Genomic DNA, 1,153,433 nt, shown 5'->3' on the forward strand with positions numbered 1-1,153,433 from the left:
GGGCATGTAGTGGCACTGCCTACATTGTCAGTGCTTTTTGGCTGCCCAGCCTGGCACATAGATTGTAGGAATCACAGCAGTACTTATCTTATTATGCTGCACATGCTCTACAAGCGCCGTCCTGCTGTCGGGTCCTAAAGCAGGGGAAGGATCCTCAGAGCACAGCAGCTTGCTAGCATGAAACATGAGAGCAAAGTAGGAGGAGAACTGTCTGTGCACCTCCTCCCCATGACGTAATCCTGAGGTCAGAGGTCTTGACTCCTGACCCCCAGCACTGGAAGCCATATATGAGGATCCTGTCAGCATCTCAGAAAGTTATGGTATGTGCACTTATAGTTAGGGTATGTGCACTTATAGTTAGGGTATGTACACTTGTGTATAGGTGTGTGTATCTATATACATATGGATGGAGGTGTGTATGTATTTGTCTTTTTAGGCATTCATGGTACTGTAATTACCAGGCTGGGTTTACTCTTGCATTGCGGCCTCCATCACTGCATACAGGGCTATTTTGTTTAGTAATATTCCAGGCACCTTGCCAGAAACCTGCAGAGCCTGTGTAGACCTGGGGGTCACATTATATGGACCAGTGTTTTCCAACCAGGGTGCCTCAAGCTGGCGCAAAACTACAAATTGCTGTCCGGGCATGCTGGGAGTTGTAGTTTTGCAACAGCTGTAGGCACACTGCTTGGGAAACACTAATATGGGATCTACATGTGGGATATTGGTCTGTAGTATTATCCTGTCACTATATAGTGGTAATTGGAGTGGTCATAGTGTGGCACAAATATTTGTAATAGTGGTGATATTGGTGATCCTAATCTGTGTACAGTGGTTATTGTTATTTTTTACTGATGTAGTAATATGTCATCCTAATATGGAGGTGTTAATTTGCTAGTAAACCCCAATCCTTGAGAAAATCCCTCTGCATCCTCCCTTGTCAGTGGAGATACATACACTGTGCGTATCACTGTTGTCTTACATTCACCTTGGGGGTGGGGGTGGACTGGGTGCTGCCCACCCATGCAACGCCATAACAGTTCATCAGCAAGGGCCTCATGTTTAAGCCACCTCGGATTTGGATTTAACTAAAATACAAAAGCTTGTGAATGCTATGCTCTATTATCCCCCATATGCACAGTGGCATCACAGTACTAGTACACCTTGTACTGTGACATCACTTTGCACGTTATCCCTGTACTGTGACATTACTGTGTGTATTATCCCTGTACTGTGACATCACTGTGTGTATTATCCCTGTACTGTGACATCACTGTGTGTATTATCCCCATACTGTGACATCACTGTGTATATTATCCCTGTACTGTGACATCACTGTGTGTATTATCCCTTTACTGTGACATCACTGTGTATTAGCCTTGTACTCTGACATTACTGTGTATATTATCGCTGTACTGTGACATCACTGTCTATATTATCCCTGTACTGTGACATCACTGTGTATATTATCCCTGTTCTGTGAAATCACTGTGTATTATCCCTGTACTGTGACATCACTGTGTATATTATCCCTGTTCTGTGACATCACTGTGTATTATCCCTGTACTGTGACATCACTGTGTGAATTATCACTGTACCCTGACGGCACTGTGTGCACATTAACCCTCTAGTGTGACATCACTGTTCATATGCATATTAACCCTGTACTGTGATGTCGCTTTGAATAATAACCCTGTTCTTTGAGTGAGTACAGGGTTGATATGCACAATGATTACAGGGATAATAGTACAGGGATAATACACACAGTGATATCACAGTACACGGATAATATACACAGTGATATCACAGTACAGGGATAATACACACAGTAATGTCACAGTACAGGGATAATGCCCACAGTGATGTCACAGTACAGGGATAATGCACACAGTGATGTCACAGTACAGGGATAATACACACAGTGATGTCACAGTACAGGGATAATACACACAGTGATGTCACAGTACAGGGATAATACACACAGTAATGTCACAGTACAGGGATAATACACAGAGTGATGGCACAGTACAGAGATAATACACAGTGAAGTCACAGTAAAGAGATAATACACAGTGATGTCACAGTACAGGGATAATACACACAGTGATGTCACAGTACAGGGATAATACACACAGTGATGTCACAGTACAGAGATAATACATGCAGTGATGTCACAGTGCAGGGATAATACACAGTGATGTCACAGTACAGGGATAATACACACAGTGATGTCACAGTACAGGGATAATGCACACAGTAATGTCACAGTACAGGGATAATACACAGAGTGATGGCACAGTACAGAGATAATACACAGTGAAGTCACAGTACAGAGATAATACACAGTGATGTCACAGTACAGGGATAATAGACACAGTGATCTCACAGTACAGAGATAATACATGCAGCGATGTCACAGTGCAGGGATAATACACAGTGATGTCACAGTACAGGGATAATACACAGTGATGTCTCAGTACAGGTATAATACACAGTGAAGTCAAAGTACAGAGATAATACGCAGTGATGTCACAGTACAGGGATAATATACACAGTGATGTCACAGTACAGGGATAATATACACAGTGATGTCTCAGTACAGGGATAATATACAAAGTGATGTCACAGTACAGGGATAATATACACAGTGATGTCACAGTACAGCGATAATATACACAGTGATGTCACAGTACAGGGATAATACTCAGTGATGTCACAGTACAGGAATAATACACACAGTGATGTCACAGTACAGGGATAATATACAAAGTGATGTCACAGTACAGGGATAATATACACAGTGATGTCACAGTATAGAGATAATATACACAGTGATGTCACAGTACAGGGATAATATACACAGTGATGTCACAGTACAGGGATAATACACACAGTGATGTCACAGTACAGGGATAATACACTGTGATGTCACAGTACAGGGATAATACACACAATCATGTCACAGTACAGGGATGATAGACAGTGATGTCACAGTACAGGGATAATACACACAGTGATGTCACAGTACAGGGATAATACACAGTGCTGTCACAGTACAGGGATAATACACACAATGATGTCACAGTACAGGGATAATACACACAGTGATGTCACAGTACATGGATAATACACAGTGATGTCACAGTACAGGGATAATACACACAATGATGTCACAGTACATGGATAATACATAGTGATGTCACAGTACATGGATAATACACACAGGGATGTCACAGTACAGGAAAAATACACAGTAATGTCATAGTACAAGGGTAATGTGCACAGTGATATCATAGTACAGGGGTAATGTGCACAGTGATATCATAGTACAGGGGTAATGTGCACAGTGATATCATAGTACAGAGGTAATGTGCACAGTGATATCATAGTACAAGGATAATGTGCACAGTGACATCACAGTGCTAAGGATACTATACCAATTGTGTTTTGTATATAATTCATTTTATTATCGTGTGCATATCTTGTGTTCGTGGGGGCCTCAAGCTCAAGTTTCGCCTAAGGCCTCACAAAGTCTAGAGCCGCCTCGTGTGTGTGTGTCTGTCTGTGTGTGGCTATCTGTGTGTGTGTATATATATGTGGGGACGACGACAATGCTACCTAATGTGGGGAGCCTGCTACTACCTAATGTGGGGAACCTGCTACTACCTAATGTGGGGAGCCTGCTACTTACCTAATGTGGGGAGCCTGCTACTACCTAATGTGGGGAACCTGCTACTACCTAATGTGGGGAACCTGCTACTACCTAATGTGGGGAGCCTGCTACTTACCTAATGTGGGGAGCCTGCTACTTACCTAATGTGGGGAGCCTGCTACTGCCTAATGTGGGGAGCCTGCTACTGCCTAATGTGGGGAACCTGCTACTACCTAATGTGGGAGCCTGCTACTGCCTAATATGGGGAGCCTGCTACTGCCTAATGTGGGGAACCTGCTTCTACCTAATGTGGGGAAACTGCTACCTACCTAATCTGGGGAACATGCTACCTACCTAATGCCTAAGGCCTCACAAGGTCTAAAGCCGCCTCGTGTGTGTGTCTGTCTGTGTGTGGCTATCTGTGTGTGTGTGTGTGTGTGTGTGTGTATATATGTGGGGACGACGACAATGCTACCTAATGTGGGGAGCCTGCTACTACCTAATGTGGGGAACCTGCTACTACCTAATGTGGGGAGCCTGCTACTGCCTAATGTGGGGAACCTGCTACTACCTAATGTGGGAGCCTGCTACTGCCTAATATGGGGAGCCTGCTACTGCCTAATGTGGGAAACCTGCTTCTACCTAATGTGGGGAAACTGCTACCTACCTAATCTGGGGAACATGCTACCTACCTAATGTGGGGAACATGCTACCTACCTAATGTGGGGAACATGCTACCTATCCTGGTAATTTAATGTGCATAAAACGTGACAAAATTGCTTTGTGTTGCGTTTTCATTTTATATACTTTGATAAAAAGGCCCATCACAATTTTCAGCACCAGGCCCATGATGCTCTTAATCCGGCCCTGCTTAAATGGGCACTGTCAGATCCAAAAACTTTATATATGTTGTTACCAATACTGAGGAATATTAAAGTCCTTTTGTAATATTTTTTTTTATTTTTATTTACTAAAGAAACCAGCTCCTGAAGATGCCACCACTAGGGTTTCCCATACCTACTTAGACACTAACCAGTCATGCAGCAGCATCAGGCTTGTCCAGGAGTCATGGACAAGAGATGACTCCTGGTGAAGGCTGCATGAGCAGACACACCAATCACCTCCTACCACCACAAGGGAGGGACATTCCCCTTCCCCTGAGAGTATTTCTAACACTGTGAGCTAATGAAAAGAGGTATTTTTTTTATAATAAATATATGTAGTCAGGAAGTAAATACCAGTGAAAAGCTGCCTAGGTAACTACGTTTAGACCATGGGGCCTTTTCTTGATGGAATGATGGATACCACTGACAGTAGTAGTCTTAGCCCTGTAGTTTTACCACCATAGTAGATACCTCTGACCCTAAATAGTCTAACTTGATGCTGAGCAGCTAGGGCTGCCATCTATTTAGGCACTAGTGGGCCCTCTATCTCTCTTTCTCAGGCTTGCCTAATCAAGAAACAAGCTTGATCTTGTCTTGTAGATTGGTGTTCATTTCGGGCAGGCATGTCTTGTTGCCACTGCCTGCCAAACCGGCTTTAGTTAGTTGCTGCACCAGTGACCCTTTCCTCCCCCCCCCCCCCCCCCCAAGATCTGCTGCATGGGGGTTGGCTACGGGGTCACCCATCCTTGGCGTGCTCCAGCTCATATTCTCGGAGATGGGAATAGGGGATAAGATTTATTACCCCAGGGTATCCCTTTGAAAAACATTTTTTCAGTGGGGGAAGGAGAGAGCTGCTGTCATACACCTGTGATAGCCTGGGGGATGTAGGGAGGGTATGGGGAGTGTAGCTTTGCGGTAATTAAAGGGTGCTTGTTAACCCTTGCTATTCGTGGCGCCAGGGTGAGGGGTTCCTCAATAAAGCTTTTCCTACCGCCGCCCTTCCCAGGAACGATAGGGAGGTAGATGATAATGGGTTTGAAGTAGAGAATAATAGATTGTCCACAACCGGAGAGTTTCTGTAAACAGTGTTAACTTTTACTGAAGATTTTCTGTACACTTCATTAACATAACAGTCTCTTAGCATAACAACAGCTTCCTTTAGAGATTGACAATGGTTGGGACTTTAGCATTCTGAGTCTTTTAGTCTATTGCGCTGTTCCACTGGATTTAGGGGAATTAGTTGCGGTTCAGTAGTCACGCTAGCATTAGCAGGAATTTAGATTTGAACTCACGATTTTGGTTCTGCTGAGGCCATAGGTTTTGAGGCCTAGCGTGTCTTTGAAAGTTGCGTAGCACACCATCCTGTTAGTCCAGCATCCACGAGAGCAGCAACCCAAGAGAGCGATAATTGGACGCAGCTCCCTTATATGGGCAGGGGCTGGACTAACGCTAATTGGTCCATACGGATGTCAATCACCATTACAGAGATTTGTGACTAACACGTGACCCAAGGACCTCCTAAGGTCCTACAACATACCATAGAGGTTACTAGCATGGTCACATGACCAAAGGTCCTGCGACGCTGAACTAGGTAAGTACTATACATTCCTATAAAATATATATATATAATTATTAAATATAGACATATATGAACATTAAAGTTAGACTTAAAGAGAAGCGACTAGGGGCTGTCCCACCTGAGGAACCCTACCTGAACGTTGTTACTCTGACTTTGGGGACCTCTACACTAGGTACTGTATGCAATACGGTACCGGGACACCACAAACCCCCTTACTTAAGATAAGTCGGCCTCAACGTCAGTCCCCTAAGACAGAGGGACAAAGTAAAGGTCGGGTACAACCTATAAAGCTACTTAACATTTTCTTTTTGTGTACATACATTGGTTTGGGTAAACTCACGAACAGGATTGGTTCATGAATTTAGTAACAGGATGATATTATTCACATGAGATACATCCTACTTAATTTTTTTCCCCTTTCTCTAGCTTACTAGACAAGTTAAATCTCACAATACAATTTAGCCATTTTAGCTACCTGTTTAGTACACTGGAAGTATATTGGCTTGCCCGAGGCTTTCTACCAATAAGTCCGGCTACTAGGGTCTATTGGCTACACGCTCCTATCCCTAGAACACAACAGATAAACCTTACCTAGGTTACCTTTAATTACGTGCATTATTTTTAGCTCGCAAGAGTATCTACTGGCCAGGCAGAACATCTCGCACACATATAAGAACAGAGAATTAGTGTACATGACAGTGGCAGGAATTGGAAAAATTGACATTAGCTACAATTCCCAAAGCATTTACTTTAGTGTGAGATAAGGTTTTTTTTTGTTTGGTGTACTAAGTTTAAGTGAGGTAAGTACACTTAAGTGATTGTTTTGTGAAGTACTATGTGTTTAGTACTATGTACAAGGTCAGTTTTGATACCTCAGGGGTAGTTTCCCTTGAGTGGACCTTTGAGAAGGTGTTAGTGATGGGTGACAAAATTGGTATTCCTTAGAGGAGCTGAGGAAGCCACCTACTAGCGACTACTACAACACCTATTATTTAAATTTTTTTAAGTACATGTGTACAATAAGCATTTACATTTAGTTACTCTAGCATGAATATTTATTAAACACTCCAACAGGGTTCAGGTGCATTCACCTGATAAGTGCAACTTTCACGAAGAATGTCACGTTACGATTGAGGTATATACATGTAAACGTGCGTGCAAGGATCAGCAGTCCACCTGCACTAAGAGTCTAAACTTCATGGCTAGCACAGTTTAGCCGGGCACCCACTTACGAATCTCCTACCTCTAGGAGTCTCTTGGTCTAAAGACCAGGCACAAAAGCTTGATGGTTACGTTACAATTGGAACAGTCTTAGCATAGTCCTGCTAGGCACACTTCTTGAACTGTTGCAGAAAAGTCTGTGAAGACAACAACAACAAAAAACTTTCAAGCAGTATGAGTGTCACAGTTCAGATGCAGCTCCGGCGATGTCGTCTTGCTCCTCACCTAGTGCCTCTACCCCTCTCAGGATCACGAGCAGGCAAAGAATTAATGTTGCTCTCCCACACCACATTGGTCAGGGTAGAATGTGACACTGAAGGATTGAGGTTAACAGTTGGTGCTGGTTGATTCGGCCCAACCTCCTCCTCAGGCTTGGGCCGCAGCACATTTGTTGTTACCTGGGGGGGCAGACCAAAGCTCCTTGATGGGAGTAGGCCCAGGTACTTTGTTGTAGACAGTGGGAATTGGTTGCTGCTGTAGAGACTCCTCCTCCTTGTGTACGTTGGTGGAGGCATCAGGAGCAGGCCATTTCGACCTCAGCTGGAATGGGTCCGCTTCCCAATCATCAGAAGGGAAATACTTGAAGGGTAACTGGGTTGGAGCGGTTGGCCTGGTGACTGCGGCCGCCCACTCTCCTCGCAGGCCCCGGACAGGGGTGTATTCCACTATCTCACCCACCTCCAGAGAATGGAACTTTTTGTGTAGATATGACCTCTGTACAGCTCGCCGGTTTACGAGGCTGGTGTAGCCAGTGTGGCAATCAATGAGGGTACCATAACCTCTGACCTTGTCAAACTTAGCCACTGTTGCTCTGCGACGTTCCAAGGGCTTCTCCCCTTCTCGGGGATGATCCCACCTACAAATAAAGAGTGCCTCCATCTCCTTGGTGTTCTCCTGGTAACGGATTCTCTCCTCCAGAGGCAGATGTACATGCTTGGGAGCGTAAAGTTCTCTGTGTCGGGCCTTTAATTTTTCCATTAGGTCTGCTATTTCGGCCTCCTGACGGGCCCTTTCTTGCTGTGTCTTAGGAATCGATGGTAGAGGCTTCCCAGGCTGGGGTTGAAGCACGTCATGCATGTATTGGATAAAGTCAGGTTCATCCCCAAAGACCCATTGGGCGGACAGGGGTATCTCTGGCTCAGGGCTGGTGGAGGAAGAGAAGGCAGCCTCAGATGGTGTGCTTACCGAGGATTCCTCCGTCGGGATCTCAGCCCACGAACCCCAGGTGCGGTGGTGAGGGGACAATCTCACCGGTGATGGAGTTCCAGGTGTCCCTGCGGTGTCCCCCGGAGGGGTATCCTGTTAGTCGTCATTGTCATCGGGCAGTGGGGAAGATTGCAGGCCCCCTCTTCATCCAATGACAACCGCTGAAAACGGTCGTCAAGATCGTGGAACAGTTGGGCTGCGACCGCCGCAACTTTCCTTTGTTCCGGTGCCATCTTCGTGCGCATGCCACGTGGAACGCTGTTCTTCGCCATGTCTGTACCATCCGGCTCTCATTTGTGCAGCCAAAATGGCTGCCGGCCGGAAGTACGTCATCGGTGCAGCCCCGACTTCCTGTCCCCCCGGATTCAACAATCGCGTCTCTAAGTTCCCTTTCATCTGCGATACACTCACTTGATAGCCACGCCCAGGGGCGTCTCACTTTACACATTTCTGCAGCAATAAAATTTTCGTCTCCCCTTACTTTTCGCGTGTGCTCTCTGCTCGCGGCACCATACGCAATCTTCCGTACAATTATATGGTGCTCCGTAACACATGGAAACAGTCTATTATACAGGGGGAGTACACTTTACTTGGTGGCAACAGCTGGAGGCACACACCCGCATCCTGTTCGTGATGCCAAAATGCTATTTGATAGCCTGGAGGATGTAGGGTATGGGAGTGTAGCTTTGCGGTAATTAAAGGGTGCTTGTTAACCCTTGCTATTTGTGATGCCAGGGTGAAGGCTGCTCAATAAAGCTTTTCCTACCACCGCCCTTGCCAGGAACTATACGGAGGTAGATGATAATGGAATTGAGGTAAATAATAATAGATTGTCCACAACCGGATGAGCTTCTGTAAACAGTGTTAACTTTTACTGAAGATTTTCTGTACATTTCATTAACATAACAGTCTCTTAGCATAACAGCTTTCCTTTGGAGATTGACAATGGTTGGGACTTTAGCATTCAGAGTCTTTTAGTCTATTGCGCTGTTCCACTGGATTTAGGGGAATTAGTTGCGGTCCAGTAGTCACACTAGCATTAGCAGGAATTTAGATTTGAACTAACGATTTTGGTTCTGCTGAGGCCGTAGGTTTTGAGGCCTAGCGTCTCTTTGGAAGTTGCGTAGCACACCATCCTGTTAGTCCGGCATCCACGAGAGCAGCAACCCAAGAGAGCGATAATTAGACGCATCTCCCTTATATGGGCAGGGGCTGTACTAACGCTAATTGGTCCATACGGATGTCAATCACCATTACAGAGATTTGTGGGTAACACGTAACCCAAAGACCTTCTAAGGTCCTACAACATACCATAGAGGTTACTAGCATGGTCACATGACCGAAGATCCTGTGACGCTGAACAAGGTAAGTACTATACATTCCTATAAAATATATATATAATTATTAAATATAGACATATCTTAACATTAAAGTTAGACTTAAAGAGAAGCGATTAGGGGCTGTCCCACCTGAGGAACCCTACCTGAACGTAGTTACTCTGACTTTGGGGACCTCTACACTAGGTACTGTATGCAATACGGTACCGGGACACCACACACCTTCGGATGCAGCTGATGTCTTGGAAAAACTAAAGGATCAGGCATGAAAATTCAACATGCCCAATCCCTTTACATGTAAAACTGTAAGCCAGTCCTGCCAATATCAGCAGGTTTGGCCAACGTTTCCATAATTTGTAATAACGTCTGTCCCATGTGCTCAGTGTGAACCTGCTTTCATCTGTGAAGAGCACAGGGCGCCAGTGGCGAATTTGCCAATTTTGGTGTTATCTGGCAAATGCCAAACATCCTGCACAGTATTGGGCTGTAAGCACAACCCCAACCTGTGGCCGAACGGCCCTCATAACACCCTCATGGAGTCTGTTTCTGACCGTTTGAGTGAATACCTGCACATTTGTGGCCTGCAGGGCTCTTGCAGTGCTCCTCCTGCGGTCCTGCTGCTGGGTTTTTGCCATCCTATGGCCTCCTCCACATCTCCTGATGTACTGGCCTATCTCCTGGAAGCGCCTCCATGCTCTGGACACTACGCTGACAGACACAGCAAACCTACTTGCCAAAGCTCGCATTGATGTGCCATCCTGAATGAGCTCCACTACCTGAGCCACTTGTGTGGGTTGTAGACTCCATCTCATGCTACCATTAGAATGAAAACACCGCCAGCATTTAAAAGTGACCAAAACATCAGCCAGGAAGCATAGGAACTGAGAAGTGGTCTGTGGTCACCACCTGCAGAGCCACTCCTTTATTGGGGGTGTCTTGCTAATTACCTATAATTTCCACATGTTGTCTGTTCCATTTGCACAACAGCATGTGAAATTGATTGTCAATCAGTGTTGCTTCCTGAGTGGACAGTGTGATTTCACAGAAGTGTCATTGACTTGGAGTTACATTGTGTTGTTTAAGTGTTCCCTTTATTTTTTTTGAGCAGTGTATATTCACATGAGCGCGTATCGCGTTTAACGCATTTCACGGCCGTAAATTATTAATTTCATGGTTTTTTTTTTACCGTTAGGACATTGACCTTTTCAACCTTAGTTCCTCACAGCTTACCTGTTGCCTGCTCTCCCCTCTACCAGCTGCTCCCACCGATATCTCGGAATGTTTCAAGTTTATGGCAGTGGGATATTCAGTCTGTTGTAAGCCATAAACACAGATTAGACCAGATTCTGGGATGCTGGTCAGAATCCAAAGATTTTATAAGGGCTTGGCCTTGTTCTTTGACCTCTTCTTGTGTTTTCTCTATCTACTCTCTCATCCCACCTGTCCTATGCGTTATACACCTTTCGCTAGTTAATAATCTAATTAACCCTTTCTGCACCTTCTTCTAGGATGTAACATTTAGAATATATTAATAGAAAGGTTGTATACATTGCTTCTTGTCCATGATTCCACCAACTTGAAAGCAATTTTTTAAAATACTTGTTGCTTTAGGCTGGGCCTAGACTGCGATTTTGGCCACAACTGGGGCTGCACAACAAAAAATCGCCATGTCACACTGCATCACACCTAATTTAAAGGGGTACTCCTGTGGAAACTGGTCCCAGAAAGTTAAACAGATTTGTAAATTACTTCTATTAAAAAATCTTATCAGCAGGCACCCCGCGCAAATGCCCAGGGGGGGGTCATCAGACCCCCCCATGTCGACGATAAGTGCAAATCGCAAGTGAATTCCGTGTCATACGGATCTATGGTGACCCGGAATATAAGGGGGATAGCGATTGTCCATGACACCTACGATCCCCCTGAAGGAATAGGAGTGAGGTGCCAGGGGTGCCACCCCTCCTATTCCTGCTATTGGTCGTCAAAAGCGACGACCAATAGCAGATCGGGGGCTGCGGGGTTAACTTTCGTTTTCCCCGTTCTGCACACCCACAATAGGCGGGGCAGAATGGGGAACCGAAGGGGACCAGGTGCTGAAGATCCACTTACCCCTCGGTTGAGGCTGCGGGACGCGATCGGCTGCGGTGATCGGCGCAGGCGGCATGTTGTGCGGCAGAAGAGGACAGCTCCCTGGATTCGACGGAAGCCGGTAAGTTGCCTAGCAACATCTAGAGGGCTATAGTTTAGAGACCACTGCACAGTGATCTCTATACTGCCCTCTAGATCTTGCAAAACAACAACTCCTAGCATGCCCGCACAGCAGTTTGCTGTCTGTGCATGCTGGGATTTGAAGTTTTGCAACATCTGGAGGTCCACAGTTTGGAGATCACTGTGCACCGGTCTCTAACTGTAGCCCTCCAGATGTTGCAAAACTGCAAATCCCAGCATGCCCAAACAGCTGTCTCAGCATGCTGGGAGTTGGAGTTGCGTACCTCCAGCTGTTGCATAACTACATCTCCCAGCAACAGCAGTTTTGCAACAGCTATAGGCACACTGGTTGGAAAATACTGAGTTAGGTAACAGAACCTAACTGAAGGTTTTCCAACCAGTGTGCCTCCAGCTGTTGCAAAACTACAACTCCCAGCATGCACAGTCTGTCAGTACATGCTGGGAGTTGTACTTTTGAAACAGCTGGAGGTTCCCCCCTCCCCCATGTGAATGTACAGGGTACATTCACACGGGCAGGTTTACAGTAAGTTTCCTGCTTCAAGTATGAGCTGCGGCAAATTTTTCGCCACGGCACAAAACTTCTAGCGGGAAGCTCACTGTAAACCTCTGCCAGTGTGAACGTACCCTAAAAACACTACACTACACTAACACATAATAAAGGGTAAAACACTACATATACACCCCCTTACACTGCCCCCCCCCCAATAAAAATGAAAAACATATTTTACGGCAGTGTTTCCAAAACGGAGTCTCCAGCTGTTACAAAACAACAACTCCCAGCATTTCCAGACAGCCACTGACTGTCCAGGCATGCTGGGAGTTTAGCAACAACTGGAGGCACCCTGTTTGGGAATGACTGGCGTAGAATACCCCTATGTCCACCCCTATGCCATCCCTAATTTAGTCCTCAAATGTGCATGGCGCTCTCTCACTTCGGAGCCCTGTCGTATTTCAAGGAAACAGTTTAGGGCCACATAAGGGGTATTTTCATACTCGGGAGAAATTGCACTACAAATTTTGGGGGGCTTTTTCTCCTTTTCCCCCTTATTAAAAGGAAAAGTTGGGGGCTACACGAGCCTGTTAGTGTAAAAAAATATAAAATGTTACTGACATGCTGGTGTTGCCCCATACTTTTTATTTTCACAAGTGTTAAAATGAAAAAAAGACCCCCACAATTTGTAACGCAATTTCTCCTGGGTATAGAAATACCCCAGATGTGGGCGTAAAATGCTCTGTGGGTGCACAACAAGGCTCAGGAATGAGAGCGCACTATGTACATTTGAAGCCTAAATTGGTGATTCTGCCATAAATGCAAAAAAAGAAATACCCACATGTGACCCCAAATTTGGAAACTACACCCCTCACGGGACGTAACAAGGGGTATAGTGCGCCTGAACACCCCACAGGTGTTTAATGAAAATTCTTCAAAGTTGGATGGAAAAATGAAAAAAAAAAATCTTTTGGCAAAAATGCTGGTGTTACCCTAAATTTTTCATTTTCACAAGGAAAAATAGGAAACCCCCCCCACAAAATTTGTAACCCCATTTCCTCTGAGTAAGAACATACCCCATATGTTGATGTAAAGTGCTCTGCTGGCGCACTACAATGCTCAGAAGAGAAGGAGCGCCATTGGGATTTTGAAGAGAAAATTTGTCCGGAATTGAAGGCGAAGTGTGTTTACAAAGCCCCCATAGAGCCAGAACACTGGACCCCCCCCCCACATGTGACCCCATTTTGGAAACTACACCCCTCACGTAATGTAATAAGGGGTACAGTGAGTATTTACGCCCCACAGGTGTCTGACAGATTTTTGGAACAATGGTCCGTGAAAATGAAAAATGTAATTTTTCATTTGCACAGCCCACTGTTCCAAAGATCTGTCAAATGCCAGTGGGGTGTAAATACTCACTGCACCCCTTATTAAATTCTGTGAGGGGTGTAGTTTCCTAAATAGGGTCACATGTGGGGGGGGGGGGGGGTCACTGTTCTGGCACCATGGAAGGCTTTGTAAACGCACATGGCCCCCGACTTCTATTCCAACCAAATTCTGTCTCCAAAAGCTCAATGGCGCTCCTCCTCTTCTGAGCATTGTAGTGTGCCAGCAGAGCACTTGACATCCACACATTGGGTATTTCCATACTCAGAAGAAATGGGGTTACAAATTTTGGGGGTAATTTTCTCCTATTACCCCTTGTAAAAATGTAAAATTTGGAAAAACCAGCATATTAGTGAAAAAAATATTTTTTTTCTTTTACACATCCGACTTTAACAAAAAGTCGTCAAACACCTGTGAGGTGTTAAGGCTCACTGTACCCCTTGTTATGTTCCTTTAGGGGTATAGTTTCCAAAATAGTATGCCATGTGTTTTTTTTTTGTTTTTTTTTTTGCTGTCCTGCCATCATAGGGGCTTCCTAAATGCAACATGCCCTCCAAAAACAATTTCAGCAAAATCTGCTTTTCAAAGCCAAATGTGTCTCCTTCACTTCTGAGCATTGTAGTGCGCCAGCAGAGCACTTGACGTCCACACATGGGGTATTTCCATACTCAGAAGAGATGGGGTTACAAATTTTGGGGGGCATTTTGTCCTATTATCCCTTGTAAAAAATATTAATTTTGGGGGAAACTAGCATTTTAGTGGGAAAAAAATCATTTACACATCCAACTTTATCAAAAAGTCGTAAAACACCTGTAGGGTGTTAAGGCTCACTGGACCCCTTGTTACGTGCCTTGAGGGGTGTAGTTTCCAAAATAGTATGCCATGTGTTTTGTTGTTCTTTTTTTGCTTTTCTGGCACAATAGGGGCTTCCTAAATGCGACATGCCCCACAAAAACCATTTCAGAAAAACTCACTCTCCAAAATCCCACTGTCGCTCCTTCCCTTCTGAGCCCTCTAGTGCACCAGCCGAACACTTGACATACACATATGAGGTATTTCCTTACTTGAGAGAAATTGGGTTACACATTTTAGGAAGATTTCTCTCCTTTTACCCCTTGTAAAAATTCAAAAACTGGGTCTTCATGTACATGCCAGTGTAAAAAATTAAGATTTTGAATTTTCTCCTTCAATTTGCTGCTATTCCTGTGAAACACCTAAAGAGTTAAGATACCTTTTGAATGTCATTTTGAATACTTTGAGGGTTGCAATTTTTATAATGGGGTCATTTGTGGGGTATTTCTAACAATAAGACCCTTCAAATCCACTTCAAAACAGAACTGGTCCCTGAAAAATTTCGATTTTGAAAATTTTGTGAAAATTGGAAAATTGCTGCTATACTTTGAAGCCTTCTGATGTCTTCCAAAAGTAAAAACAAGTCAACTTTATGATACAATCATAAAGTAGACATGTTGTATATCTGAATCAATATATAATTTATTTGGAATTTTCATTTTCCTTATAAGCAGAGAGCTTCAAAGTAAAAAAAAAAAAAAAGGAAAAATTTTCAATTTTTTCATAAAATTTTGGAATTTTTCACCAAGAAACGATGCAAGTATCGACAAAATTTTACCACTAGCATAAAGTAGAATATGTCTTGAAAATACAATCTCAGAATAAGAATGAAAGGTAAAAGCATCCCAGAGTTATTAATGCTTAAAGTGAAAGTGGTCAGATGTTCAAAAAATGGCCGGGTCCTACAGTGAAAATTGGCTGGGTCCTTAAGGGGTTAAGTAAACAGGGGCCACTGTGATCAACAAGTATTTGTGATCATGACCTGACAGTCACTAAAAAATATATCCAAGAACACATGAGATTTCACATGACCCCCATTCATGGCCATATTTGCTGTGTAGCCCCAGCCTTATTGCTATGAATGGATAGATAGATATATAGATAGATATATTCTATTTACTATTACTACTTAATAGATTATATTTACTATTTAGTATTGCTATATTTACAATAAAAAATGTCCATACCCATCAACTAGGATGATGTGACCTTATAACTAACTTTAAAATGATTCACCTCCCATGTACCTTAGGCCTATAAAATTTACTCAGGATCTGTAGGATCCAGTTATACTTTGCTCTGTTTAAAAATAACCAATGGCAGAATGATAAAGTGCACAACCAACATCGCCCATTCCCCCATACATACAAACAATACAACAACAAAAAACACTATGCCAATTTTTTGGGGAAAGAATAAGTAGAAGGATTCCAACAAATTCACCATGTTCTAATTGCATGTCTATGTGGAAACCCAACAGAAGGAATCAGCACAGACTACAGACAAGAATAGCTTCATGTTCTCACATTTATTCTACCTTACTTGTTTTATAAGTTCCTGAAATAGTTATGATTCATCCAAGCAAGTTAAAGGTTAAGGGTTGATTATTTATTAGTTTACTACAGTTTGTTCATTGAATTGTTCTGGAGAATTAACCTTAGAGAGGTGAAAGTATGGGATTGATGTAATCTTATCTTTGAACACACAGGACTTATCACGGCCAGGTACTACTACAACCGAGATCATAGATGGCTCCAATCCTGGTCCTTTAGCCTCTTAGATGCTGCAATCAGTAGCAACCGTGGCATCTAAGGAGTAGGACACAAAGACTGTCTCTAATAAGAGACTTTAGACATGACTGGGGATTATAAACTAAGTCAGATTTTGTCACAGAAGGGTCAACATAAAATTTGAAGGGATGATAAGGACAATAGGTGGCTGTGACAAGTGAGCTTTACTACTTCCGGGGGAGATCTACTTTGCATACTTTTTTCCCATTGAGTATTGCATGGATTATAAAATTTCTAATGACATTTCACCATTCTTCTCAGGGAGACACACTACTCCCTTGGTCCCACGATGGAGCAATAAAAAAAAGTCATGGCTTTCTGAAAATGGCAACTCAAAAACAAATGTTTTATTGTGCTAAAGTAGAGAAAACCGGAAGAGAGGATCCCGCCCCTCGAAACGCGTTGTTTACTTGCATGCTCTTAATAAAAAAATTTTTTTTCAAGTCCGCATTATGCCGGTTAATTGATTAAACCTCACTCCAGACTTTCCAGTGGAGAGCGCTGCAGAAGACACAATTTTTCAGGAGAATTATTTCTCCTCCATCTACATTGTGCTAAAGTTGTTACATATTAAAAAAAAATCATTGTCATCATACTAACTTGCAAGTAAGTTATAGCAATAGTTTAGCAATAAGTGCCCCAAATTGGTGGCGCCAAAAATTACAACTCATGCCTTTATATGGCTTTATGGACAGGAAAATAATAAAGTCATTGCTTTTAGATGATACAACGATGTAAAAATAAACAAAAAAATTGCTATTTCTTTAAAGCTCAAAAGAGCTGCATCCTTAATGGGTTAAAGATAGAACTGTAATTCATGAAGTCATGGTGAGGGTTTGGGCGATTCAACTGTAAATAACTGCAGTTTATTGAGGTATAGAACGCCTGCCCTTACATTTGCATATCCCTAAGTACATTTCCTGGGCTGCTGTGTTTTCTTGTATTGATCTGGATTTATGAGAACATGACTTGTTAGAACGTTCTTTAGGGAAACACTTTCATTTACTGTATTTATCGGCGTATAACACGCACTGGCGTATAACACATTTTAACAGGGAAATGTAAGTAAAAAAATAAAATGTAAAATAAATGACTTGGACTAAATGCCACATCATCCCCCCAACTTCGTTTTCTTCTGCACCTCAGTTCGGTCCCGTCCCCTCCAGTGCCACATCATTCCTTCCCTTTTATCAGTCCCTGTGCCACATTTGCCCCTCTCATCACCACCCCCCATGTCTCATCATCCCCGCATGTCTCAATATATCCCCGTCATAAACCACCACTAGCCATACAGACATTAAGCATTTCCCGCTGTCTCATCATCCCCCACCCTGTCTCATCATCCCCCCTATTATTCCCCCCTCATCATTTCCCCCTGTCTCATCATCCCCCACCCTGTCTCATCATCCCCCATCATCCCCCCCTCATCATTTCCCCCTGTCTCATCATCCCCCCATCATTCCCCCCCTCATCATTTCCCCCTGTCTCATCATCCCCCCATCATTTCCCCCTCCCTCATCATTTCCCCCTGTCTCATCATCCCCCACCCTGTCTCATCATCCCCCCCTCATCATTTCCCCCTCATCATTTCCCCCTGTCTCATCATCCCCCCTCATTCCCCCCCCTCTTCATTTCCCCCTGTCTCATCATCCCCCCATCATTCCCCCCCCTCATCATTTCCCCCTGTCTCATCATCCCCCCATCATTCCCCCCCCCTCATCATTTCCCCCTGTCTCATCATCCCCCCATAATTTCCCCCTCCCTCATCATTTCCCCCTGTCTCATCATCTCCCACCCTGTCTCATCATCCCCCCATCATGTTCCTCCTATGCCAGTGGTCTTCAACCTGCGGACCTCCAGATGTTGCAAAACTACAACTCCAAGTGTGCTGGGAGTTGTAGTTTTGCAACATCTGGAGGTCCGCAGGTTGAAGACCACTGCCTATGCTATTCTTCCCCTCCCTCATCATTCCCCCTTTTCTCTTCTTTTCATAGTTTTTTTTTATTTTCCTTACCTGGCTGCACTCAGATGAATGACCTCCTCTCCCGGCTTCTATGCGCAGCATCAGTGACGTCACTTTTCATTTCCTGTAACCGCCGCTAGTCAGACTTCGGAGTGCGGCGACTACAGGAAATGAAAAGTGACGTCTCTGATGCCACGCAGAGAAGCCGGCAGAGGACGCCATTCATCTGCTTCACTGACCGCAGCCCACAAGACCCCCCGCCTGACCTGGCCTGCCGAAGCGCGGGAGAAAACAAGTGACAGTTTTCCAGAGGGGAAAGAGGAGACGCAGCTGATCACTGATTTAAAATGGCCGTGGCTGTGCTGCTAATACTTAACAAGCAGCCGCTGCTGCGGCCGCTTTAAATCATTGACCAGAAGATTTATCAGCGTATAACACGCAGGCAGACTTTTTGCCTTAAATTTAAGTTTTAAAAGTGCGTGTTATACGCCAATAAATACAGTATTTAAAGATGACTTGTTCTTTGGAGTAAATCGTTTTTTTCCCTTTTTATGCTTTTTTAATAGAACATTTTAATACAAGATTTGGTATTTCCTTTCTGCCCCCATCCCTCTATCATAGTCTACAGTATTTATTTCTGCTATAGACTACATCTGATAGCTGCCCAATAGATCATTTAACCCCTTAAGGACTCAGCCCATTTTCACCTTAAGGACGCAGCCAATTTTATTTTAGCGTTTTTGTTTTTTCCTCCTCGTCTTCTAAAATTCATAACTCTTTTATATTTTCATTCTCAGACCCATATGAGGGCTTGTTTTTTGTGTGACCAGTTGTAATTTGTGATGACTCACTTTACCCTCACTGATCACTCATTTTACCCCTAAATGTATGGTGAACCTATAAAATAATTTTTTGTGTAAGGAAATTGTCACGATGCCGGCTGGCAGGTAGTGGATCCTCTGTGCCAGAGAGGGATTGGCGTGGACCGTGCTAGAGGATCGGTTCTAAGTCACTACTGGTTTTCACCAGAGCCCGCCGCAAAGCGGGATGGTCTTGCTGCGGCGGTAGTGACCAGGTCGTATCCCCTAGCAACGGCTCAACCTCTCTGGCTGCTGAAGATAGGCGCGGTACAAGGGAGTAGACAGAAGCAAGGTCGGACGTAGCAGAAGGTCGGGGCAGGCAGCAAGGATCGTAGTCAGGGGCAACGGCAGAAGGTCTGGAATCACAGGCAAGGAACACACAAGGAACGCTTTCACTGGCACTAGGGCAACAAGATCCGGCGAGGGAGTGAAGGGGAAGTGAGGTGATATAGGGAAGTGCACAGGTGTAAACACTAATTGGAACCACTGCACCAATCAGCGGTGCAGTGGCCCTTTAAATCGCAAAGACCCGGCGCGCGCGCGCCCTAGGGAGCGGGGCCGCGCGCGCCGGGACAGAACTGACGGGGAGCGAGTAAGGTACGGGAGCCGGGGTGCGCATCGCGAGCGGGCGCTACCCGCATCGCGAATCGCATCCCGGCCGGAGGTGGTAACGCAGCGCCCCGGGTCCGTGGAACCGACCGGGGCGCTGCAGTGAGGGAAGTGTAGCGAGCGCTCCGGGGAGGAGCGGGGACCCGGAGCGCTCGGCGTAACAGTACCCCCCCCCTTGGGTCTCCCCCTCTTCTTGGGGCCTGAGAACCTGAGGATCAGACTTTTGTCCAGGATATTGTCCTCAGGTTCCCAGGACCTCTCTTCTGGACCACAACCCTCCCAATCCACTAAAAAAAAAGTTCTTCCCCTGACCTTTTTAGAGGCCAAAATCTCTTTGACAGAGAAGATGTCCGAGGAGCCGGAAACAGGAGTGGGAGGAACAGATTTAGGAGAAAAACGGTTGAGGATGAGAGGTTTAAGAAGAGAGACGTGAAAGGCATTAGGGATACGAAGAGAAGGAGGAAGAAGAAGTTTGTAAGAGACAGGATTAATTTGACACAAAACTTTAAAAGGACCAAGATAGCGTGGTCCCAACTTATAGCTCGGGACACGGAAACGGACATATTTAGCGGAGAGCCATACCTTGTCTCCAGGGGAAAAAATGGGAGGAGCTCTTCTTTTCTTATCTGCGAATCTCTTCATGCGAGAAGAAGCCTGTAAGAGAGAATTTTGGGTCTCTTTCCATATGGTGGAAAGATCACGAGAAATTTCATCCACAGCGGGCAGGCCAGAGGGCAAGGGGGTAGGGAGGGGGGGAAGAGGGTGACGGCCGTACACCACGAAAAACGGAGATTTGGAGGAAGATTCAGAGATTCTGAAATTATACGAGAATTCGGCCCAAGGTAGAAGATCTGCCCAGTCATCCTGGCGGGAGGAAACAAAATGTCGTAAATAGTCACCCAAGATCTGGTTAATTCTCTCTACTTGTCCATTGGATTGAGGATGGTATGCAGAAGAAAAATTTAATTTAATCTTGAGTTGTTTACAGAGAGCCCTCCAGAATTTAGACACAAATTGGACGCCTCTATCCGAGACGATCTGTGTAGGCAACCCGTGAAGACGAAAAATGTGTACAAAAAATTGTTTAGCCAACTGAGGCGCTGAAGGAAGACCAGGAAGAGGGATGAAATGTGCCATTTTGGAGAATCGATCAACGACCACCCAAATAACAGTGTTGCCATGGGATGGGGGTAAGTCAGTAATAAAATCCATACCAATCAGAGACCAAGGTTGTTCGGGGACAGGTAGAGGATGAAGAAAACCAGCGGGCTTCTGGCGAGGAGTCTTATCCCGGGCACAGATAGTGCAGGCTCGCACAAAGTCCACCACATCAGTCTCTAGAGTCGGCCACCAATAGAAGCGAGAGATGAGTTGCACAGATTTCTTGATGCCCGCATGACCTGCGAGATGGGAGGAGTGACCCCATTTGAGGATCCCAAGGCGTTGGCGTGGAGAAACAAAGGTCTTTCCTGGAGGAGTTTGCCTGATGGAGGCTGGAGAAGTGGAAATCAGGCAGTCAGGAGGAATGATGTGTTGAGGAGAGAGTTCAATTTCAGAGGCATCTGAGGAACGAGAGAGAGCATCGGCCCTAATGTTTTTATCAGCAGGCCGAAAGTGAATTTCAAAATTAAATCGGGCAAAGAACAGAGACCACCTGGCCTGACGAGGATTCAGCCGTTGGGCAGACTGGAGGTAGGAGAGGTTCTTGTGATCGGTGTAAATAATAACTGGAAATCTTGATCCCTCCAGCAGATGCCTCCATTCCTCAAGTGCTAATTTAATGGCTAGAAGCTCTCGATCCCCGATGGAGTAGTTCCTCTCCGCCGGAGAGAAGGTCCTGGAAAAAAAACCACAAGTAACAGCATGCCCGGAAGAGTTTTTTTGTAGAAGGACAGCTCCAGCTCCCACTGAGGAGGCATCAACCTCCAATAGGAAGGGTTTAGATGGGTCAGGTCTGGAGAGCACGGGAGCCGAAGAAAAGGCAGACTTGAGTCGTTTAAAGGCGTCTTCCGCTTGAGGAGGCCAAGACTTGGGATCGGCATTTTTTTTTGTTAAAGCCACAATAGGAGCCACAATGGTAGAAAAATGTGGAATAAATTGCCTGTAATAATTGGCGAACCCCAAAAAACGTTGGATGGCACGGAGTCCGGAGGGGCGTGGCCAATCTAAGACGGCAGAGAGTTTATCTGGGTCCATTTGTAGTCCCTGGCCAGAGACCAAGTATCCTAGAAAAGGAAGAGATTGGCATTCAAACAGACATTTCTCTATTTTGGCATAGAGTTGATTATCACGAAGTCTCTGAAGAACCATACGGACATGCTGGCGGTGTTCTTCAAGATTGGCAGAAAAAATCAGGATATCGTCCAGATATACAACAACACAGGAGTATAGTAGATCACGAAAAATTTCATTAACAAAGTCTTGGAAGACGGCAGGGGCGTTGCAAAGACCAAAGGGCATGACCAGATACTCAAAGTGTCCATCTCTGGTGTTAAATGCCGTTTTCCATTCATCCCCCTCTCTGATGCGGATGAGATTATAAGCACCTCTTAAGTCCAGTTTGGTAAAAATATGGGCACCTTGGAGACGATCAAAGAGTTCAGAGATGAGGGGTAGGGGGTAGCGGTTCTTAACCGTGATTTTATTAAGACCGCGGTAGTCAATGCAAGGACGTAGAGAGCCATCTTTTTTGGACACAAAGAAAAATCCGGCTCCGGCAGGAGAGGAGGATTTACGGATAAAGCCCTTTTTTAAATTTTCTTGGACGTATTCAGACATGGCAAGAGTCTCTGGGACGGACAGAGGATAGATTCTGCCCCGGGGTGGAGTAGTGCCCGGGAGGAGGTCAATGGGACAATCATAAGGCCTGTGAGGAGGTAGAGTCTCAGCTTGTTTTTTGCAAAAAACGTCCGCAAAGTCCATATAGGCCTTAGGGAGACCGGTTACATGAGGAAGCACAGGGACACGGCAAGGTTTACTGGGAACCGGTTTTAAGCAGTCCTTGGAACAAGAGGGCCCCCAACTCTTGATCTCCCCAGTGGACCAATCCAGGATTGGGGAATGGAGTTGAAGCCAGGGAAGTCCAAGAAGGATTTCAGAAGTGCAATTGGGGAGGACCAACAGTTCAATCCTCTCGTGATGAGATCCGATGCACATTAGAAGGGGCTCCGTGCGGAAACGTATAGTACAGTCCAATCTTTCATTGTTTACACAATTGATGTAGAGGGGTCTGGCGAGACTGGTCACCGGGATGTTGAACCTGTTGACGAGAGAGGCTAAGATGAAATTTCCTGCAGATCCAGAGTCCAGGAAGGCCACAGCAGAGAAGGAGAAGGCAGAGGCAGACATCCGCACAGGCACAGTAAGACGTGGAGAAGCAGAGTAGACATCAAGGACTGTCTCACCTTTGTGCGGAGTCAGCGGACGTCTTTCCAGGCGGGGAGGACGGATAGGACAATCCTTCAGGAAGTGTTCGGTACTAGCACAGTACAGGCAGAGATTCTCCATGCGGCGTCGTGTCCTCTCTTGGGGTGTCAGGCGAGACCGGTCGACCTGCATAGCCTCCACGGCGGGAGGCACAGGAACAGATTGCAGGGGACCAGAGGAGAGAGGAGCCGGGGAGAAGAAACGCCTCGTGCGAACAGAGTCCATATCCTGGCGGAGCTCCTGACGCCGTTCGGAAAAACGCATGTCAATGCGAGTGGCAAGATGGATGAGTTCATGTAGGTTAGCAGGGATTTCTCGTGCGGCCAGAACATCTTTAATGTTGCTGGATAGGCCTTTTTTAAAGGTCGCGCAGAGTGCCTCATTATTCCAGGATAATTCTGAAGCAAGGGTACGGAACTGTACGGCATACTCGCCAACGGAAGAATTACCCTGGACCAGGTTCAACAGGGCAGTCTCAGCAGAAGAGGCTCGGGCAGGTTCCTCAAAGACACTTCGAATTTCCGAGAAGAAGGAGTGTACAGAGGCAGTGACGGGGTCATTGCGGTCCCAGAGCGGTGTGGCCCAAGCCAGGGCTTTTCCAGACAGCAGGCTGACTACGAAAGCCACCTTAGACCTTTCAGTGGGGAACTGGTCCGACATCATCTCCAAGTGTAATGAACATTGGGAAAGAAAGCCACGGCAAAACTTAGAGTCCCCATCAAATTTATCCGGCAAGGATAGTCGTATTCCAGAAGCGGCCACTCGCTGCGGAGGAGGTACAGGAGCTGGCGGAGGAGATGATTGCTGGAGCTGTGGTAGTAACTGTTGTAGCATAACAGTCAGTTGAGACAGCTGTTGGCCTTGTTGCGCAATCTGTTGTGACTGCTGGGCGACCACCGTGGTGAGGTCAGCGACAACTGGCAGAGGAACTTCAGCGGGATCCATGGCCGGATCTACTGTCACGATGCCGGCTGGCAGGTAGTGGATCCTCTGTGCCAGAGAGGGATTGGCGTGGACCGTGCTAGAGGATCGGTTCTAAGTCACTACTGGTTTTCACCAGAGCCCGCCGCAAAGCGGGATGGTCTTGCTGCGGCGGTAGTGACCAGGTCGTATCCCCTAGCAACGGCTCAACCTCTCTGGCTGCTGAAGATAGGCGCGGTACAAGGGAGTAGACAGAAGCAAGGTCGGACGTAGCAGAAGGTCGGGGCAGGCAGCAAGGATCGTAGTCAGGGGCAACGGCAGAAGGTCTGGAATCACAGGCAAGGAACACACAAGGAACGCTTTCACTGGCACTAGGGCAACAAGATCCGGCGAGGGAGTGAAGGGGAAGTGAGGTGATATAGGGAAGTGCACAGGTGTAAACACTAATTGGAACCACTGCACCAATCAGCGGTGCAGTGGCCCTTTAAATCGCAAAGACCCGGCGCGCGCGCGCCCTAGGGAGCGGGGCCGCGCGCGCCGGGACAGAACTGACGGGGAGCGAGTAAGGTACGGGAGCCGGGGTGCGCATCGCGAGCGGGCGCTACCCGCATCGCGAATCGCATCCCGGCCGGAGGTGGTAACGCAGCGCCCCGGGTCCGTGGAACCGACCGGGGCGCTGCAGTGAGGGAAGTGTAGCGAGCGCTCCGGGGAGGAGCGGGGACCCGGAGCGCTCGGCGTAACAGAAATTTAAACAAAATCATAATTTAGAGAAAATTATATAGGTATGTGCAGCTCACAATTAATAAGCACCGAGGTCAAACTGGGCAAGCAACTATACCTTAATTGCTGGAAAAGGGAAAACCAAAAAATACACAATGTAGCACGGACCTTCTAGGTGAGTAAATGAAAATAGACATATGTGGATCGTGCTTCAATAATAATCAATATTTATTATAAAAATATGAATAAAATTAGGTACTTCTCACAGGGCCCCTGTGAGAAGAACATACATATTAAAAGGCAACCTAACAATATATTTAGGCATATAATAATTAAAACTATAATCCTGGCATAAGATAATAATCCTGGCATAAGATAACAAAATGAGAACTGTACCAAACAAGTATGTTAAAGAATTGCTCTTATGAATATTTAGGGTAGATATGTCCCTTTTAAATGCAGTAGCAAACAGTCTGTAGTATTAAAGATTGTTACCGGTCTTTGAATGGTAACTTAGGCGATGGGTGTTGTTCCCGCAATGACTGGGTGTCCGTGGTGCACACAGTCCTCTGTGTAGCGCTTCCAATCGTAGGCCTGGTCCAGTATTGTCCGATTGAGAGCGGTGGCAGTCGCTAACGGCTGAGGCGCTGGCCGGCGCCGAAGATCGCAATAGTGCCCGGGAACTGCTGGCGTGCGCTGGAGTTGGTAATTCCTCACCGCTTTGCTGGTTGATAAGCAGGACCGTATACTGGAAGGCTGGAAGCTCGCCTCGTGTTGCCGGCGTCTGACATCAGCTGTGGTCAAAGCCGGGATGGCTGCACCGGGATGGTTGCACCGGGATGGATTTGAACTGCTGGACCGGGTAGGTAGCAGAGTAAGAGCACTGATGGTGGTACAGTTCATGAAAGGTAACCGGCCTTGAGGTTTGGGCACAGTTCTCCAAGGGTAATACTATGCCAGCAAATGTGCATAAACGACTAGACACGTTTCAGGGTTGTATAATATAACCCTTTCCTCAGTAGTCATGTTTAGAAAAAAAAATCATAATTTAGCAAATTTGGGGGGCTTCGTTTTTGCGCTGTACACTTTATGGTAAAAAATACATGTTTTCTTTATTCTCTGGGTAAATATGATTAAAATGATTCCCATGATTACATACTTTTTATTATTGTACTGCTTTAAAAAAAATCTCAAACTTTTTTAACAAAATCAGTATGTTTAAAATTGCCCTATTCTGACCACCTCTAACTTTCTTATTTTACCGTATTCAGGGATTTGTGAGGGCTAATTTTTTGCGCCCTGATCTGTAATTTGCTTTGGTACAATATTTGTGTATAAGTGACTTTTTGATCGCTTTTTATTAAAAATTTTTGCAGCTTGATATGACAAAAAAGCTGAAATTTTAAAAATGTTTTATTTTTACGTTTACGCCGTTCGCCGTAGGGGATCATTAACATTATATTTTTATAGTTCGGACATTTACGCACGCAATGATACCAAATACGTTTATTATTTATCGTTTTTTATGTATTAATATGGGGAAAAAGAGTGATGAAAAACTTTATTGGGGAGGGGATTTTCTTTTTTTTTTTACTTTTTTAAAAACTTTTTTTACATTTATTTTACACTTTTTTTGTCCCCATAGGGGAATATTTATAGCAATCATTAGATTGCTTATACTGTTCAGTGCTATGCATAGGGCATAGCAAAGATCAGTATTGTCGGCGATCTTCTGCTCTGGTCTGCCGGCAGATCAGTGCAGAAGACCCCGGGAGAGGGATCGAGGCAGGTGAGGGGACCTCTGTCCGCCATTTTGGCTGACCTGATCCCAGGGGCAGTGCCGTGGGCGATCAGATCAGCCATTGTAAGTGCCGCACTGCCGCAGATGCTGTATTGCTCACGGCACCTGAGGGGTGAATGGCAGACATCAGTGCGATCGCTGATGTCTGCTATTACCGGCGGGGCTGTGGCTGCTGGCAGTCGCCGGAACCTGCCAGGAATGAAGTGTATCACAGCCGCGCCATAAATGTATGGCGCTGTGCGCTAAGAGGTGCTATGCAGACCTTATGCCAACCAGCAGAGCCGTAACTTGGAGCTTCTAGGCCCCAAAGCAAAATCTGCAACAGGGCTCATGTGCCAATTATAATACTGGTCTCTTATAAGGCAGATGTGATCGGGCCCCCTTAGTCCCCAGGGCCCTGGTGTGACTGCTACTTCTGTACCCCCTATAGTTATGCCCCTGCCAACCAGTCTGGCGATCACCTGGGCATATTATGGAAACAAAGTCATTGTTTTTTTCTCTTTTTTTTCCCTTTTCCTTTTGTTTTTTTCTCTATGGTGGCAGTGCTCATTTAATGGTAACAACAACTTAAAAGAACACAAATAGAAAATGATCAATAACAATTAAAGCTTTTTTTTCACAATGGAGATAAAATCTTCAGTGTCATAAATCAAACACTAAAAAACAAGCTATTAATGGATCAATAATATAACACTAGAAACTCAGGTCATTGCGGTCATTTAGACCTAGCGGACCTGGTGCGTCTGAATTTATAACCGATTCATCTTCCCGTGGATATGTGGATTATCACCTCTAGGTGGTTGTACACATGATTAATCTATAAATCGTAGTTTTTTCAGGTTGCTGTTACGATAACCTTACAGATAAAAAAAAAATGCAGAAATAAAATACAACAAAAAAGGGAATTGAGCTTGCTGTATACCTGGGCCTTTAAAGGGGTACTCCCACCCTAGACATCTTATCCCCTATCCAAAAATAGGGGATAAGATGTCTGACCGCGGGGATCCCGCCACTGGGGACCCCCGCAATGTTGCATGCGGCACCCACCTGTTTCTTGTCCGGAAGCGCTGGAGGGTCTCGGTTGCGACCACTGGAACGGAAGTCCGTGATGTCAGGACTCCGCCCCTGTGTGACAAAACGCCCCGTCCCCTCAATGCAAGTCTGGGGAGTGGCATCATTAATTTTGTGAGCACAGTGGCATCCTTAATTCTGTGGGCACAGTGGCATCATTAATTCTGTGGTCACAGTGGCATAGTTAATTCTGGGGGCACAGTGTGTGGCAGTATAATATTCAGGGGTACAGTGTGTTGCAGTAATATACCAGGGGCCCAGTGTGTGGCAGTATTATATTCAGGGGGCACAGTGTGTGGCAGCATTATATATTATGGGGCACAGTGTGTGGCAGTATTATATTCAGGGGGTACAGTGTGTGGCAGCATTATATTCAGAGGGTACAGTGTGTGGCAGTAATATACCAGGGGCCCAGTGTGTGGCATTATTATATTCAGAGGGTACAGTGTGTGGCAGTATTATATTTAGGGGTACAGTTTGTGGCAGTATTCAGGTCATACATCCTCCACACTTCAGTCGCTCGTTTGTTCTTTCCTTCATGGCACTGAACCAGGCCTTAGCAATCAGGCACTGAACCAGGCCTTAGCAATCAGGCACTGAACCAGGCCTTAGCAATCAGCTTGGACCTTTACCTGATGGCAGATGCGGATCCTCACTAAAAATAGTTGAGTACCCCTGCTGTATATGTTATTTAGAAAAGTAATGGATATTTTCTTGGTTTTCCTGCCTCAACCTCGCGGGAGAGGAAAACCAACAATGATGCTTTCGACCTAATATCCCAACCTCATATCTCGTCTTCATATCCTGTTGTCATATCCCGACCTCATCTCCCGACCCCATATCCCAATCTCATCTTCTGATATCACATCTTAACCTGAGATCGACCGAAGATTCCATCCTCATCTCCCAACATCATTTGCCGTCCTCATTTCCCATGCTCATACCGTCCTCATCACCCGTCCTCATCTCCCGATATCATATCTCAACCTCATTTGCCAACCTCGTATTCCAACTTCCTCTCCCATCCTCAATTCTGCCTTTATCTCCCATCCTCATCTCTCATCCTCATCTCCTGACCTCATGTCCCACCCTCATATTTCATCCTTATATCCCATCTTTCTATCCCATCCTGATATCTCGCGATCATATCTTGTCCTAATATCCTGTCCTCATATCCCATCCTCATATCCTGACCTCATATCCCACCCTCAAATCCCTACCTCATAACTTGTCCTCATATCCATATCCATTCTCATGTTCTGTCTTTGGAACTGAGCTGCGATACCACACACAACCTGAGGACAAGAGTGGAACAGTTTTTTTCTTCTTTTTAATCAGCTTTGGTTTCCTAATCCTGTATTACCACTTTAACCCCTTAACAATGCCGGACTTATATGTACGTCCTAGTGAGCTGGTACTTAACTTACGTCCAATGCATAACCGCGAGCATCGGAGCGATGCTCGGGTCATGCGCGGCAGATCCGATGACCGATAATACTGATCAGTGCTATGTCCTATGCATAGCACTGAACAGTATTATCAATCGAATGAAATCCCCCAATAAAAATTGAAATTGTCCCATTTTCCCTATTTCACCCCCAAAAAGTGTAAACAATATATTTTATACACATATTTGGTATCAGCCCGTGCATAAATATCCGCACTATTAAAATAAAATGTTAATGATACCGTACCGTGAATGACGTGAACGAAAAAAAAAAAATCCAAAATAGCTGCTTTTATTCTAAAAAAAATTTTAAAAAATGTATTAAAAGTTTTATATAAACAAATATGGTATCTATAAAAAGTACAGATCATGGCAAAAAAATTAGCCCTATACTGCTGCTTATACGGAAAATTGAAAAAGTTATAGGTCTTCAAAATAGGGGGATTTTAAATGTACTAATTTGGTTAAAAAGTTTGCGATTTTTTTTAAGCGCAACAGTAATAGAAAACTATGTTATTATGGGTATCATTTTAATTGTATTGACCCAAAGAATAAAGAACACATGTCATTTTTACCGTAAATTGTACGGTGTGAAACCTTCCAAAATTAGCAAAATTCCGGTTTTCTTTTTAATTTCCCCACACAAATAGTATTTTTTTGGTTGCGCCATACATTTTATAGTAAAGTGAGTGATGGCATTACAACAGACAACTGGTCGTGCAATAAACAAGCCATCATACTAGTCTGTGGACGAAAATATGATTTTTTGAAGGCGAGGAGGAAAAAACAAAAAGGTAAAAATAAAATTGCCCTTAAAGGGGTACTCCACCCCTTGACATCTTATCCCATGTCTGATCGCGGGGGTCCTGCGGGTCTGGGTCCCGGCCATGGGAACGGAAGTCCGCGAGGTCACGACTCCGCCCCCCTGTGACGTCACGCCCCGTCCCCTCAATTCAAGTCTATGGGAGGGGGCATGACGGCCGTGGAGTACCCCTTTAAGGCCCAAAAGGGGTTAAATGAAAGATAAGCTCTGATTGGTGGCTCACTGCTAAGCCTCAAAGCTTACAAACAATAAACATATTTGGTGTCAACATGTGTGGAACTATTACATTTAATGTTAATAATCCTGGATGGTAATGTAAAAATGTTAAAAAAAATACCAAATCCAAGATTTTGGATTTTCAGTCACATCAAATCCCACAATAAATTGAATAAAAAGTGATCAGAAAGTCACATATACACAAAAATGAGCCCCAACACAGCCCAGTATATGAGAAAAATAAGAAAATTATAGGGGTCAGAATCGGACAATTATAAACAAATTCATTTTGTTAAAAAAAGCTTTAATACATTTTTTTTTTAAGTAGTACAATAAGAGTAAAGCATGCAAACATGGGTATCATGTTAATTGTATTGACCCACAGGATAAAAATTATATTTCAGTTTCATCATAAAGTGCACTGTGTAAAAAGAGAACCTCCCAAAAGTGGCATACCAAAGAAAAATGTCCCACCACAAATATATATATATATATATATATATATATTGTATTTTTTTTATTTTTTTGCGTTGTACATTTTATGGTAAAATTACAAACTACAATTGAATGCACAAAAAATAAGCCCTCATATGGGTCTGTGGATGAAAAACTAAAAGAGGAGGAAAAAATTAAAACTCAAAAATGAAAATCTCCTGTATCCTCAAGGCCAAAATGGGCTGTGACTTTTAAGAGAATCAGACACCCTACTCACCCACACTAAACCCAATGTACTAGGTTAAAGTGCTGAGTGGAGTATTTCCTGAGTTATGACACTGTAATCTTCCTGCTGCATTGTGCTCCAGCGCGCAACGGAGGCAGAGAGCCCGCTCACCAAGCTTCCCTGCCTCCTCCATATTCTCCAGCCACGCTGCCCCTCTCATTAATATGCTAATGAATGCCACGGGGGAGTTCTCTGCCCCCTGTGCGCTCACCCGCGGTACACACTCTTTTTAAAGCTGTTTATCCCCACTATAACTCAGAACATTTGGTTCAGTGCGGGTGAACAGGGTTTCAGACTCTCTTTAAGGGGTTAAGAATTCCATTTAGATCCATTGTGTATTGTATTGCATTGAGGAAATTATTGTTACCAGCACTACCAGCAAAAGGGGGAGAGGTATTTTAACCCTTTAGGGCATTATGGCTTTCAGTGAAGGAACTCACTGACATAAGATTATTACAACTGGCGCATTATTGGTATGATTGATCCAATTCAAAGTTCTCTTTTCTTGTTCTTCTACATCACAAGGATGGTTTGGATATAAAAAGGTTTTCCTTACTTTAATAGTTATCCATTATTCAAAGGATTGGAGATTACTATCTGATCAGTGAGGGTTCGATCACTGGGATCTGAACTGATCATAAGAACAGAGGTCAATTGCCGTTGAGTGAATGGAGCCACACCGTTCAATTCTCTTTCAATGAGATTTCCAAACAAAGCAACGTTAAGAATTCAGCAACGTTCTGAAGATCAGTCCTCAAGGCCCACCAACATTCAGTTTTTTTTAGTTAATAAAACAGGAAAAAAATCTAATCTTGGACTGTTAGTGAGTCTTGAGGACTTGGTCTGGGACGTCTGCCATAGAGTACACAGTTCTTGGGGGTGAACAGAGAGCTATAATCCACCACTAAAACTAAATGCCACAAACCAAAATTTTTCACGGACTAAGCACAAGAGTGCCAGATTTGCCAACACTTAATTTCCCGCATGTCTTCCCCACTGGCACCAAAAAAGGCTTTTGATTGGGTAACTCTGGTCCCTCAGGAAGGAATCATGGCAGGTAGTGAATGCAACATAAACAGGTATCAGGCAGAGGTATAGGGGCATTTTTTGAGCCACACAGACACATAAAGGGGTTTTCTGGTGATATATAGTGATTACATTTCCCACATTACCTCTCACCTCTTAATGGCCCAAAATGTGATGTTTATAGCTGGTTACCTTGGGTTAAAGGGGTATTCCTTTTCAAAGCATAGGGCATAAGATGTCTAATCGTTGGGGTCCGAACGCTGGGACCCCACACGGTCTCCGGCATGGCACCCCAGTCATCTGGTGCACGAAAAAAACTTGCCAAATTACTGGCGACCACAGCCGTCCCACCCCCTCAATTTATGTCTATGGGAGGAGGTGTGACGGCTATATACTAGCCGTCACGCCCCCTTCCATAGACATAAATGGAGGGAGGGTGGCTTGGCATCACGAACACAGAAGCTTCAAGTTTCCCTGTTTAGAATGCCGCGGTGTGAGCCTAGAGATTAAGCATGTTATCCTCTATCCTTTGGTCAGGGGAAGAGGCTGAGTTGTGGGGGAGCACAGTATGAAGTGCACAAGAGTGCGAACAACATTATAGTTATGCTATGCTGTGTGTCTGTGTCCCAGCAGCCTTCTTTCAAAAATGTCATCTGAACCCCTTTAAAGGGGTACTTTGATGGAAAACAATTATTTTCAAATCAACTGGTGCCAGAAAGTTATACAGATTTGTAGATTACTTCTAGTCTTAAGCCTTCTACTACTTATCAGCTGCTGTATGCAATAGAGGAAGTTGTGTGGTTCTTTACAGTTTGACCACAGTGCTCTCTGCTGCCATCTCTGTCTGTGTCAGGAACTGTCCAGAGCAGGAGTGAATCCTCACAGCAAACCTCCTGCTCTGGAGAGTCATAAAGTTCAGGTAAATCCAATGAGTCTAATACATGTTGTTGTTATGATGAATTCTTAAGTGAAAAGACTGACCCTGAGTGCAGCAGGTCCCCCACAGCTGTTATCTTGCTTAGTACAGGGTGTAACTGTATTATTATCAAAAATGTGAATAAATCTGTATTTTCTCTCTGTCAAAATTAAAGGCGAGTTCTCCCATGCTCCTCTCAAGATCTGTTTATTTATGATTTAGTAATACAGCATAAAGTTGAAAAAGGAAATCACTGTCATTTTTTAGTCTTCCAGGTAAGTTGGCTTTTTATTGCATCTGCTCCAATTTATGCTGTTGTGAAGGTATTAAAGGGGTTATCCACCATAAAGTGATTTTAGTATGTACCCGCCAGACAGTACTGGACATGCTCAGGAAGGATCCGTGCTTGTCTTGGGGTTAAATGGCTATGTTGAAAAATCACTGGCTATTTCCTGTTCCAATTCGTTCTCTTAAACTCCAAATCCCATAGTTCCTTGTTTGTAAGTGTGAGGTCATTTTTCTTCCTCCCGCACATCAGCCACACCACTCATTAAAACACATCTGTGTTAAAGACACCGCTACAAATGAATAAGGGGAGATCCAGCGGGCGGTCCGGATGACTGGTGGCAACGGACCGGATCTGGACCGCAGTCCACCAGTTGAGTACCCCCGATATACAGTATTAAGAAAATAATGTACACAGAATGCTGGACCCAAAAATGACAGCATGTGAAAAGGTAAACAGTCGCTTTAACCTTGTTGCTTCTTTTTACCGTTGAGATGGACCTCATAGCCCTTTAGCAGTTACTGCTCCTGTTATTCTGGTGGTTGATTCAAGCCTTTTACTGTATATAAGCATTCAAAAGTAAACTTATCTTGGGATCTAGTTTATTTTAAGAGTTTTAGAATAAGAAGAAAATATGTTAGGTCTAAGCTGTAACCCAAAATACAATAGAAGACAGAACGGTATCTTTGTGATATTCTTAATTTTTAATAACGTGTAATCAATGTCTATATTACACTGATAATAGTATAGCATTACAGTATATAATGTGTTTATTAGGACTCCCTGATGCCTTTATTTCAATGTTGCATAATGATATATTTTATCAAATTGCTCTTAAAGAAGTTCACCACTATAGGCAATCACTCTTTGTCAGAAGGATCCTCCAGTAATAGACTGATCACATGGTGTTGTACTGCAAGGACCTTCCACAATCAGCTGTAATCTGTGGAGGAGCACCTGATCCCTTTCCCTACAGCACCCCCGAAGGGAGAATGGAGTATTACATGATACTCATTGAAATAATGTATTATGGAAGTGCTGGGTCTACCAGAAAGAGACATGATCTGCAATTTAAACAACTTCTAAAGGTTCTGTATTGAAAACCTAAGGGTTCTATCACAGCCAAATGGGCCGAAGGAGCCCTGTTTAATGGGGTTAGTGAATAAGCTGACAAACCAACAAACGTTCCTTACTAATTTGTCAGCTGCTCAGGTCGTTTTGACCCGTCAAAGAATCATCGGTTGCACATGTCCAATTTAAAAGGGGACCTGCGACTGACAAGTAATGGCAACAGAGGGCCACACAACAAAGCCAATCTATGAAATGGGTGCTAGTTTACAGACAGCATCGAGCAGTCTAATATGTCCCTTACTTCTCAATGTACTGAATGAAAAACTTAAAGGACAACTGCAGCGGCATTACACTTATCCCCTATCCACAGCATAGGGGATAAGTGTTTGATCGCGGGGGGTCCGACCGCTGGGACCCCCCCCCCCCAATCTCCCTAACGGGGTGCCGCCATTAGCGCTCATTGTGAGCGCTAAGGCGCATAGCGTCGACCTAGAGGTCAACGGTGACGCCCCGTCTACTCCCCGTCCCCATACAGTTCTATGGGTGATGCGTGGAGGCACGAATGCTGCCTCCCCGCCTCTCCCATAGAGATGTATGGAGGAGGCGTGCCGGCCGCAACGTCATGCTGCGGCTGGCACGCCCCCTGCACGGGAGAGCCGCAGCCCTCGTACAGGAGATCACCGGGGGCCCCAGCGTTCGGACCCCCCGCGATCAAACACTTATCCCCTATCTTGAGGATAGGGGATAAGTGTTTGTAACGCTGCAGATGTCCTTTAACTTCTACAGGCCCCAAGTGAAAAACTCACTAAATTAATTCAAAGGAGGAACTTGTTGAATTGAGAGTATTTGGGACCGGTTTTTCTAAACCACATAACTTGCTTCTGCCGAGAATAGTCTGAATTGTTCCAATATGAGAAATATAATAACAAAACTACCTGTCCATAAACATGGCAATATCTATCATTTTGAGTTCTCTATCTCATTTATAGAGCTACTCCCCTTTCTCCTCACAAAAAAAAAAGCCTATGCAGGTCCCTCTTTAGTTTGATGGCTCACAAGCAGCCTCTGGTGCTACCTGGGGACAGGTTGGGCCCAAGTTCCCAGCAGATAAATGGTCCTAGTTATGTCTAGCTTTAACTTTGAAGGCATATTTGTAGATGGCCAGCCCCTGAGGAACATGCTCCACCAGTAGCTTCCCTGTTAGATATATCATCAAAGATTGACAAGCCGTTAAGGGGAAAAACTAAATTGTACCATTAAAAGACTTTTAGGCTAGGTTCACACTATGGAATTTCTGCCTGCAATTCCGCTTTGAAATTGCAGGCAGAAATTCCGCTTGCTAAAATGTACTGTATAGTGAATGGGTTTCTGTTCACAAATTCACTCTTCGGAATTTGTGAAGCGGAATTTGTGAATGGAAAATCCGCTTGGAAATTTCTGCCTGAAGAATGGCGTTGCTTATTCTTCAGGCGGTAATACTCGCGGAACACATTGCAGCCTATTGGAGACTGCAGGGTCAAATTTTCTGTCCAGAGATTCTGCAGTGTGAACATAGCCTTATTATATCACTAAAACAAAGACAGAATACATTTTGTGCAACCTTTTCCAGCAAAAAATAGTAACAAGTAATTTAATCAATGTTTAAACATACATATTGTGTGCATTATAGACAATGACCCTTCATTTATAGAAAAAAAGAGCCTTTTATCATTAATTATGTTACGTGATTTCTATCACATGTTTTCTCAAGCTCTATAAAGGAAAAAAATTAAGACATTTACAATACAAAAGTTCATTGCAGAAACTAGAAAAAAAATTATGTACAGGATAGAAAAAAATCCAACCATAAATTCCACGTTCCTTCTTTTTAAATAGACAGTAACACAAACATATTCCAGATATAGTCCTGTGGCAGGTACAAATCCCTGCTCCTTCTTGTTGTGGAGGAATTTTTTTTGTCATCAGTTCTTTACAAGAAGGGAAATGTTCTGGCACCAAAATGCGTTAGACCCATTTAGGTATTTCCTAAGAAGCTCACTCTGAGAGGGACCTTTTCGGTAGTCCTGGTGCGTGTTGGTCTAAAGACTTCATGAAAGATATTCTTCTTTGATAGTTAGTGCTGTTGGTGATACCATGTTACTGTTGCTACTACTGCTACTGCAAATGCCTCCCATCCCTGCAGTGGTGCCGACAGCGGGGGGTGTTGGTGTGGTGGTGGTCGCTTGTTGGCTCTGCTGTTGCATCTTCTTTTTATTTACTTTTCTTTCTTTTGCCCTTCGATTTTGGAACCAGATTTTTACCTGTAGAATAAGTTACATCCAGATGGTCAGTATAAGTACAGTGCTCATAACATAAGGCCATAAAATTGCCCCAAAATTCAACCATAGTATTCTGCCAAGCACCCCACTCTACTTTCCACGTGGCTTCATTACACAGTATAAGATTGCTTGTCTTGCTGTCAATGAATGGGAACATTCTAATTTACATTAAGAGATGGAAAACTTGTTCTGATCAGGTCCATCTAACAGAAGGTCTTAATGGTTCTGTTTTGCGTGTGCAGTTTTAATAATATCATATAGAGAAATTCTCCCAAAATTGATTCAATTTATCTGTATACATTCATGGGGCTGGGTGCAGACTGTTCGGCCTGGTGAAAGTTCTAATGTAACAATGATGTATTATACCTCCAATTATTTACTGGGCCAGGCACTCTGCAAATGTGTATAGTGGCCTCACAAGTCTTGCCTTTGACAGGAGTCCCTGCTCCTGTATGCAATTTATCCAAATGGAATTCCCAAAAATTTTTACATTTTTGGAGGAAGTCCAATGCATATTTATTTGGTTTAGAATCAATTCACTTATCTCTATATGGTATGTGACAAAACAAGTCACATTTTTGTTTTTCCCACCACTCCAGTGTGAATTCATGAGAATCTAAAATATACAGTGGGGCAAAAAAGTATTAAGTCAGCCACCAATTGTGCAAGTTCTCCCACTTAAAAAGATGATAAAGGCCTGTAATTTTCATCATACGTATACCTCAACTATGAGAGACATAATGAGAAAATAAATCCATAAAATCACATTGTTTAATTTTTAAAGAATTTATTTGCAAATTATGGTGAAAAATAAGTATTTGGTCACCTACAAACAAGCAAGATTTCTTACTCTCACAGACCTGTAACTTCTTCTTTAAGAGTCTACTCTATCCTCCACTCGTTACCTGTATTAATGACACCTGTTTGAACTTGTTATCAGTATCAAAGACACCTGACCACAACCTCAAACAGTCACACTCAAAACTCCACTATGGCCAAGACCAAAGAGCTGTCGAATTACACCAGAAACAAAACTATAGACCTGCACCAGGCTGGGAAGACTGAATCTGCAATAGGCAAGCAGCTTGGTGTGAAGAAATCAACTGTTGGAGCCATTATTAGAAAATGGAAGACATACAAGACCACTGATAATCTCCCTCGATCTGGGTCTCCACGCTAGATCTCACCCCGTGGTGTCAAAATGATCACAAGAAAAATCCCAGAACCACAAATTTTGAGTGAAAACCTCCTTTCATCAGCAAGGGCATTGAAGATGAAATGTGGCTGGGTCTTTCAGCATGACAATGTTCCCAAACACAACGCCCGGGCAATGAATGAGTGGCTTCTTAAGAAGCATTTCAAGGTCCTGGAGTGGCCTAGCCAGTCTTCAGATCTCAACCCCATAGAAAACCTTTGAAGGGAGTTGAAAGTTTGTGTTGTCCAGTGAAAGCCCCAAAACATCACTGCTCTAGAGGAGATCTGCATGGAGGAATGAGCCAAAATACCAGCAACAGTGTGAAAATCTTGTGAAGACTTACAGAAAACATTTGACCTCTGTCTTTGTCAACAAAGGGTATATAACAAAGTATTGAGATGAACTTTTGTTATTGACCAAATACTTTTTTTCCATAATTTGCAAATAAATTCTTTAAAAATCAGACAATGTGATTGCATGGATTTTGTTTTCTCATTATGTCTCTCATTGTTGAGGTATACCTATGATGAAAATGACAGTCCTCTCTCATCTTTTTAAGTGGGAGAACATGCACAATTAGTGGCTGACTAAATACTTTTATGCTGACTCAATACTTTTTTTTTTACATTTGTGTATTATCTAAGAGGCACCCAATGGTATAAGGTATATTACTGGAGTGACTTGAAAAATGTTCTTCATGTAGACTATGAAGGAAATGACTTACCTGTCGCTCTGTTAGTGACAATGTGGCTGCCAATTCTGCCTTCCTGCGTATTGTGATATAGCGGCTGTAGTGAAATTCTTTCTCCAACTCAAGACGCTGATGGTCTGTGTAAACAACACGATATTTGTCTTTTGTTCTTGTCTTACCTAAAAGAGAAAAAAAGAGACATGTAATACAACAGATAAGATTTTACCCAAAATCATACTTAAAGCGTACCCGTCAGATCCAACAAAAATATATATTTTTTAATATACCACTCAGTACCTAATCCTGACCATGTACATCTAATTTTTATGTATCTAGCAGCTTTATTTATTTTTTTATTACACTTTTAGTTTAGCTCACTAGTCTGAATTCCTCTCAAAGGGAGGGGTGTGGCCTCACTGTACAGGTCTCCGCCCCCGTCCTCAGTATGCCGTCTGCTCACATCTCCCCTAGCATTAGCAAAACTGCAACTCCCAGCTTGTCCTCACTGACAGTAGCGGGACACAAGCCCTGCACTCACAGCTGTCAATCAAGGAAGTGTGTCCATGACATAGGTGATGATGCATGGACACAGCAGAACTAGTATGTGTCCAAGCAGGCAGGTGGGGCAGTTGTTTGACTGGCTTTTTCAGTATGAAACACTGAAAATTTTCTAATGAAAGCAATTGCAAAACCTATTGGTTTTGCATGCTTTACAACATATCAAAAGTTTTTGTATCTGACAGTGCCCATTTAAAGAGACGCTGTTGCCTCCAAAAACTCCCCTAAACTAAAGTCATCAGTTATTGGAATTAAAGAGACAATAGTTTTTATCTTTTTACTCACTTGTATTACTCTACTATAAGTCTGGCGGGGAAATGCAAGGTGAGTCCCTTTATGTCCACTTTTTTACAATTCTTTTATTTAGAAAAGTTTCCATGAATTAATTCCCCTGCAGTGCCCCCATAGAGTAAACAGAGCATTGCATGGCATTATGCCCACTAGGGACACTGCTCTGGGTCCACCCTTTACTAACATATAATAAAAATCCAAGGAAATGTAAGATTTATTTATCAATATCTGAATATTTTGTAATAGTGATCAAATTGTGCTTTGCTTTGGGGTTTCAGGGATTGGAAGAAGGAAAGTGGGAGCAGGCCATCAGGGTGAGGAATGAGGTTTATCTCGATTTTGCAATTGCGCTCCACCTTCTGTGGATACGTCCCTCTATAGGCTTGTTGGCCAAACCCTTGTACTTACACCAAAACCAAAGTATTAGCTGAAAAGAAGGGGGAAAATCCCCTTATATCAAAAGAAGCCTTCTCTATCCTGCCAAAATGTTACCTCTTAAGTGTGAAGTCATTTACCTGATTCATGATTTATGTCCCTATTTACCTTTTTAAGAGTATATATATATGTTTTCCTATAATGGGATATAAAACTTTTGTTTATCTTTCTACCCAAGAAATGGCTGTTATGTTATAACTATACAACCAGACATAAGTGTATTATGGTCAATATAATGTTTACAGGTATAATATAGCATTTTATGCCTAACAGCCAAGGATATGGCTTCATCATCCACACATCGTACTACACTTATGTTTGCATAGCCCACATTCACTCATATAGACTTGTTTCACTTTCTTATATAGACTTGGTTTCACTTTCATGTCCTACATCTTAGAAGTCGATAACGGCCATCTTACAATCACATTATGTGTTAGGGAGCAAGAAACATTTACAATTATAAAGTATCTAGTCAATTAGATATCTGAAACAATGATAGAGCCAAAATGTTTATAGCTTAGTGACCTGATCCAGTCAGCTTGGACTTTCCCTCACCTGAAGGTAGGTTGATTGTCACCCTTAAAGATCAAAGGACCATGTAAAGTTTGCATGGCACTTACTTATTGATTTTTCATCACTGTCAACAGATATTGGTTTACCTTTTAAACATGGAGGCGTGCTGTCTACATACATATCTAAATCACTACATTTACAGAAATCAATAACTTAAGATCTACCGCCTTGTTTTGACACTTTGCTTGAATATTGTTTCAAATACAATGAAATATCCTGGTTTTAATGGAAAATTGTAACTTGGACTAGATTATGACACCTGAACAACATCATATTGAAGTTGACCTACTGTGGATAGTTATGCCTTAAAATTCCTCCATCCATTAAGGAGGCATCAATTGGGGTGGTGCTAGAAAAACGTGTTCCCGAAAAATAGGTCACTCCCTGTTTCAAAGAAGTCAGAGCAGCAGCAAAGTGTTAACCCCTTGGCAACACCCACCATACATTTACGGTGCAGGCACTATGTCGTATGTGCAGTAAATCTACAGCACAATAATGGTGTAGGCTCTTTCTGAACCATCTGCAAGATGTGCCAGTTGTAGGACAGTTGAAGTGGTAAAGTTTTGTGGAGAGGAGAGGAGAGTGTCAAAAGGTAAGTAGAGTCTTATGAATAATCCAGGAGGTAGCGTCCCTGAAAGCCAAAGCTCTGCTCCTAAACAGCTGTCTACAGACTGGGAAATGGATAAGAATCTGTCTTGGCTAAAAATCCCCAGTCACATTTCTAGGTCACATTTCCTTTAAAGCAACCAACCATTGATTTGCACGGATATTTCCTCCAATAGGTGGCACCAGAGAGCATATTTTGCATATTAAGACTGCTGTCACCACTAATTGATAGCGAACATGGCATCTAAGTGATTAAAAGAAAACAGGAGTCAATCCTGTAACCCCATTAGCACCCCTACAGTCATATCGAGGGTGTCAATGGTTTCCGTGTCAGACTGGGACTTAAACAAGGCCCCTAGGTCTGCGGAGATGGGGCTTAATAGCCTCTCTCTTTGTCAATTTTACATTGGCAGCCATAATACATTACAATATTTAAGTACCCAAGTAGGACAAAAAAAAATTAAAGGGGTATTCCGGGCAAAACCATTTTATCCCCTATCCAAAGGATCGGGGATAAGATGTCTGATTGCTGGGGGCCTGCTGCTGAGACCCCCCCCCCCCCCCGCAATCTCCCTGCAGCAACCGCATTCTATGCGGGTGCTGAATCTCCAGTTTCGGAAACCTCCGGGTTTCCGGGACTGGGGACGTGACATCATGCCACACCCCCTCCATTCATGTCTATAGACATGAATGGAGGGGGCGTGGGGTGACGTCACGTCCCCAGTCCCGGAAACCCGGAGGTTTCCGAAACTGGAGATTCAGCACCCGCATAGAATGCGGGTGCTGCAGGGAGATCGCGGGGGGTCTCAGCAGCAGGCCCCCTGCGATCAGACATCCCCTATCCTTTGGATAGGGGATAAAATGGTTTTGCCCGGAATACCCCTTTAAGTAAAATGTTCAAGTACAAAAAAGTCAAAGAAAAATAATGCTTTATTGTGTAAATTGTTTTTTAAGTACTAATGTACTTATCGCCTCCACATATGAACGCTATGAAGACTTATTTGTTTCCTTCAGATTCACTGTAGCACTAAGGGGCGTCACCTCAGCCATTTTCCCCCTTAGTATCCACGTAAGCCGCCTGTTTATTTATCAGCAGTAATGAGCCACTTCATTTCTATTCCTCTGATGTATAATGATTTATAACTATCCATGTGATAAGCTGCGCATTAATTTCCTTTCCCAGCTGCAGACAGCTGTCTAATCTGAGCCGCGTGCTGAGACCCACCTTTATTGATCTCTACAGAAGCTAAAGTAATAATCGGTGGCACATTAACCCCAGCGCCAATTATGTCAAGTGAGAACATTAGAGGTGGAGATATCCAAATGTTCCACTGGTCAAGGCCTTTGGGCTAATAATAGCTACAACTAATCTAAATAATGTCCAAAATACTGATATTGGCCATTCTGTATATAATGAGATGTTTCGCCGGCACCATGTTCAGTGAGACATCTTTTTGTTCTCAGTCCGCCAATATTTAATCACAGAGATGAGATGTAAATATATGACTTGCATGTCTGTAAAGGTCAATGAGTTTGATAACTCTCTCAGTGAATGTTGTAATCCAGAGGAAAACTTTTTTTTTTTTAAATCAAATGGTGCCGGGAAGTTATAGGGATTTGTAAATTACTTCAATATAAAAAATCTTAGTCCTTCCAGTACTTATCAGCTGTTGTATGCTCCAGAGGAAGTTGTGTAGTTTTCTCCAGTCTGACCACCGTGCTGTCTGCTGCCACCCCTGTCCTTGTTAGAAACTATCCACTGCATTAGAGGTTTGCTATTGGGAATTTGCTCCTGCACTGGACAGTTCCTGACATGGAATGGAAGGGATCCTCTTTAGGGATAAAAGGGCGCTGCCAGCTATATTCATTTGACAAAAGGATAAATATCATCATTTTATTTTAGCATGACACGTTTCCGGGCCAATCCGGCCCCTTCATCCAGGGTCTGAAAACTCGTCATTCGTAAATAAAAGTATATCATTTATGTTTTTGGTCATTTGAATATTGCTGGCAGTGTCCGTTTATCCCTAAAGAGGAATATGGAGTTTTATTTGTATTCCGTTCTACGCTGAAGTGTTTGGGGAGGAGCAGCAGCCTAGCTGGATCTGCAGTTATCTATCAACCTGCATTATGTGAGCTGTGTTTTGGTATTAACCATAACTCACTTCAAGAGAAGTATTCACACTAGGGAGCGCTCAGTTTTCTGCTTGTTTCTTCTATTGAAGTGAATGGAGCAGAGTTGTAATGCCACACACAACCTGAGAAAAGGCGGAGCGCTGTTTTAAAAAAAAAGGAATGTTTTTCTAAGGCTGGGTTTCCATTTTGATTTGGAATTTTTTGACCTTTTATATGGTCCGAAACCTACATTCTATTTCCTAACAAACCATTTGCACTGATTTGGTCCCAACTCTCAGGAACTGCAGATACATGGACTATACTGGACTGTTACAAACAACCCATGTAAGATAAAGTCTATGCAAAAAACTTTTATGCAGTCACACCACATACTTGGATGTATAATGGCTTTCGAAATAGTGAAACGGCGGCTGCTGTCATGTGGTGATTTTTATGGCTCCAGTCATGATTTATGGGGGTATTATGGGGCTAATGTAGGATAATATTGACACATATTCTTACTTAAAAGTATGATATATGTAAACACATTAATTGTCATATCAATTTTGTTTAAAAAAAATCAAGGGTTAAAGGAGAACAATGGCAAAAATAAACTTATCCCCTATCCACATTCATTTCTATGGGAGCACCGAAAAACTCGGAGAACAGCACTCGGGCATCACCGGCGCTCCCATAGAATTGAATGGAGCGCGCGCCGTTTACCGGTAGACAGCGCGTGCTCCTTATTCAGAGAGGCAGGGTTCAGTCCCTGCAATCAGCTATTTATTCCCTATCCTGTGGATAGGGGATAAGTAAACTCTTGCTGGAGTTCTCCTTTAATAAACACATTTCTTCTACATCACCTGCAGTAGAAAATGGTAAGTAGTAGTGAATTGTAGAAATCCTATCTTTTAAAATACATCTGCATAGTAATTGATGAAGACCGTCTCTGATCATGTTTCCCATAGCAACCATGGATTATTTTTCACATTTTAGAAAAACAAAAAGCTGCACTGAGATTGATTATTACAGGAATCAGGCAGTTTTTCTGTTAGGGTATGTTCACACAGTGTATTTTATCCAAGGACAAAAATATGCCATAAAATATAGTGACAAAGGATAGATTTGAATTCATGCCTTGTATTCTGACATATTTTTAACTATGGTCATGGATGCTGATTACTGTATATACTCGAGTATAATCCGACCCGAATATAAGCCGAGGCCCCCAATTTCTTCTCAAAAACCCAGGAAAAGTTATTGACTCGACTATAAGCCTAGGGTGGGAAATACATCATCCCCCCCATGTCATCATCCAGACCCCCGTCATCATCACCCTGTCATTTTCACCCCGTCATCATCACCCTGTCAACATCCCCCCCCCTGTCTTCATCCAGACCCCCGTCATCATCCCCCCCACCTTCGTCATCACCGCCTGTCAATCCCTTCATCAGTGGTCTTCAACCACTGCCGGGCCTTCGTTCTGTTTAATCATCCAGACCCCCCCTTTAGTTTTTTACTCACCTCCCCTCGGTGGGAAGGAAGGGTGAGCTGGTCCGGGGCATCTATGCTGCAGGGACCGTCCAGTGGGGAGGGTTAGTCATTCCGGGCTGTCTATTTTCACCGGGAGGCCCTCTAATCCGCTCCGGGCCGGCCCCGGCCTAGTGACGTTTCCTTGCAAATGACACACAGGGACTTTTATGCGCAGACATGTCTACTGAGCACAGACGTCCCTGTGCATCGTCGTCAAGGCAATGTCACTAGGCCGGGGCCGGCCCGGAGCGGATTAGAGGGCCTCCCAGTGAAAATGGACAGCCCAGAACGACTAACCCTCCCCATCGGACGGTCCCTGCAGCATAGATGGCCCGGAACAGCTCACCCTTCCTTCCCACCGAGGGGAGGTGAGTAGAAAACTAAAGGGGGGTCTGGATGATTAAACGGGACGAAGGCCTTGCAGTGTTCTTCAACCTGCGGACCTCCAGATGTTTCAAAACTACAACTCCCAGCATGCCCGGACAGCCAACGGCTGTCCGGGCATGCTGGGAGTTGTAGTTCTGCAACATCTGGAGGTCCGCAGGTTAAAGACCACTGAGAAGGGATTGACAGGCGGAGAGTTCACCCGAGTATAAGCCGAGGGGGGCGTTTTCAGCGTGAAAAATCATGCTGAAAAACTCGGCTTATACTCGAGTATATACGGTAGCTCCATTTATTTTACAATGTGAACTGCAGTGCGCATTCCCACTGAAAACAATGGGCTTGCACTGAAAACAATGAGCGTGCATTGAATACATTTTTCAGCGCATATTTTTATGCACAATGGGGGAAATTTATTAAAACCTGTCTAGAGGAAAAGTTGCTGAGTTGCCCATAGCAACCAATCAGATCGCTTCTTTCATTCCTGAAAAGGCCTCAGAAAATGGAAGAAGCAATCTAATTGGTTGCTATGGGCAACTCAGTAACTTTTCCTCTGGGCAGGTAATAATAAATCTCCACACCACAATATGTCCTCAAAAATCAGTGTGAACATACCCTCAAGCATTTTCGGCTGTAATTCACATTGCAGCTGCATTTTTGCCGATTACGGCTGAAAATACATGTGTAAAAAAAAAAAAAAAAAAAAAAAAGCACCACAACATTTTCGCTGTGTAAACAAATCCTTATGCAATCTTGATAAATGTAAACCAGTATTGACTTGTTGCCCAAAAAAAGATTGTGAAATATGTCTACTCCACCCTAATGTTCTTAGATCCTTTTTCGCTTAAAGGGGTACTCCGGTGCTTAGACATCTTATCCCCTATTCAAAGGGTAGGGGATAAGATGCCTGATCGCGGGAGTCCCGCCGCTGGGGACCCCCGGGATCTTGCACGCGGCACCCCATTTGTAATCAGTCCCCGGAGCGTGTTTGCTCCGGGTCTGATTACCGGCGACCACAGGGCCGGTGGCGTGTGACGTCACTCCTCCGCCCCGTGTTACGTCACGCTCCGCCCCTCAATGCAAGCCTACGGGAGGGGGTGTGATAGCTGTCATGCCCCCTCCCATAGACTTGCATTGAGGGACGGAGCGTGAGGTCACACGGGGGCGGAGGCGTGACGTCACACGCCGCCGGCCACGTGATCGACAGTAATCAGACCCGGAGCGAACACGCTCCAGTGACTGATTACAAACGGAGTGCCGCGTGCAAGATCCCGGGGGTCCCCAGCAGCGGGACTCCCGCGATCAGGCATCTTATCCCCTATCCCCCGTCACACGCCGCCGGCCCCGTGATCGACAGTAATCAGACCCGGAGCGAACACGCTCCGGTGACTGATTACAAACGGAGTGCCGCGTGCAAGATCCCGGGAGTCCCCAGCGGCGGGACTCCCGCGATCAGGCATCTTATCCCCTATCCAAAGGATAGGGGATAAGATGCCTGATCGCGGGAGTCCCGCGATCAGATAAGATGTATTAGCACCGGAGTACCCCTTTTAGGTATGTTCACACTGCTGGTTCTCCACGGTGGATCTTCCACACCACCTTTCCGCTGTAGAAACTCTGCCAAGGCTAAAACCTGCCCCAGGAACCGCGTGGGTAACTTGCCGGTGTGAACATACCCTTAAATGGGTAATCAAGGAATAAAAGATCGGAGATTATTTCTTTTCAAAACAGCACCACGCCTATCCTCCGGTTGTGTAAGGTATTACAACTCAGCTTCATTCTCTTCAATGGAACTGAGTTGTAATATCACACTCAACCTGAGGACAGGTGTAGTGCTGTTTTTTGAAGAAACAGCTGGTCGGGAGGGGGGGAGTTCTAGTCCTGATCATGCAGGGGTGAAACAATGCCTACATGTGATATCCAATAGATGCATGATCACGGGAACATAGGTAATATCCTACAGCTATTGGACATTGCATGTGGGCTTAGCTTCGTCTACATGCAATGATCAGGACAAGCAAAGTCCTAGAAGGAAAGCGCCAGGAAGCAGAACAGGTAGGATCATCTCTGCTTCCAAGACAACCCCTTTAACCCCTTAAGTACTCAAAACTATTTACGTTTTTGCACTTTCATTTTTTCCTCCTCATAATCATAATGCGTTCAATTTTGCACCTACAGATGCAAATAAGGGCTTGTTTTTTGTGTCACCAATTGTACTTTGTGATGACATTACTGATTTTACAACATAATCTGTGGCGAAACAAAGAAAAAAATTATTTGTGGAGTGAAATGAAAAAAAAAGCAATTTTGTAAACTTTTAGGGCTTCCGTTTTTACGCAGTGCCCTTTTTGGTTAAAAATGACACCTTATGTTTATTCTGTAGGTGCATACGGTTACAACGATACTTAATTTATGTAGGTTTTATTTATTTTACTACTTTAAAACATTTTTAACTACATGCACCAAAATTAGTATGTTTAAAATTGCCATCTTCTGACCCTATGACTTTTTATTTTTCTGCATACAGGGCTATATAAGGGTAAATTTTTGGCGCTGTGGTCTGTAATTTTTTGTCAGTACAATTTTTGTTTTGATGGGAATTTTGAACGCTTTTTATTAATATTTTTATGGTATGTGAAGTGACCATAAATGCACAATTTCGGAATTTGGTATTTTTTTAAGTGGAAGCAATCGACCGTGCGGTTTAGCAAACCTTATATTTTAATAGTTCGGACATTTACACACGTGGCGATACCACATATGATTATTTTTATTCTTTATTACAGTATTTTATAATAAAAAAAATGGGAAAAGGGGGTGATTTAAACTTTTAATAGGGAAGGGGTTAATGAACTTTTGTTAACTTTTATGTTTACACTGTTTTTTTAACCCCCACAGGGGGCTATACCATGCAATCTTCTGATTGCATACACTCATCAATGCCATGCCATAGCATAGCATTGATCAGTGTTACTGGCGCTCTGCTGCTCCTGCCTGCTGAGTAGGCATGGAGCAGTAGATCCCCGATCGGATGACGGAGAGAAAGGTGAGGGCCCTCTCGTTGGCTGGTAAGCTGATCAAGACATCATGATTTTGTCGCGATAGTCTTGATCAGCTCTGCTGAGCTGCTGGTATTCTTCAACTCAATCAACTTTGATTGCGGCATCTAAACGGTTAATGCTGGTCATTGGCCATTAACTGTGGGTCCTGGCTGCCCGTAGCAACCTTGAACCACCAGGCTCAACCCGTTCTCCACTGGTAAAAAGGTTTAAATGTGGCGTACAGGTACGCCCTGAGTCCTTAACCCCTTAACAACCACGGATGTAAATGTACTTCCTGGTTTGGCAGTACTTCCCGCACGTACATTTACGTCCTGTGTATGACCGCGAGCATCAGAACTGTGCTTGCGTCATACACGGCAGGTTCCGGCTGCTAGCAGCAGCCGGGGACCCGCCGGTGATGGCCGACATCCGCGATCGTGCGGATGTCCGCCATTAACCCCTCAGATGCCGTGATCAATACAGATCACGGCATCTGCGGCAGTGCGGTACTTTGAATGGATGTTCTGATCGCCCGCAGCGCTGCCGCGGCGATCCGGTCATCCAGCATGGCGGCCGGAGGTCCCCTCACCTGGCTCCCGCTGTCACCCGGGGACTTCTGCTCTGGTCTGAGATTGAGCAGACCAGAGCAGAAGATCACTGATAATACTGATTGGTGCTATGTCCTATGCATAGCACTGAACAGTATTAGCAATCAAATGATTGCTATAGATAGTCCGCTATGGGGACATAAAAAGTGTAAAAAAAAAGTTGAAAAATGTAAAAATAAAAAGTTAAAAAAAAAGGAAAAAAATCCCCTCCCCCAATAAAAATAAAAATTGTCCTTTTTCCCATTTTACCCCCAAAAAGCGTAAAAACATTTTTTATACACATGTTTGGTATCACCGCATGTGTAAATATCCAAACTATCAAAATATAATGTTAATGATCCCGTACGGTGAATGGCGTAAACGTAAAAAATAACAAAAGGCCAAAAATGCTGCTTTTTTGTCACATTTTATAAAAAAAAAAATATATAAATATAATTTAAATAATTTCAATATAATATAAAAAATTATCTAAAAGTTTTATATATGCAAATGTGGGATCGATAAAAAGTAAGAATGACAGATCGATAAAAAATGAACCCTCATGAACCCTCATACCGCCCTATATACGGAAAAATGAAAAAGTTATAGGTGGTCAAAATAGGGCGATTTTAGATTACTGATTTTGCACAAAAAGTTTAAGATTTTTTTTTAAGCGGTACAAAAATATAAAAGTATCTAGCCATTTTAACCGTATTGACCCACAGAATAAAGGACACATGTCATTCTTACCGTAAAGTGTAAAGTGTGAAAACAAAACCTTCCAAAATGTGCAAAATTGTAGTTTTCATTTAAATTTTCACCCTAAACAATTTTTGTTGGACGTTCGCCGTACATTTTATGGTAAAATGAGAGGATCAGTAAAAAAAGTACAATTGGTCACGCAAAAAACAAGCCCTTATATAGGTTTGTAGATGGAAATATAAAAGAGTTATGGATTTTAGAAGACAAGGAGGAAAAAACCAAAATGCAAAAATAAAATTGGCCTGGTCCTTAAGGTTAAAATGGGTTGGTGCTTAAGGGGTCAAGTACCAGGACGTCAGGGCGTACCTGTATGCCCTGCATCCTTAAAGGGTTAAAGAGTGCCTGTGGTCAATGACCACTCTCCCCCCCCCCCCAAAAAAAAAAATATATATACACCCCCTGACTGTCACTCCCATTATTAAAATTACGTTCATGCCCATCTGACTGATTCCCTGAATTTTCAGACAAAGTACAGGGCACCCTTGGATTCGTAATCCTAATGTGAACCTAGCCTTTGGATATGTTGATATAACCAGAATTCATACTAGATAAATCTGTAATCCTTGGCAGAAATCTGCAGCTGAAATCCACAATATGAAATTTAGTTCAGCTATTCTGTAGCATTTCATTTAAGTGCCGTATACGCATTAATAGTGATCATGCTGAGAACTACAATATCCAGAACATGCCAATGAGGGATGTAATACACTACTAACAAGCATTGGTTGTGGATTCTATTAGAATCCACACCTGTTTTCTGAATCCACAACATGTAGATGCAGCCTGAGGCCCACAAGTTCATCTCGAAGGGCAAATATAAGGAAGGTGTTAGCGTCCATGCACACTACAGTATGGGCCTCATTTACTAAGAGTGTCGGGTTTTTACTAGTGGGAAAAGTTGTTTCAGACTTCAGACTTGCAGGATTCCGCTCTATTTACTATTGGGAAAAGTCGGGAACATTTTCTGACCAGCTTTTTCTAGGTGGATATTTCCAGCCATTTATCCACAGGATTTTCTGTGAATTCAATAGTAAATCGGTCGGGTTCTGAAACCACGCCCCCTTTTGGGGTCAGCCACGCCCCCTTTGTGACAGACCATGCCTCTTTTTCATCTTTTCCCATTGCAATGTTGGGAAAAGCGCAGACATGTCTCAGACACTCTGCGTCAAAATAACCAGACAAAAACTGGAGCGGTTTCAGCTTAGTAAATGAGGCCCAATATATTTTAATTAGTTGTCACTAGGACCACATGACATTGCCAATCCTCATAGCTGGCAATGTATTCCACTCTGTATTCCACCGTAAGAATGAACATGTTCATTCTTTCGGTGGGTGAATTTGACTGGTGGCAAGCTTCACCGCTGAAATTCCACAGTGTGTACTGTGCAGCGGAATCCCATTCATAGAAATGGGGCACAGCTTAATCAGAAATTCCATAGTGTGCACGGACCCTTATACTTCCCCTTCCAATCTGGATCCACTTCTGCATTTGGCACAAATTCTGCTGCAGAAAATCTGTAACATATCTGCAACGCGTGTTCCTAGCCTCAGGCTGCATCGACTTGTTGTGGATTCAGAAAATGGATGCGAATTCCGATAGAATCCACGACCAATTTACAAGCAGTATGCATTTTAATAGTGTACGACATGCCTCATTAGCACATCTGTGTTTTTAGTCTTACAGTGGAATTTTGGGTTTCCTTCCAAACTTCTGGATAACATCTATTTACTTATACCATGAAACTGCGTTTGTGCTTTATTTTAGAAGTTTAAATTAAAATAAAAATAAAAAATAGGTGACAATTCCGAATAGGTTCTTTAATTTTCTATGTAAGGCTATGGTCACGCTGTGCAAAAAATATGTGTATCATTCTTATATGTGCATATTTTTTATATTTTTATGCAGTTTTTTATGCAGCCTAAAACACAGAGAGACCCTAGAGTTACTTATAAACTAAAAAAAAGTACTTAAATATATATGAAAAAAGTATGATGTATATATACGTACAAATACATACATATTTATTTTTTATCTTTTTTTAACATTACAAAATAAAATGTCCAACTTGTGTTTGAAATTGTTTTACTGTGGAATAGGCAAGAGAACCTTCCACGCTTCCTGTAAACCCGTCCATTCATATGTTATACGGTCTCAGAAGAATTTGCTCTTTTGCATCAAGAGGAAGTCTTGCAGTCACGGACAGTAAAGACGGCGCTCTATGGACTTTCTCATGCAATGTTTCTTATTCTGTATTTTCAATGAGCAAGAAGAACCTTCTGAATTTAAAATGTAAGAATTGTGTCAAAGATCAAAGCCTCTTCCTTCTGTATCTCCACCCAGAACAACTCGAGACAAAGCCGGAGAACAATGCTATCTATGAAGACTCCTGTCCTTCTCCTCCCTCTTCCTGCAAACAAGTCTCTCCAAGATCTCACTAGACTCAATTTACATCAGAAAAACAGGGGCATGTAACATTTTGTTTTCTCTAAAAAGAGTCACTCCCAGGATTCGCCCAGTACCTTCGCCATCCTGACCTCTAGAAAATGACCACATTGATGTACGGTGGATCATACATGATGACACTTTCGATGGTTTGATCAGTTACAGTTATAATATACTTAAAAAAGTTTTAAAAAGGTTAATAAAAATAATAAAAAATATTTCTGGACATAACTGGAATATATAGAATATGAGGTAGGCATAATTGTAAAACCTGTAAAAACAAAAAGGATGACATATTTGGGGAGATTTACCACTGAGTTGTTTTGTACTTTTGTTGCAGGCTTTTTGTCGGACACTCGCATAATTTATCATATGTGTGATGAATAATGCGCAAGTCCACCAAAACTAACAAAATTACTTCACAACACCTTTTTTCATGCTGTCAAGCAGGTTTCTAGAGCAGCACTCTGTTTGCGGGGTTTTATTTTCAACCATTGGGCTGTAATTTTGCATATAAAAAAAACCCGCAAATAATAAATTAATGATCACTGTGTGTCAAGTGGTCTACATAGACCAGTCTTCAGAAATCATTGATATTGTAATGGAAAAAAAGGATTAAAAAAATATGCAAATCCCCAAAAATCGCAAAAAATATAACAAACATACAAATAGATTAATAACAAGTAAAAAAAAGATTCATAAATCCCCCCCATTAACTCTAGTAAATCCTCATCCAATCTATTTAAAATAAATGCAGAAGTAAAAAATAAAAGTCAAAAAGTTCAAAGGAATCTTGGAATAGCAGAGATAGTGCTAAAAAAAAATCTCGCATTTTTTGATACATACAAAGTTACATACATAACACGTTTCTGGGTATAAAACATCCCTTCCTCAGGTGTGTTATGACATATACCACTATTATCTATAGAAAATGATAATATGAATAGCAATACCTAAAATCTATTCTTTTGGTTTGCAATACTATGTATAGCAACTTTAAATAAGCAATATAAAAACTTAGGTATTAACAAGTGCATATAGAACATTGGAACCTAAAAAAAGGTAACTAAAAATGAGGTGACCCATTGACAAGGATAATCTTTAATCTATTGCACTTAATCGATTGATTCCAGCTAAAAAAGATTAGTGGCATCCGCAAGGACAACTATAGGACTTGTTCTGACTTTCACGTTTGCTAAGGTTCTAAGCATATATTAAGCTATTGGACTAAATAGTGTATATACAGTAAAGCAAATGAGTGGATTTACAGCAGTTAGAAGTTTGAATACGGTTGGATGTTATAGTCTTCTAACTTTTTATGCCTTGGGCAGTGTTTCCCAACTGGGGTGCCTCCAGCTGTTGCAAAACTACAATTTTGTAACAGCTGGAAGGCCTGTGAAAAATGAAAGAAGCAACCTGATTGGTTGCTATGGGCAACTCAGCAACTTTTCCTCTGCACATGTTTTGATAAATCTCCCCCTATGTTCCTACACTGTTTTTTGCCCCCTTTAAAACAGCCATTAATTTAAGGCTGTAAAATTGTCATGTCCTTGTTTTGGCCATTAATGTCTGAAAAACTAAGATTTATTTTTACTTACTATTATTTTTTTTATTTTAATTTAATTATTTTATATTTTTTTTAAATTGTCATTTTTAATGCAAAAATGGATTAAAAAAACAAAAACTGTCAACAATTTTTTAATGAAAAAATAAAAATACATCTATATAATTACAGATTACTTCTTTATTGGGGGAGCCTGTCAATATATATATATATATATATATATATATATATATATATATATATATATATAGTTATATTTAGTAGAGCCAAAGTATTTTTTTTCTTTAGGAGAGTAGAAAAGATTAGATCATGTTTTTTTTCCCAGAAATATTAGTTATCTGTGCTGAGATTATATTAACTCTCAGCACTGATATCCTATATCTTATACATATACATATTTAGGCAGGTGGATATAGCTGTATATGCTGCAAAATGGCCGGCTATTTGATCATATGTGCACATTGGGGAAGATTTATGATTTTCTTTTCTTTTTTATTGTTAGTGGTCTATTTTGTGTTTTTTTTTTTTTTTTTTGCACAATGTTGGTTTTGTGTGCTTTTTGCATGCTTTTTTATATTTTCAATATACCTTATTTTCCGGCATATAAGATTACTTTTTAACCCAGGAAAATCGTCTCAAAAGTCGGGGTCGTCTTATACTACGGGTGTCGTCTTATAGGGCAGGTGCTGCAATCGGCCGAGACAACTGGGGGGAATGGATAGAGCGGGAAGCCCAGGGTATGGATAGAGATAGAACGGCGCTGTGCCCAGAAAAACATGCATCTTTCACCAGTCCGGCCTGCCCTTGTATGTATTCTATTACCATACCTCTTTCTCAGATCTCGCTCCTGAGGACTGCAGTGAAGCAGCGCAGGTGCGCAGGTGCGAGATCTGAGGTGGCGCAGGCATGAATGTGCAAGATCTGAGAGGTGGCCCAGGCGCGCATGTGCGAGATCTGAGAGGCGGTGCAGGTGCGCATGTGCGAGATCTGAGAGGCAGAGAAGGAGGTACAGTAAGGGGATACAAGGGCAGTGTATGTGCAAGATCTGAGAGGCAGAGAAGGAGGTACGGTATATCCCAAACTATATATTTTAACTGGAAAAGTCTTATACGCCGGAAAATACGGTAAGTTTCTGAATACTTGTCTTTGTAAGCCAATTTACATGCATTCGCGATTTAAAAAAAAAAAAAGATATATGCAAAATTACAACGCAATGGTTGAAAAAAAAACATCAAACATAGACCTGCTCTAGAAACCTGTTATGAAGTCATTTTATTCGTTTTGGCGGACTTTCGCATTATTTATCACACATCATGAAACCATATGATAAATTATGTGAAAAAAAGGACAACGAAAGTGACTTTAAAACATGACATATAAAAAACAACTTCAGTGATGAATCTCCCCCAGCGTGTCCACTTTTATGCTGACCGTATATGTTGACATACTTAAATATTTACACTTTAGTAATAAATACATCAGCCGTTCGGGCCAATCACCGATTAGTTAAAGGAAACATTTACATTTAATTTTTTTATTTTTTTGTGGTCCACTTAACCTTTGTAGTTTGTAGTTACCCAAAATGAAACTGGTAAAAGAAAAAGTAAAAGCTGTTTCCAACCTTTCCTGACACTACAGAGCTAATGTTAATGAGCCACAAAGACAATAGGTCCATTGAAATTACGGGGTTAAACAACTACCTTCTTTCAGATACTGCCCAGGCAGCCTTTGAACTGCAATTTGCAAAACATGCTTATTTGGTTTTTCATGGGGACTTGCTTCCACTTTCTATGTAAAAAAAAAAAAAAAAAAATCCGTCTTACCTTGTCTCTGCTCCTCACCCTTGCCTGGGATCAATACATGATTTTCTATGAGACAACAGAAATTATATGTAACCAGTAAATGAATGGTCCTGACAGCTAGAAACATGGAATTCCAATGACTATAATTGGAAAACCAAAATTTTAAATAAATGTAATAAACCCATGTTAACAGCCCAATAGGATTACAATAATTTGCACAGGTGAATTATCCGCAGTTAAAAGTTCACTTCTATGTTGAGACTGGAACATGTAGCTCGGCAAGAGAAGCAAGTACAACAACAGGCTACATAATCATAATATATATAGGCATATTCGCTTACATTAAAACTAAGTGACTGCAATATGATTGTATGTAGGAGTCAGATCGATACAGAAAAGCATAAACCAGGACAATACATATTGACATAGTGTGTACGTAAAAAGAATCTTCAAAAATAACTCACCAAAAACAACAATAGTGGAAATGGCAATTCAATGAGCAACATAATTGGTTGTATGAGACTGGGGTTATCCAGGATTAGAATAACAGAGCTGATTTCTTCCACAAACAGTGCCACACTTGTCCGTAGGTTGTGTGGGGTATTGCACACAATCAGAGGACAGGTGTGGCACTGTTTTTGGAAAAAAAAATAGCTCTGTTTTTTTAATTTTTATTCCTGGATAACCCGTTTAAGGTTGTATCAGGGGGATATATCGCAAAAAAATGCTAAAGAGTTTAATTTTAATAGAACGATCTATGAAGGGATTGGTTCCCTAGAAACAATTTCTGGGAAACCTGTCATTTCTATTCTTTTATGTGAGGATCGTATCATCATTTTCACTAAAAGTGGCCATACACCATCAAAAGCTGTTGGTTGAATATTCATTCTATCGACAGCTAGCTCTCCTGATCGGCCCATACATATGACTGTCTGTCTATTATATATAATCTATCTATTCTCTGGAGAAAGAGCAGCACAGCCAAAATAAATATGAAGGGTGCCCGTAGGTGGAGGACCCAGGTCAGGGTCTCAGAAGGTTAGTAGAAGGAAGATTACATGCAGAACTACATATGATCAACAACAATGAGTAGCTTTATTCCATCAGGTGAACAGGATGCAACGTTTCGGTTGGCCTTGCAACCTTTTTAAGCTTGAAAAAGGTTGCAAGGCAACCGAAACGTTGTATCCTATTCAACTGATGGAATAAAGCTACTCATTGTTGTTCATCGTATGGAGTGCTGCATGTGATCTTCCCTCTACTATCTATCTATCTATCTCATATCTATATATCTATCTAATTTCTATCTATCTATCCCATATCTATCAATCTCATATCTATATATCTATATATCTATCTATCCCATCCATATCTTTCTATGTATCTCATATCGTCTTTCTATCTATCCCATCCATACCTATCTATCTATCTCATATCATCTATCTATCTCTATCTATCTCATATCTATCTATCTATCTCATATCTATTTATCTAATATATATCTATCTACCTCATATCTATCTACCTATCTATTTCATATCTATCTATCTATCTCATATCTATCTACCACATATCTATCTATCTATCTCTATCTATCTCATATCTATCTATCTCATATCTATCTATCTCATATATATCTATCTCTATCTATCTATCCCATCCATATCTATCTATGTATCTCATATTGTCTATCTATCTATCTATCTATCTATCTATCCCATCCATATCTATCTATGTATCTCATATTGTCTATCTATCTATCTATCTAAATTAGTAGAAATCAGCAGCACACAAAATGATGAAAGTGCAAAAAAGTTAAATTTATTCCATATCTTGGTGAAAGTTACAGCGACGTTTCAACCAGCTCTCCTGGTCTTTCTCAAGCAATCTATCGATCCCATCCATATCTATCTATGTATCTTATATCATCTATATATCTATCTATCTATCTTATCTATCCCATTCATATCTATGTCTATCTATCTATTTATCTACCTTTCTGTCTATCTAATTGTATATGACTGCTTGCCATTATTAAAATTGCACTTATGTATTTACATTTACTAAATTTATTGTTATATTATTGCCCTGTTACTTAAAATAAATATAAGCTATAAAGTGTCAGCGTCGCTACTTAAAACTTTACGAGCGTGATTTATGATTGATGATGACCAATGACAAATAAAAGTATATACGGTACCTTACAAGTGCCTTTAAAAAAACATAGTCATAAAATATCATGAAGCTGCAAGGTAATTTCTTATATCTTTATTATCAGCAATAGATGTTATGGTATTTCCTCTCCGCGAGTACCGATTTAAATAGAGATATTATAGACAGTTAGGCCATGTTCACGTACATTTTTTGTTCAATATTTTTAGCCTTTAATAAAAAAAATTTAACTAATTTAAAAAGCCTCTTTTTTATGCCGTAAACTCTTTTTTTACTGCCAATAAAGTAATGTTTTGCGAACAGAACAGCTATTTTACTATTGAGTTCAATAGAATTCAATAAGAAATAAAAATAAAAAAAATGCAATTATTTTGGAAAAAAAACTTGAAAAACTAAATTCATTGTGTGAACACGGCCTCACACTCACTGACATTTTGAGTTTTTATAATTATGTATTATTTAAATATATAAATATATCCTTGCAAAACATTCTCCATTTACCCTACTTTTTTTTTCAATGAAAGTAATCAATTTGTATTAATTACTACTACTATACTAATACTACTACTGTTTTAAAAAATATATATATAAAAGGGTAATGATGACATTATTATTACGATTATTATTATTACTATTGCATTTTTCTAATAAAACTTTAATTTATGTCATACTTGCTCAGATCTTAAAGTTGTATATATATAGTTTTATATGTATAGAAAAAAATTATATATTATTACCATTACTATAACTATTATTTTTGAACAATTCTTTAGTATTTTTTTTTTTCATTTTTTTTTTCTATTTTCCTCCAGTTCACATTGAGGATCTGCTTTAGGGTTACACTGTGATTTGCCCACCACACAAGTCATACGCCCAAATATCCCCACGTTACACTAGATTGTAATGTGACCTATAAGTTGCTGAAACAGAGACCCATAATTTCAATGTTGCCATTACAACCGTTTTATAAAACAATTTGTCCACTGATGGCCGCTTTTCCATAGATTTTTACAGAACACATTATTAAAATATATAATCTGAATGAAAGAAGAAGCGGCACTCCAGAATAGCTTCAAAAGCTGTGGTTTATTCACCCATCATGTGAATGGTGCTGCATTTCGGTCTCCACAATGAGACCTTTCTCAAGCCCATTGTGGAGACCGAATTCACATGATGGGTGAATAAACCACAGCTTTTAAAGCTAATCTGGAGTGCCGCTTCTTCTTTCATTCGGATTTGATCGCCAAGGGATATTGAGTCCTATCTCTAAGAGCAGAGCACCCGCTTGGACCGGGAGTCCTATACACAGTGCCGGCCATTCCTCCTGGTTTTTACTATATATATATATATATATAAATATATATATATATATATATATACAGCCCTTGTTTATATCTATTTTACGGATGTATTATTAGTTTCTGATATCTTAGACTTCCCAAATATATTAGGTCAAGAAAAAGGTCAAATATGGACCAATATTGGAGATAACGAAAGCCAATAATGCATATTGGAATTTTTTTCAGTAGATCAGCCAGTATGCCCTTAAGCCTGCGTATGCCCTTAAACCTGTGTATGCCCTTAATCCTATATGTCATTGGGTGAGCTGGGAAAAATATTTAGTTTGGTAACAGAAGATAAATGTCAGTGGCCAAACTATTGGAAGATCTTAAGTTCTTATAGCAGTTTGGAGGTACAAAGGCAAACACTGAGATTACTGCATATTGCAAAATAATAGCTCTCCACCATCAGAACAGTAAACCCTTCCTCTTGTGGGATGGTGGGATGAAGCCTTCAAACTTCTAAATGGAAATAATGTGGCCTTATACCTTCAATAGCTCTCAACTGGACACTTGTTTGGCCGACTATTTCTCTTAATCCCCCCAATACATATTTATGTTCGGCCTGGCCTAGAATGTGTGCGTCTTTGATAAGGAGAAGGGCATAATCTGCCGTCAAGACACCTCTGGCGAGTGGGGCATGTTGATATTCAATATGCCTAAGTCTTCTTTCCTTAACATCTGTATCAGGAAAAAGGCGGGACACATCACTAAAGGGTGAACCAGTCCCAAAACTGGCGGGTTCGGGTGATGTTTATCTAAAGTGTATGGACAATAAAAGCCACAACCTAAGTGTTGTATGAATCCGACTGTGGGTATTAGAAACATGTCAATATCTAATACCTCAACTAACCTATAAAGTTGACCATACATTTGTGTTCATTTAATAGAGAGATAAATGGCTACCAAACACTCTGGTAGATGCTTATCCCAGCTACATGCCCCTATATATTTATTGTTTCCATTTATAGCTGTAAAGTTGTAACTATAACAATAACTAGAGAAAAAATATATGAGGGGCTAGAATTAATACTGCTATTGAAGGTGATGGAATTGCACTTTCAATGAAAAAAATAAGGGGTTTAGACAACCTTCATCCATATGCCCCATTAGGGCAGTGAATGTCATAAAAGAGTGTTCCCCACTCATCCTCCCCTCTGTTAACTAGAGGTCTAACAACAAGCAGTTCTACCTCTGGAGGACCCAGCCTCTTTATGCACCACCCATAATAGACTATTTTCCCTACAAGCAATACTGTAGGAGAAATGATGACCTGCCAACTACTTCCTCTTTCAATAATAGTTGACATTAGGTCAATCCAGTAGAGAGCCCCATTTATCATGTCAATCTTAGGGGATCTGCTTTGAGTTAAAGGGTGGTCTAAAGAGAATAACCTTTTCAAGATCCATCTCGACACAAATTTTTCAACAGATGTGGGTGACACAACTTCAATAAACAGTCTCATGTTAATTTACTGGAGCAGTACATACTGCACAAATTCTGTTAACTATAAATAAAAATACTATGTATGATATATACACCTAATAAATAAAGCATATTGTATTATTGTAGGACATTTTATATAGGGGAACAATTTATCTTATTAAACTTCAGAAGGTACATATGTGTGAGTGGGTATAAAACATACATAAAACACTAAGTAATAATGTATCACATTAATCTGCATTAATCTTTCTTTAATAACAGAATGCCAACAGAAAATGTAAATTAGTGAAAAGTGTTCTATATAAGAATGTAACTTGTAACTCCACTGAAAAAATAGATACAAAATCTGAACATATAATGTAAGGGCCCTACACACTGCAGATGTTCTGTATTGATATCAATTAAGAGGAACTGGTGTATATATAAAAACAAAGCCATTCTTTTAAAATATTGTCAAAACTAAAAAAAATCTTATCCCTATAACAAATTAATGTTAAAAAAAAGTAATTCAAATAAAAATTGAGAATATGTATACCAATGGGGCACCAACATCTTTAACAAGGTTCCTTCTATCTAAGAAACAATAAATACAGAGTACTCACCATTACTGGGGTTACTTTGTGGCACTCCACTACGCCTCATCCAATCGTAAGGATTGCGCCTTTGTGCATTAGGGGACAAAGGGGGTGCAGTGCTGTTTAAAGATGGTGGCAAAAGTCCAGAGCCTGGTGGCTGAACAGGATTAAAATCAGGTGGGCTGAATCCAAGCTGTCCAGGGTTGGTAGACGATGCCGTTGGTCCTGGTCCATAAGAATGCCAATCATCTCTGCTAGGAGCATACGGGGAGCTCCAGGTGCCACCAGGTTGCCCATGATGTGGATCGCTGTTAATCCCAGGGACGTGATGGTAGCTGGCAAAATCAGAATACTGAGGAGGCGCAGGAACATAATTTTGGGGGTTGAGATTTAGGCCAGGGTGCCTGACAGGATTGGGGTACATATTGTTGTCCTTATCCAAAAGATAACCCACGTACATTTTCAAAGATTAGTCCAGTGCACATAATGTGCCTCGCAGCTGTGTCATGAGAGTTTTCTTCTCAACTCTGCTCCACTTCTTCCTGGTTGACTGTTGTTCCCTTCACCTTCCTTGGCAGCTCACTAGCAATCACATTGATAGGCACCTCCCTGTCTAAACCCTTTTATTGGGCCAGTAGGCCTACGATTTGCATTGAAAGACAGCTTTGCATTTCAAAGAGACTCAAGTGCAAGAATCAAAGTGGAAGCCACTAGGTGAATTCAAATAGTACAAATTGCTTAACAGATAGCCCTGGTGTGTGCGAGTGTGTGTGTGTCTCCAGGAAAAAAAAAAAAATCATCCCAAGGACAATACTACAAACTCAATTAACAAACCAAAGCGCTCGGAATCCAAGTCAAACACTGAAAAGTTTTTACTATGTTAAACTTACAGACCTTCCAGGGTTCACCGTGACCAGATAAGTCGTATACAGAAGAACAGGTGAACGCTGCCCTTGAAATACCAGCTCGGCTTTCTCAAGGAAGTTGTTAATTGAATATAGCAACTTTTTTTTAATGTGGTATAGAATGTAGTATTATTTTTGTTGACTTTTTTTTACATCTTTTGGTTGTTGGTCCCAGTTTTTTATCTTATCTCAGCTTTGTACGTTCAGTCTTACAATTGTATGTGTTTGTGAAGTGCGTGCGTTACAATACATATGTTCAGATTAGTGTTGTTTATGTAATGTGTCTTACATTGACATGGTCAAAGGTTATGCTTATGGAAGCACAATTATTTTACATCAAATAACTATGTGGTGGATTATATGAGGACAAACACCTCTTACAACTTTTAATTTTTTTTAAAGATAGTCTGAAATTAGAATTAGTCTTTTTCTTTTTCCTAGAAACAGCGCCCCTCTTGTCCATGGCTTTGTATAATTTTGCAGCTCAGCCCTTTTTACTTTAATAGGGATATGCTGTTAACAACAGACATGGATATATTATATTTTTTCTAATCCTGGACAACCCTAAATAGATGTCAACCAAACATTTGTTTGACCAACAGCTATGTCTCTTAATCTCCCCATACACATGATCTTTCTGCCATGCAATATATTCATGTGTTCTCAATAGAGAGTGGAGAGGTAAGCTGCTGCCAGACATCTCTGGTGGTTGCTTATCTCTATGAGATCAAAAGGGCTGGGTAGTTGAAAGCCAACAGGCCTGACACTTCTGTAACCCATGAAGGGAGAGAATCAGGAGGCCCCCATACACTTTAGACAGTCAGTTGGTCACTTATATTATATAATATAATGTCTTACATTGACAACATTAGTTTGAAGGAATTAAAAACAAAAAAAAAGTCAATATACAATGAGATTTTTCAATTTTAGGTTACTTCTGTTGTGCAAGGTCATTCAATGCGAATTGTCTTACCTTGGAAAATTATATTTGCCACATTTAGAAATAGCTAAATATTTTGTTTTCACCATGCAGAAGGGTTCACATAGTCTCTAATACTTTTTTCTATAAACTATAGAAAAAAAATCCTTCTAAACATGGCACAGCTGGGGCATATTTTTGCCCAGTTACAGCCTAAAATACCTCCCAACTTATGTGGAAAAATGTGTCAAAATACCGTCATATTTTGGAATGTAAATGGACAAAAAAGAGGCACTGACACAATTTCAGGTTGTAAAATAACAGCTGTAAATTATATTATGTGTAAACAAGGAATTATCCCATTGGATTCAATAGAATGTTTTTTTTTTTTTTTTTGGGCAGTTACATAACAAAAATGGGCCAAGTCACTGACATCAGCAGCTGATCTGTGAAGAGGTATTCCAGGAAAAAAAAACTTTTTTTTTATGTATATATATTAACTATATCCAGAAAGTTAAACAGATTTGTAAATTACTTCTATTAAAAAATCTTAACCCTTCCAATAATTATCAGCTGCTGAAGTTGAGTTGTTCTTTTCTGTCTGGCAACAGTGCTCTCTGCATGTCTCGGGAACTTCACATAGTAGAAGAAGTTTGCTGTGGGGATTTGCTTCTACTCTGGACAGTTCCCGAGACAGGTGTCATCAGAGAGCACTTAGACAGAAAAAACAACTTAACTTCAGCAGCTCATAAGTACTGAAAGGATTGAGTTTTCTTAATAGAAGTAATTTACAAATCTGTTTAACTTTCTGGAGCCAGTTGATATATATATATAAAAAAAAAGTTTTTTGCCCTTGATAACCCCTTTAAGGTCCTTTGAAGCGAGACCTTCCACAATACATATTGTAGCAGGAAAACCTGTGATATAAAAAGAGTTGTCCAAAGAAGTGAGGTCATGGAAGTGAGACCTTCCACAATGCATATTATAGCAGGAAAACCTGTAATATAAAAAGAGTTATCCAAACTAAACATACAGATAAACCTGAGTTGCGGAATAATAGTAATTTTATAGCGGCCATACACCTTGAGCCAACAACTATTCCTCGTGTCCTCCCCATACATGTGCACCATGCATGCTTCATGCAAGCCTTCATTCAAGACCTTCATCAACTATAATGACTTATTGACTACATACAAGCCAGGGATGCAGTCAAGTACATGTACTTCTGTTTTAGCCCAGTCCATATATTTGTGGTTTAGTCCAGTCCAGGTATTTGTGGCTCAGTCCAGTCCATGAATCTTTGGTTAAGTTCAGTCTATATATCTGTCATTTAGTTCAGTCCATGTATATGTGGCTCAGTTCAGTCTATGTATCTGTGGTTCAGTCCAGCCCATCTATCTGTGGTTCAGTCCAGTCCATCTATCTGTGGTTCAGTCCAGTCCATTTATTTGTGGCTCAGTCCAGTCCATGTATCTGTGGTTCAGTCCAGTCCATGGATGTTTGGCTCAGTCCAGTTAACATATCTGTTGCTCACTCCAGTTCATATATCTTTGGCTCAGTCCAGTTAACATATCTGTGGTTCACTCCAGTTCATATATCTGTGGTTGAGTCCAGTCCATGTATTTGTGGCTCAGTCCAGTACATGTATCTGTGGTGGAGTCCAGATCATGCATCTTTGGCTTAGTCCAGTCCATGTATCTGTGGTTCAGTCCAGTCCATGGATGTTTGGCTCAGTCCAGTTAACATATCTGTTGCTCACTCCAGTTCATATATCTTTGGCTCAGTCCAGTTAACATATCTGTGGTTCACTCCAGTTCATATATCTGTGGTTGAGTCCAGTCCATGTATTTGTGGCTCAGTCCAGTCCATGTATCTGTGGTGGAGTCCAGATCACGCATCTTTGGCTTAGTCCAGTTCATGTATCTGTGGTTCACTCCAGTTCATGTATCTGTGATGGAGACCATCCACTTATTTCCCTGGACATAGAATTTTTACTTACTTCATTCTCAAGATATTGTTGGTGAAAACACCAGATTTTTGTTTATTTGCATTTATGGTCCTAGATTCACTATGAATGCTTAAATATAGATTATTGCTGAATTTTAGTCCTACCCCTTTCCCTACATACTTTTAAGTCAGTATATTTTTATGGTGGGGCTTAAAATAAAGTTATACTACAGATAGGGTAATCTATGTCACCTGGTTTTGCTGCAAAACACATAGCATAAAGAATTATAGATATGGACATGATGGGCAATAACATTTTTTGATGATTTGTCTACTTGTCCTACAAGCTCATGCACAGAGCTATATTTCAGCTACGTTTGGCATGGAGACATGCAAGTACTTCCATAGTGGGGCAGGGGCCATCTGCTGCAGTGTGCACAAGTTCTATCACTTTCCTTCACTCTACTGATACAACTGGTACATGCTAAAACTGGTTTATCCCTTTTATTCCATATTATTAAAGTGAAGGATCAGTTAATCTCATAATTGAGATGTTTCTGTATGTCTTCCCATACACAGTCTAATTCTTAGTTTTAAAACTCGGTTGAGGTCCCTCAAGGTTGGCTCAAGTCAGACTGTAAGTCTATAGTCTGGCTAATTCAATTGAATTGTATAATATACTTTGAATTCAATGATAACTGCATAATAGCGATTGACCCAATAGCACTATAGTCAGGGGGTGCAAAGTAGCAGTCACTCCTAGGGTCTTTACTATGAGGAGCCAAATGATTCTCTGCCCCATAAGACATAAATAGAATATAATAAGTTGGAGCACTGTTCAGATTTTGCAGTGGGTCCCAGGACTTTGAAGTTACTCCTATTTATGGAAAGTACAGTATGCTCTATGGAGCCATCTGCACAGTAATCGACTACAGACTACTGGGAGCCAGCTGAGATCTGACCATTTAGCTGAAGGGATAGAAAAGTGGATCATTGCCCATTTGTTCACCCCCATTTGGACAAATTGGAAGAATAGTCATTCCAAAGTTCATTGTATGTGTATGATGTAGAAGAAAATTACAAATCACTACATTGAGTTCTCCAGTTCATAGAGTGAATGCAGGGCACTAGAATCTACCTCTCCTGGGGTAACATTAAAAGGATGTTTGTACAATACACATACTAAGATTCCCCTAAGATCTCTCTAAAATAACAATGTGTCCTACTGGTAAATTTGAAAAATTATAATATCTAAAAACTTGTTTTCAATTCTTCTTGTAAAAAAACCTCTACTATTACTGATTTATTCCCAGTATCACCAACTGGGATCACTGAGAAGACCCTATTGTGGACAGGAGCAAAATAGCTGAAATTTGATAGGGATTAAATGATTATTCAGAACAATGCATTTTAAAATGTTTAAAAAAAATTGCTTCATGGCGAGATGACTCTTAAAGGGGTATTCCGAGTTACAACACTTATTCCAGGTGATAAGTGTTAGAACGGGATCTAGGTTTGTTCTGAATGGAGCATCGAGACATGCAACTCCCCTGCTCTATTCATTGTCAATGGAGCAGCTGGAGATGGCCAAGTACAGCAGCTTTACAGAAATGTTAGGAGACGAGAGGGGAGAAAAGGGTGCAGGGGGCGCTCCCTGAGAGAAATGTATTCACTGATGTGCACCCTCCACCACACCAACAGTGATATACCGACCTTGGAGGGGCCGCACTGGGACCTGTGCAGCCCTAGTGTTGGATGAGCTGCTGCTCTCCCACCGGCATCGAGCTCCTAAATAAGGAGCCGATATGCAATGTGAGGAGAAAGGGTGGAAAGAAGCCGGTACAGTGGAGGCGCTGCTCGAGTGGTGAAATTACTGAGAAACTCAGGCGGTGCAGGATAACGATTTTTATTGAAATGAATTGGGACAACGCGTTTCGGCATCTGCTGATGCCTTCCTCAGGTCCACTTAACAATTCCCATATTCCTATGATGTTCAATGTGGGAGAGCTGGAAAATGATCCTGTCTGGCGTCTGCACCGCTGCTGGTCCAGCAGTGGTGCAGACGCCAGACAGGATCATTTTCCAGCTCTCCCACATTGAACATCATAGGAATATGGGAATTGTTAAGTGGACCTGAGGAAGGCAACAGCAGATGCCGAAACGCGTTGTCCCAATTAATTTCAATAAAAATCGTTATCCTGCACCGCCTGAGTTTCTCAGTAATTTCACCACTTGAGCAGCGCCTCCACTGTACCGGCTTCTTTACAGAAATGTGTGACTTACCGCTCTAAGTCCCCTGTTCTCAATATTGCCCGACAGTCAGACCAGTGATCTGACACTTATCCCCTAACCCGTAGATCAGGATAAGTCTTGTTACCCGGAACATGACTTTATGCATTTCTCCCTATTGAGACCAAAAATTTGTAAAGGGTTGCTCAAGTTGGAGCGTATATATATATATATATAGAGAGAGAGAGAGAGAGAGAGAGAGAGAGAGAGAGAGTATACAAAAAAAGAGGATTGCAGCAGCACACATTGGTCGAAAATTTGAGGCTCTTAGCGCACTTTTTGATCAAAACGTGTCCCCCATCCACCACGGGGAGGTGGCCTCATTTAGGATGGGACAATAGCACAAATTCTGAGCCTAACGCTCAACTATCCACTCACCTCTGCTGGGCATGTAGCCTCTGACTGGGTGACATTCTGGATCCATTTAAAACTCCACCTGTGAAAAAGGGGGAGGGGTGCACAGCAAAAGAGGGTGCCATTTCCCCCTGAATTGTACATACAAGAAAAAAGAAAGATAGCCAGCACAACAGCCTAATACACGGGTGCACACTGCCATGGCATATACAGAATATACAAAAAAAGAGGATTGCAGCAGCACACATTGGTCAAAAAATTAAGGCTCTTAGCGCACTTTTTTGATCAAAACGTGTCCCCCATCCACCACGGGGAGGTGGCCTCATTTTGGATGGGACCCTAGCACAAATTCTGAGCCTAACGCTCAACTATCCACTCACCTCTGCTGGGCATATAGCCTCTGACTGGGTGACATGCTGGATCCATTTAAAACTCCACCTGTGAAAAAGGGGGAGGGGTGCACAGCTAAAGAGGGTGCCATTTCCCCCTGAATTGTACAACAAGAAAAAAGAAAGTTAGCCAGCATATATATATATATGGGGCAAAAAATTATTTAGTCAGCCACCAATTGTGCAAGTTTTCCCACTTAAAAAAAGGAGAGAGGCTGTAATTTTCATCATAGGTATACCTCAACTATGAGAGGCATGATGAGAAAACAAATCCATAAAATCACATTGTCTGAGTTTTAAAGAATTTATTTGCAAATTATGGTGGAAAATAAGTATTTGGTAACCTGGAAACAAGCAAGATTTCTGGCTCTCACCGACCTGTAACTTCTTCTTTAACCCCTTAAGGACCAGGGGTTTTTCCACTTTCTTTCAATTTTGCACCTAAAAATACATACTATGGCTACTTTGTAATGACATCAGTCTTTTTACCCAAAAATCTAAGCTGAAACGGCCAAAAAAAAAATTTGCGACAAAATTGAAAAAATGCCATTTCGTAATTTTGGGGGCTTCTGTTTCTATGACGTAAATGTTTGGGTAAAAATGACACATTTTCTTTATTCTGTAGGTCCATACGATTAAAATGAACCCCTACTTTTATAGGTTTGATTTTGTCGTACTTCTGAAAAAAATCATGACTACATGCAGGAAAATTTATACATTTAAAATTGTCATCTTCTGACCTCTATTACTTTTAAATTTTTCCGCATATGGGGCAGTGTTTGGGCTCATTTTTTGCGCCGTGATCTGAAGTTTTTAGCGGTACAATTTTTGTATTGATCGGACTTGTTGATCGCTTTTTATTCATTTTTTCATTTTATAAAAAGTGACCAAAAATACACTATTTTGGACTTTGGAATTGACTTCGCCATTGACTGTGCGATTTAAATAATTATATATTTTTATAATTCGGACATATCCGCACACGGTGATACCACATATGTTTATTTTTCCTTACACTGGTTTTTTTATGGGAAAAGGGGGGTGATTCAAACTTTTATTAGGGGAGGGGTTAAATGATCTTTATTTACTTTTTTTTCACTTTTTCTTTGCAATGTTATAGCTCCCATAGGGGGCTATAACACTGCACACACTGATCTTTTACATTGATCACTGGTTTTTCATAGGAAACCAGTGATCAATGATTCTGCCGCTTGACTGCTCATGCCTGGATCTCAGGCACTGAGCAGTCATTCGGTGATCGGACACCAGAGCTGTTCGGGATGCCGCGATTTCGCCGCGGACATCCCGAACAGCCCCCTGAGCTAACCGGCAGTGATTTACTTTCACTTTAGAAGCGGCGTTCAACTTTGAACACCACGTCTATAGGTTAATAGCGCGCGACACCGCGATCATTGCCGCACGCTATTAGCCACGGGTCCCGGCCATTGTTAGAGGCCGGTCCCGACCCGCTATGACACGGGGCCACGTTTTTATAGAAAGGGAAAGGACTCAGGACGTACGGGTTTAAGAGTCTCCTCTATCCTCCACTCGTTACCTGTATTAATGGCACCTTTTTGCACTTGTTATCAGTATAAAAGACACCTGTCCACAACCTCAAACAGTCACACTCCAAACTCCACTATGGTCAAGACCACAGAGCTGTCGAAGGACACTAGAAACAAAATTATAGACCTGCACCAGGCTGCAATGGGCGAGCAGCTTGGTTTGAAGAAATCAACTGTGGGAACAATTATTAGAAAATGGAAGACATACAAGACCACTGATAATCTCCCTCAATTTGGGGCGCCACTCAAGATCTCACCCCATGGTGTCAAAATGATCATAACAAGGATGAGCAGAAATCCCAGAACCACATGGGGGGACCTAGTGAATGACCTGCAGAGAGCTGGGACCAAAGTAACAAAGGCTACCATCAGTAACACACTACGCCGCCAGGGACTCAAATCATGCAGTGCCAGACGTGTCCTCGGACCCATCTGAAGATTGCTAGAGAGCATTTGGATGGTCAGATAAAACCAAAGTAGAACTTTTTGGTAAAAACTCAACTCGTCGTGTTTAGAGGAGAAAGAATGCTGAGTTGCATCCAAAGAACACCATACCTACTGTGAAGCATGGGGGTGGAAACATCATGCTTTGGGGCTGTTTTTCTGCTAAGGGACCAGGACGACTGATCCGTGTGAAGGAAAGAATGAATGGGGCTATGTATCGTGAGATTATAAGTGAAAACCTCCTTCCATCAGCAAGGGCATTGAAGAGGAAACGTGGCCGGGTCTTTCAGCATGACAATGATCCCAAACACACCGCCCGTGCAACGAAGGAGTGGCTTCATAAGTAGCATTTCAAGGTCCTGGAGTGGCCTAGCCAGTCTCCAGATCTCAACCCCATAGAAAACCTTTGTAGGGAGTTGAAAGTCCATGTTGTCAAGCAAGAGCCCAAAAACATCACTGCTCTAGAGGAGATCTGCATGGAGGAATGGGCCGAAATACCAACAACAGTGTGTAAAAACCTTGTGAAGACTTATAGAAAACGTTTGACCTCTGTCATTGCCAACAAAGGGTATATAACAAAGTATTGAGATGAACTTTTGATCAAATGCTTATTTTTCACCATAATTTACAAATAAATTCTTTAAAAATCAGACAATGTGATTTTATGGATTTTTTTCTCATTATGTCTCTCATAGTTGAGGTATACCTATGATGAAAATGACAGGCCTCTCCAATCTTTTTAAGTGAGAACTTGCACAATTAAATACTGACTAAATACTTTTTTGCCTAAATATATATATATATATATATATATATATATATATATATTAGGTGAGGCCCTGAGTCAGTGCTGCAGGTTTCTTTTTTCTTGAACAATTTTAGATCATTTTGAATAAATAGAGAGGAGGTCCTCTGTTCTGGATCTTCGTCTGTTGGCCATAGTTGGTAAAAAGGACCTACACAGACAACCTATCGATTTTAGGAACTGTGTGTAGTACTTCAGTTTCCGTGTGGAGACACTGCACAGAAAGTGAACACTTCTCACAGAGAGCAAGTGATTACTGTAGCTCCCAGCAAGGGGACTCTTTGGGATCTGTCAACTCTTCACTAGAGAATCCATTTAACCCCTTAACGATGCAGGACGTATATTTACGTCCTGCGCCGGCTCCCGCGATATGAAGCGGGATCGCGCCCCGATCCCGCATCATATCGCGTGGGTCCCGGCGCTAATCAACGGCCGGGACCCGCGGCTAATACCACACATCGCCGATCGCGGCGATGTGCGGTATTAACCCTTTAAAAGCGGCGGTCAAAGCTGACCGCCGCTTCTAAAGTGAAACTGAAAGTATCCCGGCTGCTCAGTCGGGCTGTTCGGGACCGCCGCGGTGAAATCGCGGCGTCCCGAACAGCTGATCGGACACCGGGAGGGCTCTTACCTGCCTCCTCGGTGTCCGATCGACGAATGACTGCTCCGTGCCTGATATCCAGGCAGGAGCAGTCAAGCGCCGATAATGCTGATCACAAGCGTGTTAATACACGCCTGTGATCAGGATGAGAGATCAGTGTGTGCAGTGTTATAGGTCCCTATGGGACCTATAACACTGCAAAAAAAAAGTAAAAAAAAAGTGTTAATAAAGGTCATTTAACCCCTTCCCTAATAAAAGTTTAATTCACCCCCCTTTTCCCATAAAAAAAATAAAACAGTGTAAAAAAAAATAAAAATAAACATATGTGGTATCGCCGCGTGCGTAAATGTCCGAACTATAAAAATATATAATTAATTAAGCCATACGGTCAATGGCGTACGCGCAAAAAAATTCCAAAGTCCAAAAAAGCGTATTTTGGTAACTTTTTATAACATTAAAAAATGAATAAAAAGTGATCAAAAAGTCAGATCAAAACACAAATCATACCGATAAAAACTTCAGATCATGGCGCAAAAAATGAGTCCTCATACCGCCCCGTACGTGGAAAAATAAAAAAGTTATAGGGGTCAGAAAATGACATTTTTAAACGTATAAATTTTCCTGCATGTAGTTATGATTTTTTCCAGAAGTGCGACAAAATCAAACCTATATAAGTAGGGTATCATTTTAACCGTATGAACCTACAGAATAATGATAAGGTGTAATTTTTACCGAAATATGCACTACGTAGAAACGGAAGCCCCCAAAAGTTACAAAATGGCGTTTTTTTTTCGATTTTGTCGCACAATGATTTTTTTTCCGTTTCGCCGTGCATTTTTGGGTAAAATGACTAATGTCACTGCAAAGTAGAATTGGCGACGCAAAAAATAAGCCATAATATGGATTTTTAGGTGGAAAATTGAAAGGGTTATGATTTTTAAAAGGTAAGGAGGAAAAAACGAAAGTGCAAAAACGGAAAAACCCTGAGTCCTTAAGGGGTTAAAGTGCAACACATGGAGTAAAAAAAAAAAAAAAAAAAAAACTAAGGTTTCCTGTACTTCTCATATCAACAATATGCATAAAACAATACTGATTTACAATAGCTTCTTGTAATACAGCCTTTATGTAAAGATATAAAGATGCTGTAAATATGTAATGTTGAACTTTGTATCTATAAGAAGCAATCACATGTATAAAAAATTACACCAAACTGGAATTTGAATGCTTTTTTAAGCTAGCCAACGATCCAGTAGGTCCAAATGTGACAGCTACCAAAGTCACATGGCTTGTAACCTGGCATCTCCTTGATATATGGCCCTCATTAGAGTCCGCTTATTGAGTCACAAAGCATAAAATGGCGCCATGAAGTGTGCAAATTGACCATAAACATGCTAGGTAAAGATACGGCCCATTAAGTTATTCTTCAAAATCTGTGAAAAGACTTAACTGCGACATCTTTATGGAAATTACCCGTTAATTGGAGTCCGTGGCTCTCACAAAGTGTTCTATAAGGAGCTATGCAAATACTGGAGGTCGGAGGAAGCTTTAGTGCAGAAACACTAAGCTATGAATTATAATAGGCTGTAATGACCAAATAATACACAGGTGATTGACTCGGGCAGCTAAAATAAAACAAGAGACACAATAAAAAAAAAAATAGCAATTAGTGAAAAGAGAATTAAATGAGAAAATCCAACTGTCCATTTACTTTATTTTCTTGGTAATAGATACCTGTTACACTTTGCGCTCTGGCCAGACACGCTGGCCGTGAGCGATCCCCTTCTCTGTCCTCCTCTGCCGGCGGGGCTGGGATTCACATCGCGGGACGCCCCGCATGCGAATCCCAGCCCTTCACTTACCTCTGCCCTCTGTTGTCCCTTCGGTCCTCTCGCAGTGCCGGCGTGCATGCCCCCGCCTCCTAGAGAGCACGCATCGGAGCTCTAAGGTTTAAAGGGCCAGTGAGCCCGTAATTATCACCTGCACCTACTCTATTTTAAGTATCTGCACCTCCCTAACCTCTGTCGGATCCTGTGCCGCCAGCCCTGACCTTCTGCTATCCAGACCACGACTTTCTGTATCCCTCCTGTGCCTTGTACCTCCCCAGCCACCTGTGTGGTCGAGTCGTGCCAGGGGTAGCGACCTGGGTGCCACCTGCCGCAGCAAGACCATCCCGCTTTGCGGTGGGCTCTGGTGAAAATCAGCGGCACCATAAACTCCACTCCCTGGCATGGCCCACATCTTCTACCACACAGGTCCAGCAGATCCACTACTACCTTGACTGCTACAGCCTACTGCCGTGAGTCTTACAATACCCATGTCAGACCCCCACCATTAATAATAATAATAATAATAATAAGTATTATTATATCCTGGAAAACCCCATTTAACTTCCCATAAATTTCCCTGACACCCTACCTTATGCTATATAGGAACATATAACATAAGGTAGGGTGTCAGGGAAATTTATGGAAAGTTAAATGGGGTTTTCCAGGATATAATAATACTTATTATTATTATTATTAATGGTGGGGGTTTGACTTCTGTCATGCCACCGATTAGCTGGATTAATGGTGCTATCAGGATCCTGTGAGTCCGGGAGGGGGGGGAGGCGTCTTCATTTCCTATTAGGAACACTGCTGCACACTGGGAAGAAGCTGCACCTGATATTGAAGCCCCTTCTATTCATTTAAATGGGACAAGGTACAAGAACAGGTGCAGCCACTTCCCGATCCCTGGTAGAAATAAAAGAGGCTACATGAGCATAGCAGTTCCTTAGTCAGCTAATCGTAGCAGGTGTTGGGAAAAGGACCCCCACTGGTTGGATATTGGTGGTCTATCCTAAGGAAAACATTAAGTTTTAGGGTAGGGTTGCAGCATATTTGCTGCCTGGTATTTTTCTATCCATTGTAGTCAATAGATAGCAAAATAGCTGTGTATTTTGCTACCCATTGACTTTAAGGGGAAGAAAAATATGCAGCGGCAAATACGCGGCAAAATACCCAATGTGTGACCATACCCTAAAAGATGATCTAACAGAAGAAAATGACTATGCACTTCTGCGAGATTATCATGACAACATGCCCCCTTTGTTGTCATGGAGACCTTGTATTTATATAAATGTAACAAATAAACTCAAATCTCTGCATATACACACTTAAATGCCAAAAAGCATCTCCATGACAACACTGCACCTGACAGGAAGAGGAAGTGTAAAAGAATCCCAATAGTGCAGCCTCATGCTTTGGCCTTATCATTTCGATCAATCTTTTAGGGGCTAAAAGGACATTATATCTAGGGTTTGTTGGCCTTTGTAAATAGCGCATAAAATAACATTTTGATTCATTATCTCGTCATGCAAACCCAATCCTCAAAACTAAATTCATTGCTAGCTCTGGCATCCATTGCTAGGTTCAGGTCCAGGGTATTTTGAGTGTTCAAGACAAGGGTAAATCTCTTTTATTGGATGGGTTATCAATTTGGAATTTTGGAGCATTTTTATGACCAATAAAGGTCTTGTTTAGAAACATTATTTATTTTTCACATTACAATTATTCTATTGTTAATTTTGATACATTACTATTCTATTAGAGATTGGCGATTGGTAATATATATATATATATATATATAAAATTGTATTATATTTTTTCATTGCAAGGCTTTATTTACTTGAGCATTTGTGTGGTTATTCTGGGGCATAAAATGGCCATATTAGGCCTCAAAATACACTTATTTTTTCCTACGGAACTTCAATGAATTTAATGGGAACACACGGCATATCTTGTTTCATTTTTTCTCAGTTGTTAAAATTACAGAACTAAGAGATGCCATTGGATGTCCATTTTATGTACGTTTTTATGTGTTTCAGGCCTGTTCATTGTGCAACGAGACATGCCAAAATGTTTGGGAATTTGCATAAAAATAAATGAACAAAAAAGCATCTGTAAAACACACCAAGAAATGCCAAACACAGCTCCATAAAACAAATTATTTCATACAAACACTCCAAAAACCTATAACAAAAAATAAAAAAAATGCTTGAAAAATTGAGGCTTATTTTGCTTCTAAACAGAAGGATATTTTTAAGACTCAAAATACGCTGTGTGAGCGTAGCCTAACTGGGATTATATGGAAGGACAATCAGCCCTGGTGTAGTGACATTTGTCATTGTTAAAGCTGTGCTGGGTCTAGTTAGACTCAATAACAGCCTTCTACTACTGACATCCCTGCAACCACACAACTTATGGGACCAATAGAGGCTGCACCACTACATCACCCACATAACTCAATGTTTATGTGAAAGTAGAGAAATTGATGACAACCATTTATAACTTCTCTCCAAAGTCCCCAGCAATCTCTGACAGCTGACAGACATTTTGCTGCTTGGTCACTAAAGCTGGGATCAGGCCTAGATCTCGGTGCAACTGATGCGACGTCCATTGTTTCTGGACAGCAGTAAGCTGCATTCCCCTTTCTGGTGCCCTCAGGCCTGTCCAACCAGCCAGCATCAAAATTGATGGCTGTGTATTGAAAATAAAGCAATGTTTCAGCAATTTTTCCCAGCTATACGTATTATTACAATTATCATTATAATCATTATTATTATTTACAGTTCATTATAGCCTTTGTTTATTTGCCATTTCCGCTTCTGTTACATAAAGATCAGAATCAAAAGCATAAACTGCCATAATGACGGACTATAACCATAAATATAACACCAGCTATTTGTTTTAATCAATACAATTGCTGCAATATACAGAATGACTTCAGATACAGAGATCATAGCGTGGAGATTTATGGTGATCGAGTTATTAAAGGAAGGTGATTCCTTGATCAATGGCTGCAGTCTGTTACTATTATTATTAATATTTTTTATTATCAGTTGGAGTAGGATGGTTATTATTACAATTATTTATTGATGATGGTTATTATTACAAATACGGTATATTACTGACAAAGTCATCAACATAATACAATACAGAAAATTATCAGAAAGTCATCAACATAAAAAGCTCTGCACAATGCAAATACTATAACACTATGTAAATCCAATATAGAGGCTTCAAAAGATAAAACTCTGCCCATGTGAGCAAACATTATATATAAATATATATATATATATATATATATATATTGTTAGAATTCGGCAGGCTGGATGTGGATCCTCTGTGTCAGCGAGGGATTGGCGTGGACCGTGTCGGTGGACCGGTTCTAGGTTGCTACTGGTATTCACCAGAACCCGCCGCAAAGCGGGATGGTCTTGCTGCGGCGGTAGCAACCAGGTCGTATCCACCGGCAACGGCTCAACCTCGCTGACTGCTGAGAAGGCGTGGGACTGAAGGACTAGACAGAGGCGAGGTATATATATTTACACAATAGGGGGATATTTATGTAACCCTGTGTTTGATAAACCCTGTGTTAGGGCTCTTGCCCATAGCAACCAATCAGATCGCTTCTTTAATTTCTCCGAGGCCTGCTAATTTTTCCGAGGGGCTGCTATGTGCAACAGCCCCATTCTTCCACTACACAGGTTTTAATAAATCTCCTCCAATAGAGTCCTACATGACCAATACCTGTAGACAGCAAGTTACCTTTAGAACTCCACTCACTACTCTACACATCAGTGTTTCCCAACAAGGGTGCCTCCAAAGGCTATCTAGATATGCTGGGATTTGTCGTTTTGAAACAGTTGGAGGCACACTGGTTGGGAAACACTACTATACACACTATACTAGTCAACTAATCTTTGACTTGCACAGAACCATAATTTTGAGCTGATAAAGTCTATAGCGCCCTACTGTTCTCCATATACCTCCAATAACATACCAAAAACAGAAATCCCCAACCCAGTCCTCAAGACCTACATAGCTTTACTGTCACGTTTTGCTGATGTGTTCTCATATAGGACCATAACAGTTTTTGGGTAGTCGTGTGGTTTACCTACTGTTAGCAGGAAAGACAGCCCTGTTTACTTATTTTATCCAAGAAGGAGATTCTTGATGGATTTCACTTTCAGCAGCCTATGCCAAAATCTGCTGGAATGTTTAATTTGGCATTGAAAGTTCCACTACGGAACTTCCATAGCATGAACTTCGCAGAAAAATCCCATTGAGATCAATGTAAATCTGGGGAAAGTGAAATCCACATGGAATTTCCTTTTGGAAATTCCATGCAGAAATTCCATGGTGTGAATGGGGCCGTAGAGTAGCCAAGAACGCTTATAGACCAATAAAAGCTGTTATAATCTATCCAGGTATTAATGGGCCTTTAGTATTGGAGTATGTGGGGGATAGAGGTAGGGTTAGTACACATCTGTGTTAAGGTTATGTTTGAGGAGCTCCATTACAGAATTGGTTTAAGCAGCGGGTCCTTAGTGAACAAAAAGTTATTAAATTTTTTTCCCAGTCACATCCAGCTAAATAAATGAAAACAGACAGACCCAATTATAGTCAATGGAATCCGTCAGGATCTCTTGGTGTCCATTGTGCAACAGACCATCCGGCTCTGACCCAAAACTGAGCCAGTGACGGAGCCCGAATGGAGCCTCAAGAGCAGATGTGAATGAGGTCTTAGATGTAGGTGGCATAGGTGACATGTGAGGCTCAATAGAACAATGTTCAATATTTACTCATCCATATCATCTATAAATAACATCAGGGAAATTCCAGGCAAGAAGCCTGTGGCAACGTACATATTTCTTCAAATGATTTACATGGGACTATAAACCTGGTACAATATTGTGCTGGATAGCCCTTAGTCTAACTCCAAGTGATAGCTTCTGCTAGATGACTTTTCCAGCCAGACTGTGGTGCAGCAACATGTTGGTAGCACAGTAGCATGATGATTAGTGACGGGTCACTGACCAAATATTGCAGCGGAATATAACCTTTATACAACCGGCAGTGTATATATATATTTATATACATATATATACATATGACTTTGGTTACTGTTACTGGAAAGTAGACTAATATTTCTATTGACATATATGACTTATGCCATGTGATAACAAGCTATACAAATCGTATTATTCTATTCACAAATTACACAAAGACCAAGTGATCTGGATTTTTTTAACACTTCTGTAGAAGTCAATGCAGTCATGTGAACGGAGTGTGACTGTCACAGCTATGTGTCACATATCACTATTGTGCCATTCAAAGCTGCAAGTTTTGACACTGTATCTTCAGCATTGTATAAAACACAATGCATTCCTATGGCAGTGACCATTCCATTCATCATGGTTTAGTTAAAGTCTTTGGTTAAAAAAAAAAAAAAAAAATACAATAATGCTACTCCAATTATAGGGATGTTATAAAAAATGAACTAACTGCAAGACTACTCAAAGATTGGTATCCAGGTCATATTTATTAAAGGAGTACTGTGGTGCATGACAACTTAGGCTGGGTTCCCACTACGGTTTGTAACTACGGTTCCCGTATACGGCTGGGAGGAGGGGGCGTGGCTTAATCGCGGCGTCCGCACTCAGTCGTATTCGGGAACCGTATTTAATGCATGTCTATGAGCCGACCAGAGTGAACCGCAGCCTCCGGTCGGCTGCTTTTTCAGCCGTATGCGGTTTCCCGACCGCAGGCAAAAATGTGGTCGACCACGTTTTTGCCTACGGTCAGGAAACCGCATACGGCCTAAAACGCAGCCGACTGGAGGCTGCGGTTCACTCCGGTGGGCTCATAGACATGCATTAAATACGGTTCCTGAATACGGCTGAGTGCGGGCGTCGCGATTAAGTCCCGCCCCCCCCTCCTCCCAGCCGTATACGGGAACCGTGGTTACAAACCGTAGTGTGAACCCAGCCTTATCCTCTATCCAAACGACAGGGGATAAGTGTCTGATTGCGGGGTGTCCGACCGCTTGGACCCCTGCGATCTCCTGCACTGCACCCCAGCTCTCCCCAGGAATGGAGCATGTTGACCCCCGCACTAAGCGACATTTATGTGTTGTGAATGGGGAGAGGCAAGGTAAGCTGATTGGTGGCAGCTTATCTCCTATGGTTGCAATCCACCATGCCCAACCATTCTCTCCAGGGATATTTTTTGGTGGATGAGCATCAGTAGACCCCATACGGTCCCACCAAAATCGGCGTGGTCAGTCAATATTTCACTAATGTGTATGGGGACCCTGATTTCTTAAACAGTATGTGCGATTGTAGATGAATAAGGCACCGACTACATGATGATTACATACAATACCCCCAATACATTTTCCTTTTCCCCCATTGCCTACAATAGAAGCCCATATTATCACATTTTCCCTGTACATGGATGTCATAGAACAGCATTAATGCATATTTTTTTTAAGGCAGACAGAAGAATTACTGGAAGGGTCTTAAACACCCAATGCTCTATAGTAAACACGTGGAAATATCATAGATTGGCCCTGGTTTACATGGATTAAGCTTTGGACTGCGGGCTGGCTCATAAGGGATCTAGCGATCATTCGTGCAGTCCTTTCCTAAATTTTTTATGGATGAAAATGACCAGGTCAATCAACAAACGTGTGGCTTTTTGGATGATCTCTGGCCCTATTATAAAGGCCGATATTGACCTGTTCTACCAATAATCATCCTATATAATAGGGCCCTAAGAATTCCAATTTGAAGCCCAATTTGTTCCCTTCTTCTTGGAGATCACAATACATATTAAGTTCTGATTTGAAATAGAACAGCAGTATTGATAACATTGTGCATCAGTAAATACATTTACCTGGTCAAAGAAGATAACTCTTTATTAAATTAGAAGAAAGTGATTGAATTGGACCCATGTATTGTGTGGGCAAATGATCCCAAATCGTGATCTGAGACTGAAACATTAAGGGAGGGGTTTGCCGAGTGTCAGGTGCCACATCATTGTCCATCCTGTTCTGGCCAATATGTCCCACTGCCACCTTTTTTCTTTTCAAGACCCCGCTGCCACCTCCCTCCAGCTCTGTTTCACCTTCATAGACTATCAGGCTCCTAGATATCTGAATCTAGCCTTGCAGACAAAGAGGTCCAACCCTTATTCCTCTAGGACATCCTTTCATCCCTGGTTCCACCTCACACCTAAGTCTTGGGAGCAGCTTGTCTGCTATTGTTCCAGGGTTTTCAGGAACTGGGAGAGTCAAATAATAAAAACAAAGACCCAATTGCTTTTCTCCAAATCATAAAATGCTAAATATTTCCCATCCCCTCTGTACTTCCACCATTCATGCTTTTCTTTACAATAGGTTCTACTTTAAAGAGAAGCAGTGGTCTTCAATGTGGAGTCGAAAACTTTGGTTTTCCAAAAAATATGTAGGGTAGGATACTGATTATGTAGGGAAAAGGTCTCTGATGCCCATAGTACCCAAGGGTAAGATTTATTTTTATCTGTGTCGCTTTGAAAACCTATAGTAGGTCTAACTGGACAACTAGATCACTATTTCTATAAGGTTTTATACGTATGACACATATCTTCCTATGGCTCATCACTATGGAGCCAGAGTCTTCCACATGGCCCCATATAAAGGAGTGCCTGTAGGGAAGAATACCTACAGGAAAAATATTGTATGAAACATAGCCCAATTATTTCTGCCATGGATTTCATATGAAATTGGAGAGTTATGGCATGGCCCCTTTGGCTTCTGTACAACTTGAAGCTTACATTGTATAATTTAACCCTTTATATGAGCCCTAAGACTAAGATGTGAAATAAATTAACTAAAATTATGCTAATCCGAAATATACTGGATCACTATCTTTAACAAAAAAAATTTAATACATTGAATAAAAAGTATACCCTGTTTATATCAGAAAAGTCTGCTCTGGTTAGAGATCTGTCAGAGCAAATAGCAAAAGAATCCAGGACGGCCTCAGTTAATGCTCCGGAGTGCCGAAGTTGCACATTTTTATCAGTTAATAGACTGGTCAAAGTATCAAAGTGTGAAAAAAAAATAACCTTAACTGTTTCTCACCTGTTGTGAGCCGTAATTCACCTACATAGAAGACAAAAAAAGACATTTTAAAATTGGATTTCTTTGACAACAAATATTATTACTAGATGAGTAAGTAAAAAATATGATTGTAGTCGCATGCGCTTTCAAATAAATGAATAATCCACTTAACACCCATACTTTAATATTCTCTCAGTTTCTTTAGCTAGTAATTGAATGTACCGTAGTTGAAAAAGAACTTTAAAAAAAATAAAAATAATAATAACTCGAAATAGTTAGGAAGGATTAACTAAAGCATGATATATATTAAAAACAAATAGGTGTTATTTATGGACAATATATAGTTTTATAGTATATGCATTATATATATATATATATATATATATATATATATATATATATATATGTTTTAAGCATAACAAGTATAACATTTAGATATCCTGTATAACTATATATATATATATATATATATATATATATATATAATTGTTTTCATATAAAAACTTGAAGAGATTTTTTGATTCTATTACAAGTTAAATACAAAGCTACAATTTATATGATCAGTCCTTTATTTAGTGGAGGGATAACATAAAAATAAACACAAAAAAATGCTGAAAATTAGACAAAAATTAGCCTAGTTAAACATCGTAAATACTCAGATTAATTGTAGTAATAAAAACAACAACAAATAATAATTCTAATTAAAAAAATCGTAAAAATAATAAATACTTCAACTTATATTACTACCACTAGTGCTATTAATATTATGACTATTGTGATTATTATTATATCTAAAAATTAATTTGAAAAATCTCATTTTTTTAAATTAATTTTACAGATTAAATTATGTATTACATAATTATTTATTATTATTGCATCCGTTTTTTAAATGTTCTCTTTGTAGACCAATGACTAATATGTACAATGACTAATGACTTATTATAACTTCATTTCACTTGTCCTGTCTTCTTAGAATACATCATTTGGCTTTTCTCTATATGCTGCTCCTTGTGTGTCATGTGACCTCAAAAACTCGGTTGACAAATGAACTCCTTAAAGGGGTACTCCACTGGAAAACATTTTTCTTTAAATCAACTGGTGCCAGAAAGTGAAACAGATTTGTAAATTACTTCTATTAAAAAAAATCTTAATACTTCCAGTACTTATCAGCTGTTGTATGATCCACAGGAAGTTCTTTTCTTTTTGAATTTCCTTTCTGTCTGACCACAGTGCTCTCTTCTGACACCTATGTACATGTCAGGAACTGTTCAGAGCAGGAGAGGTTTGCTATGGTGATTTGATCCTACTCTGGACAGTTCCTAAAATGGACAGAGGAGTCAGCAGAGAGCACTGTGGTCAGACAGAAAGGAAACTAAAAAAGAAATACAACTTCCTGTGGAACATACAGCAGCTGATAAGTACTGGAAAGGTTAATATTTTTTAATAGATGAAATGTACAAATCTGTTTAACTTTCTAGCACCAGTTGATAAAAAATAAAAAGTTTTCCAGAGGAGTACCCCTTTAAACCATATACAATATTATTGTGTCACTTGACACGAAAGTGACACAATAATATTGTATGGTTTATGGTTCCCGATTCCGTCTGGTAAGCCGTTGATAAGCCGTCAATATTAGTATATTCTATTATAGTCCTATTAAAATAGCAGAGAATCATACCAGACTATTCGTGGAGGTTTAGGTTATCTGCAGACTACAACAGTAACCCGTCTTTATACTTCACCAATACTTAATACATTGTAAAGATAATGGACTAAACGGAAGACAGTTATAAACCATATGAATATGACACGTAATAATACAGTTTGCTCCACATATTCTAATTCATCAAAGACATGGAAGGCTGTAAAATATTGTGACTGTCTGTTACCTGTTGTATTTCAATGTATTATGACACTACAGTGTATTCGAGAAAGTCTCCAGATACTTTTCATTTTTTAAATTAATTATTTAGTTATTTATGTTGTGACTTTGTGCTAAAATAAAATAAAAAATTAAGTTTTCCCCATTATTCTGCACTAAATGCCCCATAATGAAAAATGTGAGAAATCCTTGCTAAATTATTGAAAAGGGAAAAATTAAAATATTGTATTGATAAGTATTCGACCTCTTACTAATTTAAAGCCCCTTTGGCAGAGATTACAGCCTCCAATCTTCTTGGGGATGATGTCAAACTGTTTGCCCACCTGGATTTGGGGATTTCTGACATTTTTCTCTACAGATCCTCCAAGGCTCTGTGAGGTTGAATAAGGACCTTCAGTGGAAGCTATTTTTAGGTCTCTCCAAAGATATTTCATTGGTTTCAAGTGAGGGCTGGGCCATACAAGGACATTCACAGATTTCTGCCTAAGCCAGGCCTTGATATGTGCTTAGGGCATTGTCTTGTTGGAAGGTGAACCTTTGGCCAAGTCTGAGGTCCTCAGTACCCTCATTCAGCTTTCCCTCAACCCTGACCAGTATTCCTGTCCCAGCCGTTAAAAAACACCAAGACAGCATGAAGCTACCACTACCATGCTACCACCATGGTTCACTGTAGGGATGGTATTGGGAAAGTGATGGCAGTGCCTGGGTTTTCTCCAGACTTGACATTCAATCTTGATTTCGTCCAACCAGAAAACCTTGTTTCTCACAGTCTGTGTGTCCTTTGGGTGCATTTTAAAACTCCAGACGGGTTTTTATTTGTCTCTTACTGAGAGGCCTTTCTTCGTTTGGTGGGGGGGGGCTAGCTAAAGAAAAAGTCCTGGTTGTTCAAACCTTCTTACATTTAAGAATTATGGAGGTCACTGTGCTCATGGGAACTTTCAGTTCTGCAAAACTTGTTTTGTACCCTTCTTCATATCTATGCCTCTACACAATCCTGTCTCTGAGCGTTACAGGCAGTTCATTCCTCCTCCTGGCTTTTCTTTTCTTTTTTTTCTCTGATATGCATTGTTAGCTGTGAGACCTTATATAGACATGCCTAATCAACTAAATCTACCACATGTGACTCCACACAAGGTGTACGAACATCTCAGATGTCAAAGCAAAGGGCCTGAATACCTATTATGTCCATACAAAATGTTTGTCTTTTCCATTTTAATAATTTACCCCATTTCCATTATAGGGTATATGGAGAAAAAGGCAGGGCGCTTCCTGGTGTGCTAGTTGTGTAATAAAAAATTAAGAGAGGATACAGATACCCACCACCACACCTGTCTGTGTCGCACTGACCTTGAGCAAATGAGGCAAAAGGGGGAGCTCAACGTGAGCAAAGCTCAGGGGTAGGTAGTAGGCATGGTAAAGTGTGCAGCTAGATACCCAAATTCCACGACCCAAGGGTAGCTGAAAATGATAACTTGTAGAAGTGGAAGACCAAAAACAGGAAGGGTATGTTCCTCGAGCGCTACTGTTATACGGAGTAATATAAGAAACTTCGATCAGCCAGCAAATACACAAGATATTCTTTATTCAGGTAGGTTAAGCAAAAGAACAACACATTTTGACATGCACTCGCGCCTTCCTCAGGTCCAAAATAACAGTAAGTTAGGAGTCCCGTGGAGGAAACCTGTGCTGCGTGGTCTGCAATGATTTTCAGTCCGGAAAAAAAATCGCCTGAGAAAATGACCAGATCATAGTCACCAGCTGACTACGATTGGGTCCACAGCCCCATAATAGTTTATGGCTCCGTATCTGTCCGTACCTATCCATGCACAGATGCGATTTCAGGTGATTTTTCAGCTTCTGAAATCGTATCTGTGCATCGGAAGGTCAGATCGTGGTGTGAATGCAGCCTTAGTGTCCATAGGAATCCGGATGCCATTCTCTATTAGCAATGACCCGCACACAAAACAATACTGGGATGAGACACATCATATCCTCCAAGAATAGCCTTCTGTCCCATAGATTAGATTTCCATAATAACGCTACAAATTTGAGTTGTAATGTTAAAAATTGGCACTGAGTTAACTACTTTTGTGACACGGATGGCTTTTTAAATACAATGCTTGTACCAAGAACGTATCAAGAACATATCGCTAACAAGAACATATGGCTAATGTATCCATAGACCCCCCATCACCTGGTGGAAACCATAAGAGTGTCATTTTTGCCTTTATTTTGGTGGTTATTGTCAGTTTTGCACTTTTCCATAGACAATTAGAAGTAATTGTCACACAGTCGAACTAATGGTAGGTATAGGCATATACACTGGTAGATAAAGGAAGGTAAGTATACACTGTCTAAGAATCAAAGACTTTTAGTGTGAATAGAACTGAACAGATAATTTCACTTGAGTAGTATTGACAATATAATATCTTATCAGTAAAAAGACTCAAAGTCCTAGCCTATTATATGTAATTTTTAAATTTGTTACTATGTTATTTTATACTTTTATATAGCATATAAAATATACTATTTTATTATATACTAGTGCTCAGTTGCACCTGTTATCTTTGCACCCCCTATTGCTATGAACCTGAACACATATATACATATTGTGGTCGCTAAAAGGTTAAAGTTTAAAAATGAGCATTCTCAGGTAGTTTAAGATACTTAAAGGGGTTCTCCGGTGCTTATGCATCTTATCCCCCATCCAAAGGATAGGGGATAAGATGCCTGATGGGGACCCCCTGGATCTTGCACGCGGCACCCCGTTTGTAATCAGTCCCCGGAGCGTGTTCGCTCCGGGTCTGATTACTGTCGATCACGGGGCCGGTGGCGTGTGACGTCACGCCTCCACCCTTCTGTGACCTCCCGCTCCACCCCTCAATGCAAGTCTATGGGAGGGGGCGTGACAGCTATCAAGCCCCCTCCCCTAGGCTTGCATTGAGGGGCGGAGCATGACGTCACACGGGGCAGAGGCGTGTGGTCCTCTGCCCCGTGACGTCACACGGGGCAGAGGCCCTGTGGTCGCTGGTAATCAGACCCGGAGCGAACACGCTTCGGGGACTGATTACAAACAGGGTGCTGCGTGCAAGATACCGGGGGTCCCCAGCGGCAGGACTCCCGCGATCAGACATCTTATCCCCTATCCTTTGGATAGGGGATAAGATGTCTAAGCACCGGAGAACCCCTTTAATCACACTATTATTGCTGTGAACTCTATTATTGTTAGTATTTTTAGTACTATTTTAATTGTTTTATTATACTAATAGCTGTAAATCAGTATCCAGTGCAGACACTTTATTATTAAAGTGGATAATTGATATTGATGTCATATATTGTATCCTATTGTTCTCTATTTAAAAAAAAAATGATATCAAAAGGAGAAAAATGCTATTCCAACAATGGAATTTTCCTTTTATCCTCATTCATAAGGAAAGCGGAGACAGAATGAGAAAGCGGGAGAAGCTGGTACTGGTATACTCTTGTGCGGGAATAGCTATAGGGGTGGGTGGTTTTAGGATGTGGCAGGTGGGTCTGTTTGAAGTGGACAATTTACATTAATGAGCCTCATCAACCTCTGGGTGACCTTCAATAAAGATGTTGGCCAGGAAGAGTCGGACAAGCAGTCTGCTCACTTTTCAATGGTTTTCAAGGAGGAAAAGGTCTTGCTTGTGTCTTCTGTGTAGCAACAAAAGAACATACAAACACACGCAAACAAACAACAAAGTACCATAAATGGGAAGTACAATCTGTTGTTTGGTTTTTTGTAACATCTTTTAAAGTGTTAATTAGATCCATGACATTAGGCTAACATATTATTATGTGCACAATCTACAATACAGATGATCTCATTCGCCAGGTGCCCAGAAACTGGTTCCGGCTTATTAAATAATTAACCTTAAAAACATAAGATATATGGATCCTAGGTGTGATATAGATATATAGATTCTGACTGGCTTTCTACATAGAGGAAAGAGGGCCCCATAGTTAATATCAAAGTAGGCCTTCTAAAGCCTCCTATTATGGTGTCTGATTTTGCCCCTCAGAACAGAAAGATCTGTGCCCAGATTTATCAAACTGTGTGAGAGAAAAACTGGAGTTATTTTCCCATAACAACCAATCACAGCTCAGCTTTCACTTTACCAGAGCTTGTTAGCTGAGCTGTGATTGGTTGTTGTGGGAAAAACACTCCAGTTTTTCTCTCACACAGTTTGATAAATCTGGGCCCTGGTGTTTATTTTCTCTTGCTTTCCATGACCCATTGGTAAGTACCCCCCTCCATTAATAAATAAAGTTCCCTGTGGAAAGGAACTCTGCAGTTTCTTACTAATATAAAAAGTAATGGGACCAATGAGTATTAAAGGGGTACTCCAGTGGAATACAATATTTATCGGGGTATACCACGCACCGGCCCATAACACGCACCCTCATTTTACCAAGGATATTTGGGTAAAAAAAGTTTTTTACCCAAATATCCTTGGTAAAATGAGGGTGCATGTGTGTGCATGCATATACCCCGATACACCCCCAGGAAAGGCAGGGGGAGAGAGGCCGTCGCTGCCCGCTTCTCTCCCCCTGCCTTTCCTGGGGTCTAGAGCCCTGCTGCCGCCGCTTCTCTCCCGCTGGCTGTCTGCGCCGCTGCCCGTTCTCTCCCCCTGACTATCGGTGCCGCACCGTGCAATGCATAGCAACGACGCATGGGACGCACACCGGAGGCCTGAAGCAGCGCGGACCCGACCCCGGCAACAGGTAATTATACAACCCGGGATGGTTGAGGCAACGGGGCAGTGGCGCCGGTGCATTGCCGTGGAATGAGATTTGCCATAGAATGAGATGGTCCGCCTCCATCACATCCTATTGGCTCTCTCTTGTCACGTGACATATTTAAACGTCACGCATCGATGCGCACAGCAGTGTCAATTTGGCTATCACAGGGAGAGGATCTCCTCACCCTGTGATAGCTGAAGCTGCACGGAGGTCTCATGGCCTCTGTGGCCCGACAGAAGTTCACACATGTACGCAGCTCATACGGCTGGCTCATATACATTTACTGTTGATCCACAGCGCTATCGGGATCCCGATGCCAAATGGCGCTGTCATCAGGATCCCCACGCCCGCAGCTCTACACCCCGTCCCCCGCATCTCTACTCCCCGTCCCCCGCATCTCTACTCCCCGTCCCCCGCTGCTCTACTCCCCGTCCCGTTAACGCTCAGGGAGCGGGGAACAGAAAGTAGAGTAGTACTGCGCATGCGCAGCACTACGCGAATAACTTAACCTGCGCCCGATGCTCTATTTTCTGTTCCCCGCTCCCTGAGCGTTAACGGGACGGGGAGTAGAGCAGCGGGGGACGGGGAGTAGAGATGCGGGGGACGGGGAGTAGAGCAGCGGGGGACGGGGAGTAGAGCTGCGGGGGGCGGAGGACGGGGAGTAGAGCTGCGGGCATGGGGCGCTCGCGGGGACGCACATTGATGACAGCGGCATCGGGATCCTGATAGCGCTGTGGATCAACAGTAAATGTATATGAGGCAGCCGTATGAGCTGCGTACATGTGTGAACTTCTGTCGGGCCACAGAGGCCATGAGACCTCCGTGCAGCTTCAGCTATCACAGGGTGAGGAGATCCTCTCCCTGTGATAGCCAAATTGACACTGCTGTGCGCATCGATGCGTGACGTTTAAATATGTCACGTGACAAGAGTGAGCCAATACGATGTGTGGAGGCGGACCATCTCATTCTATGGCAAATCTCATTCCACGGCAATGCACCGGCAATGGGTCGGCCGCTGCCCCTTCTCTCCTCCTGTCTGTCAGCGCCGCTGCCCCATTGCCGGCCCTTCTCTCCCCCTGGCTATCGGCTTCTGCTCGACGGGAGGTTTCTGTCCTCCCTGAGCTCGCCTTAGGACTCCCAGGGGGAAAGAACGGGCAGCGGCACTGATAGCCAGGGGGAGAGAAGGGCCGGCAGCAGGGCTCTAGACCCCAGGACAGGCAGGGGTAGAGAAGCCGTCAGCGAGGGCAGGTCTCTGCACCTGCAAAGCCGCTGCAGTTCATTGATTTAAAGCGCCCGCTTTAAATCATTGAACTGCAGCGGCTTATCAGCGTATAACACGCAGGTAGACTTTAGGCAAAAAATTTTAGCCTAAAAAGTGCGTGTTATACGCCGATAAATACGGTATTTTAAATCAACTGGTGCCAGAAAGGTAAACAGATTTGTAAATTACTTCTATAAAAAAAACTTAATCCTTCCAGTACTTATCAGCTGCTGTTTACTACAGAGAAAGTTCTTTTCTTTTTTAATTTCTTTTCTGTTTGTCCACAGTACTCTCTGCTGACACCTCTGTCCATGTCAGGAACTGTCTAGAGCAGGAGCAAATCCCCATAGCAATCCTTTCCTGCTCTGGACAGTTCCTGACATGGACAGAGGTGTCAACAGAATGCACTGTGGTCAGACAGAAAAGATATTAAAAAAGAAAAGAACTTTCTCTGTAGTATACAGCAGCTGATAAGTACTGGAAGGATTAAGACTTTTAAATAGAAGTAATTTACCAATCCGTATAGCTTTCTGGCACCAGTTGATTTAAAATAAATTGTTTTCCACTGGAGTACCCCTTTAAGCCCAGTCTTTCCAAGGGCCCCATAGCAGCCGCATGATGTGCACGCTCTTGCTTTCCAGCATCAACAGCATTAAATAAGAAGCTGAGCCCAGGAAGTTCTACTGCACGTTTAGTCCAAGAAGCAATTACAACTAGAGCCCTGCTCAGGACTGTTTTTTTAATCCCACTTCCGTTGGATTTCTGACTATTTACGCCCACTCCTGCAAGGTGTGTGTTGCCTAGTCTGGCAACATGTGTGTCCAATCCATCCTGCTTCTGCAAACATTTTGTCACCACTTTTAGAAATAGTATCCCTCGTGTCATTTAATTACCCCCCAGGCCATTTACCCCCTTGTGCCATTTCATCACCTCGTGCCAATTCATCACCCCAATTGTGGTATTTCAGAGATTTGAGGCACTGTGCAGGAGTTTGGGGGACCCGCTATATGTTTTGTGACCGCCTGTTCCTGCCCGCAACCACCTCATTACTGCCCATGCCCGCAAGTTTTTTATTGGGTCCTACAACGATGTTGACCTGTGTAGCAGCAGAAAATGAAAAACGACAAATAGATGAGGCAGCAAGAAAGGAGGAAGTCGTTATTATGGGGGACTTTAACTACCCTGATAGAGACTGGAAGCTGAAACCTGCAGGTCCAGAAAAAGAGACAGGTATTTGGCAACAATAAAGGACAATTACCTTTCCCAACTAATGCAGGACACAACAAAAGGGATGGGGGTGGGGCATTTCTGGATCTTATAATGACCAATAGGCAAGACATAGTGTCTTAACTAGAGGTAGAGGGTCATCTTGGTAATAGTGACTACAACATACGTTTTCATTTATCCTATAAGAGGATGTCTACTAAAGGGCAACAAAAACATTAATCTTCAGAAAGGATATGAAAGGCAAGGGACACCTATTAAGGTTAGAAGACCTATTGAGATTACAAAATATTTAAATTAGGTTACATTGGGGTCCTGAATTTCTTCTTGTCTTAACATCTAATATGGCATTAAATGGGCCTAAACACTTTGGTATGGTTTGTGTTGGTCCAGTGTATACTGTGGACATAAAGGCTTTATAAGTTTACCACTTGTCACTAGTTCAAGGTAGGTGGGTAAGGGACTATTTATGTGGTAACGGGGTGTGATGAGGGCTGATGTTGTTACCCTAGGGGCAGATGGCATTAACTCATTGTATTCGTGACGCCAGGGCATGGTTTATCCTCGATACCACCCAAAGGTATACCGTTAGATCCTGGGCTAGGCACGGGGACAATAATGACTCCGACGCCAAGTTACGGATAACAGTAGCTTTACTGAGGGTAGACAGAGGGTAATGTCTATACAGTTCAGCCAGGGCCCATGGAGGTGACCAGTGACTCAGAGACCTTAAAGACTTGATGGGACTTGTAGTAGGACTGGACAATGTAATGCAGGCCATGCTGACTTGACAGTTGCTGACAGGACTTGACTTGACTGATGACTGACAAGCTATGACTGTAGCTTACTTGCAATTGACTGTGGCTGCAGACTTGACTTGAGGCCTCCAATGTCTCTGGACACACACTAGGACTCAACTTGACTGGACCTCAGCTTAGCAGAAAAAAGAGCGAGCTAGCTCCTCCCAGGGCTTATATAGGGGAGACTAGTAGGGAGTCCATAGGTCACCCCTGGGAATACCTGGTCACTTGTACTTCCTGGGTAACAATCACATGGTTCATTTCTTGAAGGGGTACTCCGGTGGTTAATTTTTTTGACTATATGGCATCTTCTTTGTAAGTTTTGTTTTTTTGCAATATACATGTGTTATATGTTTTGGCAGCATGTATGTGTTTTTCTTACCTGTTTGTTGGGCAGGAAGTTCTGTAGTTCAGAGGGTTTTCTTTTACTGTTGTCCACAGTTCTGAGTCTGTTGTGGACAAGATGTCACAGCTTTTTTTTTCTCTGTCTGCATGAGAGGAATAAGCCACGCCCCCTCATCTAATCCAGCTGAGTACACAGCTCCTCACCTCCCCTCCCCCCTGCTCTGTATTCTAAGGATGCAGGTCTGCACAGGAGAAGGACCTCACAGAGAAGAGAAGTGTTATCTGAAGGGGAGGATGAGAAGGTGCACGGGCTGGGGATGTATGGACTGCAGGGGAATAAATCTCATACTGGAATGATCTCTATGGGGGAGATTTATCAAAACCTGTGCAGAGGAAAACTTGCCCAGTTGCCCATAGCAACCAACCAGATTGCTTCTTTCATTTTTCACAGGCTTTCATAGAAAGGAAAGCAGCAAGCTGATTGGTTGCTATGGGCAACTGGGCAAGTTTTCCTCTGCACAGGTTTTGATAAATTACCCCCTATATGTGACGGGGGAGAGGGGACTCCTGAATGACACATGCTGGGAGCTGTAGTCCCTGTTGTGTGTGTGTATACTAGTGTTTACAAACCAGTGTGTCTACAGCTGTTGCAAAACTACAACTCCCAGCATGCCTGGACAGACTTTGAGCATGCTGGGAGTTGTAGATTTGCAACAGCTGGAGGCACACTGGTTGGGAAACACTGTTCTAGCCTATTCAGCATACACATCATGTTATACCAGTGTTTCCCAACCAGTGTGCTTCCAGCTGTTGCAAAACTACAACTCCTAGCATGCCCAAAGGCTGTCAGGGCATGCTGGGAGTTGTAGTTTTGCAACACCTGGAGGCACCCTGGTTGGGAAACACTGGTGTATGCCCTACAGAGGTGTGGTGAACTACAACCCCCAGGAGACTACAGAGGCAGCATGCTGGTGTTATACCACAGACTGAAGACTCCTGAATGACACATGCTGGGAGTTGTAGTCCCTTTTGTGTGTGTACGCCAGTGTATCCCAACCAAGGCTGATTATATTAGTGTGCTGTGTATAAGGGGGCTTACCCGGGAAAATAGTAGGATGGGTAAAGGGCGGAACAAACAAACAAACAAAAAAAGGAACCGCCCCAAACCAGCAAGGCATGTGGCATGCTGGGATTTGTAGTTTTCAGCACAGCAAGAAACAGGAAATAGAAGCAAAGATAGGAAAACAAAGTGGGGGATAAAAAGACAACAAAGAACGGAAATAGAGTAGGCTAAACAACAAGAATAGAAATGAAACAAAACAAATAGGGAAAGTCACAAACGGAAAAACACGTTGACCACTGGAGTACCCCTTTAAAGCAACAACACATATATTATAATACATAGCAAAACATATATACAGGGGGGAAACAAGTACAAGGGGACACTGAAGGAAGGCTGCCGGACAGGGCAGCAAGGGTACGGGGTAACACGTCCCATACTGGGCCACCGCATTTACATTAGTGCGAAGCTCAAGGAGCAGTTGTGATCTAGAATGGTAATCCACCAATGAACTAGGATGAGATCCTACTAGTTGAAGGCTCATTAGTTACAACTCTTTTTTTTTCTTTTTGAGCAAAAACCCCTTTCTTCAGGCCATTTGGATAGATGACTACGAGAGGAGTTTTAGAATCCCATGAGAGATGGCTGGCCATAGCTCAGGATATTATTCCAAATGATCTAGGGGAAGGTGATGACTGTTGTGTTTTATACCTCCCTGAAATTCTTAACTTTTTCTTTAGGGGGAAGTCACCAAGTATTGGAGCCCTGGAGGATACTTAAATGGCAGCTTGGGAAGACACCATGTCATACAGTAGAAAGGCAGCTCTAAGCTGTTATAAGAGGCTTCTACTTCTTCACTAGACTTGCAGGGTTAGGGAATATTGAAGCCCTTTCTCTTTGAGGATTAAACTTGTAATATATTAGATCATTATAGACTTTTTGTGTAATATCTTGACTAAAATGATCTGTTCCCAACATTCCTATAATCACTTTAAAGGAAGAGATCATGTAGAGGTAGCCTGTATTATTCTAATCTTATACAGAGGTATCCAAGTACTATGGGGGCATCGTTTTCTATTCTGGTTTAAAAAAATATCCATACAATACTTCACAAGGTCAAACAGTTACCTACGTAAATGAGTGACATGTGACTACAAAATTCATGATTCTCCTTCTCTAAATAAATAGGGAACTTCACAAACTTACAAAAAGGGGATATGGGAAGCAATAGTAAATGAATAGAGATAGCTTGAGCAAGCAGAAGCTGTGGTTTAATAGCCAGTGAAGGCCAATGACCATTTCCAGGTGTCTCTTCCTGTCTGGGAAGGACCTTATTCATTACGTTGAGTTGACTGTAGAAGAAAAGATGTGTTTGTGAGACAATGGAGCCATAAAGATTGAACTGATAAACTTTGTTCTTCTTGTTTTCTCCATTTTTTTTTGTTTACAGCTCCTCATATAGACACTCAATAGGAAAACATTGGGTACTCAATATTTGCTCTCGAAAAACAAAGACTGGAGAGGAAGTTTGACTAACAGTTATAATGTATCAGTGTCCAGGCTGCACAACAGATGAAATATAAGTTCACTAGAATTATGTTGCAGTCGTATTACTGACTGGTAGGTTTCCTAATATGAGCTTTTAGGACCCTACTACAAAGAATGTTTTTTGGACAAATATTGTCTCCCGATCCCTCATATACATGAATGTTTGGCTTGACTGAAAGTTCATGTTTCTTCTATGGGGAAGGGTAAGCTGCAGCCAGACAGCTCTGGCGCTGGCCTTTTTCTACCAAAACAACTGGGCAGTAAAATTCCAACATGCCAACCATTGACCACTGACATCATTAGACAGTTGCCAGGTGTTTGGGCACCTTTAGTCAGTATCACAATAGCTGTTATGGCTCCATTAAAAGTTGAAGATATGAAAAAAAGTGAATAGAGCCTTATATACTATGGCACATATTTATTAATCAGCCTGAGACAAAACACTGACTGATTTGCCCATAGCAACCAATCACAGCTCAACTTTCATTTTACCAGAACACTTTGAAAGAGACATGACAGCTGAGCTGAGATTGGTTGCTATGGGCAAATCAGACACTTTTACTAAATCTGGACTTATGTACCAGAGTTCTCTTTGGTAATGATGACCCATGTACTGTTCAGTACATTTATTCTCCTGTGGTATAGCTGCAGGAGAATGATACACTTAGGGACATATTAGATGGCAAAAGCCATCCTGTAAACAAGCTCCGATCTTGTAAATAAACACTCTTTACAGAGCCTATCACACGACTTGAGAAACGTGTCGGGAGGGCTGTCCAATAATTGCTTGATCGTTTATGCAGCCATCTGCCAGAAATCACTGGTAACAGATGGAGATATGTACAGGGGGAATCACAGGTAAAGCCAACATACCCACTCCCACTTTGAAAAATATTAGGCTGTTCAAACAATGGAAATTTTATTCGGAATCTTATGTGGAATTGTGCTGCAGAAGACATTTCGCAGCAGCAGAGTCCCATTGATTTAAATGGGATTCTACTGGGCTGTGCACACAGCAAAATTTACAGATCTGCCGTGGAAATCCTGATTCCGGAGTCAGGAGAAAGAATAGACATATCTGTTCTTTTTGCATAGTCCACAAGGAACTCCAATGCCGTCTATGAGATGGTGTATTACTGAGTAGTCCTAGCACTGCCAGTGCTACGCTGTTGGTGGAATGTCTGCACAGAAATTTTCTCTGCAGACATTCCACCGTCTAAACATAGCTCTAGTGTCAAATACACACAAGAGCTGTGCCGACCACTGTTCTTGACGGGCCACAGATCCCCTCTATTACACTGGGAGATGTACAGTTAACAGACAATGATTTTTTTAGCAGATTGCTAATTGCTGCCCTTATTACATTGGACAATATTGGCTAATAATCACCCTGTGTTATAGGGCCCTTACAGTTATAACAGGTACAGCTTACAGCTGATCAATGAAGCACTCCATACATTAGACATTAGACAGGAAGACTGTTACCCGATGGGAGCCATTTTATGAGCCTATTACATGGCTCGGTTATCGTATGTGTAGGGCCACATGAACAATAGCAACATATCCCCTATTGCACAGAGCGATTGAACAAGGACTTGTCAAACATGTCAAAATTGATATTGTCCTGCCTGGCCAATAATCGCTCTGCGTCATAGGGACCTTAGGAATTTTTTAGGCTGCTTTCTGAACAAATTTTCACTAAAATTTTCTGCTTTGGAATTCCAGTAAAAAAATATGGTTCGCTAGCCACCCATAGTTCTCTATGGGATTCTGCTGCACCTATCAAACTAGGAAATTTCATGGCAGGTGTTACTGTCACGACTGGGCAGGGAAGGAGTGGACACTATTCTCGCTCAGTCCCCTATCCCTGCCTACTTACGTACCTGCCCTAGGCAACAGGTCCATAACCACCGTGACAGTCCCTCCATAGACAAGTGAAGAGAGTCAACTGTCAAAATAATAAAATACTAATGATGAGCAGCATAGGTCATATTCGAATTTGTGATATTTTGCAAATATATGGATGAATATTCGTCCTATATTCGCAAATTTTGCATATTCGTTAACTTTTTTTCCCATGCAAAATACGTAATGAAATTCGCAAAATGTGCATGCGCGATTATATCTTTCAACTAACTACTTTCCTTTTGGTTGCTAGGGATGTTGCTAACCTCTGACAACTGTATTTGCATCCTTCTCATTGTCCCACAAGCCAAAAGAAGGGAGGGATCAGTGTCCTCTGGAAGTGCGGATATTTGCAAATTTTCACGTATTCGCTTTCTTTGGACCACAAGCTGGAAGCAGGGGGATGATCACTTTTTATTTATACAGTACACATCATTGTGATGTGTACGGTGAAAAATAAAAACGAATATTCGTCATAACGAAAATATTTTGCTACATTCTAAACATTCTCGAACTTGCGAAGTGCCGATATTCATGATAAAATTTTTCTATTTGAATATTCGTGCTCAACACTATAAAATACAATAATACAGACACAGGTCAAGGAACAGTAGGGAACAGACAGACTAACAGAAGCAAAACTAACATACTCACACAATAAGTCAAAGTTCACTATCCACGTCAAAAACCAGGAGTTGTCAAAGTACAAAACTGCTAATACCAGAGAAGAGTCAGAGAGCGGAGCCAAAGAGTCAAAATGCCAGATATTACAGATACAGTAGAAAGCTAGCTTGGTGTACAAGCTGAGCTCTTTAGCAGGCAAAGTCTGGGAGTAGACTGCCAGTTTATATGGAACCAGAGCTCCAATTAAGATCAGCTGACCAGTCCAGACAGCTGGGCGTAACCCAGCAACAAAAAACAACAAAAAACCTGTCAGAACCTTTTAACCCTATAGGTTCTGAAAGTTACGCCGTGTAAATTCCGGGGCTTAGACTTGTTCATTCTTTCAGAATCTCCTCGTAAATGCATTACCGACTTCCCATGCGGTTTTATCCCCGGTTTGTTCTACCAGAGGCCTCGAAATATGGTGAATGAGCCCTTAGACTTTTCGTGTTATTTTTATTGTTAAAAATGGACAACCCCTCTAAGGCCTCTGGAAAATTTACAGCTCACCAACTGAAAACCCATGGTAGAAATCTAATGGTATACATCGGTTTTCTGCCACAGATTCCACAATGAAATTTGGAGATGGAAAAATCCTTTATGTGGCTATATTCAGTATCATATAACTTTGCCGATGACATTTCTTGTATTCTTGTAATATTCTTATTACTTGTATTACTTGTAAGGGGGCATGTATACTTTTCCCTGTACACATTGCTTGAGTATTTGAGAAATACTTATTCATCTTCCCAATAATTGTTTAAACTAAACTCCATGTTTGCTTTCAGTACAATAGTTTTCCTCAGACTCCCTCTCTACAGACGTGTAGACGTATAGTGATGTCAAGGCAATTTGTTCAGCCAGTCCCTTGGTGGTTATATCCTCATGAAGTCTTTGGTTAAATATCTTATCTAATCTTATGTAAACCAATGACATAAACCCCTATTGCTTTTTGGAGCAGTAGCCCATTGTACATCTCAGTATGGGGCAAGAGCAACAAGGAGCTTCAGTGCACTAAGCCATGTAATACAGGCAATGTACATTTAGACAACCATTCATATAATTTCCATATACAATCGGAGATAAAGTCCTGTACGATCGCGTGGGGATGAGGAGGCATTTAATGGATGTTCAAAACAGGTCAAATGCCTCGAATACCCAGGATCTGAAAGAAATGCAATACCACTGCATGACTGGAAATTTTTAACGCCATATTTTCTGTAGTAGGAACAATGGTGGAGACTAATGACACAGTCTAAAAAGCTTTCATGTCTAAAAGGAATTTTGAAGAATGAAAGCTGTGCTATGATTGGCTGATATGGGCAACAAAGACTTATATAGGTTCATATATCTACCATGACCCCTTAACTGCAATGGTTGTAAATATATGTCCTGGTGCCCTGGTACTTAATGCACCAGGACATGCAGGAGCTGCAATCGCTTCATGCACGGCAGGTCCCAGCTGCTATCAGCAGGGGTTTGATGAGTCAGGATGGCAGCTGGAAGTCTCCTCACCTGACTCCTGCTGTTCTGCTGCAATATTCTTCTATTGTCTGCCTTCTAAAAGACCAGACAAGTAGATCACAGGTAGTAGTGATCAGTGCTATGCCTATGCATAGCATTAAACAGTATTAGCAAACAAGTGATTGCTCATAGACCCCCTATCGGGACATAAACATTTAAAGTTTGTAAAATATGTAAATAAGCCCCTCCCCTAATAAAAATTAAAATTCCCCTTTTCCCATTTTACAAAAAAAAAAAGCTAAACACTGCTCAGTACTGATATGTAATGCCCTCCATGCTGCTGCTTAAAGGTGTGTACAGAGAAACAGAGGAGAAGAAATTCCTCTTCTGTCTGTGTGTGTGTGTGTGTGTGTGTATAGTGTATTGAAGCCATAACAGAGGCCATTCCCCACCCACTAGTTTAGGCACAACTGAAAATTAGGTATAAAGCTTGCAGAGGGGAAAATTGGGAAACCTTTTTGAAAAATGCCATATACAAGTTATATATAAGAGCCATAATAACACTACTCTTCATGTGCACACACATGGCTTGAAAAGTCACCTGAAATGACAAGTATACTTTATATGTTAGGTTAGACTGAAAAGTTTGCATGCAGATTATGCATCGAATACCACATTGAAATTGCATCTTTGCATCTCTGAATGAACATCTGGATTATGGAAGAAAAAAGCTCATCCATGGCTCTGCCTTGGACTTTCTTCTGCATCGGTCATGTTACCTACACAAGGCACTTTCATCTTATAGCAGCCTCCCAGTCTGACTGGGAGCCCATGGTAAGTGAGCTTTTACACCTTGTTCACACTGGTGTGGAGCTGTGCGGCGTCCGTTGCTGCCGTGGGGCCGTGTCTGTGTGTGTGTGTGTGTGTGGGGGGGGGGGGGGGGGGGGGCGGGGGTGGTGGCTCAGAGACTGGTTTGAGTGGCATTGGGGCCGTTCTGCCAGTGGGTCGTTCCCCCTGTGGGCACTGGTGTCGCGGCGGTGGTGGACGCCGCCCAGTGCTGCGCCATTTTATGCTAGGGACGTTGAGGACCCACTCTTAATAGGTGGCCATGACGTGGCAAGTGGGCTTTTACCTTTTGATCAAAATGTATACTAACAACCTGTTAGTTTTTGAAATTATGCTGAGAAGCAATTAGATCAAAATACAAAATTGTGGATGTGCGGCCATGTCTGTTTTTTCTACCTGGATTCAGATTTATGTTTATTTATACATATGTGTGTATGTATACGGTATATATGTATATATATACATATATATATATATATATATATATACACATGTGTGTGTGTGTGTGTATATATATGTATATATATATATATATATATATATATATATATATATATAGAAGCAACACACCACAGGTAGACTTCAAAGGAAAGGTGAATTTATTCCATGATGTGAGAGACTACGTTTCTCCAGCCTCACGCTGGCTTTCTCAAGTGCACTTGAGAAAGCCAGCGTGAGGCTGGAGAAACGTAGTCTCTCACATCATGGAATAAATTCACCTTTCCTTTGAAGTCTACCTGTGGTGTGCTGCTTCTATATTTTTCTATACATTGAGGAACCAGTGGACTGAGGTTCAGAATATGCGGGCACCCCGATTTCTTTTCTTCTACGTATTCCTGGAGGTGCTGTTTTTATTGGATATCTATATATATATATATATATATATATATATATATATATAAATATATATATATATATATATATATATATATATATATATAGATAGATAGATAGATATATAGCTAAAACACGAAACTTGTATATTGGGGCTTCACCAAGACTAGTGTGGTGTCCCAGCACCAAAGGCTGTCCTGTGGGCTGAGAATCTCCTCATGCATGCCTGCTGCACATGTTGGGCCCACTGAGCAAGTGTCTGTTATGATCATCATGTTAATGCACTTTATTATATTTTTTATATGCACTGTATAAAAGTTTGTCTGTGTGCTATGCCTTTAAGAGAGAGAGGAGCAGTGTTAACCAGGTGACCTTGACTGCCCAATGGGAACCCCAAAATGTACCTATATATATAGTGTAGTGGGGGAGGAGTTGCCTGAGTACAGTGTGGAAAGGAGGTGGAAGTCGTGTGAATCTACAGGGAAGCCTAAGATAATATCTTCTCAAGTCAGTCTTTCCTTTCTGCAAGTGTTCCCCCGTACAGCGGTGAGTCAAGCCCTCTACCCTCAAGAACTCTACTCTGCTGTGGAAATCTTTAATTCTCGAGTCTAAAGTCTATATTAATCAAATGGGTGAAAAGCACCACAAGTCCCAGCAAGGCAACAGGGCTCCCAAGGGTTACACTGCATCCCTTCTACTCTGCTCCGTACTGTGTGTAATATCATCTGAACATTTATCCGTGACCCAACGTTGGTGTGTTTATTATCCCCTGTGTCTGGCCCAGGAGAGGCTGTCTCCACCTCGGACCAAGTATAGGCTAATGGTGCCCTGGCTTCACGAAGTGATAGGTATTCCTTTCACCCCAGTGTCATCACACTAGGATCGAGTATAAGATGAGTTTATTAACTTAAAATTACTCATTTCGATCCTGGACCAGGAGTTTCATCAGGTAACAGTGCTGTACAGAGATTATCACATCAAACCTGTCCTCATAGGAACTTACAGTCTAACTTCAGTATGTTTTTGAAATGTGGGAAGAACCTAGAGTACCTGGAGGAAACCCACGCAAACATGGGGAGAACATACAAACTCCATGCAAATGTTAACCTGGTTGGAGCATTTCCAAATTAGACCATAGTGCCCAATCTAAGTGCAGCATGTCAAAGATCAGCGACACAAATCTTGTGTCCCCCTACCTCACAATATAAAGTATTATATGAGATACAGTTTTAGTCTTTTTCTCCCTCTCAGCTCAAATAGGGAGAGTGGTGTTAGGTAGTGTGCTGGGAGTTGTAGTTTTGCAACAGCTGGGGGTCCACAGTTTGGAGACCACAGGACTAGAGAATCTACTAACAGAAGGGATAGTGTGAGACACTTAGCTTATCACTGAATGGACTCACCTACCACATCACTGCTCTTCTGGTTTCTTAGAGAAGACAGACATTCTATATCCAGGAGAATTCTGTGAATGAGGTGATATGAAGAGGAACAAGAAGGTTGGGATTGGGTAGTGATGGATGATCCTGGCTAGTTTACAGGAGTCAGTAACACAGAAGAGACCACTTCCTGATAATAGTGCACATCATTGCTGTGATGTGTGACAATAGTGCACATCATTGCTGGTTGTCAAATCCGTGGTCATATGACCAAAATGCAGTAATGAAAGGTATGGATGCAGCTGAGCTGGGATGAAACAGATGATTCAAGAATACTAGTGGTGGGTAAGCATTATATAGGCAAGTGCTTCTTTAATTTGAAGCTAAAGTATAAGGTAAATTATTGGAGCAAAATAGATTGGAAATTGATGGTAAACAACATATGTTCAGGATCTTTCATCTTTCGGAGATAGAGATACTTTCTTTCAAACAAAGCTTCACAGAAAAAAAAGCTTCCTACACAAGAATTAAGGGGAAATGTGACAGCCATCTGCTTAGTAAGATAAACAATGGTGACTAATGTCTCAAGATTCAGTCTCATATAAATATTTATATAGATAAAATTTGGTTATTACATTTGTCTTGGCGAATATTCTGCTTTTAAACACGGACAAGCTGTGAATGGAGAAGAGGGAAGCATGGCACAACAGTGGTCTTCACCATTGTTTTTTCCATCAAAGTTTGGGAAAAGTCCCCATGATTTCAGCTGGGTGCCGTCTGTTGAAGAAGAATGGGATACTTTGTGGGGTATATCTACCAGGTGCTGGACAGACCATCTTAATAGTATGGATGTGACCAGTTGTAAGCCAACATGGTCCACTACCAAAGCATGTGAAGTGCACCTTAGGATGCCTGTACAAAAGGTAACCACATGTGGTAACTGTGATATTAAAGGACATCTGTAGTGCAATATAACTTATCCCCTATGAAGCCTATATCGCATGAAGCGGCGGCCGACAGAGATACATGGAGGGGGTGTGTCTGCCATGGCTTTCTGCTGGGGACAAAACTGCACTTCCTGCAGACTGCCGCAGCCCCAGGAGATCCCGGAGGCCCCAGCGCTTGGACCCCCCGCGATCTATAACTTATCTCCTATCCTCTGGAAAGGGGATAAGTTATGTTACGCTGGAGTACTCCTTTAAATGTAGTAACCCTATGCTTCTCCTCTATTTACCATGAATTTGTGGAAATTTGCTATTAATTGTATAAATTTATGGTAAACAGATTCACCATGAAGTTATGCCATCTACCAAAAATGACCACACATCTACAGCAAGTACCAGTTAACCACATTCGGTTACCATGGCTCAAGCATAATGTTTGCAGCATTCCAATGGAATCCTAAGCAGAAAATAAGTGGTCCAGCGAAGACTTACATGCCAACTTCAGTCTTTATAAGTGTGTCCATAAAAAACTCATGCTGGAAACAACTTGACACACTTAATGCTATGTGTAGTTTTTAGTTGTAAGTGAAATAATAAACACCCGCCACCTCCACTGCTTCATCTGTATTTCGATCCAGTGCAACCTCTACAATATGGTATTATGGCTTGTTTGTATCCCGCTGGGAACTAGTATCATACCCAGACCTTATATTAGTAAATATTACCTTTTTCAGTGATATAGAAGAGATTCAAACCAATTTCTGTGATCTGAAGGGGGGGGGGGAGGGGTCACAGTGTAGAGAAGGGTTAGTCCAAAGAGTTCCATACATTATTGTATTAAACATTTGTAATTTTACCATGTTATCCTATCTCTAGTAGTACAGTATATCTATTGCTAACATTGGCTTTTCTTAGTAGAAATGGCCTGACTTCCCAGGACCCCATAAATTTAGCTAAGCTGGCTATGTTTGGTACCATGGCTTAGCCTAATCCACTTAAATGGAGCTGAACTGTAGCACCAGATATAGTTGCTCAGCAGTAACCTAGTTTTAGCTGGTTGTTTAGGGTACCATAGTTTGGATGCCAACTCGCCATGCTTTGACTGCCTATACTAAGGATTACCCAACCATATACAATACTAGTAAGCCCTTATTTAGTGATATCAAAAGCCAGTTGCTCACTGGAGCATTTGCATTTTACATACAATGTCCAGTAGTAAGGAAATCTTTACTGCTAAGAGAGTCCTACAGAATACCGTGCATTTGGTTCTTTTCCTTAGCTGCCCATACACATGGTTGAGGATTGGGCAGCACAAGGGTTCCGATGGGGCAGCACGAGGGTTCAGATGGGGCAGCACACGGGTTCAGATGGGGCAGCACAAGGGTTTAGATGGGGCAGCACGAGGGTTCAGATGGGGCAGCACACGGGTTCAGATGGGGCAGCACGCGGGTCCAGATGGGGCAGCACGCGGGTCCAGATGGGGCAGCACGTGGGTCCAGATGGGGCAGCACGTGGCTCCAGATGGGGCAGCACATGGGTCCAGATGGGGCAGCACATGGGTCCAGATGGGGCAGCACATGGGTCCAGATGGGGCAGAACAGTGGCTCAGAGGTTAGCACTGTTGCCTTGTAGCACTGGGGTCCTGGGCTCAAATCCCACCATGGACAACATCTGCAAAGTGTTTGCATATTCTCTCCATGTTTGCATAGGTTTCCTCCCACACTTCAAAACATACTGTTAAGTTAAGATTGTGGGTACAGGGTCCAATGTGTGTGCTCAGCACTGTGAAATCTGTGTTTTCTATATAAATATAGAGTTATTATTATCCTTCCAACTACATGAGGATCTGCTAATAAGGCCCCTTTCACACTGCTGCTGTTGAGTGCAGGCGTTTTTTGACGGGAGTAGCGGGAGAAAAATAAGTCACATGATGTCCTCAAGTGGCAAATATTGAGGGGGGAAAAGAAACAAGCATGTTACTTGTCAACATAGTCAGTACTTAGTAGAAAAATAGTCGGCACACACCATATCTTCATAGGAATTCTTCGTTTATTAATAAATACTCACAATCACATCGTAGGGGAGAACAAATGGGGGGGTACAGCAAGGCTACAGCAGCCGTTTCGCACTAACTAGTCAGTCAATTCTTTTGTTCAGCCTGAAGATGAATTTCTGTCAGAAGATTTGTCTTTTTTCCCACTTTGAAATAAATATAAAGACTTAGTCAAGACGAGTGTTCATGACTAGAGATGGGCGAATTTTTCAAAGATTCGCCGAACTTTCCGAAAAAATGTGGCTCGATCTAAATATAATCACAGCAAATCACTGTTAAAAACAGCTATTTCCAGGTTACAGAAAGCCACCAAAGGACTTACTGTTGTATTCATTTTGATAACATTCTATTGCAAAGTAATATCTTTTTCTAAACCAATTATATTCTTAATATTAGTGTTGACTACGAATATTTGTAAAGCAAATTTTTATTGTGAATATTCTAAATATTCTCGAAATCGTGAAGTGCCAATATTCATGATAAAAATTTGCTATTTGAAAATTCTCGCTCAACACTATAAAACACAATAATACAGACACAGGTCAAGGAACAGTAGGGATTTCACGAATATTTAGAATATAGTGTTATATATTCGTGGTATATGCGTGTTTTTTTTTCACATGCACATTTTTATGCAAATTTTTACATGAAAAAAAAGTGAACGAACATAGTGAATATGCAAATTTCGCAAACATAGGATGAATAATCGTCAATATATTCACAAAACATCGCAAATTCAAATATGGCCCCTGCTGCTCATCACTACTTATTATGCGTATATATGTTTTTATGTGTTACTGTACCCTTAAATGAGAGCAGTGAACCCCATGTGACCCTGCCTGCCAATGGGAACCCCTAAAGTCTCCCTATAGCAGTAATGGGGAACCTATGGGGGAACGCGGCCATAGTTCGCCATTAGGGATGTCCCGATACCGATACTAGTATTTGCAGGGTATCAGGGACTTGTATAATGTCCCCCGATACAATGTCCAATACCTGCTGCAGTGGGGCCCGCATCCACTGCCCCATTTTCCCGTCCGCATCATGGCGTCCCATAGAGGAGCATGTGATACACACGTAACTCCACCTCCTTCCCTGCACCCAGCGTAAGGCTACGGAGGAAGCAGAGTGACATGTGTGTCACATGCTCCTCCATAGGATGCCATGATGCAGACGGGAGAAAGGGAGAACAGGGCAGCGGAGCAGCCACACCCGAGGACAGCCGCAGGTAAGCGCTGTCTTCAAGGGCAGGTCCCTGTCCACAAGGGAAGGCCTGCTGTCTACAAGGGGGACAAGAGGGAGCGCTGTCTTCAAGGGGGAGCCTGCTGTCTTCAAGGGGGGGCCTGCTGTCCTCAAGGGGGGCCTGCTGTCCTCAAGAGGGGGCCTGCTGTCTTCAAGGGGGGGCCTGCTGTCTTCAAGGGGGGCCTGCTGTCCTCAAGGGGGGGCTTCTGTCTTCAAGGGGGACAAGGGGGGTGCTGTCTACAAGGGGACAAGAGGGGGTGCTGTCTACAAGGGAGGGGGCTGCTGTCTTCAAGGGGGCTGCTGTCTACAAGGGGGGGCTGCTGTCTACAAGGGTGGGGCCTGCTGTCTACAAGGGTGGGGCCTACTGTCTACAAGGGTGGGGCCTGCGGTCTACAAGGGTGTGGCCTATTGTCTACAAGGGTGGGGCTTGCTGTCTACAAGGGTGGGGCCTACTGTCTACAAGGATGGGGCCTGCTGTCTACAAGGGTGGGGCCTGCTGTCCAAAAGTAAGAAAAAAAGAGGAGAGGAGGGGGCGGAATAACTGTTAAAATAAATAAATGAGCATTTCTAAATGTATTAAAAATAAATAATCTGCAGCACCCCTAACACCCCACCCAAAAAACACAGCACCCCATCCCCCACAAACCCACATAAACACAGCAGACCCCCCACACAGCAGCCATAGCACCCATCAAACATACACACAGCACCTCACACACACAGCACCCCACAGACAAACACACAGCACTCCTCAAACACACAAATACATCACCCCCACAGTTGTTTTTTCTAAACTTAAACCTCAGTATTCTGATTTAATTGCTGTGCTGGCACTTTGAGGGGGAAAAAAAAGTTGGTGTGCATTACGGTTTGGCCTCAAAAAGGTTCGCCATCACTGCCCTGTAGAGTAGTGGGGGGAGGAGTTACCCCAGTTCACCCTAGTGTGGCTCCTGAGCAGCAGTGTGGTTCAGGTGTGCTTTGTGGAAAAGCCTTAAGGGAAGGCCCAGCTCAAATCTAATCTCAACTGGTCATCCTGCAAGGATTACTTGCACGGTTGAAGTTCATGCCCCTGCGGAGAAGGCTTCAGTACCTTGACAGGACCCTACCAACCAGGATTCATCCTACCATCTCACAAGCCAGTACTAATCTGTTTGGTGTAAGCACCACAAGTCCCAGCAAAGCAACTTGGCTCCTAAGGGGTTACGCTGCACTCTCTCACCTAAAGCCAGCTGTCTGTGTATTACCATCTGCACCAGCTCAGTAAAGACAGTTATCCGTAACCTGACGTCGTTGTGTTCATTTACTTCCACTCTCTGGCCCAGGAGAAGCTTTCTCCAACCTCGGACTGTGTATGGGATAACAGTGCCCTGGCATCACAAAGTGATCAGGTCTTTCCACTAACACCACCCGTGGCACCACACATGAGTGATGTAACTTGTTAGTAAGGTACGAGACTGTAAAGGCTCTAGCCAGTGGTGTCAAAACTGTGGCCCTCAAGATGATGCAAATCTACAATTCCCAGCATTCCTGGACAGCCAAAGGCTGTTCCGGAATGCTGGGAGTTGTAGATATCCACCATCTAAAGGACTTCAGTTTGGAGGCCAATGCTCTAGGCACTAACCATACCAATCATATCTCATTGTTCACTGTCTCATTGATGTTTCAGAATACCTGGCCTGGATTAATGAATGGTATGAGGACTTGCGGAAATGTCAACATCCCCAGATTTTCTTATTTTAGATGCAGTAAGCTTTGGACAGGGTTTTATTCATTGAAATATTTTGATGAGGTATATTCTCAGGCTACATTGCAGTGTTCACGCATTAAACTGGAGGAAAAATCTGACCTTGAGGGTCATCGATTAAGAATTGTTCCAAGAACATGGAACAAATCTGGTATAAGTGAGAACTTAACACATACCTTAGTCCTCTAGGGGACAATGTTCCCTATTTAGCTTATGTGGTTTGTCTACTCAACGTAATGGAAGAATTGTCGAATTTATGTAAATTTTTGAAACATGTCACATGTTCATTTAGCTGTGAAACAAAATGTAGCGCCACCAAGTAGAAAAATATGGTATATGGAAATGTTAAAGCTACGAAACATCAGGGTGCTCTTTTAAGGCTTGGTCCAAAGACATCTGAACACCACAGAGGGGAATCCCCAGCTAGGATATCCCTGTATGAGCCAAAACAGCGAGTCAATATGTAACAAAGGCTCCCATTCTAGCAGACAAGTGCCGCCCATGGACAGCCATTTATCTGAATGGTGAGTATGTAAGGCTATGTTCACACAATGGAATACCGCACAGAGATTCCGCAGCAGCAGAGTCCCATTGATATCAGTGGGATTCTACTGCACTGATCACATGGCAGAATTACCACGCTAGATGTTTATATAGACTCAATAGACATGAGACGGCACATTTTCGAGCAGAGCCAGTGCTCCACTGTCAGGGGAAGGTCCGCACAGAGATTATCCGTGCGGACATTCACCCGTGTGAACATAGCCTATTAGTACTCTTCTCCTGCAGAGGCTGCTGCATGAGAAATGATTGACCGCCTGTTGCACCCGTTTTTAAAATCAGCTGTTTGTTGGGGTTTTCCATTATATTCAGCTAAATGCCTCATGGGCCACATTTAGTGCTCTAAAATGATACAATCCCTTTAAAAACCTACCATTATTCAACATTAGAGATTACCTTTCTAGACACCTTCAGTGTATTAACCTTGTATTATCATGTCAGGATAGCCAGTGGGGTCTAAAGATATATAGATAGAGCTATCAGCTTATCCGGAACATATACAGAGCAATACTGAATGTTCCTGGGTCTCAATGCAATTCATTGACCGGACCCACCAAATATCTTGTGGGATTTATAATACTCATGTCTTCTTCTATTAAAGAAGGGTAACATTAGGCTGTGGGAATGATATTCTTAAAGGGGCATTCCAGGATTTTTTTTTTCTTTAGCCTTTAAGCCCATGATGCCAGGTTTAAATACTGTGTGATATGATTCTATTACCTCCGTTGTCCTGTTTTTATGGACGGGACCCACACCCAGAAGTGCTATAGTGCAAGTCTTTTTTATAATACTGATGTCTCTGATGTCTCTGATGACCTTTCTCAGCATTCCATGTGGTCAGAGACAATATATCATAAGTCACATGGTCTCTAGGGGGCGTGGCTACTGAAGTAATGCTATTCACCCACCCACTGCAGCATAGCCATACCACGTGACCATGTGACTTATGACTTATTGTCTTCAGCACTTCTGGGTGCGGGTCCCGTGCATGAAAATAGGACCAAGCGGTTCACGGAGGTAATAGAAGCAAACTCCACAGTATTATAACTTGGCCTCATGGGCTTAAAGGCTGAAGAAGAGGAAATTCTGGAATACCCCTTTAAATCTTAAAAACCCATAACTTATCATGACGTAACCTTACAGGGGTCAGGGCACTGGTTTTATGTTACACAGCTCCAAATCCAGCTTCCTTTCACACAGCCATAGAGTTTCATGCTCAAATTGTGGAATTGCAGTCACCACTAGAGGTAGATTATAACTACTTTTGGGCTTGTTCTAGGAGGAGGGAATTTATATCAAAATCGGCAGTGATGGGGAAAAAAGAAAAGTATTAGAACATCACACACTAGAGACATAGGGGTACTTAAAGGGGTACTCCGGTGGAAAACTTTTTTTTTTTATTTTTTAAATCAACTGGTGCCAGAAAGTTAAACAGATTTTTAAATTACTTCTATTAAAAAATCTTAATCCTTCCAGGACTTATCAGGTGCTGAATACTACAGAGGAAATTATTTTCTTTTTGGAACACAGAGTTCTCTGCTGACATCCCAAGCACAGTGCTCTCTGCTGACATCTCTGTCCATTTTAGGAACTGTCCAGAGCAGCATATGTTTTCTATGGGGATTTTCAGAGAGCACTGTGCTCGTGATTGAGCAGAGAGCTCTCTGTTCAAAAAGGAAAATCATTTCTTCTGTAGTATTCAGCAGCTACTAAGTACTGGAAGGATTAAGATTTTTTTAATAGAAATCATTTACAAATCTGTTTAACTTTCTGGCACCTGTTGATTTAAAAAATAAAAGTTTTCCACCGGAGTACCTCTTTAACGACTTTAAACTTATCATGCCCACTGAGACCCCCCGCAGTCTCCAGAACAGGGCCCCATCTCTCTCTGTGCATGGAGTGGTGTGTCAGCATGTGCTCTATGCATTATCTATGGGAACACCCAAGATACCCGAGCGTTCTATCCATAGGGAGAGACAGGGCCCATAGGGAGAGACAGGACCCCAGTAGTCGGACCAGTCAATCAGACGATTACCCATTTTCCTGCAGTAAGGCGATAACTTTTAAAGTAGTGGAGTACCCCTTTAAGTTTTTTTTTAAATTATTATTATTGTTTCACTCAGGGCAAAGATTCTATTTGCTGCCCCTTTTCTAAATACGCTGGCCAAGATAGTATAATTTCTTAGCGTGCTAACCCCCCCCCCCCCCCCCCAACGCTTAGCACCCAGAGCACATTCACCCATGTTTCTCCCTATGCTCCTGCCAGACATAAACACATGCGCACACACAACTTCTAGTGTAACCTAGAGCTACAGCATGGTCATACCGGAAATCTACGATGGGCCATGATTTTTGGACAATCCAAGCAAATTGTGCACTCATGCAGTGACTAACAGGCTAACATTTTCAGGTTTAAGCTCTTAGAAAATCACATCATCATTTTTTATTTATTTCCATTTATTATGTAAAAATCTCCTTTGCAATCCTATGGAAACCTTACAAGAGTTAACCCAAGTTGTACTGCCAAGGAATGTGAGAAGATTCAGATGTTTTTCCCAGATTATTGTTGCCCTGCAGCGCCATCTAGCGGACAATCTCAGACCACGGATTACACAATAGCGTTTTCCAGTCTTACATACGCGTGACACATGTTGTTCAAAGTTCTTTTCAGATAGATAAGGTTAAAGTGTACATAAGATTGTTCCTTAAAGAGATAATCTAATGTACACATAAAAGAGTTTGTTGTGTCAGATCAATGAGCTCATTTATGTAGTGGTTACTTTTATTAAAGGGATATTGCAAAGATTAGAGTAGTTGAAATTCTCATTATTGAAATAGGTGTCTACAGCTTAAATACATGGCTATCCCAGAAAAAAATATATATATGCACGGTACAAAGAATATGTAAATAGAACCACAAGGGTTGGGCTCTGTTCACATTGCATGTGAGCCCTACAGCCTGGCCTATACTTGTTTATACAATTGAAATTAATAGGTGATTGGACACTGTATAAGTCAGTGTTTCCAAGCCAGGTTGCCTCCAGCTGTTACAAAACTACAATTCCCAGCATGCCCAGACAGCCGAAGGCTGTCTGGGCATGCTGGGAATTGTAGTTTTGCAACAGCTGGAGGCACCCTGGTTGGAAAACACTTAAATAAGCATACAGTCATAGCCTTTTGCTGGAGGCTTTTATTGGATAATATTTTGGTGTCCCAGTAAAGGACCTGGTCCTGTCCCTGTCTAAAGTCCCCTCAGCCAGAGTCCCTCCACTTCTATAGGGCTTTCCTGTAGGGCTTACCCCTGGTCGCCGCAGACAACTTATGATAATATATTATTTAATGTATAGGAAATATAAATGTATAGGACCTTTTCTGGGTCACTTGATGTACAGCTGTAATATATAATTGCTTAAGGACCACAGGTTTTTCCGTTTTTGCACTTTCGTTTTTTCCTCCTCACCTTTTAAAAATCATAACCCTTTTCAATTTTGCTTCTAAAAATCCATATGATGGCTTATTTTTTTGCGCCACCAATTCTACTTTGCAGTGACATCAGTCATTTTACCCAAAAATCTACAGCGAAATGGAAAAAAAAATCATTGTGCGACGAAATTGCTTCAGTTTCTACGCAGTACATTTTTAAGTAAAAATGACACCTGATCTTTATTCTGTAGGTCCATACGATTAAAATGATACCCTACTTATATCGGTTTGATTTTGTCGTACTTCTGGAAAAAATCATAACTACATGCACGGAAATAAATAAGTTTAAAATTGTCATCTTCTGACCCCTATAACTTTTTTTATTTTTCTGCGTATGGGGCGTATGAGGGCTAATTTTTTGCGCCGTTTTTAGCGGTACCATTTTTGTATTGATCAGACGTTTTGATCGCTTTTTATTCATTTTTTCATGATATAAAAAGCGACCAAAAGTACGTTATTTTGGACTGTGGAATTTTTTCGTGCGTACGCCATTGACCGTGCGGTTAAATCAATGATATATTTTTATAGTTCGGACATTTACGCACGCGGCGATACCACATATGTTTATATTTATTTTTATTTACATGGTGTTTTTTTTTTATGGGAAAAGGGGGGTGATTTTAAAGGAAAGAGTTAAATCACATTTCTTAACTTATTTTTTTACACTTTTTTTTTTGCAGTGTTATAGCTCCCATAGGGACCTATAACACTGCACACACTGATTGCCAGCACTTTTCACTGCAAAGCCATAGCTTTGCAATGATCAGCGTTATCGGCGGTCGATTGCTCAAGCCTGCATCTCAGGCTTGGAGCAATCAATCGCCGAGGGGACACGCCGGAGGCAGGTAAGAGGACCTCCGCTCGTGTCCCAGCTGATCGGGACACCGCATTTTTACTGCGGTAGTCCCGATCAGCCACGTCTAAAGGGTTAATAGCGTCCTTTGTCGTTAAGGGGTTAAGGACCTTACTGGGTCATGTGATGTACCCAGAGTTCACTGGGTTCAGGACTTACAGGTTTGTTGACCAATGATCTTAGTCCAGCCCCCTTCATATATAAAGAGCTGTAGCCACTAAATTTGCTCTCTTAGTCCCTGCTCTTAGTTCCGGACTATCAAGCACAATCAGCATAACTTCATTCAATGCATCTAGGCCAAAGCCTGAAAGAACCAGCAGCCACTAAAACTGTGAGTTACCAAAAGCTCAATCTATCAGATCCTGTGTGATTACTACCAGCTAAATATTATAATTAGTAGCACAGTGGCCTGCATAAAAAGCTCATTGCTTCAAAGTCCCAGCAAAACCTGTGAGGAACCTGCATCCCTGTTACCTCTTAAGAGACTGTTAAGTATAAAGACTGTTGCATAACATTTTCAAGTAAAGTTTTTCAGTAAATTCATAAAATCTGCCGTGGACATTCCGTTTATTTTCCCTGCCGTTTCTGGAACGGTTGGCAGCAGGACCATTAACACCAAGGAAACCACACCTTGGAGTCAAGACAACTAAGGGTTAGTACCACCAGACCCTTCATTCACCATTGCAACACCCCAGACACCACAAGTCTTTTGGCGTCTTACGAACGGGATACGGGTGTGTGCCTTTAAGAACTTTGCTACCCTGACCACCCGCAACAAAAAAAAGGGTGTATACCATTATTGCAAGAGCCATAGTCCTCCCCCTATGCAGGAATGTGCTTTATGAACTGTCCGGGATTTTCACAAGTTGCGACTGAAATAGCGCCCAAAAGTTACGGGACTTTATTGCTGAAATTGTGTTTAGCTGGGGCGCAAGAAAAAGTAAGGGGGAGGTGAAGAAAACTGTATTGTGGCCCTGTGTAAGATTAGGAATGAAGCCATGCTGCACTCTTCTCTACAACAATTACCTGCAAGGGTTAATGATTTACCCGAAAAGCGCACAAAAATGTCCCGCTGTAGTCCATGACCTGCCCCTGGGTGTGGACATCAAGTTGTTGTTCCTATGCCGAAGTGGAACTGTTATCTTTTGCTTGTGTTTGCCGGGGTACAGGAAGTCAGAGCTGCACCGATGAAGTCCTTCCAGCTGGTGGCCATCTTGTGGGAGCCCCATATAAAAGAAGCAATGCGGCCAGACCTCTACAGTCTCGAGATGGCAGATCCCACCATAACACGTGAAGAGAGTCCTAAGATGGCGCAGAGTCAGAGGAAAGTCGGCAAGATCTTGGAAAAGCACAACTTTTCCAACTTTTCTTGCCGACCGCTTGCAGCAGTTGTCCCTTAGGGTCGAGGAGGCCTACAACCTACCCCTGCTACCAGAGGACGACGAGTGGCCGGCTACCCCCAAAGGGGCATCACTCGGGACATCCGGAACGGCATCACCGGTGAGGTTGTCCCCTCACCACCGCACCTGGGGATCCTGGGCCGAGATTCTGACTGAAGAATCGGACGTGGGACCACGTCCTTCCCCTGCCGGGGAAGTCTTATCCACCGGTCCCCACAGCCGAGGCAGAAAGGGTCTGCAGGGAGGCTAAAATCTCTGATGTGATCGAAAAATTTAAGGCCCAGCATAGGGAGAGATATGGCCCGAAACGCCCCCCGTATGAGGTCCACGTGGAAGAGACACAAAGAAACTAGAAGCGCTGTATATCCGCATGTTGGACTACCCACGAGAGGGTGAAGCACCCTTAGAGCGCCCACGCGCCACGTTGGTCAAGTTTGACAAGGCCAGAGGCTTCGGGACCCTCCTGGACTGCCGACACGGAGGGACTATCTTGGTCAACAGAAGAGTCGTTCAGCGGGATTACCTGCCCAAAAAGTACCACTCCCTGGAGCGACTGGAGATTTTTGAATCCACCCCAGTAAAGATTCTGCGGGGTGAATGGGCTGCAGCAGTAACAAGACCTAAAAATCTGACACAAATTCTCTTCACGTACTTCCCTTTGGACGACTGGGATGCAGATCCCCACGGAATCGGGCCGATGAGGCTGCCTAACACAGCCTGTGAAGAGGAGGAGTACAGAGAACTTGTCATGGATCCCAAGTATATACCAAGGTCCCATTCTTCAGCATAATTTGCAACAGAAAATGTGCCCAGGCCTACTCCCTCTGAGGAGGTGAGGCCTAAGCAACAGGCACCAACAGAAGTGCCTAGTCCTACTCCATTCCCGGAGGTGTGGCCAAACCAGCAGGCACCAACGGAAGTGCCGCGGCCTGCTCCACCCAAGGAGGTGAGGCCGGACCAACCGGCACCAACGGTAGTGCCAGTGGCCTCAGCCGCTGCTATCAATTTTGTGGTGAGCGTAAACCCCTCTGATCCTCAGTCTCGACTCACCAATGTCTCATGGGACACTGCTATACACCCTATGCGAGAATCCCAACCTCGTGCTCCTTGCTACTTAAAGCAGAGCAGGAAGCACGCTGAAGGTGAGGTTGGGAATAAAGAAGATTTCCTGTCTAAGTCATTGTTTTTTTTCCCTGCTTGCCATTAACTGTTTGGTACACCAGTACCTTTGTTCTTCCTACAGATTCTTCAGTTTGGTAACCTGTTCAAGAAGAAGTGCCTGGCAGGACTATGCCAAGAAATTCACCGTTCAGCAATGTAACCGTTTCTTAAGATTGTGCCCGGCCCCGGCCGAGAGACTCCTTGCCTGAGGAGATCCTAATAAGTCTGCACCCGGCTCCGGCAACAGCCGTGTTTTATTGAGGACTCATAATGTAGGTGGACTGCTGATCCCTACTTTACTGTTTATTGTAAATAACCTCATAGTAATATATTTTTGTGCATAAAATGTTGCACCCATACCGCAGGTAAATGTTACCTGAATGCATCAAGTGTTGTAATCTAATAAATAAAATGTCTGTTGACATAAAATGTCAAACAAATGTAAGTGGTTATTGTACAGAAATATCCAATCCCTGTACACAAAGTACCTATCTTTTCAGGTGTTATACTGTTTACTTAAAGGTGCCCTCCCAGCTTCTCTGAGAGTAACAATAATGCCACCCTTCACTAGCGCCTGCCAAAACATACCAATCAGGTATCAAGACTGACTTTAGTCATCTAAAACAATGCCTGGGCATGCTCCTGATGAGGTGGTCTCCTGAGGGATGTCCTCCCAGACCTGGACTAAAGCATCCACCAACTCCTGGACAGTCTGCGGTGCAACGTGGCATTGGTGGATGGAGCGAGACATGATTTCCCAGATGTGCTCAATCGGATTCAGGTCTGGGGAATGGGCGGGCCAGTCCATAACATCAATGCCTTCCTCTTGCAGGAACGCCTGACACAATCCAGCCACATAAGGTCTAGCATTGTCTTGCATTAGGAGGAACCCAGGGCCAACCGCACCAGCATAAGGTTACACAATGGGTCTGAGGATCTCATCTCTGTAACTATTGGCAGTCAGGCTACCTCTGGCAAGCACATGGAGGGCTGTGTGGCCCCCCAAAGAAATGCCACCCAACCCCATTTCTGACCCACCACCAAACCGGTCATGCTGGAGAATGCTGCAGGCAGCAGAACGTTCTCCACGGCATCTCAAGACTTTGCCACGTCTGTCACATGTGCTCAGTGTGAACCTGTTTTCATTTGTGAAGAGCACAGGGCGCCAGTGGCGTATTTGCCAATCTTGGTGTTCTCTGGCAAATGTCAAACGTCCTGCACGGTGTAGGGCTGTAAGCACAACCCCCACCTATGGATGTCGGGCCTTCATACCACCCTCATGGAGTCTGTTTCTGGCTGTTTAAGTGGACACCTGCACATTTGTGGCCTGCTAGAGGTCATTTTGCAGGGCTCCAGCAGTGCTCGTCCTGCTCCTCCTTGCACAAAGGCGGAGATAGCGGTCCTGCTGCTGGGTTGTTGCCCTCCTACGGCCTTTTCCACGTCTCCTGATGTACTGGTCAGTCTCCTGGTAGCGCCTCCATGCTTTGGACACTATGATGACAGACACAGCAAACCTTCTTGCCACAGCTTGCATTGATGTACCATCCTGGATGAGCTGCACTACCTGAGCCACTTGTGTGGGTTGTAGACTCCATCTCATGCTACCACTAGAGTGAAAGTACTGCCAGCATTCGAAAGTGACCAAAACATCAGCCAGGAAGCATAGGAACTGAGAAGGGGTCTGTGTTCACCACCTGCAGAACCCCTCCTTTATTGGGGGTGTCTTGCTAATTGCTAATAATTTCCAAATGTTGTCTGTTCCATTTGCACAACACCATGTGAAATTGATTGTCAATCAGTGTTGCTTCCTGAGTGGACAGTGTGATTTCACAGAAGTGTGATTGACTTGGAGTTACATTGTGTTGTTTAAATGTTCCCTTTATTTTTTTGAGCAATGTAGATTTTCATGGTGGAAGGCTAAGCTACTCACATTTGGTGAGAACTATTGATGGATACAGAAGGAGAGGGACGTTTCTTACCTCTTTTCCTTGAAACCAACAGTACATTATTTTGCCTGTACAACAATCGTTCAGATCTCAGAAGGCAAATGCTGGCATTGAAGTATCTGTGTTGTAAGAAGAAAAGTACAGAAGAAAAGTTTGATGACCGCTGTATTGGAACCTTCTGCGGAGTAAGATGTTTGTCTAAGAACGGCTGGCTTGTTGTTGTTTAATAATGAAATCCAGGCTGCACTCTGGTATGCAGAGGAAGAGAACGTGGTCTGAGAAATGGCCAATGTGGAAAAAATAGAAAATAATCCTGGCAACATTACGTCCACCGCTCATGCGATATTCGAATGTTTAAAGTAATCCACAAATGTTAAATGGTAAGTCTAAAGTACAGTTTTGTATATTTAGCAGTGACTTCAATGTTGTGGAAAAGCTGAAAGACAAACAAGGCAGGGTCTTGGTCAAAAATTTACATTGGGAAATGTGGTGTGCACAGAGCTTTCTTTTTAGTGCTTGTAATATGTCCAGATCAATAAATGATTGGAGCAATATGGTAAAACATTCAGAAACACTTGCCTAGGGCATCAAGACAATGTGTCACACCCTTGGTTTCTACAGTTATTAGGAACACCAGATGACACATGGCACAAGTGTTTTTTATTTAATCTACAAAAAAAAATAGGATGAATGTATAGAGCAAAGTCAGTGGGTGTGTTGGGTAACATGGGTCAACAGTGTGTGAGGCACTCTGCCCGAAGAGGGTGGCAAGCCCACAGGTACTGTGATGGGGTAAAACAAGCTCAGTGGCCACAGAGTGTGGCTTACAGAGAAACACATGTACACAATCACTTGCAGTAACATGATCACACTAAAAGAAACAAAGAATACAGAGTAACACTGTGTGAATAAGGTACAAGTCAAATCTTTATGTTGCGCTTACCAGAACATCTCAGTAGACATGTAAAGATCCAGTGGGTCAGCACCCTGAATCCCAGTAGTGAGTCAGGAAATGTCCACACAATCACAAACAGAAAAACTGGATCTTCACCAGGAGCTTGTCCCAACTGACCTCACATACTTTATTGGTTTATAAGTAGAGTATGACAATCCATTAACAATAAACACTGGACAATGGTATAATAAAAAAAAAACATTAAAACAACTAACAAATTAAGGTATGAGCACTAGGAAAACATGTTTCTGGTCTATGCCGGACACTTCTTCAGACAGGAAGCAGGAAGAAGGGGGACTTGATCCCCTTGATGGGTGACTTGATGCCCTTACAAGTGCAATACCAGGGACATTGAAAAGCACAGTTTGTCCAGATCACCACTGTGATGATAGGGGGCTCTGAAGGGAGTAGTGAGCCCTAACTGTCCCTACAACCCTTCCCTGTTCCTTCCTAATGCCCATCTGCCCTAAATGACAGATCGACAACCACTAGGATGGACCCTATACTGCATTAAAGTGCATGGGCATATAAGTCAAACAAAACAAGCCAAACTGTACATGTCAAGAAACAAGTCAGGAACATAACGGGAATACTACAAAGCTACAAAAAATATATACCAGGCAGGATATAGAATACTAACAAACAGTTCAAGAAGCAGGACCAAGATTAATGGCAGATATAACAATATGAACAAGACTAGATATGAGGATAACTAAACAGCAAGAAAAACCAGGAAATGCAGGGGATGAACAGGTTAACTGAATGTCAGAACACTAAACAGGTTAGGAAATCAATAGCACTGTTCACACTGTACTCTGAACAAGGAACACAAAAGACATTCACTCCAATAGTGGAGGGACATTAAAACTAAAGCCAAATAGTCTCCTAGCTCGCAGGCACACTCTACAGTGTGAATAAGATACCAGCCTAGGAGGAAACACAGGTACAAACACAAGACAAACCCATTCTTAGATAGATGGATTAGCACAAGGCTCAGAACAGGATTCTATCCTAGGAGATCCAGGATCAAACAAGGTCAAAAGAGGACTGACAAACGCACAGTGTAAATGCGGACTCAGGAAACACAAAGCATATGCAGAACGAACAATAAGAATACTAAAATCCGACAAAGGTACCAAAGCAAAGCAGGCTAAAATCTAGATGTTAGACAGGACAGATAACCATGGTTAAAACTTAGGATACAGGTGCCCAGACAGACATAGTGAACATAATGCAAACATGGTCTGAGTAACAGGTGTAATTACCAGTCCAGAGCAGCACCTAAAGAGGCCTTATATACACTCTCAGTGCTGAAGGGCTGGAAGGTTAACTCTTCCCAAACCAGGGAGAATAAATACAGAAATTGTTCAGACAAAAACATATTGCAAAGCAAAGCAGAAATATGCAAAATACAGATAAACTGACATTACAACCACAGCACAAAATGGAGCACACCAAAGTGCAAGGAAGCACAAAGGTAGAAGAAAAGAGGAATTCAGTAAGGTGAATAAAATATCCAACTTTATCTTGGCCTCACTGCCATCTCTGCTTATGATTAGTGAATGAGCTGGAGCAGGCTCAGTGGGTAATATGAGACGACGATTCTGACACAACATTTCGGTATCCCAGTTGTAGGGTATGAATACTAATAAGGATTGGCTTCTTTCACACTTTTTTAACAGAAGTGGTAAACTACTGGATATTGCGCAGCAGGGCTTCCAAATACATTGGGCCTGCTAAGCTGGATACATGTGTTGGAGCTTTGCGCCCTGCACATGTACTGAAGGTAAGAGTGATGCATAGCACCTGGAGTCAGACCTCTATGTAGGAGGAACAGCTGAGTGTAGCAGTGAGAACACTTTTTAATAGTGCTAAGGTAGCTATAGACTTACTGCTGCTGTGGCCTGGGTCAGGAGATCAGGGTAATTGGTGAGGTGCAGGAGAGGACTTCCAGGGGCATTGCCATCTCAGATTGTTACATACTTCATTAGGTTAAAAATCAACCAGAATCCATCAAGTTCAACATATTCTGTCCCTACTGTGATCCAGAGGATGACAAAAAGCCCTTATGAGGCTTATGCCAATTGCCCCATACCAGGGGGAAAATATTACTTTCCGACTCCAAAATATCAAAATAAATCCCTGGATCAATGTTCTATCCCTACCAAACTAATCTCCATAACCTGTAATATTATTACTCTCCAGAAATGCATCCAGGGCCCTTCTGATCTCTTTGATTGAGTTCCCCATGACCACTTCCTCTGGCAGAGAGTTCCACAGTCTCATTGCTCTTACAGTAAAGAACCCCCATATGTGCTGGCGTAGAAACCCGGCTGCGCACATGTCATGTAATGCACTAATTCCAAGTGGATTTGGCCTTCCTTCTCAGGTTAAGTGGGGGGTCCCAGTGGTTGGCCCCATAACTGATCAACATGTTATCCCCTGTCTGTTGGGAAGGTGTAAACTTCTGATGGAAATACCCATTTAAGAAACTTTCTACTGGGAGCAACAGCACCAGAGACTGTATTGGTCTAACCGATTGTCTGGGTAAGAAGCATTGGCCCAACTGAAAAACAATGAATTAAAGGGACAGCAACCATACAAGTTGTACTTTTAAAGAATGTTGGAGTCATTCAAGTACTGTACCTTCTTTCTGGGGAAGAATTTTGGACACCATTATTGTCTGTATCTGTCGCCATGTTGTTCATATGTGTCTCTCCTGAGCCACATTTGTTACGACTGGGCCTGAGGTATTTGCTGGGTTTCCCCTCATCACAAACAACCTGTTGACCTGTAATTTGTGGTCAGCATTATTAATTTAACATGCATCCTCCAAGTACCCATTATACTGTATATGTATGGAGCAGCCTGTTTGTACCATTTGGAGAAGTATTCTGGCACTGTTCATGGGGGCATCACCAGTATGACTACACACACCCGCATTCAGAGTCTCTTTAAAGCTGCTATAAAAAGCTGCCAACTATGGCTTACTATAATGGGCTGTAAGCTGCTGAATCACACTATCATTACCACTGCTGGGAAAATGCTTATTGGAAAAGAAAAGGGGAAGTTTTCTCTCTCTTTAAATTAACTTAATGGGATTAGTTGAGTAAAGCAGCTTGGAGTAGGTCAGATGTTTTATTATTCTTTTATTCTGAGTAATTCACATGTTAATTGTTTATTCAGTAACAATAGTTAATCAGGTTCTTTCTGCATTACCAGGCTACTTTTACTTTTGGTTGAGTACTGCAAAACTACAGTCTGACTACATTACTGCCAAGCTACAAAATAGGAATATTCACTGTTTCCAATAAGATTAAATTGCGCTTTGACTTTGCATCATGTGCTTGGCAGACATTCAAGGGCAGGGGCATAGCTAGAAACCTCAGGGCCCCCGTGCAAAAAAATTGCCCTGGGCCCCTCTACCACCTGACAACCCACTTCCCCAATTACTGACCCCTTATTTAGCCATACAAAGATAACAGTGACTACAGCACTGATGGGACAGTCAGGAGAATACACAATGATATCCCTGACCTAAGTAATATCTTCTCTGTTGTCTTTTCTTTTGTTCTTCATCTGGTCCAGACGTCAGGATGTCTTCCAGCTCCATCTTCTCTGCAGAGTCTGAAGCCCGGACATCATTAACTCCTCACTTTGCCAGTAGATCCTCATCCTCTGTATGAATACAATAATCATTATTATTCTGCTAAATACTGTACCCCCTGAATATAATACTGCCACCCACTTTATCCCCTAAATATAAAACTACCATCCACTGTACCTCCTGCATACCGCCACCTACTGTACCCCCTGAATATAATACTGCCACCCACTGTACCCCCTGAATATAATGCTGCCACCTACTGTACCCCCTGAATATAATAATGCCACACACTGTACCCCCTGCATATAATACTGCAACCCACTGTACCCCTGGAATATAATACTGCCACCTACTGTACCCCCTGAATATAATACTGCCACCCACTATATCCCCTGAATTTAAAGCTACCATCCACTGTACCTCCTTCATATAAATTCCAAAATTCCAAGTGAAGACAGCTCACCTCGAACCTGGTTACACCCATGCTCGGATCTGCCGGTTCCACCCCCGGCTGCACAATCAAGGAAGAAGAAAAGGATATCCAGCATCCAGGTGAATTCCAACAGGGTATACTTTATTTGGAGATTTGCAAATACAAGTACAACACTCTGACGCGTTTCACGCTTCCGCGCTTAGTCATAGAGTAATGAACAGTGATATAACACACATATAAATACTAAAACCTTTTAGTCACATGATCATGTTACAATACACATGGAAAACTTGATCTGGATTCCAGTAATTTAAAACCAGAAATGGAATAACAACCATATAATTTCTTAGTACCTGTTCAAACATTTAACTTTAGTTACACTTTGCTGCCATCCAGTTGTAGTGTTACGTAAAGTGTTTTTAGAACATTTCAGAAGATTCTGGAGAAAGGGAGGAGTCTTATGAATTGTCTATTGTCTACTCAAAGACCAAGTGTGCTATAAATAGCGCACTTTGCTGGAGTTGAGTTTGGTCTTCGAGTAGAGTCAAGAGTCAGAATTAATTACATCAAAATGCTAGTGTTACTTTAGCGCTGAAGAAGTAATGCCCACCATTCCTGCCATTTGGAAGAGAATTCTAGATAGCCTCTTCAGGCTAGATTTCCACATGTATTTTTTTCTGGTTACAGTAGGGATGGAAAAAATTATATTTAACAAAATTTATATTTTTTTGAAATTTTTTTAAAAACATTTTTAAACAGGGACCAATTTATGTAAGTGGGCAGGGACCTAAAAATGTAGCCGACAATATTGAAAATGTATATAATGTGAGCGGTCGCAAGATCCCGGAGCTTCGCAACTAATCCTGCAATTATCGTGGGCATCAGATAATTTCCCCCCTAACTCCTAAATTGAGTTGCCGTACATCTCCTGAAGCAGTGGGGTTCAATATGGCCGGGCGCAGTAACCGGAATAAGGCGAACAAGGCCCAGAGAGGCGGCAGGACCGGGCCGCATGGTGAGCAGGCGCCATTTTGTACTGAGATGGCTAGCGTGGTTGAGTGGCTCCATCACTTTGGGCTCCAACAAATTTGATTCGGCCGATTCGCCTAATTTTCAGAGAAAAATTGGTTCGGTCCGAATTTATTCATGGTGAATCGCTATTAAAAATGTCTGTTTCTGGCCTACAGAGAGCCTCAATAGGGGTGTAGAACACTTTGTCTTGCTGTAACACACATAGGGTGTGTGCTGGTTTAGTGAAGTGATACTGTTATTCAGTATGACATGCAGATCAGAGGCGTCGCTATTAGAATCGTTGTCACAGAGTGGCACAATGACGGAGCCTGGAGGTCACATCAGTATGAGGAGACCATATAGTGGCTGAATGACACAGCATGGAGGTGGCGGCAGCATGAGGAGAACATATAGTGGCTGAATGACACAACGCGGAGATGGCGGAAACATGAGGTGACCATATAGCCTCAATAGGGGTGTAGAACACTTTGCCTTGTCCTAACACACATAGAGAATGTGCTGTGTTAGTGAAATAATACTGTTGTTCAGTATGACATGCAGATTACAGGCATCGCTATTAGAATCATTGCCGCAGAGCATCTGGATGTGGCAGTAGGGAGACCATATTGTGTCAAAATTTAAGAGAATAAAGATGATTTTTATTTTATTTAATTTGAATTTATTAAAATTTTTTGAGTACCCATTCTGGTGAGCATTGAGCTCGTGGTCCTCTGCCAGGCGAGCTACCACCTGTTTCAGCCCCTGCTTCTCAGCACCCCCTTTACTGTGAAAGTGCAAATATTTTATTTAATAAATCATGGTTCATTGTTATCCCTCTATCGATTTTTTGAAATTTAAGTTTAAGATTCAATAATAAAATGTGTGGTTACAAAAGACTAAATCCAACAAGGGGTCACATGTCACATGGTGGCAAAATGACAGAGCCTAGAGGTGGCAGCAGCATGAGGAGACCATAATCTGGCAGAATGACAAAGCCTGGAATTGGTGGCAACAAGAGGAGACCATATAGTGGCTGATTGACACTGCCCTTTAGTTGGCGGCAGCATGAGGAGACCATAGGTCCTCACAATCCCTAAGATAAAAATAATTTTCAAATTTAAATTGAAGATTTATGGTAGCTAGTGCTACCATAAAAATGTTTAGGTAATGTTCCAGCAGCATGAGGAGACCATATAGTGGCTGAATGACACAACCTGGAGTTGGCTGTCACATGAGGAGACCATACAGTGGCTGAATGACACGGCCTGGAGTTGGCGGCAGCATGAAGAGGAAACCATAGGGCATCACAATCCCTGAGATATAAAGATACATTTTCAAATTGGAATTGAAGATTTATGGTGCTACCATAAAAATGTTTAGGTAATGTCCCAGCAGCATGAGGAGACCATATAGTGGCTGAATGACAGCCTGGAGTTGGCGACAGCATGAGGAGACAATAGGGCTTCACAATCCCGAAGATTAAAAAATTAATTTTCAAATTTTTACTAAAGATTTACGGTAGCTAGTGTGACCATAAAAATGTTTAAGTAATGTCCCAGAAGCATGAGGAGACCATATAGTGGCTGAATGACACAGCCTGGAGTTGGTGGCAGCATGAGGAAACCATAGGGCCTCACAAACCATAAGATTAAAAGATTAATTTTCTATTTTAAATTGAAGATTTATGGTAGCTGTGCTACCTTAAAAAATTTTAAGGTAATGTACAAGCAGCATGAGGAGACCATATAGTGGCTGAATGACACAGCCTGGAGTTGGAGGCATCATGAGGAGACCATATAGTGGCTTAATGACACAGCCTGGAGTTTGCAGCAGCATGAGGAGACATATGGTGGCTGAATGGCACCGCCTGGAGTTTGCGGCCGCATGAGGAGACCCTGTAGGGGCTGAATGACACAGCCAGGAGTTTGCAGCAGCATGAGGAGTCCATATGGTGGCTGAATGACACAGCCTGGAGTTTGTGGCAGCATGAGAAGACCATATAGTCGCTGAACGACACAGCCTGGAGTTTGCACCAGCAAGAGGAGACCACATGGTGGCTGAATGACACAGCCTGGAGTTTGCGGCAGCATGAGGAGACAATATAGTGGCTGAATGACATAGCCTGGAGTTTGCGGCAGCATGAGGTGACAATATGGTGGCTGAATGACACTGCCTGGAGTTTGCGACAGCATGAGGAGACCATATGGTGACTGAATGACACAGACTGGAGTTTGCGGCAGCATGAGGAGACCATATAGTGGCTGAATGACACAGCCTGGAGTTTGCGGCAGCATGAGGAGACAAATACGGTGGCTGAATGACACAGCCCGGATATTGCAGCAGCATGAGGACATGATATAGTGGCTGAATGACCCCACCCTGGAGTTTGCGGCATCATGAAGAGACCCTATAGTGGCTGAATGACTCAGTCTGAGTTTAAGGCAGCATGAGGAGACCATATGGTGGCTGAATGACACAGCTTGGTGTTTGCGGCAGCATGAGGAGACCATATAGTGGCTGAATGACCCAGCCTGGAGTGTGCGGCAGCATGAGGAGACCATATGGTGGCTGAATGACACAGCCTGGAGTTTGCGGCAGCATGAGGAGACCATATGGTGGCTTAAAGACACAGCCTGGAGTTTGTGGCAGCATGAGAAGACTATATAGTGGCTGAATGACACAGCCTGGAGTTTGCGCCAGCAAGAGGAAACCACATGGTGGCTAAATGACACAGCCCAGAGTTTGCGGCAGCATGCGGAGACCATATAGTGGCTGAATGACACAGCCTGGAGTTTGCGGCAGCATGAGAAGAACATATGGTGGCTTAACGACACAGCCTGGAGGTGGTGGCATCATGAGGATAATATATGGTGGCAAAATTAGGCAGCCTGGAGGTGGTAGCAGCAGCATCAGGATTCCTGAAAGTGACCCAGTGGGTGGCGATACCAGTATCCAGTATACCAGTATGGCGGCAGCATGAAGAGGAAACCATAGGGCGTCACAATCCCTGAGAAATAAAGATAAATTTTCAAATTGGAATTGAAGATTTATGGTGCTACCATAAAAATGCTTAGGTAATGTCCCAGCAGCATGAGGAGACCATATAGTGGCTGAATGACAGCCTGGAGTTGGCGACAGCATGAGGAGACAATAGGGCTTCACAATCCCGAAGATTAAAAAATGAATTTTCAAATTTTTACTAAAGATTTACGGTAGCTAGTGCTACCATAAAAATGTTTAGGTAATGTCCCAGAAGCATGAGGAGACCCTATAGTGGCTGAATGACACAGCCTGGAGTTGGTGGCAGCATGAGGAGACCATAGGGCCTCACAAACCATAAGATTAAAAGATTCATTTTCTATTTTAAATTGAAGATTTATGGTAGCTATGCTACCTTAAAAAATGCTAAGGTAATGTACAAGCAGCATGAGGAGACCATATAGTGGCTGAATGACACAGCCTGGAGTTGGAGGCATCATGAGGAGACCATATAGTGGCTTAATGACACAGCCTGGAGTTTGCAGCAGCATGAGGAGACATATGGTGGCTGAATGGCACCGCCTGGAGTTTGCGGCAGCATGAGGAGACCCTGTAGGGGCTGAATGACACAGCCAGGAGTTTGCAGCAGCATGAGGAGTCCATATGGTGGCTGAATGACACAGCCTGGAGTTTGTAGCAGCATGAAGAGACCATATAGTCGCTGAACGACACAGCCTGGAGTTTGCGACAGCATGAGGAGACCATATGGTGGCTGAATGACTCAGCCTGGAGTTTGTGGCAGCATGAGAAGACCATATAGTGGTTGAATGACACAGCCTGGAGTTTGCACCAGCAAGAGGAGACCACATGGTGGCTGAATGACACAGCCCGGAGTTTGCGGCAGCATGAAGAGACTATATAGTGGCTGAATGACACAGCCTGGAGTTTGCAACAGCATGAGGAGATCATATGGTGGCTGAATGACACAGCCTGGAGTTTGCGGCAGCATGAGGAGACCATATAGTGGCTGAATGACATAGCCTGGAGTTTGCGGCAGCATGAGGTGACAATATGGTGGCTGAATGACACTGCCTGGAGTTTGCGACAGCATTAGGAGACCATATGGTGACTGAATGACACAGACTGGAGTTTGCGGCAGCATGAGGAGACCATATAGTGGCTTAATGACACAGCCTGGAGTTTGCGGCAGCATGAGGAGACAAATACGGTGGCTGAATGACACAGCCCGGATATTGCAGCAGCATGAGGACATCATATAGTGGCTGAATGACCCCACCCTGGAGTTTGCGGCATCATGAAGAAACCCTGTAGTGGCTGAATGACTCAGCCTGAGTTTAAGGTAGCATGAGGAGACCATATGGTGGCTTAAAGACACAGCCTGGAGTTTGCGGCAGCATGAGAAGACTATATAGTGGCTGAATGACACAGCCTGGAGTTTGTGCCAGCAAGAGGAAACCACATGGTGGCTAAATGACACAGCCCAGAGTTTGCGGCAGCATGAGGAGACCATATGGTGGCTTAAAGACACAGCCTGGAGTTTGTGGCAGCATGAGAAGACTATATAGTGGCTGAATGACACAGCCTGGAGTTTGTGCCAGCAAGAGGAAACCACATGGTGGCTAAATGACACAGCCCAGAGTTTGCGGCAGCATGCGGAGACCATATAGTGGCTGAATGACACAGCCTGGAGTTTGCGGCAGCATGAGAAGAACATATGGTGGCTTAATGACACAGCCTGGAGGTGGTGGCAGCATGAGGATAATATATGGTGGCAAAATTAGACAGCCTGGAGGTGGCAGCAGCAGCATCAGGATTCCTGAAAGTGACCCAGTGGGTGGCGATACCAGTATCCGGTAACGAAGGTTGGTGAAAAAGGTCTGGTGCGGAGGAATATTTGTAACTGGGGAGCAGCGCCTTAAATCTGTTTTGCACTATCCACATTTGTGAAGTGTTGGTGTGGCGCCATGGTCAATCTACTGTGATGCATCAGGCATTGGTGGGTGAAAATCCTGGCTGATCCATGCCTGATTCATCTTCACAAAGGTCAGTCTCTCCACATTTTTCATGAACAGACAAGTTCTCCTTGGGGTGACTATGGCCCCCGCTGCACTAAACACCCACTCTGATGGCACACTACTGGACGGGCAGGACAGCTTTTCCATGGAAAACTCTGCTAGTTGCGGCCACAAATCAAGTTTGGCTGCCCAGAAGTTGCTGGTTCAGGTCCTGGTCCAGGTCTACCTGCTGCTGATGAGTTGCTTCACTATGCGGGTGAAGAAAGGTAGTCATCAGCGACTGTAGACTCAGGCTGCTGCTGATGGAGCTGGTACTGCTCATGCCAACCCACCCCTCTCCAGCAGCCATGGCAGTGGAAAGAGAGCGCAGAGGGCCCCCGAGTCAGACCTGCGAGAGCATGGACGATGGAGTTTATAGGCATTGGCCAACTGACTACGTAGGATGTCTCTGTAGTAGGTCAGTTAGTCCTCCCTCTCAGTGGGTGTAAAAACGGCTCCCATTTTGTGCCGGAAGCAAGTGTCCAATAAGGTGGAGAGCCAGAAGTCATCCCGTTGCCGAATGGTGCCAATTTGGCGGTCACTATGCAAGCAACTGAGCATTCATTGTGCCATTTGTGCAAGGGAGGGACTCCCTGCCTCCATTTCCACTGCTTACTGCCACAGTGTGTCTGTGTCCTCTGTCTTGCCTTCCTCATAACCCTCTAGCTCCTCTGGCTGCTTCTGTTCCTCCTCTCCTGTCAGATGACTAGAAAAACCGCCCATTTCACGAAACCTTAATTATGCTCCACTCTGCCCCTCCCCCTCCAGTTCAGCCCCCACAGGGCTCCTGTGCCCGTGAGATGTAGGCACCACGTCTCCAGTGCCCTGACCAGGAAATTAAGCAGTGGAATGACGTCGTTCATCCCATAATCCTGGCGACTGACTAATGATGTGGCTTCCTCAAAGGGCCTGAGCGAACGGCACGTGTCATGTATGAGCTGCCACTGGTTGACATTGAAGTTACACAGGGGAGTCCCCCTATCCGGTTGGATCATCAAGAAATTGGTGATGGCTTTTCTTTGTTCGTATAGTCAGTCCATCATATGGAGGGTGGAATTCCAACATGTGGCAACTACACGAATCATGTTGGGGATACCGTTCTGATGCTGCAGCTCAAGGAGGGTGTGCTTTGCGATGTACGAGTGGCTGAAGTGCATGCAAAGATTCCTTCCCATTGTTAGGATGTCTTGCAAATGGGGGGGGAACACTTCAGGAACCGCTCACTGGTATGCACTTATGAGGGCAGAAAAATGCGCTACAGTACACTTAAAAAACGTATATTGGAGTAAAACACCAGCCGGTGATTACTTTTTCCTGGCCTTTCACAGGGTCTAAGCCCTTGACAGATTAACAGGTACAAAATAGTACACTACTTAGATGTAGGTATGTGGTATGCACTGATGAGGGCAGAAAAATGCGCTACAGTACGCTTGAAAGACGTATTGGAGTAAAACACCAGCCGTGAATACGTTTGCATGGTTTTCACAGTATCTAAGTCCTTGACAGATTAACAGGTACAAAATAGTACACTACTTAGATGTAGGTATGTGGTATGCACTTATGAGGGCAGAAAAATGCACTGTAGTACACCTAAAAAAGTATTGTAGTACACCTAAAAAAGTATTGTAGTAAAACACCAGCCAGTGTTTACTTTTGCCCTGCCTTTCACAAGATCTAGGCCCTTGACAGATTAATAGGTACAACATAATACACTACTTAGATGTACGTATGTAGTATGTACTTATGAGGGCAGAAAAATACGCTACAGTACACTTAAAAAACTTATTTATGCACTACACCAGCAGTACACAACAGTGCTGCAGCACCCAGTCGCTGTGTACTAAACCCAAAATTGCACTCTCTCAAAGACTAGAAGGAATGGACTGCTGGATATTATACCGTCTACAGACTAGTATAACCAGCAGATAATTTGTTGTGGAACAAAGACACAGAGTTGCGCTGAAAAATACTGGGTCACTTTCAGGAATCCACCTTCCCAGGATTCCTTGTCCCATGTCTTCACAAGTGGATCCGCCATTTTAGATTCCCTGGAGCCTGGACTGCACTAAATGGAGTTTAATGAAGCGATTTGCGCGATCGAATCGCGGTGATATTCACATTCGTTGCAAATCAAATTTTTCATGAAATTCGTAAAGAATCCAGATTTGTCATTTTCTATTCGCTCATTTCTTGTCAACACCTTTGCAGCCCTCTTCAGTACTGGACCCAGCCTGCAGGAACATGGACTGTGACCTGTGAGGACGCTCAGGTCATCCATTATAGCGACAGTAGTACACTGTAATGTTGCTCTCCTGCATTATCTAGACCAGAATCCTTCATGAAATTTTCCTCCCTATAATAGCGATGACTTTTCTGACCCTGTCCCAGTTTATACAGTAAAGCTATCAAGTCAGAACCAGAGAACAGGAAGTGTACTCCAGTAACCTGTATGATCACTGGAATATTTAAAAATAGTAAAAAGTATGTGGGCATATATTTCCTTTAACATATTTAACATTTTCCTGTCCAAACCATCTTCCGCTCAACCGAGAAGTATGACGAAAGCATGTGTGTTTGTTTTTTATCTACCAGAGCTCTTAACATTTAGATCGTCTTCAATTTGCACTATTCCAGTGACATCAACTTTATGGGAAGAGAATCCAAATTCCATAATTTTAAGGACGCAGTGAAATGATTACTCGTGCTAGACTCACCCATAGTGAGGTCAGCTTTATAAATGCACTCATTTGGGGCCCCTCCTATGAACATGTTGCCCAGTGTTGGTCAGACCAACTCTGCATAACCCATCTGCTTTTTGCATTAGTCTGAAGTAACTAAAGTCTTGTTGATAAATCACTTCTAAGAGATGTTTCAGTGAATTGTATTTGAATGCTTGTTCTGCTTGTTTCTTCAGAAACATGTATGTACACTGGAGATCCAAATTAGAGAGCAATTTATGAACACTTGATTTTTTCAGAAATAATGTAATCTACATTGATTATCATTTGAATGATTTTTTGTAAGGGGTACACCATGCCGTTAGAACAGTGTTTTACAAAATAATAGAGATGAACAAACTTTTGAAAAACTCGATTCAACCGATTCGCCAAATTTTCCCCAAAAAATTGGTTTCGTCTGAATTTATTTGTGGGGAATCGCTATTAAAAATGGCTATTTCTGGGCTTCAGAGAGCCTCAATAGGGGTGTAGAACACTTTGTCCTAATACGCATATGGAGTGTGCTGTGTTAGTGAAATAATATTGTTATTCTGTATGACATTCAGATTACAGGCATCACTATAAGAATCATTGCTGCAGAGCGTCTGGATTTTGCAGCAGGGTCGGGAGACCATGTGGCATCACAATTGAAGAGATTAAAGATATTTTTTAAGGAAATTTTTATTTAATTTGAAGTTATTTAAATTTTTTAAAATAAAATCCTTTTTTGAGGACCCATTCTGGTGAGCATCGAGCCAGAGGTCCGCCGCGAGGCGAGATACCACCTGTTCCAGCCCCTGTCTCTCAGCGCACCCCATGCTGTGATTGTCCACTTGAAAAGGGAGGGACTGCAGTACCAACAACTTGGACAGGAGCACATTCAGCTTCTGTGCTGTTGGATAAGTGGGTGCATAAAGCATAAATGAATGCTTCATTTAATCAGTTATTGTTCATTGTTATCGCTCCAACCTGTTTTATTGGATTCTTGTGGTAATTCCACAAGTAATATATGATGATGACCATAGGGCTTCACAATTGAAAAGATTGAAGAGATTTTTTTAAATTTAAATTGAAGATGTTGATTAGATTCACAAGTTTAATGTCCCAGGTGCCCGAAGCGTTTACTTTGAACTAATACTGTATGACCACAAAACCCAATATAACAAGGAGTCACATGGTGGCACAATGACAAAGCCTAAAGGTGGCAGCAGCCCAACGAGTCCATAGAGCCTCACAATTGAAAAGATTAAAGATATTTTGTAAAATTTAAATTTAAGTTTTTATATAGATTAAAATTTTGAAAGTTTAATTTAATGTGCCAGCAGTATGAGGAGACCAAATGGTGGCACAAAGACACAGCCTGGAGGTGGCAGCAGCATGAGGAGACTATAATGTGACAGAATGACACAACCTGGAATTGGCGGCAGCAAGAGGAGAACATATAGGGGCAGAATAATAGCACTAATAGCAGGTGACAATGGCTTTTAGTGCTCAGCCTAACTGGCCACTATCAGCGTTAGAGTTGCTGTACATCCCACTGCAGTAGTACAAAAAAAAACTGTGTATTACACCCAAAAGTGTACTCTCTCTCGCTCTCTTTCTCTCTCTCATTTCCCTGTCAGTGCTTTTATGCAGTGATTTTGGCCTGTGCTGAATCACTGCTGTAAAACAGTTTTTCTGTGCAACAAACACACTGCCCTATCTGTCTCTGAAATGAAACCCTCTCTCTGAAATAAAATGCTGGAATGGCTGGCCGCAAGATGGCTGTCGATTATATAGGGCTGTGACATCACAAGGCTGGCTGGCTACTGATAGGCTGCATGCTACATGTGATTCAGGGTCATCCCATCTACCCATCTTCCCGCCTTCCCAGAATTCATTGCCCCATGTCCTCACATGTGGATCCGCCATTTTAGATGCCCTGGAGCTTAAACTGTACTAAATGGAGTTTAATGAAGCGATTCGTGCAATTGCGGCGAATATTGAATATTCGGATTTGTTGCAAAGTAAATTTTTCCTGAATTTTGTAATGAATTTGGATTTGTCAGATTCGATTCGCTCATCCCTACAAAATAACCAAAGTATATCAACATAAAACCTTTATTTTTTTAAAAAACGTGATGATCATAATTAGAGAACAGCAATGACTGTAGCACAAAGAAAGACTGTAAGTAAATTTTCTGAAGGTTACAACAGTCACCAATCAGTAGGAAGTGTACAGGCCTTTGCTTTGAATGACTTCAGCACATCTGCGCCCCCCACAGGAGAACACTCTTCTTCCAGTGTCTTCCACAGTTCTGTGACTGTTGTGGGTTTATTTGCCATAACTTTGTCACCAAGGATTTTCCAGAGGTTTTCTATTGGGTTTAGATCAGGACTCTGGGCTGGCCACTTCATTGTTTCAATGTTTTCAATTTCAAGGAACTGCTTTCCCTCTATTGCTGTGTGACAGGGGGCATTGTCCAGCATGATAATTGCTGGCTCGACAAACATAACGTTTCTCATCAGACCCAAATAAATTAAGCTTTCATCACTAAAATGAACTTCTCTGTACACACAAGATGCTCCTCAGCAAAGGTGAGTCTAGCCTTTTGAATCTTTCTGCTATTGAGAGGTTTGGTCACTGCAGAGTGAGCTTTTAGTCCAAATGCCCTTAACCCCTTAAGGACCAAGGGCGTACAGGTACGCCTTCGCTCCCTGGTACTTAAGGACCAAGGGCGTACCTGTACGCCCATGGGAATTTCGGTCCCCGCTGCGCACCGGGCGGGGATCGGGCTGGGGTGACTGCTGATATCTATCAGCAGGCACCCCGCGCAAATGCCCAGGGGGGTCATTAGACCCCCCCATGTCGGCGATCGGCACAAATTGCAAGTGAATTCACACTTGCGATTTGCGCCGATTCCGGGTCATTACGGGTCTATGGTGACCCGGTGACCCGGAATAGAAGGGGGATTGCGGGTGTCCTAGACACCCACGATCCCCCTGTAGCGATAGGAGTGAGGTGGCAGGGTTGCCACCCCTCCTATCTCTGCTATTGGTGGTCTAGACGCGACCACCAATAGCAGATCGGGGCAGAGGGGTTTACTTTCGGTTTCCCCGTCCTGCCCACCCACAATAGGCGGGACAGGACAGGGAAACCGACAGGGACCGGCGCCGAAGATCCACTTACCCATCGGCGACGGCAGCGGGCGACGATCAGCGGCGGCAGCGGGCGACGATCGGCGTAAGAAGAGGACAGCGACGCAGCTTCCTGGATCCAATGGAAGCCGGTGAGTTACTTAGCAACTTCTGGAGGGCTACAGTCTGAGACCACTAAAGTGGTCTCTAAACTGTATCCCTCCAGATGTTGCAAAACTACAACTCCCAGCATGCTCAGAGAGCTGTTTAGGCTTGCTGGGAGTTGCAGTTTTGCAACAGCTGGAGGTCTACAGTGACCACTGCAAAGTGATCTCTATACTGTACACCTCTAGATCTTGCAAAACTACAACTCCCAGAATGCCCAGTCAGCAGTTTGCTGTCTGGGCATGCTGGGAGTTGTAGTTTTGCAACATCTGGAGGTCCAAAGTTTGGAGACCACTGTACAGTGGTCTCTAAACTATAGCTCTCCAGATGTTGCAAAACTGCAACTCCCAGCATGCCTAAACAGCAAACAGCTGTCTCTGCATGCTGGGAGTTGTAGTTGCGATCCCTCCAGCTGTTGCATAACTACATCTCCCAGCATGCCTTTCGGCGATCAGTACATGCTGGGAGTTGAAGTTTTGCAACAGCTGGAGGCACACTGGTTGGAAAATACTGAGTTAGGTAACAGAACCTAACTGAAGGTTTTCCAACCAGTGTGCCTCCAGCTGTTGCAAAAGTACAACTCCCAGCATGCACGGTCTGTCAGTACATGCTGGGAGTTGTAGTTTTGAAACAGCTGGAGGTTTGCCCCCCCCCCCCATGTGAACGTACAGGCTATATTCACACTGGCGGGTTTACAGTAAGTTTTCTGCTTCAAGTATGAGCTGCGGCAAATTTTTCACCGCAGCGCAAACTCCTAGCGGTAAATTCACTGAAAACCCGCCAGTGTGAACGTACCCTAAAAACACTACACTAACACATAATAAAGGGTAAAACACTACATTTACACCCCCTTACACTGTCCCCCTAATAAAAAAAAAAACGTATTGTAAGGCAGTGTTTCCAAAACAGAGCCTCCAGCTGTTGCAAAACAACAACTCCCAGCATTTCCGGACAGCCACTAACTGTCCAGGCATGCTGGGAGTTTAGCAACAGCTGGAGGCACCTTGTTTGGGAATCACTGGCGTAGAATACCCCTATGTCCACCCCTGTGCAATCCCTAATTTAGTCCTCAAATGCGCATGGCGCTCCCTCACTTCAGAGCCCTGTCGTATTTCAAGGAAACAGTTTAGGGCCACGTATGGGGTATCTCCGTACTCAGGAGAAATTGCACTACTAATTTTGGGGGCTCTTTTTCCTTTTACCCCTTATGAAAAAGAAAAGTTGGGGTCTACACCAGCCTGTTAGTGTAAAAAAAAAATTTTTTTTACACTAACATGCTGGTGTTGTCCTTTACTTTTTATTTTCACGGGAGGTAAAAGGAAAAAAAGACCCCCAAAATTTGGGATGCAATTTCTCCTGAGCACGGAAATACCCCATATGTGGGCCTAAAATGCTCTGCAGACGCACAACAAGGCTCTGGAGTGAGAGCGCACCATGTACATTTGAGGCCTAAATTGGTGATTTGCACAGGGGTGGCTGATTTTACAGTGGTTCTGACATAAACACAAAACAATAAATACAGACATGTGACCCCATTTTGGAAACGACACCCCTCACGGAACGTAACAAGGGGTATAGTGAGCCTTAACACCCCACAGGTGTTTGACTAATTTTCATTAAAGTTGGATGGGAAAATGAAAAAAAAAAATTTTCACTAAAATGCTGGTGTCATCCTAAATTTTTCATTTTCACAAGGGAAAATAAAAAAAAAGCCCCCAAAATTGGTAACTCAATTTCTTCTGAGTAAGAGCATACCCCATATGTGGATGTAAAGTGCTCTATGGGTGCACTGCAATGCTCAGAAGAGAAGGAGCGCCATTGGGATTTTGAAGAGAAAATTTGTCCGGAATTGAAGGCCACTTGTGTTTACAAAGCCCCCATGGTACCAGAACAATGGACCCCCCCATATGTGACCCCATTTTGGAAACTACACCCCTCATGTAATGTAATAAGGAGTACAGTGAGCATTTACGCCCTACAGGTGTCTGACAGATTTTTGGAACAGTGATCCGTGAAAATGAAAAATTAAATTTTCCATTTGCACAGCCCACTGTTCCAAAGATCTGTCAAACGCCAGTGGGGTGTAAATGCTCACTGCACCACTTATTAAATTCTGTGAGGGGTGTAGTTTCCAAAATGGGGTCACATGTGGGGGGGGGGTCCACTGTTCTGGCACCACGGGGGGCTTTGTAAATGCACATGGCCCCTGACTACCATTCCAAACGAATTCTCTTTCCAAAAGCTCTATGGTGCTCCTCCTCTTCTGAGCATTGTAGTTCGCTCGTAGTGCACTTCAGGTCCACTTATGGGGTACCTCCATTCTCAGAAGAGATGGGGTTACAAATTTTGGGGGGTATTTTCTGCTATTAATCCTTGCAAAAATGTGAAATTTGGGGGGAAACACACATTTTAGTGAAAAAAATAATCTTTTTTTTTACATATGCAAAAGTCGTGAAACCCGTGTGGGGTATTAAGGCTCACTTTATTCCTTGTTACGTTCCTCAAGGGGTCTAGTTTCCAAAATGGTATGCCATCTGTTTGTTTTTTTTGCGGTTCTGGCACCATAGGGGCTTCCTAAATGCGACATGCCCCCCGAGCAAAATTTGCTCTCAAAAAGTCAAATATCACTCCTTCTCTTCTGAGCATTGTAGTTCGCCCGTAATGCACTTCATGCCAACTTATGGGGTGCCTCCATACTCAGAAGAGATGGGGTCACAAATTTTGGGGGGGTATTTTCTGCTATTAACCCTTGCAAAAATGAGAAATTTGGGGGGAAACACACATTTTAGTGAAAAAAATATTTTTTTTTTTACATATGCAAAAGTCGTGAAACACCTGTGGGGTATTAAGGCTCACTTTATTCCTTGTTACGTTCCCCAAGGGGTCTAGTTTCCAAAATCGTATGCCATGTGGTTTATTTTTGCAGTTCTGGCACCATAGGGGCTTCCTAAATGCAACATGCCCCCCAAAAACCATTTCCTAAAAACGCACTCTCCAAAATCCCCTTGTCGCTCCTTCGCTTCTGAGCCCTCTACTGCGCCCGCCGAACACTTTACATAGACATATGAGGTATGTGCTTACTCGAGAGAAACTGGGCTACAAATATAAGTGTACATTTTCTCCTTTTACCCCTTGTAAAAATTCAAAAATTGGGTTTACAAGAACATGCGAGTGTAAAAAATAAAGATTGTGAATTTTCTCCTTCACTTTGCTGCTATTCATGTGAAACACCTAAAGGGTTAAAACACTTACTGATTGTCATTTTGAATACTTTGGGGGTGTAGTTTTTATAATGGGGTCATTTGTGGGGTATTTCTAATGGGAAGACCCTTCAAATCCACTTCTCAAACCTGAACTGGTCTCTGAAAAAAAGCGAGGTTCAAAATTTTGTAAAAAATTGGAAAAGTGCTGCTGAACTTTGAAGCCCTCTGGTGTCTTCCAAAAGTAAAAACACGTCAATTTTATGATGCAAACATAAAGTAGACATATTGTAAATGTGAATAATAATAAAAAAATATTTTGAATATCCATTTTCCTTACAAGCAGAAAGCTTCAAAGTTAGAAAAATGCAAAATTTTCAAATTTTTCATCAAATTTTGGGATTTTTCACCAAGAAAGGATGCAAGTTACCACAAAATTTTACCACTATGTTAAAGTAGAATATGTCAAGAAAAAACAATCTCGGAATCAGATTGATAACTAAAAGCATTCCAGAGTTATTAATGTTTAAAGTGACAGTGGTCAGATGTGCAAAAAACGCTCTGGTCCTAAGGTGTAAAGTGGCCTGACCACAGTGCTCTCTGCTGACCTCTGCTGTCCATTTAACGAACTGGAGAAAATCCCCATAGCAAACATATACTTCTCTAGACAGTTCCTAAAATGGACAGCAGAGGTCAGCAGAGAGCACTGTTGTCAGGACATCACAGGAAATTCATTTCTTTTTCGATTTCTCTTTAGTATGCAGCCCCTAAAAAGTACTGGAAGGATTAAGATTTTTTAAAAGAAGTGATTTACAAATCTGTTTAAGTTTCTGGCACCAGTTGATCTAAAAAAAAAATTTTTTCCAAGGTAGCACCCCTTTAACCCCTTAAGGACCAAGGGCGTACCGGTACGCCCTTGGTCCTGCTCTCCTGATATAACGCGGGGTTACACAGTAACCCCGCATCATATCACGGCGGGCCCGGCGTCATAGTGAAGCCGGGACCCGCCTCTAATAGCGTGCAGCGCCGATCGCGGCGCCGCGTGCTATTAACCCTTTAGCCGTGCACTCAGAGCTGAGCCGCGCGGCTAAAAGTGAAACCGAAAGTGGCCGGCTAGCTCAGTCGGGCTGTTCGGGATAGCCGCGGCTAATCGCGGCATCCCTAACAGCTGACAGGACAGCAGGAGGGCCCCTACCTGCCTCCTCGCTGTCCGATCGCCGAATGACTGCTCAGTGCCTGAGATCCAGGCCTGAGCAGTCATGCGGCAGAATCGTTGATCACTGGTTTCTTATGAGAAACCAGTGATCAATGATGAAGATCAGTGTGTGCAGTGTTATAGGTCCCTATGGGACCTATAACACTGCAAAAAAAAAGTTTAAAAAAAAAGTGAATAAAGATCATTTAACTCCTTCCCCATTAAAAGTTTGAATCACCCCCCTTTTCCAATAAAAAAAAAACACAGTGTAAATAAAAATAAACATATATGGTATCACCACGTGCGGAAATGTCCGAATTATAAAAATATATCATTAATTAAACCGCTCGGTCAATGGCGTGCGCGCAAAAAAATTCCAAAGTCCAAAATAGTGCATTTTTGGTCACTTTTTATATCATTTAAAAATGAATAAAAAGCGATCAATAAGTCCTATCAATGCAAAAATGGTACCGTTAAAAAACTTCAGATCACGGCGCAAAAAATGAGCCCTAATACCGCCCCATACATCGAAAAATAACAAAGTTATAGGGGGTCAGAATATGACAATTTTAAACGTATTAATTTTCCTGCATGTAGTTATGATTTTTTCCAGAAGTACGACAAAATCAAACCTATATAAATAGGGTATCATTTTAATTGTATGGACCTACAGAATAAAGATAAGATGTAATTTGTACCGAAAAATGTACTACGTAGAAACGGAAGCCCCCAAATGTTACAAAACGGCATTTTTTTTTCAATTTTGTCGCACAATTATTTTTTCTCTGTTTCACCGTAGATTTTTGGGCAAAATGACTGACGTCATTACAAAGTAGAATTGGTGGCGCAAAAAATAAGCCATCATATGGATTTTAGGTGCAAAATTGAAAGAGTTATGATTTTTTAAAGGCAAGGAGCAAAAAACGAAAATGCAAAAACGGAAAAACCCCGGTCCTTAAGGGGTTAAACATCAGGACACTGTATGAGACAGATCCTTACCTGTTCAGTGCTGAACTGACAACCAATTCCAGCTCCAGTGTTGAAATGATTACCCATGGAGTTTCTCCGCATTATCCCGTCCTCTCTTGCATTTCTCTTTTGAGGATGATCAGCCTTCTTGGGGGATTGAATGAGTTTGTGATGTTGTAAAGATGCAATATTCTAGAAATCACAGACTTGGAACGATCAATTTCTCTTGCTATGGCTGATAGGGTCACCCTTCATATGGACAACCTGCTGCCGGAGGGTTTCAGTCACTTTGGAACGTCACACCATTTTCGCAAAGTCAGTGAAAACTGGAAAGTTAGGCTGCCAGTTAAATAGGGATTGTCAGATCATTAAGGGGGATCTCCGGTGGGAAAAAATTTTTTTTTTCAAATCAACATGCTCCAGAAAGTTAAGCAGATTTGTAAATTACTTCTATTTAAAAATCGTAACCCTTCCAGTACTTATCTGCTGCTGTATACTACAGATATACTACAGAGAAATGTGTGAAGTTCTTTCCAGTCTGACCACAGTGCTCTCTGCTGACACCTCTGTCCGTGTCAGGAACTGTCCAGTGCAGGAGAGGTTTTCTATGGGGATATATGCTTCTAATCTGGTCAGTTCCTGACACAGGGTGTCAGCAGAGAGCACTGTGGTGATACTGGAAAGAACTGCACAATTTTCTCCGGAGCATACAGTATCTGATAAGTACTGGAAGGGTTAAGATTTTTTAATAGAAGCAATTTACAAATCTGTTTAACTTTCTGGCACCAGTTGATTTGAAAAAAATTGTTTTCCACTTGTATCCACTGGAGTTCCCCTTTAAGAAAATTAGCACCAGTTGCCAGATTAATTCCAGTAACTTTCAGGTACTGAAAGTGTTCTCTAATTTTGATCAGTGTTCTTTTTCAATTAACTCATTTACAATTTTATTCTGTGCTTTAGAATAAATTCAATTTATGAAATAAGCTTAAGATACTGACATTTTACTCATGTTAGAATATATTCACATAGGACTACAATATGACCTTGACATTTAGGAAATTATTTGTTGTTCTCTAATTTTGATCTCCAGTGTATTTATGGAATACATTACCAATGATATTACTTAAAGGGGCATTCCAGGAATCAACTTTTTTAAATGGTGCTTAGGCAGATGGTTAAAACAAAAATCCCTATACTTACCTTCCCTACTCCCCTGCTACCACCCTTATCATCAAGCTCCAGTCACTACTGTGCTGAGCTTCTGGGTTTAGGGTCAGCATGTGACATTGGCCCCAAAACCATTTAGTGGGTGAGGTGGAACACCCAGAACACCTAGACAATGTTCTTTCAATATTCTACTATCCAATTTTGGTGAAACTGTGTGAAATGGCATCTGGTGTGATCTTCAATTGCTGTAGCCCATCTGCTTCAAAGTTGGACGTGTTGTGCATTCAGAGATGGCATTCTGTATACCTTGGTTGTAATGAGTGGTTATTTGAGTTATTGTTGACTGGATACTTCCTCTTTTTCAAACCATTCTCTGTAAACCATAGAGATGGTTGCGTGTAAAAATCTCAAAATCTAAAATCCAAAATGTACTTTATGAGCGAATGTTCCTGCTTGCCAGGCTCCTTTTAGACAGAATGGATATCCAGTGCCAAGAGCAGTTCCATCACTTGCAGACTTACTAAGACCATGTATTATTTGGTTACCCATTCATCTGAACAGGCACCAGGTGTTACCAAGTTCTCCAAGTGATTTTCCTTTAGGAAAGACATGAGCCAGATGAAGAAATCCCCTTAAATTGATTCACTTGCTCATTGTCTTTCATTAGTTTTTTTTAATATCCTGTGCATATAAGAGTGGAAGACTTTACAGGTACATGTAGGTAGTCTAGGGAAACTAATTGAAAGAAGAACAGGAGTTAAACGATCAATAAACCTAAATATTCACATTTATTTGTTATAAAAACATAGAAATGTAGAAGATAAATGGGGTCCTTCAACTTGAAATTCTTTACATATTTGACCTACATGTTGGATGGAGAAGGCTAGACTAAAGGTGTAAGGATAAGGGAGCCTGGGTCAGATAGGGATAGAGTGTAAGACTTCCGAGGGAGTACAGTGGAAAATCCTTGAAAAATCTGACATGCTGGTGTATGGAGTCTTACAAGCTTAGCAATGCTTCCTGGGGAAACAAAAGTATGCAAATTAGCTCTCCTCCTAAAGAAAGACAGCTGGCTCTCTAGTACCACCTATTGGAAGAAAGGCTTGGAGACATTGCTGGACCCTGGGGATCCTTTAATTTAGTTAATAAAGTAGGTAAGTCGCAGCAGCCTTCTCGCCAGTCACTATCTAAAGGTAAAGATGAGAACAGAGATGGACACACAAAGTAAAGAGGACTCTTTAGATTTAATAGCAATCTCGGACATTTATGGCATTTCCACAGGATATCCACCTCTGGGACCCGGACCCAGCCAGGATACCAAAAATATCCAAATAATTAACCATTTTCAGCATCTTGGCCACCTCCAACAACAACAACCAGACCTAATGTGGCCAGTGGGGCCATCATTCTTGAGATAGGTGTGGATAACAGGTTAAATGTGCAATCTATAAGACATTTACGGCATATCCTATGGATAGTTCATCAATGTAACAGATGGTAATAGCCCTTTAACCCCTTAAGGACCAAGCCCATTTTCACCTTAAGGACCAGGCCAATTAAATTTTAGCGTTTTCGTTTTTTCCTCTTCGCCTTCTAAAAGCCATAACTCTTTTATATTTCCATCTACAGACCCATATAAGGGCTTGTTTTTTGCGTGACCAATTGTACTTTGTAATGAAACCTCTCATTTTACCATAAAATGTACAGCGAAGCAAAAAAAAAATTTTAGGGAGGAAATGTAAATTAAAACCAAAATTTTGGAGGGGTTTGTTTTCACACTGTACAATTTACGGTAAAAAATGATATGTGTTCTTTTTTCTGTGGGTCAATACGATTTAAATGATACCCATGGCTAGATACTTTTATATTTTTGTACCTACGGTAAAAAATGATATGTGTTTTTTTTTCTGTGGGTCAATACGATTTAAATGATACCCATGGCTAGATACTTTTATATTTTTGTACCGCTTAAAAAAAAATCTAAAACTTTTTGTACAAAATCAGTAATATAAAATCACCCTATTTTGACCACCTATAAATTTTTCATTTTTCCGTATATAGGGCGGTATGAGGTCTCAATTTTTGCGCCGTCATCTGTACTTTTTTTAGATACCACATTTGCATATATAAAACTTTTAGATAATTTTTTTATAAAATTTTTTTAAATAAAATGTGACAAAAAAGCAGCATTTTTGGCCTTTTTTTATTTTTTATGTTTACGCCATTCACCGTACGGGATCATTAACATTATATTTTGATAGTTCGGACATTTACACACGCGGCAATACCAAATATGTTTGTTTAAAAAAAATTACGCTTTTTGGGGGTAAAATGGGAAAAACGGACAATTTTCATTTTTATTGGGGGAAGGGATTTTTCACTTTTTTTTGCTTTTTATTTTTACATTTTTTCAAGTTTTTTTTTTACACTTTTTATGTCCCCATAGGGGACTATCTATAGCAATCCTTTGTTTGCTAATACTGTGCAGTGCTATGTATAGGACACAGCACTGCTCAGTATTATCGGTGATCTTCTCCTCTGGTCTGCTCGATCTCAGACCAGAGCAGAAGACCCCATGAGACGTCCGGAGCCAGGAGAGGGGACCTCCGGCCACCATGCTTGATGATCGGATCGCAGCGGCAGAGCTGCGGGCAATCCGATCACCCATTCAAAGTACCGCAATGCCGCAGATGCCATGATCTGTATTGATCACGGCATCTGAGGGGTTAATGGCGGACATCCGCGCGAACGCGGATGTCGGCCATTACGGGTGGGTCCCCGGCTGCTAGCAGCCGGGACCTGCCATGTATGATGCGAGCACCGTTCCGATGCGAGCAGTCATACACAGGACGTAAATGTACGTAAATGTACGTCCTGGTGTGGGAAGTCCCACCAAACCAGGACGTACATTTACGTCCGTGGTCGTTAAGAAGTTAAAGGAGTACTCCACAGGCCAGTGTTTGGAATATTTAGTTCCAAATGCTATGTGCGTGCGCTGCAGGGGTTGGCCACGCTCCCTCGTGACATCACTCCACACACCCTCAATGGGAGGGGTGTGATGGCCGCCATGCCCCCTCCCATAGACTTACATTTAGGGGGCATGGTCTGATGTCATGAGGGGGCATGGCCGACCCCGGCAGCACGCACACAGCGTTTCAAACTAAATGTCACAAATGCTGGCCAGTGGAGTACCCCTTTAACCCTTTCCTTACCACATTATGATAACCTGACAGGGAACTTTGTAAGGCTTAGTACTGTCGATGTGCAGGGTCAAGAGGCGGCAAAATTAGCTTTCGCATAGGGTGGCAAAAATCCTTGCACCAGCCCTGACATTATATCACCGGAAATATGCAGGAAAATGCCATTTATGGGGTTAAAGAAATCAAGGCAGCAAATATAACACTCATAAGGTGAGAATCATATAACACCAGCGAGACAATATGAATTACAGGTCAAGCTCTTGTTAGGATTTTTCTGCAATTCTTTAATAAATCAGATATGACTGGGGTTTAAGGAGCAGCTAGAGCCATAAGATAACGTTTTATGTACTTCAAAGTCCTCAGACCTTATTTGGCCAGAATTTCCCACTGATGTCAACAAATTATTTCCTCCCAAACTAGTCGGAATATATGCTTGGATAGATGTGATCTGGCCTCTGGCTTTTCTTTTGTTCAAAGCTCCAGCATCTGTTGTGCAGAGGTTTTCCAGTCTTGTAAGGTTAGCGGCTTATGAGAACCAGTGACAATGACATCTGGTTATAAATACACACAATATTACTGGATTATTAACATGATCATATATCTACAGTACCCAGCACTTACACAATATAAAGAAAACAGTATCAAGCTAGCAATGTTAGACGTGGCAAACGACCTGTAGTAGACATAATAACAACACCACTGTGACATCCATACCATAAAGACAGGGCATGCAACTGCTACACATACTACAGCCACCACTAGGGGCAGCTCAAGGCTCAGTGATTTATACAGATTCAAATGAATTTTTTACTAGCCGTAAGAATCTATATACAACTAGTTCCCCCTAGTGGTGGCTGCAGGCAGCCACCATTTGTAATTTTATCATGTTAGTAAAACAGAACTCCCCCCTATACGGAAAACCAATGAAATGGTTCAACAGGTTTGGAAAATGTATGGCTGCTCTCTTTTAGAAGCATCACTACAGTTGGTAATGGGTTGTGTCGCTAATTGCAGCTCAGTTTCATTGAAGTGAAGAAGGCTGAGCTACAATACTACAGACAACCTGTGCGCTCTTTTTTTAGAAGAAAGCAACTGGTCACCTTTTCCTCTGTGCAAGTTTGGTAAATCTCCCCCAGTGGGTTCTCATGTGCCAATATGATGTATTTTTTAAGGATAATGCATAAGGTTGATCAACAATGAAAGGGGGCTATAGAGGAAAGATTCCCTTTAAAAAAAATATATTCACAGGTTTAGCTTTAAAAAAAAAAATATATATATATATATATATATTCAAAATGGCATCAAAATGGCACTCTCAAAACATAGGTCTGCAAAACCCATTCCGTAGTGCATATCCAATCTCCACAATTATTACAAATATTTCTCCTACTTTCCCCTTTCTCTAGTGGCTCAACACATTAAACTGGTACTTTTCCTCTCTGACCTTATGGCCTTTAGGCATCACATACAAAAAACTCCAATATGCATGCAGAGTCCAAACTTTCCACCGATGGCTTATTTCAAGGGAAAAAAATGAGCCGACTGTTGAATCTCAACATACCAGATTCATGTTCATCTCTAGTGTTGCTCGAATTCGCAAATATTCGCGAATAAAGCACTATATATTCGTAATTACGAATTTTTGTTTTTTTATTTTTTATTAATTTTTTTATGAAATTTTTTTTTTACAGTACACATCACAGTGATCATCCCTCTCTGCTTCCAGCTTGTGTGGTGTAAAGAAGGCTCTAATACTACTGTGTTAGACTGGCGTGCGAATTTTCGCATGTGCGAAAATTAGCATATGCAAATTTCCGCATATTCAAATGTTTCACATATGCTAATTTTTTTATATACTAATTTTCCCATATGCAAATTTTTGCATATGCGAATTCTCGCATATGCGAATTTTTGCATATGCGAAAATATACCGCGAATATTACAAATATGCCAATTTTGCGAATATATGACGAATATTCATCCATATATTAGCGAAATATCGCAAATTCGAAAATGCCTATTCATTTCAGGGGAGAAAAGCCATCACCAGAAGTTCATGGCAGCGGTTTATTCCACTCTACCCATTAGGCTCGGTTCAGACTACAGAATTTCCGCCTGCAATTCCGCTTTGAAATTGCAGGCAGAAATTCTGCTTACTAAAATGTATAGTATAGAGAATGGGGTTTCCGTTCACAAATTCCCACTACGGAATTTTTGAAGCAGAATTAGTGTACGGAAAATCTGCTTTACAATTTCCGCCTGAAGAATGGCGTTGCTCATTCTTCAGGCAGAAATACTCGTGGAGCACATTGCAGTCTATTGGGGACTGCAATGTCCTCGCAGTCCTAGCGCCGATTGAATCAGTCAACGATGGCCGCACTCGAAATCTCTAGACGGCAATTTTCCGTCTGGAAATTCTGCAGTCTTAACCTAGCCTTAGGAACACTTATACTCTCTGACAGGCCTGCAGAGGGTGGGGGTGGGGATAAGGTGTCAGAAGAAATAGATGTTGTATGAGCAATGAACCAAAAACTATTGGCTGAAAAGTCTGTCAGCTAATAATAATGTACCGTATTTTTCGCCATATAAGACGCTCCGGCATATAAGACATTTTTAAAGGGTGGAAATCTAGGGAAAAAAAGATTCTGAACCTTCAACCTGCGGACCTCCAGATATTGCAAAACTACAACTAGCAAGCCCGGACAGCCGTTGGCTGTCCGGGCATGCCAGGAGTTGTAGTTTTGCAACATCTGGAGGTCCGCAGGTTGAAGACCACTGGACGAGGTAATACTCATGTGTCCCCGCCGCTCCCGACCCGTCACCGCTGCCCTGGATGTCGCCCTCCATCGCACGGAGCAGACACCGAGGAGGCAGGTAAGGTCCCTCCCAGTGTCCTGTAAGCTGTTCGGGGCGCTGCGATTTCACCGTGGCGGTCCGGAACAGCCCGACTGAACAGCCAGGTTAGTGTCACTTTCGCTTCAGACGCGGTGGTCAGCTTTGATCGCCGCATCTGAAAGGTTAATACAGGGCATCACCGCGATCGGTGATGTCCGGTATTAGCCGCTGGTCCCAGCCGTTGATGGCCGCAGGGACCGCCGCGATAGGACAGGTTTTAATGTGTATTTGCCGTATAAGACACACCAACTCCCCCCCCCCCCCCCCACAGTTTTGGGGAAGAAAAAGTGTGTCTTATACGGCGAAAAATACAGTATATCCCTATACCGCACAGTGCAATATGTAACCATGCTACCCAGTGTACTTGAAAAATACAAATAAATAAATGGATTTAATTAAACACAAACAGAAAAGTACTGGAGGAGATTTACCAAAACTTGTGCAAAGGAAAAGTTGCTGAGTTGCCCATAGCAACCAATCAGATCGCTTGCTTCATGTTCCAGAGGCGTTTTCAAAAATGAAAGAAGCGATCTGATTGATTGCTATGGGCAACTCAGCAACTTTTCCTCTGGACAGGTTTTGATAAATCTCGTAGTAATGAGCTTTATATATTCCTTTTACTGTAGATTATGGTCTCTCACATCCAGCCCTGTCTCCAGTGACGCTCGCTGTCTAACTTCCCTACAAGTTCCCACACACTCTAGGGAGGATTTTATAGGAAAGTAATTCACTATACTTTCTGAATTAGAGATGAAATCAGAAACCGCTACAAACACAGCGAGAAGATACAGATTCCATCTATACTGTCTGAAAAATAAATACCGTATTTATCGGGGTATACCATGCACCGGCCTATAACACGCACCCTCATTTTACCATGGATATTTGGGTAAAAAAAGTTTTTTACCCAAATATCCTTGGTAAAATGAGGGTGCGTGTGTGCACGTGTATACCCCGATACACCCCCAGGAAAGACAGGGGGAGAGAGGCCGTCGCTGCCCGCTTTTCTCCCCCTGCCTTTCCTGGGGTCTAGAGCCCTGCTGCCGGCCCTTCTCTCCCCCTGGCTATCGGTGCCGCTGCCCGTTCTCTCCCCCTGACTATCAGTGCCGGCGCCCCATTGCCGCCGCTGATAGCCAGGGGGAGAGAAGCGGCGCCGGCAATGGGGCAGCGGCGCCGACAGCCAGGGGGAGAGAAGGGGCAGCGGCACCCATTGCTGGCGCCGCTGCCCCGTTGCCTCCCCCCATCCCCAGTTGAATAATTACCTGTTGACGGGGTTTCGACCGCGCTGCTTCAGGCCTCCGGTGTGCGTCCCCTGCGTCGTTGCTATGCACGGCGCGGCGCACTGACGTCATGCGCCGCGCATAGCAACGACGCAGGGGACGCACACCGGAGGCCTGAAGCAGCGCGGACCCGACCCCGGCAACAGGTAATTATGCAACCGAGGATGGGGGGAGGTAAGAATGGGTGCCGCTGCCCCTTCTCTCCCCCTGTCTGTCGGCCCCCTTCTCTCCCCCTGGCTATCGGCGCTGGCAATGGGGCGCTGGCACCGATAGCCAGGGGGAGAGAACGGGCCGGCAGCAGGGCTCTAGACCCCAGGGCAGGCAGGGGCAGAGAAGCCGGCAGCGCTGGCTGTCTCTGCACCTGCAAAGCCGCTGCAGTTCATTGATTTAAAGCGCCCGCTTTAAATCATTGAACTGCAGCGGCTTATCGGCGTATAACACGCACATAGACTTTAGGCAAAAAATTTTAGCCTAAAAAGTGCGTGTTATACGCCGATAAATACAGTACTGCCTGGCAAGTGCCAAATGTTTCATCATGCCATGGATGCCATTTCTAATTTTTTTTTCTCATTAACCCTTGAAGGACACAATCCATTTTGACCTTGAGGACACAGCTATTTTTCATTTTTGTGTTTTTTTCCTTCTAGCCTTTTAGGAGACATAACTGTTTATTTTTCCATCCACAGACTCATATGAGGACTTTGTGGGATAAATTGTACTTTGTGATGACACTTTAAATTTTACCATAAAATGTATGGCAAAAGAAAAAGATTACTATTTGGGGGTGAGGGGAACACTGGAGGAAAAAACAAACTTAGGGGATAAGTGTTAGATTGCACGGGGGGGGGTCACACCACTGGGGCCCCCCGTGATCTCCCAAACAGCGCCCCAGCTCCCTGCATGAAATGAGCATTTTCGGGCACAGCACGAAGCTGCGGCCGACACACCTCCTCCATGCAGTTCTATGGCAGAGCCAGAGATTGCCGAAAGCAGCGCCCCAGCTCTCCCATAGAACTGCATGTTGGGCGCCACTTCGTGCTGTGGTCGAAAATGCCCGTTTCATGCAGGGAGCCGGGGCCCCAGTGGTCAGACCCCCGCAATCTAACCCTTATACCCTAGGATAGGGGATAGGGGTGAGTTGTTACATCCCGGAGTTTAAAATGCTATCCTTGTTGACATGCTATTCTACTATGGTACTACTTTAAAAAAAAGTATAACTTTTTTTTAACAACATGGGTATTCTTCAGATTGGGGGGGGGGCTATACATTTTTTATTTTTCCGTATATGGGGCTGTATGAGGACTCTTTTTTTGCATCAAGATCTGTAGTTTTAATTAGTACCATTTTTGTTACAATATATTTAAATAGTTTGCACAATTTTGGACACGCTTTCCATTGTGTAAAAAAATTGTAAAAACACCAATAACATTTTCTGATTGAATAATAATAATAATAATAATAATAATAATAAATAGTGAAAATGGCAGTGTTACACTGTTTATTCAGCTCTCAGTAACCTCTATAGGACATACATAAATTGCAAAAAAATTTAAATTTCCCGACTACCTCAGGCCACCACAAGCAGTCTGAAAGAGGTTGGGAGGCCCTTGTTCCCAAGATGATTGCAGTTCTCATAGGTGGTTCCCATATCTATCAGCTATTTATGGGATATCTTGTGGATATGCCTTACATTTTGGAGACTAAAATACCCTTTTCAAAGTGAATCTCTCCAACAGGTCATGGGTCCAGCTCTTCTAATACTTGGCAATCAACTGATATGACTTAGGGAAGATCATGGAGACTATATCCTGACTCAGTTGGGAATTGGGAGTAGTGCGTCTCAGAAGTCTATCTGATGGCAGATGAAAGGTGAAAAAAAGATAGGATCAGACATGATTTCAATACGCTCAATACTTTGTTCTGCCAGAGGGGTTTATTGTCCTCCTATATTGAGAAAAACTATGGGGCAAACATTTATGATTTAGTTGGAAGGAAAAGTTGTTGGACGAATGCTCATTCAGCCAACAACTATTGAACATGACCAACTTTAATTTTCTAGAATGTTCCATAGGTTCATACTAAGTCTCATTTACATAGAGTTTGTGTGTCATTTTGTTTCTTTGTTGTCATTTATTTCCATTCTGGTGTATGTTTTATTGTGTACTTTTTTTTTTACAGTTATAGGCTCGCTTGACCTTTCAATACAAAAATTAAGAGCCAGCTCACCCTCTTTCCTGATGTGCCTGGTCACCACATGGCTGGAGCATTCATGCCTGGTGCACGCAATAAACTGGGCCTCTTTTGGTGGTTAAAGCTTCGTTTTAAAACATCCAGCACTACTTTTTCCTTTAAAATGTCTTTATTGGATTTCTAGCATTTAAAAGCAATAGTTCTCTTATGCACTTTGAGCAGTAGCGCTCTTAGACTTTTTTTTTTTTTTTCATGGAAGTCTCTTTTGCATTTTTAATTGTTCACTTTTATTTATTACTTTATTTTTTTTTAACTCAGAAGACAAGATAAGATAATGATGGATTGCATTAATACAGAAGAAAAGTAATAGAGACAGATGAGAGCAGAGTCAAAGCAGTGATAGAACAGATGTCATTTTGGTCAGTTATTGCTCTCCACTTTTCCATTGGGAATGCTTCCCTCTTCCCCTTTACTAAAATCCTTTCCTGTTTTGGATTAGTAATGAATGAGAGAAAAGCAGATCACCCGAAACTATCATGTGAATTTTGTTGCGCACTTCTTTGAACAATATGAACCATCTTGCAGAAGATTTGACAAAATACATTGGCTACATTTTGTGGCCTAATCACTATGGACAGAATGGCGAGCCAATACATGCAAGTATGAATGGGACTTTACGCCTCACAAAAGGGTACCTGACATGTAGTGCCTAAGGCAGGATATGTTTAAAGCTCCCAGGCAATCTCTCAGCCCAAGATTTGCTCTAAGACTGACGCAATCAAAAGATACATTTTAGGAAGTTGCCTAGACTTTGCAAGGGACTTACAGAAAAAAACGTCCTCTGGTCGCATCAGTCTCGGAGCAAGTCTTGGGCCATGACCTTTTTAACGTATCCATCAAATTGACGTGCCAAGTATTCTTTAACCCTGAGGAGAGAATTTACTAATGTGGCAGCCGAGAGGGAATCAAGGCTGCCTCAGTAGAGGGGAAAAGCCTGCGATATGGCAGGAAGCCGTAGATCCATTCTCTGTTATAGTCACTGTGGATTCTGTAACTTGGCACGCACAACAGTCCCAGGCTCTGTAGGGTGGCAAAATGGAGGGCATGGTCTGAACAGTGGTGATAGATGGTAATATTTCCCTTGAGGCACACCCTATTAAAGGGGTATTCCAGGAAAAAACTTTTTTTTATATATCAACTGGTTCCAGAAAGTTAAACAGATTTGTAAATTACTTCTATTAAAAAATCTTAATCCTTTCAGTACTTATGAGCTTCTGAAGTTAAGGTTGTTCTTTTCTGTCTAAGTAATCTCTGATGACACATGTCTCAGGAACCGCCCAGTTTAGAAGCAAATTTCCATATCAAACCTCTTCTAAACGGGGCGGTTCCCGAGACACGTGTCATCAGAGATTACTTAGACAGAAAAGAACAACCTAAACTTCAGAAGCTCATAAGTACTGAAAGGATTAAGATTTTTTAATAGAAGTAATTTACAAATCTATTTAACTTTCTGGAACCAGTTGATATGTAAAAAAAAGTTTTTTCCTGGAATACCCCTTTAAGTATAGAATGTCCTTGATGTTACTAGAACAGAAGATGAGCCAGACACAAAGGTGAAGTAAATATATTCTGTTTTTACTTTCTTCCAGGGTGGCTGAGGCACAGTCTTAGGCATAACAAGATTCAAAACAATATCCGTAGCAAGGGGATCGCCATTATGGACAGTGAGGTAGTAATGTGAGTAACAGTTAGTCTGTAGATCTTTTGTTCAAAAATATAAAACATTTACAACAATTATAAATGACACCATAACAATAATACAAACAACATACAATATATACAAGTAATGAGTCCATATAAGTCCTTAAATGTCCATCAAAGTATTTCCTGGTCCAGCCACATTCTCACCAAACACACCACTATAATAACAAGCACACAAATGTAAACTACTAAACACTCCTTAATAATAATAATCATCATTAGTCTGTATGCTCTGCTTCAGCACTTTCACAAACTAGCGCCAAGTGTTCTCTCCCTAAAGGATGTGTGCATGTGGTTGGCTTGCAGCAGAACACCAATAAAATGAGAAATACTCACTGCTTTCTGCAGAATGCAAGTCCTTGGAAAATCTGTGGCTTCGCAGACAAAGGGGGAAAGAAAAGTTGTTCAGTTGCTCATAGCAACCAATCAGAACAATTCTTTTATTTTTCAGAGGCCTTTTTAAAACTGAAAGAAGCGATCTGATTGGTTGCTATAAGCAACCGGTCAGCTTTTACTCGGCACTGATTTTGATAAATCTCCTGTAAAGTTTCTAGAACTGGTCTTTAACCCCTTAAGGACCTAGGGCGTATGGATACGCCCTGGCTTTCTGGTACTTAAGGACCCAGGACGTATCCATACGCCCATGGGAATTTCTGTCCCCGCTGCGCGCCGGGCAGGGACCGGACCGGGGTGCCTGCTGATATCGATCAGACCCCCCCATGTCGTCGATCGGCGCAAATCGCAAGTTAATTCACACTTGCGATTTGCGCCGATTCGGGTCTATGGGGACCCGATGAGCCGGAATAGAAGGGGGATCGCGGGTGTCCATGACACCCACGATCCCCCTGAAGCGATAGGAGTGAGGTGGCAGGGGTGCCACCCCTCCTATCCCTGCTATTGGTCATCAAGACGCGATGACCAATAGCAGATCGGGGGCGGGGGGCTTTACTTTCGGTTTCCCCGTCCTGCCCACCCACAATAGGCGGGGCAGAACGGGGAAACGACACAGGACCGGCGCCGAAGTCCACTCACCCATCGGCGATGGCAGCGGGCGACGATCGACAGCAGCAGCAGAAGCCGGTGAGTTGCTTAGCAACATCTGGAGGGCTACAGTCTGAGACCACTATAGAGTGGTCTCTAAACTGCAGCCCTCCAGATGTTGAAAAACTACAACTCCCAGCATGCCCAGAGAGCTGTTTAGGAATTCTGGGATTTGTAGTTTTGCAACAGCTGGAGAGCTACAGTTTGAGACCACTGCACAATGATCTCTATACTGTCGCTCTCCAGATCTTGCAAAACTACTACTCCCAGCATGCCCACATAGCAGTTTGCTGTCTGAGCATGCTGGGATTTGTAGTTTTGCAACATCTGGAGGTCCACAGTTTGGAGATCACTGTGCAGTGGTCTCTAAGCTATAGCTCTCCAGATGTTGCAAAACTGCAAATCCCAGCATGCTCAGACAGCAAACTGCTATGTGGGCATGCTGGGAGTTGTAGTTGTGTACCTCCAGCTGTTGCATAACTACATCTCCCAGCATGCCCTTCGGCGATCAGTACATGCTGGGAGTTGTAGTTTTGCAAAAGCTGGAGGCACACTGGTTGGAAAATACTGAGTTAGGTAACTGAATGTTTTCCAAACAGTGTGCCTCCAGCTGTTGCAAAAGTACAACTCCCAGCATGTACTGATCGCCGAAGGGCATGCTGGGAGATGTAGTTATGCAACAGCTGGAGGTACACAACTACAACTCCCAGCATATTTCATGGTCTGTCAGTACATGCTGGGAGTTGTAGTTTTGAAACAGCTGGAGGTTTGTCCCCCTATGTGAATGTACAGGGTACATTCACACGGGCAGGTTTACAGTTAGTTTTCTGCTTCAAGTTTGGGCTGCGGCAAATTTTTCGCCGCAGCACAAACTCCTAGCGGTAAACTCACTGTAAACACCCGCCAGTGTGAACGTACCCTAAAAACACTACACTACACTACACTAACACATAATAAAGAGTAAAACACTACATATACACCCCCTTACACTGCCCCCCCTCCCCCAATAAAAATGAAAAACGTATCATACGGCAGTGTTTCCAAAACGGAGCCTCCAGCTGTTGCAAATCACCAACTCCCAGCATTTCCGGACAGCCACTGACTGTCCAGGTATGCTGGGAGTTTAGCAACAGCTGGAGGCACCCTGTTTGGGAATCACTGGCGTAGAATACCCCTATGTCCACCCCTATGCAATCCCTAATTTAGTCCTCAAATGTGCATTGTGCTCTCTCACTTCAGAGCCCTGTCGTATTTCAAGGAAACAGTTTAGGGTCACATATGGGGTATTTCCGTACTCGGGAGAAATTTGGGGGGCTTTTTTTTCTTTTACCCCTTATGAAAAGGAAAAGTTGGTCTACACCAGCCTGTTAGTGTAACATTATTTTTATTTTTTAAACTAACATGCTGGTGTTGCCCCATACTTTTTATTTTCACAAGCGGTAAAAGCAAAAAAAGACCCCCAAAATTTGTAACGCAATTTCTCCTGAGTACGGAAATACCCCAGATGTGGGCGTAAAATGTTCTGCGGATGCACAACAAGGCTCAGGAGTGAGAGCGCATTGTGTACATTTGAGGCCTAAATTGGTGATTTGCACAGGGGTGGCTGATTTGACAGCGGTTCTGACATAAACACAAAAAAGAAATACCCACATGTGACCCCATTTTGGAAACGACACCCCTCAGGGAACGTAACAAGGGGTATAGTGAGCCTTAACACCCCACAGGTGTTTGACAAAATAGTTGGATGGGAAAATGAGAAAAAAAAATTTTTCGGTAAAATGCTGGTGTTACCCTATATTTTTTATTTTCACAAGGGAAAATAGGAAGACAGACCCCCAAAATTTGTAACCCCATTTCTTCTGAGTAAGAACATACCCCACATGTGCATGTAAAGTGCTCTATGGGCGAACTACAATGCTCAGAAGAGAAGGAGCGCCATTGGGATTTTGAAGAGAAAATTTGTCCGAAATTGAAGGCCACGTGCGTTTACAAAGCCCCCATAGTGCCAGAACAATGGACCCCCCCCCCCCACATGTGACCCCATTTTGGAAACTACATCCCTCATGTAATGTAATAAGGGGTACAGTGAGCATTTACGCCCCACAGGTGTCTGACAGATTTTTGGAACAGTGATCCATGAAAATGAAAAATTACATTTTTCATTTGCACAGCCCACTGTTCCAAAGATCTGTCAAATGCCAGTGGGGTGTAAATACTCACTGCACCACTTATTAAATTCTGTGAGAGATGTAGTTTCCAAAATGGGGCCACACGTGCGGGGGTCGACTGTTCTGGCACCACAGGGGGGCTTTGTAAACGCACATGCCCCCCGACTTCCATTCCAAACAAATTATCTTTCAAAAAGCTCAATGGCGCTCCTCCTCTTCAGAGCATTGTATTGTGCCAGCAGAGCACTTGATGTCCAAACATGGGGTATTTCCATACTCAGAAGAAATGGGGTTACAGATTTTGGTGGTCATTTTCTCCTATTACCCCTTGTAAAAATGTAAAATTTGGGGAAAACACAGCACTTTAGTGAAAAAATTATATTTTTTTATTTACACATCCAACTTTCACAAAAAGTCGTGAAATACCTGTGAGGTGTAAAGGCTCACTGTACCCCTTGTTACGTTCCTTGAGGGGTGTAGTTTCCAAAATGGTATGCCATGTGTTTATTTATTTTTTTGCTGTTCTGGCACCCTATGTGCTTCCTAAATGTGACCTGGGGTGTAGTTTCCAAAATGGTATGCCATGTGGGGTTTTTCTGCTGTTCTGGCACCACAGGGTCTTCCTAAATGTGACATGCCCCCCAAAAACCATTTCAGCAAAATTCACTCTCCAAAATCCTATTGTCGCTCCTTCCCTTCTGAGCCCTCTACTGCGCCCGCCGAACACTTGACATCCACATATGAGGTATTTCCTTACTCGAGAGAAATTGGGTTACAAATTTTGGGGGGATTTTTCATCTATTACCCCTTGTAAAAATTCAAAAACTGGGTCTACAAGAACATGTGAGTGTAAAAAATGAAGATTTTGAATTTTCTCCTTCACTTTGCTGCTATTCCTGTGAAACATCAAAGGGTTAAAAAACTTTCTGAATGTCATTTTGAATACTTTGAGGGGTGCAGTTTTTATAATGGGGTCATTTATGGGGTATTTTTTTTAATAAGAAAGCCCTTAAAATCCACTTCAAAACTGAAGTGGTCCCTGAAAAATTCAGATTTTGAAAATTTTGTGAAAAATTGGAAAATTGCTGCTATATTTTGAAGCCCTCTGGTGTCTTCCAAAAGTAAAAACATGTCAACTTTATGATGCAAACATAAAGTAGACATATTGTATATGTGAATCAATATATAATTTATTTGGAATATCCATTTTCCTTATAAGCAGAGAGCTTCAAAGTTAAAAAAAAAATGAAAAATTTTCAATTTTTTCATCAAATTTGGGATTTTTTCACCAAGAAATGATGCAAGTATCGACAAAATTTTACCACTAACATAAACTAGAATATGTCACGAAAAAACAATCTTGGAATCAGAATGAAAGGTAAAAGCATCCCAGAGTTATTAATGCTTAAAGGGACAGTGGTCAGATGTTCAAAAAATGGCCGGGTCCTTAAGGTATATTTGGGCTGGGTCCTTAAGGGGTTAATGTGCACTGGCAGATTCAAAAACTTTTTACATGTTTTATATGAACATCTTAGCAAAACATTAACCTTTCTTATATACTTCATAAAAAGTTTGTCTCTTCTTTTCAGAGAAATCATTGCTTATATATATAAAAAAAAAAAAAGAACATAATCCTGTACGGCTACAGCATTTTCTGTGTCCCAGCTGAAGCACAAACTGGGACAAAGGCTAGTAAGTATGGGGGGGGGGGACTAGCCTCCTCTGTGCTCACTCCTGTCATGTCTATTAGACTCCTGTCTGAACACAGAGAGGAGGGGGTTACAGAGCAGCCTGGAGTGATTGGATGAAGAGACCCAACACAGCACAGCAGAAGAAAGTGAATGCATGGTGAGTGATGGCAGGCTCAGTGCTTGCCTTGGTCGCACCCTTTCTGAGAAGTGGACATCAGAATAAGTGAGCAGCAGAACAAAGGGATTTGTGAGCCAAATACAGAAGCTAGACACATAAAAAAAAATAAAAAAATCTGAATAACCTAGAGAGTAACATAAAGAAGCATTATATCTATCATATGACATAGGCTCCTCTTGTCCCTACAGTCTCTGTCCCTTTTTTTTCTCTCTCTCAGAAATTTGGACTAAATCTTTGAGATTTAATTTAAAACTTATAACGCTGGTCCTCTTCAGAGTAGAAGAGGTTGCAAAAAGAAATGATTAACAATGGTCCCCTTCAGTAGATCATCTCTAGCAGAGACTTAATACCTTCTCTGGCAAGGAAAGGTGCTCTGAATTAACTAAATTGGTTTCCTCTCTAATAAACACACATTGATTAAGTACATCGTTGGTACATTGTTTTGACTATTTGGCTGAGCACCAATGTAAAGTCCGGCACCAGAAAGAAGACTAGGGCTGGGACTCAATACATCACACGTCCTCTCAGTCAATTGCTGGCCAAGGTGGGACACCGCTGCAGTTAGGGATTTGTTGAGCTGCAGGGGACCACAGCAGTAATATTGGAGGCACCTGGGGAGCGCAAGATTGAAGTAAAGGTTTAGTTCTTTGTTGTTTTTTTGTTTTTTTAATAAGGAACAGGCTGGGCATCTTAAACAAACAAAAAAAACACCCTACCACCAGAATACCCCCTTATTACTGCAGACCTATGTCTGTGCCACTTTGGGCAGGGATGGAGTGCAGCCCTGAACTTGCCCACTCCCTCTGTCCCTGCCTACTTGCATACCCACCCTAGGAAGCGGGTCCACAATCACGGTGCCGGTCCCTTCCTAAATAAGTGACGGACAGTCAATGGTCAAAACAATAAACTACAAAAACTTACAAAGATCGGGAACAGCTTGAGGCACACAAAAACTAACAGAAATAAACCTAAACACACACACACACTGAATACGTAGTCAACGAGCCGAGTCCAAGCCAGGAGGGAACGTAGTACAATAACAGAGAGCCAAAGGGTAGTCAAAAGCCAAGCCAAAAAAGTAACAGAACCAGAATAGAAAAATATAGGTACAGAGATTGCTAGTCACAGTCAGAACTTTCACAGGCAAGGCATGACTGAGAAAGACTTCCTTATATATTCCTATTCAGCTAGTAGGAGGATTCTAAGTTGCTCAGCAAGCTGAACCACACCCAGAAGCACAGAGGCGTAGTCCCAGCAACAAAATAACAGGGCTAGAAAGCATTAACCCTACGGGTTCTGGCGGAATCAGTCATCACAGTCTGACAACCAAATTATCAGCCCCACAAGGTATACAGTAAGATACTGCAATAAGACTGACATGCTAGTCTTAATTAAAGTACAGTTAAATGTACCAAATTTAAGAGGTGCTTTAAAAAAAATAGGAATGGATTTGTGTGATAAGATACACCAATTTGTGGTGCCATGGGTAGAGATGAGCGAACTTTATAAAAATTTGATTCGGCCAATTCGCCAAACTTTCCTAAAAAAAAAAATTTCGGGACAAATTTATTTGCAATGAATCTATATTAAATACAGCTATTTCTGGCCTACAGAGAGCCTCAATAGGGGTATAAAACACTTTGCTGTGTTCTAACACACATATGGAGTGTGCTAGGGTAGTAAAATAATACTGTTATTCAATATGACATGCAGATTACAGGCATCGCTATTAGAATCACTGCCACAGAACGGCACAATGACAGAGGCTGGAGGTGGCATCAGTATGAGGAGACCATATAGTGGCTGAATGACAGCGTGGAGGTGTTGGCAGCACGAGGAGACCCTAGAGTGGCTGAATGACACAGCGTGGAGGTGTTGGCAGCATGAAGAGACCATATAGTGGTTGAATAACACAATGTGGAGGTGTTGGCAGCATGAGGAGACCATATAGTGGCTAAATGACACAGCGTGAAGGTGCTGGCAGCATGAGGAGACAAAATAGTTGCTGAATGACACAGCCTGGAGCTGGCAGCAGCATGAGTAGACACTAGGGCTTTACAATCCCTAAGATTAAAAGATTCATTTTGAAATTTCAATTGAAGATTTATGGAAGCTAGTGCTATCATAAACATGTTTAGGCCCAGGCCAAGTAGCATCAGTAAACCATATATTGGCTGAATGACACTGCCTGGAGTTGGCAGAAGCATGAGGAGACCATTGAAATTTTAGACTTTTAAATTTTAGACTTAATTTTTAAATTAAAATTTAAACTCCCAAGTTTTGGTGCCTTGGGCCCCAGCGTGTGGGTACAAAGGACCAAATTTAACCCCTTAACGACCAAGGACGTATATTTACGTCCTTGGCCGGCTCCCACGATATAACGCGGGGTCATGCGGTGACCCCGTGTCATATCGGGTCGGTCACGGCATGTAACTGAAGCCGGGACCCGGGGCTAATAGTGTGTGGCAGCAATCGTGGTGCCGCGCACTACTAAACCTTTGGACTCGACGTTCAAAGTTGAACGCCGCGTCTAAAATGAAAGTAAAAGCTTCCCGGCTGCTTAGTGGGGCTTATCGGGACCACCACAGTGAAAATACAGTGTCCTGATCAGCTAGGGTACGAGCGGAGGTCTTCTTAACCTTCCTCCGATGCGTCCATTTAGCAATTCGAAGATGACATTTTCCTGCATATGGTTATGATTTTTTCCAGAAGTACAACAAAATCAAAGCTATGTAAGTCGGGTATCATTTTAATCGTGTGGACCTACAGAATAAAGATAAGGTGTCATTTTTCCTTAAAAATGTACTGTGAAGAAACGGAAGCCCCCAAAAGTTACAAAATTGCGTTTTTTCTTCAATTTCGTCGCACAATGATTTTGTTTCCCATTTCCCCGTAGTTTTTTGGGTAAAATGACCGATGTCACTGCAAAGTAGAATTGGTGGAGCAAAAATAAGCCATCATATGGATTTTTAGGTACAAAATTGAAAGGGTTATGATTTTTAAAAGGTGAGAAGGAAAAAATGAAAGTGCAAAAACAGAAAAACCTTTGGTCCATAAGGGGTTAACAAGGAGTTACATGTCACATAACAGCAAAATGAGAGAGCCTTGAGGTGGTAGCAGCAGCATGAGGGCCATGCCAACTGAGGGTTGAGTCTGAGGAACCCACCCACTGTTGACTGGGGGTGTCGGATGTCACTTGAGATGAAGTGGTGACCGAGTAAACCAATCAATCATGGCTGCTGGGTTGCTGGTCGAGACACGACTGCTAGCTAACACCTGGAGCACAGACCTCTCACTACGACTCCGACACGCCCCTACTCTGCTGCGACCTCTGCCTGTGGCTGATGATTTTAGGCCTCTACTACTCCACTGTGCACGTCCTGGCCCTACTCTGCCTGACATACTTATTGCGTATATGAGAGGAGTACAATATCACTACGCTTCACTACGCTTAAAACAGTATTTGTCTAGAACAGTAGCAGGTGTGTATTATTGGCTGTCCTTTCACAGTATATAGACCCTTGACAGATTAACAGGTACAAAATAGTACACTGCTTAGATGTAGGCATGTGGTATGCACTTTTGAGCGCAGAAAAATGTGCTACAGTATGCTTAAAAATATGTATTTTTACCTGTGTCCCAGATTCCAAAATTCCTTCAGAATCAGAAAATGTAAGAATACCACCTGACATTCAAAATAACAAAAATAATAAATACGTTCTCTGAAGAAAAGGATCCTTCATTAGATGACAATATGAGTATTGTGTGTTCCAGTGACATTAGCTCAGCAGTAGTGTTGAGCGGCATAGGCCATATTCGAATTCGCGAATATTCGCGAATATATGGACGAATATTCGTCATATATTCGCGAATATTCGCATATTCGTTATATCCTCGTTTTATTTTCGCGTATGCGAAAATACACGTATGCGAAAATTCACATATGCGAAAATTCACATATACGAAAATTTGCATATGCGAATTTTCGCATATGCGAATTTTCGCACGCCAGTCTCACACAGTAGTATTACAGCCTTCTTTACACCACACAAGCTGGAAGCAGAGAGGGGTGATCACTGTGATGTGTACTGTGAAGGAAAAAAAAAAAACGAATATTCGTAATTACGAATATATAGCGCTATATTCGCGAATAATATTCGAATTGCGAATATTCGCGAGCAACACTACTCAGCAGAGGAACAGGAAAACATGATACAACTTAATTCTGCAACTGAAGAACCACAACAAAGAATGAACAACTTAAAGCCTACTGGAACTGAGGAACTTCTAAATGGTAAATCTACCACCTGGGATAGTCAGTCCTTGGCAATATTCATTTTATTGCCGGTATCAACATGGCGATAATGCTGTGAGAGTAACTCAAGGATAGCCACGTTTCCTACAATACACGGTCAACCAATCTTTATAATCAGTCATCTGCATTTGCAGTGCCAAATTCCTATAATACAAACCAGCCTTACTTGGATTTCAATGGACAGATTCAAGCACAGATGTATTCAGTTTCTGGCCCCTTTGGTGCCAATTTGCCATACAATTATGCAGATCTATCCTCTTCTTCAAATCAGAATACAGTGCCAAATCCATACTCTTATAGTTCTACTGGAAATACAGGCTGGCCATGGAGTTCTTGGCAATAATGGAGAAAACATGATGAAAGATGAAACAAGATGAAAAGATCAAACAAGACAATGATCTCTGGATTCAATATCAGAATTTTTAATTGCAAAAAAATTACAGTTGATTACTTGCAGTTGCACTATTTACGCCAATGACATTTGTAGTTTTTGGCACATTTCTTAACTGTGCTAACTTTTTTGTATGTTTTTGCATTATTATATCTAAAGTTAACATGCCTTGCCAGTATTTTTATAAGCAAAATACTTATTTTAAATCTTTTTCCATTTTTTATACAAGAGTTTTCCTTGGGGCACTTGCTTAAAGTATCTATAACCATTTTATATATTTGTTAGGAGTCACAATATATGATTGTGTTGTTTTGTAATTGTTATTTATATTTGAAAGATTTTGTGATTTAAATAATTGTTATGTGTTTGCTGTCTTGCATTAGAAAACTGAATTGACACTTTTCAGCTCTCAAGTGAAAAATGAAGTCAGCACCCTTATCATCTGTTGAGCTTCGATTAATAGTTAGTTTAAGAAAACATGCGCTTTGAAAAAGTTTGGGGGGTTTGGTGTTCCCCAACAAAGGGGGAAAAAATATGTATTTTTGCACAACACCAGCAGTACACAACAGTGCTGCAGCACACAGTCGCTGTGTAATAAACCCAAAATTGCACTCTCTCACAGACTATTAGGAATGGACTGCTGGGTATGTATTATACCATCTACAGACTAGTATAACCATTTGTTGTGGAACAAGTAGGGCAGAAAAATGCACTACAGTACGCTTAAAAAACTTATTGGAGTAAAACACCAGCCGGTGATTACTTTTGCCTCAACTTTTACAGTATCTAGGCCCTTGACAGATTAACAGGTACAAAATAGTACACTACTTAGATGTACGTATGTGGTATGAGGGCAGAAAAATGCGGTACAGCATGCTTAAAAAAACATATTTTAGTAAAACACCAGCCGGTGAGGACTTTTGCCTGGTCTTTCACAGTATCTAGGCCCTTGACAGATTAACAGGTACAAAATAGTACACTACTTAGATGTAGGTATGTGGTATGCACTTATGAGGGCAGAAAAACGTGCTACAGTACGCTTAATAAACGAATTGAAGTAAAACACCAGCCGGTGATTACTTTTGGCTGTCCTTTCACAGTATGTAGGCCCTTGACAGATTAACAGGTACAAAACAGTACACTACTTAATTTTTCCCTCCTGTGAAAACATTTCTGCAGCTGAGGCAACACACAGCTCTCTTCCCCTCTCTGTAATACAATGCTGTTCACAGTGACTGAGGGGTTAATCGCTGCAGTAAGAATTAATTTCTGTGCAAAAACGCTGTGCTCTGTGTCCTACAGAAGGCTGAGGTGACTAAGAGGTGAAACGCTGCTGCAACAAGCTATTCTGTGTAACACACACAGTGATGTCCGTCCTATCTCTCTGCAGTGGAATGAATGATATGACGAGCCGCAAAATGGCTGCCGAATATGTAGAGCTGTGACATCACAGGGGTGACTGGCTGTTGATAGGCTGCCTCCTGCATGTGATTCAGGGTCATACCGCCTACTTCCCTTCCCGCCTTGCCTTCCCGCCTTCCCAGTGTTCCTTGCCCCATGTACTGACATGTGGATCTGCCATTTTAGATGCCCTGGAGCCCGGACCACAGTAAATGGAGTTTAATGAGGCAATTTGCGCGATAGAATCGCGCCGATATTCGCATTCATTGCGAATAGAATTTTTCATGAAAATCGAAATTCGTGTTCCTCAGCTTCGATTCGCTCGTCTCTAGCCATGGGGGTGCAAGGAATACCTGATCACTTTGTGACACCAGGGCACTGTTAGCCTATACACGGTCTGAGGTTGGAGACAGCTTCTCCTGGGCCAGACAAGGGGAGTAAAGAAACACGCTGATGTTGGGTTATGGATAACTGCCTTTTACTGAGCATACTGCACCAACAGTATGGTGCAGAGTGGAGAGCATGCAGTGTAGCCCCTTGGGAGCCTTGTTGCCTTGCTTGGATGTATGGTGCTTTTCACCCAGTAGATTAATACTGACTTGATATGAGACTGAAGATTTTCCAGGCCGCTAGGGTTCTGACAAGGTCCTGTGATTTTCCCGTCAGGGCTTGACTTTCCACTGTACGGGGAATCCTTGCAGAATGGCTGGATGAGACTTGAAATTAGATTTATTCTGGACTTCCCTCAGAGCTTTTCTACATACAACTCACTCTTTTACCACACTTGTGCTCAGGTCTCAACAGTGAGTAGCATTGAACTGGCGCAATTCCTCCCCCACTACACTATATAGCTAACAATTTAGGGGTTCCCATTGGTGGGGACGATTACATGGGCTTGCACTGCTCCTCTCTCTTAAAGGTATAAAACATATAAATAACATTTAACACAGAACTTATGAGAAATATAATAACATTTGATAAAGTACTGGAACATAATAACTATAGCAACCAGTCCTTTAGTGGGCCCAACACCTGTGCCGCAGGTCTGCCCGAGGAAGTCCGAAGCCCACAGGACAGCATTTGGTGCTGGGACACCACAAATTTCTGGTGTGATTCATGGTAAAATTTTTATAGCATTTTCTGCTAAAACTGAAGTGACCAAATATTTATTCTGATTGAAAAGGAAAATACAAATTGCCATTCACTCTGTGTTGTTTTTTGTTTTGTTTTTTAACCCCAGGAGGTGTTATTGCAGCACTATTTTAAGCAATTGACCCCCTAAAATGCATAAACAAATACAGCAGCTGTGGATTATGTCTTACATTAAAGAGGTTATCCAGCCTAAAACAACATATCCCCTATACACAGGTTAGGGAATAAGTGTCTTATCCCGGGGCCTCTACCAGCTACATGGAGGATTAGATGGCACTCACCAACTGCCACTCACTGCGTTGTCTATGGAAGTGCTGGGACCCCGTTTACTCTTAGTCTGGTTCTTTTCACCATTTTTTTATTCATTTTTCAATCTATTTGCAAAATTCACAAAAAGAGGCCTAATGTATACATGCCAGAAGAGAACTGCTTGTTCTTTTCCTCTCAGAGCACAGGAGCTGAGCATTATAGAGCACAGACATTGCAGAATTTGCCGCCTGTCAGTTCCTGTCCCATATTTAATTCCTTTTGATCTATTTTGTGGTTGGCTCTGTCTCTTGTATCTGTCCCGCCGGGGCATTTCTGTTTCCACATATGAACATAAGGCCTGGTCCAGTATGATCCTGCTGACAGTAATGATTCTTTTCCACCGCAACCAGCAATTTGTTCTGGCTTAATATGATCTCGGTATATTCTTCTTTGCGTCTGTGTTCTTGAAATGTTTTTCTTGTTTATCAGTCTGTGTTCTTGGATGTGATGTTTCTTATCCCATAACCTAAAAAAAAAAAAAAGTTAAACTCATAATCTTAGTCCGAATTCCCGAGGGTGAAAAAAGGGATTTCTCCAGAGAAAAAGAGATAGAGACTGTGGGGAGAAGAGGAGTCCCACAACATACTAGGACCTTTCAGGGTTTAAAGGGGTACTCCAGTGGAAAAAAAAACTAATAATTTAAATCAACTGGTGCCAGAAAGTTAAACAGATTTGTAAATTACTTCCATTTAACCCGTTAAGGACGCAGCTCCTTTTCACCTTAAGGCCTTTTTTGCAACATCTGACCACTGTCACTTTAAGCATTAATAACTCTGGGATGCTTTTAATTTTCATTCTGATTCCGAGACAGTTTTTTCGTGACATATTCTACTTTATGTTAGTGGTAAAATTTCGTCGAAACTTGCATCATTTTTTCGGGAAAAATTCAGAAATTTGATGAAAAATTTTAAACTTTTGCATTTTTTTTTACTTTGAAACTCTCTGCTTATAAGGAAAATGGACATCCCAAATAAATTATATATTGATTCACATATACAATATGTCTACTTTATTTTGGCATCATAAAGTTGACATGTTTTTACTTTTGGAAGACACCAGAGAGCTTCAAAGTATAGCAGCAATTTTCCAATTTTTCACAAAATTTTCAAAATCTGAATTTTTCATGGACCAGTTCAGTTTTGAAGTGGATTTGAAGGGCCTTCATATTAGAAATACGCCATAAATGAGCCCATTATAAAAACTGCACCCCTCAAAGTATCCAAAATGACATTCAGTAAGTGTGTTAACCCTTTAGGTGTTTCACAGGAATAGCAGCAAATTGAAAGAGAAAATTCTAAATCTTCATTTTTACATGTTCGCATGTTCTTGTAGAACCAGATTTAGAATTTTTACAAGGGGTAAAAGGAGAAAAATCTTCCTAAAATTTGTAACCCAATTTCTCTCGAGTAAGGAAATACCTCATATGTGTATGTCAAGTGTTCTGTGGGTGCACTAGAGGGCTCAGAAGGGAAATGGTTTTTTGGGGGCATGTCACATTAAGAAGCCCCTATGGTGCCAGAACAGCAAGAAAACCCCCAAATGGCATACTATTTTGAAAACTACACACCTCAGGGAACGTAACAAGGGGTCCAGTGAGCCTTAACACCCCGCAGGTGTTTGATGACTTTTTGTTAAAGTTGGACGTGTAAATTATTATTTTTTCACTAAAATGCATTTATTTTTTTTTTTACAAATTTTACATTTTTACAAGGAGTAATAGGAGAAAATGTCCCCAAAATTTGTAACCCCATTTCTTCTTAGTATGGAAATACCCCAGGTGTGGACATCAAGTGCACTGCGGGCACCCTAAAATGCTCAGAAGAGAAGGAGTCACATTTGGCTTTTGGAAAGCAAATTTAGCTGAAATGGTTTTTGGGGGCATGTCACATTTAGGAAGCCCCTATGGTGCCAGAACAGCAAAAAAAAAAAAAAAAAACACATGGCACACTATTTTGGAAGCTGCATCCCTCAAGGAACGTAACAAGGGGTACAGTGAGCCTTAACACCCCACAGGTGTTTGACGACTTTTAGTTTAAGTTTGATGTGTAAATGAATTTTTTTTTTCACTAAAATGCAGTTTTTCCCCAAATTTTACATTTCTACAAGGGGAAATAGGAGAAAATGCCCCCCAAAATTTGTAACCCCATTTCTTCTGAGTATGGAAATACCCCATGTGTGGATGTCAAGTGCTCTGCTGGCACACTACAATGCTCAGAAGAGAAGAAGCGCCATTGAGATTATGGAGAGGGAATTTGGTTGGAATAGAAGTTGGGGGCCATGTGCATTTACAAAGCCCCCCGTGGTGCCAGAACAGTGGACCCCCCCCCCAACTGTGACCCCATTTTGGAAAATATTCCCCCCACAGAATTTAATAAGGAGTGCAGTGAGTATTTACACCCCACTGGCGTTTGACAGATCTTTGGAACAGTGGGTTGTGCAAATGAAGAATAACATTTTCATTTTCACGGACCACTGTTCCAAAAATCTGTCAGACACCTGTGGGGCGTAAATGCTCACTGTACCCCTTATTACATTACGTGAGGGGTGTATTTTCCAAAATGGGGTCACTTGTAGGCATTTTAGCCCACATATGGGGTATTTCCGTACTCAGGAGAAATTGCCTTACAAATTTTGGGGGTCTTTTTTTCCTTTTACTGCTTGTGAAAATAAAAAGTAAGGGGCAACACCAGCATGTTAGTGTTAAAAAATTATTTTTTTACACTAACTGGCTGATGTAGACCCCCAACTTTTCCTTTTCATAAGGGGTAAAAGGAGAAAAAGCCCCCCAAAATTTGTAACTCAATTTCTCCCGAGTACAGAAATAACCCATATGTGGCCCTAAACTGTTTCCTTGAAATACGACAGGGCTCCAAAGTGAGAGAGAGCCATGCGCATTTGAGGACTAAATTAGGGATTGCATAGGGGTGGACATAGGGGTATTCTCCGCCAGTGATTCCCAAACAGGGTGCCTCCAGCTGTTGCTAAAAAGGGTGCCTCCAGCTGTTGCTAAAATGTACCCTGTACATTCACATTAGGGGGGGGGGGGCAAACCTCCAGCTGTTGCAACAGCTGGAGGCACACTTGTTGGAAATCCTTCAGTTAGGTTCTGTTACCTAACTCAGTATTTTCCAACCAGGGTGTCTTCAGCTGTTGCAAAACTACAACTCCCAGCATGTACTGATCGCCAAAGAGCATGCTGGGAAATGTAGTTATGCAACCGCTGGTGGTACGCCACTACAACTCCCAGCATGGTGAGACAGCTGTTGGGATTTGCAGTTTTGCAACATCTGGAGGGCTACAGTTTAGAGACCACTGCACAGGGATCTCCAAACTGTGGCCCTCCAGATGTTGCATAACTACAATTCCCAGCATGTCCAGACAGCAAACTGCTGTGTGGGCATGCTGGGAGTTTTAGCTTTGCAAGATCCGGAGGGCTACAGTTTAGAGACCACTGCACAGTGATCACCAAACTGTAGCCCTCTAAAACTTGCAAAACTACAAATCCCAGCATGCCCAAACAGCTGTCTGGGCATGCTTTGAGTTGTAGTTTTGCAACATCTAGGGGGGGCTACAGTTTAGAGACCACTGTATAGTGGTCTCCAAACTTTAGCCCCCCCCCCCCCCAGATGTTGCTAGGCAACTACTCACCGTCTTCCGTAGTCTTCACCAGGGAGCCACAAGGGAGGCGCACGTCATCGCCGCCCGCCGCCACCAGTCAGGTAAGGGACCTCCGCTGCCGCCGGTCACGCTACAGTTCCCCCGTTCTGCCCGGATTACCGTCGGTGGGCAGGAAGGGGGAACCGAACTTTAACCCCCCACCCCTGATCTGCTATTGGTCGTCGCTTCTTGACAACCAATAGCAGGGATAGGAGGGGTGGCACCCTTGCCACCTAACTCCTATCCCTTCAGGGGGACCAGGGGTGCCCTGATTTAACGGGTCGCCGGACACTGGTATGACCCAGATCCGCCAAAAATCGCTGGTCTGAATTGACCTGCCGACATGGGGGGCATGTGCACTGGGCATATGCATATGCACGGGATGCCTGCTGATAGATATCAGCAGTCATCCCGGTCTGGTCCCCGACCGGCTGGCGGTGGGGACCGGAATTCCCACGGGCGTATCCATACGCCCTCTGTCCTTAAGGACTCAGGATGTAAGGCGTATGCATACGCCCTGAGTCCTGAAGGGGTTAAAAATCTTAATCCTTCCAGTACTTCTCAGCTGCTGTATGCTACAGAGTAAGTTATTTTCTTATCTGTCTGACCACAGTGCTCTCTGCTGACACCTCTGTCCATGTCAGGAACTGTTCAGAGCAGGAGAGGTTTGCTATGGCGATTTGCTCCTGCTTCCTGACATGAACAGAGGTGTCAGCAGAGAGCACTGTGGTAAGACAAAAAAGAAATTCAAAAAGAAAAGACCTTCCTCTGGAGCACACAGCAGCTGATAAGTAATGGAAGGATTAAGATTTTTATATAGAAGTAATTGACAAAGCTGTTTAACTTTCTGGCACCAGTTGATTAAAAAAAATTGTTTTCCACTGGAGTACACCTTTAAGTCTAGGCCTAGAGACTAAGTATTTGCCAAGCTACAGATTTTCCAAAGGACTTGCATTCTGCAGAAGACATTGCAGGTCAACTCAGAGAACTTTACCAATATGGTTTTGACCTTTTCTTCCCATGAAAACAGAACAAATCTTTCAAAATGGAACAAAAAGCCGCCAGATTCCTTAGATTCCAGTTACAGTACATTCTCTCACCTCTAATCGTGAGCCCCCATAGGAACACTAAGTAATGGCAACCTTTGTACAGCACTGCTGAATATATTAGAGCTAAATAAATAAATAAATATAAGTAAATAAATAAAAAATAAGTATAAAAAATAATAAATAGATAAATAAATAAATAATGAGGGCCTGCCATATATGTGTGTGTGTGTGTGTGTGTGTATATATATATATATATATATATATACATATATATATATATATATATATATATATATATATACATATATATATATATATATATATATATATATATAACTAAACAAATATAAATAAATAAAACATAAATAAATAATGAGGGTCTGCTATATAAATAACTAAATAAATATAAATAAATAAACACATATAAATTAGTTAATTAATAATGAGGGTCTGCTTCCCACCTTGTACCTATTGTGTCATTCCTCTCACTACTACTACTACCACATCATTTAACTTGCTTGCTTCTTTCACAACTGTAAAGCTTTATGGCATATGTAAGCGCTATCTAAACAGAGATTGTTATTATATTACCGTATATACTCGAGTATAAGCCGACCCGAGTATAAGCCGAGACCCCTAATTTCAACCCAAAATCCCAGGAAAAGTTATTGACTCGAGTATAAGCCTAGGGTGGGAAATACCTCATCCCCCCCTGTCATCATCCAGACCCGTCATTAACATCCTCATCATCCCCTTGTCATCATCCCACACATCCCCCCTTCATCATCCCCTTGTCATCATCCCACACATCCCCTTATCATCCCACACATCCCCCCTTCATCATCCCCTTGTCATCATCCCACACATCCCCTTATCATCCCACACATCCCCCCTTCATCATCCCCTTGTCATCATCCCACACATCCCCTTATCATCCCACACATCCCCCCTTCATCATCCCCTTGTCATCATCCCACACATCCCCCCTTCATCATCCCCCCTTCATCATCCCCTTGTCATCATCCCACACATCCCCTTATCCCACACATCCCCCCTTCATCATCCCCTTGTCATCATCCCACACATCCCCCCTTCATCATCCCCTTGTCATCATCCCACACATCCCCTTATCCCACACATCCCCCCTTCATCATCCCCTTGTCATCATCCCACACATCCCCTTATCCCACACATCCCCCCTTCATCATCCCCTTGTCATCATCCCACACATCCCCCCTTCATCATCCCCTTGTCATCATCCCACACATCCCCTTATCATCCCACACATCCCCCCTTCATCATCCCCTTGTAATCATCCCACACCCCCCCCCTTCATCATCCCCACCCCCCTTCATCATCCCCACACCCCCCCCCCCCCTTCATCATCCTCTTCTCATCATTCGCCCTCAGTGGTCTTCAACCTGCGGACCTCCAGAGGTTTCAAAACTACAACTCCCAGCAAGCCCGGGCAGCCATCGGCTGTCCGGGCTTGCTGGGAGTTGTAGTTTTGAAACCTCCGGAGGTCCGCAGGTTGAAGACCACTGCGGCCTTCAACATGCGGACCTCCAGAGGTTTCAAAACTACAACTCCCAGCAAGCCCGGGCAGCCATCGGCTGTCCGGGCTTGCTGGGAGTTGTAGTTTTGAAACCTCCGGAGGTCCGCAGGTTGAAGACCACTGCGGCCTTCAACATGCGGACCTCCAGAGGTTTCAAAACTACAACTCCCAGCAAGCCCGGGCAGCCATCGGCTGTCCGGGCTTGCTGGGAGTTGTAGTTTTGAAACCTCCGGAGGTCCGCAGGTTGAAGACCACTGCGGCCTTCAACATCATCCAGCCCCCTCTCACCCCCTTTAGTTCTGAGTACTCACCTCCGCTCGGCGCTGGTCCGGTCCTGCAGGGCTGTCCGGTGAGGAGGTGGTCCGGTGAGGAGGTGGTCCGGGCTGCTATCTTCACCGGGGGCGCCTCTTCTCCGCGCTTCCGGCCCGGAATAGAGCCGTTGCCTTGACAACGACGTATCTGCGTCGTTGTCAAGGCAACGTGACTATTCTGAGGCCGGGCCCGAAGCGCTTAGAAGAGGCCTCCCCGGTGAAGATAGCAGCCCGGACCACCTCCTCACCGGACCACCTCCTTACCGGACAGCCCTGCAGGACCGGACCAGCGCCGAGCGGAGGTGAGTACTCAGAACTAAAGGGGGTGAGAGGGGGCTGGATGATGTTGAAGGCCGCAGTGGTCTTCAACCTGCGGACCTCCGGAGGTTTCAAAACTACAACTCCCAGCAAGCCCGGACAGCCGATGGCTGCCCTGGCTTGCTGGGAGTTGTAGTTTTGAAACCTCTGGAAGTCCGCAGGTTGAAGACCACTGCGGGTGGGGGAGTTCACTCGAGTATAAGCCGAGGGGGGTGTTTTCAGCACGAAAAATCGTGCTGAAAAACTCGGCTTATACTCGAGTATATACGGTAGTTTGTGCGCTGGCGATTTTTTTTGGTTGTCACCCCCAATGGTTACATCGATCTTAGTAAATTCAATTTTGGCTTGACATTTTCTGACATTCCATTATTTTATTATTGCTATTTAATTCTTTTAATGAATTGTATAAAGTTAGGGCAGTGCTTTCCAAACAGTGTGCCTCCAGCTGTTGCAAAACTACAGCTTCCAGCATGCCCCAACAGCTTTTGATGCAATTTCCTGACATTGTATTATTTTATTATTAGCATTTACTTTCTTATATGAATTTTATAATTCATATAATTCAAATATATATATTTCTTCCAAACAGTGTGCCTCCAGTAGTTGCAAAACTACAACTTCCAGCATGCCCGGACAGCCAAAGGCTGTCCGGGCATGCTGGAAATTGTAGATTTGCAACAGCTGGAGGCACAGTGTTTGGAAAACACTGAGTTAGGGATCTGCCTCCAGACTGTGAATGTACAGACTTTATATCCTCTTTAGCTATACCCTAAATCTGTCCTGTTCACTGTCACTATTCCTTCTTTATAGGCTCAAGGTTATGTCTGGGTTCCTTCTCACTAATCTCCCTGTAGAAGAATCTTGTTCTCTTGTTTTCTGCATTCCATGTGCTTCTTATCTCCCCCACACTTCTTGTCTCCTTAACTTAAAAAAAAATAAAAAAAATACATGGCCTCAAAGGACACTGCTGCCCATCTCCTGCCAGGGGTTAACCGTTTTTTGCCATTAAATGAATCCAGATGTGCCATGAGCTGTGGTGAGAGCGGATGTCACTGTTGTTCTTATCCAGTGTGAAGTTCGCTGTGGAATTAAAAAAAAGAAGTGGTTCTCATAGATTTTGGAGAGAAGGTTCTCATGGAAAAAGGTCAGAACTGTAGCACTTATAGGTTCCATATTTACCGCTTTGGGAATCTGCTTTATGGGAAAATACATTATTGGAAACCCATGTGTACACACTTATGTGACATTTTTTAACCCGATACGGTTAAGCTGTGGCTTATAGTTTAATTGCTTTGCATAGATTTTTATTATTCTACAATAAATATCCAAAGATGGAAGGGGAGGGGTGGGAGGGAGGGATAGTCGGAAAACAACATGAAGCTTCTGAGCCCAAATTCTAAATCTGTAAGGGTTTCAGTATTATGTCCCATCACCGACCACAACTGATGCCAAAACTGTACACAACTGTTTGGTCCAGTTGTGTATATCTGTAGGCAGAATGATGGCCATGACTAAGAGCTATACAGTAGCTCGAAACGCGTTCCCGTTTTACAAATGTTTTTAGTGACGTCTTTTTTCTATTTTTAATTTTTATTAATGGACCAAAATAAATTTGGATTTTTAACTGCGTTAGCTGGATATTTGTATCTGCTCTTCAGAATAAAGGAAAGCTGGGAGATTTGTCTCTCCCCCCCCCCCCCCCCCAGTCCCGATTGAGACTCCAGATTATTCTGAACTGTTCTATTCAAATGAATAGGATCCGGTTAATGATGTAACGTCTGGCTCTGGCCGTTCATGAAGAGTTAAATTACTCTAGTTGGGCTGGAACTGCTGGGAGGTCAACTGTGTCTTCTGGGTGTGGTTCTCAGCTCTGCTGCCTATCAGGAAGGTGTATCCCTGATCACCTGCCTATATAAGCTAGGAGCAGTGATCATTCCAGTGTCTGTGAAAGGTTATACCTTAGCTGACATCTCCTGCTTACTGGATACTTGCTTGTTTATGGATCTTTGGCTTTTCCCTTGACTCTTTTATTGCTCTGCGTTTCCGTACTCTCTCCTGGTACCGACTTCGGCTAGACTGACATTGATTTGCCCGAGTGTGTTTATTAGTGTATCTCTGTTAGTTCCCTGACTCTGATTTGTATTTTATTATTTTGACAACGCTGCCCCAGCACTTTGCAGGGGTGTTTGTTATCGTGGTTGTCGATCCATCATTTAGGGAGCATAGACAATAGGTAGGGACAGCGGCTGTGGGTGAGTTAGGGCTTCACTGTTCCCTGCCCATACGTGACAAATGATCACTTTTTCTCCCCTGGGGGAATCTGAGCTGGATCACCGGACATATGTGACAACCTACTTACTATAATAATGGTGTCTTCTCATGCTGCATAGGTGTCTTTGGGTACCAGATGCCACTGCTAGTCCTACACTTCGAATGGCTACACAACAAGAAGATCTATGGTCTAGATACATATACATGTGATTTGCATAGGGACTTTCATCCAGCTTTACCACACCCTTAACCTCTTAAGGACGGCAGGCGTATCCATACGCACCCGTTTTAAAGTCCTTAAGGACTGAGGGCGTATGGATATGCCCGTGGGAATTCCGGTCTCTGCCGCTAGCCGGTCGGGGACCGGACCGGGATGCCTGCTGAAATCGTTCAGCCGGCATCCCGGAACATTGCCGAGGGGGGTCCTGAGTGACAGCCCCGATCCTCCTAAGGGATAGGAGCGAGGTTGCAGTGGTGCCACCTCCTCCTATCCTCTGCTATTAGTCAGCAATAAGTACTGACCAATGGCAGTTGAAGACGGGGGTTACCATGGAAACCCCCCGCTCTGCCCACCCCTGGATGTCAGGCAGAACACGGAGAAGATGGAGGCCGGTACATGTGAAGAAGATGCGGTGGGGACCGGCGATCATCAGTGGCATCAGCGGAGATCAGTGGTGCAGGTAGGGAGGAGACGGCGCGAAGTATCAAGGAAGGTGGAAGTTAAGCGATCTTTACTGCTGCCTTCCTAGTGGTTGCCAAACTGCAACTCCCAGCATGCCCACACAGCCAAAGGCTGTCTGGGCATGCTGGGAGTTGTAGTTTTGCAACATCTGGAGAATCACAGTTTGGAGATCACTATTACAGTGGTGCCCAAATGGTGGCCATCCAGATGTTGCCAAACTACAACTCTCAGCATGCCTAGCCTGCCCAGGCATGCTGGGAGTTGTAGTACTGTAACATCTGTCCCTTCAGATTTTGCAATTTTCATGAAAATTTTGAAAATTGCTGCTATTCTTCGAAGCCCTCTTATGTATTCAAAAAGTAAAAATATGTCCATGTTATGATGCCAACATAAAGTAGACATATTGTATTTGAGAATCAATATAAAATTAATTTGGAATATCCATTTTCCTTACAAGCAGAGAGTTTCAAAGTTAGAAAAATTAAACATTTTCAAAATTTTCATGAAATTTTTGGATTTTTCACCAAGGATGCAAGTAACGATGAAAATTTACCACTAAAATAAAGTAGAATATGTCACGAAAAAACTATCTCAGAATCAGAATAATCGGTAAAAGCATCTTAGAGTTATTAATGCATAAAGTGTCAATGGTCAGAATTGCAAAAAAGGCCTGCGTCCTTAAGGTGAAAAAGGGCTCGGTCCTTAAAGGGTTAAATGGCAAACTTTGCAAATTGCATAAGGGGTCTGGTTTAAGCAAGCCCTGTCTACAACAGGGCACTTTAAGGGTGGTGCTAGCATTTCGGAATCCCAGGGCAGTCTTGGGGATGTGGCTTAAATGGGCACTGTCATTAAATAGGATTTTTAACCCCTTAAAGATGCAGAGATTTTCAGTTTTTGCATTTTCGTTTTTTTTTTCTCCTTACCTTTCAAAAATCATAACCCTTTCAATTTTCAACCTAAAAATCCATATTATGGCTTATTTTTGGCATCACCAATTCAACTTTGCAGTGACATTAGTCATTTTACCCAGAAATCCACAGCAAAACGGAAAAAAAATCATTGTGCAACAAAATTGAAGAAAAAACGCCATTTTGTAACTTTTGGGGGCTTCCGTTTCTACACAGTGCACCTGGTCATTATTCTGTAGGTCCATACGGTTAAAATGGTACCCTACTTATATAGGTTTAATTTTGTCGTACTTCTGGAAAAAACATAACTACATGCAGGAAAATGTATACGTTTAAAAATGTCCTTTTCTGACCCCTATAACTTTTTTATTTTTCCACGTAGAGGGCAATATATGGTTAATTTTTTGCACCGTCAACTGAAGTTTTTATCGGTACCATTTTTGTTTTGATAGGACTTTTTGATAATTTTTTATACATTTTTTAATGGTATAAAAAGTGACCAAAAATACCCTTTTTTGGACTTTGGAATTTTTTTACATGTACGTCATTGACCGTACAATATATTTTTATAGTTTGCACATTTACACAAGCGGCAATACCACATATGTGTATTTTTATTTTTATTTACACTGTTTTCTTTTTCTAATGGGAAAAGGAGGGTGATTCAAACTTTTATGAGGGAAGGGGTTAAATGATCTTTATTAACACTGTTATCGGCGCTTGACTGCTCCTGCCTGGATCTCAGGCACGGAGCAGTCATTCGCCAATCAGACACCGAGGAGGCAGGTAGGGTCCCTCCCGGTGTCCTGGAAGCTGTTTGGGACGCCGCGATTTCACCGCGGCGTTCCCGAACAGCCGACTGAGCAGCCGAGATAATTTCACTTTCGCTTCGGACGCAGCGGTCAGCTTTGATCCGCGATCGGTGATATCCTGTATTAGCCACGGGTCCCGGACGTTAATGGCCGCTGGGACCGCCGCAATATGACGCAGGGTCACCGCATTACCCCGTGGCATATCGTGGGAGCTGGCGCAGAAAGTAAATATACGTCTTTCGGCATTAAGGAGTTAATATTTGATTCCTTATGTAATATAAATAAATTTTGTAATTGGCTTCCATTAAAAAAACAAAAAACTTTTTTATTAGTTTTTTTGCTGTATACTTCTGCCCACCAGGGGCCTCCCTTCTTGGCCAGAACACATTCCGTCCAGTCAATATCTCTGATTTTGGTATCCTGCTTGTAATGGCAGAAGACCAAACTCAGGAAGTGTTTCTCTGCACTGAGCTTAATTGACAGCTGCAAAGAGCCTCACTTAAAACTGCACAGACTAAAAGCTGCAAAGAGCCTCACTGAAAGATACACAGACTGAAAGCTGCTGCACAGAGCTTGAGGTCTTCTATTCATTACAGCACTGCAACGATGTGAGGGTGGAAGTGAGAGTCTAGAGGTCTATATGGAGACGGGACATTTTTGCTGGGAGGGGATCAGGGTTGGGGATGTCCGAGGATATACAGGGAATGTCTGGGGATATTGGGAAGTATACAGGGAGTGTCTTAGTGTAAACAGTGGCAGATGGGGGTATACAAAGGCAGTCTGGGGTATACAAGTAATGTCTAAGGGTAAACAGGGGCAGGCTTAGGTGCACAGGGGCAGTCTGGGTTAATCAGGGGCAATCTGGGGATTACTAGCAATGGATGATGGTATACAGAAGTAGTCTAAAGGGTATACAGGGGAAGACTGGGGTTTATAAGAAATGTCTGAGGGTATACAGGGGCAGCCTGGAGTATGTGAGAGGAGTCAGGGGGAGTTGCAGCTGGGGTGGAGGTATAGGTGCAGAGCAAATTTTTGCAATGGGGCCCTGTGGTTTCGAGCTATGCCCCTGCCTGCTGCCTAATTAATTTGCTATCATCAATGCCAAACATTGCCAAAAACAACACTTGTCCATCTTAATATGTTTGCTGCATGCTTCAGAACACTATGCCTTAAAAATTACATATAAAGCATCTAAATAAATTCTCCCCATTTTTTGAAGCTGTAGGTTTTGCTACTTTTTTGCACAATAAAGGCTGTGGCCAGTTGTTCTCGGAAATCCAGTGGTGGAATAGCAAATGCACTACTTTGTGGCCTTTTTTCATTTGTGTGTGTGTGTGTGTGTTTTGGTCCCTAGTTGTTGTTTTTTTTAATTGTTTTTTTTAATTTTTTTTATTTTGTCTTTGCAATGCATAAAAAACCATATCACCCAAAAAATTGCTGTAAAAAAAAAACAAAACATGAAAACTGTGTGAAGGAGGCTTAAAAGGTCTCTGACAGGACACAAATGCCAGCCATGCACATTAGCACCTAACCTGATGATGTACATGAGCCATTGAAGTGATTGATCACAGTCATTTGTAACCTGAGCCGGACATTTCCATGTTGTCAATGAATTATGTGGAGCAGTGTTGGTGCACAAAGAATTACAGTCACAACTATTCAGGTCTATGCTGCTGTATCTCCACACTCAGGCATTTTCTCTATTATTCGGTTTTATTGTTTTTACAGAAAAAAAACTACTTTTTGCCATTTAAATCAATGGAGAAACTGATACAAATGCACTGCACAGATTTGCAATATGCTTTATCTGTATAAGACCTTCCATTGTACAATTTGTTGTTTCCATTAAGAGTCTGAGCCAGAAGAGTAGCATGTGGTTGACAGGGCATGTCCTCCAGGAAAAACATTGGCACAGATTTATCAATGCTGTCTAACACATCGTAAGCTTAACTCCTTAAAGAAGATACAAAAAATTATATAATGGTGGTCTCGGTCCCCAAGTATAACAATAGGTTGCCACCAGTCTTAATCTACAATATACAAGAACCAAAAAAGAACAAGAGATAACACCAAAAGACGCACACCTTTTTTAAATAAGTAGCAAAAACAACAATCTTTATTGGTACTCAGAAATATTTACATAGAGAGATATGAAAGGCATACAGAAAATTTAAATCAATTTAAAATGAAAGAAGGGCAAAAGAAAGTAAAAAACACAAAAAAAATCTCTACAACAATGCCCATTCCCCTATACAGCCAATGGTACTGGCCCCCCTACCAGGGGCATAGCTAGAAACCACAGGGCCCTGATGCAAAGAATTGCTTCGGGGCCCCCTACGCAAGGGCTGGAATGGAACCAAAAATAGGCTTGGGCATTGCAGAATAAGCAGACCATTTTTTTTTTGAGTAGGGGGTTTGACTGCAGGGACCCCCATCCATCACTTCGGTCCAAGTGGCTCGCCAGATGTTGCAAAGCTAGAACTCCCATCATGCTTGGAGAGCCTCAGACATTAGTTGAAGTTTTGCAGAAGCTGGAGAGCCACAAATTTGGGTACAGTGTCACCCATCATTACTGTGGAACTTACAAGTCACTCCAGCCCTGATGGGACAGTCAGGAGACTACACAATGATATCAGTGACCTGAGTGACTTCTTCTCTGTAGAGTCTGATGCCCGGGCATCCTCATCCTCTATGAAGACAATAATTATTATAACCACCCCTGCACTGTCCTCCCCCAGACCCCTGTGTTCTCCTCCTCCAGGCTCATCTGTCTGCCTCCTCCAGATACCTCTGCTCCACCCCCCCCCCCCCGACCCCTAAATCCTGTCTACTCTCCTCTGCCCCCTCCCCAGACCCCTAAGTCCTCTCCTCGCTCCTATACCCCCCTTCCTAGACCCTAAATTTCTCTCCAGGCTCCTCTGCCCCTCTCCACAGACCCCTAAGTCCTCTTCAGGCTCCTCTGCCCCCAGACCCCAAAGTCCTGCTCCAGAAGGCTGTCAGAACATGATAGGAGTTGTAGTTGTGCAACAGGTGGAGAGCAGCAGATTGGAGAACAGCAATCTAAACCAATATTCCCCAACCCATCTATGGTGTATTTTAGTTTTCTGCTGCCCTAGGCTGACCTGTACCCAATCGCCCCTTGGCCCCCACCCCTCTGCATTGATGTACAGTATATGTATGTTTGTATGTATGATAGATGTGTATATGATGGGGGTATGTATGATAGATGTGTGTATGATAGATAGATGTGTGTATGTATGATAGATGCGGGTATGTATAATGGATGTGTGTATGTATGATGGATAAATTTATGATAGATGTGTGTATCCAGAGTGATGGCACCATTTCACGCCCTCTGGGAGTTTCCTCAGGCCCAGAGTTGACATCATATCACCCTCTTAAATAGTCTATGCATAGTAATTATACCGGTTAATTAAAAACAACACAAAGTATAAGTGAATACTACCCTATACATAGTGACTACATAAAAACAATAGACTGAACCCGGAACCTATAGAAAAGCTGAGAATTCCTTATGCTCATTCAGACCAATTGCACCTGTGGCATTCAGCTGTGCTGTCCAGCGAGCTTCTCTTTGCAACAGCGTTCGGTGCCTGTCTCCTCCTCTTTCTATAGGTTCCACTCTTTCAAGACCGGCGAATCTGAACCCTTTGCGTTTTGTATTTCTTTGATGTGTGCAATAAATCTAGTGGCCCCTTGTCCTGTTTAAAAAGACCTGACATGCTCCCTTATTCTTTCAAATAACCTGCGTATAGTTAATAGTAACCGCAGGAGCATATCAGGCAGTACACAACGAATGTTGTTTTACAGGTAATGAGGTGCTTTACCTCTACTATTTTGGGTCCTAGTCTGAATGTACTTTTACTGAGGTTCAACTCGCACATAGAACAGTTCCCACATTTAAAATTCCCTTGGGGTCTTCTATCTGTCAACCAATCAGTTTTTTTCTTTGTTCTCTTTCAAACTGTATTTTTAATAAAATCTTCTATTGTCTTATTGCATTTAAATGTGATGACTGGTTTGGTTTCTGCTGTTTTCTTTAGGTCTGGGTCCTGTTCTACAATAAAACAATTTTTACGGATGATGTTACTTAGGGTACTATTTATTGGAGAGTTGTAGAACGAAAAGAAGCATTTTTCTTTCTTACTGTTTTTTTTATTATTATGATACAGTAGTTCACTTCTAGTTTTCTGTTCTGCTTTCTGAAAAGCTTTCTCTATAACTTCACCGGGATAACCCCTAACTTGTAGCCGTTTATTTAAATCATCTGCTTGTTGTAAATAGACATCATTACTAGAATTAATTCTCTTAACTGGCTACATGACACACTGTCCATTGTGTTTTTTGGATGGGAACTAGAATAGTGTAATAGCGTGTTTTTCTCCATCCCTTTCCTGAAAGCTTTTGTTTCCAACTGACCATTTGTCAATAAATATCTCAATATCTAGAAATTCCAGGAAAGCGTCCCCAAATTGATACCTGAATATTATATTCACAGTATTAGTTTGATTGAGATAATTAACAAATTCACCAAATGCCTCTTTTGTGCCCTCCCACACCACTATGATGTCATCTACAAAGCGCTTGAATAGCTTAATATTCATAATGTACCAGTCTCTTGTGGCTAGAACTAGATCTCTCTCCAGTACAGACAGGAACAGGTTGGCAAATGTACAGGAGACTGGAGTCCCCAAAACCATACCCTGTTTCTGTCTGTACCAGGTGCACTCAAAATGGAACGCGTTATTTTCCAGGATGAATCTTAATGATTCATCTATAAATTGGATAGAGTCAGCCGGTTTATCCTGTCCATTTAGTACCTCCCAGATTGCCTGTACACCCGCATCGTGTGGGATGCGGGTGTACAGGCTCTCTACATCTATGGAGGCAAGGTGGTACCCTTCATGCCAGGCAAAATCATATAATATCTGTATCAGGTCTACTGTATCTTTTAACCCCTTAAGAACCCAGCCAATTTTCACTGTAGGACCCGGCCATTTTTTGCACATCTGACCACTGTCACTTTAAGCATTAATAACTTTTGGATGTTTTTACCTTTCATTCTGATTCCGAGATTGTTTTTTATGACATATTCTACTTTATGCTAGTGGTAATTTTGTCGATACTTGCATCATTTCTTGGTGAAAAATTCCAAAATTTGATGAAAAAAATGAAAATGTAGCATTTTTTTTACTTTGAAGCTCTCCGCTTATAAAGAAAATGGACATCACAAATAAATTATATATTGATTCACATATACAACATGTCTACTTTATGTTTGCATCGTAAAGTTGACATGTTTTTACTTCTGGAAGACATCAGAGGGCTTCAAAGTATAGCAGCAATTTTCCAATTTTTCCCAAAATTTTCTAAATCGAAATTTTTAAAGGACCAGTTCAGTTTTGAAGTGGATTTGAAGAGCCTTCATATTAGAAATACCCCATAAATGACCCCATTATAAAAACTGCACCCCTCAAAATATTCAAAGTGCCATTCAAAAGGTTTGTTAAAGAGCACCTGTCATCAACAAAAACTTTTAATATGTTGTTCCTAATCATTAATGAAGACATATTGTAATATATCTTCATTAAAAAATATTAATATTTATACCAGTTTTTTCATTTTATACTTTTGGCCACTAGAGGTCACTCTTCTATGCCTGGTCTGCAGGCAGCATCCTATGCTTTGCATAGTAAATGTACAGCTCTTCGGACTAAATGCTGAAGGGTACTGGTCCTTCCACAGGAAGTTCAGTGCCTGTCAATCATGCATGAGCAGCACTGTGAGCTAGTAGCCTGCATGTGCCTCTCAGAGCCCAGTCACCTCCCCGCCCCTCAGCACCTGTTATATTATACATTGTATCCTCTCACTGCACTCCCTGCTCTGTGTTCCCGTGTCATCTTACTTCTGTCACTGTAATAGCTCCTTCCCCTGGTTCTTCTCCCCGCCCCTCACATTATATTTGTCCAGCTATCAGCATTGACTTTTTAGTGCAACGCTGATGGTCTGAGGAGAGAGTGTGGCACTACTTTTGTTGGCTCTGATCGAGCTCTTATATTTCTAAATGTAAGTAATAAAAAATAATAATCCTTGAGAAATGAGCTGCCGTCCCTCCCCTGTACATTGTTTGTATGCGCGCTCCAGGGAGGGAGCGCAGAATACAAGAAGAGGGCGGAAGCAGTCCCCCGGCCTGGCTTTATGTGACATCGCGCCTGCCGGGACACGCCTCCTTCCGCTCCTCTGTGAAAGAGCGCTCCTGAGCTACCGAAGATGAATATATAAAGGTATTTACATGTGGTTTACAACCGCAATAAACACAGGGATAGGCTTGGTTAGAGTTAGGGACAGATGGGCAGGGGGATTAGGGAAAGTTTAGTTGATGACAGGTGCTCTTTAACCCTTTAGGTGTTTCACAGGAATAGCAGCAAAGTAATGGAGAAAATTAAAAATCTTCATTTTTTACACTGGCATGTTCTTGTAGAACCAATTTTTGCATTTTTACAAGGGGTAAAAGGAGAGAAATCTTCCTAAAATGTGTAACCCAATTTCTCTCGAGTAAGGAAATACCTCATATGTGCATGTCAAGTGTTCGGCGGGTGCAGTAGAGGACTCAGAAGGGAAGGAGCAACAATGGGATTTTGGAGAGTGAGTTTTTCTGAAATGGATTTAAGAAGCCCCTATGGTGCTAGAACAGCAAAAAAAAAAAAAACACATGGCCTACTATTTCCCCCCAACCCACCCTATTCTTGGTTTCCTCAACAAACACAATAACCCCCAGCCCCGGCCCATCCTTTGTCTCCTTAGCAACCCCCCCCCCCCCCATCCCACCGTCAGTTCACTCACCCAGCTGGTGATCTGTGCTGCGGTGTTAGGCGGTGGAGGCTGCAGCTCCTGCAACTGATGATGCACAGGGGTTCTCTGCCGGGGATCGTACAGGGATGGAGGCAGGGAGAGGTCAGGTGATTGGAGCAGACGTGCCTGCCAGCCCCGGGCATGTCAACTCCCATCAGTCCCTGACCTATCCAGCCCTTCTCTGATTAAAGGGTCCGCACCCTTCATACAAGTAATAAACAGAAAAATGTGGTGGCAGCAACGGGCCCGAACTGCTGCAGCAGCATATAGTGTAGTGTAGGGGCAGGGGGGCCCAGCGGGCTGCTTTGGCTATGGAGCCCATGTCGTGACCGTTGGGCTACTGCCCCCCTACAAAATATCCATGATCATACAACCAGGTATCAGACTATACTAACAAAAATACAAGGCCAAGATAGCAATATGAGTGTCCCAATAATAGTCCTACAGTTGTGATATTACTGTATGCTATAATGGCCAAATGGCCAAAGCCCATCTATCTGTCAAATGTTCCAATAAAACCTGGAGAAGTAGGGGAGGCCAGACAGTACTGACCCTCCCCTAAATGTGAATAAGCCCCTCTCCTAATAAAAATTTTAATCACCTCCATTTTCCCACTTTTTAAAATAAAATAATGTAAATAAAAATAAACATATGTGGTATCGCTGTGTGTGAAAATGTCCGAACTATTAATATATAACGTTAATTAAACCACGTTCAGAATTGCTGATTTTTGGTCCTTTCATATATAAGAAAAAAATGAATAAAAAGTGATCAAAAAGTCCCATCAAAACAAAAATGTTACTGATAAAAACTACAGGTCACAGAGCAAAAAATTAGCCCTGTATAGGAAAACAATTAAAACGTTATAGGGGGTCAGATCATTTTCAGCAGGGTGTAGCTGGAAACCACAGGGACCTCATGCGAAAAATTGTCCTGGGCATATAGTTTAGAGTAATGGCAGGGGGGCCCTCCAGGCTATGAGGCCCGGTCGCGATTGTGACCCTTGTGACCTCTATAGCCACACCTCTGATTTTGAGCATACTCATTTTCCCACAAAAAGTTATAATTTTTTTTAAGTTGTAAAATGAAACGAAACCTACATAAATTTAGTATTCTTGTAAATGTATTGACCTACAGAATAAAGATAACTTAAATTGGGTATCATTGTAATTAGAGATGAGAAAATCAAAGTTTATGAATACGAATTTGTTATGAATTTCCTCAAAAATTTGATTTGCAACAAATGCGAATATCGCTGCAATTCTATCGCGCGAATCGCTTCATTAAACTCCATTTAGTGCGGTCCAGGCTCCAGGGCATCCAAAATGGCAGATCCAAATTTGAGGACATGGGGCAAGGAACTCTGGGAAGGCGGGAACAACGGTAGACGGGATGACCCTGAATCACATGCAGGATGCAGCCTATCAGCAGCCAGTCAACCCCTGTGATGTCACAGCCCTATATAATCGGCAGCCATAGTCTGGCTAGTCACTTCATTTATTACATTGCAGAGAGATAGGACTGACAGCATGTGTGTGTGTGTGTGTTAGACAGAAAAGCTTTTTCCAGCAGCGTTTCAACTCCTAGTCACATCAGTGTTCTGGTGGACAGAGAACAGTGCTTTTTTTCACTGAAACTTATTTTTACTGCAGCCATTAACCTCCCAGTCACTTTCTACAACATTGTATTACAGAGAGGGGCAGAGAGCTGTGTGTTGCCTCATACATTTCAACAAGCTGCCTATACTAGTCTGTAGACGGTATAATAACCAGCAGTCTATTCCTAATAGTCTTTGACAGAGTGCAATTTTGGATTTACTACACAGCGACTGAGTGCTGCAGCACTGTTGTGTTCTGCTGGTGTGGAAAAATATTTTTTTAAGCGTGCTGTAGCGCATTTTTCTGCCCACATAAGTGCATACCGTAAACCTACATCTAAGTAGTGTACAATTTTGTACCTGTTAATCTGTCAAGGGCCTAGATACTGTGAAAGTCAAGGCAAAAGTAATCACTGGCTGGTGTTTTACTCCAATACGTTTTTTTAAGCGTACTGTAGCGCATTTTTCTGCCCTCTTTTGTTACACAACAAATGGTCTGCTGGTTATACCAGTCTGTAGACGGTATAATACATACCCAGCAGTCCATTCCTAATAGTCTGTGAGAGAGTGCTATTTTGGGTTTAGTACACAGCAACTGTGTGCTGCAGCACTATTGTGTACTGCTGGTGTTGTGTAAAAATATGTTTTTTAAGCATACTGTATCGCATTTTTCTGCCCTCATCAGTGCATACCACATACCTACATCTAAGTAGTGTACTATTTTGTACCTGTTAATTTGTCAAGGGACTAGATACTGTGAAAGGACAGCCAAAAGTACACGCCTGGTGCTGTTCTAGCCAAATACTGTTTTAAGCGTAGTGAAGCATATTGTACTCCCCTAATATACACACTAAGTATGTCAGGCAGAGAAGTGCCAGGACATGCACAGATGAGTGGCAGAGGCATAAATTTATCAGGCGCAGGCAGAGATCACAGCAGACTAGGGGCGAGTGGCAGCAGGAGTCACAGCAAGAGGCCTGAGCTCCCGGGAACAGCTAGCGGTTGTGTAACAACCAGCAACCCATCTGCCGTCATCAATTAATTAACACAGTCATCCACTTCATCACAAGTGACATCTGGTACCCCCAGTCAACAGTTGTGGGTTCCTCAGACACAACCCTCAGTTGGCATGGCCCGGAAGCAGTCCCTGTCCTCCCTTTGCCTCTGTCTTATGCTATAGGATATAGAAGTATCTCATGCTGTGGGTTAAGCTCCACTATTCAGTGAGGACGATCTAATAGAGGACAGTCAACAGCTACTGCCCAGCCAAGAAGTGGATGAGACATCCGCCGCTTCCTCTGCTAGGCGGGCAAGTAGTGATGAGAGTGATGTGGGAGGCGGTGTTGCCAGCGTTCAGGGTCCTGAAGCAGACACTGTTGAGGAACCTGAGAAGGACATCAGTGACGTGCAGACACTTGTTGATGATGAGCTGGGTGCAGAAGGGGCTTCATCATCAGGAGAAGAGGGTTGCAGGTTGCCCGTGAGGCAACAGCTGAGCCAGCAAGGTGGTAGCATGGTTGACAGTCAGCATGGTGACAGAAGTGGAAATTCTGCAGCAAACGAGCCCGGGGGAGACCTCCTGCTTTGCAGGAGGTAATGGAACAGGGGTTCCTGGAGATGGTGGTTGTAGCAGTCAATTAGTGCGGACTGTTTGTGGGAACATCAGCTACTCGGCGATGTGGCAGTTTTTCATCAAGCATCCGGAGGAGGTTAACAGCCACATGCAAGATGTGTCAGAAGAAAGTGATGCGTGGCCAGGGTCCCAATGTTGGCACCACGGCCCTGCATCAACATATGCTGCACCACCATAAAGTGGCCTGGGAGAACCATGGCTCCGATGTAGTGGTCCAGCCTGCTGCATCACCCAGTGGCACGCCGCTCCCTCTTTCAGCCAGCCAAGGCTCCACCACCTCAGCCGAAGGGAGCTGTGTGTCATACCCTCCTTTTGTTGCTCCAGATGCTCCTGCTCCTCTTACTTTTAGTCAGTCATTCCGCCAACAATCCATCGGCAAAGCCATGTCCAAGAGACAACAGTATGCGCCCACTCATCCAACGTCGCAGAAGCTGAATGTGCTTCTGTTTAAGTTGCTGGTGCTGCAGTCCCTCCCTTTTCAAGTAACACACCGTATAGAGAGCAGTTGGGTCCGGCACTAACGGCACTAGGGTGAGATCGCTATTAGGAGTTGGCAGCAGTATATTCCGGGTGATTGTGGATGTATAGTGGTGCAGTGTCCGACAAGGTGAATGGCAAAATAACATAAAAGAAAACAGGACAGCACTCATCATCCAACTGAGCTTTATTTCAAGCGTGCAATTACATCAGATGCCCAGGTGGAGGCAGAGAGCACAGCCGGGACAGACTGTTTCACGCTATCAGCGCTTCTTCGAGCCGGTATACAACGGCTTAAAGAAGCACTGATAGCGTGAAACAGTCTGTCCTGGCTGTGCTCCCCGCCTCCACCTGGGCATCGGATGTCATTGCACGCTTGAAATAAAGCTCAGTTGGATGGTGAGTGCTGTCCTGTTTTCTTTTATGTTATTTCCTCCCTTTTCAAGTGGTGGACTTTGCACCTTTCAGAGAACTGATGGCTTGTGCCGAGCAGTGGTAGAGAGTGCCAAGCCGTCATTTCTTTGCGAAGAAGGCAGTACCAGCCCTGCACAATTTTGTGGAACAGAAGGTGGGACAGTCCTTGAGCCTGTCGGTGTACCAAAGTGCACGGCAGCGCCAACTTCTGGAGCTGTAACTATGGTCAGGGACAATACATGTCATTTACGGCTCACTGGGTGAATGTGGTTCCTGCGCAGCCACAACACCAACTTGGACAGGTGACAAAGCTTCCTCCTCCACGCTCTCAGGCCTTTGGTCCTGTGACAGTGTGCGACTCTACTTCCTCATCTTCCACCGAGTCCTTAGCCCCCACTGTCCAGACACATCTCAGTGCCCCTCCAGCATACCATGTGTGCAGGGCACGGCGGTGTCACGCTGTTATTCACATGGTTTGCCTTGGCGAGGGGAGGAACAGCTAAAAGTCATTCATAAAGAAATTGGAGCATGGCTTACTCCACAAAAACTGGAAATGGGAACCTGGTGACCGGGTGAAACATCTTGTCTGCGCTGCGACAAGGAAGGCTGAGCCATGTGCCCTGCATGGCACACGTGTTCAATCTGGTTGTCAAGTGGTTTCTGAAGTGTTCCCCCCATTTGCAAGGCATCCTAACAATGGGAAGGAAACTTTGCATGCACTTCAGCCACTCATACACCGCAAAGCACACCCTCCTTGAGATGCAGCGTCAGAACGGTATCCCCTAACATGGTCTGATTTGTGACGTTGCCACACATTGGAATTCCACCCTCCATATGCTGGACCGACTATACAAACAGAGAAAAGCTATCACCGATTTCTTGATGATTCTAGCGGATAGGGGTACTCCCCTGTGTAACTTTAATGCCAACCAGTGGAAGCTACGTGACACCTGCCTTTTGCTCAGGCCCTTGGAGGAAGCCACATTATTAGTCAGTCGCCAGGATTATGGGATGAACGGTGTCATTCCACTGCTTCACTGCAACACGTGTTGGAAACTATAGCTGGTCAGGGCACTGGAGACGTTGCGTCTACATCTCACGGCAACATGAGGTCTGTGGGGGCTGAACTGGAGGAGGAGGAGAAGGGGGAGGGGCAGAGTGGAGCACAGTTTAGGTTACAGCAAATGGGCAGTTTTTCTAGTCATCTGACAGGAGAGGAGGAGCAGGAGCAGCTGGAGGAGCTAGAGGGTTATGAGGAAGGCGAGACAGAGGACCCAGACACACCGTGGCAGTATGCAGTGGATATGGAGGCAGGGAGTCCCTCCGAGTTACTTTCACAAATGGCACGATGCATGTTCACTTGCTTGCATAGTGACCACCGAATTGTCACCATTCAGCAGCGGGATGACTTCTGGCTCTCCGTATGCTGCCACCAACTCCAGGCTGTGCCATTCAGCCACTATATGGTCTCCTCATGCTTCAGCCAACTCCAGGCTGTGCCATTCAGCCACTATATGGTCTCCTCATGCTTCAGCCACCTCCAGGATGTGCCATTCAGCCACTATATGGTCTGCTCATGCTTCAGCCACCTCCAGGCTGTGCCATTCAGTCACTATATGGTCTCCTCATGCTGCCGCCACCTCCAGGCTATGTCATTCAGCCAATATATGGTTTACTGATGCTGCTGGGCCTGGGCCATTACCTAAAAATATGTTATGGTAGCACTAGCTACCATAAATCTTCAATTTACATTTTTAAATTCATCTTTTAATCTTAGGGATTGTGAAGCCCTATTGTCTCCTCATGCTTCCGCCAACTCCAGGCTGTGTCATTCAGACAATATATGGTTTACTGATGCTGCTGGGCCTGGGACATTACCTAAAAATGTTTTATGGTAGCTTCTTTTAATCTTAGGGATTGTGAAGCCCTATTGTCTACTCATGCTGCCGCCAGCTACAGGCTGTGTCATTGTGCCACCATATGGTCTCTTTATGCTGTTAGCACCTTAAATTAAACTTTAAACATTTTAATATATCTAAAATCTTCAATTTAAAATTTCAAAAATATCTTTAACCCCTTAACGACGCAGGACGTATATTTACGTCCTGCGCCGGCTCCCGCGATATGAAGCGGGATCGCGCCGCGGCTAATCAACGGCCGGGACCCGCGGCTAATACCACACATCGCCGATCGCGGCGATGTGCGGTATTAACCCTTTAGAAGCGGCGGTCAAAGCTGACCGCCGCTTCTAAAGTGAAACTGAAAGTATCCCGGCTGCTCAGTCGGGCTGTTCGGGACCGCCGCGGTGAAATCGCGGCGTCCCGAACAGCTGATCGGACACCGGGAGGGCTCTTACCTGCCTCCTCGGTGTCCGATCGACGAATGACTGCTCCGTGCCTGAGATCCAGGCAGGAGCAGTCAAGCGCCGATAATGCTGATCACAGGCGTGTTAATACACGCCTGTGATCAGGATGAGAGATCAGTGTGTGCAGTGTTATAGGTCCCTATGGGACCTATAACACTGCAAAAAAAAAGTAAAAAAAAAGTGTTAATAAAGGTCATTTAACCCCTTCCCTAATAAAAGTTTGAATCACCCCCCTTTTCCCATAAAAAAAATAAAACAGCGTAAAAAAAATAAAAATAAACATATGTGGTATCGCCGTGTGCGTAAATATCCGAACTATAAAAATATATAGTTAATTAAGCCGTACGGTCAATGGCGTACGCGCAAAAAAATTCCAAAGTCCAAGAAAGCGTATTTTGGTAACTTTTTATAACATTAAAAAATGAATAAAAAGTGATCAAAAAGTCAGATCAAAACAAAAATCATACCAATAAAAACTTCAGATCACGGCGCAAAAAATGAGTCCTCATACCGCCCCGTACGTGGAAAAATTAAAAAGTTATAGGGGTCAGAAGATTACATTTTTAAACGTATAAATTTTCCTGCATGTAGTTATGATTTTTTCCAGAAGTGCGACAAAATCAAACCTATATAAGTAGGGTATCATTTTAACCGTATGGACCTACAGAATAATAATAAGGTGTAATTTTTACCGAAATATGCACTGCGTAGAAACGGAAGCCCCCAAAAGTTACAAAATGGCGTTTTTTTTTCGATTTTGTCGCACAATGATTTTTTTTTCCGTTTCGCCGTGCATTTTTGGGTAAAATGACTAATGTCACTGCAAAGTAGAATTGGCGATGCAAAAAATAAGCCATAATATGGATTTTTAGGTGGAAAATTGAAAGGGTTATGATTTTTAAAAGGTAAGGAGGAAAAAACGAAAGTGCAAAAACGGAAAAACCCTGAGTCCTTAAGGGGTTAAAGGGGTATTCCAGGAAAAAACTTTTTTTTATATCAACTGGCTCCAGAAAGTTAAACAGATTTGAAAATTAAATAAATAGGTTCCATTCACCTCTAGACTAATACCAGAAAAAACTGATACATGATGCTAGTATATATAGTAATAGTAATAATTAGAACTGTGCTTCAAATTTATGATGATAACAAAATTGTATTTATTCATATAAAACAACCACTAATAAAATATTATATAATATAACAATGTATCTGACAATACCTCCTTACACAGGGCCCTTGTGTAGAGGAAAAATGTTGTACAATGACTTTAAAAATTAAATAAAATGTTGCAATACCGCAAAAGAGTCTTAAATCCAGTAATCCAGCAGAGATATAGTACAGAGATAAGGTGCAGTTAAGCAGGTTGAACATATAGTGACCCCCCGACTTACGATGGCCCCGACATATGATCATTTCAACATACGATGGCCTCTCAGAGCCCATCGTATGTTGAAGGCAGCATCGACATACGATACAAACAGCTATCTGACAGCGCTGACAACTTCCGCAACTGACAGATAGTTGTTTAATGTGCCCCGTGTGCCCCGTTCTGCCTCCTGTTACTCACATGCTGTCCTGCTAACTCACGCAGGCTTCCACTGTGAGCTCCGTGTAAGCCCCGCCCCCCCAGTGCAGCCATAGCCTGCAGCATCTTGCTGCAGGCATCCAATGAGCTGCTGGCTGCCCTCCCCTTCCTTTCCTATGGAACTGTAGTCAGCAGGATCATAATGGAGGATATTCTGTCCCCCCTGAAGGTATTTAAAGAACTGTACAGTACTGTATGCAATGTCACACATCACATACAATACATATACACACTATACACCCCATACATCAATGTTTCCCTATCAGTGTGCCTCCAGCTGTTGCAAAACTATAACTTCCAGCATGCCCAGACAGTCAATGGCTGTACATGCATGCTGGGAGTTGTAGTTGTGCAACAGCTGCAGGCACCCTGGTTTGTTAAACACTTCCCATACACTCCATATACAATGGTCATCCCAGAACCAATTAGCAGTTTCCCATAGAGATATGTATTCAACATACAATGGTTCAGAGGCCCCAGAACCAATTACCATTTTTACATAGACATATGTACTTGACATATGATGGTTTCAACATATGATGGTTCTCCTGGAACCAATTAATATCATATGTTGAGGGACCACTGTATATTATCCAAGTCCGCATTTATATATATTTGTGCAGCATATATTTACCGGCTTGTGGAAATAAATGTGCCGAGCTTTAAAGCTGTTTTTGCTGTCTATCCTGTGGAGGCTGATGTGCGCTGGCATATGCACCGGCGACTGGTCTGTTAGCCGCAGACCTAGCAATGCCGCCTCTCACGGAGATAGATGTTAGAACTCCGGCGGTGGAAACAAGCCTCGTGGAGGAATTCTCAGTGTGTGACGTAAGCTCTGCAGCACTAGATGTCAGCCCGGTAGATGGTGTTGGTAAGAGCGGTGGCAACCAAATGCTGGCGGCTGGATTGATGTTGGTAGGAGCAGTGGTAGCCCAATGTAAGCGGCTGGATTGATGGTAGAAATTCTGCTGAACTGCGGCAATGGTGCAATGGTTTCTCTTATAGCGGCATTGTTGCGGTAAAAAAGGCTCTAGACGCGTTTCAGGGTGCTGTATATATTGACCCTTTCCTCAGTAGAAATATCATGTTCATGAGACACAGTTCTTTTTATACTTGGGAAAATTTAAACAGGTGAATTACAATTTGGCACATGGCAAAAGACAGAGTGGATTCTTAAATAACTATGACAGTATATAGATTTTTAAATACAATGTGAATTGTTACCTAGAAGTTAATGAAATACAACAAAGGTGTATATAATATATATAGATTAATACAACACAGACATGATTTATTTGCATGTCTGTATTGTATTATATACACCTTTGTTGTATTTCATTAACTTCTAGGTAACAATTCACATTGTCTTTAAAAATCTATATACTGTCATGGTTATTTAAGGATCCACTCCGTCTTTTGCCATGTGCCAAATTGTAATTCACCTGTTTCAATTGTTCCAACTATAAAAAGAACTGTGTCTCATGAACATGATATTTCTACTGAGGAAATGGTCAATATATACAGCACCCTGAAACGCGTCTAGAGCCTTTTTACCGCAACAATACCGCTATAAGAGAAACCATTGCACCATTGCCGCAGTTCAGCAGAATTTCTACCATCAATCCAGCCGCTTACATTGGGCTACCACTGCTCCTACCAACATCAATCCAGCCACCAGCATTTGGTTGCCACCTCTCTTACCAACACCAACTACCGGGTTGACATCTAGTGCTGCAGAGCTGACGTCACACGCTGAGAATTCCTCCACGAGGCTTGTTTCCACCGTCGGAGTTCTAACATCTATCTCCGTGACCGGCGGCATTGCTAGGTCTGCGGCTACCAGACCATTCGCCAGTGCGCACGCCAGCGCACATCAGCCTCCACAAGACGGACAGCAAAAACAGCTTTAAAGTTCGGCACATCTATTTCCACAAGCCGGTAAATATATGCTGCACAAATATATATAAATGCAGACTTGGATAATATATGTTCAACCTGCTTAACTGCACCTTATCTCTGTACTATATCTCTGCTGGATTACTGGATTTAAGACTCTTTTGCGGTATTGCAACATTTTATTTAATTTTTAAAGTCATTGTAGAACATTTTTCCTCCACACAAGGGCCCTGTGTAAGGAGGTATTGTCAGATGCATTGTTATATTATATGATATTTTATTAGCTGTTGTTTTATATGAATAAATACATTTTTTTTATCATCATAAATTTGAAGTACAGGTCTAATTATTACTATTACTATATATACTAGCATCATGTATCAGTTTTTTCTGGTATTAGTCTAGAGGTGAATGAGACCTATTAATTTATTTTATTTCACTATACTGTACTTTGCGGTGTAAGTACTATCCATTCATACCTTCACAAATTTTTTGTGAGCTGCACTCCTTCACATATTTTTTCTATAGATTTGTAAATTACTTCTATTAAAAAATCTTAATCCTTTCAATAATTATCAGCTGCTGAAGTTGAGTTGTTGTTTTCTGGAGCCAGTTGATATATAAAAAAAAAGTTTGGTCCTGGATAACCCCTTTAATCTTCTCTATTGTGAGGCCCTATGGTCTTGTCAGGCTGTTGCCACATCCAGACTGGGGCGTTCTGCTACTATATGGTCTCCTCATGCTGTCGCCAATTCCAGGCTGTGTCATTCTGCCAGATTATGGTCTCCTCATGCTGTTTCCACCTCTAGGCTCTGTCATTGTGCCGCCATGTGACTCCTTGTTAGATTGGGTTTTGTGGTCATACAGTATTAGTTCAAAGTAAGCACCGGGACATTAAACTTGGAAATCTAATATAAATCTTAAATTTAAATTTAAAAAAATCAATGTAATTTTTTCAAGACTTAGGCCCTATGGTCGTCGACGTCATATGACCTGTGGAATTATCACAAGAATCCAATAAAACAGCTTGGAGGGATAACAATGAACCATAAATGATTAAATGAAACATTTGCACTTTCATAGTTGGGGGTGGGGGGGTTGTCATAGGAGGCAGGGGCTGGAACAGGTGGTATCTCGCCTGGCGGAGGACCACCAGCTCGATGCTAACCAGAATGGGTAAATTCAAATTAAATTAAATAAAAATTACATTATTCTCTTCAATTTTTACACCATATGGTCTCCCTGCTGCCACATCAACGCTCTGCAGCAGTGATTCTAATAGCAATGTCTGTAATCTGCATGTCATACTGAATAACAGTATTATTTCACTAACACAGCACATTCCCTATGCGTGTTAGAACAAGGCAAAGTGCTCTACACCCCTATTGAGGCTCTCTGTAGACCAGAAATAGACATTTTTAACAGTTACATAGTTAGTATGGTTGAAAAAAGACATACGTCCAACAAGTTCAACCAGGGAATTTAAGGGAAGGGTGTAAGGGGATAAGGGGAAGGGATGTTGTTCTATAATTCTACATAAGCATTAATGTTATTTTGTTCCAGGAATGTATCTAACCCTGTTTTAAAGCTATTAATTGTTTTTGCTGTGACCAGTTCCTGAGGTAGACTGTTCCATAAATGCACAGTTCTTATGGTAAAGAAGGTGTGTCACCCCTTTAGACTAAACCTTTTCTTCTCCAGACGGAGGGAGTGCCCCCTCGTCCTTTGGGGGGGGAGTTTAACCTGGAACAGTTTTTCTCCATATTTTTTGTATGGGCCATTTATATACTTATACACGTTTATCATATCCCCCCTTAAACGTCTCTTCTCAAGACTAAATAATTGTTACTCCTTTAATCGTTCCTCGTAGCTAAAATGTTCCATGCCCCATATTAGTTTAGTCGCACGTCTCTGCACCCTTTCCAACTCCGCAGTGTCCCTTTTATGAACTGGTGCCCAAAACTGAACAGCATATTCCAGGTGAGGCTGTACCAATGCTTTATAAAGGGGGAGTATTATGTCCCTGTCCCTCGAGTCCATGCCTCTTTTGATACATGATAATATCCTGCTGGCTTTGGAAGCAGCAGCCTGACATTGCATGCTATTCTGAAGTCTGTGATCTACAAGTACACCCAGGTCCTTCTCTACCAATGACTCTGACAGTTTAATCCCCCCTAAGACATATGACGCATGCATGTTATTTGTACCCAGATGCATAACTTTACATTTATCCACATTAATCCTCATTTGCCAAGTGGATGCCCAGACACTTAGTCTATCCAAGTCATCTTGTAACTTATGCACATCCTCTATAGACTGTACTGTGCTACAAAGCTTGGTGTCATCTGCAAAGATAGAAACAGAGTTGTTAATACCATCCTCTATATCATTGATAAATAAATTAAACAACAGCGGGCCCAGTACTGAACCTTGGGGTACACCACTAATAACCGGGGACCAATCAGAGTACGAATCATTGACTACCACTCTCTGGGTACGATCCATGAGCTAGTGTTCAATCCAGTAACAAACTAAAGTTTCCAAACCCAAAGACCTTAACTTACCTGTCAGACGTCTATGAGGGACAGTATCAAATGCTTTAGCAAAATCCAGAAACACTATATCCACAGCCATTCCTCTGTCAAGGCTTCTACTCACATCTTCATAAAAGCAAATTAGATTGGTTTGACAACTTCTGTCCTTAGTAAACCCATGCTGGCTATCACTTATAATACCATTATCCCCTATGTATTCCTGTATGTAATCCCGTATAAGTCCTTGAAACAATTTACCCACAATGCAAGTTAAACTTACCGGTCTATAATTTCCTGGGGAAGACCTAGAGCCCTTCTTGAAGATTGGCACCACATTCGCCTTGCGCCAGTCCCTTAGCACAATACCAGACACCAGAGAATCTCTAAATATCATGAACAGGGGTACAGATATTACTGAACTTACCTCTCTAAAAACTCTTGGGTGTAGTCCATCCGGTCCAGGACATTTTCTTACAATTACTTTACTTAACTTACCTTGTACCATCTCTACATTAAGCCAGTTCAGTACATTACATGATGTGTTACCAGCACTGACCTGTCCAATGTCAGCTCCTTCTTCCATACTATATACAGAACTAAAGAACCCATTCAGTAGCTCCGCCTGTGATTTGTCGCAAATAAATTTGGACCGAAACCAATTTTTTTGCGAAAATTCGGTGAATCAGCCCAATCAAATTTTTCAAAAGGTCGCTCATCTCTAGTTGTAATCATATAGACAAAACATGTTATTTTTACTCTGAAGTAAAGAAACAGACTCCCCTTAAAATTGGCAAAATTTAAGGTTTATTTACAATTTCAATCTAAAAATATACATTTTTTGGGTACAATTGGTTCTGCATAAAAGATATCTCAAATGGGTCTGTAGATGGTAATGGCTTTTGAGAGAAAAAAGCAAAATGAAAATGGCAGCGTCGTGAAAGGTCATTGAGACTAAGACATGCATTGTATAAACCAAAATACTTCCTTCTTAACCTGCTAGAGCTTAGTTCCAAAATAGATTAATAAAATATTTTGATTGTGCTTATTCACCCCTTTATAAAGCATATAAATATTTTATAGATACAATGCATAGTGACTAATAATGCCTGAAAAACCACATCCCCCAAATTCCCCTGCGGCCCGACCACTGGCTGTGATGACTTGTACAGGTCAGTGGTAGTGCATCTGTTGTGTATACTCCCACCTCCCCCCCCGTCGTGTGTAACAGCTGCCGTTAGAGTTAAAGACCTTTCATTGCCCAACACACGTTTGCCAGATTTGCGCATCAGGAGGATTCTGAGGTTACTGATTCACATTCAGATGGCATGATGCCACTTGGTGCTATTGAAATGTTTGAAATAGAATAATGTTTATGTGTACCGTATCATCAGATACAGTTCATTGGAGAGAAACATGCCAATAAATCAAGTTGAGTGTAGCTTCTATTGTTATATAGTACTGTTTAAGATAGTTTTCTTCCTTCTTGAGAACTAATTTGCATATTTGCCCATGGTGAAGGCATATCCCTAGTTCACCAGCACCTTGCTCTGTACTGATGAGGAGCAAAAAACCCTGAAACAGCTGTCTACAGTATGATTCTCTTCTATTAGTAGCAGCAGAATAGAGGCACAATAAAATAGCAGTAAGAAATCTAAATTATGTATAAAGACCTGGGGTTTCTCTTAGGCTAAGTTCACATTGATGTTGTTTTCAGTCCCTTTCAGGGTCCATTCGGCTCTTTTTATTTATTTTTTCTTGAGCAGAATGGACACTGATGGGTCCCAACAGACTCCATTCACTTAAATGTTGTCCGTCCGGGATCTGGTAGTTTAGCGGAGTTAAGTGGCGAGAAAAAAAAATACTGAATGCGCTATTTTTGTTCTCCGCTAAACTCTCGTCGTTCGGACAAAATTGCTGAAGAAACTCTGAATGGCCAACAACAATGTGAATGAGACCTTACAGAGTTGTCCGTTTACTGTCTCTATCTCTGTCACATGTGTTCACAGGCACTCTTTCGCCCCCTCCCCCCTTCATAGACTTGTATTGCTTGTAATTTGATCCCTGAGTGAGCTGCAGGGCAAACAATAAGCAGACTAATGAGAAAACTGAGATTCTATTTAGAGTGGATGACAATCTAGCAAAAGTAGGGACAGAGAGAAGTAGCTTGAAATTGATAACAGGAGAAATAAATATTTTTGTCTGATCATTATATATATATATATATATATATATATATATATATATATATATATATATATATATAAAGCAAAATCATCGGTGATGATTTAGCTTTTTGCATCACTGGACTAATACGGCTACTCCTAACTAATACATATATATATATATATATATATATATATATATATATATATATATATATATATAATGGTCAGACAAAAAAAAAATATATATATATATATATGTGTGTGTGTGTGTGTGTTACAGCATCACTTTCAAATGGCTGACTGTATATATAAATGAAAGTATACCTCTAGTTTCAGAGAACTTTATTAGGATAAGATGAGGTGTGTGTATGTGGGAACAGCACTATTTCTGGCTGTTATATAGCATATATTGGCATTTTTCAGCAGATTTCTGCTCTGCAGGCTTCATATCTAATATGTAGTTCTCCAAGAGCTGATGAGCAGAGCACCTCCCTCCATGGACTTGTATTGCTTGTCTTGTAGACATAGGACAAAGCTGAGCTGATTTTCCTAGTGGGATACAGTCTCAAAGGAGAGGGGGGAGAGGGAAAAAGTTTGATAACAGTAAGAAGAAGCATTTTTGTCTAATAAAATATATCACAAAGTTCCTTATATCCGCTTATATCTATGCAGAGTTTGTTCAAATGACAGTGTCTACTTAAACCTGGTACACATCTTTCTTATATGTCAAATAAAAGTATAGTAGAGCTTAGAGATTTCTTGATACCAACAATCACCATCTCTGAGTCCAAGAGTAATGTGATCAGGATATGTACCAAAAGTTATGGTAAAGTATGATTTACCATGTCCGGCAGGAGGGTGCAAAGAATAATTAGGGAGAGCTTACAGAAAACTAGTTTTCCTCTTCTTGAGAACTAATATGCATATTTGCCCATGGAGCATTTCTTAAAATATGAAATATGATATTAAAATCAGTAGCCCCACTGACCTGCATCTAAAGCAAATCCCTAGTTTACCAGCACCTTGCTCTGTACTGATGAGGGGCAAGAACTCCCGAAACAGCTGTCTACAGTTGGATTTTCTTCTATTAGCTGCAGCAGCATTGAGGCATACTGAAGGGGTTGTCCCAACACAAAGTTATTAGTATGGGAGTGAGCTGACGGGAAGCATGCTGACAAAGCTCAATACTTTTATCCTTGTTTGAAGGAGTCGGACTGTGTCGTCAGGGCCTACATTGTGTGAGCACCAAATGTGAGTGAAACAACACCCACATGTGATTGCTAGTGTGATTGCTTTACAATGTTGGTCAGTCATGGTTTTGCCCACATGTAGCAATTGAAATATACCCGGTAATACAGCATTTCCCTCTCAAACAGGGATACAAATATCAGGCTGTGTTGTCGTAAACCCCCGAAGGGAGGTGCCAGGGAACGGGCCTACAAATAACTTTCTGGGTGCTGGGAAAACCCCTTCAAGGGAAATAGGGTGAAGAATGAAAATAATCTCTAGGACTTTCTTCTCCAGTCTAGTAGAGCACTAAAGTTCATGCGGACGACAGTTTATTTACTGCCTCGGTGCCTGTTGCAGGGTCCAAGCTTGTGCTCTCCTGATGTCCTCCTGCCCAACTCTTTGGGGCGTCTCTCGTCACAAGTACCAGCAGCCAGTGCTCACTGACAAACTGGCTGCGAGATAAGGCAGAACGAGTCGTTCAATTTTAAGAACAGACATAGAAATGTCTATTTTTAATAAAAAGACAGGACAGTGTGGATGAATGTCGTTAAAGATGTGGAGGTAGCCTGTAATGCCACTGGAAATTTCCCAACTACTTAGTAAACCGCCCTCCTTTACACCAACACTCTTTCCTCCTTGGGGTCGTATTTGTCATAAGTGCTATGAACATGTGGTTTACAATGGGTATTACTCACTATCTTTTAATAAACTATTACAAACGCATCGGAATTTAATTGCACGTACAAATTTCACCCCCACCCTTTGTCCGCTTAGACACCTACCAGAACAAAGCGGCCAACAGCGCCCCTCATCTTTCTCATCAATTACTCTGAACCTTTGTTGTTGATGCTACAACCAAGAACAATGTACAGTAATGTGCTTTCTTGTTTAAGTTAAGAAAATATTAGTTTTTGGAAAAGATCATCAACCTTTATAAAGCTTTTTTAATTTCTATTTAAAAAAAAAATTGCCCAAATGTAACTACAGTGCTCTGTACTTGTAAATTGCACATTATAGAAAAAGCAAATGGGTGTTAGGATTTTTTCTGTATTAGGCATATATAGTATAGTTACATGTAAACAAATCTTATTAGTAAAATGTTTATGTGCTACCATATTTATTATAGAAGTTTTTACTCAAGCCGTATAATTCAAATGAAAACAGTCATGTGGCCATTCTTACCACCCCAACAGTGAGTGACAGCTTCCCCTGTTAACATGACACTGGGAGCAGGGGAATGTCCTCTGGAGTTCAAGAGCTGGGATTTAGATTAGTCATGAAAAGTTTTATTTTTCACATTTCATCCTAGGAGGCATAGAATTCTTCTCTACAGCTTTACAAACTGGTCTACAAACATACAGCCTAGGATTCGGAACATAGACCCCACACATCCTGCCGCTATGTACCTTTGTAGCCTGAGTAATCTAGGAATGGGACAAGGAAAATTACAATTAGTGTTAAGCCTTCAGCGCTGTATTTGTGGGAGGGGCATGAACCTATGGGTCCACAACCCCCTGCTTCAGGGGAATGTGTTGCGTTTGCAGTGTTCTCTTTACAGAAGCACTGCTGTTACCTCATACGTTCGGAGGGAGAGGAGTTTGTGTCTTCTTTGGTTCTTGCACAAAGCTTGCCAGTCGGTCAGAATAGGTAAGTGCTGTTACCTCGTTAATACAGGGTAACAGCGTGGTTATGTTCCACTCACTATAATGTTGCATGCCTGCCGTGGTATTGACACCTTATTCATGCTGTGCTCCGCGGTTGGTGGCGCTCCAACACCTCCTGGCCATTTGTTTCATTGGTTTTACTGCTGAAAGGTTATCATTGGTGGCTCAGTGTCATACATTTATTCACTCACTTTGGTCAGTTTCTCCGGTCACGGGCCCCGCCTCTTTTCAACTACGCCATGGGCATGGTGACACCGCGGCAGTGCTGTACTCCGAAGTGTGTGATTGCACATCATAGGCACAGTCTGGGTGCATCATCAGGGCGCAGTGTTGTCACGTGCTGCGATGGCACGCTGGGGTCACAGGTTGCCAGCGTGCTGTGTGCATCCGCGCTGGGTACAGCGGGTGGTGTTTCCCTTCGCCGGTGCTATGCACTGGATGGAAGGAGACGCAGGCTCTACTTAGCCCTGGGTCAGCGGGGACTGACGCTGCAGGGCTATTGCTGTGATCAGGCGGACGCACGGGTAGCATACAGGGATGCATACAAGAAACACATTACAGTGACCCCTCGACTTATGATGGCATCGACATATGATCATTTCAAAATATGATGGCCTCTCAGAGCCCATCGTATGTTGAAGGCAGCCTCGACATATGATGCTGCTGTGTGTCGGGGCCATCATACAAACAGCTATCTGACAGCGCAGACAACTTCAGCAACTGACAGATAGTTGTTTAATGTGCCCCCTGTGCCCCGTTCTGCCTCCTGTTACTCACATGCTGTCCTGCTAACTCATACAGGCTTCCACTGTGAGCTCCGTGTAAGCCCCGCCCCCCCAGTGCAGCCATAGCCAATAGCCTGCAGTATCTTGCTGCAGGCATCCAATGAGCTGCTGGCTGCCCTCCCCTTCCTTTCCTATAGAGCTGTAGTCGGCAGGATGGTAATGGAGGACATTCTGTCTCCCCTGAAGGTATTTAAAGAACTGTACAGTACTGTATGCGATGTCACACATCACATACAATACATATACACACTATACACCCCATACATCAATGTTTTCCTATCAGTGTGCCTCCAGCTGTTGCAAAACTATAACTCTCAGCATGCCCAGACAGTCAATGGCTATACATGCATGCTGGGAGTTGTAGTTGTGCAACAGCTGGAGGCACCCTGGTTTGTTAAACACTCCACATACAATGGTCATCCCAGAACCAATTAGCAGTTTCCCATAGAGATATGTATTCAACATACAATGGTTCCGAGGCCCCAGAACCAATTACCATTTTTACATAGACATATGTACTCGACATATGATGGTTTCAACATATGATGGTTCTCCTGGAACCAATTAATATCATATGTTGAGGGACCACTGTATAAGGTCTCAGTAGTGTGCAGCAGAGCTGACATAAGGTGCACTGAGCATATTCCAGTGTCCAATTCAGTTGTTTTTCAAAAGAAATATGGTGGTGCAAAACATATTCAGTATGATCTGCCACTACAGTGTCTCAGGCTTGCTGCCACATGAAAGAGGTATATTACAGCACTGGAGACAAGGCTGGATATCAGTGTTAGTTCACGTAGTTCCATATTTTGTATGGGTCAAATAAAGTGAATGTCTTGTTCCAGTGGTGGCTTCGTAGAGATGCCTTCATGTAGGTTGTGAATTTCACAATATCAGGTATATATCCATGTTTTACAGTAGACATTGTTTGAGATTTTGCTCAGTCAGGTGGCAGGATCTATTAAGTCCAAGCTAGGTTTTTTATTTAGGGTTCCCCTTTTAGGGGGTCACAGGCGCTGGTAGTTTCTTCACATAAAGGGTGCAGCTTGTGGGGTAATAAAAAAAAAAAATATATATATATATATATGTGTGTGTGTGTGTTAGCTTTCACATCTGATGGTCATTTTGTCATTATTGTCCCTGTAGTTTGGATTTGTGTGGTTCACATTGTTCTGGGACTTATACATCACCGGCGTCTTGCCAGTTACAGTTGTGTTATATAAAAAAAATATTTAAAAAAATCTACTTTCATCTGATACGGTCCCACTCATTTTTCATTCTCAGCTTGGACATACTAACATTTTCAGTACATACCTGGCATACTTCAAGGGGCAGCATCCATTTCATTGTTACTTGCATTATATTGTTACTGATACGTCCTTCAGAGCAATATCGATTACATAGTAGTACCATAAGTGACTTGCCCATTATACCTGACACGTCTTCAGGTGGAAGTTACTTACATTATATTGAACAGAGAAAAGCCATCACGGATTTCTTGATGATCCAAGCGGATAGGGGGACTCCCCTGTGTAACTGAGTTTGCCCTGGAAAAGCTGTCCTGCCCAGCCAGTAGTGTTCCATCAGAGCGGGTGTTAAGTGCGGTGGGGGCCATAGTAATCCCAAGGAGAACTCGTCTGTCCATGAAAAATGTGGAGAGACTGACCTTTGTGAAGATGAATCAGGCATGGATCAACCTGGATTTCCACCCACCAATGTCTGATGCATCAGAGTAGATTGACCATGGTGCCACACCAACACTTCACAAATATGGATGGTACAAAACATATTTAAAGGGGAACTACGGTGGGAATAATTTTTTTTTTCAAATCAACTGGTACAAGAAAGTTAAACAGATTTGTAAATCACTTCTAATTAAAAATCTTAACCCTTCCCGTACTTATCAGCTGCTGTATACTACAGATATACTACAGAGACATTTGTGAAGTTCTTTTCTGTCTGACAACAGTGCTCTCTACTGACACCTCTGTCCGTGTCTGGAACTGTCCAGAGCAGGAGAGGTTTTCTATGGGGATATGATTCTAATCTTGACAGTTCCTGACACAGAGAGGGGTGTCAGGAGAGAGCACTGTGGTCAGACAGAAAAGAAATTCACAAATTTCTCTGTTTTGTACAGCAGCTAATAAGTACTGGAATGATTAAGATTTTTTAATAGAAGTAATTTACAAACGTGTTTAACTTTCAGGCACCAGTTGATTTGAAAACATTTGTTTTCTACTTGTTTCCACTGGAGTTCCCCTTTAAGGTGCTGCTCCCCAGTTACAGACATTCCTTGGCATCAGACCACAAGTAAGTATTGAGGATATGCATTAGCTAAAACTTAACTTTTCTTAGGATAAAATATATGTACATAATTTTTTTTTTTAAAACAAACAAAAGGAAATGTGTGCAAAAAACACCATGTTCCACCTACACCACCAAGTAATGATGTGAAGCAAAGACCTCTAAAAGATGGAAGGGAACAACGTATGGCAAACACTGCCATTTCCAAGGGTTTTTAGGTGGAAATAGGGAGAAGTTCCTGTGTGGGGACGCCCTTTTTAAGAATAGTAACACTTTCTTTGAAAAGGTGGAAGGGAACATCGTATTGTCAATTGTAACCGGTAGGGGTAAAACTTCCCCTATAGGGCCCTACTCTCGCACTATTAATTCACTTCTTGGCAAGTGTTACTCACCCTAAAAAGGGTGGCCCTACACAGGAACCTCTCCCTATTTCCACCTATAAACAATGCAATTTCCCAGGGTTTTTAGGTGGAAATAGGGAGAGGTTCCTGTGTAGGGCCACCCTTTTTAAGATGAGTAACACTTGCCAGGAAGGGAATTAACAGGGCGAGAGTTGGGCCTTACAGGAGAAAATTTTACCCCCACCTGTTACAATGGACCATACGTTGTTCTCTTCCACCTTTTAGAGGTCTCTGCATCACATCAATACTTGGTGGTGTAGATGGCACATGGTGTTTTTTTGCACACCTTTCCTTTTGTTTGATTTGAAAAAAAAAGTGGGTACATATATTTTATCCTAAGAATATTATTAAAAGTTAAGTTTTAAGTTATGCATATGCATAACGTAAAACTTAACTTTTAATAATATTCTTAGGATAAAATATATGTACCCACTTTTTTTTCAAATCAAACAAGAGGAAAGGTGTGCAAAAAAACACCATACTTGTGCACACTGACACTTTTGCAAAAGAGACCGTTTTCTTCTGCCTACCTGCCTCAGCTACTATTCTGCTATTCTGCTTCCTACCTAATGTCACACATATGATGCCAAGTTTTGCTTTTTTCACCCACCTTCATCACCCGTACTGGTATTGCCACCCACCGCCCCACAATGTCACCTGGTCACTTTCAAGACTCCTGATGCTGCTGAAGCCATCTCCAGGCTGTCTCACTCTGCCACCATATGTTCTCATCATGCTGCGACCACCTCCAGGCTGTCTCATTCTGCAACTATATGGTCTCCTCATGCTTCCGCCACCTCCAGGCTGTGCCATTCAGCTACTATATGGTCTCCTCATTGTCACGCACCTGGATGTAGGCTGTCACGAAGCTGGAAGTGGATCCTCCACCTGTGTGGCAGATGACTCAGACCGTATCAGGGAGCGGAGTCTAAGGTGCCACTGGTCTCCACCAGAGCCTGCCGCAAGGCAGGATGGGCTTTCTGCGGCAGGCGACAACCAGGTCGCTACCCCCGACACGGCTCGACCACACAGGCAACTGGGCAAGGGGAGGTACCGAAGGATGAGGCTGTAGCGTAGTCAAATGTAGCAGAGGGTCAAGGCAAGCGGCAAAGGTTCGTAGTCAAAAAACATTGCAGGAAGGTCTGGATACATGGAAATGGCAAAACAGGCAATGGGAACGCTTTCTCTCAGGCAAATGGCACTGAAGATCCGCAAGAGAAGTGGGGGAGGTGCAGGGACTTTAAAGAATAGTGTCAGGTGTGAGTGATAATTATGGGCACACTGGCCCTTTAAATTTTAAAGCTCCGGTGCGCGCGCCCTACGGGACGGGGACACGCGCGCGGGAGCTGAGGCACAGTAGAAGAGGAGTCAGAGGAAGCAGGTAGGTGACAGGCCGGGATTTGCATGCAGGCGCGTCCCGTGATGCGAATCCCGGCCCCGCCGGGAGCAGGGACAATGCGCTCGCGGCCGCCATGTGCGGCCGGAGAGCAAACTGTAACACTCATGCTGCCGCCAACTCCAGGCTGTGTCATTCAGCCACTAAATATGGTGTGCTCTTGCTTCCGCCACATCCACGCTGTGTCATTCAGGCACTATATGGTCTCCTCATGGTGCCGCCACCTCCACGCTATGTCATTCAGACACTATATGGTGTCCTCATACTGATGCCAACTCCAGGCTGTGTCATTCAGCCACTATATGGTCTCCTCATGCTGCCACCAACTCCAGGCTCTGTCATTGTGCCGCTCTGCGACAGTGATTCTAATAGCGACGTCTCCAATCTGCATGTCATACTGAATAAAAGTATTATTTCACTAACCCAGCACACGTCCTATGCTTGTTACAACAAGGCAAAGTGTTCTACACCCCTATTGAGGCGCTCTGTGTGCCAGAAATTGGCATTTTTAATCCAGATTCGCCGCAAATAATTTCGGACCAAACCAATTTTTTTCGAAAAATTTGGCGAATCGTCTGAATCTAATTTTTCAGAAATTCACTCATATCTAGTACCCCGAACCCACAGCTTGAGATGTCACAAGTGTTTAAAGTTCTGGCTATGAAATGGTATTATTAAATAAATGGTTATTATATTTAGAAACTATGAAGATAAATAACGGAGCACTCACCCGGTCATTCATCCCAAAGTGGCAGGCTGTCACTGATGTATTGTCCCATCTTAGCAGGGAGGCGGTAGATGGTCCGGGGGGAGCTCAGACGCGGGCCACGGATCGTATTACACAGCTTGGCGCTTCGTCATATGTCATCATGTTAACTGCACGTATTTAACCCCCTCTGTGTAGACAACAGGTAAACAACAGAAAAAATGTCATGGTAAGCCTTAACTCTTTATGTGCCTAACATAAAATAGTGGGTTAAAAATAAAATAGAGAAAACGCCCATATGAATAGAAACTAATGGGAGAAAAAGCACATTTAGAAAAGGGCTTCTAGCTCATTTTTATCATTGAGCCCTTAAGGGCCAGGTGCGTTTAATCTTAGAATCCACCTAGATTCTTTTAATAACAACATTTGATGCCTATTCTTCCCACATATTGCTGTTTCCACTTTTTCCAAAGCTGCAAATCTCAACTGCTTGTAATTGTTCTCGTGTTCACTTTGCATATGACTTATCAATATTGCTGATCCTTTTCCTGTTTTAAGTGATCCAATGTGCTTGCGTATCCGATAATATAGGGGGCGTATGGTTTTCCCTATATAATAGAGGCCACAAGGGCTTAAAATGCAATAAACCACCATTTTCAATCTGCACGTAACTATTTGTTTAACATTCACAGTATAACCTCCTAGCTTGAATATCTTCTTCAAGTTCAGATTGTAATGTCCCAGTACAGGTACATGGTCTTATACTACCTGTAGGCCCTGTCAGGTTGAGTCCCTCAGTGACCTGGGGGCTCCCCTGCAGGGTCTCCCTTTGTTTTCTCCCTGTTGTTTTATATGGTGTGTGTATCACTTTAATGCATAGACAGGATCCCTAAGTCTAGATACTACACAGGACCTGTGGGAGGTCTCAAGGACCTGTGAGTAACCCTGTCACATGTTATGTTATGCAGTCACATGATCTGTTGTCACATGTACTCCCAAAGAGCACCTGTTTAACCTATGACCCACAGCTTGACCAATGGGCTTTAATCCAGCCCCCCCACACTATATAAAGGGGTGTCCATTTGCTATTCGCTCTCTTGTACCATCACTCTCCTCCCTCAGACTCTTCTAAGAGTAACATCTAAGTCTTTGCTGAGGCAGCTACCAGAGATGTCAGGACAAGTGTTCAGTGTCTGGAAGGCCATAAAGCTAAAGTCTATCCAGTAAGTCTCAAGTCTATGTGTCCTATCACTACAAATAGTCAAGTCCTGCACATAGTTAAGTCGAGTCTAATTAAAAGTCAAAGTCAAGTTTATTGCAAGTATTGGTCCGGCAAGCTGCGAGGTCCTCTGGGTCCTCCGTTTGACCCAAACTGGTTGTGGACTCTTTATTCACTGCTAGCCTGTGGGATAGCGGAGAATAAGGGCGTGTGGTGTTCCAGAACCCGAAAACCACACTGGTGTCACAAACACATAGGGGTTAATACCATCCAACCCCCAGGGTTAAAAACAGGTAGAGGTGTGTGCCTTAATCACTCAGCCACCCAGTCAAGTCAGGCCACCATCAACAGTATACGGGTGTGTGCCATATACAAGTTGCCGCAAGTTCTTCTCCCCAAGTCTGAACTGTGTCTAATACAAAACCGCACACAGTCGCGGAAAAGTGTGCGCCAGCTAAGTGTACGGAACTGTGTTACAGAAGTTTGTTTTTACTGTGGTGCAGATAAAAGTAGTGGGGAAGGTGAAGGAAAGACTGTTAATTACCATTGCTAAGTGTGTAAAGTCTGTACCTGAAGGGGTTAGATCAAGTCTGGTGTTTCCCGTGCACGGGAGCAGTCGCAGCTCCGCCCAGTCAGTCCCTAGCAGTGACGCCTCTTCAGTGTGCGAGCCGGAATTAAGAATCCGCCCTGTGTTGCACAGGGGAAGCATTTACCAACTGGACCAAACAGGAAGTTCCCTGGGCGCAGCCATAGTGAAGATTCCGGCGGCTGCGTCTGGCTCAACAGAATACTGGCAAGTTCCCACTGCAGCGCAGACTCTACATAAACCTGCAATTTGCTGCAATAAGTCTTCTGCACCGGTGGCCATCAGCATTAACCCCCGGTGCCCAGTCAAGTCTGCAGGAACTTATTACAGTCTATTGCCGGACAGCTTAAAGAAACAACGTGCCCAATTCTTCATAAAAAGACAGCGCATTCAATTCTTCTTAAAGAGACAGCGCACTCAAGGAGATTGACAAAATGTAGGCACCAAGCTCTCCAGATCTACCAGGCAACAGTGCCCCTCCATCTCCAGCAGCCAGGAGGAAATTGCCAGCCCTGCCTACAGTCAATGTTAACAGTCCTGATGTTCCAGTGTCTGCACCAATATTCTTGGGGAATCCTGTCCTCCCTACCTACAATGGAGACCCCTTCACCCTGAGGGATTTCAAGGAAAAGATCCAGAGCTTGTTTGTCTTTTATTTTCTCCCTCCTAATCAACAGTTGCAGCTGCTTACAGGACAACTACAAGGACCAGCACTTGAGGAAGTCCGCACCTGGCCCGCTTCCGAGAAAGCGACGGTAGAGCAGATCTTCAAGGGGTTGTACCAGGTATTTGAATCACATTCTCCGTTAGAGGTACGCCTCCGGTTGTATGAGAGACGGCAGAAGCCAGGTGAGACTCTGAGAGCTTATGCAGTAGCTTTACAAAATGCCCTAGAGACTGTTCAAAAACTAGATGGTATCACTCCCGAGCAGGGCAACAAAGTGTTAATAGACAGGTTTATTGATGTGACTAATATAGGTGGGACAAAGCCCAGTTGAGAATGCTAGCAGTTCAGAACCCCAGTCTGTACTTCCCCCATTTTAAAAGACTAGCTAAGTAAATTGAGTCCGGGACTGAGTCTAAAGATATTTGTACTCCCCTTGCACCTGCTCAGGAGCCCTCAGGGGTGATGGTCAGGCCTATACTGCCCCATTCAAATGTCCCGACCGCAGTCCAAGCAACCATATGAGTCACTACGGATTCAGACTTACAACATATTAAATAAGACCTTGCACAATTGACTAAGGATATCAGGGACCTCGCCACCCAGCCTGCTCCCCTCTCCCGTGAGTAATCCTTGCCTAGAGAAACCCCCTCTACTGCTACCCCATGTAATCCCAGTTACTGTGCTCCTTCACCCGCTGGGTATTCTGGGAGTAATAGACCCTTCTGTACTCACTGTAACAAGTCTGGACACTGGACAATGCACTGCTGGGGTTTAAATGGAATTCCTCCTGGGATCAAGGACCGGTCCCCAGGAAAGCAGCCAGCAGTCATAACTCACGAATGCCCTAAGTCAGGACTATCACGTTATGTCGCCTCTTGCCCCTATGTTAAGGTTATTGTGTAAGGTGTACAGTTGGAGGAGTTGATAGATACAGGGTCACAAGTGTCTACTATACCTAAAAATGTTTTCTATAAGTATTGGGATGCTCGTGTATTGTGTGAACCTGATGATGTTGACCTGAGAGTAGTGGTGGGTAATGGGAAACCAATACCCAGACATGGATATTGGGAGCCAATCATTCAGTTGGGAGGACAGGGAGTGATTGTACTTAGAGGACAGGGAGTGATTGTAACTGTTGTGTCTGATTAGTGGTCTGCCGAGGTCATATTGGGAATGAATATCATGAGACACTGTTTCACTGACATAGTAGATTCTTTGCGTGCCCCTCTCCCCTACATGTCCCCCTCAGGCCAGCGGGCTGCGATGCACCACTTAAAGGTCCTCCAAGCGGAGCAGAAGTTTGACAATCAACGAGGAGGAGTTTGCAAAGTCCGGATTCAAGATATCAGGTCCATGACCTTACAGCCTAACGCAGAGACAATCCTATGGCACCGTGCATTTCCTGGAGTGAGAAACCAAGAAGCAGCTCAAGCGGCCTTAGGTTCTACAGGAAGTCCCCCTGAGCCCTGGTGGACACAACTTCAGGTGGGAGACGAAACCACCCCGAAAGATCAAGTTAACAGAGTTATTAATGTAGCAAAAAGTTACCAAGAAGCCTTCAGTAAACATCCGACGGACTTTGTATGTACGTCCATGATCCAGCATCGGATTTTAACAGGTGACAAGCCACCTATCAAGGAGAGGCACCGTCCGGTCACACCAGGCATGTACCAAACTGTTAAGAAGATGTTGGTCGAAACGAAAGACACAGACATCATTCAAGAAAGTCAGAACCTGTGGGCAGCAACCATGGTCCTAGTCAAGAAGAAGCATGGGACCATCTGTTTCTGTGTTGACTACAGGAAACTGAATGATATTACTCATAAGGACGGTTACCCTCTTCCAAGAATTGAGGAATCACTCACCGTCCTTGGGTCAGCCACCTACTTCTCCACCTTGGACTTAGCCAGTGGGTATTTGCAAATGCCCATGGCTGTTGAAGACCGAGAGAAGACAGCCTTTGTGACCCCCATGGGATTGTTCAAGTTCAAGAGTATGCCGTTCGGGCTACGCAAATGCCCCTCCTACCTTCCAACGACTAATGGAGCGATGCTTGGGCCATTTAAACTTCCAGAGTGTCCTGCTGTACCTCGATGACATCATTGTATACTCTAAGTCCTACCAGGAGCACCTTGATCTCCTGTCAGATGTCTTGCAAGTATTGATTAAACATGGACTAAAGGTCAAGACGTCCAAGTGCCATCTGCTTAAACCTCAGGTACACTACCTAGGTCATGTTGTCATTGCTTAGGGAGTCCAGCCAAATCCTGACAAGGTAGAAATTGTCAAGAATTGGCCTACCGCGCGCACAGTGAAGGACGTCCGGAGCTTCCTGGGATTTGCCGGCTATTACCGCAGTTTCATTCCTCACTTCGCCCAGATTGCAGAATCCCTCACAGTTCTCTTGTGGGGCACAGCGAAGGAGTACTACAGTGGGAAGCTACCTGTGGATTGGACCAAGGACCAAGAAACAGCATTCCAAGCCTTGAAACACCTGTTGACAGAACCAACCATCCTGGTGTTTCCAGACTACACTCAGCCATTCCGACTATACACAGATGCCAGCTTCGAAGGGTTAGGGGCGGTCCTATCCAAAGTCCAAAGAGGACAAGAGCGAATGATAGCCTGTGCCAGTCGCAAACTGCGAGGAGCCGAGAAGAATGATGCCAATTACAGCTCCTTCAAGTTGGAACTCCTAGCTCTCGTGTGGGCTGTGAATGAGAAGTTTAAGGATTATTTGGCTGCCACACCATTCACTATCTATACAGATAATAATCCACTGGCCCACCTGAACACTGCCAAACTGGGTGCCATTGAACAGCGATGGGCTTCAAGGCTAGCCAATTATGACTTCACCATCAAGTACAGAAGCAGCAAGTCGAATGTCAATGGAGATGCCCCCAGTCTACCAGAGATTTGTGAGTCAGAATGCTGCGACCATCCCCGATGAGGGCGAATCTAGGTCCGAGAAGGTCCAGGAAGATTTATACACCTGGAGGACTCTGCAAGACGAAAGTCGAGCCATGGGGGATCTGTTGGACTACCTTCTAATGAAAAAGGTGTCAACCCGGTCCTTACAAGTCAAAGTAAATGTATATGTACCAGTTATATAAAACCACAAATCTTGTTCACAACCCTGTTCAAATACAAGTCAGAGCGTGTATGGACTATTATACAAAGACTCTCATGTTATCCATTGATTCACCAGCCTGAAATGGATGTTTGTGCATAAAATGCCTCAGGACCGCATCTGGCCCGGCGGCCACTTCATTCCTCAAGCCTGACAGAACCTTACGTCAAGGACGACTTATGTTAAGTGAGGGGGTTTATGTACAGTTACATGGTCCTATACTACCTCTAGTCCATGTCAGGTTGAGTCCCTCAGTGACCTGGGGGCTCCCCTTTGTTTTCTCCCTGTTGTTTTATATGTGTGTGTATCACTTTAATGCATAGACAGGATACCTATGTCTAGATACTACACAGGACCTGTGGGAGGTCTCAAGGACCTGTGAGTAAGCCTTTCACATGTTATGTCATGCAGTCACATGATCTGTTGTCACATGTACTCCCAGAGAGCACCTGTTTAACCTATGACCCACAGCTTGACCAATGGGCTTTAGTCCAGCCCCCCCCCCCCCCCCCACTATATAAAGGAGTGTCCATTTGCAATTCACTCTTTTGTACCATCACTCTCTTCCCTCAGACTCTTCTAAGAGTGACATCTAAGTCTTTGCTGAGGCAGCTACCAGAGATCTCAGGACAAGTGTTCAGTGTCTGGAAGGCCACAAAGCTAAAGTCTATCCAGTAAGTCTCAAGTCTATGTGTGCTATCACTACAAATAGTCAAGTCCTGCACATAGTCAAGTCAAGTCCCACAAATAGTCAAGACAAGTCTAATTACAAGTCAAAGTCAACGTTATTATAAGTATTGATCCAGGTCCTCTGGGTCCTGGCCACCTCTCAGGGAAATCTGGCCTTAGCTGTCAAATAATTACACCTGTCTTCTACTAAGTAAAGCCTCCGTTTTACCTGAACTGGATGTGGACTCTTTACTCACTGCTAGCCTGTGGGATAAACAAGGTAAGTACTATACATTATCTTAAATATACATTATTATTAAATATATACATATATTAACAGTATATAATTAGAGTTGAGAAGAGGCGACTAGGGCTGTCCCACCTGGGGGACCCTACCTGAGCGTAGTTACTCTGACTTTGGGGACCACTACACTAGGTACGGTATGCAATACGGTACCGGGACACCACAAACCCCCTTACTTAAACTGAGTCAGCCTCGACGTCTGTCCCCTAAGACAGAGGGACGAAGTGAAGGTCGGGTAACAACATTATAAAGCTACTTAACTTTTTCTGAGGTACATACATTTGTTTGGGTAAACTCATGAACAGGATTGTTAGGTTCATGAATTTAGTAACAGGATGATATTATTTGCATGAGATACATCCTACTTAACATTTTTAAAGCTTACTAGACATTTGGAATCTCACTATACATTTATGCCATGTTAGCTACCTGTTTAGTACACTCAAAACTTTACTGGCTTGCCTGGGGCTTTCTACCAATAAAACTGGCTACTAGGATCCATTGGCTACACGCTCATAGCCCTAGAACTCAACAGATAAAACTTACCTAGGTTACCTTTTGATTACATGTACTATTTTTAGCTCGCAAGAGCACCTACTGGCCAGGCAGGGCATCTCGCACACGTAGGAGAGAGAAGAGTTAGTGTACATAACAGTGGCAGGAATTGGAAAATGAGATTAGCTACATTTCCCAAAAACATTCACTTGAGTGTGAGACGATTTTGTTTTTGTTGTTTGGTGTACTAAGTTTAAGTGAGGCAAGTACACTTAAGTGATTATTTTGAGGTACTATGTATGTATTACTATGTGAGAGGTCAGTGATACCTTAGGGGTAGTTTTCCCAGAGTGGACCTTTGAGAAGGTGTTAGTGATGAGTGACAAAAATTTTATCCTCAGAGCAGCTGAGAAAGCCACTTCTAGCAACTACTACAACACCTATTATTTTTTTTTGTACACGTGTACAAGGCTAATTTTTCTGTGTACAATAACCATTTACATTGAGTTACCTTAGCACAAATATTTATTAAACACTCCAACAGGGTTCAGGTGCAATTTTAGCAAAAAATATCATGTTACGATTAAGGTATAAACATTTAAACAGACGTGCAAGGATCAGCAGTCCACCTGCACTAAGAGTCCAAACTTCACGGCTAGAGCTAGTAGCCGGGCACACACTTACGAATCTCCTACCGCTAGGAGTCTCTTGGTCTAAGGACCAAGCACAAAAGCTTGACGGTTACGGTTTCAACTTGAACAGTCCTAGCATAGTCCTGCTAGGCACATTACTTAAACATTGCAGAAGGTCTTTGAAGACAAATAAACTTTAAGACAAAAATAGTGTCATAGTTCAGGCAAAACTCTGGCGATGAAGTCCTGCTCCTCGCCTAGAGCCTCTACCCCTCTCAGGATCACGAGCAGGCAAAGAGTTGTGGCTCTCCCACACCACATTAGTAAGGGTAGAGTGTGACACTGTAGGATTGAGGTTAACAGTTGGTGCTGGTTTATTCCGCCCCACCTCCTCGTTGGGAGTGGGCCGCAGCACTTTCGTTTGTACCTGGTGGGCAGGCCAAACCTCCGAGTCGGGAGTAGGCCTAGGTACTTCGGTTGGTAACCGCGGCCGAGGCCAAACCTCCTGGATAGGAGTAGGCCAGGGTACTTTGTTGAAGGTAGAAGGAAGTGGCTGCTGTTGTGGAAATTCCTCCTTGGGTTCGTAGGTGGAGGCATCAGTAGGAGGCCATTTCGGGCAGTCATCGTCATCATCGGGCAGTGGGGGGAAGATTGCAGGCCCCCTTTTCATCCATTGATGACCGCTGCAGATGATCGGCAAGATCGTGGAACAGTTGGGCCGCAAATTTCCTTTGTTCCGGTGCCATCTTGGTGCGCACGCCACGTGGACCGCTGCTCTCCGCCATGTCTGTACTTTCCGGCTCTCCTGTGTGCAGAATGAAGAAGTCGCTGTGCAGGGCTCCTTTTATAATGGGCCTCGCAAAAATGGCTGCCGTCAAGGATGTCATCGGTGTAGTCCTGACTTCCTCTCCCCCCCCCCCCCGGAAACAACAGCAGTGAATTTAAGTTCCCTTTCGGCTGCGACACATTTACTTGGTAGCCACGCCCAGGGGCGGGGTGTGGCGCAGCGCTGGCTTTCATCGCGTACTTTTCTGGCAGCAGATTAACTCTTGCGCTGCTGACTGGACAAGAGTATCTTAGCATACATTAATTTCTCACTTTACACATGGTCGCAGCAAATACATTTTCGCCTACCCCTTACTTTTCGCGTGTGCTCTCTGCACGCGGCACCATACACACAATTCCGTATTCTTGGATGGTGCTTGTTAACACATTAATACAGTCTTTTACATAGGGGGAGTACACTTTATTTGGTGGCAACAGCTGTATCACAAAAAGCTATGTGATAGCCTGATTTAGTTGGGTATGGGGAGTGTGGCTGTGCGATTACTAAAGGGTGCTTGTTAACCCTTGCTATTCATGACACCAGGGTGAGGGCTCCTCTGTAATGCTTGTCCTACCGCCACCCTTCCCAAGAGCGATAGGGAGGTACATAATAATGGAATGTCCACAACCGGAGAGTTTTCTGAAACAGTTGTAACTTTTACTGAAGATTTTATGCAAGCTTCATAACCGGAACAGTTGCTATGCATGCAAGTTTTCTTTGGAGATTGACAAAGGTTGGGACTTTAGCAGTTTAGAGTCTTTAGGGTAATATGCGCTGTTCCACTGGATTTAGGGGATTAGTTGTGGTCCAGTAGTCACACTAGCTTTAGTGGGGGTAGTTTAAAACTCACGGTTTAAGTTCCACTTAGGCCGGTAGGTTTTTAGGCCTAGCGTGTCTTTGAAAATTGCGCAGATCCGTCCCGTAGTTTTGCAACATCTGGAGGGTTACCATTTGGGCACCACTGTAATAGTGGTCTCCAAACTGTGACCCTCCAGATGTTGCAAAACTACAACTCCCAGCATGCCCAAACAACCTTTGGCTGTCTGGGCATGCTGGGAGTTGCAGTTTGGCAACCATTAGAAGGGCAGCAGTAAATATCGCTTTACTGCCACCTAACTTCAACCCACCCCAACCGTCGCCTCCCTACCTGCGCCGCTGATCTCCGCTGATGCCACCGACGATCGGCGGTCCCCACGGCATCTTCTCCTCAGGTACCGACCGCCATCTTCTTACCCTGTTCTGTTCGACATCCAGGGGTGGGCAGAGCTGGGAGTTTACATGGCAACCCCCCCCCCCCCCCCCCCCCGTCTTCCACTGCCATTGGTCAGCATTCATTGCTGACTAATGGCAAGGGATAGGAGGAGGCTGCAGCACTGCAACCTCGCTCCTATCCCTCAGGATGATCGGGGCTGTCACTGACAGCTCCGATCATCCCTATTTTCTGGGCGATCTGGTCACCAGAGACCCGATCAGCCCAGAAATAGCAGAAAATCGCATGTCTGAATTGACATGTGATTTCCTGCAAACGCCGACAGGCATCCTGGTCCAGTCCCCATCCGGCTAGCGGCGGGGACCGGAATTCCCACGGGCGTATCCATACACCCTCAGTCCTTAAGTACTTTAAAACGGGGGCGTATGGATACGCCCGCTATCCTTAAGAGGTTAAGCAATTGAAAATGTATGAGCACCTTAAAAATAATTTTTATATTAAAATAACATAAAAGGAAGGTTATCTCTGACACACAAGAATCATTCTAGACACACAATTGCTTATTTTAACTTGCGTGTTCAACTACATTATTTAGACTTACCTTTTTTTTTGTTTAGTTTTTTTTCTCCCCCAAAATTATTTTACAGAATAGAAATTAATAAATTAATCTTAAGAATTTTCTATAACACAGAATACCAATGTCATAGCGTAAGCATATCTAGGATAGGCCATCAATGCCTGATCAGCGGGGTGGCAACAATCAACACCCCAGCCAATCATGGCCCTAGCATATACACAATAAATCTGCTTTGTTCATTGTGTAGCGACCTGTTGTGGATTACTGCAGCAAAGCTCCCGTTCACTTCAATAGTAGTGGTGGTAGTAACCTGCTACCACCACAACACAATGAATGGAGCCATCTGCTTGGCTCTGGCTCTGCCGAGCAGCTGATCTGCTTGGGAGCCTGATGTTGGCATCCTGCTGATCAAAGATTGATGGTCTACCCTTCCAATAGGCCATTGATGTAAAATGCCAGTTTAACAACTTAAGTACACAGCCTATTTTTATTTTAGTGTTTACATTTTTCTCTCCTCACCTTTTAAAGGAGATATCCAGTGCTGAAAAACATATCCTCTATCCTACGGATAGGGGATAAGTTTCAGATCGTGGGGGGTCCAACCACTAGGGCTCCCCGCGATCTCCTGTACGTGGCCCCTGCAGCCCACGGGAAGGGGGCGTGTTGACCACCGCACAAAGTGGCTGCTGACACACCCCCTCCCGTAGGCTTGCATTGAGGGGCGGAGCGTGACATCACACGGGGGCGTGACGTCACACGCCGCCCACCCCGTAGTCGCAGGTAATCAGTCCCGGAGCGAACACACTCCGGGGACTGATTACAAACGGGGTGCCGCGTGCAAGATCACGGGGGTCCCCAGCGGCGGGACTCCCTCGATCAGGCATCTTATCCCCTATCCTTTGGATAGGGAATAAGATGCCTAAGCACCGGAGAACCCCTTTAAAGTACTCCTCTGGGCTGCATTAGTAGCCTGAAAGTTAGAACTAATAAGTTACTCTATGAAAAGTTGTGGTAGAACATAGCCATATCGATGGAATCGCATTACATATGTACATAAGATGTTGTGCATCTGCGATATTGCAATAAAAAAAAATCCCACAGTATTACTAATCTTCAATAGCAGGTACCAAATGAGAGATTACACTTCCACCTTGTATGTGATTGCTAGTCTACAAGTATATGTTTTACTTAACTCTCAATAGTGACTAGAAAACGTAGGAGAAACTACGTTAATATCCTTTTCGAGTGATTTTTCATACCTCTTTCTTTCCTGTTCTGTAGCCGGTGTCTACATTCTTTCCTAACCGGTCATCTGACATAGTGACCAAAACGAGTGAAACCACAGTAGCATTGGGGAGAATGCCCTCCAGACCTATTCTTCCTGTTCATCACTTCAGATGAGACTGCTCAAGTTCTGGAAAAATCCATTTTGTAAAATGTTCCTTCATGATAAAAAAAATAAAAAACGAAATATTTATAGTAAATCCACAGTAGAGTAAACTTCTAACTTTTCTGTTCATGCAAATGTTCTGAATGCTTTTTTCCCCTCTGTTTTCAGATTTCTTATTCGTTTCTATTTTCTGATTTTCATTTTCTATTTTTTGTACATTATTATGGGGGCTGCCATCTTCCTGAGCTGTTTTTAACAGAATTTAGTGATATGCTTTACAACAGGACCCATGGGCATAGACAACAATGAACTTGGCCTATCTCATTCAAAGGACTTGGAGACACTATTGAGTTCTCTCTGTGAATTTTTCAGAGGTCATTTAGACAGAAGGCTGATCTCTGCTGTGAATGGTGGTGGATACAATGTTATCTCTCTACTGGTGTCACCTTTTACTGTGCTTCTCAGAAGAAAGGCAATACAGGAAATGATCTGTGCACAACAGGAAGTTTCAGCTTAGTTTTACCCCTAGTGGCCATAATGAAAACTGCAAAATTTCAGATTTCAATTTTTTAGATAGTATCATGCAAAATAAGATTAAAGGGGTACTCCGGTAGAAAAGGTTTTGTTTTTTGTTTGTTTTTTTAATCAACTTTGTAAATTACTTCTATTAAAACATCTTAATCCTTCCAGTACTTATTAGCTGCTGAATACTACAGAGGAAATTCTTTTCTTTTTGGAACACAGAGCTCTCTGCTGACATCACAAGCACAGTGCTCTCTGCTGACATCTCTGTCCATTTTAAGAACTGTCCAGAGTAGGAGAAATTCCCCATAGCAAACATATGCTCTTCTGGACAGTTCCTAAAATGGACAGAGGTGTCAACAGAGAGCACTGTGCTCGTGATGTCAGCAGAGAGCACTGTGTTTGAAAAAGAAAAGAAGTTCCTCTGTAGTATTCAGCAGCAAATAAGTACTGGAAGGATTAAGATTTTTTTAATAGAAGTAATTTACAAATCTGTTTAACTTTCTGGCACCAGCTGATTTAAAAAAAAAAAGTTTTCCACTGGAGTACCCCTTTAACCTCTTAATCTCTTAAGGACCCAGGACGTACGGGGACGTCCTGGCGTTTTCCGGTCCCTGCCGCGCGCCGGGCAGAGATCGGAACCGGATGCCTGCTGAAATCCTTCAGCAGGCATCCAGGGCAAACGCCGAGGGGGGCCATGTAGGCCCCCCATGTCGGCGATCGCTGCAAATCGCAAGGGAAATCGCCCTTGCGATCTGCGGCGATACCGGGCTGATCGGGTCTCTGGGACCCGACCGCCCGGTAATTTTGCATGATCCCGGCTGTCACAGACAGCCAGGACCATGCTAAAGAATAGGAGCGAGGTGGCAAGCCTGCCACCTCCTCCTATTCCCTGCGATCTGTCGGTTAGTTAACCGACCAATCGCAGGGGGGGGGGTTACTTCCTCCCGTCCTGCTCGGCCCCTTGAAGTCCGCAGAGAACGGGAGGAAGACCGGAGGATGCGGCGGGGGACGGGCGAGTGCTGGGGACCAGCCCCGGTACTTACCTCGTCCCTGAAGACCCGGATCCCGGCGTGAAGGCGGCGGCGGCGACAGGTGAGTAGATCTTCAGCCGCGGTCAGGCCCTTTACAGCAATGCATGTTGCCGTAAAGCGACATGCATTGCTGTACTGGGACCCTGTAAACTACAACTCCCAGCATGCCCAGACAGCCCTTGGCGTCTGGGCATGCTGGGAGTTGCAGTTTTGCAACTTCTGGAGGTCCACAGTTTGGAGACCACTGTGCCCTTCCAGATGTTGCAAAACTACACATCCTCAGCATGCCCTTACTGTCCAGGCATGCTGGGAGTTGTAGTTCTGTAACATCTGGCCCTTCAGATATTGCAGAACTACAACTCCCAGCATGCCTGGACAATTTTGGCATACTGGGAGTTGTAGTTTTGCAACATCTGGAAGGGCACAGATTAGGAACCACTGTATTAGTGGTCTGCAAACTGTAGTCCTCCAGATGTTGCAAAACTGCAACTCCAAGCATGCTGGGAGTTGTAGTTCGGCAACATCTGACTCTAAAGATGTTGCCGAACTACTACTTCCAGCATGCCTGAGAATGTTTGGGAGTTGTGGTTTTGCAACAACTGGAGGCACACTGGTTGGGAAACATTGTCTGTTTCCTAACTCAGTGTTTCCCAACCCGTGTGCCTCCAGCTGTTGCAAAACTATAACTACCAGCATGCACTGATAGACTGTGCATGCTGGGAGTTGTAGTTTTGCAACAGCTGGAGGTCCCCCCTGTGAATGTACAGGGTACATTCACATGGGCAGGGGGCTTACAGTGAGTATCAGGCTGCAAGTTTGCGATGCAGCAAATTTTACGTGGCAACTCAAACTCAACTCGCAGCGGGAAACTCGCTGTAACCCCCCGCCCATGTGACTGTACCCTAAAAACACTACACTACACTACACTAACACAAAATAAAATAAAAAGTAAAAAAACACAACATATACCCCTACACAGCCCCCCTCCCCTCCCCAATAAAAATGAAAAACGTCTGGTACGCCACTGTTCCAAAATGGAGCCTCCAGCTGTTGCAAAACAACAACTCCCAGTATTGCTGGACAGCCGTTGACTGTCCAAGCATGCTGGGAGTTTTGCAACAGCTGGAGGCACCCTGTTTGGGAATCACTGGCATAGAATACCCCTATGTCCACCCCTATGTAAATCCCTAATTCAGGCCTCAAATGCACATGGCGCTCTCACTTCGGAGCCCTGTCGTATTTCAAGGCAACAGTTCAGGGCCACATATGGGGTATCGCCGTACTCCGGAGAAATTGCCTAACAAATTTAGGGGGGCTTTTTCTCCTTTCATCCCTTATGAAAAGGTGAAGTTGGGCTCTACACCAGCATGTTAGTGTAAAAAAATTAATTGTTTACACTAACATGCTGGTGTTGCCCTATACTTTTCATTTTGACAAGAGGTAAAAGGGAAAAAAGACCCCCAAAATTTGTAATGCAATTTTTAACGACTACGGAGATACCCCATATGTGGGCGCAAAGTGCTCTGGGGGCACACAACAAGGCCCAGAAGGGAGAGTGCACCATGTACATTTGAGGTGATTTGCACAGGGGTGGCTGATTGTTACAGCGGTTTTGACAAACGCAAAAAAAACGAAACCCCACATGTGACCCCATTTCGGAAACTACACCCCTCACGGAATGTAATGAGGGGTGCAGTGAGAATTTACACCCCACTGGTGTCTGACAGATCTTTGGAACAGTGGGCTGTGCAAATTAAAAATTTTGTACAGCCCACTGTTCCAAAGATCTGACAGACACCAGTGGGGGTAAATGCTCACTGTACCCCTTGTTACGTTCCTCAAGGGGTCTAGTTTCCAAAATGGTGTGCCATGTGGGGGTTATTTTGCTGTCCTGGCACCATAGGGGCTTCCTAAATGCGACATGCCCCCGAGCAAAATTTGCTCTCAAAAAGCCAAATTTGACTCCTTCTCTTCTGAGCATTGTAGTTAGCCCATAGTGCACTTCAGGTCAACTTATGGGGTACCTCCATACTCAGAAGAGATGGGGTTTCAAATTTTGAGGGATATTTTTTGCTATTAATCCTTGCAAAAATGTGAAATTTGGGGGGAAACACACATTTTAGTGAAATTATTATTTTTTTTTTTACGTATGCAAAAGTCATGAAACCCCTGTGGGGTATTAAGGCTCACTTTATTCCTTGTTACGTTCCTCAAGGGGTCTTGTTTCCAAAATGGTATGGCATGTGTTTTTTTTTTTTTTGCTGTTCTGGAACCATAGGGGCTTCCTAAATGCAACATGCCCCCCAAAAACCATTTCAGAAAAACGTACTCTCCAAAATCCCCTTGTCGCTCCTTCGCTTCTGAGCCCTCTACTGCGCCCGCCGAACAATTAACATAGACATATGAGGTATGTGCTTACTCGAGAGAAATTGGGCTACAAATATAAGTATAAATTTTCTCCTTTTACCCCTTGTAAAAATTTGAAAATTGGGTCTACAAGAACATGCGAGTGTAAAAAATGAAGATTGTGAATTTTCTCCTTCACTTTGCTGCTATTCCTGTGAAACACCTAAAGGGTTAAAAGGCTGACCGAATATCATTTTGAATACTTTGGTGGGTGCAGTTTTTATAATGGGGTCATTTGTGGGGTATTTCTAAGATGAAGACCCTTCAAATCCACTTCAAACCTGAACTGGTCCCTGAAAAATAGTGAGTTTGGAAATTTTTTGAAAAATTGGAAAATTGCTGCTGAACTTTGAAGCCCTCTGGTGTCTTCCAAAAGTAAAAACTTGTCAATTTTATGATGCAAACATAAAGTAGACATATTTTATATGTGAATAAAAAAATTAAATATTTTGAATATCCATTTTCCTTACAAGCAGAGAGCTTCAAAGTTAGAAAAATGCAAAATTTTCAAATTTTTCATAACATTTTGGGATTTTTCACCAAGAAAGGATGCAAGTTACCAAAAAATGTTACCACTATGTTAAAGTAGAATATGTCACGAAAAATAATCTCGGAATCAGAATGATAACTAAAAGCATTCCAGAGTTATTAATGTTTAAAGTGACAGTGGTCAGATGTTCAAAAAATGGCCGGGTCCTAAGGTGTAAAATGGCTGGGTCCTTAAGAGGTTAAATAAATACATAAATAAATAAATAACCAAACATTTTGGGGACCTACATACACAAAATAGGGACTCTTTATGTCAAACTATGTAGTTCTATGCCAAATTTTTCTCTATTCCATGTAGCATGGGGCATCGGTGCAAGAATGCCCTTCTTTCATGTATTTTATTTATATTCTTTATGGCCCCGGCTTAAAGTGTACCTGTCACTCAGACTCAGGTGGATGGTGGATTCTCAGTTGTATGTCATGAACCTTGAACAAGATCATGAGATACGACTTTTCATCCTTGTTAAATTAGGTTGGCAAGTAGCACTGACCTTAGCTTAGGGGATAGACTGGCAGTTCACACCAACAATCTATGTAAAACAGTGCTGGTCATATTACAAGAGCTTTAAATGCAACCCTTTACTCAACATTAAAGCTGGCCACTAAGGGGGACAGACACGCATACATATATCACTTTTTTACACTATATTTGGAACCTGTGTAAACAGATTGAATAAAAAAAAAAAAAAAAAAAAAACTTTCCAAAACAGTATTTTCAAAACAGTAAACAATATTTCAGTATATTTCAGTGTATAACTCAGTAATGAAACCCTGGGATGCATGGACATAATTCCCAGTAAAGATCCCAGAAGTTCCTACCTACATTTATTTTTTAAGTCTAGTAGCCATATGGACCAATTCAGTTATTCAGCAAGGATAAGCTTGCACAAGGGCTTTGTTAAATTCTGGGCTTCAGGTCATCAAGAGCAGCTAAAATGGCTGCAATTATCAGTCTACATCCTGCAGCTGGGCATTGTAGAGCATCTGTGAAACTATAAGTAACAGGAGAATTTGCCGAGAGCCAACTAGTGCGCAGCTTGTGTCCCTTGAAGAAGAGTCCTTAAGGCTGTGAAGAGAGAGAGAAACTTAGGGACCCCTATATTTTAGGGTGTTCCCTTGCTCTTTCCAATGAGTTTGTGGATTGTGCTTGTCTATTGAATCTGTATTATCTGCGAAAACTGCCTTGTGTTACCTTACATTTGGAAGAAGCAAAAGAAAGACTGTTCTTAAATTAAACCCTGACGTCGGCAACTGCCACAGCTTCGCAAGTCACTTCATGGCTTCCCATGCCTGCTACAGCTTCCCAAGTCACTTCATGGCTACAAGACACCTGCACATTTGCTGATATTTCCAATGTAGATACAGCAGGATATCTGAGCTATGCTCATAGGAACATAATAAACAACAGCATTGCTAGAGGCCATAATCAGTACTGCAGAAGATACCCAAAGGTTACAGGTCATCGCCATGAACCAGGATGCACAGTGTCCTGTAGCTGAATAGATATTCTAGTGCTTTATATAAAAAATAATTATAAATGTGACATAAAATAAAACAAAAATGTTTAATGAGGTATACATTTAAAAAGTCACATAAAATATACAAATTGCATATCACTCTTAAAAGTAAATATTTAGCTACATGTTATATGTATACCAAAATGACGTCAGAAAAAATACACTTCAAAATGTTAATATGAGTTCACACAGCAGTGTAAATGATAACAAAAAATGTAAAGTTATAAATCTTACAATGTGGTGCGGCAAAAACAAAAATTTAGGTTGATTCGCTAAAAAAAGTAACATTAAGACCATAAGCTGACAAAGTGTCTGTGTGGTGTTCGTATAGTGAAGTGATACTCATACATGGTAACAGCAGACTTTGCTTTGTTCTTTATTTAGCGCATATCTAAATAACAATGTGACCATGCACCAGTCATGGCACATGGCGGCTATTTTGAGGTCATTAATCTGTGCCCCTTGTGAGAACACAATCGGCTGCTGATCCTATAATGTGCTGTTTCTCCTCTTCACGATTTGACACCATCTTTCTTATAAAAGTTGCACAAGTTCCCATAAATACGGTATATAGGACAAGTTACCCTCTGTACCACCCAGCAGATAGAACAATGTGCCACTGAGTCAGCATTGTGATTGTTGAACTCTACTGTATAGAACATATTTTCTATTCAACAAAGCTCCTCTTGTTCGAAGCTGCTAACAAATAAAGCTGCACAATTCCTGAACTTGTCATCTGAAGACACTACGGACATTTTTGCTAACAGATGACATGGCACTGAGTAGAAAGACATTCATTTCTACCTTCCATTATCTCAAGTAACCAAGAGGATGTGTCATGAATCTCTACATATCTACTGTTGATACAATTGGCTTTTTTAATAGAAAATGTCTTGAGATTTTTTTTTATATAACCATCCCTGGGAGACTTCTTGCCCTCAGGGATGGTGAGGATATATATAGTGTCCTGCCAGCCCCATAAGTAGTCCCCTGGGCGGGGAGCTGTACTTACCTAGCACCGCTGCTACGGCTGTAATGGCAGCCTGGGCGCAGCCTGTGTCGTCGCTCTGGTCCATCTGCTTAGGAAGTAGAGTGGTGACGCGGGCTGTCAATCAAGCTGAGGGGGCGAGATTCTAGCCAAAGCAGCATGACTAGGTGAGTATAGCTTCCCACCAAGTGGACTACTTTTGGGGCCATCCCTGACCATCCCTGTAGACAAGAATGTGGTGTCCCAGCACCAAAGGCTGTCCTGTGGGCTGCGATCTCATTGGGCATTCCTGCTGCACATGTGTTGGGCTCACTTTGGAAATGTCTGTTATGTTTAATATGTTAATGCACTTTATTATATTTTCTATATGCACTGGATATTATGTTATTCATGCATTGTACCTTTAAGAGCAAGGGAGCAGTGTAAACCAGGTGACCCTGCCAGTCCAATGGGAACCCATAAAAATTGGTCGATATATAGTGTGGGGGGGAGGAATTGACCCAGTTTAGTGCCAGTCACTGGTCTAAGCCTGAGCTCCAGTGTGTAATGGAGGTGAAGTCGTGTGTGGAGAAATCCTGAGGGAAGCCTAAGAAAATATCTTCTAAAGTTAGCCCGCCATTCTGCAAGTGTTCCCCCCTACAGTGGTGAGTCAAGCCCTGGTGGTAATAGTGATTGGACCTTGTCAGAATCCTAGTCTTCGTGGGAAATCTACAGTCTCTAATCTCAAGTCAGTATTATTTAAGTGGGTGATAAGCACCATAAGTCCCAGCAAGGCAACAGGGCTCCAAAAGAGTTACACTGCTTCCCTTCTGCTCCTTACTGTGTAATACCATCTGCACCTGCTTAGTTAAAAGACAGTTATCCGTTGAATGTATGTTGAAAACAGCTTAGGCAAGACAACAGTCCCATAATAATGGCCAAAAATACAAAAATATTAATTTTAAATCAGAAAATAGAAATGATTCAGTATCTGGCTCTTATCAGGGGGAACAATTTAGGCAACACATATCATTTTATGTTTACTACAATTGTCTCTGCAAATTATAAGCAACATGTTAGTGTTCCAGATTTTTTCATCATATTCATTTTTGTTACCTTAAACGATAATATGTGTGACAATATTATCTTTCATATAAAGAGCATGTAAGAAAAGACTAGCAATGCATTTAGACAGTTTTTAGGCCCTTTTTATCTTTCTATATATATATATATATATATATTGGGACCTTGTGCTTAAAAATAATTCCTCATTATTCTGCACTCAATACCCCATGAATGTAAAAATAAATGTTTTGAAATGTTAGCAAGTTAAAAATTGAATTTTTTTTTTTACATGGACATAAGTATTCAGACGCTTTGCTATGATACTTGAAATTCAGCTCTGGGTCTTCTCTTGATCATCTTTGAGATGTTTCTTCACCTTGATTGGGGTCACCTGTGATAAATTCAGTTGATTGTGCATGATTTAGGCGTGTTTATATAAGGCCCCCCCAGCTGACAAGCCGTGAGATGGAAAGAACTGCCAGTAAAGCTCAGAGACACGATTGTGTCGGGGCACAGATTTGCAGAAGGGTACAAAAAACTTTCTGCTGCACTGAAAAGTTCCCAAGAACAGAGTGGTCTATATAATTCTTAAGTGGAAGAAGGTTGGAACAACCAGGAATCTTCCTTGAGCTTGTCACCCAGCCAAGTAATTGGAGAAGAAGGAACATGTTAAGAGAAGTGACTAAGGACCCAATGGATGAGCTCCAGAGATCCTGTGTGCAGGGGGGAGAAACTTCTAGAAGGTCAACCATCACGGCAGCATTTCACCATTCTGAGCCTTACAATGGAGTGACCAAAAGAGGCAATGACTCTAAGCACACTGTGAAGACGGGATGACTCTGTGAATGTCCTTAAGTGGCCCAGCCAGAGCCGTGACATGATCCTAATCAAACATCTTTGAAGAGACCTGAAAATGGTTTCCACCGACAGAGGGGATCTGCAGAGAGGAATGGCAGAAAGTCCCCAAATCCAGGTGTGAAATCCTTGTGGCATCATACCTAAGAAGACTGGAGGCTGTAATCACTGTCAAGGGTGCTTTAACTTAAAGTGGTTATCCAGGAACATGACAGTTGATATAAAAAAGTTTTTACCTGGAATACCCCTTTAATACAGTAGAATCTCCCTATAGCAGACACTTACGGGGAAAAGGTGTCCGATATTGGAAGATGTCCGCTATTAGACTATTTTTACATGTGTGGCACCTATATTTCACAAAAATACCTTCTAGTTGCTACTCACTTTCTTTGTCAGTCTGTGCTTAGGAGGGGGCTTGTCCCTGCATGGATCATCCTCCTCCCTAAGTGCTATGTCTCTCCATCCAATCCCTGCAGGCTGCTCTTTAAAGGGGTAGTCCAGTGGTGAAAAACTTATCCCCCATCCTAAGGATAGGGGATAAGTTTGAGATCGCAGGTGGTCCCCTGGGGCCCCCTGCGATCTCTCTGTATGGGGCCCCGGCTCTCCAGCCAGATAGCGGGTGTCAACCACCGCATGAAGGGGCGGCCGACACGCCCCCTCAATACATCGGTATGGCAGAGCCGGAGATTGTCGAAGGCAGCGCTCCGGCTCTGCCATAAAGTTGTATTGAGGGGGCGTGTAGGCCGCCACTTCGTGTGGTGGTCGACACGCCCCCTTCCCGCGGGCTGTCGGGGCCCCGTACAGGAGATCGCGGGGGGCCCCAGCGGTCGGACCCCTCGCGATCTGCAACGTATCCCCTATCCTTAAGATAGGGGATAAGTTGTTCACCACTGGACTACTCCTTTAACCCCCTCCTTACTTTTGAGGACCCCTAGTGGTCTTTTTCATTAGCCATGGTTTCTATAAAAAGGAGATTATATTTTTTGATGAAGTATATTAGAAAGGTTAATATTCTGCCAAGATGTACAACATATAAAACATTTTTGAATCGGACAGTGCCCATTTAAGCAATTCTAACAAATAATGAGAATGATATCTTGAATTCATAGAGTCAAATATAAGAATAAAAAAGGTAGCCGGGTGAAGAAGACCAACGTTAATTTGCAAAGTCTGAAATAATATGTGTCGGACTTTAATGAAATCATGAGTCAGCAGCTGGCATCACTTGTGGATTTTCTAAACATCCCCTCATATCCTGAGACCAGAGAAAACGAAAAAAAAAAACAGGGATAGATCAGGCAGAATTGAAAACAGACTCTCAGTCACCCTCACACCGAGGGGAGAGCAGAAGGAGGGGGAGGCACTTAGCAAAAAAAAAAAAAGTCAAGAAAAAGAAAAGAGGAGTAGAAGAGTAAGACAGTCCGGCTAAGAGGAGACAACATCTGACTTCTCGGTTGTTTCTTTTCCTTTTGTGTCTAAAGCATCAACGCAAAGAATCCTTGAGACTCACTGACTCTCAAAGTCCTTCATTTTGACTCTCTAAAGAAACGTAAAGAAACTCTCTAAACAAATGTTTCGAGACTTTGCAATGCTGCCGGACTCTTCAGTTCGATACATCCCACAAGGCATTTTCTGTTGACAGCTTGGCAAAAGTTTTTTCTTTTTTTTTTTTTAGTATCCGGATCTTTTCTTATTGAATCCAATGGAAAAATTTGCGCAACGTTCCAGCGTTTAACCTCAAGACATCCAAGAAAGGCAAAAAAAAAAAGAAGAAATCAGACAAGACAGGAAAGAGGATCCGAATGTCTTTTGCAGAGATTTAAAGGTGTCTGGAGATCGCATTAATAGGTAGGTGGAAAATATGCGTGTGTGTACCTTTAAAAAAAAAAAGTTTTTCGGAAGTTGAATTGTTTGTGAGAGAGTAGGGGCGACTGGACAGCAGTTTTGCTCCTATCAGAATAAAAATGAAATGGAAAGTGTACGACGCGGGTGTCAAACAGAAATGCACATGATGCTGTATACACTATGGAACGTCAACACATCCTATAGTGATCTCCAAACTAGGGACCTCCAGATGTTGCAAAACTACAATTCCCAGCATCCCCGGACAGCCGTTGGCTGTCCGGGAATGCTGGGATTTGTAGATTTTCAACATCTGGAGGTCCACAGTATGCAGACCACTGATATAGAGGTAGCATGGAACAAGAACATTTGGAGATGTTACTAATATACTTTACGTAGAAACAAAGGAAGATTTATGAAAATGCTGGGATTTGTAGATTTGCAACATCTGGAGGTCCACAGTTTGGAGACCACTGATATAGAGGTAGGATAGAACAAGAATATTTGGAGATGTAACTAATATACTTTACAACTAAGGGAGATTTATCTAAATCTGTGTAGAGGAAAAGTTGCTGAGTTGCCCCTAGCAACCAATCAGATCGCTTCTTTCATTTATGAAAAGGCCTCTGGAAAACGAAAGAAGCGATCTGATTGGTTGCTATGGGCAACTCAGCAACTTTTTTCTCTGGACAGGTTTTGATAAATCTCGCCCTAAGTATGTACCTCCTAATAGATAGTGTTGTATTAATTTGTGTGTAACATAGATATATGCATGTATTCATTTACATATGTAACATAGATATATGTATACGGAACAATCCAATAGAGGTCAATGTATAGATCACGTCTATACAGGCATATAACAGTCCCCGAGATCCCGGGACAGAGCGAGTCTATACTTATATCTGTCTGGAATTGGATGATGCTTTTAGCATTGTACAATCCAAGAAAAAAAAAATCTCGGATTCCTAAGACCATGTAGTAACGCAAGCGAGAATGGCCGCGATCCAAGTTAATGTCGCAGAATGTCTGAAAGCTTTAAGTTTTGTTCCTTAAAGACACATTATTGCGTTTCACAAGTATTTTTGGCAATAGTCGCTTATGTTTGGATAAAGAAATGCTTGAATGTCTGAGGCCGCAAGGTGATATCCCACTAGGGTAAAGAACCCAACACGGAGGTATTAACAACTCAATGAGGCTGGAGATGGAAACTGCCAGCGATCTGAGCGGATCGGTGACCTGTAATGACGGGGACATCAGTTCATCAGTGGCTGTTGACTCGAGATGTGCTCCCGATCAGCGACGTAGGTGTTTGTGCCGCATGATGTGTATTTAAAGGGGTACTCCGGCGCTAAGACATCTTATCCCCTATCCAAAGGATAGGGGATAAGATGCCTGATTGCGGGGGTCCCACCGCTGGGGACCCCAGTGATCTTGCACGCAGCACCCCGTTAGAATCAGTCCCCGGAGCGTGCTCGCTCCGGGTCTGATTACTGGCGATCACGGGACGGAGCGTTGTGACGTCACGGCTCCGCCCCCGTGTGACATCACGCTCTGCCCCCTCAATGCAAACCTATGGAAGGGGGCGTGACAGCTGTCATCTTTGGATAGATGTCTTAGCGCCGGAGTACCCCTTTAAATCATGGATATTTCGGTTATAGAAAGTCAAATGTGTTTACTGTCTAAGGAAAAGTTGGATAATTTTCCAGTATGCGTTCCATATGCATTGGTTATGGTTTTCAAGAGCTCTGTTTGCTGTCATTCGTTAGTACACGTCATTGTTGAAAACTTGACCTGGTCATGTGATCACCATACAGGTTCATGGTTCATGACAAGACACAGCTCGGATAACTTTACTGTAAGGCTACATTCACACTACGGAATTTTTAAGTTCAAAATTCTGCTGTACGAATGTAACATTAGTGTGAATGACTTTCATTCCATGGCTGCAAGCAAAGCTGTTGTAGGAGTGAAGAATTGACAGGGAAGGTTTATAAGAAACAAATACCCCCTTAGGTTATGTTCACATGCTGGAATATTTGCAGAATGTCCACCCCGGAAAACACAGGCATACATTTCACGCCTTAAAGGGGTTCTCCGGTGCTTAGACATCTTATCCCCTATCCAAAGGATAGGGGATAAGATGCCTGATCGTGGGAGTCTCGCCGCTGGGGACCCCCGGGATCTTGCATGTGGCACCCTGTTTATAATCAGTCCCCGGAGCGCGTTCGCTCCGGGTCTAATTACTGGCGACCACAGGGCCGACGGCGTGTGACGTCACGCCTCCGCCCCCGTGTGACGCTCCACCCCTCAATGCAAGCCTATGGGAGGGGACGTGACAGCTATCACGCCCCTCCCGTAGGCTTGCATTGAGGGGCAGAGCGTGATGTCACACGGGGGTGGAGCCGTGACGTCACACGCCGACGGCCGTGTGGTCACCGGTAATCAGACCCGGAGCGAACACGCTCCGGGAACTGATTACAAACGGGGTGCCACGTGCAAGTTCCCGGGGGTCCCCAGCGGCGGGACTCCCGCGATCAGGCATCTTATCCCCTATCCTTTGGATAGGGGATAAGATGTCTAAGCACTGGAGTACCCCTTTAAGGCTCATTCATGCTACGTATTCCAGTGCAGAAGCCTCCTATGGCTTTCAATGGGATTCTGCTGCACCTTTTACACTGCAGATTTCCGCAATGGACGTTTGGCCGAGGGAATAATGGATTCCCCACTTTGCCTGTTCTGCCGGCAGTTGCTACCCATGGAATTTCTCCATGCAGAGATCTGTAGTGTGAATGGGCCCTTAGTTAGGTAGCCATTCCAAAAGTTGAATGACAATCCCTGTTGTAATTGTTTTCCAACTGTGGCAGGAAACAAGGGGCTATAAAATAAAAATGTACCCTGATATGAATACATGGTCTCTGCCAACAGTGTACCACTTATAGCAACCCAAATCAGAACACAACGACCCAATGCTAGTCAACATCAAGACACTGTGTGACAGGGCAGACATTGCTCTGATGCTCTTCACTGTCAGGATGCCAGGAACTAAATAAGACTTTAAGGTCCCAAATATGGTCAAAATATTGCAGTCTGGTCTGGGATATGCTAATTTAGAGCCCTGGTCTGGGGTCTGAAAATTTAGGGATCTGACCTGCAGCTGATGAATTTATAGTTCTGGTATCTGAAAAATGTTGGGGTCTTTTTTCCGATAGTATAGGGTACTGGTATCTGATAATTTGGGGGTCTGGTCTACTTAATTTACTGTTTTTTGACCTGATGAATAAGGTGAATGCATGGAGCATGTGCTGACCACTTGGACCCCCTGAAATCTCCAGAATGTGCATTGTCTATGGGAGTGCCAGAGATGCCCAATTGCTGTACTCGGGTATCTCCATCACTCCCGTAGACAATAAATGGAGTGCGTGCAGACCCACTGTACCATGCAGCCAGGAAAGTCAGGGCCATGTTCTGGAGATCATGGGGAGTTCCAGAGGTGTGTCCCCCCCAGTGATCAGACTCTTATCCCCAATCCTGTGGATATGGAATATGTTTTTAGGGGCTAACAATTCATAAAATTTGAGACCAGACCAAATTAAACAGACCAAAGTAATCAGCTCCCAGGTAGGTTTTCAAGGGTTGGAATACCTTGTTAACTGCTTATTATGCTATTTAAAAAACCATAAAGTTAAGGGCACACTGAACAGCCAAGTTGTATTTACAGATCAGACATCTTTATTTATTTTCATGTAAACCACATTACACTTGCACTGGGGATGGGTGCTATGGAGTATGCCATCTCCTAATGTACAGTTACTGTATATGATATGGGGAGTAGGAAGAACAGGCGCTCGGTAAAGGCACAGTGCCTCACTATTGTCATTTTTCATAAAAGTGAATAAAACTGTAGAGGCACACTTTACTATGGAGCTGGTAAATGTTTGTACTTGATGAATGGGGCCCAACCTTACCTAATAACATCTCTAGTTTCAACCCTGTAGGGACCTCAATCTAGTCTAGGCTTATGTGTCTGGATGAGTGTTGGTACTCATAGTTTATATAAGCTTCCTCTAATTACACTTGGCTTTACGCTGTGTTAGCATTGGGGTTAAAGTCTTACTGTCACTTAATAAAACTTTTGACACAGCACATAGACGTCATATGTTTTGATTGGTCGGGGTCTTGGTGTTAAGACCCCTGCTGATCTCTAGATATAGTAGCTAGAAGAAGCACAAGGCTTTGAGCTTCACCCTCTGGCTCGCTGCTTAATCCAACTTGTTGCAGGAAACAGGCTCTATAGACTTTTCATGGAGTTCGTCTCCTGCAACAAGTCAGATCAATTGCACAGCCATATGCCGACACATGACATTCATGAATGTCATGGGTCGGGTGAGGACCTGACGTGGACCCGTGGATAAGGTCCACATCATATACGGGAGATGACTGCTGTTATCAGTAGCTGACATCTGCCTGCAATGACGGACATCGGAGATTGCTCCAATGTCCGTCATCTACTATACCCAGCAGCCCCCTGCTAATTCTTATAGCCGGGAGCCGTGGCTAATAGCCGACATGTGGCGATTTACCCTTTAGATCGCCACTGTTATAGTTGACAACAATGTTTAAAGGGACATGTAAATGCTCCCTGTTTGTCCAGTGAGGTGGATCAAATCCCCCCCTCCCCCGCGCAGCGTGATTGCGGGGAGGCGATCCACTATAGAGGTAGCTGGAGGGCTTACCTCTGCATCATTGGTGTCCATGGCTCCTCATTTGATTGAGCCTGGCTAAGCAGGCTCAACCAAATGAGCACAGATCACACAGATCAATGGAGTTCTATGGAACTCCATTGATCTGTATGAGGAATCTAATGATTCCTCCTAAAAGTCCCCTAAGGGGCCTAATAAAGTGTAAAAAAAAAAAAAAAAAGAAGTTAAATAAAAGTTTACAAAACACTCATTAACCCCTTCCATATAAAAAGTTGAAATCACCCTCCATTTCCCATTTTTCATATAAAAAAATATGAAAAAATTATAAAAATAAACATATTTGGTATTACCAAGTGCGTAATTGTCCCAACTATTAAATTATTATGTTTCTGATCATGCACTATGAACGGCGTTAACGCAAAAAAAATCCCAAACGCATAATTTGCTGATTTTGGTCACATCCCCCAAAAAAGTTATAAAATGTAACAAAAACAATAAAAAATAAAAAAGGGGGGGAGCAATACATTTTTGGTTTCGGTTTCGGTTTTCAGCGAAGCACAGCCTAAATTTTCGGTTTCGGTTTGACCCCAAATTTTCCTTTCGGTGGATCTCTAATATATATATATATATATATATATATATATATATATATACACACACACACACACACACACACACACACACACTATTAGTCAGTAGTCAGAGTAAAAATAGCTTGTTTACAATTTGTGATGTTTCCACTACAATTGGCATTTTTCGGTATTTTGAGCTGACATCACATGACCACTTTACCATGATAAACTTTTCAACTTTAGAAGTGGCAGTGACAAACAGCATGTATTTCAGCCTGGGAAAGTGGCGTCAAACAGGGCTTAACAGTGACTGTAAATACCCACCAACAACCTGTTAATGGTAAATCAACATTTGTTTGTCACTAATGGGTCTCGTTGTATCCCAGCAACCTACCACTACACCACCATGAGCAAGACAACACTTCATTCACTGCCTAGTGTCCTAAGAGAAAAGGACACCTGTACAAGCAGCAAGTATCACCCCGAGGATAGGATGTATTCTCAGTGAGTGTCACAGATAGGACCCATTCACACTACTGCATTTCATTTCTTTCTTGTTCATTCTTCCGGCAGAGCTCTGAATCCAGAATTCTGTAAAAATTCTGTGGTGGAAAGCACAATGCAGCACTGTGCACATTTCGGTTGAAAACAATAGGAGGTCGCTGCACTGGAAGTTTTGAATGGAATTTCCAAGCAAAATTCTGCTTGGAAATTCTGTAGTGTGAATGGGCTCTTAGATTTTGTTCACACTGTGATTGTGCCTTCTGAGACACTTATATGTTGTCAGCCAGTCAAAATGTCATGCCAATGTATATGAGCACAGAAAGGCACTGGCTCCATAATTTAAAGGGGTACTCCTCTGCTTAGTGTTTGGAAAAAACTGTACCAAACCCTGGAGCCGGCGCCAGGGGGCTCGTGACGTCATAGCCCCTGCCCCATCAATGCAAGTCTATGGGAGGGGGGGCGTGATGGCTTTCACGCCCCCTCCCATAGACTTGCATTGAGGGGGCGGGGCGTGATGTCATGAGGGGGCAGGGTCATGATGTCATGAGCTCCCGGCGCCAGCTCCAGCATTCAGAACAGTTTGTTCCAAATGCTGAGCAGCGGAGTACCCCTTTAAGTGTCCCCAATGTAGTCAGGTAGTGACCATGTTGAGGCTATTCTTCAAGTGTATATGTGTTTTGTCTCAACACATTCATTATGTGTATGGGGACCACCTGGCTGTACCTCAAAAGGAAGATGTCATATGGCATATATTCCCACATGAGATAAGCCACCCCCAGAAGTGCCCGACTGCTAGCTATTTAAAGGGAACCTGTTGTTAGTTCCATTAAACAGGGACAGACTCTCCTATTATGTGTTCTATGGTTGACCCTGAAATGGCTGCAGCACTTTAGAAGTATCATAGGTTAAAAACCAGATGGAAACATGGCTCCAAGTCTCCAGGGCAGTCCCAGACCACCTTTCTCCAACTTAACACCTCCAATTGATAGATTGTTCCCTATGTGCATTTAGCGACAGATCCATCCATCAAGGCCGGACAGAAAAAGAATAGGAAGTTCAGCATGATGGGATTGTGAAGCCAACTCTCTCTCTCCATCCGCATACCCTAAGAAAACTCTACTGGCATATACTGGAAAAGTGAGGTCCTATGAATAGGTTCAGCTTACACACTTTTCTATCACATATGTCCAATGTAGGGCCAAAACAAGGTGCTAACAGACTCTTACTCCACCAGCCATGGGATTGGATAACAGAGTAATTGCCCCAGTTGTTCAGCCATTTTTTGAAGGGGAAATAGCTACAGTGTAACTTGAAGAGTATCCTAATAAGCTCACGATTGCTGCTTCCTTTTACTTCCTTAACAATTTTGGGAGAATAGATTCACTTCCCTGCCCCCGTCCTATGTCTAGAAAAAATGGCTGAGGCAGTGGCCCCCGATACCTAGCACCTGGGACCCTCTCTCCATAAATACTTCCCTGTGTGGTGTGAGAAAAAGGATCATCATTAGGCAAGGGGGTTTACATTAAACCAATACACGCCGAATATAGAGGAAATTGCCCAACATATGGTTCAAACTCAGATTTGTAGTTTAAGGCATTTGAAATATTCTTCCAGCATACAGGAACTTGAATGAACAAGAATACAGTAAACCTTACACAATCATGATGAATTAGATATTAAGCAAAAGTAGCAGAGAAAAAGATAAGTAAAATAAAAACACAGAATGTAATTTCCATCGTGTGCTAAAGTGCATGAGAGAGTAGTCTATGAATGTTCCTAGATCTAGTGACATCATCAAGATGCCATCACTTCCCATAAAACAGTCAATTTTTGTGAAACATCTAAAATATTGCCAGAACTAAGTGTAAGGGAGATTTTATTCCCTTTTAAGTATAATAAAAATAAATAATAATTCAGAAATGTAAATAAAATCTGAAAAACTAAAGTATCATCTGAGTTATGTACCGGTAATAACATACACTAATACAAGGGTAAAATAGAAAAATAAGTTTATTGGTCCAACTTCCTGCATGTCGCTCATCAATGTATCTATTAGTTTTAACCTTTTTCACGTACCAGAAATGTCGTTCTGCCCAGAAAATTTATTTTCCTGGAACTCTGGAGTTCCCCTGTTTTATGAGCCAAAGCAATGATTATTTAAAGGTTTTGTCTTTGAAACAAAAAGTTTCCAGAATTTCAAAGCTTGAGACGGAGCCATCATAAAATTACTCACAATCGTGGATCACGTATTGCCTGTTATCCTCAAGGGGATGCAAATACTGTGAGATTGTGGAGTTGTGGGAAAAAAACAACATTATAAAAAAATAAATGTATATTTTACTTTTTTTTTGTTTCTGTTTTTGTTTATTTTTTGTCTTTTTTCTTTCTTTCCCTTTTATGATTCTCTAACATAAAAAAAAATAAAAAATCAAGGCCAATTCAGAAAGGAACAATGTCAAAATCTGAAATAATCCACTCTATAACATTTAGGCTGGGCTTTCAATATTTTGGTCAGTATTTTGGCTAGTCTTTTTAGGTAAAGCCAGCCACAGTAAAGGGTGCAAATCTTTCTATTATAAATTTCTCTGCATCGGTTCTGCTCCTGGTTTAAGTGTAAAATACTGATCAAAATACTGTGTGTGAACTCATATATGAGGTAAAACCCCAGTCTAAATTTTCTCCAGAATGAACGGAGCACATAATGGGGAGGAAAAACATTGCCAAATGATGGACTTGGCAATACTTAGCAACCAATAGTAAATACATGGCATGCTGGCTTGGCCAATGAGTAGATTTGTTTGTCTGACTATTTTGACAAGTCTTTCCCTAAATCGGGGGCCGCCATTTAGGCCATATTGTCCAAGTAGGTAAGAAATATTATGTGGGACAAGATGTAGTTTGCACTCTTTCCCTACCTTGGACGTGATGACCGTTTCTTAATATCATTGGTGGTCCCACTGATTAAACTCCCACCAGTCAGCTTATATAACTTCCTCAAAAGGGAATACCCCTTAAGTCCTTATCCCACCAGACTGTCCCTTTAAAACATCTCACATTTCTCCCTAATAATGTAAAACCAGAGGAAATAATTTTGTTGCCTAACTAGCCCATCGAAAGACCTTGACCCATGTGCCCTTGCCCTCCTGAAGACCTTGCAGTCTTTCTTTCCGAGTTTATGGGTCACTTTTCCTGGCTGCGAGGACTGACTACAAACAGGAAGAGAACAATTTCTATGGGGTTAAGCTGGGTCACTTCTTGTAGTTTTCTGATTCTGGTATTTTGCAACTTGTATAATGGGCATAATTGTGCCTTTTACATTAGCAGTGACAGGTCCACTTTAAGCTGGCAGTCGGGTATACTACTGATAATTTGTCCAGCTTGACTGCACAGATGGTTAGATGCATACATTACTTCTGGTTCATGTACAGCTTGTACACGGATATCACTATGCCTAATAATCTTCCTTATTTTATAAAGTCTTCATGTATGGAATTACAGTTCATACATGTTGTTATATAGGGCAAGATGTCAGGGGTCAGCGACAGTGTTGGAGAGAGTAAGAGCACCCAATGGGGGAGATTCTCAAAGAATTTTGCGCCCAAAAAAATAAATTTCGCACCAACATTTTGTATCAACCACATTTTCAGAGTTATGTGCCTCGGTTTACACTGTTCACATCAGTTTTGTAAAAGTGGGTGTGTCCACCTATATTGTCTGCTTTACATTATATTTTCAAAGGGGTGAGAGTCCAGTTTACATCAAAAATTTCACACCAGCTTTTTGATGATGTAGAAATCACAGAAATGGTTGTAGTTTTATTGTTTTAGTTTTTTCTTAGTTTTTTTGTGAAAAGGTATTATTTAAAAAAGAAACAAAACAATGATTATTATAAAAAAAAAATTGAACACTGCACCTGCATTCACATTTAAAGGGGTACTCTGTCCCTAGCATCTTATCCTCTATCCTTTGGATAGGGGATAAGATGCTAGGGGCGGAGTACCCTATTAAGCAGTTATCGCTTGTCTGGGCTCTAATAACCATGGAATATTTAGTGACATGTTTCTGCCAGAATTTTCTGGGATGTAAAATTTTATGCAAAAATTGGCCAAACTCGGCAATTTTGGTGCAAAAAATTTTTCCCATATTTTCATATTCTCAAAGCAGCACAAAAGACCTTTGAAAATGTGAGGAGAAAAAAAAAGTTGCGAATAATATAGCTGGAAAAGAAATTACAGTCGTTTTTGAGAATCTCCCCCAATGTGTTTCGTGCTTGCTACCACTGCCTTATGTGCTGAAAGTGAACTTGCTGGTTCACTAATGCAATGCCAAAACGAAAGAACTGCCAATTCTACTGTCACACACAAGTTCAACACTAGAAAAAAATGTATTTGTCATTTAGAGTCATAGTGATGAAGCATCTGTTCACCATGTCGATTAAGATAATACGCTGACAGCTATTAGCCAAGCCTCCATATTGTGTAGCTGCCAAAAAGGCACATACCATGACAGAATATGCAAAGTTTTCCATATAACTTTTCACTGGCAAAACGTCCAACAGAAGGTGTGTATGACCAGTTCAAATATCAAATGTATGAGTCGAGGCTTGAGATCCCGGCACATTAGCCTGGATGTGTCATCCCCTGACAGAAATCAAAAAATGTATTCGAATTTTCAGAGTGACTAATAAAAGAAGCCATGAAATCGACCTGGAACCTAATCTTAGATTGGTGATTGTAAAAGGATAAGAATGTTATCTGTGCACAGACATCAGTTGTCCTAGATGTCAAGATAGCAGATGTTGTGGTGGAAATAGGACAGTCAGCTCCATCGTCTATGCACAGTTGTCCGGGGCTTTGATGGCTCTTGGCTCCAGTTCAACATTAAATGCTTGTTCCTTCATTCCAATTACCTTCTGCCCGTACTGAATCCATGACGCGTGGCTGGCACCAGTAATAGATGAATGAAATCCCAGTCCTCTTCTTGTACAACATGACATGACCACAGAACATGATTGAAATGCTACTAGAATTACTCATCTCTGCAATCAGACTTAGCTAGAATTCAGGGCTGGATCAATGATGGTGGAGGGCTAAGGTGGTACTGGACTGAATAACACTCTGTCTATAGCAGAGGCCAAAAGAGTCTTACCCCAGGCTGAGGGGCATTATATTGCATCATATTTCAGCAGCATTATATTATAATCTTTTTTAAACAATATGGTAAAGGTCCCTTTGGGCCAAAAGTGATAGAGCCTCCTACATGTCATCAGTTTCTGCGTGAAATGCATGCACATCAGGACTTATTCTTATGCTGGATAAAAATGTTTGCTGTTTGCACAGTTTCGTAAATGTACAGAAGAAAAAAAAAATCACAAAAAACTGTACCGTGTGAATAAACCCTATGGAAAGACATTACATGCCTGAATTGGACTAGACTCATTTCCAAACTGTCCAGAAACATGCACAAGCATCTGAAACACACAATAAATTCTGGGCAGATCATGATGTACGCCACTTTTCTGGCCTAATTTCTGGCAGCTTTCTTTCATATTTTGCTTAATAAATCTCCTTCACTGTGTTCAGTGCAAAAAAAGAAACATATGTGCTTTCAAGAGTGGGTTGTGCAGTGTTATGCAAGTGCTCAAGCATGGGCAGCTTAAAATGGCCCAAATCCCTTTTAGGCTGAGTTCACAAACAAATGTTTTTAACAATATGCCCAGGTTGCCTGTATTAAAAAATTAAACCTTAACTTACGACTCTTTCCCACTGCCTCTGGTATCGCTGCCCTGTTCTCCTTTACAATCCTCTTCCCGGTTCTGGGGCTAAGGACTTCACAGTGCAGCTCAGCGAATCACTAGCTGCAGCAATGTCCCACCTTGGCCAGTGATTGGCTCAATGGCAATGCAACATATTGACCCCCAGCCTCGGTCTTCTATCTGGTACCCCAGGCCCAAAATGGTACAAGGGACACTGCAGTGGCCAGCAATTCACTGAGCTTCACTGTGACGTCCCTGGGCCCCCAAATCAGAAAAAAGATTGCACTGGATAACAGGGCAGGAAGCATCAGGGAGTGCAGGAGGTAAACAAATGCTTAATTTTTTTAATGCAGGCAGCCTGGGCATGATTACCCCATAAAGTCACAGACACATGCAGTAACCATAGTTAAGTTGCAATTTAACCCAAAAGATTCTCTTGGTTAACAGGGTTGTTTACTTTATAGTAAACATTGTACGGGTAGATATAGGTGGCCAGGGATGGCATAGGATTTGCACAAAAGTTGCATATCACAAATCTGGCCATCACAAGACATGCCAGTGAAACCATCCCCACTCTTTCCAATAAAACACACAGCGCAAATAGCATTTGCATCGCATAACAAATATGATGTAACCACATTTGGCCTGTCTCTCTGGCCAACGTTCTAATGTTTACGTGTGCACAGGAAACATAAATGCCCCCTATGTGCCAAATTCTGGTGCATTTTTTGGTGTGTGCCCCTTTCCAGATAAGCTGTGCCCCCTTGTTAGATATGCATTTTACAGGATTTTTTTTTTTTGTGGCTCTTGACCAATGTATAAATGTGACTAGAGAATTCACTGACATACGTGTACTATTTGTACATTGATGCCCAGAGTTTATTGTCAGCTCCATGGAAACATAGGTCTTCATAGGAGCTGTAGAACCAAAATGTTAGGGGATCAGGATGCCAGCTGGAAGCTAAATAAAATCTATGCTAGCTAGAGTTACCCTTTAATAGTACATCAGCCATACTGAGCCCACTACGATATTAGCTAAGGGCACCTCAGCTCCTTGATGTCCTGCATGAGAAAGTAAATAGGTCTTCAAACCACACGACTGAAAGCTGTGTCCTTAAAAACGAAGGTAAAATAAGCGCCTGTTCATATACATGGCTCAGATACGAATAATAAACACATTCACACATCCAGCAAAGAGTCAGTGCCAATAAACACAAACACGGTGAAACAGGACGCACGTCTGAAGTACAGAGAGCAGACAGCACAATCCAGCGTAATCCTTCCTGGGCCAAGGGTCTGCTTGTTTTCAAGTGGCTTCAGCCTGTAATGCGGGATAGTTGGGCTTTTCTTAAGACACTTTTTGCTGCCTCCATTTTCCTAAAGCGGGGCCTTCAATCTTAACATCAGTGAGGTTCCTTAAGTTGGCACTGGTAAACCATTACATTCATGTATGAATTGTTTTATCTGGCGAGACACACTGTCTTATTTGTACTAAAAATATGTTTGCTTGTGGGTTTTTGTGAATCAGGGCCAGGAAAAAGGCAGCACTACCATTGCGTTTTGCTTTGTTAACTAAAATCAAGCTGAGTTTGCTATCGAGATGCCATCAGGGGCCGGACGGGCGCTTTCTAAAGTGAAGACTAAAATCTTAGTAGCTGCAGATATAGAGAAGAATTTAGTTACAATGCTAAAGGGGCACCCATCTCTTGGGTAACTGGACCTTTATTTAAAAATGGAGCTCAAAAGGAAAAACATTTCCACCAACATGGAAGAACTTTACCATTTATGACCTATGATGGGGCATTTGCCTATTGGTAGGGGTACTGCAGCTCATTCCATCCATTGTGCTGATCCATGGTGAGACTCCTGAAGGTCGGGCCCACAGCATTCAAACACTGAAGACCATCCTAAATATAGGCCATCAATATTAAAGTCCTAGAGAATATCTCATGCACATAGTTGTTTTGTAGGTCCATGCAGTGCACATTGTATGATATGGCCCACCATAATACAGATACACACTGCATGGACCTACAAAAACAGCTGTGTGCATAAGTTGTTCTTTGTGACCAAAATGACCTAGACTAAAGTTGGCCAGTACCCACTGACTTTAGCAGGTTCCTCCGACTGTTTGAAGTGTATGGCAACCTCCCAACATCATCTGTTGGTAGAAAGGAAGGTCAGGTGTGTTAGATGTTTACCAACCAATCCTATTGTTCTGGGAGAAAAAAGTTGGCTCCAGAGCTGTTTGTCTGGCTGCAGGTTACCCCTCCCAATAGAAAAGACATTAATTATTAGCTGTGTCGAACTTTCATGCATATGGGGAGGTTGGGAGAGAAAACTGTTCGTCTGACTGTTATTAAAAGTGTATGGCCACCATAACATGGTCATGATGGTTTGACCAACCTTTAGGAGCCCAACCCTTGATCAGCAAAATGGATAGGACAAGTTGCAGTACCAGAAACAGCCACCCATGTAAATGAGCAGGTGCCCCTTTATTATTGTTTTCGATGGGGACTAAGAAACTTGAACCCTCATAATCAAACATTGATGGCTTACTCTAAGAATAGGCCATGAAGGCTAAAGTGTTTTAAGAACCCCTTTAATAAGATAAAGTTCAGATTCCGGGGCCCTCCAAACCACTAGTTGTTTGGTAACCCCTTAACCAATATGCACAAGCCAATCAAATAAAAATTCAGTCCCGCTTTGACGTAATGTCTACTCGACCACATTTATTCTTGTAAATTCTTGTAAATTTATGTACATTTTGTTCGTATCAAATTTCTCCTGTCTGAATCTCAGTATGTAATAATTATATGGTTCCTAATATTCCTGGCAGGAAAATGACATTTCACATTCCTTCGACAGCACCATTTCTTTGCAAGGTTTAACCATGATTTATCTCATGAAGACAACCCACATTCATTTGCCCTTTAAGACACTCAAGACCTCCAGATAAATGCCAACTCACCAAACCCTTCCATACATTAAGTAGTGGGCAGTTACTTGAATGACCGCTGTAATACTACATTCCACCTACAGCTGCCACCTGAAACTTCTACACATTGCTTGGTGGCCACTTATTTGTATGGCCACCATGTAATGCCACATTTCCAAGTGTGGCCAGAAAGGGCTTCCCCCAGTGATAACAGTGGATTGCCAGTGATTTAAAGGGGTACTCCGCCGGGCAGCGTTCAGAATATTTAGTTCTGAACACTCTGTGCGCATGCTGCGTGGGTCAGCAACGCCCCCTCCCATAGACTTGCATTGAGATACATGGCCCGACGTCACGAGGGGGCATGGACGATCCCCGCAACACGCGCACACAACATTCACAACTAAATGTTCCAAATGCTGGCCAGTGGAGTACCCCTTTAAGAAATTGCTGCAAAACAAAAAAAGAAACTTTAAAGGATTAGAGAAAATATTTAACAAGGTGGTTTGCCCATTGCCCTCTACCTAGACCACAGACCCTATAGCAGCTGTATGTCCTGACTCTATTGGATGTATGTCACTATCTTTTAGTGATCTTCATAGCCTCTCCCTGGCTCCCCTTTTCTTGCTTACCCAATATTGAACTCTTGCACTTCCTTCTACAGATGGCTACTTGTAACATAGGAATTGAGGCCCTCTTAGCTACAGGGCCCAATGGTAGCTATACTGCTGCACCGTGTTCTCTTAGTCTGCAGAATACATAATGCACTCTTGAAGATGTCTTTCTACAATGTGCACATGATTTGGTTAACTCAAACTTCAAACAAGCATTGGACACTGGTTTTACATTAGATCAAAGCAGACAGGGCTGCATTTCGTTATAGGGGTTAGAAAGTTTAGCCCATCTGGACAAAGCATTAAGACAACTGTTGTCTGGGCACACGCCAAGGCTTAACCCTTCTCCTTCTAGATCAAAGTCCTGGGGGTTCTTTCTTTGTTTTTTTATGGAGAACACACAGTTCATGCTATGATGTGGTCCATTACCTGCTGGTAAGTGGGTGACTCAGCCACTACAATACTTTCCAGCCACTTTAATGTGTATATAATATGAAATGTATTAGGAAATCTCAGTAATGTGCAGGTAATGGAATACTTTACCTTCATTAAGCTCAGAACACTCCCTCCTATTACAGAACTAACATAACTTCAACAGGTAACATACAGTATCTGTATATAGCATAGCACCATGTCAAATCAGCACTAAAAGGGTTGTTACACTGCAACTTCTGTCCATATAAAACCCTGTTAAGATCCCCCAATTGTGACACCCCTCTATGAGCCAGAACAGAGGGCATCTAAGTGTTATTTCTCCTATTGTGGCAGATTTAGTCTACCGTATGTCAGCCATTGAGGGCCATCGTGGCAAGTATCTCCTTGGCAAATTTATGGGTTTATATAACTTTTCCCAGCCTTACAATTTTTAAGATCTCTGCTTGCTTTCAGCAAATGGTATTTCTAATATTTAAATTCAGAGGCCATGACTTATTTTGTGTATAGTGGGGAAGATTGGGAGCTAATTCGGATGGATCAATTTTCATAGCAAGTTCATCAAAATTTTAAGGAAAATGGCATTAAATATGTGGGAAAGCAGCACCATGTGAACACTGCCATAGTCAGCTGCATATCTCATTCATGTGGTGATCTAACTAACAGTAACTCATAATGAGCAGATATACACTGAAATGGCGCTTCCACCCAACTATCTACCTTTGTAAGAGGACCCTAACTTGTACCATGGTTTTCCAAATCTTTCCATATATACAGGTAGGGAGATAGCTGGGAATTACTGCAAATAGTGTGAAAGGTGGAGGAAAGCCATTCATAGGACACAAGTGAAACCAGCATGGTACAAAATGGAGGTAAACAAGGTCCCTTAAACATTGTCAATGAAAATGTATAACTTCTTCGAGCAAGGGAACCCCAAACAAGCTAAAGACCCCAATACAGAATCAAAACAGTTTCTCCATTAAGGCGACATGTCACCAGAAAGAGCATCTCATATGACGGTAACACCAAATCAATGATAAGTCAACATTTTTTAAAATATATGCCTCCCCCCTTGTCATACGCTTTGGACCGCATAAAGTTTCCCAGTCTAATTCTTGAACAGACTACATAATCCCAAAAATATATTAACTCAAACACTAGGGTTCAGGCTACAAATGGATTTATACTCTAGACCCTCAGATTTTACATTCCAGAACCCACAACTAATTGAGACCCCGACGGCCATTGGGCATGTTTCTGAATAGTGTTGGTGTATAAGCAAAGATCCCATAAAAAAAAAAAAAACACTTTGGAAACACAAAAACAAGAAAGCAGTCAACGATCTTTTGTGAAAATTGCACTAGTCTACTCTAATCACTTCCCAAAAGTTGATGTCGTAGGGGGCGCTAGTTGGCTTCCTTTGACCTAAAATAACAGCTTGCGTTAACCTATAATTTAACATGGAAGAACATGTACATCATGTGCGCACGCCTTTGACACAGACATTTTCCATTTCTGAGAAAAATATTTCTCTAAATACTCTTGCTGCCATATAGTTATCTGATCCGTCCAACTGTGGTGCGCTTGCTCGCAGTTGAAATGTTTGTTACCGAGCAACTTGAGAAAACGCTATAAAAATAGTTGGAGTAATTGCGCAATTAGGGCTCTACAAATAGCCAGGTAATCCTTTGTCCTCCATTATACTGGAGCTGAACTCAGACACGTGAAAATGCTAATTCTGTATGTCTTTCCCCCCCTGAATCCCTAGTGTCCTGTGGTTACCATAGTGAGGACAACAATCATCTTATTTTTCCACGTGTAAACAGTGAGGGTTTTGGAGACCTGATTCAGGCTTCTTTTAGGTGACTCCAGGTCAAATATTTCTATGTAATGCTTTGTTTAGAGTTTAGTGTTGAATTTTACAGAACTTTTACTTGGATTTATAGACTTTAAATTTACCCTGAGAATAAAAGATTATTATAAAATGGATGAAAGTTCATCCAGCCAAGAGTGTACACACTGTACAAGAGCAAGCGGGGTTTCTTTATATGGTAAACTATAGTTACAAGAAAAACCTAAGTAAACCCTTAAGTAATAAGAGTTTCAAATTTTTTTTCCTCCTTGCACTATGGATGTTTACTCAATGTGCTCAATGAAACACATGATTGGTGCGACTGTTTGTGTATGACATGTTATTAGTTTAGTAAGATTGTGTTGGTCCATAATTGGGACTTAGATAACCAGATAACACCATATTCAATCAATGTAGAATTCCATATTGGCTCCAAAGTAGTGATATATATATATATATATATTTTTTTTTTTTTTTTTTATAAAAAAGGGCTTAGAGTGCTGAAAAATAACCCATATTCATCTGCCCTGATACTCTACCACTGCTATTTCAATGGTTCCGGGTCCCCAGGGCTCTCAGCTTTTTCCTGATGTCCATGACACGCCAACCCTACTGGAATTGCTCTCTCTACCAATAATTGGCCACAGCAGTCACTGGCCTCAACCAGTGGGCAGTTCCTGCAGGTTGAGCGTGTCATGAGAAGCAGAAAGAAGCAGAGAGCACTGGGGACCAAAAACCATTAAAAAGGCAGAAACAGGGAATCAGGGCTGGTCAGTATGAGTTATTTTTTATTTTATCAGCACCTGGGCCCTTTCTAAGAAAATAAAAATTCTAGCCCTAGACAATACCTTTACAGTGAATGTATCACCTCGATTTTTTCACTGATTAGAGGCAGATAAAGAACTATGTTCTATATCAATTTCTATGTACAAATTGTTAATTTTTATTCCATTTTTTTACATTATGACAGAGGCAGCCATTTTGCCTGAACTGTTTTTAACAGAATTTTGAGATATACTTCACATCCCCATGTACATATGCACAATAGTCTGGTCCAATCCCTATTCACATAAATGAGAGTGTTCTGGGCATGCTCTGTGACCTGTGCAGATGTCATTCCACAGTGAGGGAGAGACTGAGCTCTAAGCTTCAGCTATTGTGATGGGGGCTTATCTACATACTGGTATTACCCTTCACTATATTGCTGTCTGTTATGATGAAGGGGTCACTGTTGGGAATTGATTTGTACAGAAGAGAAAGTCTCATCTCAGTTTAAAGAGTACCTGTCATCAAACCATATTTTCTAAACTAACTCAGATTATATTCCCTAACTGCTCCTAAAACTCCTCCTGCCCTCAAAAAAAATTTCCGAGCTTTAAAAAGCTCTGTATCATACCTTTTCCCTTGCTCACATTGTGTGAGCTCCCGGCAAGAGAAAGTGGGCGTTCCCCAGCAGGTGTGACGTCACTGAAGCCTGTGAGAGCTGTGCCTCGCCATGCCCCATATACTTCCAGAGTTTGGTCTCTTACCAGGCCAGGAGGAGACCAAACTAACTGTTTGACTTGTGCAGGGAAACTGATCAGAGCCACCTAGTGGCCGTTTATTTAATCACATAAAAAACATATAAAGGTTGAGAATTTTAGCTGCAAGTAAATAGCAAAGTTTCTTATAGTTACATAAGGAACAATATATTAAAAGTTTAGATTGATGACAGGTACTCTTTAAGGCCTAGTGGCCAGACTGAAAATCGCAAGATTATTAAAAAGGTATTCCAATGGTACGACCCTGGTCAGACCCTATGTAATCAAACATGTTCAAGTGTTCATACACTTATCACCTATCCACAGAATCCCAAGAATGGCGCCCAAATCTCCTTTTGCACAGAGCGAGGACGACACTCCGCCCTCTACTTGCCTGTCTTCGGTGCTCCCATAAAGAATGCATAGAGGGCGCGTGTCGACACCGCTATGTGCACAGGGGGCTTTGGGTGCCTTTCTGGAGATGGCAAGGGATTGGTGTTCAAACACTTGCAACCCCTTTAAAATATAGCTAGAATTAGAAAAACATCACCAAAAATGTGGCTAATATGAATGACATATTGGCTCTTATTTACTAAGAGTTGAATGTAGGTTTCTCTGTGGGTTTTAATTCCCTACAATTTATTTTCCACTTTATTTACTAAGGTTTCCCTACATTTTCCACTTTCCCTACATTTTGCTTTTTTTACACATGATCTGTCTGGTTTTCCTCAGGTCAAATCCACCACATTTTATGTGGAAACCTTAGTAAATATGTTGGGTTTTTGTGGAAATGTCAGGAACACGCCCCCTTTCTGGAGACCACGCCCCTTTCCCTGGCGGCCACGCCCCTTTTCAGGTTTTCTTAGCAAAATGGAGAGTCTGGGTTTTTTCAATTCTGACGCAAATTCTGGCGCAAAATCTGGTGCAGACAGAATTTCTGGCACAATGCGACCGAATCTGGTGCACAACCCGACAAAACATGTTGGGTTTGCAATAGTAAATGAGGGCCATTGTGTGTATAGGATGTAATGCCTTCCGTAGACAAATCAGGCGGAGCAAGGATCCCAAAACATGTCCCTACTTATACATAACTAACTGTATTTGTCTGAGGGAGGTGTTTATACCCCAAAAACACCATAGGGGAGATTTATCAAAACCTGTGCAGGGGGAAGTTGCCCTGTTGCCTATAGCAACCAATCAGATCGCTTCTTTCATTTTTAAAAGGGCCTGTGCAAAATGAAAGAAGCTATTTGATTGGTTGCTATGGGCAACTGGACAACTTTTCCTCTTCACAGGTTTTGATAAATCTCACGTGAATATACCACGAATGTTTTAAATGAGAATATCCCTTAGTCAAATATTCCGCAATGCTCTTATTATACAGTATAAAACTGATGAGTCACATCCAGATTATTATTCGATTATTCACACAATATTATTCACCATAGACCTGCGATTTCCTAAGGACTCGTGACTAAATATGCACTTTTCCCCCCTTAACTCCATGTGTTATTTTTGTGTGTTTCCTTTCAAGTTGCAGAAGCCCTGTAGACCCCGCAGACTGTTCCCTGATGGGCAGTGACCCATCTCTGAGTCTCATTTGTAAGTGATTATGTTCCCTGTAAATCATCCTTGTGGAATGAGTTATACGGTCTATCCAAATGTCTGCAGGAGGAGAAGATGTTCCCTCCCACGCCACAACATGTTTGCTTTAATTGATGTTTCATTATGGGACCTGGGTCCTGTCATAGATTAGAGACTGCTCACTAACCCTAACATGTACCATATGACTGTCATAGATTAGAGACTGCTCACTAACAGTAACATGTACCAACATGACTGTCATAGATTAGAGACTGCTCACTAACCCTAACATGTACCATATGACTGTCATAGATTAGAGACTGCTCACTAACCCTAACATGTACCATATGACTGTCATAGATTAGAGACTGCTCACTAACACTAACATGTACCATATGACTGTCATAGATTAGAGACTGCTCACTAACAGTAACATGTACCAACATGACTGTCATAGATTAGAGACTGCTCACTAACCCTAACATGTACCATATGACTGTCATAGATTAGAGACTGCTCACTAACCCTAACATGTACCATATGACTGTCATAGATTAGAGACTGCTCACTAACTCTAACATGTACCATATGACTGTCATAGATTAGAGACTGCTCACTAACCCTAACATGTACCAATATGACTGTCATAGATTAGAGACTGCTCACTAACAGTAACATGTACCAACATGACTGTCATAGATTAGAGACTGCTCACTAACCCTAACATGTACCATATGACAGTCATAGATTAGAGACTGCTCACTAACCCTAACATGTACCATATGACTGTCATAGATTAGAGACTGCTCACTAACACTAACATGTACCATATGACTGTCATAGATTTGAGACTGCTCACTAACCCTAACATGTACCATATGACTGTCATAGATTAGAGACTGCTCACTAACTCTAACATGTACCATATGACTGTCATAGATTAGAGACTGCTCACTAACACTAACATGTACCAAAATGACTGTCATAGATTAGAGACTGATCACTAACCCTAACATGTACCAATATGACTGTCATAGATTAGAGACTGCTCACTAACACTAACATGTACCATATGACTGTCATAGATTAGAGAATGCTCACTAACACTAACATGTACCATATGACTGTCATAGATTAGAGACTGCTCACTAACCCTAACATGTACCAATATGACTGTCATAGATTAGAGACTGCTCACTAACACTAACATGTACCATATGACGGTCATAGATTAGAGACTGCTCACTAACCCTAACATGTACCATATGACTGTCATAGATTAGAGACTGCTCACTAACCCTAACATGTACCATATGACTGTCATAGATTAGAGACTGCTCACTAACCCTAACATGTACCATATGACTGTCATAGATTAGAGACTGCTCACTAACCCTAAAATGTACCATATGACTGTCATAGATTAGAGACTGCTCACTAACCCTAACATGTACCATAATCCTGTCGGATTACCAGATTTTCTGGATTATCAAATGATCGTAGAAGAAGCTACAAACTGTGGTCCTCCAGCCGGTTATGCTGGGAATCGTAGTTTTGCAACAGCTGGAGATCCCCAGTTTGGATACCTAGGGTATATACCATGATCAAAACGACTAATAAAAAAGTGCTTCTGTACAAAATCTGAGACCCATATACCAGAATGGGCTCTTTATAACAGCCCCGTCTACTCTGTTCAGTTTTATGGTCTTGTAAAATTCCACAGCAAAAAATGCACAAAACAATTGCTGGATTGTCAGACTTTCTGGATGACCGAGTGATGTATTTGTTATGATTAGAATAGAAGGCTAAGTTTGCACATTGTAAAATGTACTGATGTATTTTATTTCAGGTGCATATTTTTGTCCGTAAATGGCAAAAAACAAACAAACACTGTCCAAGTTTTTTTGAAAGGACAAGTATCATGAAAAAAAAAAACATATCTGATATCCGAAGGATAGGATAAGTTTTAGATCGCAAGGGGACCCCCGTGATCTCCTATTTAGAGCCCCGGCTCTCCTTCACAGCGGCGCGTCATGACCCCCACCCGAAGCGGGGGCCGCCACACTTCCTCCATATAGCTCTATGGGAGAGCCGTTTGGTAATTTTTCTCTCTCCCATAGAACTATATAGAGGGGGTGTGATGCGCCGCTGTAAAAGAGAGCCGGAGCTCTAAATCAGGAGATCGCGGGAAGCCCCAGCTCTCAGACCCCCACCATCTAAAACTTACGTTTTTTTTCATGATACTTGTCCTTTAAGGATTAGAGTTGAAAATACATGCATTAAAGGAGAACTCTGACAAAAAAAATTTATTTTGCCATTATACCCGAGCTGCTGCAGCTGAAGTAATACACCTTAACTTACCTTTCGTCGCTGTCCTGGTGCTGCTGGAATCGCTCTTCTGTCCTTTTGCCCTGGTCTCCTTCCCGGGTTTGGGGCCCGACAGGTGACACTGGGCGCAGCTTATTACTGGCTGCAGCAATGTCCTGCCTTGGCCGGTGATAGGCTGAACAGCAGTGTCATGTATTAAGCCCGGGCCTGTTACATCACACTGCTGCTCAGCCTATCACCGGCTGAAATGGGACATTACGGCCGCCGGGAATTCGCTGACCGCAGTTTTACATGTCAGAGAGCGAAAGCCAGTAGTAGACTGGGGTCGGAGGACTTGGAACCGAGCACCAGGGGAGAGGTGGAAGGTAAGTTAAAGGGATGCTTTAAGGGAACTGGACTTATCAGACACCTATACCCTATCCACAGAATAGGTGATAAATATCTGAAATACTGTACGGGCCCCCTGCTACTTACCGGTCCTCAGCACACTCTGGCCCCCACCTTTCTGGACGAGTTGCAAGTGACGGCCCGCTCAGACAGTCAGGACCTCACTGTGGCTGGTAATTGGCTGAGCAGGCAGTCCCTTGTGCTTGTCTAGGAAGGTGGGGACCAGAAGGTGCTGAGGATGGGTAAGTAAACAGGGCCCTGTAAAGGAGAAGGCGGGGGTCCCAGCAGTTACCTCCCATGACCAGACACGTATGCCCTATCCTGTGCATATGGAATAAGTGTCTGATAAGTTTAGTTCCCTGAACTACCCCTTTTAGGATTTATGGGTTCTCCTTTAAATAAAGTACGTCAGAACTTTTCACGATGTGTGAACTTAGCCTAAAGGTCTTTTTACACAAGTAGATAGCTGTCTGACATGAAGCCAGATCGCCTACATTCAAGATGATTCGCGCTTGGTGGAAGGATACTTTAGACAGCTCAATTATTGGTAGTGAATGACCACAGGAACAATCGCTAAATTCCCTGTTAACAAGAGCAGACGGCTACAGACAAACAATTATTTTTTGGGGCCACGTGAAGTCAGCTGACTAAAAGCATTTTCTGGTTTGTCGGCTGATCACTGAGCCATTCCGACACAGCAATAATTGCCCAGTCCGGCTAATACTCACCCAGTATAAAAGGCCATTAAAATGCATTATAGTTGGACAGCCCTGTGGACCTTTGTTAGGACCCTGACTTTCAATACAAACATCATCAGCCCCGAATATCAAAATGTAATGGATGGCCAGGAACTTGACAAGGGAACCCACTTTCTTTATCTATACTAGGATCAATGCCGATCCGATAGTGGTGCTAAAAGGGGTTGTGTAGTTTGGTTATCTCCAATTTCCATTAGTGAGTTAATAGATGGTGGTCCTGTGTTGATTGCCTCTGGAGGATCTGTCCTGTCATGCATTACACAGACAAACCATTGATATGATTGAGCATTGTGTAATACCTGATTTCCCCTGTGGAGGCGCTGCAGAGAAAATTAACACTTGCTTTCAAGTTTGCCCACAGATTACAGATTCCCCTACATATAAATTAGGCAATAAATTATGTAACAAAATTATGCAACAAAATGGAATGAAAAAAACAATGGCTTCTACATCCAAAGAAAACATGTTTCTATTGGGCAAAAGTACTAACTGTGAAGAAAAAATATATATATACATATTTGGTATTGCTGCATTTGTACGACCTATACAATAAAGATAACATACTATTGTTAGTATGAAATGGTGTAACAGAAAAATAGCCCTCATATGGCTATTTGACTAATGAGAAAAAGGACTTGGTCGTTAAATTACGAACAGACCTGATTGGCCCTGGTTGTTAAAGAGACGGGTGGAATTATGGGTAAGTCACCCTCATGCTGTTGATTGGGAGTGGGAACAGTGTTTTGTGCAAAGTTAAGTGTTATATCATAAAATAGGGAAGTTAAGGAAAAGGATATACTGCTATATACAGTGTAGATCTATAAATTATATAATTGTTAAACAAGCATGGCCAGAATCAAAAACATTTTATATGCAGTACATCATGGCAAAACATTAACCTGTCTAATATACTTCATTAGAAAATGTTATTTTCTTCTAATAGAAATCATGGCTTATAAAAAAAAAAGACCCCTAGAGGTCCACATACCATCCAGAACATAATCCTGTCCGACTGCAGCATCATCTTTGTCCCAGCTAAATCACAGACCGGGACAAAGTCCAGTAAGAGAGGGTGGGACTGGCACTCCTCTGTGTCCACTCTTTCCCTATCAGACTGCAGCATGAAAACAGAGAGGAAAGGGTTACAGAGCAGCTTGCAGTAACTGGATGAAGAGACCCAGCACTGCACAGCAGACTCAGGGAGGATGTGAATGCATGGTAAGTGAGGGCAGGCTCAGTGCTTGCTTTGGACACACCCCTTCCTGGGCAGTAGATTTCAGAATGAGTGAGCAGCAGTACAGAGGGATTTGTGAGCCAAATAAAGAAGCTAGACACAAAAAAATTCATGTAAAGCATCTGCATGACCTAATGAGTAACATACAATAGCATAATTATTTTTGTCATATGGCAGGTACGCTTTAAGTAAAAATAAAACTAGTTCAAATGCTCGTAAAAGCACAGTATATCGAAAGGGCTGCTAACACATATGGATGGAGTTGCTTCTAGAGGTTTTCAGAACTGGAGATATGAGAGAAAGAGTAGTGATCATGGGCAGACATGCTTTGTTTTTTTACTTTTTGTCACATATACCCTTCAATATTCATATGGTCAGAAACTCTCTGACCAGAAATAGCTGTAATATACTGCACTAGATTTAGTGTTTAGTCTCTTTAAGATGTATTTGTGTAAAACAAAAATTCCAGTGTGGAAACGTATTTTGCCTTATTAATTGTCCATATAAGACAGATTTGCACACAGGTTATCAGGTCACTCAGCGAGCGATTCAGGCAAGGCACATTTTCTTGGAATTGAAATGCCAACTCCTTGAAACCTGACATAGAAAAGATAACAAAGGAATCTTCGGATTAAACCGTCCAGCGCAAAGTAAATCAAAGCTGTTCACATTAAGTATAAAATTTGACGTAAAACTGAAAGTTCCTTTTGTGCCTGGGTCAGGGTCACTCTGCCGCCACACAATTCATAATGCAAACATCTCATGCAACATCATCTCATCTCAAACATCTCATCTCTCTGTCTTCCTTTCATACTTGTGGATCAATTGCATAATCTGACTGGTAACCAGCAGATATTCTCCTATGAGTAAGGCCTTGTTCACATGGAATTTTCATGTTCATACACATTTTTCACAACTGATTTGAAATCCACTTCACAGGGAAAAAAAAAAAAGATATTGCGTCACTACTTTGGCCTGAAGTCTTTGTCCAGGTAGCTTGGATGGAGATTAATCCTATCGGGGATACCCTTCATCCAAATCCCAGAATACACACTGCAAATCTACACAAATACCAGGGATCTGACAGATTTTTATCATGAAAAATTGCTTTGTGTGGACACACGCTTATAATCTTCGACAAAGAGAGAGTTCATGAATTCAGTGGCCGGGGTAAATTATGATGCAGAATAATGTAGGATTGCTCAGGTCAAGGAGAGTCCCTGTGATCTGGATATCATGAGATCTATGTAAAAGGGTATTCCAAATTGAAGCACAGTCCACAGGATAGGGGATAAGTGTAGATGGCAGGGGGGGTCATCCCGTTCACCTACACTAAACACAATACACTGGGTTATAGTTTGGGTGAAGGCTAGTGCCTACTGAGCGCTCACATGACCAGTGACAATGAATATTTAAATCCAGCTTGTGGGCCTGCCTCCAGCACGCAATTCAGCGCAGATAGAAAAGGATCTTCAGAGGGACCGGGCGCCGGACAGCAGGTCTGGGTATTAGTCAGAGACCCTGCATCGGTCTCCTGTTCACCTGCACTATAACCCGGTGTATTGGGTTTAGTGTGAGTGAACGGGATGACCGTTTTCATTTAAGAACTTCCATAGTATGGACCCAGCCTAAGGGTCTATTCACACGACAGAATTTCCGCTGGGAATAGGAGTGCGGAATCCCATCGAAGTCTATGGACTTTAATTTGAGGAGGAATTCCGCAAGCAGCAATTCTGCAGTGTGAATATACCCTAAGGGTGTATTCACGCACACAGGATCCGCTGCAGATTTAAAGTTGTAAAATCCACAGTGAAAGATTTGAAGATGTAAAATTCGCAACTGTGGAATTTTAATTCTGCAGTGGATTCGGTATGTTTGAATACACCCTAAGAGTTGGTGCAAGAACTCTAGATGCTGTTGGAAAAGCCCATCATGAAAATAGGGGTCTCAAGTTTCCCTGATTAAAGCATGCAGACTGTTGCCTCCATTGAGTTTAGGGAAAAACAATGGGGACACTTCTAGAAATGGATTGAAGGAAATAATGGGGGGGGGGCATCCAAATTTGTGTATAGAAAAAGTCATAGTCCAAATTTTTTAAAAGTCCTTAGAATTATAAGAGCTGGGATCTAGTTGGTTAATCAGGATAACATTTCTGTTTCTAGTTTTGATACGTATCCCCCATTGTCTGAGAAAGCATATGCTCCTGTCTACGAAGAAAGAAACGCTCGATCAGCAATGCAAAATGCCAGCAGGATCTAACTCCACGTCTATATTATTTCACTGCATTTTTACACCTCATACTATTCGGTCCATTTACATTTTTTAATCACCGTTCATAGACTGCCAGTACTGGCTCGATCAGCTATATACACAATGTAAAGCTGCTCCAATTTTTTATAGAAGACGTTTCCAGGAAAATCTTGTGCTGGAAATGATATATATATATATATGTTGAAACCGGGCTTTATGGGTTTTTGCTATTTTAGGAATCAGCTGTCAGACCCAGTGGAATTCTATTTTCCCACAGAAAAGGTTAACACTTTTTTTTTTTTTTACATGTAAATCTTTATTTGTATCTCTTGAGCAGGCATCTACAGTTGTCAGGGCAAAAGATCAGCGATTTGCTTGAAAAAAAATGTTATTTATATGGCTGGAGACTTGCCAAACAGATGTTTTATTTTACCACTGTTTACAGAGGACATTGCCACTGGGCCCCATATGTGCTGTATGATGGGATGACTACTCCCTTAGACACTGTGAACTTTGCATACTGCAACACTGTATATTATTATTTTAAGGAATGGACATTGACCCGGTTCCTGGAAGCGCATATGTTGTCATCCTCATTCCATAAAGGTCTATGAATGTAACATTCCAAATCATATGTGTCACAGCTGTTCTGGTGAAAATTTTAATACAGTTTTTGAAGCAAATGTCAGGAATGAACTTTGACAAAAAGTTTGGTTTGGACAAAACTAGTTCAGAAATAGCCCTGTATAACATTTTTAGGTCACCTAGGAGTGTAGCTAAGTACTTGTGAGCTGTTTTTACGGCAAATTTAATGTCAATGTTATGGTAACATGTATGGCTATGGGCAATGGATTGTACTAGCTGGAGGTTTGTTTAAAAACAGATTGCACATTATTAACATGAAAAACAGTCAAGACATGATCTCTCAGTGTTTATCCACACACACATAGGTAGCGGAAGAAGTAATGGCTTTTTCCAAATGGTCCAATTATGATGCCTTTTTGAAAGTAGCAGCAGGTTTTGTGCCTGGAAAGTGAGAAAGCTATGGCTTTTTACAAGCTGTTAAAAATTATTCCATTTGGGAGAGTAGCACTTGGGTTGAGGTCCTGTTAATGCACAAAAAGTGACACAAAGGCCTCTGTGATACTTATTTCACAAGTAGTGTACAACAAAAAACTGTCACAGATTTTGCATTGACAGAACAGATGCATAATATGCTCTGCAATGTTGCTTTACCTATAATTATTCTGTTTGTGTAATCCTACTCCTGTGTGTTGTTAAGGGATCACTGTCCCTCACAGAGATCTTCACCTAACACGTTCTATATCTAAAATGGCTGCTGAAGCTATGTGCATAGGCTTTTATAGTGGACCTGACATTACCCCTAAACTGCCTCCTGATTGCCTAGGATAACTGTTTGCAAGGCATTATGGGCTACACTGACATCATGTGATCATTCCTTCTTTCTGGTGGCATTGGTATTTCAGCTAGTTTAGTTAAAACAAACTGCTTAAGTTTTCATTGTGTGCCAAACTGAACTTTTAGCAAAACCCAGGTTCAATGAGTTTGGTTTGATCATCTCTAGTCAGAAGCAGACCATGAAGTGGGAAGAGTCCATAGAAAATATTATATTCAAAGTTTTGGCCAGTAAAAACTGGATAAAAAAAAATTGCATTGAATTGACATGTGGGAAAACACTCTTAGATGGTTACGATCATGGGCTGCACCAAGAAGTAATTGCACATTTGGAGAATGTTAAAGGTTCTTCTTGACCCAGACATGGTTGAAAAAAGACATCTGGAAAGAGATAACAAGCGAAAGCAAATTATACACAATATTATAGAAGATAAGTATGACATTTTTCCCAGGGTAAAAAAATGGAATCCATCCTGCCGACCTGGCCACTTGTATCCAACAAAAGTTTACTTTTCTCTATTTACAAATTAAACCAAGATTGATGTTTTCCTTCTTTTCTATTCTTGCCACTGTGGGTAATGAAATGCAGAGCGTCCGATAAACAACATGTTAGTTTTCCAGGCGGAGCGTAACATATGGTATGCAGGAAACGGTCAGGGACTTTGATCTGCAAAAGAAGCCACACGTTCATAGAGGCTGTAATATTACCCTTAACCACTTTCCCATGTCATCCCTCGCATCCATCTGAACTGATGATTCCAGCATCTAACTCAATACAAGGCCTGTTTGCCATAATGTGCCGGAGATAAACACATCAAAGACCCGGGGATCTGCCAATAATTTTCCTTCTCTGCGAGATCTGCAGACTGGAGCCCATGTTCAAAGCCAGTGGAATCTCCATCAAATCTACCCTGAAAGACAAACATTGGGTCCAGGCCCTGACAACCTCACTTTTTATTGGAGAAATGTTTGCAAAGAACTGTGTGCCATCCACTTTTCCCACACTGTTTAGGCTACATTCACATGGTTGTAGGTTGCGTCCTGTTTATATGTGGGATCTTGAGTAGCTGCTGTGATGAGTGTTGTCTGGGACGGAGCTCCTTAGAATATTATGAAGACACTCCAGATGTTCTGCTACTTATTACTGCACCATACTGGAAATACCATGGACATGCTGGTCCTTTGAGTCAGGGCCTTACTCACTGAATCTTAATAGCGTGATACACAGTTGTGGTTTACCCCTGTGGGATACATTTCAAAAATACAATTAAAAAGGCAGTAAACAAGAGAGGTGTGGTTAAAAGGGGTTGTCTCTGTATAAAAAAAAAACAGCTCCGGAAACCCCCAGCGATCAGCAGTTTTACACAACAGCTACCGTCAGTGAAACATTGTTACTTTGTTAGTATTATATGTTATTCAGACAAATGGCCCAGCCATGTACTTCCCTGAAGGGCCAGAACCCACTTCTGGCGTATAGAAGGGGTCCCAAGTGAGAAACCCTTTTTTGGTGTCCATATGAAAAGGAGTTGTCTTCGTTAAACTCTCCTAATCTAAGTAAATACTTGTATTCTCCATGAAATAACTATTAAGGGGTACTCCGGTGCTTAGACATCTTATCCCCTATCCAAAGAATAGGGGATAAGATGCCTGATCGCGGGGGTCCCGCAGCTGGGGACCCCGTGATCTTGCACGCCGCACCCCGTTTATAATCAGTCCCCGGAGCGTGTTCGCTCCGGGTCTGATTACCGGCGACCACAGGGCCGGCGGCGTGTGACATCACGCCTCCGCCCCCGTGTGACGTCACGCTCCACACTTCAATGCAAGCCTATGGGAGGGGGCATGACAGCTGTCACGCCCCCTCCCATAGGCTTGCATTGAGGGGGGCGGAGTGTGATGTCACACGGGGCGGAGCCTTGACGTCACAATGCTCCGGCCCGTGATCGACAGTAATCAGACCAGGAGCGAACACGCTCCGGGGACTGATTATAAACAGGGTGCGGCATGCAAGATCACGGGAGTCCTATGCTTTGGATAGGGGATAAGATGTCTAAGCGCCGTAGTACCCCTTTAAACCATGTTTACTGAAAACTATGTTGTTATTCCTACTAGAAATGTGTCATTAAATAGCCAACTGGGCGTGTCCTGACGTTGTCTTATACTATCCAATCAGTGATTGCAGTGCCAGATTGTGTAGGTAAACATCTCTAAGTGGCAACACCCGTTGACTATTTGGTTGTTGCTGTTCCACACCAAAGTCACTTGGGAAAGTGCCAGATGCTGGTCAGTCAAATTAAATGGGGTTAATCTATGTCTACACAAGCTAATAAAATACAGTATGGGACAAATCTGAGGCTAACATTCGCAGTTCTATCTTGTATTGCATATTGTATTTGTTTTCTCTGGAACAATACACTGTGTGAACATAATCTGCAAACCTACAACTCCCAGCATGCCTGGACAGCCCTTTCACTTGGCAGGTCTTCATCGATGGCTGTAGAAGGATCTGGGGGACAGATAAGAATACAGCTTAGAGGAGGGGACAGGGGACCACAGCACAGGCAGCTCTACAACTGCTGTATTCTTCCCCTCCCCCTCCTTTCTGACCCGACAGCTCTGAGGAGACCGGAGAATGCACAGCCTGGAATATGAGCAAATCTGAGCATCTTCCAGTTTTACACTTTTGCAGGGTCTAAGTGTTAAAGACCCCGACCAATTGTTAGAACGAGTCAAGAGAAAAACATAGCTGACCAAGACAATCCCATAGAATTATATTGTAAGTTTGTCTTGCTCAGCGCACTCTTCTCCCTGCTAGATCTAGCTGTCTGAACACTCAGCCCCCGAAATTTTTTTTTACATGTCTCTGAAATATTTTTTAAGTTTTCTAAAATGACAATGCCCATTTAATTCTTTGAATTCTTAAATTTTGTTGACTTTAGCACTCGAGATGTACCCACCCACTCAACATCTCATTTTGTAGATATTTCTTTATCTTCACATTTCTTCTACATTTAGTATGCCTCCTACTTTAGGTATACCTACACAGCCTACCAGGGCACACCCCAGGCAATCATAACATCCTCCATATGGATCTATATGGACACGACCACAACTAAGGTTATGTTTGTTTACAAATAGTTTTTTTTGTTGGCAACTTTTAACTGTATTAAACTTAACAATATTTTTACAATGTTTAATGTTCCTATTTTAAATATAATAAGCTGTATAGCAATATCTGTGTATTTCAATACAATATTATTGCCTATAGCATTTATAGGCATACAAGTACAGTCTTCAAACATGACCGGCTGTGAGAGGCAATGTCTATACTGAAGAGAATCCCCTCTATTCCTTATTGCCAAATAGTTTGTGTACACACTGTATGGGTATAAGGGGATAGCCCAGTGCACAAGTGTTACACATTTCGATTGGTAAAGTCCTACTTTTTATTAAAGGAACACGTCCACATACTAAATTCTTCGATTTCCGGAATGTCACTTCTAATTCTAAAAAGGAAATTTTTGGGAAATTTAATTTAACAATAATTGCATATAGCTGGGGCCACAAACCAGTGCCGCTTCTATAATTTATTAAATGAAGATTATTGGATTATAACATAAAAGAAAGAAATTTTCTCAAACATCAATTATCTCAGCAATAAGTTTGTCTTTGCCATTGGCTGGCCGGCATCCAGGAGAAATTCTCTTCATATGAACTCATTACCCAGTGTTCTGCCATCAGTTGTCTTATCAGTCTGTTCAGTCCCATCTCCCTAATTACACCGAGGAACATACATACCCCCGTGGAGTCTCATTTTGTGGATGAGCGGCTGCCAGCTTCCTGGAAACCTGTCAATCCCACAATGTCAATTCCCCTGTAATTTGTATGCCTATCATTAGAGGTTGAGATTTTTCTCGCAGAAAAGACAGCTACAGGAAGGCACAAAAGGCTCAGGTGCCCCAATTCGACAGAACTTAATTCCAGCAAAGCTAAAGTTGCAAATTCCTTACAAATGCCTCAAGTTTCAATATTTTCAACATATAATGATCTTTTCTGGACCATTGTAAGCTGAAACCATACTGAACATACAATGCTATGGACAGACAAGATCTGTCAATGGCTGAAAGAACTGATCCATCAGAATGCATGCACTGTCTGACTGTCTGGTAGCGCCTCCCTACAGTACAGGGAGGTACTCCAAGTTCTGTACTACTCTTAACCTATGCCACGGTTAGCTGCTCCTTTTGACACCAGGTGAGGGCGGCTCCATTTTACTTTTTTAGGACACTGTGTACTGTACAGGACCCTGAAGAAGCTCCTGTCCTCTACATAGACAACGATTTACAGCTTCCAGCTGATCTTTCTTACTTTTTCTTAAGGGCTTGCTTTACCTATTTTTTATTTAACCCTCACTTTTTCCTAGTTTTGGATGACATTTGGGATCTTCAGAACCAATTACCAGGTTTCCATAGAGTTATGATCTCAACATTCAATGGTTTCAGCATATAATGGTAGTCCTGGAACCACTATATATTGTAACTTCAGGGACTACTGTATAGTCGCTGACTACATTGGTAGACTTTTGGTTTCAGTAGATAGCAACTGAATTTGCAGTTAGTCTTCCAACATATTAACTACACTTATAAAAGCATAGACATACAAAGATGGAGAGGTTTACAGGCTTCCCTTTTGATACCAATGTGTTTAGTGGGTTTTTAAGTTCTGAAGTCCCTTTCACATCACATTTCAGGGGTTCCATTGGTCAGTACATTTAAAAAATTTCCAACATCTCCATCCAACATGTTGCCGATGGACCCATACACTTCAATGGGCTGAATGTAGTCTAATTGTGACTACATTGGTTCATTTCCCAAAACTATGAACTTTCTGTAAGGGACTTAAAATGTGGTCAACCGGATTTATCCTTTTTTCCCAAAGTATAGCCCAAAAGGTGATGTGAATGTGGCCTTAGGCTGCATGTCCACATAATCACGAAAGCCATAAAGAAACACACTGTTTGTCTTGCCGATATCATTAACACATTGGTGGTTCAATGATAAGACACTAGGGAACACACATGTCCACTCTCACAATCACCCACATAATGCTGGCAGCCATTTGTAATGGAAGGTGCATGAGATTGACACTTTTGAGTGGCACTGCAGGTGGTAGCATTATGCTGGCACTGAAATTGGACACTTTAGCCAACAGTGGGGGTCCTGTGACTGCTATGGGGGAACTGTAGTTGGCTCTATAATAGTGACAATGGGGCTGGAATTATTATGATAGATATTGTAGGAATCACTGGCTATTTCATGTTTTATTGAATAAAAGTGTTAATAATTTGCTTTGCTTGCTATGTTTATACAGGATGCTAAATGCAAATTTGGCATGTGAATTGAATAATACACATTTTGAAGAATATGGAGGGAAGCTATCTCTGACAAGAGGGAAGTTAGCCTGCAGAAAAGGAACAAGTTCTGGCTTAGAGGAGATACAATGGTGTCAAAATCCAGTATCTGAAGGGGGCCTCATTTTCATTTGCCCTCAGAGTCTCCCTTTTAACTATGTATGCCCCTAATCACTGGTAGAGACTGTTTTTGCTTACATTTTTGTTACTAATTGTCCTCAAATGTATTTATTTGCTTGGTGATTGCGACATAAAGTGGCAATGGTTGACCACAAACTCCAAAATTGCTTCCGTTGTTAATGTCTTTTGTTTTTGTAGCTCATTTAATGGTAAAATCCGCTTTCTAAGGCACCCGGTTAAAAAAACAAAAAAATGTTTCTCCAAGAGGCAGACTTTAGCGACTCATTTTTCTTGTGTATTTTTGTTTGACTTTGTGTGACTCTCCCGGGATTATGCTCAATCTTGGTTTTATATTTAAAGACTCTGCTTTTTGTCATGAACTGTTTACAGTCTCTGGAGACCTTAAGGACCAGGGGGACTTGGACTATGTAACTTTATAGAACATGTGTGGAGCGGGAGACAGAAAAAGGAGTGATGCTAATCGGCCCTGTGAATAAATTCCATGTCATGAGAGACTGGAGACCTCGGGGACGGGATGTTGCAATTACAGGATGATCCAGCCAAAAAAATCTGTTTGGATTTAAGTAGATAAAAGGGTCTCAAACCACATAGTGCTGCGGTGGGGGGGGGGGGGGGGGCAACGACCCAGTAGGGAGAGGAAAACTGCTGGGAAAACACAGGGATGACAAATAGTGGAAGACCTTGTAAATAAGGGCTATTGAATGGAGGGAATAGTAGACTAAATAGTCTTGGCAGTCTGAGGATTTAGTTATCAGTCTTGTTTCCTGTCTGTAAGATAGATATGATTCAGAAAATGTACTAATGACAAGACTGAAACAGTTAAGATAATCTCTTAAATCATAATAATAGTATAGTCTTATTAAGGGGTTGTTGGCTTACAAATTAGATTGGCCTCCAATTTCTGCAAATAGAAGTTTGTATCATGAATCCGCCCAGGCCCGATTTTACCTATAGAGAGACTAGTCACATAGGGGGACATTTATCAATGTTTGCTTATGTATTCCTTTTTTTAGTAATTTTTTTCTTACAATTTTTTTGCTTATGTGTGACTTACCGTATTTTTCGTCGTATAAGATGCACTTTTTCTTCCCCAAAACTGGGGGGGAAAAGTCGGTGCGTCTTATACGGCGAATACACCCCTATCGCAGCGGTCCCTGCGGCCATGAACGGCCGGGACCCGCGGCTAATACAGGACATCACCGATCGCGGTGATGTCCTGTATTAACCCTTCAGACGTGGCGATCAAAGCTGACCGCCACGTCTGAAGGGAAAGTGACACTAACCCTGCTGTTCAGTCGGGCTGTTCGGGACCACCGCGGCGGTCCCGAACAGCCCGACTGAATAGCCGGGTTAGTGCTTACAGGACACCGGGAGGGACCTTACCTGCCTCCTCGGTGTCTTCTCCGTTCAGGGATCCCCTGTATGGCCGGTGCTCTCCTTCCTCGTCATCACGTCATCGCGTACGTGCGTCGGCGTGCGTAACGACGTGATGGCGGCGACGTATAGCAAGGATACCTGGCCGGCAGCAGAGACGTTCCGGAGCGACGGGGACACGGTGACAGCGATGGAGCGACATCCAGCCAACGGCTGTCCGGGCATGCTGGGAGTTGTAGTTTTGCAACATCTGGAGGTCCGCAGGTTGAAGACCACTACTGGGTTCAAAATGTAATTTTTTTTAGATTTTGCACCTATAAATTGGGTGCGTCTTATACGCCGATGCGTCCTATAGGACGAAAAATACGGTATTTATCAACTGCTTTCAGCCTGTTGATAAATTTCTTTCATGTAAGCAATTTTTCTTTTTTTTTTTGCTTTGGTAGTGGCTTTTTCTTCTCCATGTCTGATCTGGAGTACATTTAGTAGGTTTTTTCATGTAATGCAACTTTTTTGCGACTTTCGCACTTGATAAATCTCTGACCACTGCAAGTCAAAAATCACTTTTTTATTTTTTGCTTAGGGCACTGCACAATCAAAAAGTCGCAGAAAAAAGAGAGTAGTGGCAAGTGCGACTTTTTTGCGAAAATTTTAAGCAAAAAAAACCTACTAAATGCTTTGATAAATGTCCCCCATAGTGATCCTGATTTAAATAATTTTTCACCATCTAGGCTGTTCTAAACAAGCTGTTTGGAGGTGTTGGGAGCAGTGGTTATGTGAGGGCACATACAATGCAAAAATATCCCAGACAGACCGCCGGTAGAGTGGATTGTTTCATCTCCTGACAAGCACAAGTAGATCCCACAGTTTCATTGTCCACCATCCAGGCACAGGTGGCATCTTCATTACATCCCTGTCTCTATCTGGACCATTTGCAGGTGCTTTGCAGAAGGAAATTTGGAGTCAAAGAGCCCATTACGTGCCCTGTCATTGAGATCTTTTATGGGCAAATGTGCCACAGGATGCCATATGGAACCTGTATGTCTGTATGCCCAAATGTATCTCAGCTTGTATCCCAGGCTTAAAGGGGTATTCCAGGCCAAACCTTTTTTAATATATATCAACTTGCTCCGGAAAGTTAAACAGATTTGTAAATTACTTCTATTAAAAAATCTTAATCCTTCCAATAGTTATTAGCTTCTGAAGTTGAGTTGTTGTTTTCTGTCTAACTGCTCTCTGATGACTCACGTCCCGGGAGCTGTGCAGCTCCTATGGGGATATTCTCCCATCATGCACAGCTCCCGTGACGTGATATCATCATTGAGCAGTTAGACAGAAAACTTCAGAAGCTAATAACTATTGGAACGATTAAGATTTTTTAATAGAAGTAATTTACAAATCTGTTTAACTTTCCGGAGCCAGTTGATATATAAAAAAAAAGGTTTGGCCTGGAATGCCCCTTTAAGGTTGTTTAACTTTCCGGAGCCAGTTGATATATAAAAAAAAAAGGTTTGGCCTGGAATACCCCTTTGAGCCTGTTTAACTTTCCAGAGCCAGTTGATATATATACAAAAAAAAGTTTTGCCTGGAATACCCCTTTAAGGTGGCCAAACAGGGTATTAGAGCCTCATTGTAGTTGTATAGTTTCCACAATAAACTTCTCCTTTCACTCTAATATTGGAATCACTTACATTTATCAACATTACATTCTCACATAGAAAGTCTCATTCAGTTCCAAAATCTCCTTAGTAGATATTATGGAATACAGAAATTCGGGCTGAGCAATTTTTTTACATTGAAAAGTTATGATATTCTGTCTACAATTTCAGGCTCGAAGCAGTGAATGTAACAGTGACAACACCAATTTTCTTTGTATACATCAGCAGTCAAAAAGTGACCTAGCATAAGAAAAAGTGTTAAGAGCTGTGTAAATATTCTCAGCATCAGACAAGACATAATGTTTGGAGCGTGGAAGTTGCTTCCGAACATAAGGTATAATAAAAACATGAAACTGCTGTCATGAAAAGAGTAGCGCATTGCATAAATCCCATATTTGGCTGTTTTAAGAAAGTTATTGTATATAGGAAATGCTGTGTTGCATGTCATGACTGAAAGTATCTGTGAAAGTTTTATATTTAGGGGTCTGTCCAACAAAAATGGGAATGTTCCTCATTACTAAAATAAAAATGGGGGACGTCCACATGATACTAGACCAGGTCACCATATCCCAAAAGGGGCAATTCATTTTTGCCTAGCTTTTTCCATCTTTTCAAACTGAGACTGGTAAAATAACCTTTAGAAATGCTTTTGAATGTTTTGGGGCTTTTAGAGAAGAGGAAAAAAGGGGTCATACTGTGCCCCACATCAGTCACAGATAAGGTTGGTTTTCCAAAGAAAAATTGGGCTTCAAACCAAAAATGATTGATGGCCTATCCTATAGGTGAAGCTGAGCTGCAGTAAACAGATATGGCCACTGTCATCTGCTTCTGTAGGAGCCCCTCTAAACAGATGATCAGCAGGGGAGCCGGGTGTTGGCACCCAGTCAATCAGAGGTTGATGGCCTATTCTGGGGTTAGGATATCAATGATTTTTGGCTAGAAAACCTCTTTTATAATTTGTATTATTCCCTTTGAAAAGATTTCTTAATACATTTCTTTTGTTTTACTCCCAATAAATGTATACATATACATATTTTTTTTATTATTATTATTATTATGGTTTAATAGTTGCATGTAGTAGATTGATAACTGGTGAACATACATTATAGCCAAAAGCATTAGAGACCTGAACCTCACACTCATATGGGGTTCTTGTCTCCTCATTCTATAATCTAAATAAAAGTGGTCCCCAATTTTTTGTGTGGTGGACCACCGGTGAATGGCGGGACCATGGGTGTAGCGGTGTGGGTGGTGGGATCAGATGGTATTAACCGGGGGCAAGATGGTATTATCCCCTAGTATTCGTGATGCCAGTGTGGTTTTAGGGTTCCTGAACACCACACGCCCGGTTTCTCCGCTATCCCAGTTGCTGTTAGTGAAATGAGAGTCCACAACCAGTTATGGTCAAATGGAGGCTTTACTGAGTATAAGACAGATGCAATTATCTTCCCAGCCAGATTCCCAGAGAGGTGGCCAGGAACCCAGAAGGACCTCGCAGCTTGCTGGGACCAATTGCACTTGTAACGATTGTACTTGAGACAATTATCTTGAGGCTTGACTATTTTCAGGACTTGACTATTTGTAGTGACAGCAGATATAGACTTTAGACATTACTGGAATGACTGTAGCTTTGTGGTCTTTCAGATGCTGGTCACTGGTACTTTTCTCGGTAAAATAAAAGAAGAGAGTGAATTGTAATGGCCGCCCCTTTATATAGTGGGGGGGCTGGACTAAAGCCCATTGGTCAAGCTGTGGGTCTTAGGTTAAGCTGGTGCTCTCTGGGAGAACATGTGACAACAAATCACGTGACTGCATAACATAACATGTGACATACCACAGGTCCTTGAGACCTCCCACAGGTCCTTTAGACTATCTAAACACTGACTACACATAAGGTAAGATAAATAACATTATAGAAACAACAGGGGGAGACTCTGCAGGGGAGCCCCCAGGTCACTGAGGGACTCAACCTGACAGGGCCTAACTATAGTGCAGGACCATGTCCTGTACTGGGACATTACATTTGCTTTGGCTCTGTAAGAAGTTCGCTCTACTATATTTTAAATCATGGCTTCAATAATAAGAGGCTATTAGATGTTAGGGGGTAACATTTCAGTTCATCTAAAATGTGATCCATAGGGCTGAGGTCAGAACATTCAGAGTCATCTTCAACAAATATCACTGTATGTAGTATTAGGATGTTCACTCAATAGGCGCAGTTCAAATCAGTCATTCTTCCTTCAGCAAACTTGGCAGGAAGTATCGCCTTGACATTTGCCAATTCTAGATTTGTCCATCAGCCTGAAAACTTGTAAAATGTTTCCGCTGCTCCTGGTTGCAATTGCCGTCTACTCTACACCATAAAGCTCCAATGCTTAGCATTGCACATGGTGATTCTAGAATTGTCTACGGCTGGAAACCTGTCTGTGAAGGTCCAAATAAACCAATACTCTGCCCCTAGACATCTTATCCCCTATCCTTTGGATAGGGGATAAGATGTCTAGGGATGGAGTACCCCATTAACTTGACTTCAAGAGAGAGTCGGGAACTTTTCATTGAATCTTGTACCTCAGCATGAGATATTTCTATAGGACAGATCACTTTAGAAATTCATTCTCAGATTATACAGTTGATAACTTTTTTATGCTTCTGAGCTGTTCTCTAATAGAAATTCCACTTCTTAATAACAACACTTGTCCAGGCCATAAAGAGGGACTATGTTGGAGGAAAAGTGGCATCCTATACAATCTATGAGCTTTTCAGAATGGGCAATTCTATCGAATGTGGTTGCATAGCTACTGAGGGAAGTTGTTCGCCTTGGAGCTGAAATTGTCAAAATTGTCAAACGCCAATTGTCAAATTGGCGTTCACATATAGTTTTCCATGTAACATATATATTTCCATGCAATATATATCAGCTTAGAATGGAAATTCCCTTGCTGATCTGGAGATAATTATTTCCTGTATCTATTTGTACATTTGCTGGGAAGTACAATGTTCATAAAGTAGTCAGTGTGTGAACACTCCTCTGCACGCAGGTATACAGAATATATTCCTGCAGAGGCACCATGTGACTAAATAAAATAAATAAAAATAAATGAATAAAATGAAAATAAGGCAATTCTAAATTTTTCATACTTTGTATCCTCGGGTATCCTACAGTAAGGTCAAAGACAATGTTAGTACAGTTTGTAGCCTCTTACTGAGACGAGAAGACAAGTGAATCCTCAGGGTTCTTCGGGGCCACACGATAACTGTTGCAGGTTGCAGTTTTTGTTAAAGGGGTATTCCAGGAAAAAACTTTTTTTTATATATCAACTGGCTTCAGAAAGTTAGGCTGGGTCCACACTACGTTTTGTCCCATACAGGAGCGCATACGGCAGGGGGGAGCTAAAAGCTCGCGCTCCCGTATGTTACCGTATGCGCTCCCGTATGTCATTCATTTCAATGAGCCGACCGGAGTGAAACGTTCGGTCGGCTCATTTTTGCGCCGTATGCGCTTTTACAACCGGACCTAAAACTGTGGTCAACCACGGTTTTAGGTCCGGTTGTAAAAGCCCATACGGCGCAAAAATGAGCCGACCGGACCGAACGTTTCACTCCGGGCGGCTCATTGAAATGAATGACATATGGGAGCGCATACGGTGACATACGGGAGCGCGAGCTTTTAGCTCCCTCTTGCCGTATGCGCTCCCGTATGGGAGAAAACGTAGTGTGGACCCAGCCTTAAACAGATTTGTAAATGACTTCTATTAAAAAATCTTAATCCTTTCAGTACTTATTAGCTTCTGAAGATAAGGTTATTCTTTTCTGTCTAAGTGCTCTCTGATGACATCTATCTCGGGAAACGACCAGTTTAGAAGCAAATCCCCATAGCAAACCTCTTCTAAACTGGGCGTTTCCCAAGACGGGTGTCATCAGCTAGCACTTAGACAGAAAAGAACAACCTTAACTTCAGAAGCTCATAAGTACTGAAAGGATTAAGATTTTTTAATAGAAGTAATTTACAAATCTGTTTAATTTCTGGAGCCAGTTGATAAATAAAAAAAAGTTTTTTCCTTGAATACCCTTTTACTTCCTTTTTGAGTTCCTTGTTTGTTTGTTTTTTTGTTTTTTGCCTTTTAACAACTTGTTTAGTGCCTTTATAGTTCTAAGTTTTATTCCAGTTTCTCAAATATTTGCGCAGAGAACGAAAAGGATCTTTATGTGGAGAATGGGCAGTTCTGTGCAAGAGGAGATTGTGTGGGAAAAACTGTGAAATAGTCCATTGTGTTACGAGAAATGCACGCAACAGGAATGTGTACTGCACAAGGGGAGGAAATGTACAGCCAGTAACTATAAAGCAATATATAGTCATCTGGAAAAACAGTGCCTTATAAGTCCAGGAGAGGATGTCAAGAGGAGGATCATAGGGCCTATTACATGATGAAGTATACCTACTTTTATTTATCAAGTGATCTATCTATCTAGATATGGTATCAATGTATATATCATCTGCCTTAGTATCTTTACTAGCTTCGAACAAGTTACACATTTGTTATCATTTTTCTTGCCATCTAATGTTGTATTTTTATTTATGTCTCTGTACAGGATAGAAGAGCTGGAGTCCTCGGAAAGAAACAGGAACCACAGAGATGAATCTACAACTATTTACAGGTATTATTTAGAAATAAGTTTGAAAAATGGGAAATTGGTTACAAAATTCTAAAACCATGCCATGTATTTCCATACCGGAATCATTAAACCAGGCTGGTGAGGCTATGGCTATCTGCATTGGGAGCCTTTGCCATACAGCATTTATTTGTCTGGTAAAATGATAGGCAGCTTGACAAAACCTCATTACAGTCAATTGGTTCCCTCTAGAGCTATTGGTGTCCATCATAGACGCGAAACTGCCTTCATTTTCATATTATCAGAGAAAATAACAATGCAGATGTGAACGAGGACAAAAGAAAGAACCGGGTAACATATTAACAAGCACAAGCTTAAATAACCCTTCTTCCCACCAAACACAAAGCAAAATATCATCTTCTGTGACCCCGGATTAAGAACTAGCGTCTCTCTCGTAAACTGTAAGCATTCCAGCCCACAAATGAGTCTACAAGGGTGTTTCTAAACAGAGAAGCATAGAGACTGTGCTGCCGCAGAAGAGGAGGCTCTGGCTCAATTTACATATTCATTGTCTGTGACTTCACATCCTAGTGAAATGGAGTCACAGACAATAAATATGTAAATTGAGTGGGCAGAGCCCCGCCCCCTGTGCACGATTCCCTGAATTTAGCAGATGATCTTCTGGGGGACATATCTCAGGACCTACTGGACATATTTAAGTAAGTGGCCCAATGTTGAACTCCTGTTTGTCCACACTATAACCCAGTGTATTGGGTTTAGTGTGGGTGACCAGGCTGACAGTTTGCCTTTAATTTATACAACATGCATAGGATTGCTGTGTCCTAGGTCTTTCATTACCTTATTGGGGGCAAAGTTTGTAAAATACATAAAGTAAAAAATACATTACAGTGTACCTGTCAAGAGATTAAAACACACACACACACATATATATATATATATATATATATATATAGTAGATATGAGATAGATAGATATCCAAACAAGAAACCAGCAGCACACAGGACTAAGTGCAAAAAGTAGCATGTGCATGCGTCGTGGAGCAACATAAAACCTGCGCCATCTTGCTTATGGGAAAACTGCCCATACGTCTGATTGGCGGACTCTGCGCAGTTGTGCACTGATTCAGTACCCATGCTCTGTACAGTGACACGTGAAAGTAGGTGGCTCTGTTGGGTAAGTGCAGTACGAGTTGTAAATATATAAGAAGAATTCTCAAGCACATCGGCACTGTTATATATATATGCACTGGGAAACACAACTGTGAGTCACCTCAATATCACGGCACATCAGTATGAAGTATGAACACATGATGCAACAATGCTTTATGATCTTGTGAATATGTTTTACTGTTTTTTATTGTATACTATTACCTTTTACACTGTATGTTAATTATACAATTAAGCAATTTTGTAATTTACTGAGCACATTTAAGACTGCACTGTGGGTCAGTCAGGTGAGCTTGAAAATGGTGACGAGAGGTCGCAGAAATGTCGCTTCTGTATACACTGATATGATGCAATAAACCTTCACCGATTTTTTCGCACTAAGTCCTGTGTGCTGCTGGTTTCTTGTTTGGATATGAAGTTGTGAGCCATTTACCAAGGTTTACAACCAGCGTGCACCATTTTACATCTTCACTTGGAAAGTTGTGCTGCTCTTCTGAGATTTTAGATAGATGGATGGATGGATTAGAATGATCATGTAAGGTCATTACCAATATAGTTTCTCTCGCTTTGTCTAGGATTGTTACTTATGTCATGGACGGCTTTATCACTGGACATCCATTGGCCCGAATCTGAAATTATTCTCCAACCATACAGCTCTTTTTCCATAAATTGTTCAGCGGAAAAAATCATTGTATGGAAACATGACGATCACTTGATTTTTAATTCCCATCTGGACTTTGACAAGAAAACGTTTACCAATTCAATTGTTCTGAACAATGTGACGGGTCAGGACACAGGATTGTACACTTGTCTATACAACAGTTCATTTTACGATGAAAAGCAAGAGGGGAAATCTGTCTACATCTTTGTTCCTGGTAAGAGCATTCGTAGAATTTGTACAGATTTCTACATTTGTGACAAAATGCATTGGGGTCTACAGTGTTTGCATTCTGATACTGGGATATGGTAACAAAACAGGACTATTGCAGTAAGGTACCACTGTGGAACCTCTCTGAGGATGGATACCATAGTGACCTTCTTCAGTTACCTCATGAGCACTCCGGATTAGTTTTCTTTAATTTCTCTTCTAACTATAAAACCTCCTCTCATCTTCTTCTTGCCCCATTAATCTATACTTCTACATTCATTCAGGTTTTTCTGTGGGTCTTTAGCCATTGCCTGGTTTGCTGCCTCCATGAATTGGCACTGTATTTTGCATTCCCGAAAACTCTACATCAGAGCAAGCTAAGTCCTACTCCCCTAAAAACTGTTCTTTTAAGGCAGTGGTCTCAAACAAGGGGCTCTTTAGAAGTTGCCGTTGGCTGTCCAGGCATGCTGGGAGTTGAAGTTTTGCAATATCTAGAGTGCCACAGTTTGAGGGCCACTGTTTTAAGGCTTTCTTTTAAAGGGGTTGTTAAAGTTTGAATCACCCCCCTTTTCCCATAAAAAAAAATATGTAAACAAAAATAAATATAAACATATGTGGTATCGCTGCGTGCGTAAATTTCCAAACTATAAAAATATAATGTTAATTAAACCGCATGGTCAAGGGCGTAAAAAAATTACACAGTGCAAAATTGCGTATTTTTGGTCACTTTGTATACCCTAAAAACTGTATAAAAAGAGTTCCAAAGGTCCCATCAAAACAAAAATGGTACCAATAAAAAGCTCAGATCACGTCCACATATGCACAAAAATAAAAAAGTTATGGGGTCAGAAGAGGACTTTTTAAACATACTAGTTTTCGTGCAAATAGTTATAATTTTTAACCCCTTAAGGACGCAGGGTTTTTCCGTTTTTGCATTTTCATTTTTTCCTCATCACCTTTTAAAAATCATAATGCATTCAATTTGCACATAAAATTCCATATGATGGCTTATTTTTTGCACCAACAATACTACTTTGCAGTGAAATTAGTCATTTTACAAAAAATTCCACAGCAAAACGGAAAACAAAATTCATTGTGCGACAAAATTGAAGAAAAAATGCCATTTAGTAACTTTTGGGGGCTTCCGTTTCTACGCAGTGCATTTTTCATTAAAAATGAAACCTTATCTTTATTCTGTAGGTCCATATGGTTAAAATGATACCCTACTCATATAGGTTTGATTTTGTCGTACTTCTGAAAAAAATCATAACTACATGCAGGAAAATTTCTACGTAAAAAATTCTCATGTTCTGACCCCTATAACTTTTAAATTTTTCCGCATACCGGCCGGTATAAGGGCTCATTTTTTGCGCCATAATCTGAAATTTTTATCTGTACCACGTTTGTATTGATCGGACTTTTTGATCGCTTTTTATTCATTTTTTTCATTACATAAAAAGTGACCAAAAATACGCTATTTTGGACTTTGGATTTTTTTTGCGGTTTAAACCATGTGGTTTAATTAATGATATATTTTTATAACTCAGACATTTCTGCATGCGGAGATACCACATATGTTTATTTTTATTTTTATTTACAATGGTTTTTTTTATGGGAAAAGGGGAGTGATTCAAACTTTTATTAGGGAAGGGGTTAAATGACCTTTATGAACTTTTTTTTGCAGTTATAGCTCCCATAGGGGGCTATAACACTGTACACACTGATCTTTTACACTGATCCCTGCAAAGCCATAGCTTTTCATGGATCAGTGTTATAGGCAGTCGATTGTTGAAGCCTGTATCTCAGGCTTGGAGCAATCAAACGCTGATCGGATACGAAGGAGCAAGGTAAGGGGACCTCTGCTCCCATGCTAGCTGATCGGCACATCGTGATTTTATCGCGATAATCCCGATCAGCCCGACTGAGCTGCCGGGAAGCTTTCATTTTTGATCACTGCGTCTAAAGGGTTAATAGCACGCGGCACAACGGTCGGTGCTGCGCGCTATTATCCCAGGGTCCCGGCTATCATAAGCCACCGGGACTGACCCGGTATGACGCGGGGTCATGGCGTGACCCCGTTTTAAATACCGGGACCGGGCGTAGGGCGTACAGGTATGTCCTACGTCCTTAAGGGGTTAACAGTAGTAAACAAAATCAAACCTATATAAGTTAGGTATCATTTTAATCGTATCAACTTACAAAATAAAGATAAGGTGTAATTTTTTGCGAAAAGTGCACTGCATAGAAACGGAAGTCCCCACAAGTTACAAAATGGTGTTTTGTTATTTTTCAATTTTGTACCACAAATAATTTTTAAAAATCTTTTTCTAAAATTACTGATGTCATTACAAAGTAAAATTGGTAGCCCATAAAACAAGCCCTCATATAGTTCTGTAGGTGGAAAACTGAAAGCGTTATGATTTTTAGAAGATGAGGAGGAAAAAAAGAAAGTGCAAAAATGGGAAAACCCTGAGACCTTAAGAGGTTAAAATCAACTCCTACTCTATAAGTCCAGGCCTGTCAATGTATGGGTGGACCATTAATTTGAAAAGCCATAATATAATGCCACATGGCCACTGCAAAAGCGATGTGTAGCCAGGCCTTCTCCTACTAAAAACAGCTAATTACCAATGGTTATAGAAGATAGAAACTTGTTTTTAAAAGGGGTCGTCTTGGTTAAAACCCCTTTCTATGTACATATAAAGAGGTGAAATAGATTTACATTACCAGTATGTAATTCCATAATTTACCATAAGAACTGTGAATTTATGGAACAGTTTTCCTCAGGAACTGCTCAACTCAGAGCATGAAGAGTTGAGGGCTTCAACATGGAGTTAGATACATTCCTAGCACAAAATAGCATTAGTCCATATGCAGAAATATAGAATGACGCCGCCTCCCCTTCTTTGACTCATACTCTTCATCTCTTTGGTTGAACTTGATGGACACATGTCTTTTATTAACCGTACTATGTAACTATGAAGTGTAATATACAAGGATGCTTCTTGAACAATGTCTAAAAAGATTTCTTATCTGGTTTTTATCACAAAGATCCTAATATGGTGTTTTTGCCGATCAAAGCCAATGATGAATTCATATTTGTGCCCGGGAAGAGTAAAACCACCATTCCCTGCCGTGTAACCAACCCCAACACAAGCGTGACTCTCCATGAGAGGGCTAGTGATGACGAAATTCCGTATCCTTACGACAACAAGAAAGGCTTCACCGGGCATTTTGATGATAGCAATTATCATTGCAAGGCTTCACTTGATGGAATTGAAGTCAACTCAGATCCCTATTATATCTACACCGTAGAAGGTAAAAATTGTATTTGTATATTATTTATACTATTTATGTACATAATAAGTATATTATGTTATAACATGAAAGATTATGTTCATTCAGGTAAAACAGTAAATGAGCAAATGAGGCCCAAAAGTGGGTAGTGGGTAATGCCAAACAATACCACCATAAAGGGCCTAAGAAATAATTTGAGTAGCCCTCCTTTTTCTGTGTTTCCAAATGCTACATCAACTTTTTCTGATATATGTCACTTAGATCTGAATCTGAATTAGTGTAGTTCATAATATAGTGTCTGTACCTGTGTTTGATGGTGGTCTCGCAAATCTTATGTGATCTTTGCCCCAATATTCAATTTTAGCAGCATACAAGATGACTGTTGTCTCAGGCTTTTCCCAGGTTGCAGTGCAGCCTGAGACATCACTAGTCAAGTGTTAAAATGGGTGGAGTCACTGCTGGGAGGGAGTGAGATCATTCTCCACATGGCTGCAGGGAATTGTAATTTCAATCACAGCACACGTGCAAGGCAGCTCATCTGTGCTGCATTAGGTGGGATGGCTGATGTGTGGGAAGGAGAAAAGTTACCTCATGCTTAGGCTATGTTCATATGATAGAATTACCATACAGAATTTTGCATTGGAATTATGCATGGAGATTCTGCAGATTTTAGTGGGGTTCTTCTGCACTGTGCACACAGCAGAATTTCCGCAGAAATCCCTATTCCAGATTCCGCAGAAAGATTAGACATGTCTATTCTTTCTGCGGAATCTGTACGGAAATGCATTGCTTTCCATGAGATGGCGCATTTCCAAAGGTTCCTTGCACTAGCATGTCCTGCAGGTGCTCCACCGTCTGTGAAATGTCCACACAGAGATTTTCCACGCGGACATTCCCCATGTGAACATGACTTTACAAACAAAGGATCCTGGGACTTGTATATGAAGGCAGGGAACTCCAACAGGAAATAGAAATTTCACAAAAAGAAAGCAGCAGCATTATGGTGGACTCACAACACAACCCTTTAGCTCCAAGAGAAGCACGGATCCTTTCTAAGCATGTCCATTACTGTCTGGCAGGTAAGTACTAAAGTCACCTTATGGTGGACAACCCCTTTAACCCCTGTAACACTTTTCAACAATATTTGGGTGATCCCGGAGAACATCATCAATGACCAATCAATCCTGCATTGCAAAACTAATTTAGAATTGGTGTTATTTTGGTGTTATTTATATGAAATTATTTCTAGAACATATGTTATGCATCGCCTCCTATACAGCTTTCCCCTTCTGTTTACTTTTTAGTGACAGACCACCTCAATGTGACTGTGAAAGCCACAAATAGTATTGTAAAGAAAGGAGAGGATATCACTATTCTCTGCACAGTGATTGAAAATGAAATTATAAAATTTACTTGGGACTATCCAGGACTTAAGGTATGTATAACAAGTCATCATTTCAGCAAATGCTGCACATATGCTAATCGAGCCCGTACATATGGTGAAGGAGCCACAGTAACCACATAACGTAGTCAAATATGGTATTTTGTACTTGCTGAAAATCTGTGGCACAGTAAACCAGTTTACCACAAATTGCCAAGGATGCCAGGCAAGAACAGATGAATCACAATGTTACCACATTTACAATTATTCATTATTTTCCTGCAGATCTTGAGGCATAATCAGTGCCTATTTAATCATTTAATATAATTTTGTTGCATTGTGGGTAACTAGCTCTGACACATAGATGACGTCTTACCTCCAGACCCCAATATTTAGTCCTTATATTGTTGTATATTGTATATTCGATTAAACAAATGTTTTGTTCTAACACACTGGTCGAGAATGACGATTGAAAATGCATTGGAATTCTGGACCAGTTCTACGCCAAAAAAAATTACTTACACGCCATGTACCTTTAGTAATAGGACTTAGTAATAGAGATTTGACACCATGTGCCAAAGTTGGTCTTAGCCTAGTCTAGAAAGTATAAAGATGTGCAAGGTTTATCCAACAGCCTAGGCCACTGTGAAATTTACAAGGTCTATAGATTTAGTATAGCTAAGCCAGAATGTTTAGAATCCAGGCACTACAAGTTTTCTAGTGTGAAATAAAGTGCAATTTGGGTGCATTTGCTATAGTAAATCTGTCTCCATATCCTCTCCTATACTATAGATATTTGTCTAGAATGCTATTTGGGTATTTGAGTTGTCTTAAATTGATTAACCCCTTAAGGACCACCCGTTTTTTTACGTTTTTGCCCTTTTGTTTTATCTTCCTCACCTTTTAAAAATCATAACCCTTTCAATTATGCACCTAAAAATCCATATGATGGCTTATTTTTTGCACCACCAATTCTACTTTGCAGTGACATCAGTCATTTTACCCAAAAATGTACCGCGAAACGGGGGAAAAAATCATTGTGCGACGAAATTGAAGAAAAAAATGCCATTTTGTAACTTTTGGGGGCTTCCGTTTCTACGCAGTGCATTTTTCATTACAAAATTTATTTTGTAGGTCCATACGGTTAAAATGATCCCCTACTTATATAGGTTTGATTTTGTCGTACTTCTGAAAAAAATCATAACTACATGCAGGAAAGTCTATACGTTTAAAATTGTCATTTTCTGACCCCTATAACTTTTTTATTTTACCGCGTATGGGGCAGTATGAGGGCTCATTTTTTGCGCAGTGATCTGAAGTTTTTAGCGGTACCATTGATCAGACTTTTTGATCGCTTTTTAAAAATTTTTTCATTATATAAAAAGTGACCAAAAATATGTTATTTTTGAATTTTTTTGCACGTATGCCTTTGACTGTGCGGTTTAATTAATGATATATTTTTATAATTCGGACATTTGCGCACGCGGCGATACCACATATGTTTATATTTATTTTTATTTACATTTTTTTTTTTTATGGGAAAAGGGGGGTGATTTGGACTAATAATAGGGAAAGGGTTAAATGACATTTATTAACCTTTTTTTTTTTTTTACACTTTATTTTTGCAGTGTTATAGCTCCCATAGGGGGCTATCTCACTGCACACACTGATCTTTTACACGGTTCACTGCAAAGCGTTAGCTATGCATTGATCAGTGTTATCGGCATCTCAGGCTTGGAGCAATCAATCGCCGAAGTGACGTGCCAGAGGAAGGTAAGAGGACCTCCGCTCGCTTCCCAGCTGATCGGTACACCGCATTTTCACTGCGGTGGTCCCGATCAGCCCCACTGAGCAGCCGGGAAGCTTTCACTTTCGTTTTAGACGCAGCATTCAACTTTGAACACCACGTCTAAAGGCTTAAAGGGGTTGTGCGCTGCCCTGCCTTTCGGAGCTCCGCTCGCAGCGTCCGGAAGTCCGCTGTCTTTGGTTGAGGGGGCTGGTGTCACGTCACGAGGGGTCTCGCGTGACGTCACAAGTGGGCGGCCGGGCACACAGCGTTCGGAGTAATGAACTTCTGGACGCTGCGAGCGGAGCTCCGAAAGGCAGGGCAGCGCACAACCCCTTTAATAGCACTCGGCACCGTGATTGCTGCCGCGCGCTATTAGCTTCAGATACATGCCGGGACCGACCCGATATGACACGGGGTCACCATAAATATACGTCCTTAGTCGTTAAGGGGTTAAGTGATTTCAGGTAACTTTTCAGGATAAGCTGTCCTGTGTGTGTGTGTACATGAGGAGCAGCTCAGCACTATTTCTGGCCAATATCTAACTTATATATTGTATTTTTTAGCAGATTTTTGCTCTGCTGGCTCTTTTGTATTTGCAGTTCTCCCAGAGCTGGTGTGTGGAGCTCCCTCTTCCCCCCTCCATACAAAAAAAATGTAGGATTGTGTGTGTGTAGGGGGTGGATTACACAACCCCCAAAATGAGAATGACAAATAGATCTATTTAGAAAGAAAATAATGTATCGTAGGGGTTCCACCACCAGGACAGAGCACCCGGCATTCTAAACAGTAGGTTTTAATGCTAGGTTTCCGCGGCCGGGTATGTGATGTCATGCCACACCCCCTCCATTCATATCTATGGGAGGGGGCGTAACGGCCATCACGCCCCCTCCCATAGGCATGAATGGAGGGGGCAGGGCGTGACTTCATGAGGGGGTGTTAGATGACGTCACGTCTCTGGCCACAGAAATCCAGCATTCTAAACCTACTGTTTAGAATGCCAAGTGTGGCATGGGTGCTGCACGGAGATCATGGGGGGTCCCAGTGGCCAGACCTCCGCAATCAGACATCGTATCCCCTATCTTCTGCATAGGGGATAAGATGTCCCTGGGCAAATACCAAATCAGAAACCCAAATTATGGAATTTAAAAAAAACTTTGTATATAAAATTACCATTGGGAATAGATCCATCTATGTCTGTACTACTCTATGTGTTTGAGTCAGTAACATATCCCAACAATGCTGTTTATTGAAGATGTGACATAATATCCATGTCTTGGTCAAGCCACATGTCCTTTTGCATCCACAGGCTAATAGGCCACATGTTATAGAAAGTAAGATGGGAAGTAATTCAGTGATGTCCCTCATAACAATAACAGAAGCTAATCTGGAGGACTCGGGAAATTACACTTGTATGGTGGAGGAGACAATACAAGGAAAATTTCTTACGCAAAGTGTTTATGTGGAAGTGAAAGGTACATAAAATTTTGTTATATTTCATCTTTCTGTAACAAACCAATGTGAATCCTATAATCAATCTACCCTGATCTGCCGAAGAGTGGGCTTTTACCACTCGAAATGCGTTGTCTATAGTATTAACTTCCTACAGTAAAAAAGTTCCTTTATTATAATCTACTCCTCTTTTCTGACCAGGGCTGAAAAGTAGCCAACTTTCCTGAGTGATTGTCGAGAGTGCTGCTCCGGCCACCAATCCTCTGATCTAACTGTTGTGGATGAAAGCAGTCACATTTTCTTAATCTTGCACAAATCTCTTTTATGTCTATTCTTCAAAGTAGTAGAGTGTTTAGGGCCTGATCTGCATCAAGATTAGATGAGCATTCATAGTCCAGTAAGGAGGTCACAGAGATGGTCATATTTCATATGTTCAATAGTATTATTTTTACAAGTAACAAGGATAACATTGAGCTAAACTTAAAGAGGTACTCCACCCCTGGACATCTTATCCCCTATCCAAAGTATAGGGGAGAAGATGCCTGATCGTGGGGGTCTGGCTGCTGGGACACACTACATTCTCCACGCAGCACCCCGGGGATCGGAACATTTTTGTTCAAAACGCTGGGTTCGGGTGGCTGTGGTCGTGAAGTCGAGTCACGCTTGTTCTCCATTTTAACATCACTTTGTTGGACACTTTTGTATAATCGGCCAACCTTACCAACCAAACTTTCTTCTGTTTCACTGACAAACTTATTGAAAAGAATATGACAAAAAATAGGCCCTTGTGGCCACTTTTGTGAAATAGCTGAAGAAATCAATTAGATTATTTGACCGGTACTTTATAAAGCCATGCTGGTACTGGTCCAACAAAGTATTATCTTGCAGGTGGTCAATTATCCTTTTTTTAAGCAGAGTTTCCATCATTTTTACTTTTACAGAGGTCAAGGTAACTAGCCTGTGGTTACTGGCCTCCTTTGTATTACCTTTCTTGTGGATGGGTGCAACATTGACTATTCTCCAATCATTGGGATCATCTCCTGTTAGAAAGGATTACAGTAGAGGCAGCAATTATAGATCAGAATTCTTTAAAAACTCTGAAGTGGACTCCATCTGGACCCATGGCTTTATTTAACTTTAACCAGGCCAGTTCCCCTCAAACATTGGCCACCAAAAAATATTTCCTTACAACTGGAGGCAATTCCTTCCAAGACACCTGTGCAATTGAACATAATGCATGGATAATACACTGCTCTAGTCAATCACACTTCTGTGAAATCACACTGTCCACTCAGGAAGCAACACTGATTGACAATCAAATTCCCATGTTGTTGTGCAAATGGAACAGACAACAGGTAGAAATGATAGGCAATTAGCAAGATACCCCCAATAAAGGAGTGGTTCTGCAGGTAGTGACCACAGACCACTTCTCAGTTTCTATACTTCCTGGCTGATGTTTTGGTTACTTTTGAATTCTGGCAGTGCTTTCACTCTAGTGGTAGCATGAGACAGAGTCTACAACCCAGCTGTGGCAAGAAGGTTTGCTGTGTCTGTCACCGTAGTGTCCAGAGCATGGAAGAACTACCAGGAGACCGGCCGGTACATCGGGAGATGTGGAGGAAGCCGTAGGAGGGCAACCACCCAGCAGCAGGACCGCTACCTCCGCCTTTGTGCAAGGAGGAGCAGGAGGAGCATTGCCAGAGCCCTGCAAAATGACCACTAGCAGGCCACAAATGTGCATGTATCAACTCAAACGGTCAAAAACAGACTCCATGAGGGTGGTATGAGGGCCCGATGTCCACAGGTGGGGGTTGTGCTTAAAGCCCAACAACATGCAGGACGTTTGGCATTTGCCAGAGAACACCAAGATTTGCAAATTTGCCACTAGTGCCCTGTGTTCTTCATAGATAAAAGAAAGTTCCCACTGAGCACATGTGACAGACGTGACAGAGTCTGGAGACGCCGTGGAGAACATTCTGCTGCCTGCAACATCCTCCAGCATGACCGGTTTGACGGTGGGTCAGTAATGGTGTGGGGTGGCATTTCTTTGGGGGGGCCCCACAGTGCCCCCATGTGCTTGCCAGAGGCAGCCTGACTGCCATTAGGTACCGAGATGAGATCCTCAGACCCCTTGTGAGACCATATGCTGGTGCGGTTGGCCCTGGGTTCCTCCTAATGCAAGACAATGCTAGAACTCATGTGGCTGGAGTGTGTCAGCATTTCCTGCAAGGGGAAGGCATTGATGCTATGGACTGGCCCGCCCATTCCCCAGACCTGAATCCGATTGTGCACATCTGGGACATCATGTCTCGCTCCATCCACCAACGCCACGTTGCACCACAGACTGTCCAGGAGTTGGCGGACGCTTTAGTCTAGATCTGGGAGGACATCCCTCAGGAGACCATCTGCTACCTCATCAAGAGCATGCCAAGATGTTGTAGGGAGGTCACACGGGCACGTGGAGGCCACACACACTACTGAGGCACATTTTGACTTGTTTTAAGGACATTGATTACATCAAAGTTGGATCAACCTGTAGTGTGGTTTTCCACTTTGATTTTGAGTGTGACTCCATATCCAGACCTACATAGGTTGATAAATTTGATTTCCATTGATAATTTTTGTGTTATTTTGTTGTCAGCACATTCAACTATGTAAAGACAAAAGTATTTCATATGATTCGTTCATTCATTCAGATCTAGGATGTGTTATCTTAGTGTTCCCTTTATATTTTTGAGCAGTGTATGTTCATTCTTTCCATGCATACATGAACCATATGTCCATCAAAAGTAGACTAGAAAAGTAAAATGATGGCACTGGAAGTGACACTGCCCGGCAATGATTCAAAGAAAACTCTGTGGGTATTGTGTATCAATACATACATTTATTGGCACAAACATAAAAATCAAGAAAATGTGACACATCAGGCAGGCTATACGCATTTCGGGAGGTGAATCTCCCTCATTAAAAGTATAGAGTGTTAACTTGGCCAGGGATGTTTAAATGTAAACAAATATGGTTTAAACATCTGAAGCAATCTCTTCATAAGTAAACAACAATAAAATGTATGGAGTGTCAGTATTATTGATCTGATCTACGGTGGGACCTACCAAATAATATCAATATTATCTGACCTACCAAATATGTCAGTCTGATTGATTACATATGATAGTGACCCATGTGCGGACCTCCTTAAATTTGTGGGAGGAGATTATGCACTATTCATATGTAAATCATCCCTGTGGGCAACTCCCTTAATATAGGATTAGTTCCCCCCACAGGATGACCCCCATATGAATGTTGTGTCTACCCCACTATGTTATCTTATAAAAAATCGAGTTACTTTGTCTGTATGATTTCATATAATGTGTTTATATAAGTGTTGTCTCTACCGTCAATGGTTTCATATGAACGTAAGAAAATTGTGGTAATTGCCCTTCTATTCAGTCACTCAGTGATTATACACGTGGGCAACACTGCCTGAAATGTAAACTTCGAACTCTTTATATCATCTCTTCTATTAGAAAAAGGTTTTGTGACACTTCTTGCTGACGAAACAGTGATAACAGCCTATCTGCACCAAAGCATTCCACTGGAAGTATTCATTGAAGCTTATCCTTCACCTACCATAGAGTGGCTGCAAAATGGTGTCTTGCTAACCGGAGATTCCACCAGCCAAATGAATGTTGTAAACAGGAACATTTCTGAAAACAAGTAAGTGTTTCATATTCTTAGTAAATGCATTTTTTCCCCCTAAAACAATACTATGTCTTTACAAGGTTGTATTTTATATTGTTGGAGTTTATCTCAGATGGCATAAAACATCAGTTAGACAGTAACACAGGTTAAATGCAGGGTTTTTCTTGAATTTTTTTTGCAAAAATGAAAAAAGCTAAATTTAAAAGTGTTACCTCACACTACTGTCACAAAATCTACTTGTGAGGCTGCAACCTTTCAGAGTAAAACTCCAAACAGAGGGTTGGGTTCCTCTCAGCCATGCTAGCAAACTACCTTTCAGTTAGTTTTAATACCCAGTGACCAGCTGCCTTAGCACCTATGCTGATCTGGGCTTTTCTAAAAAGCTGGCATGGCCGAGAAGCGTAATGAAAGGCCCCACTGTCAGTGCTGTATTTCATTCCATAAAAATCCAGGCCCAAAATTAGGACTTACCAAAAGTCCCTATCATGCTACGGTAAGTAAAATTCTGTAAAGTAAGGGAACCATGTGCATGTATACAAGTCTGGATTACAGTTGGTGGAGACCCCAGGACAAAAAAAAAAGTGGGAGGCCACAGAGCTGTACAGAGATTACCATCACTTACACTGGCCCCAGACCCAATGGGGCTCACAATCTAAACTACAAATTGACCTATTAGTATATTTTGGAGTGTAGGAGGAAACCTATGCAAAAACATATAGAGAACATACAAACTTCTTGCAGATGTTGACCTTAGTGGTACTTAATCCTACGAATCCACCATTTCAAGGCAACGGAGCAAACTACTTGTCACGATTCGGCTTCCAGGTAGTGGATCCTCTGTGTCAGCGAGGGATTGGCGTGGACCGTGTTAGTGGACCGGTTCTAAGAGGCTACTGGTGTTCACCAGAGCCCACCGCAAAGCGGGATGGTCTTGCTGCGGCAGTAGCAACCAGGTCGTATCCACTAGCAACGGCTCTACCTCGCTGACTGCTGAGAAGGCGTGGGACAGAAGGACTAGGCAGAGGCAAGGTCAGACGTAGCAGAAGGTCGGGGGCAGGCGGCAAGGTTCGTAGTCAAGATGGATAGCAAGGGTTCAGGTAACACAGGCTTTGGACACACTAAACGCTTTCACTGGCACAAGGCAACAAGATCCGGCAAGGGAGTGCAGGGGCAGTGAGCAGATATAGTCTGGGAGCAGGTGGGAGCCAATTAAGCTAATTGGGCCAGGCACCAATCATTGGTGCACTGGCCCTTTAAGTCTCAGAGAGCTGGCGCGCGCGCGCCCTAGAGAGCGGAGCCGCGCGCGCCAGCACATGACAGCAGGGGACCGGGACGGGTAAGTGACCTGGGATGCGATTCGCGAGCGGGCACGTCCCGCTGTGCGAATCGCATCCCCGACGGCCATGACAGTGCAGCGCTCCCGGTCAGCGGGACCGACCGGGGCGCTGCGGGGAGAGAGACGCCGTGAGCGCTCCGGGGAGGAGCGGGGACCCGGAGCGCTAGGCGTAACAGTACCCCCCCCCTTAGGTCTCCCCTTTTCTTTGTCCGGTAACTGCCTCCCCTGGGATGAGGACACCGGGAAAGAATGGAGGGTTTCCTCAACGGCAGGCAGCACAGCAGGAGTGGGAATGGGGAGGGAGGGCAGAGGGCGAAGCCTGGCACGGGGCAGTGTGACACCAGGACGGGGGCCATGAGGAGGCACTGAGGCTTGCCTGATGGGACTGGGAGGGGGGGAGAGGCACTTCCTATGGCAGGCAGAGTCCCAGTTCTTGATCTCCCCGGTGGTCCAATCAAGGGTGGGAGAATGAAGCCGGAGCGATGGCAGACCGAGGAGGACCTCAGAGGTACAGTTGGGAAGGACGAATAACTCAATCCTTTCGTGGTGGGGTCCAATAGACATCAGGAGGGGTTCTGTGCGGTAACGCACGGTGCAATCCAATCTGACTCCGTTGACCGCGGAAATGTAGAGCGGCTTGACGAGACGGGTCACCGGGATGCTGAATTTATTCACAAACGACTCCAAAATAAAATTACCAGAGGCACCAGAGTCCAAGCAGGCCACGGCTGAGAGGGAGGAGTTGGCTGAAGGAGAAATCCGCACGGGCACCGTGAGACGTGGAGAAGCAGACTTAGAACCAAGAGACGCCACACCCATGTGAGCTGGGTGCGTGCGTGCGTTTCCCAGACGTGGAGGACGGATAGGGCAATCCACCAAGAAATGCTCGGTACTGGCACAGTAAAGACAGAGATTTTCTTCCCTACGGCGATTCCTCTCTTCCTGGGTCAGGCGAGACCGATCCACTTGCATGGCCTCCTCGGCGGGAGGCCCAGGCGTAGATTGCAACGGATACTGTGGGAGAGGTGCCCAGAGATCTAAGTCTTTTTCCTGGCGGAGCTCTTGGTGTCGCTCAGAAAAACGCATGTCAATGCGGGTAGCCAAATGGATGAGTTCTTGCAGGTTGGCAGGAATCTCTCGTGCGGCCAGCACATCCTTGATGCGACTGGATAGGCCTTTTTTAAAGGTCGCGCAGAGAGCCTCGTTATTCCATGATAACTCGGAAGCAAGAGTACGAAATTGGATGGCGTACTCGCCCACTGAAGAATTACCCTGGACCAGGTTCAACAGGGCAGTCTCGGCAGAAGAAGCTCGGGCTGGCTCCTCGAAGACACTCCGGACTTCAGCGAAGAAGGACTGGACTGTGGCTGTGGCAGGATCATTGCGGTCCCAGAGCGGTGTGGCCCAAGACAAGGCCTTTCCTGAAAGAAGGCTTACTACGAACGCCACCTTAGACCGTTCTGTAGGAAACAAGTCCGACAACATCTCCATATGCAGGGAACACTGAGACAAAAATCCACGGCAGAGTTTAGAGTCCCCATCAAATTTGTCCGGCAGGGACAAGCGGAGGCTAGGAGCGGCCACTCGCTGCGGAGGAGGTGCAGGAGCTGGCGGAGGAGATGGTTGCTGCTGTAGCAGAGGCAGAAGTTGCTGTAACGTGGCGGTCAACTGCGACAGCTGCTGTCCTTGTTGGGCAATTTGCTGCGATTGCTGAGCGACCACCGTGGTAAGGTCAGCGAGACTTGGCAGCGGCACCTCAGCGGGATCCATGGCCGGATCTACTGTCACGATTCGGCTTCCAGGTAGTGGATCCTCTGTGTCAGCGAGGGATTGGCGTGGACCGTGCTAGTGGACCGGTTCTAAGAGGCTACTGGTGTTCACCAGAGCCCGCCGCAAAGCGGGATGGTCTTGCTGCGGCAGTAGCAACCAGGTCGTATCCACTAGCAACGGCTCTACCTCGCTGACTGCTGAGAAGGCGTGGGACAGAAGGACTAGGCAGAGGCAAGGTCAGACGTAGCAGAAGGTCGGGGGCAGGCGGCAAGGTTCGTAGTCAAGATGGATAGCAAGGGTTCAGGTAACACAGGCTTTGGACACACTAAACGCTTTCACTGGCACAAGGCAACAAGATCCGGCAAGGGAGTGCAGGGGCAGTGAGCAGATATAGTCTGGGAGCAGGTGGGAGCCAATTAAGCTAATTGGGCCAGGCACCAATCATTGGTGCACTGGCCCTTTAAGTCTCAGAGAGCTGGCGCGCGCGCCCTAGAGAGCGGAGCCGCGCGCGCCAGCACATGACAGCAGGGGACCGGGACGGGTAAGTGACCTGGGATGCGATTCGCGAGCGGGCGCGTCCCGCTGTGCGAATCGCATCCCCGACGGCCATGACAGTGCAGCGCTCCCGGTCAGCGGGACCGACCTGGGCGCTGCGGGGAGAGAGACGCCGTGAGCGCTCCGGGCAGGAGCGGGGACCCGGAGCGCTAGGCGTAACACTACTGAGCCACTCACAAGGCAGCTGTGGTCTACCCTGGTCTCCTCCACATTATGCTGCCCTTACTGCTGTAGGTTCCACCAGGCTCCAATGTTAGCAGGTCTAAATCCATGTGGAATTTCAGGGATCCAGCACTGCAGTGAAGGCAGCTTTATTATGTGAGGAGCAAGCATTAAAAGCACACTAGTCAGACATGTTTCAAGCGCGAACGCTCTTCCTCGGTGAAGGTCACCGAGGAAGAGCGTTCGCGCTTGAAACATGTCTGACTAGTGTGCTTTTAATGCTTGCTCCTCACATAATAAAGCTGCCTTCACTGCAGTGCTGGACTCCTTCTTCATTTCTAGTATCCGGGGCGCCTGGCCGGGCACCGGTCCGTGCATAGCACGACAAGGGAGGTGAGCTGGACTCTCTTCATTCCTTTGGAATTTCAGGGATACCTGCCCCACCCACCTGATAACTCATCCTGATGACACCAGATTCTCAGAAAGAAACAGGAAGTAGGAGCGAATGGGACATCAAAGGAAAAGAAGAAATCACAGGCAGGGCTTTCATGTGACCCTGTCTGAGAACGAAAAAACAAAAGTGTACATAGGACATACAACACCCACAAAGGACAATACAATACTAGTTTATTGAAATACAAAAGAGAACAGGGTACGGGCCCCTGGATGGAACCTGATGGATGAGATAGTGAAGAGCCCAATCAAAACGCACTCACCTATGCGAGTTGTGCGAATGGAGGCACAACACTCAATGCGCTTGATCAGTAATCCTGAAATAGCGGCTGCTGTGGCTCCCAGCGTCCAGGCGCAAATACAGGCAAAAGGAGATCCAAGAAAGGGAGATAAATCGCGCTGCCAGCAGCGCGATTCATCTTCCTTTCTTGGATCTCCTTTTGCCTAGTTTATTGAAATGTCCTTAACAGCCCCTTTAGATCTGTATGAATTAGGTTCTACCTAATAATGTCTGCAGGTAGAATTTTATCATTTACCTCTATAGAAGTATGAGGGCAGCAGGGAACTGGGAGCTCTGTAACAGTAAAATGGGACATAGACCTTCTGATAGTAGGACGCATACTAACATTGAATACATTTACAGGTATGCCAGTGTTCTGCACCTTGTGAGAGTGAAAGAAAAAGATGGCGGTAACTACACGATCAGGGTACATAATGAGGATGATGTTCAAGCTATTCATTTCGACCTTCAGATACTCGGTGAGTTTAGGTTCCAATTTTGTTAGTATAAAAAAAAATGAAAACATTTGGATTAAGGGTTTGTTCATATTACTGCTGAGCTCTGCCAATACTTTGGAAGAAAACTGATGCCAGAATCAATCCCAGTATTGCCAATAGGGTTGTTTGCTAGACAGGTCCAGAGGCCAAGAGATTGGAGAGCATGTCTTGCAACATTTTTCCTATCTGTCTATGAACCTTTTACTACAAAATGTGCTACAAGGCCAGATGACAACTAATACATTTTTGCTTCAGTATCAACAGGTGTCGTCATAAATAATAATAAAAAACTAAGCCTGATACAGAGGACATGTGTCACTTTAGAAGCCCAGTAGTTTCAGGATGATAATAAAATAAACCTGTTATCACCTTCATAATGCTTGAACTTTGAGTCATTTAGCCCGTCCCTGGTGGTTTCCTCCCACTTCAGCATACTTATCTTCCCCGCCTCTGCCACTGTCAAATCTTTCCCTGGTTGGTCCTGTTGTTTCTCCTTCCAATGACATTCTGCTCAATTCTTTGATTGATCGAGTGGGGAGCAGCACATCATTGAAAAGAGAAAGAACAGGACCACAATGGGGGTTGGAAGGTCTGTCAGTGGAGTGAGAACGGAGAAGGTAAGTATGTCAGCTTTTATTGTTCAAATACACATGGATGCATATACTACATTTTTATATTTCCATGGAAAATCTCTTTAATGTTTTTAGAGCACTTTTACTTTTTTTTATTTTAGGTTGTTCTCTACACAGCTAAACTTTCTTATAATGTTTGAGGATATATCAGATTTTTTTGACCATGGCTATTTTTTTACTGTTATTTTGTGCCATCCAAGTGCATTATCACTATAATGCATACAAATAACTATGCACAAGGACAGCCTTGGTTGCCTTTGTTAGGCCTTTAGAACCATCAGAGCAGGTGATCATCAGGGTTCAATGTGAAATAATGTTGTTTTTTATATATATATCTACAGTTCCAGTTCAAATACAGGAAATAATTGACACTCATTCAGCAAATGGTGGCCAGTTAGTGACCTGTGTGGGCAAAGGTATGCCGATGCCAAACATCACCTGGTTCTTCTGCAGTGGAACAAAAAGGTAAATGCTGGATAAACACAAAGCTGCAGAATTTAGAACATTTCTGGTTAAGAACAGAGCATGGGGTAGCCTATTCCTATGTTTGACTAGGGTGAGGTTAGATGGCCTCACATCAACTGTTTATCATGCCCCAGATAAGAGGGATATGTTCACTTTAGAAGCCCAGCAGCTTCAGTATGATATTAAAATAAACCTGGAATCACTTTTATGATGCATTAACTTTGAGTCATCGAGGCAGTCCCTGGTGGTTTCTGCCCGCTCCACCAGTCTTGATTGATAGATCTCTTCCTATATGGATATAGGGAGATAGCAATATCAATCAAGGCCAGGAGGCAGGCAGAAGCCGCTAGAGACCGCCCAGTTGACACCAGGAAGCATTAAAGTGATGACAGATTATATTTAAAGTCATTTCCCAGGGTAGGGAAAACAACTTACTTTTTGCCCCAAAACAGCTCCACATCTACCCATACGCTGTTTTTTCTGGTACTGCAGTTTACTCCCACTTAGAATTAGAATAGAACAAAGCTAAAATATAAGACACAGCCCATAGACATAGGTGGTGCTGTTTCTGTGGAAAAAGTTAAAAAAAAATCAGGTTTTATTTTTTGTAACCTTACAACTTCTGTAACATAAATTGTGTTTTATTTTAGTTAATTTTACCTATGTAGAAATACCTAAACCACTTCAAATTGGCCCCTGAGTCAAATGTACAAAAATGTGGTTATAAATAATTTTAAGTCGAGCTCTGACCTTAGGTAATCATTTCAAAAAGTTTCAAAGTCAAATAAGGGTTTCTTGCTAAGCCAAAAAATATATACATAAAAGAGATAAAATATACGTCTTAAATGTCCATTAAAATGCCATATAAATGTTAATTTATATATGTCTTCTGTTGCTTTAAAGTATCAGGTGTAGCAGTAAGAGTTGGGAGCTGTGGAAACCCCTGGAAGACATAACATCACAAATGGATTTCGATATGAACACCACTTTTACCCAGCCAGAATATGGAACTTACCAAGTTAAGAGTATACTCCATATCCGAAGTGTAGTAGATTCTCTGTCAGTACGCTGTGCGGGGAAAAATGATTATAGCGAACACCACCGAGACGTAACCCTTGTGCCTCACTGTAAGTGTGTTATTATTTACATCAGATGAAATCAAGGTACTAAAAACTGCAGTTATATTAGAGTTGTGTCCCTGTCTTAAAGGGAACCTATCATCTCTTTCATGCCGCCTGAATCCCAAGTCATCGGGGGCAATCCCTGGTGCCTTCTTCCTGCCCCACCAGTTCTGTCTGATAGATCCCTCCATTTAGACAAACAGGAAGATAGCTATCAGTTGAGGCAGGTGGGGTGAGCAGAAGCCACCAGGAACTGCCCCGGTGATGGGTGATTCAGGCAAAATCAAAGTGATGACAGGTTCCTTTTAAAGAGTACCTCACATTTTATAATCCTCCCAGTTCACTGCCCCCATCATGATAAACCACCCCTGCGCTTAGTTTTATTATTTTTCATTTCTACCTTGATATTGCTCTGTATTTTCTGCTCACTCTCAGTCAGGTTCACAGACTGGGAAGGGGCATCCCCCGGCAGGCATGACATCATCTGAAGCCATACAGGGGATAACTTTCTCCCTCACTCTGCTACACACAGCAAAGAGCAGTTCAGTGTGTGAGATGAGCTATGATTGGCCAAGGCTGCAATACCCCCCCCCCCCCTCAGCATTTCCTGATTTTGAACTTCTGCCAGGCCAGCAGGAGTCCAAAGTATGTGCAAGAGATGGGCGAAATGTGCTCTGGACAAGTAGGGAGACACCTAGTGGCAGCTTTTTTTAAACACAAATAAAACAAAGAAAACTTATTTTATTTTTAATCAAAGTACATTAGAAATATTTTTTATTTACCAAGGAGTGCAATAGCAAAAATGTGTTTTAATGAGCGTGCCCATTTAAGCACAGAATATGCAAAAAAGAGGTGCAGGTGTCACCTCTGAGACCCTCACCTATTGAATGTCCCCCATTTGCTAATACATGGCTATGATATGTAGCTTTTCCATAAAGCATGCCTGTCTTTACATTGAAGATAGAGGATGCTACAAACCATCAAAAAAAGGGTTACCATCAGTGGCAAGCATAGACTTTAGGGGGCTCAATGGAAAATGTCAATATGGGCCCTCTTATTATGGCATCTAATTTTGTCACCCCCCCCCCCCCCCCCAAGATAGAAAGTAACGTTTGGTGTTCACTTCCCCTTGCTTTCCATAACCCATTGCATTACTCCATTAATTTGCTGACAATGCAGTTTCCTGAACAAAGGAATTCTGCACAGTTGCTTACCAAAAGAAAAAGGGTGCAATCGGGACAGGGTTCCCTCTCTCCAAGGGCCTTTATCAGCTGCATGGTCTGCCACTATGGTATATATGCCCTTGGTATTATATCCCTGCTCTACTGATTCAATCTGTCAATGATGGACCAGAATTTCCAGCTTAAAAAAAAAAAAGAAAAAGATTTCGCAGGAGCTGTGATCATAAGGAATAATGTACCTGTACTAGAAGTTATAAGAATATTAGACCTCACCTTGGAGTTCAATGACCTGGATAAATATACTAAGCCAGGGTCCTTCTGCTTTTAAAAGGTTAAGGATATCTTCTTCTTTTGCCAGTATTTTGGTCAGTATTTTTTGCCAAAACACAGAAAAAAACGACAAATCTTTCCATCATAGTTTTATACTTTGTTGGCTTTACTCCTGGTTTTAGATTAAAAAAATGACTGAATACAATGTGTGAACCTACTTCTACTTACTTCTATAAGCACTGACTTTAAGCAAGTGTGTATACATATCTGTATATATTTCTGTATGTTTCAGATTTAACCTTTAAAGTTGTCCTGATATCCGCGGTCCTAGCCTTGGTCGTGCTGTTTCTGATTTTCCTCATAATCCTTATTGTTCTCTGGCGAAAGGTATGTGTGTTCACCTTTTTTATGTTAAAGTTGTACCTGTCACTTTGGGTGGCTTTTCAGGATAAGCTGCCCTGTGTGTCAACATGAAGAGCAACACTGTTTCTAGCCATTTTACAAGTTGTATATGACAACTTTCAGCAGATTTCTGCTCTGCAGACTTCATCTATACTTTTTAGTTCTCTCAGAGTTGGCGGGTGGAGCCTAACATATCTGATGTCTGCCGTACACTGTACACATACATAGAGGAGGGGATCCTGCACTTCTGTGCTTTTGTGCACAGTCTAAACAGCAGCAGCATGTAAGACATGATAAAGCACCAGTGAACAGCCTAAACTGTGTATAAAGCCCTAGGGTTAGATCTCTTATTTAGTTGTCTCTTTGCTGCCTTTCTCTTTCTCTCTGCAGCTTGTGTGTGTGTTCCCAGACACTCCCCCTCCTATCTCCCTCCTCCATAGACTTGCATTGCATTTAATGTGATCCCTCAGTGCTAAACTGTAAACACTGGACCAAATTTTGTTGATTTACAGGGTTAATGACTGTTTAGTAAAGAGGAGGGGGGTGAGAGGTTAAAGGTTTCATAACAGGAGAAAGATGGTTTCTTATATTTATTTGTTTGTACTATTAATCTATGCAAAGTTTGCCTATTTAAGAACAGGGTTTTAAAGGAACCCTGGTCAACACATAAAGTAGTATCCCTGTCCATCACGCAACACTTGTCATTATCAAATAAAAAGGTGTATACAGGAAAACAAAAATGTGTTTTTACCTAAAAAGTTTTGGTAATACTGTGTGTGATGTACGAAACGGAACATGGGATAAAGCTGTGGTTAGACACTGGTAGTTTTGGAACATACAGTATATTGCCCCCATTTTGTGACCTAACTAGAATTGGGCCCCTTCTATTATTCCTCTTTCCAAATGGATCTTACTCTAGTGTTGGCAAAAAAAAATGAAGTGAGAAAAGAACCATAACGTAATAAAATTGTACTGTTGTACATATAGTTAGATGGTAGAATACCATAGATAATGTGACTGCCCGCATCAGTCTGAACATCTATGATAACTAATGGAATGTTTATGGAAAAGTGTAATTTTCTTTTCGTGTGCAATGGATAACAAGGTTAGTTTTTTACAAATAAAAAATTATCGGATTACTACTATATCCATACCAGGACAACAAAGAATTAGGACTACTGCTTAAAAGGAACTTGTGATATTGTAGCTCAGATTGGACTGCATTTTCATGGTGACAGGTTGCCTTTAACTTTCTCAGATTCCACCTCCAATAAACACTATCAACCTCTGTTTAATTTTTAGGTATCTATCAAGTTGAAATGTTAATGATAAAAAAAATCTATAAGTTACATGTGAAAGGTTATTTATTTTTTATTCTTAAATTTGCAGAAACCACGTTACGAAATTCGGTGGAAGGTGATTGAGTCGGTCAGCCCTGATGGACATGAGTACATCTACGTGGATCCTCTGCAGCTTCCTTATGACTCCAGCTGGGAAATTTCAAGAGACAAATTAGTTCTAGGTATTTACAGAAGCAAGCAGAGCATGCTGTGTGGAGTGGAACTTTTAGGTCAAACAACATACATTAAACAGGTAGTCCAGAATTAGAGACACACAATTTCTTTCTTACAAAAACATCAAATCTGCCATAGGTATTGGTAGCTAAAGCCCCAATTATATCACATTTTTTGTGTACAATATATCACCCATATACATTGAGAAAGAAGTAAAAAGGTATGTTAGGGTATACAGAATTCAAAAGTAAGGTAGACTAATTTTCAGCAGAACGGGCTCCCTGCTGCCTTATTTAATGAGCCATAAATCTTAAATGAGGGGAAAGAGGAGGAGGGACAGAGCAGACTGCTTTCTGAGCCTGTGATGTGATATCACAGGTTACAAGGGAAAGAACATAGCTGCTATGGACAATCTTTGCACTATGGTTAATAATATTATATTAGTAAGTTGCTTTATTATACTTTTTGACATCATACACAAGTTGTTTCTTTTGCTGAACAGCTCTTTAAGTATATACCCCCAAAGCTAAAAGTGTTGCACTCCATTGCCGGTGCCAGTACTTTCTAGATCCTCCGGGTACATAAACCACAGGTTGAGAACCAAAGTTCTAGTAAACAATAAAAATCCTATGTCACAGATCCAACCACCAGTACAGGATGAAAAGTGTACACAACGTCTTCTATAGCTTTTATACAGCAGTATAAAACAATATTAACATTTTTGCATGTGTGATTTAGAACATATGGCACTGGAATCATTTCCTACATAGTTTATGCAGAAGATATCAGTGTAACTAAGCCTATGCCTGCTAAAAATGTAAGGTATAAATATCATCTACTTTTTATAGCACTACCTGCAATAACATCATGTTAAAATATGGAATCACCCTTTAACTTACAATGTAAGCTCACTTATGTTATGCCTGAAAACTGATTTTACAGCACTTTGATACTGATGGGGTATCTTTAGGATAGGACATCAATATCCCTTTAGTGGGGGTTCCCTAACCGATCCTGGTTTCCTCACCGATCAGCTGATTAAAGGGGCTGCGGTGCTGCAATAAGGAACTGTTCCGGTAACAACCTCTTCTAAATATACAGATCTGTGTTTGGTAAACAGTGAAGGGGATGCAGCAATTGTTGGAGCATAAAGGCCCCTTCAGTCCACGGACTGTTGGGGGTTCCTGAGAGTTGTAAATATATGCCATCTTTAGGAATACTACAGATGATTAGATATGGGTGAACAGAACCTGTAGAACCTGAGATCGGTCAGAACTGTGCAATAATAACAGCAGCCACATGGAAGACAGGAGAAGGAGGAAGAGTCACGTAACTTCAGGAAATCCCATAATGCTGCAATTACCTGTAAAACAGCAACCAATCAACACAACTCTCCTATAAATGATCAGCCAATTCATATAACATCAAAAATCTGGTCAATCATTTATAGGAGTTACAATCCCATAATGCTTTTCAAACAGCTCTCCCAGCCAATCAGGAGGCAGTATAGGGGTGATATCAAAGCCACTGTGCATAGGAGATTACTTTTAATTTTGGGATAACCCCTTTATGAATGACCAGGTGATACTGTACTTCCTTTTGCACACAGCTTTTCCTTGTAGGGGAACACTTAGATAGCCTTTTCTTAGAATAAATAATCAATATATGATCAGTGAGGGTTCAACCTCCGGGGTATCCAGTGATCAGCAGAATGAAAAGGCTGGACTGCCACTTGTGGTTGTGCCTGGTACTACAACTCAGCAATGCTTTTCTCCATTCACTTGAATGAGTTGTATCCTATCTAATAAGTTTCACGGCCAGAATTGTAATCTTGTAAATTACAGATAAAAGTCAATAGGCATTATACTGGAGGATTGATGTTTTTGTAGTTATATCTAGCTTTTGGCTGTCCGCGTATGCTGGGAGTTGAGGTTTTGCATCAGCTGGAGATTCACAGTTTGGAGACCAATGATCTAGGGGGTGTATAGTTAAAGGGGTACTCTGCTGAAAACATCTTAACCTCTATCTAAAGGAACAGGGATAAGATTTCTAATTGTGGGGGTCCTGTGCTGGGGACCCCAGCAATCTTCGGGCTAGCAGCGGCGGCATGGAGTTTCCGTGTTCGCGACGTCACACCACATCCCCTCCATTCATGTCTATGGGAGCGGATTAACCCCCTGCAATTAGGCATTTTATCCCCTATCCTTTGCCACTATTTGCCTCTTAAGAATGCTGTTGTAACAGTGAAACATGTAGTGTATTATTTTGAGTACAACACAGCCGCACATCCACCATTTGTAATTTGATCTACTTGCTTCTCAGCATAATTTAAAAAACTAACAGGTTGTTAGTATACATTTTGATCAAAAAGTATAAGCCCACTCACCACGTCAAGGCCACCTAGTCAGAGGGGGTCCCTGACCTAACACTAGCGTAGCACCGGGCGGTGACCACTGCCTCCGAGACACCAAGCCCACAGGGGGAATGACCCAGTGGCCCTTGGCTTTGGGCCGCACCACCCCACAGACAAAGCATCACAGAAACAATGGCCGCCACAGAGAACCACACTGTTACGCCGAGCGCTCCGGGTCCCCGCTCCTCCCCGGAGCGCTCGCTTCACTCTCCCCGCGGCAGCGCTCCGGTCACGTCCTCTGACCCGGGGCGCTGCGATTCCGCTGCCAGCCGGGATGCGATTCGCGATGCGGGTAGCGCCCGCTCGCGATGCGCACCCCGGCTCCCCTACCTGACTCGCTCTCCGTCTGTTCTGTCCCGGCGCGCGCGGCCCCGCTCCCTAGGGCGCGCGCGCGCCGGGTCTCTGCGATTTAAAGGGCCACTGCGCCGCTGATTGGCGCAGTGGTCCCAATTAGTGTGTTCACCTGTGCACTTCCCTATATCACCTCACTTCCCCTGCACTCCCTTGCCGGATCTTGTTGCCTTAGTGCCAGTGAAAGCGTTCCTTGTGTGTTCCTTGCCTGTGTTTCCAGACCTTCTGCCGTTGCCCCTGACTACGATCCTTGCTGCCTGCCCCGACCTTCTGCTACGTCCGACCTTGCTTTTGCCTACTCCCTTGTACCGCGCCTATCTTCAGCAGCCAGAGAGGTGAGCCGTTGCTAGTGGATACGACCTGGTCACTACCGCCGCAGCAAGACCATCCCGCTTTGCGGCGGGCTCTGGTGAAAACCAGTAGTGGCTTAGAACCGGTCCACTAGCACGGTCCACGCCAATCCCTCTCTGGCACAGAGGATCCACTACCTGCCAGCCGGCATCGTGACAGTAGATCCGGCCATGGATCCCGCTGAAGTTCCTCTGCCAGTTGTCGCTGACCTCACCACGGTGGTCGCCCAGCAGTCACAACAGATAGCGCAACAAGGCCAACAGCTGTCTCAACTGACCGTTATGCTACAACAGTTACTACCACAGCTTCAGCAGTCATCTCCTCCGCCAGCTCCTGCACCTCCTCCGCAGCGAGTGGCCGCTCCTGGGATACGCTTATCCTTGCCGGATAAATTTGATGGGGACTCTAAGTTTTGCCGTGGCTTTCTTTCCCAATGTTCCCTGCATCTGGAGATGATGTCGGACCTGTTTCCCACTGAAAGGTCTAAGGTGGCTTTCGTAGTCAGCCTTCTGTCCGGAAAAGCCCTGTCATGGGCCACACCGCTCTGGGACCGCAATGACCCCGTCACTGCCTCTGTACACTCCTTCTTCTCGGAAATCCGAAGTGTCTTTGAGGAACCTGCCCGAGCCTCTTCTGCTGAGACTGCCCTGTTGAACCTGGTCCAGGGTAATTCTTCCGTTGGCGAGTATGCCGTACAATTCCGTACTCTTGCTTCAGAATTGTCCTGGAATAATGAGGCCCTCTGCGCGACCTTCAAAAAAGGCCTATCCAGCAACATTAAAGATGTTCTGGCCACACGAGAAATTCCTGCTAATCTACATGAACTTATTCACCTAGCCACTCGCATTGACATGCGTTTTTCCGAAAGGCGTCAGGAACTCCGCCAAGATATGGACTCTGTTCGCACGAGGCGTTTCTTCTCCTCGGCTCCTCTCTCCTCTGGTCCCCTGCAATCTGTTCCTGTGCCTCCCGCCGTGGAGGCTATGCAGGTCGACCGGTCTCGCCTGACACCTCAAGAGAGGACACGACGCCGTATGGAGAACCTCTGCCTGTACTGTGCTAGTACCGAACACTTCCTGAGAGATTGTCCTATCCGTCCTCCCCGCCTGGAAAGACGTACGCTGACTCCGCACAAAGGTGAGACAGTCCTTGATGTCTACTCTGCTTCTCCACGTCTTACTGTGCCTGTGCGGATGTCTGCCTCTGCCTTCTCCTTCTCTACAGTGGCCTTCTTGGACTCTGGATCTGCAGGAAATTTTATTTTGGCCTCTCTCGTCAACAGGTTCAACATCCCGGTGACCAGTCTCGCCAGACCCCTCTACATCAATTGTGTAAATAATGAAAGATTGGACTGTACCATACGTTTCCGCACGGAGCCCCTTCTTATGAGCATCGGATCTCATCATGAGAGGATTGAACTTTTGGTCCTCCCCAATTGCACCTCGGAAATTCTCCTTGGACTTCCCTGGCTTCAACTTCATTCCCCTACCCTGGATTGGTCCACTGGGGAGATCAAGAGTTGGGGGTCCTCTTGTTCCAAGAACTGTCTAAAACCGGTTCCCAGTAACCCTTGCCGTAACTCTGTGGTTCCTCCAGTAACCGGTCTCCCTAAGGCCTATATGGACTTCGCGGATGTTTTCTGCAAAAAACAAGCTGAGACTCTACCTCCTCACAGGCCTTATGATTGCCCTATCGACCTCCTCCCGGGCACTACTCCACCCCGGGGCAGAATTTATCCTCTCTCTGCCCCAGAGACTCTTGCCATGTCCGAATACGTCCAGGAGAATCTAAAAAAGGGCTTTATCCGTAAATCCTCCTCTCCTGCCGGAGCCGGATTTTTCTTTGTGTCCAAAAAAGATGGCTCCCTACGTCCTTGCATTGACTACCGCGGTCTTAATAAAATCACGGTTAAGAACCGCTACCCCTTACCCCTCATCTCTGAACTCTTTGATCGCCTCCAAGGTGCCCACATCTTCACTAAATTGGACTTAAGAGGCGCCTATAACCTCATCCGCATCAGAGAGGGGGACGAGTGGAAAACGGCATTTAACACCAGAGATGGACACTTTGAGTATCTGGTCATGCCCTTTGGACTGTGCAACGCCCCTGCCGTCTTCCAAGACTTTGTCAATGAAATTTTTCGTGATCTGTTATACTCCTGTGTTGTTGTATATCTGGACGATATCCTAATTTTTTCTGCCAATCTAGAAGAACACCGCCAGCATGTCCGTATGGTTCTTCAGAGACTTCGTGACAACCAACTCTATGCCAAAATTGAGAAATGTCTGTTTGAATGCCAATCTCTTCCTTTTCTAGGATATTTGGTCTCTGGCCAGGGACTACAGATGGATCCAGACAAACTCTCTGCCGTCTTAGATTGGCCACGCCCCTCCGGACTCCGTGCTATCCAACGCTTTTTGGGGTTCGCCAATTATTACAGGCAATTTATTCCACATTTTTCTACCATTGTGGCTCCTATCGTGGCTTTAACCAAAAAAAATGCTGATCCCAAGTCCTGGCCTCCTCAAGCAGAAGACGCCTTTAAACGACTCAAGTCTGCCTTTTCTTCGGCTCCCGTCCTCTCCAGACCTGACCCTTCCAAACCCTTCCTATTGGAGGTTGATGCCTCCTCAGTGGGAGCTGGAGCTGTTCTTCTACAAAAAAATTCTTCCGGGCATGCTGTCACTTGTGGTTTTTTCTCTAGGACCTTCTCTCCAGCGGAGAGGAACTACTCCATCGGGGATCGAGAGCTTCTAGCCATTAAATTAGCACTTGAGGAATGGAGGCATCTGCTGGAGGGATCAAGTTCTCCTGTTATTATCTACACCGACCACAAGAACCTCTCCTACCTCCAGTCTGCCCAACGGCTGAATCCTCGCCAGGCCCGGTGGTCTCTGTTCTTTGCCCGATTTAATTTTGAGATTCACTTTCGTCCTGCCGATAAGAACATTAGGGCCGATGCTCTCTCTCGTTCCTCGGATGCCTCAGAAGTTGAACTCTCTCCGCAACACATCATTCCACCTGACTGCCTGATCTCCACTTCTCCTGCCTCCATCAGGCAGACTCCTCCAGGAAAGACCTTTGTTTCTCCTCGCCAACGCCTCGGAATCCTCAAATGGGGTCACTCCTCCCATCTCGCAGGTCATGCGGGTATCAAGAAATCTGTGCAACTCATCTCCCGCTTCTATTGGTGGCCGACTCTGGAGACGGATGTTGTGGACTTTGTGCGAGCCTGCACTATCTGTGCCCGGGATAAGACTCCTCGCCAGAAGCCCGCTGGTTTTCTTCATCCTCTGCCTGTCCCCGAACAGCCTTGGTCTCTGATTGGTATGGATTTTATTACTGATTTACCCCCTTCCCGTGGCAACACTGTTATTTGGGTGGTCGTTGATCGATTCTCCAAAATGGCACATTTCATCCCTCTTCCTGGTCTTCCTTCTGCGCCTCAGTTGGCTAAACAATTTTTTGTACACATTTTTCGTCTTCACGGGTTGCCTACGCAGATTGTCTCGGATAGAGGCGTCCAATTCGTGTCTAAATTCTGGAGGGCTCTCTGTAAACAACTCAAGATTAAATTAAATTTTTCTTCTGCATATCATCCCCAGTCCAATGGACAAGTAGAAAGGATTAACCAGATCTTGGGTGATTATTTGCGACATTTTGTTTCCTCCCGCCAGGATGACTGGGCAGATCTCCTCCCATGGGCCGAATTCTCGTATAACTTCAGGGTCTCTGAGTCTTCCTCCAAATCCCCATTTTTCGTGGTGTACGGCCGTCACCCTCTTCCCCCCCTCCCTACTCCCTTGCCCTCTGGTCTGCCCGCTGTGGATGAAATTTCTCGTGACCTTTCCATCATATGGAGAGAGACCCAAAATTCTCTCTTACAGGCTTCATCACGCATGAAGAAGTTCGCGGATAAGAAAAGAAGAGCTCCCCCCGTTTTTTCCCCTGGAGACAAGGTATGGCTCTCCGCTAAATATGTCCGCTTCCGTGTCCCTAGCTACAAGTTGGGACCACGCTATCTTGGTCCTTTCAAAATTTTGTGTCAAATTAATCCTGTCTCTTATAAACTTCTTCTTCCTCCCTCTCTTCGTATCCCTAATGCCTTTCACGTCTCTCTTCTCAAACCACTCATCCTCAACCGTTTTTCTCCCAAATCTGTTCCTCCCACTCCTGTTTCCGGCTCCTCGGACATCTTCTCGGTCAAAGAAATTTTAGCTGCCAAAAAGGTCAGAGGGAAAAAATTTTTTTTAGTGGACTGGGAGGGTTGTGGTCCTGAAGAGAGATCCTGGGAACCTGAGGACAACATCCTAGACAAAAGTCTGCTCCTCAGGTTCTCAGGCTCTAAGAAGAGGGGGAGACCCAAGGGGGGGGGTACTGTTACGCCGAGCGCTCCGGGTCCCCGCTCCTCCCCGGAGCGCTCGCTTCACTCTCCCCGCGGCAGCGCTCCGGTCACGTCCTCTGACCCGGGGCGCTGCGATTCCGCTGCCAGCCGGGATGCGATTCGCGATGCGGGTAGCGCCCGCTCGCGATGCGCACCCCGGCTCCCCTACCTGACTCGCTCTCCGTCTGTTCTGTCCCGGCGCGCGCGGCCCCGCTCCCTAGGGCGCGCGCGCGCCGGGTCTCTGCGATTTAAAGGGCCACTGCGCCGCTGATTGGCGCAGTGGTCCCAATTAGTGTGTTCACCTGTGCACTTCCCTATATCACCTCACTTCCCCTGCACTCCCTTGCCGGATCTTGTTGCCTTAGTGCCAGTGAAAGCGTTCCTTGTGTGTTCCTTGCCTGTGTTTCCAGACCTTCTGCCGTTGCCCCTGACTACGATCCTTGCTGCCTGCCCCGACCTTCTGCTACGTCCGACCTTGCTTTTGCCTACTCCCTTGTACCGCGCCTATCTTCAGCAGCCAGAGAGGTGAGCCGTTGCTAGTGGATACGACCTGGTCACTACCGCCGCAGCAAGACCATCCCGCTTTGCGGCGGGCTCTGGTGAAAACCAGTAGTGGCTTAGAACCGGTCCACTAGCACGGTCCACGCCAATCCCTCTCTGGCACAGAGGATCCACTACCTGCCAGCCGGCATCGTGACACACACCAGTGTGAACACCTACCATGTGCTCCCTACCAGAGGGCTGGGAGAATGGTAGGAGGAAACCCTTATGCAGTCTCCTGCTAATTAAAAATGCCTGGGCCAAATGGGTGGAGCGGAGTGCTGGCCATGGAAGAAGGGAGAGACTACAAATGTGCAACGCAAATAGAGAAACACAACCCCACATCCACCATTTCTATTTTGATCTACTTGTTTCTCAGAATTATTTTAAAAACAAACAGGTTGTTAGTATACATTATGATCAAAAAGTACAAGCCCACTCGCCACGTCAAGGCCACCTAGTTAGAGTGGGTCCCTAACCTGACACTGGCGTAGCGCTGGGTGGCGACCACTGCCTCCAAGACACCATGCCCACAGGGGGAATGACCCAGTGGCCAGGCAGCCCCACTGCTGCCCGACCAAGCCCCTGCTTCTGGGCCGCACCACCCCACAGACAAAGCATCACAGAAACAACGGCCGCCACAGAGAACCACACCAGTGTGAAACCTACCATGTCCTCCCTACCAGAGGGCTGGGACAATGTAAGGAGGAAACCCTTATTTTGAGTAATCTCCAGAGCGGATACGTGATTTAGCGGAACTGCAGTGCCATGTACTTCAGCCATTGGAGTGATAACTCCTAGTGATCGTCACCTTTGGTCCACTCTGGCATCACTTTTTCTGGAAAGAAGTGTTTTAACATATCACAATATTAAGTTATGTATTAGGGGTTGTCCAGATAGGGGTGTTTTGCCCTGGGCTACGGCCAATGGGTTTGGTTATTATAGTATTTAAGGGCCCCTAACTGCCCTTGGGTAGCCGAGTTAAGTATATCCATATATGTCACCATGCTACCCTTCACGCCACAGAACAGCAGTCACCTGACACCATTCAGCTCTGCCAGGCTTAACAGCACATTACACATTCAATTTTTATTAGAAAATAAAGCCGCAACCCCCCTCTGTTCAGGATCAGTTCCCTATACGCCATACCCCTCGTTGTGACTTATTGCTGCCTGCCTATTCTACTTTATTGCCTACAGAAAGAGAGATGGCATATACGAATACAGAATGCAAATGGTCTTTTTTGCCTTCGAGTTAGATGGGAGACAGTTAAGTGAACTGCAGTAAGTTATCATTATGTGCTGGGATTTTTAAATGGAAAATCAAAACAAAGAGTGGGCCAAGGGTGCCCCCGTGAGGTCAAAAGAGGTATTAGGGAAATGTTATATGATTGCTGCCCATAAATATGTAGTTTGCAAATGATAATAACAACTAGAGTAAATATAATATAGGACATTTATAGACTAGGATATGCTAAATTAAAGGAATTTTTGTGTGTATATTAAAAAGATCCACAAGGTAAAAGAGCAAAAATAACCAGGGTTCAGTAAGAGGTCCCGTATAAAACGTCTTTATTTATTAAAGATGAAATAAAACATTACAGCAGACGTTACAATACAAGAATACCATTAGCCATAAATACTATAAAAACTTGTTCATAGACAGTTATATACCATCCCCTAGAACAGTGTTTTTCTAACAGTGTGCCTCCAGCTGTTTTAAAACTACAATTCCCAGCATGCCTGGACAGCCTTTGGCTGTCCAGGCATGCTGGGAGTTGTAGTTTTGCAACAGCTGGAGGAACACTGTTTGGAAAACACTGACCTAGAACCATAAAAAAAAAAATATCTACACACCTACTAGCAGGTTAAAACATGTTTTTCTTTCTCTCACAGGATACATCTGTGATCTAAAGGGGTATTTTCATATATATATATATATATATATATATATATATATATATATATATATATATATATCAACTGGCTCCAGAAAGTTAAACAGATTTGTAAATGACTTCCATTAAAAAATCTTGATCCTTTCAATAATTATCAGCTGCTGAAGTTGAGTTGTTCTTTTCTGTCTGGCAACAGTGCTCTCTGCTGACATCTCTGCTTGTCTCGGGCACAGAGTAGAAGAGGTTTGCTATGGGGATTTGCTTCTACTCTGGACAGTTCCCGAGACACGTGTCATCAGAGAGCACTTAGACAGAAAAGAACAACTCAACTTCATCAGCTCATAAGCACTGAAAGGATTAAGATTTTTTAATAGAAGTAATTACAAATCTGTTTACCTTTCTGGAGCCAGTTGATATGTTAAAAAAAGTTTTTTCCTGGATAACCCCTTTAAAAAAATGTTTATGGTCCTAGGGGGTTGGTATATAAGGGGCTTAAAACAATGTTTTTTGGGCTTATGACTAAGGAGTAACCTCCGAAACACCTCAAGCATGTATTCTTGTCTCGTGACGTCTGCTGTAGTTATATTGGATTTTTAAGAAATGAAGACATTTTATACGGGACCTCCGACTGAACGCTGGACTGGTCTAGATAAGATTCCAGAGCCTGATGCAATGACATTGTATGATATATCATGTATGACATTGTAATAGGTGAAATATATATATACGGTATATATATATATATATATATATATATATATATAGTTGGAGCAAATTTTATTTGATTTTCAATAGGTCTTTTCAATTTATGGGTTCCTTCAGCATAGAATATAATGACAACCAGTTCCTTTACATATATTTGTCTTCACACATCGGCCGCATTTTTCATGATTCAGTGTCGCACCCAGGAGAGATGTAAATTGAAATCTGTTTATCACTGGAGCTCAGTTTGCAGAATCACAGATCAGTTGTGCCCCAGAGTGTTACATTTCACAGGTATATATGCCATATGTGTAAAGCATGATGACGCTGCATGGTAAGATCAGTTTTTATTTGGAGCAGTAAAGCAAAGGTTCAGAGTAGGTAGATAGATAGATAGATAGATAAATAGATAGATAGATAGATAAGATAGATAAGATAGATAGATAGATAGATAGATAGATAGATAGATAGATTAGATAGATAGATAGATAGATAGATAAGATAGATAAGATAGATAGATAGATAGATAGATAGATAGATATGAGATAAATAAATAAATAAAAATAGATAGAAAACAGATAGATAGATAGATAGATAGATAGATAGATAGATATTAGATAGATAGATAGATAGATTAGATAGATAGATAGATAGATAGATAAGATAGATAGATAGATAGATATGAGATAAATAAATAAATAAAAATAGATAGAAAACAGATAGATAGATAGATATTAGATAGATAGATATATATTAGATAGATAGATATGAGATAGATATGAGATATGAGATATGAGATAGATAGATAGAAATCCCAATTGAAGCAGCACCTCCAAATAACTGCTTTGAGTGGGTGCCAGCCCTTAGACCTCGGTGCTCCGGTCCGTTTTCCAATAAAGATAAATGTAGGCAGCTCACCAGGATTCGTGCAAAATTAAAGTGCTTTTATTCCAAGGAACAAGACAACGTTTCGGCGATCTCACACCGCCATTTTCAAGTGGTTTACAAGTTATATATGCGGGGCTTAAATACACTCCCCGTTCTGTGACATCACAATCATTAACATATCACATGACATTTTGACATGTAAATAAAGTGCAAAACTTCTCATATAATAAGTAATTGTACAATCAGTACAGTGCATTATACATCATTCACAGTGATAAACATAAATTATCTGTCCAATCTCTAATATTCATAAGAGATAAAACATATGTGCATACTGTGTTAGTGTCAAAAGTGACGTAATGAGAAAAATAAAAACATTACAGGGTCAAGCAGTCTCGTCTCCACGCTGACCTCCTAAGAAGCGCGCCATATACCGCAAGCCCGTGTCTCACTTACTTCCGGTTTCTCCGGAGTTCCACCATTCACAGTGACGGCGTCCCGTAGTTATGGAAACCACCCAGAGTGTCAGTCCGGTGGTGACGTATGTAACGTGGCCAAGCTCCGTGGCACCCAACGCATGCTCAATAAATTAGTAAAGTAAAGCGCCATCTTTAGAAGGGGTAAGTATCAATCATAGAGTACTGGCAAAGTACATTGCTGTAGATATGAACTCCTCCCTAGTATCACCCTGCAAACATATAGTGCATGCTATATGTTTGCAGGGTGATACTAGGGAGGAGTTCATATCTACAGCAATGTACTTTGCCAGTACTCTATGATTGATACTTACCCCTTCTAAAGATGGCGCTTTACTTTACTAGTTGATACTGAGCATGCGTTGGGTGCCACGGAGCTTGGCCGCGTTACATACGTCACCACCGGACTGACACTCTGGGTGGTTTCCATAACTACGGGACACCATCACTGTGATTGGTGGAACTCCGGAGAAACCGGAAGTAAGTCCCAGCGTCCCATGTGAGACATGGGCTTGCGGTATATGGCGCACTTGTTAGGAGGTCAGCGTGGAGACGGGACTGCTTGACCCGGTAATGTTTTTATTTTTCTCACTACGTCACTTTTGACACTAACACAGTATGCACATATGTTTTATCTCTTATGAATATTAGAGATTGGACAGATAATTTATGTTTATCACTGTGAATGATGTATAATGCACTGTATTGATTGTACAATTACTTATTATATGAGAAGTTTTGCACTTTATTTACATGTCAAAATGTCATGTGATATGTTAATGATTGTGATGTCACAGAACGGGGAGTGTATTTAAGCCCCGCATATATCACTTGTAAACCACTTGAAAATGGCGGTGTGAGATCGTCGAAACGTTGTCTTGTTCCTTGGAATAAAAGCACTTTAACTTTGTACGAATCCTGGTGAGCTGCCTACATTTATCTTTATTAGATAGATATGAGATAGAAAGATAGAGATATAGATAGATATGAGATTGATAGATAGATGATAGATAGATATGAGATAGATAGATATGAAATAGATAGATAGATAGATATGGAATAGATAGATAGATATGGAATAGATAGATAGATAGATAGATAGATGATAGATAGATAGATAGATAGATAGATAGATAGATAGATAGAGAAGTGGTAGAAGCAGCACAACCTTTCAGGCAAATAGAGATATCGGGTGCACGTGGATAGTGACTCGGTCCCAGTCACAAGTATAAACATCCAAGATCCAAAGAAAATTCCAAGCACTCCAGGAGTAAAATGAACAAACGTGTTTATTGACCCATGGTCAGCAATAGATGGCATCCACTGCTGACCATGGGTCAGTAAACACGTTTGTTCATTTTACTCCTTGAGTGCTGTTGGAATTTTCTCTGGATCTTAGATAGATAGATAGATAGATAGATAGATATGGGATAGATAGATTGATAGATAGATAGATATGAGATAGATAGATGGATAGATAGATAGATAGATAGATATGAGATAGATAGATAGATAGATAGATAGATAGATAGATATGGGATAGATAGATAGATAGATAGATAGATAGATATGAGATAGATAGATAGATATGGGATAGATAGATAGATAGGGTATAGAAAGATAGATAGATAGATAGATAGATAGATAGATAGATAGATAGATAGATATGGGATAGATAGATAGATAGATAGATAGATACTGTAGATAGATATGAGATATATAGATAGATAGATATGGGATAGATAGATAGATAGATAGATATCCAAGAAGAAGCTGCAGCACTCAAAATTATGAGTGTAGAAAGGTGTTTATTCCATATCAATGCAAAAAGAGCAACGTTTCTGCGCCAGTGCAGCCTTTTTCAAGCACTGGCAGCTGAAACGTTGCGCTTTTTGTATTGATATGGAATAAACACCTTTCTACAATTTTGAGTGCTGCAGCTTCTTCTTGGATGTGTTACCTGCCTTGACCTAGGATCTTTTATTGCTGCTTGCACCATCTACTATCTACTTGGGCGCTGCTCTACATTTTGTTTGCTGCTAGATAGATAGATAGATAGATATTAGATAGATAAATATGGGATAGATAGATAGATAGACTTGGGATAGATAGATAAATAGATGCATAGAAAGACATATAAGAGATAGATAGATAGATAGATAGATAGATAGATAGTCCTTGTCAAAAGAGAGACTGACACAAATTTTTGATTTTTCATAGTCTGTTGTTGTCAGGTGTTTCTGGCATACTGTTATGGGCATGTTATAAGTCGACCAGCTCCCAGTAATATGAAATCACCTCACTGTAATTTCATATTCCCGCCGAGAGCCCTGATTGGCCAGTTGGTGCCAGACAATCAGGGTTCCCAGTGGGGAACATGAAGTTATAGTGAAGTCATAGATTCTTCACATCCTCGGCCAGCTAGGGAGCTGAGCAGCATGCTCCTCTGAGAAGTAGATTGCAGATAATACTAATTAGTGATATGCCTATGTATAGCATTGACCAGTATTAGTAATTAGTAGATTGCTTTAAACAGTCCTCTATGGGAACATAATATTTTTTAATAAATCGAAGAAAAAAAATTGTGAATAAGCCCCTCAGCCCAAAAAATTTTGAATTGCCTCTTTTTTCCCATTTTAGAAAAAAAGTGGAAACATTTTTATTTTAACCAACATATTTGGTATCGAAGCACGAGCAAATGTTCGATCTATTAAAATATAATGTTAATGGTCCCGTACGATGAACAGCTTTAACATAAAAACAAAGTCTAAAAATGCTGCTTTTTGGTCACATCACATTTAAAAAAAATGTAATACAAAGTAATTAAAAAGTCCCATATATATGCAAATGTAGTACCGATAAACAGGACAGATCACGGCACACAAAATGAGTACTCTCAAAAATGAGAAATTTGTATGTGGTCAAAAAAAGGCAATTTTAAAGCATGTAACCATGGGTAACAAGAAAAAATGTCAGTTTTACCGTAAAATGTACAGCATCAAAAAGGAAGCCCTTAAAAAGTCTCCTTTTTCCCCCACAAATATATATTTACCGTATTTTTCACCATATTAGACGCTCCGGCACATAAGACGCAGCGAATTTTAAAGGATGAAAATCTAGAAAAAAAAAAGATTCTGAACCAAATACAATGTAAAGTATAGGACAGTGATCTTCACCCTGCGGACCTCCAGATGTTGCAAAACTACAACTCCCAGCATGGTTGGCTACAACTCCCAGGCGTTGGCTGTCCAGGCATGCCAGGAGTTGTAGTTTTGCAACATCTGGAGGTCCGCAGGTTGAAGACCACTGGTATAGGAGGTAATACTCACATGTCCCCGCAGCTCCGGACCCGTCACCGCTGCCCTGGATGTCGCCCTCCATCTCTGTCGCGGCGTCTCCGGGGTGTCCCCTGTCGCTCCGGAACGTCTCTGCTGCCCGGTATCCTCGCTCTCTGTCACCGCCATCACGTCACTACGCACGCCGCTTTTATTGGATGACGGGACGGCGTGCGTGACGAAGTGATAACGACGAAGGAGAGCGCCGGCCATGCAGGGGATCCCAGCACGGAGCAGACACCGAGGAGGCAAGTAAGGTCCCTCCCGGTGTCCCGTAAGCTGTTCGGGATGCTGCGATTTCACCGTGGCGGTCCCTAACAGCCAGACTGAGCAGCCGGGTTAGTGTCACTTTCACTTCAGATGCGGCGGTCAGCTTTGATCGCCGCGTCTGAAGGGTTAATACAGGGCATCACCACGATCGGTGATGTCCTGTATTAGCCATGGGTCCCGGCCGTTGATGGCCGCAGGGATTGCCGCGATAGGACAGGGTTTTAATGTGTATTTGCCATATAAGACGCACCAACTCCCCCCCCTCCCCCCCGTCTTATACAGCGAAAAATACTGCATTTATTTTTTGGGTTTCATACATTTTATGGTAAAATGAGTGAAGTAATTACACAGCACAATTGGTAATACAAAAATAAGACCTAATATGGCTTTATGGTTGGGGAAAAAAAGTTATGCCAAAATTTTTATTGTCTGTGTGGGGTTGAGTAAAAAAAACCTTACTATAAAAAAAAATAAAAAAAAATAAGAAACCCCTTTTATTCCTACTAATTGCATACTTTATTTTCACCAGTAGATGTCAGTATTTACTAAGGATCAGCCCCCTCCCCCATTCTTGTTGCTGACCTGCAGTTCCCCCAGTTTACACTATATTTGCTCTTGCTCCACTGTAACAAACATTTACAGTTTTGTTATCATTGTATAAGAAGATGATTTTAAAAGAAAGTTTTCCGTTTTTCTGAGCTGTAGATGTCAGATGACAAAACAAGAAGGGGTTAAGTGTTCAGGTTCTCACAGGACAGTAATGAGAGAATATTATGGTGAGGACAGTTCTGGGGACCTGGGTTCAAATCTGTTCATCTGTTTGTTCTTTTCAGGATTCCTCCCACAATCCAAAAACGAAACACAAAGAAAAGTTGATCTATATACAGGGCATAGTGTATTTAACAAAGAAACCCAGATCCCCAGATTCAGTGAACTGTGTAATGTGTTGTCTCAGCACTAATGTCCATAGCCACAGAAAATATATTGAATATTTAAAAGTGAAGTCCCTAAATTCTCTCTGGTGTAAAGTCTATGAATGTTCTGTTCACAGATCCTGACTGACATATAACCTTATTACTTCCCTTTATTTCTAGGTTAACACAATAGCCCTGATTTACTATTGTAAACCCGACATGCTTTGTCGGGTTGTGCACCGGATTCGGGCGCATTGTGCCAGAAATTCTGTCTGTGCCAGAATTTGCGTGAGAATTGAAAAAAAAAACAGACAAACTATCCATTTTACTCAGAAAATCTGAAAATGGGGCGTGGTCATCTAGGGAAGGGGCGTGGCCACCGAAAGGGGACGAGTTCCTGACATTTTCACAAAAAAAATACATATTTACTAAGGTTTCCACAGAAAATTTAGTGGATTTGAGTTGAGGAAAATCCGACAGATCAGAGCACGTGTAAAAAAAAGCAAAATGTAGGGAAAAGTGCAAAATATAGGGAAACCTTAGTAAATACAGTGGAAACATTTTTGTAGGGAATTAAAGCCCACAGAGATAACTATACAACACTCTTAGTATATGAGGGCGTATGTGTATATATATATATATATATATATATATATATATATATATATATATATATATATATATATAAATTTCCCTATGTGAAGCATCCAGCTACATATGACAGATACCGTATATACTCGAGTATATGCCGACCCGAATATAAGGCGAGGCCCCTAATTTCACTCCAAAAACCCAGGAAAAGTTATTGACTCGACTATAAGCCTAGGGTGGGAAATACATCATCCCCCCCATGTCATCATCCAGACCCCCGTCATCATCCAGACCCTGTCATCATCCCCCCCCTTCATCATCACCGCCTGTCAATCCCTTCACCAGTGGTCTTCAACCTGCGGACCTCCAGATGTTGCAAAACTACAACTCCCAGCATGCCCGGACATCCATCGGCAGTCCGGGCATGCTTGGAGTTGTAGCTTTGAAACCTCTGGAGGTCCGCAGGTTTAAGACCACTGCGGCCTTCGTCATCATCCAGACACCCCCTTTAGTTTTCTACTCACCTCCCCTCGGTGGGAAGGAAGAGTGAGCTGGTCCAGGCCATCTATGCTGCAGGGACCGTCCGGTGGGGAGGGTTAGTCGTTTTGGCTGTCCATCTTCACCGGGAGGCCCTCTTCTCCACTCTGGGCCTGGCCCTGGACTAGTGACGTTGCCTTGACGACAACGCACAGGGACTTTCATGCGCGTCCCTGTGCGTCGTCGTCAAGGCAATGTCACTAGTCCGGGGCTGGCCCGGAGCGCAGAGAAAAGGGCCTCCCGGTGAAGATGGACAGCCCAAACGACTAACCCTCCCCACCGGACGGTCCCTGCAGCATAGATGGCCCGGACCAGCTCACCCTTCCTTCCCACAGAGGGGAGGTGAGTAGAAAACTAAAGGGGGTGTCTGGATGATGACATAGGCCGCAGTGGTCTTCAACCTGCGGACCTCCAGAGGTTTCAAAGCTACAACTCCCAGCATGCCCGGACTGCCGATGGCTGTCCGGGCATGCTGGGAGTTGTAGTTTTGCAACATCTGGAGGTCTGCAGGTTGAAGACCACTGACAGGTGGAGAGTTCACTCGAGTATAAGCTGAGGGGGGCGTTTTCAGCACGAAAAATCATGCTGAAAAACTTGGCTTATACTCGTGTATATACGGTAGATTACATTTTCAAGTACAAGTGTACCACGCCAAAGCATTATGGTTTTGTCAATCTGAAACACATGTATACAGCACAGACATTCATACAAGATGTGAACAACCTGTCACGAGTTATTTTTTTTTCTTTAATTAATTCAGTTTCTCCTATTTCTATTTTCAGGCCGAACCCTTGGCTCGGGAGCATTTGGCAGAGTGGTAGAGGCAACAGCTCATGGATTGGGACACGCTCAGTCATCCACTAAAGTGGCTGTAAAGATGCTGAAGTGTGAGTTTTGATGACTTTTTCGGGCCAGGATTATGGAGTTTTTTTTTTTGTTTTTTTTTTAAACAAAATCACATGTAAATCCTGCTGTCTTGCAGCCACTGCTCGGAGCAGCGAGAAACAGGCTCTTATGTCGGAGCTGAAGATTATGAGTCATCTGGGTCCACACTTAAATATTGTCAACTTGTTGGCTGCGTGCACCAAAGGAGGTAAATGCAGGTTTTTGTTGTTGAAATGTCCTTGTTCCTTAGAGAGTTCATTGGTAACAAAATGCAGTAAAAAGCAGTCACAGTGGTCGGAACCAAGACTATAATGTAAAAGCAGCCCACTTCACAGCAGCAAACAAGCACATAATATGCACTCAGTTCCCATGAACGATCTGGTTAATACACACAGCTTAAAGGGGTACTCCGCTGCTCAGCATTTGGAGCAAACTGTTCCGAATGTTGGAGCCGGCGCCGGGAGCTCGTGACGTCATGGCCCCACCCCCACATGATGTCACACCCGCCCCTCAATGCAAGTCTATGGGAGGGGGCGTGATGCCCCCTCCCATAGACTTGCATTGAGGTTGCGAGGTGTGACGTAATTAGGGGGCAGGGCTATGAGATCACGAGCTCCCGATCTGTTCTAAACGCTGAGCAGCGGAGTACCCCTTTAAAACAGCTGTTGAACCAAAAAGAACAGAAGAATCCATTAGGTATATCCAATAACAAGAAGATGGCAGCACTCACGGGTACAGTGGAACGAATTCTTCTTTAATAAAGTGCATAAAACTTACAAAATGTGCAGCCGGACGGCTGCACATTTTGTAAGTTTTATGCACTTTATTGAAGAAGAATTTGTTCCACTGTACCGGTGATTGCTGCCATCTTCTTGTTATTGGATATACCCGATTGGTAACAAAAGTTAGTGCATGACATTTTTCATAAGTTGGCGCAGATAGAAGCTGCTGCCATGGTGGTTTTCCTCTACCGATGCTTCTTAAGACATAGGGGATACGGCTATGCAGTTACGGAGAGCTACTAAACCGTTCCAGGCAACGCGATGCTCTGACAGGTGTAAATGCAATTCCTATATCTTCAAAGAAATATTCATAGTCAGCACTCACCACATCTTCTTGAAATCTTCTTTATTGATAAACAGGAAAAGGAGAAGAAAAAGGGGGTTATGAACGAGCGCTACTGCTTTTGAGAAAAGGATTCAGGACGCCACTGTAGCACAGGACAGTTTATTATGGTTCAATGTGATAGGACAACGCGTTTCGGCACAAAACAATTAGTGTATGACGTCCTGTAGCCTGTGTTGTGCTAGGATGGCGTTAGCAGTGGCCAAGCTGCTTAAAGGGGTACTCAGCCCCCTAGACATATTATCCCCCATCTTATGACACAACCTCCCCTAGACTTGCATTGTGGGGGTGGGGCGTGTCATCACACGGGGGCGGAATAGTGACGTCTCGATACTCCGGCCCCGTATTGTGACCCGGCAGACTTGGAGGCTGCAGCGCTGCGTGCAGCTCCCACAGGTGGGTGCTGCATGCGACATTGCGGGGGTCCCCAGCGGCGGGACCCCCGCGATCAGACACCTTTGGATAGGGGATAAGATGTCTTAGGGCCGGAGTACCCCTTTAAGTACTGCTGCTTACTTCCTTGCTCCCCTTGCCCTCCCCTTCAGTGGCCTGGTAGCCAAGCTCTATGGGGGAGATTCATCATTGCCTTCCCTACATTTTATTGGCTGAAATTTTGCACAAAATTTTAGCACATGTTGCGCAATTTTAAAAAATGGACAACTTTAGTAAAAGTGACTGTGAAATGCAATGCCTCTTTCTTGACTATGCAGTGGACAAGATTTATTAACTGCGTCTTTTCAAGAAAGCTCAAAAGTATAGCGCAAGCGTTAAAAAAAAAAAAGCAAATGTATACCAGTATACCACCTCTGCCTTGCCATAGAAAAATGACATACTACAACAAGTTCTAAGGTGATTTTTCATTTGAGCAAAATTTATCAATTTCTAGCGCCGTTTTGATAAATTTGGCGCACATTAGCCAAAAGCACAGCAAAAAAAAAAAAAGGCTTTGAAGTGGCTGCATACAGACACATATTGATAAATCTCCCCCAATATGCTGAAGGGAAGGGAGGAAGAAGCGAAAGGGCAAGGGAAGCAGGGACACTTGATGGGCTCAGAGGTCTATAAAGATGTGAGCCAAGGAATGCAAAAGTATAATTGTCTTATCAATTATAATTTTTTATTTTATTTATTTTTTTATCAGGGCCTATATATATAGTTACAGAATACTGCCGGTATGGTGATCTTGTGGATTATTTGCATAAAAACAAGCACACTTTCCTCCAGTACTATGCGGACAGGAGCCGGAAGGAAAATGAAGTCTACAGTAACGCATCAACGGGGGAAAGAATGTCCAGGTAGAACGTACATTTAATATCCTGCCAAACTTTGTATATAAGAAAAAAAGATACTGTAGCTTGACTTTTTTTTATTTTTAGACAAATGATCAGGTTATAAGAATAATTAGTTAGAATAATAACTATCATTGAGTTGGTTTGGTCCAGCAAAAAACTATTATTATGGTTAGACAAGCCAAGTTTATAGTATCAAGGACAGGGATGTATTTGCCACTAAGCACACAAGGGTACATGCCTAGGGAGGCAGCGCTGAAGCGGAGGCACTTTAGTAAAAAAACAACAACAAAAAAAGTTAACTAATTTAGAAGTGGACCAGCTTAGGTGTATGTGAGTGACTGCTTTAGCAAACATACTTAGCATGCAAAACATCTTTTCAACTAGCTGCTCATGCAACCATCCGGCCATTTACATACATTACTGTTTGGGCACAACAAGATATCATGTGCCAAACAGAGTACGGAACTCTGCAACTCCTGTCTGCAGCTTGTAAGGACACAGAGCGGTGAATGATGTCCCCATAGACATATAAAACATTTGATCTGCTCCACATTGTATGGAGAACAGCCTGTCCTGCCTATCTATAGCTCATCATAGAAAAACTTGAGTTTTTCTGGGCACAGGTTCTCCAAGATAAGCAGTAGGACACGATATAAAGTCCAAGGGACATTTTTGTTGCACTAAAACAACATGTTTCTGGTCCGAAAAGGACCCTTCCTCAGGTAAGGTAGCACCTTACCTGAGGAAGGGTCCTTTTCGGACCAGAAACATGTTGTTTTAGTGCAATAAAAATATCCTTTGGACTTTATATCGTGTCCTACTGCTTATCTTGGAGAACCAGCACCCAGAAAAGCTAAAGTTTTTCTACGATATTGCTTTCCTATCAGACCAGCGGAGCTAAGACCTGATGAGCTGAGGCTGCAGGCTCCATATTTCTATCTAGATGTCTTCTTAGGTGTTGTGCTCTTAGCGCAACACTATCAGGTAAGTGGCTTTTCCCCTACCTATTGTACACCACTGTGACGTACTTCAGCAGGGACGCGTATCGCTCTCTTTTTTTCTTTCCCTGTCTGTATATATCTATAGCTCATGTCAGGGGCTGTACTGTACGTCACACTCACAGTTTAATAGTATAGGGGTGACATTGGGTTATAGGGCTTAATAGTTAGTGACGGAAGGTGACATAGGGTTATAAGGTAAAACGGAGGTTGATATAGTGTGATTCAGCTTAACAGAGGGTGACAGGGGTGACATTGGCGGATATGGCAGAAAAGGGTTTGACATACAGAGCACAACCAACAGCAAGCACCATGGGCCCACCACACCATGAGACCGCCTCCAGCTTACCTCCATGAGAAGTAGACAACACCTAATCTGGCCATAGATAAAACCCTTATTAAATCATTAGCATGTACAATTGGCTTCGATGATAATACATCTTACTTCATGGGGAAATGAGCAGCGGCCACATATCCCTGGTGCTATTGATCTAAAAAAAAAAAAAATGTTTGGGATTCTCATTTCTCACCTATGGTGGCAAAACAAGTCTGCAAGGACCAAAGGTCAGTAGATTATGAGCAGATCCCACATTTACCCCCCCCCCCTTTCCATGTAATATTCAGATGTTCAGGAAGCTGAGGTCAGGGATACTGTTTGGCAGGGTTTGGGGACATTGTGGTGACCACTCATTTCCTTTCACTGATGAGCAACATACAGTGGTGTTTCTACTGGGCTAATTAGATATTTTGTTTTCATTTTCTGAACCGGTTTAATTCTCCATGCAGATATATTTTATGTTAGTTTCATGTACTGAGATTTCTACATATTCATAGTTTTCATATCCTCTTTTTAGCCATATTTCAGTTTTGGTAGAAAGTGATGGTGGTTACATGGATATGAGCAAAGACGACATTTACTATGTGCCAATGCTGGACCTTAAGGATGAAATCAAATATGCTGAGATAGAACCTTGCAACTATGGGACCACCTATGAACTAGAACACTACTCCAATTCTGGTCAGTATTGCATGCAGGACAACAATCCCAACGCATAGTTTTGGAAGATATTATAAAATATTTGAAACCAATACACAAATATTTAAAAGAGTTGTGGGAGGAATTTGGGTTTTACTTAGTCCACAAATAGCATCACTTGTGTCCACGGGCCTTGTCAACACATGAACAACGTTGAGTTGCTTATGGACACCTCTTTCAGGAAACCTCTTTCTGGACATATCTTTGACAGCCAGGAGATGCAATAGTCCTTGTTTGGGTAAAGCTTTTCTCTTGAGTAATGGATATTAAACACATTTCCTCGGTTTGACCACCCTTTCTCTCACTTAAACTGGTTTAGCTACCAGTTGGTTCCTTAAGATTTGGCTCCAGAAACCCTCAATGATCACCTGTGACCTGCAGCAAAAGCTGCAGCTAGCCAATGAATGGCCAAGCATCCATGCAACAAATAGATGGACTGTGTGTACCAAATCGAGAGCAACTCTGTGGGTCTGTACTTTGGGAAACATAGTGTCACGTATGGGCAGGGAACAGTGAAGCCCTAACTCACCCACAGCCACTGTCCCTACCTATTGCCTATCCGCCCTAAGTGACAGATCGATAACCACGATGACAAACCCTCCCTGCTAAGTGCTAGGGCAGCTTTGTCAAAATAATAAAATACAAAAACAGTAGGAGTTGGGAACAGCTGGAGGCACACAAACTAACAGAGATACACTAAGACACACACACACTTTCAAATCTAAGTCTAGTCATGGTTGGTACCAGTAAATAGCGGAGTACAGGAATGCAGAGCAAGAGAAGAGTCAATGGAAAAGGCAAAGATCAATAAACAAGCAAGTATCCAGTAAGCAGGAGGTGCCAGATAAGGTATAACCTTTCACAGACAATGAACTGATACACCTCCCTGGTAGGTAGCAGATCTGTGAACCACACCCCGACAACACAGGTGAGATCCAAGCAGCTCCAGCCCAACTGGAGTCATTTAACTCTTCATGTTCGGCCAGAGCCAGATGTTACACATAGCAAGGTCCTGCACTATGACCCTCATATACCCCACTAGAGAATATGGGAAGGAATTGTGTTCATAATAAGTAGTTTACTGCAAAATTTTATAGACCAAATATAATATTTAACTAAATATAACTAATCTCTATTCCTAAAGCTCCAGAAAGGACAACTTATTCCACTGTGATCAATGAGTCTCCTGTCCTCAGCTTCACTGATTTAATTGGGTTCAGCTATCAAGTGGCTAATGGAATGGAATTTTTGGCTTCCAAAAATGTAAGTCAATGCAATGTCAATCTATAAACAGTTTTCCATTGCTACATTGAGTAAGGCTCTGTATAATGAAGACTAAAACTAAATTAATAATATGGTTCCATGAAATGCCAATCACAAGTAGGCTCTTCCCATTGAAACTGCGGAGAAATATGATCTGACTCATCTTAGCTCTGAAAAAAGATTTAGAGGCAGAGGCAACTTGAATCTTCTGGCTCTAATCCAAAATTTGAAAAAGAATGTACCTAGCATGTGCCATTTATAATACTAGCATCTCATCTCAGAAGGGCATTTGGCCCCTGTGCGGCACCAATGCCTAGGCATAACAATTACTTCTGCACCCTTATAGCTATACTCAAGTTGATGAATTTCCTTGAAAGCGTCATATTTGGCAAGCTATTCATTCCCATCAGCACATTGGGATGACATGTAATAGCATTTCACCTACTAGTTCATTATTATTAGAAACATACAGTGAAACTTCTTCAAAAGACCACCCCCTTTATCAGGTCCCCGCTGCTCAAAACTTCCTGGTGACTTCGCACCATACAGAAAATTATTACTCACTCAATCACTGGGTGTAGTAGTGATTGGGAGAGAGGGCATTATCTCTGCATAGAGACGTAAAAATTAAGCGGTTACAGCAGGAACCTAGTGACTAGAAACAGCAGCCGTGAGAGACTGGGCAGGTAAGTATTGTTTTTTTTTATTTATTTTTTAAGGCACCCTGACAGGAACGTGCACATATTGACATAAAAGGGAGCTTTAGCCCCTGCCCTTTTTCTGCACAGGCACATTGTTGCATTTTGCAGCACAGTACAGGGATAATACACTCAGTGAATTGTCCTTTTTTTTATTTACTTGAGCCCCTGCCCTCCAAAATGTCCGTGCATGTCCCTGCACCCTGACCTTTCTTTCCCTAGACAATAGCTTTACATAATACTTATTCGTAACATTCAGTAGTTTTGAAGGAAGTACTTATGTATTGTAAGTTCATGTGACAGAAGGTGTCTATTGCTTCACTAGCCACAAGTCACCTTATTGAACATGTAACCATTGAGTTTTACCAATGACCATGTAAAGTATTCATTGGTAAGCATCTAGAATTCTGAATGTAATCCATACTCATCAGAATCTAACTAGTGTTCCTCAGAAGATAGCCAACGTTCCTCAGTGAATACCCTGCATTCCTCTTAAAGTAACCAATATTTATCAGACCATATTCAGTATTCTTTACTATGTTACCAATATGTATCAGAATTTAACTTACAGTATTATTCAGAAAACTTAAAGGGGTACTCCGCTGCTCAGCGTTTAGAACAAACTATTCCGAACGATGGAGCCAGGAGCTTGTGACGTCATAGCTCTGCCTCATCATGACGTCACACCCCACCCCCTCAATGCAAGTCTATGGGAGGGGGCGTGACAGCAGTCACGCCCCCTCCCATAGACTTGCATTGAGGGGTTGGGGCGTGACGCCATGATGGGGCCCGGTCAATGACTTCACAAGCTCCCAGCGCCGACTCCTGTGTTCGGAACAGTTTGTTCCAAATGTTGAACAGCTGAGTACTGCTTTAACCAGCATTCCCCAGGAAGTTACCAGTATAAACTCTATACATTAAAATACAACTTGCATTCATCAGAATATAGCCAAATCTTTTATATAAGACTTCACCCAATTTGCAGCAGAATGTAACCCATTGTTTATCAGAACACAGCGGACATTCATCAAAATGTAAGCCAGTATTCATTAGAATCTAAATTGTACTTAGCCACATGGAAACTATGTTCATCACAACATAACAATTTTCAATCAGAATTGTGTCATTAGAATGCCACTTAGCTCTAATATGTATTAATCCACAGTGTGTTCACCGTGATTTGGCTGCAAGGAACGTATTGATCTGTGAAGGGAAACTAGTGAAAATTTGTGACTTTGGATTAGCCCGAGACATCGTGAGAGACTCCAACTACATTTCCAAAGGCAACGTAAGTATTTCTCTCAGCTTTTTTGCTAAATTTGCAGGTGAAGTCTCTTGTAAAAATGGTCTGAGGTATTCATAGATCTTTCATCGAGATGATCCAGCACTGAAGCCATGGCCATGGGAAACGGGAAGTGCTGTTGGCTCTCATGAAGAAAACAAGAAAACCCACAAAACATGGTGAAGAACATGCATACTCCATGCGGAAGTCACCCTTGGTTTGAACACATGACCCGACCACTGCAAGGAAATTTCAATTTACCTCCAGTTGTCGCCAAAGGCATCACCAGCATCCACAGCGCATTTAGCACATTTGGTAGCTATTTTTTTATGCAACATGCCTAGTTCAGCTCTAAGTCTTCTGCAGCTCTGCTATGTGTTTCCTTAAATGGAACCTCTCATTGCTTTCATGCTGCCCAAACCACAAGTCAACATCCCCTTTCCCCCAGTCTTGATTGATAGATCTACCCCAGTTTTGGTATTGGGTGAGATCCAACTTTGAAGGCCAGCAAGGTGGGGGAAGCCCCGATGACCCATGGCTCAGGAAACATGAAAGTGATGTAAAGTTTTCTTTAATTATACTTGAACCTGGTGAAATAAGCAGTAAGTGATAACTTGGGGTTGTGTCATCTGACATCTCCTCTTCACAGGAAGCCTCTGTACATGAAGCAGCCATTTAGATGAATGGTAATACTACACGGATAGTCTGAGACTGACAAACTCAGGTCATCCATACAATTAAGGGGGTCCTAAACTGGGGCCACCTCTATATTGTCTAAATGACATAGCAGAGCATTTTCTTCATAAGACAACCCATTTAAATCCTTCTGAGCCTTCTAACTTGTATCTGTTCCATGGCCACTGCTTCTTAGGCTGAAGATCTAAATTTTCTGACATTGTTTGCCTGATACACTGAAGACATTGCAATAAAAATCAGACTTTTCTAAATAAATCATTGGAAATAAATATCCCTTTAATGGAGTTTCCTAACTTGCTGTGCGGCTTGACACAACGCATCACAAGTCAACTGATCAAAGGGGGCTTTGCTGCTTCTTGTCTTGCCTGACAAGCCAGACAGTATGCCGTGCATCTCTCTTGCTGTGCCAGCATTAAATGCATTCATCGCTAGCATGGCGGAACGTACAGGTGTGCCACACATAGTGATCCATTTTTGCCAGCCCCCTGTGGTCAGTTGACTTGCATGCTAAACTTTCAGGGGCATGAAAATTTTTAAAAGATAATACAAGGTTATTTAACATATATAACTTGGAATCAAGGGCACATAACTTGAGTTAGAAAAACCTGGAATACCCCTTTAAGATAAAATTCATACATGTATTCTTTTTTCCTCACTTTTTTTTTTTTTTATATAAATTTCACTTAGCTGATCGGGTGGTCTCTAAATAGGCTCAGTAATGTTTTAGCACACAGTGTAAAAAAAATAGTTTATTCTTAAATCCATTATCTACTTTTATATTTCATGATTAAGCTTCTTAGTGCAGCAATATGCAAAAAATGAATATCTGGGAGGGGGTAAATACTTCTTTACAGATGTACCTTCTTCCCAAAATGTTTCTTTAATTTCCTTAAATTATGATTCTTAGTATTGTACTTCATATTCTATATGGTTTGCAACTTTGCCTCCCACACTTCTGAAACTTTTCTAAGCAGAAGTACAGTATATGGCAAAAAATTGTGCAATGGCGTTTAAAATAAAGGTTTCCATGTTTCATTGCAACACAATATTTTGACAATTCTGTATTCTTTGGACAAAGGTATTAGAAATGTAAATGTGTATCTATCTATATGTAAGAGAGGACTCACCTTGATAGTTGCAGTACAACCTTAGTACAAACCTTGATGGTTGCAATTAGAACTTCATTTCACAAACAATTTATAATCAGTCCTTGACCCGGCCAGAGGTAATGCAATACTCCAACAGGTCTACCATGGTCAGGTTTCTTTTGTTGTATGGTGCTACTGAGGGTATCTGAGAGGCTACTCCATGCAACAGGCTGCTCCACTCAGGTTTTTATATATTTACTGTACTACTGCACTGTTGCCTTGATTGAAGTTGTGTTTTTAGTTAATCCTTCAAGTGTGAATTGTTTACCAGGTTTTACATTCAATTTTTTCCCACTCATTGTAGACTTTCCTTCCTCTGAAGTGGATGGCGCCTGAAAGCATTTTCAACAATCTGTACACAACTCTCAGCGATGTCTGGTCATTTGGAATCCTTCTCTGGGAAATCTTCACACTGGGTATGAAAAATGTTGATCATACATTAATTAGGCCCACTATTATAATTCACTGTTCATTTGGTAAAATGTTTAAGGTTAGGCCACAATGGTGGTAGGTCTAGGGCAAACATGAAATTTGGACCATGTTATCACCATCTTGACAGGAAAGTGGGAGGGTACGGTGCGGTTCTGATTTTAGTGCAACAATGGCACTAACAATGGCCCTAGTCTTATTTGGCATAATGAACATACAAGGGTACTGAAAAACACTTTGGTACAAATTCAATGTCATCTCAAGACCTGGAGAAATTGTGCAGAAAAACCTCTGTTAATACTACTTCCTTTAGTTATCCCGGTATTTTTGATGGTAGGATTAGTTCATTCTTAATGAAAAACTAACTGGCCCTGTTTAACTTAAAGTGGTTTTCCATTGATGGCCTAAGCATTTTAATGCCAGCCACACTGTCATAACCCCACATTACCACTACACAATGATTGGCGGTGGCACAGGATGTCAGCACCCTACCCTGTTGATCAGCTATTGATGGCCAATCCTGCGGAACCAGATAAGGGTCTTGTAAAGAAGAACCCCTGTCTTTTTATTCAGAAGTATGTTAAAGGGGTACTCCGGCGGAAAAAATTTTTTTTACAATCAACTGGTGCCGGAAAGTTAAACAGATTTGTAAATGACTTCTATTTAAAAATCTTAATCCTTCCAGTACTTATCAGCTGCTGTATGCTCCACAGAAAGTTGTATTTCTTTCTGAAATTCTTTTCAGTCTGACCACAGTGCTCTCTGCTGACACCTGTGTCTATGTCAGGAACTGTCCAAAGTACAAGAAAATCTCCTCATAGCAAACCTATCCTGCTCTGGATAGGTCCTGACATGGACAGAGGTGTCAGCAGAGAGCACTGGGGTCAGTCAGAAAAGAACTCCAGAACGAAATAAAACTTCCTGTGGAGCATACAGCAGCTGATAAGTACTGGAAGGGTTAAGATTTTTAAATAGAAGTCATTTACAAATCTGTAAAAAGAAATTGGGGATGTGCAGCTCACAATTAGCTAACCGAGGTAAGAGGGCTATACACCTACACCAGGTGTTAGGGAATAGCAAAGAAATTGTTTAAACAGTAGCCAACCCCTCAAAGTTAGCATCAGTTCCCTGATACAAGAATGAAAATGAATAATAATAAAAACTGGATCGTGCTTCAATTAAAATATGAAAATGTATATTTATTACACTGTTTAAAATATATTAAATTTTTTGTCAGTATATCCTCTAAGCACAGGGCCCTTGTGCCGAGGGAATTATATAAAATAAATAAAAATAACAATATCAACAAACACCGATAACTTGCATAGAAAATGTATAGGAATGTAACAATTTTAATGTCACTTTGGATAATCCGGCCTCCGGTGATCCGGAAAGTGAGCTCAAGTCCTATAAATGTTGTAAATTAAAAAACAATATAGGTGAATAGGGTAAATTTATAATTACCAGTCTGCAATATACTTGTCACCTGGACTTATGTTGTGAGGTCTGCACTTTCAAGATGGTAGCAGACGCTGGCATGCGTCTTAGCGGCGGTCAGCCTGCCACAGACCAGTTGGAAAATTAGCCGCTTTCAGAAGTTGAGATCCACACTTTTGAGATGGTACCAGACGCTGGCATGCGTCTCAGCGGCGGTCCGCCTGCCACGGGCCAGTTGGAGAAATAGCCGCTTTCAGATGTTATTCGCTGTGGGTGGTATCTCAGCAAAAGAACAGGTGCGGGCCTCTGGAAAACTGAGTTGTAGGTGACGTCACAGGTGCTTGGCAGCGCTACCTGGAAGGTGGTCTCAGGGATTGTCTGTTGATTTGCAGAACTGGATCGGAGGTCACCGGTGGATAATCGAGTATCGGTGATGTAAGATAAAACTAGACGCGTTTCAGGGCTCTCATATGTTTTAAACACGGCCCTTTCCTCAGTAGGCTTGCTTAGAGGATATACTGACAAAAAATTATATATATTTTAAACAGTGTAATAAATATACATTTTCATATTTTCATTGAAGCACGATCCAGTTTTTATTATTATTAATTTTCATTCTTGTATCAGGGAACTGATGCTAACTTTGAGGGGTTGGCTACTGTTTAAACAATTTCATTTACAAATCTGTTTAACTGTGTGGCACCAGTTGATTTAAAAAAAATTTGTTTTTCATGGTAGTACCCTTTTAAGTGGTAATTTTCTAAACTGAGAACCCCTTAATGGGAATAATGTGTATTGCAGTGTTTTTCCACCTTTTCTCCATTCCATTTTGTTGTTCATATGCCACCAGTTCGGATGAACAATTTTCATCTAAAATGTGATATATATGATTTACAATGTTTTGATTTATGACTTCACATAAATAAATTATGTCACTGTAGGTGGAACCCCTTACCCTGAATTACCAATGAATGAACAGTTCTACAATGCCATAAAGCGAGGCTATAGGATGTCAAGACCATCATATGCATCAGAAGAAGTGTAAGTTTGAAGGGACTCTGTGAGCACTAAATCATGCTCAAAGCTCAAGTGTTAAAGAGGTGTTGCTGAGCCACAGCATGCATGCCTCCTCTCTCCCCCACACCTCCCTGCCTTGATTGATTGACCTACACGCTTGGTATCACCCACAGAGCAACGTAGGTGAATCTGTCAAGGCAGGGAGGGTTGGGGGAAGCAGGAGAAGTGCATGTTGTGGTTCGAACAAATCATTGTTGGGTCCTTTGTTTGGCCCTATAAATTCAATATGACCAGCCACACATTTTATTGGCTGCACAAAAGATGCGATCAGCTGACCAATGAGAAAATGCTAGGAATGCTCATTTGCCCGGTAATAGGCCAATGTAAAAGGGCTTTAGGCAATGTTCACATCACATTTGCTAGTACACTTTTGGTGTTAGCTGGGAAAAAGTCCTGGCATGTGTATAGGGTCTTTTGGTCTCAGTTGAGCCAGTATACTTACAGTATTGTATTGTAGATTATTCTGTACAATAGTATGGTAATGGTTAAAAATATAAAAAATTATTTAATGATTTCACTTGCTGTACTTATCTTTACCATAAGGGTGACGTATCCCATTGCATGTGTCTAAAGTGGGATACGTTGGAGGCTTTCTTTGCCATATACGGCCAATAGAAACCAGTAATGGGAACCTTTCACACTATACCTATAGTCTTTCTACCAATATAATGTTTAACAGCAATGATTTCAATACTAATAAGTTACAAGTTAAACTGAATCTTTTCCCACAAACATATATGTAAATCTGCTAAACTTTTCCTACTCTATAATATTATGCTGATAGATTAGCATATTCATGGTGACAGCTTCCCTTTAATATAATGTGAACAGAGCATTGCTTGGATGTTTGCCTTAACAACCAATACTTTCTTGATACAAATGATCTTAATAATTTAGGGTGAAAAAGTAGATAATTATAATAAATACATGAATCAAGTTAATGTGAAAAAGAAGAATAACTAGAAATGAAGGAGAATCTACACCAACTTTAAAAGGGAAGTCCAGTCTAAATAATCCTCAGATGATAAAATCAGATCATCTTGCAGTTTTGAGGCACATAGAGAGAGGAGGCCCAGTTCTAATGGATAGCAAGAACCTCTTCAGAGGAACTGCATTCTCAAATGTGGGTGGGCAATTGGCATGTAGGGGGAAACAATTAGGACAGTCTATCCTGAATGACAAAATCCAGCACTATAATGGGGCCTCCCACTATTCTATGTATGTCCCATTCTCCTGATGTAACACATGACACACATGGGAAGATCACTCTAATGAAATCTACGATCTTGGCCCACCACTAATGATTCACTATCATTTTGATAGAATTTTGAGTTTTCACAAATGGTTCCTAAGAAAAACATGAGAGCAGACCATTGATATAAAATGAAGTTTTCTGGCTTTGTGTCAAATAGAAAAATAGAAGATGGTTGACAGAAAAATAAAACTTGGTCCATGTGGTCTACCCCAATTCCTTTTTAGTTTTATCTTACGATAGACATAGGTTTACCACAGGCAGGTTTACTATCAATTACTGAGAAACAGAAGAAAGGAAAAAAAAGGGGGAACTACCTTGTGTAGTAATGTTTTATATTAATAGCACAACCACCTTACCATTGGTGTCTACTAACCTTTGCGTGTTGTGCTATGAATAGGCACAACTCCATAGAAAACATTTGGAGATAATAGTCTGCCCAATCCGACAACACAATGGCGGTAGATCAAAACTGGGTCTTGTAGGCGATGTTGTATATGTGTGAAACCTTTTCACCACACAAGATGTAGAGGGGCAGGTCAACTTTAATTCATGATATAAAACCATAGGACAACATGTTTCAGGGCCACCTTGTGCCTTTCTCAGTTCCACTATAAAACACAAGAAGGCATCCTGGAAAAAGAATATATGCAGCTGTGGGATACCACTTACTGTAGATTTACCAACCACATCTGAAGAAAGCTTGTTTTAAGCATCTACTATTGTCTCAGCAACATACAATTTTTGACATTTCTTTAGAAGTTCCCCCCAACTAACCTCAGCATGCCGTCATTACCACTGATTTCTTAGTAAATGGCCCACATGCGGCCTTTCTAATATATTCTAAGGTTATATGTATAATACATATAGTTTATACTATACTTGTATAGTATACTGCTATACTACTAAATTAGTAAACTTATATCATATACTCTAAACTTTGTGATCCCATTTGCTAAGTAACCGAATGTTTTTCTTTACAGCTATGAGATAATGCAGAAATGCTGGGATGAAAAATTTGAGAAGAGGCCATCTTTTTCCACCTTAGTCTCTATGACAGGAAACTTATTAGCCGATGGCTACAAACAGGTATATTGTGAATTTTAATACCTAGAAATCCTGCATGATTTATTCTTACGATGAGATGTAATAAGATGCATAACTGTGAGCAAGAGAAAGTAGATAAAATAATGCAAAGTATGAACGCAGATGTGATGCAAAATAATGTATTTTTTCTTTGTTTTATAGCGATACAAACAAGTAAATGAGGAATTTTTAAGAAGTGATCACCCTGCTGTGGTTCGTGTGAGTCCCCGAGCAACTAAAATTAATAACCCTGTCTATGAGGGAGAAAGCATTTCAAATATTCTATACTCAGCTGTGCAACCAAATGATAGTGACTACATTATCCCTCTGCCTGACCCCAAACCTGAGGACTCTGATAATGTGCTGAATGAGAGTCGGCCAAGGTAAAGTAGACATTTAGAATGAGACTGTGATTCAATCAGAATAAAACTTTGAGTTCCTGAATAAATCCTAACCTCATCTATAACAGCCTATCCTCCAGAGACCAGCAAGGGCAGATACTTAAAGACCCTTATCTGCGTGAATAGTGTTAAAGTGAACCTGTCATGCTGCCTGAGCTACAAGTCATCATGACCGTTCCTGGTGGCTTCTTTTCACCCCATCCGCCTTGATTGATATCCCTCCCTAAGTGCAAACAAGGAAAGATCAATCAATCAAGGCTGGTGGGGTGGGGAAAAGCCCCGGGGACCGCACTGATGACCTGTGGTTTAGATAGAATGGGGCAATGACAAGTTCAGCTTCAGCTTCAGCAGGACTGACTAGTCATTTAATATGCATGGGAACTTCCTGAAGCTCCCCCAGACATCATCTGTTAAGGATTATTTAGTGGAACTTTAACATGTCCCATCCTTTTGTGCTGAAGAGATATAATACTGCTGCTTTTTCCCGTCTTCCCATTGAAAATACAAATCTACTCAGCCAGGAGAGCCAGGGAAGGGGATCAGAAGAAATCAGGGGCATAGTTAGGGTCTGTTGGGCCCTGGTGCAAGAGGTCAACTTAGGCCCCCATCACACACGTGACAAATCTACAATCTACACTGTATACATTTTAATTCTTCAGGAACAATATTGCAATTATAGGGCTAACACTTAAAGTGTAACTGTAATTTCTCTCCCACCTGTTCTACAAAGTTTGGCAATGGGAGACAGCAAGCTGTTAGACAAACAAGAATTCGACCAATAGCTGTTTAATGTATATTGCCAGCTTTAGTTGTGTGCCTTATCTAGGCCTCCATCAATATTATAGGACTCACTTGTTATAAAATCCCCCACCCTCAAATGATGATGAGATGTCTCTGCTCATTCTGCCACAGTCTACACAGCAAGGATGACAAGTGAGCAACTAAAAAAGGCCTACCAGGCTATTTTTTGTGCTCCATGTAGTAGTGTGAAAACTGAAGTATTTCAGGATTTTTTTTGTATAGAACATTACATCAAAATCTGCTAGACACTTTGGAAACAAAGATGTAATATACACTAATGATTTATATGCTTTTTATGCACAGCTCTACACTACAAGAAGGCAACACATCTTCTACAATTTCCTGCGACAGTCCTCTAGAGCAGCCTGATCAAGAGGTGGAGAGTGAAATCAAGAGTGATATCCAGGAAGCTGAGCAAGTGCACGATGAGGAAGAAAGCTTTCTGTAGATGATACCAACAGCAAGGACCTTACTTCACTATGGGGCATGGCACAATATGCGGAATAGATATTCCAACTTTATACGATAATGTCAACTGAACTTTTGTGAAGACTAAAATTGTCATCCTACTCTTAAACCTACTCCATCCAGTCTTGGTAAATCCCAAGAAAGATTCCCATGAATGACAATGAATTTCTGGGACAGAGTAAACCAAATAAGGAGCTTAGTGCAATATTTTAATGATTATCGGAAAACTAATGCACAACAATCATACACTGCACAACAGTGGAGAAGTACTTTTTTCCAGCAGTTGCCTAAAAAACTCAATGGAGCCATTTTTGGGATAAAGCCAAATCATCCTTCTGGACTATGTGAGCCAGCATTACATTGAAGGCACTCGACAATGGAGCATTTATCCATGTCCATCTAAGGTTGCACTAGGGTCTCCGCTGTAGCAAGAGAGTTGCACATTTGTAGCATTGTGACTGTATATATTTAGGTTGGTCAGGAGACTTAAGCAACCACAGCTGCCTTAGTCCATGGATCTGAAATAGACTCTATGTTTAGAACAAAGTGATATTTACAATTATAAATTTAGGTACATCCAGGGATAGACTGAAAATGCCATAAAGTTTTGATCGGTCAGGGTGTGAGTGTTCAGACCCCAATCACTTGACCATTTCAGTCACGGGCACAAAAAGCCGGAGGAGGAGAGCTGTGTGCTTCTTTTCCTGCTCACGATTGATTTAATCAATGCAAAAACTTTTGAAATGTTCTAGGGATATGTCAAAAGTTTTAAAGCGACAGGTACATTTTATGACCTTATAACTCTATGACCATTATTGCCAAAAGAACTCAAATTGTTCTCAGTCTACCCCTGGCTCCGTCTATATGTCAAGATGAAGTTTATATTTTTTATCTTACACAGCACTACATTTACATTCTAATTTTGGGAATATAATGGTACGGTGACGGCTGGACCGTCCACCAAAAAACAAAAAAAATTATGGGGGGAAAGTGATAACCAAAGGAACAAGCAAGCCTTTTGTCTGTCTGTGACTGACATTTTGGGCTATGCTTTTCTTTGGCAATATTTTTTACTTTTATGTTCAGTTGTCTGCATGTTAACTTTTACTATGTCCTGCTTTTATACCACACTTATACTGAAAGTTATATTGATGTCATAAAAATATACAATAGATTATATTAGAAATATGTATATCTTAAGTATCAATGCAATTTACACTGCCAGTTATATATATTCACCAATGCCACATAATAGACTGTGGGCAAATTACAAGCTATATATCATAGAAAGCAAGGGACATATGTCAATAGACTAGAGCATGTTCCAATTTGTGCCAGGATAAAATAGCTTTATAGAGGGTGACATCTATAGCCCTAATGGAATATCTGTAATGTTTCCCCTGAACCATGACATTTATAATATTGTCCTCAACTTCAACCTTTGCACTATTTATAGCTTTTACTGGTGAAACACATGGTACAATACAATGTTTTCACATTAAGCTGACACAACTATGAAGTTCTAATGGGGTGCCATACTTCTTCTTTCTATCTGGGGCCTCCTACTTGCCTTCTTAATTTCCCTTTTGTAATGAAACATATAGCCCAACATCAACACCGTGAATGGTCATGTTGCTTACATCTCCTAAATGAGTAATCATACTTATAATCTTTCTTTAAGGTTCTCTTGGAATTCTCTTCAAATTCCATGTACTACCAATCCTTTGGTTTCCATTATGTATCTGTGCCCACTTCAAAACAGGGTACACATCTACAATTCCTTTTTGTTGTTCTTGCTATGTTTGTACCAGTCTTATTCTAATAAAAGGGATAGTCCAGGGACAGGAATATTTGTATACTTTGCTGGGCCCGTATTAGTCATACAAAAAGGAGCTATGCATGTCTTATCAGGAGGAACTGCCTGCTCAGCCAACTACTGACTAAGGCGAACATCAATGAGGCCAGTTTGACTAAACAATCAACAGGAACCAGGAAGTAGTGGTGAGGTGTGGTGGACAAGGGTTCAACACGGGCGAGTATAGCTTTTTTTTAATGTGTACCCTCTGTCCCTGCAGTACCCTCTGACCCTCTTGTCCTGCTCGTACATTCACACATAGCTGCAGGGACAAATTTTTACAAATTTTGTAACCAATGTATATTACAAATATACATATTTTATTTTCTACGTTATATTAAAAAGTTTTTGCTAATGATAAGTACACTCTAAGTTCCTGTCCCCAAGGTGACCCATTTAATAAGACCAGTGTATGATCCTCTCAGGGCATCATACAGTTACTTTGGAAATTGCAATGGCTTCTTTTTGTGACCAATGGTCGATTGTAATTAAAGGGACACAAATTCTTGACTTGTAATTGATGTTTTGATAAAATATTGGTTTGTAGTGATGTGGCCTGAGAGAAGTCAGAATGCATGGTACTCTCTATAGACCTGGGGGGGAGCTATTTAGTGTTAAAAATGTGTTTCACTGGTTTGACAGAATGTTATATTAAAGGGTTTTTCAGCCAAGAAAGCATATCCCCTATCCACAGGATAGAGGATAAGGGTCTGATGGCAGGGAAAGCCTAACTTCTGTGATCCCTTGCAAACTCCACAACAGGGCCCCCAACTCTCACATGTCCCAGACCTGCAGATGCCACATCATTCATTCATTTCTATAGAAGTGCTGGAAATACACAAATAAATACAGCACTCAAATATCTCTGGCGCTCCCATAGAAATTAATGGTTGACCTGGAGTCTGCAGCAGTCTGAATCCCCCTCAACCCAAACCCCCCCCACCGCCATCAGACTCTTATCCCCTATTCTGTGGCTAGGAGATAAGTTTTATTTTGCTAGAAAACCACTTTAATGCCATAATCTCAAGAGAACCTTTTCTGATGTGATGCTCCTTTAAGAGGAGTGTTGTTAGAATTCATCAAATATCATTGGAAATCAAACATTCGTAATTAAATTTTACTTTATTATGTCTCATATATGAAATTACAGTTTTATACGTCAATACATAAATATGAATCATGTATTTTTTTTATAGTCAAGATATGTTTCTCCACTGAGTCACATTATCTTATACCATGACTTCCCGTAAATTGAAAACACTGTGGAAAAAAACCTGATGACTAGTAGTCATCAATTAAGTACAATTAAAGGGGTACTCTGGTGTTCTTAACATTTTTTGTCTAGAAAGCTTAGAGCCGGAGGCCATGACGTCAAGGCTACAATCCCTCATGACGTCACACCACGACCCCTCCATTAATGTCTATGGGAGGGGGCATGTCAGGTGACACGCCCCCTCCCATAGACATGAATGGAGGTGGCGTGGTGTCATGAGGGGGCATGGTTGTAACGTCACGACTATGGCCACAGGAACCCAGCAGCGGGACCCACGGAATCAGACAACTTATCCTCTATCCTTTGGATAGGGGATGAGATGTATAGGACGGAGTACCCCTTTAAGAGTAAATGTATTTACACTCAGAGTCTATATGGATGCACACAGAGTTGTTGCAGCTATATACCATTGATATCCTATGCACTTCACACTGCACTTCATATAGCATCATATTACAGTCATGGGAAAAAAGAAGTACACCCTGTTTGAAGTCTGTTTGAAGTCTTAATTTTATATCAGCACATAATAAATAAAAATCTGGTCTAAATTAAGGTAAATACAACAATCAAATGAACAACAATACACTTGATCTTTACACAGAGTACAATTGGTATAAAAATGGGAAGAAAGAACATGTGTCAATAACTTTTATTTTAGTATAGAGTAATGATTGCTCAACAGGCGAATATATTGTGCAATAACCTGTCTGCGGTATATCCTTATACTAGGGTTATTGTATTGTAGATTTTGATATTAGATAGATAATATTTCTTATTGTTTTCTACTTAATTCAACTTAATGATTAGATTTTTTACTACCCTGATCACAAATCCACATCCGGTGATTCAGGAAAGCGAATGTGTGGTCAGAAAGTGGCCTAGTCAAGTTTTCATGTTACACATATTTTTGAAGAACTTAAAAAAATCATCTCGTTATATATTAAAAACAAATCTGAAAAATCTTATGGTTTTCATGCTGGCCAGTGACATTTAGTAGTCATCTCATTATCATCACGGACAGTATTGCAATAAAACAAAACACCTATATGTACATAGCTCACCTCCTTCCCCTCCCTGCACAATGTTCTCTGCACAGGTCACACAGCATGCCCACAACACTCCACTGAGTCATTTTTCACTATGGTCTCTGTGGTTGTTTTTAACAGCAGCTCAGGCAAGATGGCAGCCCTATAATTATTATAAAATAGAATAAAAAAAATTTTAATCATAAAATAAAAACACCTAAATAAAAAAAAGAAAAGAAAAACATAAATTAAAAAAATGAATATTTATATCTAGTTCTATTTAGTAATAAAGAAAACTAGGTGAAACATTCCCTTTAATGATCAAAATCCCTTTCTATACAGCAAACGTAGTGTGTTAATGTTGAATGGTAAAAGATGATAAAAATTAGATTAATAAAACATTTTTATAGTAATTTCATTGTATTTTAAAATTAAAATTTTTAAAAAATATTTCCATATTTATATTTTGGTCATGACTTATGATCAATGTCTTCATGTATGTGTAACTAAGTTAATAATATTCACTCCTTCATCTGGGCAAAAATGTTATCAAGATTAACAAAAGTTTAGTGCAAAAACGATCAAAAAGCCCAATCTGTGCAAAATAGTACCAATAAAAATTATATATACAGCTGTGAAGAGAACAAAAATTTTAACATTATAGGGGTCAGAAAATTACAATTTTAATAATGTTTTATTTTTAACCCCTTCAGGACCAAGCCCATTTTGGCCTTAAGGACCAGAGCGTTTTTTGCAATTCTGACAACTGTCACTTTAAACATTAATAACTCTGGAATGCTTTTAGTTATCATTCTGATTCCGAGATTGTTTTTTTGTGACATATTCTACTTTAACATGGTGGTAAATTTTTGTGGTAACTTGCATCCTTTCCTGGTGAAAAATCCTAAAATTTGATGAAAATTTTGAAAATTTTGCATTTTTCTAACTTTGAAGCTCTCTGCTTGTAAGGAAAATGGATATTAGAAATAAAAAAAAATTTTATTCACATATGCAATATGTCTACTTTATGTTTGCATCATAAAAGTGACGAGTTTTTACTTTTGGAAGACACCAGAGGGCTTCAAAGTTCAGCATCAATTTTCCAATTTTTCACAAAATTTTCAAACTCACTATTTTTCAGGGACCAGTTCAGGTTTGAGGTGGATTTGAAGGGTCTTCATATTAGAAATACCCCCAAAAAAGACCCCATTATAAAAACTGCACCCCCCAAAGTATTCAAAATTACAGTCAGTCATCATTTTAACCCTTTAGGTGTTTCACAGGAATAGAAGCAAAGTGAAGGAGAAAATTCACAATCTTCATTTTTTACACTCGCATGTTCTTGTAGACCCAATTTTTGAATTTTTACAAGAGGTAAAAGGAGAAAATTTATACTTATATTTGTAGCCCAATTTCTCTTGAGTAAGCACATACCTCATATGTCCATGTAAAGTGTTCGGCGGGCGCAGTAGAGGGCTCAGAAGGGAAAGAGCGACAAGGGGATTTTGGAGAGTACGTTTTTCTGAAATGGTTTTTGGGGGGCATGTTGCATTTAAGAAGCCCCTATGGTGCCAGAACAGCAAAAAAAACTCAAATGGCATACCATTTTGGAAACTAGACCCCTTGAGGAACGTAACAAGGAATAAAGTGAGCCTTAATACCCCACAGGTGTTTCACGACTTTTGCATATGTAAAAAAAAAAAAAAATTTTTCACTAAAATTTGCGTTTCCTCCAAAAATTTCACATTTTTCCAAGGGTTAATAGCAGGAAATATTTGTAACCCCTTCTCTTCTGAGTATGGAGGTACCCCATAAGTTGACCTGAAGTACACTACGGGTGAACTACAATGCTCAGAAGAGAAGGAGTCATATTTGGCTTTTTGAGAGCAAATTTTGCTCGGGGGGCATGTCGCATTTAGGAAGCCCCTATGGTGCCAGCACAGCAAAAAAACCACATGGCATACCATTTTGGAAACTAGACCCCTTGAGGAACATAATAAGGAATAAAGTGAGCCTTAATACCCCACAGGTGTTTCACGACTTTTGCATATGTAAAAAAAAACATTTTTTTTTCCACTAAAATGTGTTTCCCCCCAAATTTCACATTTTTGCAAGGGTTAATAGCAGAAAACACCCCCCAAAATTTGTAACCCCATCTCTTCTGAGTATGGAGGTACCCCATAAGTTGACCTGAAGTGCACTATGGGCGAACTACAATGCTCAGAAGAGGAGTCATATTTGGCTTTTTGAGAGCAAATTTCGCTCGGGGGGCATGTCGCATTTAGGAAGCCCCTAAGGTGCCAGAACTTAGGGGACCATATGCTTCTGAGGACCATATACTTACCTGCCGGTCCCGTCGCTGCTCGTCCACGTGGCCGGTCCCGCGCTGCTCCTCGGTCCCGCCGCTGGGTCGGGTAAGTCTGCCAGTCCCCGCGTGTTCCCCCACCTATGCCGCGAGCCCCCGCAGCCATCGTCCCCCGTTCTGCCCGACTTCCAGGGGCGGGCAGTGCGGGGGATCTGAACTTTCACCCCAAATCACTGTGATTGGTTCACAGGGACCAATCACTGTGATCGCTGACCAGGACCATCAATGGATGGTCCTGGGGGTAAAGCAGAAGTTGTCCCCTGCTGGAAACAGCGGGACTTCTGCCAGTTAACCCGTGCGATGCTGCGCATCGCAGGGGTTAACTGAATGTCATTTATAAACGCCGGGATGCGCGAACGCACTGCACAACCCGGCGTTTATATATGCCATTCTGCGGGAAGGGGTTAAGTTTGTCATTTTGGGAAAGAAGTAAAACATAATAAAAACTATGCTTGAAATTGTACCGACCTGACCAATACAGACAACTTGTCAATTTTATCACACGGTGAACGACGAAAAAAAAATTCAAAATTGCTCTTTTTTTCCATTTCACGTCACAATTTTTTTTTTCTTTTTGCAAAGTATACTTTATGGAAATATATATGGTATGTCTTTACAAGTTACAATTGGTCCTACTAAAAAAACAACCCCTCTGTGTAGGAAAAATAAAAAAAAGTTTATGACTTTTAGAAGGAGAGGAAGAAAAAAATGTAAAAAGCAAATAAGTAATATAATAGCATAGTAACATAGTTCATAAGGTTGAAAAAAGACCAGAGTCCATCAAGTTCAACCTATAACCCTAATGAGTCCCTACTGAGTTGATCCAGAGGAAGGCAAAAAACCCTCATGATACAGGTAAAAATTGCTTCCCGACTCCAAGTATGGCAGTCAGAATAAATCCCTGGATCAACCTTCTGTCCCTATAGATCTAGAATCCATAACATGTAATGTTCTAATTCTCCAAAAATGCATCCAGATCTCTTTAACCCCTTAAGGACTGAGCCCTTTTTCACCTTAAGGACTCGGCCATTTTTTGCAAATCTGACCACTGTCACTTTAAACATTAATAACTCTGGAATGCTTTTAGTTATCATTCTGATTCCGAGATTGTTTTTTCGTGACATATTCTACTTTAACATAGTGGTAAAATTTTGTGGTAACTTGCATCCTTTTTTGGTGAAAAATCCCAAAATTTGATGAAAAATTTGAAAATCTTGCATTTTTCTAACTTTGAAGCTCTCTGCTTGTAAGGAAAATCGATATTCCAAATAATTTTTTTTATTCACATATACAATATGTCCACTTTACGTTTGCATCATAAAATTTACGTGTTTTTACTTTTGGAAGACACCAGAGGGCTTCAAAGTTCCGCAGCAATTTTCCAATTTTTCTCAAAATTTTGAAACTCGCTTTTTTTCAGGGACCAGTTCAGGTTTGAAGTGGATTTGAAGGGTCTTCATATTAGAAATACCCCATAAATTACCCCATTATTAAAACTGCACCCACCAAAGTATTCAAAATGACATTCAGTAAGTGTTTTAACCCTTTAGGGGTTTCACAGGAATAGCAGCAAAGTGAAGGTGAAAATTCACAATCTTCATTTTTTACACTCGCATGTTCTTGTAGACCCAATTTTTGAATTTTTGCAAGGGGTAAAAAGGAGAAACTTTTTACTTGTATTTGAAACCCAATTTCTCTCGAGTAAGCACATACCTCATATGTCTATGTTAATTGTTCGGCGGGCTCAGTAGAGGGCTCAGAAGGGAAGGAGCGTCAAATGGTTTTTGGGGGGCATGTCAGCTTTAGGAAGCCACTATGGTGCCAGAACAGCAAAAAACCCCACATGGCATACCATTTTGGAAACTAGACCCCTCGGGGAACATAACAAGGGGTAAAGTGAACCTTAATACCCCACAGGTGATTCACGACTTTTGCATATGTAAAAAAAAAAATAATAATTTTACCTAAAATGCTTTGTTTCCCAAAAGTTTTACATTTTTAAAACGGGTAATAGCAGAAAATACCCCCCAAAATTTGAAGCCCAATTTCTCCCGATTCAGAAAACACTCCATATGGGGGTGAAAAGTGCTCTGCTGGCGCACTACAGGTCTCAGAAGAGAAGGAGTCACATTTGGCTTTTTTGAAGGAAATTTTGCTCTGGGGGCATGCTGCATTTAGGAAGCCCCTATGGTGCCAGGACAGCAAAAAAAAACACATGGCATACCATTTTGGAAACTAGACCCCTCGGGGAACGTAACAAGGGGTAAAGTGAACCTTAATACCCTACAGGTGTTTCACGACTTTTGCATATGTAAAAAAAAATAAAACATTTTACCTAAAATGCTTGGTTTCCCCAAAAATTTACATTTTTACAAAGGGTTAAAGCAGAAAATTCCCCCCGAAATTTGAAGCCCAATTTCTCCCGATTCAGAAAACACCCCATATGGGGGTGAAAAGTGCTCTGCTGGCGCACTACAGGTCTCAGAGGAGAAGGAGTCACATTTGGCTTTTTGATAACAAATTTTGCTCTGCATTTAGGAAGCCCCTATTGTGCCAGGACAGCAAAAAAAAAAACACATGGCATACCATTTTGGAAACTAGAGCCCTCGAGGAATGTAACAAGGGGTTAAGTGAACCTTAATACCCCACAGGCGTTTCACGACTATTGCATATGTAAAAAAAAATATTTTTTTTACCTAAAATACTTCTTTTCCTAAAAATTTTACATTTTTAAAAAGGGTAAAAGCAGAAAATACCCCCCAAAATGTGTAACACAATTTCTCCCGAGTACGGCGATACCCCATATGTAACCCTAAACTGTTGCCTTGAAATACGATAGGGCTCCAAAGTGAGAGGGCCATGCACATTTGAGGCCTAAATTAGGGATTACATAGGGGTGGACATAGGGGAATTCTACGACAGTGATTCCCAAACAGGGTGCCTGCAGCTGTTGTAAAACTCCCAGCATGCTGGGAGTAGTTGTTTTACAACAGCTGGAGGCTCCTTTTTGGAAACCGTGGCGTACCAGACGTTTTTCCATTTTTATTGGGGAGGGAAGGGGGGCTGTGTAGGGGTAAGTGTATATGTAGAGTTTTTTACTTTTTATTTTATTTTTTGTGGTAGTGTAGTGTAGTGTTTTTAGGGTACAGTCGCACGGGCGGGGGTTCACAGTAGTTTCTCGCTGGCAGTTTGAGCTGTTGCAGAAAATTTGCCGCAGCTCAAACTTGCAGCCCGATACTTACTGTAAACCTCCGCCCATGTGAGTGTACCCTGTACATTCACATTGGGGGGGGGACATCCAGCTGTTGCAAAACTACAACTCCCAGCATGCGCTGACAGACTGTACAAGCTGAGAGTTTTAGTTTTGCAACAGCTGTAGGCACACTGGTTATGTATCACTGAGTTTGTGACCTTACTCAGTGTTTCAAAACCAGTGTGCCTCCAGCTGTTGCAAAACTACAACTCCCAGCATGTACGGTGCATGGTGTAAGGTGACTGCTGGGAGTTGTAGTTTGCAACAGCTGAAGGCACACCAGTCGTGAAACAATGAGTTAGGTAAAAAAAAAAATGAGTTTCACAACCAGTGTTCCTTCAGCTGTTGCAACACTACAACTCTCAGCAGTCACTGACAATGGGCATGCTGGGAGTTGTAGTTATGCAACCAGCAGATGCCCCACTACAACTCCCAGCATGCACTTTAGCTGTTTGTGCAAGCTGGGAGTTGTAGTTATACAACAACTGAAGGTACACTTTTCCATAGAAAAAATGTGCCTCCAGCTGTTGCAAAACCATAAGTCCCAGCATGCCCATAAGGGAATGCTGGGAGTTGTGGTGGTCTGCCTCCTGCTGTTGCATAACTACAGCTCCAGCATGCCCTTTTTGCATGCTGGGAGCTGTTGCTAAGCAACAGCAGGAGGCTATCACTCACCTCCTGCTGCTGCTCCACTTCAGGACAGTCCCTCACCGCCGCCGCCGCTCCTGGGGCCCCGATCCCAACAGGGGCGCCGGGGATCGGGGTCCCCAGCACCCCGGGTGGTCTTCCCGCACCCGCTCACGTCCTCCGGAAGAGGGGCGGAGCGGGAGTGACACCCGCAGCAGGCGCCCTGATTGGTCGGCCGATAATCCGGCCGACGAATCAGGGTGATCGTGAGGTGGCACCAGTGCCATCTCACCCCTGCAGGCTCTAGCTGTTTGGGGCCGTCAGAGACGGCCCCGATCAGCCAGTAATTCCGGGTCACCGGGTCACTGGAGACCCGATTGACCCAGAATCGCCGCAGATCGCTGGACTGAATTGTCCAGCGATCTGCGGCCATCGCCGACATGGGGGGGCATAATGACCCCCCTGGGCAATATGCCGGGATGCCTGCCGAATGATTTCAGCAGGCATCCGGCTCCGGTCCCCAACCGGCTAGCGGTGGGGACCGGAATTCCCACGGGCGTATGGATACGCCCTGCGTCCTTAAGGACTCGGAATGCAGGGCGTATCCATACGCCCTGCATCCTTAAGAGGTTAAACTCCTTAACGGTAACTTAGCGGTAACCCAGTGTCACATCGGGTCGGTACAACAGCCGGGACCAGCAGCTAATACCGGACATCACCGATCGCGGTGATGCCCGGTATTAACCCTTCAAACACGGCTATCAAAGTTTATCGCTGCATCTGAAGGGAAAGCTTCCCGGCAGCTCAGTGGTGCTGTTTGGGACCGCCGCGGTAAAATCGCAGCGTCCCGAACAGCATGCAGGACGTGCCTCCTGCACGTCTAATCGTGAAATGACTGCTCCGTGCCTGAGATCCAGGCAGGAGCAGTCGAGCGGTGATAACACTGATCAATGCCATGCTATTGCATGGCAGTGATCAGTGTAGGAAATCAGTGTGTGCAATGTTATAGTCCTATGGGGGTTATAACATTGCAAAAAAAAGTGTTAATAATAATGTGTTAATAAAGATAAGGGGTCATTTTAACCGAAAAATGCACTGCGTAGAAACGGAGTCCCCATAAGTTACAAAATGGGGTGTTTTTTTTCTTTCAATTTTGTCGCACAATTTTAGTTTTGCCGTAGATTTTTGGGTAAAATGACTGATGTCATTACAAAATAGAATTGGTGGCAAAAAATAAGCCATCACATGGATTTTTAGGTGGAAAATTGAAAGGGTTATGATTTTTTAAAAGGTGAGGAGGAAATATTGCAAAGACTAAAAAAAGCTGAGTCCTAAGGGGTTAAATTCTTTTACCGAGTTAACCATGACCACCTCCTCAGGCAGAGAATTCCACAGTCTCACTGCTCTTACAGTAAAGAATCCCTGTCTGTGCTGGTGTAGAAACCTTTTTTTTCCTCTAAATGTAGAGGATGCCCCCTTGTTATAGATACAGTCCTGGGTATAAATAGGTCATGGGAGAGATCTCTATACTGCCCCCAGATATATTTATATATAGTTATTAGGTCTCCCCTAAGCCTTCTTTTTTCTAAGCTAAATAAACCTAATTGTGATAATCTTTCTGGGTACTGTAGTCCTCCCATTTCCCGTATTACTCTGGTTTCCCGTCTTTGAACCTTCTCCAGCCTATTATATCTTTCTTGTACACTGGTGCCCAGTACTGTAGACAGTATTCTATGTGTGGTCTGACTAGTGATTTGTACAGCGGTAGAATTATTTCCTTGTCGTGGGCATCTATGCCCCTATTGATGCACCCCATGATTTTATTTGCCTTGGCAGCAGCTGCCCGACACTGGTCACTACAGCTAAATTTACTATTATCTAAGACTCCCAAGTCCTTTCCACGTCAGTCGTCCCAAGTTTTCTCCCATTTAATACATAATCCCAGCCCGTATTTTTCTTCCCCATATGCATAACCTTACATTTGTACTCGGGACTTACACTTGTGCTCATGACTGCAAGCTTTGCATGCATACCTGCATGAAATATATTAACCTTACAAACCGGTCAGAGGTGTGCAATGAACCGCGTCCAAGGGCAGGCCTATAGTGGGCATACCCTGCGTATAATTTAATAAAATAAGGGAGGGATGGGAGGGTTCCGTAAAACATCACGAATGCCCTACCTTGAAATGCAGGGAGTGTTAAATACCCATGCCCCCCACTGACCCTATACACTCCGCCTAAAGGCAGTGAGGGGCATGGTAAACTCCAGCCCCTCGCACAAATACAGCACTGACGGCTTTAATACTTGTACTCGGGGCTTATTCTTGTGCTGATGACTGCAAGCGTTGCATACATACCTGCATGAAATATATTGACCTTACAAAGCGGTCAGAGGTGTGATATGAACCGCATCCAAGGGCACGTCTATAGTGGACAAAAAGCCAACCTAGTAGGTAAATTACAATATTCATAAATATCATAATCCAAAACCACACACTAGCCGCATCAACCATCACATGCCCTATGCAAGACTCTAACCTGCATGACAAAAGAGTTGCATCATCGAAGAACGATCACTTGAGACGGTACCTGGAACTGGGAAGCTGTGGTAGTCACGCCCACTCTGAAACAGGACTAGGCAGACATCCACATTAGCAACCTTACCTGTGACAGCAAGTCAAAAGGGAAACGGATAGATGCTTGGCAGGCATACATATTTCTATGCTAAGTCCCTGTTATTAAGAGGCAAAAATAACTGTTAGGTAACTGATGTGCAAGAACCTGATAACATGAAAGACCTTTGGAGATAATGATCTTGTGGTGCCATTTTGCCTGTAGACCAAATGAGACTCACCATACCTGAAGACATAACTGGACTGTACAGTCAATCATAGCCTTAACTGTTACAAATATTCACCAAGTGCTCCAATACCATGACAGTAACAAATGACTAGAACCACGCGTTCCCCTACAACTATGGCAAGCACAAACATACCAACATCTACATGCCGAGATGTTATTGCCCTGATGACTTGTCATAACAATAATCCATGTGCACTTTATAAACATGCTTACCATAGACACAGAATAAACATGCTAACCGTATACACAGAATAAACATGCTAACCTTATGCACAGAATAAACATGCTAACCATATGCACAGACTAAACATGCTAACCGTATGCACAGAATAAAACACGCTAACCGTATGCACAGAATGAAACATGCTAACAGAATAACACAAGCTAACTGTATGCACTGAATAAATACACTAATGGTATGTACAGAATAAAACATTCTAACCGTAAGCACTAAATAAACACACTAACGGTATGCACAGAATAAAACATGCCAACCGCAAGCACTAATAAACAAACTAACGGTATGCACAGAAGAGCACATGCTAATCGAATGCCCAACAAAACATACTAACCGAATACACAGAATAAAACACGCTAACAATAATCCATGTGCACTCTATAAACATGCTTACCATAGACACAGAATAAACATGCTAACCGTATACACAGAATAAACATGCTAACCTTATGCACAGAATAAACATGCTAACCGTATGCACAGAGTAAAACACGCTAACCGTATGCACAGAATAAAATGCAAGCCGCATGCACAGAATAAGGGTGCATTCACACCACATTTTGTACTTACAGTTCCCGTATACGGCTGGGAGGAGGGGGCGGGGCTTAATCGCGGAGCCCGCCCTCAGCCGTATAGGGGAACCGTATTTAATGCATGTCTATGAGCCGACCGGAGTAAACCGCAGCCTCCGGTCGGCTGTGTTTTCGGCCGTATGCGGTTTCCCGACCGTAGGCAAAAACGCGGTTGACCACGTTTTTGCCTGCGGTCGGGAAACCTCATACGGCCAAAAACGCAGCCTCCGGTCGGCTCATAGACATGCATTAAATACGGTCCCTCTATACGGCTGAGTGCGGGCGCCGCGATTAAGCCCCCCCCCCCCCTCCTCCCAGCCGAATACATGAACCGTAAGTACAAAACGTGGTGTGAAAACCACCCTAAGCCAACCGTATGCACGGCATAAAGCATTCTAACCGTATGAACGTATGAACATAACCATATGTTGTGAAGGCTACGCACGTATACACAGAGTAAGCTATGAACAAAGCATAGAATATAATACTACGACTGTAAACATAATCAAGGCTATGAACTAGTGCATATACAGTATAAGTTCTGAGAGCGTATGTACAGTATGAATGTAAAGAATGCTATGTACAAAATGCTATGATCGTAAGTACAGCATAAAAGCTATGTACAAAGAATGCTACATATGAACAGAAAAATGCTACATATGTACTGTAAATCTTATGTATCAACAGTAATAAGATGCTACGAGCCATATGTATAGTAAATGCTATGAGCGTATGAACATTATAAATGCTAAGAGCACCTGCCAGTAAAATCTACGAGTGTATGTGTGGTATGGGGTGTGAGATGCAGGGCAGATAGAATTACCCTAGGGGCAGATGGCATTAACCCCTTGTATTCATGACGCCAGGGTGTGGTTTATCCTCAATACCACCCGAAGGTATACCGCTAAATAACGACTCCGACACCAAGTTATGGACAACGGTAGCTTTACTGAGTGACAGATGGTACAGTCTATTCAGTGTAGCCAACGGAGGGGACCAGTGACTTCAGAGACCTTAAGTTCTTGATGGGACTTGCAGTGGTAAATTGGACAAGTTAATGCAGGTCACGTTGACAATAGATGACAGTGACTGACTTGACTTGACTGGAGACAGACTAAGCTGTGACTTTATCTTACTTGTAGACTTGCAACTTGTGCCTGCAGACTTGACTTGAGGCCTCCTATGTCTCCAGACACACTCTTAGGCTCGACGGCACCTCAGTCTCAGGAACTAAGAGAGAGAAGAGACTCCTCTCAGGGCTTTTATGGGGGAGCCTCTGGTGGAGTCCCATTGGTCACCCTTCAGTCACCTGGTCACTGATACCTCCTGGGTAACAATCACATGACAACTCACATGACAACTGGTGATCACATGTTAAGCTTTCTTAAAGATACAACATTCTTATATACATAACATAGGGGAAAATATACAACTACAGTAGATACATTCTTATATACATAACTAGGAACGAGCAAATCGAATCTCACAAATCCAAATTTATTAAGAATTTAAGGAAAAATTTGCTTCGTAACAAATGCAAATATAGCCGCAATTCGATCGAGCAAATCGCTTCATTAAACTCCATTTAGTGCGGTAGACAAATACTGTTTTAAGCGTACTGGAGCGCATTGTCCTCCCCTCATAAGTGCATTCCACATATGTACATCCAAGTGGTGTACTATTTTGTTCCTGTTAAAGTCTTAAGGGCCTAGATACTGTGAAAGGCCAGGCAAAAGTACACATCTGCTGGTGTTGTAGACAAATACTGTTTTAAACGTACTGGAGCGCATTGTCCTCCCCTCATAAGTGCATACCACATACGTACATCTAAGTGGTGTACCATTTTGTTCCTGTTAAAGTCTTCAGGGCCTAGACTAGATACTGTGTAAGGCCAGCCAACAGTACACACCTGCTGGTGTTGTAGACAAATACTGTTTTAAGCATACTGGAGCGCATTGCCCTCCCTTCATAAGTGCATAACTCGTATGTACATCTAAGCGGTGAACCATTTTGTTCCTGTTAAAGTCTTAAAATGGTACTCCGCCCCTAGACATCTTGTCAGATGTCAGATCGCCGCGGTGTCAGATGTCAGATGTCAGATCGCCGCGGTGCCGCTGCTGGGGAACCCCGCTGCGGCACTGCACTATTATTACAGCACAGAGCGAGTTCGCTCTGTGCGTAATGACGGGCGATACAGGGGACGGAGCCGCGTGACGTCATGGCTCCGCCCCTCGTGACATCACGGCCGTCCCCTTAATGCAAGTCTATGGCAGGGGGCGTGACGACCACCACGCCCCCTCCCATAGACTTGTATTGAAAGGGGGCGGAGCCGCGACGTAACGATGCTCCGGCCCCTGTATTGCGCGTCATTACGTGCAGAGCGAACTTGCTCTGTGCTGTAATGATAGCACAGTGCCGCAGCGGGGATCCCAGGGATCCCCAGCAGCGGCACCACGGCGATCTGACATCTTATCCCCTATCCTTTGGATAGGGGATAAGATGTCTAGGGGCGGAGTACCCCTTTAAGGCCCTAGATACTGTGAAAGGCCAGGCAAAAGTACGCACCTGCTGGTGTTGTAAACAAATACTGTTTTAAGCGTACTGGAGCCTATTGTCCTCCCCTCATAAGTGCACACCACATACGTACATCTAAGTGGTGTACCATTTTGTTCTTGTTTAAGTCTTAAGGGCCAGCCAAAAGTACACACCTGCTGGTGTTGTAGACAAATACTGTTTTAAGCATTGTGAAGCATATTGTACTCCTCTCATATACGCACTAAGTATGTCAGGCAGAGAAGTGCCAGGACGTGCACAGAGGAGTGGCAGAGGCCTAAATTCATCAGACAGAGGTCGCAGCAGACTAGGGGCGAGTGGCAGCAGGAGTGCAGTGAGAGGCCTGAGCTTGAAGTATCCGCTAGCAGTCGTGTCTCGACCAGCCACCCATCTGCCGTCATCAATTGGTTAACACGGTCATCCCCTTCATCACAAATGACATCTGACACCCCCAGTCAACAGTGGGTGGGTTCATCAGACACAACCCTCAGTTGGCATGGCCCGGGAGCAGTCCCTGTCCTCCCATTGCCTCTGTCCTATGCTATTCCCTCCAACACAGAAGTATCTTATGCTGTGGGTTCAGCTCCACTATTTAATGAGGACGATCTACTAGAGGACAGTCAGCAGCTGCTGCCCAGGAAAGAAATGAAGGAGACATCTGCCGCTTACTCCGCTAGACGGGCAAGTAGTGATGAGGAGAGTGGCCTGGGAGGTGGTGTTGCGAGTGTTCAGGCTTCTGAATCAGAAACTGTTGAGGAACCTGAGGAAGACATCAGTGACATGTAGACACAACTGGATAATGAAGCCGATCGCACTTGGGAGCCAGGTGCAGAAGGGGCTGCATCATCATCAGGAGAAGAGGGTTGCAGGTTGTTGTAGCATGGTTGGCAGTCAGCATGGTGGCAGAAGGGGAAAGTCTGGGGCCAAACATGCCCGGGGCAGACCACCTGCTTTGCGGCAGCCTACCCACCTGGGAGGTAGTGGAACAGGGGTTCATTGAGTCGGTGGCAGTAGCAGTCAATCAGTTGGTGATAAAATCAGCTACTAGGAGGTGTTGCAGTTTTTCATCAAGCATCCGGAGGATGTTAACCTGGCCACATGCAAGATGTGTCGGCAGAAGGTGAAGCGTGGCCAGGGTCCCAATGTTGGCACCACTGGCCTGCGTCAACATATGCAGCGTCACCATAAAGCGGCCTGAGAGAACTGTGGCTCTGATTTGGTGGTCAAGCCTGCTGCATCAACCAGTGGCCAGCCGCTCCCTGTCTCAGCCAGCCAAGGCTCCACCACCAAGGGAGCTGTGTATCATACCCATCTTCTGTCACTCCAAATGCTCCTACTCCTCCTATATTGAGTCAGTTGTTCCGCCCGCAATCCATCGCCGAAGCCATGTCCAAGAGACAACAGTATGTGTCCACTCATCCAACGGCGAAGAAGCTGAATGTGCTCCTGTCCCAGTTGCTGTTGCTGCAGTCCCTCCCTTTTCAAGTGGTGGACTCTGCACCTTTCACAGAAATGATGGCTTGTGCCGAGCCGAGGTGGAGAGTCCCAAGCTGTCATTTCTTTGCAAAGAAGGCAGTACCAGCCCTGCACAATTTTGAGGAACAGAAGATGGGCCAGTCCTTGAGCCTGTCAGTGTGTACCAAAGTGCACGGCAGCACCGACCTGTGGAGCTATAACTACGGTCAGGGACAATACATGTCCTTTACGGCCCACTGGGTAAATATGGTTCCTGCACAGCCACAATAAAAAAACTTGGACCAGTCCCGTCGCTTCCGCCTCCACACTCACAGGCCATTGGTCCTGTGACTCCTCCTCCTCATCCTCCACCGTGTCTTCAGCCTCCACTGCACGGACAAGTCTCAGTGCCCCTCCAGCATACCATGTGTGCAGGGCACAGCGGTGTCACGCTGTTCTTCACATGGTTTGTTTTGGCCAACGGAATCACACAGGGGAGAAACTGCTAAAAGTCATTCATCAAGAAATTGAATCATGGCTTACTCCACGAAAACTGGAAATGGGAACCATGGTGACTGACAATGGGAAGAACATCTTGTCTGCGCTGTGACTAGGAAGCCTGAGCCATGCGCCCTGCATGGCACAAGTGTTCATTCTGGTTGTCAAGTGGTTCCTGAAGTGTTCCCGCATCTGCAAGACATCCTAACAATGGGAAGGAAACTTTGCATGCACTTCAGCCACTCGTACACCACAAAGCACACCCTCCTTGAGCTGCAGCGTCAGAACGGTATCCCCCAACATAGTCTGATTTGCGATGTTTTTTTTGCTTAAAATTGTGGCAAAAATTTGCACGTGCGACTACTCTCTTTTTTCTGCGACATTTTGGTCATGCAGTGTCCTAAGCAAAAGATAAAAATCTTGCTTACCAAAGCAAAAAGTGATTTTTGACTTGCAGTGGTCAGAGATTTATCAAGTGCGAAAGTCGCAAAAAAGTCGCATCACATAAAAAAAACTACTAAATTTACTCCAGCTCAGACATGGAGCAGAAAAAGCCACTACCAAAGCAAAAAAAGAAAAAGTACTTAAGTGAAAGAAATTTATCAACAGGCTGAAAGCAGTTGATGAATAAGTCACACATAAGAAAAAAAAATAGTAAGAAAAAAATTACAAAAAAAAGGAATACATAAGCAAACATTGATAAATGTCCCCCTATACAAAGACCTCTAAAAGGTGGAAGGGAACAACATATGGTCCATTGTAACTGGGGGGGGGGGGTAAAAACTTCCCCTGTAAGGCCCTACTCTCCCATTATTAATTCCCTTCTTGGCAAGTGTTACTCGCCTTAAAAAGGGTGGCCCCACACAGGAACCTCTCCCTATTTCCCCCTACAAACACTGCCATTTCATAGGGAGAGTTTCCTGTGTGGGGCTGCCCTTTTAGGGCGAGTAACACTTGCCAGAAGGGAATTTATAGGGCGAGAGTGGGGCCTTACAGGGAATTTTTTTACCCCCACCTGCTACAATGGACAATTTAAGAAGAGTACCCTTCCACCTTTTCAAGGAAAGTGTTACTCTTCTTAAAAAGGGCGTCCCCACGTAGGAACCAATCGCTATTTCCCAACTAAAAACCCTGGGAAATGGCAGTGTTTGCAGGTGAAAATAGGGAGAGGTTCCTGTGTGGGGCCACCCTTTTTAGGGCGAGTAACACTTGCCAAGAATGGAATTAATACTGAGAGAGTAGGGCCTTACAGGGGAAGTTTTACCCCGACCGGTTACAATGGACCATACGTTGTTCCCTTCCACCTTTTAGAGGTCTTTGCATCACATCAATACTTGGTGGTGTAGGTGGCACATGTTCTTTTTTGAACACCTTTCCTTTTGTTTGATTTAAAAAACAAAAATTGGGTACATATATTTTATCCTAAGAATATTATTCAAAGTTAAGTTTTACGTAATGCATATCCTCAATACTTACTTGTGCACACTAACACTTTTACAAAAGAGACCATTTTCTCCTGCCTACCTGCCTCAGTTACTATTCTCAACCTGCGACCCGCCTGATGCCACACATCTGATGCCAAGTTCTCCTTTTTTCACCCACCTTCATCACCGCCCCACTATATGACCGGGTTACTTTCAGGACTCCTAAAGCTGCTGATGCCACCTCCAGGCTGTCTCATACTGCCACCATATGTTCTCCTCATGCTGCTGCCACCTCCAGGCTGTGTCATTCAGCCACTTTATGGTCTCCTCATGCTGCTGCCAACTCCAGGCTGTCATTCAGCCACTATATGGTCTCCTCATGCTGCCGCCAACTCCAGGCTGTGTCATTCAGCCACTATATGGTCTGCTCTTGCTGCCGCCAACTCTAAGCTGTGTCATTTAGCCACTATATGGTCTCCTCATGCTGCTGCCAACTACAGGCTGTGTCCATAGGCATGCGCAGCCTATTGCATTAGGGTGTGCACCCAAAAGCACAAACTCACGCCGCGCGCGTGCCTATATGTATATATACGCACACATACACACAGTTAGTATAGTTCCCCCACATTAGGTGCAGTATAGTCCCCCCACATTAGGTGCAGTATAAGTCCCGCCACATTAGGTGCAGTATAGTTCCCCCACATTAGGTGCAGTATAAGTCCCACCACATTAGGTTGGCATTATAAGTCCCCGCACATTAGGTTGGCAGTACAGTTCCCCCACATTAGGTTGGCAGTACAGTTCCCCCACATTAGGTTAGCAGTATAGTTCCCCCACATTAGGTTGGCAGTACAGTTCCCCCACATTAGGTTGGCAGTACAGTTCCCCCACATTAGGTTGGCAGTACAGTTCCCCCACATTAGGTTGGCAGTACAGTTCCCCCACATTAGGTTGGCAGTACAGTTCCCCCACATTAGGTTGGCAGTACAGTTCCCCCACATTAGGTTGGCAGTACAGTTACCCCACATTAGGTTGGCAGTACAGTTCCCCCACATTAGGTTGGCAGTACAGTTCCCCCACATTAGGTTGGCAGTACAGTTCCCCCACATTAGGTTGGCAGTACAGTTCCCCCACATTAGGTTGGCAGTACAGTTCCCCCACATTAGGTGCAGTTCAGTTCCCCCACATTAGGTGCCACCTAATGTGGGGGAACTGTACTGCACCTAATGTGGGGGAACTGTACTGCACCTAATGTGGGGGAACTGTACTGCACCTAATGTGGGGGAACTGTACTACACCTAATGAAGGGGAACTGTACTGCACCTAATGCGGGGGAACTGTACTGCACCTAATGCGGGGGAACTGTACTGCACCTAATGTGGGGGAACTGTACTGCACCTAATGTGGGGGAACTGTACTGCACCAGTACAGTTCCCCTACATTAAGTGCAGTACAGTTCCCCCACATTAGGTGTAGTACAGTTCCCCACATTATGTGCAGTATAGTTCCCCTACATTAGGTGCAGTATAGTTCCCCCACATTAGGTGCAGTATAGTTTCCCCACATTAGGTGCAGTATAGTTTCCCCACATTAGGTGCAGTATAGTTTCCCCACATTAGGTGCAGTACAGTCCCCCCACATTAGGTGCAGTACAGTTCCCCCACATTAGGTGCAGTACAGTTCCCCCACATTAGGTGCAGTATAGTTCCCCCACATTAGGTGCAGTATAGTTCCCCCACATTAGGTGCAGTATAGTTCCCCCACATTAGGTGCAGTATAGTTCCCCCACATTAGGTGCAGTATAGTTCCCCCACATTAGGTGCAGTATAGTTCCCCCACATTAAGTGCAGTATAGTTCCCCCCACATTAAGTGCAGTATAGTTTCCCCCACATTAAGTGCAGTATAGTTCCCCCACATTAGGTGCAGTATAGCTCCCCACATTAGGTGCAGTATATCTTTCCACATTAGGTGCTGTACAGTTCCCCCACATTAGGTGCAGTATAGTTCCCCACATTAGGTGCAGTATATCTTTCCACATTAGGTGCAGTACAGTGCCCCCACATTAGGTGCAGTATAGTTCCCCCACATTAGGTGCAGTATAGTTCCCCACATTAGGTGCAGTATAGTTCCCCCACATTAAGTGCAGTATAGTTCCCCCCACATTAAGTGCAGTATAGTTCCCCCACATTAGGTGCAGTATAGCTCCCCACATTAGGTGCAGTATAGTTCCCCACATTAGGTGCAGTATATCTTTCCACATTAGGTGCTGTACAGTTCCCCCACATTAGGTGCAGTATAGTTCCCCACATTAGGTGCAGTATATCTTTCCACATTAGGTGCAGTACAGTTTCCCCACATTAGGTGCAGTACAGTTCCCCCACATTAGGTGCAGTATAGTTCCCCCACATTAGGTGCAGTATAGTTCCCCCACATTAGGTGCAGTATAGTTCCTCCACATTTGGTGCAGTATAGTTCCCCCACATTAGGTGCAGTATAGTTCCCCCACATTAGGTGCAGTATAGTTTCCCCCACATTAGGTGCAGTATAGTTTCCCCCACATTAGTTGCAGCATAGTTTCCCCCACATTAGGTGCAGTATACTTTCCCCCACATTAGGTGCAGTATAGTTTTCCCCACATTAGGTGCAGTATACTTTCCCCCACATTAGGTGCAGTATAGTTTCCCCCACATAGTTTCCCCCACACCAGCTCGTGTTGGTCACTTACCATTCCAGCCGGCGCGCGCATCCTCTTCCTTGAATCTCCGCTCCTCTGTTGCTATGGGCGCACGCACGGGACGTCAACGACGTCCCTGCGTGCGCTACTTCCCGGCGGCCCCTGTGTTTTAAAAGTTAACACGGGGGCCACTGTAGAAAGGTAACCGGGACATCCTTGTGTCCCGAAAAGATCTTTCGGGACACAGGGATGTCCCGAATGTGACGGGGGGGTCCTCTGCGGGCTGCTCATGGTGGCCTCGGATGCCTCCCTGGGCTTGTTTAGGGTGTGCCTGGGCACATCCGGCACACCCCGTGTGCACGCCTATGGCTGTGTCATTCAGCCACTATATGGTCTCCTCATGCTTCCGCCATCTCCAGGCTGTGTCACTGTACCAGGCTCGGACCCACCGCGATCTTTAACTTATCCCCTATCCTTGGATAGGGGATGTTATTTTTTTACCAGACAACTCCTTTAATAGCACAGTGTTGTACAACACTGCACTCTGCTCTAATCTAATTAGAAATATATAATTAGAATAATTAGAAAATAAAATTGGGGGCAGGCAATGGGGGGGTTTTGGGGGGCAGGCCTTGAGCTGTGTAAGGGGCCCCAAAATTTCTGATGGCAACCCTGCGCACAGCACAAGCACTGTATAAATGGACAACAGTGTTATAACCAAATGACAGGAACAAGTGCTATCCCATACACACAGAACAAATCTATAACCATACACATATAAATGCTATGACTACCTGCACATAAAGCTATACCAATGTGCACATGACAAACGGCATGCATAGTAACCAATTTAACTAGAGCATTCCCCGTGCACACATGTTAGATACCGTGGGGATGCAAGCACCCAAGTCGAGCTATACTTACTCTGAAAATGTGTCTGTAATGATAACTGAAAATAACGCATCCCCCCTGATGTCGTGTCAGGTGCCATGGGGATACCATCATGGCACTAACCATAACTGTAAACTAGTGCAGCTAACATGTTTTAATATGTGTAAGCCCCAGATAAGCCAGATTACTAATTATACATATTCATAACACTATAATCCTAGTACTGGAATTTAGAAGAGCAGTGACATCTGACATATTAAACAATAGTAGAAATAAGGAAAGTGGAACTGTACTAGCAAGGAGCAGGACGTAACGCTGAATTTCAACATAAATCTGCGAACTAAAACCAAAAACCCCTAAACTGTAAACTAAAACCAAAAACCCTGCTGCTCCGACACTAGCATCCTGGCGGCTGACACGAATCGCCGGCAAATTCCGTAAAACGTCACGAACGCCCTGCCTTGAGATGCAGGAAGCGTAAACTCCAACCCCTCGCACAAATACAGCCCTGATGGCCTTAATACTTATCAGTGTTGAACCTCATGTGCCACTTCTCAGCCCAAACCTCCAACCTATTCAGATCCATTTGTAACAGTGCACTGTCCTCTATAGTGTTTACCGCTTTACAGAGTTTAGTATCATCTGCAAAGATTTCTACTTTACTATTCAACCCCTCTATAGAATATGACCAAAGACTGACCCCTGTGGAACCCCACTAGTAACAGTCACCCAACCAGAATAAGCACCATTAATAACCACCCTCTGTTTCCTATCACTGAGGCAGTCACTTACCCACTTGCACACATTCTCCCCCAGCCCAATCCTTCTCATTTTATGCACCAACCTTTTATGTGGCACCATATCAAATGCTTTGGAAAAATCTAGATATACAACATCCAACGAATCCCCCTGGTCCAGATTTGAGCTCACCTCCTCATAAAAGCTGATCAGGTTAGTTTGACAGGACCGATCCCTCATAAAGCCATTCTGATATGGTGTCATACATTTATTTTTATCATGATACTCCAAAATAGCATCCCTTAGAAAACCCTCAAACAATTTACATACAACAGAGGTTAAACTAACAGGCCTATAATTCCCAGGGTCCCCTTTTGACCCCTTAAAATAGCACCACCACATTTGCCATACGCCAGTCCTGGGGAACAGTCCCTGTTACTATAGAGTCCATGAATATTAAAAATAGAGGTCTGTCTATTACACTACTTAATTCCTTTAGAACATGGGGGTGAATGCTATCTGGACCTGGCGATTTGTCTATTTAGATTTTTTGTAGGTGGCACTGTACTTCTTCCTGGGTTAGACAGGTGACCTGTACTGGGGAGTTTACCTTATCACACTGTATTTCACCTGGCATTTCATTTTCCTCGGTGAATACAGTGGAGAAGAATTTGTTTAATATATTTGCTTTTTCCTGATCCCAACACTTTCATTTTAACCTTTTTGTTATTTATATAGTTAATGAACATTTTAGGGTTAGCTTTACTCTCTTTGGCAATGAGTCTTTCTGTGTCTATTTTTGCAGCTTTTATCTGTTTTTTTTACATATTTTTAATTTTTCTCTAGAGATTTTTAATGCTTCTTCAATGCTTTATTGTTGTCATTTATTGTCCCTTAACATTTTTATTCATCCATATTGGTTTTCTTTCTGACCATTTTATTCTATACCTCTTACAGTGAGAATTTAAGATATTTTTAAAAGTCTCGCATTTAGTGTCAGTATTCTCATTTTTGAGGACATGATCCCAATTTATATTGTTAAGGGCTCCTTTGAGTTTATCAAACTTTTCCTTCCTAAAGTTCATTGTTTTTGTGGCCCCTCGAGAGATTCCCTTATTGAAGCACAAGTTATAACGTATTATATTATGATCACTATTTCCTAGGTATCCTTCTACTTGCACATTAGTTATTCTGTCAGGTCTGTTGGTTAATATTAAGTCTAGTAGGGCGCCCCCTTTGGTCGGGCCCTGAACCATTTGGGACAGATAATTGTCTTTAGTTATAGTCAGAAACCTGTTTCCTTTATGAGATTCACAGGTCTCAGTCTCCCAGTTTATATCAGGATAGTTAAAGTCCCCCATTATTATCACCTCATTCTGATTGGCTGCCTTGTTTATTTGCCTCAGTAATTGATCTTCTGCTTCTTCCATTATGTTTGGTGGCTTATAACAAACCCCTTTCAGAATTTTTTTTATTTTTATCTCCATATATTTCTACCCATGACTCCACATTATCGTTTCTCTCCCAAATATCCTGCCGCAGTGCGGCCTTCAGACTTGATTTCACATAAAGACAAACTCCTCCCCCTTTCCGTTTTGTCCGATCCTTCCTGAATAGACTATAATCCTGTATGTTAACCGCCCAGTCACAGCTATCGTCCCACCAAGTCTCTGTTATACCCACTATGTCATTATTTTCCTCAGACCTCAACCCCTCCCGTTCCTCTGTTTTATTGGACAGACTTCTGGCATTAGTCATGAAGACCCAATTCAATGGTATATGTTTTTTCTTCTTATGAAGCCTATCCCTATTACCTATTCTAACCCCTTCCTCTGCTCCACCCCCAGGTATATTAATAACTCCCCCCTCTCTATCTACATTATCTTCCCCCTCAATGTTGTAGGTTCCCCCCCCCCAGTTCTTAGTTTAAACACTCCTCCAGCCTTCTAGCCATCTTCTCCCCAAGCACAGCTGTACCCTCCCCATTGAGGTGCAGCCCATCAATACGGTAAAGCCAGTATTCGACAGAGAAGTTGGCCCAGTTCTCCATGAACCCAAACCCCTCTGTAAGGGGCACAGAAGAAGTGGATCCGCTAAACCAGTATGGATGATAGCATGGGCCGTGCCAGGGAGCGGAGTCTAAGTTGCCGCTGGTATTCACCAGAGGCCGCTGCAAAGCAGGATGGACTTGCAGCGGCAGGCGGCACCCAGGTCGCTACCCCTTGCATGACTCATCCACACAGGCTGCCGAGGTGACACATGGCACAGGAAGAAAGAACCAAACTCGTGGTCAGGAAAAGAAGAAGGTCAGGGCAGGCGGCACAGGAGCTTAAGTTCAAGTCCCTCTCACTTGTATATTTACACTCACTTGTATACTTCACATTCTTCTATCTTATGTACATTTTCTAAAGGGTTAATGAGGCAAGCGCAGACATTTGAATTATTGTCCCAAGGATCTAAATGGCGATAGGCAATTTTGTAGTGTCAATGCATTATCAATAATTGGTGCTAGTATTGATATAAAAAAAATTGAATTTTAGTTTTTGTTTTTGTAAATCACTTAAATTATTTTTGAATGTTTAAAATGTTTGTGTAAAAAAAAAGCTACCATGACATTTGCTGCCATCTTAATATGATGTCAACATTTTTTTAATCATTGTCTCAATGTAAAACATTTTTTCCAAGAGATAGACATTTTCAATTATTATTATATTTTTTTAAGAAATGGTACCAAAAATTCATGATGTGATCGATGTCATTAAAGAGGATTTCCCAGCCCTCCTGATGTGTCTAATTTAGTAAATAATTGTATTTGTGCTATTCCTCTGCTATTACTTCTAGATATATAGGAATAAACTGACAACTCGGTGTTACAGTTCCCCTTGTCAATGAGGTGTGAACATTTCACAGTCTGACAATGTCAGAGCTTATTGAACAGTCTCAAACTATGTAGCAGTGTTTTCCAATCAGTGTGCCTCCAGCTGTTGCAAAACTACAACTCCCGTTGGCTGTCCGGACATGCTGGGAGTTGTAGTTTTGCAACAGCCGTAGACACCCTGGTTGGGAAACACTGCTGTGTAGGGACACCTCCTTTTGATGCAAGGAACGGTAAAAAATAGCTGCCAATTTGTTACTACCTTTTCAGGAGGAATAACAGAGGAATGGCACAAAACAGAATTGCAAGAAAAGAAGCTGCAGAATATTTTTTTCTCGGGGAATGCAAGTATTTCCTAAAGCAGACATGATGGCAGGAAAACTTAAAAAATATCATACGTATACATATATATATACTGTATGTATCATTATCAGGGCAAATAGAAAAGAACACTATTTTGGCTTACACATACATCTCGTTATGTAGGGCAGTATGGGGTAAACTTGGGAGCCTGCTCCATACAGGGAGGGTGCCAGCTGCTATGCTATCTGCAGCTAACACCTACTGTCATTTGCAGGAATTGAAAATCAATCTGATGCCTGCCATTTTAGGCCGGGTTCACACTGCAGAATCTCCAGACAAAATTACCGCCATAGATCCCACATTCAGCGCTAGGACAGCCCGGTCTACATTGCCGTCCCCATAGACAGTAATGCGTTTCTAGGTGGATCTTTTGGCCGAGCCGTTTAAAAATGCATTGCAGTCTATAGGGAGGGCAACGCAGTCTGTACGTTCCTAGCCCAGCCTGCAGGATCTCTGGCGGAAATTTCTTCTGAAGATTCCACAGTGTGAACCCGGCCTTACTGTATGGATGAAGCAATAAATAGTATTCGTGGCATCTAGTCAGATGACAAGTGCCGCATCTGTCAGGGTTCCAACTGGCACCCTCGCGATGCAATTATAGGGAGCCAACTGGTTGTCATGGCAGCCCAAGGTCTTATGTAAGCCTCTGTTGCTGTCGTGACTGATCTGCTGGTAGATCGCTGTATATACAGATGTAGCAAAAATTGTTGGTACCCTTCTATTAAAGATGGAAAAAATCCATAATGCTCCCTGACATAACTTAAAACGGACATAAGTAATAATGACAAAAAAATTTACTGACAATTAATTACCTGACACTGGGCAGCACATTTAGCTCCAGAATCCCTTTATAGTCTTAAGATCTTATAGTACCCTGTACAGATTCAAGACACCTTGTGCCAGAGGCAGCAAAGCAGCCTGAAAACATAACCGAGCCTCCTCCATGCTTCGCAATAGGTTATTTTCTCTCTATGCTTCATTTTTTATTTTATTTTTTTACATCAGTGAACATAGGGAGAGATTTATCAAAACCTGTCCAGAGGAAAAGTTGCTGAGTTGCCCATAGTAACCAATCAGATTGATTCTTTCATTTTTGAAAAGGCCCCTGAAAAATGAAAGAAGCGATCTGATTGATTGCTATGGGCAACTCAGCAACATTTTCCACTGGACAGGTTTTGATAAATCTCCCCCATAGAGCTGATGTGACTGGTCAAAAAATTCGAATTTGTCTCTTTGTATCCAAAGAACATTCTCCTCGAAGCTTTGTGGCTTGTCATTTGGACCGATAAGATTTCACAACACGAGAAAACCTTCACAACATCGGAGGAGAGTCCCTTTATACTTGGAGAAGGAGTGATGTCACATGCCGTGTTGTTACCTGTTGCTCTTTGACCACCTCTCTAATACACAGGTAGTGCTCTGAGAAAAAGTAGAAAACGGTGGGGACACCTATCCTGATACTACAGTATATTGTCAAGCAGTTGCCAGACAAACAGCCAAACAATCAACCGTCCGGTGTTCAAAAGTTTTTGCGGAATGTGTCATTGCTCGATGTGTAGCTTGGGCATGCGCAGTACAGCACCTGCGGTAAAGCAGATGATTGCTGATCACTGAGAAACATTCCACAACTCGAGAGTAACTTCAGAATCCCCTGAAGCAGACAGGAGTCCCTGCTCTCGTACATACTCCCTGTGGTGTGCAGGGCCTATATAGCGTGCCATGGAAAGTAGCGTGCTGTCATGGAGGTGGTAGCTGTAATAAGCTGTACAAGCAGAATATTTTACGCAGATTTTTCACATGGCGGGTTTGCCACTTACCTAACCCCAAAATATGGTCTAAGTGTATTTTATTTTATAATATTTTTAATCCAAAGTCTAAAGTGCAATGTTTGTTAACATGTTCTTTGCTCTTTCCCTTCCTCCTTCTTCAAGAAGTTGCCTTAGATTTTAGAGACATAGTTTCCACATCTGTGGTGAGCAATATAGAAAACAGAAGTTCCCAAACTAATGATAATAGTGCACTACAGTGTTTCTCCCAAACTGGGACTGTCTGCATGTGAGAGCCGGACTATTGACAGTGCCCAGGACGCCTGCAGCTGATCCTTTACTGGAGCCGACAATATGGGCGCAGCAGCGCCGCTGACCCTGCTGATCTTAATAAGTGTCAGAAATGGTGAGTTGTACCATTTTTTTATTAGTTATATATATATATATATATATATATATATATATTTCTTTATTTTTTTTTGCGTGGAAGATTGTGAGGCTCTGATCCCAACTGACTACAAGCAAGAGTTTAGGGCAGATGCAAATTTTTTTTTAATGTTACTGTCCCTATACCTGTGCAAAAGTGGCCGATTTCCCGATATTACACACTGATGACCTAAGTGTATGTCTGTTGTTCTACATGCTGGAATTTAATAGATTATATATATATATATATTATCAATCAGAATTTTTATACATAAATTGCAAAATGCTATGCAATCATTCTAATAATATCATATATAACATCAGTATAGATATAGACATGATAGACATGAGGAATAAGGATTTATGGATGGATAGTTAGATATGAAATAGATAGATAGATAGATAGATAGATAGATACCGTTATGGCCATTGGCACCCCTGACATTTTTCAAGAAAATGAAGTATTTCTCACAGAAAAGGATTGCAGTAACGCATGTTTTGCTATACACATGTTTATTCCCTTATAGTGTATTGGAACTAAACAAAAAAAAAAAAAAAAGGGAGGAAAAAAGCAAATTGGACATAATGTCACCAAACTCCAAAAATGGGCTGGACAAAATTATTGGCACCCTTTCAAAATTGTGGAAAAATAAGATTGTTTCAAGCATGTGATGCTCCTTTAAACTCACCTGGGGCAAGTAACAGGTGTGGGCAATATAATAATCACACCTGAAAGCAGATAAAAAGAAGAGAAGTTCACTTAGTCTTTGTCTTGTGTGTCTGTGTGTACCACACTAAGCATGGACAACAGAAAGAGGAGAAGAGAACTGTCTGAGGACGTGAGGAGCAAAATTGTGGAAAAATATCAACAATCTAAAGGTTACAAGTCCATCTCTAGAGATCTAAATTTGCCTTTGTCCACAGTGCGCAACATTATCAAGAAGTTTGCAACCCATGGCACTGTAGCTAATCTCCCTAGGTGTGGACGGAAGAGAAAAAATGGTGAAAGGTGTCAACGCAGGATAGTCCGGATGGTGGATAAGCAGCCCCAAACAAGTTCCAATGATGTTCAGTTATAAATATAGACATGATAGACATGAGGAATAAGGATATATGGATGGATAGGTAGATATGAGATAGATAGATAGATAGATAGATAGATAGATACAGTCATGGCTGTAAATGTTGGCAATGTTTTTCAAGAATATGAAGTATTTCTCACAGAAAAGGATTGCAGTAACACATGTTTTGCTATACACATGTTTATTCCCTTTGTGTGCATTGGAACTAAACCAAAAAAAGGGGGGGGGAAAGCAAATTAGACATAATGTCACACCAAACTCCAAAAATGAGCTGGACAAAATTATTGGCACCCTTTCAAAATTGTGGAAAAATAAGATTGTTTCAAGCATGTGATGCTCCTTTAAACTCACCTGGGGCAAGTAACAGGTGTGGGCAATATAATAATCACACCTGAAAGCAGATAAAAAGAAGAGAAGTTCACTTAGTCTTTGTCTTGTGTGTCTGTGTGTACCACACTAAGCATGGACAACAGAAAGAGGAGAAGAGAACTGTCTGAGGACGTGAGGAGCAAAATTGTGGAAAAATATCAACAATCTAAAGGTTACAAGTCCATCTCTAGAGATCTAAATTTGCCTTTGTCCACAGTGCGCAACATTATCAAGAAGTTTGCAACCCATGGCACTGTAGCTAATCTCCCTAGGTGTGGACGGAAGAGAAAAAATGGTGAAAGGTGTCAACGCAGGATAGTCCGGATGGTGGATAAGCAGCCCCAAACAAGTTCCAATGATGTTCAGTTATAGATATAGACATGATAGACATGAGGAATAAGGATATATGGATGGATAGGTAGATATGAGATAGATAGATAGATAGATAGATAGATAGATAGATAGATACAGTCATGGCTGTAAATGTTGGCAATGTTTTTCAAGAATATGAAGTATTTCTCACAGAAAAGGATTGCAGTAACACATGTTTTGCTATACACATGTTTATTCCCTTTGTGTGCATTGGAACTAAACCAAAAAAAGGGGGGGGGGGGAAAGCAAATTAGACATAATGTCACACCAAACTCTAAAAATGAGCTGGACAAAATTATTGGCACCCTTTCAAAATTGTGGAAAAATAAGATTGTTTCAAGCATGTGATACTCCTTTAAACTCACCTGGGGCAAGTAACAGGTGTGGGCAATATACAAATCACACCTGAAAGCAGATAAAAAGGAGATAAGTTCACTTAGTCTTTGCCTTGTGTGTCTGTGTGTGCCACACTAAGCATGGACAACAGAAAGAGGAGAAGAGAACTGTCTGAGGACGTGAGAAGCAAAATTGTGGAAAAATATCAACAATGTCAAGGTTATAAGTCCATCTCCAGAGATCTAGATTTGCCTTTGTCCACAGTGCGCAACATTTTCAAGAAGTTTGCAATCCATGGCACTGTAGCTAATCTCCCCGGGGGAAGGACAGAAGAGAAAAATTGATGAAAGGTGTCAACGCAGGTTCCAAAGATATTCAGATATAGATATAGACATGATAGACATGATGAATAAGGATATATGGATGGATAGGTAGATATGAGATAGATAGATAGATAGATAGATAGATAGATAGATAGATAAATAGATGGCCGTAAATGTTGGAACCCCTGAAATTTTTCAAGAAAATTATGTATTTCTCACAGAAAAGGATTGCAGTAACACATGTTTTGTTATACAGATGTTTATTTCCTTTGTGTGTATTGGAACTAAACCAAAAAAGGGAGGAAAAAAGCTAATTGGACATAAGGTCACACCAAACTCCAAAAATGGGCTGGACAATGACAGTGATTAGCACCCTTAAATAAAATAACTGAAACCAGTTGCTTCATATAACCATCAATCTGTGAGAAATACTTCATTTTCTTGAAAAATTTCAGGGGTGCCAACATTTACAGCCATGGCTGTAGATAGATAGATAGATAGATAGATAGATAGATAGATATATAAGTAAAATTATGATTTATAGATTGCGGTGTTAACCAACGTCAAGCAGGAGTTCAGGTTTAGATGCTAATACAGATATACTGTATTTTGAAAATGTTGCTGTCCCTAAACCTGCGAGAAAGTGCCAGTTTCCCAGATATTACACAATGATAGCCCAGGTGTGTTTCCTTGTAGTTCTACATACTGAAATACTATAATTTTTGTTAACATAAATTGCAAAATGTGATGCAATAATGCTATTAATATCACATATAACATCAGTACATAAGAGTCCATCCCTCGCATTATCGTTTCATGTGAAAACACTAAAGAACTTACACTCTGCTACAATGTAAAGTAGTGAGTGCACAGCCTGTATAACAGTGTTTAATGCTATGTGCCCTAAAAATAATACAACACACAGCCATTAATGTCTAAACCTTGGCAACAAAAGTGGGATTGTAAAAATTGGGCACAAATGTCAATATTTTGTGTGGCCGCCATTTTTTTCCAGCACTGCCTCAAGTCTCTTGGGCATGGAGTTCACCAGAGCTTCACAGGATGTCACCTGAGTCCTCTTCCACTCCTCCATGATGACATCACTGAGCAGGTGGTTGTTAGAGACCTTGCGCTCCCCCACCTTCTGTTTAAGGATGCTCCACAGAAGCTCAATAGGGTTTCAAAGGAGGAAAACTGTGGTGCAAGACTTAAAATTTCCCCTGTGTCTGAACTGCAAAAACTAAAAAAGCAAACTTTAATTCACCTTCCTACATCCCCCCCCCCCCGTTGCGCCGATATCAGCGTCCCGTTCCTCCGGTGATGCTCGGCTTCCTGCTTCTTAGACTCGGAACGTCACACTGCAGCCAGTATTGCTGTCCGCAGCGATGTTCCGCCTCGGGTGGTAATAGGCCTATCAGCGGCCGAGGCGGGACATCGCTGCAGCTGGCGATACGCTGACCGCAGTGTGACGCTCTGAGACTAAGAAGCAGGAGGCTGAGCATCAGCGGAGGAACGGGACGCCAATATCTCCACAACGTGGGAACGTAGGAAGGTGATTTAAAGTTTGTTTTTTTTGTTTTTTACAGCCCGGACACAGGAAAAGTTTAAAGTCTTGTGCCGCAGTTCTCCCAAAGGATAGGGGATAGGATGTCTGATTGGGAACCACCACAATTTTTCCTGCAGCACTTCGTGTCATCTGCTGCACGGAGCAAAGTTTGCTCCGTGCCTGATGACGGACGATACAGGGGCCAGGTTATCATAACATCACGGCCTCACCCCCTTGTGACGGAGTACCCCTTTAAGCCTGGAGATATGCTTGGCCAGTCTATCACCTTTACCATCTGCTCTTTTAGCAAGACAGTGGTTATCTTGGAGGTGTGTTTGGGGTCATTATCATGTTGGAATACTGCACTACGGCCCAGTCTCTGAAGGGAGGGGATTATGTTCTGCTTCAGTATATACCAGTACATGTTTGCATTTATGGTTCTCTGTGCCAGCAGCATTCATGCAGACCTAGACAATGAGACTCCCACCACCAAGCTTGACTATAGGCAAATCACACTTGTCTTTGTACTCCTGCCCTGGTTGCCACCCCACACGCTTGACATCTCAACCAAATAAGTCTGTCTTGGTCATATTGGACCACACGACATGATTCCAGTAATCCATGTTCTTAGTCTGCTTGGCTTCAGAAAACTGTTTTCAGGCTTTCTTGTGTTTTATCTTTAGAAGAGGCTTCCTTCTAGGACTTCAGCCATGTAGACCAATTTGATGCAGTGTGCGGCGTATAGTCTGAGTACTGGTAGTCAGACCCCTTCCACCCCTTCAACCTCTGTAGCATTGCTGGCAGCACTCATACGTCTATTTCCCCAAGACAACCTCTGAATATGATGCTAAGCACATGCACTCAACTTCCATGGTCGACCTTGGCGAGGCCTATTCTGAGGTGAACCTGTCCTGTGAAAACTGCTGAATGCTCTTGCCCACCATGCTGCAGCTCAGTTTCAGGGTCTTGGCAATATTTTTTATGGCTTAGGCCATGTAGGGCAACAATTCTATTCTTCAGATCCTCAGAGAGTTGTTTGCCATGAGGTGTCATGTTGGACTTCCAGTGACCAGTATTAGAGGGTGTGAGAGCGATAATAGACAATTAAAGACACCTGCTCCCCATTCACACCTGAGACCTTGTAACACTAACAAGTCACCTGACATCTAGGAGGGAAAATTGCTAATTGAGCAAAATTTGGACATTTCCACTTGCTTCAGAGGTGTACCTACATTTGTCGCTAAGGTTTAGACATTAATGTCTGTGTTGAGTTATTTTGAGGGACACAACATCAGGGCTGAAGTTCTGCAGGAATGCATGGGAACTGAGTTCCTGCACTTTTCCCACAGCAGAAACACTGTTCCCATTAGCAGGAGTCCTGCAGGACCAGCCTTTAAGTGGAAATATTGGGTGAGTTTCCTTACTTTATTCCCAGGACTTGACCCCTGCACAACATTAAATACTGGTATACAGGCTGTGCACTCACTATCTTACATTGTAGCAGAGGGACATTTATTCAGTGTTGTCACATGAAAAGATGTTATCTCACTTGAGATACTGTAAATTGATAGATATGAAATGGATAGGTAGGTAGATAAGCAGGAGACAGACAGACATAGATAGACACAGACAGAGATACATAGATAGATGGATAGATAGATAGACACACAGGGGGAGATTTATTAAAACCTGTGCAAAGGAGAAGTTGCCCAGTTGCCCATAGCAACCAATCAGATTGCTTCTTTCATTTTTCAGAGGCCTTCCTAAAAATGAAAGAAGCGATCTGATTGGTTGCTATGGGCAACTGGGCAACTTTTCCTCTGGACAGGTTTTGATAAATCTCCCCCATAGAGACCGACAGACAGATTGATAGATAGATAGATAGATAGATAGACAGAATTCAGATTGATAGATTGTGAGGTCCCGACACCAACTAACTTCAAGCAGGAGTTCAGGTTTAGATGCTAAGGGACAACTTATTTATACATAATGGGGGGGATTCATCAATCTATATAGAGTAAATTTAGGTGTATTTTCTTGCCCAAAATCTTGCGCAAGGATATTTCCTGCGTTTTTTGGTGGAACTTTTTCTAAAGATGTCACCCTTCAGGTGTACCGTAGAGCCGTTTTTCCTTTAAACATGAATTTATTAACTGCGTCTTTTTTTTTGCGAAAAAAAAAGGACGCAAGTGTAATTTTCTTGCGCAAATACACACCAGCTCCGAGCACACGTACAAGTCTGCCTTATATTTTTTTCAAGAGCTGAGATGGGCTGGATTCTATTACTGCACATGATACTCCCCCTTTTTTAAAGCATTGGTATGGCCTCACCTGGAATATGCTGTTCAGTTTTGGTCGCCTGTTCATAAAAGGGAAACTGTGGAGTTGGAAAGGGTGCAGAGACGCGCGACTAAACTAATATGGGGCATGGAACATCTTAGCTATGAGGAGCGATTAAAGGAGTTACAATTGTTTAGTCTTGAGAAGAGACGTTTAAGGGGGGATATGATAAACGTATATAAGTATATAGATGGCCCATACAAAAAATATGGAGAAAAACTGTTCCAGGTTAAACCCCCCCAAAGGACGAGGGGGCACTCCCTCCGTCTGGAGAAGAAAAGGTTTAGTCTAAAGGGGCAACACGCCTTCTTTACTGTGAGGACTGTGAATTTATGGAACGGTCTACCTCAGGAACTGGTCACAGCAGGAACAATTAACAGCTTTAAAACAGGGTTAGATACATTCCTGGAACAAAATAACATTAATGCTTATGCAGAATTATAAAACGACATCCCTTTCCCTTATCCCCTTACACCCTTCCCTTCAATTCCCTGGCTTGGACTTGATGGACGTATGTCTTTTTTCAACCATACTAATTATGTAACTATCTAACTATGATTCACAGAGACCCGTGCGCAAGTTTAGTAAATTTGGCGCAGGAAAATGACAAATACACGCAGCAGAAAGGGGTAAAAAAAGCTCTACCATACACTGATGTTCCCCCCCAATGTGTGTATGTATGTGTGTATGTGTATGTGTGTATGTGTGTGTGTGTATGTGTATGTGTGTATGTGTGTATGTGTGTATGTATGTATGTATGTATGTATGTATGTTCCAGCATCACGTCCAAACGGCTAAAGATATTAACATGAAACTTGGCACACATGTTACTTATATGTCAACAACAAACATAGGATAGGTGATTTAACCCTTACTCACCCCCATTTGCCAGGGTCAGGGTTTTTGTTTAAAGTCCCATACAAGTCAATGGGAAATATATGTTACTGCATAACTTCCAAACGGCTGGAGATATTTCGATAATACTTGGTCACATGTTACTTATATGTCCACTTAAAATATACGATAGATAATTTAACCCTTAACTACCCCCATTTGTGAGGGTCAGGGTTTTTGTTTAAAGTCCCATGCAAATCAATGGGAAATGTATGTTCCCACATAACTTCCGTACGGCTGGAGATATTTCAATACCTGGTGCACATATTACGGGTCAGGATATGAGGACGGGATATGAAGTCGGGATAAGGGGTCGGGATAATGGGTTGGGATAGGAGGTCAAGATATGAGGACGGGATATGAGGACAGGAAAGGAGGTCGGAATAGGAGTACGGGATAGGAGTACGGGATAGGAGGTCAAGATAGGAGGATGAGATAGGAGGACAAGATAGGAGGTCGGGATAGGAGGTAGAGATAGGAGGACAGGATAGGAGGATGGGATAGGAGGACGAGATAGGAGGTTGAGATAGGAGGACAGGATAGGAGGGCGGGATAGGAGGTCAGGAAAGGTCGAGATAGGAGGTCAAGATAGGAGGTCAAGATAGAAGGACAGGATAGGAGGACGGGATAGGAGGATGAGATAGGAGGTTGCGATAGGAGGAAGGGATAGGAGGACGGGATGGGAGGTCTGGATAGGTCGAGATAGGAGGACGGGATAGGAGGATGAGAAAGGACGTCGGGATAGGAGGTTGAGATAGGAGGATGGGATAGGAGGACGGGATAGGAGGACGGGATAGGAGGTTGGGATAGGAGGTCGGGATAAGAGGTCGGGACAGGAGGTCGGGATATGAGAACAGGATATGAGGACGGGATATGGGGTTGGGATATGACAACAATATATGAGGACGGGATATGAAGTCAAAAGCTTCCTCTGTTGATTTTCCTCCACAACAAGGATAAGGAAGGAAAAACCGGGCAACACCGGGTACTCAGCTAGTACTTGATAAAGTGATAGATTCCCTGATATTACACAATGATAGCCCAGGTATATGTCCTTGTAGTTCTACATACTGAAATACTCAGAAAAATTGCTAAATATGATGCAATAATGCTATTAATATCACATATAACATCAGTATAGATATAAGAAAGATAGACATGAGACATTAGGATACATGGATAGGAAGATATGATATGGATAGATATGAAATAGATGGATGGATGGATACATAAAGAGAGATGGATAGGTGAATATGAGAGAGAGAAAAACAAGAGATAGATATTAGATAGATAGGTATGATATAGATAAATACATAGATAGATAGATATGAGATAGATAGATAGGTATTAGATAGATAGATAGATAGATAGATGATAGATAGATAGATAGATGATTGATAGATAGATATGAGATAGATAGGTATTAGATAGATAGATAGATAGATAGATATCCAATGCAGGTATAAGGCAGCACACCGAGTAGTGTTCAAATAAAGTGCAGTTTAATGTCCCATATCCAGATACAACGTTTCGGCAGTATCACACTGCCTTTCTCAAGCAAGTGTGATACTGCCGAAACGTTGTATCTGGATATGGGACATTAAACTGCACTTTATTTGAACACTACTCGGTGTGCTGCCTTATACCTGCATTGGATACCTACCTGTACAGTCTGCGACTTGGACTGTTAGAAACTTGGCTTGCACCCACTGTGTGACTACTCTGGCCGTGCTGTCTCCGCATCTCTTGTGTAGATAGATAGATAGATAGATAGATAGATAGATGATAGATAGATGATAGATAGATAGATAGATATGAGATAGATAGGTATTAGATAGATAGATAGATAGATAGATAGATAGATTGATAGATAGATGATTAATAGATAGATATGAGATAGATAGATAGATAGATATTAGATAGATATTAGATCGATAAGATATTAGATCGTTAAAACATAAGGTGCATTTTAAAAAGGCTCTCTGCTTTGAACAATGGTCTCTTTATATTACATTAAAATATCATGAATCATGTTTATTTTTTTAATGAAAATTGCTACATTTCATGTAATAATGGTAATATCAACAACATTGGTTTGAAAAATTGAAAAAATAGCAGTCCTACTAGGCTAGGAAGAAAATTTTGAATAAGGCAGAATAAATAGAGATAAATAAGAAAGAAAGCAAGTGTCTGATAATATGGTATAAAATATAATTACATTTATTGAATAATACTGTGAGGTCTGGGGCAGGGCCCTTGTCGCAGACTACTCATTAAAATAGAAAAGGTAAAAGTTAGTTATAAACATTTAAAACATGACGTTAAAATAGTAAATAGTATTGAACTTAAACGGTGGGACAATGGTGGGGGTTTATAGTCCAATGTTTGCAATAGGATATGTCCAATAAACAGTTTTTGCAGCGCTGGAGGCTCGCAGTTACGAGCCCACTCAGCACACTCGTATGCGCAGTAGCGCTAAAGATCTATCCTCTATACCCCGATGGCACGGGGAGTACAAGAGGGATAATAGATCAAAGTCAGGCACTTAGTGCTTCTTACCGGACTCCAGCGAAAATAGTTATATGGGCATGGCAGCGCTTATCAATGATCCGGATTGATGCCTCTCTACCCCAGCAGCACAGGGAAGGTGTAGGAGAGGTGAAGATGTCCGGTACAGGTTATTGCGTAGTCCGCTGGAAAAGGTAATGTTTGTTTGTAGCGTGTGGCAGCGCTGGAGGTCTTTGGTGTGGGATCCCTCTCTACCCCGACGGCACGGGGAGAAGCTGAGAGGGCAGTAAAAGCCCAATAGTGGTGGACAAACAATCCAAATAGTCCCGACTTCTTGTGCAAAGGCAGTCTTGGACCAGACATGTTTCGGGGAGCAGCGTCCCCTTTTTCAATGGTGGATATGAAAAGACTGTTTGCATAGATTATTCAATAAATGTAATTATATTTTATGTCTTAATATCAGACACTTTTTTTCTTTCTTTCTTTTTCTTTTTTATTTATCTCCTTTTATTTATCTAATTTTCTTCCTAGCCTAGTAGGACTGCTATTTTTCCATTTTTCAAACCAGTATATATTTAGCACACGGGTATGTGCAACGAAGTATCCTCGGTTTAGGCCTCTTATATTTTACGTAGAGCCCCCACACTTGTACATAACATTATAACATTAATGCAGATATGAAAAAGATGGATATGAGAACTGAGGATACATAGCCAGACAGATAGATGACTTACCCCACGGTAACATCTCAGCTCATCATACTGTAGAAGTGAATCAGTCCCGCAAGGAGTCATGTGGAGCAAAATTCTTTAGAATTAAAATTTTTTCAAAAAGGACATTCTCTCTCCTATTATACAGTAGAAAACTCATTACATACATAGGTCTGGAAGCCTGTAGGTCTACTGTCATTCTACATAGATATGCATGTGCACATTTAAATATTTATTGTAAGTGATGCTGTGTGTTACTCACCTTACATGGCTCCAGTACCACGTTTCGGCAGGTGCCCACAACTGCCAATGTCTTTGTCCAGCTGATATGCAACCAAATGCTTCTTTCACTTCTGTTCAGCTCCATTTCTTCACTGAACCCTGCTGGTTTGGGCTCTGTTGCTCTGGATGCACAGAAGCATCATATTACTAATATAACTGGTGCCCAAAGACGACATCTGACCTTGCGGCCTACTTCAAGGGGCATTGTCCCTCCAAGCTTTGCCTCATAATCAAAGTAAATTCCTTTCCTGGCTCTTGTTCCTTTGCTTTGCTAAGGACTATGGTGTTTGAACCTGATCATGACTTCGGCCTCCTTATCCTAGAGGGTTTGTCCTTTGGACAGATGAGACAAAACTGGATTTGGCAAGTCACAACAGCTCTATGTGCACAAATACTAAAATAAAGCCAACAAAGAAAAGAACACTGTACCTACTGTGAAATTTTATTCATTATTACTTTTATCAGTTGTAAGTTATGTCAGGGAGCATTGTAGGTTTTTCTGTCTTTAACGAAATGGTCCCAAAACTTTTGTCCATGTCTGTAGTGCTACAATACTGCTTAATGTTGCAGCATTTTAGAGAACAGTCAAGGTGTGGCATCAAGGATAGTCTCTGGAAGGCTGTCTCCCCAACATTATATACCCAGCTCCCCAGCTTTTCTACACCCAGTTCGGTTGGAATAAGAGACCTCAACCCTATTCACTAAGCCAAAGGAAACCTATCAGTCAAGCCAAACCTAAGAGAAGTTGGGGAGAGTGTCTCCCAGACACTCTCTGCTGATCACCACAGGCCCAGCTTGGAAAGTATAATATTAAATGCTGATCATTCAAATAAATGGCTATCCTGGCAAGATTTGCCAGAGTTATCACATCCATATGCCCTAGTAAAGGCATATAAAATGGAGCTTTCCTGATAAGAAAATCCCAAAGAGATGGAGGCTTTACTGGGAGGGAGGGGGGCAAAATTAGACATCATAATAAGAGGCCCATTTTGATATTTGCTATGGGGCCCCTTTGTTCTATGCACACCATTGGTGGAACCGCCCAAAATTATCTAGTGCTTTTATAGATCAAATTAAAGTAACCCACAAATGATATGTTAATGTTACTGGGGAGGGGATACCCACCTTAGCCCAGCCCTACTTACATGACTGTATAGCATATATATCCACATGTGCCTTATACGCGACTTGCCTAATTTACTCCTAACATCATATAATTTGTGGCTGAGGTCCTCACAAACATTTTCCCCATTACCATATTACCTATTTGTGCCCTTGCCATATTTGAGTCAGAATCTGCCTTTGACCATGCTGCCGGATCATACAGTAGATGCAGCAGTTAGCCTGTGATGGTAGATGCCCAGTACTTTAGAGGAGGTACTTAACTTGATGCTTCCATGTTGAGATGAAACTTTGGACACTTTGGCTGGCCATCTATCCAGGTGTCTTTGTCTCTTTAGATGTGCTGTGAGACCAACTGGAAGGGGCTTCTGTTTTTTTGGTTCTATGCCTCCTTCCTATGATGGCTGCCCGAATCACCAATATTAAAATCTGCCACTGATCCCAAACATACCATGAAATGTCATTGCATTCTTAGAAATGCCCCGAAACAAGACAAATGGTAGGAACATTTTACAAACAAGAGAAGGTTTAGAAAGTTGATATTTTTAGGATTCATTATAATGAATTACAAAATCCAATAGCACATGGATGTGGGTCATATCCTTTAGATTCTTGACTGTATCAACTCTTGACTGTAACACCATATTTTAAGTTATTGGACCATTTTGTAAATGAACTTGATAACTTGTATTAATAAATGTTCTGTTTACTGCATCATTCCCCCATTCATTTTTGTTAACCATCGATGGTTGGAGGTTGAAATTAGGCATAGGAGTATTGGAAGCAAGAATGGCGCAGAACTAAAATAACCTACTTCACTATGTTTAGTAGAAGTCAAACCTTTAGATTCTTCTTATTGTATTAAAACATTGAACTATATGAACAAAAAATGGAGAATAGACAGTATGATGTTGTTAGTTACAACAAGAGAAGGAAAAGAGTACATTCACTTTCAACAGCTATAAGCTATCTTTCTAACCATTCGGCTTTGGTGATGGCTTATGTCTTGGAGAATAGCATTGGGCAGTTGAAATCCAACATGTCCGACCCTTCTCTCTCCATATGATTTGTTGGTCGAGAGTCAGGAAGCCCCTATACATATTATCATCTGGTCCCACTAAAGTCAACAGGTCAGCCAACTTTTCATTAAAGTGTATGGTCCCCTTTACAGGCATTGTCTCATTAGACGCCTTTAGCATAGGCCCAATCAGGGCTTATGTGTGTTTCAAAGGGAGGTACCCAGCCCATTCATACATTACATTGTTGATGTAATACCTTATGGATGGCTGCAGCTGCATCTGCCTACAACAAGGACAGCAGATCAATGGAGGTTTCTAAAACCAGACTTGCTATAGACCACCAGAGTGGTAGACCACTCCTATAGATGGCATATTTTTGTATGTTTTTATTTTCATTTTGTTTGTTTGTTTTTAAACATAGGTTGTTACATTCATCTTGTTCACACTGGGACAGAGTCAGAAGACATCTCACAAAGGGCAGAATTATTATACAGCTGGAGGCAGATAACACAGGATACTCAACTGACTGAATGTGTTATTGTGCCATCTGAGCTCCTTCTTCCTCGTCTTTTCCTTCACAATGATTACTTTACATGGCCTTTGCAAAAAGCCTTAAATGGGCACTGTCAGATGCAATAACTTTTCATATGTTATAAAGAATGCAAAAACAATGTTTTGCAATTGCTTTCATCAGAAAATTTTCAGTATTTCATAATCAAAAAGCCAGTCAAAAAAGTGGGGACTAGGAGTCCCTCTGTCTCCTGGGACACATACCAGTCCTGCAGTGTCCAGTGGTCACCGACACGTCATGGACACCATGAGTGATTGACAGGGCTGCAGGTAGGTCCAGAGCTGCTGTGCTTGCTCCCGGCCCTCTGTGAGTCAAAGCAGAGTGAAGGAGGGGGGAGGAGGGGGAAGAGTCATCACAGTGAGAAGAAGAGAGGGACATGCCCCATGCCTCTGCATGGACAGAAACCTCACTAAGCTATTATGGCAAGTAAATAAAGGTAATTTTGAGAGAAATATAGGCCGTAGACACTTAAAGATGTACATGATCAGGATGAGGTACTGAGCAACATATTAAAAAAAATGGGGGGGGGGGTCTGACAGGTATGCTTTAACTAGTCTGCCAGCAGAGCCAACAGACTATCCTCGGTCACCTTAAACATTCAGTGTCACAAGGTCTACCCTGCAATGCCGGCTCTTTACTTTCTGGCCTTGCTACTTCCTCAGGAATGCAGCGCAGCATTGTTCCTTAGCTACAGCCCCAGCTTGTATGAGCCCTACCCCTTCTCAGTTCTCAAAGGCAGATGAGCAGCTGGCAGGCAATGTCCTAAGATATCACGCTTCTACTCTATTGTGAGTAAATTTTGCAGACATTTACAATGTCTAATAAAATTACCTAAACTCAAGTCAGTAGGCCAACGCTTTGGAATTTGGAGTCTTTGGAAACATGGTGGTGGTGAAGTGGTGACCTTTAATAAAGATACAAGTCAAACAACTTTTTAACACCCTCTATTCCTGCATTGATTATCTTCACATAAAAATAGATAGAGCCTATCGAGTCTGGACCGCCGCTTGCATCACTGATTTTTATTGTAGTTAAGAAGCACAGATACATCATAAATAACAACTGGCCACAATCCAAATAGGAGAAGACTGCAGGGCAGTACTAGAGGTGCAGGCCTCATAATAAAATCTGTGGTTGCCTTCAGCTAGGAGCTGGCATAGAGTTCAACAAATTGTATTTATAGTGAATGCAGGAGGAGATGTCCCCTTTACACCAACCCCCGTCCATTTCACACTAAGTCCTTCCCACTTTTTGTGACTTTTTTTACACCAGAAAAATGATTTACCTTGCTGATAATTTTCCCCATATTCTCCTCTGAATTATTGGTCCACGATGAGCCTCAACCATGTGACCCTGCCCTGGCTTCATTATGATCTATTTGTCACCTCACCAATATTCCAATTTTACTCTTCTATGACCAAGGTCGCCACTTTAACTGCTATACTATTTTCCATATTCCTACACTTAACGCACCAGTTACTACAATGTGAAAGAAGGTCAAGTAATTCCTAATCCCACATGCTACCCTATTTTGTCTACCCCCCTCTAATTTGGATGTTATCCAGCTATTGACAAGAATGACCCTTCACATCAAGACTTTCTCATCTACCAGGTTAGCCCCTCAATACTTGCACATCATATACACGTAACTTTTTATGGCCTTTAACTGTGGCATATTCAGTGTATATTTTGTCCCATTGCCTTTACTTTATTATCTTTATCTGGTTCTCAAATGGTTACATTGAGCTGATTATAATGTTATAATATTGTAGCACTACTCCAATATATTCTGTTTATAATACATTTATGCAAGCTTACTGTCTTTCACTGTGTTCATCATTACCCGTCTGTTTGTAAGTGATCACTGGCCATATTACATCCTACTGTAGTAATGGCACCTGACCAGACATCACATGCTGTGCTCTCGCGACTGAGGAGCTGCAGGCCCAGGGCCAATCGACTCGGGCCCTTCTGACCATACCCTCCTAAACTGGTCTTTTATAGGCTTCAGACTGCTACTGCTTATTGCTTGTGATAGAGATATTTTCCTAGCACTAGCTCCTTCTACACGGGTTCATTATCCTGTTCTCTTGTCTTTCTGACCTTCGGCTTGTTCTTTGACTACCCCTTTGCTTACTGTATCTCTACTGCGATGCTCCCACCAGTAAAGACTTGGCTTGTTTGATTATGATTTTATGTTTGTTTGTGCATTACCTGTGTTTTTGTGGTGCTGTTGTTAGTAAAGCCTTCTGTGCCCTGACCTTTTTCCTGTCTTCTGTACTGTTTGTTTATTATTTTGACTTAGCTCTGCCCTTTAGTAGCATAGAGACCGACAGCATGGTTGGGGCCATCCTATTAAGAAGGTAAGCTCCCCAAAATGCAGGGACAGAGGTTTGGGAGAGCTGACGGGTGCATTAATCCCTGCCCAATGCGATACCTAGATAGGAATTATCACATCATATTACACCCAGATGTCTCATTTTCTCAAGATGTCTCAACCCCCTACCTATTACTTTTTAGCAAGCCACCGTAGAAAGTATGGCTAATCCATCATTCACTGCAACAATAGCCAAAGCGATAGATTTTTGCTTTATTATTGTTCTTACATTTTTCCATTTGTGTTCTGTAAATTTTTTCTTTCCTTTTTCCTCCTTCATTCCTCTCCTCTGCACCTTCCTACAGTACAGGGAGGTACTTCATGTTCTGTACTTTTCTTTACTGCTGCCAGGTTAGCTGCTCCATTGTACACTAGGTGAGGGCGGCTTCATTTTACTTTTTTGGGACACTGTGTGTACTGTACAGGACCCTGAAGAAGCTCCTGTCCTCCAAATAGACAGTGATTTACAGCTTCCAGCAGCTCTTTCTTACATTTATATGTAAGGACTTGTTCTATCTGTATCAGTTCTTGACTAAAAAAATTTTCTCAAATTCTCACTTTTTCCTATTTTTGGATGACATTTTGGGACTTCAGAACCAATTGCCAGGTTTCCATAGTTATGGTTTCAATATACAACAGTTATCCTGGGACCAATTAATACTGTAACTTGAGGGACCAATATATATTATATATATATATCTTTACTAGCTGAGTACCCAGCATTGCCCAGTTTTTCTTACCTAATCCTTGTAGGGAAGGAAAAGCAACATAGGAGGAAGTACTTGTCCTCATATCCCATCCTCATATCCCGACCTCATATCCCGACCTCATATCCCAACCTCATATCCCAACCTCATATCCCAACCTCATATCCCGACCCCATATCCCATCCTCATATCCCGTCCTCAAATCCCATCCTCATATCCCTTCCCCATATCTGGACCGCATATCACGTCCCCATAGCTGGACCTCATATCCCGTCCTCATATCCCGACCTCATATCCCGTCCTCATATCCCGACCTCATATCCCAACCTCACATCCTGACCTCACATCCCGCCCTCATATCCTGTCATCCTCATATCCTATCCTCAGGTGGGGCTGAGCTGTGATGATGAGATTGTGGAGTGGAAATAGAAGGAGGTGTGGTTTTGTGGAAGTTGGCATGACTTGCAAGCCGGATTAATGCACAAAAAGGGTAGAAAATAAAAGGGGTGTGGCTTAAATTGTGGGTGTGGCTTTATTAGATGGGGTGTGGCATGCAGGAGGGGTGTGGCCGGACTGATGCACTCACCAGGAAATGCAGAGTAGAGCTTGTGGAGTAAGGTACTGGAAGTCCTATATACTTGCATGAGACTTAAGACAAAAACCCATCCTTCACGTAAAGGGGTAGGTTAGGGTTAAATTAACTATCATATATTTTTATTTGACATAAAAGTAACATGTGTACTAAGTTTCATCAAACTATCTCCAGCCATTTGGAAGTTATGCTGGAACATACATTTCCCATAGACTTTTATAGGACTTTAAACAAAATCCCCGGCCGTCGCAAATGGGGGAGGGTAAGGGTTAATTTATCTATCCAATGTTTGTAGTTTACCAAGTTTAATGAAAATATCTTTAGCCATTTGGAAGTGATTCTGTAACATACACACATATATACATACACAAACACATCGGCCCCCATTTATTAACTGTTTAGGATAAACTGAGCTGTGATTGAGGAGTACTTGAGCATTCCGACTCTTTTTGTCGGGTTGTAAATTCTGTGTAAATTCTGAATGTGCGACAGAAAAAACCCGACAGAATAAAAAACTACAAAATGGGCGTGGTTTTCGGGAAAAGAGGCGTGTTCCCTACATTTCATCCAAAAATCACTCATCTTTTCAGAAAACCACTCTGAAGATCATGTGAATTTTCTGGAAAGAAAACCCTACACTTTAAAGCATGTATAAAGTTTCCAAAAGTGGACTAAATTAGTAAATACAATGGAAAAAAAAGGTCAGAACAGTAAAAAAACACAACAAAACCTACATTCCACTCTTAGTAAATCAGGGACATTGAGTTTTATATATATAGACTAGCTGAGTAGTCGGCGTTGTCCGTTTTTTCCTTCCTAATCTTTGTTGGGGAGGAAAATTAACAAAGGAGGAAGCTTTTGACTTTATATCCCATCCTCAATGTTGTTACATCCCAATCTCAAATCCCAACCTCGTATCCTGACCTCGTATCCCGTCCTCATATCCCGACCTCATTTCCCGACACTCATATCCCATCCTCATATCCCGACCTCGTATCCAGACCTCGTATCCCGACCTTGTATTCCGTCCTCATATCCCGACCTTATATCCCGTCCTCATATCTCGTCCTCATATCCCGTCCTCATATCCCGACCTCATATCCAGACCTCATATCCCGACCTCATATCCCGACCTCATATCCCGACCTTATATCTCGTCCTCATATCCCGTCCTCATATCCCATCCTCATATCCCGACCTCATATCCCGACCTCATATCCCGACCTCACATCCCGACCTCACATCCCGACCTCATATCCGGACCTCATATCCGGACCTCATATCCCGTCCTTATATCTTTACCTCATATGCCATCCTTATGTCCCATCCTCATATCCTATCTTCACCTGGGACTGATCTGTGATGAAGATTTTGTAAGCCAAAAATAGGCGATGTGGCTTTATGGAAAAGGGCAAAATTTGCAAGCCAAACCGATGCACAAAAAGGGTAGAAAATAAAAGGGGTGGGGCTTAAACAGTGAAGTGTGTCTTTGTGAGATGGGGCATGGCATGTGTTGAGGGTGTGGCTTGCAAGCCGGATTGACACCAGGAGATGCAGAGCGGAGCTTGTGGAGTAAGGTACCAGAAGTCCTATATACTTGCAACCCATCTTTTATATAAGGGTGTAGATAAGGGTCAATTTAACTATCATATATTTTTATTTGACACATAAGTAATATGTGTGTCACGTATATTCGAAATATCTCCAGCCGTTTGGAAGTTATGCCGGAACATAAATTTCCTGTACATTTGCATGAGACTTTAAACAAAAACCCCGCCCCTCACAAATGGGAGTAGTTAAGAGTCAATTTACGTATCCTATATTTTTAGTGAACATATAAGTAACACATACATACATATATACATACATACACACACACACACACACACTGAGTTTTATTTTTATATATATATATATATATATATATATATATATATTTATTTATATATAGATTAGTAAAATTAAGGGAGAGTGAGGTCTGTTTACAGCATGCTGCCGTGTGATAAAGAGCTAGCGAAAAGCAATATATTCTGGGAATTGTAGTACTGAGCAACAAGGAAGTACAAGACTAAGACCTCTTTAAGCTTTGAGATTTTATCTCTGACACTCAATGGACCCCCAGGTCAAATGTTTTACCCAGAACTCCCTTTGCAGAGACTATTTACTAAATCCAGGGAAGGATAGGTCCTCTTGTTTTCTACTACCTCCATTTTTCTGTCCTTTTTTCTTCTTGAAAAAGAATGCTGAAAACTAGAAAATTGGTTGACACATGGAGGGAGTTCCACCCTTCTGACAAAGTGTACACCCATTATTCTTCTGCCTACCAAATATTTTATAGAATATACAAAGTTTAAACCAATAAATTACACACAAACACATAACAAATCAGTTTGAAGGGATGGAGATACCCCATGGTCTACATGTGTTTGAAGCCTTTACTAGACAATTGGTATCAACAATGTGAAAGCAGAAGTCAACTAAAAAGATAAGGATATTAATGCAAGGAGGAAGAGAAGCCATTTCCTTATGCAACATGTTTCCTGAGTCTTACAAAGAGTCCTTACAGTGCACGCACAATCTCTCTCCACTTTGACATCGCCATAAGTCTCACTTCCTTATTTCTATGTGTGCAGTTGTTTTTTGCTGAATTATCAAAAATGCTTAGCCCCAGAAGTTGTGGTTTTTTTTCTTGTAAATGTTGCAAAAAAAATTCTGACCTGCATAACTATGAGACCGTAGTAAAAAATCCTCTCTGACTCTGATGTTGTCATAGCAAGTCACATTTGGGACATACTTTTTTTTATCAAAAGGGGACTAAATCTCAGTATACTAAATACTGTACATGAGTGTTAATGTACCGAAACATATTCTTAGGCGAATAGGAGAAAGTGATACATGGCTGCATTCACATTACGTTTTGAAGATACAAGAACCGGATCTGGGGGGAGCGAAAATGTTAGCATTTTGCCCCGTATCCGGTTTTGTTACCAGAACTAAGATCACGGCACACCATGGTTTTAGGTCCAGTCAGAAAACCAAATACGGGGCAAAAATGAGCCGACCGGAGTCACTATATGACTCCGGATAGCTCATTGATATGAATGAGATACGGGCCGGGGCCGGCTGGGATAAGGGAGCACCCGGTTTTTGCTTCCCCCAGCCGCGTCTGGTTCCCGTATCTTCAAAACGTAATGTGAATGAAGCCTAACTTGGTATTTATGACAGTTTTTTGTTGCTGTTTTTGGGGGGGGGGGGGGGGTTGCCACAATTTTCTGTACCCATTGACAACAATGGGTAGAAAAATCTGAAGTGTGAACATACCCTTAATTTAACAATTCATTTTTCTTTTCCAGTGTTTGTCTTGTCATATTATGGACTGCTATAGCTAGGAAAAAAATCTAAAAGGTATCAAAAACCATTGGGATCCATTCGAACTATCACAACTATTTGGCGTTATACTTTCAAAAGCAGATATTTATTATTTTAATAGTTTTTTCTTTTACTTAAAAAAAAATTCTGGGGTGGTTATATTGAAAGAGGCACACACTTCTTTCCTGTATCATCTGCATAGGCACCAACCTATGTGGCAGAGCCTCTTATCAATTATGTATTATTTTACTAATATTATAATCATTTACATATATTATTATTACATTTATATATATAGCGGGAGATTTATCAAAACTTGTCCAGAGGAAAAGTTGCTGAGTTGCCCATAGCAACCAATCAGATCGCTTCTTAAAGGCCTCTGAAAAATGAAAGCAGCGATCTGATTGGTTGCTATGGGCAACTCAGCAACTTTTCCTCTGGGCAGGTTTTGACAAATCTCCCCCATAGTCACCAGAAACTGATGGGGCACTCCATCCATTCCCCAGAGACCCGGGAGTGACAGGGGAGAGGCTTACATGGCTTTATCTGTTTGTATCATGCATAGTGTTACTACACTGGCTAGGTTCGCTGCACTTGTAATGTAATGATAATGCTAAGACTCTGCACATACTTTCCCAGTCTATACAGTAAAGAATAGGCACAAGTAAGCTACAGAAAACAGGAAGGGTCTGTTCTACTGGCCAGTGTGAAAACTAGAATAATTAAAAAAAAAAAATGATTTCAATAACAAGAAGCAAATAAATCTAAATTTAGGAAATTTATCTCAAGCATAAATATAGGAGTTCGCATTCTGCAAACCTTGTATAAATCAACAGTTAAAGCAAATGTAAGAAACTTTGCAATAAATCTTGCCCTTTCCTTTTCTTATCAAGTGACTTTCCTACCAACCCCCCTTCCCATTTAAACTCATCTTTCCTTAAAAAAAAAAGTCAATCTTAAGTGAGGAATCAGATCATGTGATTCACAACTGCTCTATAATGTCCTCTACGCTGCTGCTTCCAAAGGTGTTTTATAGAGATATGAGAGCCGGATGCCCTGCGTGTGCGGTATATAGGGGACATCATAGCAGGTAGTTTACTCTCACTAGCTAAGGCAACATGAAAATGAAAGATGGAGTCTGCAGAATGGAAAATGGTAAAACAATTTGTCATATACAGGTTATAAAATGGCCAGACATAGTGCTACTCCTCAAGTACTCCTCAATCACACCTCGGTTTATCCTAAACAGTTACTATAAAGTGCAGTTATATGCTTTAAGCATAAACATTTAAACATTTAGACAAGGGAAAACATGTATTCATTTTATGCGTGTCCAAATGTTTGCCAGCAACATAGATAAGTGATGGTTGTGACTTCAATTCTCTATTAAGTGAAAAGAAAACAATTAGTAATAGTCACAAAAAGTCTAAAAAATATGAAGTATATGCAAAATATCATAATAATGCCTTCTTGTAGTGGTTCTATTATGGATTTGTGGCAACTGTAAGTAAAAGGCAAAATGTAAAAATTGCTGTAAAATCGTGCATCATCAGGCTTGTGTCACACACCACCGTTTTCTGTTTTTTTATTTTTTATTTTGGAAAACTGCCACCGCAGTTTTTCGAGCTGAAGCCAGAAGTGGATCCATGAGAAAGGAAAAGTAATAGAACCTCCTTTATACTTCCCATTCTCTATGAATCAGCTTCTCACATTGGCTCAAAAACTGCAGTGGCAGATATCCAAAAACTGCCAAGAGGAAATCCAGCCTAGGGCTATGTTCACACAGCGGAATTTATGAGCAGAATACCGCAGGAATATTCTGCTCGGAAGTTCCGCTGCAGCAGAGTCCCATTTCAATTCTGTTACACTGTGCACGCGGCGGAATTTCCGCGGTGGATGTTCCCAATTCCAGCATCTGCAGAAAGAATAATCAGGTCTATTCTTTCTATGGATTCCACTCGGAAATCCATTTGCATCTAGGAGACGGCACATTTACAATTGACCCTAGTGCCCACCAGATCATTCAAATATGCAGAATGTCTGTCCGTATTTGCCTGGCAAACACTCCTCACAGAATCGGCCATGTGAACATAGCCTTATGCTGACCAACACTTGATCGTGCTCTTAGGGTACATTCCCACACTGCGTATTTGCTGCGTATTTGCTGCTGCGTATTTTATTTTCTCTGTTGAAGTCAATGGGTAGGAAAATACGCAGCAAATACGCAGCAAAATACGCCGTGTGGGAACGTACCCTTAATCTGCTTTTAAACAGTAGTATATTGGTCAGTTATTTGAAACAAAAAGTGTTTTCTCTTTTCTCCTTATGTTTTTCAGGTTTGAAAAACCAAGGTTCGGTGCCCGCTAAAAGTGAAGAAATAATACAGGCTGGGAGCCATGTCACCTTAAAATGCGTTGGTAATGGAACTGTGAAATGGGTCGTTCAAGGAAGGGAAAACAGACCAACTAACAATGACATAATTCAAATAAAAACTGCTACCTATGGTGACACGAGAACCTACAGATGTGTATATACTTCTCCGTTATCTACAGAAAGTGCATCAGTACATCTCTTTGTAAAAGGTAACAATGTTGAACGAAGAATTGAATAGTCGCCTCCAATAAAAAATCTCAAATGAGATGCAGCCTTGACAAAAGGTTTTATGCATTAGGGCATACAAAAAAACATCTCGATTTTACAAGGTCTTAAAATTAGGTGTGAAAGCAACAAACGTTGACAATTGTTTTTTTAATCAAAAATTCGGTGAAAGAGCAGAAGCAGTGTGTAAATTAAGAAGGTAAGTACTGTATATACCGTAAATACATCATCCCCAGCAAGCCCGGACAGCCATCGGCTGTAGTTTTGAAACCTCTGGAGGTCCGCAGGTTGAAGACCACTGCGGCTTTCGTCATCATCCCCCCCCCCCCCGCCCTTCATCATCACTGTCTGTCAATCCCTTCATCAGTGGTCTTCAACCTGTGGACCTCCAGAGGTTTCAAAACTACAACTCCCAGCATGCCCGAACAGCCATCGGATGTCTGGGCATGCTGGGTGTTGTAGTTTTGAAACCTCTGGAGGTCTGCAGGTTGAAGACCACTGCGGCCTTCGTCATCATCCAGCCCCCCCTTCTCCCCCTTTTGTTTTGTACTCACCCCCCCTCGGCGGAAAGTTAGGGTGAGCTGGTCCGGGCCATCTATGCTGCAGGGACCGTCCGGTGGGGATGGTTAGTCGTTGCGGGCTGTCCATTTTCACCGGGAGGCCTCTTCTCCGTGCTTCGGGCCCGGACTAGTGACGTTGCCTTGACGACGATGCACAGGGGCGTTGCGCATGAACATCCCTGTGCATTGGTGTCAAGGCAAGGTCACTACTATGGGGCAGGGCCCGAAGCGCGGAAAAGAAGCTGGACCAGCTCACCCTAACTTCCCACCGAGGGGGGGTGAGTACAAAACAAAAGGGAGGGGGGGGCTGGATGATGACGAAGGCCACAGTGGTCTTCAACCTGCGGACCTCCAGATGTTTTGCAACATCTGGAGGTCCGCAGGTTGAAGTCCACTGATGAAGGGATTGACCGGCGGAGAGTTCACTCGAGTATAAGCCGAGGAGGGCGTTTTCAGCACGAAAAATCGTGCTGAAAAAACTCGGCTTATACTCGAGTATATACGGTAGTAGCCTGGTGCTGCTAATCAAATACCTTTAATTAATTGATCACTATCAAGTGTCACCACCTCTATAAAATACGTTTTGGCGGTTTGCTCTTTCAGACCATTCAGGCATGTGTTAACATAATGCCACAACTTAAAGCCCATCATTCTACAATGAAAAAGATTATTCACAAACGAAAAACATTCTAGACAGCTGACAATCATTCAAGGAGTGGACATTCCAGCAAATCAGCTCATTGGCACAAACACCACATAACGACTGTCCATTACAGTGATCGAGGGGGTGAGGATTCGGGCCTGTTTTGCAACCACAGTACCTGGGCATCAAGCAGTCAATATTGAGTCTACATGAACTCTGTATACCAAAGTATTCTACGGTCAGATGTGAGACTATCTATCAGCTAAAGCTTGGCCAAACCCGGCTTGTGCAACCGGACAATGATCACGCTGTGCTAGTTCAATCAAGGACATCGGCGGGATTGCCGATACTGTCATTAATGGTGAGTGCCCGGCTGCTGATAGCGGCTATCACTCACCACCTAGGAAGCGAGCTTCATAGACACTAAATTTTCTAGGGTCTACACCCAAGCATATTTAGGACCAGGGGTATGTCATGTGTCATCTAGGGGTTAAGGACCAGATGTTATTATTATTATTATTATTATTATTATACCCTGACACATGAAACCATAGAATTAAAGGATGGTGTACTGTCTTTTTTTCATGACTGTATCAATTTATATTTAGCATCTGAATTACATTGTGTCTCTGGCAGGTTCCCTTTAAAGGGGTATTCCCGTGGAAACCTTTTTTTTTTTTTTAATCAACTGGTGCCAGAAAGTTAAACAGATTTGTAAATCACTTCTATTAAAAAATCTTAATCCTTCCAGTACTTTTTAGGGGCTGCATACTGAAGAGAAATCCCAAAAAGAAATGCATTTCCTCTGTCATGTCATGACCACAGTGCTCTCTGCTGACCTCTGCTGTCCATTTTAGGAAATGTCCAGAGCAGCATATGTTTGCTATGGTAATTTTCTCCTGCTCTGGACAGTTCCTAAAATGGACAGCAGAGGTCAGCAGAGAGCATTGTGGTCATGACATCAGAGGAAATGCATTTCTTTTTTGGATTTCTCTTTAGTATACAGCCGCTAAAAAGTACTTGAAGGATTAAGATTTTCTAATAGAAGTGATTTACAAATCTTTTTAACTTTCTGGCTCCAGTTCATTTAAAAAAAAAAAGTTTAACACGGGAGTACCCCTTTAAGTACAGAGGGATCTGACAAAGTAAAAATTGGGTTGTTTCTTCGAAGGGTTGTATAAGATAAAAAAAAAATGGGCTAAGTCTGGTACTACAATTTAGCCCTATTGTTTTATTTTCTACATCATACTTAAGTATTAATGATCATTATAATTTATCTGGCTTTCTTTCACAGATGGATCAAACTACTGGAACCCCCTACAAATAAATGTACTAGCTTATGAAGGCCAGGATGCCTTAATTCCATGCCTTTTAACAGATCCCTCAATTCCAGACTCTGCAGTATCCTTGGAAGATGCAGACAATTCTGGGAAAAGACTTAATACATCATTTGATGCTAAGAAAGGTTTTACAATCCGGAATGTGCAGAGAGATATTTCTCAAATCTCTTTCCAGTGTGTTGCCAGAGTGAACGGCAATAAAAAGATATCAGAAGATCTGATAAGGATTAACACCAGAACAGGTAATGAAATGAGAACTGCAGCGGAATGTTTTCAAAAGACCCCCTCTAAGAGAAGACCACCCCCCTTATAGGATTTTATGTGATAGATTTTCAGTCCAGAATACATTATACATAGTGACTACAGTGGTCCCTCAAGTTACAATATTAATTGGTTCCGGGATGACCATTGTATGTTGAAACCATTGTATGTTGAGACCAGAACTCTATGGAAACCTGGTAATTGGCTCTAAAGCCACCAAAATGTCATCCAAAAATAGTAAAAAGTGAGGATTAAAGAAAAATAAGTAGATAACTAATATAGATAAAGCAAATCCATACATATAAAAGTAAGAAAGATCTGCTGGGAGCTGTATATCACTGTCTATGTCAGTGTTTCCCAAGCAGGGAGCCTCCAGCTGTTGCAAAACTACAACTCCCAGCATGCCCGGACAGCCAAAGGCTGTCCGGGCATGCTGGGAGTTGTAGATTTGCAAAAGCTGGGGCCACCCTGCTTGGGAAACACTGGTCTATGTAGAGGACAGGAGCTTCTTCAGGGTCCTGTACAGTACAGGCAATGTCCCAAAAAAGTAATGGAGCCGTCCTCACCTGGTGTCCAAAGGAGCAGATAACCCTGGTACAGGTAAAGAGTACAGAACATGTAATACCTCCCTGTACTGTAGGGGGCACTACCAGACACCAGTCAGTGCATACGCTTCAGTAATACAGGTGTTTTACCACTGAATGCCCATTCTGATTGGTCAGTTCTTCCGGCCATTGACATGTTTCACAGATCTGGACTGTCCGTAGCATTGTATGTTGAGTCTGGTTTCAACTTACAATGGTCCAGAAAAGACAGTTGTATGTTGAAACTATTGTATGTTGAGGCCATTTTAAGTTGAGGGATCACTGTACTTTTATTAAAAAATCTTAATCCTTCCAGTACTTTTTAGGGGCTATATACTACAGAGGAAATGCTTTACTTTTTAGATTTCTCTGATGTCATGACCACAGTGCTCTCTGCTGACCTCTACTGTCCATTTTAGGAACTGTCCAGAGCAATATATGTTTGCTATGGGGATTTTCTCCTGCTCTGGATAGTTCCTAAAATTTGACAGCAGAGGTCAGCAGAGAGCACTGTGGTCATGACATCAGAGAAATCTAAAAAGTAAAGAATTTCCTCTGTAGTATATAGCCCCTAAAAAGTACTGGAAGGATTAAGAATTTTTAATAGAAGTACAGTGATCCCTCAACTTACAATGGCCTCAACATACAATAGTTTCAACATACAATGGTCTTTTCTGGACCATCGTAAGTTGAAACCTGACTCAACATACAATGTACAGACAGTCCAGATCTGTGAAACGTGTCAATGGCTGGAAGAACCGACCAATCAAAATGGCCATTCACTGGTAAAACCCCTGTATTACTGAAGCGTATGCACTGACTGGTGTCTGGTAACGCCCCCTACAGTACAGGGAGGTATTACATGTTCTGTACTCTTTACCTGTACCAGGGTTACCTGCTCCTTTGGACACCAGGTGAGGGCGGCTCCATGTTACTTTTTTAGGACACTGTGTACCCCGAAGAATCTCCTGTCCTCTACATTGACCAGTGTTTTTCCAAGCAGGGTGCACCCAGCTGTTGCAAAACTACAACTCCCAGCATGCCCGGACAGCCTTTGGCTGCCTGCTTGGGAAACACTGACATAGACAGTGATTTACAGATCCCAGCAGATCTTTCTTACTTTTATATGGAAGGATTTGCTTTATCTATATTAGTTATCTACTAATTTTTCTTTAATTCTCACTTTTTCCTATCTTTGGATAACATTTTGGTTCCTTTAGAACCAATTACCAGGTTTCCATAGAGTTCTGGTCTCAACATACAATGGTTTCAACATACAATGGTCATCCCGGAACCAATTAATATTGTAACTTGAGGGACCACTGTCATTTACAAATCTGTTTAACTGTCTGGCACCAGTTGATTTAAAAAAAAAAAAAGTTTTCACAGGAGTACCCCTTTGAGTATAGCAATCAGGTACTGGGTTTTATTATCAGCATTTAAAGGGGTACTCCGGTTCTTATACAACTTATCCCCTATCCAAAGGATAGGGGATAAGATGTCTGATCGCGGGAGTCCCGCCGCTGGGGACCCCCGGGATCTTGCACACGGCACCCCGTTTGTAATCAGTCGCTGGAGCGTGTTCGCTCCAGGTCTGACTACTGTCGATCACGGGGCCAGGCGTGTGACCTCACGCTCCGCCCCTCAATGCAAGTCTATGGGAGGGGGCGTGACAGCTATTGGCCCTGTATTCGCTGGTAATCAGACCCGGAGCGAACACGCTCCGGGGACTGATTACAAACGGGGTGCAGTGTGCAAGATCCCGGGGGTCCCCAGCGGCGGGACTCGCGTGATCAGGCATCTTATCCCCTATCCTTTGGATAGGGGATAAGATGTCTAAGCACCGGAGTACCCCTTTAAAGCAATCCTATACAGGAGTGTTGCTGAGCCCAGGTACACTCCTGTACAAGACACCCTGATCACCTACACTAAACCCAAAACACTGGGTTATAGCGTGGGTAACCAGGATTCCAAAGAGGGGTCATTGACTAAATTCTGTCCAGTGATTCTTGTGATATGGGCTCTAGAAGATCGCACACAGGAGGCGGGGCCCCCTTACCACCCCTGCCTTTGTCCCTCTACTACTGCTGTCCCCTCAACGGGGGAGTTTATCAAACCTGCCCAGAGGAAAAGTTGCAGAGTTGCCCATAGCAACCAATCAGATTGCTTCTTTCATTTTTGAAAAGGCCTCTAAAAAATGAAAGAAGCGATCTGATTGGTTGCTATGGGCAACTCAGCAACTTTTCCTCTGGACAGGATTTGATAAATCTCCCCCCAATTTGTATAATCCTCTTCTGCGACTCCATGTCCCAGTGATGTATGGTCGCCGGTCACATGAGCGCTCCGCTCTGTAGCTGGAGCTCATGCACACTGTATATTCTGTCGGGACATGCGTTTCAGCTAAAGAGCGGAGCCCTCACGTGACCAGCGACTCCACATCACTGGGTTATGGAGTCGCAGAAGATGATTATGCATATTGAGGGGCCAGCAGTAGGAGGAGATGGACAGAGGCAGGGGTGGTCAGCCGGCAGGGCCCTGTCTTCTGCCCGCAATTAAGTGAACATAGCAAGAAATCTTCCAGTGTATTGGGTTTAGTATGGGTGATCAGGGTGACAGTTTTCCTTTTAAGGGAATCAGTAAGCTCTATATTATGCTCAGAATGGAAGTATCAAAAAGGAGTTGCTAAGCAGCAGCATACATGCCTCTTCTTTCCCATCTTTATAAATTGGTGTCCAACCTGCAATACCTGAAATTTTCTAAGCAATTATGCCTTAGTGTAGCACAAATACCGATCCCGATCTGGAGATTACTGACCACCCCCTCAGGTCCCACACCAAGTATGACAAAATATTTAAAGCGTACCCGTCATTTCAGGTGACTTTTCAGGATAAGCTGTCCTGTGTGTGTATATGTGGAGCAGTACTATTTCTGGCCATTATACAACTTGTATATAGTATTTTTCAGCAGATTTCTGCTCTGCAGTCTTCAGCTAAAATATATACATATATATATATATATATATATATATATATATTATTGTGTATATATATATATATATATATATATATATATAGAAACTCAAATATATATGAAAAAAAGAAACAGAGAAAAAGCGCACTAATGTGCCATGATTCTGTTTGGGCAGTAGTGTGAAAATGAGAAGAAAAGGTGTTGCGCTCACCTGAGCGTGTTGTGTCCCAGGCACAACACCGTAATCAGCTTTGATCCCAGATCTCTGGGGGACACGAGGTCTAGAAAGGGCTACTGGCAACTCACCGTCCCGGGAACCGGTCCTGGACGTCTGGTCGATGGAAGAATGCAAGAATGTGCAGGGATAACGCGTTTCGAGGGGTGGAGACCCCCTCTTCGTCAGATCCAATGCTAGGCTCCTAGGAGCCTAGCATTGGATCTGACGAAGAGGGGGTCTCCACCCCTCGAAACGCATTATCCCTGCACATTCTTGCATGAATAAAGTATTAACTGCTTTATTGAATACCAGACCTACGGCTATTATTCACCTTGAAAAGGAGCGCTTTTGGAGCACCGTGTTCTTCCGAGGATCTTAGATCTTCACTCTTTGCTTCTATATATATATATATATATATATATATATATATAGTTCTCCTAGAGTTGGTGGGCGGAGCTCCATCCTCCCCCTGCATAGACTTGTATGGCTTGTCTTGCAGAAACAGGACAAAGCAGAGCAGATTTTCAGAGAAGATGCTTGATAACAGGAGAAAGAAGCATTTTTGTTTAATAAGATACTTTACAATGTTTCTTATATTCACTTGTATTATTGATCTATTGACGTTTTCTCAAATTACAACACCTATTTAGTGTTCTTTTAAAGTTGAAATATTTTGTTAACATTTTTTTTCTGTTTAGTGCAAATCATGCCTACAGTCTCTCTGACATCCTATCAACATATCAGAATTCAAGGGGAAATTTTTGAGGCTACTTGCATTGCAAAGAGTAATGTCCATTCTTCCATTAAATGGGAAGGCAGCACAAAAAATGTAAGTACCCACCATGCAATGTTATTCTACTTTTTCTACATTTTTGAGACTTTTAGACATTACCCAGACATTTACATGCAAACACACTGCGGATAGGGATTATGTTTTTCAGTCATTTTTGGGATGAGACATTTCCTTTAAAGCTTATGTACTTTATTCTGTTTTGTAGAAGATCACAGCAAGAACCGAAGTCTATTATAAATCAGATGGTTGGATCACAAGTTCCAAACTAACTATGTTGAATGTGAGCTTTGAAGACAGCGGGAACTACACCTGCATTGCGAGAACCGACGGGGGATCCAACAGAGCTACAGGAAACCTCCAAGTCATAGGTGCTGAGATATTAGTATTAGTATAGCAACAATATATGGATTCCACAGACTGCAACACATAATAGAAGACATTGGTGTCACATAAGGGACCATTCCAGCATCCTCCCCAAGAACAGATTTCAAAATGTATACAAAATATACAGTGTGATGTGTGAACACAGCCTAAGGCCATGTTCACACACTTTTTTTTTTTAAGCTTTTGCTGAATTTTTTTTATGTCCTTTTAGCTGTTTTTTTAAGCTACCACAAAATATAGCCCCCAAAAAAGACAACTTTAAATCGAGCCAAAATAATGTACATGCCACATGGACAAGCCGTAAAATTATGATTTGTATGCACAAAGAGACGTTTTATTATTTAATTTAATAGTATAGCTACATTTAATAGTATAGCTAAAATTACCTCCCCCCCCCATTTGGAGAAATAAAAAAAGATAAACAATCAAATGCCATTTTTTATATGAAAGTTCTGTGCAGTTTACATCTACTAATGTCTTGTGCCTTGGACTTCTATCAGGTGGCCCAACCTTAATGGTACAATAAATACACAATAAAGGTTCACCTAGGAGCGCATCCGCAGCCTATTTAACGCTGCGGATGCGTTGCCTTCACACAGTTACGGTAGAGTGAGCTCCCTGCTGCTGCTGTAGCTTTGTGTGTCCGTTTGTGACTGCAGATTTCCAATTTACAGTTCTCCCAGAGCTGGTGGGCAGAGCCTAATGGCCATGATGTCTCCATACACTTCTGTGTGCATTCTGTGTCTCTCTGCACAGACTAGACAGCAGCAGCCACAGCATGAGCAGTCTAAACTGTTATAAAGCCGTGGGGTGAGATCTCTGACTTTCAAAGCTGTCTGTACAGTCTCAATCTAGCCTGTGTATATTCACAGACACTTCCCTTCCCATCTCCCTCCTCCCCCCTTCATAGACTTCTATTGCTTGTCTTGCAGACACTGGACAAAGCTGAGTTGATCTGAGCAGCAGCAGGAGGGGGTGGGAGAAGCTTGATCACAGGAGAAAGAAGCATTTTGTCTCATAAGATATATTACATAGTTTCTTATACAGTGGTCTCTCAAGTTACAATATTAATTGGTTCTGGGACGACCATTGTATGTTGAAACCATTGTATGTTGAGACCATAACTCTATGGAAACCTGGTAATTGGTTCTGAAGCCACCAAAATGTCATCCAAAATAGGGGAAAAAGTGAGGATTAAAGAAAAATAAGTAGAAAATGAATACAGATACAGCAAGTCCTTACATATAAAATTAAGAAAGATCTCCAGGGAGCTGTAATCACTGTCTATGTCAGTGTTTCCCAACCAGGGTGCCTCCAGCTGTTGCAAAACTACAACTCCCAGCATGCCCGGACAGCCCTTGGCTGTCCGGGCATGCCGGGAGTTGTAGTTTTGCAACAGCTGGAGGCACCCTGGTTGGGAAACAATGGTTTATGTAGAGGACAGGAGCTTCTTCAGGGTCCTATACAGTACACACAGTGTCCCAAATGGAGGCGCCCTTACTTGGTGTCCAAGGAGCAGGTAACCCTGGCACAGGTAAAGAGGAGTACAGAACATGTAATACCTCCCTGTACTGTAGGGGGCGCTATCAGACACCAGTCAGTGCATGTACTTCACTAATACAGGTGTTTTGTCAGTGAATGTCCATTCTGATTGTTCAGTTCTTCCAGCCATTGACACGTTTCACAGATCTGGACTGTCTGTACATTGTATGTTGAGTCTGGTTTCAAATTACAATGGTCCAGAAAAGACAATTGTATGTTGAAACTATTGTATGTTGGGGCCATTGTAAGTTGAGGGATCACTGTATTTGCTTGTATTAATTATTTAGGCAAAGTTTATTTGTAAATGACAGTGTCTATTGAAAAGATGACCGCATACATTATACAAAAACTTTGCCAATTCTTGAGATTCAAGCAGAATGAAAACAAATTAATTATTTTATTTTCTAGAAAAAGCCTTTATAAATCTTTCAACAATGAAAAACAGAAGTATGACATTATTTAAGGGTGACAGCGTGGATCTGCCGGTAGATGTAGAAGCTTACCCAAGTCAACTTTCCTGGAAATGGTTACACAACAATATTGGCTATACAAAGAATGTCAGCTCTCTGTCAACATGGAAGGACAATGGACCTTACAGGTTTGACTTTAAAGTACAAGAATATGATCTTTTACTGTATGATGTGTAACTTCATAGGATAGTTATAGCATACTTGCCTACTTTCAAAAAGTAACAAAAGCAAAATTCCATGAAGCGATGTAAGAAAACATGCAACGTGCTTTACAAAATAGTTTAAAATGTTCTGTACCATAATGTAATGTATAGCCCCAACCTAAGGCACGCGAATCAAAAGAAGAGCACATTACCACCTTTAACATATTCCTAAGCTAATACAGGCCCAAAGTAGACCATCTTAACAAATACTGACCCCCAGTCAGGTTCTGAAAAGAAAGAGAAAAAAAGAGGGACCGCGCCTCGTGTATTACCCAAGACACCAGGTGAACTCAGGGATGGGGGAGGGGAGGGGCACCAGCCTTTCGGTTGGCCGCTCACCTTATAGCAAATAAGCAGCGCTTATCACCCCTTAAGGGGTATAAAAGAAGCCTTGGAAGGAACGAAACTGCAAAGCCCAGTGGGTCACAGGGGTGGAAGATCCAATCCTGTTTCGAATGAGATAGTTGCAAAATGACCCGAAGATCAGGCGCTGTTCCAGGTTCCAAAATTAAGAAGCCAATGCAGATGTAACGATTAAAGTACCAGCAGGTACTGTATTTATTAATTCAAAGGCCAATGACGCGTTTCGGAGGTGAAACCCTCCTTCCTCAGATTGGCATTGATGCCGTCTCATTCCCCAGTCAGGTTATCTGGTTATTAAAAGTTTATCCTCTATTCAAAGCATTGGGGATATGTGTCTGATCCTGGGGAAACCAACCCCTGGGACAACCAACCAACCCCACTGAGCTCTCTAGCCGCGGCAATGACAACCTCAGCAGTAACGGGACAATCAGCCAATCACTGACCGATGTCCCACCAGGGATTGGCTGAGCAGGTCATCACTGCCTAGAATAGTATGTCTCGGAAGGTGGGGGTCCAGAGCACTCAATGGGAAGAGATAGACCCCGTTAAGATCATTTTCCATCCCAGAGTTTGTACCCCCCCCCCCCCCATGATTACGCACTTATCCCCAAATGCAAGAGTGTGTTCCTACATCCAAGAGTGTGTTCCTACATGATCAGAGAAATTCCCAGCTGGTAACACCCAATTGCTAATTTACCTTTAGGCTAGTATACCACTTTTTTGTAAAAAAAAAAAAAAAAAAGCCAGAAAAAACACCAGTGCAATTTCTTACATCTGACGTTTTTGCATTTGAGTGGAAATTGCATTTTTGGCCCCTTTGGCGTTTTTTTTAAAAAGGATATAGAAGCGACCGTCGCAGAGGTCCACTTACCATCGGCGATCAGCGGCGGGCGGCAGAGGACAGAGATATGGCTCCCTGGCACAGCTCCCTGGTGCGGTGATCCTACGGAAGCCGGTGAGTAGTTGCCTAGCAACATCTGGAGGGCTACAGTTTGGAGAGCACTATACAGTGGTCTCTAAACTGTAGCCCTCCAGATGTTGCAAAACTACAACTCCCTGCATGCACAGATAGCAGTTTGCTGTCTGGGCATGATGGGATTTGTAGTTTTGCAACATCTGGAGGGCCACAGTTTGTAGATCACTGTGCAGTGGTCTCTAAACTGTGGCCCTTCAGATCATGCAAAACTACAACTCCCAGGGGAAACTACACCCCTCATGGAATGTAATAAGGGGTGCAATGAGCATTTACGCCCCACAGGTGTCTGACAGATTTTTGGATCAGTGTTCCTTGAAAATGAAAAATGTAATTTTTCATTTGTACAGCCCTTTGTTCCAAAGATCTGTCGAACGCCAGTGGGGTGTAAATGCTCACTGCACCCCTTATTACATTACGTGAGGGGTGTAGTTTCCAAAATGGAGTCCACTGTTCTGGCACCCATGGGGGCTTTGTAAACGCACATGGCCCCTGACTTCCATTCCAAACAAATTCTCTCTCCAAAAGCTCAATGGTGCTCCTCCTCTTCTGAGCATTGTAGTGCGCCAGCAGAGCACTTGACTACCACACATGGTAGAAATGGGGTTACAAATTTTGGGGGGCATTTTCTCCTATTACCCATTGTAAAAATGTAAAATTTTTATTTCATTTACGCATCCGACTTTAACAAAAAGTCGTCAAACACCTGTGGGGTGTTAAGGCTCACTGGACCCCTTGTTACATGCCTTGAGGGGTGTAGTTTCCAAAATAGTATGCCATGTGTTTTTTTTTTTTTTTTTGCTGTTCTGGCACAATAGGGGATTCCTAAATGTGACATGCCCCCCAAAAACCATTTCAGCAAAATTCACTCTCCAAAATCCCATTGTTGCTCTTTTCCTTCTGAGCCCTCTTCTGAGGTATTTCCTCACTCAAGAGAAATTGGGTTTAAAATTTGGGGGGGCATTTTCTCCTATTTGGGTCTACAAGAACATGCGAGTGTAAAAAAATGAAGATTTTGAATTTTCTCCTTCACTTTGCTGCTATTCCTGTGAAACACCTAAAGGGTTAACACACTTTCCGAATGTCATTTTGAATCCTTTGAGGGGTGCAGTTTTTATAATGGGGTCATTTGTGGGGTATTTCTAATTAGAAGGCCCTTCAAATCCACTTCAAACTGAACTGGTCCCTGAAAAATTCCGATCTTTTTTAATTTTGTGAAAAATTAGAAAATTGCTGCTGAACTTTGAAGCCCTCTAATGTCTTCCAAAAGTAAAAACCTGTCAACTTTATGATGCCAACATAAAGTAGACATATTGTATATGTGAATCAATGTATAATTTATTTGGGATATCCATTTTCCTTACGAGCAGAGAGCTCCAAAATTAGAAAAATGCTAAATTTTTCATCAAATTTGGGAATTTTTCACCAAGAAATGATGCAAGTATCGACAAAAATTTACCACTAACATAAAGTAGAATATGTCATGAAAAAATAATCTCGGAATCAGAATGAAAAATAAAAGCATCCCAGAGTTCTTAATGCTTAAAGTGACAGTGGTCAGAATTGCAAAAAATGTTCTGGTCCTTAAGGTGAAAAAGGGCTTGGTACTTAAGGGGTTAAAGGGAGTTGTAGTTTGGCTTCAGCTGAAGGGCCGCAGGTTGGACACGTAGGCACCAAACCAATACATACCCAAGACCAATACATGTAAACCAATACAGACCCCAGACCAGATCCCCTAATCTAAACAATCCTTGTTACTAAAGCTCCCCTTTGAAAACAGTAAATGCTTCTATTTGAATTTTTTTTTTATTTTTTTAGGAAGAAGGGCACCCTGACCCTGAATCGCCTAAATGAAAATGAGATCGGGACATACACTTTGTTTGTAAATAATTCAAAAACCAGCGCTTCCCTGTCTTTTGAAATAAAGTTGTACAGTAAGTTCTTTGTAGCTTTAAGCAATGTTAAATAATATCAGTTATTTTTATAATGACAGCAGGAATGTTATCTGGGATTTAGCAAATACGGACACAACCTAAAGTGACTTTATCCGCAAGATAAGACATCTACCCATGTGATGTTTGCTGTCTGCCTGTCATATGGTGACATGGTGAATATTGTCAATATAAATTTAAATGAAAAAATTTCAGATCAACTGGTGCCAGAAAGTTAAATTACTAAATTACTTCTATTTAAAAATGTTAATCCTTCTAGTACTTATTAGCTACTGTATACTACAGAGGAAGTTGTGTAGTTCTTTCCAGTCTGACCACAGTGCTCTCTGCTGACACCTCTGTCTGGAACTGTATATATAACCTAAAAAGTCCTGAGTATATGGCTCCATAGTAGAATAAAGAAAAAAAGGGAGGGGTTACTGAAACAAGAGAAACTAACATATATATATATATATATATATATATATATATATATATATATATATATATATATATACCTACAAACGCCATGTTCCATGTCAGGAACTGTCCAGAACAGGAGAGGTTTGCTATGGGAATTTGCTTCTACTCTAGACAGTTCCTGACATGGACAGAGGTGTCAGCAGAGAGCACTGTGGTCAGACTGAATAGAAATACACAATTTCCTCTGGGGCATAAAGCAGCTGATAAGTACTGGAAGGGTTAAGATTTTTAAATAGAAATCATTTATAAATCTGTTTAACTTTCTGGCACCAGTTGATTTAAAAACATTAGTTTTTTACCGGAGTACCCCTTTTTGGTAGCACACAGTGTATTTTAAATGGGCACTGTCATTTGCAAAAACTTGTAATATTATGTAGATAATAGCATTATATGTACAGTAAATTTGTAATATACATTGGTTAAAAAATGTGCGTGTAATGTATTTTTTTTATATTTTCCAGGTATTCCAGTGGTTGATATGAGTTCTTATACTGTAAATGATACCCAGGTCGTGAGTTGCATGTCACAAGGGTTCACATTACCAACTATTGAATGGCATCAATGCAGTAACACAAGGTAAGTGTAAACACTGTGGGGAAATATTAAACACTGGCTTCTATAACTTAGATAGGCAGTCTAATATTGCGCCAGATTATAACTGTGTATAAGACTGTTTGACAATCGGTCGCATCTTACCAATGTCTACTCTTAGTCTACATCAGCCTTCTGCGAAAGTACAGAAGGACAGCAATTCACATTAAAGGAGAAGTATTGTGGATGTATCCCCTATTCGCAGGATAGGTTCCGACCGCTTGGGCCCCCCGCGATCTCCTGTATGGAGTCCCGACTCTCCATCACACCGGCGCATCACGACCCCTGCCCGAAGCAGGAGCTGCCACGCCCCTTCAAATTGTTCTATGGGAGAAATAACGATAACCGAATGGCTCCCCCATAGAGCTATATGGAGGGGACTTGGTGGCCCCAACTTCGGGCGGGGCTCGTGACGCGCCGCTGTGGAGGAGAGCCGGGGATCCCAGCGGTTAGACCCCCTGCGATTTCAAACTTATCCCCTATCCTGCAGACAGGGGATGAGTTTTTTCCACATTACTTCTTCTTTAAAGGGGTATTCCAGGCGAAAACTTTTTTTTATATATCAACTGGCTCCGGAAAGTTAAACAGATTTGTAAATTACTTCTATTAAAAAATCTTAATCCTTCCAATAGTTATTAGCTTCTGAAGTTTTCTGTCTAACTGCTCAATGATGATGTCACGTCCCGGTAGCTGTGCATGATGGGAAAATATCTCCATAGTAGCTGGACAGCTCCCGGGACGTGAGTCATCAGAAAGTAGTTAGACAGAAAACAGCAACTCAACTTCAGAAGCTAATAACTATTGGAAGGATTAAGATTTTTTAATAGAAGTAATTTACAAATCTGTTTAACTTTCCGGAGCCAGTTGATTTAAAAAAAAAAGTTTCTGCCCGGAATACCCCTTTAAGCTTAGGACACATCATACTTTTTTTGGAGTTTGGCCACCTGCTTGTATATCATAGGACAAAATGAAATAAAGGCTATAACATTAGTTGTTACATTGATGGTTTATGTGGTGCTATCAGATAAATACAAATAGTATACACACTACCCAGATTGCGCCATGCAGTGCATAGATATATATAGTGCATATAGACAGTACGCAGTTGGCTACAAGGAAGTGCCAAATAGTTCCAGTACTATATACCGTATTTTTCGTCGTATAAGATGCACTTTTTCTTCCCCAAAACTGGGGGGGGGAAAGTTGGTGCGTCTTATACGGCGAATACACCCCTATCGCCGCGGTCCCTGCGGCCATCAACGGCCGGGACCCGCGGCTAATACAAGACATCACCGATCGTGGTGATGCCCTGTATTAACCCTTTAAACGCTGCGATCAAAGCTGACCGCCGCGTCTGAAGGGAAAGTGACACTAACCCGGCTCTTCAGGCGGGCTGTTCGGGACCGCCACGGTGAAATCGCGGCATCCCAAACAGCTTACAGGACAACGGGAGGGACCTTACCTGCCTCCTCGGTGTCTGCTCCATGCCGGGATCCCCTGCATGGCGGCACTCTCCTTCGACGTCATCACTTCGTCACGCACACCGTCCCGTCATCCAATAGGAGCGGCGTGCGTAGTGCCGTGATGACGGCAACGGAGAGTGTGGATCCCGGGGAAGAAGACGTCTGGAGCGACGGGGCGACATCCAGGGCAGCGGTGACGGGTCCAGAGCGGTGGGGACACGTGAGTATTATCTCCTATCCAGTGGTCTTCAACCTGCGGACCTCCAGATGTTGCAAAACTACAGCTCCCAGCATGCCCGGACAGCCAACGGCTGTCCGGGCATGCTGGGAGTTGTAGTTTTGCAACATCTGGAGGTCCGCTGGTTGAAGATCACTGTTGGGTTCAGAATCTTTTTTTTCTAGGTTTTGCACCTTTAAAATTGGGTGCGTCTTATATGCCGGTGAGTCCTATAGAGCGAAAAAAATGGTAGTTAGTTGGTATTTGGGGTGGGTGAAGCAGAGAGGACATGTATGACAGTGCTAAAAATCATGAATTGTATAGCTTGATCTGGAGCATTAGGGCATAAAATATTGCTAGAGTTCATTGCTAGAATTCATCTATAATGGTGGCCACACATTTTCAATAACAGTTGGCCAGTTATCTTTTCTATTTTTCCCAAACATGGCTGAATGTTTGTTTCCTTTATGAATATAGGAGGGGTAAGCTGCAGCCAGACAGGAGTAAATTCTAGTTTTAACAAAAGTGTTCAGTAAGAACTGGTTTTCACTAGGGAAAACCAGTTTTAAAGGGGTACTCCAGTGGAAAACAATCTTTTTAAAATCAACTGGTGCCAGAAAGTTAAACAAATTTGTAAATTGCTTCTATTTAAAAATCTTAATCCTTCCAGTACTTATCAGCTGCTGTATACTACAGAGTTCTTTTCTTTTAGAATTTCTTTCCAGTCTGACCACAGTGCTCTCTGCTGACACCTCTGTCTGTCTCAGGAACTGTCCAGAGCAGGAGCAAATCTCCATAGCAAACCTCTAATGCTCTGGACAGTTCCTGACATGGACAGAGGTGCCAGCAGAGAGCACTGTGGTCAGACAGAAAATAAATTCAAAAAGAAAAGAACTTCCTGTGGAGCATACAGCAGTTTATATGTACTGAAAGGGTTAAAAAAAAATTACAGAAGTAATTTAGAAATCTGTATATCTTTCTGGCACCAGTTGATTTAAAAAAAAATGTTCCGCTGGAGTACCCCTTTGAGTAAAAACAGGTTTGCACTGTAACATATATATATATATATATATATATATATATATATATATAGATATATAGATAGATAGATAGATATATAGATATATAGATATATATATGATACATGCTAGGAGTTGTAGTTCTACCCCTGGCTGAAAAGAACAGGTCTAGACAATATTCTGTGAGCAGCTGGACAAATGTAACTGAGAATCTGCAGTCTGCAATCCAGGTTTTTGAGCTCAAAAAAGGAAGACCAGGCTATAGATTTAGATAACTCGGTGATCGGCTCTCATTTGCTGAACTTTCCCAAGGTGCGAAACTGTAACAGGGACCTCTATAATACTGTTGATACTGGTATTCTATTGTGTGATATAGAATACATGTTCTATCTATGCACCTTCTTCAGATCACATATATATATATATTTATTTTATTTTTTATTTTTTTATTTTGTAGCTGCTCAGATGAAGATAAGGTCCATTTGAGTGGTGATCAGATCCTGGATGTACAAGAGGATCGGGTTATAAGCATCTTAAGTCCACATGACAACCTCAGCAATACTACAGTATTTTGTACAGCTTCAAACATTGCCGGAAACACAACAGCAAAGATATTATTCACTAACACCATTCTTCCAAGTAAGTGGTAACTTATAGTCACACAAAAAAAAAGGTTTAGTCTCCAGGGGCAACAAGCCTTCTTTACCATAAGAGCTGTGAATTTATGGAACTGTCTACCTCAGGAACTGGTCACAGCAGGAACAGCTGAGAGCTTCAAAACAGGGTTAGATACATTTCTAGAACAAAATAACATTAATGCTTATGTAGAAATATAGAATCATCTCCCCTCCCCTTTGACCACTCGTACCCTTCCCTTCACTTCCTTGGTTGCACATGATGGACATTTTTTTTTTTGCCTTTTTCAACCATACTAACTATGAAACGGTTGTTGCAGATGCATTGCTTAATAGTTATACTCTCTATTATATGGATGTCACCTCATTTTAAAGTATTATCTTTAGGGTAGATATAAGAACACAATTTATTGTATAAGTGTATAGAGAATTTTTTTCTAACCATTTTTTTTTATTATTTCCAGGTACATCGGAGAGCAGGGCAGAACCCCAACAGTTCAACCTAATACTGATAGGAGTGACAGGAGCAGCAGTCTTCTTCCTCTTGCTTTCGGTGTTCTTCTTTTACAAATATAAACAGGTCAGTCTATTGTTCGAGTCACAACCAAACATGATTATGCTGTGAAAGACGTGGCCGACTAAACATAGTCACCAAGGTCAGATTCTTTCTAAAAGGTAAAAAAATAAAAAAAAATAAAAAAAACACCTTGAGATATATGGTTTAAAGATTTCCCCGGTACAAACAGACACAACTTTTGATTGGCGGCTTTCTGGCCTGAAAAAAATTATGCCAAGGTGTTTTATTCAGAAATAATGTGTATAATGCTGTGGTGTTTTATTCAAAAATCGTATGTATTAGTGTTTCTGTCAAAAGTTTGAATCGGTTTGGGTTTGAGTGTTCAGACCCCCCACCAATCATTAGAATGAGCAGGAAAATATGCATCTGTGATGCCACTTTTATGTGCGAGAATGCACTAGTGCTTCTGACTCGGGTACAGGGTGTATGAGTCCTGTTCGTGACTTGGGGTGGTTAGATGTATCACTTTGTGATGCCAGGGCACCATTAACCTACATGGTCCAAGAATCCAACCATTTCTCCTGGGCCAGGTGCGGGATAATAAATACAATGATGCTAGGTTACAGATGACTGTCTCTTTACTGATGATTATGGTAGTAGGTCTTTAACCACACAGAAGTTTGTGCAGTGAGATGGGCAGAGTGGAACCCTGGGAGCCTAACGCCTTGCTGAGAGTTGTAGTGGCTGTTGAATGCAGCCTGAAGATTAGTGACAGCACACACACTTTCTGAAAGCTTTAACTTGACTGACTGAAGTAGATATTTTCCCCACTGAGCTTTTGCTTACCGCCAGGCTTTGACAATTCCCCTGAGTGCTGAGATTTTACGTAGCTGTGGAATTTAGTAGACTTCTTCTCCCTTTGGCTTCTCCTCAGCTTGATAGCTGGAACACACTCTCCTCTCACTCCTTCTCTCCACTGCAGCTGCGGACTAAACTGACCCCCCCCCCCCCCCTTCACTACACTAGACAGGCTCCATAGACTTAACATGGGGCTGTCTAGTGCAAATGGACAGAGATTGCTGCGAGTTATGGCAAATGACAGTAACATTTTAAATTGAAATTGTGATGGTTTTAAGTGAAACAAATAGGACCATCACTCTTTTATCACCTTGTTTGGATGTATAGCCAAGCATTTGTATTTCTAATCTTGAAATCACATATACCTGGACTGTCTTTTTAGTTTCAAAAATACTTTATAAAATGTTTTACAAAAAAATTTAAAAACGGGTTGGAAAATAAAAAACCTTGTTTAGGTAATACTTTCTGCACACACAAGGTTCTAACCTAAGGAAAAAAATCAAGGTCCCTGTTTCTGCTAGAAACTTTGTTTATTGGCTTTTCAGATATAAATGAATACTGGACAGCTGAAGAAGCCAAGGTGTTTCTCCAAAACATGTCCTGTATACCCTTATATGGGAAACTCCAATAAACAACATCTATAGCAGACCTTGGTGAGTGCAGGGATCTTGACTTTTCTACATGAAACAACCTCCACTTGTACCACTGCCTTCAGATTGCTGACAGCCTATCTATTGCAACTCCATTTTACATGACCATCTCCAAATGTAAGTACTGTGGTCCCTCAACATACGATGGTAATCCGTTCCAAATGAACCATTGTTTGTTGAAACCATCGCATGTTAAGGGATACGTGCAATGTAAAGTATAGGAAGTTGTACTCACCTGTCCCTGCCACTCCGGACCATCACCGCTCATCACCGCTGCCCTGGATGTTGCCCTCCCTCGCTGTCGCCGCGTCCCTGTGGTGTCCACACCGCTCCTATTGGATGACAGGACGGCGTGCGCGGCGACGTGATGATGATGATGGAGAGCGCCGGAGATGCAGGGAATCCGAAGAGGACGCTCCGGAGCTCCGAGGACAGGTAGGAGACCATCACCGGAGCACACGGGGCACCGTAAATGGCTATCCGGTGGCAGCTGAAGCAGTCTGTGCTGCCAGATAGCCGTTTATGCGATGGCCCTGACATACAAAATCATCGTATGTTGATGCTGCCTTCAACATGCGATGGCCTCTGAGAGGCCATCGCATGTTGAAATTATCGTATGTTGGGGCCATCGTAGGTTGGGGGGGTCACTGTATATGTAAAAATGTAAGTTTAGGAACAGTTATTTATTCATCTGTCTAAAAAAAATGGCAACACTTTCCACGATTGCACACAGACAAGGCAAGTGAACCAGCTCACTAAATACCATTGGACCTTGTCCCTTATAAAATAAAAAACTTTATTTGAGGCACAATGTGGGCAGCAGTGGCATTTGGTGCGGCCAGATCCTATATTTTGACATTACATTCTGGTTTTATCTCCAAGGCTTCTTTCACACTAAAAAATCCTCCGTTTTTAAACATCCGTAGGAAGATCCGTGTGAAAATCAGCTGAAAACGGCAGCAACAAAATTCTATATGTCCGTTAGAAAATCCCATTATAGTCTATGGGATTTTCTAATATCAGTATGAATCCGTTATAGTCCGTTATTGATAACGGACGTTAGTTTGTTACGGAAGATAGTTACGGAAGAAATAATTCATGAACTATTTCTTCCGTAACTATCTTCCGTAACAAACTAACGTCTGTTATCAATAACAGACTATAACGGATTCATACGGATATTAGAAAATCCCATAGACTATAATGGGATTTTCTAACGGACGTATAGAATTCTGTTACTGCCGTTTTCAGCTGATTTTCACACGGATCTTCCTACGATGTTTAAAAACGGAGGATTTTGGAGTGTGAAAGCAGCCTAACTCAATGTATCGACTAACATGTTTTTACTATTGCATGTTACAGTTACATTTATTTTAAAATAAGTAAATAAATAAAAGGACAGCAAAATTGTGGTTAGACACCAAACAGGAAGAAAACTGTCATAACTCTTGAGTAATCTCAGCCAAGTCTGTGTTCGGCAGATACAGGAAAAAATCACAATTCTGGTTACAAAACTAGGAACAGAAACAAAGGAAAACGTCAGTACTCTAAAATCAGAAACGTTTAGTGTAAAGTGAAAAAGAATGTTGTGTAAGTCGAACTAGTCCACGGGTTGTGTATGGCGTTACAGCTCAGCCCCCCACACTTTTTATGGGATGAGCTGCAATACCAGGCACAACCGATGGACAGGTGTGCTGTTTATGCAAAAAAAGCTGCCATCTTTTCTAACTAAGAAGAACCCCCTTAAAGAAGCACTCCGGGGATTTTTTTATTTTGGCTATTTAGTGTAGCATAGACTATAATGTAGTAGTTCTTGTGTATGCCTTGTGTTTACCTGTTTTAGCAGATGTGGCAGGCATGAGATTTCAGCCATGACCATTGCACAGAATCACAGAAATTTTTTCTTAAAGGGGTACCCCACTGCCCCAGCTTTTGTAACATTTTGTTCCAAACGCCGGGTGCAGGCAGCTGGGGTTGTGACGTCACGGCTATGCCCCCTTGTGACATCACACCACGCCCCCTCAATGCAAGTCTATGGGAGGGGGCGTGGCATCCACCACGCCCCCTCCCATAGACTTGCATTGAGGAGGTGTGACATCGCTAGGGGCGTGGTCATGACATCATGACCCCTGCCGCCCACACGAACGCCGGGTGCTGCACAGAGATCACAGGGGTCCCAGCTGCGGGACATCCGGCGATCAGACACCTTATCTGCTATCCCATGAATAGGGGATAAGATGTCTAGGGGTGGAGAACCCCTTTAATGCTGCTTATTTTCCATAAATCCTCTGACTTTGCAGAGAGAGGGGGTCAAGCATGGTGATCATCAGGCGATTTTAATTCAGTAAAGGAAACTAAAATACAGTATATTAAATATAAAAATTTTCTTTGTCTTCCCATTCTTCTCGCGTTGCATTACAGACACCAAAATATGAGATCCGCTGGCAGATGGTCCAGATGTCTGAAGGCAACCAGTACATATGCATCGACCCAACCCAACTGCCCTACAATGAGAAATGGGAGTTTCCAAGAGCTAATCTGCAGTTTGGTAAGTAACCCAGGGGTTAGAGTAGGTCCCATTGCTTAGGGTAGGTTACATTACTTACCAGGGTTACATTAGTCACACTTGATGACAACATCATGGACAATCAGTGTTTGGCAATATTTATGAGGCAACAGCAAAACACTAAATTGTCTGACGTGGTTGTTAGGTTACTAAGGATTAATTCCCATCTGATAGCAGGAATATTGTAGTTTACTCCTATAGACTATAATGTAATAATCCGGATCATGTTACCTAATGTCATCATGTCTTCATAATGTTAATGGTGCTGCAACATCTTTACATATCACTGCCAGATAACGCCCATATATCAGTATATACAATACATCTTCAGGGTCTTCAGACTCTCACATTTTGTTATGTTGCGGCCTTGTGCTAAAATAAAAAAAAAGTCCTCCAGATCATTCAATCAATATCCTATAATTAAAAAGGTAAAACAGAATGTTAGAAAATGTTGCTAATTTATTGAAGCGAAAAACTAAAATATTGCATTGACATAAGTATTCAGACTATTTACAGTCATGGCCATAAAGGTTGGCACCCAGGAAATTTTTCAAGAAAATTAAGTATTTCTCACAGAAAAGGATTGCAGTAACACATGTTTTTGGGTACACACGTTTATTCCCTTTGTGTGTATTGGAACTAAACCAAAAAAGGGAGGAAAAAAAGCAAATTGGACATAATGTCACACCAAACTCCAAAAATGTGATGGACAAAATTATTGGCACCCTTTCAAAATTGTGTAAAAATAAGATTGTTTCAAGCATGTGATGCTCCTTTAAACTCACCTGGGGCAAGTAACAGGTGGGGGCAATATAAAAATCCCACCTGAAAGCACATAAAAAGGAGAGAAGTTCACTTAGCCTTTGCATTGTGTGTCTGTGTGTGCCACACTAAGCATGGACAACAGAAAGAGGAGAAAAGAACTGTCTGAAGACTTGAGAACCAAAATTGTGGAAAAATATCAACAATCTCAAGGATACAAGTCCATCTCCAGAGATCTAGATTTGCCTTTGTCCACAGTGCGCAACATTATCAAGAAGTTTGCAACCCATGGCACTGTAGCTAATCTCCCTGGGCATGGATGGAACATAAAAATTTATGCAAGGTGTCAACGCAGGATAGTGCAGATGGTGGATAAGCAGCCCCAAACAAGTTCCAAAGATATTCAAGCTGTCCTGCAGACTAAGGGAGCATCAGTGTCAGCGCGAACTGTCGTCATTTAAATGAAATGAAATGCTATGGCAGGAGACCCAGGAGGACCCGACTACTGACACAGAGACATAAAAAAGCAAGACTACATTTTGCCAAAATGAACTTGAGTAAGCCAAAATCCTTCTTGAGACCAAGATAGAGATAGATTTGGTAAAGCACACCATTCTACTGTTTACCAAAAATGGAATGAGGCCTACAAAGAAAAGAACACAGTACCTACAGTGAAATATGGTGGAGATTCAATGATGTTTTGGGGTCTAAATCCCATTGAACACCTGTGGAGAGATCTTAAAATTGCTGTTGGGAAAAGGCGCCTTCCAATAAGAGAGACCTGGAGCAGTTTGCAAAGCAAGAGTGGTCCAACACTCCGGCTGAGAAAAATAAGAAAAATTTCAGGGGTGCCAACATTTATGGCCTTGACTGTATGTATGTATGTATTGTGGTGAGTCGATGTGGCAGATAGGTGCAGTTGCAGTATAGAGGTAAGGAGACGGCATTTTAAATCAAAGTCCAGTGTTTTATTCACACTCAGCATACAGCAAAACAGTCTTTAAACGCAGAACAAAGGAAAACGTAACAACAGTCCCCCTGTATTTCCTTGGTGTTTGTTCACACCTGAGTTTGTGCCGTGCGACACTAAGCTTTCTCTGGCAGTGTGAGCTGCAACTAGCAAATCTAGCTTTAAAAATAGCTCTAAGGCCAACAAAAGCCGGTCTGGATTGGGGTATGACCCCCACCCTGCACTTGGTCATTCCCAGTAAGAGCCATCCCGGATTGGCCTTCCAGCCATACTATGGCCATAGTGTCAGTCTGCATCTGGTCTTACTTCACCAAAGCCAGGAGCCTTTGTGACACATAGCGTCCATCCACCACCATACCCTTCACCTTCTTACAGTATGTATGTATGTTTATGTATGTATGTATGTATGTATGTGTGTATTTCTGTATGTGTATGTATGTGTGTATGTATATGTATGTGTGTATGTGTGTGTATGTGTATGTGTATGTTCCACCATCACTTCCAAATGGCTAAAGATATGATCATGAAACTTGACACACATGTTACTTATATGTCAACTATAAACATAGGATAGGTAAATTAACCCTTACTCACCCCCATTTGCGAGAGTCAGGGTTTTTATTCAAAGTCCCATACAAGTCAATGGGAAATATATGTTACTGCATAACTTCCAAACAACTGGAGATATTTCGATATTACTTGGTCACATGTTACTTATATGTCCACAAAAAATATAGCATAGTTAATTTAGCTCTAACCTACCCTCATTTGCAAGGGTTGGGGTTTTTGTTTAAAGTCCAATGTAAATCTATGGGAAATGTATGTTCCAGCATAACTTTAGTACGGCTGGAGATATTTTGCTAAATTAGCCCCTAACCTACCCCCCATATGTGAAGGGTGGGGTTTTTGTTTCAAGTCCCCTGCAAGTATATAAGACTTCTGGTGCCTTACTCCACAAGCTCCGCTCTGCATCTCCTGGTGAATGTGTCAGTCCTGCTGGCAAGCCACACCCTCCTGCATGCCACACCCCATCTTGCAAAGAGATGCCCACCCTTTAAGCTACACCCCTTTTATTTTTTAGTTTACAATATCTTCATCACAACTCAGCCACACCTGAGGATGGGATATGAGGATTAGAAATGAGGATTAGATATGGGGACAGGATATGAGGGCAGGATATGAGGTCAGGATAAGAGGACAGGATATGAGGTCGAGATAGGAGGATGAGATATGAGGATGGAATATGAGGTCGGGATATGAGGAGGGGATATGAGGTCGGGATATGAGGAGGGGATATGAGGTCGGGATATGAGGACGGGATATGAGGACGAGATATGAGGTCGAGATATGAGGACGGGATATGAGGTCGGGATAAGAGGTCGAGATATGAGGATGGGATATGAGGACGGGAAATGAGGTTGAGATATGAGATCGGGATATGAGGTCGGGATATGAGGATGGATTATGGGGACAGGATATGAGGTCGGGATATAGGGACAGGATATGAGGTCGGGATATGAGAACAGGATATGAGGTTGGAGTTTGAGGAGGGGACGGGATATGAGGGGGGATACGGGGTCAGGATTTAAGGATGGGATATGAGGACAAAAGCTTCCTCCTTTTTTGCTTTTCCTCCCCCACAAGGATAAGGTAGGAAAAAACAGGCAGCGCCGGGTACTCAGCTAGTCATATATAATAGTTAAATTAACCCCTAACCTACCACCATATGTGAAGGATGGGGTTTTTGTTTCAAATCCGCACTGCTTCTGCTGTTGAATGTGTCAGTCCTGCTGGGAAGCCACACCCTCCTGCATGCCATACCCCATCTTACAAAGACACGCCCACCCTTTAAGCTACTCCTTTTATTTTTTAGCTTACAATATCTTCATCACAACTCAACCCCACCTGAGGACGGTATATGAGGTTGGGATATGAGGACGGGATATGAGGTCGGGATATGAGGGCGATATATGGGGACTGAATATGATGGCGGGATATGAGGTCAAGATATGAGGACAGGATATGAGGTTGGAATATGAGGAGGGGATTTGGGGTGGGGATATGAGGACGGGATATGGGGTAAGGAATTAAAGATGAAATATGAGGACAAAAGCTTCCTCCTTTGTTGCTTTTCCTCCCCCATAAGTATAAGGTAGGAAAATCTGGGCAGCACCGGGTACCCAGCTAGTTTATTATAAAATACCTCTTTTCATTTCATTTGATTCACCACCCCCCTGTGCCATTTTATTCCTCCCACTTGAACCCCTATGCCACATCTTTGATATGGCACAGGGGGATGATAAATTTGCACAGAGGGTAATAAAGAGAAATTAAATGGCATGGTGGGTAATAAAGGGGGGGGGGTGATTTGGCACAGGGGGAATAAAGTTACATGGGGGGAATCAATGGGGCAAACTGATGTGGCCAGTGGACGTACAGAAGCAGGAGAACGCTGTTGATACAGCGGTCTTCTGCTTCCGTGCTGGCGCTGCTGCAGGGGTGTTCGTGTCCACTATTGGGACTGTCCCCTATTCTGAGGGTGCAAATACATTAAAGTGTAGCTCCCACCATCCATTTTTTCTTTCTTTCTGTCCCTGCCTATTGCCCATCTCTCCCTAACCCCCTCCCTCCCTTTACATTTTTTTTTTACTATATTAAAATCCCTTTTTGTCTGCCTGGTAGTGTGCTCACTACCAGGCAGACTTCCCCAGCAGGCACCACGTCACTGATGCCTGCTGGAGCCGGCACTTCCGCCCTTAGCTCACTATACAGGGTGCCTCCAGCTGTTTCACCACTACAACTCCCAGCTTGCCCTAACATCTACTGGCTGTCAGAGCATTCTGGGAGTTGTAGTGGTGAAAAAGCTGGAGGCACCCTGTGGTGAAAACAATAACTTTATTAGCGCAGCAGTGCTACTTCGGGAGCAGCAGCAGCGGCGGCGGCGGCGCTCTCCCGAACCCCGCTCCCCACCCCCATACCTCTAGTGCTGAGCGGCGGCACTCCCCCGAACCCCGCTTCCCCCACCCCATTCCTCCAGTGAGGAAGACTTACCAGAGGATCAATGAGCTGCCTCCGGACAGGGTAACGGCCTCCGGACAGGGTAAGGGGGGGGGGGGGGGGAGGGGCCGCGCGCGAGGCCAGTGGAGCAGGCCAATGCGCGCAGCCCCAGCTATCAGCGTGCTCGCTCTCGCCTGTCTGATTGACAGGCACGAGCGAGCACCGCAGTGACTGGATTTCGACTCATTTGCCAGGCTGAAATGAGTCGAAATCCAGTAGTGACGTCACTGCAGAATGCATTCGGCCACTAGGAGGGCGACCCCTAGTGGCCGAATTTAAAAGTGATTTTAAACTTGTTTAAAATCACTTTTTTTAATTAAAGTATATTAGAGATATGTTGTAGTACTTAAGTACTACAACATATCAATTTTTAGATTTCATGACAGTGCCCATTTAAGTCTTATAGGACTAAGCCGGGGAATGAAAAACTGCTATTGGGGGTGTTCCCTAAGGGAGATTTTACTGTATATGAAAAGCCTACCAAACCTAACTTCCTCTCCCTGTAGTCTATGGGGGAGATTTATCAAAACCTGTGCAAAGGAAATGTTGCCCAGTTTCCTATAGCAACCAATCAGATCCCTTCTTTCATTTTTCAGAGGCCTTGCTAAATGATGAAAGAAGCAATCTGATTGGTTGCTATGGGCAACTCAGCAACTTTTCCTCTGGACAGGTTTTGATAAATCTCCCCCTATAACTACTTAGTCCTGTTGACAGCTGTATACAATCCCCATGACTTAGTCAATTCCAGTATGGTCACCTTCACAAATTTGCTTCTTGCCTGTTTTTGTTTCCTGTGGTTTTCATAAACGTGAACTGTGTCACAAGAGGAGGAAAGTTAAAATGTCTAATTTTTGGTACAGGAAAGACTATTGGAGCAGGTGCATTTGGAAAGGTGATGGAAGCAACAGCCTTCGGGATGGGAAAAGATGATTCGGCCCTAAGAGTTGCTGTGAAAATGTTAAAACGTAAGTGCTGGCTGAATGGCTACGCTTGTTTTTGACACATTGGGGAGATTCATGAAAACCTGTGGAGAGGAAAAGTTGACAAGTTTCCCATAGCAACCAATCAGATCACTTTGTTTATTTCTCAGAGGCCTTTTAAAAAAATGAAAGAAGCGATCTGACTGGTTGCTAAGGGCAATTAGTCAACTTTTTATCTATCTCCACAGGATTGGATAAATCTTCCCCATTAGGTGTAGAACCTGAACTGCCATGAGTCTTTCTAAAATTATTTAGTCAAAGGTGGTATCTTAAAGAGTCGAAGAAGGAAAGGTTTTTGTTTTTTCCATGGCACCACCTATGTATATTCAGCAAATTCATTGCAATTCTACACAATTCACTTAAATGGTATTAGCAATACCTGATATATCCTAAGGGCAGACATATTTCTAGTACAAAGGCAGCTGGTGTGAGGCATAACAGGTCCCTCCACTCTCTGCTGTTATCTCCCGTTCCTTTTTTATGGGACGCAACACAAAGTGACATCCAGGTCTACTCAGCAAACATCTTTATCATCTATAATAACTTAAAGGGGTATTCCAGGAAAACAATTTTTTATATATATATCACCTGGGTCCAGAAAGTTAAACAGATTTGTAAATAATTTCTATTAAAAAATCTTAATCCTTCCAATAATTATCAGCTGCTGAAGTTGAGTTGTTCTTTTCTGTCTGGCAACAGTGCTCTCTGCTGACATCTCTGCTTGCCTCGGGAACTGCACAGAGTAGAAGAGGTTTGCTGCAGGAATTCGCTTCTACTCTGGACAGTTCCTGAGACAGGTGTCTTCAGAGAGCACTTAGACAGAAAAGAATAACTCAACTGCAGCAGCTCATAAGTACTGAAAGGATTAAGATTTTTTTAGTAGTAATTTCAAAATCTGTTTAATTTTCTGGAGCCAGTTCAGATATAAAAAAAAAAGTTTTTCCCTGGATAACCCCTTTAACACAGAAGTTTCAATTACCACAAATAGTTTTTTACCAATATCTCAAAAGATATTCAGAGTTTTTCCTTTTTTAAATGTGCTCAGCCTGGGAGGAAAGCATGAAAAAAAACTATATACTTACCATCCTCCCTCCCACTGCCGTTCTTCAGGAGCCAGTCCTGTTGCACAGTGTTTGCTGTGATTGGGATCAGAATGTGCACTGCCGCTGATTGGTTGCGCTGGCCCACAACAAGCTCACGACAAACACAAGCAAGCACTGTACACCAGGACTGGCTAAATAAGAATGGTGGTGGTGGAAGTGAGATACGCTATATGGGTCCCTACCCTAAATGTGGCCATGCCGGCAAATGCACAACTTTTGGCTTAAAGTTTTCTCCACTCCAATTCCGCTTAACCCCTCTATACTGCCTTTTGGGCATAATTGATGAAAAAATATGACTACATCATACCTGTTTTTTTTCAAGTAGCACTCTATTTCTGGCCGTGAAAGCCACCACCATGAGATATATGGGACCATGACCCTTCCCTAATGCAGTGGAAAAATAACACTACTTTCATGTATGAAAAAGGAGTCTATAAATAGAGGTCACCAAAGAGGTACTATAAGGTCTGGGGAAACTGGTGTAACTCACCTTTGACTCATTTTTTCAACCCAAGCCTTCACGATTTTAATACAACCATTACTGCCCATGGAACTATAAGCTATTAGTTGTTTTCCATCATGACACGATGGGAGAGATTTATCAAAACCTGTCCAGAGGAAAAGTTGACCAGTTTCCCAAATCAGATCACTTCTTTCATTTTCAGAGTCCTTTTCAAAAATGAAAGAAGCGATCTGATTGGTTGATATGGGAAACTCAGCAACTTTTCCTCTGGACAGGTTTTGATAAATCTCCCCCTATGTTTCTAATTATCAACCAGTGCTCACCAACCTACTATGGTAGTGCTGTATTGCTTTTGCTCTTTTCATCAGTTTATGCCTATTTAATTTTTGCTATTTTCCTATGTGGTAAAGTGTAATTTATGTACTTAATCTTTTAGTTTATGTACTACATGCATAAAAATAAACTAATATTGGTAATCCTGGGGTAATCCTGGACAAACGCTATAAAACTGTCAGTGAAAACACATCAGATACACAAAACTGCAGCCTTTGGAAAGATATAACTTACAACGGTTACGGCTGACTGGATGAGCCAACTGAGTATGCTCCTTTTCAGTAGTAAAAACATCATAATTTATATATAATATATATCAATGTATATAATTCATGTATCAGGACTCAGTAAGCATATTCCATGAGATGTTCAGATGGCCGTCCCTCAACAAAAAATGTCTCCATCACTTACCGTAGAGAACACTGAGCCTCCTTTTCTACTTATTTAGCCAGTGCCCATACAGATGAGAAGGAAGCGTTGATGTCAGAGCTTAAAATTCTCAGTCATTTGGGAAACCATGGGAACATCGTGAATCTTCTGGGTGCTTGTACAAGTGGAGGTAAGTAGCTTTATGCTTTCTTTTACCTTCAATGATACAAATAAATTTTTTGGCAAAAGCTGCTCATCAACCAAATGCTTGACCATCTCTTCCCTCCTCCACCATGAGCATGTGCATCTGACTTGGCAGAGCATGTATGTGTATTTTAATAAGAGAGGGCAATAGTCCATTGTTAGACCTTTTATTTCATGTGGGATCAAAGGATTAGACACGTTGGGTATCTTTTTTTCCCACCCAATATCCACCATTGGAGGCTCTTTTCATGTGACAACAGAAAAGAAATATGGAGGTAAAAATTAGGATGTTTTTTCATATGGCGCCTATTCCCAGGAAACCAACAAGCCAAGAAATTTTGTTTTAAAATAAATTGGTGTTTATTGGTACAGAGGGGCACCCCTCTGTACCAATAAACGCCAATTTATTTTAAAACAAAATTTCTTGGCTTGTTGGTTTCCTGGGAATAGGCGCCATATGAAAAAACGTCCTAATTTTTCCTTCCATATTCTTGCACTGCTGCACCGTCACCTGAAGGTCACGGTGAAGGACGCCAAAGGTAGCCACCCACCTTCCGGACTACAGACCCCAGCGAGTCTACAGGCGATCCAAGGTGTTGTGTCCTCAGCACAACTACTCACGGTAAGGTGCATCTACCTGAGCACACGTTACCCCACCCTAATAATACTCCAATAGGAGCGCACCTCGTTTTTTTGTATTTCCAACAGTAAAGAAATTACCTTCTGCTACAATGAAAATTAGTGAGTGCACAGCCTGTATAACAGTGCTTATTGTTGTGTATCCTATAAAAAACTCTACACACAGCCATTAAAGGGGTAATGCAGGAAAACTCATTTTGAAGTATATAAAAGAATAAGCCTGTACTCACCTACAGTGCTCCCTTAATGCCTGTAATGGTCCTCGGTGCGGTTGTCCTCCTTCTTCTGGGGGTCAACAAGGAACACTGCAGCTCAGCTATTTGCCAGCCGCAGCGATGTCCTGCCTTGGCCAGTGATTGGCTGAGCAGCAGTGTCATGTATTGGGCTCTAGCACCAGGAAGAAGGCCGGGGCCTGGGCCCAATACCTCACACTGCTGCTCAGCCTATTTGAAATATGTTTAAAAAAAATTGAGCAATGTACTTTCTTATGTCAATGAGATCGTATCGTTGTCTAAGTCATTTTTGGGGTGGTTGATGGGTGGTCAATGATTTTACATAATAAGGCAAAAAGTCTGTGTCTATGCCAAATTTTGTTTAGTGTGGAATCAATTGTGACCTGCTCTACTATGACTGATATGAATATCATGGAAAAGGTGTTAGAATTAGGAAAGCAAATCTGCCCTGTAAAGTTTAAAATGTCTTCACTGTATTAGCCCCATCTATTTCCTAAGGCACAACAAAGACATGCAAACGCTATACAGGTGTGTATTTGGTTGGAGCAGACCCTATGGCCACCATTATTTCTATATAACATATATATCATCAACATTTTGTAACAGAGTGGAACACATTTCTTCCATACCTACCTGTAAAAATGAGCTACAGTACCTGTATGACTATTGTCCTAAAGATTTTCTCTTCTACTAGGCCCAATTTTGGTGATCACTGAATATTGTCAGCACGGAGACCTGTTGAACTTCATGAGAAGAAAAGCCGAACTCATGAACAATATGTTTACTGCAGTCCACACAGATTCCAATGGCGACTACAAAAATATGGCCGTGGATCAAAAGTATTTGGGAAGGTAAATTCCCTGCCAGCACAACTATTATAATAACTACAAAGAGAATAGATAGTCGGCACTGCTACCCCTTATTCTCACCTCCTTATGCTTGTAGTTACAAAGTAGCAATAATACAGTTCCCAAGCCTGGGTATGACAGTTCTGTGATAGTGCTGGCAGGCACTGTACACTGAGTGGTTCCAAGTCCCGTAAAACAACAGTAGTCTTGATCAAACACAGATAAGAAAAAGCAGGGATGTCACTCACCAGGATACTGTGCAATATTCTTTAATTTCAACGGTGCAGTAACATGGAGCACGGACGCTACAGGTAGGACTTAGCTCATCAGTGGAAAACTGGGTTACAGCTGTTGCGCGTGCGTATCACGCGCAACAGCTGTAACCCAGTTTTCCCCTGATGAGCTAAGTCCTACCTGTAGCGTCCGTGCGCCATGTTACTGCACTGTTGAAATTAAAGAATATTGCACAGTATCCTGGTGAGTGACGTCACAACTATTATAATACTTGGCCAAATTCAAAGATTTTTCTAATGTAGATGATTTTTCTGATGTAAATAACAACTTTTTAATGTTAGGGTATGTATGGCACAGGAAAGAGATGTCAGAGAGTGCATGTTCAGCATTAAACTGGGGTTCCTTGTGCCCACTCGAGGGAATGTCCACCTTCCATGTATACAAAACATGTCCATGCCCATTTTTCATTTCATTCCAATCTTTCTTGTTATCATTGTACACACAGGACACAAAGAAGGTCCAATAGGTTATTTGTGAATCATCCCATAAGAAATAAACTCTAATTATATGTAACTGTTTTTCTAATCCTCTACTAATGAGGGTGTCTAGTACTGAACTTTGTAGCCATTTATAGCGACAAAGCCCGGGCCCATCGGAGAATCCTCTGTTATTCTAGTAATAAGATTGCTTGAAGATTTAAAGCAGCAGTATATAGGTACAGAGTTTAGGCAGAAAATCCCATGAACAAAGCTGGAAAAAGGGCCACCTAAAAGTTGGGATGTTGGGGCATTCCTGGGCAAACCTTAAAGAGGTACTCCACTGGCCAGCATTTGGAAGTAAGTGTTCCGAACGCTGTTTTTGCACTGTGGGGGTCGGCCACACCCATCATGATGTCACGGCCACGCCCCCTCAATGCAAGTCAATGGGAGGGGGCGTGACGTCCGTCACTCCCCCTCCCATTGACTTGCATTGAGGAGGCGTGGCCATGACATCGAGGGGAGTGGCCAATTCCAGCAGCGTGAAAACAGCATTCGGAACTTTTACTTCCGAACGCTGGCCAGTGGAGTACCTCTTTTAAATGTCCTGATTGTGGTCATTACAATGTTGGTAAGAATGCTAAGGCTACTTTCACATCATGTTTCCAGCTTTAAGTCGGACTATACGTTGGTAACCTGTCAAAGGAAATGCCAATGTATAGCCTGACGTGTTCCCAACTGGCCAAACAGACTCTAGTTGTGACTACGTTCGGTACGTTTACCAAACATATCTACATAGCCTGTTAGACCATATTTTTGAGTCCCACACAGAAACACGATATGTTTAAGAAATAGCCAAAGCATGGACACAATTAGACTATGTTGGGTCTGTTGAAGTCAATAGGCCCATACATCAAGCTATATGCCAGTATCCCATTTTTATTGGTTGCTTACGGTATAGACCAATGTATGCCCCAAAGTATAACGCAAATGGGGTTTAATAATGCAGTCTTAGGCATTTCAGCAAAGAAAAAAAAAATACAAAGTGTGGTCCTCCTGGATTTTTTGATTCCCTAATATTTTGAGTCTAAGTACCTAAAAGAGTGTGAATGATAACTAGTTAAAAAAGATGCATAAAGTTAAAGATCATTTTTTTCCCCAGTGACAGTGGACTGGGAAGTGAAATGAAAGACAGCTATATTGATATGAAACCAATCTCCAACATGGGCTCCACACCAGGTATGTTGTTTGTGCTTACTTATTACATTATAGCTAGCGAAGTGACTTTACATTATTATTGTAGACAGAGTAAAATAGGGCAAATGGTAATTTACTAGAACACTAGAAATGTACATCATATAACATTTATCTATATTACAATACCACATAAGACTGCATCATTATCTAGCTTTGACTATACAGCATTTTTCTACATACTTATACCCCCATAGTAATAGCTTCGCTTTGCATCTCCTTAAAGGGGTTGATTTTTTTTTAAATCAACTGGTGACAGAAAGTTAAACAGATTTGTAAATTATTTCTATTTAAAAATGTTAATCCTTCCAGTACTTATCAGCTGCTGTATACTACAGAGGAAGTTATTTTCTTTTTCACCGTCTTTTCTGTCTGACCACAGTGCTCTCTCCTGACACCTCTGTCCATGTCAAGAACTGTCCAGAGCAGGAGAGGTTTGCTATGGGAAATTGTTCCTGCTCTGGACAGTTCCTGCCACAGACAGAGGTGTCAGCAGAGAGCACTGTGGTCAGACAAAAAAGACATTTAAAAAAGAAAAGAACTTCCTCTGTAGTATACAGCAGCTGATAAGTACTAGAAGCATTACGATTTTTAAATAGAAGTAATTTACAAATCTGTTTAACTTTCTGGCACCAGTTGATAAAAAAAAAAAAAAATGTTTTCCACCAGTGTACCCCTTTAAAGGTATTGTCTGCTTCACACACACATTATTTTTTGTTAGAAGAGAGACTCTGAATATGAGGTGATCAGAGGGTGTCTGTCATCTGTGGGTAAAGCTAGCAAAAATACACCACAGGGAATATGAAGGATTGCATGGTTTGCATTGGAAGCATAGATGAGGCAGGCCCTACAGACAAAAAGATGCTGTAGCCAATGGATCAGAGCTCTGTTCACATTACCACAAGCCTTTTGTTGGATATCTTGATATAACTGATATATAACTGCTAAGAAAAGACTACACCGTATATTCATATAGTAGAAAACATCACCAATAGGCTCCAAAAAAAAAAAAAAACAGATACATAGTGGCATAAGTTGTTTTCCAAGATCCATCTATAATAGTTCCCTGTGTATTTCTACTTAGTTCTACAAAATGTATTCATATATATATATAACAATCTGACTAATGCCAAAAGGACACTATTTTAGCATCTATCAGGTAACAGTGGCCCTATGGATACATTTGGTGCATGTGCTCAAAGCATTCCCAATGTAAGTTTAAGAAAAATTGTAGAGTACCTGCCTGAAGAGCATCCTAAAAGGGGTACTCCGGTGAAAACCTTTTTTCTTTTAAATCAACTGGTGCCAGAAAGTTAAACATATTTGTAAATTACTTCTATTAAAAAATCTTAATCCTTCCAGTACTTATTAGCTGCTGAATGCTACAGAGGAAGTTCCTTTCTTTTTGGAACACTGATGACATCACGAGCACAGTGCTCTCTGCTGACATCTCTGTCCATTTTAGCAACCATGCATAGCAGATGTATGCTGAGGGCAGCATGGTGGCTCAGTGGTTAGCACTGCTGCCTTGCAGCGCTGGGGACTTGGGTTCAAATACCACTAAGGACAACAATAAATAAAGCGTTATTATTATTATAATAACGTCAGCAGAGAGCACTGTGCTCGTGATGTCATCAGAGACATAAATACTGGCCAGTAAGATCTTCATTTTTTAGGATTTAATGCCTTATCACTTTGTGTTTTAGAAAATTCACTGGAGGAGGTTGAAGAAGACATGGATGATCATTTACCATTGGACCTACATGACCTTCTAAACTTTTCACTCCAAGTAGCTCAAGGAATGTCATTCTTGGCTTCTAAGAATGTAAGTCACCTGGAGTTTTTTCAGTACGTTTCCCCTCATTACTATCAATAGAAAACTCTCTATACAAGTGAGGAAAAGGGTATACTGAATTAAAAAAAGAAGGGAGCAGGTCCTCACAAACACCAATTGTGAATAGGAGTTGGTTCATGTTTGTTTTCTGTTTGAGAACAACAAAGTTACAACTCATTACCTCACAAAAGATCTTCATTTTTGATAGATGCATTCTCAGTCCCCTGTGCCAAGAACGTACATACCAAGGAGAAAGATCATGCGGCTGCTATGGACCCTTAGGGCCAGCCATGGTTTGTCCCATTTCCATTAAAACAAGGAGGCAAGAACTTTTATAGGACTCTCCCTACTATAGGGACTGCATTATTAGATGGGAATTAGTCCCAATGCTCAATAAAGCATGAAAGGAAAAAGAAACAGTAGCCCATTACATCCTAAAGTTGTCATATACCTTAGACTATAGTTAACATTTATGTATATAGGGAGTTGGGGAGAGATAACTAATGGTTTGTTCGGCCAACAGCTATTGGAAATATATGGCCACCTCTAGATTAAAGTTGATGAAAGTGGACAATTTCAACCAAAACAACTGTTTGTCAAGTGAAATCTTACAATGAATGATAGTTTTTGGCCACCCAATGACAGTCTGTTAATGTCCAAAAAAAATCAGCCATCTTGGAATATCCCAGAAAGACTTTTCATCCTTCGCCTGGTGTCAGTCATCATATATGACATCACTAGTTCCAATACTATATTTTGTGGTCAAAGTGTATTTTTATATACCGTATATACTCGAGTATAAGCCAACCCGAATATAAGCCAAGGCCCCTAATTTCATCCCAAAAACCCAGGAAAAATGATTGACTCGTCTATAAGCCTAGGGTGGGAAATACATCATCCCCCCTGTCATCATCCAGACCCCCATCATTAACACCCCCGTCATCATTACCCCTTCATCATCACCCTGTTATCATCACCCCATCATCATCTCCCCCCCCCCCCTTCATCGTCACCGCCTGTCAATCCCTTCATCAGTGGTCTTCAACCTGCGGACTTCCAGATGTTGCAAAACTACAACTCCCAGCATGCCCGGACAGCCATCTGCTGTCCGGACATGCTGAGAGTTGTAGTTTTGAAACATCTGGAGGTCCGCAGGTTGAAGACCACAGCGGCCTCCATCATCATCCAGACCCACCTTTAGTTTTTTACTCACTTCCCCTCGGTGGGAAGGAAGGGGGAGCTGGTCCGGGCCATGTATTTTGCAGGAACCGTCCGGTGGGGAGGGTTAGTCGTCGTCAAGGCAACGTCATTAGTCCGGGGCCGGAGAAGAGAAGAGGGCCTCCAGGTGAAGATGGACAGCCCGGAACGACTAACCCTCCCCAGCGGATGGTCCCTGCAGCATAGATGGCCCGGACCAGCTCACCCTTCCTTCCCACCGAGGGGAGGTGAGTAGAAAGCTAAATGATGACGAAGGCCGCAGTGGTCTTCAACCTGCGGACCTCCAGATGTTTCAAAACTACAACTCCCAGCATGAGTTGTAGTTTTGCAACATCTGGAGGTCCACAGGTTGAAGACCACTGAGAAGGGATTGACAGGCGGAGAGTTCACTCGAGTATAAGCCAAGGGGGGTGTTTTCAGTAATCGTACTGAAAAACTCGGCTTTACTCGAGTATATACGGTACTACTATATAAGTGAGTATATTATTTTTAGCTATGTACTAATATTTCTTAAACACCATGTAGTGCATTCACAGAGATGTCGCCGCAAGAAATGTATTGATAACCCATGGACGCGTTGCTAAGATCTGCGACTTCGGCCTGGCCAGGGACATTGAGAATGACAGCAACTATGTTGTCAAAGGCAATGTAAGTCTTTTATATTTTTTCTCCAAAAATTTCATGCATGTACTTAAACAGATTTCGCACCTATATTTTGTACAGTGAAGTGAATATTATTGCAGAATGCATTGTTGCTAAGCTTAGTTATGGTAATGTATCTTTGAATTGATAAATATGGTTTAGTTCAGGACTGGACAACCTTTTGATGTTTTTGGAATGTATATGAAATTTTACTAAAAAGTTTTGGGTGAACCACAAAGTTCTTTAACTTATGTCTACCAGTTATGCTGTCAAAGAAGGACCCAATAAGAATGTTTTTCCTTTTCTGAGCTTAGTATAGGGGGCTTTCATGCAAATGCTCCATAGTACTTCCAAATTTAATACTGTATTTTACCGCCAAACAATGCAATGGAGCAATATATGACACAAATAACACTAAGCAGTATTTTACATACATGATAACATGATAACATCATACACCTTATGTATTAACACCACGTATAGAAGTTCCACTTCTACTGTGCATACAGAAAGGGTGCAAACAGGCAAAAAGAACTTGTCTAAATGCATGCTAAATCTGCTGACATGGTGCACAGTGCAGAGAGGGGAACAAGTTTCTTCTACCGACAATAAACATAGGTCCTATGGTCAAATCTGCATTGTTAAAACAATAATTTACACTGGTGTCAACAGTTTCACTTCACATTTATGTAACTACTAACTGCGGTTTCCTGCTAATTTCTACAGAGTGTATATAAGTAAATTTGTAGGATAGCTCAAACCAGGGCTCATGCACACAGCAAAGTACATGGATTCAGAATGGTAGTGCATGAAAGCGACATAACTCCAAAGTAAAGGGCTCCACAGCCTCCGTGTGCTGCCATTCCGGCTCCATATGGTTCCATATGGACAGAGATTTTCTCTTGAAGAAGTTGTTCTTCTTACAGTCATGGCCATAAATGTTGGCACCCCTGAATTTTTTAAAGAAAATTAAGTATTTCTCACAGAAAAGGATTGCAGTAACACGTGTTTTGCTATACACGTGTTTATTCCCTTTGAGTGTATTGGAACTAAACCAAAAAAGGAAGGAAAAAAAGCAAATTGGACATAATGTCACCAAACTCCAAAAATGGGCTGGACAAAATTATTGGCACCCTTAACTTAATATTTGGTTGCACACCCTTTGGAAAAAATAACTGAAATCAGTCGCTTCCTATAACCATCAATAAGCTTCTTACACCTCTCAGCCGGAATGTTAGACCACTCTTCCTTTGCAAACTGCTCCAGGTCTCTCTTATTGGAAGGCGCCTTTTCCCAACAGCAATTTTAAGATCTCTCCACAGGTGTTCAATGGGATTTAGATCTGGACTCATTGCTGGCCACTTCAGAACACTCCAGCGCTTTGTTGTCATCCATTTCTGGGTGCTTTCTGACATATGTTTGGGGTCATTGTCCTGCTGGAAGACCCAAGATCTTAGACGCAAACCCAGCTTTCTGACATTGGTGTCAGGGTCCGGACTAGCGGCTGGAGGTGGATCCTCTGTACCTGAGAGGCGGTGACGCGGGTCGTACTGGGGAATCTGTTCTAAGCAGTTACTGGTGTTCACCAGAGCCCGCCGCAAAGCTGGATGGACTTGCTGCGGCGATAACTACCAGGTCGTGTTCCCCAGTAGCGACTCGACCTCTCAGGCAGCTGAGACTGGCGCGGTACACAAGGACTAGACAGAGGCGAGGTCAGACGTAGCAGAAGGTCAGGGCAGGCAGCGAGGTTCGTAGTCAGGGGCAACAGCAGAAGGTCTAGGTACACAGGCTTGGGAACACACTATAACGCTTTCTCAGGGCACAAGGCAACAAGATCCGGCAAGGAAAGGAAGGGGAAGTGAGTATTTATGAGTAGGGAGGTGATTAGAACTAATTGGGCCAGGCAGCAATTAACGGCGCGCGTGCGCCCTAGGGAGCGGGGCTGCGCGCGCCGGGACGAGACAGTCACAGGAGTAGGGTGAGTAGAACGGGGCGCGATCCGTGAACGGGTCTGACCCGCCCCATGGATCGTATCCCCACCGGCACGAACACAGCAGCGCTCGCGGTCAGAGACAGAGACCGGAGCGCTGCTGTTACTACAACGCAGTGAGCGCTCCGGGGAAGCCGCGGGACCCGGAGCGCTCGGCGTTACAACTGGGCTGTACAGTGCGACCCAAAATCCATTGGTAATCCTCAGATTTCATGATGCCTTGTACACATTTAAGGCACCCACAATAATTTTGTCCAGCCCATTTTTGGAGTTCGGTGTGACATTATGTCCAATGTGCTTTTTTTCCTCCCTTTTGCTCCCACTTTTTTTCAGGGGTGCCAACATTTATGGCCATGACTAACATGGAAAACATAATTAGATGCCTACATATCCTTTTAACATTTTTGACCTACGGCTTCTTTACTGCAGATTCCAGGTGTATATTATATGGTAGTCGGTGTTCTATTTAGCATTAGGCGTAGAAGGTTTTCTACTGGAAGGAAAAATTAGACAAGAAAAGAGTCTTCGGAAAATTGAAAATGTCATCAGTCAGACTGGCTTATATAGGCCATTATAATATTTTTATACTATACTTTTATACAATATAATAAAATGTATTTTAATGTACAATTTTCTTTCCTTGAGGCTCGACTTCCAGTTAAGTGGATGGCCCCAGAGAGCATCTTTGACTGTATCTACACTGTACAAAGTGATGTTTGGTCCTACGGAATCCTACTGTGGGAGATCTTTTCTCTTGGTGAGTCTAGATCATTGAAGACTAACTCCTAAATATATGAAGGTCAAATGATGACCTTTCAAGGTGCCATTATATTGAACATTCGTAATCCAAATCAAAGCCATGGGTATATAGATTGGTTTTGACCAAATAACACTGCCACAGCTCCGCATACAGTGTAGGTGTATGCAAACCAATTGTGAGATCTAAGGTGCAAAGTTCACCAAGCCATTAGGAAAAATAGTGCCCTCTTAAGGCGTACCTGTCCTATCACAGTAAAAAATAATGCATCTATATGTTACTCACTAGATCATACAGATGCTCTACGTGTCTTTTTATGTCTAGCTTCTGTAAGTGGCTCACAAATCCCTATGCTAAGCTGCTCACTAATTCTGACATCCACTGCTCAGTAAGGGGCTTGTCGAAGGCAAGTAATGAGCCCGCCTTTACTCACCATGCATTCACTTCCTCCCTGAGTCTGCTGTGCTGTGCTGAGTGTCTTCATCCAATCACTGCAGGCTGCTCTGTAACCCCTCCTCTCTGTTTTCAGACAAGACTCTGCCAGACAGGACAGGAGTACAAAGGAGTGATAGTTCCACCCTCACTTACTGGACTTTGTCCCTGCCTGTGCTTCAGCTGGGACAAAGATGATGCTGCAACCAGACAGGATTATGTTCTGGATATTATAGGGACCCCATAATTATAAGCCATGAGTATAAAAGGGAGATGAAACATTTTTTATGAAGTATATTAGAAAGGTTAATGTTTTGCTAAGATGTACAACATATAAAAAGTTTTTGAATCTGACAGTGCCGAATCAAGCAGTAGAGACAAATTAAGCATTTTGTGCGACTACACTGGCCACTTAGCTCAGCCAAGAAGTGATTCTTGCAAGTATTAAATGCAATGCCACAAGCAGACATTTAAGGCATGTCATAGTATGTAATTAAAGGGGTATCTCCATCTCAGCTTGTTATCCTCTATCCATAACATAGGGATAACAAGCTGGGACCCCCTGTCGATCCCAATTACGGGGACAAAATTGTCAATTGAACTTATGGTGCGGGCCACTGTTCCGTTTATTCTCTATGGGGCATTTCCAAGTGCTGGACTCTGAAAGGTTTGGTGGCATCATAGAGAATGAATAGAGCATTGGTTGTGCACACAGGGTCTGAACCACTTATTCCAGGGACAATTCTGTCCCTGTTCTCTGAATCGATGGGTGTCCCAGTGGTTGGACCCTAACAGTTCAGCTTGTTAACCTCTATCCTATAAATAGCGATAACAAGCTGAGATTGGAATACCCCTTCAGGTACAGTTGTACAGATTCTATGCATAAGCTATGCCATGAACTTACTATGTGAATGTTCTACCAGACATATTGTGACCTAGGCATACAGTATATCAAATTGTAAAATGGAACCCTTTAAAAGGGGTACTCCACCCCTAGACATCTTATCCCCTATCCAAAGTATAGGGGATAAGATGTCTGATCGCAGGGTGTTCCACCGCTGGGAACCCCCGCAATCTTAGCTGTGTCACCCCAGACATCCGCTGCACAGAGCAAACTTCACTCCGTGCCAGATGCCTGGCGATACGGGGCGGAGGCTTGTGACGTCATGAGTAGGGCGCGGCAGTGACGTCACGAGCCTCCGGCGCTTCGGTGCTGAAACCGACACTCTAAACGAATGCTGGGTGCAGCAGGGGTGTGGCGGGACCCCCGCGATCAGACATCTTAACCCCTATCCTTTGCATAAGGGATGAGATGTCTAGGGACGGAGTACCTCTTTAAAAACAGTTTTTGATATAGATAGTTTTCGATTCCGGCTCATAATAGGTCATATGGAATAAGTCTGCCTTTGTGACCCCCCCCCCCCCCCCCCCCCTTTAATCCTTTCCTAGTCACATTAGAAAACTGAAATTTTCTGGAAATTAATAATTCACAACTGATGACAGTTACATTTTTGCATCCTGTGTTTGAAAATATTCTTAAAGTATGTTATTCTTGAGAATGTTAAACGTGTGCAAGCATGTGGACATCTGTAAAATCTGTGCTAATTTGGACACAGAATCCATGGTCCTTTCTGCATCCAAATTTGCAAGAAAATGGGAAATTCGATATCACACCGAATAATACATGCAGTTATCAAGAACACAAGAGTACAAAAAACAGTAATGCGTCTATAAGTGCCTACATAGATTATCCCATCAAAAGCAATGGGAGCTTAAGACTCTGCATCAAAATCCACATGTAAATTCGCATCTATACATGCACAGTTTTCAGATGCAACTTGCAGATTTCACACAGAATTTACCATTTTTTTTTTATCTGTCACCTCAACAATCCGTAAATGAATATTTATATCAAAGTTTTTAACATTACATTATTTAATAGGCAGGAGCCCATATCCTGGGGTTATTGTCAACCGCAAGTTTTACAAGATGATAAAAGATGGATACAAGATGGACTGCCCAGATTTTGCTCCACTGGATGTGTAAGTAAAGGTTCCCATACACATGGGACAGCTGTCGGCCAAACATTTGTTTGCTCGTGGACCATCACCTTGGCCATTCATGTGTTCTACATGGAGAGAAAAGGTGTATAAAAGGTGTAGTATTATCTGTCAGGGTAGATTTGGAAGACCCTCATATACATTAGACAATGGTTGACCAAATTAGCTTAGGAGCCACAGTCAATAGACCTCAAATACTTTACACAAGCAAGAAAATATGGAGCACTGACAGGGACAAATCTTCAACTTCTTTCTTAATTAATTCACAGTAATTCACATAGAAATCAGGAAACACTGAGACAGGGGAGCTCAAACAGTGGAGAGGCGGGAAACATACACAGGAGCTACAGCTGTTTCACGCCTTATGGTGCTTCCTTAGGCCTGTGATGATGTCAGAGACATCTTGGCTTGTTTAAATATACATATACGCAAGAGTCACCATGGTAACTGATAAATAATGAAACAAAATATGTGAATAACCCAAAACAATGAAATAGTAATATTAAAAACAATACCAAATATCAAGTGTCTAAATAAAGGAAAGAACTGAGTTCATTTCACTCATTCAGACCAAGTGGTCCAATTGCATCAGCACATGCTATCTACTGTGCTTCCTTCTGCAAGACGAACCGATGTCTGCCATCTCCAGTTGGAGGGACATCTATTCTTTCTATCCCTGCAAATTTACCTATGGAGAGATCTCCTGGATGTCTGACCTGGAAATTGTAGCCACCCAAGCTAAAGGTATTGGTTTTGGCTACATAAAGTGCAGTCACGGCATTTAAAATTTCCTTTTGGTAATCCTTCTGATAGCCCATTTTTTCCTGTTTACTTGTTTAATTTTTATATTTTTTTACAAGGGATCCAAAAGTATGATTTCATCAATAGGTAATAATGGGGCTATTATCTATAATCTCTTTGAGATTGTAATCCCGGTGTAATATATACCATTTACATTGATGATTATACTATTGATCGCATTCACTGGGGTATTATCAAATGAAAAGGTTAATCTTTATTTGTCCTTTTTATGTAACAATTTTTAGTTCTCCTTCCTACTTTAGTAAAAGCTTCACCGTCAATTCTCTTGGGATACCCCCTTTCAAGTAGTCGCAACTTGAGGGCCCTGGCTTGGTGTCGGTAAGTATCTCTATGGCTGTTTATCCTTTAGATTCTAACAAACTGTCTATATGGAATCTTCTTTGTGTGGATATCAGACATCAGAGCTAATCAAAATGAAGTAGTACAGTTGTGGAAGAAGTTTTTCTAAAAGTAGAAAAGGGGTACTCCGCGGCTCAGCGTTTGGAACAAACTGTTCCTAACGCTGGAGCCGGTGTCGGGAGCTTGTGATGTCATAGCCCCACCCCCTTATGTCACACCCCGCCCCCTCAATGCAATTCTATGGGAGGGGGCGTGACAGCTGTCACGCCCCCTCCCATAGACTTGCATTGAGGGGGCGGGGCATGACGTCACGAGGCGGCGGGGCTATGACATCACGAGCTCCCGGCTCCAGCGTTAGGAACAGTTTGTTCCAAACGCTAAGCAGCAGAGTACCCCTTTAAGAGAATCTCCTACATAATGTTGGGTAAATCCACATTGCTGCCCCTTGTTTCTAAATCTACTAATGTTTCTTATACTTGAAAACTTTATTCGTAACAACAAAGAGCAGAGACTTCTACTTTTTTTTAAACTACTTCCATATTGATATTTGATATTAATCCTCTTCTTTGTGTGGATGGGATGAGAGCTATCTACTTCCTTTAGATAGCTCTCATCCCATCCACACGAAGCAGAGGATTCCATATAGCCAGTCTGTTAGAATCTAAAGGATAAACAGTGATACCTACCTTCACCAAGCTAGGGACTTCAAGTTGTGACTACTTAAAAGGGGGTATCCGGAGAGAATTGTGTATGAAGCTTTTACTTAAGTACAAAGGAGAACTAAAAATTGTTATATAAAAAGAAAAAATGACAAACAAGAGGTTAAAAAACAAAGATTTACCTTTTCATTTGATTACACCCAATGAATGCTATCATTAGTATAATCATCAATGTACAGGGTATATACCATACAGTATGATTACGATCTCAAAGAGATTGCAGATAATAGTCCCATTATTATCTAACAGAGAAATCATACGCTTGGATCCCTTGTAAAAAAGAAATATAAAAGCGAAAAAAGTTAATAGGGGAAAAAAATGGTTACTGGAAAGATTACCAAAAGAAAAATTTAAATGTGGTGACCGTACTTTATGTAGCCAAAACCAAGCTAGAAATACCTTTAGATTGGGTGGTTAGAATGCCTAGGTCAGACAATTTATTACTTGCAAAACTACCCACTTAGTGTACTGTTTAAACAGGTACGCCGGTGGAATTTATAATTTTTTTTTTTTAATCAACTGGTGCCAGAAAGTTAAACAGATTTGTAAATGACTTCTATTAACAAATCTTAATCCTTCCAGTACTTTTTAGCTGCTGAATACTACAGAGGAAATTATTTTCTTTTTGGAACACAGAGCTCTCTGCTGACATCACAAGAACAGTGCTCTCTGCTGACATCTCTGTCCATTTTAGGAACTGTCCAGAGCAGCATATGTTTGCTATGGGGATTTTCTCCTACTCTGGACAGTTCCTGAAATGGAGAGAGATGTCATTAAAGAGACACATGCAGGAGATCTCTCCATAGCTAAATTTGCAGGAATAGAAAGAATAGATCTCACTCAAACTGGAGGTGACAGATATTGGATCCTCTTGCAGAAGAAAGGATGGCGAATAAGGCTGGGTTCACACTACGATTTGTAACTACGGTTCCTGTATACAGCTGGGAGGAGGGGGGCGGGGCTTAATCGCAGCGCCCACACTCAGCCGTATAGGCGAACCGTATTTAATGCATGTCTATGAGCCGACCGGAGTGAACCGCAGCCTCTGGTCGGCTGCTTTTTTCGGCCGTATGCAGTTTCCCGACCTTAGGCAAAAACGCGTTTTTGCCTGTGGTCGGGAAACCGCATACGAAAAAGCAGCCGACCGGAGGCTGCGGTTCACTCTGGTCGGCTCATAGACATGCATTAAATACGGTTCCCCTATACGGCTGAGTTCGGGCGCCGCGATTAAGCCCCGCCCCCCTCCTCCCAGCCGTATACGGGAACCGTAGTTACAAACCGTAGTGTGAACCCAGCCTAACATATGCTGCTGCAACCGGACCAATTAGTAATGGTCCGGTTGGCAAAATGAGCTCAATGCTTCCTCCACAGTATCAAGTCGCTTGATATTTGATAGTAATTTTAATTTTATCATGTAACTAATTTGAGTTATTCACATGCTTTGATTCATTGTTTACCAGTTACCACTGTGACCCTTACGTACATGTATATTTAAAAACACCACAATGTCTCTGACATCATCACGGGCCTTAGGAAGCACCATAAGGTGTGAAACAGCTGTTACTCTTGTGTACATTCCCCACGCCTCCACTGTTTGTGCTCCCCTGTCTTTCCTGATTTTTATTTGAACTACTATGAATGAATAAATGAAGAAAAACGTTCATGGTGAGTTTGCTTTTTGTTTGTGTTTCTTGTATTTGAGGATTTTCTAAACCTCTGTGTAGCACCACTGGAGTCTCACAATAAGGAAAGCTGAGGGATGTTTGGATAGCAGATAAGATGTCTAGGGTGGAGTACCCCTTTAATAGAAGCAACATTTTCAGATAGTTACATCAATCTAAAAATACATAAGAAAAAACACAATTGTCCCACACAATTCTAAATATTACAATTCTTTTTTATTTCCAAATTCCCTGTGCAATAAAACTCCCAATGTGTATGGCCCCACACAGTAATATTGCCTTATCTTGTGCTCCAAAATGTTAGTTAGGCCCCCTCTGTGCCCCATATAGCAGTAGTCCCCCATATAACAGTTGACTTCACCCCCATACTGCCCCCATACAGCAGTAGCCCTGCCCCATATGTTTACTATATAAATATGATTTAAATAATGTGTAATCTCCTGATGATACATTCTCTTAATCTTAGATATCGCATCATGAAAGCATGCTGGGACTTGGAGCCCACACATCGGCCAACCTTTAGCCAGATCACTGATCTCATCAACAGACAGATGAACCTGATCACAAACCAGGTAAGACTGTGTATACTAATGGAAACCTTAGAAAGCACCCAAATAATCTACTATTTCTTAAAGCTATATGATTTACTAAGATGATTCTTATTTGAGTACTAGGGAACAGTGGCAATGCTGTTAGTTGGTCGGCAGTCGTCTAGAATTGTTGGAAATATGTATCCATATCCATCTTCAAAGGCCAGTTCTGGCTTGTACCTACACTACTGTGGGGCAAGTCAAAAGGGAGGGTACCAGCTCAGTTTGGGTCACCCTGGTTCCCAATAAGTGATAAGGACTCCACCTCCCCTTCCCACTGCCATGTTAGGAAATAAAGGAAAAGAATGAAGGCTGACAAGGACCATGTTCTTCATTCTCCCTACAGCGTGAACCAGCTCCATGTGGGTAGCTCTGTGTCTACCAAATTGTTCAGGAGATCATGTGGCATTCCAGGGGTCATGAAGAGATGCTATTTCTTGGGGACATACCAAAACTTCTAAGGGTGGTAACACACCTTTAACTTACCCAGGACGTAAATGTCCTTTTATTTTTTCACAATTTACATTTTGAACTTTGCTTTTATCTTTAAGGAATACGCAAACATCATTCCGGACCAACAAGCTGAAGAATGTACCGATACAAAGTGTGCGGATTCCCAGACGCCTCTCATCAAAGGAAACAACTACCAGTTCTGCTAGTCCGAGACTTACACACTGGGTTCTACAAAGTCAATACCATACATGCAAAGTGTTGGTATAACATGGAAGGACCGTCAGGATTCATTATGTAACATTGATTGGGGCATTAATAGCATATTAAGCTAACATTTGAACATGGTCTCTTGGTTTGGGGACGGATAAACTGTAGCATTTGTGTCATAGCACTGGAAAAGCTAATACTGCCATGTTTTGTTAAAAACAATTCACTATATACTTGATGAACCACTGACAACCATTAACTGACTTACATCTGTCCAGTTCTTATGATATTCCACTTGGGGGATCAAGAACATAAATATGACCAACCAAGAAATGGGGGGGGGGGGGGGGGGCACTTTTTTCCACTTTATTTTTATTTCAATGTTTGTTAACTCCAGTCAGAACTGGACATTTTGATATTTACAGCATTGTATATGTTTCTAAACTGCCCAATATAAATATTCTGTGCCATCTGGATATGCGGTAACAGTACGGTTTCTACATTGGCTTCATGATACATTTGCATCCACACCAGGAAATGTGTCGGCTGAATGTAAATTGTCACCTTTGCTTATATGAAGTTACACTGGCTTATTAGTCAACTCAATGTGTTCACAAATCAGGGTTCACTGAGACCTAGTTAGGGGTTCCTAAGATGATAACAGCAGTGAGCGGTCATTTGAGGAGGGCCCCTCCCCCCCCCTATCATTAAAAATAATGGTATCTTTTATGGCAGAGGGGCCCCAGGACATGGGTACAGCTACCTCTTCTTCATCCCTGGTTACACCAATGGCTGTCAATTTCCCTGGATTATTATTTTATTTTTTTTTGTCTCCGTCATAATCAGGTTGAGACAAAAAATGTAGAGCTAAGTTGCATCAATATATTTACTTGAGTCATTGGAAACTGGAAAAAAAATATGAAAAAAAAAGCATTGCTATAACGATTGTCTGTTAATGGTTTAAACCATACATTATAAGCTATTATGGTATATACTCTATTTGCGATGTTTAAGGCAGCAGTGTTATCACTATAAAGCTATGTGATTATATATTATCTATATAGCACCTATAGCATTAAAGGGTATATCCTATGCATATTGATATATAGGATACTAACACATACATTATATAGGAGAATATCATTATACTAGAATAATCTTGCAGAATGCAAATGTCCGAAACTTATATTAATAAAATGTTGCCAGGCCAGGGCTTCGTATTGGATTGCCTAAGAATTTAAATGGGTATTCCGGCTTTATATATCTTATCCCTATCCAAAGGATAGGGGATAAGATGTATGATCGCAGGGGTCCTGCCACTGGGGACCCCCGCGATCTCAGTGAAGCACCCGGCATTCTGTGCCGGCACTGCCTCTGAGATGGGGACGTGAGGTCATGGCCACGCCCCCTACTGACCTCACATCCCTCCATTCATGTCTATGAGAGGGGACATGACGGCCGTCACGCCCCCTCCCATAGACATGAATGGAGGGGTGTGGTGTGATGTCACTAGGGGGCGTGACCGTGATGTCATGTCCTTGTCTCGTAGGCAGCGCCCAGAACAGAATGCCGGGGGCTGCACAGAGATTGTAGGGGTCCCCAGTGGCGTGACCCCTGTGATCATACATCTTATCCCCTATCCTTTGGAAAGGGGATAAGATGTATAAAGCCAGAATACCCCTTTAAAGGAATTGTTTCTGCTAGAAGGGTCTGACAACAATAGGCTGGTCACATCAGCAATCACCTGTCAGGGGCACTTGCTGTGGCACCTGACACTGTTAGTATGGGACTAAAAAGGTGCATAAACCCTTTCCGTTCCACCCAGAGGAGCCCACAGGTTGTAAGAATAAGGATAACATTATTATGTTATCCTTCCATATAATTACCTCTGGGACGTTGATCCTGACAACAGAGGACAAATCTGAATGAATGGCAGTGCGCATGCGCAGCCAGTGCTCTAATCATGCTCTATGGGATTTCTGAACATTTTTGAGCAGTCAAACCCCACCGATCTACTAGTGATCCCCTATTCTGGATGTAGAGGATACATTTTGATTATGATAATACACATATAACATAGTTAATATGAAGGCATGCACACATTACGCTCTGGTCATTTGAGGAGATTCCATTCAGGGTATGTTGTAACATAGCTTAACAGTGGATATGATTTGCCTATCCTCATTGCTGGTCCTGGGGTTTCCTTTGTTCCCGCAGCCATTACAGCATGATTATTTGTTCTCCATCATCACTAGCTGAAACTGTGGCATCTCACGCATAGTATTCCTGATTTAAAGGGATTCAAGACATCCACGTATAACAGTCATTTGAATTGCTGTCATTTTATACTCATTGTCCCCTGCAGTAACCATTGTTTCTCTGTAACAAGATTAATGAAACATCATATTCAATGCACAGATCATAAAAATCAAAAGGGGTATTCCAGGTTCCACCCCAAGACATATAACTTACTAACATGGTGTTATGATAAAATTGTACTGGATCCAGCATGCTTTTATGTGACTCCCCACGACAGAAAGTTGTGTAGTTCTTTCATTGTCAGTTTATTGTTGTCATAGCAGCTTCCCGGCTTCTCCATCCTAAGACAACATATCATCCTCTGTCATCCTAGGAGGTGTGGCTGGATCTTGTTTCTGAACTCGAGACCCGCCCCGAATGATGTCACCACTTCTGCCCTGCCCCCACAGCCTACATCACAATCCCCCTCTCATATACACATTTATCTTTATTGGGACTTTTAGGGAAATTTGAGGAGTGTTTTTTACCTCATCGCCATGTGCTGAACAATGCCATAGCCAGAGGAGCAGACAGGTAATCAATACTGCAGGTGCTGCAACTTCCCTGATTGTTTAATAGTCTGCTGTAAAATGAGATTTTCTGTAACAGCTCTGGGCAGGGAACTGTCAGGAGTGCTGAGAGAGATTTGCTTCTGCAACCTTTTTTACCTGATGTCGGTGTACCCTTTTAACAAGACTTACATTTTTAAGTATTAAAAAATGACCCATTAGAAAGTTTTGACCATTACTAACATAGTATAGTGCCACCTGATGTTCAAGGTGTATAATAACACACATGTCCATCTAATGAGCCGAGTCCTGGAGGAAACACATGGTTAGTCACTCTCCCCCATAGCCAATAGTGTTGCTCGCGAATATTCGCAATTCGAATATTATTCGCGAATATCGCATATTCGCGAATATAGCGCTATATATTCGTAATTACGAATATTCGTTTTTTTTTTTTTTTTTTTCTTCACAGTACACATCACAGTGATCACCCCTCTCTGCTTCCAGCTTGTGTGGTGTAAAGAAGGCTGTAATACTACTGTGTGAGACTGGCGTGCGAAAATTCGATTATACGAAAATTAGAATATGCTAATTTTCGCATATGCGAATTTTCGCAGTGCTAATTTTGTATATGCGAATTTTCACATATGTTAATTTTCGCATACGCGAATCTTCGCGTATGCGAAAATAAAACGAGAATATAACGAATATGCGAATATTCGCGAATATATACGAATATTCGTCCATATATTCGCGAATATTCGCAAATTCGAATATGGCCTATGCCGCTCAACACTAATAGCCAAGTCTCAGTGTAGTGATCTTCTGTTCACTTCAGGGAAGCCAATAGGAATAGCCTTCTGCCCTGCTCGTCAGGGAAAAGAGTAGAGAATCTGCAGTAGCACAGCTGTAAAGAAGACTCCTTCTGCAGGGAAAGTAAGAAGGGACAATATTATCAGCTGCCAGAGGGGGAAGGAGACTGATTCTGCCCAAAGCTCAGCAGGATGGCTTATAGTAGAACCACAAAGAAGGACACATTTTTAAAGCTAGAAATGGCCCTGCAGTTAATTTTAAAGCAGCTATTAACAGCCTTTCACTATTTTTGGTATAAAGAGGATTCATGGGACAACTCTTTTAACTATACATTGATTATAATAACATGAGTTTTTTTGTTTTGTAATCTATACCTAGTAAGATGATATCATATTCTTCTAAAGCATAATATTAATTTATGTTCCTCTTTGTAACCATGATCAAATTTCAAACATGCTTTTTTAACAACTGGAATCCGTGTCTAAGGCTCGTGAGAAGCCACTAACAGTATTATTTTTATTCTAAATAAATTCTTTACATACTAAACTTGTCCATTTTCTGGCTCTATTTATTAAACATGTTTGTGGTTTAATCGTACAGCATAATACCTCATGCATGAGCAGTAACATATGGTAATGTTGAGAAAGCATTGATATTGTTTTTAAGCAAAACAAAAAAATGGCTAAATGGAAGAAAATGATAAATTATAGACTTGTGCTGCCAAGCTAGTAGAAGAGAAGCTATCCACAAATACACTCCTATTTCTTTGGAGCACCATCCATAGTGCACAGATATTTCTCCTTTCCTCCATTTGAGTGGGAGTGACCAAATTTGAGCTGTTTCCCAGCAGTACTCAACAAAACAAAAAAAAAATCTTGATGTCCTTAAGGGGTTAAAAAGTATATGAAAAATAAAAGATGCATCCAGATTGGTTCCTATGAGCAACTGGTCAACTTATTCTCTGCACAAATTTTCATAAATCTCCCCATTTAAGTTTATTTTATTGGAATACATGTTTCTTAGCAGTACTCACACCTGGACTTTCTTTACCTTACTTCTCTGACCAATCACTACTTTTCCCTGCTATGCCATGATATAGTGCTGGGGAAAGTGCACTGGACTGTACAGGGGTGACGCTGTGCTGGGGAAGGATTTACACAGTACACTACTTAAATGGCATGTGGAAAAGAAGCATGTTTAAACTACTTTCACTACTGACAGCTGTCCAGAACTCATAAGAGGTAAGCTTTGTTTTATTTCTCAGGCAAAGTGTGTACCCTCTGGAGGAGGTAGAAAGGCTCAACATGGATACACACAGTCAAGGCGCCCTCCTGTATGTAGAACGTGGAGACATAGCTTAGCCAATGTTGTGTTCTTTTACAGTCTATCTGCTGATAGAGATAAATGTTCTCTTCCAGGTAGTGAATATAAGACTGATGAAAAGTGAGAACCATACTGGCCAAGACAATAGTCCCCCAGTCTATTTACTCTCTATGGGAGCCACAGCACAGGGACAGTTAAACACTGTGGTCAGCTATCTCCGGAAGCTCCCATAGAAAATCAATTAAGCAGCAGTGCCGCAGCAGCAACCATTGTTCCATTCTAACTGGAGACTGGGGTTCCTGTTCTCGAGTGGGCAGACCCCCTGCAATCAGTTAGTTATTTCCTATCCAGATGTAAAACTCCTTAATTGAGGAGGGAAATCTGTAATTTTTCTAAGTATATCTATTTGAAAGATTTATATCCACAGCATAGGGGATGTTTTAATCGCAGGGGGTCCCATTGGTTGACTCTATAAGAAGTACCATCTATACTTTAGAATATGCCGACCCGAGTATAAGCAGAGGCACCTAATTTTACCACAAAAAACTGGGAAAACTTATTGACTGAAGTATAAGCTAGGGTGGGAAATGCAGCAGCTACTGGTAAATTTCACACAGCCCCCATATACACACAGCCCCCATATACACATCTCTCATATATACACACAAAGCTCCCATAAGGAAATACCATTAAAAGGATAACTCCCGTTGTAACAAAGAAAAAAAAAAAAAAAAAAAAAAAAAAAAAAAAGATATACTGCCCAGGCTGCCATAAAACAAGGGGACTCACCCACCTTCGCCTCCCTGGTGTCCTGTAAATGGCTCCGTTTTTCCACCAGCATCTTCTTCCTGCTTCTGCCGTGGCTCAGTGCTGCCGGTCAGCAAATCTCCGGCTGCAGTGATGAACCCCTTGGCCGCCGATAGGCTGAGTGGCAGTGTGATGCACTGAGCCTAGGTGACCAATGCCATAGCTTAGTGCTTCACACTACTGCTCAGCCTTTCGCTGGCCGAGGCAGGACATCTCTGTGGTAGGCGAAGCAGGAAGAAGATGCCAGCAGAGGAACGGAGCCATTTACGGGACACAGAGGAAGCGACGGCAGGTTAGTCCCCTTTATTGTTTTATGGAAGCCCAGGGAGTATATCTTTTACTCACTCGAGTATAAGCCAAGGGGGGCATTGTCAGCAAGAAAAAAAAGTGTTGAAAAACTCGGCTTATACTCGAGTATACACGGTATGACCCTAAAATAAGCCAGCAACACATCAATAAAAACTGCAGAATTTTTTTTTTCTGCAATAAATAAAATTTATTGTCACATAACTAATAAAAAACATAACATATAAATAAATGTGCATGGACAATACAATTTAGGTGAATTTAAGTTACAATTTCAATGCAATTTGCATCTGAACAAATTACACTTAAGGCAGATGTTGAAGCAGATATTCATTCTTAGGAAAGTATCAGTCATTACGATGTTAGAGCCCCAAATGGTCCTGAACGTAGATGGAAAGTGGTGGAAATATTTTTCTTGTTTTATATGGTTTATGTTTCAATACAATTTTTCACATTCATTGCCCTTTTCTAAACTAACCTTAGGGACAGATCGTACTGATGTACCATCACAGCATTGTGCATTCCTAAAATTAAAAGCAAAGACATCTACCGTTTTCCGTATTCAACTCAGGCTGAGGTGTCTCCACAGTAACAAATGGACCCTTCAAACAGTCCCATTCTTCTTCCTTACAAACATTAGGCAGCCTAGCAAGAAGTAGGGGATAGACAGAAGGAGTATAATGGCAGGATCAGACTACACAGGGTTTTTTTGCAGTCTGTTACCAAAGAAACACATAATTCTGCACAAAAGTGGGAATTGTGCAGGAGTGTCCTCATATTTAATTCTAGATGCGTTGGAATAAAAACAAAAAGGGGTTAACAAAGCCTTTGCGCAGTGAAAGTACATTCATCATGAGATAGTTATAAAGTTAAAAATCTTACTCCAGGGGCTTATCCTCCCATAGGGCAATAATGCACAATACTGACTGCGATATATATCGCAATAACAACATGAGATAAAAACGTCACAAGACCCGACATTAAAAACATCCAAGAAAGGTTGAAACTAATAAGTTCTTCATCTCTACTGGAGTTGACTGTTTGAGAGTGGACATAAAATATGACAACAGATGAGACCAGAGGTCTTAAAGTGCAGTTAGATTAGGATATATTCACATGACTGTATATCTCCTCGCACTCTAGGGCTGTGTTCCCACGCTGCGGCTAATTATCAGTACTGTAGCAAATTAAGAAAATCGCTGTAAAATGCTCTATTTTTACTGCAATTGCAGTCATTCTCTGCAAAAAAGAATGCGATAATCAGCTGCAGAGCTGCTAAATAAATGCAGTGTGTGAACACAGCCTGAGGTTGGAGTGTTGATCCCACTGCATTGCGTTTAAAGCATTTAATACAGATACTGCATTTATGTGGAGAGCACTGGGGTTAGGAATTAGCTCTATATAGCATCCTGCAAACATGGGCAGGTAACTGATAAGGGAGATATTTGTTTCTTAGCTGATGGCTGTTTGCAAAGTTATAAAATCATGTTATACTTCCAAGCTAAATGGTCATAAAGGCCATACTCAGCTGCAGCATGGATGCCTCCTCTCTCCCCATCGCTTCCAGTACTGGGTCTAATACATATATAATGTAGGGCAGGGAGATAGAAGGCATGCATGTTGCAGTTCAGCATGTTCTCTATGGCACTTGAGCTTGGAAGAAAAACATGATTTTATGACTTTGAAAAAAGCCATTAGCTAAGAGACAACATTAGTTTAACATCCCTATCAGCTACCTGCCCATATGTGCAAATTTAAGCATGATACAGAGAGGACACATTCGCTTTAGCATGACTTACCAAGACGGACTGCCAATGAGCTCAAAAAAAGGTCACAGATGTATAATTGTGCATCTTTTTTTGTGGATGTAATGTGAATTATATACAGTCACTGTAGCACATAGACACTGACTTGCAACAAAACCTGCAAATATTAAAGGGTGTCTATCTTTATTTTTCTGTTACTCTTATCCATGGACATTGTATGGTATTGCATCTGAATCCTTTTGCAATTTCAGCCATAGGCAAGTATGGTGCTGTTTGTGAGGAAAAATTAGACCTTTCTCATTTCAAAATCTCCCTTAAACCAAGGAAAGAAGGTCGATCAGTTGCCAAAGTAAGAACATAAGTCATTTTACACTTAGAACTGCTAAAAATAAAGCAGACACTGTATATTTTTAGCTGACCAGTACAATAAATTAGAAACAACAACAGACATTTGGTGCCAAAAATGTTCCGCACAATAAGACAATGACACTAGACCAATACTTAGAGCAGTGTTTCCCAACCAGGGTGCCTCCAGCTATAGCAAATCAACAACTCACAGCAGTAAGTCTGGGAGTTGTAGTTTTGCAACAGCTGGAGGCACCCTGGTTGGGAAACACTGACTTAGAGAGTGGTTTCAGAATAATCTGAAAATAATAGTCCGAGAAATAAAGGAAGCTTTATCAGATTTGTAAGAACTGCCATGTCTAAGACACAGGTGAAAATTCTTCAATTTCATCCAAATACTCCCTTTATAACACACAAACGTAAAAAGCATAGAAAAATGGAACCTGTCATTTGTTTTAATGATTTTAAAACACTATAGTTGTGACAGAACAAAAAGAGAACAAAGGGCGCAAGATAAAATTGTAATGATAATATTGGAGATTCCCAATAACGTACAGGACAGACATAAGAGCAATATAAACATGTTTCACGGTCGGTTGTGCTTAATCATAGTGAGGAACATTATGATTAAGCTAAACTGAACGCGAAACACATCAGGTGCTTACATTGCTCTTATGTCTGTCCTGTACATTGTTGGGAATCTTCAATAAAGCAAGACAATTTTATCTTACTACCTTTGTGCCAGACAATTCTTTTTGTACTGTGTTCGAAAGTATAGCCAGAGGTGTTGCCGCCGGGTCCGCTGTACAAGTTAATTAAATGGGGAAGAGGTGAGCTGTTCAACAATAAACTATGATAGTGGCTCTTTGCAGGGAACTGTGCATGTTGCAGACGGCATCAGAAAAGTAAATGAGATAGAGAGAAATTGCCGCTGAGATCACAGGACACTTACCTACTAATGGAAACGCCCAGCAGACACTTTGACAGCAAGGCTATGTTCACACATAACCGAATCACTGCAGATTTTTCTGTCTGGATTTGCAGAAAAAAATACACTTTAATACAGTAGTGGATGAGATCTCAACAAATTTTCCAGGCAGACATTGACCCAAGCAGCAGATTCTTCAAGGGGTACTCCGCTGCCCCAGCATTCGGAACATTTTGTTCCGAACGCTTAGAGCGGGCGGAGCGATGTCACTGCCACTCCCCTTGTGACATCACATCACACCCCCTCAATGCAAGACTATGGGAGGGGGCGTGACTCCCATAGACTTGCATTGAGGGGGTGTGACCATGACGTCACAACCACCGCCACCAGCACCCAGTGTTCTAAATGAACGTCGGGGGGCTGCACAGAGATCACAGGGGTCCCATCGGCGGGACCCGTGCGATCAGACATCTTATCCCTTATCCTTTGGATAGGGGATAAGCTCTCTAGGGGTGGAGTACCCCTTTAAATCTGAAGCATTTCAACATTTTTTGGTGCACTTGTTGCAAGTTTTTCCCATTGACTTCAATAGGGGGGAGTCAAAAAATGCTATAAAATTCACAATGGATTTTACCATTGGATCCACAGGAAAATCTGCATCCATGGATTTCATTTTAATCTGCAGATAAATTCACACAATTTGGTTCGGGTTTACAGGTGCAGCTTTCCCTGCAGTTTTGCTGCAACAATGATGGTATGTCTAAAGGTTCAGTACTTTGCATACAGCGTAAGTGTTGCTATAACAATCTTTAGCCACGGAACATTATAGAACAATTCAGGACTTAAAGGGGGTTATTTGGATTTTAAAAACATATTCCCTATCCACAGGATGGGGATAAGTGTCTGAGCGAGATCTCCAGAACAAGGTCTGACTCTCCCTGCTAAGCCCTCCGACCCCATCTTCCGAGATATACTCATCTCAGCAGTTATGAGCCTCTCGCTCAACCATTGGCTGCAGCAGCATCCCGCCTCAGTCAGTGATTGGCTGCCGAGATCAATTAATCTTGGATGGTGGGGGGCCTGAGCGTTTAGCATGAAGAGTCAGATCCAGTTGTGGAGATCATGGGTGGTCACAGAGGTCGGAACTTCCACAATTAGATATTTATTAATATGCTTTGAATAGGGAATACATTTATAAAAGCTGGATAACCCCTTTAACACGTACTGGTGATTTTAACTTTAAGAGAAAATATTCTTAATAAATAAAATTTTCTTAGGTAAAGTTATAATTTTTCCTCAAGTTAAATGTTTTTCTCTGCTTAAAGGGGTACTCCGCTGCTCAGCGTTTGGAACAAACGGGGCTATGGCGTCACAAGCTCCCGGCGCCGACTCCAGCGTTTGCAACAGTTTGTACCAAAGGGGTACTCCAGCAGAGTACCCCTATAAGGATAGGCCATCAATGTGATCGGACAATAAGCAGAATATAGGGACAAATTATCTCACTGCAACCAACAAGGCAGAAAAAACTAAATCATGAAGGACATAAATATATAGATTTCTCATCTGCTTAAGATGAGAAGCCTTTAGATATAACAAAAAAATAAAAAGCTATTCAGTGCAATGCAGAAAAAAAAAAAAAAAAACTTAAAAAGGGGGATGTATGATACTGAAATAACATGGATGCTTTCTTTCAGAAAAACAGTGCTACCTTTGTCCAGCCCCGCATGTCTTGCTAATCTCATACTTAGAAAATGTATGTGCAGGAAGATGCAACTCAGAGAAAGTTTTATTAGATAGAAAATGTTAAAACACTGTTAGTTTTCCAGTACTTGGTAACTGATGACTTACCTTAGGATAGACCATCAATATCTGATGGGCAACACTAAGCATCCGTCAATCCTCTGTTTGGTGGGGCAGCAGAGTCTGGATGTACACAGTGAATGGGACCAGCATGACCACTACCCAATAAATACAGCTGGGGCTTCCGCCTCTATTCACTTTGTCACTGTTTCCCAACCAGGGTGCCTCCAGATGTTGCAAAACTACAATTCCCATCAACGGCATGCTAGGAGTTGTATTTTTGCAACAGCTGGAAGCACCCTGGTTGGGAAACACTGCACTATGTAAATCCACATGCTGAAGCTCCACCAAACAGCTGATTGGTGGGGATGCCAAGTGTTGGCACCTCAATAATCAGATACTAATGCTTGATCTGGAGGATAAGTCCTAACTACTGGTCTAAAAACTGGTCCTATTATGAAATAATAGACAACCCCAAAAGGGCATCAGAGTCCAAATTCATAACCACATGAATCCTGTAAATCTGAGAAAGCCACAAACAGAAGTGGAGATATAGGTGGGGCTTTTATATGCCCACTTGTTCTGTATATGCCCTGCGTTCTTCGGAGGGTCTAGATCCACTGTGACCCACAGCGATATCCCGTACGAAGCCCCACTCTCCTCATGAATGGAGGCGTGTGGACCACTACACAAAGTGGTGCCGACACACTCCCTCTATGACAGTGTTCGTGTATCTCCGGCTCTCCCACAGATACACATGGAGGTGGCATGTTGGCTACAGCTTTGTGCCGTGGTCGACACTGCATACATGCAGTAAGTCGGGGCGTCAGGTGGGAGAACGTGGGGGCCCCATCGGTCGGACCCCCGCAATCTGACACTATGGATAGGGGATAAGTTTTGTTATAGTGCATAACTCCTTTTATAGGGCTAAATGCGTCAATCACTAACTTACCCCTATTGGTTGCTATAGACATATACTCTGATGCCCTTTGGGATGATCACAATAGGCCCATTTTCATCACATCCCGATAGGCCCAGTTTTTGTTTAAGAATTTTTCAATGTTCCAGAATCAATTTCTACCTAATAAAACAGAGTCTTTGCTTTACCTCAGCCATGTCCTCATTCCCTGTCTCGTTTTAATAATTTCATTTTTTAGAGATTGAAAGCACCTCATTTCTTTAAAATTGAATTATAGTGTGGAACCCTTCTGCTTTTGACTTATTGATAATCTCATACAACCCTTCTAAATATCAAAGTAAAGTGACTTAAGAGAGGACATCTGTCAGCCAGACAAGCCCCAGGGCATCACCACATTAAAGAACCTAAAATGTTACCAGATGGAGACATAAAGTGCGTTTTATGGCACTTTTCAGGTCATAGTGTAGCTTTAGGCGGGAACATTTTCCTGTCACTTGACAGACGCTCTCCTGGCAGCTGATTGTCTCCGTAGTTTGTAGAGAAACGTACAGAACCTGTAGTGCTCAATACTGTCTTTTCAGGTTGGATCACACAGAACTTGGTTGATCCAACAATACATCTTCCTCCAAAACACTGTCTCCTAGTTCAGTTTTGATTTGTGCAACACCAAGTCGGTATAGGGTGTCTCTGATGACCACTTCTCCGGGCTGACAGCTCTGGACAATGTCATGAATCTGTCGGTTCACAATCTCTCGGCTGGTCAGAAAGTCGATCAGCCTATTGTAAAGGTAATAGTGTGTGGCGTTGTCAAAGTTAATGGGGTGGTGGCGGATGTTACTGGTTTTGCTATCTCCGATGGCTGTGATGATTGCACTGTAAGGCTCCATCTCCCGACACAATGAAAGTGAGTGGTGGCGAGCGGTCGGGTCACAGGCTCCATTCTGCTCTGCCACGGCGTGGACAATTCTTCGGGACTCAGACTTGGTAACAGGATGTACAATTGACGGTTCATTGCCCATGATGTCCACGCTGTAATGTCTGTCTAAGAGTTCTGGGCAGGAAACATACTGAGACAAAGGAACAAAATATCATAAAAACTGGACAAGATTACCTGTACAGATGGGTCATATTGTTACAGCATTTATAATGATTAGATGTCATATTTATAATAAAAAGTCAAAACATTTTCCAATTTTCCTATGTGAATCCTAATATTTTTTGATTCTTTAGTTCTAGAGATTGCAATGTGATGTCTATGTGCATGGTTTGTTACAGTTCATTTATCAGGGCTCTGGCTTTTTATAAGCCGAGAACTTAAGTGATCATCTTATGACTAGCAAAGATCTGAAAACTCTTGAAGTAGGGCTGCACAATATATCCCAATAGCATCCCGATTTGTTGCAATATGGTCCCCCGGGAAAATTTGCGATTACCTGCAGGAGCAGCCTGGCACCATATAAAAGCACGCAGGGTATGGTGCTGGGCCACCACCGAAATTCAAATGCTAAGTCAGTGTTTACTAACCAGGCTGCCTTCAGCTGTTGCAAAACTATAACTATTAGTAGGCCCAGAAAGCCAAACTCCATGCTGGGAGTTGTAGTTCTGCACAGCTGGAGGCAGCCTGGTTGGGAACCGCTGTAAGTAACTGTAAATAATAATAGGGGCACAGGGGAAACATGAAAAACCTGATGCCCACCTAGCCCCGGCTCCCGTAGGTCTGTCGCAGATCCTGATCTCTTCGGTATGGTCCTGGTGTCTTCTCTGTGGCTCCCGACAAGCAGCTGGTTCCAGGACATTTAACGCTTAGCCAATCAGTGGCCACAGCGGTGTCATGTGTCAGGCCAAAATGGCTGAGCAGGAATGTAATTTAAGTCCCATAAGGCATCAGACTGCATGGAGACGAAGGTGATCTGCGACAGACCTATGGGGGACCAAGGATAGGTAAGCAACAGGTTTTTTTTTATGTTTCCACCGTGGCCCAGTACAGCATTTATGGGGAAGATGCGACATGGGTGGGGGGGGGGGGGGGGGGAGAGATATGACAGAGGAGAGATGTGACCAAAAGGGAGGTGTGACAATGGGGGATGGACATGAAATGGGGGATGTGAAATGGGGAAATAGTCGTGAAATGGGGGGGTGGGCATGAAATGGAGGTGAACGTGAAAATGGGAGATAGAAATTAAATGGAGGATTGGACATTAAATTGGGATTTCACCATTTGTTTATTATTTTGCAATCCCATTGTGTACCTCTATAATCACAATTGTGCATTTTCTTCAAATCGTGCAGCCCTATCTTGAAGTAACCAATGAAGAATTTCATTCAAATAAAACAAGCATCAGGAGATCTTGATAAGTCAGGAGCTGATTCAGAAAGCTGTAAAACTTTACTTACATATATAATAAAAAAAAAAAATTTGGGTTAATGTAATTATCTCATACATAATATTCCCATTCCCATGCTGGGAATATTTCAAAACATTAAAGCGTTACTGTCATTTAGAACACCATTTGACATGTTGCTCAGACATGTAAAAAGTTGAGACTGCAGCGGGTCTCAGTTCTCAGACTCACTGTGATAGTGAATAATAAGCCAGTGAAGTGTATGGCAGCATGCTCCTCACCCTCCGGCTGTCACTCAAGCCCCAACCCTTTTTACTGCCTAGGAGTGAAAAGGTAAAATTTGCCGGCCAGGGAGTGGAGCGTGCTGCTGGGCACTTAGGACCGAGATCCGATGTATTCAAATCTTTTCACGTCTAAGAAACATCTCAAAAGTTGTTCTAAGTGACAGCGGCGCATTAAAAGCAAAGTGTATCCATAGGCATCTATTGTCCCTCTGTCAGCCAAAAGAATGCCCTTTTTGCCTCCTTTTTTCACAATATAAAAATAACATAGCATGTTCTTGAATACGAAGAAATACCGTATTTATCGGGGTATACCACGCACTGGCCTATAACACGCACCCTCATTTTACCAAGGATATTTGGGTAAAAAAAGTTTTTTACCCAAATATCCATGGTAAAATGAGGGTGCGTGTGTGCGCCTGTATACCCCCGATACACCCCCAGGAAAGGCAGGGGAGAGAGGCCGTCGCTGCTGGCTTCTCTCCCCCTGCCTTTCCTGGCGTTTAGAGCCCTGCTGCCAGCCCTTCTCTCCCCCTGGCTATCGGCGCCGCTGCCCGTTGTGTCCCCCTGACTATCGGTGCCGGCGCCCCATTGCCGGTGCCGATAGCCAGGGGGAGAGAAGCGGCGCCGACAGCCAGGGGGAGAGAAGGGGCAGCGGCACCCGTTGCCTCCCCCATCCCCGGTTGCATAATTACCTGTTGCCGGGTTCGGGTCCGCGCTGCTTCAGGCCTCCGGTGTACGTCCCCTGCGTCGTTGCTATGCACTGCACGGCGCGGCGCACTGACTTTATGTGCAGCGCATAGCAACGACGCAGGGGACGCAGACCGGAGGCCTGAAGCAGCGCGGACCCGACCCCGGCAACATGTAATTATGCAACTGGGGATGGGGGGAGGCAACGGGGCAGCGGCGCTGGCAATGGGTGCCACTGCCCCTTCTCTCCCCCTGTCTGTCGACGCCGCTGCCCCATTGCCGGCGCCGCTTCTCTCCCCCCTGGCTATCGGCGCCGGCAATGGGGTGCCGGCACCGATAGTCAGGGGGACAGAACGGGCAGCGGCGCCGATAGCCAGGGGGAGAGAAGCGCCGGCAGCAGGGCTCTAGACCCCAGGAAAGGCAGGGGGAGAGAAGCTGGCAGCGACGGCCTCTCTCTCCCCCTGCCTTTCCTGGGGGTGTATCGGCGTATAACACGCACATAGACTTTAGGCTAAAAATTTTAGCCTAAAAAGTGCGTGTTATACGCCGATAAATACGGTACTATAAAGAAAAAAAAAAACATACCACACCTATGGGATCCTGTGGGTGACCTACCCATCTATATGCCTATACAGTAGGCTATGTCATGGCCTTACCTCATAGGTATACATCTTGAGCTTTTCCCAGCATATACATTAAATAGAAGCTGGAACCATGATGTGAACAGAGCCAAACAGATAATATTGCATTGAGTGCTGAAACACAACCGCATACCTTTGGTGGCTCTGAAGGGTCTGAGAAACACCCTTGATTCTTCCCCCACATCTGGTGTGCCAGATCTGGATAACAGAGATCGGCACATAGAGCCACCTGTGTTGCCATATCTACCACGTAGACAGGAGGCCAGTGCCGGGATGAAGCCAGAAGATCCACATGATCCCGAGGGCTTTCTCCACGCACAATGTATTTGGATCCACATACCACCTAAAGAAATGAGAGACATAATAATCATGTATTTACAATGGCAGCCACCACAATAGTTCACAGCACAGACCAGGAAATAGTTTTTACATAGCAGATTAGCATTGTTGAAACCAAAAAAACAGACTCTTTAGTTAAAAAGAAAATCAGTAAGACAACATCTAATGATCCAGGATATTACAGGGTATAATACTGGTTGAGAAGAAGTGGAGTGTCTCTTTAAGAATTTGACTTGGACTCCCTCATAAGTAGCAGTGTCATACAATGGTTGCATGAACCAACAGATGTTACAGGACTCTGATATAACCAGGCAGCCCTACTACACTCTGATGTCTTCCATCAATGGAAACAAATCCAACTCTTTTTTAACCAGAATTGCAATCACGATATATAAGGCTAATTTCACACTATGATAGAGGTTCCGTTAGAAACGTACATTAAGGGCTCTTTATTTTTTTTCACTTTGACCGCCCTTAATGTCCGTTATTGTAATGGAGCCTAACAGGAGTCATAACGGGCAAAGAGGATCCCATTCACTTATTGTGGTGGAAGATAGCGGGAGAAAAAGACGTCACATGCACAAATTCTTCTCCCACTATCTTCCTAACGGAAGTCACTTGCCGGGCACAAACGGTAGTTTGAAAGGAGCCTAAAGTGTTTGATGGAGGGAGAGAACTCTGTGTGGCCATCAACACCCTGCAATGCAATTGCAGGTACCGGCTGTTTATATGGCTGTTTAAAGGCTCCCAGGTCTGCCAGTGGTGTCTGCTTATTAGAACATGGTGGAGATAAGTATGATAAAATAAATTATATGTACCAAAAAAAGGGTGTAATGGAAAATACAACTCTTTCCGCAAAAAAAAAAAAAAAAAATACTTAGATTATTAAATGAAATGCAGACCTGATTAGCCTAGTCATTAAAGGGTTAAATCTTTTATATTGTTCACGGTAGTCTTTTAATATTTTTACAGTGACATCTTAGGACGCATTCACACTACAACATTTCCAAATGGAATTTCGATGCATTAGAGTTCCACTGCTGTCGGTAGAATGGACATGTGTGTGTGGAGGAAGTGACGGCGGCATGAGCTAGGCCGCGCGCTCCGGAGCTCCGCCCTCCGACCCCCCGGGCCCTGGCTATGCACGCCGGAATGTTCTGCAGGTAGCCGATAGAGCCGACGAAGATGGGACATCTACCTGGTGCCTTATCTGAACTTACCGTGGGTTCCGGGAACGCGATGGCTGGATCGTTTGGAGCTCTGGAGGAAGGAGGTGAAGAGGATTGTGGGGGAGTGTCTCTTCCTGGACATGTTGGAGGGGGGGAGCACGGGGGTTGCTGCTTGCGGTACCCCCCCCCCACTGCTGATGCCGGGGGCTCCCTGCGTTGGATTAAGCCCGGTCTTTACTTAAGCGGATACCGCTGTCTCTCCACACGTATGCGGCCAACCTGGTCTGTGGATTCTCTTCCTCTCAAGTCGGGTGAGACAGACTCTCCTTTTGTTATTAAGAGTTTACTGTGGAAATGTTCCCTGAGTAAGGGATTCAAATACTAAGAGAGACCGTTCTCTCTCCGGACCCATGGTCCCCTTTATACGTCCCCTTGCAGGTATATTTGGCCCTAAGAATGTAAAGGAGGACTTTGCTAACTTCGCCATTTGCAACAGCTGCAGTCCTCAGTGTGGCTCCACTTGTGATATTGATTGCTGGATACTGTGGAGGCTCCGGTGAGTGGAACTTGCCCTGAGATACTACTGCTCTTATTTGAAGCCCTCCTTTCAGACTCCGTTCTGATGAAGATATCCCTCTCTTTTATGTGCTCCATTAGACGTATACTGTGATACTTCAGCTTAAAACTCTATCCTTTACAATAGATTTGTGATCCCTACATCTCTCTCTCTCTAATATACAGGATGTATCCTGGATCAACAGCTCAAAATGGACACTAAGCCTCAATAGGGGCCCTCCGACCTCCCAACAAATTCTTGTTGACACAAGGACTGTTATGTTATTGTATATCGACCAGTATGAAGTGTATGACTTGGGTCTGGGAGGCTTTGCCTGGGTTACAACCCAAATGTATTCACGTTGTATAAATTGGATTAGGGGTCAATCATATCCTGCTGCTTCCTTGCTCAACTTTGTGGCATTGAGGCCCCACCCTATTCCTCTATGCTTTTAGAGGGCATGTACTTACCTGTGAATGCATACCTTATAATTCTATGGATAATGTAATGTGTCATTTTTTGCTATCTGTATATTGCTAGAGCGGATCGATATATATTCTGGTTTGATCTGGTATAACTTGTTTATTTTTGTGACACGTTACTTCATTGAGACATTAATGTAGGGGGGGGGGGTGCTCTCTACGTATTGGGTTATTTGTTGGTCGAAAGTAACAGGGGGTAGTTTGTTAACAATGGCACCGAAAATCCAACCTAGAAGATCGGGGGGGGGGGGGGAACTCTCCACAAGAGGATAAAGGTGTAGCAGGGAAATTAGATAAGATGTGGAAGTCACCTATGACAGGTATAAAAACTAGAACGCAAAAGGACTCCTCCCCTGGGAAAACAGGCTCCAGATATTCAGCCCTTGAGGTGGAAGAGATAGAGGATAGACAGCCAGAAACCCCTGTTGGGACTCAATTATTAGAGGAAATTCTGGGTCGGGTTAAAAAGTCTAATCACTCTATTGAGGAGCTAAATAAGCAAATGGGCACTGTGTTCACCGAAATGTCATTAATTAGACACGAAATGACTAAAATGAGAGAGAAGATTGCCTGTCTGGAGGAAGAGGCTCCAAAAACAGAGAAGAGGATTAATTCCTTAGAAGAGGAGGTGAAGGGACTAAAAAGGGATAATGGTACCATCAAAGATAAACTCACAGACCTTGAGGACAGGTCTAGACGTAATAATGTAAGGATGGTGGGGTTCCCGGAGGGAGCAGAGGGGGAGGAGGCCACTGTGGATTTTTGTAGTAAATGGTTGAGGGCAACAATAGGGGTGGAACATCTTACCCCAACGTTAGGAATTGAACGGGCCCATCGGGTCCCGAGGTAAATGCCCCCCCCCCCCCCCCCCCCCCCCAGGACCGTATTAATAAGAGTTTATTCTTCTCAGGATAGAGACGGGATTCTAAAGGAGGGCAAGGGAAGTAAGGGATATTCAATTTAATGGGCAAAAAATCTTTCTGTATCCAGACTTCTCTTGGGAGACGCAGAGAAGGCGGGCATCATTCAGAGGAATAAAAAGACGACTAAAAAATGCAGGGGTGCCCTTTTCTCTGCTATTCCCAACCAGAATGAGGTTGGAATATAAGGGCAGAGTCATGATATACAGAACACCACAGGAAGTTTCCGACTGGATGGATAAAGAAGGTATTTAGATTACCAGGTACCATAGGAATAAGGCGTCCATTTGTTATCCTTCTCCTCTTTTCCTTAAACGTATACGTCCTGGGGGGGGGGGGGGGGCCTTTGGGGAGGAGGGGGGAGTGAGGGGTTTCACTAGGTTAGAAATACACAGTAGAAATACAGTGTATTATGGGGAAAGGGGAGGGGGGAGAACCATGGTCCAGGGAAGGGGTATCGCCTTTTTTTTTTTCCCCTCTTTCTTCTCTTAGATTATGTCAACTCTTAAATTGTTAGATTAGAATGTGCAGGGAATGTCAAATAAGATACAGAAATGTGCTATATTCGATTCTATTCAGAGACACCTCCCCGCGATAATTTTCTTAGTCGAAACACATAGATCAAGGGAAGAAAATACTTTATGGAGAAGATGGGCTAAGGAAGAATTCCATTTTCAATTATCTACATATTCCCCTGGGGTTTCATTATTTATCCATAGGAAAGTACCATTCGAAACCAAAAACGTCAAGATCGATAGATATGGTAGATATATATTTCTTTATGGGATATGGGAAAATAGGCTTATTATTCTGGCCTTTGTCTATATCCCTCCACCATTTAGGTTAGATGTACTAAGAGAATTAGTGACTTATAGTGAGAGTAAACAACATTCAGCTCTGTGGATAACTGGAGATATGAATAATGTAATGGATCCCAGCTGCGATAGATTCAAGTTAGGCAAAATGGTCAGTGGAAAGGATACTGTATTGTCAAGATACTGCAGAGAGATGAGCTGGGTGGATGGGTGGCGCAAGCTTAATCCAGGGGTTAGGCAATACTCATGTTTTAGTACCTCATATAATACCGCCTCTCGAATAGATTTATGTCTTTGTGATAAGAATGCTATGACCTGGACTAGCAGGATTTTATATAAGCCAAAATCCATCTCTGATCATTGCCCAGTGGTGGTTGAGATTGGTGGAGGTGAGAGAAATGGAAGGAAATTGGAATTCCGTCTCAACCCCCACTGGATAAGGTTGGTAGGAGACCACGACTGGTTTGTGGGGGAGTTAAAATCATTCTGGGAGATTAATCAAAACTCAGCAAGCCCACAGATTATATGGGATGCCATGAAGGCATATCTGAGGGGTTTATATATAGGGCGGATTGGGAAAAAAAGAGTATGTCCAGGAGGAAACAGAGTTAAGTACCGTATTTATCGGGGTATACCACGCACCGGCCTATAACACGCACCCTCATTTTACCAAGGATATTTGGGTAAAAAAAGTTTTTTACCCAAATATCCATGGTAAAATGAGGGTGCGTGTGTGCGCGTGTATACCCAGATATACCCCCAGGAAAGGCAGGGGGAGAGAGGCTGTCGCTGCCCGCTTCTCTCCCCCTGCCTTTCCTGGGGTCTAGAGTCCTGCTGTCGGCCCTTCTCACCCCCTGGCTATCGGCGCCGCTGCCCGTTCTGTCCCCCTGACTATAGGTGCCGGCGCCGATAGCCAGGGGGAGAGAAGCGGCGCCGACAGCCAGGGGGAGAGAAGGGGCAGTGGCACCCATTGCCGGCGCCGCTGCCCCGTTGCCTCCCCCCATCCCCGGTGGCATAATTACCTGAGTCGGGTCCGCGCTGCTGCAGGCCTCCGGCGTGCGTCCCCTGCGTCGTTGCTATGCACGGCGCGGCGCACTGACGTCATGCGCCGCGCCGTTCAGCGCATATCAACGACACCGGGGACGCACGCCGGAGGCCTGCAGCAGCGCGGACCCGACTCAGGTAATTATGCCATCGGGGATGGGGGAGGCAACGGGGCAGCGGCGCCGGCAATGGGTGCCGCTGCCCCTTCTCTCCCCCTGGCTGTCGGCGCCACTTCTCTCCCCCTGACTATCGGCGCCGGCACCGATAGTCAGGGGGACAGAACGGGTAGCGGCGCCGATAGCCAGGGGGTTAGAAGGGCCGACAGCAGGGCTCTAGACCCCAGGGAAGGCAGGGGGAGAGAAGCGGGCAGCGACGGCCTCTCTCCCCCTGCCTTTCCTGGGGGTGTATCGGCGTATAACACGCACACAGACTTTAGGCTAAAAATTTTTGCCTAAAAAGTGCGTGTTATACGCCGATAAATACGGTAATAGAGTGGCCGTATTAGAAGCTGAGATAAAGGAGAATAATGGAGGAGATAAGCTAGTAGAACTTAAGACAGCCCAGGAGGAGTATAAGGAATATCTCTTTAAAAAAAAAAGCACAGAATAAACAGTTTTTTATGGGACAATTTAACGTTTTTGAAAAAGGCAAATCTAATAAGGTATTAGCAAATTTACTTAAGAACCAAGGAGATAATAGAGGCATTGTAGCCCTTAAGAGGGAGGACGGTAAAGTCACTATAGATAGAGACGAGATTGCACGAATGACCAACTCCTTTTTCTCTAGCCTATATACATCTAATAATATAAATAGAGGGGAAGTAGTGAAATTTCTAAAAGGGATAAATATTCCAGGTATAACAATAGAGCTGAGGGACTCGCTGGAGGAACCTTTAACCCTCCAGGAAATAGAGGCGGCCCTTGCGTCTATTAAGGGGAATACATCCCCTGGAACTGACGGCATCCCATTTTAGATCTATAGGAACTACTCATCCTTTTTACTTCCAAAATTATTGGGGACAATTAATGAATCCTGGAGGGGGGGGCGCCTTAACCTAAGTCTGTGCGCGAGGCTAACATTACTCTGATTAGGAAAAAAGATAAGGACCCCCTGGAATTGAGCTCATATTGTCCCATCTCATTGTTAAATACCGATATAAAATTAATAGCAAAAGTGTTGGCGAGAAGGCTTGGGAAAGTTGTGGAGGTTGCGGTAGGTAAGGAGCAGGGCGGTTTTGTGCCTGGAAGAACCGTTCAAGACAATAGCAAATGTTTATATTGTATATGGTGATATTGTATTCGCATTGACTTTTTGAATGATGCTGTACTTATGGTTGGTCACTGCTGAATACAATTGATTGTAACCATTTTATATCTATTTAAAAATGAAAATAAAAGAGTTCCACTGCTGTCAATGGGATTCCGCCTCACAGTGCACACTATGGAATTTCAGTGACTGAGCTTTCCGCCACTGAATCTCCTCTGCTGAAAGAATGAACTTGATAATTCTTTAGACAGAATACCACATGGAATACATTGTTGTCTATGGGGACCGCGGTCCTAGCGTGGAATGATTAAGTCAGCACCGGCAGCCCTTGAAATCTCTCCCCTGAATATTTCTGGGCAAATATTCTGTAGTGTGAATCTGGCCTAAGAGTCTGAGCAGGGAGGTGAGTGGTGAAGGCCCCAATGGCCACTGCTTCTCTTGGCCCATTCATATATCAGCCCTGGCTAAGGCTGTGTTCACACATCTCACAGAGATTCGGTCAGATTTGACAGGTAGAATATTGCAAAATGCAGCACTATGTTTCCCGCAAAAAAGAGACAAAAAAAAAAGACAAATCTAGATAGAACCAATAATAAGTCAATGTGGTCTGTCAGTTGCTGCTGGTGTCCGAGATGCAAAGGATTGAGCCCCGCATGATGCGGTTAATGATGAAAACTAGAGATAAGCAAACTTACAGTAAATTCGATTCGTCACAAACTTCTCGGCTCGGCAGTTGATGACTTTTCCAGCATAAATTAGTTCAGCTTTCAGGTGCTCCCGTGGGCTGGAAAAGGTGGATACAGTCCTAGGAGACTCTTTCCTAGGACTGTATCCACCTTTTCCAGCCCACCGGAGCACCTGAAGGCTGAACTAATTTATGCAGGATAAGTCATCAACTGCTGAGCCGAGAAGTTCGTGACGAATCGAATTTACTGTAAGTTCGCTCATCTCTAATTAAAACCAGTTGTGTGAACAAAGACCCTACAACTTGGGGCCAAACAAGCTGATATGTTCCTGTGTAACAAGTGACCAGCTAACACTAAAGGAAATGCCTGGTCATTGGCTGATCGCATTTTTAACTGTTTGAAAATTCATTGTTTGTCAGCTAAATCTCTATCTCTCAGCATAATAGGGGAAGTGCAGCCAACAATGATGGAATTAAAGGGGTACTCCTGTGGAAAACTTTTTTTTTTTAAATCAACTGGTGCCAGAAAGTTAAACTAATTTGTAAATTACTTCTATAAAAAAAAAAAATCTTAATACTTCCAGTACTTATTAACTGCTGAATACTACATAGGAAATGCTTTTCTTTTTGGAACACAGAGTTCTCTGCTGACATCTCTGTCCATTTTAAGAACTGTCCAGAGTAGGAGAAAATCCCCATAGCAAACATATGCTGCTCTGGACAGTTCCTAAAATGGACAGAGATGTCAGCAGAGAGCACTGTGCTCGTGATGTCAGCAGAGAGCACTGTGTACCAAAAAGAAAACTTCCTCTGTAGTATTCAGCAGCTAATAAGTACTGGAAGGATTAAGATTTTTTTTTTTTTTAATAGAAGTAGATTACGAATCTGTTTAACTTTCTGGCACCAGTTGATTTAAAAAAAATAAAATAAATAAAAGTATTCCACTTTAAAGGGCCACATCAACATTCCACTGATCATTCATGCCCAATAATTGAGCCACATAATAGAATCCTTAAACAGGCGCTGATCTGCTTGATAGGCACTTGTATATGGCATGGGTTCACCCAGATGTATTTTATTACTTAGTATTATCTTACCTGATGGGCGCAGACTTTGTATAGTTTCCCTCCAGTAAAATGAGCCGGAGGTTGTTTAGTCTGAGTGCCGTTCTGCACAAACTCCGAAAGAGCCAGGATGGAATAACACATATTATCCTATAGAACAATAAAAATAAGAAATGCCTTCAGTAGAGTCCTGAAATCCCTAGAATGTGTCCATTTTAAAGGGGTTTCCTTCCATAGTCGTTATAGTTATTCCATATCACTAAGTGCAATGTCTTACTGAATTACAGGGGTAGAATTGCTAAAACACACACACAATCCCAAAATAACAAAAATTACTTTTGGCTGTTTCCGCTGTCTTTCAGCATATCACTGCTCCCAACCAGACACTGTACACCAGTGGTCTCAAACTGTGGCCCTCCAGATGTTGCCAAACTTCAACTCCCAGCATGCCCGGACAGCCGTTGGCTGTCCGGGCATGCTGGGAGTTGAAGTTTGGCAACATCTGGAGGGCCACAGTTTGAGACTACTGCACACAAAACTGAGCCGAGTTCCTGAACAGTCTGTGGTAGGGGGCGACGTTGTACAGAAAAGAAGAAGTAAAATGGTCCATGTGCTTTGTGTGAGATAAGAGAGATGAGGATTACATTTCCTGATGATATCAGATGCGGTGTTGTCGTGAAGCATGTGGTGTCACAAAACACAGCTATACCTGAACATGTATACAAACACCACCACAAATAACACACAATTTAGAAATGGTCCATAACCACCACCACAGATACCCACCACCATCCAAGAAAGGAAGTATATAGATATTGATACAGATGATGACCTAGATTAAAGAAAAGGTTCACATGACAGACGCATGGGTGATCACCAGAATCTCTTGATAATGCAGCCTCAAGCTTCGGGCCTGTAACTTAAAGGGGTAACACCATCTCAGCTAACAAAATCAAACTGATAAAGCTTGTCGAGTTAAATATTTTGCACATATCTTCTTTTAGCAAATTTGCCTTTTTCTCCTGATATCCCTTTCCTCCCCTTCTCCACAGCTCATTGCCTAGATTACAAAACACGCACGCCCCACCAAGTCTGACTATGTTAGTTGAGATAGCAAAAGCCCTTTAGGGTATTGTTCACATGTACATATTTTGCTGCGTATCTTGCTACCTATTCAAGTCCATGGGTAGCAGGATCAGCTGCGGAAAAACTGCTGCAAAGCATGAACCTGTGAACGTACCATTTAGGGTACGTTCCCACCTGTCGTATTTGCTGCGTATTTGCTGCTGCATATTTTATTTTCCCATTGAAGTAAATGGGTTTGAAAATACGCAGCAGCAAAATACGCCAGTTGGGAACGTACCTTAAAAGGAGATGTCCGGTACGGACTATTCCTATTCCATCCTGCCCAGGCTGCAAAAAAAAAAAAAGAAGAGGAAACAAACTTTCACTTCCCTTCCTACATTCCCCCGGAGCTCCGCAACAGCTGATCGGTGAGCCGGGCTGTCTGCTTCCTACTTCCTTTAGCCCAGGATGTCACACGGCACTTCAGCCTATCATCGGCTGCAGCGATGTCCCGCCTAGACCGGTGATAGACTGAAGCGCTGTGTGATGTCCCGGCTAAAGGAAGTAGGAAGTAGACAGCCCGGCCGACCGATCAGCTGTTGTGGAGCTCCGGGGGAATGTAGGAAGGTAAGTGAAAGTTTGTTTCCTCTTCTTTTTTTTTTTTTTTGCAGCCTGGGCAGGATGGAATAGGAATAGTCCGTACCGGACATCTCCTTTTAAGGTACGTTCCCAACTGGCGTAATGGGGAATGTAGGAAGGTAAGTGAAAGTTTGTTTTCTCTTTTTTTGCAGCCCGGGCAGGATGGAATAGGAATAGTCTGCAGTGGACATCTCCTTTAAGGTGATCTCAGCATAGAAAGGGTAATGTATGGGGAATGTCTTGTACACATTTAATTCTATGTTAAGCAGAAATATTACCATCCTTCAGCAATGCCAGGATATCATAGTACCTGCTTCCTTTACAAGTAAATCTGCAGAAGCACTGGGGCAGATATACTAATACGGTCTTATTCTTAGAGTAAGCATAAAAAGGGAGATTTATTAAAACCTATGTAGAGGAAAAGTTGCCCATAGCAACCAATCAGATCACTTCTTTCATTTTGCAGAGGCCTTTTTAAAAATTAAAGAAGCGATCTGACAACTTTTCCTCTGGACAGGTTTTGATAAAGTCCCAGATTTTTAGACTCCTCTAATTTTAGACCAAGTTTAGGGGGATGATTCGGATCATATGAATGTATAGGCAATATATATATATATATATATATATATATATATATATATATATATATATATATATATATATATGGGGAAGGAGAGGGTTGTCATTAATATTTATTCACATATTAATTAATAAATTATGTTGCACTAGGTGTTTATGGAAATAATGTATGTGGTGTGCTTCAATGTTTTTATTTACCGTATTTATCGGCGTATAACACGCACTTTTTAGGCTAAAATTTTTAGCCTAAAGTCTGTGTGCGTGTTATACACCGATACACCCCCAGGAAAGGCAGGGGGAGAGAGGCCGTCGCTGCCCGCTTCTCTCCCCCTGCCTTTCCTGGGGTCTAGAGCGCTGCTGTCGGCCCTTTTCACCCCCTGGTTATCGGCGCCGCTGCCCGTTCTGTCCCCCTGACTATCGGTGCCGCTGCCCCGTTGCCTCCCCCCATCCCCGGTGGCATAATTACCTGAGTCCGGTCCGCGCTGCTCCAGGCCTCCGTCGTGCGTCCCCGGCGTCATTGCTATGCGCTGAACGGCGCGGTGCATGACGTCAGAGCGCCGCGCCGTGCATAGCAACGACGCTGGGGACGCACGACGGAGGCCTGGAGCAGCGCGGACCGGACTCAGGTAATTATGCCACCGGGGATGGGGGGAGGCAACGGGGCAGCGGCGCCGGCAATGGGTGCCGCTGCCCCTTCTCTCCCCCTGGCTGTAACCAGGGGGAGAGAAGGGCCGACAGCAGCGCTCTAGACCCCGGGAAAGGCAGGGGGAGAGAAGCGGGCAGCGATGGCCTCTCTCCCCCTGCCTTTCCTGGGGGTGTATCGGGGTATACACGCGCACACACGCACCCTCATTTTTTCATGGATATTTGGGTAAAAAACTTTTTCTACCCAAATATCCGTGGTAAAATGAGGGTGCGTGTTATAGGCCGGTGCTTGGTATACCCCGATAAATACGGTAGATGCCTGTAGCAATAAATAAATTGATGTAATAAAATTATTTTATATAGTAGCACAATTTATATGATAACTTTTTTACATTAATTGACAAATGTAACTTTTGTATACAAATTTATTACTAAAACATATCTATTTTTTGTATAAAAATTAATTGTGGACACTGGGTGTGGATGTATTCATAGATAAATAATGAAATTAAAATATTTTATGGTGTATCAATGATAATGTACATTACCATATTACCACTATTTATGAGTTGCTTTAGTATGAATGAATAAACGTGCACGAAGTGATGGTCTTTTCAGTTGACTTCCAGTCTTTTTTTTTGTTTGCTGTTACTATGGTAACCTCACTCTGTTTCTTTGCTGATAAATACCTGGGTGCGATGACGTAAACTAGAGGCCGGAAAAAGCACGCACTCACGTGCGAAACTGCTGGTGTAACCTCCGAGCGCCACACACCTGCGCTGATGCTGAGACCCAGCACCCCATGAACGGGACTCCGAGACGCAGCTATCTCTGCTGAGCGGTGAGTGCACGTACGTGCTTCTTCATTTACAATTTACAAATCTGTTTAACGTTCTGGAGCCAGTTTTTATATACACACACACACACATATATATATATATATATATATATATATATATATATATATATATATATACATATATATATACATATACATATAAAATTAAAAAAAGATTTTTCCTGGAATACCCCTTTAAGTTGTATTTGAATTTGAATATCTGGAATAATCTTGTAGAGAGGAAGTGGCTGTAGGCTTATATAATATCTACTTGGCTTACTTCACACCAAAGTTGTACACCACATTTTTGGCGCATGGTATAGTATACAAGCCACACCCATTACAATATAAGCCACACCCCTTTTTAATAAGGAAGTTACTTTGGATGCATAACATATTTAAAGCTTTTACACATGGAATGCATGGTTTCAGGATGCATACACTCAAACATTGTAGGTGCCGCAATATACTGCCTTAGTGTCATTGCTCTTGAAAAAAAACAGAAAGATGAGCAGAAAACAAGCAGGAAAGGGAGAAAATATAAGACTGAGGAAAAACGAGGGTAATAAAAAACCCTGTACTCACTCCCTGCCGCTGCTCCCTGGCAGAGTGCTGCAATGATATCCCGAACATTGTTCATGCAATGCTGCAGCTAATCGCTGACCTCAAAGGTCACATGCAGTAAAGGAAGGTCGCTGAGGCTAGTGATTGGCTGCTGCATCACATGTTCAACGTACACCCTTACAGCAGGGTACATATGGGTAAGAACAAATTTATTTTTATAATTTTTTACCCTGATCTCTGTATGTATTTTGTTTAAAAATATTGTAAAACACCTTTAACCTTTAATTAAGTCTTACATTACAGAGTCACAATGCAAGCAAATATGACAAACATGAGGCGGATCATTGCAAATAACTACAGGGCTTTACCTTTGTATCTGTGGCTTCCCAAGGAATCCCACAAAGTGTCAACACCTTTTGCAGCTCTTCAGTACTGAGTTTGTTTAAATCATCCAACTTTAGTGTCCCATCATGAAGAAGTCTCGCAAGAGCGCTGCCATTACCTGCAAACCCCAAAAAGAAGAAATATTACACCGTTTCTGTGCAGACTGCCCCAAAGGGCTGGCTGACTGGCTGGTGTTCAAAAACAGTGGAACTTTAAAGGGGTACTGTGGCCCCAAGAGATTTTATTCCCTATCCAAAGAATAGGGGATAAAATGTCTGATCGCGGGGATGGAGTATCGGGAAGTCACGACTCCGCCCCCGTGTGACATCACATCCCGCCCCCTCAATGCAATTCTATGGAAGGGGGCGTGATGGCCATCCTCCCATAGACTTGCATTGAGGGGGCAGGAAGTGACGTCACACGGGGGCGGAGTCGTGACATCCCGATACTCCATCCCAGTGGTCGGGAGGCATAAGACTGAGAGCCTCCAGTGCTTCCGGCAGTACTTACAGGTGGGTGCTGCATGCTAGATTGCGGTGGTCCCCAGCGGCGGGACCCCCTTAATCAGACATCTTATCCCCTATCCTTTGGATAGGTAATAAGATGTCTTGGGGCCGGAGTACCCTTTTAAAGCCTTATTGTCATTTTAATACACTTTTGATATCTTACACAGACATATGAAAAGTTAAAGGGGGTTATCCAGGATAGAACTTTTATTTTTTATTTTTTTTAACATGCTGCCCAGATTGCTAGCATCTACAGTGACTCCCCGACCTACGATGGCCCCGACATATGATCAAATCGACATACGATGGCCTTTCAGAGGCCATCGCATGTCGATGTCAGCATCGACATACAATGCTTTTTTATGCCGGGGCCATCGCATTAAGTGCTATACGGCAGCGCAAAATGCTTAAGCTGCTGCCAGACAGCAGCTTAATGTTCCCCGTGTGGTGCGGTAAGTATTACTTACCCCTCCACAATGCTCCGGGGTGCCCTACGGGTCCAGCGCTGGTCTTCCGGTGTCTTCTCGGCCCTCTCCGATGATGTCAATGCGCTGTTGCGCACGTCATCCAATAGGAATGGCGTACGCAGCGGCGTAATGACATCGCTACGCAGGCCCAGTAAGGCCTTGCGGAATACAGCGGAGGACCGGAAAAGACAGCAGAGGACCGGAGAAGACAGCGGAGGACTGGAGATGACCAGGAGAGCCCAGCGGAGGCCCGGGGTCACCATCAGGAGCGGCGGGACACCATCGCGAGCGGCGGGGACAGGCGAGTACAGCTTCCTATACTTTACATTGCACAAATCCCTCAACATACGATGGATTCGACAAACGATGGCTCGTTTGGAACGAATTACCATCGTATGTTGAGGGACCACTGTACTTCCTGCAGGGGCCCTATACATCACACTGCCGCTTAGCTAATCACTGGCCGAGGCAGGACATTGTTGTGGCCAGTGATTATCTGACTGCAGTGTGACGAGTCGACCACAAGAACCATTCTAGGCAGCATGGTAATAAAGTTCTCTTTTGGATAACCTCTTAAGATCGGTTGGGGTATCCTCTTCATTAGTTAGTTATAGCTGGGTGAAGCGCATGGCTTGTCATTCCAAGTCTTTGCATTTTTATTCTGACTGGCAGCAAGAGATGGGCTCCATTGTAAGTCTATGGAGCCCATCTCCAGCAGTCGGATCAGTCAGGGTCTTAGTGCTGAGCCCCCTACGATCATTAGACATAGCAAGGTAAAGCACTCTTTCTTTCCAAGCTTAGCACTCTGACTGACTGCAGAAGATGGGCTCTATAGACTTATAATGAAGCCCATCTCCTGCTAACAGTCAGGTTTATCGCCAAAGGGGGGAGTTAGGTGCACAGCTGTGGGCTTTACTCAGCTATATCTAAAGGTTGGAGGGACATCTCTTTAATAGAACTGAAGCAAGCAATCCATTCCTACTCTGGGTCTTCTGCGCCGGGCCTAGATGGGATTCCTTGGGAAATTTATAGAGAGTGGGAGGATGTGTTGATACCTATTTTGTATGCTGTATTCAATGAATCCTTCAAAATTTCAGCATTCCCCCCCCTCAATGTTGGAAGCAAATATAATTCTTATACCAAAAAAAGATCTGTTTCTTGACCTCATTGTTAAGACCAATTTCACTTTTAAATGTAGGCGTGAAACTGTTGGCTAAGATAATTGCTATGCGTTTATCTAAGGTTATTCCGGATTTGATACATACAGACCAAACAGGTTTTCTAAAGGGGAGATTGATTTATGATAATTTAACTTGTGCTATGGCAAGTGTTCAAATGGAAGGCCACCCACTCCGTTCCACTCTGTCATTGGACGCCACCAAGGCGTTTGACAGAGTGGAATTGAGGTTTCTTTGGCGAGTGTTGGATAAATTTGGATTGGGGCCAAATATAGTGCACTGGATAAAACTACTTTATAAAGATCCCAAAGCGCGTATTATAATTAATGGAAACTTAACAGATCCCCTTGTCTTGTCGAAGGGGACAAGACAGGGGTGTCCTCTTTCCCCCCTCTTGTTCATAATGTTTATAGAGCCACTGGCAGAGGTCTTAAGAACATCCCCCCCAAATTAAAGGGTTCGGAATAGGTGGAGGGAATAATAAAGTCTCACTATACGCAGATGACTTGCTGTTGTACTTGGACAACCCTGAGACAATGTTCCCAATTGTAATTAACCAGGTTAAAAACTTTGGTAGTGTTTCAAATATGGAGGTTAATTGGAATAAATCGGCTCTCTTACCAGTGGAGAGAAGAAGCGTAATATCAGTACATGAAGTTCATATAGTAGGACCAGGTGAATCATTGAAATATATAGGATTGGAAATATCTACTGAAAATAAGGCATATGAAGAATTCAATCTAAAACCCCTTAAAAAAATAAATAGAGAGGAAAGTCAAAGTGTGGAGTAGCCTCCCCCTCGCACAGGCAGAGTGGCGTTGGTTAAAATGGTAATTCTACCCCAAGTTTTACATGTAATACGGGCAGCACCTGTGTATCTCAAGCGGAAGGCCATGCATAAATTTGAGCTAATATGGGGACCCTGGATTGACACTCCAGGTCTGCCGTCTGTATACTTACGGAGGACCCCTATGGAAGTGTTGTTGGGGGGAGTGAGTTAGTCTGTCTTTCCTTCTGCTGTGTTGCTCTTCTCTTGTATGTCTTGTTATGCCATGTCAATCCTCTCCTGCTGTATGTTTTTTGGCTGTGATACTTCCTTCAAGCTACTGTATGGAACCCCACCTGTACTTTTTCTGCAATTCCCTATGAATGTCCTCACCCACACCCTTTACTGATTGTGTAGAGCGGTGACACTCCTTTTTCTACTGGTGTAGAGGATATGTTCTTACTTAGCATGCCGTAGTTGTTTTTTTTTTATCTATGCAATGTATGTAAAGATCATGCAAATTTTTATTAATTTTTTTCTCTTTGCACTATTTTCCTATGCAGTGGTTTTTTTCTCCATCCTACAGGAAGGGAATGACACGGGAACCAAGGGGGGGGGGGGTTCTGTGGGAGTGGGGGGGGGATTGGTTATGGCTTTTTGTTTTGTTGTTTGTTGTAAAAAACAAAATGTTCAATAAAAACTTTTCTGAGTAAAAAAAATAAATATGGGCAGCACCAGGGTGGATACCCAGGCAATGGTTCAAAGGCCTGGAAGAAGCAATAAATAAATTAATATGGGGAAGAGGCCGGGTAAGGATAAAATACTCGGATCTCACCCTTCCAGAAGGGAAAGGAGGTTGGGGGTTGCCTAACTTTTGGTTCTATTTTTTGGCCACACAAATCCAAGAGATGAGAGAGAGAGAGATGAGAGAGAGATGAGAGAGAGAGAGATGAGAGAGAGAGAGAGAGAGATGAGAGAGAGAGAGATGAGAGAGAGAGAGAGAGATGAGAGAGAGAGAGATGAGAGAGAGAGATGAGAGAGAGAGAGAGAGATGAGAGAGAGAGAGATGAGAGAGAGAGAGATGAGAGAGAGAGAGATGAGAGAGAGAGAGATGAGAGAGAGAGAGATGAGAGAGAGAGATGAGAGAGAGAGAGAGATGAGAGAGATGAGAGAGATGAGAGAGATAGAGAAAGGATGACCGCAGCACTCAATAGTGGTGAAAAATCTAAAAAGTGGCTTTATTCCAAAATCTCGGCTGCAGCGCCTCTCTGTCATTGCTGCACGGGGCAGGCTCGCTCTGTGCGTGATGGCGGGCAATGCAGGGGCCGCCACGCCCAGTCCCATAGACTTGCATTGGGGGGGCGGGCCTAAAAAAAATGGCCTAAAGAAAATTTTAAAAAAATAAAGTTTGGAGGGGGTCTCAGCACTAAGACCCCAACTGATGTAAACTTTTCACGTATGACATGTCAAAAGTGGGCCACTCATAAAAAGTGTTTTTTACTGTCTTGAGTGTCTCCTTGAAAGTTGCACACTACAAAGTGTAATATTCTTTTTTCTGCACATTCTTTTCTGATACACGATTACATAAATAGCAAAGACAAGCTACACCTAGTGATCGACCAGAGGCACAGACATATACTCACCCACAACTTTCTGTATTTCCAGATTCTTGTAGCTCTCGCTGTTTACTACCACAGCTCCTCTCATGAGTGGAGGGAAGAATGGGGAGATGATGGAGGCGTCAAACTTTGTGATAGGAATACTAGAGGGAAAGGCAGCTTGTTCCAAGACTTCATTTTCCAGTGTGGACCAGAAATCTTCCATGCTCACCTCATTGGTTGTTAAAAACTCCGGCCAGGTAAACTGGAGACAAAGAAACAAGAGCAACTGGCGGCTGAATCTTACCCGTTTACTATAGTTTTTTTTTTTTTTAGAGAAGAACGATTTTATGATTGCGCAAAAGAGAACCTTACAAAGGCCTAGTTATTTATACCTCAATGTTGGTCAGCGTCAACGTATCCTCTACATTCCTCTGTGCTATTTCCACTTTTGGAGCTACTCCACATACACCACAGATCATATCATTGTAATCCCGGACTGTCAGGCACTCGAAAGCCCAATAACCACAGCTCAGCAGCTCCTGCACTGTCAGCAGCTCTTCTGCACTCAGGACCTTCTCTAGGGGGGAAAAAAGACAGAAGAGAAGTTAAATCGTACCCATGTTAGGATACCTATACTTATAAACTATATGCAGGGCTGTGGCACCTGCAATACAGAGTTTAAGTTGGAAGCAGACATCTAAATACAGTGGTCCCTCAAGTTACAATATTAATTGGTTCCAGGACGACCATTGTATGCTGAAATCATTGTATGTTGAGAACATTACTCTATGGAAACCTGGTAATTGGTTCTGAAGCCTCCAAAATGTCTCCAAAAATAGGAAAACGTGAGGATTACAGAAAAATAAGTAGATAAGTAATACAGATAAAGCAAATCCTTACATATAAAAGTAAGAAAGATCTGCTGGGAGCTGTAATCACTGTCTGTCAGTGTTTCCCAACCAGGGTGCCTCCAGCTGTTGCAAAACTACAACTCCCATGCTGGGAGTTGTAGTTTTGCAACAGCTGGAGGCCCCCTGGTTGGGAAATGTTGATCTATGTAGAGGACAGGAGCTTCTTCGGGGTCCTGTACAGTACACACAATGCCCTAAAAAAGTAACATGGAGCCGCCCTCACCTGGTGTCCAAAGGAGCAGCTAACCCTGGTACAGGTAAAGAGTACAGAACATGTAATACCTCCCTGTACTGTAGGGGGCGCTACCAAACACCAGTCGGTGCATACACTTCAGTAATATGTGGTGGATGGGGGACACGTTTTTATCAAGAAGTGCGCTAAGAGCCTCAATTTTTTGACCAATGTGTGCTGCTGCAATCCTCTTTTTTTGTATACTCTGTATCTGCCAAAGCAGTGTGCACCCGTGTATTAGGCTGTTGTGCTGGCTATTTTTCTTTTTGCTTGTTTGTACAACTCCGAGGGAAATGGCACCCTCTTTAGCTGTGCACCCCTCCCCCTTTTTCACAGGTGGTGTTTTAAATTGTTTATGGATCCAGCATGTCACCCAGTCAGAGGCTATATGCCCAACAGAGGTGAGTGGATATTTGAGTGTTAGGCTCAGAATTTGTGCTAGGGTCCCATCCTAAATGAGGCCACCTCCCCGTGGTGGATGGGGGACACGTTTTGATCAAAAAGTGCGCTAAGAGCCTCAATTTTTTGACCAATGTGTGCTGCTGCAATCCTCTTTTTTTGTATACTCCATATCTGCCATAGCAGTGTGCACCCGTGTATTAGGTTGTTGCGCTGGCTATTTTTCTTTTTGCTTGTTTGTACACTTCAGTAATACAGGTGTTTTACAAGTAAAATGCCCATTCTGATTGGTCGGTTCTTCCAGCCATTGACATGTTTTGCAGATTCCGTAGCATTGTATGTGGAGTCTGGTTTCAAGTTACAATGGTCCAGAAAAGACCATTGTATGCTGAAACTATTGTATGTTGAGGCCATTGTAAGTTGAGGGATCACTGTACATCGTCAAGTGACCTTACTGGGCTACTGCAGCTTAAAGGGGTTATCCAGGAAAAAACTTTTTTTTATATATCATCTGGCTCCAGAAAGTCAAAACAGATTTGTAATTTACTTCTATTAAAAAATCTTAATCCTTCCAGTACTTATGAGCTTCTGAAGTTTAGGTTGTTCTTTTCTGTCTAAGTAATCTCTGATGACACGTGTCTCGGGAACCGCCCAGTTTAGAAGAGGTTTGCTATGGGAATTTTCTTCTAAACCGGGCGTTTCCCGAGACAGGTGTCATCAGAGATTACTTAGACAGAAAAGAACAACCTTATCTTCAGAAGCTCATAAGTACAGAAAGGATTAAGATTTTTTAATAGAAGTAATTTAGAAATCTGTTTAACTTTCTGGAACCAGTTGATATATAAAATAAAGTTTTTTCCTGGATAACCCCTTTAACTCCACATTGAAGTGGATGGGAGCTGAACTATACAAAGTCTGCTTCTGATCCTCTTTACTGTGTATGCAGGTGCCGTTGATCTCACAGACAGATTATTGGTGGGGGTGCTGGGAGTCATACACCCACCAATTACATAATGATGGTCTATTCCGAGAACAGGCAATCAATTAAAAAAAAAAAAATAATCCCCATAGAATTGATAAAGTCACAATATTCAGTCCTACCTGCTTGTCTTTGCACTGAATCCAAGATGTTGCTGATAGACATTTTGGGGTCTTCTCCTACTCTTATTTGGTTCCGGATAGAAAAAAGAAGATCCAGACTAACCAGAAGCTTGTTCCCCACATTGAACAGTCCTAGTGATCAGAAAGAATATGGTAAGATCAGAAAGAGCAGTATACACCCAGCTTGGGCATCACTGGTGATTCTGAAACATGGCACTTATGTAGAACAAATTCTCCCTAAAAATACACAGACATTTTCTAGAACAGTGGTCTTCAAACTGTGGACATCCATATGTTGCAAAACCACAACTCCCAGAAGGCCTGGACAGACAACGGCTGCCAGTGCATGCTGGGAGTTGTAGTTTTGCAACAGCTGCAGGTCCACAGTTTGGAGGCCACAGCTCTATACGAATATAACACACAGAGGTTTAGCTAAATACTGAAGTTGTTCCACTTGGAACATGGAGCAATATCTATATATACATTTTTTAATTTTTTACTTATTTAGGTGTTATTTGTGGCTCTCCCATTGTCACCTACTAAAAATAAATGAACACCATTAAAGGGGTAATCCACTGGAAAACATTTTTTTTAATCAACTGGTGCCAGAAAGTTAAACAGATTTGTACATTTCTTAAAAAATCTTAATCCTTCCAGTACTTATCAGCTGCTGTATGGTACACAGGAAGTTCTTTTCCTTTTCAATTTATTTTCTGTCTGACCACAATGCTCTGTGCTGACACCTCTGTCCATGTCAGGAACTGTCCAGAGCAGGAGAGGTTTACTATGGGGATTAGCTCCTGCTCTGGACAGCGGTGTCAGCAGAGAGCACCGTGGTCAGACAGAAAAGAAATTCAACAATAAAATAACTTAATGTTGAGCATACAGCAGCTGATAAGTACTGGAAGGATTAAGATTTTTAAATAGAAGTAATTTACAAATCTGTTTAACTTTCAGGCACCAGTTAAAATAAAAATAGTTTCCACTGCAGTACCCCTTTAACCTAACTTAAAAAAATCAATTGGTGATGAATAAGAGACATATATAAGGTATAACTAGAGGAAGTATTGCTCCAGTCAGTTAGAATTTCCACCATGCTGCTTTTCTGAAGCATCTCAAATTAGGATTTATAGTTCTACAGGATTGGAAAAGGATTACTGCTTTCTTACATGCACAGTGCCACATCTGTACTGGGGTTGTGTATGAAAGTTAGCTTCATTGAAACCAATGGGCTTGAGCAGTAATACTATACACGAACTATGTGTAGTACTGCTTTATAACCACTGAGGCTGGTCAACTGGGAGGAACCACTGGTGGATTGCTGCATTTCTGTCATACATACCTGTAAAGATGTCATTAAAGCTATGTAGTGCCAGACACTGGGGGTTTAGACACACCTTCACCTGAGCGCTCACCAGATGCAGACGGGTAGAGGTTAGTAACCAGCAGTCCTGAGCTCCTGCCACTGAGCTGCTGGATAGAAATAGAGGATTACAGTTTATTAAGATGAGGTACAATTCTTACTATGAATCCTGGAGTAAACTCAAGGATAGAGCTCTGGCCTTTCTGTCCTCAGGCTTAAAGTGCCATTGTACGTATCTTTTGTGTGCTCGGCTGATGTTTATCTGTATTATAACCCAACCCTGTTTATGTGCCTTTATTGCTTCAGTAAAATGGACAACTTTTGCTATTTTGATATTCTCACTACTGTTCCATCTCTCCCCTGTACTAACTTGACTTGTTTCGTTAATAAAAAAGAGATAAAAAAAAAAAAAAAAGAACAAGCAAAAGTGCCATTGTGCAAGTGCAAATCCCCATCCACCTCAATACCCAGCTCCTACCTGTCTGGAATAGTGGCTGCTATATCTCCATAAGTGTGATTAGGGATGTGAATGGTTATTTGGATTCATACAATGCCTATATAACACTCTACTGTATTTGGCATCACACATCTTACAGCAGACTTTAAGATGGTAATTTTATAATGATCATTTATCCTTAAAGGGGTATTCCAGGAAAAAAACGTTTTTTATATATATATATCAACTGGCTCCAGAAAGTTAAACAGATTTGTAAATTACTTATATTAAAAAATATTAATCCTTTCAATAATTATCAGCTGCTGAAGTTGAGTTGTTCTTTTCTGTCTGGCAACAGTGCTCTCTGCTGACATCTCTGCTTGTCTCGGGAACTGCACAGAATAGAAGAGGTTTGCTATGGGGATTTGCTTCTACTCTGGACAGTTCCCGAGACACGTGTCATCAGAGAGCACTTAGACAGAAAAGAACAACTCAACTTCAGCAGCTCACAAGTACTGAAAGGATTAAGATTTTTTAATAGAAGTAATTTACAAATCTGTTTAACTTTCTGGAGCCAGTTGAAATATTTAAAAATTTTTTTTTTTTTTCCTGGAATACCCCTTTAAAATAGGATTCCCTGGTGCCAACTTAGCATCAAAACCAGCATTGTACAGAACCACAATTCACATCAGCCTCTGCCCACAATAGGACACACAATCTCACTTCTTTGTCTAAGACACATATACTGGGGTCAATTCCATTGGAAGACAATTATTCTTTCTGTGTGTTTTTTAGAGTACAATGGAGAAGTCAGAGAAACCCTATATCAACAATGGGAGAAAATACAAACTCCATGCAGATGCCCTTGGTCATATTCAGACAGTGTAAACTTGGAGCCAGTAGTTCAGATAGGAACTGATTTTTCTTGATGGACCTTAACTCCCTCCCTGTTTTAGGGCGATAGCATACAACAAGCTATGCAGAAGGATCACTTATAAAATAGCAAGATTTCTTCTTATTAAATAATCTTTCCTGAATCTAGTGTAATTTATAAAACTCAGGCCGTCAATGTTTGATCACGGAGATCAGACCCCACTGATCAGCAAAATAAAGGAATATTTCACTCCCAAAAAATTGCAGGAGAGTGTAAAATAAAAAAATAGATGTATATAATGTAGTAAGTTTCAAAGCAGATCATGAAGATGGATTCAGCGCCCCCCTAGTGGCAGTAATATATATACCCTCGATCTACAATGAAACAAACAAGAAAATCAACTTACTTCTTATCACCCTTAAATAACTGAGTTCCACAAAGCAGACAGCGGTCAGATGGGGACTCATAGACATTGGCCCAGGAGGTTTGCTCGATGGTGACCGTGCCATCACTCACATCAGAAAGTATTAAATGGGAACTATTTAGCTCCTGGATCAGATTAAAAGTATCTGATAATTCAGATTCATTCTCAGGGATCTGAACAATTTTACGGATTAGCTGGAGGGTGGACTGACGCTGGATTTCTTTTTGGGCTTGTGTTAGAGATTCACGTACACTCAGATCGGTGGTAATGCAAACTGGGGTTTCCTGTAATAAAGAACAAATTGCCAATTAGAATTTAGCAGCAACTACATCAAAGTGATTAGAGATGAGCGAACTTACAGTAAATTCGATTCGTCACGAACTTCTCGGCTCGGCAGTTGATACTTATCCTGCATAAATTAGTTCAGCTTTCCGGTGCTCCCGTGGGCTGGAAAAGGTGGATACAGTCCTAGGAGAGTCTTTTCTAGGACTGTATCCATCTTTTCCAGCCCACCGGAGCACCTGAAAGCTGAACTAATTTATGCAGAATAAGTCATCAACTGCCGAGCCGAGAAGTTCGTGACGAATCGAATTAACTGTAAGTTCGCTCATCTCTAAAAGTGATAGTCAGGGGTGGGAAATGCAATTTTAGAGAACCGAAACTGCATTAGTTCCTGCTGTCCCAGAGCTGTCAAGGCAATCAATGGCTCCATCTGATGCTACATCTCCCACTCCCAATTGCTCATGGAAGATGTGATTACCAGTTTTTCATAAGACCAAACTATCCCCCCCCCCCCCCCCATGTATAGAAATACAGACATGTCAAAAGCTTTCATCGGTCGGCATCTGAATCTACGTGGCAGTGCACTTCACTCTCTGGCTTGGTGCTCGCTCCTCTTAACTGCAGGAGACTGGCTCCGTTATGAGTCTATGGAGCTCATCACCTGCAAAGAGACAGGCTGAATGCCGAGCCAGCAAGTGAAGCGCTGAGACCCCCAACTAGAGATGAGCGAACTTACAGTAAATTCGATTTGTCACGAACTTCTCGGCTCGGCAGTTGATGTCTTTTCCTGCATAAATTAGTTCAGCTTTCAGGTGCTCCCGTGGGCTGGAAAAGGTGGATACAGTCCTAGGAGACTATTTCCTAGGACTGTATCCACCTTTTCCAGCCCACCGGAGCACCTGAAAGCTGAACTAATTTATGCAGGATAAGTTATCAACTGCCGAGCCGAGAAGTTCGTGACGAATCGAATTTACTGTAAGTTCGCTCATCTCTACTGCCAACCAAAACTTTTGACACATGTACTTTAAAACTGAGGCGTTCCCTAGAAAGGCAAATATCTAATGTATTTGTATATACTGTAGTGACTCACATTTATGACTTCTTTTTCTACTTTGTCCTTTGTTAGGCTGAATCCACAATTGGGGCAGGTTTTCGGTTTGTGTCTGTTGGTGTACATGAAATTGCAGAAAGGATTTTTACACTTCCCTTTCCCCCGCTGTGTAGCTAGGCCCAGGTCCTGTTAAGGAAAAAGAACAGAAAGGGTTATACATTTATACTCTCTTCTAATAATGACCAGGTTATTTTGAACAACTTGACATAGCAGAAATTCACAGTGAAAATTCACAACGGATAGGGCAGTGGTCTTCAACCTGCGGACCTCCAGATGTTGCAAAACTACAACTCCCAGCATGCCCGGACAGCCAACGGCTGTCCGGGCATGCTGGGAGTAGTAGTTTTGCAACATCTGGAGGTCTGCAGGTTGGAGACCACTGAGATAGGGCATACTACAGACTTTCACTGTAGATTTTTTTTTTAACAGTAAATGGCTGTTTTGTTAAAAAGGGGTACTCCGGTGGAAACCTTTTTTTTTTTTTTTTTTTTTTTTTAATCAACTGGTACCAGAAAGTTGAACAGATTTGTAAATTACTTCTATAAAAAAAAATCTTAAACCTTCCAGTACGTGTTAGCTGCTGAATACTACAGAGGAAATGGTTTTCTTTTTGGAACACAGTGCTCTCTGCTGACATCATGACCACAGTGCTTTCTGCTGACATCTCTGTCCATTTTAGGAACTGTCCAGAGCAGCATATGTTTGCTATGGGGATTTTCTCCTTCTCTGGACAGTTCTTAAAATGGACAGATATGTCAGCAGAGAGCACTGTGGTCATGATGTCAGCAGAGAGCTCTGTGTTCCAAAAAGAAAATAATTTCCTCTGTAGTAATCAGCAGCTAATAAGTACTGGAAGGATTAAGATTTTTTTTTAATAAAAGTCATTTACAAATCTGTTTAACTTTCCGTCACCAGTTGATTTAAAAAAAAAAAAAGTTTTCCATAGGAGTACAGCTTTAAAACCTCCATTGACTTACATTGTTATGTACTTTGTTGCCGAGTTTTATTGCAGATTCTGCAACCAGAATTCTGCAACAAATATGTGATGGGTGGATGAGTCCTGAGTGAATCAACTTAACCCCTTAAGGACCCAGCCAATTTTTACTGTAGGACCCGGCCATTTTTTGCACATCTGACCACTGCCACTTTAAGAATTAATATCTCTAAAAAGCTTTTACTGAATATTCTGAGAATGTTTTTTCGTGACATATTCTACTTTATTTTGGTGGTAAATTTTCGTCGTTACTTGCATCCTTTTTTGGTGAAAAATCCCCAAATTTCATGAAAATTTTGAAAATTTAGCATTTTTCTAACTTTGAAGCTCTCTGCTTGTAAGGAAAATTGATATTCCAAATAAATTATTATTATTATTATTTTTCTTCACAAATTTTATGTTGGCATCATAAAATGGACATATTTTTACTTTTTGAAAAAAATTAGAGGGCTTCAAAGTAGAGCAGCAATTTTCAAAAATTTCATGAAAATTGCTAAATCTGAAGGGACAGATGTTACAGAACTACAACTCCCAGCATGCCTGGGCAGTCTAGGCATGCTGAGAGTTGTAGTTTAGCAACATCTGGAGGGCTACAGTTTGGGCACCACTGTAACAGTGTTCCCCAAACTGTGACCCTCCAGATGTTGCAAAACTACAACTCCCAGCATGCCCCGACAGCCTTTGGCTGTCTGGGCATGCTGGGAGTTGCAGTTCGGCCTTCCTAGTGGTTGACACAGTAAAAATCACATTACTTTCACTTTCATTTCTCCCCCCCACCGTTGATTCCCTACCGGAGCCGGGATATCCGGTGAATGTCCGTGATGATCGCCGGGCCCCACGAGTCTTCTCCTCCAGGTACCGGCCTCCATGTTCTCCCCCCGTTCTGCCTGACATCCAGGGGTGGGCAGAACGGGGGGTTTCCATTGCAATCCACCGTCCTGCTCTGCCATTGGTCAAAATCAGTTCTGACCAATGGCAGGGGATAAGAGGAGATCGCAGCATTGCGACCTCACTCCTACCCTGCAGGATGCTGGGGCCTGTCACTAACAGGTCCGAGCATCCCTATTTCCGGGTGATCGGGTCACCAGAGACCCGATCAGCCCAGAATAACAGAAAATCGCATGTCTGAATTGACATGCGATTTTCTGCGATCGCCGACACGGGGGGGTCTCAGGACCCCCCTCGGCGATGTGCCGGGATGCCTGCTGAATGATTTTTGCAGGCATCCCGGTCCGATCCCTGCCCAGGGTGCGGAGACGTACGCGTACGTCATGTGTTCTTAAGGGGTTAAATAAGCTCTTCTTTGCAAAAGAAATACTATATGGAAGTGACATACACCTACCAGTGCCACAGGACAGCTATATTTATAGGTAGGAAAGGAGTCTGTCATCACTTTAAGTTGTGGCTGTGATACAGGTGCTTGGAGGTCTGCTCGTACCTGTTTATAAAAAGAAAGGAAGAATTAAACCACAATTATAAATTACAATGTTATAAAACAATAAAATAAAATGATAGTGGAAAATCATATAAAAAAGTAAAATGATAGAATAAAATATTAACCCCTTCACGACCCAGCCCATTTTCACCTTCAGGACCTGGGCATTTTTTGAACATCTGACCACTGTTACTTTAAACATTAATAACTCTGGGATGCTTTTACTTATCAATCTGATTCAGAGATTGTTTTTTGTGACATATTCTACTTCACTGATATTTGCATCCTTTCTTGGTAAAAAATCTAAAAATGTCATGAAAACTTTGAAAATTTAGCATTTTTCTAACTTTGAAACTCTCTGCTTGTAAGGAAAATGGATATTCCAAATAAATTACATATTGATTCACATATACAATATGTCCACTTTATATTTGCATCAAACAGTTGAGATATTTTAACTTTTGGAAGACACCAGAGGGCTTCAAAGTTCTGCAGCAATTTTCCAATTTTTCTCAAGATTTTCAAAATTGTACTTTTTCAGGGACCAGTTCAGGTTGGAAGTGGATTTTAAGGGTCTTCTTATTAGAAATACCCCATAAATGATGACCCCATTATAGAAACTGCACCCCACCCCCAAAGTATTCAAAATGACATTCAGTAAGTGTTTTAACTCTTTAGGTGTTTCACAGGAATAGCAGCAAAGTGAAGGAGAAAATTCAAAAATCTTCATTTTTTACACTCGCATTTTCTTGTAGACCCAATTTTTGAATTTTTACAAGGGGTAAAAGGAGAGAAATCACCCTAAAATGATATGTCTATGTAATGTGTTCGGCGGGCGCAGTAGAGGGCTCAGAACGGAAGGAGCGACAATGGGATTTTGGAGAGTGAGTTTTTCTGAAAGGGTTTTTGGGGGGCATGTCCCATTTAGGAAGCCCCTATGGTGCCAGAACAGTGGACCCCCCCACATGTGACCCCATTTTGGAAACTACACCCCTCATGGAATTTAATAAGGGGTGCAGTGAGCATTTACACCCCACTGGCGTGTGACAGATATTTGAAACCGTGGACTGTGTAATGAAAAATAGTATTTTTCATTTTCACAGACCACTGTTCCAAAAATCTGTCATACACCAGTGGGGTGTAAATGCTCACTGCACCCCTTATTAAATTCCATGAGGGGTGTAGTTTCCAAAATGGGGCCACATATGGATATTTATTGTTTTGCGTTTATGTCAGAACTGCTGTAACAATCAGCCACCCCTGTGCAAATCACCTCAAATGTACATGGTGCACTCTCCCTTCTGAGCCTTGTTGTGCGCCCCCAGAGCACTTTGCGCCCACATATGGGGTATCTCCGTACTCGGGAGAAATTGAATTACAAATTTTGGGGGTCTTTTTTCCCTTTTACCTCTTGTGAAAATGAAAAGTATGCGGCAACACCAGCATGTCAGTGTAAAAAATTTAATTTTTATACACTAACATGCTGGTGTAGACCCCAACTTCACCTTTTCATAGGGGTTAAAGAAGAAAAAGACCCCCAAAATTTGTAAGGCAATTTCTCCCGAGTACGGAGATACCCCATATGTGTCCCAAAACTGTTGCCCTGAAATACGACAGGGCTCCAAAGTGAGAGAGCGCCATGCGCATTTGAGGCCTAAATTAGGGATTTGCATAGGGGTGGACATAGGGGTATTCTATGCCAGTGATTCCCAAACAGGGTGCCTCCAGCTGTTGCCAAACTCCCAGCATGTCTGGACAGTCAATGGCTGTCTGACAATACTGGGAGTTGTTGTTCTGTAACAGCTGGAGGCTCCGTTTTGTAGGGGTATGTGTATATGTAGTATTTTTTACTTTTTATTTTAGGTTAGTGTAAGTGTAGTGTAGTGTTTTTAGGGTACAGTCACACGGGCAGAGGTTCACAGCAAGTTTGCTGCTGGGAGTTTGAGCTGCAGCGCAAAATTTGCTCCATCTAAAACTTGCAGCACTCACTGTAAACCTCCGCCCATGTGAGTGTACCCTGTACATTCACAGTGTGCCTCCAGCTGTTGCAAAACTACAACTCCGAGCATGCCCTTTGGCTGTCCGTGCATGCTTGGAGTTGTAGTTTTGCAACAGCTGGAGGCACACTGGTTGCGAAACACGGAGTTCGATAACAAACTGGTGTTTCGCAACCAGTGTGCCTTCAGCTGTTGCAAAAACTACAAAACTCAGCATGCAGTGACAGCAGAAGGGCATGCTGGGACTTGTAGTTATGCAACAGCTAGAGGCATACTGCTACAACTCCCAGAATGCCCTTTGGCTGTCCGTGCATGCTGGGGGTTGTAGTTATGCAACAGCTGAAGGCACACTGGTTGCAAAACACTTGAAAGTTTATTACTTAACTTAGTGTTTCCAAACCAGTGTGCCTCCAGCTGTTGCAAAACTACAACTCCCAGTATGCATGGTCTGTCAATGCATGCTGGGAGTTATAGTTTTGCAACAGCTGGAGGCACACTGGTTGGGAAACACTGAGTTAGGAAACAGACAATGTTTCCCAACCAGTGTGCCTCCAGTTGTTGCAAAACTACAACTCCCAGCATGCCCAGGCATGCTGGAAGTTGTAGTTCGGCAATATCTGAAGGATCAGATGTTGCCGAACTACAACTTCCAGCATGCTTGGGCAGTCTGGTATGCTGGGAGTTGTAGTTTTGCAACATCTGAAGGTCCACAGTTTGGAGACCACTGTATAATGGTCTCCAATCTGTGCTCTTCCAGATGTTACAGAACTACAACTCCCAGCATGCCTGGACAGACTGAGCATGTTGAGATTTGTATGTTGCAAAACTTTGTCAATTCTGATTGTAAGGGACAATTTTTTTGCATATTAATAGGCTTCGTTCAGTGCAGCAGGCTGTTCCCATTACTACCATTCACTTTGGTTAAGAGTGAAGTCTGTCTCGCTTTGTTCACAAATAAAACCAGATACCAGAGTATAACATGTCTATGCATTAGGTCATAACATTAGGTCACCAAACGTTCCACAGGATGGTCTAGCACAGTGGTCTTCAACCTGCTGACCTCCAGATGTTGCAAAACTACAACTCCCAGCATGCCCGGACAGCCAACGGCTGTCCGGGCATGCTGGGAGTTGTAGTTTTGCAACATCTGGAGGTCTGCAGGTTGAAGACCACCCGACTCTAGCAGATCACAGTTATTAGGTGTTAAGTGTTTCTTGGCATTCTACTTTTCACTCATAATCATAAGTATAATTGTACAGGGTTAACAGTTATAAAAAAAATAAACAGGGTTATTTTTTCCCCCAATCCTAACAAAATATTCCAGTATGTGAATGGTCAGCTTCAGAATGACTATCCTACCAATCATCTGATGTGGGCCAAAAAAATATTGCTTTTTCTTTAGACCAGTTTTTATCAGTGTGCCTCCAGTTGTTGCAAAACTATAACTTGGCATGCTGGGAGTTTAAGATTTCCGACAGCTGGGGGCACACAAGTTGGGAAACACTGCTATAGAAAGTCACTTGCCCTACTGAATACATATATATTTCTTAATACCGTAATATCAGGAGTCCCTGGTTGCTGTAAAACCACTTGACCAAGTTGCTTCAATGTACTAGCCTTTAGCCCAGTGGACGAGAGAAGGCTGTGTGTATCTGCAAAACATATGAAAGCATTGTGTTATTATAAAGAGAATATTGTAGGAAAATGCATTGTTAGGGTGCGTTCCCACAGGGAATATAATACGCAGCGCAAAAATTACGGCAGCAGCGGGAAATACGCTGCGTATTCCTTGCTCACTATACACACAGGGCTTTCCGGCGGCAGCCCTATGTGTATAGAGAGTTTTGGAGGTGGAGCCGCGCGTCACAGTCACGCCGGCACACGGCCCCGCCTCCAAAACTCTCTATACACATAGGGCTGCCGCCGGAAAGCCCTGTGTGTATAGTGAGCAAGGAATACGCAGCGTATTTCCCGCTGCTGCCATAAATTTTGCGCAGCGTCAAATACGCTGCGTAAACGCCCTGTGGGAACGCACCCTTAAAGTGTAAGTCTAGAGCTGGTTTCCTGCCTGTTCTACGGAGATTGGTGCAGAGAAACCCAGCTCATGCTGGGCAGTACAGTTGCAAAAGCAACCGCATGACACCCAGCAAGTTCCATGCACGAGTCCCACTAATCGGAAAAGGGCTAATGCACAGAACTTGCTGGGAGCTGTAACGTGCAGTATGAGCTGCTTCTCTCTATACCAATCTGTGCAGAACGGATGGAAGACCAATTCAGGACTTTATAGCTAATTTTAATTATATATTGTTCTGTACAAAAACCTCTAAATTGTGTAAAAATACAAAGCTGAATACAAGAAAAAACTGATTAATAAACATATATCAGCTTAGAAAGTGTAGCTCCACCATTTACATCATGATGTTGTCATTTTGGGGGAAAGCTTATTCACTTTTTTAAAAACTTTTTTTTACCACAGACTATTTATAGCAATCTTCAAACACCAACAAAAAAAGAAAAGGGGAGGAGGGTTACGAATCAGCAACTGGACATTAGACTGCCTCTACTAGCCTGGTAGCCAATAATAGGACAAGCTGTTTATCAAGACGGAAACGGGAGATGCTCACGTGAAACAAGGATAATCCAATGCATGCAAACACCAAGGAAATAAAGAACGGAGCACTCACCCGATAATGTGTCCCAGGTTGGCATGACATTATTGACACCCGATAATCCTGACGAAGCACCGATTGGCGCAATGCGGTCAGGCCGGCGTCTGAGCTCCCCCCCGTACCATCTACCGCCTCCTTGCCGAAGGATAACCAGGTGTCGATAACCTGGGACACATTACCGGGTGAGTGCTCCGTTCTTTAGTTCCTTGGTGTTTGCATTTATTTATAGCAATCTATTGATTGCTGTTCCTGTTCAAGTACTGTGCTGTGGCTAGGCAATGACCAGTGATATCTGCAATTAATTTGTACAGGCTGCCAGAAGGCAGACCATATAAATGGGTCACAGCAAAGCGGGCTGGAGGAGGTAAGGAAATATTTAGCCTCCATCTTGTGGTCTGGTGAGTTTCACAAAGCCCCACAGATACTTTACATGCCATGATCAGTATTCATTACGCATTCTAAAGGGTTAATGGCAGACATCAGTGTGATTGCTGATGTCCGCCATTTGCAGTGGGTAACCAGCTGCTGTTTACAGCAGCCATCTTTACCTTACCACCATACATTGCGTACATTGCACATTGCGTGTCCTCTAGGGGTTAAGACCAAAAATAGCCTGCTCTTTAAGGTGTTAACCATTTTAGAATGTTCTGCCTTCACCTCCTTGCAGTACTGACCGGCCATTTCTGGTCATCTCCAGACAGCATCCTTCTGCCAGTCAGTCACAAAATTCACAGTACCATGTACATAACCCCGATATATTCTCTGTCTGCCTTCTCCATGTATATGGTCCTGGTGCTTATATTATAGGTCTGTACATAACAGCAGGATTATACGTTGGGGAAGAAAACAGCATTCTGCTAAGGATTTATTTCCCTCAATATTAAATATTATAAAACATGAAGGATCTGGGTATACTCTGGGTGTACTTGTAGATCACAGACTACAGAATAGCATGCAATGTCAGGCAGCTGCTTCTAAGGCCGGCAGGATATTGTCATGTATCAAAAGAGGCATGGACTGGAGGGACAGGGACATAATACTCCCCCTTTATAAAGCATTGGTACGGCCTCACCTGGAATATGCTGTTCAGTTTTAGGCACCGGTTCATAAAAGGGACATAATGGAGCTGGAAATGATAGACAGACGGCAACTAAACTAATAAGGGGCATGGAACATCTTAACTATGAGGAAAGATTACAGTAATTAGGTTAAAGGTGGAATATGATTAACTTATGTAAGTATATAAATGGCCCATATAAAAAATATGGGGAAAACTGTTCCAGGTAAAATCCCCTCAAAAGACAAGGGGCACTCCAACCGTCAGGAGAAAAAAATGTTTAGTCTTCAGGGGTAACAAGCCTTCTTTTTCATAGGAACCGTGAATTTATGGAACAGTCTACCTCAAGAACTGGTCACAGCAGGAATGGCTGAGGGCTACAAAACAGGGCTAAATACATTCCTAGAACAATATAAACATTAAAGGGGTTATCCAGGAAAAAACTTTATTTTACATATCAACTGGCTCTGGAAAGTTAAACAGATTTGTAAATTATATAGATACAATGGGGAGGCTCCTGTCTGTCTGACCGTCACTAAAGACCCGAGCAACCCAACAAACACCTATACCCAAGGTGTATAAAATAGGGAAAATACGTTCCGCTGCTGAAGAATATCTACAATAAGGACTTTATGCTCGCTGATCGCCACCATTCCCAGCTGGTCCGACTAAGGGACTCCGCTTGACAGCGCTGCAGTCCCCCCAAACGGTGCCCACCACCAAGTGCTGCTTACTTAGGAGTTGGCCGAGACTCCAGCAGTGCGATCCCTGACTGAGGCAAAGCACCGGGCGAAAGATCCCATACAACCGGCATACAGGACTACACTTAAGGGAGATCCGTGGTACCCCGGGAGTGGTGAGCATTTTATGGAGTTTATTGCAAGTTGGCTGATTTAATATGACATTTTAATGTGTGATATACACAGAGATTTATAAGGAGTGATCTTGAGTGACTGTTAATCAACTCGCTACTGATCACCAAGCGCTACATTGCATCGGTTGGATCGAGTTATCACTGTCTGGATAGATACAGTACCACTGCATCAATTGATTAACTGTATATCTGTAGCTGCTACATTATATCTGCTTTATATTGAAGATCACTGAGAACAGGAACAATTGAATGAACATTTGCATTGAAAATTGTTGTTCCACAGGATTATTAGATTGCTATACTGATATTACAGGCTCAAGTCGCAGAATATTTTTATAGTTGCTATATTCATTGTTGTTTTTATTATATTTTATAATTTTGTATTTATTTAAATTAATTAGGGGAGTACAAGGGCCCTGTACATTCCCTATTTAATCTATTATCATTCTATACTAATAAATATTAATTATTATGTTTAAACCAAATATCTTTGACCTTTGAGCCCCATTTTCTTTTAACAGATTTGTAAATTACTTCTATTAAAAAAATCTTAATCCTTTCAGTACTTATGAGCTTCTGAAGTTAAGGTTGTTCTTTTCTGTCTAAGTAATCTCTGATGACCCGTGTCTCGGGAACCGCCCAGTTTAGAAGCAAATCCCCATAGCAAACCTCTTCTAAACTGGGCGGTTCCCGAGACACGTGTCATCAGAGAGCACTCAGACAGAAAAGAACGACCTTAACTTCATAAGTACTGAAAGGATTAAGATTTTTTAATAGAAGTAATTTACAAATCTGTTTAACTTTCTGGAGCCAGTTGATATATATAAAAAAAAGTTTTTTCCTGGATAACTCCTTTAATGCTAACGCAGAAAGATAGCATCCCCTCCCCTTCATTCACCCACACCCCTTCCCTTTACCCCCTTGGTTGAACTTGATGGACATATATCTTTTTTCAACTGTGCAAACGATGTTACTATATGAAAATAATAAAAAACAAGAAACTCTGGCTATGATAAAAATCTATTTTTGTTGGGGTATCCATATACTGCTATTACCAGGTTTTAAAATGGTCAATGTGCTGCCAGTGCACTCCACCCTGGGTCCTCGGTTTGCATTGGCCGGAGCTGGCAGAATTGCTCTTATGGGCCTGGAAGCAGCTGCAAGTGGTTTAGCTGTAGACTTCGTCTCCGCTTTGTTGGCTGATGAAGCAGATGATGAAGGAGTCCTACACCGGAATGAAATGTAAGAAGGAAAGGAAAATCATTCTCTAGTGTAAATGTAAAAAGTTTGTTCAGGCAGGGATCCAGGTGCTGAGACCACCAACTGATCACTGTAACAAAGGGGCAGAAGCCTTCAGATGAGCGCAGGTTTTGTCTCATTTGCCTTTTTCCTCTCTGTGTGTCTGTCTGATCCTTGGACAGGCAGATTGGACGGTGTATGGGTTTACAGGTAGTATCCATACACTGCTCTGCTCACCTCCGAGAATAGCTCAAGAAAGATGAACACAGCCAAAAGTGCCTTTTCTTTTCATCGATCAGTGGAGTCTCAGCACCCAGACCCTCAATGATCAACATATCTGACATGTCATTGTCATACTGCTTTCCTAAAATCCTGAACAGTCATATTGACAGAAATAGATGTAACCATGCCCATAATACAGCTCTCCTGGGAACACATTACTAAAAAAAAATCTGAAAGCTAGTTCATCCACACTAAACCCTTCATTATTATGCTAATGAAAGCTACAGGTGAGCGCACAGCGCTCACCTGTGGCCTTCATTAGCATAATAATGAAGGAGGCGTGGCCAGGGGGGGTATAAAGGAGACAGGGTTGTTTGGTAAGCCGCCTCCCTGCCTCCAATGTGCGCTGGGGTGCAATATGAATATAAATATTTACAAGCATGATACTGCACCTAACCAACAGACTTCAGAGAGTAACCCCCCCCCCCCTCATTTTACAGCTCTTCACCCGCACTATAACCCAGTATACAGGGTTTAGTGTGGGTGAACTAGCGGTCAAATTCCTTTAACACAATAAGGCTGGGTTCACACAACGTTTTGTACTTGCGGTTCCCGTATACGGCTGGGGGGAGGGGGGGGATCGCGGCGCCCGCACTCCGTATTTAATGCATGTCTATTAGCCGACCGGAGTGAACCGTGGCCTCCGGTCGGCTGCACTTTCGGCCGTATGCGGTTTCCCGACCGCAGGCAAAAACGTGGTCGACTGCGTTTTTGCCTACGGTCGGGAAACCGCATACAGCCGAAAATGCAGCCGACCGGAGGCCGCGGTTCACTCCGGTCGGCTAATAGACATACATTAAATACGGTTCCCGTATACGGCTGAGTGCGGGCGCCGCGATTCCCCCCCTCCCCCCAGCCGTATGCGGGAACCGTAAATACAAAACGTGGTGTGAACCCAGCCTAATAGAAGAGTCCAAGCTACTGCTACAAAACCTTAAAAAAAATCTCACTGATTTGACTGTAAGGGTACATTCCCACCTGGCGTATTTTGCTGCGTTTTTACTGCTGCATATTTTATTTCCCATTGAAGTCAATGGGTTAGAAAATATGCAGCAGCAAATACGCAGCAAATTATGCCAGGTGGGAACGCACCCTAAAAGCAAACATATTCCCTAATTTTCTAGTTTTTCCACACAGCCATAGATCAGGCACTGATGTGGATTCAGGTTAAGCTACAAAGTTAAAGGAGTTTTTCTTACAAATTCTTTTGTCACCTATAGAAAGTAGAGGTGATCCCTGGGACTCCAAACACTTGGACTCCAACCAACCATACGAATGAAGGTTTCCGAGTTCCCCTTGTAAATGAAATGAGCAATTGGGTGACTGGAGATACAGGAATGAATCCGGCGCTGGACAAGTAATTGCAGGGAAGCAGCAGGTAATAAAAGGCAGGTAGGTTTATTCAACAAGGATGCAACGCGTTTCACTGCGCATGCGCTGCATCCTTGTTGAATAAACCTACCTGCCTTTTATTACCTGCGGCTTCCCTGCAATTACTAGTCCAGCGCTGGATTCATTCCTGTATCTCCAGTCACCCAATCATGAACTCTTGGAAAACACTGCGAAACATGTGTTGAGGTCGGGGTGGTGCCGGAGCAAACCATAAAAGATATGGGTAAGCGGAATGTTATATCTGATGATATGTATACATGATAGATATATGTATAGTATAGTGATTTGGGTCTTTACAAGTGAGAGATTGGTTTCCCATCCCAACACACGCTGTTATATAGAGTATTTGTGTTTTTCTGCACAATTACCCTATGCAAAACTGGCATGTAATGCAATGATAGGCTAAATATGTATATGGTTTAGCAACCGGTATTCCTCTTCCTTCATGCACTTTATGGTATTGGATTGTTGCAATAAAAGACCCAATCATGCGTAATATATGTTTTATGGAAAAATAAAAATAAAGCTATTGTTTTATTGGCCCAATAGTGGTTAAAGGGGTTATCACGCCCCCTCCTATAGGCTTGCATTGAGGGGCGGAGCGTGACGTCACACGGGGGCGGAGGAGTGACGTCACACGCCGTCGGCCCTGTGGTCGCTGGTAATCAGACCCGGAGCGAACACGCTACGGGGACTGATTATAAACGGGGTGCCGCGTGCAAGATCACAGGGGACCCGCGGCGGGACTCCCGCGATCAGGCATCTTATCCCCTATCCTTTGGATAGGGGATAAGATGTCTAAGCACCGGAGAACCCCTTTAAGCTCCCCTTTTGTTCTCTGGTATACTTGTTGAATAAACCTACCTGGCTTTTATTACCTGCTGTTTCCCTGCAATTATTCGTCCAGCACCGGATTAATTCCTGTATCTCCAGTCACCCAATTGCTCACTACTTCCCAGGAAGGCTGCGGACGACTTGGTTACTATCTTCATGCGCTACCCATTGTTGTGTGTGAGCTCACACAACCTAACCTGGAAACCTAACCTGAGCTCACACAACCTAACCTGGAAACCTAACCTGAGCTCACACAACCTAACCCCCTCCATCTGACCCTGAGGTTCTACACACGGAGCACCTTCTACCTTCTCCTTGTAAATGGAGTGGCATTGGGCTTACATCACCCGTTTATTGATTGCCCCTTTATTCACAGCTAAAGGAATTGCTTGTGATCGTGAATAGGTGAAAAAATTGCTTTAGTGCTGTGAGAGGTAAAGCCAGATAAGAAAACAGGTTCCATGCAATTCTATGAAGCCAGAGTGACTGTGTTACTAAATAATAACTCGACATATACTACAGCTGTTGTTCCTTTCTATGCACTGTGATAGATTGTGTGTCCTTCACAACAGATCAAGAAGGAAGAAATACCATTTAAAACATGCACTCACTTTGAAGAAGAGGCTTTAAAGCGCCCAGCTGAAGGCGGTTTCTCAGTTTTGTTGGCATCAAGCTCTGCCACCTGCCCACTATTCTCCTGTGGTGCGTTCACCTGTGTAGACCCCTGGGCCTCGCCATTATCCTCTGTTATAAAGTGAGAGTCTGAAATGATCACCTCTTCCCATTCTTCACCTTGGGCTGCTGGGGCGGCTTGAAGAAGGTGGCTGACGGCCTCAGTATTCTCTTTCTCTGTTGCCTTTGACTCATTCGCAGTGATGACAGACTGCTCTGTTGCATCTGGACTGTCAGATGGATTTGATGAAATTGGGTGCTTTTCTTTAGTCTGTTTTCCCTGCAAAAAAAAAAAAAAAACACACAAAAAATACTAAGTAAAATGTAAGGGGGGAAATTCGTCAAAACTTGTGCAGAGGAAAAGTTGGCCAGTTGCCCATACCAACCAGATTGCTTCTTTCATTTTTGAAAAGGCCACTGAAAAGTAAAAGAAGTGATCTGATTGGTTTCTAAGGGAAAATGGTCACCTTTTCCTCCACACAGGTCTTGATGAATCTCCCCTATGTGCATAAGGGAATTAAGTTAAACAGGCACTGTTATTTTAACAGACTTTACACAGATCAAGTACAAGTCAATATAGAAAACTTTGTATTATACATTATTGGACAAAAATGCTTCTCTTTCTGCAGTTATTGAGCTTCTTTCTTCCCTCCCCCCCCCCCCCCTCTTGCCACCTTCTCTCGCTGTGAAAATCATCTCTGAAAATCAGCTGTGTCCTGTGTCTTGCGAGACAAACCAATACAAGTCTATGGAGGGGGGAGGAGGGAGTTCCGTTCACCAAATCTAGAGAACTGTAATTTAGAGATGAAGCCAGACATTTGCTGAAAACTACCATATACAAGCTATATAAGAGCTCACAATCAAAATTCACCAATCAGTATGAATGTAGGAGAAAAACGGGGAACAAGGGAAGAATATACAAACTTTTTGCAAAAGTTAGTAGGATTTGAACCTAGGACCCCAGGCCAACCACTGAACCACCTTGCTGCTCTATGATAAACAAGAAGTGCAAATGCAGTGAATGTCCAATGAGAACTATTAGCAAGGGGGCCTTGTAAAGGAGGATTCCCTACCACAGTAACTGTAAAGGGGGTTTTCATACCATAGTGACTGGATTCCCATAAAATGTTATGACATATCACTGAGGGCATTGTATGGAGGGAATAAACCTTTAGAGCCTAATGTCAATGGAAAGTCTGAAAGCTTACGACGGATTCATCCTAGTCTCTCCTTTAATGCAAAAATGTTAATAAGCTGGAGCTCATCTTTAGGCTAGGAGCTACTTTAGGTGTCCCCATACCCACAGACCTAACTACCAAATGTATGGACCCGATTGGACCCTACAGAGTCACTATATTACCTAGTCTAACAAATGTACCTTTTGTCTTTCTAGTGAGTTCTCTTATTTCTCCAGTGTAAGGACCCTGCAATACGCAGCATAGGTCTCATCTTCCTAGACCCCTACATGTATGACTTTTTAGATAATATGACTGAAATCACATATCACCTAGGTCTCTAAACTGTGGACCGGCAGTTGTTGCTAAACTACAACTTCCAGAATGCTTGGACTTGTAGTTTTACAACATCAGGAGATCTACAGTTTGGAGACCACAGACATATAGCACAGCTGCACATATGACTGTGTATTTGGGATAAATCTATGTGGGCCTGCGTGTTTAACACACAGAATGTATACAGTACAACAAGCAATGTACACTTACCTTTGGAACCCATTTCCCCCCAAGTAACTGATTGCAGAGAGGACATTTAGGAGGTTTATGTCTTGTCACATAAGTAAATGTACAACTAGGGTTGGTGCAGCTCCCGTGTCCTCTTCTGGTGTATGTGGTCGCCTGCGGTACAAAAATTAGATTTATAGTTCTGACAAGTTGCTGAACCCTTATAGGACTATAAGGCAGTCACCAAATTTACCATATTATGTGCTCTTTTATACTTCCATTTTTTACACTTCACTTTCAGATGATCGAGCATGGCTAATGTCACAAGTCCTTATTTAAAGGGGTACTCCAATCTGGACAATAATAACCTATTATAAGGATATGGTGTAAATGTATGATAAATGTGGTCCCCCCTTGAAGACCATTTTATATAAAACCCCAGGATGGATGGAAGAAAGAAAGGAAAGAAAGAAAAGAAAGGAATAGAAGGAAAGAAAGGAATAAAAGGAAAGAAAGGAATAAAAGGAATAAAAGGAAAGAAAGGAATAAAAGGAAAGAAAGGGAAGAAAGAAAAGAAAAAAGAAAAGAAAGAAAGGACTAGAAGATATAAAAAAAATAAATAAAAAAAAAACACCAATACTCACCAGTTTAATAGTTCGGGAGGGTTCTGTAAGGGGGCGACTGGCCATAGGCATCATAATGTACTGGGAGGCAGGGGGTGCAGGGCAATGTTCATCGGTTTCCTGTGTCAGGAACAACAAAGTGAAATAATGAATGCACAGAAAACCCAGATGTTTCAGACTGCTCTGGCCCCTGCTCACTGACTGACCGGTCAGCAAGCAAGGGCCGATGAAATTTGAAAAATTTCAAATGGTGTTTTATACTCTCTCTGCACTGTGTTTTAAATGGATTTTCGTATGAAGAAGACAATGCTTTTATGAGCTCCGGTTTTCCTGCATACTTTTCTTTATTTCATAAGTCATAAAAAATTAAGTATCCAATAAGCTATAATAAGTAGAGATGAGTGATTCAGATCAAATTCCTCCCAAATTTTACAAAAAAAATTAGATTTTCTATAGTGATTTGCTGAAGATGAATTAATGCAGAAGCAGAAACTCCTGTTAAAGGGAGAAGTTCCTGTTCCTGTCCTTAATGAAAACTGGGGCATACACTGTATACCTCGCAGTTTAGTCATTCACTGAGGAGCAGAGTGCCCAGCCTAGCAAATGTGTACCACACAGAGCTAAGCAGCAATGCTGTATAAATCACTACTTACTCACACGTACTGCACCAGGCACCTTGCGCCCAGCTCAGAGAATATTCACTGAGCGGCAAGGCATACACTGTTTTCCTCACTGCTCAGTAAGGAGAGGAGCAGAGAATCCTGTCTTTGGAAGGAGACCCTGTTCCTGAACATAGTTTCCCTCTGCACCAAGTCCGACAAATGTGTAGGAGCCCCAGGAAGCAAACGGTGATGCTGTATGCTCTGCACCTGACCTGGGAAGTGTAACTGAGCAGACAGGCATACAATGCACAGGAATACAGGAGTCCCTGCTTCTGTACAATCTGAATTGGCCCAATCAAATTCAGCGGACGATTGAAACTCGCAAGATTAATTTTGGTAGGTTTGCTTATATTCACTTCTAAGATCCCCCTTGTGGTGACTGCAGGCAGCCAAAACCTTATTACGTTAAAAAAAAAAAAACACATTTGTAATGCTGGCTGCAAACATAAGACAGCTTATGTGTGTGTGTGTGTCTATATATGTATATATATATGAATGAATAAAGAGAAGGCTAGCTAGGCTACTGCAGATGGATGCGGATGGTCAGCACTGATGGGGAGTAACTCCTACGATCTTAAACAAGGTGGTGCTATACGTCAGGTGACTCAAGTGATGTATACAATCTCAAATAGAAGAAAAGACGTAGCAACTCACCAATCGCTATAATGTCTTTATTGTGGTGACTTCAGATAGATCACAACAGACAGCGGGATCGTGCGGGTGCTGGCGTGGGTGAGGGAGCAGGTGGGTGTGGCTAGACGACAGCTCTGTTTCACGGCATCTGACGCTTCATCCGGTCTGGCTCGGACAGGTGTAACTGAACCTTTATACTCACGCCCCGCTCAAGGGCGGGAGGTTACAGGTGAGTGAAACAGGGTAATGTGAACAGGTACATAAAACTTATGACATAGTGCACATAAAAAAACCAAAATACACCTTTAAAAACAACCGATCTGTTAGTTCTATAGGTAAGGGGATAGATCGTTACGATCGTTCATACCCATGGGCCCTAATGCCTCCAGGTGACTTATCCATCTGATCTCTTTCTTCAAGAGGATGCGATCACGATCTATCCCCTGACCCATAGCTAATACTCTTTCTATGCCTGCAAACTTTAAATGATTAACATTATTGTTATGGACTTCCTGCATATGTCTGATGAACTTCGGTGATCCCTTGCCTGATGTGAGGCTGTAGATATGTTCTTTTATTCTTTTATTTAGATTTCTTTTTGTTAGGGGTAATCGCGTTCTAATAGGCGTATTTTCAGTTCCTGCGCCTGAGTTTGATACTCCGAATCCTCTGTGTTTATTCTTCTCAGGCGGAGGAACTGGCTCTACGGAATACCTCTCTGTACATGTACAGAGAGGTATTCCGTAGAGCCAGTTCCTCCCCCTGAGAAGAATCAACACAGAGGATTCGGAGTATCAAACTCAGGCGCAGGAACTGAAAATACGCCTATTAGAACGCGATTACCCCTAAGATATAATTGAACAAGCATACCAAAAAGTTCAGAAAAAAACTAAACAAGAAGTGCAGTGTGTCAATCGAAATCAAAAAGATAAAAATGAAAAACATATTTTTAGTTTCCACAATTCTCCAATGAATTATATTATAAAAAGAACAATAAACAAACATTGGTATATCCTCGAAACTGATGATGACCTGAAGGAAGTGGAAAAAAAAAAAAAGCCCAATTGTCACCTACAAACGCAGTACCCCCATAGCAGGTTATTTAAACAGAAGGATAAAAAAAACAACAAACTACTTGGTTAAATAAAGCAGCCCTTAGTGGCAATTTCCCCTGTAAATCCTGCAGCGTATGTAAATTAAATCTCCAACAAAAAGAGTTTAGATTAGGGAGCACGACTGTCCAAGTTAAACAGCTTATCACATGACGCAGTACACACGTCGTATATGCGCTCGTGTGCACTTGCGGCATGTATTATGTTGGTAAAACAAAAATAAATCTAAATAAAAGAACATATCTACAGCCTCACAACAACAGGCAAGGGATCACCGAAGTTCATCAGACATATGTAGGAAGTCCATAACAATAATGTTAATCATTTAAAGTTTGCAGGCATAGAGAGAGTATTAGCTATGGGTCAGGGGATAGATCGTGATCGCATCCTCTTGAAGAAAGAGATCAGATGGATAAGTCACCTGGAGGCATTAGGGCCCATGGGTATGAACGATCGTAACGATCTATACTCTTACCTATAGAACTAACAGGTCGGTTGTTTTTAAATGTGTATTTTGGGTTTTTTATGTGCACTATGTCATAAGTTTTATGTACCTGTTCACATTACCCTGTTTCACTCACCTGTAACCCCCGCCCTTGAGCGGGGCGTGAGTATAAAGGTTCAGTTACACCTGTCCGAGCCAGACCGGATGAAGCGTCAGATGATGTGAAACAGAGCTGGCGACTAGCCACACCCACCCGCTCCCTTACCCACGCCAGCACCCGCACGATCCAGCTGTCTGTGGTGATCTATCTGAAGTCCCCACAATAAAGACATTCAAGCGATTGGCGAGTTGCTACGTCTTTTCTTCTATTTGAGATTGTGTGTGTGTGTGTGTGTGTATTTATTTATTTATATATATATATATATATAAATATAAAAGGAGGTTTTTTTTTTTGTACTCACAGTAAAATTTGTTTCTCGTAGCCTTCATTGGGGAACACAGAGACCATGGGTATTATGCTGCTGCCACTAGGAGGCTAACACTAGGCAAGAAAGAAGTCGGCTCCTCTGAGCAGGATATACCTGTCCAAAGGCACAGAGCTAAATCAGTTGTGTCACAAAGCAGTAGGAGAAGGCAAACAACAAAGGAGATGCGTCCAAAGGACACCAGAAAGTAACAACAGGCAACAAAACAACCTCACCAGGAACCATAAATGGGTGGGTGCTATGTTCCCCAATGAAGGCTACGAGAAAGAGATTTCACGGTGAGTAAAAAAAAAAAAAAAAGATCTCCTTTGCTCGGTCGCCTTATTGGGGAACACAGAGACCATGGGACGTCCCAAAGAAGTCCCTGGGAGTGGGAAAAACAACCATCAGAGAAGAGAAAAAAACATGGAGGGGAGAGCTAGGACCCGAAAAGAAAGGAACCAAGCAAGGACGGAGGTCCAACCTCAAACCAAATGCGACAAAAAACAGTCGTCTCGGAGGCCTGCAAGCGAGACACCCGCCTGGCCGGAGAGCGAAAACCACCTCCGAATAAAAGATAAAAGTGCAGGACCACCGAGGCCAGGCCCAAATGTGGAAGAGAGAGTGACAAGAGAACTCCAATTCAGGGATACCACGAAGTAAACAAACATGGCGAGGAAACTCCAGCTGCCAGAAGAGTAGCGTGCCATACAGGTCCAAAGGGAGAGCCCTGCTGGGTGGCAGCTGAACACGCCCAGAAGAGGGCAAGACCTTCAGAAGGTGAAACTAGAAGCCGCCGAAAAAGGAGGAGAGAGAGAGAGACAAACAAGATCCATGTCCAGGCCCGAACGCAGAGCAATCCGGCCCAGAAGAAGACTAGGGCAGGAGCACATTGCTGACCGCTCGGACCGAGAGGCCCAGACACCAAACCACAGTCCCAAGGCCACGCTGCCAAGTGACCGGGCGAAATAGGAAACTCAAAAGAGCACACAGTATCGCCTGAAAGGGCGAAGAAAATGGAGGGCGACGGGAGGACAATGCCCATCTAGGTGCAAATTGCCAGACAGAGGTAACCAGGAGGACAGAAGGGCCCTCGGCCACAAGGTCCATCCCCCCCAGAGGGAGACGATGAGAGACAAACAGGCCAGTGAGGAGTTTAGAACAGTCCGGAAACCCTGGAGCAGTCGTCACGAGAACCAGAGGTTCCCAGATCTGAGAATAAGTTGAGGGACCGCCGGTTCCCACACCAAAAGTGGCTAAGCAAACCCAGGATGGAGCGAAACGCCACAGGTGAAGAGCCCCTAGGCTGAAAAAAAGAATAGGGAAACCACCTCACAGACTGCAATGTGTAACCGCCACCTGGAAAGAAGTCCTGCACAAGCAGAACATCAAGGGAGAGGGTCCTGAACAAGACTGGGACCACCATGAAAGAAGTGGCATACCCTATGAGGGAACGGCGGGCAGAGCAAAAGGCAACGCTAGCACCGAGATCACTGCGCAGCCAAGCACCCTCAGATTCAAGGGACTAGCGGCTAGAAAAAGCCAATCAGCGGTCAGAACGGACTGGATGACTCCAAGGAGACACGGCCCAGAAGGTACGGCTCAGAGAGGGAGACAGAAGGGACCACGCTCCGGTGTCAGTCAAGCCGAAGCAATAAGGCGCATGAACAGAAGACATGATCTGGGCGTAGAAGGTCGCCCACCAGACTGTTGTCCAGTCACGGAACAACTGACACCCACATGGCTGCAGACCACACTTATGTAGGCAAAATGGTACAGTGCGAAGGTTAAGTGCCGCAAACACGTGGACCAAGGACCTAATAGTTTGACAGATTGTAAAGAGTTGTGTCAATGCACAGGGTGACTGAAGCAAGCTTCGAATCGACCCCGTTCTCAAAAATCTATTTAATATTTGGTCCCCAGATAGGGGAGAGATCAGATTAAACTGATAAGAACAGATACAACACCTGATCTTAGCCAAAAGGCCGAGAAGCGATCAGAATGTGAGTGTCACCAGGCAACCCCAGGACACAGAACCGAACAGGGGGTCTAAGGGAGATACTCCAAACAGCTAAAGCAACAGGAGCAGGAGAAGTGCCATAGAAAAACTATGCAACTGTATGAACCATGTGTGGCCACTAGAGGGGGGCCTAACACAGGAAAGAAAACAGTGCTTAAAAAATGTTCAGCCACTGGAGGGCACAGAGTGCCCATGAGAAGCTCTCGCTTTTTAATATGCAGACCGCGCAACCCTCAGAGAAAGGGTGCACTTGTGAAGACATGCCCCCAGGACGGCCTACAGTAAGGAAGAAGCCGGGGGCTACATTTATGGAGCACCCGCAGGCCGCCAGGAATAGCAGCGCGCTGAACACAGTGTTTCCCCGGCAGCTGTCCCAGAAATCAGGCTGGGGACCGAACGGGGCCTTGCCTGCACGATCGGGGCGCCCGCAGCCGGGAAAAGAGGAGTGCTGCAAAAACGCTTCTCCCCATCAGCCGCCCCATGGACCAGGCCGGAAACTGAATGCCTGGTGCGGCTGGTCCGTCCCCACTGCTGCACTGCCTGGCCACGGACAAGAGGCCCCTCCCATAGAAGGTCCAGCATGGAAAGGCCATATAACTCGGCAGGGAACTAAGCCTGGCCACAATACAGTTACAGGGGGGGGGGGGGGGGAGACCGGAGTGTTAAGACACCCGGCAGCCAGCTAGCCGACAGGGATCGTGGCATCCACGTGGGGGGGAGGAAGCAGAGCTGGGGGGAAAATGTCCATAACTGAGTGGCCGGATGAGGAAGGGACAGGCCACCGGACTGACCCCTACAGGTATGGCACTGGGGCCATGAGGGGTCTTGCCCAGAGCAGCCACCAACAATGGTGGCCGAGAAGCTGGGCACAGTGTATAAGACCCCTAGAAGGTAGAGGAGGAAGGGAGGGGGAATGTAGTACATACTCACCAGCAGACCTCATCTTCCTATACTTACCCTGAAGTCTTCGGACAGCTAAAAATGGCGCTGCATCATGCCAAGTTGCCATAGCGAGGCAGGCAGGGGCAAGTGGGGGACCCGAGCCCAGGGCACTCCGCCAGGTGCTGGCCATTGAGGAGAAGGGGTTTACTGCCCATGCACTACGCCCCTTCATCGCATGTGGGTGATCAGGTAGCGCCATGCTCCTGTCTCCCAACCTAGAAAAATAACAAAGGGAAAAAACCTTACGTTAACAACCCTAGCTAGAAAATAATAAAACGGAAAAGACCAGGTCTGGAGAGAACTCTGTGTCTGCCTCCTATTGACATTAAGCTAGAACTGATGGGAGGAGCAGACTTCTTTTTTGCCTAGTGTCAGCCTTCTAGTGCCAGCAGCATAATACCCATGGTCTCTGTGTTCACCAATAAGGCGACTGAGAAACAGGGCCTTTAAAGGGGTACTCCGGCGCTTAACAGCAAGAGGGGGTGGAGCGGTGATGTCATGATACTCCGTCCCCTGCACCGCCCGTTATCAGCCACAGAGCGATCCTTGCTCTGTGCAGATGAAAAACGGAGGAGCTGCAGAAGAGATCACGGGGGTGGGCCCCAGTAGTGGGATCCCCGCGATCTAACCTCTTTTCCCCAAATTTTTTTGATAGGGGATAAGATGTTTAGCACCGGAGTACCCCTTTAAGGCTAAAAGAGGCAAGATATTTATTTGGAGAGAGCAAGATCTTTACCTGGATTGCCATTACTGTGAGAACAGACATTTCTGACTGTGCAAGGGCAATGCCTCCATCTTCCTCAATGACAACATTGGCGCCTGGGTAAGTGCTTGTCTGCCCAATCTCTAAAGTGGCATCATTAAGGATAATCTCTCCCGTCAGTTTTTCAGGCAGTTGGGTGTATATGCCCCCAGGAACAACTTCTTGTAATGTGCTTGCTGTCGTGAAGCTTGCCCCTTCCTCAGTTAGACCTTCTACCTCCGTCAAATGCTCAGAAAGGTTCATTTGTCCAGGATCCAAAGTGATGATGCTTTGACCGCCATTATGGGATAGAGCTGCAGAAGGAGCCAGGACCGCTGCCTCCCTGGGCTGAGTGACGCATATATCTACACGCTGACGTTCTTCCTCAGGGATCCTTTTGGGTATCAGGATGTATTCTGAACGAGGGAGAATCTTCCTAAAGCCTGGGACATCTGATATCATGGTGGATCTGCTGGATTTAATATTCTGTTAAAACAAGAACAAGAAAAACTCAAAAGCAGTTTGCGAATTTAGACAACTTTTATTAATATTCCAGAGGATAGGGAATAAGTAGCTGATTGGGGGGGGCCCGAACACTGGGACCTCCGCGATCTCTTGAAAGTGACCCCAGCTTCCAGTGAGGAGTGCCGCATGTACACGGCACGCTCTCCATTCATTTCTACGGGAACGCTGGAGATAGTGCTGTAATCTGGTCTCTTTAGTGCTCCCATAGAAATGAATGGAGCGCGATCCCCAGCAGTTGGACCCGTGATCTCCTACTTATCCCCTCTCCAGTTGTAAACCACCCTCCAGCTCATAAGCAAAGAGTAAGCAGCTAAACCGATAGTTCACGCTGAATATTCCCCCTGAATATTCCCCCTATAAAATTATATATGAACCTAATCTTTATACAAACACACGCCGGCTCTCACTCCACCTGGACTCCAAACATGGATGGACAGTTGGGAAAATTCCGCTTCTTAATCCAAAGAACATGTTGCAGCACCGAATGGTCTTTATAAAACTTCTCTCTCTATTTAAGCATTATAAATCCAGAAACCAACACAGTCACAGTCTAATGTGTTTCCACCATAGCCTCAATCATGGACACAGAAGAAGAGTCCTTGTATCTGAGGAAGGAGACTTAAAGGAAATCTGTCATCAGAATCGCCCGCACTAAACCTGTTACACAGGCTTGTAGTGCGGGTGATCCTGATTAAAATGCTCCTTACCTGGTTAAAAATGGTTCAGTGGTTCTTAAGATATCTTTATTTTTAGTTTTCTGTTATTCCCTTGCTTGGGACTCAGTGGGAGGTGTTATCATCTGGGACTCGGCCACACGTCATTATAGCTGGGCGGAGCTGCCGCCCGGCTCATGAATATTCATGACCTTATCTTCGTAGTCTAACTCCTTTTTCTAGGTCTGGTGGGGAGGGCCGCGAGGATAAGTTCATGAATATTCGCTCCGGGACTGATTACTGGCGACTACAGGGCGGGCAGCGTGTGATGTCACGCCCCCGTGTGATGTCATGCTCCACCCCTCAATGCAAGCCTATGGGAGGGGGCGTGACAGCTATCATGCCACCTCCCGTAGGCTTGCATTGAGGGGCGGAGCGTGACATCACATGGGGGAGAGGGCGTGACGTCACACGCCGCCCGCCCTGTAGTCGCCGGTAATCAGTCCCGGAGCGAACACGCTCTGGGGACTGATTACAAACGGGGTGCCGCGTGCATGATCCCGGGGGTCCCCAGCGGCGGGACTCCCGCGATCAGGCATCTTATCCCCTATCGTTTGGATAGGGGATAAGATGTCTAAGCACTGGAGTACCCCTTTAATAGCATGATGTCGGCCATTTTGGGTATAATCTAAGTAGGCCACAATTCTGGAGTTTCATCTCTACAAAAAGTGCCAGCCTGAGAGAATGTTTGTTATCTCTCTAGATATTTATGGCTGTTTGGATAAGAAAAGATAAGGGGGGCTAGTTACATTGTCAAGACATTCACACATCTGTGTTAGAGAATCATCTTTCGTATTATTATCTTTCCCATAAATTTGGATGTCTAGTTGGTGACTATGTCTATGAGAATCCAGGTTTTAATTACTTATATGTCAAAAATAATCCCTGAAATTATAATGAATTGTTCCATCCGTCAAGTGTGGACTGTGGGTTTTGCTTATGCAATAGCACCCCCTAGCGTATGAGTAGTTGACATTACACCCACAGGAAAGGCATTATGGGTGATATGCTCAATGCATTCTGGGTATTATAGTGATATCGTCATTACTATAGGTACACGCCCAACCTACATTCATTGGGGAATTCCAATTTAGGAGGGTGTGTCTAACTAATTAAAAAGTCTGGTAAACAAGATGTTAGGTAGACTGTGGACGGTACTGAACTGTGCTGTAGGCTGTAAAGAACACACAAAGACACAGGAAAGAGGTCCAACCAGGTGGGAAAGCCATGTGAGATCCCAGTAAGACAGACTGATCAAATGGCACCAGACCAATGGCTATCCATAAGGATGAGATGGATTGTTCAGTGTTCCTCAGAGCAGAAGCGAGGTTCTTACATAGACTTGGTAAGAGATACAAAAATGGTATTACATTTAATTAAGACCAATTTGGATAATGGAGGATGGAATTATACCATTTAGATTGGCAAATAAATTAATAAAATAAAATAATTATCTCCATATTGAGATTATAGTTTTAGGATATTGTGAGACTTCATTCTACCTGCAGAAGAATCAAGACTCATAATCTATCAAAGCATTAAATAATTGCTTAGACATTGATAGAATTCCTACTCGCCAAAATAAGTGTTATAAGTATATTTCCCACACGGGAAACTTGTTTCAAGTTCTTCCTCCTAAAATATAGCCTAGCGAGATCATAAAACTCTGATATTTGTCTTAATGTCTTACCAAGATCATGTATAGAAAATAGTCCATAATGGGGTGGAAGTATATCATAGTGTCACGATGCCGGCTGGCAGGTAGTGGACCCTCTGTGCCAGAGAGGGATTGGCGTGGACCGTGCTAGTGGACCGGTTCTAAGCCACTACTGGTTTTCACCAGAGCCCGCCGCAAAGCGGGATGGTCTTGCTGCGGCGGTAGTGACCAGGTCGTATCCACTAGCAACGGCTCACCTCTCTGGCTGCTGAAGATAGGCGCGGTACAAGGGAGTAGGCAGAAGCAAGGTCGGACGTAGCAGAAGGTCGGGGCAGGCAGCAAGGATCGTAGTCAGGGGCAACGGCAGAAGGTCTGGAAACACAGGCAAGGAACACACAAGGAACGCTTTCACTGGCACTAAGGCAACAAGATCCGGCAAGGGAGTGCAAGGGAAGTGAGGTAATATAGGGAAGTGCACAGGTGAAAACCCTAATTGGAACCACTGCGCCAATCAGCGGCGCAGTGGCCCTTTAAATCGCAGAGACCCGGCGCGCGCGCGCCCTAGGGAGCGGGGCCGCGCGCGCCGGGACAGAACAGACGGGGAGCGAGTCAGGTAGGGGAGCCGGGGTGCGCATCGCGAGCGGGCGCTACCCGCATCGCGAATCGCATCCCGGCTGGCAGCAGGATCGCAGCGCCCCGGGTCAGAGGACGTGACCGGAGCGCTGCAGCGGAGGGAGTGAAGCGAGCGCTCCGGGGAGGAGCGGGGACCCGGAGCGCTCGGCGTAACAGTACCCCCCCCCTTGGGTCTCCCCCTCTTCTTGGAGCCTGAGAACCTGAGGAGCAGACTTTTGTCAAGGATGTTGTCCTCAGGTTCCCAGGATCTCTCTTCAGGACCACAACCCTCCCAGTCTACTAAAAAAAAATTTTTCCCTCTGACCTTTTTGGCAGCCAAAATTTCCTTGACCGAGAAGACGTCCGAGGAGCCGGAAACAGGAGTGGGAGGAACAGATTTGGGAGAAAAACGGTTGAGGATGAGTGGTTTGAGAAGAGAGACGTGAAAGGCATTAGGGATACGAAGAGAAGGAGGAAGAAGAAGTTTATAAGAGACAGGATTAATTTGACACAAAATTTTGAAAGGACCAAGATAGCGTGGTCCCAACTTGTAGCTAGGGACACGGAAGCGGACATATTTAGCGGAGAGCCATACCTTGTCTCCAGGGGAAAAAACGGGGGGAGCTCTTCTTTTCTTATCCGCGAACCTCTTCATGCGTGAAGAAGCCTGTAAGAGAGAATTTTGGGTCTCTCTCCATATAATGGAAAGGTCACGAGAAATTTCATCCACAGCGGGCAGACCAGAGGGCAAGGGGGTAGGGAGGGGGGGAAGAGGGTGACGGCCGTACACCACGAAAAATGGGGATTTGGAGGAAGATTCAGAGACCCTGAAGTTATACGAAAATTCGGCCCATGGAAGGAGATCTGCCCAGTCATCCTGGCGGGAGGAAACAAAATGTCGCAAATAATCACCCAGGATCTGGTTAATTCTTTCTACTTGTCCATTGGACTGGGGATGATATGCAGAGGAAAAATTTAATTTAATCTTGAGTTGTTTACAGAGAGCCCTCCAGAATTTAGACACGAATTGGACCCCTCTATCCGAGACAATCTGCGTAGGCAACCCGTGAAGACGAAAAATGTGTACAAAAAATTGTTTAGCCAACTGAGGCGCAGAAGGAAGACCAGGAAGAGGGATGAAATGTGCCATTTTGGAGAATCGATCAACGACCACCCAAATAACGGTGTTGCCACGGGAAGGGGGTAAATCAGTAATAAAATCCATACCAATCAGAGACCAAGGCTGTTCGGGGACAGGCAGAGGATGAAGAAAACCAGCGGGCTTCTGGCGAGGAGTCTTATCCCGGGCACAGATAGTGCAGGCTCGCACAAAGTCCCCAACATCCGTCTCCAGAGTCGGCCACCAATAGAAGCGGGAGATGAGTTGCACAGATTTCTTGATGCCCGCATGACCTGCGAGATGGGAGGAGTGACCCCATTTGAGGATTCCGAGGCGTTGGCGTGGAGAAACAAAGGTCTTTCCTGGAGGAGTCTGCCTGATGGAGGCAGGAGAAGTGGAGATCAGGCAGTCAGGTGGAATGATGTGTTGCGGAGGGAGATCAACTTCTGAGGCATCCGAGGAACGAGAGAGAGCATCGGCCCTAATGTTCTTATCGGCAGGACGAAAGTGAATCTCAAAATTAAATCGGGCAAAGAACAGAGACCACCGGGCCTGGCGAGGATTCAGCCGTTGGGCCGACTGGAGGTAGGAGAGGTTCTTGTGGTCGGTGTAGATAATAACAGGAAATCTTGATCCCTCCAGCAGATGCCTCCATTCCTCAAGTGCTAATTTAATGGCTAGAAGCTCTCGATCCCCGATGGAGTAGTTCCTCTCCGCTGGAGAGAAGGTCCTAGAGAAAAAACCACAAGTGACAGCATGCCCGGAAGGATTTTTTTGTAGAAGAACAGCTCCAGCTCCTACTGAGGAGGCATCAACCTCCAATAGGAAGGGTTTGGAAGGGTCAGGTCTGGAGAGCACGGGAGCCGAAGAAAAGGCAGACTTGAGTCGTTTAAAGGAGTCTTCTGCTTGAGGAGGCCAGGACTTGGGATCAGCATTTTTCTTGGTTAAAGCCACGATAGGAGCCACAATGGTAGAAAAATGTGGAATAAATTGCCTGTAATAATTGGCGAACCCCAAAAAGCGTTGGATAGCACGGAGTCCGGAGGGGCGTGGCCAATTTAAGACGGCAGAGAGTTTGTCTGGATCCATCTGTAGTCCCTGGCCAGAGACCAAATATCCTAGAAAAGGAAGAGATTGGCATTCAAACAGACATTTCTCAATTTTGGCATAGAGTTGGTTGTCACGAAGTCTCTGAAGAACCATACGGACATGCTGGCGGTGTTCTTCTAGATTGGCAGAAAAAATTAGGATATCGTCCAGATATACCACAACACAGGAGTATAACAGATCACGAAAAATTTCATTGACAAAGTCTTGGAAGACGGCAGGGGCATTGCACAGTCCAAAGGGCATGACCAGATACTCAAAGTGTCCATCTCTGGTGTTAAATGCCGTTTTCCACTCGTCCCCCTCTCTGATGCGGATGAGGTTATAGGCGCCTCTTAAGTCCAATTTAGTGAAGATGTGGGCACCTTGGAGGCGATCAAAGAGTTCAGAGATGAGGGGTAAGGGGTAGCGGTTCTTAACCGTGATTTTATTAAGACCGCGGTAGTCAATGCAAGGACGTAGGGAGCCATCTTTTTTGGACACAAAGAAAAATCCGGCTCCGGCAGGAGAGGAGGATTTACGGATAAAGCCCTTTTTTAGATTCTCCTGGACGTATTCGGACATGGCAAGAGTCTCTGGGGCAGAGAGAGGATAAATTCTGCCCCGGGGTGGAGTAGTACCCGGGAGGAGGTCGATAGGGCAATCATAAGGCCTGTGAGGAGGTAGAGTCTCAGCTTGTTTTTTGCAGAAAACATCCGCGAAGTCCATATAGGCCTTAGGGAGACCGGTTACTGGAGGAACCACAGAGTTACGGCAAGGGTTACTGGGAACCGGTTTTAGACAGTTCTTGGAACAAGAGGACCCCCAACTCTTGATCTCCCCAGTGGACCAATCCAGGGTTGGGGAATGAAGTTGAAGCCAGGGAAGTCCAAGGAGAATCTCCGAGGTGCAATTGGGAAGGACCAAAAGTTCAATCCTCTCATGATGAGATCCGATGCTCATAAGAAGGGGCTCCGTGCGGAAACGTATGGTACAGTCCAATCTTTCATTATTTACACAATTGATGTAGAGGGGTCTGGCGAGACTGGTCACTGGGATGTTGAACCTGTTGACGAGAGAGGCCAAAATAAAATTTCCTGCAGATCCAGAGTCCAAGAAGGCCACTGTAGAGAAGGAGAAGGCAGAGGCAGACATCCGCACAGGCACAGTAAGACGTGGAGAAGCAGAGTAGACATCAAGGACTGTCTCACCTTTGTGCGGAGTCAGCGTACGTTTTTCCAGGCGGGGAGGACGGATAGGACAATCCCTCAGGAAGTGTTCGGTACTAGCACAGTACAGGCAGAGGTTCTCCATACGGCGTCGTGTCCTCTCTTGAGGTGTCAGGCGAGACCGGTCGACCTGCATAGCCTCCACGGCGGGAGGCACAGGAACAGATTGCAGGGGACCAGAGGAGAGAGGAGCCGAGGAGACGAAACGCCTCGTGCGAACAGAGTCCATATCTTGGCGGAGTTCCTGACGCCTTTCAGAAAAACGCATGTCAATGCGAGTGGCTAGGTGAATAAGTTCATGTAGATTAGCAGGAATTTCTCGTGCGGCCAGAACATCTTTAATGTTGCTGGATAGGCCTTTTTTGAAGGTCGCGCAGAGGGCCTCATTATTCCAGGACAATTCTGAAGCAAGTGTACGGAATTGTACGGCATACTCGCCAACGGAAGAATTACCCTGGACCAGGTTCAACAGGGCAGTCTCAGCAGAAGAGGCTCGGGCAGGTTCCTCAAAGACACTTCGGATTTCCGAGAAGAAGGAGTGTACAGAGGCAGTGACGGGGTCATTGCGGTCCCAGAGCGGTGTGGCCCATGACAGGGCTTTTCCGGACAGAAGACTGACTACGAAAGCCACCTTAGACCTTTCAGTGGGAAACAGGTCCGACATCATCTCCAGATGCAGGGAACATTGGGAAAGAAAGCCACGGCAAAACTTAGAGTCCCCATCAAATTTATCCGGCAAGGATAAGCGTATCCCAGGAGCGGCCACTCGCTGCGGAGGAGGTGCAGGAGCTGGCGGAGGAGATGACTGCTGAAGCTGTGGTAGCAACTGTTGTAGCATAACGGTCAGTTGAGACAGCTGTTGGCCTTGTTGCGCTATCTGTTGTGACTGCTGGGCGACCACCGTGGTGAGGTCAGCGACAACTGGCAGAGGAACTTCAGCGGGATCCATGGCCGGATCTACTGTCACGATGCCGGCTGGCAGGTAGTGGACCCTCTGTGCCAGAGAGGGATTGGCGTGGACCGTGCTAGTGGACCGGTTCTAAGCCACTACTGGTTTTCACCAGAGCCCGCCGCAAAGCGGGATGGTCTTGCTGCGGCGGTAGTGACCAGGTGGTATCCACTAGCAACGGCTCACCTCTCTGGCTGCTGAAGATAGGCGCGGTACAAGGGAGTAGGCAGAAGCAAGGTCGGACGTAGCAGAAGGTCGGGGCAGGCAGCAAGGATCGTAGTCAGGGGCAACGGCAGAAGGTCTGGAAACACAGGCAAGGAACACACAAGGAACGCTTTCACTGGCACTAAGGCAACAAGATCCGGCAAGGGAGTGCAAGGGAAGTGAGGTAATATAGGGAAGTGCACAGGTGAAAACCCTAATTGGAACCACTGCGCCAATCAGCGGCGCAGTGGCCCTTTAAATCGCAGAGACCCGGCGCGCGCGCGCCCTAGGGAGCGGGGCCGCGCGCGCCGGGACAGAACAGACGGGGAGCGAGTCAGGTAGGGGAGCCGGGGTGCGCATCGCGAGCGGGCGCTACCCGCATCGCGAATCGCATCCCGGCTGGCAGCAGGATCGCAGCGCCCCGGGTCAGAGGACGTGACCGGAGCGCTGCAGCGGAGGGAGTGAAGCGAGCGCTCCGGGGAGGAGCGGGGACCCGGAGCGCTCGGCGTAACACATAGTTCTTCCATGTTTTATATCCTTAAATGGATTTGCCCATTCTTGGAATCATGTGATGTGTAATTGGTTAGAATGGGGCGGGTAGTGTATTTAGCATTCCATATTGAGCGGTCTATAATTAGATATGCCCATCCTGATGTCATAAGGTTTCCTCTGAACACAGTGCTATGTAACCTTTTTCTTATATTATATTCCTAACCTAGTAGCTTTTGTTTCATTGTAACAAGTTACTTACTACTCACATGTATTGTTCAACTATATGTACTCAATTAACAAACTTGTAATGTTTACTAATATATCTAATTGATATTCATTTGCATATATCATGGTGCTTGTTACTCATTTATGTTTATAACCTTATAACCAATAAATCTGCATACTTTTATAATACCAGTATATTATTGTATATTGCAAAACTACATCCATAAGCGTTAATGTCATCCCGTCATAAAACTTGTTGATATCTGAGGAAATAGTCGGACTCAGATGTGAATTGTATTGATTGGCTTTGTCTACAATTCACCATAATTTTGATATTTTTAATAATTTTAATTTTTTTTAATTTTTCATAATTTTTATGACCATAATTCATAATTGAGTTATTACAACACGACAGTGTTCTCTGTTCTTTATACATTAATCTACTCTGCTCCTCCTTCATTATAGCATGCAGCCTGCAGATCAGACAGCATACTCAATATCCTAAAAAGGAATCAGAAAAAAACATGCTAATCCAGGCAAAAAGTGTGTGGTCAACTAGGTGTACAGGCAGCTAATGGTGAGAAGTACAAGGTGTCCCCTCCTCCCTTTCCTTTCCAGAGAGGTAGTGAACAAAACTAGCTCTCTGGGACCAAATTTTAACAAATATAGACAGAGAATGTATCACCCGATACTAAAACATGTTTTTTTTTACTCAGTTTTTTCTGATTGTCATTTTTTTTTTTCTGTACATTTTTATTAGGGAAGCCATCGTGCCTGAGCTACTTTTATCAACTTTTCGAAATATGCTTTAAAGTAAGCCCCAAGAACATAGGTCCTATTGTTGTCTATTTCACTGATATGAATGTGAAAAGGTGTCTGGGCATTTTCTGTGATCTTTTCAGAGGTCATTCCAAAAAGAGAGGGGGGGGGGGGGGGGGGAGTCCGATCTGTGAGAAACACCATTTGCCTTTTATCTATACACTGTTGTTACCATTCACTATACACCTCTCTGTGATGATAAGGAGAAGACTTCTGGAAAGTGATCTGTACAGGAAAGAAAGTCTCAGCTAAGTTTTAGGCCTAAGGGCAGACTGGAAACTGCAAGATTTTAGGATATTTTCAAAATAAATATAGTAAAATAGAAAATTGGAAAAAAAAGCGTCACCAAATATGGGTAATTTAAAAACTTGATTTAAGCAATAAGTTCTTTTCTGATTACACATTACTTTTAACCCCTTAAGGACCAAGCGTTTTTTTGTTTTTGCACTTTTGTTTTTTTCCTCCTTACCTTTTAAAAATCATATCCCTTTCAATTTTGCACCTAAAAATCCATATGATGGCTTCTTTTTTGCTCCACCAATTCTACTTTGTAATGACATCAGTCATTTTACCCAAAAATCTACGGCGAAATGGGGAAAAAAACTCATTGTGCAAGAAAATTGAAAAAAAATAAAACTCAATTGTGTAACTTTTGGGGACTTCCGTTTCTACACAGTACATTTTTCGGTAAAAATGATACCAGATCTTTATTCTGTAGGTCCATAGGATTAAAATGATGCCCTTCTTATATAGGTTTGATTTTGTCAAACTTCTGTAAAAAATCATAACTACATGCACAAAAATTTATACATTTAAAATTGTCCTTTTCTGACCCCTATAACTTTTTTATTTATCCGCATTCGGGGCTGTATGAGGACTCATATGTTGCGCCATGATCTGAAGTTTTTATTGCTACAATTTTTGTTTTGATCTGACTTTTTGATCGCTTTTTATTCATTTTTTTATGGTATAAAAAGTGACCAAAAATACACTATTTTGGACTTTTTATAGCTCAGACATTTATGCACGCAGCGATACCACATGTTTATTTATTTTTTTTACATTTTTTTTTATTAAATGGGAAAAGGGGGGGGGTGATTCTGACTTATTTTTATTTTTTGCAATGTTATAGCCCCCATAGGGGGGTATAACATGCAATACACTGATTGCAGGCATTGTTCAACGCATTGCCATAGCATTGCATTGATCAGTGTTATCTGCGCTTGATTGCTCAAGCCTGGATCTCAGGCTTGAAGCAATCAAACGCCGATCGTGGGGAGCCAGGTAGGGAGCCTCCTGCTGTCCTCTCAGCTGTTCGGGACACACGATTTCACTGCAGCTGCCCCAAACAGCTCTGCTGAGCTAACCAGCAGCATTTTATCTCGTTTTAGACGCTGCAATCAACTTTGATCGAGGTGTCTAAAGGGTTAATACCGGACATCAGCCCGATCGGCGATGTCCGGTATTAACCAGGACCCCGCAGATACGAAGCGAGCTCAGCTTCTGAGTGCGCTTCACAGATCGGGAGCCGGCCCCGTACGTAAATATACGACCGTGGTCGTTAAGGGGATAAAGACTGGCATTTCACACAACAGTCTTATACTGAATATCATTAGAATAAAATGTGAGAAAAAAAGTCTTATGGGGTGCACGAAAAAGTGAAATAAAAAAAAAAATATGTTTTTAAATTTTGTAAAATTTTTTGTAAAACCCTTAAATAACAGTCCTGTAAAACAATGAGAACTTACAGAATCCAGCCCTTCCTTCTCCAACTTTGCTCGCTCCAGGTAATAGCTCTTCTCTGCCACACTGAGAAGTTTCCAGCTCTCACTTATCTTCTTGTTGATCTCAGATTGGGGCAGATGCGGCACCTCTTGTTGGACTTTCAGGTAGATGTCATAGTAGTAGAGAAGATAAGCAGACCTATAACATAATGGCTTGTCTTAGGTTAGCTGGTATGGCTTATGTTGTTTTAGACTTATGGATCAGCTGGGAGTGCCTGTGTATTGCAGACTAGAAGACAAGCTTTAGCCCAAAAGCCACTTTATGTAATGGATCCCAATTATCCAACGGAGTTTGGAGATAACTTTGGAGCCAATTGTCACCAGGGTCTGCTGCCTATGGGATGGTTATACAACAACCAATTAGTATGTATTAATGATTTGTCCTGTGTGCAATGATAAATATTACATGCAAGTTAAAATGGACAAGACCTGTTTTTTTTTTTTTATAGATGAAGGAAAACCCTCAGAATCGACTCCTCTCTCCTCCGATGGTACGACACTGGTCAGCCAAGTGCAGATGTGCTGCTATAAAAACTCTCACCTTGGTTTCTTCGCAGTCTCCCCTTGTTCGGAGCAGCCTCTATATTTCTTCTTCTTTACTGGGGGTTTAGCAGGCACATAACTTTCTTCCATCTCTTCAGACACCACTGTTACCTCAGTACCTTCAAAAGGATCATCCATCTCTAAGGAAAGAAAGAATTTATATTAAACAAAAAAAGTTTACTTTAACTCAAATCTATAGTATTTATTTTTTAGTTACACATAATATTATATAAGAGGCAAGGAAATGAGCCCCTAAAGCAGACCTGATAGGAAGCACTATCTAGCCACAGGCTGTTTAGCTACTATCAGGACTATGGGCATACCATTTTTATCTCCATAGTACTTTTCAGGACTGAGATATAAGCCTTTATGTCAAGATAGAAATACAAACACTCTCCATGGAGCAAGGATTCCTCAGCACTTCTGGACACAAATTGTATAAAACACAGGACTTTATTATATGTTCATTAAAAACATCAGGAGATACAAATAGTTAAGAACAGACCAGGGGCACTGTACAGGAGATCGCAGGGGGCTCGCAGTGTTCAGACCCATCTGCAATCATACACTTATCCGCTATCCTGCAGATAGGGGATAAGCGTTATCCGACTCAGATTATCTTTAACCCTTTAGATCGCAATTGTCACAGCTAAAGGAACCTTTCAACCATCCCCGCAGAGGGCTTACCTCTCCTTCCATGGCTGCAATGGATCTGTATTTGACTAAGCCTGCCTGGAGCAGGCTCGATCAAATGAGCACAGATCACACAGGTCAATGGAGTTCAATAGAACTGAACTGCATTGATCTGTGTGAGAAATCTAATTATTCCTACTAAAAGTCCCCTAAGGGGACCAATAAAGTGTTAAACCCACATTAAAGGGGTACTCCGGCCCCAAGACATCTTACCCCTATCTAAAGGATAGGGGATAAAATGTCTGATTACGGGGGTCCCGCCGCAATCTCTCATGTAGCACCCCCTATCATCAGCCTCATGGAGCAAAGATCGCTTCATGTCAGATAACTCACGATCACGGGGCCGGAGTATTGTGACATCATGGCTGTGCCGCCTTGTGACATCACGCCCCGCCCACTCAATGCAAGTCTATGGGAGGGGGCGTGGCGGCCATCACGCCCCCTTCCATAGGCTTAAAATTGTAATTTTCTGACCCCTATAACTTATTTTTCCACATACGGGGTTATACGAGGGCTAATTTTTTGCTCCGTGATCTGTATTTTTTAACGGTACCATTTTAGTTTTTAATGGACTTTTTGATCACTTTTTATGGAAGTGACCAAAAATGCACAATTCTGGATTTTTTTTTTACATTTACACCATTTACCGTGTGGTTTCATTAACATTATACAGTATTTTAACAATTCAGACATGTATGCACGTGGAGATACCACGTTTATTTAATTTTTTTACATTACCGTATTTTATTTATGAGATAGGAAAAGTGGGGAGATTCAAACTTTTATTAGGGGGCGGGGTTATATACAGTTATTACTACACCCTGTTCCAAATTATTATGCAAATTCTATTTAAGTGTTACAAAGATTAAATATTTAGTTTTTCAGCTTAACTTAAGGACACAGGGTTTTTCCGTATTTGCATTTTCATTTTTTCCTCATCACCTTCTAAAAATCGTAACGCTTTAAATTTTGCACCTAAAATTCCATATGATGGCTTATTTTTTGCACCACCAATTCTAATTTGCAGTGACATTAGTCATTTTACCAAAATATCCATGGCCAAGCAGAAAAAAAATTCATTGTGCGACAAAATTGAAGAAAAAATGCAATTTTGTAACTTTTGGGGGCTTCCGTTTCTACGCAGTGCATTTTTAGGTAAAAAAGACACCTTCTCTTTATTCTGTAGGTCCATACTAGAGATGAGCGAACTTACAGTAAATTCGATTTGTCACGAACTTCTCGGCTCGGCAGTTGATGACTTATCCTGCGTAAATTAGTTCAGCCTTCAGGTGCTCCGGTGGGCTGGAAAAGGTGGATACATTCCTAGAAAAGAGTCTCCTAGGACTGTATCCACCTTTTCCAGCCCACCGGTGCACCTGAAAGCTGAACTAAATTTACGCAGGAAAAGTCATCAACTGCCGAGCCGAGAAGTTCGTGACGAATCGAATTTACTGTAAGTTCGCTCATCTCTAGTCCATATGGTTAAAATGATACCTTACTTATATAGGTTTGATTTTTGTATTACTTATAAAACAAAAAATCATAACTACATGCAGGAAAATGTATAAGTTTATAATTGTCATCTTCTGACCCCTTTTTCTTTTTCTTTTTTCTTTTTGTGCGTAAGGGCCAGTATGAGGGCTAATTTTTGGCACTGTGTTCTGAAGTTTTTATTGGTACAATTTTTATATTTTTTGGACTTTGGAATTTTGCACGTACGCCATTGACTGTGCAGTTTAATTAACAATATATTTTTATAGTTTGCACATTTCCGCACGCGGCGATACCACATATGTTTATTATTATTTACACAGTTTTTTTTTATGGGAAAAGGGGAACTTTCATTAGGGAAGGTGTGAAATCATCTTTATTAGCTGTGGCTATTTCACTGCACATACCGATCTCATACACAGATCATTGCTGTGCATTGGCTTGGAGCAATCAATCGCCGATTGGACGCGATGGAGGCAGGTGAGGGGACCTCCGCTCATGTTCTAGCTGATAACGACATCGCGGGGTCACGGCCTGACCGCGTTTTATACCGGGCGTACAAGTACGCCCTGCGTCCTTAAGAGGTTAACCCCTTAAGGACTGAGCTCTTTTTCATCTTAAGGACTCCTTTTTTTGCAATTCTGACCAGTCACTTTATGCATTAATAACTTTGGGATGCTTTTACTGATTATTCTGATTCCGAGATTTTTTTCTGACATATTCTACTTTAACACAGTGTTAAATTTTTATTGTTACTTGCATCCTTTCTTGGTGAAAAATCCCCTAATTTCATGAAAATGTAGAAAATTTAGCATTTTTCCAACTTTGAAACTCTCTGCTTGTAAGGAAAATGGACATGCCAAATAAATGATATATTGATTTACATATACAATATGTCTACTTTATGTTTGCACCATAAAGTTGACATGTTTTTACTTTTGGAAGACATCAGAGGGCTTCAAAGTTCAGGAGCAATTTTCCACAAAATTTTCAAAATCGGAATTGAGTTTTGAAGTGGATTTGAGGGGTCTTCTTATTAGAAATACCTCATAAATGACCCCATTATAAAAAACTGCACCCCCCCCCCCAAAGTATTCAAAATGACATTCAGAAAGTGTGTTAACCCTTTAGGTGTTTCACAGGAATAGCAGCAAGGTAAAGGAGTACATTCAAAATCTTCATTTTTAACACTGTCAGAGTCACTGTCAGATTAAACTGTCAGAGTCACTGGTAGAGAAGGATCTGGGTGTACTTGTAGATCACAGACTACAGAATAGCATGCAATGTCAGGCTGCTGCTTCCACAGCCGGCAGGATATTGTCATGTATCAAAAGAGGCATGGACTCAAGGGACAGGGACATAATACTCCCCCTTTATAAAGCATTGGTACGGCCTCACCTGGAATATGCTGTTCAGTTTTGGGCACCTGTCCATAAAAGGGACACTGCGGAGTTGGAAAGGGTGCAGAGATGCGCGACTAAACTAATATGGGGCATGGAACATCTTAGCTATGAGGAGCGATTAAAGGAGTTACAATTGTTTAGTCTTGAGAAGAGACGTTTAAGGGGGGATATGATAAACGTATATAAGTATATTAATGGCCCATACAAAAAATATGGAGAAAAACTGTTCCAGGTTAAACCCCCCCAAAGGACGAGGGGGCACTCCCTCCGTCTGGAGAAGAAAAAGTTTAGTCTCAAGGGGCGACACGCCTTCTTTACCATGAGGACTGTGAATTTATGGAACGGTCTACCTCAGGAACTGGTCACAGCAGGAACAATTAACAGCTTTAAAACAGGATTAGATACATTCATGGAACAAAATAACATTAATGCTTATGAAGAAATATAAAATCCCATCCCTTCCCCAATATCGCGCCACACCCCTACCCCTTAATTCCCTGGTTGAACTTGATGGCCATATGTCTTTTCGACCGTACTAACTATGTAACTCGCATGTTCTTGTAGACCCAGTTTTTTTTAATTTTACAAGGGGTAAAAAAGAGAAAAAGCCCCCCAAAATTTGTAACCCAATTTCTCTTGAGTAAGGAAATACCTCATATGTGGATGTCAAGTGCTCTGTGGGTGCACTACAAGGCTCAGAAGGGAAGGAGCGACAATGGGATTTTGGAGTGAGTTTTTCTGAAAGGGTTTTTGGGGGGCATGTCATGTAGGGGGGCAAAAAAACTGACATGGCATACTACACCCCTCAAGGAACGTAACAAGGGGTCCGCTGAGCCTTAACACGCCACAGGTGTTTGACGACTTTTCGTTAAAGTCAGATGTGTAAATGAATTAATTTTTTTTTCATTAAATGCTGGTTTCCCCCCAAATTTTTAATTTTTACAAGGGGTTATAGGAGAAAATGCCCCCCCCCCCCCCCAAAATTTGTAGCCCCATCTCTTCTGAGTATGGAAATACCCCATGTGTGGACGTCAAGTGCTCTGCTGGCGAACTACAATGGTCAGAAGAGAAGAAGTCACATTTGACTTTTGGAAAGCAAATTTTGTTGAAATTGTTTTTTTGGGGACATGTCACATTTAGAAAGCGCCTATGGTGCCAGAACAGCAAAAAAAAAAAAAAAAAAACACATGGCACTCTATTTTGGAAACTACACCCCTCAAGGAACGTAACAAGGGGTATAGTGAGCCTTAACACCCCACAGGTGCTTGACAAATTTCTGCTAAATTTAGACGTAAAAATTAAAAATTAGATTTTTTTCACTAAAATGCTGTGGTTACTCCAAATTTTTGATTTTCATAAGGGGTAATTGGAGAAAAAGCCTCCCAAAATTTGTAACCCCATTTCTTCTGAGTATGGAAATACCCCATATGTTGATGCAAGGTGCTCTGCGGGCAAACTACAATGCTCAGAAGAGAAGGAGCGCCATTGAGCTTTTGCTGAGAGAATTTGGTTGGAATAGAAGTGGGAGGCCATGTGTGTTTACAAAGCCCCCCCGTGGTGCCAGAACAGTGGAGCCCCCTACATGTGACCCTATTTTGGAAACTACACCCCTCACAGAATATAATAAGCGGTGCAGTGAAAATTTACACCCCACTGGCGTTTGACAGATCTTTGGAACAGTGGGCTGTGCAAATGAAATACATTTTTTAATTTTCACGGACCACTGTTCCAAAAATCTGTCAGACACTTGTGGGGGATAAATGTTCACTGTACCCCTTATTACATTACGTGAGGGGTGTAGTTTCCAAAATTGGGTCACATGTGGGGAGGGGGGTCCACTGTTCTGGCACTATGGGGGCTTTGTAAACACTCATGGCCTTTAATTTCAGACACCTTCTCTTGCCAAAAGCCTAATGGCGCTCCTTCTCTTCTGAGCATTGTAGTTCGCCCTCAGAGCACTTTATATCCACATATTGGGTATATTCTTACTCAGAAGAAATGGGGTTACACATTTTGGGAGGCTTTTTTCCATGTGGGTATTTATTGTTTTGCGTTTATGTCAGAACCACTGTAAAATCAGCCACCCCTGTGCAAATCACCAATTTAGGCCTCAAATGTACATAGTGCTCTCTCACTCCTGAGCCTTGTTATGCGCCCGCACAGCACTTTACACCCACATATGGGGTATTTCTGTACTCAGGAGATATTGCATTACAAATTTTGGGGGTCTTTTTTTCCTTTTACCGCTTGTGAGAATTAAAAGTATGGGGCAACACCAGTATGTTAGTGTAAAAATTTTTTTACACTAACATGCTGGTGTAGACCCCAACTTTTCCTTTTCATAAGGGGTAAAAGGAGAAAAAGCCCCCCAAAATTTGTAACGCAATTTCTTCCGAGTATGAAGATACCCCATATGTGGCCCTAAACTGTTTCCTTGAAATATGACAGGGCTCCGAAGCGAGAGAGCACTATGCGCATTTGAGCCCTAAATTGGGGATTTGAATCTGCCACAAAAATACCCTATGGCAGTGTTTCCCAAACAGGGTGTCTCCAGCTGTTGCAAAACTCCCAGCATGCCTTGACAGTCAGTGGCTGTGCGGCAATACTGTGAGTTATTTTTCAACAGCTGGAGGCTCCGTTTTGGAAACCATGCCGTACAAGACGTTTTTTTTTTGTTTTTTTTTTTTTCTAATTCGTGTGGGACTATGTAGGGGTATGTAGTGTTTTACTTTTTATTTTGTGTAGTGTAGACTTTTTTTTTTTTTTCTAATTCGTGTGGGACTATGTAGGGGTATGTAGTGTTTTACTTTTTATTTTGTGTAGTGTAGTGTTTTTAGGGTACATTCACACGGTTGGGTTTACAGTGAGTTTCTCGCTGGGAGTGTGAGCTGCGGTGGAAAAATTGCCGCAACTCAAACTTGCAGCAGAACTCGCTGTAAACCCAACCGTGTGACTGTAACCTGTACATTCACATTGGGGGGGGGGGCAAACCTCCAGCTGTTGCAAAACTACAAATCCCAGGCTGCACTGACAGACCATACATGCTGGGAGTTGTAGTTATGCAACAGCTGGAGGCACATTGGTTGCGAAACACTGAGTGTTTGTTACTTAACTCAGTGTTTCGCAACCAGTGTGCCTCCAGCTGTTGCAAAACTAGAACTCCCAGCATGTACAGTCTCTCAGTGCATGCTGGGAGTTGTATTTTTTCAACAGCTGGTTGCAAAACACTGAGTTAGGTAACAAACTCTGTTTCACAACCAATGTGTCTCCAGCTGTTGCAAATCTGCAACATTCAGCATGCATTGACAGCCGAAAGGCATGCTGAGAGTTGTAGTTTTGCAACAGCTGGAGACACACTGCTACAACACCCAGCATACCCTTTGGTAGTCTGTGCATGTTGGGAGTTGTAGTTATGCAACAGCTGGATGCACACTTTTTCATAGAAAAAATGTGCCTCCAGCTGTTGCATAACTACAACCCCCATAATGCAGAGACTACCAAAGGGCATGCTGGGAGTTGTAGTTGGAACTCCAGATGTTGCAAAACTACAACTCCCAGCATGCCCTTTGGGCTTTGCATGCCGAGAGTTGTTTCTAAGCAACAGCAGGAGGTGAACAGGCCTCACCTACTGCTGCATCCTGCCTCAAAACAGAGAAGGCCCTGGGAGACGGCTGGAGGAAGGTGAGGGGAACTCTGGCCGCTATGTTGGATGATCGGATCCCCCCTCGGCATCCGAGGGGTTAATGGCAGACATCGGCGATGGCGCTGATAGCAGCCGGGAACTGCCGCGCATGATGCAAGCATTGGTCCAGTGCTCGCGTCATGTATAGGACGTAAATGTACGTCCTGCTGCGTTAAGTACCTACGCATCAGGACATACATTTATATTGTTAAGGGGTTAATGTTCAGGCTGATATTAAAAGGGGGTTGTCCCAAGTGGTAGGTTGGCTTTCCGGGCACATCCAGCGACAGAGAATCCAAAAGCAGCTAAAGTGGGAAAGTTACGTAAAAAAAAGTAGCATGTAGGGCTACACCGTTTGCGTAACTCCTATTGAGGTCAATGGGGGACATTTATCAAGGTATTTTGAGCCTTTTTTATTTTCTTTCTCTGGGTGCGCAAAAAGTCACACGTGCGCCTAAGCATTTTTTTGTGACTTTTGTGGGTACGCATGAAGTAGCAAACAGCCTTACCTAAACAATTTAAATTTTCACTTTGCAGTGGTCACATATTTATAATGTGCAACTATCGCATGTAGGTTAAAAAAAAAAAAAAAAAAAAGGGTTCCAAAACCCCTTCAAAAAGTTGCAAGTCAACTTCAGGTCTGACCTGGCTTTCAAAACTGCCTGTGGTAATTAATAAAGTCTCAACTGACCTCCCGTCTGGACAGAGACCTGGACGAGACAGGACTCAGGAGTAAATGAACAAGAAAGGCAAAGTCCAGCGCAGTATCGAAGCATTGCGTGAAGTTTATTCAGCAATCAGCCAACATGGAGAACAGGTGACAGGTTTTGGCCACGATAAGTAGCCTTAGTCATACAATGAACATTTATTTGTGATTCGTATTTATAGGGAAAGATGTGGTGTCACCACCCACACCAACTTTTGTATTTTGCTTATGTGCTCCAATTTTATCAACCCCCAGTGATAAAGCACCGGGCCGGTGCTCCCATCATGCGCGACAGGTCCCAGCTGCTATCACCGCGATAAATATGTAGAACATAAGAAGAAGAAAAAAAAGCCTTCAGAACTTGCTTACCAAAGATAAAGGTCTCCCAATGATAGTTACAAAACTTGCGTAACTTCTCCACTTTGGCTGCTTTAGTTGGTGGCTCAATGGTTAGTACTGTTGTCCTGCAGTGCTGGGGTCCTAGGTTCAAATCCCACCAAGGACAAAATGTGCAAAGCGTTGGTATGTTCTCTCCGTGTTTGCGTGGATTTCCTTCCACACTTTAAAAACATACTGATAGGTTTAGATTGTGAGCCCCAATGGGGACAGGGCCCAATTTGAGTGTGCAGCATTGCGGAATCTGTGTGCACTATACTGTATAAATAGAGTAAATATTTCCCAACCACCTTTATTTATTGCAAACAGGCTGGAGATGGCCAGAAAAACATGGGACTAGTAAACAGACAACCTCTTAAACCTCTTCAGGACACAGGGCGCATGGATACGCCCTGCATTCCGAGTCCTTAAGGACCGAGGGCGTATCCATACGCCCGTGGGAAATCCGGTCCCCACCGCTAGCCGGTTGGGGACCGGAGCCGGATGCCTGCTGAAATCATTCAGCAGGCACCCTGGCACATCGCCCAGGGGGGTCCTGAGACCCCCCCCCCCCCCCCCCCCCCCATGTCGGCGATCGGAGAAAATTGCATGTCAATTCAGACATGCAATTTTCTCCAGTTCCAGGCTGATCGGGTCTCTGGTGACCCGATCACCCGGAAAATAGGGCTGATCGGAGTTGTCAGCAACAGCCCCGATCAGCCTAAAGGATAGGAGTGAGGTCGCAAAGCTGCAATCTACTCCTATCCCCTGCCATTACTCAGAACGGAGTTCTGACCAATGGCAGCGCAGGACAGGGGGTTGCCATGGCAACCCCCCGTTCTGCCCGCCCCTGGATGTCAAGGGGCTCTGGAAAGAAGATGGAGGCCGTACCTGCAGGAGAAGATGCCTGGGGACCCGGGATCTTCGCTGGAGCCTGCAGGATCCTGATCAGGTAGGGAATCGAAAGTGAAAGTAAATCGATCTTTACTGTGGCAACCACTAGGGGGGCCAAACTGCAACTCCCAGCATGCCCAGAGAGCCAAAGGCTGTCTGGGCATGCTGGGAGTTGTAGTTTTGCAACATCTGGAGGGTCACAGTTTGGAGGCCACTGTTACAGTGGTGTCCAAACAGTAGCCCTCCAGATGTTGCCAAACTACAACTCTCAGCATGCCTCGACTGCCCAGGCATGCTGGGAGTTGTAGTTCTGTAACATCTGTCCCTTCAGATTTAGCAATTTCCATGACATTTTTGATAATTGCTGCTCTACTTTGAAGCCCTCTAATTTTTTCAAAAAGCAAAAGTATGTCCATTTTATGATGCTAACATAAAGTGGACATATTGTATTTGTGAAGAAAAATAAAATGTATTTGGAATATCCATTTTCCTTACAATTAGAGAGCTTCAAAGTTAGAAAAATGCAAAATTTTCCAAATTTTCATGAAATTTGGGGATTTTTCACCAAAAAAGGATAGAATTAACGCCGAAAATTTACCACCAAAATAAAGTAGAATATGTCACGAAAAAACTCTCAGAATCAGAATATTCGGTAAAAGCATTTTCGCGTTATTAATTTGTAAAGTGATGGTGGTCATAATTGCGAAAAAGGGCTCAGTCCTTAAGGTGAAAAAGGGCTGCGTCCTTAAGGGGTTAAAGGACATCTGCAGCGTGATTAACACTTATCCCCTATCCACAGGATAGGGGATAAGTGTTTGATCGCGGGGGGTCCGACCGCTGGGACCCCCCTGTGATCTCCTGTACGGGGTCGCGGCTGTCCTGTGCAGGACGCAGCATGACGTTGCTGCCAGCACGCCTCCTCCATACATCTCTATGGGGGAGGCCGCGTTCGTGCCTCCCCCACAGAACTGTATGGGGGAAGGGGAGGAGACGGGGCGTCACTGTCGACCTCTAGGTCGACGCTACGCGCCTTAGCGCTCACCATGAGCGCTAATGGCGGCGCCCCGTAAAGGAGATCACAGGGGGTCCCAGCTGTCAGACCCCTGCAATCAAACACTTATCCCCTATCCTGTAGATACCGCTGCAGTTGTCCTTTAAGCACCAATTCAGGAGGCTGCTGCAGGTGGATAGCTTAAAAAGGTCAAAAGAAATATACATATATTGAAATTAACTCAGTAACATAATATACTGTTCAGACTTTTTTTTTTTATATGGACGATAAATGTACTCAAAAAGCATAATGTGAACAGCCTTTCAGGCGTCTACAGATCTTATGCCATACATGTTTTATATAGATTTGCACAAATTTTATCCATTGCTAAATTAATGGCAAATTTCATACACACATCTATGCAAACATGGAGATTAAAAGGAGACCTGTAGTGCTCTGAACTTTTTAGAAGTTTTAGATCGCGGGGGGTCCGAGCGCTATGGCCCCCCGCGATCTCCCATACGGGCCACAGCAATGTACAGGAAAGGGGGCATTCAGTCCCCGCATGACGCAGCAGCCGGTACACCCCTCCATGAATCCCATAGAGATACATGGAGGGGCGTGCTGGCTGCAGCATCATGCGGGCACAGAACGCCCCCTTTCCTGTACATTGCCGCGGCCCCGTACGGGAGATCACAGGGTGCCCCAGCGCTCGGACCCCCGCGATCTAAAACGTATCCCCTATCCGAAGTTCATAGCACTACAGATCTTCTTTAAACTGCATGTTGCACCCACATGTGCGCATAATGGAGTGATTCCTGCACCCATACCTTTATAATAATGTTTCCCAAAACAGCGTGCCTCCAGCTGTTGCAAGACTGCAAATCCCAGCATGCCCGAACAGCTGAACAAGCCCCGAGCATGCTAGGAGTTGTAGTTTTGCACCAGCTGTCCAAGCATACTGGGAAATGCAGTTTTGCAACAGCTGGAGACACTGGTTTTCCATGCATGCTGGTCGTTGTAGTTCTGCAACAGCTGGATTATGATGCTGCGCGGGCATGCTGGTTGTTGTAGTTTTTAAACAGCTGGAGGCACTGGCTTTCCATGCATGCTGGTTGTTGTAGTTCTGCAATAGCCTGAGGCTGGAGGCACCCTGGTTGAGAAACACTGGTTTATAATGTGCAAGTCCCTCCATGATGCACCCACTATAGAGACCTGTCAGGGATATCCTCCCCCCCAGCCTGTGCTCTCTCATGTCTCCTATGTTCTCTTCCCTCCCCCTCCGCCTATTCATGTGTCTTCATACTGACTCGGGCACTCCCCAACGTCCAATGAGCGTCCGCCTTATTAACTCCCCACCGGACTTCACCTCTCGGCGCCCCTGGGAGCCCGTTACATCCGCCATATGAACCACTACTACATCCAGAAGACTGCGGGGACCCCCGGGGGCTCGTCCAGAGCCACTTACCTGTGTGCTAGAACAAGCGCCGATGTTTAAGACCTAACTGCTCCTCCATGCCCTCTCCAAGATGGCGGCCAGGTTGCTAGGGCGGAGCTGCCAATGGGAGCGTGCGATGATAAGCGGAACACCAATCAGCGGCGGCCTTTTAGCCACGTGTGTCCTGATGTAGTGGATGGCGAGCTAGTGATAGTGATAGGTGGTAATAAGCCATTAGACTGCTGACATAGCAGTAGGACATCAACCATGCAGGATGCATATCCATTATTTGTGCATTGAATTACCCATGTAGGGGCCAGAAAATCAGAAAAATAATCTGGGGTGACAAATTAAAGAACAGATAGGTTAGGGCTGTGGGGTCCAACCTGTGGCCATCCAGCTGTCGTAAAATTACAACTCCCATACATGGTGACTTTGGCCACGCCACGGCTTTAGATCGCCATACCGCTAATCGCCAATGTACCTTATGAAAGGGGTCAGTACCAAAAATCCATCTATTGTTTGCTGTTGCGCCAACTTGCGAGTCACAATGCAACCCTAAAATGGATCGCTACCCGACCTGGTATCACATGAGTATCTGCCCCCTTCCTAATTAGGTGTCAGAATCAGCATATGCAGGATAGACGTGTGGTGTCCCGATACCGTATTGCATACCGTGCCTTGTATGGTGGTCCCCAAAGTCAGAGTTACTACGTTCAGGTAGGGTCCCCCAGGTGGGACAGCCTCTAGTCGCCTCCTTCTACTCTATGTTTATATGTACATATTTAATAATGTATATTTAATATAATGTATAGTATACTTACCTTCGGTCATGTGACTATGTTAATTCCTCTATGGTATGTTAGAGGACTTTTAGAGGTCCTTGGGTCACATTTTTACCCATAATTCTATGCAAAGGTGATTGACAGAAGTATTGGACCAATTAGCTCTAGTCCAGCCCCTGCCCATATAAGGGAGCTGTAGCCAATTATCGCTCTCTTGGGTTGCTGCTCTCGTGGATGCCGGACTAGCAGAACGGATCTGCGCAACTTTCAAAGACATGCTAGGCCAGAAAACCTGCCGGCCTCAGCCTAAACTAAACCGTGAGTTCTAAACTAATCCCCGCTAAAGCTTGCGTGACTACTGGACCAAAACTAAATCCAGTGAAACAGCGCATATCAGTTTACGGACTCTAAAACGTTTAAGGTCCCAACCACTGTCAATCTCTAAGGGATTTTGCATGTATAGAGACTGTTCTGCTTATGAAGCTTGCATAAAATCTTCAGTAAAGTTCCGACTGTTTTCAGCAAACTCTCCGGTTGTGGACAATCAATTATTCTATACCTCCCTATCGCTCTTGGGAAGGGTGGCGGTAGGACAAGCATTACAGAGGACCCCTCACCCTGGCGTCACAAATAGAAAGGGTTAACCAGACATCCTTTAGTCACCGCACAGCTACTCCCCATATACCCTACTTCACAGAAGAAATCACACTGAGACACACAGTTGAGATAAATGATACTTTCTGTATTTGAACCAATTACAAGGGTTTATATAGTCTGTAGCATGTCATGAACAGCTGTCCTTGTGATTGGTTTCTTCCATCTGTAGGCGTTCCTCGTCCATCACGCCAGTCTCATTATTTTGGGTGCAGTCTCTCTGGAAACGCCATCTTGAGACATTCTTTCAAACACGATGGGAGGGGGCAGAGTGAGTTGCCATTTCTGTAAGCACATTCTAAAATAGACATTTTACCTCATCCACCACACTTCACAAATATTAGCTGCGATGCTAAAGGATCCTAAATTGTAGAGAAAAATAGGGTCTAATGAGATCTACTGTCTTACCATATAAGTATTCTTCACCACAACACATACATAAGGCAGGTCAACTTTAATAAATAGTACAACGTGTTTTTATCACTCACATTGTCCTTCCTCAGGTGAACCGTTTAATACCACGCAGTTTTAAAGGAGTTACCAGTTATTAAAAACGTGTTCCCTATATACAGGGTTGGGACCCATGCCATGATCTCCAGAACAAGGGCTGTCTCATCAAATCACTGGCCGAGACGGGACACTGTTGCAGCCGGTGATTGGCTGAGTGGGCCATCACCCCCGAGACTACTACGTCTTGGAAGGTGTGAGCCGGGCTACACAGCAAGGAGAGTCTGGCCATGTTGTGGAGATTGTGGGATGTCCCTGTGGTCGGGCCCCAATGATCAGACATTTATCCCCTATTCTGTGGATAGGGGGATAAGCTTTTAAAGGGGTACTCTGCCCCTAGTCATCTTATCCCTGTATCGCTAGTCATCAGCCATGGAGCGTTCTTCACTCCATGCAGCTGGTGAACGGGAGTGCTGCAGGAGAGGTTGCGGGGGTCCCCTTTTTGCTCTAATATTGTATTCAGTTCCATATATCATCATAACATTCACAGATAGAAAGTTCATTTGATTCCAACAACTCCTTTTTGGTATGTTTTTTTTTGTTTTTTTTTCCTGTTAATGAGTGCATATTTATCATATGATGCCTGCTGCTCAATAAGTACAGGAGCAGGGTAGAAATCCCTGCTTCTGTACAGATTTGCCCAAAACAAATCAGAAACAGTTTGGATTCAGATATTTGTTTCAAATCGATTCACTCCTCTCTAGTAACAGGGCGAAAACCCACCATGTGCTGTTTATAATACGGTTGTCTTGTGTGACTGCTAGCCCTGCACCCCTAAGACTAGACTCCTATGTTTAATTATTTAAATGTTATAGTACTTTTAGATGTTGGAAGACTAGGTTCTCATCCTCTGCATAAGAAGTCACACCATATGAATCTTCAAATACAACTTTCCATACAACTTTCCTCCAAAGGAGTTCTGCAGCGATAGACAACTTATGCCCTATCCGCAGGATAGGGGATAAGTGTCTGATCGCGGGGGGTTCCACCGCTCGGACCCCCTGTGATCTCCCGTATGGGTACCCGGCATTACCGCGGCTCTGCACAGCTAATGCTTGTGTCGTTGACCTCACTGAAGTCGACAGACATGCAAGAATGCTGTCTCTCTGCCTCTCCCATAGAGATACATGGAGGGGGCATGTCCGCCCGCGGCTTTATGCTGCGGCCGACACACCTCCTGTACGGGGAGAGCCACGGCAGAGCCATGGCCCCATACAGGAGATCGCGGGGTGGTCTCGGCGGTCGGACCCCCCAGGATTCGACACTTATCCCCTATCCTGCGGAGAGGGAATAAGTTGTCTGTCGCTGCAGAACTTCTTTAAATGTGTATTATCTATTTGCCACTTATAAAAATGAAAATCTTTAATAAACAAAGTTTTCAAAAAAAAAAAACCTACTATTACATATCATAGAGCAAAAAATCTTAAAAATATACTCGCTCCCAGTAGGTTACCGTCAAAACTGAGTGATGTGGGGAAAACCACTGTGAATTCGGGACTTACAGGTACGAATAAATGTGGTTCCATTAGGTGTCTTTGGATTGCAATGCCGATCAAGGTACTGTTCAATCCACTATTGGGGAACTGTTCACATGTGCCTCTCAATATGTTGTTTTGTTTGCTAACTTGTGTCTGTGGGCTTCAGTACATGGGGCGCACCATTCAGACGGTGCGCCAGCGTATGAATAAACAACGACACAATATTCGTATAAAATTTATGAAACATAGTACCTCACACCATGTTTGTATAGTACATGGTGGAGAGGCTAATGTTCTTAGTTTATCTATTATTAAATCTATTTTGTTACTCTCCCCTGACAGATTCCAGTGTTTAATTAATAGAGAATCATTCTGGATTTATAAATTTAACACTTTGGTACCGGATGGTCTGAATGAGACCATAGAAAAAACTACCGTTTAACCGTTTTTTGTAAATTTTTGTAAATTTCTATTGTATATAGAAATTTTCGTGTATACATGTGAGTCCGTTTGAGTGAATGATTTTTTGCTCTATGATATGTAATAGTAGGTTTTTTTTTTTTGAAAACTTTGTTTATTAAAGATTTTCATTTTTATAAGTGGCAAATAGATAATACAAAATGTACAATCAACAACAGGAGCAGATAAAAGCGAGTAAACCTCACTCACAAAAATAGCAATCACTGTAGTACAGTTAGAAGAACATGAGACTGTCAAGCAAAAACCTTGCAACAGAGCCCAATTGGGATAGTTATCAAGATAATCAAGTAACCAGAAAACAATCAAAGTATTATGTTATAATGTAAAAGTGCTAACAATATCAAGTAGAGGCTAGTAATCAGCACTCTCAGAAGCGTCCATCTCAGACGCCCAGAAAGAGCAACGTGAGCCAATCAGAACATGGGTCATTCTGACGTCACTCGAGTATGAAAGCCTACCGATCATTCACTCAAACGGACTCACATGTATACACGAAAAAAAATAAAAAATAAGAGAAGTGTAAAAGACAAAAAGGGAGAGGAAACATGCTGTGAAAAGTAGGAGTAAGGTGCAGTAGGTAGGTAAGGGGGGGGAGACCATATAAAGTGCAAAAACCATAGCAGCAGGTCAACCCTCTCAACGATCAGGAAGGCGTAGAGGGCCTAAGGTGTCACTGAGTGAGGCAAGAGAGTACCACTCCGTGTGTCTAAATGGTGTAACTATAGCTTCAATTTGGGACCTAGATAAGTGAGCAATCATGAAGGTTTTCCATTTGGCAAAGAATTTCTTTGCATTGCGTTCACGATGTCTTTCTGTGTCCAGTCTGTCCACCTCCAGAAAGTCTTTCAACTCTTCGATCACTGCTGATATGGTCGGCATAGCTGGTTTGATCCACTCCCGCAAGATGACACGTTTCGCTACCAGCAGAATGACGTGTACAAATTTCGGGATGTTATTAGGACCCGCTCTGTCTGCCATTGCCGGGTCGACAGACTGAAACAGAAGCGCCAATGGAGACTCCGGGAGTCTCACCTTCCAGTGACAATCAATATAGTCTACCACACCTCCCCAAAAGCTTTTAGATTCCTCGCAAGACCAAATGCCGTGGAAAAAGTCAGTCCCTGACAGGCCACACTTAGGACAGGCAGTAATCCTATCAGGGAATGCCGCGAAGGCAGGAATATTGAAACCCAAAAAGCCATGATGCATCAGTTTAAAGAACGATTCTCGCCAGCGTTCGTTGATAACGTTGGCTCTAACCCTCGACCATCCCTCCAGAATGTGTTCCCTGACCTCTGTGCAGTTTAGAATAGACTCCCATTTGGCAAAGATAGTGTGTTTAGAAATCTTCAACAAACGGTCATTAATAGTTCTGTATAGGGAAGATATGGACATTTTTCTGGGTTATGTGCCTATCAAGTCCTCAAATGGTGAAGGGGATACTTCGGGCGATGGGTCCCTCAATCTCGATGTACAAAATGAAAGTATTTGAGAAACCTGGAGGAAGTGGGTCGCAGGCAGGTCAAATGTCTGGAGAATTTCGTGGGGCAACAGCCACCTTCTCGCCTCTATATGCATCAGCTGTTTGGCCACCTCCACCCCCTTAGCGCGCCAAGCCCCAAATAAGCTGTTCTCCCTTCCCGGTGTAAATTCTGGATGGCCCCAAAGATTGAGCCTCCCAGAGAGTAGGAATGGTAGCCCATACGCTTTGCGTATTGCCCGCCATGTCATTACAGTGTCCCTCACCATAATTGAGCGCTTGATATAGGCAGGGAGACCCGCGATCCGTGCATGCAAACAAGACACAAGACTCCAAGGAGATGCGTAGTCTGCTTCAATCTTATGATTAGAGTGAAAATCTGTGGCGTACAGCCAATCCATCACATGTCTAAAGAGGCAGGCCAGATTATAGCCCCGTAGGTTCGGAAAACCCACTTCTCCATCTACCTTGCTTAGCATCAGTTTTTGTAGAGAGATTCGCGGTCTCTTCCCCGCCCATATGAATCGCGTGAATGCCGTATTAAGAGAGGTAATATCTGAGTGTTTCAGAAGTAACGGGAGGGTCTGTAGTTGATATAACAATCTCGGGAAGCTTATCATTTTAATCAAATGGCATTTACCCAAAAAAGTTATGGGGAGGTGGTGCCATCGCTCAAGCTCGTCGCGTATTTTCCTAAACAGAGGCGGATAATTTAACGTGTAAAGAGAAGAAGGGACTTTACCTATCCTAATCCCCAGGTATGTTATAGCAGATCTCACTATACCTTCTGGTATGCCAATGGAGGCCCAGTGAGAAGCCGGTTTGGGTGGGCCTAGCGGCAGGAGCTCACTTTTATGTTGATTAACTTTATATCCCGTAAATGACTCAAAGTGAGACAGGGTAGACATTAGGGTAGTATAATGGGCCTTCGGATCTGCTAGGAAAATAAGAATATCATCAGCAAACAGGGTCAATTTAATCGTCTCATGTTGCACCTTTATCCCCCTATATACCTCCGTGTCTTCCAAATGTCTGGCCAAAGGTTCTAGGGCTAAGTTAAACAGCAGGGGTGACAAGGGACACCCCTGCCTCGTTCCTTTGAGGATGGGGAACAAGGGAGATAAAAATCCCGAGGTAAGCACCCTAGCTACAGGAGCTGCGTATAGACCATTTAAGAAGGTACGGAAACTCCACCTTATCCCAATTTTGTCCAGCACCATCCCGAGCCAATCCCAGCGCACGTTATCAAAATCTTTCTCAGCATCCAGCACTAACAATACCGGCTGTTCTCTTGGCTCGGGACAATGCTGAACCCTGTCTAAGACAGTGAGGACCTTGCGTATGTTGGTGACAGCGGATCTATTCCGAACAAATCCCACCTGAGATGGACCAATAAGTATGGGTATAAGGGTGCTCAAGCGATCTGCCATAATTTTAGACATCAACTTGAGGTCTTGGTTGGTTAGCGAGATAGGTCGATATGACTGGGGCAGTAGTGGATCCTTGCCCGGTTTTAGCAGTGTCACGATGCCGGCTGGCAGGTAGTGGATCCTCTGTGCCAGAGAGGGATTGGCGAGGACCGCGCTAGTGGACCGGTTCTAAGTCACTACTGGTTTTCACCAGAGCCCGCCGCAAAGCGGGATGGTCTTGCTGCGGCAGTAGTGACCAGGTCGTATCCACTAGCAACGGGTCACCTCTCTGACTGCTGATGATAGGCGAGGTACAAGGGAGTAGACAGAAGCAAGGTCGGACGTAGCAGAAGGTCGGGGGCAGGCGGCAAGGTTCGTAGTCAGGGTGGATAGCAGAAGTTCTGGTACACAGGCTTTAGACACACAATACGCTTTCACTAGGCACAAGGGCAACAAGATCCGGCAAGGGAGTGCATGGGAGGAGGTTAGATATAGTCAGGGACCAGGTGGAAGCCAATTAAGCAAATTGGGCCAGGCACCAATCATTGGTGCACTGGCCCTTTAAGTCTCAGGGAGCTGGCGCGCGCGCGCCCTAGAGAGCGGAGCCGCGCGCGCCAGCACATGACAGCAGGGGACGGGAACGGGTAAGTGACCTGGGATGCGATTCGCGAGCGGGCGCGTCCCGCTGTGCGAATCGCATCCCCAACGGCCATGACAGTGCAGCGCTCCCGGTCAGCGGGACTGACCGGGGAGCTGCAGGGAGAAAGACGCCGTGAGCGCTCCGGGGAGGAGCGGGGACCCGGAGCGCTAGGCGTAACAGTACCCCCCCCCCCTTAGGTCTCCCCTTTTTTTTGTCCGGTGACTGCCTTCCCTGGGATGAGGACACCGGGAAGGAATGGATGGTTTCCTCAATGGCAGGCAGTACAGCAGGAGTAGGAATGGGGAGGGAGGGCAGAGGGTGAAGCTTGGCACGGGGCAGGGAGACACAAGGACGGGAGCCATGAGGGGACACAGAGGCTTGCCTGAAGGGACTGGGAGGGGGGGAGAGGCATTTTCTGTGGCAGGCAGAGTCCCTAACGACTTTAGGGGGACCGGATACAGGAGGAACCACAGGGTCACGGCAGGGAGTACTGGGAACTGGTTTAAGGCAGTCCTTGGAACAAGAGGGACCCCAACTCTTGATCCCCCCAGTGGACCAGTCCAGGGTTGGGGAATGGTGTAGAAGCCAGGGTAGTCCAAGGAGAACTTCGGAAGTGCAATTGGGAAGGACAAAAAATTCAATTTTCTCGTGATGAGGTCCGATGCACATTAGGAGGGGCTCCGTGCGGTAACGCACGGTGCAATCCAACCTGGCTCCGTTGACCGCGGAAATGTGGAGTGGCTTGACAAGACGGGTCACCGGAATGCGGAATTTATTCACCAAGGACTCCCGAATAAAATTCCCAGAAGCACCAGAGTCCAGGCAGGCCACGGCTGAGAGGGAAGAGCTGGCTGAAGTAGAAATCCGTACAGGCACCGTGAGACGTGGAGAAGCCGACTTAGCATCCAGAGACGCCACACCCACGAGAGCTGGGTGCGAGCGTGCGTTTCCCAGACGTGGAGGACGGATAGGGCAATCCACCAAAAAATGTTCGGTACTGGCACAGTACAGACAAAGATTCTCTTCCTTACGGCGATTCCTCTCTTCCAGGGTCAGGCGAGACCGATCCACTTGCATGGCTTCCTTGGCGGGAGGCCTAGGCGCAGATTGCAGTGGAGACTGTGGGAGAGGTGTCCAGAGATCTAAGTCTTTTTCCTGGCGGAGCTCTTGATGTCTCTCAGAAAAACGCATGTCAATGCGAGTGGCTAGATGAATGAGTTCATGTAGATTAGCAGGAGTTTCTCGTGCGGCCAGAACATCTTTAATGTTGCTGGATAGGCCTTTTTTAAAGGTCGCGCAGAGGGCCTCATTATTCCAGGAAAGTTCAGAAGCAAGAGTACGGAATTGTATGGCGTACTCGCCAACGGAAGAATTACCCTGGACCAGGTTCAGCAGGGCAGTCTCAGCAGAAGAGGCTCGGGCAGGTTCCTCAAAGACACTTCGAATTTCCGAGAAGAAGGAGTGTACAGAGGCAGTGACGGGGTCATTGCGGTCCCAGAGCGGTGTGGCCCATGACAGAGCTTTTCCAGACAGAAGGCTGACTACGAAAGCCACCTTAGACCTTTCAGTAGGAAACTGGTCCGACATCATCTCCAAGTGCAGAGAACATTGCGAAAGGAAGCCACGGCAAAACTTAGAGTCCCCATTAAATTTGTCCGGCAAGGACAGGCGGAGGCTAGGAGTGGCCACTCGCTGCGGAAGGGGTGCAGGAGCTGGCGGAGGAGATGATTGCTGCTGAAGTTGCGACTGAAGTTGCTGCACAATGGTGAATACTTCCGACAGCTGGTGGGTTAGATGGGCGATCTGTCGGGATTGCTGGGCGACCACCGTGGTGATATCAGAGATATAAGGCAGAGGGACGTCAGCGGGATCCATGGCCGGATCTACTGTCACGATGCCGGCTGGCAGGTAGTGGATCCTCTGTGCCAGAGAGGGATTGGCGAGGACCGCGCTAGTGGACCGGTTCTAAGTCACTACTGGTTTTCACCAGAGCCCGCCGCAAAGCGGGATGGTCTTGCTGCGGCGGTAGTGACCAGGTCGTATCCACTAGCAACGGGTCACCTCTCTGACTGCTGATGATAGGCGAGGTACAAGGGAGTAGACAGAAGCAAGGTCGGACGTAGCAGAAGGTCGGGGGCAGGCGGCAAGGTTCGTAGTCAGGGTGGATAGCAGAAGTTCTGGTACACAGGCTTTAGACACACAATACGCTTTCACTAGGCACAAGGGCAACAAGATCCGGCAAGGGAGTGCATGGGAGGAGGTTAGATATAGTCAGGGACCAGGTGGAAGCCAATTAAGCAAATTGGGCCAGGCACCAATCATTGGTGCACTGGCCCTTTAAGTCTCAGGGAGCTGGCGCGCGCGCGCCCTAGAGAGCGGAGCCGTGCGCGCCAGCACATGACAGCAGGGGACGGGAACGGGTAAGTGACCTGGGATGCGATTCGCGAGCGGGCGCGTCCCGCTGTGCGAATCGCATCCCCAACGGCCATGACAGTGCAGCGCTCCCGGTCAGCGGGACTGACCGGGGAGCTGCAGGGAGAAAGACGCCGTGAGCGCTCCGGGGAGGAGCGGGGACCCGGAGCGCTAGGCGTAACAAGCAGAAGTTTGATAATGGCCGTATTGGAGTGGAGAGGCAAGGAACCATTGTGCAGGACCTGATTGAAATAGGACGTTAATGGAGGGACCACCTGGCCTACCAGGATTTTGTAAAACTCGCCCGTGAACCCATCTGGGCCCGGCGCCTTTGAATTGTGTAAATTTTTTATAGTCCTGCGGACCTCATCTTCCGAGAAATCCGCATTAAGGACATCCCTGTCCTCTGAGTTCAAATTTGGTGTTCGGACCGAGTCTAAAAACGTCTTACCAACAGCCATGTCCGCAGGGGATGCTGAGTACAGGGAGGAATAGTATGAATGAAAAATTGAGTTAATAGATTTGGGGTCTGTATGAATACCTCCTGACTCATCGCGCAGCGAAGAAAAGTGTTGTGGGGTGTAGTGACCTTTTTCCAGGCGTGCTAGCAGACGACCCGATTTATTCCCAAAGCGAAACAATTCCGCACGGAATCGAGAGTATGCGGCCTTACATTTGCGTTCGGACCAAAGGTCAAAAGTGGTCTTGGCTGCCTTCCACGCCTGGCAAGCAGCCGCTGATGGTTGAGAAATGTATGCAGTGTAGGCCTGTCTGAGTATTTTGCTGGCTTCCCGAAAGTGGTGCTGGGATTTCTTTTTAACCGTGGACATGTACGCCAGCAGGCGACCCCTAAGAACCGCTTTAGCCGACTCCCAGTACAGGGGTGCATCTGAAAGGTGTTCCCTGTTGGACCAAGTGTACTCCAGCCACCAGCTGTTCAGGGATTCAACAAAATTGTCATCCTTTGCCATATATAACGGAAATCGCCATTGGAAGTCCGTCCCCCTCGGGAAGGAATCTGCTAGAGACATAGATATGGGGGAGTGGTCAGAAACTAGTGTGAATCTCTGACCCGTCCACTCTAGAGAACAGGTCAGGGGACACTAAAAGATAATCTATGCGGGACCACGAATTGTGGCTGTGAGAGAAGTGCGTGAAGTCTCTGCTGTCTGGGTGTGTTAACCTCCAGGGGTCATTGAGACCCGTGGACGTCAGGAATGTTCCAAAATTCCTATCACTCGGCCTAGCCTGTGACCTGTCCACCAGTCCACCCCTACGGTCCTCCAAAGTCATGGCCACTGCATTCATGTCCCCACCCACTATTTTACTAGCCACCATGTCAGTCAACAACCGTCGTTCTAAGTCCAGGAAGTATTGTTTGTTGTCCCCATTAGGCGCGTAGCAACTATATAAGCTAAAGTCGTGGCCCTCATGCTGTAAGTGTATTCTCACCCATCGTCCTTCTGGATCTGTGTCATGTGCGATGACCTTCCCAGTGAAGTGCTTATGTATGAGGATAAGAGTGCCCGCCTTACCTCCGACTGCTGGAGAGCCATGCACAGAGCCTACCCACAATTTGTTCATGCGCTGCATATCGTCTGCGGCAAGATGGGTCTCCTGCAATAGGGCAATATCGGGATGCAATCTGTTCAAGTGTCTCAGGATTTGCATTCTCTTGTTCGGTGAGCGTAGGCCCTTCACGTTCCATGAAAAGACCCGCATGTCTTAAACAGATAACTGGTAGGAAGGGAAAAGAGAAGAGAGGGAAAGGAGGGAGAGAGAGAGAAAGAAACAAAAATAAAAAAAAATAAAATAAAATAAATCACACAATTACACGCACACTCACTCACCCTACGATATCAGCAAGTATAGTTGAGATTACAATTTAACTGTCAAACCTTAAAGCTCTTGGCATAGACCACACTATATATAGCAATAATGGTCCAAGCAGGAACAATGAATACACTATGTGCGTAAGAAGCAACTTAGATGCCAAGCACTGTGTTGGGGACTTCACTTTTTTCTGCCTGAGAGCAATACATTCCTCCCAACTTATGACTAGGAACTAGTGGTACGACAGTAGCCAAGTGACCCTGCTTCGAACCTTAGACCCCCAACCCCCAACCACCCCCCACATTTCCCCATAGCATAAACTTAACGCCACCTGATCTCTCTTCACAAAATGCATCACTACAAGGAGAACCCCCAGTCCCGAACGGAACATAAACAAGCAATAGATTATGAAAATGTCATAGCATGGGAGACACTCCCAATGAAGCAGGCCTCAGCTTCTCCCAAGTCGCTACTGGGCAGGGACCTCCGGCTAGCAAACAGAATTAGGGGTTGTCGCGTTGGGAGTTCCGGTGGCGTGGCCCGCTAGGCAAAGAAGAGTCCTTCAGGGGTCCCTGGGCCCCTCCCTGAACACGGGCATCCGCTGTGCTATTCAGAGCCGCTGCTGCAGCTGTGGGAGTATGAAATACTGAAGAAGTGCCATCACTGTGAAAAATGCGCAAAGTAGCAGGAAATTGTAGTTGAAATTTCATCTTGCGAGTAAACAGTTCCGAGCAAATGCCACTAAAGGCCCGTCTTCTCCGTCCCACTGGCGCTGAAAAGTCCTTGAAAATGAGAATTTGGCAGTCCCTTAAGATCAGTGGTGCAGACCGTCTCCAATACGCCCGCAAGATGGACTGTCTATCATTGTAGTCTAGAAGCTTGAAGATGACCTGTCTCGGTCTGTTAGATTGTCCGCCTTGTGAGGAGCGTACTGCACCCCCTCTACTCCCCGGGTCTAGGCCCAATCTGTGTGCCCTCTCCACCCTGCAATAATGATCTATGCCCAGTGCCTCCGTCAGTTCAACTTCACATAGGTATTGAAGGTCCAATGCAGGTACCTGTTCAGAGAGGCCTACAATGCGCAGGTTATTCCGCCTTGAGCGGTTTTCCAGGTCATCAAGTTTTGCCCATAAACTGGCGTTCTCCTGCTGTAGGTCAGACATTTGGATAGACAGATCACTCTGATGCTGGTGTAGCGAGGTAACCTCAGCGCTAACTGCCGAGACCTTGGTATTAGTCAGGGTCAGGTCTTGTCTCAGTGTGGCAAAGGTAGCCTGCAGGGAGGACTCCAGGGACCTTTGGATATCAGGCATAACTTGCGCTATTATGGTTGCTGCCAGCTCCTTGAAGTCAAGGGGCTGTGAGGGGTTGATAATGAAGGAGGGAGCCACAGTATCCCCAGGTAATTGGCTGTCGGCAGCTTGGTCAGGAGGGGGACATTCAGGTGATATAATCTCTTGAGGCGACATGCCCTGTGACGCTGCATCCTGAGTCCCAGGAAGAGAGGGGGGGGGAGAGCTCCTAGACGCCATATTCCTGCCCCCTGCGCTAGTACAGTCCAAGGGGGAGAGAGAGGGCATGTCCTGGGCACCACTGACCTGGTTCCCAGCAGCTGTTCCAGCTGGAGAGCGGGGGGACCCTGCAAACGACAGTCCCCGACGATCCGGTGCCTGTCGCGGCTTATATGAATAGAGCGAGAGCCGCTGCTGCGCCGCTCCCTGCGCTGCTTCTTCTCCACGTGGTGCTGTTACCCTGCTCTGAGAGGAGGCCGGGCGGTTGCTCGTTCGTGCGGGGGAATCCAGACGGCTACGGAGCAGGTACCGCTCCATACAATCACCCAGGGAGCTAGGGGATGCGTCCGGAGTGTGAGGGGGTCCCGGGCAGCAGGTTTGGTCGGTAGAGAGGAGCGATCTGTGTCGGGAGGAACGGGAGCTCGTTCACCCACGTCTTCTCATGGCAGCGCCGGAACCGGAAGTCTCGTAATAGTAGGTTTTACAGGGATGTGTTTTTTTTAGGATGGGATCAACTCTCAAAACTGCCCAATGGTTATTCGAAATCGATTCATAATTCATAAAAGTCTGGGTTCTAAAATAAAATTGTTTTTGAATAACCATTGGGCAGTTTTGAGAGTTGATCCTATCCTAAAAAAAACACATCCCTGTGAAACCTACTATTACATATCGTAGAGCAAAAAATCTTAAAAATATATTTGCTCCCAGTAGGTTACCATCAGTGATTGATGCAGGGAAAACCACTTTGAATTCAGGACTTACAGTTACAAATAAATGTGGTTCCATTAGGTGTCTTTGGATTGCAATGCCGATCAAGAGTACTGTTCAATCCTTCTCTACGGGTAAGTCTTTCACTATTAGGGAATTGTTCACATGCGCCTATAAATATGTTGTTTATTTGCTAACTTGTGGCTGTGGCCTTCAGTATGTGGGGCGCACCGATCAGATGGTGCACCAGTGTATGAATAAACACCGACACAATATTCGTATTAAATTTATGAAACATGGGGGGAGATTTATCAAAACCTGTCCAGAGGAAAAGTTGCTGAGTTGCCCATAACAACCAATCAGATCCCTTGTTTCATTTTTGAAAAGGCCTCTGCAAAATAAAAGAAGTGATCTGATTGGTTGTTATGGGCCACTCAGCAACTTTTCCTTTGGACAGGTTTTGATAAATCTCCCCCATAGTGTCTCATGCCATGTTTGTATGGTACATGATGGAGACGCTAATGTTCTTAGTTTATCTATTATTGAATCTATTTTGCTACATTCCCCTGATTGATTCTCTTTTAACGCTGGAATCTTTCTGGATTTATACATTTAACCCCTTCCCGCTATAGGACTTATGCATACGTCCAATAATCAGCGCTCTCCCCCTGTTCTCCAACAGCGGCGCCGCGATACAATCTTGGGTTGCTGTTGGTTGCTATGGCAGCAGGAGGTCAGATGTCAGATCATGACTTCCTGTATGCCTGCTACGGAAGCCTGTGAGATCCAGCCAGAGGCTGGATCGCACAGGCTGTAGTGTGTGCAGCTCATCAGGTCATACTGTGCTGCAGTACAAATGTATTCCAGCATAGTATAACCTGTAAAAAGTGTAAAAAATAAAATAAAAAGTTCTTCAATAAAAGTATGAAGTGTAAAATAAAAAATGCCCCTTTCCCAATACAAGCCCTATATTATCACCAAAAAAGATCAAAAACACAAATCATATACATAATACAGTGGGGATCAAAAGTTTGGGCACCCCAGGTAAAAATTTGTATTAATGTGCATAAAGAAAAAGGAAAGATGGAAAAATCTCCAAAAGGCATCAAATTACAGATTAGACATTCTTATAATATGTCAACAAAAGTTAGATTTTATTTCCATCATTTACATTTTCAAAATAACAGAAAACAAAAAAATGGCATCTGCAAAAGTTTAGGCACCCTGCAGAGTTAATATCTTGTACTGCCCCCTTTGGCAAGTATCACAGCTTGTAAACACTTTTTGTAGCCAGCCAAGAGTCTTTCAATTCTTGTTTGAGGTATCTTTGCCCATTCTTCCTTACAAAAGTCTTCCAGTTCTTTGAGATTTCTGGGCTGTCTGTCACGCACTGCTCTTTTAAGGTCTATCTATAGATTTTCAATTATGTTGAGGTCAGGAGATTGTGAAGGAGATGGCAAAACCTTCAGTTTACGCCTCTTGATGTAATCCCCCGTGGATTTCAAGGTGTGTTTAGGATCATAATCCATTTGTAGAAGCCATCCTCTCTTTAACTTCAGCTTTTTCACAGATGGCATCAAGTTAGCATCCAAAATTAGCTGAAATTTTATTGTTATATATTTCTGATATATATGTTATCTAGAGGTATACTTGGGTCCTATCTGCAGCTTTCCTGCCAAGGGTATATACAGGAGCACAAACAAACTTCACAACAAATGCAGGAATATTCCGGCGCTGACCAGGACCAACGCATCAGGAAAGGTAAACTAAACTTTTATTTTTCTTCATGCTATATTACAGTCTAGGCATTGTTGTACATCTAAATGTGATTGGGTAGCTGCTAACAAAAAGTTTCTCACCCAAATGGACAATTATCTGTACTTTGTGAATGCCTATTAGTGGTTTTTATATACATAGAATTGCATTGGCGAACAACAGGATATTGGAGACTTTATAGATACCGTATATACTCGAGTATAAGCCGACCCGAGTATAAGCCGAGACCCCTAATTTCAACCCAAAATCCCAGGAAAAGTTATTGACTCGAGTATAAGCCTAGGGTGGGAAATACCTCATCCCCCCCTGTCATCATCCAGACCCGTCATTAACATCCTCATCATCATCCCCTTGTCATCATCCCACACATCCCCCCTTCATCATCCCCTTATCATCCCACACATCCCCCTTCATCATCCCCTTATCATCCCACACATCCCCCCTTCATCATCCCCTTGTCATCATCCCACACATCCCCCCTTCATCATCCCCTTATCATCCCGCACATCCCCCCTTCATCATCCCCTTATCATCCCACACATCCCCCCTTCATCATCCCCTTATCATCCCGCACATCCCCCCTTCATCATCCCCTTATTATCCCACACCCCCCCCTTCATCATCCCCACCCCCCTTCATCATCCCCTTATCATCCCCACACCCCCCCTTCATCATCCCCTTATCATCCCCACACCCCCCCTTCATCATCCTCTTCTCATCATTCGCCCTCAGTGGTCTTCAACCTGCGGACCTCCAGAGGTTTCAAAACTACAACTCCCAGCAAGCCCGGGCAGCCATCGGCTGTCCGGGCTTGCTGGGAGTTGTAGTTTTGAAACCTCCGGAGGTCCGCAGGTTGAAGACCACTGCGGCCTTCAACATTATCCAGCCCCCCTCTCACCCCCTTTAGTTCTGAGTACTCACCTCCGCTCGGCGCTGGTCCGGTCCTGCAGGGCTGTCCGGAGAGGAGGTGGTCCGGTGAGGAGGTGGTCCGGGCTGCTATCTTCACCGGGGGCGCCTCTTCTCCGCGCTTCCGGCCCGGAATAGAGGCGTTGCCTTGACAATGACGCAGAAGTACGTTGGCAATGAACGCACCTCTGCGTCGTTGTCACGGCAACGTGACTATTCTGAGGCCGGGCCCGAAGCGCTTAGAAGAGGCCTCCCTGGTGAAGATAGCAGCCCGGAACCAGTATCCCACCGGACCACCTCCTCACCGGACAGCCCTGCAGGACCGGACCAGCGCCGAGCGGAGGTGAGTACTCAGAACTAAAGGGGGTGAGAGGGGGCTGGATGATGTTGAAGGCCGCAGTGGTCTTCAACCTGCGGACCTCCGGAGGTTTCAAAACTACAACTCCCAGCAAGCCCGGACAGCCGATGGCTGCCCGGGCTTGCTGGGAGTTGTAGTTTTGAAACCTCTGGAGGTCCGCAGGTTGAAGACCACTGCGGGTGGGGGAGTTCACTCGAGTATAAGCCGAGGGGGGTGTTTTCAGCACGAAAAATCGTGCTGAAAAACTCGGCTTATACTCGAGTATATACGGTATATCTATTTCACTGTTGTCTTTTGTTCAGCTACAGATATGACCAACTCATGAACCAGCCAGAAAAAAGCAAACTTTGGACTAAGCTAGAATATATCAGTTTTATCTTTTATATTCTGTCCCTTTTGAACGGTGGTTTAACTAAAAATATAACAGTTAAATTAACCCTAAACCACCCCCATTTGCGAGGGTTGGGATTTTTGTCTAAGGTCCCTTGCAAGTCTATGGGACTTCTGGTACATTACTCCACAAGTTTCATTTTGCATCTCGTGGGTGTGCTGGCCCAACTTGCAAGCCAAGTCCCTCCCACCAGGCACGCTCCCTTCTATTTCCAGCCCTTTTTTAGTTTTGGCTCAAGGCTGAAAACACCATTTTCACTCACTACACCCACATCACAGGTCTTTCAACCACAATCTGCATCACAGCTCAGCCTCACCTTACTCCACAAACAAGCTCCATATCCCCGGGTGAGAGTTTCGGTCCAGTTTGCAAGCCTTGCCCCTCCACAAGACACGCCCCTTCTTTTTTTGGCCATTTTTTTTGTTTTTGCTCAAGGCCAAAAACACTATTTTAACCCAATACGCTCACATCAAAGTCGGTACAACTTGCAAGTTATGCCCCCTCCTACCAGCCATGCCCCTTTGCAAAGCAACACCCTCTTCTATTTTTGGCCTACAATCACTTCATTATAGCTCAGCCTCACCTGAGGATGGGATATAAGAATGAGATATGAAGCTGGAATATGAGGTCGGAAATTGGGATGGGATATGAGGTCAGGATATGTGGATGGGATAATAATATGGACAGGATATGAGAACAAATGCTCCGTTGATGCTTTTTCTCTCCAACAAGGTTTTTGTAGGAAGACTCTGCTAGTCATAAAAGAATCACATGACTTGTAAACATTTAAAAAAAAGCAGGTGAAAAATGTCACATATAAACCTATAAGAATACACACTATTTTGGGCAGTTTCTTGTGGCATTTGTTTATGGCTGGAATTCCACTTTTTTTTTTGTGTGTGGCAAAAACGCCAAGAAAAACGTCAATTCTGCCGCATGGCGTTTTTTCGGCCAAAAAACGCTGCGTCCAGATGTTAGCTGTAAATCAATGAGAAATCGCAAAATTCTTATTCCACTTGTCGTTTTTCACTTTGACGTTTTTTTTTATCCTTTTGGCGTTTTTTCACTCTTTTCTTGCGTTTTTGAAATTGTTGTTAATCACAGCATGTTGAGCCACTGGCGTTTTTTTAGTCAAAATCGTAGCGTTTTTCTTCCATAGAAGTCTATGGGAGTATAAAAACTTTGGCTCTTTCAGGCGGTTTTTGGACTTTAGCGATCCAAAAAAGTCATGGAGATACCTTTTTTAATAAAATTTCATAGGGTACCATTAAAAAAATAATAATAAAAAAGATACAGTAGTGAAGGAAAAAATTGTATCTAACGAAATTTATCTTTTTTCTTACAACATTTTTATTAATTTTTAAACAGGGATCAACTTATGTGGGCGGGTGGGGACCTAAAAATGTAGCCGACAATAATAAAAATGTAGTGTGTGTGTGTGTGTTTTTCACTTTATTTTCTTATTTTTTTTTTTTAGGTAGTACTACTACTTCCAGCATGGAACACACTGTTCCATGATGGGAGTAGTAGTACTTGTACTAATTGACAGATTGCGCGTTGCGATCCTCCTGTTTAATGTATAGATGCGGCCAGCCGCTCTTCTATGGTCCCCTGCACTGCCGTATATATACACATATTCATATTTCCCGCAGAGAGCTATGATTGGCCAGATGGTTCCAGCCAATGACAGCTCTAGTAATATGTGTATATATACGTCAGTGCAGGGGACCATAGGAGAGCGGCCGCTGCATCTATACATTATACAGGAGGATCACAGCGGGTGTCAGGAGTGATACCAGCTGTGATCTTTCCATAACTGCAGGTACTATTACTCCCAACATGGAGCACACTCTGCTCCATGCTGGGAGCTGTAGTACCTGCATTAATAGATCACAGCGGGTGTCAGAAGTTACACTCGCTGTGATCTGTCTATTAATGCAGGTACTACAGCTCCCAGCATGGAGCAGAGTGTGCTCCATGTTGGGAGTAGTAGTGCCTGCAGTTGAGGACACATCACAGATGATGTCACTACTGACACCCGCTGCGATCGTCCTGTCTATAGCAGAGATGCAGAGCGGCTGTATACAGCGCTCGCATCCCTGCTCTGTACTCTGGCCACTCACTCATTCATATTTCTCTCAGAGATGTGATTAGCTGCAACCATCCGGCCAATCACAGCTCTGGGTGGGAAATATGAATGAATTATGTTCTATTTACATCACTGGCCGGAGTACAGAGCAGAGATGTGAGCGATGTATACAGCGGCATCTGTGCTATATAATGGACGATCGCATCGGGTGTCAGGACTGAGACCCAGGGCGATCTGTCTATTACTACAGGTACTACTACTCCCAGCATGGAACAGTCTTTTCCATGCTGGGAGTAGTAATACTACCTAAAAAATTTTAAAAAAATAGAGAAAAAAAAAAGTGAAACACACACACTTTATAAAAAAAAACAATAAAAGTTTGTTATAAAATATATACATTTCTTTTAATAAAATGTTTCCCCTCACTGCAGCATCCTTTTTTTTTTTTTTTTTTTGGTACCCAACTAATTTTGGGTACCAAAAAAAAAAAAGAACGCCAAAAGGTGACAAAAATGCAATTTCCACACAAATGAAAAAACGCCAGAAAAAACACCAGACGCAGGACATTGCACTGGCGTTTTTTTAAGCATTTTTTTCAGGCATTTTTTTAATCCAAAAAAAATGCAGCACAAAAAAACAAGTGGAATCCTAGCCTAAAGCCTCCCAAATGCAGTGCAGAATGTATGTGTGAAGGAAGACTTGTAATGCCTTTAGGTAACTTTGTAAATGTTATCTGTTTTTTTTTTTTTTATTCCTTTATTTCTTTTTAAACCTTGTAACCTTTTCTGTCCATAAGGGCCTGAGCAAAATTACGCTAGCAGACACGGTGCAGCAGCCTCCCATTGTTCCCAATGGTATTCTGCTGCACCATTCCCACTACGGAAATTCTGGACCCAGACTCCTTTTTGGTGGAATCTGCTCTGAAATACAGTGTTCCCTCAAGTTACAATATTAATTGGTTCCAGGACGGCCATTGTATGTTGAAACCATTGTATGTTGAGACTAGAACTCTATGGAAACCTGGTAATTGGTTCTAAAGGCCACCAAAATGTCATCCAAAAATAGGAAAAAGTGAGGATTAAAGAAAAATAAGTAGATAACTAATAGAGATAAAGCAAATCCTTACATATAAAAGTAAGAAAGATCTGCTGGGAACTGTAAATCACTGTCTATGATTCCCCAAGCAGGGAGCCTCCAGCTGTTGCAAAACTACAACTCCCAGCATGCCCGGACAGCCAAAGGCTGTCCGGGCATGCTGGGAGTTGTAGTTTTGCAACAGCTGGGGGCACCCTGCTTGGGAAGCACTGGTCTATGTAGAGGACAGGAGCTTCTTCGGGGTCCTGTACAGTACATGCAATGTCCTTAAAAAGTAACATGGAGCCGCCCTCACCTGGTGTCCAAAGGAGCAGGTAACCCTGGCACAGGTTAAGTGTACAGAACATGTAATACCTCCCTGTACTGTAGGGGGCGCTACCAGACACCGTGCATACTATCAGTGCATACGCTTCAGTAATACAGGAGTTTTACCAGTGAATGCCCATTCTGATTGGTCAGTTCATTGACACGTTTCACAGATCTGGACTGTCTGTACATTGTATGTTGAGTCTGGTTTCAAGTTACAATGGTCCAGAAAAGATCATTGTATGTTGAAACTATTGTATGTTGAGGCCATTGTAAGTTGAGGGATCACTGTAAATTGACACCATTTTTGAGCAGTCATAGCGCCAGCCTGGATGGAGAATCTGTAGTGTGAATGAGCCTTTAGACTTCCTTCAGGCACTTTTTTTGTACAGCTTTTATAGGCTGAAAAAACACCATGACAGTTCTTCGTAAAAATGTAAAAAAAAATAAATAAACATATTTGCTGCATGGTACCCCAAAAACAAATGAAAATTCTTAAAAAATCCTACACAGATTTGGCTATTAAACCATGTCATTATTTATCCCCCACAGTGTATGCGAACTCTGCTGCGACACCCCAGACATCCGATGCACGGAGCGAACTCCACTCCGTACCGGATAACTTGCGAACACAGCCGCCAAGCCCCCTCCATTCATGTCTATAGGAGGAGACATGAATGAAGGCGGTGTGGTGTAACGTCAGGATCACAAAAGCCATGACCATAACCCCGCAGCGGCAGCCTCAAGTTAGCGGGCGACCCAGCGGCCGGCCCCCACGCAATCAGACATGTTATCCCCTATCGGATAGGGGATAACATGTCTAGGGGCGGAGTACCCATTTAAGCTCCGCCGCTGAAATTTCAATGTGTGCACTGTGCAGTGGAATTCCATTGATAGCAATAGGAAATATTACGATTAAGATTCCAAGGGCGGACGCAATGTATTTTCCAAGATATTCACCCAAAAGAACGAACATCATTTGTTCATTCTTTTGACATTTTGGCCTTGGAAACAATGGGTCTCTGCTGCAACAGAATTTCTGAGCAGGATTTCAAAAAGGGATTCTGCCCGTAAAATACATAGTCTGAACATGTCCATAGATGGCAATACCTTTCCAAGTGGATTCCGCTGAAAAAATAGACATTGGTAATAGGGATTCCACAGCAGATGTTTCTGCCACAGAAATTCCGCCATGTGCACAATGCAGCAGAATTCCATTAAAGGAGTACTGTGGTGCACTAAAACTTATCCCCTATCCAAACGTAGGCTGCTGGAACCCCCACAATCTCATTCACACCACCTCGGCTCTCCCCAGGAAGGGAGCATGTCGACCACGCACAAAGTGGCCGACGTCACGCCCCCTCAATAAATCTATATGGGAGAGCCGGTGATACCCAAACGCTGTATCTCCGGCTCTCCCATAGAGATATCTGGAGGGGGCGTGTCGGCCGCCGCTTTGTGCGGGCATCAACATGCTTCCTTCCTGGGGAGAGCTGGAGTGCCATGCAGAAGATCACGGGGGGTGGGGTTCCCAGCAGTCGGACACCCCACTATCTAAAACTTATCCCCTATCCTTTGGATAAGGGTGGGTTCACACTATGGTTTAGGTCCGGTCAGAAAACCAGATAAAGGGCAAAAATTAGCCGGCCGGAGTCACTATCTGACTGCGGTCAGCTCATTACAATTAATGAGATTGGGGCCAGGGCCCAGAAGTAGCCCTTCTCCATTTGAACCTTAAAGGGGTATTCCAGGCCAAAACTTTTTTTTATATATCAACTGGCTCTGGAAAGTTAAACAGATTTGTAAATTACTTCTATAAAATTTTTTTAATCCTTCCAATAGTTATTAGCTTCTGAAGTTGAGTTGCTGTTTTCTTTCTAACTGCTTTCTGATGACTCACGTTTCGGGAGCTGTCCAGCTCCTATGGGGATATTCTCCCATCATGCACGTGACATCATCATTGAGCAGTTAGACAGAAAACTTCAGAAGCTAATAACTATTGGAAGGATTAAGATTTTTTAATAGAAGTAATTTACAAATCTGTTTAACTTTCCGGAGCCAGTTGATTTATAAAAAAAAGTTTTTGCCTGGAATACCCCTTGAATGACATTTCCCCTGTGGATCTCACTATTAGGGTGCATTCCCACGTGGCGTATTTTGCTGCGTATTTGCTGCGTATTTGGTGCTGCGTATTTTCCTACCCATTGACTTCAACTGAGAAAATAAAATACGCAGCAGCAAATACGCAGCAAATACGCCGTGTGGGAATGTACCCTTATAGTACATGTCCTGACAGTGGCTAAAACACTGGTGGCAGCCAGGTGGAAAGACACAATAGTACCAGTCATCCAACAAATTTTAAACACAACCCACCTCGATTACACTATGGAACGCTCTATTGCTTCCGCTGTTAACCATATAGGGCGGTTTAACAGAATTTGGGCAAAATGGCTTGAATTTAGATCTTTGTAATTAGTCTCCCCCGACCTGGCTTGGCTTGTGCTCCTCTCTTCTCACTATATGACTTTATTTTCCTTCTTCCTGATATTGTGTATATATATGTGTGTTATTATGTTTATAAAAGAAAAATAAAGAAAAAACAAACAAAAAAAAAACGTAATAAAAAAATCATCCACTAGAAAAAAAAAAAAAAGAGAGAGAGATTGGGGCTGGGTCCGGCTGAGATATGGGAGCTCCTGGTTTTCACTCAGTCCCCCCCCCCCCCCCCCAGCTGGATCCGGAGACCGGATCATCAAAACGTAGTGTGAACCCACCCTAAGGGTACGTTCACACGTGCGGATTTTCAGTGTATTTTACGCTGCAGATCCGCTGGTGAAGGCCCGCTCTATGCTGGCTTTACATGTGCCTGCTCGTTGTGGAATACCAGCAGGCACACTGCGATGTACTCGCACCTAGCTCAGAGCAGAGCAGTACGCTGCGCACATCGCTGCAGTGTGTCTGCTCGTACTGGCGTATTGCACATGTAAAGCCAGCATAGAGCGGGGTCTTCACCAGCGGATCCGCAGCTAAATACACTGCAAAAATCTGTGCGTGTGAACGTACCCTTAGAGAGAGGTTTTACTACACCACATTACTCCTTTAAAGGACATCTGCAGCGTGATTAACACTCATCCCCTATCCACAGGATAGGGGATAAGTGTTTGATCGCGGGGGTCTGACCGCTGGGACCCCCTGTGATGTCCTGTACGGGGTCGCAGCATGACGTTGCAGCCAGCACGCCTCCTCCATACATCTCTATAGGAAGCATAGAACCGTATGGGGACGGGGAGGAGACGGGGCGTTACCGTCGACCTCTAGGTCGACGCTACACGCCTTAGCGCTCACCATGCGCTAATTGCGGTGCCCCGTTAGCGAGATCGGGGGGGGGGGGGTCCCAGCGGTCTGACCCCCCGCAATCAAACACTTATCCCCTATCCTGTAGATAGGGGATAAGTGTCATACCGCAGCAGTTGTCCTTTAAAAACAATGGGACTCTGCTGCAACAACATTTCCTAGCAGAATTTTTTCCCTGGATTCCCCTTGGAAATTCCGTCGTGCAAACATGGCCTTAGAATGTAACAAAAAAAAAATACAAAAACTGTTTGGGCAATAAGGCTCATATTGGCTTGGTCACTTAGGGGTTAAAAACCCAAATTACATCTAGTCTAATTCAATGCAAAGTATCCCAACTCTGGGCAGAGTGGGTCATTTTTAGATCCAGTGTTATAATGATTTGTGTCCTGTCCCTTTAAAGTGAGGGGATTCCCAATGAGCCGCACATTTCCATAGCCAGAGCTGGTTGGCTGAGGACGATCACTTGGTTCCTTGTTGTCTTCTCTCCTGCATGAAGACGGAAGTGCTGGATGCCGGAGGGTGGCTGTGTCTGTGCGTCTGATTCCTGCCTGAGGTGATGTCCTCCTGCTCCTCTGCACAGTGCTGTGTGTGCGCTTGGCTGCTGTACACACTGTGCGTTTAGTGCAGCTTGTGCTCACATGCTGGGAGGCGCCTGTGCATAGACTTGTTACTGTTCTGTGAGCAACAATTCTATATCTATATATATAACTATCTCAGAAAGTGCAACAAATAGTGCAAGTGTTTATTATTAAGTGCAGGAGTCATGTGATCGCGGGTGCAGTAAGGTGTACTGAACAGCAGGGGGCGCCGGATGTTTAGAAGATTGAGCAAACGAGGTGCGAAACCAAGTTCATAGTTCAGTCACGTGATTAAAAAGAACGCGCCAGGATTTACCTCACAATTATGAGAAAAAGAAACAACAGATTTATAGAACTCTCCAGGATTTACCTCACAAATTAGAGAAAAAGAAACAGATTTATAGAACATGATAGTATTTCCCTTGGGCATAGTTCCCAATACCCTCATACTATACTGGTTGTATGCCAGATATACTGTAAGGCGGTGGTCCCCCACCTGTGTGTTGCAAAACAACAACTCCCATCAATTCCCTTGCAAAACTACAACCCCCATCGTGCCTTGACAGCCTTTGGCTGTCAGGGCACGATGGGAGTTGTAGTTTTGCAACCACTGGAGTGCCGTAAGTTGGGGAAGACTAGCGTAGGGTGTGTGTGTAGTTTTACCTGGGTTTGCAAATGGCTTACGAGAAGATGCAACTTTTTGGCTTGAAAAAAACCAAAACAACAAAAAAAAAAAATTCCCTCTTATTTTTTTTCAACTCCGTGATGCATTTTCTTTTTTTTTTGTCAAAAATAGTGCGTATTAGTACAGGCATTTTTTTTTCTTTTATGTTTTTTACCCTGCGTTTTTCTCAAAGTCATGTGACTCAAAGGTTTCTATTGAAGAATTTTGGGGGGGGGAGCCAGAAAAAATGTCAAAATGCATGCACACATGTATGGACATTTATCAACGGGTTTAGTCAGGTTTTCTTTACTATAATTGTCGCAAAATTGTCGCAACTGCGACTACATGATTTTTCGTGCGACATTTTGACTGGAAAGCGAGAAAAGCAAGTTTTCCTAAAATTTACTATGTAGTAATAATTTTAAAATGGACTCCGGGTAGTCAGGTATTTATTAACTGCGACAGTTGCAACTGCGCAAAAAAAAGTCGCAACAGCGTTAAAAATTGACTAAATTTACTCCAGCTCAAACATGGAGCAGAAAAAGCTACTACCAAAGTAAAAAAGGAAAAATTGCTTACGTGAAAGAAAATTTTCAACAGGCTGAAAGCAGTTGATAAATACGTCGTACATAAGCAAAAAAAAAGTAAGGAAAAAATTACTAAAAAAAAGAATACATAAGCAAACATTGATAAATGTCCCTCATGGTGAGGAGATTTAATAATGTTTAAAAAAAAAATGTAACATTTAAATTTTTTAAAACTTTTTTTTTTTGTGGTGGCAATGTGTACGTGCACCAAGTTTATTTAGTGGTCGTTTGGACACCACATTTTATGGTCCCTCTGCTGCAGGATATTTTGACTACCCTCATATTATACTGGTTGTATGCCATTCATACTGTAGGGCGGGGTTCCCCCACCTGGAGGTTGCAAAACTACAGCTCCCATTGTGCCCTGGGAGGGGTCGGGGCACGATGGGAGTTGTAGTTTTGCAACCACTGGCCAGACGTAGGTTGGGGAAGACTAGCGTAGGATGTATAGTGTTATCTGGGATGGCGAATGGCTTATGAGAAGATGCAACTTTTTGTTTGGCCTGGAAAAAAAAATTCTCTTTCTTTCTTTCTTTATTTACATTTTCTATCCTGTGTTTTTCTCATTATAAGTCACGTGACTCAAAGGTTTCTATTAAAGAATTTTGGGGAAAAAATTGCCAGAAAAAAAATGCTATGCACACACGGAGGAGTTGATTTTGATATTTATGTATATTGCTGTGGGTTAACTCATATTACAGTACAGATTAAAAGTTTGTAAACACCTTCTCATTCAGAGTTTTTTTATTTTCATGACTATGAAAATTGTAGATTCACATTGAAGGCATCAAAACTATGAATTAACACATGTGGAATTATATACATAACAAAAAAAGTGTGAAAATATGTCATATTCTATGTTCTAGCCACCTTTTGCTTTGATGACTGCTTTGCACACTTTTCGCATTCTCTTGATGAGCTTCAAGAGGTAGTCACCTGAAATGGTCTTCCAGCAGTCTTGAAGGAGTTCCCAGAGATGCTTAGCACTTGTTGGCCCTTTTTGCCTTCACTCTGCGGTCCAGCTCACCCCAAACCATCTCGATTGGGTTCAGGTCCAGTGACTGTGGAGGCCAGGTCATCTGGCGCAGCACCTCATCACTCTCCTTCTTGGTCAAATAGCCCTTACACAGCCTGGAGGTGTTTGGGGTCACTGTCCTCTTGAAAAATAAATGATGGTCCAACTAAACGCGCACACCGGATGGAAAAGCATGCCGCTGCAAGATGCTGTGGTAGCCATGCTGGTTCAGTATGCCTTCAATTTTGAATAAATCCCCAACAGTGTCACCAGCAAAGCCCCCTCACACCATCACACCACCTCCTCCACACCAGCACACCTGTGAAGTGAAAACCATTTCAGGTGACTATCTCGTCTATCTCAACAAGAGAATGCCAAGAGTGTGCAAAGCAGTAATCAAAGCAAAAGGTGGCTACTAGAGATGAGCGAACTTACAGTAAATTCGATTTGTCACGAACTTCTCGGCTCGGCAGTTGACTTTTCCTGCATAAATTAGTTCAGCTTTCAGGTGCTCCGATGGGCTGGAAAAGGTGGATACAGTCCTAGGAGACTCTTTCCTAGGAATGTATACACCTTTTCCAGCCCACCGGAGCACCTGAAGGCTGAACTAATTTACGCAGGATAAGTCATCAACTGCCGAGCCGAGAAGTTCGTGACGAATCGAATTTACTGTAAGTTCGCTCATCTCTAGTAGCTACTTTAAAGAACCTAGAATATGACATATTTTCAGTTGTTTCAAACTTTTTTGTTATGTCTATAATTCCACATGTGTTAACCCCTTAAGGGCCAAGGGTTTTTCCGTTTTTGCATTTTCGTTTTTTCCTCCTTGCCTTTAAAAAATCATAACTCTTTCAATTTTGCACCTAAAAATCCATATGAGGGCTTATTTTTTGCGCCACCAATTCTACTTTGTAATGACGTCAGTCATTTTGCCCAAAAATCGACGGCGAAACGGGGAAAAATGAAAAAAAAACTGCGGTTTTGTAACTTTTGGGGGCTTCCGTTTCTACATAGTAAATTTTTCGGTAAAAATTACACCTTATCTTTATTCTGTAGGTCCATACGATTAAAATGATACCCTACTTATATAGGTTTGATTTTGTCGTACTTCTGGAAAAAATCATAACTACATGCAGGAAAATTAATATGTTTAAAATTGTCATCTTCTGACCCCTATAACTTTTTTATTTTTGCGCATATGGGGCGGTATGAGGGCAATTTTTTTGCGCCGTGATCTGAAGTTTTTAGCTGTACCATTTTTGCATTGATAGGACTTATTGATCGCTTTTTATTCATTTTTTCATGATATAAAAAGTGACCAAAAATGCACTATTTTGAATTTTTTTGTGCTTACGCCATTGACCGTGTGGTTTAATTAACGATATATTTTTATAATTCGGACATTTACGCACGTGACGATACCATATATGTTTATTTTTATTTACACAGTTTTTTTATTTTATTGGAAAAGGGGGGTGATTCAAACTTTTAATAGGGAAGGGGTTAAATGATCTTTATTCACTTTTTTTTTTCACTTTTTTTTTGCAGTGTTGTAGCTAGGGATGGACCAAATTATTGGTATGGCCGATATTATCGGCCGATAATCACGATTTTGGGCATTATCGGTATCGGCAATTACCTTGCCGATAATGCCCTAGCCCCCCGCACCGCCCCCACCACGACCGTGCCCCCCCCCCCGACCCACCGCACAGCCACCGCACCGTGTCGCACCCCCCACCGTAGTGCTGGGCGGTATACCGGTCGGGCCCCTCCCCCACCCCCACCCTCCGAGTCAATAAAAAAAATTAAACTTACCCGTAATGGGGGTGGTCCGGGCCATCCATCCTTCCTGTAGTGTCCGGCGGCATTCCGGGTGGAGGGTGAACCGGTCCGGGCTGTCCTTCTCCGGGGGTCATCTTCTCCACTCCGGGCAGGCTCCGGCCTAGTACGCTGCATAGACGCCGCTACGCCGTGATGTCAGGTGCGTCGCTGCGCACGGACACTACAGGAAGGATGGATGGCCCGGACCACCCTGACAGGTAGGGGGAGAGAAGCGGGTGGCGGCGGCCTATGGCACCGCAAAAGCCACTGCAGTGCATTGATTTAAAGCGCCCGCTTTAAATCAATGATCTGCAGCGGTGTCGCGGGGGGATAAATAGCCAATAACTTATAGAGTATCTATATCCTTCTGGAGATATGGGGGATATTTATCAAAGGATTTAGATTGGTTTTTCCTGTCTAAATTTGTTGCCCAAAAAGTTCCAGTCTAAATATGTGCGACTTTTTTGTGACTTTTGTTCTAGAGGATTTTTAGAACATGATGCATTCTAGTCTATTTTAGACGGAAATGCATTGAAAAATGCTTTGGTGCTGAATTTATCAAAAGCGACTTTTCTGCGACAAGTCGCATCGGCTGAAAGTACGCTGAAATGTCAGACCATGTTGGAGCAGGTTTAAATACAGTCCAAAGCATAGATCCTGAAGTCAGTGCGCAGAATTTATCAAGAGCCGTGCGCCTTTTGATAAATTAGGCGCACAATAGACCGGCCTAACCCTCTGTAGTTTGGTCGATATAGATGCGGAACATAGACAGCTTTGATAAATATCCCCCATGGTCTCCAGTACTGCGCACAATGAGACCTCACCGGTGTTCTGTACAGCGGCATGAGCACTTCTCTCTTTCTACTGCTTATACCTCTCCCTATACATCCAAACATTCTGCTAGCGTTTCCTGCTGCTCTATAAGGGTGCGTTCACACGAAGTAATTCAAGAGGAATTTACTCGAGTAATTCCTATTGAATTCTCCGCTCTAAATTAATGCACATCCCCTCTACCCATTGACTTTGTTTTTTCCGCTGTCCTGTTCACACTGCGGAAATTCTGCTAGCGGAATTCCGATGCTGAATTCCGTTCCGCTTGAAGAATGAGCATGTTCATTCTTCAAGCGGTAAAAAAAAAATCTGCCCGACATAGTTTTCGAGCGCAATTTGCGCAGAATTTGCGCGGAAATGGCTGAAAAACCCTTCACTTCTTTCTCCCCCATTTCTGCGCGCAATTCCGTGCATTTTGCGCAAATATAAAATTATTTTTTCCGCCGGTAAATTTTTTGGAGTCAATTACTCTTGATTTACTCCGTGTAAACGCACCCTTACATTGTCTTCCTAACTTTTTAAGACTTCTGAAATAATTACTCCTAAATCCCTTTCCTCAGATACTGAGGTCAGGACTGTGTCAAATATTCTATATTCTGCCTGAGGGTTTTTACGCCCCAGGTGCGTTATCTTGCACTTATCCACATTAAATTTCAGTTGCCATAGTTCTGACCATTCTTCTAGTTTTCCTAAATCTTTTTCCATTTGGCGTATCCCTCCAGGAACATCAACCCTGTTACATATCTTTGTGTCATCAGCAAAAAGACATACCTTACCATCAAGACCTTTTGCAATATCACTAATGAAGATATTAAACAAAATTGGTCCCAGTACAGATCCCTGAGGTACCCCACTGGTAACAAGACATTGCTTTGAATATTCTCCATTGACTACAACCCTAAGTTGTCTGTCACTCAGCCACTGACTAATCCACTCAACAATATGGAGTCCAAGCTCAATGACTGCAGTTTATTGATAAGTCTTCTATGTGGGACAGTGTCAAAAGCCTTACTAAAATCTAGATATGCAATGTCTTCTGCCCCTCCACCATCATTGATTTTTTTTGACTGGGTGGCTAAAATAATAAAGATTTGTTTGACATGATCTCCCTGAAGGAAACCCATGTTGTTTTTCATCTTGCAATCCATGGGATTTTAGATGTTCCACAATCCTATCCTTTAGTAGGGTTTCCATTAATTTCCCCACTATTGATATTAGACTTACTGGCCTATAGTTGCTTGATTCCTGTTACGGAGCTGGATGTAGATCCTCTAACCTGTGTGGCTGATGACTCAGACTGTATCGGGGAGAGGAGTCTAAGGTGCTGCTGGTCTTTTCCAGAGCCCGCTGCAAGGCAGGATGGGCTTGCTGCGGCAAGCGACACCCAGGTCACTACCCCCGACATGGCTCGACCACACAGGTAGCTGGGCAAGGCGAGGTACCGAAGGATAAGGCAGTAGCGTAGTCAGACGTAGCAGAAGGTCAAGGCAGACGGCAAAGGTGCAAAGTCAATAACGTAGGGGGAAGGTCTGGATACATGGATAAGGCAAACAGGCAACATGGAACGCTAAATCTTAGGCTAGGGGCACTGAAGGGAAGTGGGGGAGGTGCAGGAAATTTATAACGCAATGACAGGTGTGACAGTAATTATGGGCGTACTGGCCCTTTAAATTTCAGAGCTCTGGAGCGCGCACTCTAGGAGATGGAGACGCGCGCGCCGGAGCTGAGACACAGAGGAGGAGAAGGGAGCGGAGCATGGTGAGTGACTGGCTGGGATTCACATGCAGGCGCATCCCGCGATGCGAATCCCAGCCCCGCCTGCAGACAGGGACACAGGGACTCAGCACTCACGGACGGTTCTTGCTGCCGGAGCGCAGAGTGTAACAATTCCTCCCTACTACCTTTCTTGTGAATGGGCACTACATTTGATAATTTCCAATCTTCCAGGACAACTCCTGTTTAACCAATCAGTAATTGGTTAAATAAATCTGTTAACGGTTTTGCTAGCTCACCACTAAGCTCTTTTAATAATTTTGGGTGTATCCCATCAGGCCCCTGTGACTTATTTGTCTTCACTTTAGACAGCAAATGTAGAACCTCTGTAAAGACACATGCATCAAACGATTCATTAGTCTTCCTCCCTAAGGGTACGTTCACGTGCGCGGATTTTTTGCGGGTTTTCCGCTGTGTATTTGAAAGTGGGCGGGCTCTTCTCAGCTGTCCGTAGCCAATTTTCCACGGCGGAATGTACACTGCGGAAAATCCGCCGCAAGCCCCATTGAAGTCAGTAGGGACTGTGGCGAATCTTCCGCAGCGTAAATTCCGCCGCGGAAAATTGCTGCGGACAGCCGAGAAGAGCCCGCCCACTTTCAAATACACAGCGGAAAACCCGCGCGTGTGAACGTACCCTAAGGGTGGGTTCACATTACGTTTTGTCCCATACGGGACCGCATACGGCAGGGGCAGCTGAAAACTTGCGCTCCCGTATGCCTTCGTATGCGGTCCCTTATGTTACATAGTTACATAGTATGGTTGAAAAAAGACATACGTCCATAAAGTTCAACCAGGGAATTTATCTATTTATATAGCGCCTACAGATTCCACAGCGCTTATTGAATGGAAGCGTGTAAGGGGATAAGGGGAAGGGATGTAGTTTTATAATTCTGCATAAGCATTAATGTTATTTTGTTCCAGGAATGTATCTAACCCTGTTTTAAAGCTGTTAATTGTTCCTGCTGTGACCAGTTCCTGAGGTAGACCGTTCCATAAATTCACAGTCCTCACGGTAAAGAAGGCGTGTCGCCCCTTTAGACTAAACCTTTTCTTCTCCAGACGGAGGGAGTGCCCCCTCGTCCTTTGGGGGGGTTTAACCTGGAACAGTTTTTCTCCATATTTTTTGTATGGGCCATTTATATACTTATATACGTTTATCACCCCTTAAACATCTCTTCTCAAGACTAAACAATTGTAACTCCTTTAATCGTTCCTTGTAGCTAAAATGTTCCATGCCCCGTATTAGTTTAGTCACACGTCTCTGCACCCTTTCCAGCTCCGCAGTGTCCCTTTTATGGACAGGCGACCAAAACTGAACAGCATATTCCAGGTGAGGCCGTACCAATGCTTTATAAAGGGGGAGTATTATGTCCCTGTCCCTTGAGTCCATACCTCTTTTGATACATGACAATATCCTGCTGGCTTTGGAAGCAGCAGCCTGACATTGCATGCTATTCTGTAGTCTGTGATCTACAAGTACACCCAGATCCTTCTCTACCAGTGACTCTGCCAGTTTAATCCCCCCCTAAGACATATGACGCATGCAGGTTATTTGTACCCAGATGCATAACTTTACATTTATCCACATTAAACCTCATTTGCCAAGTGGATGCCTAGACACTTAGTCTATCCAAGTCATCTTGTAACTTATGCACATCCTCTATAGACTGTACTGTGCTACAAAGCTTGGTGTCATCTGCAAAGATAGAAACAGAGCTGTTAATACCATCCTCTATATCATTGATAAATAAATTATGTAAGCACACCAACACAGTTGGGCTCAGCACTAAATGCTACGGGGGCAACCAAGTGCATCTATAATCAATATAAACACAAGAAAGAAAAAGAGGACACACTATTTGATGCACACCCAAATAGATAAATCACATAATTTTATTTAATCATAAGACATGAAAAAAGGACACAAACTATTAAAAACATCTAAAAAGGCCCACTGGCCAACACACAACAGGCTGGGACCACTAAAGGCCCCACCCAGGACACCTCCGATTGCACAGATATAATTGTACTGTACCACTGGCCTAATACATATGACAGTACTCAAATTCCTAGTAACGCTACATCCCTAACAATATTATACATACAACCTGATCCCAGGATCTATTATACAGGGAGAGAGCGCAGGAACAGTGGTACAAGATCGTTAATAATCAGGCAGGTGTCCCCCTAGACCCCACGCGTTCCGTCGCTCGTCGGCAACTTCCTCAGGGGTATTGTGTCTTATCATCTCAATAACAGTCCTATATAAATGTCCAAATTACCTAAATTAGGGTCAGGAGGAGGCACAGAACGGTTCAATCACACACACATACTCTCACATACCTCCATGCTTACAGCGTTCACCCGTACTTCCTGCTTCCGTCCAAACAACCCTGCGAGCTCCAATGAATTCCCGACCTGCGCACTTTCAATACAGTAAAATGAAATTGTTCTAAGTTCTTGCGCACACGCGGCATCGGGCATCTCCCTACTCTCCCGTATTGGCTCTATCGGGCGCATGCGCAGACAATATTTAGACGCCTTCTCTGTGCTCAGTGCTCACACATGCTCAAAGGTCAGCTATCGGGATTCCCCTGTATACCCGCAGTCTGAACGTAAACCATACATGCACCCCATATCAAGTACTAGAATTTATACCTTTATATAGGCGCATCCGACATACGTCAGACACACATTTAATTCTAAATAAAAAATATATATAAAAAAAAATGTAAAAAAAATATATATGTAAGAAAATATGTATATATAGATAAATAAATTGATAGATAAATTTAAACAGCGGGCCAAGTACTGAACCTTGGGGTACACCACTAATAACCGGGGACCAATCAGAGTACGAATTATTGACCACCACTCTCTGGGTACGATCCATGAGCCAGTGTTCAATCCAGTTACAAACTAAAGTTTCCAAGCCCAAAGACCTTAACTTGCCTGTCAGACGACTATGAGGGACAGTATCAAATGCTTTAGCAAAATCCAGAAACACTATATCCACAGCCATTCCTCTGTCAAGGCTTCTACTCATATCTTCATAAAAGCAAATTAGATTGGTTTGACAACTTCTATCCTTAGTAAACCCATGCTGGCTATCACTTATAATACAATTATCCCCTATATATTCCTGTATGTAATCCCGTATAAGTCCTTCAAACAATTACCCACAATGCACGTTGAACTTACCGGTCTATAATTGCCTGGCGAAGACCTAGAGCTCTTCTTGAAGATTGGTACCACATTCGCCTTGCGCCAGTCCCTTGGCACAATACCAGACACCAGAGAATCTCTAAATATCATGAACAAGGGTACAGATATTACTGAACTTACCTCTCTAAGAAATCTTGGGTGTAGTCCATCCGGTCCTGGAGATTTGCTTACATTTACTTTACTTAACTTACCTTGTACCATCTCTACATTAAGCCAGTTCAGTACATTACATGATGTGTTACCAGCACTGACCTGTCCAATGTCAGCTCCTCCTTCCTCCATAGTATATACAGAACTAAAGAACCCATTCAGTAGCTCCGCCTTCTCTTGATCGCCAGTGACAACCTCCCCATTATCATTATTAAGGGGTCCTACATGCTCTGTCCTTGTTTTTTTGTATTTATATATCTAAAAAAAATATTTAGAATTAGCTTTGCTTTCTTTGGCCACCTGTCTCTCATTTAGAATTTTTGCTGTTTTTATTACATTTTTACAGATTTTATTAAGCTCTTTGTACTGTTTAAATGTTATAGCTGACCCATCAGATTTGTATTTTTTGAAGGCTATTTTTTTGTTGTTTATTGCTCTTTTAACATCATTTGTCAGCCATGCAGGATTTAGTTTTAATCGTTTATATTTGTTCCCCTTTGATATATATTTAGCTGTATAGTTATTTAGAGTTGATTTAAAAATTTCCCATTTACCTTCTGTATCAGTATTTGAGAACACCTCCCCCAGTCTATGTCCTGTAGTGCAGCTCTCAGCCCAGGAAAATTTGCCTTTTTAAAGTTATATGTTTTTGCCTTCCCCGTCTGTCTTCCCCGTATTGTGGTCGCTATTACCAAGGTTTTCCCGCACAGTTACATTACCAACCAGCTCTGCGTTGTTGGAAATGATCAGATCCAACAAGGCATCACTTCTTGTTGGGTCCTCCACAAACTGGCCCATAAAATTATCCTGCAATAAATTTAGGAATTTTCTCCCCTTTGTAGTTTTAGCCAGCCCCCGACCCCAATCTATATCTGGATAGTTAAAATCTCCCATTATTACCACTGTACCTACCCGGGCAACCCTCTCTATTTGTTTATGCAGCCGACCTTCTATCTCTTCAGTGATATTAGGGGGTCTGTAGATTACACCAAATACTATTTTTTCAGTATTTCCCTCCTTTTGTAATTCTACCCACAATGATTCCACATCCTCAAAATCATCACACACTATGGCATCGTTCACAATAACTTTCATACCACTTCTAACATACAGACAGACTCCACCACCTTTTCTGTTCATTCTATCCTTGCAAAACAATGTAAACCCCTGCAGATTGACAGCCCAGTTGTCAGGATTCGGCAGGCTGGAGGTGGATCCTCTGTGTCAGAGAGGGATTGGCGTGGACCGTGTCGGTAGACCGGTTCTAAGTTGCTACTGGTTTTCGCCAGAGCCCGCCGCAAAGCGGGATGGACTTGCAGCGGCGGTAGCAACCAGGTCGTATCCACCGGCAACGGCTCAACCTCTCTGACTGCTGAGATAGGCGCGGTACAAGGGAGTAGACAAGAGCAGAGTCGGACGTAGCAGAGGGTCAGGGCAGGCAGCAAGGATCGTAGTCAGGGGCAATGGCAGGAGGTCTGGAACACAGGCTAGGAACACACAAGGAAACACTTTCACTGGCACAATGGCAACAAGATCCGGCAAGGAAGTGCAGGGGAAGTGAGGTATTATAGGGAAGTGCACAGGCGAAGATACTGATTAAAACCCATGCACCAATCAGTGGCGCACCGGCCCTTTAAATCGCAAAGACCTGGCGCGCGCGCCCTAGGGAGCGGGGCCACGCGCGCCGGGACAGCAGACGGGGAACGAGTCTGGTAAGCGGGTCGGGATGTGCACCGCAAGCGGGCGCGTCCCGCATCGCGAATCGCATCCCGGCTGGGGACATAATCGCAGTGCACCCGGTCAGCGGGTCTGACCGGGGCGCTGCGAACACCAGGAGGAGCGGGGACCCGGAGCGCTCGGCGTAACACCAGTCATGCGAGGAGTCCAGCCATGTCTCAGTGACCCCAACTATATCAATATGTTCCTCCAGTTTCAAAGCCTCAAGCTCCCCCATTTTATTTGCTAGGCTTCTGGCATTTGTGAACATACACTTTACATTTCCATTAAGTTTTACACATATAGTCTCACTAATGGGATTTTCTGAGTTATTGGGGTTAATGTTATTATTTGAGTTATGAGGGCTAATTGTACTATTTGAGTTATTGGGGCTTATGGGATTTTTTGCGTTATTGGGTCTAACGTTATTATTTAAGTTATTGGGGCTAATGGTATTTTTTGAGTTAATGGGGCTTATTGTAGTTATTGAGTTATTGGGGCTAATGGAATTTTTTTAATTATTGGGGTTACAATTTTTCGGGCTACATTTATTTTTACGGCTGGTTTGTAACCCATGGATCTCCTTATCCACTGCTCTTAACCTCCCCCCACAGGACTCCTCTCCACCCACCATTATGTTCTGACCCCTCTCTAACCTATCCATCCCACTGTCTGCTTTCTTTGCTTTATTATCCTCCCCCCACTCACCTAGTTTAAATACTCTGCCACCCCTTCCAGGATTCTCTCCCCCAGCACAGCGGACCCTCTTCCATTCAGGTGCAAATTATCCGTAGAATAGAGTTTGTACCCCAATGAAAAGTCAACCCAGTGCTCTAAAAACCCAAACCCTTCCCCCTTACACCACGACTTAAGCCATGCATTTAACTCCCTAAGCTCCCGCTGTCTTTCCTGCGATGCGCATGGCACAGGAAGTATTCCAGAGAACACAACCTTAGAGGTCCTTCCCTTCAGCTTGGCACCTAGTTCCTTGTAATTATACTTCAAGGACCTCCACCTACCATGTATTCTGTCGTTGGTTCCCACATGGACCACAACATCTGGGTCATCCCGAGCCCCCCCTAGTAATTTGTCCACCCTTTCCACCACATGCCGAACCCTTGCACCAGGGAGACAGCAAACCATTCGGTTGAGGTGGTCTTAGCGACAGATTATTCTATCCGTCTTCCTGATTATAGAATCCCCTACAACAACTAACTGTCTTGGCCTACCGGCGTTACCATCCCCCACACTACTAGTTGAGCTGTTCCCCCGGCTGTTAGGGAGACCAGTATCCACTTGGGTTGCCATCTCTGATACTGAGGCCCTAGCATCATCGCCCAACTTGGCAATTTTACTTGGGAGATCAGAAGCAGAAGTGGCCTTCCTTTTCCTTGCCCCCTTTCCAGTCAACTACATTAACCCAGCTCCCTACTTGGGCCTCCTGGCTAGTTTCTCCAACCTCCATTTCTACCCCACTAACTGCTTGCTTAGGTAAGCAGTATGCTCCCTTCAAGAGTGTCAGTCGCCCTCAATGTTGCATTTTGCTCCTCTAGATCTCTAATACGAGCTTCCAGGTGGGCAACCTGCTCACATGTGTCACAGCGGTATTCACCCTGAAGCTGCTGCTCCAGAGATGCATACATGTGGCACAATGTGCACTGAAGAAAACCTCCAATCCTGCTGTCCATATCCTTGGTGACAAACAGCTGTTATTAACTATTAAGAAAAACTACTTTTATCAAGGGAGTGTAATACTTACAGTTACATTGGGTCCTGCTTACAACTCCTGCTTTTTAAACTTCTACGTATAAAACTTCTCAGATGTTCACACTTAAGAAAACAACACTTTAGAGTACAAACCAAAGCTTCAGAGAGACTCAGCCAGAGCAGGGCTCACAGAGTATACCAGTTAGTTTTATAAACCTGAGAGCAGTTAATCAATTAACCCCTCCCCCAGGTGTGCTACAGACCAGAGGAAAAAAATGCAAGGGTTATGCAACTGCTGGAGACACCCTGGTTGGAAAACAATGATCTACAGTATCTGCACCAACCCAAACTTGTTTTAGACTAAATTCAAACACTCCCAGCTTACATACTTACACTCAGCACATGTACTTCTGCGTATAAAATGAGATATATAAGATGTTCACACTTAAGAAAACAACACTTTAGAGTACAAACCAAAGCTTCAGAGAGACTCTGCCAGAGCAAGCTGACTCCGGTCGGCTCATTTTTGCCCCATATGCGGTTTTCCCACCGCACCTAAAATCGTGGTCGACTACGATTTTAGGTCCGGTGGAAAACTGCATACGGGGCAAAAATGAGCTGACCGGAGTCAGTGTTTCACTCCGGTCAGCTCATTGAAATGAATTACATACGGGACCGCATACGGGAGCGCAAGTTTTCAGCTCCCCCTGCCGTATGCGGTCCCGTAGGGGACAAAACGTGATGTGAACCCAGCCTTATTGAGGTCCTTTTCCTTCTTTCTCTTCTGTAAAAACTGAACACAAGTATTCATTAAGGCAGTCGGCTAGCCCTTTGTTCTCTTCTAATCCCTCACAATGTCCATTCCTGTATATTTAAGTTAGGGATTGAGGCCTTAATTAATGATAGTGGTATGGTTAAAGGGGCTGTCTGCATATTATTGGTTAAGGATGTCAAGTAAGTAGTGCACGCTAAATGGGAAGCTTTAACAAAGGCATTCGAGAGGGAAGGGAGGGGAAGTTGCCATTGGGGAAGATGTAAAATGTCATGTAGCAAAAAAGTTATAACAGAGAAGAGTTCTAGCTGCACCCAAGAGGAGTCAGAGGTGGTAGACCACCATTGTTTGAGTGTAGAGACTAAAGTGGCGATACAGTAACTTTTCATGTCAGGGGTATAAAGTCCACTTGCCTCCCACGACTTAGCCATAATACGACTCGCTATTCAAGGTTTCTTTTTAGCCCATATATAGTCCGACAGTATTGTTTGTGCTTTTTGGAAGAAAGACTGAGGTAGTAAGATGGGAAGGGAGCGAAACAGATATAGGAGTTTGGGTAGTAGAAACATTTTAAATGCAGCTATCCGGCCCATCCAGGACACCTCAGATTTGGAGAGATCAGATGTTGCAGACAAAGGGACATAGTATTATACAAGGTGGAATAAGGATAGGATAAACGTACTCCCATGTATGTGAGGTCTGTGTCTCTCCAATCAATGGAATAAGTGGAGCCTAGATGTCCTACTAAAGCAGGAGGTAAATTAAGGGGGAGTGATTGTGTCTTAATAGTGTTGAGGTGATAGTAGGAGAGGCTTCCAAATTTTTGTATATTATCCATGACTGCTGCCAGAGAGATTAGTAGGTTTGTGAGAGCTAAAATAACGTAATTTGCGTACAGCGAGATAACATGTTTGGGTCCAACCGAAATTCCTGAAATTCTGTTATCTAGACGTATAGCTTGTGCTAACGGCTCTATAGACAAGATGTATATCAGAAGGGAAGGGGGCAGCCCTGGTGAGTCCCACTAGTAATGGGAAATTTGTCAGAGAGGGATCCATTTGTCAACACACTAGCTGTAGGACAGGAATATAGGGATAGTATAGCCGAGAGTATAGAATCACAAAAGCCCATGAATCGGAGGACCGAGAAGGCAAACGACCAGCGGAGCCGCTCGAAGGCCTTCTTGGCGTCCAGGGCCAAGTCAGCGCAGGTGCACCATCCCTCTCAATGTAATGAAAAAGATTCAGTAATCTGCAAGTATTATCTGATGTCTGGCGACCGGACACAAATCCCGACTGGTCCGGACTAGCCAAATGGGAAAGAATAGGTGCCATCCTGTTGGCTATCAATTTGAAGTATATCTTAAGATCCTGGTTTAAAAGTGATATGGGACGAAAATTTTGAGTTAAGTCTGTAGGTTGGCCCGGCTTGGGGAGGGTTGTGATGGTGGCTTGTAATTCTCTTTGGGAAGAGAACCCTGCGACATAGCATAGTTACAAAAGTCCAGTAGGACTTTCCAGAGAAAGAAGAGAGGAATAGGATTTATAATAATATAAGCTAGTAAATCTGTCTAGAGCTGGGGCCTTGTTTGTGGGGAGGGAGTTAAAGGGGTACTCTGGCCCTTATACATCTTATCCCCTATCCAACAGAGAGCTCGTTAAGGTGGGTGCTGAATGACAGATTGCAGGGGTCCCCAATGGCGGGACCCCCGCAATCAGACATCTTATCCCCTATCCTTTGGATAGGGGATAAACATGTATTAGGGTGGGAGTACCCCTTTAACTACCTTCAGCATCTCTCTAAGAGTGAAGTCCTGACATAAAGATTCCTGTTGTTGGGCAGATAGAGTAGGGACGTGTAAATGCTTTAAATAGTCCTGGACCAAATCTAGGTGATGGGGTTGAGAGGGGGTTGAGTTTTTAAGGTTGTATAAATTGGAATAGAAGGTGCCAAAGCCATTGGCAATGTCTAGAGGAGAGTATAGCATTGCCCTGGAGGTGGGGTGGATCAATAATGGTATTCTTGATTTTAGCGGTCTAGATTTATGTCTATGGGCTAATAATTTACCTAAGTACTATATTTAATGCATAGACCGTGGAAAACCGCCTTGTGAGACGGGACTAGACACGGACCGTGCAATAATTTTAAAATATTCAGCAATATCAGAATGTAGACGAACTGAGTATTTCCGATGGGATAATAAAAAAGGGCTAATGCGCCATGAGTATGTCGTGGGTGAAGAAATAGAGTCCCTTAACATCATGGTGACCGGAGAGTGGTCGGACCAGGATATAGTTTCTATTGAGGTAGAGAGTACCATGGTTAGTATAGAATTATCAACTAGAAACATATCCTGGGAATAGGTATTATGGGCTGAAGACAAAAAGGTATAATCTCTCTCTTCTCCATGACCATTCTCCCATACATCATACAATTCGTTTGACCAGGTCCAAGTAGATAGACTTATGGGTGGGGTACGGTAGGAAGAAGTGGAGTCCAACGTATGATCCATCACTAGATTGAAGTCTCCAGACATTATAAGAGATCCCCAGTTGAGCTTACGAGATCTTTTTAAGGTAGAGGAAAGAAGGGGATAAATGTATAATATGCAAATAATATCTAAAACAATAAAATAAGACCGGGTAGGGCATCCCCCTTGGAATAAACAGGTGAGACACAGTTGTATAGTAGGTTCAAGCATGCAACAGGTATCGGCAAGAATGGCAATAAAACATAAAAAAACGGAAATAAAAACTACTAAAACGGTTCCATATATTGGAGTTAACCAAAGTGGAAGGGGTAATAGTCCACACTGTAGCCTAAGGACACTGGCCAAAAGCACAAGGCCTTACTTCAATAGAAAAAGAAAAATAATACAGAACCAAATAAGGCTGGGTTCACACTACGTTTTCTCCCATACGGGAGCGCATACGGCAGGGGGGAGCTAAAAGCTCGCGCTCCCGTATGTCACCGTATGCGCTCCCGTATGTCATTCATTTCAATGAGCCGACCGGAGTGAAACGTTCGGTACGGTCGGCTCATTTTTGTGCCGTATGCGCTTTTACAACCGGACCTAAAACCGTGGGGGAGAAAACGTAGTGTGAACCCTACTTAAGAGTCACAACAGCATTCAGGCCGCATCCCAGGCTTTAGTTAGCTTGGAAGGTGAAGATCTGTTTTGTCGTTCCCTCTGAGGGACAATAGAGATGTTCAAAGTAGATAGTAGTGATTGCCCCTCTTCAACAGAGCGAACCACATGCATTTGTTTCTCCTCTTCTGATCAGGAGACGAATCTGAAAACCCCACTTGTAGGGGATCTTTGCTGTACGAAGGGCTTGGTTGTAGAGCCCTATCGCCTTGGAGGGTTGATGCATAAAGATTGGAGTACAGGGAGATAGAATGAAAGGGTGCAGGTAGTCTGCCATGGATAAGTGTGGCCTTTGTTTAGATGGGCTAGTTGAGGGAGAGACAACTGGAGAGTCCGAGGCCGGCTTCGGTGAGTGCCAGGCAGCTGCTGGCTTCGGCAAGCGGCTGTGCAGAGATGGATCTGATATTGAGCGCCGCGGCGCAGATGAGGAGAAAGAGCGAGTATCTTCCTGCTGTTTGTGAGGTAGAAGGGAATCAGCGGGCCTCGTGTCTGCACCATTCTGGATTACCCACGTGGCGCGAGTAAAAAATAATTTTGTGAGTGGTCCCTACTTGGTGACCTTACTTCTTCTCCCTGCCATGTCAGGGGAGGTTAGGGCTGTAGAAGGTGCCAAAATGTTCAGTGTAGTTGCGGTGGAAAGTCTCTTTAGCAGGCCTTATGGACGGAGCACTCTCTCTATGCGGCCAGTCTCCTCGGCTGCCAGGCCACACTCCATTCCGCAGATTTTCTGCTGTGTGGCTGGAGTAGATTTGCAACAAATTGAGGGCTTTGCACCAAAACTTGCACATGATATATTAACCCCTTAAGGACACATCTCATTTTGGCCTCGAGGACACAGCCAATATTCAATTTTACATTTTCGTTTTTTCCTCCTTGCCTTCTAAGAGCCATAACTCGTTTTTACATTTTCATCCACAGACCCATATAGAAGTCACTTATTTTACCATAAAATGTACGTCACAACCAAAAAAAAACCTATTATTTGTGTGGGAAAATCGAGAAAAAAAAAAAAAAACGCAATTTTGCTAATTTTGGAAGGTTTCATTTTCACACTGTACACTTTCTGGTATACATGACATGTTTTCTTTATTCTGTCAGTCAATATGATTAAAATGGTATGTTCAGAAACTTTCCTGTTATTGTACTGCTTTTAAAAAAAACTAAAACTTTTTTATTACAAAATAAGTTTTTTCTAATTTTCAAATTTTTCCACATATGGGGCTGAATTGGGGCTAATTTTATTTCATCATGATCTGTAGCTTTTATTGGTACCATTTTTGCGTATATGCGACTTTTTGTGATTGCTTTTTATAATTTATTTTTGAATATGGTGTGACAAAAAATCAGCAATTTGAACTTTTTTTATGTTTACGCCATTCACCGTACCGGATCATTAACATTATATTTTAATAGTTCGGACATTTATGCTCGTGCCGATACCAAATATGTTCAACAATTGTATTTTTTTTTAGCTTTTTGGGTAAAATAGGAAAAAGGAGTGATTTTTATTTTTTATTGGGGGAGGGGCGTATTCACTTTTTTTTTATTTTTTTTTTTACACTTTTTGTGTCCCCATGGGGGAATATTTATAGCAGGTATTATATTGCCAATACTGATTACTCCTGTGCATATGCTGATGTCCACCATTACCGGCGGGTCCCTGGCTCCAGCTGGAAACTGCTCTGCATGAAGCAAGCGCAGCTCCTGTGCTGACTTCATGTACAAGGCGTAAATGTATGTTCTATTGGTTAAGTACCAAGGCATCAGGAAATACATTTGTGTCCGATGTCCTTAACCCCTTAAGGACCGGAGGTTTTTCCGTTTTTGCATTTTCGTTTTTTGCTCCTTGCCTTTAAAAAATCATAACTCTTTCAAATTTACACCTAAAAATCCATATGATGGCTTATTTTTTGCGCCACCAATTCTACTTTGTAATGACGTCAGTCATTTTGCCCAAAAATCTATGGTGAAGCGGGAAAAAAAATCATTGTGCGACAAAATTGAAAAAAAAAACGCTGTTTTGTAACTTTTGGGGGCTTCCGTTTCTACGTAGTACATTTTTCGGTAAAAATGACACCTGATATGTATTCTGTAGGTCCATACGATTAAAATGATACCCTACTTATATAGGTTTGATTTTGTCGGACTTCTGGAAAAAATCATAACTACATGCAGGAAAATTAATACGTTTAAAATTGTCATCTTCTGACCCCTATAACTTTTTTATTTTTCCGTGTATGGGGCGGTATGAGGGCTCATTTTTTGCGCCGTGATCTGAAGTTTTTAACGGTACCATTTTTGCATTGATAGGACTTATTGATCACTTTTTATTCATTTTTAAATGATATAAAAAGTGACCAAAAATGCACTATTTTGGACTTTGGAATTTTTTTGCGCGCACGCCATTGACCGAGCGGTTTAATTAATGATATATTTTTATAATTCGGACATTTCCGCACGCGGTGATACCACATATGTTTATTTTTATTTTTATTTACACTGTGTTTTTTTTTTTATTGGAAAAGGGGGGTGATTCAAACTTTTAATAGGGGAGGAGTTAAATGATCTTTATTCACTTTTTTTTTGCACTTTTTTTTTGCAGTGTTATAGGTCCCATAGGGACCTATAACACTGCACACACTGATCTTCTATGTTGATCACTGGTTTCTCATAAGAAACCAGTGATCAACGATTCTGCCGGATGACTGCTCATGCCTGGATCTCAGGCACTGAGCAGTCATTCGGCGATCGGACAGCGAGGAGGCAGGTAGGGGCCCTCCCGCTGTCCTGTCAGCTGTTCGGGATGCCGCGATTTCACCGCGGCTATCCCGAACAGCCCACTGAGCTAGCCGGGATGCTTTCGGTTTCACTTTAGACGCGGCGTTCAACTTTGAACGCCGCGTCTAAAGGGTTAATAGCGCGCGGCACAGCGATCAATGCCGCGCGCTATTAGCCACGGGTCCCGGCCGTTGTTAGAGGCCGGGCCCGACCCGCTATGACGCGGGGCCACGCCGTGGCCCCGCGTTATAGATCGGGAGTGGACACATGACGTTCCAGTACGTCATGTGTCCTTAAGGGGTTAAAGGGGTTATCCAGGAAAAAAAAAATCTTTATATATCAACTGGCTCCAGAAAGTTAAACAGATTTGTAAATTACTTCTATTAAAGATCTTAATCATTTCAGTACTTATGAGCTGCTGAAGTTGAGTTTTTCTTTTCTGTCTAAGTGCTCTCTGATGACACCTGTCTCGGGTACTGTCCAGAGTAGAAGCAAATCCACATAGCAAACTTCTTCTACTCTGTGCAGTTCCCGAGACAAGCAGAGATGTCAACAGAGAGCACTGTTGCCAGACAGAAAAGAACAACTCAACTTCAGCAGCTGATAATTATTGGAAGGATTAAGATTTTTTAATAGAAGTAATTTACAAACCTGTTTAACTTTCTGGAGCCAGTTCATAAGTTTTTTCCTGGAATTGTAATACCCCTTTAAGGGCTTTAAATACCATACTCAGAGCATGCAGTGATTGTGTGGGTCTGGCATTTCATATTTTTCTATTAAGGGAAATATGCAGTGAAAACAACTTAGTGTTTGATCCCGTGGGGTGTCCGAACGATGGGATCCCGCGATCTCCTGCACGGGGCCCCGACTCTCCCGTGCAGGAGGTGTGTTGGATGCAACATGATGTCGCGACGGACATGCCCCCTCCATGTATCTCTATGGGAGAAGCGGGGATGCAGCGTTTGTGCCTCCCTGCCTCTCCTATAGAGCTTTATGGGGGTTGTAATCCCAGCCTTACCTATGCGGTTTTTTATTTATTTTTATTTAAACCTATGGAGAAAATCCCGCAAACTAGATAAAAAAAAAAAGTGCCAAAACTACAGCATGCTTAATTTTAGAAAAGCTGCCACTGACCCCCAGAACATTCTCACACAAAAAAAGCATTGAAAGCATTTTATATTTCCATATTGACTACAAGCTAAAATGCTAGATGCAGAATTTTTTCAGAAAAAATGCTGTGTGTCGTCTGTGTGTGTGTTTTTTCAAAAAATGCCATGTGTAAAATCACCCAATTGCGCGTACTTCTCCACACGCCTTCTGCTGATCGGTTGGGGTCTGAAGACTCTGGCCTGATAAAAAAAAAATAAAATAAATGTGATTTGTCTCTATGGGCTCATTCACGTTACCATCTGCCCCCATTAACCCCTTATGGACCCGGGGTTTTTACGTTTTTGCATTTTTGTTTTTTCCTCCTTACCTTTAAAAAGTCATAACTCTTTCAATTTTTCACCTAAAAATCCATATGATGGCTTATTTTTTGCCCCACCAATTCTACCTTGAAATGATGTCAGTCATTTTACCCAAAAATCTACGGCGAAACGGAATCATTGTGTGACAAAACTGGAAACAAAACACAATTTTGTAACTTTTGGGGGCTTTCGTTTCTGCACACTACATTTTTCGGTAAAAATGACACCTTCTCTTTATTCTGTAGGTCCATACGATTAAAATGATACCCTACTTATGTAGGTTTGATTTTGTCGCACTTCTGGAAAAAATCATAACTACATGCAGGAAAATGTATACGTTTAAAATTGTCATCTTCTGACCCCTATAACTTTTTTATTTTTCCGCATATGGGGCGGTATGAGGGCTAATTTTTTGCGCCGTGATCTGAAGTTTTTATCGGTACCATTTTTGCATTGATAGGACTTAGTGATATAAAAAGTGGCCAAAAATGCACTATTTTTTACTTTGGAATTTTTTGGCGCGTACGCCATTGACCGTGCGGTTTAATACATATCACTGTATGGTTGTATTATCCTGTCACTGCATAGTCGTATTATCCTCTCACTGTATAGGGATATTATTCTCTCACTGTATGGCTGTATTATCCTGTCACTGTATGTTGGTATAATGCTGTCACTGTATAGGGATATTATTCTCTCACTGTATGGCTGTATTATCCTGTCACTGTATGTTGGTATAATGCTGTCACTGTATAGGGATATTATTCTCTCACTGTATGGCTGTATTATCCTGTCACTGTATGTTGGTATAATGCTGTCACTGTATAGGGATATTATTCTCTCACTGTATGGCTGTATTATCCTGTCACTGTATGTTGGTATAATGCTGTCACTGTATAGGGATATTATTCTCTCACTGTATGGCTGTATTTTCCTGTCACTGTATGTTGGTATTATGCTGTCACTGTATAGGGATATTATTCTCTCACTGTATGGCTGTATTATCCTGTCACTGTATGTTGGTATAATGCTGTCACTGTATAGGGATATTATTCTCTCACTGTATGGCTGTATTATCCTGTCACTGTATGTTGGTATAATGCTGTCACTGTATAGGGATATTATTCTCTCACTGTATGGCTGTATTTTCCTGTCACTGTATGTTGGTATAATGCTGTCACTGTATAGGGATATTATTCTCTCACTGTATGGCTGTATTTTCCTGTCACTGTATGTTGGTATTATGCTGTCACTGTATAGGGATATTATTCTCTCACTGTATGGCTGTATTATCCTGTCACTGTATGTTGGTATAATGCTGTCACTGTATAGGGATATTATTCTCTCACTGTATGGCTGTATTTTCCTGTCACTGTATGTTGGTATAATGCTGTCACTGTATAGGGATATTATTCTCTCACTGTATGGCTGTATTATCCTGTCACTGTATGTTGGTATTATGCTGTCACTGTATAGGGATATTATTCTCTCACTGTTTGGCTGTATTATCCTGTCACTGTATGTTGGTATAATGCTGTCACTGTATATTATTCTCTCACTGTATGGCTGTATTTTCCTGTCACTGTATGTTGGTATTATGCTGTCATTGAATAATAATAATCCCACCATACAGGATAAAACCTCCATGGTGATGTTATTCAGACACTGTATGGTGGTATTACCCTTTCACAGTATTGGGGTCTTATCCTGTCACTGTATGGCAGCATTTTCAGGCACAGTACTGTAATATTGCTTACATATTCAGGCAGCAATAATCAGTAGAAGTTCCATGATAAAGTATCACAGAAAGAATCCAGTTTGCCACTCCTTTACTGGAAATTCTCATACGTGTTTTATTTAACTTTCTTTACATTTGGTTTCATTTCTGATCGTCATCCGTCCAGGCTCTTTCTATGTTGCTTTCCTGTATTTGCATAAGCTTGACGTCTTAAAGAGATATTGCAGTTTAAACAAATAGAGGTTATTTTATGTGTTTTTATTTTTATCTTATGAAAATTTGTACAGTTTTCTCGTATACTTGTTTTTATCATTTTCTTAAAATTGTAATGAGTGTGAGATCGATCCTTATGTATTTTAATTGTGTATTATGTCTAGTCCGAAGCCTGAGTGAGAATTCAATCACCATGAGGGACATTTATCAATATTTTCTTATGTATTCCTTTTTTTCTTTATTTTATTTTTTTTTTGCTTATGTGTGACTTATTTATCAACTGGTTTCAGCCTGTTGATAATTTTCTTTCACGTAAGCAATTTTTTCTTTTTTACTTTGGTAGTAGCTTTTTCTGCTCCATGTTTGAGCTGGAGTAAATTTAGTCAATTTTTAACCTTGTTGCCACTTTTTTTTTGCGCAGTTGCGACTGTCGCAGTTAATAAATACCAGACTACCCGCAGTCCATTTTAAAATTATTACTATGTAGTTAAGTTTTGGAAAACTTTCTTTTCTCGCTTTCCAGTCAAAATGCTGCACGAAAAATCTCGTAGTCGCAGGTGCGACATTTTTAGTAAAAACATTTTTTACTAAATCGCTTGATAAATGCCTGTCTAGGTGTTTTATTGTGTATGTGTATTGTACAGTTTATTGGGGGCTGTATAGTAACCTTTTGAACCAATGCGGGACACAAGATATCTCTGTCCCACCCATAAAAACCAGGCCATAAAACTAAGGAAAAGATAAGGATTCCAAAGAGACTTGAGGTGTTTTGAAGGTCAGTCACCTAGGCCTGGGTTTGGTGGGTGTGTGTGGGGGGGGGGGGGGCTATGCAGCGCTCGTGGAATTCCGCACAAAGAATGAACGTTTTTTTGTTGGACTTGGTTACAGCTTTTGGTTACATCTTGAAAAGTACACCAGGATCTCTCACAAGAACTTCTATGTATCGATAATCATATGTAAGGACTCCAGTTCTAGTTTCTAGTTTTAGTTTCCTGATTTAGTTATTTTGGTAACCCGTATGTCCTTTTTGTACATAGCATTGCAATACCTGTTTTTTGTTTTTTTTGTTTTTATTATTATAAACATTTTTAATTTAGCTCTGGTCTTTGATCTCTGAATATAAGCTTACTTTTTTGAAGAAAGTTTGGGTAGAACACCTGTACATTAAGGGGTTAATTTAGTGGCTTGCTTGGACTAGAAGCAGGTTCCCAGAGATCTGGGGGGGGTTTAAAGGGCCAGCGCCAGCTTTCGGAAGTAAATTTCTGCAGCGTTCGGAACATTTACTTTCGAATGCTGGCCAGTGTAGTACCCCTTTAACCCTTGCATTATCAGGCCATGCTCAGATTGCAAAATTTCTGTGCAGAACTTTTCTGCCTGGAAATGCCACCATATGAACATAGCCTTAAAGGGGTTCTCCGGTGCTTAGACATCTTATCCCCTATCCAAAGGATAGGGGATAAGATGCCTGATCGTGGGAGTCCCGCCGCTGGGGACCCCCGGGATCATGCACGCGGCACCCCGTTTGTAATCAGTCCCTGGAGCGTGTTCGTTCCGGGTCTGATTACAAACGACCACAAGGCCGGTGGCGTGTGACGTCACGCCTCCGCTCCCGTGTGACGTCACGCTCCGCCCCGTGTGATGTCACGCCTCCGCCCCTGTGTGACGTCACGCTCCGCCCCTCAATGCAAGCCTACGGGAGGGGGCGTGACAGCAATCGCGAAAGAAATGAACAGCTTCTGCAAAGCAAGGCCCTCCCTGGAGAGATCAGGGGTTGTAATGAGTCACCTTTGTGATCATCACATGACAGGGACAAAGTTTTGGTTTCTATTGAATCTGTCCAGAAAGTACTATTATATAATGCTGTGTTTTCAAAACAGTGTGTCTCCAGCTGTTGCCAAACTGCAACTCCCAGCATGCACTCCCAGCATGCTGGGAGTTGTAGTTTTGCAACAGCTGGAGGCATGCTGTTTGGAAAACACCGATATAATGAATGAAACTGTAACTAAACTTTGAGGAAGTACCCAGAAAAATAGAAAGAACTGGGAGGGCTGTAGTTCAGAAATGAAACTGAAAGTGAGTTGGATAGCTGACCTTATAAAGCAGGAGAGGAGTGGTCTGAGCTCAGTCTGTGAGAGATTTTCCCAAGTCATACACAGGCTGCGTATTTGTCCTCAAGAAGAACACCTTAAGGAGGCATTTACGGGAGGCCAACAAGGTAATATATTTGTATACATCAGTGTTTCCCAACCAGTGTGCCTCCAGAGGTTGCAAAACTACAACTTCCAGCATGCCCGGACAGCCTTTGGCTGTCCGGGCATGCTAGGAGTTGTAGTTTTGCAACCACTGGAGGCACCCTGGTTGGGAAACACTGGTATAGAGTTATGTGCCCTTGATAATAATGATTACCAGAATTTTAGAAACCGATTTAATATATACCCCGTGGATCGGGGAAAAGTACTTATGTACCGGGGTTCCCCTTTAATTGGTATGACAAAGGATGCTTTGTGTGATTTTTTTTTTTTATAACTTCAATAATGTTTTATAGTTATATTTAACACGGTTGGTTTGTTGTTACGTTTTAACCTTTTGAAATCTATTGCCACAACTAGTCCAGAGGTTTGGATTTTTTTTAGAACACAACCCTGAAGCTAGGACTACACTAACTTAAAGGGGTACACCGGTGAAAACCTTTTTTCTTTTAAATCAACTGGTGGCAGAAAGTTAAACATATTTGTAAACTACTTCTATTCAAAAAATCTTAATCCTTCCAGTACTTATTAGCTGCTGAATGCTACAGAGGAAATTCCTTTCTTTTTGGAACACTGATGACATCAGGAGCACAGTGCTCTCTGCTGACATCTCTGTCCATTTTAGCAACCATGCATAGCAGATGTATGCTAAGGGCAGCATGGTGGCTCAGTGGTTAGCACTGCTGCCTTGCAGTGCTGGGGACTTGGGTTCAAATCCCACTAAGGACAACAATTAATAAAGCGTTAATAACGTCAGCAGAGAGCATTCCAAAAGAAAATAATTTCCTCTGTAGTATTCAGCAGCTAATAAGTACAGGAAGGATTAAGATTTTTTTATAGAAGTAATTTACAAATATGTTTAACTTTCTGCCACCAGTTGATTTAAAAGAAAAAAGGTTTTCACCGGAGTACCCCTTTAACTATGGTGCTACAACTGCAGTCCAAAGGGACGCAAGGAGTTGTTAATGGGGTACTCCACTGCAAAACATTTTTTTTTTTTTAATCGACTGGTGCCAGAAAGTTAAGCATATTCGTAAATTACTTCTATGAAAAAAATCTTAATCCTCCAAGTACTTATCAGCTGCTGTATGATCCACAGGAAGATCTTTTCTTTTTGAATTTCCTTTCTGTCTGACCACAATGCTCTCTGCTGACACCTCTGTCCAGATCAGGAACTGTCCAGAGCAGGAGAGGATTTGCGTCTACTCTGGACAGTTCCTAAAATGAACAGAGGTGTCAGCAGAGAGCACTGTGGTCAGACAGAAAGGAAATTCAAAAAGAAAAGAACTTCCTGTGTATTATACAGCAGTTGATAAGTACTGGAAGGATTGGGATTTTTTAATAGAAGTCATTTACAAATCTGTTTAACTTTCTGGTACCAGATTTAAAAGAAAATGTTTTCTAGTGGAGTACCCCTTTAAAGGAATACTCTGGGTTAAGGAAATGTATCCTCGTCCTAAGGATAGGGGATAAGTGTCAGATCGCGGGGAGTCCGACTGCTGGGACCCCCTGCGATCTCCTGTAAAGTTCCTTGGTTCTTTGCATGAAAAGAGCTGTGTCGACCACTACACGAAGCTGTGGCCAACACGCCTCCTCTCTATGGGAGAGCCAGTACGATGTACTCTGGTATCTCTGGCTGTCCCAAAGAGATACATGGAGGGGGTGCTTAGGATAGGCGATACATTTCCCTAACTCGGAGTATTCCTTTAAAGGTTACCATGAATCTGTAGCACTATAAAATGTTGCAGTGTAGCCCAGGTCCAAGATGTTTTCCCACATTCCAGCTCCCATGTGCTTATGAAACCACAACCACAGGCAGCAGGCAATAGCCATATGATTTTACCAACTAACGTGGTCTCTACAATAGCATGAGAGCCTAAGGGCAGTTTTGCACAGGCATATTACAGGGGGAGTTGTGCGCCCACATTACAACTGAGAGTCCCAATCTTACTGTAAAGGTAATACGGACCCGAAAGAAAGCTCTTCTCTACAGTGACCGCTTGCAGAGCCAATCACTGAAAGGAGCAGTGTCCTGTCTCACCCATTGATTGGCTGAGCGGGCCATCACTGCAGAGAAGAGCTCGTCTCGGAAGTAGCTGGAGCCGCGTGGGACCAGATGACGTCAGCTCTGGGGTACAGTGAAGGAAAAATGTATATGATCTGATTGTGTATGTTTGTCCATGGACAAAGAAATGATCAGTCTATAATTTTAACAGTGAGAGACAGAATAGTAACAAAAAATCCAGTAAAATGCATTTCAAATAAGTTGTGAATAGTTCAGGTCTGTAAACTCAGTCATGTGTTTGTGCACTACATTTAATGTTTATACTAGAAAAAGTAAACAGTGTATTAGTTAACCCCTTAAAGGGGTACTCCGGCGCTAAGACATCTTATCCCCTATCCAAAGAATAGGGGATAAAATGCCTGATCGCGGGGGTCCCGCCGCTGGGGACCCCTGTGATCTTCAACACTGCACCCCGTTAGAATCAGCCCCCGGAGCTTGCTCGCTCCGGGTCTGATTACTGGCGATCACGGGGACGGAGCCGTGACGTCACTATGCTCCGTCCCCGTTATCGCCAGTAATCAGACCCGGAGCAAGCAAGCTCCGGGGGATGATTCTAACGGGGTGCGGTGTGGAAGATCACGGGGGTCCCTAGCGGCGGGACCCCCGCAATCAGGCATCTTATCCCCTATCCTTTGGATAGGGGATAAGATGTCTGAGCATCGGAGAACCCCTTTAAGGCTACCAAGACCTGTGCGATCTTGATCTCTGCAGCTGCAGCGGTATCCTGGCCTTGATTGACTGCCAGGTCCTGCTGCCGATCTCCTGTGCTGCATCCCACAGTTCAGGAGATCAGTAGGATATATGCATGCATCCTATTGTACAAAACTGTCGGAAGATAGGACATATGCATACGTCCTATAGTGTGAAGGGGTTAACCTATTGTGACAGGAATGGTCATTGGAGGTCGCTATATTTCCCCAAGGTACATGTCATAGGAATTTACCAGGCTTCAGGAAGCGTATATGTCATCTAGGGAAAGCTGGGTCAGATATTGGAATGCCAGGGTACTGAGAAATCCATAGCAGACCAGAGGTGCTAAGTTACCTTTGGTAAAGTCAGTTTTTAGGCCTGGATTTTTATGGGTAAAGGCAGGTTGATAGTGGGGTCTTTTATTCCCTTCCAGGCCAGTCCAGGTTTTCAGTGTGGCCCAACATCAGTACAGGATGCAGGCTAAGGCTGGGAGAAACCTGATGGGAGTCCTGAGATCTGTAGCCTTAAACAAGTACTCCGGTGATGCATTTATTATTTTTTTTATTAAATCAACTGGTGACAGAAAGTTAAACAGATTTGTAAAATTTCTATTTAAAAATCTTAAGCCTTACAATACTTATGAGCTGCTGTATATATCAGAAAAAGTTGAGTAGTTCTGACTAGTCTGACCACAGTGCTCTCTGCTGCCACAATTTGTTTTCCACTTGTGTGAGAAGTTTATTTTGATGACAATTTTTTGGGGTGACTTGTTATAAGCCACCTGTATAGATAGGGAAGAGTTATGTGCGTCAGTGCTTAGACAAGCAGGATTTACAGTATATTTTGAATGGAAAGGCTCTATTTTTGTTATGCTGAAAAACACAGTAAACATTTAAAAGCCCTTTTTAGCTTTTATTATTATGTCCCTGTCTTGGACTGCTGTTTTCTTTCATTTGCCTCGCTCTGCGGAGCTAATATCCCAGAATATCTATATCTAATATTCAATTGAATGAGGCCCAAAGAGTGTGCTTTTGACCTTGGTAGAAGACTATGCATTTTTACACTATCACTTTATGGAGTCTGTTAGAGGCATTCAATAGTGGTATACATCATGAAGGCTAACACTGATGAGCGATATCACTTTGGAATAGTATGTAACTGATCATTCCCTCAAGTCTCCTCTGGGGCAAACAGGTTTAGGGTGTATTCACACATACAGTACAAGATTTAAAGCTGCATATTTCAATGTGAAATAATTAACTGAACACAGCGTCAAATCTGCCATTTCAAATCTGCCATTTCAAGGGCTGCCCGGGCATGCTGGGAGTGGTAGTTTGCAACAGCTGGAGGAACACTGGTTGGAAAATATAGCCACAAGGGATAACTATCTGATCAGAGGGTTTCTAACCGTTTGGCACTTGGCTATGTTCAGAAGTTCCATGAAGAGTGAATGGAGCTTAGGCCCAGCAGTTGGTACAGTGGATCTCTCCTCTCTTGATCATTGGGATCCCAGCGTTCTGACTGCCACTAATCAGTTAATAATCCCCTTTCCTGTGGATAACCCCTTTAAGCTTAAAAGTGTAAAACTTAAAGCGCAACTGTCATCATTTATTATCCACCTAGACCACTACAATGTTGTTACTTATGACCATATAGTGTGTCTTATCATACATTTATCGCCACTCACTCTTCTTTTGTAACTTATAAAACACTTTTATACAGTGGTCAGGCACAGTCGGATATGCATGGCTTGGGGTTCGCAAAGACCCGCCGCGGCCACGCCTATCCTCTCTTTCAGTGCTGGGACCACTGTGTTGTACGTGCGGGGGCCGCCGCCCTGCATTGACAAAGCCGGCAGGAAGGTGGCGCATGCGCTGTGGACAGCTGTGTCTTACTACATAGCGGTCCCAGCTCTGAAAGAGAGGATAGGCGTGGCCGCGGCTGGGCTTTGTGCGAACCCTAAGCCACGCATATCCGACAGTGCCTGACTGCTGTATAAACATATTTTATAAGTTATAAATGAAGAAAGAGAGGCGATAAAGGTATGGTTAGGCTCACTATATGGTTATCAGTAACAAATTGTAGTGGTTTGGGGAGGCTAATAAATGATGACAGTCTCATGAAGTCTCATCCTAGAAAATTCTGAAAAACGTATCCCGTCTGCACGTTAGGGGATACGTTTTAGATAAGGGGGGGGGGGGGTGTCTCCCTACAATCTCCTGTATGGAGCCCAGGCGTCAAGATCCCCACCTGAAGCCACGCCCCTCTATATATCTCTATGGGCAAGCTGTTTGGCTATCTTCGGCTCTCCCATAGAGATATATGGAGGTCCCCACTTGGGGGGGGGGTCGTGACTTGCCACAAAAGAAATGCATTTCCTCTGATGTCATGACCACAATGCTCTCTGCTGACATCTCTGTCCATTTTAGGAACTGTCCAGAGCAGGAGAAAATCCCCATAGCAAACATATGCTGCTCTGGACACTTCCTAAAATGGACAGCAGAGGTCAGCAGAGAGCACTGTGGTCATAACATCAGAGGAAATGCATTTCTTTTTTGTATTTCTCTTTAGTATACAGCCCCTAAAAAGTACTGGAAGGATTAAGATTTTTTTATAGAAGTGATTTACAAATCTGTTTACCGTAACTTTCTGGCACCAGTTGTTTAAAAAAAAAAAAGTTTTCCACAGGAGTACCCCTTTAAAGCATATTCATGTGGACTGTAACCATAATGTAAATTGTGCTGCTGTTTTTGATGTGGTGTTGACTTCAATGGGAAGTATCTATCTACCCTAGGAAACCTGTGTTAGTAAATGTGCAGTGTTCTGTATTCTGCAGCTCATGAGGAATTTAACTCCTATATCTTTTTGTACCCAATACACATATAATGTGTATAATAGCCTCCAGAATCGTGCTCTCTTGGATGGTGTATTCTGCTTAGAAGATGAAGTGTCCAAATTGTAATCATGAACCTGCGGACGAAAACCCCAGGTTCTGCAGCATGTGTGGAACGCGCATGCAGCTACCAGAGCCTGACAATTCTGCAATCCAAGGTAAAGAACATCTTTTTAGATTTAGATATTTTTCAGTAGAGATTGTTCACCTGCCATGGTCATATATCATGTTTTTTTTCCCCAGCATTTTGACCATAGTTTATAGAAAGTTGCAGCAGAAAATGCAATTTGATCACAATATTTAAACACACCCTGACTATATTCTCATTTGTTTGTAAAAATAAGTGGTTTGGTTGCTTACAGGTTGCTTGCTTTTCCCCCAAAGGGAGTAACTTGTGTCACATTGTGACTAATACTTACTTGGTTGTGCACAGCTTTTAGTTACTAGGCATGCCCAGCCTTAAAATGTGCCTGTTGCTTAAAAGAAACTTTTGACATGTGACTGAGAAATGTCAGGTTTTGAGCCCTCGGGGTCTCAGTGCTGACACTACCACTGATCAGGAGAATGAGCGGGGATAAGTCTGCAACAGCACACAATGTTCCCCAGCTCACGGCGATCTTTATCTCACTGCTTCAAGTCTATAGTGCTATGAAACCAAGATTGTTGAGAGCCGGGGAGTAATGCAAGCTGCCATAAAACCCCCCCCCCCGCTCCTAGAAATGATCTGTTTATTATGAGGGGAACAAAAAGAGATTGTCTAGAATAAACAATCCTGTTAATGAATACGATGGCATTCCCTAAAATCATATACCGTATATACTCTAGTATAAGCCGACCCGAATATAAGCCGAGGACCCTAATTTCACCCCCAAAAACCCAGGAAAAGTTATTGACTCGACTATAAGCCTAGGATGGGAAATACATCATCCCCACTGTCATCATCCAGGCCCCCGTCATTAACACCCTCATCATCATCACCCTGTCATCATCCCCCCTTTATCATTATCATGTCATCATCCCCTCTTCATCATTACCCTGTCATCATCCCCCCTTCATCATTACCCTGTCATCATCCCCCCTTCATCATTACCCTGTCATCATCCCCCCTTCATCATTACCCTGTCATCATCCCCCCTTCATCATTACCCTGTCATCATCCCCCTTCATCATTACCCTGTCATCATCCCCCCTTCATCATCCTCCCCTTCATCATTACCCTGTCATCATCCCTCCCTTCATCATTACCCTGTCATCATCCCCCTTCATCATTACCCTGTAATCATCCCCCCCTTCATCATCCCCCCTTCATCATTACCCTGTCATCATCCCCCCTTCATCATCCTCCCCTTCATCATTACCCTATCATCATCCCTCCCTTCATCATTACCCTGTCATCATCCCCCTTCATCATTACCCTGTAATCATCCCCCCCTTCATCATCCCCCCTTCATCATTACCCTGTCATCATCCCCCCTTCATCATCCTCCCCTTCATCATTACCCTGTCATCATCCCTCCCTTCATCATTACCCTGTCATCATCCCCCTTCATCATTACCCTGTAATCATCCCCCCCTTCATCATCCCCCCTTCATCATTACCCTGTCATCATCCCCCCTTCATCATCCTCCCCTTCATCATTACCCTATCATCATCCCTCCCTTCATCATTACCCTGTCATCATCCCCCTTCATCATTACCCTGTAATCATCCCCCCCTTCATCATCCCCCCTTCATCATTACCCTGTCATCATCCCCCCCTTCATCATCCTCCCCTTCATCATTACCCTGTCATCATCCCTCCCTTCATCATTACCCTGTCATCATCCCCCCCCTTCATCATCCCCCCCTTCATCATCCCCCCTTCATCATTACCCTGTCATCATCCCTCCCTTCATCATCCCCCCTTCATCATTACCCTGTCATCATCCCCCCTTCACCATTACCCTGTCATCATCCCCCCCTTCACCATTACCCTGTCATCATCCCCCATTGGCTTTCTGGGCATGCTGGGAGTTGTAGTTTTGAAACATCTGGAGGTCCGCAGGTTGAAGACCACTGCCCGGGCCTTCGTCATCATCCAGCCCCCCCTCCCCCCTTTAGTTTTGTACTCATCTCTGCTTGGCGGGACGTTCGGGTGAGCTGGTCCGGGCCATCTGTGCTGCAGGACCGTCCGGTCGGGAGGGATAGTCGTTCCGGACTGTGCATCTTCACCGGCTGGGCCTCTTCTCCGCGCTTCGCGCCCGGCCCCGGAATAATGACGTTGCCTTGATGACGACGATGCACAGGGACGCAACGTCGATGGCTGTCCGGGCATGCTGGGAGTTGTAGTTTTGGAACATCTGGAGGGCCGCAGGATGAAGACCACTGAGGGCGGAGAGTTCACTCGAGTATAAGCCGAGGGGGGGTGTTTTCAGCACGAAAAATAGTGCTGAAAAGCTCTGCTTATAGTATATACAGTAATCATCTCTCTGTTGTGACTTTCTTTTTATACTGACTCCTACTGTTCAATGCAAACAAATAAAACGTACAGCATTGCTCTGCAAATGCTTATATATAAACACGGATATATCAGCATTTGCACAGAAATTGGGTCTTTCAGCGCATATTTTGATCAAATTATGTTACCCTTCCATTATCACTGAGATGGCCCCTTATCGGATGGGGCCCTGACATTAAGAGGAGTATGGGATGGGGCCCTAACAAGATTTGTAGGCTGAGCCCACATGAAAGTACCTATGTGCGTGTTACATATGTGTTTGCAGCTGTAAATTTATTCACTTTTGCTTCTTTTATATTAATATGTTTGTTTTCAGTCATCTTTATTATAAACAGAATGCCTTAAATATGTGTGCTCACCTCTCTGCAGATGGTCAGAATGCTACCCCTCTTACCAAGGTTGAATTGGAGCCTGGCAAGGAACTGGTGTTTGAAGAAAGCAAACTAGCCGACTGTAGCAACCCCGTGCAAATTCCTCAGGATGAAACTCTTCCTCTAAAGGAATCTGGTCCACCAAGCAAGAAAAGAAGAGTAAGTAACTTACAAACCTATTTTAAAGCCTATTTCTTACTCTGTTTTTATGTAGAGTAAGACAGCTCAAGAGTTTGACGTCAACATTTATTCTATAGATCCACTAGCAAGAAACAAAATACAGTTTAGATGCTGACACTTTATTATATGAAAATATGAAGAAGACGATAAGGCATCTACCTACCCTGTAGAAACATGGGGGACAAGAGCTTAAAGTCTACACAGTTTATTATCGTTTGCATTAATTCCTTACACCAAACACATTAAACATTGGTGGGATTTGCTGACAATTTAGTGTGTATTGGGGTATAGCCTACCAGCTCCCCGAGGTCTGTGTTAAATTTCTACCACTTGGAAATGGAAGGACTGAGCAGATTCTGTTAGTAAATATGGCTGAACTGCCAACTGATCACATCGTTCTAACCTGCAAAAAAGTCCCCATTCCTAGACCACACAACATCCTTTTTACCAAGAAATAAAATTATATAAGAATATATCATTCAAACCAGTGACTCAAAGGTGTGTGTGTGTGTATGTGTATATATATATATATATATATATATATATATATATATATATATGTATATATATATATATGTATATATATATATAAAGATGTGTGAATATAGTGTGAAGAAATAGTATGTAGAATGAGTAATCCAATATGAATAATCAGAATATATACATGAAAATAATATTTATATTATGTAATGTGAGTACTGTTGCAGGGCCCTTGTGGCAGATAAAAAAAAAAAAAAACATCAATAGCACAAATTAAAATTAAAATAAAATATGACCACCTCAATATTATTCCCTCAATGGTAATATATATATATATATATATATATATATATATATATATATTCTCAATGGGGGACATTTATCAAGGGGTTTAGTCAGGTTTTCTTTACTGTAATTGTTGCAAAATTGTCGCTACTGCGACTACGTGTGTTTTCGCGCAACAATTTGCGTGAAGAACAAGATAAGCAAGAAAATTCAAACTTGCTTACGTAGTTAATTTTTAAAAATGGATTTGCTTTAGTCAGGTATTTATTAACTGCGACAGTCGCAGCTGCGCAATAAAAAGTCGCAACTGCCTTAAAAATTGACTATATTTACTCCAGCTCCAACATGGAGCAGGAAAAGCTACTGCCGCCCGGGCTCCTGCATACTTTCTCCCCGCTACTCTCACTTCGCTACAGGGACACTGCAGTGATTTACATCCCCCCCTCTCACCTGCCAGCACCACACAACTCCCATCTGTCTGCTAACTGCTGCAAGACTACAAGTCCCAGCATGCCCTTACAGTGAGGACACGCTGGGAGTTGTAGTCTTGTAGCAGCGGGAGCTGAGCAGCGCGGGCGGGAGACAAGGGGGGATGTATATCAGTGTCCCCATCATTATTAAATGAGGGTAGCGGGGAGGCATTATGAGGAGCCCTGGCGGCTGTACTGTAATGTCAGCCCGGGCTCCTTATAACATATACCGGCGCCGCAGACTCCTAAATCCCCTGCTGTCATTTCACATTTCCCGCTGGGTCCTGTGATTGGCCAGGACCAGCAGCCAATCACAGGACCTGACCGGAACAGTGACATGATTAGGGGATATAGGAGTCTGTCGGGGGGGTCCGTCAGCATACACCCCCCCCCATACACAAAGCTGCAAAGTGGTGTTCTGTAGTCATTATTTGTTTTTTGCTTATGTGTGCTAAAAAAATGGTATTTAAAAGTGATTTCTTGGTTTTTGCTCATGTAAGCCAAATTTATCAACCCCCTGTGATAGTATGATAAATATGTCATACATAAGCAAAAAAATAGCAAGAAAAAAATGACTACAGAACTTGCTTACCAAAGCAACGATGATAAATGTCCCCGAATGTGTGTATGTGTATGTGTGTATGTTCCAGCATCACGTCCAAACTGCTAAAGATATTAACATGAAACTTGGCCACATGTTACATATATGTCAGCAACAAACATAGGATAGGTGATTTAACCCTTACTCACCCCCATTTCCCGGGGTCAGGGTTTTTGTTTAAAGTCCCATACAAGCCTCTGGGAAATATATGTTACTGCATAACTTCCAAACTGCTGGAGATATTTCGAGAATACTTGGTCACGTTACTTATATGTCCACTTAAAATATTGAATAGTTTAATTTTACCCTTAACTACCCCCATTTGTGAGGGTCAGGGTTTTTGTTTAAAGTCCCATGCAAGTATATGGGACTTCCAGTACCTTACTCCACGAGCTTCGCTCTGCATCTCCTGGTGAATGTGTTAATCCGGCTTGCAAGCCACACCCCATCTCACAAAGATATGCCCAAATTTTAAGCCCCACCCCTTTTATTATCTACTCTTTTTGTGCATTGGTCTGGCTTGCAAATCACGTCCAGTCCCACAAAGCCACGTCCCCTTCTAATTTCAGCTTACAATATCTTAATCACAAATCAGTCCCACCTGAGGACATGATATGAGGATTGGACATAAGGACGGGATATAAGGATGGGATATAATGACGGTATATATGAGGTCGGGATATGAAGACTGGATGTGAAGACGGGATATGAGGTTGAGACATAAGGATGAATAGGAGGTTGGAATAGTAGGTCAAGATATGAGGATGGGATATGAGGACGGGATATAAGGTCTGGATAGGAGGTCGAGATACGAGGACGGAATAGGAGGTCGGGATATGATGATGGGATATGAGGACGGGATATGAGGTTGAGATGTGAGGACGGGATATGGGGTTGGGATATGGCAACAATATATGAGGATGGGATATGAAGTCAAAAGATTCCTCCTTTGTTGATTTTCCTCCCCAACAAGGATTAGGAAAGAAAAACGGGGCAGCGCTTTTCCTCTTTTTTTTTTTCTCTCTCTCTCTCTCTATATCTATATCTATCTATCATATTTTATATATATATATATATAATATAATCTATATCAGTGTGTGTATGTTCCAGCATCACGTCCAAACAATATTAACATGAAACTTGGCACACATGTTACTTATATGTCAACAACAAACATAGGATAGGTGATTTAACCGTTACTCACCCCCATTTGCCAGGGTCTGGGTTTGTGTTTAAAGTCCCATACAAGTCTATAAGAAATATATGTTACTGCATTACTTCAAAACGGCTGGAGATATTTCGATAATACTTGGTGACATGTTACTTATATGTCCACTTAATATATATATATATATATATATATATATATATATATATATATATATTTTTATATATATATATTTTTATATATATATATATATATATATATATATATATATATATATATATAAATATATATATATATATATATAAATATAGGATAGTTAAATTAACCCTTAACTACCCCAATTTGTGAGGGTCGGGGTTTTTGTTTAAAGTCCCATGCAAATCAATGGGAAATGTATGTTCCCACATAACTTCCGTATGGCTGGAGATATTTCAATAATAATTGGTACACATATTACTTATATGTCAAATAAATAGATATGATGGTTAAATTAACCCTTACCTACACCCTTATATAAAATATGGGTTTTTGTTTCAAGTCCCATGCACGTATATGGGACTTCCAGTACCTTACTCCACAAGCTACGCTCTGCATCTCCTGGTGAATGTGTCAATCCGGCTTGCAAGCCACACCCCATCTCACAAAGACACAACCACATTTTAAGCCCCACCCCTTTTATTATCTATCCTTTTTGTGCATCGGTCTGGCTTGCAAATCACACCCAGTCCCTCAAAGCCATGTCCCCTTCTGTTTTCAGCTTACAATACCTTCATCACAAATCAGTCCCACCTGAGGACAGGATATGAGGATGAAACATAAGGACAGGATATGGGAAATGTATGTTCCCACATAACTTCAATACTGCTGGAGATATTTCAATACCTGGTACACATATTACAAGTTGGGATAGGAGGTCGAGATAGGGGGTCGGGATAGGAGGACGGCATAGGAGGACGGCATAGGAGGACGGCATAGGAGGACGGCATAGGAGGACGGCATAGGAGGACGGCATAGGAGGACGGCATAGGAGGACGGCATAGGAGGACGGCATAGGAGGACGGCATAGGAGGACGGCATAGGAGGTCGACATAGGAGGATGGGATATGGTGTTGGGATATGACAACAATATATGAGGATGGGATATGAAGTCAAAAGCTTCCTCCTTTGTTTATTTTCCTCCCTAACAAGGATTAGGAAGGAAAAACGGGCAACGCCAGGTACTCAGCTAGTCTATATATATATATATATATATATATATATCCAGATAGCCATGACACTGCTTTCCCTGAAGTGTCATGGCGCTCGCGGCATCTGGAAGCACAGTGAGTGTGCACGGACCGCGAGCTACAGTCGTTGCCTAGCAACGCGCGACGCCCCCTTGTGATTGGCTGTACTCCGGCTGGCCTGCGGAATTCCCTAGAGCCGTGTGCACACACGCCGTCAGGGAATGGCCACCATTACCACAGATGGGTGAGTGTTTGACCTCGTGGCATGTTCCCCTGATTACTTTTAATGTCCACACACCTGCACACTAATTGTCACTTACACATGATGCGATATATGTCAGATTGTATATACTGTACAGCACTGATTACACTGCCTTGTTAAAAATATGCATTTTTTCTATGTATCATTATGTTCTTTTTTCACGCAATTGTCACAGCATCCATTGTATTGCATGTTTTTTCTTTATTGAGCACAATCACCTTTTGATATTGTACCCCATATAAATATGGGAGGAGTGTGTCACTTGCTTATGCTTGAAAAAGACCGTGGTGACGGTCGAAACTTTGTATCTTACCTTGAGGTAATAAACCTATTTTGATCACTACTGGAGTGCTGCGGGACGCTTTATTCTACTATATATATATATATATATATATATATATATATATATATATATATATATATATATATATATATATATATATATAGGGGAATATGCAAAGCAGCTCATTACACAACCTTTTCAGGGAGTGTTCCCTGGTATCAGCTAAGCTCCTGTTAAGGAATATAAAAAGCTGAACGGGATATATGCCAAGCCAGACTACTCCCCAAAAGGGAAGTTTCGACCCATCTGCAGACAGCTGTTTCGGGGTTTTTGCCCCTCGTCAGTACAGAGCAGGGTGATCTGGCTTGGCTGTGGTGAGAGGCCTGAGGCTTTAAAAGGGGTCAGTACTTTCCTCAGGGAGAGGACACCTCTTCAGGTGTAACGGAGATTCAGGTTAGGCCATTTAGCACTCCGCAGGCATTCTGGGTAGGGGAATATGCAAAGCAGCTCATTACACAACCTTTTCAGGTAGTGTTCCCTGGTATCAGCTAAGCTCCTGTTAAGGAATATAAAAAGCTGAACGGGATATATGCCAAGCCAGACTACTCCCCAAAAGGGAAGTTTCGACCCATCTGCAGACAGCTGTTTCGGGGTTTTTGCCCCTCGTCAGTACAGAGCAGGGTAATCTGGCTTGGCCTCAGGCCTCTCACCACAGCCAAGCCAGATCACCCTGCTCTGTACTGACGAGGGGCAAAAACCCCGAAACAGCTGTCTGCAGATGGGTCGAAACTTCCCTTTTGGGGAGTAGTCTGGCTTGGCATATATCCCGTTCAGCTTTTTATATTCCTTAACAGGAGCTTAGCTGATACCAGGGAACACTACCTGAAAAGGTTGTGTAATGAGCTGCTTTGCATATTCCCCTACCCAGAATGCCTGCGGAGTGCTAAATGGCCTAACCTGAATCTCCGTTACACCTGAAGAGGTGTCCTCTCCCTGAGGAAAGTACTGACCCCTTTTATATATATATATATATATATATATATATATATATATATATATATATATATATATATATATATATATATATATATATATATATATATATATATATATGTAACTCAATGTGTGTATGTTCCAGCATCACGTCCAAACGGCTAAAGATATAAGTAACCTGTGTGCCAAGTTTCATGTTAATATGTCAACAACAAACATAGGATAGGTGATTTAACCCTTACTCACCCCCATTTGCAAGGGTCGGGCGTTTTTGTTTAAAGTCCCATACAAGTCTATGGGAATTACATGTTACTGCATAACTTCCAAACGGCTGGTGATATTTCGATAATACTTGGTCACATGTTACTTATATGTCCACTTAAAATATAGGATAGTTAATTTAACCCTTAACCCCTTAAGGACCAGGCCATTTTATACCTTAAGGACCGGAGCGTTTTTGCAATTCTGACCACTGTCACTTTAAACCTTAATAACTCTGGAATGCTTTTAGTTATCATTCTGATTCCGAGATTGTTTTTTCGTGACATATTCTACTTTAACTTAGTGGTAAAATTTTATGGTAACTTGCATCCTTTCTTGGTGAAAAATCCCCAAATTTGATGAAAAAAATGAAAATTTTGCATTTTTCTAACTTTGAAGCTCTCTGCTTGTAAGGAAAATGGATATTCAAAATATATTTTTTTGGGTTCACATATACAATATGTCTACTTTATGTTTGCATCATAAAATTTATGAGTTTTTACTTTTGGAAGACACCAGAGGGCTTCAAAGTTCAGTAGCAATTTAGAAATTTTTCACAAAATTTTCAAACTCACTATTTTTCAGGGACCAGTTCAGTTTTGAAGTGGATTTGAAGGGTCTTCATATTAGAAATACCCCATAAAAGACCCCATTATAAAAACTACACCCCCTAAAGTATTCAAAAAAACATTCAGTAAGTGTATTAACCCTTTAGGTGTTTCACAGGAATAGCAGCAAAGTGAAGGAGAAAATTCAAAATCTTCATTTTTTACACTCGCATGTTCTTGTAGACCCAATTTTTGAATTTTTGCAAGGGATAAAAAGGAAAAATTTTTTACTTGTATTTGAAACCCAATTTCTCTCGAGTAAGCACATACCTCATATGTCCATGTTAATTGTTCAGCGGGCGCAGTAGAGGGCTCAGAAGGGAAGGAGCGACAAATGGTTTTTGGGGGGCATGCCGCATTTAGGAAGCCCCTATGGTGCCAGGACAGCAAAAAAAAAAAAACACATGGCATACCATTTTGGAAACTAGACCCCTCAGGGAACATAACAAGGGGTAAAGTGAACCTTAATACCCTACAGGTGATTCACGACTTTTGCATATGTAAAAAAAATATATATATTTTTTACCTAAAATGCTTGGTTTCCCAAAAATTTTACATTTTTAAAAAGGGTAATAGCAGAAAATACCCCCCAACATTTGAAGCCCAATTTCTCCCGATTCAGAAAACACCCCATATGGGGGTGAAAAGTGCTCTGCTGGCGCACTACATGTCTCAGAAGAGAAGGAGTAACATTTGGCTTTTTGAAACCGAATTTTGCTCTGGGGGCATGCCGCATTTAGGAAGCCCCTATGGTGCCAGGACAGCAAAAAAAAAACACATGGCATACCATTTTGGAAACTAGACCCCTCGGGGAACGTAACAAGGGGTAATTTGAACCTTAATACCCTACAGGTGTTTCACGACTTTTGCATATGTAAAAAAATATATATATTTTTTTTACCTAAAATGCTTGTTTTCCCAAAAATTTTACATTTTTTAAAAGGGTAATAGCAGAAAATACCCCCCAAAATTTGAAGCCCAATTTCTCCCGAGTACGGCGATACCCCATATGTGGCCCTAAACTGTTGCCTTGAAATACGACAGGGCTCCAAAGTGAGAGCGCCATGCGCATTTGAGGCCTAAATTAGGGACTTGCATAGGGGTGGACATAGGGGTATTCTACGCCAGTGATTCCCAAACAGGGTGCCTCCAGCTGTTGTAAAACTCCCAGCATGCCTGGACAGTCAACGGCTATCTGGCAATACTGGGAGTAGTTGTTTTGCAACAGCTGGAGGCTCCGTTTTGGAAACAGTGGCGTACCAGACGTTTTTCATTTTTATTGGGGAGGGGGGTTGTATAGGGGTATGTGTATATGTAGTGTTTTTTACTTTTTATTTTGTGGTAGTGTAGTGTAGTGTTTTTAGGGTACAATCGCACGGGCGGGGGTTCACAGTAGTTTCTCGCTGGCAGTTTGAGCTACGGCAGAAAATTTGACGCAGCTCAAACTTGCAGCCGGATACTTACTGTAATCCTCCGCCCATGTGAGTGTACCCTGTACGTTCACATTGGGGGGGGGGGAAATCCAGCTGTTGCAAAACTACAACTCCCAGCATGTACGGTCTATCAGTGCATGCTGGGAGTTGTAGTTTTGCAACCGCTGGAGGCTCAGTTTTGGAAACAGTGGCGTACCAGACGTTTTTCATTTTTATTGGGGAGGGGGGCTGTGTAGGGGTATGGGTATATGTAGTGTTTTTTACTTTTTATTTTATTGTGTGTTAGTGTAGTGTAGTGTTTTTAGGGTACAGTCACACGGGCGGGGGGTTCACAGTAGTTTCTCGCTGGCAGTTTGAGCTGCGGCAGAAATTTTGCCGCACCTCAAACTTGCAGCCGGATACTTACTGTAATCCTCCGCCCATGTGAGTGTACCCTGTACGTTCACATTGGGGGGGGGGGGAACATCCAGGATGCTGGGGATTGTAGTTATGCAACAGCTGGAGACACACTGGTTTGCTACTTAACTCAGTGTGCCTTCAGCTGTTGCAAAACTACAACTCTCAGCAGTCACCGACAGCCAACGGTCACCGACCACCAGATGCACCACTACAACTCCCAGCATGCACTTTAGCTGATTGTGCAAGCTGGGAGTTGTAGTTACACAACAGCTGAAGGTACACTTTTCCATAGAAAGAATGTGCCTCCAGCTGTTGCAAAACTACAAGTCCCAGCATGCCCATAAGGGCATGCTGGGAGTTGTGGTGGTCTGCCTCCTGCTGTTGCATAACTACAGCTCCCAGCATGCCCTTTTTGCATGCTGGGAGCTGTTGCTAAGCAACAGCAGGAGGCTGGCACTCACCTCCAACGATCCTCGCCGCACAGGTCAGTCCCTCGTCGTCTCCGCCGCCGCCGCCGCTGCTCCTGGGGCCCCGATCCCAACAGGGGCGCCGGGGATCGGGGTCCCCAGCACCCGGGGTGCACGTCCCGCACCCGCTCACGTCCTCCGGAAGAGGGGCGGAGCGGGTTGCGGGAGTGACACCCGCAGCAGGCGCCCTGATTGGTCAGCCGGTAATCCGGCCGACGAATCAGGGCGATCGTGAGGTGGCACCAGTGCCACCTCACCCCTGCTGGCTCTGGCTGTTCGGGGCCGTCTCTGACGGCCCCGATCAGCCAATAATTCCGGGTCACCGGGTCACTGGAGACCCGATTGACCCGGAATCCGCCGCAGATCGCTGGACTGAATTGTCCAGCGATCTGCGGCCATCGCCGACATGGGGGGTCATAATGACCCAGTGGGCTATATGCCCCGATGCCTGCTGAACGATTTCAGCAGGCATCGGGGATCGGCTCCGCTCCAGATGGTTGCGGGGGGCCGGTAAAACACATGACGTTCTCATACGTCATGTGTCCTTAAGGACTCGGAAATGGAGACGTATGAGAACATCATGTGTCCTTAAGGGGTTAACTACCCCCATTTGTGAGGGTCTGGGTTTTCCCATGCAAATCAATGTAAAATGTATGTTCTCACATAACTTCCGTACGGTTGGAGATATTTCAATACCTGGTACACATACTATGGGTTGGGATATGAGGTTGGGATAGGAGGTCGAAATAGGAGGACAGGATAGGAGGACAGGAAAGGTGGACAGGATGGGATAGGAGGTCGGGATAGGAGGTCGGGATAGGAGGTCCGGGTAGGAGGTCCGGGTAGGAGGTCCGGGTAGGAGGTCGGGATAGGAGGTCGGGATAGGAGGACGGGATATGGGATTGGGATATGACAACAATATATGATGACGGTATATAAAGTCAAAAGCTTCCTCCTTTGTTGATTTTCCTCACCAACAAGGATGAGGAAGGAAAAACCGGGCAACGCCGGGTACTCAGCTAGTATTAGAATAAAGTGTCCATATGCCATTATAATAAAGTGTTCATATTCTGTAAACCACTTTCGATGGCCAAATAAAACAGTCAATAAGAATAATGGTCACCTGAATAGCACTGTGGTGCACAGCACCGCTCACCCGGTCCAGGGAAATGTCTGACACCATATACATTTCCCTGGCCCGGGTGAGCGGTGCTGTTCATGTGACTGTTATTCTTATTGACTGTTTTATTTGGCCATCGAAAGTGGTTTACAGAATATGAACACTTTATTATAATGGCATATGGACACTTTATTCTGATATTACTATTGGGAAAACAATATTCAGATGGTCATATTTTATATTTTATTTTAATTTGTACTATTGAAGGTTTTTTGAATGTGCTGCAACCTGTGACAGTACACATATTCCATAATAAATAAATATATATATATATATATATATATATATATATATATATATATATATAGTATTTGATATTAAAATATTTTTATGCATTCTGATTATTCATATTGGACTACTCCATTCTACATACTATTTCTTCACCCTATATTCACACATTATATACCTTTTTGAGGTACTGGTTTGAATTATATATTCTTATTCTATAATTTTATTGTAGACCTATTTGGGGTGTAGGTGACACCAGCTACCTTAGGTATATTTTTCACTACAGTGAGCTACACCATTTCTTTTTTGATCCTATTTACCGCCTGCCTCTATGACAAGAAGTCTGAGCTTTCCGCTCAGGCAATCACTGGTCACAGCAGTGTCCTATCACAGACAGATATTGGCTGAGCAGGAAGGTCCTACTCTATACCCTTGATTCAGAAAAAGGCAGAAGAGACAAGCATCAGGGGACTGGAAGAATCCAAACGGGAGCTGCAGCAGGAACTGTGGGATTGAAGGTAGATAAGTATAGGCTTTTTTTCTTTTCTCTAGCCCTAGTATTATCAAGTTTTTTTTTAGGAGACTGAAATATCCTTTTATCACTGATTCTCAGCAGTATGGACCACCGTAATCCGTGATCTGTTTACTCCTGACTTTGCTTTTACCTCATGTACTTGATAGTTTTCATATTTTGTATCTTTTTAGAAAGAGTGAAGATTTTCCTGGCTCACCCTAATTATTTAGGTTATTCACCAAAACGCAACTTCCTGGGATATGTTCAACTTTGTTTATACTTTGCTTTTGCCTGCAACTTAGTTTGGCTTCTTTGAGGCAATTTTATAGGTGTCTACCATTTCTCTGACACTGCATTGTCAAACATTATGTCAATCGAAAGTCTTAGAGATCAACCTTACATTAGGGAGAAAAAAGAATACCCTGTCACCTCACTTTTTGAAGTTGTAAGCAAGAACAACTTTTTACAGAGTTCTTGCGTGTCTTCTTCTGTGAGTGTTCTCAACATAGGCTATAATGTATGGTTAAAATGCTTAAAGAGAACATGTCACTATAAAAATGCTGTTTAATCTATCAAGATCTTGTTATAGAGCAGAACGAGCTGAGCAGATTGAGATATATATATATATATATATATATATATATATATATATATATATATATATATATATCAATTTGTGGGAAAAGTAGAAGTAGAAAGTAAATTCAGTAGAACTTGTAACTTATTGATTGGAATCTGATCTTTTCATGCTCAGGAGTCCAGTAGGTGGTGCTATCATTGAGTGACACTATCACTCTTCATATTACTAAGTGAGATACTGATTAGGTGATTACCTGAATCAAATCTAATTGATCCAGGAAACCACTGCTGTGGTCATCACTGTTCTCACACACTAGGACCAGCTGGCACCTTTAAGGTTTTCAGTGAAAAAAATACCTTGAACATGACAAAAGCGAGGAAAAAAAGGGGGTTCAATTCTGAACTTACTGACAAAGGGATACATTGAGTGTCAGGTTGCTTTTATCTTGAATTTTTTAAAGACGACGATTCATAAGATAAAGGTCAAGTGAGAAACATTGGGAACTTGCAGAGGGCTGAAAGGAATGTCTACTGACTGAGGTGACCGTAAAATTATTTGAATGTCACACCATAGGATGACATCAAGTGACCTACAAAAACAATGGTAAACAGTAGCTAAGGCGAAGTGCATAATTTGGATAGGTTAAACAGGCTGTTACATGCAGAACTGAAGTTGTGTAAACCAAGAAAAAGCCCCTCATTAAATAGAATCAAAGAAGATCCAGGATGAAGTGTGGAAAATACCATAAGGATTGGACCATAAAGAAATGGAGCACAGTCATCTTGTCTGATGAGACACATTTTCAGCTTTGACCAACGCCTGGCCATCTAATGTTTAGACTAAGACCTTGAGAGGCCTACAAGCCATAGTGTCTCGCACCCTCTCTGAAATTTGGTGGATGATCAATGATGATCTGGGGATGCTTCATCTAGGCGGAAGTCAAGCAGATTTGTCTTTGTAAAGGATTCAAGAAAAGGTAATCCTGGACAAATACAGATTTCCTTCTGCTCTGACAATGTTCCTAAGCTCTTAGAATAGTTTTTTCTGTAGGACAATGCTCCATGTCACACAGCCAGGTGTGGGGACACACCCCTCAGCACTCCAGACTGCATTTCCTGATTCTTGGACTTCTGCCAGGCCAGCTGGAGTCCAAAGTCTGTGCAAGAGATTGGAAAAATTTGCTCTGGACAAGTAGGGAGACACCTAGTGGCAGCTTTTTTAACCTTTTAAGGATGCAGGGAGGACCTGTATGCCCTGCGCCTGGTCTATAACACAAGGTCACGCCGATTGATTGCTCCAAGCCTGAAATTTAGGCTTGAGCAATCGACCGCTGACCATTGCCATGTTATTGCATGGCAGTGATCTGTGTAGAAGATCAGTGTGTGCAGTATTATGGCCACTAGAGGGGCTATAACACTGCAAAAAAAAGTGTGAAAAAAAAAGTTAATAAAGATCATTTAACCCCTTCCCTAATAAAAGTAAGAATCACCCACCTTTTCCCATTTAAAAAAACAAAACAAAAACTGTGTAAATAAAAATAAACATATGTGGTATCACCGCGTGCAGAAATGTCCGAACTATAATTTTATAATTTTGTTAATTAAACCGCACGGTCAATGGCGTACGCACCCAAAAAATTCCAAAGTCAAAAATAGCGATGACAATTTTAAACGTATTCATTTTCGTGCATGTAGTTTTGATTTTTTACAGAAGTACTACAAAATCAAACCTATATAAGTAGGGTATCATTCTAATCGTATGGACCTACAGAATAAAGAAAATGTGTAATTTTTTACCGAAAAATTTGCTACTTAGAAACGGAAGCCCCCAAAAGTTACAAAATTGCATTTTTCTTCAGTTTTGTAGCACAATGAATTTTTTTTCCTTTTTGCCGTGGATCTTTTGGTAAAATGACATCTTATTTTTGGCTATATTGACCAGTTGTTATTTTCTACAAATAAATCTTGTTTCCAGAGCTATATGTATCAATCTTCATTGGTTCTCCTGCTGCTGTATAACATGATGCTTATAGATGAGATAGCATGTTCATGGCGGCAAGTTCTCTTTAAAGGGGTGCACCGCTGCTCGGTATTTAGAACAAACTGTTCCGAACGCTGGAGCCTGCGCCGGGTGCTCGTGATGTCATAGCCCCGCTCCCTCATGATGTCACACCCCACCCCCTTAATGCAAGTCTATGGGAGGAGGCGTGACAGCCGGCACGCCCCCTCCCATAGACTTGCATTGAGGGGGTGGGGCGTGACACCATTAGGGGGCGGGGCTATGACATCACATGCTCCCAGCGCCAGGTCCAGCATTCAGAACAGTTTGTTCCAAACGCTGAGCAGCGGAGTACCTCTTCAAGCTGTCAATTCCCCTCTGAGTGATAGGGTGATGTATTACAGTTTTGCATCTTGTAGTATTTTCCAAGTCTGACAAATGTTCTAAAGTTCTCTTACCAAATCATGGTGCATCTTGGTTGGCAAGCCTGACTCCAGAGAAAAGTCACTAAATATTATGGGGGAAATTAATCAAGGGTGGTGTAGGTGAACGATTTTTCAACTCCTTTAATTTGTGTAATGATAATGTGTCTGTGCTCCAAATTGATTAAATGGTTGCATGACATGTGATAAATATGGTGCTAGTACACATTTATTTGAGATTACAATTCAGTACGTTACTTTGTTCCCCCACTGTGACTTTTTAAAGCTGTACTCCGCTGGAAAACAGTTTTTTTTTTTTTTTCAACTGAGGCCAAAAAGTTTTAACAGATTTGTAAATTATTCTATTTAAAAATGTTACTTCGTCCAGCACTTATCAGCTGCTGTATACTACAGAGGAAGTTCTTTTCTTTTTGAATGTCCTTTCTGTCTGACCACAGTGCTCTCTGCTAACACCTCTGTCCATTTTAAGAACTGTCCAGAGTAGGAGCAAATCTCCATAGAAAACCTCTCCTGCTCTGGACAGTTCCTGACATGGACAGAGGTGTCAGCAGAGAGCACTGTGGTCAGACAGAAAGGAAATTAAAAAAGAAAAGAACTTCCTGTGTAGTATACAGCAGGTGATAATTACTGGAAGGATTAATATTTTTTAATAGAAGTAATTTACAAATCTGTTTAACTTTCTGGCATCAGTTGATTTAAGAAAATAAACATTTCAGTGGAGTACCCCTTTAAGTCTTTGCGCCAAAATGTGCAACCTTTTCCAAGTGCTTGTCCACAGCTAGGTCCAGGCTGTTGTAGATTTGTGACAATTTGAGGGCTGGCGACAAATTGTGCAACAATTTGCACATGATAAATTCATGATCACTGCAAAAAGTTATCCAGACTATGGCATAGCTACACGATTTTAGAAAAAGCATCTAAAGCAAAAGTTGCAATTAAAAGTATATAAACAGCAACTGAGACAAAGCGTACCACAAACACAGGGTTTGATAAATTCCTCTTATGACTTCACCAGTCTGAATAGATTTGTTTATGATAGCATATCCATTCAAATCGTGTAAAGTGATCCATTACAACAAGGGTGTACTCATAACCACCACCTTTACACTTTTCCAGATGCAAAAAGTCAATGAATACCAATTCATAATGGTAAGTAGTGACATTATCTAATGGTGCTCCAGTTGGTTTGTTGGGACGTCCTCCCCATTGCTCCAAATAGCTCAGAAAAGGGAAAAGGAAGCATAGACCAGCTAAGGGAGCATGAATGCTGAGCTCTTAGCTGTGTATCTTAGCATACTATGTTTGAAAGCATGAATACACATCTCTCAGCTGTGTGTTTGATCCTGCCTGCAGCCTAGCATGTGTAAAACTCTCTTTCAGCTGTGTAACTAAGCATAACATGTGTGATACCGCCTGCAGCCTATTATATATGATAGAGAAAGCTTTCAATTGTGTATCTTAGATACTACCCACAATTGTGTATGTAAGCTAATTCTGTGGGAAACTGCCCAGAGCCATCTTTCTAAGCCGTTTCAGTGTAATACTGCCCAGAGCCATGTATTTAAGCTTGTTCAGTTCAATACAGCCCAGCACATTGTATCAAAGCCAATTCAATTTGATATTGCACAGAGCTGTGTATCTAAGCCCATTTCGTGTTATACTGCCCAGAGCCATGTTTGTAAGCCAATTCACTGTGATAGTACCCAGAGCCATGTATGTAGTTTGATACTTCCCAAAGCAGTGTGAGACTGCCAGAGCCATGTATGTAAGCCAGTTTAGTGTGATACTGCCCAGAGCCCCGTATCTAAGCCAATTCAGTGTGATACTGCCCATAGCATTGTATCTAAGCCGATTCAATGTGATACTGCCCAGAGCCCCGTATCTAAGCCAATTCAGTGTGATACTACCCATAACATTGTATCTAAGCCGATTCAATGTGATACTGGCCAGAGCCGTATATTTGTTTTCATAAATATATTTATACATTAGAATAGATTATTGGGTTACATAAACATTACTTCATGTAAATATGTAGATTGTTATGCATGATCTTTTTTCTAGGGGGAAAAGGGGGAAATAATAAAGATTTCTACCATTCTGAGATGCAGGCATGGGCTGCTAAACACACAGAAAACAAATGTAGGGGGTGATGGTCTGTGAAGTTTTCTGCAGCTCACATCAACCTGCACAAACAAGGAAGTACCTGGATTTTCAAAAGCTGTTTATGGAGGCTACGGGGGTCCGATTCTGAAACAAATTAGCTGGAATGCCTTGTGGAGTCAATGGGCGCATATAAGTTTTTATTTTTACCCCTATCTCCTTTTAATTCTCACATTTTATGGTTCCTAAATCACACATAAGAAAACTTCAACGTAATGTTATCTAGTTGTTTTAGACATTGTGGTACCATTTGGGATTTTTAATCTGGTAATTCACATAAATTTTCTTGTCTCCCTTAAAGAGAACATGTGGCAAACCCCAAAAATGTGATTGCATTTTTATACATGAACATTCCTAACCTTTCTATAGTGGAAAAAGACCACTAGGGTTCCCCATACCATCCAGAACATAATCCTGTCCGGCTGCAGTATTCTCTTTGTCCCATCTAAAGCACAGGCTGGGACAAAGTCCAGAAAGTGAGAGGGGGGCTAGCATTCCTCTGTGCTCACTCCTGTCCTGTGTATTAGACTCCTGTCTGAAAACAGAGAGGGGGGTTACAGAGCAGCCTGCAATGATAGGATGAAGAGACCCAGCACAGCACAGCAGACTCAGGAAGGAAGTGAACGCATGGTGATTGGGGGTCAGTGCTTGCCTCTGACATGCCCCTTCCTGAGCAGTGGATGTCAGAATGAGTGGGCAGAGGGATTTGTGATCCAAATACAACAGATAGACACAGACCCAATCGGCATGACCTAATGAGTAGCATATGAAAGCATTATTTTCTTCTGTGATATGACAGGTATGCCAAGTTCATGCCCATCTGACTAATGCCCTAAACTGTCAAACAAATTATACACCCACATATCTGGAAGATAGTCTCAAAGAAGAGAGTATCAGAAAAACTGTAAAAAAGGTGTGTGATCAAGGCACCATAAGCTATTTAATGACCGTAGACCCATTAACTACATTTTTGAGTGGGTTGGCCACTGGTCCTCTTAAACCAATTATATAGGATCCTTATATTAATAGAGTTAATATCTGGTATGTCAGACCTTACTAGCTGTTACCAAATTTATGAATTTAAACTGTATATATCAAATACACTACACTAAATATTTATAATGTAAATACTATAGTGTTCTATAAGTGTGAGCTGAGAATAATAGGTCCTATATATTATTTACCGTATTTATCGGCGTATAACACGCACTTTTTATATAACTATACAAATTAGATTATATATAAATACCATTACAAGTCAATGCATTAATTAATGTATAATAAGTATTTGTAATGTATAATAAGTAAATGACCCATATATATTTGTGTAAAAATAACATTGGTGTATTAGGTATATTTCTGGTATTTCCAATTATAAATCAATTATTTAATAATAGGACATTAAATAACAGGACATGCACATAGTAATAATTTATCTGTGTATTAGCATATATTTAACTTACCTTATATTTATCATATGTAATATTATGACTATATTACCGGTATGTCTTGTATTAGATTGGCTTAGTATAGACACTCATTCTCATGTAATCGCACACAATCTTACCTAGAATCCAGACCTGGACACCTATTCAATTTCCTGCATTCGATGCCTTGGCACCTAAGTATAATAACTGGACCCTTCTTATAAAATGATTTCATATTTCAAATTTGCAAATTTACATATAAGATAGGGTTATATGCTAACCGAAATTGGTATCATAATTCCCAGCTATTTAAATCAAACCAAAAGCGGGAAGTGCCTAAAACAAAATTTTTATTGGTATGTACTAAAAACCACCATATAGAATGTGAATATCTAAACAAAAAAGGTGCTATTAAAATCCTTTTATATATTGTTGCAACTCGACCACAACGGCCATTTGCTATCACATACAGTAGTCATGCAGTATGGTATTCCTCAGGACAAAATAATCCTGTATATAACTCAATATATCCAACGGGTTCAAACATTCAATGTTCATGTACATTCAAATATACCCAAAAGCATGTTCGTATCATGTCCCAATGTACGTTTCTATCCCACGGTACTAAATCACGTCAACCGGGGACGTCCTCAGGGGACCAACCAGATTATATAAGCAAAAATTATTATATATTTATGGGTATATCGCAAGAGAAACACATATACTGAGGATTCTCAAAGTCCAACAATTATGTTGTATGCAATGGATTCAGGTGTCCAGACCAATTGACACTACATATGTATATATGTGCATGACTTAGACCAAAACTAGGTCTGTATATTTTGTTTATATATAAACCCCAATTCACACTATAGGACGCGATTCAGGAGCGTTTCCACATATACAGGGGATGTTCATTAGCGTTAAGTGTGTTGGGGAAAGAACATGTCGCCTGGATCGTAGTATTCCTATCAGACCTGCAATGGCAGGTCAGCGGGTCCGTTCACCCATGTGGCAAATGGCCGTTGTGGTCGAGTTGCAACAATATATAAAAGGATTTTAATAGCACCTTTTTTGTTTGGATATTGACATTCTATATGGTGGTTTTTTAGTACATACCAACAACATTTAGTTTTAGGCCCTTCCCCCTTTTGGTTTGATATTTCAAATTTGTTCAGGACAAACCCAGAGGAACCCCAACTCCACCCCGTTAAATACCTTAATGCCATCCAAAGACTGGGCGGATTGAAAGGCTTCCCCCGCATCTAACTGTAAATTGCAAAAGAATCTACAATTATTACTTTTAGACATGCTAACAGGTATAAGCTTATTTATAATTTTTGAAAGAATAATAACAATTTTTGTTCGATTTAATACTGATTCTCCTATCTCTCAATCCTAGAATCAATAATTAACATTAACAAAAAATTGGGGTGTGGTCTGATATTCTCTCCAGATATAAAGTTTCTTCTTCTTTTGGCAAAATACTTTCATTGCCTAATGCTAAATCTATGCATGATATTGGTGTTGATTTACTAAGAGTGGAGTGTAATTCTCTTTGTGCGTTTTTATTACCGACAGGTATTTTTCCACAGCATTTACACATTTTTTTTTCTCAACATTTTGCCTTCTTTTTTTTTTTTTTTTTTTTTTTTTTTTTTACAACATTTCTAAATTGTCGGGTTTTCCAGAGTTCAAATCCACAACATTTTATGTGGAAACCTTAGTAAATATGTCGGGGACACACCCCCTTCACCGGGTGAGCATGCCCCTTAGTGATTGTCGAGTTTGAAGTTTCAGCCGCAAAACCAGGAAAAAAAACATTGGAAACACATTGTGTTGCTTGATTTAGTACAACAAAAATATTTTTGTTGTCAGTAAATTTTTTATTCTCCATATATAATTTAATAAGTTCTTTACAGTGCTTGAATGGTGGTGTTGGGCCTATAACTGTAGTTGCTATATTTTTTTTTTCTATATCTGTCTATTTCTGCTTCATCCTTCATCCATAACACGATTCAGGTCTCCAACCACTAGAACTGGGCAATCATCTCTCTTGTTGCGATAATCTATCACTACCTTGAAAATAGTGGAAATATACAGAGTGGAACATACACAAATGCTAAAATTCATATAAATATGTCTACTTATTACCTTTTTATTGTACTGTGAATCTTTTATCTGTCAATGAATAAGTATCAGTGTAGACCTGAATCTTATCCTATCCAGTGCTGATACCTACTTTACACTCTAAACAGAGGTCCCTAACTGGGTGAAAATACCTACATTTGTTAAGTGCACAGGGCATCAGGGAAGTCAGACAGGCCAGGTCAGCAACATGTGGGCAAAATAAGTACCAAGTCAGCAAACAAGCAGAGTTTGGATAACAGCAGATGAGGTCTGGTTTTATAGGGGTCAGAAATGCATGTACCTTATATCCCGTTGTATAAGACGACTTTTTAACCCCGAATTTTCTTCTGAAAAGTCGGGGGTCGTCTTATATGCCGGGTACTGGGGTCCAGCATAGGAATACCTATGATTATCTGCCCGGCTCGGCTCCCGTGTGCGGCTGCAGGCGGGGGCCGGCCAGAGCATGTAAAAACTAATTACTGATACTAAAAACCAGGGGGCCTCCAGCTGTTGTGAAACTACAACTCCCAGCATGCCCGGACCGGCAAAGGCTGTCTGGGCATGCTGGGAGTTGTAGTTTCACAACAGCTGGAAGCCCCCTGGTTTTTAGTAGACAGTATTAGTTTTTACCTGCTATGGTCGGCCCCCGCCTGCAGCCGCACACGGCAGCCGTGCCGGACACATAAAAAGAAGTATTCCTATCCCGGATATCCCTGTGTGCCGAAAAATCTTTATGTCCGCCGGTCACTTACCATTCCCTGGCCAACGCGCGTCCTCCTGCGATGATCCTCCGGTCCTCCTGGTCCTCCCCCTCTATGGTTGTACGTCAGTGACGTCCCGTGCGTACAACCATAGAGACGCAGGAGAACCAGGAGGACCGCAGGATCATCGCAGGAAGACGCGCGTTGGCCAGGGAATGGTAAGTGACCGGCGGCGCGTTATCTTCTTCAGTGTTCCGGTCACCGCTCCACCGGTACTGGCACCTCCTGCTATGGTCCATAGGCCATAGCAGTAGATGTGACCCCGGGCCGGAGGAGCGGTGACCAGATCACAGTGGGGGCAGTACAGACATACAGCCTCCAGCCATACACTTTATATGGCTGGAGTCTGACGCTGTATGTCTGCGGGGAAGGGGGGGGGGGGGTGGAGCTGACAACCTAATGTGGGGGGAGCTGCCTACTATTATGGGGGGAGCTGCCTACTATTATGGGGGGAGCTGCCTACTATTATAGGGGGAGCTGCCTACTATTATGGGGGGAGCTGCCTCCTTTTATAGGGGGAGCTGCCTACTATTATGGGGGGGGGGGGAGCTGCCTACAAATGTGGGGGGAACTGCCTACTATTGTGGGGAAACTGCCTACTATTGTGGGGAAACTGCCTACTATTGTGGGGAAACTGCCTACTATTGTGGGGAAACTGCCTACTATTGTGGGGGAGCTGCCTAAAAATGTGGGGGAACTGCCTACTATTGTGGGGGGAACTGCTACTAATGTTGGGGAACTCCCCACCTAATGTTGGGGAGCTGGCAACCTAATGTGGGGGAACTGGCAACCTAATGTGGGGGAACTACAACCTAATGTGGGGGAACATGCTGCTTACCTAATGTGGGGGGGGGGGGGGGGAACTATACTGCCTACCTAATGTGGAGGGGAACTATGCTGCCTACCTCATGTGGGGGGGAACTATGCTGCCTAACTAGTGTGGGGGGAACTATACTGCCTACCTAATGTGGGGGGAACTATACTGCCTACCTAATGTGGGGGGAACTATACTGCCAACCCAATGTGGGGGAACATGCTGCCTACTAATGTGGGGGAACATGCTGCCTACCTAATGTGGGGGGAACTACAAGGTACTGTACATTGCGGTAGAGGGGTAGTCTTATGGCGAGTATATCCCAAACTCTACATTTTAACTGTAAAAGTTGGGGGTCGTCTTATACACCCAGTCGTCTTCTAGGCCGGCATATATGGTAACTAATAAATGGGAAGAACCTCAAACACAGGCCCAGGGTGTATACACAGGTCAGTTAAATATCCCACCACTGGGAGGTTTGAGTGCCGGTGCTCCTACCTCCAGGCAAGGCTGTCGCCAGGACAACAATGAATGCAGCAGGAAGGAACCGACAGCGGCGCTGGAGACAGGAAAGGAAAGTGCATTACAGGATCTTTTCACCCGTCTGGAATATGATGTGTATAAGGGGTAGTATATGTTTTTATTAACAACGCGTGATGTATCATTTAAGTGAGATTCTAGCAAACATGTATGTCTTGATACAGCCCTAACCATTAATCTCTTATATTTATACACTAACCCCCTAACATTACATACTAACCACTATCCTCTTAATTCAATAAAAACAACAGTCTTGAGGTGTATTTGGTGCATGAGCTGTATAAGACAATTTGTTGTCTTTCACAAATTTGGCCACTGATTTTAAAATCTTTCTTTGTTGTCTTTTATGGTATGAGTCTCTGTGGTGAAGTCCTGCAGTTAATCTCTTTTTCTGTCACCTCTTAAACAAGGTACTGTACTTCTAATTCTCAAATCACTTCCCTCAGCCTGTGCACCCTCTTTCTCTGAATGTAGATCTGTGATATCCATTAGGCAAAGTTGGGGAAAAAATTTAAACCATAAAAATCTCTTTTTACAGTTAAAGGGGTACTCTGGTGGAAAACAATTTATTTATTTATTTTTTATCAACTGGTGCCAGAAAAGAAAACATATTTTTAAATTACTTCTATTTAAAAATCTTAACCCATCCAGTACTTACCAGCTGCTGTATGCTTCAGAGGAAGTTCTTTTCTTTTTGAATTTATTTTCCGTCTGACTACAGTGTTCTCTGCTGACACCTCTGTCCATGTCAAAAACTGTCCAGAGCAGGAGAGGTTTGCTATGGGGATTTGCTCCTGCTCTGTACAGTTCCTGACATGGACAGAGGTGTCAGCAGAAAGCACTGTGGTCAGAAAGAAAATAAATTAAAAAAGAAAAGAGCTTCCTCTGAAGCATACAACAGCTGATAACTACTGGAAGGATTAGGATTTTTTAATAGTAGTAATTTACAAATCTGGCACCAATTGATAAAAAAATTAATAAAAATGGAGTAACTCTTTAAACATATTGGTTAAAAATCAGCTGATTGTGTTGCAATGATGTATTCCATGGAAAGTCATCTGTTAATGCACACACAATGTAAAATATCAGCCATTATTTCAGTGACCATTAAAGTAATTCACAAATCATTAATGGCATTATTGCAGCCAATTTTAATAAAAATCCTTTAATTTTTGTTGCCAGTTTTTCCAGCCATTAAAAACAATCAGATTTTTTATTTATTTTTTATAGTTTTTGCTTAAAAATTTATTTTTTTAATGATAATGGTCAACATTGATGTGTGAACATGACCTCAGAGGAAAATACTGATATACGTTATCTCCTTTTGTTTCTTCACCTCATCAAGCAGCCATTTCATAGCATTCAGTTCTTGCTCTGGAAATGTTTTCTTTTCATGTATTTGCTCACAGCACCAAGTTCATCAAATCAAAAGTAGTACCATGTAAGAAAAGGTATCCCCTATCCAAAGGATAGAGGATAAGTTTTAGATCGGGGGGTCCAATCGCTGGGCCCCCCCGCAATCTCCTGTTTAGAGCCGTGTCTCTCCTTCACAGCGACGCGTCATGACACCCGCCAGAAGCAGGGGCCGCCATGCCCCTTCTATATAGCTCTATAGGAATGCCAAGCCCCTTCCATAGAGCTATATGGAGGGAGTGTGGCGCCGCTGTGAAGGAGAGACGGGGCTCTAAACAGGAGATCGTGGGGGGCACCAGTGATTTTTACCTTTTTAGGTTTTTGGCACAGGTAGTGGCTATCTGACAGTCTGGCTTTCTGAAAATTAGTTCTATGGGAGAGCCGTTTGGCAATCATCGGCTCTCCCATAGAGCTATATGGAGGGGGCGTGGTGGCCTCCGCTTCGGGCGAGGGTCGTGACGCTCTCTTGTGCTAGCGCAGCTGGGCTCCAAACAGATCGCGAGGGGCCCCAGCGTTCGGACCCCCCATGATCCAAAACTTATCCCCTACTTTTCCCCATACGTTTTTGAGCATGAGACTTGTCCTTTAACCCCTTAAGGACCAGGCCATTTTACACCTCAGGACCAGAGCGTTTTTTGCACATCTGACCACTGTCACTTTAAACATTAATAACTCTGGAATGCTTTTAGTTATCGTTCTGATTCCGAGAATGTTTTTTCATGACATATTCTACTTTAACATAGTGGTAAAATTTTATGGTAACTTGCATCCTTTCTTGGTGAAAAATCCCAAAATTTTATGAAAAATTTGAAAAATTAGCATTTTTCTAACTTTGAAGCTCTCTGCTTGTAAGGAAAATGGATATTCCAAATAAAAAAAATTTTGATTCACATATACAATATGTCTACTTTATGTTTGCATCATAAAATTGACGTGTTTTTACTTTTGGAAGACACCGGAGGGCTTCAAAGTTCAGCAGCAATTTTCCAATTTTTCATAAAACTCACTATTTTTTAGGGACCAGTTCAGGTTTGAAGTGGATTTGAAGGGTCTTCATATTAGAAATACCCCACAAATGACCCCATTATAAAAACTGCACCCCCCAAAGTATTCAAAATGACATTCAGTCAGCATTTTAACCCTTTAGGTGTTTCACAGGAATAGCAGCAAAGTAAAGGAGAAAATTCACAATCTTCATTTTTTACACTCGCATGTTCTTGTAGACCCAATTTTTTTATTTTTACAAGGGGTAAAAGGAGAAAATGTATACTTATATTTGTAGCCCAATTTCTCTCGAGTAAGCACATACCTCATATGTCTATGTAAATTGTTGGGCGGGCGCAGTAGAGGGCTCAGAAGCGAAGGAGCGACAAGGGGATTTTGGAGCGTACGTTTTTCTGAAATGGTTTTTTGGGGGGGCATGTTGCATTTAGGAAGCCCCTATGGTGCCAGAACAGCAAAATAAAACCACATGCCATACCATTTTGGAAACTAGACCCCTTGAGGAACGTAACAAGGAATTAAGTGAGCCTTAATACCCCACAGGTGTTTCACGACTTTTGCATATGTAAAAAAATATATAATTTTTTTCACTAAAATGTGTTTCCCCCCAAATTTCACATTTTTGCAAGGGTTAATAGCAGAAAAGACCCCCCCCAAAAAAAATTTGTAACCCCATCTCTTCTGATTATGGAGGTACCCCATAAGTTGACCTGAAGTGCACTACGGGTGAACTACAGTGCTCAGAAGAGAAGGAGTCATATTTGGCTTTTTGAGAGCAAGTTTTGCTCGGGGGGCATGTCGCATTTAGGAAGCCCCTATGGTGCCAGAACAGCAAAAAAAAAAAAAAAACACATGGCATACCATTTTGGAAACTAGACCCCTTGAGGAACGTAACAAGGAATAAAGCGAGCCTTAATACCCCACAGGGGTTTCACGACTTTTGCATATGTAAAAAAAAAAAAAGACCCCCCCAAAATTTGTAACCCCATCTCTTCTGAGTATGGAAATACCCCATGTGTGGACGTCAAGTGCTCTGCTGGCGCACTACAATGCTCAGAAGAGAAGGAGCGCCATTGAGCTTTTGGGAAAAAATTGTTTGGAATGGAAGCCAGGGGCCATGTGCGTTTACAAAGCCCTCCGTGGTGCCAGAACAGTGGACCCTCCCACATGTGACCCCATTTTGGAAACTACACCCCTCACAGAATTTAATAAGGGGTGCAGTGAGTATTTACACCCCACTGGCGTTTGACAGATCTTTGGAACAGTGGGCTGTGCAAATGAAAAATAAAATTTGTCAGAAACCTGTGGGGCGTAAATGCTCACTATACCCCTTATTACATTACGGGAGGGGTGTAGTTTCCAAAATGGGATCACATGTAGGTATTTATTTTTTTGCGTTTATGTCAGAACCGCTGTAAAATCAGCCACCCCTGTGCAAATCACCAATTTAGACCTCAAATGTACATAGTGCGCTCTCACTCTTGAGCCTTGTTGTGTGCCCGCAGAGCATTTTACGCCTACATATGGGGTATTTCTGTACTCAGGAGAAATTGCGTTACAAATTTTGGGGGTCTTTTTTTTCCTTTTAACGCTTGTGAAAATAAAAAGTAAAGGGCAACACCAGCATGTTAGTGTAAATTTTCTTATTTTTTTACACTAACAAGCTGGTGTAGCCCCAACTTTTCCTTTTCATAAGGGGTAAAAGGAGAAAAAGCCCCCCAAAATTTGTAGTGCAATTTCTCCCGAGTATGGAAATACACCATATGTGGCCCTAAACTGTTTCCTTGAAATACGACAGGGCTCCGAAGTGAGAGAGCGCCATGCGCATTTGAGGACTAAATTAGGGATTGCATAGGGGTGGACATAGGGGTATTCTATGCCAGTGATTCCCAAACAGGGTGCCTCCAGCTGTTGCTAAATTCCCAGCATGCCTGGACAGTCAGTGGCTGTCCGGAAATGCTTGGAGTTGTTGTTTTGCAACAGCTGGAGGCTCCGTTTTGGAAACACTGCCATACAATACGTTTTTCATTTTTATTGGGGGGGACAGTGTAAGGGGGTGTATATGTTGTGTTTTACTCTTTATTAGGTGTTAGTGTAGTGTAGTGATTTTAGGGTACATTCACACTGGCGTGTTACAGTGAGTTTCTCGCTAGAAGTTTGAGCTGCGGCGAAAAATTTGCCGCAGCCCAAACTTGAAGCAGGAAACTTACTGTAAGCCTGCCCGTGTGAATGTACCCTGTACGTTCACATGGGGGGGCAAACCTCCAGCTGTTTCAAAGCTACAACTCCCAGCATGTACTGACAGACCGTGCATGCTGGGAGTTGTACTTTTGCAACAGCTGGAGGCACACTGGTTGGAAAACCTTCAGTTAGGTTCTGTTACCTAACTCAGTATTTTCTAACTAGTGTGCCTCCAGCTGTTGCAAAACTACAACTCCCAGCATGTACTGATCGCCGAAGGGCATGCTGGGAGATGTAGTTATGCAATAGCTGGAGGTACGCAACTACAACTCCCAGCATGCCGAGACAGCTGATTGCTGTTTGGACATGCTGGGATTTGCAGTTTTGCAACATCTGGAGGGCTACAGTTTTAGAGAACACTGCAAAGTGATCTCCAAACTGTGGTCCTCCAGCTGTTGCAAAACTACAATTTCCAGCATGCCCTGACAGCAAACAGTTTTTTGAGCATGCTAGGAGTTGTAGTTTTGCAAGATCTTGAGGGCTACAGTTTAGGGACCACTATATAGTGGTCTCAAACTGTAGCCGTCCAGCTGTTGCAAAACTACATATTCCAGCATGCCCAAACAGCTGTCTGGGCATGCTTGGGAGTTGTAGTTTTGCAACATCTGGAGGGCTACAGTTAGAGACCACTGTATAATGGTCTCAAACTGTACCCTCCAGATGTTGCTAGGCAACTCACCAGCTTCCGTCGGATCCAGCTGCACGTCATCGCCGCCCGCCGATCTCCGTCGCCCGCAGCCTCCCGGATCGGTAAGTGGATCTTCGGCGCCTGTCCCCGTCGTTTCCCCGTCCTGCCACGCCTATTGTGGGTGGGCAGGATGGGGAAAACTAAAGTAAAACCCCCCGCCCCCGATCTGCTATTGGTGGTCGCATCTAGACCACCAATAGCAGGGATAGGAGGGGTGGCACCCATGCCACCTCACTCCTATGCCTTCAGGGGGATCGTCTTAGACACCCGCGATCCCCCTTACATTCCGGGTCACCGGGTCACTATAGACCAGTAATGACCCGGAAGCGCGCAAATCGCAAGTGTTAATTCACTTGCGATTTGCCGCGATCGCCGACATTGGGGGTCTGATGACCCCCCTGGGCATTTGCACGTAAATGTACGTCCCTGGTCCTTAAGACCCAGGGTGTCGGGACGTACCGTTACGTCATGGGTCCTGTAGGGGTTAAAGGATAAGTCTCATGCTAGAAAACATATCCCCTATCCGAAGCGCTGGGGCCACCCGCGATCTCCTGTACGGAGCCCCTGTGTTTTAGCACAGGAGTGTGTCACAACCCCCACCCAAAGCAGAGGCCACCACGCCCCCTCCATAAAGCCCTATGGGAGAACTGAAGGTTGTTGAACAGTGGCTTTGTACAGCAGATCGCGGGGGGCCCCAGCGCTTGGACCCTTCACGATCTAAACTTATCCTCTATGGTTTAATTTTTTTTTTTCAAAAACTTCTAATATATTGTACCTTATGTAATTATAAGGCACTTTGGTATTTACATGCTGTTTAAAATTCTCAACCTTTATTTGTTTTTTGAATTCGGGTAGAAAAACAGACATGGTGCACATCTACAATCTTGTATAATGATCTGATTGCTTCTCAGCATAATATCAAAAACTAACAGGTTGTTAGTATACATTTTTGATCAAAAAGTACAAGCCCACTCGCCACGTCAAGGCCACCTATTTAGAGTGGGTCCCTAACGTCCCTAGCATAAAATGGCGCAGCACCGGGCAGGGACCACCACCGCCACGACACCAATGCCCACAGGGGGGAACGACCCACCGGCAGAGCGGCCCCAATGCCACTCAAACCAGTCTATGGGCCGCACCCCCCTCGCAGACACGGCGCCATGGCTGCAATGGACACCGCACAGCACCACACCAGTGTGAACAAGGTGTAATGGCTCACTTACCATGCTCTCCCAGTCAGACTGGGAGGCTGCTAGGAAAGAAGTGACCCATGTGTAGCTAACTACTACTTATATAGGGTTAGGCTGAGGGGGTGGGGAAGAGTGCAGACAACATGTTCAAAAAAAAAAAAGAGGGGATAGAAATCAGTGTGAATTCGGGTAGAAAAACAGACATGGTGCACATCTACAATCTTGTATAATGATCTGATTGCTTCTCAGCATAATATCAAAAACTAACAGGTTGTTAGTATACATCTTTGATCAAAAAGTACAAGCCCACTCGCCACGTCAAGGCCACCTATTTAGAGTGGGTCCCTATTTATTTGTTTTTAATGTGATTGAGAAAATAGCCACTTGGTGGCTCTGTTCTATTCCTTGCGCAAGTCAAAATCCGGAAGTGCGTGTAAAAACATTATTGTATCAGTGTATATGGGCATATGTCTTAGAAAGTGATTTATCTCTGTTGTTATGCAGAACAGAAACAGGAAGAAAAAAAAGAAAGGAACTTCTAGCGAAAATGAATTTACGTCTCTTCCCGCCACACAGGAGAAAACTGGAGATTTGGATAGTCTTAGTGATGAATATGAATGTAAGAGCCTTAATGTGTCTGCTGAAAACAACTCTCCTTCACCAACAGCGGCAAAAGAGGGTTCACGTAACAGTACCACTTCCGAGTTTAGCTGTGGCAACTCTGGAACATTACAAGAATCCACAGGAAAAACAGAACAGAAACTTGTACAGTCTGACATGATGGACTATTCAGAGGTAACAAATGAAAATCAAGAGTCCAAAAGCAAGGATCAGATTAATATTGTGACAAAAGATACTGACAACCAAATTATAACAGGTAATACAGTAACATTAGAGGAATGTAAACAGACTGAATGTCACAATAAGGAAATACAGGATGATAAGCAAGAAGTAGCACAGTCTGAGAATGTAACTACTAGCACGAATATGGTAACAAATGAAAGTACCACAAGCAAAGAAGGCTCTGAAAATACAAATAAGGTCGTTGATCAGGTCAGTGAAGAGAAATTTAAAAATCTAACTTCTGACCCTGATAAAACAGAAAATGCTAAAACTATAAGTAAAGAAAACTTGGAAAAAAAAGACAATGTCATTGATGCGGTCAGTGAAAAGAGCAATACCATATCAAAGGAATCAAAGTCCAGACTTACAGATGGAAAGGATGTTTCCAAAGGCAACAGTAACTCAGAGCAGCAAATTATGGAAGAAACAACCATATGTTCTAACCTAGGAGAAAAAAATAATAATTCTAAGAAAAAGTGTGTAGCAGCAGAAGAAGCTGATAAAAAAAGTCAAAAAGAAAAAGAGACCCTAAGCACCAGTGCTGCTAAAAATGTTAAAGAAGGCACAAATGTGAACACTCCTAAAAATGCTTTAGGAAAAAACAAAAATAGCACAGCAGGTCTAAATAATAAAAATGATACTGATCAAAAAGATGAGCCAAAAATAAATCAGCAAAGTAAGAAAGACTTTCAAAATAAGAGAAATGAGGAGAATAAGAAAGTTCCTGAAACTAGAAGCAAGAAAGGCGAAAATAAGACCCAGGAAGAGCAAGAATCTAAAAACGTGCCGTCCCAGGTAAGGCTTTATACATAATTATTTTTTGTATTACAAGTATTGTTTGTAGTACAGGGTGGGCCATTTATATGGATACACCTTAATAAAATGGGAATGGTTGGTGATATTAACTTCCTGTTTGTGGCACATTAGTATATGTGAGGGGGGAAACTTTTCAAGATGGGTGGTGACCATGGTGGCCATTTTGAAGTTGGCCATTTTGAATCCAACTTGTTTTTTCAATAGGAAGAGGGTCATGTGACACATCAAACTTATTGGGAATTTCACAAGAAAAACTGATGTTTTAACGTAACTTTATTCTTTCATGAGTTATTTACAAGTTTCTGACCACTTATAAAATGTGTTCAATGTGCTGCCCATTGTGTTGGATTGTCAATGCAACCCTCTTCTCCCACTCTTCACACACTGATAGCAACACCGCAGGAGAAATGCTAGCACAGGCTTCCAGTATCCAGGTTCTGCAGAATAGGCAAAACAAAAATCTGAACAGGACCCTCAGTTTACGCAGAAGATTTTGTTCAGTGATGAGGCAAACTTTTATGTGCATGGTGAAGTTAACAAACAAAACCACCGCTATCGGTCTGACACTAACCCACATTGGATAGATCCCACCAAGACTGTTGGAACACAAATATTGATGGTATGGTGTGGTATATGGGGTACAAAGATAGTGGGGCCATTCTTCATCAATGGAAACCTCAAGGCCACTGGATATGCGGAATTGCTACATGATGATGTGTTTCCCTCTTTATGCACTGAAGCTGGCACTTTCCCTGAGTTTTTCCAGCAAGATGGTGACCACCACATTATGGGTGTCAGGTCCGAGCATTCCTAGATGAACAGTTTCCTGGAAAGTGGATTGGTCATCATGGGCCAGTTGAATTGCCCCCAAGGTCTCCCGATCTGACCCCCTTAGACTTTTATCTTTGGGGTCATCTGAAGGCAATTGTCTATGCTGTGAAGATATGAGATGTGCAGCACCTGAAACTACAGATACTGGAAGCCTGTGCTAGCATTTCTCCTGCGATGTTGCTATCAGTGTGTGAAGAGTGGGAGAAGAGGGTTGCATTGACAATCCAACACAATGGGCAGCACATTGAACACATTTTATAAGTGGTCAGAAACTTGTAAATAACTCATGAAAGAATAAAGTTACGTTAGAACATCAGTTTTTCTTGTGAAATTCCCAAGAAGTTTGATGTGTCACATGACCCTCTTCCTATTGAAATAACAAAAGTTGGATTCAAAATGTCCGACTTCAAAATGATCACCACCCATCTTGAAAATTTTCCCCCCTCACATATACTAATGTGCCACAATCAGGAAGTTAATATCACCAACCATTCCCATTTTATTAAGGTGTATCCATATAAATGGCCCACCCTGTATATGTGTTAATATGAAGTCTTTAAGTCATTAAGGTGGTCCCCATCAGCTTGTCCCCACCCCACTGGCCATGATTCATAGCTCTCTTTCTGTTTACGTATGGGGAGAGCTATCGGTCAAGGATGGCGGGGCAGACAGAAGCCACTGGGTACTGCCCAGATGACTCCTGGTTCAGGCATCATGACATTGATGACAGGTTTCCTTTAACTCAATAGAAAACTAAGGGGAGAAATTTGAAACCAAATACAGTGTTCTGTTTGTCAATCATTGTAGGACATGCAGGCAGTGGAAGAAGCTGAGAACCAGCCAAATGATGATACAAAAAAATCTTCAAGTGATGAAGTTCCAGATAACTCTTCTGCGGCACGGTATGGAAAATTAGTTTCTCGTTCGTTTCTGCTTTACCATTTGTGCATGCACTACTATGGCCTATGATGGCTTTATAGATACAATGTAAGATAGCTGCTGTGACATAGAGACTAGTAAAAGCAGGTTGGGCTGATTACTATTATTTATACTGATATAGGATTCATTTATATGTACAATCTGGTTGCTTCCCTGACAACTTTTACACTGTCACTTTTTTTTTATACACATAATTATATGCATAGGTATTTTTAAATGAAATAAATTAAAAAAAAAATTGTATTTTAATTTATTGAGGTGATTCTGAATAGATTTTTTTTCCTCTGGTATAAAACTATAATATACATGCAGAATAATGTTAATGACATGTTAAGTTTGAAGAGGGATTTAAACAGAACCCAGGCTTTTAGTGCCAGTGGGAGACAGCAATCTTATATCATGCTTCTTATGTATTTCATCCTAAAAGTTTGCTTTAAAGGGGTTATCCAGGATCTTAAAAACATAGCTGCTATTTAGAAACAGTACCACACCTGTCCACAGCTTGTGTGTTGTGTTGCAGCCCAGCACTATTATGGCTCTGTTCACATGACATTTATGACCTTTATTTTAAGGGGTTTTCAGGGCACAAATATTTTGGATTAAATATGCCTCTAGGTGCAGTAAAAATAGAAGGCATACTAACTTTCTGCCATTCTGAAGTCGTAGTTCCCTCTAGTGCTCTCTGCTTCTTTCTATTTTAGAGTGGCCATTTCTTTCTCAAAGAAATGCCCACTCAGACAATCACTGGCTGCAAAATGACCTGACTCAAGTTAATGATTAAGTGTCCATTCCTTCAGGTTGAAATGTCATTGGGAGCAGGAAGAAGCAGAGAACATCGCGAATGAATGACTTTAGAACAGCAACGGGAGTCTTCTTTTTTTTTGTTTTAACTGCACCCAGAAGCATATTTGCAATGAAAAAACCCTTATAATGTATATGCCTGAACATACAGATTAATTATGTAGAATGACACTCACCACATTTGGGGTGACCGCTGTGTTTTATTCAATGACCGGCAGACTACAGCTGTAGTCTGCCGGTCATTGAATAAAACACAGCTGTCACCCCAAACGTGGTGAGTGCCATCATTATTTCTTTCTACATACTGTCTGCTGAAGTCCTGATTCAGCACCCCGCTGGAGGTTTGCGGACCAGGTGTCCCTGAGTGTCATTGTGTTGGATTTAGGAAGCTGTGCCGAGAGCTTTTTCTTTTCAAGTATGCAGATTAATTGGATGCCTGTAACCGATGCCATGCAGTGCCGTTTTTCAACTAATATAATGCAGAAAAGTGTACTTTGTGATGTAAATTAGTCGGAAGGGTTTTTGTTGGTATGAACACTATCTAAGAGAGTCATCTTAGTCAGACTCCATCGTCTTTTTTCAGACTCCCTTCCCTAGGAAGGAAGTTGAGGATACTGACGTACGGTTTTCTATTTTATCATTTATATATAATCTGTGGCTGTGTTGCATGTAATTAGTAATTATTACCATTCTTCTCTGTATTATGTATTTCCTTCTTATCTGACCTTACAATCCTTATGCTTTTTTCACTTCAGTTTACATAAATGTCAGCTCAGTTAAATCAGTATCTGAATTTGCAAGCAGAAATACCATATAGGCCTCTACAGGGCCTGGTTACAAGCAGCTGGGTGGTAATTCTAAACCTGCTTAGCATAGCTGCCATCAGAAAATTTGGGGCCCCTTTACACATCAAGGCCTGCCCCCCCCCCCCCCCCCCCCGTGACCTTCCCCCATTTTTATTTTATTTTTTTAATTATATATTTCTACTGCACAGTATTTTGCTGCATTGCACTCTGCTATAACCTAATAAACCCTGTTCTGATTACTGTGAAACCTCCCTGAAAATACTCGCTAACAAATTGGCAATATTCCCACATACTGACAATATACATGTGGATACCAGTAACCACTCTGCAGACCACATAAGTGATTGCAGTTACATATGGTAAATCACAGGCAACATTTTCTCTGACCGGAACAGAAATAATAGAAACTGTCCAGCTCACCGTGTGCTTCATTCCCTGCCCGGACTGTGCTTTGGCAAGCACTGAGGCAATACAGCAAAAAGAAAAGTTGTCCAGCGAGGGAATAGTGCAGACATCTTCTTTATTGTAAAAGCCAGCAAACATGATAAAAGTGACATGTTTCAGATGTCCATCTGCACCCTTCTCTGACCGGATTTGTTTACTTTACTTTTTTTTCACTATCTGGCCTGGGCCAACATAAAGACTTCTCCTGGCCAAGACTAGTCTCCACAAAACCTACCATAGCAGCCAGACAAATATTTTTAGCTCCTTTCTCCAACACAATGCCCACCTCTTCACAAACCTGCTGCTCAGTGACATTTCTTTAACAATGATGCCATGAGACTGCAGCGCTAAAGAGTAATGACACAGATTTCTGAGTCAGGAAAGATAACACAATAACACGTTTAAATCCCTTCACTTTGCAAGCCAATGGCTGTTTAATGGTATATTATTTTTATTTCTTTTTATAGCACCCTTGATTCTAGGGCACTGTACATATTGTAAGGGTTAAAATGCGTAACATGAATATGACACAGAGTATATGTCAGACTGATATAGAGGGAGACAGGGCCTTACCCACAAGGGCTTACAATCTACATTCTCAGATATGGTCGCAATTTTCTATCTGATAAGTTTTGTGCACTATATTGGAGAGCAAAATATTGCAGTGACACAAAAATCGTGCTGCTAGAGCGAAGAACCGTTTGTCATTAGCAACCAAGCTCATCATACAAAGAAGGCAGGGATGGTTTATGAGTACAGCAGGAAGCCATACTGATTCCCAGACATGTGATCGCCGATGGCAGGTATCTGAAGAAGTGTCGGCAACCCAGCAGTTGCAAGAAACCCATTTTAGATAGATCTCTTGCGACTGTCAGGCCGCGGTTGTGGCAACGTCTTGGTCACAATGCAACCCCATTTACTTATCCTAGGTGTGATACAGCAAGAACCACACAATACTGCATCAGTTTTTCAAAGCAACCCCTGTCACGACTAAAAATGTTGTTTAGCCCCAGCCTCAGTGTATTTTTCAATAAACCTTTAAAACGTGTAGATTTTTAATATGCTTAACTTTCATTCATTGCAGGGGACGAAATCCTGAAAATTACATCACAGTATATTTTCATGTTATTATGTCTAAGGATTTTGATCTCAAAGTGAATGAGGACAAAGTAATAGTAAAAGCTGGAAATATGAAAGGATATTTGCCTTGGAAAGGTGCTGTTTGTGAAATGCACTTTACAAAGTAAGTCACATTGTTAAGTTTCTAGTAATGATGTTGTAGGCTAATTAATTTGCCTTTACTGAATACCTATGGAATGTAAGTAGAAAACATAAGGGGAATCTGTCACATGGACATTCAGTCTGATCTGCCACCAGCATGTTAAGCTGAGCAGATTGATATCTGCTGGCAATGCCACATGCAACTTTAATATAAATATGCATGGTCATCATTAAATGTGCACTGTCACCATAAAAAACTTTTGACTTGTCATAGAGACATCAAAAGTTTCAGGTCAGGTTCTGAACACTTGTGTTTTGGTAGCACAACTCTATTTCAGATGCTGCCTTGGATGCCAAATGCAGGTAGATACCTCGTTCTACCATAGCATTGAATGTAGAGACAACAATGAATTGGCACTCAAGGCGAAGTGCATGCTTTGTGAATTCCAACTTTATTAGCAATGTCACAATTGCCATGCTTAAAAAATCCACTCTATTTTGTAATGAATTTAGCAACTTTTTGGGCTAGACCCTTTCTCAGGCTAAAAGTGACAAAACAGATAAAAGGATGTATAAATCAATCAGTTGTTGTGATCACCAAATATAATAGGATGCATGTTTATGAAAAACATCTAATTCAATCATGTCATGTCAAGCATCTCAAACATCAAACATCTAATTCAATCATGTCAAGATGCGGTCATGAGGCCCAAGTCCACTTCAGAGATGTGTCAGTTGTTCATCCCTGATTAGTTTACATGTATATACTGGCAGTATGTAGAAAATTACATGCAATGTAATGTAATGCAATGTAGATATTAGATATCAAAGCAGAGAATTAAAAGAGAGCATGCACCTGTGAGTAATGGAAGTTTGGTTAGAGGTAAGTACTTGCACAGGGGGGGTGAACACCTGTCCGGAATAAAGACAGTAGCATAAATATATAAGAACGAAATCTAGAGGTATTATCTTGTCCAATAAGTTGTATTGGCAGACTCACAAGGCTAGGGAGCATAAAAATGAAATGCCATACCCCAAATAAATAGTAGATGGCCTGGAATATCCAGTATATAGTCACCAGTGGGAGTTATATATAAGACAGATCAGCATCTAGCCCTTATTTGGTTTCTTATAAATGAAAACATTACTAAGCATGTAATATGTTGGGAGTCTTGTAAACTACAAAGTTTGGTACAAAGGAAGCATGATAGATCAGGTAACACTTATATGATAATCACCATATGATATAGTTGAGTTGTCCATAATGTGCAGACCATAGGAGGCATAGAAAACAGGAAAATATGTAATATTGATGCCCCACAGTACTCTAGGACTGCTGTATAGTATGTAGGGATATGAGTGTAAGACTAGGGCTGCAGGCATAGGGCATCACATAATATACTATAAATAACTAGAACAGCAGACAAAGTGTGGCTCAGTATACTAGCAACATGTATAGGCATAGACCATTACATAAGGAGTTATGAGTGGAGTTAAATAGCAGGCAAAGATATACAGTACAAGACTTTCAGCAGGTATAGGCTTAGAGCATGACATAGGGAATAATACGTGGAAGTAAGAGTTAAACAATAGTAGTAGGCATGGGGCAGCAGGCAAAGTGTAGCTAGGTATACAAGACTTGTAGCAGGTATAGGCATAGAAAATCACATAAGGGGTATTGAGTGAAAGAAAGAGATAAACACTAGCAGCAGGCATGAGGCATGTAGAAACCAGTGTATGTGTGGCTCACCAAGACGTGTATGCTATAACAAGGAGCGTGGCAGCACGGGAGATGTGGGCCTTGTTTCATCACATAGTTGAGGGAGCCATCTTGTGTGACATCAGCACAGTGAGTCACTAGACCACAGGAGTCATCACTAAAGGCAGGAGAAGTGTGCACTTAGCACGTTCTCTCCCAGCACTGTGCCATGTGACCAAAATGGACTCCCAGTGTTAGTCTATGATAAAATCTGAGAACGGCGAGCGAAGCGCTCAGCTGCGCTAGATCAGACCACGATCGATAAAGTTTGACAGTTCTCTTTAATGGCATATCACACTGTATGGGTCAGCCCGATAACTTTGAACGGAGTTCTGTGTTTAAAGGGGAACTCTGGGATAGAAGTACTCATCCCCTATTCAAAGGATAGAGAATAGGTGTCTGATCACAGGAAGTCTGACCTCTCGGGACCCCTTGCCATCTCCTGCGTGGCACCCTGGCTCTCCCCGTGCATGGAGCGACCTCTGCTCCATACATGGATTACTGTATCTCCAGCTCTCCCATAGAGATACATGTAGGAGCGTGTAGGCCACACCTTTGTGGTGTGGCCGACAGTAATCTATGCACAGAGCGGAGGTCGCTCTGTCCAAGGGGAAAGCCGGGGTATCAGGCAGAAGATCGCGTGGGGTCGGACCCCCTGGGATCAGACACTTATCCTGTGGATATGGGGATACTGAGACCCGGAGGCACAAAACTTTCTTCCTGCATTTGGACTATTGCCATGGAAACCTATGATGTTTTGATAACATCACGGGCCTTCAAGTTTTAGATAGAGAGGAGCATGTTGGGAGTATGTGTCCTCCTAGCATTCTTCAATATGCAGGTCACTAGCGATGTACTGGAATTAAGAGTTATCCAGTAGAAATTGTTAATTTCTTAATGACTACAGGCTGCTTACAATAATAACAAACCGTTTAACTCACCTTCTCCCGCTCCCTTGTAGCTCTGGGATCAGGGCGCCTCATCTCCAGCCGGTTCTGCTGACAGCCTGCTTCACCGGAGCTTGCAAGATCTATAGACATGATATCACATCGCTGCTGCGCCAATCACTGGCACTTTGTTTCCCCGCAGCTAGGGGGAAAGCAGAGACACCAGCCATGGATGGGGTGTCTCAATACCGTATCTACAAAGGGAGTGGTGGAAGGGGGCACAGTACCATGTGATATGAAGTACTTGTCTGGCCCAGGTTCCATGGTGATAATATATGCCGGGCCATTGCATTAGATTAATATGTGGGGGTTGTGTGTAAATACATTTTCACAGTAGTGTAACCTGGGTTGGTGTCACCCGTTGTGGAAGAAAATGGTGTCACCCCACCCCCAGAACCCCTCTTATCCCGTAGTATACCAAACTGTACATATACACACATGCTGGACACATGCACAACCAGAATGCACACATACTGTATACACTGCCAACAGACATGTATGGCACACATGTCAACAAGTATATACACTCTTACACATGCTAACACAGTAAAAACTGGCATTGCAAAAAAAAATAAAATAAAAATAGCCAGCAAAACTACCTAATACACGGGTACACGCTGCTGTGGCAAATACACAGTATACAAATGGAAGGTTTGCCGCAGCACACTTGGTCAAAAAATGGAGGCTCTTAGCGTACTTTATGATCAAAACTTGTCCCCCATCCACCACGTGGAGATGGCCTTACTTTGAATGGGACCCTAACATGCTCATTCCACTCACCTGTGCTTGGCATATGCCCTCTAACTGGGTGACATTCAGGATCCACTATCAAATCTAAAATTTCCACCCAGTCATGACAGCACCACGAGAGAGATGGACTCCTCCTCCAGGAACAGGAAACCTAGAGTACAAAAAGGATCCTGTTCCTGCAGGAAGCCTGGAGTAGTCCATGCCTCCGGTGGTATGGATATCGTGATGGTGGGGAGGTCCAGAGGAGGCCGTTCTCTACTAGTTGGGAGAGTTATCTGGGCCTCCGATACCCCCTGGTTGGGGGATTTCCATGTTGTGCTCCCAGCAGCTGCATTCTGGCGCTGCCACCCACTTCCCTACTCCCTCTGCCCCTTCAATCTGCTGCACGACCGGCCCGGTCGTGGCGGTATCTGAGGGGTCCGGAGTTCCTGCGGAGTCATGCGGGGAGCTTTGCGGCCTTATGGGAGGCGGGGCTTCAAGGTCATGTACTACGATGGCTGGGGAGAAGAGGGGCACACTTGACATCGGATATGATGTCAGACGCTGCAGTCCAGGCCTTGCAGGGCGGCAGATTCAAAAAGGGAATCCTTTCTGCTGCTCTTCCTCCGTTGCACTCAGGACAACTGTCTGGAAGCTGAAGTTGCAGCTGCTGGCTTCCAGGAGGGAGAAGAGTGTGAGGAAGAGGAGCTCCATTGAGGACGACTCTTCCAAGCCGGACCGTGCAGATTCCAAGACTGCTTCTACAGTACAGTTTCTTGCAGAAGGGTGAGTGTTATGGCTCTTTTTTTCTCCATTTTTTCTCATGTAGTTATTTTATTTCTTAGGATACTCCTAGGAAAGCTGTTAAGAAAACTTAACATAGGGAATGCCTTATGTATAGAATTGCGTTAACACCTGATTTATGCTAAGCCTAAAAGACCCTATGGACAGAAGAGCTGACATCTTCTTAAAATGGTTTGGGAAACTGCAGGGCCCACTCTTAAACCCACAGTTGCTGGTACCACTGTTGCAAGATCCCTGGTGATGTGGGTTGACCAGTTATCTTTAGATATGCAAAATTATGTGCCCAAAGAGCAGACTCTTTCCTTCATGTCAACCGTTAAAAAAGTATCTGCTTTCTTGGCAGATTCATCTTCAGATGCAGTTAGGTTGTCTGCCAGATCAGCAGCGCTTACCAACTCTGCCAGAAGAGCGCTCTGGATTAAAAATTGGTCAGGGGAAAGTGGCTCTAAGAGTAAGTTATGTGCCATCCCTTGAGAGGGAGAATTTTTGTTTGGTTCAATCCCCTCAGATGTGTTAGAAAAGGCAGGGTATAGGAAGAAGGGGTTCCAAGCTTCCCAACCCCCTAGACAAAATAGTCCATTTCAGTTTAAAGGGAAGAGAGGTGGTCAGAGTAAGGGTAAGGCTCATTCTAACGAGTGGAAATTTTCTGGTAAGGGGAGTGGCCTTATGTTTAATCAGCCTATTACTTCAATCAAAAAAACCTGACCCCCGATGACTGGATCCTCGAGTAGGTGGCAGACTTAAAGAGTTTTTTCCAGAATGGGAAAACATTTCTGGTAGTTCTTGGATAATTCAAACAATCCGTGATAGTCTGTCTGGATTTTGTTAGTTTGCCGCCTACTTGTTTCCTGGTCACTAAATGTCCCCCAGGACCTTCAGGTCAGTCTTCTTTACATGGAGAGGTGTTATCCCTAATAGAGAAAGGAGTTTTGGTTCCTGTACCTCCACAAGAACAGGGTTTGAGATTTTATTCTACTATCTTTCTTGTGGGGAAACCAAATGGAACGTTCAGGGTCATAATTAATCTCAAACCTCTGAATCGTTATTTGATTTATAATCGTTCTAAGATGGAGACCATAAAATCCACCGTTAGCCTATAGTTTAAGGATTGTTTCATGTCATCTCTAGATTTGAAAGATGCATATCTTCATGTCCCTATTCACATAGACTATCAGAAATATTTAAGGATTGCAGTTTTTGTAAATTATCAACTCCTTCATCTACAGTTCTGCGCCCTGCCCTTCAGTATCGCTATTGCTCCAAGGATATTTAGGAAAGTAGTTGCAGAAATGGCGGCCCATATCCGAGAGGGAGAAGGGATTTTTTTTTTTTTTTTAAACATTAAATTTTTATTAAATTTTAAAGTCATACATAGTTGGGGTAACAGCAACATATCCAACAAGTCTGTGGAATCATGTAACAGTAATATGCATGGTAGAGCACTGGACATATGGAAATCAAACTCGAAGTAAATGAGAGACTATCATATTTAGTCAGCTTAGGTCGCCAAAACAGAAAGACCAAAAAAGGAAAAACAGTAGAGCACTGGTAGGTGGCGTAAGCAAATCTCCTCATGAGGGGACAGGTGAACACATATCAATAACTGAGGAAAACAAGTTTGGGTGAACACGTTCAGCAGTGCATGTATACTAGGTCATACTCTGAGGAGCCAAAACTACCAGTCAGAACTTGAGGAAGCAATTGGCGGCAACAAAGTGGGAATAGGTTGATAGTTCCCATGAGAAACAGGGGAAGTAAGAAAAGGAGAGGAGAGACAGAGAAAAAGGGAGGAAGGGCCAGAGATAGGCAGAATATGAGTAATAGGGAGTATGAGGGAGGGTTAGATAGAGGGAGACAGGGCAGGTTAGATGGTGTACGTACCTCGGGAGGCGACAGGCGCGGGCAGGGCCCTCGCGGGGCAGGCTTGCTGACTATGCTGAGCGGGGCAACACACTCGAGAAAGGCACAAGAGAATCAAGGAGGCGGCTAGGGTGTCGTGTAAGAGGTTCTGTAGTCACTGGACGACAAAAACGTAGTCCAAGGGCTCCAGATTCGATGATGTTTCGTCACTTGGTTTTTGGAGTCAGAGATAAGCTCCTCCATCCTATGTATTTTGGAGAGTTCTTGGGCCCAGGAAGAGAAAGACAGGGGTGTAGTGGATTTCCAGAGCCTCGGGATAACTGACCTGGCCGCTAGAAGCATAAAACTGATCAGGCGAGAGTGCCATTTTGGGACAGATTGAGGGAGAATGGAAAGAAGGAGAGCAGCCGGATCCAAGTCAAGTGATACAGAAGTTAGTTTGCGTATGACCTCTCGAACAGTCGACCACAACGGGGCTAGGATGGGGCAGTGTAACCAAATGCGTGACATCGTGCCTCCTCCACCGCCACAACGCCAGCAAACGTCCTGCACCCCGGGATACATACGAGACAGTAGTGTCTGAACTCTATACCACCTCGTCAGAACTTTATAGTTTGTCTCCTGCGCTTTACTAGAGATAGTGGATTTATGACACATACGAACAGCCTTATTCCATTCCTCGTCCGAGAACCCACGCGACAGCTCCCTCTCCCAGCTTGCTCTGAAGGGAAGGGATTCCATTCCGAGGGAGTCAAGGAGGAGTGAGTAGATAGTGCTAACTGGGCGACCAGGCCCTGACATAGAAACACATAGCTTCTCAAACGAGGAAAGGGTGCGATGTAAGTGCAGGTCGGCCCTTCGAGAGGAGTAAAAGTGTTGGAGTTGTATATATTGGAAGCATTGGCCAGGCGTGGCGGCGGAATCAGGGACGAGGTCGTCAAGTGGCTTCAGGCCAGAGTGGTCCAAGAAGGTGCAGAATGAGACACCTTCCAATCTAGATCGGCCAAGGAAGGAGGTGGAGGAGAGAGCTGGAGGGAAGGCTGGGTTTCCGAAAACTGGTGTTAGGGGACCATCTGGGGTGAAGAGGGAGGTGGCTGTCAAATAGCATCGCCGGGCAAATACAATTGAAGAGGTGACAGGAGGTACCTCTTGGGTGAAAGCGGTTGCCAGGGATGGCGTAGGAAGCCACAACAGAGTTTTAGGGTCCAGAGGGGAGGTGTGGCTCTCCAGCGTTACCCACTGTTTAATTGTCGGGGCTGCACGACAATCCATCGCTCTGGTCAGGATCACTGCTAGGAAGTAAAAAGGCAGTCGGGGAGACCCAGCCCTCCGTCGGATTTACGTCAAGTCAAAATGCGCCGGGCCACCCTCGGTCTTGCGTGTGCCCAAATAAAACCAGATAAGAGCTAAATGAGTCCCCCAAAGAAGGATTTAGGGAGGTTGGAGGGAACACAAGAGAAGATATAGAGAAGTCTAGGAAGAATGTTCATCTTCACAATACTAACCCTACCCAACCAGGAGAAGTCCTTTCGCTCCCATCTGGCCAAGTCAGTCTTAATAGTGTGTAGCAAAGGGGAGAAGTTAAGACGAAAGGCGTCTTTAGGGTCACTTGGAACCTGGATACCAAGGTATTGTAGGGACGTGGAACACCATTTGAAGGGGAAATTGGCCTGGATGTGGTGAACTACCTCAGGAGGAAGGGAGACATTAAGGGCCTCACTTTTGGTGGAGTTAATCTTATAGTTCGAGTATTGTGCATAGGTGCGAATGGTGGAGAGCACTGAAGGGAGAGAGGTGAGGGGTGAAGAAAGGAACAATAAAAGGTCATCCGCAAAAGCGGAGCATTTGTGATGGTGCGAGGGTACTTGGAGACCTCGAATGTCGGGATTCTGCCGAATCGCTACTAGGTGTTCCATACAGAGGACAAATAGCAACGGGGATAAAGGGCACCCCTGCCTCGTACCATTACAAATGTCGAGGGGAGAGGATAGCTGGCCGTTAACTCTAATTTGGGCTTGAGGGCGTGAGTAAAGAGCCATTATGCGTGCCATCATCTGTGAACCAAGTCCTACCTGAGACAAAGTGGCCGCAAGGAAGCCCAAGTCCACGCGATCAAAGGCCTTCTCAGCATCCAGTGAGAGAAGGCATAGAGGAATTTTAAGTTTACGAGCATGGTGAATAACAGAGAAGGTCCTAAGCGTATTATCCCTAGCCTCTCTGCCTCGGTTAAAACCAACCTGATCAACGTGGACTAAGGCTGGCATATGGGCCGCCAGTCTATTAGCTATGAGTTTAGCAAAGAGCTTGGCATCAGTATTGAGCAGAGAAATGGGGCGGTAGCTCTGGCACAATGAAGGGTCTTTACCCTCTTTCGGGATCACCGTAATGATGACACGCAGAAAGGATGGTAGAGGGGGGGAAGAGGTGGAGATGTCATTGAGGGCAGAGAGGAGAGGACAGTTCACATCTGAGGAGCTTATAGAATTTGGCGGTGTAGCCGTCTGGTCCCGGGCTTTTGCCCGCAGGCAAGGACGATATGGTCGAGTATAGCTCGTCCAATGTGAACCGTGTCTCCAGGGAGGAGATAGTCTCGTCAGATAGTTTGGGGAGGGGGGTAGAGTCAATGTAGGATTGTAGCGAAGGAAGGGGGGTGGTAGGAGAACATGTGCCTGGGGGCGGTAGGTTATAGAGAGCTGAGTAATATGAGCGGAAAGCCTCAAGGATATCAGGTGTGAGATGGGAGAGGGATCCCGTTGGATCCCGAATTGCAGGGATATAGAGAGAGGATCTTTTCTCCCTGAGGGCTTTCGCAAGCAGCTTGCCAGATTTGTTGCCCCATTCGTAAAAGAGTTTTCCAGTTAGCTGTCTATAATATCTGTGTTTTACGTTCAACAGGGCCAGGAGTTTGTGGTGGACTTTAATAATATCCCGGAGGACTTGTTCCTGTTGAGATTGTTTATGAAGGGACTGCAAGGTGTGCAATTCGCGTTGCAGGGATGTAAGTTTGGCCTTCGCCTCCCTCTTCAGCCTCGCCCCATGTTTCACCAGGACTCCACGGAGCACACATTTCAGCGCCTCCCATTTAATAAGGGGTGGGGAAGGGTCTGATTGGTGGTCTATCTGGAAATGAGAGATTGTGGTCTGTAGTTCCTGGATGCAGAGTGCATCAAGGAGGAGGGATTCGTTCAATTTCCAAGTGGAGTGGGGTTTGGAGAACGAGGGAAGGGAGAAGGCAAACTGGACGGGCGCATGGTCAGAGAAGGTGATCGATCCTATAGAGGAGTGTGTCACTGACGGTAGGAGGTAGTGCGAACAGAAGACGTAATCGATTCTACTATGAGTTACGGGGGTGGAAGTAGAAAGTGTAGTCACGCGCTTGAGGATGTAAGGTCCGCCACACGTCACTAAGTTGTAGGGCATGCAAACGGGTCCGGAGGACTCTCAGTTTGCGGTAGGAGATAAGGGAGCGACCTGAGGAGGTGTTTAACAGTGGAGAGATGGGGACGTTGAAGTCACCGCATAGTAGTATGTGTCCAGTCGCAAAGGAGGACAGGGCGTCTAGGGTCCTGACAAGGAAAGCTATTTGGTTGTGGTTAGGAGCATAGATAGTGGCTACGGTAAGGCGGTGGACCGAGACGTCACAATTGGCAAAGAGGTAGCGGGCATTCGGGTCAGTGGCCGTGTCTAATACAGAGATGGGTAGGGATTTATGGAACGCCAGGGAGACCCCTTTGGTTCGGGATTCAGGATTGGGACTGTGGAGCCATGTCGGGTAGTATCTAGAGGGAAGAGGGGGGATGTGGCCCTCCTTAAAATATGTCTCTTGTCGGGCTAGGATGTGTATGCGTTGTTTGTGAAAGGAGTATGTGATCTGTGCGCGTTTCTCAGGTGTGTTGAAACCTTTGACGTTAAGAGTAGCAACATTAATGTCAGCTGCCATAGCAATGGTATAGATGTGGATAGTACTCACCGCCCCACTCTGGCCACACCCGCGCCATCATCCACCGAGGTCGTTCGAAGGAAGGATGTCTCCGTCTAAGGGGAAGGAGGGGGAAAGAGTGAGATGGAGAAGAAAGCGAGGGCTGGAGAGAAGAGAGAAAAAGCATCTGTAAGAGCACGGGTACATAGGGACTATAAAGGAAGGCCATAAGGGCCACAGTGAAGCACAAACAGAACCGGTCTGAGTGCTAGACTAGTGAGGTAGCGCAGAAGGCAAATCAGCAGCAGGTAACACTGCTGTGGAAGGAGGTAAGCAACAAAAAAGAAGTAACTACGGCCTAGGGCCGGGTGTAAATTAATAGTTTCCCCACTGCAGAGCAGGGGGAACGCTGAAAAATTAAGGAGACTACTGACAACAGGAGTGGTGATTAACCACCAGTGGCACAGGAAAGAAAGGGGTTGTTAACACATGTCATCAGGTAGAGCAATATTATGAAGTTAAGAAGAGCAATGAGAAAAGCAGACAATTTTCTTCTAGGACCAAATGTAGTCCATAGAAGATAGGACAGGGAGAAAACAATGCCACATAAAGGCTAGAATAAAGGCAAATACATCACAGTCATGTAAGAAGTCAGGTTGTGCGTCCTCTTCTCTGTGGCTTGGGAGTAGGGGTCTTCTCCCCACCTGATCTTCGCAAGGCTGAGTGGACCTCCATGGAGTGTCTAGACGGCAAGGTAGCCGGGGAGTAGAGTAGTTCCCAGTCCGGCAACAGTATTTTCGGCAGCTTAAAAGCAGCCAAGAACTCTGGGAGATCTTCGGGTCTTCTCAGGGTAGCAACAGTGGAGCCGTGCCGAGCCGTAAGCGAGAACGGATAACCCCAGCGGTATAATATTTTAGCATTTTGGAGTGTGGTAAGGAGAGGTTTCAGGGTGGCTCTCAGGCGTAGGGTGCGAAGCGACAAGTCTGGGAAAAGGCAGATCTCAGTCCCTTGAAAATGCACGGATTTCATCTGTCTGGAGCATCTCATGATATCTTCTTTTAGGAGGTAGTGGTGGACTCTGCATATTACGTCCCTCGATTTGGAAGGGTCGGGGCTCTTGGCTTTAAGAGCCCGGTGGGCTTGATCCAACTCAACAGGGGTGTCAGCTGGTCTCTGTAGGATGTCGTTGAACACTTTTTGCAGAGCAGGAGAGAGATCTTGTGGGGCAACAGATTCGGGAAGGCCTTTTATTTGGATATTGTTCCTCCTGTTTCTGTTGTCTAAGTAATCCATATGGTCAACTATCAAGGCCTGCTGAGCCAGGAGGGACGTAGTTGCAGTCCGTAATGTGTGGACTTCAGAAGCAATAGAGGAACGGAATGACTCCAGGTCAGTGACTCGTGTCACTAGGTGAGATACTTCAGCCTGAACAGGGGCTAGGTCCTGTTTCCACGCCTTTTTCATGTCCTCTGCCAGGGACAATAAGTCCATCTTGGTAGGAAGAAGAGCTAAGAGAGCTTGCAACTCTGGATGATTTTTCAGGGTGCGGGCAGCATCCGCCGGATTAGGGAGCATCGAAGCTGCAGCAGCAAGAGATGGTTGGGATGTGACCCGACAGGCAGAGGGTTGGGAATGAGAGGCAGAAAGGCTAGAGTTAGGGTCACGATCTCTGGGAGAGATACAGGATTCTTCAGAAGAGGAGTAGTCTGTACGTTCTGCTGCAGGCAGGCGAGATTTCTGAGGGGTTTTAAACAGCTTTTTCTTTGCTGGGGGGCTTTCCTCCCAGTAGTCAGGGGCACTGTCACGGCCAGAGGAGTCCTCATCAGAGAGGGACCCATCGGAGTCCATAGGCTGGCACTCTGTGGAGGGAGCTTGGATAGGCTGATAAAGTGGCGGCCCATAGGGCACAACTAAAGGGTCGCCATTTCTGGGTGCATCTGAGACATGCTGCTGAGGAGGAGGTGGAGAGTGTCTCTGAGGCTGTAAAGGTTGCCCAAGCCCTATGGGAGTTACTGTCCCTGTAATGGTGGTGGAAGCTGCAGCAGTAGTGGGCTCTGAGGCCGGGGACTGCAGCTGTTGCGAGGCTGGCTGTGTTCCAGAGGCAGCTATGGCAGAGTAGGCAGGTGAGTGGGGGCTTTGAGGTCTGTGGGAGGCTGACATGGCGTGAGTGGAAGAATCGTCCACCCTCCCAGGCAAAATGGCGGTAGCAGAGGCTGACTGGTCGGGGGTATGAGGCTGGGGTAAGTCCGCTGCAATTTCACTCACTGTGTGATGGTCAGGGGTGTCCGAGGCAGACAGGGACACCTTCCTCATGGTTCGCACGGGTCCCGGTTCACCTACTTCGCGCAGCTCCCCCAGAGCTGCTAGTGAAGAGGAGGCTGGTAATGGCGTCCGGGAGCGAGCAGGCACAGGCCGCAGCGGCGCCGGAGGAGCGGTGGGACCGGACTGCGGGCTGAAGAAGGAGGTGATCCGCTGGGAGGCTGCAGCGAAGTTAGTAGTGGCTTCTGTCTTCTTTTTATTCTTGTTTCTCTTCCCCATTAAGGCTAAATCGTCTCCTTAAGCAGGGCTCAGGCAGGAGCTCTCACAGAGTGCGACCTTCAGCCAGCGTGCCAAACCACGCCCTCGGAGAAGGGATTTTTTATTCCCTATCTAGAAGACTTTCTGCTTATAGCAGAATCAGAGATAAAAGTTAAAAAAAATTTTGACCCGTACTATTGATAACCTGGGTTTAATTAATTGGGATAAATCCTCCCTTACCCCTTCTCAAAGGAAAGGTTTTTTTTGGGTATCATGTTTGACTCTTCAGTACAAAAATCCTTTCTCCCTCCGACTAAGATAGAAAACATTATCTCTGCAGTCAGTGAGAGTATTAGATCTCCCTGTATTTCTATTAGGAGGGGATGTCAGTTTTAGGTTTGTTCACAGCAGCCATCCCAGCAGTTCCCTGGGCCCATTTTCACTCTCGAATTTTACAATTAGAACTCCTTGGGACTTTGGATGGTTCCGATAATGATTTGGATAGACCTATTGTGCTGCCCCCTCAAAAGCTGGCTTCTTTAAACTGGTGGTTAGTGAGTGTTAACCTTTCTAAAGGTGTAGATTGGGTTTGTCAGGACCCTGTAGTCATCACTACTGATGCCAGCCCTTGGGGATGGGGTGCTCATTTGGATAGCCTTAATTTCCAGGGCCTTTGGGGAGAAGATGTTATTCATAGATCCTCTAATTTTAAGGAGCTTTTAGCGATGTCTAGGGCTCTTGAATCAGCTAGTGATTTTATTAGGGGCTCTAATGTAAAAATCTTCTCAGATAATAACACTACTCTGTCTGTCATAATAGGCAGGGAACTACGAGAAGTCCATCCCTTATGAATTTGTCTTTTCAGGTCCTGTCCTTTACAGAATCCCATCTAAATTCAATCTCGCAGTGCATATCAAGGGGGAACTCGATACCAGGGCAGACTTTCTAAGCCGCCAATTAATTCTTTAGGGGGAATGGCGGTTAAATCCAAAAATATTCCTCAAGATTACAGCCTTATGGGGAACCCCTCAAGTGGATCTTTTTGCTACCAGGCACAACAGACACGTCAGAGACTTTCTTTGCCTGAGCCCAGCAGACAGACCTTTGGCAGTGGACGCACTATCCCAGACTTGGGATTGAGACTTAGCCTACGCCTTTCCTCCCCTGGCTCTTATTCCAAGAGTTATAAGGAAGATCAGGGAGGAAAGAGCAACAGTTATCTTAATCGCCCTATTCTGGCCACGGAGAGCCTCGGACTATGCCTCTAACAGCCCCCTGGGTTCTCCCGGAAGTCCAGGATCTACTCAGCCAAGGCCTGATCCTTCATCCAGAGGTCCTCAACCTTCATTTGATGGCTTGGCTCTTGAAAGGATAATCTTGAGGTCCAAGGGACTTTCAGACGCAGTCATATCTACCTTACAATACAGTAGAAAACCAGTGACTACAAAGATTTATTTTAGAATTTGGAAAAAGTTTTTGTCAATTTCAGATTCTACCAAGTTAGATTTGGATAAGCCAAGTTTTGCCTTTATCCTTGATTTTTTTACAAAAATTACTTGGGAAAGGGTTAAGGGCTGCCACTCTTAAAGTACAGGTAGCTTCTATATGCAGGATGCTTCTTGAGTCTCGGTAATTCACTGAGGCAGAGAGGGATCTGCATCCTTTTTGTACTCTAGGTTTCCTGTTCCTGGAGGAGTCCATCTCTCTGGTGGTGCTGTCGTGACTTCGAGTAAATAGAATTACCTGTGAGTAATTACCGGCTTTTCCTGTGAACAGGGAAGGGTACACAGCCATGGAGGGTTGCCACTCCCCCTCTCTTGCATTGCAAAGAAACCCCACAAAAATAGCCAGCACAACTACCTAATACACGGTCAGAGGCTATATTCTCAGCAGAGGTGATTCGAGTGAGCATGTAAGGGTCCCATCCAAAGTGAGGCCACCTCCATGTGGTGGATGGAGGACACATTTTGATCAAAAAGTGCGCTAAGAGCCTCCAGTTTTTGGTGGGCCGTTCTTTTAACTTCCTCAGTGTTGGCAGCAGAAGGGGTGGAGGTGAGGTGATTGCAGACCTGACAGTGACACTTAGGAGATGCAGAGCAAGACTGTCTGGCTGGTGATCTGTACTGTAGCAAGATCCTACCTTGTGTCCCGCTCTGCATCACATTCAGGAGGCACTACCTACACACGACATCAGCATAACTAAAGGACTCTGTGCTGATTAAGTCAGTGACATCCCCTAGGCTATTCAGCGCAGTCCCATTTGCACTACAAGTTCTCCCCTCTACCTCTCCTTTCCCCTGCTGAGGGATTCCTGTAAGTCCTCCCCCTGCAGGCTGCTACCATGGACTCCTCCCTCTGCTGTCCCACACCAAGAGCTGCAGAACATGCTAAGGCCCAGGCTAATGTAAGTATCAGGTTAGGGGAGCAACTGGAGTGCCATGCGTGTATGCATGTTTTACTGTATGCAAATGGAAAGTTTGCAGCAGCACTCTTGGTCAAAAACTGGAGGCTCTTAGCACACATTTTGATCAAAATGTGTCCTCCATCCACCACATGGAGGTGTCCTCACTTTGGATGGGACCATAACATGCTCACTTTACTCACCTCTGCTGGGAATATAGCCTCTGACCGTGTATTAGGTAGTTATGCTGGCTATTTTTGTGGGGGGGGGGGGGGGGGTTTGCAATGCAAGTGAGGGGGAGTGGCAATCATCTATGGCTGTGCACCCTTCCCTGTTCCCAGGAAATTTTTAGATTTGATAGTGTATCCTGCATGTCACCCAGTTAGACCCCATTTGACCAGCAGATGTGAGTAGAATGAGCGTGTTAGGGTCCCATTCGAAGTGAGGCCATCTCCACGTGGTGGATGGGGGACACGTTTTGATCATAAAGTGCGCTGAGCCTCCATTTTTTGACCAAGAGTGCTGCTGCAAACCTTCCATTTGTATACAGTAAAAACATGCATACACACATGGCACTCCAGTTGCTCCCCTAACCTGTTACTTACAGTAGCCTGGGCCTTAGCATGTTCTGAAGATCTTGGTGTGGGACAGCAGGGGGAGGAGTGAGTGGTAGCAGCCTGCAGGGGGAGGACTCAGAGGAAGCCTTCAGCAGGGGTAAGGAGAGGTAGAGGAGAGAGCTTGTAGTGCAAATGGGACTGCACTGAATAGCCTAGGGGGTGCAACTGACAGAGTGGGACTCCAGGTAGGATGTTACTACAGTACAGATCAGCAGCCAGACAGTCCTGCTCTGCATGTAAGTGTCACTGTAGAAAAAACTGAAAAACAAGAGGACAGCACCTCGTGTATTACCCAGGACACCAGTGTCCCGGCAAGCACTGAGAAGAGATGGCTGTTCAAGATGGCTACTCACCTGGTAGAAGAATAATCGCGCATATCACCCAACTGGAGTACCAATAATCTTATAGGAATGAACTGCCAAGCCCAAAGGTGAGATTGGAGAGGAAAGAATCTTCTCCCAAGGAGTAGTGAAGAAAGCAACAGAAAGAGGAACCTTGTATACGGGCGCTGCTCTAAGTTCCAATAATACCAAGCCGAATGCTGAAGAATAGTAAAAGTGCCTAATAGCACTGTGTTTATTGGTATCCTCAGATTGGCAGGTTCTTCAGCATCTGGCTTGGTATTATTGGTAGAGATGAGCGAACTTTTCAAAAATTTGATTCGGCCGATTCGCCGAAATTTCCAAAAAAGTTTGTTTCAATCCGAATTATTTCCTGAACTATTTCTAGCCTACAGAGAGTCTCAATAGGGGTATAGAACACTTTGCTGTGTTCTAACATGCAAATGGAGTATGCTGGGGTAGTGAAATAATACTGTTATTCAGAATATCATGCAGATTACCGTCATCGCTTTTAGAATCACTGGTGCAGAGCAACACAGTGACAGAGCCTGGAGGTGGCATTAGTGTGAGGAGACCATATAGTGGCTGAATGACACAGCGTGGAGGTTTCGGCAGCATGAGGAGACCATATAGTGGCTGAATGACACAGCTTGTATGAGGCTGAAGCATGAGGACACCATATAGTGGCTGAATGACACAGTTTGGATGTGTTGGGAGCCTGAGGACACCATATAGTTGCTGAATGACACAGCGTGGAGGTGTTGGCAGCATGAGGAGAACATATAGTGGCTGAATGACACAGCTTGTATTAAGGGCTGAAGCATGATGACACCATATAGTGGCTGAATGACACAGTGTGGAGGTGTTGGCAGCATGAGGAGACCATTTAGTGGCTGAATGACACAGCATGGAGGTGTTGGCAGCATGAGGAGACCGTATAGTGGCTGAATGACACAGTGCGGAGGTGTTGGCAGCATGAGGAGACCATATAGTGTCTGAATGGCACAGCCTGGAGTTGCCAGCAGCATGAGTAGGCACTAGGCCTTCACAATCCCTAAGATTAAAAGATGAATTTAGAAATTTAAACCGAAGATTTTGGATAGCTGGTGCCCCCTACCATAACAAAATTTTTATTCCCAGACCCAGGCCCTGCAGCGGCATCAGTAAACCATATATTGCCTGAATGACACAGCCTGGAGTTGGCTGAAGCATGAGTACACACCAGGGCTTCACAATCCCTAAGAAAAAACACAAGAATTTTAAATGAAGATTTTGGATAGCTGGTGCTACCTATCATAAAATTTTAATTCCTAGACCCAGGCCCAGCAGCGGCATCAGTAAACCATATATTGCCTGAATGACACAGTCTGGAGTTGGCTGAAGCATGAGGAGACCATTGAAATGTATGATTTTTTTTATTTGAAATTGAAATCAAAGTTTTAGTGTCCCGGACCCCGGCGTGTGGGTACAAAGGACCTAATCTAACAAGCCCCCACAGGGCTCATGTGGCCGTGACATGTAGGCGCAACGTCTCCATTGCCGTGACCGGCCATTGTTTACAAGACTTTTTGCCAAGGATAACCATGTGAAGAACACCTTGACACCGCCGCGCCCTGCACACATGGTATGCTGAAGGGCCACTGAGACTTGTCCGGGCAGTGGAGGCTTAGGACACAATGGAGGATGAGGAGGTGGAGTCGCACACTGTCACAGGACCAATGGGCTGACAGAGTGGAGCAGGAAGCAGCATGAGTACACAAGAGGGGTTCACAACCCCTAAAATTAAAAGTTGAACATCGAAATCTCTATTGAAGATGCATGCTAGGTAGTGCTACCATCCAAAAATGTAAGGCCCAAGCCCAGAAGCATCAGTAAGCCAAGTAATTCCTGAAAGACACAGGAGCAGGCATCAGCAGTACACCCAAGGGTTTCATAACCCCTTTACATTGCAAGATCAATATTGAAATTTCAATTAAGCATGTATTTAGCTAGTGCTAAATATCCCAAAATTTGAGGGCCAAGGCCAGAAGCAGCATTAAGTAAATTAGTTCCTGAAAAAAACAGTTAGGAAAAGGCATCTGCAGTACACCGGGGGATTTAATAAGCAATAAGATTGAAATTTCAATGTTGAAATTTCTATTAAGCACTCATGTTAGGTAGTGCTAACATCCAAACATATTAGGCACAGGCCCAGCTGCATCCCAAAACAATCTAGTTGCTGAAAGACACAGCCTGGATCTGGCAGGAGGATGCGTACATAAGAGGGCTTTAATTTAAAAAATATCAAGTTTAAGTGTCCCGGGACCCAGTGTGTGGCTATGAAGGACCAAATCGATCAAGGAGCCACCTGTCACATGGTGGCACAATAACAGAGCCTGGAGGTGGCATCAGTATGAGGAGACTATATGGTGTCTGAAAGGCACAGCCTGGAGGTGGCAGAAGCAATGTGAAGCCAATGTGGATCACACAAATAGGAAATTGGTCCATCCAAACAAGCAACATGAAATGCATTTGAGGATTTTAATGATTTAACTCAAGATCACCTGATGGCAGATTCGAGACTATATGGGGTCTGAATGCCACATCCTTGAGGTAGCTGAAGCAATGGAAGCCACTGTGGATCACACACGTAGGAAATAGGTCCATCCAAAGAAGCAACAAATAATTCATTCGAGGATTTTAATTATTTAACTTGAGATCACCAGATAGCAGCTTCTATCTCAGAAATTCAGACACACTCCAATTTTAATAGAAATTTAAAATGACAACCTTGAGACACTCTCATTAAAAGTGGATAACAGTGTTGAGTCACATGACACAGCAGTCACCTGTAGCCCAGTTCCATCAAATAAAGCCTTGCACAAAATTGAGATTCCCACAATAAAGAATAGACTGAATAAAAAAAGGCTAACTTCAGTGCTTATTAAAAGGTGTACTAGAAGAATTCAACAGTTCTCTCAGTCAGAAGAAAATATTAAAGTTGTTTTAGGTATGTTGTCTGACGAAATACCTTTGTGTAAGAACAAGCGCATTTCCAAGAGTCCAGAAGACTCTATAATGCAGGACGGTGGACCACAAAAAGACATTCTTCTCTAAAGTAATTTTTTTCTGAAATAAAGAAGCACAGTTCATCCTTCACCGTATCATTTTGGAAATTTTTAATTAAAAAATCACATACAACAAGCGTTCCATGGTATAATGGTTAGTACTCTGGAAAATTCAAGTTTATTACTGAGACAATTATCAAAAATTTTGAAAAAACAGTACCCAAGAGGGTTTAATAAAACCCTTTTAAATTTAAATTAAGTTAAAAATTAAATTAAATTTAAATTAAGCATGTATGTATCTATTTCAAAAATCCAAAAATGAAAGGCCCAAGCCCAGATGCATCATGAAGGCAAGTAGTTCCTGAAAGACACAGGATGAGTCAGGAGCAGGCATTCGCAGTACCCAAGATGGTTTCATAACCCCTTACATTTAAAGATCAATGTTGAAATTTGCATTAAGCATGTATTTAGCTACTGCTAAACTTCCAAAAATTAAAGGCACAAGGCCAGAAGCATCAGTGAGGCAAGTAGTTGCTGAAAGACACAGGATGAGTCAGGAGCAGGCATTCACAGTACCCAAGAGGGTTTCATAACCCCTTACATTTAAAGATCAAGGTTCAAATTCGCATTGAGCATGTATTTAGCTACTGCTAAACATCCAAAAATTAAAGGCCGAAGGCCTGAAGCATCAGTTAGGCAAGTAGTTCCTGGAAGACACAGGATCAAGCAGCAGCAGACATTCACAGTACCCAAGAGGGGTTGATAACCCTAATTGATAACCCAAGAGGGTTTCATAACCATAATTGTGAAGTATTGGTGTAGCAGCATGGTCAATCTACTCTGAGGCATCTGGCATTGGTGGGTGGAAATCCTGGCTGATCCATGCCTGATTCATCTTCACAAAGGTCAGTCTCTCCACATTTTTCGTGGACAGACGAGTTCGCCTTGGGGTGACTATGGCCCCGGCCGCACTAAACACCCGCTCTGATGGCACACTACTGGCCGGGCAGGACAGCTTTTCCAGGGCAAACTCTGCTAGTTGCGGCCATAAATCAAGTTAGGCTGCCCAGAAGTCCAGCGGATCTTCAATGTTTGTTGGCATGGCCATGTCAAGTTATGCCACCACCTGCTGGTTCAGGTACTGCTCCATGTCTACCTGCTGCTGATGAGTTGCTTCACTATGCGGGTAAAGAAAGCTACTCATCACCGAATGTAGACTTAGGCTGTTTATAATGGAACTGCTACTGCTCCTGCCACCCCTCCCCTCCCCAGCAGCCAAGGAAGTGGAAGGTGATCGCAGAGGGCCCCCCGAATCAGACCTGCGAGTGGATGGACCATGTCGCCAACTGACTACGTAGGATCTCTCTGTAGTAGTTCAGTTTGTCCTCCCTCTCAGTGGGTGTAAAAAAGGCCCCCATTCTGTGACGGTAGCGAGGGTCCAATAAGGTGGAGAGCCAGAAGTCAACCCGCTGACGAATTTTGACAATTCGGGGGTCACTACTCAAGCAACTGAGCATGCATCGTGCCATTTGCGCCAGTGACTCGGAGGGACTCCCTGCCTCCATGTCCAATGCATACTGCCACTGTGTGTCTTGGTCCTCTGTCTCGCCTTCCTCATAACCCTCTAGCTCCTCTGGCTGCTCCTGCTCCTCCTGTCCGATGACTAGAAACACCGCCCATCTCATCCAACCTAAACTGTGCTCCACTCTGCCCCTCATCCTCCTCCAGTTCAGCCCCCACAGGGCTCATGTAGCTGTGAGATGTAGGAGCAAGGTCTCCATGGCCGTGACCAGCCATCGTTTCAATAATTTGTTTTAGGCAATGTAGGAGTGGAATTACGTCGTTCATCCCATAATCCAAGCGATTTACAAATAATGTGGCTTCCTCAAAGGGCCTCAGCAAACGGCAGGTGTCACGTGTATTAGCTGCCACTGGTTCACATTGAAGTTACACAGGGGAGTACCCGTATCTGCTTGGATCATCAAGAAATCGGTGATGGCTTTTCTTTGTTCGTATAGTCTGTCCAACATATGGAGGGTAGAATTCCAACATGTGGCAATGTCACAAATAAGACTATGTTGTGGGATACCGTTCTGACGCTGGAGCCCAAAGATGGTGTGCTTTGCAGTGTACGAGTGGCTGAAGTTCATGCACAGTTTCCTTCCCATTGTTAGGATGTCTTGCAAATGGGGTGAAGAGTTCAGGAAGTGCTTGACAACGAGATTCAACATGTGCGCCATGCAGGGCAAATGTTTCACACTTCCTTTTCGCAGCGCAGACACAGTGTTCTTCCCGTTGTCGGTCACCATGGTTCCCATTTCAAGTTTTCGTGGAGTAAGCCATACTCCGATTTCTTGACGAATGAATTTTAGCAGTTCCTCCCCTGTGTGACTCCATTTGCCAAGGCAAACCATGTGAAGAACAGCGTGACACCGCCGTGCCCTACACACATGGTACGATGAAGGGCCACTGAGATTTGTACGTGCAGTGGAGGCCGAGGACACAGTGGAGGATGAGGAGGCAGAGTCGCACACTGTCACAGGACCAACTGCCTGAGAGCGAGAGCGTAGAGGAGGATGCGGTGTGACCTGTCCAAGTTGCTGTTGTGGCTGTGCAGGAACCCCATTTACCCAGTGGGCCGTAAAGACATGTATTGTCCCTGCCCGTAGTTACAGCTCCACACGTCGGTGCTGCCGTGCACTAGTGGACATGCCGACAGGCTCAAGGACTGGCCCACCTTCTCTTGTACAAACTTATGCAGGGCTGGTACTGCCTTCTTCGCAAAGAAATGACGGCTTGGGACTTTCCACCTCGGCTCGGCACAAGCCATCAGTTCTCTGAAAGGTGCAGAGTCCACCACTTGAAAAGGGAGGGACTGCAGCACCAGCAACTTAGACAGGAGCACATTCAACTTCTGCGCCGTTGGATGAATGGGCGCATACTGTTGTCTCTTGGACATGGCTTCGCCGATGGGTTGTTGGCGGAATGGCTGACTAAAAGTGGGAGAAGCAGGAGCATCTGGAGCGACAGAAGGAGTTTATGACTCACAGCTCCCTTCGGCTGAGGTGGTGGAGCCTTGGCTGGCTTAAGGAGGGAGTGGCTGGCCACTGGGTGATGCAGCAGGCTGGACCACTACATCGGAGCCACGGTTCTCCCAGACCGCTTTATGGTGGTAAAGCATGTGTTGACGCAGGGCCGTGGTGCCGACATTGGGGCCCTGGCCACGCTTCACCTTCTGCCGACATATCTCGCATGTGCTACGTGAACCTCCTCCGGATGCCTCATGAAAAACTGCCACACTGCCGAGTAGCTGATTTTCCCACCTACAGTCCACACTAATTGACTGCTACTGGCGCCGTCTCCAGGAACCCCTGTTCCACTTCCTCCAGGAAAGTTAGGCTGCCGCGAAAGCAGGTGGTTTTCCCCAGGCACGTTTGACTCCAGAATTTCCACTTCTGCCACCATGCTGACTGCCAACCATGCTACCGCCTTGCTGGCTCAGCTGCTGCCTCAAGGGCAACCTGCAACGCACTTCTCCTGATGATGATGAAGCCCCTTCCGCACCCGGCTCCCAATTGCGATCGGCTTCTTCATCATCAAGAAGTGTCTGCACGTCACTGATGTCCTCCTCAGGTTCCTCAACAGTGTCTGCTTCAGGACCCTGAACCCTGGTAACACCGCCTCCCACGTCACACTCTCCTCATCACTACTTGGCCGCCTAGCGGAGCAAGCGGCGCATGTCTCCTCCCCTTCTTGGCTGGGCAATAGCTGCTGACTGCCCTCTATTAGATCGTCCTCAGTGAATAGTGGAGCTGAACCCACAGCATAACATACTCCTTTAGGGGAGGGAACAGCATAGGACAGAGGCAATGGGAGGACAGGGACTGCTCCCGGGCCATGCCAACTGAGGGTTGTGTCTGAGGAACCCACCGACTGTTGACTGGGGGTGTCAGATGTCACTTGTGATGAAGTGGATGACTGTGTTAACCAATCGACGACAGCAGATGGGTTGCTGGTCGAGACACGACCGCTAGCTGATAACGGGAGCTCAAGCCTCTCGCTGCGACTCCTGCTGCCACTCGCCCCTAGTCTGCTGCAACCTCTGCCTAAAGTATTTAGGCCTCTGCCACTCCTCTGTGCAAGTCCTTGCACTTCTCTGCCTGACATACTTAGTGCGTATATGAGGGTATTACAATACTCTTCACTACTCTTTAATCAGTATTTGTGTAGAACCGCAGCAGGTGATTAGTTTTGGCTGTCCTTTCACAGTATGTAGGCCCTTGACAGATTAATAGGTACAAAATGGTACACTACATAGATGTATGTATGTGGTTTGCACGTATGAGGGGAAAAAATGCACTACAGTACACTTGGATAACGTATTTTCGTAAGACACGAGCCGGTGATTACTTTTGCCTGGACTTACCCAGTATCTAGACTTGTTACAGATTTACAGATACAAAAGAGTAGACTGCTTTGATGTAGGTATGTGGTATGCACTTATGAGGGCAGAAAAATGCGCTACAATGAGCCTAAAAACTCTGTAATTTTTGTAAAACGCCAGCCGGTGAGTACTATTGTTTGGACTTTCACAGTATGTAGGCCCTTGACAGATTAACAGGTACCAAATGATAAACTTATTAGATGTACGTATGTGGTATGCACGTATGAGGGCAACAAAATGCGCAACAATACGCAAAAAAAACTGTATTTTTGTAAAACACCAGCCGGTGATTACTTTTGCCAGGACTTTCCCTGTATCTAGACTTGTTACAGATACAAAATAGTAGACTGCTTTGATGTAGGTCTGTGGTATGCACGTATGAGGGCAGACAAATGCACTACAGTCCGCTGAAAAAATGTATTTTTTGCACCACAGCAGGACACAATAGTGCAGCACCGCAAAAAAAAAAAAACAGGGATTAAACCCTAAATTGCACTCTGTCACAGAGTGTTAAGAATGGTGTGAACTGGTTTTTATACCGTCTACACACTATTATAAGCAGCAGATGATTTCTTGTGGAAAAAAGGCACAGAATTGCGCTGGAAAATCTTTCTTGCCTCCTGTGATAAGGTGGTTCACAAAGTTCAGGCAGCTTGTTGATATGTATGAGGCAACAAAAAGCTATCTGCCCCTCTCTGATAAAAAGCTAAATAAAGTGAATAGGAGGTTTATGGCGTAAAATCCTTCTCAGTCAGAACAAGCAAAGCACTGCACTTCTCTCTGTCCACAATGCTGATGTGACTAGCAGTTGGCAGTGGAACGCTGTGGTATAAGCAATTCAGCGTGTCTGTAACACACACAGACACGCAGTCCGTCCTATCACTGCAGTGTATATGGCATGAAATGAGCATCCACAAGATGGCTGCCGATTATATAGAGCATAGGTCAATGAATGCTGATAGGCTGCAGCTCGCATGTGATTCAGGGTCATCCCGCCTACCTCCCTTCCCGCCCTCCCATATTCCTTACCCATGAAGTGACATGTGGAGCCGCCATTTTAGGTCTCCTGTAGCCTGGAACGCTGTAAAATGGAGCTTAATGAAGCGATTCATTGCGAATCGAATATTTCATGAAATTCGTAACAAATTCGGGTTCGTCAACTTTGGTTCGCTCATCTCTAATTATTGCAACTTGGAGCAGCGCCCGCATACAAGGTTCCTTTTTATGTTGCTTTCTTCTCTAAGTGTCACTGTCAGGTCTGCAATCACCTCACCTCCACCCCTTCTGCTGCCAACACAGAGGAAGCTAATAGAATGGCCCACCAGGAACCTGCTTATGCCTGGTCATGTCACCCCCACCTGGATGTGTCACCCAATGCGGTACACACGCAATTTTATGGTCATGAAAAATTCAACAATGGCATAATGTCCAGTGCCTTCGTGTCTTACTTCCTTATGATCGACAGTAGTGCCCTCCTATGGATCAAATATGGCCAGGCTCACATACTTGATTTATGTGTTTGTGTTTTATGTTTGGTTCTAAAATAGGATAGTAAAACTGTGTTAATGTAATAATTCAATATCATCCCAACATTAAGAAAAAAAAATAACACAATTCTTTTTATTCATTTAATTTAAATTTTTAGAGAGGTAAAGGACTTTGGATTTATGTATGAAGGACAGACTCAGGTATCCAAGGAGAATCTTAACAAGAACATTCCTTACAAGTATTTTGTACAGAGTAATAAACGTGAGGAATGGGAGTTTATTTACTGTGATACTGGAGATAAACAAATTGTCAACCGCTGTCTTTACATTCCATTACAATATGCTTTTAATGGAGGTAAGATTATCATGACGTTATTTTTTCTTTGCTTTCTGAATTCTTACTTTATGTTTTATAATGTTTTGTAATGTTTTATTTTTCTCATAATTGACAAAAATTATTTAAATCGTACCCTTCAGATCCAACCCAAAATTTTTTTTAACCCCTTAAGGACTCAGCGTTTTTCCGTTTTTGCATTTTCATTTTTTCCTCATCACCTTCTAAAAATCATACCGCTTTCAATTTTACACCAATAAAATCCATATAATGGCTTATTTTTTGCGCCACCAATTCTACTTTGCAGTGACATTAGTCATTTTACCAAAAAATCCACGGAGAAACGGGAAAAAAAATCATTGTGCGACAAAATTGAAGAAAAAATGTCATTTTGTAACTTTTGGGGGCTTCCGTTTCTACGCAGTGCATTTTATGGTAAAAATAACACCTTATCTTTATTCTGTAGGTCCATACGATTAAAATGGTACCCTACTTATATAGGTTGGATATTGTCGTACTTCGGAAAAAAATCATCACTACATGCAGGAAAATTTATATGTTAAAAATTCTCATCTCCTAACCCCTATAACTGTTTTATTTTTCCACGTACGGGCGGGAATGAGGGCACATTTTTTGCGCCGTGTTCTGAAGTTTTTATCGTTTTTTTTTGTATTGATCTGACTTTTTAATTGCTTTTGATTCATTTTTTTATTATATAAAAAGTGACCAAAAATACACTATTTTGGACTTTGGAATTTTTTTGCACGCACGCCATTGACCATGCGATTTAATTAACTAAATATTTTTATAGTTCGGACATTTTCGCACGCGGCGATACCACATATGTTTATTTTTATATACACAGGGGGGTGATTCAAACTTAATAGGGAAGGGGTTAAATGACCTTTGTTAGCTTTTTTTTTTCCACTTCTTTTTTGCAGTGTTATATCTCCCATAGGGAGCTATAGCACTGCACACACTGATCTCCTATACTGATTTCTGCAAAGCCATAGCTTTGCAGGGATCAGTCAGATAGGCGGTCAATTGCTCAAGCCTGTAGCTCAGGCTTGGAGCAATCAATCGACGATCGGACGCAACGGAGAGAGGTAAGGAGACCTCCGCCTGCGTCCCAGCTGATTGGAACATTGCGATTTTATCGCGATGTCCCGATCAGCAAGAATGAGCTGCCGGGAACGGTTTACTTTCGCTTTCAGACGCGGCGATCAACTTTGCGCGATCAGTGGCGCTCGCTATTAGCCACGGGTCCCGGCTGTTGTTAGAGGCCGGGCCCAACCCGCTATGATGGGTTCCCACGTTATAGATAGCTCGGGAGCGGACTTATGACGTACCGGTACGTCATGAGTCCTTAAGGGGTTAAATATATCACTCAGTACCTGACCATGTACATCTAATTTTTATGTGTCTAGCACCTTTATTTTTTTATTTATTTTTTATTACACTTTTCATTTATCTCACTAGTCTGAATTCCTCTCAAAGGGAGGGGTGTGGCCTCACTGTGCAGATCTCCCCCCCCCCCCCCCCCCAGTATTCTGTCTGCTCACATCTCCACCAGCATTAGCAAGACTACAACTCCCAGCATGTCCTCACTGTCGGGGCATGCTGGGAGTTGTAGTTTTGCTAATGCTAGCTGAAATGTGAGCATGCAGATGGTTACATCTCCCCTAGCATTAGCAAAAGTACAATTCCCAGCATGTCCACAGTGTCAAGGCATGCTGGGTGTTTTAGTATAGCTAACCCTAGGGGAGGAGATGAGCGGCGGGCAGGCGCATAGCAAGTGGTGGTGGGGGGGGGGGGGCAGAGATGTGAGCGGCGGACAGTGAGATGCAAGCAGAGAGCCAGCGGCGCTGGAGGCTGAAAGTGAGTGGCGGAACGGGCAAAGTTAAAGTAGCCTGTTATTGGCCACAGAGCGACATGTCAGTTATCTCCCCGCGCAGCACAGCACTTCTGTCCCCCGATCCCTGAGAGTGTAGATCGGGGGTACAGAAGTGAAAGTAACCTGTTACCCGGCCGCAGCGCAATGTATCCCCGCTGGGGATACATGTCAGTTATCTCCCCCAAAGAGTAGCGCTTCTGTCCCCCGATCCCCGAGTGTGGAGATCGGGGGTACAGAAGCAGAGAAATATTACCTTCAGAAGCAACTTGTGTGCCCGAGCAAAGACAGGGAAGACAGTGTGCTTCCTCCCGCTGTGCGCTCACAGCTGTCAATCAAGGAAGTGCGTCCATGACGTAGGTGATGACGCATGGACACAGCAGGACTAGTATGTGTCCAAGCAGGCAGGGGGGCAGTTGTTTGACTGGCTTTTTCAGTATGAAATACTGAAAATTTTCTAATGAAAGCAGTTGCAAAACCTATTGGTTTTGCATGCTTTACAACATATGAAAAGTTTTTGTATCTGACAGTGCCCATTTAAAGATGTTTTCCTGGATTTATATAAATATTGTTTCTTGGTCAGCTCCATTGGGGGACACAGAGACCGTGGGTATATCTTGCTGACACTGGGCAACAAAAAGAAAGTCAGCCCCTCCTGGCAGGATATACCCTGCCTACAGACTCTGAGCTAATCAGTTTTAGCTTAGTGTCCGTAGTAGGCAGACACAGGTCTAGAGTTCTCCGGACCTGGTCTTTTCCTTTTTTATTTTTTAGTTCAGGGAAATGTATTTAGGTTTTTTCTCCTTTTTATGTCCTCATTTTTAGGTGGGGGTTCAGGAGCATGGCTCTCACTGTTCCCCCATTTGCGATGAAGAGGCACAGGCATCGAGTTATGCACTGTTAACCCCTTCTTGCCACCGGCCAGTGCCCGGGGTTGTACCTTGGGTCCAGGTCCCCCTTTTTACCTGCTCATCTCACTATCTCAGCCCGGCATGATGCAGGCTTCAAAGGCTGGCTGAAGATTTCACTAGGTAAGTTCATTTTCCGGGACAGGGTGAGTATTTTTGACGCAGTTTCCATTTTCCATGACTTTATTGTGAAATAGACAACGCCGCCTACTGTGGTTCCTCCCTCTGTCAAAATCGACTACTCTACCATTGGCAGATGCTGCCTCCTTTAACCCCTTCATGACCCAGCTAGTTTTGGCCTTCATGACCCAGTCCGTTTTTTCAAATCTGAGGTGTCTCTTTAAGTGGTAATAACTTTGGACTGCTATTACCTGGCTGATTTGTTTTTTTTTTCGAGACATATTGTACTTTATATTAGTGGTAAATATTTGTTGATCCATGAAGCGATTTTTGTGAAAAGCTCTAAAATATTGGGAAAAATTGGAAAAATGTTCATTTCTCTATGTTTGAGAAGCGCAGCGCTTTTTTCAGCTTGAGCGCTTTCAGCGTCGGCTTATTTTTCTCTTTACAGCTGGCTCAGTTGTACTTCATTTCGCTGGCAGGGGCTGCCGGCGCTCTGACCCCGAGCGCACATATCTCCTTCAGCGCCTTATACGCAGCTGCAGCCGCGGCGCTTTTATGAATCGGGCACTTCTGCGGCGGCTCAGTTTTACTCTCTTTTCGCCGGCAGAGGCTGCCGGCGCTCTGGCCGCCCGCTCCGTTCCCCGAGCGCATATACAGTTATATGGGCGCTCGGGACAAGGAGCGGGCACCATGACACTTCTTCCCCGACGCTGTAGCTCCGCCCACTGAGAGGCGCGAAGCAGCGCCCAGTTAGCGCCGTGGGCGCGATTCTCTGTGTTTAGGGGTCAGTTACTTAGTGCTAGGCACGCCCCTCCCTCCCTATTGGCCGGCCTTATTAGTCTAAATGCTGCACAGAGCAGTTTCTCCTCACTGCAGCTGTAAGGGAAACAGATCTGGGTGAGAAAGTGCCTGCCTTCTCCTTTTTAACCCTTTATGTCCGTACCCAGGGCTGTTCATCCCTCTAAACAGAAACCTGGGAATTTAGTGACTTACTATACCTGTAAGTACTGTAATACCTGAGCCTGCTGGCTCTGCATGCTCCTCTGCTCCCCCAGACCCCCTGGTGCCCCCTGATGCCCCTTCGGTCCAGTGGGTTCAGCCACTCCTCCTGCCTGGGTTTCTTCCCTGACCCAGTGTATGGCTGACTTGTCCCAATTTCCCGTTCAGTGGCTGAGGCCTTCCACGAACTAGCCGCTTTGAAGGGGTCATCCCGGTACAGGACCTCTGAGAGGGCCCGCTCTTTGTCCCCTCGTACCTCACGCTCTCACAAGCATGCTAGGGGTGCCTCGTCTGACCCTTCCATTGAGTCTTCGGATAGACGTGGGCGTTCCCCTCGCGGGTCCCGCCCCTCCCTATCTTCTGGGCACAAACGTTGCTCCTCTAGAGGACGTTCTCAGAGTCGCCGCTCTGCCACGCCAGAGCCGCGTACCGGTCTGGATCGCCCTCTACAGATTGCCTCTACTCATTCACATGCCCCTGGTGAACTAGTGGACGAGGCTTCCGAACCGGCATCTGACACAGAGGACTGCTCGGAATCAATTTCTATGGTGATCTCATTATTGGTGACAGCCATAAGAGACACCTTTCCCTTGGAGGACCCAGGATCTTCGGATGTCTATCCAGAAGTATCCTTTCATCGTACTAAGCCAGCACCTAAAAGGTTCAGCTCTCTCGCTGACTTTGATGACATTCTGGAATCCGCATGGAAACATCCAGACGAGAGATTCCCGGGATTCAAGACCATTCAAGAGCGTGACCCATTTGACAAGGACCTTGTCGCTAAGGTGGATTCCCCTCCCTCTGTGGATCCACCAATCTCCCGGATCTCTAGGGTGACTACACTGCCTCGGGCAGATGCCGCTGCCGTCATGGATCCCGCGGACAAAAAGGTAGAATCTTAAGCGAAGTTCGCTTCTGAAGCAGCTGGCTCTTCTCTTCTTCCCATCTTCGCCTCGACATGGGTGTTCAAGGCCCTGTCGAAGTGGTGCCAAAAGCTCTATCAGGATATTTTAGCAGGACCCCCCCCACCCTCAGAGGATCTATCTGCTCTGGCTCTCCAATGCGCTAAAGCTGGGGACTTTCTGTGTGCAGCTTCCATGCAGTCAGCCCGCTGTTCTGTCTTTGCCATGGGTCACCTAGCGGCCCTCCACCGCTCTATGTGGCTTAAAGCTTGGAATACGGATGCCGCTTCCTAAGGTCTCTCATTGAGCTTCCCCTTACAGGCGGCCGTCTTTTTGGCAAATGCCTTGATGAGATTCTCTCTGAGGCAATGGGAGGTAGGAGTTCCTTGTTACCTCACACTAAGGCTCGCCCTACTCCCCAAAGGAAGTCCTTTTCCTTTTGGTCCTTCGGACCTCTGGCCCCAGTAATGGGTCCGGGCAGGCGCCCTCGCGGGACGAGAAGGCTGCCTCGTTCCGGGCACGCCTTCTTGGAAGTCCGCCCAAACCGGACAACCGCAACCCCACTTCTGCATGAACTGAGGCCCCCACCCGCGGTTTCTTTTCGGGAGGGAGGTAGTCTCTTGTTTTTTCCGAGACATCTGGACCTCACACATTCAGGACCCTTGGGTCAGGGACGTGGTGTCCAATGGTTACCGGATCGAATTCTCCTCCCTTCTTTCGATCCCGGGCCCCCCGTCTCCTCTTCTGGCGAAGCAATTTCGGGTGGCTCCCCAGTCTCTGCTTCTCCAGGGGGTTATTGTTCCCGCCCCTCCGGGGGAACGTTTTTGGGGTTTCTATTAAAATCTTTTTGTGGTCCCCAAGAAGTACGGTTCTGTGCGACCAATCCTAGACCTCTAGCGTCTCAACCGTCTCCTTCTCATCCGCCACTTCCGAATGGAATCTCTCCGCTCGGTGGTGGCATCCCTGGAACAAGGGGAGTTCCTTCATCGGTGGACATCAGGGATGCCTACCTCCATGTGCCAATATTTCCGGCCCATCATCGGTACCTCTGCTTGTGGTTCCGGATGGGCATTTTCAATTCGTAGCCCTCCCCTTTGGTCTAGCCGGCTCCTCGGGTCTTTACAGATCCTTGCGCCAGTGATGGGCTTGTTACGGTCGAGGGGTATCTCAGTGATTCCCTATCTGGACGACCTTCTCATCAAGGCTCCAACCAGAGCCCAGACTCTGGAGAATCTGAACGTCACTCTCCGCACCCTGATTCTCTCGGGGGATGGTCAACCGGGACGAGTCAGTCCTCCGTCCTACCCAGTCTCTAACCGTTCTGGAATTTCGATTCGTCCGGCCTCTGCCCGAATTTGTCTTCCGCCGGACAAAGGCCTGGCGCTCCGGGCGGGGGTCCGCTCCCTTCGGACCCAGGTATCAGTCTCCATTCGCACTTGTATGGAAGTCCTGGGTCAGATGGTGGCAACTATGGAGGCCGTACCCTTTGCCGTTTTCTTACCGCTCCCGTCAACTGGCGATTCTCTCTCGATGGCATAGGTCGCCTCTGTCACTCGATCGTCGGATTGTTCTCTCTCTCAAGGTCTGTCAGTCTCTGCTCTGGTGGCTTCGCTCCTTTCTTCCCCTTCACTGGCAGGTTGTTACAGCGGATGCCAGTCTGTCGGGCTGGGGCGGCGTGTTCAGGAATTGGACGGTTCAGGGACTCTGGTCTCCTCCGGAGACCCTTCTTCCGATTAACATATTGGAATTACGGGTGATTCTTCTTGTCTTCTTTGTCTTCTTCATTGGGAGTCACGTCTTCAGTCCTGTCCTGTCCGCGTTCAGTCGGACAACGCCACGGCCGCGGCGTACATAAATTGATAGGGTGGCACTCGCAGCTCGGCAGCCTTGGCCGAGGTGACCAAGATTCTCACCTGGGCGGAGAACAAGGTTCCGGCCTTTTCGGCAATTCACATGCCAGGAGTGCTCAACTGAGTAGCGGACTTCCTCAGTCGGTCCTCGCCCGCCCTGGCAAGTGGTCTCTTAATCCGGAGGTCTTCACGCAGCTGCGGCCTCTAGGGCATTTCGAACGTGGATCTCTTCGCATTTCGGCACAATCGGAAAGTTCTTCTGTTTGTGTCCAAGTCCGGGACCCTCAGGCTTTGGCCATGAACGCCCTAGGGATTCCTTGGGCGGGGTTCGCCCTACCTTATCTGTACCCTCCTCTTCCCCTCCTTTCCAGGGTGCTGAGGAAGCTCGAGGTAGAGGACGTCTCCGCCATTCTGGTAACTCCAGATGGGCCCCTAAGGTCGTGGTATGCCGACGTAGTCAAGCTCCTGTCGACAGGGCTGTATGAGGACTAATTTTATGCGCCGTGATCTGAAGTTTTTATCGGTACCATTTTTGTTTTCACTTTTTATTCATTTTTTAATGGTATAAAAAGTGACCAAAAATACGCTTTTTTGGATTTTGGAATTTTTTTTACGTGTACGCCATTGACCGTGCGGTTTAATTAACGATATATTTTTATAGTTTGGACATTTACGCGATACCACATATGTTTATTTTTATTTTCACTGTTTGATTTTTTTTATGGGAAAAGGGGGGTGATTCAAACTTTTATTAGGGAATCGGTTAAATGACCTTTATTAACACTTTTTTTTGCAGTGTTATAGGTCCCATAGGGACCTATAACACTGCACAGACTGATCTCTCATGCTGATCACTGGCGTGTATTAACATGCCTGTGATCAGTGTTATCCGCGCTTGACTGCTTCTGCCGGGATCTCAGGCACGGAGCAGTCATTCGTCGATTGTCCTGTAAGCTGTTCGGGACGCCGCGATTTCACCGCGGCGGTCCCGAACAGCCCGACTGAGCAGCCGGGTTACTTTCACTTTCACTTCAGACGCGGCAGTCTCCTTTGATCGCCGAGTCTGAAGGGTTAATACAGGGCATCACCGCGATCGGTGATGTCCTTTATTAGCCGTGGTTCCCGGCAGTTGATAGCCCCCGGGACCGTACCGATATGCCGCGGGGACACCGCGTGACCCCGCGGCATATTGCAGGAGCCGGCGGAGGACGTACATATACGTCCTTTGGCGTTAAGGGAGGATTATCAAGGATGTCCTTGCTGCCTGGGAATTGCAATCTAACCTGAATGAACTAATACAGTTGGTATCCCGGATTGATATCTGTTTCTCTGAGCAACTTAAAGAACTATGCCAAGAAAGGGAGTCTGCATGACCTCTGCGCTTTCCACCTGTTTTCCAGCAACCACCGCAACCTTCTATGTTGCCTCCCGCAGTGGAGGCTATGCAGGTGGATCGGTCTCGCCTGACCCTGCAGGACAGAACTCGCCGACAAAATGAGAATCTATGCCTATACTGCACCAGTGCAGATCACTTCCTCAACCATTGTCCTCTGCATCCACAGTCACAAGGAAACACCCGCACCTAGGGCTTGTGGGAGAGGCCCCCCTAGGTGTGAATACCACGTCTCCATGCTTAAATTTGACGGTTCAGCTTTTTTTTACCCTCCAAAGAGATCATCTCCGTTCTTGCCTTTCTGGACTCTGGCTCAGTGGGAAACTTTACTGATGCCTCCCTAGTGCATAGGTATAATCTGCCTGTGTTCTGCCTGTTAAAGCCTCTGTACTTCTCTACGGTCGATGGAGAGAAACTGGACTGCACCATGCTATATTGCACAGAACCGTTGTCGATGCAGGTCGGACTCTTTCAAAAGGAGAACTTGTCCTTCTATGTACTATCTCATTGTACTTCTCCTCTCTTGCTTGGCCTACCTTGGTTGCAGCTCCATAACCCACAGCTGGATTGGAAAACTGGAGAAGTTCTTTGCTGGGGTTCGCAGTGCAACAACCACTGTATTCATATAAGTTTGTCTAAGTTGGAACCTTTTATCTTCTTGTCCTCTGCCCGGGTTGCCTTCATTCCTCCGGGACTTTGCTGATGTCTTCAGTGTAAAGCAAGCTGAAGTTTTGCCTCCACATCATGGGAAGGAGGTCTTGGGAGCCACAGGACAACATTCTGGACCAGGACCTTCTCAGGAAATTCCTGAACCGCAAAAGGAGAGGGAGACCAAAAGGGCGGGTACTGTTAAGCATCGCGCTCCAGACGCACACGCTGGCATCGAGTGCTGCTTTGTCCCTGCTGTCGGCGGGGCTGGGACTCGTATCGTGTATCTCATGCGAGTCCCAGCCCATCACTTACCATGCTCCTCTATCTCCTCCGCTTCTGCTTCTCAGCTCCGGCGTGCGTGTCCCTGTCTCCTAGGGCGCACATGCGCCGAAGCTCTGAAATTTAACGGGCCAGTGCGCCCATAATTATGTTACACGCCTGACACTTGTCTATAAGTTCCTGCACCTCCCCCTCTTCCCTGCCGGAACTTCAGTGCCACTAGCCTGAGATTAAGCGTTCCATTTTGCCTGTTTGCCTTATCTGTGTATCCAGACCTTCCCGCTACGTTATTTGACTTCGGTCTTTTGCCGCCTACCCTGACCTACTGCTACGTCTGACTACGCTACTGCCTTATCCTTCGGTACCTCGCCTTGCCCAGCTACTTGTGTGGTTGACCTGGGTGTCGCCTGCCGCAGCAAGCCCTTCCTGCCTTGCGGCAGACACTGGTGAAGACCAGCGGCACCTTAGACTCCACTCCCCGATACGGTCATCAGCCACACAGGTTAGACGATCCACATCCAGCTCTGTAACAATAAGTACTGAAAGGATTAAGATTTTTTAATAGAAGTAATTTACAAATCTGTTAAACTTTCTGGAGCCAGTTGATGTATAAAAAAATATTCTTTTACTTTTACTTCACGACATTAGAAGGCTTATATTAAAGGGGTGTGGAAATTTTATAAAAAACTACTTGTCCACGGGACTAAAATGGAGCAAAATCTACTTGTCCCTCATGACGATCCACTTGTCCGGGCCAATTTTCGCTTTTACGCTCTGATTTTTTACACCTCGCCCTATAATAGCCATAACCACCTACTATAATGATACCTTTTCATTTTTCAATAACATATTCTCCGAATCAAAAAATATATATTAGTTGTAGTGAAATTGACTTGGTGGTTTTCTTTTCTACGCCATTTACCTTATGGTTGAGATAACATGTTGTTTTGATACTTTAGGCCGCCTGATTACAGTAATACCAGATTTGTATAGTTTACGTCATGTTTTACAAATTTAAAAAAAAATTCTGAACTTTTTAGAATTTTTTTAATTGTTATTTTTTGACCCCTGTAGATTTTTTTTTTCCACATACCAGGCTGTATGAGGGCTAATTTTTTGCGCCATGATCAGTTTTTTGTATCGGTACCATTTTGGTATTGATCTAACTTTTTAATCACTTTTTAACTTTTTTTTCTGGGATATTATAAAAATTGCAATTCTGTGGTTAGGTATTTTTTTTTTTACATTTACCGTACGGGATACATAATGTTATATTTTAATAGGTTGTACAATTATGCAGGAAGCGATACCAAATATGTTTATTTTTATTATGTTTGCATGTTTTTATATAGGAAAAGGGGGTGATTTGAACTATTAACATGGAAGGGTTAATGTGTGTCTTTTATTAAAACTTTTTTTTTTTTTTTACACTTTATTAGACTTTTATAGGAGGAATCCTTAGATTCCTCATACAGAAGAATAGAATTCTATTGAATTTATTGATCTGTGTGCTCTGCGATCCATTGATAGAGCCTGGTCCAGCCAGGATCTATCAATGACAGCCACGGGACGGCAGGGAACAGAGGTAAGCCCTCCGGCTATCCTTATAGTGGATCGCCTCCCTGCGATCACTCTGCGGGGGGGCGATCCACCCCACTAGCCCACCATAGAGCATTCACAGGTCCCTTTAGACGCCGCTGTCAAAGCTGTCACAGCGGCGATCTAAAGGGTTAATAGCCAGCGGCGGCGATAGCCGCATGCTGGCTATTAGCGGCGGCCCCCGGCTACTGAGAACAGCCGGGGGCTGCAGAGTATGGAGCGGGCAGGAGTCCGGAGCCCGCTCCATACACACTGCTGAGCGCAGCATGCTGCCTATTAGCGGCGGTGTGAAACTTGCGCCCCGTGCAGACGTGCGACCGCTCCTCCTCTCATTTCTCTGAAGCTAGAGCTGGGGGGAGCGAAGGCAGAGGGCGCAGGTCTGCACAGGGAGAAAGAAGCCACGCCGCCTCATCTCCCCCTCGCACGTCTGCATGGCAGAAAGAAGGCAGAGCAGGGGAGAGAGGACGCAAGTTTCCACAGCCGGGAGCTGCGTAGTACGGAGCGGGCATGAGTCGGGAGCCCGCCCCATACAGTCTGCAGAGCGCTGCAGCGCTTGTCAGGTCCGGAAAAATTCACCTGCCCGGCGCCCGGAACTGCATGTCCCGGGCGTCGGGCGATAGGAATTCCACATCCCTGTATTATTATGATAATTTTTCTATTTTTCTACAAAAGTTCAAAATCACATTTTTGGGGGGAATATGTGTGTATGTGTGTGTGTGTGTATGTATATATATATATATATATATATATATATATATATATAATCACTACTTATCCAGTCCAACCAGAGAATTGGTGCCAGCGTCCCAAAGGACTTGATCAGAGTCCATCCAAGATAAAAAACAGATACAGGCACAGCACTCCAACAAAAAAGTGATTTAATGTCTCATGTCAGCATTACAACGTTTCAGCTCCTCCTGGAGCCTTTTTCAAGCATAGTGATACACAAGCCTATGAGGGCTTTTATGCCCATACAATTCATTAGTGCCAAACAATTTCATAAAGTGATCATTAATACATATCAAATAAAAACTTCATAAGTGCAAATATAAATTCATGTAGAAAATAGTGCATACTGGTATATAAAGTGCGCTAGTGCATACTGTGCAGAGTAATAGTAAAAATATTAAAAACACAGCTTGAAAAGTACAATTCATAGTTAAATTACATATAACAAGAAGATATGCAATACATGTGTACACAAAACGATTCATAGAAATACATATACTGAACAATGAAGGGGAGGCATTCACCTGATCCATGTAATGGCGCTGTAAGCGTGGGTAAATAGTTACTGCGCCTGCGTGAGCAGGCTGAGAGCACTTCCGGACATGAGATCGCTATCATGAGACCAGTCTGATCACGTGACCCGTTGTCCTGGCAACTGTCAACGCTGTGTGCGAGGCAGTGTGTCAGGATCACGAGAGCACGATCGCAGGCTGTCAAACATGCTGCGAGCAGATGTTAACCCTAAGTGAACCAAGCCTGCTGAACAATATGCAGAATAAAGTGCAGTGCATCAGTACTGTGGATGTAAGTGACCTAGATGAGGGAAGCAATTCATGAAACTAGCAGAAGAAAAAGAAGAATCAAGAGAAGAGCAAATAAAATATAATAAAGAAATATAAAATAATAAAGTTGTATGAATAACGAAAAATTTAAAATAAACATAAAATAAGAATGAAAATGTAAAAAAATATATATAGAAAAATAAAAAATAATACATTATAATTTTGAGGAATCCTATTTATTTTAGCTGTATTTCATACAGTAGATATTGTGATGGTGATTTTAGAGGGGTTCTAAAAACTTGTGTAGCTAGGGACGGGTCCCAAACTAGACCCAATTAAGGGCCAAGATGTTATCCATCAGAGGGGGGACCCCTGTGTTCGGGACCATCAAGTCCCCACCCCACTAAGGTCACCCCACCTAGCTTCTTATCAAGTGCGCCCGCTTTTCAAGCAGCGCTAACCCCAATGTATCAATACACCATATCTCAAGAGGGAAATATATATTGTAAAATAAGGAAAAAATATAACTAAAAATAAAAAAATAATAAAATTGAAAAAGAAAAAAATATATACCAAATAGTACTGTTACGCCGAGCGCTCCGGGTCCCCGCTCCTCCCCGGAGTGCTCGCAGCGTTCTCTCATTTGCAGCGCCCCGCTCAGACCTGCTGACCGGGTGCGCTGCGATATTACTCCCAGCCGGGATGCGATTCGCGATGCGGGACGCGCCCGCTCGCGATGCGTATCTCGGCTCCCGTACCTGACCCGTTCCCCGTCTGTGTTGTCCCGGCACGCGCGGCCCCGCTCCTTAGGGCGCGCGCGCGCCGGGTCTCTGCCATTTAAAGGGCCGCTGCGCCACTGATTGGCGCAGCAGGCCTAATCAGTATTCTCACCTGTGCACTCCCTATTTATACCTCACTTCCCCTGCACTCCCTCGCCGGATCTTGTTGCCATTGTGCCAGTGAAAGCGTTTCCTTGTGTGTTCCTAGCCTGTGTTCCAGACTTCCTGCCGTTGCCCCTGACTACGATCCTTGCTGCCTGCCCTGACCTTCTGCTACGACCGACCTTGCTCTTGTCTACTCCCTTGTACCGCGCCTATCTTCAGCAGTCAGAGAGGTTGAGCCTTTGCTGGTGGATACGACCTGGTTGCTACCGCCGCTGCAAGACCATCCCGCTTTGCGGCGGGCTCTGGTGAATACCAGTAGCAACTTAGAACCGGTCCACCAGCACGGTCCACGCCAATCCCTCTCTGGCACAGAGGATCCACCTCCAGCCAGCCGAATCGTGACAGTAGATCCGGCCATGGATCCCGCTGAAGTCCCACTGCCAGTTGTCGCCGACCTCACCACGGTGGTCGCCCAGCAGTCGCAACAGATAGCGCAACAAGGCCACCAGCTGTCTCAACTGACCGTGATGCTACAGCAGCTGCTACCACAACTCCAGCAACAATCTCCTCCGCCAGCTCCTGCACCTCCTCCGCAGCGAGTGGCCGCTTCCGGCCTACGATTATCCTTGCCGGATAAATTTGATGGGGACTCTAAGTTTTGCCGTGGCTTTCTTTCGCAATGTTCCCTGCACTTGGAGATGATGTCGGACCAGTTTCCTACTGAAAGGTCTAAGGTGGCCTTCGTAGTCAGCCTTCTGTCTGGGAAAGCTCTGTCATGGGCCACACCGCTCTGGGACCGCAATGACCCCGTCACTGCCTCTGTACATTCCTTCTTCACGGAGATTCGAAGTGTCTTTGAGGAACCTGCCCGAGCCTCTTCCGCTGAGACTGCCCTGCTGAACCTGGTCCAGGGTAATTCTTCTGTTGGCGAGTATGCCATCCAATTCCGTACTCTTGCCTCCGAATTATCCTGGAATAATGAGGCCCTCTGCGCGACCTTTAAAAAAGGCCTATCCAGCAACATTAAAGATGTGCTGGCCGCACGAGAAATTCCTGCTAACCTGCATGAACTTATTCATCTGGCCACCCGCATTGACATGCGTTTTTCCGAAAGGCGTCAGGAGCTCCGCCAGGATATGGACTTTGTTCGCACGAGGCGTTTTCTCTCCCCGGCTCCTCTCTCCTCTGGTCCTCTGCAATCCGTTCCTGTGCCTCCCGCCGTGGAGGCTATGCAAGTTGACCGGTCTCGCTTGACACCTCAAGAGAGGACACGACGCCGCATGGAGAATCTGTGCCTGTACTGTGCCGGTACCGAACACTTCTTGAATGATTGTCCTATCCGTCCTCCCCGCCTGGAAAGATGTACGCTGACTCCGCTCAAAGGTGAGACAGTTCTTGATGTCAACTCTGCTTCTCCACGCCTTACTGTGCCTGTGCGGATATCTTCTTCTACCTTCTCCTTCTCTACTATGGCCTTCTTGGATTCCGGATCTGCAGGAAATTTTATTTTGGCCTCTCTCATCAACAGGTTCAACATCCCGGTGACCAGTCTCGCCAGACCCCTCTACATCAATTCTGTTAACAATGAAAGACTAGACTGTACCGTGCGTTACCGCACGGAACCTCTCCTAATGTGCATCGGACCTCATCACGAAAAAATTGAATTTTTGGTCCTCTCCAACTGCACTTCCGAAATTCTTCTTGGATTACCGTGGCTTCAACGCCATTCCCCAACCCTTGATTGGTCCACAGGAGAAATCAAGAATTGGGGTACTTCTTGTCTCAAGGACTGTCTTAAACCGGTTCCCAGTACTCCCTGCCGTGACCCTGTGGTTCCCCCTGTAACCGGTCTTCCTAAGGCTTATATGGACTATGCTGACGTGTTCTGCAAAAAGCAAGCTGAGACTTTACCTCCTCACAGGCCTTATGACTGTCCTATTGACCTCCTCCCGGGTACTACTCCACCCCGGGGCAAAATCTATCCTCTGTCTGCTCCAGAGACTCTTGCCATGTCAGAGTACATCCAGGAAAATTTAAAAAAGGGGTTTATCCGCAAATCCTCCTCTCCTGCCGGAGCTGGATTTTTTTTGTGTCCAAAAAAGCTGGCTCCCTACGTCCTTGCATTGATTACCGCGGACTTAATAAAATCACGGTAAAGAACCGCTACCCCCTACCTCTTATCTCGGAACTCTTTGATCGCCTACAAGGTGCCCACATCTTTACCAAACTGGACTTAAGGGGTGCTTATAATCTCATCCGCATCAGGGAGGGGGACGAATGGAAGACTGCATTTAACACCAGAGATGGACACTTTGAGTATCTGGTCATGCCCTTTGGCCTGTGCAACGCCCCTGCCGTCTTCCAAGACTTTGTTAATGAAATTTTTTGTGATCTCTTATATTCCTGTGTTGTGGTTTATCTGGACGATATTCAGATTTTTTCTGCCAACTTAGAAGAACACCGCCAGCATGTCCGCATGGTTCTTCAGAGACTTCGAGACAATCAACTTTATGCCAAAATGGAGAAATGTCTCTTTGAATGTCAATCTCTTCCTTTCCTAGGATACTTGGTTTCTGGCCAGGGACTACAAATGGACCCAGATAAGCTAGCTGCTGTATTAGATTGGCCACGCCCCTCCGGACTCCGTGCTATCCAACGTTTTTTGGGGTTCGCCAATTATTACAGACAATTTATTCCACACTTTTCCACTATTGTGGCTCCTATCGTGGCTTTAACCAAGAAAAATGCCAATCCCAAGTCCTGGTCTCCCCAAGCGGAAGACGCATTTAAACATCTCAAGTCTGCCTTTTCTTCTGCTCCCGTGCTCTCCAGACCTGACCCATCTAAACATTTTCTATTGGAGGTAGATGCCTCCTCAGTGGGAGCTGGAGCTGTCCTTCTACAAAAAAATTCTTCCGGGCATGCTGTTACTTGTGGTTTTTTTTCTAGGACCTTCTCTCCGGCGGAGAGAAACTACTCTCGAGAGTACTGGCCATTAAATTGGCGCTTGAGGAATGGAGGCATCTGCTGGAGGGATCAAAATTTCCAGTTATCATATACACTGATCACAAGAATCTCTCCTATCTTCAGTCTGCCCAACGGCTGAACCCTCGCCAGGCCAGGTGGTCGTTGTTCTTTGCCCGTTTTAACTTTGAAATTCATTTTCGCCCTGCCGACAAGAACATTAGGGCCGATGCCCTCTCTCGTTCCTCGGATGCCTGTGAAGTAGAGCTCTCTCCGCAACACATCATTCCTCCTGACTGTCTGATCTCCACTTCTCCAGCCTCCATCAGGCAAACTCCTCCAGGGAAGACCTTCGTTTCTCCACGCCAACGTCTCGAGATTCTCAAATGGGGACACTCCTCCCACCTCGCAGGCCATGCGGGCATCAAAAAATCCTTGCAACTCATCTCTCGTTTTTATTGGTGGCCGACTCTGGAGACGGATGTTGTTGATTTTGTGCGGGCCTGTACTGTCTGTGCCCGGGATAAGACTCCTCGCCAGAAGCCTGCTGGTCTCCTTCATCCTCTGCCTCTCCCCGAACAGCCTTGGTCACTGATTGGTATGGACTTTATCACAGACTTACCCCCATCCCGTGGCAACACAGTTGTTTGGGTGGTCGTTGATCGATTTTCCAAGATGGCACATTTTATTCCTCTTCCTGGTCTTCCTTCAGCGCCTCAGTTGGCAAAAAAATTTTTGTACACATTTTTCGTCTTCACGGTTTGCCCACACAGATCGTCTCGGATAGAGGCGTCCAATTCGTGTCTATATTCTGGAGGGCCCTCTGTAAACAGCTCAAGATTAAACTAAACTTCTCTTCTTCTTATCATCCCCAATCCAATGGGCAAGTAGAAAGAATTAATCAGGTCCTGGGTGACTATTTACGGCATTTTGTTTCCTCCCGCCAGGATGACTGGGCTGATCTTCTACCATGAGCCGAATTCTCATACAACTTCAGAGTCTCCGAGTCTTCTGCTAAGTCCCCATTTTTCGTGGTGTACGGCCGTCACCCTCTTCCCCCCCTCCCTACCCCCTTGCCCTCTGGTTTGCCCGCTGTGGATGAAGTGACTCCTGATCTTTCCACCATATGGAAAGAGACCCAAAATTCTCTTTTACAGGCTTCATCCCGGATGAAAAGATTTGCCGATAAGAAAAGAAGAACTCCCCCCATTTTTGCTCCCGGAGACAAGGTATGGCTCTCCGCTAAATATGTCCGCTTTCGTGTCCCCAGTTACAAACTGGGACCACGCTATCTTGGTCCTTTCAAAGTCTTGTGCCAGATTAACCCTGTCTCTTACAAACTCCTTCTTCCTCCTTCTCTTCGTATTCCCAATGCCTTCCATGTCTCTCTCCTTAAACCACTCATCATTAACCGCTTCTCTCCCAAACTTGTTTCTCCCACTCCTGTTTACGGTTCTTCTGACATCTTCTCCGTGAAGGAGATTCTGGCCTCCAAGACGGTCAGAGGAAAAAAAAAATTTTTGGTGGATTGGGAGGGCTGTGGCCCAGAAGAGAGATCCTGGGAACCTGAGGACAACATCCTGGATAAAAGTCTTGTCCTCAGGTTCTCAGGCTCCAAAAAGAGGGGGAGACCCAAGGGGGGGGGGTACTGTTACGCCGAGCGCTCCGGGTCCCCGCTCCTCCCCGGAGTGCTCGCAGCGTTCTCTCATTCGCAGCGCCCCGCTCAGATCTGCTGACCGGGTGCGCTGCGATATTACTCCCAGCCGGGATGCGATTCGCGATGCGGGACGCGCCCGCTCGCGATGCGCATCTCGGCTCCCGTACCTGACCCGTTCCCCGTCTGTGTTGTCCCGGCGCGCGCGGCCCCGCTCCTTAGGGCGCGCGCGTGCCGGGTCTCTGCCATTTAAAGGGCCGCTGCGCCACTGATTGGCGCAGCAGGCCTAATCAGTATTCTCACCTGTGCACTCCCTATTTATACCTCACTTCCCCTGCACTCCCTCGCTGGATCTTGTTGCCATTGTGCCAGTGAAAGCGTTTCCTTGTGTGTTCCTAGCCTGTGTTCCAGACCTCCTGCCGTTGCCCCTGACTACGATCCTTGCTGCCTGCCCTGACCTTCTGCTACGTCCGACCTTGCTCTTGTCTACTCCCTTGTACCGCGCCTATCTTCAGCAGTCAGAGAGGTTGAGCCGTTGCTGGTGGATACGACCTGGTTGCTACCGCCGCTGCAAGACCATCCCGCTTTGCGGCGGGCTCTGGTGAATACCAGTAGCAACTTAGAACCGGTCCACCAGCACGGTCCACGCCAATCCCTCTCTGGCACAGAGGATCCACCTCCAACCAGCCGAATCGTGACAAGTACATAAAGAAAATTTTAGAGTATAGCAAAAAGAGCAGTCTTAAGGATAAATCCTTACAAGATAATATCATGAAGAAAAACCCTCAAGTAAGGTCTCCCATTCCCAATACAGATACTACTACACCATTAATGCACTCATACAGCATTTATTCAGTTCAACACAGCATAGATGGAAATTCTTCAAACATATAGATAGTACATTCCAAAACTGTGAGGAATATGTGGGAATATGGGGGAATATGTGTGTGTATGTATGTGTGTGTGTGTGTATGTGTGTGTGTGTGTATATATATATATATATATATATATGTGTATATATATGTATATATTTTTTATTTATTTTACTTCTGTACAACAGCTAACCCTAGTGTCTAGTGCACAAAAGATGCAGTAACAGATTTAGGACACTAGTGGAGCTTTAAAAAAAAAAATAATAATAATAATAATTTACTGCACTTGCTTCACCCGGAAGTGAAGCATGCAGGCGGGCACAGAGTCGGCAGCTCGGGACGGGTAAGGGACAGCCCGGGCAGGAAGGGGGACAGGTAAGGGAAACTGCGGACTCCTAGAAGAGCAGTGTGTGTCCGATCCCCGTGATCGGGACAAACCCACCGCGCTGCTGAGGATTTTTATGTGTGAAACGCTGCCATCAGATAGCTGATAGGAGTGATCGCTGTGAAGGAGGGATGATGCTGTGATGAATAGAAGACCTCAAGCTATGTGCATCTTTCAGTAAGGCTTTGTGCAGCTTTCAGTCTGTGTACCTTTCAGTCTGTGCAGCTTTCTTTGAGGCTCTGTGCAGCTGTCAATAAAGCTCAGTACATAGAGAAGCACCTGCCAGGCTGGGAGGAGACCAAGCTCACTGTATTAATTGTGGCAGGGAACAGGACAGAACCACCTAATGGCTGTTTTTCATCACATTTTAAACATATTTATGTTGATAATTTTAAAACTAAGTGAATGGGAAAGTGTCTGCCAATTACACAATAAAGTAAAACAAATTTCAAGCTTTTTCTTGGCGCTGGTCCAACAAAGTAGGAATTTGGACACAATTAATGTCCAAAAGGGTTTTTATTAGCACTAAAAACAATATGTTTCTGGTCCAAACAGGACCCTTCCTCAGGTAACGGAGCAACGGGGGAATGTAGGAAGGAGAGTTAAAGTTTGTTTAGTTTTTGCATCCTAGGCACAGGGGAAGTTAAGTGTTGCACCGCACTTCTCTTTTAAGGTGTCAATTCTATGGATGGCTTGAGTTCTGTAGTGGAAAAAAACATATCCCCCTTCCAAAGGATAGGGTATAAGTTATAGATCGCATAGGGTTCGACCGTTGGGACCCTCGCAATCTCCTTATGGGGCCTCGGCAGTACACAGGAGGGGGGGCATGTTGACCCTGCACAAAGTGGTTGCCGACATGACCCTCTTCCTTTGGAAAGGTGAAAAGTTTTTTTTTCCACATCACTACTCCTTTAAAGTGAAGGACAAGAGTGATCATGGCATGCACAACCCACGCAGAAATGACAGAAGTAAACATGAAAAAGGAATAAAAAATCAAGCCTAAAATATACATCATGCTGGTTACCGAGTGCATACAGGACCCCTTTGATTTTACCCCTCACAGACATCCGCCTTGGTCTTTCGACCGCAAGTCCAGATATTCCCACTGTGCCGACCTTAAAACCAATATTGATAATTTCACTTTTGCTTCACGGGAACAGCTATGGAACACGCTTGGGAACCTGCTTTCAGGCAGAAATGTGCCTCCAGCAAAAAGGCAATAGGTACGCTTTTCTGGAATGTTTAAACCCTGTACATTTAGGGATATGGTTGTAACTGGAGCTATAATGAGTTACACACAAAATGAAAAGCAAACTGAAAAAAAGGCCACACAAAAAAATTTAAGAATAAAAAAGGGAAAACAGAGTGTGTTATTCCACTTGGCACGTGTCCAAAAATCTGGAGAAAATGAGAAAAAAAAAAGGGAAAGATGCCTTCACCTTAGAAGGAAATATGTGACTAAGGATGGAGACCCAAATTGAGACAGAGATGCCAGGACCCTCATGTCTTGGTTCTAAGGGAAGACACATGCAAGATTTGCTTAATCTGATCTGGAGAAGAAGGGGCCCTCCGGTGGTTAAAGGAGAGAAAGATAATCTGATGGGGGAAATTCCATAAGAGGAGAGAGAGGGCATAAAAATTGTTTATCATTAATCCTTTAACACCTCTTTCTCAGTTTGTATCTCCGTTTGGTTTTCCTAAAGCCTATTCTTTAAATCTCCTCAGTCCCCATCCATCACCCCCCCCCCACACACCGATCTACCCAAACCCTTCCCAACCATTAGCCAGAAATCACACAGAGCTTGCTGACAACATAAAGAGTCACTCATGTTTCCCCAACAGCTAATGTCTCTCGTTGAGAGAGATTTTCCGCTGTACCCCTGTTTTGTAGGGACAAACTTGGGAATGCAACTTGCTCACAATCCTGAGATTTAATTGCAGCAAATAAGTCTGATGGAGAGTGGACATAATACTCGGCCCCAGCTCTACACAGATTTGGATGAAATGGGTAGCCCCAATGGCATGTACCACCTGCTGTCTTAGTGGCTTCCAAAAGTAGTTTGAGCAGTCTGACACATTTCTAAAGTCCTCTTTCGCATTATGGCTTCTTTCTGCTGATATAGATGGACTCTGCACAGGATATCCAAAGATCTATTTTGATCCAATCTGCGTGTGGAAAATAAGCTGTGTACTCGGTCTCTATTGATCCCTCAGGGACCCAAGGTACCTATTAAATATTGTAGTTACCGTAGCAAGCAAAGAATTAGCCCCCCCCCCCTCGACTCAGGTATCCACTGTTATTTTATATTACATCGGCTGGGGTTTTTAAGGTCATCAACATGACATATCAGATCTCTTAGAATCAGAGAGCTAGAGGACACTTGAGCTTCCATCGCCGTCTCGGCTGTATGTAACATTGTTTGTTGATGCAAAAGGGTGGAGACAGTTTCTGCCACTGACATTAAAGTTTGTTTGATCTCCTCCATATCCTCCGCATGGCGGGCATGTGCATCTAAGTCTGCCTTAGTGGAAAGGGTATGAGTTCAAGCCTGTATCATCATTTTTAACTCTCTAAATTGAGATGGCTGAGTGGGGAATGCCAAATTCCATGGACGTGAGTATATCAACGGATAATCAGCTCACCGGTTCACCACACGGCAAGAAAGTCCTACAAGTTTAGGTAGAAAAAAGGGGTGATGCCAGCGGGTAAGAAACTTCACCTTTATTATGTCACTTTAAAAGCATTGACATGAAAAAACTTCAATAGAAAACATGGATAACATCCTTGGAGAAAGCGCCTAACATGACCCGTTTCAGGTCATGTGACCTTTCATCAAATGCATGGTGGGAAGCCAAGAGGCAGGGAATATATTGGGCAAAATAAATGGAACATGTGAGTGAAACACTAACCTGGGATTAACCCCATATGTTCCGAAAGTGCATTATCTCTTCGGCTAAGCACCATGTCAACAGGGAAATAAAATTCAAAGAATACAAACATGAAAAAAGTTTTTTAGAAAGAAACTGACCACATAATGACTGAATTCCATTGTGGGATGCATGACACAAGAATACATATTAAATATAATAATATTCATTAAATTTACAAAATATTTTTTTACAAAAATTAATTTAAAAAAAAAACAATCAAATTGCAAAAACATTCAATAATATAGAACAACATCTGACCTTAAATTCAAGCCATGCGGTTGAAAAGTATGTAAGGAATAAATCCAAAAAACTTCCCTGTTGTGTACAATTTTCAAACGGTCGCCTCCCCTGTCTGGTAGATTCACAATTTCAATACCCGAAAACAAAAACTCTGAAGTGTCACCTTCATGTACATTTTTGAAGTGTTAAGAGACATTGGATGTGTTTGTGTATGAAATGCTGTTGACTCCTCAAGTGTTCCTGTATCCTCTTTTTTAATAATCTTTTAGTGCTGCCGATTATAAAAAATAGTGCAGCTTTTGCACTGAATTTTATAAACTACATAAGTGGACTGACAGTTGATAAACTGTTTAATAAAAACAGGTTTTGAGTCAGGAACCTCAATTGTGGAGGTCTTAACTGCATGTTCACACACAATGCACCTGAACAAACCGCATTTGAAAAATCCTTTTAATTTGAGCCATGAGGGGCGGGGGCAAGCAGAAGATGAAGAAGGTAAGGCACTGGGAGATAACAGGTTGCCTAAATTAGGAGCCCGTCTGCTGGAGAAGTTAATACCATTTTTTAAATATTTATCCAAAATTGGATCCTGACACAAAATAGGCAAAAACGTATTTAGAATGTGTTTAATGTTATTAAACTCCAGGCTATATGTGGTCACAAATGTAGGTTTAGAATGAGAAATAGATGAACCGGGTTTAGATTTGGCAGTAAGAAGATTCACTCTGGTTTTAGATTGAACTTTGCATTTAGCTCTATTCAGACACCAGGGTTGAAAATTAATCTGTTGTAATTCCGAAATAAGTTGGGAAGAGTCTCTGAGATAAGAGGGTAAATTTAAAACATAAGGTTGTAAAAATAAATCCACAAAATGGGACAAATTAGAAGTTAATGAAGATATACCTGAAATAATAGGTCGGCCCGGGGGATTTGCTGGATTTTTATGTAGTTTGGGTAAATAATAAAAATTAGAAAATTTTTTTATTGTGAGAAAAGATAATTCTTGTTTATTGAAAACGTTTTTGTTTGATGCTGTATTAATATTATTAGTGTAAATTTCATGAAATTTTTTAGAGGGATCTGAAGAAAGAATTAGAATTATATAATAATTTGTATCGGACAGAATTCTACGAGACTCAAGGATATAGTCCCCTCGGTTAAGAATGGTTATGCCACCCCCCTTGTCAGCAGGGCGTATAATGATTTGGTCGTTGCTTTTTAAAGTTCTGATGGCCTGACGTTCCATCCTAGTTAGATTATCATTACCATTAAAATTAATATCATGTTTTTCAATATGATTAACCCCTTCCCGCAGAATGTCATATATAAACGCCGGGTTGTGCAGTGCGTTTGCGCATCCCGGCGTTTATAAATGACATGCAGTTAACCCGGCGATGCGCAGCATCGCACGGGTTAACTGGCAGAAGTCCCGCTGTTTCCAGCAGGGGACAACTTCTGCTTCACCCCCAGGACCATCAATTGATGGTCCTGGTCAGCGATCACTGTGATTGGTCCCTGTGGACCAATCACAGTGATCTGGGGTGAAAGTTCAGATCCCCTGCACTGCCCGCCCCTGGAAGTCAGGCAGAACGGGGGACGAAGGCTGCAGGGGCTCGCGGGGACCTGCGGCACACGGGGGGAACACGTGGGGACCGGCGGACTTACCTGGAGCAGCGGCAGGACCGAGGAGCAGCGGCAGGACCGGCCACGTGGAGGAGCAGCGACGGGACCAGCAGGTAAGTATGTAGTCCTCAGAGGCAGCAGTGAAGATCTTCACTGCTGCTTCTAGGAGTCTGAAAACTACAACTCCCAGCATGCCTAGACAGCCTTTGGCTGTCTGGGCATGCTGGGAGTTGTAGTTTTGCAACATCTGGAGGGCCCCAGTTTGGAGACCATTGTATAATGGTCTCCAATCTGTGCTCTTCCAGCTGTTGCAAAACTACAACTCCCAGCATGCACTGACTGTCCAGGCATGCTGGGAGTTTTAGTTAAGCAACATCTGGCCCTTCAGATGTTGCCGAACTACAACTCCCAGCATGCCCTTCAGCTGTCTGGGCATGCTGGGAGTTGTAGTTTTGCAACAGCTGTAGACACACTGGTTGGGAAACATTGTTTCTAACTCAGTGTTTCCTAACCTGTGTGCCTCCAGCTGTTGCATAACTATAACTCCCAGCATGCACTAAAAGACCATGCATGCTGGGAGTTGTAGTTTTGCAACATCTGGAGGGCCCCAGTTTGGAGACCATTGTATAATAGTCTCCAATCTGTGCTCTTCCAGCTGTTGCAAAACTACAACTCCCAGTATGCACTGACTGTCCAGGCATGCTGGGAGTTTTAGTTCAGCAACATCTGGCCCTTCAGATGTTGCCGAACTACAACTCCCAGCATGCCCTTCAGCTGTCTGGGCATGCTGGGAGTTGTAGTTTTGCAACAACTGGAGACACACTGGTTGGGAAACATTGTCTGTTTCTAACTCAGTGTTTCCTAACCTGTGTGCCTCCAGCTGTTGCAAAACTATGACTCCCAGCATGCACTAACAGACCATGCATGCTGGGAGTTGTGGTTTTGCAACAGCTGACGGATCTTTGGAACAGTGGTCCATGAAAATGAAAACTTGTACAGCCCACTGTTCCAAAGATCTGTCAGACACCAGTGGGGGCAAATGCTCACTGTACCCCTTGTTACGTTCCACAAGGGGTCTAGTTTCCAAAATGGTATGCCATGTGTGTTTTTTTTTGCTGTTCTGGCACCTTAGGGGCTTCCTAAATGCGACATGCCCCCCGAGCAAAATTTGCTCTCAAAAAGCCAAATATGACTCCTTCTCTTCTGAGCATTGTAGTTCGCCCATAGTGCACTTCAGGTCAACTTATGGGGTACCTCCATACTCAGAAGAGATGGGGTTACAAATTTTGGGGGGTATTTTCTGCTATTAACCCTTGCAAAAAGGTGAAATTAGGGGGGAAACACACATTTTAGTGGAATTTTTTTATTTATTTTTTTACATATGCAAAAGTCGTGAAACACCTGTGGGGTAATAAGGCTCACTTTATTCCTTATTACATTCCTCAAGGGGTCTAGTTTCCAAAATGGTATGCCATGTGGGTATTTTTTGCTGTTCTGGCACCATAGGGGCTTCCTAAATGCGACATGCCCCCAGAGCAAAATTTGCTCTCAAAAAGCCAAATATGACTCCTTCTCTTCTGAGCATTGTAGTTCGCCCATAGTGCACTTCAGGTCAACTTATGGGGTACCTCCATACTCAGAAGAGAAGGGGTTACAAATATTGGGGGGTATTTCCTGCTATTAACCCTTGGAAAAATGGGAAATTTGGGGGGAAACACACATTTTAGTGAAAAAAAAAATTTTTTTTACATATGCAAAAGTCGTGAAACACCTGTGGGGTATTAAGGCTCACTTTATTCCTTGTTACGTACCTCAAGGGGTCTAGTTTCCAAAATGGTATGCCATGTGAGGGTTTTTTGCTGTTCTGGCACCATAAGGGCTTCCTAAATGCAACATGCCCCCCAAAAACCATTTCAGAAAAACGTACTCTTCAAAATCCCCTTATCGCTCTTTCCCTTCTGAGCCCTCTACTGCGCCCGCCGAACACTTTACATAGACATATGAGGTATGTGCTTACTCAAGAGAAATCAGGCTACAAATATAAGTATACATTTTCTCCTTTTACCCCTTGTAAAAATTTAAAAATTGGGTCTACAAGAACATGCGAGTGTAAAAAATGAAGATTGTGAATTTTCTCCTTCACTTTGCTTCTATTTCTGTGAAACACCTAAAGGGTTAAAATGATGACTGAATGTCATTTTTAATACTTTGGGGGGTGCAGTTTTTATAATGGGGTCTTTTGTGGGGTATTTCTAATAAGAAGACCCTTCAAATCCACTTCAAACCTGAACTGGTCCCTGAAAAATAGTGAGTTTGAAAATTTTGTGAAAAATTGGAAAATTGATGCTGAACTTTGAAGCCCTCTGGTGTCTTCCAAAAGTAAAAACTCGTCACTTTTATGATGCAGACATAAAGTAGACATATTGTATATGTGAATAAAAATTTTTTTTATTTGTAATATACATTTTCCTTACAAGCAGAGAGCTTCAAAGTTAGAAAAATGCAAAATTTTCAAATTTTTCATCAAATTTTAGGATTTTTCACAAGGAAAGGATGCAAGTTACCACAAAAATTTACCACCATGTTAAAGTAGAATATGTCACGAAAAAACAATCTCGGAATCAGAATGATAACTAAAAGCATTCCAGAGTTATTAATGTTTAAAGTGACAGTGGTCAGATGTGCAAAAAACGCTCTGGTCCTTAAGGCCAAAATGGGCTTGGTCCTGAAGGGGTTAAATTCGGTCATAACCACCGAGTAAAAAGTGTCTAAATGATTACCACGATGGTGAAGTGGATAAAAAGAAGAACTTGGCTTTACATTCACATGCTTGAAAGATGTAGTCGAACCCGTAGAGTTATCTAGCTGTATGGGAAGTGGTACTTCAACTGGATTTGGACTATGTTGTATAGAAAAGTATCTCAAAAGTGTCATTTTTCTGATGTATTGGTTTAAATCAAGAAATAATTGAAAGGAATTAGGGTTAGATACTGGACAAAAAGATCCCTTTGTTCTTATGTATCTCCTTACTCCTTTCCTTCCTTCTTTCCCATTCATCCATTTCCCCATCCCCTCCCTTTGTTCTTACGTATAAATTCACTACCCATATGTTCCTTGTTATGCCTGATGAAGCTGCTGTAGCAGTGAAAAGTGTTGCATGTTGGGAGAATAAACGACTCTAGCACTTTACCCACCTCTTGGTTCGACTATGTCCTGCGCCATTTGAAAGCCGGCATTCCACCGAAGCCTGTCTTCTCATCCTCCATTGTAAGGAAAATAGACATTCCAAATAAATTATATATTGATTCACAAATACAATATGTCTACTTTATTTTTGCATCATAAAGTTGACATGTTTTTACTTTTGGAAGACATCAGAGGGCTTCAAAGTTCAGCAGCAATTTTCCAATTTTTCACAAAATTTTCAAAATCTGAATTTTTCAGGGACCAGTTCAGTTTTGAAGTGGATTTGAAGGGCCTTCAAATTAGAAATAGCCCACAAATGACCCCATTATAAAAATTGCACCCCTCAAAGTATCCAAAATGATATTCAGTAAGTTTGTTAACCCTTTAGGTGTTTCACAGGAATAGCAGCAAAGTGAAGGAGAAATTTCAAAATCGTCATTTTTTACATTTGCATGTTCTTGTAGACCCAGTTTTTTTTTAATTTTTACAAGTGGTAATAGGAGAAAAGGTCCCCCAAAATTTTTAACCCAATTTCTCTCGATTAAGGAAATACCTCATATGTGTATGTTAAGTGTTCGACGGGCGCAGTAGAGGGCTCAGAATGGAAGGAGTGACAATGGGATTTTGGAGAGTGAATTTTGCAGAGATGGTTTTTGGGGGGCATGTCATCTTTAGGAAGCCCCTCTGGTGCCAGAACAGCAGAAAAAAAAACACATGGCATACCATTTTAGAAACTACACCCCTCAAGGCATGTAACAAGGAGTCCAGTGAGCCTTAACACCTCACAGGTGTTTGACGACTTTTCGTTAAAATTGGATGTGTAAATGAAAAAACATTTTTTTCACTAAAGTGCAGTTTTTTCCCCAAATTTACCATTTTTACAAAAGGTAATGGGAGAAAATGACCCCAAAATTTGTAACCCCATCTCTTTTTAGTATGGAATTACCCCATTTTAGGACGTAAAATGCTCTGCTGGCGCACTACAATGCTCGGAAGAGAAGGAACGCCATTGGGCTTTTGGAAAGCAAATTCGTTTGGAATGTTAGTCAGGGGCCATGTGCGTTTACAAAGCCCTCCGTGGTGCCAGAACAGTGGACCCCGCCACATGTGACCCCATTTTGGAAACTACACCCCTCACAGAATTTAATAAGGGGTGCAGTGAGTATTTACACACCACTGGCGTTTGACAGATCTTTGGAACAGTGGGCTGTGCAAATGAAAAATTAAATTTTTCATTTTCACGGACCACTGTTCCAAAAATCTGTCAGGCACCTGTGGGGCCTAAATGCTCACTGCACCCCTTAATACATTACATGAGGGGTGTAGTTTCCAAAATGGGGTCTCATGTGGGGGGGGGCAGTGGCGTTGCTAGGGTTGGTGTCACCCGGTGCGGTAGAAAATTGTCACCCCCATACCTTCCCACCCCTCAGTAAGTTTTTAGCCTGTTGTGACAGACACCACTGTTGTAGCGCATTGTAAGAAATTCCAGTATAATAATCAGATATACCAGTTGCTACAGAATGGGAAAGTGTTAAAGAAGTTTTCACCATTTAAATATACAGCTCCCAGAATTACTTAAAGGGGTACTCCACTGGAAAACATTTACTTTTATATCAACTGGTGCCAGAAAGTTAAACAGATTTTTAAATTACTTCTATTTAAAATCTTAATCCTTACGGTACTTATAAGCTATTGTATTCTCCATAGGAAGTTGTGTAGTTCTTTCCAGTCTGTCCACAGTGCTCTGTCTGTCCATGTTAGGAACTGTCCAGAGCAGGATAGGTTTGCAATGGGGATTTGCTCCTACTATGGACAGTTCTTGACATGGACAGAGGTGTCAGCACAGAGCACTGTGGTCAGACAGAAAATAAATTAAAAAAGAAAAGAACTTCCTGTGAATTGCTTATACAGCAGCTAATAAGTACTGGAAGGATTAAGATTTTTAAGTAGAAGTAATTTATAAATCTGTTTAACTTTGTAGCACCAGTTGATTAATTTTTTTTTCCAGTAGAGTACCCCTTTATTCAGTGGTGAGGTTATACTGGGAGTTGAGATTCACTGACCTAACTGTAGAACTGACAAGCGACTACAGCTCTGATAGGACATAGAGAGGAGAATGTACAATGATATCAGTGACTACAGGTGACGTCTTCTCTATAGTGAGGAGAATACACAATGATATCAGTGACTACAGGTGACGTCTTCTCTATAGTCTTCCCTTATCTAATTCCGATGGTACATACTGCCGGGTCCAGCTAAAACTTCTCTCTGCAGAATGTGACGCCCAGACGTCTCCTCTCTATGTCAGCGCATTCTCATCCTCTATATGAAAACAAGTATTAATATAAACCTGCCAGACACTGTATCCTCTAAATATAATACTACTATACACTATACTCTGATTATAAACCTTCCATACACCGTACCCACTGAATATAATACTACCACACACTGTACATTCTGTATATAATACCAACACATACTGTACACTCTGAATATAAATCTGCCACATACTGTACCCTCTGAATATAAATCTGCCACATACTGTACTCTCTGAATATAATACCAACACATACTGTACACTCTGAATATAAATCTGCCACATACTGTACCCTCTGAATATAAATCTGGTGGTGTTGCTAGTGGATGATGGGGGTGCTTGTACTGGGGGGGTGTTGCTGGAGGATGATGAGGGTGCTACTGGCCATCCCCCCTGGCAGTATCACCCCCATCATCCATCGGCAGGATCGTCCTCCTGGCAGGAGCACCCCCATCATCCACCATCAGGATCTGCTGATGGAGGTGCTGCTGGGGGGGGTTTGCTGGTGGATGATGAGGGTGCTACTGCCAGGGGGGAGCATTAGGTAGGCAGCAGTTCCCCCACTTAAGGTAGGTAGCAGTTCCCCCACATTAGGTAGGTAGCAGTTACCCCACATTAGGTAGCATAGATTCCCCACATGTGGTACCAGTTACCCCACATTAGGTAGTAATTTCCCCACATTAGGTAGAACAGATTCCACACATTAGGTAGCACAGATTCCACACATTAGGTAGCACAGATTCCCCACATTAGGTAGCAGTTTTTCCACATTATGTAGCAGCTTTCGCACATTAGGTAGCAGTTTCCTCACATTAGGTAGCATAGATTCCCCACATTTGGTAGTTGTTTCCCCCCATTAGGCCCCAGGTTCCCTTGCATGTTCCCCACAATAGGTCAAAGTCTCCCCACATTAGATCGCTGGTTCAAACAAACCCCCCCCCTCCCCACACACAAAAAAAAAAAAAAACACACACACTCACAGACAGAGAGACACACAGACTGAGTCACACACAGTCACACACACACACACAGTCACACACAGACAGAGAGTCACACACAGACTGAGTCACACACAGTCACACACACACAGTCACACACAGACAGAGAGTCACACACAGACAGAGAGCCACACACAGACAGAGATAGCGACAGACAGACACACACAAACACACACACATACATACACACAGAGACACACACTCACAGACAGAGAGACACACACACACACAAAGACAGAGAGTCACACACACACACAGAGTCACACACACAGAGAGTCACACACACAGTCACACACAGACAGAGACACACAAACAGAGATAGAGTGAGACAGACACACAATCACTTACCCATCCAGTGCAGCACTCCTTCTCTCCGGCGCTCTGCGAGTGACGTCACGTCCTCCTGCGCGGCCCTGCGGAGTGACGTCGGGCCGGCGCAACAGAAGACGTGGGGGCGCAGGCCGGTTCACTGTGCAGGTGACGGGGGGGGGGGGGGTGCCTCTGCTACTACGGAGACAAGTGAGACAGCGAAAAAGTGAGGACGCGGGGGAGGGTGAGGGGTGCTATTACAGAGGCAGCGCAAGTGAGGAGCGGGGGCGTACCTGGTGTCACCCCATCAGGATGGTGTCACCCGGTGCGGGCCGCACCCCGGTCGCAACGCCACTGGGGGGGGTCCATTGTTCTGGCACTATGGGGGCTTTGTAAACACACGTGGCCTCCAATTCCGGACAAATTTTCTCTTCAAAATCCCAATGGCGCTTCTTCTCTTCTGAGCATTGTAGTGCGCCAGCAGAGCACTTAACATCCACATATGGGGCATTTTCTTACTCAGAAGAAATGGGGTTACACATTTTGGGGGGCTTTGTTCCTATTTTCCCTTGTGAAAAGGAAAAATTTAGGGTAACACCAGCATTTTAGTGAAATTTTATTTTATTTTTTCCATTTTCCCATCCAAATTTAATGAAAATTTGTCAAACACCTGTGGGGTGTTAAGGCTCACTATACCCCTTGTCACGTTCCGTGAGGGGTGTAGTTTCCAAAATGGTGTCACATGTGGGTATTTGTTTTTGCGTTTATGTCAGAACCGCTGTAAAATCAGCCACCCCTGTGCAAATCACCAATTTAGGCCTGAAATGTACATGGTGCACTCACTCCTGAGCCTTGTTGTGCGCCCACAGAGCATTTTACGCCCACATATGGGGTATTTCCGTACTCAGGAGAAATTGCGTTACAAATTTTGGGGGTCTTTTTTTTCCTTTTACTGCTTGTAAAAATAAAAAGTATGGGGCACCACCAGCATATTAGTGTAAAAACATTTTTTTTTTACACTAACAGGCTGGTGTAGCCCCCAACTTTTCCTTTTCATTAGGGGTAAAAGGAGAAAAAGCCCCCAAAAATTGTAGTGCAATTTCTCCCCAGTATGGAAATACCCCATATGTGGCCCTAAACTGTTTCCTTGAAATATGACAGGGCTCTGAAGTGAGAGAGCGCCATGCGCATTTGAGGACTAAATTAGGGATTGCATAGGGGAGGACATAGGGGTATTCTATGCCAGTGATTCCAAAACAGGGTGCCTCCAGCTGTTTCTGAATTCCCAGCATGCCTGGACAGTCAGTGGCTGTCCAGAAATGCTGGGAGTTGTTGTTTTGCAACAGCTGGAGGCTCCGTTTTGGAAACACTGCCGCATGATACGTTTTTCATTTTTATTGGGTAGGGGGGGGGCAGTTTAAGGGGGTGTATATGTGGGGCAAACCTCCAGCTGTTTCAAAACTACAACTCCCAGCATGTACTGACTGAGGAGTTGTACTTTTGCTACAGCTGGAGGCACACTGGTTGGAAAACCTTCAGTTAGGTTCTGTTACCTAACTCACTATTTTCCAACCAGTCTGCCTCCAGCTGTTGCAAAATTACAATTCCCAGCACGTACTGATCGCCTAAGTAGTTATGCAATAGCTGGAGGTACGCAACTACAACTCCCAGCATGCCAAAAGCATGTTTGCTGTTTGGGCATGCTGGGATTTGCAGTTTTGCAACATCTGGAGGGCTACAGTTTATAGACCACTGCCCAGTGATCTCCAAACTGTGACCCTCCAGATGTTGCAAAACTACAAATCCCAGCATGCCCAGACAGCAAAGAGCTGTTTGGGCATGTTAGGAGTTGTAGTTTTGCAAAATCTGGAGGGATACAGTTTAGAGACCACTGTATAATGGTCTCAAACTGCAGTCCTCCAGCTGTTGCAAAACTACATATTCCAGCATGCCCAAACAGCTGTCTGGGCATGCTGGGAGTTGTAGTTTTGCAACATCTGGAGGGTTACTGGTTAGAGACCACTGTATAATGGTCTCAGACTACACAGGTTAAGGACAAGGCCAATTTTATTTTTGCATTTTTTTTTTCCTCCTCGCCTTCTAAAATCCATAAATCTTTTATATTTCCATCTACAGACCCATATAAGGGCTTGTTTTTTGCGTGAACAATTGTTCTTTGTAATGAAACCTCTCATTTTGGAGGGTTTCGTTTTCACACTGTACACTTAACGGTAAAAATTACATTTGTTCTTTATTCTGTGGGTCATTACGATTAAAATGATACCCATGGCTAGATACTTTTATAATTTTGTACCACTTAAAAAAAATCTAAAACTTTTTGTACAAAATCAATGATCTAAAATCTCCCTATTTTGTCCACCTATAGCTTTTTCAGTTTTCCGTATATAGGGTGATATGATGGTTCATTTTTTGTGACGTCATCTGCACTTTTTATAGATACCACATTTGCATATATAAAACTTTTAGATAATTTTGATAAATTTTATTTTTTTATAAAATGTGACAAAAAAGCAACATTTTTATTTTTTTTTTATTTTTTACATTTACGCCATTCACCGTACGGGATCATTAACATTATATTTTGATAGTTCAGACATTTACGCACGCGGCAATACCAAATATGTTTATTTAAAAAAAAAATTACGCTTTTTGGGGGTAAAATGGGAAAAACTGACAATTTTCATTTTTATTGGGGGAGGGGATTTTTCACTTTTTTTTTACTTTTTATTTTTAAATTTTTCAACTTTTATTTTACACTTTTTATGTCCCCATAGGGGACTATCTATAGCAATCCTTTGATTGCTAATACTGTTCAGTGCTATTCATAGGACATAGCACTGATCAGTATTATCAGTGATCTTCTGCTCTGGGCTGCTCGATCTCAGACCAGAGCAGAAGACCTCGGGAGATGGCCGGAGCCAGGTGAGGGGACCTCCGGCCGCCATGCTGGATGATCGGATTACCACGGCAGCGCTGAGGGCGATCCGATCATCCATTCAAAGTACTGCACTGCCGCAGATGCCATGATTTGTATTGATCACGGCATCTGAGGGGTTAATGGCGGACATCCGCGCGATTGTAGCAGCCGTAACCTGCCGTGTATGACACGAGCACAGTTCCGATGCTTGCGGTCATACACAGGACGTAAATGTACGTCCTGGTGTGTGAAGTACCGCCAAACCAGGACGTACATTTACGTCTGTGGTCGTTAAGGGGTTAAAGAGTTTATCAACTGTCATTCCACTTATGTCGTTTATAAAATTCAGTGCAAAAGCTGCAATATTTTTTATGTATCGGCAGCACTAAAAGATTATTAAAGAAGAGGATTCAGGAACACTTGAGGAGTCAACGGCACTTCATACACAAACACATCCAATGTCTCTAAAGACTTCAAAAATTTACATGAGGTGACACTTCAGAGTTTTTGTTTTCGGGTATTGAAATTGTGAATCTACCAGACAGAGGAGGCGACAGTTTGAAAATTTTACACAACAGGGAAGTTTTTTGGATTTATTCCTTACGTACTTTTCAACTGCATGGTTTGAATTTAAGGTCAGATGTTATTCTACATTATGGAATGTTTTTGCAATTTGATTGTTTTTCTTTGATTCATTTTGTGAAAAAAATCTTTTGTAAATGTAATGAATATTATCATATTCAATATATATTCTTGTGTCATGCATCCCACAATGGTATTCATTCATTATGTGGTCAGTTTCTTTCTAAGAAACGTTTTTCATGTTTGTATTATTTGAATTTTATTTGCCTGTTGACAAGGTGCTTAGCCGAAGGGATAATGCACTTTCGGAACATATGGGGTTAATCCCAGGTTAGTGTTTCATTCACCTGTTCCATTTATTTTGCCTGATATATTCCCTGCCTCTCTGCTTCCCACCATGCATCTGATGAAAGGTCACATGACCTGAAACGCGTCATGCTCAACGCTTTCTCCAAGGATTTTATCCATGTCTTCTATTGAAGTTTTTGCATGTCAACGCTTTCAAAGTGAGGAAATAAAGGTGAAGTTTCTTACTTGCTGGCATCACCCCTTTTTCTACCTAAACTTGGAGAACTTTCTTGCCGTGCGGTGAACTGGTGAGCTGACTATCCGTTGCTTTGCTTTTTTGTTCCTGAGTGTTCCTCACACATGTCGCGCTCCAAGCTCACATGTCCTCATCAGCAGAGACCGGTGCCCCGGTCCAAGCACAAGATGAGGGGTTACTTCTTTTGAAAGACGTTGAAAACCGCATTGAACGTTGTGATGCAGCATTGAAAATTTTCGACATGGATCAAGCTTCTCATGATATACAGCTGAAAATGCACCTTTTATTCCTTGGAAAAGCTTCTTGTGAAAGAAACTAAACTGTGGTGGGAAATTACTTCAATGGAAACGTATTTGTCCAAAGGACTGATTCAAAGAGGCTTACGCCTGAAAAAAATTCCCACCATCGATGTTAACGATGAACATCAAAAAATGTGGAATGATGCCCTAAGTGAATGCTCAGCAAAACTGATTAACATCTTGCTCGTGTCAGAGAAGGATTCATTAATCCAAGTTAAGTCGGACATAAAAAAAAAACGCAGGATTTTCTATCCCCTCATGCGGGCACTACCTTGTTGTGTGAACATGACCTAAAATTAAAGCAGACCATCACTAAATTGGAGCAAATTATTAAGGATACTAAGAAAAGTACATTTCAAAGAGAGTTGCGCGATTATCAGTCCAACAAGGTCTACGCATGGGGAGCATGGGACACATTTTTTCCTTCTCGTTCCATCTTGAAAAAGGGGGATGAATCCATTATACTCCAAGGAAAATCACTCCAAGCACAAGAATCAGCACGTCACTTTCAGCTCAGCAGAGTCTGAGACCTCCGACACTCAATCCGATACTTCGGACTTTTCCATTCCGGGCAGCCACAACATCAATCATCCAGCCGATACTACCATTGATTCAAGACGTCCAAAAAATGCAGGCCGAGGGGGGGGGGGGGGGTCGCAAGCACAAACCCAAGAAGGTCAGCCAGGGAGAACAAGAATCGCCACAAGTAAGCGGAAATTTGGATGTTATTATTTTGTCCCCATTGACTTTGAGTTCTTCACATATTTCTGTTTTGGCCAAGGGACTTGGTTTTTCACCGTCCGTTCATTTTAATGTCTACAATACTATTCTGTACATTAAAGGGGTACTCCGGAGGTTAAGATTTTTGGCTATATTGCATCTTCTTTTAATGTTCATGTTTTTTGCAATTGACATGTATTATATGTTTGTGTAGCATGTGTCTTTTTTTCTTACCTGTTTGTGGGCCAAGAAGTTCTGTAGTTCTGTGTTGGATCTCTGACTGTTGTCCACAGGTTAAGATTAGGCTGTGGATATGAAGATGTGGACATGAAGATGTCATGTTTTTTTTTTTTCTCTGTTCTTTCAAAACTGCATGACAGAGATAGGCCACGCCCCCTCATCTTCCCCTCCAGGTGGTCACAGGTGTGCATGAGAGCAAGACGCTGAAGGGGAGGTAGTGTTATGTGAAGGAATAACAAGGTGCACGGGCTGGGGATGTATAGACTGCAGGGCAATAAATCTCGGACTGTGGATGATTTCTATGTGTGAAGGAGGGGGACTCCTGAATGACGCATGCTGGGATGTTATGTGTGTATGCTAGTGTTTGCAAACCAGTCTACCTCCAGCTGTATCAAAACTACAACTCCCAGCATGCCTGGACAGACTTTGGGCATGCTGGGAGTTGTAGTTTTGCAACAGCAGTGAGGCACACTGATTGGAAAACACTGGCCTAGCCTATTCAGTATATTACAAACAAAGTGCATTGTGTCTTCAGCTGTATCGAAACAACAACTCCCAGCTGTCCGGGCATGCTGGCAGTAGTAGTTTTGCAACACCTGGAGGCACCCTGGTTGGGAAACACTGGTGTATGTAATTTGTATGCTTAATAAACTCATTTTGAGTGACCACAAAACATACACTCCCATTACTTATAACCCTACAGCCCTTTTCTCCACCAAATTGGAGTAATTATTAACCCCTTAAGAACTGAGCGATTTCACGTTTTTGCATTTTCGTTCTTCCTCCTTGCCTTTAAAAAATCATAACCCTTTCAATTTTGCACCTAAAAATCTGTATTATGGCTTATTTTTTGCGCCACCAATTCTACTTTACAGTGACATTAGTCATTTTACCGAAAAATCCACGGCGAAACGGAAAAAAAATGAATTGTGCGACAAACTTGAAGACAAAAAGCCATTTTGTAAATTTTGGGGGCTTCCATTTCTACGCAAATGGTACCCTACTTGTATAGGTTTGATTTTGTATTACTTCAGCAAAAAATCATAAATACATGTAGGAAAATTTATACGTTTAAAATTGTCATTTTCTGAGCCCTATAACTTTTTATTTTTCTGTGTTCAGGGCGCTATGAGGGCTAATTTTTTGCGCCGTGATCTGAAGTTTTTAGCGGTACCATTTTTGTTCTGATCAGACTTTTTGATCACTTTTTATTCACTTTTTTGTGGTATTTTAGACTTTTGAATTTTTTAGCACATACGCCATTGAATGTACGGTTTTAAAAGTGGTATATTTTTATAATTCGGACATTTCTGCACGCGTTGATACCACATATGTTTATTTTTATTTACACTGTTTTATTTTGTTACTAGGAAATGCCGGGTGATTTAAACTTTTAATTCAGAAGGGTATACCTGAAAGGGTTAACTTTTTTATTTACACTTTTTTTTTTTTTGCGAGCTCATAGCTCCTATGGGGACCTATGATCTTGCAATGGCTGATTGCATACACAGATTGTTGCCTTGCCGTTGCATGGCAACAAGCTGTGTGATCGGCGGTTGATTGCTCCAGCCTGTAACTCAGGGACCTTCTTCCCTCCGGGTAGCTGATCGGGGCATCGCGACTGAGCAGCCGGGAAGCATTTACTTTCACTTTCTATGCGGCGCTCAGCTTTGAGCGCCGCATCGAAAGGGTTAATAGCGCGTGGCTGAACGATCACGGCCACGCTATTAGCCGCGGGTCCCGGTTGTGAATAGGCGCCGGGACCATCCCGCCGGGACCCCGCGTTAGACAGGAACCGGACTTAGGATGTACTCATATATCCTAAGTCCTTAAGGGGTTAAGGGTCGGCCTATCCTTAGGGGTTCTTTCACAGAAAGAATTTGATTACATGTTGGTTTCCAACCCCATAACTCCCATTTTTCATTCATTGACCAAAATTCATAAGGACCGATTCCCGTCTCCTATGCGAGCCATAGTGGCGGGAATCGGTTCCCTTAATGAACCCCTGTGTGAATGGGTCAATTCCCTTCTTGAACCCGTTGTCGCAACCTGTTCCAGCCATATTAAAGATTCTCAACATCTTTTGTCCATTATGGACTACATTAAATGACACACATAATACTCATGGCTTACTATGGACAGCGAATCCCTTTATTCCTCCCTTCCACATTCATTGTCCATCAGAGCGGTCTCTGATGTCATACATAGTTTTTCTACATATAGTGATGATCTATGCCAGTTTATCTTAGATGCACTATCCTATATTTTGTCTCACAGTTTTTTTAGTTTTCAGGATCAGTTTTATATTCAGAGTACGGGTGCCTCAATGGGGGCCAAATCCTCCCCGTCGGTGGCTAACATATTTGTCCACTGGTGGAGATGCAGTACATCTTTTGTGACAATAATCCCTTTTTCTCCCATATCGTTTGGTATGGGAGATATGTGGATGATGTCATTGTAATTTGGTCATCCTCTCAACATAATGCTTCCTCTTTTGTTGACAATCCACACAATTTATTTTTTACATCTGCCTGGCATAGATCCTCCACTCCTTTTCTTGACATCTTCCTGGAGGCCAAACAGGAACGTGTTCACACCTCCACATATAGAAAGTCCACCGCAGGCAATACCATCTTGCGGGCGGAGTCATTTCACCCTAAACACACGGTTTTAGCTGTCGCTGTTGGTGAACAGACTTGCGCCCGCAGGAATTGCTCTACTGAAGCTTTTCAAATGGAGTCTAAAAATATTTCTTGCCGTTTACGAGATAGGGGTTATCAACCCTGGTGTCTGAATAGAGCTAAACGCAAAGTTCAATTTAAAACCAGAGTGAATCTTCTTACTGCCAAATCTAAACCCGGTTCATCTATTTCTCATTCTAAACCTACATTTGTGACCACATATAGCCTGGAGTTTAATAACATTAAACACATTCTAAATAAGTTTTTGCCTATTTTGTGTCAGGATCCAATTTTGGATAAATATTTAAAAAATGGTATTAACTTCTTCAGCAGACAGGCTAATTTAGGCAACCTGTTATCTCCCAGTGCCTTACCTTCTTCATCTTCTGCTTGCCCCCGCCCCTTATGGCTCAAATTAAATGGATTTTTCAAATGCGGTTTGTCCAGGTGCGTTGTGTGTGAACATGCAGTTAAGACCTCCACAATTGAGGTTCCTGACTCAAAACCTGTTTTTATTAAACAGTTTATAAACTGTCATTCCACTTATGTAGTTTATAAAATTCAGTGCAAAAGCTGCACTATTTTTTATATTGTCAGCACTAAAAGATTATTAAAGAAGAGGATTCAGGAACACTTGAGAGGGGTCAACGGCACTTCATACACAAACGCATCCAATGACTCTTAACACTTTAAAAATGTAAATGGAGGTGACACTACATAATTATTTTTTCGGGTATTGAAATTGTGAATCTACCAGACAGGGGAGGCGACCGTTTGAAAACTTTACACAACAGTTTTTTGGATTTATTCCTTACGTACTTTTCAACTGCATGGTTTGAATTTAAGGTCAGATGTTATTCTACATTATTGAATGTTTTTGCAATTTGATTGTTTTTCTTTGATTAATTTTTGTAAAAAAATCTTTTGTAAATGTAATGAATATTATTATATTCAATATGTATTCTTGTGTCATGCATCCCACAATGGAATTCAGTCTTTATGTTGTCAGTTTCTTTCAAAGGGATAATGCACTTTCGGAACATATGGGGTTAATCCCAGGTGAGTGTTTCACTCACCTGTTCCATTTATTTTGCCCGATATATTCCCTGCCTCTCGGCTTCCCACCATGCATCTGAAACGGGTCATGTTAGGCGCTTTCTCCAAGGATTTTATCCATGTCTTCTATTGAAGTTTTTCCATGTCAATGCTATTAAAGTGACGAAATAAAGGTGAAGTTTCTTACTAGCTGGCATCGCCCCTTTTTTCTACCTGAACGTGAGTATAATTCATCTGAAAAGGCCTCTGGGGCATCAAAGGCAGAGCTTATCGTCGAAGTAGCTGGCTGGTTGTTAGGTTCCAGATTAAGAGGGAGGAGGAGGCGGAAGCAGTGCGAGTCCCCAACTACGTTTGACGGTACTGCTATATGGGCCGGTAATGAGATCTTTGCAAAACGTGCCATTTGATTCAACTGGGAGGTGGAGTGGTTTGGTTTTAGTTTGGGCACTCTCCTTCTGAGGTGGTATAATTCACACAGGAGGCAAAGTTACACAGAGCAAATAGCAGAAGCCCGGGGGCTTGATCGTTCAGAAAATCACACTTAGACTTAAGTAAGCTAGCGACCTGTATGGCAAATCTGCCTGATTAACACCCAAACTTTTCTTAACCAATGAATCTCACCTCCAGCCTTGGTGCCTTTTATACAATCTATTCGATGGCAGACATGTAATATAGCGTTGGTGAACCTCTTCCATGCTCAGACAGACAAAGACAAGATATACAGTGTATTTTGTAGATGATCAAGCTTTATCCAGTTGAATCGGGGAATGCGGGTTCCAACTTCAGTGGCACTTCTGCTAGTTGTCTCTAGCAGAGATACAGGAGCCTTCACAACTGGCCAACTGTATGGACTATTTGATATTCAAAGAACTAAGGTTCATTATATTAGAATAAACAATGTATGCTTTCTAGGCCTTATCTCAGACATACTGTGCTGAAATGTGTCCACTCTCTCAAGGAGACATATATCTTACTAACTAGAATATATAGAGAAAATACTGAAATACACAGTGAGGAGTTGACCTTTGCATAAATTTACTTAGACCACATCTAAAGATGGCTGGCAGGAGCAAAAAATTGACTCTCTGGTTCATTTTAACATGGACAAAAGGCCTGACAGGTAATACTAGGCTGCTGCCTGGTCTGCATCTGGCTGGTCATGAAAAAGCAGAGGGGCTACACACTTTTTATTTATTTTTTATTATTTATTTAAAAAAAAAAAATCAAAGGGTCCCCCTGTTTGCGCTGGATGACAGGGTAATGCAAAGGATTTAGAGCCATTTTAGGCGCTAACACTAATTCCCTACTTAGAAATTGCTCCAATACTAAGCCAGTAAAGTAAAAAATATATCAGGGAAAAATTATTTTGACATAAAAACATCCACACACCACTCTTTACTTCTTTTTTTCTGTTTAAAAAATGGTTAAAGAGGTCCTTAGGATACCGGAAATCTGTAAAAAATTAAAAACATATTAGTAAGAATGGAAACAAAACACATGTTCTACCTGCCTTCCCTTGGTCCAGGGCATGCTTTGCTAACTGAGGAAAGGAAACCAGTTCTCCTCCGCAAGTACAGTGCACGGCAACACTGCGTCTGAACAACAAGATCAAAAAGATTCAGTACTTATTCAAATACAGCTTTATTACATATAGCAGTGTGATTGAACAGCATGCTTGATCCTTAACATTTCAATCCCAACTTAAAGCGTTTCAAGTAGTTAAGAAACAATTGTAGAACTACAGCCTAACTCACATGGACTTGCGTATCTGCTTGTAAGACTGAATGCCAAAAAGGCTATTTTCCTATTGAAGCTAGACACTAAGTTCAATGCTTACACACTGTATAGCTTCCTAAGAATATTAGTAATAATACAATTAGAAATTTTGTGGATCACATCTATGTGCATGTTACATGCTTTTTGTTGAGGAATACATAACCATTTTTAGATAAATAACTTACTGCTTCCTGTTGTTCAGTAGTTTTTAGTTTTCAGTGGCTTCTGACCCTAGTATGTACTTTCTATGGTTGCCTCTAAGGATTGTGTAGAAGCTTGCTGAAATAGCATTTATAATAAAATTCAAAGTTTTTTTTTAAGCCAACATATAGTTTTCGAGGTCTTCAATCTATTTGAGATTAAAGGCTGTAGACCCCTTTGAACCAATTTATTTATGCTGACCTGTTTCTTGCATTTAAAATAAAACTATGTTCTAAATGGTCTTTATTAAAAATATTCTATAATTGAGCTGAGCGAGATAAGATAAATCTGTCAGATGGTCTCTAAGCTTATTCAGTTTTAGACAAAGCAGCTGGAAGTGAGTTACACATCAGCTCAGACTGTGGATGAGGGCGATGGGGAGAGAAACCTTAAAGAGGTAGTCCAGGGAACCAAACTTTTTGGACATTTATCCCTGATCTAGGGATAGGTGATAAGTGTCTGTTCGCGTGGGTCTGGCCACTGGGATCAAACCTCAGAGCAGAGCAGCCCCCACCTTCCTGAACAAATGCAAGTGATGGCCCACTCAACCAATCCCTGGCAGAGGTGGAACATTACTGCGCCCAGTGATTGGCTGAGCGGGTCTTCACTTGAGTTCCTCCAGGAAAGTGGGGGCCGCTCTGCTCCGAGGACAGGTAAGTAGATCGAGCCCTATACAGGAGATCGCGGGGGGCCCCAGCGGTCAACCTCACCACGATCAGACATTTATTCCCTATCCATGCGTAGGAAATAATTGTTTAAAAGGTCAGATCCCTGGACTACCCCTTTCAAGGACAGATCACACAGGCTGAAGAAAGAGAGGAAAGCATAGGAAAGGCAGTTTGCAGGAGAGAATCAAATTGCTTTGAACAAGTACACAGAGAAAATGGAGCTCACGCAGCAAGCTGCTTAGGTTGTAAGCGCAAACATAAGCAACATTTTTTTAATACAAAACCTACAAAAAAATGCATTTTGTTACATAATAAGTACGAAGTAAGAATAAAAAATGCTTTTCATAGGTGTCAATCGCCTTTAAAGAGTTTATCCATCTATATTAAAGGGGTACTACACTGCTCCCTGCTGCACCCAGTGTTCTGAACTTTATTTGCTAAAAGCTGGGTGCGGGCGGCGGTGGTCGTGATGTCACGCCATGCCCCCTCCATTCATGTCTAAACAAACTCTGGGTGCTGCAGGGAGATCGCAGGGGTCCCAACAGCTGCCCCCCGTGATCAGACATCTTATAAGATGTCTAGGGGTGGAGTACCACTTTAAATACGGTGGATCTGATCTCAAATGATAGAAGAAATAACAAGTATACAACTAACCAGGAAACATTAGTTTTAGGTGGACTTTTTTTTATGTACAGTAGCTGACATTATTTTCTGTTATTAATATTGATATTCTTATTTTCTACACAGAGTGGCATCAGTATGATGATGTGTCTTTTAAAAAAACTGATAGTTTTTTTGAAAAACTGAAGTTCTGGACAGACCGCTACAAATCCATTTGTGCATCAAAAAGGAAGGCGGGTGAAGTCATGCTCAGTAGCATTTACAGTATTCTTGAAACCTGTGATGAGATCAATTTGTCTGGCTTTTTTCAACAACTACAGCAATTCAATTACGTGTCTTCACAGTCCGTTTTGATGGTAAATAAACCAATAAAATGGAGTGGTCATGATTATGACAAAGAAAAGGTATTTATATTAGGATTACTGTTATAATTAAGACCTTGTTCACATCATGATTTGTCACAACATTGACGATATATGTTTTTACATTTCTCTAAACTAATATTCAACATATGCATTCACTATCATTATAGACTTATTGACTATATTTGTCTCTGTGATGGGCTTCTAAACAATGTATATGTCACTTTTGTGGTCCATCCAATTGTTGCCTACCCATGATTTGATAACTTTTTTGAGGAATGTAGCAGTGGTGTATACATGCGATGTCTCATTTTATTGTATTGTGAACATTAGGAATCTGTTTGTATGCACAATCATTGTAATATTCATAATGTTCTGCACATGCCAAATAGGGTTTGGAAGAAGCTGGAAAGCTTCAGAACTTTCTCTGCCTGCTCCTCTTTCCAGCCTTTCCATACTGTTTTCATACTGAATGTTCATAAAGTCTAGAAGGAGGGCAGGAATAACATGTATGGTGCAAGACAACACCGACCCATCTTACACAGCCTCCTCCTTAAAGTGTACCTGTCATTAACAAAAACGTTTATATAATGTAGAAAATAACATATGTATATTTGTATATACGTTGGTTAAAAAATTTAGCTATGGCTTGTGTGTCTCTGTGAGGAGTATTAAACAGCGTGGTCTAAAGTGATAGGAGTTGCTCAACCCCAAGTGTAGTTGTGCACCTACGTTGGAGTGGAGGAGCTGCACTTGTGGACCACAATATGGTTTCACTCCTGTGGTAGATGCAAACAATGGCATTAGCTAACTCTCAAAACTGATGTAAAATTGAGACATTAGCCAGTATATCCTTATATGAAGGACATACCTGAGCCCGCACACCATGCCAAGGTTTCTCAAATGGTGCAGGACCTAACACTAGCCTACCTGTGCCAGATGAGCAAAGCCAGGAGCCAAATTACAGCAGCTTTAGGTCCGACTTGTAGACTGCTCCCCAGGTTACCTCCAGTGTGACTAACACACATACAATGGGAGAGGAGAGAGACAGGGTACAATCCCCACCCTGGTTGGTTCATATATTGCCGGCCTCACAGGTGAAACCTTAATACTACGCAATATGATAAAAGGTGCATTAGTAAGTTTTAAGCATCAACTTAAGACAGCTCACATTAAACTTTAACGTGGTCATGGCAGGAAACAGTCAACCCCAAGTGCAGTTGTGCACCTATGCTGGGGTGGAGGTCCTGCACTTGTGATCCGTTGCTAGGGCTCTGTGCACTGAGGACAAGCAGGGCTCTGTGCACTGAGGTCAAGCCGGGCTCTATACACTGAGGACAAACGGGGCTCTGTGATACGCTCCTGGCTCACACATCAGGATGACTGACAAACCAGGAGCCTGCACAGAGCCCTGCTTGTCCTGCCCTCACTTACTGTATTTGGTCTCCTTACAGAGACACACAGGCAATAGCTGCAGGTACAGCATTTTTTTCACCCAAATAAATACATATTTTTTAACCAGTGTATATTACAAATATATGTATAATGGTATTATCTACATTGTATCAAAAGTTTTTGCAATCGACAGGTACACTTTAATACCTTGAGATGAAGGTTCACTAAGAGACACAATCATGTTAAAGTATTAAATGCCTTGTACTGTTCTCTCTCTTTATTTCTTTCTGTCTCTCTCTCTCTCTCTCTCTCTCTCTCTCTCTCTTTCTCTCTGTGTGTCTCTCTCTCTCTCTCTCTCTCTCTCTCTCTCATATTGGCCCTCATTTACTATTGCAAACCCTACATGTTTTGTTGGGTTGTGCGCCAGATTCTGTCGCATTGCACCAGAAATTTTGTCTGCGCCAGATTTTGCGCCAGAATTGAAAAAACCCGACTAACTCTCCATTTTGCTACCAAAACCCGAAAAGGGGCGTGGTCGCCGGGAAAATGGGCGTGGTCTCCAAAAGGGGCGTGTTCCTGACATTTTCACAAAAACCCAACATATTTACTAAGGTTTCCACATAAAATGTGGATTTGAGCTGAGGAAAACCAGACAGATCAGAGCATGTGTAAAAAAAAGCAAAATGTAGGGAAAGTGGAAAATGTAGGGAAACCTTAGTAAATACCGTGGAAAATAAATTGTAGGGAATTAAAACCCACAAAGAAACCTACACAACACTCTTAGTAAATGAGGGCCATTGTCTACATTCAACCTGCATATGCCTTCATAAATATGCATTCCATTAAACTTAAGAGAACAAGCTGGAATGTCATCACTATTTCCTCAGTCATCGTATGTACAATCATAGTATTTAGAAAGTTGACAGTGTTAGTATGGCAAATAATTTATTCATTAATTGCTTTTTTTTTGGCATTGTTTATCTATCCCTCTATCGTCACAAGCTCTCTAGGGTATTCTGCACAGAAATATTCTCCTAAAAAAAAAGTTGTTAGCATTAGGCTATGTGCACGAGACTATGTGCACATCCTGTAATGTGAACATATTTGGCATATATGCTGAAAATATCTGCAGTTTTAACATATAGAGCAGGGGGAGCTGAGCAGATTGATGTACTGTACATTTGTCTAAGAAAAGATTTAGTATAACTTGTATTGTGTTCATTAAGTCTTTTTATTTATAAAAAAAAAATTTAAACACTGGAATACCCCTTTAAAGGAAAACTGTCAGCCTGTTCACCCACACTAAACCCAATACACTGGGTTATAGTGTGGGTGAACAGGAGTCCAAGGAGGTGTCACTTACTTAAATACATCCAGTAGGTCCTGAAATATGTCCCCTAGAAGACCGTCTACTAAATTCAGTGAATTACGCGCAGGAGGCCGTGCTTTGCTTGCTGAACTTACATATTCATTTTCTGTGATTCCACTTTACTAGGATGTGGAGTCACAGACAATGAATATGTAAATTGAACCAGCGGGGACTTGCCTCCTGCATGCGATTCACAGAATTTAGCAGAGGATATTCTGGGGGACATATCTCAGGATCTACTGGACGTATTTTAGTCAGTGACCCCTCATTGGACTCCTTTTCACCCACACTATAACCTAGTGTATTGGGTTTAGTGTGGATGAACAGGCTGACTGTTTCCCTTTAAACATTTTTTCTTTTTTTTTTCTTTTTCTTTTTTTCCCCCCCACATTTTCCTTGTTACTATTAATATTTTAAAATAGAAATTTAGCAGTTTTCATTCTGGCTACTAAGTTAGGGAATATGTCATCAGTGTCACCTGCACCAACCTGCTGGTACAGGCTAGTAGTGCGAGTGACACCGATGATAATGATACTTACCTACCCCGATCCGTGGCCCTGTTTGTTATCTTCTTTAATCCAGTGGCAGGCTTGGTGCTCGGCAGGAGCACGCAGACATCACCGCTGCTGCTTCTCCGCGTGGTTCTGCTGCAAACAGGCGTAGAAAAGCAGCAGCGGTGATGTCAGCATGCATTGTCTCATCATTCTTCCAGGCTATACATGTTAAAGGGATACTCTGGTGAAAACCTTTTTTTCTTTTAAATCAACTGGTGGCAGAAAGTTAAACATATTTGTAAATTACTTCTATTAAAAAATCTTTATCCTTCCAGTATTTATTAGCTGCTGAATGCTACAGAGGAAATTCCTTTCTTTTTGGAACACTGATGACATCACAAGCACAGTGCTCTCTGCTGACATCTCTGTCCATTTTAGGGCAGCATGGTGGCTCAGTGGTTAGTACTGCTGCCTTACAGTGCTGGGGACTTGGGTTCAAATCCCACTAAGGACAACAATAAATAAAGCGTTATTATTATTATAATAACGTCAGCAAAGAGAACTGTGCTCGTGATGTCATCAGAGAGCATTCCAAAAAGAAAATAATTTCCTCTGTAGTATTCAGCAGCTAATAAGTACAGGAAGGATTAAGATTTTTTAATAGAAGTCATTTACAAATATGTTTAACTTTCCGCCACCAGTTGATTTAAAAGAAAAAAGGTTTTCACCGGAGTACCCCTTTAAGGTCCTTTAACAATTCCTGGTAAGTTTTATCCTGAAATCCATGAACTAGTTAAGTAGGCCTTTTCTGAACTCTGTCTAAAGTATCTTTATTCTTCTGAAGATACCATCTCCAGGCATTCTGTGCTTTACTCAGCTGTCCGTGGATCCTGACCATTTGTCTGTTCCCTGATTTTTTACTTTTGACTTCTGATTTGGACCTGATGTTACTCTCCTGGTTTGACCCCTACCTGTTTATTGTTCTGTCGCTTTTTCTGACTTGGTACTGCATTATACATGTTTACCCTTAGTCTTTTGATTTCATACCATGTGTTGCTGACCTGGACTGTCTGACACTTCTTGATGGCTCTCCACTTAGTTCATCGCCCAGTTGGGGGCCACTGTTTAGGGCAGATCATCAAAATAGGTTGAGGCAAGCACTTATCTGCATTGTTCCCTACTCCGGACATGACAGATGTTTTGCAAAAAAATTATATATCAGTCTGCTTAGCATTTTCTGCTCTTTAACATGATGTTGGTAGATTGGGCAGACTTTTAGAAAGGTCAATGACCTGGGTTGAAATAAATGGCCATAGTTTATACATATTTTTAATACGTTCCCTCTAGCATCTAAAAGCCACCCTATTGATCAGATGTTGCCTATGGAGACAACACTGACAATTTAGAGCTCTGTATATGATAAATATGCAAATGTAGGCATCCTGGTCCCTTGTGCATTAAGATATTGCACTGAACCCTTGAAGTTGAGACAAGTTATCCTAATGCATTACAAAAACCTAAGTTTAACCCAAGTTTAACACTACTACATTACTGGCCTTATTTTGATCCCTAGTGCATTAGGATATGCCATCGCAGCATATTGTAGACACACACAAGATAACCATCTGTAGCTCTGATCTTTTCTCTTTCCTCTTCATTAACTGATTTATTTTACATGCACATATAATTAAAAAATAATGTTTAAATAAAGACATATGACCTCTGTTTTCATGTTAGGGATGTGGAAATCCTATCGCCCGACGCCCAGGACATGCAGTGCCGGGCACTGGGCAGGTGAATTTCTTTGACTTTGACAACCCAGTGGCGCTCACGGTGTATTAAGCAGGCTTCTGACCTGCTGCATTCCTGGCAGCCCCAAGCTGATTTCAGTTATCACCGCAGCCGGCTATTAACCCTTTAGTTCGTTGCTATCAAAGCTAACAGCGACATCTAAAGGGACATGTAAATGCTCACTGGTGGGCTACCGGGGTGGATTTCCCCCCCCCCTGCAGGGGGAGGGGTCCACTGTAGAGGTAGGGCTTACCTCTGTTTTCTTAGGGACCATGGCTCTGTCATTGATAGAGCCTGGCTGGACCAGGCTTTATAAATGCATTGATCTGCCTGAGGAATCTAATGATTCCTCCTAAAAGTCCCCTAAGGGACTAATAAAGTGTTAAAGAAAAAGTTGAATAAAAGTTTAAAAGAGACACATTAACCCCTTCCATATTAAAATTTCACATCATTCTCTTTTCCTATATAAAAAACATAAACATAATAAAAATAATTATTTTTGGTATCGCCACATGCGCAATTGTCCAAATTATTAAAATATAACATTATATATCCTGTACGTAAAATTACGTAAATGTATAAAAAATACCAAACCCCAGAATTGCTTTTTTTTAATAACATCATATCACAGAAAAAAGGAAAAAAAAGGAAAAAAAACTATGAAAATGTGAGATTAATACTAAAATGGTTCCAATACAAACAGATGATGGTACAAAAAATCAGCCATCATACAGCCTGGTAATCGGAAAAAAAAATTTACAAGGATCAATTAAATGATGGCAATTAAAAAAAAAATTAGATATGGTATTGCTTTAACCCTTTAACGACAATGGACGTAAATGTACGTCATGGTGCCATGGTACTTAACGGTGCTCGCGTCATGCGTGGCAGGTCCCGGCTGCTCTCAGCAGCCAGGGACCCGCCGGTAATGGCGGACATCCGTGATTAACCCCTCAGATGCCGTGATCAATACAGATCACAGCATCTGCGGCAATGCGGTACTTTGAATGGATGATCGGATCGCCCGCAGCGCTGCTGTGGCGATCCAATCATCCAGCACGGCAGCCAGAGTTCCCATCACATGTCTCCGCCTGTCTACTGGGGTCTTCTGCTCTGGTCTGAGATCGGGCAGACCAGATCAGAAGATGACCGATAATACTGATCAGTGCTATGTCCTATACATAGCACTGAACAGTATTAGCAATCAAATGATTTCTATAAATATTCCCCTATAGGGACTATTAAAGTGTAAAAAAAAAAAAAAAAGTTAAATAAAAAAGTTAAAAAATTTGAAAAATCCCCTCCCCCAATAAAAAAGTAAAACTTCAGTTTTTCCCATTTTACCCCCCAAAAAAGAGTAAAAAAAAATAATGAATTCACATATTTGTTATCGCGTGCATAAAAGTCTGAACTATTAAAATATATTGTTAATTATCCCGTACGGTGAACGACGTAAACATAAAAAAAAAATTAAAAGTCCAAAATTGCTGCATTTTTGTCACATTTTATTCCCAAAAATTTTTATAAAAAGTAAAACCTAAGCAAATGTGGTACTGATAAAAACTACAGATCATGGCTCAAAAAATGAGCCCTCATACCGCCCCATACACGGAAAAATTAGAAAGTATAGGTGGTCAAAATAGGGCAATTTCAAACATACTAATTTTGTTAAAATGGTTTGAGATTTTTTTTAAGCAGTACAATTATAGAAAAGCATATAACATGGGTATCATTTTAATCGTATTGACCCACAGAATAAAGAAAATGTCATTTTTACCGGAAAGTATACAGCGTGAAAACAAAACCTTCCAAAATTTGCTAAATTGCGGTTTTCTTTTAAATTTCCCCGCATAAATAATAATTGTTTGGTTACGCCGTACATTTTATGGTAAAATAAGTGATGTAATTACAAAGTACAATTGGTGACGCAAAAAACAAGCCCTCATATGGGTCTGTGGAGGGAAATATAAAAGAGTTATGATTTTTAGAAGGCAAGGAGGAAAAAACGAAAATGCAAAAATAAAATTGGTCTGGTCCTTAACCCCTTAACGACGCAGGACGTATATTTACGTCCTGCGCCGGCTCCCGCGATATGAAGCGGGATCGCGCCGCGATCCTGCATCATATGGCGTCGGTCCCGGCGCTCATCAACGGCCGGGACCCGCGGCTAATACCACACGGTATTAATACCACACGCGGCGATGTGCGGTATTAACCCTTTAGAAGCGGCGGTCAAAGCTGACCGCCGCTTCTAAAGTGAAACTGAAAGTGACCCGGCTGCTCAGTCGGGCTGTTCGGGACCGCCGCGGTGAAATCGCGGCGTCCCGAACAGCTGATCGGACACCGGGAGGGCCCTTACCTGCCTCCTCGGTGTCCGATCGACGAATGACTGCTCCGTGCCTGAGATCCAGGCAGGAGCAGTCAAGCGCCGATAATGCTGATCACAGGCGTGTTAATACACGCCAGTGATCAGCATAGGAGATCAGTGTGTGCAGTGTTATAGGTCCCTATGGGACCTATAACACTGCAAAAAAAAAGTAAAAAAAAAAAGTGTTAATAAAGGTCATTTAACCCCTTCCCTAATAAAAGTTTGAATCGCCCCCCTTTTCCCATAAAAAAAATAAAACAATGTAAAAAAAATTAATAAATAAACAAATGTGGTATCGCCGCGTGCGTAAATGTCCGAACTATAAAAATATATCATTAATTAAACCGCACGGTCAATGGCGTAAAGTCCAAAAAAATTCCAAAGTCCAAAAAAGCGTATTTTGGTCACTTTTTATACCATTAAAAAAATGAATAAAAAGTGATCAAAAAGTCCGATCAAAACAAAAATCATACCGATAAAAACTTCAGATCACGGCGCAAAAAATGAGTCCTCATACCGCCCTGTACGTGGAAAAATAAAAAAGTTATAGGGGTCAGAAGATGACATTTTTAAACGTATAAATTTTCCTGCATGTAGTTATGATTTTTTCCAGAAGTGCGACAAAATCAAACCTATATAAGTAGGGTATCAATTTAACCGTATGGACCTACAGAATAATGATAAGGTGTAATTTTTACCGAAATATGCACTGCGTAGAAACGGAAGCCCCCAAAAGTTAAAATATGGCGTTTTTTTTTCGATTTTGTCGCACAATGATTTTTTTTTCCGTTTCGCCGTGCATTTTTGGGTAAAATGACTAATGTCACTGCAAAGTAGAATTGGCGACGCAAAAAATAAGCCATAATATGGATTTTTAGGTGGAAAATTGAAAGGGTTATGATTTTTAAAAGGTAAGGAGGAAAAAACGAAAGTGCAAAGGGGTTAAGGCCAAAATGGGCCTGGTCCTTACGGGGTTAACCAGGCTGACCTAAAGTAGCAAAATAACATGTCAGTTTGACCACAAGGTAAATGGCGTTTAAAAAAAAAAATTATAATAATTTGTAAAATTATCTTTTATTTCAATTTCACCAATTTTCTTTTTTTGTGTCATTACAATGTACAATTGGTTCCGCAAAAAAACAAACCTTCATATGGGTCTGTAGATGGAAAAATAAGAGTTATGGCTATTATAATGCGAGGAGGAAATAACAAACGGGCAAAAATGAAAATTGGCACAGACAAGTAGATTGGGCTCTGTTTTAGTACATTGGACAATAATTTTTTTATTTTTTTTATTTTCACACCTCTGAATGTGATGATATTGATAATTATTTCTGCCCCCTAGGTTCATATTTTGATGATGAATTTGCTAGATAAAATCTGTGACCCCTTCATTAAAACAAATAATCAAAAAGAAACTGAAGTAAAGCTGAACAGAATAGTCGCAGGATTAATTTGCCTCTGGATTGTTCATACATTTACTATTCGTGTTAGTAAAGAACATTTAACAAACGTTTGCTGTGTTCTGTGCTTGGATGAAATGCCAAGAGAAAAGCTGATTGGTGAACTTCAGAATGCCAAGACTTTGTTTACTAACTTCCAAGGGTGAGTTTTATTTATTTCTTGAATGGGGTAAGCAAAAACATGTTGGGACATATACTTTGATATATATATATATATATATATATATATATATATATATATATATATGTTATAGTATCTGATCTCAGTGGGTCCTACCACGGGCTCTGGCTCTGAGAGAGTGTGTGCGGTAGATAGCATGAGCTCCACTCACTTCTATGGGAATGCTACAGATACCCAAGTACAGCACTTGCTTATGCAAGTTACGCATTCTCTCTCAGACCCAGGGCCCCATTCTGGAGATCGTGGGGAGATCCGAGCAGTCGGACCCTTCACAGTCAGATACTTATCCCCTATCCACAAGTATTTTGCTGGACAATCACTTTAATGAAAGTTATTCTGATCTTGTCATAAACTTACTTGTCCTCCCCCCTGTGCTCCATCCGTTTCCTACAGGGCACTGCCGGAAGTGTCCAGGGATCTTTATGATGACCAGCTCTACTTGCAAACCAATATGGAATTGAAAGTGCTGGGCCAATAAGATGCAGTGCCAACGATCACACCTTCAGAGGGGGGGATATTTAAACTGGGCTGCTTCTGCATTAAGATGCCTATGATTGGTCTTTTTACAAGCCTCACTAGCATTACATAAAAACGTAGAATGTGTTGGCATATAAGAACCATTTGGCCCATCTAGTCTGCCCAATATTCTGAATACTATGAATAGTCCCTGGCCTTATCTGATATGAAGGATAGCCTTATGGCTATCCCATGCATGCTTAACTTTCACTGTATTTGCAGCCACCACTTCTGCTGGAAGGCTATTGTAGATTGTAAAATTGCCGATCAGTTTAAAAGGCAATTTTTAATGTGGGCAGAATAAACATTAACATGAAACAAAAGTAAAAATAGAATAAAAGAAAAAAGAAAAATGGGGTGCAACTTAAAAGTTTCGAATCCGGACCGGATTCTTCATCAGGCAATTTCTGTTACAGAAGGAAAATGCGCCAACTTAAAATGTAAAAGGCTGGATTACCAGTCACAGGTCATGGGGGTGGATCCCTTTTCGGCATCATAAAAATCATGAAAACAACATTATGAATAAGACTGGACATAAGTAAGGTAGAAATAACACTAATATTAGTGAGATATGTAAATCTAATACTAGGGAGGTGCGCTAGTGTGTTTTGCAGCACTGGAGACCCTTGGTTTTCTGCCCACTGTAATTCATACATTGTTTTTTTGTGTTTTTGTTGGAGCTCCGTTCAAATCACTGTAATGTTTCTTCTGCTCTATATCTCTGGTCCTATTTTGTCCAGCTGGTTTGTAGAAAAACAATAATAATAGTGCACTGTGTCTGGTTGACTATTGGTGAGCATGCGCATCGGTCTCATTTGTTGCGGTGCGCACAGAGGATAGTCTCGGCAATCATGCACTGAGAGTTTATTAATATCATGTTGGCAATCTGGAGGATATACTTCTGGTTTAATCAGGTATGTTATTGGTCTGTTACTGGTCATACTAAGTTACCGACCGACATAACATGACTTATAGGTTAATGACAATCTTGTGCACGGTTCACCTTACCGGCGTGCCGAGAAAAAAGGTAGCATTTGTTTACTAATCGGGGTTATTTGGTACTTGTTGTTGGTCTGGTGCTGATTATACTACGTTTACAGACCAACCCAGAATGACTCCTAGGTTGATGCTAATCTTGCGCATGGTTCACCTCTCCAACGTGCAAAAGAGAGATTACATTTGTTTATAGTCGGGGTTATTTGTTACTTGTAGAGTAATATTATTCATTGTTTCTTTGTTGTAGCAATAAGAGCAACAGGCCCTTTGGTTGATGTATCCAATGGGAACATTGACAACATATTACATAAAGAATAGATGTTTATAACCTGATAGCAATAGATGAAAATAGCAGAACTGATAGGGTAATGATAGTATAGCGATGAGTACTAACAGTAATAGTATAAAAATATTTATATGATGAATTATTAAGATAAATTACTATTGTTAGAATATGTAATCAACTGTTTAGTAGATATTGATTGAAGAACATTGTATGAATATGTATATGCAATAAACCAATTAGTTTGGTAGGGATAAAATTGGCAGAGGCTTTTTGTATAGTTAATAATGGAGGGGAGGGGAGATAAAATTATATTAGGACTATGAGTGCTAGTAGTAATAGTAAAGAAATATATGTGATGAATGGATAGGGTAACTTGCTATAAAAATGGTTGTATATGATTGTGTGATAAACTATTTAGTGCATATCAATACAGGGAAATATTGCATACATATGTAAATGTGATGAACCAATAAATAAAAATAGATGGGTGGAGGTTAAATATAAAATTAATTATTTGGGAGGGGAAGGGGGAAAAAAAGGAATTGATCTGTGATCGATAAAGAGAACGGGAACTAGGATGGGACTAATGAAAAACTGATCAAATGATTGTTTCCACAATTTCTTAAGACCACGCGGCGAGACTGTGCTAAGTTTGAACATCCAATAAACCTCACGCTTTTTGAGAACTTCAAAGCGATTAGAGGTGTCTTCACTGATGTGGTCAATTGGAGTAACACGGATGGGGCTCTTGTTATTGGGATGGTGATTAAGACAATGTCTGGATAGCCCATGAAGTAGAAACTGTTTCCTGATATTTTGACGGTGTTTATCAATTCTACAATGTAATGGCTGAATTGTCCGTTCTATGTATTGTACCGTATTTATCGGCGTATAACACGCACTTTTTAGGCTAGAATTTTTAGCCTAAAGTCTACCTGCGTGTTATACGCCGATAAGTCACTGCAGTTCAATGATTTAAAGCGGGCGCTTTAAATCAATGAACTGCAGCGGCTTTGCAGGTGCAGAGACCGCCAGCGCTGCCGGCTTCTCTGCCCTGCCCCTGCCTGTCCTGGGGTCTAGAGCCCTGCTGCCGGCCCTTCTCTCCCCCTGGCTATCTGTGCCGCTGCCCGTTCTCTCCCCCTGACTATCTGTGCCGGCGCCCCATTGCCGGCGCCGATGGCCAGGGGGAGAGAAGCGGCGCCGGCAATGGGACAGCGGCGCCGGCAGACAGGGGGAGAGAAGGGGCAGCGGCACCCATTGCCGGCGCCGCTGCCCCGTTGCCTCCCCCATCCCCGGCTGTATAATTACCTGTTGCCGGGGTCAGGTCCGCGGTGCTTCAGGCCTCCGTCCCCTGCGTCGTTGCTATGCGCTGCACGGTGCGGCGCAATGACGTCACTGTCTAATATTGTCTAATATTCCCTATTTTTCTTTCGGGGGTTTGAGGCCGCATGCCTTTGTTGGGCGTTGGGGCCCCGTCTTTGCGCTCATTTGGTCTGATATCATCCTTATTTTGAGTTTGATCGTTGCTTCCGTTCACATGAACTCATGAAATCATCAGTAAAAAAGAATTATAATCTAAGTAAGGAAGAACATATGGCAATAAAACAATTACAAGATAACTCTGACATTGTTATCAGATGTGCTAATAAAGGAGGAGGCCTGGTTATATTAGATTATGAATATTATGAGAAACAAGCAAACAGAATATTGTCAGATGAAACATTTTATCAAGTTATCACCTGCAATCCCTTTCCACAAATTGAAAAAATCTATATATCCTGATTGAAGAAGGGATACAGAAAAATATTCTTAATAAGGAAGAAGGAAAATATTTGAAAATCTCTAACGCCAATAAACCATACTTCTACTTCTTACCCGAAATTCACAAATCCCTCAGTGATCCCCCTGGACGACCCATTATTTCAAACACAAACTCAATCAGTCGTAACCTGGCTCACTATATTGACCTCTTTCTTCAACCGTATGTCCTGGATTTACCTAGTTATTTACGGGATTCCACACAACTGATTGAGACACTAGTAAGAATACCCTGGAAATCGGGCTACCAATTAATCACTTGTGATGTTACATCACTATATATGAATATTTCTCACAACCTCGGATTAAAATGTACAAGATTATCTCCAAGAGGATACAAAACTCCCCTCCATACAAAAAGAGTTTCTGATGAAAAGCTTAGAGTTTATTCTCTATAACAACTTTTTTTATATACAAGAGGACATATCAACAGAGCAAAGGGACTGCAATTGGCTCGAAGGTCGCACCAGCTTACTCTAATTTATTTATGGGCGCCTTCGAGGACCATCATATCTCGCACAATCCCTCCTTTAAAACCTCACATAATTCTATATAAAAGGTATATAGATGGTTTATTCTTCATATGGGATGGACCAGAGGATACATCTAAAATCCTACTTGAAACACTGAAGGGAAATGATTGGGGCCTACAATTTTCCCTGGAAACCAGCTGCGACAAAATCCATTTCTTAGATCTCTGTATTATGCATAACGTTACGGAATTCATCACGTCCACTTTCTTTAAGACTGTTGACATGAACAGCTATTTAGAATTCGACAGCGCACATTATAAACAATGGCTGAAAAATATTCCCTATAGCCAATTCCAAAGGATCCGTAAAAATTGTACAGAAGAATCATCATTTAAGAAAGAAGCAACAATTCTGGAGAGACGGTTTAAAGAACAAAAGTATCCAAACATGATAGTCAAACATGCACTACAATGAGCACAATCAAAAACACAGAAAGAATGTCTTTTTACAATAAAAAAACACCAACCAAGTAGCACATAGCCAACAGATACAGAAACAGAAAACAAATTTTATTACTACATACAGCAATGCAGCCAGCAAAATAAGAGAAGTCCTTAATAAAAACTGGCACATTCTGCTAAATGATGTTCAGCTTAAAGGAAATATTCCCAATCACCCACAGCTGACATTTCGGAGGACTCCTACCCTCAAAAACTTATTGGCTCCCAGCCAAATTAGGCAGCACAAAACAAAAAAGAAAAAAGACGACTTACCACCAGGACGCTACCAATGTGGTGTGAAGCGATGTATGTGCTGTAAAGAAATCAGTAACAAACTCAATGACATTACGTCGTATACCACTAAAGAAAATTTTCAATTAAAATACCACCTTACCTATCAGTCTTCCTATATTATATATCTCATTGACTGCATCTGTGGATTACAATACATAGAACGGACAATTCAACCATTACATTGTAGAATTAATAAACACCGTCAAAATATCAGGAAACGGTTTCTACTTCATGGGCTATCCAGACATTGTCTTAATCAACATCCCAATAACAAGAGCCCCATCCATGTTACTCCAATTGACCACATCAGTGAAGACACCTCTAATCGCTTTGAAGGTCTCAAAAAGCGTGAGGTTTATTGGATGTTCAAACTTAGCACAGTCTCGCCGCGTGGTCTTAAGAAATTGTGGAAACAATCATTTGATCAGTTTTTCATTAGTCCCATCCTAGTTCCCGTTCTCTTTATCGATCACAGATCAATTCCTTTTTTCCCCCTTCCCCTCCCAAATAATTAATTTTATATTTAACCTCCACCCATCTATTTTTATTTATTGGTTCATCACATTTATATATTTATACAATATTTCCCTGTATTGATATGCACTAAATAGTTTATCACACAATCATATACAACCATTTTTATAGCAAGTTACCCTATCCATTCATCACATATATTTCTTTACTATTACTACTAGCACTCATAGTCCTAATATAATTTTATCTCCCCTCCCCTCCATAATTAACTATACAAAAAGCCTCTGCCAATTTTATCCCTACCAAACTAATTGGTTTGTTGCATATACATATTCATACAATGTTCTTCAATCAATATCTACTAAACAGTTGATTACATATTCTAACAATAGTAATTTATCTTAATAATTCATCATATAAATATTTTTATACTATTACTGTTAGTACTCATCGCTATACTATCATTACCCTATCAGTTCTGCTATTTTCATCTATTGCTATCAGGTTATAAACATCTATTCTTTATGTAATATGTTGTCAATGTTCCCATTGGATACATCAACCAAATGGCCTGTTGCTCTTATTGTTACAACGAAGAAACAATGAATAATATTACTCTACAAGTAACAAATAACCCCGACTATAAACAAATGTAATCTCTCTTTTGCACGTTGGAGAGGTGAACCATGCGCAAGATTAGCATCAACCTAGGAGTCATTCTGGGTTGGTCTGTAAACGTAGTATAATCAGCACCAGACCAACAACAAGTACCAAATAACCCCAATTAGTAAACAAATGCTACCTTTTTTTCTCGGCACGCCGGTAAGGTGAACCGTGCACAAGATTGTCATTAACCTATAAGTCATGTTATGTCAGTCGGTAACTTAGTATGACCAGTAACAGACCAATAACATACCTGATTAAACCAGAAGTATATCCTCCAGATTGCCAACATGATATTAATAAACTCTCAGTGCATGATTGCCGAGACTATCCTCTGTGCGCACCGCAACAAATGAGACCGATGCGCATGCTCACCGATAATCTACCAGACACAGTGCACTATTATTATTGTTTTTCAACAAACCAGCTGGACAAAATAGGACCAGAGATATAGAGCAGAAGAAACAGTGATTTCAACAGAGCTCCAACAAAAACACAAAAAAACAAAGTATGAATTACAGTGGGCAGAAAACCAAGGGTTTCCAGCGCTGCAAAACACACTAGCGCACCTCCCTAGTATTAGCTTTACATATCTCACTAATATTAGTGTTATTTCTACCTTACTTATGTCCAGTCTTATTCGTAATGTTGTTTTCATGATTTTTATCATGCCGAAAAAGGATCCACCCCCATGACCTGTGACCCGGTGGTAATCCAGCCTTTTACATTTTAAGTTGGCGCATTTTCCTTCTGTAACAGAAATTGCCTGATGAAGAATCTGGTCCGGATTCGAAACTTTTAAGTTGCACCCCATTTTTCTTTTTTCTTTTATTCTATTTTTACTTTTGTTTCATGTTAATGTTTATTCTGCCCACAATAAAAAATTGCCTTTTAAACTGATCGGCAATTTTTTATTATTTAATTTTATTTTCTACAAAGAAAGGCGCCATTCGGACAGTTCCATTTTTTACGTTTGTTTTATCCTGCTTTAACCGTACCTGGAGGTTACGGGTAAGGACGCCGAGGCTGCCATCTCTCCTGCACCGCTAATTTAGCGAGTCAACATGCACACAAAGGTGTTGTACTCTAAGTACAACACAACACGGTAAGGTACAACTAATTGCACACCTGTACCTCTTTACTCACAGGACTTCACTAGGTGTGCACCTGTTTTCACTTATCTTTCATTGTAGATAGGAGATCCTTTTCACTGGACAATCCCTTTAAATTGTGTTCAAGAGTATTTCTAATAAAGTTTTAATATGTACAGTGTCTTGGAATCATATCTTGGACCTAAGATATCAAAACATATTCTTATTTTTCTAATCTGTTATTTTCCGATTGTATGTTTTTTTTTTATTGTATTATTTGTGCATAAGTATAGGGGCAGACATCTTGCCTTAAGTTTCTGCTCTGCTATGTTAATAGCATTTAGAAATTTACAGCTACCACATGGACCATAGGAACCTGCTGTCTGAAGAGGATTAATTGGGGAAATTTACCAATACTAATAATTCTTAGACAGTAGAAGCTTTAGCAGACAGTTTTAAATGTGCCAGGTTTATAATAGTGGTTAATTTTGTTTAATAAATCTGGCACACTGTCTAGTCTGAGTTTAGACCAACTATTAGTTGTCTTACTTTATGCCAGCCCATTTCCTGTTATCTTTTGTATCTCATCACATGGGAAAGCCTAGCAAAATTACACTTTTTGGCCTTCTTATTCACAATTGATTATTTTTGACCATTGGGTATAATTGTCAGTCAGTAACCTTGGCTCTTGCATACAGATTATTGGGAGCTAGACTTGCTTGATTACAATGGTTTTAATGTTATGGCTGATCGGTGTCTATTAAATAAACAGTGTTGGGTTTAAGTGGATTTTGAATGTGGGTTGCCTATAGTACAAAAGTTGAATTGTGGATTAAACATTAAGTGGACTCCATTTTTGTAGAAATAAACATATCACAAGGAGATAAAAGATACTGTATGAGCATCTTATTGACTTCAGTTGATTTTTTAATAATCTTTTATTATTCGTGTATGTATATATATATAATATATTATACATTCTGATTTCTGCACTTTCAATTACTGTTTTGGTTTACAGAACACATGAACTATTGAGACAGCTGTGCCAGAAATGTATAGATGATAATGTAGAACACTGGGTGTGGGTCCTGCCAGTCCTACATACGTTTTCTCCTGTATCCAGCACAGAGGCATTAATGTCAAAACAAGAAGATGTCTGGGCTGGTCTTGAAGGCATTGCCTATGATACGCTTAAAAAATATCTAAGGTAATAATCTTTTATATATTTGTTGTACAATATTCTTTACACAGAAGCATATTGATATTTGCTTAGTAGAGTAAGGCTATTCACACATTCGGAAAATGTGCGGAATGAAAAATTTTTGGGACATTCCACACATTTGACTAAGGCAAGGTTCACATGGCTGTTCTCTACCGTGCCGCTATTCTCCTGTCATTGCTGCTAAATGGACCATACTAAGGCTGCATTCACACTACGTTTGCAGCCTACGGTTGCCGGGTCTGGCTAGGAAATTTCAAAACCGGTCGCTCCCGTGCAGCTACTATCAATAATCCATAACTGACTAGAATGTGACCCTAGGGTCATTGTAAAGACACATTATTTGAGTCAAAGTACCACAAATCTCACATATTTGCACAAAACTTGCACTGAAAAGGAACAAGAAATAGATGCACTCACCGGGTTTATCCAATGCTTGTGTTTGATTTATTCAAAGAAGTGCAGATAATGTCTTGTGAAATAGGGACATCTCACCTGGGCGACAGCAGCCATTTCACGTCTGACAGCGTTTCCTCAGGCCCCCTGGTGTCCAGGTCACCAGGGGGCCTGAGGAAACGCCGACAGGTGAGATAAGGTCACCAGGGGTCCTGAGGAAAGGCCAACAGGCGTGGCAACTAGTAAGATTGCATGGATAAATTTAGGCACAGTCCTTAACCCTACCTCCTCCGTAACAGAGGGGTCAACAGATTGAAACAGAAGAGCCTGGTGGACGTAAATGGGATGCGGACGGTCCAATGCCTGGAACTGTATCCTTCAACGTATTCCCAAAATGTTCGTGTTTTTGGACAGTCCCAAATACCATGGTAAAAATCTGTGCCAAAAACGCCACATTTGGGGCATGAGGTTAGTCTGTCAGGGAACGCCGGTGTGGCCGGAAGATTAAATCCCAAGTAGCCATAGTGCATCAGTTTAAAAAAGGTTTCCCTCCACCTCTCATTGATGACCGTAGATCTCACCTTACCCCAACCTTCCAATATACGTTCATGGATGTCCGAATCCTGAAGAACGGATTCCTATTTGGCAAATAGGGTATGTTTAGACACCTTTAGGAGGCGATCATTAAAGCATTTATATAGCGTGGAGATTAAAATCTTTCTGGGTTGCGGGCCTATCATGTCCTCAAAGGAGGAGGGGGAAACCTCCGGGGCAGGATTGCGCAATCTTGAAGTACAAAATGACAAAAGTTGGGAGACCTGAAGAAAGTGAGTGGGGGGCAGCGAGAAGGATGTAAGAAGTTCATCAGGAGAAAGCCACCTCCGTTCCTCCACCTGCATCAGTTGTTTTGCTACAGTAAGTCCTTTCTGACACCACAACTCAAATAAACTGCTTTCCCTGCCCGTAGGAAACTCCGGGTGACCTCAGAGGTTAAGATGTCCGGACAGCAGAAAAGGAAGATTGTAGGCCTTACGAATAGCTTTCCACGTCAAAACAGTATCTCTGATCAGTAATGAGCACTTTATGTGGGCGGGTAGCGCCGAAGTGCGGGTGTGTAGACAGGAGTTCAGATTCCATGGAGCAGCAAAATCTGCCTCCAAGGAATAATTAGAATGGAAGCTGGATTCATAAATCCATTCAAGAACATGTCTGAAAAGACCAATTTGGTCTTTTTAAACAAATATTTCAGTGAACATAGGCATGTGTGCTATATTTTTGACCATATATTTCTGCATAAAGTTTATCTCTGTAAAGCCTTTCAATTGTTAAGGTAAAATTTTACAGCAAGCTTTACATGCAACTTTGTATGACAGTGTAAATAACTGCCTACATTTTACACAATGATCATGGGGCCTGTTTTCTAAAAATATGGTTCTTTTGGTTGTATGGTAGCTTTAGATTGTATTAAAGAAATATGTCTTTTGTGACATGTTTTAAAAGCATGATATTGTGTTAGTGGCAGGATTAAGGATATTAAAGTGTGCCTATTGTTAACAAAAAGTTTTTATATGATGTAGATAATAAAATTATATGTATATTTGTAATATACATTGGTTAAAAAAATGTGTATATTTTTGTCCTTACAGCTATTGCCTGTGTGTCTCTGTGAGGAGTCCAAATACAGGAAGTGTGAGTGGACTAGCAGGGCTCTGTACACTGAGGAAAAGTAGGGCTCTGTACACCGAGGACAAGCAGGGCTCTGTGCACTGAGGACAAGCAGGGCTCTGTGCACTGAGGACAAGCAGGGCTCTGTGCACTGAGGACAAGCAGGGCTCTGTGCACTGAGGACAAGCAGGGCTCTGTGCACGGAGGACAAACAGGGCTTTGTACACTGAGGCTCTGTTACAAGCTCCCGGCTCACACAGCAGGCTAATTGACAAGCCAGGAGCCAACACCAGAGCTCTGCTTGTCCACCCACACTTCCTGTATTTGGACTTATCATAGAGACACACAAGCAATAGCTGTAGGGACAAAAATATGCAATTTTTTTAACCAATGTATATTATAAATATACATATAATGTTATTATCTACATTATATAAAAAGTATTTGTTAACAGCAGGTACACTAATAGAGAGTGTATATGTTATGGGAATTGCTAGCTAGTATTGATGCAACCTAGAAGTCCAATGACTAAGTGAACTAAGATACCCTTGAAATCTCTACATCCTCTTATATAGATATAACAAAAAAACATTCCTTATATTTGCCACTCCTCATCGCTTTGTGGTTTTAAACACACCATTATTCTTTGTTGTGCACTAAGGGGATATATATTTTTAATAAAGAAAATATGTTATAATAGGGGATATTCCCAGGGGGTTATCCAGGAAAAAACTTTTTTTTTATATATCAACTGGCTCCAGAAAGTTAAACAGATTTGTAAATTACTTCTATTAAAAAATCTTAATCCTTTCAGCACTTATGAGCTTCTGAAGTTAAGGTTTTTCTTTTCTGTCTAAGTACTCTCTGATGACACGTGTCTCGGGAACCGCCCAGTTTAGAAGCAAATCCCCATAGCAAACCTCTTCTAAACTGGGCGGTTCCCGAGACACGTGTCATCAGAGAGCACTTAGAGAGAAAAGAACAACCTTAACTTCAGAAGCTTATAAGTACTGAAAGGATTAAGATTTTTTTTTTAATAGAAGTAATTTACAAATCAACTCTCTGGAGCCAGTAGATATATAAAAAAAAAGTTTTTTCCTGGAATACCCCTTTAAGGGGCGTCAGTCCCTGAGGGGTGAAAGCCCTAAGGGTGTTTTTACCCCTGGGAAAATTGAAAGGGTTATGATTTTTAAAAGGTAAGAAGGAAAATACGAAAATGCAAAAACTGAAAAAGGCGGAGTCCTTAAGGGGTTAAAGTGTGTAAAAAATAAATAAAATTAAAGTAAAAAAATTTGAAAAATCCCCTCCCCCAATAAAAGTGTAAATTGTCACTTTTTCCCATTTTATCCCCAGAAAGTATAAAAAAAATAAATAAATGTATAAACATATTTGGTTCACTGGGTGCGTAAATGTCCAAACTATCAAAATATAATGTTAATGATCCCGTACGGTGAACGGCGTAGACGTAAAAAATAGTCCAATATTGCTGCTTAAAAAAATGTTATTAAATGAATTAAAAGTTTCATATATGCAAATGGGGTATCAAAAAAAGTATATAATAAAAAGACTTGAAAATGAGCCCTTATACCGCCGCTTATATGGAAAAATTGAAAAGTTATAGCTCGTCAAACTAGAAGGATATTAACTCACTAATTTGGCTAAAAGGCTTCAGATTTTTTTAAAGCGGTACAATAATAGAAAAGTATGCAATCATGGATATCATTTTAATTGTATTGACAAACAGATTAAATAAAACATGTCATTTTTACCGTAAAACCAAAACCTTCCAAAAGTTGCAAAATTGTGGTTTTCTTTTCAATTTCCCCATGCAAATAGTATTTTTTATTTTTATTTCGCCATGCATTCTATGGTAAAATGAGTGATGTCATTACAAAGGACAACTGGTTATGCAAAAAACAAGCCTATAACTTTTCTGTGGATGAAAATGTAAAAGAGTTATGATTTTTAGAAGGCGAGGAGGAAAAAAACAGAAATAAAATTTGCTGCGTCCTTAAAGTGGTTATCCAGGAAAAAACTTTTTTTTTATATTTCAACTGGCTCCAGAAAGTTAAACAGATATGTAAATTACTTCTATTAAATAATCTTAATCCTTTCAGTACTTATGAGCTGATGAAGTTTTTCTTTTCTGTCTAAGTGCTCTCTGATGACCCGTGTCTCGGGAACCGCCCAGTTTAGAAGCAATTCCCCATAGCAAACCTCTTCTACTCTATGCAGTTCCCGAGACAAGCAGAGATGTCAGCAGAGAGCACTGTTGCCAGATAGAAAACAACAACTCAACTTCAGCAGCTGATAATTATTGAAAGAATTAAGATTTTTTAATAGAAGTAATTTAAAAATCTGTTTAACTTTCTGGAGCCAGTTGATAAATAAAAAAAAGTTTTTTCCTGGAATACCCCTTTAACCCCTTAAGGACCAGGCCATTTTATACCTTAAGGACCGGAGCGTTTTTTGCAATTCTGACCACTGTCACTTTAAACATTAATAACTCTGGAATGCTTTTAGTTATCATTCTGATTCCGAGATTGTTTTTTCGTGACATATTCTACTTTAACTTAGTGGTAAAATTTTATGGTAACTTGCATCCTTTCTTGGTGAAAAATCCCAAAATTTGATGAAAAAAATGAAAATTTTGCATTTTTCTAACTTTGAAGCTCTCTGCTTGTAAGGAAAATGGATATTCAAAATATATTTTTTTGGGGTTCACATATACAATATGTCTACTTTATGTTTGCATCATAAAATTTATGAGTTTTTACTTTTGGAAGACACCATAGGGCTTCAAAGTTCAGCAGCAATTTAGAAATTTTTCACAAAATTTTCAAACTCACTATTTTTCAGGGACCAGTTCAGTTTTGAAGTGGATTTGAAGGGTCTTCATATTAGAAATACCCCATAAAAGACCCCATTATAAAAACTACACCCCCTAAAATATTCAAAAAAACATTCAGTAAGTGTATTAACCCTTTAGGTGTTTCACAGGAATAGCAGCAAAGTGAAGGAGAAAATTCAAAATCTTCATTTTTTACACTCGCATGTTCTTGTAGACCCAATTTTTGAATTTTTGCAAGGGGTAAAAAGGAGAAAATTTTTACTTGTATTTGAAACCCAATTTCTCTCGAGTAAGCACATACCTCATATGTCTATGTTAATTGTTCGGCGGGCGCAGTAGAGGGCTCAGAAGGGAAGGAGCGACAAATGGTTTTTGGGGGGCATGCCGCATTTAGGAAGCCCCTATGGTGCCAGGACAGCAAAAAAAAAACACATGGCATACCATTTTGGAAACTAGACCCCTCGGGGAACGTAACAAGGGGTAATTTGAACCTTAATACCCTACAGGTGTTTCACGACTTTTGCATATGTAAAAAAATATATATATTTTTTTACCTAAAATGCTTGTTTTCCCAAAAGTTTTACATTTTTTAAAAGGGTAATAGCAGAAAATACCCCCCAAAATTTGTTAGGCAATTTCTCCCGAGTACGGCGATACCCCATATGTGGCCCTAAACTGTTGCCTTGAAATAAGACAGGGCTCCAAAGTGAGAGCGCCATGCGCATTTGAGGCCTAAATTAGGGACTTGCATAGGGGTGGACATAGGGGTATTCTACGCCAGTGATTCCCAAACAGGGTGCCTCCAGCTGTTGTAAAACTCCCAGCATGCCTGGACAGTCAACGGCTATCTGGCAATACTGGGAGTAGTTGTTTTGCAACAGCTGGAGGCTCCGTTTTGGAAACAGTGGCGTACCAGACGTTTTTCATTTTTATTGGGGAGGGGGGTTGTATAGGGGTATGTGTATATGTAGTGTTTTTTACTTTTTATTTTGTGTTAGTGTAGTGTTTTTAGGGTACAGTCACACAGGCGGGGGTTCACAGTAGTTTCTCGCTGGCAGTTTGAGCTGCGGCAGAAAATTTGACGCAGCTCAAACTTGCAGCCGGATACTTACTGTAATCCTCCGCCCATGTGAGTGTACCCTGTACGTTCACATTGGGGGGGGGGGGGGGGGGGAATCCAGCTGTTGCAAAACTACAACTCCCAGCATGTACGGTCTATCAGTGCATGCTGGGAGTTGTAGTTTTGCAACCGCTGGAGGCACCGTTTTGGAAACAGTGGCGTACCAGACGTTTTTCATTTTTATTGTCGAGGGGGGCTGTGTAGGGGTATGTGTATATGTAGTGTTTTTTACTTTTTATTTTATTGTGTGTTGGTGTAGTGTAGTGTTTTTAGGGTACAGTCGCACGGGCGGGGGTTCACAGTAGTTTCTCGCTGGCAGTTTGAGCTGCGGCAGACATTTTGCCGCACCTCAAACTTGCAGCCGGATACTTACTGTAATCCTCCGCCCATGTGAGTGTACCCTGTACATTCACATTGGGGGGGGGGGGGGAACATCCAGCTGTTGCAAAACTACAACTCCCAGCATGTACGGTCTATCAGTGCATGCTGGGAGTTGCAGTTTTGCAACAGCTGGAGGCACACTGGTTGTGAAACACCGAGTTTGGTAACAAACTCAGTGTTTTGCAACCAGTTTGCCTTCAGCTGTTGCAAAAGCTACAACCCCGAGCATGTACGGACAGCGGAAGGGCATGCTGGGTGTTGTAGTTATGCAACAGCTGGAGGCATACTACTTTGGCTGGGGATGCTGGGGATTGTAGTTATGCAACAGCTGGAGACACACTGGTTTGCTACTTAACTCAGCGTGCCTTCAGCTGTTGCAAAACTACAACTTTCAGCAGTCACCGACAGCCAACGGGCATGCTGGGAGTTGTAGTTATGCAACCACCAGATGCACCACTACAACTCCCAGCATGCACTTTAGCTGATTGTGCAAGCTGGGAGTTGTAGTTACACAACAGCTGAAGCTACACTTTTCCATAGAAAGAAAGTGCCTCCAGCTGTTGCAAAACTACAAGTCCCAGCATGCCCATAAGGGAATGCTGGGAGTTGTGGTGGTCTGCCTCCTGCTGTTGCATAACTACAGCTCCCAGCATGCCCTTTTTGCATGCTGGGAGCTGTTGCTAAGCAACAGCAGGAGGCTGTCACTCACCTCCAACGATCCTCGCTGCACCAGGTCAGTCCCTCGTCGTCGCCGCCGCCGCCGCCGCTGCTCCTGGGGCCCCGATCCCAACAGGGGCGCCGGGGATCGGGGTCCCCAGCACCCGGGGTGCACGTCCCGCACCCGCTCACGTCCTCCGGAAGAGGGGCGGAGCGGGTTGCGGGAGTGACACCCGCAGCAGGCGCCCTGATTGGTCGGCCGGTAATCCGGCCGACGAATCAGGGCGATCGTGAGGTGGCACCAGTGCCACCTCACCCCTGCTGGCTCTGGCTGTTCGGGGCCGTCTCTGACGGCCCCGATCAGCCAATAATACCGGGTCACTGGAGACCCGGAATCCGCCGCAGATCGCTGGACTGAATTGTCCAGGGATCTGCGGCCATCGCCGACATGGGGGGTCATAATGACCCTCCTGGGCGATATGTCCCGATGCCTGCTGAACGATTTCAGCAGGCATCGGGCACCGGCTCCGCTCCAGATGGTTGCGGGGGGCCGGTAAAACACATGACGTTCTCATACGTCATGTGTCCTTAAGGACTCGGAAATGGAGACGTATGAGAACGTCATGTGTCCTTAAGGGGTTAAGGTCAAAATGGGTTGTGTCCTTAAGGGATTAATAGGCAGACCTAAAAAATACTTTATAGGGGTACTCCGGTGAAATCCTTTTTTCTTTTAAATCAACTGGTGGCAGAAAGTTAAACATATTTGTAAATTACTTCTATTAAAAAATCTTAATCCTTCCAGTACTTATTAGCTGCTGAATGCTACAGAGGAAATTCCTTTCTTTTTGGAACACTGATGACATCACAAGCACAGTGCTCTCTACTGACATCTCTGTCCATTTTAGTAACCATGCATAGCAGATAGCAATAAATAAAGTGTTGTTATTATTATTATTATTATTATAATAATGTCAGCAAAGAGAACTGTAGTCGTGATGTCATCAGAGAGCATTCGAAAAAGAAAAGAATTTACTCTGTAGTATTCAGCAGCTGATAAGTACAGGAAGGATTAAGATTTTTTAATATAAGTAATTTACAAATATGTTTAACTTTCTGCCACCAGTTGATTTAAAAGAAAAAAGGTTTTCACCGGAGTACCTCTTTAATGCATTAACAAATGCACACATTTCCAAATGAAAATAGTAGCTTACTTTACAAAAAAAAAAAAAAAAAACTAAGTATGACATTTGTTCAAATTTGAGTGATGCAATTCTGAATTTTTTTTTCTGTAACATATTGTGCTTCATATTAGTGGTAAATCTTTGTTAATACATGCAGCATTTTTTGTGAAAAATTATTTAAAAATCATTATTTTATTGCGTACACTGTGTGGTAAAAATTATGTAATTTTATTCTGTGGGTCAGTACAATTATGGCGATTCCCAATTTATAGCTTTTTATGTTCTTTTTTTCCCCTTTCATATCAAAATCCTTTTTTTTCCCCCTTTTTGTGTTGCCATGTTCTGACAGCAATTGTATGAGGCTTAATTTTTTGCAGGACAAGCTGTACTTTTTTTTACAAATTTTTTGCGATACATGCTACCTTTTTGATTCTTTTTAATCCACATTTTGTACCAAAATAGCGATTCTTGCAACTCACTTTTTAGTTTGTTTATTAAAGTGTTCACCATGTGGGATAAATAACATTAATGTTTCATTGTGCAAGTCATTACAAACGTGGCTATACCCTATTATGTATTGGGTTTTTCTTTTTTTTGGGAAAGGAGCACCCCATGTACACAAAAATGATTGACTTCTATGATTTCTGTAGTATATTAATATAGGTCAATCAATAGCTATAAAGGCATGGGGCAGTATAAAAGAGTGCCAGTTACAAAATACTCAGGCTACTACATCTCCATCATACAATATCAAAGTGCAAACAGGGATAGTGCACATATACAGGCCAAGAAAATATGTTTTGCACTATCCCACTGTTAAGTAGGTTAAAACATACTCCTAAAGGACATAGAAAAACAGATTGAACCAATTCAATACATTACTTAGAAGTAGCAAGTAAAGCACAGTACTAAAGAACATTTATACCCATAAAAGCAGGCAGTGAAGATCTGGGAATAATGCCCCTCTCATGAATATAGCAGAATTATAACTATGAGATGGCTATATTATTTGTTAGTTATATATTTTTTTATTGCTTTTTGGAGTGTTTTTATGTATGTTGTTTTAATGGCATCTTTATTTGGGCTTATATAAAAATGATTCCCAAGCATGTTTTGCAAATCAGGTCTTTGAACTCCACATAAAATTGTGTGATTTTAAAGGAGTATTCCAGGAATTAATTTTATTTGACTATGCTACAGGGACTGTACATTTAGTGTAGTTTATAATATAGTGTCTGTACCTGTGTTTCATGGTGGTCTTGCAATTCTAATGTTATCTTTGCCCCAATGTTTTTTGTTTTTTTTGCATCATACGAAATGAGTGTTGTGTCTGGTTTTCCCAGGATGCAGTGCAGCCCGAGACATTACATCACGAGTCAGGTGTTCAAGGGGAGCATGTCTGCTTTAATTGGTGGAGCATCCTCTGGAAGGGTGGGGGTAGAATCATTCTCCACAGGGCTGCAGCAATACTGCAATAGATGGGGTGGCTGATGTGTGGAAATCAGCAGAGTTATAGTGGGCTCACAACACAGACATTTAGCACCAAGACAAGCTGTCCTGCAGATAAGTACTAAAATCACCTTATGGAGCATAACCCCTAATAAACATCACTTTTTTTTCTATCAGCCATATAATGTTTTTAATCAAATTCAATAAGAAAACATTTCTGATGTAAACTAGGTATATTTTGAGGTGTAATATGGCCGTTTTATGCCTCCAAAATATGTCTCGAAAAATGTGGGGTGCTAGTCTTATAGTGAAGTATCAGATTGGAGCTACTTTTTCTAATGTAAACCTTTTTCTTTATTAAGTACTAGAGATGTTCTTGGAAAGATGGTTAAAAAGAAGTATTTACTGCAGTCACACCCAATGGTGATCCAGTCCTGGCTATGTTTATTACCGCTTGACCAGATGGTAAAATTTTTAGATGACTTTCCAGTAAAAATTTCCAGTGTTCTCAAAGCTTGTTACTTCAAAATTTCTGAATATCAATTTAAATATTATCATAAAGAGGTGAGTAGATCATTCAATATTATATGATCATTTTTTCTGCTTACTTTTTAATTATTATCCTCATCGAATCATCGAAAACATTTAGTTAATTTGTATTTTTTACCAATAAAGTGTAACTATTATCTCATTAAACTTTTGACTTGTGACATTACAAGTTTTGATTGTGTCATGATTACCAGAAACAGGCACTATGCAGTTAGTCTTGTCTCCAATTAATTACTTTATCCCACCATCTACTCTGATCTCTAGCTAATGGGTGGGAGTAGATTTTACCAGAGAGATAAATTCCAAGACACATCTACTCTGATCTCTAGCTTCTTGATATGAAATGAAACCTGATTAGGGTAAATGATCTTCCAGGAACGTATTAAGTCTATTGCCCAATATTCTCAAAAGGATTATCACATGAACATTAATAAGAGGAATTGGTCAATCATTTTTGTTCTTGGAAATGTCTTTTCCTTGCCCTTCAGAGCATCAGGGCATGGTCTATCCATCTTTCATGTGTTAAAATAGAGTAATAAATGGGGTACAAATATATCTGTGAATTTCTTATAATATAGGTTAGACATTTAATCCGGGCCGGATGTTGTAGCAGGTTTAAATGTGTGTCAGATACAATTGCAATTGCTTTCATTAGAAAATTTTCTGTATTTCATACTGAGAGCCAGTCAAACAACTATCCCCCTCCCCCCCCCCCCCCCCCCCCCGCCTGCTTGGACACATACTAATCCTGCTTTGTCCATGCATCATCACCTATGTCATGGACACACTTCCTTGATTGACAGTTGTGAGCGCAGGGCTCACAGCTGGAGGAAAAATCATCTCACTATCAGCTTGTGTCCCGCTACTGTCAGTGAGGACAAGCTGGGAGTTGTAGTTTTGCTCATGCTAGGGGAGATGTGAGCAGACAGCATACTGAGGGAGGGGGCGTAGACCTGCACATTGAGGCCACGCACCCTCCCTTTGAGAGGAATTCAGACTAGTGAGCTAAATTAAAAGTGTAACAAAAAAAATAAATAAAGGTGCTAGACACATACAAATTAGATGTACATGGTCAGTATTAGGTACTGAGTGATACATTAAAAAATGTTTTTGTTTGATCTGACGGGTACGCTTTAACAGATGTAATAGCTAGTAATACTACATCCATGGTTGTATCTGTGTCCAGCATGTCCCTATGATTCACAGATTGGATAGGCAAGGAGAGCCTCTTCTCTTTCACAGAATTACAGGCAGTCGAACATTTTTACAACTCGTCATGTAAATCAGTATTAATCACTTTCCAGGGAATGTGGGAAAGGGAGCCATTGCATAACCTTAGTTGTTGAATAGAATAGAGGTGGGGCAGAGGATTTATGTGATGAGCTAGCCTGGTACCAGGTTTATTGCTCTTATGAACAAAGAAATACTCTTCAGTCTAGGAAAAAATGGCTATTTTAGGATTATTCTTATGTTGTCTCAGCAAAGTTCAATCTGTAGCTTTCTCTGCAATAGTTATATCACAAGTTTTTAATTCTAGATTCACGTTGTAATCATGTACACTGTAAGGTGTCCTTATGGGCATCCTTAATCTCACCAAGGAGAGTAGAATTAGTCAGGAGAGATCCATCGATCTGCTTAGAAATGTCAGATACTGAAACCAAGGACACTCCACCACAGGAAGTGATCTGGACAAGGGGTCCGGAATATTTAGCTCTGGGCAAATGAGAGAGTAGACAAGACTAGAGGAAGATATTGTCAATTCAAGTGTAGAAGTTGTGGGCCAAAAAAAATATATGCATCATGAGTGGAGGGATTACAGTTATGCCAGGCATCAAACAAGTCATGAAGCCTAAGCAGTCATGCGAAGTGGAGGCCTTGTTTAGAGAGCGATCTAAGGGTATGTCCACACTGTGGAATTCCTGTGGAATTCCGCAAGTGAAATCCTGCACAGTGAAAGTTAGCATCAGTGTGAATGGGTCTTCTGCGAGACCTGTTCACACTGCGGAATTTCAGCGGCGGGCAATTCTGAAATTGTTCCGCGCAAAGAAAGAACTGCATAGCCGTCAATGGTGAGTGGAGATTCAACTACATATTCGTAGTGTGAACATACCCTGAGATTAGAAAGTCCAGCAGATGATTTATCCAAAGAAGAATCCAGAGCTACAGTCAGGTCCATAAATATTGGGACATCGACACAATTCTAACATTTTTGGCTCCACAATGGATTTGAAATGAAACGAACATTTCAACCGCAGATTGAACTGCAGATTGTCAGCTTTAAGCTCTTAAGGACACAGGGCGTACCTGTACACCCTGCGCCCGGTCCCGGTGTTTAAAACGGGGTCACGCCATGACCCTGCATCACACTGGGTCGGTCCCTGCTGATAGCAGGGACCCTGGGCTAACAGTGCACGGCACAGATCGTTGTACCGCGCACTATTAACCCTTCAGACACGGCGATCAAAGTTTATCGCCGCATCGAAAATGAAAGTAAAAGCTTCCCGGCAGCTCAGTCGGGCTGATCGGGACTATCTCGATAAAATCGCGATGTCCCGATCAGCTAGGACGCGAGCGGAGGTCCCCTTACCTTGCTCCGTCGAGTCAATCAGCGTTTGATTGCTCCAAGCCTGTAGGCTTGAGCAATCAATCCCCTATTATGCTGATCCATGCAAAGCTATGGCTTTGCAGGGATCAGGGTAAAAGATCAGTGTGTGCAGTGTTATAGCCCCCTATGAGCACTATAACAGTGCAAAAAAAAAGTTAATAAAGGTAATTTAACCCCTTCCCTAATAAAACCCCTTTTCCCATAAAAAAAAAATAAAACCGTGTAAATAAAAATAAACATGTGGTATCACCTCGTGCGTAAATGTGCGAACTATAAAAATATATTACTAATTAAACCGCACGGTAAATGGCGTACGCGCCAAAAAATTCAAAAGTCCAAAATAGCGTATTTTTAGTAACTTTTTATTTCATAAAAAAATGATAAAATGCGATCAAAAAGTCTTATCAATGCAACAATGGTACCGATAAAAACTTCAGAACACTGCGCAAAAAATTAGCCCTCATACCGGCCCGTACGCCGAAAAATCAAAAAGTTATAGGGGTCAGAAGATTACAATTTTAAACGTATAAATTTTCCTGCATGTAGTTATGATTTTTTTCTGAAGTACAACAATAACAAACCTATATAAGTAGGGTATCATTTTAACCATATGGAACTACAGAATAAAGAAAAGCCCCCAAAAGTTGCAAAATAAAATGTTTTCTTCAATTTTGTCGCACAATTATTTTTTTTTCTGTTTCTCCGTGCATTTTTTGGTGAAATAACTAATGTCCCTGCAAAGTAGAATTGGTGGCGCAAAAAATAAGCCGTCATATGGAATTTTATGTGCACAATTTAAAGCGCTATGATTATTAGAAGGTGATGAGGAAAAAATTAAAATGCAAAAACGGAAAGTCCTTAAGGGGTTAATTTGAGGGTATTTACATACAAATAAGTTGAACGATGTAGGAATTACAACAGTTTGCATATGTGCCTCCCATTTGTTTAGGGGACCAAAAGTAATGGGACAATTGGCTTCTCAGTTGTTCCATGGCCAGGTGTGTGTTATTCCCTCATTATCCCAATTACAATGAGCAGATAAAAGGTCCAGAGTTCATTTCAAGTGTGCTATTTGCATTTGGAATTTGTTGCTGTCAATTCTCAAGCGGAGATCCAAAGAGCTGTCTTTATCAGTGAAGCAAGCCATCATTATGCTGAAAAAACTAAACAAATCCCTCAGAGAGAGAGCCAAAACATTAGGCGTGGCAACAACTGCTTGGGACAGTCTTAAAAAGAAGGAACAGTCAGGTCCATAAATATTGGGACATCGACACTCTCACTGGTGTGGTGAGCTCAGCAACACCAAAAGACTTGGAAGACCAAGGAAAACAACTGTGGAGGATGACCGAAGAATTATTTCCCTGGTGAAGAAAACTCCCTTCACAAGAAGTTGGCCAGATCAAGAACACTCTCCAGGAGGTAGGAGTATGTGTGTCAAAGTCAACAATCAAGAGAAGACTTCACCAGAGTTAATACAGAGGGTTCACCACAAAACAGGAAGGCCAGATTAGAGTTTACCAAACAACATCTAAAAAAGCCTTCACAGTTCTGGAACAACATCCTATGGACAGATGAGACAAAGATCAATACCAGAGTGATGGGAAGAGAAGAGTATGGAGAAGGAAAGGAACATGATCCTAAGCATGCCACCTCATCAGTGAAGCATGGTGGTGGTAGTGTCATGGTGGGGGCATGTATGGCTGCCAATGGAACTGGTTCTCTTGCATTTATTTATGATGTGACTGCTGACAAAAGCAGCAGGAGGAATTCTGAAGTGTTTTGGGCAATATGATCTACTCATATTCTGCAAAATGCTTCAAAACTAATTGGACGGCATTTCACAGTGCAGATGGACAATGACCCAAAGTATACTGCAAAAGCAACCAAAGAGTTTTTTTAAGGGAAAGAAGTGGAATGTTATGCAATGGCCAAGTCAGTCACCTGACCTGAATCCGATTGAGCATTTCACTTGCTGAAGACAAAACTGAAGGGAAAATGCCCCAAGAACAAGCAGGAACTGAAGACAGTTGAAGTAGAGGCCTGGCAGAGCATCACCAGGGATGAAACCCAGCAATGTCTGGTGATGTCTATGCGTTCCAGACTTCAGGCTGTAATTGACTGCAAAGGATTTGCACCCAAGTATTAAAAAGTAAAAGTTTGATTTATGATTATTATTCTGTCCCTTTACTTTTGGTCCCTTAACAAGTGGGAGGCACATATGCAAACGGTTGTAATTCCTACACCATTCACCTGATTTGGATGTAAATGCCCTCAAATTAAAGCTGACAATCGGCAGTTAAAGCACATCTTGTTCGTTTCATTTCAAATCCATTGTGGTGGTGTATAGAGCCAAAAATGTTAGAATGGTGTCAATGTCCCAATATTTATGGACCTGACTAAATTTTAGTATCCACCCTTACATACTTTGCCTTTAAAATGTGGGGACAACTTTTTTTTAGCTTTTACTGAAAGAAAGGCAGCTGTCCATAGTTAGGTGCATAATATATCAGAAATATCATTATGGAATCTTCGATTGTCCCATTCACAAAAAGAAACCCGCCGTTTGGGTCTTGTACTATTGTTTAACCCGATAACGACCATGTACGAGTATAGACGTCCAGGTTGGCGGGCGTTCCCGCACCTGGACGTCTATACTCGTCCATTATTCTCGTGGGTGCTGCCCAGTGCACCCACGAGATCGCGGCAGGGATTCGGCTGTATCACACAGCCGGGACCCTGCTGCACTAAACTTCGGTCCCGGCAGTTTTAACCCTTACAGCCGCGGTCGGAAGTGACCGCGGGCTGTAAGTGTTATGACAGAGGGAGGGAGCTCCCTCTGTCACTCCTGCAGCAGCCCGCATCGCGATCGCGGGGTGCTGTGTGTGGCCTCGGCTGGCCGGGACCTGCCGCACTGCCGGGAGTGAAGTTCACTTCACTCCCGGCAGTTTAACCCTTACAGCCACGGTCAGAAGTGACCGTGCGCTGTAAGGAGTTCTGACAGAGGGAGGGGGCTCCCTCTGTCTCCTGTGCAGCACCCCGCAGCGCGATCGCGGGGTGCTGTGTGTGGTCGCACTGCCGGGAGTGAAGTTCACTTCACTCCCAACAGTTTAACCCCTACAGCCGCGGTCAGAAGTGACCGCGCGCTGTAAGGAGTTCTGTCAGAGGGAGGGGGCTCCCTCTGTCTCTCCTGCAGCACCCCGGAGCATCGCAGGGTGCTGCTGCATACCTGGGCAGCCGGGGGTCCTACAAAGACCCCCAGGTCTGCCCTGGTATTGCCTGTAGGACATGCCAGAGGCACGTCCTAATATGCTGCCTGCTAGTGAAAACTGGCAGGCAGCATATAACAGCAATGCTTTGGAATACTAAGTATTCCAAAGCATTAAAAAGTGTAAAAATAAATAAATAAATAAAATAAAAGTGTAAAAAATAAATAAAAATGTAATAAAAGTGTAAAAAAAAAATTATTAAAAATACATTTATTAAATGAATCTAATAAAAAAAATGCATAATGTGTAGGATCGCATTGGCTACATCCGCAGCATGTAATATGCTGCGGATGTCCGCCACGTGATCCTACACATTATGCAGCAGTCACGGTAATGAGCTCCCTGCTGCGGCTGGGTAGCTTTGTGTGTCCACTCATAGCGGCGGATTTCCCGCCAGCAGTCATGAGCGGACACACTGAGCTACCCAGCCGCAGCAGTGATGGATATATTCGCCATGAGCGGGTGCTTATTCCCACAACATGGCGGATATATCCATCAGGAGCCTTAACTGTCACAGACAGACGTGTTATACTGCCAGCCGACCAAGGACCAATCAGAGAGGTCCCTGGTCCAGCCAATAACTTGTAGGGGTGCGTTATATAAATGGGGTCACTTGTGGGGGTGGGGGTACTGTTCTGCCCTGAAAGCCAAATGGCGCTCCTCTCCTTCTGAGTCCTACCACGTGGCCAAGGAACCATATATGGCCAAAGCGGGGGCATTTCCGAACATGGGACAAGCAGATAAATAAAATATAGGGTGCATTTCTTTCAATATCAGAAGTGATGTACAAAAAATATGCCCCCCAAATGATGCATTTGTGAAAAATTGCAAATTTCGAATTTTTAACACTGACTTTGTAATAATGCCTGCCAAAAAACTCACTGTACCCCCTAGCGAATACCTTGAGGGGTCTAGTTTTTAAAATGGGGTCATTTGGGGGGGGGGGGGGGTGTTCCTATGTTCTACTACCTTTTAATTTCTGCAAACCTTGCATAGCACATAAAAAAAGATGTACTTTTCAAATTTTCAAAATTTCAAGTTAAATTGTTAGGCTTCTAACTAATTTAAAATGTTAATTAAAAACAAAAAAATGACGTCAAAATAAAGTAGACATCTGAAAGTATAAGTTTCATAAACTATTTGGTCAGTATGTATAAATATATGCAACCAATTAGTGTTAAAATAGCAAAAAATCGTAATTTTTTGTAAAAATTTCATGATTTTTTGCATTGTAAAAAAAAACTACAAATTATATTGGCTTACTTTTACTATGTACATGAAGGACAACTTGTGACAAAAAAAACAATGTCAGAATTATCGTGGTTGGCAAAACGTTACCAGAGTTATTCTCTAATGAAGACAGACATCCCTGATTTGAAAAAACAGGCCTGGTCTTTCAGGGGCGTACAGGTTTATTTGCATTGGTCCTTAAGGGGTTAAGAAACTAAGATGATATGTATAAAAAAAGAATATGCCCACTCCTCGCAAATTTTTTTTTTTTTGTTGGAGCAAAGAAAAATAATGTAAAATGCTTATGCATAAATCTAGGAGAAAAGGAGGGGAAAATTTAATTCTTGCAATAATACAACGTCTCTGGGCATGGAATGGTACAAATGAACCTTCTTATGCTCTGAACATTTTGCGTAATAATCTTAAAAAAAGGTAGTAGAAAAAGCCATCAGTACGAATAAAAAGGTAGCTTCTACCCATAAATGCAACCCTTGGAGAGGAAGAGGGAAACCTAAGAGTACCAAGATCAGAAGTGCACACATGGTCTGAGATGTTGGGAGTACCCTTCCGAGGCCAGAAAGTGGCTCCGCAAGGTACCCCAATTTTTACAGAGTGCCCTAGGCAAAATCCTGTGCACCATAGGCAGTCAAAGAAGACAAAGACATCCTCAAGCAGCATTATAATAAGGGGGAAGAGAGAAAGGAGGCATTGGAACACAGATGGTCTGCATACAGCAAACAATAAAATAAGAACAGTCTGGAGGAAACATAGGTAGGCTGTGAAAAGGTGGAGAACCAGACACGCTCACCAGTTGACCTTTTGTATTCCAATATTTGTACATCCAATCAAGGAAGACTGGTAACCCGCTAGTAATGAAACCAAGTTCATATGTTGTTCAGAATAGCATAGAAAGAAGCATGTCTCAAGCAAACTTAAACCCACTGCTCAAAATAAGCCAGGACCATGCCATATACAAATGTTAGGACCTAAACATAAATATGAAACAGGCCATAAACTATCCTCTACTGTAGAAAACAGGGAAGAGAGCACTCAAATTATGATTACATAAAGAAAGTAGAGAGGAAAAAAGGAGGGTGCGAAGCACAAATAAATTGGCCCAGTGGGACAAAGAGGGCCAGTAGAGAGCAAACATGTAATGGAGGTGTTAGAAAATCCTAACAGGGGTTCCCAGTTAAGGAACAACCTTAATATTCTAAAGCACCAGGAAAAGCCATCATTACAGTAACCATAGAATGGGAAAAAACAAACAAAAAAACCCACAAACCCTCTCTTTGCTACTGTGTAGTAGGGGCCATAAGTAAAAACATACAATTTAATCAGTAGAAGCATGAAACACAGACGGTAATGCATATAACTGTGATGCATAAAGCTGACAACAATGTATGTGTTCTAAATCAACAACGAATCCAAAGTCCTCTAGAAGATCAAAATGAGCAAAGGCAAAAAATAATTGATTTAAAGGTCTCGGGGGTGACCAGTATCACCACTGAGGACCCGGTGTTGATTCAACCAGACAAGTCTAAGCCATTTGTGGTTGAAGTCAATGCATCTGAAATAGGTGCGAGCACTGTATTGTCCCAGTGTATCCCTGTCCATACACACCTCTGTCCTTGTGCCTTCTTCTCTAGAAAGTTCTACTCTACGAAGAAGAATTAAAGGGGTACTCGGCTCCTAGACATTTTATCCCCTATGCAAAGGATAGGGGATAAGATGTCTGATCGCTGGGGTCCCGACGCTGGAGACCCCCGTGATCTCTCCTGCTACACCCCCGTACATCAGCAGCCTGGAGCTATGTTTGCTCCGTGGCTAATGACGGGCGATACAGGGGACGGGGTATTGAGGGAGCGGGGTGTGATGGGGGGCATTGAGGGGTGTGATGTCCGAGGGGGCAGACGTCACGATACCCCATCCCCTGTATCGCCCGTCATTAGCCACGGAGCAAACATAGCTCCAGGCTGCTGAAGTACGGGGGTGCAGCAGGAGAGATCGCCCTTTGGATAGGGGATAAGATGTCTTGGGGCAGAGTACCCCTTTAAGATCTTCGTAACCGTGAGCTCCTGGACATTAAGTGGGCATTTATGTGCATCACTTTTTGATGGGAGCACAACATCGGGTTAACATCATTACAGACCACAAGATTCTAATTGAGCTTTGTTTTTTTTTAGCCATTTTGATTTTGTTGTCATAAAAAGATCTGGGTCTAAGAATGTTAAGGCCTATGGCTTGTCCTAAACATATTGTACCAGTTTTTCCCTGTAGTCCGAACCTGAGAATATGCTGCCCCCTTGGATTGTGGTTATAGCCATTAGTTTAAACCTTGCGTCTGAGATTAGAGCTAACCAGGATTTGGCCCCGGAAAATCTTTCCCAGGAGTGACCTCCATCTATATAAAATAACACTTACAGTACAAGCTCATGTATTATAGGTGTTAAAGTCCAAGTGTTACATTCAGTTGTATTTCTTTTTTTTTCTTTTAGAATGTTGAAGATGTTTTAAGGAAAATACTACAGGTTATGAAAATACCAGAAAAGTAAGTAGACTTCATTTGATATTAGTAAAAAAAAAAATGTATCACCATAGAAAGAAGGTATAACAGAATATAAGCTGATCAGTGGGGGTCTGATCGCTGAGACCCCCATCAATCATAAGAACTGGGATAAAATGTTCCTTAAAATAATTGGAGTGCACCACATATGCGACCAGCACCTCTTTTATTATCTATGGGGCTGAAAAACATTGCACTCGGCAATGTTCATTGGCAACAGATAGATTATCACATGTTCACTTTTGATTCCATGTACAATTTTGTTCCGCTTCTTGGGATTGGTGGATGTGCCAGTGGCTTGGACACTAACCAATCAGCTTGTTAACCCCTTGGATAAGAGACAGCTCCTTTAGATGGGAATACCTCATTATGAAAATCATAATGTGATAGACTTTTATATCTGAACTTTTTTGAAATCATAATCTATGCATATTCAGATTTTAACTAGCACTATTAAGCTTGTTTCACCATGAGAGTTGCATCGTTTTGGGGCTCACAGAAAATTGGAGTAATAAAATACTCCAGGTATAAAAAAATAAAAAAATCCTGCACATTCTTAAAAGGTTTTCATGTGGGAGTTACCTGTTATGGATTCCATTTACTCAAAACTAAAATATCCTTTTTTTTTTATAGTACTACCCATCATTATATGCCTATTTATATTTTATTTCTATTGGGTCTAGCAAATGTGGGATTGAAAGAGGTGAAAAGATTTAGGCTAGGTTTAATTTGAAAAAGGCTATTGTGCCGGAACACTTGCTGCATGAAGTATTGTTCTATACTATGCTTCAATAAAAAGAGTAAGATTTGCATGAAGATTTGAGAGTGAAGGAATTCATTATATTACTATAGAACCAGGAGTGGAACTGACACAGAAAGTTTTGAAGCGTTTTCTGTGTAAACCAAGCCTTAGGTTCCTATATTGTAAGCAATTTATATTTAGTGATTATGCTAATGTTGTGCTGTATTTTGTAACCATTTAAAGGCCTCTGAATATAGAGTCATTTCAGAAGTGTTGTAAAGCCGGGCTTGACCTTCACCATGTTATCCTTACTAATATTTCGCTGAAGATCTATTATGAAATTGCAGCTCTGTCTTTAGAAATCATCTTAACTTTATTAAGATATGCAGGTTTGTCGGTAAGTGCGCATCACAGATACATTTTATGTGTTCGTGTTATGACATATGGTTTCACTTTTTGAACTAATAAACTATTTTGCCCTCCTGTCATGATCTTTTATGCCTCAGAATGGAAGTGATGAAATGGAATCACTGCAAAGGGAATTAGAGGAAGTGCTTGACAACACAAAGTCACTAACCATAAAATGGCTTGAAGATGTGTATGGGCACAAATTTACTTTTGATCGCTATAAAATGGAAGGATTTTCCATTGAAACGAAGGTAACTTCTTTTTTGCCTTTAAATTCTGCATAGATGTGCAAAAAATTGTTGGTTCCCTTCTGTTAAAAACAGAAAAACCCATAATGCTCCATGATATAACTTGAAACTGACAAAAGTAATACTAAATAAAAATTTACTGAAAATTAACTGATGAAAAGCCAACATTACTTTTGGTTCAAAATAATTATTTTGGCAAACAAAATAATGAAACTGGCACAGACAAAAAAAAAGATGTCTGATCGCGGGGGTCTTGCCGCTGAGAACCCCCGCAATCTATCCTGCAGCACCCCTTGTCACCTGCTGTACGGAGCGAAGTTTGCTCCATGCCTGATGAGGGGCAATACAGGGGCCGGAGTATCGTAATATCATGACCCCCCCCCCTTGTGATGTCATGCCTCGCCCCCTCAATGCAAGTCTATGAGAGGGGGCGTGGCAGCCATCACGCCCATTCCCATAGACTTGTATTGAGAGGGCAGGGTGTGATCTCACAAGGGGGTGGGGTCGTGACTTCATGATACTCTGGCCCCCGTATTGCGCGTCATCAGGCATGGAGCAAACTTCGCTCCGTACAGCAGGTGATAAGGGGTGCTGCAGGAGAGATTGCGGGGGTTCTCAGCAGCAGGACCCCTTGATCAGACATCTTATCCCCTATCCTTTGGATAAGGGATAAGATGTCTAGGGGTGGTGTACCCCTTTAAACTAAGGTGTGTCCTGTAAATATGTTCACAGGTGTCTCAAAACTTTTGTAATCAGTCACCTATATACAGGGTGTAGAGATAAGCGAACTTACAGTAAATTTGATTCGTCACGAACTTCTCGGCTCGGCAGTTGATGACTTTTCCTGCATAAATGAGTTCAGCTTTCAGGTGCTCCCGTGGGCTGGAAAAGGTGTATACAGTCCTAGGAGAATCTTTCCTAGGACTGTATCCACCTTTTCCAGCCCACCGGAGCACCTGAAAGCTGAACTAATTTATGCAGGATAAGTCATCAATTGCCGAGCCGAGAAGTTCGTGACGAATCGAATTTACTGTAAGTTCGCTCATCTCTAACAGGGTGAAAAGAAGTCACTCTGCTGTTTGATATCTTAGTGTCATTGTCCTGTATTAGTTGGAGAGTGGGCAATTCCACATGCCAACCCCAACTCTGAAAGTCGCCATTGGTGCTTTGTGATACCATAGAAACCTAGAATGTGTCGGCAGATAAGAACCATTCGGCCCATCTAGTCTGCTCAATATTCTGAATACTATAAATAGTATGCCAGTGGTGGTAGTGAAACAAGGAAGGTAGTATAGCATTTTATTTCTTTTTAGCCTTTGTCTGAGCATAGTGCTTCATAAAAGTTACTCACAGGTATACCTCTTTAACTACAGTGCCTATTGTGTCTTTGCATGTGATCTTTTATCTTTTATTGTAAATGAAAAAGTCCTAAGAGAGTTCATTCAATACCTTATCTACTATGCATCCCCCCCCCCCCTCAGGCATGGCATCTGATTCTAAAGGCTGGTGAGAATGTGTCTCTGAAGTGGAATGGTGCTTTCCTACCGCTGTTACGCAGGAAAATTAAGGAGGTAACTAATAAATTGTAGTATTGTAAATAGTGTTGTCAAATGAAGACACCCCGTTTTTAAAAGAAATCAAGTCTGGTGGTTATGGTCTGGTATTATTGCAGGAGATTGTTAGTACATTATAGCTATTTACTAGCATAGTTCCACTGTAAAAGGACTCCTTTTCACCACCTGGGAGGTCACTTATATAATTAGGAGTTTACAGGGCTTAAAGGGGTACCCCAGAGGAAAATATAAAATGGTGCCAGAAAGTTATACAGATTTGTAAATCACTTACAGTTACTATAAAAATATCTTAATGAGGTAATATCCAAAGGCCGTCACACCCCCTCCCATAGACATGAATGGAGGGGACGTGGCATAATGTCACGACCACAGCCGCCTTAACCCAGTGTTCTGAACATAATGTTCAGAACGCCAGGTGACTGTTCAGAGATCGCAGGGTGTCCCAGCGGCGGGATCCCCACAATCAGACATCTTATGCCCTATCCTTTTGATAGGGGATAAGATTTCTAAGTGTGGAGTACCCCTTTAAGCCTTCCAGTGCTTATCAGCTGCTGCATGCTCCACAGTAAGTTATGTAGTTCTTTTCAGTCTAACCACAGTGCTCTCTGCTGACACCTCTGTTTGTGTCAGAAACTGTCCAGAGCAGGAGCAAATTCCTATAGCAAACCTCTATTGCTCACAACAATTCCTGGCATGGACCGTGGTGACAGCAGGTAGCACTGTGTTTAACTTAATTTGTTTATCTTTGTGGCGGCAGTTAATTTAAAAGCATTTTTTACTCAGAAGTACCCCTTTAATTATTTGTGATCAAATACAGTTTATTAATATAGTACTGTATATAAAGTATAAAATGAGTAGATTATACAATATACAGTATGGGCCATTTATATGGATTCACCTTAATAAAATGGGAATGGTTGGTGATATTAACTTCCTGTTTGTGGTACATTAGTATATGTGAGGGGGGAAACTTTTCAAGATGGGTGGGGATCATGGCGGCCATTTTGAATCCAACTTTTGTTTTTTTCAATAGAAAAAGGGTAATGTGACACATCAAACTTATTGGGAATTTCACAAGAAAAACAACGATGTGCTTGGTTTTAACGTAACTTTATTCTTTCATGAGTTATTTACAAGTTTCTGACCACTTATAAAATGTGTTCAATGTGCTGCCCATTGTGTTGGATTGTCAATGCAACCCTCTTCTCCCACTCTTCACACACTGATAGCAACACCACAGGAAAAATGCTAGCACAGGCTTCCAGTATCTGTAGTCTCAGGTGCTGCAGAATGGGCAAAACAAAAATTGGAACAGGACCCTCAGTTTACACAGAAGATTTTGTTCAGTGATGAGGCAAACTTTTATGTGAATGGTGAAGTTAACAAACAAAACCACCGCAATTGGTCAGACACTAACCCACATTGGATAGATCCCGCCAAGACTGTTGGAACACAAAAATTGATGGTATGGTGTGGTATATGGGGTACAAAGATAGTGGGGCCATTCTTCATCAATGGAAACCTCAAGGCCCTGGATATGCAAAATTGCTACATGATGATGTGTTTCCCTCTTTATGCACTGAAGCTGCACGTTCCCTGAATTTTTCCAGCAAGATGGTGCAATCACATTATGGGTGTCAGGTCCGAGCATTCCTAGATGAACAGTTTCCTGGAAAGTGGATTGGTCATTGTGGGCCAGTTGAATGGCCCCCAAGGTCTCCCGATCTGACCCCCTTAGACTTTTTTCTTTGGGGTCATCTGAAGGCAATTGTCTATGCTGTGAAGATATGAGATGTGCAGCACATGAAACTATGGATACTGGAAGCCTGTGCTAGCATTTCTCCTGCGATGTTGCTATCAGTGTGTGAAGAGTGGGAGAAGAGGGTTGAATTGACAATCCAACACAATGGGCAGCACATTGAACACATTTTATAAGTGGTCAGAAACTTGTAAATAACTCATGAAAGTTACGTTAAAACCAAGCACATCATTGTCACATCATTTTCTTGTGAAATTCCCAATAAGTTTGATGTGTCACATGACCCTCTTCCTATTGAAAAAAACTAAAGTTGGGTTCAAAATGGCCACCATGGTCACCACCCATCTTGAAATGTTTCCCCCCTCACATATACTAATGTGCCACAAACAGGAAGTTAATATCACCAACCATTCCTATTTTATTAACGTGTATCCATATAAATGGCCCACCCTGTATATTGCTCAATAGTTGGCCAGTGTTTGTTTCTATATACATCCCAATCCTTTGTATAAATATTTTGTCTGATTTAATTAAAAAACAAGTCAATTTAGTAATCCTAGGGCCAAACTGCAGAAACACAAACTGTGCAATTTCATTGCAGTCAAATATCTGTATCTCCTCTCATGCAGTTAGAATTACTACAGCTACAAGTATTTTGCGGTTTCTCAAGAAATAATTTCACCTGGCAGTCATGCAACCTTATAAGCCATCTCCAGATCTGATATATTTAAAAAAAAAAAAAAAACATGTAAATTATGTTCAGGTTCCTTTGTCAGATAGAAGTCTTTTAGCCCTTTCTTTTTTAGCCCTTTCTTTAATAATCCATGTTTGTAGTTTACTCTTGGTGATTTGTAAGAGAAAGAAAATAGGACAAATGATTGTAGAGTTTATTTTTGGGGCAGTCATTTTAGTACTGTACTAGGTTTACTTTCATATTTTGATTGATTGCAGCTTTCAATATTTTTTATCTGGTATTTGGTGAAAAAACACAGAAAAGAATCACTGAGCGGTAAAAGAATGAAAAATGTTTAACCTGTCTGCTGGCAGTCCAATTTCCCAATGTAGCTTTATTTTTAAAAAAACGGATTTAGTACATATTAAAAAATGCTAAATGAAACAGAATGCTACTTTTTTAAGAAGACTATCTTCCATAAGACCACATCTTTTTGTCTTTACAGTATTTACTTGCTGTTTCTTCACTAATTCAATTGTTATTAAATTACGTATAGCATGGTGCAGTTTTGCTGGGGTTGTAGTGATTCATGTTTGATGTTTCTTTTCTGTTCCAGGAGGAGCCTATTAAACAGATTGTGATCTACTGCAAGGAGCAATATCTATTTAAAGACCTTCACCCATTAATAAATAAATGCTTTGAGGACTGTGCTATTGAAGCAGTACATTTTGCTTGTCAGGTACAGTCTACTATTTTTATAAATCGACATCGGGACCAAAAAATTTTCAGATCAGATTTTGCCTGTCATAGAATTTTCTTATCAAAAACTATTGGTTTACTCTTCACAAAACTTTTATGTCTAAGCTCAAGCTGGAGAAAACATTATGCTCACCTGCCCTACTTCTCTGCTGCATCCATCCAGGTGGTGCCATGTCCCAGCTGAACAGTGCTTTTCTTTCAACATACAGGAAGTTCCCACTCAGCCAATCACTGTCCACAGCAGTGACCCACCTCGGCCAGTGATTGGCTAAGCAGCCACTCCCTGTACATTAAAACCAAGGCAGGAAGTTCTGCTCAGCTGGGACAGGTCATTATTTAATTAGTTGAAGCTGGAGAGTAGCGTAGGTAAGTATAAGTTGTTTTTCTTTGTCTCAGTCTGAGCACAGACAAAAATGTGTGGGGCCGGACAACACTTTTAATATTGTGCACAAGAAACCAGACAAGATAAATTTCTGATGTAACTTTTTGAATGAACATATGAGGATGTATTTTAGTACCCACTCTGTAAAAGGGGAATATGACGATTATTGTTATAATCTTCGTTTTAACTTGTGCAGATTACCTGAAAATCAATCATCAGTCACTCACCCAATTATTAGGGTAAAACCAGTGAGGCTATTTCAGTGCTGCTCTAAATTCTCTTTTGTGAATTTTACATATTAGGGTAAAGTGTGTAAAACAATAACAATTTCACCAGGAAGTGCTACAAATTTTAAATCTATGTTTCTATAACTCCGGGTACTTGAATGTCTGATGTGGAAATTGGTGAATCCAAGTTTAAAATCTTCACAAATTCTGTAACATGCACTTTATTATTCTTAATGTGTAAATAAATGCAAACAACAGTTCATGGATTTCTTTCTACAGCGTGTCATCCCTTCAGTTATTTTTACATAAAGAAGTTACATAAAGCATTTTATTTTATTCTTTAATGGTATTCCTAAGATAAGAGAGGGGGGCTCTGAATAAGTGACTTAAAAGGTGTAAATATCTGCACTGAAAATTTAATTTCATCTTTTAATGCACACTAAGTGTCACCGCATGTTTAGATTTTTTTTTTTTTTTGTTGCTATTGTGTATCCATGTATACCTTTTTGTGCATGTAGGGCTATGCTAAGACTTTAGCTGGTTGTCTTTACTGTTGTTTTCTTCCATTTTTTTGTTATAGGCAAAGAGTAATATTCTCAGTCAACTGGATACATATAACTTAGCGAATTTTGGACGTTTGGTGTCAAGTGTTATACTGAATTCTTGGCCAAAAGATAATGATGGAAAATGTGTTATGGACACTGATAAAATCTTACAGCATTTGTTACAGTGGGAGGATGCAACATATATATTCAAGCTTTATGGTATTTTTTTATTGTCAACTATTGTTTAACACCTTAAAGCATACCTGTCAGATCGCACAAAAAAAAGAAAGAATTAATATGTTACTCAATACATAGTCCTAAAATGTACATCTAATTTGTATGCCTCTATCATCTAGATTTATTATTTAAAAAAATGCCTCTTTTCATTAGCTCACAGTGTTAGAAATCCTGTCAGGGAAAGAGGGTGTGTCCCTCCCTTGTGGTGGTGGGAGATTATTGGTCTGCCTGCTCATGCAGCCTTGTTCATGAGTCATCTCTTGTCCATGACTCAAGGACAAGCTTATTCTGCTGCAGAATTTGTTAGTGTCCCAGTAGGTAAGGGGACCCCTAGTGGTGGGATTTTCAGGATCCATATTTCAAAAGGTCTTTAATTTTCATCAGTAAAACATATAAAATGTTTTAGGATATGACAGTGCCCATTTAAAAGAGTAATCCAGTGTGAAAAAAATGTATCTCCTATCTGCAGATTTCCTGCCTTACGCCTTGGGTCTCTGCATGAATGATGCTGTGTTGACCATGGCACGAAGCGGTGGGCAACTTGCCCTCTCCATGCATCTCTATGGGAGAGCTGGAAATACACAAACGCTGTATCTCTGGCTCCCATAGAGATGAATGAAGGGGGCGTGTTGACCTCCGGTTCTCCCATAGAAATGCATGTAGGGGGTATATAGGCCACCGCTTTGTGCTGTGTTCGAAACACTTCATTCATGCAGAAAGCCCGATCTGACACTTATCCCCTACGCTGCGAATAGGGGATACATTTTTCAATAGTGAATAACTCCTTTAACCCCTTAAGGACACTGGGCATACCTGTACACCCTGAGTCTGCTCCCTTTCTATAATGGAGGGCCACGGCGTAGCTCACGTCATAGCGGGTTGGGCCCGGTTTCTAACAACGGCCGGGACCCATGGCTAATAGTGTGCGGCACTGATCGCAGTGCCCCGCACTATTAACCCTTCTAAAGTGAAAGTAAACTGCTCCCGGCTAGCTCAGTCGGCTGTTCGGGACCGCCACAGCGAAATTGCGGCTTCCCGAACAGCTGGCAGACACAAGGAGGGTCCTTACCTTTCACCTGTGTCGCCGATCGCCGAATGACTGCTCAGTGCCTGAGATCAAGGCATGAGCAGTCAAGCTGCAGAATCATCGATCAATGTTATCCTATGGGATAACAATGATCAATGTAAAAGATCAGTTAGTGCAGTATATAGCCACTAGAGGGGACTATAACACTGCAAAAAAAAAAAGTGAAGAGAAAAAAAAGTTAATAAAGATCATTTAACCCCTTCCCTAATAAAAGTTTGAATCAACACCCTTTTTCCAAAAAAAAAAAAAAAACTGTACATGCAAAAAAATTCCAAAGTCCAAAATAGCGTATTTTCGGTCACTTTTTATATCATGAAAAAATTAATAAAAAGCGATCAAAAAGTCAGTTCAATACAAAAATGGTACAGCTAAAAACTTCAGATTACGGTGCAAAAAAGGAGCCCTCATACCGCCCCGTACGCGGAAAAATAAAAAAGTTATAGGGGTCAGAAGAGGATCATTTTAAAGTATACATTTTTGTGCATGTAGTTATGATTTTTTCCAGAAGTACGACAAAATCAAACCTATATAAGTAAGGTATAATTTTAATCATATGGACCTACATAATAAAGAGAAGGTGTCATTTTAATTGAAAAATGTACTGCATAGAAACGGAAGCTACCAAAAATTACAAAATGGCGTTTTTTCTTCAATTTTGTCGCATAATGATATTTTTTTTTCCGTTTCGCCCTAGATTGTTGGGTAAAATGACTGATGTCATTACAAAGTAGAATTGGTGGTGCAAAAAATATGCCATCATGTGGATTTTAGGTGTAAAATTGAAAAAATTATGATTTTTTACAGGTGAGGAGGAAAAAACGAAAGTGCAAAAACGGAAAAACCCTCAGTCCTTAAGGGGTTAAGGACAGTGGACGTATATGTATGTCCTTGTGCCCTGGTACTAAAAGACAAAGGACGTACATTTACATCCTGAGCTGCATTCTATGTTTAGAGCTACACTCACTTCATAGACTGTCAGTGACAGCTGTGATCAGCAGCCGTGCACTCATAGTCAATGCTGGACATCAATGATCCCTCACCATTAACACTTTATTCAACCCCTAATCAATGTCAATCATGGAACTTAAGAGCCTTATTGTCAGCTTTACCACCGATTGGCACACCTGCTACTTATATGCAGGGGTCAGATCAGTTTCTATGCCAACCGAATGTTCCCTCACCTGCTTTATGCTGACTCAGAGATTCCGCTTCAGCAGAGTCCTGTTGAATTCAATGGGATTCTGCTGCTCTGTGCACACAGCCGAATTCCTGTGCCAGATGTTTCCAGCTTAGGAAGTTTCCGTGTCCACGCAAATAATGAACCTCTTTGTGCTGAGTCTGCATGGAATGCATAGCCGTTTATGAGATGGCTTATTCCTGTGCGCTTCTAGCACCAGCATATTATGCTGGTGCCCCGCAGTGTCTGTAGTGTCCACACAGAGATTCTTTGTACGGACATTCCAACGTGTGAACGTAGCAAGCACATCAAACCTTCTGACGTTTTTTTTTTCCCCAGTATGAAAATTAGGAAAAAACTGCACTTTTGAATGAAAGAGAATTGGTTATGTGGCATGAGATTGTGTCTTATATTTTAGGGGTATATGGCTTTTTTTGTATGACTATTGTATCATTAGCATTTGTCACCTGTATATTTGAGGCAATGAGAACAATGATCAACTTCATGGCAGGGCAGGTAGTGAAAATATAAACAAGAAGAATAGAAGCCAAAGATTGAAAGAAGAGTCAGACATTAAAGATAACACAGAAACCGGAACTATACTGTATCTTTTAGTGCAAAGGGCAAATCATAACTAAATTTAAGTCTACATTAAATTTTTAAGAAGAAGTCAGCAAAATGATAGCAATGATATATATTTTTGGTTCATTTTATAGGAACGGATTCAAGAATCATTGAGCATTTTAATGAGAAAATTCAGGAGCTGGTGGCTATCTCAGAATCTGTGTTTCTAGAAGCCAGAAAAAGTTTACTTGATGGAACTGTGCTTTTTAAACATCTGGAATACATTTTGAGTAGCAAACCCATTTTTTTGGATATTTGTAAACTAAGTAAGTCCTTTGATTCAAAATAATATAATGTATTGAACACTGATGGCAACTGAATATAACTAATTGATCTTTGTGTTTCAGGAATTGAAAAAAGAGAAAACATCTCTCTGTCTGAGATTGAACAAGTGTTAGTCTGGAGGGAGAAAGAATTAAACAATTTAAAGAGCCAACGTGAGTGGGTGGGCAGTCTCCTCAACATGATTCAAAGGATTGAGTGGCGTGTAAAAGGTACTTACTACAATGCCAATATATCATTCACATTGCTGGATTTACAGGAAGTTTTACAGAATAGGCTTTTTTTCAAGCCCTGTGATCATAGGAATGCAACATTGCAAATTGTTTAAGTCTAGTAAGTTGTGAGGTGAGGCCTCCATAGAAAGGACTGTTTTTCTAGCACATCGTTGGACAGATTAAGATCCGGGAATGTAAAATGGGTTATCCAGCTACTAAATCTTATCTCTTATACATAGGTTTGGACCCCTGTGATCTTTAGAACAGGGCCCTTTTCTTACCTCTGAGATCCCCTGCCCCTCCTTCCAAGACGTACTAGTTTTGTTAGTGACAGGCCATTCAGCCAATCACCGGTCACAGTAGTGTGCCGCCTCAGTTGGTGATTGTCTGCAGGCAACATGTTTAGGTCGGTTGTATATGTCCCATCCATATAAACACCAGGAGTCAATGTTTTATAGCGCATCACATTGCCTCTGCCGGCATGTCTTTTTTTCACAGTGTCAACTATTCCCAAAATATGCAGTTCACATGCTTCCAACTGTCCACTTAATGTAAAGAAAACATGATTCCTTATTCTAGACTGGCTTCTTTCACTTGTCCATGGTCCAGTACTGTTGCTCACTTGCCCATCATAGGTACCTTCTGTGGGGTCAGCATGTATCAGCGCATGCACAGATATGAAATGCATGAGTGCAAGAGATGTGGGGGGATACTGTTAAAAAGGGATCAGGTTCTGATGAATAATGTAGGAGGAGGTGGTTGAAAGAATGGAGCGAGATTTAGGAATGTGGTAGGCAAGGGCTTCATTAAAGACTCACAAGCCTTGGTGTAAAAGTTCATCTTTGGACCCAACCCTCCCAGGCAACCTCTTTTTACAGTTGGCAACTAAGACCCCTGTACCTTTCAGGCTGCATCACTGGCAATGTTTCCTATGAGCCTTTGTGGCTACTGAGCATGTAGTTAGCTGGGCCTGGGCACTGTTTTCTTTGTGGTGGACTAAACAGAAGAGTATTGAATTAATATTAATGAACATTTCCTTAATTAATTATCTAAGTTCTAAAATACTGGAGTGCCCATTTATAAGGTGGCAATTAAAAAACTAAAATACATCCTCAATTAAACTAGCTTTGTTAAGTTTTAATTTCAGTAGTCTGAAATGGATTTATTTTTTTAAATTTATGTAGGATGTTCATATACAGCATATATATATATATATATATATATATATATAACAATTATCATATAAAGCAGCACCTCCTTGTATCCAGGTGATTGGGTGCAAGCCCTTGAACCTCGGTGCTCCGGTCCTCTTTAGATATAAATGGATGTAGGCAGCACACCAAAATGGGTGAAAAAATAAGTGCTTTTATTTTTCCTTGGAATAAAAGCACTTATTTTTTCACCCATTTTGGTGTGCTGCCTACATCCATTTATATATATATATATATATATATATATATATATACACACATACACACAGTGGTAAAGTCCTGGGGAAAAAAAAAGTGCAGGAACTCACCCAAGATTTTCACTCATGGGCTGGTCCTACAGAACTCCTACTAATGGGAACGATGTTCCTGCTGTGGAAAAAGTGCAGGAACTCAGTTCCTATGCGTTTCTGCAGGCCTTGAGCCCTGTATATGTATGTGTATATATATATATATATATATATATATATATATATATTCAAAAACAATGCAGCACTACTTCACCATTAGATGCCCGGTGCCAGCGCCCCGACTCGATCAAAGTCCATGTAATAGAAAACAATGGCGCAGCACTCCAAAATTGCAAAAAAGTGTAAAAATTTATTCCTTCATGTCAAAATTCAAAGCGACGTTTCAGCTCCCCACTGGAGCTTTTTTTCAAGCATGTTTGAAAAAAAGCTCCAGTGGGGAGCTGAAACGTCGCTTTGAATTTTGACATGAAGGAATACATTTTTACACTTTTTTGCAATTTTGGAGTGCTGCGCCATTGTTTTATATATATATATATATATATATATATATATATATATATATATATATATAATGTGTATATATATTACATAATTCGGAATTCTATGTAAATCCTATGTAATGTATTCCCTTTTCTGAGGTATACATCAATTGTTCAGAAGATATTACAACTACACAGGGGTGTGTATAACTTTTCATAACTAAGTCATTGTTTTCCTTTTATCACAGTAAACATTTCTGAAGTTCAGAGGAAGCATTCACTAAATCTGGGGCAACATAAACTGAATGATTTAATATCTGTAAAGATTCTTGGAGAAGATGTTGAAGAAGATCTTGTGTCCTACTATAACCTGCCGCGTGAGCTAATTGACATGGCTTACCATACACACATTTTCAGAGACAGTCATGTTTTTGTTACGTGCTGGGAACAACAAGAGTGCAACAAGGGTGGAAACGGGTCTCAAGATTTAGGCAGTGATGAAAGTGAAGATGAAGAAGATGCTGAAATCACTTTAGAAGAATTAAGAGATACACTCTTTACTCCCTGCCTTGAACATTGTAATATAATTTACAATGCTTTAAAGACAGGAGAAGTCACATTTGAAGTTGTTGACAACTTTTTAAAAGATTTCGAAAATAAATACCAACAGTTAAAAGAAGAATTGAAATGCTTGTGTCACTTGGGAGATAAGGACAAGGGTGGATGGATCGGTCAACGTGTGAAGCAGATTGAGCAGTATCACCAGCTTGACTTAGCTTTCCGATCAGCAGAGGTCATATCTAAAGTGAAGACTTTTTTAAATCTCTCTGGAAATTTTCAAACCTTAAAAACACTGCTGGATTTTGTAAGTACATTCATGCATGACTCTCATAGTATGAAATATTTTTCAGCTTCATTTGGAGAGCTCTGTTTGCAGGAAAAAAAACTGCAAGTATCTGTCCTGTTCAGCTACGTTAAGTGGCCCCCTAAAGGAGTCTGTGACAGATCTCCCGGAACAGAGCTGAACACTAATTTGCACTTAGCCTTACCCTGCTATATTTTTTTTTCTGTTCCAGAATAAAAATTAAATCTTTTTGGGAGAGACTAACTATTAGATATAGAAAAATATTGATGAAGAGCTCTGTCATATGACCTGACTCCTTAGTTAACGGATATAGACCCAAAAGAGATATTTTAAATTAAGTTGGACTAGAGAATAGAGAAAAGGCAGCCGACAAATTTTTGTCATCTTTGGGAACTCTTTTTTAAAAATCACACTAACTGCTTACTATTGTATACTTTCTTTAAATGCACTTAAAGGGGTTTTCCAGGCCAAAACTTTTTTTTATATATCAACTGGCTCCGGAAAGTTAAACAGATTTGTAAATTAAAGGAAAAATAGCCAGCACAACAACCTAATACACAGGTGCCCTCTGCTGTGGCAAATACAAAATGTACAAAAAAAAGAAAGTTGCAACAGCACTCTTGGTCAAAAAATGGAGGCTCTTAGCGCACTTTTTGATCAAAATTTGTCCCCCCATCCACCATGCGGGGGTGGCCTCATATCGGATGGGACCCTAACATGATAACTCATCTCTGCTGTGCATATAGCCTCTGACTGTGTGACATGTTGGATCAGCCATTGACTAAACCACCTCCAGTCTGAGAGGGGTGGGGTGCACGGCTAAAGAGGGTGCCACACCCCCCAACTTACAAAGTAAAAACAAAAGGAAAAATAGCCAGCACAACAACCTAATACACAGGTGCCCGCTGCTGTGGCAAATACAAAATGTACAAAAAAAAGAAAGTTGCAACAGCACTCTTGGTCAAAAAATGGAGGCTCTTAGCGCACTTTTTGATCAAAATGTGTCCCCCCATCCACCACGCGGAGGTGGCCTCGATTAAAAAATCTTAATCCTTCCAATAGTTATTAGCTTCTGAAGTTGAGTTGTTGTTTTCTGTCTAACTGCCCTCTGATGACTCTCGTCCCGGGATATTCTCCCATCATGCACAGCTCCCGGGACGTGACATCATCATTGAGCAGTTAGACAGAAAACTTCAGAAGCTAATAACTATTGGAAGGATTAAGATTTTTTTATAGAAGTAATTTACAAATCTGTTAAACTTTCCGGAGCCAGTTGATATATATATAAAAAACGGTTTTGCCTGGAATACCCCTTTAAGGCCATACCTAAAATATGATGCATAGTTCCTATGTATTCACAGGTGCTGCTGGAAATCTATATGGGTGGTAATTTTCTAGTAGTCATCACTACCTTATGTTTAGTAAATAGAGTAACAACATACAACTTGTTTTTAGTATAAAAAGTATATGTCATTTATTATTTGCCGTTAAAACAAGCTCATCAAAGATTAACCCCTTAAGGACCAAGCGTTTTTCTGTTTTTGTACTTTCGTTTTTCCTCCCTACCTTTTAAAAAAATCATAAACCTTTCAATTTTGCACTTTAAAAAACATATGATGGCTTTTTTTTTTTTTTTTGCGCCACCAATTCTACTTTGTAATGTCATCAGTCATTTTACCCAAAAATTTACGGCGAAACAGAAAAAAAATTCATTGTACGAGAAAATTGAAGAAAAAACGCCATTTTGTAAATTTTGGGGGCTTCTGTTTCTACGCAGTAAATTTTTCAGTGAAAATTACACTTAATCTGTATTCTGTAGGCCCATACGATTAAAGTGATACCCTACTTATATAGGTTTGATTTTTGCATTACCGTATATTCTGGGGTATAAGACGACTTTTTAACCCCGACTTTTTTTCGGAAAAGTCGGGGGTCGTCTTATACACCAGGTATTGGTGTCCGGGATAGGAAAACTTATGACTATCTGCCTGGGCCGGCTCCCATGTGTGGGGGCCGGCCAGAGCAGATAAAAACTAATTTCTGATACTAAAAACCAGGGTGTCTCCAGCTGTTGTGAAACTACAACTCCCAGCATGCCAGGACAGCCTTTGCCGGTCCGGGCATGCTGGTAGTTGTAGTTACACAACTGCTGGAGGCACCCTGGTTTTTAGTATCACAGGAGCAGATAATCATAGCTTTTCCTATGCCGGACATCCCTGTGTCCCGAAAGATCCTTTCGGGACATAGGGATGTCTGCCAGTCCTCCTGAGGTCCTTCTCCGCCTCTACGGTTGTATGCACGGGACGTCAGTGACGTCCTCCTGCGACCATAGAGACGCAGGAGGACCACAGGACCATCACAGGAGGACGCACGCCGGCCGGGGCCTGGTGAGTGACCGGCGGCGCGTCATCTTCTTCAGTGATCCGGTCACCGCTCCTACAGGCCCGGGACTGCTGCTATGGTCCATAGCAGTAGATGGTGACCCCGGGCCGGAGGAGCGGTAATCAGAACACTCTGGGGGCAGTACAGACATACAGCCTCCAGCCATACATTGTATATGGCTGGAGGCTGTATGCCTGTGAGTGGGGGGGACTGTCTACTAATGTAGGGGAGCTGCCTACTAATGTGGGGTAACTCCCGACCTAATGTGGGGGAAGCTGCCTACTATTGTGGGGGAACTGTCGCCCTAATGTGGGGGAACTGCTGACCTAATGTGGGGGAGCTGCCTACTATTATGGGGGAACTGCTGACCTAATGTGGGGGGGAACTGCTGACCTAATGTGGGGGGAGCTGCCTACTATTGTGGGGGAACTGCTGACCTAATGTGGGGGAGCTGCCTACTATTGTGGGGGAACTGCTGACCTAATGTGGGGGGGAACTGCTGACCTAATGTGGGGGGGAACTGCTGACCTAATGTGGGGGGAGCTGCCTACTATTGTGGGGGAACTGCTGACCTAATGTTTGGGAGCTGCCTACTATTGTGGGGGAAACTGCTGACCTAATGTGGGGGAGCTGCCTACTAATATGGGGGAACTGCAACCTAATGTGGGGGAACATGCTGCCTACCTAATGTTGGGGGAACTATATTGCCTACCTGATGTGGGGGGAACTACAAGGTACTGTACATCGCGGTAGAAGGGGTAGTCTTATACGGCGAGTATATCCCAAACTCTATATTTTAACTGTAAAAAGATCAATGCGGTTTCATTAATAAAGCCTGGTCCTGCCAGCCTTTATCATTCTCAGCGCAGGAGCCCACATGGAATGAGAGATAAGCCCTCCGGCTACCTCGGCACTGGATCACCCTCCCGCGATCATAGTGCGGGGGGGGGGGGGCGATCTGGACCACCAGGGAGCAGTTAGAGGTACCTTTAAACGCCGTGGTCAGCTTTGACAGCGGCGATCTAAAGGGTTAATAGCCGGCTGCGGTGATCGCCGCATGTAGGCTATTAATGTCTGCTCTCAGCTATAATCAGCTGAGGGCCGGCCTGTATGACACGGGCTCGGCCTGTTAACGGCACATGGACAAGTATACACGTCCATGGTCCTTAAGGGGTTAAAAAAAATCTGGTTTGCATAATGCCCTACATGAGTTTCACCATATGGGAATATGGAGGATATGTGAGCAATAACAATGTATCAGACAGTAACCTTTTGGTAGCTGCAGGTCATTTGTGAATATTGATTTGGGTTGGGGAGTTGTGGAAGGACCCCTTTCCTCTAAACATCAGTACTTTGTTAAGGTCAGTTAGACATTACTTATTTTATTTTTTGTTTTGTTGGACTTCACCCCTTTGTAGTTCCTTTATATGGTTAAGATAATAATTATAATTTAAAAGATAAACTTTATTGATGCAACACAATGAAGAAATAAAAATAAAATTAAAACAAAGAAGTAGAAACAATAAACAAGCACCAGTAAACATACAAAGATATAGGGCTACGGTAGGACCCAAGTACATCAGAATATGCAAATACAATAAGAAAATGCCAAAATAACAGGTAAGGTACATGAATGATACCTCCTAGAAGTATAAAATTAAGGGTGCCAGGTATGGTCTGGCACCCTTAATTTTGTACTTCTGGGATGTATCATTCATGTACCTTACCTGTTATTTTGGCATTTTCTTATTGTATTTGCATATTCTGATGTACTTGAGTCCTACCGTAGCCCTATATCTTTGTATGTTTATTGGTGCTTGTTTATTGTTTCTACTTCTTTGTTTTAATTTTATTTTTATTCCTTCATTGTGTTGCATCAATAAAGTTTATCTTTTAAATTTTATTACTTTCTTGTTGTTGTGGTACGGTTCTCTTTTTGGTGTTAGAGGTTTAAATACGTACCCTTACCTACTATATATGTAGGGTTATATATCTTTGGTGACATAATAATTATAATGTATAAAGCACAGGAAGGCTACTTTGGAAAATATTAAATTAAATATGTTTTTCTCTGTGTATTTATGACACATATTTAAAGTTAAAGGGGTACTCCACTGGAAAAAAAATTTTTGCCAAATCAACTGGTGCCAGAAAGTTAAACAGATTTGTAAATTACTTCTTTATGAAAATCTTAATTCTTCCAGTACTTATCAGCTGTTATATGCTCCACATCAAGTTCTTTTTCTTTTTGAATTTCCTTTCTGTTTGACCACAGTGCTCTCTGCTGACACCTCTGTCCATTTTAGGAACTGTCCAAAGTAGAAGCAAATCCCCATAGCAAACCTCTCCTGCTCTGGACAGTTCCCGATATGGACAGAGGTGTCAGCAGAGAGCACTGTGGTCAGACAGAAAGGAAATTCAAAAATAAAATAACTTCCTGAGGATAATACAGCAGCTGATAAGTACTGGAAGGATTAAGATTTTTTTAGTAGAAGTAATTTACAAATCTGATTAACTTTCTGGCACCAGTTGATTTAAAAAAAATGTTTTCTAGTGGAGTACCCCTCTTAGTAAAATATTTATCAGAGGCTCCGTTTGCAGCACACATAGATTCCATCAGATAATTCTCCTGTCATAACAATGGATACCAGTTCAACCCAACAAACCATATTAGAAGTCAGTTATTTTGTTGCTGGTGCTATGAAACTACAGTATATATCAATGGGGTCCTTAGGACGTGGTTGTTATCCATTGTATGATAGATCCAGCATTGCGTCTTGGTTTCTGTTATAAATAGAAAACACAGCTCCAATACTTTACAGCTTTACTATTATTCTATAATCTTTACCTTTTAGATTTCTTTGCTATATTTATGTTGGTTATTTTAGGCTGATGACTTTGAGAACTGCAAACAAAAGCCCCTTTCTTGCATAAATAATGAAGTGATGAAAACAAGAAAACTTCTTTCGGAGATAAAAGATGAACACATTGAATGCCTTAAGGAAGTTGAATCAAGAAAAGAGTTTTTCCTATGGGTGAAAGAAGCATTGCAAGGTACTCTAAATTATTTAAATCTTTTGGTAATACAGGAATTCATTTTACAGGTTATTAATGACTCCCGGCAGCTTTTCATTCATGAGTCACATTGCTTATTATTCTATTATAGATGTCAATGAACTGAAAGTGTTTGTTGACCTGGCCTCCATCTCTGCTGGTGAGAATGATATGGATGTAGATCGTGTTGCCTGTTTCCATGATGCAGTTCTGGGTTATTCTTCTTTACTCTATGATCTGAAACCACAGTCTGGATTTGATGACTTAATGGAATGTTTGCAAAAACTGTGGAAAGCTTTACAAAGTGATGTAAACCTCCCGAAGAAGTTGGTAAGTGTATCAGATGTCTCTCTAGAGTACAGTGTAGATAAAAGAAAAAAAACAAAACAAAGAAAGTATGGCTTTAGATGGTATGTGGAAAAAATTGCTGCTAGGTCAATAAAAGATTTAGGGGCCATTATCATTCTGTAAAAAGTTGCTGCACATCTTTAGCCCTTGAGAAAGCATCTAAGAATGTGAAACCTGTGTTGGTCGTTTGTCCTCCCACTTTTATCACCAACTATGGATCAATAAAGGTAAAAGTGCATTTCAAGAGTGCCACAAACCTTTTCTCTAATATACAAACATAGACAAAATTGTTGGTACCCTTCCGTTAATTAATGAAATGTTGCAAATGATGAAAATCAGACATTACTTTTGAATTGTGGTTCAACAGAATCCTTTTTTAAAAAACAAAATGAAACTGTCCTGGACAAAAATGATGGTCCCCTGAACTTAATATTTTGTTGCACAACCATTTTAGGCAGTCAGAGGAGACTCTATCAGAAGCTTTGTGGCTTGTCTTTTGGACAGATCAGACAAAACACATCATCAGCTCTATGTTCCCACACGCAAAAACAAAGCATACAAAGAAAAGAACACTATACCTACTATAAAGCATGGAGGAGACTTGGTTATGTGTTGGGGCTGCTTTGCTGCATCTGGCACAGTGTCTTGAATCTTTACAGGGTACAATGAAATATCAAGTCTAACAAGGCATTCTGGAGCGAAATGTGCTGCCCAGTATCATGAAGTCAGATCATGGGTCCCCCAACAGGGTAATGACCCAAAACACTCAGCTAAAAACAACATAGAATGGCTAAGAGAAAAACATTGGACTATTCTAAAGAGCTTTGTATGAGCCCTGATCTGTATCGTGTTAACATCTGTGGAAGGAGCTTAAAACCTGTAATCTGGAGAAGGCACAGTTACTCCTGAGACCGTCGGAGTAGGATCTGTTGAACCACATTTCAAAAGCAATGTCTGATTATCATCAGTTAATTACTTATGCCAGTTTTAAGTTATGTCGGGTGCATTGTAGGTTTTTCTAGGGTACCAAAAATGTTGTTCATGTCTGTATCTATTATCTTAGATGATCTGTCTGTAAACACCTGCTAAATATTCTTCACAGTTTTTACAGTGTTTTTACAGATAAGAAATAGTATGGGTCTACCATTTTTTGGATTTTAGTTTTGCATCAGTATAAGGATTTTAGTGACCTTTTCCATAGGAGGTAAAAACTTTTAAATGTAAAACTTTTTAAAAACAAAATGAAAAATAAAAAAATAGAAGGATTTTGCACTTCATACCTTTTTAGTAATTTTCCCAAATTTCTGTGCATTTTCTATACTTTCCTAGAAACTACTGACCAGTTTGCAATGTTTTTGATTGCAACAAATCTATAAGTTAAAGGGATTATCCAGAAAAAAACTTTGCGCACACACACACACACACACACACACACACACATATATATATATATATATATATATATATATATATCAACTGGCTCCAGAAAGTTAAACAGATTTGTAAATTACTTCTATAAAAAAAATCTTAATCCTTTCAGTACTTATAAGCTGCTGAAGTTGAGTTATTTTCTGTCTAAGTGCTCTCTGATGACACCTGTCTCCGGAACTGTCCAGAGTAGACGCAAATCCCCATGACAAACATCTTCTACTCTGTAGTTCCCGAGACAAGCAGAGATGTCAGCAGTGAGTGCTGTTGCCAGACAGAAAAGAATAACTCAACTTCAGCAGCTTGGATGGATTAAGATTTTTAATAGAAGTAATTTACAAATCTATTTAACTTTCTGGAGCCAGTTGATATAAAAAATTAGTTTTTTCCTTGAATACCTCTTTAACATATCCTGTTTATTTTTATCTGTATTCTGTTAATTTCAGTATTTTTCTACATAACTACAGAGAATCTTTCTAAGGAATGCCTTTAAAAAAAAATGTCATACCCAACTAAGCTATTTAAAGAAAACAACGTTTACTCCCCTCCCCCCCCCCCCCCCCCCAAAAAAAAAAAGTTTTATAATTTTTAAAACATTTTAGTAGAATTTTTATTCTGCTTTTTTTTAGAGAGACTCTGCTCGCCATATAGAGTGGTTAAAAACTGTAAAAGAAAGTCATGGATCAGTGGAATTGTCCTCATTGTCATTGGCCACTACAATAAATAAAAGGGGATTATACATTATCCAAGCTCCCAAAGACAACAAAAAGGTGAGTATTCTGGAAACAGCAGGTTTAGAATCTTTATATATTTATTGTTGTCTGTTGTCCATCCATATTAGTATATGCAGTTAACAATCAGTGTGTCTGATAAATTGCCACAATGATAAAGATTTCCATTGATTGGATCTCTTTTGTTTAACAATGAAATGTTCATTATAACTTTATATTCCAGTTATATTTTTGTAACTGTACTTACTAACTGTACTAGCTGTCAGACAATGGTACAATTAGGTGTCAAAACCTTGTGACACATTGTACTCTGTGCAGAATTTAATTTCACTTTATGCTTACCGTATATACCTTGAAAGCATACCTGTCAGATCCCACAAAAAAAAAGAATTAATATGTTAGTCAGTACCTAATGCAGAGAAAAAAGTGGTTAGAAGCGTAGATTCCCCAGCCGGGGTTTCTATCTTCTGAAAAAACTATTTCTGGCCATAGCACTTTGCCGATATGAAGATGAGCGGTACAAGGTTTATTTACAGTTCTCTGTAAACCTTTATTTCAGTATAGATATACAAAGGTGTAGTGGACAACGTGTTTCTGAGGGCTCTCCCTCCTTCATTAGGTCTAGGTTACATTTAACAAGTAAAAAACCTGTCCAGAGGAAAAGTTGCTGAGCTGCCTATAGCAACTAATCAGATCGCTTCTTTCATTTCTCAGAGGTCTTTTCAAAAATGAAAGAAGCAATCTGATTGGTTGTTATTGGCAACACAGCAACTTTTCCTCTGGACAGGTTTTGATAAATCTCCACCATAGTATTCATACCCATAGAAATTCAAAATTTGGCAGGATATGAGGTCAGCAGGGGTTCACTATGACAATGGTTCTCAACCTTTTTTTGCCTGAATACCCCTTGACAGCCCATTCCCAAAAAATTGTACCACCATATTAGAATTTTTTTTTATTGATTATAATATAATTCATATGCTTTACTTTCCTCTATAACAGGCCCCCTGTTCCTCTCCCTATCTCCCCAGTACCCCGATTTACAGGGGATGTCTTCTCTAACCGGAGTTGTTTACTTTTCTTTTCTGCACTATCTGGCCTAGACTGCCATTAAGATTTCTCCCATACAAGACTTCTCCACAGAACCAGCCAAACAAAATTTTTGACTTCTTTCTGCAGTACAAAACCCACCTATTTACAAACTCCCCATGTTTATTGTCACGCACAGCAATATTACCCGCTTTGAATCCCCATAAAGTTGTTAAGCCCCCTCTGTGCCCCCAAATATAGCTGTAGGCCCCCAAACTGCCCCCATATATAGTTGTAGGCTGCCATACTGTCCTCCTTTTGGTGCTCAACTGATCCTCTGGTCTGGGGACCTGTTGCTATGGCTCAGAGCAGTAGGTCCCCGGTCTGCAGGGGTAGTGGGGCAACAAAGCTGATGGTCGTTACAGCCCACAGCAGCCCAGTGCCCGTGCTTCCCCTTTGCTGTCCTCCTGCTCCGCTCCTCAATGCAGTGATGTCAGCCTACCATTTCTTTCAAAGTGGTCCAGACCAGTAACCAGTGGCTGTGGCTGCCATTACTGATTTTATTTTTTCAGTTCCCCCTGGAGAACTGCTAAGTACCCCTGGGGGTACTTGTACCCCAGGTTGAGAACCACTGCACTATAACGTTGTGGTCTCAGTTGAAAGAACATACATAGGAGAATAAGGTTGGAGCTATAACACTTATTCTCTCTTATTCTCCTTATAGCTACAACCTTATTCTCCTATGTATGTTCTTTCTATTGAGACCACGAGGGCTGACGTCATAGTGGACCCGCGCTGACCTCATATCCTGCCAAATCTTGAATTTCCATGTGTATAAATACTATGGGGGACATTTATTAAACTGTTTAGATGGTCTATATTTGTGTCTCAGAAAGTCTCAGTTTTTTTAGTTGAGACTTTAATGTGACTTTTGCTTTATAGCCCTTCTCCGCAGAAATAGTATAGTGGTCTACAATAGAGCTTAAAATTCAGTGGTCATGAATTTATCAACTGCAACTTTTATTGAAAAGTCTCAAAAAAGTTGCATCAACAGAAAATATGCACAAATGTCAGACCTGGTGGAAATCCAATCTCAATAGTTAGCAGGGGGCCTTTTATCAATTTTTTAGAATGTACCATGCCACACAGTGCTGTTTACGTTTCAAATGACATTTTAGCTTGATTCTTAAGGGTAATGTAATCTAATAATATATAAAATTCTAAATGAATACAATTTAATCCCATTGATCCCTATTTTTTTTTTCTAGTAATTTTTGGTATATGTTGTTAAATTTATTGAACAAATACCAGAATCTAAGAACGAAAGCAAGTGTAACCACAAAAGACATACGAGGTGTTCACTTTAGATTATACTTTCTGTGTGGTGGCAAGTCCATTTGAATAAATGACTGTACTACGTGCGACTTTTGATATATTTGTCTCAGGCTCTGAGACTTTTATGAGACTTTTTTCGTCTATTTGTCTCAGACTCTGAGACTTTTATGCGACTTAAAAGTGCTGCAGACAATAATGTCCATTCGCAAAATTTACTTGATAAATTGCACAGACAAAAGACCCATGCTCAGAGACTTTTCTCGTCTAAAGTACTGCAGAGAATAGACAATGATAGTAAATCTACCCCAATGTCTTTACTTATTAAATGTAACCTGGACCTAATGAAGGAGGGGGAGCCCTCAGGAACGCGTTGTCCACTACACCTTTGTATATCTCTATTGAAATAAAGGTTTATAGAGAACTGAAAATAAACATTGTACCGCTCATCTTCATATCGGTGAAGCACTATGGCCAGAAATCGTTTTTTCAGAAGATAGAAACCCCGGCCGGGGAATCTACGCTTCTGTCCACTTTTTCTCTGCACTTGCACCGTGACGCGACGGCCAGCAGCTCCCGGACCAGGTTTATGATAAACTAAAAAGAAGGCTCTTAACAGTGTTGTGCCTGCATGCGCAACATACGAAGGTGAGCAGTTTCATCTTTCCATAGATGTTATCTGTATCCACCTGATAACGGCACTATTAGTGCCATTTCTGTCTTTATTTTTCCCTGCATTTCTTCAGTACCTAATGCAGACCATGTTGTTTTTATGCCTCTATCATCTATATTTATTATACAAATCCCTCTTTTAATTAGCTCATATTGTCACATTGTTAGAAATCCTCTCAGGGGAATGGGGCGTGTCCCTCTCTTGTGGTGGTGTGATGTGATTGGTTTGTTTGCTCATGCAGCCTTGTCCATGACTCATTTACAAGTCTGATGCTGCTGTAGGACTGGTTAGTATCCCATTAGGTATGGGGACCCCTAGTGGTGGGATTTTTAGGAGCTGTTTTCTTTATTAAATATTAAAAACATTTAAAAAAAACCATATTAGAAAAGGTCTTTAAAGGGGTAGTCCGGTGGAAAACAAATGTATTTTTTTTAATCAACTGGTGTCAGAAAGACTCGTAAATTACTTCTATTTAACAATCTTAATCCTTCTAGTACTTATCAGCTGCTGTATACTACAGAGAAAGTTGTGTTGTTCTTTCCAGTCTGGCCACAGTGCTCTCTGCTGACACCTCTGTCTGTGTCAGGAACTGTCCAGAAAAGGAGGTTTGCTGAGGGCCCCTGCACTTGAGCCTGCTGGCCAATTAAGAAAAACAACAGGGGGAGGAGGGAAGGGGGAAAAAAATGATGTGGCACAAGGGTTAAGGGGGTGATTATTTGGCACAGGGCACAGGGGGAATAAAGTGGCACAGTGGGATAAAGGAGGAATGAAATGGCATGAGGGAGGATGAAATGGCACAGGTGGGATAAGGGGTGGAAAGAATTTGCACAGAGGGATGAAATGGCACAGGGGTTGGTAAAGAGGGGGGTGATGAATTTGCACAGAGTAATAAAGGGGGAATGAAATGGGGGAACAAAGGAAAATTATGGGGCACAGGGGAGGATGATTTGACACAGGGGGATCAGAGGGGGCGAATGATGTGGCTGCAGGCATACAGAAGCAGGAGACCACTGTTTAAACAGTGGTTTTCTGCTTATATGCTGGGAGCCCAGGACCCTTTCTGGGGTATTGGTTGTACCCACTTGATGATGGACCTGTGTACACGGAAGGGCCAGCACATAAGTCTGGTTGTCCCCTATTGGGAATGTTTTGTCCCTTGTTGCCTTATTGGGAGTGTTTTTTCCCCTTTTGGGAGTGTCCCCTATTGGGATTGTTTTGTCCCCTATTGAGTGTGTTTTGTCCCCTATTGGGTTTGTCTGCGTCCACTATTGGAAATGTCGCTTATTCGGAGGATGCAAATATAGAATAAAGAACTGTCTACTATTGGGAGGTGTCCGCTAAGGGAGATTTTACTGGATTACAATGCATGTTGTTTATGTGACACTATTTAATTATTCAGATTAACCCTGACACTGTGATACAATTGAATCTCCAAGAAGAAGGAGACAGCAGCATAAATGAACGGAGTTACACACTAGAGGAATTGAAGGAATTACTGAATAAACTTATGCTTATGTCTGCGAAAGGAGATCAGAGCAATGAGGAGGTTGAAAAGTTTTCTGAGGTAAGAAAAGAATATCATTGGCATGTAAAGGATTAGGTCATCCTCATAGGCATTGCCAGGGATTTAAAAAAAAAAAAAAGAAATAAGAAAAAAAAAAAAAGAATATATATATATATATATATATATATATATATATTATAGGGTCACACATCTGTTAGCTGATCACTAGCCCTATTACACAGGGTGATATCGGCCTGTTCCACCTATAATGGCCCCCTGTAATAGGGCCCTGAGGCTCTGTTCACATGTATGTTGTGGTTTCTACTGTAAACAGAAACCATGGAGTGGTGCTGGATCTGTAGCATGACACACATGTGAACACACCTCATTGACATACTGTATAATGGTATCTATCAGGTTCCATCGTGGTATCTGTCTTGCTGTGTTTAACATGTTATGGCACAAGTAGGGATAAATGGGTTGTCTAGCCACACACAAACATAAACTAGCTGTAGGAAATGTTATAAAATGAAAAATCTCTGTTCACACTTTGCTTTATGCTTCCATAAGATGTATACATCACAAGTATTATCTAAGATATACCTCAATCAGAAGCCTGCAGGGACAAGGCAGCTTTCCCCCCCCCCCCCCCCCCCCCAAAATTATAGACTTAAAATATATACATATAATGTTATTATCTACATTATAAAGAGTTTCTGCAAATGACAGAGGCCATTTAAAGAGACAGAATTCTGCAAAGATCAGTTTGTTTAGACCCTTGGATAGTTAACAGGAAATTAGTGTACACAGACAGAAGCCTTCTACCAGAGGAATAACTTGTTGCTTCTGGGTCTCCATTCAAAATCTGCAACCAGCCCCATGTGCCAATTATAATACTGGTCTCTTAAGTAGTAGATGTGATTTGGGCCCCCCTTAGGCACCATGGTCTCGGTGCGACTGCTTCCTCTGCACCCCCTATTGCTATGCCTATGCTTTCTACATATACTGCGCTTCTACAATATATAAAATATTGCAGCTGTCTCCAGAGAGACATTGGGCTAAGAGCCTGTGCATTGGGGAAGGTTGAGCAGTTTTATGTCCTCTCCAGTCTTCGATCTTGATAAAAGATTTCAGTGGAATCCCTTAGAGATTGTAAAATTACTTGTCAGACATACTCATTAATACAGAAAGGAAAACCAAATAAACACTGAAAAACAGGGACACCGATAAAGTCTAAAAACTGTCATTGTTTATTGATCTAAATATTTTCTTATTTTTAACAGATTTTTTCCAATGTTCAGAGGCTGACCCGATCATTTATTGACCTCTATTTGGCTGGAAATATGTTGTTTAGGACTTGGAAGGCTGAGATTTACTGTTCAGACGATGCACTCCTTAGCATTCACATGACCTTTGATGTTAAAGGCATTGACCAACTGGAAGGACAAGGACCTCTCAGCAGTCTACTTCCAGATATCTGCAGAACAATGGAGTATATGTTAGAACAGTGGCTGGAATTGATGAACAAGAAGAGGTCTCAGTATTATTACCTAAACTATTACACAGCAGAGCAGCTGGTTTTCCTCTGCCAACAGTTTCAGAAAAGAGATATCAGTGAGGAGGCGCTTGTCATGTTGTCTTTTATTAAGCCCCATTGCCAAAAAATTGATACCACCAACTCCTGTTATGGAAAGACAGATTCTATAACTGGGAGTCGTCTAAGCAGGATGGATTTTGCATTTAAATTTGCAAGTTGTGCCAGCATATTGGAGAAGCTAAAAATGGTTTGGGAGCTTTCTATGGAACATATGAGTTCCCTGTTCCCAGGATGCTTAGACTTAGATTCTCTAGGTATGTGCTTGGCCTCTTTAGCCAAACAAAACAACAATTGGGTTTCACGCAAGTTCCATTCCAGTTTGCTTGAAGGTCGTCCCAATTTGGTTCTGTGCCCTTCACCCCAGATCCTGTCCTGTGCACTGGCAGTGTATATGCACAGCTTTACAGAGACTTTGCCATCCTATGATGAAGTGTTGCTGTGCTCGCCACAGACGTCATTTGAAGAAGTTGCCTTGTTTTTTAGAAGATGTCTAACACCTGGTTACAAAGGCAAGAAGATTTACAGTTTAATCTATGCAGATGAACTGAACTACGATACGGCATACAGATCAGAACAGCTATTCCAACAGCTACAGGCACTAAGTAATGATGACTACTACCTAGTGATCATATGTAATTCTGACCGAGAACACTGCTACATTCCATCTGTCTTCAGCCAAAACAAAGTGCACATGATTCCTCAGAAGCCCCTTGATGAACTGCAGCGCTATCTACGAACCCATTTTATTGTCGATCGTGCAGCTGATTCAGCCGCTCACGTATTTAAGAAAGGACTCAGTGCTGGCATTGTGTCCTCCAAACGAGCGGGAGCGGGTAAGTAGGATTTGTACTATATTTTAACTTTGCTCATGAATATATTTTTGCAGCGTGCTCCTACAAATGGTTTAGAGTTGTACCCAGTGGATGATGTGGGCACAGGAGCTGTGCCTGTGTCTATGCAGCCTACATCCCACTGCAATGGGTGAGATCAGAAACAGAGTCTACCATGCTATTGCCCCCCTAATGTATGCTCCTTGAGAAGACCACCCAAAGTTGCACAAAATAGTGGTCTATGAGGGCGGTTTCTATGCCCAAAGAAAATGTATGGTTGACTGAAAATCTTTCACAGGAAATCTGGTCTGGATAAAGTGCTGGTCTTCTGAAATAGTTGGTGTTCTTGAGCAGTTTTACTGTGTATTGTAAAAGCTAGTTGGCAAACTTTACACTTGGGCAATCAGATGCATCTTGCACTAACTAACCTGGTCACATATTGTGTATTTTTTTCCCCGATTTGTGTAGCCACTGTAGTAGTACTCCAGCTTAGTTCAGCTAATGTTTTCTGGGTGGATGTAAAGGGTAGGGTCACATGGATGTTGCAACGGCAGTCACAAGGGCAAGCTCCTTCCTTCGGTTGGTTGGCTCTGTGTGTCCACTCTTAGCAGCAGATTTCCTGCTGTGCATAGTTACATAGTTAGTACGGTCGAAAAAAGACATATGTCCATCAAGTTCAACCAGGGAATTAAGGGGTAGGGGTGTGGCGCGATATTGGGGAAGGGATGGGATTTTATATTTCTTCATAAGCATTAATGTTATTTTGTTCCAGGAATGTATCTAATCCTGTTTTAAAGCTGTTAATTGTTCCTGCTGTGACCAGTTCCTGAGGTAGACCGTTCCATAAATTCACAGTCCTCACGGTAAAGAAGGCGTGTCGCCCCTTGAGACTAAACTTTTTCTTCTCCAGACGGAGGGAGTGCCCCCTCGTCCTTTGGGGGGGGGGGGGGGGTTTAAACTGGAACAGTTTTTCTCCATATTTTTTGTATGGGCCATTAATATACTTATATACGTTTATCATATTCCCCCTTAAACATCTCTTCTCAAGACTAAACAATTGTAACTCCTTTGATCGCTCCTCATAGCTAAGATGATCCATGCCCCATATTAGTTTAGTCACGCGTCTCTGCACCCTTTCCAACTCCGCAGTGTCCCTTTTATGGAAAGGTGCCCAAAACTGAACAGCATATTCCAGGTGAGGCCGTACCAATGCTTTATAAAGGGGGAGTATTATGTCCCTGTCCCTTGAGTCCATGCCTCTTTTTATACATGACAATATCCTGCCGGCTTTGGAAGCAGCAGCCTGACATTGCATGCTATTCTGTAGTCTGTGATCTACAAGTACACCCAGATCCTTCTCTACCAGTGACTCTGCCAGTTTAATCCCCCCTAAGACATACGATGCATGCAGGTTATTAGTACCCAGATGCATAACTTTACATTTATCCACATTGAACCTCATTTGCCAAGTGGATGCCCAGACACTTAGTCTATCCAAGTCATCCTGTAACTTATGCACATCCTCTATAGACTGTACCGTGCTACAAAGCTTGGTGTCATCTGCAAAGATAGAAACAGAGCTGTTAATACCATCCTCTATATCATTGATAAATAAATTAAACAACAGCGGGCCCAGTACTGAACCTTGGGGTACACCACTAATAACCGGGGACCAATCAGAGTACAAATCATTGACCACCACTCTCTGGGTACGATCCATGAGCCAGTGTTCAATCCAGTTACAAACTAAAATTTCCAAACCCAAAGACCTTAACTTACCTGTCAGACGTCTATGAGGGACAGTATCAAATGCTTTAGCAAAATCCAGAAACACTATATCCACAGCCATTCCTCTGTCAAGGCTTCTACTCACCTCTTCATAAAAGCAAATTAGATTGGTTTGACAACTTCTATCCTTAGTAAACCCATGCTGGCTATCACTTATAATACAATTATCCCCTATGTATTCCTGTATGTAATCCCTTATAAGTCCTTCAAACAATTTACCCACAATGCACGTTAAACTTACCGGTCTATAGTTTCCTGGGGAAGACCTAGAGCCCTTTTTGAAGATTGGCACCACATTCGCCTTGCGCCAGTCCATTGGCACAATACCAGACACCAGAGAATCTCTAAATATCATGAACAGGGGTACAGATATTACTGAACTTACCTCTCTAAGAACTCTTGGGTGCAATCCATCTGGCCCTGGAGATTTGCTTACATTTATATCACTTAACTTACCTTGTGCCATCTCTACATTAAGCCAGTTCAGTACATTACATGATGTGTTACCAGCACTGACCTGGCCAATGTCAGCTCCTTTTTCCATAGTGTATACAGAACTAAAGAACCCATTCAGTAGCTCCGCCTTCTCTTGATCACCTGTGACAACCTCCCCATTATCATTATTAAGGGATCCTACATGTTCTGTCCTTGGTTTTTTTGCATTTATATATCAAAAAAAAATATTTAGGATTAGTTTTGCTTTCTTTGGCCACCTGTCTCTCGTTTTGAATTTTTGCTGTTTTTATTACATTTTTACAGATTTTATTAAGCTCTTTGTACTGTTTAAATGTTATCGCTGACCCATCAGATTTGTATTTTTTTAAGGCTATTTTTGTTGTTGTTTATTGCTCTTTTAACATCATTTGTCAGCCATGTAGGATTTAGTTTTAATCGTTTATATTTGTTCCCCTTTGGTATATATTTAGCTGTATAGTTATTTAGAGTTGATTTAAAGATGTCCCATTTACCTTCTGTATCAGTATTTGACAACACCTCCCCCCAGTCTATGTCCTGTAGTGCAGCCCTCAGCCCAGGGAAGTTTGCCTTTTTAAAGTTATATGTTTTTTCCTTCCCCGCCTGTCTTTGTTCCCCGCATCTGCCATATGCATCTACAACATGAAATCCGCTGCTATGAGCAGACACACAGAGCTTCCCAGTCGCTGTGGAGAGCTCGCTTTTGTGACTGCCGTTTGAGCATCCACAGTGTGAATTATACTGCGGTTCCGGACCCTACTCATGAGAGGAGTCTGCCCCAGCAGATAGCACCGCACCTGTTTGGAACAGTTTTAGATTAGGGATGATAAGGGATGTGGATACACTGCAGCTTTTCCTAAGTGAATTTGTGTGTGGAAAATCTGCATTCTATGGTAATTGCAGCAAGTAAATTAGCTCAGAAGAAATCTCAACCAAATCTGCACAAAATCCATACGTTAATTTACCTGCGGATTTTAATGTTTGTTTTAATGTTCCAATGTTTTCTGCAGATTTTTCATGGATTTTTTTCCCATCAACTTTGATGAGGAAGTTAAAGCCCACACTAAAGCAGAAGTTGTTGATTTTTAAATATAGTGGGGGAGATTTATTGAAACCTGCCCAGAGGAAAAGTTGCCCATAGCAACCAATCAGATCGCTTCTTTAATTTTTTTTTTTAAAAGGCCTCTGAAAAATCAAAGAAGTGATCTGACTGGTCGCTATGGCAACGCAGCAACTTTTCCTCTATACAAATACAGGTTTTGATAAATCTCCCCCATTGTTTTTTATCTTCCATAAGATAAGACAAATTAACAACACCTCATCATGATTTGATTTTTATTTTCCGCTACAGTTGGTGCAAAACACAAAATTTTTCACTGCAGAAAATTGTCATTTTTATCCTCCGATGTGAACATACCCTTAGGAGTAATACTTAGATGATTACTTTTCACTTGTTACAGGAAAATCTCTGTATGTAAAAAGGCTTTATGAAAAGCTGGTATCAAGCTCTATGGCTGAGAGGCCGGTTCTCAAAACAATCCGGCTTATTAACCCTGAAGTGGATGAAAAAAAAGTATTGAATACCTTGCTTCCATTTCTTGATGGCAGGCTGAAGAATTGCCCTGTAATATTCCATATTGATATTACATCTTCTGTAAGTATACTATAAAGAATATAGGGGGAGATTTATCAAAACCTGTCCGGAGGAAGAGTTGCCCAGTTTCCCATAGCAACCAATCAGATCACTTCTTTTATTTTTAACAAGGCCTCTGCAAATTGAAAGAAGCGATCTGATTGATTGCTATGGGCAACTTTTCCTCTGGACAGGTTTTGATAAATCTCCCCCATAGATAATAAAATATCCAAAGACCTAAAAAATAAATCATACAAAATTTCAGGCAGAGGGCAGTCATAGGAATGTGTCTTTACAGTGAAGCTCCATGCATTTAAATAAATGACATTTATAGACCTGCTAGGGGCATGCAACCTACAAGGGTTTATTCTTTTATTTTGTTTAATCAAATGAAAGTTTCCATAGTGCTGTGTACACTATATAATAGATGCACAAGCAACAACAAAGGCAAATGCAAATACTGCTTCTGTACTAAAGAAGATGCTAAAGTGTGTCTCTCCTCCCAATCACAATCCTGCTATGCCAGTATGGGGTGAAGCTTTACCCTACAGTCTTCCTTCTCTATCGTCCTCTCTTCCTTTTTCATTGTGCTCCATTTCATCTACATCCTCCTGTATTTTAGGAGGGGGAAAATCTACACAATTTATTATTCCCCTTCTACCTTTTACAATATGTTTTATGGTAGGACATGTCATAATCCTTTTCCATCCTGACACAGGAGGCCATAATTATTCTAGCACTTTGTTGAACACTGCACAGATAAGATGAACTAGTAGGAAATCATTGATCACACGTTGTATACAGATGTATAATCTTAATCACAAATGTACTCCTAGGAATTCCTATCTAACAATAGTATATCTTATATGGTGTTTTCTTATACTGCAGGTGAACAAGGGGATTTCAGAATTCCTTTTTAAGCTTTTTGTCCTACAATATCTCATGGATTCAGAGGGAAGAATATGGAAGCGCCTGCCGAGTCACCTCTACATTGTTGAGATTTTGGAATCCACAAACACAATGTTCACAAGACATTTTAAATCTGTAAGATGTCACCATTGATTTTTCAGCCACTTGTTTGTTGGCTCTTAAGTTAAATGGCATGAATGAGTTAAGGGATCAAGTGTTTGGTCATGGACTGTATCAGCTGTCAATGTGTCTTGTAGTCTGCTGCTAAAGCAAGCAATATATGTAATTGCCAGAAGCCCTACAGACTTGCATTGCAGTACACCTGCAGTGCACATCTATGGACCATCTGGTAGTTCTTTATACAGCTAGCTTTAGCAGCGAACTACAGAGTTGCCGGGAATTTAAAGTTGTATTATGCTGCTGCAAGGAAACGAAGACTTTATGCAGCTTTCAGTTGTCATTGTTTTTTTTTTTATTGCTTTTAAAGAGGTTATTAACCCTTTCAGAAAAATGTAAGTAAGAGGCACAAATGATCTAAAATAACATCTGTTAGAACCTGCAGAGATCCTGTGTAGAAGCTCTGGTGGGTGCCTGGTCTCTGTTTTCTAGTGACCTTCATATTACCGCTGTAGTGAATCAGTGTATCATGTACAGTTCTACTGGCATCACTGGTGGAAATCATGATGCCAGTAGTATAGCACGTAGTTGCTGATGTCAATGATGTCACTTATTGGGCATACTGGGGTACGCTCTGCAGCTTCTGCGTTGAAATGCTGCAAATGGGCAGGTTAGTAAAGCTTTTTTAATTATTTTTTTTTATTTATTTAATTATTTTTGAAAGAGTGGATAACTCTAAGCTAATTTTCAGATTATTTGAAGGTCCCCCAGATGTGCTGCAGATGTGAAGCCTTGTTCAATCATTTAGTTTCATTGAAATATGCAGCAGATCCTGCATGTACGACTGTACCCTGAAAATGTATTCTAGCTCAGCTTAATTAGAAAGAGAGATGTGTATTTATTGCATAAAATCATATGGTTTTAATTTTTATTTCACTTTAATATATTTCTGTTTGTTTGCAGGCTCCTCAGGTGTCACAGCACAATTTTATTGACTTCTTCCCCAAAATATCATGTTGTTCACCAAAAGAAGTTCTGAGGAAATACACAGAAGATGTGGCAGATGAATGTGGTGATCCAGGAATGGATGTTGAGGAATTCCGTAGTGAATGTTTCCAGAGACCATACCAGTACCTAATACGTTTTGACAGGGGGGAGAATCTAGATACATTTTCATACTTAGAAGGTACCGTAGAAGGGGATCCATCAGAGTGTCTGCAGATTTTCCTTTTGTTTTGTGGAGTCATTGATCCTTCTTGGTCTGAACTCAGAAACTTTGCCTGGTTTTTAAATCTACAACTTAACGATTGTGAATCCTCAGTTTTTTGCAATTTTGAGTTTGTTGGAGACACATTGCAAGGGTTTAAACGTTTTGTGGTCAATTTTATGATAATCATGGCTAAAGACTTTGCTACACCATCTTTGGAAATTGCAGATCAAAGTCCAGGGAGGCAAATAATTAACCTTCATGGACTTACAGAAAAAGACTTGGCTCCATTTTTATTGCGTAAAAAGTGGGAGTCTGAACCACATCCCTATATCTTTTTTAATAGTGATCATGTCTCCATGACGTTTATTGGATTCCACTTACAACCAAATAATGCAGGAGGTGTAGATGCCATTAATCCCAGAAATAATTTGATAATTCAACAGAATGTTATGACCATGCAGCTTTACACTGGATTGACACATCAAAGAGTGCCATTCAATGTTGATTTTGACAGTCTGCCCAGGGATGAGAAAATAAACAGATTATGTATGGTGCTAGGAAAGGAATGGCCATTTGATCCTGATGAAACATATGAGCTTACTATGGACAACATCCTCAAGATTCTGGCTATTAAGATGAGATTCCGCTGTGGAATCCCTGTTGTCATCATGGGAGAAACCGGTTGTGGAAAAACACGACTTATTAAGTTCTTATGCCAGTTGTGCAAGGGATTTGTTGATACAGAAAATATGAAACTTGTAAAAGTCCACGGAGGAACCACAGCTGAGATGATTTATCAAAAAATACTGGAGGCACAACAAATTTCACTTTTTAACAAAGCCGAAGGATGCGATACTGTGTTATTTTTTGATGAAGCTAATACAACCGAGGCCATAAGTAGCATCAAAGAAGCACTGTGTGATCGCACTGTAGATGGGGAGCCATTGGAAGAGAATTCTGGCTTACACATTATTGCAGCCTGTAACCCATATAGAAAGCACACAGATGAAATGATCGAGCGCTTAGAATCTGCTGGTCTGGGTTACAGAGTAACTGCAGATGAGACCAAAGAAAGGCTAGGGTCCATTCCGCTAAGACAACTTGTTTACCGTGTTCACGCTTTACCTCCCAGCATGATGCCACTCGTATGGGACTTTGGGCAGCTGAATAATGAAACAGAGAAGAAATATATACAACAAATTGTTCAGCGTTTAGCAAAAGAGATTCAGCTTTCTAAAAGTGATGTACAGCTGTTAACAAATGTTCTGTCAGAGTCTCAGACGTACATGAGATTGAAAAATGATGAATGCAGCTTTGTCAGCCTAAGAGATGTTGAGCGCTGTGTACAGGTTTTCAAGTGGTTCTATAACCATCATGAAAAGCTACTAAAGAATCAGAACATGTTAAAGAGAATAGGAAGTACCAGTTATAAAAAAGATAAAGTATCCTGGTCTCTTGTGCTAGCTACTGGTGTATGTTATCATGCATCTTTAGAAACTAAGGAAACATACAGAGAAGCTATATGTGAACATTTCTCTCCACCTTACACAGATGAAGCTGCTATTTTACATGAAATAAGTTCCATTCAAGATCTCTTTTTAGCAGGTGTACACTTAAGAGACACCATTGCAAGAAACCTTGCTTTGAAGGAGAACCTATTTATGATGGTCATCTGTATTGAACTTAAAATCCCATTATTTCTTGTTGGAAAACCTGGAAGCTCAAAGTCGCTTGCAAAGACGATTGTTGCAGATGCCATGCAAGGTCAGGCAGCCCATACAGAACTGTACAAAGATCTTAAACAGATCCACTTGGTGTCTTTTCAGTGTAGCCCTCACTCCACTCCAGAAGGCATCATTGGCACATTTAAGCAGTGTGCTCGCTTCCAGGAAGGAAAGAATTTACAAGAGTATGTGTCTGTTGTTGTACTTGATGAAATAGGTCTCGCTGAAGACTCTGCTAAAATGCCTTTAAAGACACTTCATCCTTTGCTGGAGGATGGATGCATTGATGATGACCCATTGCCACACAGAAAGGTCGGATTCATTGGCATCTCTAACTGGGCCCTAGATCCTGCAAAGATGAATAGAGGAATTTTTGTATCTCGTGGTGATCCCAATAAGAAGGAACTTATTGAAAGTGCCCTGGGAATTTGTTCATCTGATAAACTAATTCTTAAAAAAGTCTCTACCTATTTCCAGTACTTTGCAGAAGCTTATCAACAAGTTTGTGAGACTCAAACAATTCAGAAAAAAGAATTCTTTGGTTTACGTGACTTTTATAGTCTAATAAAAATGGTGTTTGCTTTTACCAAACAGTGCAATGGAAACTTAAGTAAAAACGAAATTGCTCGGGCTGTTCTCCGGAATTTTAGTGGGAAAGATGATTTAAAAGCATTGGACATTTTTATAGGAGATGAATATATAACTCTCGAGGCATACAATACAATAGATCTGGTGATGGAAAATATTAACAGTGACAGTGAGGACTGTGAATCCCGTTACCTCTTAATATTGACTAAAAACTATGCAGCATTACAGATACTACAGCAAGTATTTATTAGGGAGGACCAGCAACCTGAAATCATATTTGGATCCAGTTTCCCAAAGGATCAAGAGTACACTCAGATTTGCCGAAATATCAACCGTGTTAAGAACTGTATGGAAACTGGCCAGATGGTCATTCTTCTTAATCTTCAGAACTTGTATGAAAGCCTTTATGATGCATTAAACCAGTATTATGTTTACCTAGCTGGCCAAAAGTATGTAGACTTGGGCCTTGGTACCCATCGTGTAAAGTGCAGAGTTCATTCAAAATTCAGACTCATAGTTATTGAAGAAAAAGATGTTGTGTACAAAGACTTTCCAATCCCCCTGATCAACAGATTGGAAAAACATTATCTGGATATCAGCACATATCTGAAAAAAGAACATAAAGCCATTGTTCAGGAGCTTGAGGATTGGGTACAAGATTTCACCAATGTCAATTTAAAGCACCTGTTCGTAGAAACTCATGAATACAGTCCTTCTGATGTCTTTATTGGCTACCACTCTGACACATGTGCCTCAGTTGTTCTTCAAGTGCTAGAGCATGATCCAGAAGCTATACAAATAGTCAAAAAGAAGGCAAAAAATATTTTGCTTAAATGTGCTACACCGGATTCTGTCATCAGGTTAGGCAAGCAAGAACTAATTTACGAGTATTTCAAGAACCAACATCATGGCTCCTTACTGGACTTCCTCTGTTCACACATAACTTCTACATGTAACAACCACACCATTTTCACAGAGGTAATATTCTTTATATTTTCTTTATTCATATTGGTCCACCTTCATTAGTTTTATCTGCTTTATATTTTAGATTGTCCTATCTTCATTAGTATTGTCTGCTTTCTATTTTATTATTGGTTTTATAAATCAGTTTTTGAATGAATAGGAAATGCCTTAGAGTAGGCCAACACAAAGCTGTAGCCAAAGTATTACTGCAGTGTAGCAAGAATAGTGCTAGCTTGGAGTTTTGCTAGTTTCAGAATTTTCTGTAATGTATGTGGGATTTTTTGGAGATGAAACAGACACTTTTTCCTTTTTTTTCCAATTTTTTCCTTTTTTTTTTTCAGATCTGGTCCTAAAATTTAACAATATTAAAATCTGATTTATTTTAAATTCTTAACTGTTTTTGTTTAGATCACAACATTTTCTCGCCTTCTTACCTCAGCTGACAAAAAGATATTAGAAGTTGAATTACAAGACAATATCAGCAACATTGAAATTTTGTCCCTTCAGCAGTTTGACACAGAATTCTCATTCTTGAAAAAAATTCGGTAAGTTGTGACATTCATAGATAATTGGTCTTTTGTGTGATAAAGGACTCTTTGAGCTGCGTAGTATGTGTCCACATTTATCAATACAATTTTTTTTACATACTATTCCAAAAAAGGATAAATAGAGGATTTACCATACAAACACAATTTAATCTTATAATATCTGACAAAAAAAGACCACAAAAATACTAGAAAGCCTACAAACTCCCTTTCCCATTACCTAACACCAAATTCCCACCCTCCCTTCCAGACTGGTACAAGACTAGCTTAAAGGGGTACTCCAGCCCAAATTTTTTTTTTCTAGTTAGCTGTGCCATAAAGTTAAAGGAAAACTGTCAGCTTGCTCCCCCCGCACTAACCAGCGGTACTGGCTGGTAGTGCGGGGGACGCTGATCAGTTTGATTCATACCATGCCTGGATCCGCTGCGCCGTTCGCCCGTTATCTTCTTTCTTGAAGACTGACACAGGCGGGGTTACTGCCTTCATCTGACACTGTGACGTAACCGGCCCGCAGCACCGCCCGGCTTATGAATATTTATGTTCTCCCTCATCATCTCCCTCTCCTCCCCGCTGATTTCAGGACTCCACTGCACATGTGCTGGCTTTCTGTCTACACCCGGAAGCCGCTTCAGTGCAGTGGAGTACTGAAATCAGCGGGGAGGAGAGGGAGATGATGAGGGAGAACCTGGATATTCATAAGCCGGGCGGTGCTGCAGGCCAGGCGGCGGTTACGTTACAGTGGCCGATGAAGGCAGTAACTCTGCAGTCAGCAGCTAATTTGCATATCAAGAAGAAAGAAGATAACGGGTGAACGTTGCAGCAGATCCGGGCATGGTATGCATCAAATTGATCAGTGTCCCCTGCACTACCAGCCAGTACTGCTGGTTAGTGCGGGGGGAGCAAGCTGACAGTTTTCCTTTTAAACAGATTTGTAAATGACTTCTATTAAAACATCTTAATCCTCCCAGTACCAATCAGCTGCTGTATGTTCCAGAGGAAGTTGTGTTGGTTCTTTTCAGTCTGACCACAATGCTCTCTGCTGACACCTCTGTCCATGTCAGGAACTGTTTGCTATGGTGATTTGCCTCTACTCTGGACAGTTCTTGACATGGACAGAGGTGGCAGCAGAGAGCACTGTGGTCAGACTGAAAAGAACAACTCAACTTCCTCTGAAGAATGCAGCAGCTGATAAGTACTGGAAGAATTAAGATTTATATATATATAAAAAGGGTTTGGATTTTTTCACCACCCTAAAGCATATGTCTCAAGTCTGAACCCTCCATTTGACATCTTGGACAGTTTAAGTTTATTCTTTTCCCCATCTTTGAACAATGACTTTGGGATATAACAAAGTCTATGCATTAATTTAATTTGGGAGATTTTGTGGTTTAAATTTATTGATGACATAAATATTTCTTTCCAATTAGTATCATTGATATCCTCAATTTCTGTTCTCCACTGTTCTTTAGGACCTTGATTCCTAGCCAATTGATAGGTTACCTTTTTAATACATTTTCCCCAAACTTTCTTAACTCCACATTGAGCCTCTACCACAATATCTATTATTTCCTGATCGAAAAATCTTCTATCTAGGATTTTCTTTTTCTCTAATAAATGTATCTAAAAGTCATCAACTCAATTTGTTTTTAAACAAAAATATTCTTATCATTTTAACCCGTATTCCTCTTTGAGTGCTTTCCAATTCTTAAATTTGTTTTCCATAACCAAGTGATTTACCCTCTTAATACCAATAGATTTCCAATTAACATATTCACTAACTTTATTAAATTTAGGGAAGAAACCATTCTCTCATATTAAGGGGAAATCCAAACTTAATTTTATTCCCATTAACTTCCTAATAAGGTTTTATACTTTGACATTTTACCAAGAGGGAGTTCCCCCAATTCTTTTCGCATAAACCTCCCACTTTCCACCAATTCTAAAATCAAATTTTTATTTACCTTTTTTCCAAGGCTCCACCTTATACAGTGGTACTGGTACATTTAGTGCCGAACCAACCCCAATCCATTTAATTGGCTTAGCACCATTTCCCCCTATCTCATTCCTAGTCTCCCACAAGGTCCCCAGCCTGACTCACCATCTCATTCCTAGTCCACAACATGGCTCCTCATCTCCTTCCTAGTCCACAGTTCAGCTTTCCATCTCACTGCTGGTCCCAGCACGGCTCCCCTTATATCACTTGTCCCCAGCATAGCTCCCTATCTCAATCCTGGCCCCAGCATTACTCACCATCTCATTCTTGATTCCCTGCATGTCTCAATGTCTCATTCCTTGCCACATTCATGGTTCCCTATCTTATCCCTTGTTTTCATGATCGTTCCCCATCACATTTCTGGTCCCGAGCTTGGCTTCCCATCTCATTCCTGATCCCATGCATGGTCTCCAATACCAAACATAGCTGATACACTGGGTTGAGGCCAATGTGGTTCTTGAGAAGAGTCTCTCAGTTAACACTTGCGAGAATTCACTGTTGAAGGAGTTCCCTGGCACATAAACACTGATGGTCTATCCTCATGCTAGGATCTAAGTAGTTCATTTATTTGTGTTTGACTCCAATGAGCACAATGATGAAGCCGTAGTGCTGCAGAGATCGATGCCTACTTTCATTGTTTACACAGTCCCAACGGCTGGACATCCCCCCCCCCCCCCCCCCCGGGGAAGTTGAGTTTGGAAAAAAAATAGAACATGCTTTTTTTTTTCATCTGCTTAACTAGCCGATAAAGCTCCATTTACTGGAGCACAACAGCAACGTGAATGAGACCTAAATCTCTATTAAGTCTTAAATTTAACAGCATGCTAGATTTAACCCCTTAAGGACCAAGCCCATTTTGGCCTTAATCCCTTAACGACCATGGACCTAAATGTACGTCCTGGTGTTGCGGTACTACGAGCATTGGAGCAGGGCTTGCTTCATGCACTGCAGGTCCCGGCTGCTATAAGCAGCTGGGGACCCGCCGGTAATGGCGCACATCAGTGATGTCCACCATTAAATCCTCAGATGCACTGATCAATACAGATCATGGCATCTGAGGCAATGCACATGTTTAAATGGATGATCAATTGCCCGCGCCAACGCGTTTCGAGCTACAAAAGAGCCCTTAATCATGGCTTATGATTAAGGGCTCTTTTGTAGCTCGAAACGCGTTGGCGTGTTGGTTTTAGGGGCTTGTCTCCCCCCCCCCTTTTTTCCTCCCTCCTTTTTTTTGGTTTGTGATCGATTTTGGATCATTTTAACATGAGTTATTAAAAGCTACGTCTTATCCTCTTCTACATCCTGAGAGCTGGATTCCCTCTGTCTGTATGACCTGGTATGTTAATTGCCACCACATAGGGACGTACATTTACGTCCATAGTTATTAAGGGGGACATGTCACTAAGTCATTCTGTCTGTGATTAGGGAAGCATGATCCTATGATTTTGATGTGTTTATTACTTGTGGTTTTTTTTTTTTTTCCTATCTTAGGAGTTCTCTGGAATCTTCCTCTGGGGATCTAATACTGATTATACAAACAGATTTTGAAGAAGGGTCTCAGGGAGCGAACCTTGTCGCATCAGCAAAGTAAGTTGATACATTATGTATCTCCTGATATTTTTTTTACTAAGGCCATATTCCACTCAGAAAACCCATTTATTTCAACGGATATTCCATGCATCCGCTACTCTCTCAGTAAAGTAATACTTCCTGATATTACTGCATAAACCTTTGTCACTCTAATATAAAACTATGTCTTCTTGCAGTAGTTTTTCTTTATTTTAAATATACTCTTTTCCTTAACCATGTTGATTCCCTTTATGTTGGATTATGGGATTTGTTTATATTCTGTGTATAATTATTTATATGTAGATATTCTGCTGTCAATGAAATAAACAAGATGAATCTCGAAAGAAAATGTGTCTTTATCTACTTTATAACCAAGCTTCCCAGAATCAAAGGTGGAACATCATATGTGGGCTTCCGTGGAGGTAAGCAATACAAAAAAATATATTCTCAAAAGATAACTTCCTAAAATAACTTGTTAGAGATGTTAGAGAAATGTTCAGAGATGTAGATAGGTGGGGTCTACATTCCTTGGGGGGGGGATGGCAAAGGGTGGAAGTTTGCCAATCTGTCTTAGCCAGAGATTTTAAAGTGGGCTCTAGGGCTATTAATATAATCATTATAGTTTATAACTATCAAGATGACCTTCATGAAATATGACTTGAATATTAAACTATGATTTGTAGTTACCTTCTTTCTTTTTTTATATATGTTTTTTTAATACAGGGGCATTGCATTAAACCTTTAAACATGCTATTATGTTTCTCTGCTAGGTTTGTGGCAATCTGTACACATCGATGATCTGAGGAAATCTAAAGATATGGTGACAGATGTAACAGCCCTCCTGAAGTTCACCATTAGCCAGCTGTTTTGCACCGCAGGTAAGCATGACAGATGCCCATTATAAATAATAATAAGCAAGTAAGTAAGGTATAATGTGTCCCATGTGGCAGTCACTCTGACAATAACCTGAGGTTTGAAACAAAAATAGTTATCATACTGAGCCTGCAAATAAAGTTTACATGTCATTTATACTGCATGGTAAACAGCTTAACCACTAGGCAACATGCGATGTACATGTATGTCGCATTGTGCAGTAAGTCTATGAAGCAAGTTCATAGGCTGCGCTCATTTCATAGACCGTGAGTGATGGCTGCTATCAGCAGCTGGAGTGGTGCCTGTCGCGTGTGATAAGCAAGCCCTACAATGTCATTGCGGGGCATTGACCAGTTTCCGTGGCAGATCTTCCAAAATATTCCAAAATATTAAAATATTACAAATATATAGGAAATCAGCTTACCAAAGGTTACAGAAGAAATCCCAGCGCACGGAACACCACTGTGCAGGTGGTCAATCCAAATTAAGAAAGTAGTCCAGCACTAGCAGGATTAGCGGTATAAAAGCTTCATCTTTATTCCAAATGCAGTAAAATCAGCAAGATAGCAAATACAGGTACCAAATGCAGGAATATAGCTTAACGCGTTTCGTGGTAGCCCACTTTATTAAAAGCATACTGCACAAGAGTGTATTGCTCCTAAAATAGTGCTGACACACCTGCAAAATTTTCTGCAGGCAGCGAGACACTAATAAAACCAATACCACAAGTGCAGATCACAGAACACAGATTAAGGATTTAACCCCTTCCAGATCACATTTTTCATAAGAAATATAAAAACATTCTTTGACAGTAAACACATAAATAAATACAGAAAAAAATATATATATACAAAAGGGAATTAATTAAATATTTACAAGAAATCTAACCCAGCACAATGGGCAAAAATATATATTTTTGCCCACTGTGCTAGGTTAGATTTCTTGATTTCTCTGCAAAACCTGTGCAGAGGAATAGTTGACAAGTTGCCCATAGCAACCAATCAGATTGCTTCTTTCCTTTTTTTTTAGAGGTAATGTTAAAAATTAAAGAAGCAATCTGATTGGTTACTATGGGCAACTCCACAGGTTTTGATAAATCTCCCCAGTAAGTTTCCATTTTTTGAAGCTAGATCCTAACTTTTTAAACCTTATACATTTACTTTAATAGCACCTAAGACAAAGGGCGATGAAAATACAAATCTGGCTAGAGAAACAGCAATGGAAGTAGAAGACTATGCATCTAATGGCAAAGAAGTACAAACAATCAGTCATGTAGAAGAGAGCAACTTAATGGAAGTAGATGAAGAAGTAAATAACACAATGGAGACCGTAGCTGAAATCGATAAAGACCAGGAAAAGAAGACAGATATGTCACCCACCAGGTTTCATAATGTATGAATACATTTCTCTTTTTACCTTTTTCTAATGTACTGTGATTCATTTTAAAACTAAGGACCAACTGTTTAAAAAACCCTAAAACATTGAGTAAAGAAGATGAACATTGCAGTGGGGACAATGAATCGAAGGTGTGTGGAAAGGAAATGAAGATTTGTCAAGTGCAGCATTGTTATTATTTAAAAAGGAAATAAATAATTAATATCCTATTAACTGCTAGAACTTTAACTTTGGTGTTAAACCTTCCAATATATTTTCAGATGCTGGATAGCACTACCCTCATCAGAAGTTGTGTCCAGAATGCTATAGGCTTGTTAAGAGATGAGAATAGTATTGATAGCCGCAGCACCAGAAGAATTGAAGTCCTGATAAACCTACTGAGTTCCGACAATGAACTGAAAGGTATGTTTATTGTCACAGAGCCCTTGAACAGATCACTTATTTTATAGGAAAAATTTTTAACTAATGTTTTTTCATGCATGAATGAGAAATGCACAGCCAGCCAGCACTACATTATTTTCCATGGCAAAGTGTTATATCTGACATCGACACAGAAGAAGACCTCTTAGACCTGGTTCACACATCAGAATCTCCGGACAGAGATCCCGCAAACGGCGCTAGGATTGTGCGGACTGCAGTGCCGTCCCCATAGACAGCAATGCATTTCTGAGCGGATCAGACCTGGAATGCATTGCTGTCTATGGGGACAGCAATGCAGTCGGCGCAGTCCTAGCACCACCTGCGTGATTTCCAGCTTGTGCTTCTTATAAACTATTTGTTTGCTGGGCCATTGCTAAGTTAAAAGATATATGTTCTTTTTTGCAGAGTCCTTTTTGAAATATCTAAAACTACGTCTACATAATATGCTCAGGACTCAGGAAGAACAATGGGTTCTTGCAGGAGATTGGGTTGCACGAGAGGCTGCAAATCTAGATGCTCTACAGGAAGCTGGGACTTTCAGGTTAGAAGAACACCTGGCTGCTTCGTTTCTGCATTAACAAGTTACCTACACTTTTTTTTGGATATAGCATTGATGTGGATTTATTTTTCACAGTTACCTAAAAACCAGCATTGGTCACCATTTTTACAAGTAAAGGTGGTTTGGTCCCAGTGAAGAGTGTGTGCACATGCTCAGTTGTTGAATCTGCCATTTGGTGCCACTTTTTAGTACAATTTCTTAAAGAGTACCTGTCATAAAAAATAAACATTTGATATGTTGTGTGTATATATATATATATATATATATATATATATTATTAATGTAATATATTATAAACAATAGGATACAAGTAAGATACCTGCTTCTTTAGTACTGCTACATACTTGACAAAAAATATCAAGCTTCACATCACATATTCATACATTATCACATTACATACACAATTTACACATAATACGCTTACCTATTATGAAGGACAGCATTAGGGGGGGTCAATCACACTAAAGAAGAGGGGACAGGTAAATTTTCCTCTTTATGTACCTTGTGTGTCTGCCCCTTTGTCTTTTCTGACTACCTGTTCTGTGACTGCAGTGCATTCCAGAGACATGGGGTGGGCTTCGGGCACTGGGTGGACTCAAAAGGATGTGAGTGACAATACACCCCGGCATATCACTCAACCTCCTACTTGCAAGCAGCCCGCAGCCCAGTGCTACATGAATGAATCTGTGTGATCCAGTGATACAGCTACTGGCTGCAAGGAGGACACAGAAACTAGTGTAATGGCAGGGGGGCACTGTCACAGCCGCGAATCTTGCGACCCCTATTGCTTTCAATAAAACTACAGCTGCCAGCATATTCCTTATTCCATTCATAAGATCATGTTGTGAGATGGGAGGAAAAGTGGTGTGGAGAGACCAGAAGCTACTGATAGACAGCAAACTATGCCAGTATACAATGAGTGCAATGTGGCACCCACCTGTTTTAGGACCTATACTTTAAAGTTGACAGGAAGATGGAAGTGCCAGGGACAAGGTATTACTTTTCCTCCATTTGGAAATCCCTTTAAGTATAATCTCTGCTTGTCATTTATACATAGTATCAGTACATACAGTGGTATCAAGTGTAAAAAGATAGAAAAACTGTGTGATTTACTAATAATGATAATTATGTCTTTCTGTGTCTAGTATTGTTGATATTAAGTAAAGTACATTTTCTGTTATTTTGTTTAAAAATAGATGTTCTATATTTCTGGCTATTTTTATGGCAATTGGGGATTTGTCTTTCTAATGGAGTAATTCTTCAATACTACTAGTAGTAATAATAATAATAACAACACTTTTTTTATTTGCAGACAAACCCTCTGGAAACGTGTTCAAAGAGCAGTCACACCATTTTTATCCCATATTTTATCCATCATTGACTGCAATGGCAACCTGGAAATTCTTGTGAACGACCGCATGCAGGATTTTATAAAATCTTTATGGATGTTCATGTTTTCTGATGAAAAACTTCTTCCAGTTTCCAGCAACTTCAGGTATCCTATGACATAGAAAAGTGATGTGCTGTTTTATTTAGTTTTATAGTTCTATAGTTCTATTGTACTCTGAGTGTGCAACTTTTACATTCTGTTCTTAAATTGTTGCAAAAAAGAGAGTACTGTGTTTAAGTGTTTATCTCTTCAAATTTGGTATTGCCATAATAGTACACACAGAATAAAGATAACATATTACTCATACCACAAGGTAAATGCTGTTAAAACAAAACCCAAATACAGCATAAATATAAAAAACATCACTGTGATTTGTCCCTGTGAAAGTTCAGATCCCCCCCTCTTCCAGCCCCTAGAAGTCCGGGCAGAGCGGGGGAAGATGACCCCGGGAGCTGCGGGTGGGGGGACCGGCGGCACCTACCTGATGACCGGTGGCAGGCAAGTGGAGGAGGCAGCGTCGGCATCAGAGGCTGCTGCTTCTAGGAGCTTCAAAACTACAACTCCCAGTATGTCCAGACAACCTTTAGCTGTCCGGGAATGCTGGGAGTTGTAGTTTTGCAACATTTGGAGGGCCACAGTTTGGAGACCACTGTGCAGTAGTCTCCAAACTGTAGCCCTTCCAATGTTGCAAAACTACAACTCTCAGCATGCCCAGACAGTCCAGGCATGCTAGGAGTTGTATTTCTGTAACATCTGGCCCTTCAGATGTTGTTAAACTACAACTCCCTGCATGCCTGGGCAGTCTGGGCATGCTTGGAGTTGAAGTTTTGCAACATCTGGAGGGCTACAGTTTGGACACCACTGCACAGTGGTTTGCGCCCCCCCCCCCCCCCCCCCATGTGAATGTTCCGCTGCAGCTCAAACTCCCAGCGGGAAACTCGCTGTAAACCCCAGCCCATAAAATGTACCCTAGAAACACTACACTACACTAACACAAAATAAAGGGTACACTACATATACACATACCCCTGCACAGTCCCCAATAAAATGAAAAACATCTGGTACAGCAGTGTTTTCAAAATGGAGCCTCCAGCTGTTGCAAAACAACAACTCCCAGTATTGCCATACAGCCATTGACTGTCCAGGCATGCTGGGAGTTTTGCAACAGCTGGAGGCACCCTGTATAGCAATCACTGGCATAGATTACCCCTATGTCCACCTCTATGCAAATCCCTAATTTAGTCCTCAAATGCGCATGGCGCGCTCTCACTTCGGAGCCCTGTCGTATTTCAAGGAAACAGTTTAGAGCCACATATGGGGTATTTCCGTACTTGGGAGAAATTGCCTAACAAATTTTGGGGGCTTTTTCTCCTTTTACCCCTTATGAAAAGGTAAAGTTTGGGTCTACTCCAGCATGTTATTGTAAATTTTTTTTATTTTTTACACTAACTTGCTGGTGTTGCCCCATACTTTTAATTTTTACAAGAGTTAAAAGGAAAAAAAGACCCACAAAATTTGTAACGCACTTTCTCCTGAGTACTGAAATACCCCATAATGTGGATGTGAAATTCTCTGAGGACACACAACAAGGCTCAGAAGTGAGAGCTCCATGTACATTTGAGGTGATTTGCACAGGGGTGGCTGATCGTTAAAGCCGTTCTGACATAAACACAAAAAAAATAAAAAATAATAATAATAATTTGACCCCTTAAGGAACGTAACAAGGGGTATAGTGAGCCTTAACACTCCACAGGTGTTTGAAGAATTTTCGTTAAAGTTGGACGTGAAAATGAAAATTTTTTATTTGTTCACGAAAATGCTGGTGTTATCCCAATTTTTTTATTTTCACAAGGTATAATAGGAAAAAAGCCCCCCATAATTTGTAACACCATTTCTTCTGAGTATATAAATACTCATATGTGGATGTAAAGTGCTCTGCTGGCGCACTACAATGCTCAGAAGAGAAGGAGCGCCTTTGGGCTTTTGCAGAATTTGGCTGGAATTGAGGCCACGTGCGTTTACAAAGCCCCCATGGTGCCAGAACAGTGGACCCCCCACATGTGACCCCATTTTCGAAACTACACCCCTCACAGAATGTTATAAGGGGTGCAGTGAGCATTTACACCCCACAGGTGTCTGACAGATTTTTTGGAACAGCCAGCTAAACATGGCTTCTTCTCTTCTGAGTATTGTAGTGGGGTTACACATTTTGGGGGGCATTTTCTCCTTTTACCCCTTGTAAAAATTCTAAAACTGGGTGTACAAGAACATGTTAGTGTAAAAAATGGAGATTATGAATTTTCTCCTTCACTTTGCTGCTATTCCTTTTTGTATACTTTGAGGGGTGCAGATTGTATAATGGGGTCATTTATGGGGTATTTCTAATATGAAGACCCCTCAAATCCACTTCAAAACTGTACTGGTCCTTGAAAAATTAAGATTTTGAAAGTTTTGTGAAAAATTGGAAAATTGCTGCTGAGCTTTGAAGCCCTCTGATGTCTTCCAAAAGTAAAAACATGTCAATTTTATGATGCAAACACAAAATAGACATATTGTATATGTGAATAAATATATAATTTATTTGGTATGTATATTTTCTTTGCAAGCAGAGAGCTTCAAAGTTAGAAAAATGCAAAATTTTCAAATTTTTTATGAAATTTGGGAATTTTTCACCAAGAAATGATGCAAGTATAGATGGAAATGTACCATTATGATAAAGTAGAATATGTCACAAAAAAAAAACATTCTTGAAATCAAGTAAAAGCCTTCCAGAGTTATTAATGCTTAAAGTGACAGTGGTCAGATGTGCAAAAAAATGCTCTGGTCCAAATGGGGTCCTTAAGGGGTTAAACAAAGTACATAAGAAAGATTTTTTATTTACCACACAGAGTATAATAGCAGAAATTAGTTTTAATGACAGTGCTGATTTAATGAGATGTAATGAAGTGAAAAGTCTTTGAATATATGTCAACATTTAAAAACTGACAAGAAAGACATTTCAGCCCCTACTGTACCACACATAAAGGCCAGCACCTTATTTGAGAACAGGCATCAGGCCAGTGTAATCATTATGGCAGCTCGACTGGTATTGCAGCTCAGTTCCATTGAAGTGAATGGGAATGCAGCATCTTCCAAATCCTAGACAACCCCTTTAAGCTGCTTTTGGCCAATGAAATTTTGGAATCCTTCTTGATTCAGCAGCACATAAAGACTGCAGCCAATGCAGGAGCTCTGAATCCTCTTCCCTGCAGTACTAGACACAGCACTGTTTATATCCATATGGCCAGGGGTGAAGTCCTGGAAAAAAAAGTGTGGGAACTCACCCAAGTGTGGGACTCCCCCCCCCCCCCCCCCCCCCCCCCTCGCGACATCAGGTTTTGTCGTCACGCCCCTGGGGACGGGCCGTGACATCACAAGGAACGAAGCCGTGAAGTCATGATACTCCGGCCCCTGTATACGTACAGAGCGAGATTGCTCTGTGCAGTGATGACAGCGGGGTGCCACAGCCGAGATCGTGGGGGTCCCCAGCAGAGGGACCCTGGCGATCAGACATCCTATCCCATATCCTTTGGATAGAGGATAAGATGTCTAGTGGAGGAGTACCCCTTTAAGTCCCAGGGCACCAATATATTTACATCCAATGCGGGAGATTTATTAAAACCTGTGCAGAGGATAAGTTGACCAGTTGCCCATAGCAACCAATCAGATCGGTTATTTCATTTTTTTTAAAGGCCTCTGAAAATGAAAGCAGCGATCTGATTGGTTGCTATGGGCAACTGCTCCACTTTTCCTCTGCACAGGTCTTTATATATCTCCCCCAATGTTCTTAAGGGGTTATCATTCTGATAATACACTGTAACAAAACCTATTTATGTCCATATCATCATGATAACACACTGTAACAAACCTCCTCATGTAATCTCCTTACTACTGGTGTGACACACTGTAAGAAACCTCCTCATGTAATCTTCTTAGAACTAGGGTGACACACTGTAACAAACCTCCTTCTCATGTAATCTCCTTACTACTGGGGTGACACACTGTAACAAACCTCCTTCTCATTTAATTTCCTTACTACTGGGGTGACACACTGTAACAATCCTCCTCCTCATGTAATCTCCTTACTACTGGGGTGACACACTGTAACAATCCTCCTCCTCCTTTAATCTCCTTACTACTGGGGTGACACACTGTAACAAACCTCCTCCTCATGTAATCACCTTACTACTGGGGTGACACACTGTAACAAACCTCCTCCTCATGTAATCTCCTTACCACTGGGGTGACACACTGTAAGAAACCTCCTCCTCATGTAATCACCTTACTACTGGGGTGACACACTGTAACAAACCTCCTCCTCATGTAATCTTCTTACTAATGGAGTGACACACTGTAACAAACCTCCTCCTCGTGTAATCACCTTACTACTGGGGTGACACACTGCAACAAACCTCCTCCTCATGTAATTAGCTACTACTGGGGTGACACACTGTAACAAATCTCCTTCAATGTAATTACCTTACTGGGGTGACATGTGACCTTTCCTCCAGCACAGCCCCGCCTCCTCCACAGCATCACACAGGTCCTTAAGCCACGATCTTCCCTCTCCTCCACAGCTAAGCTCCGCCCCCAACATGTGATGGTGACATCATCACAGGTCCTACATCTCCATCATCTAGCAGTCCGGGCCGGGGGAGGAGACGGAGGGAGGGTAAGAATAATTCAGAGGTCAGTCCTGCAGGACTAATGTAACAGGGACGACGTTCCTCCTGTGGAAAAAGCAAAGGAACGCCGTTCCTGTGCGTTCCTGCAGGACTCAAGCCCTGAATATGTCTACATGTAGACATGCACCTTAACTAACAACAAAGACGTGGTCTCAAATGGCAGGAGGTGCTCAACCCCAAATGCAGTTGTGCATATATACTGGGGGAGCAGATCCTGCCCTTGTAGTCCGTTGCTAGGGGCGATCCCCAGCATAAAAATGCATACAATGGAGGATGCCTGCAACAGACTACAAGTGCCACAATGGCATCCTCCACCAGATAAACGGTGTGGATGTGTAACAATTAGAATACAATACAGAAATTTAGGTGCACTACTGTGGTAGATGTATACAATGACATTGGCTATCCCTCAACACTGATGTTAAAATTGAGACATTTGCCAGTATATCCTTATATAAAGGACACACCAGAGCCCGCACACCAACACCAAGGTTTCTCAAGTGGCGCGGGACCTAACGCTAACCTACTTGTGCGTGATAAGCAAAAACCAGGGGCCAGTGGGCAATTACAGCAGCATTAGGCCGACTTGCAGCCTGCTCCCAGTTGCCTCCAGTGTGACTGAGCACACATACAATGGGAGGAGGGAAAGACAGGCTACAAGCCCCACCTACGTTGGCTGAGGTAGCATTAAGGTTCACCTGAGAAGCCGGCACACATATCAGCCAACTTAGGTGGGGCTTGTAGCCTGTCTCTCTGTCTCTCCCTCCTCCCATTGTATGTGTGCTAAGTAACACCGGAGGGAACTGGGAGCAGGCTGCAAGTCGGCCTAATGCTGCTGTAATTGCCCACTGGCCCCTGGTTTTTGCTTATCACGCACAAGTAGGTTAGCGTTAGGTCCCGCGCCACTTGAGAAACCTTGGCGTTGGTGTGCGGGCTCTGGTGTGTCCTTCATATAAGGATACACTGGCGAATGTCTCAATTTTAACATCAGTGTTGAGGGATAGCCAATGTCATTGCAGACATCTACCACAGTAGTGCACCTAAATTTCTGTATTGTATGCACCGTAACTACATTCAGTACTAGACACAGCCACATGGACAGCAGTGACACTCTATGTAGGAACAATTCATTGCAATGCCTTTCATTGGAAATTTTCCATTCCTGAAGCAGCAAAGCGTCACCAAACCATCACAACTTTCCGCATTTGCGATATGGATGTTTTCATTTTTATAAAATGAGTACAATGATAATTAATAAGGATTCCTGGATTCCTTTGCTAGAACTTTGTGAGAATTGTGTAGTAATAGGGAAGAGACCTGTGACTGTCTACATGTGCTATCTGTTTATGGTATTTCATAGTGTGTACATTAGTAAAAATTTTCATTCATATTAAGTTCACAGACTGGAACCATCCTGGTGAAGAATAACATGGACATTGCTGCTTTTGGGGCAAATTGTTTGCCTTTCAGTTGGAGGATTAAGGATTATCTAGAAGAGATTTGGACTCAAGCTCGGCACATTCATTGTCCAGAAGGTAACGTTTACCCTGCACTCATACAATGTGTATATGGTCCAGTGATGGTCCCTTTTCCATAGGCTTTAATAGAACTTATTATTGCATTTTTTTAAAGTCAACTTTTTCTATAATTTTACAGCCTTTTTTTGTTTTCATTTTACAGTGTGTAAACATAGTTTAAAATACTTAATGTTCGCCTTATTTTTAGGACCTGAAGTGAAATTTGTGGACATCTTCTCACAGACCCCATTAGGGAAATTTATTTCTTCAAAAGAAATAAGTGAACAGCAGAATCTTTTCCTGAACTATCAGCGAGACTTCATCCTTATGTCTATGACTGTCTCCTCTCCTAAAGAGCTGAAGGTGGGATCAGCAGAATGGTAGTCATGCAGAATGGAAGTCATGTATTACTTAATGTTGATCTATTAACCCTATGTGTTGCAGGTAATGGAGCATGCCCTCTCAACGTCTATTGAGGAATTAAAATTTCCTAAAAGTATTGAGCAGCTGACTCTTCCATTGGTTCATATTGGATACAATACATTTCAGCACAGACTTCAGAATTTAGGCAGGATTTTGGCACTCTGCCCTTCAGTTCTTGATCTCCTTGAAGAAAAAATTGAGGACCGTAATGCAATTAATAGAGGCCAAATGGTAAGTATTGCTTAAGTTAACTTTTTTATTTTTATTTTATTGTATTCTGGATCTCGCACAGTGTCAACCATTTGCCAGATTGCTTTATTTGATATTCATGCCTCCTTAGCTTATCTAGGGTGCCATTGAGAATACCCAGTTGTTGGTAAGGAACAGCTGAGGAGGCAGTTTGGACTGAAGAAATAAATAACATACCTTTCTCTGGCTTATGTCTAATAGTCAATTAAATATTAAATGAAATTATTAATTGAATTAAATGAGTCATTGTAAATGTATTTTTGGCATGGATGTTGCCTTAGGGAAAGGGCCTGGCATCACTATGTTCTGCCTTGTGTGGCCCAAGTAGGAGAATCTTCTTAAGGGTACAGTCACACATACAGGATCCTGCGCAGATTTGATGCGCAGGATTTGTAACTGCCGATTAGAAGCTGTGTTCAGTCATTTAGTTTACATTGAAATCTGCAGCAGAAAATCCTGCGTATCAAATCCTGTGCATCAAATCTGCTTACGTGTGAACTTACCCTAAAGGGGTACTCCCTTGGAAAACATTTTATTTTTTTTTTTAAATCACCTGCTGCCACAAAGTTAAACAGATTTGTAAATTACTTCTATTTAAAAATCTTAGTCTTTCCAGTACTTATCAGCTGCTATATGCTCCACAGGAAGGTCTTTTCTTTTTGAATTTCCTTTCTTGTCTGACCACAGTGCTCTCTGCTGACACCTCTGTCTATTTTAGGAACTGTCCTAAGTTCCTAAAATGGACAGAGGTGTCAGCAGAGAGCACTGTGGTCAGACAGAAAGGAAATTCAAACAGAAAAGAACTTCCCCTGGAACATACAGCAGCTGATAAGTACTGGAAGGGTTAAGATTTTTAAATAGAAGTAATTTACAAATCTGTTTAACTTTCTGGTACCAGTTGAATAAAAAAAATAAAAAAATGTTTTCTAGTGGAGTACCCCTTTAAAGTTGGCATTATTGAACAAGTTAAACTAATAGTTTAAAATTTAGTTTGCTTACACGCCTTCTTCCCTATGTTTACTCTCTTTTTGTACTTTTACTATTATCTTTAAAACGGTGTTATATTTCTAGGTTCTTGATATCTTTGCTGCTACTGCCTGTATGGAAATATTAAACAACAGTGTGAGAGACCTAAGCCCACAAGCCTGGATGTACCAAGTGAAAAACCTACAGATGCCTATTGAACTAATATGTTCAGAGGGATATTTAAATGGCTACAGTCCTATTTGTAGATATGGAATTGATGAAATCAGGTAAAATTCTGTATAGGATTTTTATGTGACTTGTTGACGCCAGTTAATTTGTTTACTTAGGGTCAAAGCTCATAACTGTTCTTACTACAAGCATACACGATAGAAACGTCAACCTGTTAAGGTGCTTCAGAATCCTTAATCTGTATATAAACTCAATGGGGGAAATTTATCAAAACCTGTGTAGAGGAAGAGTGGGGCAGTTGCCCAAAGCAACCAATCAGATTGCTTGTTTTATTTTTCAAAGGCCTATATAAAACTGAAAGAAAAAATCTGATTGGTTGCTATGGGAAACTGCCCCACTCTTCCTCAACACAGGTTTTGATAAATCTCCCCTGCTGTATGTATGTATGTGTGTGTATGTTCTGGAATTACTTTTGAAGGGCTGGAGATATTTCGATGAAGCTTTGAGTTTAATTAACCCGAACCCTCCCCTTTACTTGAGGGGGGGATTTTGTGTGAGGTCCCATGAAAGTCCTATATATTTATCAAAACCTGTCCAGAGGAAAAGTAGCAACCAATCAGATTGATTCTTTCATTTTTCAGAGGCCTTTTCAAAAATGAAAGAAGCAATCTGATTGGTTGCTATGGGCAACTCAGCAACTTTTCCTCTGGACAGGTTTTGATAAATCTTCTCCATTATAATATGGAATTTCCCGTACCTTACTCCACAAGCTCTGCATCTCCGGCTAAGTGCGTCAGTCCAGCTTGCAATCAACGCTGCTACCAAAAGCTGTGCCCCTCCCACAAGCCACACCCCTTCTATTTTCAGCTTTTTTATGTTTGGGCTTAAGGCCGAAAAACAACAAGCTCTTAATCACCGCTTAGCCCCACCTTACTCCACAAGCTCCTTATATTTTGATCCTTTATTGTGCATTGGTCTTCTTGCAAGCCACGCACTTCTCTCAAAGCCATGCCCCCTCCTACAAAGTGACACTCCTTCTATTTTTAACCCTTTTTGTGTGTTCATCTACCCCTCCCCCCCCCCTGCGCAAAGCAACGGCACTTTCTTTTTTTTTGGCCTAAAGTTTCCTTATCACAACACAGCCCGACCTGAATATGTTGCTTTTTCTCTCCCACAAGAATTAGGTTGAAAAACATTGGGTTTGTGCTATTTGGGTTTACATTAAAGGTACCTATATTATACGGGACAGTACTTTAACCACTTAGGGACCCAGGGCGTACAGGTACGCCCTCACTCCCTGGTACTTAAGGATCCAGGGCGTACCTGTATGCCCGTGGAAATTTCGGTCCCCACCGCGCCGTGGCGGGGACCGGGATGCCTGCTGCAGATGTCAGCAGGTATCCCGTGACAATTCCCAGGGGGGTCCTAAGACCCCCCATGTCGGGGATCAGACCTGCGATCTGCGGTGATTCGGGGTCACACAGGTCTCCGGTGATCCGGGAAATAAGGGGGATCGGGGCTGTCCAAGACACCAATGATCCCCCTGAAGGGTTAGGAGTGAGGTGGCAGGGGTGCCACCCCTCCTATCCCTGCTATTAGTTAGCCAGAAGCGACCGACCAATAGCAGATTGGGGGCGGGGGGACTAAAGTTCAGTTCCTCCGTTCAGCCCACCCACAGTAGTCCAGGCAGAAAGGGGGAACTGTCCTGTGACCGGCGCCGGAGGTCAATTACCATCGGCGGTGGCGGCAGCGATGACGTGCTGCTGGCTCCCTGGTGCAGACTATGGAAGCCGGTGAGTTGCCTAGCAACATCTGGAGGGCTACAGTTTGGAGATCACTGTGCATTGGTCTCTAAACTCTGGCCCTCTAGATCTTGCAAACTACAACTCCAAGCATGCCCACACAGCAGTTTGCTGTCTGGGCATCCTGGGATTTGTAGTTTTGCAACATCTAGCGGGCCACAGTTTGGAGATCACTGTGCGGTGGTTTCTAAACCGTGGCAAACTCCTAGCAGGAAAGTCATCGTAAACCCCCGCCTGTGTGAATGTACCTTAAAAACACTACACTACACTAACACATAATAAAGGGTAAAACACTACATATATATGCCCTTACACTGACCCCCCCCCCCCCCCCCCCCCAATAAAAATGAAAAACGTATCGTACGGCAGTGTTTCCAAAACGGAGCCTCAGCTGTTGCAAAACAACAACTCCCCGCATTTCCGGACAGCTACTGACTGTCCAGGCATGCTAGGAGTTTAGCAACAGCTGGAGGCACCCTGTTTGGGAATCACTGGCATAGAATACTTCTATGTCCACCCCTATGCAATCTTTAATTTAGTCCTCAAATGCGCATGGCGCTCTCTCACTTCGGCGCCCTGTCGTATTTCAAGGAAACAGTTTAGGGCCACATATGGGGTATTTCCGTACTTGGGAGCAATTGTGTTACAAATTTTGGGGGGCTTTTTTTTTTTTTTTTTTTTACACGAACATGCTGGTGTTGCCTCATACTTTTTATTTTCATAAGGGGTAAAAGGAAAAATAGACCCCCAAAATTTGTAACGCAATTGAGTACAAAAATACCCCATATGTGGGCGTAAAATGCTCTGCGGGCGCACAACAAGGCTCAGGAGTGAGAGCGCACTATGTACATTTGAGGCCTAAATTGGTGATTTGCACAGGGGTGGCTGATTTTATAGCGGTTCTGACTGCACCCCTCTCGGAACGTAACAAGGGGTATAGTGAGCCTTAACACCCCAACTTTTGTCAGGAACACGCCCCTTTTTTGTGACAACGCCCCCTTTTCCTGACAGCCACGCCCCTTTTTGGGTTTTCTTAGCAAAATGGAGAGTTAGTCGGGTTTATTTAAATTCTACGGCAAATTCTAGCGCAGACAGAATTTCTGGCACAATGCGCCAAAATCTGGCACACAACCCGACAAAACATGCCGGGTTTGCAATAGTAAATGAGGGCCAATGTCCTAAAAAAGTTACATGGAGCTGCACTCACCTGGAGCAACTAACTGTGGCACAGGTAAAGAGTAATACAGAACATGTAGTACCTCCCTGTACTGTAGTGAGGCGCTACAAGACGGGCAATCAGTGCATGCACTTCAGTAATACAGGGGTTTTACCAGTAAAAGGCCCATTCTAATTGGTCGGTTCTTCCAGATATTGATATGTTTTGCAGATCTGGAAGGTCCATAGCATTGTATGTTGAGTCTAGTTTCAAGGTACAATGGTCCAGAAAAGACCATTGTATGTTGAAAATATTGTATGTTGAGGCCTCGTAAGTTGAGGGATCACTGTATATCCAACATGTCACCCAGTCAGGGGCCATATGCCCAGCAGAGCTGAGTGAAATGAGTGTTCGGGTCCCATCCGAAATGATGCCACCTCCACGTGGTGGATGGGGGACACGTTTTGATCAAAAAGTGCTTCTTTTTTGTATATATACACAGGGTGAGCTATTTATATGGATACACCTTAATAAAATGGGAATGGTTGGTGATATTAACTTCCTGTTTGTGGCACATTAGTATATGTGAGGGGGGAAACTTTTCAAGATAGGTGACCATGGTGGCCATTTTGAATCCAACTTTTGTTTTTTCAATAGGAAGAGGGTCATGTGATACATCAAACTTATTGGGAATTTCACAAGAAAAACAATGGTGTGCTTGGTTTTAACGTAACTTTATTCTTTCATGGGTTATTTACAAGCTTCTGACCACTTATAAAATGTGTTCAATGTGCTGCCCATTGTGTTGGATTGTCAATGCAAGCCTCTTCTCCCACTCTTCACACACTGATAGCAACACCGCAGGAGAAATGCTAGCACAGGCTTCCAGTATCCGTAGTTACAGGACATCTCGTATCTTCACAGCATAGACAATTGCCTTCAGATGACCCCAAAGATAAAAGTCTAAGGGGGTCAGATCGGGAGACCTTGGGGGCCATTCAACTGGCCCACAACGACCAATCCACTTTCCAGGAAACTGTTCATCTAGGAATGCTCGGACCTGACACCCATAATGTAGTGGTGCACCATCTTGCTGGAAAAACTCAGGGAACGTGTCAGCTTCAGTGCATAAAGAGGGAAACACATCATCATGTAGCAATTTCGCATATCCAGTGGCCTTGAGGTTTCCATTGATGAAGAATGGCCCCACTATCTTTGTACCCCATATACCACACCATACCATCAATTTTTGTGTTCCAACCGTCTTGGAGGGATCTATCCAATGTGGGTTAGTGTCTGACTAATAGCGATGGTTTTGTTTGTTAACTTCACCATTCACATAAAAGTTTGCCTCATCACTGAACAAAATCTTCTGCTTAAACTGAGGGTCCTGTTCCAATTTTTGTTTTGCCCATTCTGCAAATTCAGTTTGCCGATCTGGGTCATCCTCGTTGAGATGCTGCAGTAGCTGGTTTTTGTAAGGGTGCCATTTGTGAGTAGCTAATATCTGCTGAAGGGATGTTCGACTAATGCCACTCTCTAGTGACATGCGGCGAGTGCTACGCTGTGGGCGCTGAATGAAGCTAGGACATCCACTGATGTTTCTTCATTAGTGACAGATTTCATGCTTCCACATTTTGGCAAATCCAACACTGAACCAGTTTAACAAAATATAGCAAGCAGTTTGCTAACTGTAGCATGGGAGATGGGTGGTCTCGTAGGGTGTCTTGCATTGAAATCTGCTGCAATGACCCGGTTACTGCATTCACCAGACATCAACACAATTTCTATCACGTGTTAACCTCGACGACATGTCAATGGCTGTAAACAAAGAGAAACTTGTAAATAACTCATGAAAGAATAAAGTTACTTTAAAACCAAGCACATCATTGTTTTTCTTGTTAAATTCCCAATAAGTTTGATGTGTCACATGACCCTCTTCCTATTGAAAAAACTAAAGTTGGATTCAAAATGGCCGCCATGGTCACCACCCATCTTGAAAAGTTTCCCCCCTAACATATGCTAATGTGCCACAAACAGGAAGTTAATATCACCAACCATTCCCATTTTATTAAGGTGTATCCATATAAATGGCCCACCCTTTATATATATATATATATATATATATATATATATCACAATTTTTAACACAGCTGCAACTTTAGAGCAGAAAAGTACCAGAGGAGAGGAGGTGGTGTTACAAAGTCATTTCTTGGTTTTCGCTTATGTGTGCTAAAAGAAGTGGTGTTTTAACCCCTTAAGGACGAAGCCCATTTTGACCTTAAAGGACAACTGCAGTTGTCCTTTAAGGACCAGGCTGATTTTCGTTTTTGCACTTTAGTTTTTTCCTTAAAAATCATAATGCTTTCAATTTTGCACCTACAGATCCATATTTTTTGCACCATCAATTATACTTTACAATTACATTTAATGACAACATCTACCGCCAAACCCAAAAAAATATATTTGTGGGGTGAAATTGAAAAAACAAACAAACACCATTTTGTAAATTTTGGGGGCTTCCGTTTCTACACAATGCCATTTTCTGTAAAAATGACACCTTATCTTTATTCTGTTGGTCACAAGGCTACCCAATTTATTTAGGTTTTATTTTACTACTTTAAAAAAAATTATAACTACATGCACCAAAATTAGTATGTTTAAAATTGTGATCTTCTGAGCCCTATAACTTTTTTTTATTTTTTTCTGCTATATGAGGGCTAATTTTTTAAGCCGTGGTCTGTAGTTTTCATCAGTACCATTTTTGTTTTGTTGGGACTTTTTGATAGCTTTTTATATATTTTTTATGGTATATGAAGTGACCAAAAATGCACAGTTTTGGACTTTGTTTTTTTTTTTTTTTTACTTGTACGCCATCAACAGTGTGGTTTAGCTAACCTTATATTTTAATAGTTTGGACATTTACGCACACAGCGGTACCACATATGATTATTTTTATTTTTTATTGCATAATTTTATTTCAAAAATGGGAAAAGGGGCGATGTCGCCATGGATGTCCCGATCAGCTCCAATGAGCTACCGGCACCATTAACCCCGCATTCTAGATGCCGCAATCAACTTTTATGGCGGTGCCTGGCTTTTATGGCGGTGATTGTCCGGAGCAACCAGGACTCGCCAAGTTTAAACCTTTCTCTGCTCATGAGAATGGTTTAAAACCTGTTAAATCCCAGAACGCACGGGCGTACCTGTACAAACTGTGTCCTGGACAGGTTAAAGTGATTGATTTATTGGTGTTTGCTAATGTGAGCCAAATTTATCAACCCCCTGTGTTAGTATGATAAATATGTCACACATAAGCAAAACTAAAGCAAAAAATAAAAAATTACTACAGAACTCACTTACCAAAGCAGCAGTGATAAATGTCCCCCATATCTGCACCATGGTTTGAATCTACTAGCTCACATTGGAGTGCTATATAATACAAAAACTGTTATATCTAGTAGAAGAGGTGTCAGTATGGACTCTATCAAAGGTTGGGAAAATGATCACACATATGTCTGATTTGATTTAGTACATTTTACCACTTATACCTTCACAGGTCGGGCTGGAATTGTGTGTTTTCCATGGAGCTGTTTATGGAACATATGCTAGTAGATGAGTATCTTCAAGATCAACAGATGAGACAAATCATAATGGGACATACACAATTTCTTGGACGGGTAAAACATTTATTTTTCGTATTACCAGAATAAAATACTGCCATGAAATGTTATCCAATCAAATGTAACTTTATTAATATTCATAAAATGTTCTTGTTTTAACAAACATGCCTATTAAAACCTAGGTATATGATTAACCCTGGCTATGTGAAAACTAGTCACCAGCATTGTATAAGCAACATCTTGTTAAATGTTATAATCCTCCCAGATCACTGCCCCCAACATGATAAACCACCCCCTGCCTTTATTTTTACTATTGTTTTAGTTTTCTACCTTGATATTGCTCTGTATTTTCTTCTCAGTCTCAGTCAGATTATCAGACTGGGAAGGGGCGTTCCCCAGCAGGTGTGACATTATCTGAAGCCATACAGGGGAGAACTTCCTCCCTCACTCTTCTACACACAGTCCAGAGCAGTTCAGTGTGTGAGATGAGCTATGATTGGCTAAGGCTGCACCCCCCCCCTCAGCATTTCCTTATTTTGGACTTCTGCCAGGCCAGCAGGAGTCCAACGTCTGTGCAAGAGATGTGGGGAAATGTGCTCTGGACAAGTGGGGAGACACCTAGTGGCAGCTTCTTTTAAACACAAATAAAACATAGAAAACTTCATTTTTTTAAACAAAGCACATAAGAAAGATTTTTTATTTACCATAAGGAGTGCAATAGCAAAAATTTTTTTAATGAGAGTGCCCTTTTAAATGTGGCAGAACCTTTGTGGTCTGTATGCAAGCATTGAATAGCTATACAATATACACTGCATTACTGCATAGTTACATGGTTACATAGTTAGTACGGTCGAAAAAAGACATATGTCCATCAAGTTCAACCAGGGAATTAAGGGGTAGGGGTGCGGCGCGATATTGGGGAAGGGATGGGATTTTATATTTCTTCATAAGCATTAATGTTATTTTGTTCCAGGAATGTATCTAATCCTGTTTTAAAGCTGTTAATTTTTCCTGCTGTGACCAGTTCCTGAGGTAGACTGTTCCATAAGTTCACAGTTCTCATGGTAAAGAAGGCGTGTCGCCCCTTGAGACTAAACTTTTTCTTCTCCAGACGGAGGGAGTGCCCCCTCGTCCTTTGGGGGGGGGTTTAACCTGGAACAGTTTTTCTCCATATTTTTTGTATGGGCCATTAATATACTTATATACGTTTATCATATCCCCCCTTAAACGTCTCTTCTCATGACTAAACAATTGTAACTCCTTTAATCGCTCCTCATAGCTAAGATGTTCCATGCCCCATATTAGTTTAGTTGCGCGTCTCTGCACCCTTTCCAGCTCCACAGTGTCCCTTTTATGTACAGGCGACCAAAACTGAACAGCATATTCCAGGTGAGGCCGTACCAATGCTTTATAAAGGGGGAGTATTATGTCCCTGTCCCTTGAGTCCATGCCTCTTATGATACATGACAATATCCTGCTGGCTTTGGAAGCAGCAGCCTGACATTGCATGCTATTCTATAGTCTGTGATCTACAAGTATACCCAGATCCTTCTCTACCAGTGACTCTGCCAGTTTAATCCCCCCTAAGACATACGACGCATGCAGGTTATTAGTACCCAGATGCATAACTTTACATTTATCCACATTGAACCTCATTTGCCAAGTGGATGCCCAGACACTTAGTCTATCCAAGTCATCTTGTAACCTATACACATCCTCTATAGACTGTACCGTGCTACAAAGCTTGGTGTCATCTGCAAAGATAGAAACAGAGCTGTTAATACCATCCTCTATATCATTGGTAAATAAATTAAACAACAGCGGGCCCAGTACTGAACCTTGGGGTACACCACTAATTACCGGGGACCAATCAGAGTACAAATCATTGACCACCACTCTCTGGGTACGATCCATGAGCCAGTGTTCAATCCAGTTACAAACTAAAATTTCCAAACCCAAAGACCTTAACTTACCTGTCAGACGTCTATGAGGGACAGTATCAAATGCTTTAGCAAAATCCAGAAACACTATATCCACAGCCATTCCTCTGTCAAGGCTTCTACTCACCTCTTCATAAAAGCAAATCAGATTGGTTTGACAACTTCTATCCTTAGTAAACCCATGCTGGCTATCACTTATAATACAATTCTCCCCTATGTATTCCTGTATGTAATCCCGTATAAGTCCTTCAAACAATTTACCCGCAATGCATGTTAAACTTACCGGTCTATAGTTTCCTGGGGAAGACCTAGAGCCCTTCTTGAAGATTGGCACCACATTCGCCTTGCGCCAGTCCCTTGGCACAATACCAGACACCAGTGAATCTCTAAATATCATGAACAGGGGTACAGATATTACTGAACTTACCTCTCTAAGAACTCTTGGGTGCAATCCATCTGGCCCTGGAGATTTGCTTACATTTATATCACTTACCTTGTACCATCTCTACATTAAGCCAGTTCAGTACATTACATTATGAGTTACCAGCACTGACCTGTCCAATGTCAGCTCCTTCTTCCATAGTGTATACAGAACTAAAGAACCCATTCAGTAGCTCCGCCTTCTCTTGATCGCCCGTGACAACCTCCCCATTATCATTATTAAGGGGTCCTACATGCTCTGTCCTTGTTTTTTTTTGCATTTATATATCTAAAAAAATATTTAGGATTAGTTTTGCTTTCTTTGGCCACCTGTCTCTCATTTAGAATTTTTGCTGTTTTTATTACATTTTTACAGATTTTATTAAGCTCTTTGTACTGTTTAAATGTTATAGCTGACCCATCAGATTTGAAATTTTTCAAGGCTGTTTTATTGTTGTTTATTGCTCTTTTAACATCATTTGTCAGCCATGTAGGATTTAGTTTTAATCGTTTATATGTGTTCCCCTTTGGTATATATTTAGCTGTATAGTTATTTAGAGTTGATTTAAAGATGTCCCATTTACCTTCTGTATCAGTATTTGAGAACACCTCCCCCCAGTCTATGTCCTGTAGTGCAGATCTCAGCCCAGGGAAATTTGCCTTTTTAAAGTTATATGTTTTTGCCTTCCCCGCCTGTCTTTGTTTTCTACATTTTAAGTCTAAAGTAACTATATTGTGGTCGCTATTACCAAGGTTTTCCTGCACAGTTACATTACCAACCATCTCTGCGTTGTTGGAAATGATCAGATCCAACAAGGCATCACTTCTTGTTGGGTCCTCCACAAACTGGCCCATAAAATTATCCTGCAATAAATTTAGGAATTGTCGCCCCTTTGTAGTTTTAGCCAGCCCCCGGCCCCAATCTATATCTGGATAGTTAAAATCTCCCATTATTACCACTGTACCTGCCCGGACGGCCCTCTCTATTTGTTTATGCAGCCGACCTTCTATCTCTTCAGTGATATTAGGGGGTCTGTAGATTACACCAAGTATTATTTTTTCAGTATTTCCCTCCTTTTGTAATTCTACCCACACTGATTCCACCTCCTCAGAATCATCACACACTATGGCATCGTTCACCCTGACTTTCATACCACTTCTTACATACAGTCAGACTCCACCACCTTTTCTGTTCATTCTATCCTTGCGAAACAATGTAAACCCCTGCAGATTGACAGCCCAGTCATGCGAGGAGTCCAGCCATGTCTCAGTGACCCCAACTATATCAATATGTTCCTCCAGTATCAAGGCCTCAAGCTCCCCAATTTTATTTTCTAAGCTTCTGGCATTTGTGAACATACACTTTACATTTCCATCCTTTATGTTATTGGGGTTAATGGGATTCAAGGGTGTAAGTTTTATTTTCCTATGAAGCCTATTCCTATTAACTATTCTAACCCCTCCCTCCGCTCCACCCCCAGGTACATTTATAATTCCCACCTCTCTATCTACACTATCTTCCCCCTCTTTGCTGTAGGTTCCCTCCCCCCAAGTCCCTAGTTTAAACACTCCTCCACCCTTCTAGCCATCTTCTCCCCAAGCAAAGCTGCACCCTCCCCATTGAGGTGCAGCCGTCCCTACGGTAGAGCCGGTAACCGACAGTGAAGTCAGCCCAGTTCTCCATGAACCCAAACCCTTCCTTCCTACACCAGCTTCTGAGCCACTTGTTTACCCTCCCTGATCTCCCGCTGCCTCTCTGGTGCGGCTCGTGGTACTGGTAGTATTTCAGAAAATACTACCTTGGAGGTCCTTGCCTTAAGCTTGCGGCCTAAGTCCCTGAAATCATTTTTAAGGACACTCCACCTACCTCTTACTTTGTCATTGGTGCCAATATGTACCATCACTGCTGGGTCCTCTCCAGCCCCGCCCAGCAACCTGTCAACCCGATCCGCGATGTGCCGAACTCGTGCGCCAGGCAGACAACACACTGTTCGGCGATCCCGGTCTTTGTGACAGATTGCCCTATCTGTCCCCCTAATAATTGAATCCCCCACCACTAGTACCTGTCTGGCCTGCCCTGTACTCCTCCCTCCCTCCTTACTGGAGCAGAAATCCCCCTGGTGGTCAGAGGCGGTATCCTGCTGCAGTTCTGCTAGCTCTGTAATGGCATCCCCCTCATCTGCCAAGCGGGCAAACTTGTTGGGGTGTGCCAGTTCAGGACTAGCCTCCCTGACACTTTTTCCCCTACCCCTCTTTCTAACTGTAACCCAGCTAACTGCCTGACTGTCCTGCAACTCCGTCCCACTGTCCTCCCCCACCTCTATTCCCGAGAGTGCCTGCTCAGTGAGCAGGAGACTCCTCTCCATGTTGTTAATGCTTCTCATTGTTGCCAGTCGCCCCTCTAGATGCAGGATCTGGGCTTCCAAACGGACAACTAGCACACATCTCGCACAACAATATGCACCCTCAAACTGTTGTTCAAGGATTGCATACATTGAACAGGATGTACATTGGACTGCATTTTCCAACATGGAGGCCATCTAGTTATGGGGATTTCACAAATCTATAGGCAAAAACAGACAGTCAAAATTACACTTAAAATTTTTTGTAGACCTTGTGGGTTCAGAAATTAACACTCACAGCGATCTCAACCTCCTGCTTTCAAACTCCTGTTTTTGAAACTCCTCTTTCACGCCCCCTCTTATACAGCAACACTCAGAAGAGCAAGCTCTCAATAAGAGTCCCAAGCTAAGATTTATACACCTGTGCCCAATCTACTCCTCCTCCCCCTAGAGGTGGAACAGAGAAAAAAAAAAAAAATGAAAAAGGGTGTTTAAACTAACAGTTATCCCACTATGTGCAAGAGAGAAAGACTTACCCAAAATATGAATGTGGACTATAGGCAGTCGCACCCACTCCACAGATTCACTCCGCACAACAGATAATCACAGTTTTTGAAACTCCTCTTTCATGCCCCCTCTTACACAGCAACACTCCTTAAAGGGGTACTTCTTTTTTTAAATCAACTGGTGCGAAAGTTAAACAGATTTGTAAATTACTTCTATTATTTTAGGAACTGTCCAGAGTAGGAGAAAATCCCCATAGCAAACATATGCTGCTCTGGACAGTTCCTAAAATGGACAGAGATGTCAGCAGAGAGCACTGTGCTCGTGATGTCAGCAGAGAGCACTGTGTTCCCAAAAGAAAATAATTTCCTCTGTAGTATTCAGCAGCTAATAAGTACTGTAAGTATTAAAGGGTACCTCTCATCAAATAAACTTTTGATATATTTTAGATTAATGAATGTGGAATAACTTTCCAATAGCATGTTAATGAAAAATATGCTTCTTTCTATTGTATTTTTCCCGATCAGTCCTGTCAGCAAGCATTTCTGACTCATGCCGGAGTCCTAAACACTCAGAGCTGCCAGCCTGCTTTGTTCACAGCCAAACAGGCTGTGAACAAAGCAGGCTGGCAGCTCTGAGTGTTCTCCTTTGTGAACAAAGCAGACTGGCAGCTCGTAGTGTTTAGGACTCCAGCATGAGTCTGAAATGCTTGCTGCCAGGACTGGTAGGGAGACCCCTAGTGGTCATTTCTTCAAAGTGGAAAATTAAATAGAAAGAAGCATATTTTTTAAAAACATGCAATTGTAAATTTATTCTGCATACATTAATCTATAATATATCAAAAGTTTTTTTGATGAGAGGTACCCTTTAAGATTTTTTTAATAGAAGTAATTTACAAATCTTTCTAACTTTCTGGCACCAGTTGATTTAAAAAAAAAAAAAGTTTTCCACCGGAGTACCCCTTTAATACTGTGCATCATATGTACTCCGTATAAATAGGCACCAGCTGTATTCTTTATTAAATCAGCATTAAATGCATTGGACCCATCTGAATGAGTTCTCCTTGTCATGACAGATGGGCCCCATGAAAGCAAACCGGTTTTTGTTCTATCGTGCTTTCTGCTTTGGCAAAAACTTCCATGAGTTGGAACCCTAAGTGTAAAATTTTGCTGAAAGATGTTTCTGTAGTCTATCCAATCTCCATCTATATATGTACCTATATATGAGCTGTTTAATGGAAATCATCATAATTATGATATTGGTGCTTTTCTTCCCAGTGCTTGAAGGACTTCAGTGATATAAAGTCACAAAAGCCTTTCATGGCGGTGGTGGATGTTCTTCACAAGTGCAGATATGAAGTTTCTGAATCTGTTTCAAGGTATTTGAATGTGGAATAAAATTATACTGTAGTACTTCTTATATGTTTTGCTTAATTAAGATATTTCTATAAAAAAAATAGTCTTAAAGGGGTTCTCCCTTGTTTATACTGTTTTTTGTTATTATGTATGTGTGTATAAGTATGTGGTTTTTTTATGTGTGTTGTGATTATGTATATATGTATTGTCTTACCTTTTGTGAAGATCCGGAAGCTGGTCCCTTTTTCTTCCAGTGGCTTGCTGTGTACCTCGGCCTCCGCAATTTTGTTTTCGGTATGTGGGATGTCGTGGGGTGTGTTCTTGCTTCTGTCCTTCCTATCTTCTGACGTCCGAGGCGAATCTTTTCTTCCTGTTTCTTCCGTGGCTCAGCGACGAATCTGCGGCCTCTTCCGGCGCATGCGCAGGTAGTTTTTTTTTTTTTTTTTTATCAATAACGTTTTTTTTGTCTAAGGACAAACTGCGCACGCGCTAGTATGCAAATGCTACGCTAACAGCGTAGCGTACGTTAGGTCTACGCTAATAGCGTAGCTTCGCACAAGCGCAGGCAGTTTGTCAATTAGACAAAAAAAAAGTTATTGGTAAAAAAAAAAAAAACTACCTGCGCATGGGCCGGAAGAGGCCGCAGATTCGTTGCTGAGCCACGGAAGAAACAGGAAGAAAAGATTCGCCTCGGACGTCAGAAGATAGGAAGGACAGAAGCAAGAACACACCCCCCGACATCCCACGTACCGAAAACAACATGGCGGAGGCCGAGGTACACAGCAAGCCACTGGAAGAAAAAGGGACTAGCTTCCGGATCTTCACAAAAGGTAAGAAAATACATATATACATAATCACAACATAAAAAAAACACATACTTATACACACATAACACACAAACATAATAACAAAAAACAGTATAAACAAGGGAGAACCCCTTTAACCCTTTTGCATCTTGAGTCCTGAAAGTGATTTTTTATTTAAAGGGGTTATCCTCAATAAGGTGACTTAAGTACTTACCTGACAGACATTGCTGCTTTCTTGGCTATTTCCTGTTGGAGTTCTCTCCCTCACATACAAGGGATCCTGGGACTTGTAGTTGAAGTGTGAGCTCACTTTTCTCCCTTGCACACATCAGCCACCCACCCATTGCAGTACACCTTAGCTACAATTCCCTGCAGAGCTGTGGAGAATGATCTCCCCCCCCCCCCCCCCTCCACCAGCGGTCGTTCTACCCATTGAAGCAGACAGGTTCCTTTCAACACCTGACTAGTGATGTAATGTCTCGGCCACACTGCGACCTGGGAAAACCCGAGACGACTTTCGTTTTGTATACTGATAAAAATAAACATTGGGGCAAAGATCACATTACAATTGCAAGACCATCCATCAAGGTAAAGACACTATATTATGATCTACTCTAACTTTACAGCCACTGTAGCACAGCCAAATAAAGAAAAACCTGGAGTACCCCTTTACTATATGTCTGGGTTTTCAGACAATGGCCAATCGCTAGAACAAGTGGAGAGAGAAGCATGTGGCTGAGCGCTTCTCTTCCCTCTCTTTGTCTATGGGACCAAGACATCCCGTAGACATGCACTATGAGACCGTCTTGGTTACATGGCACAAAGCACACATCCCCCTACTCTGTCTACTGATCTGTTGGGGTTTGAACACTTAGACCTTGACTTTTGTCGTGTCTCTACTTTTTGTTTTTTAATGAAAGTGCCCATTTAAGCTCAATGTGCTTAGGTGGTTTAGTGTCAGAAAACTGAAAGTTGATCAATGTGCTGACCTGAAAATAAATATTGGGACAATGGCATGGAGCTTGTGCCAATAGCAAATTCATTAACTTGCATGCAAAGGGCTTGATCAGTTTTATAATGATAAGCCATAGACGTCTTTAGTAAAACCCTTAGATAAAATTATGTCAGTATAAAAATTTTGACAGGTAGAAAGTAGGGATCGACCGATATCGTTTTTTTAGGGCCGATACCGATAATCGGTGCAGGTTAGGGCCGATAGCCGATAACTTATACCGATATTCCAGTATAAGTTATCGGCTATTTAACCCCCTGCGACACCGCTGCAGATCATTGATTTAAAGCGGGCACTTTAAATCAATGATCTGCAGTGGCTTTTGCGGGGCCATAGGCCGCCGCCGCCACCACCTGCTTCTCTCCCCTACCTGTCAGGGTGGTCCGGGCCATCCATCCATCGTTCATGTAGTGTCCAGGGGCGTTCCGGGTGGAGGGTGGTCCGGTCCGTCCTTCTTCTCCGGCGGTCATCTTCTCCACTCCGGGCAGGCTCCGGCCTAGTACGCTGCATAGACGCCGCTGCGCAGTGACGCCCGTGCGCAGCGACGCACCTGACGTCACGGCGTAGCTGCGTCTATGCAACGTACTAGGCCGGAGCCTGCCCGGAGTGGAGAAGAAGACCGTGGGAGAAGAAGGACAGTCCGGACCGGACCACCCTCCACCCGGAACGCCCCCGGACACTACAGGAAGGAAGGATGGCCTGGACCACCCCCATTACGGGTAAATTTAATTTTTTCATTGACTCGGAGGGTGGGGGAGGGGCCCGACCGGTATAGCGGTATGGGGAAAAATCCATACCGGTATACCGCCTAGGTAGGGGGTGCGACGCAGTGCGGTGGGTCGGGGGTGCGGTGCGGCGGGTCGAGGGGGTGGCGGTGGCGGTGCGGGGGGCGGGGCATTATCGGCTTATCGGCAAGATAATTGCCGATACCGATAATGCCCAAAATCGTGATTATCGGCCGATAATCGGCCATACCGATAATCGGTCGATCCCTAGTAGAAAGCCAACCAAGCAACTAAACCAAGATATATAATTGTGACGCTAACACAGGAATTAAATTGTTGTGAAATTAAACCTAGAAACAGTTCTGAATGCCCTGTTTAAAATGATTGGATTGTTGTTTCTTCCCTCTTCTCTTTCCATATTCTTACCTTTCTCAATTTTATATATATATATCACACAAGTCTTGCAGAAAATATGGTTGCAGGGAAGGCAGACTGGCTCATTTGGTTCACTCCGGCAGATTGCACAGAGTTGCATTCCAAACCTAATATATATATATATATATATATATATATATATATATTAGGTTTGGAATGCAACTCTGTGCAATCTGCCGGAGTGAACCAAATGAGCCAGTCTGCCTTCCCTGCAACCATATTTTCTGCAAGACTTGTGTGAGCGAGTGGTTAAAAAACGGCAAAAAGGATTGTCCTATTTGTAAAAGACATCTACCAGACAACTTCACTATTGTGGTGTCTAGAGAAATCAGGTATTGTTCTGCTACATTTATCAATAGTTAGTGTCATTTACTTTTAATGTAATCTTCGAGTACAAATATTTTATATAGGTGAAAAGTTAAGTAACTTTACTATTATTATACTGATTGTCATTTATAGCCTTTTTCTCATTCAGCTCCATTGGGGGACACAGGAACCGTGGGTATATCTTGCTGCCACTAGGAGGCTGATACTAGGCATACAAAAAAGAAGTCAGCCCCTCCCAGCAGGGTATACCCCACTTACTGCCTTAGAGACACCCAGTTTTAGCTTAGTGTCATAGGAGGCAACACGGGCCTGGATTGCTCCAGGCCTGGTCTATTTGTTATTTTTTACAGTTAGTGTTTAGATTTTTTTCTTCTTTTTTGTTTTTTCTAGGTAGGGGCGACAGGAGCATGGCGCTGCCTGTTTCCCCACATGCGATTGAAGGGCACGGTTCCATAGAGTATGGTCCGTTAACCCTTCCTCGCCACCGGCTAGCACAGGTTTGTACCTTGGGTCCGGGTTGCCTATTGTCTCTGCTCGCCCCGCTTACAGAAGCCTGGCATGATGCAGAGGGCTTAGTCTGGTGAAGACTTCTGGTGAACAGACTTCTAGGGAGGTAAGTATACCTCCATAGTCAGGTGAGTGTTCCCGGTACCCCCCCACCCCCCCCCCACCCACTCCACCTAACCTAGGGCCTCTCAGGGGTTAATCTTGGGAATCACCTAACCTAGGCCCTCATGGGTTAAGATGGGGGGAATCTTTATTCAGGGTTGGGGAGCTCTTTTATGGGGGGATCTGGCCGCATCTGCGGCATACTTCATTCCGGCAGCCGTCCCCCCATATGGTGAGGCAGCTGCCGGGTCCTCCGGGCGACATTTGCGCCCGTCCAGTCTGGGACCTACCCGTTTTCAGTTCCGTGGGCGGTCTCGGCGATTATTATCTCCGGCAGCCGTTCCCACAGTGGGAGACGGCTGCTGGCTTCTCAGCAGCAGGGCGGCATTTCGGCCGGGAGCCAGGTCGCTACTTTAGTCCGCGGCATTGGCCTGGTCCTGGCCGCGAGTAGCTCCGCCCCCTCATTCGCGCTCTCTGCGCGCCCAATGACCGCAGCGCTCGCACGGGGAGGGCATGTTCGGCCTATCCGGCGGCAGCCCAGGCACGCCAGGCCTATCTCAGCCTCTCCCGTGCTAGCGCGAGCGTGGTGACTCCTCCCCGTCGGGATCACGTGACTCCGCTCCGGGTCCAGCACTGCCATCTTCACAGACGCTGCTGCACTCTGCTCCTGTGGGTCTCCCTTCTCGACCACAGCATCTCTGCTTATTCAGCCGGCTGTCCCGTATTCCTGAAGCTGCAGGGACGTCAGTCAGGAACCTGGGTGAGCTTGTTCCAGTTTTTCTTCTGTCACTAGTTAGCTGTACTTGGCAATGTCCACCCCCAGCTTTGAACCCTCTTTCAGACAGGCGGCCCCTGCTTTGGTCACTTACTATGCTTGTACATGGTGTAAGGTTAAATTTTCAGGGGGTTCGGCTGAACCCACTTGTTCTGCCTGCTCTTCCTCACGCCCTACTCCCCCTGCCCAAGATGGCCCTTCGGTGTCTGTGGTCCCTGACGCTGCCCCGGTTTGGGTGTCTTCCCTTTCCCAAACTAGCTCAGACTTGACACAGGTTTCCAAGGAGGTGGCTATGGCCATAAAGCAGTCTTCCTTGCGTCCCCCTCGGGAAACAAGTTCGGCGTGTTCGGACCGTCGACGCTCCCATAGGCGCCCATGTTTTTTTAATCCTGATTCATCTCCTGAAAACAGGCACCGCTCGCGCTCCAGGTCTCCCGCTCCTAGGCAGCGTTAACGGACTCGCGACCGCTCTCCTAGGGACCGTTCTCATTCCCCGAACCGCCCTTCCAGATCCCGGTCACCTACATCGGGAGCCTCCACTCACCGTTCCCGATCTCCGGGTGAACTAGCGGACTCAGACCCGGCTCCGCATTCAGATTCTGAAGAGCTGTCCTCCATGTCTGACTTGTTGGACACCTTGGTGTCTGCAGTCAGGGACACCTTCCACCTACAGGACCCTGGACCTTCGGACCCTGCTCCTGAAGTCCAAGGCACTAAACGGTTAAAGACTCTGTGTCCATTCCCTCAGGATCTTATCTCTAAATGGACCGTTCCACCATCGGTGGACTCCCCAGTCTCCCGTTTATCCAAATCCACCACTCTACCGTTGGCGGATGCCGCTTCCTTTAAGGATCCCGCGGACAAACGGGTCGAGAATTTAGCCAAATACGCGTTTGAGGCAGTGGGATCCTCCCTGCTCCCAGCCTTTTCTTCAACCTGGGTCGCGAAGGCTTTATCGGTGTGTGCTTCTCAGCTTCGTCAAGGGCTGTTGTCCGGGGACTCTCCGGATGATCTGGCTAAAATTGCTCGTCGGGTTTCAAACGCAGGTGAATACTTATACCAGGTTTCATTGGAGTCTGCTTGCTGTGCGGCCGTCGCGTCTGGCAATCTAGTCGCCATTCGTTGCTCTATGTGGCTCAAAGCTTGGAACGCCGATTCGGCTTCCAAGAAGTCTCTGACGGAAATGGCCTTTACTGGCGGTCGCCTTTTTGGGAAACGGCTAGATGACATCATTTCCGAGGCTACGGGCGGTAAGTTCTTTGCTTCCGCAGAACAAGGTGCACCGCCCTGTGGCTCGTGGGGGTTTTCGTAAGTCTACCTCCTTTCGGTCCTTTCGTTCCCAGGGCCATGGGCGCCAGGATAAATCGAGCCCCTCGCAGGGTAGGCAGGGCCCGTCCTTCAAACTTCGCCCCTCATGGAAGCAGGATAGTCGTTCCAACAGATTTCCCGCTAAATCGGGAACCCGTTTCAAGGTTTTCTATTCAAACCCCTTCGTTGTCCCCAAAAAGGAGGGTTCAGTCCGTCTGAATTTGGACCTAAAACTCCTCAATCGACATCTTTGACTTCGCCACTTCCGCATGGAGTCGCTACGGTTGATCGTGGCATCCATGGATCAGGGCGAATTCCTGTCTTCGGTGGACATTCGGGATGCGTATCTCCACATCCCGATTTTTCCTCCTCATCAACGTTTTCTACGCTTTGCTGTTCCGCAGGGTCACTTTCAATTTGTGGCTCTGCCCTTCGGCCTGGCCACAGCCCCCAGGGTTTTTACCAAGGTCCTGGCGGCTGTCATGGCCATTCTCAGGTCCAGGGGGGTGTCTGTCCTTCCTTACCTGGACAACCTGCTTATCAAGGCTCTGTCCCGAATCCAGAACAAGGAAAGTCTCCACATCACCCTGCTGAACTTATCCAGCTTCGGGTGGCTGATCAGCGAGGAGAAATCCAAACTTTCTCCCTCCCGGTCTCTGGTCTTTCTGGGCCTCCGGTTTGATGCTCTGCTGTCCGGCGTTCGTCACCTGAGACGCCCGCATCTAGTGTCCATTCATGCCTGCATGGCAGTACTGGGCAGAATGGTGGCGGCCATGACGGCGGTTCCATTGCCGTCCACTTCAGTGGACCATTCTGTCTCTCTGGGACGGATCCCCCTGTCCTTGGATCACCGGATCCGTCTGCCCACCTCAACTTGCCAGTCTCTTCTTTGGTGGCTCCACTCTCCCCTCCTTCAGAGCGGCCGCTCGTTTCTACCATTGAACTGGCTAGTTCTTACAACGGATGCGAGCCTCCTCGGTTGGGGGGGGTGTTTTCCAGGGCCGGTGGTCCCCTCAGGAAGCCAGGCTTCCTATCAATGTTCTAGAGATCCGGGCAATCTTTCTTTGTCTCCAGCACTGGGAGTCTCTTCTTCGGCATCGCCCAGTTCGCATTCAGTCGGACAATGCCACGGCCGTGGCGTATGTAAACCGCCAAGGAGGCACTCGCAGCAGCGCGGCCATGACCGAGGTATCCAAGATATTGATCTGGGCAGAGTGCATGGTTCCCTCCATATCAGCGATCCACATCCCGGTGGTGGACAACTGGGAAGCGGACTTTCTAAGTCGCTCCTCTCCCGATCCCGGGGAGTGGTCCCTTCACCCGGAGGTATTAGAGTCCATTTGCCGTCGTTGGGGGACTCCAGACGTGGACCTCTTTGCGTCCCGCCTAAATCGGCAGGTCCCAACCTTCGTGGCAAAGTCCAGAGATCCTCTGGCCGCAGACGCCCTGGTCATTCCCTGGTCTCGGTTCGCTCTCCCGTACCTGTTTCCGCCACTTCTCCTCCTTCCCCGAGTGCTCAGGAAACTCAAGGCGGAAGGCGTATTGGCCATCCTAGTGGCTCCGGATTGGCCCAGCCGATCTTGGTATGCCGACGTGGTTCGGCTCGTGGCGGACGTGCCCTTTCGGCTGCCAGATTGCCTCGATCTTCTTTCTCAGGGTCCTCTTTGCCACCCCAATTCACTGCCGCTGCATTTGACGGCGTGGCGGTTGAAACCGCGGTATTGAAGGCTCGCGGTTTCTCATCTGAGGTTATTCGCACTATGCTCAGGGCGCGTAAACCGTCCTCGGCTAGAATCTACCATAGGACCTGGCGGGCTTATTTTCGGTGGTGTGAGGCCCGCTCTCTTTCCCCGGTTCGTTTTTCTCTGCAGAACCTTCTGGCATTTCTGCAGTCGGGTCTTGAAACGCATTTGGCTCTTAGTTCTCTCAAGGGCCAAGTGTCGGCGCTGTCTATTCTTTTTCAGCGGCCTCTAGCTTCCGACTCATCGGTTCGCACTTTCCTTCAAGGGGTAGCTCATGAGATTCCTCCCTACAGGTCTCCTACTCCCCCTTGGGACTTGAATTTGGTTCTGAGTGTCTTGCAATCTGTTCCATTTGAGCCTATCCGCGACATTTCTCTTCATTTCCTTTCTTGGAAGGTCGCCTTTTTGGTAGCTGTGACCTCGATCCGACGGGTATCGGAATTGGCAGCTCTTTCTTGTCAACCTCTCTTCCTAATTCTTCATCAAGACAAGGCAGTGCTTCGGCCGGTTCCTTCTTTTCAACTGAAGGTGGTTTCGTCTTTTCATCTGAACGAGGATATCATTCTTCCTTCCTTCTGCCCTGCTCCGTCTCATCCTAAGGAGCGTTCTCTCCACAGTCTGGATGTGGTCCGGGCCTTACGAGTTTACCTTTCGACCACCTCTTGTTTCCGACAGTCGGAGTCGCTGTTTGTCCTTCCGGAGGGCCGACGCAAGGGTTTGCCGGCTTCTAAGGCCACCATCTCCAGGTGGATCCGGTACGCGATTTCTGAAGCATATCGTTCCAAGGGGAAAGATCCTCCCTTCCAGGTCACGGCTCACTCAACTCGCTCTGTGGGGGCCTCTTGGGCGGTCTTCAACAGGGCTTCGGCCCTACAGGTGTGTAAAGCGGCTACTTGGTCTTCGGTGCACACGTTCACCAAGTTTTACCAAGTGCACACTTCTGCTTCCGCCGATGCCTCTATAGGGCGTAAGGTTTTGCAGGCAGCGGTGGCTCTGCCGTCCGCTTGATTCCGGGTTGCATTGTTTTCCCACCCCGGGGACTGCTTTTGTACGTCCCACGGTTCCTGTGTCCCCCAATGGAGCTGAATGAGAAAAGGAGATTTTTTACACTTACCGTAAAATCTTTTTCTCAGAAGCTCCATTGGGGGACACAGCTCCCACCCAGTGTTTTTAGTTGTGGTCGGTCGCCTGTCAGTCTGTTGGTTCATTTGTTTTGACGAGCTCCCTCCGGACTCTGTATTTTTTCGGTTCCTCCTATTGCTTTGGGACTAAAACTGAGTGTCTCTAAGGCAGTAGGTGGGGTATACCCTGCTGGGAGGGGCAGACTTCTTCTTGTATGCCTAGTGCCAGCCTCCTAGTGGCAGCAAGATATACCCACGGTTCCTGTGTCCCCCAATGGAGCTTCTGAGAAAAAGATTTTATGGTAAGTGTAAAAAATCTCCTTATTGCTATATTGCTTATTTGATCCTCCAAAGCCAGCCACAAGATCCTCCAAGCTACTGTGCACGGATCTTAAAAAACAAACCTGGCTTACAAAACTGCAAAGCTTTTTCAAAAAGTCGCACAGAAAGTCGCACCTGCAACTTTTTTTGCAGAAAAGTTGCAGAAAAGAGAAGAAATCATACAAAATGGTGTTTTGAAGTGATTTATTGCTTTTTGTGCTTATGTGCGGCAAATTTATCAGCCCACCTTAATTGTATGATAAACGTGTTGCACATAAGCAAAACCAAAGAAAAAATAAACTAACTTTTTAAAGACAACAGTGATAAATCTCCCCCATGGTGATTTGGTTTTGAAGAAATGTCTGTTCTAATGCCAGTTCTTGCATTTTTCTCTAAACTCATCAGCAGATTGTAGCCTGTCTATAATCTTATGGCAAAAGGTCAAGGAGTTGTGAAATAACCCTGGGCAGCCAAGCAGCAGATATGGAATGCTACAGAAGTCCCTTTAATAAAATGAGGCAATTACTAAATAAGCAATGCTCTTATCTATTGATTGTATTGTAAAGGCTTCTTCCACACTGCTGTTAGTGCACGGCAGTGTGACGGCAGTCGGGAGAGCCGGCAGAATAACGGTGCCCGGTGGCTGCCATAATAGTAAATGGGAGCCGCCGGGACCCGTTGTTGCCAGTGCTCCCCGTCATGAGAATGGCCGTTAAAGTCAGAAAAAAAGAGAGACTTTGAGGGCCGTTCTTGACGGGGAGCAACGGCAGTGTTAAAGGGGCCATAATTGTGCAATACGTGTATATTAACATCTCTGTCTTATCTGAAGGGATTCCATCAAGAAAAATCTTCAGTTTCGTAAACGATGTAATGGATTCTTTGTTGATATTATATGCACCATGTGCTTCAAAGACAATTCTCCACCAGACAAGGAAGTAATTGACCGTCTTCTGTCCTTACTTTTTGGCAAAGTTGGTAAATATGTTTTTTTTTGTTTTTTTTTAGTTGGTGGTTTTCCTTAAGGCAGAATTCATATCTGGATGTGATATAACCTATGATCATCTTTTCATTCTCAGATCAAGGACATTACACAAGATCTCTTTCTCCATTTGAGGACGCAGTTGATAAAACACCGGTGCTTCGCTCAGTCATCCTAAAATTGCTTTTGAAATACAGGTAAAAAGTGAAGTGAAAGTTGAATTGTCTTTTTTTTTTTCCGTCACACCTCATTTTATTGTCAAATATGTAATATTATATACCTTCATGATTCAGTTTCACAGATATAATGGGATATGCTCAGGAGTATTTCAGCAAGGTGAAGGAAAACAACCTGTTTACTGTGCTGGACACCACTGAAGTCTACCTGCTGTTTGTAAACTGTCTAGAGGTAATATACATATGTAACCCTTCAGACTACAATATGGAAAAGAGGTAATATACATTTATGACTCATTATGCAGATGTCCTGCATGGTAGGCAGTATGCAGGAGTCGGGACGAGACTGAATTTCCGACATCAAATTACTGCACATTACCAGTACAAACCAAATCTAACTCACAAAGAAAGCTCTGTGCAGATGTCAAGGCTGGGCTATCGAGTCAGTGAGTGTAGTACATGAAATAAAGATTTATGTGGTGTTTTTTTTTTTTTTATATTTGTGCCATGCTTCATCCCATCAGGCCCTGAACTGAATAATCATTATATATCTAAACTTTCAAAGGCTTCATATTTCAAAATGAAATATGATTAGAAATCCTTATTTACAAACAGTTGACATAATACGGTGCGTGTCCTCCTTAAAATGAAAATGTTAAATACTCTTCTACTTTATTGTAGGATTCATTGTTTGAGAAAGGACAAAGAATCCAATGTGCTCCTTCAGACAAAGAAAAGTACCTTAGAGATGAAGGATCCTTTCTGGAACAATACATACATGGCAGAAAACAACAAGATGATAAGACTGTACAATTTCTTCAGGATGTAGCCAGAGTCAGGCTGGCACTTAACACAGCGGGAGAATTATTGTCTGTCAAATCCAAAGGTACATTTTAAATGTGTTACCTTTGTGAACAAGTTACATAGTTAGTACCGTTGAAAAAAGACAGATGTCTATCAAGTTTAACCAAGGAGGTGAAGGAAAGGGGTATAAGTGGATGAAGGGGTATACATTATTTAGTGATGTTATTTAATGGGTACTCTGGGAAAAAAAATGGTTTTATATTAGCAGGTGCCAGAAACCAGCTGCTGTATGCTCTACAGGAAGTTGCATAGTTTTTTCCAGTCTGATTACAGTGCCCTTTGCTGCCACCTCTGTCTGTGTCAGGAACTGGTTAGGACAGGAGCAAATCTTTACAGCAAACCTCTTCTGCTCCAGCAATTTCCACAAGGGCCAGAAGTGGCAGCAGGAAGCACCATTTTTGACTGGAAAAAACTACATGTATTCCTCCAGAACATACAGCAGCTGATACGTACTGGACGGCTTCAGTTTTTCAAATAAATGTAATTTACAAATCTATATAAGTTTCTGGCACAAGTTGATTTGACAACAATAGATCTCTAGCTAAAGGATGTTATCAAAGAGGCACTACATCTCGAAAGAAATACCTATTTTTGGCCGCCTGCAAGCTGATGAAACAAACAATCTTGTAGAAATCTAGTGTAGATGAGTTGCCAATCTTTTCCTTACATGCTGTCTTATGTGCTCTTGGAGTGATATTGAGGCTACATTGGCACTATATAATTTCTGAGCCGAGAGATTCCGGTGCAGCAGCATCCCATTGTTTTCAATGGGATTCTACTGCACAGTGCACACTGGAAAATTTCAGTGACAGAAAATTCCACAGCGGAAATTAAAACTTCAGATTCCGCCAAAAGAATTGAGATATCAATAAAGACAGCACATGCCCAAGTCATCCTAGTGCACTGATCAGTTAGTGCCTACTGTGCATGGAATGTCCATCCAAAATTTCCCCAGACAGATATTCTGTACTGTGAAAGTAGCCTAAGAGGACACTCACTCTTAAGGGGAGTAGCAACGGTCCTGAATATGTCTTTTTCCATCTGTAGACAGTTTGTCCAATTATGTATTAATTTCCACTCATGTGTCTTTTAGCAATGCTGTGGACTTTGCCAACATCATGCATCTTTATTTGAGATATACTGTAGTCTGAAAGTTGTTTGCAGCGAGGCAGAGTTTACACTAACCAGTTTTTCTTAAAGGGGTACTCCGCCCATAGACATCTTATCCCCTATCCAAAGGATAAGATGTCAGATCGCCGCGGTCCCGCTGCTGGGGATCCCCGCTGCGGCACCCCGCCATCATTACTGCACAGAGCAAGTTCGCTCTGCACGTAATGACGGGCAATACAGGGGCCGGAGCATCGTTACGTCATGGCTCCGCCCCTCGAGGGGCGGAGCCATGACGTCACGCTGCTCTGTCCCCTGTCTCGCCCGTCATTACGCACAGAGCGAACTCGCTCTCTGCTGTAATGATAGCGGGGTGCCGCAGCGGGGATCCAGAGGCTCCCCAGCAGCGGGACCGCGGTGATCTGACATATTATCCCCTATCCTTTGGGTAGGGGATAAGATGTCTAGGGGTGGAGTACCCCTTTAAGAACAGATTTGTCAGCAAGGCTTTGTATGCCTTTATTTAATGTGAAACCCACATTTGCAATTTAATATTTTTAGTTTAAACCCTTTTTACTCTTGGAAAAATAATAACACAAAAGCCAGCTTACTTTTTCTCCCTGCACTGTGGATGTGTACTCAATTGGGGACTAGTTTGGCTACTATATGTCATTTTTACAACTACAAAACTTATTACTATAATTATTGTTTGTACAGTTGTACTGCTCACAATGGTGGATGTTGTTTCTTTTTCCATGAACTTAATAAGTATTGTGTTTCAGGAGTCACCAATGAGAATTACTTGCGATGTGTAAAGAAGCTCTGCTCCTTGTCTGGCAATGACTGGCATAAAGTTTACTTAATACGAAAGCTGGCAAACTTGGATGGTATAGACGCTGTCCAAAGGCATTTTAAAGATCCTCAGTTTGGGTGGCTTTTCCCAAACGTATTGATACGGAATAAGGTAAACCTGTTTGTCTGCCTGTCTATCTATTTATCTTTAGAAATACTAAAGCACTCCAATAGATATTTGCTAAATAAAGTTTTATTCCCTCTAGTGCCTTATGGCAAAGTGCAAAGTTGCCTCTCTGAGCCTTTTTCAACCAGTTATACATATGAAGTATAATACAATTTATACAAGTCATGTGAATCAATCACAAAGTGTTGCAATATGTTCAATGGTGGATAAAACAAAACATATCTAGCAGTGCATGGGCAGCACTGCTAGAGAACTGTCATGGTTTCCTGCTAATGCCCAATGATTGACAAATTCCTCCCGAAACCTAGCATTACACAGATAATTCACTTGGTGTAGATAGCATAATATGAACAGCATACTATACTTGTATGACAAATTTTAACAAAAAACACACCTTTCCCCTTTGATGTTTTTGTTGCAGAATGCTCAAACAAGTCAAATTGATCAGTTCCTTGTGTGTGGCAACAGCTACAAAGTTTTGAGAGACGGTATTGGAAGAGCAATAATAGAGGGCAAGGAAGAATGGATTAAAAAAGCAACAGAGGTAGCTAATAATGACATTATTGATCTTGTTACAGAGAAAACTGCATTGTTCAACTGGTTACTAGCACATTGAGAAAAGGTTATTCATACAGAATAACTTAGTAAATTTTTAAACACCTTTTTTGGTGTCTTTTTCTTAAACTGGCTCTCTAGTATTGATGGTCTATCCTTAGGATAGATGATCTTTATCAGGTTGGTTGAGCTCTTGCACCTGTTACCACCGCCACTCACTGCCAATTGTTTTCCAGGCACAGCTTGATAAATTTAGTAACAACTATGTTTGTTACGGTTTCCTCCTTGTTATTGATACAGTCTTGATTATAAATAGATCATGGAACAGATCTCCTTTTTTAACGCCTGTTATATCTATACATAGTTGTAAGTCATGTTTTTTTACTAAATTAAAATGTACAATTTATACAAGACCTGTCAGTTTGCTTTTCTGTATGGAATTTGAGCAAAATGGCAGAAATTCTACCATGTTAACATTGTCAAATTTATTATAGTGACTCATGCTGTTTGACAAATTTTAAAATCTGTGCCTAAATTTTTGTAACATTTTTGCATATCTTGATGCATATTGCTACATTCCTCGGTCGGCTCCATTGGGGGACACAGAGACCGTGGGTTTATCTTGCTGACACTAGGCATACAAAAAGAAGTCGGCCCCTCCTGGCAGAATATACCCCACCTACAGACTCTGAGCTAATCAATTTTAGCTTAGTGTCAGTAGGAGGCAGACACAGGTCTGGAGTTCTCCAGACCTGGTCTTCTTTTTTATTTTATAGCTAGGGCTTGTGTGAGGTTCTTTTCTCCTTTTTGTTTTCTCTTTTTTTAGGTGGGGGTTCAGGAGCATGGCGCTACCTTTTCCCCATATGTGGCTAAGGAGCACAGGGCATAGAGTATGCACCGTTAACCCCTTCCCACCAACGGCCAGCGCCTGGGGTTGCACCTTGATTCTGGGTCCCCCTATCTTCCCTGCTCATCCCGCTGTCTCAGCCTGATATGATGCAGGTGACCATAGCTGGCTGAAGATATCTAAGGTGAGTATGGCTGTATGCAGGGTGTGGGTTTTCCTCAACCCCCCAATTTCCCACCTCTCCCTCCCTCATTCTCTCTATCCCTTTTTGGGCATTTGGGGGACTTTTTCTTTATTATTTCTGGGGCTTGGGGCTGGTGCACACTATCAGCACTGTCATGGCACTGCTTTCTTCTCACAGCAGCCGGTACTTTTCTTTCTTCAGCGCGCTGACCGCAGTCCCAATCATCAGGGATGCGATCGTGCGGCCGGCCGCATTTTACTTTCACTTTCACCCGCTCCTCGGGCAGTGCGCACGGTGGGTGGAAAATTACTTGCGGCCTGGTCCGGGATTTTGCTCTGCCCACTCACTGTATGTGGGTGCGCTGGCGGGGCTCCCACCCTCCTCCTTCTTCCAACCTGTAGTCTTCTTACGCGTGCACCAGGGGTCACTGATGAACCTATCAGCTAGGTGCGCATGCTTTGGGGGTCATCTGCGATACTCCTCCTTCTCCAATGGGGTCCTTCCTGGTGTTGAGGTCTTTTCTTAGGTCTGTGCAGCTCGCTCCTCCCCTTCCATTCTCTGGTCTGCGGACCATCTGACTTCAGCTGCTGCCTGCATTTTCAGCTCCGGTCTGAGAACAACTCAGAATGCTTCTGAGCTCCAGCTGCGGGACACAGCAAATAAAGTTGAGCAATCTCACCCAGGTCCTGTCTCCGGAGTGTCGTCGCACTCCCATGTCCGACCCCAGACCCGAACCTGCTTCCAGACAGGAAGCCCCAGCCTTAGTTACCTACTACTCGTGTGTGGGCTGCAAGACCAAAATGCTCGGTGGTTCCACTGACTCCACCTGCTCCACCACATGAACCATTCCTCCTGTGCTTCCTTCTCAGGATGCCCCCCCTGGAACGCACGTTAATATTCCTCCCCCCTCCCTCCAGAGTGGGTTTCCTCCCTTTCCCAGTCGATTTCCAATCTGGCCAAGGTTTCCAGGACTGTAGTTTTGGCCTTGGAGCGGTCTTCCCTACGCTCTTTTCCCAGAGAGTCCTGCTCAGTTTCTCCTGACCCACAGCGCTCTCACAAACGACCAAAAGTGCTTTCTTCAGGCTCTTCTCCTGAGCCACGCTATCGGGATAGCCATTTATCCCATAGATCTCAATCCTCTTCTCCAGCTAACCGGCAGCATCGGCTCTAGGGGCTGCTCCCCCGGTGATCGTCCCAGGTCTCCAACCCACCGTTCCAGGTCCAACACGCTTCTGCCCTTCTGCTCCACAGGAGGTTTCTGTCCTCCCTGAGCTTGCTGTAGGACACTGCACACTCCCACTCTCCAGGGGAATTAGCGGATGATGTGTTGGACGCCACCTCGGATCAAGAGGAGCACTCTGCTGTGTCTGATATGGTGTCTGATATGGATATGGTGGACAGTTTGGTTTCAGCCATCAGGGACACGTTTAGTCTAGAGGGCCCAAGAACTTCAGATCCTTATCCGGAAGTTTCTTTTCGCTGCTCTTGTCATTCCCCCAAGGTTTCCATCTCTCATGCAGAATTTGTTGCCTTGCTAGATGCGGCTTGGAAGCATTCAGATAGACTGTTTCAGGAGAACAAGAAGATACAAGCTCAGTTTCCCTTCCCTCAGGATCTGATTTCCAAGTGGTCGACGCCGCCGGCAGTTGATCCTCCGGTTTCGCATTTGCCCAAGTCAACTAATCTAGCTCTGGCGGATACAGCATCCTTCAAGGATCTGGCGAAAAAGAAAATTGAGAACTTGACGAAGTTTGCCTTTGAAGCGGCAGGTTTGTCCTTGTTACCTACTTTCGCTTCCGCCTGGGAGTCCAAGACTGTCTCGGTTTGGGCGTCTCAGCTACGCCAAGGCATCCGGTCAGGCGCTCCTCGGGAGGACTTAGCGCATCTCCCTCGTCAACTCTCTCAGGCTGGGGACTTCCTTTGTTCGGCTGCTTTGGAGTTCGCACGTTGTACGGCCTTTGCCTCAGGTAACTTGGTTGCGATTCGTTGCTCCATGTGGATGAAGGCGTCGGATGCAGATGCTGCTTCGAAGAAATCTCTGACTGAGTTGCCCTTCTCAAGTTCTCGGCTTTTTGGAAAACGTCCAGATGAGACCATAACCGAAGCTACCGGAGGTAAAAGCTATCTGCTTTGACTCTCGTTGGAAGACTGCTTCCTTTCGGTCCTTTGCATCGCCCTCCCAAGCAAGTGCCCTCCCAAGCACGCAAAGCCCCCTCCTTCAAGGCACGTCCTTCCTGGAAATCAGACAACTGTGCTCTCCAGAAACCGTAAGCTCCCTCTTCCTGAAGGGATGCCCCCCCCCCCCCGTATCTTCTTCTCGGGTGGGACATCATCTGTCTCTTTTCCGGGACGTTTTGCTAGTGCAGGTTCAGGACTCCTGGGTTCGGGAGCTCATATCCGATGGTTACCGGATAGAGTTTGTTTCCTTTCCCCGGGACTGGTTCTTCCGATCCCGCCCTCCTTGTTCCCCTTCTTTGGCGGCTGCCTTTCAGGTCACTTTAAGTACCCTCCTTGCTCAGGGAGTGATTGTTCCTGTTCTTTCAGGGGAACATTTTTCGGGGGTTCTGCTCCAATCTGTTTGTAGTCCCCAAGAAAGGAAGCTCTGCTCGCCCCATTCTGGACCTCAAGTTGCTCAACCGTCACTTGCGGCTATGCCACTTTCGCATGGAGTCCCTCCGCTCGGTGGTCACGTCCACGGATCAGGGGGAGTTTATTTCCTCAGTGGATATCTGGAATGCCTATCTGCACATCCCCATTTTCCCCGCCCATCAGTGATTCCTCCGCTTTTCTGTTCTGGCGGGTCGCTTCCAGTTCGTGGCTCTTCTCTTTGGCCTGGCAACGGCTCCCAGGGTTTTCACCAAAGTCATGGTGCCCCCCTCCGTTTGTCAAGCTCTTCTGTGGTTGCTCCACTCTACCCCTCCTTCTCCAGGGGCGGTCGTTTCTTCCCCTCCAATGGCAGGTTGTCACGACCGATGCAAGTCTTTTGGATTGGGGAGGTGTGTTTCAGGAGGCTCGCCTCCCCATCAATCATCTGGAGCTCCATGGCATTTTTCTTTGTTTCCTCCATTGGGAGATTCTCCTTCAGGGTCGTCCCGCTTGAGTCCAATCAGACAACGCCACGGCGGTGGCATGTGCAGCCGCTCAGCGGTAAAAGAGGTCTCCAAGATTCTGCTCTGGGCCAAGACTCGAGTGCTTGCTCTCTCCGCGTTTCACATTCCATACGTGGAGAATTGGGAAGCGGACTTTCTCAGCCGCTCCTCCACGGATTTTCCACTCTACCTCTCCTGCCGAGGGTTCTGAGAAGGCTCAAGGCGGAGGGCGTCCACACCATTCTGGTGGCCCCAGACTGGCCCAGACTCGTGTGGTACGCCGGCGTGATTCGGCTGGTCACCGAAGTTCCTCTGCGTCTTCCTCTGCGTTCACCCCGACCTACTCACCCAGGGTCCTCTCTGCCACCCCAATTTACTGTCACTGCATTTTACGGCTGCATTCGAAACCGCTGTTCTGAGGGCTCGGGGGTTTTCTTCAGGGGTGATTCACACCATGCTTCGGGCTCGTAAGCCTTCTTCTGCTAGGATTTACCACTTCACTTGGCGGGCCTATTTTCGGTGGTGTGAGGTTCCGTCTGTGTCTCCGTTTATCTTCTCCTTTCCGCTCCTCATTGCCTTCTTGCAATTCGGTCTGAATCAGCATCTGGTGCTCAGCTCCCTTAACCCCTTAAGGACTCAGCCCATTTGGACCTTAAGGACTCAGACAATTTTATTTTTACGCTTTCATTTTTTCCTCCTCCCCTTCAAAAAATCATAACTCTTTTATACTTTCATCCACAGACTAGTATGGGGGCTTGTTTTTTGCACGACCAGTTGTCCGTTGTAATGCCATCATTCACTTTACCATAAAATGTATGGCGCAACGAAAAAAAATACTATTTGTGTGGGGAAATTAAAAAGAAAACCGCAATTTTGCTAATTTTGGAAGGTTTTGTTTTCACGCCGTACAATTTATGGTAAAAATGACATGTGTTTTTTATTCTCTGGGTCAATACGATTAAAATGATACCCATGATTATACACTTTTCTATTACTGTTGCGCTTAAAAATAATCGCAAACTTTTTAACCAAATTAGTACGTTTAAAATCCCCCGATTTTGAAGCCCTATAACTTTTTCATTTTTCCGTATAAGCGGTGGTATGAGGGCTCATTTTTTGCGCCGTGATCTGTACTTTTTTATTTTAATACCATATTTGCTTATACAAAACTTTTATTAAATTTTTTATTAATTTTTTTTGGAATAAAATGTTATAAAAAAGCAGCTATTTTGGACTTCTTTTTTTTTTTACGTTCACGCCGTTCACCGTACGGGATCATTTACATTTTATTTTAATAGTTCGGATATTTACGCACGCGGTGATACCAAATATGTATATTAAATAATTTTTTTACACTTTTTGGGGGTAAAATAGGGAAAATTGGACAATTTACGTTTTTATTAGGGGTTTTTCAAATTTTTTTAACTTTATTTTTTTACTTTTTTTACTTTTATTTTTACACTCTTATAGTCCCCATAGGGGACTATTTATAGCAACCATTCGATTGCTAATCCTGTTCAGTGCTATGTATAGGACATAGCACTGATCAGGGTTATCGGTCATCTTCTGCGGGAAGGCAGATCAGAGCAGAAGACTCCCGGGAGGCAGGTGATCGGATCACCGCGGCAGCGCTGCGGGCGATCCGATCATCCTGTTAAGTGACTGCGATGCTGCAGATGCCGTGATCTGTATTGCATCTGAGGGGTTAATGGCGGACATCCGCGGGATCGCGGGTGTCCGCCATTACCGGCGGGTCCCTGGCTGCGATCCACAGCCGGGACCTGCCGCGCATGATGCCGGCGTCGCTCCGATACCCGCGGTTATGCTCAGGACGTAAATGTACGTCCTGGTGCGTTAAGTACCACATCACATTTACGTCCTGCGTCGTTAAGGGGTTTAAGGTCAAGTATCTGCTCTTTCTATTCTCTTTCAACAGCCATTGGCTTCCAACACTCACGTCCGCACCTTCCTGCAGGGTGTGGCCCATTCGGCTCCACCGTACCGGTCTCCCACCTCTCCTTGGGATCTCAACCTGGTGTTCGGCTCTTTGAGGGAAGCTCCGTTTGAACCTCTTCTGGACGCTTCCTTTCACGTTTTTTCCTGGAAAGTCGCCTTCCTCATCGCCATTACCTTCATCAGGAGGGTCTCTGAGCTGGCGGCTCTCTCTTGCCACCCTCCCTTCTTGGTCCTTCACCAGGACTGGCTCCCTCGGACGCCTGCTAGTTTCTTTCTCTGTCGGTCCTCTCCTACTGCTTTGGGACTAAACTGATTAGCTCAGAGTCAGTAGGTGGGGTATATCCTGACAGGAGGGGCCGATTCCTTTTTGTATGCCTAGTGTCAGCAAGATATACCCACGGTCTCTGTGTCCCCCAATGGATCCTCCCCCAAGAGATTTTACAGTAAGCATAAACAAATCTACTTTTTAAAGGGGTATATCCAAAGGACCCCCGCAATCTTCCTGCTGCACCCGGCATTCGTTTAAAGCATTGGTGCAGTGCTGGAGGTTCATGTAGTCATGCCCCGCTCGTGATGTCAAGCATGTAGTCATGCCCCTTCAATGCAAGTCTCTGGGAGGGGGCGTGACGACCATCACGCCCCCTCCCATAGACTTGCATTGAGGGGGCGTGGCCGTAACGTCACGAGTGGGACATGATTGTGATGCCACGAGCCTCCACCACGCATCGCCAGGCATCCGGTATGGAGCGAAGTTCCCTCCGTGCACTGGATGTCTGGGGTGCCGCAACCGAGATCGCGGGGGTCCCCAGCGATATAGGTGATAAGATAGGGGTGGAGGACCCTTTTAGGGCACATTCCCACAAAAGAAATCCTCCTCTTCTATTAAGCCACATCCTCTTGTCACGTGAACAATAGCCATCACGGCACTTAAGGAGTACTTCAACTATTTTTTTTTTTATCCCTATTTGCCTGGACTGCTACAAATTAAAAAATAAACCTGAGCTTACCTCCCGATGCTTCCCAATGCTGCCAATACTGCTCTCCTATCCTCCAGCTCCAGTATTTTTCCGGCTTCTTGGGCCTGACATGTCACACTGCGCTCAGCTAATCGCTTGCCACAGAGATGCCTCACCTTGGCTGGCAATTAGTTGAGCACAGTGTGTCATGTCAAATCCCTGGAGCCGGAAGAAGACGGGGGCCTGAGGATGGCAGAGGCCGGGGGCATTTTTCACAGCAGCCCGATTATATAGTTATAAAAATCACCAAAGTACCCCTTTAGGAGCCTCAATGACGGGCCCCCTGCCCAATCAGCACTTCTGAACATACATGCTGAGGGTCCTCTCCTGCTCTGTGTGGGTCCTTTGGGGCCTGCTGATAAGAGTTGACATTAGGCAGACTCTATCAGTAGACTGCCAATAGCATAGCATTATTCGGTCTTAGCATTCTAATGTTTGCATATAAAAGTCTCCTATGGGGATTTTCAAAGTGTAACTAAAGTATTAGAAATTGTTTTCTAAAATTTAAAAAAGCCCTTCCGCAATAAAAATAAAAATCACCCCCATAAAAAAAAAACATTATAATATGCATATTTGGTATCACCATGTGTGGAGATGTCAGAGCGAATACAATTTAGTGTTTATCATCCTGTATAGTATATGGGATATAGAGTCGCTGATTTTTGTTCACATATATTAACCAAAAATGCAATAAAAAGTTTTCAAAAAGTCCCATCTTGTTTACAGAAAAATAAAAGAAAAAGAAGAATTATAGATGTCAGAACTTTAAGCATACTGATTTTGGCAAAAAAGCTTAACTTTTTAAAAAAGAGATACAGTGATCCCTCAACATACGATAGTAATTTGTTCCAAATGAACCATCGTTACTTGAATCCGTGGAATAATATATATCACGTATCCCCGCCGCTCTGGACCATCACCGCTACCCTGGATCGTCGCTCTCCATTGCTGTCATCATGTCGCTGCGCACGCTGCTCCTATTTGATGACTGAACGGCATGCGCGGTGACGTGATGACGACGAAGGAGAGCGACGATCCAGCGGTGACGGTCTGGAGCGGATGGGACACCCGGGGACGTGATGCAGGCATGGAGCCATGCAGCGGAGCCTGAAGACAATGGTCCAGAACATCGGGGACAGGTTAGTGACACTCACCGGAGCATACAGGGCACATTAAACGGCTATCCGGCGGCAGCTGAAGCAGTCAACACTGCCAGATAGTCGCTTATGCGATGGGTCGACATACAAAAGCATCGTATGTTGATGCTGCCTTCAACATGCGATGGCCTCTGACAGGCCATCGTATGTTGAAATTATCGTAGATTGGGGGATCACTGTACTATAAGTGCCAAACAAATTTTCTTTTTGTTTTGCTGTACATTTTAGGGTAAAATTAAAGGTGTTATTACAAAGTACAATTAATTGTGCGAAAACAAGCCCTCATATGGGCCTGTGGATGGAAAATAAAATATTTCTGTGAGGAGAGTAAAATGAAAACCCAACAATGACAATTGGCTCTGTCCTCGAGACCCAAACAGGCTGTGTCCTTAACCCTTTAAGGACCAAGCATTTTTATGTTTTTGCACTTTTGTTTTTTCCTCCTCACCTTTTAAAAATCATAACCCTTTCAATTTTGCCCCTAAAAATCCATATGAGGGCTTATTTTTTTGCGCCACCAATTTGAATTTGTAATGACATCAGTCATTTTACCCAAAAATCTACGGTGAAACAGGAAAAAAAAATTGTGCGACAAAGTTTTGGGGGCTTCCGTTTCTACACAGTACACTTTTCGGTAAAAATGAAACTTTATCTTTATTCTGTAGGTCCATACGATTAAAATGATACCTTACTTATATAGGTTTGATTTTGTCGTACTTTTGGAAAATATCATAACTACATGCATGAAAATGAAAACATTTAAAATTGTCCTGTTCTGATCCCTATAACTTTTTAAATTTTCCGCCTACAGGTTAGTATGAGGGCTTATTTTTTGTGCCGTCATCTGAAGTTTTAATCTGTACCATTTTTGTTTTGATCAGACTTTTTGATAGCTTTTTATTCCTTTTTTTATGGTATAAAAAGTGACCAAAAATACTCTATTTTGGACTTTGGAATTTTTTTGGCCTGTACGCCATTGACCGTGCGGTTTAATTAGCAATATATTTTTATAGTTTGGACATTTATGCACTTGCCGATATCATATATGTTTATTTTTATTATGTTTATATATTTTTAATATGGAATTTGGGAAAAGGGGGGTGATTTAAACTTTTAATAAGGAAGGGGTTAATGTGTGTGTTTTTTAAACTTTTTTTTTAACTTTTAGTCCCCTCAGGGGACTTTTAGGAGGAATCATTTGATTCCTCATACAGATCAATGTGGTTGTATAAAAACACATTGATGTGTGTGCTCTGCGCTCGATTGATAAAGCCTGGCCCTGCCAACGGAGCCGCCGCAGCAGGAGAGGTAAGCCCTCAGGCTACCTTAGCAGTGGATCGCCTACCCCCCCGCAATCGCGCTCTGGGGGGGTGATCCACACCACTGGACCACCAGGGATGGAGTAAAGGCACCTTTTAGACGCTGCTGTCAGCTTTGACAGCGGCGATCTAAAGGGTTAATAGCCAGCTGTGGCGATCGCCGCATGTCGGCTATTAACACCAGCTCCCAGCTACAGGAATGAGCTGAGGGCCGGCCAGTATGATGTAGGCTCGAGTCGGGAGTCCGCATCATACAACCTTAACGGCACATGGACGAGTATACATGTCCATGGTCATTAAGGGGTTAAGTAGTTAATAGAAAGAGATGACTGCCAGGAAATCTGGAATTTCAGACCATACACTGTAATATGAAGTAACACTGAGATCCCCTATTTAGGCCTGACGTCATTATTTGACCACCTCATATTGCTATGAATTTCACTTTTATGATTTAACTCTCAGTAATCTAGGGCAGTAACATTGCCTGTTTGTTTTTTTATTTTGTAAGGAATGTGAAAATCCCAACCATGAACTGGCCATCTACATACTTCTTGCTGTTTTCCGTGAAATAACCTTGTATTATGGGGTCCGAAATATTCCAGCTCAAGGGACAGTGCCTGTAAGTCTTTCATTTATGAATTAAACTTATTGAAAGTCATTTAATTATCTGTACTGTATAGTTATAAATGTCTAATATTGAAGTTACTCAAGTGATGTGTTCAAAATAGGAACATGAAGCCATGAAGGATTTTATCAAGAACATCCCCGTTCTTCAAGAAGGAGCCACCAGAGCCTTCGTGGAGACATTGCTCAACAACAACCGACCAATACTACGTGTTGTGCCTGGCATTAGAAGCTCACATGTCACTGTTTTTGGACTGGCCATACATTTGGCTGCTGTACTACTGAATGGGAATAATCGCCTTTTTTCACCACTAAGAAATTTGTGTTTTTCTCCAGCAAGAATGCAGGTAATAAACTACTGGAGATTGTGTTTGATGTTGCTTTTGAAAGTGTAGCTATAAAATTTTATTAAATTAATTGTGCCTGGAGCACAATTTTCCTGAATGACACATATTACAAATTCACCTGTTCGGAGCAGCTATTTCCCCCACTTCCAGCCACCATAACAGCACGATAGGATACTAAGGCTCACGCTTTGTCTCCTAGGCAGCCATACCAGTGCCAGCACTGTAGAATACAATGGTCTCTCGCTTGGAAACCGAGTGGGAAGATTCATCTCCTATTGCACTGTTATGTGGGAAACTGCTCAGGGCTGCATGATCGTCATTTTTCATCAAACTTTATAGTTACACTTTAAGGGTACGTTCACATGTACGCAGATTCGATGCGCAGAATTTGATGCACAGGATTTTCTGCTGCAGATTTCAATGTAAACTAAATGACTGAGCACAGCTTCTAATCGGCAGTAACAAATCCTGCTCATCAAATCTGCGCAGGATCCTGTATGTGTGAACGTACCCTTATCCCACTGTTAATCCTGACTGATCCAGATGACTGCTCCAGCCCCTTCCGTCTGAGACTAACTGGTCTTGACAGCCTGCCCAGCCAATGACCGACCGAGGCAAGACACCGTTACAGCCCGTGTTTGACTAAGCAGTCTAGCCTGTCTAGACTAGTACATCTCAGAAAGTGGGGGCCGGAGTGCTCAACGGGAAGGGTATGCCACCATTCTGAGGATTGAAGGGGTTCCCAGCAGTTGGACTCCCCATGATCAAATGCTTATTTCCTATCCTTTGGATAGGGGAGTTGTTTTTCAGAAGCTGGATAACCAATTTAACATTCTTTTGAATTGCGATAATATACAAGATATATTAACATATTTTACCATTTCTAGAATTCCTATTTACCAACAATGCCAGAAGACTTGATTGTCTATGCTAGAGGTGCCATGCGTGAACAACTACACTGGTACCGTAAGTGGAATATCATTTGTACTATACAATATTTACAAAACAAAACGTCAATGCAATGATACGCGCACCCAAAATTACAATAGAATGACATATAGCTTTTTTATCAAAAAACTAAGATACCAAACATGCAAAACATTTTTAACCCCTTAAGGACCGAGCCATTTTATACCTTAAGGACCGGAGCGTTTTTTGCAATTCTGACCACTGTCCGAGATTGTTTTTTCGTGACATATTCTACTTTAACTTAGTGGTAAAATTTTATGGTAACTTGCATCCTTTCTTGGTGAAAAATCCCAAAATTTGATGAAAAAAAAGAAAATTTTGCATTTTTCTAACTTTGAAGCTCTCTGCTTGTAAGGAAAATGGATATTCAAAATATATATTTTTTGGGTTCACATATACAATATGTCTACTTTATGTTTGCATCATAAAATTTATGAGTTTTTACTTTTGGAAGACACCATAGGGCTTCAAAGTTCAGCAGCAATTTTGAAATTTTTCACAAAATTTTCAAACTCACTATTTTTCAGGGACCAGTTCAGTTTTGAAGTGGATTTGAAGGGTCTTCATATTAGAAATACCCCATAAAAGACCCCATTATAAAAACTACACCCCCTAAAGTATTCAAAAAAACATTCAGTAAGTGTATTAACCCTTTAGGTGTTTCACAGGAATAGCAGCAAAGTGAAGGAGAAAATTTAAAATCTTCATTTTTTACACTCGCATGTTCTTGTAGACCCAATTTTTGAATTTTTGCAAGGGATAAAAAGGAGAAAATTTTTACTTGTATTTGAAACCCAATTTCTCTCGAGTAAGCACATACCTCATATGTCTATGTTAATTGTTCGGCGGGCTCAGTAGAGGGCTCAGAAGGAAAGGAGCGACAAATGGTTTTTGGGGGGCATGCCGCATTTAGGAAGCCCCTATGGTGCCAGGACAGCAAAAAAAAACACATGGCATACCATTTTGGAAACTAGACCCCTCAGGGAACGTAACAAGGGGTAAAGTGAACCTTAATACCCTACAGGTGATTCACGACTTTTGCATATGTAAAAAAAATATATATTTTTTTTACCTAAAATGCTTGGTTTCCCAAAAATTTTACATTTTTAAAAAGGGTAATAGCAGAAAATACCCCCCAAAATTTGAAGCCCAATTTCTCCCGATACAGAAAACACCTTGCATGGGGGTGAAAAGTTCTCTGCTGGCGCACTACAGGTCTCAGAAGAGAAGGAGTCACATTTGGCTTTTTGAAAGCAAATTTTTTCTCTGGGGGCATGCCGCATTTAGGAAGCCCCTATGGTGCCAGAACAGCAAAAAAAACCACATGGCATACCATTTTGGAAACTAGACCCCTCGGGGAACGTAACAAGGGGTAACGTGAACCTTAATGCCCTACAGGTGTTTCACAACTTTTGCATATGTAAAAAAAAAAAAATTTTTTTTACCTAAAATGCTTGTTTTCCCAAAATGTTTACATTTTTAAAAAGGGTAATAGCGGAAAATACCCCCCAAAATTTGAAGCCCAATTTCTCCCGATTCAGAAAACACCCCATATGGGGGTGAAAAGTGCTCTGCTGGCGCACTACAGGTCTCAGAAGAGAAGGAGTAACATTTGGCTTTTTGAAAGCAAATTTTGCTCTGGGGGCATGCCGCATTTAGGAAGCCCCTATGGTGCCAGAACAGCAAAAAAAAAACACATGGCATACCATTTTGGAAACTAGACCCCTCGGGGAACGTAACAAGGGGTAATGTGAACCTTAATACCCTACAGGTGTTTCACGACTTTTGCATATGTAAAAAATATATATATTTTTTTTACCTAAAATGCTTGGTTTCCCAAAATTTTTACAATTTTAAAAAGGGTAATAGCAGAAAATACCCCCCAAAATTTGAAGCCCAATTTCTCCCGATTCAGAAAACACCCCATATGGGTGTGAAAAGTGCTCTGCTGGCGCACTACAGGTCTCAGAAGAGAAGGAGTCACATTTGGCTTTTTGAAAGCGAATTTTGCTCTGGGGGCATGCCGCATTTAGGAAGCCCCTATGGTGCCAGGACAGCAAAAAAAACCCACATGGCATACCATTTTGGAAACTAGACCCCTCGGGGAACGTAACAAGGGGTAATTTGAACCTTAATACCCTACAGGTGTTTCAAGACTTTTGCATATGTAAAAAGAATATATTTTTTTTACCTAAAATGCTTGTTTTCCCAAAAATTTTACATTTTTTAAAAGGGTAATAGCAGAAAATACCCCCCAAAATTTGAAGCCCAATTTCTCCCGAGTACGGCGATACCCCATATGTGACCCTAAACTGTTGCCTTGAAATACGACAGGGCTCCAAAGTGAGAGCGCCATGCGCATTTGAGGCCTAAATTAGGGACTTGCATAGGGGTGGACATAGGGGTATTCTACGCCAGTGATTCCCAAACAGGGTGCCTCCAGCTGTTGTAAAACTCCCAGCATGCCTGGACAGTCAACGGCTATCTGGCAATACTGGGAGTAGTTGTTTTGCAACAGCTGGAGGCTCCGTTTTGGAAACAGTGGCGTACCAGACGTTTTTCATTTTTATTGGGGAGGGGGGTTGTATAGGGGTATGTGTATATGTAGTGTTTTTTACTTTTTATTTTGTGGTAGTGTAGTGTTTTTAGGGTACAGTCGCACGGGCGGGGGTTCACTGTAGTTTCTCGCTGGCAGTTTGAGCTACGGCAGAAAATTTGACGCAGCTCAAACTTGCAGCCGGATACTTACTGTAATCCTCCGCCCATGTGAGTGTACCCTGTACGTTCACATTGGGGGGGGGGGGGGGGGAACATCCAGCTGTTGCAAAACTACAACTCCCAGCATGTACGGTCTATCAGTGCATGCTGGGAGTTGTAGTTTTGCAACCGCTGGAGGCTCCGTTTTGGAAACAGTGGCGTACCAGACGTTTTTCATTTTTATTGGGGAGGGGGGCTGTGTAGGGGTATGTGTATATGTAGTGTTTTTTACTTTTTATTTTATTGTGTGTAGTGTAGTGTTTTTAGGGTACAGTCACACGGGCGGGGGGTTCACAGTAGTTTCTCGCTGGCAGTTTGAGCTGTGGCAGAAATTTTGCCGCACCTCAAACTTGCAGCCGTATACTTACTGTAATCCTCCGCCCATGTGAGTGTACCCTGTACATTCACATTGGGGGGGGGGGACATCCAGCTGTTGCAAAACTACAACTCCCAGCATGTACGGTCTATCAGTGCATGCTGGGAGTTGTAGTTTTGCAACAGCTGGAGGCATACTACTTTGGCTGGGGATGCTGGGGATTGTAGTTATGCAACAGCTGGAGACAAACTGGTTTGCTACTTAACTCAGTGTGCCTTCAGCTGTTGCAAAACTACAACTCTCAGCAGTCACCGACAGCCAACGGGCATGCTGGGAGTTGTAGTTATGCAACCACCAGATGCACCACTACAACTCCCAGCATGCACTTTAGCTGATTGTGCAAGCTGGGAGTTGTAGTTACACAACAGCTGAAGGTACACTTTTCCATAGAAAGAATGTGCCTCCAGCTGTTGCAAAACTACAAGTCCCAGCATGCCCATTAGGGCATTCTGGGAGTTGTGGTGGTCTGCCTCCTGCTGTTGCATAACTACAGCTCCCAGCATGCCCTTTTTGCATGCTGGGAGCTGTTGCTAAGCAACAGCAGGAGGCTGTCACTCACCTCCAACGATCCAGCCGCACAGGTCAGTCCCTCGTCGTCTCCGCCGCCGCCGCTGCTCCTGGGGCCCCGATCCCAACAGGGGCGCCGGGGATCGGGGTCCCCAGCACCCGGGGTGCACGTCCCGCACCCGCTCACGTCCTCCGGAAGAGGGGCGGAGCGGGTTGCGGGAGTGACACCCGCAGCAGGCGCCCTGATTGGTCGGCCGGTAATCCGGCCGACGAATCAGGGCGATCGTGAGGTGGCACCAGTGCCACCTCACCCCTGCTGGCTCTGGCTGTTCGGGGCCGTCTCTGACGGCCCCGATCAGCCAATAATTCCGGGTCACTGGAGACCCGATTGACCCGGAATCCGCCGCAGATCGCTGGACTGAATTGTCCAGCGATCTGCGGCCATCGCCGACATGGGGGGTCATAATGACCCCCCTGGGCGATATGCCCCGATGCCTGCTGAACGATTTCAGCAGGCATCGGGCACCGGCTCCGCTCCAGATGGTTGCGGGGGGCCGGTAAAACACATGACGTTCTCATACGTCATGTGTCCTTAAGGACTCGGAAATGGAGACGTATGAGAACGTCATGTGTCCTTAAGGGGTTAAAAAGCTCACATAAAGCCCTACATAACCTTTTTTGGGGACAGTGCAATGTATGCTCCCCTCACCCAGCACACACAGGAAACACAATACAATTTAGGCCAAATATACTGTACATAGAATCCAAGAACTAACATGTAAAATTCTAGGTTTTTCTTTATTTTACTACTTAAAATCTTTTTTTTTAACTACATGCACCAAAATTTGTATGTTTAAAATTGTCCTCTTCTGACCTCTATAACTTTCTTTTCCCGTATTAGGGGCGGCATGGGGGCTCATTTTTTGCAACGTGATCTGACGTTTTAATTGGTACCATTTTCATTTTGACTTTTTGATCACTTTTTATTCATTTTTTTATGGTATAAAAAGTGACCAATAAAACGCTATTTTGGACTTTAGAATTTTTTCTACGGGCACGCCATTTACCATGCAGTTTAACACCTTAAGGACCCAGGGGTTTTCCGTTCTTGCATTTTCGTTTTTTCCTCCTTACCTTTAAAAAATCATAACTCTTTCAACTTTGCACCTAAAAATCCATATGATGGCTTATTTTTTGCGCCACCAACTCTTTGTAATGACATCAGTCATCTACGGCGAAACTGAAAAAAAAAATCAGATTGAGACAAAATAGAAAAACAAACGCCATTTTGTAAATCTTGGGGGCTTCCATTTCTATGCAGTACATTTTTCAGTAAAAATGACACCTTCTCTTTATTCTGTAGGTCCATATGATTAAAATGATCCCCTACTTATATAGGTTTGCTTTTGTCGTACTTCGGGAAAAATCATAACTACCATGCAGGAAAATTTATATGTTTAAAATTGTCATCTTCTGACCCCTTTAACTTTTTTATTTTATTTTTCTGCTATGGGGCGGTATGAGGGCTCATTTTTTGCGCCGTGGTCTGAAGTTTTTAGTGGTAGCATTTTTGTATTCATAGGAGTTATTGATACACTATTTTGGACTTTGGATTTTTTTGCGTGTACGCCAGTTACCGTGCGGTTTAATTAACAATATATTTTTATAATTCGGACATTTCCGCACATGGCGATACCACATATGGGAAAAGGGGGGTGATTCAAACTTTTATTAGGGAAGGGGTTAAATCACATAGGGGACTATAACATGCATTACACTGATTGAATACACTGATCAATGCTATGCCATAGCATTGCATTGATCAGTTTTATCGGCGGACGATTGCTCAAGCCTGGATATCAGGCATGGAGCAATCAAGTGCCGATTGGACAGCCGGGAGAAAGGTAAGAAGACTCCTGCTGACCTCTCAGCTGTTCGGGATGCCGCGGCGGTACCAAACAGCTCCGCTGTGCTAATCGGCAGTGTATTCTGCCGTTTTAGACACCGCAATCAAAGTTGATTGCTGCGTCTAAAACGGCAGAATACACTGCCGATTAGCTCAGCGGAGCTGTTCGGTACCGCCGAGGCATCCCGAACAGCTGAGAGGTCAGCAGGAGTCTAAAGGGTTAACACCGGACATCAGCCAGATCCTCGATGTCCGGTATTAGCCGTGTGTCCTTTTTGCTGACAGCAACCGGGACTCAGCAAATACGAGGCGCGCTCAGCTTCTGAGCGCACTTCACATTACTGGAGCCGGCCACGGACGTAAATATACGTCCGTGGTCGTTAAGGGTTTGATAACACATATCCTTATAATGCACTCAAATCCTGGGTATTAAAATTGTCCTGAAAAACAAATTCACATAAATCCCCTATCAATGTTTTCCTCAGGAAAGGTAAATCGTAATATTACATAAATACAGCCGGTTGGTGCGTGCAGTTGGCCTTACTTTTTATTATTTTAAAAGTACTGAAATGGGAGACTGCTGCACTATATTTTTGGCAGTGGAGCTCTGGAGCAGAGTTCTGCTCGGAAGATACATAGTGTGAATGAGCCCTGAGTGTGTAGTGCTACACTATTTTAGTACTCTTACTTTTTGATATTTTTAAATGTGACTATTGCTAGCCTATAAATATGTTTTTATTTCCAATAGGTTGTCCTAATGGTCACTACTGTACAGTTGGTGAGGTAGGTTTTGTTTATTGCATTTCATTATAGAAGCCTATTAAGGGCCCTTTCCATAAGTGCCTATGCACATTGCCAAGTTGTGTGCACGTACCTGTAGAGCGGAGACTCTAAGATGCCACACTGTCTCTGTGTACCACCATAAATGCTCCATGAATCATGCTTCCTGTGTTCAGAAAGATTGGTACAGTTGCCCATAACAACCAATCAGATCGCTTCTTTAATTTCTGAGAGGCATTTTCTAAAATGAAACAAGCAATCTGAATGGTTGCTATGGACAACTCAGCCACTGGTTTTGATAAATCTCCCCCATTATCACTATGTCTCTACGTGCAGAGTCTGATGAAGCCTTCCACATTTTTCTTCATACTGAACTGTTACACACATTTCCAGGACAAATAACAGAATATTTGTGCTCTTTATTTATTTTTAGTGTGGTCAACCAATGCAGATAAGTCGATGTTTAGACTGCGGAGCAGCTGTTGGTGGGGAAAACCATGCACCTTATCAAGGATTCCATAGAATTCAGTATGTTTCTGTTTCACTTTTTTTAGATTAGAATAAAAAGGACCAGAGGCATACATACAAAAAAAAAACAGATCATTTAAAAAGCTTTATTTTTTTTATTTAGTTATTTATTATTGTCTGCCAAAGTCGAAATATTGAAGTTTGGCCACCTCAATGAAAACCAGGATTGTGGACAAATGTAAGAAGTGGGTAGTGATCAGGGTTTGAGGAGAGGAGGTGCCTACCCTTAATCTGGCAGTACACACCAAGGGGTTACTCCTAACGTGAATGGGCAAGGCCGAATACATAGAATGCAATAAATTCATTAGGGATGTGTCTTGAGCAAACTGTTGGTTGAGGAATAATCTGTGTATACAGAGGAATGTGCGATCCTGTCGCCTACTATTGACTGTTGGGCTGCTAGATTATAGAGCAAGTCTGGAAAATGAATGTGAAGGGTTATTCTAGATAAACCTGCAGAACAGACAGTTTAAATTTCTAATGTCTTTAGGACGAAGGAGTAGTTGTAGGGATTGTAAAATATATAGCAGTTTAGAAAATATGTCTGGCTTCAAAAGATTTGCCCTACCCGTGAAAGAGAGGATAAGAGTTGGGAGTCAATATACTTCTGAAAGGGAACAACATTATTCTGGTAGAATTGTAAAGGCTGTCTGGTAATATGCCTAAATAAGGGAGTAAACTAACATCTCAGTCAAAGTCATAGGCAGGAGCCCCTCAGATTTGACAGTGTCTCCAAAGTACCAATATCAATTCTCTGGTATGGGAGGTCTCAGCTATAGATCTAGGGAGAGATTAATAAGGAGGGATGAAATGATGCAGCCCTGCCTCTTCACGCTATGTGTGGAGAAAGGGTAGTTGTTATAACTGTTATTGGTCAACATTGTTTTAGATTGTTTTTTGGGATTCAATAAGAAGGTGAGAGGAACCGATCTCCAAAAACAATACTGTACGCAATACTTCAAGAGCAGCAGCATACAGCTAGGCGGAGTTCACATCTGTATGGAGCCCCCTTTTGCTTTCCTGTTTATCCGCTCCATCTGGGAGCAGATGAATAAATAAAACAAAGCTGGGAGATCCACTACACAATTAAAACCAACTGAGCCCAACAGACCCATTGACTTTAATGGGATCTGTCAGATTTCCAGCTAGTATCCATCATTTTACTGGGTTTGAACTTAACAAAAAATTGTGTCATATTTTTATATTTGGTTATTTGAATGGTATCTGAGAAGGAGGCCCTGATTGTAATCTTTAATGCAGATATAAACATAGCCTAAACTGATTACCACATGTGGCGATCAAGAGCTTATGGTACCACGTGGCTTTAGTGACTGGCACCATGGGGTACTGTATGAATATAACATCGGTATGTGTTTGAGTGCCGGGTTCTCTGTTAGGAGTTTCTGTGGCTCACACAGCAGCTCTGCAGAGACAAGGTACTAAGCCACTAACATCCCTGTTTTTAAGGATGTATTGTGCACCATCTTTTGGGCTGAAGAAAAAGCTAGAGCCCCCCCAAATTTTTTTTCATGTATAACGTATTCAGGCTCATTGGTAAATAACAAAACAAAAGGGCCTGACACAAGGACCTGACACATCAAAAACTGACTTACTAGATGACAACACCCAGTACCTCAGTTGTTCTGCACAGCTATGGCACATGAATTAAAGAGTGAGGCCTTGGCTCCGTACATTGTGTAGTGGTGGCACCAATGCAGAGTGTATGCAGCTGATTCTTCTGGTTTAATTCTGGCGCTGTAGCTGTGCAGAACAACTGAGGTACTGGGTGACAGCACTGCATAGATCAGCTATTAATGGCTTATGCTTTGAACAGGATATCAATTAAACCTGTTTAATTTTACAGGTGTAACAATTATGGCCATATTTATGGGGGAACTAATGGATGTTTTACCATGGAGTTTAAACCGCTGTTTTGGGGTCATTTTAGGCCCCTTTCACACTACAAAAATTCTCAGTTTTTAAACATCCGTACGAAGTTCCGTCTGAAAACCAGCAAAAAACAGCAGTAACAAAATCCTATACGTCCGTTAGAAAATCCCATTATAGTCTATGGGATTTTTCTAATAGCCGTTTTAACCTGTTATAGTCCGTTATTGATAACGGCCGTTATTTTGTGACGGAAGATAGTACAAAAGAAAATAGTTTGTGAACTATTTTCTTCCGTACTATCTTCCTTTACAGAATAACGGACTATAACAGGTTAAAACGGCTATTAGAAAAACCCCACAGACTATGGTATAATGGGATTTTCTAACGGACTTATAGGATTTTGTTACTGCCGTTTTCAGCTGGTTTTCAAACGGAACTTCGTACGGATGTTTAAAAACTGAGAATTTTTGTTGTGTGAAACAAGCCTTACATCCCCCAAAAAATAGCACAAAAACATAGTGAGAACGTAGCCTGAAATGATCTCTGTTGTGTGCTTTGTTTGTATGGTGGCCAGATGCCAGTAGCTGTACCCACCTGTTATAATGAAGGTTGGGAGTAGTAGCAATGGTAAGATGTAGGGAAGTAGTTAGTCTCAGTGTATATATACATACATATATATATATATATATATATATATATATATATATATATATACATATCACTGCTGTACTTTCTGTACCTTGAGGAGAAGTTCATAAAAGTAAATTAATAACTTAATCAAGCACCTAAGTACAACTTTAGTAATGATGACTTTGCTTTATATGCGACTGAAATGTCATCTAATATTCTGAAAAAATAATGACTTGACTAGAATATTTTTAGTTGCTTTATGGTATTTCTCTATGTGCAAACAGGGAGAATGGAGATCGAACACAAACAGGACACGTCTTGGGACACCCAGAACGACAAGGAACAGTTCTAGCTCCAGATCGAGATATACCTACCCCTGCATTTATCTTACTGAGGCTGCTGACACATCTTTCAATGCTCCTGGGGTCAGAAGAGGATATACAGGTACATATCAGATTTCAGGTGGCTGTACCAAAAAAAGTTTTGTATGTTGCATTATGGACTGAAGAGCTTGTAAAGCTGTACTTTTGTTAGTGAAGAAGCAGGTTGTGTTCCACTGACCTTACACCATGTATGAACAAGTCTCATCCACATTTCTATTCTCTAACAGAGTGTAATACACATGGTGAAGCCGCCTGTTACAGATTTAAGAAGTTTCCTTTTCGGTCACATAGAAAAAGATCTAGAATACCTCATGAATACTCTTGGAAAAAGTGCAGATGACACCACTACCATTGTACATCTTGTACTTCGTCAAATGCTGAATCCTGATCAGCGTGGACAATGTAAGTTAATATTTTAATATACCAAAATATCTGGTCGACATTTTTTATTGTTAGATTGATATTAAAGCACAAAGTGTTTCTAAAATACCTTTGTTAAACTATGTCCCCTTTCTGTTACAGTCATTTTAATATAGGGCATAAATAAGGGGTGGGGCTATTGTGTATTTTGTTTTATTTATTTGTTTTTTCTTTTGCATTTTCTTTTATTTATTTTACACATTGTGTCATGAAATACATTTTTGGGGAATATTTGAACTTTATAGCATTTTCTTTGTCTTTTATTCTGTTACTGGGGCTTAAATATAAGCCCAAGTTACAGTGGGAAATGCAGCACCCTAACATTCTTTGCAGAGATTGTGTTCTAAGACCCAGCAGCTACTGCAGCTATCTACTCTGCATTGCCAGGATAGAAGCAGAAAGTGCCATTGTGGCTTCCTGAACTGTATACACAGTGTTTATTGAGTGCGTGTATACCTCATCAGGAACACAGGTAATAAACCATCTCTGCCATTTCACTGGTGACTATGGATGTCTATGCTGTGCAAGGGAGTTTCAGATCATCCCTGCAGTCATATGTGGACAAGGCAGAATTTTGAAGACATTACCCTGTCTGCAAGTGGTTAAGTCTCCTATATTGCATATATTGTTTTTATTTGCAATTTGCTGTGATTCCGACAAGAAGTTTCACCTGTAGTTGAAGAGTAATAATTAAGCTGTGTAAAGTATACTACCCACAGTTTAGTTACTGTTAACAGGGCTGCTATAAGACATTTCTATGTATGTATGTATGTATGTTCCAGCATCACTTCCAAATGGCTGAAGATATTAACATGAAACTTGGTACATATGTTACTTTGTCAACAACAAACATAGGATAGGTAATTTAACCTTTACCCACCCCTTTTTGCAAGAGTCAGGGTTTATGTTTAAAGGCCCATACAAGTCTATGGGAAATGTATGACTTCCAAACAGCTGGAGATATTTCGATAATACTTGGTCACATGTTACTTATATGTCAAATAACCTACCCAGATATGTGAAGGATGTTTTTTTTTTTTTCAAGTCCCATGCAAGTATATAGGACGTCTAGTACCTTACACAGCAAGTTCTGCTCTGCATCTCCTGGTGAATGTGTCAGTCCGGCTGGCAAGCCACACCCTCCACGCATTCCATGCCCCATCAAATACACGCACACTCTTTAAGCCACACCCCTTTTATTTTCAGCTTACAATATCTTCATCACAACTCAGCCCAACCTGAGGATGGGATATGAGGATTAGATATGACGACAGGATATGGGGATGGGATATGAGGTCAGATATGAGGACGGGATATGAGGTTGGGATATGAGGACGGGATATGAGGTCGGGATATGGGGACAGGATATGTGGTCGGAATATGAGGAGGGGATATGGGGTCAGGATTTGAGGGTGGAATATGAGGATAAAAGCTTCCTCCTTTGTTGCTTTTCCTTCCCCAGTAAAATATGTAATCAGATTTAATGAACAGATATTTGAAAATATTTACATTATTCATGTTTTCTTACCTGCACTTGTAATGTATGATGTTATCATGTGGGGAGCATGTCAGTATTACATATATAGTGTTAGCTGTGCTTAATTTATTTGGCAATATAATATAGTGTTACATTTGGGCAATATTTGGAGAGACCAAGGTATAAAAGCTCCACTACAGTGCAATAAATAAAGAATCTTTATTGGGGCTCTATTTGTCAGCATAACTTGTACTAAATCATATTCTACCAAATAGATACATTACCATAGCTTGGCTCAATAACTGTGCGTAAAATTGAGATGGTTTCAAGTCATATACATAGCAGGGTATGCTTTAGGGATATATGTGAGGAATATATAACACAGTATGCTACTGTAGAATTAAGCAGAGCACACCAGCTCATCTCCATGTCCAACAGGTGCGCAAACTGGTGTGGATCCACCACCAAGCAATGACAGCAAAAAGAGGAATGTCCAGCATCACATTCCTCTTTTTGATTTCAAAGTATGCTACTGTAATGACAAACATGCTTTTGCTCCCATAGAGTGAATGTGGGCCTATTGATGTGTTTGATCTATTTGCCAGAAGCATTCACCTTTAGTTAAAAAGGTACTAACATAGTCATGACAAATATCCATCTAATTTTCAGGGCCTGTACACTTTGATGAAGTTTGGTCAACGAAAGACAGTAGAAACAGCTGGGAGAAACACTTTGCCTCCATGGTCATCGCACCTGTGCTGCAGGTAAAAGTCTTTATAAATTGAACCTTACTATACTGTAACACAAGCCATGTATATGTTAATGAATGGCAAGTACTCCAAGCCATTCTGTGTTTGTAGATATATACTAAGAGGGACACTATTGTCATTGGATCCTAGAAGGGTGAACTTTATTAGTTTTATAAAGTAGGGTGGAAAAAGAGTTGCCCAAAAGGTGAACCTATGTTATAGCAAACAAAAAGTTTACCTTTTTAAACAATGTTATTCCACTTTTTGAAAAAAAGAATGATAACAGAATCATCTTTGTCCCCTTTTTTAGCAATATATTGTAAATTGAGTGATTTCCAATCATTTTCTGTACACAGGGTCTGGATAGGGATCTTATGACTGTGAACAACTACATCAGCACAGATGAGAGAATAAGCTCAGACCCCATAGTAAGGATCGTGTACGGTGACCCATTGAAGAGTGGAGAAAAACTGGAATTGCCACGGGACAGTCATGTACATTGTTCCAAAATATGGAGCTGCAGAGAAAGGATCTCCATAGAGTACTTAATGCATATTGTTCAGCAGATAGATGGGAAGAACGATCTGCCACTGTTATGGAAGTTCTTGGAGAAGGTAAGTTCATGTTTATGCATTCATTGGTAGGCATGAAAGGGATACAAGCTCCAAAACATGCTGCCGTTCTTAGCTTTTAAGTATTTACAGGTATTACGGTTTATCATCATTAGTCATTTATTTACAGTATATACCGTATATACTCGAGTATAAGCCAAGTTTTTCAGCACCATTTTTCGTGCTGAAAACGTCTCCCTTGGCTTATACTCGAGTGATGGGGGAAAAAATAAAAATCGCAGGCATACTGGTGGGAGTGGCGAGGGGATGGGCCGGCCGTCCATCGTTGTCCATCTATGCTGCAGGGACCGTCCGACTTACAGTGGGGAGGGTGAGCCGGTCCAGCCCGTTCATCTTGATCAGGATCCCTCTTCTCCACTCCGGGCTGGCCCTGGACAAGTGACGCTGCCGTGCAGGGACCGTCCGGCTTCCAGTGGGGAGGGTGAGCCGGTCTGGGCCATCTATCTTGACCGAGAGGCCCTCTTCTCCGCTCCGGGCCGGCCCTGGACTAATGACGCTGCATTGACGCCACCGGGCAGGGACGTCCGTGCGCAGCAGACGTCCGTGACGTCAGGGGGCGTCCCCACGTGGCGGCATCAATGCAGCGTCACTAGTCCGGGGCCAGCCCGCAGCAGAGAAGAGGGCCTCTCGGTCAAGATGGATGGCCCGAACCGGCTCACCCTCCCCACTGGAAGTCGGACGGTCCCTGTAGCGACGATGGACGGCTGCTAGTGAAGGACTGACAGAGCTGCAACTGGGGAGGTGAGTAGACAACAAGAGAGGGGGGTCAATAGGTTTTCCTGGGTTTTGGGGTGAAATTAGGGGCCTCGGCTTATATTCGGAACGGCTAATACTCGAGTATATACTGTACAACAATACCATATCATTATGTCACTATTACCATATACAAATAGCACTGTTGCATATTATCATAAAAGTATAATTAAATGCTTATTGTTCCTTATAGGAAGCTGAACTTAAAATGGTAAAATACTTGCCAGCAATCCTGAGTCTTCAAAAAGAGCTGGTAAAAAGGTTTCAGGACTTCAGGGAGAATCAGCACAAAACCATACAAGACTTCTTAGACTCCATAACTTCTGGTATGTTTGAAGAATTTGTGTAAACCTTACTGTACTAAGGACTGCAGGTCTATCAGTACAAGTATTAACAACAGATATGTCTATTGCATTCCCCATAAGATAACAAATCTTGAGAATCTTATTTTAGAACTCTTTAAGATGTTGCTATTATTCTTCCTGTCAATATATGAATACATTGCTATAAATATTGTCCCAATTCTATAAATATTGTCCCAATTTCCCTTGTCAGTGGTGTGTGCCCTAATTGAATAATGGCCCACAGTATCAGATTGTGGAGGGACACGCATTATTGACAAGAGGAAAGTGAATGTCCAGATGCTAATTTAATTATACATTTCCAGGAGGAATAACAGAGGGGAAGAACAATGCAGTTTTCCAGGAAAATATTTTCATTTTCTAATCCATTGTAATATTTCCAAATTATGACCTTGCACCTCATGACATACTTTAGTTCTCTATTTTAGGGCACCTATAAGATAGATAGGGGGTTAATAAAATCAGATTAAATTCCTAACTTAAAGGGGTAGCCAGGTGGAATTTTTTTTTTAAATCAACTGGTTCCAGAAAGTTAAACAGAGTTGTAAATTACTTCTATGTAAAAATCTTAATCCTCACAGTACTTAGCAGCTGCTGTATGCACCACAGGAAGTTGTATTTCTTTCTGGAGTTCTTTTCTGTCTGATCACAGTGCTCTCTGCTGACACTCTTTTTATTATAAATATATAAAACTTAACAAAACCGAAAAACAGGCTTAACTAGCAATAACAAAGCACAACACAACAAAACCTGCCTAACCGGCCAGCCCAGCTTAGCTAATCTAACAAAACACATAACATTATACCTACATATAAATTACCTACATATAAATTATGAAAAATACTATCACACACACACACACATACCCACGCATTCTTTACATAAACATAAAAATAGCTTTACTTAGCTTTAAACTAAACAACCAAACTTGGTAAAAACTCAACTGCACATTACATTCACAACTAACATCCACCCTTTTTTTTTTTTTTTTTTTTTTTATAATTTTTTTTTTTTTTTTACTTTTTTATTTTATTCATACACATATATATATATATATATACATACATACACATATCTACATATATATATATATACACACATACACTTTTTTTTTTTTTTTATAATTTTTTTTATTTTTTTTTACTTTTTTATTTTATTCATACACATGTATATATATATATATATATATATATATATATATATATGTATATATATACATACACACACCTACACATACATATACTTTTTTTTTTTTTTTTTTTTTTTTTTTTATCTACACTACCATAATATAACCAATATTTAAAGTAATATAAAAATGCTAACTAAATCTGATCCGACTGCCTATCCCCATCCCCTCATAAAATAAAATAATCAATCCATACTATATAATAATATATACAATACAAATATAAAAATACAAATACATAACCTAAATGCAAATATATACATAAACCATATACACCAAAAACCAAACTATACATCTACAAAACACATGACATCCTACACTAGTCTAACCCATCACCCACACAACCACCCACCTTGACATGGGTCAGAGTCCATAGTCCATGGATATCCAGTCCAGTCCATAACTGACCCATGCAAGCCCCTCCAAACATCCACCAACCCACCAATTCCCCCACCCAACCTAATCTATACCCAAACCAACTATACAAATACAACTTCAAAACACAACATAACATCATATACAAATACAAAACAATACAACCCACCTTAGGCCCAAGTTCGGTCGCCTGTAAGCCCTTTAGGCAATACATATTCTGAAAACAAAACAAAAATACTAGGGTGTACATGCATAGCCCACCACCAGGAAGAAGGATGGCAATCCTGATATTACTTTTTTAAACTCTCTCCACTAACGTTTCCCTTCGACTCACCCTACCGTTATCCCTTCAACAAACTGACCCTGCACTCACCCTCTCTCTGTCCCTATATTGCTATCCCTAACCAGAAACAGGGGTACTCTACCCAAGAGGTCTAGTACCTAGGGCACATCAAATGAAAAACCTCTCCACAGGAGAGAAGCCCTACTGTTACCAAGACTGCCATACTCCAAAGACCTGATCTTCCCGAGGTCACCGGTGATGTTCCTACAGACCTCCACCTCGGAGAGGACTTTCCGCTGTGTAGATACTAGACACCGTGCATTCCACGTGTAGTACCTAACCACTAAACTGACTACAAATAAAGTGCCCCGGTCTCGGCCACCCAGGTTCCTGAATGCCCCATAAGCCCACTCCGGATAGGTAAGGCCAGCAAGGTGACTCCAGCCAATGGAAGCGCCCACCCGGTTGTAGACCCCTACATTAAAAGGACAATGAAGCAGGAAATGGTCCATGCTTTCCAGCGTGTCCCCGCACTCTTCTCGGGGACATCCCCGGTCATCAGAGCTCCTACACTTCAAATTGTCCTTTACATATAGCTTCCCCTGAAAGCAGCGCCAGGCCAAGTCCCAAAACTTCTGGGGGATCCTTTTCATGTTTAAAAGGTACAACCCCACCCTCAGATCCCGACCTGGGCAGTCCCTGAGCGCCAGAGGCTTCTGGAAGTGGGTCAACAGAACCCGTTTGTCAAGGAACTGCCTTGACTGGGTCCTGATCTCCCACACTCCCAGACCCCACCGACGTATCGCCTTCAGAGTCGGGGTAGCATAAGCCGGAAGATATCCGTGTGGCGTACGGAGGTCCTTCACTTGCCCTCCTCTCTCCCATTCCTGGAAGAAAGGCCGAAACCATTCCCTGCAGGAGAGTACCCACGGAGGAGCCCTCTCTGACCAGAGGTTTGAGATGTTAGCTTTCAAGAAGGTGTTTGTTAAGAACACCACAGGGTTTACCATAGATAAACCCCCTAGTCTCCTCGTGCGGTACGTAACCTCCCTCTTGACTAGGTTCATCCTGTTTCCCCATAACAGTTGGAAAAACAGGCTGTAGATCTTAGTGTAGTAAGCCTCTGGCAAGATACATACGCTGCCCAGATAGATAAACAAGGGGAGCAGGTACGATTTGATCAGGTGTACCCTTTCCCTGAGGGTCATAGACCAACCCTTCCACTGGTTCACCTTCTGAGTGGCATCCTGGAGCTTACCATCCCAGTTTTTGGTGGAATAATCATCCTGACCGAATGTGATGCCCAAAACTTTTGCTGACTCTTGGGGCCCTGGAAGGGTGTCCGGGAGATCAAACGTGGGATCTCCCCCTCCCAGCCAGAGACTCTCACACTTATCCCGGTTGATCTTAGACCCGGATGCCTCCGAGTAGCGGTCCACTTCTGACATCACCACATCGACCTCCTCTCTCAAGGACACGAAAATGGTGACATCATCAGCGTACGCCACTACTCTCTGGGGGACATCCAGCTCCACCAGACTCATCCCGACTCCCGCCAACGGCCCACAATCTACCCTCCTGACGAAGGGATCGATTGCGAACACGTATAAAAGCGGGCTCAAAGGACAACCCTGACGGACTCCGGACCCCACCTCAAAAGAGCGGCCAGACCACCCGTTCACTAGCGGGAAACTCTCTGCCCCTGCATACAAGATCTTAAGCCAATTAACAAAAGTACTCGGTAAGCCATATCTCAGGAGGACAGACCAGAGGTACTCATGGTTCACCCGATCAAATGCTTTGGCCTGATCCAAGGACAGCAAGTACCCCTTCCAGAGACCCGCACTACTCCGCTCCACTGCCTCCCTGACACTAAGGACCGCACTTAAGGTGCTTCGGCCTGGAACAGAGCAGTGCTGGGCCCCCGAAAGGAGCCGGGGTGCAAACTTCACCAGCCGATTAAACAGTATCTTGGCCAGAAGTTTCCTGTCCGTATTGAGAAGAGCTATGGGCCTCCAATTCTCAATACGGCTGGGATCTTTACCCTTTGAAAGGAGAATCAGGGCTGACCTCCTCATTGACTTCGGCAGAGTGCCCGAGGAGAGACACTCATTGAATACCTCAGTCAAGAGGGGAGCTAAAGACTCCTTAAAGGTCCTGTACCACTCGGATGTTAAGCCATCCGGACCTGGCGACTTCTTAGGGGCGAGCCCCTCGATCGCCAGTCTCACTTCCTCTTCCCTGATTTCTACTGCCAAAACATCAAGAGAAGGGTCTACCCCTGGCTCAGGAATGGTTTCAGCCAGGAAAACCGACATCTTGTCTCGATCCAGATCCTTCCTCCCCAAGAGGTGCGAGTAGAAGGATCTGACAACCTCCAAGATCCCTGATCTGGACCGATTCAGAGATCCTGTACTATCAATCAGTCCTGAAATGACTTTACTACTCACTGACATCTTACAGTTTCTGTAAGGGTCGGGCGAGCGGTACTTCCCGAAATCCCTCTCAAAAACCAAAGATGCGTGCCTATCGTACTGACACCTCATCAGCAAGGATTTCACTCTGGAGATATCCTCTCGGCTACCTCCAGTCGAGACAAGGAGCTCGAGTTTCCTCCTCAGACCCTGATACAGGCGATACCTGTTCAGGGACCTGAGGCTCGAGAGCTGGCGGAAGAACCCCGCAACCCGCTTCTTGAATATCTCCCACCACTCCAGCTTATTACTACAGAGGCCCAGTAAAGGTACCTGACTCTGAAGAAAATCCTCAAAGGACTGTCTCACCTCTGCTTCCTCCAGGAGGGACGAATTCAGCTTCCAATAACCTTTACCCATCCGGGGGGTCTCTGAAACATTCAGGGAAAACAAAATCATACAGTGATCGGAGAACTCCACCTCAACCACGGACACTGCGGAAGAGACGGCTTCCTCCTTTAAATAAAACCTATCTATCCTAGACCTGCGACTACCTTGATGATAGGTGAAACCCGCGTGGCCCGAGGGGCTCCGGATGTGGGCGTCCTCTAGGCGAGCTTCTCTAGCTATGCTAATCAGTGCCACACTATCGCAAGTCAGCGGACCATTGGAGCCTCTCCTATCCTGGGACCTCGTGACATTATTGAAGTCCCCTCCAAAGATCACTTGCCGACTCGTAAAAAGAAAGGGCTTAATCCTCATAAAGAAATCTTTGCGGCCCCACTTGGTTTGTGGGGCGTAGATGTTAATGAGCCGGAGCTCTTGTCCCTTCATGAGGACATCTAAGATCAGGCACCTCCCCATTTCTAACTCAATAACCCGTCTGCATTCAACTGGAGCGGTAAAAAGGACCGCCACCCCACTATACGGCTCAGCCGCAAGAGACCAGTGGGAGGGACCGCGCCTCCACTCTCTTCTGGCTTTTACCAGAGAGGCTAGATCTGACAACCTGGTCTCTTGTAAAAAGAAAATGTCGGCTTCAACACGGCCGAGAAAATCAAAGGCTGCGAATCTAGCCGTATCCGACTTAATGCTGGCGCAGTTAATAGATGCCAGCGTCAGTGGGGTGAGTGCCGCCATCCTGGGTGATTGAGTTAGATGGCCTCACCCCTTATACCTTCTTCCTCTCCTTCCCTCTATCCCCATCTGAATCAGAGGAAGACCCTTTACCCCTTTTTAGGCTCAGAGACATATCCATCCCAGGATCTTTACCTCTGGCATCTGGTGTTACCTCCACCCCTGAGGAAACTGTCCCAGAGGAAGGAGGCTCGGCACCTCCTGGAGGCCGCACTGCTTCCTGAACCTCAAGAGGAGGAGGGAAGGTAGTATCCCCGAGGGCCTCATACCGATTTGAATGGACGATCAGAGGGTCGGAGACTGAATTGTTCCTTCTATGGTCTGAGGCTACAACTGAAGAGGAGGATGGCGCCACCTTACTCTTACCCTTTTTCCTCCTCTTCTTTTTCTGGCCACCATTTACTGTCTGCCCCTCCTCCTCCTCCTCATCCACAGTTTCGGATTCAGAGGCATGACTGGAGGAAGGAGCATCTTGACCTTCTTCCCTACGCAGTCTCCCCATCTCCTCGTCCAGTTTGGCCTCACCCAAAGCCTCAGAGTTATTCTGACCTCCTTCTGAGCCAGTGTCTGGAGTGGGACCCCGAGCTACCCCTGGCACCTGGGCATTCTCAAGGGCCCTCTCCAACCTGCGCTTCTCCTCTCGCCTCCGCATAGAGGGGGTCTTATGTTTTTCCTTCACTGGCTTTGGTGCCCCCTCTCCTCCACTGGTCCCTTCCCCCGCCGGGGCAACCGTTAGGCTTTCCCCAGCCGGGGCGGTCACAGCATTAGAGAACGAGCGCGGACACCGGCTGAACGGGTGACCTAAGTCACCACACAAGTTACACCGAATCTGTCCACAGGTGGCCGCCAGGTGACCCACCCCACAGCAGAGGGCGCATATCTGCTGAGTGCAGTTGGCACTAAAGTGGTTTGGGTCACCACACCTGTGGCACAGCTTCGGCTGCCCCTGGTAGAAGATCTGAATCCTGTCGCGTCCCAGGAAGGCGGCCGAAGGGATGTGGGTGACCGTGTTCCCTGAACGCCTGAGACGGACGGAAAACGTCCAGGCCCCTGACCATATATTGTGCTCATCAAAGTTCTTCCGGGGGATGTCCGTCACCTCCCCGTACCTGCCCAACCAGGTCATAATGTCATAACAAGAAAGTGACTCGTTACGTGTCAAAACGGTCACTTTCTTTACCATACTCTGGCGAGATACCGCTTTTACAGCGAAATCTCGCCATCCGGGCTCGTTTTTCATCAGCTCATAATTAGACCAAAAGAGATCTAGTCCCTCCGGCCTAACAAAGCTGACGTCAAACTCGGAGGAGCCGAAGGGGTGAATCAGGGCAAAGATGTCCCTAGCCCTGAAACCCATCTGGAAAAGAAGCTCCACCACCTTGCCCCTTTGGGGGCACGCATCTTCGCCTTTCCAGACCAGACGGGCCACATTCCTGCGACCTATCTCCTGCCCGGGTGTCTGGAGGGACCATACGGTCTCCCCATTCCTCTCTCGGAACGCTCCCAGACCATGTCTCTCCACCCAAAAAGACAGGTCCATCTCCTTTCCCTCTACCTGGAGCGTCCTTTCTCCTCTCTTCAGTGCCTCCAGGAGGCGCCGTTGCAACTGACCGTCACCAGATGCAGGAGGTAAAGATCCCACTGAACCCCCAGCCGCCACACCCGCATAACTCCTGGCGACCGGGGGGGCAGCCGGACCAGACACCGTCCCTATGTCCCTGCCTAGGCCACCTGTACTGCCACAAAAGCCACTACCACTCCTCCCATCTGCACCACTACCACTCCTCTCATTCACACCACTACCACTCCTTCCATTCACTCCACTACCACTCCTCCCATTCACTCCACTACCACTCCTCCCATCTACACCACTACCACTCCTCCCATCTGCACCACTACCACTCCTCCCATCTACACCACTACCGCTCCTCCCATCTGCACCACTACCACTCCTCCCATCTGCACCACTACCACTCCTCCCATCTGCACCACTTCCACTCCTCCCATCTGCACCACTACCACTCTTCCCATCTACACCACTACCACTCCCACATACACCCCTCTCATCCACAGCACTACCACTCTCATCATTCACACTCTTTGTATTTACATTGCTTTCATTTACAGTATATATGGGATCAGCAGCTGCTTCACCCACTACCTCTGGGCTGGCCTGGATGTGTTTTAGCTTGGGCTTCTTGCTCCTTCTTAGGTCACCGGCGGCTGCCGACACTGACTCCTCCTCTATACGAGACGCCACCGTAGACGTCAAATCCCGAGGCTGCCCCTCCGGGCGCACCTCCACCCCTCCTTCTGCCACTGATGTGCAGGGACTCCCCTCCCTATCAGGGGAGATCCCTGCAGCATCCGCGCTACACACTGCGCCCGACCGCACAGGCTCAGCAGTAGGTCCCGGTGCCTGGACACTCCCCCCCCTCTCAGGGGAGTGCCCTGCAGAGCTGGTGACATTGCCCACAATACTCGGGGAACCGCTCCCCTTGCACACTGCCGCATAACTACTGCCCACCATTAGCCCGTCCTGCTCTTCCCTACCAGCAGGACGCATGACTGTAGCACCCGCGGCCATGTTGGATGCAGCACTGTACCCCCCGTGCTGGTCCCGTTCCACAGCAGAAGCGGGATCTGGCAGGGTGGGGGGCCCAGCAGCCTGAACCAACTTTTCAGGTAGCCCAGACTGCTGGATAGGAGAGAAAACAAACTTCACTTGCTTCCCAGCCTTTTTCTTCTTCTTTTTCTTCCTTTTATTCTCCTCAGGGCCCAGGTCCTGGCCAAAACTGAAATTTTCAAGACGGGTGGGTGACTCCTGCATCACTATGGCCCGCAGGAGCCCCCCACCGACCGGGCTGCTGTCACCGCCATCACTGCTGTCACTTTCCTCTGAGGTGGTTGGTAAGGCGACTTGGGCAGGGTTAATATATTCTGCACTTGGGGTGACAGAGGTCTTAGGGGTACATGGGGTATCACACACATCCCCCTCACTCTCATCACCCTCACTGCCGCCATCTCCCTCACCACCTTCCTCCATCTTCTCCTCTGTATCAAACAGGCATTCTTCCTCCCCCTGACTATCCTCTTCCTCCTTCACAGGGGTCTTCATGATTTTATAGCGGTCGTCATTTTTTAACTTTTCCTTAAATATACCCGCTCCCTCTACGATCTGCATTCGGGCTCTCACCACCTCCTGCTCCTCTGCCTTCAGTTCACACACCCTGGCAGCAAACTTAGCCCTCATGGCCTTGGCAGAGTTATCTGTCTGGTAGCGAGCAAACTTCAGATCTTCCCTTAACACCTTCAGCTTCTTTCCCAGCTGCTCATATTCCACCAGCTTTGCCTGCATGCGGGATCCAAAGGTGGCAAGCGACTCCCTGGGTCCCTTCACCCCCCATTGCTGGGGTTCCATAACAACAGTCCCTGAAGACATAACTGTAATTTTCTTACCGGACGCCTTGCGGTTTCCAGCGACGGACGGGGGAGTGGGCTCCACATTTCTGCGGAGCCTGCTGGATCTTCTCACCCCGTCCTGAGAATCGGCCGTAGCTCTCTCACTCCCACCCCCCTCCGGCCTAGTTCGAGGGGTGGAAGTCTGGGGCTCCATAGCAGGAGGTTCTCCCAAGGAGGCTGCCACCCTCCTGGGAAAAAGGCTGTAGGAAAATCTGCTTCAATCCCCTCTCTCTGGAAAGCCCTGGAAATCAGACACACCCAACAGCTGCTGTGTTCCACAGGAAGTGTTCTCTGCTGACATCTCTGTCTGTGCCAGGAACTGGTCGGAGCTGGAGAGGTTTGCTATGGGGACTTGCTTGTACTCTGGACAGTTCCTGACATGGTGTCAGCAGAGAGCACTGTGGTCAGACTGAAAAGAACTCCAGTAAGAGGAAAAACTTCCTCTGTAGTATACAGCAGCTGATAAATACTGGAAGGATTAAGATTTTTTAAATAAATAATTTACAAATCTGTTTAACTTTCTGGCACCAGTTGATTTGAACAAAAACATTTTTTCCATCAGAGTACTCGTTTAATATGTTTATCCAGCAAAAGAAACAACCTGTGTATGGTGTCAAAACATATACTAAAGCAACTTTCTAATATAATGTTATTAGCCGAGTCAGTCAGTCTGCTTTCTCTCTTGTAGCTGTGACATCACATCACACTCAGAGCTTTGTCCATGCTCATATGAATGATCATTAGATTTTAAGACAGAGGGAATCCTTTAAACCCTTAAGGACCCAGCCATTTTACACCTTAGGACCCGGCCATTTTACACCTTAGGACCCGGCCATTTTTTGCACATCTGACGACTGTCACTTTAAACATTAATAACTCTGGAATGCTTTTAGTTATCATTCTGATTCCGAGATAGTTTTTTCGTGACATATTCTTCTTTAACATAGTGGTAAAATTTTGTGGTAACTTGCATCCTTTCTTGGTGAAAAATCCAAAAATTTGATGACAAATTTGAAAATTTTGCATTTTTCTAACTTTGAAGCTCTCTGCTTGTAAGGAAAATGGATATTCCAAATAATTTTTTTTATTCACATGTACAATATGTCTACTTTATGTTTGCATCATAAAATTGACGAGTTTTTACTTTTGGAAGACACCAGAGGGCTTCAAAGTTCAGCAGCAATTTTCCAATTTTTCAAAAAATTTCCAAAATCACAATTTTTCAGGGACCAGTTCAGGTTTGAAGTGGATTTGAAGGGTCTTCATCTTAGAAATACCCCACAAATGACCCCATTATAAAAACTGCACCCCCCAAAGTATTCAAAATTACATTCAGTCAGCATTTTAACCCTTTAGGTGTTTCACAGGAATAGCAGCAAAGTGAAGGAGAAAATTCACAATCTTCATTTTTTACACTCGCATGTTCTTGTAGACCAAATTTTTGAATTTTTACAAGGGGTAAAAGGAGAAAATGTTGTTATTTTTGTAGCCCAATTTCTCTCGAGTAAGCACATACCTCATATGTCTATATAAAGTGTTCGGCTGGCGCAGTAGAGGGCTCAGAAGTGAAGGAGTGACAAGGGGATTTTGGAGAGTACGTTTTTCTGAAATGGTTTTTGGGGGGCATGTCACATTTAGGAAGCCCCTATGGTGCCAGAACAGCAAAACCGCCCCACATGGCATACCATTTTGGAAACTAGACCCCTTGAGGAACGTAACAAGGAATAAAGTGAGCCTTAATACCCCACAGTTGTTTCACGACTTTTGCATATGTAAAAAAATATATAATTTTTTTCACAAAAATGTGTGTTTCCCCCCAAATTTCACATTTTTGCAAGTGTTAACAGCAGAAAATACCCCCCAAAATTTGTAACCCCATCTCTTCTGAGTATGGAGGTACCCCATAAGTTGACCTGAAGTGCACTACGGGCGAACTACAATGCTCAGAAGAGAAGGAGTCATATTTGGCTTTTTGAGAGCAAATTTTGCTCGGGGGCATGTCACATTTAGGAAGCCCCTATGGTGCCAGGACAGCAAAAAAAAAAACACATGGCATACCATTTGGGAAACTGGACCCCTTGAGGAACGTAACAAGGGGTACAGTGAGCATTTACCCCCCACTGGTGTCTGTCAGATCTTTGAAATAGTGGGCTGTACAAATTATTTTTTTTGCACAGCCCACTGTTCCAAAGCTCTGTCAGACACCAGTGGGGTGTAAATTCTCACTGCACCCCTCATTACATTCCGTGAGGGGTGTAGTTTCCGAAATGGGGTCACATGTTTTTTTTTTTTTTTTGCGTTTGTCAAAACCGCTGTAACAATCAGCCACCCCTGTGCAAATCACCTCAAATGTACATGGTGCACTCTCCCTTCTGGGCCTTGTTGTGCGCCCCCAGAGGACTTTACGCCCACATATGGGGTATCTCCGTAGTCGGAAGAAATTGCATTACAAATTTTGGGGGTCTTTTTTCCCTTTTACCTCTTGTCAAAATGAAAAGTATAGGGCAACACCAGCATGTTAGTGTGCAGGTGTAGACCCCAACTTCACCTTTTCATAAGGGGTGAAAGGAGAAAAAGCGCCCCAAAATTTGTCAGCCAATTTCTCCCGAGTACGGCGATACCCCATATGTGGCCCTAAACTGTTGCCTTGAAATACGACAGGGCTCCGAAGTGAGAGAGCGCCATGCGCATTTGAGGCCTGAATTAGGGATTTGATTAGGGGTGGACATAGGGGTATTCTACGCCAGTGATTCCCAAACAGGGTGCCTCCAGCTGTTGCAAAACTCCCAGCATGCTTGGACAGTCAACGGCTGTCCGACAATACTGGGAATTGTTGTTTTTCAACAGCTGGAGGCTCCATTTTGGAAACAGTGGCGTACCAGACGTTTTTCATTTTTATTTCATTTTATTTTATTTTGTGGTAGTGTAGTGTAGTGTTTTTAGGGTACAGTCACACGGGCGGGGGGTTACAGCGAGTTTCCCGCTGCGAGTTTGAGCTGCCGTGCAAAATTTGCTGCATCGCAAACTTGCAGCCTGATACTCACTGTAAGCCCCCTGCCCATGTGAATGTACCCTGTACACAGGGTACCCTGTCACAGGGGGGGGGGGGGACCTCCAGCTGTTGCAAAACTACAACTCCCAGCATGTACAGTCTATCAGCGCATGCTGATAGTTATAGTTTTGCAACAGCTGGAGGCACACGGGTTGGGAAACACTGAGTTAGGAAACAGACAATGTTTCCCAACCAGTGTGCCTCCAGTTGTTGCAAAACCACTACTCCCAAACATTCTCAGGCATGCTGGAAGTAGTAGTTCGGCAACATCTTTAGAGCCAGATGTTGCCGAACTACAACTCCCAGCATGCTTGGAGTTGTAGTTTTGCAACATCTGGAGGACTACAGTTTGCAGACCACTAATACAGTGGTTCCCAATCTGTGCCCTTCCAGATGTTGCAAAACTACAACTCCCAGTATGCCAAAACTGTCCAGGCATGCTGGGAGTTGTAGTTCTGCAACATCTGAAGGGCCAGATGTTACAGAACTACAACTCCCAGCATGCCTGGACAGTAAGGGCATGCTGAGGATGTGTAGATTTGCAACATCTGGAAGGGCACATTGGTCTCCAAACTGTGGACCTCCAGATGTTGCAAAACTGCAACTCCCAGCATGCCCAGACGCCAAGGGCTGTCTGGGCATGCTGGGAGTTGTAGTATACAGGGTACCATTACAGCAATGCATGTCGCTTTACGGCGACATGCATTGCTGTAAAGGGCCCGACTGCGGCTGAAGAGGAACTCACCTGTAGCAGCCGCTGCCGTCTTCATTGCCGGGATCCGGGTCTTCAGAGACAAGGTAAGTACCAGGGCCGGTCCCCAGCACTCCCCCGTCCCCCGCCGCGTCCTCCGGTCTTCCTCCCGTCCTCTCCGAACTTTCAGGGGTCGGGCAGGACGGGAGGAAGTAACCCCCCCCCCCCCTGCGATTGGTCGGTTAACTAACCGACGGATCGCAGGGGATAGGAGGAGGTGGCCGGCTTTCCACCTCGCTCCTATACTTTAGCATGGTCCTGGCTGTCTGTGACAGCCGGGATCATGCAAAATTACCAGGCGGTCGGGTCCCAGAGACCCGATCAGCCCGGTATCGCCGCAGATCGCAAGGGCGATTTCATTTGCGATTTGCGGCGATTGCTGACATGGGGGGCCTACATGGCCCCCCTCGGCGTTTGCCCTAGATGCCTGCTGAAGCATCTCTGCCCGGCGCCGGCAGGGACCGGAAAACGCCAGGGCGTAAGTTTACGCCCTGGGTCCTTAAGTACCAGGGCGCCGGGGCGTAAAATTACGCCTTGGGTCCTGAACAGGTTAAATTGCTTTATGATACTTATTAACGCCATACACAAGTTGTTTCTTTATCTGGAACTTAGTCCAGACCCAAATTAAAAAGATCTCTGATAAGACACTTTAAATCAGAACTTTAAATAAGACTAGAACCCCTGCAATTAATTAAACCCCACAATAAATCAGATGCCAGACCACCTAAATAAATTAGAACTCCTGAATAATGTACAGTTTAGGTCAAACTCCAGAGTAAATCTTATCATCTAAATTATTCAGACACCAGATCGTAACCTCTAAAGAAGTCAGACCTCAGGCCAGACTCCCAGATAAATCAAAGCTCAGACAAGACCTCTAAATAAATGAGACTAAAGACCCCATTGATAAATTAAACCTCAGACCATAACCTTTAAATAAGTCAAACCTCAGGCCTGATCCCCCCCCCCTCTAATTAGCATAGATCAGTTACTTGGTAGGGGGGGGGGGGGGGGGATTTAATAGGAAAGACACTTCATATCCTGATCTTATGTTAAATGCGATGGATTTATGGGTTACTGGTGTCAATTATAGTAAATGAGGTGGGCCGAGGGGGTAGTTCCCCCTTTTGCCTGTAAAGAAGTCTCATCCTAAACATTACTAATAAACTTTACAAAAAAAAATATGTAACAGAAATGAAAAACTTTGATGTGAACCCAGTCTGATAGTGTTAGACATAACAGTCATAATCTAAGTATTATTGTTTTTCAGGAGGTGCTCAACATGTAATGAAGAAATGGATAGAAGATTTTCTCTTAACATGGAATAATTTGAGACATTCACTTCAAACTAATGGTGAGACAAGAATAATATAGATTTTGTCTGTTGTTGACCTCTATTGATAAGCGTGTTGGAGCAGACTGTCCAGTGCATTTTAGGGTGCATTTACAATACGCAATTTCCGAGCTGAGAAACTCCTCACAGAAATTTTAGAGCAGCAGCCTCCCATTGTTTTAATAGAATTCTGATGCACCGTGCACACTGCTGAATTTCCTGACTGATCATGTTCACTCTTTTGGTGGAATATGCTCACATATGCATAAGGAATATATCAAGGCAGCTCATGACGGCTGATTCAGTTGGCGCCCAAAGCAGATGGAATCTCTGCTGGCAGAGATTCTGTAGTGTGAATGCACCCTTAGGGTCTATTCACATGTACAGTATCCTGCGCAGATTTGATGTGCAGAATTTTATGCACAGGATTTGAAGCTATATTCAGTCATTTAGTTCACATCAACTCTGCTCAGAATACTGTACGTGTGAATACACCATTAAAAGGATACTCGTTCGGCTCCATTGGGGGACACAGAGACCGTGGGGTATATGCTCTTGCCACTAAGAGGCACTGACACTAGGCAACAAAAAGAAAGTCTTCCCCTCCTGGCAGGATAAACCCCGCCTACAGACTCTGGGCTAATCAGTTTTAGCTTAGTGTCTGTAAGAGGCAGACACAGGTCTGCAGTTCTCCAGACCTGGTCATTTATTTCTTTTTTTTTTTTTTTAGTTTAGGGACCTGTATGTATAATTTTTCTCTGTTTTATTTCTCTTTTTAGGTGAGGACTCAGGAGCATAGCGTTCACTGTTTCCCCATTTGCGAAGAAGGGGCACAGGCATCAAGTTATGCACTGTCAACCCCTTCTTGCCACCAGTCAACGCTTGGGGTTGCACCTTTGGACCAGGTCCCCCTACCTACCCTGCTCGTCTCGCTGTCTCAGCCCGGCATGATGCAGGCGTATAATAGCTGACCGAAGACTTCAATAGGTAGAGAGTATTCCTTCTCTTTCCCTTCTCTCTCCACCCCCCCCCCCTCTTTTCCCTCTTTTTCATAGGTTTCTAGCCTTTTTTCAGGATTCTCAACTGCTGTAGCCCCCTGTTTTGGGACCACTCCTTTTTATTATTACTAGGGGCATTTCCTGCTCGGCCATTCTGAATGGGGGACATGTGCAGTGGTGTTTGGACATGTTTAATACTTTCTTTCTTTGGGCGTTTTTACAGCCCTTTCTGCCGGCGGCTGCAATACGCATGCATGATCAGCGTTTGCACCCTTTGCAGTCTCCTCAGAGAGGAGTCTCCTCCTCATCTTTGCTTCCTGCCTTCACCTCTGCTTGGGTGTCTAAAGCCCTTTCTATCTGAGCCTCCCAGCTCCTCCAGGGTATTTTGTCCCGGGCCCTCTCAGAAAAATTGGCGAATCTTGCACTCCAATGCTGGAGACTATTTGTGCTCTGCTTCTATGCAGTCTGCTCGTTGTACTGCCTTTGCTACAGGTAATCTGGTGGCAATTCGTCGCTCCATGTGGCTCAAGGCGTGATATGCTGATGCGGCTTCCAAGAAATCTCTCACTGAGCTTCCTTTCACTGGGACCCGACTCTTCGGGACAGGCCTGGACGAGATTATCTCCGAGGCTACTGGAGGTAAGAACTCCTTATTGCCGCAGAATAAGTCTCGCCATACCGATTCCTGCAGGAAATCGACCTCCTATCGGCCCTTTTGGTCCTTTGGCTCGGACAAGCCAGGCTCCTGCCTTCAAGGCCCGTCCCTCCTGGAAGTCAGATAACCGTTCTGGCCGTTTTGCGGCCAAGTCGGGCACCCGAAAGCCTCCCTATGCCTGAAGGGATGCCCCCACCGAACACTCCTTTCGGGTGGGAGGTCGCTTGTCCCTGTTCTGGGACACTTGGTCTGCCCATGTGCAGGACTCTTGGGTACAAGATGTCGTTTCCCACTGCTATCAGATCAAATTTGCCTTCCTTCCAAGAAATCGCTTCTTTCGATCCCGCCCCCCTAGTTCTCCTTCTTTGGTGGTGGCTTTTCGGGTCGTGTATCCGACCCTTCTCACTCAAGGAGTGATCATCCCAGTTCCTCCAAAGGAGCGTTTTTCGGGGTTCTATTCAAACCTTTTCGTCGGCCCCAAGAAAGGGGGTTCCGTCTGCCCGATCCTGAATCTGAAGCTCCTCAAACGTCACCTACTCCTATGTCATTTCTATATGGAGTCTCTCTGTTCGGTGGTAGCATCCATGGATCAAGGGGAGTTTCTTTCCAAGTCTATCCAAGACGCTTACCTTCACATCCCCATTTTTCCGGCGCATGAGCGTTATCTCCGCTCAGGGGTGTGGAAATTAAAAAAAAAAACTATTTGTCCAAGGGACTAAAGTGGAACACAATCTACTTGTCCCTCAAGAAAATCCACTTGTCCTGGTAGATGAAATAATTTCAACCAAAATAGTACAATCCACCACACTAGACCACCAGGGATGGTTATAAGATTCCTTTAGACACTGCTGTCAACTTAGACAGCAGGGATCTAATGGTTTAATAGCGGCCACGGTGATCGCAGCATGCCAGGCTATTAGCGGCGGGAGGGCTGTAGCTAGCTCATTTTACACCGAGGCAAGCCCCCCATCTGACCCCTATAACTCCAATTTTTCCATATACAGGGATGTATGAGGGTAATCTTATGTGCCGTGATCTGTAGTTTTTATCGGAACCATTTATTATCAGAACTTTTAATAGGAAAGGGGCTTATTCACATATATACGCACTTCTTAAAATATTTTAATCACTATTTTTCAGTCTTCATAGGGACTTATATATGGAGTCTTTTGGTTGGAAAATACTGAACAACGCTGTGTTACTGGGGGTGTTCTACTTCTCCAGTTTATGTGGTGCATTTTATTTTCTCTAATTTATGTGTCAGAAAATACTGAAAGTTGCATTTAGTTACTAAATAACTACAAAACCCAGCATGCCCTGATACAGCCTATGGTTCTGTGGGTGTTGCATCATGTTGCACTGTATAGTAGTACAGTTAAGGTTATTGTGTAACATGCTGGGAGTTGTAGTTTTGGTTTGTGTCAGCTGCAGAGCCATAGGATGTGTCAAGGAATACTGGGAATTGTAGTTAGTAACTACAACACCCAGCATGCCTTGATGCAGCCTATGGCTCTGCAGCTGACCCGAACCAAAACTACAACTCCCAGCATGTTGCACTTTATAGTTCTACAGTTTAGGTTATGGTGCAACATGCTGGAAGTTCTAGTTTTGGTTCGGGCTTGTTTGCGTGCATCCGTGGGGCTCTTAGTCGGCGGGCGAGTATGAAGGGTGGGATTCTGGTGGTGCAATTTAATGCACGTGGCCAGAAGCCACTAAAAATAAAATAAAAAAAATTAGCACAACTGGCAGCAGCACTTGTCAGTCCGCCCCTGTACAAAACATACATGCATGCACATATCATACATACACATATACATACACCAGCCACTGCCCATTATATTATACATTACATACATACATACATCATACATACACACACATCACCCATACACTCAAACCATACATATACACCATACATATGCATACATCATACATACACCCGCCGCTGCCCCTCCATCATACATTACATACACACAGACATCATACACACATCACACATACACTCACACCATACATATACACACATCATACATACACCTGCCGCTGATACACCCCCCCCCCTAATTATACATTACATACATATACAACCACCCTGCCCGCCACCTGCATGCTCGGCCTCCTCACCTGGTTTTCTGAGCAGCGGCCCCCGGCTACTGAAATCAGCTGGGGGCTGCCGCCCCTCCATATACCCTGAGCGCCTGTGTGAGGTGCAGACTTGCATCGGCTACTGCGCCTCACACCGGCATTAAAGAAAAATAAGGGGGAAGTCGGTCTGTCCCTGCTAGCCCGATACAGGGCTAAATCTATGACAAATTCACCAGCCGCCCGGCGCCCAAAACTACTTGTCCCGAGCGTCGGACAATAGGATTTACACATCCCTGCCGCTTCACCTTTACGGAGGGCCATTTTCAGTTTGTGGCTCTTCCCTTTGGCCTGACCACGGCCCCAAGGGTTTTCACCAAGGTCCTGGCAGCAGTGATTGCCATCCCGCAAGCCCAGGATGTGTCAGTGATTCCCTACTTGGACGACCTCCTGGTCAAGGCTCCAACCAGGGCCCAGAACCAGGACAGTCTCCGTCTCACCCTTCAGACTTTGTCCCGTTTTGGCTGGGTGGTCAATCGGAACAAGTCCTACCTGGTTCCCACCCAGTCTCTGATCGTCTTGGGACTCCAGTTCGGCACGGCGACCACCCAGATTCGCCTTCTGCCGGACAAGCGCAGTGCTCTGTCCTCCAGAGCTCGCCTCCTCCGTTATCCTGTTCCAGTTTCCATTCGGTTATGCATGGAAGTCCTGGGTCGGATGATGTTGGCCATGGAAGCAGTCCCGTTCGCCCAGTTTCATTGTTGCCCCCTTCAACTGGCCCTTCTGTCCCGGTTGGACAAGTCTCCACTATCCCTCGATTGCAGGATCCTTCTTCCTCCCAGGACTCACCAGTCCCTTCTTTGGTGGCTTCAGTCCCTTCTTCATGAACAGGGGTGATCTTTTCTACCCCTCCACTGGTAGGTAATCATGATGGATGCCAGTCTCAGCGGTTGGGGGGGGGAGTTTTTTGGGATCGGACGGTTCAAGGCTGTTGGTCCTCCCAGGAAGCTCTATCCTCCCCATCAACATCCTGGAACTTCGGGCAATTTACCTTTGCCTCCTCCATTGGGAGCACCTTCTCCAGGACTGTCCTGTTCGTGTCCAGTCGGACAACTCCACGGCTGTGGCATATGTCAATCGCCAGGGCAGCACCCGCAGCAATGGCCGAGGTATCCAAGATCCTCCTTTGAGCAGAACTCCAAGTTCACCCCATCTCGCGATTCACATTCCGGTAGTGGAAAATTGGGAGGCGGACTTCCTCAGTCACTCCTCGGCTGACCCCGGTTAGTGGTCTCTTCATCCAGAGGTGTTTGCGGAGATCTGCAACCTCTGGGACACTCCGGACGTGGACCTCTTTGCGTCCCGCTACAACCAGACAGTTCCTTGCTTCTTTGCGAAGTCCCGAGATCCCTTGGCTCTAGCCGTAGATGTCCTAGTGATCCCTTGGTCGCACGTCGTCCTCCCTTATTTTTTCCGTCGTCTTCCTCTCCTTCCCAAGGTCATGAGGAAGCTCAAAGCAGAGGGTATTCTCATGGCTCCGGACTCGCCGACATGATTTGACTACTGGACAACATACTACTGCGACTCCCAGTATGTCCCAACCTGCTCTCTCAGGGTCCCCCTTGCCACCCCAATTTACTGTCGCTGCATTTGATGGCATGGCGGTTGAGACCGCAGTTCTGAGGGACAGGGGATTCTCTCCCCAAGTGATCTGCACAATGATCAAAGCTCACAAACCTTCATCTGCGAAGATGTATCACCGTACTTGGCGGTCCTACTTTCGCTGGTGGGAATCTCACTCTTTTCCTCTCACTCTCCCTCCCACACCTTCTTTCCTCCTTACAGTCTGGGCTGGAACAACACTTAAAGTTCTCTTAAAGTTCAGGTGTCTGCTCTTTCCATTCTCTGCATCTTCTTCAGCATCCTTTGGCGTCTGATCCTCAAATCTGCACCTTTCTGCAAGGTATTGCGCATGCGGCTCTGCCTTACAGTTCCCCTACTCCCCCGTGGGACCTGAATCTGGTTATAAGTGCCTTGCAGGGTACTCCCTTTGAACCTCGGGACCTGAATCTGGTTCTCAGTGCCTTGCAGGGTACTCCCTTCACACCTCTCTGGGATGTTTCTCTTCATCTCCTTTCCTGGAAGGTAGCCTTCCTCATTGCGGTCACCTCCATCAGGAGAGTTTCAGAGCTGACGGCTCTCTCCTGGCGTTCCCCCTACTTGGTTTTACTCCAGGACAAAGTTGTTTTCCGTGCGGTCCCGTCCTTCTTGCCTAAGGTGGTCTCCTTTCACCTAAATGAGGGTATCGTCCTTTTGTCCAGCTCCGTCCCATCCCAAGGAACATTTGCTTCGTTGCCTTGATGTGGTACGGGCCAAGCTGACTTACCTTTCGGTCCGTTCTTCCTTTCGCCAGAGTGACTCTTTATTTGTGCTTACGGAGGGTCGTAGTAACAGACTTCCTGCTTCAATGGCGACCATTTCGCAGTGGATCAGTTCTGCCATCTCTGAAGCTTACCGTGCAAAGGGAAGACTCCTCCTTTCCGTGTCTCAGCTCGTTCCACTCGTTCCGTCGGGGCCTCCTGGGCTCTCCACAACAGGGCTTCGGCCTTGCAAATCTGTAAGGTGGCCACCTGGTCGTCCTTGCACACGTTTACAAAGTTTTACCAGGTGCTTTCCTTTGCATCCGCTGATGCCGGTTTGGGTCGAAAGGTGTTGCAGGCAGCTGTGGCCCAACCTTCCACCTGAGTTAATTGAGTTTGTACCCACCCCGGGGACTGCTTTGGTACATCCCACGGTCTCTGTGTCCCCCAATGGAGCCAAACGAGAAAGTAGATTTTTATGCTTACCGTGAAATCTCTTTCTTAGAGTATCCAATGGGGGACACAGCACCCACCCATTTGTTCTGGTGTCCTTGGCTCAGTTGCCTGTCCGAAGGTTGGCTCGGTTATTTTTTTTGATAGTTATTGTTTTTTCTTTCCCTGTCGGCCCTCTCCTACTGCTTTGGGACTAAACTGATTAGCTCAGAGTCTGTAGGCGGGGTATGTCCTGCCAGGAAGGGCCAACTTTCTTTTTGTTGCCTAGTGTCAGCGCCTCCTAGTGGCAAGAGCATAAACCTTACGGTCTCTGTGTCCCATAATGGATCCACCGAGAAAGAGATTTTACAGTAAGCATCAAAATCTACTTTTTCAATTCAACTGGTGCCAGAAAGTTATACAGATTTGTAAATTAGGTCTATTTAAAATGAATCCTTCCAGTACTTATCAGCTGCTCTATGCTCCAGAGGAAGTTGTATGGTTCTTTTCTGTCTGACCACAGTGCTCTCTGGTGACACCTCTGACCATATCAGGACCTGCCCAGAGCAGGAAATGTTTCCCATGGGGATTTGCTTGTACTCTGGACAGTTCCTCACACAGACGGAGGTGTCAGCAGAGAGCACTGTGGTCAGACAGAAAAGAACCGTACAACTTCCTCTGGAGTATACAGCAGCTGATAAGTACTGGAAAGATTAACATTTTTAAATAGAAGTCATTTACAAATCTGTTTAACTTTTATGCACCAGTTGATTAAAAAAAAAAATATATAGTTTTCCACTTGAGTACCCCTTTATAGTGACAAATTTCTCAGCTTTCAAAGTGCAGAAGAAAGAACAGAAAAGCCATCAGATGACAACTCCTTTTTGTTTGAGCTAATAATATAAGAGTTCTCCTACAGCAAACAAATAAATGATCTAGCAGGTAACTTTTAGGCCGGGTTCACAAGGCAGAATGTCTGTGTGAAATTCCTCATATATCTTCCGTACGGACATTCTGCAGCAGCAGAGTCCCATTGATTTCAATAGGATTTTGCTGCTCTGTTCACACGGCAGAATGGCAGGCTAGAGCAAGCGACCGATAACACTGATCAATGGTATGCTGTGGCATGGCATTGTTCAGTATATGCAATGTTATAGTCCCCTATGGAGACTAAAAAAAAAGTAATTACAAATAAAGTTAATAAATATGAATTAACCCCTTTCCTCATAAAAGTTTGAATTACCCCCATTTTCACATTCAGCTACAGCTTTTGTGGTTGCCTTATCCAGGGTCTGGGCAGCATTACATCCAGGGGTTTGTACCAAAATAATTATCTGAATAAGTATAACCTGAAAATTTTACTGATAAAAGAATAGAGCAAAAAATAGTAATTCCAAAATGCCTTCCATAATAAAACTCTTTCCGATACTTTTTTAGGTGAAATTAAACTACCAGATGATATGTGCAACAGTCCCCTCACCATGGATAGTAAATTCACCTATCTTCTTCCCCGCCGGCAAGGAGATGGCTTATGCGCAACTGCCCTTGTCAGCTACCTCATTACTCTACACAACAGCTTTATATACGCTCTGCAGAAATACACCGGCAGTGAGCAGAGGTAGGTGACGTCTTTATTTTCTATGTGACATGACTGTGTCCGAGGTCTGATGTCTAATCGTATCTCCATTATGTTCAGGTATTCCATTAAATCCTCAGAGGTCACCAATCTGCATGTTATCAACTATGAGATGGAAAAGGATTTTGTACCTGTCATCCTTTCCAATTGCCAGTACACGCTGGAGAGCGGTAAAGAGACCTTGCAAGAATTTGATCTCCCAAAAATCCAGCATCAGATTGCCAGCAGATTTTTTCAAGGCAAACCTCTTATCTCCATGGCTGTAAGTAGTTGGATATTGTCACTGTACACCAGTGATTCACAACCAGTGTGCCTCCAGCTGTTGCAAAACGACAACACACAGTATGCCCAGACAGCCTTCGCATAGAAGTCTTTGCAGGGAAATGTAAGATTTTTTTTTGGCCAGCCAGGGAGCTGAGACAGGGAGCCGAGCCAGGGAGCCAGGGGTCACGGTGCGTTCAACAACTTCTGACATGTCTAATTGAGCTGATTTCTTTAAAAAAAAACTGTGTGGTATTGCAGCTCAGTTTCATTGAAGTAAATGGAGCTGAGTTGTAATATCACACACAACATGAGGACAGGTGTGGTGCTGCTTTTGGAAAAAAAAATTAGCTCTATTTTTTATTCCCGGATAACACCTTTAAGGCCTGTTTACATTGGCCTATTCTGTAATTGTTGCTCATAGCAATGTACAGTAGGCATTACTGCCCAGCACACTGCACTGTGTCGCTAGTCTGCAGTGTCGTTCCTTGCCTTAAAGGTTTTCAGTTTTTGTTTTGTTTTTTTAAACACAATGCAGCCTGCCAGGGCTGTGAGATAACAAACATTTGTGGTTTACCTTAGTGCCTGTGTTACTTGCCCTGATTAGTTCCTGCTCTGCTAATGATGTTTAGAACCTGTTGCAGCATTAGGCTATGTCAACGCGATGGAGTGTCCACATGGAGAACCTCTGTCTGGACATTACGCATACTGCATTCCCTATACTGCGCTAGGACCACACAGGAATGCGCCGTCTCATGGCTATGCATTTGGTGTGGGCTCTGCACAAAGAATGAGCATGTTCATTCTTTGTGCGGACACGAAAAATTGAATTTCTGTGGCGGAAAAATTTGGCACGGAAATTCCGCCGTGTGCACAGAGCAGTAGAATCCCGCTGAATTCAATGAGACTCTGCTGCAGTGGAATTTCTGTGCGTACATTCCAAGCGGAATTCCGCACGGAAATTCCGAAGTGTGAACATGGCCTCAGTGATTGGATTCAGAACATCATAAGAGCAGGAACGGTGCATGGGGCAGGGATGTGGAATTCCTATTGCCCGACGTCCGGGACAAGCAGTTTTGGGCGCCGGGCAGGTGAATTTGTACGGCCCTCAGCCCGGCTTCGGGCAAGCAGGGCCAGACCTGACAAGTCGCCGGGACCTCTGCAGTCTGTATGGAACGAGCTGCCGACTCCTGCCCCTACCCCCCCCACCCCCCGCAGCACGATCGCGGGGGGAGATCCACTATAGAGGTAGCCGGAGGGCTTACCTCTGTTCCCTGCTGTCCCGCTCGGTCATTGATAAATCCTGGCTGGATCACAGAGCACACAGATTAATAGAGTTCAATAGAACTCTATTCATCTGTCTGAGGAATCTAATGATTCCTCATATAAGTGTAATAAAGTGTTAAAAAGAAAAAAAAAAGTTTTAATAAAAGTTTGAAAGACACACGTTAACCCAGTGGTCTTCAAACTGTGGCCCTCCAGATGTTACAAAACTACAATTCCCAGCATGCCAGGACAGCCGTTCCATGTTAAAAGTTCAAATAACCCCCTTTTCCTATATAAAAACACGTAAACATAATAAAAAATAAACATATTTGGTATCGCTTCGTGCATAATTGTACAACCAATTAAAATATAACATTATGTATCCCGTACGGTAAATGTAAAAAAAAAAAAATACCAAACCACAGATTTGCAATTTTTATAATATCCCAGAAAAAAAAGTCAAAAAGCGATTAAAAAGTCAGATCAATACCAAAATGGTACCGATACAAAAAACTGATTATGGCGCAAAAAATGAGCCCTCAAATAGCCTGGTATGTGGAAAAAAAATAAAGCTACAGGGGTTAAAAAATGGCAATTAAAAAAATTAGAAAATGTCCAGAATTAGTAAAACATGACGTAAACGATACAAATCTGGTACTGCTGTAATCTGGCGCCTAAAGTATAAAACTAACCTGTTACCTCAACCACAAGGTAAATGGCGTAGAAGAGAAAACCACCAAATCTGCAAAATTATCTTTTACTATTTCAATATCACTTCCCTAAATATATATATATATATATATATTTTGGTTCAGAGAATATGTTATTGAAAAATTAAAAGGTATCATTATAGTAGGTAGTTATGGCTATTATAGGGCGAGGAGGAAAAAATCAGAGCGTAAAAGCGAAAATTGGCCCGGACAAGTGGATCGTCATGAGGAACAAGTAGATTTTGCTACATTTTAGTCCCGTGGATAAGTAGTTTTTTATAAAATTTCCACACCCCTCATGGGGCCAGAGCTGGATGGGGCAAGGTAAGTATTGTGTAGTTTGCCTGTTTTTACAGCCTTTGCTTTGAATTAATCAGAATACACCTTTAAGGGAGATATTTGTATAGGGAACCTGTTACCTGTTTTATGCTGCCTAAACCGCGGGCAGCATAAAACAGGTGCAGAGAGTGCGGTCCCAGAACAGTATGGACTCATCTCTCCCTATCTGTGTGTAGGGAGATATGTGTCCTTCAAAGGGGCAGGTACCAGCCAGCAGGACCTGCCCCAGTGATGAGTTACCCCAGGCGTCAGCGACTCTTTCCGACTATGACTTTTTTTGAAACACCTGAGCATTTCTGAGGAAATATTTGTGTTAAGGGACCCCTCAAAACTGTACCTGTTTCTTATCGCCCTGCGGTTTGGGCAGATTCCCTTAAATTCACACAGCAGAGAGAATTATACTGAGAGAAACAACCAGGAACAACTTTTCAAATCACAATTTTTTGTCTGTAGTTGCATGTAAAAAGGGCCTTTAAGCCCTTATGGACATGGATTATTTTGGCCTTCAGGATACAGATTTTTTTTCTTATTTTTTTTTTTATCCCTGCCCTCTGAGAATGATGACTATACTCTAATTTTCCTGTTTGCTTATATTGCAGGGTCTACCAACAATTCTGTCTACCCAAGACCGGAATTATGAAAACGTATTCATAGACATACGGAAGAAAATTGTACAGGTACATTATTATGAAAGCTCTTCAAGACACAAAGGGGTACTTTTGCGTTTGACAACTTATCGCCTATCGACAGAATAAGGGATAAGTGTCAGATTGAGTGCTGTCTGCTCGTGTATCTCCGTCACTTCCAGAGAGATGCATGGAGGGGGCGTGTTGACCACGTGCTCCATGTACAGGGACAGTCAATTGTTCAGGAGATAGTTTTAAAACGCCAGAGTACCCTTTTAAGTATTAAAAAATGATTTATTTAAAATTTGATTAATTTAAAGTAATGCATTACCTCTAAAAGATGATGTACCTGTTTTTTCTAGATGTCATTACCAAACTCAACAATCGATTTCATAAGTAAAGATCTGAATACGTACAGTGATGTCTGTGAAGCCTTAAACATTGTTGATGTTATGTTGGGATTCCTATCAATGTCTGGAGGAGATCCAGAACTTCCAATTACAAAGTACATAGAAGATGTCTTACAAATGAAAGACCAGAGCAGTGTTCATGTCCTTGAGGTAAGTTATGTGCACTTATGATGCACCTTTGGAGTATTTAAGCCATGAACATACTATTTTACATATCATTTTCTGAATTATTTGCAGGCATTGAAACGCTGTTACCTGAAGAACACCATTGCACTCTGGCAACTACTCACTGCTCTGAAGTCTGCACATCTTCTACATCTTAAAAGGGTAAGATGTAACTTTGTAGAATGTTCTAACAACATCATGCTTTGTTCTTCAGTGCATCTCAAAGGGTACTCTGGCATAGAACTTTTTTTCTTAAACATCCGCCTGCATATAAAAACTTATTGTTGCTCCAGTCCTCCCTCGCGGTCTTCTCCTTGGTTGCCTATGGTTGACACATAATTTTGTCACTCAGCTAATTGCCCCACCTTGGCAGGTAATTGTCTAATCGACAGTGTGACATATTGAGCCCCAGCACCTGTAAGAAGAAGAACAGTGCCTGGGCTCAATACGTCACACTGACACTCAGCCTATCGCTGGCCACAGTGGGACAGCGTTGCGGCCAGCAGTTACCTGAGCCACAGTGTGATGCATCAGCTACCAGCAACTAGGAAGAGGACAGGAGCAGAGGACAAGAGCAGGGATACTGGGACACCGAGGGAACATCGGCAGGCTTTTTATTATATGCTGGCAGCCTCAGGATTTTGTTCAAAAAAAGTTCTACACCAGAGTAACCCTTAATAAAAATTACTTTATGAAATAATGAATGTAGGAGACTCATTATTCTAAGTCATCCCTAATACTGTGTTTTGCCAGGACCCTTTTGTTGACGTAGACAAAGCTTACAAGACAGAATTGGACAAGGAAGGGCGACAACAACTCAATATTTTCCTGGAGCAAAATGGAACAAATGTCTTTATGTTAGAAATGCATGAGCTGATCACCATAAAACTAAGGAAGCCAAAGAGTATCGACGATTTCAGACCCTCCTGGACGTAAGTTACCTTACAGTCTTTATTATCAGGATAATAGTATTAACTATGTAGATATTTTGTAAATACAGAGGATTTTGCCAGCCATTTATTGTGTTACACAATGGATAAAATCTGAAAAGAAAAAAAAACAAAACATAAATAGGGTTCTATTTTTAACACTGCTGAACCCCTTAACCCCTTAAGGACTCAGCCCATTTTGGCCTTAAGGACTCAGACAATTTAATTTTTACGTTTTCATTTTTTCCTCCTCGCCTTCTAAAAATCATAACTCTTTTATATTTTCATCCACAGACTAGTATGAGGGCTTGTTTTTTGCGCGACCAGTTGTCCTTTGTAATGACATAACTCATTATATCATAAAATGTATGGCGCAACCAAAAAACACAATTTTTGTGGGGAAACTAAAAAGAAAAGCGCAATTTTGCTAATTTTGGAAGGTTTCGTTTTCACGCCGTACAATTTATGGTAAAAATAACGTGTGTTCTTTATTCTGAGGGTCAATACGATTAAAATGATACCCATTATTACTTACTTTTCTATTATTGTTGCGCTTAAAAAAAATCACAAACTTTTTAACCAAATTAGTACGTTTATAATCCCTTTATTTTGATGACCTCTAACTTTTTTATTTTTCCGTATAAGCGGCGGTATGGGGGCTCATTTTTTATGCCATGATCTGTACTTTTTTTTTATACCACATTTGCATATGAAAAACTTTTAATACATTTTTTATAATTTTTTTTTTATAAAATGTATTAAAAAAGTAGGAATTTTGGACTTTTTTTTTTTTCTTTTCGTTCACGCCGTTCACCGTACGGGATCATTAACATTTTGTTTTAATAGTTCTGACATTTACGCATGCGGCGATACCAAATATGTCTATAAAAAAAAAATTTACGCTTTTTGGGGGTAAAATAGGAAAAAACGGACGTTTTACTTTTTTATTGGGGAGGGGATTTTTCACTTTTTTTTTACTTTTCCTTTTTTTTTTACACTTGAAAAGTCCCCATTGGGGACTATTCATAGCAATACCATGATTGCTAATACTGATATAGGACATAGAACAGATCAGTGTTTTCGGTGATCTTCTGCTCTGGTCTGCTTGATCACAGACCAGAGCAGGAGCCGGACGGAGGAAGGAGAGGGGACCTCCGTGTGGCGTTCTGAATGATCGGATCCCCGCAGCAGCGCTGCGGGCGATCCGATCATTCATTCAAATCACGCACTGCCGCAGATGCCGGGATCTGTATTGATCCCGGCACCTGAGGGGTTAATGGCGGACGCCCGCGAGATCGCGGGCGTCGGCCATTGCCGGCGGGTCCCTGGCTGTGATCAGCAGCCGGGATCAGCCGCGCATGACACGGGCATCGCTCCGATGCCCGCGGTTATGCACAGGACATAAATGTACGTCCTGGTGCGTTAAGTACCACCGCACCAGGACGTACATTTACGTCCTGCATCCTTAAGGGGTTAAAAGGGTACTCTGGCCCTAATAAATCTTATCCGTCACACCCCCTCCCATAGATTTGCATTGAGGGGGTGGGACATGACGTCACACGGGGGCGGAGTTGTGACGTCACACGGGGCAGAGTCGTGACGTCAGGATACTCCAGCCCCGTGGTCGTCACGCTTCACACTCGGAGCCTCCAGCGCTGCGGAGAGCTCACAAAGGTTGTACCCTCTATGGGAGGGGGTCTCAGGTCCGTGGCCGGGCAGTGCAGCAGTGGGGATGGGCCGTTGGAGAGACTCGTTTTTGCCGCGCTCCTTCACTTTTCCGGCTGCCGGTGAGAGCTGCTTATGGGCTCTCTGTGCCCTCCAGTGGCTAAGCTTTCCTCAGTCACCCTGTGCATTGACCCGATATAGCAGTATCTTCGGGTACAGTGCATCTCCCACAACTCTTTACAATCTTTCAAACGATTAGGTCCTTGGTCCACATGTTTGCGGCACTCAACCTTCGCACTGTACCATTTTGCCTACATAATTACGGTCTGCAGCCGTGTGCTTTCCTAGCCCCTGTTTTTCTGAGCGATGGTTTCGGGCCCTGGCCCGTTTTCCGTAGTGAGCCGATTGGTCATCTTACTGGGGTATGGGATTTTGACAGTGGTCCAGACTTAGGGATTGTCATCGGCATGGCTCTCCATGCTACCCTTATCATTCCTTTAGGAATTCCAGGAAACCTGACAGCACCTGTCTGTTTCCTTCACCACCGTTCACCAGTGCCAGGTCTGCTGTGTCTGAAATTCCGTTCTCCCCTCTACCTGTGCGAGGTACCTGAACGGGGTGACCTGGCATGGGCGACAGAGTCTCTGCAGCTTCCATAGGCTAGTCCAGTTAAACTAGTGAGCGTGTCATCTGCCACTGCTGCAGTTCCGGCACTCCACTGTGAGTGAGAGTAGACCGATATGCAATGGACCCTCTACGACTCCTAGGGAGTATGTTATGCCTGCTGCATTCGCAGCTCCAGTTCTGGTACCCCACTGTGTGAGTGGACCGATGTAGAATGGACTCTCTACAAAACCCATGGACAGTGCGATGTATACTACATCCACGTTTGCAGTTCCGGCACTCCACTGTGAGTGAGAGTTGACCGATATGCAATGGACCCTCTACGGCTCCTAGGGAGTATGTGATGCCTGCTGCATTCGCAGCTCCAGTTCCGGTACCCCACTATGTGTGAGTGGACCGATGTAGAATGGACCCTCTACAAAGCCCATGGACAGCGTGATGTATACCACATATGCATTTGCAGTTCCGGCACTCCACTGTGAGTGGGCGTTGCCGATGTACAATGGACTCTCTACGACTCCTAGGGAATACTTCACGCCTGCTGCATCCGCGGCTGCAGTTCCGGTACCCCATTATATGTGTGAGTGGACCAATGCAGATTGGACCCTCTGTTACGCCCATAGACAGCCCGATGTCTGTCACATCCGCACTGACAATTCCGGTACCTCACTGCACATGGGAGTTGCCGAAGGGGCGATCCTGCATGTGCTGAACACCCTCTAACACATCCGGGGGAGTGTGTGGTCTGTCACACTACAGCTGAGATTCCGGTCCCCCACTACCTGTGGGATGTGTCCCATAACTGTCCCTCCAGGTACAATGTACCACCTTTGCCAGCAGCAGCCACCACTTTATCACTGCCATGTCTGATGTACCATGGGTGTACAGTGGTGTCTGCTATTGTCCTGGCCGGCAGCCCATGCCATGATTTCCTCTTTCGCTACAGCAGTTCTAGTACCCTGCTACTGGTACGAGGGGCTTTGTAGAGTGACCCTGTGTATTCACCGGGCTCAGGACATGGTGTCCTTTTCCCCCCTTCCTTATGTGAAGTATCAGTGGTTTTCTAGGCTCTCAAAACCAGCGTACTCCTCCCTTTTTATAGAAAGGGCAGGTTTGTGGAGTACCTGCATGGGTCACTACAGCCTTTTCTCTTCCCCCTTCTATAGGGGGATTTGTTCGCAGTCATTAGCGGAGTGACAGTGTACGCAGGTCAGAGCTTAGTGGATTCCGACTCTGGCTAGTCCAGGGTTCTTATTTCCCTTCCCAGTAAAGGCGTCATGGTGAGATTGGCTACTCTACTGCTCTGGCTTGTTCATCCATCACATTTTTTCCATGGCATGGGTATTGGTGGTCTTGCTATCTATTTCTATTGCCTACTATACGATTGCTGCTATTCATCATGCAGTCATTGTTCGCCCCCTGGCTTATGGGCAGGTTCCGTAGGTGGCCTACTTTTTCTCCAGTGGTCATTGCATTTTTCTCTTCTGGGTGATCTTTTATATCCCTCCTATGGTGTGTCCAGCCATTTCATTGACCCCTTCCGTTACGAGCCTCGGGGTGGCTTGGTGGGCTGCCGGCTATCCGGATTTCAGCCATTCCTCTTCTCCTTCCTACAGGGAGTTTTGCAGGCATGGCACTGTTCCTGTTATGTTCTTCGAGCCATCGTCCTCCAGCCTCCTTGTACTGGATGGTTTATTTTGTTGGTGGGGAGCATTGGTATGTCAGTAGTACATTTGTCTCCTGCCGTGCGGGAGGCCCGGGTTTGCCTCCCGGCCTTGGCAGCGCTGCTCTTCTCCTATTCTTCCTATCCCTGCCATTATCCTTCCACCTCTGGCGGAGTGCTCCTGAATTGGCTTAGTTGCAGCTATTGCTCTACTGGCGTTCACGTTTCCTTCCACGCTGCTGGGATGGTTTCTGCCTTATTCCCCCCCTTCCCCCCGTTTTTTCTGCATAGGGTGTTGGCGATCCTGGTGTGGTTTCTTCTCTAGTTTCCCTGACCCTCATGTGGTACTCTCCTTCAGGATAACTTGCTTAGACGATATCCGGGCACTCCTTGTGCGGTTTCTGCATCAGTCTCGATGCGGCATGTCCATCCTCTTTCGGGGTGGGTGTCAGTTGGTCCATGATTGGAAGACAGTCTGGTGGGTGACGTCCTGCGCCCAGATCATGTATTCTGTTCATACGCCTTATTGCTTTGGCGGGACTGACACCGGAGCTGGGTCCCTTTTGTCTCCCTCTCTGTGCCTTGCCTTCTGGGCTGTGTCTCCTTGGAGTCATCCAGTTCGTTCTGACTGCTGGGATCCAATGCTTGTTCAGCCTTGTCTAGCCTCTCGTCTCTTGTATCTGAGGTTGTTTGGCTGGGAAGTGATCTCGGTTCTTGCGTTGTCTGTTAATCTGCCTGCCGTTACCTCATAGGGTATGCCACTTCTTTCATGGTGGTCCCAGTATTGTTCAGGACCCTCTCGCCTAATGATCTGCTTGTGCAGGACATCTTTGCGTTGTGCTATCTTCCAGGTGGCGGTTGCACGTCTCGGTCTCCAAGGTTGTTTACTTATTCTTTTTTTTGGCCTAGGGACTCTTCACCTCGGGTGTTTCGCTCCGGCTTGGATTTGCTTAGCCGCTCCTGGTCTGGGCCCCCACGGTCTCTCAACTTGTTCCTGGATCTGGGAACCTCTGGTACTTGTGACGACTGCTCCAAGGATTCCAGACAGTTCTAACCTCTTAACCGCCTGTTTGTCTCTCATCGTCTCCCTCCGGGGTTGAACGGACCTTGTGGCCGAGGGCCCTTCTGTCCTGGTTACTCTGGCAATTCGCACCTAGATGGACGTTATCCTCCCGTCACCCTCAGTGCACTTTTTGGTAAAAATGAAACATTATCTTTATTCTGTAGGTCCATACGGTTACAGGGATACCCAATTTACGTAGGTTTTATTTATTTTACAACTTTAAAAAAAATTATAACAACATGCACAAAAATTCATATGTTTAAAATAGTCATCTTCTGACCACTATAACATTTTTAATTTTAATTTTTTGCGCCGTGATCTGTAGTTTGTATCGGTACCATTTTTGTTTGATGGGACTTTTTGATCGGTTTTTAATAATATTTTTATGATATATGAAGTGACCAAAAATTCACAATTTTGGACTTTGGTATTTTCTTACGTGTACACATCTACCGAGCGGTTTAGCTAACCTTATATTTTAATAGTTCGGACATTTATGCACGCTGCGGTACCACATATGATTTTTTTTTTTCATTGCATTATTTTATTAAAAAAATAGGAAAAGGGGGGGAGGGTGATTCAAACTTTTATTAGGGGGGGCTTATTCACATTTATTCTCTTATTTTTTTTTTACTTTTTATTTTTTTTCTTTACTTTTTTTTTGCTCCCTCAGGGGGCTGTACCATGCAATCTTTTGATTTCATACACTGATCAATGCCATCCATAGCATAGCATTGATCAGTGTTACCGGCGCTCTGCTGCTCCTGCCTGCTGAGCAGGCATGGAGCAGGAGATCGTCGATCGGACGACTAAGAGGCAGGTGAGGGCCCTCCCATCACCCAGTAAGCTGATCGGGACATCGCGATACTGTCGTGATAATCCCGATCAGCTCCGCTGAGCTGCCGGGATAGTTTCATTTTCACTATAGACACTGCAATGAACTTTGATTGCGGCATCTAAAGGGTCAGTGCCGGGCACCGGCCTGATCGGAGGTGCCTGCCATTAGCCATGGGTCCTGGCTGCCTGTAGCAACCAGGACCGACAGGATTTAACCTGTTCTCCGCTCATGAGATCGGTTTAAACCCTGTTAGCGGGATGCAGGATGTACAGGTACGCCCTGAGTCCTTAAGGACTCGGGAACGGGGGGTGTACCCGTACGTCCTGCGTCCTTAAGTGGTTAAACATTGCTGTTTATATTTTACTGTAGTTTAAAATTGAAAATCAAATCCATACCCTTCTGCAGCCAGGTAGCCCTGTGTGTCTGCTTGTAGCAGCGGATTTCCCACTGCAGATCTGCTCCAAGCAGAGGGCTATAAGGCCATAGCAGTGAGCTAGCTCTAGTGACTGGCATCAGCGCATCCGCAGTGTGAAATATACTGCGAATGCACTATGTGTGACCCTGTCCTTATAGAAAAAAGAAAAAAAAAGCTGATAACCAAAGTGAGTGCACACCAACTACTGTGTCAATTCAAATGAATAAAATAGCAACAATAAATAGCAAAAAAATGAGGGAGTACAAACACCAGAAAAACACTTAAAAACATACACAAGAATACATAGAGCCTAGGAACGTAATCCCATCTCTGTCCTCTGACTCATGCAAGATAGCAACTAGGGTGAATCAAATAACATTCATTTTAATCCGTCCAAGAATATATATATATATATATATATATATATATATATATATATATATATATATATAGATGTAGCCGGAACCTGAATAATAGCAGCAATAAACAAAGAAAACCCTTTTCTAGTTGATTCACCCTAGTTGCTATCTTGCATGAGTCAGGGGACAGAGATGGGATTACGTTCCTAGGCTCTATGTATTCTTGTGTATGTTTTTATGGGGTTTGTACTCCCTCCTTTTTTTGCTATTTGTCAATAAAAATTAATTTTATTCATTTGCATTGACATAGTAGTTGGTGTGCACTCACTTTGGTTATCAGCTTTTTTCTCTTTTTTCTATATTGTCTGTTTTTTGATAACTGTGTATCAAAGTGCGTATATCAGCGGTGCCCATCAGTCTTTGTTGTGACCCTGTCCTTAAACAGTTTAACACTACTTAAAGATATTTTTTGGGGGGAGAAATGTATTGTATTCTACTGTGCTTATTCTTAGTTTAAACCATCTTGATTATTTGTTGCAGCTTAAGAGAAGTTCTGGGACCTTTTCTTGATGACAAAGATGTTTCCTTCCCTGGAATAGAAGAGGACTTTCCAGAGCGGATTGCACTTGCCCATTGCATCGACGCATGGAAGATTGCTGCCTGTAAGAAATGGGATCGTCTGTAAAGTTATGCAGGTGATGACAGCTGCTGTGATGTCTCCTGCTCTCCTGGATAAAGAGACTTTGCACTAATGCCGCTCACTCAGGCTTTTGTATATTTTTTAATTATGTAAACTGCACATGGAACTAATGCAGATGTACAATGATTACAAATAGGGATCAATAATACAGATAGGGAAAATGCACAAACCAATTATGCAATAGATTTTCTAATTTCCTTTGTACTGTATACCATAGAGTTCACTTTCCTGCCGTGCTTTGTGCTGTAGCATACATAACTATCCTACTACAATGTATGCTGTACTGTACATGACAACTGTCTTACTAAGGTGTGCTGTACATAAATAGTATCATACTATGCCTTACAGGGCAATTGCTTGTAATAAACTGAAGAGAAACAACACACAATTAATCTTTTAATAACATTTCATAGTAGAAGTTTACAAAAAACAACTTGGCAAATACTTAGTTTGTAGTAGTTTACCATTCATTCGTATATATGTGCTTTAAAATTGCTGCTGGTCACTCTCAGAAACAGACAGTGTCAGCCAAGTGATCTAAAATGTGTAAATATATATAAATAATTAAATAAATATATAGGCTACTAAAATGCACTTGAGGGAGCAGGAAACTAGCACAATGCCGAATCCACTTTTGTCTTCAATGGGAACAGAAACTTGGGCTCAAGCCATAACTCAAGCACATGGGAGTAAGTGCCCATCAGGAACAAAAATACTGGACAGTTTTTTTTTCTTTTTCTTATGAGCAAATCAGGTAACCACATAGTCTTAAATATTCCGGCTTCTGAAAGGCCATATACTTGTGAGCTTTTCTGAACTTTTTTTGTGTTTATTTTCTAAATCTGGATAGATAAAGACAGCTCACTTTCACTAAATGTCCTCATATTATATAGGACAAAGTTTACATGCACATTTATATAATTCCTAGTTATATATATCCAAGGAGATTGCATTTGCCTGCACAAAGAAACTACCTCACTAGGATGTTCGCCAACATTTAACATTTAACTTTGTTGTAGTTCTCTTTCTATTTTTATGTGCCATTTACAGCTAGCAACGTCTTTGCTACCATTAAAAATACTCCAATAATTGTCGTGTTGTGCATTTGTTTCTCATTAACAGCTAAGTTTATTTGTAATAATTTTATTTTATACAATTTATATGTTGGTTATTATAGTGAAACATAGCCGTGCATAAAAGTTTTGACATTTACTATTTCATGTTAAAAGTTGCAAATTATACTATACTAGCTGAATACCCGGCATTGCCCAGTTTTTCCTTCCTAATCCTTGTTGGGGAGGAAAATAAACAAAGGAGGAAGCTTTTGACTTTATATCCCGTCCTCATATATTGTTGTCATATCCCAACCCCATATCCCGTCCTCATACCCCGACCTCCTATCCTGTCATCATATCCCGACCTTATATCCCGTCCTCACATCCCGTCCTCATATCCCGTCCTCATATCCCGTCCTCATATCCCGTCCTCATATCCCGTCCTCCTATCCCAACCTCCTATCCCGATCTCCTATCCCGTCCTCCTATCCCGACCTCCTATCCCGACCTCCTATCCCGACCTCTTATCCCGACCTTTTATCCTCGACCTCCTATCTCGACCTCCTATCTCGACCTCCTATCTCAACCTCCTATCCAATCCATCTAATCCCAACCTCCTCCTATCTCGAACCTCCTATCCTGAATTCCTATCCTGTCCTCATATCCCGTGGTCCTATCTTGACCTCCTATCCCGACCCCCTATCCCATCCTCCTATCCAGTCCATCTATCCCAATCTCCTATCTCGACCTCCTATCCTGACCTCCTATCCCGTCCTCCTATCCCGTCCTCCTATCCCGGTCCTCCTATCCCGGTCCTCCTATCCCGGTCCTCCTTTCCCGTCTTCCTATCCCAACCTCCTATCCCGTCCTCATATCCCGACCTTCTATCCCGACCCGTAATATGTGTACCAGGTATTGAAATATCTTAAGCTGTACGGAATTTATGGGGGAAGATACATTTCCCATTGATTTGTATGGGACTTTACACAAAAACCCTGACCCTCACAAATGGGGGTAGTTAAGGGTTAAATTAACTATCCTATATTTTAAGTGGACATATAAGTAACATGTGACCAAGTATTATGGAAATATCTCCAGCCGTTTGGAAGTTATGTAGTAACATTTATTTCCCATTGACTTGTATGGGACTTTAAACATAAACTCCGCCCCTGGCAAATGGGGGTGGGTAAGGGTTAAATCACCTATCCTATGTTTGTTGTTGACATATTAGTAACATGTGTGCCAAGTTTCATGTTAATATCTTTAGCCGTTGGACGTGATGCTGGAAAATACACACATACATACATACATACATACATACATACATACATACATACACACACACACACACACACACACACACACACGTTGAGTTTTATATATATAGATAATAATCCAAGTTATAATAATAAAGGTACTATACTCTTCAACATAACATCTACCGTATATACTCGAGTATAAGCCGACCCGAATATAAGCCGAGGCCCCTAATTTCACCCCAAAAACCCAGGAAAAGTTATTGACTCGACTATAAGCCTATACATCATCCCCCACCCCATGCCATCATCCAGACCCCCGTCAACATCCCCCCCCCCTTCATCATCACTGCCTGTCAATCCCTTCATCAGTGGTCTTCAACCTGCGGACCTCCAGATGTTGCAAAACTACAACTCCCAGCATGCCCGGTCCTCCATCGGCTGTCCGGGCATGCTGGGAGTTGTAGTTTTGAAACTTCTGGAGGTCCGCAGGTTGAAGACCACTGCGGCCTTCGTCATCATCCAGACACCCCCTTTAGTTTTCTACTCACCTCCCCTCGGTGGGAAGGAAGGGTGAGCTGGTTCGGGCCATCTATGCTGCAGGGACCGTCCGGTGGGGAGGGTTAGTCGTTCCGGACTGTCCATTTTCACCCGGGGGGCCCTCTTCTCCGCTCCGGCCCTGGACTAGTGACGTTGCTTTGACGACGAGGCACAGGGATGTTCATGCGCGTCCCTGTGCGTTGTCGTCAATGCAACACCACTAGTCTGGGGCAGGCCCGGAGCGATGAGAAGAGGGCCCCCCGGGTGAAAATGGACAGCCCGGAACGACTAACCCTCCCCATCGGACGGTCCCTGCAGCATAGATGGCCCGGACCAGCTCACCCTTCCTTCCCACCGAGGGGAGGTGAGTAGAAAACTAAAGGGGGTGTCTGGATGATGACGAAGGCCGCAGTGGCCTTCAACCTGCGGACCTCCAGAGGTTTCAAAACTACAACTCCCAGCATGCCCGGACAGCCGATGGCTGTCCAGGCATGCTGGGAGTTGTAGTTTTGCAACATCTGGAGGTCCACAGGTTGAAGACCACTGAAGGGATTGACAGGCGGAGAGTTCACTCGAGTATAAGAGGGGGGCGTTTTCAGCAAAAAAAATTGTGCTGAAAAACTTGGCTTATACTCGAGTACAGTGATCCCTCGACTTATGATGGCCCCGACATATGATCATTTCAACACATGGTGGCCTCTCAGAGCCCATTGTATGTTGAAGGCAGCTTCGACATATGATGCTGCTGTGTGTCGGGGCCATCGTACAAACAGCTATCTAACAGCGCTGACAACTTCAGCAACTGACAGATAGTTGTTTAATGTGCCCCGTGTGCCCTGTTCTGCCTCCTGTTACTCACATGCTGTCCTGCTAGCTCACGGAGGCTTCCACTGTGAGCTCTGTGTAAACCCCGCCCCCCCAGAGCAGCCATAGCCAATCTTGCTGCAGGCATCCAATGAGCTGCTCCCCTTCCTTTCCTATAGAGCTGTAGTCGTCAGGATAGTAATGGAGGACATTCTGTTCCCCCTGAAGGTATTTAAAGAACTGTACAGTACTGTATGCGATGTCACACATCACATACAATACATAGACACACTGTACACCCCATACATCAATGTTTCCCTATCAGTGTGCCTCCAGCTGTTGCAAAACTATAACTCCCAGCATGCCCAGACAGTCAATGGCTGTACATGCATGCTGGGAGTTGTAGTTGTGCAACAGCTGGAGGCACCCTGGTTTGTTAAACACTCCCCATACACTCCACATACAATGGTCATCCCAGAACCAATTGGCAGTTTCCCATAGAGATATGTATTCAACATACAATGGTTCCGAGGCCCCAGAACCAATTACTATTTTTACATAGACATATGTACTCGACATATGATGGTTTCAACCTATGATGGTTCTCCTGGAACCAATTAATATCATATGTTGAGGGACCACTGTACATACGGTAATACACCTCACTCTACCTAACCAACTGCAGTCACTATATACCAGCCATTTCAGTAAAGCTGATGTCTGTTTAGCGATTGCCTGCTTTCTCAAAGCCTGTCCAGCATCACTTCTGAGCGCTACTTCTCCTGGCGCTCCATGTGACATCATTGGCAAAGCCGGTCATGGAATAGGGAGTGAACTAAAAAGACCTTAGAAAAAAAGACAAAAATTATCGTTAACACACAGTGTATGATAAGATATGGAAATTACTTTGCCGTTTCCACTCTTTTTTGAAACTTTGCAGTGAAGGTACTGAGTTTGTTTGGGTCATTCAAACCGAGCTCTCCATGCTCTCCTGTATCCCAGTGTATTGGGTTTAGTGTGGGTGAACAAGCTGACCGTTTTCCTTTAAGGGGGTACTCCACTGGCCAGCATTCGGAACTCAATGTTCAGAACGCTGTTTTTGAGGGGGCGTGACTGTGACCTCATGAGGGGGCGTGACTGACCCCTGCAGCCCAAAAAAACTGCGTTCAGAACATTTAGTTCTAAACGTTGGCCAATGTAGTACCCCTTTAAGCCTTTTGATAGAAGTAAGATACCGTCTTTGTATAGAGTGACTTCTGATATGTTAATGACTGCCAGTGCATTTGCAGATGTACACTCTAGTTTCATGACACTTGTTTGCGTCTCGTGTTGTATCTCATTTTTCCTCTTTTTTCTCCCCTCTCTACGTAGTTTTTTTCTACGAAGTTGTATAGTTCTTTTCTGTCTGACCACGGTGCTCTCTGCTGCCACCTCTTTCCATGTCAGGAACTGTCTAGAGAAGGAGCGAATCCCCATAGCAAACCTCTCCTGCTGTGAACAGTTCCTGACGTGAACAGAGGTGTCAACAGAGAGCAACAGCTGATAACTACTGAAAGGATTAAGATTTTTATTTAGAAGTAATTTACAAATCTGTATAACTTTCTGGCACCAGAGAATCTGAAAAAAACTTGCCTGAATGGGGGTAAGTTTTTATCCAACTTTTGTTTGAAAGTTTTGTATTGTCCTTCTGTCATGAGGTTTTTTTTATTCCATTTTTGCCTTATGTAATTCTGTTGTGGTGTTCTTATATTCTATTTTATTCCTTCTTAGTACAAGGTGCATCAATTGGAAAGAAGTACTGGTTTTCTTGCCATTTTGCTGTGAACTCTAAGGTGGAGATTTATCAAAACCTGTCCAGAGGAACAGTTGCCCAGTTGCCCATAGCAACCAATCAGATTGCTACTTTCATTTTTCAGAGGCCTTTTCAAAACAGAAAGAAGTGATCTGATTGGTTGCTATGGGCAACTGGTCAACGGTTCCTCTGAACGGGTTTTGATAAATCTCCCCCTAAATGTTCCTGAAATTGTGAGGCTTCTTTGTGGTGTCTCTTCTAGTAGGTAGGTTCCCTTCTACTCTGACTATGAGTCTAACTATTTATCAGTCCAAATAAGTCTAGTTTCTTTTTCTTCTAGCTGCAGAATTCTGCAACTATTTATGTGTGCAAATTAACTGCAGGTCCTCTTCTGTTGCACTGTGTGAAGAATTCCTCCACGTCTTCCCTTCCTGTATTAACCCCTTCATGACCCAGCTAGTTTTAGCCTTTATGGCCCAATCAGTTATTTTCAAATCTGACATGTGTCTCATTAAGTGGTAATAACTTTGAACTGCTTTTACCTGGCAAAGTGATTCAGAGATAGTTTTTTTTCGAGACATATTGTACGTTATATTAGTGGCAAATTTTTGTTGATACATGAAGCGATTTTTGTGAAAATAATTTAATTTCGCTATGTTTGAAACTCTCTATTTGTAAGAGAAATAGTCATGCCAAATATTATTATTATTATTTTTTTTACTTCTGTACAACAGCTTTCCCTGGTGTCTGCCCTGCCAAGCACAAGATGCAGTAGCAGTAAGGGACATAGGGGAAGATGGACAGGACACTGGGGACACTTAGCAGAGCAGTGTGTGTATCCCGATCCCCGTGATCGGGACATACACACCGCTCTGCTCAGGATTTTCATTGCTGCCATCGGCTAGTCAGATTTGACTAGCTGATAGTAGCGATCGTGGGGGGGGGGGACAAAACCCCCCTAGGCTCCAAAGCAAGATGGCTGGCTATTAGTGATAGCCACCATCTTAACGGGCGCAGCGGGATGCCGCGATTAGCAGCCAGTATCTGCATGACGTACATGTACGTCATAGGTCGGGAAAACCTTCCCGGTCATGACGTACATGTATGGCATGGGTCAGGAAGGGGTTAAGGGCTAAAACATTTTACTCCCTATTAGAATTTCCTTCCATTGGATCCTCCATCACGGACTTGAGGAAACAGAGTTGAAACTGCATAGAAATTTAAAAGTGTCCATATCTTATACTGCTCTGCGTATTAACGATAATTTCAGTATTTTTTTCTAAGGACTTTTTAATTCACTCCCTATTCCATGATTGGCTTTGCTGATGGCGTCACATGAAACACAAGCAGAAATACCGCTCAGAAGGGACCTGCGCAGCTTTTAAGAAAGCGGGCAACTGATCGGTCAGGTGAAAGCTTCCCATATGCTTTTTTTCTCTGGATGATACTGTGTTATGGGTAATTTTTGTTAGGTTTAGCACCCTGATTCACACCCGTACCTACCTGTTTTCTCTAATCCCTATACATGGTGAAATTTACTTTTGCCTCATTGTAACAGTGCTGGCCCTAGCTTCTCTCAGCCTAGTGACTTTTGAAAATGCCAACGCCATAAATCATTGTGTAAACTGTGCACCTTAGAAACCAAACCCACAAAACCCCCACTGGATTTGCCAGTGAAAAAAGCCATGTATGTTAATGAAAGTCACATCATAAATGCAGAGAACACTGTGTTGCCCTGACTTCGGAAAAATATAGTCCGCCTATAAAACACCCCCACCCCCCCAAAAAAAAAAGTCTGAACAGTCTGATGCACAAAATGTAATAGTAATACCAAATATGCCATATTATTTCTACGATAAAACTGCCCATTCTGTCCTGTCATTTTTCTCTGTGTATAATTGTAGGGGCACTTCACCTTTTCTGATCTAATAGACTTTAGAACTGCAAAATAATCTTTGCCATATGTTAATAAAACATCTTCCCGAGAAAGTAGAGAAATTCTGTGACACAGGTGAAATTTTAATTACAGAATCTTTTAGAATCAGCAGGAAATCAGTAGAACATCTGCTTATGGCTTATTCTCCAAAGTCAGGAATACATAATGCACACAATGTCAATGTAAAACAGCTGACCAATTAGAGATAATCAGCGTTCTGCTCATTACATTTTTATACCAAGAATAATGACAACTTCATTGTGCCAGCTGCCAAATCACAGACGCTTCAAGGGAGAACAAGGAAACTTTGTTAGTGTTAAGAACATATTCACACTCGCACAGTATATGCACCATAACTGCATAAACTGTATTACACAACACATGACCTGAGGCCAAGAGTGGCGCTGCTTCTGGCAGAAAGCAGCAATGTTTTTCTAATCTTAGATTACCATTCCAAGTCATATAAAAAGATGCTCAAACATAGGAGAATTAGTTAAAGGGATTATTCTGGATTTTAAAAACAGCTTATAGAAACTCCTGTGTCGTATTGCAGTTAAATTGAAGTTAAAGGAGCAGAGTAATACTACATACAACCTGAATACAGGTGTGGCACTGTTTTTGGAACAAAGCAGCTATGTCATATCCAGAGGTTGTCTTTAGGAAATAGATGTATGAGTAGGGGTTAAAGGGAAGGGAAGGTGCCAGCTTGTCAGTGCTCAGACCATATGCCGCACACTGCATCACATTGGTCTGCATGGCTGTTGTCCCAGAATGAAGCCTCTTCTCTGGGCTGGTGCAAGGATTTTTCCCAACCCTAACCTCCACCCCTTTGGCCCCGCCCCTAGGCCGCAGCAACTTATTTTTTTTTTTGCACTACACTGTTATTGAAGAAAATGCACCATACAGAGATAAATATTCTAACATACAGTGACCATATAGTGGTAGATACCAGTTATACACAGGCTCTGCAGACCATATAAGTGATTACAGCTACATATAGGGAGGGACTCACAGATGACGTCTTCTCTGATCGGAGTCAGTCACTTTTCTTTTTCTTCCTCATCCAGCCCTGAGCATCATGATGAATTCTTCCACTGGGACCCCCTCTCAATTTCCTGCCCGGCGCCTTGGTGTTCTGAAGATTTGTGTTCAGAACACCAGCTATCCTTGTGCATAGAGTGGCGGTGGTCGAAATTCTCCCCTTCATGCACTGTCTATGGGAGAGCCAGAGATACACAAGTACAGCGCTCCTGTATCTCCAGCTCTCCCATAGACCGTGCATAGAGGGGGTGTTTTGACCACCGCCACTCCATGCACAAGGATAGTCTTTTGTACAAAGTATTAAATAAATATCAGTAAGCATGTTTAATACTTTTTCCCTGTGTCATTTCACATTATTACACATAACATGTCAGCACCTTTGGAAATATATTTAGTAATATAAATCAGTTTGTTTGTGTAAAGGGTGGGGGGAGGACTCAAATGCCTTGAAAACTTTTGTTAGGAATGAAATAGTAGAATTCAAGAATCGGTGTCGTTTGTTGTGCAAGCAAAAACATACAGCAAGGCAGCTTCGTGGGAGAGGGACGCCGACAAGGTAGGTGATAGCTATTTCACACGGCTCGTGTCAGAATGATCTTCTCTTCAACCCCCCCACCATCACCACCTCATTACAGATACAGAATTACATGACTGGAAATCAAACTTGCAGGGTAGGTCATAAGACTTTTACAAAGGAAAAAGCATCGACAATAACAATTTGGCCCGGTGATCCTCCAATCGGCGTGTTTACGTGCGGCTCTTTTCCGGGTTTCACGTATGGACTATACAATATAGCAGTGCAGAGATCACAGCTCCCTGATACATTCATTCAGCGCTTCATTCTATTCTGATAAATTGTAAGCGCTAAAATGGACACATAATGTTTGGTCTCCCGCCATGATGAATATGTACATCTTTGTATGAATAAAGATGCTTGTTCTGAGCTCTCTGATAAACGAGGCTCAACAGATCTGATAAATACTATGCTAATGCGCCACATATCAGCAATGGATATGTGTGCATTATAGGCCTTTATCAGTAATACTCGGAATTATCGTAACTGAGAAAAGACTTTTCCATTTATCATGTAAATTCTATTAAAATAGGAAACATGTTTACCCGAGTAATGGAGGATAATTACCAAATTGCTTGTGCTGGATGCCTAGTCTAATAGGGAACATTTTTTGCCTGATGGATTTGTGCTAATTTTTTAGATGGTTTGTCCTATATACCACTATGGACAATTAAAAGCAAACATATAGGTATTGTTAGAATCAGTTAACGTGTTACTGGTATTGTAGTCTGTTGTAAAAATTGCCTTAAATGGGCACTGTCAGATTTAAAAACTCTTTATGTGTTGTATCTTGGCAAAACTTTAACCTTTCTAACATACTTCATAAGAAAATGTTATTTCCTTAGAAATCATGGCTTAGAAAAAGCAACAGGGGGTGGAAAGTGGGTGGGGTTTCAACATATATAGCGCACAATATCTCGTAAACCAAAGCGGCACAAATGTTGGTGTACCAAAGCGACACAAATGAATGGTGTATTTGCTTTTTACGTTTTATAACATGGGGTAGAAAGTAGACAGTGTTTCAGCAAATCCATCGCTCAATATTTTGGAAACCAAAGTTGCGCAAAAGTGGATGAGGTTTCAACAAATCTAGTAGGCAATATCTCGGAAACTAAAGCGGCACAAACGTTCATTATTGCGGCACAAACACCTCAAACAAAGTACAAATGAAGAGTGTATTTGCTTTTGAAATGTAAGAACGTAACATGGAAAGTGGGCAGAATTTAATAAATATCTAATGTGCAATATCTGGAACCAAACAGGCACATGACCAAACGCTCATTTTTGCAGCACATATCAGCACAAATGCAGCACATACAAATTGTGTATATTTATTCACCTTTTCAAACATGGGCCAACTTCACACAAGTGAGGGAAGGGGGTTACAGAGCAGCCTGCAGTGATTGAATGAAGAGTTCCAGCACCGCACAGTAGACTCAGTGAGGACACACCCCTGACAAAGCACAGGATGACAAAACAAGTAAGCAACAGAAAGAAGGTATTTGTGAGAGAAATATAGGTACTAGACACCTATAATCAGGATTAGGTATATATAACTTTTTTGTGGAATATTGTCACGATTCGGCTGGCAGGAGGTGGATCCTCTGTGCCAGAGAGGGATTGGCGTGGACCGTGCTAGTGGACCGGTTCTAAGTTACTACTGGTTTTCACCAGAGCCCGCCGCAAAGCGGGATGGTCTTGCAGCGGCGGTAGTAACCAGGTCGTATCCACTAGCAACGGCTCAACCTCTCTGACTGCTGAAGATAGGCGCGGTACCAGGGAGTAGACAAGAGCAAGGTCGGACGTAGCAGAAGGTCTGGGCAGGCAGCAAGAATCGTAGTCAATAAGGCAAGCAGGAGGTCAAGTACACGGTATAGATAAACACAGAAAACGCTTTCACTAGGCTCTAAGGCAACAAGATCCGGCAGGGAAGTGCAGGGACAGAGAACAGATATAGTCTGGGAGACGGTGGAAGCCAATTAAGCTAATTGGGCCAGGCACCAATCATTGGTGCACTGGCCCTTTAAGTCTCAGGGAGCTGGCGCGCGCGTGCCCTAGAGAGCGGAGCCGCGCGCGCCAGCACATGACAGCAGGGGACCGGGACGGGTAAGTGACCTGGGATGCGATTCGCGAGCGGGCGCGTCCCGCTGTGCGAATCGCATCCCCGACGGCCATGACAGTGCAGCGCTCCCGGTCAGCGGGACCGACCGGGGCGCTGCGGAGAGAGAGACGCCGTAAGCGCTCCGGGGAGGAGCGGGGACCCGGAGCGCTAGGCGTAACAGTACCCCCCCCCCCTTAGGTCTCCCCTTCTCTTTGTCCGGTAACTGCCTCCCCTGGGATGAGGACACCGGGAAAGAATGGAGGGTTTCCTCAACGGCAGGCAGTACAGCAGGAGTGGGAATGGGGAGGGAGGGCAGAGGGCGAGGCCTGGCACGGGGCAGTGTGACACCAGGACGGGGGCCATGGGGAGGGACCGAGGCTTGCCTGACTGGACTGGGAGGGGGGGAGAGGCACATCTTATGGCAGGCAGAGTCCATAAAGACCTTAGGGAGACCGGTTACAGGGGGAACCACAGGGTCACGGCAGGGAGTACTGGGAACCGGTTTAAGGCAGTCCTTGAAACAAGAGGAACCCCAGCTCTTGATCTCCCCTGTGGACCAATCCAGGGTTGGGGAATGGTGTTGAAGCCAGGGTAGTCCAAGGAGAATTTCGGAAGTGCAATTGGAGAGGACCAAAAACTCAATTTTTTCGTGATGAGGTCCGATGCACATTAGGAGGGGCTCCGTGCGGTAACGCACGGTGCAATCCAACCTGACTCCGTTGACCGCGGAAATGTAGAGTGGCTTGACGAGACGGGTCACCGGGATGCGGAATTTATTCACCAAGGAATCCAGAATAAAATTCCCAGAGGCACCGGAGTCCAAGCAGGCCACGGCTGAGAGGGAGGAGTTGGCTGAAGGAGAAATCCGTACGGGCACCGTGAGACGTGGAGAAGCCGATTTAGCATCAAGAGACGCCACACCCACGAGAGCTGGGTGCGAGCGTGCGTTTCCCAGACGTGGAGGACGAATAGGGCAATCCACCAGGAAATGTTCGGTACTGGCACAGTACAGACAAAGATTTTCTTCCCTACGGCGATTCCTCTCTTCCTGGGTCAGGCGAGACCTATCCACTTGCATGGCCTCCTCGGCGGGAGGCCCAGGCGTAGAATGCAACGGAGACTGTGGGAGAGGTGCCCAGAGATCTAAGTCTTTTTCCTGGCGGAGCTCTTGATGTCTCTCAGAAAAACGCATGTCAATGCGGGTGGCCAAATGTATAAGTTCTTGCAGGTTGGCAGGAATCTCTCGTGCGGCCAGCACATCCTTGATGCGACTGGATAGGCCTTTTTTAAAGGTCGCGCAGAGAGCCTCGTTATTCCATGACAATTCGGAAGCAAGAGTACGAAATTGGATGGCGTACTCGCCCACTGAAGAATTACCCTGGGACAGGTTCAGCAGGGCAGTCTCGGCAGAAGAAGCTCGGGCAGGTTCCTCAAAGACACTTCGAATTTCCGAGAAGAAGGAGTGTACAGAGGCAGTGACGGGGTCATTGCGGTCCCAGAGCGGTGTGGCCCATGACAGAGCTTTCCCAGACAGAAGGCTGACTACGAAAGCCACCTTAGACCTTTCAGTAGGAAACTGGTCCGACATCATCTCCAAGTGCAGGGAACATTGCGAAAGAAAGCCACGGCAAAACTTAGAGTTCCCATCAAATTTGTCCGGCAGGGACAAGCGGAGGCTAGGAGCGGCCACTCGCTGCGGAGGAGGTGCAGGAGCTGGCGGAGGAGATGGTTGCTGCTGTAGCAGAGGCAGAAGTTGCGACTGAAGTTGCTGCACCATGGTGGACACTTCCGACAGCTGGTGAGTTAGATGGGCGATCTGTCGGGATTGCTGGGCGACCACCGTGGTGAGGTCAGAGATAGCTGGCAGGGGAACCTCAGCGGGATCCATGGCCGGATCTACTGTCACGATTCGGCTGGCAGGAGGTGGATCCTCTGTGCCAGAGAGGGATTGGCGTGGACCGTGCTAGTGGACCGGTTCTAAGTTACTACTGGTTTTCACCAGAGCCCGCCGCAAAGCGGGATGGTCTTGCAGCGGCGGTAGTAACCAGGTCGTATCCACTAGCAATGGCTCAACCTCTCTGACTGCTGAAGATAGGCGCGGTACCAGGGAGTAGACAAGAGCAAGGTCGGACGTAGCAGAAGGTCGGGGCAGGCAGCAAGAATCGTAGTCAATAAGGCAAGCAGGAGGTCAAGTACACGGTATAGATAAACACAGAAAACGCTTTCACTAGGCTCTAAGGCAACAAGATCCGGCAGGGAAGTGCAGGGACAGAGAACAGCTATAGTCTGGGAGACGGTGGAAGCCAATTAAGCTAATTGGGCCAGGCACCAATCATTGGTGCACTGGCCCTTTAAGTCTCAGGGAGCTGGCGCGCGCGTGCCCTAGAGAGCGGAGCCGCGCGCGCCAGCACATGACAGCAGGGGACCGGGACGGGTAAGTGACCTGGGATGCGATTCGCGAGCGGGCGCGTCCCGCTGTGCGAATCGCATCCCCGACGGCCATGACAGTGCAGCGCTCCCGGTCAGCGGGACCGACCGGGGCGCTGCGGAGAGAGAGACGCCGTAAGCGCTCCGGGGAGGAGCGGGGACCCGGAGCGCTAGGCGTAACAAATATGATAGCTACTCTTTAAATATATTACATTTTCAACAAATTTTGCATACATCAATAGAACAAGAAAATATTTTAATATATGTTTGGAAAACGAGGAAATGCAGGCTGGCTGATCAGCAGGGACTCATCTGTGTTATGGCTGGGACCTATTGTTCTACAGCAGGACATAGTTGATGTAGCTTATGTCACTGGGAAAGGGAGCTAGACAGGGTCATCATGCATTTATTAGACTAGCATAGTGGAGGGGGGCTTTACAATTGATATTGTAGGTAATGTTTTCCTTAAGGCACACCATATTTGTTACGCCGAGCGCACCGGGTCCCCGCTCCTCCCCGGAGCGCTCGCTACACTCTCGCTACTGCAGCGCCCCGGTCAGATCCACTGACCGGGTGCGCTGCGATACCGCCTCCAGCCGGGATGCGATTCGCGATGCGGGTGGCGCCCGCTCGCGATGCGCACCCCGGCTCCCGTACCTGACTCGCTCTCCGTCGGTCCTGTCCCGGCGCGCGCGGCCCCGCTCCCTAGGGCGCGCGCGCGCCGGGTCTCTGCGATTTAAAGGGCCACTGCGCCGCTGATTGGCGCAGTGGTTCTAATTAGTGTGTTCACCTGTGCACTCCATATATATACCTCACTTCCCCTGCACTCCCTCGCCGGATCTTGTTGCCCTTGTGCCTAGTGAAAGCGTTCCCTTGTGTGTTCCTAGCCTGTGTTCCAGACCTCCTGCCGTTGCCCCTGACTACGATCCTTGCTGCCTGCCCCGACCTTCTGCTACGTCCGACCTTGCTTCTGTCTACTCCCTTGTACCGCGCCTATCTTCAGCAGTCAGAGAGGTTGAGCCGTTGCTAGTGGATACGACCTGGTCACTACCGCCGCAGCAAGACCATCCCGCTTTGCGGCGGGCTCTGGTGAATACCAGTAGTGACTTAGAACCGGTCCACTAGCACGGTCCACGCCAATCCCTCTCTGGCACAGAGGATCCACCTCCTGCCAGCCGGCATCGTGACAGTAGATCCGGCCATGGATCCCGCTGAAGTACCTCTGCCAGTTGTCGCTGACCTCACCACGGTGGTCGCCCAGCAGTCACAACAGATAGCGCAACAAGGCCACCAGCTGTCTCAACTGACCGTGATGCTACAGCAGCTACTACCACAGCTTCAGCAATCATCTCCTCCGCCAGCTCCTGCACCTCCTCCGCAGCGAGTGGCCGCTTCAGGCCTACGACTATCCTTGCCGGATAAATTTGATGGGGACTCTAAGTTTTGCCGTGGCTTTCTTTCACAATGTTCCCTGCACTTGGAGATGATGTCGGACCAGTTTCCTACTGAAAGGTCTAAGGTGGCTTTCGTAGTCAGCCTTCTGTCTGGAAAAGCTCTGTCATGGGCCACACCGCTCTGGGACCGCAATGACCCCGTCACTGCCTCTGTACACTCCTTCTTCTCGGAAATTCGTAGTGTCTTTGAGGAACCTGCCCGAGCCTCCTCTGCTGAGACTGCCCTGCTGAACCTGGTCCAGGGTTATTCTTCCGTTGGCGAGTACGCCATACAATTCCGTACTCTTGCTTCTGAACTATCCTGGAATAATGAGGCCCTCTGCGCGACCTTTAAAAAAGGCCTATCCAGCAACATTAAAGATGTTCTGGCCGCACGAGAAATTCCTGCTAATCTACATGAACTCATTCATCTTGCCACTCGCATTGACATGCGTTTTTCCGAAAGGCGTCAGGAGCTCCGCCAGGATATGGACTTTGTTCGCACGAGGCGTTTTTTCTCCCCGGCTCCTCTCTCCTCTGGTCCTCTGCAATCCGTTCCTGTGCCTCCCGCCGTGGAGGCTATGCAAGTTGACCGGTCTCGCCTGACACCTCAAGAGAGGACACGACGCCGCATGGAGAATCTCTGCCTGTACTGTGCCGGTACCGAACACTTCCTGAAGGATTGTCCTATCCGTCCTCCCCGCCTGGAAAGACGCACGCAGACTCCGCACAAAAGTGAGACAGTCCTTGATGTCAACTCTGCTTCTCCACGTCTTACTGTGCCTGTGCGGATATCTGCATCTACTTTCTCCTTCTCTACTATGGCCTTCTTGGATTCCGGATCTGCAGGAAACTTTATTTTGGCCTCTCTCATCAACAGGTTCAACATCCCGGTAACCAGTCTCGCCAGGCCCCTCTACATCAATTGTGTTAACAATGAAAGATTGGACTGTACCATACGTTACCGCACGGAGCCCCTTCTAATGTGCATCGGACCTCATCAAGAAAAAATTGAGTTCTTGGTCCTCCCCAATTGCACTTCCGAAATTCTCCTTGGACTACCGTGGCTCCAACGCCATTCCCCAACCCTGGATTGGTCCACAGGGGAGATCAAGAGCTGGGGTATCTCTTGTTTCAAGGACTACCTTAAACCGGTTCCCAGTACTCCCTGCCGTGACCCTGTGGTTCCCCCTGTAACCGGTCTCCCTAAGGCCTATATGGACTTTGCTGATGTGTTTTGCAAAAAACAAGCTGAGACTCTACCTCCTCACAGGCCTTATGACTGTCCTATTGACCTCCTCCCGGGCACTACTCCACCCCGGGGCAGAATTTATCCTCTGTCCGCCCCAGAGACTCTTGCTATGTCTGAGTACATCCAAGAAAATTTAAAAAAGGGGTTTATCCGCAAATCCTCCTCTCCTGCCGGAGCTGGATTTTTCTTTGTGTCCAAAAAAGATGGCTCCCTACGTCCTTGCATTGACTACCGCGGTCTTAATAAAATCACGGTAAAGAACCGCTACCCTCTACCTCTTATCTCTGAACTCTTTGATCGCCTCCAAGGTGCCCACATCTTTACCAAACTGGACTTAAGAGGTGCTTATAATCTCATCCGCATCAGGGAGGGGGATGAATGGAAAACGGCATTTAACACTAGAGATGGACACTTTGAGTATCTGGTCATGCCCTTTGGCCTGTGCAACGCCCCTGCCGTCTTCCAAGACTTTGTTAATGAAATTTTTCGTGATCTCTTATATTCCTGTGTTGTTGTGTATCTGGACGATATTCTGATTTTTTCTGCCAACCTAGAAGAACACCGCCAGCATGTCCGCATGGTTCTTCAGAGACTTCGTGACAATCAACTTTATGCCAAAATGGAGAAATGTCTGTTTGAATGTCAATCTCTTCCTTTCCTAGGATACTTGGTCTCTGGCCAGGGACTACAAATGGATCCAGACAAACTCTCTGCCATCTTAGATTGGCCACGCCCCTCCGGACTCCGTGCTATCCAACGTTTTTTGGGGTTCGCCAATTATTACAGACAATTTATTCCACATTTTTCCACCATTGTGGCTCCTATCGTGGCTTTAACCAAGAAGAATGCCAATCCTAAGTCCTGGCCTCCTCAAGCGGAAGACGCCTTTAAACGGCTCAAGTCGGCCTTTTCTTCTGCTCCCGTGCTCTCCAGACCTGACCCATCTAAACCCTTCCTATTGGAGGTTGATGCCTCCTCAGTAGGAGCTGGAGCGGTTCTTCTACAAAAAAATTCTTCCGGGCATGCTGTTACCTGTGGTTTTTTTTCTAGGACCTTCTCTCCGGCGGAGAGGAACTACTCCATCGGGGATCGAGAGCTACTGGCCATTAAATTAGCACTTGAGGAATGGAGGCATCTGCTGGAGGGATCTAAATTTCCAGTTATTATTTACACCGATCACAAGAATCTCTCCTATCTCCAGTCTGCCCAACGGCTGAATCCTCGCCAGGCCAGGTGGTCTCTGTTCTTTGCCCGGTTTAATTTTGAAATTCACTTTCGCCCTGCCGATAAGAACATCAGGGCCGATGCTCTCTCTCGTTCCTCGGATGCCTCGGAAGTAGAGCTCTCTCCGCAACACATCATTCCTCCTGACTGCCTGATCTCCACTTCTCCAGCCTCCATCAGGCAAACTCCTCCAGGGAAGACCTTCGTCTCTCCACGCCAACGCCTCGGAATCCTCAAATGGGGTCACTCCTCCCATCTCGCAGGCCATGCGGGCATCAAGAAATCCGTGCAACTCATCTCTCGTTTCTATTGGTGGCCGACTCTGGAGGCGGATGTTGTTGATTTTGTGCGGGCCTGCACTGTCTGTGCCCGGGACAAGACTCCTCGCCAGAAGCCTGCTGGTCTCCTTCACCCTCTGCCTGTCCCCGAACAGCCTTGGTCTCTGATTGGTATGGACTTTATTACAGACTTACCCCCATCCCGTGGCAACACTGTTGTTTGGGTGGTCGTTGATCGATTTTCCAAGATGGCACATTTTATTCCTCTTCCTGGTCTTCCTTCAGCGCCTCAGTTGGCAAAACAATTTTTTGTACACATTTTTCGTCTTCACGGGTTGCCCACGCAGATCGTCTCGGATAGAGGCGTCCAATTCGTGTCAAAATTCTGGAGGGCTCTCTGTAAACAACTCAAGATTAAATTAAACTTTTCTTCTGCTTATCATCCTCAATCCAATGGGCAAGTAGAAAGAATTAACCAGGTCCTGGGTGATTATTTACGGCATTTTGTTTCCTCCCGCCAGGATGACTGGGCAGATCTTCTACCATGGGCCGAATTCTCGTATAACTTCAGAGTCTCTGAATCATCTTCCAAATCCCCATTTTTCGTGGTGTACGGCCGTCACCCTCTTCCCCCCCTCCCTACTCCCTTGCCCTCTGGTTTGCCCGCTGTGGATGAAATAACTCGTGATCTTTCCACCATATGGAAAGAGACCCAAAATTCTCTCTTACAGGCTTCATCACGCATGAAGAAGTTTGCTGATAAGAAAAGAAGAGCTCCCCCCATTTTTTCTCCCGGAGACAAGGTATGGCTCTCCGCTAAATATGTCCGCTTCCGTGTTCCCAGCTACAAATTGGGACCACGCTATCTTGGTCCTTTCAAAGTTTTGTGCCAGATTAATCCTGTCTCTTACAAACTTCTTCTTCCTCCTTCTCTTCGTATTCCTAATGCCTTTCATGTCTCTCTTCTTAAACCACTCATCCTCAACCGTTTCTCTCCTAAACTTATTTCTCCCACTCCTGTCTCCGGTTCTTCGGACATCTTTCCTGTAAAGGAGATACTGGCCTCCAAAAAGGTCAGAGGGAAAACCTTTTTTCTGGTTGACTGGGAGGGCTGTGGTCCTGAAGAGAGATCCTGGGAACCTGAGGACAATATCCTAGATAAAAGTCTGGTCCTCAGGTTCTCAGGCTCAAAGAAGAGGGGGAGACCCAAGGGGGGGGGTACTGTTACGCCGAGCGCTCCGGGTCCCCGCTCCTCCCCGGAGCGCTCGCTACACTCTCGCTACTGCAGCGCCCCGGTCAGATCCACTGACCGGGTGCGCTGCGATACCGCCTCCAGCCGGGATGCGATTCGCGATGCGGGTGGCGCCCGCTCGCGATGCGCACCCCGGCTCCCGTACCTGACTCGCTCTCCGTCGGTCCTGTCCCAGCGCGCGCGGCCCCGCTCCCTAGGGCGCGCGCGCGCCGGGTCTCTGCGATTTAAAGGGCCACTGCGCCGCTGATTGGCGCAGTGGTTCTAATTAGTGTGTTCACCTGTGCACTCCATATATATACCTCACTTCCCCTGCACTCCCTCGCCGGATCTTGTTGCCCTTGTGCCTAGTGAAAGCGTTCCCTTGTGTGTTCCTAGCCTGTGTTCCAGACCTCCTGCCGTTGCCCCTGACTACGATCCTTGCTGCCTGCCCCGACCTTCTGCTACGTCCGACCTTGCTTCTGTCTACTCCCTTGTACCGCGCCTATCTTCAGCAGTCAGAGAGGTTGAGCCGTTGCTAGTGGATACGACCTGGTCACTACCGCCGCAGCAAGACCATCCCGCTTTGCGGCGGGCTCTGGTGAATACCAGTAGTGACTTAGAACCGGTCCACTAGCACGGTCCACGCCAATCCCTCTCTGGCACAGAGGATCCACCTCCTGCCAGCCGGCATCGTGACAATATTAAGTGTCTCTGGTCAGATGAGACCCCTTGATGGTAGAGGTGACTAAAACCAGCCAGACATGGTTGTAGTGAAAATAAAACATAGTCTTGTATTTAGTAATACAGTATATCAATAGATGGCTGAAGCAAGGGAATGACCCTTAAGTAAGTTGGAATTAGGATTTTTGGGGTCTCAGTAACTCTATGCCCTGCTCCAGCCTCTGACAAAGTACTAATCTAGTGACTTCTCCTTTGAGGGGTGTACACTTACTTGTTGGCTCCTTGCACATTCACAAGAAAAAGGCAGAACTCGCTGAGCTACAATGAACTGTAGGCGCCCTGGATAGGTAGGTCTACCTGAAGATAGGTCTACCCTTGTAGATAGTTGGCCCCTAGAAGTAGTAAATAGTTTCCCCCTGTAGGTAAGTTCCCTTGTACATAGTAGCCCCTTGTAAGCACTAGCAGCCCCCTATAAGTAGTTGATAGCTGTCCCCTGAAGGTAGGTCCCAGTATATGTATTAGTAGCCCCCTGTATATAGCAGCAGCCTTCTGTATGTAGGTCATGAAAGCCCCCTGTATGTAGTGGTAGCCCCCTCTTTAGGTAATAGTAACCCCCCTAATAGTAGCCCTCCGTGTAGGTAGTTGCAGCCCCCCTTGTAGATAGTAGTAGCCCCCCCCCCCTGCTGTATGCAGTGTTTTCCACTTCCCCTCCGCTTTGTGCTTCTTCTCTGCTCTGTGCATAATGACATCACTAATCTGTGCCGAAGCGCAGAGGAAGAGATCATCAGCCTCTTGTGGCTGCCTGCATAACATGGGTGGCCAGAAGAGTGATGGACAAGGTGAGGTGCCAATAGCTCTTCACTCTGTCAAACAATGATGCTTATAGTTAAATGCAGCGCGTGGCTAAGAAGTGCTTATAGTTAAATGTATCCAGGGCCTGCGTGTTTAGGCAGAAGGCCTGGACCGTCACATCTGGCAGTGGGTTGATAGCCGGTCCAGGCCTGGATGCATGATGGGAACTCTGGCTTCTGTTTACAGTGTTGATTTAGCTGCACGTCAGCATGATGTGCTGTGGCATCTACATGAGATCCAGACTTGTCCTCTTTATCACTTCGGGTTATTTCCTCATATGGCTGGTAGCAGAGGCCTGAGATCCTGTGATGCGTCTATATAGACGTCCTCATGCAGTACATACCTATCCGCTTACTGCTTGAATTTGGACTCTATGCTGTCTTTAGCAGAAGATCTCTGGAACATTACTATCAGAACAATAATTGAGGCCAACTAGCTCTTAGCACTATATCCTATCCTCACTATCAAGGGTTAAAGGGGTATTCCAGGAAAAAACTTTTTTATATATATCAACTGGCTCCAGAAAGTTTAACAGATTTGTAAATTACTTCTATTAAAAAATCTTAATCCTTTCAGTACTTATGAGCTTCTGAAGTTTAGGTTGTTCTTTTCTGCCTAAGTAATCTCTGATGACACGTGTCTCGGGAAACGCCCAGTTTAGAAGAGGTTTGCTATGGGAATTTGCTTCCAAACTGGGCGTTTCCAGAGACAGGTGTCATCAGAGAGGACTTAGACAGAAAAGAACAATCTTAACTTCAGAAGCTCATAAGTACTGAAAGGATTAAGATTTTTTAACAGAAGCCATTTACAAATCTGTTTAACTTTCTGGAGCCAACCAGTTGATATTTAAAAAAAAAAAAAAAAGGTTTTTCCTGGATAACCCCTTTAACAGGTACCTTGATCCTGGAGGATATTCATGTATTTTACTGGCATACTGATGTAAAGCTACAAGTCTGTATATTTTTGCTTTGGACTATTTTTTTGGGTTACATATCTGACTGATGAAGCATGTCCTGAATAATGTTACAGATGATCTGTAACAATTAATATTAACTCTTTGGTTATGCTGGGCCGTGCATCATGATTTTATAAGAGTAAGAGGAGCACAGCCAGGGACTGGAGCACCACTGGAGTGCTGAAGGTAAGTAAAAGTTTGTTTTTTCATACACTGTTAAGTGGACACAGTTGAGAAAAATCCCCCTTCCGTAGCCACATGTCTCCCTGCAACCAATTAGGGGAAGTCAGTCTTTCCTCCACCCTGTTCCCCTGGGACAGGATGGAGACCTAAATTGCATATTTGGTCTTGCTTCAGCCAGTAACAAAGTTACATCTCCAGTCTGCAGTTTCTCAAACATTTAGTAAGGAGCTGTTTTCAAGTCTCCTCCCCTCATACCTTTAGTGAGGGTAGGTCCTTAAGCAACACCAACAAGTTCAGTACATAGCTTAAGTCCTTACTGGCGGATCTCACTGCTGAGGTGAAGTCATTGCTGAAGTGGTGCTTAAGGGCAAGAGCCCTCTAGCAACTGGACGAAGGTACGGGAATCTTTAGGAGCCGCAAATGTCCCTGTGATGGACTAGCATCTGGGGCCCCCACTGGTGGATGTCCTCAAGAAAGTGGCATCTGGGCTATGCCCAATGAAACATAGGTGAGGGAGAAAGGCCTTTCAAGCTTCCACGGATTGCCCCCATGAAGATATTGGCGTTAAGCACGTCCACTGTGCCTCCGATAGCTAAGAGCCTAGCTTAGTGTTTGCAGTACCCAACTAGTCAGTGAACTGCCTACCGACCCCAGAGTGAGGTAATAGGGACAAGACAGGGGAGAAACCCTGCAAACCTCTGAGCCCAAAAGCCGAGGGAACACTAGCGCCAAAGTCAAGTCAGGAAATTATCTTCAGTCATCACCAGTCAAGACCACCTACAATCCATTTAGGATAAGTCAAGTTTGTACCAAGTATAAAGACACTAGTAGTACTACAAGTCCCATAATCTCCACCAGACTGGGACAGCGGCTGCCCACTAAGCTCACCTACTTCAGTGTTACCAAACAACTGCAACTTTGTCTGTGACATATAAACTCTATCCTGTATTCTCTGCAATATTTAAATGGGCACTATGATTAAAACACATTTTTGCTATTGCACTCCTTATGGTAAATGAAAAAATCTTTCTAATGTATTTTGTTTAAAAAAAGGACATTTTCTATGTTTTATTTGTGTTTAAAAAAAAGCTGCTGGCCTGGCAGAAGTCCAAAATCAGGAAATGCAGTGGGGTGCAGCCTTAGCCAATCATAGCTCATCTCACACTGAACTGCTCTGGGTTGTGTGTAGCAGAGTGAGGGAGGAAGTTCTCCCCTGTATGGCTTCAGATGATGTCATGCTTGCTGGGGAACATCCCTTCCCAGTCTGTGAATCTGACTGAGCAGAAAACACAGAGCAATATCAAGGTAGAAAACAAAAAATAATAAAAATTAAAGGCAGGGGGTGGTTTATCATGATGGGGGCAGTGAACTGGGAGGATTATAACATTTTAACAAGATCATGACAGGTACTCTATTAGTAAAGTTTAAAGTGGTTATCCAAATACCTGGCATTGGAGTTGTGGTAAGTGGAATGGTCAGCAGTACTACAACCACCATCATCACCACCTATACACATTTCAACCACACTCCTGGCGTCACGAACAGACAACCAACCAGCCGAGCATCCCTAGCATACTAATATACATTATTCCAATCCTCAAATGAACAGAGCTGGTACTGCACACGCACAGTGTTCTGTTCACTGCCTGGTTGTTTGGTTGTTTCACATCTGTTTCACAAACCGGTTAATCTACAGTCCTATACCTTGGAATTTTATACAGTACCTTATTTCACACAGTGATGATTACCTACATAATAACAATATGTATCCTATGCAAATACATAGCAATATATATATATATATATATATATATATAAACATAGATAGAAAATGGCACTAAATTTATACAATTTCAAATCAGGCGATGAGAATATCCCCAGAGGATATAAAAAAGAAGAAAACACATTCTATACCATTCTAGAATATTGTCAGTGCCATCTCATTCTGTACCAGCAGGTGGTAGTAGAAGAACTGCGCCTGTTGTTACAACAAAGCCATGTAAAGCTGTGCCTACACCATATTTTGTGCATAATGATAGTGTTTAGTATGCTTTTACTATCATTGCTTTTACCTTTTTGCAGTCAATGAGCCGCCAGAATGAATAGTATGACATCCATTTGCATCCATTTGCATCCTAAGCAATAAAGCAGGAGGTTTGCTTAAGGGATGTTTTTCTAATACCAGGAACTCATGTGGAAGCATCAAGTGTTTTAGTCTCCTGTAGCGTCGCCACCACAATGACGCATTACATGCTGCCCGATAAAGTAGATGTAATGTTCATATAATGCATGCAATAGCTCTGCTCGGTGGATTTATTTTCTAAAGCTTATTTAAAGCCAATATAGTCCGCTGATAGAGATTGTCACCATTCCTATCAGTTAGTCTGATCTCTAAGGGAGCTTAAAATCAAGACATAGTTAAAGGGGTATTACCGTGCTGACAACTTATCCCCTATCTAAAGGATAGGGGATAAGTCGCCTCATCGCACGGGGTCTCGCCGCTGGGGACCCCCGCGATCTCGCATGCAGCACCCCGCTCTAATCAAGCCCCGGAGAAAACATCACTCTTGGTCTGATGACTGCCGATCATGGGGCCTGAGTATCTTGATGTCATGGCTCTCCCCCCATGTGACGTCACGCTCTGCCCCCTCAATGTAATTCCATGGCAACGGGCGAGACAGCTGTCTCGCCCCTGCCATAGACTTGCATTGAGGGGGCGGAGCATGATGTCACACAGGGGCGGAGCTGTGACGTCACGATCATCGGCCCCGTCATCATATGCGGAGCGGATGTTCGCTCCGGGGCCTGATGAGAGCAGGGTGCTGTGCTTTAGATAGGGGATAATTTGTCAGCACGGTAGTACCCCTTTAACGGACTTTCTTAGGTATAATTATTCTAGAATTACCTGAATATTGCTGAGGATCAGTACTTTGAAGCATATTTTTCACCGATAAAGAAATATATGAACACTAGCTAAATACCAGGTATTGCCCAAGCTTCCTTCCCCTTGTGAAAGAGGAAAAGCAACATTTTTATATAAATAACACACAATTTTATAAGAAAAAAAAATGACAGTAAATTTTTTGCTTCCTTTATAGGTTATAAATGTTTAATTTTCTCTCCCTCTTTATGCCCCCACACAATGTCTTCTTCCCCCTCACTCTTCTGTCTGCAATATATCTTCTCTCGCTAGCCTGCCTGCCCTGTCCCCTACCTTCGCACTAGCTATTCCCTGCACCTGCCTGCTGCTCAGTTAAATTATACTTTACCATGAAGTTGGTTCGGTGGCAGTATGGCAAATCTGTATTTATTAAATTTTCAAGTTCCCAAAGGGAAAAACAAAGACAAAACATGAATCAGAAGAACAGGAGTCATGTAAATCCAGAAAACCAATCCGTAGGACATATTGTACAGGATAAGAGGCAATGAAACACCCAATGGTTACAGAACATAACCCACCGTTCCCCAATGAAAAGAGAACATCAAAAATAAAAGCTAAAAGAAGAAGAAAGGAGAGGTTGCGAAAGGAAAAGAGCAGAGCGACAGACAAAGCAAAGAGGGAGAGAGGAAGGCACAAGAAAAAGAGACAGAGACCAGACCAGAGACGAACAAGGGAGACGGAAGACAGGACACAACGAAGGTAAAGAGAGAAACTCTTCACACTCTGCAAAGGAAAGCGAAGACTTACCAGAGGAGGAATCAACAGTCGGGTCCCAGATCCAGTTGAAGTCTCCACCCATGATGACCTGAGAGGAACCAGCAAAGGAGTCTAGGCGAGTCAAGAAGTCTAGAGCAAAAGCTACTTGACCCTGGTTAGGGAAATAAACTGTGACTAAAGTGAACACTTGGGAGGCATGAGAAAATTGCACAAACAGGTAGCGACCCATTGGGTCCTCAAGTACTTTGAGAACAGAGGGCAGGAAGGTCCTATGAAAAGCTATAAATACACCCTTGGACTTAGCAGAGGGGTTCATAGAATGGTACCAAACAGGGTATTTATGGTCCTTAATAGACGGAGGGGAAGAGGAGTGAAAATGGTTTTCTTGAAAAAGGGCCACAGATTTCTTCCGGTATGTTGAGGCCCCCGACGTTGAAGGAGCATACAGCTAAAGAATCCATAATAAGGGTGGGTAATAAGGGAAGGGGGGGGAGGCACAGGAGGAGGGGAGACATGGCAGGAAAGGGGTAAAACAAAAACGGGAACAGAGAAGAGAACAGAGAGGCATCAGAGACAAAAAGAAGAGAAAAGAAAGGGAAAAACAAAGGCGACCAATCATAGGCCCTAAGAGGTTGGTACACCAGTAGATGACCAGCCCACTGAACATCATCCCTACGTGGGGAAGTGAAAACCCAAGAGAAACAAATCCCACACCTCCTCCCCCGACACTCCCCCCCCCCCCCCCCACATAAAGGCAGCACGATATAACAGTTGCGAAGGAAAAAAAATAGAACACCCCCCACAAAAAATAATGTATAAACAAAAGGCACATCAAGACAATTAGTGCAACGCAGAATAATACGTGGCAGAGTCATGAAACATAGTATACGGTATCAGAACATAACCGGTAGTAAGGCAACCAGGCCATAGAAACAGTCAATCATCATCGCGTGAGACCAAGTAAATAGGTACCCCAGTCGGGCCCAATCAGGATAGCGTCTCATGGGGGTTTAGACAGATTGGATCCCCTAGCCCGTGATGGAGACTTGCGGGACACAGGTTGCCACTTCTCCATAGTAGGTGGCAGCACAGGACATGAAGGAGTCGGCCACTCCGGGAGGGCAACCATGGGGAATTCCAAGGTAGCCAGAAACTTGGGGAGGTCACCCAGCTGACGAAAAATGGCGGTCTTGCCCCCATGACGGACGATGAACTGGAAGGGAAATCCCCAACGATAAGGGATAGAATAGGATTGCAGTAAGTCCAGCAGGGGTTTCAGGGCCCTCCGCAGCTGGATGGTGTATCTGGCAAGATTCGGGAACAAGGTGACTTGTGCGCCCCCAAAGTCCACAGGTCCATGATCTCTGGCAGCCAGCATGATTTTCTCTTTTTCTTTGAAGAAATGCACCCGGCATATAACATCTCTAGGGGGTGCGTTATCTGGTGGCCTCTGGCCTAGGGAGCAGTAAATGCGGTCTAACTCCACAGAGCCCTGGGAGTCAGGAGGCATCAGCAGTGCAAACATTTTCTGGGCCGCATCATCCAGGTCTGAGGGGGCGACCGACTCTGGGATACCCCTTGTTACGCCGAGCGCTCCGGGTCCCCGCTCCTCCCCGGAGCGCTCGCTACACTCTCCTCACTGCAGCGCTCCGGTCAGATCCACTGACCCGGGGCGCTGCGATACCGCCTCCAGCCGGGATGCGATTCGCGATGCGGGTAGCGCCCGCTCGCGATGCGCACCCCGGCTCCCGTACCTGACTCGCTCTCCGTCAGTCCTGTCCCGGCGCGCGCGGCCCCGCTCCCTAGGGCGCGCGCGCGCCGGGTCTTTGCGATTTAAAGGGCCACTGCGCCGCTGATTGGCGCAGTGGTTCCAATTAGTGTCTTCACCTGTGCACTCCCTATATCTACCTCACTTCCCCTGCACTCCCTCGCCGGATCTTGTTGCCATCGTGCCAGTGAAAGCGTTTCCTTGTGTGTTCCTAGCCTGTGTTCCAGACCTCCTGCCGTTGCCCCTGACTACGATCCTTGCTGCCTGCCCCGACCTTCTGCTACGTCCGACCTTGCTTCTGTCTACTCCCTGGTACCGCGCCTATCTTCAGCAGCCAGAGAGGTGAGCCGTTGCTAGTGGATACGACCTGGTCACTACCGCCGCAGCAAGACCATCCCGCTTTGCGGCGGGCTCTGGTGAAAACCAGTAGTGTCTTAGAACCGGTCCACTAGCATGGTCCTCGCTATCCCTCTCTGGCACAGAGGATCCACCTCCTGCCAGCCGGCATCGTGACAGTAGATCCGGCCATGGATCCCGCTGAAGTTCCTCTGCCAGTTGTCGCTGACCTCACCACGGTGGTCGCCCAGCAGTCACAACAGATAGCGCAACAAGGCCAACAGCTGTCTCAACTGACCGTTATGCTACAGCAGTTACTACCACAGCTTCAGCAATCATCTCCTCCGCCAGCTCCTGCACCTCCTCCGCAGCGAGTGGCCGCTTCTGGTTTACGCCTATCCTTGCCGGATAAATTTGATGGGGACTCTAAGTTTTGCCGTGGCTTTCTTTCCCAATGCTCCCTGCACTTGGAGATGATGTCGGACCAGTTTCCCACTGAAAGGTCTAAGGTGGCTTTCGTAGTCAGCCTTCTGTCTGGAAAAGCCCTGTCTTGGGCCACACCGCTCTGGGACCGCAATGACCCCGTCACTGCCTCTGTACACTCCTTCTTCTCGGAAATCCGAAGTGTCTTTGAGGAACCTGCCCGAGCCTCTTCTGCTGAGACTGCCCTGTTGAACCTGGTCCAGGGTAATTCTTCCGTTGGCGAGTATGCCGTACAATTCCGTACTCTTGCTTCAGAATTATCCTGGAATAATGAGGCCCTCTGCGCGACCTTTAAAAAAGGCCTATCCAGCAACATTAAAGATGTTCTGGCCGCACGAGAAATCCCTGCTAATCTACATGAACTCATTCACCTAGCCACTCGCATTGACATGCGTTTTTCCGAAAGGCGTCAGGAGCTCCGCCAGGATATGGACTCTGTTCGCACGAGGCGTTTCTTCTCCTCGGCTCCTCTCTCCTCTGGTCCCCTGCAATCCATTCCTGTGCCTCCCGCCGTGGAGGCTATGCAGGTCGACCGGTCTCGCCTGACACCTCAAGAGAGGACACGACGCCGCATGGAGAACCTCTGCCTGTACTGTGCTAGTACCGAACACTTCCTGAAGGATTGTCCTATCCGTCCTCCCCGCCTGGAAAGACGTACGCTGACTCCGCACAAAGGTGAGACAGTCCTTGATGTCTACTCTGCTTCTCCACGTCTTACTGTGCCTGTACGGATGTCTGCCTCTGCCTTCTCCTTCTCTACTATGGCCTTCTTGGACTCCGGATCTGCAGGAAATTTTATTTTGGCCTCTCTCGTCAACAGGTTCAACATCCCAGTGACCAGTCTCGCCAGACCCCTCTACATCAATTGTGTAAACAATGAAAGATTGGACTGTACCATACGTTTCCGCACGGACCCCCTTCTAATGTGCATCGGATCTCACCACGAGAGGATTGAACTTTTGGTCCTCCCCAATTGCACTTCTGAAATTCTCCTTGGACTTCCCTGGCTTCAACTTCATTCCCCAACCCTGGATTGGTCCACTGGGGAGATCAAGAGTTGGGGGCCCTCTTGTTCCAAGGACTGCCTAAAACCGGTTCCCAGTAACCCTTGCTGTGATTCTGTGGTTCCACCTGTAACCGGTCTCCCTAAGGCCTATATGGACTTTGCGGATGTTTTTTTGCAAAAAACAAGCTGAGACTCTACCTCCTCACAGGCCTTATGCTTGTCCTATCGACCTCCTCCCGGGCACTACTCCACCCCGGGGCAGAATTTATCCTCTGTCCGCCCCAGAGACTCTTGCCATGTCTGAATACGTCCAGGAGAATTTAAAAAAGGGCTTTATCCGTAAATCCTCCTCTCCTGCCGGAGCCGGATTTTTCTTTGTGTCCAAAAAAGATGGCTCTCTACGCCCTTGCATTGATTATCGCGGTCTTAATAAAATCACGGTTAAGAACCGCTACCCCCTACCCCTCATCTCTGAACTCTTTGATCGCCTCCAAGGTGCCCACATTTTTACCAAACTGGACTTAAGAGGTGCTTATAATCTCATCCGCATCAGAGAGGGGGATGAATGGAAAACGGCATTTAACACCAGAGATGGACACTTTGAGTATCTGGTCATGCCCTTTGGCCTGTGCAACGCCCCTGCCGTCTTCCAAGACTTTGTTAATGAAATTTTTCGTGATCTCTTATACTCCTGTGTTGTTGTATATCTGGACGATATCCTGATTTTTTCTGCCAATCTAGAAGAACACCGCCAGCATGTCCGTATGGTTCTTCAGAGACTTCGTGACAATCAACTCTATGCCAAAATAGAGAAATGTCTGTTTGAATGCCAATCTCTTCCTTTCCTAGGATACTTGGTCTCTGGCCAGGGACTACAAATGGATCCAGACAAACTCTCTGCCGTCTTAGATTGGCCACGCCCCTCCGGACTCCGTGCTATCCAACGTTTTTTGGGGTTCGCCAATTATTACAGACAATTTATTCCACATTTTTCTACCGTTGTGGCTCCCATCGTGGCTTTAACCAAAAAAAATGCCGATCCCAAGTCTTGGCCTCCTCAAGCGGAAGACGCCTTTAAACGGCTCAAGTCTGCCTTTTCCTCGGCTCCCGTGCTCTCCAGACCTGACCCATCCAAACCCTTCCTATTGGAGGTTGATGCCTCCTCTGTGGGAGCTGGAGCTGTTCTTCTACAAAAAAATTCTTCCGGGCATGCTGTTACTTGTGGTTTTTTTTTCTAGGACCTTCTCTCCGGCGGAGAGGAACTACTCCATCGGGGATCGAGAGCTTCTAGCCATTAAATTAGCACTTGAGGAATGGAGGCATCTGCTGGAGGGATCAAGATTTCCGGTTATTATTTACACCGATCACAAGAACCTCTCCTACCTCCAGTCTGCCCAACGGCTGAATCCTCGCCAGGCCAGATGGTCTCTGTTCTTTGCCCGATTTAATTTTGAAATTCACTTTCGGCCTGCCGATAAGAACATTAGGGCCGATGCTCTCTCTCGTTCCTCGGATGCTTCTGAAGTTGAACTCTCTCCGCAACACATCATTCCTCCTGACTGCCTGATTTCCACGTCTCCAGCCTCCATCAGGCAAACTCCTCCAGGAAAGACCTTTGTTTCTCCACGCCAACGCCTCGGAATCCTCAAATGGGGTCACTCTTCCCATCTCGCAGGTCATGCGGGCATCAAAAAATCTGTGCAACTCATCTCTCGCTTCTATTGGTGGCCGACTCTGGAGACGGATGTTGTGGACTTTGTGCGAGCCTGCACTATCTGTGCCCGGGATAAGACTCCTCGCCAGAAGCCCGCTGGTTTTCTTCATCCTCTGCCTGTCCCCGAACAGCCTTGGTCTCTGATTGGTATGGATTTTATTACTGACTTACCCCCATCCCATGGCAACACTGTTATTTGGGTGGTCGTTGATCGATTCTCCAAAATGGCACATTTCATCCCTCTTCCTGGTCTTCCTTCAGCGCCTCAGTTGGCTAAACAATTTTTTGTACACATTTTTCGTCTTCACGGGTTGCCCACGCAGATCGTCTCGGATAGAGGCGTCCAATTCGTGTCTAAATTCTGGAGGGCTCTCTGTAAACAACTCAAGATTAAATTAAATTTTTCTTCTGCATATCATCCTCAATCCAATGGACAAGTAGAAAGAATTAACCAGGTCTTGGGTGATTATTTACGACATTTTGTTTCCTCCCGCCAGGATGACTGGGCAGATCTTCTTCCATGGGCCGAATTCTCATATAACTTCAGAGTCTCTGAATCTTCCTCCAAATCCCCATTTTTCGTGGTGTACGGCCGTCACCCTCTTCCCCCCCTCCCTACCCCCTTGCCCTCTGGTCTACCCGCTGTGGATGAAATTTCTCGTGATCTTTCCATCATATGGAGAGAGACCCAAAATTCTCTCTTACAGGCTTCATCACGCATGAAGAAGTTCGCGGATAAGAAAAGAAGAGCTCCTCCCATTTTTTCCCCTGGAGACAAGGTATGGCTCTCCGCTAAATATGTCCGCTTCCGTGTCCCTAGCTATAAGTTGGGACCACGCTATCTTGGTCCTTTCAAAATTTTGTGCCAGATTAATCCTGTCTCTTACAAACTTCTTCTTCCTCCCTCTCTTCGTATTCCTAATGCCTTTCACGTTTCTCTTCTTAAACCACTTATCATTAACCGTTTCTCTCCCAAATCTGTTCCTCCCACTCCTGTTTCCGGCTCCTCGGACATCTTCTCCGTCAAAGAGATTCTGGCATCTAAAAAGGTCAGAGGGAAGACCTTTTTTTTAGTGGATTGGGAGGGTTGTGGTCCAGAAGAGAGATCCTGGGAACCTGAGGACAATATCCTAGACAAAAGTCTGCTCCTCAGGTTCTCAGGCTCTAAGAAGAGGGGGAGACCCAAGGGGGGGGGTACTGTTACGCCGAGCGCTCCGGGTCCCCGCTCCTCCCCGGAGCGCTCGCTACACTCTCCTCACTGCAGCGCTCCGGTCAGATCCACTGACCCGGGGCGCTGCGATACCGCCTCCAGCCGGGATGCGATTCGCGATGCGGGTAGCGCCCGCTCGCGATGCGCACCCCGGCTCCCGTACCTGACTCGCTCTCCGTCAGTCCTGTCCCGGCGCGCGCGGCCCCGCTCCCTAGGGCGCGCGCGCGCCGGGTCTTTGCGATTTAAAGGGCCACTGCGCCGCTGATTGGCGCAGTGGTTCCAATTAGTGTCTTCACCTGTGCACTCCCTATATCTACCTCACTTCCCCTGCACTCCCTCGCCGGATCTTGTTGCCATCGTGCCAGTGAAAGCGTTTCCTTGTGTGTTCCTAGCCTGTGTTCCAGACCTCGTGCCGTTGCCCCTGACTACGATCCTTGCTGCCTGCCCCGACCTTCTGCTACGTCCGACCTTGCTTCTGTCTACTCCCTTGTACCGCGCCTATCTTCAGCAGCCAGAGAGGTGAGCCGTTGCTAGTGGATACGACCTGGTCACTACCGCCGCAGCAAGACCATCCCGCTTTGCGGCGGGCTCTGGTGAAAACCAGTAGTGTCTTAGAACCGGTCCACTAGCACGGTCCTCGCTATCCCTCTCTGGCACAGAGGATCCACCTCCTGCCAGCCGGCATCGTGACACCCCTCAATCTAATATTATTATGGCGGTGCCGGTTCTCGAGATCTTCCTGGTGGGAGAGGAGCTCCCACTATTTGTAAGGAATGTTCCTGCAGTACCTTAGAGTGGGAGTCCACACAGACTTGCAAGGCATCATGGCGCTGGTCCAGGTCAGTGAGGTGCTGCCCCAGGGAGCGCAGCTCTCCCTTCACAAACTCTGTCTCCTTCTTATAGGTGTTTTCAAGTCGGGAGATGCAGCGCTCAAAATCCTGCTTGGTCGGGAGAGCTCTGAGGTCCGACTTGTCACCCTCCGAATCTCCGGGTCCAGACCTCTGGGAGAGTGGTGGGGAGACCGAGCCCGTCCGTCTCAGATCTCCAGCCAGGGACCGAGAGCGCATGGTGGTGGCCATCTTGGCTGTAGAAGCGCCGCACTCCGAGGCGGATTGACTGCTAAAGAAGCGGGTGATGTCACCGGTGTCTCCTGCAAGTTGGACAGGAAGATTTCTGCGTTTCTTAGTGCGAGGCATGAGCGATTAGGAGATGTATCAGAAGTCCCATAGACTTGCATGGGACATCTGGTAAATTTCCTGATCGTGTTACTCTCAGGCTGTGGAGATTGTCTGGGAGTTCTTGTGCCGGATCATTGTCGTGGTAAAGTATAATTTAAATGCCTGGCCTCTGCTGTTTAACTCTAGGGCTGCGGAGATTGTTGGTGTTGGAACATAACTAAACTGTATATATATGTTTATATGTACTATATTTTTATTTGACATATAAGTAAGATGTGTATCAAGCTTAATTGAAATATCTCTAGCCTTTTGGCAGTTATGCTGGAACATACATATACACTTATACACACACATACGCTGAGTTTTATATGTATAGATTTATTTATTTCTTGTTTTGCACTGACCTGAGTTGCATTCATCCAGAGCCGTTTTCACAATTCTTTTAACCTTGAAACCAGAATCTTACAAATTGCTATTTCATTACATAGGGATTGGTCTGGGGAACTGAATTCTGGGAAGTTTCATCTCCTTACCAGGTAAAGTATAGCAATATGATGTAATAAAAGTAAAAATTTTGACTGCTTTATAGGAACTGCTGTTAATGGGTTTTTCTTCCACCAGACATGATGATAGGAAATGCCGCCAATATCTGATTAATGGGGGGCCGACTACTGCTTACATGAGTTTCTGTGCATTCAGCTTATAATAGGTAAGGTAGGTGAATGCTACTATGTGATTTATGTCACTGAAAATGCCAAAAAGTCTCAAAGCTATTAAACATAAAAAAAAGGATCTGTAATTCTGTGTCAGAGAAAGCCTTGTAATAAAGTTGTGTAAATGTGGACTAAAGTCTTTACATCTATACAGTGAATTGTTCATCTCCGAATCCAGAAAACAGACAATGGCGGTAATTTACATGAGCCGTATAATTACAGGGGAATTACCTCCTGCTATGCGGAATGTGTTAGAACAATTATGCCCCATAATTACATATCACCGGGAATGAGCATGTGCAGTGCAGCAGGTATTGTGTTATATGGCAACAGAAGCAGCCAGCAGTTATCTCTTTGTATTTATGGATTTATATAACAAGGTCACTTATAAGGAAAGTTTAAAGGGAACCTGTCACCATAAAAAATACTGTCCAGTCTGTTTGCACCATGTTATAGAGCAAGAGGAACAGATTGATGCATCATTTTATGGAAAAAGATTCAGTTTGAAATTCCTGTTCATTCACGGCTTAGTAGCAGGGGCACCAGTAATAAATCCCCCCCCCCCTCGTAACCAGTAACCCCCCCCCCCCCACACACAACAGCCAAAAATCCTTCTAGTAGCCAACAATCCCCAAATAGTCAGGAATCTCTGTAACAGTGCTGGTTGCCAAACACCAGCATTCCATGTGTCCTGGTCCTTACCAGCATCGGGAGTCATCCTCTGTGCCCTGTATCTGCCGTGCTTCCTGCTGCTCTGGAGTGTCTCCTGCTGCAGTTCCTGCTCTGTCCTCTAGGGTCTGCGTATGAGCACTGGCTGAACTTACATAGACTGTGTGCACTCAGTTATGGGTCCTCCTCCTATCCCTGCCTGGCACTTCCTATTTTAACCTGTGCAACCTGTTGCCTGAGACCTCAGCAAGGTTGCATTCTGGGTTATATATTCGTTACTGTTAAAGTCGCTGTCTTTCTGCTGATACCGTGTTCCTGATCCTGCCTGTCCACTGGACTTTGCCTCTAAACCCCAGGAATCTCCTGTTAATGTATTTGGACTGTCCACCACAATTTTTGTCTCCTTGCAGCTTGTTCTAGCCAGCCTGCACCTGAAGCCATCTTAGTGTACCTGCTCTGCTAATAAACACCTGTGGAGTTCTGCTGCATCTGACGCTATCTATAGAGTCAGTTTGCCCCTTCTGTCTGGCCAGCTGACATTTGTGGCACATTGGATCCACACCTGTGGGGCATTACATTCTAACCCATTGGACAGTAATTCTTCTCCCCCCCCCCCCTCCTAATAGACAGTAATCCTCTATCCCAATAGGCAATAATTCCCTGCCCCCAATAGGCAGTTATGTCCCCACAATAGGCAGTAATTCCCCCTCATAGACAGTAATCTCCCCCAGTAGCCAGTATAATAAAAACAGTATAAATATAAACTCACCTTTTCTCCCTGGCCTAGCAGTTGCAGCCGGACCACCTCCTTCCTCATCTGCTCTGGTGCAGGCGGAGATGAGGTACGATGTCACTGCTTGCACCAGGACAGAAGTGCACAATGGATGTTTGGAAAGATGCATACATTTTATTATAAATAACTTGTACACATAAAATTTCTCACAGGGCCCGTGTGATATAACATAAAATAACATAAAAACATATACTTGATAATAAATGGACAATCTATAAAAAGGGAAACCTGTAAGATACAAGAAAAATGTCCAGTGTGTATGGAAGGACACTTTTGAATATAAATATATATATATATATATATATATATATATATATATATATATAACTGCAATAGTGATTGACCACAATTCACATTCAATAGCAGTTCGTATTCAATAATGCATTATCTGAATAACTGATGGTACTATGTACCGCTCACCGCTCCTTGAATAATGGCCGTCCACCACTCCGTAAAAGCTCCGCCGATGTATGTAAAAGTTGCCGGTATACAGTAAATAATATTGCGACTCTACTGGAACAATATACAGCCAAGGTGCTCCAGACCGGGCGCGTGTAGATGGTAAGTGAAAGTGGCGTCTGACGTCACTCAGTCATCTGTTTCTTTTTTTTGTTTTTGCTTTTTATATTCACACAACTTTTTACTATTATCAAACAAAGACAGAAGGTAAACATTCTAGGCTCGGAAGAGACATCACAGATCAGCAGAACAATATACAACAGCAGAACACACCTCTCGGAGATCGCGACAGTCAGCTGTTTCTACTGCGTCCGGCAGCCGCAGAACTCCGGTGATTTTGAAGCGCTGGAGACACACGGTGGTATTCAAAGTAGTACCTGGCAAGGTACACAGATGGAGGCGCATCGGATCTTGCCGATTATAATGTGGGTGGTTTGGATGTTTGTCTAAACTGACCACATTATTTGCTGGTTTAGGTGGCTTGGAGGCTTGGCACCCCCTAGATCAGTGGCACCTAGGGCGGAAACCCCCTGTGGACAGCCACCTTTCCATTCAGTCTGTAGCTGGCTGTAGATTAATGTTAGTGAGTCCTCATTTTCCAGAGGTGGTACCCTCCCCTATTTAAAGGGGAACTCCGGTGGAATTTTTTTTTTGACAAATCAACTGGTGCCAGAAAGTTAAACAGATTTGTAAATTACTGGAACAGCGCCAATTTTGGAGTTTCTTTTTTTTGCTTTCTGAATAAGACATAGAGAGGGATTTTGTGAGGACAGGTAATCGACATGCTGGTCTTAGTTTACATTGGAGTATGATGCACCTGATCCATTAAAATATGCAAGGTCCTTAATAAAATTTGGTACACCTTTTTCACTCTCTGTGTACCTGTTTCTCACATTGGCTAAGTTCACACTGCCAATGTACTCAGCTAAATGGAGCTCCGTCTCTCAGTCCGATGGAAGGACAGGAGTAGAACGAAGAAGGAAAAATAAGTTTTTTCTCTGCTCAACTCCTGTAAAATACCAGATACCTGATGGACCCCATCAAGTCAATGGGATTCGTCCGGACATAGCAGTATGAGATGTGCTCCGACCCTTTCAGGGTAATTTCAGTGCAAAAAAAAAAAAAAGAACTGGTCAGAGCACAATTGCTGGGTGGACCTATCCTAAGCCTAACCCACTTTTTTTTTTTTTTAAAGTGGCAAAGGCAATTTAAAAAAAGAAAAAACAGAAAAGTCACAATTATTTTTAAATTACCACCATCGAGGTCAATGATGAAAGGTCTGTTACAACTAGAGTAGCTTAGAAACTTCCTGCATTCTGTTTATACACTGCTCAAAAAAATAAAGGGAACCCTTAAACAACACTGTCACGATGCCGGCTGGCAGGAGGTGGATCCTCTGTGCCAGAGAGGGATTGGCGAGGACCGCGCTAGTGGACCGGTTCTAAGCCACTACAGGTTTTCACCAGAGCCCGCCGCAAAGCGGGATGGTCTTGCTGCGGCGGTAGTGACCAGGTCGTATCCACTAGCAACGGCTCACCTCTCTGACTGCTGAAGATACTGAAGATAGGCGAGGTACAAGGGAGTAGGCAGAAGCAAGGTCGGACGTAGCAGAAGGTCGAGGCAGGCAGCAAGGATCGTAGTCAGGGGCAACGGCAGGAGGTCAGGAACACGGGCTAGGAACAGACAAGGGACGCTTTCACTAGGCACTAAGGCAACAAGATCCGGCAAGGGAGTGCAGGGGAAGTGAGGTAATATAGGGAAGTACACAGGTGATCACACTAATTGGTAATTGGGAAGATTGGGCCAGGCACCAACATTGGTGCACTGGCCCTTTAAATTGCAGAGACCCGGCACGCGCGCGCCCTAGGGAGCGGGGCCGCGCGCGCCGGGACAGGACCGACGGAGAGCGAGTCAGGTACGGGGACCGGGGTGCGCATCGCGAGCGGGCGCCACCCGCATCGCGAATCGCATCCCGGCTGGAGGCGGTACCGCAGCGCACCCGGTCAGTGGATCTGACCGGGGCGCTGCAGCAACGAGGATGAGGCGAGCGCTCCGGGGAGGAACGGGGACCCGGAGCGCTCGGCGTAACAGTACCCCCCCCCCTTGGGTCTCCCCCTCTTCTTGGGGCCAAAGAACCTGAGGAAAAAAAAGTCAATTTTTCCGTGATGAGGTCCGATGCACATTAGGAGGGGTTCTGTGCGGAAACGCATGAGACAGTCCAATCTTTTATTGTTAATACAATAGATGTAGAGGGGTCTGGCGAGACTGGTCACAGGGACGTAGAACCTGTTGATAAGAGAGGCCAAAAAATTTTTTCCTGCAGATCCGGAATCCAAGGAGACCATAGTAGAGAAGGAGAAGGTAGAGGCAGATATCCGCACAGGCACAGTAAGGCGTGGAGAAGCAGAGTTGACATCAAGAACTGTGTCACCTTTGTGCGGAGTCAGCGTACGTCTTTCCAGGCGGGGAGGACGGATAGGACAATCCTTCAGGAAGTGTTCGGTACCGGCATAGTACAGGCAAAGATTCTCCATGCGGCGTCGTGTCCTCTCTTGAGGTGTCAAGCGAGACCGGTCAACTTGCATAGCCTCCGCGGCGGGAAGCACAGGAACGGATTGCAGAGGACCAGAGGAGAGAGGAGCCGGGGAGAAAAAACGCTTCGTGCGAACAAAGTCCATATCCAGGCGGAGCTCCAGACGCCATCCGGAAGAACGCATGTCAATGCGAGTGGCAAGATGAATGAGTTCATGCAGGTCAGCAGGAGTCTCTCGTGCGGCCAGAACATCTTTAATGTTGCTGGATAGGCCTTTTTTAAAGGTCGCGCAGAGAACCTCACTATTCCAGGACAACTCGTAAGCAAGAGCACGGAACTGAATGGCGTACTCGCCAATGGAAGAAACACCCTGTTCCAGGTTCAGCAGGGCAATCTCGGCAGAAGAAGCTCGGGCAGGCTCCTCGAAGACACCACGGACCTCAGCGAAGAAGGACTGGACTGTGGCTGTGGCAGAATCATTGCGGTCCCCATCAAACTTGTCCGGCAGGGACAAGCAGGGGTTAAGAACGGCCGGTTGCTGCGGAGGAGTTGCAGGAGCCGGCGGAGGAGATGGTTGTTGCAGCTGTAGCTGTGACTGAAGTTGCTGTATCTGCGGCAGCAGCTGCTGTGACTGAAGTTGCTGTATCTGCGGCAGCAGCTGCTGTAACTGTGACTGAAGACGCTGTGTCTCGGAGATCAAGTATGCCAGCTGTTGATCTCGTTGGGCGATCTTTACGCCAAATTTGTCCGGCAGGGACAAGCAGGGGTTAGGAACGGCCGGTTGCTGCGGAGGAGTTGCAGGAGCCGGCGGAGGAGATGGTAGTTGCAGCTGTAGCTGTTGCTGTATCTGCAGCTGCTGTATCTGTGACTGAATACGCAGTGCCTCGGAGGTCAAGTATGCCAGCTGTTGATCTCGTTGGGCGATCTTTAGGGCTAGCTGGGCGACCAGTGTAGGATCTTCAGCGGGATCCATGGCCGGATCTACTGTCACGATGCCGGCTGGCAGGAGGTGGATCCTCTGTGCCAGAGAGGGATTGGCGAGGACCGCGCTAGTGGACCGGTTCTAAGCCACTACAGGTTTTCACCAGAGCCCGCCGCAAAGCGGGATGGTCTTGCTGCGGCGGTAGTGACCAGGTCGTATCCACTAGCAACGGCTCACCTCTCTGACTGCTGAAGATACTGAAGATAGGCGAGGTACAAGGGAGTAGGCAGAAGCAAGGTCGGACGTAGCAGAAGGTCGAGGCAGGCAGCAAGGATCGTAGTCAGGGGCAACGGCAGGAGGTCAGGAACACGGGCTAGGAACAGACAAGGGACGCTTTCACTAGGCACTAAGGCAACAAGATCCGGCAAGGGAGTGCAGGGGAAGTGAGGTAATATAGGGAAGTACACAGGTGATCACACTAATTGGTAATTGGGAAGATTGGGCCAGGCACCAACATTGGTGCACTGGCCCTTTAAATTGCAGAGACCCGGCGCGCGCGCGCCCTAGGGAGCGGGGCCGCGCGCGCCGGGACAGGACCGACGGAGAGCGAGTCAGGTACGGGGACCGGGGTGCGCATCGCGAGCGGGCGCCACCTGCATCGCGAATCGCATCCCGGCTGGAGGCGGTACCGCAGCGCACCCGGTCAGTGGATCTGACCGGGGCGCTGCAGCAACGAGGATGAGGCGAGCGCTCCGGGGAGGAACGGGGACCCGGAGCGCTCGGCGTAACAAACACAATGTAACTCCAAGTCAATGACACTTCTGTGAAATCACACTGTCCACTCAGGAAGCAACACTGATTGACAATCAATTTCACATGATGTTGTGCAAATGGAACAGACAACAGGTGGTTGTGCAAATGGAACAGACAACAGGTGGAATTTATAGGCAATTAGCAAGACATCACCAATAAAGGAGTGGTTCTGCAGGTGGTGACCACAGACCACTTCTCAGTTCCTATGCTTCCTGGCTGATGTTTTGGTCACTTTTGAATGCTGGCGGTGCTTTCACTCTAGTTGGAAGCATGAGACGGAGTCTACAACCCACATAAGTTGCTCAGGTAATGCAGCTCATCCAGGAAGGCACATCAATGCGAGCTGTGGCAAGAAGGTTTGCTATGTTTGTCAGCGTAGTGTCCAGAGCATGGAGGCGCTACCAGGAGACAGGCCAGTACATCAAGAGATGGGGAGGAGGCCATAGGAGGGGAACAACCCAGCAGCAGAACCGCTACCTCTGCCTCTGTGCACAGAGGAGCAGGAGGAGCACTACCAGAGCCCTGCAAAATGACCTCCAGCAGGCCACAAATGTGCATGTGTTCACTCAAACGGTCAGAAACAGACATAGGGTGTATGAGGGCCCGACGTCCACAGGTGGGGGTTGTGCTTACAGCCCAACACCGTGCAGCACGTTTGGCATTTGCCAGAGAACACCAAGATTGGCAAATTCGCCACTGGCGCCCTGTGCTCTTCACAGATGAAAGCAGGTTCACACTGAGCACATGTGACAGATGTGACAGAGTCTGGAGACACCTTGGAGAATGTTCTTCTGCCTGCAACATCCTCCATCATGACCGGTTTGGCGGTGGGTCAGTAATTGTGTGGGGTGGCATTTCTTTGGGGGGGCTGCACAGCCCTCCATGTACTTTCCAGAGGTAGCCTGACTGCCATTAGGTACCGAGATGAGATCCTCAGACCCCTTGTGAGACCATATGCTTGTGCGGTTGGCCCTGGGTTCCTCCTAATGCAAGACAATGCTAGACCTCATGTGGCTGGAGTGTGTCAGCAGTTCCTGCAAGAGGAAGAGATTGATGCTATGGACTGGCCCGCCCGTTCGCCAGACCTGAATCCGATTGAGCACATCTGGGACATCATGTCTCGCTCCATTCACCAACGCCACGTTGCACCACAGACTGTCTAGGAGTTGGCGGATGCTTTAGTCCAGGTCAGGGAGGACATCCCTCAGGAGACCATCCGCCTCCTCATCAGGAGAATGCCCAGGCATTATAGGGAGGTCATACGGGCACGTGGAGGCCACACACACTACTGAGCCTCATTTTGACTTATTTTAAGGACATTACATCAAAGTTGGATCAGCCTGTAGTGTGGTTTTCCACGTTGATATTGAGTGTGACTCCATATCCAGACCTCCATGGGTTGATAAATTTTATTTCATTGATAATTTTTGTGTGATTTTGTTGTCAGCACATTCAACTATGTAAAGACGAAAGTATTTCATACGATTAGTTCATTCATTCAGATCTAGGATGTGTTATCTTAGTGTTCCCTTTATTTATTTGAGCAGTGTACAATAAGCTCATAACACATTTATTAGGACTTGCACAATTATTTAGCAAGTTGTATTTTTGAGGATTCATTTTATTATTCAACAGAACTACAGTCTATCAATCCAAAATGTTGAACCTGAATATTTGACAAAAAGTGGTTTTGGCTTTCTTAGGAGAATATCTATTTTAACACATTTATAGTTGTGCAGAATTACTATGCAACTAAATGAAAATGTTTCCATCTCTCTTGTTTGTTTCCATCTGTTAAAGTGAGTGATAAACAACCAACTCAATAATTCCAAATAAACTTGTGACATTCAAAAATAAATAAATCAATCAATCGGTGACCAATACGTCCCTCCTTCTTTTTTTACAGTCATAATCCTTCCATCTATGGAGTCTGTCAGTTCAGAGGGGTTTACTGTGTTCTTTCACTATATTTAAAAATGGCCCACAAGATCTCAATAGGGTTTAGGCCCGGTGAGGAAGGGGCCATGTTATTATTCTTCCTTTTTTATGATATGGTCACATTTTTGTAATGTAATGACATCCTTGTAATGACAGAAACTTGTACAATTTTATCTTTTTACAAATTTCGAGGGGATTTTCAAGTATATTTGTATATCTCTTGTCAATGTTTTATTTCACGCACTTAGTATTTTTGCACTTTACTTTATACAATTGTAGTTACCGCTACAACCGTTACCGCTAGATGTAGAAGTAGATTTTTCTCTGTTACAAATGTAATCAGAGACGATAGTGAGCATGAAGGCGCAAAAGAGCAACTTTATTTATGCAAAGAAGACTTTAATATTGTAAGCAGATAGTAAGATAACCTGAAAGATTACCAGAAAGTCTATTTTAGGTGTCACCATTGTGTAAGGAAGGAGGGGGGAATGTGCTGGATTGTAATCTCTATTCTAACCTTTTTAGAGGACTGTTTAATAACAAAATTTTTAAGGACAGGGTGTCCAGGGTGTGAATATTAACAGTTTCTGGAATGTTTTAGTAAGGTATAATATTATTAAATATACAAGGGATTTTTTTCATTCGCAGGGAATTTAGGCCGGGTGTTTGTTCTATGGAGAGATTTCTGTGGATTGTGTGAGTCTGTTTATGAATGAGGAACGTTTAGAAGGGATCAAGTAGATACAATGTCTAAACAGAACGTGGTGTCTGTAGACTTCATCTTCTTAGATAAACATGTCTCTGGAACCACATTCAACTCTATGTCTATATCCCATTAGTTTATCCTTATCCATTACTGACCTCAATAAACCAAAGAAAACCAGGTCCATGAATGAATACCTTATTCATCAATGTAAAGCCTCACCTACAAAATTGGTAACAGATGAAAGGAACAGCAATAATGTGAGGGTTTTTGTTTTAGAAGCTGAAACACAGGGTTAGGTATATATACAGCATTAGGAAACTTTATTGACCTTAGTATCTTAGACCAAAATAAATGCCCCTACTGATTGATGTATTTACTGCCAATTTGGAAAATGTTTCAAAATTGTGGCAAACCCCTTGAGGTAGGGCTGGACAATATCAGTTTGCCATGGATTTTATGTTTTTAGGATTTTTCTTTAGTTTTTTAAATAAAAACTTAGTACTCTCTGTTAAATACTCTTATAGGGCTTGCTTAAACAGGTGGATTTAATAGCGAGATAGCAGCATGTTTTCCGCTGCGAGTTTGAATCAGGTTGAGCTCTTTGTGGCAGATTTTTGGCAGCAGAATTTCCATAGCAGAAAATCAGCAGAAGACCCCAATGAAGTCAATAGGTAGCAAAATCAGCAACAGATAATATGCAGCAAGCATCCAGCAGATCCTGCACGTGTGAAAATACCCTAACGGTATAGAAAGTACTAAGCCCTTAACTAAAGCACCCCCCCCCCCCCCAAAAAAAAAAAAAAAATGAAAAAAAATCTAAAGTTTATTTATATTCATTAAAAAGGTGTATTAATGATATACCCGCTGGGTGTCACACTCATGTTAAAAACACAATCGCCATTATTATGGAGTAAAGTAGGTAACTGCCAATCACGGGGAAATGCTGTACCAGTGTTTGAAGCTGACTGCTATTCACTAATTCTTTAGAGAGAGCACTAATGTGAAGTGATAGACGATTCTATCTGCCTACTCTATAACTAGTGATTGCTATTTAATACCAGAATGCTTAGACTCCCTGACGTTTCACCGGCGCACTGGCTTTGTCAAGGGCTCAAGACCATCTTCCCAAATCTCTCTCTAGTGACTGACTTTCTATAGACAACCATCAGTAAGCTCTTCCTTTGCATCTTTGTAGTGACTGTCCAAGGTACTCTTCACAAAGGACTTATATGACTGTCTAATATAGCTTTCCCAAATCTCTTTAGAGACTTAGTCAGCCTTTCTAACTGTCTTTGTAATGACCATCCAAGACGACATGCCAAGTGGCTATAATAGCTGTCACACAAAACTATGTACAGTATTTATCTAAGATTTGTCTAAGAAAGCCTTCCCTGATCTCTGTAATGACTTGTAAGGCAGCTATCTTAAGTCTCTGTAGTGAATGTCCAAGATAGCCTTCACAAATGTCTTGTCTAAGACAGCCTTTTTAAGTATGTGTGGTGACTGTCTGTGACAGCTTTTCAGAGTGTCTGTATTTACTAATTAAGACAGCAATTCCCATATTATGCTGGCACCCGCAGTCTGCAGAATGTCTACACTGAGATTTTCCGTGTGGACATTCCGATGTGTGAACATAGCCTAAGACAACCTTGCTTAGTGTCTCTGCTATGACTGTCCAAGACAGACTTACAAATGACTATGACTGTCTAAGGCAGGCTTCCCAAAGCTATGTAGCAGCTGTCTAAGACAACCTTCCCGAGTATATCTTTAGAAATAGAGACATATCTCATTTCCTGTCTATTTATGAGGTCATGTGTGTGTCCATTTTTAGATTTGTGAATTTTACTCCTCAAAGAAGCAGATTTGGTGGTCACCGTCTGAGTAATCATCTAAACAAGGTAAAGTGAGGGGTGTTGTGTGAGTTATTAATACAAAACCATTAAAACAAAGAGTTAAATGTGAGTTAAAAGTGACTGTCACGATGCCGGCTGGCAGGTAGTGGATCCTCTGTGCCGGAGAGGGATTGGCGTGGACCGTGCTAGTGGATCGGTTCTAAGTCACTACTGGTTTTCACCAGAGCCCGCCGCAAAGCGGGATGGTCTTGCTGCGGCGGTAGTGACCAGGTCGTATCCACTAGCAACGGCTCACCTCTCTGGCTGCTGAAGATAGGCGCGGTACAAGGGAGTAGACAGAAGCAAGGTCGGACGTAGCAGAAGGTCGGGGCAGGCAGCAAGGATCGTAGTCAGGGGCAACGGCAGGAGGTCTGGAACACAGGCTAGGAACACACAAGGAAACGCTTTCACTGGCACGATGGCAACAAGATCCGGCAAGGGAGTGCACGGGAAGTGAGGTGATATAGGGAAGTGCACAGGTGAACACACTAATTGGAATCACTGCGCCAATCAGCGGCGCAGTGGCCCTTTAAATCGCAAAGACCCGGCGCGCGCGCGCCCTAGGGAGCGGGGCCGCGCGCGCTGGGACAGGACCGAGGGAGAGCGAGTCAGGTACGGGAGCCGGGGTGCGCATCGCGAGCGGGCGCTACCCGCATCGCGAATCGCATCCCGGCTGGAAGCGGAATCGCAGCGCCCCGGGTCAGTGGATCTGACCGGAGCGCTGCAGTGGGGAGAGTGTAGCGAGCGCTCCGGGGAGGAGCGGGGACCCGGAGCGCTCGGCGTAACAGTACCCCCCCCCTTGGGTCTCCCCCTCTTCTTAGAGCCTGAGAACCTGAGGAGCAGACTTTTGTCTAGGATGTTGTCCTCAGGTTCCCAGGATCTCTCTTCTGGACCACAACCCTCCCAATCCACTAAAAAAAAGGTTTTCCCTCTGACCTTTTTAGATGCTAGAATCTCTTTGACGGAGAAGATGTCCGAGGAGCCGGAAACAGGAGTGGGAGGAACAGATTTGGGAGAGAAACGGTTGATGATGAGTGGTTTAAGAAGAGAAACGTGAAAGGCATTAGGAATACGAAGAGAAGGAGGAAGAAGAAGTTTGTAAGAGACAGGATTAATCTGACACAAAATTTTGAAAGGACCAAGATAGCGTGGTCCCAACTTGTAGCTAGGGACACGGAAGCGGACATATTTAGCGGAGAGCCATACCTTGTCTCCAGGGGAAAAAATGGGAGGAGCTCTTCTTTTCTTATCCGCGAACTTCTTCATGCGTGATGAAGCCTGTAAGAGAGAATTTTGGGTCTCTCTCCATATGATGGAAAGGTCACGAGAAATTTCATCCACAGCGGGCAGACCAGAGGGCAAGGGGGTAGGGAGGGGGGGAAGAGGGTGACGGCCGTACACCACGAAAAATGGGGATTTGGAGGAAGATTCAGAGACTCTGAAGTTATACGAGAATTCGGCCCATGGAAGGAGATCTGCCCAGTCATCCTGGCGGGAGGAAACAAAATGTCGTAAATAATCACCCAAGACCTGGTTAATTCTTTCTACTTGTCCATTGGATTGGGGATGATATGCAGAAGAAAAATTTAATTTAATCTTGAGTTGTTTACAGAGAGCCCTCCAGAATTTAGACACGAATTGGACGCCTCTATCCGAGACGATCTGCGTAGGCAACCCGTGAAGACGAAAAATGTGTACAAAAAATTGTTTAGCCAACTGAGGCGCTGAAGGAAGACCAGGAAGAGGGATGAAATGTGCCATTTTGGAGAATCGATCAACGACCACCCAAATAACAGTGTTGCCACGGGAAGGGGGTAAATCAGTAATAAAATCCATACCAATCAGAGACCAAGGCTGTTCGGGGACAGGCAGGGGATGAAGAAAACCAGCGGGCTTCTGGCGAGGAGTCTTATCCCGGGCACAGATAGTGCAGGCTCGCACAAAGTCCACAACATCCGTCTCCAGAGTCGGCCACCAATAGAAGCGGGAGATGAGTTGCACAGATTTCTTGATGCCCACATGACCTGCGAGATGGGAGGAGTGACCCCATTTGAGGATTCCGAGGCGTTGGCGTGGAGAAACAAAGGTCTTTCCTGGAGGAGTTTGCCTGATGGAGGCTGGAGAAGTGGAAATCAGGCAGTCAGGAGGAATGATGTGTTGCGGAGAGAGTTCAACTTCCGAGGCATCCGAGGAACGAGAGAGAGCATCGGCCCTAATGTTCTTATCGGCAGGCCGAAAGTGAATTTCAAAATTAAATCGGGCAAAGAACAGAGACCACCGGGCCTGGCGAGGATTCAGCCGTTGGGCAGACTGGAGGTAGGAGAGGTTCTTGTGATCGGTGTAAATAATAACTGGAAATCTTGATCCCTCCAGCAGATGCCTCCATTCCTCAAGTGCTAATTTGATGGCTAGAAGCTCTCGATCCCCGATGGAGTAGTTCCTCTCCGCCGGAGAGAAGGTCCTAGAAAAAAAACCACAAGTGACAGCATGCCCGGAAGAATTTTTTTGTAGAAGAACAGCTCCAGCTCCCACTGAGGAGGCATCAACCTCCAATAGGAAGGGTTTGGAAGGGTCAGGTCTGGAGAGCACGGGAGCCGAAGAAAAGGCAGACTTGAGTCGTTTAAAGGCGTCTTCCGCTTGAGGAGGCCAAGACTTGGGATCGGCATTTTTTTTGGTTAAAGCCACGATAGGAGCCACAACGGTAGAAAAATGTGGAATAAATTGCCTGTAATAATTGGCGAACCCCAAAAAGCGTTGGATAGCACGGAGTCCGGAGGGGCGTGGCCAATCTAAGACGGCAGAGAGTTTGTCTGGATCCATTTGTAGTCCCTGGCCAGAGACCAAGTATCCTAGAAAAGGAAGAGATTGGCATTCAAACAGACATTTCTCAATTTTGGCATAGAGTTGATTGTCACGAAGTCTCTGAAGAACCATACGGACATGCTGGCGGTGTTCTTCCAGATTGGCAGAAAAAATTAGGATATCGTCCAGATATACAACAACACAGGAGTATAAAAGATCACGAAAAATTTCATTAACAAAGTCTTGGAAGACGGCAGGGGCGTTGCACAGGCCAAAGGGCATGACCAGATACTCAAAGTGTCCATCTCTGGTGTTAAATGCCGTTTTCCATTCATCCCCCTCTCTGATGCGGATGAGATTATAAGCACCTCTTAAGTCCAGTTTAGTAAAGATGTGGGCACCTTGGAGGCGATCAAAGAGTTCAGAGATGAGGGGTAGGGGGTAGCGGTTCTTAACCGTGATTTTATTAAGACCGCGGTAGTCAATGCAAGTACGTAGGGAGCCATCTTTTTTGGACACAAAGAAAAATCCGGCTCCGGCAGGAGAGGAGGATTTACGGATAAAGCCCTTTTTTAAATTTTCCTGGACGTATTCAGACATGGCAAGAGTCTCTGGGGCGGACAGAGGATAAATTCTGCCCCGGGGTGGAGTAGTGCCCGGGAGGAGGTCGATAGGACAATCATAAGGCCTGTGAGGAGGTAGAGTCTCAGCTTGTTTTTTGCAGAAAACATCCGCAAAGTCCATATAGGCCTTAGGGAGACCGGTTACTGGAGGAACCACAGAGTCACGGCAAGGGTTACTGGGAACCGGTTTTAGACAGTCCTTGGAACAAGAGGGCCCCCAACTCTTGATCTCCCCAGTGGACCAATCCAGGGTTGGGGAATGAAGTTGAAGCCAGGGAAGTCCAAGGAGAATTTCAGAAGTGCAATTGGGGAGGACCAAAAGTTCAATCCTCTCGTGATGAGATCCGATGCACATTAGAAGGGGCTCCGTGCGGAAACGTATGGTACAGTCCAATCTTTCATTGTTTACACAATTGATGTAAAGGGGTCTGGCGAGACTGGTCACTGGGATGTTGAACCTGTTGACGAGAGAGGCCAAAATAAAATTTCCTGCAGATCCAGAGTCCAAGAAGGCCATAGTAGAGAAGGAGAAGGCAGAGGCAGACATCCGCACAGGCACAGTAAGACGTGGAGAAGCAGAGTAGACATCAAGGACTGTCTCACCTTTGTGCGGAGTCAGCGTACGTTTTTCCAGGCGGGGAGGACGGATAGGACAATCCCTCAGGAAGTGTTCGGTACTAGCACAGTACAGGCAGAGATTCTCCATGCGGCGTCGTGTCCTCTCTTGAGGTGTCAGGCGAGACCGGTCGACCTGCATAGCCTCCACGGCGGGAGGCACAGGAACGGATTGCAGGGGACCAGAGGAGAGAGGAGCCGAGGAGAAGAAACGCCTCGTGCGAACAGAGTCCATATCTTGGCGGAGCTCCTGACGCCTTTCGGAAAAACGCATGTCAATGCGAGTGGCTAGGTGAATGAGTTCATGTAGATAAGCAGGGATTTCTCGTGCGGCCAGAACATCTTTAATGTTGCTGGATAGGCCTTTTTTAAAGGTCGCGCAGAGGGCCTCATTATTCCAGGTTAATTCTGAAGCAAGAGTACGGAATTGTACGGCATACTCGCCAACGGAAGAATTACCCTGGACCAGGTTCAACAGGGCAGTCTCAGCAGAAGAGGCTCGGGCAGGTTCCTCAAAGACACTTCGGATTTCCGAGAAGAAGGAGTGTACAGAGGCAGTGACGGGGTCATTGCGGTCCCAGAGCGGTGTGGCCCCAGACAGGGCTTTTCCAGACAGAAGGCTGACTACGAAAGCCACCTTAGACCTTTCAGTGGGAAACTGGTCCGACATCATCTCCAGGTGCAGGGAACATTGGGAAAGAAAGCCACGGCAAAACTTAGAGTCCCCATCAAATTTATCCGGCAAGGATAGGCGTAGACCAGAGGCGGCCACTCGCTGCGGAGGAGGTGCAGGAGCTGGCGGAGGAGATGATTGCTGAAGCTGTGGTAGTAACTGCTGTAGCATAACGGTCAGTTGAGACAGCTGTTGGCCTTGTTGCGCTATCTGTTGTGACTGCTGGGCGACCACCGTGGTGAGGTCAGCGACAACTGGCAGAGGAACTTCAGCGGGATCCATGGCCGGATCTACTGTCACGATGCCGGCTGGCAGGTAGTGGATCCTCTGTGCCGGAGAGGGATTGGCGTGGACCGTGCTAGTGGATCGGTTCTAAGTCACTACTGGTTTTCACCAGAGCCCGCCGCAAAGCGGGATGGTCTTGCTGCGGCGGTAGTGACCAGGTCGTATCCACTAGCAACGGCTCACCTCTCTGGCTGCTGAAGATAGGCGCGGTACCAGGGAGTAGACAGAAGCAAGGTCGGACGTAGCAGAAGGTCGGGGCAGGCAGCAAGGATCGTAGTCAGGGGCAACGGCAGGAGGTCTGGAACACAGGCTAGGAACACACAAGGAAACGCTTTCACTGGCACGATGGCAACAAGATCCGGCAAGGGAGTGCAGGGGAAGTGAGGTGATATAGGGAAGTGCACAGGTGAACACACTAATTGGAATCACTGCGCCAATCAGCGGCGCAGTGGCCCTTTAAATCGCAAAGACCCGGCGCGCGCGCGCCCTAGGGAGCGGGGCCGCGCGCGCCGGGACAGGACCGAGGGAGAGCGAGTCAGGTACGGGAGCCGGGGTGCGCATCGCGAGCGGGCGCTACCCGCATCGCGAATCGCATCCCGGCTGGAAGCGGAATCGCAGCGCCCCGGGTCAGTGGATCTGACCGGAGCGCTGCAGTGGGGAGAGTGTAGCGAGCGCTCCGGGGAGGAGCGGGGACCCGGAGCGCTCGGCGTAACAGTGACAGCTTTTGTCCTAACACTAGATGTTATTTTATTGTATTATTGTATTGGGGGGGAGTAGGTTTGGGGTTTTGAAGACTGTGACAGCTATACTGCACATCTATTATGATGCAACATGTCGATTTAGTGTGCAAATAAAAGAGAAGACAACAAATGAATCATTACATTTCTGGCATAGCTTTTATTACTACACTAGAAACCAATATAAGTTTGTTTAATGTACCCCCCAGGAAGAAGCCAGTCTTGGCCTTATATTTTTACATTACAAGTAGATTATTGGTTATATATCATTCTGGAGTTTACTCGCCTAGTTTATTTGTCCCCTAGTAGCATTTATTCTGGTTAGCGCTTACCAACCCAACTGTTGGGCTTTGGGTGAACGCATCTAAAGTTTGTTTGGTGTCTTTGCTTTATTTCTTGATTTGTAGTGAAGGATGGTGTGCCTGTACATGTTAGGCTTGTAGTAGTGAATGGTATAGGGTTGGAATACAAGAATGTGATCCCTGGTTTATATAGTGGCCTCTTATAACAGCCTCAAAGGTGGCCAATGATAATGGTGTGTCATCTATATGTTCTACCTTATCATCTATGAGGCTTGTCCAATTATGCCTTAGTAGTATTATAGGTTTGTCTATCTAAAAAATGTAATAAAAAAATTATAAGGATATTGTATAGTCATCTCCGGTTAAATTATATAAATTAATTTGAGTAAAAGAATTAAAATTCTATATGAACATGATACATTGTTTTGTAATGTTCTTTTGGCCGTGTTTTATATAAACAAATATAGAAAAAGACCAGCGCTCAGAGTAGGAGAATTTGCAGAATAGTTTCAGGTAGTCATAAGAAGCAGAGAAATGGTTCACTTACTTCACTTGGGGGGAGTGTAAAATCAGGTCTCACATACTATCCCCCCTCCAGGAAAGCATGTAGGTAATGACCAGTAGAAGTCCTCACATATCAAAAGGGTTTTAATAGCAACGCGTTTCGGAGGTCATATATCTAGCCTCCTTCTTCAGGCATGCCTGAAGAATATATGACCTCCAAAACGCGTTGCTATTAAAACCCTTTTGATATGTGAGGACTTCTACTGGTCATTACCTACATGCTTTCCTGGAGGGGGGATAGTATGTGAGACCTGATCTTACACTCCCCCCAAGTGAAGTAAGTGAACCATTTCTCTGCTTCTTATGACTACCTGAAACTATTCTGCAAATTCTCCTACTCTGAGCGCTGGTCTTTTTCTATATTTGTTTATATTCTTTGCTACGGATTCCCTATGGGTCTTCCGGAACACCTTCCGCACTCCTGAAAGGGATGTCCTTGTGTCAGATATTGGGAGATTAATATCACGTTTGAAGAGGACCCAGGGTGTTTGTGGGGGATTACACACTTAGTGTGACCCCCACTCACACCGGGTGAGTAACACACACCTCATTTCATACATTTTGGGATTAGAGCGCCGCCTTCTTTTTATTAATATACTGTATCTTCTTTTGGCCGTGTTTTGTTATCTTTGGCCAACATTTCTTGTTCTAAAAATGTTCTCAAAAATCAATAAAAATCATTTAAAGGACATCTGCAGCGTAATTAACACTTATCCCCTATCCACAGGATAGGGAATAAGTGTTTGATCGCTGGGGGTCCGACCGCTGGGACCCCCTGTGATCTCCTGTACGGGGCCGCGGCTATGCCGTGGCTCTCCCGTGCAGGGGGCGTGCCAGCCGCAGCATGACGTTGCGGCACGCCTCCTCCATACATCTCTATGGGAGAGGTGGGGAGGCAGAAACACTATGTCTCCCCCATAGAACTGTATTGAGACGGGGAGGAGACGGGGCGTCACCGTTGACCTCTAGGTCGACGCTACGCGCCTTCAGCGCTCACTATGAGCGCTAATGGTGGCGCCCCGTTAGGGAGTTCGAGGGGGGGTCCCAGCGGTCAGACCCCCACGATCAAACACTTATCCCCTGTCTTGTAGATAGGGGATAAGTGTATATTGTGCTGCAGTTGTCCTTTAAACCAATTATGCCTTAGATATCTCTTATAGATATTAATCAGTCTGCATCAAATATGTCCGATATATCCAATATTGTGGCCTAGTTTAGGAAGTAAGACCCAGTATTGTTAAATAATAATAAAACCGCCCCCTGTCCCCATTGGGGCTCACAATTTAAATTCACCTATCACATGGAACATGTGAAAAAACTTGGGTAACCGGAGGAAACCCACGTAAACACAAGGAGAATATAAAAACTCATTGTATACAACGTCTATGGGGACATTTGAACCTAGGACACCAGCGCTAAAAGGCAAAAGTGCTAACACCTGAGCCATCATGCTACCACCATAGTAATAGTAATGTAATCATTAGTAAATATTGGCATTAGGCATCGAACATAGCTTAGTAAATGTTTCAAGAAAATAAATAATCAACATTTGGAATAAAGTTTTCATAAAACTTTCCAAATGACATATAAAGATTATAAACATCTTCTGATCTGAAATAGTTTCTTTAGCAACCAATTAGAGAGTTGTAAAAGAACTTGTAGAAAAGAGAACTTTAATGTAAATTGTTCTCGGTAACTGAACCCCAGGAGATTTGTCCATCTACAAAGATATGCTTTATAGAAAAGAACGCAAATAACATGCTGTTTATTGTTCCCTTACAGTAAAATGCTGGGTGTATTGTAGAACGCTTGGGTTACAGATATCACTTAGCCTCAAATGTTCTCTGCATGATATAATCCTACTAATGGTCATTGATGATATTTATAAGCAATAACCGTGATCTGCAGCCCCCCCCCCCACCCCAGATTATTTAAATACAACCCTATGAAAAGTATGAAGGCTTCAGAGCAAGAAGCAAAGTGTGAACAGAGGCTAACATAGTGTTAAAAAAAAGGGGGAGCACAAAGTAATATATTTTCCAAATATAAAGCTTTTGTTACTGAATCTTGCTGGTCCTGGCATAGATTAAAGGGGTACTCCACTGCCCCAGCATTCAGAACATTTTGTTTCGAACGCTGGGTGCAGGCTGCGGGGGTAATGATGTCATAGCCACGCCCGTCGTGATGTCATACCACTCCCCCTCAATGCAAGTCTATGGGAGGGGTCCTGGTGACTGCCACGCCCCCTCCGGTAGACTTGCATTAAGGGGACGTCACGACCCCCTCAGCCAGCAACCAGCATTCGGTACAAAATGTTCCGAACGCTGGGGCAGTGGAGTACCCCTTTAAAGGTTAATCAGGTTTAAGGCACTAGGCACAGGCCTTTCTGCACATCAGCGGATGTGGCAGAAAAATAAGTCAATGTCTATTTTGATCAAACCTAGGTAAACTTGCAAAAGTATTTTCTTTAGATTCAAAAGTCAATATACAAGCAGTCATGATATTTACAGGCTCAGGGCACAATTCGGACCTGTTACCACTAAGGATGAGCAAATTAATTTAGACCAAATTTAGTTAATTCCAAATGTTTCTACTCTCTTTGGGCATATCAGTACAAGGACTCCTTTCAAAGTGTCATGTACTTACTAAACAGGAAGGCATTCAATGTATGCCTTGCTTCTCAGTTTACATAAGTGCAGAGAACTTGGGCCAATGAATGTACCGGCCTGACCCGAGGTAAGTGTCTATAGAGCGTGTACTAAACAATAAGACATGCAGGGTATGCCTCACTATGCAGTACATAGGTTTCTTTGTGCCCTATCCTAGAGTCTCAGGCAAACTATGTGGATTGTCAGGGACTCCTGTCAAAAAACAGGAACCCCTACTCCTTTACATTAAGCAGCAAGACTCTATACTTTGAAACATATTGGCCCTGATTTACTAAGAGTATAGTGTAGGTTTCTTTATGGGTTTTAATTCCCTACAATTTTTTTCCACGGTATTTACTAAGGTTTCCCTACATTTTGGACTTTTCCCTACACTTTGCTTTTTTTTACACATGCTCTGATCTGTAGGGTTTTCCTCAGCTCAAATCCACCACATTTTCTGTGGAAAACTTAGTAACTATGTTGTGTTTTTGTGAAAATGTCGGGAACACACCCCTCTTCGGTGGCCATGCCCCCTTTCCCCAATGGCCTTGACCCTTTTTCGTGTTTTCTCAGTAAAATGGAGAGTTAGTTGGTTTTTTTCAATTCTGGCGCAAATTCTGGCACAGACAGAATTTCAGGTGCAATGCGACAGAATCTGGCGTAGAACCCGACAAAATTTGTCCGGCTTGCAATGGTAAATGGGGACATTGTCTCTGCCAAGTCTCTGACCGTTTTCCACTAAGATAGCTGCACTGGATGCCTGGCATGGCTTTTATAATGTAGTGATCAACCCTTGGTGGCAACTGTCAGGGAAATGCTTTGAATAAGGTTAGACAAAGTACTATTGTGGGCGTGAAACAGCTGTTGCTTCACCCTTGTCTGTGGCATCCGGGTCTTTTACCCAAGTTCTCTGGTGTCTTGTAAACCGTGAAACTTTTTGCTTTGTCTGCTTTACCGCTACAAGGATTGAGCACCACATGGATTGGTTTCTACTCTCTCACCTGATGTCCAAGTAGCTCAGTGAACCAAATTGTTGTATCTTGGGTGCTAAGCAGTGAGGTGGTAGTGCCGACTACTGTGACTTTCTATGTAAATGCTTTGAATGGTTTGTACTGAGAAGCAAGAGAAGCATTTCAGTTCTAGGCTCTCCTCCCTCCTATCATGGCCGCCATAGAAGTCACTGCCACCTGAGAAGTTATGAAACTATTACCACTGTTTTCCTTTCCGTCTTTGATGTGTGTTTGACCATAAAAGTTACTGTATGTAGCATTGAGCTTAGCAATAACAAAACAGTTGTGATGAAATAGTTACAGAATAATTGCGGTCCATGGTCTTATCATCACATGGATGTGTTCTTAGTTCCTTTCATTCAAAGAGCAAAAGTTCATGATAACAGTGTCATGTCTAGATGATCTTGTGGCATGTGTTGCGTAAAGGATCAAACTAATTACATTTTCTGGATACAATTAGCTTGGAGCAATGACTTCTTAAGAGGAAATTGGCAACTTGTTATGTAAATTACATGGAAGAGAAATTACGACCATTGTGGACACAGTCAGATATTCAGCGTTTTAGAGAAATTTCGTTTATTTTACATTAGGGCAGATGTCTTTGCTGGAAGCTTCGAGGGACAGATAAAATATCTGTGCCAGGTCCCTAAAGTTCACATAACTATTACAGCAAAACTTTTCTTTTATGGAAACGGCAGGGATAATAAACGGAATGTCCACAGCAGATTTTATGATATAACTGGAAACTTTTACTTGAACTTTTATGCAACAGTCTTTACAATTAAACAGTTTCTCTCGAGGTAACCGGGATGCAGGTTCCTCACAGGCTTTGCTGGGAGTGGTAGTAATGAGCTTTATGCAGGCCACTGTGCTACTAATTATAAAATTTGAGTAGAATAGCAGTCACACAGGATTTTGTAGGTTGAGCTTTATAACTCACGGTTTTAGTGGCTGCTGGTTCTTTAGGCTTTGGCCTAGTTGAGAAGATTGAAGATATGCTGATTGTGCTTGCTTTGGATCCGGGAGATAAGAGAGAAGAGAGTGAATTTAGAGACTACAGTCCCTTATATACTAAGGGGGCTGGACTAAGCTCATTGGCCAGCAAACCTGTAGGTCCTGAACCCAGTGAACTCTGGGTACATCACATGACCCTGGAAGGTCCTTAAACCTCCGTACATTCACAACTGTAGATCACATGACCTGGGAAGGTCTTATACATTTATTTTACCTATACATTAAATATACATATAAACACAATTATATGAGGCGACCAAGGGGCAAGCCCTGCAGGAGAGCCCTGTGGAGATGAAGGAACTCTAGCTGAGGGGACTTAACACAAGGGACAGCACTAGGTCCTGTACCAGGACACCACACTAAGATTCAACCTTTAGACTCATGCACTTGGAAATGGGTGAGCCCCATCTGTATCTTTACAATAGGACACATATACAGTGGGGCAAAAAAGTATTTAGTCAGCCACCAATTGTGCAAGTTCTCCCACCTAAAAAGAGGAGAGATGCCTGTAATTTTCATCATAGGTATGCCTCAACTATGAGAGACATAATGAGAAAAAAAATCCATAAAATCACATTGTCTGATTTTTAAAGAATGTATTTGCAAATTATGGTGAAAAATAAGTATTTGGTCACCTACAAACAAGCAAGATTTCTGGCTCTCACAGACCTGTAACTTCTTCTTTAATAGTCTCCTCTGTTCTCCTCTTGTTACCTGTATTAATGGCACCTTGTTGAACTTATCAGTATAAAAGACACCTGTTCTCAACCTCAGTCACACTCCAAACTCCACTATGGCCAAGACCAAAGAGCTGTCGAAGGACACCAGAAATTAAATTGTAGACATGCACCATGCTGGAAAGGCTGAATCTGCAATAAGCAAGCAGCTTTGTGTGAAGAAATCAATTGTGGGAGCAATTATTAGAAAATGGTAGACATACAAGACCACTGATAATCGACCTCGATCTGGGGCTCCACGCAAGATCTCACCCCATTGTGTCAAAATGATCACAGGAACTAAAATCCCAGAACCACACAGGGGGATCTAATGAATGACCTGTAGAGAGCTGGAACCAAAGTAACAAAGGCTACCATCAGTGACACACTACACCGCCAGAGACTCGAATCATGCAGTGCCAGACGTGTCCCCCTGCTTAAGCCAGTGCATGTCAGGGCCCGTCGGAAGTTTGCTAGAGAGCATTTGGATGATCCAGAAGAGTATTGGGAGAATGTCATATGGTCAGATGAAACCAAAGTAGAACTTTTTGGTTAAAAACTCAACTCGTCGTGTTTGGACGAGAAAGAGTTGCATCCAAAGAACACCATACCTACTGTGAAGCATGGAGGTGGAAACATTATGCTTTGGAGCTGTTTTTCTTCTAACCAGGTAACTACTTATAACTTCTAACTACTGATCCATGTAAAGGAAAGAATAAATGGGACCATGTATCGTGAGATTTTGAGTAAAAACCTCTTTCCATCAGCAAGGGCATTGAAGATGAAAAGTCACTGGGTCTTTAGCATGACAATGATCCCAAACACACTGCCCGGTCAATGAAGAAGTGGCTCCGTAATAAGCATTTCAAGGTCCTGAAGTGGCCTAGCCAGTCTCCAGATCTCAACCCCATAGAAAACCTTTGTAGGGAATTGAAAGTCCGTGTTGCCCAGCGACAGCCCCAAAACATCCCTGCTCTAGAGGAGATCTGCATGGAGGAATGGGCCAAAATACCAGCAACAGTGTGTGAAAACCTTGTGAAGACTTACAGAAAACGTTTGATCTCTGTCATTACTAACAAAGGGTAAATAAAAAACTATTGAGATGAACTTTTGTTATTGACCAAATACTTATTTTCCATCATAATTTGCAAATAAAATATTTAAAAATCAGACTGTGATTTTATGGATTTTTTTCTCATTCTGTCTCTCATAGTTGAGGTATACCTATGATGAAAATGACATCATCTTTTTTTGCACAATTGGTGGCTGACTAAATATTTTTTTGCCTCACTGTATCTGCTATTGGACTACTAATGAGTAGGGAGAGAGCCAAAGTAATTTACAAATCTGTTTAACTTTCTGCCACCAGTTGATTTAAAGGGGTACTCCAGTGGAAAACAATTTTTTTTTTTTTTAAATCAACTGGTATCAGAAAGTTAAACAGATTTGTAAATGACTTCTATTAAAAATCTTAATCTTTCCAATACTTATCAGTGGCTTTATACTACAGAGAAAATTCTCTTCTTTTTAGATTTTTTTCTGTCACAACCACCGTGCTCTCTGCTGACACCTCTGTCCATGTCAGGAACTGTCCAGAGTACAAGCAAATCCCCATAGCAAACCTTTACTGCTCTGGACAGTTCCTGATATGGACAGAGGTGTCAGCAGAGAGCACTGTGGACAGACTGAAAATAACTCCAGAATGAAATACAACTTCCTGTGGAGTATACAGCATCTGATAAGTAATGGAAGGATTAAGATTTTTACATAGCAGTAATTTACAAATCTGTTTAACTTTGTGGCACCAAAAAATTGTTTTCCACTGGAGTACCACTTAATTTTTTTTTTCCAATGGAGTACCCCTTTAATGTTTATCCACAAATTATGTTGTCCATCTGTCTAATTATATTTCCTTTTTTGTCTGTGTCTATTCTAATCTATTGGGTTATTACCTATTGTAATATACAATCCTATCAAAGAGCATTGAATTTTCCCAGCATTTGGTTGCTCCTCGTCCCCCTGAATGTGGCGAGAACTTCAGCTGGCCTCATTTGTCTGCACTGCAGTTCCTTGCGCAGCTTTGTAGCTGGGGTTTGTGTGCAGACGAAAAACAGTCAAGGGAATGCAAGGCACTGTCCCCTTATTCTCCTCATCAGTGGGTGCCCCAGAGTTTGACCCTCTATTGATCATGTATTCACTTTGTCAGCTCTTAGACATTTACTGTGTTTAATCTGGATGGGGGATCGTAATAATTAGAAGAAACATTAAATGCAAGAGTTTGACTTTGCTGATCTGATCCCTTTTTAAAAAATGGTCAAAACGACACTATAATAAGCAGTTATTCTAAGCAATGCTAATGGAAATGCTGATAGATTTGCACAGAATCCTTTGGGTCATCTGGGTACAGACCTATGTAAATAACAGTTTTGTTACTGAAGGCAGTGGTGTAGCTATAGAGGTCGCAAGGGTCGCTATTGTGACCAGGCCCCATAGCCAGGGGCCTGCAGAGCCCCCCTGCCACTACATTATGTGCTGCCTCCTCCGTGTTGCCCATAACTGCATCGCTAGGTCACACAGACTTATTGATGCAGCTCTGGACAACCTGCACGCAAGGAAGAGAAGCCCTGGAGGTGGACGGTGAGGGTCCCAGTGTGAATAACTCGGTACCAGAGACCCCAAGGAGATAACATAATAACAGAAATTTACAAATCTAATAATAAAGAGAGAGAGACCATGAGTGGTGTTTATTAAGGGGTTAACCAGTTGGCAAACATAAACAGTAGTTACTCCAATTAATAAGTATTCATATCATACTTCAACAAGATGCCAATATGAATGTAGTTCACCCAATTTCTGGGCAATTCCTCTAATAAAACATTGTGACAATAACTGGGGAGGGCCAGACGCTGCTGCCCCTCTTGACACGGTGTTCCGAAAAGAAAGGGGGAACGCCGCAGCTGCAATTTAGCAGCTCAGCTTATACCCGCAACGTAAGCCAATCAGGCCCAACCTACGGGATTTATGCATCTGTAAGATACATTAATTAATAGACATGAACGGGGAGTTAAGGGGGTCAAATTAACAACAGAACGAAACCCTATACAAAGTCCGTGTCCCATTTCAAAGAGAAAGGAGGGGGCCCCTACCATACCCGTGCTAAGGCTCCGCCCCCTGATGGCCTTTAAAGTGGGGACATGCTGAAGAGGAGAAGGAGGGGATTACTGTGTGGAATAATGTTTTTCCCCAGGGTGCTTCCATATGTTGCAAAACTACAACTTCACGCATGCCCAGACAGCCTTTGGCTGTCTGGACATGCTGGGAGTTGTAGTTTTGCAGAAGCTGGAGGCACGTTAGTTGGGAAACACTGGTATGAAGGTATGAGGGACAATGCTGAGGAGGTGGTAACTAAGCAGACCAGTGTTTCCCAAACAAAAAGAAAAGGACAGGAGTGGACAGCATGGGAATGTAGGGACTACATGACAGCGGGAGGAAGGGTAGCGGAAAGTAAGGGGTTAAATGGCGGGGTCAGGGAAAGGACGAGGGGTCAGTGGAAGGTGAGGGGGCGGTCACGCCCGGAGGAGTGAGTCCCCTGTGACCCGTCGGGGCCAGCGGGAAGTAGCTGGAGGCAGCGACAGGGATCGGAGTGGAGCCCGGAGTACTACTATAGGCGGGGCCCCGGTGGTGGAGGCGGGCCCTGGCATCAACATGTTGCTGCGGGGGATGGTGCTGTGAGGACAGGGGCCTGGCTGGGTGCCCGGACGGATTGCAGTTCTGGCAGCGAGGACTCTGTGGACGGTGCTGGGAGGGCCGTGGCCCGCCCGGAGGGGGGTGGCCAGCGGCGGTCGCCGGGGACTGTGGCTTCAGGACGGGGGGGAACATGGAGTCCGGCCCCTAGTACTTCAGGAGAGGAGGAAGATGAAGGCTGCAGGAGGGCTGGTGATGCTGCTGACCAGTCCCCCAGGAGGACTGCATCGTAGAGAGGGGAACACAGTCGTGGTTCCGGGCCACAGTCCGTGGTACGGTGTGCAGTGATTGATGCGGTGACGGCTGGGGCCTCCGGGGCCCGGAGTCAGGACGCCTTGGATGGAGAAGGAGCTGGAGCTGATGGAGATACAACCGCTGGCCCGCCGGCTGCAGTGAGGTTGGCTTAGTGCACCACCTTCTCTAGCACTAGTGGGGGGGAGAGTGGGTTGTGGGAGGGCATTCATTCATTGTTGCAGGATGTGCAAGGATTATTGCGGGAGTGAGCGGTCCCTTCTGGGTCGCCTGCGGCGGTGTGGGGGACGTCTGGGAGTGAAGGCGGGGTAGGTCGGGCTGGTTGCAGTGGTGAGGGTGCGCCTGCGGTAGTTGCAGAGGGGGTGAAGGGCCTGGCGCCAGCACCTGTGGTGGCAACGGAGCATGGGGGTGCAAATGTTCGGATGGCGGATTCAGCTAGAGGTGCAGGGTACGTATGTTTTGAGGGGCCTTTGAGGGCGCATTTGAAGGCTGAGGTGCGGGAACGGATTTGGAAAGGGGAGTATGTGGAGATATTTTCTCTTCTTCCCTTAGAAAAATTCAATTTAGATAGGGTTAAGCCTAATGAATCGAAGATGGAGGAGGAGGAACGGCGCAGGTATCGGCTGATACCGCGTATGTTCGCTAATTGGCTGCAGGCGTTTGCCATATTGGCTAGTGTGATCGGGGAGAGGGCGCCGGAAGATTGTTCGGGCCTTTTCTGTTATTTAGATTGAGTGGGGGAGGCATACCTGGTCTATGGCGGCACTGCTTGGCTGCGCTATGATGAGCAGTTTCGGCAGAGGAAGGCGGTCAGGCCGTCATTGAGGTGGGACCACAAAGATATCAGTTTGTGGATACGTTTCATGTCAGCGCCTAGGTCGGGGGGGGTGGTGGGCAGCAGCCCTTTTGAGAAGGGGCCGGGTCTGGGTCCGGGCGGCCGGCAGGGGGGCCATGGAATACTGTTGGCAGTTCAACGAGGGGCAGTGTAAGTTTGGCAGTGACTGCCGCTTCAAACATGAATGCTCCGGCTGCTGGGGTGTTCACGCTTTGTCCAGATGCTTTAAGAAAGGAAAGGGTAGGGGATTGGACTTTGAGCAGAAGAGGGGAGACGCCGGTGAGGGTGGAAAGGATGCCCCCGTATCTCGACCACTATCCAAATAGGCGGGTGGCTGTGCTGTTAGAGAATGGTTTTCAGTTTGGTTTTGTAACTCCGTGTAGGTCGCCTAGGCCGGCGCGCAATCTAGCTTCGGCGTTGAAACAGCCAGAGGTGGTTTGGGAGAAGCTGCATAAGGAGGTTAAGCTGGGCCGTATGGCCGGCCCCTCTGCTGTTTCCCCTTTAGAGGGGTTGCGGCTGTCCCCGCTTGGTTTTGTTCCCAAAAAGGAGCCGAACATGTTTTGGCTCATTCACCATCTGTCTCACCCGGCTGGGGAGTCCGTGAACGATGAGATTGACCCGGAACTGTGTGCAGTTTCGTATACCTCTTTTGAAGGCGGTAGCGTGGGTGCGCCAGTATGGGGCTGGGGCCTTGCTAGCAAAAATTTACATTGAAGCGGCGTTTATGGTGCGGACCGAGTCCCAGGTGGATTCCGTTTTGCACTATCTTGAAGATTTTTGTTCATCGGCCCTAGGTGTTTGGCATTGTGCGCTGTGTTATTGCAAACAATGGAATGGGTGGCAAGTTATTTTGGGGTGCCGCTGTAGGCCCGGTGACGGAGTTAAAGTTTTTAGGCATTGTATTGGACATGGTGGCGATGGAGTGTCGCCTGCCTGTAGATAAGCTGTGTGAATGTAAGGCGGCAGTGGCCGCCGCGGTCCGGGTCAAGAAGTTACAGCTGAGGGAGTTGCAATCCCTGTTGGGGAGGTTGAATTTTGCCTGCCGCATTATGCCAATGGGCAGGGTGTTTTGTAGGAGATTGGCGGCTGCGACGGCTGGGGTGCGATGGCAACAACACTATGTGCGTTTGTCTGCGGATGTTTGGGAGGATTTGAAGGTGTGGCAGGGGTTTTTGGAACATTACAATGGGCGGTCTGTGGTCATGGAGCGGCAAGTGTTTAACCCCTTAAGGACCGGGGGTTTTTCCGTTTTTGCATTTTCGTTTTTTGCTCCTTGCCTTTAAAAAATCATAACTCTTTCAATTTTGCACCTAAAAATCCATATGATTGCTTATTTTTTGCGCCACCAATTCTACTTTGTAATGACGTCAGTCATTTTGCCCAAAGATCTACGGTGAAACGGAAAAAAAAATCATCGTGCGACAAAATTGAAAAAACCCCGCCGTTTTGTAAATTTTGGGGGCTTCCGTTTCTACGTAGTACATTTTTCGGTAAAAATGACACCTGATGTTTATTCTGTAGGTTCATACGATTAAAATGATACCCTACTTATATAGGTTTGATTTTGTCGTACTTCTGGAAAAAATCATAACTACATGCAGGAAAATTAATATGTTTAAAATTGTCATCTTCTGAACCCTATAACTTTTTTATTTTTCCGTGTATGGGGCGGTATGAGAGCTCATTTTTTGCGCTGTAATCTGAAGTTTTTAACGGTACCATTTTTGCATTGATAGGACTTATTGAATTTTTTTGCGCGTATGCCATTGACCGAGCGGTTTAATTAATTATATATTTTTATAATTCGGACATTTCCACACGCGGTGATACCATATATGTTTATTTTTATTTACACTGTGTTTTTTTTTATGGGAAAAGGGGGGTGTTTCAAACTTTTAATAGGGGAGGGGTTAAATGATATTCATTCACTTTTTTTTTTCACTTTTTTTTTTGCAGTGTTATTGTTACGCCGAGCGCTCCGGGTCCCCGCTCCTCCCCGGAGCGCTCGCTACACTCTCCCCACTGCAGCGCTCCGGTCAGATCCACTGACCCGGGGCGCTGCGATTCCGCTTCCAGCCGGGATGCGATCCGCGATGCGGGTAGCGCCCGCTCGCGATGCGCACCCCGGCTCCCGTACCTGACTCGCTCTCCCTCGGTCCTGTCCCGGCGCGCGCGGCCCCGCTCCCTAGGGCGCGCGCGCGCCGGGTCTTTGCGATTTAAAGGGCCACTGCGCCGCTGATTGGCGCAGTGATTCCAATTAGTGTGTTCACCTGTGCACTTCCCTATATCACCTCACTTCCCCTGCACTCCCTTGCCGGATCTTGTTGCCATCGTGCCAGTGAAAGCGTTTCCTTGTGTGTTCCTAGCCTGTGTTCCAGACCTCCTGCCGTTGCCCCTGACTACGATCCTTGCTGCCTGCCCCGACCTTCTGCTACGTCCGACCTTGCTTCTGTCTACTCCCTTGTACCGCGCCTATCTTCAGCAGTCAGAGAGGTTGAGCCGTTGCTAGTGGATACGACCTGGTCACTACCGCCGCAGCAAGTCCATCCCGCTTTGCGGCGGGCTCTGGTGAAAACCAGTAGTGACTTAGAACCGATCCACTAGCACGGTCCACGCCAATCCCTCTCTGGCACAGAGGATCCACTACCTGCCAGCCGGCATCGTGACAGTAGATCCGGCCATGGATCCCGCTGAAGTTCCTCTGCCAGTTGTCGCTGACCTCACCACGGTGGTCGCCCAGCAGTCACAACAGATAGCGCAACAAGGCCAACAGCTGTCTCAACTGACCGTTATGCTACAGCAGTTACTACCACAGCTTCAGCAATCATCTCCTCCACCAGCTCCTGCACCTCCTCCGCAGCGAGTAGCCGCCTCTGGTCTACGCCTATCCTTGCCGGATAAATTTGATGGGGACTCTAAGTTTTGCCGTGGCTTTCTTTCCCAATGTTCCCTGCACCTGGAGATGATGTCGGACCAGTTTCCCACTGAAAGGTCTAAGGTGGCTTTCGTAGTCAGCCTTCTGTCTGGAAAAGCTCTGTCATGGGCCACACCGCTCTGGGACCGCAATGACCCCGTCACTGCCTCTGTACACTCCTTCTTCTCGGAAATCCGAAGTGTCTTTGAGGAACCTGCCCGAGCCTCTTCTGCTGAGACTGCCCTGTTGAACCTGGTCCAGGGTAATTCTTCCGTTGGCGAGTATGCCGTACAATTCCGTACTCTTGCTTCAGAATTATCCTGGAATAATGAGGCCCTCTGCGCGACCTTTAAAAAAGGCCTATCCAGCAACATTAAAGATGTTCTGGCCGCACGAGAAATCCCTGCTAATCTACATGAACTCATTCACCTAGCCACTCGCATTGACATGCGTTTTTCCGAAAGGCGTCAGGAGCTCCGCCAAGATATGGACTCTGTTCGCACGAGGCGTTTCTTCTCCTCGGCTCCTCTCTCCTCTGGTCCCCTGCAATCCGTTCCTGTGCCTCCCGCCGTGGAGGCTATGCAGGTCGACCGGTCTCGCCTGACACCTCAAGAGAGGACACGACGCCGCATGGAGAATCTCTGCCTGTACTGTGCTAGTACCGAACACTTCCTGAGGGATTGTCCTATCCGTCCTCCCCGCCTGGAAAAACGTACGCTGACTCCGCACAAAGGTGAGACAGTCCTTGATGTCTACTCTGCTTCTCCACGTCTTACTGTGCCTGTGCGGATGTCTGCCTCGGCCTTCTCCTTCTCTACTATGGCCTTCTTGGACTCTGGATCTGCAGGAAATTTTATTTTGGCCTCTCTCGTCAACAGGTTCAACATCCCAGTGACCAGTCTCGCCAGACCCCTTTACATCAATTGTGTAAACAATGAAAGATTGGACTGTACCATACGTTTCCGCACGGAGCCCCTTCTAATGTGTATCGGGTCTCATCACGAGAGGATTGAACTTTTGGTCCTCCCCAATTGCACTTCTGAAATTCTCCTTGGACTTCCCTGGCTTCAACTTCATTCCCCAACCCTGGATTGGTCCACTGGGGAGATCAAGAGTTGGGGGCCCTCTTGTTCCAAGGACTGTCTAAAACCGGTTCCCAGTAACCCTTGCCGTGACTCTGTGGTTCCTCCAGTAACCGGTCTCCCTAAGGCCTATATGGACTTTGCGGATGTTTTCTGCAAAAAACAAGCTGAGACTCTACCTCCTCACAGGCCTTATGATTGTCCTATTGACCTCCTCCCGGGCACTACTCCACCCCGGGGCAGAATTTATCCTCTGTCCGCCCCAGAGACTCTTGCCATGTCTGAATACGTCCAGGAAAATTTAAAAAAGGGCTTTATCCGTAAATCCTCCTCTCCTGCCGGAGCCGGATTTTTCTTTGTGTCCAAAAAAGATGGCTCCCTACGTCCTTGCATTGACTACCGCGGTCTTAATAAAATCACGGTTAAGAACCGCTACCCCCTACCCCTCATCTCTGAACTCTTTGATCGCCTCCAAGGTGCCCACATCTTTACTAAACTGGACTTAAGAGGTGCTTATAATCTCATCCGCATCAGAGAGGGGGATGAATGGAAAACGGCATTTAACACCAGAGATGGACACTTTGAGTATCTGGTCATGCCCTTTGGCCTGTGCAACGCCCCTGCCGTCTTCCAAGACTTTGTTAATGAAATTTTTCGTGATCTTTTATACTCCTGTGTTGTTGTATATCTGGACGATATCCTAATTTTTTCTGCCAATCTAGAAGAACACCGCCAGCATGTCCGTATGGTTCTTCAGAGACTTCGTGACAATCAACTCTATGCCAAAATTGAGAAATGTCTGTTTGAATGCCAATCTCTTCCTTTTCTAGGATACTTGGTCTCTGGCCAGGGACTACAAATGGATCCAGACAAACTCTCTGCCGTCTTAGATTGGCCATGCCCCTCCGGACTCCGTGCTATCCAACGCTTTTTGGGGTTCGCCAATTATTACAGGCAATTTATTCCACATTTTTCTACCGTTGTGGCTCCTATCGTGGCTTTAACCAAAAAAAATGCCGATCCCAAGTCTTGGCCTCCTCAAGCGGAAGACGCCTTTAAACGACTCAAGTCTGCCTTTTCTTCGGCTCCCGTGCTCTCCAGACCTGACCCTTCCAAACCCTTCCTATTGGAGGTTGATGCCTCCTCAGTGGGAGCTGGAGCTGTTCTTCTACAAAAAAATTCTTCCGGGCATGCTGTCACTTGTGGGTTTTTTTCTAGGACCTTCTCTCCGGCGGAGAGGAACTACTCCATCGGGGATCGAGAGCTTCTAGCCATCAAATTAGCACTTGAGGAATGGAGGCATCTGCTGGAGGGATCAAGATTTCCAGTTATTATTTACACCGATCACAAGAACCTCTCCTACCTCCAGTCTGCCCAACGGCTGAATCCTCGCCAGGCCCGGTGGTCTCTGTTCTTTGCCCGATTTAATTTTGAAATTCACTTTCGGCCTGCCGATAAGAACATTAGGGCCGATGCTCTCTCTCGTTCCTCGGATGCCTCGGAAGTTAAACTCTCTCCGCAACACATCATTCCTCCTGACTGCCTGATTTCCACTTCTCCAGCCTCCATCAGGCAAACTCCTCCAGGAAAGACCTTTGTTTCTCCACGCCAACGCCTCGGAATCCTCAAATGGGGTCACTCCTCCCATCTCGCAGGTCATGTGGGCATCAAGAAATCTGTGCAACTCATCTCCCGCTTCTATTGGTGGCCGACTCTGGAGACGGATGTTGTGGACTTTGTGCGAGCCTGCACTATCTGTGCCCGGGATAAGACTCCTCGCCAGAAGCCCGCTGGTTTTCTTCATCCCCTGCCTGTCCCCGAACAGCCTTGGTCTCTGATTGGTATGGATTTTATTACTGATTTACCCCCTTCCCGTGGCAACACTGTTATTTGGGTGGTCGTTGATCGATTCTCCAAAATGGCACATTTCATCCCTCTTCCTGGTCTTCCTTCAGCGCCTCATTTGGCTAAACAATTTTTTGTACACATTTTTCGTCTTCACGGGTTGCCCACACAGATAGTCTCGGATAGAGGCGTCCAATTCGTGTCTAAATTCTGGAGGGCTCTCTGTAAACAACTCAAGATTAAATTAAATTTTTCTTCTGCATATCATCCCCAATCCAATGGACAAGTAGAAAGAATTAACCAGGTCTTGGGTGATTATTTACGACATTTTGTTTCCTCCCGCCAGGATGACTGGGCAGATCTCCTTCCATGGGCCGAATTCTCGTATAACTTCCGAGTCTCTGAATCTTCCTCCAAATCCCCATTTTTCGTGGTGTACGGCCGTCACCCTCTTCCCCCCCTCCCTACCCCCTTGCCCTCTGGTCTGCCCGCTGTGGATGAAATTTCTCGTGACCTTTCCATCATATGGAGAGAGACCCAAAATTCTCTCTTACAGGCTTCATCACGCATGAAGAAGTTCGCGGATAAGAAAAGAAGAGCTCCTCCCATTTTTTCCCCTGGAGACAAGGTATGGCTCTCCGCTAAATATGTCCGCTTCCGTGTCCCTAGCTACAAGTTGGGACCACGCTATCTTGGTCCTTTCAAAATTTTGTGTCAGATTAATCCTGTCTCTTACAAACTTCTTCTTCCTCCTTCTCTTCGTATTCCTAATGCCTTTCACGTTTCTCTTCTTAAACCACTCATCATCAACCGTTTCTCTCCCAAATCTGTTCCTCCCACTCCTGTTTCCGGCTCCTCGGACATCTTCTCCGTCAAAGAGATTCTAGCATCTAAAAAGGTCAGAGGGAAAACCTTTTTTTTAGTGGATTGGGAGGGTTGTGGTCCAGAAGAGAGATCCTGGGAACCTGAGGACAACATCCTAGACAAAAGTCTGCTCCTCAGGTTCTCAGGCTCTAAGAAGAGGGGGAGACCCAAGGGGGGGGGGTACTGTTACGCCGAGCGCTCCGGGTCCCCGCTCCTCCCCGGAGCGCTCGCTACACTCTCCCCACTGCAGCGCTCCGGTCAGATCCACTGACCCGGGGCGCTGCGATTCCGCTTCCAGCCGGGATGCGATCCGCGATGCGGGTAGCGCCCGCTCGCGATGCGCACCCCGGCTCCCGTACCTGACTCGCTCTCCCTCGGTCCTGTCCCGGCGCGCGCGGCCCCGCTCCCTAGGGCGCGCGCGCGCCGGGTCTTTGCGATTTAAAGGGCCACTGCGCCGCTGATTGGCGCAGTGATTCCAATTAGTGTGTTCACCTGTGCACTTCCCTATATCACCTCACTTCCCCTGCACTCCCTTGCCGGATCTTGTTGCCATCGTGCCAGTGAAAGCGTTTCCTTGTGTGTTCCTAGCCTGTGTTCCAGACCTCCTGCCGTTGCCCCTGACTACGATCCTTGCTGCCTGCCCCGACCTTCTGCTACGTCCGACCTTGCTTCTGTCTACTCCCTTGTACCGCGCCTATCTTCAGCAGTCAGAGAGGTTGAGCCGTTGCTAGTGGATACGACCTGGTCACTACCGCCGCAGCAAGTCCATCCCGCTTTGCGGCGGGCTCTGGTGAAAACCAGTAGTGACTTAGAACCGATCCACTAGCACGGTCCACGCCAATCCCTCTCTGGCACAGAGGATCCACTACCTGCCAGCCGGCATCGTGACAGTTATAGCTCCCATAGGGACCTATAACACTGCACACACTGATCTTTATCATTGATCACTGGTTTCTCATAGGAAACCAGTGATCAATGATTCTGCCGCTTGACTGCTCATACCTGGATCTCAGGCACTGAGCAGTCATTCGGCGATCGGACAGCGAGGAGGCAGGTAGGGGCCCTCCTGCTGTCCTGTAAGCTGTTTGGGATGCCGCGATTTCGCCGCGGCTATCCCGAACAGCCCACTGAGTTAACCGGCACTTTTTACTTTCGCTTTTAGCCGCGCGGCTCAGGTCTGAGCGCGCGGCTAAAGGGTTAATAGCGCACGGCGCCGCGATCGGCACTGCGTGCTATTAGCGGCGGGTCCCGGCTTCACTATGACGCCGGGCCCGCCGTGATGTGATGCAGGGTTACTGTGTAACCCCGCGTTATCTCACGGGAGCAGGACCAAGGACGTACCGGTACGTCCTTGGTCCTTAAGGGGTTAATGGGGATCTTGAGTTGTTTACCGACGCCTCGGGTAGTTGTGGTTTTGGGGCCTTTTTCCAAGGGAGTTGGTGTGCTGGGGAGTGGCCGGATTTGTGGAGATCAGAATGGTGGATTCGCAATTTGGCGCTCTTGGAATTGTTCCCGTTGGTATTAGCGGTGGAGATTTGGGGGGACAGGCTTCGGATCCCTAAAGTCTGCTTTCGGTGCGATAATCTGGGGGTGGTACAGGCGGTGAATTCACAGACGGCGCGTTCATCCCCGGTGGTGCGTTTGTAGCGCCATCTGGTCCTACGGTGTTTGCTATTGAATGTTCTGTTTCTTGCTGTGCATGTTCCTGGGGTTGACAACTCTGTTGCTGATGCTCTCTCTCGTTTTCAGTGGGAGCGATTTCGGGAGCTTGCGCCGGAAGCAGACGCCCAGGGGTTTCCTTGCCCGGAGTGGATGTGGACGCTCGTTTGAGAGCGGCTATGGTTTTGGTTCAGCGTTCTGTAAGTGAGGCTACGTTGAGGTGTTACAGTGCCTGTTGGCGGGAGTGAGAGTTGGTGGTGTGTGAGATTGGGGGTGTGGCGGTGCGAGAGAACTGGGTGGTTGTTTTGTTGTTTTTTGTGGGTCGACAGTTTAGCGATGGTGTGTCTGCTTCTGGTTTGTCTCGCCGCCTAGCGGCTATTGCCTTTTGGTTTAAACTACGGGGCATGCCGGATTTTACAAAATCCTTTTTGGTCAGGCAGGCGGCCAAGGGGTTCAGGCGGAGCGCTAGTACGCGAGATTCCCGGCACCCGGTGTCGTGTCCGTTGTTGCTGAGTGTTGGGGATGTGTTGTTTAGAGTGAGTTAGGGTTTTTCTTTGGCCTTTTTCGGGGCATTTCGGATTGGGTAATTGGTGTCGCCTAGCAAGCGGGTGTCTGGTGGTTTGCAGTGGGCCGATGTCCGGGTCTTTTCTGGAATGCCGTCTCCGGCGTTCTAAGACAGATCAGCTGGGGAAAGGGTTTTTGGTTCGTATGGCTGAGTTGAATGGGTCCAGTATGTGCCCGGTTGGGACGTTTAGGGCCTTTGAGGCTGTACGCCCGCGTGTAGGGGAGTCTTTATTGGTGCATGAGAATGGCGAGTTTCTTTCCAGGTACCAGTTTGTTCAGATATTTCGGCGTTGTTTGGGTATGGTGGGTCAGGACCCTGGGGCCTTCAGCTCTCATTCTTTTAGGATAGGGGCAGCTACGGAAGCGTCTCGGTGGGGGCTCGAGCCTGAGGTGGTGAAGCACATTGGGCGGTGGGAGTCGGATAGATTCAAACTGTACGTGCGTCCACACTTGTTATGAATGTGTTGTGTGGTTAGGGCTTAGGACGTCTAGGTCTCTCATGAGGGATATTAAGTTGGACCTCTTACGTTTGTGGTCCATGTTTCCGGGACTGGTGCTGATCTGGTCTGACATCGTGGCACACTTGGTGTGGCACAATGCAAGATCGGTTCCCAGGGTTAACAAAGCCAGGGCTTGGGTTAACAAAGTAGTAGGAAAATTCGTGGCTCGTAATGGTGGGCTGGTGGTGAGGCACGTTGATTTGGAGGTGCCCTCACCGGACTTTATGGATGATGATGGTGTGCACTTGAATGAACTTGGTATGGACCTCTGGTGTTTGTCCATTAGGGAGGCTGTTGAGAGGGCGATCGGGTTGTGGGCGTCCAGAGGTGCGTAAGGTGTCACACACGTCCGTCGTGGCAGGAGAAGGAAGGGGAAGTGGAGGTATAGAAGGAGAAGGAGGCGTGGAATTGGTGTGGTGAAGCTGGGGCGGTACCCAGCTGGGCTTGGTAAACCGCTGCGGGCATGGTCCCAAAGGGAAGAAAGGTCTCTGAAGGTGGTGCCCTGGGGTTAAGTTCCTGGACGACCCAGGGTAAAGTAGGAGATACGAAGGTCATGTCGCCTCTAAGTCCCCCTCCTTTTGTATGCTATTAATAAGTTTGCACTATTTGCACTGTTATATGGATAATGTTTTATTGTTATTTAAGAAAATATGGAATTTTTATGTTTGGTGTCATTTAATAAAATGGTCCCCCATCCATCCACACTAGCACTGCCCTGGTCAGTATGTCCCACTCCCTATCCATCCACACCAGCCCCCAAATCAGTATGTCCCCCATCCTTCCACACTGTGTCCCCCATTCCTCCATACCAGTGTTTTCCAACCAGGATGCTTCCGGATGTAAAAAACAAAAAACAAAAAAAACTATAACACTGGTATGTCAGACACTGTGTGGAGGGATGGGGGAGATACTGAGGAGAGAGTAACTAAGTGGAGCAATGTTTTCCAACCAGGGTGCCTATATTTGTTGAAGACCTACAGCTCGCAGCACGCCCGGACAGCCTTTGGTTGGAGGCACACTGGTTTAGAAACACTGGTATGGAGGGAGGAGGTACACAGTGTGGAAGGATGGGGGACATACTGATTTGGAGGCTGGTGTGGATGGATATGGAGTGGGACATACTCACCAGGGCAGTGCTAGGTTGGATGGATGGGGACATGCTTATGGGGGCTGGTGTGGATTGATGGGAAGATGCCAAATTTTGTCCTTGGGCCCATTGGACTCTATTTTGGTCCCTTATTCAGAGGGTACAGTATGTGACAGGCCTGTTTTAATTATTGTCTTCACATAGAGGATGAGGATCTGCTGACAAAGTGAGGAGCCAATGATGTCCGGACGACAGAATCTGCAGAGGGAAGTCATGGCGGTCTGGACCAGATAAAGAAGAGTAAAGATTCCAGAGAGGATGTGAGGCACTTATATTATTGTGTATTCTCCTCACTGTGTCCCATCAGTGCTCTAGTCACTGATATCTTTCTGTGGTCAAGGCTGGGGTAAGTGGGTCATCTAGGGTCAGTGTTGGGGATCCTAGGGCAATTTTTTGCATTGGGGCCCTGTGGTTTCCAGCTATGCCCCTGACTGAAGGGTATGATATGCACAGTAGATAATTTTTTCTTTTTCCATGATGTGTTACCTTGAGTTCTACAGGGTGGGCCATTTATATGGATACACCTTAATAAAATGTGAATGGTTGGTGATACTAACTTCCTGTTTGTGGCACATTAGTATATGTGAGGGGGGAAACTTTTCAAGATGGGTGGTGACCATGGCCATTTTGAAGTCGGCCATTTTGAATCCAACTTTTGTTTTTTCAATAGGAAGAGGGTCATGTGACACATCAAACTCTTGTTAAATTGGGAATTTAACAAGAAAAACAATGATGTGCTTGGTTTTAACGTTACTTTGTTCTTTCATTAGTTATTTACAAGTTTCTGACCACTTATAAAATGTGTTCAATGTGCTGCCCATTGTGTTGGATTGTCAATGCAACCCTCTTCTCCCACTCTTCACACACTGATGGCAGCAACGCAGGAGAAATGCTAGCACAGGCTTCCAGTATCCGTAGTTTCAGGTGCTGCACATTTCGTATCTTCACAGCATAGACAATTGCCTTCAGATGACCCCAAAGATAAAAGTCTAAGGGGCTCAGATTGGGAGACCTTGGGGGCCATTCAACTGGCCCACGACGACCAATCCACTTTCCAGGAAACTGTTCATCTAGGAATGCTCGGACCTGACACCCATAATGTGGTGGTGCACCATCTTGCTGAAAAAACTCAGGGAACGTGCCAGGTCCGAGCATTCCTAGATGAACAGTTTCCTGGAAAGTGGATTGGTCATCGTGGGCCAGTTGAATGGCCCCAAGGTCTCCAGATCTGACCCCCTTAGTCTTTGGGGTCATCTGAAGGCAATTGTCTATGCTGTGAAGATGTGCTAGCATTTCTCCTGCGGTGTTGCTATCAGTGTGTGAAGAGTGGGAGAAGAGGGTTGCATTGACAATCCAACACAATGGGCAGCACATTGAACACATTTTATAAGTGGTCAGAAACTTGTAAATAACTCATGAAAGAACAAAGTTACGTTAAAACTAAGCGTATCATTGTTTTTCTTGTGAAATTCCATATAAGTTTGATGTGTCACATGACCCTCTTCCTATTGAAAAAACAAAAGTTGGATTCAAAATGGCCACCATGGTCACCACCCATCTTGAAAAGTTTCCCCCCTCACATATACTAATGTGCCACAAACAGGAAGTTAATATCCCCAACCATTCCCATTTTATTAAGGTGTATCCATATAAATGGCCCACCCTGTATAATATACTGTATGTTGTACATATTTTCCTGCATTTGAAAGCCAAATCATGAAATTTGTAAAGACCTTGTACTGCCCTTCAAGGATTCCGAACAATACCGAAAGGCCCCTCTTTTAAAGTCTAGTTGGAAAAACAACAGTATTGTTGGCAAATATGGATATATGAAATATTAACTTTATATACATACAATGTATGGAAAAAAGTATTGGGACAGTTAAAGGGTAGCTCCCACCAAGTACTATATAATCTAATATGTCCCTACCTAGTAGTAATCTAGCCCTAAACCCCTACCTGGCTTCCAAAATTTTTTTAATTGCTATAATAGAGCAGATTTAGTGCTTCTAAATCTGCTCTATAAAGCAGGGCAGGAAGCAACGCTTCCCAACAGGCGCGACGTCACTGACGCCTTGCTGGGCGCTTGCTTCCGCCCTCAGATAGTCTATGCATGAGTGTTATTTATCTAATAGGGTGCCTTCAGCTGTTTCCCAACTACAACTCCCAGCATGCCATGATTGCTATTAGCTGTCAGGCCATGCTGAGAATTGTAGTTGTGAAACAGCTGGAGGCACCCTATTAGATAAATAACACTCATGCCTAGTGCTGGGCGGTATACAGTACCGGTATAAACCGGATACCGTTTTTTTCCCCCACAAGAATGCCTCCCGCAAGCGCGATCGATACCATCACCGCTAGCGACGTCCCTGTGCCCACTAGTGGTGTTACAAGAATGTCGAGCGCGGCTCTGTTCCCCGTCCCTGTCAGCTCTCAGGGTACGGGAAAAGATGTAAAAGCCTCGCGTGCGGCTAACGTAGTACTGCGCAGGCGCAGCACTATGCAAATAGCGTAGGGCTAACGTAGGCAGCGCTAGGAGCCTGGCGTTAGCCCTACGCTATCTGCGTAGTACTGCGCATGCGCAGTACTACGTTAGCTGCGCAAGAGGCTTTTAAATCTGTTCCCGTACCCTGAGAGCTGACAGGGACGGGGAACAGAGCCGCTCTCGGCATTCTTGTGATACCGCTAGTGGGCACAGGGACCCCCCTAGCGGTGATGGTAGCAATCGCGCTCGCGGGGGGCACATTTGACACCGCTAGTGGGCAGGCGGGGGGGGGCGGCGACGGATCAGCGTAGCAATGAGTGTGCGCGCTGCCTCCGGACAGGGTAACGGGGGCGGGAGGGCGGGGCCGTGCGCGAGGCCAGTGGAGCTGGCCAATGCGCGCAGCCCCAGCTATCAGCGTGCTCGCTCTCGCCTGTTTGATTGACAGGCGGGAGCGAGCACCGCAGTGACTGAATTTCGACTCATTGCCAGGCTTAAATGAGTCGAAATTCTGTTAGTGACGTCACTGCCGAATGCATTCGGCCACTAGGAGGGCCCCTAGTGGCCGAATTTAAAAGTGATTTTAAACTGGTTTAAAATCACTTTTTTTAATTAAAGTATATTAGAGATATGTTGTAGTACTTTAGTACTACAACATATCAATTTTTTGATATCATGACAGTGCCCATTTAAACATTACACCTACAGAAGCTTATAGGGACTCCCAAAGTCACACACATTAAGGAGTACTCTTGAATTTTAAAACTCATCCCCTATACTAAGCATAGGGGATAAGTTTCAGATGGCAGGGGGTCTGTCCCCTGTTCTCTCCTGCACAGTACCTCTGTCCAAATGGTGCATGCAAACCACAGCGTGAAGAGGCGGCTGACACGTCCCCTCAATTCAACTCTATAGTAGAGATTGTTGAGTGCAGCCCTCTGGCTCTCCCATAGAACTGCATTGAGGAGGTGTGTCCGCCGCTTCGGGCTGTGGTTGAAACTACCCATTCAGGAGGAGAGTTAGGGACCCGTATGGGAGATCATGTGGGTCCCAGCAGTCAGAACCCCTGCAATCTGACACATCCCTTATCCTAAGGACAGGGGATAAGTTTTTATATGCTGGAGATCTCCTTTAATATGGAGTTGCCTGCCCCCAACCCACCCTTGTAGTTATGACAGCTTCCACTCTTCTGGGAAGACTTTTTACCAGATTTTGGAGTGTATCTGTAACATACATACCTAGTCTGAGATCCAGTGCTGTCTTTGTTCCCCCACACTCCAGTTGCGGCAGTGGTCCTGCACATCGCAGTGCCGTTCATCACGTGGCTGGTCTGGTCAATGAGGAGGTGCGGATGACAGGCCAATCAGCTGTGATGCTGGCAGCTGAGCCTCCCATATGCTGGAAACTTAAAACCCCTTAATTTTCACAATCTGTGCCCATGTTAGGTTAATTGTCCCTGCACTCGAGTTTATATTGTATTTGCTAACAATATGACTTTTAATAATATACAAACAAGAATCCCTAAGGGAACATTGTCTAAATCCCCAAAAAGTATAAAGACTCAGGACAGGTAAGTTTCTAAATGGTTACCTACTCACTTAATAGAAGCAACACAACAACTCTAGGTATGGATAACACTATATTGTTAAAACAGTTAATACCTATCATACCTATCAAAATACAGAAATCTACTCCTAAATTTTTACCTGCTCCCAACACGTTTCTACTGTCTATTAGGACAGTGTCCTCAGGGGAGAGTATGCACAAAGATTATGCACAAGTCAAAACTGTAAAAGACTTCTGCAGACAAACTACAGCTCTACCAAAAATGCACCCAAAACCACACTTATGGCACGTGCAGAAGCAGGGGGTGCTAGTGAGGAGTCCATCAGACTGAAAGAGAAGCATGAAACAATCTTATTGTAGTTACATGATTTTCATCAGTTTTTGGCTTTTCCTGGGCTTTACTGCAGGAGGGTGGTTGTCAATCACAGCCACACTCCCCCTCTTGATCGTGTGGGCACAGCTGTTGTACCCAAGTGACCGCTGTCAACATGTAAAGTATTGGGTGAGAATAACCTGCCTGTCTGTCTGTCTATGGGTTTGTTAGTCAGGCTGGCTAAGCTCTCCTGTGGTCTCACTTATGAGGCCGATCAACCTAGAATGAGACACCTAATAATACAGCTGTGAATGCCATCAATATATGTATATAAGTATATACTAGTGTTAGTATATCTTGTTCCAGCAGTGACTTTAATCATACGCCTGTTATACAGAGATGACCTGAAGGAAACCAGTTATTAGGTAGATGAGAATGTCTTGTCAGATCTGACAGAACTGTGCGGTGTCTGAACATGAAAAGCAAATGCTGAATGTGAACGTCTCTTACAGCTTTTATATTATTCATTATCAATTAGCAGCCGATGAAACAGCTGAAGCTACAGAAAATTCTGCCATGTTAGTTTGTTTTATGAGACTTAAGTGTTTGAATATATATTAAAAATATGAACATTAAACTTTACAAAAATTAAAAATATATATGGCCTACCTGAGTGTATTTCCTTATAGATTGTCCCTCGAAATAAAGGATATAACAACATACCTATCCTAATAAGCCGCTTCTTCTCCACTATCCCAAATAACCTATTAAATTGGGTAAGGACCACTTTTCCCCTTCTCCATATATCTTTTCTGGAGATGAGAAATGGAAACACATTAAGGTGCTACAAATTGGTTTCTCTAGTAGATGTAGAATGTCATATGGAACCAGACCAAGTATTTAGTCAGTGATGTACATAAAGAATGGATAAATGGTTTCCATAGAAAAGATCAAAATCCGCCTCCTACTGTTGTTGGTTCTTTCCATAATAACACACAATCCTGGAATGCCTTGAGATACCATATTTTTCGCCTTATAAGACGCTCCGGCATATAAGACGCACCCAATTTTAAAGAACGAAAATCTAGAAAAAAAAATTTCTGAACCAAATATAATGTAAAGTATAGGACAGTGATCTTCAACCTGCGGACCTCCAGATGTTGCAAAACTACAACTCCCCGCATGCCCGGACAGCCGTTGGCTGTCCGGGCATGCCAGGAGTTGTAGTTTTGCAACATCTGGAGGTCCGCAAGTTGAAGACCACTGGTATAGAAGGTAATACTCATGTGTCACCGCCGCTCCGGACCCGTCACCGCTGCCCTGGATGTCGCCCTCCATCGCTGTCGTCGCGTCCCCGTCACGTCGGAACGTCTCTTCTGCTTGCATCCTCGCTCTCCGTCGCCGCCATCAAGTCGCTACGCACGCCGGTCCTATTGGATGACGACGAAGGAGAGCGACGGCCATGCAGGGGATCCTGGCACGGAGCAGTGATTCGCCGATCGGACACCGAAGAGGCAGGTAAGGTCCCTCCCGGTGTCCTCTAAGCTGTTCGGGACGCCGCAATTTCTCCGCGGCGGTCCCGAACAGCCCGACTGAGCAGGGGGGTTAGTGTCATTTTCGCTTCAGATGCGGCAGTCAGCTTTAATCGTCGCATCTGAAGGGTTAATACAGAGCATCACCGCAATTGGTGCTGTCCTGTATTAGCCGCGGGTCCAGGCCGTTGATGGCCGCAGGGACCGCCGCGATAGGACAGGATTTTAATGTGTATTTGCCGTATAAGACGTACCAACTTTTCCCCCCCAGTTTTGGGGAAGAAAAAGTGCGTCTTATACGGCGAAAAATACGGTACTTTCCTTCTACGCCGGAACGTCTCTTCTGCTTGTATCCTCGCTCTCCGTCACCGCCATCAAGTCGCTACGCACGCCGGTCCTATTGGATGACGACGAAGGAGAGCGACGGCCATGCAGGGGATCCCGGCACGGAGCAGTCATTCGCCGATCGGACACCGAGGAGGCAGGTAAGGTCCCTCCCGGTGTCCTATAAGCTGTTCGGGACGCCGCAATTTCACCGCGGCGGTCCCGAACAGCCCGACTGAGCAGCGGGGTTAGTGTCATTTTCGCTTCAGATGCGGCAGTCAGCTTTGATCGCCGCATCTGAAGGGTTAATACAGAGCATCACCGCAATTGGTGCTGTCCTGTATTAGCCGCGGGTCCAGGCCGTTGATGGCCGCAGGGACCGCCGCGATAGGACAGGATTTTAATGTGTATTTGCCGTATAAGACGTACCAACTTTCCCCCCCCCCCCAGTTTTGGGGAAGAAAAAGTGCGTCTTATACGGCGAAAAATACGGTACTTTCCTTCTACACTTCCACAGTGGGAGTAAAGCTCGGAGGACCTTCCTCTGTGAGTCAGAGCTGCAGACTTAAATGACTACCCATGTAATACCATGATGATTTATTTATAATATAATATTCCCCATTTTATTCCCAGGGGAAATTCCTGACTGGTCATGGCTTCCTCTGGTAAAAACAGCATTGACTTCAATGGGAACATATATCAGTTCATATGTATCTTAAAGTGTAGTGTTACTTTAATAAAAAACCTTTGACATGTCATAGAGACATGTCAAAAGTTTTGATCAGTTTGGGGTCTGGGTTTTCAGACCCTGAAGTCTGGTTAATTGGAGGATATGTGAATGAATGTATGTATATATATATGCTGGCTGTTTTCAGTTGTGAGCTCATTTTTGTCTGATCATCTGAAGGAGGATTACTCCTCCGAAAACACGTTCATGATAGACACAATAAAGTTATTTTTTTGTTTTCCTCTGGAATCCTTAGTACTCTTTGCGCTTCTTGAGACACTACCAAACTTTTTTCCTTTTTGAATCACCTATAAGGCTGGACCCCCCCCCCCCACCTTTGTTGGAGAGGTCAAATTGGTGTGACTCGGTGCTGCAGAGTACCCATCTCTATAATTGTTTCTCCCCAGAGAGGGATTGATCGGCCTACTACATAGTTGTGGTCGCTCTACAACCCCTCCAGGTGAGCGGTTCTTCCATTATATACTGGCTATGATTTGCCTAAAGTTTGGATTGGTCGGGTACTCAGTGCTGAGACTTTGTGAAAATTGTGTGCCTACATGTTGGCCCTTTTCTTGGCTCACAAAGCCACAGCCCTCTTCAGGTAAGCAGTGCCTATTTTCTACTAAGCCATACTCTCTTGTCAAGTGCTGTGGAAAAATATCTCAAATGCTTCTAAAACATATAGTTTGCCCCAAACTTCACCTGGAATCTTGCAATACTAAATTTGCCCCAGCATGGGTGGGTGAAACACAGCTCTTTTTTATAAGATGGAGCTAAACTGCTATACTACACTATGTTCATATGGCTGGTGATCCTTTAAAAAAAAAAAGTGAAATCTTATTCTCTCTTTTAATGTTTATTGATACACATCATTTTTGCATTTCTTCCCTGTATTTACAGTTACATTTAATAAGACCTTGCCATCTTGGTTATTTCCAGAAACAAAGAGTGTCCATCAACACTGTGGATTCTGACAGCTGAGAGTCTTGTGATCCCGGTTCTTGTAGTTGTAGAACATTATGGTAGAGGACAGGTCTTGAAGTATTATCTCAGTCAATCAGATCAGTGAAGTGGAAGGTCCATTGCAGTCATGTTTTTCAATCAATGTGCACTGAAGCCTGTAAAACCTTTGATGGACTCTAATAATGGCTGCTATTTCTGAAGTCAGAGAACTTTGGAAGTAACTGTTGACTTGTACTTTTGTTCAGGCAGATATATTTATTCAGAATCAAGCTGGATTCTCACACTCTAGGTGTTGCATACTGTCTTAACCATACCCAATGTCAATACAGCCATAGGCTAGGTTTCCACACAGGTTTTTTTCGGAAAATTGCCACTGCAGTTTTTGAGCCAAAGTAAGAAGTGAATGATGAAGTATAAGTCCTTCCTTTATATTTCCCATTCCTTTTGAATACACTTCTGGCTTTGGCTCAAAAACTGCAGTGGCAATTTTAAAAAAAACGCCAGAAAAAACCTGTGTGGAAACATGGCCTTAAAGGAGTAGTCCAGGATTGTAAAACGTAACCCCTATCCTAAGGATAGGGGACAAGTTTTAGATTGCGGAGCCCCACCGCGATCTCCCGTATGGGGCCCCAGCAGTCCATGAGTAGGGGGCGTGTTGACCACCGCACAAAGCGGCGGCTGACACGCCCCCTCAATACAACTCTATGGGAGAGCCGGAGTGCTGCCTTCGGCAATCTCTGCCCCTGCCATAATGGGGACGTGTCGGCCACCACTCCTTGCGGTGGTCGACATGCGCTATCTGGCCGGAAAGCCGGGGCCCCGTACGGGAGATTGCGGGGGGCCCAGCGGTTGGACCCCCCGCGATCTTAAACTTATTCCCTATCTTTAGGATAAGTTTTCCAATCCTGGACTACTCCTTTTAAAGAGGACCTGTGACCAACCCAGAAAAAATAAGATTTTCCTTTCAATAATTATTTTAGGGTGTCCTGTTCACACACCTTTTTACCATTCTTAATATGCCCTCCTGATCCCAAGATATGTTGGTTTCTTGTTTGTTTGACAATTCAGGAAATCAGTCAGATGGGTGATGGGTGGGTTTATACAGTCAGCAGGTATGAATGTTATACACTGGTAGTGTGTATGCTTAAAGGGGTACACTGGTGGAAACTTTTTTTTTTCAATCAACTAGTTCCAGAAAGTTAAGCAGATTGGTAAATTTCATCTATTAAAAAAAATCTTAATCCTTCCAGTACTTATAAGCTGCTGTATACTACAGAGGAAAATGAGTTGTTCTTTTCTGTCTGACCACAGTTCTGTATCAGGAACTGTTCAGAGTAGGAGCAAATTCCCTTAGCAAACCTCTCAGTTTTCAGAAAGTACCTGACATGGACAGAGGTGTCAGCAGAGCGCACTGGGGTCAGACAGAAAATAACAACTCAACTTCCTCTGTAGTATGCAGATGATAAGTACTGGAAGAATTAAGATTTTTTTTAACAGAAGTAATTTACAAATTTGTTCAACTTTCTGGCACCAGTTGATTTGGATTTTTTTTTCCACTGGAGGACCCCTTTAATGACTTGACTACATAACCCTGCCCCTTACCTAATTTTGACTCCCACCTGATAGTCACTCCCATTATTAAAATTACATTAACGCCCATCTGACCATTTCCTGAAGTGTCAGACAAAATACAAATCAACATATCTAGGGCAAAAAAATCAAATTTTTTTTTTTTTACAGGTTCTCCTTAAAGGGAATCTGTCATCAGTGTCACCTGCACTAATCTGTTTTTACAGGCTGGTAGTGCAGGTGACACTGATAATAATGATACTTACCTATCCCTAATCCGTGGTCCAGTTTGCACGTTATCCTCCTTATTCATGCTTGGTGCAAGGGCGGTGCTCTAAGAGCATACTGACATCACTGCTGCTTGAGCAACACCTGTGCACCAAGCCTGCCACCTGAATAAGGAGGATAATGGGCGAACAGGGCCCTTAATGTCCGTTTGTAATGGAGCAACTTTCACAGTGTGAACCCTATATACAGAGACAATCTAATCTACATTCATTGTTTAACCCCTTAAGGACCGGAGGTTTTTCCGTTTTTGCATTTTCGTTTTTTGCTCCTTGCCTTTAAAAAATCATAACTCTTTCAAATTTACACCTAAAAATCCATATGATGGCTTATTTTTTGCGCCACCAATTCTACTTTGTAATGACGTCAGTCATTTTGCCCAAAAATCTATGGTAAAGCGGGAAAAAAAATCATTGTGCGACAAAATTGAAAAAAAAAAACGCGGTTTTGTAACTTTTGGGGGCTTCCGTTTCTACGTAGTAAATTTTTCGGTAAAAATGACACCTGATATGTATTCTGTAGGTCCATACGATTAAAATGATACCCTACTTATATAGGTTTGAGTTTGTCGGACTTCTGTAAAAAATCATAACTACATGCAGGAAAATTAATACGTTTAAAATTGTCATCTTCTGACCCCTATAACTTTTTTATTTTTCCGTGTATGGGGCGGTATGAGCGCTCTTTTTTGCGCCGTGATCTGAAGTTTTTAACGGTACCATTTTTGCATTGATAGGACTTATTGATCACTTTTTATTCATTTTTAAATGATATAAAAAGTGACCAAAAATGCACTATTTTGGACTTTGGAATTTTTTTGCGCGCACGCCATTGACCGAGCGGTTTAATTAATGATATATTTTTATAATTCGGACATTTCCGCACGCGGTGATACCACATATGTTTATTTTTATTTTTATTTACACTGTTTTTTTTTTTATTGGAAAAGGGGGGTGATTCAAACTTTTAATAGGGGAGGAGTTAAATGATCTTTATTCACTTTTTTTTTTCACTTTTTTTTTGCAGTGTTATAGGTCCCATAGGGACCTATAACACTGCACACACTGATCTTCTATGTTGATCACTGGTTTCTCATAAGAAACCAGTGATCAACGATTCTGCCGGATGACTGCTCATGCCTGGATCTCAGGCACTGAGCAGTCATTCGGCGATCGGACAGCGAGGAGGCAGGAAGGGGCCCTCCCGCTGTCCTGTCAGCTGTTCGGGATGCCGCGATTAGCCGCGGCTATCCCGAACAGCCCGACTGAGCTAGCCGGGAACTTTCACTTTCACTTTTAGCCGCACGGCTCAGCTTTGAGCGCGCGGCTAAAGGGTTAATAGTGCGCGGCGCCGCGATCGGCGCTGCGCGCTATTAGAGGCGGGTCCCGGCTTCACTATGACGCCGGGCCCGCCATGATATGACGCGGGGTTACTGTGTAACCCCGCGTTATATCAGAAGAGCAGGACCAAGGACGTACCGGTACGTCCTTGGTCCTTAAGGGGTTAAAAAAAAAACAACAAAGTTGCAAATCTTACATCAACAAGTGCGTAGGACTGTTAAAACTAGAATTTACTGCTTTGCCATAGTTAGAACCAGTTTTAACTAGGGAAAAGCAGTACATTCTAGCTTTAGCAAAGTTGTACTGTAGGAACCGGTGTTAACTGGAGAAAACCATTTTTAACTTAAACAGGTTTTTGCTGTATGTATAAATATATATATTTGTATTTTTTGTGTTATTTACTGTAATTAATGGTAAATTGTAGTGTTTCATTATACTGGGCAAGATTTAGATTTATAAGAAATATAAAGTAATACAAATATAGAATGTTATGCAGATAAATTAATTTTAGTAATAAGACTCATTATGATTATAAGAATGAATACAGAAATAAATGAACATTTAAACTCTTCTTCAGGAACATAAGAGTATTGAGAATTTCTGGTCTTACCCGTGAAGGCGAAGCAATTATTTTAACACTTTTTTTCCACTTTAGAAGGCTGGAAATTGTTCACAGCAATAAGATGCAGCAGAGAAGCTATTTTTCTGCAGTAAGTCTGTTACACGTGTCTCCGTATCCAGGAGCAGTATGGATAATTGAGCGCAGTGTGGAAGCAGAAAGGTGTCCTCTGTAGATAGTGCAGTTCCACTGCTTATCTATGTAACCCTTTGGTTTACTGAGTATTTTACATTGGGCTTAGTGTTTTCAATCAGTGTAAAAAAGTATGTACAGTATATACTGTTATGACCGTATTACAGTGTTATATAAAAATAAATCCTCCACCTAAACTGAATTTTACCATCATTTAAAGGAGTTGAATTACTGGTAATGGAAATGTAGGCATAAAAACTATACTACTGGCTAAAGGACATGGATGCAGTGTCCCAGTGGGACCTGTTGATGCTTTACAGAACATGAACCATTCAGGTTCCATGAACAACCACGCAGGCAAAGTGATTTCCATATAACAAATGGTTAAGGCTCCTTTCACACTACCGTTTTCGTCCGGTAAGTGACGTATGTTAGGAAGATAGCGGGAGAAAAATTTGTGCATGACACGTCTTTTTCTCCCGCTATCTTCAGCCGCAATAAAGGGAGTCATAACAGACTTTAGAAAAATACCATTCAAGTGAATGGGATCCTCTTTGCTCATTATAACTCCTTTAGGCTCCGTTACAATAACGGACGTTAAGGGCGGTCAAAGTGGAAAAAAATAAAGAGTCCTTAATGTCCGTTTGTAACGGAGCAACTTTCACAGTGTGAACCCTATATACAGATACAACCTAATCTACATTCATTGTTTAAAAAAAACAACAAAGTTGCAAATCTTACATCAACAAGTGCGTAGGACATAAAGTAAGTTATCAAGTACCCTTGAGTGGCGCATATTGTGAGTATACATGTGGGCTTTAAAGGGATTATCCACCATAAAATGATTTTAGTACTTACCTGACAGACAGTAATGTACATGCTTAGGAAGGATCTGTTCTTGTCTTGGTGCTAAATGGCTGTGTTGTGATATTACCATAATCCTGCTGATTTCTTTTTGTGAAATGTCTATCTTCTGTTGGCGTTCCCTTTCTCCAGCTACAAGTCCCAGGATCCCTTGTTGGTAAGTGGGAGGTCATTTTCCTCCCTCCCAGACATCAGCCATCCCACCCATTGCAGTACAGGTGCAGCCCTGTGGAGAATTATCCCCCCCCCCCCACCCAGCGGTTACTCCACCCATTGAAGCAGACAGGCTCCCTTTGCACACCTAACTAGTGATGTAACTAGAGATTGTATGCTGTTAAAAACAAACATTGGAGTAAAGCTCACATAAAAATTGTGAGACCACCCATCAAACACAGGTACAGGCACTATATTATGAACTACACAAACTTTACAGCCCCTGTAGAATAGTTAGATAAAAAAAAATCCTAGAATACCCTTTCATTGTCTAATTGTATGTTCTCCAATTCAGACAGACAAATATGAATATGAACCCCCTTTCCACATAAATGAAAGCCAGGATATCTCATTTATTGTGCTCCTACTCAACACAAAATAAAGGCCCAAAGGTGCCAGTTAGGGAAACCAGGCCCAGCAATCCCTGCCCCATATCCAGCAATCACTGCGCAAAAAAAAGTCGCAACAAGGTTAAAAATTGACTAAATTTACTCCAGCTCAGACATGGAGCAGAAAAAGCTACTACCAAAGTAAAAAAGGAAAAATTGCTTACCTGAAAGAAAATTATCAACAGGCTAAAACCAGTTGATAAATAAGTCACACATAAGCAAAAAAAAAGTAAGGAAAAAATTACTAAAAAAAAAGAATACATAAGCAAACATTGATAAATGTCCCTCATTGTGCACATGCACTTTATATCGGTTTTATACTCTATTATCATGTTCTATGCTGTAATTTAAAAAAGAACGTTTTACTGAGCCTAGATGAGCCTCTCTAGTAGAAGGGTTTCATGAACACAGTGCAGGCTCTGTGCAGAACTCTTTACTTGTCTTGGACAATTCTCTACCTTGTCCTCTCCTGAGGAAGAATGAAAGTGAGAAGGAGTATAACGAGTGTGTGGAGATAAATCTGCATTTCCCTAGGACCCTTCAGGGCTTCAGACCAGGCCTAGGAGAAAATAGCTGATTTGTTACAAAAGACATAAAAACATGGTACTCTACAATTAGGCACTGCCACCAAAGTGACTTGTATAAACTAGAAACCAACCAGATACCTTATATGCTTCTGGCAAAAGACTAGTCATTACACCCACAGGCCACAGCAAAGACACCAAGGTATACTGACAGACATTCTTCTACATGGGATACCCCTGCAATAGCCATACTGTTGGAGTGTATTCTAAATGTTACTGTGTCTTAATTTCTGTGATTGAAGTTAAAGTAAAGATTATTTGTTATCCAGTTGCTCCAGTGTTTGGCCGGCCAAACACTATACAAGGTGTAGTCTGGGAGAACCATTGCCATCTAAACCAACTACTTAGCATTTCGACAATCCATTCCAAAAACTGGTTTTGGCTAACACACTCCACTATTATAACAATGGTGGTCTGATGAAGCGGGCTTGTCCTGCGAAACAGTTGTTACACCTGTCAGTGCCTCCGGCGTCTCAGCCGCCTGCTCGGTATGGCCATGTTCACCTTTCCTGTTTCCAGTAAGGAATAAAGAAAATCTGCACGGACTTTCGGTGAGTGCAGTTTCTTCCTTTTTGTGGACAAATACAATAAACAATGTTTGATGGTTGCAAAATAAATCCAACTCTATACATCCTCTGTTATGTAGGAGAAAGCATACTACTCACTTGTCACACTACTATACCTGTCTATATAAAAAAAAAACTAAAACCCTTACTGTCCACTCAATCTGCAAGTCTTGGACGTGTATGCTTTGCAATAAGGTACAGTGCATCCAGTCTTTCATTATCTTATGTTCTCTGACCCAGCAATGGCTTCTTGGGATTCTCAGGCCCTCTATCAGCTCACTAGACTCTCTGTCTTGCTGCACATCACCTCTCGTCTTCGTCTTCGTCTCCAACCTACAAGCCTTACCGTTCGAATTCCTGAACACGCACATTGCTGACAGTGGTCCTTGCAGAGCGCGGCTTTCTTTCGAGTGTGACCCAATGTTTTTTGTCAGACCCCTGGAAATCTAATTATTTCCATTGCCACAGCCATAGTCATTAAACCAAAATGTGTATCCACGTCCTGAATGCTGAGCTGTTAGAGTACTAAGCAAAATGGGACTTTCTTTTGGGAGGGTCTTAACTTAGTACAGTAGTTATCTATGTAAAGGCCAAGTTTAGGCTGGTATGAGTCTGAAATGATATTGTTTATGAAAAGGTGTAGCCTCTTCTATCATCTGTTATAGTGTATTTTATATATTTGTTGACTGCAAAGGTCCTTGTAAGAAAGATTTCAAGCTGTGATGGTTTTATATTGAAATTAACCTTGTAATCCTAGTATTAGCGGAAATGATTGGTAAATTTATATTTCCCCAGAGGTTTCCAGCTTACTTGTGTGGCTACCACTTCTGTCCTGCATAACATCAGAGTCACAGACTCATCCGAAGTAAAGGGGGATGGAGGTTTACACTGTTAAGGGCAATGTCATTTTTTAACAATCTGCACTTCATTCTACTTTACTTTATCTGGGCACAGCCAACACCATGTCTGTCCCGTCTTTTGGATGTGTCTGTGTGCACTCCGCTTCTGCATAAGGTCGGACACACACAGGCGCAGTAATAGGATATTTGGGGGCATAGTATACTGTATACTGTAACATTGGGGTAAATGTAGGCATTATCCAGCAGCCTACATTTATTCTAATATAAATAAATACAAGTATATATGTGTTGTGTGTTCCAGTATATGTGTGTTCTAGTATGTGTTGTGTTTCCGTGGTAAAGAGAATCCGGACACCTTTAATAAATTTTACATTACCCTTTAAACAAAATGAGCTAGAATAAATAATTGAATTTATTTAGAAATTGAATTTTTTTAAAAATATACTGTATATATTTTTTTGTTTATAACTATTTTGTATTATAGGACTATTTCTTTAGGAATTAAAGTGAATAATACATAATGTGAAATTTATGTTATGTGACATTTTATAATCTAGGAAAGGTAATTTTGGTATCACTTGGTATCAACACAGAACTGCAAAATGATGTAGAATTTCTAAGGACCAGAGGAGCAAAATTGTTCAGATTAAAATGTAACATGATTTTAGCCTTGATTTAACTGAATATTGGACCTAAATCAGCCACAACCAGTTTTACAACCGCATCTAAAGTTCTAATACCTTATTTACGAATGGATACAGACAAATCATTTTGGCTGGATATAATCTTCATCTAGTAGCAGTCCACCGTGTGTAGGAGGAGAAAAAGTCTACAACAACCAACAGCAGCTCTGCATGCATATTTTCTAGTTTTTTGTTTGTCCATAGGGATCCATAAAACTTTGGAGATCTTGTATAGTAAGCTCAGATTTATTGAGGGACAACATAGTTTCAAGGAAAAGTATGTAAACCAGATATAACAGTAAAACAGCTTTGTTTACATTGTACCTCAAGCGCTGGCAGGACGGGTAGGAAAATAGGGGAGTAACTATTGTCCAATTCTGGAAATTCTGTTCAGTATACCGAGAACAATATTACTAAAAATGCCAGCATGCAAGAATAAATATTATCACCATATACAGTGGGGATCAAAAGTGTGGGCACCCCAGGTAAAAATTTGTATTAATGTGCATAAAGAAGCCAAGGAAAGATGGAAAAATCTCCAAAAGGCATCAAATTACAGATTAGACATTCTTATAATATGTCAACAAAAGTTAGATTTTATTTCCATCATTTACACTTTCAAAATAACAGAAAACAAAAAAATGGCGTCTGCAAAAGTTTGGGCACCCTGCAGAATTTATAGCATGCACTGCCCCTTTTGCAAAGCTGAGACCTGCCAGTGTCATGGATTGTTCTCAATCATCACCTGAGAAGACCAGGTGATGTCAATCTCAAAGGTTTTAAATGCCCAGACTCATCTGACCTTGCCCCAACAATCAGCACCATGGGTTCTTCTAAGCAGTTGTCTAGAAATCGGAAACTGAAAATAGTTGACGCTCACAAAGCTGGAGAAGGCTATAAGAAGATAGCAAAATGTTTTCAGATGTCAATATCCTCTGTTCGGAATGTAATTAAGAAATAGCAGTCATCAGGAACAGTGGAAGTTAAAGCAAGAACTGGAGGACCAAGAAAAATATCAGACAGAACAGCTCGCAGGATTGTGAGAAAAACTATTCAAAACCCACGTTTGACTGCACAATCCCTCCAGAAAGATCTGGCAGACACTAGAGTTGTGGTACACTATTCCAATATAAAGAGATACTTGTACAAATATGGTCTTAATGGAAGAGTCCTTAGAAGAAAACCTCTTCTATGTCCTCACCACAAAAATCAGCGTTTGAACTTTGCAAATGAACATATAGACAAGCCTGATGCATTTAGGAAACAAGTTCTGTGGACCGATGAGGTTAAAATTTTACTTTTTGGCCGGAATGAGCAAAGGTACGTTTGGAGAAGAAGGGGAACAGAATTTAATGAAAAGAACCACTGTTAAGCATGGGGGTGGATCAATCATGCTTTGGGGTTGTATTGCAGCCAGTGGCACAGGGAACATCTCACGAGTAGAAGGAAAAATTGATTCAATAACATTTCAGCAAATTTTGGATGCTAACTTGATGCCATCTGTGAAAAAGCTGAAGTTAAAGAGAGGATGGCTTCTACAAATAGATAATGATCCTAAACACACCTCGAAATCCACGGTAGATTACATCAAGAGGTGTAAACTGAAGGTTTTGCCATGGCCTTCACAATCTCCTGACCTCAACATAATTGAAAATCTATGGATAGACCTTAAAAGAGCAGTGCGTGACAGACAGCCCAGAAATCTCAAAGAACTGGAAGACTTTTGTAAGGAAGGGGCAAAGATACCTCAAACAAGAATTGAAAGACTCTTGGCTGGCTACAAAAAGCGTTTACAAGCTGTGATACTTGCCAAAGAGGGCAGTACCAGATATTAACTCTGCAAAGGGCCCAAACTTTTGCAGACGCCATTTTTTTGTTTTCTGTTATTTTGAAAGTGTAAATGATGGAAATAAAATCTAACTTTTGTTGACATATTATAAGAATGTCTAATCTGTAATTTGATGCCTTTTGGAGATTTTTCCATTTTTCCTTGGCTTCTTTATGCACATTAATACACATTTTTACCTGGGGTGCCCAAACTTTTGATCCCCACTGTACATATTACCATTATACTGTTACTGATCAAATCCTGTATACTGAGACCAATTTTACCAATAATACCAGTACAAAAAAAATGAAGGCTTCATTGGTGAAACGTTGGGTGGCGGGTGGCTGTAGAGCTGTAGTATTCTGTTATCTCTGTCCAGTTTTGGTTTTGCCCTACCTGTAATGCTCTACTGATCCCCTGTTTTTTTTTGTCTGCTCTGTGATTGTTGTACTTACCTGTGGTCCGAGCACATTTGCTAGATCCGACCTTAATATATGATATATGAGCAGCAGTCCTTTCCATTTAGCCCACGGGAGCCAATATTAACTATGCACATGATTATTTAACCCCTTTTCTGCCAGATAAGCGTAGCCCCCGATTCTCTCTCAGCATTTTTGGATCTATGATTGCTACTGTATATGTATCTTTTAAATTATTTTAAATGTCTTGTCATTTTGGATTCATGTTAATAAAGTATACTTTGTGATATTTATGTCCTGTTTGACGCCTTTCTTTATGAATTCAATCTATGTCTTTTGGCGTAGGACCTACTGAGTGGGAATTTTTTCTTTGGTATAGCATAGGGACTGACCACAATTAGGGAGAATCTGTTGCTTTTGCGCGAGATAAATATTGAGGGGTCTGTGTTTTAACACAGCATATAAGAAAACACAGTGACACATTATAGCAACGGTCACCCATTGGAAGTGGTTACATTCTAATACCACATAAGGTTTCAGTTCCCTCTGTAATTTTAAAACTATATTCTACCATATGGTCATTATAGGTTAAAACTTTGAAATAATAAATAATAAAGGTTATATTTTAATTGAGAGGGGATCCCTAGTATTGGGAATCAGTCCCACCTGTGTTTAGGTGCAGATGGGAATTTGTGAGTGATTGTTAAAACCCAGGGAAACCCATGGGGGTATTTTGTGAGCATTATCTCTGTACTGTGACATCACTGTGTATATTATCTCAGAACTGTAATTTCACTATGTGTATTGTCCCCCTACTGTGACATCAATGTGTTTTATTACCCCTGTACTGTGCTATCACTGTTTTATTACCCCTTTACTGTGACGTCACTGGGTGTATTATCCCTGTACTGTGACATCACTGTGCATATATTAACCCTATACTATAATGTAATTGTGCATATTAACCCTGTACTGTAGCATCATTGTGCATATTAACCCTGTACTGTGATGTCACTGTGCATATTAACCCTGTACTGTGAGTTACAATACAGGGTTAAAATGGACAGTGACATCACAGTATAGGGTTAAAGGAAAACTGTCACTAAACTCCCACCGCACTAACCAGAGGTACTGGCTAGTAGTGCTGGGGATGCTGATCAATATGCTGCCTACCATGTCCGGATCCGTCCAGCCGTTCACCCATTATCTTCATTATTCCTGATATGCAAATTATCTTCTAACTGGCATGGGCGGGGTTACATGCCTCCATCTGGCACTGTGATTAGCCCGGCTTATGAATATTCATCCTCCGCCTCTCCTCCCCGCTCTGTACAGGACTCCAGTGCGTTGAGGCCGCTTCCTGTGTACACCCGGAAGCGACCACAGCGCAGTGGAGTCCTGTACAGCTGTCTGACTATACACAACATAGGCAAACTGCTTCCAATCAGGGCTGGTGGGCAGAGGGAGCAGGTCCTCATGAATATCGAGGACTACAGAGTATGTGCTCATAATGGAAAGGTCTACTTCTCTGCTCTTGATGTCCTCAATATCAACAGGGATATCAGGAGAATTGTTGCACTACAAGATGTAAGTGATGCATTGCTGTAATCATCATCTTTGTTACTAGTTCATGCTGCCCTCAGAACAGTATAAACCTTGTGGCAGAGTCTCTTTAAAGGGGTACTCCGGTGCTTAAACATCTTATCCCCTATCCAAAGGATAGGGGATAAGATGCCTGATCGCGGGAGTCCCGCAGCTGGGGACCCCCGGGATTATGTACGCAGCACCCCGTTTGTAATCAGTGCCCGGAGCGTGTTCGCTCCGGGTCTGATTATGGTCGACCGCAGGGCGGGCGGCATGTGATGTCACACCTCTGCCCCCGTGTGAAGTCACGCTCCGCCCCTCAATGCAAGCCTACGGGAGGGGGCGTGATAGCTATCACGCCCCCTCCCGTAGTCTTGCATTGAGGGGCGGAGCGTGAAGTCACACGGGGGCGGAGGCGTGACGTCACACGCTGCCGGCCCTGCGGTCGCCGGTAATCAGTCCCGGAGCGAACACGATCAGGCATCTTATCCCCTATCCTTTGGATAGGGGATACAATGTTTAAGCACCGGAGTACCCCTTTAATGAGCAAAGGAATTGTAAAACCCATACTTCCAATCTTCTTAAGCCTACATCCAGTGATGGTTTGCAGGATATATGTTTACATTTTTGATCCGCCGCCAAAGACTTGCGAGAGCTCAGTCTACAGATTTGCCAGAAATTCCAAAGTCTTGCATAGGACTTCCACATAGTAGATTCCATAGATTAAATGCCTGTATTCTTGAGCAAATTTCTGGCGGCAGTGCAGAAAATTAAGCATATATCCTGCCACCCGAGCCATCACTGGCATTGCACTTTAACTTATAACAAAGGGTATTTAACTTATAACAAAGGGTATTATAAAATGAATCAGTTATTCTTCTTAAACACATTATGACAATTTTGTTTCTACCTGCACGATGGTTGTTTACTCAATGCGCTCAATAAAAGACATGAATAGTACAACTTTTGGTCTATTGTTATTTGAATTAGATAGTTTGTCTTTAATTGTGCATTAGATACTAATAAAATGTTATTTGATTGTCATCAGTGTAGGAAACCATAAAGATTCACTTGCCGTTTCTATCAACTGTATATCACCTGGTTTATTTGGCAGCAGGGATGCAGTTCATCCACACATTTTCTTTATCTATAGTTTTGAGTGACTCAATTTTCCCCTCAATCTGATCAGTGTCTTGATATTTTTAGCTGCCAGGATGCTGGACATTAAATTGGCAAACTTTATTGGCAAAACTGTTACTACATGGAAACCACATTCTAATGTTGCATCTTCTGTAATATCTGGTTATGTGTAGACATATATCTTAAAGGGGTTATCCAGGAAAAAACTTTTATATATATATATATATATATATATATGTATGTGTGTATATATATATATATATCAACTGGCTCCAGAAAGTTAAATTACTTCTATTAAAAAATCTTAATCCTTTCAGTACTTATGAGCTTCTGAAGTTGAGTTGTTCTTTTCTGTTTAAGTGCTTTCTGATGACACGTGTCTCGGGAACTGTCCAGAGTAGAAGCAAAGCCCCATAGCAAACCTCTTCTAAACTGGGCGGTTCCCGAGACAGGTGTCATCAGAGAGCACTTAGACAGAGAAGAACAACTCAACTTCAGAAGCTCATAAGTACTGAAAGGATTAAGATTTTTTGATAGAAGTAATTTACAAATCTGTTTAACTTTCTGGAGCCAGTTGATATATATATAAAAAAAAGTTTTTTCCTGGATAACCCCTTTAAGGCTTCTGAGCACCAATGAAAAATCTATAACAGAGCCCTCCCACCTACCACCTACCATTTGCCATTAATAATACTGTACTAGTCTCTTAATATGTCACTGTCATTTAGAACATTGACATGTTGTAGAGCCCTGCATCGGGATTGGGATCTCACAGGATCCAATTTAAAAAAAATGTAGCCGGTAATGAGGTTGTTGCGGACGGGATCAGGCAGTCACAGAAGATACAGCCGGTTCCGCAAAAATTCTGCCCAGTCCCCAAAACCTCTGAAATGAAACAGGAGGCTGATGAAATAGCACAAGGGGTGATGAAATGACATAGGGAGGGGGGGGGTACTATCTCTAAAAGTTATGACAAAATGTTTGCAGGAGCCTCCGGGAGTGGGTGGGAGTTGACGACACACCTTGCAGGACCGGGTGGTAATGGTAAAAAATCCAGTAGGAGCAGGAGAAAGAAAACTCTTATATGAAAGTCTTGAGATCTGCTGTGATTGGAAGTTACAGCCGAGTAAAGTGCATGTCAGCCTGCGCCTCTCTCTGGCCGTCATTCAAACCCAACCTTTTCCCTGCATAAGCTTGTGAAGTGAAAAGATCGGATTTGTGAAGCGGAGCACGCTGCCTGGTCCTTACCATCTTATAACTTACAATCACGGCGGGTCGTAGGACTGAGTCCAAGTGCAACCTCTCCATTTGACATATCTGGACAACATGTCAGAAGTTGTTGTTAATGACTTAATGCTTTAGAGGCACTGGGGCACAGGTGATACGTACGACTACTATCTCTTCACCCCTTATGGCTAGGCCTCTGCTTTTGGGAGTATTTTGCTAAAGCTGGGAACTAGGGGGAGGATTACAAAATTAACTTCATTATTTAAATTGCCTCTGTTCTTGACAATGAATAGCCCTTTGCCATGTATAAAGCAGAGACAACTGTATTGCGTTTTTCATGGTTGTTCCTATGACTCTGTATGTAAGTTTATTTAGCAAAGTCAAAAGCTTTAGAGACCACAATTTTAATGCTCACACATAACGGAAATACAGTAGCAATGTATAGTTAATATATAAAAGCAATCACCTCTTGTTGGTGATAATAAAGCAACCAATAGTTCTCTATTAAAGGTCATCCAAATATTTGAAAAATATACATTTTCTGTACACAAATAATTCAAATAAAATAATACTGTAGCCTTTGCTTGATATAATTTGGTTACAATAATCTGATGGATTTAATGTGATAATAAATTAAAGAGATTTTAGTTGTAAGTTATAGATATCTGGTCCCCATATTGACATATTTACTTGGTTGTATGTACAATAAACCACCTTTGGAGTTTTGTACCTTAAAGTTGTGTTAGCCATTGAACCTTGCTCTCCAATGGGTTCTAGCATTGATGCTATATATATATATATATATATATATATATATATATATATATATATGAAATACTGTACAGTGACAACCAACTGGCTATTGAAGGAGATTATAAGAACAACTCAGAATTTACACATGGGCTGGAGGATGTCCATTTTCTGCAGCATTTCGAAAACTACCATGATACGTGGTGGCACGGAAAGTGTAAGAATGGCCCCGGAGGGAGCCATCTGGTTGGCTGTTTTGCAGTTTGTTCTTGCAGCCAAAAACCAAAAGAAATCCATTTCTGTAATTCTTATTCATCCAGCCATAGAGGAGAGGGTTGGCAAAGGTAGAACACATGGCAACAACATGAAAGATGGAATAAAGGAGCTTATACTCTTGGAATACGAGTACCCAATCCAAGTCAATGGCCAACTGGAAGACATGAAAAGGAAGCCAACAAACTGCAAACACAACAACCATCATCACCAGCATCTTAGTTGTATTTTTTCTTCGTTGTTGGGTGTCATTTCTGGGTGTTGGACTTATGTGGTTCTTTAGCTTCAACCATATTCTGATATAAGCATAGCATATTACAATGAGAGGAAGGACATACTGTAGAATAAGCATAGAGATGCTGTAGATGGCTGCATCCCTGCTGTTGTTTGAAGGCCATTTCTCAGCACAAACAGCGATTTTAAGTTTCAGGGCTGGTAAGTCCTCAAACCTATACTCTCGAAAAATAGCTAAAGGAATCGCAAAAATGGAAGCTGCCACCCACGTAACAGTGACAATTAAGAGGCTAAACTTTTTGGAGATTCGACTGCTCAAGTGAAATACGATACACCAGTATCTATCCAAAGCAATGACAACAAGAGTCAGTGTCGAGACATTGACACTCATGGCTTGTGCATAAGGGAACAAATGGCAAAGTACTGATCCAAATTTCCACTCGTCCATCAGTGTATAGACCAGGGTAAAAGGCAGGCAAAGACTGTCCACCATAAGATCTGCGACAGCTAAGTTGGCTATGAAAAAGTTTGTTACTGTCCTCATGTTTTTGTATTTTAGAATCATGTAGATAACTAGAGAGTTGCCGACAAGTCCAAGTAGAATAATTAAAGAATATGCTGTGATGAGGATCACCTGAACCCAGATAAGATTGGTGCTGTCTGCCATGAAACTGGAACCATGGAAATAGTGGATCGGGGAAACTGTGCTCTTCGAATGCCATTCTCTCAATTTAAGTTCTTCCGTCATATTGCTTTGCTTTAACGTTCTCATTTGTACCAAGAACATACATTGATTTTACCTACAAAAGAAAATAAACAGGTGATCACTATATTGTTGACAGTAATATAACTTATTTAACATATAAAAAAAGACAGTCACAAAAAAGAAGAGAAGGCTATATTGAATGTAACCAATGGCCACCTCATCAATTAACACCAAAGAAAGAAGGCCACATAGTAACCATAGGTGCAAAAAAAAAAACATACAATGGCCCTTATTTACTAAGAGTGGAGTGTAGATTTCTTTGTGAGTTTTAATTCCCTACAATTTATTTTCTATGGTATTTACTAAGGATTCCCTACATTTTGCGTTTTTTTACACATGCTCTGATTTGTCTGGTTTTCCTCAGCTCAAATCCACCACATTATATGTGGAAACCTTAGTAAATATGTTGGGTTTTGTCACAGAACGGCGCCTATGCGCATAGTAATGAGGTCATACGGAGAGGTGTGCAACCGCCTAACCTCGCTGAATCTCGCGAGATGCCGGGTCATTACGGGCGCGCAGCGCAACACGTGATGGCGCATGTCATAGAGAGCCGCCCCGTGGGATGGAATGGAGCCCGAGCTCTAAGTTGGACATGGAAGGGGGGGGGGCGCATGCAGGTGACCGGCCCGCTGAACATAGACAGGAGGAAATAGTAAACAAATAAAGAATGGAGGAATTAACCCACGGTGCACCAACTTAGATGTAAAAATCATAGATACAGACCCAGGTGGACAAGAAATAAAGAGACCACATGCAAAAAATAGTGAATGGGGTGACATACGTGAACAAGGGTCAAACGTGAACTTTCACCATGTAGAGTATTTTTTATTATGCATTTTACATACCATTATATACTCTATACAGACATATACCATGCTTCCATACCCATGGAATCCATTTACACTCTACAATCACTCTAACTATATTTAGTTCTTACAGTATACCATGACCACTCACACTTTATTTGCATACAACAGTGTATGCACTATTTAAACTATTTGTTGGTACACCAACACATTCCATATGTTTAGCAGCACAAGCACCATTTACACTATTTCACTCATTCTAACTTATTTCACTAATATACAGGGTGGGTCATTTATATTGATACACCTTAGTAAAATGGGAATGGTTGGTGATATTAACTTCCTGTTTGTGGCACATTAGTATATGTGAGGGGGGAAACTTTTCAAGATGGGTGGTGACCATGGCGGCCATTTTGAAGTCAGCCATTTTGAATACAACTTTTGTTTTTTCAATAGGAAGAGGGTCATGTGACACATCAGACCTATTGGGAATTTCACAAGAAAAACAATGATGTGCTTGGTTTTAACGTAAATTTATTCTTTCATGAGTTATTTACAAGTTTCTGAACACTTATAAAATGTGTTCAATGTGCTGCCTATTGTGTTGGATTGTCAATGCAACCCTCTTCTCCCACTCTTCACACACTGATAGCAACACCGCAGGAGAAATGCTAGCACAGGCTTCCAGTATCCGTTGTTACAGGTGCTGCACATCTCTTATCTTCACAGCATAAACAATTGCCTTCAGATGACCCCAAAGATAAAAGTCTAAGGGGTCAGATCGGGAGACCTTGGGGGCCATTCAACTGGCCCACGACGACCAATCCACTTTCCAGGAAACTGGTCATCTAGGAATGCTCAGACCTGACACCCATAACGTGGTGGGGCACCATCTTGCTGGAAAAACTCAGGGAGCGTGCCAGCTTCAGTGCATAAAGAGGGAAACACATAATCATGTAGCAATTTCATATATCCAGTGGCCTTGAGGTTTCCATTGATGAAGAATGGCCCCACTATCTTTGTACCCCATATACCTTGTGTTCCAACAGTCTTGGAGGGATCTATCCAATGTGGGTTAGTGTAAAACCAATAGCGGTGGTTTTGTTTGTTAACTTCACCATTCACATAAAAGTTTGCCTCATCACCGAACAAAATCTTCTGCGTAAACTGAGGGTCCTGTTCCAATTTTTGTTTTGCCCATTCTGCAGAACCTGAAACTATGGATACTGGAAGCCTGTGCTAGCATTTCTCCTGCGGTGTTGCTATCAGTGTATGAAGAGTGGGAGAAGAGGGTTGCATTGACAATCCAACACAATGGGCAGCACATTGAACACATTTTATAAGTGGTCAGAAACTTGTAAATAACTCCTGAAAGAATAAAGTTACATTAAAACCAAGCACATCATTGTTTTTCTTGTGAAATTCCCAATAAGTATGATGTCACATGACCCTCTTCCTATTGAAAAAACAAAAGTTGGATTCAAAATAGCAGACTTCAAAATGGCCGCCATGGTCACCACCCATCTTGAAAAGTTTCCCCCCTCACATATACTAATGTGCCACAAACAGGAAGTTAATTTCACCAACTAATTTTATTAAGGTGTATCCATATAAATGGCCCACCCTGTATATTAAATATATATAATGTCACTTAATATTTTTTCTTTTTCAGAGTTGTGACACCTTTCAGCATGCTACACTTTTCATCTGGTTTGGTGGTGGTGGGTAAGTTCACGTTTCACCCTTGTTCACGTATGTCACAAATGTACTCATGACTTGGGGGTATGTACTGTATGATTGGATGCTTTGGACGTCAATAATGAATGTGGAGTATGCGATTGGTCACTGATGTATACATATACCCTCCCTATCCACCCCTTATTATACGCCCCCTGACGAAGCAAACAGGGTGAAAACGTGCGTTTGGGGCCGAGGTGAGAGATCTCCTTACAGGATACACAATCAGCCTACTCTTTTACACTGTGGCCCTCATTTACTATTCTAAACCCGACTTGTTTTGTCGGGTTTTTTTGGCGCATCTTTGTCTGCTACATGTCGCAGACATCGTGCGCCAGTCTGCGACACGATGCAACATTTTTTCCCGACGGACCCGATGTGGATTCTCCCAAACCCAAAAAAAGGGGTGTAACCAGACATTTCTGAGCTTTCCCACGTATTTATTAAGGTTTCCAACCCGAATTTGTTGAATTGTTGTGGATTTTTTCCCGACAACTCAGAGGAGTTGGAAACCAAAACCAACAAAACCCACGTGCGACAAACAGGATGCGACATAATAATAAATACCAGGGGAAAAAAGCAGTCGGGTAAGAAAGCAACATAGACTTACAACCCGATTTTCTAAGTAAATGAGGGCCAATGTATTGTTCATTGGGATTGTATATGTCCACCCATTGCTGCTTGCTTTATGCAGCCTCCTTGTATCATATGCATTATTCCCCTAGTTTTATTATGAATTCTTTATGATATATGCAAGCTTTTCTTCTGAGTATCTTCCTCACCTTCTCTTTGTCTGATATCTGCATTGCCTAGCTCAGATTTTAATATTGTATGTCCGATTTTATGATACTTAACCCCTTAAGGACGCAGGACGTAAATGTACGTCCTGGTGAGGTGGTACTTAATGCACCAGGACGTACATTTACGTCCTGTGCATAACCGCGGGCATTGGAGCGATGCCCGTGTCATGCGCGGCTGATCCCGGCTGCTGATCGCAGCCAGGGACCCGCCGGCAATGGCCGATGCCCGTGATCTCGCGGGCGTCCGCCATTAACCCCTCAGGTGCCGGGATCAATACAGATCCCGGCATCTGCGTCAGTGCGCGATTTGAATGAATGATCGGATCGCCCGCAGCGCTGCTGCGGGGATCCGATCATTCATAACGCCGCACGGAGGTCCCCTCTCCTTCCTCCGTCCGGCTCCCGGCGTCTCCTGCTCTGGTCTGTGATCGAGCAGACCAGAGCAGGAGATGACCGAAAACACTGATCTGTTCTATGTCCTATACATAGAACAGATCAGTATTAGCAATCATGGTATTGCTATGAATAGTCCCCTATGGGGACTATTCAAGTGTAAAAAAAAATGTAAAAAAATGTAAAAGGAAAAAAAAAGTGAAAAATCCCCTCCCCCAATAAAAAGTAAAACATCCGTTTTTTCCTATTTTAGCCCCAAAAAGCGTAAATTTTTTTTTTATAGACATATTTGGTATCGCCGCATGCGTAAATGTCCGAACTATTAAAATAAAATGTTAATGATCCCGTACAGTGAACGGCGTGAACGAAAAAAAAAAAAGTCCAAAATTCCTACTTTTTTAATACATTTTATTAAAAAAAAATTATAAAAAATGTATTAAAAGTTTTTTAAATGCAAATGTGTTATCAAAAAAAAGTAAAGATCATGGCGCAAAAAATGAGCCCCCATACTGCCGCTTATACGAAAAAATAAAAAAGTTAGAGGTCATCAAAATAAAGGGATTATAAACGTACTAATTTGGTTAAAAAGTTTGTGATTTTTTTTAAGCGCAACAATAATATAAAAGTACGTAATAATGGGTATCATTTTAATCGTATTGATCCTCAGAATAAAGAACACATGTAATTTTTACCAAAAATTGTACGGCGTGAAAACGAAACCTTCCAAAATTAGCAAAATTGCGTTTTTCGTTTTAATTTCCCCACAAAAATAGTGTTTTTTGGTTGCGCCATACATTTTATGATATAATGAGTGATGTAATTACAAAGGACAACTGGTCGCGCAAAAAACAAGCCCTCATACTAGTCTGTGGATGAAAATATAAAAGAGTTATGATTTTTAGAAGGCGAGGAGGAAAAAATGAAAACGTAAAAATTAAATTGTCTGAGTCCTTAAGGCCAAAATGGGCTGAGTCCTTAAGGGGTTAAAGGGGTTATCCAGGAAAAACTTTTTTTTAAACTGGCTCCAGAAAGTTAAACAGATTTGTAAATTATGAAGCAAAGAGGAATAGTAGAAAAAGTCGGCAGACTCACCATAAACTTCTTTTCCAGGGTAATTTCTTTATTGCATACTCACATATAAAAAAGTTGATACAAAAGGAGGGAGAGAAGGATCACAGTGGGGGGTATTCACTGTCTGGCGACAGAATCTGTTTCGCTCGGTGCTCGAGCTTCTTCTGGCCAGAAGAAGCTCGAGCACCGAGCGAAACAGATTCTGTCGCCAGACAGTGAATACCCCCCACTGTGATCCTTCTCTCCCTCCTTTTGTATCAACTTTTTTATATGTGAGTATGCAATAAAGAAATTACCCTGGAAAAGAAGTTTATGGTGAGTCTGCCGACTTTTTCTACTATTCCTCTTTGCTTCAAGATTCGTGATTTGCTACTAACAGTCAGAGCACCACCAACACTTCGGGGAACACTCCTACACGTCCCATAGTCCAAGCCCGTGAGAATATCAGCAGCAGTGCCGGACATTACACTCTTCTTTTGAAGATTTGTAAATTACTTCTATTAAAAAATCTTAATCCTTTCAGTACTTATGAGCTTCTGAAGTTAAGGTTGTTCTTTTGTGTCTAAGTGCTCTCTGATGACACGAGTCTCGGGAACCACCCAGTTTAGAAGCAAATCCCCATAGCAAACCTCTTCTAAACTGGGCGGTTCCCGAGACACGTGTCATCAGAGAGCACTTGGACAGAAAAGAACAACCTTAACTTCAGAAGCTCATAAGTACTGAAAGGATTAAGGTTTTTTAATAGAAGTAATTTACAAATCTGTTTAACTTTCTGGAGCCAGTTGATATATATATATATATAAAAAAAGTTTTTCCCTGGATAACCCCTTTAATAAAGATATTATATGTTTTTTGCACCTATGGTTACTATGTGGCTTTATTTCTTTGGTGTTAATAAATAATATAAAAAAGACACTTTAACTACTTCAGGTCTGCCTAAAAGAACACATACCATAAAGACAGACCATGCAACTCCTATGGAGAGAGAGAAGCCAGCCCTGGTTAGTCCTACGCCTACGAAGAAAACTAGCAAAACTCCTCTGCAGCCAATACAGAGTTAGAAGTTTGGTGTCGGGGTGCGATGTGAGGTGTAGGGGCAGATGGTGTTGCCCAGAGGTAGATGGTGTTAACCCCTTAGTAATGGAAATAAAGTTACATAGGTACATTGGGAGAAGGAAAAGATGAGAGGAAGTGGAATCCAGATGAAGACAATTTATTATTTGATGCAAAAAATAGAATTACGGTAAAATTAAGTGAACCTCCTGTCGCCTTAGCAGGGTCCTTGTATCAGCCGGAGGGGTTACAATGGTAAATACACAATAGTATAATAATATAAAATATATGTAAAAACAGTCTGGAATGGGTATACCAACTGAGAAGAAAACGGCTGGATGTTATAAAATAGAATAAAATGGGTTGCGCTAGATGTTATAATAGTTCGTTGGTGCATAATTCAAATAATATAGAAATGTTCAGCAGTCATATTTCGTTGGTGCACAGTAGAGAAATTAAAGATTCATTGGTAGCGCAGTGCAACAGTTTAACAATTAGGATGCTGAGGTAGAGGTATTGTATCAGGCACAAACTCCATTCTTATCATGTACGTTATTGGCATAGGATGAAGCAGGGTTGGTGCACGGCACCACTCACCGACCGTTGGGGTGTAGGAGAATCCGAAGTCCAGGCTGGCACGGAGGCATCCAGCACTTATAGTTACATAGTTACATAGTTAGTTACATAGTTAGTACGGTCGAAAAAAGACATATGTCCATCAAGTTCAACCAGTTGATACCCATCTGCATGGTGCTGCAGGGTCTCGGTCTCCAAGTGTGTTCAGTGGTGCACGGCTGGCATGGGACAGTGTCCGGCCTTAGGGTAGGTGATCGCCGTGGTGAATGGTGTAGAGATAAGGATGAGTCCTGAGCTGGTACGGGAGGGGATACCGGCGTCCTCGTGTCGGTGATGTGCTAGGAGCGCGCGTGCAGCGGTGGTCCCGAAATAAGGGGCATCCAGCTGTTCCAAGTGTGCAAAAGGGGTTCTCCAGTTGGTAGAGAGGTAAGGGTGAATAGCTAATGACGCTAGACGCGTTTCAAGGCCGCGGGCCTTTTCTTCAGTAGCAGGATAATAATGGTGGATGAATGGGGATAATGTACTTTATATAGTCCCATGGTGATGATGCGTTCTATGGTGATTCGGAAAAAATGGAAGGAAACATGGGAATGGGATGTAACATAATGGCTGGATCCAGAGAGAAAAGGAGAAAAGGAAAGGAAGGAAAAGGATATTGGAATGGATGTGAAAAGGATATGTGCGATAAAATTAAGAGAAATTGAGAAAAAATGTAAAAATAGAAATAAGATGTAAAAATAAAATAAAGATGAGTAAAAAAAAATTGTGAAAATGTAAAAATAAAATAAAGATGGGTAAAAAAAACTGTGAAAATGTAAAAATTAAACAAAGATTGGTGGATGAGAAAAAAAACAAACAAAAAAAGAATGGTTGGGGGAGGGATGGAAAGTAGAATTGGACATATATGAGTAACTTTAGCTTCTAAACAATGGATTCCTGAGATGTCCGTAGATAGATTGTACTTGGGTGTGCTAGGTCCCAGGGACCGTCACTACTTCGTTATAGGGGTATGCCGGTGAAAAACTTTTTTTTTTTTTCATCAACTGGTGCCAGAAAGTTAAACAGATTTGTAAATTATACAATGAAAAAGAGGTAGCGTGCACTCACCGTGGGTAAACAGCTGCAGGCCCAAGTTCCGGGATCACCACGGCATAGACGGAGACGGTAAGGGGCGCTCAGAGGCTACGCCGGCTGTTTCGGACGTAGGAACGTCCTTCTTCCAGCCTCCTGGAGGCCGGAAGAAGGACGTTCCTACGTCCGAAACAGCCGGCGTAGCCTCTGAGCGCCCCTTACCGTCTCCGTCTATGCCGTGGTGATCCCGGACCTTGGGCCTGCAGATGTTTACCCGCGGTGAGTGCACGCTACCTCTTTTTCATTGTATTATTGGATACTTTATCTAGTGTGTGCACCCCGCAGGTGCTGCTTTGTAACTTATCGGGTCCGGAGGCTGCCAGTGTACACCAGCGGTATCGTATATCTGCATGTTCAGCTGCACGGTGTGCTCTCTCCTCCTCCAGTGGTTTTAGATTTGTAAATTACTTCTATTAAAAAATCTTAATCCTTCCTGTACTTATATCTATATAATATATATATATATATATATATATATATATATATATAACATCTCTGTCCATTTTATGAAGTGTCCAGAACAAAATATGTTTGCTATGGGGATTTCCTTTTACCCTGGACAGTTCCTAAAATTGATGGAGCAGAGAGCACTGTGCTCATGATGTCAGCAGACAGCTCTGTGTTTCAAACCGAAAATTATTTTCACTGTAGTATTCAGCAGCTAATAAGTACAGGAAGTAGTGACTTCACAGACTCTAGCACAGCCACACTGACTATAACTGACTTGACTTGACTGAAGATAGTGACAGCAGACAAAGATGACTTGACTTACTGACTTGTGTCTGCAATTTAGGCTTGAAGCCTCCAGATGTGCTGGACACTGGCTCTGAGACGTCTGGACTGGACTTGACCTCATGATCTCAGAGCGATTGTAGTACCTCCCCCTCTTATAAAGGGGGGCTGAGCAAGGAGCCCATAGGCTAGCTGCAGGTCATCTGTCACCTTGTGCTCTCTGGGTAACAAAACATATGACTTAAACATGTGACAGCCATTATCAGGTGACTAACAATCATGTGACCATATCAAAGGTCATTACACTAAATATTCAACCTATACACAATTTGGGGGAACACTGCAGGAGAGCCCTGAGGATGTTCAGTAATGAAGGAGCATATCCCATACTGGGACATCACAGAAGCATTGACCTAAGGGTCATGAAAAGCAATAAGAATGTTGGGCCTTTCTGTACTGGGGGAAAAAGAAGGTGACATTATAGGAGGCTAGGTCCCCCTTTCTTCTGTTATTTACTCAACTGGGTCTGCTTATCTTAAAGGGGTTGTCGGGGACCAAAAATGTATAATAATGTTAATAGTATGTCCAAATATAGAATTCTTGCCTATGGTTTCCCCTTTATCCACTCATAACCATTTCTTTTATCCATCTCCTCCCCTTCTTGGTTGAACATGATGGACATGTGTCTTTTTCTAACCATACCATGTAAATATACCAAAACATGTGTAACAATGTGCCGCTATTGGACATCCGTGCCATGCCAAGGGTGGAAGTAGAGTGCTGGGGAGCTGAAGAGGTAATATATTTTCTGCTCTCCAGACGACCCAACATTTTATTTACTGTCAATCAATAGCTTAGAGTACCCTATTGAAACACCTTTTACAGTTTCTTAATATGCCCTCCCATTCCCAAGATTTGAGGGTTTATAGTTTGTCTGACAATTCAGGGAATCAGTCAGAAGGCTTTGAACTTAATTTTAATAATGGAAGTGACAGGGTGGGATTATACAGTCAGGGGGTGTGTATTAGGCATTCACACCTCTCAATGTAAAACATTCACACCCCCTGACTGTATAATTCCATCCATCACCTTATAGTCACTCCTGTTATTAAAATTTAAGGAGTTATCCAGGAATGGAAAAACAGAGCAAATTTCTTCATAAACTGCTCCCTTTCTGTCTCCAGGTTGGGTGTGGTTCTGCAGCTTAGTTCCATTGAAGTGAATGGAGCCAAGTTGTAATACTAGACACAACCTGGGGACAGTTGTGGAGCGGTTTTTGAAAGAAATTAGCTCTGTTTTTCTATTTCTGGAAAACCCCTTTAAGTTTACGCCTATCTGACTGATTCACTTAATTGTCAGACAAAATATAAACCCACATATCTTGGGAGCGGGAGAACGTATCAAGAAGCTGTAAAAGGGTGTGTGATCAGGAAACCCTGAGTTATTTAATCAATTTTTTTTGAGGTTGGCCATAGGTCATCTTGAAATGTACACAGGGAGCTGCAGGTCCTTAAAGTGTACCTGTCGTCAACAAAAACTTTTTATATAATGTAGATAATACTATTATATTTATATATGTAATATACATTGTTTAAAAAATGTGTATATTTTTGTCCCTACAGCTATTGTCTGTGTGTCTCTATGATGAGTCCAAATACAGGAAGTGTGGATGAACAAGCAGGGCTCTGTGTAGTAAGAAAACGTAGGACAGTGTGCACTGAGGCTCTATAACATGCTCCTGGCTCATACATTAGGATGACTTACAACCCAGGAGTCTGCACAGATCCCTGCTTTTCCTACTCTCACTTCCTGTATTTGGACTCATCATAGAGACACACAGACAATAGCTGTAGGGACAGCATTTTTTCACCCAAAAATATACACAATTTTTAATCAATGTATATTATAAATATACATATAATGGTAGTATCTACATTATAGAAAAAGTTTTTGTTGATGACCGGTACACTTAAATCTGCATTATAGTATATTTATGGCACACTAACTATCAAAATCTCTAAAACATTATTAAAATTGCAATGCAATTAAACATTCATTTTATTGCAATTTTAATAATGTTTTAGAGATTTTGATTAGTGTTTTTATTAGAGATTAATAAAGTTGTAGCATATATAAAGGGTGGGGAAAGTGAAAATGTCAGAGGTCATGAGAAAGTGCATCACAGCATGAAACGGCTTGTTGGCCATTGTCTGTATCCGGGACCGGACTTCTGAATAACATGGACTAACTGCTTCATAAGGTGAATGACATCTGATTTCTTTGATTATTTGGATTCAAGACTGAGCACCACGGGGAGCGTATATTGGTTTTTTGAGAGGACAGGTTGTAGACTACAGAACACACTCAGGAGGTTTATGTGCTGACTTTACTTTTACTTCTTGGTTGTTGGAGAAAAAAAATACACCTTAACTAAAAAAAATCAGTGCTGTAGCACTATGCTCTGGGCCAATTACCCTAATTCATATATCAAAAGGAATAATAGGTAATGATGACAAACGTAAATACATATAAAGCCTGTAACAGAAAAAAAGGACAGCTAAAAAGGTACATTTTTATTACTTTATTTTCACATTATAAGCTCAATAATTCTAAAAAAGCAATAACTGTATGAAAATGAAAAAAAAAAAAACTTTACCATAGCAGGCTCGTGGCACAGTTTATGAAAGAAAACAGAAATGTTTTTCTAATCCTACAGACGGTAAGTTTTAAGAGGTTAGATGAGAGGAGATCTTACTGTTTAAGCAGAGCTGGCACTGTACAAATTACATTCTAAATTACACCTACAAATTCTGGGTGAGTTGAACATTCAGAAATGAAAGCAATCTGTCACACCTAGGGAACCGGCACGGAGAAAACCAGGATTATACTATTGACTATACTGCAGTCTTATGTGCTAGAGAGAGTGGGGAGGGCCAAATGGAGGTGTTTTATGGAAATGTGTAAAGGATTTCTAGACACAGTTTTGGATAAAAAATTGAGACAAGTTTTTGATTATTTTATAAATCATCTGTCTCTCCATCTATTTATCTATCTATTATCTATGTATCTATCTATCCATCCCATATCAATCTATTTACCTATCTATCTATTATCTATCTCTCCATCTATCGATCTATTTATCTATCTATCTATCTATCCATCCTATATCTACAGTGGGGATCAAAAGTTTGGGCATCCCAGGTAAAAATTTGTATTAATGTGCATAAAGAAGCCAAGGAAAGATGGAAAAATCTCCAAAAGGCATCAAATTACAGATTAGACATTCTTATAATATGTCAACAAAAGTTAGATTTAATTTCCATCATTTACATTTTCAAAATAACAGAAAACAAAAAAATGGCATCTGCAAAAGTTTGGTTACCCTGCAGAGTTAATATCTTGTACTGCCCCCTTTGGCAAGTATCACAGCTTGTAAATGCTTTTTGTAGCCAGCCAAGAGTCTTTCAATTCTTGTTTGAGGTATCTTTGCCCATTCTTCCTTACAAAAGTCTTCCAGTTCTTTGAGATTTCTGGGCTGTCTGTCACGCACTGCTCTTTTAAAGTCTATCCATAGATTTTCAGTTATGTTGAGGTCAGGAGATTGTGAAGGCCATGGCAAAACCTTCAGTTTACACCACTTAATGTAATCCCCCGTGGATTTCGAGGTGTGTTTATGATCATTATCCATTTGTAGAAGCCATCCTCTCTTTAACTTCAGCATTTTTCACAGATGGCATCAAGTTAGCATCCAATTGCTGAAATTTTATTGAATCAATTTTTCCTTCTACTCGTGAGATGTTCCCTGTGCTACTGGCTGCAATACAACCCCAAAGCATGATTGATCCACCCCCATGCTGAACAGTTGAACAGAGGTTCTTTTCATTAAATTCTGTTCCCCTTCTACCCCAAACGTACCTTTGCTCATTCCGGCCAAAAAGTTCAATTTTAACCTCATCGGTCCACAGAACTTGTTTCCAAAATGCATCAGGCTTGTCGAAACATAGAAACATAGAATGTGTCGGGAGATAAGAACCATTTGGCCCATCTAGTCTGCCCAATATCCTATCCTATCAATAGTCCCTGGCCCTATCTTATATGAAGGATAGCCTTATGCTTATCCCATGCATGTTTAAACTCCTTCACTGTATTTGCAGCAGCCACTTCTGCAGGAAGGCTATTCCATGCATCCACTACTCTCTCAGTAAAGTAATACTTCCTGATATTACTTTTAAACCTTTGCCCCTCTAATTTAAAACTATGTCCTCTTGTGGTAGTTTTCCTTCTTTTAAATATGCTCTCCTCTTTTACCGTGTTGATTCCCTGTATGTATTTAAAAGTCTCTATCATATCCCCTCTGTCTCTTCTTTCTTCCAAGCTATACATGTTAAGGTCCTTTAACCTTTCCTGGTACGTTTTATCCTTAAATCCATGTACTAGTTTAGTAGCTCTTCTTTGAACTCTCTCTAGACTATCTATATCCTTCTGGAGATGTGGCCTCCAGTACTGCGCACAATACTCCAAGTGAGGTCTCACCAGTGTTCTGTACAGCGGCATGAGCACTTCTCTCTTTCTACTGCTTATACATCTCCCTATACATCCAAGCATTCTGCTAGTGTTTCCTGTTGCTCTATTACATTGTCTTCCTACCTTTAAGTCTTCTGAAATAATTACTCCTAAATCCCTTTCCTCAGATACTGAGGTCAGGGCTGTGTCAAATATTCTATATTCTGTCTGTGGGGTTTTACGCCCCAGGTGCATTATCTTGCACTTATCCACATTAAATTTCAGTTGCCATAGTGCTGACCATTCTTCTAGTTTTCCTAAATCCTTTTCCATTTGGCATATCCCTCCAGGAACATCAACCCTGTTACACATCTTTGTGTCATCAGCAAAAAGACATACCTTACCATCGAGACCTTTTGCAATATCACTAATGAAGATATTAAACAATATTGGTCCCAGTACAGATCCCTGAGGTCCCCACTGGTGACAAGACCTTGCTCTGAATATACTCCATTGACTACAACCCTCTGTTGTCTGTCACTCAGCCACTGCCTAATCCACTCAACAATATGGGAGTCCAAGCTCAATTACTGCAGTTTATTGATAAGTCTTCTATGTGGGACAGTGTCAAAAGCCTTACTAAAATCTAGGTATGCAATGTCTACTGCCCCTCCGCCATCGATAATTTTAGTCACCCAATCAAAAAAATCAATAAGATTTGTTTGACATGATCTTCCTGAAGTAAACCCATGTTGTTTTTCATCTTGCAATCTATGGGATTTTAGATGTTCCACAATCCTATCTTTTAGTAGGGTTTCCATTAATTTCCCCACTATTGATGTCAGACTTACTGGCCTATAGTTGCATGATTCCTCCCTACTACCTTTCTTGTGAATGGGCACGACATTCGCTAATTTCCAATCTTCCGGGACGACTCCTGTTACCAGTGATTGGTGAAATAAATTTGTTAACACTTTTGCTAGCTCACCACTAAGCTCTTTTAATAATTTTGGGTGTATCCCATCAGGCCCTTGTGATTTATTTGTCTTCACTTTAGACAGCAAATGTAGAACCTCTTCCTCTGTAAAGACACATGCATCAAATGATTCCTTAGTTTTCTTCTCTAATGGAGGTCCTTTTCCTTCTTTTTCTTCTGTAAAAACTGAACAGAAGTATTCATTAAGGCAGTCGTCTAGCCCTTTATTCTCTTCTACATACCTTCCTTTGTTTTTAATTTAGTTATTCCTTGTTTTAATTTCCTTTTTTCTTTTATATATCTAAAGAATGTCTTATCCCCTTTTTTCACAGACTGAGCTAGTTTTTCTTCTGCCTGCGCTTTAGAAGTTCTTATAACTTGCTTGGCCTCTTTCTGCCTAATCTTGTAGATTTCCCTGTCTTCATTGCTCTGTGTTGTTTTATAATTACTAAATGCTAGTTTTTAGTTTTTTATGATTTTGGCCACTTCTGCTGAGTACCACAGTAGTCTCTTCCTTTTTCTGCTTTTACTGACAAGTCTAATGCAATTTTCTGTTGCCTTCAATAATGTGTCTTTTAAGTAGTCCCATTTCTCCTGAACTCCATGTAATTTGTTCCAGTATGATAGGGACTCATTTATGACTAATCTCATTTTTGGAAAGTCGGTTTTTCTAAAATCTTAAACTTTTGTTTTTGTGTGGTGTGGCTCCTTCACTGTTCTTATATTAAACCACACTGACTGGTGATCACTAGATCCCAAGCTTTCGCCAACAATAACATCATATACCAAATCCCCATTTGTGAATACCAAATCCAAAATGGCCTCCCTCCGGGTTGGCTCTTCAACCACTTGTTGTAGAGATAATCCCAGGAGGGAATTTAGAATATCTGTACTCCTGGCAGAACCAGCTATTTTAGTTTTCCAGTTTATATCCGGAAGATTGAAGTCTCCCATAATGATAACTTCTCCTTTCATTGTCATTTTAGATATTTCTTCAACTAGTAGATCATCTACTTCTTTGACTTGGCCAGGTGGTCTATATATCACACCTACACGAATATATCACACCTACATGTTCATTTGCAAAGTTCAAATGCTGATTTTTATGGTGAGGACCTAGAAGAGGTTTTCTTCTGATGACTCTTCCATGAAGACCATATTTGTACAAGTATCTCTTTATAGTGGAATAGTGTACCACAACTCCAGTGTCTGCCAGATCTTTCTGGAGGGATTGTGCAGTCAAACGTGGGTTTTGAATTGTTTTTCTCACAATCCTGCAAGCTGTTCTGTCTGATATTTTTCTTGGTCCTCCAGATTTTGCTTTAACTTCCACTGTTCCTGATGACTGCCATTTCTTAATTAAATTCCGAACAGAGGATATTGACATCTGAAAACATTTTGTTCTTATAGCCTTCTCCAGCTTTGTGAGCGTCAACTATTTTCAGTTTCAGTTTTCTAGACAACTGCTTAGAAGAACCCATGGTGCTGATTGTTGGGGCAAGGTCAGATGAGTCTGGGCATTTAAAACCTTTGAGATTGACATCACCTGGTCTTCCCAGATGATGATTGAGAACAATCCATGACACTGGCAGGTCTCAGCTTTGCAAAGGGGGCAGTACAAGATATTAACTCTGCAGGGTGCCCAAACAGAACAGCAGGGTGCCATTTTTTGTTTTGTGTTATTTTGAAAGTGTAAATGATGGAAATAAAATCTAACTTTTGTTGACATATTATAAGAATGTCTAATCTGTAATTTGATGCCTTTTGGAGATTTTTCCATCTTTCCTTGGCTTCTTTATGCACATTAATACACATTTTTCCTGAGGTGCCCAAACTTTTGATCCCCACTGTATCTATTTATCTATCTATCTATCTATCTATCTATCTATCTATCTATCTATCTTGTTTAGGGGCAAAAACATAATCATAATTCAGCAAACATATACATAATGTGGCATTAGGCAGGTACACTTTAATACAGCCAGAGAACTAGCCAGGGAACTGTTGTAGGCCTGCATACTGCCCCCCATATAATGTTTGCCCCTATATTGTCCCCATATATAGCTGTGGGCCCTGGTATAGGGGCCTACAATTATATATGGGGCAGCATGGGGGCCTACAACTATTGTTGGCCCCAATACTGCTCCCGTTCATAGTTATAGAACCCCTCTGTGCCCCCATATATTGTAGGCCCCCATATAAGTACTTAGTATATGCCCCATTTTAGTACTACTACAGGTAAACGGCCCTATACTGCCCCAGAGCTGGGCTATAGCAGTAATCCCCAGAGCAGAGGAGCAGTGGAGCACTAAAGCTGATGCAAATGGTAGTTTAGTTACTGTCCAGATGTTGAGTGCCACTCCCTGGTCCACCCCAGGGTTCAGATTCACACTCGTCCACCTGCTTCGTTTCCTCATGGTGAGATGTCAGGGGCGTCACCAGTCAAATGCGCCAGCTGCCACTTTAAGATCTGGCAGCATGACCATAGCCAATTTAGGAAGGGTGACCAGCCGCTGTTGCGGCACAAAAATCTCAACAGGAAAAAAATCGACATTTGTAAAATAAAAAACAGGACTGTTCTAAACGGGATGTATGGTCAGTGCCTACTACTAGCGCAGTCAAACCCATAGACTCTGGTAACAATGCGTGAATCTATCGTTTATCATGTTTTACATTTGTAGTAAAAAGTGCATCTTTAAGCTCCTAAACCCCCACACAAATTTTGTAAACCGGTCCTCTCGCCTACCATAAATATGCTATTTATTATAATGTGTCTACCTATGTGGCAAGTAAGCTTTTGGGCTCCTTTAAAGGTGGAAAACATTTTTTTTGATCAACTGGTGCCGGAAAGTTAAAGGGGTACTCCCGTGGAAAACTTTTTTTTTTTAAATCAACTGGTGCCAGAAAGTTAAACAGATTTTTAAATTACTTCTATTAAAAATCTTAATCCTTTCAATACATTTTATGGGTTGTATACTACAGAGGAAATGCTTTTCTTTTTGGATTTCTCTGATGTCACGACCACAGTGCTCTCTGCTGACCTCTGCTGTCCATTTTAGGAACTGTCCAGAGCAGGATATGTTTGTGGATTTTCTCCTGCTCTGGACAGTTCCAAAAAAAATGGACAGCAGAGGTCAGCAGAGAGCACTGTGGTCGTGACATCAGAGAAAGCCAAAAAGAAAAGCATTTCTTCTGAAGTATATAGCCCATAAAAAGTACTGGAAGGATGAATATTTTTTAATAGAAGTAATTTACAAATCTGTTAAACTTTCTGGCACCAGTTGATTTAAAAAAAAAAGTTTTCCACGGGAGTACCCCTTTAAACATTAAAATTACTTCTATATAAAAAATATTAATCCTCCCAGTACTTATCAGCTGCTGTATACTACAGAGGAAGTTCTTTTCTTTTTAAATTTATTTTCTGTCTGACCACAGTGCTCTCTGCTGACACATCTGTCCATGTCAGGAACTGTCCAGAGCAGGATAGGTTTGCTATGGGGATTTGCTCCTGCTCTGGACAGTTTCTGACATGAACAGAGGTGGCAGCAGAGCACTGTGGTCAGACAGAAAAGAACAACTCAACTTCCTCTGGAGCATACAGCAGCTGATGCTTTCTGGCATCAGTTGATTTAAAAAAAAAAAAAAAAGTTTTCCACTGGAGTACCCCAGAATACGTTTGTTACCTCTTTACCGCCAATTGCCAGGCCCCTTGTCGTTTGTATAAACCATAAACATTTAATTTGTATTTAAGCAGTTCATAGTATAGGATCCCATGCTACTCCTTGGACATCTCCTACGTCTAGAGGGAGTTCTAGATTACAAATAAATCATGCATTTGGCCTACTCTATATTAATAATCTTGTTCTGATTTTATACAGGATAGATTTACAATAACTTCAACTACAGGTCACTTTCATTGACAGGAATAACTATCCAGCTTTGGATTGCTTTTGTTTAACTAGAGCTATCACTGGGATCTTTAATTATGGAGGGGAAATGGAAAAAGGGTCTCCACACAAGCTCTGCTTAACCCATTACCTGCTGAAAAGAGAAAGAAACCAATGTAGCAGAGATTAATTTGTGTTTTAATCTCTTCGATATTGATGTTTTTACATAAGCCTGTATGTAAATTTATAAATTTAAAAAGTCTTACTATATACAAACTATCTATGTATCTAGATTAGTTCCACAGAGCCAGACAAATAGCGCCAAAAAGCAGCCAGAGACAGGGGCATAGAAGTAAGGTTTAAACAAGGCTTATCCTGTTTTTAATACATATGACTTAATTTTATACAGATGGCTTAATACAAGCCACCCAGTAGACACCAAATGTGTTACTTGTACCACTTTTATGGCAACAGCCTTCAGGATTCAAACTACCATCAGAAGGTCAGGTTCTTCACAGCCTTTGCTTGCATGCAGTTACACCTAGTTTTAATGCCAGTAACTAACTGTCTGTAGTGCCCCAATGGGTATGAAACTTCTGTGTCACTTAACGCTTTAGCTTTAGGCTAAATTTGAAAGCAGAGCCTAAATATTCCCCTAGGTTTCACCCTTTATCCCAAGATGCAGAAGCTGGGCTTCAGCCGCAGGGGAAATACCAGGCTGCTCTGGCAAGAGTGGTCCCGGTTAGGTGGCTGCTGGCCTAACAGGCCAGAATGCCCTGGTTCTAAGCACCGGGGATACGGGCAGGAGGAGCGAGCTGACACTGTGGATGATATAGCACAGCAAACAAAGTCCAATGTAGTAGAGCTGACTTGGTGTTAGTAGCAGAGCTGAATATCTCAGAAGCAGCCAGGTGGTGTTAAGTCAGAAGACAGAGGCATAGTTGTCAGTCTGGGTCAAGCACTGGAGAACCAGCAAGGTACAGTCATGGCCCTGAATGTTGGCACCCCTGAAATTTTTCTAGAAAAATAAGTATTTCTCACAGAAAAAAGGATTGCAGTAACACATGTTTTGCTATACAAATGTTTATTTCCTTTGTGTGTATTGGAACTAAACCAAAAAAGGGAGGAAAAAAGCAAATTGGACATAATGTCACACCAAACTTCAAAAATGGTCTGGACAAAATTATTGGCACCCTTTCAAAATTGTGGAAAAATAAGATAGTTTCAAGCATGTGATGCTCCTTTTAACTCACCTGGGGCAAGTAATAGGTGTGAACAATATAAAAATCACACCTGAAAGCAGATAAAAAGGAGAGAAGTTTACTTAGTATTTCCATTTTGTGTCTGTGTGTGCCACACTAAGCATGGACAACAGTAAGAGGAGAAGAGAACTGTTATCAAGAAGTTATGCAATTCATGGTATTGTAGCTAATCTCCCTGGGCGTGGACGGATGTTACGGCTGTGGGGAGGTAGATCTACTGAACTATGAGGATGATGGCATGGGCTGTACAGGGGGGGGAGTCTAAGGTTTTCACCGGAGCCCACCGCAAAGCTGGATTGACTTGCTGTGGCAGGCGGGACCCAGGTCGCTACTCCTGATACGAGTCGTCCCCACAGGCAGCCGAGGTGTAACGTGGCACAGGAAGGATGAGGCTCAGATGAAGTCAGGACAAGCAGGAGGTCAGGACTGGCGGCAATGAAGCAAGGTCAGGTCATGTAGCAAGAGGTCAGAAAGAAGGTGGCACAGGAGCAAGGTCAGGATGTGTAGCAAGGGGTCAGATACACGGCAAGGCAAGACACAAGTAATGCTTTCTCTTAGGAAACAAGGGCACAAAGATCCGGCAAGGTCTAAAGGAGGTGCAGGGTTATATAGGGTCAAACCACACTAGCACCAATTAATGGTGCGTTGGCCCATTAAATTTTAAAGAGCCAGCGCGCATGCCCTAGGAGGTGGGGACGTGCACGTGGGCGGACAAAGAGAGCAGAGGAGGCATAGCCGCGAGGAGGTGAGGGGAGACACGGCAAACCTCATGCGTTCGCATCGCAGGATGCGAACCACAGCGGCGCCGGCAGCAGAGAGAGGGATGCGCTTGCGGTCAGCAAGTCTGACCGCAGAGCTAACTGACTGTAACAGTACCCCCCCTTAGGTCTCCCCCTCTTTTTGGGCTGCAGTAACTGATGAATCAGTACTTAATCCAGTATGTTCTCTTCAGGTTCCCAAGATCTTTCGTCAGGCCTGAACCCCTTCCAATCCACCAAAAAGAAGCCTTTTCCTCTGATGGTCTTGGTGGCCAAAATCTCCTTAACTTCAAAGATGTCAGAGGAACCAGAGACAGGAGGGGAAGAGACATCCCCATGAGAAAAATTATTGAGTATAACGGGTTTGAGGAGAGAGACGTGAAATGGGTTCTGAATGCGTAGAGACGGAGGCAGGTGGAGTTTCTAAGACACAGGATTAATGCGTTGCATTACTTTGAAAGGGCCCAGGAAGCGGGGTCCCAATTTGTAACTGGGAATCTTGAAACAAATATACTTGGCGGATAACCAGACTTTGTCACCAGGTGAAAAGATTGGAGGAGGTCTTCTCTACTTGTCAGGCTGCTACTTCATGCGGGTGGATGCAAGAATTAAAGAGCGCCGAGTCTCTTGCCAAATAGATGAAAAGTCCCGTAACAGAATATCCACCGCAGGTAATTCAAAAGGAACAGGTAGAGGAAGAGGAGGATGGGGTGACAGCCGTAGACAATAAAGAACAGGGAAGTTTTTGTAGCTTCAGAGTCCCGGTGGTTATAAGAAAATTCTGTCCAGGGAAGGAGGTTGGCCCAATCGCCTTGTCGAGCAGAAACAAAATGATGAAGATAATCTTGGCGAATATGATTCACTCTCTCTATCTGACCGTTAGACTGGGGGTGGTATGCAGATGAGAAGTCAAGCTTGATCTTGAGATGAGAGCAAAGAGTCCGCCAGAATTTAGAAACAAATTGAACCCCACGATCAGAGACAATGTGAGATGGTAGGTCATGTGAACAAAAGATATGTCGAAGGAATTGATCCGCCAGCTGTGGAGCAGAAGGAAGTCCAGGGAGGGGCACAAAATGAGCCATCTTGGAAAAACGTTCAACGACCACCCAAATGACTGTGTTGTTGCAGGAGGGAGACAGATCGGTGACAAAGTCCATAGCAATGTGAGACCAATGGGGAATTCCATGATAGGCAAAGGAAGTAAAAGACTTGCAGGCTTGAGGCGATGAGTCTTGTCACAGGCACAGGTAGTACAGGAATGTACAAAATCAGTGACATCACGCTCCAGATTTGGCCACCAGTAATGTCGAGTGATGAATTGAATTGACTTCCGTACTCCAGCATGTCCAGCTAGTAAAGAAGAATGGCTCCAACTCAACACTTTGCATCTCAGACGAGGAGGCACTAGACTTCCCTGGAGGAACTTGCTGAAGAACAACAGGCACCACTGTAATCATACATTCAGGAGGAATAATATGCTGAGGAGTAGAGTCCAGACCTTTTACATCAGGAATCATCTAGTGAGACAGTGAGTCCTCCCAATTGTCTATATCTTAGGGACTCTGCAGGACTGTCAGGGGTAGGTTCCAGAGCGGGGCCATCCTTTTATGGATGTATCACTCCGCCTAGGCTCAGGGGTAGGACAGGGTCTCTATCATAGGGCAATATAGGTAGTGGCCGCTCACCTTAGGCCTGCCACTTCCTTAGGCCCTCCCTCCCAATCCCCTTCACTATCCTATATCCTCATATTTTTCCTTTAGCTAACAACTATCTGGATTTCATTAATCAGTAAGTTTCCTGGATCTAGGAGCATATCTCATTGGTTTCCTGATCATGGGTATTTTTGGATCTGTGAATTATCACCACATCTAGTGGATTAGTATATACAGATTCCAATATTGAATTTTGATTTTACTCTCATCGCAATATGAGAATCACGTTTGGTTGCTTATTGATATTTTAGCAATCATTAAAAGTTATGTTTTAGTGTTTTTTTTTTTGATGATAGAGAGTTCTAAAGTGGCCAGCAATGAGTCCAGATCTAAATCCCATTGAACACCTGTGGAGAGATTTTAAAATTGCTGTTGGGAAAAGGCACCCTTCCAATGAGAGAGCAGGAGCAGTTTGCAAAGGAAGAGTGGTCCAACATTCTGGCTGAGAGGTGTAAGAAGCTTATTGTTATAGGATGCAACTGATTTCAGTAATTTTTTTCCAAAGGGTGTGCAACCAAATATTAAGTTAAGGGTGCCAATAATTTTGTACAGCACATTTTTGGAGTTTGGTGTGACATCCGTAACATCCGTCCATGCCCAGGGAGATTAGCTACAATACCATGAATTGCATAACTTCTTGATAACAGTTCTCTTCTCCTCTTACTGTTGTCCATGCTTAGTGTGGCACACACAGACACACAATGAAAATACTTCTCTCCTTTTTATCTGCTTTCAGGTGTGATTTTTATATTGTTCACACCTATTACTTGCCCCAGGTGAGTTTAAAGGAGCATCACATGCTTGAAACTATCTTATTTTTCCACAATTTTGAAAGGGTGCCAATAATTTTGTCCAGACCATTTTTGAAGTTTGGTGTGACATTATGTCCAATTTGCTTTTCTCTCTCCCTTTTTTGGTTTAGTTCCAATACACACAAAGGGAATAAACATGTGTATAGCAAAACATGTGTTACTGCAATCCTTTTCTGTGAGAAATACTTCATTTTATTGAAAAATTTCAGGGGTGCCAACACTTACGGCCATGACTGTATAACAGGATCAAACAGAGGTAGAATCAGGTAACAGGCTTGGTTTAGGAACACAGAATCACAGCAGATCAGAATACCTTTGCTATCAGGGAACTTTAACCCCTTGAGGACTAAGCTCTTTTTCATCTTAAAGGAGATCATAGTGCTCTGAACTTTATTCCCTATCCGAAGGATAGGGGATAAGTTTTAGATCACGGGGGGTCCGAGTGCCGTGCCCCCCCCCCGTGATCTCCTGTATGGGGCCACAGTAATGTACAGGAAAGGGGGCGTTCCGTCCCCACATGATGTAACAGCCGGCATGCGGCTATGAATCCCATAGAGATACATGGAGGGGCGTGCCGGCTGCCGCATCATGCGGGGACGGAACGCCCCCTTTCCTGTACATTGCTGCGACCCCGTACAGGAGATCACGGGGGGCCCCAGTGCTCGGGCCCTCCGATATCTAAAACTTATCCCCTATCCTTCGGATAGGGGATAAAGTTGAAAGCACTACAGATCTCCTTTAAGGACTGAGCCCTTTTTTGCAATTCTGCAACTTTATACATTAATAACTCTGGGATGCTTTTACCATTTATTCTGATTCCGAGATTGTTTTTTTGTGACATGTTCCACTTTAACATAGTGGTAAATGTTCATCGTCACTTGCTTCCTTTATTGGTGAAAAATCCCAAAATTTCAAGAAAATGTAGAAAATTTTGCATTTTTCTTATTTTGAAACTCTCTGCTTGTAAGGAAAATGGATATTTCAAATAAATTATATATTGATTCCCATATACTATATGTTTGCTTTATGTTAGTATCATAAATTTGACATTTTTTTTTACTTTTGGAAGACATTAGAGGGCTTCAAAGTTCAGCAGCCATTTTCCAATTTTTCACGAAAATTTCAAAATCAGAATTTTTCAGGGACCAGTTCAGTTTTGAAGTGGATTTGAGGGTCTTTCATGTTAGAAATACCCCATAAATTACCCCATTATAAAAACTGCACCCCTCAAGGTATTCAAAATGACATTCAGAAACTTTGTTAACCCTTTAGGTGTTTCACAGGAATAGCAGCAAAGTGAAGGAGAAAATTCTAAATCTTCATTTTTACACTCGCAGTCGTCTGTGGTGGGCTGGCATGGGATCTTCACTTGTTCTTCTCTGCTGCTGCATTGGCCTCCATAATCGCCCTCGGGTTCAGCACCGCCTGGCATGCGAAAGGATTCAGTCATGCCATCAGGTTTGAAAATGTGGAGCGTCCCTGAGTATTGCAGGACAAACTTGCGCTGCTGGGCCACCAACAGTGAGCAAATAGCAGAGAAAGCTTTCCACCTTTTAGCCACCTCGGTCAAAAAATCATTGAAGAGCAGGACACGGTGACCCCTAATGATTAATGATGTGGTCATTTTCTTGTATGTGGTCAGGATAAGTGCCTTTTCTGCATATTTGAGGTACTTGGTGATCACCTGTCTCGGGTGTGCATCAGCCGAGGTAGAATGAGATGGAGATTGCGATTTCTGCGGGCCCAACCTACAATATAACGGGCATTGAGCCCAAATGGTATATAACTGGTGCACTGGGATTGATTCAGGCAGCCCCACTAACCTCAGATTGCTCTGTTGTGACCGATTCTCTAAGTCATCTGTTTTCTCCTGCAGAGCTTTAGTGAGTCGCAGGGATTGTTGGAGTTGCTGTTTGGTAGACATTATTTCCTCCTCCGTCACACTTAACCGTTCTTCCAGATCAGCTATCTGTCCAGTATGGGGAGTGACATCCCCTTGCACTGAGGATAATGCTGTGACGATAGTGCTGTCTAGCTGTAGCTTAATGTCAGGCAGTAAGAGCTTGGCTACCTCTGTGGCCAGGAGAGTGGTGAAAGCTTTAAAAGAGATAGGCTAACCCGGTATAAGTATATTTTCCAAGTCTTGCATTGTGAGAGGCGCCGTTCCTCCTTGTAGAGCAGATGAAGACGGCAGAGGTTCTTCACTTGTTGCGCGAACCGCCGCCATCTTTCCCGCACCTACGTCCCCCTATTGCAGAGATGGATAGCCCGCACGCTGGCCTTGTCCATCCCCACTCCTGTGTAGATCCGGTCCTCTGGACATTCAGGAGACTTATTGGTATGGGTATAGTCCCAACATAGGCAGTTAACTATGGCGGGGGAACAGGTAGAAGATGCGGTCAGGATGGAGCTCTGTCTTCTCACTCCTGACATCCGCACATCGGAACCAGAAGTCTATATGAGTATTTTTAGGTACAGATCATGTACAAGTATTGTATTCAGAGCACAGTGTATATTCGTGTGTCTCTGGCGCCTCTGGTTTCTCTAGAGTATATATCAAGGGGGGCGTTTCAACCCCATGCTCTGTGCACAGAGAGATTTGGCTACAGCTCTAAAAATCACATCCTGGGTGTACCATAGGTCGGACCCCCCCCCCCCCCAAAAGACACTTACCTCCTATCCTGTGGATAAGGGATAAGTTATCAAACGCTGGAGTACTCCTTTATATGTATGATCTTCAACAAGAATGTGCAGCACTATTTGTAACCAAACTGCTACCAGAATAGTTTTGCATACCATTGTTCAGGTCATATTGTAACATGTACTTACATATATGGCAGGGGCTAAATTGGCATGGTAATCTTTGTATTAGATTATTAGAACAGAAATAATTTATGTGGTTTCAGTTCACAAAGAAGGGGACATGATGATTAGAACATATTTTAAGAGGTTTAGATTTGTTGATTCGTAATTACTCTTGGTTTGACATAATTTGACTTCCTTATTTTCTATTCCCAGTAACAGGATTTACTCTGTCTCTCATGTGGCCTCAGCCACACTCTGCCTTACTTTCTGCAAGTAGATCATTATATAACCTTCACCTGGTCTATGGGGCTACAGATCCTTGTAATGGCAGCAGTTAATTTTGAAGACATGAATCCAAAGCACTTAATTACTTACAAACAAAACCTACAAAGAATCTGTCAACACTGTAACTTAAAGGAGTTCTCCACCATGAAGTGATTTTAGTACATACCTGCCAGACAGAAATGGACAGGCTTAGGAAGGATCTGTGCTTGTCTTGGGGCTAAATGGCTATGTTATGAGATTACTATTATGCTGTGGCTATCTTCTTATGAACTGAGTATTTCCTGTTAGAGTTCTTTCTCTCAAACTACAAATCCCATAGTCCCTTGTTTGTAAGTGTGAGGTCACTTTCCTCCCTCCTACAATTCAGCCACCTCACCCATTGAAACAAAAAATGAGTTGCATTCCATTCAATAGACCAGTGTTTTCTAACCTGGGTGCCTATAGCTGTTGCAAAAATACAATTAGTTGCAGAATGATCTCTCTCGCACCCAGTGGTCGCTCCACCCATTGAAGCAGACAGGCTCCCATTTGCACACTTGACTAGTGATTTCATGTCTTGGCTGCATTGCAACCTGGGAAAAACCTGAGACCTGAGTAATTTTGTATGCTGTTAAAAATAAATATTGAGGCGAAAATCACGTAAGAATTGTGAGAAAACCATCAATCACAGGTATAGACATTATATTATGAACTACACTAACTTTACAGCCCCTGTAGCATAGTCAAATGTCAAAAATTCCTGGAATACCCCTTTAAGTATAAATATTCTGTGTATAACAATCCAGCCTTTTTAATAGTGACATGCCATAAGTATTTTATGTAATTGGGAGGATGTTTCTTTCTTATGTAATTGGGAGGATCTTATCTGATTATTTATTTATTCCTTCATTCATCCATCTATCTGAAATAGACAGGCATGCTGTAATCATGTTTGCTCATAGGCTCAATCCTTATGTGAGAAACTTTAATTTAGATGTCATTCTAGGAGAGATTTGTCAATCTGACAGGAGCCAGGTGTGAATTTACAGCGCTCAGAACTGGTTCACACCTAAATCATACTTGCCAACATTTTCGATTCTCATCCAAAGACATTTTGCTGCTCAGTCAGTGTATAAAAATCTCTCCCTCACTATATTATTGCAGAGACACACACAAAAGACAAGTACTTACTTATTGCAATGATAAAACACATTTTATTTTGCAGAAATCCCCCCCCAAGACCCTCTTCTATGGAATATTATTTGTATGAGCCATAATGCTTTTATTTTGTCATCAACAGAGCCATAAAAGGTCTTTTATTTTATTTTGGGATAAAAAATTTTACTGCACAGATTGTGCTTTGTAATGACATTCTTCATGTTACCTTAATATATTCTAGAAATCAGAGAAAAAAATATTTTTCAGGTATAATTTTGCAAATTTGGGGGGAGAGGGAGGGGTACCTCTCCTGAGGGCGCACCCCTGCAGGCTTCGGCTGGATTCTGCGCTGTCGCTGTGTCTGCTCTCTAACGAGTGACGTCGCGTTCAAGACAGCGCAGAATCCTGCCTGAGCCTACAGGAGCGCGTCCACAGGACAGGTAAATATGAAAGCTGGGATGGGGAAGGACATAGGAATCAGGCGGTGGCAGGACTCTGGCACCGCAGAAGCCACTGCAGTTATATGATTTAAAGCGGCCGCTTTAAATCATTGAACCGCAGTGGCTTCTGCAGGGCCAGAAAGAGTTTATCGGGGTATATGCGAGTTATAGTCCAATGTGTGTTATACCCCGATAAATATGGTATATTTATTATGAGAATACCTCTTTTCTTTAGCTCACAGTGTTAGAAATCCTCTCAGGGGAAGGGGGCGTGTCCCTCCCTTGTGGTGGTGGGAGGTGATTGGTGTGTCTGCTCATGCAGCCGTGTCTATGAGTCATCTCTTGTCCATGACTCATGAACAAACCTGATGCTGCTGCAGGGCTGGTTAGTGTCCCTGTAGGTATGGGGACCCCTAGTAGTGGGATTTTCAGGAGCTATTTTCTTTATTAAATATTTAACAATTTTTAGACGACCATATTACAAAAGGTCTTTTAATTTTCATCAGTAACAATATATAAAAAGTTTTATATCCCCTGCAATAACAAGGAAAAATAGTTTTATCTACTGCTCTTAGGTCAGGGTACACAAGCATATGATTTGCCAATTGTATTAAGGCACACTCTATACATCTGGCACGTCTTCAGGTTTCTGTGGAAATGAGCTGGTGCAGGTTTTAGCTATAATTTACTGTAATTTCTAGTAAATCTGTGGGAGCCCTCCCACTTTTAAAAAAATGCCAAGAGGGATAAAAAAACGTGTACATAACTTAGATACAAAATTTCAAATCATAAGCTCTAGATGGAGTTTAGTAGTTTATTGCATGCAGCTTCCTTTGGTATCATTGGAATAATAAGCTGCCATTTATGAAGCAGGACAGCTCCCACTGCAGGACGCCACCACAGTACAAAGAACGGCACAGGACTTCTGGCTCCATTAAATGTAAACTGGGCGCCAAACAGGTGGTTGTCTAGGGTGCCAGGATTCGGCACCTCAACAGTCAACAATTGATATCTTAGTTTGTGGATAGGTCATCAAATAGTCCTAGACAACCCTTTTCATAGTATAGTATTCTTATTTTTGTGACATCAACTGTTTTGCCTCTAAGTGTTTACACTTCTACAACTATAATACATACTCAAAGTGATTTCCTGCGCAGACTTGTTTGATTTAGTAAAACAATACAACCAGGGCTTAAGTCCTGTAGGAATGCATGGGAACGGAGTTCTTGCACTTTTTCCCCAGCAGGAACACTGTTTCCATTAGCAGGAGTCCTGCTGGACCAGCCCTTGAGTGGAAATCTTGTGTGAAATCTTATGTGAATTCCCACACTATTTTTTCCAGGACTTAAAGGGGTACTGCGTCCCTAGACAGCTTATTCCCTATCCAAATGTTCAGAACCAGAGGCTTGTGACGTCAAGGCCGCGCCCCGCTTGTGACATCATGGCCATGCCCCCTCAATTCAAGTCTATGGGAGAGGGCGTGACGGCTGTCAAGCCGTGAGGGGGCATGGCCGTGACGTCATGAGTGGGGCGTGACAGTGACGTGTCAGGAGCCTCCACCCCGCATTGCCAATCATCCGGCACGGAGCACTGGAGTGCTGCAGCCGAGATTGCAGGGGTCCCCATATACTGAGAATATAAAGTCTCTTCTAAACAACAGGTTTACCTGTAAGATGAGGAAGAAGTGCAGTGTTAGGTTGTGTACGCTTCTATTTTGGCTCGTATTGTATTAATTAGTTGGGATTTTAGTTTTATTCTACTGCTGAGTAGTGTTGCTCGCGAATATTCGCAATTCGAATATTATTCGCGAATATCGCATATTCGCGAATTCGCGAATTTCGCGAATATAGCGCTATATATTCGTAATTACGAATATTCGTTTTTTTTTTTTGTTTTTTTTCACAGTACACATCACAGTGATCACCCCTCTCTGCTTCCAGCTTGTGTGGTGTAAAGAAGGCTGTATTACTACTGTGTGAGACTGGTGCGCGGAAATTCGCATATGCGAAAATTAGCATATGCTAATTTTCGCATATGCGAATTTCCACATATGCTAATTTTCGCATGTACGTATTTTCGCATACGCGAAAATAAAACGAGAATATAACGAATATGCGAATATTCGCGAATATACTACGAATATTCGTCCATATATTCGCGAATATTCGCGAATTCGAATATGGCCTATGCCGCTCAACACTACTGCTGAGTTTATCTCATTTACCAGATGGAAATACACTCCATGGCACGTTCCTTTCTGCCAGCTGGCTAGTTATAAAATATATTTCCCCCTGCAATATATGACCTTATGAACGGAAAGCAAACAGAGCGAGGAGCCGCAGGAGTGACAGAATACAACACTGATTATTTTCGTTACTCTGTGTTTTGGTAGTAGGGATCCAACCACATGCAGAGTGATAATAACTTATTCATAACAAACCCCACAAATAAAAACAAATAGAATTACACCACAGCAAATGGCAAACACAACATGTATTGTTCCTTACGTAGAAGGTAAAATCACAAATGTAGATTAAAAATCATTCAATTTACTTCAATAAAAAATGAAAATTAAAGAAGTCCATTACATCATGTGGGTAAGTTGGCAAAGGGACACCAAATTTTGCCCCAGATGTATGAAAATGTACATCTATAATGGTCTAAGGGCAGGGGTCAAGTCCTGGGAAAAAAGTGAGGGAACTCACCCAAGATTCCGACTCACGACTCAAGGGCTGGTCCTGCTAAGGAAAAAGAGCAGGAACTCATTTCCCACAAGTCCCTGCAGGACTTGAGCCCTGTCTAAGGGGGATAGCCCCAGTAGGTAGTTTTCTCCTATAAATAGCCCCACATTAGATCTCCCTGTAGTTCTCCCTGTAGATAGGCTGCCAGTAGGTAGATTCTCCTGGCAGATAGGCCCCCTAGGATTCTTCATTGCCAAGATTAACTCCTTGGGGACAAAGGGCGTATGCATACGCCCTCGCGTCCCATCACATTTCCGATCACTGCCGCTCGCCGGGCGGTGATCGGACCGGGATGCCTGCTGATATCTATCAGCAGGCATCCCGTGGCAATGCTTGGGGGGTCCTGAGACCCCCCCATATTGGCGATCGCAGCAAATCGCAGGTCAATTCAGACCTGCGATTTGCCGCGATCCGGGCAAATCGGGTCACTGGTGACCCGATCTCCCGGAAAATAAGACTGATCGGAGCTGTCAGAGCCAACTCCGACCAGCCTAAAGGATAGGAGTGAGGTGGAAGTGTTGCCACCCCCTCCTATCCCCTGCCATTGGTCGGTCAGGCTGACCACCAATGGCAGGAGGGGGGCGGGGGGTTAGAGTTCATTTCCCCCTGCTCTGCGCACCGATCGAAGTTGGTACAGAGCGGGGGGAACACGGGCGGCGAGGGGGGGGGGGGGGGACATGGCCCGGCTTACCCGGACCTGCGGTGGCGGCATCCCGGGCAGCGGCGTCATCATCTGAGTGGCGGCCGGAAAGTGCGTCGGAGAAGGCTGCAGTGAAGATCGCGATAAGTGATCTTCACTGTGGCCTTTTAAAAGCTGCAAAACTACAACTCCCAGCATGCCCACACAGCCAAAGGCTGTCTGGGCATGCTGGGAGTTGTAGTTTTGCAACATCTGGAGGGTCACAGTTTGGAGACCACTGTGTAGTGGTCTCTAAACTGTGGTCCTCCAGATGTTGCAAAACTACAACTCCCAGCATGCACTGACTGTCTGGGCATGCTGGGAGTTGTAGTTTTGCAACATCTGAAGTGGCACAGTTTGGAGACCACTATATGGTGGTCTCCAAACTGTAGCCCTCCAGATGTTGCAAAACTACAACTCCCAGCATGCCCAGACAGTCAGGAATGCTGGGTGTGTAGTTCTGCAATATCTGGCCCTTCAGATGTTGCAGAACTACAACTACCAGCATGCCTGGACAGTATGGGCATGCTTGGAGTTGTAGTTTTGCAACATCTGGAGGGCTACAGTTTGGAGGCCACTGTTCTTCCCCAGTTGTTGCATAACTACAACTCCTAGCATGCCCAGACTGTCTAGGCATGCTGGCAGTTGTAGTTCTGCAACATCTGAAGGGCCAGATATTGCCATGTGTTTTTTTTTTTTTTTGCTGTTCTGGCACCATAGGGGCTTCCTAAATGTGACATGCCCCCAAAAACCATTTCAGCAAAACTCACTCTCCAAAATCCCATTGTCGCTCCTTCCCTTCTGGGCCCTCTACAGCGCCCGCCGAACACTTGACATACACATATGAGGTATTTCCATACTCGAGAGAAATTGGGTTACAAATTTTGGGGGGCTTTTTCTCCTTTTACCCCTTGTAAAATTTCAAAAACTGGCTCTACAAGAACATGTGAGTGTAAAAAATTAAGATTTTGAATTTTCTCCTTCACTTTGCTGCTTTTCCTGTGAAACACCTAAAGGGTTAACAAACTTACTGAACGTCATTTTGAATACTTTGAGGGGTGCAGTTTTTATAATGGGGTAATTTATGGGGTATTTCTAATATGAAGGCCCTTCAAATCCACTTCAAAACTGAACTGGCCCCTAAAAAATTCTGATTTTGAAAATTTTGCGAAAAATTGGAAAATTGCTTCTGAATTTTTAAGCCCTCTGATGTTTTCCAAAAGTAAAAACATGTCAACTTTATGATGCAAACATAAAGTAGATATATTTTATATGTGAATCAAAATATTATTTATTTAGAATGTTTATTTTCCTTACAAGCAGAGAGCTTCAAAGTTAGAAAAATGCTAAATTTTCAATTTTTTCATCAAATTTTGGAATTTTTCACCAAGAAATGATGCAAGTATCGACAAAAATTTACCACTAACATAAAGTAGAATATGTCACGAAAAAACAACCTCGGAATCAGAATGAAAAGTAAAAGCATCCCAGAGTTATTAATGCTTAAAGTGACAGTGGTCAGAATTGCAAAAAATGCTCCCGTCCTTAGGGTTAAAATGGGCTCCGTCCCCAAGGAGTTAAGAAGAAGAAGAAAAAAACACCTCACCACCTGGTTCCCCTGCAGTCACAGGCACTCTTCTATCTACATGGCCCCAGACAGCTTTATGTGTGCAGGCACTAGAGGTCCTGGAGAGTCCTCCTGTTCAGGACACACAAGAGTAGGCTAGGCAATGCACCCTACACTTGTGTGTTCCAAAGAGCGGCTCCAGACTTCTAGTAACTGAAAGCAAAGAGCTTCCTTAACTGGAGAATGAGCACTGCCCTTGACTGAAAGTGCATCCTTGGGATTGCATGAAATGTTCTATGTGTAAATGTAATGATGGCATATGGACATAAGATTAGAGTGAAAGGATACGTTTATTGAAGAAAAGTCTAGTACCCGGTTGGATACTGTAGCCCGGATACAAGATGAGATGTAGTTGGGCATGGAAGCAAAGAGAATGTGTTTGGCAAGATGAGATATAGTTAGGCATGGAGGCAAAGAGATGCTGCAGCTGGTCATGAAAATCCTGCACATCTATAGGTTGCTGTCCTGCCATAAATGCTTTTTTTTTTGTGATAAATCTTGCGACCAAACAGGCAAACCATGGGAAGCCATGAGAGGTGACACATGTGGCCAAGAGGTGACACATGGAAATAACGCAAAGCTGTGTCGTATCACAAATAGGGATGACCCACTGTCATATGCGATGGCTTCTTAGATTATCACACCAGCAGTAGAGGGCAGTGTGTCGCTTCACAGCAAACACAGGATTTTAGTGCTTCCCATGAGGTCTCCCTACTTGAACCTGACCATCGTCAGATCCTAAACAGAATCTATATTCATCACTAAAGTTGATACAATTCTAGTCTGTAAGAGTCCAATTTTCTCTTTCATTACGACACTGCATGCGGCAGTGTCTGGCTGTCAATGGCAGGACATGTAACGGGCACTGTGACACTAAATTGCCATCAGCTAAGCACCTGAAAATGGTCTGGGCAGAGACAGGTATGTGTAATGAAGGTACCTCCTGTGTCTGGATTGTAGAAAACTAAACTTTTGGGCTCTCATTCTTGTTGGTGGATCAAACAATGGTGGTCACCATGGTCCGTTCAGAGCCTGTTCACTGTGTGTGTGCCCTAATGTAACCACTACTCCCAAAACCTCCTAACAGCCTGGTCAGAACCGTCTAGTTGGTGGGCACTTTATGAAAACAACCATCCTGCTTCTCTAAATTCAATGATGCGCCCTCTCTTAAAGTCTAATAAGCAAAATGCCTTCCTCATAGAGGCTTGTCTATCATCAACAATCTTTCATCAAACGGTGCACTACCCAAAAGTAGCCTCTGAGAACCTTTTTATAGGGCAGTCAGGAAAGCACTTTGACACCCTCTTGTGTGTCCTGGTGCATCATTTTTTTTTGTCAATGATTGTACATAAAGCTCTGTGAGATATGTGATGTCCCAGTATGGGATATGCTCCTACACTCTTGTCTGGTTGATTCCCTGTACGTCCTCTGGGCTCACCTGCAGTGTTCCCCCATAATGTGTATAAGTATAATATTGTTAGTCACATGTTTATGTCATATGTTTGGTTTCCCAGAGAGCACCAGGTGACCCGCAGTTAGCCGATGGGCTCCTTGCTCAGCCCCCCTTTATAAGAGGGGGAGGTACTACAATCACTCTCTGAGATCCTGAGGTCAAGTCCAGTCCAGACATCTCAGAGCCAGTGTCCAGCACATCTGGAGGCCTCAAGCCTAAATTGCAGCCACAAGTCAGTAAGTCAAGTCATCTTTGTCTGCTGTCACTATCTTCAGTCAACTCAAGTCAGTTATAGTCAGCGTGGCTGTGCTAGAGTCTATCAAGTCACTGCAAGTCCCAGCAAGATTCGAGGTCCCTCGTGTTACTTGTCACCTCTCTGGGAACCTTACTACCCTGTAAAGACTGTTAGACCTGTTCAACTTCAGTAATGCTACCGTTAACCTTAACCTGGCCTTGGACTATTATTTATCCCTGCCTAACCTAGGAGTAATGGGATTACCTTCGGGTGGTTACATAGGCAAACCAGCCCTGGCGTCACGAAAACTTAGGGGTTAGCACCATCTACCCCTGGGCAACACCATCTGCCCCTACATCTCACATCGCACCCCCGTGGCTCACCACACATGTTTTATGTTTTTTTAATCCAACAACATCGTGTGTGTGACAGATTTCCTGAGACACTTTCACACATACAGTGTACTGTAAATTCTTTACAAAATCTGTCACCCAGAATATAATATTTTGACCTCCCCAATGTGGGTTTTGTAGTAATTTTATTAAATACGGTCCGGCATTTCTGCTCCACTTGTGCTCCCATGTAACCAAACAATGCCCAGACTCCAAGGTGCTTGTAAGGGGAGGATGTTACGCAGTTTCAATTATATTACGCATCTGATAATTGTCGCCATGTAAATGTTTACTTGAAGGATTATGGGGCCGTGCAGGCTGGCCTGCGAGGCGGAATAATCCAAACAAAGTTTTCTCCATTTCCCATGACAGGTTGTTTTTCCGCTCTGTGATTACAGCAGCAGGGAAAGCAATTGGCAGAGCAATCTACTAAGCGGGCACACACCTCAGGGAACAGTACTGGGAGAAATCATCCTCTGTGAAATGAATATAGAAATGTAGGTTAAAGGGTACTGCTTGTGATGATTCACCTGCCTTACAACATTTTACTTAGATCAATTAGAACATATTAAGACAAGGTACATTCAATGCATTCTGGGTAAGATTGGTAGGTGAGCTAACAACAGTATTAGCACACCATGTGTGATGTTATCTTTGTTCTGTAGGGCAATACAATTACAACGATACCCAATTTATATAGGTTTTGTTTTGCTTTGCTACTTTTAAAAAGTTATATCTTTTTGCAAGAAAAGGAGTATGCTTTAAATTGTCCTCTTGTGACCCCTATAACTTTTTTTAAAAATTGCATGAGGACTCATTTTGTACGGCGTGGTCTGAAGGTGTTTTTTTGTTACAATTTCTGTTTTGATGGGGCTTTTTGATCACTTTTTAAACATTTTATTTCTGGGGAAAAAATTCCCCACTTTTTTTTTTACGTTTGCACCATTTACCGTTTGTATCTATTAACTTTCTCTTTTCAAATTTCAGACATTTAGCTAATATGTTTATTTTAGTTTACATCATTTTATTTGAAAAATTAAATATGGTAGGTGATTTTAACTTTTATTAGGAAGGGGCTTATTTACATTTATTACTACATTTTTTAAAAATAATTTTATTCACTATTTTTAGTCCCCATATTACTACTATTACATGCAATTTCCGTTTGCAAACACCTTTCAGTGCTAAGCTATAGCATATCATTGATCAGTGTTCTGCTGTCTGCCTGAAGCATGTTTGATTGGTAGACTGCCATAGAGCAGCACAGAGAAGGGAATGGGATCTCTGGCCATCATCTCAGCTGATCAGGACGTCTAAAAGACCTGCACCACTATTTGACCCTTTTTACCGCAGTCAAATGGCATCTAGGGTTAAAAGGATCGGCATTAACGGTGAGTTTTGGTGTAATCTTCGGCACACAACATTTTTTTTTTTACTTAATCACAGTATAAATAAAAATTCATACAGCCTTCTAATATACTGTACTTTTTATGTTTCCATTATTCTGCTTTCCTGAAATGTATTTGCTGTCCTTGAATGTGAATACTTTTGTTTACATTTAGATGAGCAGACCTGAACATAGCTACTACTGCTCAGTTGTTTCCAGTCTAGGCAATTTCACCAAAAAATACCAGCACAACACTTTCAAGAAGCTTCCAGCAATGTATCATCTAGAGCAGTGGTTCTTAACCTGGGTTCGGTGAGTCAGTCTTGGGGGTTCGGGGGGGGGGGGGGGGGGGGCCCGCCGGGTGTTTTTGCCTCGGCACATCCCTGTGTTCCGAAAGATGCTTTCGGAACACAGGGACGCCTCTGTTAAGTCCCTGCGGCCCCACGTTTACTTTAAAAACGCGGGGACCGCCGGGAGCTAGCGCACGCATGGACGTCACTCACGTCCCATGCGTGCGCCCATGGCATCGGAGCGCGGAGGAGCAGAGAAGAAGCAAGAAGGACGCGCACTGGCAGTTGGTAAGTGTTTACCAGCGTCGCGTCAGCTTCGGTGTTCCGACCAGTGATCCTCCGGTCCTGCTATGGCTGGACCCGAGGAGCGGTGGTCGGAACACTGAAGTGGGGGCAGTACACAGGCATACAGCCTCCAGCCATACTGTATGGCTGGAGGCTGTATGTTTGTGGGGGAACATACTGCACCTAATGTGGGGGAACATACTGCCAGCCTAATGTGGGGGACTATATTGCACCTAATGTGGGGGAACATACTGCCAGCTTAATGAGGGGGACTATATGGCACCTAATGTGGGGGAACATACTGCCAGCCTAATGTGGGGGACTTTATTGCACCTAATGTGGGGGAACATACTGCCAGCCTACTGTGGGAGAACATACTGCCAGCCTAATGTGGGGGAAAATACTGCCTGCCTAATGTGGGGGAAAATACTGCCTGCCTAATGTGGGGGGAACACTGCCTGCCTAATGTGGGGGGAAAACTGCCTGACTAGTGTGGGGGGAACACTGCCTGCCTAATGTGGGGGGAACACTGCCTGCCTAATGTGGGGGGAAAACTGCCTGACTAGTGTGGGGGGGAACACTGCCTGCCTAATGTGGGGGGAACACTGCCTGCCTAATGTGGGGGGAACACTGCCTGCCTAATGTGAGGGAAAATACTGCCAGCCTAATGTGAGGGAAAATACTGCCAGCCTAATGTGGGGGAAAATACTGCCAGCCTAATGTGAGGGAAAATACTGCCAGCCTAATGTGAGGGAAAATACTGCCTGCCTAATGTGAGGGAAAATACTGCCTGCCTAATGTGGGGGCACTCCCTGCCTAATGTGGGGGGAACACTGCCTGCCTAATGTGGGGGGGAACACTGCCTGCCTAATGTGGGGGGAACGATGCCTGCCTAATGTGGGGGGAACACTGCCTGCCTAATGTGGGGGGAACACTGCCTGCCTAATGTGGGGGGGTACACTGCCTGCCTAATGTGGGGGGGAACACTGCCTGCCTATTGTGGGGGAACACTGCCATTGTTGTGAAAATGACATGAGAGTGGCACTTGCCAAGGTAAAACCTCGCATTTCTGAACTGGTCTCTGAAAGACAACAGCAGAAGTCACACTGATTTGCAGTAAATATTCATTATGTTTTAGTTTTTGTGTGAAAATCATGTTTTCATGGTTTTGTTCTTTGTTCTTAATGGTTTTGTTCATTTTGTGCATCTATGTATAAATATATACTTAAATATATACCTCCTATGTTTTGAATTTGAAAATATCATATTTTATTTTTCCAATTAAGAGGGGTTCGGTGAATGCGCATATGAAACTGGTGGGGTTCAGTACCTCCAACAAGGTTATGATCCACTGATCTAGAGTCTAAACCAGGCATAGGCAACCTTTGGCACTGCAGATGTTTTGGACTACATCTCCTATGATGATCTTATAGTCAAAATGCTGACAAAGCATCATGGGAGATATAGTCCAAAATATCTGCAGTGCCAAAGGTTGCATATGCCTGGTCTAAACTGTTAACCTCAGTGTTTCCCAAATTGGAAGCCTCCAGTGGTTGCTAAACTACAACGTCTAGCATTCCCAGACAGCAAAGGCTGATTTTTCTTTCTTGGTGTTGCAATGCTGTGTTTATTGCTGAGAAATGGACTATATTTGTAAATCACTTGATTTGCCAAAAAAATACTTCAAACCCCAGAAACAGCTCGCTTTACTGCCTGTTGGAGGAATTCCATCTCTACTAACAGATACATCAGAAAGGAATACATGAAGTGGAGGTGGAGCTTAGCTACTGCTGTGTGCAGGAAAAAAAAAACTAAGCTGTGTAGCTGAAATCTTTGTGCCTGTCTGCATTCTTCAGAGGCTCCTCCATGTCCCTGATAGCTTAATCAAGGCTTCCTTTTTAATTGGCAGCAGCAATTCAGTGCTTAGTGTAACCCCTTCCTTGGGTTTTCTTCATGTCTGTTCACATAGCAACTTAAAAAGGCAGTGAATCAGCAATTCCTTCTACCTCCACATGCCATCTAGTACTGTATTGTGTAATTCATCAGCCCAGCATAGTGTCAACCTGTTCAGTCCTGAGCATTTTACCACCACTATGCCATGGCTTAGCAGATGTGATGTGTTGTGCTGTGTTTGGCTTGAGAAGTAAGGGAGGAAGTAACTGTGAGAGCACTACTGGCAAACAGCCCAGCTCAGGTCCTGCCGACCGAAATGCAGAGAATGAGAAATAGCCATGTATTATGACGTTGGCTCTCAGGGGCCCTATTACACCAATGAGATCACTGAAGTCATCCGGTCACCACTATGAAGGGTCTACATAACAAAACTATGCAGCATTTCAAAAATCTTTAGAAATGACTGGTACACTTATTTTTATCTTCAAAAATGTGCAGATATTTTTACTTCTCCCCTCCTCTACAATGTGTGAATGCAATTTAATTTCTCTTGTTTACTAAGCATGAGCGCCTGTGACTTGCTATGTTATGCCTATGGGCAGGTTCTACATAAACAGTTTCCCTATGTGCAATTTTGGTCTCGTGCAACAAATTGCTTGAATTCTGAATCTCTTAAAATAATAGCTTTATTTCATTTAGTACCAATTTGCATACAGATGAGTTGTTTTTCCAGAATCGTCACTATTTGCACATTCTCCTCATGGCGGTGATAGACTTCCCAGTAAACCCAAGAGCAGGTAAATTCTCATCACCCAGCACGACTTCTGCTTCTTATTCGACAAAATGTGGTGATTTCTTATCTATAGGAATATACTCTGCCGGCAGTGAAACTCAGGCATATATAAATGGTTCCTAACAGATAACATGAAAGTTAGCAGACGTTGGATAAATGTGAGCTGTGCTGTATGTTCCTCAACATAGAGTTGTGGATTTTTCCGTGACACCTAACACCTTCTCTTTATTGTGTAGGTCCATACGATTACTTATATAGGTTTGATTTTGTCAACTTTATATATATATATATATATATATGTATATATATACATAAAGTTAAACAGATTTGTAAATGACTTCTATTAAAAAATCTTAATCCTTTCAGTACTTATGAGCTGATGAAGTTGAGTTGTTCTTTTCTGTCTAAGTGCTCTCTGATGACACGTGTCTCGGGAACCGCCCAGTTCAGAAGCAAATCCCCATAGCAAACCTCTTCTACTCTGGGCAGTTCCCGAGACAAGCAGAGATGTCAGCAGAGAGCACTGTTGCCAGACAGAAAACAACAACTCAACTTCAGCAGCTGATAATTATTGAAAGGATTAAGATTTTTTCATAGAAGTAATTTACAAATCTATTTAACTTTCTGAAGCCAGTTGATATAAAAAAAAAGTTTTTTCATGGAATACCCCTTTAAAGGGGGTATTTGGGAAATATATTTTTTATAAATATGCCCAGAGAGACGGCAAATCGAAAAATAGCCTAAATGTATCTTCCTCGCTCCCCTATCACTGCCATTATCACAAAGCTTGGTTCTGCAGCACAGCCCTTTCAGGTTCTGGGTCGGCTTGTGGATATCCCTGCTCAGCCAATCAGTTACTGAGGCAGGACAACAATGCATCTGCTCATTGGCTGAGCAGACAATACCACATGCCGATCCTAAACCCAGGAACTCCAACAGGCTTTGTGTAAAAGGTAGCGATGGAGGAGCAAGGAAGGTAAGTATATGTTATTTTTCTATTGAGCACCTGTCATGCATAGTTATATATATATATATATATATATATATATATATATATACTGTATATATGGATAGATACACTATACACACACACACACACACACTATATATATATATATATATATATATACACTTCGTATGTGTATGTATATATATATATATTAATTTTAATTTATTATTCATATTATTACAGATAGCCCATTTAAATTGTATCAGAAGGTTTGTTTCCTCTGAATATAAGCAAAACAAATGTTCTATCTCGAATATAGTGCGGAATTGAAATAAAGTATATTAGTCAATTGTAGAAAGTCTAATTTATACAAAGATTAAGCTAAATAAATTATTGAATGAGTGGTAGAAAAGCCAGAACAACCGCACATAATAAGCCATAAAGAATTTAGACTAATAAAAACATAGATCTGATTGCTCAGTTGTTTATCACTGCTAGTTATTCAATAGGGCAGCTAGTATAAAGTCATTTGACATAAATCTTCATAGCCATCTCTGTAGAAATTACATGGTATTTTACAGGTTATAATATTAGTCACTGATGTCGATTTCTCCGGTCTTGGCAGAAACCAGAAGCAGAGTAAGGAAATTACATTGCCATTAAGCCGTATACAATTAATAACATCTGATTTAATAAACACAAGGACAGCGATCACTAATTCACTCCTAACATTTGGCTTTGCAGTTACGCTGCCTGACACCAAGTAATGGCATAATTGTATTAAATATATTATGCCAACCAAATATTTTCTTCCTGATATAAGAAATAAACAGTTCTCTTTCTTAAGTATCCTGTAACAACCTGTAAACAACTGGAAATGAGCTCCGGGAAATTTTCCGGACACAATTTGCAATAGCTGCGGTGGCCCCATTTGTGGAACATTCATGATTGGTAATGCACATTTTGTTATAATAGAAAATAATAATTTAACTCTTTAGAAAGTATTGATGCAACAAAACTAAAGCTATTAGGCTCATGTGGCGTAGCTGCTTAATGGGGCTCCAAACTGATGGGGCCCAGAGGCCCCATCAAACTGGATACCTTAGGGCAGGGGTCTCAAACTCCCTGCCCGCGGGCCATTTGCGGCCCGTGGAACAAAATTATGCTGCCCGCACCAGGGATGTGTAATTTGTATCGCCCGACGTCAGGGACATGCAGTTCTGGGTGCCGGGCAGATTATTTCTTCAGGCATTTAGCCCTGCTTCGGGCAAGCAGCGCTAAATGCTGGAAGACTTCACACAAGACTTGATGGGGGCGCATCTCAGTCCCCTGTGTGTGTGTGTCTGGCCGGTCTTTAACTGCGTCCGCGCTGCCACCAGTACACCCCCGTCCTCCAGTCTTCATCTGCGTCCATGATCAAAAGCCCCCCCACCCCGTCCAATAGAGCCCATTATCTTCACTTACTCTTATATTTGAGGGGCGCATGCCGCCCAGCCTCACCCAGCCGCTACCTCCAGTGTAATTTGAGTCTGAGACCCCTACCTTAGGGTTTATATCAAGAGACACTTCTTTGTCCATTTGCCATCTTGGATGGTTCTCCTGCCACTATATCCAATAATGAAAAGAGAGGCTATACTCACTGGTTACAGTAACAAGGGCACCATGATGTAGATCAGCCACAATGCTATATGGGGGAGGTCACAAAGTGCAGAAATACTAATAAACAACTACTCACATGCCTACTATTCCTAAGGGGGGTAGATGCTTAGTATCATAACTGCAAGGGGTGCCAATTACATGATAGTGTGTATGGCACCATGCTGGTTCAAAACCTATTAGTTATGCCTATACTACTTACTACATATCCCATGATACACTTCCTCTCTGCAGGAAAACAATGAGGCAGAGGCTCATGGAGTAGAATAGGAGACAGGGTATAAGGAAACCATGCAAATGTAGTGATGTATTACATCTACTGTGATCCTGACCTCTCGTATTACCATAAACCCATGATGCTGGTCAGACTCTAGTCACATTATTGATATTTCTGATCTCTATTGAAGCTGAAACATGATGAATAAAATAGCAGAGGACAAACATGCAGACATATCTCAGTTATTTGGAATCTGTCACTGTCTAAGACCAGCATAAAGTAGGGAAAGAAACACTAAATGGAACAATGTATTACTCACATCGTTCTGCTGAGACGTTCTCCTGATATGCAGAAGAACAGGCTCCGTTGCCTTACTGCTTGTTCTGCCGACCAGACACTACCTATACACGTAACCAGTGATCCTCTTGGTCTGACATCTACTGGTCAAGCAGAAAAAGGGGTTGTCTGGTGAAAGAAACAACCTGCATATGGTATCAAAAATTATAATAAAGCAACTTACTAATATAATGTTATTAGTCATACTGCAAATATCTCTCCATATCAGCTGAGCTGTTTGGCTTGTAGCTGTGATGTCACGTCACACTCTCTGAAAGCACAGCTCCCTCCCTGCTCCCTTTTCTGTCTGCTCCGCACGAGACCAGTGATCTGAAGAGGGGAGCTCATATTACTTATCACTGTCACTCAGTCACAGTAGTGTCCCTCAGAACAAACTCACTGCTGTCTTATATAAGAAATGCATCCTGCTGTCTTAAAATCTAATGAGCAGTAATACAAACTCCCATCTTCCCCTCAATGGTCTAATTCTGAGCAAACAGGAGAGGAAAGAGGAACTGGGATGGAAGCAGACTGCATTTACAGAGTGTGAAATGCATTCCCGTGCAGCAATGCGTTCCTGCTAGAGGTGGCTGGCTGTTCGTCTGCGTCCGTGATCAAAAGCCCCCCCACGCCGTCCAATAGAGCCCATTAGGAGCTACAAATATACACTGCTCAAAAAAATAAAGGGAATTGAGATTACATATCCTAGACTGAATGAATGATCTAATCGTATGAAATACTTTCGTCTTTACATAGTTGAATGTGCTAACAACAAAATCACACAAAAATTATCAATGGAAATCAAATTTATCAACCCATGAAAGTGTGGATATGGACTCAAAATCAAAGTGGAAAACCACACTACAGGCTGATCCAACTTTGGGTCATCACGAGACCCCGTGTTCTATCGTGGGAGCTGGCACAGGATGTAAATATACGTCCTGCAATGTTAAGGACGTTCCTTAACGTTGCAGGATGTATATTTATGTCCTGCGCCGGCTCCCGCGATAGAACGCGGGGTCTCGCGATGACCCTGCATCATATTGGGTTGGTCCCAGCAGCCATCAACGGCCGGGATCCGTGGCAAATACCGGACATCATCGATCGCGGTTATGCCCGGTATTAACCCTTCAGATGTGGTGATCAAAGGCGATCGCCGCATCTGAAGTGAAAGTGAAACCTTCCCGGCAGCTCAGTCGTGCAGTTCGGGACCGCCGTGGTAAAATTGCAACATCCCAAACAGCTTGCAGGGCACGAGGAGGATCCCTACCTGCCTCTGTCCGGTCACCAAATGAATGCTCCGTGTCTGAGATCCAGGCAGAAGCAGTCAAGCGGTGATAACACTGATCAACACCATGATATTGCATGGCAGTGATTAGTGTAGGAAAGCAGTGTGTGCAGTGTTATAGTCCCCTATGGGGGAAAATAAAGTGTTAACAAAGGTCATTTAACCCCTTCCCTAATAAAAGTTTGAATCACCCCCCTTTTCCCATAAAAAAATAAGACTGTGTAAATAAAAATAAAACTAAGCATATGTGGTATTGCCGCGTGCGGAAATGTCCAAACTATAAAAATATATTGTTAATTAAACCGCACCGTGTATGGCGTATGCGCAAAAAAATTCCACAGTCCAAAATAGCATATTTTTTGTCACTTTTTATATCATAAAAAAAATGAATAAAAAGCGATCAAAAAGTCCGATCAATGCAAAAATTGTACCGATAAAAACTTTAGAACGCAGCGCAAAAAATTTGACCCCATACCAGCCCATACGCGGAAAAATAAAAATTTTAAACGTATACATTTTCCTGCATGTAGTTATGATTTTTTTCAGAAGTACGACAAAATCAAACCTATATAAGAATAAAGATAAGGTGTCATTTAAAAATGCACTGCGTAGAAACGGAAGCCCCTAAAATGAAATTTCTTCTTCAATTTTGTCGCACAATGAATTTTTTTTCCGTTTCGCCCATTCATTTTTTGGTAAAATGACTGATGTCAGTGCAAAGTAGAATTGGTGGCGCAAAAAATAAGCCATCATATGGAATTTTATGCGCAAAATTGAAAGCGCTATGATTTTTAGAAGGTGATGAGGAAAAAATGAAAATGCAAAAACGGAAAAACGCTGAGTCCTTAAGGGGTTAACAAATCAGGCTGGAGGTGGTGCTGTAATGGGGTGGGGGACATTTTTTGGCATTCGTTGGACCCCTTAGTACCAACTGAACATCGTATTCATGCTGACAAAGTCCATCCCTTTATGACCACAGTGGACCCATCTTCTGATGATACTTCCAGCAGGATAATGCCCCATGTCACATGACATCATCTCATACATGACAATGAAGTCACTGGACTCCAATGGCCTCCACAGTCACCAGATCTCATCCAATAGATCACCGCTGGGATGTGGTGGAACCGGAGATTCTTATCATGGATGTGCAGCCGACAAATCTTTGGCAACTGCTTGATGCCATCATGTCCATATGGACCAAAATCTCTGAGGAATGTTTCCTGCATCTTGTAGACAGTATGCCATCAAGAATAAAGGCAAAAGGGGGTCCAACCTGATACTAGCAAGGTGTACCTAATAAAGTGGCCAGTGAGGGTAATTATCAAAAACTTTGTGTGCAATTCCATGTCTTGTACTCTATCACTAGAGCTTATATAGAGGCGGTATATGTTTGTAAGAAAACATTTTTAGACATTATGCGAATGATTATTTTTCTTTTTTGGTGGGGGGTGATGGAAACATCTGTAATATGGGAGGATGTAGATAGAACATAAAAAAAATAACCGTCTATGCGTCCCCTGCACAATGGAAAGAATGAGCTCCTGTCGTGTCGCTTTCAGCGTCTGCATTTTCCTCTTCTCACCTGCACACGCCGGCGAGAGCCCTAATTTATTCTCATCAGCGCCATTGTTCTTGCCTCAATTAGCCATCGTCTGCAAGTGCATTTCCATCAGGGACTGAGCAAGTCGCAGCGTAAATAGATACTGGCACTGTGATCCCTCACCCTGAGCTTGTCCATCACCCACTGTGCCCAGGGCATACAGCTATAAACACCGCGAACATACACTTAAAGCACAAACTCTATAATTACAAGAAGTTAGAATATATCAGAATCTGCAGCTGTTAATGTTTCACCATTTTCTGCCTTTTTCTTCATTGCATTTTGCATAGCTTATATAGTTTTATATCAGCTGTAAATGTTTCTCAATTTTGCAAGTGGATAATTTTGTCCTACAAAAAAGTATCAATTTACTCATGAAATGCAACTATTATTTTAAAAACCGTTTCAGCTGTTACATACTGACGTCTCCTGCTGTTCTTTTGATCTCCTTTCCATCTAATGCAGTGTTTCCCAACCAGGGTGCCTCCGGCTGTTGCAAAACTACAACTGGAGGTGCCCTGGTTGGGAAACACTGATCTGATGTGTCCGGGTCATGGGGCAGTGATGCCGGCTAACATAGTGATTACTTTTAGAAAAAAAAAAAAAAAAAACCTGTTTGTAATTGTAAATTTTTTTTATAACATTTTAGGGTACACTACTATGGGGGTGTCAATATTGTCTGAGCTCTCTGCACATTAAGGGTAGGGTCACACATAAGGGAGCATAAAAGTATGCTGCAGATCCATCTGTGACTCAGCCGTATAGTGTGCCTCCAGCTGTTCACCGTGTGTACTTGCAGTGTACTTAAATGTGCACTGTCAGATACAAAAACTTTTGATGTGCTGTAAAGCATGCAAAATCAATAGGTTTTGCATTTGCTTTCATTAGAAAATTTTCAGTATTTCATACTGAAAAAGCCAGTCAAACAACTGCCCCCTGTCTGCTTGGACACATACTAGTCCTGCTGTGTCCATGCATCATCACCTATGTCATGAACACACTTCCTTGATTGACAGCTGTGAGCGCAGGGCTCACAGCTGGAGGAAAAATCCTCCCACTGTCAGCTTGTGTCCCACTACTGTCAGTGAGGACAAGCTGGGAGTTGTAGTTTTGCTAATGCTAGGGGAGATGTGAGGAGACAACATACTGAGGGAGGGGGCGGAGACCTGCACAGTGAGACCACACCCCCTTCCTTTGAGAGGAATTCAGACTAGTTATCTAAATTAAAAGTGTGATAAAAAAATGTATACAATAAAATTATTATTTTTTTGGGATCTGACGGGTACGCTTTAAACATTGCGGAGCAGCCGCAATGTTTGAGTACATTGCGCATGCGCACAGCAACTCGCTTGTCCCTGTGTGGCTGTTCGTAGCGTCTGAGTGCGTGGGGGGTACAGCTGGAGGCACACTATAGGGTCAGGTCACCGGTGGATCCGCAGCGTTAAATACACTGCAGATTCGTTACGTGTGACCCTACCCTAAGAGATACGTTTTTCAGCAGGGACATAGGTGACAATAGATTGGAGCTGTACCTATTAACTTCTACAGCTCTTTGACCTGTGCTGAGGTCATGGCGCAGAAAGGAGGACAGATTGAGTATCACCTACTGTGAATGGCCTGATCCTGTGTTATCTGTACAGTGGTATTACTAAGCGCAATTTTGGCAGACTGTCTGGCCGGAAAATTTCAGCATGCACCAGCAGACTATGCCAGTGCTAGGACTGTTCGTAAATGTCTCCATAGACAACAATGTATTTCCAAGCTACTCTGCAGAAATAATTGACGTGTCAATATAAAATCCCATCCCTTCCCCAATATCGCGCCACACCCCTACCCCTTAATTCCCTGGTTGAACTTGATGGACATATGTCTTTTTTCGACCGTACTAACTATGTAACTAATTCTTCCTGGAATTCCGCTGCAACAGAATTTCCAAGTGGCCCATACATCCCATACTTACACAGGGCAACGTTCAGCCAATAATGATAATAAAAATGGCTACACTAAAGATCTAATCAGTCAACGAACCAGCATTTGCTCTTTCTTCATCTGATATAAAGGACCTTTTAGGCTGGGTTCACATCAGCATTGCAGAGCTCTGTTAGGGAGCTCTAATACAACAGCTGAAACAGCTGAATAACGGGGATGAGACTTAGGGTGTCATAAATGACATCAACGGAACCCGACAGGTCCCATTCACTATGAAATGGGTCTGTTGGGGTCTCCATTAGATGTAATTTAAAGAGTACCTATCATCAACTAAACTTTTCCTAATCCCCCTCCCCATCTTTCCCTGATTCTAACTACCTCTATCCCTGTGATTATTTCAAGTTTAAACCCCCAGTAAATACCTTTTTACATCTATCTTCAGTAGCTCAGTTTGGAGCTGTGTGCGAGGGAAGGAAGTGGGCGTGACCCGGCAGGCACAACGTCATCTGATGCCTGTCAGGGCCGGCTTCCGCCCTCCTTATTGTATGCTGTGCTCCCTCTTGGGTACAGTACAGGGCAAGGACGGCAGCCTCTGAGTCTCTTCCTCTCTGTTTAGCTATACACGAGCCGTGCCCAGCAGGATTTCGCGCACAGCGCTCGCTCCCGCCTGTCTGATTGACAGTGGGGAAGCTGTGCTTAGTATGCGGTTTCGAAACAGGGACTCCTAGGGTAGAACCCTAGTGGCCAAAATTTCTAAAGTAAACACATGAAAGTAATTTTTTTTTTTTTATAGAATCCAATAACAAACTTAATCTATATACAGTGGGGATCAAAAGTTTGGGCACCCCAGGTAAAATTTTGTATTAATGTGCATAAAGAAGCCAAGGAAAGATGGAAAATTCTCCAAAAGGCATCAAATTACAAATTAGACATTCTTATAATATGCCAACAAAAGTTAGATTTTATTTCCTTCATTTACACTTTCTAAATAACAGAAAACAAAAAAATGGCATCTGCAAAAGTTTGGGCACCCTGCTGAATTTATACCATGCACTGCCCCTTTGCAAAGCTGAGACCTGCCAGTGTCATGGATTGTTCTCATTCATCATCTGGGAAGACCAGGTGATGTCAATCTCAAAGGTTTTAAATGCCCAGACTATTCTGACCTTGCCCCAACAATCAGCACCATGGGTTCTTCTAAGCAGTTGTCTAGAAATCTGAAACTGAAAATAGTTGACGCTCACAAAGCTGGAGAAGGCTATAATAAGACAGCAAAATGTTTTCAGATGTCAATATCCTCTGTTCGGAATGTAATTAAGAAATGGCAGTCATCAGGAACAGTGGAAGTTAAAGCAAGATCTGGAAGACCAAGAAAAATATCAGACAGAACAGCTCACAGGATTGTGAGAAAAACAATTCAAAACCCACGTTTAACTGCAAAATCCCTCCAGAAAGATCTGGCAGAAACTGGAGTTGTGGTACACTATTCTAATATAAAGAGATATTTGTACAAATATGGTCTTCATGGAAGAGTCATCAGAAGAAAACCTCTTCTACGTCCTCACCACAAAAATCAGCATTTGAACTTTGCAAATGAACATATAGACAAGCCTGATGCATTTTGGAAACAAGTTCTGTGGACCGATGAGGTTAAAATTTAACTTTTTGGCTGGAATGAGCAAAGGTACGTTTGGAGAAGAAGGGGAACAGAATTTAATGAAAATATCCTCTGTCCAACTGCATGGGGGTGGATCAATATGCTTTGGGGTTGTATTGCAGCCAGTGGCACAGGGAATATCTCACGAGTAGAAGGAAAAATGGATTCAATAACATTTCAGCAAATTTGGGATGCTAACTTGATGCCATCTGTGAAAAAGCTGAAGTTAAGGAGAGGATGGCTTCTACAAATGGAGAATGATCCTAAACACAACTCAAAATTCACAGGGGATCACTTCAAGAGGCGTAAACTGAAGGTTTTGCCATGGCCTTCACAATCTCCTGACCTCAGCATAATTGAAAATCTATAGATAGACCTTAAAAGAGCAGTGCGTGACAGACAGGCCAGAAATCTCAAAGAACTGGAAGATGTTTGTAAGGAAGAATGGGCAAAGATACCTCAAACAAGAATTGAAAGACTCTTGGCTGGCTACAAAAAGTGTTTACAAGCTGTGATACTAGCCAAAGGGGGCAGTACAGGATATTAACTCTGCAGGGTGCCCAAACTTTTGCATACGCCATTTTTTTGTTTTCTGTTATTTTGTTATTTTGAAAGTGTAAATGATGGAAATTACATCTAACTTTTGTTTACATATAAGAATGTCTAATCTGTAGTTTGATGCCATTTGAAGAATTTTCTTTTTTATGCACATTAATACAAATTTTTACCTGGGGTGCCCAAACTTTTGATCCCCACTGTATATTAAACAATAAAAGATAAAAAAAACTTTTGATGAAAGGTACTCATTAAGCGGAATCAGTGAGCAGAGCTTTGCACAGGAATCTTATCGGGAAAGTGGCATACACTTGCAGCTTTACAGAGAGCTCAAGAGAACAGCGTTGGATCGGTCAAGTCCTGGGCAGGGTGTGTGAGGCCCCAGGCCTTTAGATTAGATGAAGAACGAGGCTGATTAGATCTTTAGTGAAGCCATTTACATTATTGTTATTGGCTGAACAATACCCAGTGTAAAGAAGTGATGTACGGGCCACAATGATGATTTTATCCTGCAATCCAAATTATCCTGCAATTGTTTGTGCAGCCTCCCACAAATAAGCACTGATCACTAGATTGGTGCATGTTATCGGGAGCCCAATGGCCTAACTAAAAGGGCCTTAAATTTCACCCAATGGTTGGACCTAGGTGCAAACTGGGCATTGGTACAATTATTCTATAGACTCTACTAAAGCCATCAAAATGTGAAATTCTGATTTTATATGCATTAAATAGTATTGTCTAACCAACATAGGTGTAATGTTTATCAATCAGCATCTTGTTTCTGCAATGTCTGATCACTGGAGCTTAAAGTAATAGGACCCTTTATTGTCAGGCTTTGAGTGGTGGGAGATGAAGTGAAAAGTGGTTATCAAAACTAGAAAACATAGGACATTCTATAAATCTCCATTATACTGTACACAATAATATTGGAAGCGGAATGACAATACAATCAATCCAGGTAATATCGATCCACATACAAGGATTTCATTATAGAGAGAACTCATTTTTTTCATGAGTACCTGAAGAATGAGCGGTAAATCATGTGCGATGTGTGACCATTTTATAAAGTATACAGGACAAACCTTATGACATATAGCCCCGCTTCGTATATGTTCTATGTGATTCGCTTCCATCAGCAGCTGGAGACCTATCAATCCAGTATAATGATTATCTTTCCCATGTATCATCTCTTCAAACGGCGACCATCATCACTACTCATAGAATCATTCATTTTCTCAAGTAAAATGCCCATTGACATCGGATAACAAAGTCATCATTGGTAAAGCTGAAAATATTGATATACTATAAATTTGCAAAAACAAATTTGAAACTTCAAACGGTAGCAGATTTAAATCAAGGTCTTCAGAAGAATCCCAAGACACAAGATAACATGTGTGGGGCATAGTTGGGAACCTCCAACTCCTACCTGCGTGGACAGAGATTCCAACTACTGGGCAATGCCAAAGAGATTTGGACTGGAACAAGTCTCTTTGGAAACGGAGAGATTCTCAAGAGCCTGAGTAGAAGATGGATGTCCAGAGATAGGGCTCCTGGCTGTGGGTCAACTATCTATACGCAAGATTTACAAACCAAGTATAGATAAAACAATAAAAAAAGGTTTATTTGGTCAACGCATTTTGCAGGCTCCACACTCTTCATCAGGCTCTCAATGATGAGATTTGGATGCCATAGTCTATAAAGGGGATTTCTGGGACTTTTTCAGTGATAGCCTGTCCTCAACACAAGTCAACAATATTGCTTTTAGTTCTGGTCATTAGAAATATGGTCAGGATTTGTATCCATATAACATGTGTGTGTGTGACTCCAGCAAAATTCTCACTTTACTTTAGTGATCATATTTAGGGAAGGGCACTGGGGTCACAACACAGAAATTACTGCAATAATGGCCAGAAATGCATCCAGGTTAAATTCTGGCATTTTTTGAGTCACTGTCACAGTAAGACTACAGTCATGGCCTTAAATGTTGGCACCCCTGAAATTTTTCTAGAAAATGAAGTATTTCTCAGAGAAAAGGATTGCAGTAACATGTTTTGCTATACACATGTTTATTTCCTTTGTGTGTATTGGAACTAAACCAAAAAAGGGAGGAAAAAAAAGCAAATTGGACATAATGTCACACAAACTCCAAAAATGTGCTGGACATAATTATTGGCACCCTTTCAAAATTGTGGAAAAATAAGATTGATGCTCCTTTAAACTCACCTGGGGCAAGTAACAGGTGTTGGCAATATAAAAATTACACCTGAAAGCAGATAAAAAGGAGAGAAGTTCACTTAGTCTTTGCCTTGTGTGTCTGTGTGTGCCACACTAAGCATGGACAACAGAAAGAGGAGAAGAGAACTGTCTGAGGACTTGAGAACCAAAATTGTGGAAAAATATTAACAATCTCAAGGATACAAGTCCATCTCCAGAGATCTAGATTTGCCTTTGTTCACTGTGCGCAACATTATCAAGAAGTTTGCAACCCATGGCACTGTAGCTAATCTCCCTGGGCGTGGACGGAAGAGAAAAATTGATGAAAGGTGCCAACGCAGGATAGTCAGGATGGTGGATAAGCAGCCCCAAACAAGTTCCAAAGATATTCAAGCTGTCCTGCAGGCTCAGGGAGCATCAGTGTAAGCGCAAACTATCCGCCAACATTTAAATGAAATGAAACACTATGGCAGGAGACCCAGGAGGACCCGACTACTGACACAGAGACATAAAAAAGCAAGACTACATTTTGCCAAAATGAACTTGAGTAAGCCAAAATCCTTCTGGGAAAATGTCTTGTGGACAGATGAGACCAAGATAGAGCTTTTTGGTAAAGCACATCATTCTACTGTTTACCAAAAACGGAATGAGGCCTACAAAGAAAAGAACACAGTACCTACAGTGAAATATGGTTGAGGTTCAATGATGTTTTGGGGTTTATTTTGCTGCCTCTGGCACTGGGTGCCTTGAAAGCGTGCAAGGCATCATGAAATTTAAGGATTAACGACGGATTTTGGGTTGCACCGTACAGCCGAGTGTCAAAGGGAATAAACATCTGTATATCAAAACATGTGTTGCTGCAATCCTTTTCTGTGAGAAATACTTAATTTTCTAGAAAAATTTCAGGGGTGCCAACATTTACAGCCATGACTGTATGTCCACATGGCAGAAAATGTGCTGAATGTCTGTCCAGAAAACACAGGCGGACAATTTACATGTTTTATCAGCACAAGAACTGCTGAACTGCTGAACTGCTGAAATCAATGGGACTCTGCTGCAGCAAAATTTCTGAGCTGAATATTTCTGTGGAATTCCGCTCAGAAATTACTCTGTGTAAACATGGCCTAAGTTATCTGTAAAAATGTGACCACATTCAATGTCAATAGCCACAATGCAGGCACCATGGGGGAGATTTATCAAAACCTGTGTTGAGGAAAAGTGGTGCAGTTGCCCATAGCAACCAATCAGATTGATTCTTTCGTTTTTTTTTTTTTTTTTTTATGAAAGAAGCAATCTGATTGGTTGCTATGGGCAACTGCTATAGGGGAAGATTGATAAATCTTCCCCTATGACACCATGATCTATGTCTTGTGGCTGTGTAGGTTAGGTTCTTGATGTCACTGAATGAGCAAAAAAAAAAAAAAAAGAGCGTATAAAAAGAGAGAGATTTTTAGGGGGGAACTTATTACAGTCTTCACATGACGGAGATTGGCAAAATGTTTGCACTTTTTACCAGTCTGCGCCACACTCTCCAAGTGGGCATAGCTTGGCACACAGAAGGCATGGGGACGAGGGCAGCCTCACATGCTGGAGAGGAGGAACCAATAGGTTTGTTCTAGTTCTCCAAATAAAGTAAAGTTTATTTCAATTGACAGACAACGCTTTTTGGGGCAACATACCCTTCATCAGATTTATTTTTTGCGATCTGGATTGGCTATACCTATTATACCCACTAGACCAGTGTTTCCCAACCAGGATGCCGCCAGCTGTTTCATACCTACAACTCCCAGCATGCCCAAACAGCCAAAGGCTGTTGTAATTTTGCAACAGCTGGGGGTACCCTGGTTGGGAAGCACTGCCCTAGACCCACACAGTTACATTATATGTCCAGGTAAGCAACTTTTTTCTTCATCAGTTACTCCTAGCACCATATTGGTTTACCCTATGTGGCGCTCTGTTCTTGTTTGCTTATCTGGATTTATCAAGAGACATGCACCTCTTGATAAATCTAGTGGAAGAGTATTTAGACGAGGGGTTTACATAAAGAAAAACAGAGCATATTTCTTCTACAAACGGCACCACCCTTGACATCAGGTTGTGTGTGGTATTACAACTTGACTCTATTTACTTCAATGTAACTGCGCTGCAATACCGGACACAACCAGAGGACAGAAATGGTGCTGTTTTGGGGAGAAACCCCTTATGCTGGTTAACCTATTCAAGACTGGACGTGTAACTCTTTGTAATTTGTTCCCTTAGTCTTACTTTTACACGTTTTCTTCTTTGATCTACTGTACTCTGGGTGTTTGCTCATAAAACTGACCTTTAGATGGAGTATCCTGATCTGGATTAGCATTGATTTAACTACGTTATGAAATCTAATGTAAAATAATCTACATCTTACTTAGCACTTTCTAGTTTCAGTTACCAAGATACGAGTAAGACCGATCACAGTATGCGTAAATGCCAGCAGCGTGACATCCAGCTGTTGTGTATCACCTGTCAAAGCCAAACAAATCTCTACATAAAATTTCATACACTCCAGCGGAGAGCGTAAATCCACCTCTCATCTTTTTTCCTGCCCTCAGGCGCTACCATTTTCTGCTCCACTAAAATCCCTTCTCCGCGACGTATTAGAAAAACGCTGATTATTGAACCAAGAAGAACAACCCGTCTCATGCAAAGGGACTTCTCTTAAGCTAACAAATTGAATTTACCTGTTTCTTTTAGTAACAATTGCATTATGGGAATTTATTGAATTATTCTAAGTGATCTATACAGCCTCTGAAGGCAAGCACTATCAGATTATACAACATTGGAGCCATTGCAAGTAACCCCTGTAATCTGTCTCCATAGAGATCAATATTATAGAGGTAATGTCCATGCCACAAGACTACACGTATCAACCGTGGTCTGGACTATGGATATTGTTCTAAGAAGGTCATTGTCTGCAATTGTTATTAGGCGCTTCCTTTTTTTTTCCCCATCGTGTTTATGTGACACTCTTAGATTTATTTCCCAGTGTCCTTAAAGGGGATTTGACACCAATGTATATGTATATATATATATATATATGTATATATATATATATATATATATATATATATGTATATATATATATATATATATATATGTATATATATATATATATATGTATATATATATATATGTATATATATATATATATATATATATGTATATATATATATATATATATATATATATATATATGTATATATATATATATATATATATATATATATATATATATATATAATCCAACGACAACGCAGCACTCCCAAGAAAGGTGAAAAAGGTGTAGATTTATTTCTGTCACATCAATACAGTGGTCCCTCAAGTTACAATATTAATTGGTTCCAGGACGACCATTGTAAGTTGAAACCATTGTATGTTGAGACCAGAACTCTATGGAAACCTGGTAATTGGTTGTGAAATGTCATCCAAAAAATAGGAAAAAGTGAGGATTAAAGAAAAATAAGTAGATAACTAATACAGATATAGCAAATCCTTACATATAAAAGTAAGAAAGATCTGCTGGGAGATGTAATCACTGTCTATGTCAGTGTTTCCCAACCAGGGTGTCTCCAGCTGTTGCAAAACCACAACTCCCAACATGCCCGGACAGCCGTTGGCTGTCCGGGCATGCTGGGAGTTGTAGTTTTGTAACAGCTGGAGACATCCTAGTTGGGAAACATTGGTTTATGTAGAGGACAGGAGCTTCTTCAGGGTCCTGTGCAGTACACACAGTGTCCCAAATGGAGCCACCCATACTTGGTGTTCAAAGGAGCAGCTAACCCTGGCACAGGTAAGGAGTAGTACAGGACTTGTAGTTCCTCCCTGTATTGTAGGGGGCGCTACCAGACAGCCAGTCAGTGCTTGCACCTCAGTAATGCAGGTGATTTACAAGTGAATGCCCATTCTGATTGGTCATTTCCTCCAGTTGTGACACATTTCACAGATCTGGACTGTCTGCAACATTGTATGTTGAGTCTGGTTTCAAGTTACGATGGTCCAGAAAAAAACATTGTATGTTGAAACTATTGTATGTTGAGGCCATTGTAAGTTGAGGGATCACTGTATAAGCAACGTTTCAGAAATAAATCTACACCTTTTTCACCGTTCTTGGGAGTGCTGCGTTGTCGTTGGATTTTATCTAAACTAAGGACTTGGGTCAAGAGGTTCTGGATGCTGGCACTCACATACTGAGGCTGAGTAGTGCTGCAATATTTTTTGGTTTATATATATATATATATATATATATATATATAAAATCTATTGTATGGATTCCATGCACAGTAATATATATATATATATATATATATATATATATATATATATATATATATCACCCCACACAGTATATACACAATGGGGGAGAATTATCAAAACCTGTCCAGAGAAAAAGTTGCTGAGTTGCCCATAGCAACCAATCAGATTGCTTCTTATATTTTTTTTAAAGAAATCTGAAAAATAAAGGAAGCGATCTGATTGGTTGCTATGGGCAACTTAACTTTTTTTTTACAGTATATATATATAACCCCCACACAGTATATACAGTGTATATATAACCCCCACACAGTATATACAGTAATTATATATAGGCTCATAAACAGTATACACAGTGTATATATAACTCCCACACATTATACACAGTAATTATATATAGGCTCATAAACAGTATACACAGTGTTTATATAACCTCCACACAGTACATACCAGTGGTCTCAAAACTGCGGACCTCCAGATGTTGCAAAACTACAACTCCCAGCATGCTGGGAGTTGTAGTTTTGCAACATCTGGACGTCCGCAAGTTGGAGACCACTGGTATATACAGAAATTATACATAGGCTCCTAAACAGTATACTCAGTGGGGGAGATTTATCAAAACCTGTCCAGAGAAAAAGCTGCCCAGTTGCCCATAGCAACCAATCAGATTGCCTCTTCCATTTTTAACAAGGCCTCTGAAAAATGAAAGAGGTGATCTGATTGGTTGCTATGGGCAACTGGGCCACTTTACCTCTGGACAGGTTTTGATAAATCTCCCCAAGTGTTACTGTATATATAACCCCCACACAGTATATACACAGCAACCAATCAGATTTCTTATTTTATTTTTCAGAGGCCTTTTAAAAAAAAAAAAAAAAAAAAAAAAAAAGACTGGTCACCTTTTCCTCAGCACAATTTTTTTTAATCAGTCTCCCCCATATGTGGGCACGTCTCTGGTTGTTCACCATGAAAAAGGCTCTAAGGGGCTCAATAACAACCTCCAACTATGTCTGCAGAAGATAATGGGGGGGGGGGGGTAAAAAAATTTGTTATTCAATCTAATTACACATTCTAAACATGTACCAGATTTGTTTGGTGCAAATTGCAACAGATTTTTGGTGCAGGGAGCTTTGATCAGAACATTTAATTGCCCCCATTAGAGTCCAATTGTCACAGTGATACAGTTAGGTACTTAGGTCTCACTTTTCTGGTGGTTGTCACCTCCTTGCCCTCTGGTGCCCTCACAACCTGTCAGGCACTTGCCTGAGCTCATGGATCCTCCTCCTCCTCTGCTGGACTGGCACCTCCTCCTGACACATTGGAGATGGAGGCCACCGCAGCTACACGGGAGGATGGGTAGGAGCTCATTTCTGCGGTTTCAGGGTGTGAGTACATACTACAGGACAGAACCTTAAAGGGGTACTCCAGCCCTAAGACATCTTATCCACTATCCAAAAGATAGGGGATAAGATGTCTGATCGCAGGGGTCCCGCCACTGGGGACCCCAACAATCTCTCATGCAGCACCCACCGGTCTCAGCTGCACACAGCGCTGGAGGCTCCATGTCTGAAGCCTCACGACCACGGGCCCTTAGTATCGCGACATCACGATTCTGCCCCCTTGCGACATCACACCCCCTCCCATAGGCTTGCATGGAGGGGACGGCGTGACGTAAAAAGTTGCCGGAGTCCTGACGTCACAATACTCCGACCCCGCGGTCGTGAGGCTTCAGACACGGAGCCTCCAGCGCTGTGTACAGCTCTCACAGGTGGGTGTCAGCAGAGAGCACTGTGGTCAGACAGAAAAGAACAACTCAACTTCCTCTGGAGTTCTTTTCACTCTGACCACAGTGCTCTCTGCTGATACCTCTGCCTGTATGAGGAACTGTCCAGGGCAGGAGAGGTTTGCTATGGGGATTTGCTTGTACACTGCACAGTTTCTGCATTGTGGTCAGACTGAAAAGAATTCCAGAAAGAAATACAACTTCTTCTGCAGCATACAGCAGCTGATAAGTACTGGAAGTATTAAGATTTTTAATAGAAGTAATTTACAAATCTGTTTAACTTTCTGGAGCCAGTTGATTTGAATTTTTTTCCACCGGAGTACCCCTTTAAAGGAGTTGCACTATAAAGCCACCATGTTCTTACCATCCCCAATAGCCTCTGTGTCCTTCCTCCTCAGCCTCCATGCCAGTGTTTCCTAACCAGGGTTCCTACAGCTGTTGCAAAAAACTTTCAGCAATCCTTTGTCTGTCTAGCAACAGCTGGAGGCACACTGGTTGGGAAACACTTTTCCATGCCCTCATCCCTCTTAGCCTCCACATCCTTCTTTCTCCAAGCCTCCATACCCTCACCTCATTAGCCTCTATGTCATCTTTCCTCCTTAGCCTCCATTTTCTCCTTTGCCCTCAGCCTCCATGCCCTCACACCCCTTAGCCTCTATGTCAGTGTTTCCCAACCCATTGTTTCCCGCCTACAGCTGTAGCAAATCTACAACGTTCAGCTTTTTTTTTTTTTACAAACATTTAAAAAAAATTATGAATAGTGCCCTTTTTTTCACTTAAGGCCCTGCCCCCCAAAATGTCTGTGCACGTCCCTGTGAACAACCATTTCTCATTCATTACCTATTTACTTGGTGTGTAAGGTGCTATGTGGGCAGAAAGGAAAGAAACAGCAGCAGCAAAGCAGTGAAAAAGTTATACTAAGCACTGAACTGCTAATGTTACTGTGAAGTTAAAGGGGTACTCCGGCGCTTAGACATCTTCTTTAGATGCCTGATCGCGGGGGTCCCACCGCTGGGGACCCCTGTGATCTTGCACGCATCACCCCAGTTAAAATCAGTCCCAGGAGCATCTTCGCTCCCGGTCTGATTACCGGCGACCACGGGGCTGGCGGCGTGTGACATCACGCCTCTGCCCCCTTGTGACATCATGCTCGGCCCCTCAATGCAAGCCTATAGGAGGGGGCGTGACAGCTGGTACACTGCTATTTACACAAGGGACAACTGCCTGATCTGTATTTCAGGAGCGGTGTGGATCATCTTCAGCAGGCTTTCTCCCTCTTTCCTGAGCAGAGCACATGGTAAACCCCACCCCACTTCCTGAGATTTGTCCTGGTTCTATCTGTTACTCAAGACAGATTTCCCTGGACATCGGGCAGCAGACAGCAGATTGCAGAGGAGTGACACACCTAGTGGCCAAGACTTTAGAGCTATTTTTCTGTGGAATTAAGTTATTTTGGTAGAAATTACATGGGCTGTCTTAAGACTAGATCCGTACGATGCACAAGCCTCTATGTTTTCCACATCTCTCCCACTGTCTATGTGCCAAACTTTAAAGGGATTATATGGTAAAATCTTCTTTCTCACTATGACCGGAAGAAGTTCCTGCCAGCAGTCATGGTTGAGGATATGCAGTTTAAAAGCTGTTCCCTGCTGATGCCTCAGTAGTCCCCTGGGCGGGAGCCATCCTCTTCTAGTCTTGTCTGCTCTGACTGTAATGACGCCCCCTTTGAGTGATTGACAGCCTGCATCACGGCTCTGCTCTCTAAACAGACAGAGCAGAGCGATGACACACGCTGTGCCAGGGCTGTCAATCACGCTGAGGGGGTGTGATTACATTAGCTCCCGCCCATGGGACTACTTACAGGCTAGCTGGGGACACTTTCTAACTTTATATACTCACCATCACTACTAGCAGAGACTAACATCTCCTAGGCATGGCGAGAAAGAAGATTTTACCATATATAATGCGTTGTCACACATTATACAGTATAAGGTAAAATGTGATGACAGCTTCCCTTCCCAAATCTAGTCAAGATATGGGCTGAAGTAGATTTCCGGCTTAATTTATACCAATTTCTAGAGTAGGTTACCCTAAATCCACCATGTCATGGAGGCCACCTATTTTTAAAAAAAAAAGCAGAATGAAAAATCACACATTTTGGGGCAAAATATAATTGTATCCAAAATTGGGATACAACCATGGCTGTTCCCCACTATTTCCCTATGTATCCATACATAGATGTACATTACAATTCCATACTCCCTCACCCTCATATAGTAGACACATACAATTGTGGTGTCCCAGTACCGTATTGCATCCAGTACCTAGTGTAGAGGTCCCCAAAGTCAGAGTAACTACGTTCAGGTAGGGGTCCTCAGGTGGGACAGCCCCTAGTTGCCTCTCCTTAAGTCTAACTTTAATGTTCATAAATGTATATATTTAGTAATAATAAATGTATATATTAATAATTATATATTGTATAGGAATGTATAGTACTTACCTTCTTCAGCGTCGCAGGACCTTTGGTCATGTGATCATGCTAGTAACCTCTATGGTATGTTGCAGGACCTTAGGAGGTCCTTGGGTCACGTGATACCCAGCATTCTCTGTAATGGTGATTTACATCCGTTTGGACCAATTAGCGTTAGTTCAGCCCCTGCCCATATAAGGGAGCTGCGTCCAATTATCGCTCTCGTGGATGCCGGACTAACAGGACGGTGTGCTACGCAACTTTCAAAGACACTCTTGGCCTCAAAACCTACTGCCTCAGCAGAACCAAACAAATCATGAGTTTTACCCTAATTCCTTCTAATGCTAGCGTGACTACTGGACCGCAACTAATTCCCCTAAATCCAGTGGAACAGCGCAATAGACTAAAGACTTTTAAAGCTAAAGTCCCAACCATAGTCAATCTCCAAAAGGAAGCTGTTATATTGATAAGAGACTGTTATGTTAATGAAGTCTACAGAAAATCTTCAGTAAAGTTAACGCTGTTTGCAGAAGCTTTCTGGTTGTGGACAATCCATTATTACTCACTACCTCCCTATCGTTCCTGGGAAGGGCGGCAGTAGGAAAAGCTTTATTGAGGAGCCCCCACCCTGGCGTCACGAATAGCAAGGGTTAACAAGCACCCTTTAATATCCGCACAGCTACACTCCCCATACCCTACATCCCCCAGGCTACCACACAATGGATTTTCTTAATTTTTGGACCTATAATGTAGTTGCAGATTCCTTTAATTCTGATACCCAGGGACCGATCTTGTGACATTTATGCCTCACTGAAGGTGTATGCGATCACAATACGCAAATTATAGCAGATGAGAAGAATTCAGTTGCGAAGTACATTAATGTCACCAGATGTCACAAGGAAACAGCACAGAACAAGAAACCTGCCAACCAGCTAGATAGTCTGCAACTCTTCTCCTTCCAGGCGGAAAAAAATAAATAAAGTTATTAGTAGATCTTGGCAAGAAAGTTAATTCAGATACATTTGTCACTCTGTGCCCTGAGCGAATCGCAGTTTGTTTCAGGTGCCAAGCTACTTAGTCCTGCACTTCTAGGTACAGCACTTAAATGGTTAAAGCTGCTTATCGAAAGCAACAAATCCGGTGTAAAAGATTAATACACTGTGATCTATAGATATTTCTGCCAAATGACAAACTTGGAATTTATAGATTTGTATAAATATAGACAGAGCAGAGCTGAACTTTGATTTTTTTTTTTTTTATAAAATATATCCATCTCAGTGTTTTCCAACCGGTGTGTCTCCAGCTGTTGCAAAACTAAAACTCCCAGCATGCCCAGACAGCCAAAGGCTGTCCGGGCATGCTGGGAGTTGTAGTTTTGCAACAGCTGGAGGCACATTGGTTTGGAAAAAAATCATCGAATTCTTTGGGGTTGTTATTGTTCTCTGTTGTCCAACTGTTCTACCTGCAGTTTTATGAAAAATACAAATAATGCATTATCCATCTATCTACCTTCCTATCTCCATCCATCCCTCTATCTATCTATCTATACAAAATGAATAAATGAAAAGATGCAGCACACCATGAGATTGAAGTCAAAATTGATGATTTATTCCATGACGTATCAGAGACAATGTTTCGGTAGCCTCACGCTACCTTTTTCTATCTATCTCTCTATCTATCTATCTATACCTACCTACCTATCTATCCATCTATTCATATCTATCTATCTCATATCTATCTATCCCACATCTATCTATCTCATATCTATCTATCTATCAATCTATCCATATCTATCCATCTCATATCTATCTATCTATCTCATCTATCTCATATCTATCTATCTATCTCCTATCTATCTACTTATCTATCTATCTATCTATCTATCCATCTATCTCATATCTATCCATCTATCTCCTATCTATCCATCTATCTACCTATCTATCTATCTAATATCTATCTATCTATATATCTATTTCTATCATCTATCTCTATCTATCATCTATCTATATCTATCTATCTATCTATCTATCGCTATGTCTCTCTCTTTCATCTATCTCTCTATCTACCTATCTCTTTCTTTCTATCTATCTATCTCATATCTATCCATCTATCTCATATCTATCCATCTATCTCATATCTATCCATCTATCTCATATCTATCTATCTACCTACCTATCTATCTATCCAATATCTATCTATCTATTCAATATCTATCTATCTATCCAATATCTATCTATCTATCTATCTCTTTCTATCTAGCATCTATCTATCTCCTTCTCTCTCTCTCTCTCTCTCTCTCTCTCTCTCTATCTTTCTTTCTGTCTATCTCTTTCTCTACCTACCTACCTACCTACCTATCTACCTACCTCTCTATATATCTGCCTTCCTAACTCTCTCTCTACCTACCTACCTATCTCTCTCTCTTCCTATCTATCTATCCACCCACATACAGTAAAGCTCTCCATCATGCCATCTGACACTCGATGCCATTCATGAAGCATTATGTGTGAATTTCCACTAAAGCTGCAAATTAACCTATAAAGTTCTATTAACTCCAATTCAAAGCTACTATAATTGTATACATGCAGAACAGATAAATGTTTCTTACTTTGTGACTGTGACTTTACTTGGGACTGCAGGTGAACCTACTACATTACCATAACCCAAACGCCACAATGCAAAGACAATCCGATTCCGCTCCTTACATCTATACAATGTATTTCTATCAGACACCATATGCATCTATTTCTATTATACTTATGTCTTATTTAGGTTCCTTTGTTCACATTAGTTTCCTTGACCAGTTTTACAATGAAGATAACCCTCTGGTTGCTTTATATCGGCATCTTCAAGGGTATTTTTGTACATGAAATGTCTATAGGACCCAACTGTATGCGTTAACTCTATTTTATCTGGATAAGCAATATATGATAGTGATGTACCGTAGGGGGCACTTCTGAATAAGATGCATATAGGTTTAGCATAAGATATATCATATTACCTGTAGACTTCACATTCCCGAGTCCCTGGACCACAGCAAAGAGTAGTTTGTCTTCAGATGTCCACCAGGCACAGAATCCACCACCAGCCGGATACATGTGCAGATGCTTAGAGGCAGAGAACATAACTGAGGGGAGGGAGGTGGACTTACTCTGAACACTGCACACTGTTAAACCACACCAAGTGCTGAATGCTCCAGGGAACACATTTAAATACTTATCTTCATTGTCACCCTCCAGATTTTCAGTGAATGTCAGGTGAAGAGAGGATAGAATAGGCAATGAGGACCTGGAGAGGAGCTGCACAATAGATTGAGTACACTGAGGTGAAGGACAGGGACCCCAAACAGTACAGCTCATTTCACACTCCCCCAATTCTGAGAATTCCCTCAGCAGTCTAAATCCATTCAAGACGTAGGATTTGAGGCAGGAATTGAGTAAAGAATGATGAGTATGAGGAATATGTCACTTCTATGTGCAGCGTTTCATGTGAACATTAGAGAAAACAGGAGGCAAAAAGGGAAAAGGTTAATGGAAAAAGTCATGGTTATATCTACTAAAGTGTTAAAGAGGACATTATCCATAATATAACACTGTACACTGAGGACAAGCAGGGCTCTGTACACTGAGGACAAGCAGGGCTCTGTACACTGAGGACAAGCAGGGCTCTGTACACTGAGGACAAGCAGGGCTCTGTACACTGAGGACAAGCAGGGCTCTGTACACTGAGGACAAGCAGGGCTCTGTTCACTGAGGACAAGCAGGGCTCTGTACACTGAGGACAAGCAGGGCTCTGTACACTGAGGACAAGCAGGGCTCTGTACACTGAGGACAAGCAGGGCTCTGTACACTGAGGACAAGCAGGGCTCTGTACACTGAGGACAAGCAGGGTTCTGTGCACTGAGGACAAGCAGGGCTCTGTACACTGAGGACAAGCAGGGCTCTGTACACTGAGGACAAGCAGGGCTCTGTACACTGAGGACAAGCAGGGCTCTGTTCACTGAGGACAAGCAGGGTTCTGTACATTGAGGACAAGAAGGGCTCTGTGCAGTGAGGACAAGCTGGGCTCTGTACACTAAGGACAAGCAGGGCTCTGTGCACCGAGGACAAGCAGGGCTCTGTACACTGGGGATAAGCAGGGCTATGTACACTGAGGACAAGCAGAGCTCTGTACACTGAGGAAAAGCAGGGATCTTAACACTGAGGACATGCAGGGCTCGGAACACTGAGGACAAGCAGGTCTCTGTACACTGAGAACAAGCAGGGCTCTGTACACTGGGGATAAGCAGGGCTATGTACACTGAGGACAAGCAGAGCTCTGTACACTGAGGACAAGCAGGGATCTTAACACTGAGGACATGCAGGGCTCTGCACACTGAGGACAAGCAGGGCTCTGTACACTGAGAACAAGCAGGGCTCGTGCACTGAGGACAAGCAGGGCTCTGTGCAGTGAGGACAAGCAGGGCTCTGTGCAGTGAGGGCAAGCAGGGCTCTGTGCACCAAGGACAAACAGGGCTCTGTGCACCGAGGACAAGCAGGGCTCTGTACAACGAGGACAAGCAGGGCTCTGTGCAGTGAGGACAAGCAGGGCTCTGCACACTGAGGACAAGCAGGGCTCTGTAAACTGAGGACAAGCAGGGTTCTGTGCACTGAGGACAAGCAGGGCTCTGTACACTGAGGACAAGCTGGGCTCTGTACACTGAGGACAAACAGGGCTCTGTACACTGGGGACAAGCAGGGCTCTGTGCACTGCGGACAAGCAGGGCTCTGTACACTGAGGACCAGCAGGGTTCTGTGCACTGAGGACAAGCAGTGCTCTGTACACTGAGGACAAGCAGGGCTCTGTACACTGAGGACAAACAGGGCTCTGTTCACTTAGGACAAGCAAGGCTCTGTGCACTGAGGACAAGCAGGGCTCTGTACACTGAGGACAAGCAGGGCTCTGTACACTGAGGACAAGCAGGGCTCTGTACACTGAGGACAAGCAGGGCTCAGTGCAGTGAGGACAAGCAGGGATCTTTGCATTGAGGACAAGCAGCACACTACAATGAGGACAAGCATGGCTCTGTGCACTGAAGACAAGCAGGGCTCTGTACACCGAGGACAAGCGGGGCTCTGTACACCGAGGACAAGCAGGAATCTGTGCACTGAGGACAAGCAGGGATCTGTGCACTGATGACAAGCAGGGCTCTGTGCACTGATGACAAGCATGGCTCTGTGACATGCTCCAAGCTCACACAGCTGGATCATTGTCACTTCCTGTATTTGGACTCCTCAGGCAATAGCTGCAGGGATTGCATTTTTTCACCCAAAAATATACATTTGTAATCAATGTATATTACAAATATACATATAAGTATTATATTATCTACATTATATAAAAAGTTTTTTTTAACGATGTGTACACTTTATTAAAACTTTCAGATCTTTAGTGCAAACTGAGCCTGTCTTTAACTTCTTAAGGACGTAGGGCATACCTGTACGCCCTGCGCCCGGTGTTTAAAACGGGGTCACGCCGTGACCCCGCATCACACCGGGTTGGTCCCGACTGCTAATCATAGCCGGGACCCTGGGCTAACAGCGCGCGCCATCGATCGTTGTGCCGCACGCTGTTAACCCTTCAGACGTGGCAATCAAAATTGACCGCCACAACTGAAAGCAAAAGTAAGCTCTTCCCGGCAGCTCAGTCGGGCTGATTGGGACATCGCGATAAAATCACGATGTTCCCATCAGCTGGGACGCAGGCGGAGGTCTCCTTAGCTGTCTCCGCGGTGTCCAATCGGCGATTGATTGCTCCAAGCCTGAGCTACAAGCCCCTATCTCACTGATCCATGCAAAGCTATGGCTTTGCAAGGATCAGCATAGGAGATCAGTGTGCGCAGTGTTATAGGTCCCTATGGGAGCTATAACACTGCAAAAAAAAAGTGGAAAAAAAAAGTTAACAAAGGTCATTTAACCCCTTCCCTAATAAAAGTTTGAATCACCCTCCTTTTCCCATAAAAAAAAACCGGTGTAAATAAAAATAAACACATGTGGTATCGCCACGTGTGGAAATGTCCGAACTATAAAAATATATCACTGGAAAGAAGATGTGTGGAAGTTGTGTAGCTCACTCAGGGGTAGATTGTACCTGAGGTTAAAGGTGTTACCTTTACCCAAAAGGCCTATAGTAGCATATATGGAGATATATAAAAATAGAATTTATATAGGACCAGTCCTCAAGGTACAATTGAAACAATAGAAATGAAGATATAGATGAGAGTAGGTCCAGTAAATAATAAATGATGTTTATTATCATAGTAGATGCAAAAATTGATAATATATGTATGATAAAGGATGCCTAAAAACGTCAGCAGGGCCCTTGCATGGGGTATTAGGGTCCAAAAATGAGTAAAAGATAGATAAAAAATTATAAAAATAGATAAAATCAAGGGAATATGCTGTATATCGGGGCAATAAATAGTCTCTAATGTAGATGGTAAAGATGATATTTTCACCAGAAATAGTTCATTCAATCAATTATGTATGCATACAGTTCATAGGTGGTACGGTGGAAGATAGAGCTTATTGATAGAAATGTTACAGTTCAGTTATAATATTCAGCACTGAGGTTATATTGATGCGTGGAAGTACAATGTAACAATGTACTGAGGTGTGCCTGATCGGCTCCTTGTGACAAGGTTCGGTGCACAGCACCACTCACCCGCTCCTGGAGGGGACAGAACAAGCTGGCTCGGCTGGCAGGCAGCACAAGAGGATGCCTGTCTGGCGGGTAGCTAGTTGGGTCCTGGGCTGGCACGGCTGACGTCCGGCCTTTTGGGGTAGATGTCCAGGATTCTGGTTTGCCGCTGATCGCTCCGGAGTTGGTTGCGGGAGTGATGAGCTGTGTTGGCGTCCACGTGTCTGAACAGGGCACTAACTGCGCGTGTGATGCGGTGGTCACTGGACCGGGGACATCCAGTAGTTGCAAATGCCGGTATGACCATACAGTTCTGAATGCCGATATACAGCAAATTATGGAGGCTATACGCGTTTCAAGGCCCCGGGCCTTTTCTTCAGTAGCAGTTCCACCTATGAACTGTATGCATACATAATTGATTGAATGAACTATTTCTGGTGAAAATATCATCTATACCATCTACATTAGAGACTATTTAATGCCCCGATATACAGCATATTCCCTTGATTTTATCTACTTTTTATCATTTTTTATCTATCTTTTACTCATTTTTGGACCCCAATACCCCAGGCAAGGGCCCTGCTGAGATTTTTAGGCCGTCCTTTATCATACATATATTATAAATTTTTGCATCTGCTATGATAATAAACATCATTTATTAATGTTTACTGGACCTACTCTCATCTATATCTTCATTTCTATCCTTTCAATTGTACCTTGAGGACTTGTTCTATATAAATTCTATTTTTATATATCTCCATATATAAAAATATATCCTTAATTAAATCTCACGGTCAATGTCCAAAGTCCAAAATAGTGTATTTTTGTTCCCTTTTTATATCATGGAAAAATGAATAAAAAGTGATCAAAAAGTCCAATCAATACAAAAATGTTACCGATAAGAACACGGCACAAAAAATTAACCCTCATACCGGCCTGTACGCAGAAAAATGAAAAAATTTATAGGAGTTAGAAGATGAGAATTTTTAACATTTACATTTTCCTGCTTGTAGTTATGATTTTTCTAGGGTTCTGATCGGCAAGGTGACATGCTTACAGAATGAGCACGACAGCCTGCTAACCACTGACTGGGCCCGCCCAGGGATCTGTGCCTTGTGCTCCTGATTCCTGGGCAGGTGCCACTTTGAACTGTGTCACAATGGAAAGAAAAAAAGAAAGTGAAGTACGTTCATGTGGAGGGTGTCAGCGGTGATTGGAGTGATACTCACCAGGCAGGGTTGCGCTGAGAACACCTTGGTAGACTTTACACAATATCCAGGCCTGCAGCCACGGTCCTCTGGAATCAGGCTTGTTCTTCCAGTGAAAAGCAGTGTATAGGGTAGAAAAATCGACCGTCTCTGGTGCTGGTCTACTGGAAGTAGTAGGACTAGGACATAGGGTAATGTCTTTAAAGTTGGTTTATTACAAAAGTACACAAGCAACGTGTTTCTGGTTCGTAGCAGACCCTTCGTCAGGCAAGGTGTATCTTCATTCTGCCTGACGAAGGGTCCGGTACGGACCAGAAATGCGTTGCTTGTGTACTTTTGTAATGAACCAACTTTAATGACATTACCAGATGTCCTAGTCCTACTACTTCCAGTAGACCAGCGCCAGAGACGGTAGTTTTTTCTACCCTATAAACTACTTTAAACTGTAAGTATGACCGTGGTGATGTACAGAAAGTACAGGATGTAAAGAGCTGCCATGGAAAGTTTATTTTTTATTTTTTATTGCCTTCAAAACGACTTGGGGAAGCACTGGGGGGGACCTCAATACTATGGAAGACAGATGGAGGACCTTAATACTATATGGGGGAGGCAGAAGGAATACATCAATATTTTAGGGGGGGGGGGAGAAGGATGACATGAATACTAAAGAGGCAAACAGAGAGAAGCAGGTGTACTGCCCCAATATCTACACAGAGATGAACTTGCCTTTGGATCTGGCCATAAGGTATGGGTAGGGTGAGAACTGAGCTGCAACGTCCCTCCACAGCGGTGACCCCCAAGTGCTAGAACTCACTGGGAATGGTAAACCCATTAAGTGGAGGCATGTGCACGTATTTAGTAAACAAGAGAATAAACACAAACGTAGCACTCACCTCTACTTCCGCTTTGAGATTCTTTATTGAATCTTTTTTTGTGTGATACATTTTCTCTCTTTTTTGCAGTTGGGTGCACTGCCTCAGCATAAAAAAAAGCTATAACTCAAGATAAGTACAAGATCAGTAAAGTGTGATTTGTTCACAGGCAGCATTATAATAAATGTTACTGTACAGTCAAAATATCTTTTCATGTTGCATTTACAATTAAGCCTTGCCTGGTGATGAATACGAATAATGGAATAACGTTTATTTGCATGTGAAAGTGACAGCAGATTTTTTTTTGTTCCCACCCACATTATAATTGTCACCTTAATAACATTTAGGATGCATTGATTGTAATAGTGCAATTATCCAACATGGTCTCTGACTGGCTGATTGTTAATTTTAATAAATAATTGATATTTTAATGACTCGCTTTGTGCTCAGAATATTTGAAGCTCATGCATGATCAGAATGAAATAATTCCAGTTCTCATGCCGAAATGTTCTTAGGATTGGCATGCAAATTTCTCTGCCTGTGGACGTCTGTGAACATCTGCTTATTATTGTGAGAATAAGAAATCTATCACTGTGCCCATCACAATAATGAGCATATTATGGGTATGTGTGTGTATGTTCTGTCCGAGTTACTATGTATGCATGTATGTAAACAGTATCTTACATAAGTAAGTACACCCTTCACATATTTGTAAATATTTTATCGAAATGACACTCTTCTACAGTGTAAAGTGGTGAATGCACATTCTGTATAACAGTGTTTAATGTTGTGTCCCCTCAAAATAACTCAACACACCATTAACCCATTAAGGACCCAGCCAATTTTCACTGTAGGACCCGGCCATTTTTTGAACATCTGACCACTTTCACTTTAAGCATTAATAACTCTGGGATGCTTTTACCTTTCATTCTGATTCCGAGATTGTTTTTTCGTGACATATTCTACTTTATGTTAGTGGTAAAATTTTGTCGATACTTGCATCGTTGAAAAATTCCCAAATTTGATGAAAAAATTGAAAATTTTGCTTTTTTTTTTTTTAAACTTTGAAGCTCTCTGCTTATAAGGAAAATGAATATTCCAAATAAATTATATATTGATTCACATATACAACATGTCTACTTTATGATTGCATCATAACGTTGACATGTTTTTACTTTTGGAAGAGATCAGAGGGCTGTTACGCCGAGCGCTCCGGGTCCCCGCTCCTCCCCGGAGCGCTCACGGCGTCTCTCTCCCTGCAGCGCCCCGGTCAGTCCCGCTGACCGGGAGCGCTGCACTGACATGGCCGTCGGGGATGCGATTCGCACAGCGGGACGCGCCCGCTCGCGAATCGCATCCCAAGTCACTTACCCGTCCCGGTCCCCTGCTGTCATGTGCTGGCGCGCGCGGCTCCGCTCTCTAGGGCGCGCGCGCGCCAGCTCTCTGAGACTTAAAGGGCCAGTGCACCAATGATTGGTGCCTGGCCCAATTAGCTTAATTGGCTTCCACCTGCTCCCTGGCTATATCACATCACTTCCCCTGCACTCCCTTGCCGGATCTTGTTGCCTTGTGCCAGTGAAAGCGTTTAGTGTTGTCCAAAGCCTGTGTTACCTGAACTCCTGCTATCCATCTTGACTACGAACCTTGCCGCCTGCCCCGACCTTCTGCTACGTCTGACCTTGCCTCTGCCTAGTCCTTCTGTCCCACGCCTTCTCAGCAGTCAGCGAGGTTGAGCCGTTGCTAGTGGATACGACCTGGTTGCTACTGCCGCAGCAAGACCATCCCGCTTTGCGGCGGGCTCTGGTGAACACCAGTAGCCTCTTAGAACCGGTCCACCAGCACGGTCCACGCCAATCCCTCGCTGACACAGTGGATCCACAACCTGTAAGCCGAATCGTGACAGTAGATCCGGCCATGGATCCCGCTGAGGTGCCGCTGCCAAGTCTCGCTGACCTTACCACGGTGGTCGCTCAGCAATCGCAGCAAATTGCCCAACAAGGACAGCAGCTGTCGCAGTTGACCGCCACGTTACAGCAACTTCTGCCTCTGCTACAGCAGCAACCATCTCCTCCGCCAGCTCCTTCACCTCCTCCGCAACGAGTGGCCGCTCCTAGCCTCCGCTTGTCCCTGCCGGACAAATTTGATGGGGACTCTAGACTCTGCCGTGGATTTCTGTCTCAATGTTCCCTGCATATGGAGATGTTGTCGGACTTGTTTCCTACAGAACGGTCTAAGGTGGCGTTCGTAGTGAGCCTTCTTTCAGGAAAGGCCTTGTCTTGGGCCACACCGCTCTGGGACCGCAATGATCCTGCCACAGCCACAGTCCAGTCCTTCTTCGCTGAAGTCCGTAGTGTCTTCGAGGAACCAGCCCGAGCTTCTTCTGCCAAGACTGCCCTGCTGAACCTGGTCCAGGGTAATTCTTCAGTGGGCGAGTACGCCATCCAATTTCGTACTCTTGCTTCCGAATTATCATGGAATAACGAGGCTCACTGCGCGACCTTTAAAAAAGGCCTATCCAGTAGCATCAAGGATGTGCTGGCCGCACGAGAGATTCCTGCCAAACTGCAAGAACTTATCCATTTGGCCACCCGCATTGACATGCGTTTTTTCTGAGAGACATCTGGAGCTCCGCCAGGAAAAAGACTTAGATCTCTGGGCACCTCTCCCACAGCATCCTTTGCAATCTACGCCTGGGCCTCCCGCCGAGGAGGCCATGCAAGTGGATCGGTCTCGCCTGACCCAGGAAGAGAGGAATCGCCGTAGGGAAGAAAATCTTTGTCTGTACTGTGCCAGTACCGAGCATTTCTTGGTGGATTGCCCTATTCGTCCTCCACGTCTGGGAAACGCACGCACGCACCCAGCTCACGTGGGTGTGGCGTCTCTTGGTTCAAAGTCTGCTTCTCCACGTCTCACGGTGCCCGTGCGTATTTCTCCTTCAGCCAACTCCTCCCTCTCAGCCGTGGCCTGCTTGGACTCTGGTGCCTCTGGGAATTTCATTTTGGAGTCTTTGGTGGATAAGTTCTGCATCCCGGTGACCCGTCTCGTCAAGCCGCTCTACATATCCACGGTCAACGGAGTTAGATTGGATTGCACCGTGCGTTACCGCACAAAACCCCTCTTAATGTGCATTGGACCCCACCACGAAAGGATTGAATTTTTCGTCCTTCCCAACTGCACCTCTGAGGTCCTCCTCGGTCTGCCATGGCTCCAGCTTCATTCTCCCACCCTTGACTGGACCACCGGGGAGATCAAGAACTGGGACTCTGCTTGCCACAAGAAATGCCTCTCCCCCCCTCCCAGTCCCGTCAGGCAAGCCTCAGTGCCTCCTCATGGCCCCCGTCCTGGTGTCACCCTGCCCCGTGCCAAGCTTCACCCTCTGCCCTCCCTCCCCATTCCCACTCCTGCTGTACGGCCTGCCTTTGAGGAAACTCTTCAATCACTCCCGGTGTCCTCATCCCATGGGAAGCAGTTACCGGACAAAGAAAGGGGGAGACCTAAGGGGGGGGGTACTGTTACGCCGAGCGCTCCGGGTCCCCGCTCCTCCCCGGAGCGCTCACGGCGTCTCTCTCCCTGCAGCGCCCCGGTCAGTCCCGCTGACCGGGAGCGCTGCACTGACATGGCCGTCGGGGATGCGATTCGCACAGCGGGACGCGCCCGCTCGCGAATCGCATCCCAAGTCACTTACCCGTCCCGGTCCCCTGCTGTCATGTGCTGGCGCGCGCGGCTCCGCTCTCTAGGGCATGCGCGCGCCAGCTCTCTGAGACTTAAAGGGCCAGTGCACCAATGATTGGTGCCTGGCCCAATTAGCTTAATTGGCTTCCACCTGCTCCCTGGCTATATCACATCACTTCCCCTGCACTCCCTTGCTGGATCTTGTTGCCTTGTGCCAGTGAAAGCGTTTAGTGTTGTCCAAAGCCTGTGTTACCTGAACTCCTGCTATCCATCTTGACTACGAACCTTGCCGCCTGCCCCGACCTTCTGCTACGTCTGACCTTGCCTCTGCCTAGTCCTTCTGTCCCACGCCTTCTCAGCAGTCAGCGAGGTTGAGCCGTTGCTAGTGGATACGACCTGGTTGCTACTGCCGCAACAAGACCATCCCGCTTTGCGGTGGGCTCTGGTGAACACCAGTAGCCTCTTAGAACCGGTCCACCAGCACGGTCCACGCCAATCCCTCGCTGACACAGTGGATCCACAACCTGTAAGCCGAATCGTGACAAGGGCTTCAAAGTTCAGCAGCAATTTTCCAATTTTTCACAAAATTTTCAAAATCAAAATTTTTCAGGGACCAGTTCTGTTTTTAAGTGGATTTGAAGGGCCTTCATATTAGAAATTCCCCACAAATGACCCCATTATAAAAACTGCACCCCTCTAAGTATTCAAAATTACAGCCGTTGGCTGTCCGGGCATGCTCGGAGTTGTAGTTTTGCAACATCTGGAGGTCCGCAGGTTGAAGACCACTGGTATTGGAGGTTGTACTCACGTGTCCCCGCTGCTCCGGACCATCACCGCTCGTCACCGCTGCCCTGGATGTCGCCCTCCATCGCTCTCGCCGCGTCCCCTGGGTGTCCCCGACGCTCCGGCAAGGCCTCTGCTTCCCTGGCATCCTCACTCTCCGTCGCCGCCATCACGTCGCTACGCACTCCGCTCCTATTGGATGACGGGACGGCGTGCGCAGCGACGTGATGGCGACGATGGAGAGCGCCGACGATGCAGGGGATCCCGAAGAGGACGCGCCGGAGCCCCGAGGACAGGTAAGTGACCATCACCGGACCACACAGGGCACCGTAAACGGCTATCCGGTGGCTGAAGTAGTCTGCGCTGCCGGATAGCCGTTTATGCGATGGCACCGACATACAAAAGCATCGTATGTTGATGCTGCCTTCAACATGTGATGGCCTCTGAGAGTGATCGTATGTTGAAATTATCGTATGTCGGGGCCATCGCAGGCCGGGGGGGTCACTGTACACCCCTAAGTGGAAATGTCCAAATTCGGCCCAAAGTGGTTGGGGACCACTGCTTAAAAGGGGAACTCCGCTCCCAAGCTTTTTTTCTTTAAAGCAACTAACTACTACAGTATTCAAAGGGCTGAAATATATCAGTCCGTGTGTTTTGTAACAGCTGGAGGCACCCTGGTTGGGGACCACTGCATAAAAGGGGAACTCCGCTGGCAAGTTTTTTTGCTCATTGTCACACTAGTGCAAATCACATTAGGTGTGAAAGTTGTGCAAATTTAAAAAAAAAATACCTTTTTTGGCTGTTAAATAAAATCAGCCGTCACTGTTAGTTCACGTCACAGTTGCCATTTTTCCTGCCTGCACGGCAAATTGTGTCACCCTAGTGCAAATCACATTAGGTGCGACAGTTGCGCAAATAAAAAAAAATAACTTTTTGGGATGTTAAATAAAATCAGCCGTCACTGTTAGTTCACGTCACAGTTGCCATTTTTCCTGCCTGCAGGGCAAATTGTGTCACCCTAGTGCAAATCACATTAGGTGTGACAGTTGTGCAAATTAAAAAAACAAAACCTTTTTTGGCTGTTAAATAAAATCAGCCGTCACTGTTAGTTCACGTCACAGTTGCCATTTTTCTTGCCTCCAGGGCAAATTGTGTCACCCTAGGGCATATCACATTAGGTGTGACACTTGTGTAAATTTAACCAAAAAAATGACAGGCAGAGGAAGGCAACCCCGCAAGGGCTGTTGTGGTGCTGGGATTCCCTTTGGCCCTAGAATGGCCAGTGTTCAGAGGCCACGTACCCTGAACCCCCAAAGTTCTGAGGACTTAGTTGACTGGCTATCACAAGACACTCAATCTACTACTAAAGCTTCCGCTCGGAACCGTGACGCACCGTCCTTCTCCTCCTCTAGCTTAGCTTCGGGCACCTCTCATGCTACCACTTGCTCGCCTGCCACCACCACCAACACTAGCACCACAGCGGCTTTACTTGATCCGTCAGAGGAGTTATTTACACATCAGTTTGAAGACATGAGTGATGCATAACCATTATCGCCAGAGGATGTAGTTAACAGGGATATGTCTCAGTCAGGCAGCATTACACACATGGACGTACGGTGTGATGATGATGTTGTACCCGCTGCTGCTTCCTTTCTTGAGGTGTCAGATAGCGGTGAAGGTGTTGATAATGACGATGTGTCCGTGGATGCTACGTGGGTGCCCGCTAGAAGAGAAGAAGAGAGGGGAAGTTCAGATGGGGAGACAGAGAGGAGGAGGAGACAAGTTGGAAGCAGGGGGAGGTCGTCGCAAGGAGCTAGTGGCACAGTCAGACAGCATGCATCGGCACCCGGGGTCAGCCAGATCGGACGCCAATCAACGCATGCTGTTGCCACCACCAGAATGCCGTCATCGCAGAGCTCAGCAGTGTGCCATTTTTTGTGTGTGACTGCCTCTGACAACAGCGAGGCCATTTGCAACCTGTGCCAGAAGAAACTGAGTCGTGGGAAGTCCAACACCCACCTAGGCACAACTTCTTTGCGAAGACACATGATGTCACATCACAAACGCCTCTGGGATCAACACGTCAGTACAAGCAGCACACAAAGTCAAAGCCGCCATCCTCCTCCTGGCCCAGCATCTTCAGCCAGGTCAACCACTGCTGCCCTCCTTGCCCCCTCTCAACCATCCGCCTCTCCGTCTCTCGCCTTGAGCAGTTCCTGCTCATCTGCCCACAGTCAGGTGTCTGTCAAGGAGATGTTTGAGCGCAAGAAGACAATGTTTCAAAGTCACCCCCTAGACCGGCGTCTGACAGCTGGCTTGTCGGAACTGCTAGCCCGCCAGCTTTTACCATACAAGGTGGTGGAGTCTGAGGCCTTTAAAAAATTTGTAGCCATTGGGACACCGCAGTGGAAGGTACCCGGACGAAATTTTTTTGCACTAAAGGCAATCCCCAACCTTTACTACATTGTGCAAAAGGAAATTTTGGCATGTCTGGCACACAGTGTAGGGGCAAGGGTCCATCTGACCACTGATACCTGGTCTGCAAAGCATGGTCAGGGCAGATATATCACCTACACTGCTCTTTGGGCAAAGCTGGTGACAGCTGCCAAGCATGGAATGTGTGGCTCTACAGACCTCCTCCTCTACTCCTCCTACTCCATCCTCTTCCATAACATCCTCGGCCGAGTCCTCTTCCACTGCTGCGTCTTGCTCCCCATCACCGGCACCCCCCCCCCAGCTCCCCAGGTGCTATTCCGCATCCCGGATATGGCAGTGTCACGCCATCTTGGGGTTGACTTGCCTCAAAGCGGAGAGTCACACCGCACCAGCGCTCCTGTCGGCCCTGAACGCACAGGTGGACCAGTGGCTGACTCCGCACCAACTGGAGATCGGCAAGGTGGTTTGTGACAATGGAACAAATTTGTTGGCGGCATTGAGGTTGGGCAAGTTGACACATGTGCCGTGCATGGCACATGTGTGTAATCTGATTGTACAACGCTTTGTTCTCAAATACCCAGGCTTACAGGATGTCCTGAAGCAGTCCAGGAAGGTGTGTGGCCATTTCAGGCATTCCTACATAGCCATGGCGCACTTGTCAGATATCTAGCGGTGAAACAACATGCCATTGAGGCGCTTGATTTGCGACAGCCTGACATGTTGGAATTCAACACTCCTAATGTTCGACAGCCTGCTCCAACAAGAAAAAGCCATCAACGAATATTTGTATGACCGGGGTGCTAGGACATCATCTGCGGAGCTGGGAATTTTTTTGCCATGTTACTGGAGGCTCATGCGCAATGCCTGTAGGCTCATGTGTCCTTTTGAGGAGGTGACAAACCTGGTCAGTCGCACCGAAGGCACCATAAGCGACATCATACCGTTTGTTTTCTTCCTGGAGCGTGCCCTGCGAAGAGTGCTGGATCAGGCAGTAGACGAGCGTGAAGAGGAAGAGTTGTGGACACCATCACCACCAGAAACAGCCTTATCAGCATCGCTTGCTGGACCTGCGGCAACGCTGGAAGAGGATTGTGAGGAAGAGGAGTCAGAAGAAGAATGTGGCTTTGAAGAGGAGGAGGAAGACCAACCACAGCAGGCATCCCAGGGTGCTCCTTGTCACCTATCTGGTTCCCGTGGTGTTGTACGTGGCTGGGGGGAAGAAGATTATACCTTCCCTGACATCACTGAGGACGAGGAACGTCCTTGTGCAAATGGGGTCTTTCATGCTGTCGTGCCTGTTGAAGGACCCTCGTATAAAAAGGATGAAGGAGAACGACCTGTACTGGGTGTCCACGCTACTAGACCCCCGGTATAAACATAAAGTGCCTGACATGTTACCGCATTACAGCAAGGCGGAAAGGATTCAGCAGGTCCAAAATAAATTAAGAAGTATGCTGTACACAGCGCATAAGGGTCATGCCACAGCACAACAGGGGTCTAACAGGGGAAGAGGTGAAAGTAATCCTCCTCCTCCTCCCACGAACACGCCGGCAAGGACAGGAAGCTGTACAGACATGCTGTTGATGGAGGACATGCAGAGCTTTTTAAGTCCTACGCGTCGCCACAGCCCTTCGGGGTCCACCATCAGAGAACGACTTGACCGACAGGTAGCAGACTACCTGGCCTTAACCGCAGATATCGACACACTGAGGAGCGATGAACCCCTTGACTACTGGGTGTGCCGGCTTGAACTGTGGCCTGAGCTATCCCAATTTGCCCTCGAACTTCTGGCCTGTCCCGCTTCAAGTGTCCTGTCAGAAAGGACCTTCAGTGCCGCAGGAGGTATTGTCACTGAGAAGAGGAATCGCCTTGGTCAAAAAAGTCTGGATTACCTCACCTTTCTTAAGATGAAAGAGGGATGGATCTGACACTGGGCTGTCACTGGGCGATACATGTGACTGAACAAGGCCTGATCAGATGAGCTGCCTTGGCCTAAAAATCGTCCACACGCTGCTCTATTTGAACTCTGAATGCCGGATGACTTGTATGACTTATCCGCCACCAACTAGGGTTCAAGACGCAATGTTTTAGGGCACTTTCTGCCTGGCAAAACAAACAGAAATTTTACAGCAGCGGCTGCGACAATACCGAATTTTCCAGCCAGGTGTACATGCCTAATTTTTATGGCCTCTGCTGCTGCACTTGTTATGGTGCTGCAATTTTTATGGCCGCTGCTACAGCTGTGACAATACCAAATTTTCCAGCCAGGTGTACATGCCTAATTTTTCTGGCCTCTGCTGCTGCACTTGTTATGGTGCTGCAATTTTTATGGCCGCTGCTACAGCTGCGGCTGCGACAATACCCAATTTTTCATCCATGTGTACAAGCCTAATTTTTCTGGCCTCTGCTGCTGCAATTGTTATGGTGCTGCAATTTTTATGGCCGCTACTATTTTTATGGCCGCTGCTACAGAAGCGGCTGCAACAATACCAAATTTTTCAGGCATGTGTACATGCCTAATTTTTCAGGTACTCTCTGCTGACATCTCTGTCCATTTTTGCAACCGTGGATATTAGATGTATACTAAGGGTAGCATGGTGGCTCAGAGGTTAGCACTGCTGCCTTGCAGCGCTGGGGCCTTGTGTTCAAATCCCACTATGTGCTGCCTCAAGGGGGGCTCTAACTATGTGCTGCCTAAAGGGGGGCTCTAACTATGTGCTGCCTAACATGGGGGAATCTATGTGCTGCCTAAAGGGGAATCTAACTATGTGCTACCTAAAGGGAGGCTCTATCTATGTGCTGCCTAATATGGGGGAATCTATGTGCTGTCTAAAGGGGGGAATCTAACTATGTGATGCCTAAAGGGGGATAAAGCATGTTATTCCAAACCATTTAGGAATAATAGGTGATTTATGCCCTTTATGGATTAAAACCAGACTCTGCATCAACTATGTAATTTTTCATGGGAGTTTTGCCATGGATCCCACTCCGGCACGCCACAGTCCAGGTGTTAGTCCCCTTGAAACAACTTTTAAATCACTATTGTGGCCAGAAAGAGTCCCTGTGGGTTTTAAAATTCGCCTGCCCATTGAAGTCAAAGGCAGTTCGCCCGGTTCGCCGGTTCGCGAACTTTTGCGGACATTCGCGGAACGTGAACCGAAAATTTTATGTTCGCGACATCATTAGTGATTACATACAGTTACATTAGGTTACGCAGTTCACTTTCCTTTTTCTTCTCCATTCGGCCCAGACTGTCATGAGGATTTCTTCCAGCTATGACTTATCTATGCAGAACATGCTATGACTTATCTCTACCGGAAAAGGCATTTCAGGCTCTGCACTTTTCCAAGACCTATAATGCCCCAAACCATAATAATTCCCCCCTTAGTGTCCCACATAGTAAAGTGGGTAGATAAGTGGGTTGGGGAGGAGTCAGTATGTCCCACCCAATAGGAAGTTAGGTTGCTCGTGTAGGTAGACAGGGTCTTTCAGGTAGTTTCTCTCATTACATAAGTGCCTCGAGTAGGTAGGGCCCAACCAGAGAGTTGCCCCAGTAGATAAATCCCCCAGATAACTGTCCCCTGTAAAAAAAAAAACTATATAAGCTATGTAAGTAGTGGGTAGACCCCCTATTAGCTTGGTAGTTAGTCCCCATATTTGCTAGGCAGGAACATAGTAGATAATTCCCCACATTAGGTAGGCAGCAGAAGTCCCCCATATTTAGTAGGCAGCGGATGTCCGCCACATTAGGCAGGTAGCAGTTTTCCAGCACATTAGGTAGGCAGCAGTTCCACCGCATTAGATAAACAGCAGTTTCCCCCCACAATAGATAGGCAGCAGATGTCCCCCACATTAGGTAGACGGCAGTTCACCCACATTAGGTGGGCAGTCATTTTACCTACATTAGGTAGGAAGCAGTGCCACCACATTAGATAGGCAGCATTTTCCCCACATTAGGTAGGCAGCAGTTCCCTCACATTAGGTAGGCAGCCTTTTTAACCACATTAGGTAAGCAGCAGTTCCCCCATATTAGGCAGTCAGCAGTTCCCGCATATAAGCTAGGCAAAAGCTTTCCTCACATTAGGCAGGAAGCCATTTTACCCACATTAGTTAGGCAGCAGTTCCCCACATTAGGTAGGAAGCAGTTCCCCCACATTAGGTAGGCAGCAGTTCTCCCACATTAGGTAGGCAGCAATTCTCCCACATCAGTTAGACAGCAGTTCCCCCCCATTAAGTAGGCAGCAGTTCCTCACTTTAAGTTGGCAGCAGTTCCCTCACTTTAAGTAGGCAGCAGTAGAGTATCCAACATATGTGTCACGGTTCGGCAGGCTGGAGGTGGATCCTCTGTGTCAGAGAGGGTTTGGCGAGGACCGTGTCGGTGGACCGGTTCTAAGTAGCTACTGGTTTTCACCAGAGCCCGCCGCAAAGCGGGATGGTCTTGCTGCGGCGGTAGCAACCAGGTCGTATCCACCGGCAACGGCTCAACCTCTCTGACTGCTGAGATAGGCATGGTACAAGGGATAAGGCAAGAGCAAGGTCGGACGTAGCAGAAGGTCAGGGCAGGCAGCAAGGATCGTAGTCAGGGGCAACGGCAGGAGGTCTGGAACACAGGCTAGGAACACTCAGGAAAGGCTTTCTCTGGCACAAGGGCAACAAGATCCGGCAAGGGAGTGCAGGGGAAGTGAGGTATAAGTAGGGAGTGCACAGGTGGAAACTAATCAAGCTAATTGGGCCAGGCACCAATCATTGGTGCACTGGCCCTTTAAGTCTCAGAGAGCTGGCGCGCGCGCGCCCTAGAGAGCAGAGCCGCGCGCGCCAGCACATGACAGCAGGGGACCGGGACGGGTAAGTGACTTGGGATGCGATTCGCGAGCGGGCGCGTCCCGCTGTGCGAATCGCATCCCCGACGGCCATGTCAGTGCAGCGCTCCCGGTCAGCGGGACTGACCGGGGCACTGCAGGGAGAGAGACGCCGTGAGCGCTCCGGGGAGGAGCGGGGACCCGGAGCGCTCGGCGTTACAGTACCCCCCCCCCCTTGGGTCTCCCCCTCTTTTTGGGACCTGAAAATTCTTTAATCCGGAAGACGTCTGAGGACCCGGAGACCGGAGTGGCTTCCTCTAGGTATTTAACTTCAAAGGGTCCAAGGTAACGTGGTCCCAGATAAAAACTGGGGACACGGAAGCGGATATACTTGGCCGAGAGCCACGCAAAAACAGGAGGAGCTCTTCTCTTTTTTCCGGCAAGCTTCTTCACCCGGGATGAGGCTAGTATGAGGAATTTTAGAGTCTTTTTCCAGACGGTGGCGAAGCCCCGGGAAACCTCATCAACAGCGGGCACACAAGAAGGCGTGGGGGTGGGGAGGGAGGGAAGAGGGTCAAGCTTGGCACGGGGCAGAGTGTTAACAGGACGGGGGCTGTGAGGAGGAGACACAGCATAGTCCAGATAGGCCTTGGGGAGACCAGGTAAAGGGGGAGACACAGAGGTTTGACTGACGGGACTGGGAGCAGACGTGAGGCATTTTCTGTGGCAAGAAGCACCCCAGCTCATGATCTCCCCGGTGGTCCAGACAAGGGTAGAGGAGTGGCGTTGGAGCCATGGCAGACCGAGGAGGAGTTCAGAGGAGCATTTGGGCAAAACAAAAAGTTCCATGCTCAAGAGCAGGGGTTCTGTGCGGTAACGCACAGTGCAGTATAGAAGTAAATCTTTCTTTCTGCGGCGAGTCCTCTCTTCAGGGGTCAGGCGAGACCGATCCACTTGCATAGCCTCCTCGGCGGGAGGCACAGGGGTGGATTGCAAAGGATACTGTGAGAGAGGTGCTCCGAGCGGTGTGGCACATGGCAGGGCCTTCCCAGGCAGGAGACCACGGCAGAGTCTAGAGTCCCCATCAAATTTGTCCGGCAGGGACAAGCAGGGGTTAGGAGCGGCCGGTCGCTGCGGAGGAGTTGCAGGAGCCGGCGGAGGAGATGGTTGTTGCTGTTGCAGCTGCTGTGTCTGTGACTGAAGTTGCTGTATCTGCGGCAGCAGCTGCTGTATCTGTGACTGAAGTTGCTGTGTCACAGTGGTCAAGTATGCCAGCTGGTGATTTCGTTGGGTGATCATTAGGGATTGCTGGGCAATGACCGTGGAAATGTCGGCAAGACTTGACAGCGGCACCTCAGCGGAATCCATGGCCGGATCTACTGTCACGGTTCGGCAGGCTGGAGGTGGATCCTCTGTGTCAGAGAGGGTTTGGCGAGGACCGTGTCGGTGGATCGGTTCTAAGTAGCTACTGGTTTTCACCAGAGCCCGCCGCAAAGCGGGATGGTCTTGCTGCGGCGGTAGCAACCAGGTCGTATCCACCGGCAACGGCTCAACCTCTCTGACTGCTGAGATAGGCATGGTACAAGGGATAAGGCAAGAGCAAGGTCGGACGTAGCAGAAGGTCAGGGCAGGCAGCAAGGATCGTAGTCAGGGGCAACGGCAGGAGGTCTGGAACACAGGCTAGGAACACTCAGGAAAGGCTTTCTCTGGCACAAGGGCAACAAGATCCGGCAAGGGAGTGCAGGGGAAGTGAGGTATAAGTAGGGAGTGCACAGGTGGAAACTAATCAAGCTAATTGGGCCAGGCACCAATCATTGGTGCACTGGCCCTTTAAGTCTCAGAGAGCTGGCGCGCGCGCGCCCTAGAGAGCGGAGCCGCGCGCGCCAGCACATGACAGCAGGGGACCGGGACGGGTAAGTGACTTGGAATGCGATTCGCGAGCGGGCGCGTCCCGCTGTGCGAATCGCATCCCCGACGGCCATGTCAGTGCAGCGCTCCCGGTCAGCGGGACTGACCGGGGCGCTGCAGGGAGAGAGACGCCGTGAGCGCTCCGGGGAGGAGCGGGGACCCGGAGCGCTCGGCGTAACAATATGCTTGACACAATCTGAACCAAATAAGTTATCTTTGGCTGCTTGCCTTCAGCAAACGGTTTGCAGGCTTTCTTGTGTTTCATCATTAGAAGAGGCTTCCTTCTAAGACAACAATCATGCAGACCATTTTGATGCTGTGTGCAGCACTGACAGGCTGACCCCCCACCCCCACCCCTTCAACCACTGCAGCAATTCTGGCAGCACTTATACATTTATTTCCCAAACACAACTTCTTAATATGTGTCATGTCTGGGCAGGGAAGGAGTACAGCCCTGATCTCACCCACTCCCTCTGACCCTGCCTACTTGCCTATCCACTCTAAACAGCAGATCAACAACCACGGTGTCGGTCCCTTCCTAAGTAAGTGATTTTAGTCACTATCAACAAAATAAACTACAAAAACAGACTCAGGTTGGGAAACAGTCAGGAGGCACACAAACTAACAGAAATGATGCTAAACAAACACATACAATATGTCAGAGTCCACTAGCTAAGACGGTAACAGGAAATGTCAAGGTACAAATTCGCTAATACAAGAGAAGAGTCAGGAAGCCAAGCCAAAAGTCACAAATACCAGGTACTCAGGAATAACAGGGTATAAACACTAGCTACTCGAGGAAACCTCTTTCACAGGCAAGGTAAGAAGGTACACTGCAAGCTTATATAGCCAGCCAGACAGGTGCAATCAGCAAGGTCCGCTGACCAGTCCAGACAGCTAGGCGTAGCCCAGCAACCAAAATAAACAAAAGAAACTTCAGAATAGATTAACCCTACATGTGTACTCAACTTCTTTAGTCGACCATGGCATGGTCTGCTCTGAGTGGAACTTGTCCCGTGAAACCACTTTATGGTCATGCCCACTGTGTTGCAGATCAGTTCTGAGTTCTTTGCCATAAGGCTCCATAATGAAATTCCAGTGGCCAGTACTGGAGAGTATTAAAGCGATAGCAATAAATTTAAGGCACCTGCTCCAAATTCACTTTTGAGACCTTGTAAAACCAAAGAGTCACATGACATCAGAGAGGGAAAATGACTAATTGGGCACAATTTGGACATTTCCACTTAGGGTATTGGGTGTCCCAGAATGGGATCAACTTGTGCTATCATGATCACTGTTCGGTTTTCTGTTGCCTCAGTTGTTCTCAAACTCAGGTCTATATCTTTGAAGTCTTGCTGTGAAAATGTATATTATTCTGTCTTTATTTGTTTCTTGCATACACTGTCCTTAAACATAGTGTAAGGGGCTAACTGTCTAAACCCACATCTGTGTAAATCTGGTGAGATTTCGCATTTCAACATTCAGCCAATCAGGGCTAAGGTAGTCTTGTCTCCAGCCCAGTCCTCAGGGACAGGGGAGGGACCCAAAGCACATGTTAGTCAGTCTTGTCCTGGCCTTTGGTCAAGTAAGAACACACTGCTGCAGTTCCTAAACCTTCAGTAGGAGTCTGCCTCCAAGCTCAAGATTACAGATCCAGACACAGCTGCATCCTTCATTGCGACTTCCGCTGCAGGGGTAGCATTTCAAGTGGAGCTGTAACCATCTCAAGTAAAGCTTTTGGGACCACAGCAAACCTGATGGGCCCTCTAGGAAAGTAGCCTGTCCAAATCGACAGCAAAGTAGCCTGTCCAAATCGACAGATTTACATTTGTGGTGTCCGTGCTGGATGGAAAATGTCTAATATAGCTTCTAGGAAAGAATCTGAACATTTTACATTCTACAAATGTTCTATCTGATGACTTTGGTGGGACGATCGAGTAAGTGTTTACCCTGGAGTGTAGCATACATGCTGTCCCTAATGCAGCGGCAGCAGCATTGTGTCTGTTGTGAACCAAGGTCTCTTTATTATTTCCTGGGGCAGAAATCCTGAAATTCATTTTTGGAACATAAAAGAAAGAAACACAATGGCATTGTAAGAATGTCATCCGGAATTATTTGTACAGTTGACATAAAAGGATTTTCCTTTAGCTACCTTGTAAAAAAAAAAAATTGACTGTATAGAAATTGACTCCCAGTTCTTTTACTTTAAAACAGAGGGTGACCTGGGTCATGAAAACCTAAAAAAAGTAAAAAAATAAAATAAAAAAAAGATTTCATGGCATAAATAGCAATTCCTTAAAAGCAATTCCATTAGGTAGAGGTTGACTGCAATTATTACATCCACTTTACCTTAAACTTTTGTATTTACTCTCCCATTTTTAGCAGTATATGACCTTTGGAGTTTTGTTTGCCAGATAGTTTTAGGATAACTTTTTTCTGCTGGAACACAATAATATAGCAATTCCCCTCCACTAAATGTCACTTAGAGTTTGTACTGGTGAAGCACTGGGTTCAAGATGGACGGCAAGCAACAACCACACATTTTCAGACAGACTTGTGGTGTTAGGTAAGAAGCCCCACTCCCAACCATTATTACCCAGATATATTGTACACTGCTCAAAAAAAATAAAGGGAACACTAAGATTACACATCCTAGATCTGAGTGAATGAACATGTGGTAGCTTGGGGGTGTAGGGTATATGGGGTGTAGCTGTGCGGTAATTTAAGGGTGTCTGGTTAACCCTTTCTACTTGTGACGCCAGGGTTACTCTCTGTATGCTTGTGCTATCACCACCCGTCTCAAGAGCAATAGGGAGGTAGTAAATAACTGATTGTCCACAACCGGAGATTTTCAGAAAACTGTCGTAACTTTTACTGCAGCTTTTATGCAGACTTAAACAGGAACAGTCCATATAACAGAGTCTATTTGAAGTTTGACAGCTGGTTGGGACCTTGTGAGTTCTTAGAGCTTAGGAGATTAATATGCGCTGTTCCACTATATTTAGGGGATTGATATTAGGTCCAGTAGTCACGCTAGCTTTAGCGGGGATTGATATTTAAACTCACAGTTTCGCAAGTTGCGGAATTTGCAGGCTTCAGGCCTGGTCTTGTCTTTGTAAGTTGCACAGATCTCGCCTCTCCGATGATCTGGAACCCAAGAGATAATGCTGCTTGCTTTGCAGCTCAGGAGCAAGAGAGAGATCATTGGCTGCAGCTCCCTAATAGCTCCCTAATACCTAAAGAAGTAACACTAGTCACATGACCTAAGGTCCTGCGACACTATATATTAAATATGCAATTAAATATACATATAAACATCACAAAATTGAAGAAGGAAGAGGCGACTAGGGGCTATCCCACCAGGAGGACCCTACTTGAACGAAGTAACTCTGACTTTGAGGACCACCCTACAAGGTACGGTATACCATACGGTACCGGGACACCACAAACTAATCATATGAAATACTTTCGTCTTTACATAGTTGAATGTGCTGACAACAAAATCATACAAAAATGATAAATGGAAATCAAATTTATCAACCCATGGAGGTCTGGATATGGAGTCACACTCAAAATCAAAGTGGAAAACCACACTACAGGCTGATCCAACTTTATGTAATGTCCTTAAAACAAGTCAAAATGAGGCTCAGTGGTGTGTGTGGCCTCCACGTGCCCGTATGACCTCCCTACAATGCCTGGGCATGCTCCTGGCGGGCCAGTCCATAGCATCAATGCCTTCCTCTTGCAGGAACTGCTGATTCACCGTCACATCTGTCACATGTGCTCAGTGAGAACCTGCTGTGAAAAACCACCATATGGGAGAGCCCTTCTCTAAAATCTAGTGACTATAACCTGTAATGTTATTACTTACAGAAATGCAGAAAGGCATCCAGGCCCCTTTTTGAACTCTTTTATTGAGTTCACCATGACTATTTCCTCTGGCAGAGAGTTCCATAGTTTCACTGCTCTTACAGTAAAAAACCTCTGTTTTGGCCAGTGTAGAAATGCTTTTTCCTCTAGACGTAGAGGCTGACCCCTAATACTGCCCCCTGATATATTAATACATATTTTTTTTGTCACCCCTAAAACATCTTTTTTCTAAACTAAATAACCCTAATACTGATAATCTTTTGACTGTCTTTGAACCCTCTCCAGCTCCACTATATCTTTCTTGTACACTGGTGTCCAGTACTGTACACAGTATTCCATGTGAGGTCTGACTAGTGATTTGTACAGTGGTAGAATTATTTCCTTGTTGTGTCCATCTATGTCCCTTTTATTCCCACCCCCCACCCCCTTGTTTTTTTCCCCTTGGTAGCAGCTGCCTGACACTGGTCACTACAATTAAATTTACTGTCGACTAAAACTATGCTCTTCCATGTCAGTCGTCCCCAGTATTTCCCCATCTAATACATATTCCCAGCCTGGATTTTTTCTCATCATGTGCATAACCTTACATTTGACAAGCCTCCAGCCTATCTAGATCCATTTGTAACAATGCTCTGTCCTCTAATGTGTTAACTGCATTACACAGTTTAGTGTTCATGGGGGAGAGTTATGGAAACCTATGTAGAGGAAGAGTGGTGCAGTTGCCCATAAAAAAAAAAAAATCTGATCGCTTTTTTCATTTTTAACCTCTTAAAGGGGTTGTCCGCTGCCCTGCCTTTCGAAGCTCCGCTCGCAGCATCCGGAAGTTCATTACTACGAACGCTGTGTGCGGGCTTCACAAGGGGGCGGCCTCGAACATGGAAGCCCGCACACAGCGTTCGGAGTAATGAACTTCCGGACGCTGCGAGCGGAGCTCCGAAAGGCAGGGCTAGCAGACAACCCCTTTAAGGACCCAGCCCATCACGCCCCCTCCCATAGACTTGCATTGAGGTGACGGCGTGAGGTCACACGGGGGCGGAGTCCTGATGTCACGGACTTCCGTTCCCGGAGTCGCGACTCAGACCCTCCAGCGGTGAGAACACAGGTGGGTGCCGCATGCAATAATGTGGGGGTCCCCAGCGGCGGGACCCCCGCGATCAGACACCTTATCCCCTTTTTTACACATCTGACCACTGTCACTTTAAACATTAATATATCTGGAATGCTTTTACCTTTCATTCTGATTCCGAAACTGTTTTTGGTGACATATTCTACTTTATGTTAGTGGTAAATTTTTTGCCGATACTTGCATCATTTGTTGGTAAAAAATTCCAAAATTTTATGAAAAATTAGAAAAGTTTGCATTTTTTTTTACTTTGAAGCTTATAAAGAAAAATGAACATCCCAAATAAATTATATATTGATTCCCATATACTATATGTCTACTTTATGCTTGCATCATAAAGTTGACATGTTTTTACTTTTGGAAGACATTAGAGGGCTTCAAAGTTCAGCAGCAATTTTACAATTTAAAAAAAAAAATTTAAAATCTGAATTTTTCAGGGACCAGTTCAGGTTTGAAGTGGATTTGAAGGGCCTTCTAATTAGAAATACCCCAGAAATGACCCCCATATAAAAACTGCACTCCTCAAAGTATTCAAAATGACATTCAGTAAGTGTGTTAACCCTTTAGATGTTTCACAGGAATAGCAGCAAAATGAAGGAGAAAATTAAAAAATCAAATTTTTTTTTACACTCGCATGTTCTTGTAGACCCAGTTTTTCAATTTTTACAAGGGGTAAAAGGTGAGAAATTCTTCCCAAAGGAAATACCTCATATGTGCGGCAGTAGAGGGCTCAGAAGGCATACTAATTTGGAAACTACACCCCTCAAGGAACGTAACAAGGGGTACAGTGAGCCTTAACACCCCACAGGTGTTTGATGACTTCATTAAAGTTGGATGTATAGATTATAATTTTTTTTTCACTAAAATGCTGTTTTCCCCCCATTTTACATTTTTGCAAGGGGTAATAGGAGAAAATGCCCCCCCCCCCCCCCAAAAAAAAATGTGTAACCCCATTTCTTCTGAGTATGGAAATACCCAATGTGTGGATGTCAAGTGCACTGTGGGCGAACTATAATGCTCAGAAGAGGAGTCACATTTGGCATTTGGAAAGCAAATTTAGCTGAAATGGTTTTTGGGGAGCATGTCGTATTTAGGAAGTAAATGTACTATTTTGGAAACTACACTCCTCAAGGAACATAACAAGGGGTACAGTGAGCCTTAACACCCCACAGGTGTGTAAAGTATTATTTTTTCCACTAAAATGCAGTTTTTCCCCAAAATTTGTCATTTGTACAAGGGGTAATAGAAGAAAATGTCCCCCAAAATTTGTAACCCAATCTCTTCTGAGTTTGGAAATACCCCATGTGTGGACGTCAAGTGCTCTGCTAGTGCACTACAATGCTCAGAAGAGAAAGAGTCACATTTGCAAATTTTGCTGAAATGGGGGGGGGGCATGTCGCATTTAGGAAGCCCCTATGGTGCCAAAATAGAAACACATGGCATACTATTTTGGAAACTACACCCCTCAAGAAACACAACAAGCATACAGTGAGCCTTAACAGCCCACTGGTGTTTAATAAATGTTCATTAAAGTGGAATGTGAAAAGGAAAAATTAGATTTTTTTACACTAAAATGTTGGGGTTACCCCAAATTCTTCATTTTCACAAGTGGTAACAGGAGAAAATCTCACCTTAAATTTGTAAATACATTTCTTTGAAGTAAGGACATACCTCATATCTGGACGTAAATTGCTCTGCGGGAGCACACCAGGTCTTGGAAGAGCAGGAGCACAGTCAGGGGCCTTGACCATTTACATGGAGCCAGAAGAGCAGGACCCCCCCTCAAGGAGCGTTACATGGGATACACTAAGTTAGTAAAGTGGGGTACAGTGGGCTGTAAAATGATAAAATAGGTTATGTTCCCAGAATGATGACCCAGAGCATAAAAAATATGCCCACCCCAAACCCTATGCTCTGAATCATCATTCTGGGAATGTGATGTGTGTGGCCTTCCCAACCTGTTGGTGGAGAGAGAGCGCTGTGCATTTGAGGCATCATAAAAAAGTCCCTGATGATAGTGACTCAGTAACCCATGACCCATTTTTGGAAAAAAAATACCCCCAGAGATCTTATCAGGTATTTTTTTTTTTTTTTTTATGAAAGATTTTTTTGCGCAGTTTAGTAGTTTATGGTGTTAAAATTTGGAATGTACTCTGGACTTGGTACATTGGGGTAAAATTATGGGAAATTAAAATGAATAGGGAAAATTTTGTACTGCATGGAAGTGTGATACTCCCTGAAGCAGTTTTTAATGCAGAAGCACGGATGATCGGGGCAAGTGTCACATTGAGTGGTGATATCCTTCCGTAACCCCCTCTTGTGACACACTCTATTTTTTCTGGGATTGTCCCTTTTTTTCAGTGTGGGGGACCTCACCTGGAAAGTGATCCTGGCACCTATAACTCCACTTATAATTAATAGGTAGCTCCGCCCTGGTCTTTCCCGGTCACCAAAGATCAGGGCCTTTAGGACTTCATCTTGGAACTGGAGGAATGTCCCTGTGTTGCCAGCGTACTGGAACAGTACAAAAGAGTTGTACATGGCAACCTGTACCAAGTAGACCACAACTTATTTGTACCAGATCCGTGTTGTCTGCATGGCATTATATGGCTTGAGGACTTGATCAGAGAGATCAACTTCCCTCATATACCGATTGCAGTCCAGAATACAATCAGGCTTAAGGACCGTTGTTGTGGTACCTCGCACAGGGACATGTGAGCTGCCGTTACCAGGAATTGTGGTCAGCATAAGGACTTCCCTCTTATCCTTATACCTGACCAGCAACAGGTTTTCATGGGTAAGGGCACGGGACTCACCCTTGTGCATAGGTGTCTGGATCAAATTTAGAGAGAGGCCTCTCTGGTTCTTCTGTACGGTCCCACAAGCGGACGTGGATCTGGTGGCAAGGGATGTGAACAGAGGGATGCTGGTATAAAAGTTAACCCTTATCCATCAATGGGTGCACAAGGTCCCAAATGAGTTTCCTGTTAACACCCAGAGTGGAGGGACATTCTGGGGGTTCAATACGGGAATCCCGTCCCACATATACTCTAAACTTGTAAGTGTACCCAGAGGTACTCTCACAAAGTTTGTAGAGTTTCACGCCATACCGCGCCCGCTTCAAGGGAATACACTGGCGGAAGATAAGTCTCCCCTTAAAACTGATAAGAGACTCATCTACTGAGAGCTCCCTGAGTTGTACGTAGGCCTCCAAAAAATTTGGCCCAAAGTGATCTATCACCGGCCTCACTTTGTAAAGTCGGTCATGGGCGGAATTACTTCAGGGGGGACATGCCGCATTATCAGTGTAATGCAGGCATTTCCGAATAGCCGTGAACTACTTCCGCGCCATGGCCATACTGTAACGCGGGGCCTGGTAGAGGATGTCCCCGCTCCAGTACTGCCTAACACTTGGTATTTTGTCTAGGCCCATATGCAGCACAAGGACCCAAAATGTCCTCATTTTGGCTGCATTAACGGCGTACCATTCATTGGACCTAGCCACAAACGAATCAGGGTGGTGGGCAATGAACTGTTGGGCATACAAGATTGTTTGCTCCACCATATGATTGACAAAGTTGTCACTGAAAAAAATAACTAAAATAGTCTATTTCAGTGCATTCGGCCGTGTCAATCCGGATTCCTGAGTCGCCAACAAACTCATGAATCCGTGGCTGATATCCCTCTGGGGTCTCCAGACAGGTTCAACAGAAGGGGGCTCTGGTACGCTTGTCTGGGGGGTCGGACTCCTATTACGAGTGGCATGGACTCTCGTACTAGTGTCGACCACTGGGCCACTATCATGGGAGGATGTGGCCTCACCTGGTGGCATCTCCACCGCCTTCTGGGGGACTCATCATCACTGATAGATGATGAGGAGGACGAGGCAGAACACAGAAAAGCAGGATCTTCCTTGTCCTCACTGGCAGATTCGGAGTCGGAGGCAAGTAAAGCATATGCTTCCTCTGCTGAAGATGCCCGGCAGGCCATCACCTTTTTTCTACGGTGGCAGGGGGTGGGGGGGGGGGGGGGATGGCAGGGAATAGTGTATGAGCTGTGAGAAGGGGACATTAACCCCCTCCTCTGCTGGCTGCTATTGGTCGGATGATCAATAGCTGTCCTCATGGGGAGGTGATGGGATTGCCACCTCCCCCAGCAACAGGAGGTGATTGGCGGTGTATAGTACACCGCCGATCACCTTCTAATTCCGGGTCATTGGGTCACACGTGACCCGTATGACCGACATTGCCGCAGATCGCCGGTGGGAATTCAGGACCCCCCTCGGCGTTGTCACGGAATGCCTGCTGAATGATTTCAGCAGGCAACCCTTTCCGGTCCCCGCCTGTCGTGCAGCGGGGACTGGAATTCCCATGGGCATACAGGTATGCCCTGAGTCCTTAAGTCCCAGGGAGCCAGGGTGTACCTGTACGCCCTAGGTCCTTTAGGGTTTAAAAAGGCCTCTGAAAAATAAAAGAAGCAATCTGATTGTTTGATATGGGCAACTTCACCACTTTTGTCCTACAGATAGTTTGATAAATCTACCCCTATGTATTTTGTGGCATTCCGTTTCCTAAATCTTTCAAACAATTTTGCATTTCTTTAAGTCCTGTGGTGTTGGGGAGCGGGGTGGTAACTAAGTCCTGCACAAATCCTAAAAAATTCAACCTGTTGGGGAAAATGTGGCAACGTAAGAGGTAAAGAGTGGTAATAATACCGATGATGTTCAGTGTAAAATGTGGGAACACAGGAAAAAAGTTGGTTAGTTTGGGAAATGATAGTTCCTTGTCAGTTGTGCTTGTCACCAGATTCTGGCTTTGAGGGTATTGAGAGGATGGCTGTAGAGTACCAGTGTTCCTGTGTATGCATCCCTAGATGTAGCATTTAATTTGTTTAATCTTACTTGATAATCCATCAAGACTGTGTCAGCAGATATTATGGTAGATACAGAAATATAAAGAATCAAATACATCCAGTCTGAAAGTGTAGTAGACAATACAAGGGAAACCTCAATTTACGGGTAAATTATTGCACTCTCCAATCTTTTTAAATGTTTTACAAATCACACTCAATGGTGTCTGGAAATCATCTTCAGTTGCAGTGGAATCTGGTTGAAATCAAACACAAACAGTTGTAGAAGACTGGGTTTTTGAATTACACAACATTGTGGTGTCCCAGCACAGGATGTCGTCCTCTGTGCTAGAGATTGCCTCAGGCATCCCTGCTGTATCTGTGTTGGGCAACTGCTCCATAGTCTACTGTGTTATGTTATGCCTTAATGATGTACTGTCTTTTTAAAGGGGTACGCCGCTCCGAGACATCTTATCCCCTATCCAAGAATAGGGGATAAGATGTCTGATTGCGGGGGTCCCTCTGCTGGCGACCCCCACAATCTCTCCTGCAGCCCCCCCGAGTCATCAGCTGTATGGAGCTAAATTTCCTCCGTGGCTGATGACTCCAGATACAGGGGCTGGCGGTTTGTGACGTCATGGCCCCGCCCCCTCGTGACATCACGTCCGGCCCCTTAATGCAAGTCTATGGGAGGGGGGATGGTAGGAGAGATCGCGGGGGAGGCTACATGATAGGAGTAGTTCATGATGGGAATAGTTCCAAGATGGGAGTAGTAGGCTGCGGGAGTCTGTTGGCAGCTGACTTTTCATACTAACACAACATTTTTTGATAAAAATTTGATGCAAAAGGATGCCACTGAATGGCATCCCTTTGCATCAGTTTGCATCAGTTAGTAGTATTATCCATTTAGGAGGCAGTGACGGGAGAAAAGTGGGAAGGAAGACAACGGTTGTGTGAACCTAGCCTAAGTCTAGCCGTAGTCTGGGCTTAGTCTCAGTCTAGTGAGGAGCAGTTCAGACTATGGTGTGGAGAAGTGTGTGAGCTAGTCAGAAGAGGCCTAAGGAAGAAAATCTAAAATTTGCAGCCAATGCCAATCTCAGGAAAACCCCAGCGCTCAGGTGAATGTAAAAGCCTGGCGGCAAGCACAAAGTTCTTGAGGAAAAATAGTTTTTAGCCAGTCAGTCAGCAAAAAATCTCCAAATTCAGCGTATCATTTATCTCAAATCTGCAGTCTCAGAAACTACAAGTCCCAGCAAGGCAACAGGCTTCCCAGGTTCATTCTGCACATCTCTCTGCACGAAAGTCTGTACGGTGAGGATTTTAACAACAATTCCTGCCTCAGTAAAGATAGTTATCCATAACCTTGCATTGGTGTCATCATTTTCCCCACACTTGGTCCAGGAGAAGCTCTCTCAACCTTGGACCCTGTAGGTTAATGGTGCGTCACAAACTTATCTATATACCCTGCACAGTTAGTAATCCCCCAAAACATAAGCCCAGATCAGAGAATGAGGGGCAGCACACTGTTCTACAGTAATAATGCAGTTTTAGCACATTATATTATTTCATGGCGCAGAAGTAAATCACTGTTCTTCCAAGATACATGAGTTTTTATATTTATACAAATTGCTCATCAGGCTCGAAAAATTATACAAATGTCAGGGCATGTAGGTCCGCCTACAACACAGTCCAAACAAATTGTTAAATATTTTAATTGGCAGGGGTCTCAGTGCTGAGACTGCCACTGATTGTTAGAAAAGGGTGGAGAAGCTTGTAGCTTTGCTGTTTTTGTTTTTTCCTTTTTTTTTTTATCAACTGGTGCCAGAAAGTTAAACAGATTTGTAAATGACTTCTATTACAAAATCTTAATCCTTACTCATTAGCTGCTGAATACTACAGAGGAAATGGTTTTCTATTTGGAACACAGTGCTCTCTGCTGACATCATGACCACAGTGCTCTCTGCTGACATCTCTGTCCATTTTAAGAACAGAGTAGGAGAAAATCCCCATAGCAAACAAATGCTGTTCTGGACAGAATGGACTAAAATGGTCTAAAATGGACAGAGATGTCAGCAGAGAGCACTGTGGTCATGATGTCAGCAGAGAGCACTGTGTTCCAAATAGAAAACCATTTCCTCTGTAGTATTCAGCAGTTAATAAGTACTGGAAGGATTAAGATTTTTTAATAGAAGTAATTTACAAATCTGTTTAACTTTCTGGCACCAGTTGATTAAAAAAAAAAGTAGGAAAAGTGGGAAAAGTAGTGCACCACCTAAATCTGGCACCTGTGTCACTTGTATAATACTACAGGTTTTGTGCCTCCTGAAATCACACAGCCCATTGATGTTTTCTAATATATGTTTATCAGCGCAAATACCATTATTTTTCTGTTAAGGACATTCTCATCCTCTACAACACATTTTAATGGTCATAAAGGGGTTGTCTGACAATAACCGACGGTAGTGATGTCCCGCCTCAGCTGATGATTTGCTAAGGTGGGGGCTGGAGCACTTAAAGGGGTACTCCGGTCCTGAGACATCTTATCCCCAATCTTGTATTCGCCACCCACCTGTTTGAGCTGCACGTCGCGGTGCCAGCTCACAAACAGTCGGGTGGCGACCACGGGGCCGGAGTATCGTGATGTCACGACTCCGCCCCTGTGTGACGTCACCCCCCGCCCCCGCTATGCAATTCTATGGGAGGGGGCAGTGTAACCTTCCTTCCTTATAGCTCACAGCAGCAGCAACAACAGTTCAGTGCTTAGTGTAACACCCTTCCTTGCTGTTCTGCTACTGTTTTTATCATCTCTGCTAATACCTTTCCTTCTTCTACCACCATGCCATCTTGATTGTGTATATAATCCCCCAGGACAGTGCAGCCTTTCACCAGCACTCATGACATGGCAAAGATGAGTATGTGCCATGCTGTGGTTGGCCAGAGAGGTAAAGGAAAGGAAATGCCTGTGTGTACTTCACGTCATTTTGTCACTCTGTGTGTCTATATGAAGAGTAGCACTATTTCTGTATTTCTTGCCATTATACAACTTGTATATGGTATTTTATTGTAGATTTTTACTCTACAGGCTTCATCCCTGGTTTTCAGTTCTCCCAGAGTGGGTGGGTGAAGCTCCACCCTCCCTATTCATAGACTTGTATTGCCGTACAGACACAGGACAAAACCGAGCATTTGAAAAAAGAAGCATATTACAAAGTTACTTATATTTGCTTACATATGTAAAGTTTGTTCAAAAAACAGTGCCCAATTAACAGTATTTTTTTTTGAGGTGGGGGGGGGGTTTGAACAAATTTTTATTATAGAGCACTGTAATTATTGACAGATTTTCTTAAACACAAGAAACACAAGAGGGAATTAAAAGATTCACTTACCTCTCGCTTAAGGTCTTTTTCTATCATGTATTTGCATACATTAAAATAAAAGTAAAAGTAAACAAATCAGACCTCAAGGCACAGATGGACAGATTATGTGTAAAATTAATGCAGTAGATGATGATAAGGATATGGTATGAATGACAACTGAGGGATGTGGCTGGTATAATAAATGCTTTATTAATTACACAATATAACATGCAATATTGAAATATAACCAAATTGCCAAGCAGGGCCCTTGCTATGGGGATGGTATACTAGGGGGTATATTAAATGGTATACTAAGTGGTATATTAAATACAATAGTGCATATAAGAATAATGTAGAACATTAAAATTAGGTATAAAAACAGGTAAAACAGGGTTGTAACATAAAATTGCCACTGCAAAATGACTGAGTTAAAAATAAAAATAGTCAGCGCTTGGACAGAGCCTGGACTCTAGCCCACAGGGTCTCGTCTTCATCTAGTTCAGACATATCTCATGGTTATCTTTATTTTCAGTTGTATTTTTTATTTTATTTATTTTTAACTTTAATTTTATTTTTTATTTGTATTTATTTTTATTTGTATTTATTTTTATTATGTTTATTTTTATTACTATTTTTATTTTGTACTATATTCAACACTTTCGTTTTCCATACTAGTTTATATTCATTACTATTCACTTATTTTTTATATACACATTCTACTGATATTTCTTCATACACAGATTCCTTCTGATTTGTAATAGACCTTACCTATACAGAAATACCCTCTGTTTCCATCATATTATACATGCTTCTTTTGCTGATCATCTGACCTTTTACTTCACAACTGCTAGATCTACCTAGTAATATTTACATTATCTCTATTATTATTATTCCTTATATGTTAACAGACATCATATTGATGTATATAAGTACAATCATTTTCTCACATTTAAAACTGTATACACCACTCATTACAACTATTGCTCCTATTCTCATTGTCAAATCCATTATCCATGTTATCCTTTTTTCCAAAACCCAGACGCCATTTAAGAATGGTATCCTATAAAAGACCACACTCCCAGGACTAGCAACATAGCATCATTGAAAAAGGGGATCTCCCCCGAAATGCGTCTGGCTTTATCTATAGACCATACAGGTCTAATTTGCCAGCTTCACTATTGACGAATATGTTCATCCAAGCATTGCAGTCCCCGGCAAACTGGACCACTGGACAGTGTGTCACGTTCTCACAGAGATCGCACTGCACGAGGACGCCGCTATCAGAACGAGAACATTCTCGCTACCACGAACTAACCTGTCTGCCGGTGAGATTCACTTACAGTGAGCCGGACGCCGTTCCATGCTATTACTGGACTTCGTTCATCACCTTCTGCTGGGAAGCCATTGTTTGAAGAAGACCGCAGGTAACTTTGTATTTAGGCCGGATGCGCTGCGATCATCAGTGCCCGTGCCAACCTGCGAATGTTCCTTACCATCCCATTTAGATATCACTGTTATGACTATAATGCATTCTCAATTGTACTAAACTTCCAGACCGGTACCAATGAATATAATGAATATATTTTTGCATAAATTTCAGCGCTGCAACTATTTTTAACTTCATCATTTTGAAGTGGCAATTTTGTTATAACCATATTTTACCTATTTTTTATACCTAATTTTAACATCCTACATTATTCTTTATGCACTATTGCATTTAATATACCACCTAGTATACCATTTAATATGCCACCTAGTTGTAAAGACTCACGGCAATAGGGAGGACACTCACAGAGATAATGGATCCGCTGGACCTGTGTGGCAGATGACGTGGGCCGTGCCAGGGAGCAGAGTCTAAGGTGCCGCCCATTTTCACCAGAGCCCACCGCAAAGCGGGATGGACTTGCAGCGGCAGGCGGCACCCAGGTCGTTACCCCTAGCACGACTCGACCACAAAGGTGGCTGAGGAGGTTCGAGGCACAGGAGGAAAACTTCAACTTGAGGTCTTCATAGCAGTAGGTCAGGGCAGGCAGCACAGGAGCGTAGTCAGGAACGTAGCAGGAGGTCAATAGGCTGGCGGCAGAGGAGCAGGGTCAGGTCACGGAACAAAGGGTCTGGAATATGTCTAAGCTGGAACAGTGGTTTGCTTTCTCTTAGGCACTAGGGCAACATAGATCCAGCAGAGAGTGGGGGGAGGTCCAGAAACTTAAAAGGTGCACTTGAAATTAGTAATTAAGGGCGCACTGGCCCTTAAAATTTTAGAGCACCGACACGCACATACTAGAAGACGGGGGCATGCGCGTGTGCACTGTGAGAAGACAGGAGGGACAGAGGAGAGCGGAGGTGAGTGATGTCTGGGTGCATCCTGCAATGCGAATCCCAGCTCCACTGGCAGATGCAGAAATAGGAAGAGAGCGCTCATGGCCAGCATGTCTGGCCGGAGCGCAGATTGTAACAGTACCCCCCCTTTGGTCTCCCCCTCTTTTTAAGGTTCAAAAAGTTCCTGAAAAAGTCATGGTCGAGGATATTCTCCTCCTGCTCCCCAGATCTTTCCTCTGGACCATAACCCTCCCAGTCAACCAGGAAGAATTGTCTCCATCTCATGGTCTTAGAGACTAAAATCTCCTTGACTTTGTAGACATCCAAAGAACCAGAGACAGGCGTGGGGACAAGATTCTTTTGTGAAAACCGCTTTATGATAAGAGACTTGAGGAGGGCTACATGAAAAGAATTGGGAACACGTAAAGAAGAAGGAAGACGATGTTTATAAGAGACCGGATTAATTCTTCGCAAGACCTCGAAGGGACCCAGGAAACGAGGACCCAACTTGTAACTGGGAATCTTGAAACAGCTGTATCTTGAGGATAACCAAACTTTATTACAGGGAGAGAAGGACAGAGGAGGTCTTTTTTCTACCTGGGCTTTCATTTGTGAGGAGGCTTGAGCTAGAGAATGCTGAGTCTTTTGCCAAATGGAGGAGAAGTCTCGAACAAGTTCATCAACAGCTGGCATGCCTGAAGAGACTAAAATAGAAAGAGGAGAGCAAAGATGGTGTCCATATATAACAAAGAAGGGAGAAGTTCTCGTAGACTCAGGATCTTTATGATTATAGAAAACTCTGCTCAGGGAAGTAAGTCGACCCAATCGTCTTGCCGAGCAGAAACAAAATGACGGAGGTAACTTTCCACGATTTGATTCACCCTTTTCACCTGACAGTTGGACTGAGGGTGGTAGGCAGAGGAAAAGTCCAGATTGATGTCAAGACGGGAACAGAGAGCTCACCAAAACTTTCGAACGAATTGCACTCCATGATCCGAGACGATGTGATTGGGAAGGCCATGAAGGCGAAAAATATGTTGAAGAAAATATTTCACCAGCTGCGGAGCAGATGGAAGACCTGGCATTATTACAAGAAGGTTGCAGATCATTAATAAAGTCCATCGCTATGTGAGACCAGGGAGCTTCTGGAATGTGCAAAGGCTGTAAGAGTCCCGCAGGTTTCTGGCAAGGAATTTTGTCACGGGCACAGGTAACACAGGAACGGACGAAATCGGTGACATTGCGTTCAAGTTGTAGCCACCAATAATGTCGGGAGGTGAGTTGAATAGTCTTCCGTGTTCCAGGATGACCAGCCAGCAGAGAAGAATGACCTCAATTTAGGACTTTACATCTCAATTTTACAGGCACAAAAGATTTCCCAGGAGGAACTTGCAGATGAACAGCAGGGGCTGCAGAAATCAAATGCTCCAGAGGAATAATATGCCTTGGCGTGGAATCCACTCCTACGCAATTGGAGGACCTGGAAAGAGCATCGGCTCTGACATTTTTGTTAGTAGGGCGAAAAAATGAATAAAGAAATTGAATCTGGAAAAGAAAAGAGACCATCTAGCCTGGTGAGGGTTCAAACGCTGAGCAGCCTGGAGATATAGGAGATTCTTATGGTCTGAATAGATTCTGACCAATGAGGAGAACCTTCTAACAAATGTCGCCACTCTTCCAAGGCAAGCCTAATTGCAAGAAGTTCTTAATCTCCAATGGAATAGTTCCTCTCTGCTGGCAAGAAGGTCTTAGAAAAGAAACCACAGGTTACAGTCTTGCCCTTAGAGTTTTTTTGGGGTAAGTACAACACCAGCTCCTACGGATGAAGCATCAACCTCCAGAGCATAGGGTTTCTCAAGATCAGGTCTAGAAAGCACAGAAACAGAGGCAAATGCTTACTTTAAGCGAGAGAAGGCCTCTTCTGCCTCAGAAGGCCAAGACTTGAGGTTAGAGTTCTTCTTAGTAAGAGTCACAATCGGAGTAACCAAAGACGAAAAATGTGGTATGAACTGATGATAATAATTGGCAAATCCCAGAAAGTGTTGAATAGCTCCTAAACCAGTAGGACTAAGCCAATCCAGACACTCACGGAGATAGTGGATCCACTGGACCTGTGTGGCAGATGACGTGGGCCGTGCCAGGGAGCGGAGACTAAGGTGCCACTGGTTTTCACCAGAGCCCACCACAAAGCGGGATGGACTTGCAGCAGCAGGTGGCACCCAGGTCGCTACCTGTGGCATGACTCGACCACACAGGCGGCTGAGGAGGTTCGAGGCACAGGAGGAAAACAGCAACTCGAGGTCTGCATAGCAGTAGGTAAGGGCAGGCAACACAGGAGCGTAGTCAGGAATGTAGCAGGAGGTCAATAGGCTGATGGCAGAGGAGCAGGGTCAGGTCACGGAACAAAGGGTCTGGAATATAGATAAGCAGGAATAGTGGTATGCTTTCTCTTTAGGGCAACAAAGATCCAGCAGAGAGTGGGGGTGCTGTGCAGAAACTTAAAAGGAAGGTACAATTACTAAATAAAGGTGCACTGGCCCTGTAAATTTTAGGGCACTGGTGCACGCATGCGCTAGGAGACAGGAGCACGTGCGCCGGCGCTGTGAGAAGATTGGAGGAACAGTGAAGAGTGGAGGGGAGTGATGGGCTGGGATTCGCATGGAATCCCAGCCCCGCCGGCACATGCGGAAATAGGAAGGGAGCGCTCACGGCCAGCATGTCTGGCCAGAGCACAGAACGTAACACTAGTATACCATCCCCATAGCAAGGGCCCTGCTTGGGAAGTTGGTTATATTTCAATATCGCATATTATATTGTGTAATTTTTTTTCTTTTCTTTTTTTTCATTTTCATTTCCAGCACCAATACAACAATTCAAAACATAAAGTATAACAAACATAATTATTAACCCCAATTCTTCGAGCTCTCTAATTGCTCTGATGCTGCAATCTCCTAAAATAAATTAATAGGGCCCCCACTTTCCTCTTACTATCCCCACCAACGTTACTTCACACTCACTCAGAAGGATAGCCCTTTCCTAACTCCCTCCTTTTTGCGTACATAGGTTGTGTACTTCTTTTTATTCCTGAAAAACTAATTTTGGTCTAGTTACTGTGAACACACAGGTACCTCTCCCTATTTCCACATAAAAACACTGCCATTTCCCAGGGTTTTTAGTTGGAAATAGGGAGAGGTTCCTGTGTGGGACAGCCTTTTTTAGGGAGACACTTGCCAAAAAGGCAATTAATAGGACGAGTGTAGGGCCTTACAGGGGAAGTTTTTACCCCCACCTGTTACAATGGACCATACGTTGTTCTTTTCCACCTTTTAGAGGTGTTTGCATTGCATCAATACTTGGTGGTGTAAGTGGCACATAGTGTTTTTTGCACACCTTTCCTTTTGTTAGATTCGTGATGTCTCGATCAGCTAGGACGCAGCAGGAGAGTGTCTTATCTGCCTCCTGAGCGTCCGAACAGCGCTTGATTGCTGCAAGCCTGAAATCCAGGCTTGAGCAATCAACCGCTGATAACACTGATCAATGCAAAGCTATGGCTGTGTAAAAGATCAGTGTGTGTAGTGTTATAGCCCCCTATGGGAGCTATAACAGTGCAAAATAAAAGTGAACAAAAAAAGTTAATAAAGATCATTTAACCCCTTCCCTTATAAAAGTTTGAATCGCCCCCCTTTTCCCATAAAAATTTTTGGTCACTTTTTATAACATAAAAAAATTAATAAAAAGCGATCAAAAAGTCTGAGCAAAACAAAAATGGTACCGATAACTTCAGATCACGGCACAAAAAATGAGCCCTCATACCGCCCCGTACATGGAACAATAAAAAAGTTATGGGGTCAGACGAGGAGAATTTTAAATGTATAAATTTTCCTGCATGTAGTTATGATTTTTTTCCAAAGTACGACAAAATGAAACCTATATAAGTAGGATATCATTTTAATCATATGGACCTACAGAATAAAGATAAGGCGTCCTTTTTAATGAAAAATTTACTGCGTTGAAACAGAAGCCCCCAAAATTTACAAAATGGCGTTTTTTTCTTCCATTTTGTCGCACAATTATTTTGTTTCCCGTTTTGCCGTCTTTACAAAGTAGAATTGGTGGCGCAAAAAATAAGCCATCATATGGATTTTTAGGTGCAAAATTGAAAGGGTTATGATTTTTAAAAGTTAAGGAGGAAAAAACAAAAGTGCAAAAAACGTAAAACGCTATGTACTTAAGGGGTTAGGGACCAAGCGTTTTTCAGTTTTTGCACTTTTGTCTTTTTTTTTTTTTCCGCCACCAACTTTGTAAAGACATCAGTCATTTTACCCAAAATTGAAGAAAAAACGCCATTTTGTAACTTTTGGGGGCTTCCGTTTCTATGCAGTGCATTTTTCGGTAAAAATGACACCTTTGACATCTTTATTCTGTAGGTCCATACAATTAAATGATACCCTACGTATATAGGTTTGATTTTGTCGTACTTCTGGAAAAAATAACTACATGCATGAAAATTTATACGTAAAAAACTGTCATCTTTTGACCCCTATAACTTTTTATTTTTCCACGAACGGGGCGACATGATTTGAAGTTTTTATCGGTACCATTTTTGTTTTGATCAGACTTTTTGATCCCTTTTTATCAATTTTTTTATGGTATTAAAAAGGACTTTGGAATTTTTCGCGCATACGCCATTGACTGTGCGGTTTAAGTAATGATATATTTTTATGGTTCGGACATTTACATACGCGGTGATACCACATATGTTTGTTTTTATTTTTATTTACACACCTTTTTTTTTAATGGGATTCTGATTTTTATTAGGGAAGGGGTTAAATCACATTAACTTTTCTTTTAACTACTTTTTTTTATGCAGTGTTATAGCCCCCTCTAGGAGCTAAAACACTGCATACACTGATTGCAGGTACTGTTCAATGCATTGCCATAGGAATGCATTGATCAGTGTTTTCTGCGCTTGATTGCTCAAGCCTGGATTTCTGGCTTGGAGCAATCAAACACCGATCGGACAGCCGGAAGCAAGGTAAGACACCTCCTGCTGTCCTGTCAGCTGTTCGGGATGCCGCGATTTCACCGCGGCGATCCTGAACAGCTCCTCTGAGCTTACTGGCAGTGTATTCTTCCGTTTTAGACACCGCAATCAACTTTGATTGCGGCATCTAAAGGGTTAATACCGGACATTGGCCCGATCGGCGATGTTCGGTATTAGCCGCGGGTCCTGGTTGCTGATAGCAACCGGGACCCTGCAGATACGAAGCATGTTCAGCTTCTGAGCGCGCTTCACAGATCGGGAGCCGAATCTTTTCAAGACTGAGGCCCCATGGTCATTGTCATATATTACCTGTGGAATTACCAAAATAATTCATTGAAACAGGTTGGAGCGATAACAATAAATTCAAATTAAATTAAATAAAAAATCTCTTTAATCTCTTCAATTGTGATGCCATATGGTCTCCCGACCCTGCTGCCACATCCAGACACTCTGCGGCAGTGATTCTAATAGCAATGCCTGTAATCTGCATGTCATACTGAGTAACAGTATTGGTTCACTAACACAGCACACTCCCTATGCGTGTTATGGCAAGGCAAAGTGTTCTACACCCCTATTGAGGCTGTCTGTAGTGCAGAAATAGCCGTTATTAATAGTGATTAGCCGCGTATAAATCGGACCAAACCGGATTTTTTCAGAAAATTTGGCGAATTGGCCGAATCAAATTTTTAAAAAATTCGCTCATCTCTAATGACTGTACCAGTGCAGATGATGTTTCTCTGAAGTAGCGGGGAAATGTCACAGGCATGCAGGCAGACGCCATCAGCCGTGGAAAGTGCTGATAATCTCTGCATATAAAACAGTATAATTTTAAAAATTGCCACATTTGTTTACGTCCAATTTAAAACCACAGAATATATGATAATTATATGAACAAATATTCTTTAGGACTATTTTTTACATTTTAAATAGTATATAATATAATCTTCATAAAACGTGGAATATATCAGTACTATGTGACCTCCTATTTGAAAATATAAGATAAGAGCCAAGCAGCCTGCGGAATTCTAAATGCAGATTTTGATATAAAGGGTCTATTATTAGAGTTATCACCTTTTCAATAGCTTAATGGTTACATTTTTACATTTACACTAGGTGGTTCTTTTGCTTAAAGGTTTCTATTAAAAAAAAAAAAAAAAGGAAAGAAAATTAACAGGAAAATTGCGAGATTTAACTGTTCAGAATCAGTTTTAAGTCCTTATTCTTTGTAGAGAAGCTTCTCCATAGGCTGTAGTACTCTCTTTATAAGGGTTCACACCAGTATCTTGCTTCCTGCTTTCTACCTGGTGTTTGACTCTCTGCCTTAGACCATTTTCTCAAGGGCTGTATTCTCAGGGCTGCTTTCTTTTGTGGTATCACCCAGTAGGCTTGCAATGACCAATGTGTGTGGACCACTCACCACCCAATGGGCTTGGGGGTGTTGTCTAGTCTCTACCTAGTGGTCTACCTAGGTGGTCATCTATTAACCCTTAAGAAAAGCATCTGGACCTGCAGGGGTGGGCACCAGGTCAGTACCTCTATGAGTGGTCCCAGTAGAGGTCGCAGCTTGCCTCGGGGCTAAGAGACACTACTGCGAGACACTGAGGAATCAGGCAGGAGAAAAGTCAGGGTACTAACCAAGTTTTGGTTGGGCAGCACTCATTTATAGCCAAGGACAGGAAAATAGGTCAGGACAGGCAGCACAGGTTTGTAAGTCAGAAGTAGGTTGAAGTCAGATGTAGGACATATAGTTGAGTACAAGGCAGCAGGCAGAGACAAGGTCAAAGTAAGGGTCATACATTGTAATGGAATCGTTTGTTGGTGGGTATTGGCTGGGGAGGCATCTGGGTGCATGTAATAGCTTCTCTCTCAGGTCATCCATACTCAGCCTGTTCATACCTCTCAGTGTGGCGGAGCATAAAATACAATAGTATAATAATAAAGACCTCACCTTTATTTAATATTTGGTACACCAAAAGCAGGCATTTGCTTCTACGTCAGATTATTGGTTTTACAACAGCTACTTGATATACTTTACATGGAATACCATTGTTTACCATATGTACAGTAATCATCATCAGCACATTACTGGACTTTAAAGTGATATTCCAGCCCTTAAAAATGTATCTCCCACTCACATTGTCAGATCTGACCTTTGGGACCCCCCACAATCTCCAGAATGGGGCCCTGACTCTCCCCACTGCATGTAACAGTGTATGGAAGAGTCAGCGGTGCCCAAGTATCAGACACATATCCTGTACCTGTAGATAGCAAACAGAGAGGCAGAAGGTCCATCACATCCTAATAAAAGAATCTTCCTTTATTTAATTCAACATGTAAAATGATAACAACAGCATAGACATGAATCTCATGCAGATAGGATTTGACACGTTTTGGTGCCATATGTCTTAGTCATAGATAAATTTAGTATAGCGTGGAAACATGTCAAATCTTATCTACATAAGATTCATGTCTGTACAGTTGTTATCATTGTACATGTTCAAATAAATAAAGGGAGAATCTTTTTCAGGATGTCTATGTGATGCATCATCTACCTCTCTGTTTTCTTGGAATTTTAGTGCAGCACTTGTTCATGGAATCCGTCCACTGCAGGGATTATGTGAAGTGGTGAGCTGGGTTATTTTTTTTCCTATGATTGTACCTTGGCGATATGGGATACATTTTATATGGCTAAAAAAATCCTTTAAAAAAATCCATTTATGTTCCCTTTTTCTTTTACTGCAAGAATAGTGCTGCAAACGGTGCTATCTTTGCTGTCAAAATTACCATAAAAGCACAAAACAGAACCCCCAAAGGACCGAATTAATGCAAGTGTGAACTTAGCCTAACAAAAGTAAATTAGCTCTTAACCTGAGGTGCTTAAAATAATAAGACCTCCACAGAAAAAAGTCCTGTAAAAACTTAATAATACATTTATAAATGTTGATATAGAAATAATGCGGCTCATATCTTTGGTCTCTTCGGGGATTTATTTGTAATTAAGTCTTTGCTGATAAAGCCAAAGGTAGAACAAAAATAACAAGAAAAATGGGAAACTAGAGACTCTGTGTAAGATTGCAAAAAGAAAAACTCTTCTGTTATTATTGAGAGCGAAGGTTCTAGTTATTACGGTATCTTTGAGCTTTTCTTCTCATAATCTGCAAAAATTGAAAATTCTGTATGAGAAATAACATGCAGATGTAAGTCACAGTGTCCATTGAATTAGCACCAGCGAACAGTTCCGGAGTAAGGCCACCTTGACATTCTGATGTCACATGTTCTTCATATACAATGTCATCCTTACAAAAGGGGTGCTGAGACATTCGTGAATATACAAGCTTTGGCTACATTGACTTCACTGGCTGGAAAGTAGTTAGCAAGTGACTACGTTTGGGTCATTTCTTAAAGGGGTACTCCGCCCCTAGACATCTTATCCCCTATCCAAAGGATAGGGGATAAGATGTCAGATCGCCGGGGTCCCGCTGCTGTGGACCCCGGGGATCGCTGCTGCAGCACCCTGCTATCATTACTGCGCAGAGTGAGATCGCTCTGCATGTAATGACGGGCAATACAGGGGCCGGAGCATTGTTACGTCACGGCTCCGCCCCTCGTGACGTCACGGCCCGCCCCCGTCAATACAAGTCTATGGGAGGGGGCGTGGCAGTCGTCACACCCCCTGCCATAGACTTGCATTAGGGGGACGGTCCGTGATGTCATGAGGGGCGGAGCCATGACGTCACGGTGCTCCGGCCCCTGTATCGCCCGTCATTACGCACAGAGTGAACTCGCTCTGTGCAGTAATGATGGCGGGGTGCCGCAGCGGTGATCCCCTGGGTTCCCCGCAGCGGGACCGTGGCGATCTAACATCTTATCCCCTATTCTTTGGACAGGGGATAAGATGCCAGGGGCGGAGTACCCCTTTAAGGGTATAAAAACATAGTCACTACCTGACAAGCTAAAGTTCACATATATGTCAGCATCCCATTATGACAGGACGCTAGTTTAGGGATAACTGTGATCAGAGAACATTTTCTTTAAATCGCCAGTCTGCTGGTGATACTCATAGTCCAAGAAGCAATTCCTGCACATCCTCAGGTACTGCCCATTTTGTATGCCACTTTTCAGGGCTGGTGGATGTAGAGTTTATACCATCAGTGCCACCCCCCACCCTTAATAAATCATGTAGTGACTCTGGGGACACTTAAGGTTCATCGCCGCTCTAGCCAACTGTGACATCTGTGACCTTCCCTGCTCTGGAGAAATAAGTACCAGCTAACCCTTAACTATCACACTAACATCTTTAACAGTGTCCTATCCAGGTTGCTACATAACCATCTACCAAAACCTCCCTTTGATTCCCTCCCTCTAATTCCCTTGTGATAAATTTACCCCCTAAAACTACAGGGTGGGAAATTTATATGGATACACCTTAATAAAATGGGAATGGTTGGTGATATTAACTTCCTGTTTGTGGAACATTAGTATATGTGAGGGGGGAAACTTTTCAAGATGGGTGGTGACCATGGCGGCCATTTTGAAGTTGGCCATTTTGAATCCAACTTTTGTTTTTTCAATAGAAAGAGGGTCATGTGACACATCAAACTTATTCGGAATTTCACAAGAAAAACAATGATGTGCTTGGTTTTGACGTAACTTCATTCTTTCATGAGTTATTTACAAGTTTCTAACCACTTATAAAATGTTTTCAATGTGCTGCCCATTGTGTTGGATTGTCAATGCAACCCTCTTCTCCCACTCTTCACACACTGATAGCAACACCGCAGGAGAAATGCTAGCACAGGCTTCCAGTATCCGTAGTTTCCCGTGCTGCAGAACGGCAAAACAAAAATTGGAAAACTTTTAAGCGAATGGTGAAGTTAACAAAAAAAAAAAAACACTGCTATTGGTCTGACACTAACCCACATTGGATAGATACCTCCAAGACTGTTGGAACACAAAATTGATGGTATGGTGTGGAATATGGGGTACAAAGATAGTGGGGCCATTCTTCATCAATGGAAACCTCAAGGCCACTGGATATGCAAAATTGCTACATGATGATGTGTTTCCCTCTTTATGCACTGAAGCTGGCACCACCACATGGGTGTCAGGTCCGAGCATTCCTAGATGAACAGTTTCCTGGAAAGTGGATTGGTCATCGTGGGCCAGTTGAATGGCCCCCAAGGTCTCCCAATCTGACCCCCTTAGACTTTTATCTTTGGGTTCATCTGAAGGCAATTGTCTATGCTGTGAAGATACGAGATGTGCAGCACCTGAAACTACGGATCCTGGAAGCCTGTGCTAGCATTTCTCCTGCGGTGTTGCTATCAGTGTGTGAAGAGTGGGAGAAGATGGTTGCATTGACAATCCAACACAATGGGCAGCACATTGAAAACATTTTATAAGTGTTCAGAAACTTGTAAATAACTCATGAAAGAATAAAGTTACATTGAAACCAAGCACATCATTGTTTTTCTTGTGAAATTCCCAATATGTTTATTGTGTCACATGACCCTCTTCCTATTGAATAAACAAAAGTTGGATTCACTCCATATCAGTCTTCTGGTCTGCCTTGGAGTTATACCACTGTTTAAGTGTGTGATGTTAACAGGGGTACTCTGGTTTTGAAAAACCTATCCTGTGGATAGGGGATAAGTGTTGGATCACATGGAGTCTGACTGTTGGAACCCCCTGTTATGTCCTGAATGGTGCCCTGGCTCTCACCACTCAACTCACCAGTCTGCTGCTTCTCCCCTGAGTTCTCCAGCCCCTGCCTTCAGACACACACTAATGCTAAACAGTAGTGAAGGCCAGCTCAGCCAAACACCGGCTGAGACGGGATCTCAGAGAGCAACTTTTGGGTACATGTGGTACTGACTGGAGCCAGCTTAAGTACGTATGACTTTGGCAAAGGCTAACTATCTAGAACTAGTTAAGACTTGGATTTAGGATTGGCTCCTGAAATCATTGGCTTGGAGACTACATGTGACCAAATCAACAATTTAGTTGTACAATGTAATACAAGACATGTGGGTAAGATTAATCCTCTGCACCCTGGTTACCTCAGTGTTTGCATAAATATAAATTATAATGCAAAGACTAACATTTTGTAAACTTCTCAGACATATGTTTTGCATATGTTGCCCCCCCTCCCACAATTGCCTACAGTTTTTTGCCCCAGTCCCTGAAAACAAACTTTTCCCAAAGCAATCTGCTACTTCCAGATGCACATCACATCAAAACTCTGTGGTCTACACTATCAATGCAAAATCCCCCAGGATGCACGTACATGCTGTTCTGGACAGAGATTAATGAAAGAAGGATAAATTCAGCACGCCTGATAGCATAAAAAAAAAAAAAAACCTGTATAGACACAATGTACAAACTATAAACAGTGAGCACACTGTATTTTCTGCACTCCAGTTCTTGCTTTTTAACAGTTGGGAAGAAATAAAGGGCACAAAATATGTAAGCATAGTCAAACGGAGAGGTAAAGGGACCACATTAAATGAGACTAAAAAAATTGGTGTTACTATAGTTTTTTTGACAATTTTCTGTGTAATTATTTTTGAGTTCATTGAACCTTTGTTTTAAAACACAATTACATAGTTCATAAGATTGAAAAAAGACAAGAGTTCATCAAGTTCCAGCTGTGTTGATCCAGAGGAGGACAAAAAAAACATATGAGGCGTATGCTGGCTGACCAATAGCAGATAAAAATTTCCTTCCCAACTCCAATATGTTGGACCTAATGCTGCTGTATTTGCCCACTGGCCCCTGGTATTGCCCATACGGCACAGGTAGGCTTAGGGTGCATTCACACCACGTTTTGTACATACGGGTGCTGGATCCGGCAGGGGGAGGGGCAAACCAGGCGCTCCCGTACCCTGGCCGGATCAGCCCGTGTCTCCATTTACTTTAATGATCCGACCGGAGTCAAACGGTGACTCCGGTAGGCTCAGTTTTGACCCGTATGCGGTTTCCTGACCGGACCTAAAACCGTAGTATACTACGGTTTTAGGTCCGGTCCAAAACTGCATACGGCTTAAAACTGAGCCGACCGGAGTCAAAAGGTGACTCCGGTCGGCTCAGTTTTGACCCGGATCATTAAAGTAAATGGAGTCACGGGCTGATCCGGCTGGGGTACGGGAGCGCCCGGTTTGCCCCTCCCCCCGCCAGATCCGACACCCGTATATACAAAACGTGGTGTGAATGCACCCCTGGTGTTAGGTCTCGTGCCCCTTGAGAAACCTTGGCGTTGGTGTGCGGGCTCAGGTATGTCCTTCATATAAGGATATACTGGCTAATGTGTCAATTTTAACATCAGTTTGAGGGTTAGCCATATGTCACTGTTTACATCTACCACGGTAGTGCACCTAAATTTATGTATTATTCTATATGTTACACATCCACATCTTTCATCTGGTGTAGGATGCCATTGGGGCACTTGTTGTCTGCTTCAGGCATCCCACCACATTGTATGCATTTTATGCTGGGAATTCCCCTTTGCAATGGACCACAAGTGCAGGATCTGCTCCCCCAGCATAAATGCACAACTGCATTTAGGGTTGAGCACCTCCTGCTTTTGGAGACCACGTTTTTTTTTCTTGTTGTCTAAATCCTATACTTGGGGGTGTATAAACCCCACATTTAATGCGCTTTGATCACTTTCTAGGCAGCATTAAGGTCCACCTGTGAGGCCGGCAACACCTCAGCCAACTTGGGTGGGGCTTATAGTCTGCCTGCCTCCTCCCTTTGTATGTGTGCCCAGTCCCACTGGAGGTAACCTGGGAGCAGGCTGTGAGTCGGACCTAATACTGGTCCCTGGTATTGCCCATACAGCACAGAAACCTTGGCGTTGGTGTGCCGACTCAAGCATCCTTCATATAAGGATATACTGACTAATTTCTCAATTTTAATATCAGTTTGAGGGTTAGTCATATTTGATTAAAAAAAAACAAAAAAAAAACAAAAGGAACAAAAAACCGGCGCATCCTGTGCCGTTATCTCATGGGGATGAAAGTAAAGTGAAATGGGAATAATATTGCTCACCTTGTCGTGTCGCGCTGCGAGCGCGACACCGTTGTAGGCTTTGTATAGAATGATGATGATCCGCGGCAGCCTGTGTCCTTCCGTTTCTCAAAATAGTCGAGGCAGTTCAGTCAAGATGCGAGTTCTGTGTTCGTGGCTTTTGAGGGGTCGCCCCTCTTCCTCAGGTCATGACCTGAGGAAGAGGGGCGACCCCTCGAAACGCGTTGTCTGTTTTATATGAAGAAATAAAGACTGAATTCTTTATCAAACCTGAAGTCTTCACCTGATTGACCACCAATACGGATCCTGCGAGCGCCAGAGAAGTATCCATTTTTTGATCTGTGACCTCTGCCACGAACACAGATCTCGCATCAGGGTTAGTCATATGTCACTGTCTAAATCTACCACAGTAGTGCACCTAAATTTATATATTACCCAAGTCCAATATGTCCAGCATAAATCCCTGGATTAACATTTAGTGTCCATAACTCGTAATATTATATTTTTTTGTACAAAAACATCCAGGCCCCCCCTTGAACTTGTTTATTGAGTCACACCATCATGTGGCAGAGAGTTCTATAGTCACACTGCTCTTACAGTAAAGAATTCAAGTTTCCATTTGTTTGTTTTTTTCTGGCCAAAAAAAAAAATGGCAGAAAAAACGCCACAGCATTTTCCTGTGTTTGGTGTTTTTTTCTGGCATTTTTACCTTTGTGTGGAAATTGCATTTTTGGCCCATTTGGCGTTTTTATAAGAATTTTGTTGGGTAAAAAAAATTTAAATTAGGATGCAGCAGGGATGGAAAAAATTGTATTAAACAAAAATAATATTTTTTAGAATGACATTTTTATGAATTTTTAAACAGGGACCAATTTATGTGGGAGGCAGGGATCTAAAAATGTAGCCGGCAATATTAAAAATGTATATAAGGGACATTTTATTGTAAAAATATATTTTTTATAACTAATTTTGTGAAACTTTTAATTAGTAATGTATTTCAATTATGTAAATAGTAGTATAGAGGAGGATAGCACTCACCACTTCAGGTAGCTTTGGATGTATTTTCTTTATTGCATCTTAATCCAAAAAGTGGCGGCGTGCAGTGGATAGCATAGTGCAAGTGCAGCGGGTGCAGACGCTAAGGCGCTCTTGGTAATGACGCTCTTGGTAATGACAGTAATGTCATTACCAAGAGCGCCTTGGCGTCTGCACCCGCTGCACTTATGCTATCCACTGCCCGCCGTCACTTTTTGGATTAAGATGCAATAAAGAAAAGACATCCAAAGCTACCTGAAGTGGTGAGTGCTATCCTTCTCTATACTAATATTTGTGTATCTGCGCTATGTGCACTCATGGATTTAGCACCCCACTAGCTCCTGCATAGGGATTCACTACTCATTCGGAGATAAAGGTTACGGTGCCGGATTAACGGACTTTCTCCACTACAAGATATTTTAATTATGTGTTTAATAAAGTGTGTGTGCGTTTTTACTTATTTCCCTTTTTTCCTTTATTTTTTAATTTTTTTACGCAGTACTACTACTCCCAGCATGGAACAGACTGTTCCATGCTAGGAGTAGTAGTACCTGTACTAATAGACAGATTGCCTGTGTCACTTCTGACACCTGTTGCGATCCTCCTATATAAGCTATAGAAGCGGGCGGTACAGCCGCTTCTCCGCTCCCCTGCACTGTACTCTGTAATGTGAAGTTCTCTTCACATCACAGATTCATATTTCCCGCTGAGAGTTGTGATTGGCCGGATGGTTCCAGCCAATCACAACTCTCAGCGGCATAAATGAATCTGTGATGTGAAGAGAACTTCACATCACAGAAGGCAGGGGACCAGAGAAGTGTGGCCAGCTGCCCTCATCTATAACTGAGGAGTGACACCCGCTGCGATCTGTCTATTAATGCAGGTACTACAGCTCCCAGCACTCCTGACACCCACTGCGATAGTCATTCATTCTTCTGAGATGCGGAGCGGCTTTCTCATGCGCTCGGCACCTCTGCACTATACTCCGGCCGGCCAGTGATGTGAATAGAAATTCACATCACTGATTCATATTTGACGCCCAGAGTGGTGATTGGATGGCAAAGTTAAAATCCACATGGCATTTTTCTTGGTGTTTTTTCACTGCAATAGATGCCACAATTTCAGTGAGAAAAACGCCATAGTCTCAACATTTTGAAAAACTGCCAAGGAGCAGGAAAATGCCAAAACGGAGTGAAAAATGTCATGAGCATTAAAAAAAGCCAAAGCCAAACTGAACAACGTCAAGTGGAGAAGTGGAAACTTAGCCATAAAGTGGAAACTTAGCCTGTCTGTGAGAACCCATGAAGAGGGGAACTCCGCACCCAATAAAATAAGATATACAAGCAACCAGGAATTGGTCCCCTCTATCTAGGAGCTCGGAGGAGCAGTATGGCCAACATCTATGGTACGTGTAGTAACATAGTTCATAAGGTTGAAAAAAGACCAGAGTCCATCAAGTTCAACCTATAACCCTAATAAGTCCCTACTGAGTTGATTCAGAGGAAGGCAAAAAATCCTCATACTAGTGGTAAAAATTCCTTCCGGACTCCAAATATGGCAGTCAGAATAAATCCCTGGATCAACGTTCTGTCCCTATAGATCTAGAATATATAACCGGTGATGTTATCATTCTAACAAAAATGCATCCAGACTCCTTTTAAATTATTTTACTGAGTTAACCAGGACCACCTCCTCAGGCAGAGAATTCCACAGTCTCACCACTCTTACAGTAAAGAACCCGCGTTTGTGGTGGTGTGGAACACTTCTTTCCTCTAAACCTAGAGGATGCCCCCTTGTCATAGATACAGTTCTGGGTATAAATAGATCATGGGAAAGATCTCTATACTGTCCCCTGATATATTTATACATAGTTATTAGGTCTCCCCTAAGCCGTCTTTTTTCTAAACTAAATAACCCCAATTCTGATAATCTTTCTGGGTACTGTAGTCCTCCCATTCCCCGTATTACTCTGGTTGCCCGTCTTTGAAACCTCTCCAGCTTTACTATATCTTTCTTGTACACTGGTGCCCAGTACTGTACACAGTATTCCATGTGTGGTCTGACTAGTGATTTTTACAGTGGTAGATCTATGCCCCTATTGATGCACCCCATGATTTTATTTGCAGCTGCCCGACACTGGTCATTACAACTTAATTTACTGTTAACTAAGACTCCCAAGTTCTTGATGAGTTGTATTTTTTAATGTTACTATTTATTACATTACTATGAATTGAAAAACATTTAGCAAATTCTAAATTGGGTAAAGGGAAAAAAAAATACAACATTAGTTGTTGGGTTTCAATTTTACTGAGTTCACCGTCAAGTATAAGCAGCATCTTAACTTTAAAGGGGTTATCCAGGGAAAAACTTTTTATATATATATAAACTGGCTCCAGAAAGTTAAACAGATTTGTAAATTACTTTTAATAAAAAATGTTAATCCTTTGCTGAAGTTGAGTTGTTCTTTTCTGTCTAAGTGCTCTCTGATGACACCTGTCTTGGGAACTGTCCAGAGTAGAAGCAAATCCCCATAGCAAACATCTTGTACTCTGTGCAGTTCCCGAGACAAGCAGAGATTTTAGCAGAGAGCACTGTTGCCAGACAGAAAAGAACAACTCAACTTCATCAGCTGATAATTATTGGAAGGATTAAGGATTAATAGAAGTAATTTACAAGTAGTTTACTTTTCTGGAGCCAGTTGATATTAAAATAAAAAAGTTTTTTCCTGGAATACCCCTTTAATATGTGGGTCCTGAAAATGCAATTTGCTTAATTTTTTTTACATTTTTTTTAACAGAATGAGCTGGGGTTTTTTTTCAAGGCATTCACAGTGGCTGAAATTCTAATGGGATATTCAAAAATTCTATCCAATTTATCAGACGGGAGACTAGCTTGCATCCTTACCATATCCAACGTTAAACCTACAAAGGTAATGGCTGTACTTGGGCCTTCCACTTTGCTGGGAGTTACGGGCACTTGTAGATCCCTGAACACTGAGAGTAAGATGGCTGTTTATGTGGGTGCTTGACCAGGAGAAAGTCATCAATGTAATGTATCACATTACTACACTGAAACCGGTTAACCAAAATCCAGTGTAGGGCCTGTGCCAACTGGTCAAATAGCCAAGGGCTTGATTTAGACCCTAAAGTCAATTTGGAAGCCAAAAAGTAAATGTTGTTCCACTTCAAACCATGCCACTTCCATAAACTAGGTCTGATGGGAAGTAACTTAAAGGCGTCACTGATGTCAGCCTTTGACAACCAAGCGCCTCTCCCCAGCTGAAGAATCAACTGTATGGCTTCGTCAACAGAAGAATATCTCATTGAAAATTCCTCAGACGGTATGAGGGAATTCAAACTTGGGACCTAGGAGAAATGAGGCGTGGACAAGTCATAAATAAGTAAGTTTTTTTTTTATTTGAAAACTTCCCACAGACTAGGCCAATAGGATTAACACTCCATATGCTGAAAGGTGGTGCGACCAAAGGACCGACGATAAAGCCCTTCTGTAACACAACTTCTAACAAACTAGTAACTGTGACAGGATCCTTAACTGCGGACAGCTGATTCCTGCACTCAAAAGTAGCTTGGGGAAGAGCTATCAAACCTGTGGGGAAGCCTTCTACAAAGCCATTAACCAAAAACTGTACCCATGCCTCATCAGGGTGATCAGACAAATAGGTCTTTAACACTTCCGTATCCACCATGCTTTGTAATGCTGGGTTCAATTTTTGAGGACAAGAAACGTTAGGATGAGCACGATAACAGTTTGAACACAAATGTAAAAACCTACATTGATTATAGTGGCATGAGGTGTAATTATAATTATTACATATTTATGACCTCCCAAGATATTTAATAGGACGCCCCATCTTATCCAAAGGGGCTGAAGGTTTTGGACCTGAAGTGGAGGAGGGCCAGGAAGTGATTTAGCCTGAGACTGGTCATTGGCCTGATTCTGCGTATTACACCACTCAGTCGTGTGCATCATGGAGTTACAGAGATATCATGCGGGAGCCCTGATACCAGTGAAGTGACGGCAAAACAGCTCTGTGTCCAAATATGCCCAGTAAGTCACATGATTTCATTGGGACAGAGTTGCCGCCACTTTAGCTGAAAAAGAACACAGTGCCACCGTACTTATAATCCAAATCAACAACCTTGTATAAATAAAAGTCTAACTCCTCTCTTCTACTAGGATTAGCTGAACCGAAAACATCACGGAAAAGGCTAAAAGCCAACATAAATTCAGCTAGAGATATTTTATGACCGTATCTGGAACCGTATCTGGAACTAACATACCACTAAGTGTGTAATTGAGTCAAGATCGAAACTACTCCCCCTGCCTGCAGTCATGCCAGAACAAATATATATGCGCAACCACCATGCCTTTAGTCGTGACAGGACAAATATATGCGTTACTACCGTGCCTGTAGTGGTCACAGGACAAATATATACGTAACCATTGTGCCTGTAGTCGTGACAGGACAAATATATGCGTTACCACCGTGCCTGTAGCTGTGACATGACAAATATATACCTAACCACCGTGCCTGTAGTCGTGACAGGATAAACATAGATATATGAGTAATTATAGTGCAAAAACATAAGTCAGTGCCTATAGTCGTGATAGGACATAACAACCACCGTGCCTGTAGTTGTGACAGGACAAAACGTAACATCGTACCTGAGATCACAAATAAGGCAGAAACAAGTATGTGTAACGTAATAGATCCTGTGAGATTCGGCTATCAGGATCTAATCAACCTAAGATACAAAGACACATTAACACTTGCTAATATATATATATATATATATATATATATATATATATATATATATATATATACATACACACACATATATATATATATATATATATGGGTGCACACGAAACCTGCCACCCAACTGAACCTAAATACACAACCATCTCCATAAATGTATTTACCCCTTTAAATATATATTTATGTCTCCCATGTCCACCCCTCTGTCATCCCTGGCCATCCCCGCGTCAGCCATGTTCACCCCCCATTGTCCACCCCTCTTCTGACCACATCTTTCTCACCCAGTCACCCATGTTCACCCCTCTGCCACCCATGTACACTCCTCTATACCCTCCTGTCACCCATGTACACTCCTCTACACCCCTCTGCCCCCCATGTACACCCCTCTGCCATCCATGTACTCTCCTCTACACCCCTCTGCCACCCATGTACACTCCTCTACACCCCTCTGCCATCACTGTAAACCTCTCTATCACCCGCTACACCCCTCTGTCACCCATGTACAGCCCTCTGTCACCCCTGTACACTCCTCTACACACCTGTCTCCCATGTACACCCCTCTATTACCTCTTTACACCTATACACCCCTGTATTCCTCTTCAATTGTAAAAAAGGGAATCTGGAGGCTAATGCTGGTTACGTGCAGAGCCTAATAGATTTGTTTTGCAGGTTTAACCGTGAAGAGTTGGGGCTGGAAGAAATGGTCAGTACGGTCCGGACCAGACGGAGAAGAACAGGGAACGACGCTGATCAGAGAAGATGTCACATGTGAGTTGCTGTATAAAGCAGCACTTTGAAGTACATACCCACTGATAAAAGGATATTGGATATTGTGTGCATTGCGGCCTTTTTCCTTTTTTTTTACTCGTCAACTTCGGTAGGGGTACCCCGCAATTTTTTTTGCGGGGTGCCCCGAGCCGGAAAAGGTTGTTTAACTGGTTTAACTACTTCAGATGGATGGTGACCGCCCTGACTCCACACTTTGGCCATTAAGTCTGACACACCCCATCCTAGTACAGCGCACATGGTATAATGACATGGTGGGCTACTGAGCCCGATATCTCCAGATCACATACTATAAACAGGTATGTGATCGACCTCACCCCCTCAGTTGTCTAAATATTCTGGTACCTCACTTTTTACAGAGAGACCAGTGATTACCTAAACCAGCATCTTGCATGTTAGAGATGAAAGCAATAAGCACTAAGCAGAGCAGATGGTGGGAGTGCAGCTGCTATGTGGCCCTGGGAGAGTGAGGCCCCATTCTGGTTGGTCCCATTCCTTTTTCTATTGGTCATAAAATGTAATGAACTGAACTTGGGGGGGGGGGGGGGGGTCAAATCGAGCCCATAATAAGAAACCTGTTTGATATTTGCTCCTGGGGCCTCCATTCTTTTAAAGGGGTACTCAGGTGGAAACCTTTTTTTTTTTTTTTTTTTAAATCAACTGGTGCCAGAAAGTTAAACAGATTTGTAAATTACTTCTTTAAAAAAAATCTTAATCCTTCCAGTACTTATTAGCTGCTGAATACTACAGAGGAAATTATTTTCTTTTTGAAATACAGTGCTCTCTGCTGACATCATGAACACAGTGCTCTCTGCTGACATCTCTGTCCATGTCAAGAGCAGCATATATTTTCTATGGGGATTTTCTCCTACTCTGGACAGTTCTTAAAATGGACAGAGGTATCAGCAGAGAGCACTGTGGTCATGATGTCAGTAGAGAGCTCTGTGTTCCAAAAAATAATTTCCTCTGTAGTATTAGGCAGCAAATAAGTACTAGAAGGATTAAGATTTTTTAATAGAAGCCATTTACTAATCTGTTTAACTTTCTGGCACCAGTTGATACCCCTGGTGCCAGAAAGTTGAGTACCCCTTTAAGTACACCACAGCCAGTGATATTGATATTCTGCCCTTCTCTGCCCTTGACAACAAGGGAGACAGACACTGACCCCTCTAGTAACCTAGAACACAAGGGATCTTGATAGAGATAATATAGAACTGGCCCAGTGTATGGCTAATTCTTTGGTAGCTACATGACAAAAGAGAATGTTGATGCTGTTTTTGAGTTAGAAAATAATAAAAATCGCTTCTATCTGTCACATACACATAACCACATAGCGACATAAACTAAAATATATTCTTTACCTAAGAACAATGAAAGGAGAAGGCAAAAAATTAGTAGAAAATAACATTGTCCGCAGAGTCTGATGAATGCAATTTTAAAGAATTATTATTTTCTTCTCTTACTTTTTCAACTGAAAACTTTTTTACCGAAGCAGATCTAGGATACAAATATTTCCCCAAAGCCACTAAATGAGTCATAAAAGAAGCAATCGGTTAAAAGGAAAGGAAACACACAATTATATGAATACATAGAAAATTGCTGTGTATCTCCTGAAAAATGAGTTATCATGTCTGCAAGGCAAGTTCTGCCGAAGAAACAGCTCTGGTGGGCAGATGGAAACTAAAATGGGAATATTATAGGCAGGTGCAATTCTAGAATCAAAAGTGATAACATCTGTTATGGCTGATATTGTTCTCACAATTGCACCCATAAAGAACTGTGCTCAATATACTATAAAACACACCTGACTTTGAATTAAGATTACACCTATTTAGAGAAAGAGGAAATTGCTCCTGGGTATCGAAAATAATGTTCTATTTTGTGGTTCCTTTTTTCTCACTTTTCCTTCTAAGAGCAGAAATTCTTTTTGTGGAATGAAATAAAAAATAAAAAATAAATAAAAGGCTTTCCTTTTTATGCCATTCACTGTGTGATAAAACTGGCAAGTTTTATTTAATCTTCAGGTAAGTACATATAGTTCAGGTAAGTACATATAGTCTTCATACATACAGGGGATTTGATCTGCAGCAGATCCTGTACGTGTGAATACACCCTAAAACAGCAGCCTCCTCTGGAACCGGAAATCTGCTGCGGACATGAAGTGCTGTCCCATTCACTACAGTAGTGTTGGGACTTTTCTAGAAGAATCCAATTCCACATCGGAAGTTCAGCCACAGAACTTCCGTAGTGTGAATTTTGCTGCAAACTTAATCTGTGCGGAAATTCTGTAGTGTGAATGGCCTATTACAGTACATTGTCTCAAGCAATAGTACCACCTTATAAAATATTTCTACACCAAAGTGGCCATAGAGTAGTGCAATAGAGTGTAACAACTCTAACTATATGCACAAAATGGTCTAGATTAAAGGGGTAGTCCAGGGGTGAAAAACTTATCCCCTATCCTAAGGATAGGGGATAAGTTTGAGATCGTGGGGGGGGGGGGGGGGTCCGACCGCTGGGGCCCCCTTCGATCTCTCTGTACGGGGCCCCGGCTCTCCGGCAAGATAGCGGGTGTCGACCCCCGCACGAAGCGGCGGCCGACACGCCCCCTCAATACATCTCTATGGCAGAGCTGGAGATTGCCGAAGGCAGTGCTTCGGCTCTGCCATAGAGTTGTATTGAGGGGGCGTGTCGGCACACCCCCTTCCCGTGGGCTGTCGGGGCTCCGTACAGGAGATCGCAGGGGGCCCCAGCGGTCGGACCCCCCGCGATCTCAAACTTATCCCCTATCCTTAGGATAGGGGATAAGTTGTTCACCACTGGGTCACCACTGGACTACTCCTTTAATCAATCTGCATGAAACCCAAACTGTCTGGATTTTCCCACAACTCAGCTTTTGTATCTTAACCCCTTAAGGACCGGGGTTTTTTCCGTTTTTGCATTTTCGTTTTTTGCTCCTTGCCTTTAAAAAATCATAACTCTTTCAATTTTGCACCAAAAAATCCATATGATGGCTTATTTTTTGCGCCACCAATTCTAATTTGTAATGACGTCAGTCATTTTGCCCAAAAATCTACGGTGAAACGGAAAAAAAAATCATTGTGCGACAAAATTGAAAAAAAAACGCAGTTTTGTAACTTTTGGGGGCTTCCGTTTCTACGTAGTACATTTTTCGGTAAAAATTACACCTTATCTTTATTCTGTAGGTCCATACGATTAAAATGATACCCTACTTATATAGATTTGATTTTTTAAGACTTCTGGAAAAAATCATAACTACATGCAGGAAAATTAATACGTTTAAAATTGTCATCTTCTGACCCCTATAACTTTTTTATTTTTCCGTGTATGGGGCGGTATGAGGGCTCATTTTTTGCGCCGTGATCTGAAGTTTTTAACGGTACAATTTTTGCATTGATAGGACTTATTGATCGCTTTTTATTCATTTTTAAATGATATAAAAAGTGACCAAAAAAGCACTATTTTGGACTTTGGAATTTTTTTGCGCGCACGCCATTGACCGAGCGGTTTAATTAATGATATATTTTTATAATTCGGACATTTCCGCACGCGGTGATACCATATATGTTCATTTTTCTTTTTATTTACACTGTGTTTTTTTTTTTATTGGAAAAGGGGGGTGATTCAAACTTTTAATAGGGGAGGAGTTAAATGATATTTATTCACTTTTTTTTTTCACTTTTTTTTTGCAGTGTTATAGGTCCCATAGGGACCTATAACGCTGCACACACTGATCTTCTATGCTGATCACTGGTTTCTCATAAGAAACCAGTGATCAACGATTCTGCCGCATGACTGCTCATGCCTGGATCTCAGGCACTGAGCAGTCATTCGGCGATCGGACAGCGAGGAGGCAGGTAGGGGCCCTCCCGCTGTCCTGTCAGCTGTTCGGGATGCCGCGATTAGCCGCGGCTATCCCGAACAGCCCGACTGAGCTAGCCGGCCACTTTCGGTTTCACTTTTAGCCGCGCGGCTCAGCTTTGAGCGCGCGGCTAAAGGGTTAATAGCGCGCGGTGCCGCGATCGGCACTGCGCGCTATTAGAGGCGGGTCCCGGCTTCACTATGACGCCGGGCCCGCCGCGATATGACGCGGGGTTACTGTGTAACCCCGCGTTATATCAGGAGAGCAGGACCAAGGGCGTACCTGTACGCCCTTGGTCCTTAAGGGGTTAAAAGGGTATTCCAGTATTTATTTATTTTTTTTTATATCCACTGGCTCCAGAAAGTTAAACAGATTTGTAAATTACTTCTATTAATTTTTTTCAATCCTTCCAGTAGTTATCAGCTGCTTAAGTTGAGTTGTTCTTTTCTTTCTGACAACAGTGCTCTCTCCTGACAACTCTGCTTGTCTTAGGAACGGTCCGAAGCATTAGAGGTTTGCTATGGGGATTTGCTCCTACTCTTGACAGTTCCTAAAACAAGCAGAGGTGTCAACAGAAAGCACTGTGGACAGACAGAAAAGAACAACTCAACTTCAGCAACTAACAACCACTAGAAGGATTAAGATTTTTTAATAGAAGTAATTTACAAATCTGTTTAACTTTCTGGAGCCAGTTGAGATATATATATATATATATATATATATATATATATATATATATATATATACATATATATATATATATATATATATATATATATATATATATACATACATATATAAATGTTTTTTTCTGGAACACCCCTTTAATGAGGTTTGGTAAAATAAAAATTGAGCAGTGATTGGTTATTATGACAAAAAACAGACAGTTTGGGTTTCAACATTTTGCAAGTTGTAGAGCCCATATACTTAGGTCCATGTCATGGGCGGACTGACAGGTTTGGCACTCGAGGGGGGCCACAGCTGACAGTGCTTTTAAAAAAAAATATTTTTCAGATTTGTATTTAAATCTTCTCATTATGCAGGTCCTAGTCGGGCAGTCACTGAGAAGCAGAGATTTCCACACCCAACACAACAGCAGTGGCTGCCCAACCAGGACCTGCTCTATACCTACTACATGCTGGAGGTAAAGGACCTGTGGTGATGTCACAATCATGTGACCTGTGCATGTAAGGGGGCGGAGCTCATCAGGGGAATAGTGATTGTGGCTGAAGGACCTTTGAGGATCATCATGTGACAGGAGTGGGTGGAGCTAAGCAGGAGAGTAAAGTATTCCCTTACGACCTTATTTCCCCCCATGGACTGGTTAGGACGGTGGAAATTTTATTTAATATATAAATAGAAATAGTCACCTGTTCACACCTGGGTGGGTGTAGTGCGTTAAATAGTGAGGGCTCACAGACTCACTTTAAGATCCATGTACAATAAATTAAACACCGCACAACCATTTCCATTGATCCTTAGTAGCTTTAGTAGAAATTTCTTGCATATGTACAAAGTTCCAAAAACAATTCGTGCAGGAAAGAATGCAAAGAAATCAAAACAATTCACCCAGGTGCTCCTGTTGCGGTCACGCTAGACACCCTTCACGTTGTAGGAATTTTCAGCCCATGCCAAGGCCACCTTCAGCTGAACAACCTTCCTCTCACGAAGGGGATCAGAGTGGAGCTTGCTTCAATGGTACGATGTTTCGGAGGCCACACCTCCTTTTTCAGTATCCCTACCGTGCTCCCATCACCACTTAAATAGGTATCGCATTCTCTCGAGAACTTAATTCTAAAAACGAGAACAACAAAATTAAAATACAAAAAATACACATGAATGGAAAAATTATTCTAGGAGCAGCATAATAAGATGGTATCTCACAAGAAAACACTAAAATTACACCATTCATTTAACCCATTAGGGCTCAATGCATTCAATGTTTCGATCCAGTATACTTCACGTTGCGATAGTCGTTTCTTAACATCACTTTCTATGGTACCTTGCACCTCTTCAATTACCATCCACCTCAGTTTACTCTATGGTTATATTCAACAAAATGTCTGGCAACTCCCGTTTCTCCATATTTATTGCTTTCATTAATTGTCTTTTTCTCCAGCGCATTCCGGATTACCGAACGATGTTCGGCAATCCGGACTTTGACTGATCTCATCGTTTGACCAACATAAATCCGGCCACACGGACATTTGAGCAAATAGATAATTTGTTTTGTTTCCCAACTGTACCAACCCCTAATGGGGAACTTTGTCCCATATAGAGGATGTACAATATGGTCACTTTTAATAATACTGGAGCAACCTGAGCATGCCATACATGCAAAAGTACCTTTCTTTTTAGTGTGCAGAAATGCTTGTTTAGATTTTTTTCTTTATATCTGCTCTCACCAGATTATTTGCTAAAGATTCTCCCTTTTTATATGCAAAACGGGGAAGTTTACCAAACATTCTGCCGAACTTGGCAGAATACGGACTGATCAGCTAACACCGGACCATCCTCCCAAAACCAATGCACGGCAGGTGTATGGCGGCACCGAATGCAGGAACAAAGAAAGAAGATGCCAGCGAGGTATAGCAGAACAGGAATGGTAAACAAAGGGTTACGCGTTTCAGGCGTGTAGCAGAACGCCATCAGTCATACCCATTCTGCCGAACTTGCCATCGGCTTTCAAAATACCCCAGTATTTTTTTATGGTGTTTTTGATTAAACATGCATGTCTATCATATGTACCAAGGTACACCAAATCATCTGTCATCTTTCTCTTATCTTTTTTTTTTCTCTGTCTCAACTCTTGTCTCGGAATCTCTTGCACCTCATTGCCCACTTTCTGACTTCGTCCTCCTTATACCCCACATTTGAACTTGAGAAGTTTGATTTCAAGGTTGAATTTTTAAAATTTTGTAGGAAAATGTTCTTCTATAATGTTAATAGATCAAAAGGAGAGAAGGGTGTTGAGATGTTTAATGATATTCCTTTTTCATTGAGAACACTGAGTCAATTTGATCCCAATGTGAATTGTCCCCTACTAGATAGCTTTCAGAAAGCAGTAATTAATGAGGTGTGTGAAAAATGGGATTTGTTTAGTTCTAAATCACAGTCTAGTATATCTCCATTGGAGAAAAAAGCCCTCACAGATTTGGCTAAAGATGATAGAGTGATAATAAAAAACGCCGACAAAAGGGGCGCCACAGTTTTTTGGGATAAGCAGTTATATTTAAATGAAGCAGATAAACAACTGACAGATGAAAGTGTTTATAGAAAATTAAAAGGTGACCCGACTGCTATTTTTAAAAGAGACAAAGTTTATTAGACGAAGCATTGGAGTCAGGAATCATTGATCTGAATGTCCATAGGGCATTGATTAATGACTCTCCCCTAACCCCCATTCTATACCTTTTACCCAAGGTGCATAAGAGTATGAAGTCCCCCCCAGGACGTCCTATTGTGTCCGGGGTGGACTCCATACTCTACCCTTTGGCCGTCTATGTAGACGGCTTTCTACAGAAAATGGTTCAAAGATTAAAGAATTGTTTACGTGATATCAAGGAGGGGACTTGGCTCTGTACCCTTGATATCAAAAGCCTCTACACGAATATTCCAACAAGGGTTAATAGCTGTAAGAGATGAATTGGACAATTCTAAAATTCGTTTTGTGATGGATTTACTGGAGATGGTCTTGACCAAAAATTATTTTAGATTCGGTGAAGATTTTTTTCTGCAATTACAGGACGTGTCGATGGGGTCCCCAGTGGCCCCATCTCTCGCCAATATTTTCATGACTACTTGATGGACACGTCGCCACATGGATTTGTTATGTGGAGGATGTGTTCATGTTGTGGGAGGGAACTAAGAGCGAATTGGACGAGTATGTGGAAGGGTTAAATAAATGTCATGAGCTTATTGAGTTCACTTTGGAGGCCCATCCACAGAGGATCCATTACCTTGATGTAGAGATCTATAGAGAGGTGACTAAACTTCAGTCCAATCTCTATAGAAAAGAAGCTGATCGAAACAATCTATTGAGTAGAAAGAGCTTTCATGCACCACAGACTTTCAAAGGCATACCTAAGAGCCAGTTCATTAGGGCCAAACGTATTTGCAGTACAGAGGAAGAATATATTAAGAACAAAGAGATGTTAATTAATACATTTGTTGAAAGGGGGTATAAGGAGGACAAAGTCAGAAAAGTGGGCAATGAGGTGCAAGAGATTCCAAGACAAGAGTTGAGACAGAGAAAAAAGAAAGATAAGAGAAAGATGACAGATGATTTGGTATACCTTGGTACATATGATAGACATGCATGTTTAATCAAAAACACCATTAAAAATACTGGGGTATTTTGAAAGCCGATGGCAAGTTCGGCAGAATGTTTGGCAAATCTTTAGCAAATATTCTGGTGAGAGCAGATATAAAGAAAAAGAAAAAGAAAAAATCTAAACAAGCATTTCTGCAAACTAAAAAGAAAGGTACTTTTGCATGTATGGCATGCTCAGGTTGTTCCAGTATTATTAAAAGTGACCATATTGTACATCCTCTATATGGGACAAAGTTCCCCATTAGGGGTTGGTACAGTTGTGAAACGAAACAATTGATCAATTTGCTCAAATGTCCGTGTGGCCGGATTTATGTCGGTCAAACAATGAGGTCAGTCAAAGTCCGGATTGCCGAACATCGTTCGGTAATCCGGAATGCGCTGGAGAAAAAGTCAATTAATGAAAGCAATAAATATGGAGAAATGGGAGTTGCCAGACATTTTGTCGAATATAACCATAGAGTAAGTGAACTGAGGTGGATGGTAATTGAAGAGGTGCAAGGTACCATAGAAAGTGATGTTAAGAAACGACTATCGCAACGTGAAGTATACTGGATCCAAACATTGAATGCATTGAGCCTGAATAGGTTAAATGAATCGTGTAATTTTAGTGTTTTCTTGTGAGATACCATCTTATTATGCTGCTCCTAGAAGAATTTGTCCACTCATGTGTCTTTTTTGTATTTTAATTTTGTTGTTCTTGTTTTTAGAATTAAGTCCTCGCGAGAATGCGATACCTATTTAATTGGTGATGGGAGCACGGTAGGGATACTTGAAAAAGGAGGTGTGGCCTCTGAGACTTCGTAGTATCGACGCAAGCTCCACTCTGATCCCCTTCGTGAGAGGAAGGTTTTTCAGCTGAAGGCGGCCCTGGCATGGGCTGAAAATTCCTACAGCGTGAAGGGTGTCTAGCGTGACCGCAACAGGTGCACCTGGGTGAATTGTTTTGATTTCTTTGCATTCTTTCCTGCACAAAATTTTTTTTGAACTTTGTACATATGCAAGAAATTTCTACTAAAGCTACTAAGGATCAATGAAAATGGTTGTGCCGTGTTTAATTAATCGTAGGTGGAAATTTTATTGACAACCTTAAATAAAAGCTTTAGACCCTACCACCCCCCCCCCCCTACTTATAGGGGGAAAAGCCCCACCCCCTTGTGTTTTTTTCTGTCCTCCCGGACAGAGGTTACGACTGGTGGTTGAGTCCTGCTTTTATCTTACCCCTTTTATCCTTTATATATTTATTATTACTATTGTAGTGACTCCTTGGGCTTGGGTTTTCCTAGCCCCGTTTTACTTCATCAGGCAGCTTCGGCTGCCAATTTGTTTTATCTACCTGGGATATATGGCCGCCTGGCTTCCCATCCTGCTGGTTTCCTCCTCTGCTGCACTGCTTTGCTGCGCTGTTCTGTGACTCTGCATTCCATGTGGAGGTCGGAGGTGATGGCAACTCTTGTCGCTTCCAGTCCTGGCTCTCAGTATGCTCGCCGGCTTCCTTCCTGTGAGCGCGCTCTGCAATCCGGGGAGGGGGCGGGTCGGAGGTGGCGTCTGACATCACTTCCAGCCCTCCGGCTTTACAATGTTTTAACTTACTTATGTACATAATTTTTCAAGTTTTAAGTTGTGTTTTTTTAACCCTTGCCTTTCTGTTCAGGCTACAAAGCTTAGTCTATTATTTTTCTTGGTATTGAGAATTTTTTTATTATTCCTCCCATGTTTGGGAGGAGCTTATGGCCCAATCATCCTGGGCTCTGATGGCCTCCTTGAACGGTAATGCTTGTTGTTTCACAGCCTACTTTATCTAAGAGATTGCTATTGAGCTTTGCTACCTCTATAGCTTGCTATTTTGCGACTTTTTGGTTGCCTTCTCTTTGCTTTTCTTTTGGTAAAGCTTCCTCCTTTTGTTCCCCTTCCCATCTTTTAACTGCTCTTATCTTGCATAGCATGTTGTCTGCTGACGGTTCTCGTGAGGCTTCTGCCAAGAAGTTGGCCTACAAAACGAAGCACGTAGAGGACAACTATCAATTTTCTCGCTGTCCCTCGTGTCGTGCCAGATACCAGACCCAGCAGGAACCCACTATCCAAGACATGGTTGTCTGGGTCAAAGATTTTGTGTCCTCTAACATGAATACCATGGGAGCTTTCATTGATGAGCTGAAGTAGATGGTGTCTGCCACAAAGCGCTCAAGACCAGCTTCGCCACCAAGATCGATCAATGGAGGTGTCCTGGAAAGCAGCATGTGATGACTCATAGTCCTCCTCTTCTGAGGAAGAAGATAAATTTCAATATATTTTTCTTCCAGGAGAAAACGCAGCGGCTACTATGGTCTATCAGGTCGGGGGACCATGATGCCGATGGGGGTGAAGCCTCTACGTCTGCCTCTAAGGGGCCTAGGGCCTTTAAAGCAGGTGATTCCCTTCTGTCTTTAATGACCATGTTCCTGTTGCAGGAAGACCAGGTATCTTTCCAGGGACCTGTACCCAAGGTGGATTTGGCCATCTCAAAATTATCCAAACGGACCTTGGTACCCTCGGATGATGGCTCTAGCCTCCAGGATTGCGCATTTTGGCGCACTTATTCCACCCCCTCGGTGTCCACCTCTGTGGCGATAGCCTCTTCTGAGGTGGCTAAATTCCTGAGAAACAGGTTTTCTCAGATTCAGTCTGACCTAGACCAAGGGGTCTCTAGGGATGATATTCTGGCCTCTTGTAAAACGGCTAGTTTAGCCGTTGATTTCCTCTATGATGCCGCCCCTCAGCAGCTTAAATTGGCCTCTAAATCCATGGCCCTTCCCTCTGCGGGGCGTCGCCCCTTGTGGTTGAAGCCTTGGAGGTCTGATACCTCCTCTAAGCACACTTTGTGTGCCATGATTTATGAGCCTGGCATTCTTTTTGGGGCGGAGCTCGACTGCATTATGGAGGGCAGGCAGTGGCGGCTAAACAATATGGGTGAGTGATTTCAATACATATTTATAGCTTGGGCTCAGGTCTGGAGAGTTAATGATAGTGACAGATTGGTCCAATAGCACTTAGTGCACTTTACTTGCTGTATGTATACCAGCCATTAAGCCTATGGGAAACTAATGACTAGTCACCCTTTTTGTTTTGATATATGATACATATTCTAGTATTATAACTGCTGTGATAATAGCCCTCTGCCTACCAAATTGTTTTTAAATTTTCTGGTCTTTCTTATATGTGTAATGTTTTGATAAATAAAGAAAATTTTTTGGCAGTAGCTATTGCTCCTTTTTCTCATTTGTATCCAAAATTATGGAGGGATAGGGAAAGGGAAATCTCTTGCTCAGCAGTCCTTGGGAGGGAAAAGGTATGGAGCCAGATCTGGCTCCCAAGCCAAATCCCAGAAAGACTGGGGGTCCCAAAAGCAAAGGGGCGGTAGACGCCCCATGGGCTCCAAGGGTGGAAGATCCTCAGCGCCCTGACTACGGGGCTCCTCAAGGTTCTTGGATTCCGGCCAGTGCTCCCACTCTGTCCCCACTCCCCTATCCATCTCTTCCTGTAGGTGGACGTCTCCACCATCTCCTAGCTGCTTGGAGGACCAATATCCAAGATCCCTGGGTCCTTCGAATTATTTCGGAAGGGTACAGAGTGGATTTGGAGGATACTCCTCTGGACAAATTTGTAAGAACCAGACTTCTACCTTCAAACAAACAAAAGATTTTGGAAGCCTATATTCTGGAATATCTCCAGAAGGGTGCCTTGGAGGAAGTTCCCTCTCAAGAGCAGGGGGGCAGGCATCTATTCTCCAGTGTTTCTGGTTCCCAAAGTCACAGGAGATTTGAGGATGATCATAGACTTAAGGTTCTTCAGACGGAAGCGTTTCTGAATGGAAACAATTCAGTCAGTTATCAATCTTCTTATGCCAGGGGATTTCCTGGCAACCTTGGACCTCAAAAAAGCTTATCTTCATATCCCCATCCACCCTGGGTCCAGAAGATTCTTAAGGATCACTGTTCAAATTCTAAGGCACTATCAGTTTGTCGCCCTCCCATTCGGGATTTCCTCGGCCCCACATACCTTTACAGGCGTGTGTTTTAAGAATAAAGCATCTTTACCCTACATCCTCGATTCGTCCATATCTCATGACGGAGCAATCTCAGCTTCCATCTTCCTAGTTTTCCTCCTTTGCATATTATCACATCCGTGAGTCAGCGTGGGAAGCCGCTGCAGTCTTGTTGTGCATACACCTTTGAGAGCATCGTGCCTTCCTAGCACAACTGAACCAGGTGAGCGAGTTTTCTCTAAAAATACTTCTTTACCGCTAGTTCACACTGATTCCACACAGGGAGTGTTTCTTTGATTAGGTTTCATGGTAGACTCTGTAGCGATGTCTATTCATTTAACTCCCGAAAGAAAGCTACGGGTACAGGGCAGAGCCCTCTACCAGTTCCCACGTGGGTAACTCTCCGCTATCTAATGAAGATGTTGGGACCAATGTCTGCAACCGCAGAAGCGGTGGCCTGAGCTTTGTGGCACCTATGTCCGCTTCAGTCAGAAGTATTGGCCAGTGGGATCACAGTCCGAAGGGACTAAATTCTGTGCGCTCCCTGTCTCCTCAAGTCCGGTCCTCTCTACGTTAGTGGACTCACATTCAGGACGGGAAATCTCTGATCCAATCTATTTGGATCATACTTACCACAGACGCGTCCCTTGTAGGTTGGGGAGTGCATTTTCTGGGCAAAACAGTCCAAGGGACTTGGTCTCCCCAGGGGAAGACATTATCCTCGAATCTCCTAGAGATTTGTGCCATCAGATTAGCTCTTTTCCATTTTGCCACTTATATTCAGGGCACAGCTGTGAGAATCCAGTCAGACAGCATGATGGCTGTCCTATATATCAACAAGCAGGGAGACGCGCAGTCACAAAGTCTCCTGAGAGAGAGAGGTGTGATTTTGGATTGTGCAGAATTTAACCTCACCCACTTATCAGCTGTTCATATCTGGGGTACAATGTAATAGCAGATCGCCTGAGCAGAGGCCTTCCAACTGGAAAGTGGTCTCTCCATCCAGACATCTTTCATCAGATCACGCTCAGGTGGGGCATGCCTGAGATCGATCTCATGGCAACGAGGTTCAATGCCAAGGTGGACAGATTCGGTTCCCTCTACAGAGAGGACAATCCCTTGGCGGTAGCTGCTCTGTCAATCCCTTGGAGGTTCAGGCTGGCTTACATATTCCCTCCTATTTCCTTGATCCCGAGGGTATTGATAAAAACAGGCAGGACCAAGCCTCTGTGATAGCCATCATTCCATATTGGCCCAAAAGAGCTTGGTTCACCCAAGTCATTCAGATGAGTCAGGGTCAGTTTTCCCCTAGAGCAAGCAATAGTGTCAGGGGACACTCACAGCTGCTCCAACATACAGATGTTCAACCGTACAGACAGGAGGTTAATCGGTCCCTTCCAGTAGTAGAAGGGCTCTCAGGGTCGGTCTTGAGAACATTGTCGCACTCCAGGTCTGAAGCTACAACTAGATCTTATATAAGAAAATGGAGCACATTCTCATCCTGGTGTCGGCTACGCCAACTGTCTCCCAAGAATTCTACCATTCCTACTGTTATACAATTCCTGCAAGATGGATTGGACAAAGGACTATCTCCTTCCACCCTAAGAGTGCAAGTATCAGCTATCTCGGCTTTCCTCAATAAATCTCTTTCTCAAGACCCCCTAATTAGAAGGTTCCTGAAAGGAGCCTCTAGAATTAAACCTACAATCATTCACCCTATCCCTGCTTGGAATTTATAGGTCGTGCTCAGGGGTTATCATCTCCCCCCTTTGAGCCTTTAGAGGAGGTGGATTTAAGATAACACTCAAGGTTACCTCTCTGTTGGCCAATACTTGTGCAAAATGAGTCGAAAAACTCCAGGCTTTTTCTGCCTTTGAGCCTTATATTTAGTTCCTCCGGGATAGGATCCTTCTTAAGTTTTTGCCTACTTTTAATCCTAAAGTGCCAACATTTACTAATATCAACCAGGTTATTTCTCTTCCTGTGTTAGCTTCGCTCCACTCCTCAGAAGATACGACAGGCCTTCGCACCCTCGACCTGTCGAGATGTCTGGATCGATCAAAGGAATTCTGTAACGATGAGAACCTTCTTATCCTTTTTTCTAGTGCCCGTAAGGGACACAGTGCTTCCAAACCAACTATTGGTCGCTGGATTAAAGAAGCCATTCGGGAGTCTCATGCTTCCCAGGGTCTGGAGCCCCTGAATTTGTTAAAGCTCACTCTACCAGAGCAGTATTCAGAGAAATAATAACATAGCACTCCACTTGCGGTGAAAGTAGGGGTATTATTTCTCTGAATATTGCATGGGTTGAGACCCTAACTGTGCACCCACGCCTTGACAGAGAGTGCCGTATCTTCTATCAATATCTACCAGAGCAGTAGCTACCTCTTTTGCAGAAAGAAGCTTGATTCCTTTGGAACTCATCTGTAAGTCTTCTTCTTGGAGTTCTCACTCCACTTTCATCTCTCACTATAGAGTAGATTCTAGAATAGCTAACTATTCCTCATTTGGGCGGTCGGTATTATCCTCTACCAGGCATGAGTGCCCTCCCATGGGGGTATCTACTTGCTAAATCCCCATCTGTGCCACTGGTTAGGATGTAAGGTAATCTTTAATTTCTAACGATATTTTGTTTTCCCTTAAGCCTAACAGGACAACAATCCCTCCCTTACTGTCTATTTTTCTTCTTCTACTACTTGTAATTACACAAGGGGGTGGGGCTCTTTCCCCCTATAAGTAGGGGGGGGGGGGTAGGGTCTAAAGCTTTTATTTAAGGTTGTCAATAAAATTTCCACCGGTCCTAACCAGTCCACGGGGGTGGAATATCCCATCTGTGCCACTGTTAGGACTAAGGGAAAACAAATTATCGTTAGAAATTAACTATTTTTGCTTAAGGACCTGTTGTGCAGGAGCAGCAGGGAAAGAAAGGGAGCCTGATGAGATCTTCCTGTAAAGAAATGCATTCACTGTATGCAGAATATACCTTACAAACCCATGTAAATGTACACAATGAAACCCCACACCCACCCCCAGAAGAACAGCGAGTGCGCCTTTGGAGTTACTCCTGACTTACATCCTATATAAATATAGGATCTAAATCAGGATCATGAGCAACATCTGGTACACTCCAGAGCTGCACTCACTGTTCTGCTGGTGGGGTTACTGTGAGCAAAAAACAAAAAAGACTCAATTTCTGGTCCTTCATATCGGCTGCTGGTTAATTAATATTAAATGTACTGGGAGTGATATCAGTGAGCACTGGGTGATATCAGAGGCTATGTTGGGGGATGATGTCAGGGGATGATTTCAGGGTGCAATGTCAGTAGTGATATCAGGGGATTATATTAGTGAGCACCAAGGGGTAAAGTCAGGGGATGATGTCAGGGGGTGATGTCAGGGGGTGATGTCTGGGGGTGATGTCTGGGGGTGATGTCTGGGGGTGATGTCTGGGGGTGATGTCTGGTGGTGATGTCTGGGGGTGAAATCAGGGAGTGATGTCAGGGAGTGATGTTTAAGGGAGTGATGTCAGTGGGGATATCAGGGGGTGATGTTTAAGGGAGTGATGTCAGGGGGGATGTCAGGGGGTGATGTCTGGGGGTGATATCAGGGGTTTATGTCTGGGGGTGATGTCAGGGGGGGATGTCCGGAGGTGATGTCAGGGGGCGATCAAAGGGTGCTCCTGAAAAGCTTTAGGGCATTACTTAACGCTACTGCATTTTGCCCAAAATCGTGGAAAAATACAGTAGTGTTAGCATAGCCCTAAAGCTGTCCAGGCTGCAGAGAACCTCTAGACAGCACTAGCAGACTTACTATGGACCTTCTAGGACCTGCAATGACTCCTATAGGCTAGGACTCCCCATGATGTCATTGCAGGTCTTGTAAGACTCATTGTAAGTTTGTGCTGTGTATGTATGGGTTCTGAGCAATGGATAAAGGTAATAGGGGAAAGTATGGGGGGGGGGGGGGAATAAATATTCAATTCCAGCACATATATTGCTGCCTACTCAGTGTGGATCCACTAATCTTAATCCTTCCAACAGTTATTAGCTTCTGAAGTCTTCTGTCTAACTGATCAATGATGATGTCACGTCCCAGGAGCTGTGCATGATGGGAGAATATCCCCATAGGAACTGTACAGCTCTCGGGATGTGAGTCATCAGAAAGCAGTTAGACAGAAAACAGCAACTCAACTTCAGAAGTTAATAACTATTGGAAGGATTAAGATTTTTTAATAGAAGTAATTTACAAATCTGTTTAACTTTCCGCAGCCAGTTGATATGTATAAAAAAGTTTTGGCCTGGAATACCCCTTTAAAAAGATATATGCTTTTCTACTGCTTAAATCTCAGACTTTTTAAGAAAATAAGTTTGTTTAAATTCGTCATATTCTAACCTTATAACTTTCTAATTTTTCCTTATACAGGGCTGCATGAGGGCTCATTTTTTTGCACCTTAATTTGTAGTACAGTGAGGAGCATGAAGGTGGGCATTATTACACAGTAAGGGGCACAAAACTATTATTGTGTAAAGAATAAAATGAGCACTATTACTGACAGGCAGCACTGAGAAGATCACTGTTATGGTATATGTGGGCGCTATTACTGACAGGCAGCACTGAGAAGATCACTGCTATTGTATATGTGGGCGCAATTACTCACAGGCAGCACTGAGAAGATCACTGTTATAGTATAAGTGAGCGCTATTACTGACAGCACTGAGAACATCACTGTCATAGTATATGTGGGCATTATTACTGACAGGCAGCACTGAGAAGATCACTATTATTGTATATATATGTGCACTATTACTGACAGGCAGCACTGGGAAGATCATTGTTATAGTATATGTGGGTGCTCTTACTGACAGGCAGCACTGAGCTGATCACTGCTATAGTGTATGTGGGGGTTATTACTGACAGGCAGCACTGAGAAGATCACTGTTATAGTATATGTAGTCGTTATTACTGATAGTAACCAAAAAGAGAGAGAAAACCAAGTAGAGTACAATTCTAACCAGATCTCAGGTGTGAGTAACTAATTCAAGACCTATCCAAAGAGATACCCCGAGAGCCAATTTATAAGCTGTGTCAATTCTTTATTAGCAAGTGAATTTAAAAAACAATTAAAAAAGGAACAGGAGCAGACAGACTACTGCGATGTCCAGGTATATGGGTAGAGGGGGTAGTAAGGTGCAATAATAACATGTATAAGGGCTCAGCATAGATGCCCGCAAAATGTACACATGCATGAAGAAATCCTGGCTGTACAAAAATTATACTAGCACAAAAATATTAAACATGTTACAGTATACATAGCAGAAAAGGGGAAATTGCACACTAGCCCAAATGTAAACATAGGCCCACATAAGGAAAAGACAAAGGTTCAGTTTATAAGGTGCTCATTAAATCATAAAAGGCACATAGGAAAATGTGGCTGAAGCACCGTACAGACAGATAATCAGCCTACCAGTCCTATGTAAATAGGCCTCCAAAACAATCAAATCAGCAGCATAAATAGAGTGAACCATGCAGACGTTTTACCCCGGTACAGGACACCACCCCTGGGGTGGTACCTGGACATCACAGTAGTCTGTCTGCTCCTGTTACTTTTTTAATTGTTTTTTAAATTCACTTTCTAATAAAGAATTAACACAGCTTATAAAATGGCTCTCGGTGTATCTCTGTGGATAGGTCTTGGATTAGTTATTACTGATAGGCAGCTCTGAGAAGATCATTGTTATAGTATATGTAGGTGTTATTACTGACAGGCAGCACTGAGAAGATCACTGTTCTAGTATATGTGGGTGCTATTACTGACAGGCAGCACTGAGGAGATCACTGTTATAGTATATGTAGGTATTATTACTTACAGGCTGCACTGAGAAGATCACTGTTTTAGTATATGTGGGTGCTATTACTGACAGGCAGCACTGAGAAGATCACTGTTATTAGTACATGTAGGTGTTATTACTGACAGGCTGCACTGAGAAGATCACTGGTATAGTATATGTGGGTGCTATTACTGACAGGCAGCATTGAGAAGATCACTGTTATAGTATATGTGGGTGCCATTACTGACAGGCAGCACTGAGAAAATCACTGTTATAGTATATGTGGGCGCTATAACTGACAGGCAGCACTGAGAAGATCACTGTTATAGTATATGTGGGTGCAATTACTGAGAGGCAGTACTGAGAAGATCACTGTTATAGTATATATGGGTGATATTACTGACAGGCAGCACTGAGAAGATCACTGTTATAGTATATGTGGGCGCTATTACTGAGAGGCAGCACTGAGCTGATCAGTGTTATAGTATATGTGGGCGCTATTACTGACAGGCTGCAATGAGAAGATCACTGTTATAGTATATGTAGTCATTATTACTGATAGGCAGAACTGAGAAGATCACTGTTATAGTATATGTGGGTCCAATTACTGGCAGGCAGCACTGAGATCACTGTTATAGTATATGTGAGCGCTATTACTGACAAGCAGCACTGAGAAGATCACTGTTATAGTACATGTGAGCACTATTACTGACAGGCAGCACTAAGAAGATCACTGTTATAGTATATGTGAGCGCTATTACTGACAAGCAGCACTGAGAAGATTACTATAGTATATGTGGACAGGATTTTCTGTGTCCACACAAAGAATGAACACGTTCTTTCTTTGTGCGGAGTCTGCACAGAATGCAGAGCCTGAAGGCGGACTTGCCTGTTATGTGTTTAAAATTACTATCCCCCTCCTTTGTGGTATCCTGACATTTCCGCAATACCAAATAATTTATGGGGGTCCTTCTTTTTTTTATGGGAAAAGGGAAATTATTTATATTTTTATTCGAAGGGGACTTGTATATGCAATCATTAGATTGATCAGTAGTACTGAACAGTACTATTGGCAATCTTCTTGTACAGCCTACCTATACAGCTTGCATGAAAAGATTGGTGTAACACTCAAGTTTCAGAAGACAGGAACATGGTGGATGTGGATCCGCTGGACCTGTGTGGCAGATGACTCGGACCATACCAGGGAGCGGAGTCTAAGGTGCTGCTGCTTTTCACCAGAGCCCGCCACAAAGCGGGATGGACTTGCTGTGGCAGGCGGCACCCAGGTCATTACCCCTGGCACGACTCGTCCACACAGGTGGCTGAGGAGATGCGAGACACAGGAGGGATAAGGCAGCTCGTAGTCAGGATAGCAGAAGGTCAAGGCAGGCGGCAAAGTAGCGTAGTCAAGACGTAGCAGGAGGTCAGTAGGCTGGCGGCAGAGGAGCAAGGTCAATTCACAGAGCTGTCTGTGCACTTTGTTCTTGCAGAGGGGGAGCTGAGCTGATTTGCACTAAATGGGGTCACGTTGCGACCCCCAAATTACTGCAGCCAGAAATTCATCCTGGATGGAATTATTACGTTTCTCATGTTGTAGTCACAGCCATTTTGGGGCTTGCAGCGCAATCTAATTTACTCACATTGGCTGAGATGCCGCACAATTCAGGGAGCGCAACACAGTGATCTTTGGTCACGCAATCTGGGGGCCCCATTTTTTCATGTCAGGAGATGATGTCTGGTGGTGATGTCTAGTGGTGATGTCTGGTGGTGATGTCTGGGGGTGATGTCAGGGGTGATGTCAGGAGTGATATCAGGAAGCACTCAGTCAGGGATGATATCCCTTCACGACTACCCCTGGCACGACTCGTCCACACAGGCGGCTGAGGAGATGCGAGACACAGGAGGGATAAGGCAGCTCGTAGTCAGAATAGGAGAAGGTCAAGGCAGGCGACAAAGTAGCGTAGTCAGGACGTAGCAGGAGGTCAGTAGGCAGGCGGCAGAGGAGCAAGGTCAAGTCACAGAGCAAAGGATCAGATACACGTTAAGGCAACTCTCAGGAATGCTTTCTGTCAGGAACAAGGCAACAAAGATCCAGCAGGGAAGTGAGGAGGGTGGAGGAATTTATCAATGAGCCACATTTATCAATGAGCCACAGGTGAATTACACTAATGAGCACACTGGCCCTTTAAATCTGCCGGAGGGGCTGGGACCCGCATCACGGGACGTGCCCGCATGTGAGCCCCAGTCCATCACTCACCTGGTGCTTCTCCTACCCCAGCCTCTACCTCTCTGCTCCGGCACGCGTGTCCCCGTACCCTAGGGTGTGCATGCCGGAGCTTTAATAATATTCGTAATTATGAATATATAGCGCTATATTCGCGAAATTCGCGAATTCGCGAATATGCGATATTCGCGAATAATATTCGAATTGCGAATATTCGTGAGCAACACTACTAACTAACTAACTAATAAATCATCTATCTAACCAGCCGGGCAATTCCCTCTTACTTCCATTTCAGAAGGTTATTGATAGTTAATGCCCTGGTTCTGTCAATAATCACATGAAGGCTATAATAGCCAAAATAAGCTGATGAGAAGCTGTCAATATCCACTAATGTCCTCGTACTGTCGTTGGTAACGTGGAAGCTGTAATAACAAAAATAAGCTGATGAAGAGCTGACAATATCCCCACAGAAATATGTTTTACCAAAATACAGATGAATGTGGATTCAGTGATGTGTGGTAGTAGTTACAAACAACACATATATAAACTTCTAAAAGGGAAATGGAAAACCAAGTAGTGGGTCATCAATACTATAGCACCATCATTAGCTACACACAACGTAGCACTCTTTAACCACAAATAGAAGTTAATGCAGACAGTACTGAGAGCAGACAAAATGACAATGCAAGCACACAAAAGCTACAGACAATACAAATCAGCATGCAAGATACTTGTCAGCATTACATGCACTGCATATCTAATTAGTAGCAGTGTAAAATTGTTAACACTATGGGTGCATCAACATCCGACAGTGTTCTCAAAGTTTGCTTAATGCAACAAAAAGCTATGTAAATACATAGAGTGTATACTTATACAAGATAGATATACAAAGATGTGACTTATTTTCTCTCTCTAATTATTTATTAGCTAGTTAGTTAGTTAGTTAGTTAGTTAGCAGTAGGGTGAGCATAGCCTTATATAGGAGGTTCCGGCGCGGGACCGCCCTTGTTAGGGCGACAATTCCGCCTAGGGTTAGGGTCTGAGAGTAGGACCACTTTAGGGACTAATAGGCTCCTGGTCCCCCGCCCCTGCAGTTGTCCCTCTCATTCCCTACCTGTGGCATCTGGGGTTAGGGTTTGTTAGATACACATTGTGTAAACGACATTCTATCTTTGGTGTAATTACTTATTATATCTTTGTACCTGGTTGTATTAGTACCCTTTGAGTATCTTTGTCAGTTTGCTGAATTATCCAGCAGACTATTTTCGGTGGATAGTTGCAATCTGTGTTATTTGCTGGATCAGACGCACTTAAAGATATAATGTTATCCATCCGCCGGTAATTTGTGGTATCCATGTGTGGTGCGGATTATAATTGTTTGTTTGTCACTCTTGGTTTTATGGGCATCTAATTAAAAGTTATATTTTATTAGTCTATTTTTCTGTGATAGAGAAGTTCTTAAGGGATTAAGATAACAATTACTGTTGCTCGCAAATATCGCATATTCGCGAATTCGCTAATATTCGCGAATATAGCACTATATTCGTAATGACGAATATTCGTTATTTTTTTTTTTTACAGTACACATCACAGTGATCATCCCTCTCTGCTTCCAGCTTGTGTGGTGAAAAGAAGGCTCTAATACTACTGTGTGAGACTGGCGTGCGCATTTTCGCATATGCAAAAATTAGCATATGCAAATTTTCACATATGCAAATTTTTATATGCAAATTTTTGCATATGCTAATTTTCACATTTGCGAATTTGCGCATATGCGAAAATAAAACGCGAATATTACGAACATGCAAATTTAGCGAATATATGACAAATATTCGTCCATAAATTCGCTAAATATCGCAAATTCGAATATGGCCTATGCCGCTCAACACTAATAACAATACCACTTGTAACAAGGTAAATGAAAATAATTCTTTATAAAGCGCAGCTCTGTACACTGTTCACTAAATGTGGCCCCTGTCCCCATTGGGGCTCACAATCTAAATTCACCAACCAGTATGTTTTGGAGTGTGGGAGGAAACTGGAGTACCCAAAAGAAACCCCACACAATACGGTGACACAAACACACAAACAGGTGAAGAGGGACACAGCAACCTAATTGCTTTTTCATCATCCATTTTTGAAAAAATTGTCCAGTCTCTATAGGACCGATTCAAGGGCCCCAAGTGTTTTCCAGGAAAGATGTCTCAGTATCTGTTGTGTAGCCAGGTAGCATCATTATATAGTATTGCGTCTGTTCAGAACATCATTAGGCTGTATTGTTATATGAGCATCTAACAAAGTCTAAAAATAGGGATCAAGATGAAACTTTTTATGCAAGTTTAAGATAGATTTTTTTGAAGCCAACAACAATGGCTTTCCAATTAGCCGCCGTGGCTCAGTGCCTGATAAAGATAATGGTTAATCTTGTACTTCTCTGATATGGTTATTAAGGATCAATGCGGCTCTGCGGAGCTCTTCCTCATTTAATTAGTTTTTAGTGAACCCGTAAAGAGCATGTCACAGTGTAGTCTGTTTTTCTCTGACATCGTAGATAGCCGGAGGAATCTTAGCTTGTCTAAAGAATTTTTATGAGGTTTACTTTATCATGCTTCGTAGAATTGTGAAAACAATAAAGGATAACTTTTTAAAGGGGTTTTCCTAGTATGAGGCTGTTCACAGGCAACATCAATAGTGTGATATTGTGTTAGGAAATTCCTTTGTGATGTTAACTACTTTAAATGGGCAGTATCAGAATCAAAACATTTAGAATGTTATTTTTATATAGTTCAAAAAAACATGTATCTCATTTTGCTAGAAATCATTGTTTAAAAAAAAAACGAAAACAAAAAACAATAGGAGTCCCCATACCATCCTGAACATAATCCTGTCCAGCTGCAGCATCATTTTTGTCCCAGCTGAAGCACAAGCAGGGAAGAGACCCAACACAACACAGCAGACACAGGGAGGAAGTGAGTGATGGTGAGCTTCTTGCTGGGACATGCCCCTTCCAGAGCAGTGGATGTCAGATTGAGTGAGCAGCAGAACACATGAATTTGTGAGCACACTGCCGGGACCCCGTTCAGGAGATCGTGGGGGGGGGGGGGGGGGGGGGGGGTCCCAGCGGTCGGACCGTGATCTATAACTTATCCCTATACTTTGGATAAAGGATAAGTTATATTTCACTACAGAAATGTAAATCTACTTTAACATGATTTTACCTGTGTAACTCTTCTGCAGTCTTGTGCGCTGCCCTGACTTTCGGAGCTCCGCTCACAGCGTCCTGAAGTTCATTACTCCGAACGCTGTGTGCGGCCTTCCGTGTTCGCAGCCGCCGGGCGTGACGTCACACCCGGGCCCTCGTGATGTCTTGCCCGCCCCCTCGTGACATCACGCCCGCCCCCTCTACCGAAGTCTATGGGAAGGGGGCGTGACAGCCGTCGCGCCCCCTTCCCATAGACTTTCGTTGAGGGGGCGGGCGAGACATCACGAGGGGGCGGGCGAGACATCACGAGGGGGTGGGCGAGACGTCATGAGGGGCCGGGCGTGACGGCCACGAACACGGAAGCCCGCATACAGCGTTTGGAGTAATGAACTTCCGGACGCTGTGAGCGGAGCTCCGAAAGTCAGGGCACCGCACAACCCCTTTAATCTATCTAATTTATTGTTGGGTGCACTCACATTATGCTTTAGTTAGGAAGCATGTCCCTCGAAACGTTGAGAACTACGGCAGCTTGGTGCTTTCAGGCTAGCTTCACTCCGTGAGGATCGTGTGTGTGTGATCATAGTGTGTGTTATATTCTAGACTCAAAAAGATGCATCCAGATAAAAATGTCAGATTGTTGGAAAACTTAGCATGCAGTTATGTCTAGGGAAGATATGTAAATGATTACTTTTGTAGTCTGATTGGACACTGGGTCTTGCCACAAAGGGGCAAGACCCTCACAGGCACTCACAGGCTACTTTTGGGTAGTGTATCTCTTATTTAAAGATTGTTCACTGCTAGACATGTCTCTGTGATGCACTCAAAGACTTTTAACCAGTTGACAGACATTGAGAGAGGGCACATCATTGGACTCATAGAAGCAGAATGGTCATTTCAAGAAATTGCTCACCATCAAGGCCATTCTGACCAAGCTGTTGGTAGGTGATGGGGGAAATGGTTACTCATGAGAGTACACACACAGCAAACAGGCACTGGACAGCCTAGACAACCCACAAAGAGAAAGTATCAATTGATCTGCCAACAAGAACAAGCAGTTCCCACAGTTTCCTTGTTTACTATCCAGTGGGTTATCAGAAGGAACCCATTCTATTTCCTGCCATGGACAACCAGATTCCATTTTTGGCAAGCCAGCTTTGGGCAACCTACAAGTGTGCAGGATCTACAGCTGAAATACCTGTGGGCAAAAGTGCGACATGATGCCATTTGAAACCTTATATGCCTTCATGCCCAATTGTATCATCTTGTATCAAGGCTAGTGGTAGCCCAACAGGGTATTAGAGCCTCCTTTCATTGTATTGTTTTCCCAATAAATTAATTCTTCACTAAACTCAATGAAAGTTATGGAAAGAGTTAAGAGAATGCTCAGCAGGGCACATTAAAAGAACTGGATTGGTCAGGGAGGGTGTATGGTTGTGACCCTAGGACCCTAATCCAGCCCTATTCACCATCATAGCTCCTCAAGTAGGTTGTTATCCAATCTCCTAAAGTCCTGTATTACAAGTCTAGGAGCTATTTTACCATTCAGGGCAATTGGATTTTGTTACAGTGACATAGAAATTGTACTAAATAAAACTATTAGTGAATTAGAACAACAGAACAGGTTTGTGATCTTTTATTATGTGCAACATTCATCTGATTCTTTTAGCGAGCTTGTAATAGACTTACAATGAGATTTATTTTTCCCAAAAGCAACAAGATTATTTGTCCATGAAAACAAGAACTGATACACGACAGTTCTCTTTAGACTAAAAAGGGTTAATTACCCATGAAAGTAAGAAGTAGAGTAGAGCAGTAGCTCCCCTGGTATCCCTGCACCGCAGGCAGTCTCTGGCTCGCCCCCGACTTTAGTCTTTACGGCTTCTGTGCATTCAATCTTCAGCACAGAGAAGCATGTTCTGCTCCCACAACTAATCCAGTGAAAGGTGTTAAGCAGACATCTACTGTGTATCTTGTAACTTCCAAGTACATTTTTATTTTCTAAAATTTATTATGTAATATTTTGGAATAGGTCTATAAAACGTAGCTTAAAGGGGTACTCCAGTGGAAAACACTTTTTTCAAATCAACTGGTGCCAGAAAGTAAACAGATTTGTAAATGACTTCCATTAAAAATCTTAACATTCTTAAAGTTCTTTACTTTTTGAATTTCTTTTCTGTCTGACCAAAATGCTCTTTGCCGACACCTCTGCCCATGTCAGGAACTGTCCAGAGCAGGAGCAAATCCCCAAAGAAAACCTCTCCTGCTCTGGACAGATCCTGACATGGACAGAGGGGTCAGCAGAGAGCATTTTGGTCAGACAGAAAAGAAATTCAAAGAGAAAAGAACTGGCCGACCAATCAGGGCGCCTGCTGCGGGTGTCACTCCCGCAACCCGCTCCGCCCCTCTTCTGGAGGACGTGAGCGGTTGCGGGAAGAAGACCCCGGGTGCTGGGGACCCTGATCCCCAGCGTCCCTGTTGGGATCGGGGCCCCAGGAGCGACCGCGGTGGCGGGACTGACCTGCGCGGCGGCAGCGTGGAGCAGCAGCAGGAGGTGAGTGACAGCCTCCTGCTGTTGCTTAGCAACATCTCCCAGCATGCAAAAAGGGCATGCTGGGAGCTGTAGTTTTGCAACAGCAGGAGGCAGACCACCACAATTCCCAGCATTCCCTTATGGGCATGCTGGGACTTGTAGTTTTGCAACAGCTGGAGGCAAATTTTTTCTATGGAAAAGTGTACCTTCAGCTGTTGTATAACTACAATTCCCAGCTTGCACAATCAGCTAAAGTGCATGCTGGGAGTTGTAGTGGTGCATCTGGTGGTTGCATAACTACAACTCCCAGCATGCCCGTTGGCTGTCGGTGACTGCTGAGAGTTGTAGTTTTGCAACAGCTGAAGGCACACTGAGTTAAGTAGCAAACCAGTGTGTCTCCAGCTGTTGCATAACTACAATCCCCAGCATCCCCAGCCAAAGTAGTATGCCTCCGGCTGTTGCATAACTACAAGACCCAGCATGCCCTTCCGCTGTCCGTACATGCTGGGGGTTGTAGCTTTTGCAACAGCTGAAGGCATACTGGTTGCAAAACACTGAGTTTGTTACCAAACTCGGTGTTTCACAACCAGTGTGCCTCCAGCTGTTGCAAAACTACAACTCCCAGCATGCACTGATAGACCGTACATGCTGGGAGTTGTAGTTTTGTAACAGCTGGATGTTTATCCCCCCCCCCCCTTAATGTGAACGTACAGGGTACACTCACATGGGCGGAGGTTTACAGTAAGTATCCGGCTGCAAGTTTGAGCTGCGGCAAATTTTCTGCCGCAGCTCAAACTGCCAGCGAGAAACTACTGTGAACCCCCGCCCGTGCGACTGTACCCTAAAAACACTACACTACACTAACAAAAAATAAAATAAAAAGTAAAAAAACACTACATATGCACATACCCCTACACAGCCCCCCTCCCCAATAAAAATGAAAAACGTCTGGTACGCCACTGTTTCCAAAACGGAGCCTCCAGCTGTTGCAAAACAACTATTCCCAGTATTGCCAGATAGCCACTGACTGTCCAGGCATGCTGGGAGTTTTACAACAGGAGGAGGCACCCTGTTTGGGAATCACTGGCGTAGAATACCCCTATGTCCACCCCTATGCAAGTCCCTAATTGAGGCCTCATATGCGCATGGCGCTCTCACTTTGGAGCCCTGTCGTATTTCAAGGCAACAGTTTAGGGTTACATATGGGGTATCGCCTTGTTTTCTCGCCGTTTCGGGAGAAATTGTGTTACAAATTTTTGGGGGTATTTTATGCTATTACCCTTTTTAAAAATGTAAAATTTTTGGGAAAACAAGCATTTTAGGTAAAAAAAAAAAAATTTTTTTCATATACAAAAGTCGTGAAACACCTGTGGGGTATAAAGGTTCACATTACCCCTTGTTACGTTCCCCGAGGGGTCTAGTTTCCAAAATGGAATGCCATGTGTTTTTTTTTTTGCTGTTCTGGCACCATAGGGGCTTCCTAAATGCAGCATGCCCCCAGAGCAAAATTTGCTTTCAAAAAGCCAAATGTGACTCCTCCTCTTCTGAGAACTGTAGTGCGCCAGCAGAGCACTTTTCAACCCCATATGGGGTGTTTTCTGAATCGGGAGAAATTGGGCTTCAAATTTTGGGGGATATTTTCTGCTATTACCCTTTTAAAAAATGTAACATTTTGGGAAACCAAGCATTTTAGGTAAAAAATATATATATTTTTTTACATATGCAAAAGTCGTGAATCACCTGTGGGGTATTAAGGTTCACTTTACCCCTTGTTACGTTCCCCGAGGGGTCTAGGTTCCCAAATGGTATGCCATGTGTTTTTTTTTGCTGTCCTGGCACCATAGGGGCTTCCTAAAGGTGACATGCCCCCCAAAAACCATTTGTCGCTCCTTCCCTTCTGAGCCCTCTACTGCGCCCGCCGAACACTTTACATAGACATATGAGGTATGTGCTTACTCAATAGAAATTGGGCTACAAATACAAGTACAAATTTTCTCCTTTTTACCGCTTGCAAAAATTCAAAAATTGGGTCTACAAGAACATGCGAGTGTAAAAAATGAATATTTTGAATTTTCTCCTTCACTTTGCTGCTATTCCTGTGAAACACCTAAAGGGTTAATACACTTACTGAATGTCATTTTGAATACTTTGGGGGGTGTAGTTTTTATAATGGGGTCTTTTATGGGGTATTTCTAATATGAAGACCCTTCAAATCCACTTCAAAACTGAACTGGTCCCTGAAAAATAGTGAGTTTGAATATTTTGTGAAAAATTGGAAAATTGCTGCTGAACTTTGAAGCCCTCTGGTGTCTTCCAAAAGTAAAAACTCATAAATTTTATGATGCAAACATAAAGTAGACATATTTTATATGTGAACCCAAAAAAAATTATTTTGAATATCCATTTTCCTTACAAGCAGAGAGCTTCAAAGTTAGAAAAATGCTAAATTTTCATTTTTTTCATCAAATTTGGGGATTTTTCACAAAGAAAGGATGCAAGTTACCATAAAATTTTACCACTAAGTTAAAGTAGAATATGTCACGAAAAAACTTTCTCAGAATCAGAACGATAACTAAAAGCATTCCAGAGTTATTAATGTTTAAAGTGACAGTGGTCAGATTTGCAATAAATGCTCTGGTCCTTAAGGTGTAAAATGGCCTGGTCCTTAAGGGGTTAAGTAGTATACTTCATTGAATGTGGCTGCGGCAATTGTTCACTAGATTCTGTGAGCACCTTCATTTTGTGAAAACAGGTATAGGTTCTCCTAGGTTCATAGCGTATATGTGTGAGACCCACAGTGGGATCATAGACGGGCTTAAATTTGGAGGTCTCTAAAGACTTAAGCTTCCTAAAGGAGGCGGTGACTGAGACCGCATACTCCTATGTACGGAAGCTAAGTGGATAATACAACTCCAAGCACAAGGCCTCATTGGACTCAATGATAGGATTGATTTATCATCATTTTTATAACATATATATATATATATATATATATATATATATATATATATATATACACACACAGTCTTGGATTTGTTGCACTTAGTAATTTCTTGACACTCATTTGCTGTGTGTTTTTTCTTCTTTCTTTTTCCTTTTTTATTTTTTCACTGGATCACGTGTATGCATTAAATTTTCCATATATACACAGGAAGCGATGACATAAGCTGAGGCCGGAAGAAGTGCTCATTAGCACGAAACCACCAGTCGTTGCCTCTGAGCCCCCGTTCATACCCGGTTTGGATCCATGATGCCTCCTCTCCCACAGCATTGGATTGCAGTGAGTGTAGGATGACTGTCTGTTTATTAGTCATATATATATATATATATATATATATATATCCCGTCCTCATATCCTGACCCCATATTCCGTCCCCATATCCCATCCCCATATCTGAAAATAAAAGGGGTGTGGCTTAAAAGGTGGGCATGTCTTTGTGTGATGGGGTGTGGCTTACCAGCCAGACTGACAAATTCACCAGGAGAGACAGAGCGGAGCATGTGGAGTAACGCACCAGAAGTCCTATATACTTACATGGGACTTTAAACAAAAACCCCATCCTTCACATATGGGAGCAGGTTAGGGGTTAATTTAACTATTATATATTTTTATTTAACATATAAGTAACATGTGAGCAAGTATTATTGAAATATCTCCAGCCGTTTGGAAGTTATGCAGTAACATATATTTCCCATAGACTTGTATGGGACTTTAAATAAAAACCCTGACCCTGGCAAATGGGGGTGGGTAAGGGTTAAATTACCTATCCTATGTTTGTTGTTATGAAGAGAGAGAGCGCTCCATCGTGTAAAACTGTCCGGGTGAGAGTAAATGATAATTTGGAGAAACCGCAGGCGGTTGTGTGAACTCACACACAATGGTTAGCGTGGGCGAGTCTAAAGCCCGGTCTGCAGCCTCCCAACTAAACGAGCAGTAAAGGGTGAGGACTTCCAGGGAGCAGTGGGTTACAGTGACGATGACCAGGGATAGGCACGTCAGGTAAGTAGAAAAGAAGGATTTATTTAAAACAATGCAACATGTTTCACCGTGCTTGTGCGGCTTCATCAGGCATGACAATCAAGGTAAGGAGGGATCTTATATATGGAGCAGTATTAACTCTTTCCTAAACTGTATTGCATCTCTAACAATAGTTAAAATCTGGTTACTATTCAAACTTTATAACCAACATCTACAGAATAAAATTTAAATAGATTATAACTACACTACATTTTTTTATATAGGATATGTGTATGAGAGACGCGCATACATATGTGCAAGACAGCCAACAATTATCATTAATAGTTTTTTTTATTTATAGCCATTAAAATTTTTATTTTTATTTTCAGAACTATTACAAACTCAATTAGATCGAATAGGTTCGAATATAGTGCCTTTCTTTCGCTCAAAATTAAAGCCTAGTTACGCACTAGCATGCGTGCCCACTCACACACAATCCATATGTGAATATGATTCAGACCATATAAAATAATAATATTAAAATTAAAATTGAAGGTTATCGATATTACAAAGAATCTAAGAGAAAAAAAGAGAAACCAAAAAGAGAAAAAGAAAGAAAAAGAAAACAAATCAGAAGGATTCAAAAACAAAAATTGATATTATAAGGAGTTAAAACTTATATGCGAAAACACTGAATATGAACAGAGCATCAGGATCAAAATTATCGCATGTTATCAATCATTTCATTTAATCCCTGAGGGATTAACATGGCCAATTTATGTATCCAGAATGACTCCCGATTGATCAAGCATTGAAATAGATTGGGATAATCTTCTGGGATTTGTTCGAGTATGATTAATTGTAATGTACTCATGTCATCTTTATGTAAAATAGAAAAATCTCGAGAGACACTGTGCAAAAAAAAACAACTGCATATCAATAAATATATAGCAAATTGTGTGTCACAGTCGACCAGATTTTTTATTGGGAACTTTTTCTTGGTTTGTAGGGATTGAAAACTCTCGATCCCGGTGCTCTGCATCATACTACAGCAAAAACACTCTTTTTTTTTTTACACGGAACAAACCCTTTCTCTACTATCCCACCACTATTTTCCAGGGGGTCATTATTTCTAAATCTACTAGGTGTTAATAGATTTTTTTGATTTTTTTGCACATCTAAATGTCACACTGGGGAATTCTGGTACTAACTGTTTTAATATAGGGTCAGCAAGAATAATAGACCAATTATTACTAAGGATTTATTTATTTATTTCGGAATCCCTATTATTAAAATTGGTAATAAAATTATATTAAAATTTACTTTCCCTATTCGGTCCCTCCATTAAATCTGCATTTTTAATCTTATTTTTGCTTACTAGAAATTAAATCTGTTTTTTCATTTTTACTTTATTATAAGCTGTACATAATAGTTTTTTTTGGATACCCCTTATCACAGAAGCGTTTTTGTAATAATGCAGACTGCGTTTTAAAATCTGCATCGCTAGTGCAGTTTTTCCTAATGCGGAAAAACTTCCCAACCCACAGTGTCATGTGCATCATGTCCCTAAAGCCCCAGATTTCTCCGGATCTCCTCTATCTGGATGGGGAACAACCAAGGTCAGGTGGGCACATTGGCCCCAAATGGGGGTTCTCCCCAGGTGTCCATCATCATGCATGCTGGAGCTGAGTTATTATTGCACAAGAATTACAAATATGTGAACTAATAATGTATAAAATAAATAATATAAGAAATGAAAATGCACAAAATAAATAAGCAAAAAAAAGTAATTTATTGGGACAACCAAAAAACATAATAAACCAAAATAAGACAGCCCTCATAAGACAAGAGGAGAAAAGAAAGAAAACAGATTGAAAAAATGGATAAGATGGGTTCCTCAGAGAATTTTTTAGAATGAAAAAGGATTGGTAGTCATTAACTATCTTCCATCCACCAAAGAAAAATGACTTTAACCATGAACATGAGGGTTTATGGTTTGTCTGTAAATTCAGAAAATCGGTCAGATGGGCGGGAAGTTAATTTTAATAATGGGAGGGACTTTTATGTGATGAGGGGGATTATACAGTCAGGGGGTTGTGTGTTAGGCCTACTCTCCGCTCAATGTACAACATTCACACCAACCGACAATATAATCCCGCTCATCACATAATATTTTCTCCAATGTGACTGATTCCATGAATTGTCAGAAAAACTATAAACCCTGAATGTTTGACCTCTGCAGTATATCACTGGGCAAAAGTAGTAATGTCAAAATATATGGCATATGGCCACAGTCGGATGTTGGAATGATACATAAGGTTATTGATACTGTAATGTAAATGGATGCCAACTAGGCACCAAGGCAACATTAAACATCCGCTGCTCAGCGTTTGGAACCAACTGTTCCGAACACTGGAGTTGGTGCCGGGAGCTCGTGACGTCATAGCCCCACCCCCTCGTGATGTCACACGAGGGGGTGGGGCATGATGTAATGAGGGGGCGGTGCTATGACCTCACAAGCTGTTGGCTCCAGCTTTCGGAACAGATTGTTCTGAACACTGAGCAGTGGAGTACCCCTTTAATCCTGGGTGTCAAGGATTTAAAATGTAAGACAATTTGTAAAGGTTTTTAATAAATATATTTTTATTTAGTTTTAAAGATAGAAATATAGCAACAACAACTATTTCAGATCCAGTACCCATAATCCTCCTCATTTTCTAATTTGAAATCCCCTTCATTTTTGCAAGTAAATAAAAAACAAATAAGGCTAGGTTCCCGTATGCTGGCCCGTATACAGGCATTATATTTCCACCCACAGGCTCAGATAAGAATAAATGGCCAATTGTCGACCCCATTCAATATTTGTAATGGCACCCGGCAGGGATGCCCGTTATCCCCTTTATTATATGTCCTGTGTATGGAACATCTTCTGGTTGCCATTCGCAATAATGAGGACATTAAGGGTCTGAATGTCCCCCCGGGCCATTACAAATGTTCGGCCTTCGCCGATGATCTGCTGTTATTTCTTTCCTCCCCTTTAACTACCTTACCTTCCCTATTGTCCACAATACGCCAGTTCTCTAATTATAGCAAAAAACAAATAAGGCACCAGACATTTAGTTTTCACCAATGGTCCCACATTTCAGTTAAAGGTTTCCTTTTACCTTATGAATCTTGGCTTTGCGAGTCCTAAAATAGTGCATTTTCCCCTTCCATGGCTTAAGCGAAAGAGTGTTACCAGGAAGCCAAAACTGAGGGATTAGATTCCGGGAAACAAATAAAGAAGTGTAAATAGCAACATTGCATTTATTTAAAGGTGTTAGAATCACTGGGTCTCCTAGGAAACATAGACTAGGATCTTAACAAAAAAAACTCTTCATGAAATTCTTCTTTTAAACAAATCAAAATATCTTCCCGAAACCAAAAAATTTCCGACATCTCCAAGTGAAATGAAAACAGTCTGCTCCTGGAGCGACACATATAGGACAGTTTAATGTCTCTCTTTAACCAGTCATGTAAAGAAAGAGAACTGAATGGTAAAGTCAATGCACAAACATACATTGCATGATCCTTTGAATGGTTACAGGGACATTGGGATTTGTGTATAAATACCAACCAATGAGTCCTCGATCAGCCTCCGAGGTCCTTGTCCCATTTTGTTTTATAATTGAAAGTCTGGAGGACCTTTGTTATGTTCTAATAAAATGTTATAGAACCTAGACATCGCTCTGTGCCTCATTTGAACATTCATTATAGAGTACAATATCCCTCCGGTTTCAGCAGATAGATTTGTTTTATTCTTGGTTGAACTGTAAACATGTCTCAGCTTTAAGGACCAAAATACAGGTTTATGTGAAAAGACTAAATTCAGCTTAAAGCACCACGTTTTTTGGAAGAAATTGTCCTCAGGTTGTGTGTGGTATTACTATTAGGTTCCAATGAAATCGATCGTTTTATGAATTGAAGTTTTAATACCACACACAACCTGAGAACATGTGTGGTGCTGTTTTTGGAATAAATATGCTCTGTTTTTCTGTTTTTCCTGGATCATTCCTTTAAAGGGGTACACTTTTTTTTTAATTGACTGGTGCCAGAAAGTTGAACATATTTGTAAATTACTGCTATTTAAAAATCTTAATCCTTCCAGAACTTATCAACTGCTGTATGCCCCAGAGGAAATTGTATTTCTTTCTGGAATTACTTTCAGTCTGACCCCAGTGCTCTCTGCTGACTAGTGATGTCGCGAACATAAGATTTTCGGTTCGCAAACCGCGAGCGTCCGCAAAAGTTTGCGAACCGGCAAACCGGGCGAACCACCATTGACTTCAATGGGCAGGCAAATTTTAAAACCCACAGGGACTCTTTCTGGCGACAATAGTGATTTAAAAGTTGTTTCAAGGGGACTAACCCCTGGACTGTGGCGTGCCGGAGTGGGATCCATGGCAAAACTCCCATGGAAAATTACATAGTTGATGCAGAGTCTGGTTTTAATCCATAAAGGGCATAAATCACCTATTATTCCTAAATGGTTTGGAATAACGTGCTTTAGCCCCTCTAGGCAGCACATAGAGCCCCCCCTTTAGGCATCACATAGTTAGATTCTCCCATATTAGGCAGCACATAGTTAGAGCCTCTCTTTAGGCAGCACATAGTTAGATCCCCCCTTTAGGCATCACATAGTTAGATTCCCCCTTTAGGCAGCACATAGATTACCCCATGTTAGGCAGCACATAGTAAGAGCTCCCCTTTAGGCAAAACATAAGATTCCCCCATATTAGGCAGCACATAGTTAGAGCCCCCCTTGAGGCAGCACATAGTGGGATTTGAACAAGGCCCCAGCGCTGCAAGGCAGCAGTGCTAACCTCTGAGCCACCATGCTATCCTTAGCATACATCTAATATCCACGGTTGCAAAAATGGACAGAGATGTCAGCAGAGTGTACCTGAAAAATTAGGCATTCAGAGTTCAAATACAGCAGCATGTGGACCATTTTTAGGCCAAGGCAGCTCATCTGATCAGGCCTTGTTCAGTCAAATGCATCGCCCAGTGTCAGTCCCTTTGGGATCCATCCCTCATTCATCTTAAGAAAGGTGAGGTAATCCAGACTTTTTTGACCAAGGCGACTCCTCTTCTCAGTGTCAATACCTCCTGCTGCACTGAAGGTCTTTTCTGACAGGACACTTGAAGCAGGACAGGCCAGAAGTTCGAGCGCAAATTGGGATAGCTCAGGCCACAGGTCAAGCTGGCACACGCAGTAGTCAAGGGGTTCATCGCTCCTCAGAGTGTCGATATCTGCGGTTAAGGCCAGGTAGTCTGCTACCTGTCGGTCAAGTCGTTCTCTGAGGGTGGACCCCGAAGGGCTGTGGCGATGCGTAGGACTTAAAAAGCTCCACATGTCCTCCATCAACAGCATGTCTGTACAGCTTCCTGTCCTTGCCGGCGTGTTCGTGGGAGGAGGAGGAGGATTACTTTCACCTCTTCCCCTGTTAGATCCCTGTTGTGCTGTGACATGACCCTTATACGCTGTGTACAGCATACTTCTTAATATATTTTGGACCTGCTGAATCCTTTCCGCCTTGCTGTAATGCGGTAACATGTCATGCACTTTATGTTTATACCGGGGGTCTAGTAGCGTGGACACCCAGTACAGGTCGTTCTCCTTCATCCTTTTTATAGGAGGATCCTTCAACAGGCACGACAGCATGAAAGACCCCATTTGCACAAGGACGGATGCCGAGCTACTCATGTCCCGTTCCTCGTCCTCAGTGATGTCAGGGAAGGTATGATCTTCTTTCCCCCAGCCACGTACAACACCACGGGAACCAGATAGGTGACAAGGAGCACCCTGGGATGCCTGCTCTGGTTGGTCTTACTCCTCCTCTTTAAAGCCACATTCCTCCTCTGACTTCTCTTCCTCACAATCCTCTTCCAGCGTTGCCGCAGGTCCAGCAAGCGATGCTGATGAGGCTGTTTCTGGTGGTGATGGTGTCCACAACTCTTCCTCTTCACGCTCATCTACTGCTTGATCCAGCACTCTTCGCAGAGCCAGCTCCAGGAAGAAAACAAACGGTATGATGTCGCTTATGGTGCCTTCGGTGCGACTGACCAGGTTTGTCACCTCCTCAAAAGGACGCATGAGACTACAGGCATTGCGCATGAGCCTCCAGTAACGTGGCAAAAAAATTCCCAGTTCCGCAGATGATGTCCTAGCACCCCGGTCATACAAATATTCATTGACGGCTTTTTCTTGTTGGAGCAGGCGGTCGAACATTAGGAGTGTTGAATTCCAACGTGTCGGGCTGTCGCAAATCAAGCACCTCACTGGCATGTTGTCTCGCCGCTGGATATCTGACAAGTGCGCCATGGCTGTGTAGGAATGCCTGAAATGGCCACACACCTTCCTGGACTGCTTCAGGACATCCTGTAAGCCTGGGTACTTGAGCACAAAGCGTTGTACAATCATGTTACACACATGTGCCATGCACGGCACATGTGTCAACTTGCCCAACCTCAATGCCGCCAACAAATTTGTTCCGTTGTCACAAACCACCTTGCCGATCTCCAGTTGGTGCGGAGTCAGCCACTGGTCCACCTGTGCGTTCAGGGCCGACAGGAGCGCTTGTGCGGTGTGACTCTCTGCTTTGAGGCAAGTCAATCCCAAGATGGCGTGACACGGCCACGGATGTGGAATAGCACCTGGGGAGCTGGGGGGGGGGTGCCGGTGATGTGGAGCAAGACGCAGCAGTGGAAGAGGACTCGGCCAAGGATGTTATGGAAGAGGATGGAGTAGGAGGAGTAGAGGAGGTGGCAGCAGGCCTGCCTGCAAGTCGTGGCAGTGATACCAACTCCTCTGCAGAGCCATGCATTCCATGCTTGGCAGCCATCACCAGGTTTACCCAATGAGCAGTGTAGGTGATATACCTGCCCTGACCATGCTTTGCAGACCAGGTATCAGTGGTCAGATGGACCCTTGCCCCTCCACTGTGTGGAGTAAAGGTTGGGGATTGCCCTTTGTGCAAAAAAATTTCGTTAAGGTAACTTCCACTGCGGTGTCCAAATGGCTACAAATTTTTTAAAGGCCTCAGACTCCACCAGCTTGTATGGTAAAAGCTGGCGGGCTAGCAGTTCCGACAAGCCAGCTGTCAGACGCCGGGCTAGGGGGTGACCTTGAGACATTGTCTTCTTGCGCTCAAACATCTCTTTGACAGACACCTGACTGTGGGCAGATGAGCAGGAACTGCTCAAGGCGAGAGACGGAGAGGCGGATGGTTAAGAGGGGGCAAGGAGGGCAGCAGTGGTTGACCTGGCTGAAGATGCTGGACCAGGAGGAGGATGGCGGCTTTGACTTTGTGTGCTGCTTGTACTGACGTGTTGATCCCATAGGCGTTTGTGATGTGATATCATGTGCCTTCGCAAAGCAGTTGTGCCTAGGTGGGTGTTGGACTTCCCACGACTCAGTTTCTTCTGGCACAGGTTGCAAATGGCCTCGCTGTTGTCAGAGGCAGACACACACAAAAAAGCCACACTGCTGAGCTCTGCGATGATGGCATTCTGGTGGTGGCAACAGCATGCGTTGATTGGCGTCCCGTCTGGCTGACCCCGGGTGCCGATGCATGCTGTCTGACTGTGCCACTAGCTCCTTACGACGACCTCCCCCTGCTTCCAACTCGTCTCCTCCTCCTCTCTGTCTCCCCATCTGAACTTTCCCCCTCTTCTTCTAGCGGGCACCCACGTGGCATCCACGGACACATCGTCATCATCAACACCTTCACCGCTATCTGACACCTCAAGAAAGGAAGCAGCAGCTGGTACAACATAATCATCACACCGTACGTCCATGTGTGTAATGCTGCCTGACTGAGACATATCCCTGTTAACTACACCCTCTGCCAATAATGGTTGTGCATCATTCATGTCTTCAAACTGATGTGTAAATAACTCCTCTGACGGATCAAGTAAAGCTGCTGTGGTGCTAGTGTTGGTGGTGGCGGCAGGCGGGCAAGTGGTAGCATGAGAGGTGCCCGAAGCTAAGCTAGAGGAGGAGAAGGACGGTGCGTCAATGTTCCGAGCGGAAGCTTTAGTAGTAGATTGGGTGTCTTGTGATAGCCAGTCAACTAAGTCCTCAGAACTTTGGGGGTTCAGGGTACGTGGCCTCTGAACACTGGCCATTCTAGGGCCAAAGGGAATCCCAGCACCACAACAGCCCTTGCGGGGTGGCCTTCCTCTGCCTGTCATTCTTTTGGCTAAATGTGCACAAGTGTCACACCTAATGTGATTTGCACTAGGGTGACACAATTTGCCCTGCAGGCAAGAAAAATGGCAACTGCGACGTGAACTAACAGTGACGACTGATTTTATTTAACAGCCAAAAAAGGTATTTTTTTTTTATTTGCACAACTGTCACACCTAATGTGATTTGCACTAGGGTGACACAATTTGCCCTGCAGGCAGGAAAAATGGCAACTGTGACGTGAACTAACAGTGACGGCTGATTTTATTTAACAGCCAAAAAAGGTATTTTTTTTAATTTGCACAACTGTCACACCTAATGTGATTTGCACTAGGGTGACGCAATTTGCCCTGCAGGCAGGAAAAATGGCAACTGTGAGGTGAACTAACAGTGATGGCTGATTTTATTTAACAGCCAAAAAAGGTATTTTTTTTTAATTTGCACAACTGTCACACCTAATGTGATTTGCACTAGGGTGACACAATTTGCCCTGCAGGCAAGAAAAATGGCAACTGTGACGTGAACTAACAGTGACGACTGATTTTATTTAACAGCCAAAGACGTTTTTTTTTTTTTAAATTTGCACAACTGTCAAACCTAATGTGATTTGCACTAGGGTGACACAATTTGCCCTGCAGGCAGGAAAAATGGCAACTGTGACGTGAACTAACAGTGACGACTGATTTTATTTAACAGCCAAAAAAGGTAATTTTTTTTATTTGCACAACTGTTACAACTAATGTGATTTGCACTAGTGTGACAATGAGCAAAAAAACTTGCCAGCGGAATTCCCCTTTTATGCAGTGGTACCCAACCAGGGTGCCTCCAGCTGTTGCAAAACACACGGACCGATATATTTCAGCCCTATGAATACTGTAGTAGTTAGTTGCTTTAAAGAAAAAAGCTTGCCAGCGGAGTTCCCCTTTTAAGCAGTGGTCCCCAACCAGGGTGCCTACAGCTGTTGCAAAACAGACGGACTGATATCTTTCAGCCCTTTGAATACTGTGGTAGTTAGTTGCTTGAAGGAACTTAAGTTTGATTCTGGAGTACCCCTTTTAACCAGCGGTTCCCTCCCAACCAGGACTGATATCTTTCAGCCCTAAAAAGGGCTTTTTTGGGTGCTGTCCTTAAAGCAGATGTTACACTAGTGCTTTAGGAGTAAACTGGACCCTGAATACACCACCTAGCATCAACCTAGCTATAGCTTTCCCTATACAGCAGGAGCAGCTTCTCTAACCCTCCACTTCCTAAGCCTACAACATGCTGAATGAGGCTAAAATGGCGTTCGTGCAAGAGGTAGGAGGGTCTGGAAGAGGGGGACTGATGCTGATTGGCTGTAATGTGTCTGCTGACTCTGACTCACAGTATAAGTATAGGGGGCGCATCGAACTTCACATATGTTCGGCGATGCGAATGCGAACATGCGAAATTTGCCGGGAACTGTTCGCCGGCGAACAATTCGCGACATCTCTACTGCTGACACCGCTGTCCATGTCAGAAACTCTGCAGAGTACAAGCAAATCCCCATAGCAAACCTCTCCTGCCCTGGACAGTTCCTCACACAGACAGCAGTGTCAGCAGAGAGCACTGTGGTCAGACTGAAAAGAACTCCAGAAATAAATACAACTTCCTCTGTTGTATACAGCAGCTGATAAGTACTGGAAAGATTAAGATTTTAAAATAGAACTTATTTACAAATCTGAACCAACCAACAAAAGAAAATGTGTGCAGCTCACAATCAAATGCCCGAGGTCAATGTGGTCAAACAGATCGATCCCCACCGATCAAAAATAATCTAAATTAATATAAAAATATTTGAACCACACCTCAAGAGCATCACCTCAATGGGTACACAATGAATATCAATTGGGAACAGCCAGTTTGAAACAAAATGACAAATTTATTAAAATACAATAAAAATTATATTAGTACAAACATAAAATATTTATCAGAGCAATATTAAATATTACATTGATCTGCCATTGGGCCCTAATGGCAGGATAAATTGTATCCCTTGCAGCAATCGCCTGATATTTAAAGTGCTAGCGATATTGAATGCCGATAGTTCGGAATATACTGTTAATCCGGCAGATGTAGTGTAAATGAAAAATAAGATAAATAATCAGTCTCGCAATGGATCTAGACTGTACTGTCCACAATCTATGGATGAAAAGATGTGCGCTACCTCACAGTAACAGCTGGTCCCGTGTTGCAGCGGGCCGAAGATGGTATATCTCGTAAGGTGCTGTGTAACGGTGAGTGGGCAGTGTGGTCCTCCCGTGCCTGTTGCGAATGGAGCTCCAGCAAGAGACTTCCAGGTGAGCGGTCCGCAATAGCAATTTACACCTGTTCTCTGTGTCGGACCTTTCTCTTTGTTGCAAAGCTAGGGCACACGTGGAGTTGTGTAGTAGTTTTAATCTTACGCCCGGTTGGTAGGATGGATTTGTTACTGCGGGTGCAGTGAACGGCTCAATGGATTTGTAGACTATCGGCTCAAATTCAGGCAATGCGTTTTAATTATCACTCTGTTCAGACTGGATATGTGGTATCAGAACGTGTGGAAATGTCCGAATGGTAAAAATATATTGTTAATTAAACTGCATGGTCAATGGCGTATGCTCAAAAAAAATTCAAAAAGTCCAAAATAGAGTATTTTTGGTAACTTTTTATATAATGAAAAAATGAATAAAAAGCGATCAAAAAGTCTGATCAATACAAAAATGGTACCAATAAAAACTTCAGATCACGGCACAAAAAAAAAAAATGAGTCCCGTACCGCCCCGTACGTGGAAAAATAAAAAAGTTATAGGGGTCAGAAGATGACAATTTTAATTGTATTAATTTTCGTGCATGTAGTTATGATTTTTTCCAGAAGTACGACAAAATCAAACTTATACAAGTAGGGTATCATTTTAATCATATGTACCTACAAAATAAAGAGAAGGTCCATACGAAAATGTACTGCGTAGAAACGGAAGCCCCCAAAATGAACAAAATGGCGTTTTTTCTTTAATTTTGTCACACTGATTTTTTTTTCCATTTCGCTGTAGATTTTTGGGTAAAATGACTGATGTCATTACAAAGTTGAATTGGTGGCGCAAACAATAAGCCATCATATGGATTTTAATTGCAAAATTTTAAGAATTATGATTTTTTAAAGGTAAGGAGGAAAAAGCGAAAGTGGAAAAATGGAAAAACCCGTGGTCCTTAAGGGATTAAGCAAAAAAAAAAAAATAGGCTTAATGTAATGTTATAAAGTATTTGAGAGGAATGAATGACCATTTCAGACAAAAATAAATACAAATCTTACAGAGGTAGGTGTAAGGGAGGTGGGTACTGTATCATGATCATTACATGTAGGTGAAACCATGCATGGGGTGACCAATGGCCAAATGATGTGACACATTATACTTACAGAAGTAACATCACTGCTTTACTCATATGATGACATCATTACTAACCATATATATATATACATATATAGTATTACATATTCCACATGATAATCCACATCACTTCAACAAATTGAGTTTGATAAAAGTCCCTGGATAGAATAGAAATCACTCAATAGTTATACTTAGAAATAAGGAACTCCTGTCTTCTACCTTGACACCATTGTGACAGGTATGTAGGAGGGTGTCAGAAAAGAATGGCATACAATACACAATTAACAGATGTTAGTGACGGGGGAATGTTCTGCCGCAGCCTAATAAGAAGCTTCTGTTCTTACTGTTCGCTGCCATTGTGTAGAGGAAAAGTAAATGAATATGACATTGGTTCAGCGGGATGAAGAACAATATTGTATATTGTGACTTATCATATGAGAGACATGTCGATGTAAAAACATACATAAATGGGAACAATGAAACGGCTGAAGAATGGACTGGTGTAGCTTCCTGATTCTATCGCTATAATGTATCCACCAATAAACTAGGCTCAACCCAGGGTCACTATATGTATGGGGCATTCAAAAAAATGTTTAATGGTTTCCAAGTACTCAACACCCAACTTCTAATCCTGAGGGATACAAATTCTGACTGATTTATCTGGATCAGTTTTGTATTCCACACCAAAAATTGAAAAATATATCTACACTCCTCAACATTGAACTTGCAACAACAAAAAGGAAAAGTCATGGAATTATGAAAATCATGGGATCAATATTAAAGGCGTATTCCGGGCAAAAACATCTTATCCCGTATCGAAAGGATAGGGGATAAAATGTCTGATCGCGGGGAGGCTGCCACTGGGACCCCCCGCGATCTCCCTGCAGCAGCCCACATTCCCTGCAGCAGCGGCCGCAACGCCTCCTCCCATAGAAATGAACGGAGGGGGCGTGGTGTGACGACACGTCCTCGTCTCGGAAGCGCGGCGGTTTCAAAACTTCAGACGCAGCTACGCATAGAATGCGGGCTGCTGCAGGGAGATTGCGGGGGGTCCAAGTGGCAGGCCCTCCACGATCAGACATCTTATCCCCTATCTTTTCGATAGGGGATCAGATGTTTTTGCCTGGAATACCCCTTTAAAGATATACAAGAGTGAATTGAATAAATATGAAAAAAATGGAAACATATTTAAAACATCTCAATTAATGTAGTGTCCAGCATGAGAGCAATATTCAATAATACACACACCTCCGTACTTTTGCATGCTATCAATGAGGTTATTATTGATTGTGTAAGGAATGTTCTGCCACGCTGAATGCACTTGGGTACGCAAATCATCAAGATCTGCTGCTGGCAGTTTCCTCCGCAGTTGCTGACTAATGACATCCCAAATGTGCTCAATGGAGACAAGTCAAGAGACACTGCAGGCCATGATGGTATGGTAAGGCCAGGCTGCTCACTGTAACAAAAGTAATATGCAGCCTGGTATTGTTAAGTAAATACTGGTTCCACAGCCAAATCAATAAAAAAAAAGGATCTGAGTAGAGGTGAGGCGAAGTGAGGCGAAGTTACAGTGATTCGATTCGTCACAAACCTTGCGGCTCGGCGGTTTCTGACTTTAGCCTGCCTAAATTAGTTCAACTTTCAGGTGCTCCGGTGGGATGGAAGTTACAGTCCAAGAAGAGAGTCTCCTAGGACTGTATCCACCTTTTCCACCCAACGGAGCACCTGAAAGCTGAACTAATTTATGCAGGCTAAAGTCAGCAACCGCCGAGCCGCGAGGTTCGTGACGAATCGAATCACTGTAACTTCGCTCATCTCTAGATCTGAGCACTCAGATCCTCTAAACTGTAGATGACTTTAAACTCCAGCTTTATTCAGCATAATGAGAATACATTGTAGGGAAGTGGGAAGATGGTAAAATTTGGGGGGATGTAGACAGCGGGCTGATAGAAATGATAGACCCCACTACCAACCTGCCTGTCATTCCCAAAAAATCCAGCCACAGAAACAGACTTTACTAAGTCCCTTAGCAACTATGGCCTGATAGGTATATCAGCTATTCCTGGATTTCCCATATCTTACCCAGATTTTCTTGAATGAATATGAACTTCCTGAAACACGGTAGCTAAATATGTCAGATACCTTGGGGAAATATAGTGATCCCTGACTACTATTCCTGGCACTACCGTAATGAAGTCCCTTCTCAGTAGAGTTTATCTTAACTGGACTGTGTCTGTATTAGGCTGGGTTCACACTACGGTTTGTAATTACGGTTCCCGTATACGGCTGGGAGGAGGGGTGGGTGGGGCTTAATCGCGGCGCCCGCACTCAGCCGTATTGGGGAACCGAAGTTAATGTATGTCTGTAAGCCGACCGGAGTGAACCGCAGCCTCCGATCGGCTGCTTTTTCGGCTGTATGCGGTTTCCCAACCGCAGGCAAAAACGTGGTCGACCACGTTTTTGCCTGCAGTCGGGAAACCGCATATGGCTGAAAAAGCAGCCGACCGGAGGCAGCGGTTCACTCCGGTCGGCTCATAGACATACATTAACTACGGTTCCCGAATACGGCTGAGTGCGGGCGCCGCAATTAAGCTCCGCCCACCCCTCCACCCAGCTGTATACCGGAGCCGTAGTTTAAATCGTAGTGTGAACCCAGCCTTACTTAGCAACACTACAAGTTCTCCTAGCCTTATTAAAGACTTTCCTGCATTTTTTCTGTTAACAAAGCTAGTCAAGGGAACTGTGTTTAAAGGTTACTCCAGCTCTAAAACATCTTATCCCCTATCCAAAGGATAGGGGATAAGATGTGTGATCGCGGGGTTCCCATCGCTGGGGACCCCCACAATCTAGCATGCAGCACCCACCTGAGAGCACTGCAGGAAGCGCTGGAGGTTCCAAATCTTATGCCATGGGGATGGAGTATAGTGACATCACGACTCCGCCCCGCGTGATGTCACGCCACTCCCCCTCAATGCAAGTCTATGGGAGGGGGCGTGACGGCTGTCACGCCCCTTCCCATAGACTTGCATTGAGGGGGTGGGGCGTAAAATCACACGGGGCAGAGTACCCTTGGCCGTCACGCCCCCTCCCATAGACTTTCATTGAAGGGGAGGGGCGTAAAATCACACGGGGCAGAGTACCCTTTGGGATAAGATGTCTTAGGGCCGGAGTACCCCTTTAAATCTCATGCATCCAGTCTATAGACTGTGTAACTTCTCACTAGCCTGTGCTGTATGGAGTTTGCATTTTTTTTTTGTGTGCATAGTGGATCTCAAGTAAAGTTATTCCTGTTTTTAAGTTCACCTATGTGTCTGGATGAGGTTGTTTGCCCATACCATCATGGGTACACCAGCACCCAGACACCACACAATAGAGAACCCCAGGGTCAAGGACTGTTTTGCCCACCTAAAGTTACAAAAGTTGCATGTGCTCCAGGAGAACATAAGGTTCAGCCTTATCACAGAGCTAGGGGCACCGCACGACCAGGGCATGACACCCCTGTTGTCGTGTTAGATTCATATTTGTAGAAAAGCAACCTAAAAATAAAAGAACTTTATCAGACTTCCAGCAAATAGAAGTCGTATTCTGCTTATGCTTTATGAGTATAAAAATGCTTACTGTGAGACTTTCTATAACCCTCTTGTGCATAATACACAGGTGTGGGCGTATTTCCCATTACCAATAAATGGAGCACTACTTCACTGACACAACACTCCAGTATATTCACACACGAATGTCAATAACTGGAATACATCAGAGAGCAAAGAACAATGATACATAATGGCATATAATGTCACACTTTTGGTTCAAACCTTTGTGTCATGTTTAAAGTTAGAAACCGAAAGAACTTTTTATCTGAAAGCAATTTTCTCTAATCTATGGCTCACAGTGTGCTATGACTAAGAGCGCTACCGCTCGAAACACGTGAGTGAACTATGGCTTTTGTATGCTGGAAGTCCAATAAAGAAGCTGAAATGGATGTTGTTGATCTACCTAACAGACTGGGCTCCTGGTCAGATACAGCAAGTCATGTAACGTGATTGCAGTCATTTTCCTGTGTAATGCATCCTTCTGGTCTGAATAATGCCCTCTTGTCTTTATTCTGTATTCATCCATCACCTCTAGTCTACAGAGTCTTATTTCCAAACAGCCATAACTATCGTGGTCCCCAAAACTATGTAGGAGCCTAAAAGAGTGAGAGTATGACAGGGTGGTGAGCATTTGGCAGAAGTAGTTTTTTTTCAAGAAGATAACCCCTGTTCATATCCTCTATTGGGACATATAAATGACATAAATATGGACCACTCCACCTGTCTTTGTATTCCATAGATGGATATCCATATGAATAGAAGCCATGGGAAACTACAAATGTATGATCAGACAAGACAAAAACAACCATTTACTGGGAGCTGTGGTGGCTGAAAGGGTTGTTTTTTTTTCATGAAGACAACCCCTTTGAAACACTCTTTTTTTTTTAAGCTTAAATGGGCACTGTCATTAAAACTAATATTTGATATTGCACTCCTTATGGTAAATAAAAAAAAACTTTCTAAAGTACTTTTTTTTGAAAAAAGGAAGTTTTCTATGTTTTATTTATGTTTAAAAAAGCTGCCACTAGGTGTCTCCCTATTTGTCCAGAGCACATTTCCCCCCATCTCTTGCACAGACTTTAGACTCCTGCTGGCCTGGCAGAAGTCCAAAATCAGGAAATGCTGTCTGGAGTGCTAAGGGGTGTGTGCAGCCTTAGCCAATCATAGGTCATCTCACACATCCTGCACTCACCGCTTCAGCTCTGGTTATACGGCTCCCATCTCGGGCTGCTCCTCCGAATCGGTGGACTAAGGTGGCGTGGGGCACTCAGAGGCGACTGCCGGAAGGGAGGCCGGAAGAAGCGCATGCCTATGCGTGAAACTGCCGTCAGTCGCCTCTGAGTGCCCCACGCCACCACCTTTGTCCACCGATCCAGAGGAGCAGCCCTAGATGGGAGCTGTATAACCAGAGCTGAAGCAATGAGTGCAGGACACCTGTTTTTGTCTTGTATTGTTACTATATTGATTGCTACATATCTGTCCTAGCACGACCGCACCTGGTATAATTGGTTTCCTGCCTGAGTCGTACCTTTTCCAACTCGTGGAACTGTGTGGATAAGGTATCGGTGCCACTTGTCTTTTTTCTTATTTTAGCACATAGCTCATCTCCCACTGAACTGCTCTGGGCTGTATGTATCAGAGTGAGGGAGGAAGTTATCCCCTGTATGGCTTCAGATGATGTCATGCCTACTGGGGAAAGCCCCCTTCCCAGTCTGTGAATCTGAATGATCAGAAAATACAGAGAAATATAAAGGGGGGGGGGGGGGGGGGGGGTTATCATGATGGGGGCAGTGAATTATAAAATTTTAGAAGATTATGAGAGGTATTCTTTAACAGATAAGAACGTCTAAAATGTGGAATACAGCACCACAGCTTAAATAGACGTTTGTTCCTTTATTTTTTAATATCTGTGAATTTATAGAACAGTCTGCCTCAGGAACTGGTCACAGCAGGAACAGTCGAGGGCTTCAAAACAGGGTTAGATACATTCCTAGAGCAAAATTTCATTAATGCCTTTGCAGAAACATAGCATCTCTTGCCCTTCATCCTCCCATACCCCCTTCCTTCACCTCCTTGGTTGAACTTGATTGACATATGCCTTTTTTTAACTGTACTTACTATGTAACTATTAAAATGATTTCTAAAATACAAGCAACTTACACGTTTCAATAGTCTTACTCATCCATCCATGACTTTTAGCACATCTTGCTGGGTATTTCAGACACTTTTCCTAAACATACCTCTTAGTTGGCTTACTTTACACCAATATTTTCCACCAAACGATTTTCTCATTTTCTAATATCTTTTTTAAATACTGCCTGGTGAGGTACGAAAAATGTCTAAATACAAAACATCTATGAGAAGATTAATAATAATAATAATATATAAACTGGTGCAAATTTTCGCTTGGTAGATTCTTCTAAACCAACATGGCGAAATTCTATTTTGTCACGTTTCTGATGTAATGTAGTAGCCAATGCCACCTTCTTGTACAGAACACTTCTTTCTTCTGTCAGAAAATGTCTCCAATGTTCCATTAAATCCTCTGTGATATTAATTGCAACATAGTTGCAAGTTCCTATTACTTTAACAAGCTGTCTTGAAGGAAAATCAATAACAAAGAGAACCAGTATAATGCGCCAACGCTAGATTTTCATTGAGATTCAATTTTATCTATTTTGTCAGACTTAAGACATTATTCTCCGTAAAACTGTATATTGATCCTGCCCTAGAATAGTCAATCAGTTTGTGGAATGGACAGTCAATGTTAATTCTGCTGTTTGGTGGGAGTGAAACAAAGCGACAAACCTTTCATTTGTGTTTTTTCTTAAATATATTATAATGGTGAGTGTTCATGCTACTCTTCTCTTCGCTTCACATGTGATATTTAAAGTGTCTGTGTCATTAAAAAAATAACTTTGTGCTGAGACCCCAATTGATCAGGACAGTGTTTTCCAAATAGGGGATCCAAGAAAAGAATCCCGACGACAGCTGTTTCTTTTGAAATGGTCTTAAAGGGGTACTCCGGTGGGAATTTTTTTTTTCTAAATCAACTGGTTCCAGAAAGTTATACAGATTTGTAAATTACTTCTGTTAAAAAAATCTTAATCCTGCCAGTACTTATTATCTGCAGTATACTACAGAGGAATTTGAGTTGTTCTTTTCAGTCTGACCACAATGCTCTCTGCTGACACCTCTGTCCATATCAGGAACTGTCCATAGCAGGAGAAAATCCCCATAGCAAAGCTTTCCTGCTCTGGACAGTTCCTGACATGGACAGAGGTGTCAGCAAAGAGCACTGTGGTCACACTGAAAAGAACAAGTCAACTTCCTGTGGAACATGCAATAGCTGATAAGTACTGGAAGGGTTAAGATTTTTTAATAGAAATAATTTATCAATCTGTTTAACTTTCTGGTACCAGTTGTATTTAAAAAAAAAATTCCACCAGAGTATCCCTTAATGACCACGGAGGTAAATATATGTCCTGGTGCGGTAATGGCAGACATCAGCAATCTCGCTTATGTCCGCCATTGACCCCTCAGATGCTGTGATCAATACAGATCACAGCATCTGCGGCAATGCGCATGTTTAAATGGATGATCAGATTGCCCACAGCACTGCTGCGGGGATTTGATCATCTAAAATGGAGGCCAGAGATCCCCTCACCTGCCTCCAGCCATCTTCAGGGGATGAGATCGAGCAGACCAGAGCAGGAGATAGCCGATAACACTGATCAGTGCTATGCCCTATGCATAGCACTGAACAGTATTAGCAATCAAATGATTGCTATAGATAGTCCCCTATGGGGACATTAAAAAAATAAAAAAAAAATAAATGTAAAAAAAAAATAAAAATGGAAATTGCTCCTTTTTTACATTTAACCGCCCAAAAGCGTAAAAAAAATTATTAACAAACGTGGGTAAATGTCAGAATTATCAAAATATAATGTTAATGATGCCGTATGGTGAATGGCGTAAATGTAATTTTTTTTTAAAGTCCAAAGCTGCTGCTTTTTTTGTCAAATTTTAGACATTTTTTTTAATATAAAAAGCGATTTAAAACTTTCATATACGCAAATGCGGTATCGATAAGCATAGATCACAGCGCAAAAATTGAGCCCTCATACAGCTGCGTATGCAGAAAAATTTTAAAAGTTATAGGTGGTCAAAATAGGGCTATTTTAATCCCTTAAGGATGTGGGGTTTTTCCGTTTTTGTATTTTCATTTTTTCCTCATCACCTTCTAAAAATCATAACGCTTTAAATTTTGCACCTAAAATTCCATATTATGGCTTAGTTTTTGCACCACCAATTCTACTTTGCAGTGACATTAGTCATTTTACCAAAATATCCACGGCGAAGTGGAAAAAATTAATGAATTGTGCAAATTTTTTTTTTAAATGCCATTTTGTAACTTTTGGGGGCTTCTGTTTCTACGCAGTGCATTTTTCGGTAAAAATTAAATGTTATCTATATTTTGTAGGTCCCTACGGTTAAAATGATACCCTACTTATATATGTTTGATTTTGTATTACTTCTAAAAAAAATCATAACTACATGCAGGAAAATTTACACGTTTAAAATTGTCATCTCCTGACCACTATAACTTTTTTATTTTTCCGTGTACAGGCCGAGATGATTTTTTGCGCCGTGATTTTTTGCGCCGGTACCATTTTTGTATTGATTGGACTTTTTGATCGCTTTTTATACATTTTTTAATGGAATAAAAAGTGACCAAAAATACGCTATTTTGGACTTTGGAATTTTTTTGCTTGTACACCATTGACTGTGCGGTTTAGTGGCTATTACACTGAACATACCGATCTCATACACAGATCATTGCCGTGCATTCACACGGCAAAGATCAGTGTTATCGGTGGTTGATTGCTCAAGCATGGACTTCAGGCTTAGAGCAATCAATCGCTGATCGGACGCAATGGAGGCAAGTAAGGGGACCTCCGCTCGCGTTCTAGCTGATCGTGACATCACAATTTCACCGCAATGGTCCCGGTCAGCCCGACTGAGCTGCCGGAAAGCTTTTACTGTCATTTTAGACGCGGCGATCAACTTTGAACGCCGTGTCTAAATGGTTAATAACGCACAGCCCAGCGATCGTTGTGCCGCACGCTATTAGCCCAGGGTCTCAGCTGTCATTAGCTGCCAGGACCGACCCGGCGTGGGGCATGACCCCACATTATATACCGGGACCGGGTCCAGGGCGTACAGGTATGCCCTGCGTCCTTAACAGGTTAGACACACTGATTTTGTACAAAAGTTTGATATTTTTTAAAATCAGTACAATAATAGAAATAAATAAAACATATAATTTTTACCGTAAAGTGTAGTATGTGAAAACGAAACCCTCCAAAATTAGCAAAATTGAGGTTTTCATTTAAATTTCCTCACTAAAAAAAATTATTTTATGGGCTCATCGTACATTTTATGGTAAAATGAGTGTCATTACAAAGTACAATTGGCCATGCAAAAAACAAGTCCTCATATGGGTCTGTGGATGGAAATATAAAAAAGTTACGGATTTTAGAAGGCGAGGAGGAAAAAATGGAAACGCAAATACAAAATCGGCCTGGTCCTTAAGGCCAAAATAAGCTTGGTCCTTAAGGGTTTAAAGTTTATTTACACGTCAGGTTATTACATGCAAGGCGCATTTCGGCTTATCGCTGTCGCAAGTAGCGATGCAGCCAGACGTGCTGGCTGCGAGCACGCTCCAGCCCCGTCCTCCCGTGCTGCTTCTGCCATCGTTCTCATCGCGGGACTCGCCGGCATGCGAATGCCGGGCTCTTACTCTCCGCATCTCTGTCCCCTCCACTGTTCCCTGCTGTCGGCACGTGCGCCCCTGCCTCCTAGGGCGCACGCGCGCCTTCCTCAGATTTAAAGGGCCAGTGCACCATTGATTGGTGCTTGTCTGATCCTGTGTCTATTTAACCCCACACTTCCTTCCTGTTCTTGCCAGATCTTTGTGCTCACTAGCCCTAGAGAAAGCGTTCCAGTTGTGTGTTGTCTACAGTGTTCCAGACCTCTTGCTTTGTGACCTGACCTTGCTCCTGTGGCGCCTGCCCTTTGACCTCCTAGCTTCGTTCCTGACCACGCTCTTGTGCTGCCTGCTCTGACCTCTTGCCTGTCCTGACATCGAGTTTGCTTCATCTTACATACCTGTGCCACGTTACACCTCAGCAGCCTGTGTGGACAAGTCGTATCAGGGGTAGCAACCTGGGTGCCGCCTGCAGTAGAAAGTGCATCCTGCTTTGCGGTGGGCTCTGGTGAAAACCAGCGGCACCTTAGACTCTGCTCCCCGGCAGGGCCCACGCCATCATCCACACAGGTTCAGCGGATTCACTGCTCCACTACCATTTCAGTAAGATCCGGCCATGGATCCTGCTGGGGTGCCTCTGCCTGATGTTACGGATCTTTCCACCATTGTGGCCTAACAGTCGCAACAGTTAGCTTGTCTGGCGCAACAGCTGAATCAGTTGTCTGCTATGATGCATCAGCTTCTTTCCGTTCATCAGCAACAACATCAGCAGTCGCAACCTGTTCCAGAGGCTCCTTCACTCCCTGCAGTTTCTTCTGGATCTAAGCTTCATTTATCCTTGCCTACGAAGTATGAAAGAGATCCCAAGTTGTGAAGAGGTTTTGTGACCCAGTGCTCTATGCATTAGGAACTCATGGCGGATCAGTTCCCAACAGAGCGAGCTAAAGCGGCATTTGTGGTCAGTCTGTTGTCTGGAAAGCCCTGGCCTGGGCCACTCCTCTTTGGGATCGCAATGATCCGTTGTCTTCTAACCTGCAGGCCTTTCTCTCAAATTTCTGCAATGTCTTGGAAGAATCTGCACGGGTTTCCTCTGCCGAGACTGCTTTACTGAACCTCTGCCAAGGAGACTCTTTAGTTGGCGATTACGCGGTTCAATTCCGCACCTTAGCTTCCAAATTGCCCTGGAATGACGAGGCCATGTGTGCCACATTCAAAAAAGGACTTTCTAGTAGAATCAAGGACACTCTCGCTGCACGAGATGCTCTGTCTACCCGAAGTAAACAAATCCTTTTGGCCACTTGGATTGATGTGCATTTTGCCGAGAGGCAGGAAGAACTTCATTTGGAGAGGGAACCTGTCCATACACAGCAATTTCCCCGTCTAGCACCCTGTTCCAACGTCCTCCTTTATCTTCTCAATTGCCTTCTGCCGAAGAGCCTATGTAGGTGGATCGAACTCGGCTAACGCAGCAGGAAAGAATCCGTCGACGCAGTGAGAATTTATGCCTCTATTGTGCCAGTCCGGAGTACATTCTCAAAGACTGTTCATGTCCACAGCATCCGGGAAACGCTTGCACCTAGGGCACATAGGAGAGACGTCCCTGGGTGTGAATACTACCTCTTCTCCTTTGACCATGCTGGTACAAGTCTATACCTCTTCTAAGACATCTTTCTTCGCCTCAGCCTTTTTGGACTCTGGTTCCGCAGGGGATTTTATTGCTGCTTCCTTGGTCCATAAATATCGTCTCCCAGTGACTCGGCTTGCTAAACCTTTGTATATCTCTTCTGTCAATGGAGAACACCTTAATTGTATGGTTCTTTTCTGCACTGAACCTCTCATCATGCAAGTAGGAATTTTACATAAGGAGAGGATTGAGTTCTACGTGCTTCCTCAGTGTACTTCGGAGCTTCTTCTTGGTCTTCCTTGGCTTCAACGTCATACTCCGCGTCTCAATTGGAAATCTGGTGAGGTCACTCGTTGCGGACCTTGAGTCTACCCAGCCTAAGATGGCCTCTTCGCCTCCTTCTATGCCAAGCCTGCCTCTTCCTTATCAGGATTATTCAGATGTGTTCTGCAAAAAGCAGGCAGAGTCTCTTCCACCACATCGTTCTTATGACTGTCCTATTGATCTACAGCCTGGGACTACGCCTCCCCAGGAAAGAATTTATCCTTTGTCAGTCCGAGAGATGCAAGCTATGGCTAAATATATTCAAGAGAACCTCCAAATGGGTTTCATCCGAAAATCCTCCTACCCTTGATTCTTCTTTGTCGGGAAGAAGGATCCTTCTCTCCGTACTTGTATAGATTACCAGGGATTAAACAAAATCATGAACTCTTTGATCATCTACGGGGTGCCAAGATTTTCTCCAAATTGGATTTGCGGGAAGCATATAATCTCATTCGAATACGTAAAGGAGACGAACGAAGACGGCCTTTAGTACCCGTGATGGACACTTTGAGTATCTCGTGATGCCTTTTGGCCTTTGTAATGCTCCTGCTGTCTTCCAGTAATTTGTTAATGACATCTTCCGCGATTTACTTTATACATGTGTAGTGGTGTATCTTAATGATATTCTGATTTTCTCGTCCAAATGTCACCAAGACTATGGAAACAAATCACATCTAAATTAATAGGGTTTCAGTTAATAGTAATTTTGGGGGGTTTGGTGGAGAATTGTAAAAATGAGACATTACTGTTAAAGTTATTATTTTGCACCAAACTATTAATATTGAGAATATGGTGGTCAGATCAGACTCCAAGGGTGGAAGAATGGGTGAATTTGGTAACTGATAAAGAAATATGAAGTATTATTGGCCAATAGGAATGGGAGAAGGGAGACCAGGGTTAGACGGTTATAGGAGATATGGAAGGAAGGCTTGTTGTTATGAATTTCTTTCTTTTTTTTTTCTCTCCTCTCGGGTTGGGGGGGAGGGGGTGTTTGTTCTTTGTTGGTATGTGTAATTTTGTACATTAAATGACTGTGAAATGATGGGTATAATATCCACACGGTTGATTCTCACTCTTTGGATGTGTATAAAAAATGTAAAAAAGACCCTGACTGTGTGACTTTTCTAAAATGTCAGGAACACTTTAAAGTTTTATGTTCTTTATGATCATCATTTCCAATTATTCAAGTAATAATATTGCTAAATCCTTATGCAAACGCCAAATGATGGTGAATTATTATAATGTGACAAACACCATTCTGGAAAAAATGTACTTAATGTGTTACCGTAACATAAGACACACCCAATTTTAAAGGTGCAAAATCTAGAAAAAAAAGATTTTGCACCCAACAGTGATCTTCAGCCTGCAGACCTCCAGATGTTGCAAAACTACAACTCCCAGCATGCCCGTTGGCTGTCCGGTCATTCTGGGAGTTGTAGTTTTGCAACATCTGGAGGTCCGGAGGTTGAATACCACTGGATAGGAGGTAGTGCTCACGTGTCCCCGCCGCTCCGGACCCGTCACCGCTGCCCTGGATGTCGCTCCATCGCTGTCGCCGCGTCCCCGGGGTGTCCCGGACGTCTTCTTCCCCGGGATCCATGCTCTCCGTCGCCGTCATCACGTCGAAACGCACGCCGTTCCTATTGGATGACGGGACGGCGTGCGCGACGACGTGATGACGTCAAAGGAGAGCGCCACCATGCAGGGGATCCCGGCATGGAGCAGACACCGAGGAGGCAGGCAAGGTCCTTCCCGGTGTCCTGTAAGCTGTTCGGGACGCCGCGATTTCACCGCGGCGGTCCCGAACAGCCCGACTTCCGCTTCAGACATGGCGGTCAGCTTTGATCGCTGCGTCTGAAGGGTTAATACAGGGCATCACCGCAATCGGTGATGCCCTGTATTAGCCGCGGGTCCCGAACGTTGATGTCCGCAGGGACCGACCCGATAGGTGTGTATTCGCCGTATAAAACGCAGTTTTGGGGAAGAAAAAGTGCGTCTTATACGGTGAAAAATACGGTAATTCTGCAGATTGATGATAATAGGGTTTTTGCCACAGTTTTGAAAGCCTATGACATTCCTGTTTATTGTATGTAACTGTACCCCATAATGAGCGTTGTCTTCATTGCCAGCCACTAGATGTCCCTATTCTTCACATGTTACAGATCCATACCCTGAAGCATTCATATTGACCAGCTTCTTATAATATCCAGCCTTTTCTGTATAACAGAATCAGTTCTTACCAACATTACAAGTTGAACAGGTTGTTAAATGAATAAGTATTGAACATGTCTATTTCAAATGTGAGAAATCCCTTTAGGACAACATAAAGTAACAGTGTCAAAGGGGTATATAAGGCTGATACAATCTTTCAATACTGTATTACAGAATTACCAGGACTGCCAGAAATTGTTCCAAAAATGTAGGGGAAGTCTAGTGCCCAGAATGACCTTATTTAATAGTCGTCCATTGGGGGGGCTTGTCACCCCTGTAAAAATGCTTGTTAAACCCTTAATGACCCATGATGTTTTAGTTTTTTTTTTTACTTTCTGGTCACATCAGTGGACTTAAAGGGGTACTCTGGTAGAAACAAATGTTTTCAAATTAACTGGTACCAGAAAGTAAAACAGAATTGTAAATTACTTCTATTTGAAAATCTTAAGCCTTCCAGTACTTATCAGCTGCTCTATGCTTCAGAGAAAGTTGCGTAGTTCTTTCCAGTCTGACCACAGTGCTCTCTGCTGACACCTCTGTCTGTGTTAGGAACTGTCTGGAGCAGGATTAAATCCCCATAGCAAACCTCTTCTGCTCTGGACAGTTCCTGACACAAGATGGCAGCAAAGAGCGCTGTGGTCAGACTGGAAAGAACTACACAACTTCCTTTGTAGTATACCGCAGCTGATAAGTACTGGAAAGGATTAAGATTTTTAAATAGAAGTAATTTACAAATCTCTTTAATTCTCTGGCACCAGTTAATTAAAAAACATTTGTTTTCCACTTTAAAGGGGTACTTTAAAGGGGTACTCCGCTGCCCTGCTTCCGGAGCTCCACTCGCCAGCGTCCGGAAGTTTATTGTACCGGACGGCTGTGTGCGGGCTGCCATGTTCAGGGCCGCCCCTCGTGACGTTACGCCCACCCCCTCAACGAAAGTCTATGGGAAGGGGGCGCAACGTCACGAGGGGCGGCCCTGAAGCCCGCACACAGCCGTTCGGAACAATAAACTTCCGGACACTGGCAAGCGGAGCTCCGGTAGCAGGGCAGCGGAGTACCCTTTTAAGCCTTCTCTATACCCGGAACACTAACAGAGCGATCACCGATGCCGACTATTAAGATGCAGCTATCAAAGCTAACAGGGGCATTTAAACGGCTGTCTTAAGCATCCCTGGTGGTGCAGTGGCTTTAATCATGGGATCTATTACTAGGCTGTACTAATAGAACACAGATTTAATGGATCAATGTATGTACTTCATTGATCTGTATGATCAATTCCTCTAGGGGGATTGAAAAAGTGTAAGAAGAATATAAAAAAAAAAAAAAAAAACTCCCATAATAAACATTTTAATCAACAAATAAAAAAAAATTGGCATCAACCAATGCAGAATTGTCCATTAAAATATAATGTTATTGATCCTGCATGGTGATTGGCATAAGTGGGGAAAAAAAAATATGCCATTATGCAGTTTTGGCTCACATCTCAGAAGAGGCAGAGTATGAATGCCAGCACGTGGGGCACATGCCATGTCAGCAATAGTGTTGCTCGCAAATATTCGCAATGCGAATTTTTGTATATGCTTATTTTCGCATATGTTAATTTTCGCATACGCGAATTTTCGCATAAGCGAAAAAAACGAGGATATGGGAATTTAGCGAATATATGACGAATATTCGTCCATATATTCGCGAATATTCGCGAATTTGAATATGGCCTATGCCGCTCAACACTAGTCAGCAACAACCCAGCTTACAATTCAATAGGCACCATTAAAGCACAAGAGTATCACATGACTGCAAATATATTTATACAATATGAATTGTTAATTTCAGCACAAACATTTTATTCTTTGTCTATATACAGTAATCCCTCAACATACGATGGTAATCCGTTCCAAATGAACCATCGTTTGTTGAAACCATCGCATGTTGAGGGATCCGTGCAATGTAGAGAATAGGAAGTTGTACTCACCTGTCCCCGCCGCTCTGGACCATCACCGATCGTCACCGCTGCTCTGGATGTCGCCCTCCATCGCTGTTGCCGCATCCCCGTGATGTCCCCGCCGCTCCAGAACGTCTCTGCTGCCCGGGATCGTCGCTCTCATGTCGCCGTCATCACGTCACTACGCGCGCCGCTCCTATTGGATGATGGGATGGCGTGCGCAGCGACGTGATGACGACGATGGAGAGCGCCGACGATGAAGAGGATCCCGAAGAGGACGCTCCGGAGCCCCAAGGACAGGTAGGAGACCATCACCGGAGCACACGGGGCACCGTAAACGGCTATCCGGTGGCAGCTGAAGCAGTCTGCGCTGCCGGATAGCCGTTTATGCGATGGCCCCGATATACAAAAGCATCGTATGTTGATGCTGCCTTCAACATGTGATGGCCTCTGAGAGGCCATCGAATGTTGAAATGATCGTATGTCGGGGCCATCGTAGGTCGGGGGGTCACTGTACTGGATATTCTGTATAAATTCCTTTCAAGATCTCTGATTTCTTTGATTTAGTAGGATCTTTAAAGGGGTATTCTAAATTAAATCACTAATGCACAGGATAAGGGATAAATGTCAGCTCACTGGGGGTCCAATCTCAACAATGGGACCCAAGTCTTTGTTTTGAATGGAGTGGATCACCACTCCATTCATTGTCTATGGAGGGGGCTGGATATAGCCCGGTACAGTGTTCTGCTTTCTCTGGCTGATCCTATAGAGCAGTGGTCTCCAACCTGCGGAGCTCCAGATGTTGCAAAACTACAACTCCCAGCATGCCCGGACAGCCAACGGCTGTCCGGGCATGCTGGGAGTTGTAGTTTTGCAACATCTGGAAGTCCGCAGGTTGGAGACCACTGCTATAGAGAATGTATGGAGCAGCATGCATGCATGATTTGCCTTTCTGTTCGAAGCACACACTTGGCGGTTAGACACCCCCCTCAAGATTATGACACATCCCCTATCCTGTGCATAGTGATTCAAAGGGGTTCCCCAGAAATAGAAAACCAGAGCTAGTTTCTTCACAAAAGAGCACCACTTCTGTCCCCAGGAGACGTGTAGTATTGCAGCTCAGTTTCATGAAAGTGAACAGAGACAAGTTGTAATACCACACATAACCATGAGGACGTGGGTGGTGCTGTTTTTGGAAAATATTAGCTCTGGCTGTCCGGGCATTCTGGGAGTTGTAGCTTTGCAACAGCTGGAGGCCAACTGGATGGAAAACACTGAAGCAAGCAAATATGTTAAAAGGAATTGATACAGATTAATAACAGTAATTGAGAAAAATTGGATATTTTTTATTTTTTTTTACAAAGAACAAAATTTGTGGCTAAAACTGCAATCCCACTTTAAGGAGTGACCTAAATGTTTTCTTATTACCTTCTGCACGGTCACATAGTATACTAGTATTTTTACAAATGCAGTTACTTGCATTAGAATACAACAGCATTTTGTATATTGTAGCTGGCAGCACAAAGATCTGTATGACTACAAATACAGTGTTTAGTAGCACTGCCATCTACTGGTAGCACACTGGAAATGCAGAAGCAACAAAAACATGTCTTAGTTTTATAGTAGTCGAACATTAGTGAATTATTCCATTACTCAGATTGTAGTTCAGATATTTTGAAGTACTGAATAAACTTTTTGATTGACAATAACATTATTAGCAAAGAAACGTCATGAACATACGTACAATGTGCTCCCACCCTTTACAGCAACATTTGTGGCTAGTTTTGCCTACTCCTGCTAACGTGTCCAATCCCGCCTGTTCCCACTAACATGCCGCACAACCACCTCCCCCCCCCCCCCGGCCATTTAACTCCCCTCGTGCCATTTTGGCTCCCCTAACCCCTACTCATCCTCTGCTCCCTTTGATCCTCTTGTTTCCTTACCTGTCCTGTGTCCTCCGGTGGGCTCCTGCAGGCTCAGGTGCAGGGTCAAGGTGGTTTCAACAGTTGGCGGCACCCAGCTTTCAGCCTGTTATAAAGGCTGGGTCTGCGGTGCTGGATTTGCAAGACCCGCAGGGATAGTGCCTGACCACATGCTCCTATCCTCCGCAGCCTCATTCCCACGCACGCCCGCACATTTTGCATGGGATAGGGATCCCCCACACTCCGCCCCCCCAACTTACCCAAAAATAACACGAATACAACTAAGTTGGAGAAAGGCCACGGCCGTTTATTGAGGGTAATATTTTATTAATAAATAATCAATAAATTAATTAATAAATAACCATTTAATAAATATATATAACTAACTCATAAAACCATACTAAATTCTCAACCACAGTGTATACTCCAAACCAGCTGTCCACCCAGAAAACCTTGGGGTGACACCCCCCACTTAAAATATAAGCTGTCCACCTTTCGGTGACACCCTCATAACAGACCGTGACAGGGAGGGAGGGACGGGCAAGGTGCTTCTTCAGGGTTCTCCTCAGACTGGATATCGAGCTCCTTCAGCCTCGATTTATATAGACTTCAAATCTTCCCGCTGTGGATAGCAACATCCAATCAGCAACTTCTCATAATCTGGCCAGCAACTCGCCAGCCCTATAAAAAACGTAATACCATATTAGACCTAACTTTAACCCTTACTATACTTGCTGCACTAATACTATACTTCTCTAATACTCCACTACCATCTCTAACTCCAAAAGGGGGGGACGTGAGCCGGCAACGTGAGCTTGTGACGTCATAGCCCCGCCCCCTCAATGCAAGTCTATGGGAGGGGGCGTGTTACGCCCCCTCCCATAGACTTGCATTGAGGGGGCAGGCGTGGCGGCATGAGGGGGCCGGGCTATGATGTCACGAGCTCCAGACACCGGCTCCAGCATTCAGAACAGCTTGTTCCAAACGCTGAGCAGTGGAGTACCCCTTTAAGATCTATTTACCTATGTGAAATCATGGCTGTAAAATCACAGCCAAAGAAAGTGGCTTTACCAAAATGTTACAACAATAGTTGCACAAACTGTGATGTGTAAATAAAACCTTACATGAAAAGCACTTAGGTAGCTCAGGCCTGTCACATATCAAATAAACAAAGTTAAATGGGTTCTCCACCATAAGATGATTTTAGTACGTACCTGGCAGTCAGTAATGGACATGCTTAGGAAGGATCTGCGCTTGTCTTGGGGCTAAATGGCTATGTCATGAGATTACCATAACACTGTGGCTAGCTTTTTTTAAACTTGTATTTCCTGTTTGACTTTTATTTTTTTGACTACAAATCCCACAATTCCATTTTCCTCCCTCCCACACATCAGCCACCCCACCCATTGAAACAAAAGACCTGTGGTTTTCAATCAGGGTGCCTACAGCTGTTGCATTAGTTACAGATTGATCCCTCCACCCATTGAAGCAGACAGGCTCCCTGTCGTCAGCTGACTAGTGAGTCAGGTCTCGGCCGCATTGCAACCTGGGAAAAATCCGAGACATTTTGTATGCTGATAAAAAATAAATAGTGGGGTGAAAATCACAGAAGAATTGTGAGAAAACCGTAACACACAGGTACAGACACTATATTATGAACTACACTAACTTTACAGCCCCTGTAGCATAATCAAATAAAAAAACTTCCTGGAATACCCCTTTAATCCTCATTTAACAACACACAGTGGGGAGATTTAGCATAACATCTGAAGAGGAAGAGTGGTGCAGTTGCCCATAGCAAGTATATATTTTTTATGATCTGGTCTGACCTTGTAATGCTGGGGGAGCCAAGGGGTGTCAGTGCATTGTGGGGTGCACATATAACATTGTATAATAGTATGGGCGTCACTAATAGGTTATAAGCCAGCATGGTGCACTACACGCTATCATGTAACTAGCACCCTTTAAATTGTCTTATCTGTGTGCAACTATAATACTAAGCAGCCAAGGCAATGTCCACTATAGACCTCATCAAATTTCTGTCTGTTGTTTAGATAGAACCCACTGACCCTCCTACCCCTTTGTCTTAATAAACCTTCACAAATACTTTGTAATAATTCTATTAGTTTAGCTGTCATAAAGAACGCTTACAGTGAATATATAGACCTAAACAATGGTGTACAGGAGGAAGTTTATCAGCGTAACATGAAATCCCCTGCCCAATAATTCCTAAAGTTAATGGGTTTAGAAGAAAAAAAAATCACATATCCTCAGTTCAGTGCCACTAAATTCCAAGCTAAAAATAGTATTAAAGGACCTGTCCCATTACTAATAACACCTTCAACCAAGACCCGGCTCCCGAGATTCCAGCACACAGCTGAATTTGCAGGGGAAGCTTTGATCTATTAATCATTTCCCCTCCAATGGACACTACTGGGATTGCATGCTCCATGAGCTAACACAGTGAAGAGTGGGCTGCTCAGTAGGTGTTGGTGGTAGTAATTCCCTCCAGGGTACATCTTGTAAAATGCCTTGGGTGCCCTTGATGGTGTAGTGCAGAAGGGAGGCAGACATTGCTATATAAAGCATAACTTTTGCTCTTGATAGATTCTAACGAAATTGAAGCACATTCTTTTATACAGTCCATTAGCAAGATTTGGCTGGAGCTGGGGTAATCCACAAAATGAAATTCGATAGGGAGGTCTAGAATTCTTAAACTTTACAAAAGCTCATGTTAGGTCACTGGTCCCGTGTCTATTTTCTACCATGAATGCTAACTGGTTGACTCCCAATTTGTCCCAAAAATTCTTCACTCACACTGTTGATGCAGTTTCCGACTGCGGGGTGCAGGTCTCTTAAAGTTTTGTAGCTTGAGAGCCACTTGGTCCTAGGTCTGGCCTGAAGCCCAGAAGTCCGAAGGTAAAGCTATGGGGAAATTGTACACCCTCTTTCTATAGGCTGTTTAATTTTGTTCTCTGCTCAATTTCTTGCTCCTAAACTTGCTTTCTGAAGGGACTAGGAAAAGGTATTTAACAAGAAGTTTTTCACGGGACCTTGTTTTGGTGATCTCAGCAAAGTGATCCCCATGGATCAGACTTTATGGTACATCCAGTTTATAAACCATAAAACTATCATGTTAAAATTATTAATATGGTACATGCAGCTTAAGTGAAATGTTATATTGCCTTTTTTGTGAAATCTTTCACAGGTTAAATGGCATGTGTAAAGGGAACAATGTAAACAGCAGCAAAAATTACCCTCAGTATTGGCCTTGGAGGCAAGTTCATTTATTATAACAAGGAAGTACAGTAAAAACAAGAGGGTGTAAAGTGTTTTCTCCTTCCCTTCCTGGTCTTAGTGGTATGTGGAGGGTGTATAGTACTCCGGCCTCCATCATGACCCGCAGTCACTGAAAACAAAAATGCTCACTTCCATTTTGTAAGACAACTACTAAGTCAAACTTCTGAGGTAGTCTCAGACACTGTCACAGTATGCAAACCTTTGACATGAACACATAATGGGTGGCATTTGTCATAATGTAACTCATTCCATTGTAGCATTGTCCTCCAGGGAAAGGTTTTGCAGATTACTCACTAGTGATATGCGGGGAGAAGACTGGACCCAAGCCAGCAATAACACTCCATCATTTCTGTATGAACTACATGTGCTGTTACGTTGACCAACTAGTGGCTCAATATGAAAGGTCACATAGAGGATAAGAATTACCTTTTCGGCTAATTACAAAGGCTAGTATGCTCTATCTATCTATCTCATATCTATCTTTCTTATATCTATCTATCTATCTGATATCTATCTATCTATCTATCTATCTAATATCTATCTCATATCTATCTTTCTTATATCTATCTGATATCTATCTATCTATCTAATATCTATCTATCTATCTCCTATCTATCTATCTATGTCATATCTATGTCAAATTGATATATAGATATGATAGATAAATATGAGATAGAAAGAAAGATAACGATAGAGAGAGAGAGATAGAGAGAGAGAGAGAGAGAGAGAGATAAGACATACAGAAGTTGGTTAAGGAAAACTATTAGATAGATAGGTAGATAGATAGACAGAGAAGGGATCACTGCAGCACACCAGCGCATCTAGATACACAGGTGTGGTGACCCACGGTGTATGGCAAGACCATGGGGTGTAGCAGTGTAGGCAGAGGGGAGATGGTATTAACCCCCGGGGCAAGGTGTTGTTAACCTAATGTTCGTGATGCCAGAGTGGTTTTTGGGTACCGGAACCACATGAATGGTGTCTCTGCTATTCCAATGGCTAGGTAGTGAAAGGAGAGTCCACAACCAGTTATTGTTTAACGGAGGCTTTATTGAGTTTAGATATATGGTATTATCTTCACAGCTAGGCCAGATTCCCAGAGAGGTGGCCAGGAACACAGAAGGACCGCACAGCTGGCTGGGACCAATAGACTTGTAATAGACTTTAGATAATTATCTTGAGGCTTGACTTTAGACTGGACTTGACTATGAGTAGTGACAGCAGACATAGACTTTTGACTTACTGGAATGACTGTAGCTTTGCGGCATTCCAGGTGCTGGTCACTAGCACTGAGACATCTGTACTGGCTGGTTCTCAGCAAAGGAAGAGAGTGAATTGTAATGGCCGCCCCCTTATATAGAGGGGGGGCTGAGCCAAAGACCATTGGTCAAGCTGCGGGTCATAGGTTAAGCTGGTGCTCTCTGGGTAACATCATGTGATAACATAACATGTGACATTTCACAGGTCCTTTAGACAAAATATTTCAGGTCCTTTATACTAGCTATACATTAGGACACTGACTAAAGTCCTATGACATTAAATGACATTCTAGTAACAGCAGGGGATAAACTGCAGGAGAGCCCCCAGGTCACTGAGGGACTCAACCTGACATGGCCAAAGTGTAGTGCAGGACTATGTTCTGTACTGGGACATCACACAGGAGTGCCGCAATGATCCCATGTCTTGCTAAACTGTGGATCTGTGACCAGGATTCCTACACCTGCCTGCACCCTTACAAGCCTCAAGATAGATAGATAGATAGATAGATAGATAGATAGATAGGTAGGTAGAAGATATGCCTGAGGATGGTGGTGTGAGACTACCGAAACATACTTTTTGTATTTCTTGCTGAAGATGGAATAATAATTCTAATTTTTTTTGCACTGAGGACTTTCTGTGTGCTGCAGTCCTTTCTCCTTGTGTAGATAGATGATAGATAGATATGAGATAGATAGATGATAGATAGATAACAGATAGAGAATAGATAGGTAAATAGATAATAGATATATTAGTTAGATGGAAAAGAGCTAGAACGTTTTTTGTACCAATATCCGCAGCAGAATATCCACATCAAATTGTACAGAAAGTGGTATAAATATACATATTATTTTGAATATTTTGACTTTCGGTGTTGGAAATTCAGATTTATTTGGAATTTTTTTCATTCACTTTTTTTTATTTCACCCACTCGGCTGATACTGTAAATGCCATTAGGCCATATATGACACTACCCTAAGGGTAGTTCACACTGCACAGTGTACATAAGTAGTAAAAGTCGGGAGGATTTCGTAATGGGTAGGATGCTTCCTATGAATGTCATCATACAAGAGTAAGCAAACCATAGAAGGCCCATATGTATGTATGCTCCTGCCACTATAGGCTTACAGTGACATTAGTTGCCCAAATGTTAAAAAACATATCCTGCATAATATACCATTTTAAGGTGCTGTGAAATTGAACATTTACGTTGTTTTCCCAGCACATCTGATAATCATGACAATAATGTCTTCCACCAAGAGAGGTCGCTATGCTCTTAAATATGTAATCATACTAAAATAACCAATGTCATATTCTTACTTTTTTGGTGGTAAAATATGTTTAGGGGATAAGATGTCTGACCGCGGGGGTCCCACCGCTGGGGACCCTTGCAATCTTGCATTCAGCACCCACCTCAAGCAGCTGCACACCGCGCTGCCAGCTACGAATCTGCCGTGTGACGACCACAGGGCCAGAGTACCCCTTTAATAGAAATCTTGTAAGGCCAGGTCTACACTGAGACTTTTTTAGCACTACTTATTCTTATTAATTTTATGTTTATGTTGCTACAGCTGCTGTTCATAGAAATACATTGAGAGAGATTTACTTAGTCTGGCGTAAACCAGACCAATGTGAACCAAAGTGCATTGTCTTAAAGGGGTACTCCCGTGGAAAACTTTTTTTTTTTTTTAAATCAACTGGTGCCAGAAAGTTAAACAGATTTGTAAATTACTTCTATTAAAAAAATCTTAATCCTTCCAGTACTTATTAGCTGCTGAATACTACAGAGAAAATGGTTTTCTTTATGGAACACAGAGCTCTCTGCTGACATCATGACCACAGTGCTCTCTGCTGACATATCTGTCCATTTTAAGAACTGTCCAGAGCAGGAGAAAATCCCCATAGCAAACAAATGCTGCTCTGGACAGTTCTTAAAATGGACAGAGATGTCAGCAGAGAGCACTGTGGTCATGATGTCAGCAGAGAGCTCTGTGTTCCAAAAAGAAAACCATTCCCTCTGTAGTATTCAGCAGCTAATAAGTACTGGAAGGATTAAGATTTTTTAATAGAAGTAATTTACAAATCTGTTTAACTTTCTAGCACCAGTTGGTTAAATAAAAAAATAAAAATAAAAAAAAAGTTTTCCACGGGAGTACCCCTTTAAGATGCTCCAAATTTATAAAAAGGCAAGCACAGTGTACCTTTATTGCATTTGGTATATCTATGCCAGGAGCAGGAGTAGTTTTGTGCTATCTTTTGCTTCAATTCCCATTGTAATTAATGCTATATCAGTTGGACCAATGGTGGCTCTGCCTCCTCCATTGTCATTCATTCGATATTTGTCCCCACTTTTCAACAGGGACAAACAGAGAAAAAGTTCAACACTTTAGAATAAATATGGTGCAAAACCTAAATTTGCTACTTTTTTTTTAGTTCAATGCTGTTAATAAAATGACCCCATTTAGTTGTATACAATCTTGTAGACACCAACTGTTACTGGAATTAAAGGGGCTTTGCCAAGTTAGACACGTCTCATCTTTCTACAGGACAAGAGATAACTGTATGATTAGTAGAGGCCCAACTGCCAGGACCCACACTGATCACACAATACCCGAGCATGCATACTGCTAGGACCCACACTGATCACACAATACCCAAGCATGCATACTTATAGGACCCACACTGATCACACAATACCCGAGCATGCATACTGATAGGACCCACACTGATCACACAATACCCGAGCATGCATACTGATAGGACCCACACTGATCACACAATACCCGAGCATGCATACTGCCAGGACCCACACTGATCACACAATACCCGAGCATGCATACTGCTAGGACCCACACTGATCACACAATACCCGAGCATGCATACTGATAGGACCCACACTGATCACACAATACCCGAGCATGCATACTGATAGGACCCACACTGATCACACAATACCCGAGCATGCATACTGATAGGACCCACACTGATCACACAATACTCGAGCATGCATACTGCTAGGACCCACACTGATCACACAATACCCGAGCATGCATACTGATAGGAGCCACACTGATCAAACAATACCCGAGCATGCAGTCAAAAGAAAACCGAGTGTAGAAAGAGACTAACACAAGAGCTTACTGTAAGTATTAGATCTTGTCTAAGGGCTTAGACTGCTGGGTGATATTCTATAATGTCCTCCATGCTGCTGTTGCTTTGTTCTAAGGTTGTTCTATAAAGAGATACCGTATTTTTCCCCGTATAAGACGCACTTTTTCTTCCCCAAAACTGGGGGGGGGGGGGGGGGGGGGAAAGTCGGTGCGTCTTATATGGCAAATACACACCTATCGCGGCGGTCCCTGTGGCCATCATCGGCCGGGACCCGCGGCTAATACAGGACATCACAGATTGCGGTGATGCCCTGTATTAACCCTTCAGACGCGACGATCAAAGCTGACCGCCGCGTCTGAAGGGAAAGTGACACTAACCCGGCTGCTCAGTCGGGCTGTTCGGGACCGCCGCGGTGTAATCGCGGCGTCCCGAACAGCTTACAGGACACCGGGAGGGACCTTACTTGACTCCTCGGTGTCTGCTCCATCCCGGGATCCCCTGCATGGCCGGCGCTCTCCTTCGACGTCATCGCGCACGCCGTCCCGTCATCCAATAGGAGCGGCGTGCGTAGGGACATGATGACGGCGACGTGATGACGGGGAATGAGAGCGTGGATCCCGGGGAAGAAGACGTCCGGAGCATTGTGGACACCATCGGGACGCGGCGACAGCGATGAAGCGACATCCAGGGCAGCGGTGACGGGTCCGGAGCGGCGGGGACACGTGAGTATTACCTCCTATCCAGTGGTCTTCAACATACGGACCTCCAGATGTTGCAAAACTACAACTCCCAGCATGCCTGTCCGGGCATGCTGGGAGTTGTAGTTTTGCAACATCTGGAGGTCGGCAGGTTGAAGATCACTGTTGGGTTCAGAATCTTTTTTTTTCTAGATTTTGCACCTTCAAAATTGGGTGCGTCTTTTATGCCGGTGCGTCCTATAGGGCGAAAAATACGGTAAATGTATGTAGCAGGGGAATAAAAAGGGTGTCTATATGAGCACTACTGTATTGTATTACTGTTGGGCAATATCTTCGACACTAGGGCCTAATATGTAGGAGAAATCATCCCTCTAAGGTCTCCATTTTGTATCAGTACAAATATCCCGACATAACAAGAATGTTTTCACCAAAACTGATCCACAACACTTTTAAATTTGATTGATGTAGGCAACGGCACAACGTGTTTCAGTACCTAATTGCGCCTTACTCAGGTCGAACATAAAAAAAAAAAAAAAAAAAACTCCCAGCATTCTGGTTGGCTGACAAGTGCATCACAAAACCTCTTTTTTGTTTCTCTACTACATTTGACCAACCATCCACATCCCAAGGGAACAGCATTAGAGGGTTAATAGGTGGACGAGAGAAAGCATTATTACTATGTGAGGACACAATGGATGGAGCTATTATTGTTAGGTACAAAAAAGCCATTATTACTTTTGGAGGAATACCAAGGGGGCATGTGTTACTGTATGGGAGAACAAAAAGGGTACAGTTATTGTGGGGTGAAAAGTGGAAATAAAAACCATGTGTGAGCACAGGGGACCAACTATAACTTTGTAGGGGACCTAAAGAGATAGTTTTTATGTATGGTGGCACTACACCTATGGGACATATGGGGCATTATTACTATGTATTGGACACAAAGACAGAATAATTAATGTGTGAGGCACTACTACTATGTGGGGAAACAAAAAGGGACACTATTGCTGGTGCTGTTTTTGTGTGGGGCACAAAGAGAAGCATTATTACAGTGTTGCTGACACATTTGACTGTATTTTTGGCACTATTATGCTTAGAGTATCTACAGTTATGACAATATTAATTTGGATATACAATATTTAAAGGGGTATTGCAGGATTTTTTTTTTCTCTTTAGCATTTAAAGGGGTACTCCGGTAGAAGACATTTTTTTTTTTTAAATGAACTGGTGCCAGAAAGTTAAACAGATTTGTAAATGACTTCTATAAAAAAATATTTACCCTTCCAGTACTTATTAGCAGCTGTATGCTACAGAGGAAAGTCTTTTATTTTTGAATTTCTCTTTTGTCTTGTCCACAGTGCTCTCTGCTGACACCTGATGCTCATATCAGGAACTGTCCAGAGCTGGAGAAAATCTGCATAGTATGGACAGTTCCTGACATGGAGAGAGGTGTCTGAAAAGAGCACTGTGGACAAGACAAAAAAAGAAATTAAAAAGCAAAGAATTTCCTCAGTAACATACAGCTGCTAATAAGTACTGGAAGGATAAAGATTTTTAATAGGTTTTCCATCGGAGTACCCCTTTAGGCCCATGATGCCAAGCTATTATACTGTGTAATATGCTTCTATTACCTCTTGCACCGCTTTATCCCGTTATGCACGGGACCACACCCGAAAGTGCAGAAGTAAAAAAGTATTTTTATTTTACTATTGTCTCTGACTTTTCCCAGCATTCTATGCTGCCAGAGACAGTATGTCATAAGTCACATGGTTTTCAGGGGGTGTGGCTATGTGGATAACATTACTTAAATCCCTCCACCCACTGCAGCATAGCCACACCCTCTGAAGACCATGGGACTTATGGGGGTGGGTCCTGTGAATTAAAATGGGGCACTACGGCGCATGGAGGTAATAGAAGGATATTACAGTGTATTATAGATTGGCATCAGGATCACACACAATTTTTTTTTTCTTTTATTTTTTAGTCATCTTAGTTGTATATTCCTGTACTTATATGTATTTCTTTTAACTTGTTAAAGGATTTTTATGGTCAAAATTGATTGATGGTCTATCTTGATATTTAGGATATTCAATTAATAGCTGATGGGCGTGGGGCAGACTTTTGGCCACGGCTGAAGAACAGCAGCCTAGTGAAGGTGCCAAGTGCCAGCACCCTGCCCATCAGATATTATAGAATATTCTGAAGATAGGCCATCAATCTTTGGACACGCAGCCCTGCAGAAGAGGGCCAGAAAGCCCTTTTATTTTTTGCTAACGCTTGGACAACACAGTGTCACAAAATCCTGTCCCCTTCACCATGCTGCTGATGAGACCCTGCAGCTAGAGGGGCAATAAGCATTTGATTTTGGGCACTATCCCAACAGATGGAGACATTTGGAGCCTGGAACTGTGGGAGTAGAAAGCAGGTAACCTGGAATATGCTAGTCAAGCCTGTAGCCTGTTAGCTAGGGAGTGGACGGTGATGCTGGACACTGAAAGAGGGTGCAGAAATGTCTTCATACCCCTGGGTCACCTCTGCAAGAAAAGTGAGAAGACAAGACAGTACAGGTTAGATTTGCTAAGAAGTTGCAGGTGCTAAGGGTATAGGCAGCCACTAGAGGTCGTTCTTCTGGTCCTGTCTCAGTCCTGCTAACAGATTGTCTCCTGCACCAGCCTGGCAGAGACAAAAGGGAATGCAGATAGGACCTCAGCTCAGCACAGTGTATAGAGAGTGTATATAGAGTGTATAGAGTATAGAGAGTATATAGAGTGTATAGAGTATATAGAGTGTATAGAGTATAGAGAGTATATAGAGTGTATAAAGCTGAATATTTCAGTTCCCTTTCCTTTTGAGCTGAGCTAGGCTGTAGATCAGGGTTTCCTATCCAGAGTGCCTCTAGCTGTTAGGCCAAATGCTGAGAGTTGTAGTTTTGCAACAGCTGGAGGCACCCTGGTTGAAAAACACTGCTGCAGAGTCATGATGCCTTCAGTGCATAGTGGTAAATATTGTGCAAAACCTTGTGCTGGATATTTCTGCTCCTTTTGCAGATTGTAAAGTTCTGTCAGAGTTCAGAGCTGAGGGGAGTGTGTGCAGTCTCAGCCAATCACAGCCCATCACACACTGAACGGCACTGTGCTGAATGTAGCAAAGGTAGGGAGGATGTTCTCCCTTATATGGCTTCAGATGATGTGACACCTGCTGGGGAACACCCCTTCCCAGTCTGTGAAGCTGACTGAGCAGAAAATACAGAGCAATATCATGGTAGAAAACTTAAAAATAATAAAAATAAAGGCAGGGGGTGGGTTATCATAATGGGGGGAGTGAACTAGGAGGATTAAAAAAAATCCTAAAAGATCATGGCAGGTACTCTTTAAGGAGATATCCTCATATGTATTTGACTGGAGTAAGGTGTGTACCTGATGAAAAGTGGGGAGAGGACAACAGCAAAAGGAACGAAGCTCTACAGAGTCTTATAGTGTGGTCAATCAATCGCTAGTCAGTGTATGTGAACTTATTCCTAGGAATAGTACTTATTTTACAGAACTTTCAAACTTTCTGCCTCCCGTAGAAATAAAAGTGAGTTGCGTATGAAGTTTTTCTGTGTTTGTCCACCTCTTTGCTGCAATATAACCTCCTTGCATGGTAGTCTCCGCCTGACCCCCTGCCTTCCATATACACGTGACCTGACACTTCTTACATCTTGATGAAGTTGACAGGATGGGGCTAGGATGTTTGCATTGAAGCAAGGGTTTTTGGTGAGATGATATTAAGGCGGAGGTGTTGGACTCCCAGATAACCCTTCAAAGAGCAGAGCTGCTGGATAGGGCATAGTCCATAAAGATTGTGAGATAACCCAGCCCAATGCAGAACGGACAATGGCTGTTACGCCGAGCGCTCCGGGTCCCTGCTCCTCCCCGGAGCGCTCGTGGCGTTCCTCTCCCTGCAGCTCCCCGGTCAGACCCGCTGACCGGGAGCGCTGCACTGACATTGCCGGCGGGGATGCGATTCGCATAGCGGGACGCGCCCGCTCGCGAATCGCATCCCAAGTCACTCACCTGTCCCGGTCCCTGGCTGTCATGTTCTGGCGCGCGCGGCTCCGCTACCCCTGTGCCTCCCGCCGAGGAGGCTATGCAATTGGATCGGTCTCGCCTGACCCCTGAAGAGAGGACTCGCCGCAGAAAATGCCTCACGTCTGCTCCCAGTCCCGTCAGTCAAACCTCAGTGTCTCCTCCTTTACCTGGTCTCCCCAAGGCCTATCAGGACTATGCTGTGTCTCCTCCTCATAGCCCCCGTCCTGTTAACACTCTGCCCCGTGCCAAGCTTCACCCTCTTCCCTCCCTCCCCACTCCCACGCCTTCTGGTTTGCCCGCTGTTGATGAGGTTTCCCGGGGCTTCGCCTCTGTCTGGAAAAAGGCTCAAAAATCCCTCATACAAGCCTCATCCCGGATGAAGAAGCATGCCGACAAGAAAAGAAGAACTCCTCCTGTCTTTGTGTGGCTCTCCGCCAAGTATATCCGCTTCCGTGTTCCCAGTTTTAATCTGGAACCACGTTATCTTGGACCCTTTGAAGTCAAGTGCTTAGAGGAAGCTACTCCTGTCTCCGGGTCCTCAGATGTCTTCTGGATTAAAGAATTTTCAGGTCCCAAAAAGAGGGGGAGACCCAAGGGGGGGTACTGTTACGCCGAGCGCTCCGGGTCCCTGCTCCTCCCCGGAGCGCTCGCGGCATTCCTCTCCCTGCAGCGCCCCGGTCAGACCCGCTGACCGGGAGCGCTGCACTGACACTGCCGGCGGGGATGCGATTCGCATAGCGGGACGCGCCCGCTCGCGAATCGCATCCCAAGTCACTCACCTGTCCCGGTCCCCGGCTGTCATGTTCTGGCGCGTGCGGCTCCGCTCTCTAGGGCGCGCGCGCGCCAGCTCTCTGAGATTTAAAGGGCCAGTGCACCAATGATTGGTGCCTGGCCCAATCAGCCTAATTAGTTTCCACCTGCTCCCTGGCTATATTACCTCACTTCCCCTGCACTTCCTGGCCGGATCTTGTTGCCATTGTGCCTTGTGAAAGCTATTCCTTGTGTGTTCCTAGCCTGTGTTCCAGACCTCCTGCCGTTGCCCCTGACTACGATCCATGCTGCCTGCCCCGACCTTCTACTACGTCCGACCTTGCTCTTGCCTTATCCCTTGTACCATGCCTATCTCAGCAGTCAGAGAGGTTGAGCCGTTGCCGGTGGATACGACCTGGTTGCTACCGCCGCTGCAAGACCATCCCGATTTGCGGCGGGCTCTGGTGAAAACCAGTAGCAACTTAGAACCGGTCCACCGACACGGTCCACGCCAATCCCTCTCTGACACAGAGGATCCACCTCCAGCCAGCCGAATCGTGACAATGGCGGCTGATCAGGTACTCTGGGGCCAGAACAGAGGCTGGGTTTAATTCTAACAAGTGGATTGGTAAACCCATATAGAGACCACAGAAGGGGTGACCCTGGATTACAGTGCTATGAGCTATGAGAACCCTGTGTTAGCTTAATAAGACCTTTATTTACAAGTCAGAGGAGAATGATCATTAATACCTAATGGCTTCCATGGATGACTCAAGGGTGTCTGTTGCCCAAGAGCCAGGTGTGTATGGTGGTCTGATTTAACAAAAAAAAAAAGACTTCAGCTTTATCTAGATAGACAGTTTTGGTTAGGACACCTCTGCATGTAGTCAGTGACTTGGGACAAGATGCGATAGCAGCTACAGAATCTGTGGTGAATGCTTGATGGCTGGCATACTTAGACTCAGAATGCTTCCATTATGGCCTGGTTGTCAAACAAGGTGGCATCCCTCATAGCCTTCAGTCCAAGCCCTCGTTCTGTCCCAGCACGAGGGCTGGGACTGACTATGGCCTTTTCTTGTTGGGAGTGGGCGGGCCACTCACAATTTTCTGGGAAACATTTTCTGCAGTTAACATCTACAACTCTATATTTTACACTCATTGGGGGGTATTTATCAATAGTTGCTGTGCCTTGTCATTTTTTACCCTTCTTTTTTTCGCGTTGTTTTTCATGGGCGTGCGCCAAATTTATCAATTGTCGCACATCCGTTAATAACTTTGGCGCAAGTTCCGAAAAACCACATTAGACCGCGTTTTCCCATCAGGAACGGCCCCCAGAACTCCCGCGCTTCAAAACTACTTTCTCTGCTGCTTTTAATCGTGAGTTTCAGTAGGTATTAGTCTGTTAATGAAGCTCGTTGGTTTGAAACATGTAATTTTGGTGATGTTAAACATGTCACTCACTAATTGGGCTTTTAACTGTTCTTCCATAACTTACATATATATATATATATATATATATATATATATATATATAGGTTTCACATTTCCCAAAAGTCATGCAAAAACGCTAACCTTTGCCATTGTCTCTTGCTTAATGGGGTACATAGAGAGTTTTACGGGTTGCCAGTTTAAGATAACTAAGGGTTATGTGGAGAGGGCAGATTTAGACGATTTTCTGGACATGTAATTTCATGGCGGCCAGATGCGACTAGGTTGCGGAAAAAGTGAATCATGTTGCGCCAAACCAGCATTGTGGCAGTTAATAAATTTGCGTGCACTGCAGCCAAAGTAGCTATGCCGTGCTACATTGCTGTTCAACATGATTTTTTACGGACCACGATTGTCGCAAGCAAAGTCGCAAAAACACAAAGGCGCAAGATATATGCGCCAAAGAACCGCCGAAAAACCGGAGTAAAGCGCATGATAGATACCCCCCAGTTTCCCCTGCATTTTCCAGTGACATGTGGGGTACAGAAAAAATTGTGGCTGTACAGGTCCAAAGATTGAATAGATTTGTACGTCTGTCAGCAAAACAAAATCACTTGTGACCATTGTGTTTCTCTCTGCCAAAGATAAGTACTAGCACAGCTAAAGCAATTCTACATTTTGAGGACTGTAACACCAACTAAATAGTCAGGTGATATTACTGGGAGAAGCCGCAACACCTACTGAAATCAAAAGAAATCAGTATATAGTTTATAGTTGGTCACACTGAGTCCTCCAGTGTAAGAGACACTCTTGGCTAATAAAGTTTGTTCTGAGAAGGGAAAACCACTATTTGATGTCCATACGTCATACAGAGCATGTAGAGAGGGACTATCATGATAGCACAAGCCAATTTATATGGTTGATATCAGGCTAAGCCGGCAATGTAGTGCAACGATGAAACTTCATGTCAAGTATGGCCAAGACTTCATTGAATGATAATATCCTATATCCTTTCATAAGGCTACTCAAAATAAATATGCAAGGTCATGAGAATTGAAGCCCACTGGGTCCTGCAGCAAAAATGGAGAAGCATGAAGCCAAGTGTGCTCGTGTACTAAATAGAACTGTTGACCTGTTCAGGCTCAAAGTTACCATAAACATCGGAAAGGATACAGGTTTTCTCTGTAGTACCAAAAAATCATTTGTCAGCTTCCTGCACACAGGAAAATGCAAGAGGAAATGACTGAATAGCTTTCACGCTTAGAGTAAGCATTATCCAGGAGTGCTTGCACAGGGAAGATCTAAAGTGTTGCATGCATTGTTTAAAGGGGATCTGTCATCAAAACTTTGTGTAATCAGCTTTGTAATGCCGGCCACCCACCCAACAAACAGATCCATGGAGAAGACTTTATAGTAGAAATCCTATTGTTACTAACCTGTACCTCAATGTCCTAACTGTGGCTAAAGAGAGACACTACTGAATAAGAGATATATCCCACGAGGCACCCATCGGGGTAGGGCCAATAGTACCAGATGTATAGAACTTCAAGATTACCATGCAGGCAGACTAGTGGGCAGAAAGTGTGTAAATTTAAAAGAATAAATATCGATGATATAAGGTTAAAAGAACTACAGATCTGAAACAAAGATTACTAGACTAGGGATTACCCAGAGCCATTAAAGGGGTATTCCAGGATTTTTTTTAATTTGACTATGCTACATGGGCTGTAAAGTTAGTTTAGTTCATAATATTTCATGTAAGAAGTAGCACGGCACTGCGGTATTGGTGGAAATAAACGTGTTAGATATGCGTTGGTGTAGCTAAGTGCCGCTGGTGGTGCTCTGACACAATGAGATATTCATATATTCCAAGAGAAGAGAAAGAAATCGGCAACTCACCATTCAGCTGGTATGTTCTTCTTTTATTGAAGCATACTCACATAAAAGTAACAAAGGGAGAGGGTGGTGGGGGGATAGTGATATGCGACCGAGCTCCTGTTTCGCACACTAAGTGTGCTTCCTCCGGCCTCCCCCCACCACCCTCTCCCTTTGTTAGTTCATAATATAGTTTGTGGTCAGGACTTATCACTGTACATAGTCTTACCTGTTACCTGCCACCAGGGAAACCTGAAAGAAACATGATTGACATCACTGTAACTTAACATCTACCTGACCCCCTAGAACAGCGGTTGTGGTGTGCCTGCATACGCCCCGAGGGAGGGGTCAGCAGTGGTTAAATATGCTAAGCCCTTTCCACAAATGCAGCCTGATAGGCTTTCTACGTGTGTACCTGTGTGCAACGGTTTTCCTCACAATTATGTGATTATCACCCCAATATTTATTTTTAAACATCATACAAAATGACTGTTGTCTCAGATTTTTCCCAGGTTGCAATGTGCCGAGACCTGACTCACTAGTCAGCTGATGACAGGGAGCCTGTCTGCTTCAATGGGTGGAGGGATCGCTTGGTGGGAGAACTAATGCAACAGCTGTAGGCACCCTGAATGAAAACCATAGGTCTTTTGAATGGATGCAGCTCATTTATGTTTCAACGGGTGGGATGAATGATGTGTGAGAGGGAGGAAAATGGAATTATGGGATTTGTAGGCAAAAAAGAAAACTCAAACAGGAAATACCAGTTCACAAAATGCTTGCCACAGCATTCTGGCAATCTCACAACATAGCCATCTAGCCCCAAGATAAGCGCAGATCCTTCCTAAGCATGTCCATTACTGTCTGCCAGGTACGTACTAAAATCACCTTATGGTTGATAACCCCTTTAACTGAGTCCATATCGGCATTGGAGCCCCCTGCCTAATTTACCATGTTAGGGAATTTAATCATGGCGACGCCTCGGTACCATGTTTGGCTGAGATCGAGTTAATGTTAGTAACTTCAGAGGTGATAGAAACAACCTTGTGTCAAGAATTGAAGCAATATGGATCCTCCACTTTTGGTTTTAATACATATGTTGAGGCATTTGTACGGTTTGTAATATTTGCCCACTTGGTTATATTTTGATTACCTGTATTTAATGATGTAAATATGTGATGATGTAAGCCGAGGCCCAACGTAGTGTTGCAAAGACATGAACCCGCCATTGCCTTACCATGTCCCTGCCCTAGCTGTCTGTACCTTGTGTTGCTTGTTGCAAAGACATGAAACGGCCATTGCCTTACGACATCCCTGCCCTAGCTATCTGTACCTTGTGTTGCTTGTTGCACAAAAGAAGATTTTTCATGGACTGGTGAGTGCCACTCTGTTATTTCTATGAAGTGTGTAAATGTACATTTACATGTCATGTTTGGACTTTGTGAATAATGGCTAACAAAGGCAGTCTCTTTGGGTATTGTAATGACTGCCTTAAAATGGGTTATTCGAGAAAAAAAAAGTGTCCCTTTTATATTATAATTTTTTGTTTCACATAAACAGCACTGCTCTTGTTCATAAGCATGTGAATTAAGCTAAGCTGCATTACCAGACACAGCCCATTGTCACATGTGGCACTGTTTCTAGAAAAAAAGGGAATAAATTTAAAGACATACGCTGGGTATGCAAAACTTATTCACCATCCACCAGACAGGAAATACCGGTAAGTATCTGATTGTGGTTGGGTCCCACAATCTCCAGAACGGGACCTGTCTGTTACCTCTGAGCATTCAAGCATCCAGCATCCGATATTAACCGGTCTCGGGAGTGATGGCGTGCTCAACCAATCACCGGTGATGTCACTCCTGCCACAAATTCGTCAGGAAAGGCGAACACTCCGGAGCACTCAGAGGTAAGTAATGGGCCCCCATTATGGAGATCGGGCAGGGGTGGGTCCCCAGCTGTAGGGGATAGGTTTATAAGTACTGGAGTACCCCTTTAAGGTAGCTATAACAAATTTCGGAGGTGCCAACAAGAAAAGAGCAAGCAAAGAACTTCTTTAACACTAGATACTTTGTAAGGGACATTATACTCAAGTCTGTCATGAGCTCAATAGTTACAATGGATAAAATAACCAGAATACAATGGAGAGAGGTGGTTAATATTGTTTTATACTCTTATAATTTCCTTTTCGCAATAAAGTGTTCTTACTTTCATAGTTTAAGGAATGTAATAAGATTCAATCAAATTTTATGTCCATGCTTGGAAAAAGCTAGGCCGTGCTCAGAATTCTCCAAGACTGAAGTTGAATTAAAACCAAACTATGAATAAAACACTTTTATTTTAATGCCACTTATGCAAGATTGTATTCCTGAACATTATAAATGGGTTATTTGTATGACTTCAGTCCTACAGCTGGAAAGTTAGGTTACCATAGTAATTTTTGACAGTGTATATTGCATCATAGGGATCCAATTTTTTTTTATTTTTTTATTTTTAATAACAGAAATTCCCATAAAAGTATAAAGATGACACTTATGAACAGGATACTGTAGGTTATAAGTGTTTGATCACTGGATTCCCAACGATCAGGAGAACAGGTTACTCATGGAATGGGGAGCTGATCGAGCATGCTCTCTACTGGTCTATTTGATCGCTACAGGGCTGAACCCTTTGCTCATCTATCTCTGTAATTCCAATAGAAACTGCATGGCAGCATTCATGCTCAACAGCTGCCTCATCCTTCTCCTGATCATGGGAGGTCTTAGTGGTGGCAACTAGAGATGAGCGAATTTCCAGTAAATTTGATTTGTCCCGAACTTCTCGGCTCGGCAGTTGATGACTTTTCCTGCATAAATTAGTTCAGCTTTCAGGTGCTCCGGTGGGCTGGAAAAGGTGGATACAGTCCTAGGAAAAAGTCTCCTAGGACTGTATCCACCTTTTCCAGCCCACGGGAGCACCTCAAAGCTGAACTAATTTATGCAGGATAAGTCATCAACTGCCGAACCGAGAAGTTCGTGACGAATCAAATTTACTGTAAATTCGCTCATCTCTAGTGGCAACTAATGAAAAACCTTACAATACACTCACAATTATAATGCATAATAATAAATACAGATAATATTAAAGCCCTAGAAGACAAGGAGCAAAGCCCTGGTAGATCTCCTCCCCTTTAATGATGAATAGGGAGCAGGACAGATTTGACATACAATTCGGCCCTAGACAACAAGAAGATGACTTTTAGACAGTTTTTTCAAAATTCCTGGTGAAACTGATTAGTTTTAAATTCCCTGGTGGACTAAGGCAGCAAAACTGTTAATTTTTTATTTCCTAGTTGTCTGGGACAGTCAAAGAGGCTAAGGTGGCTATACTCCTTAAAGCGTACCCGTCAGATCCAACAAAAAAAAAAACATTTTTTTTATATATCACTCAGTACCTAATCCTGACCATGTACGTCTAATTTTTATGTGTCTAGCACCTTTATTAATTTTTTTATTACACTTTTAATTTAGCTCACTAGTCTTAATTCCTCTCAAAGGGAGGGGGCGTGGCCTCACTGTGCAGGTCTCCACCCCCTCCCTCAGTATGCTGTCTGCTCACATCTCCCCTGGCATTAGCAAAACTACAACTCCCAGCTTGTCCTCACTGACAGTAGCGGGACACAAGCTGACAATGGGAGGATTTTCCCTGCGCTCACTGCTGTCAATCAAGGAAGTGTGTCCATGACATAGGTGATGATGCATGGACACAGCAGGACTAGTATGTGTCCAAGCAGGCGGGGGGGGGGGGGGGGGGGGGCAATTGTTTGACTGGCTTTTTCAGTATGAAATACTGAAAATTTTCTAATGGAAGCAATTGCAAAACCTATTGGTTATACATGCTTTACAACATATCAAAAGTTTTTGTATCTGGCAGTGCCCATTTAAGCACTCGGCCTACAGTTATATATCTCAACCTTCACAATACACATATGCGTTCGGGGCTTAGCTGTCTGAGAATGGGAAGGGACATTCAAAGTAAACATCCCTGATCCTGCTCTCCCCGGCATTATTTGTGAGGCCCTGGTCCTGCCAAAGTCAGCTGGTTGGGTCAACTGTAGACTAAAGTATATGGGGACCTTTAATGTGAAATTTAGCTTACTCCTTGAGGTCCAGCCTTCAAATAAATTAGGATCCTTAGCAGTTCCCCAGTTCGACACCCATCGGAAAAGGCCCGTTTGTAATATTCTCATTAGCTTTTGTTGTTTGGTGAAGATGTTTCAGGCTATTCGTTTTACAAGGTGATCACACAGTTCCTAATATTTCACAATATGTTTGTATACGACTCTAGCCAAACTCAATCATCATTTCTTCCTTTTCTGGGACCTACAATATCTTTAATGTTTCAGCTACTCTCTCAACAATAGCGAACATCTGTCTGAACTCCAGGTGCTATCTTTAGTCCTGTGAATGATATCTAACAATATCTAGGTCCCAGTGGTTAACCATGAACATGGCAATTTCATACACACAATTGCTGAGCTGTTTTGAGGGCAAAATATAATTTTTCATAACTTTTTAATTCACCTATTTTCTTTTTTCAAGGGGCTGGAATAGCCCTTTTCATTATACAGTGGACCCTCAAGTTACAATATTAATTGGTTCCAGGACGACCATTGTAAGTTGAATCCATTGTATGTTGAGACCAGAACTCTATGGAAACCTGGTAATTGGTTCTGAAGCCCTAAAATGTCATCCAAAAATAGGAAAAAGTGAGCATTAAAGAAAAATAAGCAGACAACTTATACAGATAAAGCAAAATCTTACATATAAAAGTAAGAAAGATCTGCTGGGAGCTGTAATCACTGTCTATTTCAGTGTTTCCCAACAAGGGTGCCTCCAGCTTTTGCAAAACTACAACTCCCAGCATGCCCGGACAGCCAAAGGCTGTCCGGGCATGCTGGGAGTTGTAGTTTTGCAACAGCTGGAGGCACCCTTGTTGGGAAACACTGGTCTATGTAGAGGACAGGAGCTTCTTCAGGGTCCTGTGCAGTACACGCAATATCCTAAAAAAGTATAATTGAGTCGCCCTTACTTGGTGTCCAAAGGAGCAGCTAACCGTGGCACAGGTTAATAGTACAGAAGATGTAATACCTCCCTGTACTGTAGGGGGCGCTACCAGACAGCCATTCAGTGCATGCACTTCAGTAATACAGAGGTTTTACCAGTAAATGCCCATTCTGATTGGTCGGTTCTTCGAGCCAGTGACACGTTTGGCGGATTCCATAGCATTGTATGTTGAGTCTGGTTTCAAGTTACAATGGTCCAGAAAAGACCATTGTATGTTGAAACTATTGTATGTTGAGGCCAAGTTGAGGGATCGCTGTACATTCATACAGTACCCAGATAAAAACATAATACAGTTCCGAAATAATGCTGCAACACAGTGAAAAGATAAAATACTGTGTAGTACATACAATATACAATACCTGTATAATGTACCTGTGCCAGGTGTCAGCAGAGAGCCCTGTTGTCAGACAGAAAAGAACAACTCAACTTCAGCAGCTGGAAGTACTGGAAGGATGAACATTTTTTAGTAGAAGTAATTTACAAATCTGTTAAACTTTCTGTAGCCAGTAGATATGAAAAAAAAAAAAGTTTCTTCATAGAATACCCCTTTAATAGTTATCTGAGAAATGTTCTGCCACGCTTAATACACTTGGGTACACAAACCATCAAAATCCACTGCTGGCAGCTCTCTTACAATAGCCCACCATTGACATCCCAAATGTGCTCTACGGGAGACTCAGGCCATGCAGGCTGTACACAGTAGCATAAGCATTATGCAGCCTGGCGTTGTCTTGTCGAAAAACAGCTCCTCGGGTGCATTAGAAAAATGGCAGGAAAGTGCCAAGCTGTTAGCATACCTGGAATGAAGACTAGAGAGGTTCGGCTACCATACATTATGCCACCCCACACCATAATCCTGGAAGTAGGTCCGGTGTGACGTTCTTTTGCCGAAGACAAAATTAGGACTCAACACTGAAGAGGACAGACCTCCATTTCAGCCTCCATTGCTCTATTGATTTGCACCTAGAAAGCCTTGAAGAGCAGTGGCATGAGGTCAATCGAACACCTCTAGATGG

The 1,153,433-nt window shown here is 43.3% G+C and overlaps 6 protein-coding genes, 3 long non-coding RNA genes and 1 pseudogene across 35 annotated transcripts; 5 read left to right on the top strand and 5 right to left on the bottom strand.

Moving 5' to 3' along the window:
• Nucleotides 1-202: 202 nt before the first annotated feature.
• LOC130367093 (uncharacterized) lies at nucleotides 203-53,666 on the top strand. The gene is made up of 3 exons (XR_008892072.1): nucleotides 203-320; nucleotides 33,322-33,421; nucleotides 51,690-53,666. It is a non-coding gene; the product is annotated as an uncharacterized LOC130367093 (long non-coding RNA).
• On the bottom strand, nucleotides 36,176-61,394 carry CDX1 (caudal type homeobox 1). The gene is made up of 3 exons (XM_056569485.1): nucleotides 60,962-61,394; nucleotides 38,741-38,886; nucleotides 36,176-36,803 (listed from the first exon to the last, which is right to left on the bottom strand). The coding sequence occupies exons 1-3, from the start codon at nucleotides 61,392-61,394 to the stop codon at nucleotides 36,591-36,593; spliced, it is 792 nt and encodes a 263-aa protein (XP_056425460.1). The 3' UTR covers nucleotides 36,176-36,590.
• An 87,668-nt stretch (nucleotides 61,395-149,062) lies between these two features.
• LOC130367094 (uncharacterized) lies at nucleotides 149,063-160,220 on the top strand. The gene is made up of 3 exons (XR_008892073.1): nucleotides 149,063-149,275; nucleotides 151,246-151,333; nucleotides 160,079-160,220. It is a non-coding gene; the product is annotated as an uncharacterized LOC130367094 (long non-coding RNA).
• An 11,683-nt stretch (nucleotides 160,221-171,903) lies between these two features.
• Nucleotides 171,904-332,541, top strand: PDGFRB (platelet derived growth factor receptor beta). 4 transcript variants are annotated; one of them, XM_056516972.1, is made up of 23 exons: nucleotides 171,904-172,037; nucleotides 270,068-270,133; nucleotides 271,851-272,150; nucleotides 275,195-275,461; nucleotides 276,745-276,875; nucleotides 279,917-280,082; nucleotides 283,584-283,773; nucleotides 288,678-288,793; nucleotides 289,785-289,908; nucleotides 290,812-291,035; nucleotides 292,773-292,867; nucleotides 294,272-294,404; nucleotides 312,828-312,932; nucleotides 313,028-313,138; nucleotides 315,197-315,350; nucleotides 317,200-317,363; nucleotides 318,526-318,644; nucleotides 320,508-320,630; nucleotides 322,773-322,884; nucleotides 325,276-325,375; nucleotides 327,647-327,752; nucleotides 327,912-328,132; nucleotides 329,255-332,541. In XM_056516972.1, exons 2-23 carry the CDS (start codon nucleotides 270,112-270,114, stop codon nucleotides 329,397-329,399), a joined length of 3,228 nt encoding a protein of 1,075 aa, XP_056372947.1. In that variant the 5' UTR covers nucleotides 171,904-172,037; nucleotides 270,068-270,111; the 3' UTR covers nucleotides 329,400-332,541. The 4 variants fall into 4 exon arrangements, with proteins under 4 accessions (XP_056372947.1, XP_056372946.1, XP_056372949.1 ...); XM_056516971.1 differs by lacking the exon at nucleotides 171,904-172,037 and adding an exon at nucleotides 227,500-228,059; XM_056516974.1 differs by lacking the exon at nucleotides 171,904-172,037 and adding an exon at nucleotides 265,789-265,811.
• Nucleotides 332,542-357,809: 25,268 nt separating this feature from the next.
• Nucleotides 357,810-434,331, top strand: CSF1R (colony stimulating factor 1 receptor). The gene is made up of 23 exons (XM_056516975.1): nucleotides 357,810-357,920; nucleotides 358,209-358,374; nucleotides 358,895-359,135; nucleotides 382,011-382,256; nucleotides 384,770-385,057; nucleotides 389,546-389,676; nucleotides 389,846-390,008; nucleotides 391,975-392,164; nucleotides 395,394-395,509; nucleotides 396,451-396,565; nucleotides 399,737-399,918; nucleotides 400,379-400,494; nucleotides 404,361-404,487; nucleotides 410,155-410,259; nucleotides 412,622-412,732; nucleotides 414,313-414,469; nucleotides 416,339-416,415; nucleotides 418,137-418,255; nucleotides 420,008-420,130; nucleotides 422,760-422,871; nucleotides 425,246-425,345; nucleotides 429,392-429,497; nucleotides 430,067-434,331. Exons 3-23 carry the CDS (start codon nucleotides 359,084-359,086, stop codon nucleotides 430,172-430,174), a joined length of 2,844 nt encoding a protein of 947 aa, XP_056372950.1. The 5' UTR covers nucleotides 357,810-357,920; nucleotides 358,209-358,374; nucleotides 358,895-359,083; the 3' UTR covers nucleotides 430,175-434,331.
• LOC130267355 (uncharacterized) lies at nucleotides 400,449-412,714 on the bottom strand. The gene is made up of 3 exons (XR_008843153.1): nucleotides 412,585-412,714; nucleotides 404,737-404,919; nucleotides 400,449-400,582 (listed from the first exon to the last, which is right to left on the bottom strand). It is a non-coding gene; the product is annotated as an uncharacterized LOC130267355 (long non-coding RNA).
• Nucleotides 434,332-438,981: 4,650 nt separating the features above from the next.
• HMGXB3 (HMG-box containing 3) lies at nucleotides 438,982-517,736 on the bottom strand. Of its 14 annotated transcripts, XR_008843152.1 has the most exons (21): nucleotides 516,439-516,795; nucleotides 505,372-505,513; nucleotides 504,795-504,969; nucleotides 493,410-493,901; nucleotides 486,417-486,515; nucleotides 485,815-485,946; nucleotides 484,033-484,373; nucleotides 480,730-480,899; nucleotides 476,629-476,726; nucleotides 472,985-473,080; nucleotides 470,628-470,774; nucleotides 469,238-469,539; nucleotides 467,501-467,631; nucleotides 466,159-466,290; nucleotides 463,908-464,092; nucleotides 463,558-463,777; nucleotides 458,982-459,115; nucleotides 454,317-454,433; nucleotides 446,077-446,286; nucleotides 442,406-443,056; nucleotides 438,987-439,374 (listed from the first exon to the last, which is right to left on the bottom strand). XR_008843152.1 is itself a non-coding variant. In XM_056516958.1 (20 exons), the coding sequence occupies exons 1-20, from the start codon at nucleotides 516,500-516,502 to the stop codon at nucleotides 442,577-442,579; spliced, it is 3,864 nt and encodes a 1,287-aa protein (XP_056372933.1). In that variant the 5' UTR covers nucleotides 516,503-516,797; the 3' UTR covers nucleotides 438,982-442,576. The 14 variants fall into 14 exon arrangements, 13 of the variants coding, with proteins under 13 accessions (XP_056372933.1, XP_056372945.1, XP_056372944.1 ...); XM_056516958.1 differs by having other exon boundaries at nucleotides 438,982-443,056; nucleotides 467,501-467,628; nucleotides 516,439-516,797; XM_056516960.1 differs by lacking the exon at nucleotides 516,439-516,795 and adding an exon at nucleotides 517,077-517,736 and having other exon boundaries at nucleotides 438,983-443,056.
• LOC130267943 (U2 spliceosomal RNA) lies at nucleotides 491,530-491,708 on the bottom strand (annotated as a pseudogene).
• Nucleotides 517,737-532,626: 14,890 nt separating the features above from the next.
• RNF213 (ring finger protein 213) lies at nucleotides 532,627-859,773 on the top strand. 8 transcript variants are annotated; one of them, XM_056516951.1, is made up of 68 exons: nucleotides 532,627-532,704; nucleotides 573,306-573,458; nucleotides 576,168-576,328; nucleotides 591,345-591,377; nucleotides 605,099-606,232; nucleotides 607,892-607,986; nucleotides 611,159-611,317; nucleotides 636,326-636,522; nucleotides 679,426-679,703; nucleotides 688,424-688,683; nucleotides 696,852-697,040; nucleotides 707,115-707,316; nucleotides 716,901-716,953; nucleotides 717,954-718,107; nucleotides 718,217-718,369; nucleotides 719,848-719,937; nucleotides 722,989-723,111; nucleotides 724,321-724,504; nucleotides 727,503-727,676; nucleotides 727,758-727,904; nucleotides 730,094-730,710; nucleotides 735,981-736,146; nucleotides 736,259-736,476; nucleotides 738,552-738,692; nucleotides 743,087-743,251; nucleotides 744,475-745,621; nucleotides 749,341-749,534; nucleotides 750,402-750,557; nucleotides 751,503-755,039; nucleotides 755,433-755,569; nucleotides 759,054-759,149; nucleotides 759,435-759,553; nucleotides 759,902-760,009; nucleotides 761,173-761,396; nucleotides 761,660-761,801; nucleotides 762,225-762,360; nucleotides 763,691-763,873; nucleotides 769,888-770,027; nucleotides 770,218-770,372; nucleotides 770,454-770,663; nucleotides 771,753-771,934; nucleotides 778,354-778,474; nucleotides 784,901-785,001; nucleotides 788,106-788,288; nucleotides 794,989-795,134; nucleotides 795,236-795,335; nucleotides 795,432-795,546; nucleotides 795,996-796,200; nucleotides 798,068-798,249; nucleotides 798,686-798,808; nucleotides 808,896-809,006; nucleotides 809,116-809,358; nucleotides 810,246-810,324; nucleotides 816,622-816,656; nucleotides 817,087-817,181; nucleotides 819,986-820,145; nucleotides 820,312-820,486; nucleotides 822,651-822,745; nucleotides 823,087-823,344; nucleotides 824,309-824,441; nucleotides 838,408-838,491; nucleotides 846,435-846,615; nucleotides 846,694-846,895; nucleotides 849,809-849,886; nucleotides 850,198-850,395; nucleotides 850,483-850,572; nucleotides 851,164-851,342; nucleotides 858,507-859,773. In XM_056516951.1, the coding sequence occupies exons 2-68, from the start codon at nucleotides 573,350-573,352 to the stop codon at nucleotides 858,649-858,651; spliced, it is 15,885 nt and encodes a 5,294-aa protein (XP_056372926.1). In that variant the 5' UTR covers nucleotides 532,627-532,704; nucleotides 573,306-573,349; the 3' UTR covers nucleotides 858,652-859,773. The 8 variants fall into 8 exon arrangements, with proteins under 8 accessions (XP_056372926.1, XP_056372924.1, XP_056372925.1 ...); XM_056516949.1 differs by lacking the exon at nucleotides 532,627-532,704 and adding an exon at nucleotides 541,721-541,771; XM_056516950.1 differs by lacking the exon at nucleotides 532,627-532,704 and adding an exon at nucleotides 541,773-541,895.
• A 93,076-nt stretch (nucleotides 859,774-952,849) lies between these two features.
• On the bottom strand, nucleotides 952,850-1,017,641 carry LOC130367095 (neuropeptide Y receptor type 2-like). 4 transcript variants are annotated; one of them, XM_056569488.1, is made up of 2 exons: nucleotides 1,014,331-1,014,419; nucleotides 952,850-954,733 (listed from the first exon to the last, which is right to left on the bottom strand). In XM_056569488.1, exon 2 carries the CDS (start codon nucleotides 954,718-954,720, stop codon nucleotides 953,569-953,571), a length of 1,152 nt encoding a protein of 383 aa, XP_056425463.1. In that variant the 5' UTR covers nucleotides 954,721-954,733; nucleotides 1,014,331-1,014,419; the 3' UTR covers nucleotides 952,850-953,568. The 4 variants fall into 4 exon arrangements, with proteins under 4 accessions (XP_056425463.1, XP_056425464.1, XP_056425462.1 ...); XM_056569489.1 differs by lacking the exon at nucleotides 1,014,331-1,014,419 and adding an exon at nucleotides 1,011,251-1,011,271; XM_056569487.1 differs by lacking the exon at nucleotides 1,014,331-1,014,419 and adding an exon at nucleotides 996,498-996,675 and having other exon boundaries at nucleotides 952,851-954,733.
• Between the last annotated feature and the right edge of the window lie 135,792 nt (nucleotides 1,017,642-1,153,433).

The sequence above is a fragment of the Hyla sarda genome, chromosome 4 (genome assembly GCF_029499605.1).
Source record: "Hyla sarda isolate aHylSar1 chromosome 4, aHylSar1.hap1, whole genome shotgun sequence".
NCBI lineage: Eukaryota > Metazoa > Chordata > Amphibia > Anura > Hylidae > Hyla > Hyla sarda.

Excerpts from the sequence above, each read along its gene's own strand:
- CSF1R (XM_056516975.1), top strand. The coding sequence starts at position 359,084 with ATGGGCGCAGCAGCGCCGCTGACCCTGCTGATCTTAATAAGTGTCAGA. Across the intron at positions 412,733-414,312 it reads GGGTGCTTGTACAAGTGGAG|GCCCAATTTTGGTGATCACT; the intron begins GTAAGTAGCTTT and ends CTCTTCTACTAG. Across the intron at positions 420,131-422,759 it reads ACTATGTTGTCAAAGGCAAT|GCTCGACTTCCAGTTAAGTG; the intron begins GTAAGTCTTTTA and ends TCTTTCCTTGAG.
- CDX1 (XM_056569485.1), bottom strand. The coding sequence starts at position 61,394 with ATGTACGTGGGTTATCTTTTGGATAAGGACAACAATATGTACCCCAAT. Across the intron at positions 38,887-60,961 it reads ACAAAGTAACCCCAGTAATG|GTAAGACAAGAACAAAAGAC; the intron begins GTGAGTACTCTG and ends TTTCTCTTTTAG. Across the intron at positions 36,804-38,740 it reads TGTCACTAACAGAGCGACAG|GTAAAAATCTGGTTCCAAAA; the intron begins GTAAGTCATTTC and ends CTTATTCTACAG.
- PDGFRB (XM_056516972.1), top strand. The coding sequence starts at position 270,112 with ATGAATCTACAACTATTTACAG. Across the intron at positions 317,364-318,525 it reads AGAACACTACTCCAATTCTG|CTCCAGAAAGGACAACTTAT; the intron begins GTCAGTATTGCA and ends CTATTCCTAAAG. Across the intron at positions 318,645-320,507 it reads AATTTTTGGCTTCCAAAAAT|TGTGTTCACCGTGATTTGGC; the intron begins GTAAGTCAATGC and ends ATTAATCCACAG.
- RNF213 (XM_056516951.1), top strand. The coding sequence starts at position 573,350 with ATGAAGTGTCCAAATTGTAATCATGAACCTGCGGACGAAAACCCCAGG. Across the intron at positions 738,693-743,086 it reads CTCCCAAAGACAACAAAAAG|ATTAACCCTGACACTGTGAT; the intron begins GTGAGTATTCTG and ends TTAATTATTCAG. Across the intron at positions 798,809-808,895 it reads GGATTAAAAAAGCAACAGAG|GAATGTGAAAATCCCAACCA; the intron begins GTAGCTAATAAT and ends TTATTTTGTAAG.
- HMGXB3 (XM_056516957.1), bottom strand. The coding sequence starts at position 516,502 with ATGCTGGGATTTGCAGTCTTGCAACAGCTGGAGGCACGCTGTTTTGGG. Across the intron at positions 493,902-504,794 it reads AGAAGGAAGGGCTGGATTCT|AATATTAAATCCAGCAGATC; the intron begins GTAAGTTCTCAT and ends TTGTTTTAACAG. Across the intron at positions 486,516-493,409 it reads TCACAGTAATGGCAATCCAG|GAAACCGATGAACATTGCCC; the intron begins GTAAAGATCTTG and ends TTCCTGACACAG.
- LOC130367095 (XM_056569488.1), bottom strand. The coding sequence starts at position 954,720 with ATGTTCTTGGTACAAATGAGAACGTTAAAGCAAAGCAATATGACGGAA.